Below are 1,153,433 nucleotides of genomic sequence, written 5' to 3' on the forward strand. Positions count from 1 at the left end.
TACCCAGGGCCTCATGTATACAAGGCAAGCACTCTTGCCACTAGGCCATATCCCCAGCCCTCCATCCAAGCTTTTTTGTGGGTTGTTTTGTAGATGTAATCTTGCGGTGCCTGGCTATTGTAGGCTTTTGCCACAGGTTATATTTTAAAATAATGTTAGCACCAAATGTATTTACTGATGTATTTTATATACATTTAACATACATATATTTATAAACATGTGTATGTTTGTTTCCATATGTTTACACATTTGGGAAATTAGTGACAGTAATTACACAAAGGGTGGTAGCAATGAGAATTAGAATCATTATCAAGTAGTCATAATAGTGACATGGTATATTATAGTTGTGTGTCCCCTGACAATAAACCAGTCTTTTAATCTTAGAACAAATCCTGCTTGGTCATGGTGGATAATTCTTCGGAGATGGCATTGAATTTGATTTGCTAATAGTTTAAGAGTTTTACATTAGTATTTCTCAGAGAATTTTGCCTACAGTTTTTTTATACTGTGGAAGGAGGGAGATTTCTTTTATGAAGCTTTGTCTGACATCAAGCTGAAGACAATGAAATAGAGAGCGGCCCATCTTTTTTCAATGCTTTAGGAAAGTTTATGTAGCCTGTGAAAGATCTGATCTTTGAAATTCTAACAGTAAAATTCTTTGATGGTGCCTCTGTTATGAAAGAGTTTTTGATTACTTTTATTCTGTTTTTGGTCAAATCTGATGTTCTACTTTTTTCTTAACTTTGGGTATGGATTGATTTTTTTCCCCTCTTAGAAAATCATCTATTTAATGCACATTTTATTTAGTATAATGTGTGAGTGTGTATGTGTGTGTGTCACAGTTCCTTGACTTAAAAATGATCTGATATCATATCCTCAAAAACTATGCTTATTTCTTATCTTTTGTCATGATTGGGTTGCTTTGTGACTTATTCATTAGTATGGTTGTATTATGCTTTTGTTTTAAACAGCTTTCAGTTCATTAAAAACTTACCTTATTTTTGCTTTTTGTTTATTAAAAATCTCTACTTATTCCACATCTCTTCCATTTCCTAACATTTATTCTGCGGTTGCTTTCCTAACTTGTTAAGTTGATTACTATATTCCTTTATTTTGTTATTATTTTAATAATGAAAACAGTTAAGATTATTGCCTCTGAGAATAACTTTGGTTGCCTTGTATAAGTAATGATTATTTTATTTCTATTATTTTCTAAATAGCCTATCATAGTAATTTTGACTTTTTCTGTCCTAATAGGTTTTTAAAAAGAATAGTTTAGCTTACTAAATTCCTGTTCTTTGTTATTAATTTACAGCTTATTAAATGGTGACCCCATAACATTTTCTTGCTTTATTTCTGATGTAAGAATTTTATTTGTGAGCTAGAATAAAATCAATTTTTATAATTACTCATTGAAACTTGAAAATAAGATTTATGCAATGGGCATAGCAAATGAAGATCAATACACCCATGACTGAAAACTCATTTATAATATTAAAATTATGTCTCCCTGGTATATTTAAATGCCCTATGATAATTGTTTCTGAGTTAATTTCTCATTTATTCATTTAACAGGTGATATTAACCACCTTCTCAGTGCTAGACTCACTTTTATGTGTTGGGGACCTGGCAGAGAACATATTTAGAGGACATCTGGGAACAGGATCTAAAGACACATGCAGAGAGACCTAAGAAACCTCACCAGCCTCAAGCAGGCTACCTAAACTATGTACATGCACAAATATCATTTAATTGCCCATTTAAAAATATATAAATGAGATCCCAATGCTGGTGGCTCACATCTGTAATCCTAGCTATTTGGGAAGGCTCAAATCTAAAGATTCTGGTTCAAAGCAAGCCCATTAGACTCTTATCTCAAACTAATCACCAAAATACTCTAAGTGGGGATGTGGCTCGAGTGGTAGAGAGCTAGCCCTGAGCAAAGAAAGCTTAGGGACAGCAGCAGACATAGAGTTCAAGCCCCAGAACCAATTACACACATGCGCGCGCACATACACACCCCTTAAATGGGAACGATTTCCTTAAATGCCTTGTTTCTATATACATTGTTCCACCTTTTTCTTTGTATCAAGTTTCTTAGTTTTTATTATCTTCTTGTCTCCATGAAAACTACAGTGAAAGAAATGGGCATCACCAGGCAGACAAGTTTGGTCTTCTTTCTCCCTATATCATACTTTCCTTTTATTATAGAAGCTACAGTTGAGCTGACTGGCTTCTCCACTTTGCCCTTTGCATGCAGTACTAAACCCTCCAGTTTTACTGTGTGCTCTTCTTTATTACACATATCTCTAGGAAAGCTTCAGGCTTCTCAATATCACCCTTCATTCCATCCAGGGCTCTAGCAGCCAGGTCCAGGAAAACCTCTCTGCCAACCTATAACAGTTCCCTCTCTGTGTGTCTCCCTCTCCCTGCTCAGGGCCCCACGGGTGGTAAGGAAGTCAGCTTGCTCCTCACTCCAGCACAACCAGGGAATACAAATTGATAAAGGTCCTTACTTTGTCTCTTCCAACACTGAAGGATGGGAATTGCTGGATTCAATATCCAGCTTCCATTTCTGTGTCATCTGGACCTGAGGCTCACCGTCATAGACTCTTCTGAGGTACCATGGGTTTGTCTTAAACCGTGATCAACCTCTGTGATGCATCCTTCTGCCGCTTTCCCTCCTCCCCTGTCTTATACTTGGTACCAAGTGTCTGTTTCTTAAAAGCATTTCCACAGACATTACTTACCTGCAAGTCTTATCTTGGGCCCTACTTTTGGGGAAATCTTGGCAGAAACAACCTCTCTGCTTAACATCTTGCTCTTTCAAATGTCTTTGTGGCTTTTAGAGCAATGTCTCTAATCATTTTCTATCTTAACTTTTGGGTGACCAATTCTTATTCTTCCATGCCCTTTGGTGCTGAACCTTGATGTTTATTCTCCTCCTTCAATATTTAATGTAAATCCTTTTAAAAGAGAAACTTGCCTTTCAGGTTAACAGTTCATTAAGATTTATATCCCTTTGCTTTATCATTAGAATTATTTCTGGTTATGTGGGATTGTTTCTTCCTGAGTTTGATTATCGGCCTTATCTATCTCCCTTACCTTGTTCATTTCTTCTTCGAATATATACATACACACACATTCTTTGTGTGTGTGTGTGTGTGTGTGTGTGTGTGTGTGTGTGTGTGTGTGCCAGTATGGCAGTTTGACCTCAGGAACTAGGCACTATCCCTTAGCTTTTTCACTCAAGGATGATATTCTACCACTTGAGCCATGCACCCACATTTGGCTTTGGGGGGACAGGGGAGAGAGTAAATTGGAGATAACAGTCTCACAGACTTTCCTTTCCTGGGCTGGTTTCAAACTATGATCCTCAGCCTCCTAAGGAGCTAGGATTACAGGTGGGAGCCACCAATGCCCAGCTCTAATTATGTTTAGTGCTGCTGCTCTGAAGTCAAAGTTGAATCTTTCCACGCTCTTTAGAACATCACAAGATGGCTCACGTCAATGTCCCTACTGCTCTTGTGACAACAAGCAGATTTTACGCAACATTCAGAATTAAATTAGAACAACCATTTCCTCCTTGTGACTGTGTTTTTTTTTCTTTTAAAAAATGCAAAATAAGAGCATATCATGACATGGCTTTAGCAAGGCATTCCAGTTTTAGAAGTCTCAAGCTCTCAAGTGCTGCCTAGATAGTAAAAATAGCTCATCAGGTCAGGACAATTCCCCTGAGAAGTTTACAGCTATGTTGAAACAATGTCTCTATGCTGGGCTTTGAAAGGTGGTTATAACCTCCTCCAACACTATTATGCTTCTATTTCTGCTCTGATCTTCATATACGAACCATCAATAACTTGCTTCTGACTTATGCATCCTAACATACAGTGATCTCCTCCTGGGTTTTCTGTAGCTTATTTACTTAAGATTTCCTGCCTTCAGTACTACCTTCATTCATGTTCAAAACTCACCATATTTAAGCGACATTTAAATAAGATTATATTGGTAATTATGCATGAACCTATGTACATATATACATTCCTATGTTTATTTTGACAAATGAGTCCATGTTCTGTTGGTTGAAAATGTTTGGTGCCTAGCTATCTGATCACTTTTCAATATTGTTTTTACTTTACTTATTTTTTGCTCATCTTTTCCCACCCACAAAACATACCTCTTAATTTCCCAGGTATTCATTTTCCAGTGTAATCTGGACCTTCCTTTGCCTTTTCTTAAATGTTTATTGTGATTATACAACTGTATTTCCACATTTGTCCGGGTGTTTGATATCTCCTACCACTGGTTTAGACAATATCATTCTTTTACACTGAGCCATGATCTAGATAATGAATTTTCCCCTTATTATTATATATCCAGCAGATTGTTTCTCATATCTTCTCGTAGCAATAGTAAAAATAACAACTATGGTTGTAAGGAATCAAAAACCTTCTATCAGTGTTAGCATCTTTTATGTACATTTTATGTAATTCTTGTACATTAGAGAGGTGGACTCCTGGGTCCTTTTGGCAGTTGAGGAGTCTGAATTCTCATAACTGGGAAGTGGTAGATCCGCCATTCACCTTTTGCTCCTTCCATTATTGCAGCATGTTTGCTGATTATGCTTCTAAAATTATTTTAATGTCCCCTGGTTGTTATTATCCTAGGGAAGATAAGAAAGACACATTTTTAAAAAAAACCTCACTGCTCTGTTATTTGTCAGGTATTCAGATGCCATAAATGCAATTTCATGTTATCTTTTGACTGCAATTTTTGCTCCTTGAGAAACAAATGGAATAAACAGTGTGCTGAATGGTGGCTCAGGTGCACAGGATTACTGCATGATTTGTCATTCTCTATGGCACGTGTGCATTGGCGGTCTCCATATACTCACCTTTGACACCATATGGCTGATGCAATATTTTCATTTGGGTTGCTAATTGGATTCCTGCACCTGCTGTGGTGTGGTTCTAATACAGGATGCCGCTTCTCTGTGCATCTGTTCTTTGTCCTCTATTGCAAGATAGTCCATTTCTTGGGTATCCCTTTTGTCACTGATATGTTGATTCTCCAGGGATGGACATTCAGATGGAAAGATGCTCTACCAATGAGTTGATTAGTAATAATAATATATAAAAACCAGTTGATTCTTGCATTGCCCAAGTAGAAGGCCTTGGAGTTAGATCCATCCTGTCCATTGGCAGGTCCTACAGAAGTTCCTTGAGAATTGCATTCTTTTCTCAAACAAATGACATATTACTTAAAATTTCACTTAGCGCATTGTCATAGGAATCCAGAGTCTGAAACTGATGTGTGCACTGTTGGGTGTTTTCTTGAAGAGCTAAGCTAATGTCAAAAGCCAAATCAACCCTGACTGTTTCTGTGGAGGTAATTTTAAATCAAACAACACTGCACAAGATTCATGGTGGAAGAGCTCATTAGCTGGCATGTCCCTCACCAAGTTACTTAACTCTTGTGTCTCAATGTCTTCATCTTCTAAAGCTCTATAACTTAATGTTCATAAAGACCATATAAATCCTCCTTATCTGGGTGATTTTGAATGTCAAGGGATTGTGAGGCTTGCAAATTTGTGTGTAATTCTGTGCCTACTCTCAAAGTTTTTGTGAACTCCTGTCTCTGGCCCCATTTTGCTGCTGTCATTGTTCTATAGCTATTAGCTCAACCGTTTTCTCAATGTTCCAATTACTGATTTCTGCAAGCATCCTCATAGCTGCAGATCTTAGTCTCTTGTCTCTAAAAGGATTGCCTCTTTTACAGGATCTGCTTTCTCATTCTACAAAGAATCTACTCTATTTTGTTGTTGGTGTTGTTGTTGATGATGATCCTGAGGCTTGAACTCAGGGCCTGGGCACTGTCCATATGCTTCTTTTGCTCAAGACTAGTGCTCTACCACTTGAGCCACCATGCCTCTTCTGACTTTTTATGAGTAGTTGATTGAAGGTTAAAAGTCTTCTGGAATTTCCTGCCTTGGCTGGCTTCAAACCAAAATCCTCAGATCCCAGTCTCCTGTGTAGCTAGGATTACAGGTGTGAGCCACCAAGTGCCCAGCTAAAGAGCAGATTCTTGAGAGTCAGTAAACAAGATGCTGGTTTACTTTTCTTTCTGGAAAAAAAAGTCATGCTTTGTTTTCTAGGTAGAAAAGGGAAAGTGTATTCTAAAAGCTAATTGAGTTTTAATTTCCTCAAGTCCCATGGCCAGTGGGTGAGGAAGTCAGGACTTAATGACAAATCTTTGAGACACTAAATCATCTTGTGGTTTTAATTTCTACACTAATATCCTTTTGTGAGAAACACTTTGAAAATTTGCAGATTTACTTTAACATATACAAAAGCCATACCATAAAGCTTACAAACAAATCCACAATCCATAAACCAACTCCAAATCTAGAAGGCACAAAAAGAATCAAGTTGGATTTGGAGCAAGTGTTAGAATTGGTGAGGAGATTTTCACATAGAATTCCACATGGATGAGTGAATGCTATGAGCTCAGAGGAAGGAATTTCCAAGAGAACAACCCAGTTAAGAAGTAAAAGCTCTTTAAAAACAAAATGAACAAACTTCACAGATTTGTCTTGGAATGATGGTATACATTTTTTTCTAGTTGCTCCTTAGGTCAATGTACCAAATATTATCTAGGAGAGATTTCTCTCTATTGCTTATATAATTAAGGTACAATCTTGCTTTGTAGAAAACAAAATATGTGAAGGAGCCAGCAACCGGGATTCTTAATAAATATTAATGGAAGAGGTGGAAAGAGCTCGGAATAGAGATAGTGCTGGTGTTTGGCCTTGGGATATCATGCAGAACTTACCTCTTTAGTTTCAATATCCCCAGTGGACAAGATACCAGTTTTGCTGCATTGATTGCTGTTTTATAATATAAAATTTAATTATCTCTATTATTTTACAATAAACTTTTTTGCCTTGGGGCCTCTGGCACAGGGTACAGTTAGTAACAAATCTAATAAATAAAGAAATAAAACACTTCATTTCCTTTTCAGAAGGAAGTTGTGTTTTGCGCTTGAAGGAATTCACTTGAGCTTTCTCAAATACATTTCTTCTTTGGCTCAGATGAGGCAAAAGCATCTACCAGAAGAAGAGTTTAAGAAGGGCAATCATCTTGGAACCCCTGAGACTTTCGGTGATGGGAAAGAAGCAGCGTGCTTCCCCTTAGCAGGGACTGGAGTAAGTGCATTGTATCCTACCCACACCCTCAAGAGGCGTTTCTTACTCTTCACCCTTTTATTATTAGATTCTCCCTCATTACATTTGTTTAATTCAAGCCACATAAAACTAAGAGCCCTGACTCTTACTAATCCTTCACCCACTTACCTTTGTTTTCTTTTGAGTAATATTAGACAGAGGCAAGTTTGCAGATACAAAACACAGCTTTTGAAAGATAAAAAAAAAAAAAAACCTGCTATTGAGAATGTAATTGAAGTCAAACACTAAGATGATCGTGCACAATGGCCTAGTGAGATGAGAAATAAATGAGATGTGTTTATTATTGAGCTATCCAGACTTTGGGGAATATGTAATAAAGAGTTTTCCATCCAAATATATACTGTGATTCTCAACAGCATGCATTTAATAAGCATTTTATAAGCTTAAATTATGCATATTCTCTGAGTCTGGTACAATAGGAGACAAAGAAACCTGAGATAAACACACAGCCTTTGAAAAACTAATAAATCAGGAGTAAATACAAGTGAACATATAAAATTATATTACAGGGCAGACTATAGAAACCCCTAGAAAATAAGGAAAAAATAAATGTTCTATTAAAGAGCATAGAGCATCTGGTGGAGAGATGGGGAAAATTTTATGGTAGAGAGGGTTTTTAAAACTGATCTAGGGAATCAATGATGTACAATTATATGTATCAACAGAAATAAAAAAAAACATACCATTGAGTGAAGAAACACCTCCAAAGAGTATATTCAATATTTTATATTTCTACAAATTTCAAACTTTTGAAAAAGTAAACTCCTGCTTGAAGCAGATACAGAGATGAGATTAGGAAGAAAATAAAAGGGATAAAAAAAATCCAGAACAATTATTTTAACTCTGAGGAGAGGTAATGGGTTTTAACTGAGTTTAGGACACATGGAAATGAATGCCCTATTGTTCACCGAGCTAGCTGTTTTATAAACACCCATTAAATTAGATATACTTCTACAGTGATATGTTTATAAGTTCTTCTGGAACAATGTTGTATTTCAAAATTAAAAGATTAAACTATGTACTTACTATAACTATTTTTCTTCATATGGTAGGAAGGAAAAGAGCTGGCTACTGGGAAGATAAAGCTATCTGGGACAATGCCATTATATTGTAACTCTATTAGGTTTTATATGATTAAAATGAGATTGAACTAAATATGATAATGTACCCTATTTGTATTTCGGAATGGAGAGTACCTGATGTAATGTAGTATTGATTGAAATTTAGCAAATAAAAAACAAGAGGGTGATTCTGAGGCTTTGTAAGTGGACCATACACATTGGTAGGGATATTTTTTTCAAGCCAGAAAACAAAGAGCAGTTATTATAATAAAAAAGAGATATTGTAAGTATCTAAGTATGTATCACATTGTCAAGGAGCTTAAATGTGTATCGGTCTTTAAAAAACAAACAAACGTATTTTACTGTCTACTATTCTGAGTTTTTTTCTCTGATAATACTCTTTGTTATGCTGTCTTCTTGCTAAACCCTTGAATCTACAGAGTGAGATTGAACCTGTCTGGTTTAAGCTCTAAATCTGTAGAGCTCTTAACTTGTTATATACATGTATATATAGGATATTTACATTTAAATGTAACCAAAGGCATTATATAACTTCCAAATGTTACTTTCAGTTTTGAAATTCTTATTACCCTTTTTCATAAACTCTAATCTCTTCACTACTCATGCTTATCTTTTAGAATGAGCATCATTTTTTTATGTATTAAGGATCTTATAGCATGTTTACCTACCAGATTATCATTATCACCTGACACTTATAACTCTCAATATTTCAAACTTAATAAAGCCTGGCTTTAACTTGAGTCTCCTATTTTTTTCATTCCTCCTCTCTTCTCTACAATAATCACCTTACTAATATATAATATGTTTTATGATGATAAGCACCATAGTAAAGAATGTAAGGTATGAGAATTTTTGGGAGTGTGGGGGACAGGAAAGGGTAGGTATTGAAGTAAGAGTTTAAGGTAAAGGCTGGGAATATGGCCTAGTGGCAAGAGTGCTTGCCTCCTACACATGAAGCTCTTGGTTCGGTTCCCCAGCACGGCCAGAAGGGGCGCTGTGGCTCAGGTGGCAGAGTGCTAGCCTTGAGCAGGAAGGAGCCAGGGACAGTGCTCAGGCCCTGAGTCCACGCCCCAGGACTGGCAAAAAACAACAACAACAACAACAAGAGTTTAAGGTAAGCCTTGAACCGTCAATGGGTTGATGTAGGTAATTGGATGCCTAAAACAAGAGCATTCGGATATACTTAAGACAGAGAGCACAGGTCTTGCTATGGGAGCATGTTTGAAGTTTTATAAGAATTATTATGGAAGCCTGACTGGAACTGAATAAATAAAAAGCATGGAAGTAGAAAATGAGATCAGAGAGATAGATAGGAGCAAAGGCATTAGATTACAGTCTGCATGGTCTGTGAGCTCATCACCACATTTTCTATGTAGGTAGTAACTTTTTTTTTTTTTGGCCAGTCCTAGGCTGTGAACTCAGGGCCTGAGCACTGTCCCTGGCTTCTTTTTTTTGCTCAAGGCTAGCACTCTGCCACTTGAGCCACAGCGCCCCTTCTGGCCATTTTCTGTATATGTGGTGCTGAGGAATCGAACCCAGGGCCTCATGTATACGAGGCAAGCACTCTTGCCACTAGGACATATTCCCAGCCCCGGTAGTAACTTCTTAACCTTCTATGATTCCTGATTTGTCTTCTTGCCTCACTCACTGTGTCTGTCTTCTCTCATTCATGGTTTTAAATTTTTAGTGGTGAAGCCAAAAGGGGTGGGCAAGGACAAATGGAGAGATGGAAGGTGGAGGAATGTAGACATAATATTCAATCTACATATGTGGAACTAGGCAAATTGAGAGGATGGATGGGGTTGGGAGAAACAGAAGAAAATGACAAAAAGGGATGACACAGATCAAGATTCATCGCATATGTTGAACTGAAACCACTCTGTAGAATGACTTAAAGATAATTTAAAACTAATAAACACTTTAAAATACTATCTTTCTACAGTTACCTATCTGTGATGTGTCTGATTTTATACTTGACTAGCATGTGCCCCAGGAAGACTTCCTACCATCCAAGATTGTTTCCTACTCTATTTTTAAATTTTCACCAAAGTATTACTGTTACAGAGAGTAATCTATCACCTCCTTTCGCCAGTGAAAATACTTGTACGTTAGGATGAAGATCTACATGCCGTTCAAAATAGAAGGGAACAAAGCTAACTAGCCAACTGCTTTAGAATCAACTGAAAGAGCCTCTCTCATTGGTTCACTACAGCCAGTCCAGCCAAGGATCTCAATCTGATGACCTCAAATACTCCCAGCTCAGACCTCAGTGCCTGTGAATGGATTGTTGATTTTTGTTTGGCATTTGTTTGACCATTTCCTTCACATAGCTCAATCCCTCACTTCACCCAAGTCTTTGCTATATGTCAAACTTGATGGTTCTCCCAGAAGCCTTCTCAGCCACTCACACACTAAACTAGAACCTCGGCCACTTTCCACTCTTTCTCCCACCTTGTTTTCCTTCTGCGGCATTCTTACTACCGAATCATTCCATGTATTTAGGTGTTTGTTTTGTTATCCAGTTGTGTACACTAAAATGGAAACTCCATGAGAAAAGGGGCATTGTTTCTTTCCTTTGCTATTTGCTCCCTGCCATTTGAAACAGGACCTGGCACATACATGGTTTAATAATTATTTGTTCTGTGAATGTGTTTCTGGTTGAGGTATCTTGATAGATTCAATAGCTGTTTTGCCTAAAGAGCTGGCAGCAAACCTGGTGAACAAGTGCCATGAATTCTTCCTTTCTCTCTCTAGTAGGACATGGCAAATGGTATACAAAAAAAAAAATGAGAACAGCAGGACTGAAATGAAATTTCCCTGTTCACCTCAAGCCTTACAGAGGATCTAGAATTGCCAGTTTATCTACAAGCCACCCCTCCTCAATTAAGCATGGTCAAACTATCATTAAGGGGTTTTAAGGCACAGGTGCCATCCCAACCCCCTTGACTGCTCTGTCTTCCTTCTCGCAAGAGGGTCTCTCCAAATATAAAAATTCATGGGCTACCACCATGAAAATATAAGAGGAATTTTTACTCAGTTGAGGATTATGAAGCTGTTTCCAGATGAACATCTAAGCTGGGCATTGATGGCTCACTGCTGTAATTCTAACTACTCAGGAGGCTTGGATCTGAGGATTGTGGTTCAAAGCCAGCATGGGTAGGAAAATCTTTAACCCTTGCCCACCCCCCCAAAAAAGCCATAAATGGAGATGTGGCTCAAGTGTTAGAGCATTAGCCTTGAAGAAAAGAAAAAAAAAGGCTCAGAGACAGCACCTAGGCCTGGAATTCAAGTCCCAGGACTGGCACAAAACAAACAAGAGGCTCACATTGAATAGGAAAGGAGCTGAGATAGAGAGGTAGAGAAATTCTACTCATTTTATTTTTTAGAAGAAAGAATAAGCAAGGATGATGGGGAGATGAGAGAGTAGGAGAGGGAAGGAAAGCTCAAGATTTATCTAAGACCCAGAATTCTGTGAGTAGGTGAATGAAGCAATCTCTCACTTAAGGTTGCTCATCTTCAACTCTACTTAGACTAAAAGCTGTCTGGAAGCCTGTGCTTGTGCCATCCCAAACTGATCTTGCATTTCCAACCAGCATTGCATATGAGCCACTGATGCTTGTGACTCGTTTTCTTTGAGCTTGTGTGTGTGTGTGTGTGTGTGTGTGTGTGTGATTGGTGAGCCCATCCCACTGTGTTCACATTCTGTTTACCTTACAATACCATTCCTTGGCATCCAGTGGAAGAGCATTTGAAAAGCACCATGAAAGGAAACTGAAGCTGGTCCTCACCTTGAATCACATATCAAGAGCTGAAATTAAATCCCACCTACTGGGAAGAGAGAGAGCTTGTGTCACCCAACAAAGCTCAGCCCCCATGGTACATCCAAAGTCTCACATCCCTGCCCCCTGGGCTTTGTCACCAGGGGTTCCACAACTGTGCCCAGGATGAAAGCTTTGTCCCCTGCCTGCTCTGAGGCAAAGACAGCCTGCTTTTAATTAGGTGCAGGAGCCGTTGTTAGATTTGTATTTTTCTATCTTTTTCCCCCATGCTTGATGGCATGATGTGTGTTACATATTTAATTAAAGAGGATCTAATGAGTACTTCTAACAGCCCTGGGGTCAGAAGAGCCACTGCAGAGATTCATGCAAATGAGCTGGGCTTTATTGCTTCCCTAGTGAGCAGCAGTGATGTTGTCCAAAATGGCAGAGTCGGTGGGAACCCATCAGCTTTCCAACTTCCACAGCAAATGCCCAAAAGGGAGGGAAACAAAGAGATTTGGGAGTACAATTGGCAGGCTTCGTGTCTGGGCCCAGAAATGAATATGTAATACAGGCAAATCTAAACTTACAAAATAATGTGTGTAAGAGTTAATCAACTAGGTAGTAATGTAGGCCAAAGAACTTGCAAGTCAACTTAGACTCAAGACCTAGGAATACACTTTGGGACAAAGAAAAATGAATCAGGTCAGAAAAATAGAGGAAGGTTTTAAACAAAACTTGTGAATAATGCACTTGGATTTTACTTTATGGGAACTTAGGAATTCCCAGATGAAACCTCAGTTATTTTGTGCCAGTGATAGGCATCCATCTGTCCATTCTTGACACATAGGTACTTCAGGGAAATGTATAACTTGTTATTTTATGCAACAACAAAAAAAATCTGTTAATCAGAAAAATTAGCTGGTATTATCCTTTTTTTTTTTTTGGTTGGTCTTGGGCTTGAACCCCTGACCTTTTGTGCTCAAGGTTAGTGCTCTACCACTTTGAACCACAGCTCTACTTCTTGGTATTATCCTTGATAATTTTTTGGAGATGTATGCTAAAAACTTAGGGATAAAGTGCTTACTTATAAATGGTTTCGAACAAATATGCACAAAGATAGGCAGACAGATTAAACAAATTTAGAGAAATATTGTCAGTTGTCCAAATCTACAGGGTGAATATGTTTTTTATTCATTGAACAGTTATTCATCCTTACTGTATGCTTTAAATTTTTCATTACCATTTTTTAGACAGTGCTTTTAAATATCTGTTTCTTTCCCCAAAGTTCTGTTCATCAGGGAAACATGCATTTATCACACACATATGTCTTCTAACTCTCATAAATCCCTTGGCAAAACCATCTCTTCAAACAGACCCCACTTCTTTCTCCTTCTTCCTTCACAGCCATTTTCTTGGTATTCTATACCTGTCCAAATAAATATTAAGCAAAGCCACCTCTCTTCTTTGTAATCTTTTGTGTACAAGGCAAGGAAAAGGATCAGGATTATAATTATACTTTCATATGTTTTCTTCCAAATTAATGACATTCTTTTTTAAAGAAAGAGATTTAAAACTATTAAGATTAGTAAAACAGAACAAAAAGTTTTCCTTCAATTTAATATATGTTCTTAAAACTAGGGAAAAGACTCCTGCATTCAAGACTTAACAGTTTTCCAAAGCAAAACTATGAATTACTATTCTCATCAAGAGAAAGCAATGCATTTGCGAACTCATTGTGTGCCAAATTAAACAAAAATAGATAGGGGGCATGTTGTGCTTCAATGAAATTTTGTTTTCTGCTTCTATCCTAACTCTCAACCGTGGGCTTTCTTTATTGTGTAATTTATTCTTAATAACCTCACACAAACTCCCTTTCTTCCTTTATTAGTCCCTGGTTACCTTCTGGGACACATCTTGGAACCTCAAAATAGACAAAATCCTGGATGTCTTTGATATTCTACAAATGATTTCCCCAACATGGTCACAAGGATGGAAACCAGCTTTTCTCTCTGATAAGACTAGTTCCTATGTAGATATCCAGGAATAATAATGAGGGAATAATGAAGAGAAAAGAGTGTGACTTCTATTGCGTGTTTAGTCTACAGTAGGTTTCACACCCTCTTTTATCAATTATCACAATTAATCCTTACAACAACCCGATGGGAGAATATCAGCATTTGCACAATCTTAGACATGAGGAGCCTGAGCCTATAATAATGATGTATCACTGTCTTCCTAAGAGCCCTAGATCCACCAACTTTTATTTCCATACCCTAACCCCAATCCTGATGTCCCAGAACTAGAAAAATTGGTCAGCTGATGCCCACTGCAGCATCTGAAACACTACCCTTCCCCTTCCTTAGGCATCTAAGCTTTAAATCCCATACTGTATTCCTCTCGTTATCTATCAGCTCTAAGATATTGACTGGCTGTTCCACAAATAAGTGCCAGTTTATCTCTGTGGTAGGATTCTTTCAATCAAGGTGCCAATAGTCAGTATAACACCTTGTGATTCACTGGTATCTTTAGGGATTAGCTATGATAGTTACCATTGCTGCCATAAAATTCCACCACTTAGAAACAAGTTGGTACCTCTATAGTCTCGAATGTGCAATTGTTCCTTTCAGATTTCACTCATCTTCTTCTGTACACTCTTCTACCTTCATATCAGCTAGCTAGTTCTGTGATATAGCTGTAAGTCTCAGTAACCATCTCTACCACTCTTAGTTCTCTAGAAACACAGCAATTCCATTCTCAACTCACTCTTCTTCATACCCACCTTAGTGTTTCACTGATTAGACTACCTCCATTTCCAGGCCAGATTTTCCCTTGACTATTCAACTTCCAATGGTACTGTAGAATAAAAAGATGAGCTAATGGTGTAGCTAAGGGGTAGAGCATAGCCTGCTCAAGGCTCAGAGTTCAATACTCAAAGGAGGAGAAGTAGCAAGAGGAGGAGGAAGAAGAGGAAGAGGAGGAGGAGGTGGAGGAAGAGGAGGAGGAGGAGGAGGAGGAGGAGGAGGAGGAGGAGGAGGAGGAGGAGGAGGAGGAGGAGGACGAGGAGGAGGAGGAGGACGAGGACGAGGAAGAAGAAGAAGAAGAAGAAGAAGAAGAAGAAGAAGAAGAAGAAGAAGAAGAAGAAGAAGAAGAAGAAGAAGAAGAAGAAGCACAGTGCTCCAGATAGAATATTAATGCAATTGTAGAAGTTCATAAAAATGTGTTTAATTATTGTTAAGTGCATATCTTTTTGTGGCCAGGACTTAAACTTGGGGCCACATTCTGGCTTTGCTTATTTGTTTGGCTGGTGCCCTACAACTTGAGCTGTGTCTCCAAGACAACTGTCTGTCTCGGGGGGGCACTATGATTAGAGAATTGTACTATATGTGCTACAGATGTGTGTGGGGGGGGGGTCAAATTCAGTAGAAGTCAACATAGTTAAGCAAAATGGATAGATCTGTGACTCATTGCATAGTGGAGTGTGAAGTACTGCAAACAAGATCAGTTAGTCATGTAAGAGGTGTGGTTGGTTATGAGGCCCAGGGTTCAACATTGGATACCCAATATGTGCGATTTATGGGGAATTCTGGAGATATCTGGAATATTTGTCAATGCCTATCTAGAGAAAAGAAGAATCAAAACTATACAGCTGCTGTGTAAATTTATATAGGTATGACCGATCACTGTGTAATGGAGCTTAGGAAAGGGGAGGGATCTTGTAGAACCAGATGATAAAGACATAATTTCAAGTGTCCCTTTTTTGAGAAAGAGTAATTGAGAAAGAGAAAGAGGAAAGTAAGATAACAGGAGGGTCTTATTGTGGGGCATGCCTGCCCGATGCCTTGCATCATTAAGAGGTGGTTTTAGCTGGCCCCGCCTCCCAGCCTTGGGACCACGTGTAGCCAAGATGGCACCTGGTAGTGAATCCGGAGGCGGTCCCACAGCACCTCATCGTAGATGTAGGCCGCCCCTTAGCGAGGTCCCTCAGAGCTCCACCCTGATGGACAGCTCAGGCATCAAATCCCAGCCCCTACATAGATGCACGTACCCCTCCCCTTCCACCGCCTTCCGACCCCTTTAAAAGAACAGCTCATTGCCACCATTAACAAATCTTAGCGTTGACTGGCTCCTAGACTGTCTGTGTGTCCTCGGTGGAGAGGGAGGATGGGTGGCAATCTGTCAGCCCTCTTATCCTCTTCCTGGACCCGTCCTCATTGGGTGTGCTATTCCATCTCTCCTGAAGGACAGGAGAGCGTGGGAGGCTAAAAAAACCCTGGCATCTTATGAAATAGAATTTCATGAGATGAGAATACCCGAAGGTTTCAGAAAAAGTCAAAGAATGAAGACTAAAAAAGCAATAGCTGCCTTTATGGGTCTAGAGATTGGTGACATCCTAGGAGAACCGTTTTTGAGAAACAAGTGTGGGGAAGTCATCCTGCAAAGATTCAATGAGTGCTGGTAAGATCATGAATGCCATTCTCTTCCCCAAGGGAGGGCACAGTGCTGCCCAGGGACAGGGCATCAACTGAAGGACAGACAAAGATGGGTTAGCAAGGGAGCAGAAGGACATTTTATTGCATAGATGAGGAGAAATAGAAACATGTATGAGCAAAAATAGCCAGAAATGTCAAGGTGGAAGCTGCAAGGCAGAAGTGGGATATTTTTTGATAGAGCAAGATCTTTCATGAAGGAGAAAGTCTTTGGGAGAGGGCCTCAGAGTGGTAATTTTGGTTGCAGGAAGAAGACCAATTGCTTCCAGAAGTTCAGAAGCTTAACATGAGATGGTAAGTAAAGAAAGGCCTTCTAGGTTCATGGGAGTTTATGTAAATATTCTCAGGATCACCTGCTAGAACTTGGGTGAGTTGGGTGTGCAAGAAACTAGAAAGAGGCCAGAAATGGTCTAGAGAAAATGAAATACAAATTGATTTCCCATGAGGTAAACACGTAGGCTGAATTCAGTCAAAAATTAGTTGTTTAATCAGGTGTTACCTTGCTACTCAGGAGGCTGAGATTGGGGAGCCAGCCCCTGGCAGAAAAAGCCATGAGACTTCATCTCCAATTCACAAGGTTAGACTGGAGGCCTGCTTCAAATGCCAGAGCACCAGTTTTGAGCAAGAAAGCAAGAGCTGAAGGCCCTGAGTTCAAGCCCCGATACCACCCCCCTGCAAAAAAACAAAAAGAAGATTCCTTCTTGTCTTGCCTAAAAGGCCAGTGTTTGGTATACATTAGGGGCTCCGTGGGGCAATAGGTGGTCAGAGATCAGAGAAGTGATTGATGAAACAATAACTTAAATTTCCATAACCTATTAACTAGTGGGAAATGAGCATGGCAGGCTCAGAGAATTAACGCGGCTCTTCTACTTATCTGCCTCGCATAGCCTTCAGCGTCTCACAAGAGCCCTCCCAATGCACTGATGCCTTGCAGGAGACAGAGATCAGCAGCCGTCCTCCTGGCACTTATCTGTGTGTTTCCAGGAGTGGGGAGGCTCAACTAAACATCAATAATTTCTCCAGGATGCCTGTTACCAACTCCTTTTAGCACTAGATGAGGCCAGACAGTTAGGGAGCCTCATGGGTATGGTGCTAGCTCCTGGCTTCTATCACTTCACCTGGTTCTTCTGCTCTTCCTGTGACCCCAATCTGCAAGCAGGCCCCCCTCCCCCGAGATATCTCCTCAACACGCAAGCCCTGGAGCTCACACTGATTGGCTTCTGGAGTCTCAGCTTCTCCGTTAGGAGGCAATGACTGAGGTAAACCTTGGCACCACAACCCCCCAACAGCCATAAATTTCACTTACGTCTAGTAAAACACAGGCATCCAATTAAACCCATAATCCTATAAACTTGCCAGCAATCAAGCTCAGGGTTGAAAATGAAGATGGACAGGTGCACTCAATCAATACTGCAGAGAGGTTACAGTCTGCATTTCACAGGCTGTTCCTACATGGAGTCTTCCGTTGTTCTTACTGCTGTTTGTTTTCTGCCTGGATAGAAATAACAAATGCTCTTGCTTGCTCTTCCGTTACATCGTCCTGTGCAGTGGTCTGTGGCTGAACCCTGAGGCTGGCCAGATGTAGGCCAAGCAGAAGCAGAGTCACTTCATGGGTACAGAGAGCCTTGCACCCCACCCCATGTCCCCTAGGCCTAGAGGTCATTGCTTGGTCAGACTACAGATTAAAATTGGAGTGTGTCTAGGGTATGCTGGTGATTTTTCTCATCCTAGATTGTTTTTAAAGACCAGTGAATCTGTTAACGTTTCAACAAGCAACAGTCCACTGAACCTTCAAGTAGAGGAGGGTATCTGAATTCCAGAACTTTCCTCAAGGACTCTGACATCTCCTAACCTATCTCCCCTCTCCTTTACATTTGATTGAGGTCAGATTTTATCTCTTTCTTTCTCTTCTCCCTTCACAGGTCCTATTTTCCCCTCCTGCCTTCAACTCACTTGGTTAACACTTAGTCAACATCTGCACTGCATAGGGGATTCTGTTTGCTTGTTCTTTTTCTTACACCCCATCTGCCCTTCCGCCAAAAACTAACCTTATACTATCTTTAAATATAAATGAAGATGCTTTCTGTAATTATTCCAGGAATAAAATATCTACAGATGCCTCCTAATAGATTGTCTTAATTGAATGAATAGCTCCCAAAGCTTTCCTCACCTCCCCTTACCAATCAAGAAATACAAAGATTTATGATAGGGAATTTAAATGACCAGTATGGAAAAAAAAAAAACCCCATCTAAGAAACCCATCTGTCATTTGCTAGACTCAAAGACATTTTTGTAGCTAATGACTTGTTTTTGTGCTTTCCAAATTATAAATGGAGTTTCAAGTTGGGCCTCCTGACTATTGGTTTCTGTGATGCAGATGTCCTCTGTTGGCCAAGGAATTGGGCATCGTGGTTGCCAAGCCTTGTCCTTTGTCCTAGGGCATGAGTCATTACAACATATAGGAGAAATGTTCCTGGCAGCGTGTAAGTCTCATCCTTGTAAATGGCAACACCAGGGAGACTGAAAATCTTTGGAAAATATTCAGGCCGTGTGTGTGTGTGTGTGTGTGTGTGTGTGTGTGTGTGTGTGTGCACAATCTATGCTTCCTTTGTCCGGGGATGATGAAGCAATTCTTGAAATTGGAAGACTAGGATCTAGAGATTATAAAGAGAATTACTGAGAACATATAACCACAGAGCAATACTCTTTCTTTAAAAGCCACACAACTCATAGCCATTAAAAAATTATATATAGTATTGTGCTGCCATGGTATTGCCAAACAGTGAGGTTAGCCCTGTGGACCTTACTCATCAGACCCCAGGCTGGAAAAAACACAAAAGCAGATCTTCCTTGATACCTTTTAGGCCGTGCTACAATGGGCCAGAAAATAAAGTCACCTAAGGTTAGGTGAAGAAGCTAGTTACACACACACACACACACACACACACACACACACACACACTAGCTGTGAGATACCCAGACAAGTACAGGTAACAAACAATGCTGAGATCTTCGCACTTAGCTTGGCACTTCCACTTGCATAGTCTGAATTCTCAAGGCAAATCTAGAACTTATGCATTACAGTTACTATCATTTTGTAGGTGTAATATCATAGAGCTTGCAGCAATCATGACATGAACTAAGTCTTCTCATTACGTAGTTTGAAGCCAATCAATGTACTGTGCTTCCCTTGGGGGCTTGGATTGACTGAACTCCCAGAGCACTGGTCTGTGTGCCATCAACAAATGGGCAAGTAAAGATATTTATTATCCAGCACTCTTAGCTCCAAAAGAATTACCAAACAGCTCTTTCCGCATGCTTCTCCAAAAATGGTGACAAGGACAAATCCCAGAACAAGGGTAGGCTTTAGCTGGTATGGATAATCTTCTCAGGCTGGAGGATAGAAACTATACAGATACAGATATTTTGTCATTAAAATACCTCCATTTTTATAAGCTGCTAATAGGATTATTCAAAATGTTTAAAGCAAAATCCTAAAGCAAGCTATTGGCTTGCCAAAGAACTAAGTCTTTTTTCCCTATTTTAATATCTCTATGAATGTCATTTCTGAATTGGACAGACAAATGGGCACCAGTTTCTCAGCTATGCTGATCACTTGGTATCCAAAGACTCCCTAGATATCTACTATGTTCAGCCACAATGAGTCTCTAGATATGGGCCTTTGCTTTCATCACCTTGCTGTATCTCTCTTTGCCTAGACTATCTTGGTCTCCCTTTGAATCACAACAAAACACAGAATGCATCAAAGACCAGGTGAGAAAACTATTCTAGGACAGTCATGACAATGTAGTCACTGTGTCCAACTTAGCATTCTGCTTGGGGAGGAAGAATAAGCAGTTGTGTCAAGGCAAGTTAGTGTTTCCCCCAGCAATGAGATTTTGAAGAATTTGAGGGCTGACACAGAGGTTTGCTTCTTTATTCAGGACAATTGCCTATCTGCAGAGCTCCATCAGCATCCATTGCTGGGAATGCACACAATGAACAAGCACCCATCCATAAAGAAACAAGCATATGGGTTTGAGGCCAGTGAATGGGTCTTCACGTAGGCTGTGATCCTAAGTCCAATTAAACAGTGTAGAAGGGCTGGGGATATGGCCTAGTGGCAAGAGTGCTTGCCTCGTATACATGAGGCCCTGGGTTCAATTCCCCAGCAACAGTGCTCAGGCCCTGAGTCTGAGGCCCAGGACTGGCAAAAAAACAAAAGTGTAGAAACTCTTTTTTTTTTTTTTTTTTTTTTTTGGCCAGTCCTGGGCCTTGGACTCAGGGCCTGAGCACTGTCCCTGGCTTCTTCCCGCTCAAGGCTAGCACTCTGCCACTTGAGCCACAGCGCCGCTTCTGGCCGTTTTCTGTGTATGTGGTGCTGGGGAATCGAACCTAGGGCCTCGTGTATCCGAGGCAGGCACTCTTGCCACTAGGCTATATCCCCAGCCCGTAGAAACTCTTTTTGAAACAGAGAAAGACTCAGTGAGAAGTGTGTGATGCATAGAGTTCTATTTTCCAAAGCAATAATATGCTTGTAAACAGAGGTTTACAAGGTGCTTATAGAAGTCATTTAGGACATGCAAAGCAAAGAATATCTCTGGTTTGATGACTCAATCCTGCGTATTCCTTCTGCCTCCAAATCTCTATTCACCTCTCCTTTCTTTCCACTCTTCATCCTCTTCCTGGACTGTGTCCCCTTTGTTGAGGCCCCATAATATTACTGGAGTTATGGTTTAAATATCTTCTACCCTGTGAATCTTCCTGCCTGTTGTCTGCATTCCACACCCCTCCAGCTGTTCATGTCCCAGTTCCCTTGAAATTTTGAGGTAATCTCTCCCTGCTCTTCTGTGGATATCAGTCAGTTTTTCCACACTGTTTAAATTTCCAAGGTCAAGAAACTGACAGGAAGTCATCAAGCATACACTGAATGCTCTCTGAGTATTTCATATGTAAAACTATAAATGATTTCTGGGTGCCAATGGCTCATGTCCGTAATCATTACTCAGGAGGCTGAGATCTGAGGATTGCAGTTCAAAGCCAGCCCACTAAGAGGAGTTCATGAGATTCTTATCTCTAAATAGCCATAAAGAAAAGCTGGAAATGCAAGTGTGGCTCAAGTGGTAGAGCAATGTCAGCCCTGAGTAAAAAAGCTAAGGGACAGCACCCATGCCCTGAGTTAAAGCCCCAGTACTGGCATAAGAAATACAAAAAAGAATTAATTATCGATGGATGCAGATTGATCTTATTTCTCCTCAACCAAGTTCTAGATTCATGTAGTACTTTTGCTTATGTTTCTCCTCTATAATAAAGAAATTGCTAAAACTGGAGTTTGCCTATCCTGCATAATGGAGTTCATTTTGTATGTAATGATAGGAAATGACACTGTAATAATGGAGCTATTATTTACTTTGTAACACTGCTTTCTCCTGTAACCTTATGATATGTCAAATACGCATATATGCTCGTGTTTCATTAGCATTCTTGCCTAGGTAGATGGTGAAGTCCTTCTGGATTGAGTTTGTAAGGTTAGACATTTGTCTGAGATATGGGACAAAGCATTGATATTGTGGTGATGGAGGAAATTAGTAAAATGGGGTCATTAAATTTGCAATGGAAGAAAGCACAGCTTCTCATTCTCCCAAAGCACTCAGGGTGCCCTAAAAATTGGAAGTAGGCAGTGACACTAAAAGAGATGAAGCTTACTCTACCTCCTTTTGTAGTTCTCTTGGGTCTGGATGGCAGTCGAATCGGCATCCAAGGAGGATTTTGGGTGTGTCAGCTATGCTCCGATGCCCACCTTCTTGGACTTATGTGACTAGAAGAGCAAGAAGTGAAGTGATGATAGACATGCTAATCAGGGTATGGAGTGGTGGTTAAAAAAAGATGCCAAGAGAAAGTCATGCAGAATGGCCACTCAGTGAAAAATTTCAGATAAAAAAAATATTGGGAGAAGGGGGCTTGAACAGACACTATTGTTTCTAGGAAATTATTTTTTTACAGTAACAAGAATTTTGGTCAGAGCCTTCACACCTTAGATTGAGAAATTAGAAACCATTGCACAGTAAGTCTCTCACATTCTGCAGATCCAATAGACAAACTGAAACCCCTTTGTCCGACTATTTACAGATAATAAATAAGGAAAATAATGATTGAACAAATAAATTATGAAGTCTGCTTTCCCTTCATGTATTCTTCCCTACTGTTCCACTGGGGAGCTACCCCCTCCTTTACTCAAGTGAAAACAAGTCATTCTTGATTCCTCCCTCTTGCTCATCCCCATCAACCAAATAAACAGCAAATGCATCATAGGTCTTGAATCAATGCCCCTGCCCACCCCCGATGCCTCTGCTCCACAATCGTTAAAAGCATTATATTGGTACTTTTCCATTGGCCAGCTGAACTTCCTCTCCTCCATAAGTGTTCATCTTTAAGCTTTCCATGACCACTTGTCTAAAGCAAACCCTTCCATAATTGCCCCCTACTGATGCTTTCTTGCTCATCATAGACTTTTGATAGCTTGCAATGACTCGTATCTGTGGGTTTAGCCCCTCGATCATCCACTAGAATATAAGCTCCTAGTAGACAGATGCACTCTGGGATAATTGGGATCATTCTGCTATCCCTCTACGCCATACCTATACTTTTAGTGAGTTGAGTCAACCCCAGCAATTCAGATGAATTTAGAAAGAAAGTATAGAAGTGGTATAATTATTTAAAAAATGCACTTTTATGACTTTGAGGACACATAACATATTCTTGATGAGGCCTAATTTATTGAACGGATAAGATTCATTTATAGCTGGCAGCATCTATTTGTAGCCATCTGCATCCCAGTAATTAATTCCAAGTTCTTAGAAGCAGTCAGTTCCCTTAAGAAGGCAAAAATCTGTGTTTAAATTTAATAGAGGTGGTCTGAGTAATGGGGGATCCTGACTGTATTATATTAAATTGTTCTTCACTTCTCTCTCATGTGAGAGTCTTTTCAACATCTCTGTAGGTTCCACAGTAGGAATTTTTTCCCTATATTTTTCCCCATTAATAAAACTCTAAAAGCTGTGAGCTTTTCTTTCAAGTGATTCTAAACAAAGAGTCCATCCTTCATGTAAGAGATAAAGGTGTTAGGTGTTCATGTTTGTGTGTGTATATATATACATGTGTGAGGTTGATGACAGGCTGTTGTTGTCCAAACTATGGCTATGAATAATGTGTGATAATCTCGTATTATCTGCTATTCCAGGTGATGATTGTTTCTACTGGGCTCCCTGGTTATTTCCTTTGGTTCTTGAGAATACAATTTAAATAAACATGTGGTTTAATTTCATGTTACACAGTCTAAAATTCAAACCCAAAGAGCAAGAGTCAAGGTTCTGTTTTGTTCAGTGTTGATTTTCTTTTCTACCAAGGGTAGAGTGTCTGACTCATACTAAATGCTCAATGACAACTAGACATGGACAATTTCCATGGGACTTTGCTTCCTGGTCCAGTCATTCACTGGACTCCAGGCAGATCCCTACCGATTAAAACCCATTCCAGTTTCCTTCCACCATTGAGGTTCTGCCATGTCACTGTTTTCTCATGCACACTGCTCCTCCAGCTAAGTTCTTTCTGGATCCTGAGGTCTTCTACCAGTTGGAGTGGTGACATGTTTTATTTACAGCCCAAACAATCCAAGGGACAGGGACCTGTAAGGAACATTTCATTTCAAGCTGCTCCAGCTTGCATTTAGCACTTTCCCACCAATCAGGACCCTACAGCATCCTCAGAGAAAAGAATGGTCCATCTCAGCTCCCTGTGGCTCTTCTAGGGTTAACCCCACCAGCGTTTAGTCCTGTGCTTTTTCAGCCCTCAGATAACTCAGAAATGGCTGGATTGAGAATGTCAAACTTGGCCTTTAGGTAATCCTCTGTGCACAAAAACAGCAGAGTCAGATTTGAAGGGAAAATGGTTAAAAGATAAAGAGGTTTGAAAGCAGCATAAGAACTCAGCATTCCTCCTTTTGGGGGACCATGAATACATTTTCACAACCCTTTACATTAGGTAGGCAGCGTAGTCCTTTTATTTATTTTGTGTGTGTGGGTTTTTTTCATAGTTGTGTGGCCCCTCTGCTGTAGACTTCAGGATGAGGAATCAAGGAATCAAGAGATAGCCTTGGATAATACTCCCGATTTGGAAACTTGTGGCAGGAAAAACATGCATATTTTCAGCTCCTGGCTGTCTTCTGTAGTCTGAGCTCCAATTTTGTTTCTGACACCTATATACTGTGAGGATCACGGACTAGCCACAGACTTCTTGGAACTTATTTCTACTTCTAAAGTGGAGTTGTTGATGACAGACACCTTACAGAGCTGTGGGTATAAGTTCGCCCACAATCACACTTCTTATGGGGCGTAGTATGTAGTAACTGCCTGATAAAGGTTAGCATTATCATCTTCATCTATTTCTTCTCCTTCCCTTGCATCTCAGCAACATAAGGCAAGAACTCATGCCCCTTGTTATTCCTCTCCTCCCTGAATCCCTGTTGTAGTAAGATCTTGGCACAAAGGCATGAGAATGCCAGTTCCCAGGAACCTAGGAGGCTCCTGGTATATGCCATTACTCTCACTGAGCAGCTTCTTATTCTTGTAGGGTGTAGAAAGGTAAAACAAGGACTGTGAAGGCCTGGAATAAGCCTGTCAACGTAGGCCTCTAAGTGAAAGGTCTCTATTGTCTAAGGACAACATTAATCTGTTTACTAAGGTAGCAATATAAAATAAGTAAGGAAATATGTGCTGAGTGTATTAAGTCAGTACAGATTGCCTTTCACTATTTTCATATTTCTATGGATTGAGCGATGGGAATAGGGATTGACATAATCCCAGTTTCCCCAGCATCTGACATCAAATCCTTTCTTTGTACTCCTGAAATGTGTGTGTGTTGTTGTTTTTTTTTTTTATCATCTTCTCAAACCTGAAAAACAAACAAAGCGGGAAATGTGCAGACAAGTTGTTGTGCTTTTCAAATCAACTTCTGCAGGCAGGGATGATGTGTTCCAAACCATGTGAGTCAAATTAAACTCCCTACATATTCCCCGACTTCACACAGAGCCTGCCTGATCAAACCAGTGATCATAGAGAGGGACAAAGCACACATCTCCCTGCGTTTGACATCCTAGATTCCTTCTTCTGATGGCCTGTATCCATCCCCAGTCTCTCTGAATCCTTCATTCTCTTTGTGATTTATTGGTAATTACCGAATAAATCAAGAATACATGATAATCTGGGGGAATCTTGCCTTTGAAATGCGTCTTGCTGCCTTCCCAGTTTGTAGAGAGCTGTATGGGAAAAGCAATTGCATCCTCAGCTGGCAGACTTTGTCTTCCTTAGAATTTAGGTGTGATCTATATTCAAATGACAGTTTAATGAGCCTTTTCCTATTTCCAGAAACCTTATCACATCATTAAAGCGTGGAAATGAATAATACATCTAGAAGTCGGATTAAACTGAACTTGAGACCTGATGCATCTTCAAAGGGGGAAAAATAGAACAGAAGCAAAATAGAGGGATGTTGAGCTAAAGAGAAGGGGTTAAAAGAGGAGGCTAGGAGGGGCTATTTTTATTCGGATGTATCACCATAGGTAAATGTCATCAGTATTTTTCAAAAGCTTAAAGTGGCATTCCTGTTTTGCCAGGCATGGGTTGGAAGGGAATTTTTGGAAAATAATCTATTACCAGGTGTCACTCTGAAAAGGAAGAGTTTACCTACCAAGGCTTCACTGTGAGCAAGCTCCAGGCTCACAGGACTCAGGACAATTCCAAGCACCTTCTCAAGGGTGGAGAAGCTCACAGTGAAGGGGCCTGAGCCCTGGGGTCAGAACACCTGCAGAATCTCCTAGGAACTCTGCATCCTTGGGTGGAATGGCTCATCCTCTCAAGACTCAGTGTTTCTACCTATAAAATGACAATAATAGGTCTCGGCCCTCTGAAGGATTTTGGAAAGCATCCAAGGTGACAAACTAGATCAACTTTTCAGCACAGTGCTAGGCAGGCTGTAAAATAAAGACTATACCTTTTGGTTTTTATGTTTCATTCTTCAGTATGGAATTCACTGGGTGCTATTTCCTCTGATAAGGATGACCTTTCTCCCATACGACCTTCACACAGGGACATTCTGTAGCCTCGATTTCTGTTCCCTATCTACTTTTAAGACATTCCCCACCATCACCCTTCCTGATATCTAGACCTCCATCAGACAGGTACTTCTGTCTCCCAACCTTCTATTGACCTTGACGTGCTTTCCTGATCAAATTAACACTTTGCTCAGATTTAATGGTTGAGTGAGCCCAGATTCACTTTTCTCTCATCCTTGATAATTAAAAATACAGACATTAAACGTGTGTGGTGACACACATGCATTTCCAGGTGACCCCAGGGCTGTGTGTGCAATGCAAATGTGTTCATGCTGGCAATATGGGGCTTTTCACTACCCTAGGGCTAAAGCATATGGTTCAGTCTTAAGAGAGAGGATGAACAAAGGACAGCACCTGAGTCCTGAATTCAAGCGCTAGGACTGGCGCGCACACGTGCACACACACACACGTGTGTAAAACAAAAATCCTGTCCCTATTTGATTAAGCCACTGTATGTTTGCATTCTTGGTTACTTGCAATGCATTCTCACCTGGTAAGGGTGTAGACTTTTCTAAATAGGCATCAAATCCTGATCCTTTATTGACCAAACTTTCTGAATGGACTCTAAACATGGTTTTTAATGCATACTAAATTGTATGTTAAATATATTAAAGTCCTAATCTGTTGATCTTTGACAGTTTTCATATCAATATTGTCAACTTGATTTCCATACTTTTAGTGTATGCTTAGGATCCTGCAACACTGTGTTCTGGACCCTTAAGCTGTCCACCCTATAGTTTCCTATAGGTTCTTTTTTTTTTTCTTTATGCCAGTCCTGGGGCTTGAACTCAGGGTCTGAGCACTGTCCCTGGCTTTCTTTTCACTTAAGGCTAGCACTCTACCACTTGAGCCACAGTGCCACTTCCAGCTTTTTTTGTTTACATGGTGCTGAGCAATCAAACTCATGGCCTCATGCATGCTAGGCGAGCACTCTACCTCTAAGCCACATTCCTATAGGTTCCTATAGGTTCTTAATTTCAAAATGAAGTTGAGTTTATAAGCAAGTGCTCTTACGCAGCACTCACACAGCCAGGATAGCATCCATATTAACTTATTCCAGCCCTTATCCAGAATAGGCATAAGACCAATGTTGAGTCTACTGTTCATTTCACTGCCTCAGAGAAAGTGTCTACAGAGATGGTTAACCTGGAGAGTGCTGATGACTCTCCCATTTCTCCTACATAAAACACTGGGGTACCACCAGAGATAGTCTGTTCCATTCAATCTGTCTCTCCCATTGCTCCACTCTGAATCACCCTTACCACAGACAATCCGGGATCCTATATTCAACATCTGCCTCAAAGTACAATTTCTTCTCCAAACCGGCTCCTACCCAACTTCCTGAGGAATAAATATTGTTTTATTTTATTAATATCTCTTTTCCCTAACAAAAGGAATGTACATGTCTAGGTTATGAGTTAGAAAACTCCCTATACTCTGGCCCAGCTTTCTTTTTCTTTGTTTTCTACTGCTTCCTTTTGTTCAGGTTATGCTGAAGTTGAACCATTGTGTGGTTGTATTTCTACAGCCAGTCAGCCTTTCACCTTTTATCTTTTTGTATGTGTCAGCTGGTCTTGGAGTTTGAACTTGGAGCCTGGGCACTGCCTCTGAGTTTTTATGGCCAAGGCTAGAGCTATCACTGGAGCCATAGCTGCAATGACAGTTTTTTGGGGTAGTTAATTGGAGATAAGTGTCTAGTTGACTTTCCTGTTCCTGCTGGCTTTGAGCCACAATCGTCAGTTCTCAGTCTCCTGGGTAGCTAGCCTTACAGGGAGGAGCTGAGGGAATCAGAGACTGCCTTTCCTCTGTCTACAGCCTTCCAAGGTCCTGTAGAACCACAGTGGAGACCCGATGAACACATAGAGATCATGTCTACACCTCAGGCCTTTGAAATTTCTCTCTTGGAAATATATCCACTGTATATCTTTCTTGTATAAGCAGCACTGAACTAAGACTCTAAATGCCTATAGCAGTATAATAGCTAAATCATCTTATATTCACAAAAGGGAATATTAAACATCCATGCTAATAGATCTTTCTAGAGCTGTGTTTAGCACTCAAATAGAACTCACAAATATAGTTTTGAGAAAAAGAAGTCAGACACAAAATAATACAATTCATATAAAGGTAAAACAGGACAGTGTTGCCCTTGAGAAGGGTGGAAATTAGAATGAACCTATAATGGACTAAATGCATCTTCTCAAAATAGGCCCAAGTCTTTAACTCTAATATGTGAGAATATAAGCTTAATTAGAACTAGAGGTCTTTCTTTAAGAGATAATGAAGCTCAGGAATATTATGATTTGGATCTTAAATCTCTCCCCAGTGGATATTTAAAGTCTGGTCATCAGCCTGTGGTTCTCTTGAGAAGTGATGGAATCTTTACTGGGTAGAACCTAGGAGGAAAAAGTTACATCCTCAGAGAAGGTATTGGGATCTCAGCCTTTTCTTCTCTCTCTTTGCTTACTGGCTAACAAAAGGTGAAAAGGTGAACAGCCTTTTCTGCCACATATTTTCACTATGGTGTTCTAACTTGGCTAAAGCTCAAACCAATGAGCCAACCAACCAACCATGGAATGAAACACAAGGATTTTGTATTAAAGGTGGCCCATATATGTAATAACTGGTCTTTTTCGTGTGTGTGTGTGTGTGTGTGTGTGTGTGTGTGTGTGTGTTTGTGCCAGTACTGAGGCTTGAACTCGGGCCTGGTTGCTGTCTCTTAGCTTTTTGCTCAAAGCTGACACTATCATTTGGGCCACAGCTCCATTCCTGGCTCTTTTCATAGATAATTGGAGATGAGTCTCATGGATTTTCCTGGGCTGGCTTCAAAACATGTTCCTCTATCACAGCCTTCTGAGTATCTAGGATTACAGTTGTGAGCCACCAGAGCCTGGCTTTGATGTTTTTGTTGTTAGTACTGAGACTCAAACTCAGAGCACTATACTTGCTTGTCTGCTACTCCACCGCCTGAGGCATCCACACTTTACACTGGTATTTTAGAGGTGGAGACTTAAGGATTTTTCTGCCCAGACTGACCTTAAACCACAATTCTCTGGATCTCAGTCTCCTGAGAAGCTCAAAGTACAGGCATGAGCCACTGTAGCCCAACTCAGTTTAGGCTTTTGAGACAAGGCCTTAGCATGTAGTCTAGGCTAATCAGAAACTCACTATGTAGACCAGCTTTGACTCTGACCGAAAATATACCTTTCTTGGACATCTGAGTGCTGAAACAATAGTTAACTACGCTGCTCAGATCTGTTGTTCTTATGAGAGAGAAGAAAAAGAATTAGAACATACAAAGGGGAAGGTGGTGTGTAGATGGGAGAGATTGAAGTGATACACTGGTAAGTCAAAGAGTGCCAAGGAATGCTGGAAGCCACCAGAAGCTAGGAGAAGAGCATAGACCAATTCTCAGGACAAAAAAACAACAACCAACAAACCAACCTTGCTAACATCTTGATTTCAAACATCTGATATCCAGAACATTAAAAGGTATTCATTTCTGCTTCTTGAATCTACCCCATTTTATTCCAATGTGTCTTAGAATCCATAAGAAGTAAATACAGGGATACAAGAAGGTTTTTTCTGAGATATGAATAAACTTCTGTGGGGCTTGATCTATGTGTATGTGATAATTAAGCTTACAAAAACTCATCAAGCGTTAGGATCTCCTTTCTGTGGGAATGTATACATACATATTTAACTTCAGAGAAGTCAACATATATCAAATTTCCTCTTGACTACACTTTGAAAGAAGGTTTCCTATCACACTGCAGCAGTCAGGATAGGATACGTCATTGCACAGTAAAAAATAATCCCTCCAAACCCACAACAACAAAGGTCTACACAGCACCCAAGCTGATAAGTCTTTGGGCAATTAGCCGCAGCTCTGTTTTACATCATCTTCATTGTGAAACAGATTGAATTTTAATTCCTACATGAAACTTTTCCAGAATCCTCTGGGAGGATACAACAGAAGTCTCCAATTATATTGCCTTTATTTTGGCGACTTGCTTGCACATTTATTTCTGGTACTAGGTGTGACTGCACAGATTGCAGGCATTTTATCTGTATGGAGGACCACTCAATGCCTGGAAGCACATATTTTATATCAGACATGATGTCAGACAGTTTTGGGGTTTATTTCTGTCTCTACTCACTTCAGGCAACTTCATTAATCTGGCTTACCCCCAGTTTCGCTACCTATGAAATAAAAATGGTACTATTAGCCAGGTACTGGTGGCTCATACCTATATTACTTGCTACTTAGGAGCCTGTGATCTGAGGTTTGAAGCCAGCCAGAGCAAGAAAGTGCAAAAAACTTTTATCTTCAATTAACCACCAAAAGTAGCTGTGGTTCCAGTGGTAGAGTGCAAACCTAGCTAAGGGAGAGTGCCTGTTACTGATACTAAAGCCAAACTAAAGAAAACAAAAATATTATTATTAGCCTTATATTACGATGATAAATAGAGACTGTACCAAATGAGCAAAGTTTTAAAATTAACACAAAGCATATTTAAGGTGCTCAATATATATTACTTATATATTTCCCATTGCCAAATGCCTACCACATGTCAAGCTCTGATTTAACATTCTGGCTTCCATAGTGAACAAGATAAATTCCAGATTCTTAAGTTGAGTTGCAATAATTAATAAGTTTCAATACTTACTGAGTTCTATTTAAATACTCAGTACTTAATACAGTCCTGGACCTAGAGTAAGCCCAAGATAAATATTGAAGAGCCAATGGTACCTAGATTCTTACTGTGAAATGACAAGCTTACTCTTCATTTCTTTTCCTTATTCAAACTTCCATAAATCTTTCTCTCTCTTGATTCTCTTTTCCTGCAAATCATTCCCTTAAAATATTAGCATTTGGCTGGAGTAGGTGAGTGTTTGAACCCAAGCAAGTTAGCATTACATCCATAATAATCCATGCTAACAGATGCCCTATTTATGAGGAAATGTAAAGCGATGATGTGGGAAAATTATTCATCTCATGTTTTTGTTGAGGAAGCAAAACACACAGTAAATTAAAGTCTGGTCTTCTTGAAAATTCTGCATGGAAAGGGATTGTGGAAGATGCCGGGGAGCAAACTTTGTACAATGTGGCATTAATTATTCAGCCATTTGAAATAAGTTTCAATTGTGTTGCATGGAAAAAGCTAAGAGCCCTCCAGTGGCCAAATAATCCCTTGCCCAATCCCAAGGATTTTTGTCTTTTTCTTTCTGCAGACAGCATCTCCAAAGGAATTAAATGCCTACTTCATCTTCCAGAGCCAAAGGAAAAAGAATAGGGAAAGACCTAAGGCCCATTTTCCCTCTTAAAAAAAAAGAATTCTGTCTGATCTCAAACACTCAGGCAAGGTTGAAGCAAATGGTTTGGTTTCTTAAAGAAATCCTCCTCTCACTGAAAGCTAAACATTGCAGTCAAATAACACTTAGTTTTATTGAGCATCTATTGGAGCTCCAGCACTGCAGTGAGATTCCAGAAGGAAATAGCAAATGAATAGAAGGGGATAAGGATACCTTGTTTCTACCTTCAAGGAACTCACAGACTATCAAGGAAGCATGTTTAACCAATGTATATAAAAGAGTAATTAATTATAGTTCAGAACTTGATCTTTCTTGTTAGAAGCCACTTCTGATTCTCCTTTTGCAAGAAGAGGAAAGTTTCTCCAGTGAAAAAGTAAAAATTTATATGTTACGTACAGAGAGCAGTAACTTTATCAGGAAAGAGGGAAGAGTAATATGAATGTCATCCCTGATTACTTCTGGCCCTTGCAGTCCACAGGGGAGAATGACAATGATTTTTTTTTTTTTTTTTTGGCCAGTCCTGGGCCTTGGACTCAGGGCCTGAGCACTGTCCCTGGCTTCTTTATGCTCAAGGCTAGCACTCTGCCACTTGAGCCACAGCGCCACTTCGGGCCATTTTCTGTATATGTGGTGCTGGGGAATCAAACCCAGGGCCTTGTGTATATGAGGCAGGCACTCTTGCCACTAGGCCATATCCCCAGCCCATGAATTTTTAATTATAAGACGATATGATGAGTAGAGTGTGGTGTGGAAGCAATGAAAGACCAGGAAGAAGCAGGCAGCCAATAACAGAGAAGGAAAAGATGGTCAGGGATAGCTTTCTGGAAGAAGGGACATTTAGACTACCACTAGAAATCAAGAAGCAATCATTATATAAATGACAATGTTGGTGTTCGAATACTCCAGGTAGAACACCTAGAGAATGGGAACTGTGGACCTTGAGCATGGCAACTTTGAGGCTGAAAGAGAGCAGATTGCTAGTGGCGAAGCGTGAAGCAGTTAAGGATGGAAGAGGTTGGAGTCACAGCATGAGAATGACATTGTCATTCATTAAACACATCGACTGTGGGTTGGATGGATGTCTGGGCAATATGGAAGAACCTTTTTAGTACTCCCACATTCAGAACTTACTATGCATTCCATCTCCCAAAGAAATACACATTTAAAACTTTTTCGATTCTCACTGATAGTCCAAGCTCATACTAACCTTCATTTCAGTTTCTTGGTGGTTACCTAGTTAGGGTACTGGTTTACATTGGTACAACTTGTTAAGAAAATTTGATCCTCCTTTGATGTTAATAATTGCTGGTCTCACATTTTACATCTCTCATATACATCTCTGCCTGCCTATTGGACACTCAAGCCACAGCGTGGATTAGCCTTTCTGATAGGCACAACTAAATCCAAGAAGAAGGATCAACAAGGCCTGGACCAGACAGCAAGTCTATACCATGGAACCCCTGAAGTGTTGAGAGCTCAGCCCCATCCAAGTGGGCCATCTTGCTGCTGCCTTTCTCACCTGCAAGGACTAACACAGCAAGATATTTCAAGGGAGCAGTTCACCACCAAAGTCTATATGGGCATCATCAGGGTGGGGTTGGATGTGTCCTTGGGATGGACATCTGGGCAGAAACATGATGTTCCTGATGAACGTCACTCTGTGTGAGTCCTTCAGAATGCATTCACCCACAAGGACAAGAGGAGTGGACAACTCTGTCTTCCAGACCTGACACAGCTGCCCCTGCAACCTTTCCCAGCACCCAGCAGACATCATGCCAAAGGCTATTACACATTCCTATGCTTCACTGCCATCCAGAAAATGACCCTGGCACAGTCAATATAGGGGGAAATGGATGTTGAAGGGAAATAAACACATTTTCTTTTTTATCACAGAAAAGAAAAATAAAAGAATACAGGGGTGATAGGGAAGGCTAGGTCTTGGATGGGGAGGGGAGGTCACTCATGCACTCTTTTGCAGAAAGTCATTTGGGCCCAACAGATGTTTTGTTTAAGAGAGAGCAAACCCAGCAAGTTCCATCAACCAAAATTTTATACTACCTGTTGCAAAATGCAACTGTGGCTGTCACATAAGCTAATGGACCCCTAAAGGGAGAAATACGTGGTGATGATGATGATGATGATGATGATGATGATGATGATGATGATGATGATTAACTGAGGAGGATTTTTAACCATCAATGCACTCCCAGAGCTCCTAGGTTCTCCCCCCAGTGATGCCTTAGAGTTAAACACAGCTCAAGTACCAATTTCTTCAATCACATCTTTGGTTTCTTTCAGGATAAAGTTTCCACACTAGGCTGGTTCAGGTTTCAGTAGCAAGAGTGGGAAGGGTAAAGGTTGTATAGATTCCAGCCAAACAATTCTAGTTGGTTTTTGTTTTTCTCAAGGTCCCTAGAAAGATATTGCAGCACTCATTTCATTATCCACTTCCTTTTACCTTCTCCTTACGATGTTAATGTTGGTTTTTTTTTTATTAATGTGTAAGAACAATTTAGTTGGAATCTATCCTCTTAATTATTTTGAGCCAGTCCTGAGGCTTGAACTCAGGGCCTGGGTGCTCAGATCCACTTCCAGCTTTTTGATGGTTAATTGGAGATAAGAGTCTTACGGACTTGAGTTCAGGCTGAATTCAAACCTCAGCCCTCAGAGCTCATCCTCCTGTGTAGTTAGAATTACAGGTGTAATGCTATCTTAGACTGCCTGTGTTTCAGCATCTTAGTCACCTTAGTTTGTGATCTAGGGATCAAAATACCTACATTGCAGTGCTTAGAATATGTGTAATAAACACTGTACATTGTTGACAAGTGTTTTAACATTGTGTGTGTGTGTGTGTGTGTGTGTGTGTGTGTGTGTGTGTGTGTGTGCTGGTACTGGGGCTTGATATATTTTAGTTATTTATCAGCTGTGATCCTGTGCTTCTTACCCATGACCCTTCTCAGACTGTTTTCCTTTTTCAGCTGTAAATGGGTAGGAGAATGTCTACCCCATACTTTGTCATATGTATTCACAAATATAGCAAAAGAGTCAGAGAGCTCAAGTAATAGCAGGCAGGATTAAACTCTAATGGGTGTTACACAGTAGGAAAACTGGGCACTTGGAAGACTGAAAAGCACAGGCCCAGTTAAGGCATTTTTAAATTCAATTTTATTTTTGTTGTTGTTGATGTACTTTATTTGTTTTCTTATTTATTGTCAAAGTGATGTACTAAGAGGTTATTGTTTCATACGTTAGGCCTTGGGTACATTTCTTGTACTGTTTGTTACCTCCTCCCTCATTCCCCCTCCCCCTTTCCCCCTTATCCTCTTCCCCCATGAGTTGTTCAGTTGGTTTACAACAAATGGTTTTGCAAGTATTGCTTTTGGAGTCATTTGTCTTTTTATCCTGTGTCTCTCGAGTTTGATATTCCCTTTCACTTGCCTAGTTCTAATACCAGTATATACAGTATCCAGTGTACTCAGATGAGATACAATGATAGTGCAGGTAGAGCCTAATAGCTATGCCCTTATGAATGCTTAAGATGATGCTAAGTGAAATGAACTCCATGTTAAGGAAACGATTGTTACATCACTGTTGTAATTACTTTCAACATGCCATGTGAAATCGTAGCTTCTATTGTTGATGATCCTCTTGTATCTTCTTCCTGTGCTTAAATTCAGTTTTAAAAGGCCAATCAGTGTGTGTCTGGTTATCCCGCAGCCCACCCATTTCATTCCTTAAGACAATGCTTAGGGCTGAAAGTAAGGCCAGATTGTCTTGTTATTGATTGTGCTTTTAGGTAAAGGCCCAGCTTACACATTTCAGACTCTTCCAAAGATCTCTGGATTGTACAAAACCAGCCCAGCAATCCAGCAGCAACATGTCTCATTGAGCTAGGAAACCCTCCACAAGCCAGAAAGAATTAATGATTCACAGTCAAAAACCGATCATGGATGAACATATATCACTATTTCCAGAGGCTTCTTCAGCTTCGTTCTACCTCCTTTTTCTCTTTCTTACTGTCTTCTGGGTCCCAGAGACTGAGAGTCACTGGCAAGGATGACCTACTGAAGATATTCATAGCAGTTACTCATGAATCCAGTGTTAGTTGAGAGCTCCATCTGGTCTCATCTCACCTGAATTTGTTGAGGTCAGATCCTGGCTGTGCTGTGTGATCAGTCATTGTGGAAGGAAAGTTGTCTACAGTGAATGGCTAACCTGAGAACCCTATTGAGAGCAAGTTAGGTAGACTTTCACCTTTCTCCATAGGAAGACCGTTGATCCTAGAGGCTAGAACTGAGAATAGCTTTTGATTCACAATGAACACCCTGCAGGCTAACTCAGGTATATCTTGCAATGGGAGGTCTAGATCAGAAATACAAAATAAAGAAGGAAGCTTTATGTTTCACCTTTTGATACTGATGGTGCCCATGGTAGTAGAGATATCACGTGATTCCTCCTTATTGTTATTTCTGCTGAAGCTATGAAGTTGGAGAGATCGGACAGGACACATCTAAGTAGGTTTTGTTGTTCCACATCCCTGTGAAGACAGCATTGTCTTATTTTGTTTTATAATAGATTAGCACAGACTGGAGGTCAGTAAAGAAAAGAAGTGGAATATTTCAGAATCTAAAGACTGAGGTTCCAGGAAGGAAAAGAAAGGAAAGGAAGAAAGGAAGGAAGGAAAGAAGGAAGGAAGGAAAGAAGGAAGGAAGGAAAAGAGAAAGAAAGGAAAGGGAAGGAGGGAGGAGAAGAGAAGAGAACAGAAGTAGTCTGAAGCTCTGGGTAGTTTAATTCCTATCTTCTAAGAAGCAGGACATGGAGTCAAAAGAACTTCTTCTTTTGCATTAATATTTAATCTTATTGTCTCCATTGGGTTAGAATTATTTGGCACCAGTAAGCAAGACTGACTGCAATAGGCCTTTCTTCTTGCTTATTTCTCTCATTTGGAGTGGGCGTGTCTAGCCTATGCCAGTTGTCACGATTGTATTTTAACAGCAGGTAACTTGTTTTGATTTCACAGGCTCACAGCTGCAGAAAATATGCCTCAGAATGAATCATGCCTAGAGTCTCACCCATAGTTAAATTAGAGAAGACTCTGGACTTTAGACTTTCCAGTTGATGCTAGAAAAACCGAAGACTTTAAGGACTCTTGGAACACCTATTCTATGCACTGTGAGCATGAATTTGGAAGTGTCAGGAATACAATGCTATGATATGAACATATCTCACTAAGTTTACATGTGAGGAACTTAATCCTCAATGCCCTGTAGAGGGGTGGGGGGGCGGGGCACATATTCAGGCCATAGAAATCTTCTCAGATATTCTTCCAGGCTTGTTTAAGAAAGCCAAAAGGAAATTTCCTCCAGACTACTAGGATTAAAGACACTACCTCCCTGCCTCAACCAAGGCTACACTGGTACTTACAACCATCACTGTTTATCTTTGAAAGGCTTTCCATCTGTGATGATTAGCAATGAGATTCTTCAAAGTTGCCATTAGAGGTAGTCCACAATTCGTATACCTTAATCTCCCCTGTAGCAGGTTTTTTGTTTGTTTGTTGTTGTTTTTGTTTTTGGCATTCCTGGGCCTTGAACTCAGGGCCTGAGCACTGTCCCTGGCTTATTTTGCTCAAGGTTAGCACCCACAGCGCCACTTCTGGCCATTTTCTATATATGTGGTGCTGGGGAATCGAACCCAGGGCTTCATGTATACAAGGCAAGCACTCTTGCCACTAGGCCATATTCCCAGCCTCCCCCCCCCCCTCGTAGAAATTCTTATTCAGTTCCCTGTTCTAAGGGTGCCTCTGGTAGCTTGAACTGGAAATCCTGGCTAAGAATCTGTGCTTTAAAGAATGAGGGGAGGCCACCAGGCGACCCTCTCCATCTGAGCTTCAGCAGTTGGGGACCACTGTCCTCTTCCATGTGTCATACTCATGAGAACCTAGTACAATCTGTTATGCTGGATTTGTCTTTGAAGAGCAGTGGTGTGGTATATGTCTGACTCAACTCCTCCAAGATGTTAATTCAGCCTCTCTGAAGGGAGGGAAGCAGGGAAGCCAGAGCCCTGTGCCCTGGGATGTCTTGAGTCCACACTCGGTCCTGACACCACCTACCCAGATGACCTTGAGTGAGGCAGGCCCTTGACCTCCTTTCAAATCATAGTGTCTTCACCAGTTAAAAAGCGGAGGTTAGAATACAAGATCAATAAAATGTTCTTTTCCAAAACCCAAATCATATGATTAAACAATTAGGTAATGGGCCTGAAATGGATTTAATTTTTTCCTTTCCCTTTGGAATATCAATCCTCAATTTCATGGTCTAATAGTAGAATCATGATGCATAGAACCAACTTAACTGTCATCAGATTCCTATCCAACCTTGGCTGAGTTTCTTCCCAGGGCTCATGGGAGGATGTTAAGGGCAGTAATAAATGCTAGCAGAGGACCCAAACTCTCCACAATTAGCAATGAGATGAGTGTCTTTAAAGCTTAAGTCCTAACCGCCTCAGCAACACTCTAACTCAGGTTAAAGCAAAATGATTGCTGAAACTCCTGCCCAAAGAAAGTTCTTTGCCCTTGCAAAGACTTTGCAAATAAATAAATAAATAAATGAGTAAATAAATAAACAAATAAAACAAGTAAGGTGGGGGAATGGCTGTATTTGAAGTAGAATCATGAATTTACAGAGAATGTTTTCAAAGATTTCTATGATGCACCAGCAGTTCCTTAAAGTAATAGCTAACAGTTTAGAATCCATTATTTAGTTTCCGTGGAAAATAAACAACAGGTTCGAGGAGAATAGTAATAGTGGATTTAGCTCTCAGTCCCCATTCATCTTCTGTGCCCATGCATTTTTGAGACAGGAAAGCATTTTCCCAATTATAGCAGGAGCAGGAAGGCGATGGGTAGCTGAGATGGTTTGCCAGGCGCCTTGGTGTGTCCACAAGACCTGATGATCAGGATGGGGGTGTTGCTGATGGATAACAGCTGAGTATCATCTTAGGAGACAAGAGAGTCCTTCATCCTGTCCAGGCAGGGCCAATCCCTTAGGTGAGGCCAGCAAAGTGAGGACGTGTAGGGGCCTACTTTTGGCTATGTAGGTGTAGTAGAGACATCTAGTAGCTAATTTCTGGGACCTCAGAACTGGAGCAAATGCCCCACCCAGACCAATCATCTCCTGGAAAGTGGTGTGGGGAGACTGGATCGGGCTGTGTATGTCTCATTTGCTAGGGGAGATGTTGGCGCTCCTGACTGTGGGCTTGCACTGTCTGACCACACTTCCGCACTTAAGAATAGAAATGAATTCACAAACCCAAAATAGCAGTGACTGTGAAACAAAACAGTAAGATTCTGGCAACAGGAGGCAAATTGTGTATGTGGTTGTGGGGGGTGGGGGTGGGGGGGACCTACTATCCAAGGTTCTTCTTGTATGGGTCTAAGGGAACATTACTGTTGGAGTTCTCAGAATGGCTCTATTCTAATGAGAGACCACAGACGTTTACCTACTTTTCCTAATCTCTTGATTCGCTCAATTTGTTAAAGCCCTTGGATATGTCAGTTTGGGTTCAGTGTAGGGTTGTTTGTGGTTTTTCTACAGTCAGGAGCAAAGGGCATCTTGAATTCTCCAAATCCATCTCCACCTCCAGGTCCAAAGGAATCCACTATCCTCTCTCTACAGTCATTAACCCTGGGAGAAAGGACCAAAGCATGCCAGCTCCAGCCACTCTCATCTCACCTTTCAGGCTAAATTCTTGTCTAGTAATTACTGTCTGTGATTCGGAGCAGTAATACATAGTTATCAGCAAGCGCTCGTCAGAGAGGTTAGCAGAGCAGGGCTTCCCACCATAGCCTCCGAGAAGGTTCTTCATTATATTTTTGCTGAGTAACTTCACCCGGTGGCTGTTTATAGAGAGATATCCCCTCTGCCTGGCTGGTCCACTGTACCAAACTCTGATTATAGATAATTCCTCCTCCCCGCCCCCATGCTGCAAGCAAGGCATCATTCAACACATAGGGTTCTTTCTGCAAAAGGGAGTACCAAGGTTTGTTACCCAGACTTGGAGAAAAATCCTTTACTCTCATGTCACCAGCCTGAAGCTTGCACCCCTGCTTTGTAAACAGCTCTGAGACATGTGTTTAATCATTCTGTGGCTCGATTTTCTTATCTATAAAGTTGGAAATCAATAGCACATATCCGGGGTGAGGTATTTGTGAGGATTAAACTAAATAGTATAAATAAAATAAGTCACAGAGAAAAATTTGATGGACTGTACTAACCTCTTGTGCTTCACTGAAGCCCAGAGAAAAGAATGTATACCGTTTCTTATTACCAGTATTATGTTCTCTCGAGGTTTTGTGATGGAATTTGGAAGCAACTGATAGTATGCCTGAAATATAGTACATACTTCACAGGTGGAGTATTGAACTCGGGGCCTAGATGCTGTGCTGTTCCTGAGCTCTTTGCACTCTTTGAGTCACAGCTCCACTTCTGGTTTTTGAGTGGTATTTAGTGGTATTTGGGGACTTTACTGCCTGAGCTGGCTTCAAATCGTGATCCTCAGATATCAGCCTATTGAGTAGTTAGGATTACAAGCATGAGCCATCAGCCCCCAGCTCTCCCCCCTCTCTTGACTGGCCATTTGTCCCCTTGGTAGTGGCACATTCTGCCCCCCCTGGGTAAGGCATCAGGATGATGCACATTATTTCAGGTCTGCCTCTAAGGCTGGCTCTTATCCTTTGCTCACAATCCCCTCACTTTGCATGCTCATGACTTCCCCTGAGTATTGACGAACTAATCCCTTCCTCTCTGCTCAGCTTCTGTGGGTTCAATTCTCACAAGGCATCTATTTTTGGAGAGGGCCAAGTGCACACGTCCATTTACAGTCTCATGACAGCAGCCAACAGGATGCCCACACTGACACACAGAAGTCTCTCGTGGTTCTATGTTGAACCTTTCATGCCAGCCCTGGAAGGAAGGTATTCTTCTAACATTTACCATGTGCCTTAGCCTGTTACTGTAACACAATACCTAATACTAGGTATGTATAAAGAAAAGGAGGTTATTTGGCTCTCATGATTCTGATGACTGGAGCATCAAACCAGCACAATGCTGGCATTCCAGTGAGGCTCCCTGGGCTGTGTCACAATATAGTGGAAAATAGGATACAGAAATGGAAAGGAAACAAACCACCTCCAGAAGCTGAAGCATGAGCAGAAAATCTGAGACTGGAAGACTCCAGGCTCATTTCTTTTACAGCAACTTGCTCTTTTTTATGTGTGTGACAGTCCTGCAAGTTGGGATTTGAACTCAGGGCTTCAGTGCTATCTCTGAGCGTCTTTGTTTATTTGTTTTGCCAGTCCTGGGGCTTGAACTCAGGGCCTGAGCATGGTCCCTGGCTTCTTTTTGCTCAAGACTAGCACTCTACCATTTGAGCCACAGTGCCACTTCTGGCTTTTTCTATGTACGTGGTGCTGAGGAATCGAACTCAGGGTTTCATGTATGCAAGGCAAGCACTCTACCACTAGGCCATATTCCCAGCCCATGTCTCTGAGCTTCTTTTTGCTCAAGGCTAACAGTTCTACCACTTGAGCCACAGCACCATTTCCGGCTTTTTCTGGGTATTTCATTGGAGATAAGTATCTCATGGACTTTTTCTGTCTGGGCTGACTTCAAACAACGATCCTTAGAACTCAGCCTCCTGAGTAACTAGGATTACAGGTGTGAGCCCCCAGCCCCCAACACCAGGTAGCAACCCAATCTTGAATGAAGTAAATAATCAAACCTAGCCCACTCCAGAAAGACTGCATTACTCTACTTACAAGGACCGCAAAAGACCACAAACAAGAACACACTAAAGCCACCAGCACAACAATGTTTATCGCAGAACAATTTGTCATAGCTAGAATATGGAACCAACCCAGATGCCCCTCCGTAGACGAATGGATCAGGAAAATGTGGTACATATACACAATGGAATTTTATGCCTCTATCAGAAAGAATGATATTGCCCCATTCGTAAGGAAATGGAAGGACTTGGAAAAAATTATACTAAGTGAAGTGAGCCAGACCCAAAGAAACATGGACTCTATGGTCACCCACATAGGGAATAGTTAGCACGGGTTTAGGCTAGTCACAGCAGAGGATCACAAGTGCCCAATAGCTATACCCTTATGAACACAAAAGATGATGCTAAGTGAAATGAACTCCATGTTATGGAAACGACTGTTATATCACTGTTGTAATTACTTTCAACATGCAATGTGAAACCATGGCTCCTATTATTGATGATCCTCTTGTATCCCCTTCCTGTGGTTTTACCTGCACTATCTCTGTATCTTATCTGAGTATATTGGAAACCATGTATACAGGTATTAGAACTAGGAAACTGAAAGGGAATACCAAAATCGAGAGACACGGTAAAAAGACAAACGACTACAAAAGCAATACTTGCAAAACTGTTTAGTGCAAATCAACTGAACAACTCATGGGGGGAAAGAGAAAGGGGGAGGGGAGGGGGGAATGAGGGAGGAGGTAACAAACAGTACAAGAAATGTATCCAATGCCTAACGTATGAAACTGTAATTACTCTGTACATCAGTTTGACAATAAAATTTTTTTAAAGTACCCAATTGTCTTCCATTACGCCTTGCCTCTTAAAGTTTCCATCACCCTAAACATGAGTTTAAGTGGAAACAAATAATATTCTATCAATTTTTTAATGTTTTACATTTTTTAAAGCTGGGTCTTTTTTAGCAAGACTACATAAACTTCAAGTGGTTGAGAAGGGTCTGTGGGCCCTGGACATTCAACAGGATTGGGGTAATGTAAACTCGGTGCTCAGCCCCAAGTTGAATTGAACGCTACAGCAATCTGGTCTGTTCCTTCCCTTTGCCAGTCCCCAGAGTGCACCATTGTGGAGAAATTTGTTATTTCCCCTCTCCTTACTGCAAATACCACCTTATACCCCCTAGTACCATATTCTTCAGCCTCCAGGAGCATCTCCCAGGCTCTGGGCAGTGTCCTTTCACACCTGTGCATCTCTTCTCCTGCCTAGTGACCTCACCTACTGCCCACTTACAAAATCCCCTCTGACAGGAAGTATGCAGTTTTCCAAAGAAGAGCTGGTCATTATCTATTCCCACTTCCCCAGTAGGTACCTAACTCCATAGCTCTGATGATGGATCTCTCTCTCTTTCTCTCTCTCTCTCTCTCTCTGTCTGTCTCTCTCTTTCTCTCTTTCTCTCTTTCTCTCTTTTCACCCTCAAAACCTTGCATGCCAGATTTAAGGGCTTATTTGTTTTTGATAATGGTGGTCTCTAACAAATGGGCTGGCACACAACAAGCCTTTAATTCATATCTGTTGAACAATTTGAAGCTGTTGAATAACGCCCATGGATTCCCATTATTTCCTGAGTCCCCACTGACTCCCTCAAACACAAATAATGTGGGCTGGGTTGTCAGAGCAATAGCAATTGAGATTCTGGAAAGAAATCCAGGTCAAAAATTAAGGATGTGTTTCAAGAGTTGTCCATTTAGGGAATTGTTCTTCTACCTGCAGGACCAATTTCAGTTGGACACAGCTTGTGAAAACCAGCCACCTCTCTAAGCTGCCGAGAATCACATGGTACTTATCTGACCAGAGTTCACTGGGCAGAGTGTGGTCTCTTCTTGGGGTGTCTCCACTGTATGAGTCAGCCTGAAGACCGAAGTCCAGGGAGCATGTGTCAAAAGACAAACTACCTCCAGGTCTGCCATAGAGATTTACCATGATGGCAGGAATATAATGAAGGTACTTGGATGGTGAGCCTGGACAGATTTGCCTGCAACTGTGAGAAACTATGAGCTTCATGAAGGTAAGCTGGCATCCAAGCACCAAAGTCTCCATTTTTCTTTTTCTTCTTTCTGTGTGTTTTCTGTGACACATCCTGGAAGTTCACAATTACCCAGCTGCCTCGTTGAAAGCCAGATCTTGGAAATAAAAATTCATCAAAAGCTAGGAGAAAAAATAACAAAGACAGCCAAATAAACAACCTATTGGGGTGTACAGCTAAGCGAAAACCCAGGTTGAGCATAAAGAAAAGAGTTATCCCAACTACAAAGGAGGCTGAGATCTGAAGATGGTTATTTGAAGCCAGCTCAGGTAGGAAAGTCTAGGAGAGTCTTCTCTCCAATAAGAGCCAACAAAAAAATATAAATGAAAGTGAAGTTGTGGCTCAAGTAGTAGAACAATATCCTTGAGCAAAACAGGTCAGGGACAATGCCCAGGCCCTGAGTTCAAGCCCAAGGACACACACACACACACACACACACACACACACACACACACACACACACGATCCCAAAGATGGTACCCCTGTAGGTTTTCTGCCTCACTTTCTCTGAATGTATAAAAATCGGGAGAGTCACATATTGTAGTCATGGCATAGGAAGGAGCCCCTAGAAATCTGCTAGTAAGCCCCAAATTGCTAATTTTGAGGAGCAGGAAGAGGCTAAGGCTCAGAGAAATCAAACTCTTTTTCCAAGCTCACACAGCCAAGTTGTAACAGCTCTGAGATGAGAACCCAGCTCCCGCTCCTCCTCACCCTCAATCACCACACCTCTGAGGGGAGGCATTGCTGAGGCTTCGAAGACATCTCCACCTGCCAAATAAAGTTTTCATCTTGCTCTGTGTTGAACCAACGACTGGAAGGAATTAAGCACTAGTTCTAGAAAGCCATGGGTCTTGGCACTCATTTTGGCTAGGGTTTGTGCCTGTGCATTCGTGTTTGTGGCTAGAAAGTCAGATGGTGTAAGGGAAATACAGAGATCACATACCACTTCCCTTGTTTGTGCTCCCTAACCCCAACCTTGATAAGATTTGTGAGGATATTTTTTCCACTGTCTTTTCATCCCTGAAGCCTCTGCGGCTTTGACTCTCCATCAGCTGCTGCCCTAACTTCCTGAATTTCCCATGCCAGCGTGTCCACCCACACTTACAAAACAGAAATCATTTTTATCAAGTGGCTAGAGTTGCTCATCTTGTCTAAACAGCTCAGAGGAAAAGCTCTGGGGATGGATTCTGATTAGGAGTTCACTTCCCTAACATGCTGTTTCTGGATCGGCATACATGTGGGCTGGATGTTTTAATTACTGCTGTCATCTGATTTGGTCACAGCATGCTCTGGGCTGCTTTTGTGTCATAGGTGGCCAGTCAACAAAGAACAAACACCTTCAGTGGTGGAATGCCCTGATTTCCACCAAAGAAATACAAAGCCCTGAGCATCTACATCTTCTCCACTTATGTCTAACAACTATTTCTCCAGGCTTTATCAAGTGTCTGAGGTCAGGCTAGAGGACGGACGAGACTAAGAAATGAGACATCGCTCTAAAAGAGAGGACTGAAGATGAAGTACATAATAGTTGATACATGTGGAATAATGAGGAGGTGTGGAAGCATCGAGAAAGTGCACTTTACTCAGCCCTATAGAATAAAGGAGTCAGGGAAGGCTTCCTGGAAGAGGAGTTACTCTAATACATCTCAAAAGATATGGAAGTTCTAATAAAGCCTGGGGGGGGGGGGGTGGCTGGCAAGACTTAGGAGACTGAATAGCATGAACACAGAAATGGAGAAGTTCATGATGAGGGGGGAAGAACAGGTGACTTCAAAAGCTGTTGGCAGCTCACATAGTGTTTTGTAATGTGAAAGGTAGAGAGAGGGAAGAGGGAAAGCACAAAGAAGGCACAGGTAGCATTTGTCTAGCACTTCACCGGCTATTTTTTTTTTCCATATACAATGTCTCATCTGCCTGTGAGCTGTCTTACGCAGTTCTGGTGGAGAAGGTTCTGTCCCATCCTTAGTCTACTGGTGGCTCCCAAGTTGTAGGAACAGTCATTCTCTTTCCTCTCCACCTTATCCTGTAATGGCAATTTATTTGCCCACTGCCCATCCCAGGACATCAGCCTTCCCTCAGTTTTTTCAGGGCTTTCTGGCATTCCTTCTCAAGCTCACTGACAGCTGTTCTGTCATCAAGGCAGCCACAAGTATTCCCAGAGACTTTCCCAGAGACTTTTCTTTGATCTTCTTTTCTTTCCATTGCCATGACTATAAAAATATTTGTACCTTTGTAGATTCCCTATCCGATCCGTCAGATCCTGCCTTTCTCTTGGAGTCTGGTCGCAAGTCTGAGCATGTCCACATGTGAACTCTCCAATTCTCTCTCCATCAGAACTTCTCTTCCTGTTATAGGGATGGTCACCTCCAGAAACCCTACCCTGTTCTTAGTTCATTCTGTGAATCAGTCACCACTGTTCTTCTTTCCCACCCAAACCTCACCAATCTGTCATTTATCCCTTCTAATTCACATCTGTGTCCTGTTCAGCTCTCTGTACTCTGCCTGTCCCTCCTGGGCCATTGCAATGCCTTCCTCTGTGGATCCCCTTCTATCTGTACCTGCTCCCCAGGTGATGACAGTAGACCCTGTTGTCCAATGAGGAAGCCCACTCCAGTGCATGCCTGAGACATGTATGTATCCTATGTATATGTATATCCGATTATATGTATATGTATGTATCCTATGTATGTAGTACCCTATGTATACTATGTTTCTTGGATTTTTTTCCCCAAAACGTACTTATCTATGACAAGATTCTTTCCTTCCTTCCTTTCTTTTGTTCTTTCTTTCGTTCTTTCTTTCATTCTTTCATTCTTTCGTTCTTTTGTTCTTCTGTCAGTTATGGGACTTTTTTGCTCAAGGCTAGTGTTCTACCAATTTGAGCTGCACCACCACTCCCAGTTTTCTGGTAGTTAATTGGAGAAAGAGTCTCACAGACTTTCCTGCCCAGGCTGGCATTGAACTACCATCCTCAGCTCTTGGCCTCCTGAACAGCTAGGATTGCAGGCATGAGCCAATAGTGCCTAGTTATTTTGTTCATTTTAGTTTATAAATTTAGCATGGTAAAAGGTTAACAATCATAATTCAAAATAAAATTAAACAATTATAAAACTTATGCTGAGGTCATCTCATTCTCTCTTTCTTTCTCTCTACCCCTCTTCACCACCACCCCGCATACACATATATCTATCTTATTGTACTTATTTACGTATCGACTTTTCCGGGCAATATCAAGATTCAAACTCATAGCCTCACATCACTTGAGTCATGCCCTCAACTTTGGTACTCTTGGTTATACTTCAAATGTAGACTAATGTTTTTGCCTGAGGCAGCCTACTTATATCTCTTCCTACTTATCTCCTACTACTTATATCTCCTGTGTAGCTAGGAAGGCAGTCACAGAGCGACCATCTTATTGACTGAGATAGGGTCTTGCTAACTTCTATCTGGATTAGTCTCAAATTGCCATACTCCCTCCCACTTACCATCTCCCAAGTAGCTGGGATTATAGATGTGAACCACTGCACCTGGCCTTTCTTCTTTTATGATGATGTGAGATGAACTTAAGGAAAATATATTCCAAATTTCCAGCATCATTTCTCTTGTACTCTTGTACTTTGGTGCCAATATTAAGTAACATATAAGGGTTTCTTGGACACGAAGGGTCTATTGGATAACCAAGATGGCTGCTAAGTTAATAAAGGACAGGCAACACATAGAGTGTTGGTATGAAGACTTAAGGATTACTCACTCCTGCTGTGAGATGAGGAGAGTGCAAGTTTCCTTCGCACATCTCAGTTAAGCATGCACCTTGAAACATGGGTTTTGGTCATTTCTCGAGCACCCATTCCCATATTTTCAGGATGATGTGGACCACAAGTAACCAAGGAATGCAAAGCCACAGATAAGCAAGGACGACCATTTTTCTGTTTTCAGAAGAAAGCGCACCACTCATCTCATTCTACTTCCCATAAAACAAAAAATAGAAAGTAAAGTTTCTCCTCTGGTCTGTTTTCCTGATTAAAGCTCTCCATTGCCTTTTGATTAAAATCTTAACTTCAAACTAGGCACAAGTGACCCTTTGCAGTCTTCCCCTTAAATCATCCTCCAGTCTCACCACCTCTATTGTTACCCATGAGCACTGGGGAGGGGGTGCATGCTGTGCCCTTTCGTGATTTATCATCCTGACATGACCTGCTCTCCATGCTTGAAATTCTCCCCCTGCCCTGGAATGAGCTGCAGCCTGGCCTGCTTGTGCTCCTTGCACTTTGTAAGCGAGCTCCCCTCCATCATCTAAGGAACACTAAACATTGAAGGAACAGAAACTATGTCTTCTTCATAATTGTATAACAAAAATTTACAATTAGGCACAGTAACTGGAACATAGTAGGAACACACACACACACATACACACACACACACACACACACACACACACACACCTAGAAAATTAAATTCAGTGTAGTTAATATCTAAGCCTTCAAGACCTGATTCTAATGTTGCCTCTTTGGTGAATCCTTTCTTGATCACTAGTCATGTATAGCAATGTATCCTGGTCTTTTCTTTTCCTTCATTGTCTTTCTTTCTTCTTCCTTTCTTTCCTTCTTTCTTTCTTTCCCTTCCTTCCTTCCTTCCTCCTTCCTTCCTTCCTTCCTCCCTCCCTCCTTCCCTCCCTCCTTTCCTTCCTTCCTTCCTTTCTTCCTTCCTGTCTTTTTGTCTTTTTCAGTATTGGAGATCGAACTTAGGATATTGCACTTTCTGGGCAAGCATTTTGCCACTGAGCTACAATGCAGCTCTCTCCTGGTCTTTTCTTACCCTCATTCATTACACAAAATCATCACCTTTTGATTTATTTGCCACAGAACTGAGTTACTAGAGGACAATTACCTAAAAAAAATGATTAGTTCAAGATTAAGATTGAATAAATAAAAATAAAACTGATGACTGAATGAATCAGTTCATAGAAAGAGAAGCTAAGATTAGGAGAAGCTGAAAACTCAGTGAAAAATCTCACAGAAAGTCAAACACTGATATATCTGCAACTATAAACCCCTGACTCTTGGTTCACAAATTTGTTTCCCCTTTACAGTAAGAAGCAGCTCAGCTTCCTCTACACTGAACCACCTCCGCAATAGCTCTCTACAAGACAGGTCCTACCTTGGGCAGGCCAGCCAGCTCTTTCTGGTGAGACACCAGGTACTTTAGTCCTCACAAAATTGGGCCCCAATGGGACCTCCTAACAGATGCTGAGCCATAGTATGTGCCTTTCACCTTCAGTGGAATCTGCCCTTGATGACAACCCTGGCCATGTAGCAGCTTGATGACCTTGAGCAAGCCATTGATCTTCTGAATGAACATCTCAACTCTCCTTGATTCTTCTGAAGGAACTAAATAACAAAAGAAGCAATAGTATATCACTTTCTTCTTGTATGTAGGATCCCCAAATACCTAGTTATTCAGTCTTTGCATTACAGGAAGCTGATAAATACTAACTATAAAGCTATTCTTCAAGAATGGCATGAACACCAAGATCAACTCAAAATGGATCAAGGACCTCAACATCAGACCTGAATCCTTGAAACTACTGAAGGACAGAGTAGGAAAGACACTAGAACTTATAGGCACAGGAAGGAACTTCCTGAATAGAGTCCCAGGGGCACAACAAATAGGGGAAAGACTCGACAAATGGGACTACTACAAATTAAAAAGTTTCTGCACAGCTAAGGACATAGCCACCAAAATAGAAAGACAGCCAACGATATGGGAAAGGATCTTTACCAGCACAGCAACAGACAAAGGCCTGATATCGGTCATCTACAGAGAACTAAAAAAACTAAGCCCCTCCAAGCCCAATAAACCTATTAGGAAATGGACAAAAGAGCTAAAGAGAGACTTCAGAAGAGAAGATATAAAAATGGCAAAGAAACATATGAGGAAATGCTCAACATCCCTGCTAGTAAAGGAAATGCAAATAAAAACAACCCTGAGATACCACCTCACCCCAGTTAGAATGGCCTATACTCTGAACTCAGGAAACAACAAATGCTGGAGGGGCTGTGGGGAAAGAGGAACCCTTCTCCATTGTTGGTGGGAGTGCAAATTATTACAACCACTTTGGAGAACAGTATGGAGGTTTCTCAAAAAGCTCAATATAGACCTACCCTATGACCCAGCCATACCACTCCTAGGCATCTATCCTAAACAGCAAAATCCAAGATATCAAAAAGGCATTTGTACTTCCATGTTTATCGCGGCACAATTCACAATAGCTAAAATATGGAAACAACCCAGATGCCCCTCCACAGACGAATGGATCCAAAAAATATGGTACTTATACACAATGGAATACTACATAGCGATTAGGAATGGTGAAATACTGTTATTCGCAGGGAAATGGTCAGAACTCGAACAAATAATGTTGAGTGAGACAAGCCTAGAACACAGAAAACAAAGGGGCATGATCTCCCTGATATATGACTGTTAACAAAGGGAGATGGAGAGACAGTAGAGACCAAGTCTGTGAATACTGTATATGTTCTTGATACATTGTATATTGCATATATGTCAACCTGACCTAGAGAAGGGATAGAAAAACAGGTCGTAAGATATCATAAGAAATGTACACACTGCCCTCCTATGTAACTGCACCCTCTTTGCACAACACCTTGTAAAAAAAATTTATGTCCAATTAATAAAAAAAAATTAAAAAAAAAAGAATGGCATGAAGCTACTCATGTAAACAATCTTCTCTTTTGAACAACTTCTCAGCACCCTGGATCACCTTACATTCTCTTCATTGGCTTCCCAGGCCTTGGTAGTGAAAAGAAAGAATTAGAACTCACATTAAAAAAAATCTACTTAGAGCTGCCTTTTAGATGACATAATGACCTAAGCTACTGCAGCCCAATATGAACCAATCCTATTTCCATGGTTTCTGCAATGTATAACACAGCCACTTAACAAAATGCCTTTAGATTTATAGCTTTTATAGAAAAAATAGTCAAAACTAATGCAAAAGTAGTGAGGAACTAAGGAAAATTACAAAACCAGGTAGTGGTGGCTCATGCCTGCAAACCTAGGAACTCAGTTGACTGAGATCAGAGTTCAAGGCCAGCTCAGGCAGAAAAGTCCATGATTTTTTTTCCCAGTCATAATCAGCAAAATGCTAGAAATGGAGGTATGGGTTAAGTGGTACAGCACCACACTTGAGTGGAAAAGCCAAGTGAAAGCATAAGGCCCTGAGTTTAAGCTTCAGTACTTGTGCATGTGTGAGCACGTGCACACACACACGCACGTGTGTGCACACACACACAGAAGCTTATGGAACTGTGTCCCAAAGATTAACAGCACTTTCCTAAAAGGACCAATGGGGTGACCAGAGTTTTAATTCTTCTCTACAGGACAGAGTACCCCCATCAACAGAAATTCAGCCAAGTGATCTAAACATCCATAAATGTGTAAAATCAATTTCAGGGGATTCTTAATAAGTTTAGTCACCCCAAGTTTTATATGTCCTGTATTATAAACTAAAAGTTTCTAACTTGTCCAAGTGTCCTTGAAGGATGAAGAATGTGGAGTTATTGCAAAAGGTTTCAAATTTTAATGTGCATTAGGTGTCATCTCTCTCCTGGAAAGGAAAAAAAAGGCAGTGATTTGTATACATAGCCCCACTTTATTTTCAAGTGCATTATATAGTGTTAAAAATAAAATGTATTCTATATAAAAATCATTACTGAATTTATAATAGCTGTTTGCCATTATGCATTTCCCCACAAAATAAGAATTAAAGGGACTAATAATAACAAAGTTTTATTGTGGAGGAATTGGCAAGGGGCGTGTTTTGCAAAAGGGATGTCATAAAATAAAATAAAATAAACAATACCAGTCCTTCCAAGAGTTTAGGGGTCACTTTCCTAAGTCAGAACCCGGAATCAGCGAGTGACTTCCCAGTGTAAGTCTTGGGGATTGTGCATGTACACCGTGACCTTGAGAAAGATGCTCCAGCTCCTGAAGATGAAACTGTTCAGGTCTCTCTGCCAGCCTAATCCACCGCACAGCCCTGGCAGGAGATGCAAGGAGAGCTAATCTGTCCTCCTTTCCATCTGGGGGGCTCAAAGAGGGAGTGTGGTAGCAGCTGCCAGCTGAGAGCCAACAGGAGGGGAACAGAAAGGGCAAACACAGCACCACCAAGACAGACATGAGCATCTCTCCTCTGTTCCTCCTCGGTCCCTTTCCATCAGCCCTAGATGACAAGGCACCAGCAGAAACTACGTCTGGAAAGCCCAGGGCCAGGAAAACACAGCGGTGCTGAGCAAGGTGACTAACCTCATCAAGCCATCACAAATTAAATACTGTCTGTGCAAGAGAGTTCATCCCAGCTTGCTCTGGGAACAGGAAGTCTGGATTTTTCTGTGCTCTGGACAGAAAAGAGGCTGCATGCTAGCCCATCAACAGAGGTGAGAAAGAGATGCACGAACCACAGCGCAGCCGGTTTTTGTGTTAGGTGGAGAAGTAATTGTCAACAGAACACACTGGCCACTGGGGCAGGTCACTGGTAAACTGACCGAAGGCTCCTTTCTTCCCCCCTCCTCCCCCCAGAGTGGCAACTGGCCAAGTCGAGTCACTGGCCAGCCACTAAGTGCCACTATGCTTTTGTGCTACTAATACATGCTCTGTTCCATAGGGGGCAGGAGACTTCATTAAGTGTGGTTTGTGAAGTATTCTGAGGTTTCCTAGTAAAGGCTGAGCTCTGAGTGCAAACTATTATTATTAATTAATTATTGTCAACAGAATTAGTTACTTTCTGTTTTCAGGTCTGGGAGGTCTTGTTTACTATTCAAAACAATGTTTTCTCTCTATTATTTTCCATCCCCTCCTCCCACCCACAGCCATGACTTATGAACTCTGTCAGTCTTTCTCCTCTCCCTGTGCCTATTCCACTTCTGAGGTTCCTACCTGGAGAGCAAAGTATTTAACCTCCTTTTTCCACCCAAGACAGAAATAAGTTTTTGTGCAGAGAAGAGAAATCCTTGTTAATGTGAAGGTAAGCTGGCTGGAAAGCTGGAGAAGTGTCTGAAACAAACAGCATTTGTAGCCTTGCTAGAAATAGGAAACACAAAGGAGGAAAAATAGGCAATTAATCCTCAGCAGAATATAGAGCTGAAATATGGAAGCTGTTCTGCTAGGATGGTTTCTGCTGATGCACGATCATGACCTCTAAAGAGCAATGATGCAGGCAATCAGGAGGCATCGGAATTCTCAGAGCTAGGGAGCCCATCCACAGGATTGTGGAGCCTCTTTCTCACCACCTCCCCATGTTAAAAAAAAAAAAAAGAAAGAAAGAAAAAGGCAAAGCCAGCTCCACTTTAACTTCTGTCTTCAATTAGTTAGGACAATTGTATAGAATTTCTGGGATGAAGTGCACCTCAGAGCTTAAAAAGAGGGAGACAGCAGGCATTAGGGGAAACAAAGCTACCCCATGGAACAATGTGTGTCTTCCCATCTTGGCTGCCACCTGGCACTTGCCAAGCTGGCATGTGAATCAAGGGCATTGTGGATGCAAGACAAGAGAATCCCCAGTGAACTGTAGCTTTTTATGAATAAATTGTACTTGCCAAAATTGGCTGGTTGTTTGTGGACATTGATTTATTTTCTCTGATTCTTTCTGATTGTTAGATTTTGGATGGTGCTCAGTGATGTGAAAAAGCCATCTAGTAGTGCTGATAAAGCCAGAGATAACAGCAGAGGTCAAAAAAGTGGGAAGGAAACAGAGAAGTGACATCCAATAGTAAAATTATATATGCATATATATATATATATGCACATACCCATATATGCTATGCCCATTTCCATACCATTTACCTTGTTCCATAATTGTGGAATTTGTTAAATCACTGATTTGTTCTTATTCTTCCTTCTGGAGTTAATGACAAATTACAGATCAACAGAGATTTTGCTGTTACTCCTCTTGTCCTCTTGACTCAGTTCATGTGTATATTCTCATGCACAAATATGTGCCTGTGTGAAGAGGAGAGAGAGAGAGAGGAAGAGAGATAAAGCTTTCTCCCCAGCAATGGCCAATATCACTGGAGAAAGGGATGTGTTCTTGCACTGCTTTGAGCGTGCACACTTAATGCCTTCAAGGTCATATGGTGGGGAGCATTCAGGGCCTTCAAGGTAAGCCAGAAATTCTGATTTTTCTCACTCTCAGCACTCCTGTCCACCAGAGTCCTAAGGCCAAGCTTGCATCTGGCAGACAGGCTAAAAAAAGAGCACTGAACTCAGTTTTACTTCCAGGTGGAATAGTCAAGGCACGGAGGAGGAGATCTGGGGAGGAGAAGCAGTGAGAAGGTGGTGAGATTCTGCCCATCAGCTCAGATGTTTCCACCTTTGGAGCACAACTCTTGGAACATTACACCTAAAATAGGTCAACAGGGATTTGGGATAAAGTGGGATAAGCTTTAGTTAATTATCCCAATGAGCAGAATGTCTGCTTTTAAATCCTGACTTGGATTTAATCACAGAAGCTGAGGATATCTTCCAGCATCCAAATCCATTTGAAAATTGACCGGAGGTTCACTCTATCCAAAGTGATAGCTTGTTCAATAACTAAGTATCAAATGTAACAATTGCACAAAGACAGGAACCGACAAGGGCTTAGCCCTGTGCTGGGCCCTGGTGTCATTTTAGGTAACAACTCAGCAGACAAAACTGAAAGAGCAAGTGCTGGCTCTAATCATTTTTCCACATCCTCCCTATTAGACTGGGACTCCTTGGCAGAATAAACCTCAAATTCGATACAACAGAGACACAAGAAGAGGCAAGAAACATCTACAATCAATTGGTGGGGCGACATTAATAATAGAAAAGCTGAGAATGGGAAAGAAGGATGTTTTAAAACCTCACTTCCAGACATACTTTGTATTTGAGTTATCCTTGATCTTCAATAATCTTGCACAAATAAAGTATGGAATAGTCCACTTCCTCCCGTACATTACTACTAAAAAGACTAACTTTTAGCCAGGTGCCAGTGGCTCATGCCTGTAATTCTTGATACTCAGTAGGCTGAGATCTCCAGATCATAGCTCAAAGCCAGTCTAGCCAAGAAAGTAAAAATGAAACTCTTATCTCCAATTAAACACCAAGAAGCCAGAAGTAAAGTTGCTAGCTCAAGTGGTAGAGTGCTAGCCTTTTATACAAAAGGAATAGTACCCAGACCCTGGGTTCAAGTCCCAGGACTGGCACGTGCGCGCGCACACACACACACACACACACACTTACTAACTTTTGCTTTAGGTCAATAGCAAATTGATTAATTCATGAACAATCTAGAGGAAAGTATTTGTATTAACTTCTACCATCACAATGAAGTAGAGCAATCTAAAGGAGAACGTCCCACAAACTTTCCCCAACTATTGTTTATCCAAGTGATGCTCAAATTTCTCACCCAATCCACTCATAAAGGCATTGACCAAAGTTTCTCTAGTGCTGAAACCTCATCCTCAAGTCCCATATTAATTGATTTGATACTATATTTGAAACATGGTGGGTGTTTTTTGTCATTTATCTACTTCCTATACGCCATTTTATATATTGCAAGGGCAAGAACCATATCCATTTGGGTATGTTTGTTCAAAAATCTCAAAAGTTGTAACATATTGCCTCAAAGAGTGGTAGGCACATAGCAGTTGCTTAATAAATGGATTGGTCAACAAACAATATTGCTGTGCTCCATATGCACAAGGTATTGTTTGAAGTGTTTGCAAAGATGCAGGAGTCCTTACCCTCAGGAAACAGCTACAGATAAGGAACAAATGTAAGCAAAAGGTATCCAAATAAGTATAATAGGAGGAAGAATTGATTGGGCACTGCTTTTGTGGTTCAAATAACATTGGTGAGAGATTGTTGAGGATGAAAGGATTCGGCTGATGTCATGGGTAGAGAACTTTGAAGAGAAGGTGGCATATGAGCTCGGTTTTTAAATCTAGAGCTTTACAGTAGAGAAGAATTTGTCTTGATGGTAACTAAAGAATGAAGGGGAAACAATGGCTACGGCAAACTTTCTAGTGATGGTTGTGTCAAACAACCTAGTGTTGGCTAGGATTCCTAGACAGATCTGGTGAGACTTCAATCCAACATTTCCCTATAGCATCAGGTGACTGGCCCAATGCTAGGATTAAGGAACTGTTCACCACCCATGAATCAGAGAAACAAGGTAACTTTAGGGCAGAGTAGACAAAGTATTCACAGAGTCTCAACTCACAAGTATCATGCTGATGGAGATCCTGCACTTCCCAAATGTTATTCCTACCACAGTCTCATCCCGCCTCCTCCACCATGGGCCCTGGGAGAGGGCTTGAGTCACAGACACAGAGCTTCCTGCCAGACTTTCAAACTAAGAATGACACTTCTAAGGTGAGAACGGATATGAGAAATTTCTGCCTAAAGAGTGTTTCCCTCTCTGCCCCCCTCGCCCAGGCTGTCATGAGCACCCAAATACAAAAGTTGATAATGGAAGTGCCATCACCACTGCAGTGCCACAGGAGTGTGTCACCGTCCCCGTGTACACGCACCATGAAAAGAAGCATTCAAATGATGCTTTGAAGGACATGCAAGATATAGAGTCAACTTTTTCTAGACCATCACCTTTCTTAATCTGTTCCATTTCCAGATGAAAAAGACCCCCGAGTTTCATGAGCAAAATCTTAGTGGTAGTAATAGGCAATTTGGTAAGTGCAGAAAAGTCGATTATGATGGCTGCTGGTCCCTGGCTGGAAGCAACTGTCACAGGAAGGTATGATAACCTCCGGGCTCTTGGGAGATTTCACCAGGGTTCAATTCCCACCTGACTGGTCCCTAAGCCACCAAGCACAGCCCATGTATTGTCCCACAGCATATATCCCATGAGTTTAGAATCACTAGCACAGGACTGGGCTTTCCCAACAGCTCACCCAAGAGAAAATACCTCTCTTTGCAAAGAAGCTGGATCCGATAGTCACACAAAAGGAGGCTGTTTCTCCATCAGTCACATATACATTATTGATCTGCTACCACATAGCAAGGGGCTTCATCAAATTAGTGAAAATGTCTCAAGGCTGTTCTTCTGATATAACAAATAGTTGCAAGAAAAAAATACTATTCTTTTTTTTTTAGTTCCTTTGTGTAAGTAGGGAAAATTTAACTATTTCTTGCATGACTTTCTTCCCACTAGTAGTTGTAATTTTCTTTAGGTAATTTACCAATATAAAGAGCAAGAATTCCATTCCCCATTTAGTTCCAGATAACATTTATCATAGTATATGTTTGATGCTCCAGGGAAAAGAATTCATTCACTTGGTAACGATTACATGGTGAACAATCTCTTAACATTATGGTATATCATATAATTTACACCATATCAGCTCTGAGAAATCCTGCAGAAAAGAAAACCTGGACATTGCCCAACATTTTTCTCTATATTCCTTGCCAAACAGTAATTGTTTGAAATTATTTTCTAAACAATTATTGAATAATTTGAATTATTAATTGAACTTAATTTGAATCACTTTCCAAACATTACAACTATTTATAGGAATACATGTGGAAATGCCTCTGTAAAGTTAGCATGCTCACTACAGAAATCATAGCTCAAGGTTAGGAGCTAATATTGCCAGGAAAGCTCCCAGTAACAGGAGCATCTGTACATTCTTTCCCTGGCTTTTTATTTCCATGCAGAAGATCCAGAAAAATGCATCCAAACCCTCTCCTTTCCAATCACTAGATCTACAATCCTTTATGCCTCTAGGGAGAATGTGGTACAGCAATGATTGAGGAGACATTAAGTTGGTCTGATTGTGGGGGTAGTTTTAACAAGTGCTCTTGGCAATAAGTCTAAAAAGCTACAATTGCCCAAAGAGCTTCCTCTCCAAATAGATGAAAATTTTAAATTTCATCTCTTACCTCTGTACCTTTCAAATGGTCCCAAACTTCAGAGAGTAAAAAAGGATAGCTATTGAATCCTTAAATTTAACTGACAGCAAAATTTCTTTTTTTCTTCCTAAATCCAATAACATTGACACTTCAACATGAAGCTTTCGTCACAGGGGTACCATTCATTATGGTTCTTTTCCATAACCACAAAATGACATAGGATCAATATGGCCAGCAGGATATGTGGAACTATCTCTAAAGGCAATTTAGATGACAAGAAATCGTAGTTCAATGGTCTGTCAAAGCTCAAAGTAAATTCTATCTTTAAGTCCATTGTACACCTGTAAGATGGAGAACAAGTTTCCACAGATGTTCTTGCTCTGACATGAAGAAGATCATCATATTTGTTCTTAGAAGCCAGTCTGGAGGAAGAGGGTAAAACAAAGCCACTGTAAGATCCTGGGTGTATGAGAGGCAATGATGTAAGAAATGGTAGAGACAAGGTAGGGAGAAAGATGATAGAGACAAAGCAGGGAGGTAAGTGTGCCCAACAGAGATAGCTGGACACAGGCAAGCCACAGGACAATGACTTTTTCAGATCATAGGATGACTTGTGAAAAAGAGAGTCCATCCCTTCTTTGTTCTCTAATTATAAGAATATAAGAATTATAAGAATACAGATGGTATTTGGCTTAGTTGGGATGAGATGACCACCTGAAAAGATCTTTCACAATATGAAAAATTCCATAAATGAAAAATTCACCTCCTATGGCCAATTCATGAAACATCATAACTACTTCGTGTAGCCTACCTTAGTCACAGCCTATATAATTGAGTAATGACAGTATTGTGACATTTTTTGTGACAGTGTTGACTATCACATGTAATTCATTAAGTAAGTGTACAGAAATTCTGGAAACACAGTGTGCTATCAAGAGCCAGTGGTTTACTCTTGTGATTGCATGGCTGAGAGGTACCCAGAATCTCAAAAGATCATCTCACATATTAATAGCTTGGGAAAGATCAATAGTCACAATACAAAACATAATGAATGAGTGTTGCTTTCAAATCATCATAAAGTTCAAGACCATAATTTAGGGCCCACCTGAAATATCGAAGCCAAGGTCTCCTGTTTTAATGAGTATGAATGAAGAACAAACAAATGTAGAAAAAAATAAACTCTGCTACAAGTATAAGCACTAAGACCTTGATGAAAAGCTCAAGAAAGCCCAGCACTGGTGACTCATGCCTATAACCCTAGCTACTTAAGAGGCTGACGTCTGAGGATTAAAGTTTGAAGCCAGCCCAGTCAGGAGAGTCCATGAGATTCTTATCTCCAATTAGCCAACAGAAAACCAGAAGTGGCACTATGGTTCAAAGTAGTAGAGTGCTAGGTCTGAGCAAAAAAGCTCAAGGACAGCACCCAGTACCTAGGGCCTGAGTTCAAGCCCCAGGACCTACAAAAAAAAAAAAAAAAAAAAAAAAGCTTGAGAAAACAGATAAGAGTGTGAGCTATGTGGACCCAAAACCCTGGCTCCAAATTCTAGCTCCACTTTCTATTATATCAGGCAAGAAATTTTTCTCTAAACCTTGGTTTCTTCATCTTCAATTAATGGAACACATCTTGTATGATTGTTCTGTGAAACTAAGAAAGAATACAACCCATTTCAAAGACAGGGTGTGGTCTAACAATATGTTCAGTAATTGTTCAAGGCTTATATTATTACTAATAGTATTTGCATGATTATCAGCTACTGCAACAGCATTTCTTAACTAGAAGCTTAAATTGCAGAGTTTATGGGTTGAGGTTTAGCAGGATCATCTTCATATTCAAAGGGATGACTAGAGTGATTATTCCAATCCATATAGGAAGAGACCAGTGCCCAAGGAGCTTAAGCAATATATCCAAGGTCAGTGTTAATTGGCAAAGGAAATAGGGTAAACCACATCTCTGTGACTGGATGACCCCAACTATTCCTTCTGTTCTCCTTACCTCCAGTCAGTGAAAATCATTTTCACCATGAAGTGCAACACCCCGGAACCCGGGGAGACTGTTTGCATCATAGAACACTTTCTCACTGGACCAGTTTTGTAAGTGAAACAAGCTTATTTTCCTGTATATAGACTCAAAAATTCATGAATCTGCTTTGATGTTAAAATTCTTTTTGTACTTGAATTTTGCCTAGTCACCTCATTTCTTACTAACATCTGGTGAGACCAGATGAGTGCTTAACATGTTTTGTTCTGCTTTTCTGAGACATTCTTTACTCCCACCAACAATTTGGGTTGTTTTATTAGGCAAAATTTTGCAGCATGCTAGGCACTGATGGCTCAAACCTGCAATCCTAGCAACTCAGAAGGCTGAGATCTAAGGATTAACATTTAAAGCCAGCTCAGGCAGGAATTAAACACCAAAAAGCCAGAAGTAGAGCTGTGACTCAAAGGGTAGAGTGCTAGCCTTGGGCACAAAAACTTAGGGACAGGACTCAAGGCTGGAGTTGAAGCCCCAGGATTTGATATATATACACACACATATATACATAAACACATACACATATATGTCAGATAACATTTTGCTTTTAAAAGCTTACTGTCTCATTTTGAAGAACAGCCGTATCATTTTACTAGCCTTTCAGCATGGCAGTGATCTTGTCCCACAAGGAGGATCCCATAGTTAATATTCAACAAATTATATTCTTTTGAGTGAAAAATTCGTCATCCTGTACCTATGCACAATAAGGCCTAGCTGTTCAATCTCCTAAAATATTACTTTCTATGATATTCATATTTCCAGCATAAGAAAAGCGCTTTACGTTCATAGAGTGATGCTCAACTGGGGACAATTTCATCCCCAAGGGGACATTTGAGAATGTCTAGACATATTTTTGGTTGTCACAGTGGGGTTACTACTGGCATCTAGTAGGATAAGGTCAGAGATGCTCTTTCAAATCCTATAAGGCATAGAAACAGCTCTCCTTTCCTGAACAGAATTATCTGGCCCAAAATATCAATAGGTTGAGAAAACTCTGTATTAATATGATATTCTAGAAACCATGGATATTTGCAAAGCACTTTAAAATTTACAGAAGGCTTTGGACTATGTTCTTTCATTTGATCTTATGACATTTCTCTGAAGTCAGTAGAACAGATTTCACAATATCCATTTAGTTGATGAAGAACAGGCTTGAATGGTGGTGACTTCTCTGGGAAGAAGGCAAGAAAATAGATGCAATAGACTGGGACCCCAATGTCCTGATCACGGCCTCTAACATAGATGAGTGCACTGCTATAATCATGCTTCCATACCTGTTCTGTTATATAACTCTTTCCAGAAATGTTTATGTGGTTGCCAATGCTTTCAGTAGCCTATGACAATAACAGGGACCAAGTGTTTATTTCTTCTCAATAATATGCTAGGAACCTAATCATTTGAAGTTTGTGAGGCACACCCTGCATAAATAAAAAGCTTTACCTTTTGTGACTTCAATCAATGAATTCAACCATAGAAAACACACAATTTGCCAGTTGCCTCTCTTCCCTCTATAGCACTCATGACTGGCAGATATGAAAAAAGAAGTTGGTCCATTATCAGATAGTTTATTTTTTTCATTCCCACCTGCTAGAGTACCATAGGTTTTCAAGAAAGGCCCAGTATGTGGTCTTTGTATGCACATCCCATTGCCTGGATTTTGGTTTCTCTTAGCCAGTCAGTATATATAGTACCTGTGTGTTTGTGTGTGTGTGTGTGTATGTGTGTGTGTGTGTGTGTGTGTGTGAGAGAGAGAGAGAGAGAGAGAGAGAGAGACCCTCAAGAGAATCATAATACTTTTCTGCTTCACCACAGGAACATGGATTCTTGCAGTGTGTTTGAGTTCTCCTAGAAAATTGGAGAACTAATAGACTCATTGTTCCTGATGTGATTGGAAGATTGTCGATCAGTTGGATAGTTTCCCAAACAGGGAAAAGCTAGTTCCTCAAAACTAATGTTCCACCTTTCGATCATCACCTGTCTCATCACAGTCATTCAAGTTCTAAAAACCTTGCAACATAGTACTGATAGTTAAGGACATTCTATAACACATTCAGAAACTAGGGGACTAGATCTCATGTGTATTTTTCTTTCCACAGTGTCTTTTTCCTTACAGCATCTTTTTGATACTCTCCTGGACATCATTAATATTCTTGGAGAAGATTATAAATATAATGTTTATCAAAATGTAACTCTAAAAATAGATTCTAATGCTTTTAGAGGCTTTGTGAGCAAATGGGCTGTAGTTCAAATATGGGACCTCCTACTTTGAATTAGCTTGAAAGTACACAAAATGGTACACAAATGGAACTTGTGTAAAGTAGCATGATCCACATGGCAATATGTGAAACCTTCTCTATAAGTATTGTTAGCAAGAACTAATAGAGCAGAGCCCGGATGTCAGTGACCACACAATCCACCCCATCCCACTCTAAGCATAGAACACAGACCCACTCCTCCCTCAAAGAGAAGAATCAGAGCCAAGCAATCAATGCAAGAGCTGGTGGAATGCGTCTTCCTACAGTACACTGGAGTGAAGCTCTAGAGAAGACTGCAGGGTTGCCCCATACAGGCCTACCTTGTCCTTCCACAACTCTGCCAGAGTTAATGCTAGCTCGATAAAATCTGGAGGTTCCCTTTTGGCCACATCCCCTCCAACAATTGTTATTATTAGTTTTCTTGATATATGACATTCTTACTGGGGTGAGATGGAATCTCAATGTTGTTTTGATTTGCATTTCCTTTATGGCCAGTGATGTAGAGGATTTTTTCATATGTCTATTGGCCATTCTCATTTCCTCATCACAGAAGTTTCTTTGTAAGTCTTTAGCCCACTTGATGAGGGGGCTATTGGTTCTTTGCGGTTTTGTTTTGGAAGAAGGTAATTTTTTTAGTTCTGCATATATTTTAGAGATGAGGCCTTTGTCTGTTGAATGTCCGGTAAAGATCTTCTCCCAGTCTGTGGGCTTTCTGTTTATCTTGAGAGCTATGTCCTTTGCCGTGCAGAAGCTCTGGAGTTTGATGCAATCCCATTTGTCCAACCTTTCTTTGATTTGTAGCCTTTCAGGGTCTTTGTTAAGGAAGTTCTGTCCTGTGCCAAGTGTTTCTCCTACTCCTTCCTTTAGTGTTTTCAGGGTGCCTGTTTTGATTTCAAGGTCTTTAATCCATTTGGAATTGTTGGTGGGAATGTAAACTGGTTCAGCCACTCTGGCAAGCAGTATGGAGATTCCTCAGAAGGCTCAATATAGAACTCCCCTATGACCCAGCAGCCCCACTATTGGGTATCTATCCAAAAGCCAACAAACAAAATCACAGTAATGCCACCAGCACAACAATGTTCATCGCAGCACAATTTGTCATAGCGAGAATCTGGAACCAACCCAGATGCCCCTCCATAGATGAATGGATCAGGAAAATGTGGTACATATACACAATGGAATTTTATGCCTCTATCAGAAAGAATGACATTGTTCCATTTGTAAGGAAATGGAAGGACTTGGAAAAAGTTATACTAAGTGAAGTGAGCCAGACCCAAAGAAACATGGACTCTATGGCCTCCCTTATTGGGAATAATTAGTACAGGTTTAGGCAAGCCATAGCAGAGCATCACAAGGCCCAATAGCTATACCCTTAGGAACACATAAGATGATGCTAAGTGAAATGAACTCCATGTTATGGAAACAATTGATATATCACAGTTGTAACTACTTTCAACGTCCTATGTGTATGTGTAGTTTCTATTATTGATGATGTTCTTGTATCACCTTCCTATGGTTGTACCTACACTATCTCTGTAATCTTATCTGAGTATATTGGAAACCGTGTTTACTGGTATTGGAAGTAGGAAATTCAAAGGGAATACCAAATTTGAGAGACACAGGGTAAAAAAAAGAGAAATAACTACAAAAGCAATACTTGCAAAACTGTTTGGTGTAAGTGAACTGAACACCTGGGGGGGGAGGGAAAGGGGGGAGGGAGGGGGGCATGAGGGACAAGGCAACAAACAGTACAAGAAATGTATCCAATGCCCAACGTATGATAATGTAACCTCTCTGTACATCAGTTTGATAATAAAAATTTGAGAAAAAAAAATCCGGAGGTTATCATTGGCAAAGGTACAAGAATCAACTTCAAAGCTTCTTGCTCTAAGATTCTGCTAAACATGACTGGTGACCCAATAGTCTATTGGTGCCCAGCCCCTGGTCAGGTGCTTCAGGCCATAGAGCTTCTCTGAAGACACTTCACCCCACAGGGATCCCCAAGGGAAGGTGGCAGTAGCCCTGGCCATCACCGGGAAAGGGAAGTGCTGCTGTCAAAGAGATGTCATTTTCTGTCTGCACCATCTGCTCTGGGCCCTCATTTTGAATTCGTAATGAATGTCATATGCAACAATTACATCTGCAAAAGGGAGAAATGTAGGCTGTGTGTGTGTGTGTGTGTGCATGTGTGTGTGTGTGTATGTGTGTGTGTGTGTGTGTGTGTGTGTTCCGTACAAGTAAATACCTTTTGCAGGCACAAACACGTAGCTGGAGGGAGTATCTCTTTTGTGTTTGTTTGTTTTGCTTTTCTCTTAATGCTCGAGAAATTATTAGTCACTGGTTAGATTTAGATCTAAGCTCTACCATTTAGCTTAGAGTGATTGAAAGTGAGATGCTGGAGTTCCCCAGCCAAGAATAGGAAATAAAAACAAAATAAAATTGAATCTAGGCTGCTAACAAAGAATGACAATGGAGTCAGAATGCAGTACATTATTATGCCAGAGAGCATGTGAGCCTTAGAGTCTGACAGCCGGGGCCTTGAACCTTTGCCCAAACCCTTCCTAGCTCTGGCACTCCGGCTGTGGCTCCAGGCTTCATTGTCCTTCCTCTCTGAGAGAAATTTTGAGTCATAAGGAGCAAGAGCACATTGATTAGTGACCAACATGGTACCAGGCACACAAGCAAAGTAGAATCCACCACTGACTCTCAGTGTCCCTAACTGCAGAGTGGAAAGAAGGTTAACATTACACAGATAAGTGAGTGGAAATGCATCTGGCTGTCACGTTTCAGCAGGCTAACAGCCATAAATGTTAAAGTGGGAGCTTGAAATGTGGGCAGATGTTTTTAATGTGTTTTTAGAGATATAAATGTGCAATAGGTGTATATAGTTAGAAATATAGATAGAAAACAGAGAGATGGGTAAGTAGGTAGATGATTGAGAGATAGAGAGTTGGATAAGTAGATAGATAGATGATAGATATGCAGAGACAGACACAGATATGTTTGCATACAAGAAAAATGTGGGAACCATATTTTCCATCTTCATGACAATTACTTCTGATTGTGCAATTGGAAAAATAAAACAAACAAAAACAACCTCCATGGAAGCAAGTGTCCTGGAGCACCTGGGGTTTCATCCATGGGTGGATATAACTGAAAGGGTCTCTGCCTGCCCACCATAGCTGCCCAGCAGGCACCATGGGAAATCATCTCAGCATAGACAGAGCCATGGTGTTCATTTGCATATGCAGAAGCTGGCTTAGGCCGCTAAGCAAAGAAATTTCAAATGTAGGAATAAAAATTCAGCACATCACTTCCCTCACAGGTAACCTGAGGACGGTTTGCTAATTTGTAAAAGCACAAGTGAATCCCCTCCTACTGGCAGGCACAGTGGGGGTGGAGGTGGGGGTGGCTGGAAAACAGACCACAAGGCCCATGTCAACCCACAAGGGTTCAGGATGTGCTGATCCAGAAAAGCATCCAGGGAGGTAGTGGGCCTCCACTAATCCCGTCTGTACACTACCGAAGGGGGAGATGTTTACCCCCTGGAAGCAGGTAGAAAAAGACCCATGACACATGCCTGTACCACATGGGGTAGATTTAATGAGCTTACTTCTTCAGTCAGTTTCTTTTTTGCCCCTACAAGCAAAGAAAAAGCTTAGGGCCACCTGGAGAATGGTAATTGCTAGTTCTCCATCCAGGAGCAGATCAGCCACTGTAGTAATAGATTTTTTTTTTTTTTTTGCAAGAAGAGGAAGCGGTGTACAGTTAGCAACACTGAGCCAGTGCAAGCTCTGAAGCACCTGTCAGCAGATCATCAAGGGACAGACACAGGGTTCAGGCAAATCCTGATGGCAGTTTCAGTGCACCACAGTATAGGTTTGGGGAGGTGAACACTATCTAGTGCAATAGCGAAAATAGAGTCAACAAGTGTTAAGGCCTCAGTGTCTGCTAATCCTTTCTGTTGCCTCTTCCTCTCTAAAGCCCTGACTCATGGGGATATGTGGAAACCATGAAGAAACTACAAACAGAATATTTTCCTTATTAATCTAGGTGGCTACCAGCAGAGGGCTCTGAGTAAACACGATTATGGCAACACTTTTGCTATGATTGCTGATGAGATCACAATGAAGCACATTTCTTTTGACCCTCTAGGAATCCGTTGCCCAGATGTGGCTACCTTGAAGGGAGAGAACATGAAAGCATCCAGTTACTCCTCAATGCCCAGAAGAAGTTCAAAGTCACAGGAAAGGATGCCAAAAAACTAACTCCCCAACTTTCTGGACCTGGAACTCCACCCACTAGCAAATGGGACCTAGGTGTGGCCTCCATCCGTGAAGACCTGGCTTGCCTTCTCCTCCCTCTGGGAGGCAAAAAAAAAAAAAAAAAAAAAAAAAAAAAGAGTAGAAACAAGGATGGGAAGCTTTCTCCAATGTTTAATTTTCTGATATAGGGAGGGACAGCAAATGTTCTCTACTTTCTAGAAAAAGCAAATCCATGATCAGATCATTTAACCAGCCAGCCATGAAGAAGATGGTGTTTAACTGGAGTTTCTTCTTTCCAATGTTTATGCCTACATGCAGGGCAGTCTTGGCTGCTTGCAGAAACACTTTCAGTTCTGCACTTTGTGACTTCCTATATTGAGTAGATCCCTCACTTCCTTCTAAGGGCTCACTCTGCACAGCCAAGAAAAGGTGTGCCTGCGAAAGGGACTACAGCAGGCCAGGGCTCTTGCAAGACTGGTATTCAAGATTAGATCTGCTTTTTTAGGAAACATCTTGTAGGTTAATTTTTAAGGAAAGCAAAAAAAAACAAAAATCTTCCTTATATGCAGTTGTGATCCTGTTCAAAATCCCATACTACCCTTTTTTATTTCTCAACTGCAACTTGAATAATAGTACATCAGCTATAAAGATTGTCCAGTTCAATCCTCCTCTCCCTTCTGACAGTAAGAGAAACAACTACTCAGAAGTAGAATTTTATTGACAAGTTAAAGTTAGTAGCAGAGCTGGGCCGGGATACTGGCTTTTAAACCCTGTGGAGCATTTTTAGTGCCTTGCTGTTGATCAATCTTTCTCCTCCTCCACCAGTTCGTTTTCTCTCCACCTTCCTCTCTCCCATCTCCTCTCCTGGCCTCTCTTTCTTTAACTTTTTGTCTATAATTTACCATTTTGAGGGATGATATGTCACTTACTAAGTGGTATTATTCAGCTATGTCCTTGGCCCCTGCTTCCTTGTTTTCAGCACCCCATCCCTAAACACAGAAAGATGATGAATTCTGGGTAGGTTGGTTGAGGAAGGGGGACATGTAGTCTCACTATATTCCCTCCACTCATGTTTGTAAGTTATAGTTGAGATGCACTAGAACCAACAGTATTCTCTTTGACCCCTGCCTCTTCTCCCTGCCTGGGTTCTACCCCTCCCATCCCCAGCTTTTTGACCTTTGATAATTCCTCACTTGAATCTGAGTTCTTGATACCCAAGAGTTCTCCAACATAAGCCTATCATGTTAAGACTATTTTAAACTTATGTTTTTCCTTCTTGTGATATAAAAAAAATCCCAGAAGTGAACTTTGGCTCATCAAGATGGTCACCTTTACCAAAAAAAAAAAAAAAAAAAAAAAAAAACACTATCAGACAATTGCAGGGCCATGTTTATCTTTACAAGAATGACAGTGACAAGTTCTAGTCCTTTAATGGCTGAAAGCTAATAAGAAGAGAATAAAGAAATACACAACTACCAAATGACCAAATAAATAATTTGTGCTTTCCTTTAAAGTGAAGGTGAAATGACTTCAGTATTCAGTGGATGGATGAAGATTTCCAAGTGATTTGACCGTGGAAATGGGATAGAAGAACTGAGTCATTACTATGAACATGGCAAGAGGTGGTATACAACACTGAGTAGTGACAATAAATAAATTAAAAAACAACAACACTGAGTAGGTCACACTAGAGCCATCAGCAGCCCCTACAGAACTACCATTCAGTCAAGACCAATAACCCAGGGCAACATACAAATAAAGGTGCTCTGTTCATTTATACTCTATTGTTTTTTTTTCAGCTTTTTGTCTTCTTAGTAATACATTTCTTTTGACATTAAGCTTTCACTACAACTACAAGGATGACTTTCTTTAATATGTTTCAACATATTATAATACAAATACTTCATTGATATTGAAGGTAGGCAAGTATTATCAGTCAGGACGCCCACAGCAAAGAGATAGCACATGTAGGGTAGGAGTTACTTGAAAAGAACGTTGAGATGATGTATTTACAGTGGTGAGCTGGGTTCAGTTAACTAAGTTGGTAAGGAATCCAGGAGCTAACAATAGTTAGCAGCACATAGCATTCTGGACCTGAAGAAGCAAAGAAAGATGAGAAGCAGAGGTCCAAAGTGGCTGGGAAAGAGGCTACGTGGGTGGAGACATCACCACAAGAAGCAGAATCACTTCCAGAATATCACACTGGGGCTGAGAGGTAGGATGGCGATATATTTCACTTTGATAACAGTACCTGAATAATGTACCATAATGTGCCTCTCTTTAACACAAGACTGTCAGTTCCCCAAGGGCAAGGTGCACATCTTTTTTGTTGTTGTTCTTTTTATTATTTCGGAGTTGCACAAAGGCAGTTACAATTCCCTGAGTTTGGCTATGAGAATGCTTCTTGGGCAATGCCAACCTTTCCCTCCTTTTCCCCCTTCCCATTGCTATACGAAGTTACATAGTTATTTTTTGTACATAGTGTACATTAAAAACAATGATGGCATTTGTTTACCCTATCTACCTCTATTCCTGTGCCCCTCCTTTTCTCCCTGACCCCCCAAAACATACTTCCATTTCCTGGTATTCATTTTGATAAATTACTGTATACTTTAGTTGTTCAGAGGAGTTATCACTTTGGATTACTCCCCTATATACCCTCCTTTAGTCAGTTTGTTTGTGTGTAAATGCATACAGCCCTGTATATGTCACCATGCCTGGTTGTATTTCAGGTCTACCTTCCACACATGAAAGAAAACATGTGCCATTTCTCTCTCTGAGCCTGGCTTACTTTACTTAACATAACTTTTTTCTAGGTCTATCCATTTCCCTGCAATTGACATAATTTTATTCTTTCTCATGGATGAGTAAAATTCAATAGTGTATGTGTCCCACATTTTCTTGATCCATTCATCTCTAGCAGGTCATGTGGGCTATTACCATAACTTGGCTATTGTGAATAGTGCAGCAATGAACATGGATGTGCAAGTCTCTTTACCGTATACTGACTTGTAATGTTCTGGATAGATGCCCCAAAGTGGTATGGCTGGATCATAGGGTAGTTCTATCTTTTTTTTTTTTTTTTTTTTTTTGGCCAGTCCTGGGCCTTGGACTCAGGGCCTGAGCACTGTCCCTGGCTTCTTCCTGCTCAAGGCTAGCACTCTGCCACCTGAGCCACAGCGCCCCTTCTGGCCGTTTTCCATATATGTGGCACTGGGGAATCGAACCGAGTGCTTCATGTGTAGGAGGCAAGCACTCTTGCCACTAGGCCATATTCCCAGCCCTAGTTCTATCTTAATCATATTCATATTCACACCAATGAAAAGAGGCAGATATATAACAGAAATCAATACTAAGAAGGAAGGGAGGGAGGAAGGGAGGGAGGGAGGGAGGGAGGGAGGGAGGGAGGGAGGAAAGAGGGAGGGATGAAAGAAAAAGGGAGGAAAGAAGTGAGGGAGAGAGGAATGGAAAAGGAAGGAAGAGAGGGAGGAAGTTAGGGAAGAAAGGAGAGGTGAATAAATGGGAAGGGAGGGAGGAGGAAGGAAAGGAGGGAGAAAGTATCTAAGTTTTATTTTTATTTATTACAGGAACCTATACAATTTATAGATTCTCTTTCAAGACCTGAAAACAATTGAAAGAAGTCAATGCCTTCCTAAAATCTAGTCAAATCAATTCACCCATTATTGACTTGATCTATAAGGTCATTCAACACTCCTAGTGTTTTCCAACAGCAATCTCGGATGGGACTAAAATAAATTTAAAAACAAATAGTACTACAAGAGGCCCTGAAACTCCTTCTTGAATTTGGCCTTTCGATATGAATGCACCCACATGCACAATATGCCCCTGATATATTTCCACCAAAAACTCTTACATAAATGTCACACCTTGATCCAATGATAGAAAAGACTTGCACCCTGGCTCATTCTTTTGGAAACACTGGGCTAACTATGCTGTGAAACAACTCTACAAATGCACGTTTTTAGTAGACTCAACACATTACATCTCGAACCACTTGCATTGGCAAAGTAGGAAAGGCACAAGTTTATATAACTTGAATTTCAGACATGTATACTTTACAGGAGAGGCAGAAAGTCAAACAGTAACTCTCTCTGGATAGATGGTTTCCCACAGCTGTTTTATGCAATGCTGTAAATGACAAAAAGCAGAGAATAAACCATCTGAGCAAAGAAGGAAAAGCTGAGGATCTGCCAGAAATGGAAATTTCTCCTACCCAAAGACACGTGAGGTTGCTACTTTTAAAATCCTCCCCAATATTTTGTACATCACCTTTAAACTGCTCTACATAAAATCCTAATGACATAGAGTAAGCTCTTATGGAACCATCACTTTAAAATTTTACCATGTGCCATTTTTTTCTTCCATCTGCTGTAGCATCTTATCACAGACTAACCTGCAGCCTTAGATAGTCAAAAGTTTCTTTCCTTACTTCCGAGTGTTACTATTTATTATGCTTATAATTTGGGTTGGGGGGGTATGTTTGACTCTACTAGTTTAGAACTGTTCCTTTTGAGTGTTGCTACAATTTTCATTTGCCAGATTTGTTTCTGAATTTTCTCTTTCTTCTTCTGCCACCATGGAGATGTTGAGATTACATTGTATATTTTCTCATTCTCTACTTGAGACCTGGAATGACTAGATAATCATCCAGAACTTTTCTCTGAAACAACTTTTCAACAAGTGCCCCTGGTCTGCTTACAAGTTGACAATGTATTCATTCTTGGGATGGTGTTGAAAAGGATTTTTCTTCCAACACTCAAGATCATACCTTCTAAACCTGTCATGGAAATATCATAATTGAAATAATTTTTAAAAATCAGTAATCTCTTTGTAAGAGATCTAACATATTTACCTCATCTAGGAATCATAATGGGAATCTGTGTTTGTCTAGAAGTCCCACTTCTCAAAATGTGGTCCAGAGGCAAGCAGCACCAGAATCATCTGTAAGCATCTTACAGATGCAGAATTCCAGGCTCCACCCATCCTCAGACCTAAAGGAATTAACAAGATCTGGGTGATTTAAAAGACAGTGAAGCTTGGGAACTATAGCTCTAGGCAAGTTTTTATTTGTTTGATTTTGTTTTTTTGTGTCAGTCCTGGAGCTTGAACTCGGGCCCTGGGTGCTGTCCCTGAAGTTTCCTAAGCTCAAGGCTAGGGCTCTACCACTTAAGGCACAACTCTACTACCAGCTTTTGATGTTAAGCGGAGATAAGAGTCTCATGGACTTTCCTTTCCAGGCTAGGGTTGAGTTGTGATCCACAGATCTCAGCTTCCTCTATAGCTAGGATTACAAGCATGAGCCACAGGCACTGGGCCTACATCATTTTTTAAACTAAAGTATCTTGTGCTTTCTTGAGAGATTGTAAATTGATAGATAATGATTTGCTTTATGAATGCTCAAACTGAAATTTCCAAGGTAATAATTTTTTTTCACGGAATATTTTTCATCACATTTGCCCTCTCTAATTCTTCAACTAATTTTCTGGTTCCGTAGGTCTTTCTCTACAGAAATGTTGAGATGTTCTGCATGATCAATTCAACACATTTCAAACACTACTCCCCATTCTTAGAAGAATACTTTAAAGGAAAAAGTTAAAGAAAAAACTAAGATGATTACCTCAGCACAGATACCAAGTACAAAATTCTTTAACTGTTTGAGAAGAGCATATACTTTCGTAGTCACACACATAATAATTTGATTCAGAAGACCTGTTTTGTGGTCTTGTGGGCAATCAGTTCTCTTTTCTGGACTCCCAGGGCATCACTGAGCAATGTCAAAAGTGCAGTTATGAAGTGTGAACTAGGTTGTGATCCTGAGCGTTACTGATCACATGATCTGTGATTCATTGATTAATCTCCCTAAGTTGTTTTTTTTTCTGATTGACCACCTGTACAGTATACTTACTTCATGTACACTTATAACAAATTAAAAAACACTTTGGCAAAAATCCCTCTGGGGGCTGGGGATATGGCCAAGTGGCAAGAGTGCTTGCCTCCTATACATGAGGCCCTGGGTTCAATTCCCCAGCACCACATATACAGAAAATGGCCAGAGGGGGCGCTGTGGCTCAAGTGGCAGAGTGCTAGCCTTGAGCAAGAAGAAGCCAGGGACAGTGCTCAGGCCCTGAGTCCAAGCCCCAGGACTGGCAAAAAAAAAAAAAAAAAAATCCCTCTGGATCACATGGTTCACCCAATTATTGTTTTTAAACATAAATCAAATGTCAGGTTAGTAATGTAGGTCAGTGATAGAGCACTTTTCTTGTATGTAGAAAGCCTTGACTTCAATCTCCAGTACCACAGAAAGATGAAGCTTAGTCAAAATGAATCAGTTATCATAAAGGTCTCTGAAAATGGAAAACCTTCACCTCATTCAATAACTTTATCCATAGTATCTGGTGCATATCAGGACTTTATTAAATATGAGTAGAATTCACAACTAATTAATTGAATGGGTAGACACTTGGATAAATAAATGGGATTTCTGACTTGTAAAGTGTGAGCTAAACTAAATACCAAATTTTCTCTTAAGTCTGAAGTTTCCCCCCATATATGTATACATATATGTATATATTTGTGTGTGTATATATATATATATATATATATATATGTTACCATAACTTCTTTGGATCCAAGTTAGTAATTACTTCCAGAGATATTCCAATTTTCAAAGCAAGAATATAGGCATATTAAGAAGAAAAAAATTACACCAAAAGGCCTATGATGAAGTTAACTTAACATGGTAGGGGAAGCCATAGGAGAAAATGTGTTAGAACCTGGAAACATGTTCAGCCAGTCATTCTGCTTGTGAATGTCATCCATTGTTGCTTTCAGCAAACCAGGGATCCAGAAAATAGGTAAGCGCTAATGACCCCAAGGAAAAAGCAGCCTATCTATTTTCATACGCACACCTAGTAGAAATTACACCTTCCTGACAACTTGATTTAGATGAAATGTCATGGGAAAAAGAATGTTCTCAATTTTTCAACAGAGAGGACGAAAGCTGGTAAAGGAACTCTGACACATCTTGGAGTGGAGGGTTGAGATTTTTCTTGATATGAAACTGTTTGTGCTTTTTGTATAATAACAGCCCATTGACTTTTATTTGTATCAAAACAGTTTTCTTCCCAATATCAATCATTTGCAATCATCATCCATGCCTAATCCTGTACAAAGCTGGAGTTTAGAAAAATGTTTCTTAAGTAGAAATGATCTCATTTCACCCTCAGACTACAAAGTCTGAGTGGCAAATACAACACTTTTAAATGTTTTGCCTTTGTAGAGCAAGGATCATGGCTAGGCAAGATTAAAGAGGTCTCCTGTATACCTGGTAAGTAGTCATAGATTTTGAAATCTACTGACTTTGTCTTAAACTCAATGATCTCACCATTATACAACACTGCCTTCTAGAAGCTATAGAACCTGGACTGAGGCCTGTGATCACTTATGCTATTAAAATGTATTCAGTACATACTGGGCTCTAAATCTATAAAGATAAAAACCAAGCCAGGTACTACTGGCTCAAGCCTATAATGCTAGCTACTCAGGAGGCTGAGATCTGAGATTTACAGCGTAAAGTCAGCCCAGGCAGGCTGAACTGCTCTCCACCCCCAAAAGGCCAGAAGTAGAGCTATGGCTCAAGTGGTAGAGTGCTAGCCTTGAACAAAAAGGTCAGGAACAGGCCAGATCCTGACTTCAAGCTCCAGGACCAGCACATAAACAACTAACAACAACAAATACAACTACTACCCTCAAATAAAGTTGTAAATATGTTACTTGCTGGAAAAAATATTATATCTTAAAATCCCCCAATAGGGTTCCACTTGAAAAGAATAAGATAACCCATTTAAGTAAATGACCCAGGCATAGATTTCCAGATGGGATGGGCTCAAGCTTTGCCATCAGGCAGATTTCCATGTGAATCTTTCCTCTACCATTGCCTGGCTACAAATCCTTGAGAAAGTCAATTTTATCATCAGCAACAATTATTTTTTGAGGAATGGTGTGAATGAAATGAACTTCAAATAGAAAAGCACATAAGGTAGGGGCTAGCACAAAAGAGCTCCATATACTCTTCTCAAGATCACTTACAGTCCAGACTGAAAAAGGAAATGCAGGCCTCCTGATTTTCTTTGGAAAACAAAGTCCTATGAAAAGCAAACACACTAGGAAGGGGAAAGAAAAGGGTGGGTGGATGCATGATTGAAGTATGACTCTCCTTCTCATCAAAGGAGGCTGATGGTGTCTGATCAGTAGGCTCACAGACACCTAAACAGGAACCTAAGAGAACTCCGTCTTCCCCTTTCCCCTGGAGTTTTAACACACGCCAGCCATGGTTTATTCACATCAAAAGCCTTTAGGGCTGGCTCTCCCTGACACCAGAGAGCAAAGTGGACAATTGCCAAGGGTCTCTGGCTCCCAAGGATCTGCACAGAATGCTGATGACTATTGACGAGAATATGTTTATTTTAAAAAGATGATGTTGTTTCTATGGCTTGATCCCAATCTACCTCTTGACTCTCTCCCATTAGTACTTCCTCCTTAAAAACCCAATCCTCAAGCCTGACACCAGTGGCTTACACCTATAATAATCCTAGCTACTCAGGAGGCTGAGATCTGAGGGTCATGGTTCAAAGCCAGCCCAGGCAGGAAAATCTGTGAGACTCATCTCCAATGAACTACCAGAAAACTAGAAGTAGCACTGTGGTTCAAGTGGTAGAATGCTAGCCTTGAGCTGAAGAGCTCAGGGACAGCACCCAGGCCCAGAGTTCAAGCCCCATGACTGACAAAAACAAATAATCCTCAATCCACAGTGAATTCATTCATTTTCTTTCAGTGTGCTGAGTTTCTGAGGCTTGAATCATGCAGTTTTCTCCTCAGTGGAACTTTTTCCCCCCTTTGCTACTTCAAATCCTATTTATACAATAAAACCCAAAGGAAACACTCCTGTTCCCTCAAACTTTGGTTTGCAATGCACACCTCTTCTATGCTGCTGCCAGATGAAATTAAGCCTTTCTTTGCTTTGGCTTTTCATTTTGCAGCCTATTTCTTGCTCCATTCTTGGTTTCTATTGTGTGTTAATGTTATTTGTGTATGAGTGTTAGCTTCTGTTTATATCAGAGCTTTCCTGACAGAGAAAACCCTATCAAACTCATTTTTATATCCCAGTGCAATCCAGTATGACAAATAACAAAGAGCGCTAAACAAGCACTTGTGAAATTAATGGAAAGGATAAAGTGAGGATGACGAGGGTGATAATGATGAGGATGAGGATTGATGATGATCTAACATGTATTAACTGTATGCCAGACACCAACTGTTTACTGTCTTGAATCTATGCAGTACTACTTTTCAATAGCTAGAGTTATTACCCTAGATGAGTACAGTAAAATACTGAAATTCAGAGATACTATGTCCCCAAAATATGTCACCCAAAGTCGTCTCTGGGTAAGATGTTTTGTCCACAGTAAAGATAGCCAGCAGCAGGAAGAACGAGGCTTTCAACCATGTTACATTTCTTCTGGTATCCATATTAAGAATGATAAGAATTACCTGGCTCACCCTCTTCCTTGCCCTCCCAAGCCTCATAATTTTAGGAAAGCACTCCCATAAATTTTAGCATTAAGCAGCCTCTAAAGAAAACTTTTAGACTCCTTTATTTCCTTTCTCCCTTGTCCTCTTTGTTTCTCCTTTCTCTTTCAAAAATGAGGCTTTTAACAACCACTTAATGAAAGGACATTGGTGGTTAATTCTGACCAGAACAGGCCTGAGACGAACAGCTCCCGCTGAGCAGACACACATCTTTGATGTAGACCAAGGGCTGGCTGTGAGGTAAATGCTTTCAACTTCCCATTAAAAGAAGGCATTCCCACAGGATTCTATTTAAAGCCCTGCAGATATTCACAAAAGCAGACAGCTTGGGGGCAGTACTGTATCCCTAGAGGTTGTTGGAGAGAAGAGAATTCCCAAGCTTCTACCTCACCCCCAAAAAGTCAAGTTAATAATACACATATCATCACAGAAGATGGACACCCCAATTTTCTCTCTTCACTAGTCTAGGGTCAAAATGATTTCATATGATCGCTGGCCAAAGGTGGATCCAATTAGCCGAAGGTGGAATCATTGGGAAAAGGGAAGAAACAACAACAAAAATTAGTCTAAAGACAAGCAGCAGTGAGGTGATAGGAGGGTGAGAAGGCCTGTGACATAGGTTCTGATTTCTCTGAGCTTTCTACAACTCATCTTCCCCATCTGGCATGGTCTTCAGGGGTTCAAAGAGTGGTGAAATGGGGTGGGTTGCTTCTCCATTGAAGCTCTCAACATAGAGATAAAGGGCAAGAATCCCAAATCATTCCTTGACTTCCTCTGAGCTTTCTTATCTTGCCATCATCTACCATGTCACTACTTACCGACTTCACTTTCATCCTGGCACTGTTTTCCAGTGTATTCTGAATTTCCTCTTTATATGCTTGATACACACACAGCACTGTGTGGGTACTCAAGAAACATTTATGGGGAGGGGATTTGGCAAAGACATCCTCATCTTTGGCATACTGTGCCTGGTCAATAAAAGCTGATTGGTACGGAATGAGGACCATGAGGCCAAAGAAGGGTCTTTTGAAGCTCAGTGAGTTCAATTGCTTGATTTCAGAGAGCCGTTGTACATTGGCAAGAAGGTAGCCATTTCCAAATTTGAAACATAAATTCCATTTAATTAGTGGCATGAACTAGATGGCCACAGCTGCTGTTTCTTGCCGTGGCCAAGGACCTGCGGGAAAATGGCAGCGATGAAAGCAGACTGAACCAAATGGGCAGGGAGTGAAGCATGATGGGCACACACAGGAGCTGAAGACCTCTCTCTGCTCTGCTGATCCTGGCCCCATGAAAAAAGTGGCAGACATGCAAGCACCAGGAGCTCCTGGCACTTGAGTCTTCACATATATTTTTCCAGGGTGCTCAATAAACTTCCATTCTTTTTTTTTCTTTATTCTCCAAAGGAGAATCTGTGAAGCAATGTAGATTTCCAAAGTAACCATACAATTTGGAATCAAAAGTTAGAAATGAACATTTGCCTCCTTCTACAAACACTAGCCTGGTGCCCTTGAGAACCTGATTCTCCCTGTTCTTGAAATGCAATGCGGATACCACGTGAGTTCAGGAGAGTTTGATAGACAGTTAAGCATTTAGAGTTATTGATGAACTGATAAATAATTATTAAACCTAAGTCCATCTTTGGGACTTCCCTGCTTAATGGTCTCATTGGCTTCTCACAAGACCTCTGTGCAATTCACATTGCCCAATTTACATGGCAGGAAACTAAAGATCTTGTTATTTCCCAGTGGTAAAAGAGTTCACCCATTAGAATTTTTAACACGCTACTGTATGCCAGCTTTTTTTCATCTTCTTCATCCCTACTTTTTCAAAAATGGAACCATTGGTGTTTACTCTTCATTCTCTCCATGTTTCCTGCACAGGTCCAAAGCTTTACTCTACTCATTACTGGCCTTAGGACCACTTGGCTGGCCTGCATTCAGGCATGATTCATCTCACATGCCCAAGCTCTAAATAAAGCATGATTTTAGGCTCTATGGAAGATTTCCAAATGTAGCCGCAGCTGCACCCAGCAGTGTCCCTTCAAGGAGCTTGCATTCTAGAATGGAAGACAACGTGTGTGTGTGTGTGTGTGCACTTGTGTACATATTTGTGTGTGTGTGTATATATATATATATATATATAGCATATACATATATATGCATGCATCACCACAAATCCCGGAAAGCAAACCAACAGGACCTGTGAGCTTGGGTGTATGTTATCCAATTGCCTTCTAACTGTTTTCCATGCACTAATTGCAGGAATAAACGAAGTTCACCCAAATGTGAGCAAGTGATATCATTAGAGCTCATTATCCTTTTTTATAATTTTTAATTTTTTGCCATTCTTGGGGCTTGAATTCAGGGCCTCGGCACTGTCCTTGAGCTTCTTTCCTCAAGGCTTGCACTCTACCACATTGAGTCCCAGCACCATTTTTTTTCTGTTTTCATGGTACTGAGGAATCAAACCCAGGACTTCATGCAGGCTAGACAAGCACTCCACCACTAAGCCACATTCTTAGCCTCATCAGAGCTCACTATCCTGAGGGAGTCAGACACCATGGATTGAGACAGAAGAGTTGACAACTTCACAGATGGAAAATAAGATTTGATTGGTGTATATATGCTGGCTGAGAGGTAATGACACACAGGACAGCTGTGTGTCATTTGGGTGTGTGGGGAGGTATGTGTGCCTTTTCTCATTGGCTGACATTAGACATGAGGACAAAAATTCAGGAATCTGCAAGTTATTGATTAAACCCTGGCCACAGAGGGATCATTGTTATTTTGATCATGATTTGACTTGCTGGCCTTATCACAGTGAACTACAGGGTAAGGGTTGTATTTTTTACAGATGTTCTGCTGATATATGCAGTCTCTCATAGCTCAGTGTGATGATAATCGTGACACAAGTATTGTGTTATCCAAAAGAAACTGAGGCACAGAGGGATCATTAATTCTATTCAAAAATACATACCTAGTCAGAAGCAGAATTATGTTCTAACCCAAGGGTCTTCTTCATAACCTACACCCTTCACACTAAACTAATACAATTAAGTAGAAGAACATCAGCAACATGGAAGGAAATGGAGAAAGAGATAAGTAGAGAGTTGCACATGAAAAATACAATTGCTGTTAATATTTTTAAATGATGTCCAAATTCAAACAAATCAAGTGAAATGGAAAATAAAATTATAACCAGATACCATTATTTTCCCAATGGGTTGGCACATATCAAAACATTTGATGATACAGATTGTAGGGTGAACTTGTAAATAGAACAATCTGTGAAAGTGAATTTGATAACATCTACCAAAATCAAAGATGCTTCTCCTTTAACCAAAGAACCTATTCCTAGATAATTTTTACACAAATGTTCTCTCTCATAAGGAAAATCAAGGTCATACGTGATGAAATTTAAACTCAGGTGGTTGGCCTCCAGGATCTATGATGTTAACTAATGTGCCATGCTGACCACACAGCTCCCACTTAATAGCTGGTTCTCTGTTGAAATTGGTAAATTGTTGACTTGTTTGTTTTCTGCTGAAACTGAATTCATTCTCTTTCAAATTCTTTGGGAAAGGAAAAGAAGGACAAGTAAAATGATAGAGGGACTGAGATTTACTAAAATATAAACTGAGGCAGAAAGATAACAATGAAATCCTCCCCCCCCCCCCCCAATATTAGCTAATAAAATAAAACAACACAGTTCTGTATGTGCCGATATTAAACAATCGGTAAGAATCATCATAAACTGAGAACAAAGTAGGGGACAAGCTAAAAATTGGTATGTATATGTGCTATTTATAACCATATGTTTAAGCATATATATATATATACACATGCACATACATATAACCATATGCTTATACACAGGCTCATGCCTGTAATACTAGTTACTCAGGAGACTGAGATCTAAGGATTTTGATTTGGAAGCTAGCCAACACAAGCAAGTCCTTGAGACTCATATCTTCAATTAACCACCAAAAAGCTAGAAATGGCATTGTGGCTCAAGTGGTAGAGCACGAATCTTGAGCAAAAAAAACAACAACAACAAAAAAAGAACAGCCCAGAGACAGAGCTCAGGCCCTGAGTTCAAGCCAATGACTGGCAGACACTCACACACAGGCATATTAACCAAATTAAAACAGCCCATACAACTTTACTGCAGCGAATCCTTTCATTGCTTCTTAGTATGATGACAACCAAGTCCTACCTGCCTAGTACTCTGACAATGAAGTCCTACCGTACAGGCTGCCTACTAAAAGCCTGATTGATCTTCCTCCCAAGAGCTTCCAACTTTCCTCTGCTTCCCCTGGCCCCAGTTTGTTGGCCCTTCTCTCTCAGCTTAAACATGACGAGCTCTTCCTTTCCTGGGGGTTTTTGCACTTCATATTCCTTCTGCCAAGTATTTCTTCTTCCATGTTTCTGCAACTGCCTGGCTGCTTCTCGTCCTACAGACCTTGACTGAGCCTCCTGGGCATTCAATTTAAATATGTTTTCCCTTCTGTTATCATCTATCACTGTGTCCTGTTTTGTTTTGTTTTTAATTCTTTTTCTTTCTTTCTTTTTTTCCTAAGTAGCACTACCAATGAGCCACAATTATTTATGTTTACCCTACTTTCCTAGTGCTTTTTTTAAACTTGTTATTTCCTTTACCAGAATATGACTTTGCTTCCTTTACAGGATCATGCTAGCAGTTAGCAAAGCACATTGGCAAACAGTAGTTACTCAATAATCTGTGCTTAGTTGTTTAATTAACTCATTCACCCTGTCATTCCTGGAGAAGTAACCCTGACATTTAGAGTAAGGAGAACTGAAAGAAAGGATATCTACCCTCAGTCTACTAAAAAGAGTAAAAGATGGGATATTCTTCACAAGAAAACCTTCACTGACTTATTTCAAGTGGCTCCCCCACCAAAAATAAATCTTAAAATGAGGTATTTGTATGTTAGGCAGACCATGTGGCTATGTCTAAAATCTACTGAGTACTTACAAAACTGAATTGCATCATATGCAAAATTAGGATGCTGGAAACATTATGAAGGTTAAGTAAAATAAAATTCCTCCATCCTGCTTCAGAAGTAGCCCCTCAATGAATGATCCTTGTAAGTGGTCCCTCCTCTAACCCCTCCCTGACTCTACAGATCTATCAGAGACCAGAGACAGAAATCACTGAAAACAAACTCTACACCAAGGCTGGTGTATCCCTAAGGCTTGAAAGAGCATTCTTCATGCTATTATGGTTTGCTGCTGGAGATAATGATGGACAGTGAAAGCAGTGGAAACCCCTAAGCAGAGTTGTCCTCCTCACTTCGGGCCTCTTTGTACTCTGCTCTCAATACAGAGCTACATTTCCAAACATAGCACATGGTGTGCCTCCAGATTGCTGCTTCATTAGTATTGCTCAGGTTTGGTGGCAGCAAGAAATTTGGAACACAATGACTGCATGTTAGATCTTTTGTAATGCTTTGATTAAGGAGGATTTGGATGTCTTTTATATATTATTATTATCACTTTTCCAATTCTCCTTGGGTTGTGGAACCCAAAGTTGTCTGTATTCTAGAAGGCAGCCAGGTTATCACTGACCTAAGAGTCCCTCTGTCTCAGAAGACTGGGATATGAAGTTTACTCTCTGCAGTAAACTTGGAGATTTCAGGCTGGATTGGGCAAATGGGCAGCACTGTGCTTAAGACAGGTTGAGCTGTTGGCACTCAAGTCATGCCTCTCCTAAAACTGCCTGTTATGACTCAGTGGAATTATCAGAACACGATGCTGTCTACCTAGAGTGACCTTGGATATGGTGCCCTCCCAGCCCATCTGGAAGGCAAGCACAAGACAGAGAGGAGAAAGAGCAATGTGAAAAAATTGCCAGAATAGAATCTCTTAATGCCCTAGGAAGGATAGGGGCTCCTCCCCTCAAGGGTTCAAGTTTTCCTAAGTCAAACTTGCAGATCCCCCCAGACTGGTTCCCATCATCCCAAAAGGAAGAACTAAGTCAAATAGCTAGCCATAGAAAGGAAGAAAGAACCCTGCCAGCCAAACTCACCAGTCTGTCTTCAGGCTCTGAAAGCGTGAAATGGAAATGGATAGGATCCAGTGAACCTGCTCTGATTTTATTATTTCAGAATGCTCTGGACACAGATTAACTCTCTCTGCTTGGTGGTTAGCTCTTGTCTGTTCTTCTATTTTATTTTTTAGTTGTCTTTCTTCTTCTAGGAATTGGGAACAAGATACTCAGTGATAAATTCATTGGACCACAGTCTATTTTCACCACAACTCTTCAACATGCCTCTCTTGTCCTTTCCGGATGGAAATGTTCCATCTCGAAGCCATGCCCCTCATTGAATCAACTCAGACATACTCACTTCATGCTGCCCCCAAACAGCCAAGTACACTTGTCAGAAGCAGAGAAGAGGGAGTGACAGCGGGGTGGCCATTCCTCTCCGCGCAGGGCGGATGGCACACATCAATCTCGCAGCAGTCTGTTTTCCATGCTATCAGGGTTTCCATTCACTTCACAGCGACACAGACCGTCTTTCCCAGCAATGCTTAGCTGCTTTGCTTCCAGCACCAGGAGGAGCCATGACAGGAGGTGGAACCCCAAGAATGAGTGATGGCCTTGGCCCATTCCAAGCTGTAATGGAGGGAAGTCACACTAAATACTCCAGAAGCCATCTGTGCAGGACACAAATTATCCAGCAAGCAGACAGATTATCCTGCAAAGGAAAACCAGAGGTTCGGTGCCAAGGGTTAATCAGAAGGCAGAGATGCTGGGCCATGGAAATCACCCAAATCCTCCTCTTTAAATAGCAAACTCCATTCAGGTATTGAAAATAGCTATCTGTCAGGCACTGGTGGCTCATGCCTATATCCCTACCTACTCAGAGCACTGTGATCTGAGGATTGCAGTTCAAGGCCAGCCTAGGCAGAAAAGTCCTGCGAATCTTATCTCCAATTAACCAGAAAAAAAAGCTAGAAGTGGATTTGTGGCTCAAGTGTTCAAGTGCTAGCCTTGAGCACAAAAAGCTAAGGAATGGCACACAGGCCCTGAGTTCAAGCCTCAGTACTGGCTCTCTCTCTTTCTCTCTCTCTCTCTCTCTCTCTCTCTCACACACACACACACACACACACACACACACACACACACACACACACTTTTTTTTTAAAGAAAAAGGAAAGATAATAGCTGTTAGTCTCAATTTCTCCATCTATTACATGGACTGATTCCAGACTAAAAGAAACATGCTGTTGAAAATACTTACTGCACACTATTTTGCATCCTTCAATTTCTTTGCATATATGCAGTACATCTTTTTGTCCAAGGCCAGACAGTGTAGGAAAAAAAAAGCTAGGTCAAAGGAATATGAACTCAGTCATATGTCCTTGAAAACACATACTCTCCACATTTTGTTGTTGTTGTTGTTGTTCAGTTTTGAGGCTTTAAGTCAGCACCTGGGTGCTGTTCTTGAGTCCTTTTGCTCAAGGTTAGTGCTCTACCACTTTGAGCTACAGCACCACTTCCAGTTTGCTGGTAGTTAAATTGGATATAAGAGTCTCATGGCCTTTCCTGCCTGAGTACCTAGGATTATAGGCATGAGCCACTAGAACCCAGCTCTACTCTACTTCTTAGTATTTTCCATTTATAAAATGAGGACTCAAGTTATTGTCTTTGGGCAAAATGAAAGGGTAAGTTAGACTACCCTAGTCTGAGTGTTTCAAAAGGTACTATTCTGTTCCCAACTTTCACCAAGGAGCTCATTTCATACACACTTCTCATCGCTTCCATGACTAGCCTCAGTGTTGACGTATAGTAGACACTCAGTAAATATTTGCTAATTGATATACTTTTAAGCTTCAAGGCAGAGCAGTACTGCCTTCGCTAATGGTGTCATTCTTGCAGAATGATTTCAGAACCCCATTAGTTTGAGAGAGCTAAATGGAGCTAAAAATGTACACGTCAAAGAGTTGTAGTATCCAGGCCACTAAAACATTTGATTTCTACTTTTTTCTCCATCAAGTGCCAACATGTGAGTGAATTCCTCTCTGCTCTCCATTTTGATGCCTGTCTCAATGTGAAACCCATTCTGGGAATGAGCTGATGACACCCAAGCCGCATCCTATTAACACATCTTCTTTGCAGAAGCTGCTGCTATTTTACAAAATGCCTTTGGGTGTGTTGCAGAGAAAATGCCTATGACAAAGGAATCCAGGCTTTGATCGGGATTGTTTTCCTTGGCACTTCTCTTTAGGCACTGCAGGACGTTTTCTCTCACAACAGATTGACACAGTTATCAGTGATTCTCATAAAATAATACACAAAAAAAAAAGAATTGTCATGTGGGAGTATTGCTCCTGACTTTCTGGTCCACACATTGCCCCTGGAATGTGCACAGTTCAGCTCTGATCCTCAGGTTTCAATAGTTTCATAATGATTGGTTTCTTTTCCCAGCCCTGCATATGTCAGACCAAGGAGGCTATACCATCTGCAGGCCCAGCCTCTCTGACTGGCCCTGCCCCTAGTAGGAGCAACATAAATGTCTTACTGTATCACTGAGTCAGTATTGATGCAGTTGACGTCCTGGCCATGTTCAGTGCATCAGAGAGTCTTTAAAATTGTCTGCCATGCTCTCAAAACCTGCCAAATAGCTGATGCTAGAACTCCATTTTACTTATAAAAAGGTCAGAGAAGAGAAGTATCTTGTCAAGGTTTCTATTTACCCAGTGCTGGATCCTCTTGGTCAGATCTGGAGCCTCTGTTTTCAGCCCCAGGTATACTACCACCTGTGGGTTTTGCGCTGGCTGCCTGTTATTATTGGCCGCTGCAACCACTATGGACTTCTCCACCTGCCGATTAGAATGACCTTATCTTAAAACTCCATTTACCTATTTAGGTCATTGATACACCATCATGCAGCAAACTTAGAGGATACATTCTCTTACTTGTAATAATCAAATCAGAGCAATGAACATATCTATCACCTCACTCATTATTTTCTTTGTGGTGAGCTCATTCAACAGCCTCTCTTGCTAGCTGTTTTGGAAAATAGGTTGTCATGTTGTTAACCATAGTCAAAGTACTAAGAGAAAATCAAAACTGATTACTCCTGTATAACTTTAGTTTTGTACCCATTGACTAATCTCAATTTTTCCTCATCTCCTTCTCTGCCCTACTTTGTCAGTAACATTACAACACTTGATCTGAGAGTTTACACAAAGCTTCTCAAATGCAATGTGCATACAAATCACTTGTGAGTGACTTGGGGAGGGGAGGGCTTTATGGAACAGTGGTGAAGGCAGACAAGGGCACTGGGGACAGAGAATGCCACAATAAAGAATTATAGGTAAGAGGTACACAATCATAAAGGAACTCCAAGTGGCTGGGCCAGCCTATTGCCAAGGGCTCCCTTCTACCATTTCCCTCCTGGTAACATTGCCAAGAACAGACTGTGAGGAGATGAAGCCAGAGACAGAGACAGGACCTGACCACAGACAGAACTGCAGGGCAAAGAAAAGGAAGCCAGAGGTGGGTTATTCGAGAAAGTGAGCCAGAGCCATAACACAAGGGCAAAATGCAAAGGCCAATCTAAAAGTAGAAAGAGCTGGCTGTACATGAAAAATCTATTACTCAAAGTTTCAAAGTGAATGCAACATCCCATGTGTCTTCTCACAGCCAGTGTGGGCCATACTAAGTACAGGGAAGGACAAAGCTCTTTGCAGAGCAGAATCCTTGATGAAGACATCGAAGGCCAGTCTCAGTGTCCAGCCTTGTGTTCACTACATTCTTACTATTCAGGACATGATCTGGGACACAATATCCCCTCTCTGACATTCTTGCCAACAGTACATACCTGAATCTCATTAAGAGGAACCATCAGACAATCTTAAATGAAGGGACATTCTACAAAATAATAGGACTATACTATTCAAATCTGACAAGGTCAAGAAAGACAAAAAAGCTAAGCAACTGCTCTAGATTATAGAAGACTCAAGAGACAGAACAACATCTCAAAGCAAAGTATGATCTTGGTCTGGATATGATTAGAACAATCGAACACTTAAAAATGGCCCATAGGGTAGATAATAGTATTGTATCCATGTTAAAAACGTTCCTGATCAGGACTTGGAAAAAATTATACTAAGTGAAGTGAGCCAGACCCAAAGAAACATGGACTCTATGGTCTCCCTTATTGGGAATAATTAGCACAGGTTTAGGCAAGTCACAGCAGAGGATCACAAGAGCCCAATAGCTATACCCTTAGCATCACATAAGATGATGCTAAGTGAAATGAACTCCATTTTATGGAAATGATTGTTATATCACAGTTGTAACTACTTTCAACATCCCATGTGTATCTGTAGTTTCTACTATTGATGATGTTTGTGTATCACCTTCTTGTGATTGTATCTACACTATCTCTGTAATCTTATCTGAGTGTATGGGAAACAGTGTGTACTGGTATTAGAATTAGGAAATTCAAAGGGAATACCAAAATTGAGAGACAAAGGGTAAAATAAGAGAAACAACAACAAAAGCAATATTTTTGCAAAACTGTTTGGTGTAAGTGAACTGAACACCGCAGGGGGGGAAAGGGGGAGGGGAGAGGGGGGTATGAGGGACAAGGTAACAAACAGTACAAGAAATGTATCCAATGCCTAACGTATGAAACTGTAACCTCTCTGTACATCAGTTTTATAATAAAAACTTAAAAAATTGTTTTATTGTTATTGCAAAGGTAATGTACAGAGGGATAACAGTTACACAATTAGGTAATAAGTACATTTCATTTTTATTAATTTACTTTATTGTTATTATAGAGGTTATATACAGAGAGATTACATTACCTGAGTGAAGTAAGAATAAAAAAAAATTACTGAGAGGAACTTGCCAACAGATACTTAATGCAAATAAGGTACGTAGGTATGCTGATGATCACATTTTTTAATGGGATGCAAATATCCCATAGGGTATCTTGGTGCAAATAAGACAAAATAAAACACCAGAAAGTGGGTACTTGAAAGTTATGGGGTAGGTTCAATGGGAAAAGAGGTAGACAAATGAAGAGGGAAAAAAAGAGGAGAGTGCAGTCAAGAATTCAACATCTATAATATTTAGAAGAGTGAGGGAAAAGGTGGGTAAGGAAGAAATGGGTGAGTATGTTGAAGAGGATGACATTGATCCAGACATATTGTATTATGCTTTGTTAAATAGCAAAATAAAAAATTAAAAACACAAAAAATAAAAAAATAAAAAATAAAATAAATAAATAAAAAGTTCCTGATCATGATAAATGTGAAAGATTATTCTTGTCCTTGGGAAACACATACTAAAGAATTCAGATGTAAAGGGCCATAATGGATCCAGTTCACTCCTAGATAGCACAGAAATGTGTGTGTGTATGTGTGTGTGTGTGTGTGTATTTAGATAAAGAATGATAAACTAGATAAGTTAAGATGAAAATAACTGGTGAATTTGAATTTAAGTAAAACATTGGATATTAAGGTTATTAGGTATATATAATAGTTTCATATACAATTCTTAATCTTATTTCTGTAATTCTTCAACTAGTATAAATGTTTTCAGGTAGTTGAAAATCAGAGAAAGACTTAAGAGACTTATTGTGACAGAACAGTACTTGGGGGACAGATGCTGGAGGGTCACAAATTCAAGGCTTATCTAGGGGCACTACATAAAATTCAAGGCCAATGTGGGCCTCTTAACTAAAAACTCTGTCTCAAGAAACAAGTAAACAAACAAAACAGAGTTGATCCTCATCCAAAAATTTATTTTTAAAAACAAGGTCTCAAGTTCTATCCCGGGCACAGAGAAGTAAAATCTAAATGTTAACTTGAACCCCCAAATTGTGCACACGTAAACTGAGACTCTCTCTCTCTGTTCTGTGGGGGTCGGAACAAGGCCCTTGATACCAATGGTCATGCATCTTGATCACAAATGAATGTCATTAGAATGAGGTTAGAATGTCCCCCAAACATAATTTGTAAACATGCTTTCTATAAAAATAGTTCTTACGTCTGGCTCCATCTCCATTCCAAAATCTTGCAATGGATTCAGGGATTTTTTTTCTGGAATGGGGGGAGAAGGGGTATATGGCACAGTGTTGTTGTTTTTCTGTACCAGGCCTGGGCTTGAAACTCAAGACCTAGGCACTATTCCTTGAACTTTCTGATTCAAGGTTAGCACTCTATCACTTGAGCCATAGCTCTACTTCCGGCTTTTTTTTTCTTTAGTAGTTAATTGGAGTTAAGAGTCTCATAGACTTTCCTGCCCAGGCTAGTTTCAAACCACAATCCTCAAATCTCATTCTCCTGAGTAGCTAGGATTATAGACATGAGCCACCAGCCTTTAGATTGCTTTAAAAATAATTCCTTCCATTTTCATGTTTTATTGAAATTGAGTTTCCTTGTCCTTTTCAATTATGAGGAAGTTACTATCTGTTACATCCTCAGCACTGAAGCCGATAAAGGCTACAGCTTGAGAAACTTTCCAGTGAATAAATAGATACCTGGATGAATAAACTCAACTCTCCATATTTTCAACCCCCATGCTATCTATAGTCATGGCTCCGGCAAGATCCACTGGAGTCTCAGAAAGGACAAGAGTTAATTTAGATTTGAGCAGCCACCAGCAGGGAACAAAGGGTTGCTAGGAAGGGAAGTCTCAGCCCATGGATCTGCAGCCTCTAACCCAACACTGCCCCAGTGCACTACAAAGACAGCTAGCTTCCCATTTCTGCACAATTCTGAGCCGTTGTATAAATTCCCACTGGCTTTATGACCCAGTAAAAGCATTGCTATCGTAACAATTCATTGGTGATGTCCACTTTGCCACAAGATGTGTGGGTGTTACAAAAATGCAATCAATAACAAAAGATTCGTTTTGCCTGTACTGTGGTCAAATCAGGGCTATGTGTGGAGGTGGGGGCGGGGGGGAGGAAGAAACAAGACCAAGTGGCAGATAGTAAGATGTATTTGCTAGAAAGCATGTTCCACTGTAATCATCAAGATGATCCTTTCTCTCAGCCCTGTCAGGGGCTGGGGCAGATGCAGGACAAGACATCAGAAAGCTCACAGGGCAGAAAGGAAGAAGTGGTTTTGGTTTAGGAAACCTGATCTCTCTCCCTCTTGCCTTCAAACATGCACACACCATAAGGAATGGATTTATAATGAGCTGCTGCTATCTGAGCAGTAAAGCAAATGTAAAAGAACCTCCCACTTACAATCAAGCCTCCCTGGTGTTTTCAGTAAAAAGGCATAATTTCAGATATCAAATGGAGGCATCCACGGGTTCCATGAGGCTCTGTGAACTCAAGGCTTTTCAACACAGGTACGGTCTGCTATCATAGTACTTGGAGACGAAGGATTTCATTTTAACTCCATATGGGACTTTTAAAGAATTCCCCCAGAAACAGAGTTTTGCCCAAAACCAGAGTTTAATTTAATGAGGGTGAAAGTTATTTTTTAATTTTTTAAAAAGAAATATATAAGGAAAGTCCTGAAAGGACAGAAGACTTAGAACAGGAACCAACGTCTAAACGAACTAGTTGAAAAATATTAGCAAAGGCAGCCAGCAGGTTCAGGCCATGAGATGATGCTGAAAGAAAGGATGAAGACTCCTCGCCTAAAATCACATAGAGAGGAAGGTTGCCATGCCCCAGCTGGAGAGAAGCCACAGCAGGCCTTCAGAAAACCCTGTGTGTTTATAGGGCCACTGAGTCACATTTCTTGTACCTCTTCCTACCTAATCTCTGGCAACTCCTTGTCCTATCTAGCTTACAAATGGTGGTTGGGCTTTGTCACCTGGAACTCTTGGCCTATGTTTTGTCTCTCATCTTTGTCTCTATGGTTGTCCCTTCCTTTGATTGAAATCCCACCTTCACTCATGACAAGCCTTCATTTCACAAACCATATGCTTTTCATTTCCCTCCATAGTGAAAAAGAACCCTGAACCCAGGTCCTAGATGATAACATGTGGGTCATTGGTCCTCTCTGAACTAAGGTTTACACTCAGCTGTCTGACGTCAATACTCCATTTCATCCTCTTGTTTCCAAGAGGTGTCATTGAATGTGGGGTTTTTATTTCCAAACATAGAACCAAAGAGACTGAAGAAAGCTAAGCAAATCATACAGGATCACAATTTAATGAAGTACTGAGACCTTAAATCTGGACGCCACCGATTAAGAATGTGTGATTATTCCAAGGTTGGCAGACCAGAAAATTACCATGGTATCACCTATGAAGAAAAGAAATAACTGTTAAACAAATGAATCATATAAACAGAATCAAAATGGCTAAGAAGGGCTCAGCCTACTTTTCTCTGGAATGGTTATCTGGGAGTGGTCAAAGCAGAAGTGAATGAGTGAAAAGACCCACACTGAGTTGGGTAACAGCACATAAAGGGGAATCAGAAGGGGAGGAAATTAGAAACAACTTCTCAGTCGACTTCACAGAAAGACAGGGGGAGACAAGGTTTTCAAATCCTGCACATTCTTTACCATCATTATGCAAATAACCTTTTATTGAAATTTCATTCTAGGAAAAGAAAAGTTTTGTCTTATGAGGTACTATGGCTTGAATGTGTATGTCCTCTCCCAAATTCGTTTGTGAAAATCCTAACCCTGAGTATGATAGCATTTAGAGGTGGTGCCATTTGGGAAGTGAATGGTCATTTGGTGTCCAATAAAATAGGCCAGAAGGAGATAGTTCAAGCCTTCTGCCATGAGAAGAGACCAGGAAATGGGCCTCTTAGATGCTTTATCTGTCTTGTTCCCTCACTCAAGAGTTCCATCCTACAGAACTGTGAGAAATGCATTTCCGTGGTTTCTAAGCTTCCTGGCCTATGGCCTTTTGTTCTAGAAGACCAAATGGACACTCGTCCTCTTATTCTGAAATCTATCTGTGCCTTTTTGTGCCCACGGTGCTTCTGAACTGGGAGAATGGACTAAGTGAACCACAATCTCATGCTGTGCTGGCACTTAAGAGTCACCTGCACATGTGTAGGTGAAAAAAATATTGTATTTTAACTTAGAATTAATTACGGCATTGATTTGTTGCCCTCCTCTTTATTTGAGTCTCACGAGGTAAGGACCCTGTCGGGTTGCATAATTTCCTCAGAGCCAGCCAGACTGAATACACACAAACAAAACCTATTTCTCATACACAAGAAAACCCAAACAGCTCAGCCAGGTTAAAAAAAAGTCTAACCCGACCATAACAAACCTCACTAAACAAATTCCCCAGCAACTCATTACCTGATTACTGCAACTTGCTTCAGCCAAATTAGTCTCAGTAGACTCCACGCCTTCTGTGGACAGCTCTACTCTGCAGTTTGTTAAGACTCAAGAATAAAAGACCATTTCTTTTGAACCTCTCTTCATTTCTAGCTTTATAAAGGTATATTTTACAAATAAAAATCGCACATATTCAAGTGTATGTATTTGTATATATGTATTTGTGCATCTGCCTGTATGTTTGTATACATATAAATACATATGTATATGACTATCATTATCAAGCTGATTAACACATCTATCATGTTACCATGTTACTTTTTTGTGTGTAATAAAAATGTTAGAATCTCTTCTGGTGGAAATCTAGAATACTAGATATCTATTCTTATAGCAAATTTCAAGGAAATAATGCATTATTCTTAACTATAGCCACCATGTGGGATGTGATACAACCCTTTATTTGTTTTGTAACTGCAAGTTTGTACCCATTTCCCAACAATTTCCTTTTCTATAATCTCTTACCCCTTGACAATCACTGTCTTTTCTTTTGTCATCAACATCATCATCATTATCTTCATCATCATCATTATATTATCTTTACTTGTACAAAGGGGTTACAATTCAATATGTCAGTTTATGAGTATAATGAATCTTTATTAATGTCACCCCTTTCATTATTCTCCCTGATCTCTCCCAACCCTACCTATTCCCTCAACTATCATTGATATTTGATGTTTCTGCTCTTTCACTCATTTGAATTAATTTTATGTATTATTTAAGATAAGGGTCCAATTTCATTATTTTACATGTGGATATGGAGTTCTTCAAATAGCATTTACTGAGGAAACTGTTCTTTACTCATCATGTATTTTTTGTTACCTTGTTGAAAATTAGTTGGCTACCCATGCTTAGGTTTATTTCTGGACTCTATTCCATCTGCCTATATATGTGTTTGCATATAACTGGCATACTGTTTTGATATCTATAGTTTTATAATATAATTTGATATCAGAAAGATGCTTGCCTCCATCTTACATAGTCTTCTCAAGATTTCTTTGACTATTTGGGCTCTTTCATGGTTTCATATGTGTTTTACAATTTTTTTTCCATTTCTGGGAAAAATAACATTGGAATTTTGATAAAGATTTCATTGAGTCTATAAATTACTGTCAGTAGTATAGATACTAATACTAATGATTCTAATCCATGAGGCCAGAATATCTATTTGTTTATAATTTTTAAAATTTCTTCCATGAATATTTTATGGATGCTAATATACAGACCTTTAACCTCCTTAGTTTATTTATTTCTAAGTACAATATTCATGCATGCCATCATGAATGGTACTGTTTACTTGATTACTTTTTAAGACCAATTTATATTGATGCAAAGAGACTAAACTGACTTTTGTATGTTGATTTTCTATCCAACAACTTTGCTGAAATTGTTTATTAATTGTAATAGATTTTGTGGCATCTGTAGGATTTTCTACATATAGAAGCTTGTCATCAGCAAAACAAGGATAATTTTAGTTCTTCCTATCTGATTTGTTTTTTTTTTTAATTTCTTTTTGCATCCAGAGCTGTGTAGAGTAGATAGGATGAAAGTGAATCTTTTAGCCCGGTACTAGACTTAAAATGGTGATTTGTTTTTTCTTCCATCAATTATAGTATTATCAGTGAGATTATTATAAATGGCATTTATTGGGCTGAGGAAATGTCTTCCTGGGTCTATGTTATTACGAGCTTTTAATCATAAGGCAAACTTGGTGGAATTTATTGTTCTTTATCTATTGAGATGACCATATGGTCCTTTTCTTTCATTCTATTAATGGGGTATATTCCATTCATTGACTTGCATGTGTTAAACTACCTTTGCATTGCATTGTAGACTTGGTTGTAGTATCTATTTTATGTGTCTTGAATTGCTTTGATAGTATTTTATAGAAGAATTTTCACCCATTTTATGGTTTGGACCTGGAACATTTCCAGTGGTTCATGTGGTTAAGGTTTGGACAGCTACCAGTGGGACTACTGACAGGTGATTGAGCCATGAGGAAACTAATCTCATCAATAGATTAATCCAATGATGAGCTCAAAGCTGAATTGGCACTTAGGAGGTGTGGTCTAATGAGAGCAAGAAAGTCACATGGGGTGTGTCTTTTAAAGAGTATTTTCATAGCATCATTTCTACCCACTTTGCCGATTGCCACAAGATGAGCAGCCTTGTCCAAAACACATCCCCATTTCCATGACATTCTGCCTGTCTTCAGACTAGAAATTATGAAGACAGCTGATTGTGGAAATGAACCTGTGAATCTTCAAGCCAAAATAAACCTTTCCACCTTGAAGTGAGTTTCTCCTGGGTGCTTTAATCACAATAGCAAAAACCTAACTCGCCCAAGGTTCATTACAGATATTACCTGTAGACTTCTTTCATCCAGTGTTTAGTTTGGGTATCATGTTAATCCCTGGCCTCCTCAAATTAGAATGCATTTCTTCTGCTAAAACTTTATGAAAGAATTGAAGAAGAATATGCATTAACTGTTGATTGAATTGTAGAAATCAGCAATGCAGTCATTGGATTCTGTCTTTCTTTTTCTTTACTGGAATGCTTTTGACTTCTATTTGAACTCCTTGCTTGTTATTCATTTTATTTCCATTTCTTCTAGGTACATTCTTCGTCAGTGTCCTGTTTCTAGGAATTTATCTGTGACCTCTTGTTATCCAATTTGTGGGCATATAATTGTTCATTATAATCCTTGATGGTGCATTTAATTTTCAAGGCATCCATTGTCGGGTCACTACTTTCATCTCTGAATTTATTTAATCCTGTCCTTTTTGTTTATTTATTCTAGCAAATGAGTTATTAATTTTGTTTATTTTACCAAAGAATCAATTGTCCTCTAGCAATCAAAGGCTAGGGTTCAGCATTTCCCTCCCATCTGTTGTTTATAATCTGAACACCATCACCTCTTTGGGGTTGTGGAATTGAGTTTCTATGGGAATGCTCAGAAGTCAGCTTTCTTATGAAGCTTAATCTGATTTTCCCCGGCAGAATAAATCATGTCTTCTGAGCCACCCAAGGATGCTTTTATAATTCTGTTTAACCCTGATTGTACTGCTTTGCATGAGAGCTGTTTGCATTCTGCCTGGCCTTCTACTGGACAGTGAGCAGCTTGCATATAAGGATCCCTTCCATTCTTTGCTTTCTTGTTCTCTATTCAAAGGAAATCTGTGTTCTGAGGCTGGGCTTGGCCTCCAAAGTAAAGATATGGTAGGGTCCCAAGTTTAAGGGGCCATTTGTCATGAGGAAGAGAGCTTTGTGCATAGAAATTTATACTGCAATATTCTGGAGCTAAGGGAGATATTGATTTGAGTTTTATCATCTATTATAGCAATGTGCTTCCTCTCGGTGCTGGGGCTTGCTATAGGAAAGGAAAGAATTTGCCATTATGAAGCTACTTCTTCATATTTCCACTCCTAGACAATAACTCTTGGGAAATAAACATACGTTTTCCTTCATCTATGTAGCCAACAGTGGCTGGTCTCCTCCTTCTCCTCCTCCTCCTCCTCTTCCTCCTCCTCCTCCTCCTCCCCCTCCCCCTCCCCCTCCCCCTCCCCCTCCCCCTCCCCCTCCCCCTCTTCTTCTTCGTCCTCTTCTTCTTCAGGCTATCTTGCATTTTCCATGGGACCCTTGGGAGACTATGCTCTTGAGTCTTTCTCGCCACTGGATAAGCCATGCTACCCAAGCCAAGCCATTCAGAAACTCTAAATCATCTTTTTTTTAAAAATGAAAGTAAGGAAAAAGACTATGGAATCTTGGATTTGCCAGCAACCGTGGGTCCAGCCTTATCGAGACACTTAGCATAAAAAAAAACATTGAAAGTGATGTTCCTACAGAAACATGATGGGAGCAAGAGCCCAATCAGCATTTAGTCTTTGGCATTCTGCTTCTATAGCCTTAAAATCATCTAATGACTTCCCCATACTGCTCAGTCTTGCTTAAGCTGAACTCTGTGGGCGAGAAAGGAATTTGGTCCCTCTTATCAGCATTCATTTCTGGAAGCCCACTGCACATCTTGAAGGTAAGGAGTTGCACATTTTTAAATTGAATACATAGCAGTGATAAATATTCTATATTCTTTTTTTTTTTTACAGTCCTAGGCTTGAACTCAAGGCCTGGATGCTACCCATGAGCTTTATTTTGCTCTGGGGTAGCACTCTGGCTGTGTGTTGGATAATTCAAGATAAGAGCTTCACAGGCTTTCCTGCCCAGGCTGGCTTTGAACCATGATCATTAGACCTAAGCCTCTTGAGTATCTACGATTATAGGGGTGAGCCACCAGCTCCTGGCTCCATCGTCTTTTTATGCAGACTTCAATTGTTCCTGGACTGAGATAAAAAGACATAGATTGAATGGTATTGCCCCATTCATAAGGAAATAGACTTGGAAAAAATAAAGTGAAGTGAGCCAGACCAAAAGAAAGGTAGAGGGGCTGGGGATATAGCCTAGTGGCAAGAGTGCCTGCCTCGGATACACGAGGCCCTAGGTTCGATTCCCCAGCACCACATATACAGAAAATGGCCAGAAGCGGCGCTGTGGCTCAAGTGGCAGAGTGCTAGCCTTGAGCAGGAAGAAGCCAGGGACAGTACTCAGGCCCTGAGTCCAAGGCCCAGGACTGGCCAAAAAAAAAAAAAAAAAAAAAAAGAAAGGTAGACTCTATGGTTGCCCTCATTATTAATAATTAGTATATGTCTAGGATAGTCCTACCAGAAGATCACAATAGCTCAACATACCATGTGAAATTACACCATGTTCTTTTGTTTATCTTCACCATGGTTTTACCCCTGGTGTCATTGTAACTGATTTTGGTACTCTGGGTATTGTATATACATTTAGGGAAGAGAAGGGGAACATCAAAATGGAGAGACAAAGGGTAAAAGTGAACCAATGCAACAGCAATACTTGCAAAAGTATATGCTATAAGCCAACTCTACAACTCAGGGGAGAGGGAATTGGAGAGGGGGAAGGTAGGAGAAAAATGAGGGAGGAGGTAACAAGTTTGATAAGAAATGTACTCACTGCCTTATGTATGAAACTGTAACCTGTCTGTACATCACTTTGACAATAAATAAATCAATTTTTTTAAAATGAGTAGTAGTAGTAATAAGTAAATATTTTAAGAGTAAAACAAAAAATAAAATAAAGAAATGCACTCAATACCTTATGTATGTAATTGTAACCCCTCTGCACCTCACCTTAACAACAAAATAAAATTAAGAAATAGGCTTTGCTTGGAAAAATACAAAGGGAGCAGTGAATGAAATAGGGAATTAAAATGGAACTTTAAAAATACCTTCCAACAAATTGGAAATATACTTGAAAGAGAATTTTTTTTTCTCAATTCACAAGTTGTTGGTAAGGATGAGAGGAAAAAAAATGAACAAAAAGCTTTATAATAGTGAATTCTTTCTTACAGTTAGCCTCATTATCGTGAGGACAAGACAGCCTATTGCTATGATAGATGATAAAACTCAAATCAATGTCAACCATAGCCCCATCACATTGTGATATAACTTTCTATATACAAAACTGTCTTCTCCATGAGAGTCTTTAAACTTGGGACCTTCCTCTATCTGTACTCCTGAGGCCAAGCCCAGCATCAGAACAAAGTAGAAAATTCTTCCCAAAGGTATGAATAGGGAAGAATAAAAGGAAGAGGAGAAGCAATCCTTGTATGCAGCTTGCTCACCATCCAACAGAAGGCCAGGCAGGAAATGAACAGCTCTCACTCAAGGCAGAACAATCAGGGTTAAAGAGAATTATAAAAAGCATCCCGGTGTGGCTCAGAAGATGTGATTTATTCTGCTGGGGAAAATTAGATCAATCTTCATAAGGAAGCAGACTTCTGAGCATTCCCATAGAAACTCAATTCTACCACCTTAAAGAGGAGATGGTGTTCAGATTATAAACAACAGGTGGGAAGGAACACCACACCCTAGCCTTCGATTTCTGACAGACACCTTTCTTCCCCTCAAGTTCATAAACAGATCATCTTCATATATGCCCAAGATTTCTTTGTAAGGAGCAGTAACTTTTAATCCATAATTAGGGGTAAGATTTTAAATGCAAATATTTCTTGGAATAGAAACAAAGCAGTTTATAGTTTAAAAAAAAAAGAGTGACAACTCAGCCTCTTTTAGAAGCTAACTGTGGTAGAAGGCAAAGAGCCGCAGCTTAGAAAGACACTGAAGAGCATACTGTCATATTGTCATATTCACAAAGCAAAGAAAGAAGAGATTGCTCCTATCCTGGGCCTACAGTTTCTTCATCTTCTGTTGGGCTGGGTACACATAGTGACATTCCTTTGCATACTTGGGCCTTCTTTCAGAAAGTAAAAGAAGCAGATATGAACACTCAGACTCATTTTTAGCATATCTGTGTTTTAGTAGATAAAACAAGTAAGTGGGGGGCTTTACACGACTCCAAGCTCTACCATGTTGGTGGGAATCAGTCTTTTAAAGAGAATGAAATTAGGTGATAGGAAGTGAGGAGTGTTTTGCCTTGATACATCTTTTATAGCAATAATACAGTATAAAAAATTCAGGGACTTAAAAATAAACTCTTATCATGGTTCTCTGGAACATGGTGTGATGATTACTTTTATGCATCCATTTGGCTAGGCTATGATGCCTACTTGTTTAGTCAAGCACCAGTTTAGATGTCACTGTGAAGGCTTTTTGTGGATGTGATTAACATTGATCTTTGGTAACATGAGTAAAACAGATTACCCCCTCCCCCCTCACATGGGAAGGCCTTGTTCTGTGAACCCCAAGCACAAACACAGCATTCTAAAGGAGAATTCTCCTTTGAGAAGATAAGATAGAAAGCTTACTAGTGCCTTTTGTTTTGTTTTGTTTTTGCTTGTGCTAGCCCACATCTCAAGGTAAAGGCAAAGAACAAGAGAGGAGTGGAGGGACCCTGAGGCCTAGACACAAAACTTAGCATACAGTCAAAGAACAATCATTCTGAAGTCAAAATCTAGGAAACCAGGCTCTGTTCTTCGATAAGAACATTGAAATGACCCATCTCAAAACATATGGATCCAGAGTGAAGATTAATTGGGATAATTAGTGAAGTCAATATAACACTTCTAATCTAAACCAAGCCAAGAAAGTCTTAACAATAATGATGTTATGATTTGTGCACCCTAACTTGAAGACCATTAACCTCCTCTAGATAACAAGAGGTATGTGGTTGACCTCTGAGTCTTTTTTGAGTAACAGTTGCAGTGGGACTATTAAAAGAAATAAGTGCTATCTGTTCAAAGTGTCCTCAATATAATAATATATTGATTGTATAGCTCAGTGTATTGAAGAAGCACTCAGCAGTTTACAAAGCATTTTTTTGCATTTATTATCAGCCTTAATACCAAGGCCAGAGAAATGCTATGTATATAAATAGTGGTGAAGAAAAGACAAACAAGAGGGAGACAAAGGAACGAGGAAAGGAGGGGGTTGAGATTGGAGGCATTCTGTCCTAAAGACAAATTGCTAGAGTAACTATTTCAGGGGAGGGTCCTGTGATTTGAAGATGGATACAGAATGGATGGAGAAGGATATGGAGTAATCAAAGATGGCAGATTATTTCAGAGTGAATATATGGCACCAGCTCCTTGAGAAAGAGAATAAAACAATGTCTTTGGAAGATGAATGTGGGAAAGAAAGTCCTTGTAGGTGTAAGCAACAGTATATTAAAAGTAGATATGTCTTTGTTGGTTTGGAATACATTTCTTTGTACCTTTCTCCTCTTCCATTGAAAAAAGAGAATGATGGCCAGGGAATACAAGGGAATGTGCCACAGATTAGAGGAAAGATGGAGGGAAAGGACTCTTCTGCAGAACGCTGACAAGGTTGTGGGGTCAGCAGAAAGGGATATGAACCATGCAACACGGAGCAACATCAGAGCTGCCGTCGACCTGTGAGCTCTCCATCCAGCGTGTCCAGGAAAACAATAGCAGCCCTGAGATAGTCATATTCGAGGTCCCACTGAAACGAGAGGTGGTTTGTTGTGAAGGCTTTGAACATCACTGCCCTAGCTGGCCTGATGATGGAACTCCCTGACAGCTGTTCCTGGAATGAGGTCAAGAGCTACACACTGTTACCGAGGATGGAGCTGACTGATCACAGCATGCATGCTCTTCCAATTGCTCAGGGACATCAGGGCAGTAGTTTGATATTTGTTCAACATCAGCAGGGTCTCTAACAGAGTCCTAATCCCCATGGAAGCTCAGTCCCCAGCTCCTAGAAGCCTTAAAAGCAAAGAGCAAAAAAGAGGAGGCAGGGTATGGGCAACAACCTGAATCACCATGAAGTCAGGCTAAACTTTCATGGTCACTGTGAGCAGAGAAAGAGTCTGCTTTCAGAATGGGATGCTTTATTAACTACCTCCTTGGAAACTTTTCTGTAGTGTCAGTTGTCAGAAAGAACCTTAGACAATCAGCAAAGGATGAAGCATTTTCTAGAGTGGAGAGAGTGAAAGAGATTGGAAATCAATGATGTTAGAAAGTCTAGCCACCACAACCAACCCGGTGTAGCAACTGTGCCAGTCCTGGGCATTAGTGTTAAGTTACCAAGCTGAAGGAGAGAGTTGAACTATTATCAGATGGAAGAAGAAAATGGACTAAAAGAAGCCAGGAAATCCATCCATGAAAGTTCACAGAGTTAGAAATATTTTCTAAAAGTATACCCAGTTCTACAGACCAATGTTAGTATTTTCGCTACATGATATCAGGGAAGAATATCAAAACAGAGCACTGAGCAAGTTAGGCAAATGCTCATTCTGCCCACTTATTAGCTATTATTAATTTCCTTTTTTTTTTGGGGGGGGGGTGAGAGGAGATGCTGATAACAAAACCCAAGGCTTTCAACATGCTAAGCAAGCATCCTGGCATAGCCACAGCCCTATTCCTACTTAAAATCCTTGAGGCTCAATTTCTCCCTTGTAAGTGGTGTGGTATCCTAACTCACATGCTTACCGCCTCAAAGGTAAGAATAACTATAAATGTGCTTGGTAAGCTGTAAATGTAGTTATTCAAATGTTAATGTCCATAATTGGTATTATCATCATGTTTGATTAAGTGGTCAGGCTCCAAGCACACATATTTGCATATTCATTAAAGCTAAAAAAAAATACTGATGTTATAACTCTAGTCAATACTGAGGAACCTGTAGCAGTCTAGATCTGTCACAAAAGAAAATTACAGAAACATGACTCAAGCAGACCTGCCCACCCTACAAAGCTGATAAGAGAAAAATGAAAAGCAGGTTATATCTTTAGCAGGAATGTCCCTTTTACTGCCTTAAAACTAAATATTCATTCTTGCCAACTCTCAGAGCTATTCTGAGACAAAGCAGAGATCACAGTTTATCTCCTGGGCTTTTAATATCCCCCATTTGTATGGATTGAAAATGGAGGTGCCCAGAAATATAAAACAGCTTGCACCAAACTCAGGTTTGGAGAGTGCTTTAAACAGCTAGGTCTTCTCTACCCAAGAGAATGCCCCTTCTGAAAAACCCCAGCTCAGAAAACACACAGATACACAGAAAAGATGCAAACTATTAAACAAATAAAGCCCATGTAGGGAAAAGAAAAATATTCTACTTTGAGACATACTTTGAAAATAGGAGAGAAATTCTGAGAATAAAACATCCTGCAAGAATAAGACAAATGCAGAAATAAATATGAAACGAAGATAAATTTCTTCTTTCAGATATTGAGAAAGTCAAACTCTTAAATGTTAAGACCATGGTTGAAGGAAAGGTAATCCTGCGAGGGCATAAGATAAACACTTCAGGACAATAAATCACAGGAATAACACTTCTGAGAATTATTGTGAATAAAACGCATGCCACAAAGCAAGCTGGCAAAAGGAAGACAAATGTAATGAAACTAACAAATACAGATATCGTGACAAGGATGGAAACCACTGTTTAGAAGATAAATACTCAGAATAGTACTGACCGCTCTGGCCTTTCCTACAGCATCCTATTTACATGCATTTCCCTAACCCCTTCCTCTGGCTTGTATTCTAGTCTTCTTATTCATGAAAGAGTGGAGGTCACCTCTCCCTTACTTGATACTGGTTCTCCTTTACCTTGTAAGTGACAGCTGGCACAATCCTCGAAGAAGAAGAATCGTTTTCCCCCTTCTGTCACTGATAACTTCACCCTCTGTAAAAATCCAGCATCCTGTTCTTATTCCCAAATCCAAGCCTTGAAATGTTGAGGTGAGAAACTGCAATATGGTGCCTGTTATCACCAAACAACTTGCCCATCCTCCCCCAAACTCTCTCCCTACATCACCATATGGCTATTAGGAGAATGTCTTCCAAATAAGGCTGAGCACCAGAAGGGCACTGGGATAAGCCTAGAGCAGGAGGAAGAGACCATAGCTTGTCATTATAAAATCCAGGTAGGCTTTAAAATCAGATGTTCTAAGCAAAGCAATTCTGTGGCAATTAGACATCAGCTGTGTGACCTATCATGTAAACTCTTGAAATGAGAATAATACTTAATATTCTGAGATCATCAGAAAAGCATGTGTGCAAAACAGATCATTGGGGACTCAAAAAAAGAATAGCTTGCAACAGCAATTCAACACAATCATGTTCCTCTCTTCAGTGTGGACTCTGAATCCTCATGGACTAGGAACTTATAAAAGGAAATGGCACAACAAGGTCTGTAATGGAGGGGGAGAGATGTCCAATCTAAAGACTGAGATTTAAGGGTCTGCAAACATCCCAGAACCCGCTGGCAACCATTCCACACAAGTTCTGCATCACATGTGACAAATGCACCAAATGTTTTCTCTCAAGAGGGGAGATGGGGGCCAGGCACTGGTGGCTCACTCCTGTAATCCTAGCTACTCAGGAGGCTGAGAGCTGAGGATTGTGATTCAAACCAGCTCTAGCAAGAAAGTCCGTGAAACTCTTATCTCCAATTAGCCACCAGAAAGACCGAAGTGGTGATAGAGGTCAAAGTGAAAGAGTGGTAGGTAGCCTTGAGTAAAAGAGCTCAGGGACAGTGCCCAGGCTCTGAGTTCAAGCCCCACAACTGACACAAAAAAGAAGGGACTTGGACTCTGGGTGCTGTGCATAAATACCAGGAGGGTAAGGTGATTGTCTTTATAATATAATTTTTTTACTTTGCAAAATACTTTCATATCTATCATCTAAAAGTATCATTACCACCCCGTAAAATAAACAGAGAAAGGACTATTCATCTCATGCTCATAAAGTGAGGGCTGTGAGACTCAGAGAGGTTGTAACCCAGCCAAGGTCACTGTTGTATTCCTAGAGGAAGAATAATCCATCCAGACACAAATTAAGGTGGGAAAAACAGCCCTGCACCTCCAAATGCTGTCCTGTGACTACCTTGTCCTGGACTAGTTACCCAGAACTGAGAACTGATCTGACCTCTGAACCTCTAATTCTTAACATTCCTACTCTCAAACCTCCAAAGGAGAGAGCTTCTTTCTATTCCTCCTTCCTGCAGGCTTCCTCTCCATGGCCTCACGCCTCCCCAGGCCTTAGGCCTCTCCTCAGACTTCTCCACAAGCCTCGGGCTCCCAGCTCCCCCGCAAGCCTCAGACTCTGTCTCCGTTCTGCTCTGCTCTGCTCTGGACACAGAGGTTCTGCTCTGCTCCGCTCTGTCCACTCTGTGTTTGCTCTGCTCTCTGTCGGCTCTGCTTCGACAGGCACCAGGCCCCAGACTCCCCGCAGGCCTCAGGTTCAGTTCAGCTCCGCTCCCCATCTCTCCTCTGGCCTCCGGCTCTCGCTGGCTTCCAGCTCTGCTCGGGCCTCCAGCTCTCAGCAGGCCCCTGTTCTCAGGCCTCCATTCTCTGCCCTCGGGCCTCCCTGCACCACTCGTCTGCACTTCAGGCCTCCCTGTGCTGCTTGTCCAGACTCGGGAGACTCGGGTCTCTCCTCCCCTCCGGTCCGGACTTCAGCGTCTCCTCGCCGCTGGTCTGGACTTGGATCGCTTCTGTATGCAGGCCTGGGATCTCGGGCCTCTCCGCAGGCCTGGGCTCAGGCCTGAGGGAACTGGGCACTGCTCAGCTCCAGGAGGCACCCCCCGACCCCCTTGCTTTCTCCACATTTCTCCCTCCTTTCCGGAAATCCCGCCCTCTTGTATCTCCCAGCCCCTACAGTCCAGGGGCGGCTTTTCTGGTCCCCTAAACGTGGCTCAGGGGGGCGTGGCAATAACGCCAACGTGGGGTGGGGTTTCTGATCCCCCCCCCAGGTTATTACAGTCATGAAAGGTCAATTGGCCAGCAATCTAAGTAAAAGCCTCTGAATCCACAACAGACAATCCCAATGCCAGCTCAGGGTGGGGTGCGGTGGTGGGGGGAACATGTTTCAACTTATGTTTCATCAAGAAGACCCTGGTAGCTAAAAATACTTCATGCAAATGAATTCTCCTTGAGAGAAAATAATACACAAGCAAACAATCAGTGAGGAAGTAAATTCAGTCAGCATAACAGTAGAGAGCCCGCAATTGCCTCTCCTCAGGTCCTCAGAATGTGGTCCTCCAATCAGGTGCTGCCTGGTCACCAGTGAGCCTGTAGCAAACACAAGCTCTTGAAGTCTTTTCCAGACCCACAGATTCCAAAGCTGCATTTCAACTCAATCCCCAGGTGATTCATATGCAGATTAATATTTGAGAAGTACTGTCCTAGGATAATTCAGAGAGGAAATTATTTTGCCATTGATAAAAGTCTGAATTCACCTTGTCATGGAACAGCTCTAGTTAGCATTATTGGACCAAGATGATTTTTAGGACCTAACTGCCTCATTACCTATATTCACCTACTCTCTGAATGCACAACTCCAATTGTCTATCTATATGGGTTTATCCATATAAATGCCAATGTGCTCTTAGACTTGGAGAAACTGTTAGAAAGAGACCCCAAAAGTATAAACAGGACATAGACCAGAGCAAACCTAGAGCTTTGTGAAGGATTTTTGGTCTTCTTTATACCTAAAATTCTATGATCTTGTGTGTGTGTGTGTGTGTGTGTGTGTGTGTACACATGTGTGCATGTGTGTCATGAGGCTTAAACTCAGGGTCTGGGTGCTGTCTCTGAGCTGTGTTTGCTTGAGGCTAGTGCGCTACCACTGGAGCCACAACTCTACTTCAAGCTGGTTTGATAGTGTAGTGTAGGTAAGAGTTTCACATACTTTTCTGCCTAGGCTAGCTTTGAACCACGATTTTCAGATCTCAGCCCCCTCATAGCTACAATTACAGATGTGAGCCACTGGTATCTGGTTCAGGATCTTACATTTTATTGTAGCATTGTTTCTTTGAGATGATTGTTCTAAGAATCTTGGCATACCCTCATCCATGACACTCTTCTACCCTGTTAATTTGTTTGACTGAGGGCAAATTACATGGGTAACTGAGTGCTCTCCTGACCACTTCTGTCCTGCCATGGGGAGAGCTACCCAAAAAGCACTTCTTTGTTCATGGGCACTCTTATTTGGATTGCTTCTTCTAGGGTCTAGAGGGCTGATTCGCTAAGAATATTCTTGCAAGAGGCATGCTCAGTTGATGACCTAGTTTCATTTGTTTAGCAAAAATAAGTGAGCTATACCTGGCTCATTCCCTTAGCGAAGTGGGACCACATTACATCATGCATAGGGAGGTCTCCAAGGGTCTCACACAAAGGTGCACCATTATTGCACAGTATTATTATCCTATTGCCCCTCAATTAAAATAAGTGGCTCTTTTAAATGCAGTAACAACTGCTCCCAGCAGTGTCTTCTTGCAATGCATTTGTGTTCTCAGTTTTCCCTTTTCCCCCTGTAGCCTTTTACATCTGTTTAAGCTGTGCTTCACACTCACCATTGTGAAATCCACAGGAATCTGAACTCTGAAATGCCCAATTCAGTATGACCCCCTCAAAAATCCCCCCAAACTTTGATATACCAAGAGGATACTAGGCAATTCTTATACCCACACCCCAGAGGCTCTTTGCCCTGTGAAAATTTTGCAACACTAGCTTTACGGTACCCTTCTGTATTGTAGACAGACCCATAGGCCTCACACTCGGGTCCTATAAGAAGCCAATGGCATGCAGTGAAAAGCAACACAGTGTGTTCCCTACATATGCTGAGCATTGGGGGGAAATCCAAATGCATCTGCCTAAAAAGAGAAAGATTCCCTGCTTGTTTTTCATTGTATCTGTAAAATAATTAATATCTGTGATACTGTGACTTATAAGAAACATATATTTTAACCTTTACCCCTTTCCTAATCCATAACTCCTAAAACTTTGAGAATCTCATAACCCTGTAGATATACTAAGTGTCTTCTTGTAGGCTAATGACATAGCTGATGTCTGGGTTCTTCTAGACAGCCTCAGGATGGCGACTAGTTGCCAGGAAAACCAACCATGTGATCAGTGGATTGGAACTTTCAGTACTTTTGGCCTGGGAGGTAAGAAAAACTAAAGATTGAATTGCCAACTGATGGCTTACTTTTTACTCAAGCATAGGCAATGAAGTTTCCATAAATAAGTTCAAAGGACTTCCTGTTGCTGAACCTGAGGGGTTTCTTAGAAGAGGTTACCCCAAATGGCATAGAAGTTCCTCATACATTGCCCTGAGCATCTCTTCCATCTTGTTGCTTATCTGTCTCCTTTGTATCCTTCTTTTTTAATGAACTGTGAATGTAAGTAAAGTTCCTTTCTAAGTTGGGTTGTTTTGGGGGTTTTTTTTTGAGCCATTTTAGCAAATGATAAAATCCAATCCAGATAGCTAGTGAAATCCAGAAGATATCACGAGAACCCCAAAATTATATCCAGCCAATCAGAAGTATGAGATGGAGAAGAAATATGAAGGAACTGAGTCCCTACTGCATGGAATTTGACTCTTAAACAGTGCTAGTACTGAATCACATTGCAGGATATCCTGGTGGTATCCAACAGAGAATTGCCTATAGTTGGGAAAAATAAATAAATAAGTAAACTATAGAGGATGTTATGGTGAGCTTATGTAGAAGAAAACACTGTTATCTTTTTCTGCTATATAGTGTTGAATATGGAATGCAGAAAAATAGTCACTAACGATTAGTTAACTCAGTTTCTATTCTCTTCTCAAACCCACAACTTGTTTCTCTTCTCTTCTTTTACATAATAAAGGTGCTCCCCGCTTCTCTGAAAGGTATCAGGGAACCTTCATGAGCTGCTATCTATCTACTCATGTCTGAGCCCTTATTGTTCCCATCTGTATACCAACAACTACTGGTCACCAAGATGTATGATTACCATCCAAAATCAGCCTCTGGAGACCAAATCTCACCACCTCTCCCAATGTCTCTGTGTAAAGTCTTTCCACTCTCATATATTATTCCTTGCTTATTTTCCTTTACTACTGCCCATTCCACTCACAGAAAAGCATATTATCATCTTCCATGGTAAAAAAACTAAAGAGTGCTGGACCACACATTGTGACACATATATTCTTGTAATTCCAGATATTTGGGTACAGATTGAAGAGAATAATGGTTTGGGTACAAAAATACAAAACCCTATCTACAAAAACAACAAAATTGACTAATAGCAAAGGAACTGTGGGTATAGGTCAAGTGGTAGAGCACTTGACTGAAAGGTATAAAGTTCTGAGTTCAATCCCTACTACCACCAAAAACAAAACAAAAAGAAAATCACAGAAAATTATTATTTTCTCACCTTCCATCTTCTGGCTCTCTCTGTATACGTGTTGAGAATACAATACCCTCTCTATATTTACTGTTTCCAATTTCTTTTCTATTCCTTCCTGCACATTTTCTCCACCTGGCTTTCAACCTTTCTGCTTAGCTCCAGTTAAACAGCTCTTATCAAGATGAACAGTGATTCACATGTGGCTATCTCCAGCTTCTCATTTTTAGTCTTCATCTTCTTTAATCTACTAGAAGTATTGGATAGGAGTAATTACTCATTCTCCTTCCTCTCTAGTACATTTTCCTCACCTGGCTACAAGGACTCCAAAGAATATTGTTGGTGTTATTCCTACCCAATTGGTGGATCTTCCTTGGTCTTACTTTTTTGGCTCCTCCTCAATTCCCTGACATCTCTGAGTATTTAAGCCTTGATCCTCTCTGTTTTTCTACTTATATTCATCCTTTTGGTAATTTGATATCATGGCTTTCAATATTACATTTGTGTGAATGACCTCCAAATTTACACAGCCATTTCAGACATATAAAAATAACTTCATTTCCTGTATATCCATAGGCATTTCAAAGCCAGTATGTGTGTATGTGTATATATATATATATATATATATATATATATATGTATATGTATCCAATACGTTTCTCATCAAAGCCTCTTTGCTCATAACTATTCAATAAATGGTATCCTATTTGTTTTTGCTTGGGCTAAACAAAGTAGTTTCCCACATAACTTTTGTATACCTGACAAGCTGTCCACAATATCTTCTGCTTTATCTACCACAAAACTATTGAGGATATATTTTTCATCAACTAACCTTTCCTACCTTGGTCCAAACGTCAATAATTCCTTATCTCCTAAGTAACCTCTGAGTTTCTGTGCCTGCTGTTTCTAGTGGTCTACACTGCAGCCAGGCTCTCCTTTAAAATATTTTTAAAGCGTGTCACTGTTCTGTTCAGAGCCTCATAATGGATTCCAGTCTTGCTTAGAAGGTGGGTCAAGTTACCATTTCCAGGATTTCAGTGATGCATTTATAAAATGATGATAAAGATGACATACACCTCACAGGACAATTGTGAAAATATAAATGGAATAATTCCCCTAACTTACTAGAAGAATTCTTGAGATGTTCTAGGAACTAAAACATGTAACCTGCCCTTCTTCTCCTCCTCCTTCTCCTCTTCTTTCTCCTTCTCATTATCATCATCATCATGTATGCATTGATTATATATTAAAATTATAGAATTAACAATATTTTACAGATATAAATTTAAACAATATTGATTACTTTTCTCTATTCTCTGTTGGTTTATTCTCAGAGTGAAAATCTAACATGAGATATGAGCTAGAGGGCTTTTTTTTGTCTGTTTGTTGTGTTTATTTTGTGGTACTAGTGATTATAGTACCAATTCAATAGTGCCAGAGTTTCAGACAGGTATGGGTCACCTTGAGAGATATATACATTTGCTCAGCTGATAATAAAAAAAAAAAAACTCAACAGTAGAGACAAGTAATTGGGGACAATGATTAATGAAGTCAATGGGAAAGAAGTCATTGACCACCACCAAGAGTTTAGACAGGAAGTCCATTCAGGTCTAATTCATGGACCTTCTGTCTCCCTGGTCTCTCTTCTGTCCATTTAGACAGATTAACAGCTCTGCTTCATTGGAAGTAGAAGGTATTTGACCTTCCCAACTGTGTGTCATTGGACCTCTTCAATTCCATACACTGCTGTAAGCCCTTCTCTGACTCTGGCCCCTCATTTCTGCCCCTCCCTCTCTTCTCTGTTATGGCCCCCTCTCCCAAAGGACAACGCCTGCTCTTTCAAGAGAGCTATGTCAGCTTCGAACCAGCTGGCAGAGGCTCACATGAAAAGGTGAATGAGCACATCTTTATGCTGGCGTTTGGTAATTTTCCCCCTATGTGTGTGGTTTCTTTTCTCCCCTAAATTGACTATTACCATTTTCCTTTTTTTTCTTTCTCATTTGAATGGTGCCACTAATGCAATGAAAAAGGAAGAAAAGAGCCAAAGCTCATTAAAATATAACAACAAAATAACCCACCAGGCTCAGAAAGCTGAGGTAGCTTAAAGGAATCCTCCCCTTTTTCATTATTTCCTTTCTCTAGCTGCCTCCCCATCCCCCAAACCAATTTATTCCTTCTGTCTTTTCCTCAATAGTTTTTTTTTTTTCCTGCCATTTGGCTGCCTAGCTCCCCCTTTCTCTTTTCTCGCTTCCCATTGTCTCATTCTTCTTTTTTTCCTTCCTTCTCTGAGAGATTTCCCTCCACATTGTCACCATTCCTTTTGGCCATCCCATAGTGTCCTCATCTTATAGTGTCCTCAGTGCTATGAATTCTCAGAAGAAGCAGCTGTGTCCTATGGGCCCAGAATAATGGTGAACAAAGACCAAAGGAAAGAGGAGACAAACCATCCCTTCTCAATAAAATCTATTAGTCTGACCCAACCAAAAATGAATAGTAAGTAAAAGTAGGAGTAAGAATGAGGAGCCTGCCAGAGTGAGGGTAACAGGGCTGTGGGGGCTTTGCTAAGAGAGAGAAGACAGCTCCTGCCATGGAGTGTTTATTAACTAGAGATTCTTGAGGTCTGTGAGCTTCATCTGTAAAATAAACTCTACCTCCTTCCTGGGAAGCATTTGTGGCTATAGGATGGCTACAAACTGCTATAACAATAAGGTGGTTGTGGTATCACTTACAGACTCTTTTTTAAGGACAGATTATGTTTTCAGACCCTTTGACACTGCATGACGTAGGCAGTTTAATAAGTTGAATTAAATTCCCTTGCTTCTTGCATTCTTTGGAACTTCTCTATTTTTTTTTCCCAACATTAGCCATTTCTTCTACCTCTCAAATTTACCAGGACTGAATAAACCATGTGACTCCCCTATAATAAGTTCTCCCCTGTGTGTCCCATAACAATTACTTTATTAATAAGTTATAACAACCTGAAACAATGCTATTGCTATAGTAATGCCTTAAAAGAAACAAAATGTAAAGGTATCTTTATAGGATGAGTCTAGTGACTTGTGCTGCACATATACATACATATGTGTGTGTATATATATATGTATATATATGTATGTATATATATGTGTGTGTATATATATATATATATTCCCAAATCTAATTCTGGTTTCCACAAACTATTACTCCAAATTATTGATATTTGTTATTTCTAGATTTTGAGTTATGATGTATTTTAATATTTTTTCTAGGAATTGTCATCATTGATGATATAATACATTTATAATTTAAATAAAATATAAAATGCAATTTTAAGTGGAGATTACAATGACTGAGTATGCACATATAGACACATACATACACACACAAACATACACACACACACACACACACACATTTCCAATTTTACCTTATCAATAGTACTGAGTTCTCCAAAGATGATGAATGAATCTAGGGACAGAAAGCCAATGTACATGAGTTACTTTATTTCTAGGATGGTATACCTAAATCATAATGCTTTCATTCTCTCAAAGACTGACAACTTTATCTCTCCATGTAAGGAATGTGGCCTGGGATATTGTGTGGGCATGAAACTGGTTTGCTATTACCATGTGAGAGAAGGCAGAGAAAGAGGACAACACCCACTTTCATAATTCACATGAACTTCCTAGCATCTTCTCTCCATCATCTGACAACTACACTCTCTGATAATTCATTTCTGCTTGTCCCGAAAGGAATCATGTTCTATAACCATTGAGGAAAGCTTAGCCAGTTGTTTTAACCAGTGTGGTATTGGCAGATTAAGCACAGCAAGGCCTTGATGGAGTTGCACAAAAGAAACATAATGTGGGTGTAAGAAATGTAACATGGTAGACAAGGAAGAAGTGAGGTTTATGGAAAACTGAATCTTTCTGTGCAAAATACGTATGTGTCACTCTTCTGAAAGATACAATTTCATTCAAACACTGATATGTTCCTTACCAAGCGCCCAACCTCGTCAAAAGGAATGAGAGGAAATCTCCGTTGTTTGGCATACTTAAAGTTGGTCATCCTCATAATCCAGCCATCTTGGTCTCATTCTATGTTCTTCTGATTGGGGATCATGCCTATGTTGAGTGAGATACAGCTACACATATATATCATTTCAGGAAACACAGAGATACCCTCATAAAAAGAAAGAAGCATTTTAAAACATCCAGACATTCTGAGCTGAATCAGAAGGAACTTCAAAACAAAACCCAGTAGCTCTTCCTATAATTCTGGCTATTCAGGAGATCTAGAGAATCATGGTTCAAAGCCATCCTGAGGATAAAAGCCCTACAAACTCCCTCTCCAAAACAACCACAAAAATCTAGGCTGGAGACATTGCTGAACAGGTATAGCACCAGCTGAATATGCAAACCAAATAAGTGAAAATCTTACCCTGTACCAGTAATTTAAAAACATAAGAAAGAAAGAAAAGAAATTTCTATGTAAAACTGTGGCTTATGAAGCTATGTCTTGAAATTTGATTTAGTTACTTCATGGAAGGTAGTTATTGGCAGATAAGCAAGAGTTCTGAAGGAGACATACCTTAGACTCTGAGATTTACCCCATTCCACAGAGATAGGATTGGTGCAGAGAAAATCTCGTGCTTAGATCTGCCTCTTCTTGAACTCTTTAAAGCATTTGACTAAAAATATGCTTCTTTTTGTAAAGGACTATTTTATTCCCAACCCGTGTTTTTAAAAGCAGAAGAACATCTGATCCAAACAGTAGAATCTTAAGTAATATATGTGATGCCTGTGGGATTTCACACTCTAATTTTCTGCAGCCTTTTTGCAAAGAGAACACTCATTTGTTATATAGATGTAGAGTTTATCCTAGGAATTTATGTCGAGCACCCCGGGGGTTCATGCCTGTAATCTTAGCTACTCTGAAGGCTCAGATCAGAGGATGACTGTTCCAGGATAGCCTAGGCAGAAAGGTCCATGAGACTCTATCTCTAATTAACCAGCAAAATGCTGGACTGGAAACATCTGAAGGCTAGCTGAGAAAACATGATGCCCTGAGTTCAAATTTGAATGCCTCTCTCTGTCCAGATCATGCTTTTGTTTGGAATGGATGTGGACTTGGGGAATACCATTAAACACCTCACCTCACCCCATCTTCTAACTGAATGAATTTAAAGAAAGTCAAATAGAAAGATTATATATTCATAATTTATATAACATAGATTTATCTATGATATATATACAATGATGATAAATATGTATGTCATATAGTTACATATTTATTATATGGATATATATGTATATCATAATATACATATGATGTTATATGTATATGTATATATATATAGGCACACACATATACATATATTTTAAAGTTAGACTCAGTCATCTATTCTTACTAATACTTGAGCTATTTATCATAGATTGGTCTCCAAAAAGTAATGTTTAAGCATAACAAATTTCAGACTTTGGGTGAATACTGTTCCTTGGATATGACTCAGCCCTTCAAAACAAATCTTTCTTTTTGATATTGGGTCACTAGGTGCTTCATACTTTACTACAGTGCCATGTATCTTAAATAACTTCATTTCTCAATGGCTGTGTTCTAGTTTTATTCACCTTGTGGTAGAAAGGGGAAGATGAACTCAGAGAATAGAGCCTAGTTCTTCCTCTTCTTCTGTGGTCATGGAAAGAAAAAAAAAAATAACACAAGGGAATGTCGGAACCCTGAGAATGCCTTAAGTGCAAAGTCTTTTGTAACTGGATTTCACAATGTAAACCACTTTGAGAAGCTTCCAGAAAGGCATGCACAATAGTAAATTGACAATGCCATCTGCCAAATGGCCTTGAGATGCAGATAACCATAGGCCTCATTAATTATTGATGACAAACAGAGTCAATTTGACTTCATTATAGGCTAAGAAGAGGAAATCATTGAGGAGCTTTTTCTTAATGGACCTAAGTATAATGGTGATGGGATGGGGGTGGGGAAGGTCCATCTCTCACCATCCTCTCTTCCATCTCTTTGAGGAGCAGCATCGTGACCAGAAGTAGATGAGATGTCTATAATTTAGGCAAACTTCAAACAATAGGGGCCCCTAAATTTCACACACCTAATATCTACATGTGGATCATAGTTCATCAAATAATTGTGCAATATGTCTTCTTTTGAAGGAAGGAGACTGCTTAACCAAAAAGGGAGTTTCTTCAAGGTTGTTTACTCCTATCTTTGCTTTCTCTCTTCAGGGGATGATGGAAGCCATCTCCTCAATGATACTCATGAGGAGTTGAGACTGGCCATCCAAAAATTGAATGGAGGCTGCTACTGGAAAACACTGGGTTCTCTGTCAGTTATTCAACCTGTATTTATCAGAGCCCAGACATTCAGCAAGAAGTAAAGCTGAGTATCATATCTGATTGGCACTGCAGGGGGCTTTCTGTAGAGAGGATGCAATTATTCAACTTGGACCGCAGCCAGAGCCAGTGTTCCTGTGATCACTTGGATTCTTTTGTGTTTCTGTAGTACCTTCCCCTGGCCTGCCTCTGTTGCATATCACTCATTTGAGCTTCAGAAGAGTTCCCTCTGTTTAGCAGCTCTTCTCCCAAACTCACTTCAACTGAACAGCATTGAACCTACGATAGCTCCGATGTTGTACATGGCATTGGAGGATTTGTAAGCAAAATATACGGCACAACAACCTACATGACTAAAGAAATGTAGTCTATGGGTATGAAGAAAATCTTGACCAAAGAAATAATTGGAGGGCAAGACAGAACATACCCAAGTGAATAAAATTAATGGTCACAAGCTAATGTCATGACTTTTTAAATGGGAAAAAAGAAGGTCTATACTATTTCCTTGGGCACAAGACTTAGAAAAATAGATCTGAAATTCTATTTCATGTATTTTTGTTCAAGTCTATGCATTGAGAAATCAATGAGGGAGAGTATCAACATAGTTTATCATGCATAATCTCCCAGTTAATTCTCAAGGGTGTGAAATCTGGCTATCTTTCCACAATAAACTTAACTTTAAAAAATACAATCATACTTCTCTGTCCCCATATTTCATACAGCTCACTTTCATTGAAAAACAAAAGGATGCTTTGAGCATCTTTCCCCTTGGTCCTGTGCCATTTTACTCCTAGAGCTTAAAACATTCTTGTGTTCCTTTCTCATTAGGATCTATAAGCCATTAGACCACACAAGTATCTTCTGCTCTTGTTTGAAGTGTCCTGTACAACTCACTTATATTTATATTTTGAAATCATCATTTCAAATTTTTAATAGACATGGAATTATTTGGACATTATTGTTCGATTTGACAGGAAGCAAACCAAATGGCAATAATGAGAAATGTCCATTCTCATTAGTGGCCATTATACAGCTAGTACAGTCCTTTCCATGCTCCCTTGAGGTGTATGTGAGGAAGACTACCACTTTTCAAAGTAATAAAGTAGCCTCATTACTATTTAATATACTAATGTGTACATTGTTGTGTTTCATTCTTACTGAGACAAGGAATCCCCATACTCTTAGCAAAGAAACCAAGGTGTAGTAAGCTAAGGTGACTTCTCCAAGTTCACCCTGCTCTTCAGTATTGCAGCCAGCTATGCTGACTCCTGGTCCAGTGCTCTCTCTGCTATATAACCTCTCCTGACATTCCTAGTCAGGAACTGAGAAATGACCAAGTGAGGTGTCTTGCAACTAGAATCTCCAGCTCCTCAGTAAGTAGAGGCAGGAAGATGCTGTGTTTCAAGCCATCTGTGGCTACATAATTAAAACCTCTATAAAAGATAAAGGAAATAAATGAAGAAGAGTTAAAAAAATTAATTGGAACAGATTCTATTTATATTAACATGCCATAGTCTCATGAATGCTAAAGGGGACATGAGGCTCCTGGCTAGCCTGTATAGCCTGTATAGCATGGTTAGACAAACAGAATTTTATGATCCAGTCCTCTCACAATGTCTCCTGAGCAGGCAATAATCTACATTATAGGAGAGTTACCCTCAGTATAGGTACCCAAGTCTTTTATAGTAGTCATTAAGTATGTCTGCCTTCTTCTTTGAAGGAAGACCTAATTTTTTTTATACCGGACAGTGAAAAACATGCACTTCTTCACAGAGAATTGTGTTCCATACAAACATTCACGCAAATAATCCAAAGGCCAGTATCTGTGCAAACTGTGCAGAAGCACAAGAGACTGATATGAAATTACCCTTCAATATTAGTTGCACATGGATTACATTCTGCTGGAGTTTAACTCATCTGACAGACAAGATCTAGCAAATGGTTAGGTTAAGCATTTAAACCCAAGGGTCTCTTTACTGTAAGTCTCATATTCTCTAATGCCACGCTTCCTCTGCAAGATGAAGGCGACATCTTGAGTGCTTTTCTACATCTGTTAAATTGTACTTTCTGGACAACAGTCTTTCATTTCTTGTGTAGAAGAAGTACCAAACACCCACTTCCCAAAACATACATTCTACTTATACGTAGAAGGAAATATAACGGTTTAAAATGGTGAATCCTGTCCTCCAACTGCCTTTTGATCCACTGGACTACTTGGCAATAGTATGAGGCCAGGTTTTGGAGCCAGACAAAGCTAATAAAGCTGGATTGCACCAAATGAAAGAGTAAATAGACATGAAGTCAAAGAGAGGCACACGGGTAAGTTGGGACCACTTGGGAGTCCAGAGGGCCAAAGATAGTGATGTGAGGGAGTGATTTGTCTAATAAGAGGCTTATTTTCATCTTATACTTTCATGCGTTTGTGGAAGTTTCTTCAGAAGAAGAACTGGCATAAGTATTGAGCTTCATTTGTGGATCTCTATTGTTTATTAAGAGCCCAAACCAGAGGTTTGGAGGGAATGGAATCAAGGTGTCACACCTTCCCAAAAGTGCGCTAACGTCTCAGGAAGGCTCAGAATATTATATAGGATGTTTTGCTGACAGCAGTCAACATGTATGGATGGCTTCTTAATGGGTTTGGACATGGGAAGAACTGATTAGAGGTTCAAAGGGAGGAAGAAAACACAGCCATAGTTATTTCTCTGTCTAGATCTTGCCATGGTTTGACTGTCTCCCTCTGCCTAGAGTCATAGTTCTTGACAGCTGGTTCCCACTAGTCAATTACTACCATTAGTACAACAAAGTGTCAAATCTTGGCTTCTTCATCCTTTGCCAGCTGTGTAACCTGGAGTACCACTTTTTTTTCTACTTCAACTTCTTCCTATGTAATATTGAACTCATAATTATACATCCATTAGAGGGACATGTGAGGGTTAAATTAAAAACTCTTTAATATAATGTCCAGCACTTAGTAAAGAGTCAATAAGTATTAAATAATTGTTATCACCGTTGATATTGTTGCTATGTTATTTTTCAGTACCAGCGGTGTAGAAAAATTTTCTCCCCAAGGCTCATTAACTTTTAAAACAGAAAGACCTCGCTAGACACCCAGTAAATGTCAGTGAACATATGACCTATGCCAGGAAAAATGTCTAAGACATATTATCTTTTTGGTGTATTTAGAACATAGGTTGCAAGTGTTTCAATAGGCATGTCAAATATTAATAGTGCATGTTTGAATATGTTCACTCAGTTCTAGAAAAGATGTCATCTCCATATCAAGGGATTAATATTGTTGCTTGAATGTTTCCTCTAAGCTGAGATTTCTTTCCCATTATAAGATTTTCTATTATTAATCTTTTTCTTTAATATCTTAATAATGTGATAGAAAAAAATCAAATTAGCCTGGTAGAAAGTTCCCTTCAAATTGTGTTAGCTTGGCCTAGTAAAGACTTCAGTTTTCTTCCTAATGAGAATGTTAACAGCCAGCTCGGTCCATGCCCTGTGTGGGTGCAACTCCCAGCCTTCATTTGTGGAGAATGTATCCATCATCTTATACTCTCCCCCTTTCATTTCTATTCAAGACCAATCAGCTGCCAAAGCTTGGCAATTCTGCCATTAAAACTATTTCCTCTTATCTGTCCTCTAAACCACTGAATATCTCCTCACTAACTCTTATTTAGGCTGCTGTCATAGATTCATGACCCCTACTGAGCACTCTTATTCACTCTCCATAGTGTGGCCATATTAATCTGTCAAAGGCACACCTCTGATTGCACTATTCTATATCCTTGCTATGATTGAATATGTCCCCTAGAAGTATCTGTGCTGGAAACTTATCCCCTAAAATCATGTTAGTGGTATTAAGGAGCAGAGCCTTTGAGAAGTAATTAGGAATAGAGGAGGCCATGAGGGTAGGGCCACAGGAAGGCATTTGTGGCTTCATAAGAAGAGGAAAGGAAAGAAAAGTTAGCATGATATTTCTTGTCATGTGGTGATTCTCTGCCATATTTTGAAGCAGTTAGCTGGTCTTCTCCAGACACATAGCGAAAGTTAGCACTGTAGTCTTAGATTTTCTAGCCTCCAGAAGCATATGCGAAAGGGACTTCCATTCATGAAAAACTACCCAGTACCAGGTATTTTGTCACAGCAAAACAAAATGAAATATGACAAGTATTACCTATCTACTCCACATGGAAGTAAGAGAAACAAGTTCTTGGCAATTGAAGGCCTTTATGTGAAGGTCTCAAATTACTTTTCTGACTGAATATGTTCCATACTCACTTTCCTAGCTTTCTTTGCCAGTCAAACTAGGTATATTAGCTATGTTGAATATTTTCCCCTTGCATATTTGTGCAATATTTCTGAATGCATTCTCTACCTTCCCTACATTCCTCTGTGCACCAGGAAATACAACAGTGGGGTCTTCCTTGATTTCTGGCTTCTGTCTGGGTTTGACCATTGGAAAACATAAATAATGCTTCAGAAAGAAGAAAGTATAGAATTGTATAACTTCCTCTCCTAAAAGCCCAAGTTGCAGTCTGGAGGCTCCTATACAAATTTAAGTGTGGCTTCTCTGTTCATCTTTTAGTAATGAGTCCCTCTCCATGCCCATCAGATGAGACTCAGAAACACTACCATCTCTTGTTGATTCTAATCACACTTTTTCAGAGTATTTCTTTATTAAATTCTCCTCAAGGTCAGTCCCAGTGGTCATGCCTGTAATCCTAACTACCCAGGAGGCTAGGATTGGGAAGATAACTTTAGGATCCAGCCAGGACACATTGACCAGCAAAATTCTGGACTCAAGTTGTAGAGGGCCAGCTGTGAGCAAGAAAGACAAATAAAAGTGCCAGATCAGAGTTCAAGCCCCAGTACATACACGTACACACACACACACACACACACACACACACACACATATCCACACATACACAGACTGAGAAATCTGTACTGACCTGTCTGAAAGAATAATAGATATACTTAGTGTGGCTTCAAAAAACAAAACAAAACAGCCTTCAGTAGTTACTCAAGGGATAGATTTGAAGGTCTCAGGAAAACTTTACAAGAAAAGAGACACTTTATATGAAAATGACACACTGGTTATTTGGCTTGCAATGGTATGGAAATTACTCAGATTAACACTCATGAGGTTACATAGAACAGGAAGTAGCAAAATAGTATGGCACTAAAATGACAATAGTGATTTCAAAACTGTAAGATCACATAACATAGTTTTTGACAGTCACGGAGAATAGGGAAAATGACATACTGAAGTCCTTCAATTTCCAGCTTAGTACTTGGATAGAGAACCAAAAAGGCTCTGGGAATGCTTTGAAGGAGGTCTTTAGCCCTGTCATTGCTGGAAAGAGATGGCTACCAAAATCAAAGTGGCAATTAAACATCATTTTCCAGGTGTCTTATGTCAAGGTGGGAAAGGTAGAGAGCTGTTAGAGGACATGAAGACATTCAGGCAGATAAATCTGAAGAATCTGAGAACTCTGCACCTGCTGTGTACTTCTGGCAGTAGAAGCAGCTCTCTCTCATTCCCACACTTGTCAATGAGGGCCTACTTTTCCTGCACAAAAACCATCAAGGGGCCTATATTAGAAAATTATTTAACAACACAATACTGAATCTTTAGAAAAGCACCTCTTCCCACCACTGTACTGCTTTGCTTCCAACATCCCAAGGGAAGTAAGAACCCAGACAGTGAATTAAATGGTCTAGAAGGCCATGATAGTTGGATGTCACCAGCAATGATGTCATCCAGAGGGAGAGTTCCAGTTCTATTGAACAGCCCTTGTCATAGAGTTTCTCTCTTGTAGAAAATCAGCTGTTCAGTTACTGGCTGCTCACATACAGAAAGACGATGACTTGCCTTTGTTACGAGCACCAAGACATCATTACTTCCTACTGACCTCCCTTCACTTCACCTGCAACCCTGCAACCAGAACTGACTTTCCTTAGTTATCCTGGAAGAACATGCTGACTCCTGCCAGGACCCTGACAGGTACCCTCTATTTTCCCCATTTCCTTGCTATAATGCATGTTAGTCATGTCATCCTGTATATAAAAGGAAAAGCCAGAATATACTTCACTTTGGGTCACCCAGACACATTTGGAGTCGATCACACACTGACCAGTTCATCAAGTGGGCACAACCAGGTGTCCTATAATTCAATACTATTTTCACACTCTACTTGGAAAAACAGCATGAGCTCCCACAGGCAGAGGACTTAGACCCACAGACTACAACTGAGATGCCGGTCACAAAGAGTAGTTTTTCACCTGTACTTTTGAATAACCAGCTGTAAATCCTGACAGTTTCCACAACCTCTTACGTGGGCTTAGCTGATACGTTAAGCCCAACAGCTCACAGCTGTTCCGGGAAGTGCGGGTTTGTTATGAAGGCTGTTGCAGCGGATACAGAGAAAAACCAGATGCGGAGATGCGTGGGGCAAGGTGTGGGGTAAGGGTCACGGCGCTGCCATGCTCTCTCCAGGTGCGTTACTCTCTAGAAACTTCCAACTAGCCAGCCATTCAGCTCTACCATCCACCCAACTCTATCTATGTGGATTTTTATGGCGGTTTTTATCACCTTAGGCGTGATTTGTTACATCTTCAGTTGCTAGCGATTAAGCTAATCTCTCTTAGTCTTGCTTCCTTCCCTGGAGGTTGAAGGTAAAGGGCAGGGCGGAAAGTTGGTTCAATCTTCTAGAAGCAAGCTCTATCCTGAATCCTTCCAGGATGCTCCAACAGTATTCTCACTAGACCAAATGATGCCCCAAGGATACAGGAAATTTCAAGGGATTTAGTGTTAGGAAGCAAGATCAAAGACATATGTTAGGACAACAGATTAACCTTGTATCCCATTTATAAGGGAATCAGCTACTACTGAGTTACATCTTCAGATTACTCCCTTTGCTTGGAATTCTTTTCTGGAAGGTGGTAGGCATTTTTCTCTCCCTAGTATCATATTTCCTTTCATGTGTACATATTTTGTGCTGCTAGCAATTTCTTCTTTGATTTCTGGGCAAAATGTATTTCCTTTCTCAATCTATAAGCTTCCAGAAGGCAGTATTTATGTGCAATTATTATTTTTTATCTTTAATGGTCTTTTGTCAGACTTTAATAAATAATATTAACAACCTCTCCTTTTATTTTTCAAGTATTATTCTATGTCTTTTGCATATATCAATCTACTCAATTCCCTAATAAACTTGAGAAGTTACTGCTACTATAATATGTATTTCACAGGAAGAAATTAAGCCTAAGTATCTTGTTCAAGGTCATATACCTGATAAGTAAGAGAATAGAAGCCAAGCCCAGCATTCTGGCCCCCAAACAATGCTGTTCACCAGAGTAATATATGCTCATTGTTAAATGAGCAGAATCAAAAACAAAAGACTTGGAATTATTAATTGATCTCTATTCATTTCATTGTCCTTTTGGCACTTGTCCTTGCTTCTTTTTGCCTTTTTCGCTTCCTTCTCCTTCCTTCCTTCTTTATTTTCCCTTCATTCCTTCCTCAGTTCTCTTCTCCCTCACTCAACTCCCTCACTTCATGCTTTCATTTCCTTCTGTGGTTCATGGTTCTGGTGACTAAGAAGTCCAAGCTCAAAGGCTTATGTCCAGTGAGAATCTGCTTGCTGTTACAACCTATGGTGAAAATGAGTGGCAAGGCAGAGAGGGGGTGGGGGGGATGCCTGAGATTGGCCTTTTATATTGAACTCATTCCTGTGATAACAGCATGAATCCCTTCACAGCATGGAATCTTCATGCCAAGAACACCTCTCAATTAGGCTCCATCTCCAGATGCCACCACGTTGGCCACCACATCAGGGATCAAGTTTCTAATACATGAACTTTAAGGAGTCACCTTTAAGCAATAGGACTTACTATTTGTTTGAAGACTCAGATTCAATCCCCAATATCTCAAAAAAAAAATCTGGCTGCAAATAAGTAAATTTCATAACACAATTTTTTCTCAATAAAACTGAAAAGAAAAAGACAGTATTTCTTTCCCTTGTCCAAAACCTATTTAGAAATTAAAACACTGGAATACCACTCTCAAGAAATATCTATTTGAGGGTATGATCTCCTTCCCACATTAACTAACTAAATACTAGAGTTTTCCATGCATGCTGTGACATAAACACAGAGTAAATGAGTTGTTCTCGCCAGTGATCAGGCCCTCAGGGACAGCAAGGGACTCCAAGAAGCATAGTCTGAAGCAATCACATGTAAAAAAAATCACTTATTCTAATAAGGGCCATTTTTCTAACCTTATATTTGCCCAATTGGTAAAAGAGCTAGATTTCTCCCCTTTGTACATCTACTGAAAGATGATTGTTTGTTATTATCTTTCAGTAGATGTACAAAGGAGTTGTCATTTAACAAGGCAGTTTATGAATTCGTTATATCTAGATCAATTTTTTAAAATAAGTAAATCAAAATTAAGAAGAGCTAGACTGTTAATCGCCTTTTTCCTTACATACCAAGTATACTTTTTGAGTACATGGCACTACCACTCCATCTAAGATCAAACTCAAAATAACTAGATACAGTTCCATATAACACATGAAGAGAGTGAGCAGGACACAGGAGTGAACAGGTTATCCCAAACATACAGGAGACTGCGGAGCCATGAGAGGAAACAAAGATTCTCACTGAGTCTAACCCTAGGAGAGTGTTGCCTTCTTGAATTTCAAATTGTGAGATGATAAGAATGCATTCATACCCATTATTATTTTATATATACTGGAAACCCATTATGTGTCAGACAACAAATTTTGATAGCTATAGTTAATTTTTAAAAAACACAACTCTTACCTTTATTGAAGAACAAAGATATCCTTCTCTAAGGCTGAGAGCTAGAATTCTTTAAGCACAATAGCAAATTGTAGGGGAACACTCTGTCATATCTGTTGAGCAAAAATAAAATTCCTCAAGTCTGACTTGGTCAAGTCTAGGAGGTCCCATTTATTAACTGTGACTTCAGAGAGATTACTTAGCCTGTTTCTCCATGAAACACAGAAATGAGATATGATCTCCCTCATGGAAATGTTTGGAGAATTAGACAGTACATGTGAAATGTTCAGCATGGTGTTAGGTAAGTAAACATTTAATGAAAGACTTGATGCATAATCTTTATTTCTGACAGACTTTGTCAAGACAGGCATTATATTTCCTTAAATGTTGAAAGAATTGATCAGTGGAACCATCTGGGTCTTTAATTTTTCCATAGGATAATATATTTAATCTCATGGCTTTCTTTTTTATCTTATATCCGTATTGGAAATTGCAGTTTTCGAAACTATTTATGTCAACTAAGTTGTTGAATGGAATGAATCTGACTTCTTCACATTGATTTATATACAAAAACATATGCACAATAATGGTATTCATTTTTATTCTGATGTTAGTAGTTTAGGGTTATTTTTTTCTTTTTTTCATGATGAGTTTAACTAGAAGTTTATCAATTTTATTAATTTTCTATTTACATTCAGCTTTGGATATTGTTAATTTTTCATTTCTCAGTTTTCTTTTTCAACCATTTCTGTTCTTATTATTCTATTTTCTCCTTACCTGGATCCACTATGTTTTTGTTTTATGCTAGCACTGGCGCCTAAACTCAAGGCCTCAAATTCTAAGTAGTCTTTCTTGCTGATGGCTGGAACTCTGGCACTTGAGCCACACCTCCATCTCAGTTTCCCCTCTCCACCCTCAGCAGACTTTTTTATCTGGGCTGGCTTTGGATGAAATTTTCCTGGTAAAAGCTTCCTGAGAAGGGAGGATTACAAGTGTTAGCCAGCATCCCACTGTTCTTTTATTTACATTTTCTAGTTCTTAAAGGTGTAATGTAATACCTTTAATAATATGTTTTCTTCTTTTCCAACAGAAAACTTTTAATGTTATACATTCCCTTCTAAGGCCTGCTTTAACTGGCAACAATTTGGGTGTATCCTCCAATCATTGTCATTTTGTTGTATTTTGAATGTTCTCTGTGATTTTTTTTCCCTTTAACTATGGATTATTTAAAAATATGTTGATTAATTTCCAGATCATCAAGTTTTCTAGGCACCATATTTTTTATTTATAATTTAATTCCACTGTAATCAAAGAACATGCTATGTATAACTTCAGTTCCTTTGAATTTCTAAGCTGTGATTTATTGCTCAACATATGCTCTGTCTTGCAGAGCACAATGTGTGCACTTAAAAAGAGTGTTACCCTTCGTTGTTGGGTAGAGTTGTGTATGAATATTAATTAGGTCAAGGTGGTTGATTGTGATGTTCATATATCATCTATCTGTAGTAATTTAATTTTTCATCCAAGTATTTCTATCACTAACAGGGAAGAGGTGATTGAAACTATGATAAAAAAATGTAGATTTTCTGTCTTTCTTTAATTAGATCAATATCCTGGCCTATCTTTTAAAGCGCTGTCATAAGCTCATAGCCTTTCATGATTGTTGTGTATTGTGTTGAGTATGAATTTAGCAACATATTATTGTGTAGTGTGCTTTATTGTTTGTGATTCCTTATAATGGAAACTTTATCTTTCACTCTGTCCTTCATGTCATGCTTTATATTCTGTATTTTCTATTCACTTTCTTTCAGATTGTTTCTTTATTTAAAGTAACTATCTGGCATATTAGTATGATTTTAATTCCTTTTTATCATCTTGCCTTCGATATGGAGTCTTTATACTCTATTTCTAGCTAATGTAATATTAACTAAGCTAGATTTAACCTGTCTATTATTCTTCCTGTTTCTATTTTGTCTCTTTATCTTTTTTAGGTATTTTTAGAATTTATTTTTACTTGTCTGGGTAGTATTTTTAAGTTTGATAAAATAAAATTTTTTATAGTTTATGCATATTATTTACCATTTCATGAGCTCCTCATGTATCCTTAAAAATCCAGTTTCCATCAGATGTAATTTTTTTTCAGCCAGGAGAACTTCATTTAATATTTCTTGTCATGCAGATATGCTCATAATAAATTATCGTGGTTTTTTTCCTATCTAAAGGTAACCTTTATTTTGTCTTCATATTGGAAATATTTTTCATAAAAAATTCTGGTTTGCAGGTATTTCCTTTGGCACTGTAAGAATCCAAGTCAATTTGTCATTGGTTCCTAACTTATATGTCATTTCTTTCTTGCTGTTTTCAAGACTCTCCCAACCTTTAGTTTACAATGGTCTAACTTAGTGGGTGTGCTTCTTAGGAGGCTTTGTCCTTAGGATTTGCTGAACTTTTTGAATCTGCACATTTATGTATTACAAACTTGAAAATTGTTTTAGTCTTTGTTTAGCTGAATACTCTTGTCACCTGTGCTCTCTCTATTCTTTGTGAGATGCGACTCACATATATTTTAGAATTTTGGTATTGTTTCTACAGATGTTAAAGCCTTTTACTTTTTGAAAATACTTATTTCTCTGTTCCTGAACCTGGATAATTTTTATATGTTAAAGAATACTAATTCTCTCTCTTTTTCTTTATTCCTTTGTTTCTTTCTTTCTTGGTCTCAAGACAGGGTCTTCCTATGCTACCTAGACTGGCCTCAAACTCAAGATCCTTCTCACTCAATCTCTTAAGTGCTGGGATTAAAAGTGTGTACCACTATAACCAGTTTCTTTCTTTTTCTCTTTTTATTTCTTTCTTATTTCTCTGTCTCTTTTTCATTTCTTTCGTCACTGGCAATATTCTATTATGGTTTTATATTTTTACAATAAAATTTTATTTGTATTTTTAAATTCTGGAATGTGTGTGTATGCAAGAGAGAGAGAGAGAGAGAGAGAAAGAGAGAAAGAAATGGGGCTTGAACAGGGTCTGAGTGTTGTCCTTGATCTTTTCTTTGCTCAAAGCTACTATGCTACTACTTGAGCCATAGCTCTACTTCTGGCTTTCTTGTGGTTAACTGGAGGTAAGAGTCTTACTGATTTTCCTGCTCAGGCTGGTTTTGAACCAAGATCCTCAGATCTCAGCCTCCTGAATAGCTAGGATTACGAATGCAAGCCATGGTGCCTGACCTTTGAGTTCTTTGTTTTCCTTCCTTCCTCTCTCCCTCCCTCCCTCCTTCTTTCCCTCCCTCCCTCCCTCCCTTCCTTTCTTTCTTTCTCACTTTCTTTCTTTCTTTTGTTCTTTCTCTCTCTTTCTTTCTTTCTTTTTTCCTTTCTCTCTTTTCTTTCTTTTTTTTTTTTTTTTTTTTATTTTGCCAGTCTTTGGGCTTGGACTCAGGGCCTGAACACTGTCCCTGGCTTCTTTTTGCTCAAGGCTAGCATTCTACCACTTGAGCCACCGTACAACTTTTGGCATTTTCTGTTTATGTGATGCTGAGGAATCAAACCTAAGGTTTCATGCATGCTAGGCAAGCATGCTACCACTAACCCACATTCTCAGCCTGATTTTGTTTTTATACTGCTATTTATCTGCTGACATGCCTTACTTGTTCATTTATTACAAGCCTATTTCATTATCCTCAACCTAATCACAAGAACCCCTATATAATCTTCATCTGCTCAAAGTATGTCTGTCTGTCTCCAGTGGTTGCCTTTGTCTCGAATGGAATATCATACTTTCATCCACTGAGTTTAAATTGTTTTCCAAATACTCTATGTGATGCCTTGTAGTGGCTCTGGATTCAGTTATATTGCCAAGGAGAGTTGTTGTTGTTGTTGTTTTGGGGGGGTTTTTGTTTTTTTTGTTTTTGCCAGTCTTGGACTTTGGACTCAGGGCTTGAGCATTGTCCTTGGCTTCTTTTTGCTCTGCCACTTGAGCCACAGCACCACTTCTGGCCATTTTCTATATATGTGGTGCTGAGGAATCGATCCTAGGGCTTCATGTATACAAGGCAAGCACTCTTGCCACTAGGCCATATTCCCAGCCCATGCTAAGGAGAGTTTTAAGTTTTTGTTTTTTAATTTTTTTTTGTTCCAGTACCTACTAACTTAAGTTGGAGTGGACTACAAAGTAAATCTACTTTTTGGTCAGAAGAAGTTGAAGTCTCTGTTCATTGGTATATATAGCAGCGAGGATGCTTGGTGTACACCTCATGCACGCATAGTTCAGAAGCCAATGTCCTGGGCAAAGTTGACAGACTAGGGCTGCACCTCACTTGCTCTCTCCTTTTAAAGATTTTCTCCTCCTCCTCCCCCTCCTCCTCCTCCTCCTCCTCCTCCCCCTCCTCCTCCTCCTCCACCTCTTCCTGTACCCCCACCTTCAATTCCTCCTCCTCCTCTCCTCTCCCCCTGACCCTAGGACCCTCTTCCTCCTCTCCTCTTTCCCCTTCTCTTCCTCCTCCTCCTTCTTCTTCTCTTCCTCCTTCTTCTGATCCCCTGTTCCTCCTCCTCTTCCTCCTCACACTCCAGCCTCAGCAAATATAGGGAATGCTGTCTCCTGCTTATTCCAAACAGAATGATTATACAATTTATTCATGTTGATCTGGAATGTGTTGGGATCTGGACCAAAACAAAAGGATGAAGACATAAAACGTGAATCTGATAATAGTTTGGGGAAACAAATGGACAAGCCTATACACTAATCAGTAACAGGCGAGAAGTCAGGAACATACAACATGAAATCTCTTCTCCAGAAAACCTTTCTTCTCCTTCTGGACGCATTAAACACTGATTTTATCCCTTCACAGCTTAAGCTTCCTGGAGCTTGGCCACTTTACTCTTTCCCATTTCCCCAAACATCCAACCTTGGGGTCTGTGGGTTTCATGAAGTATACACATAACATTATCTAACTTGATTTCAAGCTCCCAGAAACTAACGACCACACATCTTTGTGTATTCATGGAGCCTATGACAAAGTGGGCTCCCTGTAACAGTTTTGATGGACTGATTCTGTCACTGGCCTTGTCCCACAGTACCACTGGTAACAGTACCACAGCTCCCAAGCACCTCTCAGTCTCCCCAGGCTTTTCCAAACATTTGCTGAACATTCTCTCAGAAGGCATTCCTACTCTTGCTGTCAAGTCTTCTGATCAGCTCAAAGTCTCTGATGTTTTTCCAGATTGATCATTTTAAAGGGACAGGGAATCCTGCCCTGGGAGGAAAGATCAAGCCTTTATTAGCTGCAGACCTAGAGAATGACTGTAGCAATCTTCTGCCTCTCTGAAATTGGGAAGCATTGGGCTGGGGATATGGCCTAGTGGCAAGAGTGCTTGCCTCATATACATGAGGCCCTGGGTTCAATTCCCCAGCACCACATATACAGAAAATGGCCAGAAGTGGCGCTGTGGCTCAAGTGGCAGAATGCTAGCCTTGAGCAAAAAAGAAGCCAGGGAAGGTGCTCAGGCCCAGTCCAAGCCCCAGGACTGGCCAAAAAACAAAAACAAAAAAAAAAGAAAGAAAGAAAGAAAGAAAGAAATTGGGAAGCATTAAAACCAAAGAAATAGAACTTTTGTATACTCCTAGCCAATCCTTACCTGTTGCTGTTGTGTAAAGAAAATTTCGTGCAGATCTTTAATATGTGGATGCAGTAGATGTTGCAGGCATAATGAATGTTAATCTACAGCTGCTCATGCCCAAAGGCTTCTTAGCATAAATAACAAACTGCAAAATTACAATAAATGGAAGCTCTGTGCCTCTGGAAAGTTCCCAGAAGGCAGCAAATTGAAACAGCACAAAACCCCAAAGCAACAGTAACAGAAAGGAAAGTCAAGGTGCCTTGGATCGCAGGGCCGGAAGAGCTCCAGTGAAGCCCATGAAGAGAGCAGCTGGGGTGCCCTTTGGGAGAAACAAAAAAACTATGACTAGCTGGCAATTTGAGGAAGCCTACTTTAAAGCTATATGCTCTCTCTCTTTCTCTCTCTCTTTCTCTCTCTCTCTTTCTTTCCCCACTACTGTGAGAGAAAAAAATGGAAGAAGTAATTCTCCAAACACAAAAGTTTCCAATACCCATTAACATAATACAAAGGGCTGATCTGATTAAAATAAACTATTATTTAGAAACTCTTGTAAATTAAGAATAGGATTAAGAACCAAGAAAGGGGTAAGGATGGTTCAACAGGAAAGTAAGAACGGACCCATTTTCTCACCTCCAACACTTCCATCAGCTCTGCCCAGGGTTCTTCTCCTGACATATGGGTGACAGTGGAATTGAGACGTGACGTGCCCTGCAGTCTGTACTGGAATCTCATTGTTGAGCTTGTGTCCACTGTTTGCTGAATGGCAAAATGGGGCCCTTCCTTTGCTAATCCTCCTGAAGTCTCCTCAACCCTGGAGTGGTATCAGTTCAACATAGGAACATGATGTTTTTCCTGAGTCATCACTATCAAACAGTCAATACACAAGACAGCTGTGTGCCTAGATCCACATGAAGAAAAGTAAAGTATTTAACTCATAAAATCTCATTGTTAGAACTCAATAAAGAAGTTTAAACATGTAAAGAATTAAGTCAATGATAGTTCACAGTCAATATCCAATAAATGTTCCATGTTGTTACAATATGTGATGTTAATACTGTTAACTTCAATTACCACTATTGATCTTTTATGGGGGCAAAAGCAACTTGCAAGCCACCTAAAAAATCTTCTGTTTAAACATGCTTCCCTTGTTGAATTAAAAATTCCATGTAAAGAATGAATATCTTTGGTTAAGAAGTTTGGGTAGGCTGAACACTGGTGCTTCACATCTATAATCCTAAGTTATTCAGGAAGCATAGATCTGAAGATCATGGTTCACAGCCAGTCCAGGAGGAAAAATCCATTAAATTCTTATTTCTAATCAACTAAAACAAAACTAGAAGTGGATGTGTGGCTCAGGTAGTATAATGCCAATCTTAGGTGAAAAATCAAGTGAGTATACAATATGAGTCCAAGGAAAGAAAGGAAGGAGGGAAGGAAGGAAGGAAGGAAGGAAGGAAGGAAGGAAGGAAGGAAGGAAGGAAGGAAGGAAGGAAGGAAAAAGAAAGAGAAAGAAAGTGAGAGAGAAAGAAAAAAGGAAGAAAGAGAGGGGGACAGAGAGGAAGAAGAAAGAAGGAAGGAAGGGGAGAAAGAGAGAGAGAGAGAGAGAGAGAGAATTTTTTCCTTACTAAATTTTTCAATTGTTAAGCTTCTGAGTAGAGGAGCATTTTAAGTCTCTAGAAGTATGTAAGTTTGAATTGTATATGACTTTTCCATTCTCTGCTGACTAGAAAGAAACACAGAATCTTGGGGCTGGGGGATATAAAGGACACGTAGATAAAACCTATTAGATATTGTTAAGAGATTTATAAAACAGGTAACTGAACTAAATGAATTTGTTTGAAATAGGATCTCATTATATTGCCCAGGCTGGTCTTGAACTCAGGATCCTCCTCAGTCTTTCTAGTGCTGGGCTCATATGTCTGATCCCACACCAGGCAGATTTCTAGATGATTTAAAATGTGTTTTCATCTCTAGTAAGCCGTAAACTCATTTATTCTAACTTGGTGGCATTTAAAGTTTCATCTAAGCTCAGACTCGCCAGCTTTGCAGATGCAGCTTCTATCGCCTGACTTGTTTTGATCCTAGTCTTTGATTGTCTGGGATTCCATGCTCTCCTCTTTTGAGAGAGTTGAGTAGAAAGAAGCAATGGCTTCGCAAGTCACGTGGCTCATAGTGAAGGAGGAAAGAACTGTGCTTATTTCTGAATGGGATTCCAAAGTGAGTCTCACACCAGGAATGCAAGGCAGTACTACTAGAGTCAGGAGCTGTGCAGCATTCAAGCTTCTGCTGAGCTATTTGGTTTGGTTTTGTGGGGGTTTTTTGTTGTTGTTTCATTGTGTGTGTGTGTGTGTGTGTGTGTGTGTGTGTGTGTGTGTGTGTGTGTGTGTTTGTCATGGGGCTTGAATGCAGGACCTGGGCCTAGGTAGGCACTGTCCCTGAGAGTTTTCACCCAAGGTCGTTGCTCTACCACTTTTGAGCCACAGTTCCACTTCCAGTTTTCTTGTGGTTAACTGAAGATTCGAGTCTCACTTTCCTGCCTAGGCTGCCTTTGAAGCATGATTCCCCAGATCTCAACCTCCTCAGTAGCTAAGACTACAGGTGTAAGCTACTACCACCCAGCCCCAGCTGTTCTTTATTGTATCTCTGAACCTCTGTTTTCAACTAAGTTCTTTAATATAAATTTACTTTATTCCTGCCCTGGGTGTGTGTGTGTGTGTGTGTGTGTGTGTGTGTGTGTGTGTATACACGGATGCCTGACTCATGTAGGACAATGCTATCCTAGAATATTCTTTCAAATATAAATGTATAAAGACACAATTCATTATGCAGACTTTACAAGTAGAGATGATCCCACAGGACAAACCTGAGCACTCTGCTTTGATCTGCTCTTGTAAATGTACCCTTACATTCTTGTGAGTGGGCTCCCATTTATCCAAAGCACACAATTACATCTTGAGAATAATGTTACATATTTTCAAGGATCAGAGTTTCTAGGACCAATATAAGATTACCTTGATTCTATTTTGCTATCAACCCCCACCTCCAGAGAAAACTCATTCCAAACTAAAATATTACACATTTTTCAAAGGGCAATTTAACAAGTCCAGAGCTACCCAAAAGAGAAAAGGTTATTAAAAAAAAAAAATACAAGCGGGGCACTGGTGTCTCACACCTGTAATCCTAGCTACTCAGTAAGCTGAGACCTGAAGATCACAGTTTGAAGCCAGCCTGGGTAAGATGCAAATGAGACCTCACATACAACATGGCATCTATCTTCATTGATAGTACTCCATTTCTGTGTGGTTCATTGCAGCTTGGTTAGAACCAACACCTCTTTATGGTTTTTGCTCCTCATCCTTTCTCTGCTGGTAAGATCAAGTTACCCAGTGAGCATTTTCAATTATTCAGTCTCTACATCACCAAACATAAGAAAAAGAAGTAGGAGTAGGGAGAAGGCTAAAGTACTAGCTTTTTTCTCCTGCCTCTTTGAGCTTTTCAAATGGAAAGAAGGTGAAAAGTGAGATTGTTTTTGGCTGATTTCCAATCTAGGAAAAGAACGATCTGAGGCCCTGCCAAGGAGAGTAAAGAAAAAGGTCTCTTGTATCTAAAGGTGAATAATGAGGCATTTCTGCTTGCTGATAGAAGCAGAAGAAAATACTTATTTATTGAAAAGCTGCCCAGGCCTCCAGGGTTTTTAGATGGAAGAAACTAGATTACCGACCTCCTACTGGCTGTTCTGGGAAATCTGGAGAATTCAAACATGGCAGTGTTGCAAGTAGGAAAACAGCCTCCCACACCTGCAGGTCCCTTGCAGACTCAGTAAAAAACAATGGCAAGAAAGATAGAACAGTAGTGCTGGGTTCGTGGAGTAGCCAGCAGTAAACAGAAAATGGAGAAAGCTACAGATCTTTTGATGGTGTCCCAGGCTTACAGGAGTGGCAGAACTTTTGCCCATGACAGCAAAGGTCAGTCTACACTGAAAGGGACTCAGGGTTTTGTAGCCTAGGATACAGGCAGATGGACTATGGCTGGATCTCCCAGAGAGATGCACAGAGGAGAGCTAAAAAGGTATGCATTTGTCCAAAAGAGGACAGAAACAAAGCCAATGGCCATGAGAGAATCAGGAAGGAAGATGAGAGGGCAAGATCATTCATACAGCATAAAATGGCAGTAGAACTGCTATGGAAAGAGGAGAAGCCATAGGATGAGGTTCCTGGGTAACAGCTTGAACCTGAACTCTTGGATGACTGAAGCAGCCAAATTCCACTTAAAATGAGTGTTCAGAATTGGTTCTACCTAAAACCTTCCTTGGGGTCATTTGGCCAAGGACTAGAAACTATTGAGACAGAGAATGCCATCCTGGAGAAAGATATGGCAAGGAAGATGATGGATGCCCATAAACTCTGACTCTGAGCAGTAGATTATTTTCAGCCATGTGGTGACAAACCACACCTTGTTAAATTTAGATGAATTTGACGAACTTCTTATGATTGAAATTTGGAGAGAATTGGGTGATTTACAATGATTGTTAAATATAATCACTTGAATTCAAGGATTTTAAATTAATGGCCCTAGGGCTAAATTGAAACCGATTCTGGAGAACATATTCAAATACATTTGAGCATCTTTAGAAGAGCAACAAACTATCCAATCAGCAAACTCAACTCGCCATAGGCTTTCTATTTGTAATGCATATTACCTGCAGAATATGGTGAGTGTTGGGACCTGCTGTGTCCTGTGAATTCACTCTTGTCTTCTTCTTTTTAATACATGGGGATATTAAGACTCAAAGATTTAGGAGTTTGGATGTTTTAACCTTAGAGCACCTTAAATCAGACATCTCCCTTCTTCCATGGTATATAAAGACCTGTTTTATTTCCTAGTCACCCTCCCCTTTCAAATCTGTCTTAAGAATTAAATAATTTTCCACCTAGAAATTCTGCCAGTGTCATTCCATTGGCTTGCTTTGGCTTTGGGATGGCATTGTTCCTTTGTAGATGGAGCTCAGAGTAAATGTTCCTGACCTGAATGAACTCTTCCTTCTGGGTCCTTCTGACCTTTCCCGCATTCATCAAATTCTGCCAGCTTGTAAGAGAGGTAATAATGCCTTTTCCCACTTCTGCTTTCACAATTCATCACCTGATCCACAATTCAAGTCCATTACCTTTGAAAGGATCATGAAGAATTGTTTTTCTTTTGTCCAATCTCAGTTGAAGCAAATACTTTCCTTTCAAGCATGGGCCTGAGACTTAACTGGCCTCTTGTCAAATACCATCTGTTAGATAGCTATCTTGATAAGGAAGTTATTGGTAATTTGGTGATAGTTTAGGTTGCTTTTTGTGCTGGTTCTGGAACTCAAGGCCTAGACACAGTTCTTAAGCTGGTGTGTGTGTGTGTGTGTGTGTGTGTGTGTGTGTGTGTGTGTGTGTGATGTGTGTGTGTGTTTTGGTTGGTTGGTTTGGTTTTTGCTCAAGGCTAATGCTCTATCACTTGAGCCACAGCTGAATGTCTGCCTTTATTCTGCTTAATTGGAGATAAACATCTCTTGGACTTTCTTCTCTGTGCTGGCTTCAAAACTTAATCCTCAAATCTCAGCCTCCTAAGTAGCTAGGATTACAAAAGTGAGCCGCCAGCACATGGCAAATGTTTTTCTTAACTAGGCAATCTTTTCTTTGGTGACCTTTGCTACCCCAAATTGAAGGGTACTTGGACCAAATAGTGTATAGATGAGTCTTCCTAGAAGGCCTTAGAACATGTGCTTATCAGATGAAAGGGCCACACTCTTGAAAATGCATCCAAAGAAAGGCTGGAAACTTGCCCGAGTTTCTTATTTTATGGGGCTTCATTTGTGTCTCCATTGCTTGATCAAAATAACACATATTTGAAGTCATTGTTTCGCAAATGAATGAATAAGCACATGCATAAATGATGGATAAACAAAACAGTGAACCAAGTCAGGCAGGCTACAAGAATAGTTTGATTTGTTCAAACCCCCATTTCTACACTTTCAAAATTTAGAGCAGATACACATTGCTTGTGGTAGTCAGAGTTATAGTGTGGCAGGACACTTAGAATTCAGCCATTTGCCCCACTTACCACAATGTCGTTTGCTCTAAATCTGAGTAACCAGTTTTTTAAAAAAAATTCGAAGAAAGAACCAATGTCTCTGGCTCCCAGGCCAAGGATCTTCTACCTCTGGCCTCTCCCGAGCTAGGAAAGTGTCAGGGTATCTCTGAGTCTGAACATGTGAACACCTAGCTGGACACTAGTGACTCACAATTGTAATATTAGCTATTCAGGAAAATCATGGTTCCAAGTCAGCCCAGGTGAGAAAGACTGTGAGCCTTTTATCTCCACAGAAGCAACAAAAAGCCAGAAGTAAAGCTGTGGCTTAAATGAAAAAGCTCAGGCACCTAGGCCCTGAGTGCCACAGGACTAATGCATGCACGCATGCGTGCACACACACACACACACACACACACACACACACACACACACACGCCTCTAATAACCACCTGATAGCTCTGTTTTTAACAAACATTTCTATGGTGGATAATGCATCTTTTAAACAAAAATCTTGCCTGACACTCTATTCTCAAAGGATAATCAATAAATACACATTCCCTGGAAACGCAGATAAATGACAGAGAAATGGTTATCTACTGAGCTGGATCAACATCAGAAAGGAAGGATTGCAGAGTACCTGACATCATTTAAAAAAAAAAAAAAACAACCTAAACCCACCACCCCCACCCCACTTTTTTCCCTTCACTTTTCTTAATTTTTAAAGTTATGTATTTAATTTTTTGCCATTTAACAAAGAAATTTATGTATATAAGACACCTTGATCTATGTCATCCCTTGAACATCTTCACATATACACCCTTCAGCCCACCCCTTCCCTTATTTTATTCACTTCTATGGCATATACAATGCCTTCTTGCCTACATTCTACTCATTCCCCCTCCCCTTCATTCTTCTACATTTCTCCTCTTGTCCTCCCCACCTTGCAAGTGACCATTTCCTAGTACTTATTTTGTTAGGCTCTGACTTAGTCTTTCTAAAAAAATGATCCTGGTTGTGTTCTCCATACATTGACTGAGGCACTGTATTCATAAACTGCTCTGCTGAATGGCAACTCATTTCTACAACTACTTAAAGAAAATAAAGATAGACTTTGAAAAAAGAAAGAAAAGAAATTGAACTCTTGACCAAAAAAAAAAAAATGTCCTTCCTCAAGGAAAATAAATAAATAAAAGACTGCATAAATCCAAGACACATGGCAAGATGGCAGCTGATAAAGAACTGAGGCTATTGACATGACTTGGGCCATGGGTATTCCAAGAAGGAGGTATAGAGTTAAATAGAGAAAGGCGATGGGCCATTTGACAGGTCAGGAAGGGAAGTTAACGTTGTCAAGGTCACCTGTCCCATTGACTGCTATGGGCTAATCTCTCCTCCGCCCATCAACCCCAGAAAGGCCACCATGCACATAAGGCCTTCGATCGAGCCCAAGCAGACTCCAGCCATATTTTTACAAGGGCTGACAGCTTGACAGACAGATGGCTTGCATATTGACAGCACAGATACCCATCCCTTCCACCTCACTGGTCATCTGTCAGCAATTTTAGAAAGGACGCCAAATATCCCGTAAAGGAAACAAAGGAAAGAAAGGGGGAGGCCTCTTTGCCTGAAAAATGCTCACAGAATTTTCTTGAGATGGAACAGGGGCCTCACTTGCTTTCTTCCTTAAATGGCCAGTTAGATTTAGGCTTTAATGATGGAATTACCTAGGGCTATCTTATAACCTGCAGATTAATATGGGCTGCTGATTATCTGACCAATCATCCCAGAGCTGGTTCCAGCCTCCATCACCTTCTACCTTCTCCCAGATAATCCAGGCATGGCCAAGAAATATGAGCTTCACCATGAACTCAAGGCCCAAATACTGAGCTGTGGTCTCCAATTTGAGGTTCTTAGCTCACCTTCCTGAGCAAGAAACCCTCAAGATCCCAAAAAAGCAATCTCTATCTGACTTGTTCATTTCTAGCCAGTGGCTAGACCCCTGCAAACACACAACAGGCAGTCAGATATTTGCTAAATGAATGAATAAGCAAATGAACAAAGAGAGTCCAGTGTTATTCAGCTAAGAATCACTACAGGAATGTCAAATTACCCATCTCATGACTTAACCAGAGATTGATAGAATTGGACCCCTTTAGACCCAGACTTTGTGTAAATATGGCACTTGCCACTTGGATTTATTATGGTTGTTTTTATATCAGTAATGAACTCTTTAGATAAGAACCTGTGCTTGATTTTCTTCCTTCCTTCCTTTCTTCCTTCCTTCCTTCCTTCCTTCCTTCCTTCCTTTCTTTCTTTTTTTTCTTTCTTTCTTTCTTTCTTTCTTTCTTTCTTTCTTTCTTTCTTTCTTTCTTTCTTTCTTTCTTTCTTTCTTTCATTTGCCAGTCCTGGGGCTTGAACTCAGGGCCTGAGCACTTCCTTTTTTGCTCAAGGCTAGCACTCTGCCAACTTGAGCCACAGTGCCACTTCTGGCCTTTTCTATATATGTGGTGCTGAAGAATCAAACCTAGGGCTTCATGTATATGAGGCAGGCACTCTTGCCACTAGGCCATATTTCCAGCCCTTGATTCTTTTTCTATGTCATGTATTCAACTCATGTTTATTGAATTCTGAGTGTACTAAGATTTTCACAGAATAAAGAGATAAACCAGGTCCCTACCCTTTCCTCCAGCACGGATGATGGCTAGGAGTTAGGGGAGGATGGGAGCTAGAGGGTGCCCAAATTGAAGAGTGTAGGAATGAGTACAAGTGGATGAGTACAAGTAGATAATTATAATAAGGACTCATGTGAGTGCTTACCATGTAACAAGAGAAGGATTGACCTCACCCTATTATCGCTGGAGCATATGGATATCAGACAAAACCCCAGGTATGCACAAACACAGGCAAGGCAACCCCACCTTAACCTGGCCATAAACATTCCATTGTGGGCCTAACTCATAGGAGACTCTGAGGCTGAGCTGTGAGACCAGGAAAGGGTTAAGAAGTTGGGATGCCACCTCCTCAGTACTCAGGAGGCTGAGACCTGGACCCAGAAAAGGCCAAACAGTCAAAGCAAGACAGATGTATAAGTTACTATCCTAAGTGTGTTTAAGTTAGAACTGTTTGGACACTAAAACCTTGAGACCTTGGAAATAAGATCACTCCCCCAGCCCTAATAGCCTTTTTGAAAACTGCTATCTCATTGTTCAGACCCCATAAAAGCCTAACTCCAAACCCACCTCCTCCTTGCACAACCTTCCTGTAAAGATTGCTTGCCTTTCACTGTACTTCAATCGACAATCCTCATCTGTTGAGATTGAGTCTGGCCTGTTTCTTTCCCCTCCATTTTCTGAACAACAAGTACCATAGTACATGCTTTAAAAGCATTAGCTGAATCTTTACAAGACCCTCACAAAATAGGTACTGGCATTATTTCCATCATGAATGAAGAAACCAATCTAAGCTCTAAATGATTAGGTAATTGGCCAGGTAAAGAACCAAAGAGAGAGCTTTATGATTCTAGAACCAGCTGTATTCATTTCTCTCACCCCCTTCTCTTTCTCTCTTTCTCTTCCTCTTTCATACACACATACTCTCTCTCTTCCCCCCCTTTCTCTCTCTCTCTCTCTCTCTCTCTCTCTCTCTCTCTCTCTCTCTCTCTCTCTCTTTCCTGGCTCAATTTGTACTCAGTGACAGAGCTTCTCTATTATTTTACAAATACTCTCACATGTCTGTTTCCTTCCATGAACTAGACTTGACAAAATGCAACTAAAAGAGTAAATGAGTTTCTTCTTCTACAATCCCCACAAAATCACTTTGGATTAGTCTTCTCTATCCCTGGGATAAAATTTCAAGAAGGTCTCAAAGCCATCTAAGCTCCTTTTAATCACAGAGCAGTCTCAATTCAGTAATTAAAACATCCAGTCCACAGAAATCATCAAAATCTCCAACTTCATCCAACTTAAGGATGTTCCTTAGGCCCAAGTTTAGTCTTGTTTTTTTTTTCAAGGTTTAAATCCTGAAGCAAGGCTGTGTGTGTAGATGGACTATTTTTCTCACACTTTTCCCTTTCTCTTCCTATACCCCTGTCAACTGTATGAAAGAAGGAGGAGAAGATACAATTTTTCCTCAATTGCACATTTGCTCTCTGTACGTGGACAATCTATGAGTAACAGATGCACAGTTGCTAGACTTTTCCCTGTGTTTAGTTTGCTGTATTTGGTGATTTAAAATCTTTCTCCTAAGACTTCCTCTTGATTGGTGCAAGTGAAGTCCTTACTCTCAGGATTGTACAGAACTTCCAGAATCCCAGACTCTTCAACTCCCACTCTGTGCAAGGTTACTACTTCTAAGAAAATCTTTAAACATTCCTAAGCCAGCGCCCACCTTTGGGCTTTAATACCCCATGGAAGAGAGGTCACTCCCAAGAGCCACTTTGTCCTCCTCGGGCCAATCATGAAACACCTGTCCTTGGGCCTCCTGAGCACTAGAGGGCTGCTAACAGGATCTCTGAAGATCCCCATAGAAGCTATTCTTGTCTGCTTTCCAGAAAGAAGCAAGAGAAACACCTCAATACTCAAAAAGACCTTCCAAGCCTTGTCCCCCACAACTTCTCCAGTTATGCTATTTTCTACCTATCACGATTCAGGGAAAATTCAGTTTGGTGGAGTTTCCTCTGCCTCTATTATAGACCTCTATATGAGTCCCCTAACACCCAGGCACACATATTTAACTATTGGCAACAGCAATGTCTCAGCCTGGTTCATGTGCATCAGGGAAACCCTGGACATATCCTCTTACTACCATGGTCTGATACCTTTTCTTTTTATTATTCACTGCTTTTAATAGTAGAAAGGGGTTGCAGTTCAACAGGTCAGTTTATGAGTACAATGCCTCTTGATCAATGTCAACCCTTTCATCATTACCCTCATCTCTCCCAATAGTGCTCATCCCCTAAATTTACCTAGCTCCATTTTCATACTCTCTCTCTCTCTCTCTCACACACACACACACACACACACACACACACACACACACATTGAATATTATGACTGCATTCTTCTTCCTCTCTTCATTCATGTACCCCCCTCTTTGACCTCACCTCCCTGTGACACCTCAAGTTCCAGCTTCCTCTAGCTTATTTCATTCGATTATAAATTAGTTTTTCAAAGAGATTATAACACTGGATTTCTCTCTTGTATATTCCATACTCCAGTTGATTTGTTCGTAATATATATGTATATATGCATATGATTCTATATATTTCTAGACATATATTTATAAATTAGACCTGATTTCCACAAATGAGAAAACATGTCTCTCTGATCCTGACTTACTTCATATAACATCATTTTTTCCCAGATCCATTAACTTCTCTACAAATAACTTATCACTTTTTTGATGGATGAATAGAGTTCTACTCTCTCACTCTCACTCTGGGTAGATAGATAGGTAGAGAGATAGATAGGTAGATAGATACAGACAACTTATTCTTGATTACAATTTCTTTCTACTCAATGACTTTGGCCTGTCTGCTTTAGTAACATCGAGCTATGAACTACTTCCCTGGAGCTCTCAGACTAGGTTTACAGTCTACTCTTGGATGTCAGTCTGGTTCCTGATTGTAAGTACTAACAAAAGGGAGAGATTCATTTATGATTCTAGAATCTAAGATGTGGAGAAAATTGAGGAAGGAGGAACATAGTATAAGTAGGATTCTTGGGGACAAGGCCACTAGGAAAAGCATATTACAATATATCTTAACAACTAATTTTTATCAGATACTTATTTTTTGCCAGACATGGTCCAGAGCATGCAACATGCATCAATATATTTCACTCCTATGACCGTCCTGGAAGATCTCAATTAGTAGCTCTGTTTTGCAGATGAGAACACTAAGGCACACAGAGATTATTTAACTTCCCCAAAGTCATATAGGGAATAAGTGGACACCTCACTCCTCAACCTCTCATAGACAAAACAGTGGGAAACAGTGCCCTATGGAAGGCCTGTTGAGCCACAGTGAGTTTAGAATTATCCCCCTAGAGCTTGGCAAACTATAGCTTATTTTTATGTATGACATGAACTCAGAATGGATTATATATATTTAGCAGGTTGCATATGTATATGCAAACATGTTTGGGTGTGCTTTATGTATATGTAAAACAGAAAAACATGGACAATTTAGGTCTACAAAGCCTAAAATACTTACTCAATGCCCCTTTGTGATAAGTATGCCTACTCAAGGTTACTGATTCTTGGGATCTCCAGGGAGCTCAAGAATCTCTGTGACCATTGCAAAGTAATTGAGGGCTGAGGAAGGCTGTGTGCTTAGGACACTCTAGAACTCAAGTTCAGGGGCTTGGTATGTGGCTTAGCGGGAGAGTGCTTGCCTAGCATGCACGCAATCCTGGGTTCGATTCCTCAGTACCACACAAACAGAAAAAGCCAGAAGTGGTGCTGTGACTCAAGAGGTGGAGTGCTATCCTTGAGGAAAAAAAAAAAAAGAGGAAGAAGCCAGGGAGAGTGCTCAGGCCCCGAGTCCAAGCCCAGGACTGGGAAAAAAACAAACAAACAAACAAAAAAACTCAAGTGCAATTATCAGCATCAAAAAAAAACAAAATACAATTTTTTAAAAAAATACAGAAAAGGGTGGACACTGGCAAAGATTTTTCTGAACTTCCCTTTCAAAAATTCCCCAATCTGAACACCTGTACCTTAATCAATTTTATTTGAGTTCTACTTTATTACTTTGGTTTTGATAGCATATCAAAAAAGGCTAAAAAATCCATGATAGTTTATAGAAAACCATCATTAAGGAATTGTTCCACATAATTCTCATAATTAGAAACTTGTCTACAAATCAGAGGGAAATAAAAGCTGAGGTGTTATTCAGCATCAAATAAAAGAGAAGAAACTGAAAATGGGGGGAGAGGGTAGCATGCAATCTTAAAGTAAAAATCGGGGGAGGGAGCAGTCTTAATGCTGCTAGCATGAAACTCTAAGATGGAGTGATGAAAAATGAAAGTGGGATATAGATGACATAAAATAGAAAGATCTAATAGGATTTAATAAGGCACTACAGATGGAAATTTCAAGGATAATGCAGAGGTTTCACATACCGATATTTAAAGCAAAAAAAAAAAAGAAAAGAAGAGGATTCTATTGATGGAATAGAATAATAGGATCCAGGATGAAGAATATCAGAAGGAAGACTGAGTTTGCATGGAAAGATGTTGGACCTAATTTTGAATAAGCAGTTCTTTCTGCTAGAACCTCAGAAACAAAGGTTCACTTTCCCATTGCCCAACCTGAATATCCAAGAGTAACAAAGAAGTAAGCCATAAAATTCAACCTTCAACCATCATGATAGAGTTGTTGGCTGCTTCTATTGTAGCCTCATGATGGTAGGCTCTAACTGTTTCCGTCTGATCATCCTTTGGGACAAGAAAACCTAGGCTTGGCTTGTATGACTTTCTTTCACCTGTTTCCCTTTTCTGTTTCAAGAGCTATTTTATCAAAAGGCAGTTGATAACAACAATGACCAGGAGATCAGATGCTTAATCTGCATAGCTGAAATCATGTTTAGTGTGATTTCATCTTTTCCCTCTTTTCCCCAGACAACAAACCTTAGAACTCCATCTTTCCTTCAGAGACAATCACGTGCCGCAGTGGGTCCAGTGTATTGGATTCAACATCCAGAACAGAATACAAACCTGTAGCCAGAAGACTTTAATTCTCTCCCATTCCTTTAAGATCCCTGCCTGTGTCAGCAGGGTGGTATTACAACAGGGGACTTTATTACATCTTATCCAACGGTTGGCAAGTTCTGAATCTTAAAGAGCACTGTTTTGTAGTACAAAGATTAGAGTGTTCTACAGAATATTGAAGAGGGAAAGGGAAAAGGAAAAAAAAAAAAACAAAGTCATCAAGAAAAGTTTTTAAGATCCCTCTCTGCACATGCTTATTTGAAGAGCCTGTACTATGCACTTGGAATTTACTTTAATTATTAACATTGAAAGAAAATGTACCTTTTAAGCATAGTAGCTTCAAAAGGTAAATAGTCACGAGAGTTCAGGTATCTTTTCCTTCAAGTGCTGTTATAATTGCAGCTGTAGCCCCATCACTACTTAGAGGCTTGGTTATTGTTATTTGTTTTATTGTTCAGTCAGTAATGACAAAATGCTTTATAAGTCAAAAAATAAATCAATAAAGCTTTTACCTGGTTGGATCAACCTGAGACACAAATACAACTTAGCTAAAGGTTCTTTGGTCACCCTGCAGAGAGTTCTCTGCTTCTCTCTCTCTCTCTCTCTCTCTCTCTCTCTCTCTCTCTCTCTCTCTCTCTCTCTCTCTCTCTCTCTCTCTCTCTCTCTCTCTCTCCCTCTGATCTGGTTTCCAAGTGAACATTAAAAGAAGTGATGTATATAAGATGGTATCTTACTGAATGATGAATGTCTAAGACATGTCAAGGATACCAATGGCAGGAGAGGAAATGATTAGTGAGATACACACACACATACCGCTGCAAACAGCCAGTACAAACAGCACAAAATCCAGTAGAAACAAACCACACAGAATCCATTTGAATATAACATAGAACCTTGGAAGTCCTGTAAGTGGCCGGTGGGTCCTCAAAGCAAATGCAATTGAAATGGAAGAATACACCAGTCTTCCTTCCCCAAGGACGAGAGAATGACCCACTAGACAGGTGCACTCTTTACATCTTCACATCGCCAGCACTAACTAGGTGGCAGAGATCAACTTTCTTTTGTGGGAAAAAAAATGGCTTAGAGGTTAGAGAAGCCATCTCAGCTCACACTGACCTCCCCCAAAGGCCCTCATCCATTTCTAAGTTATGAGGTAATTATTTTCCCTTCTAGCTCATACATGGCTAGGTTTCTTTGTACCCCTTAAGCATCTGTTTCACCTCGATTGTCCTTCACCTTGTTAACCCTTAACTGCAGAGTTTCTTTTTGACTAGAATCTCATGACCTTGTGTCTGCCAATTAGATTCTACCCATATCTCCAAGAGTCACCTACAGGGGAGAACACGAACAGATATGCTCATATATTCCTGCAGATTTCCAAGATAGCTGTCAGGAGGAGTCACCTGTGAGGGTCATTTGGGAGATATACACATTTATAGACAAACACAGGACACATACTGAGCATATTTTGGTGGTATTTTTGTGACTGGATTATTAATGGATTATTTTGAAGGAGGAAAAAGCATGAAGAAGAAAACAGCTCAGACAACACTGAGCATTTATTCAGTAATTACTGCAGATCAACCACCAAATATTTATTGAAGTTCTAAACTCAAAATACTTGTGCCAGTCACTGGTGGCTCAGGCCTGTAATCCTAGCTACTCAGGAGGCTAAGATCTGAGAAATACAGTTTGAAGCCTGCCCAGGCAAGAAAGTCCACGAGACCTCTATATCCTACTAATCATCAAAAAGCCAGAAGTAGGCTCAAGTAGTACAGTGCTGGCCTTGAGCACAAAAGCTATGGGACAGTGCCCAGGTCTAGAGTTCAAGCCCTAGGTCCAGCACAAATAAAAAAGAAAGAAAGAAAGAAAAAGAAAGAAAGAAAGAAAGAAAGAAAGAAAGAAAGAAAGAAAGAAAGAAAGAAAGAAAGAAAGAAAGGAAGGAAGGAAGGAAGGAAGGAAGGAAGGAAGGAAGGAAAGAAAGAAAGAAGGGAGGCAGGAAGGGAGGGAGGAAAGGAAGGAAGGAAAGAAGGAAGGAAGGAAGGAAGGAAGGAAGGAAGGAAGGAAGGAAGGAAGGAAGGAAGGAAGGAGAAAGAAAGAGGGAGGGCAGGAGGAAGGAAAGAAGGAAAACTGGAAGGAAGGAAGGAAGGAAGGAAGGAAGGAAGGAAGGAAGGAAGGAAGGAAAGAAGGAAGGAAGGAAGGAAGGAAGGAAGGAAGGAAGGAAGGAAGGAAGGAAGGAAGGAAGGAAGGAAGGAAGGAAAGAAGGAAGGAAAACTTCCATTTGTTCTTAATAAGCTTGATCCTTCTTAGAGTTCATAGAAGTAATTATCTGCTGAATTAAATCCTCATGGGTGGAATATTTCAATTTAGCAACCCTGTCCTCTCTCTTCTTGACATTTGTCTTAGTTTTTAGGTATCTGCAGGTCCAGCTGCATTTCCAATATCAGTCTCTCTCACACACACACACACACACACTCACACACTCACACAACCAAATGATTAAATTCTCACTGTTAATACCATTATTACTGTCATTGTCAATAAATTTTATTAACCAACCACAGAATACCTTGTACTGAATCAAGATCCTGAAGGACTTTTATAGCACCAAGAATGTGCAGTTCCTCGTATTCAGATGCTTAAAGAAGAGGTCAGTGTTCAGTTACCCAGCTGCCCAAACCTGGGGGAGAAAAGCATTCTGTATAATCAGTTACTTTGGGTTTGTGGGAAATATACTCTCCTCCCCTCTCATAACAAGCAGGGAAATAGCTATTTTCTGTTTCGCCCTTAGGGATCTCTACATACAAATAATTCAAACAAAAACTAAACTTTCAAACTTCACGCTTTCCCAAGGGAATCATCTTTTATTAGAAATAGTCACTTCAAAGGTTTGAATAAATGTGAGGGTTTTTTTTTAAAGACTGGAAGCAATTTGCATTTTTGTGTGTACATTTTCTAAATGATTCTGATCAGATTCAGGAAGTCATCTTGCCAGAAATGTTATGAAAGTGTGAAACTTCATAGTGCAGTGCTGTCAACCAATTAGTGACAGAATTTGGCTAGGTGTTCAAAACCCCCAAGTAAACGAGATTCAATGAAAATTTGACCCGAACTCACTGAACATAGGAGTTTGTGTTTATTTACAGCCTCTTATCTAGCAATATCAATGACTTTTAAAGACTGACCAGTCTGACAAATGTCATTTATGACAATAATAACCTGGCATTTTCTTTATACCACCTGACCGAAGTTTACAAAATACTTCCTCACCCATTATATTTTATCTATGCCTTCTTTATAAACAATTCTGTGAGTTCGATCTTGTTATTCTTTTCATGTGAAGATCAGAAAACTAAAGATTAGGCTCCACAAGAATTGTAGAGCTTCAGCATGGAAAAATAGAATCCTGAAGCCAGATTTTATTTTAATAAATTGGAATCTATCCTAAGCTGTTTCGGCCTGAATTTTTTTCGGATGGTTTTATACCGAGTAGCATGGAGAAGAAAATGCTGGGGGTGAGAGGAACCAGAATGACAGTATAGGCATTACAAATAATCTAGATTAATAGTTTATGTATCCCTTGATATTGCACTGAAATACATCAATAAAAGACTTAAACTGCTAACTAATCCTACCTTAGAAATCATTAAAACTGTGATTTGAAGAATGCAGCAAAGGCCTAAGACTCAGTTAAACCAAGATCTATTTAGCTTTGTTTCCTGTGCTATGCTAGCTGCTGATGAATAACATCCTTTCAAACTAATGAACATTTGCAATTACATATGAAATGATGGTTTCTAATCAGCCTGACTCTAAGATAGACAGTTTCTTGTATTTTAGCTCATGAAATCTGTATGCCACTCTGTGATAAGCATCAGCTCATTTTTTAAATACATCTTAAAGAAATTACAACATTTCTGATGGCAATATTAAATAACTCAGAAACAAACTAGAAAAGAGACTCTGGCTATATTTAGATAAAAGGGAGTAGTGGGAGGTATTTTATACTTCAGGCAATTATAATCTATTGTATATTCTTTGTGAAAGAGTTTTTTTAATCTGCTTATCTTCCATTCAAGTTTTATTTGCCTTTGACTAGACCTCTGTCTCTTTCCCTCTCTCTTCACATAGTCTAGCATAATAAACAACAGAATGCCAATGAAGCAGGCTAGCTCTCAATCCTAGAAATCCTTAGGAAATCATCAGTACCCCACAGAGACCAGAGCCATTGATTTCCTCCTGGGAACTGCCTTTGGAAAGAATGATCTCAGAGGAATTTAGCAGCATTCATTCTGTCAGTAAGCCCAGAGGGGAAAAATAGAGATAAATTCTACTTGCAACTCAGTTCAGTTCTGCAAGCATTTATTAAGCTTAACACAGATTTCAAGATACAAAAGTAGAAGACAGCCCTTGTCCTCAGGAAGCTTACTTACCATCTTGATGGGGGTGGGAGCTGCTTGCAGAAGGTATCCTGTGTCTCTTAACCTCTTTCGCTATAACACAGACCTCCAAATATTTTCTGGAATCGAGTAACATAATCTGTGTGAATTACCTAGCATGTAGTGAGAGTACAAGTAAGAGTGATCATCAACACATAGCAATCTAATATTGTTGCTTTATTGATTTTCTGAATTCTTCTACCATTATTTATGAAGACTAAAATGGGTTACTGGTGTGTTGACGGTAGTAGGATGATAACTTAATGAAAGAATGTATGGTCATAATTATATACACTGAAGATGAATAGGAAAAATTACTAAGTGCTTGGAATCTAGCTCAGTATGTTCCCCTGATACTTTATAACTGTCCTCTGCTTAATCTTTCCTCTGCTTTGTTGATAAAATTTTGTCAATTCCCTCTTGATTGTTAACATGCACTTTGATCAGCATTACAAACATGGATAACCAGCTAACCAGTGCACGAGGAATCCTTAACAATATTTTGAATTTCCTAACGTAGGATTCTCCCTCTCTCCCTCCCTCTGTCCATCCTTCTCCTTCTTCCTCTACCCCTTTCTCCTCTCTTTTACTCTCTCTCCCTCCATTTCTTCCATCAATCCATCCTTCATCTCCTTCCTATCTCTCTTTTCCCCCTCTTTTCGCCTTCCTTCCACCACCACTCTTTCTGGAAAGGAAAGAAAGATTTGGACTTCCTTTTCCCTTTGAAGCTGTGGATTTGTGTTTTGCCTACACATGAACTAGATTTCCTAATAAATAAAGCTAATGAAGACAGAGGTTCAAAGAGGACCTGTCAACTTGGGGACAGTGATTTGGGGAACAGATTTAAGGACCAATTAAGAAAAAAAATGATTTTTTTAAGAGAGAAAAATGTAGAGCTTACTTTCTACCAATGAGTGTGAGGTGTGTACTGAGCAGAAAAATACTAGTTGGTTTTAACGCACACATACACGCACACCACAAACAAATTATGTCAGCTAGAAGTAGGTTTATCAGTACAGATTACAGTCCTATTAGAGAAGAGAAAACATATATGAGGAGCTCAGTATTTAAACCAACTAGTTTAAAGCTTAGTCAAACTGCTAATGAAAATATATTTCCCTCTTCTCCCTTAACAAACAAAAGTCCCTGAGATAGGAATGGTCTGAAGAAGAAAGCACTTCCTCCAATACCCTCATGCTGCACGCTGAAGCCCTACTCACACCCTCAGCCCACAGCCGCCTTTGTCACGTGCAGGCCCAGTGCTGTGCACATTAGGTAAAGGGTCTTTTCAGGTGTCGCTGGGAGTTTAAAGACACATGGGTAAAGAATTGTGGGATCCTGGATACCACAGAATATTCTAGAAGGGCTTGGGGCATGCTTTGTCCCTTAGCCCAAATGACTCCTTTCCCTAGAGTAGGAATCTCTACATCCTCAAAAGAACAGTTCATGGATTAGCATCATCGCTGACATCACCAGAGAGATTCAGACAGAATTTTAACAAGACCCCGACCTCTCCCTTCCCCAGCCCCCTTCCACCCTGGGTGAACAGAATGCAGTGACGTGGTCAATTGCGACTGTCCAATGCAAAGCCTGGCACAACAGTGCAAGGATATGCTCTGCCCCCATTCCCCAAAGACATACAGGGATCTGTGTACCTTCCTTTGTTTCTTGACCACCCCCTGATTTTGGCTGGTGCCTAATGAGCACTATGATTCCAGCAGTGGGTCATTTAGCCCTAAATGAAACCATTCTGTTATTTCAAGGCCTTCTTCCTGCCCCTTGAGTGGATCAGGAGAGTCTCGGAGATGAGCATAATAAACACAATTTTAATATCTAAGAACCTGCTCCTCTTTCTATGATATTAGTAACCCTGATGCAAAAGTAGGTCAAGAAACTCAAAGATCATCAATGCATTTTAAATTGAGAATTAGTTCCCAGTTACCACATAATGGTTTGCAAATGTGGGCTTATCTCTTCCTATGTAATTTGTTTTAGAGGGTGCAAGTAGACAGGAGACTACTCCAGCCCAAAATATCCTTGACTCATAGCCCCTGGCCTCCAGTTACAGAAAGCATTACAACATTGATCAGAGCTATGATTCTGATCTTAAAGGGTGTCTATTATTGGAAGCTCCTGCTGCTAGGCAACATTAAGAGTGCTAGAGGACTTTAAAAGGATATTAAGAGGCCCTAAGATATGAAACACCTCCCCTCTCTGTCATGACTCAATGCACAAATCCCTGAAGGAGGAGAGGCAGAAGATGAAAACTCCCAGTAGGAAGAGGAGAAATAGACTTGGAAGAGTCCATATTCTAGATAGATTTCCTTCAACCTATCCAATAGTTGATGCTGAGAGTTTGAGAAGGATCAAAAGGAATTGACCTTAGGTCTTTGAAAACTACTTTTTTTTCCCTCCAGGGACATCTCTTCATCTCTAGCTAGGGAAGGCAAAACAGCTCTCTGTGTTTGCAGTTCAGAATTACCATCACTTCTGAGAACTCTATGTTCACTTGTTTCCAAAAGTATAGGGCTTGTCATCATCATTTTCCAATGCATAACCAAACAGAGAAATTTGGAAGGCTGCATTTTTGTTTTTGATATTTAGTGTGGGAAGACATGTTCCAGAAAGTCCATTTTTAGGAAAGTGACTCATTATTTGCTGAGAGCCATTACTAATGGAATAAGTTGACATAACTTGAAGTGGAAAACAAAGAATTACCAAGACCATTTCTAATCCTGCCCAAATGTGCATCAAATCTGCTGCCTTTAAACCCTAACCCACCATATTAGTGGTTCTCCAACCAGTGAAAGTGCTCAGGACCCACAGCTGAATGACAGGGTCAAGATAGGGCCCTGAAGTTTTCACCAACCTTACAGATTATTCTGATGCAACTAAATTTTAGAACTTCACTAGATCACTGCTTATCAGTGCTGAATGCGCATTGGTGTTACTTGAGGATCACTTTGACAAATACCTGAGCAGACCCAACTTAGATCAAATGAAGACATAGTCCCATCCAGTGGAGCATGGTGACTCACAGCCATAATCCAGTTCTTGTGGAGGCCAGCCTGAATATCAGCCAAAAGGATAAGCATGGAAGATTAATTACCTATCATTAATCACAGCTACTCAGGAGACATACATAGCAGTATCTCAGTCTCAGGCTGGCCTGGACAAAGAGTGACAGTTTATCTGAAAAATAGCCTAAAACAAAAAGGGACATGGTACAAGTGGTAAAGCATTTGCCTATTCAACACAAAGCCCTGAGTTCAAACCCTACTACTATCAAGAAAGAAAAAAGACATCTTCTCTGAAGATGGAGCCCGAGCATCTGCATATGTTGTTAAGCACCTCAGGCAGTTCTAATATGCAGACAGTTTGATAGAACCTGCAATCATTGTTTCTAAGGACATTCTTCCACAAACAAATGGATATGCTATTGAACAAACAGGGTTACGATGGCAAGAGTCTATGTCACCAAAGAATGGTCACAAAGGCAACATGGGCTTTGGGCATAACCTAGCTCTAAATTCCTGCATAACAGGCTACCAAGTGTCATTTGCACAATGACAATTATTTCAACCACAGTTAAAAATGCGACAGAAATTAAATTAGCTTGCAATCTTTTTACATGTTTCTAGAGAACATGTCACCTGTCACTCGGAATGAGATGTGCTTCTCCTTCTCTCAGGATGTGGTATAATGAGGTCTCTCTCTCTGAGCTCTGAATGCAGAAATGTTATTTATGGCACAAAAGGAGATTTATGTATTTTCTAAAAATCCTGGCAGCCAATAATAGCCTTGACTGACTCTCTAGGCATCTAAATGCAACTAGATTGTATTTGGATATAAATCTGGATGTATTGTAATCTTAGCCCTGTGTTTCCCTGTTAAAGGCCAGATGGGGCAAAGAGGTTTGGTTTGGAGGGTAAATGAAATAAAATTATTGATAAAATGCATACAAATAAAATACTAATCCAGGGAATACCAATTTTAATATAATCAGTATCTCTCTCTCTCTCTCTCTATATATATATATATATATGTCCCATTGACTATGCTAATGAATTCTGAGATAATAAGAGTTCTATTCTATCACAGCTCAGTGGTAACTTACCCCCCCCACACACACACACCACATCCCCTGCCTCTTAATATCATAGGAAGTTGAAAAGAAAATGTATTCAATAGAAGACTGTCCCAGGGTAAGGAAAAGATTCCAAAACTGCTTAACATCTGCTGTCTGATATTTGCTGTCACTTCCATCATTTGTTTCATTATTCAAAGAATTATTAATAAGGGAATGTAACACTGGATCCAACACATGCCACGCCTGAGTCTGGGAGAGATGGCATGACCCTGGTTCCCCAGAAGGCTTGGAGTGAAGCTTGTGGCAAGGAGTTTTAGAATCACTCTGGCTCTGGGTGTAGTCTAGATTCTATCCATTAGAAAATTATAGGTGCTGAATAAGAACTTAGAAAGAGGTGGCCCCAGGGAAAAATCCCTGACAATGTGCTAAATAACTGGAACTTATTTGGGAACTTAAAGGTGAGAGACACACTGGACCTGGAAGTAGGAAGCATAATATGAATAGTGCCCTGATGTGCCAGCCAATGCCAGTCTATTGAAGCCTGGTTCCCACTCTAAGCCTAAAATGTCTAAACCATAATTTGCTCTTTGAAATTAAGCATCCTCCTGTACATGGGATGTCATCACTCATCAGCTGAAAATAGGTGTAAGTCTGCAAATGACCAAACCTATAAAGACTGGGTGACAGAAAGCCTTGGCTTAAAACAGGGGACCAGGTCAGCCATGCTGTAAACTCTTATCCCCTTGGATGAGAATGGCGTACATTCATTTTGGCTACTGCCATTTGGAGACTCTATTTTTTTTTAAGTGTCCTGTAAGAGCAAAACCAAGAGTAGTATAAATGCCCTAAAGACATTTTTTTTCCTGAGTAAATTACATGCATTTATTTTTCACCAAGGGGGTGAGAATCGAAAAGCTAACAGGCTCCGGAGGGACAGTGCATGCTAATTCCACTCATGGTAAAGGTCCTTTAAAATGCCACTCATGCCCGAAGCACTGATGGAGTTTGTGAGTTGCTGGGCATGAGGTGTGCTGCATACACTCCCATTGGAACCCATTAGACAGCCTATAGATAGATGAGGTGCTGAACGGCTACACACGCATACACGCCATTCAAAAGTTAAAAAAAAAAAAATTACTAAGCAATTACACAGATTTCCCAGCTCTAACAACAAGGGTAATGGCAGCCCATTTGCAATCAAGTACAGTAGATTAGTATGGCACAAAGACAGCTAAACTGTTTAGCATTGAGCTCAAAGCTCCCATAGAAATTACATTCAATTGGAATTTATGGGAAATGATGGGGAGGGGTTGAGTTTTATGCGCACACCCTGGCTACCACACTCATCCACTGTGGATGCAGATTACACTCAACCCCCACCCAACACGCTTACACAGAAAAGCTATATAGATGTTTTCCCAGCCTATTTATATACATAGAGTATACATACTCTTAAACATCATCTTCAAGTTCTTCTAAGATATTTATACTGGAAACAAGCTTAGTCTTCCCCTTTTCCTTTTGGCAATAAGGAAATTTGTGTATGAAAACACACACCCACACCCACACACACACACACAAGCACACTAGGCTCTGTATGTTCAAAGTTGTCTCAGGCTTCTCAATTTAAGTCCTATGTCCTTGAAGTCTCTCAGTTCTAAGCAAACTGGGACACTTGATCCTACCATGAAAACAATCTATAAAGCTAAAATGCCTGAGTTCTGTTTTAGCTTCTTACCAAAAAAATATTATCCAACAAAACTATCTTCCTAGGAAACCTAACCCAACTACTCAGGTTGGATCCCCAGAGCACAACATAGAGACATCATCTGGATCTCTACACATTCTTGCATAAATCAGCGCAACGAGGCACCTCTCACAGCGGTAATTAATGAACTATTTGGACCACTACTTGTTTACTCCCATTTGCTGCTGTAATCTTCATGAGAACCAGGTTGGGGTCAAGGGTTTGCTAATTGTTTTAGGCCCAATGTCTGGATCCACAACTGACCTACAGAACTCATTCCATGGATATTTGTTAAGTTGACAAAACAAATTAAGAAGAGAATTTTGTGGGCATTGTTGTGGTATGTGGGGGAGTGGTGGTTCAACAGAGCCACTCTGATGACACATCACCATTCTCTAGGATACCCCAAGATTCCATAGTTGATGGTTCTCAGGCAAAGATTACCTCTCTATATATAATTCCATTATAAGCTTTGCTTATCCAGCAACCTAACTGAAACTTTGAAGAGCGAGAGACAGAGACAGATAGATGTTGTGGCCAGTATCCTCAAAGCATCCAGCCCTGAACAGGAGTTCAAGAAATGCTTATTAGTGTCCTATGGGAATGGGGAAGGAAAAAAATGCTTAGAGAAAAGAAGGAGGTGATGACAAGAATGGGTCTTCATTACTTTGTGTCTCCCGTCTTTGCACAGGAAATACAACTTGGTAAGTGTGTAATGACAAAATTAGAGACTATTTGGAGATTTCTGTTCTAAACTCCACCACACCTTTCTGAAATCTGAAAGGAAAAAAAAAAAAAAACCTCCAATGTATGTTGATTCCTTCTATAAATGTATAAATGAAAGAAAATTACCTTGCCCCATTGGCTCAGGAAATCAGCTAAATCTCACAATAGAATATGCGTTTCACATTTGAGACAACCTGTTCCTTCATTCCCTCTCCAAGAAACCTCAGCCTTGAGTGACTGTCTTTCTTTTTTTCCCCCCCGTCTGTTTAATTTCCTCCTGCAAGACCAGCTGCAGCTCAATTGTGGACTATGTAATTCAATAGATTTGCAGATATGTCTTGAGTCAATTTTAATTCTATTTAAAGGACAGTCGATAGAGTCATCTCTGGGGCTTTCTGAGATGAATTTCATATTCCATACCCTGCAAAATAAAAAGTGAAAGAGGGAAATGCACTTCTCTTTAAAGATATAACGAGTTAGATTTCTAAAATGTTCTATGTCTGTCCTACTTCTCCCTTTCAACAAGATTTGGACTCAAACTCGGGAGATTATTAGGAAATCTGAGTGGATAGCAAAGGAAGTGTATATTTATATACAGCAAGCTAGACAATCAGAATCTCCCGAATTTGTCAAAGGAACTGATAACCAGGATCCTTCTCAGAGACTCTTATCCTGTGCCTTTCTTGAGAACCAAGACTCATGGAGCTTCAAGATTAGCTCATAGTCACACCCAGTACAATGCCTTCTCTTCTGCTCCTTCATCCTCCTCATCCCTATCCCACATTGAGAAGAATCCTCCATCAATATACTTCTCTTGGGGGCACTTCCATGTTATCTTCATTTTGCTATTAGACACATTTGCCTTCTCCTCCTCCTTCTCCTGCTCCTCTTCTTCTCAGTTGTGGGGCTTGAACTCTGGGCCTGGGTACTGTCCCTGAGTGCTTCAGCTCAAAGCTAGCACTCTATCACTTGATTCACAGTGCCAGTTCCAGTTTTCTAGTGGTTAATTGAAGCTAAGAGTCTCAGTGACTTTCCTGCCCCAGCTCTCTTTGAACCATGATCCTCAGATCTCAGCTTCCTGAGTAGCTTAGGATACAGACATGAGCCACCGGCACCTGGCGATTTCTCTTCTTGTTTTAATCTGTGAGATCCTTGAGTGCAAGGTTAGCCTTTCTGGTTTATTTTGGAGTCCTCCTAGATCACTCAAGTGTCTGAGTTGTTATTTCGCTGTACATAATAAACACAAAGTTTCGCAGGCTCACCACAGCAGCAATCTTCCGTGTTGTGTGGCTGACAATTCACTGACTGATGGTCAAACTGGAACTCAGGCTGATGAAACAGTGGTCCCCAGGGCAACCTCTTATGCAGAATAGCAAGAGAACAAGAAGTCAAGCTATATCATGCCCCATGATGTATTTAAAGTTCTGCCACACCATGCCCCATGTCACATGGCCATGTCAAAATTCAGTAGGGAGAGAAGGTATACTAAGCTCTGCAAAGTTACATGCATACATGATTTTTATCTCTTTTCCCACACCCCTACAGCTTGCCAGCTTCTCATAAGGAATCTGGTGCCCCCTGTACCTTTCCCATGAAGCTAAATGCATGGGATCCATTGCCTGTGGGTTCTTTAGCAATGCAACATGCAAGCACACAGGCCAAGTTACAGTTGTAGGAACAAGAGGATGATGAGTGCAGAGGAGCAACCAGTCAGCCCTTACTGAAATCTGGGTGCAAAGTTTGGGGAAAATCTATTTCAGTACCTCCATACAAGCAAGAAATTTACTGCTGGCCTTTATTATTTGAAGATGCAAACAAGATCTTTGTCACTTGAGATTTTTATCCGCTCCTGCTGTTTCCCCTCCCCACCCCCCACCTGAAGTGTTAATCCTTCACAGGCCTGCATCCTAACTGTCTCTGCAGTAGCTCTCACAGCTATGTCCAAATACCCTTTTGTGGGGTCCGGTGGTGAATGACCAGCAGGTGTGTCTGAAACAGACAAACAACTACAATTCAGATTTCTCTAAGCCTATAGAAAATAAAAAGAGGGAAAGGAACACAGAAGATGTAAATAAAGATGGGCCTCTCATACATAGGTATTGGATTTCATCAAGTTCAACTTGTTCTGCCTACATTATCACACTAATACTGTCGCGTACACAGGGCGAAAAGAGGGTCATGTAGACCAGTTATTCCTCAAAAGATTTTTTTAAAAGAGTGAGAGAAAAGCTCAGACAATGTGAGTTGTGGTTAGACCATCAACAAGGATCTAGTGACTGTGCAGAGACGAACCTATGTCAGTCAGTATGCTGGTCTTCAAAGGCAGGGTGCTTGTCATTAGACCTCACTCTGGAAAGTGCTATTATTTAAAACACTTATTCTGCTATTGGATTTCATTCCAGCCAGTGTTCAAGTGGTTTTTTTGGAAAAAAAAAAATAGACCATAAAGCCCATTTGTGTGATGCACGGCCCCCACTTTCTAAATTGTGTCTGCTCCCATACGCTCTAATCCACACAGCTCACTAATTAGTCAAGTCGATCCCAATCCTTAGTGCAAACTAATGAGGTTCTACCAGAATGGGCTTCTGAGATTTTTGATGAGACATGAGAATGGTTCTTCACTCTCCCTTCCTCCACTCCCATGATATATGATCAATTTATTTAACTCAAATTGCATTTTCAATAGCTCTCTTTTTGCCAGAGTCAGCATATGTGCTGTAACTTATACTGAAGAAAGGTAGTTAGTGCCAGGCTGGTGTGGCTGAGAAAAAGCAGAGCAGAAATGGAAGCATTTCCTTGCATGCTACCTCCAGTAAATGCAGTTCAGACATTCTGAGCAAAGACAAACCATAGCAGTAGCAGGTCATCTCTAAGGCTAGCAACAGCTTTCAGGAGGAGTATGATATTGCTCAAGCTCTATAAATTCTCCTGTGTGATGCTATTGGAATAATTAATACCTATCAAAGTGGAGTCTAACCCAAGCGTATGTTTAAACGGTGTAGAGTTTCCCTTGTCAGCCAGTCTCTTTTTAACTGTATAGAAAGCCCTGATGAACATTTACTTCCCTATTATGCCTTAAAAATGGACTTCGATGGCACTAATAATAGCATCACTTTCAAACATGAAGTCGAGAGGACATACTCTCCAGTGTCACCAGTACGCCATATTTGTCTTAGGCTTAATTTGCCCTCACTGTGTGTTATTAGGAGTTAACACTGTAGTTTTGTCTAATAACTGGCTTCGCCGCCCATGGCTGATTCCAAACTGATCACTCAGGCCTGCTCATGAAAGTCCTAATTCATCCTTGTTAGAGCAATTAGAGGGAAATTGGATAACCGTGCCACTTCTTGCAAAGGTCTACGGTGTAGCTGTAGCCTATTCCCCCAAGAGGTTAAACAAACGCTCACTTTAGCTACAAGCGAAATAGATATTTTCGCTGTAAGTGAGATAGGACCAAATTAATTTAGACCTCAAGAAGTTTTTAAGTGGGAGCTCCAACTCGGTTTCTTTTCTCCTTTTTGCTCCCCACCTCTCTTTGTGGCTAGGTTAAACACTCTGTGCCATTAGATATCAATTATGATTTCCTGCTGAACTGCATGGGATGTAGTAGCATGAACTTACACCTGGCACACTGGCTTCGGGTGCCTTTTCATTTCTTGCCTTTGATATCTGAGTGCACACTTGAAAGCAGGAAACTTCTCAGGGGCCCCGTGAAGAGAGAAAAACAAGAAGCAAATGCCATCAGAGAATACCCAACTTTCGAGTCTTTAGGCCAGCAATTAGCTACTTCTCTGAGTCTTGGGTGTGTAGTTTAACTTCTTGGCTCCCAATTTCCTTATCTGTTAAATGAGGAGCTTGTGGTCTCCAAAGTTCTGCCAACTCCGTAATGGGAACTTTTTTTTTTCTGCAAGTAACAAAAATAAATGGGTTTCTTTGTGTCACGAGAAATACAGTGATAAGTGGATGTTGACCTTCGTTCAGCAGTTTGAAGTTACCAAGGTCAGCATCTCTGTAATTCTTTTGCACATTTTCTCTTCTTGCCAGGGATGAAGGTGGATGCTGCCTTTCAGGTGTCGTATCTGTGTTCCGGAATAGAACAAAAGGACAAACAAGGAACCTTCTCTCCTTGAAGCTTTATCCACCTTCAAAAAAAAAGAAGTACCCACCAGATTTCCACCTCCATTTCTTTTCCCCAGAATCCGCACTTGGCCATGAATGAACACAAAAGCTGAGATGTTGAGATCTGTTTCCCAGCCTCTGTTGCAAAAGAGGGAAAGCAGGTGTTAATATAGACTCCTAAGTCAGCCTGCAAAAGCTACCACAGGCTTTGCAGCTTGAAGTATCATATCTACCCAGCTCTTCTCATGTTTTATCTGTCACAGGCAGGTAGAATCGGAGGATGAGTAGGCTTGCATATGTGCAGTTTGCCCCTTGGGCCTATGAGAGAGGGAACTCCCTAAACTACATGAATCCAGGAGTAGAACAGGTAATTTACTCCAGCCAATATCACAGGTGCAAAAGTTCCACATGTCAAATATCAGACGAAAACATTTGTGAGCCAGTGTAGAATTATTTCTTTTAAGAAAATTATTTTTGAAGAGTTGTATAAACGGGCTGCAATCCCACATATCAGTTTGTAAGTATAACGTATCTTGATCAACGTCAACCTTTTTATGATTCTCCCCCATGTCTCCCATCTGAATACAAGTTCAAGAGGACAGGATAGAGCAAATGCAGAGAGAAAGAGTGGGTGAGTACAATAATATTACTCCATGTACATGTGTGAAAACAGAACTATAAACATCTTGGTATCTTCTCACCTTCTTGCCTCTTCATCCAGAAAGGTTTCAGATGGGGACCCACCATCAACTGAATATGGAAATGATGATAAAAGGGAGCAGACCTTGAAAGCATGCAGACCACAGAATGTACATGTCATTTGGAGAACTTAAAGAGTTCCCTGATTGAGCAATATCCCACTGAACTATCATCAAGCCCCAATCATCTCGCATTTAGCATCTCCAGCTTGTCTTGAGTGTGGTCCTTCCCTTTTTTCCTTCCAATTGTGCCTTGAACTCTGAAGAGCTTCTCAAATGACAAAATACTCCACTGGCCCTGGAGACATGGGGACAGTGGCAAATTTACTAAGATTAGTGGCTTTTAGAATCCTGCCGCTTGGTGCTGTGATGTGGGACCACATGAGGTGTTCCTTTCAGCATCTCTCTTTGTTCAATTTCTCCTGGGCTCCTCAAAGTGGGAAGAGAAAGAGGGGAGGAGATCGTTTTTGGGCAATAGCACTCAAAATCATTTTTTTGTGATGTGGTGATGGTGATCATAATAATGGTGATGGTTTGTAATAAACTTCAGTAGGCCCCGTTATCAACATTATCATTACTACTACCACCACCACTACCACCATCATCATTATTATTATTGTTACCTCTAATAACTTTTGACATCTAGGGAGTACTACCAAGGAACAGGAGACCTGCAATATAATATCTCTTCCCACTGAACATATATCTTTCCAACTGACCTAGCATAAGCAAATCAGAGAAACCCAGAAGGGAAGGAAAATCCTCATCTATAGATACAAAGGAAGGTAATCTAGTGACATAGACAAGGGAGAATGCCACACACTCAGGGTATTCTCTCTTTACTTACTTGCACACCCCCTGTGTGACCCTAAAACAAGGCTCATGTTTTTTCTTGTTTTTCGGGGTTCCAATTTCTCCAGTGTACTATTAGCTATAAATATACTCAAACCCTCTCGGCATTTGAAATAGCCCAGGGAGACAACCCTTGATCGCAGGAAAATTTACATAGTGGTCAACTTGGCAAAGCCAGATGGAAGGAGGGATGCAGCCAGGAGTACCAGTTTCTCTACATCAAAGAGGATCCCAGGCTGTGAGCAAGTTTTGCTTGCCCTACAGGAGCCATGTGCTCATTTGGAAGGAGACAAATGAACAGGCAAACAGAAAGGGCTAACTCACATTAGGCTATTTACTTGCAAATGTATGCAGTCCTGTGGCGTGTGTATATGCAGGAAGGTATTGGATCAGAAAGACACAGCAGGGTAGGCTACAGCAGCTCATGGGCTGAAACACCTCATTTCCGGCTGTACACTTTCACACCCCATTCAAGCATATTAACACTTCACAGCCTTCCTTCTTTTGTCTGAGTTTGGCCTACAGGACGCATCTACACCTGTGTGAGGCAGCCTCAGAGGCTCCCTGGGTAATTCTGAGAAGCAATGGGCTTCCTCTTCCTCCACCTCTAGTCCAATGACTTGGCATGTCCAATGTCAAGCACAAGATGTGAGGTTAGTCCTCTAATGATTTCCAAGGATGCCAAATAAAGGTATCAAGATGTGTCTCTTCATCTGTTTACCCCTCCTCTGCTCTTCCATGAGTTTCCATTCTATATTTCCCCTTACCCCTTACCACTCAACCCCACACTAAGTCATAACCCCCATTCCAGTGTCCTTGACTTTCCATTCATATTCCACACCCATTTGAAGACATACCACCTTCCATTGCCACATCTCTTTAGTTTCCTCCAATCTGTAACTTTCTCAGTCTCTTCTCCATTCTGAGAACCTTGACAGCTTTCAAGACTACTTGCCAGGTACTTTATAGTGTGTTTTGATTTGGATACATCTGGTTTCTTTTTTCTCATAATTAGACTGGGCTGAGGGAGTCAAGGAAGAAATTACAGGAGGAGAAGTGTTCTCTCCTCGCATGTCTAGAGAATCTGGTGATGCTAGTGTTGTTGAATGGCTTAGAGTCTGGCTTTCTTAGCTGTAACATTGTCATGTTCTGTTCTTCCAGCAAGGGTCTTTAGGCACTGTTCACCCTAAAAGAAAGTGTTGTCCATATCCTGGAGAGGCACCTGCATATATTATTTGGACCTATCCTGTGACATAATTATTTCTTCACCACCATCCATTCATTTATAAACATGTGGACTTGTGAGTGTGCATTTGCTTTAAGATTTTGACTTATTACTATATTATTTATATTACATATACTATATTATTTATTTTTTTTACTCTGTGTTCCAGTTTTTGTTTCTGATACTTTGGGGCTGACTCCCGTGTTCTTTCACTATGCTACCATTTTTTCCCTTCCTTTCTCCTACCTTGTCTCTCTCCTTTCTTCCTTTCCCCCCTTTCTTTTCTTTATAAGCTATCTAGTACTTCTAGAGTTTCTGGTACTATAATACTTTCCAAAGTCTTCTTATATTTTCTACGACCCAGGCCCATCCACAGACATTTCTCTCAAGAACCTTGGATCTCAGAGAAGGATGGCGCTGACAGAATAGGGAGGCACCCCGACTCGCTCCAACTGAATAGTGAGCTGCGAACTCCAACACCCAACACCCCATCAAGAAGCCAGCAAAACCAGCAGCCAGAAGCAGTGGAGAAAAGCAGGAAAACAAAAAGGAGCAAAAAAGAAGAACCGAAAACCTACACGGAGCCGGAGATTCACCGGGGCACCTCCCCCCTCCAGCCGACCCTGGCAAAAACAGGGCCAGGCTGGGAAAGGGGAACCCGGCGATCAGCAGACAGGCTGCCAGGAGCGCAGAATTCAGATAGCGGGAGACCCCACGGACACAAGGCAGGGTGCGGACCAAGACACACACCGGCAGCGACGAGAAGTTCAGATCCACACCGGGTTCGGACAAGGGAACCCAGCGCGGCAGAAAAAGGGAACCGGGGAAGCCACCACGACACTTCGCCAACCCCTGGAGGGCCAACGGCTGCGTGGGACACACACACAAAGCAGCAACTATGAGTCCCCCATTATCCCCTCCCCCAACGGGAGACCAGCTATCTGAGACCCAAGCCCGACAAAGAAGCTAGATCTCCCTCCCTCCCCCTCCCCACCCCCAAAGGAACAAAGAACCCCCAAATCAGGCGGGAAGCTCCCATCAGGCGCTGGCAAGTCAGTTTAGCAGGGGAAGGGCGGAACAGCCCCAAGGCCCCACAGGTTCCTGAACTGGCAGAACCGGCCCCGCCCCCTTCCCAACAGGGGCCAGGGGACGGCGGGCAGTGCAAGCCCCACCCGAGGCGCCTGGACCTCGCAGACTCTTACAACTAAAATCACAGGCACTGGTGGGCAATACCAGCCCAGCAGGGTCACCTGAGCCTGATCACATCCCCCCCCTCTCACAGCGGAGGTGAGGTCTGAGGGTGCCAAGCCACACCCGGACAGTCGATCCCACTGCGCCCCACACATACCGCCCCCCCCCAATGGACTCGCGGGAGGGCGCAAGCACAACCCAACAACCCGGGGCTCGCTCTGGGAGGCATATCCCGCTAAAGTGCCTGTTGTAGTGGAAGCACAGTGCACAGGAGGGTGGGACCCCCGGCGACAGCGCCCGCTCTGGTAGGCGTACCCTGCACTGGTGGGCGGGGCCACAGCGACAGCACCTGCTGCCTTAGACACGCCTACACAGAAGGGAGGGAAGATCTACACAGATCTCCAGATGTGCAAATCACAAAGAAACATAACTCAGTTCATCAAAGGGCAAGCCAACTCGCCAGCTCCAAAAAGCAGCACAACTGAAGAGGAGATGGAGACTAAAAAAGCAAATGAGGCCATGTTAACAGGAATGATTGAAAGCGTCAGAAATGAAATCAGAAAACAATTCCAGGAGTTTAGAGCGGAAATCTGGAAGGACACCCAGGAAGCCAAGAAAGAAATGGAAGCAAAAATGGATACAATGCAAGCCTCCTTTAAAGAAAATCTCCACATCCTGAGAATTGAAATGCACGAAAAAATAGATTTAAAATACAACTCTTTAAAGGAAGAAATTTCCACGATCAGAGCTGATATGACAACCATAAATAGCTCTCTGACATCCATAAACTCCGCAATTGAAACCATAACACAAAGAGTGGACCATATAGAATCCAGAATCTCTCGCCTGGATGATGAAGCAGCTGACAACAACCAGAAATTGACCACACTCCAAGAAAAGGTGAAGCTTCAGGGAAGACTAATCCAGGAACTAATGGACAAAGACAAGAGATATAATCTGCGCATAATTGGAATAGAAAAAGGAGCCGAATACCAGAACAGAGGGCTTCATCATGTTCTCAATAAAGTTATTGCAGAAAACTTCCCCAACCTCACAGGGGACCCCATCCAGGTAACCGAAGCCTATAGGACACCTGGCAGGCCAGACCCCAGGAAAGCCACCCCAAGGCACATAATATTCAAGACTACAGACCTCAAGATTAAAGAGCAAATTCTGAATTCAGCCAAAGCGAAGAAGGAAACTTTCTTCAATGGGAAGAGGATTCGAATAACGTCCGACTTATCCACACAAACTTACCAAGCTCGAAGTGAGTGGAAGAACACCATCCAAGTACTTCAGAATAACAATTTACAACCTCGGATCAAATATCCAGCGAAATTGGAGTTCACATTCGAGGGGAAAACCAGATCTTTCTACACCAAAGAGGAGCTAAAGGAGTATGTGAATAAAAACCAGCCCTACAGCGAATATTAAGAGGGGAACCCACCCAACAGAGAACATAAAAGACACACAGACAGAATCAGAAAGAAACTTCAATAGCCAAAGTCCAGCAGAAAGACCAGCTCACTAAAGACAAGAGAAAAAAAAAGAGGAAAAAACAGCCCAACAAGAAAATGGAAGGAGAAAAAACACCCTTATCCTTGATCTCTTTAAATATAAATGGTTTAAACTCCCCAATAAAGAGGAACAGACTGGCAGAATGGATTCGCAAACAAAGAGTTGACATCTGCTATCTACAAGAGACCCACCTTACAGCAAGGGACAAAAACAGGCTTCGAATGAAAGGATGGAGCAAGATCTACCAAGCAAATGCACCCACCAAAACGGCAGGTATAGCCATTCTGATCTCAGACAAGCTGGACTTCTCATTAAAGTCAACTCAAAAAAACAAAGAAGGACACTACATATTAATACAAGGAAAAATCCAGAATCAAGAAATCACGGTGATAAATGTATACTCACCAAACAAAAGAGGCCCTACATATGTCAAGCAAATTCTCACAGAATTACAGAGCAAGATAGACGCAAACACAATCATAGTGGGTGACTTTAATACTTCTCTCTCTCCAAGAGACAGATCCAACACCCTGAGGATTAGTAAGGGAGCTGAGGACCTAAATAACACCATTTCCCAAATGGATCTAACAGACCTATATAGAACCTTCCACCGTACAGAGACCCAATACACCTTCTTTTCAGCAGCCCATGGATCATATTCCAAAATAGACCACGTCATAGCCCACACAAAGAACCTCAGCAAATACAAAAGTATTGACTTCATCCCATGTATTATATCTGATCACAGTGGATTAAAGGTAACCCTCAACAACAAAGGATACCACAGAGGCTATACACACTCTTGGAGGCTAAACCCCATGCTGCTATCTAAAACTTGGGCCACAGACCAAATTAAAGATGAAATCAACGAATTCATAAGCCACAATGACAAAGAAAACACATCACAAAGAAACCTATGGGACACAGCTAAGGCAGTACTGAGGGGCAAGATCATTGCACTCAGCACCCACATTAAAAGAATGGAAGCAGAGCAGGTGAATACCCTCACAATGAAACTAAAACAACTGGAGAAACAAGAAATGACAGAATCTAAAACGACTAGGAGGGGAGAGATCACAAAGATTAAAGAAGAGATAAATCTGATTGAAAATAGAAAGACCATTCAACAAATAAATAAGACTAAAAGCTGGTTCTTTGAGAAAATAAACAAAATTGACAGACCCCTTGCAAGACTTACAAAAAAAAGAAGAGAAGAGACTCATATACGTAAAATCAGGGACTCCACCGGAAAAATTACAACAAGTACACACGATATTCAAACAACCATAAGGAGCTATTTCCAAAACCTCTACTCAGCAAAAAACAGTAATTTTACAGAAATGGATCAATTCTTAGAGAAGTAAAAACCGCCCAAACTGAACCAAGAAGAAATAAATCAACTAAATAAACCAATAACTTACGGTGAGATACAGGAGGTAATCAAGAACCTCCCTACTAAGAAAAGCCCAGGCCCAGATGGATTCACCAACGAATTCTACAAAACCTTTAGTGAGGAGCTAATACCAATACTCCTCAAACTCTTCCGCGAATTAGAAACAGAGGGAGAAATCCCAAACTCATTCTACGAAGCTAATATCATACTCATTCACAAACCAGGCAAAGATCCAACAAAAAAAGAGAACTACAGACCAATATCACTAATGAACACAGACGCAAAGCTCCTCAATAAAATATTAGCTAACAGGATCCAGAAACTGATCAAGAAAATCATACATCATGACCAAGTAGGCTTCATCCCTCAGTCACAAGGATGGTTCAACATCCGTAAATCAATCAATGTAATTCACCACATAAACAGATCTAAAATTAAGAATTACATTGTTATCTGTCGATGATCCAAAAGCCTTTGACAAAATACAACATCCATACCTATTAAAAGCTTTGGAGAGAACAGGAATAGATGGAACATTCCTCAAAACAATAAAAGCCATATACAACAGACCAACTACTAATATCATATTAAATGGAGAGAAACTTAAATCATTCCCCCTAAACTCAGGAACAAGACAAGGATGCCCACTCACCCCACTTCTGTTCAACATAGTGCTGGAATCCCTAGCCATAGCAATAAGGCAAGAGGAGGACATCAAAGGGATCCACATCAGCAAGGAAGAAATCAAGTTATAGAGAAACCAATCCACAAATTCATATGGAATAGCAAAAAACCTAGAATAGCCAAAGCAATTCTAGGCAAAAAAAATAGTGCAGGAGGTATCACAATACCAGACTTCAAGCTCTACTACAAGGCCATCATAACAAAAACAGCATGGTATTGGTATAAAAACAGATCGGAAGACCAATGGATTAGAATTGAAGACCCAGAAATAAAACCGCACTCTTACAGCCAACTGATATTCGACAAGGGAGCTAAAGACATACAATGGAATAAACATAGCCTCTTCAACTACTGGTACTGGGAGAACTCGGCAGCCATATGCAGAAAACTCAAAGTAGACCCAAGCCTATCACCATGCACCAAGATCAACTCAAAATGGGTCAAGGACCTCAATATCAGACCTGAATCCTTGAAACTACTGAAAGACAGAATAGGAAAGACGCTAGAACTTATAGGCACAGGAAGGAACTTCCTGAATAGAGTCCCAGGGGCACAACAAATAGGGGAAAGACTCGACAAATGGGACTACTACAAATTAAAAAGTTTCTGCACAGCTAAGGTCATAGCCACCAAAATAGAAAGACAGCCAACGATATGGGAAAGGATATTTACCAGCACAGCAACAGACAAAGGCCTGATATCAGTCATCTACAGAGAATTCAAAAAACTAAGCCCCTCCAAGCCCAATAAACCTATTAGGAAATGGGCAAAAGAGCTAAAGAGAGACTTCACAAGAGAAGATATAAAAATGGCAAAGAAACACATGAGGAAATGCTCAACATCCCTGCTAGTAAAGGAAATGCAAATAAAAACAACCCTGAGATACCACCTCACCCCAGTTAGAATGGCCTATACTCTGAACTCAGGAAACAACAAATGCTGGAGGGGGTGCGGGGAAAGAGGAAACCTTCTCCATTGTTGGTGGGAGTGCAAATTAGTACAACCACTTTGGAGAACAGTATGGAGGTTTCTCAAAAAGCTCAATATAGACCTACCCTATGACCCAGCCATACCACTCCTAGGCATCTATCCTAAACAGCAAAACCCAAGATATCAAAAAGACATTTGTACTTCCATGTTTATCGCAGCACAATTCACAATAGCCAAAATATGGAAACAACCCAGATGCCCCTCCACAGACGAATGGATCCAAAAATATGGTACTTATACACAATGGAATATTACATAGCGATTAGGAATGGTGAAATATTGTTATTCGCAGGGAAATGGTCAGAACTCAAGCAAATAATGTTGAGTGAGACAAGCCTAGAACACAGAAAACAAAGGGGCATGATCTCCCTGATATATGACTGTTAACAAAGGGAGACGGAGAGACAGTAGAGACCAAGTCTGTGAAAACTGTATATGTTCTTGATACATTGTATATTGCATATATGTCTACCTGACCTAGACAAGGGATAGAAAAACAGGTCGTAAGATATCACAACAAATGTACACACTGCCCTACTATGTAACTGCACCCTTTTTGCACAACACCTTGTAAAAAAAAAATTATGTTCAATTAATAAAAAAAAGAACCTTGGATCTTTTCACTGAATATTAATATACAGAAACCAAGAAATGGGTACTGGGTGTGCTTCTAGGAAATATATTTAAACCCAAGTTAGCTTCCCATCACTATAACAAATCTCTTAGGTAAGCAACTTATAAAGAGAGAAGGGTTACTTTGGCCGGGTTTTAGACATTCTAGTCTATGGCCAGTTTGTTTTGGGCTGCCAGTAAAGTGGCACATCGTTTAGAGTATGCAATATGGAGAAAAACAGCTTGCCAAATGGGCAGAAGGGGAAAGCAGGAAAGGAGCTGGAGGCCCACTCTTCTATCACAGCACTCACCCTCAACCCCAGTATGTGTGAAAGACTTCCCGCTTGCTTCATTTCAAAGTTTCTACCACCTCCTAATAACACCAAGCTGGGATCTAAGCCTTGAATATAATGGGCTCTGAGGAACATTTCTGATCCGAAGTATAGCAAAAAGTAATCAATGTGTGTATATATAGCTCGGTGTGTGCATGTTTGTGTGTTTGTGTGCATACATACATGTGTCTACATATACACTTGGGTTAACAGTGATAGTTCGTGTTTCTAACATAAATCCAGTACCACAGAGCTTGTTCTAGTTTTTTTCTTTTTTGTGTATTTTTTTTTTGTGCCCATCCAGGGCTTGAACTTAGGACATGGGCCCTGCCTTTGAGCTATTTTGCTCAAGGCTAGTGTCCTACCACTTCAGCCACAGCTCTACTTCTAGTTGCTTTGCAGGGTGGGGTGGTGATTAAATGGAGATAAGATTCTCATGGATTTTCCTGCCTGGGTTGCAGTCTAACTGTGAACCTCAGATCTCAGCCTCCCGATTGCAGGTGTGAGCCCCCAGGGTCCAGCTTGTAGTTTCTTCTTACTGGACACATCTTTCTCTGACAATGGGAAATCTATCTCCTAACCCTAAAGTCCATTTACTTCTAGCCTCCTTTGAAGTCTCCTTAGTCTCATAGTCATAACTTGTTTCTGTGACACAGCTTCCTAGTTCACACCACACACATCTCATTCATAACATATGAATAAGCCATTAAATCACCATTTAATGCTCCTTCACCTTGCCACAGTGCAAGTTACTCCACAATGACGTTCTCACTGCTAGACAACTGTTCAAATACTTCCTGAGTAAGTGAATGCTAACGCCACAGCTGCTTGTAACCAAGTCCTCCATGAGTCCACTTTTGTGATGTTATACCCCATTATACAGATGGAATGTTTCCAAGATGGCTCCCCAGCACCCCATTACAGCATCCTTCCTTGTCTTCTTCTGAGATATCATCATTACCTGCTGGGACCTTTTTATGTTCTGTCTTCACCATTACACTGAAAGCACCATGTGGGTAGAGAACTTACCTCTTTTAAATATCCTAAGGACAGTCTTCAATCCCATAGAAGATACTTGATTTAAAACTTCACTGCATATTAGCAGTGACTAAGATCGTTAGTTTTCTTAAATTAAATTAATACAAATATTATCCAAATAGGTGAAAAGTGTTTTTTTTTAACCTCTTTTGGTGACCTGAGTAAACAGATAGAAATAAAATAAGAAGGGGAGAGAGACAAAGAAAGAAATACAGGAAAGCCAGGGAGGAAGGAAGGAAGGAATGAAGGAAGGAAGGAAGGAAGGAAGGAAGGAAGGAAGGAAGGAAGAGAGGGAGGGAGGGAGGGAGGGAGGGAGGGAGGGAGAGAGGGAGGGAGGGAAGGAAGGAAGGAAAGGAAAGGAAAGGATGGAGGGAGAGGAGAGAGGGAAGGAGAGAAAAATAAACCAAAACCCCAAATTGTCAGAGCTGAACTTTAATAAGAAAGCAACTTTCCACCAACGTAGGTTTGCAAATACAGAGTGATCACAATTCGAGTCATTTACAGCCTGACTGAGGTTTTCTGGCATTTTTCTATAATGCTTCTCTAGCTTATTTGCATCGCATTGTCTACACAAACTGCTGTTTTATGCCCTTTCCTGTTTCCTCTCCATCATCCATCTTTCCCTCTCTCACAAAATGTATGAAATTTATGAAAAAATATAAATCATTCAAAACACAACCAACTAGAGACTTGTTGGCTGAGGCAAACAGGGAAAGATCTATCCAGGAATGGAGACTGTGGGCAGGTTTGCAGACTCCTGCTGTGGATAACTGCAAGTCCTTGGTCCCAGTCCTGAATCCTTTTCTTTGGATTTGGCTTTATTTGTTCTTAAAATGCATCATTTTTAGAGTAAAAGCTTTTCTTATTTTGGACATTTTAAAATCGACTTTAAGGAAATAAGGTAAAGTGCTAGGAGCACACTCACTTTTCCTGGAGGAATGGATCCCGGCCCCAGTGGTACGCAAAGCTCTGGTGACAGCTAACATTACATCAGGTGCTCGTTCTTTTAAAGGTACAAATTCCTGGAAATCCCACCGGCCTCCCCCAGACTTGCTGAGCTGCAAGAGCCTTAGAATGTGGGCTTTGAATTAAATTCCCCAGGTGATTGTTATACCAGCAGCCTAGCATTGGATTGGGCCAATATCATAAACAAGTTTGTGCCGGTATTGTTTAGTATATACTTTGTCTTTTAAGAAGGGAATCTGTGAGCTGGATGTTAGGGGCTCACATCTGTAATCCTAGCTACTCAGGAGGCTGAGATCTGAGGATCACCATTCAAAGCCAGCCTGGGAAGGAAATCTGTAATACTCATCTCCAATTAACTGCTAGAAAAAAAGAACCTGGATATTGAGCTGTGGCTTATTACCTTTGAGCAAAAGAAGCTCAGGGACAGTGCCCAGGTCCTTCTGAGTTCAAGCTCCAAGACTAGTACCACACAGTAGTATACACACACACACACACACACACACACACACACACACACACACACACACACACCAAAAATAACAAACAAAAGAATGGGATCTCTGTTTTTTCAGACCACTAATATATTCGTGTTTTTTGTGCATGTGATAAGGCTGGAGCCTTGGGCTTCATGCATACTTACACATCCTACCATTGAGTTCTACTCTCAGCCCAAACTATTAATAAATTAATTTTTAGGTATTCTTTTAAGTAAAGGTAATTGAAAGTATATGTCCCATGGCCTACAGTAAGAAATAATGTGTCTTACATTATACTCAGTACACAAAGACAGGGCATACACACGTGTATGAGCAGGCTTATACGAAAACTGGTAAGAAAAGAAATTCACAGGATAACACTGGCTGGTATCAGAAATAATAAAGCAAAAATGTAATGCATATAAAACCATGATATGAATGACTACCAAATCAAATATGGAAATAGTCCCAAATAAAGAATATGAAAATGGCCTGCCATCCCAGCTCCCGAGTCTGGGCCGTGACCCTGGCCGATCAGTATACTTTTTACTTCCCCAATAAATCCATCTGTTTACTTGAATAAAAAAAAGAATATAAAAACAACTCTGGTCAAACACCATACATATTAATTTGTCAGCCATTAATGAGCCCTAAGTTTGTGGCTTGATAAGTAGAACCCAAATAATTCTGTTTACGTGTGGGGAGGGGGATCTCAGTGTATTGAAAAATAACAAAATTTCACTTTTTTATAATCTAAAATGTAGAAAATACACTCAAATGATGAGGTGCATTAGTGAATTTATGAACATGCTTTTGCACTCTGGGTAACAGAGAAGCATGCCAGTTATGACACTGAAAGTGGGGAAGATCACTTTCAAACCTCCTTCGCCCTTTTCTCGTTCACCACTATTTCTTTGCTTCTGACTTCATTTCCTCCTACACACTCAAGGTTCTCCAGTTTTAGTTCCTCTGTGAGACCAGAGACTGATTCTGATCATAAATTGTAGACTAATGTTATAATCAGTTATTCATGACCTCTGCCAATGGTCTTGGCCTTTTCTCCTTAGCAGGCCATTCTCTCTACACAAAGCTGAAATTCCCTATCTCATGTCACTCATCTCTAGGACCATATGTAATTTGTAATCAAACTCTGTGCAAACATACAACTCTGACCAACAGCCTTCTTTTCACTTCCCATCCAAATGCTCCCTTGTGCTCCTGTCAGTGGTTCATAGTTCTGACCTATCCGGACCATTTCCTTCTTCCATTTGCCCTTCCTGTTGTGGAATTCCAAGGAGCCAGCAGCAGTAATGTCACATTGCTAAATAATACTGTATCAGAAATAGTGAAAAGGATGATCATGCTTTAAATTTTTTGCAGTCCAATTTTCATCCCCTTGGGACACTTTAGACACGGAAAAATAAAATACTGTGTACTAAAAGCTCATTATTCTAAAACTGGAGGAAGTGGGGAAAGAAATATGCGTTCATTAAAAATCTGCAGTAAAACAGTGAACCTTTAAAATTTTGAACATTTGTAATAAGGAAGTTCCATATGATTTCTTTTTAACTTTTTTATTATTAAGTAGTTGTGCAAAGAATTACAATGCCATAAGTCAGGTTATGAATACAATACATCTTGATGAACATCATCCCTTTCATCGTTCTCTTCCATCATTCCCCCTCCCATCCATAGCCTCAAGATATACAGGTACAATTTTTACATAATATACATTGAAGATAATGACTGCATTTGCTCCATCTGGTTTTTTAAATGCAATTAATAATGAAATCCAGCTTTAAAATTGTTGAAGAGTGCTCCTACTTTAAATACACCTCGTACGTCCTTATTGATCCTAAACCAATTGTCGATGCTTGTTTTTATAAACTAGAAAATTGGAAATTGGAAATAGTTCACTGTTATCGTACACCTCTTATGGGCTGTCCCAGTGGAACTTAATGGTAGTGCTTTATGATTGTATCTGTTTATAAAGCATGTGACTGAGACTTTGAAAAATCATCTGGCCAGAGGAATGCAACTAATTAATCTTGAGACAAGACACTCATGTTCAAAGCTCTTATCCCCAAGCTCACTTCCTGAAGTCTTAACTAATTTTGTTAATTTGCTTTGCAATTCCTGTAAGAGCAAATTTAATTCCACACCCTTAATGGAAAGCATCATGAATTTGGAAGGAGAATGGTCAGAGCTGGTAAACCTTTCTGTAACTGCCTTGGGATGTGAGAAATAAAAGAATGAATTGCTGGAAAGAGCTCTGTCAGTTTAGGTTTGAACACAATTCCCCTACGGACCTTTATTCTCAACCCTTATAAATATTACCAGACCAAATCTTTGGGGATACCACTTGCCTGAACCTCACTTTGATTCAGAAGAGGGTCATTTTAAAAGTTTCAGCAGTAGTGGAGGTGCCCTTTGTGAGTTACAGGTCTGAGAAAAATGAACATGTTTTGGTTTGCCTGGATATTTGTTTTGTTTTGTTTTTAAAAAGTCAAGACCTTTTTTTCCCCACAGCTCCCCCATAAGTCACAAATAGCTTTTCTCTCAAAGTTCAACTTTGTCAGGCCGTTAATCCTCCATGAGGAAAGGCACACTGTGATAGGTTTAGAAAGGTTTGCTTTCAAATAAGGAAGTTATTAACTTTCCCATTCTTTCTGGGCTGCCTTCTCTAGAAGTCTCCAGAGGGCTCTAAGAAACTCTCCTATACTGAGGTAGAGTGAGAAACCGTTCCCCCCCATACCCCGCCAAGCAGGCCAGGCCTGCACCTGTCTCAGGAGAAAATACATCTTGGGTATGAAAAGTCACCACAGACTACAGGACAGAATAGCAAAGAAAGAGAGCAACCTTCAGCAAGGACACGCCAGAATTCACCAGACCTGGCTTTAGGGGATTCCCAATAATGTAATTCATGTGGTCTGAAGAGCATACCTGTAGATTCAGTGATTCTTGGGGCATATCTTTCCATATGATTATCTATCAGTTAACATGAACATTCATGTTAAATATGATGTTAATATTAGATTTTGCAAGACATCTTTTGGCCTAGTTTGAGTTTAGGCAAAGCAACATTCCAGATTTCTCACCTGTTCTATCACTAGCTTTGAAGGTATTTATGGAAATAATCACTGGCACATGTCGAGTGCCTAGCCTGTGCCAACTACTATGCTGCATGTACTGTATTTAATAGCCCACGTTGTTATTCTCTTCATTTTATACACAAGGATGCTGTGCTGGCCAAGAACTTAGGTAACAGCTTTCACATGAATGGAAGTTGACTTCAAGGCTATATAGTTCCAAAAAAACCCATGGATTTTAGCCATGAGATGTACTACCTCTAATCAGGCAAGGGATATAAAAGTATTTTGTAAACTTGAAAGGACTGTATTGTCTTTATTGATACTCGACATTCTGAGTACAATTCTAGAATCTCACAGTGACTCAAACTCAGCAGAGAATGAGGTATGCTCAGTCCCACACAGGTGATTTGGGGACAAAACAAGGGTTCTCTATCAACAACAGGTTTCTGGCTCACCCTGAAGGATTTCTCAAATAGATAGTTTTGCCCAACAGTTCTGATTCAGGAGGTTTGTAATGCAGTCTGCAAGTCCATGCATTTGGCAACTTTTCAAATGGAGCTAATGGTAGCCAAGACCACAAATGCAGTTAAAAGTCAGCTCTACCCCTTGCTGAGTTCACAGGTTCAAGTCTCAGTTTTATCATCTGCAGAATACAAATACTACCAAAACCTACCTTGAAGGCTTTCTATGAAGGTAAAAAAAAAATAGTAGAACCACTCCTAAATGCCTTCAACTTCTCCTGTGAATGGAGGAAGCTCTCCAATGGCTTCTCCAAACCCTGTTCTCTGCAGACCTAGCAGTGTATCCCATATCCTGCACGTGTAAACACACTACTTTCATTTGTGTCCTTTAAAAGTCATCATTTCATTTTTCATTGAAAAGAGGAAGAAGTGCCATTAGCATGCTGTATCTGTCTGGGTCCCAACAGGAAACAGATGTTACACTCAGACCAGGAGCTGTTCTAGAATGGCTTGTTTACAAAGGGATTGCTTATAACTTTTGGCTGCTGATGGTCCCACCATCTAGTGAAGCAACCTAAGTGCAGAAGGAAGGAGAAGGCGAAAGAGTGGTTATTGCAGCCTGATGAGAGAAAGCATTCTTTCTGGAGTCCTATGTCTTGAAAGAAGCAATTCTGTGACCAAGGGATGCAACCAACCCCAGCCTAGCTGAATAGTGCCCGCATCTCAATTTCTTCCCTTCTTCCATCACCTGCCTGATTCCAGTCACCTTAGTTAGTGACTGAATCTGTAGACTGTGGGGCATGGAAACCAAGGGTGAACCCAGCAAAGCTTGTGTAGACATGGCTCCCTTCTTTTTATAGATGAGGAAATGGGTCAGACCATGTTTAGGTAGCAGTACCATGCGGTTTATTGTGTAGGTATTCAGATCCAGGCAATATCATTCCAGAGTCTTTCCACTAAACAAGCACAGAAAAAAGAGTCTTGGGAGAGATCAAAGAAAATGAGATGCATAGTCTGGGTTAGTATGAGAATAAATACTGTGAATGGTGGATATTATACAGTTATGGGATTTTAGGGCCTCAGTGACCTCATCTGTCTTGTTAAGTTTAAAAACAAAAAAAATAAAAGAAAGCAACTTTGTCTGTTTATTGCAATTACAAGCCTGTAAAATATGCATATGGTAATTGGTGATGTTGGCTATAATAGGACATTAAGATGATGAGTAATTTTCTTTTTATTTTTTCCACTTTCTGAAGTTCCATAATCTGGCCAGTTCAAAGTTAACATCACTTTAGCAGAAAAGCAATCAAATAAAAATTTTAAAAATAAAGTAATATGAAGGGCAAACTAGACAATCTCCAAGTTCCTTTGAATGTTTTATGAGCTTAAAATCTTGATGTCAATCTCTCTATCTCTCCTCTTTTAATATTAAAGCAATTCTACAAATATGAATGAAGACCCATAGGATATATGTCACACCTGTAGAACTCACTTTAAGAAAACTCTGGAGGTAGAAGTTGAAGAACAAAGTAGAGAAAAAATTGCAGAGACACTCTCTGCAAGGGGACCAGTTTTCAGTACCCTCTGGTTGCATCCAATTTGTCTTCTGTAACATTTCCATTGACCTTCAGAAAGGTCATGGAGACTTAGAGAGGGGGCTTAGTAAAATGGATATGGGCAGCTAGCCTGCTCTGGAGTTATCCCTGATAGTCTGTTGTTGAAATAAAAGTTGGAATGACCCAACATGGCCATTTTGCTTGTAAGATGGGCATCCATGTAAACAAGTTGAAAGGAAAAATCCCGAGAGGTCAGAGCATGGTATTTCAGAGATGCCTGCTCAATAGGCCACTGAGCCCCTAAAGGCATTGGTGTTTCACCAGCTTACCTACAGGCAGGTGATAGAAAGTCAAGCCAGTGCCTGTGCTCGGACACAGCTGGTTATTCCTTAATGACTAGGATGAGGTTAAGGCTCTACATTGCTAACTGTGACACCAAATGTCATAGCTGCAAATAAATGTGGGTAACACAAGACTTTGAGTTCCTAACTTAGGAAAAGTCTATTCTTCTTCCATGTGTTGTTCCTTTTGTAAGGGACCATCCATGTCTAAGTTGGCTTAGCTCTCTTTGAAGTAGATTAATTATCTAATAGGACAGACACACCAAACTTCACTGGGTGTCACTTTGGAGCACTAAGATGATGATCATCCATAGACATCTGTTTTGTATCTCTTAAAAGCAGCAGTGTCTTCTACTATTTTAAGTTCTGCAGAGTCCCCAGTATTGGAATCTGTATAGGGACTGACAGAGGTAGTAGATTGAAAGTCTAATAATCTCAAATGCCAGTGCCTCTCACTTGGAAGAACCCATTCCTAAACCCTAGGACTGGTATATTTACAATTTATATGATATTTACATTACATTTTTGGGAATCTCTCCAATGGTATGTATTTCATACATCAAAAATCTCTAACCACTTTGCATATAAGTGCACGAATTGTAGCCTATTTTATAGGTGTACAATTCAGCCATGTTCAAATGACAAAAATCCTAGGATCTGATACATCTTAGTTTTTGAGGCTTATGTAACAAAGTAACACTGCTCTGGTGGTTGTAAGCAATAGAAATGTATTTCTTGGGCTGGGAGTGTGTGACTCTCTAAGTGGATCATTGGTCTAGCATGTACAAGGACCTGGGTTTGAATAAAATGAAATGCAAATCCACACAGCCTGGAGCCTAAAAGTCCAAGGTGAAAGAACTCATAGACTTGGTCTAATGAAGACTTATTTCCAGGCTTATAGATAGTAGATAGTACCTGCTCACTGTCTTCCCATGATAGGAGTTACAAGTCTCTTTTGGCTTTTTTTTTTTTTGTCATGGGGCTTGGACTCTGGGATTGGGCACTGTCCCTGAGTTCTTCAGTTCAGGCTAGCATTCTACCGCTTGAGCCACAGCACCACTTACTGTTTTCTTTGTGGTTAATTGAAGATAAGAATCTCAAAGACTTTCCTGCTAGGACTAGCTTTGAACCACGATCCTCAGGTCCCAGCCTCCTGAGTAGCTAGGATTACAGGCATGAGCCACCAGCGCCCAGCTTCTTTTGGATTTTTAAAAATAGAGACATTAACCCCACTTATAAAGTCCCCACCCTTATAACCTAATCACCTACATCTCCATGGCCTCCTCTCCAGTGACATTCAATTAGTGGTTAAGTTTCAATACAAATTGGTTGCAAGGGCACAGAAGTATTAAATCCATTGCATGAAATTCCCCAATAAAATACGCTTTTTAACCACTTCCTTATTACCTCAGTAATCTTAAGTAGAATGAGAAGAACACTGGTTACCTAAATAGTTGAAAAGTGAAGGGTATCAACCTACACAAACAGAGTGTAGGTTAGCAATGCTGTAGGAACTAGACTCAGATTGCTCCACAGTGATACTGAAAAGCAAGGATAGACATGGAGTCTTCGGGGAGTATGTATAGTCTAGGGGTTAAGATAGTGAGTTTGGGCATGAAACAATTTCTCTCTTCTCATCATGGACTTCATTTACTTAAGCCTCAGTTTTCTCATTTATAAAATAAGAAAGAAAAAAACAAAACAACAGTACACAGACATTGTAGCTCAGCAGTACAGTGGTTGCCTAGCATGCACAAGGTCCTGGGTTCAATCCCAAGCACTGAAAACACTAAAAAAAAAAAAAAGAAAAATAGTCGCACCCATATTGTGGGGCCTCTATGATTACTGGTTCTATCTATTGCAACAGTTCTTCTGCTCTGTGTAATAATCCTTTTAGATTATTTTTGGAAGTTTGAGGATTTGAACTTGAATTTGCTAGGCAGGAATTCAGCCACTTGAACCAGGCCCTCAGCCCTTATATGAAGATGGAGTGAGAAAATATATGTACAAGGTTCAATGGGGTATCTAGTGCATCATTACTGTTCTTTCTGTAAACAATGATACTATCTGACCTAGAAAAATGTCAAACCATTTCAGCAATATCTGACATATCACGTTGCATTAATTAGCATCTCATGTTATTCCTTTGCTTCAGCTCTTCTCATAATTTTCATCCGTATGTTGTTATAACTATTGCAAATCCATAACGATGTAAATGGGAAAACATACCCTGGAAACAATGACAGAAAGTCTTAAATGATTTCCTCAAATTGACACAGCAAATGAATCACCAGAATTAAAAATCACATTCCTATCTGAACACTGGTGGTGCAGCCCAGTAATCTTAGTTAATTAGGAGACTGAGATTGAAGATCAATGTTCAAAGCCAGCCCAGGCAGGAAAGTCCATGAGCCCCTCATCTCTAATTAAGCACTAAAAAAGCCAGAAGTGCCAGCCTTGAGAGAAAAAGCTAAGAGACTGCCCCCTGGTCCTGAGTTCAAGACACACACACACACACACACACACACACACACACACACACACACGTATAATCTTATGCTTCTAATGTTCCAGGAATATATTTTGAAAAACACAGCATTAGAGAACCTCAACACCAATGTGTGTAAGAAAGATTAAGGGAAAAATCAATATGTCATAAAAAAGAACTAGGTAGTTAGTAAGATTCTGAAAAGGTATTGGGGGAGATATGCTTTGAGACAGGCCTTAACAATGGATCAGATGCTGAGTGATTAATACCAAGGCAAGAAGACCCCAAGAGGCAGATGTAGCACAACCAGAAAAGGCAAAAAGCCAAGAGTGTGAAATAGTAGGCTGACTCCATTGGATTAGCTCATAAAGGATTATTGCACCATGACTGGGGAGTGGAAGAGAGTAGTTGGGCCATGGTAGAGAGTAGCAGGAAGCCACCGCCAAGAGCCCCATTGGAAGTGACTGAGCAGGGACTGTTCTGAACTCCAGGAAGGAAATTCTGTCAAAAAAAAAAAATGTGAAGACTGGATTGGGACAGAGCAAGTTAGGAGATGGAGAGGCCAGCCAAAGGTTATCCCATTAATCTCAGCAAGAAGCAATCTGTCCTGAACTGAAGGGGTGTCAACCAAGGAAGTGAAGCTGATATGTCTTAGGGAGAAACATCTTAGAGATAAAATCGAGGTGGCATGACAGCTTTTCTGCGCTTCTTCCTATGGAGTGACATCTTTTCATAGTTGGAAGTGGCCAAGATGTGCATGTTGTGTTTAAGAGATTATACCCAGCTTATGCTATTTCTCCACCAGCATGAGGGGGGATTAAAAGATGATAAAATTGCTAATAAACAGGGAATGTAAATTGTCATACTGAAAGATTTCTTTGGCAAAGCGAGCTACCACACTGTCCAACCAGACAACAATAGATCCATCTGATGGCCCCCAAATGTAATTCTTGGGTGGAACTGACTAGGAGATAGAGCTAAAATCCAGTGTGCCAAATTGTTGGTACTTTTGGCTGTCAAAAGATACCCACCCCCACCCCCACACACACCCCGCAACACCACTCACTTACAATTCTGGATTCTGCCATCCAAAACCCATACTCAGAATTGTTCGCCATGCTGAACACAAACAGGCCCTTTGAGCAATTAAAGCCATGATCTCTGCTGCCTCACAGACTAATTGGGTAAGGTACAGCATGGGGTGTTGGGAATCTAATTGCTTGGAAGGGGGAGCAAAGTCTCCCAGGTCTCCTGACCTGGATTCTGCAACCCAGAGACGACCCACCCACCAAGGGCTGTAGTGAGCCAGCCTGAACTGAGAAGCCAGCACCCCATCCATCACAAGGAGACCTCCCTGCCCCATACTGTGGGTGGCAGATGTTTTCCTGCTTAATTGTTGAAGATTAAGATTTGCAAACCAGAAGGTACAAACACTTCCCCCCAGGCAATTATGGCCTATCAAAATCACAGGCCTTAAGGAAGAAAGATGACGACTACTCAATCCCCTCTCCCCTTTCGCCCTGGTGAGCAGATATCCCTCCCCTGAGTTTATTTGGTCACACGTGGACTTGAGTTGCCTTCACAACCCACTTTCTCCCCAGTAACTATGCCAGGAGCTATGGTAGGTTTGAAAATTGGAAGCCTGCTCACTTCTGATCCTAGGAATGTGGAGTGCCATAAACTCTATCTTCTACCTACCTACCTTTTCTATCTATCTATCTATCTATCTATCTATCTATCTATCTATCTATCTATCTATCTATTTGTCTGTCTATCTATTTGTCTATCTATCTATTTTTCTATCTGTCATCAATCTTTCTATTTGTCTGTCTGTCTATATCAATATAATGTCAATGAGCTACTGCTAGTCCCACCTACCACTGTGCTAGATGTAACGAAGGCTAAAAGTGGTAATACAAATGTTTCAAAGATCATGTCATTGCCAGGAACCAGTGGCTCACAGCTATAATCCTAGCTACGCAGGAGGCCAATATCTGGAAAATAACACTTTGAGGACAGCCTAAGAAGAAAAGTCCATGAGACTGCATATTCAGTTTATGAGCAAAAAGATAATCTGGAGAAGTGGCTCAAGTGGTAGAATATCATGCAAGCACCCAATCCTGAGTTACACACACACACACATACACACATACACACACACACACACACACAATCATATCTAAAATGAAAGGAGTCAGAGAAAAAATCATTGATCTGGGCTTTGCAGTCTAGGGAGGGTTTTAGTAGGCAAATATGAATATGAAAATGAGGGGGAGAAAGAGTATAAGGAAATGGTGAGCAAGTAATTAAAAGTCATATTTTGGGTCTAGTATTGTAGATCAAATTGAAGGCAGCAAGTGAATAATTATATTCAGTTTATGCCTGAATTATGTGAACAGATGAATAGATGGCTCTTGGATTATTTGCATGACTATAAAACAGCTATAACCCTATTTGTATTGTATAGAAAATTTATACCATCAAAAAGGCTTTCAAAGAATTAACTTGGTTGCAGAACAGTGTGAAAAATCAAATTATTATGTAGAACACACCTGCATATACACACATGCACACACAAATTCTAATTGTCCTATAAATGGAAAGAATTGATTTATCAGCAATTGTTCTTAATTGGACAAGTCCACTCTGCTGTCTGGATACACAGCTGGTACACACAATAATCTTTACACATCTACACTTGGCAAAAAGGAATCGCAGTTCATTTTAAATCTCTAAGTTTGTTTTGGAAGCATCTATAATGCTCACTCTTTTGAATATAATGAGATAACATTCTGAATGATAAATATCAGTTGATTAATATATGCAGGGCTTCCATTTATTATCTGTTTAACAAAAAATTATTTGGCTATTGTTAAATCTTAATAAATGTTTTAAATAATAAATCAGCCTGTATTAGTGGCTAGCTATTAGCTCTCTTACTGGTTATTATCTACTAACGTAACTCTTTAGATTTAATGCAGTATTTATCATTGTTTATTTTCACAGTTGCTACTTAGATCTAATACTGCATTTTTATTCCTCTGGATTCTCAAGAGTTCATTGTGAATATTAACAGTGATTTCTTTCTTTTTCAAAGCTCTAATGACCTCCACCCAAACACAGCTGCACAACTGGGCCTCTTCAGGGAATACAGACTCCCAGGAAGAATGTATCCAGAGTCTCATCCTCCTTGGCCATACCCTTGGCCTGGATGTTCATTTCAGTGATACCATAGAAAGAGTGTACGCTGGAGACTTTAGTGGTTGTTAAATACCTGTTGAAAAGACATCTTGCATGGGACTTGTCATGAGTTCCTGCCTCCTTTCATAAAGCGGAGGGTATATTTGATAAGGAAGAATCTGACACAACACAGCATAATGAGAGGTCATAGTCCCTAAATCAGTGTTCAATCCCAGACCCACCCCACCCCTTCCCCGCTAGAGCATCTTTGCTACTTAGACCTTCACAGCACATTTTGGCTCCTTTAAGAGCCTCTAGTGAGAATTCAATAATTGTCTCTGTGGAAAGTATGAGTTCCCCCTAGTGCAGCGTGATAAATCACAGATAATAATAGCTCTTTCCAAAATAATCCTTAGGCAGCAGCAAAAATCCAACTGAGAAGGTTGTTCTGAGTCAAAACGTGGGACCTGGATCTGTCTTTTATTTAGCACTATAAATACATAGAGCATATCCTTTGTCACTGCTGTTGACATAATGTATTATCCTATTTAGCTACTATCTCCTGAACATCTATATTTTGGTCTCTGTTTTTGGTCAGGCCTTCATTCAGTGTTCTCACTATTCTCATTTAACTCTCAGCCTTCTGCTGACCAAATTATAATCTCATACTTTTCCACTTTTACCACCAAGAGTTAGTAACATACTTTAGGGAGATTTCAGGAAACCACATTTTAATGTAGGTAGAGAAGATGCAAGTTTTGTAAATTACCCTGAATTTCCCTCCATGCCTGCAGGAATTAATAGAGACAGGATTATTTTCCCGAGTATAATCTTCATAATATTTCATTTTCACGGCATTAGAACCAACTGAACTTTTGATGTCTAGATATAGGAATCCTTGGGCTGATTTTTGTCTCTCTTTTAACCATACTTTATGGGCTGGGAGTGTAATTTAATTGGTACAGATCTGGAAGTCTTATTGAAACAGCATATTGACTGCACATGGCTCCATTTCCTGGCTATCTTCATGATATTTAGGCCACAGAACTTTCTGGAGGAACTGAAAGTCCATCTAGAAGAGCCCATGCCTTGTTCAACACCTTCTACAAAATTCCAGCTATTTTCTTGTGAATAACCATCTGTAATTGTATACAGCATATCCCCACAAGAACCACTTCGCTCATTAAGCCTAAGTATTCAAGACCAATAAGTGTGTACTTTGCTTCGTTTTTGATTTGCAGACAAACCAAAGTCATAACTCTATTTTAAAAGATCATAAGGCAGATTGTTTCGTTTTTCTCCTTTAGAGTATAATTATTCCTAATTCTACAATTACTTTGCAAAGTGACAGTGTAGTGATTAAGATCACTTGCTTTTAGCAAAATTTTTCTTATCACCAAACTCTATAAAAATTTAACTTCCTCCAAAAAAATTATGAAGTTGTTGGGTAGGTTTTATTAGACAATTTTGGGACTTGAAAATTTTTTGTGACTAGTTCTTCCATATTCTAGCTCATATATAATTATAATTAATTGCTCCTCTGCACATTTCTCTGTTCTCTGGAAAGAAAGAAATAGTTTGGGGGAAAATAAGAACAGTGGGAAAAAGCTGGGAGGGGATCTTTTCTTTGTTAATTGTGAGGGGGTCTGATTGCCTGTCTAGAGTACAGTCAGCATTTCAATCAGTCATATTTTCACATTGTGGCTCTGAATAAGGAGGACCTATACTATGAGAAACAAGCAAGGATAAGAAGTCATGCCATTGCATGGCTTCAAAACCGACAATAACACACACACACACACACACACACACACACACTGAGATTAGGAATTAAACTGTCATAGGGGCTGTCATTATGCTGAATGATAAATGCTTTAACAAGTATATGAATTGGTGAACCTGTGCCAGTGTCCTTCTCCATATCCCATGGAAAATCCAAACCCCAAATCAGGAAATTATGTTGTCTGGCCAATCAGGAATGTATCTGCCCGCCACTTTGTCACTGATTGGGAGAACTTATGGTTTTAGAAAATCCCATGACAAGGCTCCAGGTCCTGATCCCACTGTAAACCTGTGAATGAGGATAAGAAATAAGGCTCAGGCTGGAAGGTGTGTTTCCACAACCAACTTGTGAATAAGCAAAGAGAAATAGACTTGGTATGGTTGTTAGCTTTCTCCCATCACGTCAACTGAAGCAGCCTCAATTTGGGAGTGGTTTTTGAAAGTTAAGAAGAAAACCCATCCTCATTTAGCCAATTATAATGGAAAGCTTACAGAAAAATAAGTAGCTGGCATTGGATGGAAACCAAAGAGATAAGTAATTCCTCATACTTGGGTCTCTTCATTATCTGAGATTCAACACGCTCTGCTTAACCTTTCCTTCATTATTTCTGACCCTTGCTTTCTGACTTTGGACAATGGAATTTGTAACTAAAAGCTGGAGAAAGGGGGGAGAAAACATTTCCAAAGACTATTTTCAGGGGACAGTGCCAGAGAGCTTCTGAAACTTTCATTTTAGCAAGCCAAGGAGGTAAGATAACAATAGCATGTTGTGTGTGTGTGTGTGTGTGTGTGTGTGTGTGTGGTGTGTGTGTGTGCATGTGTGTGTATTAGTGCACCTTGAATGCACTATTTCCTTAGCTCATGCAGCCTTGAAGATTCTGAGTGAGGCAAAGGAAAGCTTCCAATGCCTATCTTCCATGCACCAGACATTACCAGTAGAAAAATTCTTGTGCACACCCTTGGAGATAGCCACACTGTAGACTCAGTCATTCCCTTGATAGGCTAATACCTCACTGGCCATTAAAGATTAAATCCCTACTTTGAGCCTCAGGTTATTCTCCATGTTATAAGGGGACGATAGAAAGTAGGATCCTTCTTCCTGAATATCAGAATATTAAAGTCAAGAAATAAAGCAATGCACATGTTGTATGGAAATTAATTTGACAAGAATATAGGACTAATGACTGCTAGAAATCCTTATAGTCTAGAACTCCAAAACCAGCCCTCATAGAGTCTTTTGTGGTCTCTTTTATTTTCAAATGCCCTTGCAGCTGCTCTACTAGTTTCTACTTGAGCAAGAAGACTTTCCAGTTCCCTTTCTGAGACTTATTCACAAGACTTGATTTCCCTTGGAGAGTCCACCGGCCCAAACACCACAAGGACAACCATTTGTCCTAGGAATGGCCAGTGACCGATCAGAGGCGCAGTTGACGCCCGTGATGCTGTGGAGAGGGAAGCCGATGGCCTGCGGTTGGGAGGGCGCCCATCTTGGAGTGAACTTGCTGGCCGCCAGCCTTCCATTAATGAGCGTGAGGGTCAAAGCAAGACGCAAAGGTGGCCCGCGACTCTCAGCTGTCCTAGGCCTCCGACCTCAAGGTTGCACATAGGAGCCCCAAGGGCCCATCTAGGCGGTGAGAGGCGTTCCCCACTGTCTCTCTGTCAAAAAAAATAAAATAATAATAATAATAATAATGTTAATGATGAAAAGCCCATTACGGCCTGAGGGCGAAAATAACATTTTTCGTTCTCAAGTCCACATGAAGCATCAAGACATCTTTGGATAGAAAATGGTGAACTTGCACATCAGGAAGTGCAAAGACTATTTAATCAAAGCCTTTAAGAAGATCAAACCTAATCATGAGATGTTAAAAAAATATATAAAAGCAGATAAGAGGAGACTTTGGCTGCATGAGCAGAATCTCAAAATCAGAAAAGAGCCTTTTAGGTTCTTCCACAGTGAGAGAAATATGTCATTTTTTTTTCTCGTTCAGCAATCCAATTTATTCACGACAGTGGGTACGAGATCAGACTTAAACAGCATGGCCAGTCAGGCAGCCCAAGAGACTGGATGTTCTAGTCGGTCCCCCCAGTCTCCCAAGACTTAACTATTGACAAACTGTTGTCTTATTGTGATACATTTGGCATGTGGTTTTTCTTAAAGCCAGAGATAGATAAGATGAATTTTTGCCCATATACAAATGAATTGGGTTGTTATTTTTTAGGCAACAGTTTAAAAAAACAGTGCAAGAAGAATGTAGGGTGCTCTCTTGGGGCTCCTGTAGGCTCAGATCTTTGATCATACAACCAAGCAAGGATCAATTTCACAGAGGATGCCTTGGGAAGAATAAAATATAGGAACACACAAGAAGTCCTTAGGAAAAACAAAAGTGGGTTGGTCAAAGTTTCATCGATGGGCATGTTAGCATTTCTTGTTATCATTGGTGATGTCAGCTTATTCTAGGTCATCTGTGCAATTGAGATGTACTTGGGCAATGCCCAATGAGAACAGGAAAACACCACTAGCTACCCCTGAGCATTTACTATGCATCACAGATAAGCCAAGTACATTCCTAGGTGAAATCTAGTGCACTCAACAACGCTGCCCAGTAGATGTTACTTCATCTTATTTTACCCAAGGTGCCAGAAAGTTTAATTCACTAGATCTGGGACATAGAGTTAAGAAGAGCAAGAATCCAGCCCAGACCATCACAATTACAAAGGTTTCACTCTTTCGAACACTGAGTCATTTCCAACTCTTTTCAAATAGGAGGGCCTCTTTCCTATACTCACCTAAAGGTAAAGTCTAGAAATATTACTTTGAATTTTTATTTTTATATAAAGATTACAGGCAGATATATGCATGCATCAGCCCCTGGCAACCTCTCTCTCTCTCTCTCTCTCTCTCTCTCTCTCTCTCATCCTTGAGTGCTACCTATCATCACAAAGAATTTACTATCAACAAACATGAGTGACAGTCAACTTTCCCATATTCTTGCTCTCTAGGTACTCTTGTGTAGAGAAGGAGAAGGGGTCAACATGAATATGGGCTAAGGTCGCATTGGCTCCATCCTCTCCAGACCCTTCCAGCTTTAAAACCTTGTGGAATGTCTTCTTCCTCCAACATTTTGTCTTGTTGCATTTACCCCACAACTTCCCTTCTTTAAAAAAACTTCTGTGGGTGAATCAAAGGGTAATTCCCAGTGTAGTCATGTTCTACGACTAATAGCTCTGGGCATTGTTGCATAAACAGGTAAGCACATAAAACATAATGAGACATTTGGTGTGGGGGGGTGTGTGTGTGTGTGTGTGTGTGTGCATATATATACATGTATATATAGAATATTAAATATCTGCCTATGTTGAGTATATATTAATGGAATTAATTACTATACTCTAAAAAGTAAATGTGTATTCAAATATGAAAAAAGAACCAGGAGCAAGGGAACCATGTGAGGTTATTTAAAGTTTTCCCAATGGACAGAAATAAGAAAATATGAAAAGGAGGAGAGACAGCACCAAATGTAAGGACTTGGACAATGAGGAATGATATCATCATCACAGGATAGTGAATCAGGCAGAATACAGGATGTGGGTTTTGAGATGGTTACTATTTAACTAAGGCTAAATAGATGATCCAGTTTTAAAAAGAAAAATACTCATGTGAGCAGCCCAAGGCGTGTTATCAAATGCACTGATAATTGTTGCACTTCACATGACCTTCTCCTTCCCCAGCTCCCCACCCCCATCACCTCCCAAGGAAAATGACTACTCTACTAAGAATGGAAGCCCAGACACTGGGCTTCTGACCTTCCTTCCTGTCTGCTCTGGTTTCCAGCAGGAGACACACACAAGGCACATGTATCTAATTCAACATTGCTTTGAAAAGTGAAATTACACTAACTCCTTAAACAAAGGTCAAAAGAGAACATAGAAATGGCATAAAGCTGGGTGCTGATGGCTCATGCCTGTAATCCTAGCTACTCAGAAGGCTAGATCTGTTGATTGTTGTTTGAAGCCAGCAGGAGCAGGAACATCCATGAGTCTTTTATCACCAATTAACCATCAGAAAACTGGAAGTAGCATTGTGGCTCAAAGTGGTAGAGCTCTAGCCTTGACACAAAAGCTTAGGGGCACTGCCCTGAGTTCAAGTTCCACCAACAACAACAATATCAAAAGAGAAAGAGGGCTGGGGATATGGCCTAGTGGCAAGAGTGCTTGCCTCGTATACATGAGGCCCTGGGTTCGATTCCCCAGCACCACATATACAGAAAATGGCCAGAAGTGGCGCTGTGGCTCAAGTGGCAGAGTGCTAGCCTTGAGCAAGAAGAAGCCAGGGACAGTGCTCAGGCCCTGAGTCCAAGCCCCAGGACTGGCAAAAAAAAAAAAAAAGAGAGAAAGAAATGACATAATATCTGCTTTTGCCTGTCTCTCTCTTGCTCAAACCTGTCATCCTAGAACAATGGAGTAGAAATGGGTAGTAAGGAAATGGTCTAAGGATGCTGATTGACTTTGGCATTTCATGAACAGAGGCACTTGTCCCTAATGCCAGGGAGGAGATGGACCTCTGAAACTTTGGAAGTTGCTTTCACTTTCTTGAGAAACAAATTTTATATATATGCTTATATGCCTTAAAACTTTCATCAAGATCCTTCTGGCTGTTTTAGAGAAGTTGTCTTTAAGCTCCTCATATCACATATATATAATCAGACACAGTCAGGGATTATAGATCCAAGTCCTACAGGAAGCCATTAGCACAGTGGAAGCCAGAATGGGGAGCTCTGGCTACCAGCATATGCAAACACAGTTGTTACCATTGCAATGTTGCTTGCTACTTTCTTATCTCAGCAGCTAGATCAGGCATGGAGAGAGAAGGGCTGCCCAGGTTCTCTGAGTAGTCTCTCTGCCTTAAATCCCTTCATACTCACAATCTCATTAAATCCTTATAGCAAGCCTTCAGGAGAGGCAGCATTATTATTCTTGCTTTATCAAGGAGCAAGCGATGTTGGCTAACACCAAATAGCAGGCAGGGGTTTGATTCAAGGGCAGATCAGTCTGTTCCATGCCCTTGGTTTATGGTTTTTGTTTTTGTTTTTTCCCACACCATAGAAATGTCCCAAAGTCCAGAACATTGACCCCAGAACAGACACAAGATGCCTGACAGAAAAGAACTTGGAAAGGAGACTCCTAAGAAGTGAAGGTTTGATGACAAATGTTCATCCCAGAGCAGGGATTCGGACTCCACATTGTCTTGCAAGCATCCTGATATCCTGCTGGGCGACTAAATAGCTGCCTGGTCTAGGTCCCAAGTCCCGTTGCCTTTGGTAATAGAATGAAGTAGGCAGCAACATGGGAGGCAGAGAAGAGAGGACTGTAGTTCAAAGTAAAAGTTAGTGCGACCCTATCTCAAATAACCAGCCAGGTGTGATGGCACATGCCTATGCTCCTAGCTGTGTTAAGAGTCAGAGGTAGGGGGGCTGGGGATATAGCCTAGTGGCAAGAGTGCCTGCCTCGGTATACCCGAGGCCCTAGGTTCGATTCCCCAGCACCACATATACAGAAAACGGCCAGAAGCGGCGCTGTGGCTCAAGTGGCAGAGTGCTAGCCTTGAGCGGGAAGGAGCCAGGGACAGTGCTTAGGCCCTGAGTCCAAGGCCCAGGACTGGCCAAAAAAAAAAAAAAAAAAAAAAGAGTCAGAGGTAGGAAGATTGAGGTTTCAGACTGGTCCAGGGCAAGAAAAAACAAACAAAAACAGGTGAGATTTTATTTGAAAAGTAACTAAAGGATAAAAAATGTAAGGGTGTAGATTAAATGATAGAGCAATTATCTCACAAACAAGAGGCCCTAAGTTCAAAACCCCAATAACACACACACACACACCACACACACACACACACACACACACAAATTCCACAAAAAACAGGTAGTGATGCAGGAGAGTTTGGCCTTGGTGTGCCCTTGATCCTATCTCATTGCCAGTTTTCGCTTTCTATGGCCTCTCCTCACTATGAATGACACAATTCCAGGGAAACATTCTAATTTTTTTTTGCTATTGTTTAATTTAGTTACAAGTCCTTGAGGTTCTTTTGGTCTTCCTCTACTCTTGGATCTTTTTATCCTTCCTGTCATGGCCTCTTTTGCTTTCTGTGATATTCTCCCAACTTCTTGCTCTAATTTCCTATCTACTTTTCTCTCCTGAGACAGAACAAGAACAAAAGAATGAAAAAGGGAGCCATCCTTTGCATATCCTTGAATGATTCATTATTTGATTTTTTTATCATTACATTCTTTGAATGAGCTTCATAAGATCTATGGTAACTAAGTACCCCATTTGTGTCAAATATTCTTTGATATGTTGGCACTGCCTAAATAAGCATTTCACAGCACCTTCCTTCCTTTCTCTGGTTGGTAAACCTAGTGTGGGCTTCTAGCTGAAGAAAGGAAAAGAAAGAAGATTTGCAGTAACACCACACAGAACAAACCTTGATCCATTCTCCAGATTATTCTGGCTTCTGTGTCATTTTGAGAGAGGGAGACCTGCATCACACCCAAACTTACATACACCCATACTCTACAAACTCCAAGAATGCCAGAATTGGGTGAGTAGAAATCATGTAAACTACTACACCTGTCACTTCAGAGATGCAGAAACTAAGACTCTGGTTAATTTGTTAAGATCAATAATTCACCTGGGACTAGAATTCAGGCATCTGTCCCTATCTATTCTTTCTACCGTCCCATCAGAAGATAGTGCTATGCATCTGACTTTCTCTTTAGTAATCTTTATTTTTTCTCTCTCTCTCTACTCTGTGAACTTATCTGAAGTCTCCTGGAAGCTATTTCTGTGTTCAGTGTCATGCTCCCAAGAAGAGTTGGAAGTCACTTGGGGTGGAAGGAGATGGGACTATGAAGGGTTTATTTTTATATGCTCTTGCTCTCCTTTCCCTGACCCCTTTCCTGCAGGGAGGAGTCAGAGGCCCTACAACTTAGAGAAAAAGAAACATCTAGGAGTGAAGGCTTTTGTTTTGGGAGGGGCCTCAGGACAAGATGTTAGATTTTCCCAGGAAATAAACTCGCATTCCTCTGAGAATAGATGATTATCAATAGATACAGCTGCTATTCAAAGATATTCCAGTTCCACTGTGGTTTTTGGACACCTGTCCAGTTCACATATCAGAGCCCTCAGTGAAGTGGGCCTCATTAGGAGTGACCAGTCAACCAGTCTCAGCCATGACTCAACTAGCTTCATGATTCTCCTCAGACCTGGATAGGTGCAGGACTAGACTGCCCACTGGGGCCCCTAGAGATTGTGGAATCAGCTCCTGAAATCTAACTGATTCCAGGATAAGATCAGGACAGATTCAGGTCAGATATAAAGTGTTCCAGTTTTCCCGCCATGAGAAGGAGTTCAGGCTTTGTTCTGAGAGAGGCTTTCTCTGCTGTTTGGAATGGAGACATTTTCAAATGTCTCTTTAATAAAAAAATTCAGAAGTTGGGAAAGATCGTCTTTTTGTAATGATCTCAGCCCCCCTCCTGTTAATTTCTACCACTGTGGTGGCTTTTCATCTTTTCTTACTTTCAATATAAAAGGGCCTAGATCTGCTAGAGAAATAGACAGGAGGAAGCAGATAATCATAGGACTTGGTGCTGGATCCTTTCCATGGGAGCAAGATACTAGCTGGCTGTGGGATTTGCATAATTAAAGGAGCCTATCAGAGCAAAACCTGGGGTGAGTAGGGATGAGAAAGGCCTTCTAAGGGATGGAGGAGGGGGTGCCTGGAAACGTGGGGAATGCTCCCATGAAGAGAAAATGACAGTCAGTGCCATGGGGAAATGAACCGAACTGTCCCTTTTCTTCTTAAGGAAATTATCATTTCAACTTTACTCTGTCTTCTTTGTGACCACTTAGAGGAAGGAAGGCTCTCAATCTGCATTTAAATGGAATGATTTCAGGAAGCACAGGCTGAAGTGCGGGCTTTTCAAAACTCCCCCTTAAGGAAAAAGCCTTGGATGAATGAAAATTGACAGCTGCTCTTTGCAAATACAGAGGGCTGTATCCCCCCACCCTCCATTCCTCTTGGCCCCAAAGGCTATGGGCCTCAGTGATTTGGCTCCTCCATGGAGAAAGTCCTTCACTCAAAGAAAAGGATCAAGTGCTGCTATCTGCAGTCCTGCTGTTCATTTTAGCAGAACTTCTGCACATGTCATCTTGATCTGTTTTCAAAATACAGATGTCCCAAGAGAAGCCATAAAGGTCTAAGTTGTTACCTGTCCTTTACAGCTAGGTATGATTGGAGGCTGTGGGAAGAGATTTTCATTCCTTTAACAAATACTTTAAATGAAGTGACTGCCAAGCAGGCATTCTCGAAGTGCCATAGTGGGCCACGAAATCTCCTGGCCTGAAGATATTCACATTCAATCAGTCTGTCTGTGGGTTTCCTTGCTCAGGAAGAACAAGGGCAGAAAGGTGTGTGTGTGTGTGTGTGTGTGTGTGTGTGTGTGTGTGTGTGTGTGTGTGTGTGTTGGGGGGAGATTGGGTTCTGTGAAAGGATGGAAAGAGCTAAATAAAGAATCTGGGGAGCACTGAAGATACACTTTGATGACAATTTTATGATTTTCCATTTGTGTCTCTCGCAGGTCCTGTCTGGATAGATGGTTCCCTGTTTCGCTTCTGGAGATGGAAAGCACCCCTGGGCTCATTCCTGCTGTCACCGAAGAGAGAGCAAGGAAGACGGGAAAGGAACTATTATCCTATACCAGGATTGTTTTCACCCCCCTGGCTAGGCTGCTTAACTGTTGAAATCAGAGGTCCATCCCCGGGTGAACGTCTTCCTTGCTTTGTTTGGTCAGCATAGAAGGGCAGAGGATGGTATCTTTTCTTTAAGATTTGTTTTCTGACCAGCCCCTGGAGTGAGTCCCAGGATGGATTTCTGCAGTCCAGTGCTGACTGAGGATCTTCCTCACATCCCGCTGTCTGTCCTAGTACTTACTTATGGGGCTAGGGCATTCCTGTTATCTCTCTTGGACTGTCCTGGGGATCTGGGAGCATGCTGGAAGTGAGGGGGAGCTATAGGGAGAAGGCAAGGTTGAGCAAGGAGAGTCTGCAAGGAAAGATCCTGGTTACCATTCCCCATCCTGGATTCCAGAAGAGACCAATCAGGGACACCCCCCCCCCCACCCATAGGGGAATGAGGAATTGTTGTTTATAACAGCATGGACACCACCATCACCACACTCGTCCCCACAGAAATTTTTATTCTTTTTGGGTAGAGGAAGGTAAGAAGGATTGGGGTTTGAACTTAAGGCCTCCCTTTCTTGTTAGGCAGGCATTCTCGCCACTCGAGCCACGTCCCTCTAAATCTGGTTTCGTTTTAGTTATTTATTTGATAATGACTTACATTTTTACCTAGACAGGTCTTGGACTGAGATGTTCCTATCTGTGCCTCCTGTCCAGCTGGGATTATAACTGGAACCAGACACTCCCAGATGGTCGGTTAAAGTGGAGTTGTGTGAACGTTGGGCCTGAGGTTGGCTTCCATTCCTCTCTTCCTGCCATGGTCATCCGGAGTAGCTGAAGTGATAGCCACGCACCCACCAGCCCTACGAGAGATCTTTATCCTATTTTTCTTCTGGGTAATTGAGTCAAAGCTCTGTATAGCTTTGCTATACAGGACTTAGAAACTTCAGAGGTTTGACAGTATCCCACCTGGGAGCAAGTTCCATGAAAGAGATCCCAGGAAGATGAGCGTCCTTGCCCCTGACAACCACCTGGAGTAATACACAAGCTGTGGCCTCTTTGGGTACCTGACTGGCATCTCGGGGAAAGGTGTGGATGAGCAGTTAGTCACTCAGATCAACAGGTAGGCTGAAACAGTTCTCATATTTAGGCCACTGGGCCTGGACCTACATACAGGCAGGGAAGATAATTATTTTTTACTTGCTATATTTTATTTTATGATTGAGCATGATCATAAAAATCTCAAGGTCTGGCAGGGATAGAAAGAGGAGGCATTGGAGTCCTGGTTTCCTGCCACCCCACCCTCAAGCAAGGACCAACTGAGCCCACATCTACTGGTGAGAATGGCAATGACTAAGAGGCCATCCAAGACCCGGATGCTACACCTGCGCAGAAACCATACTCTGTGTGTGAGGAGGAGGGAACCACTGATGTCTATCTCCTGGAACATTTTTGTGGCTTCCTTGTTTCTTGCTCATCCTCAGAAGTCCAGAGCAGATCAAGACTCTTCTCAGAGCACAGAATGCTTGCTGACCCAGGCAGTAGGAAGGTGGCATTCAGGCCTCCTCTAAAGGACAAAGGAGCTGCTGAAGCATCTGTCCTTGAAGAGCCAAAGTGGCCTTTCCTTAAGACGCCTTCCATACACAGCCTCCACACCTTGATGAAGGTGTCAGCAGCAATTGCAGCCATGCCAACTGCATGGATCCATTTACATATTCGTTGAGGCAAAATAGACAGATGAAGTGACAGGAAGCTTAAATACCACATATACTAAAAAGGACTGGAAGTAAAAACTGAAAAAATCACAGCAGCAAGCTCTACCCTCATCTTCTCCTACTAGATGTTAAGTTACAAGAATAAGGAAAAACACAGGGGCTATCTATATCTACCTTTCCCCTTTCTCATCTCTTAGAAGCTGAAACTCTTCCAATGAGAGAGACCAAAAATTAAACAGTGAGTTTGGTAAAATGGAAGTCCTAAAATTCATATCCATTGACCCTGTGTTAGGCATATAGGCCTACACAACATCTCTGTGAATAAACAGCAAGACCCATTTTAGCTATGATTCAGTCATAGATCCACCCTGAACCCACTGCCTCTAATAATTCTAAGTATTGCTAGTCATATGACCACACAGTGTCAAACAGCTCAGATAGCATAATGACCTTCATAAGGAGCGCCATTTTAAGTCTCTGATTTCCTTCATGGGAAACAAGAAATGTTTCCCCTCTCCTTTTCTATTTCTCCCTACTTTATTTTGTCAGGCTAACAAAAATCCTTGCCAGACTTCTACCTTGTAAGCCTTTTTTGTGGAGCTCCTATGCATCACTTTTCATTGTGAATCTCAAGTTCTTGTGATTTCTGTGGAAATTGGGAGACAGAGAGACCCCTCCCCTCATTCTTTCCCTTCTGCAGTACAAAGATGTGCTGCACACTGCTGGCCTACCCAAGTCCTTATCTTCCCCCTGTATACAGGCAGATAAGCAGACCTGAGGTAGAAGGCAGGATCCAGGTGTCAGAGATTGCTGCAGTGTCAGAAAGAAAAGAAAAGAAAAAAAAAAGTCCTCTTCCCTGCTGTCACAGCCTCTGCCAGCTGACTTTTGAGAGCTGCTTCCTGATGTTTAACTAAAACTCCTGGCAGCCTTCCTGGGCCAGCTTACAGAGAGGGACAAAAGACCTTCTGGATGGATTGGCCACTATCACCAAGAACAGGAATGATTTTCAACTCCTTGGCTTCCTGGACAGACACTGTAGGATCTCTGTCTCCTACAGGTCAGATAAACCTTTAAACTGGGAAGGGCTCGAATCAAGATGCACATCTTCAACTCAACTTCACAGGGAAGAAAACTGAGGTTCAACATGGGCCAGGGTCAGAGACAAAACAAGGACCCTGTTTCTGTTTTCCAGTACCCCACCTTCCTCTGTACCCCAGCTGGACTTCACAAGCGATACACAAAAACCTTCTGAGGGAAGGCACTAGCAGATTTGGGTCACTATTCAAATGCCAGTCTGAAAGTTCGCAATCTCGGGGAGGAAAAGTTCAAGTATGGACACAGAGCAGATTTGCACAGGGCCAGATTTATTCATATGAACCAAAGAAAGACAAAGAACATCTTCCAGGTGGGAAAGTGGGCAGGCTGCAGAACACCACACCGGGGGTGGCAGGACCTCAAGTTTTATTAGGGCTTTTGGACACAGGGCTCATCAGTCCTGGAAAACCAGGTTATTAATTCCAAAGACTGGCTATGCATCATAAATCCTTGCTATGCCCAGTTGGGTGGTCAGACTGAGGCTGCCATTTTCCATGGGTTTCATGTCAGCCAGATCCTGCTGACTGCCATGAGTGGTTCTGTGAACATTAGCTAGTGACGGTGTGATTCCTTAGTCACATCCAAGTGGTCATTCGCAGTCACCAGGTTTCTAACTCCTTGACTAATTCCTACTTCAAGGGAAATGACTGGTTTTAGCATGTACAGTCTGTTAGGTCATGCCGAGGCTAGAGAGGTATACCGATTGGAAGTTCTGACTTCTGTCTACCTTAGCTCCTTGTCAAATTTGACATTCTGAAAATTTCCTTTTAAAGGAAACCTCGTGGCTGATGAGCCCTCTGCCTTACCCTAACCAACACAGGGCAAAGCCAGAAGTTTCTGGAGTTGATTACACAACATCCACTTTCCTCTTCAAGAAGCTAATGCTCTGGCAACACTTGAGACTACTTATCCCTGGACTCTTCTCAGCCCCATGCAGAAGGAGCTATTTGGGGACATTTAAAAGCCGGCCAGGTTCTGGCAATGGGGAATGCATGCTTTAACACAAACTCCCTGCTACCGCAGTGGTTTTTGAGTTAGGGATCCTGTGCCACAGCTGAAATTTTGGTTCTGAATAAGATGTACTATCCAGTGTTAGGGTTTCAACAACAGCAAGGATCATGAAAGAGATGGTTGCTGGCTTTAGTGGAGAATGATTTGCAGACCTGGGAGTCTAGGGCCTGATTCAGCAAAAAGTCCTTTGTTTTATTGCACCTAGTGAAATTCGATCATTCTTGGGGAGAGCATAGGCCCCTAAGAAGAGGGAGCAGCAGAATTCCAGGCTGTGGTTTCCTTGGGATTAAATAGCTGATCTCAGCAAATGAAAACGAATGCCCACTGCTAGCACCTGCAGTGGTAACCCAGCTTCTCCCAGGGAGGCGAGCTGAGTAACAGAGTATATGGATAAGCTCTCAGGGAGCTTGAGTTACCTCTAAGCCTGTGGCATTCAAAGGGCTGAGTTGTTTTCTGGGGCTGATTTTTTATTTTTATGAGTAAGAAGGAAGGGAGGAGTAAAGAGGAAAGCTCAAATTTCTCAGGACCTCCTACCTCAGGGCTGTCCTGTGGGTTCTAGCACCAATGGAAAATCACTTAACCTTGGCCCCCTGCCTGGGTGTCTTCTTTCTCCATTTTTCTTTTTACAAAGCTTAGACACAGTCCCAACCTCCCTTTGGCTGAGGCTGGCCCACTACAGGGATAGCCCAACTTCCCTCATTTCCTGCTCAGAGCTGAGGTCTGTATAAACTCCCCTATTCAAGAGAGTATCTTCATTTAAGATGCAAATACAACATCAGCCAATACTTCATCAGGCAAAACATTAGCCTGTTTTAATAAAATTCAAGTAAGACCAAAATTTTTTTTTTTTTTTTTGGCCAGTCCTGGGCCTTGGACTCAGGGCCTGAGCACTGTCCCTGGCTTCCTTTTGCTCAAGGCTAGCACCCTGCCACTTGAGCCACAGCACCACTTCTGGCCATTTTCTGTATACGTGGTGCTGGGGAATTGAACCCAGGACCTCATGTATACGAGGCAAGCTCTCTTGCCACTAGGCCATATCCCCAGCCCCAAGACCAAATTTTTAAGTGAAGCTTAGCATCTACCATAATACCATCTATCATCTATTGAGTAACGACGATGTACCAGTGCTATGCTCAGCTCTCAATAAAATTAATTAATAAATATCCTCCTCTCTCTTTTTAATCTTCACACAGCTTGGTGACTGGTATCCCTTGTGGTTTACAGCAAGGGTCTGTTAGGTGTGCAGGATCACACACCAATTAAGAGCCACATGAAGCCAGGTAAGTTCAAGTCAGGTAGCAAGCAGGCAGGGCCAGCTCAGTTTGCTATGGCTGTTTAGGATTGCAGCAAAAGTTGAGAAACACAAGGGGGCAGTGGTTCAAGGGAAGACAGGACATCAACAATTCATGTCTTATGAGTCACACAGGCCCTGGCTCCAGTCCCCAATTATGTCTTGTTTTCAAGTCTCTTATCATTGCCTCCTCTTCCACATCTTTAGCCTCATACCTCAAGCTTATCATGTTTTGGAAAGCCCATGTACCTCTTGCACCAAATCTTAGCACCTACTCACTCAACTGTGCTTTAAAGAGCCAGGGCACTTTAAGTCTCCTCTCCAGGGCTACATGATATTCAGGACATCATAAACATTGGAGGGATAATATGAATGAATAAACCAGCAATGATAGCCACAGAACCCATCTAAGAGACAAATACCCATGGGTACTTGGGTACATTTTTGGGCCTGGATCAGGTGAGGTTTAGAAACATGCCTAAGTACCTCTGGAAGGTAAAGACAGCCATTGAGGATTTAAAAAAAAAAAAAAGATCTTTTATATAGAAATGTAGTTCCCAGGTTTGGTCACTGTGGCTTCCAGGTTAGGGCAGAATTTACCCACTGATGCCCATAGGCCGCCTTCTGCTTGGTTCATGGTGCAGTGAGTGTGGAACTCACTTGAAGGCTGGCATTCCTCCTGGTTGGTGTGGGTTCACAAGCATGTGCCGCTGACTGTAAGCAGTACTGAGGCCAGGGAGAAGGAAGGGAGTGGGAGGAGGATGTGAAGAGAGGAAAGGAGGAAAAGAGTGAGGGAGGGATAAAGAAAGCTGATGATTACCTGTCCTCTACATAAACCTCAAACCTACTCCTTCAACTCAAAAGACATCTGCCAGTCTATACATCCATCCTGTTTAACAAGATGGAAATCATCTTGGATGCTGAGCCTTCTGACACCCACTTCTTTACACACACACATACACACACATGCACACACACACACACACACACACACGAGCATGCACTCTCATACACCTCTACCTTAGGCCCTGCCACAAACACCAGCAGCTCACCTTTATAGGATCACCCTGTGCCATGGAAAGTGCTCCTCTCTCTGTGTATCAACCCCACCAACATTGGCTTTTGACAATCAGGCAGATATTTTTCAAACCACTTTGTGGTTTTTTTTTAACAGAACAAAGTAGGGGGGAAAATGCTGCTGTCATTGCTCATTGTGCTGTTCCTTCCCCTTATTAGCTCTGCTAAGATGCACCCAAAGAAAAGAAAATACAATTGCATACAATTAGCAATGGAAATTATTAATAGGAGCAAGAGATTCAATCCATTCTACAAGCAATTCTGTAGTGATTTTAGTAATTGATAGTAATTAAACACTAATTAATTCATTTCCTAACTAATGTATTTACTTTATTTATGGGTATTCACTTTAATTACACTTGTTTGCATTCCTTGGGTTAAGTAATACAAATCTGCTCTCTTTTCTGAAAATGTTTATTTGGGCTTTTTTAAAACATTCGTTGAGAACTGGTGGGAACAAAGAATAATGGCTCTAAATTGCAGTTGAGGACATTGATTTCACACTTTAGAATGTGGGGCTGATGGAAGGTAAGACTTTGTAGCTTTTCCCAGTTCTGCCTTACTTTCTCACCCCTAATTTTTTGGCCCAATTGCCTGGCAAATGATCCTCAGTTCATCTCAGAAGAGACCAGAATTTTGGCTATGGGAATAACTTCCAGTCTTCCTGGGATATCAGAGAAGGAAAACCCCATATTTGGGTCTCAGTTAGGAATGGATGGGATGGTTCTATGGATATGTGGAAGATAGACATCTGTCTATTCTTTGGAAGGATGGTTGTTAACTGTCTTAGTGAGACTCGTAGGAGTGGAAGTGAAATAGAAAAGCCTGCTGTTCCATCATGCCATTGATACTCACTTATCTATGCCATTCAATCTTGTAGTCTATAGGCCCTGAAAGGGCATCCTTGCCAGGCTTCCTTCTATAAGCAGCTCCAACTCCAAAAGTCTACCCTGTTCTGAACCTAAATCTTTCCCTTTGAAAATACCTTCCTACCCAAAATGACTCATCCATAGAGCTACAGATAGTAGGTCTTATTTCTTGTCCATTGGTCAGCCTGCTGGACACTTGGCAATTAACATGGTGGTACCACACACACCACACACACACACATGTGTGCGTGCACACACACACACACACACACACCAGTTTACTCAACCATTCTGGTATAGAATATTTTATATCTGTTTAGCATCCTGTTTGCTGAAGGCAATTTAGCCTGTTTTCATCTCTTCTAAAAGAGGTGACCCTCTATGGTCTGACAATCCTAACATAAAACAGAAATGACCGCTCTCCATTAAGGTTCTGTGCTGGTATTAATGAGAGAAGTAAGTTGTATGGACCATAATTTAATAAGGACAACTTTTTTTTGAGTTCTTGGCCCCTGTCAGGACCCACAGGCCACCCTGCAGCCTAATATTTCAGAGATCTATAATGAACAATGTATAAACAGACTAGGAAAGTTAGGGAATTGGTCTGAAAATTCCAGCCAGGCATCAGTTTCACAGAAAGAAGAATTTCTCAGTCTAGCTCATTATGCCTCTCTTTATTTTTAAATCTTAGAATATCAAACTGACAAAGATAGGATATACCCAAGGGAGATAAATGATGATTTGACATGTATATACATTGTATAATGATTATTACCATCAAATAAATTAACACAACATCACCTATGCTCTATATGAGATCCTGAGGATCTGTGCATTTTATAACTAAAAGTTCTTACCCTTCGAGCAACAGCACCCCAATTTCATCATGTCTCAATCCCTAGCAACCACCACTTTTCTCTTTGTTTCTTTAAACTTGATTTTTATTTTCTTGGCTTCCACATAAGTGAGATTATACAGTCCTTGTCTTTCAGTGTCTATATTATTTAATTTAGCATGGTATCCTTCAGATTCATCAGTGTCACAAATGACAGGATTTTCTTCTTTATAATGTCAGAATAATATCTTCCTGTTGATATGTACCACAATTTCTTTATCCATTCATCTGCTGATGGACATTTTGATTGTTTACAAATCTGGGGTACTGTGAAAAATACAGCAATAAACTTGAGATGCAGATACTTCTTTGAGATATTGACTTCATTTCCTTTGTAGATATGCCCAAAAGAAGGCATCGCTCTATCACAGGGTAACTCTATTTTTAATTTTTTAAGGTATCTCCATACTGTTTTCCTAGATGAATCTGATAATTTATATTCCCACCAACACACCAACAGTCAATAAGGGCTCCCTTTTCTCCACATTCTTGCTAGCTCTTCTTATCTCTTCTCTTTGGTAAAACTGTCATAAAACAACATTGTGATTTTGATCAGCGTTTCCCTGATGATAAGTGATGTTAAGCACCTTTTCATATAAACCAGGCTTTACCACCACTACCTACTGAATACCAAGGAGCAAAATTTGTGAGAGCTCAACAACAACAAAAAATAGATGTGAGTAGGATGGAAAACAGGCATTCACTAAATAAGTGACTGGGTTAACAATTCTGTCCAGTCTGTCCTTTGCATTCTGAGAAAAGAAGAACAAGGTATGAGAAAAATGCCTGGAAAAAGAAGCAAGAGGAGAGTTAGAAAGGGACCATGTTCTGAGAAGTCCTGTGATGAATGTCTATAAGAAGTAGATGGCAATGACAAAAAGAATCTCATATATACTCAATTCTCACGCTTCAAGAATCTCCTGATAATGCAATGTCAGAAGAGTCTTATTTTTTTTTTCACCATGGAGCAATAGGAAGTCTAATTGGTCTGGCAAAATGAGAAGTTGAGGTCTTGAAGCAGATTTACCTCACATTACTGACATTTGTAGCAAAGGCAGGGGGATAGGGCTGAGTCTCTGCATAGGAAAAGAGTAAAGGACAAGGAAAAGTACAGACAGAAGCATTAGCTTGGAGCTGTCCAACAGGAGAAATACTGAATTAGAACTCACCTACAGATAATTTATAAAAGCTACTTCTGGGGCCTCATTTCTGGAAGCTCCTGTTTCCAATAATTACAGTTGCATAACGGAACCTGAGTTGCTGAAAGAATTATGTTGGAGAATGGGGTAGGCCATAGTCATGGGAGAGAGCCCTAAGCTGGACCTAGGGCTTGGTAGAGAACTATGGAAACACAAATAAGGCTATTTCCATCCATTTCCTTTTGCCCATTTGTGGAGTACTGTCCCCATTGGGAAGATAGCTAACCTTTGGCTTCCACTTTGCCTGCTCTTGTCTGGTCTCCAAAACTTTTTGTTTTATGTAGCAGTTCCTGCTTGGTTATCTTTTAAAGCTGCAAAAGAAAGTATCTTCTGATATGTATGTATCCGTGTGTGTGTGTGTGTGTGTGTGTGTGTGTGTGTGTGTGTGCATTATCTAGAGATGCATAGACATGTGTGGCTTGTCTTCATCAGCATGCAGAGCAAGATTTGCATCACTTAATCACTTCAGATTTCCGAAAAGTCGCTTCTGATAAAAAAAGAATCCCATTACTAGTAAGCCTGCTCTGAAAGACTGTACCTGTTCCATACATTGTAAAGGAAAACCTGTTTTCAGCCCCTACATACACACACACACACACACACACACACACACACACACACACAGAGTAATTCTGGCCTGCCACAAGGGAAATCAGCTGAGAATTCCTGAACAAAGTCCCTGAGGAGCGGGAGACCAAGGTTCTTTGAATTTAGCTTTTCTTTGAACTGGAATGAGATTTCAGGAGCAGAATGTTTAACGTGTTGTTTTGTAATTAAGGAAGGGAGGGATATGAGACTTGTGCAGGTGCCAAGGAGTGTGAGCTGAATGGTTGCTAAGTGGGAAACCACCATGATGGATATAAAGAACATACGATCCCCAGAGATAAGCCAAATCATCTCACCCTCCTCCCGTATCACGTAGTCCTGAGGAATGGTATTCACATATTGACTCGAGTCAGATCCTCCAAGTGAATCATCAGTGGAACTTGGCTTTTCGAGTACAATATTAACTAAACTTTCCGAAAATGAGAGTCTGAAAGAAAATGAAATGTAATGGAAGAAATGCGATGGGATCTTATCGAGAACTGGAAATAAACTTTACACCTCAGGGGAGAGGAGAGTTGGGGGGGATGGGTGAAAATGAGGGAGGAGATAACACTGATTCAAACAAATGTACTCATGACCTTACCTATGTAACTGAAAGCCCTCTGTACATCATCTTTACAATAAAATTTAAAAACATAAAAATTAAAAACATATAATCAAAAAGTGAAACGATTTATTTTTTTAAAAGAGACAGAGAATTAAGGCTGTCATCCTATTTGTTATTAATGATTATCCATTGCCTCTATTTCTTGTTCCCAAACAGATTCTTCCCACATTCAGTGTGAGTTGGGTATTTAGGTATGGTGATTCCAAATCCAGGAAAACCAAGGAAACAGTCTTCCCCCATGGAAAGGGATTAATTCCAATGGGTCACTGAGAGCCATCTCTGCCATTCAGTATATATGCTGGAGCACGCTGGAAATTCTGATCAGTGTCCTGTTCAAAGTAAATTTCATTTCATAATCTCATTACCGAAAGGCTCTCATTGACATGAGAGGGAACTGGGGCAAAACAAGTGACCCAATAATTCTATGTCTAATGAAAAGCTAGAGGCCCAAGTGAAGCAAAATTAACCCAGAACATCACACAGAAAGGGGAAGATTCTGGTTTAAGGGTTTAACAACTCAACATTTCCATCAAGAAAATACTCAGTTCAACATCTGTCTGTTCTGATCTATGATCATTCAGCTTACCACCAGCTCCCCATAAACAACATCATCCCACTTATTTCCTATTTCTCTATTCTAGAATTCATTCTCTTCCAGATATTGTATCCACAGTATGTCTGTCTGAGTGTCCCTGTGCATGTGCTGGTACCCGTGTGATCATGGAACCTCCATACACAAAAGCCAGTTGTTTTGTCAGTTCTTACACACTATTCTTCTCCCTGTCCTTCACATTATTGATCTTCCTTCTCTCCTTGGTTACTGAGGCACTGAGGTACTATGTCTTTCCTGTTTTCTTCCACCTGTGTGAAACTGAATGCACGTTGAATCCAGATCTGTGGGCACTTTCATTTAACTTGTGTGTGTATATATTCATACTAACTAGGAAGAACACAGAGATGTGTTCCTGTCTCTCTCTTGTTCCTCAATATACCTCCACTCTTCTTTAGTCTTTTCTCAGTCCGGTGTCCCCTAGTAATAAATTTACTCAGAAGACATTGACTCTCTACATAAAATGCAGTCATCACACTTAGCTTCAATCCTCTAATCACTCCCAAGTGTTACAGCCTAATATCTACTGGATCGATTACTCCAGATAGATGCTTCTACCACACACACACAAGTCTGGAAGCAAGGCTCAAGTAGAAGAAACTTTCTCAAATATTATACTCAAAGCCCTAAGGTTAAATTCCAGCACAGCAAAAATAAACCAGAAAAAACCTTCTTTTATTCCATACTAAACACCAACCCTCCTCCATCTACTGGGGATGAAATGAGCTCTTATCCTCCCTTTCCACATTCAACTCCAGCCCCACCCAATTCTCATCCTCCCCTGCCCCTACCCCATGCAGTGGATTATGTTTTGAACATTGTAGTATTGGCTTTATGATACTTGCTTCTTCTGCCTCTTTCAACACCCTACTGACAAACCCATTATGTTCATCACTTTTTCATTGCTATGACAACATTCCTGAGGAAAATAACTTGTGAAGAAGAAAGGTTTATATTGGCTCAGCATTTCAGAAGTTTTATTTCACTGCTACGTGGCCTCATTTTGTTGGTTTGGTAATGAGGGAGCATACTATGGTAGGAACACATGACAAAGAAGGCTGCTCACCTCTTAGTAGCCAGAAAGCAAAGAGAGAGAAGGGCAAGAGCCAGGGTCTCAAGATGGACTTCGACAACATTCCTCAGTGGCCTAATTTTCTACCAGGAAGCTCCAACTGCTTCCCAATAGTGCCACAACATGATGATGAAGCCTTCAGCACACAAGCCTTTGGGAGACATTCAAGATCCAAACCGTAACAGTTATTGTCCATCTTGGGATGGCTGTAACATCTTCTTTATTGCTTTCGATGCTCTGTGCCTTCCACACAGACAATTTACCTTGTAAGTCCCTACCAGTGAAATCTGCTCAGAGCCCTGATCTAACCATCTTACTTCCCTATCTCGACAAAATTCTTGTTTCCTGCTTCACTAAATCCAAGCTTGAAAGTCCTTTGTCTTGCATCCACAAATTCCTGAAACCTAATGGAAGCTGAGCACTTCCCCACTCTACCCCTGTGCTGAATCTGGTCACATCAGCCACACAGAGCAACATGCTGCCCACCACCCACCTGCATGTGTAGCCCTGGACCCTCACCCACTTCCATAGGTGCAAATCTCTTAATGTCACCTCTGGTCTCCAACTGAAAGTAATACCCCATTTTCTGGTCTCATGTTTATCTGTTCTTTCATTGGTTTGGATTTAAGTTGCATGGTTGCCTCTCCTTTAGGAACCTGTAAAACACTTACAAGTGAAGCCTTTATCATCATGACTTACATACTATTTAGCCCATCCTTTCAACCCAGTGACTGCTTAATAGGCATTGGATTAATGGGTCTGTATTAATACATGATTCCATGTGTACAAACACCTCTATAAAGTCTCATACCTGCTCACTAAATGTGCAGCCATTCATAGTAACAAAAAATGGAAATCAATCACCATATAAGTCAGTCACTTATCCACACATTTACCCTGTGTTCACTCTGAGAACTGTGCATTTGTAATTACATGCCCATGTTCACTCACTCAGGCTAACAAAGATGGGAAACTCACTGTTTGAACAAGTGTCCTCTCTCTCTCTCTCTCTCTCTTTCTACCTCTCTCTCTCCCTCTCCCTCTCCCACCTCCCCCCACAGGACTCCAGGTCATCTGAAGCCTACACACTTGTAACTAAAAAGAGAAAAACACTGGTGTCACTCTACAAATACGGGGTCAGATGTAGAACCTGCTGAGTGTGGAAGAAATTCACTTGCATTGCATAGATATGAGTAAGGACAAGGGCCATCCAGGCTGCCATGGATGGGATAAAGAAATCTAACCCACAGCTGTGCTCATAAGGAAGAAAACTACACTGGAGATAATCCTAGGATGGCTCATGCAGAAAACAGCCTTCCAACTATGCAGCAACAAGTCAGCAACTTGGCTGACATGTAGGAGGGTGTGTGTGTGTGTGTGTGTGTGTGTGTGTGTGTGTCCGCACGCGCACGTGTCTGCCTGTATGTCCATGTGCATCTGTGTCTGTGTATGTGTATCTGTGCACCCACGTGGGGACAGGAGGAATATGAGGATGAATGAATGAATGAATTCAAGACACCCTGCTAAATTCACCCAGGGATAAAATCCAAGGCATCTGCTTCTAAGAGATAAACAGAAAGCTCTACTTCTCAGCGGCGTGGCCAGTGGCTGAACACCATGCTAATCTTCTTGGCACTGGATCCCAGGCACCACAGTAAATGTGTATCAGAAAAAGAAAAAAAATGGAGGCAAAGAAGAGAGAATCTCACTAAAGGCAATAATGTGAATTCAAATACTCTTTGCAGTCTGGATGAAAGCAACCAAAATTGATGTTGTTTCAGAAAGGATATAGAAGCAAGAGCAGCAAAACAGTTTCATTTAGCGGGGTAGATGAAGATTCCCTGGCTAAAGGGGTGGGGCTGGGATAGCTGCCAGTGAACATGGAAATGCCACACATTTCTCTAGTCTGCCAGCCTTCCCTGTCACAATGGATGGGAAAACCATCCCATCCATTGTGACACTTGATCCTCTGATCTCCCCCAGTGAGTTAAGCAGCAGAGAAGCTATTATTCCATCGCCACAGAAGAAGTTAGCTGGGGCCCTAAGAGATCTTCAGACTGGCATTCATCTCCAAAATTCAAATCCAGGGCTCAGAGCCAGAGTTTCCAAGGCCTGAAGGTAAACATCAGCTGGTAAATGTACTGAAATTCAGATTCCAGCTCTTCAAGTGTGGGCGGGACCTGAGCTTCTGCATTTTACTTGGTTCCCAGGGAAACCTAACATATCAGATTTGGCATCAGAGAACTTTGGGTACCATATCTATGGGGGCTCTCTGAGCCAGGTTCTGGTGGCTCAAGCCTGTAATCCTAGCTACTCCAGTATCTGAGGATTGTGGTTCAAAGCTAGCCTGGACAGGAAAGTCCATGAGATTCTTATATCCAATTAAGCACAAAAAGCTAAATGTGGAGCTGTGGCTCAAAGTGGTAGACCAATAGCCTTGAGCACAAAAGCTAGGGGACAGTGCCCAGACCTTGCATTCAAGCCTCAGGACTTAATTTATAAATAAAAAGTAAATGACTTGTCTCTGAGAAAAGCAAATTATAAGCTCTTTCCTTTCCTTTCCTTTCCTTTCCTTTCCTTTCCTTTCCTTTCCTTTCCTTTCCTTTCCTCTCCTCTCCTCTCCTCTCCTCTCCTCTCCTCTCCTCTCCTCACCTCTCTTCTCCTCTTCTCTCCTCTTCCCTCCTCTCCTCTCCTCTCTTTTCCTTTCCTTCAATACCGAGATTTGAAATCAAGGCCTTGCATTTGTTAGGCAAAACTCTACCACTTGAGCCATGAGACCATTCCTTTTTTTTTTTTTTTTGTCATGGGTCTTGCACTGAGGGCCTGGGCAATGTCCCTGAGCTCTTCTGCTCAAGGCTAGTGCTCTACCACTTTGAGCTACAGCACCATTTTTGGCTTTCTGGTGGTCAGTTGGAGTTACGAGACTCACGGACTCTTCTTCCTTGGCTAGCTTTGAACTGCAATCTTTAGATCTCAGTCTCCTGAGTAGCTAGGATTGCAGGCATAAGCCATCAGCACCCATCAATCCCAGTCATTTTTTTCATTTATTTTTCAAATGGCTCTAGCACTTTTTGTCCCCAGTCTGGCCTTACACTCAGATCCTCCTATTTACACTTCCCATGTGGCTGGGATCACAGGCATGTGCTTCAACTATGCCTAGTGTGTTTGAGCTAAGATCACCCTATTTGGCCCAGGGAAGCCATGAATTACAATTCCCTTTATCTCTACCTCCCAAGTAAACTACTCAAATTCTACCCAAACTACCCAAATTGTTTAAACTACCCAAATTCTAGACTGGCTATCACAACAGACACAAGCTAGCATAATTTCAGTTCCTAGACTCACGATGAGATTGAAAAGACACTGCCTCATGTCCAGTTCAGTGGCTCTGGACAGGGCCCGGCCCCTCTCTAGTTCTGCAGTTCTACAACTATGCTAAATCAGACTACATGCTTTCCTGGCTCCAACTAGACCCCCTAATGAAGGAGTCTAAAGAAGACTATTTGTTTGTGTTCGTTTGGCTCTAGTGAAACCTTGACCTCAGAAGGTTCTGGAAAATTAAGACTCCAAATTAGGCTATTTTTTTAAACCAGTGAACTAGGATAACGTGATTCTTTCTTTTCCTTCATCTTCCTCCTAGCATCAGAGCCCAGGTAAGTGTTATTTCTCCAGGCTTTCCTGGATCGAAGGGATGGCACACAGAGGAAAGAGCTTCTCGCCCAGCATTCTAGAAAGATGAAGACTGGATGCAGGATGTTCTCACACTACAGTATTCAGAGTACAGTGAAGGGGCGCGTTCCCAGGTCCTTCCTCACAGATCAAGCACCACACCAGCATCCTATCATTTATAGCAGATTACTATGGGTTTGTAAATCTGTAATCAAAGATGTTTTGCATAAACTCTACACATTTCTGGGAGGCCTATTTAACACCTTTGCCCTCTAATCATTTTCACAACAACAAAGGAATTTATATATTACACTCCTTTAACAACCCCAGCTTACCCCTCGCATGACTGGGGGTAAGGGAGCTCCTGACCTGGGCAGCAGAGGTTCATACCGACTCCTAATCCTAGCTACTCAAAAGGCTGAAAAATCCAGTAGGATCACAGTTCAAAACCAACTTCAAGCAGAAAAGTCTGGGAGACCCCATCTCCAATTAAATAGCAAAAAGTGAAGCTAAGTGGTAGAGTGCCAGCTGTGAGCCAGAAAGCTGAGCAAACACAGTGCCCTGAGTTCAAACTTCTGGTACCCAAAACAACACACACGCATACCCCTAAAACAACAACACCCTAACGCAGCAGTATGATATCACCAAAGATGACTGATGATCGCCTGCTTCCAGCTTTGCCAGAAGCTGAGCATATTTCCCTGTTTCCCACTGGAGCCTCATCTCTCTGCAGACCTCAGACTGTTTTAGACCTCTCTCAGCGTCCAAAGACTTCCTGGCCTGCCTCAGTCCTCTTCCAGCTGGGCTGTGATGCTTGTGACTACAAAGCAGCCTCCAAACTGTCTCAAAGGAGGCAGCTTCAGGTCAGGGTCCTCCGCTCACTGTTCTCAAAGCCACTCAGCTCTGCTTCCTCTCTTCTCCATGGGCTTCCCTGCAATGATTTCAATATCTCAGTTCTCCACTCCAGGGCACCGCTCTCTCATCCTCAGAGCCAGCCCTAAATGCCCTTCAGAGACGGAAAACCTCCAAGAAAAAATGAAATCCTCATCAAAACACCCTTTAATTTTATCCACTTGCCTTAATGAAGGTTCTGGTATTCATGACCTCAGAGGCTTCTTGTCTGACAGTTCTGCTGGTAACTAAACCCTGTGCTATCAGCTCCCCCACCTCCCGTCACCCCCCACGCCCCCCCAGGCCCCTGCAGCCTGAAATCTCAAGCATCGCCTCTAATCTTATTTTCTATTTCTGGGCTATATTGCATTAGCACCTTTTTATTTCTCCTGGCATGTTTGACAGTGAGTTCAGGCTAGTGAGAATCATCTCTTTGTGCAGGCAAATGGGGATTGCATTGGTTGTTTTAGAATAATGACTTATAGTTAAAATTATCCCTAGGATGTCATAATTATGTGGTTTCAGATCTCTTCTTTGATGAGATGGACAGACAGTGCTCAAGTGGTCTACGGGGAAAGAGGGGGATACACAGATGAGTACTCAAAGCCTCTCTCTCCCAGGAATAATGAAGTTGGGGAACAGAGAGGCAGAAGCGGATGTCATACTATGATGAGACAGGAAAGAGCCTTCACCCCCCCCCACACACACACTCTCTTATTGGCTTACCCCTGAATACACACAGGTGCCTGCACCTGGCCAGAAGTGCCCATCCAAGTGGAAGCCCACAGCAGTACCGCTCACCAAGTTCCCTCTCAAATCACGAATCCTTGGGACTCAGTGCTAGTATCTGAATTCACAAATGAAACACTTCCCTTTGACCTAACTCATTCAACAGAAAGAGCTCTGTTAGAAGGCAATGGTTATTTGGGAGGGGCCTATCATTACCATTAATAATACGAGCTGGGTTAATTTGTAGGTTCTCGATTGCAACTTGTTTCACATTTTTTTTCAGCAGTGTCATAAACGTTCTCCTCCTTGCACCAGACCTCAAAGAGCTGCGGGTAAACTGGGCCATTTGTCGAGTTCTGCCCACTAAACCTTTCCTATTGCCACCATTTCCTGTCTGCAGGTTGTTGGGGTGAGGAAGGAACCTGTGTTTTGTCCAGCAACCATCATTCTCTTTAAACTTCTAGCAGGGGCCTGAATGGGGAGAGCTTCGAAATAAGGAGCTTTGCTATCCAGGGAAACACCAGGTTTTCAATGCTGATTCCTGCTGGAGAGGAAGATTCTGCCACTACCAAGATGATAAGGGTATTGGAGCAAGAGAACTAGAATGCAGGCTAGAAAAGCAATGGGAACAGGACATGGGCTGCAACCAGTGGTCAGGAGGAAGGCACAAAGTTACACTCGGGGGCCCACTGAGCCCCTTGAGATAGGAATTCGCTCTTGGTGTCAGACATGGAGCCTCACTACCACCTATGTGTCCTGGAGCTGATGATTTACAGAGTCCTGAGTCAGGCCCTCTCTGTGACTCAGTTTCCTCTCTTCCAAAATGGCCATAATGATACAACTGAAAGTTTCCACAAAAACTGAATCTTAATGTACAGTACCAGTCCGAACGGTGGGGGAGGGGGGGGCTTGCCCACCATAAGCAAAGGTAACTAATCATGTTCTTTGTAGAGAGCTCAATTCATCCCCCCCCAAAAAAAGCCCCCACCAGACCCTAGATTGCTATTCTCTTCTCTTTTGCAATATTCCAACAGTCATCCTCGAGCCATGAAGGGCCCTTGTCTGCATTATCAGGAAGGTGAACGGGGTGCCTGGAAGTGAGGATAGAAGAGGCCAAGTGTGTGGGAAACGACAATTTAAAAAAAATGCATCCTAATCTGTGTAATTACTGCCCTGAGCCAAGGCACAGGGAGCAGAAGACCCTTGGAAACCATCTTCTCTTTTTCTCTTTTTGTTTTGCTCTCCATCAGGGAGACCTAAGTCGACCGCCCCAAGGTTTTAGGAACAAAATTACATTTTTCTCCCCTGCAGCAGGGCCGACTCAGCCTGCAGGGAGGCCGCTGCCTCTATGCCTCCCAGGACTACCATTGAGGCTCCAGCAGAATCAAGTGTGCAGAGGGGCCTTCTATGCAAATGACACTAATTAAGATGGGGATTATTGGGAAAGCAAATCTGCTTCAACTCTTTGGTTGAAACCCTCAATGTTCCCCTAGTGACCCCATATGTGTACGTGGGCTTGGGCTGTGGCAGCTGTCTGCCGAAAGTGGAACCTCACAGCATCCCTGAGGTCTGTCACTTCAGCTAATCTGTCACCTGAGAGCCTGACTCAGGTTCCACCTGGCCTCCCCTTATGGCCCTGGGGTAGGAATCAGCACCGAGGAGAGAGGCAAAAGGGGCCGTGGGAATCTCAGGCAAGGATGCAGAAAAGCAGAAACAAAAGGCTTAGCTTAGCTTCCTACTCTGAGTGTCTGCTGTGACCATGATCTTGCTCTACCCACCGTACTTTCTTGTCACAGGAAGAATTACATTACTGTGAGGGGTCCTTAATAAACAGCCTTTACGACCTGAAACACTGTGCAGGTGTGATGACCAATCTGGTACATGGGACAAAGAAGAGAACGACTAACCAGATATACTGTCATGCTCAGCAAAAATCTGGACAGGGGAGAGGAGAGTCCCATCTGGCTATGACAGGGGCAGGGAAGGGGGTCTGGTTCACACTGACTTTCTCTAGTGAGAGCTAAGCATAAAAGAGACCAAGATATCTGGTCCTTTGGCTCTTCTCTCTTTGCTATTTTTCCTTTTGAGGGGTGCAGATCCTGAAGCTTGAACACGTGGCCTAAGCACTATCTGTGAGCTTTCACGCTCAATGTTCGCACTCTGCTACTTGAGCTACAGCTCCACTTCTGCCTTTTTTTTGGTGTTTAATTGGAGATAAGTGTCTTATAGACTTTCCTGCCTGGGTTACCTTTGACTCATAATCCTCAAATCTCAGCCTCCTGAGAAGATAGGGTTGCAGACATGAGCTACCAGCACCCAGTAGTCTTTATTTCTTTAAAAATGGTTTTAGTTGACATATAAAAATTGTACCTCGACACCTGTGTCTATTGTTTAATAACTCAGTCAGGGTAAGTGTATACATCTCTTCAAACATCAATCATTTCTTTATGGTGAACACAATCAAAACCCTTTTTCCTAGCTTTGTTTGGAAGTATATAATACACTGTCATTATCTACAGTCACCCTACTGTGTGACAGCATACCAGAAATTTATTTCTCCTAAGTAGGAGTCGCTTAGTACCCAGTGCCCAGCCCTGCTCCCATCCCTCTCTCCCCACCCTTCCTCTCCCAACCTCCATTCAGCATTCAGTTTCGATGAGATCAATTCTTAGAGTGCACCTATGAGTGAGGTCAGGTGGTGCTTGTTTCTCGGAGCCGGGCTTATTTTTGGAAGCATGAGGACCATGAGGATGACATCTTCGAGGAGACTTTCCACAGCCCTGGCTTTCTGTGAAGCCACCCTGAGGAGCCCAGTCCACAGGAAGCTCTGCCTCCCTCCCGCACACACTCAGGAATGTCCCTCTGGGTCGCCATTGTGATGTCAGTTTTCTTTCTCATGTGTAGGTGCCTCTCTCTTCATGGGCACCATTAGATGTTTAGGAAATCTGCTGCACAGGGCAGATTTCTCTGTGTACAGATGCTTCCATGGCCCCTTGCCTATGTGCCAGTATATACAATAGTGTGCAGTGTTATTTTTGCTGGGTCGCTGGAGCTGAGGGCTCCCTCATCTCAATTCCTGGCTTATTCTCTCCCTTCACAGTTGCTTCTCTTGGACTCACTGACCGCAGAAGCTTCCAGAGATCCTGACCCCTATTTATCTCCCAAAATATCTCTGCTCCGTCTATGAAGGCCAGCAACCACACGGACACATAGGTCTTCTTCCAGTGAAGTGAAAGGATGCCTTGGCCGAACATTCCACACTCATTAGAAGACAAAGCAGGACACTGCCTTACAGTGTAGATCTTGGAGGAGGCTGTCCAAAATTTTAAAAAAAGACACACCCACAAGTCAGCAAAGCTGGGTCATCAGTCTCCAAGTCATTGCCCATCATTCTCGTTAGCTCTCTGAGCCTCAACATTTTCACTTGTAAACTGAAAGATGTGGACCTGGTAAACCCTTACACACCCGGCTCTCTTCTCCATTGCCTACCAAGGAGGTGGTAGATAGGAATAACACAAAAGAAGGTTAAGGGCTGGGCACCTGTTGCTCATGCCTGCTATTCTAGCTATCTAAGAGGCTGAGATCTATAAGTCACAGTTGAAACTGTGATCAATCTGCCCACACAAGTAAATTTGAGAAACGTATCTACAGTTCACTAGCAAAAAAGCCAGAAATGGATATGGCTCAAGTGGTCGAGCAGCATCCTTGAAAGAAAAAGCCAGGCAAGAAGGAAAGGCCCTGAATTCAAGCCCCAAGATGGGCATAAAATAAATAAAGGAATATTGTTTAAAAAGGGTTAAGACCACAGGCTCATGTCCTATACTGAGGATTTTGTACCCCGGAACGCTCTGTCCCCATTCTCTCCTAACTACAGACAGGGGCATTGTGAGGATAATACTATGGCTGACACTGATTCCCCTACTGAGTCATGATACTGGGAAAAAGAGGGCCTTGGCCTGGACTACAGAAGGGCCAACCCAACTGATGCTTCAGAGGCTACTTTGCATGCACCCCCTTCTTTGTTTAAATATGGCTTCTGGCGGGGCAGAGGAAATATTGAATCCTCTCCCTCCATTTCCACAACATCATTTTGCTGTTCATGTATAGGCCAGAGAGAAAATCTGGTTAGGCAGAAAGCATTGTCTCTATTTCCTTACATTTAATGACTTTGAAATCAATTTCATAGTTTTATCTTGATAAACAGCATGGAGGTGGGGGATCTTGGGGTGTGTGGGAGGAGGCTTAAGGCCCTTTAGGTTTGGCAGCTAGTGTTTGAATCCAGGCTGGTCTTCTTTCAGATTGTATGATTCTGGGGAGGGGATAATTGCCCTAATCCTTAGTTTACTCATTTGTGAGACAGATGGAGGGCATTTCTACCTGTCAGATATGATCGTGATGAAGTAATACATGAAATATGTGGCCATTGACATATTGTAAGTGCTCAGAAAATGGTAATTTAGGGGAAAATGCAGGGGCCAGAATTGCATATGGATCAGAATTACCTTAACTTTTCTGTTCTAGCAGGTGGGGGGCGGATGAGGGATATATGTATGGGAGACAGAGAGGTTTTAGAACCTCTTGTTGTAAATGGGAACAAAATCTTAGAAATTACTTCTTGGAAGTCAAAATGATAAGGAGTGACATATTGGGGTCTGATGTCAACTAGGCTGGCTCCAAATTGGATGTCCCAGGGTTTCCTGGGATTCATTTCTTCTACTCATACAAAGTCTCTCCTTTCACTTAAAACATTTCTTTAACTTACTTTTTAGTAGTTGTACAAGGAGGTTTCCACTAAACATATCAGTTTATAAATATAATACATCTTGATCAATGCCAGCCCTTCCATCGTCCTCCATCTCTCTGAACTCCACCCATCCCCCCTCCAAGTTACCGGGTTCCATTTTCACATAGGCACATTGAATATTATACCTAAACTTGCTCATCCTTCCTCTCTTTATTCACTTGCCACCTCTCCTTGACCACCTCTGACAACACATGCTTCAGTTTCCTGCTATGCATTATGTTAAATTACAAGTTACCTATTTAAAGGGGTTATTCCATTACAAACCTCCCCTGCATATGCCATACTGTAGATAATGTTTATATATATATATATGCATGTAATGTATATGTGTTCATATGTTTATAATTTTGACCTGACTTTCGCATTTTTTTTAGTTTTTGAAAATGTAATTTTATTATTGTTCTTATTAAGGTGATATACAGAGTGGCTACCATTTCATAAGCCAGGTAATGAGTAGATTTCTTTTTAGGACAGTGCCACCCCTTATAAAAATAACTTTCCCATTTGAGAGAAAGCATGTGTCTGCATGCCCTTTGGCCTTCTGAGCTTGACTTGTTATGAGTAACATAAAAATTTCCAAGCCCATCTATTTTCCTGCAGATGACATAATATCATTCTTCCTGACAGATCAGATGAGTAAAATTCCAGTGTGTGTGTGTGTGTGTGTGTGTGTGTGTGTGTGTGTGTGTGACATTTTCTTGATCCATTGAAAGGCATCTAGGTTGCTTCCATAACGTGGCTATTGTGAATTGTGCAACAACGAACGAACATGGATATGCAAGCTAGATATCCCTGCTAAGGCCCTGTACCTCCAGTTGGTCAAAGGAGACTTTGATTTCCCACTGTCAACCATTTCCCATCTTCTCTCCGCACCTCTTTCATTTAAAAGCAGGCCATTACCTTGCCTCTTGCCAGTCTCTCCCAAACACCAGCTCCAGCTTGCCATGTCCTATCCTACTAGAATACGGTCTGCTTTTCTGGTGTCTCAAAGCTGTGTCATGCCACTCTCTTGAGATGGCAATTTCTTTCCTGTTGTTCTGTTGAATACATTTTTAAAGAAGATTCTCTTGGCCGCTACTGCCTTGCTTTTCTTTGTGGTTAGATGCAATGACTAGAATCTTGCTCATGCTTACAAGTCAATTTTGCTTTAGTGATGATTTCACCTGCTCTGAAGCTTATCAGAAAAAGAGTTCATGCACTCAGGGTCTCGGCTTGCCGCTTTCAGTGGGCCGAGGCAGCTGTTCTATAGGCAGTTTCACCTGTTTTGAATGTCATCAAAGTAATGCTAATATGCAAAGCAATTTGCGATGCAAAAACCTGGAACTAACAGTGAAAGAAACTGCTCTTAGGATTATAAATCACTTCCCCATCAGCCGCACTGCTTTTTGTGGGATTGAGCTCCCTTGGTTTGCTAGCAATGAGACCCCACACAACTTCTGTTCTCTGGGAGAAATGTCCAGAGGAACATTGTTAATTCCTGGCAAGGTGGAGTTAGAGGGAATTAAAGTGGAACATAGGACAGAATAGAATGAAGGAGGGAAGTAGAAAGGGCAGGTATTAAACAATAGGACTCAAAGAAACTTACATAGATCTATGACCAAGGCTATCAGCATTTGCAGAGGTGGGAATGGGGAGTTCTGGAAGGACTGGTCCATATCTTACCAAGAAGAAAAGCTTTTGCTCACCCCTGTAATCCAGGCTACATGGGTTTCTGCAATCCAGAGGATCACCATTTGAAGCTAGCACAAAGAGAAAAGTCTGACAGACTCCATCTCCTGAATAACCAGAGAGAAGTCAAACTGTTTCAAGTGGTTAGTGACAGCTGAACAAGCAAGCAGAGCAAAGCCCCCTGTTTTAAAACCCCAGTAAGAAAGTATAAGAAGAAGGTATAAGAAAGTATAAGAAGTATAAGAAGGTATAAGAAAGTAATCAGGGGCTGGGAAAATGGCCTAGTGGCAAGAGTGCTTGGCTCGTATACATGAAGCCCTAGGTTCAATTCCTCAGCACTATATATATAGAAAAGGACAGAAGTGGCGCTGTGGCTCAAGTTGGCAGAGTGCTAGCCTTGAGCAAAAAGAAGCCAGGGACAGTGCTCAGGCCCTGAGTTCAAGCCCCAGGACTGGCAAAAAAAAAAAAAAAGACAGTAATCAGAAACAGCTTTGTAAATATGTGGTGGTCTTTCTGAAGAACACAAAATTAAGAAACTTTCAGCTAGGTACAGATGGCTCATACCTATAATCCTAGCTACTCAGGAGAATAAGATCTGAGGATCAAGGTTCAAAGCCACCTTAAGCAGACAGAACTGAGAGATTGTTAACTCCAATTAACCAGCAATAAAGCTCAAAGTGGAGGTGTGGCTCAAGTGGTGAAGCACCAGCCTTGAAGGGAAAAAGCTAAACAAGAGTGTGAAGATCTGAGTTCAAGCCCAAGTCTTGGCAAGAAAAAAAAAAGGAGGGAATGAAAGTAGGGAGGAAGGGAGGGAAGGAGAGAGGGATAGAAGGAGGGAGTAACAGAAGGAGGGAGGAGGAAGGGAGGGAGAGAGGGAGGGAAAAAGGGAGGACAGGAAAGAGGTAGGGAGTGAAAGAGTGAAAGAAAAATGAAGAGAAAGAGAGGAAGAAAGAAAGAAGGAATGAAAGAGAAAAAGAAACCATCAGTCTCCTTTCTGTGTGCTTTAGATACAAAGAAAGGAAGGGAAGGCAGAACCTAGTCATACATTTACCACCATAAAGGATCTCTTCTCCTGGAGGCAAATACCTATTTAAATCAACACTAGAGGGGGTTAGCAGCCAATATGTGAACCTACAGGTGTCTGGGGTAAGACCTCTCCTGGGCTGAGGCATGCTTGTGTAGGATAACAGCTCAATTCTGCCCTGAGAATCACCATTACAATCATTCTCAATGGGGAGGGGGGGGGGGGCGGGAGCAGAGAATCTCTCCTAGTCTCCTTGCTGGCATCACTGTTTCAAAGCTGCATCTAGAACTGACTTCCCTCTGGATTTTTCTGGGGAGGAAAAATACTGCTATTTACTTATTGGCTTTATTAAAAATGCACCTATTACCTGAATGCCTCCAGGCAAGAGCACAAAAATATTTTTTTTTAAAGATGAGAATTCAATTAAGCAGAGGTGCATATGCACCTCCAGCAAGTAGGCCAACAGAGCGGTCCCTGGCAGGATGGATGGGAGCCCGGGAAGGAGATGCCCTTGCCTGCGGGTCAGTACAGCATGAGGGGAAGTGTTGGGAAGATGTAAGCATCTACCACCTGCATTCCCCTTCTATGCGGTTCCAGCCCCAGCTCCTACAAATGCCACTTAGTCTGAGCTTGGGGTTTGTGATACAGTCAGGAAGTGGTACAAAATTTCAGGTAGCTAAGGTTTTAAAAAAATCATGGTAGAGGGTTGAGAACAGTATTAATTAACTGCCCCAGGTGCTATTTTGGCTTCATTCTCAGCTGCAATCTGATAACATTCTGCAATTAGACTGTGACTCTTGCTGCCGATGCCTTATGAGGTAGGAAGTGATCTTTCTAAAACTCAGATCTCGTGGTGTCTCTCCCTATGAAGAATTCCCATGGTGATCCAGTGCTCGAGGGTCCTGACTTCCCTTTAACATCGCCTATGTACCACTTGGAGGTTGAGGTTGGATACTGGGCTAACTCTCTTCACAGCCCCGCCCACCTCTATTGTAGTTGACACACTGTTGTAGGTGCTCAGACTTTTCTGAACTAACTAATGTCTCCAGGACCTTGCCAATATGTCTTGTGCCTGGAATGTCTATCAACATCAAACATCTGCAGCTGGGTAATAGTCATTCATTTATGGGGTCAGAGACTCTGCCTATTCCTGGAAGCCTTCTTTGCCCTACCATTCTAGGACAAGTTGCTCCTTCCCACACCCAAGAAAGCTAGATTGCACACAATGTACAACACTTTCTGACAGATGTGAGCCACTCTGATTGTGAACCTTGTCATTTAGCCTAGGATTCTCCAAGTCTAACCATATAGTATCAGAGCAAGAGTAAAAGCTAGCTTGAAACTCCTGACTCAAGACCTTTGGCTCTTCTCAATAAAATGAAGCTTTTAACAGTACCTAGATAATTTTTTAAATATGTGAAGATATAAAAATAAAGTAAAACGGTACATAAACACAGCCCATTTATACTTGGGATTGCTGGTCCTACAGACTCTTTGTTTTCTGTGCCATCCAGAGCTCTAGCAAGTGGCCAGGTTCTAGTGGCTCACACCTGTAATCCTAGCTACTTGGGAGGTTGAGAGCCAGAGGATTGTGGTTCTTTTCTTCCAATCCAGGTAGAAAATCCACAAGCCCCAATCTTCAAAAATAACCAACAAAAATCTGGGCTAGATGTGTGACTCCAGTGGTAGAGCACAAACCAAGCAGGGAAGCTGAGCTAGAAAACCAAGCAAGCATGAGACTATAAGTTGAAATCATAGTACTGGGGTGAAGGAGGGGGGATGATTTTTGGGGAGAAGAGACAGACACTGCTCCTGAGTAGATCTTCACCCATATAACAATCCCAAGGCAAAGTGACTTCCTTTACAGAAAAACATGGACCCTTAGGGTTTTCTGACTGAAGAATTCATGGAACCTTCACTATGATCAAAAAGTGTCAATTGCTAGAAACATTAATTTTCATCTGAGAAGCAAAAATTTGTGTTGGAATGAGTGATGGACTAGGATCCAGCTTCTACCCAATGACATGATTTTATCCACCCAGCCTTCGTCTAGCTCTCCCTGGTCTCCATTTAGAGTAAAGATTTTGGAATACATCATCTCTATGGCCCCATCCATCTCAATGCCTGTGTGCCACATGTGTGAAATAAAAACAGCAAATGCATCCCAGAGCCAAGCTGGGCTTGAGTTGCCCATTTTTGCTGGAAAACACACATCTCTGCTTCCCTCCCTGGGTGTTGAATCATCAAAGTCTCCAAATGCATTGTTGCTGCCCACTTGGATGCAGCCATGATGATGAAGTCAGCCACAGGGAGAATGCATCCATGCCAAACAAAGATGGTTCGAGTCTCTGCTAGTTCTGCTGCTTTCCAGGGGGAGAAAGGAAAGCAGGTGCAACCAGCGCACAGCCTGAACCTTCCAGGCATCCTGCTCAGAGGCAGTCCCTAGGTCCCTCTGGTCCAGAGAGGGATTTTATCCTGGAGGAAGAAACATGGGAAAGAACTGAGATTCTCCCATCAGCTACCTCACCAGAGACTGACTCGGCTGTGAGCCCAGCCATTGCTACTAAGAGACCGTTCTCTGTGGGGATTGCAGGTGTGTTTGCTCTCACCTTCTGGGGTTACCTGGTCTCCCCAGAGGCTCCAACACACACTCAGCCCCAGAGCTTAGCTCAGAGAGGGCTTCGCTTTCAAGGAAAGGAGCCATGTTTACCATGGGTTGTGATCACGCGTCAGGGAGACTGAGACTTGCCTGGCCTGGTAGCAGCTGAGCAAATAGCTGTCACACAAACTTTTCTCAGGCTGGACCATATCCCTGAGAGCTTGTCACATGGTCAAAGTTAGGAAAAGAACCAGAGATGTGTGTGTGTGTGTGTGTGTGCGCGCGCGTGTGTGTGTGTCCAAAGTCAACTGAGAACATGAAGATCACTTATTTTACCAGTGAAAATTGTGTAAGCATTTATTCTGTCTCCTGACCCCATACTTCTTAGGCAATACACACACACACACACACACACACACACACACACACACACACACACTTAGCGTTTTGGTCCACATATGAGAGGAAATATGCACTTGTCTTTCTGAACCTGGCTCACTTCATGAGCCTTCCTTGAGGCGTCATGTGTGCTTGGCATTCCTGAGTCATAGGCCCAGGTTTATTTATTCACTGAGAGTTTTAAGTGAAAGGGAGATGAGGGTGGGATGTTTAGCTCTTAGGGGAAGGGTGGCCATTTTCATCTGGTAACCACATGACAATAAGGTCATAGTTGGGACTGACTGACAGGAGCCATGAGATCATGTTCTCAATGACATTTTATTACAGATAGATGATACCTCTGCTGAGGAGGCTGGCTTGGGCATTAACTCTCACTGCAATGACGCTGCTAGGAAATAGAGTCTGGAGACCTTGATGAGGGTAGTTTTCCAGGGGATACACATTGGGGTTGAGATACAATAGGACAGACTTTGAGTCTAAAGGACCAGCTTTTATTCCTTGGGAGTAAGCAGGCATCCTGCCTATTTTGTCTTCAGAGCCTAAGGTCATTCCTGGTCTTTACTAGGCTTCCCCTTAAAACACACCCTCAATGCAAAAGAAGAGTAAATCCTCATATACCACTAGGTGCCAGACACTACTTGAGGGGCGGATGTTTACACATTTCATCTTCACAGCTAATCTATGAGGTAGGTGCTACTGGAAGTGCAATGCATTCAAGCAGACGGATCATCATCTGAACGCAGACACACACCTGAGACTTTCTTAGGCAAATAAAGCACACAGCACACACTCACAGCATGTTCTTAATTGTGGGACTATTTGAGGGAACCGGGTGCCGTGGAGAATGTTACAGGGTAAAGAACACTGAAAACCATGACATCTGTAAATGAAGATGGCAAATTGCAACTCACAGAAAGCAGTAGAATAGCATAGGGTTCTGGGGAAGGGGAGAAAATCACAAGTAAACAAAAGGACCAATCTGATTTAAATACTCTATATGTATGTGTGAAATAACACAGTGAAACTATTTGGCACAATTAGCATCCACCATTACATATAAATATGTACATATATGTATGTATATACATATATATAATGAATGTATAGGTACTAAGGTATAGGAGTAAACAAAGGGTATATGGAGGATGCATATGGTCAAAATACTGTATGCACACATTTGGAAATTGGAACAACAAAGCTTGTTGAGATTGGTTTGGGAAGGAAGGAGGAGGGTGAGGGAAAGCAGTGGAGGGTGGGAGTTCAATCAAAGTGCATTGTATTCATATTGGGACATGTCCAAATGAAGCCCCTTTACAACTAATTGATGCTAATAAAACATGTTTAAAGAAAAAGGAGAGGGAAAGAAAGGCAGGCTAGGATTCCTCCTGGGATTGATTCTAATTGATTCATCATTCAACAGTTATTGAGTACATAGTATATGCTAGGCACCAGGAGTAAGGGGAAAAAAGGAAACAGGAGACATCAATTCATTTCAGGAGCTTACAATCCTGCAGGGAAGACAAATGTTGGGAGCTTACAGTTGGATGAGCTTGATAATAGAAATATGTACCCAGTGGCTCTTTACTGCAGGGTAATTTGTTTAAAAACGTTATTCCACTGCTGACAGGCTTTTATCCTCAATGGTTGCTATTCCTCTCTTCTCTTCCTTCTCAATGCCATGCTGATTAATTCCTTCACCTGCTCTGTCCTTCCCCTTTTCTCTAGCCCCTCAACCATATTGAAAACTCCTATTCATTCTTTAAAACCCTTTTCAAACGATCTCAACCCATAAGCACTCCCTTTCCCTCAACTACTTCTCTCCCTTTTCCTATTTCCACTTTTACACATATTGTCCTATAGTTTAATAGATTATTTTCTTGTCTGTGCTCTCTATTGAACCATGTGTATCCTGATGGGCCTATAGCAGCACCTAACCTGTACCAGACAGCAGGTCCTGCAAAATGTGCATTGACTCAAACCATCTATCAGATAGAGTAGTCATACTTCTAGGAACACCTCCAATATCAGCTGGTTTGGGGAGTATCTATGAGCCAAGCATTGTCAAGGATCCACACACATTTCCTCGGCTGTCCTGCAAACAGCTTTGCAAACAAGAAGCATAGGTGATTTCCTTAGTCACTGATGCTTCCACACAGAGTTATTACATGAGTAATCTTTTTTCCCATCTGTACATGTGCCTGTCTGTGTCTATCTGTACTGTTTCTGCCTCTCCTAGTTTCTGTCACTTACGTATCTGTGTGTGCACTCATGTACACATACCCATACATCTTACAAACCATCGTAAAATCTCATGTACTATTTATTTTCAGGAGTTAATCTGACTTAGGTATCTCAGTCCTGTATTTCCACGTTATCCTATGTGTGTCCACATAAAGTGCTTATCAATCCAGTACAACTATTCATTTGGGTGTTCATTACCTTCTTTGAACTGTAGACCCCTTGAGTCAGGTATGCCTTGCCCATCTTTTTTGTTCCATGTAACTATGGTGGCCCCTAGAGAGAAGTAAGTGTTTAATAAATATTTATGGTAAGAGGAGGAAAATTGCAAGAGTCTATGGTAGCAGATTATAGTAACCTTGATATGCAGGAGGCATAGGTAGGAGAATTGCTGTCCGAGGCCAGATCAGGCAAAAATGTCAAACCCTATCTGAAAAGTAACTAAAGGCAAAAAGATCTAGGGATGAGACTTAAATGATACAGACCTGGTGTCAAGCAAGTACAAGGCTTTCAGTTCAAACCCCAAGTAACACACACACACCACACACTCACTCACACACACACACACACACACACACACATTATTAAATGGTTTTCTAATTTCCATCAGTCCTGCCAAATTTTGTTTGGTAAAATAAAACACACAGAGCTGGCAAGACTATCTCTGAGCCACATTGTATCCAAGAGTTAAAGCAATAGGATGTAAATGAAAGAAGACTGTCCAAAGTCATCTGAGAATGCAAAGGTCACTTATTTTACCAATGGAAATTGTGTAAACACTCTTTAATTCTGTCTCTCTTCTGACCCCATGCTTCTTAGGCAAGAGTTCTACCACATAGGCCATGCTTCAAGCTCTTTTCACTTTACTTTCATTATTTGGGGGGGGGGGGAGCAAGATCTCATAGTTTTGTCCAGGGAAAGCCCCAGACCATGATCTTCTTCCTTATAGCCTCTCACATAGGTAAGATTACAGATATATAGAGATATATGCTCAGCCTTTTGGTTAAAATGGAATTTTTGTAACTTTATGTCTGTGCTAGCTTTAAGCCTTGATCCTCCTGACCTTCCCCTCCTGAATACCTAGGATTATAGGTGGTAGCTACTGTGTCCAGCCCTAATAACATCTGTTACTACAAGTCCTATGCTACATATTCTGCCAGACCATGGGAGATGTAGATTCCTTCCCTTTGAGAACTTATAGGGTGCACATGCACCATACAACTCAACCCATGCAATATCTGCACACCAATAGTATTGACATCTCTGTGCTCAACCAGCCAATAAACTCCAAACCCGACTTAAGAAGCAAGGAGTGATAAAACCCAAACACTTGAAATCCTACTGGCTGGTGACTTTGGCTTATGAATTGAATGACTAGGGAGAAGGGTACACTTAAGCCTAAAAAGTAAATGTGAAATGTGCCCAGCTTATTTTGTTTCCTGCTTTTTAGACAATCATCATTTTAGCAATGACAAATGTCTTTCCAGAGGGGGAAAAAAAATCTCCAAATGTATTAGAAGCTACCAAGAGTCTAATGCCAGGCTACCTGCTGTCCCTCCTACCCACAGTTTGCTAGCTGATGTGTGGGCAATCCCTTGCACATTCCTTGGCAAGAGAGGACACGTGACACAACTTACCCTTTGTCTAAGACATAGTGGGGAGTTGCTTGAGTTCAGAATTCCCCATGGAAGAGGATTTCTAGGAGCAGGCTCTCCGTCCTTCCTCCTGCCCCTCCTGCCTTCTCTGACAATATAATGACAGGATAGTGACTACAGTGCTCTCTTCCTCACTCCCTACTTCCTCCCATACAACTGTTTCAAGGCATTGCACTCATGGAGGAGTCACCCATCGACTCTCAGGGGCTCATAATAGTCTAACAGGATGAGCCAGGTTCTCAGTGAGCTCCTATGAGAACAGAGGTGAGCATCTTGCACAAGTAGAGCCCAAAAGGTCCCCAGTGCCCCACCCTGTTACTTCCCACACACCTGTGGCTCTGAGGCCCCCCCGGGTGAGTGCTGGGTTGTCACACTGTGCCTTAATGCCCAAGGCATTCTCCACCCACCAGAACCTCCTCAGACTGTGGGAAAGGCGATTTTAACCTGCACTTTCTCATCTCGGTTAGCAGGTGACAGGCTCCCATAACATGGCTCCCATATGGCGTCACCCCTTCTGTTGAGCACAATTTTAGGGCAAGATTCATACCGCTTCTTTCTGTGCTCAAAATAGATGCCCAAAATTGGGATAGAATTTACATAAGTTGGCTGAAGAGACTGTGTTCAATTAAAAAGCTTTTGTTGCCAAGGAATTTTTTTAGTTGATACATATGCTCCTTTATTGCAGTCCTCTGGGGGAAAGATTTGGTTTTCAATCTCTCTCTCTCTCTCTCTCTCTCTCTCTCTCTCTCTTCACTAACAAATACCATGGTGGGGGTGGGGCTGCACATCTGCCCATGGGCATCATGAAAAAGCCACAGAAGCCAATAGTGGCCTCTTGCTAAGCTGGAGCCAGCCAAGCCGCAAAACTCTTCTCCATGTGCTCCAAGCTCTGTCTGGGACAGAATAAAACCATCTTGATTCATGATCACCATCAATTCATTGGTATGTGTTCCTAGTTGCCCTAATATTTGAGGAACACATTACAAAAATCTATAAAACATAAGATTTTCCCCCTAAATTACAAAATAGTACCATCCTGGGAGAAAATATTGGGAAACAGAAAAATAAGATGGAAAGAAAAATGTCATTGGTAATTGTACCATCCAGAGAACTCGTCACATTTCAGAACACTTCCTTTCAGCCTTTACTATAACTGTATAGCCACAAAAATGTGCTATTAGAATATATAATTACTTCTGCATCTTGGCTTTTCGTTGGGGAGGTCCACATTGTATCACAATTTTCTGAGTACTTTCCCCTATTAACTATACTCCAGAACATGACTTTTAATGGGTTTAAGGTAGTCATTTCTCTCTCTTTGGGACAATTATGTTATTTCTGAGTTTGTGGACCCACTCTACATAAATATCACTGTGATTAACAGCCTTGACTCCTCCCATGAACCTCAGATTCGTTCTGTGGAATACATTTGTATGGGCTGTGATGTGAAGTGCATATTCCATAGTGAAGACAAGTTGCTCCGAGTTTCTCCCAGGCTTTGAGACTGGCTCATCTTATGACTAATGCATGCACTTTTTTTTTTTTACAATGCCTGTTTAGCATCAGAAATGAAATCAGTGTTAAAGCTAACATAATTTGGTGGTTGAGTATTTCCCTGTGAGAAGTTAAATAACCCTGTGTTGGGCATCTGTTCTTTCTGCCTAGTCAGCATCTATTCCCTTCTTTTCTACCAAAGAGTCTATACCTGTCTCTGCTCTCCAGAGATCAAGAGGGGGGCTTTGATTGTTGGACTCTGGAGTGGCCAGATTCACAATGAAGGGCAGGCTTTGGATTTTTGTTAGGGTTATTAGGAAAGGGGCTCCTTCTTTTCTCTCTGATGTCTGAACAAGCAGAGCTTAATTAAGCCTAGCAATGCTGGAAGCCATCACTGCCCCCACATGGGAGGAGCACACCAAAATGGAGTCAACAGAGATGATTGGTTCCCTGGTAACACTTACAAATACTGATCTACTTGTACCTATAGCCTGCAAAACTACTCCCCACCCCCAGAATTTGCAGTTACCTGAGCCATGAAATCCTTTTTGTCACTTAAAATAGTGAAAATGGGATTTCCATTGGGTATCAATTAAAATGTGCAGCAACGGCAGACCAGTCCTTGGGCTTATCACACTTGCATCCCAGCAAACAATCTTGTGATAAACGATATCATTTTCTAAAACCTACTGTAAATAGCATGCTATGCTGAAAGCTACTAACAAATCCCAACAAGACCAGCTCTAGAAAGTTTAGAGCCTAGAAATGTGGTAGGAAAAGCAAAGGCGATGGGGCAGAAGATAGAGTCATGAAGGAGGGACCATTGGATTTTTCGAACTCAGGGAAAATCGGTTCATCCTGAAATGGAGTACGAGTCACTTTGTTATGGTAGGATTTGATCTGAGCTGAAAACACTGGTAGAATTAACCATGCGTGGAGGCAGAAACTGAGAGATAGCTTGCCAAATTCACAGCACTAGGAAAGGGGCCAATGCTAGACAGCACTGGTAGTAGATTAAGGTGAGTATGAAGGCGCACAGGGGGCTCTGTGCCTCTCCCATGCAGTCTCACTAAGCCATTAACTGAAGAGGGGCCTAACCACCACCTGTAGTGCTATAATTATGGGATTATCATCATCCTGAATTACATGTTGCAATAATATATTACAACTATTCTCCCTCCTATTGAACCGAAGGCTTCTTGATGCTAGGCATAGCTTTTTCTTGGTACGACAACATCTTAGTACTAGTATTGCTCTGAATTCTTTGAATGTTCCTCCAAAATTTCACTGATGAGAAATAGCTTAAGGGTCATTGAAATAGTTCAATATTGAAATCCAACACAGTTGAGAAATAACATGCTCACTTTGTGTTGGGGCCTTTTCCTTGGAAGTAGGTGGGGCAAGCAAGCACATTGGCTGTTGGAAACACTAAATGTTCAACAGCTCTGATAATTGGCTACCTTTTACTTTCCTCTGTGGTATTCCTGACCTATATGCAAGATCTAAAAGCCAGCTTGCTTGTGCATAAGAACCCAGAATATGTTGGATAAATTGAATTCATAAGCCATAGATTTAGTTCTTTTAGACCTTTAAGCTAGCTGAGGTCTTTGCCCATCCTTTCTCGTGACCTTTTCAGAAGTTTTTTAATACAGCCATCCTACCATCTGACTAAATGCAGAGCTGGCTGGTGGGGTGTATGGGCAGAATTTGCTAGCCAAATGCATCCCAACTGCTCCAAATCACAAGAATCATCTGGGGTACTTGGTAAATAGACTAAACTCAGTCTCTCTGGAAATTCAGATTTTGTAGTCTTTGGACCAGGTCCCAGAAATCAGAATTCTAAGCAAACACCTGAAGTGACACTTTGGGTAACTTTGGGAAGCCCTGTAACTCTAAATCCTTATCCTTGCTGGAGCATATTAATTAACTGAAATCATAAGCAACTACTTAGCCCATAGAGAAAGTAGCTGTGTAAGGCATAAAGACCACTCTGAAAGGAATTAGCTATCTCAGACTCTCATCCTGACTCGAATGCTGGCCAGCTGGGTGAATTTGTATAAATTACGTAACCTCTTTGAACTTGCAAAATAAGAAAGGCATGACTTGCCTCTTTCCCTCTGAGGAATCCAATTCAATGATGCATGTAAAAGTGTATCATCTATGGGAAGAATTATCTGTTTGCAGTCTTGGCTGCAAGCAAAAGCCATATGATGATCTGTTTGAGGAAGGAGAGGGGCCTTGCAATAGTTTCCAGTGGTTTATAAATGTTAGCTCCACAAAACTACTCATTCTATGCATGTCCTGTTTTGTGCCAACACACCAGAGCCAGAAGGTCATCTCAACAAATAATAATTAGCATTTATTGAACATTTACCCTACAAGAGGCATGATTTATGATTATTTAGTCCTATCAATGTAATCTTAACAACTCTGTGAAAATAAGTACTACTTTTATTGCTATTTCATGGTTGGGGAACCTGAGATACAAAGCCATAATTAATAACTCACCCTAGCGTAAGTGTAAATAAATATATAATTAAATATCTTATGAGAGGTCATACAACTATGAAAGAACCAAGTTTGGTTTTGGTCACCAGAGCTACTTTTTTGTTGTTGTTGTTGCTCATAGGGCTTAAACTCAGGGCCTGGGCACTGTCGCTGAGCCCTTTTTGCTCAAAACTATATCTTTACCACTTTGAGCCATGAGGCCACTTCTGGTTTTTGGATAGTTAATTGGAAATAAGAGTTTCACAGACTTTCTTGAGATCCTGAGATCTCAGCCTCCTGAGTAGCTAGGATTATAGGCATGAGCCACAGCACCTGGCCAGAGCTCCTATTTCTGACCAACTAAACTGCAAGACTTCTCAAAGATGGAGGTCCTCACAATGATAAGCAGAACAACCAATGTTTCTGGCTATTTATTACATTATCCCTATAAAAAACTACAAAAGGTAAGCTAGTCACTGATGGCTCACACTCATAATCTTTGATTTGAAGCCAGCACAGGCAGAAAAGTCCAAGCGATTCCATTTCCCAAATAACCAACAAAAAGCCAAGCCAGGAGTTTGGCTCAAGGGACAGAGCACCTGACAAGCAAGAAAGCCAAGTAAATGTGAGTCCTTGAGTTCAAATCCCAGTACTACCCCCCAAGAAAACCTACAAAAGATGGTAGCTTTTTTGTTGTTGTTGGTCATGGGGCTTGAACTCGGGGCCTAGGCACTGTCCCTAAGCTCTTTTGCTTAAGGCAAGCACTGTAACACTTTGAGCCACAGTGCCACTTCCAGCTTTCTGGTGGCTAATTGGAGATAAGAGTCTCATGGACATTCCTTCCCAGCCTGGCTTTGAACCACAATCCCACAATCCTCATTACTCAGCCTCCTGAGTAGCTAGAATTATAAGCATGATCCACAAGTGCCTGGCAAGTTGGTAGCTTTCTATAGACCACTGAATGATATCCATACATCTCACGTCATGAGCCTGTTAATTATGACAGGATTTTAACATGCCACGGAATGTTTGCCGTCCTGTAATCTATGAGGCCTCTAACTGGAGGCCACCTACCACAGTTACTCCACCACTCAAAGTGTTGTTATTTTTGGAATAAGACACTTGTATTCAGGAAAGGCACACATTGGCCACTTGGGTGTTGTTAGCACCTGGCCATTTTCCATCTGTGTTATCTGCCTGACACCCCAAAAGGCATTTGAGTTTGCTTGTTTGATTCATTGCCCCCTCCTCCAAAAGGAAACAGAGAGCTCTGATCAATGAAATGGATTACCCACATTCAGAAAACACGAACAGTACTGCCTAGAAGAGATTCTAGATTCTATCTCAACTTTCAGATCCAGGATCTTGGGAGCCACAAGGAAGGACCATCATAGCATGTCAATTTTTTTAAATTAATTAATTTAAATTTCAAGAAGTATAGCTGGAAAAATATTGGGTATTTCCTGAGGCTCCCTAAATGGTCTTTCCCCCCAGCCCACCCCTTGTGAAGACCTCAGAGGGCAGCCACTTTGCCTGAACAGCACCCACCAGGCTATTCGTATTGTTTATCAGCCACCTAGAGAGTGGGAGCCTCTGAGCAAGGTCCCCCTCCACCCACCCGATGAGACAGGAGAGACCAGGCTGCCAATGCCATTGTGGCGTTTTAATTGCAGCCAGCCAAGAAGAATACAGGAGAGGCTGCTTTCTCTTTGGCCCAGGGAAGAAAGCGATGGGTGGGGGAGGAGAGCAGCCACACAGAGCAGAACTGCCTGGGCTGCGTTCAGGTTGCCGCCTTGGAGTGCCTTGGAGCTCGGAAGAACTTTTAATAGAAATCTGCAGAATGAAATGGGCTACAGCTGTTTGCCTTGATAAATATATTTTATGCTACATGCCTCAGCCGCCATCTGTTTGCTGATACGAGCACTTCTTCGTGGCAACTAAGGAGAAGTCATCAAAAGGCGTAGCGGGAGATGGGCTTGGGAGCAGGTAGAGAGGCTGAGGAGGGCAGGGCAGAGGAATTGTTTTCGGGATGGAAAGGGCTGGGCTGCCCAGAAAGGAGACCCAGGGCAGTTGCAGAATTAGGAAGCACTCTGGGAAAGTCAGATAACCCACCTGCCCACGCACTCTTCGTGTGCCTTCGGCATCTCTTGCCATCCTTGTATCCACCGTCTCACCCTCCTCTACCTTCTTCGGTTTCTACAGCTTAAGCCAAAATGATGACAAGAATTACAGTACTGCCCAACTCCGACACCTCCTAGCCAGCACTGCCCCCAGGCAAGTATGCTCAATGGTCTTAGCAGGAACAGCTTCCTACCTACAGCCATCTTGGCTGGAGAGGAGTCTGGCTTCCCAATACATGACCCATTGTTTCATGACCTCACATCCCAACCCTTCTGATCTTGGCTGAGTACACAACTGACAGGGAGAAGGGCAAAGGGCACTGTCCCATAAAATATGCAGAATATTGGCCAGAGCAAAACGAAGAGTAGTTTGTGAGCTCTTCAGGCAAGCTCTGGGTGAGGCCTTAAAATTACCTACGGTCCTTAGTAGGGACCGTGGAAATGGTCCATATGCACTTAGAATAGATATGAGGGAGGGGAAGATGGACCTATTGCTCTGGATTGGATATAGCCTGATTGTTCCTAAAAAATCATGTGCTAGAAATTTGGTTCCCAGTGGGGTAACATTAAAATTGATGGATCCTTTAAGAGGTGGGATCTAGTAGCAGATGATTAGGACATTGGAAGCAACACTTGAGAAGAGGCCAATGTGTTTCTCCAAGACTCTAGTTGGTTCCTGTGAAAAATTGGCTATTACAACACGAATGAACCTGACCCTCATATCCTGCTGGCTTCTTGTCTCACCAGGCAATCTCTCCCTCTTGAACTCACGCCCACCCCAACACGCACAGCCATGTTGGGATATATCCCAAAGGCCTCACCAGAGGTGTACCTCTGGTAGACCTCACCAGCGGTACACAAATGTTGACAACAGGCTTTTAGATTTCTAAACTTAGCAGCTAAGTAAACGTCTTTTCTCTATAAAGTACATCGCCTCTAGAACAGTACTGTAACTGCAGAAAATGGATGAGACACTCGCACCCCAGGACTCCTACAATATTTTCATGTAAGGCAACATATTTGCTGGCTCTTGAACCATCACAGTGAAAGAATACAAGGCTTGCTTTGCAAGAAACCGGTATCCACGGGGAATGGCTCAGATAGTTGGAGATTGCTGTTTTCTGAGTACATAGCGTGTGTGAATTTGTCTTTCTTCCTGCCTTGGGGAAAATTTGTGAGATGCTGGTGTGACTCACCGCTGTCCTGAGTGGTTCCTATTTCTGGCATCCCTTTGGCATTACCTCCTCCTTCTGTCTCCCACCTACCAGCTCTCCTTGACTGCCATGCCACAGAGAGAAACGTAGCCCTCCGAGAGAAGGAGAAAGCACGTGTAGATTCAAGGAAGCACCAGGCAGGTGCAAACAGAACCTCCAGTGCATCGCCCTCCTTCTCCTCCTCTGCCCCTACCTGAGCCTTGTGTTGAAAGGAGAGGAGGCTACCTCTCTGGCTTCTCCTCATAGAAACATAATGTCATGGCTGACTACATCCCAGCCCTTCCCTTCCTTGTCCTGTCACAGTCCCTGAGCCCCCAGAATGTCAGAGGGGAAAAAAAGTGATTATTTTGGCAGCCAAGAGCATAAGGGCAGTCCAGAGAAAAGCCAAGCAAAAGAAGAACCAGGGAGCTGACACAGTGGTACAAGCTTCGAGAGACAGGGAAGCATGCTGTCCTGAGTCCCCGCGCCCCTCCTCCCCAGGGTGTGGGCAGAAGGACTGCTGGTGACATGTGGTGAGATCCTCTGACAGAAGGCACTAAATCATGGTGTACTGAGTATTGTCATTTGGGATCCAAGAATCCAAGCACTTTGGACAAACATTTGAACTGCTGGCTGTGGCTCGGAGCCAAAGCAAGTTACCAGCTCTAGGGGAGCACCCACCCATGTTATTAATAAGTGTTTCCATGACACTTGATGCTTTACAATGATCTTTACTACCATACCTGCCCTGGCAGAAGTAGCAGGACAGATGCAAATCCTTCTGCAGGACTTCAGTCTGCCATCTTTTGAAGGAGTCTTGGCCCCACCCCCACATCCCATACACCTTGACAGGAAATGATAGAAGTCTGCCACTGGAAAACTCTCCACGATTGCAGGCCTTTCTGTCCTCAGTCACTTGCTGGCTTCAAGCCCATCTTTCCTTCCACCCTTCTGTCCACATTTTAAGGCTGGCTTGAAATGTGTTCATCCACTTATTCATTCAGCAAACACATGTTGAGTACCAACTGTATGCCAAGCATTGCTTTAGGCTCCAAAGTACAACAGGAAAGAAAATACTGACAAAAATCTCCATCACCATGAAACACACATTCAATTAGGAGACAGAAGAGCAAAGAAATATTTAATGATAAAAATTAAAATGAGCCAGGCACTGGTGGCTCATGCCTGTGATCCTAGCTACTCAGGAGGTTGAGGTCTAAGGATTTTGGTTCAAAGACAGCCTAGGCAGGAAAGTCCATGACAGTCCTATCTCCATTTAAGAAAAAAAAAAAGCCAGAAGTGGATCTGTGGCTCAAGTGGTAGAGTGCTAGCCTTGGGCTGGGGGCGGGGGGGGTGGCAAAGTTAAGCATCTCAGTGACAGCAGCCAGGCTATGTTCAAGCCAAGGACCAGTTCACAAAAATAAATTAAAGTAAAATGAAGCCAGGTGCCAATGGCTCATGCCTATAATCCACTAAACTATTCTGGAGGCTGAGATCTGAGGATTGCAGTTCAAAGCCAGATTGGGCAGCAAAATTCGTGAGACTCATGTCCAATTAATCACCAGAAACCCAGAAGTAGTGCTTTGACTCAAAGCAATAGAGTGCTAGCTCAAAGCTCAAAGCTAGAACTCTATTGCTTTGAGTTATGGACAGCACCCGGGCCCTGAGTTCAAGCCCAACAGACAGAAGAAGGGGGAGGAGGAGAAAGGAGGAGGAGGAGGAGGAGGAAGGAAGAGGAGGAGGAAGGAAGTGGAGGAGGAGGAGGAGGAGGAGGAGGAGGAAGAGGAGGACGAGGAGGAGGACGAGGAGGAGGAGGAGGAGGAGGAGAAGGAGGAGGAGGAGGAGGAGGAGGAGGAGGAGGAGGAGGAGGAGGAGGAGGAGGAGGAGGAGGAGGAGGAGGAGGAGGAGGAGGAGGAGGAGGGAGAAAGAAGAAGCAGGGCAAAGTAAGGGATAGAGAGGAACTTCTAGGTATTTCTCCATCTAAACATTGGAAATCAAGATTCATTATAGACACATTAGAGGTCCAGCAAATACAAAGGCTTGAGGTGAAGGCAAGGAGGCCAATTTTAATGGACTGAAGACAATGTGCAAAGGTGTCCACATAGTAACAACTAGTCAGAGGCATCAAGGGCTCTGATCAGAAGTCCCTTCTTTTCTAGCTGACCAGTTCTTCTGGACTCCCTCCCTCATCCCCAACACACACACACACACACACAAACACACACACACACACACACTTTCTTGGAATCCTATAATGGAGCTGCCTAAAGAAGTCCTTCAGACCTTGCCTGACCCTGAACCATAGCCTCGCCCGTTTCACTTGTGTTTGCCTTTGCCCAGCATAGATTTCTTTCCAGGTCTCTGTGAGTTTCCAGTCCCTGAAGTAATGCCACCCATCCTTTCTCTATAGCATCTCAGCTTCTTCCCTTCGCTGCCTTGAAAGCCAAACACTGCATGGGTGAACCACGCTTCATCAGTTCTATGCCCGAGTCTCCACCCACATCCTCAGCAGAGCTTAGAAGCTTGCTTTTAATTTCAGACAATGATTCCAGTGTTTGAATTGATCTCCATGTGCAAAGAAATGCATGGAATTCCAGGGGAATAAAAAGACATGTTAAGTGAAGTAAGTCAGGCCCAGAGAGAAAAAGGATGTATATCTTTTCTCATATGTGGAAATTTAATTTATAAATATCCAAGTAAACACCTATGGGATCCTATGCAAGATACAAACACATTCACAAAAAGTAATAGTTTTTGTAAAATAAAGCTAAGGAAGAGTAGTTTTGCCTGGGTAGACACTACCAGACTGGCTATGCACTTCCTTGCTCCCCTCTTCTTTGCAGAGTTTATTTCTGGCTTCAGCAGTTTTGGGGTACATTTACTTAGGAAGAGGGTCTCTACTTCTCCAGCCTCCCACTTAAGTCACAATGCATTCCACCCACCCTAGTGTTTGGCCCAAACTCTGCACACATGTAATCTTTTCTTTTTTCTCTTGTGCTTGTCTTGAGGCTTGATCTCAGGGCCTGGGCACTGTCCCCAGCTTTTTTTGTTCAAGGCTAGCACTCTAACTTAAGCCACAGCTCCATTTCCAGCTTCTTTTGGTACATAAGAGTCCTGGGTGATAGGTCTTATGGACTTTCTTCCCCAGGCTGGCTTCAAGCCACAATCCTCAGATCGCAGCCTCCTGAGTAGCTAGGACTACAGGTGTGAGCCAACAGTGCTGGAAACATTCCTATTCTTTTATTCCAAGAGCATCTACTTAGGCAAAGCCTCTTCCTCTCCTTCCTCTTACTTCTTCCAGCACAATCTCCACAATGGGGGAGCAGCCAAGAGCCCCCTTGTGGTGGCCTCCATGTTCCAGGCCTCCTGGGAAGGAGCTGCATTGGCACACTGAACGCTGGCTGCTTTTCTCCTTCTCAGTTAACACCATACAAACACACATTCTCCTAGCCTCCAAAGAAGCCGATACATTTCTGTGTAGAGTTAAGGCTGCTCTCTCTGCCTCTCCTGCTCTGGTGTTGCTAAATGCCTTTCCCCATGGCACTCAGCACCGGCCTGCAGGGAGAAAATAACACAGAATTAACCTTGAACATAGGTGTGGGGATGAGCAAAACAACCCCACCAAAATAAGAATAATAAGGGGCGAGTAATCACCTCTTTAATGTTAGCTCTTTAGGGTGCTGAGAAGCGGGAGGGGAACCACTGGCCTGGCTTTTCCCATTTGATAATGGGACTTACTGCAGTGGATTTATCTCTCCTCTTCCTACCTGCATGATCTGAAAGGGCTGGAAAAGAAGCAAGCTAAGAAATGGTCATCTATATCCATAGGCCTGGTGTCTGTCTCTTCTCTCCCCAGCCCTTCCCCCCAGTAAATAGGCACAGAAGGAGAGGGATTGCTATGCTCACCAAGCTAATGTGTATATTCTGGTGTACACTGAGTATGGGGAAGGTCTGAGGCTCTTAGCTCTAGCAGTTCTCAGGTCATACTTTTACTTTTTTCTCACGCTATACTTTTTCACCTCAGTGTTCCGCAGCAAGTAAACTTTTATTGGATTAAGCAACCAAGGTGCTTGGAAGAATATTTGTTAGAGCAAGGCTGGAAAGGCATTCTGAGACTTGAGTGGAAGACCCTATAACTTTCAGAACTGCTGATCCCTTTGCTTCAAAAGGTCACAAGTCTAAGACTCGGAGGAACCTTTGAAGTCAGAGGACTCTGACAAATGAACCAGCCATGTAATACCAAGGTGCACAGCAAAATGGACTTCTTGTTTCCAAGCAGCCGCAGGGATTGTGGGCAGAGTCTGTAAGCAGGTGAAGCTTTACTCAGTGGCAGACTCTGGAGATTTCTTCTTACAAGTGGCCTCTTGAGAAGAGAAGAGTCAGTGCTCCCTTCATGAATACCAAGGCGTTTTTTTGTTTTTGTTTTTGTTTTTGTTTTTTGCTTTAAACTAACTTCACAGTGCTTATCTGACATTGTTAGCAAAATGGCACCCAGCACTGATTTTCAAGGTGCCACAACCACTTTGAAACCTGCAACAGATGCCAAATGACAGGACCACTCAAGTCTAGAGCTTCTTCAAGGATAATGGATGGAGTCCCTCCATCCACCCAGTGCTTGACCCTCTCCTATCCTTCCTCCTGTCTTAGGCCTGTAACTAGCTCTTCCTTGCCTAGATTGTATCTCTTGTTCCTGCTTCCGCTCTTTGTATATGACACAGTCCATTGCTTTCCCAATTACAACTTTGGAGTGCAGTTTCTCTTGATTCTATTTCTGCCTTTGGAATGAGCAATGCATCCTGGGTCATCTCAGGTAAGTTTATTCCTGCTCGAAACTCTCTCCCAAGAGAGCTCATTCACTTCATGGTGTCAATGATCCTAAATCTCTGTCTCCCATGTTACAAAATCAAATGTCCTCAGATGCATGAAAGTTGTTCAAAACTGCACTAGCCACCAAACCTGAAAGCAAAAAGAAAAGAGAAAGAAAGGAAAGAATTAAGTTGCGCACTGGTGTCTCAGGCTTGTAATCCTCCCAACTCAGAAGGCTAAGAGCTGAGGATCCTAGTTAATAGCCAGCCCAGGCAGGAAAGGCCTGGGGCTTGGAATCAGACCAGTCAACCACCAAAATGTGCCGTAAGTAGAGATGTGGCTCAAGTGGTAGAGCACTAGCTTTGAACACAAAAGCTCAGGGACAGCGCCCAGGGTCTGATTCCAAGCCCCAGGACTGGCACAAAGGAAAAAGAAAGGATTTACTATCTCTCTAAATGACACAGTTATCTATCCAGCTGCTCCAGCCAGAAACCCTAAATATCCTTGTCTCCATCTCTTCCTCTCTCCCAGCATCCCATCGTCCTCTCAACTTCTAAGTCCTATGTCTTCTGGATTCTAAATCGCCATAGAGGTTGCCATGTTTTTAACTATTTTTGGGTCTTCACACAATTTCTTCCTCCAGCTACGGTGAGTTTCTTCCTCTTTCTTCAGTGACTTTACGTTAATCTCCTCCAAGACTCTGTCGCAATCTTTGCCCTCCACATTAAGAGAACAAATATTACTGTTTAGTGCTGAATGAAGGGCATGAGAACGTGACAAATGAATGAGTACATCTGTGAGGAGAAGGTTTCAGTGATTTGAGTGCATTAATGGTTGTTCTGTTGCCCTTAGCATTCATGTAACATGCAAGCAACATTATTGGGGATACTGACATCTTCCTCAATAAAACAACAATCCCCAATTATTCCAGGAAAGAAGTACCCCCCACCCATGACTCAGCATGGAACCATAAACTGTGTCCACCGGTGATATTTCTTTGCTCCAGAGACGAGGTCCCTGAAGTGAGAAGTTTACCTCACCAATCCCCTCTGACTTATTTCTGATCAGTGGGGAGATGGGAGCAATGAGACATTGTTTAGAAGAGGCTAATGAGCCTGTGTGCCTGCTGCTGTACCAGCACTGTTTTTCTCATTCTCTTTTGCCTCTCTGATATCTGCCCGGCAACACTTCTCATACAGATCTTCCTAGGACCTGAAATGAGCTCCCTTTTCAATAGTGCTAGCATTACACACCACAAGATGCATCATAGGAAGCTGAAAAACAAGGCTGACAGGTTGCATGATTTGTGTGTGTTTGCCTTAGAATTGGAGATTTCCCAGTGTTAGGACTACCATTTGCCGTGACATGCAAGTGCTTAGTATCTCTAAACCTCTGTATCTCATTTATAAGGATGTTAGTCTCCTATTATTAGAGGTAATGTCAGCGTTTTATAATCTCTAAGTCATGTTACAAAATGGAGGTTACAATTACCGATAATAGTAGAAAGTGATAAGCAGTTTTCAGAGCTGCCTACAATATTCAAACTTATTAAACGTGGTAGTTAGAAAAAAAGAAGGGAAGGTGACAATGAGTCATGTGAAAGGACAGAGGCCTCAAGATGACAGAACTTGTTAGTAGAAAGGACTAACACGCAGATTCAGAGGGTCAGGAAACAAGAGGCAGAGGTAGGGGGTCATATGCAGTTTCAAGTCATGGAGGCCATGCTAAGGAGTTGAGATATTTTCCTGAAGATCATGGGAGCAATTCATATGTTTTAAGCAAAAGAAAATTTGGACAGAGATTTTCATTTAAGAAAATAATTTGAGCCAGGTGCCAGTGACTCACACTTGTAATCCTCCCTACTCAAGAGGCTGAGATCTGAGGATTGAGGTTCAAAGCCAGCCTGGGATGGCTTAATCTCCAATTAACCACCAGAAACAGAGAGTGAGAAAGCTCGGAATCAGTGCCGAGGCCCTGAGGTCAAGCCCCATGACTATCTACGACCACCACCACCAACAAAAATCATTTGTGTTGTAGGACAAATATGAGACCAAATGAGCCAAGACCAGGAGACAGGAAACAAATTTAAAATTCTGTGGCTGTGGAGATTCTGACATCACTGTAGTCATCTTATTCATAACTGTTATCTGGTGTAGCAGGTCATCATGGCATTCTAAACCTTATAGGATCCACAAAGCCCATTGAGATTAGCCAGTAAACATTGAATTGTGGCCCATTGATGCCTGGACTGTCTGTGAACCTGCACAGTAGTTGGCTCTGAGACAACTCAGCTATAGTCTGACTGGATATGAGTCACCTTTGTCTACATTAGCATATAAGCCCTTTCCTCCTGCGCTGAGGTGCAAAGATTTCCTGTCTTAATAGTGCTATTATGAAATTTTCAGGGAAATAAATGGACCTGGAAAAATCATGTTAAGTGAAGTTAGTCAGGCTTAGAGAAACAAATGGTGCATATTTTTTTCTCATACTTGTAAGTTAGATCTAAATTATAAATATATATGTAAACATATACAGGGTTATAGGCATATATGCTTAAATATATCAACTAAAGTCTGGTAGATGAAGGGGATGTTTCCAATGTGTAACTTCTCTGAACAACTAACTCAGTTTAACAAAATAACTACCAGGACATTGGAACATGTGTTGTCAAGGAGGAGTGAGTTCAAGGGGAGATTGGTAAATGAATGGAGAGAGGAAAGGTGGGTGAATATTTTCATAATGTTCAGTGTATACATGTGAAAATAGAATAAGGTAAATAGAGGAGATGGTTGCTGTTGGGAGAGATGGGGAAGGATGATAAAAGGTGTGACCTTGCTCAAAATGCATTGTACTCAAACTGGCATGTGAATTGAAACCCCTTTGTATGACTACTTAAAGAAAATAAATATGTCAACAAATTTGATTCCTTTGCCTTGCAATAAATTGGTTAATTATCACGAGCTTCATGGCTGGGGCCAAGCCACTTAACCTCTCCAAGGTTCTTTTTCCTCATCAAGATGGGGTTAATCATTACCTGCTCTATTACCAGGTAGTTCTGAAGCTGAACTCAAACACAATACGTGAGATTTGTTTGGAAATTGTCACACACTGCATATTAGTGAAGTAATAGTCACATTCTCCAGAAATCCAGTCACACTAGACTCAAAAGCGACAGACAGAGAAGAAACTTCCCTTTCCTATTCAGGCCTCCTGCCTGACATTTACTGTACCTACCTTGATTTGTAATAGGCCAAACCTTGTTTTCATAGTTTCTTAAATTCCATAAAGCCTTGTGCAGTGAGAAAACTTTGTGAGAATCTTATTAGATACAAAGATCAAAATCAGCACAAAGCTCACATATAAAAGCTTTAGCCCCCCCAAAATAAAGTGAATAAATAAATAAATAAGGATCTCTCTAGAGGCTTTATATGTGCTTAAATTGCGCAGAGAGCTAAATTGTTATGATACAAAGGAGACGTGAAATGGTATAGTTGATGATACGAAGTCATCTGCAATGCCTCATATCATGTCAGAAATCCAAGAGAGTGTTTGTCTGCAGAGCTCTAGGAAGGACGTGAAGAACAGCTGAGGAGGCTCTAATTGGACAGAAGACAGAAGAGGGCTTTGCAGGGAAATCACACAGATCCACCTTCATGCCTGAGACCTTGGTCCCACTATCTCCCTTAATTTCAAAGGTTCATGAAGGTAATGATATGACCTGAGAAGAAATGGAAAGGTTGATCCTATTCTGCAAACAATGGGATTGCATCATAAAACATGATAAAGTATGATGATTTCTATTCCCTACCAGTTTAGGACCCATTAGACAGGACTGTGACACAAAGGAGAGTCCAGTACTGACACAAGCTTCCATTCCTAGGGAGAGAGGTAGCTGGCAACCCAGGGGATTCAGTCCGGGCTCCACTGCTCAAAGTCTCACTTGGAGCCTTGAATCTCCTCAACTGTAAGGCAAGATAGCAATACCTGCCTGAGAATGTTGGTGCCATCAATGAAATGGTCGACATGCACAGCCCAGTGAAAGGAGTGTTTGCAAATATTCCATAGTAATATTCTCATATTAGGTACATGGTTCCTGGACTAAAGGTGTACTCAGTGAGCCAGAGGTTGAACCAAGGAAGCCCACAAGCCTCCTCTGATTCCCAGATGGCATATGAGTCCATCAGTATTTCAAGATGCAAATGAAGACACAGAAATAATGTGTAACTACCGAAGAATCGTGCAGTTCTCAAAGCAGGAGCCAAGATGATCGTGCTAAAACAGTTGCTTATTTTACAACACTCTTCCCTGAAGGATTGTCCACCACCAGTCTTTTGTCCTCACTCAGGTTACCTTTTCAGCCTCTGCCTCTGCCTACAGGACCCCATACCTCAGAGGGGCCCGAGCTGCTATGCCAGGCCTTTGCAGAAGACCAGCAAGCAGGTGTGCTGGAGGCAGGCATAGGAGAAAACAGATTGAGAAATGAATGGGGAATCTCTGGCACAGATACAAGACAAAGTAGAGGAGAATCGTTGTGCTCGGTCCTCCCACTCTTGCAGGAATTCAAAGAGAAGAACAAGAAAAATAAAGATTCACGGAGCTCATTCAAACTTAGAAATGTCCTGTGTCTCCCTCTCCTACCCAGGCTATGATAGCTGCTTCCCTGGAGCCCGACACCAAGTAGTGTTTATGAGAGCCCACGTGTACAGGTGCAAACTACCCCTAACTACAGGAGTTTGTCATGTAACTATATAATGCCCATGAATCCAGCACAAAGGACAAAGCTCACAAATCTGTGTGTTTGTAGTGTTGTGTGCCTGCTTACACATGTGCTTGTATAACATGGCCAGGAAGGTAGGATATTTACATATTTGAACTTGTTTTTACTTCTTCATATCATTTTTAGACAGATGAGGCTGAGACTTCAAAATTATGAAAAATTAGGGCCCGGACATGAAGGAAAGGGGTTTTCCATCTAGATCCTTCCTACTTTCTTCTCATACCATAAAACTTTCTCAAGAGGAGTCCCCAACAGTGCTTCCAAAACTTTGTTCCATTTAGTAATTCTTACACATATGCATGACCTAAGTAACATCTCTCAGTTTGGGGAAATACTGTTTGTCTAACCTTTTATGGTGGAGCTTGTTATAGAAATATACTGGTTCAAGAGCCCTTGGATAATCAAATCAGAATCTGTTTTAGATCATACCTAATGTTTCACCTAAGCCAATCAAGAGGTTGTGAAGTGCAGCCCAAATGCTGCATTAGTATATGACACTTCCCAGAAGAGGGAAGGTTTGGGGAGATTGTTTCTGTGCTCAATGCTCAATCACAGAAACCTACTGACCGGCCGTGTTAAATTGATTCCAAGTGTGTTAGCTCCTCCTTGTCCTTTCTGCCCACCTCCTCCTTTTCCCAGACCTCTAACCAATCAGTCAGGCACCAGATCTACCTCACCTTTGCTCCTTCTTTCTCATCTGCACCCTCAGACACTATGGGGTTCACAATGTTTAGTGTTTTGCTATATGGAATTAAAAAATCATGTACTGGGGAATCTGCCTCTGAAATCAAACTGAGTGTAATTTTTAAAGATTTTTTTGTGACTCTTTAGTACAGATGTGGTTTCCATGATCATCCCCCTGCCCGCCATGAGTTTGAACTCAGGGCTTTGCATTTCCCAGGCAATTAGCCTACTTGAGCCAAATTCCTAATCCATTTTATTTTGGTTATTTTTTAAAATATATTTTATTGTTATTATAAAGGTGGGTTAAGATAAAAAGAGGTGACCATTTATTAAGAGGGTTACCATTTTGTAAGTCAGGAAATAAGTACATTTCTTTTGGGACAATGCCACCCATTCTTTCCTTATCTCCCAATCTTTCCCTCCTGCCCCACCCACAAATTGTATATAGTTTATTTTCAACATAGTATCCACTGAGTATCACTGCTGCCTTTGTCTACCCTTTGTCCCTCCATTTCTGTGCCCCTTCTTACTCACCCCCCTCAAGACAGATATATGAAAAAAGAACAAACAAGACAAAAACATGAAGAAAAACAGACTTCTTGTTTCCATTTCCTAGAGATCATTTCTTTTTTCTTTTTTTTCCCCGTGTGGTGGGGCTTGAACTCAGGGCCTGGCTTTTTCCACTCAAGGCTAGTGCTCTACCACTTTGAGTCACAGCTCCATTTCAGGTTTTCTGGTGGTTAATTAGAGATCAGAGTTCCATGGACTTTTCTGCTTGGGCTGGCTTTGAACTCTGCTCCTCAGATCTCAGCCTCCTGAGTAGCTAGGGTTACAGGCATGAGCCACCAGTGCCTGGCTCTATTTTTGAGACAGTGTTTTATTTTTCCTCAAGCTAGCCTGGATTCATGATCATCCTACTAAAGGGGTCCAAATGACTAGGATGACAGGCACTTGCCACCATGCCCACCTATTATTCTTATTGAGATGAAGGGCCTTGCTAACCTTTTCCCCAGCTAAGACTTGAATCCCAATCCTCCCTACCCAACTGGGATTACAAATATGAACCATAGTGCCCAGTTGTATTTTAATGCTTTGCCAGTGATACCCACTGACCAGAACTTCTTTTATCCTTGATTACATATCTGGCCATCTCACTTAGAGATTAACAGGTATCTAAAAGGCAGGACCTGTTCGTGTTGGATTCTCCAATGCCTGGTACAGAGCTTGCACCTAGTTATAAACAGATGGGAAAAAAAAAAAACGAATGAATCCATACATGAATGAACTTCCCCTCTCTCTTGGTAGTCTCTAAGACACTTTCTAATTGTGAAATAATTCTAATTGCAATACTTGTCTGTCTCTCACGTGAACACACAGAGTATAAGTTCTGTTACATTTCAATGAGTACAGTGACCTTCAGCTAGAGGAGAAAGGTTTGAAAGAGAAAAGGTAATTTCATCTACACCTGGAGAGTAACCAGGCTCTGGGGACAGAGCTGGAGAAGGGAGGGGCTGCCAGGAGGAAGGAGGGGCAGCAGGAAAGTGTAGTGTGGCAAAGAGCAGCTTCTGTGGTTATCATCTTTGTTTATCAGGTTTGAACTTGGTGGAAAGGGAGAGATGAAGTTGCCTTCTTTTTCCTCCTCCTCCTCCTCCTCCTCTTCTTCCTCCTCCTCCCCCTCCTCTTCCTCCTCCTCCTTCTTCCTATCTATTTATCTATCTATCTATCTATCTATCTATCTATCTATCTATCTATCTATCTATCTATCTGTCTGTCTATCTAACTATCTATCTATCTATCTATCTATCTATCTATCTATCTATCTATCTGTTTTCTCTGTTTCCTTCAGAACTCTTGGAGCTACTATGTTTATATCTGACTTATCCTTCACATAGGATCCTTCAGAGCTAAAGAGACTAGGTAAGGGGTCAGAGTGTCAGAGAGAGGATGGCCTGTCCCAGTTGGGACAGGGCTGAGAGTTTCCTGAGTCTTCTTCCTTCAGTGATAAAACCAGGAGCATCTCAGGAACACGACTAGGAGATAATCATGGATAGGGGAGAGGGACAGGGGAACGAAAGTAGACTCAGTAAACTTTCTACTTTCTGTTCTCCCATCCCTTTTGTGGGCCCCCATTCCTGATTTATTTCCACTTTGAGGACAAAAGGAAACAGTTTTATGACAGAAAAAGAGAGACATTTCTCCCACTCTAAGAAGTTTGTTTCATGTGCTCCATTCCTGCTTTCATGTTTTTAATTCTTTTTAATTTTTAAAATGATAACATTATGTCATTTGTAGGGAAAGGGATGGACCTAGGACAAATCATGTTAAGTGAGGTCAGCCAAGGTCAGAGATACAAATGGTGCCTGTTTTCTCTCATATGCAGAGGCTAGATCTGAAATACACTGGGACATGTTACGTTATACAGGACTCCAGGCATTCACACACAATGAGACCAAAGGAGGATATTCTTGAGAGAGGAACACAAAGATGCAATGCCTATGTGCCTCTAAGCACATGAATTAGTATTTCCTGAAATTAGTGCCAGGAAATGGACAGGAGAGGTTTTTTGTTTTGTTTTCTTTTTTTTTTTTTTGTCTTGTGTGTTCATTTATCTGTCTACAGGAAGACAAGGGGGGGTGGGTCTTAGAAATAGAGGGACAAAGGGCAAACAAATGCAGCAGTGGTATTCACTAGACACTACCTTGAAAATGTGGGAGGGAAAAACTGGGAGAGAATGAAGGAAAGGGTGACATTGTTCAAAAGAAATGTACTCAATACCTGAGTTATGAAAATGTAATCCCTCTCTATATCACCTGTATAATCACAATAAAAAATAAAATAAGATGCATGCTTTTAAATGTATTCATTATTTTTAATATTACTTTGGATTTTCTGCATTGAATCTATAAGCATCTATTTTATATTTATTATCCTGAAGTAGTTGTACAGAGGAGATTAGATTTAACCTGTCCGCATGGAGTACAATGCACCTGGAACAATGTCACCCCTTTCATCCTATGTTCATTGAATATGATTAAAATCTGTTAACTCTGAGAACTTTCTTTGTGTGTTCCACTCCTAACTGGATAATTTTAAATTTTATTTAAATTTTAATATCACATTGGATTTTTTTTTGCCTTGTGTTATAACTTACTAACACCATTATTCTTCGTGATAACCATATTGTCTCAAATTTGGCCAGGGGGATCCCTTTCAAACAAACTCATGGCTTCTTTTAACAAACCCTCATCCTATCGTTGAGATAAGCTCTGCTTTCTGGTACAAGATGCACCAGGCTCCAGATCTGTAATTAGTCATTTCTCTAAGGAACCTTGGTTTCTGTCATGGGAAATGTTGTTTAGAAGCTAGGACTTGGGTGTTAGTGAGCTAATTACAACTGAGTTTATTGCTTCTTAGTCTTATTGGTGTGCAAATGTGAGTTCACACTTATTCCTCCAACTCAAAGCCAGTGTCACATGTACCCCCTCTCTCTGGGTCCTAACACTGCCTATGTATTTAAGTCACACACTCAGTCCCACAGTACATTCAAAATCATTTTGGAATTGCTGGGCCAATACCACTACTAGACTACAGACCTACTAAGTAAGCTCAAGACACCATCCTAGGTCACTTTGTCCTTCAGCTGTCACTCACCAAGGATGTGGCATCAGAACGCTGTGTTCTAAAGCTCTGCAATTCCTTATTTATTTTCCATATGGTTATGTTGTCAGTTTGATATGTGGCTGCCTTCTTTTGTTTCATTTTGTATGCAGCTTTAAGACTTGCTTCGAATTCTCCTTTACTGATGATTTAATTTTATTTAACATACTCAAAACATTCATATGATTTATAAGTCAAGTTATATATTAAAGGCATATAAAGAGACTATCATTGCTATCCCTGTTGCTGTCTGTACTCTCCTACATTTTCAAGAGGTAATCACTTTCATTAGATTCATGCCTTCCTGACTGTCATTTAGCAAGAGTTATCGAATTAATATATGTGGGGTTTTGTTGTGGTTTCTTTTGTTCTATTGATGGTGGAATTTTAACTCAAGACCTTGCACTTGCTAGGTGGATGCTCTATCACTTGAGCCACACGTTCAGCTTTTTGTTGTTTCCTTTTTTGTATGTGTACCAGTACTCTCACCTGGCTTTTTCACTCAAGGCTGGCACCCTACCACTTGAGCCATACCTTCACTTCTGGCTTTTTATTGTTTCCTTGGAGATTAGACTCTTACTTTTCTTTCCAGACTGGCTTCAAATTGCTATCCTCAGATCTCAGCCTCCTGAGTGGCTTACAGGAATTAGCTTCCAGCATCTGACCTTCTTAGTTCCCACACACAAAAAAGTGGCATTTTCTATGAAATCTTTTCTACCTTGCTTTTCGTTCATAACAATCTATCCTGAAATCATATCATATCAATTCACAGAGAGCTTCTTTATTCTTTTTGACATTGTGTGGATTCTATTGTATGAATGTAGCAAAAATTATTCATCAGATCTACTGTTGAAGTGAATTTAAGTTGATTCCAATGTTTGGTGACAATAAATAACATTTCAATAAATAACCTCATTGCCAACGGTTCATATTTGTGGAAATGTGTGTCAGTAAATCTTAATGAGATGACTCGTGGGGTCAAAGGGCAACTGCCTAATTTTACTAGATGTCTCCATGGAGAGGAATCATGGCACTCTCTCACCAGTGATTTGAAAGGGTGTCTATTTCTTTACAGCCTCATCAGAACTGTGTGCTAGCTGGGTGCCCGTGGCTCCTGCCTACAGTCCTAGCTACTCAAGAGGCTGGCATCTGAGGATCAAGGTAAAAAGCTAGCTTGCCTTTTAATTTCATTTCCATACTAAAAATCCAGAAGTAGAGCTGTTTCTCAAGTGGTAGAGTGCTAGCCTTGAGCAAAAATAAGCTCAGGGACAGTACCTTGAATTCAAACACTAATGCACGCATGCACACACACACACACACACACACACACACACACACACACACACAGTGTTGCCAGTCTCTAACCTTTATCAGTCTGCAGGTGAAAAGCAGTATGTTCAGCATAGATTCATTTCCCATTTCTCTCCTGAGCAAACTTGAGCACTTGTTAATGTGGGTAAGGCCCACCTCCATGATCTCCTGTGACGTGTCAATTCATTCATTTGGTTCATTCTCAAATCTTAATACACAGATTTTCAATTCCCATGTGAATTAGTGAAATACAACCTTCTTTCTGCACTTAGTTTCTTCCTTGCTTTTCTTTATTTTTTGGCCAGTCCTGGGGCTTGAACTCAGGGCCTGCGCACTGTCCCTGGCTTCTCTTTGCTCAAGGCTAGCACTCTGCCACTTGAGCCACAGTGCCACTTCTGGCTGTTTTCTGTATATGTGGTGCTGGGGAATTGAACCCAGGGCCTCATGTATACGAGGCAAGCACTCTTGCCACTAGGCCATATCCCCAGCCCTCTTCCTTGCTTTTCTTTCTGTTCTAAGGTTTGAACTCAATGGTTTGTGCCTACTAGGCAGATGCTATGCCTCATCTCCATGGCCTCACCTCTGCTTTTTTCTTTTGGCTTGGGCTAGTTTGACCAGGATCTTCCTCCCTATATCTCTCACATAGCTGGGGTTATAGGCATACATCCCTGCTCTCAGCGCTTTTGTTCCAATAAGGTCTTGCTAATTTTAGTCTGAATTCACCTCGTGTTATTATCCCCCCCATCTCTCCTTTCCAAGTTGCTGGAATTATGGGAATGATCTACCACATCCACCCCAAGACTTCACTTTTGACTGTGTGATTTTTTTTGTGCTGTAGAAAGTGTTGGGTCAAATTTATGAAAATTTTCTCCTGTTAAATCTGGTTGTTGAGTCTTAATTTTAAAAAGCATTCTTTACACCCTGATTATAAGGTAATTCACCTATGTTTTCTTATGGTACTTACAGGTTTTCTTTTTTCACATTTAAATCCCTTATTCATTTGGAGAATAATTTGAACTTGAGTGTCAGATATTGATCCATTTTCACCATTTCCCAAATGGCTATCCAGTTGCCCAGAACTTTAATATTTAAAGTCTATCTATTTCCCAGAGCTCCTTCAGTCTGAAGGCTTCCACACTAATCAAGTCAATATGAAGCATGTCGAAACAGAAAACAAGGAAATACCAACTTTTCTTTGTGTGCTTGCTCCATAGGATACTGCCAAACCCTGAAAAGGAAAAGAAGACATTTGGAACAAAAAGGACCAATAGTTAGGAATACACAGTTTCTAAATTTACCTATGTTACTTAACATTTTTAAGCAATAGATATTAATGACAAAAACTCTCCTCTGAAAAGTAGTTATAATGAAAGGAACAACCCTCCTCCCATGTGTCAGAGTGCATCCTGTTTAAAAGCAATCATTATTATCAAGTATTCATCCTGGTATGATTAGGTGGTTATTATATATCATTAGGCATTCATCCACAGGTGATATATAACTGGGAAGATAGAGAGGTAACGTGATGAGAGAGGGGGAGTGAAGGAATGGAGGAGAGACCAAATGAAGGAGGAAGAAAATCGATTCATACTAGACTGAGAGACCATTGGATATAAGCCTGCACTCCTTGCCACAATTTACCATCTACTTCATCTATCTGTTGTTGTTGCTGTTTTGTTTTTTGCTGCTACTGAGTCTTAAACTCAAAGCCTGGGAGATGTCATTGACCGTTTTTATTCCTCAGGGCTTTTGCTCTATCACTTGAGTTACTCTTCCACTTCCAGGTTTTGGGGTAATCAATTGGACTGAAGAATCTCCTGGACTTCCTGCCCTGGGCTCGCTTCAAACCAGAATTCTCAGATCTCAGCCTCTAAGTCATTAGGATTACAGGTGTGAGCCACCAGCATCCAGCTTCATCCCATCCTAAAGATGTGAAATTAAGTGCCAGGTGAAATGACCCACAGAAATATCACAGCTAAAGAACTGGGGGTCTGGATTTGAACAAATTACTGGCTAGAACTCTTACAGGGCACACTAAAAGGAGGGTTAATGTCCCCTGAAATGACTCAACAGGAGAAACAAAAGGGTATCTGACATCTATCAAGAAATTAACCCATTCTGTCATGTCCCTATGTTGTATTCACAGAAATTTCTCTATGATGTTAGAGGTGGGTTCATGTATCAGGGTAAAATCTCCCATCCCTGGTCACTTGGAAATGTTTCTATAAGCCTTCCTACTAGGGAGAAAGAAAAATTAACAAGAAAAGCTGGATCGTGTCGGAAAATGTGAACAGCTATGACTCAAAGATACCTGAGGGGCAGATCTGGTGACTCAGAAGGGTCCCTTTCTTAGTCACTTAGCAGTTGGTCCCACACATTAATCTTTGAGAGCAAGAGAGATTTACAGAGTTGGGGGAGGTAAAAGAAAGGATCGCAACAGAAGGATTTGCTTCACAACAGCAGCTCATGGCAACAAACAAGGAAAATAGAGCAGAGAATTCATTGCTATGCTGTTCCAGAGAGAGGGCTTTTGAATAGGGAAGGAGATGGGTGTCAATTTCTGGGTATTAAAACATTCAAAACATAGCTCCCTTCCTGCAGACATCACATTCCCTCTATTGTAGTGGAAATGTGTTTTTCCCCCTCTCATCTTCACAAATTACAAAGTCTGCAGAAGTAGACTTGCTAAAAGCAGGGGTGGGTGCAACTACCTAGGAGAAGTCACACTTTGTTTTCTGTTCTCAAGGGATGCATTGCTCTATTTCTTGATATCCTGGGGCATTGGACTGGAATGGGGCGCTCAAATAGACACTTTAACAGGATATGGCAGAAATTGAGTTCCTGAGCAATGCTTCTTTCCCATCTTGTCCCCATTCCATTATGTCCATGTGGTCACTGCCACAAAAGATTTTGGAAGCATTTGAATTCAAGATTCTGTGCTGGACCTTGATAGCCTTGTTCAACTGGAGCTTCTCTTTCTCTTGCACATGTTTGCACCCTTGCATGGACACACATCTCAACATGGAGGCTCATCATTGCACAGATGACTATTGGTGCATTGTTACCCATCTTTGCATTGATGCCTATTTTTCATAAGGTTCCCATCTTTGTATAGATCCCTCCTGGCACAGATGACAATCTTCATTCGGATGTCAGATTCTCCATGGATATCTGTCTAATCAGCTATTGGCTGAGAAAAAAATATCCACCTCAGGACCTAAATGCCTGGCCTTTCACTAGCTCTTCTTTACCTCATTTTTTACCTGATTTGCTTTAACTCTTATTATGCTTAGATTCTAGACAGAAAGATCTACTGGGCTTCCTCAGATATGTTTTCATCTCTATAGTCAAAAAAAATCTTCATTTTTCCTAATGTAGCACCACTCCGCATTTCAAAATTTTTCTTTAAAATCTATGAGTTGGCAAGGTGCTGGTGGATCACACTGGTCATCCTAGGCTGAGATCTGAGTTCATAGCTAGCACAGGTAGGAAAGTCCATGATAATTTTATCTCCAATTAACCATCATAAAGCAAGAATTGGAGCTTTGGCTCAAGTGGTAGAGTACTGCCATTGATCAAAAAGCTCAGGGACAGGGCCCAGACTTTGAGTTCAAGACCTAGGACCAGCACATGTGCGTGTGTGTGCTCTCTCTCTCTCTCTCTCTCTCACACACACACACATACACACACACACACACTCACATCTATTATTTATAACTACCTAACTGTAGCAGGTTCTGGTGGTTCATGTCTATAATGTGGAGAAGATCAAAGGGTCATGGTTCAAAGCCAGCCCAGGCAAGAAAATCCATGAAACTCTTATCTCCAATTAACTACCATAAAAGCTGGAAGTGGACTGCCGCTCAAGTAGTCGAGCACCAGCCTTGAGCAATATAGCTCAGGGACAGTGCCTAGGACCTGAGTTCAAGCTTCAGAATCAGCACACACACACACACACACACATACACACACACACACACCCGCACATGCACACGCACACATACACATACGCACACACTCAAGAATCAACATAACTAAGCAGGTAAAAGTCCTCTACAGGGAAAACTGTAAAACTTTAAACAAATAAAAGATACTAGAAGATGGAAAGACTTCCCATGTTCCTGGGTTGGCATAATCAATATTATGAAAATGGTTATTTGACCAAAAGCCATCTACAGATTTAGATATAATCCCCATCAAACTTCCAATATCATTCTTCGCAGAAATAGAAAAATCAATCCTAAAATTCATTTGTAAATATGAAAGACCTTGAATAGTTAAAGAGATCCTAAGCAAAAAGAACAAAGGTGCAAGTGTTTGTCGCAAAAACTGATTTCAATTATACTACCTGCCATAGTAACACCAATGGCATGGCATTGGCAAAAAAGAAACCAGACTTGTAGATCAGTGGTATAGAAGGGAAGAGCCAAATATAAGCCCACTCAGCTACAGCTATAGTTTTAGCACAGACACCAGAAATCTTTGTTAGAAAAAAAGGCAGTCTCTTCAACAAAATGGTGCTGGGAAAACTAGATACTCAGATGAAGAAGAATGAAACTAGACTCCTAACTTTCACCCTATACAAAAATCATTTCCAAGTGGACCAAGGATATAATTTTTAAAACTGGCAACTTTAAAACCACTGGAGGAAAACATTGGGAAGACCTTTAAAGATAAAGGCATAGGTGATACTTTTCTGAATAAGACCCAAATTTCTCAGAAAATAAAAGCAAGCATTGATACGTGGGCTTCCATCAAATTTAAAGAATTCTGCATAACAAAAGAAACAATTTACAAAAGAAAACCTATAGAATGAGAGAATACGTTTGCCAGTTATTCACTGGATAAAGGATTCATGTAAAGAATATATAAAGAGCTCAAAATATCAAGCCCCAAAAGAATAAATAATCCATCTAGTAAATGAGCAGATGAATTGAGCAGACATTTCTTAAAAGAATAAATAAAAAGGGAGTATTACTCATCCACAGAGAACAAACTTATGCATTTTCAGGAAAATGGGTGGAACTAGAGAACATCACGTTACATTATATGAAATATAGTATAGTTTTCTCTCCTATGCAGGACCTAGGCTCTGTAAATGAAGGGTAGGAATATAAAACAGGTTCTCTCTGGGTGTGGGTACCAGAGAACGTGGAAGAAAATGAGCAAAAGGAGATGGCAATCGAAGGGGGGAAATATGGTCAAAGTAGTTTATGCACATCTATGAAAACAGAACGATGAAATCTACTTAAAATGTTAGATAGGTTTGATGGGGGTTACATCTCATGTATACATGGCAATGGTACAGGAAAACCACTTTGTACAACTAACATATGCTAATAAAAATGCAAAAAAAAATCCATGATTTATAGAAAATCTCCCCTGAATTTTCCAAATATCTCAAATGACTCTATTCTCACTCTTTAGCATCTGTCTACCAATCCATCAGCTGACATATTCCTTAGATACCTTGCAATGTGCTAGACACTATTAATATAGAGAAAACTGACACCCTGCTTTCATATAGGGCTTTCCAGATTTGAAGACATCTTCATATCACTTCTACTCAGTCCCCACTCCAGGCAGAAAGGAAGCTGTAACCACTAACTCCATATTGCAGATTTAAGAACTGGGGCTCAACTGGGCACAGTGGCCCCTACCTATAACCCTAGCTACTCAAGGAGATAGAGATTAGGAGGAACAAGATTCGAGGCCAGCCCAGGCTAAAAGTTACTGAGACCTCCATCCCCACCAATGAAAATCTGGGTATGGTGACCATATCTGCCATTCTACCTATGAGGAAACGCATACATAGGAGGATCTTGGAATGGGCCAGCCTAGGCATAAATTCAAGACACTCTTCCAAAAAATAGTAGAAGCAAAAAAGGAGCTGGGAATGTGACTCCAGTGATAGAGCGCCAGGCAGTCTATTAATCACAAGACCCTGAGTTCAAATCCCAGAACTGTCCCAAAAAATAAATACAAAAACTAAGGCTCAGAAAAAAAAAAAAAAAATCAAGAGTCTGTTAGGACAACCAAGCTGAGAATCCAAACACATATCTTGTTTGAGAGCTTAAGCACCCTGTATTTAATCATAAAACTCCATGCATGTTCTCATACATACACCCCTCTTCCAAGGTCCCTAGCTGCATTTAGTTACAAGCAGTGTTCCCCCACCCTTCTGTTTCTCTAATGTGTTTGCTCTGTCTTCCTTTGATTCGATGAGGTCCCCACAGATTGGAATCCAGAGTCGTTCTGTGAGCTCGGTGCTGGAAAGGGTACACAAAGTCAAATAAATCCGTAAATCTTAGAGGCAAAGCCGGAGAAAGGTTTCCGCGCTTGTAAACTAGACGCACTCGGGCCCAGTGGAGACAAGAAGCTTTGGGAACTGAGGCAGGTGGGCTCCCTGCCTGGGTGCTTTACTGATTTCCTAAGTCTTAAGTGTTTGGGGAGCAAATATCCATTCCATCAACACAGCACTGGATGCATCCGCTCTGCCATCTCCATCCAGCCACTCTCCCTCCACTGCAGACAAAAGCCAGCACACGTGAGAAGCCCCCATAGTGGGCTCATAATTATCATCAGATTGCAAACCCATTTCTCAAGGATCCTTCCCCATTGCTAGAGAGCTGGATTAATCAGCACGCTGGCGGTGGGTTTTGCATCTCTTAATTTACTACCAAACACTCCTTCTCTCCTGAGAGGAGATGTTTTGTTACGTGTAATTAGACCATGCACGCAATCCTATGCGGGGACTTGTTATGTTGGCACAGGAGGATTGCAGAGCTGTCTCCAGGTGGGGAGCGGTGACATGCTAGATGAACAAAGGTATGCCTTGTGTTCATTTGCAAAACCTCCAACGGCGTGGCGCAGGCTCAGTTGGGGAGATATTACAGTTGGAGGCCCGTGCATGAGCACGGGTACGCGCACATGTATGCAGGCTCAGCTTCTCCACCTAATTATCTGGGGCCTGGTGGTTTAGCAGATAATAGCTGAAGCATATGCTCTCTACTGCTTCTAAGGTTTTCTGTCTCCTGAGAACCAGGCCTGCAGCCGCTACCACAAGGCCGAAGGACTGGCAGTGACTTCAGAACCATCTTTCCCAAGAAGTAGGTCAGGAAGCTGTGTGCCTTTGGCTCACCCCTGTAATTCTGGCTATTCAAGAGGCTGAGATCTGCACTGCTGAGGATTATAGTTCAACGCCAGCCAAGGCAGGAAAGTTCGGGAGACTTAAGTCTCCAATGAGCCACCACGAAATCAGAAGTGGCACTATGGCTCTAAGTGGTAGAGTGCTAGCCTTGAGGAAAAGAGCTCAGGGAAAAGAGCATCCAGGCCCCAAGTTCAGGCCCCAGGAATGACAAAAAAAAAAAAAAGTAGGTAGGGGACAAGCCATGATCTCTGTGTGGGGTTAGCTCCTTTTCTTCCTTCCTTCCCTTTCTTCTTCTTCTTCTTCTTCTTCTTCTTCTTCTTCTTCTTCTTCTTCTTCTTCTTCTTCTTCTTCTTCTTCTTCTTCTTCCTCTCTCTTTCCTCTCTCTCTCTCTCTCTCTCTCTGTCTCTCTGTCTTTAAAGAAACTGAAAGGTAAATGGATTTTGGTAAAGCTATGTCCATAAGGGCCTTGAAACCTGAGCCTGAGCTTTTCCTTGTGAGCCTCAAACCCCCTCCTATTACAGCATCGCCTAAGAGAAGAAGTTCTTGAAACTATCCTACTGGAAACAAAGTAAGATGAGACCAGATGAAGGACTGCCTGGCCCATTTCAAATGCTCTTCACTGTCTTGCTTAGAATAGCCACTCCTGACTCAAGTTGTACTAGGAGAAAGAAAAAGCTGTTTGGAGTTATTAAGTCAGTGAAAACAACACTACATTTCTATTTTTCCTCAGCTAGCTTGACTTTCTGGGTAATGATGAAGCCATGGCATCTCCCAGGATGACTTCAGATCGAGTGTTTGATGAACACTAGAATCATGCTGTTCAGACAGGAAGAAAAAGATACTTGAATACTTGACCAACCACCCCCACCCAACCATTGTGAGGAGACCTTGAGGTTCAGATGTGATCCAGAAGAGAGGTGTAAGGATCCTGCTGTATGACCTTGGACAAGCTCTCTGAGCCTCCGTTGCCTAATCCATTTGAGGATTATAATAGCAGTAGTGTCTGATTTTCCTCCCAGGCTTCAGTGAGGATCAAATAAGATAACAGAAACACAAGAGCTTTGTAAACCATCTTTGTCTGCTCTCTTCTGTGTGGAGGACAGTCCTTCTTATTAATAATAATGGCTCTTCCTGCTGATAATAGCTCCAGCCTGGGAGATGGGTGTGGGTTGCTTTTCCAGCAATGCCTGTGTCTGCCACTGTCCATTCCTTTGTGAAGGGAGAGCATTAAGGAGCAGTGGCTAGCATGCGCCCTGTCACTTGCTGGGTGACATCTCAAGGGACAGCAGTGAAAGGTGTTGCAGGAGAGGTGCTGAAGCATCCTGTCCCTCAGGTTTGACACAGAATAATTGTTTTGACATATGATGGAATCTGTCCTCGCCTGGGTCAGGGAAAAAAAGTCCCAATACTGATGCTTTTCATCTAATTTCAATTACAGTCATTAAAACCCTTATTCCTGAGTCAAACCTTTCCAAAAAGCCATCAATGACCGCCCATTACAGATGAGTTATTTATAGCGGTGCATGTTAATTTTACAGTACCACAGACCAGTGATTCATAGCTTGGCATTAGTGAGAGACATCATTCAAGGGGCTGAGCGATCTCTGACATAACAAGCACCACTCTGTGTGTTCAAGAGGACAATTCAAGGCCTCAGACCCTGGCCAGAGCAGACTAGCCAAAGATGTACTGAGCCTGGCCATTCCTGCTTAAAGAGACATAGTTACTTAAAGCCAGGAAGAGTTGGTGCCTTGTGCTATGGGAATGTATCACATGGAAGTTTTCTTACTATGATGGCATTTGGCCTTCACCAGGGGTTCAAACTCTTCTTATATTTATAGTTATTCATTATGGACATCAAATAGAACTATTATTATTTTTTTTGCTGCAGTGGCTCTTAACTCTGAAAGAATAGCTGGTACTCACCTGGACTTGATGGAAAAAATAAAAAAAGATTTCTCTGGAGCCATAGAAAGCCCAGCATCCTTTTATCCAAACTGCTTCAACCTCAGGTTCATAAGTGCCACTTTGACGGATCAATATCGAGCCTCTTGATTCTCGGTCTATTTGTAGCTGAAATTCTCCCTCTTGATTAAAAATTCACCAAGAGGCAGCCTGATGTGACATTTATGAGTTCCTGGAAGTCCATAAATGTTGAATGTTAGAAATTAGCACCAAGTTGTTTAGATGATTTTTTTTTAAAAAAAGCAACATGCAAGCAAGAAGGCTAATACTCAACACACCTGTATTTTTGTTGTCTATCTATGTGCCATGATCGCAAAGTAGAACAACATCTAGAGCATCGGTGGGTTGACACATCACGGTCACATCATTCCAACTCCAAATCCAACCCTCCCCTCACCTGAAGCTTAATTAGGCCCAAAACCACTCCAACTCCTGTGATTCCTTCCAAGTTTGTAGTGCTTTGTCAATTGGTAACTTGCCCAAGGTCCCCGCTCTGTTTTAATACAGGCCATGAGAACAAATGTTGAAATTGATTACTTGTGCTCTTTGTTTCCAGCATAACCCTAGTTCTGCAATTATCGAGGGGTAGGCGCTTTGCAGAAATAAATGTGTGACCTCATTATTTTAGAAGGTTCAACTATAGGAGCACTTCACATCCTGCTTGGGATCTTTTTTTTTTTTCCAAATGACTTTGTACTCACATTCTAGCCTTTCTAGAGCCTCTCTTTCCTCCTTTTAGTGATTTCTTCAGATGGTTCTATAATGCTCTCCTTGTACGCTTCATGGGCCATTGATCATGATTTGGGGAGGCTTGCACACTTCCTTGGGAAGCTTTTAACTTAAGCAGGGGTCAATAAAAACCCAGAGGTTAACTTACTAAAGCTCCAAACCAGCCCAACTGCCATTTTTCCCTTTGCATTTCTATCCAGACGGTGGTTTGTATATGAAATTTCAGTGCTGTCAAATTGCTGGTACATTTTACAAAATACAGTAAGACATTTGTCTTGACTCTTACACAGGAAAACCTAGAAATGCATTACACACGTGGATGAAGGGACATGTGGTAAGCTGCCCTGTGAATGCCAAACTGTTCCAATTGGCTCCAAGTTTCACCATTCGCTATGGTGTAACCTTGACCTTTGACTTCTCTGCATAACCAATTTCTTCTGTGAAATGGGGGTCATGAGGGTACCTGCCACATATAATTGTTATGAGATGGCAAATGGGTCACTTATTTGAAAGAATTACCCAAACTGCAGCAAACATTGTACAGGTGTGTGTGCAACATAAGATTTTGTTAATTTAAGAAACATTTCTAGAAGGAAGAGGTTGTGCTGGCAGGGAAGCTAAATGAGGTTGAATACTGTCAACATAGATTATTCACAAATATGAAAATGAAACAAGGAAGTTGGCGGGGATGCTATTGGGGGTGGGGGGCAGGGAATGTAATAGAGGGGATGAGATTGATTGGAATACAGTGTAAATATGTATGGAGATGTAATAATAACAATGACACCACCCCTGTATAATTAATGCAAGCCAACAAAAGTGAGAGAGAGAAAGGGAGAGAAATATTTATGGAATAATCACTGCCCACTATAAGACATAGTGTTCAGCATCATGGGAATAGAGAAAATCAACAAAACATGGCATGGATCTTTAAGGACAGTTTCTAGAAGAAAGATGTAAGCTCAGATAACTGAGGTATCTGGGCTAGCCCATGCTGCATGCAAGTCTGCTCGCACTGATGCAATAGAAAAGCAGAGGGTGGAGGGGCCGCTCTGACTCAGAGGGGACTGAGAAGCTTGCAGAGAGAAGGTAGCATTGGAAATCCATGGCATCCCCAAGGGCAAAGGGCAAAGAATGGGGACAATTAGCAGAAAACTGTCCACATACACTCAGTGCCTGCACAAAGCCAACTTGCTTCTTTCCCATGATCGGTCTTTCCAATTCTTGTCTCTTTTTCCTCCACTACCAACACCTCACTTCTCAGATCTACCCGCCATTGTCTTTTCTTTTCTCCCCTTCCATTTCAAATTTCTGTGCTCACTAGTTTTCCCTTTTCCTGCAATTATTTTCTCTTGTTTTTTTTTATTTTTTTCTGAAAGTCTCACATGCAACACAAACAAATTTTCAATCAATAATATATAAAGATCTACTATGCAAAGCAAAAACTCTTCTTCCTTTACCTCTTACTTCCTGGAGGTCAAGACTGTGAGGAAGTACAAAACATGGCCAAAAGTTGTGGTCTGTCTGCCTGGTGAAGATTACATCTCTCCCTTCGAATGTGGATATGAACATTTCAGTCCGTACAACATTGTGTCTTTCAAGGCTGTCATAAACAGCCACGAAGCCTCTTTCATATTTCCTCGATGCTCTGTCTGGGAGCCCCAAGTTTCCATATAAGAAATGCAACTCCCCAGAGACAGTCTTACAGTAGGGTGTGTGCTACATTCTAGACTTCTGATATCAGTCATTCGGTTTTCTAACTACTTAGCTAACATGTTCCATTGTACAAATACACACACACCACTTACTGCTCTTCTGCTACTATATACTTGCCAGTATTTGGGGCATGATAAACTACGCTGTGATGCACATTATTCATTTACCTTTGTTGTGGTGTATAAAGGGCAGCTCAGTGAGTAGGTGATTTCAAAATGTGTTGCCAAATTGGACTATAAATTCATTCTGCAGAATCTTCGTTATGATATCAGTGGCATGCAAGTCATAGACTTGGATCAGTTCATCCATCTATACTATTCTTCCTTCCCCTTTCTCCTTCTCTTTTATTTTCTCCCACATTGTGATTCGCATCAATTAGTGTACAGGGGAGCTCCATGTCCTTGTATGCATACAATGTACCTTGATGAGACTCACCCTCTCTATCATTCTCTCTCCCTCTCCCTCCCCACTTCCCAAATGAATTTCAACAAAATTCACTGCTCCATTTTCATCCATGTACATAAAGTATTTGGACCATGTTCACCTTTCTTCACCCTTCATCCTCCCATGAATACCTGCATCTTGAAACAGGAGCTGTTTTATATCCTGTCCTTCTTTATTGTAAAACATTCATATAAAGATTTTTCACCATGTTATTATATGCATTTATATCTATAATGTTTCAATCTGACTCACTCAATAACTATAACTTTTGTCAACCCCTGATTTCTTTTAATCAACAGCTTTCAGTGAGTCTCATTTTGCCATCTTCATTCACGGATGCAATGAATTTGAGTATTATTCACCTCTAATTTTCTTTTTTTAAGTAATCAACTTATTATTTTAAGTAGTTATAGAAAGGAGTTGCCATTTAATGAAGCACTTTAGGAATACAATTAATTTTGATCACTGTCACCAGCTTTTCAACATTTTCACCCTTCCCTCCCCTACCTGCATGCTCTTAATTTTGTAGGGTATACATTAGATTCTTAACTATTCTTCTCCTCTTTCATTTGTCCATCCTTTGACCTTTCACCCCACCCCATCCCTTTCAAATACCTACCTTCTAGTATTTTACTTGCTGAAGTTTGACTTTGCTCTTTTTCTCCTCTACCTCTTTGAATGTCTTCAAAAAATCTCATAATTACAATTACACACACACATATACACACGTACACACAGGATCATGCGTATGTTTATGTATATGTTTAATTCCTAGGTCTAGCCTCTGCATATAAATGAAAACATGTAACCTTTGTCCTTCTGAGTCTGGTTTTTCTTTGCTTTACACAATGGTCTTCATTGTGTCATTTTCAGGGAAATGGAAACTACCTGTCTGGTTTCTATAGCATCACACATCCTTTTCCAGGGAACGGTCCTGCTAGAGTGGAAATCTATAGGGAAGTCCTGAGTTCTAATCTCAGTAGGACCACTGAAAATATCCCTGTTCAAACAAATCCCTTCACTTTTTTTAGGGGGAAGGGAGGGTGCACGTTGGAATGGATACCAGAGTTTACACTCAGGGCCTTGTACTTTCTTAGCTTGCTGAGTTATCTGGCACTCCACCAATCCTGAATGTTATTTTAGAGATAGAGTTCTGTGCGCTTTTCTGCCTGCCTAGGCTGTCTTTGAACCTCAGTCCTCCAGATCTCAGTATCCTGAGCACCTAGGATTATAAGTGTGAGCCATGGATACTTGGTACCATCATGTTTATGGCTTCAAATTCCCTATCACATAAAGAGATGAGGTTAAACAATCTTTTTTGTTTATAAAATAAGGACTTGCTGTGTGGCACAGTCTGGCCTCAAACTCTGATCCTTCTGCCTCTGAGTCCTCCTGGGATTACAGCTCATGCCAGAAGGCTCTACTTAAATCATCTTTTGCAGGGAAGGTAATATAGTTTGAACTTGCTACACAGGCAATTTAGCACTTGAGCCACACCACCAGTTCTTTTGGCTTTTAGTTACTTTTCGGACAGGACCTTTCAATTTTGGACCATGACCCACCTAATTTTGCATCTTGCATAGCTTGGATCACAAACATGTACCAGCATGCTCAATTATTTGTGGAAATGGCTCAATTTATTTGCTCAAACCCCAAATCTTCTCAATCTCCACCTCCAGAGTTCTCAGTTACTTAGAATGTGACTATATTTGCAGATGGCACCTTTAACAAAGTGATTATGGTTAAATGAGGTCATGTGCGGGGAGGCTCTAATCCAATCTGACAGGAGTTCTTAAAAGGAAAGATGTTGGCATTGGCTTCCAAATACAGAGAGGAAATGCCATAGGAGGGCAGGAGAAGCAAGACAGGAAGCAGGCTCACAGGACAATAACCCTGATCTTAAACTTCTACATTCTGTAATTATGGGAAAACTAATTTCTGTTCTTTAAGCCAATCTGCCTGATCTTTAGAACAAAACCCAGCCTAGGTTCTAAATACAATAACTAAACTCTTAAGACCACTCACCCCCTCACCAATGCTTGTGTCAAGCTTCCAACACTCTCCACATTTAATTCTTCATGATTTGGGGGCTAGACTGAGAACCTTGGACAGAATCCTCACTTACCCACTCACCACTCATCCCTATCTGAGGGCTTTTCCCATGGCCCCATTCCCAGCTGCTCTTCCACCTAGATTTAGGTTAAATGTTGATCTCTTACCTCCTTCCCATGCCTTTCTGATAAACCAACCCAGTTACTCCTATATTCCATCCCTAGCTGTCATAATTATCTTCATTCACCACAAGAACCTTCAGTACTACATTTTCCCCGAGAATATGTTTCTCTCAGCTAAGCCAGGTACCTTGATAGTTAAAACTGTAAAGAGAAGGAAAGGATGTTGAGGTCAAGTTCCCTTCAGCATAAGTTCCTACCATAGTTCTTAGGGTAAGCACAGCCAGAAATCATGATTTGAGAATTCTTTAGCCAAATGCAGAGACCTGGGCATCAAAACAGACCCATAGGGATAGTTACTGTTTGGGAAATCATAAATGTGAGTCTATTTTTTTGAGCAATAGGACTTAGATATCTTGGATATTTTTCAGTGAGTACAGAAAAGCAACAAAAATTGCAAGAAAAGTAAAATATGGTCAGACTTTTTTTTAGCAAGAAGACAAACATCATTTTCCCCCATCAACATGGTCCAAAGCAGTGAATGCATTACCACTATAAATGTGGCCCCCAAGATCTTCTTAATGTATGGATTATAATTTCTTGGGTATAGGATTGTATCTGGAAGCCAGGATTTCCAAAATACTTATTTTGACTAGCAAAGGTTCAGTGGCCACAAAATGGAATCTGTGGTTTCTGAAGATCCATTGATACTTGAAGTTCAAATTCTAGCTTTGGATGGGTGGCCCAAACTCTGAGGCAATTCACTCAGCACTTCCCATCCACTGTGCTTTGAAGAGATGCCAACACAACAAGCAAAGGCCTCCCACTTGCTGGCTATTTTGATAAGCACTCTATCCCAGCACACTTGTATGCACTGACATGAATAAAGAGAAGCAGATGACTAAGGCAACCAAGACTTGAAATTTTAGGGCCTCATAAACATCCACTCTCTGCCTTCACATGTCCCTGAAGAGATAGCATAAAGTCTAGATATAAAAGCCTGGAGAATGACTTGCCAGGTCCCAGAGGAATGTGAGAAGCACTCTTCTATTTCCAGTGGTACCCATCAGAAGAGCAATCATGATATCCTTCCTATTTCACTGACTCTCTGGGTAAACCTATAAAACAATGCTTCCCAAACTTGTCTCTACTTTGGGATCATCTGGCGAGCTTCCAAAAATTGATAATGTCTAGTCTCCTGAATATTGTGACTTAATTGATCTGGGATATGTGTTCTGGGCTCTAGACTTTCTTTTTCAAGTCATGTCAGGTGATCCTAACGTGCACAACATTAGAATCACTATTCTTGCACATTGATTGAGTGAAGGAAACAACATGGGACAAAAACTGTATTATTCTGGAGGACTCAAAAGAGCTGCCACTCAGTTGATTGTTAACTTAGTAATTTAGTCATGTATACATGCATGCAATAAATAATCATCAAGGACAGATATGCCAGTGCTATGCTGACTCCATAATTCAGAGAAAAGACATAACCCCTGCCCTGTAGTATCTCTAGGCCAGCAGAAGGGATACAGATAAGTCAACAGAGGACCAAAAACACTGAGTGACACAGTCTTGCATCTCTTAAGGACTGAAATAAGTTCTGAGGAATGGTTAATTGGTTGTTTGATTTTACCATTGGCTGACTATCACAGACTACACTTACATACATTAGGCTGCTACTACAAAGTACCTAAGGGATACCATCTTGTAAGAACTGGATGGGATACGTGGTCCATCACTGCCTGAAGCATCACTGTGCATGAGAACACTGTGCACAGGGATTGGTACAGAGACCCAGGTCTCATGTGCAACGGCATTGCTAAGCTCCAGGAACCCAGATAACCATTCTGGCAGGAAAAGCATACTGTATTCATGTATTCAGTCTTTCATTCTCTCCTTCAACAGTTATTTAGTGAGCAGGTGTTGTACTTCTATCATTGAGCTGGCTGACGAGTCCATTTCAATAGAAACCCTGGGCTCATTACGTAAAGTCTCCAATTCCTCTTAGAAGGAACTGTCAATAGAGTTGCTATTTCTGTCTTTACCTGCTTCCCATTCATTTGCTCTTTAGGTCCCAGTACTTGAAATGTATTTGGGGAAACAACTTCTGCACTCCCAGTCTTGGTTCTTGGAGAAATCTGCTGCACTTTCTCAGAAGTACCCCATCAGCCTTGTTTCCTTTTAACCCTGGGAATGAAACCCAGGTTTAGGGACCACCCTGTGATCAATAGAAAGAAGCTAGGAAAGATGAAGCCAGCCTGTTGAAGAAAGCCAAGAAATATAGACTTTGTGTGACATTTGTCTGCTTGAAGGAAACCATACCATTATCTCTGCTACACATAATAATAAATTCTCTTCAGGATCGGTTTGATTTGGGTTGGTTTTTTTTTTTTTTGCAACCCCAAGAGTGCCAACTATTACATCAAAGATGGATTTTTCTGAACTATATTCTTTGTAATGAAAAATAAACTCATTAATATCTGTTTATAAATTATTCTATTTCCTGGTTTGCACAAATAAATTTTTAAAAGTCCTATCCTAATATGTGTTTAGGTATATAAATGGAAGTTTATGCAGTAAGTCAGATCATGAGCTCAAGATGTTCTGAAGAATAGTATTTAAATGATGCTACACCTAGTTAGCAGCTGCCAGCCAAAGGCTCAAAGCAGATGGGGAGAAATATTCCAGATTGTTCTACTTGCCTTCTAGCAAGTGTCTGAGAAACCTTCTAGGTATGAAGATACCAGTTCGAGTTTTGACTTTATGGATAATATGGTTGGGAGTCACTGATAAAGAGGAGCTAATAAAATGTTCGAAAGGTTAGATGTTGAACTGGAAGATAGACTGTTTTGACTAAGACTACCGCTTCACCAAGTATTGCAGGACCTTCTAAATATCTCTCCCACTGTCCTCTTACTTCCAAATGTCCTAACATTTTTGTCCAAGATCTCATCATTGTCAATCTCAACTAAGACACGCACCTCTTCAGTACATCTCCTACTTTAACCATAGCGTTTGCACTCCCAGACACAACCTCAGGGCACCACCCTGTTGCCATGGTGATTGCTTCATGCCACCTACCTAGGAACCTTCCCCTACAGAGAAAGGGCTCACATTTCTGCCAACCTCTCTTTTGCTTCTGATTACTTACTAGGTCCCTACATTCAGCTTCCGGAATGTGCTGGGCTGTTTCCAGTACTTATGCTGATGCTTATTAAGTCCTGTCTAGAAGTCTGCTACAAAATCTCTTCTACCTTCAAAACCAAACTGAAATGTCCCCTTCTTCAGGAAGTCTTTCCCAGAATCTCCCCACTTCTATGCTCCATCCTCAGAATATTATGTAGAATTTCTATATAGTTTGCCCCCTAACACTGTTACTACATTTTTGCCCTTCTGTCTAGGTTTGAGCTTCTTTAAAATTGGGCTCGTGTTTTATTCACTCCCTTGTCTTCAGTACAAGCAAAGAGTCACTCATAGAGTAAGCAATCAGTGAATGTTCCATGAAGGGAATTGCTTGACTTCAACTCCAGGTCAGATTTGAGGGTTACTTAGAAAGGCACACTTGAGCTGGGCACTGGTAGCTCATGCCTGTGATCCTAAGTACTCAGGAGGCTGAGATCTGAAAGTTACAGTTCGAAACCAGCCAAGGTAGGAAAGTCCACGATACTCTTATCTCCAGTTAACCACCAAAAGCTGCAAGTGGAGCTTGCTGCAGTTCAATGGCAGAGTACTAGCCTTGAGCAACGAGACTAAGGGACAGTACCCAAGCCCTGAGGTCAAGCCCCAGGATGGCATTCAAAAAAGAAGGAAGGAAGGAAGGAAGGAAGGAAGGAAGGAAGGAAGGAAGGAAGGAAGGAAGGAAGGAAGGAAAGAAAGAAACGAAATTTGAATAATGTAGGGCAAATCCAAGTTAGGTTAAAATGTGATGAATAAATAGTGTAAAATGTATCCATATACTGCCTCATCCAAAAGATCATCTAATTTAATATGCCTTAGAATTAGTATGTAAAATGAACATCTATAAATACCTATATTTATATAGTGTGTAAGTTTGAGTTGAAATCTTCAAAAAAGTTTTAAAAATACATACCTACTTATATCCAAATGCCTTTTAGTTTACCCTTGGGAAAAAGAATGGACTTCTAATTACCTGCCTTAAATTAAGTAAAAATATCTAAGAGAAAATATATCTTTAAAAAAATACATATTGCCTAAAATTTAAATATGCAAATTTACAGTGAACTCCTTGAGGCCATAGGTTGAATCAGGAAAGGCCAGGATGAACAGAGGAAGGGAGAAAATGCTTGTTGCCACCTTTGCTAGCCTGAGACAGGTGACCAGCTACCTGACAGGGATTTCCAAACAACCTTGTCCAGAGACAGGGAATTAACCTAAGTGGATGATCAGAATTTCTCCTGCATTTCTACTTGTCCTTGTTGGGTAACATTTCAGATTGTGTTCATTCCTAAGCAACAGAATTACAGCATCATTTTAAACTGGCTGCAGTAAAAGAAGGGGGTGGGGAGCGAGAGGGGGGTGGAGGTTGCCTTGTAAAATTGGCAGGGGCCTCTGCTTGTTTTTTTTTTTGTGTTTTTTTTTTTTTTTTTGCTGGTGCCTTTAAATCCAAGGTTGATCTTAATGTTCCAAGAACCCTATTTTGCAGCTCACACCCAGTAGAAAAAGGTAAGGAGTTTAGGGGCAATTTCCTTCTCTTTTACCCCTTTGTTTAGCATAGCAATTTCCTTGTTAACAAGATTAGCCACAGTGAGTTTAGGCTCTCCTATGCCAAGACCACCTGCATGTTCATAAGCACAATAAATACATTAAAAAAAAATCTAGCAATCTAGAGATAAATGTAACAACCTGGAATTTCTGGATTCTCCACCAATCTAATTACAATGGCAGTGAAAGGACATGTACCTAATTAAACTGTCAATCATAGAGAAATGATATGCATTCTATTTATGCAAATATTTACTCTCGTGTCTGGAAGCAGACATTTTGGCAGAAGGGGAAGTAACTGGCGATTGAAAGCGAATAGCATTACAGATCTTCACAAGCCAAGTAAACCAGCTTTACTCAGAGGTGAAAATACACCTTGTGTTTTCTTTTTTTCAATTTTTAAACTCTTTTAATTGGAAATGCATGTGTTGAGAGTGTGTGACTCAATTTTGCCAAAATGCATACACTCATTTACCCTAGGAGCCCACCTTTTATGCTGTGCAAGAGGTTGCAGCTGTCCTGATTTCTATCCATGTGGTACTCCGGTGTGGGGATTTTATTTTCATATAAATGGAATCATGCAGAATGTTCTTCAAGTGCAGTTCCTCAAGATGATGTGGTGAGCTTCCCCCCTGCTGTGTATTTTACACTCCATTTTTACTGTTGGAGGATACCATGACTCATTTATCCATTGTACTGTTGGTGTTCAGCCCTTTCTCTCTCTGCTTCTGGCTCTGTCTCTCTAGCTCTGTCTCACTCTCACTTTCTCTGTCTCTGTCTCTCTATCTCTGTTTCTATATGTCTATATATTTTTGTCAGTTGCAGGGCTTGAACTCCGGGCATGGATGCTGTACTATTGATGTTACAAACCCAAAATAATAGGGAGAGACAGCCATGGATTCAAACCTTTTAAAACCATGAGATGAAATAAACCTTTCTTCTTTCTTAGGTTGATTATCTCAGGTGTTTGGTGACAGTGGCAACAGAAAGCTAAGATAGTAGGTGAAAATCAGCAGATCATCTCAGCGCACATAGAGGCCACAGGTTTTCAAAGCCACTGTAGCAATTCATGCTCCTGCCAGCATGGTGATACCTCGCTACCACTTGAATGGTTTCTATATGACCTGGGTTAGGCGGGATATTACAGTATCTCCATAGGATACCCATGTTGAAATGAGGAAACTGTGGTTGGGAGACATATCTAGGTCACGTATGAGTTAGAACGCCAACCCAGGCCCTTGTTCCTTGGAGATGGAAATTGCTGGTTTACCATCTCCAGAGACTTGATTTGGGGTAAGGCATCAAATATAGCATCTTAGTAACATTACTCTCATTCTCTCCCCTTTCTGTTCTACCATGTAGAGTTGGATGACCTTGCTCGCCCCACCCACTCTTTTCATTTTCTAAAGCTCCTCCAGCCAAGTACCAAAGCTTCTGTCCAAATGCTCCTTGTTTCCTTCCCATTCTCCTCGCTGGTCCTTTCTCCCTTCATCCACATCTGAATTCGCAAGTTCTTCAAGGCTCATCCTTGGCCCTCTTGTCTTCTTCCTCAGGGACTGTGATGACCATTTCTACTTTGTACTCTAAATGCATTGGACCTGCTTCCTATACTTCTGAGACTCAGTGGGGCCGTGAGTTGATGTGGCAGTGATCTGGGAGCCTCGCTACTGTGTTTCTTTGGCACTACAACACTTCGTTGTTGGGGTAAACCTACAAGAATTCTTGTTTTCCTCTGCCAGCTTATCACATCAGTCAGGGCCTGAATTGGCGAAAGGTGGGACCCAGCTCCAAGTTATCCCTCTGGGACTAAAGCACAAACACAAAAGAAACTTAAAAACTTGAAGTTACAAGGCCATTGAGTCTTGGAAGCTCTTTGTTACACAGCATAACCAGGGTCATTGCAACTGCTACAATGAAAACATTTAAGTTTTATTTATTTACTTACTTTTTGAGCATCCTGGGCTTTGAATTCATGGCCAGGTGCTATCCCAGAGCCTCTTTGGGCTCTCTACCACTTAAGCTACAGCACCACTTCTGACTTTTTCTGTGATTAATGGAGATAAGTATCAGGGAGTTTCTTCACCAGGCTGGCTTCGAATCACAATCTTCAGATCTCAGCTTCCTTAGTAACTAGGATTACAGGCATGATCCACCACCAGCACCCAACTTAAGTTTTATTTTTAAGAATCTCTATTTTGACTTTTGCCAAATAGTATCATCTGGCTTATCCTGATGGCTGAATCTACTCTCCTCTAAGTCTTCTCTCAAAAAAAAATAAATTAATAAACAAAATGAAACACTAATGAACATCACAAACATGACATGTCCAAATTGGAATTCCTGATCTCTTTCCCACCACACCTACTCCCAAATTTGGACCATCTAGAATCTTCCACATCTCCATTAAAACCAGCTGTAATATTTGTATTGCTCAGGCTGCAAACACAAGGGGTTTCTTCCCTATTACCTTCCACTTCTATTCTACCAGAAAGTCATTCATGCTTGCTTACTTTCAAAATGCAATCTGAATCAGACCTGCTTTATTTATCATCTCCCTTGGTCATCTAATTCTAGATAGCATGGCTTTTCCTAAGATTTAACCTTCTTGGAATGGGCCTGTTTTTAACCACCTTTTCTTTGATGTTTGCTCACAATAACCCCTGCCACTCAGCTTCAACCTACTGGTATGCTGTTATACCTCCTTAGTTCAACCACATTCATCTTGGATTTCGTTATTCTCTGGCTACCCTTTCCCCTCCAGTTTAGCCTCCTCATCCTCCTGTTGTTCTACTTCCCTGAAAAAATTGATGCTTCATGTAGGTTTAACTTGCATTTTTATTCCTATTTCACAAAATGTAGGTATAGCAATGATGGTATGCAATGAGTTCAAGACCTATATGGATGAATATTTTTATTTTACCAATGATATTTTATTTTAGTATCTATTAGAAAAAATATAACTTACACATAAAGCCTTTCATAGACAGTGTTGCTTAGATGAAGCCAAATAAATCTATTTAAGTCAAATTAAAGTGAAATATTAAACAAGCAGTGTTACTGGATGTGGGAGGGAGGGAAAAGTAGTAAGTAGTAGACAGATGGAATTCAAGGAATACAAGAATGACCTTCAAAGTGTGAGTACAGTCAGTTACCATTGGGTAACCCACAAGACCGGTCGCATTAATTATGAAACCTCTAGTGAATTCTTCATATAAGGCCACTTTCTTCATCTCTTCAGTGATGCCACTTTTCTGATAGGCCAAATTCAACAACTAGGAGTCATCATTGAGTCATATCTCACTGTGTCCTCTTCCCTCACTAAAATTTTTAAGTCCTAAAATGCCTGTCACTTTTACCCTCTTTTTTTCCTTTTATTCTCATTAACATCATCCCAAGCCATGACCCAATTACCTCATACCCAGCTTATTGCAATGACCTCCAAACTATTCTTCTGCCTGCATCTAATTCAATTGCTTTCTTCTGGTGCCCTAAAATCAACATCCCCATGTTCAAAACCTTCATTAGCATCTCCTGAAGGCAAGAGTCATGATCTCTAACTCCATGCCAGGTTACTGAGTGTTGTGTGCCGAAAGACATGGAATTTTTCTTACTTCATCCTCATGAAAACCCCATGAGGTATAGATGAGAAAACTCAAGTTTAAGGTTAACCAATCTGACAAGAACTGGTAAGTAGCAGAGTTAGAATCCTGTCCAACTAGCCTAATGTCCTCATCTTTACTCTTAAATGATCTATTGACAAATTAGACATCTTTTCTCATTATAAGTCATCCTTGTGCTATTTTTTTCTGTTTTCTTTTCCCTCATCCACATGAATCTCATTTCTGTACTATTGGGCCTTTATCAAGTTCTACCTGGATCTTGATGTTCTTTCTGTGTCCCATTGTGGTGATATTGGGTTTGAAGTCAGGGCTTTGTACTTGTGCAAGTACTCTACCACTTAAGCCAGACCCTGGGTCTTAATGTTCTCCCTCTATAAAATCTGTCCACAAACTTCATCTTCTGATATAATACCCAAATTAGACCTCTCCATCAGAACCTACTCAGGTTCAACCCCTGACATCTCATTAAGGTTATATTCACATGTGCACTCAAAAGATATCTTTCCTTCCAAATCTAACATTTATTTGCCACAGGCCTGAAATTGCCCATCTTCAGTCCTGATAATCAACTTGGAACTGGGGATAAATGGCTTTAGACAAAGAACTGAGGCCTACTTAAGGTAAGTGACCCCTTTATCTATGAATCAAGAGTATTTTCAAACAATACAAATGATCTAATTTTAGGCATGGCTCTTCAACTTCATGGAGTCTTTCTCAGGTCCCATGTTTGTGCTTAATAGACATTCAGTCATTGTAACAACACAGGCTGATTTTCAAATACACAAGAGCACAGAGCACAGAGGACCAGATAGGAAGCCAGCCCATAGAACTCACAGCTTAACTCAGTATTTGGTTGACTGGGTACTTTTTGCTCACTGATCTTTTCTCACTTGGTCACCTCATTCTTTGAGTCATTATCTACAGAGAAGAGCAGGAGAAGTAGAGATGGCAAATAGAAGCTGTCTTTTCTGTTCTTTTGTGGTGTAAAATTGCTACAGAAAAGATATTAGGATTATGAAAATGTGTGAACACTATACAGTCCCACCTCTTCATTTCAAGGAGGAGACAAAAGCTCTGAAAGGAAAACTGACTCACAAGTCCAGAACTGAAACCCGGAACTCTGAATTTTTGCCTTTACTGACATTCAATTTTCTTAATTCTGTAGTGAGAGAAATATTAAAGATTGTACCCATTTTAAAGGACTAGAACAAGAATCCAGTAAAGTCAAATGAAAATAAGCAATGATCCAACATGTAACATTTAGATAGGAGCTGAAGAGATGCTCATTTATTCAATGACCAAGTCAGATTATAACCAGAAAGAATTTAGACTAGATGTATCTCCAGAAGATAACTAAAGTTTGAGCATCTCATCAAACAAAGTCTCTGAAAGCCAGAGCTTAGAAATTACGGTCGGGAGAAAGAAAGTTACAGCAAAAGAAAAGATATCCGATAGCAAAGGTGTCTCAGTTGCTTGCTTTTAAAAGGAAAAGGTGCATGTCAGCTGAGTGACTCAAGAAAAGCACTAATTAATTTTGTTTTATTCTTTTTCTACCCGTAAAACAAACAAGCCACTTTTAGCAATAGCTAGCTTTCTGGAAGAGTCAGGAAAAAATAATTGCCTGAGTCGCACATTAATTGCTTTTAAAAATTCACTTTAACTTTGGGGGTTGTTTTCCAAGATGTTAAGTGAGTGTAAGAATCAAATGTGAAGTCACGTGGTAGCTTCTAGTCTGGAGTTGAAGAAAAGCAGAAAGGAGGAAGTTGCTCCAGGCCTTTCACGACAAGTTATGATTTCAACGTTCTGGTTAGTTCTCTGCTCAGCATAGGGGTCATGGGTCTGATCCCGGCTTCCTAGCTTCTCCTCAGTTGGCAAGTCTACCCCAACTCACTGAGGGCTCTGAGGAAGGCATTTTTCTCTGAGCACCTCTCCCTGCCCGACAGAGTGGGAAGCTGAATAGCTGATATTAAACAGTTGGGATAACACGGATCTTGAAGAATGTTCTGAGATTTTAAGTTAAGAAAAAAATTAGATACATCAAAAGGCACCAAGAAGGATTTCACAGCTCTCTGTGACAAGTTTCTTTCCTGTGATTTTAGAAGCTTACTTTTGTCTTACTTTATGGTGGTATAGGATTTGAACTCAGGGTTGTGTACTTGTTAGGCAGGTGCTCTATCACTTGAGACACACCTCCAGCACATTTTGTTCTGTTATTTTTAGAACAGAATCTTGCTTTCCCCCAACTCCCCAGTTGTCCTGAACTATAATCATCCTACCTATGTCTACTCTTTAGCTGGAATGCCAGCACACACACACACACACACACACACACACACACACACACACACACACACACACCACAGACCACAGACACCATTTTATTGGTTAAGGTGGGGGTCTTGCTAACTTTTTGCTCTGTGTAGCCCCAAACCGTGGTTGTCTTGACTTTAACTTCCTGAGTAGCTAGAATTAAAGGTTCAAGTCCTTGTTTTGGGAAGTAACTTTAAAGTACAATAATATGTAATTGAACCCTGTTGGATACCATTCATTTTCCCCTTTCTCGAAGCTAATCATCACCTTGATGGAGCATTTGTTACCACTTTCATATGCACAGACAATATATGACATTAATTTCTTCTTAAATTTCACATAAATGATATCTATGCTTGTTTCTGTAACTCTTTTTTCACTCAGCAGCTGCTTTTTGAGCTTTTGATTGTTGCATTTATTTTTAATTGAATGCACAATGCTTTTACCCATCATTTTATTAATGGACTTTATTTTTAACTTTGTGATTACTAACAAGACTGAAGTGACCCTGTCTGATTATATCTGCTTATATATACATACACAAGATTTCTCTCCAGATTGCATACTGACAGGTCATTTCCTGAAGCAGTGAATGTGTATGTCTTCAACTTTACTAGTTATTGATGAATTCTGTTCTGTATTCATTTATACTCATTTCCCTAGCTTACAACCATTCCTGCTTCCTCCTCAACGTTGGATATTACAAGGCTTTTAAATTCTGTTCCTAATTGGATAGTAATACAAATCACTTCTCTTTGTTTGAACAAGCATTTTCTTTTTTACTAACAAGTTTTCAAATTTAAAAATACTTCCTGGCTGTGTGAATTCTCTCCTCTGTACATTTTATGTTCATGTCATTTACCAATTGCTTTCTTGTTGTTTTGAGGGTTTTTTAATGCATGTGTAGAAAAACATTCGTAATATTCTCAAACAAAGCTTCTGTTTGACTATGTAATACTGATTTCCCTGTTCCTGAATTCTTAGTTATTTCTATTGGACAGACTCAAAAATGACAGCAACTAGAAATAGTCTTGTGTACAAGGTTGCCAGGTTCAGTCTGAACTGGATAATCATACGTCTCTAAAGCAATATGATGGAGTGACCAGAGATAGGTCTGGCATTCAAAAGTTCTAGGTTCTAGGGCTGGGAATATGGCCTAGTGGTAGAGTACTTTGCCTTGCATACATGAAGCCCTGGGTTTGATTCCTCAGGACCACATATATAGAAAAAGCCGGAAGTTGAGCTGTGGCTCAAGTGGTGGAGTGATAGCCCCGATCAAAAAGAAGCCAGGGACAGTGTTCAGGCCCGGAGCTCAGGACTGGCAAAAATAAAATAAAATAAAATAAAATTCTAGGTTCTAGTCTCAGTGTGATCTCTGACTATTTGGGACTGACTTCTCAGCTTTATTTTCATCCTCTGTAAAATCACAGTATTATTTGCAGCCCCTAGGACTTTTATGAGAAAACAACCAAGATGCAAAAATAATTACCTTGCAAGATGCTACACAAACACTACCCATGATTGATAGTACCAAAGTATGAGTCAGTTCAGCTGCTGTAACAAAAACACCATACACTAATTGGTTTATGTCTAACTTTTTGTCCTACGAGTCAAAATGTGAGTCACTGCATCTGGTTTGGGAAACTAATTTTTAAATATAAAAATATGTAATTGAACCTTTTCACATACCAGCCAGTTCCCCCTTTCCTCATAGCTTTATTGTCTAATGGTTTTAGAGGCTAGGAGTCAGGTATACAAAGGTGCCAACAGGATCAGTTATGGTGAGGATTCTCTTCTCAGGCCTACAGACAGCCAGCTGCCTTCTTCCTGAATACTCACATAACCTCTTCTTTGTTTGAAAGAAGAGAAACAAGAGTGAGAGACAGAAAGAATTAGAGAGAGACACACACAGAGAGATAAACAGAGACAGAGAATGCACTCTAGTATATCCTTTTCTTGTAAGAGCCCTAGTCCTATTTAATCAAGGCCCCACCTTTATAGCTTCATTTAATCTCCATCAGCCTCAGTCCCTGTCTCCATCTCTAAATAGAGTCCCATTTGAGGTGAAGACATCAACATAGAAATTTGAGAGCCAGTATACAGCTCAATCCTCAGTACCTGTGGGAGACTGATGTCTCTCATTTATTTCCAAATAGACTGAAGTTCCTTAATCTCTCATCAGGACTTGGAGAGATAGACAGGAACCCCACCAGTGCTGTTACTCCATTCAAAGCATTATTGTCAAATCAGGCTTCGGCCACTTCTGTTGCTGCCCATTCCTACGTAACCACTCATGATTGTCTGTCCTTGTCCCCAGTAGCACCAGCTTCAGTGAGATTGTGTAAAGAAACCAGACCAGCTCTGCCCAATAGGACTTTTAATGATAATAGAAATGGTCTATAAAATGGTCTATAAAATCTGTAGCCTCCAATGCAGTCTCCAGTCGCCACATGTGACTGCTGGCATTTGACAAGTGATGAGTATAACAGAGTATTGTTAATTTTATTTGGCTGCAATTAATTTAAATGCAAGCAGCCACCACTGCTTCAGCAGTAGAGCTTTGGATCATCAAAGCTCCGCCATTCATACAATGCCAGTTCCAGAAGCTGACCTCCACGGTATGGTTTTTCACTCCTAGATTCATTGCAAGATGGTATCTGGTATGTCTCTTTTATATGTAAAGAGCGGTATGAAAATTTGGGGTTTGCATTGGAATTCCAAGCCCCCATATGAGGGCTAAGGGTTCTGAAGACAAACAATAGCAAGAGGAAGGATTGGTGTGGAAGACAGAAGGAAAAAGTTCTGTGTGATACATTCCTACAGAAAGCATAGCTCTGGTCTATGTCTCAAGGGTCAAGCATTTGAAAAGCATCACCTTTCCTATTGTTTTTTTTATTTTTATTTTTTTGCTTTTGCTTTCAGGAAATCAGTGGGGGAAAATTCTCTAAGTATGGAGAGTTTCTAGATTTATGATAGGGAGGTCCCTCTGATACCATGCTGAGCTAAAACTCAACACATGGCTAAAATAGGAAGAGAAAAGAAAAAAAAAAGTACAGTCGCGTGTGAGTTCAAAAGGTTTCATCTACTGACATGATTTTCCCTGCATCTCAGATAGCAGCGGCTCATAGTGGGAGAGGATGGGGAAGCAGGGAATGTCAGATCCCCAGTCACAGGCCACGCTGCTCCCCTCTCAGGCTTACGATTCTCTCCTCCGGCTCCTATGAGAAAGGTGGAGAACTCTTAAGTTCCCAGGATGTCTGAGGCTGGAAACAATCAGTTCAAATGAGCAGAATTCCCCAGGCTCCTGGTTCAAAAAGAAGTAATTCGGGAAGGCATAATTCACAATTATTTCTTAAGAGGGAATAAAAGAGTAGCCCAGATCTGCTGTAGAGATGCAGGCTTGAAAAATATCAACTTTGAATCGTTTTATTTATTCATTCATTCATTTATGTATTCCTCTATTTCCAGTACTCTAGCTTGAACTCAAGACCTGGATGCCTTTGCTCAAGGCTGGTATTCTACTATTTGAGCCTCCACTCTGCTGTTAGTGTTTTTGGTGGCTGATGGGAAATAGAAGTCCCAAGGACTTTCCTGCCTGAGCTGGCTTCCAATTGCAACCCTCAGATCTTAGCCTTCCAAGTAGCTAGGATTACAGGCATGACCCACTGGTACTTGGCTCTTTTGATTTTTTCTAAAGTAGGAGAATATGTAGTGGATGGGTATATGACTGTGATTTAAAGCCAATTAATTGTTTTTGTTTCAATCCTGTTGAGGACTTTACATAGGAAAATTAGGAGACATCAACATTGCAAGTAATTTTATTTTCACTTACCTTTTTAGCAAGTTTTTGGCTTCCTAATTTTTCTAACATGTACACATATTATTTATATGATAATATTATTTTAAAATGGGATTTTATTCTTTTTATATTTTCCAAGTTCTTCGTTTTTCATTATGAGACTTTTCTTCTTTTCCTCTTTTATTTCTTTGACATTTCCATAAAAAAAGAGAAAACAATTTTCTAAGAAATAATTAAGATAAAAAGAATAATAAGATTTTTTAAGTTTTTTTATATTTCTTGATAAATGAAACTAGCATACTTTTATGATATACAACATGATGTTGATATATATATATATATATATATACACACATACTGTGGAGTGGATGGACTAAACTAGCATACATGTTACTTCATATATTTCTCAAAATGTTTCTTGGTATTGGAACTAGGGCTTGACCTTAGAGCCTGGGCATTATCCCTTAGCTGTTTTTGTTTCAAGGCTAGGGCTCTACCACTTGACACAGCTCTACTTGCAGCTAGAAAATCAGTGATAATAATCTCATAGACTTTCCTGCCTGGACTTGCTTCTAATCGTGATCTTCAGATCTAACCCCCTGAGTAGCTAGGGTTACAGCATGCATCAGTCATTGGCACCTGGCTTCAAATATTTTTCAAGTCCACTCTTTTAGAGGTTTTTAAGCACAGAGTGTATTGTTATTAACTAAACTCAGAAAGTGTTCAGAATCTCAAAAGCTACTTCTCCAAACTCTCAACCTCCATTTTCACCCTGGTCCTTTCCCCTTGGTTCACCCCTGCCACTCATACTCCGCCAAATTGTATTTACTGTGTCCATCAGCGAGTAAATGCCTTTATACATCTGACAACACAGGCGTCAAATTATGAAAACTGTCTATTGTGTTCAGATCAATAGGCCAAACCCACGCTTACTTTTCAGTTCAGAAAAGAAAAAAAATAAAATAAAAGCTTTCTATTCTTCCATCCTCTGATGGCCTTGAGTATCTGTACCAATAACCAGCCAGCCAGGAGTAAATGTCCCAGAGCTTGAGCAGATTACTGAGCACACCTAAATATAACTGAACAGGGTCTCCTATGTGGGGGTGTCCACGATCTCACTCCACAAGGCAGCCACGCAGCCCCTTTCTTGTACCCTCTGCAGACACCCATGAAGGCCACTCTGTGCCTTTGCTGTGTCTCACACATCCCTATGGTTCCCCCAAAGACAAATCAGAACCCAGAGGGTCATAATGACACAATCTAGGTTTGCACTCCAGAGGAACAAAGGCCATGAGGATCCAGGTGATTTCTGCTATGTCTGTTCCCCTTGCCCACTCCTTGTCCAAACATGTTATTCCTCTTCTTGTATCCCAGCTTCTGGTCTGAGAATAGCAAGGAGAAGAAAAGTCCACAGAGCAGCGATTGCATTCAACCTTGTGGAAAGTGGACTCTAGCATCACCTTCTTTCTTTCCAGCTCAGCCTTTGGTGGGGCGAGGCGGGGGCGGGGGAGATCACTTAATCTCTCCTAGTGTCTTTTTCTCACCCATTCCATGGGGAGCAGGTATAAATAGTCCTCATATAGGTACAGGGCTATTTGGAGGAGATAATAAATATTTTATGCCCTTGAAGGGGCCACTTATGGCTGGATGTTTGCTGAATTTGATTTCCTGTCTCTGTTAAAACTTCCAGCCCAGAGTGAAGCAAGAACTGTTTTCTCACGGCTGCATCTCTCACCTAGTCTCAAGAACAATAAGTCACAACAAACTTCACACTATCCCTGGCAGCATTGGGGCATGTCTTGCACTTATAAATTTGCAAAAACACCAAGTGTCACTTGGGCTGGCACACAGCAAGGCCAGAGAAATGCTCAGGGGAGAATTGGTGTCTCCATTCAACCTAGGCTGGGCACTTTCCACATTTCCCCCTTCCCTAATGAGTTCCTTCTAATTGCTCTTCCAACTCTCCTGGTATGACCGTGTGAGCCCCTGGGAATGGCAACCTTGTCAGGACCCAATGGCTTCTCCTGCAGGGTCTACAGTCCCTGTCCCTATAAGGATAATTCAGTGTTTTCCTAAAACCAAAGATGCCTTTATAAGCTGTAAAGCCACCACCCCACCAGGACCTCCAGGTTCTGTCATTTCACCCTGGTGGACCACAGAGCAACCAAGAAAGAGAGCTGAGGAAGACTGGAGGCAGTTGGTCTTTTATTTAATAATTTATTAGGTGCTATTAATTGAACAAAGGGATTTCATTGTGATTTTTTTCCCATACCTACATATAATGTACTTTGATCAATTTCTACCCCCTTTGTAATTCTTTCTTATCCCCCTCCCCTTGAAACAATTTTAATAGGTTTGATTATTGTATTTTCATGAGAACTGCTGGGTAGGGTCAATAAGAAGTACAACAACAGCCTTCATATGAGTCCTGGGCAGATTGATAGACAGAATAAATATATCCTTAGAGGGGTCACTACAGGCCTAAAGTTTTCTGAATTCGATTTGTGTCTCCGTGAAAACCTTCAGAAGCATGAAGAGAGGCAGAAATCTTTTCTACCCAGTGTGTAGGTCCCTCAGCTTTCCCCTTTGCTAGTGCAGAACTTAGTGCTATGTTTGCTCCCCTACTCTCTGATATGTTTGGAGATGCCCAAATGTACTTGGACTCTTGCTGCTCCTGGGCACACAAGCTGGAAGATGTATGGAGCAAGTGGGAATGGATCCAGGCCATAAGGGGCAAAGCTCCCTGTAGCTAACAATGGCACTTAGTACACAAAGAAGGGAAGCTTTGATAGTGAAAGCAGCTCAGAAGCAGACAACTGACTCTTCTCAAAGAGACTGCAACTCCTTTTTTCTTCAGCTGAAGCAGTGCTGGGTTCAGGCCCTATGCCCTGAACACGTGGACAAATGCTTGACTACTAGGCTATCCCCTACCTCTCAGTGTAGTAGTGAGAAATAGCACTTCAGGTAGCTCATGCTGGTAATCCTAGCTACTCAGGAAGCTGAGATCTGAGGATCACAGTTCAAAGCCTGCCTGGGACAGGAGATAAGAGTTTGACTCTTATTTCCAGTGAATCAAAAAGCCAGAGATGGAGCTGTGGCTCAAATGGTAGAGTACTAGCCTTGAGCATAAAATATCAGAGACAACACCCAGGCCCTGCGTTCAAATCCCAGAACCCGCACACACACATTCACAAAAAGACAAAACAACAAAAGAGAAATGCCTCAATCCTACCCCTGTACTATCCTGCCTGAACATTGAGAGTATTTCCACCAAAGGACTACATACAAGTGATTAAAACATTTAGACCCTACGTTTTTAAAAATCTTGTTGCTGTGATTAGGAGAGAGTGTAGGAAGGGGTAACATCGTCCAAAAAGAAATGTAGTCTTTACCTGACTTATATAACTGTAACCCCTCTGTACCTCGCCCTTATAATAACAATAAAACATTTTTTTAATCTTGTTGCTGTGGAAACAATCAGCTTAACTTGAAAAAAAAATAAGCCTTGTCTCTCCTTGTCTCCATCTTCACAAGTTTCTGGAGGTGACCTACCAATGACTCACTTCTTAATTCTTCCTGGTGATTCCTAAGACTGTGCAGAACCCACCAGTGAATACACTAGAAATCTTGCCTGTATAATGCAGGATCGTGTCCACCTACTGGCGAGAGACAGGAAGAGACCCTCTCTCTGATGAAACCCAGCAGGGAGAGCGCTCACTGCAAGCAGTCAAGAAAATCAGGACCCCCATCATCTGAAGAAAAAGGAACCCCAGACAAAGAAAGACACTTTTAACATGAAAGATGGTGTGTTTATGGGTAGAATTTGCTCTGGTTTATCTTTGTGTTTGCAAAATTGAGTGGAAATTTTCTTCCTCACAAAAGGCCTGAATTTTAAATGTCAGATTCACATATATAAAAGCAAGGATGTAGGGTAAGGGGTGGGAGCTGGGGGGGGAGGGGCAAAAAAATCAAGTAGTACAAAATAACCACGGGTTTTAGAAAAACCAATCTTACAATCTTTTTACATTTTTTTAATTGGATGCAATTTTGTTTTTGTAGAAAGGCAAGTCACCAGCAGTGATCATGCAATCAAAAAGACCCAGAGCTGGAGCTCTGTGTGCATTCACCCCAATAGATACACCCTACTCCACGAAGGCAAAGCTCACTCCCAGTGGCTGGGCTGGGAGGAGAAGCATGAGCTATTTTTCCTTCGACACATATGTTGATACGCAGAAAAGAGGACAGCTCTACTCACTGTAAGCTGTCCTAGTGAAGCCCTATTTCTTGTCAATCTTCCTTTTTACCACCCCCCACCCCCGCACATGAAGCTTTAATTTTAATTTTTTTTTTTTTTGGCCACAGCACTTTTTCTACATTTTCGTTTCCTGCAACCCTCAGGAAATAGACTGAAATTAATATCGTCAGATGCTTCTGAAAGTGCTGGCTTAGCGACATTGCGGAATGCTTTCAGATGCCATTTTGGGATTAAAATATACCAGTTCTGCCCCCATTGTTTGTAAGTGGGAGCTGGGAAAGGAATTGTGTATGTGATCGAACTGAACTGAAATGTAGGTTAAAAAAAATTAGAAAGAGACACGTGAACTTTCAGGATAGGCAAAATCAGCAAGTAAGCAAATTAGGAGAGCAAACTAAGAAGAAAACACCTCAAGGGATTCCCAGTAGCATCTCAGCACCCCATCCAAGGGGGAAATCAAGGCAGGTATACCTTGTTCTTCACCTTGTTTTCCACAAAGAATTTGAAAGCTCTGGTTATGATTGGTACCTGAAGGTCTGACTCCATAGAGACATACAATCCATCTCAAGAAGTAAAAGGATAAGACATCCTTAATTAGAGTATACACTCCAAATTATTTCTGTGTCGCAGAGGTAGCACACAAATACTAGGGTTGTGGCTTTTTTTTCACATTTAGAAGGACTGCAGAAATCTCTGATCAGAGATGAGCTTGAATCATTTACAGCACCAGATCTACTCTGCCCCTGTTCCCTCTGCCTGCCCTTGGCACTCTGGGAGGATCCTTGCCCCTTCAGACACCTTCTCTGTCAATGTAGAGAGAGATAACACACACCTCACTTTTCCACTGCACAAGGGCAGAACAATGATATACTTGCAACAACTCTATAAACACACGTTGCGTTCTTGAGGGGGAGAGTGTGACATGAATTGAAGTTATTTTTGTGGTTGTTGGTTTCTCCATCTATGACTTTCCAAGAGTGTGAGATAAGACCACATGCTATTTCAACATCTCAAAAAATCTATTCAAAATTTTTGTGATATTGAAGCATATTCTGTGTTTTTTGACATTCTTTCTGTTTGGTTTGCCTTTTGGATCAGTCAATTATAGTTTCTCTACATAACTCAAGCTCCATTCAATTGATCTGAGAGGCCCCAGTGATTTCACAACCAACTCCTTTTCCTGCATCTCTGTTCTCCGGGCCCACATATTGCTTAAGATCTCTTGCTTCTCCAACCAGCCTATAGGTTTCTACCTCCTGTCTTGGTGATACCTTGGTCAAGCCCAAACTATGGAAATGGATGGTCCCTCAGACTCTGTAAGAAAACTCCTGTCTTGAAAATGAGAATGCTGTTTGTATGAAAGCCAGGTGAGTCAGCCTGAATCACACGGATGGGCAGAGAGGTGAAGCTGGACTGGAAACAGCAGGATCATCAAATGCCAGGTCTAGATCATTAATCATCACCCCCAGGAACAGAGTTCCAGAGTTCCAGAGGCAAAGTTCCCTAAAGCCACAAAGGCCACTCTGTCACATCATAGGTTTCAGTGGCTGTAATATCCTGTTGCAGGAACTCAAACATTCAAGCCCTGGACCGGGGGCCTGTGGTAAGGGGGCACATTATAGTTGGGGACACTAACTGGATCCAAAGCACTCCCTTTATGAGCCAGAGTAAATGAAGAGAAAAAAGAAGCGAAGTCCTGTAATTCCCTTCAAGGTCACAGCCCCAGTGACCTGAAGATAACTCCTAAGGCTTCACCTCAGAGAGATCCCACCACTTCCCAAGAATGCCAACAAATGGCCCTTTAGGGTACCTTTCTCCAAGCCAGTAAGGAGAAAAAGGAGAAAGGGCACTGAGCAGGCAACTGGCAGTCTCAGCCCCAAATATCTTAGAGTTACCACTTAGTACTCCATGAACTAATTCGAAGTGACTTTTCTATTTTGAGTTCTTATAGATGCAGCCATTCACAAGATATTCCAACCAACCCAAAGTTCTCCACACCCTTGCCCAAATAAGCTGTGAAACATCACCTTTCAGCCATGACCCCCGCCCTTGCCCTCCACATCAAGACCCAACTGAAATACTTCTCCACTTTCCTTCATGCTCACAGTCCAAATTAATGTCTAGTTCTGCTCTTCTTCTGGACTGTATGCTGTTTATTTCTATTACTGCATTAATACCAGCCCACTTTGAATTATAATCGGCCCAGCACATACCTCCCTCGTACAACAGAATAAGCTTCATAAAAGAAAGCAAGAATCCTACCTTATCTCTGTATCCAGTGAGAAGTCTAAAACCCTGTGTGTTCCACAGGAAATGCTCAAGAACATAAAATTACTTTGTCTACTTTGTTTGTATAGCTAATGATGAATCAAAACGAACATCGCATAATGGTGTGTAAGTACAAAGTCTAATACCTCCCCTCTCCCTTGGCTAACCTAGCAAAATCCAGAGAGGCAGAGGTGGGGGAGGGTGTACTCTGCAAGTCTCTTTCAACCCATGGAGTCTACACTAGTGTTAATATACACAGGGTCAAGGCTCTGCAGATTCAGTGACAGGTGGTTTATGCTGTGTGCTACAGGCTCTAAGGACACAAGGGTAAAGTTGGCAACATATCTTTTGCCCTTTTGATTTGATCCTGAGCCTTGGGAACTCTGCCAAATTTCTCCATCCTGCGCCAGTCTCCAGTCTGCATGGAGATTCACTGGAAATCGTGATTATTCTCTGTGGCTGCCCACATCATTACCAACTACAGAATTCATTCTCTGACCTTCATTTTGGTCCCTGAGGTGAAGATTCTGTCTTTCATTTGGATCTGGCCATCCAGGAGGCACCAAAAGAGACTGCAGAACAAGACAAAACAAGGAGCTAGTAGCATTTTCCTACCTGTTGCCTCTGTGTTCAAATAGCTCTGGGCATTGCCTCCCCTCTACCTCTCTAAGACTACACTTTCTGCCAGGAGGAACTTCCCTAAGGACCTCAGCTCCCAGCAAGCTCTGTTACTGGAGCTCTCCACTGGAGAGCTAGCGAGGGTAATGACTTACCATTTTTCTTCATTCCTGAATGCCTCACATCACCTCTCATTGGCTCCTTTAACTCAGACATGGTGAGTCGTGGCTAGAAGAAATGTCCTTCAGAATACAATCTGTGTGTACCTTATTTTAATATATGGGCTCTAAATGGGACACTTCTTTAAAGCATAGCGGTAAGGGTGAGAGGAAAGAACATTGAATGGGCAACTGGTGGTCTCAGCCCCAAATACGATAGATTCAACATTCAGTATACTATGATCTAATCCCATATATCAACCTGTTAATGTCCTGCATTTAACCTCTCCACCATAAAAGAATATCAGGATTTTTGAACTGGATCCTCAAGTGTACCCTCTACGATGTTTTCCCTAGAAACATTGGATAGTATTTTCCTCATGATTTTTCAGTAGTGAATGAATCTTCACTAAAGACTCGGGTGTTCCATTTGTCTCTACAACTGCACTGAAACAGTTTGTATGTTCAAGAAATACTCGCCTCTTCTGACACTAAACTGATACTTCTCCTATGTAATTTGATTACTTATATTTTAGGAGATAAAAAAAAGGGGATAGATGTTCAAGGCCCAACAGGTAATAAGTAACAAGGTCTCTGGTTAACTGGGTCTAAACCCAAATAAATTAAAAAGTGCTTTCCCAAAGCCCCCATCACACTTGGAGGGAAATGGTTTGAGTGTGGAGAGCCAGCTGAGCCAATAAACCTTGGATGTGTATACAGAAAACTCAGGACAGCCCTTTCCTACTTGTTTGTGTGCTCCTGGATGGCTGAGAAAATGGAAGCCTATAGCCTCTGCACAAAGCAAGCACCAGGAAAGTCACTACAAGCCTGCAGAAGGCAAAAAACCCTTCATTCCCCCCTCCTTTCTCTCTTTCTCTCCCCCACTCCTTTCCTCCATTTCTCTCTCAACTTTAGCAGTATAGCCACAGTGGAGGGAAGACCCTCACTAATGTACTTGCATACTTTGGCACCTAGAAAACAATCAACAAATATGGACTCGGCAGTGATTTGTTTGGGGTCAGGACTATCTTATGCTACGAGTCCAGCTGATCATTGTTTGCCTAAAATTTCCAAGAATTCATTTGTAGTCTAGTTTCCATTTCTTGTATTCGGGCCAAAGTTTTAAACCTGGAAGCTCATTGTGGCTCATATATTATCTCCTACACCTTCACCTTCTCTTTTCTGTGCCTTTTTCCTGACCTGGACAGCAATTACTGCTTCATTGGGAGCCTGGATCAGATATGAATGAATGAAACTAGTCTTCCCTGAGAAAGCAGAGCACAAAAGGAAATGAATGCTTCAATTTCTGTTTCCTTCAGGCATATTAAAGCAGAATATCACTGGAAAAAATCTATGAGATGTATTTGTTAAATTCAAATATATAATTGAAGAATAATACATATTATGTGTGACTCCATTTATGCATGTGTACATAGCTACTTATTCGTATATATACTTACAGAAATACAAAACAAGAGACTATGACAGTTTACCCCAAAGTGCTAGTAGTGGTTATCTCTGTGAGTAGCTTTAGGGGATAATGTGGATTTTTAAAAAAAGAAATGACACTTTCATTATAATTAATATGCTTCTATAATATTTGACATTTTTAAAAGGTCAAAGTATGCATTGTAGTTTTTTTGCTTATATAAGTGATATATGTATCCACTCACTTAGTAGTGAGTTCTTTAATGGTTTTTTAGGGTTTTTTTTTTCTTTCTCGTATGTTCTACAAGAAAGAAAACAAATTATTCAAAAAGCTTACAAAAAAAAAGATTTCTTCTCTTGAAATACATTCCCTGTCATTTTGGGGGTGTCATTGTGCTTCCTGATCATGAATTAAAATAGATGGTAATGAGTCATCTTCCACAGCAAGTGTTTGACTCAGTCAAATATAAATGGTTCAGAGAACATCAAAATTAGGAATTAATCTTCTTTATTATCGCATGCTGCCTTGCCTATTAGGCTCTTTTACTTGTGTTTTGAAAGATGAAGAATAAGAGACCAAGGGTAGCAGGTTCTCTGAATGTAGCTAGGTCAGCCTTGAACCCTGTCCCTTCCTGCCACATAAACCCAGCTGAGACCGGTTGGGACACTTTTCTGTTTGCCCAGCTCAGAGGAAATGTTCTCTTTTTCAGAAATCTCTATCACTGTGACCCTTCATCTTCCCTTAGAAGCTTAGCCTGCTGTCTTTTACTTCTCCCTAGACCATATCAGATCCCTTGAGAAAAAGATGTGGACCTGTTTCATTTCTATATTGCCAGTGGTTACTTAGCTATAGCATCTGATATAAACTAAGTGGTCAATAAATGCTTATACCATTGAACATTTGAAGGAATGCATAGACAGCCAGATGAATCAAACAATGCCTCTCTCTTGAAACTTCAACTATATGGGAAGGTACTTGAGGACAGGGGCCTATATGCCTTAAACCTTTTGCATCTCCTATAGTGCATTGAGAAAGGAAGCATTCAGCAAATGTTTATTGATTCATTTCTCCAATTTGAACAAATGATTTAAAATGTCCAAAAAGATGTAGATCTCCATTTTCCCCCTGTCTACTAACAAATCAGGAAGATACAAGATAATAAGATGAGGCACAAAATATAAAGACAGAAGTTGGACCACCAAGAATGGCAGCTCCCCTCCTGATCATTTTAGGCTACATTTCAGGAACTCTCTAGTCCCCTCAGGAGAGTCTAACATTTTCTTACTGTGTATGCTTTCCTTCCTTCAGGGAGCAAGTTAAAGCTTGGTCCATTGCTGGATGATCTTTGAATTTCATGTAATTAGAGAACAATAGAATAGTTATATGAAGGGGCCTTGTAATTACACCCCTTTTTCTCTGCCTTCATTAGGGGCTTCAACTGGGATCTCCTGCTTGCATCTCCTTCGTAGCCTTGGTGAACACAACACCGCTAGGCCAATATAAAGCATTTATCAGAGGTGCTTGTATCTTAATAAGAGAAGAGTCTTCTAGTGGATTCTCACATTCAGAAGCTCAGAACTCATGGGTGATGTTTTCTTTTTCCATGACAAGGTAAACTCTGTTTTAAATGGTTTTGCCCATGGTAGCAGCCACATGAGACAGGAAGCTGTGAGATCACAATGAAACCATTTAATCGAGGTATCTCTGGAGTATTTATCTCACAGCAACTTAATGGCCTTAGTAGAGCATTCTGAGGATCCCTTTCACTGCCATTCACAATGATTCCTTATTTCTAACTTCCAGTCTCTTGAAAAACAAGTTTTCTACTGGTTCAGCCTTAAAAGAAAAATCACCACCCTCACCCCACAGAAAGCCTCTCTTCAATTTTCTTGCCTCATGAGGTATAATGTAGCTCCTAACTGACAACCACTGAACAAGCAACACACCCAAACAGAAGGGAAGAGAGTGAAAGCAATCAGCTCAGGTGGGAATAGCAAGAAAGCTTTCAGTCAATAGCACATATCCCCCACTTTGAAAAGCAGCTGGCTGAATGAACGCCCCATCTCAAGAAAGAAAGGGCCAAGGGAGTCATTAATGAAAGCAAGAAACTCAGCTTTACATCTCATTCAAAAGATGAATTCACTGTATTCCTCCCGATGCAGGTGAGTGAGTTGGTTTCGTGTGGAATTTGTTCTGCCCTCACTGAAAACTCCAGTTAGGCAATGAATTATTCCAAGTAAATTAAGTGTATCGATTCCCTCCCCTCTCTGACACTTTGCAGATATTGCTATCAAATCATGCTCCATGCAAGTGTCGGTTTTTGCCACAGACATCTGAAGCAGGAGCAAATATTCTTTTGAGTTTTCTCAGTCTAATAAGCACTCATGAGACACAGCTGGACTTGAGGAGTCCAGGCAGCAACATAACGCTGTGATGAGATGTCTACACTGGGGAGTGAGTGCATTCAACTGATGAAAACAGGGTAATGTGTTGACTCTTTCAATATTTCAGGTGTATTAGCAGATCAAGGTCATGGTTGGAGTCTTAACTGTAGCCAGTTTTCATACAAATGCAAGCAGATTTGAAGAAAGATCAGGCAGAGGGGTCTGGATAAATGTTGTGGATCTCCCACAGTTCTGGGAAGATGAGTCCTTTGATCAACTGTCGGAGTCAATGTCTTTCAAGATGAAGATAGTCATCATTTCATGAGGGCCTCAAGTAGGATTTGCTTCTTTGGGGTGCATTTATTTTATTCACTGTAATGGACTGGATGGTTCTATCCTCCTCACCCAAGTGAAATTCATCTGGTGAAATCCTAACTCCCATGTGATGCTAATTGACGTGGGCCTTCATCTTTGGAAGGTAATTAGATCATGACGGTGGAGTTCACATAAATTGAATTAGTGTCCTTATACAAAATAGCTTCCTCTCTACTTCCTGTCATGTGATGTTACTATGAGAAGACAGCCAACTTACAAACGAGGAAGTAGGTCTTCAATAGGCATCAGATCTTCTAGCATATTGGTCTTGGGACTCAGGCAAAGTTCTCAGCCACCAGAACAATGAGACATAAATTTTTGTTAAGTCTCAAGTCTATGGTATTCTGCTGTAGCAGCCAAAACTGACTGAGACCCACCAGACATCATCCCATTTCTTAGGTAACAAACTCCGAATCCTCAAAAGCAATAGAATCTTTTTGTGTCTTATCTAGTTGAGCTGTCTTTTGTTTTGTTTTGTTTTTAACCAAAAACTTACCATATCAAAGCTGTTAAGGATAGTCTAAGGATGAATCATCTTTGGATGAATGGCCTCAAGATGAATGGTATGGCTCAAATATCTAACAAATGTATAAGATAAAATCATATTCTCTTCTGTGTTGAAAGACTTTATCACAGATGAAGGTATTCATGAAGGAAAGTATACAACATCTGAATTTGCTTCAGAATAATCCAGTAAGAGGGGAGAAATCAAGAAAGACAAGTAAAGCACTCACAACTATAGTTTTATCATTGGGGGGTGTGTAATAGTACATGAGGGGCCTGTGTCGGAGTTACCTGGAAGGTTTGTTAAAACACAGGTAACAGGGTCACACCTCAGAGATTCCACTTCAGAAGTCTGGGGTAGGACCTGAGGATTTGTATTATAACAAGTTTTGAAGGCGTGTTAGTTTTCTCATGCCTGTGACAAAAACCTTGAGTTGTTTGAGAGAAAGGACTTAAGGGAAGGAAGATTTATTCAGTTGGGCTCATGTTTTCAGCAGTCATTAATCTACATTAACTCCATTGGTTCTGGGCCCGTGGTAAGGCAATGTGTTATGATAGAAGGGTTTGGTAGAACAGAGCTCTTCATCTCATGGCAACCAGGAAGCAGAAAGAGAAGAAGAAGAAGCTCAAGGCAAGATACGACCTTCATGGGTACATCTAGTGACCTACTTCCTCCAAGCTGGGCCCTACCTCCTAAAGTTTCTATCAATCCCCTCAACAGCATCGCCAGCTGGGGGATCAAGGCTTCAACATATGAGCCTGTGGGAGTCATTTTATATTCAAAGCATAACACAGGGCATGCTGGTGCTGCTGGCCCAGGGACCCCATGTTGAGAACCACTGTATTATATTTACCCTCTATTTTTATGTGATCAAAAATATAAAAATCAAGTGGAGCTGTACTCAGCTGGCAGAATAAAGCAAGATGCAGGGGAAAGAGTCTGTGTCACTGTCTGTCCCTGCTCTCACACAGTCGCCAGCTGAAAAAGATGGAGAGGAGACACAGACCCCAGGAAAACGCTAAACCATCAACTCTATTCAAATTAGATCCAGTGTGGAGGGGAAAAAATATTACTGTTGGTTTTCCTCATTTACTTTGAACCTGTGTCTGTATAATTGTTACAGAGTATGACAGCTTTGGAGCTGATCTGGGACTGCACAGTTAAGTAATATGAATAACAAGGGTTCCTAACGTTTTTTTAAATGCAGGAGCTAGAATTAAGTGGTGATTTATATAGATTGATGGCACCACCTCTCACATTTGCCTGAAATCCAGGTTGGGTGCAGAATGTATAGTCAGAAATCTTTCTCTCCAGCTCTTCTGATAAATCCAGTCCCAAAACATGAATGTCAAACGTCCAGGACCTACTTGAGTCTAAACATGTCACATAAGGAACAAAGAAAACTTGAAGCATGAGACTTCATAGGAAGGACACTGAGATTTTAAGCCAAATTTTACATCTTTTAAAGACCTACTAGAAAACAGTTATTTCATGTCAGATTTAAGGATGTTGTTTCATCTTATTTTGTTTTAGTGGCAGTAATGGGGTTTGAACTCATGTAGCTTCTCACTTACTAGACAAAGTGCTCTACCTCTTGGGTCATTCTTCTAGCTCTTTTTGGTTTGGTTATTTTATTTTATTTATTTATTTTTTTTGGCCAGTCCTAGGCGGTGAACTCAGGTCCTGAGCACTGTCCCTGGCTTCTTTTTTGCTCAAGGCTAGCACTCTGCCACTTGAGCCACAGCGCCACTTCTGGCCATTTTCTGTATATGTGGTGCTGAGGAATCAAACCCAGGGCCTCATGTATACGAGGCAAGCACTCTTGCCACTAGGACAAATTTCCAGCCCATGGTTTGATTATTTTTAAGGTAGGGTCTCTTTATAAGCCTACACTGGCCTAGACCATGATCATCCTATTTATATTTCCCACCATAGCTCGGATGACGGGTATGTACCATTACTCTCAGCTTTTTCTGTTGAGATGAGGATTTCACAAAGATTTTGGGTTTTGTTTTGTTTTTTGCCCAGACTCTCCTTAAGCCTTCTTCCTCCTGATCTCCACCTTCTGAATAGCTAGAAGTACAGACAGGAGCCACTGGCACCTAGCTCAGTCACTGAGTCTTATATACTCTGTAATATATCAATATATATTCCAAAAAAAAATGGTCCTTGGCCTTCAAGATCTCACATCAACTTTTGAAAGCAGATGGGTGAATACAGTTGCAGTATTGTGAGCTATATGACAAGAAATTAGAGGAACATTGTGGAAACCTAGATGAGTAAGTTGCTCTTTTTGTTTTGTTTTGTTTTATTTTTTGGCCAGTCCTGGGCCTTGGACTCAGGGCCTGAGCACTCTCCCTGGCTTCTTCCCACTCAAGGCTAGCACTCTGCCACCTGAGCCACAGCACACCTTCTGGCCATTTTCCATATATGTGGTGCTGGGGAATCGAACCGAGAGCTTCATGTGTAGGAGGCAAGCACTCTTGTCACTAGGCCATATTCCCAGCCAAGTTGCTCATTTTTGACTGACTAGAAGCTACAAAGGAAAATTTTCATGGATGGCATTTGTGATGATGTATATATTTGTTTCACATATGTTAAATATTCTTCCTCAGCTTGCAATGCTATTGGCAGGTGCTGAAACTGTTGAAAGGCAAGCCCTTAGGTTATTGGAGGCTTACTTCTTAACATACCCTGTTATCTTGCTTTGTCTCTTTGTTCCCTGGCTTGTGTACTCTGCCACATGCTACTACCATGAATTGCTACCTCACCACAGCCTCAACACAATGGAGCAAATGGATCATGGACCAGAACCTCCGAAGATGTAAGCCAAATAATCATTTTCCCTTTATGCACTGATTATTTCAAGTATTTTTTACGGTAACAGAAAGTTGGCTAACTGGAATTCTAGCGGATTCTAGAACAATGAGACCCATTTGTTAAGAGAGGAAGTGAAGTAGTGTTCAGGAAAAACAAATAGTGCAAGGAAGATAAGGAAAAGAAAAGTCACTGAAGTCAGCTGGATGCCAGTGGCTCACACCTACAATCCTAGCTACTCAGGAGGCTGAGATCTAAGGGTCATGGTTCAAAGCCAGCCCAGGCAGGAAAGTCTGTGAGTGAGACAGTTAACTCCAATTAAACACACACACACACACACACACACACACACACACACACACGTACACAAAGCGTTGGAAATGGAGAGCTGTTGCTCAAGTGGAGAGCTGTTGCTCAAATGTTAGAACTCTTACCTTGAGAAGAAAAGCTCAGGGACAGTTCAAGTTCCAAAACTGGCACAAAAAGAAAGAAACAGAGGGAGGGAGGGAGGAAGGGAGGGAAAGAAAAAGAAAAGAATCACTTTGGTCTCTAATCAATGGAGAAATTTGGCAGAACTAAGTGTGGACTGTGAAGGAGAAAGGTGATAATAAGACAGGAACAGTATGTTGATTTGATCTTCTCTGTATACAATAATAAAGATGATTCCTCTGTCTTAAGGATGCTATGAACCAAATTTGTCTCCCCCTCAAATTTATATGCTAAGGTGCCAACACCGTCCATGGTACCTTGTCACAGCCTTGAAGTAAAATATGCTAAGGACTCTCTACATTTCTGAGCATGGGGGTGATATTGCATAATGAATTTGAAATCCACATCTGTGATAGAATAGGAATTTAAACAATGGAAGGAAGCTAGCTTGAAAAGACTGGGTCGTGAGTGGAGGATGTATGAGTTCAGGTAGACACAATCAATGTCTGCCTAGAGTTGAGGAGCTTGAAATATTTATTATCATATTACTATCATATTAAAAGAGAAGCTTTTTGTATGTACAATTGTGTAAGGTTTTATACATACATAAACATACAAATCTATATGTGTTATAAAGTATCTATGTCTGTCTATCTATCTTTCTATCTACCTACCTATTGTCTTAGAATATGAAGCTATAAAGGAATAGATAGAAAGAACACTATCTGTAATAAACAGAAAAGAGAATAAAACGTGTCACTGAGGAAGAAGATTCACAAAGATGAGACTTCAAGTTAAATGTAGCTACTGAAGTTTGATAATTTATAACATAGGCCTAGGAAATATGTGTGTGTGTGTGTGTGTGTGTGTGTGTGTGTGTGTGTGTGTGATAGAGAGAAAGAGAGAGAGAGAGACAATGCATGCAGGAGAGGGACAGTTAGTGGGGGGAGGGGCATGGAAAAGAATAATAGAAGAGAAGGAATATATGCATTATAATTTCTCTTACTTTGAAAACTACAAATGAGTCATGTAACCAGAATTTCACTTTGTCTTCCAATATTTTCCACATAATTAGACTATTCAACATACACAAAAAGAGCACATGGTGTATTCCAAAAGGCACTAGACCTGTTCCAAGCTTTGAAGAGGGATGCTGAGGCTTGCCTTCAATGCTGTCTCTGGAGTTTGGATGCAGCTCTTGGCCTGTGCACTCAGCTAGCAATGAGACAAGGCATGGGGGCACTGCCACCTCCTTTCATAACGTTTCTCATCTCCTTTCTTCCCTGTAAAGTGTATACTCTTCTGGCTTTTGCTAAGAGAGATAATGCCGCTCCCAGGTGAATTGAATACCCAGTGCCCTGCATGCATGAGTGTGTCAAGGCTAAACAGGTCTATTGTTCTTAAACAGCACTGCCAGAGAATCATATTCTTGTGCAGAATGATGCTGAAGAGATAAAAATATCTTTCATTTCTATAGTACCATGCATCTTAAAGTGTGTTCCACATTCTCAGACTATATATAGGCTCAATTCATTACCCATCCCCATAAAATACAGCCAGAGAGCAATGGCAGGCACATGCCAGATGTTTGACAATGGTTTAATAACAGCGTGAAGAATAAGTCAAATTGGATTTTTGCAAACAGGAAGTGGGAGGTGGCCATTAGGTAAAGCTTTGCTTTTCATCCAGCAGCAGCGGGCATTGGTTGTCTTCTACTCACCAGATGAAGAGCTGGCAACACAGGTATTCTGGAGAGGCACCCTTTCTGCCATCGTGGATCCACCAGGATACAAGGAAAGATAACATTTTACAGTAGAATGTAACTAAGACAGAGAAAGTACAAAGCACCTTAGTCTTTCCTGCTTTCGAAGGAAATATTCTCCATCTAGCCCTACCCTCTCCCCAGCAGGTCACTCCTTCTGTTAATAGAAAGATTGCATCCAATACAATGGTAGGATGTGTATTGAAGAAAATCTGTTCCGGAACCCAGCACCCAGCAAAATGCTGGGGAAAATAAAAAGAAGGGAAACACATAGCTTGAATACACTGGGGTGAGACTGGGAATCCAGCGTTGCATGAACGTGAAATATTTCAGGAAAAGTTGGAACCCGGGATACCAGAGGAGCCCACCCAGATGTCAAGGCCATTGTTTGTTTTACTGAGGGAGGTGGGGACTGATCATGCAAAGTAATCTGCTCCTCACACTGAGAGCACTGGAAAAGCGATTCCAAATCCCTTCATGCTAAGCTGTCTTCTTTCATACTGTCAACTTGTTGTGTCCAAAAAAAAAAGAATAAAGGACTAGGCAGCTCTCTGAGGTCTCTTATTGGGGAAAAAAAAAAAAAACTAGACTCATTCATGGAAGCTCCATTGTCATGTTCTAAATCACCTCCCAAAGGCCTTACATCCCCATACCACCATATTAGCAACTAGAATGAATTTTGAGGTAGTACAAACATTTAGTTCCGAACAATTGTCCTTTTTTTTCCCTCCTGTTCTCAGTAGGCTCTAACCAGAACCATGCATAAACTATCTCCAGGGCTTTGTTTCTGCCTTATGCAAACTGTATTTCCAATAAATGTTTATTACATGAATATTAAAAAACAACAACAACAAATCTCTCCAATGCTGACAATCATAGCCTCTGGACAGCAGATGAAGAGAATTTTAGGGTTGAGAGGGATTATAAAGGTCACTTGACCAGGTACTGGTGGCTTACATCTGTAATCATAGCTACTCAGGAAGCTGAGATCTGAGGATCATGGTTAGAACCAGCACAGACAGGAAAGACTGTGAGACTGTTACCTCCAATTAACCACCAGAAAATCAGAAGTGGTACCATGGCTCAAAGTGATAGAGTGCTAGCCTTGAACAAAGGAGCTCGGGGACAGCACCCAGGCTCTGAATTCAAACCCCACAAGTGACAAAAACAAACAGAAAAAAAGATCCCTTTGATCATTTATGTTACAGATGAAGAATATACCTGTTTCATTAGCTGCCTGGAACAGCAGATAGTGACCAAGTCACAGATGTATCCAAAAGCCTACCATGACCCCCTCAGTCAAAGCTGGTCTTGTAGGAATCATTGGGGGACAGACAGCTTACTCTTCCTTTGGAAGATGCTTCTAAAAAGTTGAGTGCCTGGTTCTCTGGACCCTTTCCACTGTAATAGAAACCAAATATTGGGAATAGGGGTTAGGGTCATATAATCTACCTACATCGATGTGAGCAAGTAATGTGGTTCCGAGAAATGAAAAAAGAAATAGGCTGGAAGATTGTGGCTGCCCAGGTCAGATGGCTGCCACCCAGAGAGGACCCCTGAAGACCATTTCATTTTTTGCAAGTGTATGTAGCTTCTAGCTCTTATTAACTTACCGAGGACTGGAGAGCCAGCTTCCCCTGAGCTCTCAATAGGGGCCTATTCAAAATGTGTTAAGTCTCTGGGCAACAAGGTTTTAACCAGTACAGGCAGGATGTATGGAACATAAAAAGAGGATGTGGTTTCAAATCTATCTGTGCAACAAATCTCAGGAAGAGACATTAAGCAGGAAATTCTCTGCTGGTGTTGATAGCTTGTCTCAGAAAGGAACCAACCCCTCTCCTCATGGGTGGGGGTGACACCCACCCAGGAACCCTGCAAGACAGTGAGAAGGAGCCAGGCCCAGCCTGGACAGCTGGGAGACCCAGGAAACAGGACCTCAGAGACACTGGGGTCCTGTACTGACATTTCAGCTCTGTAGCTTCCAGCAAGTCCTCTAGCAAGCACACCTAGAGGGCTCATCCTGAAGGACCCAGCAGAAGTGGCCGAGCACCAGCCAAGAATGAGCAAAAAGTCAAGGGAGAGTGTGAAGTCTTAAGTTCAAGCCCCAGTACTGGCACAAAGAAACAAAAACAACAACAAAGAAGGAGAGAGAAGGAAGGTATGAAGGGAGGGAGGGAGGACAAGACCCTAGAAGGATCCATCTAGAAAGGAAGGGTCTTGGAAGATGGCCTCTAGGGCAACATCAGTCAAATTAAAAAGCCAGTTTGTTTGTTGTTATGTTTTTCTCAGTATGCACCTGTGTGTACCTCTCTCCAAGTAGAAGGCAAACTTTCCAGGAATAGAAAGTCCTGCATTCCTCCTATGTGTCTTTAAAGTGTCCTAAAGAGACCTGCGCACCAACCTAGGGGATAATAAATGAGGAAAAGGTCACTGAAAAGTGGAGATGAGCCTGAATCTGGATGGTCTTTCTAAACACCAGCCTGCTGGGGCCCCTGAAAAACTTGTGCCCCCCACCCCCACCTCCCCAAGAAGACCCACCATCTTGCACCTCATTCCTTGTTCCAGATTTCAGAAACCTCCGGGGAGGTGCTAGCGTGCCAGACAGCAGGGCTTGGAAGCTGTCCAGTGGCACTTTGTCGTTCTGTAATTTTTTCCACCTCAAGGGTGGGGAGAAGAGGGGGCGGGGGCAAAGGCTACAGCCCTAACCGCTGAAGGCCCAGGGAGGCCCGCTGGGCCTAAGGAAGTCAATCTCCTAGGCTACAAACCTGGAGCAAGAAATGCTGGAGCGGATGCCACCTGCTGGCGAGGGACTCCAGCTTCCACGGTGGGCGCAACTGAGATCTGGAGTCAGGATGTGCGGTGGGGGGGGGGGGGGGGGGGTACACACCACAATTGGAGCGGTTTGGGAAGTTGTTTTGTTTTCTGCCATCTCTTTGGGGGCTGCCAGCTCCACCACCGGCTTTGCCTAGAGACCTAGTTTCCCCGCGCAGCCCGCCCCCACCCGTGACGCGTAGATTTCCCAAAGGGTCGGCAGCCCGGCTCCCTGCCTCCCCTCGCGGCGCAGCACTCCAAGGTCTGAGGACTCTCCAGGCTTCTCCATCAGGTGGAGCCTTGAGCTCCGCACCTCCCGCCGAGCCTCTCCATCCTCGCCAGACCGGCGAGCGCAGGCCACTTGGCAGCGCCAGGACCCGCCCTCCCCGCCGGAGGTGAGGCCACTGGCAGCCCCCCGGAGGACGTGGTAGGGCCTCCGACACGGCTGGCGCCAGAGCCCGGCCGGCTGTGGGTCTGGCAGGTACCGCTCTCCTTCGCTGCCCCACGTGGTGGACGCCAAAGATTGCCTTGGCTTCTCAGGCACTTAGGGTTGAAACGCCTCCCGCTCCTTTCAGTGGCGGGTTGAGCACATTACTGAATCCAAGCCTTTCCTCTTTCTGGGCTAAGAGACCAGAGGCATAGCAAGGTTGGGGGATTTAAGTGCGGGGAGGGACTGGAAAAGAAAGAGACGCGGCCCTGCCTTCCCAGGAGTGAGCTGAGCGTGCAAGTGTGGCACACACAGGCCTCTAAGTGTGCCTTGATTAAGGTGTATTGCAAGACAATCTCTTGACCCTGAAGTATTTCCTAATACTTCCCTGGGGGATTGAATTAAGCAAACTTGGGCCCAGAGCCATTTAGGAATTAGCAATGAAAATTAAATATCAGCTTAGGGGGCTACATCTTCAGTTAAAACATCAAACGTTGCTCAGGAAGGTACCACGAACATTCTAATATTAGTTTCATTCCCTGCCAGACTTGGCTTTTTGGAATGGTATCCAGACCTTGCATTTCCCCTCACCCTGCAGATGTAATAGAAGACTAATATTCACATTGCCGTGCTGTACGTCACATGTTTTCAGCCTTCACAGGGTTTTCTTTGGCATATGTTGTTTGAGATTATTACTCATCTTTTATGTGTGTGTATGTGCTTCATCTCTGTGTTTCAGTGTGTTATCTGTTATACCCAGCTAATAGATGAAGGCCACACAGACACATTGCTCCTGTATCTTGTTTGTTAATTTAGCTGATGAGTAGCCTCTTTCTTGCCCTCATAGTTTCTGATACTCAGCATTTCCCCTGCTCCCTCCCTCCCCCCACTCCCAATCACTTCCAAGCTGGCTTATAAATTTCCCTTTGATATGTTTAACAGTCTCTAAGAGGTGCAGTTAAATAAACTATTAAGTTAAGAATAGAAAAGTCAACAAAGCAGACACCTACTAATTTGTAGGTCTTGGATGGCAACTATCAGGTGTCAGCTCCTACCAGCACACAAGTGTGTGCTGGCTTCCTTCTTTCTTCATAAACACTAACGGGTCTTTTTTTTTTTTTAATTTAACATCTCACATGGAAGTTCAGAGTTGGAATATGCTTTGCAGCTAGCAAAGCCCCCAGTCTGAGATAATGAGGGAGGAGAGACCAAGAGGGTCCTACTCCAGAACTCTCCAAGTTCCACTGACTAAAGAAAGTCACAATTAGTTTTATAATTGAGTGTTGAATGCCATATATCAAGAAAGCATTCTTCCTTTCCCTCTTCTCCTCTTTACCTCCCGTTGGCCAACTTCATGTAATACTGTGCATATTTATATGTTGCTTTGTAATATCATTACAGTTTGTATTCTTGAGGGTGTGTACTTTGCCTCCCCGCTAGATGTGAACTCCTGAAGGCATGAGCTGTGTCTACTATTCATTTCCCCCACCCACTCTGTGGCTGCTTTTATTCCAGGCATGCCTAAAAAGGTCTAGCAGGTAAAAATAATGCAAGATACATTCATGTTGATATTCTGAAGGAAACAGAGTTTGATTTGAGGATGGAGTTCATGACAGGGAAAAGACCTAGAGGCTCATCCAAGACCATTGCCTGTGACCTTGGCCTCTCCTTCACAAGCAGACTCCCAGCACCTTTTAGAGAAAAGCCACACTTGTTGAGATGGAGTGTTTGTGAGGAGAGATGCTCTAAATGCAAAGAGACAGGCTGTTCCCCTGTCCTTGTCAAGAAATACACAGACCAGAATAATAATAATAATAGTAATAATAATAAAAATAGGTGCGTGTCACATACCTACTTATATTCCCTCTCCTTCCTGCATTTTGTTTTCTAGGAGCAATGCAAAGCAAACTGAGATCCAGACATTCAGATTTTATTATCTTCTTCCCTTACAAAGTCCCCCCCCCACCATCAAAAAAAAAAAAAAAAAAGCAAATGCTTAATCTCAACTCCCAAGTCTCTGGCTGCACACATTGGCCAAGTCTTTGCTTGGAAAAATTCTCCCCCCACCTTCCACCCCCCCCACCACCTCTCTTCCAGCCCAGTTTCCAATCCCTTATACAAACGCAAAGCATGTACATTTTAATGCATGCCCATGCACACCCGTAACTTCAATCCCGTTAAACAACATTACATACATCGTGTGGACAAAAAAAAAAAAAAAAGTCAGAGCTTTACTCCGGGCCCCCGTTGCTTTTTGGATCCATCGTGGGGACTAAAGCTAAATATCCCACAATTTAAGGGAAAGAACACAGCTCCCCCCCCCCCCTCGCGTGCGCACACGAACACACACACACACACGTATTGCAAAGCTTTCCCTTCCTCCCCCCCCCCAAGTGTTTCCACTTTAATTATGACCTGTTTCCCCTCCCTCCCCCCCCCTCCCCGCCCAGCTTCGGTGAAAGGAGCCCTTCTGTCACTCGTCACTCGCTCGCTCAGCTCGCTCGCTCCCTCGCTCGCCCGCTCGCTCGCTCGCTGTGGGAGGAGCCCGCCGGAGGAGGAAGCCGTGTGCCTGGGATGCCAAGAGCCAGAGAATGGATCTGCTCCGAGTAGGGTCGCTGCTGAGGATCCCCCCGTGCCCAGGAAGCTGAAGACCAGCCTGTTTGTTTCCGCCGCTTGCAGATACCCCCGGAGGCCACAAAGACCTCGGGGACTGAGGACTGAGGGGGTTGGGGGGGTGGGCGGGCTGGAGGGAGGAGGGACAGACCGAGGGACGGACGGACCGAATGACTGACCGATGGTCGGCGCGAACCGGAGAGGATCAGCGGCCGAGGCTGAGCACCAGGAGCCCAGCCGCGGAGGTCCAAGAGAAAACTAACTGCACCCCCAAGTTGCCCCGCCGGCTCGCCTCGCTGCGCTGAGGAATGAAACCTTTCCAGCTCGATTTGCTCTTCCTCTGCTTCTTCTTCTTCAGTCAAGGTAGGATCTCAGCGCCGCTGGGGCTGGAGCAAAGTCGGAGGGGTTTGAGAGGAGGGCGCCGGAGGAGGCAGGGACAGGAATCGGGGGGAGCCAGGCTTAGGAAAGTCGGACTGATGGAGAGGCACTGCGTGCAGGCTTCTTTGCCTTTGCAAATGCATCGTGATGGTCCTGTTGCTTTGCCGTTCGTTGGGAAAGAAGGGGTTCGTTCGTCGGGCCTGGAAGGGTCTGAAGGGGAGGAGGGAGGTCGACTTTCTTGTCTCACTTGTCAGCTACCAACTTGAACTCGCCCATGCAAATGAGTCCTTTATGCACCCGGTATGTTAATGAAGTAGTTTGTCTGTAGCCATGCCATTCCCAACTTCTGGGTGCCTCCTCTCCAAGCCCAGGTTGGGGTGAGAGGACCCTCACTCTGGTGGAGATTTCGGCTCCACGAAAAGGTCCACCTTGGCCGAATGTGTGTGGTTGGTACTGTTCCAGAAGAGGGCTGCTGTTATTCTGGAATGGACTTGTGTGTGTATGGGCAGGGGCTGGGGGTAATTTGCGGTGGTGGGGAGAAGCTTGTAAAGAGTTTCATTCCGTCTTTCAGAGATCCTCCAACAAGGTTGAGATTAGGGGTCCCACCACCGTTTTGGATTCAGGGTACATAAAAGAAGTTCACCTCGGGTGTGCTGATTGCTTCCTTTCTGCAGCCTGGCCCCGGGAGAGAGAGGTGGCTGGACTCTTGGGAGAGAACTTTGTCCCTCTGGGCTCCTTGCCACTGAGAGCCCGCTGGGCTGGATTTGGTGGTTGGGAGAGGAGAGGAATTCTGGAGAAGGACTGTGAATGCCTCTTTAGCTAAAGGCATCAAAGTCACCTGTGGAATTGAGTTGGAAGGGGACAAGTAAACCAGTGCCTTTCCCACTCTTGTGGAATATGCCAGTGCCGCCTCTGCCATCTGAGGCAGCATTTATGCCAGGCAGCACAGCTCTTAGAAGGGACAGGACTCTCTCAGAGAAAAAAAAAATCCACAACAGAGCACGTCCATCTGTTGATTAAATGAAGGGTAAAAGTTTTCAGGAAAGCAGAGCGTCGCCACGGGTGGCTGCTTTTGCAAGCAAACGGCATGTGTCCCTTGCTTCCAGTCAGATTGAAGCCAAATGTAGCAAAAGCAGGCCTCTTTCCTCCCCTCTCCCACTGGTCCTGGTAGCAACTCTCTGTGCAGCTCAAAGTTTGCTATCGATCCTCCCAATGGAACTTACTGGGTTCTTCCCCCATAGGAGTTGTGTATTATGGCTGTGTATAATGTGTACCACACATATGCATGCTCATGGGTTCATACTGTTGTATGCATCTCACCAGGGCTCCTTATAACAGCAGGAAGATAAATTGCCTTCCTCAGAGTTTTCAAACTGAATGAAGAAGAACTATCCTAGAATACTGGTATAGAGACAGATACGGTTATATTACTATTTTGTGAGATTTCCCTCTTTCTTGGATGTGTCTGTGTGCTTGCTTATGCATATGCACACACACAATACAAACACACACTCACGTGCATGCATATACACACTGACTTCCATTCTTCTTTGCCTCTTTCTCACCAGTTCACTCAAGAAGTTGTATAGAATCCCTGAGAAGAGGAAGGTATCTTCCCATCAACCCCTACCCTTGCACTGTGCATGATAGTGTGCACATGTGCACATGCACACACATACTTGTGTGGGGCTTTTGCAATTATTAGCCAGCTACTGTATTTTGGGAAGCTTGATCTGCACTTCCTCTCTAGCCTGAGGAGCCTATAGTTAGTTGTCTAAGTGCTTCCCCGTCCGTCTGAGCCATTATGGTATGCATTTTCGACTGAGCTTACTCCTTTCTCAATACCAAGCTCTTTTTCTTGATGGCCTCATATGAATCTTTAAATATTTACCTACAGTGGCTAAATGCTCCATTTCATCTACCCTTAGCCCTGAGGGCAGGGGAAAGAAACTATGGCACCAGAGCACCCCAGTGTTCTGAGTTTGGCCAACAATGCTGACCCTACCAATGCATAGCACATGAGTCTCTCAGATGTGGCCAATCACAAGAGCAGAATAAACAATGTCTCACTATAGCAATTAAAGGCCAAGGGGGAAGGTGATTGATGGATTTCATTATAGCGTGATATGAATAGCTTTTGAATTGATCCATGAACTGTTGGTTTTTTTTTTTTTAAATGTTGTTTGGAGTATGGTGAATTCCCTTGGAGGATTCTACTCTACCTTCCTTCTACAGCTGCTTAGCTCCAGTATTGGCTTCTTACCCTATCTCATGTTATGTACTCATCCAGTTACTGGATAGAGCATAGCCACTTTCAATAAGACATGAGAGGATTAACCCATGTGGCTCTAACTGGCCTCCCCAGTGGGACCCCCTGATTGAGGATGAAGGTTGCAACACGCACACATTCCAGTCACCCCTACAGAGCCACCCGCCTGACCTCCACCCTCCCTCCTGCACCCTTATCCTCCCAGGATGCTTTTCCAAGGAAATGTGTAGACCCCTTCTCAAAGAGAAGCAAGTGTCCAGGGTCTCTTTAAGACCTTACCTGGCATGCTAACAACATGGCCATCTGCTACCCAACACTTTTCACTGCTTGAGTCCTGGGAATACAGTTCCTAAGCTTCCTGCCTCACAGGATCTCACCTGCTCCAACACTGTTCTGGGGACTTCAATAATAAACCTGAAGGTAACATTCCAAATCAATTCCAACCAGCCCTCCCCTCCAGATTGGTTGAATAGTCACCTTTGCTTTTCCCTTGAACCTTAAGCGAGAGCAGAAATTAATGTATAATTAATGTTAGTAATGTACCGTGTCCTTATTCTTTCAAAGTTGGGGCTTCTGGTGTAGACTGAGATCAAATCTTTCTTTATCTTTCTTAAGGTGGCAGTAGAAAGGCTAAATGGCATTCCTCCATTCCCACTCCTGCCAAACGTCCCTGGGCTTGGCTCCCAATGGGGGATGGAGAGCTGCCAGTGTGTGCTGTTTGTGGGTTTCTCTCTTGCTGGGGATGCCTCTTCCTTCAGCTGTCAGGACGTTCGTGCTTTGTACAGAGAGGCATAATGTCACAGCACAATTTGCCTCCTGTGGAGAAACGGCATGTTCTGCCCCTGGGTGAAGAAGAAGAATCGATTCTCTTGTCATCCATAAACTTAGAAATATATATGTGTGTGTGTGTGTGTGTGTGTGTGTGTGTGTGTGTGTATATATTCTCTTCATCGTTCCCGTTCACCCACAACTATTTCCTTCCCTATCCTCCTTAATCTTCAAGCCTCATCCTATCCACCCTGCACACACACACACACACACACACACACACACACACACACACACACACACACACATCTTAGGTAGCTTTGGAGGATAATGTCTCAGCAGGGACTGGGGACTTCCTGCTTCCCATCACATCTCAGATTCTGACAGAGTTTGTGGGGTGTGCAGTCATGCAGACTTGGTGGCTTCTACTTCAGACTTCAGAAGACAGGCGATTTCTCCATGCTGACATTCTGCACTGTATTCCCAGAGTGTCCCCGCCTGCCTACGGCCTTGGTGGTTCACAAGACTCTAATTCTACTGGACCCAGATGACATGTTTGGCTTTACGCATGCGTGAAAGCTTCCGGGTGAAATGGAAAACTTTGTTACCTGTTAATAACATCTCCAAGCTGAGGATTTATGCGGGGGGGGGGGGGCGGCAGCGACATATCTTTATGGGGGAAGAATCTAAACAGCCAATGTGCTCTCCTGATTGGCAGGAAACATTGAAATGACAGTGAGGTGGTGGTCTAGTGGATACTGCTTGTGGCCACCTGAGTCTCCAAGGGGACCAAAGTGTATTAAGTAGACAGCAAGGTGAACCGGGGTGCGTGAGGAGAGCTGGCCAGGGTGCTAGGGCTGTGAGGGGAGCAAAAAGCATGGAAAGACTGGACTGGGGGAAACTCAAAGTTACCAAGAGCAAAGGGAGGGGAGAAGAAAGGAGGGGCACCAGAAAGAGGACTCAAACACTTCAGAAGTGGCCCAAAGAAAAGAGAGAAGCGGAAAGGCTTCCACCGGAAGGATCAGAAAAAGAAACTGGGGGAGTGAACAGCAACTTTGGAAACATTTAACCTTATCCAGAAATGTCATCTAACAAAGATGAGACTGGTAATAATGTGTGCTTTTCCAACCCTGGCACTCTAGAGGAGGAAGAATCACTTCTTTTGTTCCAGAACGTTAATCCACCGCATACAGGGCTGTAGGACAATGTTTTCTTTTAAACACATCTTCAGGATGGAGACCCTGGAGGGCATGCTTATTGGGGGTGGATTGCTCTGCAGTCCTCCCAACTGGGAGCCCTCAGTGAGCAACCCAGACCTATTGAAAAAATGGCAAAGGAACACCCCAGGGGGAAGAGAGTGTGGGTGTGGTCAATGCCTTTGGATGGCACTAGGAGGATACCACCATGGCCCCCCTCTTGAGTGTACAAAGGAGGATCTGGCTTGGAACATGGCAGCAGTGAGCTAGGCATGGTCCCAAGGAACAGCCCTGCTGGTGTGTGCCTGTGCTGGTGGGAGCCAGGGCCAGCAGGAGATGGGGTGGAGCAAGGGATTAGGCCTGAAGATGCAATTTTTTCCTTTTTGTTCAGCCCAGTGGGGGTGACTGAGACAGTATTATATTGCAAACCCAAAAAAAGCACATGAATAATCCAGAGTGAATTCAAGAGATTTCAATAGCAAAATAATAACAATACTAATGATACCTTTGATTTGTGGAGTACTTTTCTTCCAAGGAGATAAAAAGATAAACTGTTTTGGAAACATGAACAAGAAAAAAGAAAATTGCCTGTGATAGAGGAGTAGGGAGAAGGGCCAAGAACATTTGTTTTAGGGTCTGGTTGTAGATGGGGGAGGGGGAGGGGGAGGGAGGAAGGAGGGAGGTGAGCAGAGACATTATTTTTCAGCTACAGTTCTTGTCCTTGAAGGATGCTGTGATGATTTCTGGGTGTCAGGTGGTGGTGTTTGTGATTTTGCTTCTTTTAATTATTTTTTTTAATCAGGGTCAGTCAGGAGACAGGGTGACCCCTGAAGGCATCCTGTAACCTGGAAATGAAAATACTCCAATTCAGTAGCTGAGGAGCCCAGGTTGCTAGAATCCATCTCATCACAGCAATCTTGACTTTGAGGATGCTTTTGCAGATGGGCCACTGGAGTCTCAGTTTCCCTTTGAGGCCAATGGACATCCCAAGATGTGTGAGGCAGGGTTTGGCTTAGAAGCTGCAGTGTGGAGGTGGAGAGGAGGGGTTGTCTGTTTCCTGGGGCTTCATGTCCCCTCAGCCCTTATCCACAAATGCACAAAGAGCAAAGCCTGCCGGTACCCCAGCTCTCCTTGCCATAGCTTCTGCCTGCATTGTAAATAGAGAAGATTTTATTTCCAGTCAGGAGAATGAGGCAAGAGCCGCTTGCAAGACAACACAGTACCATTCGATGTGCCATCGCAGGACATCTTCTTTTCCCAAGGGAAGACATGGAATTTATCCAGTTGGGTGTGCATGTCAAGTGAGAATGCAGATGCCTAGATCACTGGAGTGCTTCTTTCCCAGGCAAGCAAGGAATAGATGTGCTACCCTGCTTTCTGCCAAAGCTGTGTGTGTGTGTGTGTGTGTGTGTGTGTGTGTGTGTGTGTGTGTGTGTGTGTTTCTCTTGCCTCTTCTCCAATGGTAAAAATGAGTATTCTGGCTGTATACTTCTAGAAGTCAGTAAATGTCAATATTGGATAAGTGTTTCCTTTCTATCACTGCAATTTAGCATAAGCTGCTTGGAAACAAATGTCTTCCGTAAGCATACTGTGTTTCAGTGAGTACACAGTCAACACCACTATGAGGATTAAATAAATGTCAGCTTTCCCCTGGTATACTTGGTAACAAGCTGAAAGCCTTGGAAAGAGTGGCCAGCATGGGTGGACCCAATGCCTAGAATCTGAGTTCTCCTGGGGCCCCGGTAGGGCTCTCCACAGAGTGAGAGGTGGACCACCATCTGGATCTTTCCTGGGGGAAAAGACACCTGCCAATTTATGATAAGGACAAACAGATACCCCTTGTTAAGGTATAATGTCTTTGGAACTTTGAGCAAAGCAGCCACCTCCCTCAAATGGCCAATACACACTGCCCCTCATCTTCTACTGGCTGCTTATGGCCATAAAGGCAAAGCCAAGCAGACAGAGCTGACTTAGTTGAAACTAAGCTGCCAGGGCCTGGGTGTATCTGTGTTAGAGGTACCCAGATGGACTGCTTTCTAAGTCTACATGCACTGGATGGTTGTTGCAAGTTCAGATTCTCTCTAAGAACTGGTGATAATCCAAGGTTGGGATTTGTAGCAAGTACAAACCCATTTTCCCCAGATGCTCCATTGAGTCTGTTGTTTTGATGACTCAATTTCTTTGCTTCTTCTTTCATGATCAAATAACATTTCATGACAACACTGAAGCTCAACCATTAAATGCTCAATTAGCACTCACTGTGAACCTACTGGGTGGTGGGCACTGGGCCAGGGGTCTTGGGGGCCAAGATAGCTGAGGCGTTCTACATTTCTACTCCCAAAGCTCCCTGGCTTGGTAAGGAACAGATATATCCATTTAGGGTACAGTATGATGGGTTCAGAACGGTCACGATTCGAGAACACCTGTAATTGACCAGGGCATCTGAAAAGGCCGCATGAAGGAAGGGCAACTGTGCTTGATCTCAAAGGATGACTAAAAGTCCTCCAGATAAAAGCACCAGGTTGTTACTTGTGAATTTACACCAAAGCAAAAAGACAGAACAGAATGTGATATGTGCAGAAGCATGGTAGGGTGGATGACTAGCATGTGGACGTGTTAGGAAACAAATGTGGGAAAGGTCAGCTTATATGTGGTCATGGCTATCATGGTAAATCTTTTGAGAATGATCTGAAAGAAGTAAGTCAATACTTGCAACAAAAAAAGGACATGGCTAGTAGTTCTGGGGGGTCTATAGTCATCTCAGTGTCATGGGCTTGGGGATCAACATGTTATTTATTTTTCCTAGTATTCCCTGTGTTTCATAAAGAGCTGAAAAATGTAGAACTGAGTGGAAATATCTCTTCCTTCATAGCTGGTATATAAAGGGGTGGGAAAGTGAGCTGGAGAAGAAAAATGGGGAAGTGATCTCGCCAGTTGGTCTACATTCTGGAGGGAGAGGCAGTGGGACAGAGGCTGAAAACAGAAAGGGAAGGCTTAAGAGAAGTATGTTAGATAAAGAATGTGGAAGAGCACAAAGACTGTCCAGAAAGAGAGATTGCTGTGTGGCTGGAATGCACAGAAGAACAAGATTTACTTAGTGCTGGGCCCCCATGGAGGTTGAAGAAATGGAAGAAGCCTAATAATAAAGATGAGGAGAAGACCAAAAAGATGGACAAATCAGGAAAGAGAAGGAGAGCAAGAGATACCTGGGGACATTATGTTGATGATCTTTCTTATTCTCAAGATAAAACTGAGCTGTACTGGCTTTGGAGAAAATAAAATTACAAAGCGAATGATTCTATCCAGAAATGTAAGAAATACTCCATAAGACTCTCGTGCACTTTGGCCTGTTCTCTTTATAAATTAGTGGGGGTTGGCAGAACAAACTCAATGGGGAAATGTCGGTGACATTTTCGAAATTGTGGGTGTTTAAGAAGCATGCCTAAGGCCAGCCAATTGAGCAATCTCCCATTGCTGCAAGTGTTTTTTCAAGAAGACTTCAGATCCTCAGGAATAGAGGACACTACACTCCTAGGAGGTGGGTTGAGAGAAGACCACATGACACCAAAGACTCCCCAACTTTACAATTCCCTGAGTAGTTTCTCTTAGCAGCAATCAATGGATTTATTTTGAATAACACACTCAAAAAGTTAGATGATGTGCTCATTCCCACTCTCCCTGTTTCTGTCTCTCTCTCTGTCTCCCTGTCTCTCTGTCTCTCTGTGTCTCTGTCTCTGTCTCTCTCTCTCTCTCTCTCTCTCTCTCTCTCTCTCTCTCTCTCCCTACCTATTTCTCTGCTAGCATGTTTCCTCTGGTTATAATTGGTGGTTATGGTGGCAATGGTGAACAATGATTATGTTTTGATCATGACTATGATGATCATTAGCATCAGCACAAAGCAACAAAAGTTAGAGTAGAGCTTGCCCAGGCCATACTTCATTTCATCACCATGATGGCAGTAAGTCTTGGGTAAGATTCTAACCTGCCACTAGCACTTCCTCCGAATCTGGCTCACTCCCTTGTGTGTGTCAATGCCTCTCAGGATTCTAGGTCCCAAGCACCCAGGCATCAGGCAGGACGTTAGGGGTTCCCTCTGAATATCAAGAGGCTGAGCCATAGAGTTGACCTTCAAAGAGTAACTCAGCACCAAACTCTATCTCTTTTTATTCCAGACTTTTACTGAGATAGTCCTTCACCTGTCTACCATCCAGCATGAGTCCTTGAGGACTCAAAGCCACTGTTGCTTTGGAAGCAACAGAGCCGAACAGTAATCAAGCTACTTGGGTAACTCCTTTTGTCACTTCCCCCTTCTATCGCCCCCCCCCCCCCGCCATACACATACACGCAAAACAAAACTACAAGGAAGCAAAGCACTTTTCTCTGGACTGGTTGATTAAACTCATCCATGTCTTTTTAGCATTGCTGGTGCCTATTGGGCTCCTAGATAGAAGGTGATAAATAAATGTTGGAACACCAGGTGCAATGTCAGGAGTGAAGGAAGAAGAGAGAGAACATGAGACACAACATAGGTAGGAATGCTGTAGGACCCCCCCCCCACACACACACCTGGAAGCAGAGGAAAGCATAAAGTATATTTAAAATTTGGCTTTTTACCAAAGAAAGTGATTCCTCTCTGAAAAAGGCTTGAATTCCCATCAGGTCACCAGGGACAGTGGAAAAAGAAACTTCCTCTGGCATGCCACCCACTCCTGAGATTCGGCAAGACACCATCATGCCCTTCTGTACTTTAATGCGTGTCAGTGCCCATTTCTGTCAGTCATCTGCAAATGTCACAGGTGACTCGAGTCTGGTGCAGTGTGACAGCCCACCTGTCACCCTTGGCAATGCTGGGAGCTATGACAGCTCTGGAGGCACACTGGGGCCTGGTTGGCTCACCGTGCAGGTGTGGAGGGGACCGAAAGTTACAGCATGAATACAGCATCATGTGCAAGGTCTCTCTTCCTCTGCTGCCTCACTTCCCTGGTGGCTGAGAAAGAAAGACCACCAGTGAATCCCCGAATAGCTTTGTTCCGCATCTCCTGGGACCTGCACTTTTCTAAGCCTCACTTATAGATATTGGGGTCTGCTCCATCTACGCCGGGAGTTACGTTTCTCCAGGGTGCTGGTCTCTGAAGCCATCTTCTTACACAGGATGCTGCATCTGAGGGGAGGGGCAATTGCTGAGAAAAGATTCTTTCCTGGTGGCTTCTTGCTCCAGGAAAGGGTGGAATGTTTTGGCATCTGCCTCTTGAAGACTGCAGTTCCTATGTCAGCCTGATGGTGGCAGCAGCTACGCTTGCAAAGCCCAGGAGTGAGTGAACCCAGAGCAGGCTACTGAGGGAGGCCCGGTGGCATAGGAGCAGGACTGTCTGGAACTGAAGGTTGGAGGCAGCGGGCATGGAACTATGAGAAGGCATTTGGTGGGCTCTGGGTGGTGAGGCAGCCGCATTCCCTCCCTGGAAGCTGGGTTCCTCTCTCTTGAGTCTGCTGGGTGAGAGCTGTGATATGAGAAATCCTTCGGAAGAGAAGCTAAGGCTAGGTAGGTACAATTAAACATAACCTAAGAGATTCAGAAAGGCTGCACACAAGAGAGTGAGGATTGGCAGCTCACTGCGTGCGGTTTCTCTGCAGGGTGAGTTGTTTCTCCTGTGTGTGCTGAGTGTCAGCCCCCCCCCCCCCCCCACCACCAGAAGCCCCTCATCTCCTCCGCTCTGCACACTCTAGGCCTGTGCCCAGGGCTCCTGTCCCAAGTGTCAGCCCCTTTCACAATCACAGAGCCCAAACTGCTCCGTTCCCTTCCCACGCTGAGAAAGCAAACAGACACTACAACGATAGGACACTGCCTGGCTCAACTGTTTGACCATCTGGGTAGCGCTACTCATTTCTTTTTTGTTTTGTTTGTTTTTTTAATTTCAATTTCTTTCAGTTGTCTTTAAGTAGTTTTGCAAAGGAGTTTCAGTTCAACCCGTCGGTTTATGAGTAGACTGCATCTTGATCAACGTCACCCCTGCCATTGTTCTGGCTCATCTCCCCCCTCCCCTCCTCTCCATCCCCTCAAGTTACCTGGTGCCATTTTCACATATGTATATTGAAGAGAATGACTACATCTTCCCACCCTTCCTCTCTCCATCTGTCTGCTTCCATCCCTTGCATTTCCCCCGCCACACACACTGACAAAACATGCTCCGGCTTCCTGGTATTCATTTTGTTAAACTAAGAGTTTGTTGTTCCAAGGATTGATACCACTGGAATCCTCCCCTGCAGAAATACTAATATCGAATGGCACCATTATTTTTAAAAATGAAAAAGAAATTCAACATGAGCTTCAGCTATTAGGAAGTTTTTCCCTGCAGGCAAGGTGCCAGGATGGGAAGAGGGTGTTCTGTGCTCTACAGAAGGGAATGGTGGAATCATGCTGATGAACCCAAGAACTCACCATGATGGTTTCCTACCTTTTGATAATTATGAGTGGGATGTAGCTGAGACCCCAGAGTCGATCCTTATGCAGCAATGGAAGTGTAGGGTGAAGGAGGGTGAGACTACACCATCGAAGCAAAGTGATTCACTCTGCCTGGCCAGAGTTGCTGGTTGCTCTGACCCCTTATGTTGTCTGAGCTCCTCCGATATCATATGACCTTACTATAGGTTTGGGCCATTGGTAGGCTATTCTGTGCAGCTTGCCCACATCCGAACAGATCCCTCTCCTGGCTCACCATCAAGTCAGTGCAAGTGTCTCTGGAACCAGGGCAGCTGCCTAGCACCTGGTAGTCTTCACACTGCTCTTTCCTAAGGAGAAGACAGTGCAGAGCAGCAGAAGATAAGGTTGTTTACTTCATCAGACTGCCACATCTAGTGGCAAATAACAGAAAACCTCTTGAGTATCTCTGAATGAAGAAGACCTTTTCTTTTTGCATGAGTCTTGCAAACCTTTGCACACTGCCGTTTGATTGTCTGCAGGTCAGAGAGGGTTCTTAGTGCCGAGTGTGGGAAGTTGCTGGGAAATGATAGGGGATTCGCTCCTCCCCACATTACCCACTGTTATACCTGCCTTTCTCCTCCCATTCACGGGACTTCCAGAGGGCTTTGTAATCCCTTCCTGGAAAGCTGAGATGATGAGGGGGGAGCGAGTGGTACAAAACACAGCAAACCAGTAACATTCTCCGTCTGCTGACCTTGTGTATTTCTCTTTTTGCCCCTGACCTCTGTGACCGCTGGATGGGATCCAGTTATGGGAGGGGCCATCCAGGTCTATGCACTGTTCCTCTGTTGAGCTTGGCACCCATGGCCCAACTCAATCTTTCCTGTACCCACTGGTGGATGAAAAACCACTGGGGTTTACACACCATCTGGGCAGATTTCAGAGCCCTTGCTGTCAGTCCATTTCTGGGACTGCCGGGTGACAGTCAGCAAGCCACAGCAACCCTGGACCAGCCTGTGCTGGAAGCCAGGACAGTCGTTCCTGTCCTCTGTCTTCCCTGTCATCAGCTTGATCTTTCCTAACAGTTCATAATTTCTAGCATATGGGTTGAGCTAATAAACTTTTTTTCAACAAAGGAAAATAAGTCTCCTCCGATACAAAAGACTAAAGAAGAGTTCGAGAAACCTTGGTACGTAGTTTGTGGCAGTGCTCTCTCTCCACCACGTACCAGAGTCCAGTCCAGCATAGCCTTTTGAGAGCTTAATGCTGATTTCTTAACAAGAATCCTTCACACCAAGCTTCCTCCTCCCCCGCCCCAGTGGATTGGATTTTTTTAAAGACTAAACCCTATTAGTAGGGAAAGGTTAGCCTCTCCTCAGCTCTGTGCTGTAAGAAAGGGGCTATTTTACATAAAAAGGCATTCCAGGACATCAAAACCCTCCTTTTCGTCAAGTCTAGAAGAGTAAAAATGTCAGGAAGCTACATGGTTCTGAAATGATTAATAATGGTCGTTAAGAAGAAATAAAAAAAAGCTCTTGGAACGCAGGAGAGCCTGAATGTCGTTCAGCTTTCCATTCTCCTCACATTGGTTCTGGCCGACAACTTACCTGGCGTCGGAAATCACTGTGGAAGATGGCACGTATCTACCGAGGCCATGCTTAAAATCATAATATTGGCTTAAGATAGACACTTATGATAAACTGGCAAAACATGAAAGTTCTCTGAAATCTTAAAAGCACCCTTAGATGGAATCAGAGGAATGCAAGGGGAAGAATACAAGGCAGACAGAGCTGGGCACGAAAGGCATCAAATATTTTCTTTTTTATTCGGTGGCCTGAGCCCTTCAATGGGGCACGCAGATCAGATCAGCCTGACGTTGTCAGCTGTTACCAAGGATCCAAAGCCACATGGATGTCCCTTTCTCTGGCTCGGTCTGAGCTTTGCAGCTGCTTACCTCTTCATCAGACAAACCAGGCTGGAGGAATTTGCTGCTAGAAACCCATGCATATCATACAAAAAGAGAACACAAAATATCATCCAGGCAAACAGTACTCCTTGGCCCCTGTTCTGCTAAAACAATCAGAAACCCACACTTCTCTCTTTGTCATAATAAACAGCTCTTCTAAAGCTGAATGCCACCAACTTAAAAAAATATAGGTGCACTGTTTGTTTTTTAATTGTCTTAGTTGAAGCTCACACCTATAATCCTAGCTACTCAAGAGACTGAGATTTCAGGACCAAGGTTTGAATCCTGCCTGGCAGGAAAGTCCATGAGCCTTGTATCTCCAACAACCAAAAAAGCTGGAAGTGGAGCTGTGGCTCAAATAGAAAAGTCACAGTCTTGAGACAGCTCCCAGGCCTGAGTTCAAGCCCCAGTGAGTGCTCTCTCTCTCTCTCTCTCTCTCTCTCTCTCTCTCTCTCTCTCTCTCTCTCTCTCACACACACACACACACACACACACACACAGTCTTAGTCTTATGTTGTTGCCTTTGGGCATACTTTTGAATCTTCTGGGTTTTCTCTCTTACAGTTTCAGAGGGGGAAGAAGGTTAAGGATCGATACATTCCTCTATTTGCCTGGGCTTCATTTCTGTGTTCCTGGCAGGTGGCTCTTACATATGTCAAAGGAAGTATTAGGCCCTTAATATTCTTCCTGGAGTCTCTCTCAGTGGTCCTCTGAGTGAGCTGCAGGTCAGCATTTTCAGTAGCTGCAACATTACCTGGGAAATGGTTAGAAATGCAAATTCTTGGGCTTCAGAACCTCTGAGGCTCGCCCCAGCAACCTGGGTTTCGGCGCCTCCAGCTAATGCTGAGGCACACTAAGCCTTGAGAAGGAGGCCTGCTCACACCTGGATCTTGTTAGGTGCCACACCTTGTTCCCTGTTCTCCACCTCCACAGGAACACCACTGACACCGAGTCCACGGGGGGGGGGGGGGGGGGGGGAGGGGGCGTTGTTTCTAGCTAGAGACTTTAAGGTGAATCAGGGGAGTTGCTTCTTAGGGTATTTCTGTTACATTACCTTAGGGTAGCTTGCAGATCATGAGAGTGGAGCTAAGGAGTTCAGCTCAAGCCCTGGATATAGGAACCAAAACTGCTGATAAGGTCAGCAGTAGAATGTGGTCAGAATGTAGGATGTGGAACATGGCAGCTTTGCCAGTCTGTCCTTACTATCACTGCCTTGCTTAGAAGTAGCAAAAATCAAGAGCACATCCTTGCAGACTGACTTGCAGCCCTGTCTCACCTCCGGTGGACCCAGGGAAGCCATGCAATGATCTACACTGACAAGAAAGAAGGCAGCTAAGCACTACTACAGATTTCCTCCTACCTGCACTTTATGATGTTTATTTTAAACTCAACACAGTACACTAGAGACACTCATGTCCATAAAGGATAGATTTCCTGCTTTGTTTATGTGAAGAGATTCAGAGTATATTGATCATATTGTATCCAAGAATTCTTGTTCTGCTTTTTTAGGGTGTGTGTGTGAAATCTTCAAGGTCAATACGACCACAGACATTGATATTCATTCCATTGTGAGCTGGGATCTGCTAGCTGCTTACTGTCATTTTATTTTTCAATTCATAAAAAAAGATGTTCTCATCACTAGGCCTCTGGGCCTCTTTCTTCAACCCAAATCACTAAAGGGAACCAAATGCATAAGCTGATGAATCCAGCAACCAAGAGGAGGGAGAAGAGAGCCAGTGGTAGATTTAAAGGGACCCTTACAACATTCTCTGGTTTGTATTGTGAATATTTTTTAGAGGCCCATATGTTAAAGCTTGGTCTCCAGAGTCATGTTATGGGGAGGTGGTGGAACCTTTAAGACGTGCAAACTAATGGGAGGTCTTTAGATCACTGAGGGTGTGTCCTTGGAAAGGATTATAGAACCTTAAACCACTCCTCATTCTCTTTAGCTTCTTGGCCCCGAGGGAGCAATGTTTTCTGTATTATAAACTTCCAATCACCATATTCTGTCTGCCCATAGACTCCAAAGCAATGGGTCTGCACAGTCATGGACTGGAACCTCCAAGATGCGAACCAACCATCCACTTTTCTCCTTACAAATTTATTATCTTGAGTATCAGTTACACTGATGGAAAGCTACCACAGCCCACAATGGCTTTTGTGTATGCCCTATGCACATACTCAGATGTCTGAGGGATGTAGACAAGTAGGCACAAGGGGAGATAGGCACAGGTGGTTGTTATGCTGGCTAGAGGGGAGAGATGGGTGGACAGAGAGAACAAAAAATCAGCATCCATGTGAGAAAAAGTTTGGCCTTCAGATGTCAAGACTGCAGCGTTCAAAAGCCACATCATTTTCTCCCTGATCCAAATGAAGACCTGGTGATTTTGATTTTCTTAGGAAGTGCCTTGGTTGAATTTAGGTCTGCAGTGGGCCCTCAACACAGTATTCCTTTTTAAATTATTATTAACATACATGTGTTGTACAAAGTGGTTTTCACTGTGATGTAACAAAATGTACTTAGATGAAATTCATCCTCTCTATCACTCTCCCCATCCCATTCCTTCTTACAGTTTTAACAAATGCCATTGTTCTATTTTCATACATGAAAATATAATATGTTAATCATATTTATCCTCATCTACCCTCTTCATTAGCCCTTCTTCCTCTCACTAGTGCCCCTCCCCCTAGTATGAGCTGGTTTTACTTTCCTGTCATTCAAGTATTTTTAGTGTATATTAAATATACACAGGGGGATTTTTTTCACCATGATATTTCAGATGTGCATATATTGTGTCTTGCTCAAAGTGATCCTATTATTTTCTCTTCCCCCACCTCCTATTCCCTACTGATCAACAGTTTTTATTGAGGTTCCTTATGTTGTTTTCATGAATAGTTGAATTGTATTCTGAAATTATTCACCCTCCTTTTTCCCTTCCCCTTATCCTGCTACATATTCCTACAATTAGAACCATGTTTGTGTGTGTTTATATATATGTAGGTGTATATGTGTGTGTGTGTGTGCATTTATGATTATCTACATCTTTTAGGTCTAGCTTCCACATAGGAACAAAAAACATGATATTTAGCTTTCTGAACTTGGCTTAGCTCATTCAATATGATGTTCTCCATTTTCCTGAAAATGACATGACTCAGTTTTTGTTATGATTGTGTGATATTCTGTGATACATGTATATACATATATGTGTATGTATGTATGTAGGTATATATATCTTCTTTATTCATTCTGTTGTTAGCCGATTCCACCATTTGGCAACTGAGCAGTGCTTCAATAAACATGAGTATACAGGTGTATTTCATGTGTATTGATATACTCTCCTTTGGATATATGGTCCTATAAGTTCATAAGGCATAGGTGAATTTTTAGTTTTTTTTAAGAACCTCCATACTGATTTCCATAATGTTTACAATAGTTTACATTGCGTGGAACAACATAGGAATGGTCCTTGTTTGTTTTCTTGGTGATTGATATTCTGGCTGGGGTGAGATAGAATCTCAGTGCAGTCTTGATTTGTGTTGTTGTAGCTAAGGATGTTGAACATTTCTTCATACAACATTTGCATTTCTTCTGAGAACTGCCTCTTCAGTTGCCTTCCCCATATATTAATTAGATTATTTTTATTTTGGCTGTTGAAGTTTTTTGAACTCTTTATATATCTTAGGTAATAATCCCTGATCTGATGAATAGCTGGTGAAGATTTTCTTCCATTCTATGGATTGTCTCTTGGTCTGGTAATTGTTTCTTTTGCTGTGCAGAAACTTTTTAATTTGATATAGTCCCAATTTGTCAATTCTTGTTCTTGTTTTCCGGGCAATTGAAGTCCTCTTCAGAAAATAATTACCTGTGCCTATATCTTCCAGGCATTTTCTGCATTAAAGTTTCAAGCCTTAGTTTGAGTTCTTTGATCTATTTGGAGTTGATTTCGTACAAGGTGAGAGATAGGGGTCAAGTTGCAGACTCTTGCAAGTGAATAACTAGTTTTCCCAGCACTATTTGTTGAAGAGCCCCTCTCCAGTGCATGTTTTTGGCAACTTTGTCAAAAATTAAATGGCTGTAAACTGTGTTACCAGAATTTCTTATTCAGGGAAAGAATATCATGTGTCAGTGATTCTGGGTAGCATCTATCTTTCAGTTCCCTGAATTTTACTTGCCAGTCCATTGAAGTGCTTTATCAGAGATTCTGCTCTATTTATCATGATTATTGCCTTTTGCAACTGGAGTACCTGTGAGCACCAAGTACTCCATAGGGAAAAGGGGATAATAATTTAATTTCTCCTTGCATTTAAATAGTACTTACATTTTCTAGAATACTTTCACATTTATTATGGTCTTCCTCCCTAAATCAACTCTTGTCTTGCTTAAAAAAAGAAAACACCAAGAAAATAAGCTCAAGTGTATTATGGCCTCTCTTAAGGTCACACAAGGTAGGAAGTGTGACCGTGAAAACTCAGTGGTTCCAAGTCTGAGCCTCACTTGTTGCCCCAGGGCTCTCTTCTAGGTCTCCTCCCTAGGTTCTGCTCCAGGAGCATATACTTGAGGCATTTCCTAAGTCTTCCTATGAAGCTTGGTGTGTTGAATAGCTCATTGAGAACTGGAGAGCAGCTCAGGCCTGGAGGTCAGGCAAGGTTTCTAGACACAAGAATGGTGTCTGCTGCCAAACCAGGCACAGAGAAGCTAGGGAAAACTGTTCTTGACTGAGGCTCTCTTCTGTCAATCAGGCCTCATCAAGAAAACAAATCCATTGTACAAGGAACTTAACCAACAATAGTAAGCAAGAGGAGCCTGGAAGCTTCTCCAGGCTAAGGGGCTGCCTTTCATTTAGCTGCTGGCCATGGAGTGTCAGCCTGTCAGTCAACTGAGGGAAGACTAAGGGCTCAAAGTACCACTACAGCTCCTCATTCTCCAAGCCTATGATTCAGACACAAGACCAGGGGACAGAAGGCCACTTGCTCTTCCCAGTGCCTGGTACATGGCTCCAACCACAGTCCCCATTTGAGACAGTCATGGCTTTTCTTCTTCGTGTTTAACAAAGCTCCTGTGGATTTCCAGAGAAAGTCCTTTTGGTGCCATGCTTTACCACAATGTGAAGGGCTTTATTTACAGATGATGAATTTTTCACCTCTGGTTCAATGCTTCCAGATGTGTTGAGCTGGTGTCCAAAGTCAGCATAGATCTAGAAGGTGTTGAGCATCCTCAGTCTCTTTTTCCAGGCAATTTTGTCAATGGAGTTCATCAGAATTAACTTTTTTTTTTATTTTTTTGGCCAGTCCTGGGGCTTGGACTCAGGGCCTGAGCACTGTCCCTGGCTTCCTTTTTGCTCAAGGCTAGCACTCTGCCACTTGAGCCACAGCGCCACTTCTGGCCGTTTTCTAGATATGTGGTGCTGGAGAATCGAACCCAGGGCTTCATGTATACGAGGCGAGGTCTCTTGCCACTAAGCCATATTCCCAGCCCCAGAATTAACTTTTAATAACTTAAGAAGTATCCATTGTATAATGAATTAAATTAGTTTCCATGCATTCAAAATGGTGCTGGATATATATATGGTCTTCAGGAGAGCTAGCAAAAGTTACCCATAATATTTTCTGGGTTCCCTGGTTTGGGAGGGAGCCCCAATTGAGAAATGACATACACACACACTCTATTTTGTTTCCTACTAGTTTCTGCTACAACTTAAAGACTCAAAACATTACAAATGTAATATCTGGAGGTCAGAAGTCTAGAATGCACCTTTAGGGGTTGGAGTGTTGGTGCTGACAGAAGTGGGTCTTTCTGGATGCCATAGGGAGAAATCTGATTTTCTTGCCTTTCCTGGCTTCTAAAGCTAGTCTGCTCACTTCCCTTGGCCCTTCTTCCCATCACTCCAACCTCCTGTTTTCAGGTTATTTCATGTATTTATTCCTCTCCTCCTCCTGTTATCAACCCATAGGATAAATCAGGACAGTCTTCTCCTCTCAAGATCCTACACTGAATCATATCCACAACAATCTCTTTTGCCATGCATGTAAGATAAACTATTCAAGGAGTAAGATGTGGAGAGCTTTAGGATCATTACTCCCTGTACCATAGAACTTAACACAAATCCAGATAGCCTCTCCTTCCCAGGAAAAGTATAGGCTCTCCCCTCCTACTTATCTATATAGGAAATTCTTGCTTCCATTTCTCCGGCTGTAAGTTAAAGAGAATGACTTTCCCTCCTCTCACCCTTGCCATCAATTATATCTAGAAACTACTTTTGGATGACTACATAAACAGTACTTAGTATGAAATGGTTATTATACTACTTCTCTTGAACAGGCATAAATTATGCTTGCACTAATCAATGGAGCTACTACTAGAAGCAACTATCATTGAGTTCCATAGGGGAGAGATTAGGGGGCGCATGTATTGCATTGTGTAGTTAAACCTCACTAAATGATTCTTAATAGCAATTTACTCAGGCTTTATTAGCATAGAGCATGAGAACTCTCCTCTAAAATACCATACACGGGGCGCTTTCTGTCTTTGGAGTAATTGAAATGAAATAGGCATCGGCAGCAACAACAACCCTGTAAGAGAGAAGGAGAAATGGCCATGATGCTTCTCTACAATTTTGATTTGCTGCAGAGTGAGTAGGAGATTTGGGGGCCTCCATTTTCTCTCCTTGCCTCCGTCTGTGGCTCAATGAAGTCTCTTTCTAATTAGGGGACACATTAGAAATTTGGGAGTTTAACCCTCCCCACTCATGTGACCACCAGGTGCATCGAGACTCCACAAAACAGTGGGGCCTGTGAGTTGACTTCTCTGGGAACTTGAAGGCCAATATGTTCTGCCCATTTGATAGGCCTGAACTTCCAGAAGAGCCTCTGAGCATCCATTTCCCACCCTCACTACAGTCCTCACAACTCTCTTGGAAAAATCCCATGGGGAGAAACAGTGACATCTTTTTATTTTTTTATTTTTTTTATTTTGACCAGTCCTGGGGACTGGACTCAGGGCCTGAGCACTGTCCCTGGCTTCTTTTTGCTCAAGGCTAGCACTCTGCCACTTGAGCCACAGCGCCCCTTCTGGCCGTTTTCTGTATATATGGTCCTGGGGAATTGAACCCAGGGCCTCATATATATGAGGCAAGCACTCTTGCCACTAGGCCATATCCCCAGCCCAAACAGTGACATCTTAAATAGGCTTAAGCCATGTTCTACTCTGAGAGCCTGTGTCCAGAGAAGGTTAGATTGCTGCTGAGCCATCCCAGATGGAGCTGAGCTGGAGGAGGGAGCTCCGGGGAATTAAAGGAGAGAGACAAGCCCTGGGAATGATTATAATCCCATTATGCAGTGCTCCCCTATTTATTTCTTCATATGGATGAATTTGTATATATTTGCATTTTGTTCTATCTGATAATATGCGTAGAATTCAAATTGAAATGATTTGAATAGATTTGAATATTAATGAGGCGTTAAAGGCTGCCATCCCTGGCAGAGTCCCCCAGGAAGGGAGTATGTGAGGCAGAAGCTCAGATCTTTCCTTAGGGCACTACTATCAAGAGCCCTGAGGGTGGTGGGCACAGTACTGGCAGGTACTCAGAGGAGAGACACTCTTGGGATGGAGCTAGGGGCCATCCCAGCATCCTAAACTCTGGTCCCATTCACACTGAGGGAGGGCATCAAGAAGATACCCCTGAGCCTGCATGGCTTAAGGTTTCCTCTGAAGCCTTCAGACACATGGGCCTAACAAGTCTTTCTAAAAGGCAAAGTGTTTTGTGAGATAAAGCCTTACTACTTATCTCTAATAGAACTGGGTTGTAGGGGCAGGGTCTCAAGTAGGCAGCGACAGGTGTATGTAGTAGCTCTTCCTGATTCACTCCCGAAAGGTGATGGACCCTCTTCTACCTGAAGGCCTATAGCTAGAGTACATGTAACATCTCCTGGTCATTTTCCTATGGAAAACAGCAAGTAGACAGCATGCTTTGGGTGTTCAAAAGCCACCAAGGCTCCCAGAAAATCTTATAGGAAGCATCTTAATGCATATGTTGAGTCACTATAGCAAATAGGCATTCACATCAGTAGCCTTCTGTGAGTCTTGCTAAAGGAAGGAGGCCTCCAGTGTGATTTAACTGGCTCTGTTTCCTTCCTTGGGCTATAAATCAGGGTGATAGAATATCCCCCAACATGCGTTAGGGTTAAAAAATTTAAAATCCAACATCAACAATCTTAAGCCAACTGTAGAACAACAGTACCTTGCAGTCCATTGTATAGAAACCTAAATATAGCATAAGGCATTGCTTAAAGTACTGGCCTGTCTCAGTGATCTCTACATGATTTCATTTTGTGCTAACTGAATCTTGGGTTGTTCCAAGTTTGTACTTCTGGCATCATGCTGGTGAATCTTACTGAGAGTATCAGGTAAAAAAAAAAACCATACTCCTGTTGACCACTTAGCTCCCAGCTGAATGGTGCACTCATGTATACCCCATGATCACTTTTACTACAGCATCCTGAAAACTCAAAGTTGCATTACCCATTACACTAGTCTTGGTAGAGGGCACCTGTAGTCCCAATACTCAGTTCTGTCCCACCCTCATCTTCTACATCAAATTAGCCCTCTGTCATGATATGCTTTCATTTGTGCTGCTTTTTATTTTCTTCTTCTATCACTTTCTGTCTTTCCCAGGTTCTCCCAAAACTTAACATATTTTCTCATCTTCCTCACTTTCACACAAAGCCACCAATCACCATCTGCATTCTTCACGATTGATGTCTTCATAAGACACAAGTCAGATTTGCTCCCCTTCCCCCAAGCTTTACATTTTTGAACTTGGGACTTCGTGTTTGTCAGGCAGGCACTCTACCACATGAGCTATGCCTCCAGGCCTCTTTGCTCTAGTTACTTTTGAGGTAAGAGTCTTACTTTTCCCTCCAGGTATCTGCCTACTTACACTACCCATCATAGTTGGTATGATAGACATATGCTACTACATCCAACTTTTTCTGATGAGATGAGCGTCAAGGACTTTGTGGGGGTGGGGGGTGGCCTCAAATAATGATTCTTTGGATCTCCTCTTCCCAATTAGTTAGGATTACAGGCTTGAGACATTGACCTCTAGGCTGCTCTTCCCTTTTTTTTTTCTTTTTTCCAGTCCTGGGGCTTGAACTCAGGGCCTGAACACTGTCCCTGGCTTCTTTTCACTTAAGGCTAGCACTCTACCACTTGAGCCACAGCACCACTTCTGGATTTTTCTGTATATGTGGTGCTGAGGAATTGAACCCCAAGCTTCATGCATGCTAAGCAAGAACTCTACCACTAGGCCATATTCCCAGCTCTTGCTCTTCCCTCTTTAGCAAGACCACCAGACATCATCTGCCGGTCAAAGCAGAGCTCACACACACAGAACCTAAGATTAACCCTGAACTGAAGCTCCCCCACATCTACCATCAGCTACTTCCTGCAGTGTCTTTCTCTGCATCCTTGATCTCCAAGCTCTAGCCAAAAATAAAAATAAAAAATAAATACATTGATGTTCCCTGGATGCACCATGTCCTTGCTTCTTTGCTTATGCTATTCCTTTAGCTTAAAATATCCTTTCCCTCATCACTTATTGAAGTACTATTCATATTTCAAAGCTCAGCTCAAATGTCACCTTTTCCATGAAGTTATTTCTTGTTTTCTGCTCAGAGTTGCTCCGTTCTTTCTTCTAGCTAGACATGATATGTATTTCCTCTGCATCATGGGTTCAATCCCTGCCACTGATCCTGTTTACCTGATGTCTCCCCAGCTCAGTTATGAGCACCATAAAAGGAGAAACCGTTTTAATGTTTCTTGTATCACCCAATCATTTTCTGATAGTGCTTAACAAAATGTGTGGTCAGTGACTAAATTAATGAAATGACTCTTGTGCTGAGCTTCTCCAGCTCTTCTTGCTCAGTCCTTACCTGCCCCACCTCCCCTGCCCAACACCCGCTGCCTTGAAAACAGACACCATGCTTAAGCCCCTGCTACCCATGCCCAGTTCATTCACATAGTCTGACTGAGGATGAAAAGATTCTGATTTCCATTTTGTAATTAAGGAAACTGAGTCTCAGCAAGGTTTAAGAAATGTGCCCTCTGTTTCTATAATGGAGCCAAGATTAAAATGGGAGCCTTCTGTCTTTCCACATCTAGATCTTTCTACCACCCCCATCTGCTCTCTGAGTCAGCCAAAGCACAGCCCAACTCTCACCTTCCCCCGACTCCAAGTCAGGCTTCAGTGCGCCAGGAGAATGAATTTCCTGCAAATCAATCCTGGATGCAGTTATTATTTTATAGGGATGTTGTAAGTTGATAAGGTAGCTGTTATATGCTAATAGCTATTGTAATGTTGTTCTTAAGGCCTATTACTTGTGCTGGTTTGTATTTTAATATGTGCAAAGGTGATTACAACTTTAATATGAATGTTAAAACAGATTAGCTGATTTATATGTAAAATAAATAAATAAATCGACACTCATACTCTCATTTCTATTCATTTCTCTCTCCCTTTTCCCTCTTCCTTCTCTATCTAAAGGCATATGTGGTCTGTGGGGCATTGACAATGGAACAGAAAGAGTGTTTTCTGGGTGATAAATAATGGTTAGAAACAGCTCTTTTGTTCCCAGTGAATTTGGGCTGTGTGTCCTTAATTGCAGCTTGTCTGAGAGTTTGTGCTTTTGACTGGATTTGGAGAGTTCAGTGTTGTTTGAGTGTTGTGCCTTCACCGTTTTCTCCCCCATGAACTTGTGTTTTGCACCTCTGTAATCTCCTGTTGTTATCTTAGTATATACTGGAAAGTTTGCCAAACTTCCTGATGCATCCAGAAGCCCCAGACATAGACAGGAAGCTGGCAAAGAAAACAAGCAATATTCAAGGGAGATCTCAACGAAAGGGAGGTGGATAGAGTTATTTTGACAGAACAAACAGGAAGGATGGTAGCTCACCTAGTGGGGAGAACTCTGGAGAAAGCAGCCCTGTGAGGAAAACCTCCAAGAATGCATTGGCATTAACTAAGATTTAGGCAGGGCAGGGTGGGACAAGTAAAGAGCAGAGGGAATAGCATGTGTGAATGCCTGGAAGCATGGGAGAATGTAGCCCATTCCCAAAGTCAGGAAACTTCCTAGCCAAGAACTGCAATGTAATGTGTTAGATAGAAGGTGAGAGAACCCACATGAGGTGGTCAATATCCTTGTTTTGAGGGGGTAATTGCCACAATAGACTAAAGGGAAGAAAGAAAAGAATGAAGGTTAGTTACAGAGATGACATAGATAAGGGCTGCAGAATCCTAATTAACTGCACTTTAGGCAAGACTTGGAGGAGGAGGATGAAAAACACAGAGATGACCCAAGATGAATGTAAGTGGTGAGGGAGGTGCGTGGTGACCTTTCAAAGGAAATATTGGAGCGTAAGAGTCAGTGCAGTACTGAAAAAGTCACATAATTAGTTGCCTACACACAATGAATAATCATGAATTAACCTAGCTTGACAGTCTACTACTCCAATGTGTTAGCAGCTTGTTGTCACGGGCTTGTTTGGAGGCCCTTTGGAGTGGGCTGCAGTGTTGGTGTAAGAAGCTTTGTCCACTGTCAGGACATGAGAAAAGTAGAGTCTAAGTGAAGAAATCTCAACTCCAAAGGGAAGACCTCATTGTGGGTAGCAACTGAGTGGGGAGATGAAGAAATAAGAAGTCATGATTTCCCTCTGCTTGTCATAGATAGCATAGGGTGCAGATACTCTTTCCTGATCCAAAGTATAAACTAGGCCCAAGCCTTGATTGCAGATAGGGAGGGGAATGTCTGTTCTTTGGATAGTCACTAGAAGGCTCATCCTGCCTAAATAGGGTTCTTGACATATTTTGTAATTCCCTTTCAGGCAGCTTGATGGCTCAGAGTTGGGGAGGCTGCAGGAATCAATAGACTTTGCTGTTCTGGACTCGAGTCGAACTATTTTTTTCACACTTTCCAAAATATTTATTGAACACCCAGTAGGTGCCAGGCATTGTGCCAACAAGGCTTAAACCTCTCGATGAAGTTGACAGATAGGTCATAGGTATTCAATAAAAGCATGTTGAAAGATTGCAGGAATGAATGAGTGAATGAACACGAAGAGAGCATTGAAAGACAGTGGATACTAATCTCAGGAATGTGTAATATAAGCAAGACACTGGGCAGACACGCTGAACGGTGACCTATCCTGACCCTATGCTCAAGCAACACGGTGACTTCAAAAGATGATACTTGCCCTGACTGAGCCATACAAATTACCCTAATGCTCAGGGTAAGGGCAGAGGCATCTGTGGAAGCCAACCTGTCTACTGAGACTCTCCCAGGAGCTCATATTGGAAACACACACTCATAAAGGATGGAAGATGAGGACCAAAAAAGAGCAGCCACCTGACAAAGACACCCAGTGACATAGAGACACAGAAGGACACCAGGCATGTGGCTTAAGCCTATAATTCTAGATACTTGGGAAATGGAGATCAAAGGATTATAGGTGAAGGCCGATCTGAGCATAAAAGCTTGTTAGTGTCCATCTCACCCAGTGACTGTGTAAGATGACATACATAAGCCTGTTATCCCACATATTGGGGAAGCACAATGGCTGGGCATGGTGGCGCATGTCTGTCATTTCCAGTAACCCAGTTGGCTCAGGCATAAAGCAGGGGCCTACCTTGAAAATAAGTGAGGCAAAAGGGGGCTTGCAGGTATGGCTCAAGTGGTAGAGCCTCTTCCTACCAAGTGTGGAGCCCTGAGTTCAATCTCCCAAAATAAGCTGACACTAGCAGAAAAAGAGAAGAGAAAATGAGAACTATGAGAAACAACCAGATAGCTGTGCATGTGTGTGCACACACACACGCACATGACCACAGGCATGCACACATGTACTAGGATTTGGACTCAGGCTTTGTACTTGCTAGGCAAGCACTCTACCATGAGACACACCTCCAGCTCTTTTCACTTTGCAACATTTTCTAATAGGATCTCATATGTTTTCTCAGGCTGGCCTAGACCACAATTGTCTTACTTATGTTTCCATACAAACCAGGCCATTCCAGAAGGCTTGGAGTTGGTGAGAAGCTTAGAAATTGCATAATACGAAGGAAAGGTAGAAGGCCATAGTGTTATTTAGGCAGAAAAGTAAAGGTTTAAGTGTTCCCCTGACTTACTGTCCATAAAAATCTCAGAATGGAGCACACCAGTCTGGATGTGGTCCCATCCACAGAGGGTACTACAGGTTGTCATCATCTTCAACATGAGCATGCTGCCTTGTACAGAGGAGCCAGCCCATGCATTCAATGCAGCCATGTCGGCATAGGCTGAGATTGCAGTGATGGTGGTTCTCCTCCCATAAGGATTCTAGAATATCAGACAAAAGATTCCTCTGGTATTGAGAATAGCACCCAAAGGAGAGATTTAAAAAAAAAAAAAAAGGCCGGGAGTATGCTCTAGTGGTAGAGTACTTGCCTCACATACATGAAGCCCTGGGTTCGATTCCTCAGTTCCACATATATAGAAAAGGCGAGAAGTGTCACTGTGGCTCAAGAGGTAGAGTGCTAGCCTCAAGCAAAAAAGGCCAGGGACAGTGCTCAGGCCCTGAGTTCAAGCCCCAGGACTGGCAAAAATATCCCACAAAACTATAATGATAGATTTTTTTTCTTCAATCATATGTTCAGCTTAGCTTCTGGTGACTACAGAAGGTTTTCTGGGTATTTATGACCCATCAAATTAATCTTGTGTAGAATTTTCCCTCCCAGAAGAGATGCCAATGACATACCTATTACTGTTTCCATAGTATACTGTTTCCAAACTCTCTTTTCCTGTAACATTTCTTGACTACTGTTCACCCAATATAGCACCAAGGCTATATCTTCAAACTTCATACAGTATCTTGGGAGATTGGCTTCATAGGGCCTCATAATCAGACTTGTTTTAAACATCAGCATCACCATCCACATCACTGAATTTCTCTGTATGTCAGGTATTTTGTTTAGAACCTATCTTTTAACCCATACAACCCATCTAGGGACACAGACACCTGTAGACTCTAACCCATCAATCTCAGGAGGAGCCCCAGGAAGTTGTAGTTGAAGAAAAGTCCCAGGTGATTCTCATTCCAGGGGTCCAAGGACTATATTTTAAGAAACAGTGCTTTAAAAACAACAACATGGTCTGCAGGCATGAGACAAGTAGTGGATCACTTGCCTAGTAAGCATGAAGCCCTCAGTTAAAATTTTAGTATCATAAGTAAACAGTATAACTGTCTAAACATTAGAATTGCCCATTGGGTTGAGTAGGAAGACTCCTAATCTACAAACCATCAAACTTGGCCCTCTGCTTTGTGGGGTGGGGAGGAGGAAATGTTATGATCTTACTCCTGTATTCTTAGTTCCTGGATACAATGTATTGCATACAGTAGGTGATCAGCAACTGTATTTGTAATGAATTATTGGAAGGTAGGAGAAGGAAACGTTCAAGAATGAAGGCCTCCTAAAGATGAAACAGGTGACCTTGTACGACAGCCAGCTTGCCAACCACCCCATCCATCTTCATGGAGGGACTAGGTAATAAGATACCGGAGATGGTAGAAAGGAGCTTGCTGAACTGGAAGAGAGGTTCAATGAAGGTGACCTCGAGGAATTGCCACATTCTTAAAACTCAGTCAAAGACGTACAATACATCGAAAAAAATTATTTGACTATAGCAGAGGTAATAGAGTCAGGGAGCTATAGCTAGGAAAGAAAAGATAGTGACGAATGAGTGTTATAGGAAAGAGCAAAGAGCATACACTGAAACAAGAAGAGCTGATGAAAGTCTGGCCAAGCCTGGACATGGAGCATTTTTCATATTTTGACTGGTGGATATGAGGCCTGTCGTGTTTTACATCACTTGCCCCTTAATGCAGCCCCACATTTATACTGAATGCTGGTCACATACAGGAAGGAAGTAGTCAGGCTTGGTTTCTATCTGTCCTCAAGAAATTCACAAAATTTTGTCCCCACCCCAGCCACCACCCAGAATCCTGGGTACATGAGTCTCACTCTTCAAACTGAGAGGGGAAATGCACGAGTCCCTTCCCATAAGTTCAGGGAGTAGGTGGGGGTAGGGGGTGTGGTTATTATTTGTCAGATACACTGCCATATTTCTAACGCTTTAGAACCTGGGACCATCAATAAGTGTTTAATGGATGAATAAATTAATCACACCAGCATATATATCAAGTCTCTCTTTGCCAGGCAGTATAGTGCATACTTTGTATGTATCTTTCCTAAACTCTGTAATAAATATAGGGCATACTTTATATATACCTTTCCTAAACTTCATAGTAAGTATTATTACCCAGGTTTTGTAGGTCGCCTTAAGTAACTTGCTCAAAGTCATAAAGCTTATAAATGACAGAGCCAAAGTTCCCATACTTAAGTTATCTACCTCTCATATCCATGATATTTCTACCACTGCACCCTGGTGCAGATAGCTTGGTTTTCAGACACCATGTGACTTGAGATCAGAGAGATGAAATGACTTCCTCTCTGGAAAAGGTCACCATGATAGTTTGTAATGGAACTGGGTCTATATCCAAGCTTTGAACAGTGATTTAAGCAGCATCTAGAACCCTTCATCACATTGAAGTAGCTGACCTCTTCTATCCCCTGACTTGTTTCCCCTGCCCCCTGCAAACACTCTGCCTTCATGTAGAGAAGACTATGTACATTATCTAGCTCTCCTGTAACTGAACAATGGTCTTTGAGGTCAATGTTGATTGGATCAGTTTAAACCTGGTGACATGGGGCTGGTAATCTTTGTAATGCAGTAGCTTGAAGACGACTCTTCTGCCATTTAAAAATGCAGAATTATATTCAGGGAGTGGGGAAGAGCTTTGGCCTGCCTTTTAGAAACCTGTGGCTAGCATACACATGCAGATTGGCCTCAGAATTCAATTTTGGTTTTCTTTCCAAAACTTAGAATTGGCAATGGAATAAGTTGTATGCTAAATTGTCCTCCAGTCTCTCTGGGTTCAGCAATGCCCTTATTTATACAAATATAATTCCCATTGACTTTGGCCAGCGTCCTGCTTGAATGAAAGGGTGAGTGGAATTTAAGTCTATCAACTCAATCATAACAATGTGTTGTTCCTTCTTTTCTGTCACTTTTTATGTGGATGATGGACGCAAATGTAAAAGGGGCTTTTGTTTTTCTCTCACTATTTGCATTTGTTTTTAGATGACTGCACTGTAACATTGCTCAAGGTAAGAAATGTATGCAAGGCAAGAGGAGAAAGTGAGTGTGCATGCATGTCACACACCTACATACTGTGTCAGTCAGGGGGCTTAGTGGCCAGAAACAAAAAGGATCAGGCTGATGTGAGTGGGAAAGAATACTGGGTAGGTCACATAATTGCCAGTAGAGAAACCAGGCTCTGCAATGATCTAAATGATAATCCCAAGAAATTGTCAGAATGTCTGCTCCTGCCAGCAAACATGGCTGACCCCTCCATCGATTTTTCTCACAGCTGCCAGCCCTGCTAGAAGCAATGCTCTGTCCTTTCAGAATCATTGATTCCCTGAAGCACTGATTCAGAATCACTGCTGGGTCTGGGAGGTAGCTCAGGTTAGTAGTGACTCAGTTACAGGCCTATGATCTAGCTGCAAGGGAAGCTGGTAAAAACCAGGGGCTGGAACTTTTCACTTTCTAAATAGGGCAGGATGGAACCTGTTTCCCACTAAGACTCATCAAAAGAAAATTCTTTCTAAATGTTGGCAGGGTAACTCCTGTGGGGCAGCCAAAAGGGATGACAAACAACTACCACCAGCTCACCTGCAGGATGTGTACTGTTATTTTTAGGTGACTCGTGTACAGGAATGTGTATCTTCTCTACTGAGCCTTTAGGCATGATTATCCAGACTAGGAAAGATGTGCACATTGAATATAAACTGGACTATTTCTTAGTGAAAAAAGGCATTGGGGTATTATGTCTTCCAACTCAGCAAGACTGCTTAACTTTTTCAAACAAGAAAAGCCAGAAGATTTTCTGTGTCACTTCCACAGCAGTAAGCTGTGGATCATAAGCTGGAGAGAGAGCCATGCAAATTCATGACCATAAATCTGCCTGTTCTTGACAGTTGGGATTCTCAGACACTGCTCTGACCTCATTGAGTTCAGTTGCTAGCCATCTCATCTATACTCAGCCCATATCACCTGGAACAAGCATTTTGGGCAAGTTGTTGCAAGTGAATCATGAGTCTTTAAAACTAAATGGCAAGATTTCCCTGGTTTTTTTCCTGCAAGTATTTACAGAAGGCACTGTAGGGGAGATGCACAGGACTGTCCCAGTGCCCTTTGCTTGATTTGGCTAGGGGTATTGATTTATGACAAGTGCTTTTCCTTATAATACCTTAAGTCAAGCTCTAAGCAGAGAGGCAGACAGAGGGTATTTTTTACATTTCCATGGTTCCTTTCAGAGCTTTTTACTAGAGTAACCACACACCCCCCCCCTGTCTGAATTATGGCAATACGATCTTATTTTTATGGGCACAAAACTCAGTAAGAGACTCAATGATGTCAAAGGTCAAATGACAGACTTGGAGGACAGCACCAGAATAGAACATAAAATCACGTCCAGCTCCCAGTGGTTCCTACCTGTCTCATTTCCACACCTAGCTGTTAGCACTTGAGAATGTCTAAGCAATTTGTAATGATTACAATCTTTTAGATAAAGATCATTATTCTGGGGTGATAGCTGGGGAAACTAGAGCAGTGAATGTGTTGCCTCTGCAGCTCCTTCTCATTCAAGAACAGACACATGCCTTGATGATTTTCCTCTAATGGCTTAACCTTCAGAACATTGCACTTGCCTCGCTTATTTAGTTTTGCTTCTGGAATGTATGTCACTAGAAATGTAAATAATCTTTTCCATTCAGACAGCTCAAAAACCACCCAAATAAAAATCTTCTTCTTCGAGGGAACTGACAATGAAGAGACACCGATAAAGGCAAAAGCTATTGTGTAGAGTAGGATGGGCCTTAAATAGGGATAACATAGGAAAGCAATATTTATTTTAAATGCCAAATCTTAAATATCCCTGAACCTTGCCTGCCACTGTTAGTGAAGGAGATAAGTGGACTGAAAGCAGGTTAAGACTAGAGCATCACCACACACCACATATTTCTCTTTGTAGTTCCATCATTGGGTATGTAACTGGTGACCAAATTTTACTTGCCAATGTCTCTATAGATCCTTAGATGTAATATATTTGGAATTCAGAAAGTGTTGTTTTGCTGTTGCTGTTGGTGGTGGGTTTGATCTCAGGGCCTCAGGCTTGTTTGTCTTGCTTGTTTGGCTAGCGCTGTACCACTGGAGCCATGCCTCTAGCTCTGTTTTTTGCTAGTTCTTTTGGAGATGGAGTCTCATAGACTTCTGCATGAGCTGGCTTCAAACCATGATTCTCCAGATCTCAGCCTCCCGAGTAGCTAGGACTATAGGCATGAACCACTAGTGCCCAGAAAATTCTTTTTTTTTTCTTCCATGAAATCAATGTTCTCAGTTCAGTTGGGTTCCTTCACCAGTGAACAAAATTTTAGTTAGGTTAGAATGCTCTAAGTTTGTAATTTCATACATAAGAGAAAACAATCTTGTCACACCATTAGTGAACTCATTAGCAGTTAGATAATGGAATGCTAAAAAAAATAAAAACACTGTTCTGTAGTTTGATACCTAACAAAAATAATATATCAAATGGCAATGTATTGGTACTATGTATGGCTTTTTAATTTTTTTTAATTCTCTGAGGGTTAACCTGCTACTTTGGTGAGGAAAGAAGATGTTTAAAATTGATGTTACTAATTGTCTTATACCTAATGCTCCAATCCTGTACAATTTATTGTATATCACCTTATACTTATCTATCTGTGATCATTAGAGTACTGTTTGATGAAGAGAATGTGACAGAAAACAAGAAAACAGAGGGAACTTCATGAGAAAACTCAATTAACAGAAATAAGGGAGCCAAAATGGATATAGGTATGGAGGAACCAAAGAAAATTAGTATAGGTATAGAAAATAAAAGCATATGGAGTGGAATTACCTGAAATGCAAATACCAAAAATCTGGAAGAAAAAGTATCAAATGGTTAAATCCCTGGGGTGAAAGGTCATGAGCAATCATAGAAAGGTTCCATTTCTCAAATCCATCTCTAGGTGGCAGTGTCAACCCAGAGCAGCTTGGCTGTTTTGAGACTGGGGTAAAAGGCTAATTTGGGTCATTTTGTGGTTTGTGTTTGTATTGTGTTGTCTTAGATATAATTTCACATTAATCATGTTAACAGGAAGAATCCTTTATGTCCTCTCCTTGGATTTTCTGGAACTAACTACTGGCCCTTCTAAATTACCTTCTGTATGGATGTGGACTCTGGCATTTTGCAGTGTCCATGTAGTGTGGAAAAGATGGATGCAAAGAAAACAGCGAAGAGCTCTACCACTTTTTCTTTTATCCAACCAACAAGAAAAATCCTGGATGTTAACCCACTTTAAATTTTGAAGAGATGCACAAAAAAGGAGCCATAGATGTGCCATTGCTAGATTACCTAAATGAGCCATGTGTCATTGATGGCATGAAAGTATCTTTCCCTCCTTACAGGTCTTTCTTCCCTTAGTCATTTGGGTAATATGTGCCCAAGTGGACATTTCTGATGACTTATGCTCTGTGACTGATTGGTTTGTCTGAACACACACACACACACACACACACACACACACACACACACACACACACCTCCATCATCCCTCTATCTAGAGCCCCCACCCTGTGGGACCTCCTCCTTCACCTGCACACTTTCACTCTTCTCAGAGTTCCAAGCACCCCAAATTTACCTCCATCTTAGTACCTGCCACACCACACAGAAAATTGTCCAGGTATTTTCTTCAAGAGACAAGCCCCTCTCCCTGGAAGACTGATATTCCCAAGAATGAAAATCTGCCTACTGTGTTCATTTCCTATGTCCTGGAGACACTCAGTACTTCCTGTACCTAGGAATGAAGCATTCCTCTACTGCAAGGATATCATCTGAAACTTTTACTCCTAACCTGTTTTGCTTGGTGAAATCTCTTGGCAGGAACCAGAGTGCCCACTTCTGTCTGAACAGAAGCCTGATTCTCTTATATCAATAACTGGGACCACACACATACACACCACACACACACACACACACACACACACACACACACACACACTACAGCTTGAACTGTGCCTCACTTCTAAGATCTAATCAAGGGAAAGGCAGGGTTTGTTTATCTGAAGTGATTGTCAAAAACATATTTGATCATGACTTGTTAAAGCTCAAGGGCCTTCAAGATAGTCACAATCCTTCTTAATACAGATAAGGTATTCTGCCTTCAGAGTTACAACTTTTCTCCTTGAATTTCATGCCTAAGACTGTAACTTCTACCTTCAGTCCTCAACCATTTTCCACGACAAAGTCCTTATTGTGTACAATTCCTGAATTGGGGACTCTCAGAGAGAACTTCTTGGATAAGTGTCCAAAAAGCCATATAGTCTTACAAGATGGGCTAAATAAATAGATTTTGTTGTTTACCCATTTGAGAGCAGCTTCTGTTTTCAGGAGAAGATTTTGACTTTGATAGGGTGCTTGTAAACAGCAACAATTTGAATAGTTTTTTTAGGCACACTGTGAACATTTATATGTGCTCCATTTCCTCTGAAATCTGCTTTTACAAGATGCTGGTGAGGCTTGATGACAGCAATGAATGACCCAGGCAGTTTCAACCCAAATGTTCAAGCAGAGCCGAAAATTTGGGAGAATCTAAGGTATTCATCTCAGGGGGGGGGGGGGATGTAGAGAGAAGCCAAATGAATCCACTCAAATGCTCTTCTTCATGCAGACATGTAAACTTCTCCTTCTTCTGTGACTTCGCCCTGTCTTCCCTTTGCATTTCCCATTACCCTGTTCAGCTTATTGCCTACATCTGGAGGGTGGCAGCTGTCCTCTAATGTGCAAGCTGCGGTACGTAATTTGGAGAACTTGAATACAAATATCTGTTAATTAAAAAAAATACAGAAGCACGCTTGTCAGCTTGTAATTATGTAAAGAAGAACACCAACTCCCAAACTAATTTAAAAAGCAAAATGAAAATAACTTTACCAGCAACCTTACAGAAATTCTACAACTCTACATTTAGCCATTATCTTTCTTTGGAGTGTCCCAAAGTTCTTTGCGGTTGCTTGTGAAGTATTTCAGGGGCAGGGATAGTAGGACAGCCTAGTAGAATAGTCAGGAAGACAGGACTGGGAGGAGAAATGATCAGATTCTCTTATTTGTCTAATTAGGATGAATCTAAGACGGAGAGGTTCACCCTTGGCAGTATTGATATTTGGGGCTGCTAATTGGTTGTGACTGAGGTGTTTTCTGGTGAGCTGAAAGATGTTTGACATTTTTGGCTTTTATTCACTCATTTCCAGTAACACCTAGTCCCTCTCTGGTGTGACAAACAGAAATGTCCCTAGATAGGGCATGAAGCTAAATTGCCACCATTTAAGAGTCATGTTTTCATTTATTGCACAATATGTGAAAATGAACCTGGTCATGGCCTCTGAAGACTTGGGTTCAAGTGAACATTTCCTCACCATGAGCATACATGACCTTGGCTACTTCCTAGCTCTTCTCTGTTCCTGCCTCCTCATCACCATGATGGATGTAGCAGGTCCTGAGCTGACATTTCACCAGGGTTACTGTAAAGATCAAATGATATGCAGGAGATTTTCAAGTTTAAGTAGTTCATTAGAAAGGTTAGGTTTTATCGTGGTTATTATTATTGCAAATGGCACCTGAAGCTCAAGGCCGCCCTCCCTCTGAGGGAGCAGCCAGTTGACTTTGACCTTGGTAGAACAATGCTCTCCTGCTGTCTAAGGTTTAAGGACCAGGTAGAACACACAGAGCCCTTTGGTAACATCTTTGTGCATGGCCAGAGTGTGTGGGAGAAAAGCAAAGGACCAAGGGAAGGCTAATAGAGACAGAACAATTCCACATACACAGGAGAGAGTAGCCCTGGTTGTCTTTCAGGGTGGAGTGTCTGAGCTACTCTGCTGCTCTTCGATTCTGTACACAGTGGATTCTAGGTCAATGCATCCTAATCTTTCCAACGTTCTTTTTTTCTTTTCTTTTCTTTTTTTTTTTTTTTTTTTTTTTTTGCCAGTCTTGGGCTTTGGTCTCAGGGCCTGAGCACTGTCCCTGGCTTCTCTTTGCTCAAGGCTAGCACTCTGCCACTTGAGCCACAGCACCACTTCTGGCTGTTTTCTATATATGTGGTGCTGGGGAATCAAACCCATGGCTTCATGTATACAAGGCAAGCACTCTTGCCACTAGGCCATATTCCCAGCCCCCCAACTTTCCTTTAATTATATCGAAGAATGAATGATTGTACCTCACACATGTGGACCATTATTGTTTACCAATTAAAAATAAAACTTGAAGAGGGAATCAAGAGATTGTCGGCTGTCTGGGCTAATGGGAAGGTAGGCAGGTGGATGAGATAACTTCTCAAAGGCCTTCTCAGGCAGAGATTCTGGGCTTCTGGCTAGGTGTTCTGCAGTCTAGATCCTCTGGGTGCAGCAGATTTCGATGCATCACATTCATTAACAACAGTTGCTGCGATGAACATAGGACGGCTCTGTGATCATTGTTTTTAGGCTCATTATCTCATTGGTCACTGAGAATTCCATACATATTGATAGCTCTAAGAAGGAGGAAGTGTTTCCATTGTACAGATGGGATAACAGAGGTGAATACAGGGCAAGAAACTTGCCACAGGGCATGTGTATCACTATATCCATAAAGCTGATGAAGAGAAGAGCCTGTGGTCAGTTTCTAGATCCAGAGCTTTTGCCCCAAGCCCTGGAGCGGTCACTGAGTTGCCCCTGGCAGTCAGAACTGCCTTGTCAAGGTCACCCATGAGATCTTCTCTGTGAGCATTCTACAGCCCTGTGCTCTAAAGTATGAAGGCCAAGAGTATTTGAAAGTTTAGGAGGACTCCATAATGTAGAAAATAAAAAGTAAAGTGACAAGCTGACAGGTTGAGCGGTGTACACACAATCAATACACCCAGGATAACTATTTCTGCAGAACAGTGCCTGGCTTATTCAGGTCCCCAGGAGACTCGTGCTACTCTGACAGTCGGCAGAAATCCTGACTAGATACAGATCTTTTCATCACCAGCCTGCTTTTCCGACTGTTTTTCATTTTACATGATTAAATATTAAACCCCGTAAACACTTTCGTTTGTCTGTACCATATTGTCCATCCAATTACCCTTTTGTAACTGTATCAAATCCTATTGGCATCACTTACTTCCCTGGGCAGCAAATGCAATTCCACAATCCTATTGTAAGATAAAACGAGGTAGTACCTGAGCAGCTTGGGGGTCAGGACTCTTCAATTCCTTTTTTCAGATCCTGGCATCAGCTCTCCGTTTACATCTCTTCAAGTCAAATTGTTTCCTTTGTGAGTGAACCCAATGGTCACGCTATTAAGACTCTACTCCTTTCTTCCATCAGATTTAAAGTAGACTGAAGTGGCTTTGAAAATTCTAAATTCTGAAAAGTAAGCCCCATCCACTCAAAGACCTGCATGAGGATTATAGAAAGCATACATCAAGCTTCCTATCTTGACACACAGCACAAATCACATTCCCAGCTCCTTCCTCTCCAGCTACCATTCACTGGTTCTCTGGAATTGCTCATTATTTCCTGATGTTAAGTATCCGGAGGAAAACATAATGAGGACAGCATTATGTGGGAAAATAATGTATTCCAAAGCTAGAAGGAAGTAAGACATTGAGTTGGCTGATGTTTTGATTGTCTATGGCTCTGTCTTCTCCATTTAACAAAGATAAGCAAATTTGGTAATGTCTAAAATTCCATTTTGAGGTAGTATAAAAGAAGGAATAATTGCATCTATGCATTTAAATGTGAACTATTTTTATGTTAGTTCTCTACGGTGCCTTTTCAGTCCCTTGATCCTGAGACCCAACAGTGAAAGCCAAGGAATTCCTAAGAGTTGGAATTGCAGGTTAAGTGTTAAGCAAACAGAACAATGGGTCTAGGAAAGTGCTCTGTCCTGTCCCAATGACTTTGACTAGACCACTAATATACTCTTTCCTTCTTAAGAGTTGAATGTCAATGTCCAAAGGAAAGCTTAGGATGCATAGCCCCCCCAAAAATCCCTGTAAATAAGAAAATGCAAATTGGCCCTCTCAAGTAGATTTTTATTTAGCAATAGGAAATAAATCAACTACACAAAGATAATTCTATCAAGTGGGCCTATAATTGTTTTACCATGAACTTTAATTAAGGCACTGGTCTTATAGATCTTTACTAGTCCCATACCATCCTACCCACCCCCAAATCAACCTTTTGTCTTTGTCATGCTTTTCTTATAACTTGGGTAAAAAATACTTAACCTTTTCTTAGCTCCCATGATCCATCTGTTGAATTGGTTGGGCAATACTTTTATGCATCTGGCAGAGGGTGGTGTACTTTAATGAGTGTTTGGAAAGTGCTTTGAACACGAAGTGCTTGCATTAATATTGCTTTCCAATGCCCTGGACAGTCTAATGAAATGGTATCTTAATCTATGTCACCGCTAATTCATTTTGGAATTGAGTTTACTGTATACAGATTTCAATGGGTGGGGGAGGGTCACTGGGAAGATTTATTTGCCTTGGGGCAAATATTGACCTCTCTAGCCTCCATCAATATTTACCTCTTGGGTCAATAAATCGCAGTGTTGACCTTGATAAAAGTCAACATCCCCACAGAAGCTCAGGGTCTTCTCCTCTGTATAGCTTTGGTTCTGAGCCTGCCACTTGACTCTGTTGTAATAAATCCTTATTTGCAGGAGTTTATAACACAGCTGTTGGCGTGCCCTCAGGGGTGAAGTTGCTCGGTAGATCCCTAGGCATTTGTGTAGAAATGCTGAAGTGAGACTATCATAGTGCGTCTAAAAGAATTCCTGATCTTACATTCTTCACTTTTTGTGTGTGTACAGTGGAGAGACTTTTTTCAAAAGGGTCTACCGAGCACATAGTAAAGTGCAGACTAGTCAAACTAGTAACAGAGTCTGTCAAACTTGTGACACTACTCACAGAAGAGTGGAAAATTCATTTGGGAGAAAAGGGTGTTTGCCTTCCCTGGAATCCTTAGACAATGAGCACGGACATCAAGTTGGCCAAGCTGACTACCACTGATAACACTGTTCATGACCAAGGAGACCAGGGGATTGTTACACCAAGCCACAAAACATGCCTGAAATCACCTATTAACTAGATTGGGTCCTATTGCTGATTGAGTCATTCAATGATCACCTATTTGCTATTTATTTATCTGTTTATTTATGATGCCAGTACTGGGGCTTAAACATAAGGCTTGTAGCTCTTCCATTTGAGTAACAGATCTACTTCTGGCTTTTTTGCTGGTAAATTGGAGGTAAGAATCTATAGACTTTCTGCCTATGCTAGCTTCAAACCTTGATTCTCACACCTCAGCTTCCTAAGTATCTAAGATTACAGGCATGAGCTACCAGTGCCCAGCTGTTTGCTGAGTATTTATGAATTAACTACCTACCCAGAATGCTGAGATCTGAGGATGGCACTTTGAAGCCAGCCTGAGCAGGAAAGTCTGTGAGACTCTGATCTCCAATTAACCACCCCCCACCCCCCGCAAAAGAAGCTGGAAGTGGAAATGTGGCTCAAGTGGTAGAGTGTTAGCCTTGAGCAAAATATCTCAGGGACAGTGCCCAGGCCCTGAGTCCAAGCCCCGTGGCTGGCACAAGAAAAGGAAAAAAAAAGAAAGAAAGAAAGAAAGAAAGGGAGGGAGGGAGGGTGGGAGGGAAGCAAGGAAAGAAAGGAAGTAGGAGGGAAAGAAGGAAGGAAGGAAGGAAGGAAGGAAGGAAGGAAGGAAGGAAGGAAGGAAGGAAGGAAGGAAGGAAGGAAGGAAGGGGAAAAAAGAAATACTGTTCTATGTGCTTTGCACACACAAAGAAAATTCTCCTTTTTTTTAGACCCTATAGTTTCCAATCACTTGGCAGGAAATAAAAATACACAGATTCCACTTGAGAACACACAAAAGTAAACAGGACCCTTTCTCTAAGAACTATTCCGGGTCTATGAATATGGTTAAGAGGCTTCCTTTTCTCCTATGTCAACCCTCACCTAAATCCTCATAAACCCAACATCTCCATTAAGTGTAAGTACAGGGTGAGAGATAGCATGTGTTTGAGAATTCAGCACTGGTATCCTACTGTGACTGCAGCAAGGGAGAACACTCATTCCTGATTCGGCACCACCTTTGGGGAGGGACGGGCAACACATCCTTGGTGGTCTTCCGGGATAATCAGGGGTTCAAAGTTGGTACAATGCATAGAAAATGTGTATCATAAGAGTAGGAAGGGTGTGCCTTTGGGAAATGTGGAGAAGATGATATTCAGATGGGAAAAGGGCAGTTGCAAAGTGCCAGATCAATAACATGGCTTCCGTATTCATCTTTGATGCTGTGATGTCTTTAGAGTTGGAATTTAATTGCCTTCCATAGATTCAAGTAGGAAGAATGCTTCATCACCAAACATTTTGCTCAGAAATGTTGCACAGATAAACAGATTTCTAGAATAAATGTATGTAAAACTCAAAACCCTGTCCAACACGCCTTATGATAAATGAGACTTTTTAAAGCATTTCTCATTGATTTATCTGCTTTTAATGGGTCCATTTTCAAGCAGCAGTGAGCCCAAACTTTCAAGGATGGTGTGTGTGTGTGTGTGTGTGTGTGTGTGTTGTATGTGTGTGTGTGTGTGTGTGTGTGTGTGTGTGTTTGGTGAAGGATGGTAAGGGAAAAGCTAGCACTTTATTTATTTTAGAAAACTGAATAATAGAAGGCCAAATGTCACCCACAATTCTTCCTCTCTTTCCATTATTTTATCAGCACTATCAGCAATTCATGTTATAAATGCTCATTTCTCATTTGCCTAGATTTTTCCAAACAGCTTAGAGGGGGGGAAAATACGTTGATAAGATGGAAAGGAAGAGGATGGGCTTTGGAATTACTCACAAATTGGATCTATTCAGTTTGAAATTTTAGCTTAATTGTCAATTCTCTGTCCACATTTTGCTGGGTATTTGGGGCTGTGTCGTTTCTAACCAACAGCCAGCTCAGCAGTCTGGTCTCTAGACTGTTGGCTGCTGCCTGGAACCACAATTCATATCAAATCCATCTTGATGAGTTAGATTAATTGAGCTTCAGGAATTTTGCTCTGTGCTGGTCCTTTGACTCAAAGCCTTAAGGGCCCAGGCAGTGATCAGGCAGTGAGTGTTGGAACTTTAAATATACCCCAGGGCCTCTTTAGAAAAACTAGCTTTGCCTCGGGGTCCTTGGCTAGATTTCTGAAACTGACAAAAAGAAACCCCAAACAAACAAATAAACAAATAGAAAACTCTTATAGCAGAGTTTGTCTTAACCCATAGGGGGTCATTAGGCTGTTAGCTACCCTGTTCTTAAGAGAACTGCTTGTTTCTGTTTTCCTCATTTCAAATTCAATCAAGGAGAATTTGCCTTTTATTTATTTCTGACAAGCAAATTAACTTCTCTTGTCTGTTTCTTGTCTCTGTAGTCAGGCCAAGGTTTGCTTATAAGCTCTGTTTTCTTCTCAATACCTCATCCACTGGCAAGCAAAGTCATTCATTCATTAAATCATTCATTCAGATGTCAGTCATTTACTAATGCTTTAATATTTACCAACTACACAGCTGGGAACTGAGGGATTAAAAAGAAGTAGATCAGTCAGGATTTCTGCCCAGAAAGGAAAAGAATCAGCATAGAAAGACAAGCTTCTGCAGACCTGTACAACAGGTGCCCAGTGCATAGGAAGAGGCAAAGCAGGACCCCACACAATGCCAATGGACACAACAGAGAGGGATTTGTGTGAGAGATCAGTGAGGGAAGGCGGCCATCCCTGGGCACCACAGGAACTTAGAGAAGGTGGGAGCAAGGTGTCACAGGGTTGCCATTCCCTTCCTACAGGGAGTGAAGCAGAGGTAGATGGAGGGGGGGCGGGGCATGCACACGCATGCATGTGTGCATGTGCATGCATGTGTGTATATGTGCATTTGCCTTTATCTTCTCCAAGCAGGCTAAATGTGAAAGACTTTTGAGGTGTCCAAGGAGGGACATCAAGATGGTGGTTGACTATGAGCTCAGAGCTTAGGAAAGATCTTGATTATTGAGCATGCAGAATGAGGAGGAACAAAAATTCCAAGACCCTGGTAAAAACCAACATTTATGGCTGAGAATGAGCTTAGCGGTAGAGTGCTTGCCTAGCATGCACAAAGCCGTGGGTTCGATTCCTCAGCACCACATATATAAAAAAGCCAGAAGTAGCACTATGTCTCAAGTGGTAGAATGCTAGCCCCGAGCAAAAAGAAGCCAGGGACAATGCTCAGGCCCTGAGTCCAGTCCCCAGAACTGGAAAGAAAAAAAAAAAAACATTCAGGGGGTCTATTGGTCAGGAATTTTCAGAGAAACAGAATCAGCTCTGTGTGTGTGTGTGTGTATGTGTATGTGCGCATGTGTGTTGATATTGGTAGGTAGATATATAGAAAAGTAGACTAGTATAGTATAGAGATGGTTGAGAGAGAGATAGTAGATAGATATTGAAAAGTAGACTGGTATAGATGTAGATGTAGAGATGATAGATAGATAGATAGATAGATAGATAGATAGATAGATAGATAGATAGATAGATCAAGATTGATTGATGATAAGAATTTGGCTTGTGATTATGCAGGCTGAAAAGTTCCAAGACCTGCATAGTTGGCAAGATTGGAGTCCCAGAAATGCCTATGGCACAGTTCCCATCAGCAAAGCTAACAGTCTTGAAACCCAAGAAGAGCTGATGGTTTAGTTTGGGTTTAAGGGCAGAAAAGGGCTGGAGTCCCATCCAGCTCAAAGCCATCAAAGAGAAGGAATTTCCTCTTCCTCAGGAGAATAGAGGAGTCTGCCTTTCTGTTCTGTCAGACCTTCAACTGATTAGATGAAGTCACCCACATTGGGGAAGGCAATCTTCACTCAGTTGACTGATTCAAACCTACTGGTTCTTCATTCAATTTACCAAGTCTCAGCCAAGCACAATCATGCAGCATCTCATCCAAACATCCTCACAGACATACCAGAATATGTTTTCCAGGTATCTGTGGCCGAGTCAAGTTGACAAAATCAGCCACGAGGAGGAGATGCAGAAAAAACAAAGAGGCCACAGGTAAAGAAAGATAGGAGAAATTCCCTCAGGTGTATGAATCTTCCCCGAGAGCATCTTCACTACCTTTGCTCGCTAGGTAAAATTTGCATGAATGTTTGAATGTGTTCCCGTTCACAGGTTGATATGATTGAAGTGCTGAGTGAGACACTGAGGGTGAGTTCACAGATGTTCCATCCCATACCATCCAAGTTGGTGACAGAGGGAGACACAATTATGAATAAAATGGAGACACAAGTGGCCGTGCCATGGGGGTTAAAGATGGAAACTGTCATCATTGCTGAGTGCCTGGGGAAGCCTTAAAGATCTCTGGTGTGGGTCGCTGGCAGATGTGGCCAAGGAGAAGAGGGGGTGCTGCAAGCCAGCTGCTGGGGAATGTGCTGGATGTCAGAGAATCTTCTATGCTGTACTGTGTCAGACACAGGATATTTCCAAAGAGCATAGCCCGAATAGATTCATTTAGGGTTTGGGCTTCTCTGGAGACATCCCCACATTTCTAGAATGCTGTCTTCGTGCTTGATGGATGATCAGAAATCACCCAAGTATTCTTTCATAGTCACACTCCCAGATGTCTTTTTATTTCATTATTTTGTTTTTCTATTGTAAGTGGCAACTACCCGAAGGAATAAGTTAGGGTTTGGTGAGTGCCTGGTTCTGGACTCCATGCACATTACCTCCTGTCATCCCTGCAGATGTCCTCAAGATGCTCTCCTCCTGCTGTCTGTCCCCAGGAGATCATAGAAAGCTGCAAGACTCCGGAGACAGAGAGGACTCCTGTTCTTCATCTCACCTTGTGAACACTAAAGTCGCAGGCAATTGAACAGTATACTTCCTGAGCAACAGGGTAGCAGTTGGGGTAGATGGCACCTGCCCATTTTACAGAGAAGTCAAGAAAAGCTTCTAGGTAGGGTAAAGTGGTCATTTTGTACCAAACCCAAGTCTCCACACAGCTAGGTCTGATATCAGCCTGCGCCTTCATTTACCCCATATTTACCTACCCAGACAGAGGTCAAGGTGACTTGGCCTCAAACCAATCCCTTGTCCAGGTAGATGTCAAAGGGACTCCACAAGTAGCTCCTACCTGTACCAGGACCATCCAGGCCTCCTGCTTCTTAGAAATTTCTCCCATCCATGAATGCATGAGACTGTCACAGTCCAGCCATTCTTTGCAGTTTGTGCTCTTTCTTAGATTTGGATATCGCAAGCTGGCAGGGCTGAGTGGTTCTATTCTTGAGTGTGCTGAACGCAGGTGAGATGGGTCTGAGCTCCCACCTTTCCCTGGCAACCTTTGACATGCTTTTGCAATAAAAAATTAAATATTCATACTTCACAATTAATCTCTGACTTTAGGGAGCCATCTCTACCATAGGTGTAACCCCTGGACATTTCAATTTCCAATCTTCACACAAAAAAATAACATCCAGGAAGTGAAATATAATCATCCATTAGTGGTGTTCCGTAGCACAGATGGATCTCCAGTGGGGAGAAGTTTTCACCACCTAAACAGCCAATGATTCAAAGGGGGCAGGGAGACAGAGGGAGAAGAAGGGTGAGCCTTCAAGCATTGTGATAAGTAGCAGAGGCTGGAAATTGAAGGCCAACACTCATAAAGCATGAGAAAGTTTGGCCCTTATAGGGCTGAGCTCTGTGGATCCATCCAGCCAATAAGTGGGGTTACTAGATCACAATGGGGGAACACCATAGAAAGGGATCAGTGGCTCCTGTTAGAGAGACATTGGTGTGTGTGACATCATCACATTGCTTGCACATGAAATGGGTTAAGAAGAAGACCACCCAAGAGGAATACATACAAGCACAAATTAATACAGGGCCAGGTGATCCTGAGCCTGTTTTAACTGCCCCTATGTCACCAAGGTTGACAACTAGAACTGTCTGGAAGCAGTTGTAAAAAGTGCTTGTAGATCCTTGATGGGGGCTCATTAAGCCAGAACAGTGCTTTGTGATTTCTTATTATATTTAATGGAAAATTGAAGCACTCAGATATTTCCAAAGTGTAATTTGTTCTGATGGGTAGACCGACAGTGGATTGGACTGCTTCACCAGGGAAGAGGCAAAAAATAAATTAAACAAATTAATGACTGTGACGCATTCCAGGGGAAAGAAAATGTAGTTGATAATCCACTCCCATCCCTAACCCAAAAAAACAAAAATCATCATTTTTATTGCAGTCACATCTCTTTGGGCTGCCGCTTCTTGTGGGTATTTTTAAAGAAAACTTCCCCGCCAGTCATTTTCTTTAGCCCAATAAGCACAGTTGCTAATTTTCTCTCATTTGGAGATTCCCCCTGGAACCATATGCCATTAAAATGCTTAGACATGTGGAAATGGACTGATGAAGATATGAGGAGACAGGGAGTTTCAGACGAGGAGAGACTTTGTCAGATGGATGACTCTGACATCAGATTCCCTAACCTAAAGAGAAAGATCCTAGCATGGGGAGGAGGCAGGGAGCAGTGCCCAGTCTCTGACATAGGTCCAGCAGGTGTCAGGAAGAGAAGAGAAGGTGGTTTTGTGTCCCCGTGCACAGCTCAACACCTGGTTTTAAACAAGTACTCATAGGTTGAGTGAATGAACAAACAAATAACTGAATGAACCCATGAATTTGTGAGTAAGATGGATAAGTGACATCAGCAGAGAGTCTGGGGAGCTGGAAGCAACAGGACATGGGATTTGCAAACAGGTGGCTGTATGTGGCCTACAACAGAGGAAAACTCTTGATCGCACAGCAAATGGACTCTGTCATGTGTCACTGGTGCTAGTGAGCCCATAGGTGTTTTTTTTTTTTTTATCATTTCTTCGCATGGCTTTATCCATTTGCATTTATTTGTGCAATCATTCAATTCATGCTTACAGGATAATGTTGAAAATATGTTAAAAAATTAGTGTATCCTTGGTCCGATTCACCAGAATAGACATGATGATATCCTATTACTACCATCCAGAATATCAGCCCAGAGTACATCTGTACTTAATGGAGGCAAGAATTCTGAAGATCTGTCTTATCTTTTCCTATCCCTTTCAAGCACTCAGCTCAAAGTTTTGTTTAGACTCTGAGCTTTGTTTACCTATAGTTAACCACTCAGTAACTGCAGTCAGTACTCTAGATTTTTGGGTTCTGAATTCATGGATTCAGCTAGTGATAATGGAAAATGTTCAGCAAAAAGAAAAGAAACAACAACAACAAAACACTGCATTGGTACTGAGCATGCCTGGATCTTATTTTGATCATCATTCTTAATACAATATAGCAACCATTGTCATGATACTAACATCATATTAGATATCACAAGTAATTTAGAGATGATCTACTTTTGAGAAGTAAATAGCATGTCATTTCAGATAAGGGATCTGCGAACCTTCAAGTTTATGTATCTGGGAATCTTGGAGCCAGTTTCCTTTGGGTACCCAGAGATGGCTGTATCTGTGGAATGGAAGGAGGATGAGGGCTGTAAGAAGGAATAGATTAGAGTAGGACAGAATGAAATGCGCCAGGAAAGTGGTCCTGATCTACCTAAAATGGGATGACTCACCCTCCCACTGCAATTCACATTAGTCTCTTCTAAGGCCTTACCATGAAGGAGAGGGAGGGCCAAGCCAGACACAGGCAGCCAGGACATTTCATCTAGAGCAATTCCCTGGCTCTGATAAGTAAATCTGTTAATGCTTTCCAACCTCCCCCACCTTTGTTAGGGAGCCCAGTGTATTAATTAAAAACTGCGGGCAGCTGTAAGTATCTCCAGAACAAGGATTAAGCCAGCTTTCTGTCAATTGCTTTCAAAGCCATCGCTATTTGCTAGAGAAATGCTTTCTTTAGGGGGTTAAAGCAACTTGCTTTTTGCTTTTCTATCTCCCTCCATTACCACATTACCCTACTGGCCCCTTCCTCTTATTCATGCTAGAAACCAACTGCAATAGAAAGACCACATGAAAAGGCCCAACACAGTGGCCCTCAGACAAACACAGGCCTCTGGGCACTCAGATCCTCAAAGCAGAATCAGCCTTTCCCCCATTTCTGCTATGTTAAGGTACAAGCAACATTTCTATGAAGCACCACTGAGATGTACCAATGAGAAGGAAAGCCGGCTGTTAAGGTTTCTCATATAATGTCCTTTATTTAATTCTTCATTTTGTTTCCTTGACATAAGTATTATCTACCCTTTGACCATACTTAAGCAGAGAAAGGCAGGCCTTCCATGAGAAAAAATAAAATCAGACAATTGTTCAGTGGTAAACTGGGCCTCTGCAAGATGAAGCCAAGCAGGATCAGAACTTTAATAGGTGACTACTGTGCAGAAGAACTGGGTGACCTTCAAGGCCCTGCCTAGGCTGAAAGAAAGCATTGTGCACCCAACCACACCTTGTAATGTGTGGGAATGCTGACTTGTCTCTATTGCAGACAAGCAAAGCTGTATAGTGTCTTCCCTGCCCAGTGTGTCTGAAGGACTGGAGGAGGATGGGGAGGAGGCAGAGGGAGGAGAGGAGGGGAGTAGAACACAAGAAAGCGGGGGGGGGGGGCGTATAATTAAGCATTTCTGAGTCCCCAGACAATTTGTAATTTACAGATCTTTCGTGTTATCAGCAGTGAATATTAAGTAAATCAATAAATTCTCCATTGAAGTGATAAATAATCAATCAACGATAATAGCACAAAATAAGTCCGAACTCAACTCTAATGTGACTATAAAATAAAATGTCAACTCTAAGGCAGGCTTATTTTTTTTTTTTTTGAGACTTTAGAATGATGAACCCAATGCCCAAGAGCCTTGGTAACCAGAAGGGACTGCAAGGGAGATGAAGGACTTTACCCACAGCCCTAAGTCCACACGCATGTACACATGTGCACACATACATCATGCACACACAACGCGTGCACACATGAAGCAGCTGTACACGTTGCTAGTGTGTAACTCAGCAGATTACACTGGGAAATCTGGTCTCCGCAAAGAAGGAAAAGGAGAAAAGAAAAGATTGAATCAGGATCACATATATAAGCCCATGGCAGGCAGAGAAAAAACCCAAACAACTAATAGCACCCGGGAAAAGCCACTGCAGAATTTATATAAAAACAGTATATCAGAAAAGCTGCTTGACAGACCTCAGAGAGGCAGAAATCAAGGAAATCTCTTGCTCGCCTGTCTGTGGTTTAAAGTGTAAGAATTTTCTTTTGTGAAAAATTGGAGACCAATTTGATTATTTTCTGCCAGCAATCAGCCTTTTTGTCTTGCTATCATTCTTGGTGGGGATCTCTCTCTATCTCTATCACCTCTCTCTCTCTCTGTCTCTCCTCTTTCTCTCTTTCTTGTTCTCTGTGTGTGTTGCATCTGTTCATGTATATTTGGCATCTTCTTTCTTACCGAATATTAACTATACAGAATAATGGATTTCATTATGACATTTTTCACACTTTCATCTCTATCTTTTCTTTGGATTTTTCTGTTTGGACTATCAACATGCATGAGTCATAAACAAAATTTCTCCTGTTTATAAGCCCCATCTTTTCTTCGGACTCTTGCAGGACAAATACATAGGTTAAAAAGACATATAGTTCTCCTAGCTAATGTGAGTCTTTGGTTTATACATGGCCTATTTTAATGAGACTTATTTCCATTCTTTGTTTTTGTCCCCCTTGCCTCAGAGTGAGCTCATTGCTAGGGACTTCAGAGACATAGGAAGGATGTCCAGGGTCTTGGCCAATTTCTTTGGCTCTTTACATGAGGCTGGGCCAATAGATCTGTGGCTCCTATCTTTCCTGCCATCACTCAGAAGCTTGATTCTCCTTGGGGTTGCTTTGGCTGCAATGTCCAGTATGCCAACAAAATGACTGGCACAGTTGTCTCAATGTAATAATTCTTGATGGCAATTAGTTATCCATAAAAAGATGAATACACTGAGGCCTCACCTGTCTGTCTTCCCCTGATGCAATCAAATCTTGTTTAGGATTGTACACTGCTCCCTTTGAAATAAGAAAACTGGGTCTAAACAGCACCATTTTGGCCAGGTGGTGGATGATAAGGTATTGGGTTTAACTAGTGCCATTTTGTCATCTTCATGGTAGAAGCAGGGAAGAGCCACTCCTAGGTAATGGGTGTACCTGAATTCCTGGAGGCAGAGGCGGGGACAATAGGTTACTGGACCTGCCAGTCTTGGGTCATGAACTCTCAAGCTCTCTGTGATCCTGCCCCCTGACCAGAACCCTATTTAAGCTCAGACCTGCTTAGGCGCCAGGAATCCATGCCTCATGTCTCATCTCTCCTGGGTCTCCTCCAACCAACATGGCATTCTACTTCAGCTTTCCATTGGACTTGATCTAGTTTGTTGTTATTGTTTTTCTTCTCTTTCTTTCCTCTCCTACTCTCATGGCTCAGTTTTCTAACAGTGTTAAGTAGATTCAAGGGGCTTCAGGTCTTTGTGACAAGAGTCTACCTGCAGTCACCACCTCTCCAAAAAGACTCCCAGTTCCATCTCTTAAATATGACTTCTCTGTTTCTTATGACCTACTCCCTGTCTCATTCCTAAGCAGAAGCTACACCCATCTACCAGCAGCAGAATCCTTCCTAGCTTCCTCCTGATGACTGAGTCACATCATTCAGCCTTTACTATGTGTCCTTAATTGAACCACATGCCCATGGAAAGCATTAACAAGGAAAATATAAAACATGGCTTCTGCCCCTCTGAAATCTATGTTCTATTTAGAAAAAACTTAGAAGGATGAAGGTCCATTAGCAAACAGAGCATCTCTTTTGATGCACAACCTTTCTTTTCAATCTCAGCTCTCTAGATTATTATTATTTCCATTCCTTCTACTTTCTCCTAAGGCAAAAGGTAAGTGTAGTTCCTGTCTTCCAAAGTGATGCTAACCTCATGTGCTTTACTTCCTATGACAGGGTGAGAGCCCGATGGCTCCCTGCAGCTGTCTACATCCTAACCTCCAAAGCCTGTGACTACACTTCCTTATGTAGTGTATGGTGTGGATATGCACACAGGCCCCCAAAAGCCTGTGTTAAAAAGGCTTGGTCATCAAGGTGGTACTAGTGGTAAGTGGTAGAAATTTTGAGAGGTGGGACTTAGTGGGAGGTGTTTATGTTATTGGGTCTGTGCCTTTGAGGGAGATCATGGATCCAGAAGCCTCTTTTAGTTCTTTTCTTGTGGTTTGTGTTTTTTTTTAATCCTAACAGTGTGGCAAACACTTTTTCTCTAACATGTATTTTTTTTTTTTTTTTTTTTGCTGTCATTGCTATCTGACACTCCCATTAAACTGTAAAGACAGTGAGTCTACTGAAACAGGGACTAGAAACTCTAAAACCATAAGCCAGAATAAATCTTTTCTTTTTGTAAGCTAAATATCTTAAGGCATTTTGTTATAGTGACAAAACACTAGCTAACATGCACGGCAAAAGAGACTCAGTCTGATTCGATTTGGTTTATGTGGAAACAAAAGAAAACAAAAAAAGGTTGATCTTACTTGGGGAAACAAAAGATCGTGGGAACATTTCTCTGTATCATTCACATTCAGAAACTGTCTCTCCCCTTCCCCCCTTTTATTTTCGGAACAAGATACATATATTTGAGCTTTCTGCTACCTCAGAGTAAGTTGTTTGCCTTCATGGGGAACAAATCTTCTCTCTAAGTGGGTTGATTTTGGCAACTCCCCTTTCTTCTGGAGGGTCCACCTTTGTTCTCTGAGAGAACCGACTTTTAGTCTAAATCTCTCATCTCTTTCGCGTCTTCTGAAATATGCCAAGCATGAGTAGACTGAAGACAGAAATAAGAATGAGTGATGAGGCCAAGCAGTCATAGTGGGGAAACCATCCTGGTGGGGCTGGAACATTTATGAAACATGAAATTAGACAAGTAAATGGGGCCAGATTTGGAAAGATCTTAAGCACCAGCCTTAGTGGTATGGGCATAGAATATCCTTGTATATTTTTAAGCTGGCATACAATGTAAGGCTTAGGCGAAGAAAAGAGTGGCCCAATGCCTTACATTCCTCTTGGGTGCCCATTGCCTGATTTATCTTGAGCCCAAAACACACTGACTTGTGCAGATTTTCTTGGATTATTTATTTTGGTTTGAATGTACACAGTGGAGAACTCGATGTGAGCTTGGCTGGAAGCTTTAAAGGAAAGGACTGTGTCGTGTATGCATCTGTTGATGCAACTGGTACCCAGACCATCTGTGGGTGGCTCCTGCCATTCTTAGCAACCCTCCTCTCTTGGAGAAGGAAGGCTTCCTACACTGAGTCACTTGGTGGCCACTGAATTTTATTTTGGGAATGTGTCCTAGTTACAGCAGGCTTCCCATTTGTCATGCAGAAGAGAATGCCCTTCTGGAAGAGGATCCGCATATTTGCCTAACAAACAGCCTGCTGCTCCCACAGCCATCTCTCTTTTGTCGGAGACTGAATGGGGGAGATGCTCAGCCTTTGATCTCCACTTGCAAAAGCATCCAGGGGAAAGCTAAGCATCCTGTTGCTCTTCCAGTCAGAAATGCACCTTCTTGTCACTCCACAGGAAGACACCTGGGCATCCCAATTTCAGTGCTCTAGGAACGAGAAAGTACTTGTGAGTCCAACTGCCTGCAAATCACATACATTCCCTGTTACAGCAGTTTCAATAAAGGGCCATTATGCTCTCTCTAGCTTTCCCTGACAAAAGATTTGCCACCTCCCAAGGATTCCTATTCATGGTACCTGGAAGCTCCTGTATATAGCACTCCTAGTGAGACTGAGCTGTGTGTCCAAAGGTTCACCAAAAACCCCAAACTGTAGACCTAGCATATCAGTGTCTAGAAATTTATACAAGTGAATGAATAAATAAATAAATATTTAGTGTTCCTCTCCATGCACAAGAGAGGAAAATCTTGAGCCAATTAAAAGCCATGCTGGATAATGGTAATTATTAATATGAGAAGTTAAGAATAGCTAGTATGTAAGTTCTGGGCATTTTCCTGGAAACTTGGCATGGATTATTTCATGTACTCTTGGCTCTGTGCATTTTCTGTGTGTGTGTGTGTGTGTGTGTGTGTGTGTGTGTGTGTATACATATATATGTGTGTGTGCATAGGTATATATGTGTGTATACATATATACACATATTATCTCCAGTTAAGGCAGATTCCCAAAGAGGAAGAAGGAATTTAAGAGGAAAGAGAAGCTCTGAATAAAGAAACTGAGCCTTACAGATCATCCAAATGAACATTCACAATTAGTTGTTCTTATGTTCTTTGCAAATTCTGAGACACCCCAAGTTTTCTTGTTCCCTCAACAAGAAAACAAGAACCATTTGCTCTTCCTCATTTCTCAACATACTGTACTGTGAGCCAAGATCAGAGCATGGTATTTATGGATCCACTCTGCCATCATTCTTTGAGGATAACACTTGTCTTTCTGAGACCTTCATTCATTTCAGAGGGTTGGAACAGAACGAAGAAAGTCCTCTTGAGTTCTCAGTTGTACTGAGAGCCTCTATTCAGGAGGACTAGCTTGTGCCCAAGAAGTGTGTGTGTGTGTGTGTGTGTGTGTGTGTGTGTGTGTTAATGCTGCTCTTGAAACTTGGCCATTTTTAAACAATTATGAAGTAAAATTCCAATTGTAAAAAATTAATTTCTTATTAAATCAAAGGAGAAAGATATCAAGCATGGTAGGTACCGTGCTTTAAGTTGATTACAAAAAGCATTTATTGAGGGTTAACCACTAAGAAATGGATAGAAAATCAATTACACGGTAGTTAAACATCCAATAATATGTGTTTTAATGAACAATTTGTATTTAACACCTCTTATGAAGTTATGAGCTGAGTTGGAGTGTGGGAGAAGCCAACCAGCAGATGAAATATCTGAATTCAATCCCAAGGAGTCTAGTACCATGTTGCATCAGATGCCATCTCCCTGTTTCATGGTAATGGTATGTAGGAACTGGTTCACTACCATGATTACATCATATTTCCTGATAGCATAAAAGAAACACACATTTCTAAGAGTTCTCCATTCAAACTGGGATTAAAAAAAATTATACTACTGTCAGATTAGCACCCACTATTCCCAGCTCCACTGAAAGGTAATCCCAAAGTATTCCTTATCTCTATTTTGATCAGGGAATCTATAATATAATGTGATATACATATGTATATGTATGTATATATATAGGTATATATACGTAAATACATATATGTGTATATATATTTTTTTTTAATTTTTTGCTGGTCCTAGGGCTTGAACTCTGGGCCTAGGCACTGTCCCTGAGTTTTTGTGCCCAAGACTAATGCTCTACCACTTGAGCCACATCTCCACTTCCAGCCTTTTGTGATTAATTGAAGATAAGAGTCTCATGGTCTTTTCTGCCAAAGCTGGCTTCAAACTATGATCGTCAGATCTCAACTTCATGAGTAGCTAGGATTACAGTTGTGAGCCACCAGTGTTTGGCTTGCAGTGAATATTTTTAAAGGAGTTCACAGCTAGCTCCTCTCAAATTTGACCATGGTGTAATCCTTCGGTTTTAACCAATTCACAGATATTTTTGCAGAGATACAGTAGAGGTGAAGGACAGCTCCAAGAGTGGAAGACAAGAAGAAAATAGCAGTGTTCAGAAAAGGCAATTGAAAACCAGAATGAGGAAAGCAAAGAAAATACTAAGTGGCTCTTCCATAGGGAAACGAATCTCTATGGGATGCTTGGCTCATGAGTGGGAGAAGCTGAGTGGAAAAGGTGTCAGGAGTGAGTGAACTATTGACTTGAAAAACACTGGGTTTATCTAACATTATGGAGATCATAGCTGTGCTGGGCATGAGAATTAGCAGATAAGAATTTATGCTATAGTCCTTGGCAGACCCTATTCCTAATTCTTTCTGCCATGTGCTACTTGTGTATCTGGAAAGTTATTTAGCCACTCTACACTTGGAGATATGCTACCCGAGTGGTTAGTAAGAACTAGTACAATGCCCATTAACACCTCAGATATGAAATAAATATTGATTGAGCAATGTGTATAGGATTTCATTTACCTGATATGATTGTTTTGTGAGAATATATTACAAAAATCCATGTAAAACATTTAATATGTTGCCGGGTACATAATAAGTTCAGAATTAGTAATAGCCATTATCATTAGTGCCATTATTATTAGGATATCTAAGCACTTGATTTCTATAGTCATTTAATCTTAATATCTAAATCATGTCCTGCCTGCCATGGATATTGGGATATATTTTATGAGCTCTTAACATAGTGACCGACATAAAACATGTTCTCAAGGTGTGTTAAATAAATGAATCAATTAATTTATTGAATTGTACAGAAGGTAATCTTCCACTGTAGATTTTATGAACACAGTCTATTAACCCTTTTCTGACCATATGTAAATAAATGGAATAGATTTTTTTAACGGAATTGAAACCAAGGTGATACAATGCAAGAAGACCAAACCAGAATCATAGCCCAAATATTGCAACTCTCAGTATCACTCTTGCAACCAGACCTTCCATCCAGTGAGAGAAGGGTGATGATTGTCTAGTTGCAAAGCCTCAGGACCAGAGTATGTGGTATAAGTCCTTAGGGTTATTTCATAAGAAAGAGCTCCAGCTTGAGTTCTGGCATCTAAGCTCAGAGTTCTTCTCATAAGAGAATTGTTCTCCCTCCTACCCTGCTTTCCAGGATGCTGATTTCTAGCCTAGAAATCTTGGCAGTTCCAGGTTAGGAATTGTGAATGTCTGAATCCTCCAACACCTAGCTCAGTTTCTGGGATTCCTGAAATAAGGACACTGGATCTGACTGGTACCATCTTGGCCATGTATTGGATGATAGGATCTTGGGTTTAACTGGTACCATCTTGTCTTCATTGTAGAAGCAGGGAAGTTCCACCCCCAGATAATGGGTGTCTCTGAATTCCTAGAGGCAGGGACAAGGACTTGAAGGATAGGTTACTGGACCTGTCAGTCCTGTCCTTTGAACTTGCAAGACTCTCAAGTTTCCTGTGACCCTGTTCCCTGCCCCTGGCCCTATTTATTGAGCAGCTCAGGCACCATTATGCCATTCCTCATGTCTCATGTTTCCAGGCTTTCTGCTGGTCACCATGAGATCCCACTTCAGCTCTCCATTGGAGTTGGCCTGGTTTGTTGGTACTGTTTTTATGCTCTCTTTTCTCTTCTGCTCTCGTGGCTCAGTTTTCTAACACTGTCACGTGTACTTGAGGGGCTTCGGGTCTTTGAGACAGGAATCCACCTGCAGATGCCAGCTCTCCAAAAAAGATTCCCAATTTGAGCTCTCAAAATGTGACATCTCTGTTTTCTTGTGACTGGATTCGGGTACAACAGTCCTGTGGCACAGTAGTCATCATTGACTATAGGAGAGACTCATGACAGTGCAGGCAGAAGATGGAAGGAGGAGGTTCATTGAGGAGGGATGTGGTAGCTGTGCTACTTGGCAGGACATCCTGTTGACTGGGGCTCTCACACTGGGTTAGACAAAGGAAATGTGTATAGAAACAGAGAAGAAATGGAGGGACACTAATATTCAAAGTGAGGAAGGGTATCTGGAGACCCAAATCCAGAACCCAGCCTCATTGCCTCTCTGTCTTCCTTTACTATAGGCACTCTCCTTCAGGATTTCAATCCAAGGAACTCTTCTCAAAAGGCTTGACACAAGATGGGTATGCAATGTGTGTTTAATGAATGAATGAGTGAGCCAATGAATGAACAGACCTTTACAGCCAAAAGAGACCTTAGTGGGCCACAAATAGTGCAAGACATCCAGTAGCCTTGTAGTGATCATTTCTCACAATGCTATTCATAAAACACTAACAGACTTGGATCATTCCCAGGATGGTGTCCTATCGAGGATGCCGCATTCCCTCCCCTCCCCACCCTTTTCCAATAAGAAGACTTAAGTACTGAAGCCTGTGTGGATGAGGGAATACTTGTTACAAGTCTAATGCAGCAATTAGGGTAGAGGTAGGTTAGCAGCTTCCCCTGAAGGCACAGAGGAAACCCAAGCTCTGTTTGCCCACAGCCTGTAGGGACAGATCTAAAGATTTGCTAAATTGCAAGTAGAGATTAAAAGGTACTGAATGGCCCCAGGCCACACTATGCTAGGGAACTTGGGGAGTAGGGAGGGAGGAGTTGTTAAAGCAGTGGATGCAGTCTGCTGGGAGGAAGAAGGTGAGGAAGGCACAAAGGAAGGTGAGGACAGAAAACCATCCTGTCTCTCGCTGGAATAAATGGATATAGTTTTCCTCTCTCCTTCATCATCGGAGCCCCACTTGGGCTGACTTGGTGCTGATGTGTAGCTGAGCAGCTGCAGATGCTGGGACAGGTGAGAAGGATCGTGATGGTTTTGTCATTACAAAAACCACCCTAGACAGTAAAGAGGTTTTGGGGGTGGAGCCACCCCTTCCCGCCTCCAATATGGCAGAGCATCCACACATGTGTCAAAGCAGTTTTGTCACTGCCAAAGCAAACGCAAAGTGAAACATAATGGAGAACTCCAGGCAGACAGAGTCTGTCAGTGAGATTTAATTTGTTTCAGAACGGAGAGAGTTGCAAGGGCCCAGGCTCTTGATTGGAGTGGACAGCAGAGAGGTAGAGGAAGCACATGGGGTTGGAGCGATTCATTCCAGACAGGACTCCCGTAAACCAATCCGATAAATTTCTTCATTAGGGTCTTGAATAAAAGGCAAGTGGAAAGAGGGCAGAGCAGAGCCTGTAGATTAAATTTGGTCAGAGCCAATATCTGACAATGCCCCATGCTGTTATCCAAATGAAAGCTAATGCAACTATGAATTAGCAGCCCCAGGAGCCGTGGAGGAGGGAATTCAATTCTCCTCCTCTCAGTTCTAACCTAGATGGCAGGCAGGAACCACAGGAGGCTGGTGTTCTCTCCAGGCAGGTAGGTGTTGAGCGGGGCTGACAGGGGTTCCGTGAAGCCCTTGTAGACCTTTCCAGTCAAGCCTCAGGGTATGAGCTAAAGCACTCCTTGTCTGGGGTTGGCTTGTGGGGTGGAGAAGCTGATTTTCGCTAAGATGGATAGTGGAAAGCCCTCTGTGAGCTCTGTTTGTTCTACATGGTACCTGTGATCAAAGATCCCCATCGCTGTTTTCTCACTTTCTTCCCTGTCAACCTTGAGTGTTTCCTCTTTGCAGTAAGTTCTAGATTATGACCCCTAGCCTGGCCAAGGAACTTCTTAAGGAAGAAGTCTCCACATGACCTGAATCAAATGTTGTTGTGTGCCCCCAAGCCTTGAGCTTGGCTACTCCTTCTTTTAAAAAATAAAGTTTTGGAACTCAGGACTCCAAAAGCTTTGCATGTCATGTCTTGCCTCTCACTCTCGTAGGCCAAATAAAGAGACAAGGTGAAGGGAGGAGAAAGGAGATTTATTCCATGGCACCCAAAGAAAGACAACACTTCATCTCATCTTCAGCCTGCTTCCTAGTACAAATGTGAGATCCTGGGTGTTTTTTTTTTAAATTAATTTATTTAATTATTGTCGAAGTAATCCACAGAGGGGTTACAGTTTCATACATAAGGCAGTGAGTACATTTCTTATCAAACTTGTTACCTCCTCCCTCATTTTTCTCCCACCTTCCCCCTCCCCAGCTCCCTTCCCACCCTCCCCAAAGTGGTACAGTTGGCTTACAGCATATTGTCTTGAAGTATTGCTGTTGCATTTGTTCCCCTTTTACCCTTTGTCTGTCCATTTTGGTATTCCCCTTCCATAGTTCTGATAAACATATGTACAATACCCAGGGTACCAAAGTCAGTTAGAGTGACAGTTTTATTAGACCAAGAACTAAGGGTGGGAAGGGAGAGAGAAGTCTGTATATTAATCAAATTAGAGGTATGCTTATTAGTCAACATATGGGTGGGATGGTCATTATTTCCATTCTTGTCTGGGGAGGGGTTCTGGAGAAGTTGGGAGCACTGTGGTCACTGATGAGGATAAGCAAATCCTGGCTGTCAACTGGGTATTCTACCCTCAGGAGTCTCTCTTGTTCCGTAGGGGTAGTCTCAGGTACTTGCCATGAAGATATTATTGATTGGTTCTGTCCTCAGATTCCAAGGTGAGAATAACTCATAGTAAAGATACATTTAAAATGGAGGCAGGTAGGCCAAGCTTTCTTTTCTGCTTTCACTTTGTTCATGGGCCCAAAAAATCAGTACTTTTTAGTAAAAGCAACTTTTAAGCACTAGTTATGTTTGTTTGTTTTTTCTTCCACTCATTCAAATGGGATGATTTAGGGAACATGAGAAGCCTTCCTTCACTTATGGAGATGACTAGTTGATGTGTCCTTTGGTAGACATGTCTGCCCTTGATCCTCCATGCCCCTCCATCAGTCATTCCAGTTCCAGTGACCCTTCCAGCCTGCCCTGTTCCCTGACCTCTGCTCCGGATGGCATGCTCCACGATGAACTAGATACGAATGTATCACTGTCCACTTAACTCCCTGACTGCTGATTTCATCTTGTCCTGAGTTTGTCCTTCACCCCATACTCCATAGCATGGTATGAATATGCCTGAACTTTCCTCATAGGCAACATCAGTCATGTGTAGCCAGTGCTATTTGTAAGATGCAATCTTTTTTTTTTTTTGGGGGGGGGGGGCAGTCCTGGGCCTTGGACTCAGGGCCTGAGCACTGTCCCTGGCTTCTTCCCGCTCAAGGCTAGCACTCTGCCACTTGAGCCACAGCGCCGCTTCTGGCCGTTTTTTCTGTATATGTGGTGCTGGGGAATCGAACCTAGGGCCTCGTGTATTCGAGGCAGTCACTCTTGCCACTAGGCTATATCCCCAGCCCTGTAAGATGCAATCTTAAGAGGAGGGCTGGGGAGTGATTTCTTCAGACAATGCTAGTGTGGGAGTTATCAGGTGGTACAGAGGAGGACAAAGAGAAGCTATTCTAGGAGAGAGGCACCCCTGACTGGAGATGGAATCTACCTCGCATCTCCCTGGAACAGGGCTTTTTTTTTTTTGGCCAGTCCTGGGCCTTGGACTCAGGGCCTGAGCACTGTCCCTGGCTTCTTTTTGCTCAAGGCTAGCACTCCACCACTTGAGCCACATATGTGGTGCTGGGGAATAGAACCCAGGGCTTCATGTATAGGAGGCAAGCACTCTAGCCACTAGACCATATCCCCAGCCCTGGAACAGGGCTTTAACTGTACATAGGTGGATAAGAGAAGAGAAGTGATGAGGATGGATGTTTTACCTTGGGAAAGCTACTTGAGGCCCAGAGACACCAAAGACCTAGGACCCCAAAGAGCAGGGCTCAGTGGAGCAGCACCCAGGCACTGATGAGGACATTTATCAGAGATCTGTGTTAGCTAGAGCGTTAGAGCTGAAGCTTGTCCCATGAGACTTTGTCTGTCATGGGTGAGGGTTGGAGGAATGGTCTTGGAATAAAATCTTTTTAATGTTCCTCTCTACAGCAATATAACCTCCTTAATATGACAAACTGTAGCTCCTGCCTTACTTTACTGCCTGCATGTTAATGAGCTGAGCCTTGTAGTCATTTGAGTAGTGGGATAAGGAAGGCGTAGTCTGCAAGTGGCTTGGGTTTTGAGATACTTTATACAGAGTAGTATCTCTGAAGGGAGAGGCTAATTTCCCTGAGTCCTGGAATTCCAGGTGGAACTTCCCAGGGAAAATGTCTGTTCATGGAATGGCTGGGCAAAGAAAGCAGGGAAAACAAACTTTGTTCATTACAATAATATACAATGGGCTGAGAATATGGCCTAGTGGTAGAGTGCTTGCCTCGTATACATGATGCCCTGGATTCGGTTCCTCAGCACCACATATATAGAAAAAGCCAGGAGGGGCACTGTGGTTCAAGTGGTAAGAGTGCTAGTCTTGAGCAAAAAGAAACCAGAGACAGTGCTCAGGCCCTGAGTTCAAGCCCCAGGACTGGCAAAAAAATAAATAAATAAAATAATATACAAAACACTCTCCAGCATGCATTGTGTGATGCCTGGGGCAAATGAAGGTTGCTGTCCCTACCTGGCTGCCATTCCATGGTACCTGGATGGCTCCCTCCATGTTGAAAAGCAGAGAACAGGACCTAGCTGGCAGGGGCAGACTTGAATCAGAATGGAGAAGCCTCTATTTTCTGTATCTGAAAATAAGGTGAAAACCAGATCTTTTGTTGCTAGGTTACTGTGGTCACTTTGGATCATTAGGGACCATGTTTTTGATGGTCATGATGAGGAGGAGGAGGAAGAGAAGCAGGAGCAGGAGGAGAATGACCACATGTCCATCATACTCACTATTTACCATGTGTCAGCTATACTACTGAGGATTTATAGGAGGCATTTATCATTTAATCCTTACTCAGCTATTTAGTGATGGATACTACATTCCAATTGTATGAAAGAGAAAATGAAGGCTCAATAATTCATCACTTGATCACAGTTAGTGAAGAAGTATTGGCCACTAGGAGACTATGTACAGAATTCCACTGGATTACACCATCTTGAGTTGGAAAAGAGCTAAGGTATTACCTGACCCAACCTTTCTTAAAAACTGAAGCCTGAGAAACACATACTCTGTAAGGCCAGGCAGCCACTCGGAAATGGAAAACCTGGCACCAGTGTCTGCTTCTTTTGAATTCCCATCCTTTGCTTTTCTCCCCTTGGCACGCTCATTGTCTCTTCAAATTCCAGTTTGCAATATTGCAATATTTTCATTTTTAAGAACTTATTGATGGCTTCTGGAGGACTAAGTGCACAGTGGCATGGTTGTACTAGAACATCTAAAATGTGGAAAGTCATGGAGATATGCTTGTGCCTACTAAGCAATTATACCTCTTATGAAGATTGGTGTGCAAAACATTGGCCCTCCTTCCCCATCGCGCATCATCTGACTTGGGAGCAGTTGCTTCCCCCAACATCACTCCGGGAAGACTACAGGAGCTGTAAGTTATCTTGTTCTGCTTCTGAGATCTTTGCTCATCCAGGCTTGTGCCTTAGGTCTGAGAAAGGATGAAAAGGAGAAAGTGGTGAAATAACCTGGCAGAGCCCTTCTCTCATTTATCTGCCTGTGCCCATTGTCTGGGCTGGAGTGGTACCAAAGCAACTGAATGCTGCCTGCCAGACTCTGCATCTGAAGCACCTGGAGATATATCTTAAAATACAGGGTCTAGGGCCTAGCATGGTGACTCACACCTTTAATTCTAGGATAATGAAAAAAAATACAAGACTATATCCAGACAACTGAAAGAGAAAAAAAGTATTGGGGGTGGGGGGGTTAGCTCAAAATGATAAGTGCCTGCCTAGCAGCCATGAGGCTCTGAGTTCAAACCCCAGAACTGCCACAAAGAAAAGGGAAGGGAAGGGTGTTTATTTTTGTGCTGGTACTAGGCCTTGTGTACTGTCCCTAAGCTTTTTTTTTTTTGTTTAAGGTTAGCATTCTACCACTTGAGCCACAGCTCTACTTCCAACTTTTTGTGGTTAGTTGGAAAGAAGAGTCTCACAGATTTTTTTCTGCCAGGACTGGCTTTGAATCATGATCCTCAGATGTCAGCACCCTGAGTAGATAGGATTATAAGGATGAGCCACTAATGCCCAGTGGGAAGGACATTCTTAAACCTTACTTCCAGAAGTAAAAAAAAAAATTCAGGGTTAGGATATATTTATATACATTTATATATACATCTTAATCACTTCCCAGGCAATTAGAATATTGACCCTATTTGAAACCAAATCTAAAGGCTCTGACATCATCAGGAAAGCACATAGAGGCTTGTGGTATCCTCGGTCAGTTAAGTGAAAGCTGGTGCAGGGCTTTTATTTTTTAATTTGTTTATTACTTGCTTGCTTTACTAGAACTCCTCAACCATTTCTGAATAGATGTTTTCAGAATCTAACATCAAGGGACAAGAGAAAGTGGACATATGCCTGAGATCCATTCTTTTCATGCAGACAACATTTTCAATAATTACAACTTCTTGTCATACATGAAGGTTCAATTGAACTAGAATCATGAAGGCTGTCAGAATTTTCTAGATCAATTCCTCTGTATGCCTTGTCTTTGGTAGTCAACATATCAAGTTTTCATCAAGCTAGGTAATCAACCTAGCTCGTATCAAGCTTGGCTGGGCAACTGTGGCAAGTTCAACACTAAGAATATGGCCTTGGAATTTCAAAGGTTGTCTAATCCCTTTCTGGTATGACTGATAAATGAATATGCATGTGCTCATGAACACACACACACACACACACACACACACACACACACTATAGAAATGGGGAAAAGTTACTTCTCTCTGCTGTAAATTTAAATGAAGTCCAGAGCACTGAAGGCCATTTGTAAGGTCTGCTGAGCTAATGGATTCATAATGACTTTTAAAGCTTCACTCGGGTAAGAAATACTGTTCATTTTTTAATTGCATATAATTATACTTTTTCATAATCTAGGGCGGCATAGCAAAAGTAAATCTACTGGCTTAATTATAAATCTTTTTATTATCTGGAACCCTGCTGAAATAAAAGGGGGAAAAAAGAAACAACTATTGTTTTTCTAATCTAGGGAAAGGACTTAAACAGTCTATACCCCAGATGTTCCATGAGTTAGGATGGTTTTGAAGGAGGAGTGACAGTCTCTCATGTTCAACATCACCCTAGGGGAGGTGTTTGTGTATGGGGGGTGGTGTATGACACAATAGACAATCTTACCTGCCTCTGGTCCAGCTTGCATCTCATCCTAGAGGAATGGACATTTAGCAGTCTGTTCACTAAGCTGAAAAAAACATTTTTACCTCTGCAGGCAAACAGGGAAAAAAGACTTCAAGCATAAAGGAGTAGGAGGTTGGCAGGGAAGGTGATGGGAATGGTAAGAAGTCAGAGAAAAGAGAGGGCCTACCTTTTTCTTTCTATGGGATCTCTCCTAATTTCCCATAAGCTGTGGGATGACCTTGAGGCCCTTAGATGACCTTGTGGCTCACTTAGATTCTCAAGGGTGACCCTAGGGAAGGTCATAAACCTTTGGCAGGAACAGGATGATAATGTGGCCAGGAAGGTTGGCTCTTTCCACCGTGATAAGATTTGCTGAAAAATGGGAAATCAGCCAATAGAAGCACCTGAGAGAAGGAAAGCAAGGTCAGGCTGGATTGAACTTGTGTTTGAGGAGAAGGAGGCATGCGATCCTCTTTTAAAGGCATCAGAATGATCCTCCCAGTCGCCACTTTCACATGACAAATGGAAGAGATGCTTGCAGTCTGACAGAGATGGCGCCTTTTAGAGGGACCACTGCAGGTAGTCAGAAAAAGACTTTACTCGTTGCAACCTAGGAAATAACACAGCCCCTTGATCCACAATCTGGAGCTCTTGCTGAGAAGCACCAGAAGCTTGTCTTTTCCCCAGCTCAGGAAAGCCATGGTCTTTTGAAAGCATCCCCATCATTTGTGTATGCCCCTTGTTTAAGTGAATGGATTATTTAGTCATTTTGGGGGGGAGCATGAAGCTCAGAAAGAAAAACCAATTAAGCTCAGAAAGGTTGAACAACTCATTTGGGCTTGATGGAGATGAATGAGGCCTCAGCTCATCTAGGAAGAGGAGGCAGCTTCGTGTGAAGAGACAGCAGGTCGCAATTAACACCTTCAGATCTCTTGGAATGGTGTTTTATTACCTGCCTCCAAATCTCATCCTCATGACAGCTCAGATACACTATAAGCCACCAAGCCCAAGGGTAGATTCCTCTAACGAGGAGCCCTGAGGCTGGGCACTGTGCCCCTGCTGCTGACCCCATAGAAGCTTCCACCTTTCTTTAGCCCTCTTGGTAGGTCTGGGGCCCCAGTCCTTAGTGCTGATGTTGCTGAGAAGTGTTGTCATTTTTAACCCCATATCTATAAAGAAGCAGACTCACATCCAGGTGCTAGTAGCTCAGTCTGTAATCCTAGCTACTCAGGAAGCTGAGATCTGAGGATTTCTGTTCAAAGCCAGGCACAGGCAGGAAAGTCCATGAGACTCTAACCTGTAATTAATCAGCAAAAGAAGCCAGAAATGGAGCTGTGACTCACATGGTAGAGTGCCAACCTTGAGCAAAAACTGATAAGGGACAACACCCAGGCTCTGAGTTTAAGCCCCAGCCAGTACTTGCACACATGCGCACGCACACAGAGATGTATATATCTCTGGTTGAGAATTCCCTTAAGTTCCCCTGTATCCTGTAGTCAGAGTGGTCTTCCTGAAAGAGGAGCATTGAAGATACAAAACTGCTCCTGGAGTGCGTTCAGTAGCATCTCTGAGTCAGACCCAGCATCCTTTTGTACCTTGACACTCTCTTGACCTTTCCTACCTTGCCACTTCCAGATATCCCAACACAACTGCTATTCTTTGAAGGTATCATCTTTGCTCTGAGCATGGAGAAAGGAGAAGAGTCAGGAACAGAATGCCTACCTCTTTGTGTAAGAAAAGCAAATGCTTTCTCCAAAGACCACGCAGCTAATGTGTGCTCATATCACTTTGTCCGGAGATGGGCTGATCCAAAGCCTGTCAGCCAATGGTATCTCCTGCTTCTACTGATGGAGTTGCTATGAGAACAGATGAGCTCGTGTATGTTAAAGCACTTTGTAAGTGCTTTACAAAAAAGTAAGTTGTTATCCTTACCCAAGCCCTGCACAAAGGAGAGGCCAGTCAACTGATAAGTGATAACTATATTGTTCAGGCCTTTTAGCCCACACTGAGATAAATGGAAGGCATTTGGAAGGCGATGGTTGCTTTAGCGCTAGCTGACAGGTCATATCCTCTTGCAGGCTAAGCTGGAGGTTATCCTGTTTCATTCTGCCAGTGAGATGATGCTTGGATTGAGCTTGGTGGCTTCAATTGTCTCTGCTTGATCTAAGTGTGAGGCTATGTCCTGGATAAATAGAGCAAAACTCTAAGAACAGCAGGAGGTATTCCTGAAAGGCCCATTCACCAGTAATGGGATTATGGGAAATTAATATGAGGAAGTATCCTTAATGTATGTCCCCACCATTCCTGTACTCTCCTGGCATCCTTAATAAACATCTGCTATCTTGTAGCAGCTTTATTGGGTTATAATTTATGTCCCATAAAATCTACTGCTTGAAGTTTACAACTCAATGGATCTTTAGTAAATTTGCACAGTTGTGCAAACACCACTACCATCCGGTGATAGAATGTATTCTATCTTCTTTCAGAGATCCTTCATGCCAATTTTCAGACACCCCCCACCCCCATATTTACCACTGGCTACAGATTCAGAAGTTTTACTTTCTAGTTCTGTAGATGGATTATCTTTTCTGCATACCTTGTTCTAAATTGCAGTGGAGTTGTGCAATAGGGGGTCTTTTGCATCTGTCTTCTCTTTCTTGGCATGTTTTTTTTTGGGGGGTTTACCCAGGTTGTAGCATATATATATATATATATATATATATATATATATATATATGTAGCATATATATATATATATATATATATATCAGTAGTTTGTTGGCTTGGATTGTAGAAGAGTATCTACTATAAATACCACATTTGGCTTCTCCTTTTTCTCAGTTGGTGAGCATTTAGATTTTTTTGGGGGGGGTCAATTTATAGCTGACATGAATATGCTTCTTGTGAGCATTCATCTTCATGTCTTTGTGTGGAGATGTATTTTTCTTTTCTATAGATATTTAAGAGTAGAACGGCTGGATCATATGTTATGTTTAACATTTTTAAGAAACTGCCAGTTTTGCAAAGTGGCTGCAATATTTTACATTCCCACCAGCAATATGAGAGAGTTCTAGTTACTTCTATCCTTACTTCTATCCTAGTGTGTGCCGGAAGTAGGGATAGAACTCAGGGCCTGGACGTTGTCCCTCAGCATTTCACTCAATGCTAGCACTGTACCAGTAGAGCCACAGCTCCGCTTCTGGCATTTTAGTGGTTCATTGGAGACAGCAGTCTCAGAGACTTCTCTTCCCTGGGCTGGCTTCAAACCATGATTCTCAGATCCCAGCCTCCTGAGTAGCTAGGACTGCAGGCAGAGCTACCAGCTCCTGGCCACGATTTGTCTTTTTGATTACAGACATTCTAGTGACCATGAAATGGTAACTCATTGGGCTTTTAACTCAATTTATCTATTGACTAATGATATTGAGTATTTTTCTAGGTACTTACATTTTCTTTAGTGGAAAGAAAGACCTTTTCAAGATTTTGCTCATTTTTAAAGTTGATTTTATTATTTATTATTTTTAGAGCTGTTTTAGGTTTCCATCAAAATGAAGCAGAAAGTTCTGACTTACCTCCCCAACTATCATCTCCCTCCCAGGTGGCACATTTGTTACAATTGATGAAGTTACATTGACACGTCATTATCATTCAGAGTCTGTAATTTATATTCACTCTTGGAGATGGACATTTCATGGGTTTGTAAAAAAGTATGAAATGACAGCTCTCCATCATTATAGTATCATATGAAGTAGTTTCACTCCCTAAAATTCTTCTGTGCTCTGCCTATCCATCCTTTATCCATTTTTTGCTCCTCCTGATTTTTTTTTTCTGTCTCTATAGTTTTTACCTTTTCCAGAATCCTATCATATAAAGCCTTTTTAGCTCAGCTTCTTGCTTGCTTGCTCACTTTTTCTGCCACTCTTGGGGCTTGAACTCAGGGTTTGGCACTGTTTCTGAGCTTTGGGTGTTATTGTTCAAGGCTGACACTCTACTACTTGAACCACAGCTCCACTTCTGGCTGTCTTTGGTAGTTAATCAGAAATAAGAGCCTCCCAGAATTTCCTGTCCTAGCTGACCTTGAATCATGATACTCTGATCTCTGTCTCCTGGGTATTTAGGATTTCAGCTACCCACTGAAACCTGGCTAATGTGTCTTCTTTCATTTACTATTATGTCCTCATTGTTTCTTCCATGATGTTTTCATGGATTGATAGCTCCTTTTTGTTTTGTTTCTACTACATAATATTCCACTCTCTGGATAATCCATTGTTTATTTGTCCATTCACCTATTCAGGGATATCTGTGTTCTTCCACATTTGGGCAATTATGAATAAAGGTGCTATAAGCATGTAACTGCAGGTTTTATTGGAGATATTTAGGTATATATGAAGGACCACAATTGCTACATCCTGTATAGGAATATATTTAGTTTTGGAAGGAAGTGCTGAGCTGTCCTCCATGGGAGATTGTGTGCATCCACCAGCAGTAGATGAATGTGCCACCTACTGCCACATTCTTGTCAGCGTTGCCTTTGTCACCATGTTAGACTTCGTCCATTCTAGCAAATGTGTGGCATTATATCTTGATATATTTGAAACCTTTCTCTGCTGATGATGTTGATTGTGAAGCTTTTCACTTGTTTATCTGCCATCTGTCAATCTTTCTGAGTGTAGTATTCCATTAAGAACAGTAATTGGCTTAATTTTTAATTGGGTTGTTTGTATTCTTATTGTCAAGTGCTTATTTTTCAATAACAGTACTTTATTAAACATAGCTTTTAGAAATATTTTTCTCCCAATCTGTGGCTTCTCTTCTCATGGTTATGTTTGCTTTCTTATTATTGAGTTTAAGAGTTCCCGGTAAGTTCTAGATACAAGTTCTTCACTGAGTCTATAATTTACAAAACAATCTCTCAGTAGGTAGTTTTTCTTTTCATTTTTTAAAATTAATTTTATTGCCAAGGTGATGTGGAAAGAGGTTACAGTTACATACAAGGTAAGGGTAAAGAGTACATGTTTTTTTTTTTAAATTTGATGAAGTCCAAATTTTTATTATATTCTTTTATGGCTTATAATTTTGGTATGGATTGAAAAACTTAAGGTCACAATGGTGTTTCTCAGTATTCTGTTCTAGGAGTGTTATATAGTTTTAAGTCCATTTAAGCCAAGATCAGTGTTTGGTTATTCTTTATGTATGATAGAAGACTAGGATCTAAGTTTGTGTTTTTCCATATAAACATCTGGTTATTTTAGCATCATTTGTTGAAAACTGTTCTCCTCTCAAATTGTCCCTATTCTTTGTTTTTAATAGAAGTAATTGACTGTAAGTACATGAGTTTGTTTCTGAACTCTCAGTTCTGTTCCCTTTGTCTCTATGTGTTATTGGGTTAGTTCATACCAGGTGAACTATAGCTTTATAGTGTGTCTTAAAACCAAGAAATGTAAAATCTCCAGCTTTGTCCTTTTCAGATTTCTTTTCTTTGGTTATTCTGAGCCCTTTGAAATCTTGGAATTAGATGATTAACATTTATATTATTTTATTTATTGTAGGCTATGTTGAGGTTTGAATTCAGGGCCTTGCCTTTCTGGGTTGGCTTACTAGTCCTAGCCAGCATTTATCATTTGGATCTTGGATCTTAGCTTTTTGTTCTGATTATTTTAGAGACTGTGTCTTATGGACTTCTCTAATGGGGCAGACCACTAACCATTTTCCTTCAGCTCTTACCCTCCTGAGTAATTAGGATTAATGGCATGAGCCACCAGTTCCTGCGTGGATTGTCAACTTCTGAAAAACAACAAAGCATGCTGAGATTTTGATAAGATTTGTATTGAATCCAAACATAACTTAGCAAAAACTGCTATATTAACGTTTCTGATTTTTTTCCATTAGGGTGGAATGACTATCTTATTTGGAATATCTTTAGTTTCTCGCAACAGCTTTTTAAAATAGGAAGAATATATATGTTTTTTAAAAACTTGTTAAATTTGTTCCCAGTATTTTGCTATTTTGATTATTTTAAGTGAAATTATTTTCTCCAGTTCATTTATGGATTATGCTTTGTATGTAGAAGCAAAATGAATTTTTTCCTTATCGATCTTACATCTTAGGAGTTTGCTGAAGTCATTATTAGCTCTAGCAATATTTTTGTAGATTCCTTGGGGAACGTTACAGGTAGGATCATCTACAAATAAAGACAGTTTCCTTTCCATCTTCCTGCCAATCGGGTTGCCAGGCATCTGTTATTGAATCTGAGATTTTTATAAGACACTTTAAAACAGTACAGAGGCAGTCCCTAGGGCAGATAATGTGATGACTTGGAGAAGGAAGGCTTTGTAAATTGAGGCTAGAATGGCAGAAGGGACCAAGAAAGTCCCCACTGGGTTACAATGAGTTTAAGGCTCCGAGATTCATTTTGCAAGCATATAAGACAAAAGACCTGGTATGAAAGAGACCCAGGTTTGATGGCAGGGCCTTTAGTGAGGAGATGGAAGATGTACTACTGATAAGGCCCAATAAGAGAAGTTGACCTCTTTTTTTTTTTAATTTGTGAAGATATAGTGTGTTCCCTTTCCATTCATTTGGATGTCTTTTCTCTTAAGTAGAGACAGGTTCCCCAACTCCTTCCAATGAAAGTGGGGTCACAGTGGCACCAGGCAGTCAGATGCATGGCCAAGAAGACCTTCTGTATCTGAGCTCTTGATCTATCACCTCCTGGAGCATTCCCCAACCCCCTAACAAGGAGCTTCCTGCTCTCTAGCAAAGCACCTTTTAAATAATCCCCCATTACTTCACATGCGATGGCAGTTATGGCTATGTGAGCTGTTATCTGTTTATGTTGACTATTAATAAATTATTAGACCATATTGTGTGGGTTTTAATAACTCTATAGGAAGAGAAGTGTGGCCAGGGAGTGAAATCTCAAGCAATTACAAAGTCATAGTGTATTTTATTTTTCCATAGGCACAGAGGCTGTTCACTTACAAAGAAATTAAATACACAAACCTTTTGCCCTTACTTAGGATTCTGGCCATGCACAGGGAAGAAACTCGCACCAGCAGCAACAGCAGCAGCAGCAGACGACACAGTTCCTGGTGGGAATAGCCTGCTGGGGGTAGCTGAAGCAGTGAGTGCCAAAGGCATGTGCCCGATGCTTGTTAAGAGGAATGCATTGTGTCTCTACTCTTCTGAGTGGACTGAAAGCCTCAGTAAGGACAGGGATGTTGATGGCCATGACTGTGTGCAGCTAAGCAAGGCTTTAAAAATGCATCACTTTAAATCAGCCTTGAAATAGCATCCCCCCCCACCCCCGAATTGGCCTGCTTGACTGCTTCCTAGATGAGAGCCACGGAGTCAAGCTGCACTCCTTGCATGTGGATCCTTGCTTATGTGAGACAAACAGGCAGGAGGTGGTTTGCAAGCCAGGATTAGCATGTCTGTTAGAGGAGGTAGATCCTTGATGAACTCTGCTCTGAGAGGTCAGGCAAAGGCAGGGCATGCACCAGGCTTCAGCTGCAAAATAGAAATGGACTCCAATCATTTTCGTGTCAGCCAGGATTTAAAAATCAATGCCAAACCTCTTGGTCCATTCTTATTCTTTTCCTTCTTTTCTTGCCGGGTGTTGTGAGGGATGATGGATTTCCTTCTCTGGGTAGATGTAGAAATGAAATCCTTATCCTTTCCTTGGTCCAGAGATGCCTTGTCCATTCACTTCCACCCAGGTGAGATGCAACAAGCCGCCCAGGGTTTTCCAAGTGCTCACTTGCCTCCTTTCTCCACATCATTGGGCGCCAGGTTTGTTCTTTGCTAGAAGGGGACTGGATCTACTTTTCCTGCCTCATTGCTACCATCTGGAAACTGATAGGAGCCTTTCCTCAGAGGCTGTGGGAGAGAATGGAAGCAGGTGTCTGAGTGCCTCTATTCCACATTCAAATCAAGCAGACAATAGTACTTCTCAAGATGCTCACTCTTGCACTTGCTGCTGGAGTCTAGATGCAGACACAAACAGCTTCATTCTCTAGGTGGCAATCCTAGATGGCTGATTGAAGGAAATGTTGTTCAGAAGAAATGTATTTCAGACTCTCCTAAAGTCAAGATCCCCCCCCAAACTATATGCTTGCTATTGGTGCTTAGGGAAGTCCTTCTTTGGATCCTCTTTTTTGTTTTTTCACATAACCATGGATGCTTGAGAGATAATTGACAGGAGGGGGAGAAGGAATGAAGGAAGAAAGGGAAATAAGGAGGAAAGGAAGAAAGAAATATAGGCAATTGGTTCCAACCCATTCATTAATTTAATCTTGATTTTAGCACATGATGTGCATCAGTAGTTTGTGATAGGCAGGTACTTTAACAGGTGCTGGAGATACACCATCTATAGGATCTTAACTCCAGAAGCTTGTGGATGAGCTGGGGCGGGGGCTGTGAGCACACAGACAGATTGGGCACATGCACACTATACTAGGATAAGCAATGAGGGACATGGGAGCTCAGAGGTAGGGCATTCAACCTTTCCTCCCACCTGAGAGCAGGTGCTGTGTGCACTGGCTCTTCATGGGAGTGGGAGATGGGTGGAGTGATTTACGTAGAGAGTACAAAATGGGACAAGCTGGAGAAATGCCTATGGCATCAGCTGACAACACCAATCTGTCCAGGATGGCTGGGAAGGAGTACAGGTAGAAGCAGCTAGCAATAGTAAGGAAGATGGTGCCTGTCTGTGGGTCTTGAAATATCAGGTAAACCATAGGAAGGATTCAGACACAGTCTTGAGAGGGGCCAGGAGTGCTGTGATGTGGGCAAAAGGCATCACCAGATGCCCTCTTACTGCAGGGTGCTGTGGAATAGGTTAGAGAGAACAGAGCAGAATGATGGGAGACCTTGTGGAAGTTACTTCACTTCTTTGAGTTCCTTCTCCAGAGACAGGTATAGTTGAGTTTCTTGCATACCTTCCAGAAAATGAGACATGAGTATGTAATATAGATAATGTACGTATACTAGAAGCTGTTTTAATAACCCAAAGAGACAAGTCTATTCCCACAGTTCTATACTTTACCTTTATTCCTTATCATTCCAGACAATCTTTTTCATAATCAACGTAGAAATAGAACTCATCACTATGCAGGTAGTTCATTGTCTTTATAGAATATATTTTATTTAACCAGGTTCCAGTCAAGTTGTTTTAGTCTTTTACTACTAGAAACGATGCTATAATAAAAATCCTTGTGAGAGACAAAGAGATGGCGAGGGAGAGAGCGAAGGAGGAAGGGAGGGAGGGAGGGAGGGAGGGAGGGAAGAAGAGAACACAGGAACCTAGATCATGATGGTGGCCTGAGAGGAAGAGAATCTACTGACCATCTGGCCTGTCCAGTGGTTTCCCTTAGTTTAAGGTGGGAGACTTACAGTGGGGACATACAAGATATTTAAGCCAAGAAAACATGTGTCATGGCCGAGAGCTTTTAAGTTTGGAGAAACCTTGAGAGAGGGAACCACTACTACCACCAGACCTTGGAGAGGTAGGAAAAGTAGGAAGACTAGCAGCATTTCTACAGTTGTATAGGGAGGTGATGGGCATTGAAAGTGGATCTGCCAACTGCCAGGAGAATCTGCATTGCAATGCATGGAATACAGGGCTCTGAGGGCAATGGAGAGATGCAGACATTGAAAAGAATGTGGAAGAGAGAGCTTGGGATCGCACAATGGGGTTCATTCATGAACTCACCACGTTGTTCCTGTTGCCACAGTAACATTTCAAGGGTTTTTCAGATCTGAGAGGGGAAAAAAAAAAAACACATACAAAAAAACCCCACACAAAACAAAACAAAATAAAACCCCCTGAGTTACAGTACTCAAAGCAAATTAGGTCACTGTTACGAGTTATTAATTTTAATGCATTAAGAAAAGTATGCGGGGGGTGGGGGTAGGAGTGAAGGGCTTTATAAAAAAAATACAGCAAATGGGAAATTGCAAAAAAGTACAACAATAATTATGCTGAAAGCAAAGTGAAGTGTTCCATAAAATGTAAGAAATGAACAAATTACAATGCCCCTCCCTCCTCTCCTCTCAAGTGTAGTTAGGAGTCGATGGGGTGGGGGTGGGGTGGCTCCCCACAGCCCTCTGGTACAATTAGAAGCTCTCTTCTTACTGCTTTTGTGTGTGTCGCGTGGTGTTACTTAAGCCAGGCTGAAATTCAGGCAATGAAAAGAAAGCACAGAGGGCCATTTTCCTGGGCTGAGTTATGTTTAGCGTGGAATTGCTCTTAGGCAAATGCATAGCCTGATGAGGGGAAATTGGAAGCCATGAATAGATTCTCCAGGAACTCAAGGACCTAAGGGGACTCTAGGCAGGCTGGCATTTTGGTTTCTGGGTCTGGCTGACTCATAGCACTGCCCCCTTTCCCTGCTAGTGGAGCTCTGGGTCTCTCTCTGCCTGTAAAACTGGGTCATGTGTATTGGTGCTTCACGCTTGTAATCCTAGCTATTCAGGAAACTGAGATCTGAGGATCATGGTTCAAAGCCAGCCCAGGCAGCAAAGTCCATGAGATTCTTAAACACCAAAAAAGGGCAGAAATGAGTTGTGGCTCAAGTGAGTGCCAGCCTTGAGCACAAAATCTCAGGGACAGCATAGACCCTGAGTTCAGGCCCTAGAACTGGCGCGCGTGTGCACACACACACACACACACACACACATACACACCTAAGAAACAACAACAATAACAACAACAACAAAAAAAAAACACCAAAAACCTGGGCCCTGTGCCACTTAGTCTTCGAGAAACTTTCTTTGGTTTTGTTCAATCCATTTGGATTGACTTTCTTTTCTCTGTTGTCTTATTTATTTATTTATTTTTGCCAGTCCTGGTGCTTGGACTCAGGGCCTGAGCACTATCCCTGGCTTCTCTTTGCTCAAAGCTAGCACTCTGCCACTTAAACCACAGCGCCACTTCTGGCCGTTTTCTATACATGTGGTGCTGGGGAATTGAACCCAGGGCTTTATGTATATATATATATCAGTCAAGCACTCTTGCCACTAGGCCATATTCCCAGCCCTGTTGTCCTATTTTTATTTGCTTGTTTTTGGCTTGCCATCTTTTGGAACAAATATTACATTGTGTCACATGTAGATCAACTTTTGTATGCCTGTCCCAGAGCTTGAACTCAAGGCCTGGGCACTGTGCCTGACTTTACTACTTGAGCCACCACAACACTTCTGGTAATTTTTTCTTGAAATTTAAAAAGAAAGAAAGAAAGAAAGGAAGGAAGGAAGGAAGGAAGGAAGGAAGGAAGGAAGGAAGGAAGGAAGGAAGGAAGGAAGGAAGGAAGGAAAGAAGGAAGGGAAGAAAGGGAAGGAAAGAAGGAAGGAGAAAAAGAGAGAGAAAGAAAACAACAACAACCACTCCTTTTTTTTTTTTTACAAGGTAGTTTCCTTTCTTTTCTTTTTCTCCTCTCTCTGAACATATTCAGGCTCAATTACACTTGGTTTTGAACCCTGTGCCCTCTGAATCTAACTCCATGTCCTATTCTCAATGGTATCTAAGGGACGTATACATCTGAATTTGATCTCTATCGATACATCTGTCTGTGTGTTGACTTCTTTCATCCATTCCCATAATTATACAAACTGTAGACTTTATCGTGAGCCCCAAGTTCATAGCTACCCTTCATTTACCTGAGCTCAGAGAAAACTACAAGATATCACCAGCCACCTACCTCATAAGTACCATTAAAAAATGGACCAATTTCTCCCCTTAATAGTCTTTTTCCTCTACCAATCTAACAAGCAAAGCAAACCTGTCCCTATTGCCTTTAGAGAAGAGCCTCTAGGAACCAGTTGCATGGGAAAGGATCCTTGAGTTAGCTGAATTTCGCCCTTCCCCAAGTCTAGAGAGGGGGTCCCAGCCTCTCTCAGCTCCAACCACAAGTCACTGTTGGGCTCCCAACCCATTCACAGCTCTTGCAGAAAACCAGGTCTGTCCGCAGTGTCTTCTTTTTTTTTTTAAATTTTTATTATCAAACTGATGTACAGAGAGGTTACAGTTTCATACATTAGGCATTGGATACATTTCTTGTACTGTTTGTTACCTCGTCCCTCATTCCCCCCCTCCTCCCCCTTTCCCTTTCCCCCCCTGAGGTGTTCAGTTCATTTACACCAAACAGTTTTGCAAGTATTGCATTTGTAGTTGTTTGTCTTTTTTTACCCTGTGTCTCTCGATTTTGGTATTCCCTTTCAATATCTTAGTTCTAATACCAGTATACACGGTTTCCAATATACTCAGATAAGATACAGAGATTGTGTAGGTACAACCACAGGAAGGGGATACAAGAAGATCATCAATAATAGAAGCTACAGTTACACATAGCACGTTGAAAGTAGTTACAATAGTGATATAACAATTGTTTCCATAACATGGAGTTCATTTCACTTAGCATCATCTTATGTGTTCATAAGGGTATAGTTATTGGGCTCTTGTGATCCTCTGCTGTGACTTGCCTAAACCTGTGATAATTATTCCCTATGAGGGAGACCATAGAGTCCATGTTTCTTTGGGTCCCGCAGTGCCTTCTTTCTCCCAATTCATTCTCCACTTGGAGTTCAGAGTTGTTTTCCCATAAACCAGCCTTCATCAGTGCACTCCCCAGCCTGGGGAATCTGTGGTCCAGGAATTAACTTCCTATTGTCTAAAAGAAGAAACAGGAAGCATTTCAAGATGCCCAGTGGACTTTCCTGCCCCCATTCCAGACCTTCCTCCCTACCCCGTGACCCAGCCATATAGCCAAGCTTTGCCCATCGTCAAAGGTCTGAGCCTTTTTTCCTAGCTTCTCAGAAGTGATCCATCTCATCTATTTCCTGCCATGCCAATACTCTGATCCTTCAAGGTCACTGATGAAATGCCCTTCCATAGGCTCTATAAATGAATACCTTAACTATAACACAAATCAGAGGACCTTATGTTCTCTTGTGCTCATTTGAACCCCCTGAGAAGCGCCATCTTTGAACACCTATCCATTATGGCAAAGCAGAGGAACACCCAACAATGAGTTGTTTTATGCTTTTTCTCACTGGCATTATTTACTTATGAATGGAAAAGCTCTGAGACTTAATCATAACCTGTTAGCAAACTACAGAACCCAAAGCAGCTATGCCTACATGATTTGTTGGGTAGCAGTGCTAGAAATCCTGCCTGGACAGCCTTCTGGGATGTTGTCCTCTCTCCAAGGTCACACAACCCAAGAATAGATTGTCTGCGACTTTCCAAACACAGGAGAGCCCCAGGTAAATGAAAACGCAAATTCTTGTGCTTGGCTCTTGTGCGATATCGCTGAGGGCTCAGGAGATAGAGGCAGGAAGAGGAAAAGGCACTTGAAATTCTCATTTGTTTTCAACTCAGTTGTTGAGTGGCAATAGTAATTCTCCCATACACTTCCAACTGGATATGGTTAAAGGAGACCTTTCATTTGTTTTCCAGTGATTAAAATAATGTATTATTTTTATGATAAAGAGGGAAAGATAAATATAAGCCTGATAGAGTCTCTTAGAAGTCTGACAGATCATGCCTGGCATTGCAAAGTAGGAACAAACACTGAATGGTATGAGGGTAACTGGGGCGGGGGGGGGTCTGTATAAATAGGAGTGTGAACACACACAGTGATAAATTCAACCAATATTTATTGAGTTACCATTGTGTACTAAGTATGCAAGTCTTAAGCATGTGTGTGCATACATGCATGTGTGTGTATATGTGTGTGTGTGTGTGTGCACGCACATATGCTATGTGATACAGATGGTTGATTTCCCTTTTATTCATTTGGATCACCCTACTTTAATTGCCCTTAGTACATTCCACACACTGCAGAGAAAGGCAGGTATATATTTTTTTTTCTAGAAGCTAATTTACCTGGTGAGTGGAAAGCTCCATTTTAATTGATTCTATCTTTCAAGATCCGAGTAACCTATAATCTCAGCTCAATTGTCAATACTTTGCCCGCATCATCCCTCAGCCTTTAGCATGCAGATAGGGCAGGCAGAGAGCTGCTGTCACGGCTCAAGATGAAAAAGAAGAGCAGCTCAGGATAATAATCCACTTTTGATTTTTTTTCCCTCTTCCTTTCCCTATACCCTCTCTCAAATCCACTAAAACGGGAGAAAATCCATAGCGATTAGAAAAACTTCTGACTGAGACATCTTTTTCCCCTTTTTCTTTCATTTTCTCCCTACCCTCTTTAGTATTCAGAAGCCACCCAAATATCAGAGAATTTCATGATGGTTGGCTGGGCCCAGGGTCCCAACCACGAAATGGGAAAAGAAATGATCATTGGAGCCTTTCAGGTTAGCGCCAGGTGGTCCCCCTTCCCGTTCTCTCAGGCAGAGCTTTGGCAGCAAGCTGCCTGGGTGTGAAGGTGCTATGGGGACAGAGCAGGATTACCCAGAGTCACCTCCCTGTCCCATCTGGACTCTTCCCATGGGTCCCCTAGAACCATATGAGCCTCAGTAGGTTTAGGAGGAAACTTCAGAGAAGATAGAAGGTCAACGTGGCTTGGAGGGAATCCTACTGATTACTAAGCCTAGTGGGCTCAACTCAGTTCCATAGAAATAATGTGCAGTACTGTATTGGGAATGTTCTGTGCCCACTTCCACAGGCGACTGGCCTATTCTGTCTCACAGAAGGAGTTGAGTGATATACTTGACATCGCACCCTCGTAGGTGTGAGGCACTGTGCTTCTCTTATGCTGTATTGACCAATAGTCTTCTCTACTCCCAGAGCAGTAGGTAGAGGCCTCAAACAATGCACACTACAGCTTGGGCACATAGCAGGCAAGATTTGGGTCATAGAAAGGATTTCAGGGGTAAAGGCAAACCTTTTCTACCTTTCTACCTGTGTGCGTGGATGTTCTGTGTGCATGTGTGTCTGTGTGTTGTGGCTATCAGCATGCTAAAAAGCCCTGCTCTCTGGCTGTCAGAGATGGAGGAAGAAAAGTCAAGGACACATAATGGCAGGAGAGATGAGAAAGATAGGTGTCACAGAAAAGCAAACAGAGCAGGGCCACCCTTCCCAGGCCTCTGGCCAAGGGATGGGAGAGTGGGAGGCTACCTCAGAGGCAGTTGCAATGCCCTCCCCTTACCCTGATCCCTGGGATGGCTTTGGAATGTTAGCCCTGGGGAGGATGAAGCTGCAGGCCTGGTAGTCATGGGCGGCAGGAAGTCACAATGCCAAGCAGGAGAAGCCAGGGGTGGATGAGCTCCCACTGCCTGGCATCTGCTCTCCCACTCAGCCTCATGCTGAGCTCAGCTCGAACCTGACAGCCTCTTCCATTTAATCCATAAATCCCCCCAATCTGCCGCAGGCAGCCTGTGCGACTTCTCGCCTGCATCGTAGGCTGCTAGCTCCCTTCTTCCTTCTCCATTCCCAGGCTCCCGTGCCCGATGTGCACTGGGGTGTTGAGCAAGGCAGCCCCCTCCAGCTGTCTGCCCTTCTTACCATCAGGACACTTGAGTGTTAGTTCTGAGGACCATCAACAGCCCAAAGGGCAAAAAGGACCTTTCAGCTACCAGTGGAAGGGAGCTATAGAGCAGGTGGAGACATGGCGCAGGGGCACATGTGTGAAACCTTTGCAATGCCTCGTGGGATCTTGTAGCCCCTCCTTCCTTGTTTCTTTATGGAGAAGAGAGAGCCGTAGAAAAGGGCACATCCCTTTTTTAGGCAAGTCTATCCCCCTTCCCTTTGCCCTAAAGACACAGCTACTAGGGATCTTTGCATTCTTAAAAAAAAATTTCTTCCTTGCCTCCACATTACACACACACACACACACACACACACACACACGTGCATGCACAGATGCAGCATAGCCACACTGAATATCCCTGTTGCTGGAGACATCATGCTGATAATAACTAGGAGGGCTGGGAAGTGGAGGGTGTTACTGGGACAGGATGAACACATAGTGGTTCCCATTCATCAACATGGTTGAGCAATGGCAGAAACAAGGGCAAGCAGGGAAATTACAATATTTGCTCAGAAAACATGGCAGGAATCTTTATGGAGTAAAGCCGCATCTTTTCTTTAACCCTTCTTCCAAATACTCTAACAGTTCTACTTTGGAATAAACTCTAGTCCAGGGTCAGTTTGGAGATGGAAGCCAAGAGAAGCCATTCTTTAGAATTGTCTGTGGGTCTGATGAGCAAAGTCAAATTTGCTCTAATTGCAAACAGACAAACACAATGATGACACAGGGTTAATGGACATTTAGACTTCCGACGTGCATGGAAATCCTCTCCATCTTAGATCCTAATCATTTTTCTTGTTGAACAAATATTGTCTTAAGTATGTAATAAGTACTTCATGTTGTGACAGATGCTGAGAAGATGCTTTCCAAAGGGTCTAAAGAAAGTGAGGCGATTTTTCTTTTTCCTTTTGTTCTGTAGTATGGGAAGTAGGTGAGCTAGATGGAGAGTCTGGGGTTAGTATAACTAGGTGGGTGGATTCATCGAGGTGAGATGTGAAGTGGCATGAACTCAAGAGAACAAAGATAGAATCAATCTACGTCTATTCTACCTGTGTATGAGATCCATTTTGTATCATCAGTCTATAAGATACAATCACAAGGGCTGGGACTAGAATGAAGAACAACCTCCAGGAGTCAGATACAAAGTGTTTAGTAGCTGACTAGCCACAGGGCCTAGGGAAAACAGAGAAGCCATGAATGATGATGTTGATACATACTCTGGTTTGGGGGGGGAAAAATAAGGATAGATGGCGGAGCCCATCATGATGCTTGGGATCATCTGAGGAGGAGAAAATTTGAAGGGAAATTGAATGGATTCCACTTTGGACATATTGCGTTGCAATTAGCTTGAGATGCTTTTAAACAGAGAAGTTCAAAAAAATATTTGGAGCTCCCCACATTGAGGGGAGAGTTTTCCAGCTGCCCATCTCTTCCCAAAACATTTTTCAGACATACCTAGAAATAAAGCTTTATTCGCTATTTAGGCATCCCTTAGCTCAGGTAAGTCGATACCTAAAATTAACTAACACAGGGGCCAACTGAGCATTGCGATGATTTTATCCAGAAATCTCAACATGCCAGAACTGGGCATACGTGAATGCAGATTGTAAAGTAAAGTGGTTTGGGATTTTCTAGGAACATAGGTGTAAGGTGAAATCTGGTAAGGGAAGAAAATGAATGTACAAGGTGAGATCTGCGGGAGGGAGGAGAGGAAGTGAATGGGCCAAAGAGGGAAGGTTTCAATGAAGTCAAAGGACAGACCTGTATTAAAATATATTCTGAGAAATAGACACATGCCATCAGACAAGTTGGGAAGCTGTGGGCCTAAGATAAAATGTCTGAATGGATCCTTTCAAAGTTAAAGTCTTCTAAAAGCCCTGAGCACCCTGTGGTATTTCTTCACAGGAAGACCTTTTTGTCTGGAATCCCAAATCCAGGTCCGACAGATCAAAGGCCACAGGCTTCATTAGAATTCTTGCACTGAGAGAGGTTTGTCTCTACCTTTGTTCATCACTACAATATCTGGTGCCGTTATTATATTGTTGGGAATTTATCTTTGTCTAACTAGTAGATCTCTGAGGATCTACAGATGAATCTTATATGAAAAGAAGGAGGGCATTTTATAGGTAGAATCAGCTGTTTTGGAGCAGATGAGACGATAAGGCCATATAGTAGTTAGAAATGAGTTTGGGGGGGTTCAGTTCCTAACCTCATCATTGACTTGTTCACTTTCAGAAAATGATTTAATCTCTCAAAGCTTTCATCAGTGCAAGAGGGAGAATGATAAGTGCTTCATGGGATTGATATGAAGATTAAATGACATAATTAAATGATAAAATTAAATGATATCATTATAAACACATTTAGCATCATGCCAGGCATGTAGTAATTGCTCAATAAATGACACTTAGATTAGTGGTAGTTAGTAGTATTGTTACTGCTTTTGTTGGAAGAGTAAGTTGTGGGACACCTCATATATCAATATGGAGCCTGCAGTTGTTGTTGCCGACCTAAGCCAGTTCTAACATGTATTCTGCACCCCCTTAAGCCAGCTCCAGCAGCAAATCCTCTCTTTTTTTGTTACATGTCAGCTCTGAAATGCCTGTGCATCTAATCTGAAAGCCATTCACACCTCTGCAGCCCTGCTTGCCAGTGCCTTTCAGGCAAAGGGTTTCTCTGCTCCAGATCACAAGGGCTTCAACTGGCTGCAAGTTCAAAAGGCACAACTGGCATCCCTAAAAGAGAGTGCATCCTTGGCCACTGAGGCTCATACAACAAACAGAGCCCAATTCCAGCCCTGTGATCTACACTAGCCTGAGAAGCGGGCTCACACAGCTGCATGGCAGGCCTTGGCTGGCAACGGGACATCAAGGCCCTGGTTATCAATTATTCTAATTGTTATTCCTCACCATGGCCAGAACTGCCAAGCTTTAAAGTAGTTTCCATCCTCCAGATCCATAAACTTGCCCTTGGCTTATTGAGCCAACCACGCTCATTTAACAGAAGTGATTTTAATTACTCAACAGGAACTACAGGAAAAAGTGGAAGTGTGGCGAGTGTTTGGTTCTGATGGGCATGCAGCCGAGGGCCAGAGTATTCCCCTGTCCTGGGAGCCACGCCTTACCTATCCACAACACATGGCATCCACCCTGAGAACCCAGACCTAATGATCCCAGGAAAGGTCTATGCCTTAATTCTATCAATGACCCATATATTTATTGTTTGGAAGATGCAAGTTTTCCAAGTCAGTTTGTTACTCTCTAAAATGTGTACAGAGTAGGGAAGACCTTACACACCACTGCAATCAATTGGTAGTACCCAGCTGGTATGCAATGTAGGAAAAAACTCTGCAAAATGTGCAATACTTGATTAGTAATGTCTGCCATGGCACAGGGGTGAGGAATGGAATACCTTGTACATTTATTTGAAATCCTTATCTTAGATTATAAACTTACGGGAGGCATAGAATGTATCCCTTTTGTTCTCAGGGTATATGTACCCAACATATGTCATGAGTTGTTGTTGCTGGTGAAGAATATTTATGCAGAAATAGAATAATTTCACCAGTTAACTAAAATCTGATGATCGCCGTGTGCCTGGGGCGATAAGCTTGCTTATCACTTTGTCAAATAATAAGCACTTCAGTTTACAAAGACTTCTTTACACTAAAACTCCTTGGATAGTCTAAAGCACTGCTGTAAATATTAGGCTCCAAATTGTCAAAATAAATGAAGGGGGAAGTTTTGTGGTGTGGCAAATTCTCCTCTTCTGCTATTAAATCATGTTTATTTGCTTGCTTGCAATTCCTTGGGTTTCCCCCCACCCCCAGCATCCGGGAATGTCATTAAGGACCAAGTGGACATATGCAAGGGAGAGGGAACAACACTGTGAGCAAGCAAGTGATAAATGTTCCTTCCACCTCCTCAGCCTCCATCTCATTCACTCAAGTCGCGTGTCCTTCAATGGCTGCACAGAGAGTCCCCATCTTCTCTCTGAGAGGCTTGTATATCATTACATGCTAGCCTCATAATTCTGGGAATGCACAAAACCAGTCTCCCAAGTTGTAATAAACATGCCAGAGATCAGTGTAGAGCTTCACAGAAGCCTGGCTTGGAGAGGTGAGTCACATCATCCTATTTCTTTCCTATCATCATCAGTGGTATAATCACACATGGAGTAAAATAGGAGTTCAATATTTACCACATGCACAGCCAGGCACCCATGTCAGGCAAAGATGGGACAGAGGAAAACCTCACTACTCTACCACCCCATTCTCCAGAAACTTCACTTCAACTCTCACTTTGATGTCCATCTGTAAGATTAGGAAATAAGTGTAAGGACAAGAAAGTATGAATACCCACTGTCACAAGAAATCTCAGCAGCCACCCCAAGCCCTTCAATACACACTACCCATAAAGCATACAACTGGGCGGTGCTGAGCAGGAAGTAGAATATGCTAAGCAGTTCAGGAAGTTTTCTTCTTGTTTGGAGGTTTTTTATATTTATTTCCTTATTTTTCTTTACATTTTTATTGAAGTTACACATATATGGACACACACACATATGTATGTATATACTATAATACAGATCAGAAACTCATTCCTTCTTATGGCTTAATAACACTTCATTGTGTGGATGATTTTGTTTATACAACCATCTTGTAGACACGTGGGTAGTGCCACCTTTTGCTTATTGTGAATAATAGTGCCATGAACATGGGTCTACAAGTAATATCCATTGGTGATCATTTGTCTCTACAGGAGGAGCTACTGGAGAAGCAGGCTGGGGGAGAGAGATCTTTGCAATAGGAGAAGCCACTATAAGGCCAACCTGGGATACTGAATCAGACATAGCACCTGTTTAGCCCTTCAGTTTCTTTCTTTTTCTTGTCTTTTTTTTTTTTTTGTCACTTGTGGGGCTTGACCTGAGGGCACTGTCCCTGAGCTCTTCAGCTCACTACTAGTGCTCTACCACTTGAGCCACAGCGCCACTGGCTTTGAACCTCGGTCATCAGATCTCAGCCTCTTGGATTACAGGAGTAAGGTACCAGCACCCAGCCTGATTGAGTTTTACATTCAATCACTGTCTTGGGGCATGCTCTAGCTCTGTTTTGTGCCTTTGTTTCACACTTGGTAAGCTTTTGTCTTAAAGGGAGGTTTATAAGATTGGTCCCAGGACCAGCAATACTACTATCACCTTAGAACTTTGTAGCATGCAGATTCTGGACTCTAAACCTATTTGAATCAGTGCTCTGGGGGTGGAGCTCAGCAGTCTTAGTCCCATAGGGAATCCTTATGCATGTGAAACCTGCAGAAGCATCAATTTATTTGAAAATATAGCACGGAGAATTGGGTGATTTGAAATCTCTAGTCTTACCATTGATCAGCCATCAAGTCTAAAATCACACACTCAATCTCTGGGCCTCCCCTGCTTTAAAAGTCAACTAAGGATCACACTATCGTTGTTACTTATGTAGAGTATCATTAGAATACTATTAATCAGTAGGTGTGGGAGTGCTGTGAAAGGCTGAATGTATTTTACACATGATTATACTTTTACCTGTTCATTCATTTGCTCAATAAATAGAATCCCTTGTCTTCTATGTGAATGATAGAAACCAGGTCTGGCAACACAGCATGAAGGGAACAGATGAAGCCCCTAAAATACTGGAGCTTTGGTCTAGCCCAGAACTTTGATGAAACATGTGTTTTTTTTTATATTTACAAATGGTAATACGATACATTTCAAGATTAGATTCAGACCTGTCAAGAAATTGTGAAAATGCGAAATGCTCTTACCACAGAGTAAGATCAGGCTGTGTCAAATATATACGTGTGTGTGTGTGTGTGTGTGTGTGTGTGTGTGTGTATGACAGAAAGAAAAAGAAAAGGAAAAAAGGCATGAGTTGATTGCAGCATGACAAAAAAACAGTATCAGTTTCCAGAAGAGAATTTATGAAGAGGTTTGAGCTGCGTTTCCTTGATGAGGACATGTGCCATGGATGAACCCTATTCTAAGTCTCAGCCCACTTATAATGCTACAGCACTGCCCTCTTCATTCACGATTTTAAAACTTGCTCCTATAATACTGCATTCTCCAAAGAGTCAAGTAGAGCATAGCACTTCCAAGTTAGATCTCTACTGTCTGAAACATGGGCCCAATGAGAGTACACAAGCATGTATCATATGGATGGACAAGAGGATAACTTTTAGAAGTTAGGCTTGAAGCAGCTACATTCTCCACCCCAACCCCCTTTTGAATCCAGGGCTAAAATTCAATTTCCTAATTTTTATGAAAAGAAATGAAAAATATGCTGGGGGAAATGAGAGTGGCTCAGGAGAGTTATTGGACTTCAAAAACCCTCAAAACTCTTTTAATGATTTAAGTGTAAAGAATCAGAAACATACTGATGAAATTACCCCCTTGGTAGACACATGGTGCTTATGGATTCTGGAGGGAAGATTCCAGCAATGAAATCTGCCGAGTTTTGTTTCTTTTTTAAGTTTGAGATGCCTGATGAAACTCCAATATGGTGTAATCATATCTTTTTCATAACCAGCCCTCCTCCCAAAAGGCAAAAGAGGAAGGAAAGGACTAATTAAGGGGTGTTAGTTGTTATGGTCAGTGTTGGAGGAGAGGAGGTATCATGTGATGAAATGTTAAGTTGTTTGTGATGTTTACACTGACCCAAGATGTGCGGTGAATATACAGAATTAAACATACTAATTTGTCTAATCTCGTGTTAACTCTTCAGAATACATTTGGCAAGTCTTGTTGTGTGTTCAGTTCGAAAACAGTAAATTTCCAGGCTGTCACAATATTGAGGTCTCATATGCATTACTTGCTCTGCATAATTAATTGTAAAGTGGTAATTTGTACACTAAGATATTTTCATTCAAACGTGGAAGTGAATGTCTCAGCATCTTTGCCCCTGGCAGGCAGAAGGAAGAGGGAAGCAGTGTGCATGTCACACATGCAAGGCCCCGCCCTCTTTCCTGAGGCCAGCTGACAGGTGAGTGGCAAACCTTTAAGTTTTTGTTGTTGTTGTTGTTTTTGCCAGGGCTTGAACTCGGGGCCTGAGCACTGTCCCTGGCTTCTTTTTGCTCAGGGATAGCACTCTACCACTTGAACCACAGCCCCACTTCTGGCTTTTTCTACATGTTATGTGGCGCTGAGGAATCGAACCCAGGCCTTCATGTATATGAGGCGAGCACTTTACCACTAGGCCATATTCCCAACCCCCAAACCTTTAAGTTTTATAGGCCAAGATACCTAACTTTTCTCGACTGTATCCAGGGCTTGCCTGTTCTCGAAGGCCATTCAGCTTCTGTTCTCCTTCCTCTAAATTTCAGTGCCCCCATCATCTGTGTGTAGACAGATTCCTGGATTCCGTAGTCTCTACAGCTCTTTTTCTGTGTTGCCTATGGCTATAAACTAAAAACAGACCCCACCCATATCACCAAGTCGTGATCTTGAGGATTCCATGGAGAAAGGAACATCAGAAGCTGGGGAGGTCAGCTCATCTAGCCAGCTTGTGCACCTGAGATTGGACAATAGCAGTGTTCCCAGCTGTGGGCAGTTGAGGCCAGAAGCACTCTCTGTTCCACTTGCGTAACAGCTGCTAACAACATGTCTATGGCTGAGAGCCTCTAAGGGGAGCCACTGGTTCCCTAAGACGCTGCCTCTCCTTGGCTCTTTTGAGTGACTAAGACACTCCAAATGTCATGAGTCAGCACCTGGTACTATGTCATAACAGTAAGGTAGTATTGTTAGTTACAATAATGGATGGTGACAGTGGTCAAGGAAGCTCATAGCAGGCTCCATTTTCACAACAAGTCTCTCCTGGCTACACTTCAGTTCTTTACCTGCCATGCCAGTGGGAATGGAGGGAGAGGATTGTAATTAGGTGGATACCTCAGGTTGCTTTGTGGTGCATCGGTTGAAAAACAAAGGCTCCCAAACATAATGAGCAGCTGAGGCAGGAGCCCCACAGCTACCCAGCATGACTTCTTCAAGAAAGGCTGGAGATCCTCTCCCTTTCCCTGTTCACCAGGAGCTTATTCCAAATTAATAGACAAGATGAATTATTTTGGTCTCACAGCGCATGGTGGGTTGCGTGTGTGTGTGTGTGTGTGTGTGTGTGTGTGTGTGTGTGTGTGCGACGTATTCTTGGTTGATGCCTAGTGTGTGTCTGTGAGAGGTGCTCAGGGCTGGGACCATCAGAAGTGTTGAAACTTTTAACTGGATCCACTTGATGACTGTGGAGAGAAGTACAAAGTTGGTACAGTCGGGAGGTGAAGAAGATAGAGGGAATGGGAAGTAAAGGCAGCCACTATGGGGGCCCAGAGCTGGTCCAGGCCTAGTCCACTTGCTCAGGAACACAAATCATCTCCACATCTTCAGGGAAAGTGACTGAGCTACCTATGATTTGTGTGTGTTCATCAAGGCATGGTCTTTGGACTGGCCTTGTTAGAGGCATGACCTATTTCATCAGATCTCTGTACTTAGCCTCACTCTTGCCAGATGTGTGCGTGATTGTTCAGGCTTCTCTGAGAGTATTTTGAGGGTAAAGCTCTGTAACCTTCTCTCCTAGACTCTGCCAAGCCATCCCAGATGTCCTTTCAACACATCCCAACACTCGTTGAAGCCCAGAAGTGGCACAACCTTTCAAAACATTCCTCCGCTCCCCTTTTACCACTTACTTTAATGGGGTGGGGATTTGGGGCGGGGGTGGGGTGGGGAGATGTCCATACTTAGAACATTTTGCTTCAGGTGAGGATGAAGAGGCAAGACAGAAATCTGGGCCAAGCCTCTCCTTCTCTGGACAGTGACCAAGAAGGCCATGGAGATGATTTAATGGCTGGGCAGTTTTAACACTGGAGTCCCTCCCTGCTCGCTTTCTGCGACAGAGTACACATCGGATTGGGCCATATGGAGACTCTACCAGCAGATGTACTGGCGGCTTCCCTCTGTCTGCAAAATCTCTATTAGTTTTTTTTTAATTAGACAAATGTCAGTGTTGTATTCAGGGTTGGAAACTGTTCTCCAAGTTTGACAACAATGCCATTTTCAAAAGAGTCTCAGCATGGTGACTACATTTCTATAAGCGAGTCTCCTTCCCACCTTGTGTCTTCTGCTTGGAGAGGCCATGTCTGGAGCCGAAAAGCAACCCTGTCAGCAGCAGTACCACCCTCTCTCCTTCTGTCATTGCTTGGAGCAACGTGCTTCTTGTTACTCGCTCTCTTCCATTTCCTTCTGCCCCATCTCTGTCTGTTCAGGGTGACTGATTTCCACAGAAGATAGAATGCAGGAAGTGTCATGGCTGGGGGAAGCTGCAGAGGGTGTTACAAAGCTGACCCTTTGTTCCTTCCCCCAGAGCAATTAGAATGTGCATCTTTCTGTCTGGCTTGCTTCTAAGCCTTAAGTCCTTATCCAGAATCACCACGGAGCCTTTCTGCCATTGACATCATCGACTAACAAGGATATCTCAGCATTGCTGCCTCAACCAGCACATGTGGGGCCTAGGTGCTGAGAATTCAGTGCATTCCATCAGAATCAATATACTATCTCCTAGGAAGAGGGTCATGATATACACATTAGAAGGGATTTATTTGTTTGGGTTTAGACCCTAGTCCAGCTATTTTCTTTGCTATGTGATTTTGAGTCTTTGTGCATGCATGTGCACGCACGTGTGCACACATTCCCATACTGGGACTTGAACTCAAGGCCCAGGTTCTCTCCCGTAGCTTTTCACTTAGGCTGGCACTCTACCAATTGAGCCACACTTCCACACCTGTCTATTTCTTTTGTTGGTTAATTAAAGAGTCTCATAGACTTTTCTGCCCAGGATGGCATTGATCCTCAGATCTCAAATTCCTGAGTAGCTGGGATGACGGGCATGATTCACCCATGCCTGGCATGGTTTTGAGCCTTGGAGTGGCTGAGAAGCTTACCCAACTTCCTTATCTATAGAATGGGGTACTGTGACTTACCTCATGGGATTATTATAAGCGTTAATGAGTTTGATTATGAAAAATTCTTCAACACATAGTCTGGGCTTTATAAGACCAGAAATTCTTTGTAAATAGTAGCTAGAGTGTTCATGAAATTGATCTGAGGATTTTAAAAGTCTAACCACAAAACCTCCCAGATCCTTACTATGCCCTTTACCCACATAGAGAAACTGCAAACTACTGACTGGCCAGAACCTGGCAGTTCCCAACATCAAAAAGGTCTGCAGCCAGTCAAGGGGGTCCTTGATTGACCTCTACCCACTGTAGATTAGACTCTTCCTTTATATGAAGGGTGGTGTATCAGTCACATAGCCAAGGCCTGTTCCTCTTTAGTACCCAAACTCTCCTCTCCCAGGAAGCCTGGAATCATTCTTTCCAAAGCCCTGGCCTCTGAAAGCACCAGTTGAAGCCACATGTAAAGTCTGGAGGAGTCCAACATTGTAAGGAATAAGGTGTTTGGTGAAGACTCAAGGCTGAGTTAGGTTTGTTGCTTTCAATTCAGATCAACAATTTAGGCAGATTTTAATGACTCTGAAATGTTTTATCTTTTACAACCCTTGGAACCACAGCTCGGCAACCTTCACAAATTGCCGGCTTTCCATCCCTCTCTCCCTGTCAACTTCAGTTAATACAGGGTCCATTAGGAGTTGAGAAACTTATTATTGCAATAAAAAATATATCCTATCCATATCACAGACCATATATCTGAATCTTGCATAACACTCTCCCAGGGATTAATCCATATTTTAACCAAGTGTTTTATAATGGCAATACTTCAGCCCTGTGCACAGCCATTTCCATGATTGTTGTGAGGATAATGGCAAAAGGTCATCTCTGAGATCAGGATGCTGCCTCTCTCCTGGGGCTATGGAGAACTAAGGGCATTTCCTTGTCCTTTACCAGGCTTTCCATAGGAGACTTCAGGCCAGCTGAAAGAGTCATAGGCTCCAGAGACTGGCACTGCTGTGACTCCTTGCAGGTCGCCTGTTTCCTATTGCAGATTACCTGGAGAGTACATGATTGGGTGAGGTACAGAGCTGTACCATGAGAGCTGGTACTCACCATATTATGGAAGCAGCAGTTGTCTGCCTTTACTGTTGAGTATCCTGACGACCAGGCACTATGGGAGATGAAGAGACAAAAGAATAACTTCTGTTATTCAAGTCTTACTGTCTTGACATGAGGAAACACTAGGCTAGTGAAGTTCACACTTGATTCATACTTGTGTGTGGCCAACACACACCTATGATGTATACCATTTCTTTAGGGACACTTTCCTGTTTCCCTTACCCCACTGAGACTACAGATTGGATATCCCACCCTTCATGAACACAGTGCCCTACATCTCTATAGTGCCTATGAAAATGGCAATGGCATGTGCTGGAAAAACCCAGGGTTCAATTCCAGAACAGAAACACACACACACACACACACACACACACACACACACACACACACACACACACACACACACACCTTTATGTGACTCTGTCCAACATTCGTCTCCCTACCCAAATTAGATTTATGAGCTAGCTCCATAAAGCAGGAAGTATCCTTTTGAATATACTGTAAAATCCTCAGTTTTGGTATAGAGGGAAGTCTTTAAATATTTGTTGAATGCATTAATGAATGTGTGATTTTGAAGGCATTATTTATCTCTTGTGGCTTTCTGTTATTTTTGTTGTTTGCTAGTCCTGGAGCTTGAACTCAGGGCCTGGGCACTGTTCCTGAGCCGCTTTGTGCTAAAGGCAAGTACTCTACCAACCACAGCTCCAACAACTCCATTTCTGGCTTTTTCTGAGTAGCTTATTGGAGATAGGAGTCTCACAGATTTTTCTGCCTGGGCTGGCTTCGAACTATGATCCTTAGATCTCAACCTCTTAAGTAGTGAAGATTCAGGTGTGAGCCACGGGTGCCTAGCTTTTCTGTTTTTCTTATTAGCAATAATAACAGTTAATATTCTAGTATTCCCATGCTGTGCCATAAAACACCTTAATTACAATTAACCTCTGCAAATCCCTGTCAGAGGCTCACTATTATCCTTCCCATATTACATATGAAAAAACTAAGGCACAGAAAATGTATGTGACTTGTTCAAGCTCATGTAACTAGTAAATGATGGAGCCTAGATTTGAACCCGGGAAGTCTGGCTTTAGAGTCCCCATGTTGGCTACTCAAAAGATCACCTTCACCTTTGCTTTATATGCATGGAGGAGCTACCAATTGGTAGCCATCCATCTACTTTTTATTTATTTAATAAATATTTATTAAATATTTGTTATATGTACTGAAGATGAAACAAGATCCATCTTTCTTGAGTTGATGTTCTGCAGGGAGAAACAGGATTCTAAGCAGCTTACTTTGTTAAGAACTGGCTTTTCAAAATGGATATGGGTGTAGGAGAGAGAAAATTCAGGGAAGAAGTTTAGGAGACTTGCAGGTGGTGGTGTAATTTCCACAGAGGCAATCAAGAAAGGCACTGTTGAAAAGGTGATGCACAGCAAAGATCTGATCAAGGCTGAGGAGCCTTCCAAGTAAATCCTGAAGGAAAGGGAATCATCCCAAGAGGAAAGGGAATCAGCACCAAACCTCTGACAGTCAAGACCTATACTTCATGAGAAACTCAGTCATAGGTGGCTGGCACATGTGGGAAAAGAAGAGGCTAAAGGGTGGCAGAAAGGAGAGCCATCTGGCATTGTGTGTTCCTCTGTCACCCCCTCTCATATTCTCCTGACCCACCTCGTCCGTGTTCTCACTAGACCAAGGGAAAGATGTGGTCACGTTGGTAGCTCCAGGCCTTAGCTCTGAGACTTGGTACAGCCAGTAGTTAGAATGCTTTTATAACAACCTGTTCTAGAACACCACTACATTTATGGTTTCCTTTAATTTTGTTGCTGAAGTTTCCCTATATTTTGCTCTGTCTTTCCAGCCAAAGACGAAGTCATACCTGGCCTTGAGAATATAGGACATCTTTTTCTGAGAGTTCACTGTGTTATGTATTGTTGGGAATGACCTAGTCCTTTCAATTTCCTCCCTATCATAGCTATCACAAAGTGTTGAGGAAACTATGATTTTCTTTGACAAAAATAATCATCACTATATTTGACACAGATAATGATTTGATAAAGGATGGACACTCCTCCACATCCTACCCAATAGCCTGAATGGATGCCAAGTGTGTTCACAGTGTCCCACCAATGTGTGATAGAAAGAGGTAGGGGATATTTCCAATTGGGGGGGAAGCTTAATTTACACACTGATCAAAAGCTTAATTTACACACCCATCAGGATTGTAAATGCTCCAACAGCAACCACAATATACTGATATGGTTCATTGACCGACTCATTATCGTGTCTTATCCTCAAGATGAGTTAGGTTAATGTGTATGAAGGAGATGTTCTCATAAGAAAAAATAAGGAAGCTGAAGATTCCTTCTCCAGACTGCTTCCCTTTTCTGTTTGGAAATTTTAAGTGAATACTTTTCTTCTATCAGTTAGCATTACTCAGAAGCAGAAAATCTGGGGTTCAGCCAGACTACTGATTTCCCTTTATAGCCCTCAGAAGGCAGAATGATCCCCAGTGAGGTAAAACAGATATCCAGAATGAAGTTAAGGGCAGCCTTGCTCTTTGGGCAACCGAGGAACACTTTAGGGACCTTTCAGGTTCTAATTGTTTTATAATGCATGCCATTTACATCTTCTGCTTTTAATACCATTTCCAATTCCCAGTGACTAAAGTATTCCCACACATGCTTAAAAAACATGAAGGGAAACAAGGTCTGAGGCACAAAGGCTGTTCTCTGTGACAGGAGAAACTCTGCCCCCTTACAGGGCCTAGAATTGCAATGAAATTGTTTTCACGACCTTGGCCTCTGGTAGAGACTATAACATAGGTCTCTGGGACTCACCTTCAAAAAGTCTTTGACTTACAATGTGGTTTGACTTAATTTTTGACTTTCTGATGGTTTGAAAGTAATAGAAATTCAGTAGAAACTCTACTCTGAAATTTGAATTCGGGGTCTTTCCTAAGCTAGCATTATACAGTATGAGTGTAATCATCTCTGGGAACCTGGGCAGTAGTAGCAAGAGTGACATGGTACCCAGCTGGCCCCTCACACAGGAGGGGAAGTGACAGACCTGGAAGTATGCTATTTTGCTCAGCTAGGATGCCTGGATGATATTTCCAGTTGACAATGGATTCATCAGGACCTGAATCCTATTGTCAGCCAAGGAAGATCTATATACTTCCTGTCCCTAAGCCTCATCATCTTCCACTGAATAAAAAGACCAATCAGAGATTTCACTTCTGCCTCCATGCTTGCCTCCCCTCTAAATGCTTCCCTTTAAGCAAAGAAGCAGCTGCAGAAAGCATCTTTGGAGCCAGGCACGACAGGGGGATTTTGATTTCAGTGACTAGAAGCCACGTCTTTGAACATCCTGCCTCTTGAGTGGTCAACAGGCAAAAAAGCAGCCTGTTAGAATGTCTTCAAAGGCAGTTGGGTGCATGGGGAGAAAAGAGTCTGGGCTTAAGCGAGGGATTCAGAGAAGACCGGGCTGGGGACCGAGCCTGCTGCCTCCTGAGCAACCTGGGGCTCTCCACACCGCCCAGTCTTGAAGTCGGCCTGGCATTTTGTTCTACAAAGCATCTGCTTCCACAGATAAAATGATTTTTGACCCGAAGACCTGAACTGACAACTTTGAAGAAAAATCCCGAACAGAACAGCTCCCTGCTTACCCTCTCAGCCTGCTTTATCACCTGCATATGTTCTCACTTTGCCTGAAAGCCCAAGGAATGTTGCACTGTAGGGGGCGGGGGAGGACAAGGTAACGTCCTGGAGCACTTTAGGGGCCATGTAGTCCTTGTCCTTACTGCCGCCCCCCTCCCCCGCCCCCACATGCATGCTGTCCTGACTTCCCTCTGCTGTGCTCCTTAGCTGTCAGCAGGGATTGACAGCTGGCAGATAGGGTTGTGTGTTGTCAGCCTGTGAGGGTGGGTGATAACTCCAGCTCACAGATGCCTCTGGTCTCCTGTGGTCAGGCAGATTAGACAGTGGTGAGCCATCTTTCAGCACAGGGATCACACAGCACAACAGGAGCAGGATGAGGCTGGTGATGGGCTCCCACATCATGAGTGACACCCATCTGATAAGGTCTGCAGAGAAAAAGCCCCTGTCCTGCACTCTGACTCCAGGTCCATGAACAGTGAATGCCAAGCATCACTGCATAGGCTTGGCATCTCAATGAGAAGGTCATTAGGGTCAATGGAAGGTCCCTCTTCATGGAGGTATAGGTAGATGCATGAACTAGGAATGTGTACACTAACCATACATTTCTGCAAATGGGAAAACAGCAGCTGAAAAGCTAAGGAGTTTCCCACCTTCTCCCAGTGGGCTATGGCTCCACAGTTGCTTTGTTTGCAGCTCCTATAGGAACACCTCCTGCCCTAAAGGACATTGCTTCCACCGTTTGCCTGTGCCACTAGTGTGCTGCGGTGAAGCCAAGCCTTGCCCTCAAGGGTGAATCAAGCCAAGGCCCATCTCCAAGTGTGCCATGTGATCTGAGTCTCAGGGACAACATAGGGTTGTTTTATTCGCGTTCTCTCTCTCTCTCTCTCTCTCTTGCTCGCTCTCACTCTCTTTCTCCCTCCCTTCCCATTAGTTCATATTAATTATACAAGGGGTTTCATTTTGGCATATCTAAACATGCACATAATATACTTTAAGCAAATCACTCACTCTACTCCTCTTTCTTATCTCCCACCTTTTAAAAAACAATTTTAATGGGTTCCCTGTTTTATTTTCATACATGCATATAAAGTGTTTTGATTATATTTGTCCTTCCCTGCTCCTCCTGGTTCTTACCTCCCTATAGTCCTTCCAGTCTTCATTGATGTTATTTTTCTCTTTCTTTCTTTTTTGAGGTCTAGATTCTGCATGCCAGTGAGGATATGCAATTTTTGGAGTTGTCAGTCTGGCTTATTTCACTTAACATGGTGATTTTCAATTCCTTCTATTTTCCTGAAAATGACATTAATTTCTTTTCCTTTCGTTAGTTGATGAACACTTAGACTGACTCCATAGTTTGGTATTGCTGTTACAAATGTGTTACAAATGTATGGAGAGATCTCCATTGCACGGTGACTTACAATCTTTCATGTATATGCCCAGAAACAGTATAGCAGGATCATATGATCATCCTACCTTTAGTTTTTGAGAGACCTCCATATTGATTTCTACAGTGGTTTCACTAATTTACATTTCAACCAGCAGTTCTTAAGTGTTCCTCTTTTCTCCAGTTCTCACCAGAATTTGTTGTTGTTGAGACACAGTTATCTACATCATAGACAGAAAATATAGTACTTCCCATTGTATCAAACCATAGAACCACCTAGTCTCCCTTAGACTACCTTTTTTGCTGAAGTACGGTCACAAACACCCACCTGAAGATGAATTTTTATCATTATTGCCACAACCATCATCACCTGTTTCAATTATTTACCATCTACTTAGCTATTCTTGGAGTTGTCCTACATACATTCAAAGAACATGTTCACTCTCTGTCCTCTGAAGTCTTCATGTCTCAGAGGAATAGCACTGATGCTTGTAGACACAAAGAGAATGCTACAAATATTTAGTGAACACAGGATAAAAATAGATAAGACAACATTAAATATGTACCTTATGCATATCTCCTCCCTTGACCCTCTTGCCCCAAGCTGTAGCTGTGTTAAGTAAGAAGTAGCATGAGACAGATTTTTTTTCTTGATACAGGGAAGAACAGACTTATAAGACAGATTATGTCTTTGCTCTCTGTCAAAAACATATATTTAAAGTCATGTAGCAGGAATCCATCAGTGGCTGAGCTAAGAAGTGTGGCTAAGAAGCTTCAAGAAAATGCTATTAGTGACAACCTCTTATTCGTAAAAGACGTTGTGACCGAATGTCTGCTGTGTTAACATTGCTACTGACTGAGTCCCTTTTATCAGTTGCAGTATCCCTACTAGTGATCAATCTGACTGGAATTGGACATATAGTAAATATCAGTACATAATTTAACCAGCAATAACAAAATAGCAAATAATCATGATTGGGGGGGGTGTTGGCCATAAAAACACAGATATAGTTACCTTGAATGTCAATTTAAACCATTTAGAGTTTGTACCAAATGAAGCTCAAAATGGATCATCTGAAATATAGCATCCAAATGATAAAAAATAGCTCTAAAAATACCATTGTGTCAGAAAGAGCCTTCAAAGGGAATTGTCCTCTTAGAACAAGGCAGTTTGCTCTATGACATCTTTATGAAATTATAGCACTTTTTGAGTTGCCCGAGACCCAGAGTCATGTAATGGAGCCTCCTTCCAGTGCAGAAATTCTGTTTGAGAATTACCTCCAGGCTGTTTGAAATGGACCATGTACCATAGGGGTATCCAAGAGACTCTTTCAGTTCATGGTCAGGCATCAGAAGTTAATCAGAGTCTATCAAGCAAGGTACCCAAATAGCTCAGGTTCCTAGAGGGAGTAGCAGTACCATTTTTAATGTATTATATTTTCTTTGATTTAGGAGCATCTTCTTATTTTTCCAGCCAGCAACATATATTGTTATGTTGACCTATTAAGGTGATTACAGAGAGTGTTGGTGCCCCACTATATCTCATTTTCATCCTGACCAGCCTCCTGCAATTGCAACATTTTGAACATGCCATAAATCCAATAGACTAAACGTCTCTGTCGCCTCAGCAAAGAGGCTACAGCTTTCTTTCTTTTTCCTTTTTTTTGTTTTTTTGTTTCCACTCAGGCCAGGGTTATGGGTAGTAATAAACTCAGCAGTCAAGGCCAAAAATGTGATAATAGTGGGAAATGAGAAAAGGGATAGAGGAAGAATAGCAAAGCCAGAAAAACACTCAGAGCTCTCCGTGCTTTGCTGAGTTTTCAAATTCATTAGCAACCTCAATTACTCAATTCCTCAATTCTAATCTCTAATTAAACACTGCCACAGACACTGTATCTATGGAGGGTTGAATTTAAGTGGCCTCTTTTTAATAATTGTGCAACTCTGATCTCTGCATTGTTAACCCAGAGGGTGGAAAAAAAAGTGGAAATAAAAGGAATTATTTAAAGAAACGAAAGGAAAGAAAAATGCAAGTGCCTAAACTTCATACCAAATGGCAATTGCAGAGGGATGCTATTTTCCCTCTAAATATAGCAAAGATGACTACACAGCTTCCAGCATTTTTCTATAATAATTTCTTAAATCAAAAGCATATTTGCTGACGAGAGTGCCTTACCACAGCTATTCTTTCTGGAATAATTAGACAAGCAAGAAAACAACAGGCAGGTACAATATGTTGCCCAGTGAAGGATATTATTTTTTAAACCTATTTCACAAGGTCATAAGACCCTGGGCTACTTTAAGAAATATTGTTTTGGATGAAGTAATACAATAAATACAGACAAATACACTGGATGGTAGCATTTTGCTAGCTGGATTACTGTTTACTTAAAAAAGGGCCTTCCTGAAAGATGAGGACACATCCCCAAACCTCAGAAGGAAATTTGATAAAGACACAGGTAGAAGGAGAATAATATACAAAACTGTATATCTTTCACAGTCATAGCCATGGGGAAGGCAGACATTCCTATCTCCAATATTGGAAGGTAGCTGTATTGTGGTGCTTACCCAGCATTCTGCCTACTTTGGACAAACCACCGTATACTTGTTGATTTTGTCACTCATCAGCCTAGATAAATTGTGGACTCAGGGACAGCAGTATACCTTCTCCTTCTGAACCCACAGAAATTAGGACCCATTACTAATTCACAAAGTAATGTTTTTGAAACAGATTTGCTACATTAGAGTGGTACAGTGATGAACACAGGCCCTCAAATTCCTTTCCACAAAACCTTAAATGAGTTCCACGAGAAGCATGTGTATCCGACTCATGATCCAATTATATATCACCTAAACATACGTATATATGGGTGCACATGCATGAATTTCAAGTAGATTGATTCAACCCAAAGAATCACAACTAAATGTAAGCCAGGTTTGTCTTTTTTAGCTAGCCATGAGAACCTCTCTCTTCACAACAGACACAAAACTACATTCCATCTAGCCTGCCTTTTATAATGAGTTTTTTCCCTCCCACTGTCAAAGACAGTACCACTAGGTAAGTGGCACGATTGAGCAAATGGCTCCAAGCACTGTGTATGCTCCAGGTTAGTGATACCACCAGAGAAAGACTCTGAAATGTCTTCCTAGTGAAAGATGACACTTTGTAGCCAAGATATGTACTTTGCAGACCCTGTAGCACTTGGCAATGGGGATGATCTAGGGGAGGAAATAGCACGGCAGCAAAGCCTGTCCCAGTGTCTCTAAGAATATATCTACTCCTGAGATGTTCCCCACTGAGTAGAGTTGGGAGTGTCCTCAAAGCCACCTGGTGACCAAATGGCAAATTCTATAGGACTATGTCCAGGTGAGCTCATTGATGATGATTTCTTGTGACAAGTGGAGGAAACCAATTCTTAAAGAACTTTGCACTGAGTATGTAACCCAAAGCCTGATTTGATTGAGACTATCAAGAAACAAAAAGAACTCTTCAATCTCTGCCACAGCTGTATAGAGGAGATGTATGAATTAGAATTTGCAAAGACATATTTGAGGTTAGTCATCAATGTTTTAGCATAATAACTGATGGCTTTAGGATATTAGCTATGACTAAGTTAGAATAATGCTATAGTATCCATAACTCCTAGATGCTGAAGGCCTGATCTCTAGTCCAAGGTGCTACTGGGAGGTTGCAGAACCCTTAGAAGATGGGACTCTACTTGAATTATCCTTGAAGATAATTCCTCTCTCTCACTCTCTCTCTCCCTCTCTCTCTCCCTCTCTCTCTCTCTTTTATTTTGCTTCCCAGTCACAATTAAGTGAGCAGCTATCACAGACACAAAGTCATGGGGCCAAGCATGCAATGGATGGAAACCTCTGAAATCATGAGCCAAAATAAACCTTTCTTCTTCTTAAGTTGATAAGTTATATAGTGACAGAAAGTTGACTAAAGTAGAAAATTATTCTGATGATTGTAGAGGTGTCAAGAACTTGCAGCTATTCCAAAAGGCTCCCAGAAGGAGTTCTAAGCCACACAGTTCTAAGCCATTACCTATCCATGCCTTCTCCAGTCAATATTCTCCTTCCTTGCTGATCGAATTGTCCGTGTGTTCCCTCCGGGACTTGACATCACTCTCCCGAGAGACCGGAGATGGATTTGCTGAGACTGAGCAGATTTTTTTTCAGACTAACAAGTATCTGCATCTTCTTCAAGGAGCCCTCTAAACTCCCTAAGGAAAAGGGCACAAATTCTTCCTGCCACAGGGTGAAGATAACTCCTTTGTCAGTGCTTCCCATAGAAAAGCAAAAGGTTGAGAGCTGAATGCTCAAAAAGAATCTTAGTTTGAAACATGTAGCATGAGATGATCAGAGCCCAAAGCCCGGCCATTGGTTCCATGTTTTGATCCTTGTCATTGATTTCTACCTTGAGTTTCTTCCCCTCTCCTTCCAACTTGCCCATTTTCCTGTATTAAAAACATAAAATTCAGTTACTTGAGCAACTGTTTTGAAAGTGTCTTTAAATAATAAGTGCTTTCCCTCAAACAAAGTACTCTGAAAGGACCCAACAGCCCTGAAGATATACAATCAATACTTTGCCTGAACCATTGATACCCTTGCCCATCACTTAAATATCATTACAGGAAAGATTTCAACAAGATCAGGGCACATTATACTTTAAAGTTTGACTTTAAAGGATGCCTGGGCTTTGCTGAAAGGCATTAGTAATGGAATTCTTTATCTCTGAGCTTAATTTATTCTGAGGAGAATAGAGCCATTATCTTAAATCTATTTTTTTTTCCAACAGAGAAAACAGGCCTCTGAAGTCCAGCACTTATAAAGAAATCATTGTTTAATTACCTTTTTTTTAACCCTTTGCAGAAGGGAAGGGAATGAAAGCACATTATTGTAAAAACAAATACACATGCCTACTAGCAGGTCACCATCGATAAACATGCCATCTTTTCTTTCGTCTTTTCTTCTTCCTAAATTGTTTTCCTTCTTTTTTGGTCATTGTTCTTCTATTCTTCTTAGATTTCTGACATGCAGTCATTCTGAGACCCCTAATTGAATCTACTTTCCTCTTGATCATTGGTGATGAATGGGTTTGGTGTTTGAAGAATACAGGGGCTCTGTACCTGAAGAAGTAATGTTTCAACCTCAGACTTCTTGCCCTAAAGAAAGATAAGAGCTGTACATTGACATACATGGGAATAAACACTCACCCACAAATTCCTAACCCACCAGTATGCCTCCTCTGTGCAAATAAAATATAAAATAAAATAAATTGATTTGAAGGAAAGAGAAAGTGACTCATCCACTAGTCACTTCTTTAGAAAAATACAACACTCACCAAGAATTTAATAGGATTAATTGTTCCTTTCCTTTATCAGCAAATTTACCTAACTAAAGAGTGATGTTGGGGCTGGGAATATGGCCTAGTGCATGAAGCCCCTTGGTTCCATTCCTCAGCACCACATATATAGAAAACGGCCAGAAGAGGCACTGTGGCTCACATGGCAAAGTGCTAGCCTTGAGCAAAAAGAAGCCAGGGACAGTGCTCAGGCCCTGAGTCCGAGCACCGGGACTGGCAAAAAAAAAAAAAAAAAAAAAAAAAGAGTGATGTTAGTTTGTAGGAGATTCAAGTGCTGAGTGGGTTGCTAAATAGACGCCACAGATGTGTGACCTTATTCAAAGCCCCATCTTGCCTCTTTTTTTCTACTTTAGGCTTCTAAGAGGTGATTTTGGCCAGGCCTCTTGTGAATTAAGTGGTGTAGTCGATTGTTACAGGAAGCTGCTTTCCAAACCCTGGGCAGAATCAACCTCCCTACTCAGTCCTTTCATTTGAGAGTACCTTATACTATGTCTGCTTCCAGAACCTCAGCCTTCGGGTATGCCTGGTCCAACAAATGGCCTGGCTTCTACAAGTTCAAGGGTGCTGTAGCTTTGAGGAAGTTTCACTATCCACTGCATTCATTGAGGCTGCTTAGATAGAAAGAGAAATATAGGCACCATTATTATTCCAGGAACAAGAAGCAATCAGTGCTCCACATCTGACTTTCAGCTCCTTCCTTTCCTTTGTTAGGTAGGACAAGTGACACATTTTTAAGTGCTATCATCAGAGATTTTGTGTTTAATAGTTACTAGGTCACATTTAACAAGTGCCAATGACCTAGATGACCTCCATTTACTTCTTCTGAGCGATATTCCTGTCTAGAAGGAGTGAAAGGCTGTAAAGAAAGTAGACAGATCCTGTTTTGATCAGCCTCTCTGGATGACCATTATCCCCGAGTCTAAAAGTCAACCTTTCCTCTAAATTAGAAACACGTGCACACATACACCAAAAAAATGCATTTTACTCAGGAGGCTGAGATCTGAGAGTCATGGTCCAAAGCCAACACAGGCAGGAAGGTCTATGAGACACTTAAAGGAATAACTAAAAAGACAAAGTGGAGGTGTTGTTCAAGTGGTAGAGCAGAAAAGCTAAGGGGACAGTGGGCAGGTCTTTAGTTCAAGACCCAGTACTGGCATGAAACAAAATTCACTCTGTAAGATCAGAATGCATCTCCTGTTTTAGATTTGGTTTCCAACCCTCTGATTCAGTTAGATTGTTACTGACTCTACTTTGACATGCTACCCTCTATTAACCTGTAGTACCCACAGTCACAGGAACCTCTGGAATGGGAGAGATTTTTCCTTTGCCTGTACATCCCTTCATTTCGCAGAATTTCCACTAATTGTGCAAAAAGGTTTAGAGGGAAGTTGGAAAGAGAGCCTAGATTGTAGTCATCAAAATCACCATGTATCCTGGCATTTGTTTGACATTCTGTGTTATTTTTTCTCATTGAATATAAACTCAAAAGACTTGAATTAATCATGTTTTTCAGCTTATGGCATGTCAGCACTCATCTAAAAACTCATTTTTAGATAATTTTCTTTTTTTCTCTGGTCCTATTCCTATTCCCTTGTGTTTACCCATAGGTAACTATTCTAATGTGTTTGTTATCTATCTTTGAATGTATGTAGGCATTTTCTATGTGAATTACTTTAATGTATCTAAGTGATATTGTGTGTGTGTGTTTGAGTATGTGTGTCGTACTGTTTCTTCTTCTACCTAACACTGATTTAAATACTTATCCATGCAGTTTGGTTTATTGTTTCAAATTGTTACACCCACAAAGTTTTATTTATCCACCCCCTTTCAATTGATCTCTAGGTTGCTTCTAATTTCCCACTCATGTGGACCCTTTCTGAGAGTCCTAATAGTCATACCACCTGACAAGATTTCTGCTTTGAGAGACTTGCACATGATTTCATTAAGCATTGTTCAAAACACTCTAAAATAATTGACCAGTTTACATTCTCTGTACTGTTCCCCAGCATGCTCACTAGTGCTTGGTATTTCCTACTTTTCTCATTCAGTTGTCACAAAACAGTATCTCTCTGACATTTTCATTCCCTACATTACTAAAACTTTAATCATGAAATTGCTCTTAACTGTACACAAGATGGGAAGCAGTAGCACCAGAGCAAATAAGACCTGTGAATTGAATGCCTGAAATAAAATACTTGGTTCTATGAGACAGTTGTCCAAAGTTCTCAGCCCATGTGAGCTACAGCCATGAAAAGGCGGTTAAGATTCTGTAGGAATTCAGTGACTCATTGTCCAAAGTTCTCAGCCCATGTGAGCTACAGCCATGAAAAGGCTGTTAAGATTCTGTAGGAATTCAGTGACTCAATCGTGATGGATCAATGGTTACAACCGAAGTGCCTATCCCTATTCCCAGGCGAAAGTGAAACCGCAGGTGTGCCCCTAACCTTCCCAGTGCCAGCTGCCACTGGAGGTGCTGAGTATCTGTGGGTCTCAGTGGACTCACTTGGCTGAGTGTTTCTGTCAAAGTCACCCACAAGTGCCATCTTATCAGAGGATCAATTTTATAACAGAGGGTCATTAAATTCTTTTTCAAGAGAATAAAATGGGCTTTTGCTGCTGCATGTTGTACACGGCTGGTCCGAAACTGGAGATGAAATCAAAGTGGAAGAGATTTAACCAAATTATCCATCTTCAGAAAATAAGCTCTTCTACTGAAAATGCATTTTTGACGTGGTATTGTGCAACAGAGAGAGAGGAGAAATAAAAATACTGTAATGGTCTTGTTCCGTACAGATGGGAGCAGGCTGAATTTAACCCTCTGTGAGAGCAGGTTTTTCCCTTTCCTTTTGAAAAGGCAGAGCATTGAGAGTTGAATGATAGCTGAGTTGCACCTTTCTTCGTTGCATTTTATTCTCTAAATTAAGAGAGCATTTGGAGATGGTGTTTCATTTTCTATGAAGGCTTGACCACCTTACTGGGAGCCTTGTCATAGACTGTCATGTCCTCTCACTTTCTAAGACGAGTCTCATCATGAGACATCCACCCACCTGAAAAGAACTCATTGGTGACTCTACTACCATTACCATGGCATTCAGTAGCCAAATCAAGGCTGCGGTCAATGGTGTTGGGCATGGCCCACCCACCAAATGTGGACAGAGGGTCTACTTCTGTTTTAGAATTGTTTCAAGCCCACACCTGTGAGGTTTTCTCTTGTTTTGATCACTTGGATGGTAGAAAGAGCAGGGGAGAAAAAAGCCTAGGGAATCTTGCTCAAGATTATCCAGCATTATCAATGTACTGACAGGGCATCATCCACTCCACCATGGCCCTGGTCTCTTCTTAGGTTCCTTTGACTATGCAAAAAATCTTCAGAAAGCTCTTCAAAAAAAAAAAACTCCTCAAACAAAAGGAGTCGGAATCATTCAGAAAAAAAAGGCAATACTTATTAAAGTATGCCCTCAAGTGCAGAGCACGTGATTAATAAGATTAGGGATGGGATTGTAAACAATAAATAAGGAGGATAAAATGCACTGAAATAATACCTACATAGATTGTTCCAGAGACAAAACACATGTGTTTCATACATGACTGCCAGAGATATCCAGAGTATCTCTATGGCCATGTTACCCCTCCCAGGAGTAGCAGAATTAAAGCCCCAACCAGCTTCCTTGGCTTCCTATGTCCCAGATGGCAGGCACAGAGACTCAAAGACAAACACCACATTCTCCAAGCAGTTTTTCAGGGCATCCATGACATCATTCCACTCTCTAGAATAACCCAAGTTCCACCGGCTTCTGAGATTTTGATGCTTTTCTCATTCTCATTAAGTCTCAGAGCTCTTTAAAAAGCAGGTTTGGTGGAGCACCTGTGGTTTATGATGCTCACAGTAGCTTCTGTAGCTATTCAAGAGACAGATCTGAGGATTGTGGTTCAAAGCCAGTCCCAGCAGGAAAATGCATGACATTTTGATTGCCAGTGAACCACCAATACACCAGAAGTGGAAGGATGGTTCAAGTTGTAGAGTGCCAGCCTTGACCAAAAAAGCTAAAAGGGACAGTGCCCAGGTTCTGTGTTCAAGCCCCAGTACCAGCATAAAAAAAACAGTTTGCAGCTGGGTGCCAGTGGCTCATGCCTGTAATCCTAGCTACTCAGGAGGCTAAAATCTGAGGATCATGATGCAAAGTCAGGCTGGACAGAAAAGTCTCCATGAGACTATTATCTCCAGTTAACCACTCAAAAACAGGAAGTGGAACTGTGGCTCAAGTGGTAGAGTGCAAGCCTTGAGCACAAAGAGACTCAGAGACAGTGCCCAAGCCCTGAGTTCAAGCCCCACAACCAACAACAACAACAAAAAAGGAAGTTTGCTAGTGGTTCTATGATGAATGCAGATACTTTGGGAGGATGTAGAGCACAGCTTTGAAGCCAATCTCCAAATCCAAAGTCTAACGTTGGGAGGATACACAGATCCCCTTTAACTGGTTCAGGTTTTTACTCTTCTTGGGATAATTTTCTTCCTGTAGACCACAAAGAGGCTGCTCTGCCCTAGCTGGTGCGAGGTTAGTTTCTTAGGTGTTCAGCTGCCTAGCAGTGGATTTAGAAGACTCTCACAGTCCTGGAGGATGGCTTCTCTCTGATTAACAGAGACTTTGCCTCTCAGAGGTCCAGCTACATTTTCTATTTGCCATAAGCCATGCATATGCTCCTCAGGGAAAACAGGAATTAAAAAGAGGAAAAAAAAACTATTTGCAAGATAAGTAAAGAGAAATGTAATCCCTGAGTAGGATGAAGGGTGCTTTGAAATGAATGGAGGATAATCCTTTTGTTGTCTATTACAAATGTACTTTATTTCTGCGTTATCTGGCTATGAGGATGTGCCATTTGCTCCACTGACAAAGCCACTGCAATTTCTTCTCTTTATGTCATCTTAAGTAGTGTTGATAGCCTGGGGTCTGAAGCAGCCAGTCCCATGGGGGCAGCTGGGTTTCAGGGACACTGTGGCTCCAAAAGAACAGAGTTCTCTATCAGGCCCAGATCAGCCATCCAATAGGAGTTAGGAAAGTGACTGTACCACTACATGATCCCTACCACTTCCAGAGACCGCAGAACCAGGTTCTCTATTCACAGAGGCTTTCTATAACCAGAAAGCTCGTAACTGCCTTCTGTCTGTCTTGGGCCTGCAGATATGTCTCTCTTTCATGTGCTGGCATTCAATTCCTTTACAAGGATGGCAGGAAACTTGTCAGAAGTTCCTTGGATGGAGCTTATGACTATGTGTGATGACAGGTAAGGATAGAAACAGCAAGAGGGAGGATGTTAGTGTGGATAAGGTAGAGTAGGTCATCCTAGAGAGGAAGCAGGGGGTGAGAATGAGTGGCTCTGAAGCCCTCTCTGCTCTCTTTCCTTTCCTTTCTTCCCGGAGAAGCTTCTTAGGAGATATTAGGCATCTTATGAGCACTCAGAAAAGTCACTAGCCATGGCCTTTGGGAATGGAGAATCTCTGCTGCTGGGAGGTTCTTGTTTGAAAACTCAGTCTTGGAGAAGAGAGTGGAGCTCAGTGGTGGAGCTTGCATTTACCATGCATGAGGCCCTGAGTTCCACCCATGCACCAAAACAAAAAATGTAGGGAAAAATGTTTTGAAAATTATCTTTAAAGAGTGCAAAGCTTTGAACAGTGTCACCTCTTTCATCATTCTCTGTTGAGTGTTTGTGTGTATGCACACATGTGCCTGCCAGTGAGCATGCACCTATGCTGGGGCTTGAACTCTTGACCTAGGTACTGTTCTTGAGCTTTTTGGCTCAAGGCTAATGCTCTGTCCCTTGAGCTACAGCTTCACTTCTGGCTTTTTGGTGGTTAATCAGAGATAAGAGCCTCAGAAACTTTCCTGCTAAGGCTGGCTTTGAACCACAATCCTTAGATCTCAGCCTTCTGAGTAGCTGGGATGACAAGCGTGAGCCTTCAGTGCCCAGGTCTTCGTTGATTTTTTAAAGAGGATTTTGGAATCCCACACCCTGTAGGTTACCAAGGAAAATAAGTACATCGTGAAACATCTTGACATCTACCACTCTTGGTGCTGAAATGACTCCCAGATTAATACCTACAAAGTTCAAGAGCTCTTCTCTGACCACTGGTCCAGATAATGGTAGGGGAGGAATGGAAATGATCATGTCACTGTCTGCTAAAATACTCTAGTGGCTTCCCATGACCAAGGATGACATGGCACTGTATGGCACTGCTTGTGGAATGCTTCATGCTCCAATCTCAGTCTTGCTGGCCAGCTGCATCCAGCACCATCCTCTCTTGGGCTGTTTGTTAGCTCTTTGTTCTTCCTGCCTTGGGACCCTCACACATACTACTCTTTGCCCATACTGGTCTTCTCTCCCCTGGACTATCTCGGCAGCACCCCACACTGCAATGTAAGTTCAAGGGGCAGGAACAATATTTATCTTGTCCATTGCCCATCACTGTATTTACAGTTCACATGGTGCTCAGTTCATAGATTAGAGTACATAGGTATGTACACAGCTGATAAATGAAATTTAAATGACTTTGGCTTTCTCTCATTGGCATATGCATCCATCATGCACTGTTTTCCTTCACTCATTTAAGAAGGAAGGCAGGAAGCTTGATTCTCCACCGTGCTTCTGAAAGCTACATCATCCTATGAGACCACCCAGCCGTGGTGATATAGACATCTCGCAACAGAACTACATTTTGCCATGTTTTCTAACAATACTATAACTGCAAATTTGGATTCGGTTGCTTGCATCTCACCATTGTCATGTTCATCCTTGAGTTATCAATAGTCTATCCAACAATCCTCATCCCCCAATCCCTGTAGAGTACTGATTCACATGGGTAGATATTTTACAGATACCATCTTGTGGGTTTGCTCTTCATTCCCTGATGGCTTACAACTTAAGAAATGAAAATCTGCTTCCAGGACATACTGTCAGTAGGGTGAAAATGTGGAGCTATCATTGCATTCATATATTTATAATATAGTTACAAACAATGCAATATAGCTTAACAACTGTCTTAGACTTCTTCTATTGCTATAATTGAGTAACTTACTACATACGGGGTAATTCATAAAGAATGTGGGTTTATTTAGCTTATGTTTTTAAAGGTTCTGTGAACAGTACCACACAAGCATCTGGTAATGCTTATTTTCTTCTGCTGTGCTGGGGATGGATGATGCCTTTATAAGAAGAGAAGAGAGATGAGAGCTGACATGCTCCATCTCTCACCGAAGAATGCCCTCTACCATGTAATTCATGATGTAAGAAGGCCCTTACTCGGGGCTGGGGATATGGCCTAGTGGCAAGAGTGCTTGCCTTGTATACATGAAGCCCTGGGTTCAATTCCCCAGCACCACATATATAGAAAACAGCCAGAAGGGGCGCTGTGGCTCAAGTGGCAGAGTGCTAGCCTTGAGCAAAAAGAAGCCAGGGACAGTGCTCAGGCCCTGAGTCCAAGGCCCAGGACTGGCCAAAAAATAAAAAAAAGGCCCTCACTGCGGTGGTGGGGGCTGTGGCCACTAATCCCACCAGCAGTGCCCCACCCTCATGACCTCATCTAATCTTTAGGACCTCCCGAAGGCCCTGTCTGTGAATATGATTCACATATGGTCATCTTTCTAATACATATACACATATTGGGGCAATCCCTTCAAGACATAGCAATAGCATGACCATTTTTTAAGTGGAAAGGAGTATGTTTAAGTGCATTTGGAAGTAGAAAATGGAGATTGGCCAGCTGAGGACATTTTACAATGGTAGTAGAGAGCTTCTAAGACTCGAGAAAACAAATGATTATCTCATAATAATCCAGACAGCCAGAACTTAGAGGTAGAATTGATTGCTCTAGAGTCTAAAACTTTAAAATGTTCAGGTGGCTGGGTGACTGTTTCTGTTAGGGCACGAGCTCAACAACAAATTAAGTAAAAGTATCCCCAATAAATGCTAATAAGCCCCATGAGGAAACAGGGGCATCCCTGTGCATACCAAATGCACTCATTAACATCCTGGCTATTATGAAGAATAACAAAATGACCTTGCTGTCATTAGAAGCTTAGACTACTATGACTTAAGTTTAGAGGGACACACATTACATTGTAAAACCTAATTAGTGTTACCACTGCTAATTGCTGCCTAGCACTAAGCTGGATAAAATAAATGCATGATGGACAGGCAGAGATATCAGATGTAACCCCATCACTAGTTTTTAAAGGAAGTAAAATTATAGGATTGGAACCATTTGAAAAGATGTTTATCCAGGTTGTTGTGAGTAGTTTGAGTGAAGTGGGATGGAGCCTGGGTAGCCAGTTTTTATTTGTATGAATCCTAAGTGCTGAGATTTTTTTTTCCTCTGGAGAACACTGTTCTAACCTTCCTGAATGTAAATGCAAGGGTATCAGAAAATGAAGGAGAATTTTCCATAGCACCCAAATCCAACCCCAGCATGCAAACAGCTACAAAGGGGGACCTGTTCCACTGCCAGTAGGAATCCCCAGCATTATCCCAGTACAATCAGCATTGAAGATGTCAAACAGACTGTGTCTAAGGGAAGGCCAGTTTGTCCACTAGGTAAGGCTCTACCCATATCTGTCTTCTGTTCATACTTGAGGAGGCCCAATAAGCTGCATTTACTTCCTTGGCAATGTAGGGAAGCCCAGAGCCCACCCCCCCATCTCAGCCCCCCACTGCACCCCCCCTCCCCCACTGCCATCTCAGACAGTTATCCTGGTCTAGGTGTCAGGAGAAACGGACTCCGGTTCTTTTGGCAGCTTCTCTTTACCTTGCTACCGAAGATAGAACCAACAGCAAAAAGGAAAAGAAAAAACCCATCCATCAGCAACATCCCCCTCCTCTACTCTCCATCCCTCCCTCCCCCATATAGGTACAAACACAGAGCTGGGCCGCCCAGCTGTGCTCAGCATTTGTGAGAAGGTTGTAAAAGGGAAATCATTTTCTCAGAGTTGTCATTTTTTTTCCTCCTTAAGGATAAATGATAGCTGATTTTTCAAGGGAAAAAAAAATCCTGTCATGGGCCCTCCTGAATAGATCTTAAATGGTACAGATTAAAATCAAGCCATAAAATTCTAACAGCCAGAAGCAGTTTGTCCTAGAGATTTGTTTGGACTTTTGTTTTCCTGTTGGGTCCTGAGAGGAAAAACGGGGTCTTACTGGGTCAAAAGATCAGGAAGGAGATAAGAAAGCAATGGGTACAGAGCCCATCTTGCCAGAGTAGCAGCTCTTAACTTTTAAATATTCAAGTGCCTTAAAGAATTCCATTTGGAAAATGAAGCCACTTCCATAATAATAATAATTGAACAAAGATCACCGAGAGGCCAAGGGAGGCTGAGTGACTTTCTTCCAGCTGCACCTAGGCTCTGAAAGCCAGAAGCAGAATTCATTCTCCTGGATCCAGGCTGATGGAGGAAGAAAGCGCAAATAAGCCAGCCACCCTCGAAGTGGGTGATGGCATAGAACTCAAAATGGCCGACCAGGACCTTATTTTGGGCAGTTATTCTTAGATAAAATTGATAACTTGCACTAAGTTCCCAAAGTGCCACACTCCTTTGAACCATTCAAGAGTAACAGAGACCTCACTAGGATGAGTAGAGGGTGCCAGGGCCCAACATAGCCTCCACTTCTCACAACATCTATACTGTAGCCATTTTTGGCAATATCAGTCAGTCAAACAGAGCTGGATTACAGAAGCCAAATTGCTTCAGTGAGGTTCCTGGAGTCTGTACATTTGTGTAGATGGTAAGTAACCAGCAATCTAGACAAATGCACAGACTCCCAGAGTTAATTTGGTTTTCTGGAGGAAGGCTTCCTCCATTTCATATCTGAGTCTATAGCGGCTGAACCAGCAAGACAGACCTACAGCTAGAGGATCCCACACATCTTCAGTCAAGAGCATATACATGTATGGAGGGTGCAACCTTAGCAAAACCAACCACTGCATAGAACTTCAGTAGAACTACTAGTTCGTCTTCTCCTCTTTGCTCCTTTTCCAAGTTCCTCTGTCCCTTACAATGCTAATTATTTTTTTTCAACAAAAGGCACTGCTGATAATTAAAATTAAATCTCTGTTGCCACAATGTCCCAAGCTCTGGGAAGTCATTATCAGAGTCAGACAGTGATATTTTGATATCCCAGAATCTTTTTGATATAAGGAATAGAGTTCTAAGGCATGAGAAGACAGAGACTGTGCTATTTCCTAAATCACCCTTTATAATTTGCAGTATCTTGGGACAGTTCTCAGATGTTTCCTTTGTGGTTTATGTACACTTCAAACCCATGTGCCCTTAAATGCAGAAGCTAGGTACTGAATTAATGACAGGAGCTTCAAAAGCCTACCTCTCTGGCAGGCTGCAGATCTAAGGGTGAACTCAAAAAGCGTGATGGGCTTTTGAAAATTACTAAGCACAAACAATAAACCTCATTAAATAAAATCAGCAGAGTGGGCTAAAAAATTCAATGAGACACATAGGGACAGAAGGGGCTCAAATCATCCTGAGAATTGACTCTCATCAGGGAGCTGGGGTGAGGGCTAAAAGAGAGGATGGTACTTGAGAAAATTATGTGACCCAAGCAGAAGCCACAATGGGACAGCAGTGAGCAGGATGTTGTGGGGACAGGCATTTACTGGTACCGTGGACTGATAGTTGTTCAGTTTAACCATCAGGATTGTTGGCCACTTTTATCCCACCAGACTATCTTCAGCACAGTGCAAAGATGAAATACCTTTCGAATAGGGCCTACAAAGGAAGAGGGACACAGAAACCATACACCCATAACAATGAGCCATAACCATGTGTAGTCATTGTCCCACAGAGGCTGAGCAGGGGTCCCATTGTGATTCTGAGGTACCCATGTCCACCATCAGAGAATGGGGAAACCTGACAAGGGTTGAGTATTGTTGAATGGCACATTTCTGGATGAAATAGTTTGAAGCAGATTGGATAGTCATTGTGCCAGACCGGCATGTAAAGTTTCAGTAGATTAGGTTTGCTGGGTCATGGATGGCAAGGTCACATTAGGTCATGGCAGGAATATAGGGATGGGTGGCCCAGCATAAGTCTGGTACCTTCCCTCTGGACTCTGGAATGCTAGTGAATCCCTTGCTTGGCTATACTATTGGTCATGGCTCTCCAAGGGAGATGTTCAGCTCTCTGCAAAGGCTGCTCAGTGAGGAGGCAGCTCTGTTTTATGAACGTTCTGAGCACCCCAAATCCTTCCCTTCTTATTCCTACCCTAGCTCAAACCTCTCTTCTCCAGCCCCGCCCCCCCCATAATTAGATCTTTACTTTAATTCAAGAATTTAACTACAGAGATGACACTGACCCTTTCTTCTAGAATGAAAGGATACGGAATCCTCCACCGGGGAGTGATTGTATCTGGGGGTTTAGTTAAACTAATTTTATTATTCATGACACTGACAATTTATGCAAGGAATGCAATTAGAGGCTATGATTGGCTGCCACAGCTAAGGGCAAAAGTGCCACTTCCTTGGATATCCAAGGAAGAGAGGCAAGGAGTATTAAAAAACTAATCAGTCCCAGGGATTTTTTTTTATATAAAATGATCCCCACAACCTTTATTTAGAAAAAAAAAAGAGATCTAATTTAATTTTCTAAACACCCTGCAAAAGATATCTAATTACCCACTTCTAATACTCTCATAATTTTCCCAAACTCTTCTATTGTTTATGCCTTTGTAAGTTGTCCTTGTGCATAAGCAAAGAAGTTACAGCCTCAATGTTCAGGTCCCTATAAAAACTGCCTCAGAGATTCCTTCTCATTGTGCTGCACAGAAAACTCGATGCAGCCTCTAATATGTTTGTCCATTTAATCAGGAAATATTGAGAAACAAGATTTGAGTTGTAATCATTTGCAGTTGTGAAGGTAGCAAAGAGAAAAAAGAATTGACCTTTTCCTTCTTTTTTTTTTCCCTGTGAGGGACAGTTGTTTTTTCTTAATCTTTGGTCATCAAATCAAAACAAATCACAATGCCTCTACACAATAACGTCCTCATCAGCAGTAGAATAGAATGAGTTCCTGATACACACTATACTGTGGCTGGATCTCAAGAGAATTGTGCTGCGTGAAAGATGCCGGGCCAAAATGTTACTATAAGAGTACTAGGAAAAAAAAAAAGAAGCAAACTAGTCTAAATAGAGAAAGCAGATGACTGGATACTCCGGGCTGTGTAAAGTGGGAAGGGAGGGCCATAAAAGAGGAACAATAAGAGTGTATGAGAATATTTTGAGTGTTATTGGACATGTTTGCTTTCTCATTGTGGTACTATGAGTATGGTACAAAGAATATGCATGTAGAAACTGGTCAAATTGCACACCATGCTAAACAGGCACAGTCCAGTGTGTGCCACATCGAACCTATTAAAACAGACACACCTCTCAGTTAAGTTGACTCTACCCTTTATCTCCTGGCCTTATAACCTCTCTGCACTGTGGATCTTCACCTGTAAAATGAGAACAATGAGGCCTTTCCTGCCTACCCCTAAACAGGTGTTGTGGACTTCAACATGAGGAAACAGAAAGCACAACAATGCCCACATATGTGTGTGTGCATGCACGTGCGTACTAATAACTTTACTAATGGACCCCACCCATCCTGATTGCGATAGGCATGAAAGAGATGGCTACCATTGTTCTAAGGTCTTGTCTGCCTTACAGGAAGTTGCTGTTCAATATATGTGGACTTGAACTGAAGGAAGATATTTAGTAAGCCTTGGTGGGCACCAGAGTTTAATTATCATCTCTTTATTGACCTTCTGATTAGGCACCATAAAATCCTGTAATGGGACACTTCAGGATGGGAGGACTTTGATACCATGTCCTGTCTTCAGAGAGGGGAGGTATATGGAGTCAGGTACCAGAATGGGGGGAGGGGCTTGTGCCTGGCTTCTAAAAGGGTTGTTCAGTACAATGAGAGAAATGAGTGGGGTGATGAAGACAGGAGGTACAGAACTTCAGGCATGCTCTCCGTTTGTCTTCTCTGCTGTAAGAGGAATCTGCAAAGGGCCCTTTAAATCCATTTCACTGCACAGCAATTCTGAGGTGGAAAAGCCAACTGAGCTTCCTCACTTCAGAGACCCTTCTAGACCTCCTAGAGCTCTGAATTGTAAATGGTCTGATGTTAGTCTCCCAGACTCTCAGGATTTTCTCCCTAGCTTCCTGGCAATCAATACAGCCCCACTTGATCACACACCTGACTCACTGCAGAATGTGCTGTATGTTTATTAACATCCCCTCACAGATTTCAAGTATTTCACAAAGTTATCCAGGGTCACTCTCTCACTGTGGCACTAATGGGATGCATGAGTTTGGGGCTACTATGATTATAATTTATGGTGGGAGAAATTAATGTCTACATGGACATAAAATTTTTCTCAGGACCTCTTATGGGACCAAAAAGCAGAGCTAGAAATTGAACCTCTTCCTTCTCACCTCTGTTCCCATCCGATGCCTCCTCCATCCCTGGGGAGATGGGTGACAGCACTTGTGATTAACTGTGAGTAATGTGATTTACGTAAGTTCACCCCTTACTGAAGCAGAGATCAGACCTTTAAAATCCAGCCTTCTTTCCATTATAGGGTTCCCATCTCCATCTCCCATATTTGGTTCATTTCAAATTGCTTTTCAGTGCGTGCATGTTTGCATGTGTGATTCTGGTGTCTTTACCCTCCTGGGCATGTTGGGAACCTTCGGGATATAGGCAGGAGGAGGAGAGGGCTAGGAAATGAAAACCCCACTCCATGGACTCACCCCTGTCCCATTCCCTCCCGATGGTGATGGATGAGTTACAGGATGGCATGCTTCACAGCTTGCCAAGGAAAGAGCAGTGACCCTTACCACTTCATGAATTTGGAAGAAAGCATGGCACCGAAGCTAAATGTGGGCAGAGGAGAGAATCCTCCTTGGAAAACACACTGACCGTGACTACAATCAGTAATGCTCTTTGCTTCTTAGTCTCCAATCCCCAAAGCAGCTCCTCACTGATCCACTGACAAGATATGCTTGTCTTTTAGTCTTAGGGTGATGAGGATGTGAGTACTTGCATCCTCATGAGCTCTGATCTGAATAGAGCCCAGGCAATTCCACATTGCAGATGACATGATGCCACAGTGATGCCAAAATTGTCATTTCCAAATCACCTACTATAGTTGTGGGCACAGTTTGCCCTGTGTCTGATCCTACTTCCCTCTGCCTTCCCCAAGGTTTTCTGGGAGAAGGGGAAGCAGAGGGACAGGGAGCCTGATCTCTAACTCATGTGTTAACCTTAAATTTTGACTTCCCTCAGCCCACTCAGAACCATTATCTATCCATTTCTTGAATGTCAAAGGTTCCTACCTCCCTCCCCCAAGGAGACATTTTTGTAAGTGATCACCAGGTGGAATGTGAATTTCCTTGTCAAGGGTGGGACAGAATAAAGAATGTGACCATTATTCTCCTCCCATAAAAGAGGCCTCCCTTCATCTGTTATTCAAAAGACAGTTTAGTCCCCCCTGACACAGTGTCGCCCTGTATACTGATATTCTCCAGTCAAGGACCAGCTACGAGGCATAGAGCATAAGACCAAGCTGGCGACTGATTGTCGAACTTGGCTCTCCAGCCCAACTGTTCAATAATGCTCTAATTAACTATTGCAAACTTCAGAGGACCCAGCTAACCATAATTGAGAGATCAACAGAGCCTGTATGGAGTTAGATGTGCATACTAATTACTGAATTATCCAACACCTGTTTTAAACGTAGCGCTGAAACATGGCTGTGTTTTCACACAGAAGAGCTTCAGTGTAAGAAAAAAAAAGTTTATCTTTAGTGAGCAAAGGGACCCACTTCTTATCTGAGGAACCACACTCTTCAATAGGTACTGGTTGGAGTTGGGGTAGGGGTGGGCAGGTGGGGGGAGAAGGCAAGGCTGGACAGATGAAGCCAGGAAATGAAACATCCATGCACTTAGATCTCAGGACCAATTCTGAAGGGCAATATGGGGCTTCTGAAAATAGACATTCATGAGTACATTTTGCGTTATGCAGGAAGCAGTGCTCAGGATTGGCACATTTCTGTCTATAGCTGAACATTGATGCATGTCTGTATTGTTTGCATCTGGCTCCCTCCCTTGCAACTGGCTTGGCACTAGTATCTGAAAGCTATTACTGGGTCAGAACCACTTCGTATCCTCATGGAGACTAGCCTGAGTGTGAGACAAGTGGACAGCATCAAGGGAGAGTGAAGAGGAGAGTATAAGAGTGTTAGGATGTTGAGCTAACACAGGGCAAGAGAGTGAAGTTAAAGTGAGATGCACATTGAACATGGGAAGAAAAGAAACTCTTCCTTAGTCTCATTCATCATTTTTACTGATTAGGTTCAATAACCCATAATCAGCGAGTTTACACCATGATAAAAATCATGCTTGCTGGTGAGCCTGTTTTTTTTTTTTTTTAGATGAAGCATTTGTTACCAAATAGAAAAATGAAACCTCTTTTCAAAGCTCCAAATACTCTAGAATTAGACAACACAATAGGGCAGGCCTGAGATGTACAGGCTGAGATAGCTTGGGAGTCTGCCCACTGCCCTCTGCTCTGTCTACCAAAGGACTAATATTGTCTTATTCAGACAAGAAAGGATTCCCCCATTTTCCACAAATAACTGCCTGCAAGAAAATAACAAGGCAGATTCAATACTGCTGGCCTTTTCTCACTTGGAAGAATTTTGATGACAATAATGATAATGAGGTTGGCGATGATAGTGACCCTGATTAATATGATCAGTGCTTCTCCAAAACAACATAAACAAAACTTACATAGATGGCAGGGGTGCTGAGACTCTAGCGGTCTTTTCTTGAAATTCAGTACATTTGACAAGAAAATGCTTGAAAAGAATTTCACAGAGTCTTTCAAATCACATTTATTTATTCGTTCATCCATTCATTTATTTTTTACCAATGGGGTAGACTGAATCTGTGGGCATTCTGTTCTAACTCTGAATTTGAGGGAAGCATATATGGAAAAACAATTAACACTCTTTACCAGTCTTTTTCACCCCACATTTATTCGCAACAAGTAAAGTCACATCATTCTTAATTCCAGGTGGTGTGGGACTTTGCAAACATGGCTATCAGTTGATTGTCTCATGTGAAGATGTCCCATTGCCACACAACCATTGGGTATATTCATAGGTATCTTCCACTATTTCTCCTCTGTGCTGAAATATGGCTGCTGTGTGTTTCTAGATGGTTTGACCTTTTCCACTTCATTAGGCTCTCTGGAGGGGTGACATCATTGCTTCTGAGCTCTCCCACAATCTTGGCAAATCTCCTCGTCTTGTTTCTCTAGGAAGAGGTCTCAAAACCTGTCATCTAGTGGGTCGATTAATTAGTCCTGGGACATGCTCCCTGCTTGTTGGCACATTTCTTATTTAACCCCCTGGAGTTCCATGTTGTCTTTGATTTCAGAGATGTGAGACTTAGCATCACTTTTGTCAATGTGTCTGTCATAAAACTGCCCAAACTTTCTCAAAACTTTTCAGGTGCCTCTGTCCTGGAATTATTTTCTAGCAATTAGTTGGGCTTGGTTGACTGGCAAATTTCTTTGTATTTGCATTTTGGGCATGAATTATAAACTTACAAGCTTGTTCATATATATACATTGGGAGATGCCTACAAGTTGAGTTGATCTCACATCATGTGTGGCCACGCACCAATGGCTCCATCCTGTAATCCTAAGTACTCAGGAAGCTGAGATTTGAAGATCACAGTTTAAAGTCCAGGCAAGAAAGTCCATGAGACACTTATCTCTAGTTAACTACCAGAAAAAAATTGGAAGTGGATCAGTTGTTCAAGTGGTAGAGTGCTAGCTTTGAAAGGAAAAAGCTCAGAAACACACCCAGGTCTTAAGTTCAAATCCCAGGATTGGCCCAAAAATGAAAGAAGAAAGGAAGGAAGGAAGGAAGGAAGGAAGGAAGGAAGGAAGGAAGGAAGGAAGGAAGGAAGGAAGGAAGGAAGGAAGGAAGGAAGGAAGGAAGGAAAGAAGGGAGGAATGAAAGAAGGAACAAAAGAAGGAATGAAAGAAGGAAAGAAGGAATAGTCGTTGAATAACAAAGAGTTAAGGTCTGTTGATTACAAAGTTTCTACATCAGTTTTTCAACAATAGTACTAGAATTATTTCCAACAAAAACATTTTGAGAAATTATTGAAAAATGCAGATTCTCAGGGCCTACCTCTACACTACTGAACAGACTTTCTGGAGGTGGAACTGGGGACATTTAGAAAACTCCACAGTGAATTGTATACATGTTGAAAAGCATGGTACTTAGAGGGTTTCTTTTCCTAACTAGTAGAGTTAAACAAGTGTATTCATCCAGAATCTAAATGACTTATAGAGTCTCAATGTTAACAAGCATCCTAAGAGCTGGGCACCAGTGGCTCATACCTAGAATCCTCGCTACTCAGGAGGCTGAGATCTGAGAATCACAGTTTGAAGCCAGCCCAGGCAGGAAAGTCCATGAGATGCTCATCTCCAATTAACAACCAGAAAACTGGAAGTGGCACTGGAGCTCAAAGTGGTAGAGTGCTAGCCTTGAATGAAAAAGCTCAAAGACAGTGGCTCAGGCCCTGAGTTCAAGCCCAAATGACCACCACCAACAACAAAAGCTATCACAGGATCACTGGGGTCATGTGTACTGTCTTCCCTAGGTGGCCAGACATCCTCTACTTCCATTACTTCAGCAATAGGGAGCTCATGGCTTCCAGAGACTTCTACTGGGTCAGTGATCCCAAAGTTCTTTGTGTTGACCCAATGCCTATATCTTCTCCCCTCCCTCTACCTTCCAGTTTTGCCTCTGAGTAAATATATCATAGCCCTTCTTGTACGCAACATACTTTCTAATATTGTATCTTTAATCCCGCTTATAAACAAGTAACTTGGCTAACTTTTCATGCAATTTATCTTTGGCCTAGGAATTCCAAACCAAAGTTTTGGGCCCACTGCTTCTTCACAAGATTCTCATGTGATGTGGAAAAGAGTAAAGTATATGTGTTGGGAAGCTAAAGCTAAAATAGAGGTGTTATGAAAGTGACAAAGTGAGCGATGGTACCTCTCCAGCATTGTACAAGGTACTCAAGGACATTAAAAGGACCTTTGCAAAACCTGAAGGGATATCCAGTTTTCTTCTGGGTGAAGAACTGAGAAGAGGATATTCCAGACAGCTGATGACATGGGTAGGGTCATGGAAATCATAGACTGGGTGCTTTAGAACTAGTTCAAAGTCCTGTTCTATAGAACTTATGTAGATAGGGATGCAAGACAGAAAAGCCAGAAAGTGAGATGAATAGGTGGGATGCTGAGAATAGGCTGTAAATAAATGGTTTTACTTAACTGAGCTGTCGGAAGAGCTCTCTCTTGCCCCCTCTGGCTAACTGACCTGGTTAACTGCCTTCCCAGGTAGCCTCAATTTCCTCTCAGCTACAGTACCTCATTATTTCACTGGACTTAGCATTCATTGCAAGGTGTAGTTCCATGATCATTTCTACAACTGCACTTACACTGGAAGCTCTGTTTGGAGCCTCCTCTTAGTTCTTTACTCACAAAAATGACTACCAAATGGCATGTGATGTGTCTCCTACTTCCTGCTCAGTTACCATGGAATTCGGCCCCAGACTCAGTCAGAAGAAAAGAGCAAAATAAATGAAAGCAACAGAACCTGCCCACTTTCATGGAAACACTAGAAAGCTATTACTTTTCACTGCTGTGCTATGTGGGGTATCATGCACGTCCACTGAAGTTAGAAGAGTAGCAGATGAGCTCAGCCATCAGACCTGAGGCTATCCATACACATTTCATATCCACTATGTTGTTATTGACTGTCCAACAGATCATACTCAGGAAAGTGGGGGTAAATGAGTTCATAATCTCTGCAACTAGAAATGTCAGAATCTTCTATGTTTCCATCAGCTTGGAAATTTCTGTTGAACTCCAAGGATGCCATTCAACATGGACCCATTCATCAGTCCCTGAACAGGGCAGAGAATTTGCATCCCTTGTCCCCATTGCAATCACCCAAAAGAAATGAAGTCGGCTCTTTGTTAGACTTAGGTAGCCAGGAATGTCAAAGATTGGCTTTGTTCCATCTTTTTGGCATCAACAGAAAGTGTGAAAAATACTGGAAATAAGCTTACCGAAGATCAATAGATTTAGGGACATAATTTATTTCTGTCTTCTACTTGGCATTAGGGGTACTGCCCTAGTCTCTTTTAACTAAAACCCTGAGCCTTTGCCCTGATCATACTATCATACTTATGCAAAGAACAGGGTGGAAAAGCCACCCAAGGCATTTCCTAAGTGCAAAATGCAATCTACGTAGGAAAATCTGTGTTACGAGTTCAGTGAACCAGGGAAATGAATTATACAAAGAGAGGGGTTCAAGAGTGGATTTAGTCTCAAACCATAGGCCCAGTTTAAACAAACAAGGTGAAATTCCAAAATAGGCCCCATGCTGAAAAGAAAGTCTGCAATTACAATCTAAAGGAGAGTGATGGGTGCACCTGCTCGCACTTTAACCAATGGTTGGCAATTTTTAGATGCATCTAAAAGGATCCTTCATTGAAGAGTGTGCTCAGAGAAAGTCAAGAGGGCATGAGTCAGGGTGAACACAAAGTTTCCAGACCAAAGTGCTCATTTCCTAGATGTTCCAGCATACAAGTAAATGATCATGGGAAATGACCTTATCCGGGGGACTATTTGAAGCTTGACCCCATCTCACATGTCAGGAAGGCTTCTGAATGGGGCCCTGCATTGTTCAAGAATGAATTAGCTCATCTCAATTCCCATTGAAGTTTGTTTTTTTTGTTTGTTTGTTTTTGTTTCCCAAACCAAGCACCTGTTTTTGCTTTTGTGTTGCTGGTTGCTATTTTGTTGTTGTTTATTTATTATTTAATTTTACTTTTTGTTGTTTTGCTTTTGCTTTTTAAGTTCTATGATAAGCAAGAAACAAAACTCAGGTGATTTCTGCAACTGTGCTACTACCCCAGGATTTACCTCCATGTCTGTGATCAAGGAAAACACAGCAGGGTTTGCTACTGACTGACGGAACCAGGCCAGTTGGCTAAAAATCCTGGTCTGAATCGAGTTTTCATAGTGCCAGCCCATCTGTGGGCTCTGTGGCTTTTTGCAAGGGCGCCACTCTGAAGGAATGTAGGGAAGAGAATTGAGATGGGGTTCACTGGCCCCGAGAGATGCCCCATTAGCAGAACACAAGGAGGGGGAGGAGAACACACCAAGTTCAGCCCATTTATGCCACTTGGTGCCATTCCAGATAATAAAAGATATACTCCTCCTATTAGGTACATTACAGAGGCACTGTGATTGGTGGAGGGGAGCAAAGTACTTGTCAGCTGAGTGAGTATTGGCTGTCACTCCCGTTATCAAGCTGCCTGCTTATTTGCGATTTTATTTTCAGATGTGATTGACAACTGGATGGCTCTGACATTCTCGGCACAAACATACAGCCTGTTATTATGCTTACATTAACATTTTGATAAACACACGGTGCAGCATTGGAAAAGTAATTACATGTCATCACTTCAATGCTTCATCAAAGAAAAGTTTACTGTGTAATTGCTCTGTGATTTACCTAGGTGGAATGTGTTACACTCCACAAAGGCTCTGTCTATTTAATAGTTTACATTTCCTCTTTAAAATACACAATATCCCTTCCCAGGGGCTTCTTTGGTCTAAAATAAACTTGGCAATATAATTTAGCTTTCCATAAATATACTTAGATATGACTGTGAAGTACTTTTGCATAATAGTTATTTAATGCTAAGTGTAAATATGCCGTGCATTATATTGGCTGAGCTAACAAAAAAAAATAACTTTTTGACGACAAGAAAAATAAATAGAATATTGTTACCTTGGTTTCCACATTAAGAAAGGGGCCTTTTGCTCCTGTATTTATATCCATGCTTTTCACAATGACATCTAATTTTACAATAAAGTGACTTGAGCTGAAGCGCCTAGCAGTAGAATCTAAAATATTGGTTCTTGTTAGCGTTTAAAGAGCTCTTCTGATGTGGCACTGAAAGAGGTTTCTGGAGAAAAGCACAAATGATTGCAGGGTACTTGGGAAGCGGAGACAAAGGGACGATTTGACTGATGTTCGCTCAGTGGGATAAGTCTGAACAGCTGGAATATCTAGGAAGTGAAAGGTGGAGGTGGGGGATGGGTGCAGCAAAAAGTAGTTGAAGAGCCCCCAGCAGAATCTCCAACGATAAATTGCTTTTTAGGGCTGGGAGAGCACTTTGAATTGCCATGTGCTGTGTAATTGCTGATGAACAAACCCTTAGAGCAGCAGCCAAGATGAGAGAGACAAGCCTTTCTGGGATGATTAATGTACATCTAGGTCAACCTCCATCCAGGAGGAAAGAGGCACTGAGAAGAGGCAAAGGGATAGAGTGGCCAGATGTCTCTCCCAAGAGTTCACACCATGAGCTCTTCTAAAGCTTGTTGGCACAATCTTCCCCGAGGAGTAATACTTTGACTCCCTCTAGAATGGGTGGTACAAAAGGGAAGAGAGAAGCTATGGTCCCTTATACAAACAGGCCAATCACCTGGTAAGAACTGGGGTGCTGTAAATTTTTGGAGATCGAAGCTTCTGGGTTGTGAGATCACTTGAGTCCTTGAGATGACCTTTACCATTTTCCTAAGTGTGCTCTTTGTGGAAAGGGGTTATTCTCTCAGATAACCCGCTCTTTGGGGCTACACAAAGGTGAATTAATGGAAGCAGAAAAGTGAAGGCGAGATGCAGGAGGCTTTTCATTCTCAGGTTATTTCTCCATTCTCATGGGAGCCCTCAAGCCTGCACAGAAAGTGGCTTGATGGTGTGAGCAATGGGATAAATGGAAATGATGGTGAGAAGCTCACCTGGAAAGGAAGATAAAGGAGAAGAGTAAAAGGACAGATAGGGGGTGAGGTCCAAGGCCTTGATCAGAGGGCCTATGGTTATCCTAACAGCAGGACATCTATTCAGCAGGTTCCAAAGCGCAATAGCAACCTCATCAGCTGCTTCTCCAGTGCAGCTGACGGCCACAAAAAAAAAAATAAATAAATAAATAAATAAAAGAAAGAAAGAAAGAAAGAAAAGAAAAAAGTATATGGTGAAAACATGCATTTCCAGATGTGTATAACCGTTCAATAACTCCGCGTTAGTGTATATTAATCCCCTCTGGAAATTGGCATTAACTCAGCTTTAGCATTAGTCTAAATAAACACATCAGCTCTGAGAACAGGAGCTTCTTTGCATAACAGCTGCATAGAGCATCTGCATCCTGGTTACAGGTTCTCTGTGCTTTACCTCTGAAAGAGCTCTGGTTTCCTTCTTTATCCTGTAGCTGGACCCTGACTATTTCCTCCTTTCGCAGTGAGTGATGGGAAGAAAGATGCCATTGTAATTGCCAGCTGGCCTGCAGAGTAATGCTCTGTAATTGACAAAGATCGCTTAGCTGCAAGGAAGAAAGGTACACTGATTAGGAGAGATGGTCTTTAATATTGCATTTAACCTGCACCATCGCCCCCTCACCCCCCACTCCTGCTTTTCACCTGAGCCCTGCAAGGAATGTCTTACTGGTGTTTTTTTCCAGGCCATTTCTCCTGCAGGAAGTAAAAAAAAAAAAAAAAAAAGCAGGGCAGTAAGGTCCGCATAGGGACACTTGGCAGTAATTTCACTGAGTTGGGAGGCTTAAAAGCTTTCATACGAATATATGCTGAACTATCCAAAAACAAAATTTGTTCCCCATCACATTTAATGTACCCTTTGACCCTCCAATCCCAGAGGTAGCCAAGGCTGGTACCATTTTTCTCCTGCGCTTCAAATTACTAGGTCAGATCTTTAGATCTTCATTATTCTTGGGTTTTTTGCCTTGGCTCCTAAATTCAGGGTTGTGTTACTTTCTTTTTTTTTTTTCCTTGAGAATCACATTGACTCTTTAAAAAAAAAGAAAGAGCGAGAACTTTAAAAAATTGCACTGTTAGAAAAAATATATATGGGTTAAAATGCATTTTTCATGTCCTTTCGTGCTCTATTGATTTTTTCCCCTTCTCATTTTTCTTACAAAAAGAAAGTTTCAATGCAGTTTAGGAGAAAAATAGTCAGCAGTTGTGCCCTCCCCCTGGAGTAAAAATACTGGACATCTTGCTTGGAGATGCAATGTTATCTGTGTGTGTGTGTGTGTGTGTGTGTATGTGTGTATGTGTGTATGTTGTAATATCTATATAAACGGGGATAGGAGGAGGCCAAACCCCATTAGTCATTTATAACACAACTCTTCCTACTACACATTAGTTTAGTAGCTACAAGGGACTTTTAACTCTCCACTGTTTTTAGCTCTCACTTAAATGTCCTACAGAGAGCTTTGATGTGCCTCTGGGACATTCACTCTGAAGACAGTATCAGTATGTCTAAATGCCACATAAAGGATATGTACTTCTCTGTCTGTCCCCCATCAGCATACTTGTCTCTGTACATATGAAAGGTCATATGGGGAATACCCAGGTTTTAATATTTGTTCTAAGACCCTGGACAGGTCACTGGCCTTGTGGAGTATAGGTCTCATCACCTGAGAAATGAGAAGTTTGGATAATCTTCTTTAGGGGAAATCTAGTGATGAGACCTGGTTACTGTTATGTGGTTTCCACATGTTGATATGCCTTTTTATAAATAAAATATGCAAATGATAGATTGTAGATCTCTGTTATTGCACACTACTCCATGTCACTTCTGCATTCTATTGGTTTCCTCACTCCTGTGTTTTTTGGATATCATCCAATGAACATCTGGGTCCACTTGTAGACCCAGAAATGTTTTAGAGGCAATTCCAACCATGTTCTCTCTCTACTCAAACTTTTTCCTTGAACATTGATGAATTATGCTACCCAGAGAAGCTTGATTAATTGAGATAATTTTTCAAATAAGTCAAGTAAAAGTGCTGTGTCTAAATCAAGCATTGATACAGGAATCATTTTTAGCTCTAAATGTAATATGCCTCATTTTACAGAAAAGGCCTGTGTCCATTAATTTCTGGGAAGAAAGAGAGGGAGGTGAAGGCGGGATGCAGTCATCACTATGGAACGATGTTTTATTCTCTTTCCATGCAGTGCAAATTCTAGGGGCAAACATGCTCAGCCAAAAGGTCTCCAGCCTTGCCTTGGTCTAGGGCCACAACTAACTTTCCTCTTTAGGCAGACTTAAGTAGCTCCACATCTCCCCTCCTATCTACTGTTCCCTTTTCTTGGTTCCCATGTATAAAACTCATTTTATCCACCTTAACGGTATCTGTGATTTGCTATTGTGCCATAAAATATTTGGGCTTCATAAAGAATGTACTCTTTCCTTCTAATTGATTTTAAAATTGTATTTAAAGCTAGGCACTGGAGGCTCAAGCCTGTAATCCTAGCTACTCGGGAGGCTGAGATCTGAGGATCAGTGTTCAAAGCCAGTCCAGGCAAGATATTCTATGAGACTCTTATCTCTACTTAGCCACTAAAAAGCCAGAAGTATAAGTGTGTTTCAAGTGGTAGAGCTCCAGACTTGAGCATCTAAGGGGTCGGCACCCAGGCCCTGAGTTCAAGCCAGAGAGAGAGAGAGAGAGAGAGAGAGAGAGAGTTCTGATGTGTACTGTGAAGCAAGCTGGGGCTATAGGATGTGTCTCTACTGATCTGCTACCAGTATGCTATGGACCAGATTAATGTCTGCCAAGCTTCTTTTCACATTGAAGCAAGCCCATTCCCTATAGTTTAATTTTCTCTAGTCAGAGTCTTTAGTCTGAGAAACTTGAGTCCAGCCCTCACAGGGTCCTGCAAGTAGTTCCCTACTGGGTGGTACCCCAGTGGTCCACTCACGACACATCTTGGTGATTGGAAACAACTTACCAATGCTTGTTCTTGAGGGAAAAGCACTGAGCCTTATTTCTGCTCTTGGTAAAACTGGAAGTATCAGTACCACAATGTTCTGAAGGGTAGCTAGAAGAACAGATGCACTTTGAAGTGATTATTTGCAACAGGTCACCTCTCACACCCCTCCCATCACCAAAGTCAGGCAGGACCATGCTGCGCTCAATCCCTGTAGGGAATCTGAGATTTAATTTGTTTCACCTCCAAGTCTTTGCCTGTTTCTAACATCTTATGGTACGGGGACAAGTTTTCTCGTGGGACGCCATGTTTCTTCTCCCAGTATTCATTTCATTAATGATCACACTGTGATATTATGTTTTCCTTGCACTGTTCTATAGATCATTTTTATTATGTAGAAATAAACTCTTTGATATTGTAATTGTGAAGTATATATTATGAAGACAAATGCATTGAGCATAATGAGAATGGATTGCCGATGAAAGTTGAAAAACAATGAACCCTCTTTAAAAGCCTCACCCTTATTCAGAGCACTGTCACTTTGAATGCTCTATGGAAAGGCCCTTGGATAGGAAGTAGCTTATTTTTAGTCTAATGTTGATAAAGGTTTGACTTTGGTAGCATCTTAATTATCTGATAAAAGCCAAGCTCCTTTGCCTTGCTCACCTCTAATGTCGAAAGCCTTCTGCTGGCATTAAAATTATCACCATGATTCCAGAGAGAGAATCAAGAGATAGCAGCATTGTATTTCTGAGATGTGCATTAGAGTTTAAAGAGTCACTTGGTTGTGTTTAAACAAATTATAAAAATAATGGGTTGCCCTTAAAAGGTCTGTTTCATATATTGTTATCCTTCACTTGTGACACGTCTGACAGTCATTCCCAACATTATGGGCTTGGTTTGTTGCTAGTGAAGAAGAGTGATCACTGGGAAATCCATCACACTTTCCCCTCTGTCTTCAATAGAAGAATAGAGAGAAGAAAGTGAGTCAGTCCTATGTCCTGGCCAAGGGTCACACATAGAAGGGACACTGAAAATTGGCCATGTTTGAATTCAGATGTGCAAGATGTGTAAAGCAGCCAGAAATTGAGCCAGGGATTTCCTAGAGGACAGAAGTATTCCTAGGTAGGAACAAAACAAGAGAAGCAGACTGGGGACATCTTCTTCGTTAGGGTCTGAGTAACACTGGGGAGCATTCATAGATTCAGTGGTTGGCTGTGTGACCTTGCTCTCATCATTTCACCTCTCTGGGTTGTTGTTTTTTGTCCCAGCTGGGAGAAAAGGAGGTTGCCCATGGTGATTTCTGAGCTTGCTTCATCTTTAGCATTTCCTAAGCCTCTGGAGGCTAAAAGTTCTGCAGCTCTGATTCCAATCACAGACAACTGGAATGCTGAATTCTGTAAACCTCCCCACTTGAAAAAAAAAAAGAAAGAAAATATGCCAGTTTAAGTATTTGAGGAAACATTTTATAAGGCTGACCCAGTTCCCACATTAAGAAAATAATGCCCAAGCCCATATGGCTAATTCTTTCCCAAACTGTTTGTTTGCCATCATGAAGACTTACCATGAAAATAAAGCATCTAGTTGTAACTCCAAATCCAAATGGACAGAATGCAAATGAGCAAGATAATGGAGAAAAGTTCATTTACTTGGAAAATTCTTCTGCTGCTGACACCAGCAGCAGAGCCACCCGCACGGGCTGAGTTTTAAATTACACTGTTTTACAATTCATGCTTGGAAGCTTTGCCCTGAGTAAGAGGTGCTTTTCGTTGCAAGTTTTTCTACTCCATTCTCCCCTTTTCTTACTTTAACCACATGTGCCTTTCTTTGCTCATAGCAGGGTTAGAAATCCGAAATGCCAGGGTTTTCTATTACATCTCAAGGAAAAGAACATTTGACCTCACACAGCATTATGACCTGTAAACTATGAACATGCACCAAAGGGTTAGGAAGACTTGGGAAATATCTAATCTGAAAATTAGGTCATTGAGAATGAGCTAGATATGGTGGTTTACACCTGTAATCCCAGCTACTGGGGACATGGAAATAAAGTTCAAGATCAGCCCAAGGAAAAACACATTAGCCAAATTCTATATTGAAGAACAAGCTGGGGGTGGGGGTGGGGGGCGGGCAAGTAGGAGAATCACCATGGGGAAAAAAGCATGAGGCTTTCTATATGAAAAATAATGAAAACGAAAGTGGACGGGGACATGGCTGAAGTGGTAGAGTGCATGCCCAGGAAAGTGCAGTGCCTTGAGTTAAAAACCTTGGTATGGCCAACACATAAAAAAATTAGAGAGTGAAACAAATATCTGGCAAATGCTGTCCAGCCATTTGGATTTAAATAATGGTTAAGGGTGAACACTCTTGTTTCCCCTTTGGTACATGGAGACTACACTGGAAGGAAAATGTAGACATTATTGGGATACTCTTGATACTAAAGTTTGAGCTTGGGAATTGCCCAGCTGACACTCTACTGCTTGAGCCACGACTCCAGATTGGCTTTTGGGGGCTATTTGGAGATGGAGTCACATGGACTTCTCTGACTGGGGTGGCTGGAAATTGCTGTCAACTGGATTTTGGCCTCTGGTGTAGCTAGGATTACAGGCATGGGCCACTGGCACCTAGCTATTGGGTTACTCTTGATGGTACAAATCACCAGGCTCCAAGATTCCTGAGAGAATGATTTCTAACTGGGAAGGTGGAGGACGGAGGTGGTCTGGGCCCTCCAATTTGTAACCTGGATTAACGTTACAGTTCCTTTTGTATTGTCCTTTCACAATAAATAAATGGCTAGTGCTTCTTTTCTGGAAAAGACACCTTTGTCTAAGCACCTAGGTAGTCAAGTGGAAGAGGCTGTTGGTCAGTGTATGGATGAGAACAGATGGACGGCTGCATCGTTCCCCTCTCATTCAGAGCCAGCTAGGCTTTACACGTGTGGAGATGTCCGAAGCATCTCTTAGCTTTTGAAAAATGATAATCATATAAAAATTACATTTTCTTTAAACAAGAACTATTCTTGACTCTTGTAAGCATAAAGAAGAATATGCAAGGAGAACCATTCATTCTGAATAAAAACAGATATTTCCTATAGCCAGCAAGGGAGGGAAAGGGGAAAATGGATGTTTTCTCTAAACATCTCAGCGTCAATCCCTAATCTGTTTGTATAATCTATTATACGGTTACCTGCAAAGTTGAATGTCTTGTTTGGTATGAATCTGACTTTTATTCTTTTCCTGCTACCTATTTTTTAAGGAATGTGTTATATGCATACCTCAGCCTTCATTTGCATCACATTAAAGTAAAACATTTTAAATTTCTTCACAGCAGAAGTAAATCTGACAGACTTTATGAAGCTATTATACCTGCAGGTATTTTATACTTTAAAAATATATTCTTGTCAAGCTATCTTAATTATATTATTATATGTACTTTTGAACTTGTATCCACTATTCTGTGATATATTACTCTTTTGACAGAGACGTCCTAAAAAGCTACAATTTATACCCAAGTTCTGGGGCTGAACAAAGACGTATCTATTATAAATTCTGGGAGAATTGGTTAATTTACATGTGGAAATGCAGAAATGCATACCCTTTGATGGAAGAGGCTGCTTTCATTTTCAGTTCAAGTGATTAAGGAAGGAGGAAATGACCATAGCACTACTTAAGAACACAGCCTGAGTCCTGAACACAAGCCCTCACTGCCAGGGTAGCTGACTGACCAGCTGGGGAGTCAGGCTGTCCAAGAGCTTAAGTTGTTTGAGTATTAAACAGATGGTAGGCCAGTATCAAACTGATTTTGCCATTTGTATTCAGCACCATTCTGGTAGCACCAAAGAAGAAAGGGCTCCTACTCACAGAGATGCAAGCAAGGCTGGGCAAAGGCAGGATGAGATAGGAGGGAGACAGAGAAAGAAGAGCTGGTTGCTGTAGAACCTTCTCAAAGCTAACAAGGCCTGAGTTTGCTAGAGGGGATATTTGATGGAGCTCCTCCCTACATGAAGTGCAAAGGAAACACTATAGTCAGACTGGGGAACACCATGCATGGCAGTAGACCATGACTCCTCTGTTCCCCAATGGCAAGCTTGCTGAGCATACACTCCATGAAGCTTGTCTCCAGTGTTGACACCCTTGAGGGGTCGAGATGGCTTCCATTCCAGAAACACGATGCTCTCTGGCTCTGCTGACCTCATCTGTAAATGATGGGAAAGACTGTCTTGTTTTTGTTCATACTTCGTTGCTAGGAACACACAACCCAGACTCAGGCATCAGAGCAGACGGTGCAATGCTCTGCTTGGCCTGCCCTGAGTGGCAGCACACAGCTGTTTGTGGGATGGATTGCTTCTGAAGAGGCCATTTGGACTGTTTTAGGCATCATCTGCTTCTTCTATCAAATGGGGCTCCATAGATGCTCATGAAGTTTGCCCCTGGCTCTAGAGCACTCTCCAGGCTTGTTTCCAGGGTCTGGGCAGGCCTGCTTGTCTGGAGAAATGAGCTGCATGCTGCTTGTGGCCAAGTATATTGGCCAAGTTTTCTCCAATCTCTCTCTAAGGTAGAGGAAAATTGGGAAGCCCAGTGCAGAGTACACACTTCCTAGTTCCCCCCACATTCATACGTGGAATGACCTGTGCAGTGTTTTTCTCCAGACCTTCCTTGGTTTACTGCACAATTTCACATTTGATGGGCAGCAAGCCAAGGTCCCAGCTGAGCATCTACTTTGCAGGTAGTGGCAGAGGGCAGGTATCGATCGGCATGTGCTCTAGTGGCTTTCCTCCATGACGGTGGGAGGTGAGTAAGCCTCAAGGCCTCCCAAAGTTCCTGTGCACAGGATCACTGTTGCTTTCCAGGATGCCCTGTGCAAATAGATGGGTGGCTCAGTGGAAGCAGCTGTCTGTACAATCTATGTATGCCAAGCCTTGCACAGTGTAGGGCATAGGGGAGCCAGAAGAGCCCATTCTGGGGAGGGTAGCCTACACTCTACTGAGTGATTTGCCTCTTGCAATGTGTCTTCTGCTGACCTACCTTCCAGGAGTCAGCCATCTCTAAGGGTCAAGGACAGGAACTTCAGAGAGCTTTCCAGCTCTGGTTAGCACTTTGGTTCTGACCCAGGCATTTGTGAGTAGCAATCCATTTGACTGGAAGGGGGCTCTGACTAGCCTGGGCATTAAAAAAAAACAGCCTGGCTCAGGTGCTGCCTTTGGTAATTATATCCTTGGCAGTAGCCAGCTGTTTTATGGAGCAATGATTGCATGTGTGGTGCAAGCAGATCTGGCATCTCAAGGAAGGTGTTCATTGTGGGCCAAGTTACTACACAATAGAGAAAAGAGGTAGAATAGGAGGCTGGAGGTGATAGGGGCTGTGGCCTTGGACCACAGACAGAAGCCCTGCCCTAGAACAAAGCCACGTGTGCCACATGCTGACCACACATATTCTTGCTTATTAATCACATACCTTTAGCCTAGATTTCAAAAGACATGCCAAAAACTACACACAAACCCAGTGAGCTTTACTTAAGTCTAGACAGGGCTGTTTAGGGGCATTTGAAATGGATTTCAGAAGGAATGCTCATGAGCCCATTTGAAAAGGTCATTCGGGACTGGCACAGCAGAATAAATAAAACAATGAGCCTATTACAAGGCCCCAGTGAACTACTGTGGCTTTGGGAACTGATCTGAATCCACCCTGGAAGCCAGTGAAACGCATATGGATTAGCGATCCTTCGGACAGAGGAGTGGTATTCTAGCTCTGCGACTCAATTTAAAGAAGATTCACTGAGCACCATTCTGTGCAAGCGACTTGGTAAAGACACTGTGTGACACAACCTTGACTTTTCAGGACTTTACAATCACAGTTTAGAGTGGATCAAGGCAGAGGGTGAACAAGGCCAGCATCATGATGCATATTCCACAAAGGAAATACAGTCCCCCCTGCCTCTCCATCAGGAATATACTAAATGCTTCAGTGCTGAGTCTAGATGGAAGAATGCAAACAATCTGGTTTACCTGAGCAGCACCTATTTGAACAATTTGGAGATTCTATTAGTAAATATGCCTACATCTACTTCTAGCAGACTACAATGGAACCCTCCCCCCCCCCCCCCATTGACTGTGATGCCAGTGGCACCAGTTTATGGAAGGGATGATCCTTGGACACTCTGAAGAAGAATGAGAAGGAAGACAAGAAAGAAGGCAGCCAACTGGGAAGTTATCATCATCAAGCCCCCATTGTGGCATCTGGGTTTAATATCATACAGAACAGAGCTCAAATAATCCCAAGCAAAAGGCAAGGAAACAGCATGCTCATCTATCAACCTCTGCCTGTTACTTCTGAGGTACTAACTCCTCAGAACTTCTGCATTATCCTGGCAAGGAGAAAAAAAAGCTTCAGGCAAAGAGGGTCATCTATGTTTATCACAAACATCTATTTCATGTGCTTTCTCCAGACAGTTACAATAGACTGTATGACTCTGTCTTTCTACTCCTCCAGATTTGTATGTTGCAGCTTAACTCTCAAGATGATGGTGCTAGGAGTTGGGATATTGGGGAAGTAATTCAGTCATGAGGGGGAGCCTCATGCATGTAATTAGTGCCCTGATAAAGGAACATCAAGCCAGGATTAGTGGTTCATTGGTCTTGGAATTCCCAATCTCCAAAAGTGTAGCACTAAATTTCAGTGGCTAGTACACTTCTCTGTCTGTGGTCTTATATGATAGCTGTCAATAAAGAATGAGATCAGAGAATTGTGCCTGCTCAGAGGATAAGGTATGGCCCTAGTAGTGTCAAAGACAATTTCTGGCAGGCTCTGCACGTGTTCAGAACCTCTACTGCATATCATACTCCTATTCTTCGTCAAATTTTTCACTCCTGACTAACCCTAAGAAAGACCAAACAGACAGTGCAGCTTAGAACGCTATCATGAATGGTGGCAAAGACCAGAGCCTAGTTCTATTAAAACACAGTCCCCATAAAGTGAGAGTGATGGGTCTAGGTCCTTCTCTTCCTCCTGACTCTGTACTTCTTTCTATCCCAGGCCAATCAAAGCCCCAGGGATCTGACTTTCTCATCAAACACTCTGTGGCCACACTGATGATCCACATCACACTACTGGGCCTTTGGTCACCTCTTCGTGCTTTCCCAACATCTAGAGCGTCCTTGTTTCAATCCTTGACACATCTTCCTCCAAAGGGAATTTTGCTACTTTTGCTACCTTGGCACTCTGGCATAAAATAGTATATGCTTATCATTCCAACAACTGATTTATTTGAAGGAGTCTCGCATGAGACTGTCCTCAGAAAGTACTGGGTATGCCTGCCCATCTCCATCCTGTCTTCCTCCTGAGCTGTATTAACTTAGGTCTTTCCATAATGAGAGGACAGAGTGTGAGTCTGGGAGCTGTCTAACCAGTCAATGGATGATCAAGTTTATATTGAATGCCTATTGCCTGGCTAGCTCTGAGGTTAGGTGCCATAAGGGATACAGATATAGAAGACATGCGTGGCCTCCTTAGGGAGCCCACAGTTTTATTGCAGAACTAAACTAAAACCTAAAAATCAATTACCTCAGAAGTAATACCGGACTGAGAGGCAGTAAAAACAGTGGTTAAAGGCTCATAAAGAAAAGAAAGGGGGAAAAAAACACAGGCAGAAAGTCTGAGTTTGGATTATAGCCATCCTAGCTAAATGTAGCCTTAAACAATTACCTAAGACAGGCTGCGTGGTCATCTCCCTCACCCGGAAATATTGACAGTATATCCTGGTAGGGTTATCGTGAGAGTAGGAAGAGGGTTATGTGCATAAAAACCACGTGGTGCTCAGCAGTCACGGAGTGCAATTTGTTAGTATCCTCAAACACTACTATTGTCTATTATCTAATTCAAGTCATTGCTGGTTCAAGGTGCTGTTAAGGGATGTGAAGAAGCAGGAGAGACTGGCTTAGTCACAGAGGAGATGGCAGGTGACATGGGTGTAAGATTGGTCTTGAGAGAGTTTTCAGAATAAGAGAGAGGGGGAACAGCACCCCTGGCTGGAGAACAGCTCGATGGATAATGACTGTAGAGTGTGGCACCTGGAGACTCTTGGACCCATAAGAGGACGGGGAAGTGGGAAGAGAGTCAGAAATACCACAGGGCTGAAACCTTGGCCTCCAAAGCAAGGAGCCACTCAATTTGCATTAGGGAAAGGATTTTTTATATCCTCTTGGAGAACAGACTGATAATGGCGAGGATTGAAGGAGGACACTGAGAAGGAGGAGGAGGAAGAGGAAGAAGAGGTGGAGGAGGAAAAGGATGAGGAGGAGAAGGACGAGGAGGAGGAGGACGAGGAGGAGGACGACGAGGAGGAGGACGACGATGACAAGGAGGAGGAGGACGACGATGACAAGGAGGAGGAGGACGACGATGACGAGGAAGAGGAGGAGGTGGTGGTGGAGGAGGGAGGAGAAGAAGAAGAAGAAGGAGAAGGAGGAGGAGGAGGAAGAGGAATAGGAGGAGGAGGAGGAGGAGGAGGAGGAGGAGGAGGAGGAGGAGGAGGAGGAGGAGGAGGATTACCTCTCTGTGAGACACAAGCCACTTTCCCCTCATTCTTTCCCCTCATTCTTTCCTCCCTCCATACCACTTTTTTAGGATCCTAGTCTTAGGATCTCCTATACAATGGAATCATGTATATTTTTCCTCTTATTCTTCCTCTTTCTCTCTCCCCTCTTTATCTCTTTTGGGCTCCAAAGAACGGCTGACACTGGGAAATCACTGCATCAGGCTTTAAATGCTATATGAAATGAAAAATCCCATCTTTGTTGGTATCTTGGAGCATCCTGTCCTGCGGTACTTTGTCTCTCTTGGGCTGGCTGCTGTATTATTCAGCTTCAAGGAGACCTCTAGAAACTCGGTAGAGGAGAGAAGCTTGGGCTCACAAAGAAAAATGAACTTAACATAGTTTTAAAGAAAGGAAAAACGCCTATTGGTACATAGACAAGTCTCCCCTGCCCCCTTAGCTGTTACTTACAAAAAAAAAAATTTTGTTCAAGTGTTTTGAAGAGGAGGAAAATATTTTCTGAACTTCTTGGATCATTTTCTCCAACCCAACACCATGCTCTTTTTCTTTCACTTCATTACTAGCAACGCAAGTGTTGCCTAAATCTTGAGGGTCAGGCATGTTTGGAGGTATTTCTGGACCTTTCTCTCGGATCATCCTTCGGGTGAGCTCCCCTCTGTGAGCAGTTTAAGATGTGTGCTGTGGTGGAGGTGTGGTGGAGGTGTGGTGTGGAGGTGGTGGAGGTCACAGGGGATGTATCCTCAGGCACACATCGGCTCCCACCCAGGGACTCCCGCCCTGAGAGTCCAGCAGGGGATGCCAACTGTGAGGGCAGGGCTGGTTATGGTGGCCATCGCCTGAGCCGGCTTTAGGAAACCCACCTGACCTGCCGATCACAGACAAAACACATCAATGGATCCACTCTGTAGAGGCCAGCAGTACAAAAGCAGCAGGCAGTCTTCACTCAGAGCAGCCGCCTCTTGCACATCAGACTGAGCTACAAATAGACTCAGAGCCTCCTTCGCCTGCAGGGAGGGCCAGCTTGATCAATTTGCTTTTAGCCGATGAAATAATCATTGACGTTTAGAGGGGCTTCTAATCTTGGCTCTGAGCAGTCAAGAAGCATTTTAGCTACAGATGGCAAATGGGTTCATACAGGGATATATTTAGCAACGTGGCCTGGGGGCAAGAGAAAAAGAGGCCTTGAGTCCAGGAAAGTGGTGGGAGCCGGAGCCGCCTTGTTGGCTGGAAGGAGGGTCACATGGTTCACGAGCTTTATCCCAATTACCCCTTAGGTGTGGTCCTTGGGTTTGTGCTTGGTGCATAGGCAGGGAGGTGAGAGCCAAGGGCTGTGCTAGGCGCTGGGTGTGGAATCTGAAATGCAGTGAGTGTTCTGTTTGTTCAACAGGCAGGCGAATAAAAGACTGTAGTGGAAAAGGCATGTGGGTGGAACATGGAGGGATGGAACAGAAAGGTCCAGAGGGGCTCACGCTGCTTGGATTTGAACCCTGGCTTTACCTTGCATGCATTCAAAGTAGTTTCTTTCTTCCTGTGGCCCTCATCTTCCTCATCCTGGTTTGTAAAGCCAAAATGGCTCAAAATGGCCCTGTAGGCTTACGGTAAGGGAAAAAGCACCTATTTCAGTTCAGTCTTGCTTACTATTCTGTAGTATTCCCTAGTATTCCAACCCAGCAGGTTGACACACAATTCAGAGGGGTGTGGAAATGAAATCTGTTGATTGAACCTAGTCAATTCCAGTGTTATATTTGCTCTCATTCATGTACCTTCCCAAGCACTAAGAATTCTAGAACTCTGCCACTGCCCTTTCCTGTACCCTGTGACCATCACATCACACCTGCCTTTCTCCTGATTTCAGAGGAGGAGGTGAAGAAAGGCACTCCAGCATCATCATTTGTATGATCATAGTGGAAGCCACTCATCCCAGAGACAGAGACCCTGGGGTGGAGTGTGGGTTTGTACAAATGCTTCACCCACTAAATGGGACTAACTTCACTTTCTTCACTTCACTTTCTTCACTTCACTTTGCTTCAGTTTGCTTCACTTGAAAAAATGGATAGAGAAAAAGGCTTTTATAAACTGTAACCTACTCCAATGTTGTAATGTGCAATATGTGGACCAAGCTTCTCTTCAGCTAAGGCAGCTTCAATCAGGAAGCCCACCCATAGAAGAAGGAAAGGGATTGGGGAGGGGGGACAGCATCCATTTTCCACTTACACCATCAGCCAAGCTGGCCATCAGCAGGTTGACACATGCGCAGACAGATACTAGGGCCCTGCAGAACTTGCCCTTGGCTCCAGGAAACGTGGGGCAGCCAGTGAACCTGTGATCCTCCTTTATTCCATGAGCTTTGTCATGGGATGGGGGCAAGAAGGCAATGATTCTACTACTTCTACTACTTCTACTACCTGGGGTCTTACAAAGCCAGTTAATCAAACTTTTTAAGTGACCTCAGAGATCTGACGTCATGGAGACTATTCCTTTCCCTCTCCTTACCACAAAACAGCACACACACACACACACACACACACACACACACACACACACACACACGTCTGGAACCCTGACTTGGCCTCTATTGACTTTCCTGGGCAGCATGAAGAAGGTGCTAGGTCCCAATACAGAATGGCAATTGAGCAGTCCTCCAGTCTTCGCCAGGTAGCAGCTTCCAAAGCAGCAGCCCAGGAGCTACAGATACACTTCTATACTTTGTTACACACCTCTACACAAGAGGGAGAAGGTGGTGGCAGCCAGCCATCAGCTTAGGAGCTGCTGACAGTCTTTCAGATGGTTGATGTGACGGGGAAAGGGTGGGTTCGTTCCTAACCATCACACTCCCTAAGCCTTGAATTAATACCTTGTCACTCATGGTTCCAGTGCTGGCTCCCAGTGCTGGCTATCACGGCCATGGAGCAGGTGTAATGCTCAGGCTCTCTGTGGTCAGAGAGACACAGGGAACAAAACCCCCACTCTGTCTATTTCTTGGGTACCAGGCAGTACAGATGGAGCTCAGGGCATTACACTGTCAAATGTATCATTCTCTGATTGCTTTGCTTTCCCATACCTGCTCTGTCTTTCACAATCATAGAATTCTAACACTAGGAGGGAACTTCAGAGGTATCAGTTGGACCAATAAGACCTTATACAGTTTGGTAGATACTGGGTGGGAGTAGCGAAAGGTAACTTGGAAATTCAGATGCCCAGACTCCTTGTACAGTGCTCATTCTGAGGCTTTGCAGGGATAGCACTGAAGTTCTTCCATTGGGCTGTTCACTACCAAGAAGAGACAAGGTGCTACCTATGTGCCCAGGCATGGTAAACCAGCACAGCAGGCATCTGTTGGATGGGTTCCGATTTACCCAGCAGAGGAAAAAGCAACTCCCAGGAGGGGAGGAGGTTTTGTCAATACCCACAGCAGAGGGCTGGCTTGACTTCCAGTAAGAGTCAGTGAAGCTGGGAAAATTACTCATTACAATTTTATTGATATTCACTTCACTCTACAAATGACGTGGGATGGTTCTGACAGGATGTCTTAATGGGACTGGCTGAGCATCCATTTGGGTGGATGTGGGTTAATGGGGCTGAAGAGAAGAAAGGACTCAACTGCATCGCCCCATCACCCAAGCCTCTCCTCTGTTGTCAGAAATGCACAACATGTAGAGAGTGCCCAGAATGATGCCAAGGATGGAGCAGTGACTCAGGACATATGTTTGAGCAGGTGTCTCTTCCATTCCCTGCCACTAATCACAAGGATAGCATGAAACTTCTTCACTTGGCTGTGTCTTCATTCCAATGGGGGTTTCTCACTGCCAGCAAGAGCCAGGGCTGGACATCCCCCTTCCCAAGCTCACATGTAGGTAAAGTGTGCTCATGTGAATGAAGTTGATACCCAAAGTTTAGAGACAAATGGCTAAAGCTCATCTTCTACATAGAGGAAGATGTCTTCTCGTCTGATGTGCCCCATGAGTTCCTGGGGATTGGCGGCAGCCTCTTAGATGGGTAGTGCCCATGGCTTGGCCTGCTCCCAGGTAAACAGTTCACACTCAACTTGAACAGGAAGACCTTGCACAACTGAAAAGGGAAATGTGGATTTCTCTTTCTGGCCAGACCAGACACTACTATATCTGAACAGCTCTCCATGGTTTCCATCGGGCTTTCTCATATACAATTCCATTTCATTCTCACCAAAAAAACGTGTGAAGTAAATAGGGAGGACCAGATTTTTTGTGAATGTGAATTTGTTACACTGGCTGCTTGCCTGTTTGCACGCTCAGATCCAAACTACATCTCCCAGAATGACTGCTATGGGTTCAGCTAATAGTAAGTACCATCAAGGGTTAGAAGTAGAGGAAGGGAGGTACAGAGGTACCTTGTGTTTCCTCTAGTCTCGCTCCTGACAACCTCTAAAACAGAAATTGTATCTCCTGGGTGGGCTGTGTGGTTTCAGATTCAGGGTGGGGGCCTTGGCTCTCAATTTCAGGAAATACCAATTCATTTCTTTATGCCTCTAGCTCCAGATAGGCAACTCTTTCTATTGCTAATCTTTGAGTTGCCTTATTCTCCCCTATTAGAGTGCTCTCATGCCACTATATTCCTAACTGCAGACCCCTCCTATGTTGCCATCCCAGAAATAAAGTGATTAAGCCTTCAATGAGGTAAATTAATTTGCCCATATTAACTATGGAATACTGTGTCCTTACTACAAGTCAAGATTTCAGACTCCCAGAATTACCTGCTCTTTTCTGTTACCATGAGGGAACACAGAAAATAAATACCCTTGATGAATATAAATCCAAGAAACCCAGAGAGAAAAAGGCAGTCACAGAAGAGGGGAGCATAGAAGTAGAAAAACTGGTTTGCATTTGGGAGCAAGACTGAAGTCTTCGCTGATGAAATGAAATGGCCTTTAAAAAGGCAAGGACAAGCGTAGTGTGAAATACCAGCAATGGAATGAAGGAGGTAGCTTTTCTCAACCTATAGTGAAGGATCTGATCTGGAGTTATACAACCTCAGCTACTATCCTGAATTTGCAGCTCTGCTTCCCTCTTCCTGACTAAGAGTCTCATCCTTCCTCCCTCAGACCAAACCAGTAGCCTTCTTATTGCCCTACCTGTCCATTTTCTGCCTTCCATTTTAGAAACATCTCTCAACCAGACATCACACCAAGCCAGTCTTTTGACGAGAATCTGTGATAACCCCTTGTGACCTGTGGAGTAATCCCAACTCCTGAACCTTACATCCAAGGGCCTCAGAAATCAGCCTCTTCCTCCACAGATCTGGCTGTTCCCTGGACACAACCAGAACAACTGCTAAGTCTCAAGTCATTCATATGCTTTTCTTCCTTCTCTCAACTCTTTCCCTTGTCTGGATTACTTGTCCTTCTCTCTTCACTCATTCAGTCCTTAAACACAATCACTTCTGTAACTTTCCTTTGACCCTCCGCCTGAAACATCAATAACGGCACCTTTCACTGGGCTGTCAGTCCCATTATCCACACTTTTATAAAGCTATAGATTTTCCCCTTCATTATGCAGTAGGGAGTCACGTCTCCGTTCCTTCACCCCAGGATCTCCTAGCTTGGTGAGTGAGAACTTTTCCTCCATACTCCATCACCAAGCAACTGGCAGAGCATATGAACCACTAGAGGCTTGTTATGTTGACCTGGAGATGTGGTTTGGTGATAGGGCACTTTCCTAGCACTTATAAAACCTGGGTTCTGTCCCCAGTCCAGGAAAACAAAAGGTTTACTGTATTGAAATGAACCCCAGTGTCATCTCCTTCGTCATCTCCTTGCTCTTTTTACTCCCCGCCGTGAATTTTCTCTACTTCAACATGAATCTGGACTGTGTGTGCCCTTTGAGACTCAACTGGGCATGCTCAGATGTATCTGTGGAGCTGGGTGATAAGAATATCGGAATAAAGAGAAAAGAGACACAAATATAACCTTATTTTGACTTATGCCTCTTACATGAACATACATTGGCAAGAGTTTCTATGACTGTCAAGGTGAATTAATAGCAGGCAAGGAAAAAAACCTCTAAATTAGAAAGAAATTCTAAGAGAAAAAGATCTGATTTCAAATGAAATATGTTCAGAGGGTGGGACTTAGGAAGGTCATGTGATCTGGGAATAGAAAATAGCATCACTCATGTTGAGGTTGGTGCTACAACAAATAATCCCAGGAACCTGAGACCCTAACTTCTTTCTTATCCTCCAACCTGGTCCATTTAAATGTTGCTTTCTCTTCCAAGGAGCTAGACCACACCTTGGGGAATAATTTCTTTCTAGAGTCACTTTTCTTCCCTGCATTGAATTATACATTTACCCTTAATGGCAATTAGAGTTTATATACTCTGGCCAACGATTTATGTCCTTTCCATGTGCATAAATGTGTGTGTGTGTGGTTTCTTTTATTGGATTACTCATAAGCTCAAGCCCAGCTCTTCTGTGCGGTTGTCTGTTTCTTCTCCTCTCTTGGTATGTCTCTCTCTCATCATTTATAACTGCTTTTCACTCTCCAGTCCCATCATCTCTATCTCCAGTGAGGATTACACAGCATCTTGGTGAAGTGTACCTTCCTTTACACTAGTAACAGGTTGCCTGGGCCCCAGTCCAATCTCCACTAAAGGTTGTTTTTTGACTTGGGGTAAACAGTCACATCTCAGTCTCTCATCAGTGAAAAATGGGAATAATGATGGAAGCTCCCTCGTGGGCTTATTGTGAGGATTCCATGAGCTGATGTCTATGAAGTGCTGGGACAATGCCCAGCACACAGTAGTGACCATTAAGCCTTTCCTGTGAGTATCATGATTATCTTTACCTACAGACAGTCCCTATTCCTCTCCTTTTCCCATTCTAAGGGCCAGGCACTCCTTTTCCAGAGCTATAAAATCTCATTGTACAGTTCTGCCTATGAAGGACACTTAGTAAGATCTCTCATCATCCTTTCAGAAATGTTTAAACTCCCTTACAAGGAAGTTTGTAATTCTGTATCCCATCAGGTCAATTTGAGGGAATAGTCTTTGTTCCTTCGGTGACTGTCCCCTTCAGTGAGTGAACCCCAGGTAGGATAGCAGCCTGTATTCCCTCCTCAATTGTACTTCCCCTCCCCTGCCCCAGGAAAACCCACAGTCCTTTCTGGCAGGCAGACATCTAGCTAAACAGTGTCCTGCCACTCCAACCATAAATAGAACTGTGACTGAAATGGTTTGGAGGAGAGTCTTTCTTCCCCTTTCTGTGTCATTTTGCAGCAAATTCTGTCTGTTACCTGTTAGCTGTCTCTTCATATGCCTGTTTACTTGTTTTCCAACATAACCCACGGTGCTTCTTTCCCTTCTTAGATCCCCAAGTAGAAGTAGACACATATGCTGCATACACACACACACATACACACACACACACACACACACACACACACACACACACATAAAACCACTGCTGCTGACTTCCTGGAAGATCAAAGTCAGAAACCGAATTTGTCTTGTAGATGACAGATGAGGGCTCATACTGTCTGTGTGTGTGTGTGTGTGTGTGTGTGTGTGTGTGTATGAGAGAGACTGCTAGCCTCATAGGAGGTTGGGACTGGGAGATGAATCTCCTTTGCTGATGACAAACAGCACCAGTGGCAAGCAATATGCACCTTGCCACATCATCCCATCCTTCCTCCCCTCAGCATTATGAGAGATCTATAGTGTATTAAGAGAGAAAGTGCATTTGGCAGTGCTAATGTCTGCTGTTTAAGTCCTATTGCTTCATCGAACCTGATCACAGACTGTAGAACGGTCATAGAGGGGGTGTGCATTGTCCTTCAAGATTAATGACGGAAAAGCTTCTCAGGATGAGCCTGTGTGGGTGCATTTCACTGCCGTGACATGGGAGCTGAAATGGACCCAATGGCTTCCCATCAGGAGCCCACAGTCACATTTCTCTGGCTTTGGAGCTTGAAGCTTCTGGCTTCTTTGGCAGGTGTGGTTTGCATGGAAGTGGAGTCCTGGCTGGGAGCCAGCATGTTAGAGTTGGATGTGTATTGCCTTTTTCATTTTTTTAAATCTCCAGATGAGCTCTGCACACTTTGGCTGTCTGGGGCACCAGTGCAGGTTAATTTCTTTGAGGTGTGTGTATTGGGGGGATACCAGGACATCCTTCAAGACTCTTGAAGTCTTCCACTGTAAATGTCTTCCTCTTGTCACATTTCTGGCAGCCAGAGGGCCCAGGTCCTGCCCTGCCTCCCCAAGGCTCTCCTCCCATGTGCCCTTGCTGTCTGCCTTAGCATTAAGTAAGGTGCTGTGATGGAAACTTGTAAAGTTGTACACTCTAGAGATTTGGGGTCATGTCCTAAAATACCTGCTTCTACTTCTAAGAAACATGGCCATCCAGGAAATGCCTATCTCAGGCCAAATTCCCAGAAGCTGACCTTGAACAAGAGTTCCTAGGCAGATGACCCTAGGAGAAACAGAAAGGAGAAAGGGAAGCATACTAGATACCTAGAAGACTCCAAGCAAATGTATTGTTGTGAATCAAGTTCCAATCTCAGCTTGATTCTGAAGGGCAGCTCTGGAATGTAAACTACCTTCTTGAGTTTATCTGACTCTCAGTAAACACCCATTCTCCCATGCCAGGCACTGGCTAAATAAACTCTCAAGTATTTTTCATTCTCTGCAGGTCCAGAAAAACAGGCAGCAACCCAGAATGCCAGGTGTAAGCCAGGTATGGACCATTGGAAGCAAATCCCAAGAGCAAAATGGTACTAGGACCAGGAGAACACTAATCCTGTCTTCTCCAATCACTAGCCCTTCAGAGCTTCATATGTCTCTGTGTAACTGAAGAGTACCAATATGTATATTCCAAAGCTGCTGTTTCACTTATAAATAAAAAAGACCAAAAAAAAAAAATAAAGCTGCTGTGAAAATAAAAGGCAGTCATCAATGCAAATGACTCCGTACCTTGTAGGTGCACAAAAATGTTACTTTTCTTTTTCATATGCCCAGAACCATTCTTAATCCCCATAGACAGTTTGCTCCGTTCAGAAGGAAAATTCTCAGGTTCCCAAGTTAACTGAGATAAATCCAAATATAAAGTGATAACCCTAGCATGCTCATCATTGTATGATATACAATATAACACATAATATATAGCATATTATACACTATGCACAATGTATACACATACTTAGAAAAATATTATCAGGAAATAATAACATGATAGTGGTGATTACATTTGGATGTTAGAATTATGGGTGATTTTTCATTTTTTCTGATTTTTTTCTACTTTTTTCTATTTTTTCCTATTTTTCTACTTTTTTAAAAAAAAAGAATATACTTTGAAACACAAAGGCTTAGAGAAAACAAGTAGTTTAGTTAAGTACTATGAAGGGAAAACAATGTAAAGGCCAGCTTGTCTTCACTTATTCCCAATTCCTCCATTTAGGTTCAAAGGCAGACTGGTGAGGTGGATGGCTCTTATCCTTGGTTAATAATTGCTATCCAAGGGGCTGGGGATATGGCCTAGTGGCAAGAGTGCTTGCCTCGTATACAAGAGGCCCTGGGTTCAATTCCCCAGCACCACATATACAGGAAACGGCCAGAAGTGGTGCTGTGGCTCAAGTGGCAGAGTGCTAGCTTTGAGCAAAAAGAAGCCAGGGATAGTGCTCAGGAAGGCCCAGGACTGGCAAAAAAAAAACAAAAAAAAACAAAAAAAAATAATTGCTATCCAAATTAGAGTTTGGGATCTCTCTGGATAGCCTGGCTTAAATAAAATGAAACAGGTATCATTCCTATGAAATTTCCATTTCCTACATTAAACAAAAGGCTGCATTTCTTGTATTTCCTAGAGCCTCTACTGTATTAAAGTGCATTGTGACTCTCCCAGAAATAAATGTTCCTTGGTGTTTCCCATACTCACCTAGCACATGAACCCTTTTTCCCCACAAAAGCAACTGAGAACCTTTTTATCCTAAGAGGCAGCTTTGAGAAATACCAGGTATATGACAAAGAGAAAGGAGTTCCTGGTGCCCTTTAAGCAGATGTTTGGGTAGGGACATTCTTTCCCACATTGGCACCTGCTGGGTGTGCAGGCCTTGTCTCCCCCACAATCCAAACCAGGTTGGGGAGAGCTTATCTATCCAAGAAGCCCTGATGGATGAGCCCAGAGGACACAGCGATAGGGCTGGAGAAGGGGGGAGGGGGTCAGGGATAGAATGGGCATCACCTGCAGGTGAGGATGGATGGAAGCATGTCCAGGGCTAGATCTCACTCTATAGTGGTGAGAAAAGCTGTGGACACTGAGCCTACATAATATTGAAAAGTCTTGGAGGAAGGAGGTAGTAGGACTAATGTGGGAGTCTGAGCACCCAGCTGTCCAATCTGGACCCCTACCAAAGTCTACCACAAATGATAGTCCATAATGCTACTTGTCACAAAGCAGTTCTGAATTGTAAAATCATAAATTTAGAAAACAAGGTCACAAGTTGGCCTGCCTTGAGGATAGTTTCCAGGAGATCTAGAGCACAGCGCTGTGCTGATTGTGACCTGTCCACACTCCTAACCACACTGCCAGAAGATAAAGCCTGCCTCCTCACTCTGCCCCAGGCCCTTGGAGCCAAACAGTATATCACTGCGCCTCAATTTGTAATCTGACATAACTTTGAGACCAGGCTGAATCCACATCTACAGAGAATTGTTTCAATGAGGGCTCTGGCTAGCTATGGAAAGAAAGCTGGAAGTGGCTGCAGGGGAGAAATGAGAACCTTTGGGCACTGTTGGTAGAAATGCAAAATGGTGCCATCACTGTGGTAAACAGTATTGCAGATCCTTCAAAACTTAAGCATATGATCTGCTAATTCTGCTTCAACATATTTACCCAAAACAATTACAAGCAAGGACTTGAACAGGTATTTGCTCAGCCATATTCATAACAGCAGTATTCACAGGAGGTAGAAGGTGGGAACAACCCAGGATGGATGGATGAATGAATACACAAATACTTCTGGTGCATGCTAGAACATGGGTGGACCGAAAAGACATTACACAGATGTAACAGAACAAATGCTATGTGTTCTGCCATGTATGTGAGGAGCCAACATAATCAAATTCTTGGTTGTTAGGGGTTGGGGATAGGGAAGATGGAGAGTTCTTGTTTATTGAATACAGTTTCAGCTAGGAAAGGCAGATGGTGTTTATGGTTGCAATACAAAGTGGATGTACAACTGAAAAATCCTAAAAGAATAAATTTAGGTCAATATATCTTAACACAATAAATAAAGGATGTTTGGGAGGGAGAAAATAAGGGAAGCAGTGACACTGCTCAAAAAGAAATGCACTCAATAGCTGACCTATGTAACTCTAGCCCTTCTGTACATCACATTTACAATAAAAATTTTAAAATACAAATATAAAAGAGCTAGGCATCAGTGTCTCATGCTTGTAATCATAGCCACTTGGGAGGCTGAGATCCAGTTCAAAGCCAGGCCAGGCAGAAAAGTCCATGAGACTCCTATCACTAATTAACCAGCACAAAGCCAGAAGTGGTTGTGTTTACTCAAGAGGTAGAGTGCCAGCCTTGAACAAAAAAACTAAGGTAGAATACCCAGGCCCTGATACTAGCAAAAAAAAAATCCCTAATACTAGGAAAAAATGTGGGGAAGGATTATCAAATATTAAAGATAAAGACAAAAAAACGCAAAATGAAAGAAGGAAGGAAAAAAGGAGGGGGGAAAGGAAAGAGGAAGGGAGGAAAGAAAGGAGGGAGGGAAGGAAAGAGAGGAGGGGGAGAGAGAAGGAGGAAGAGACACAAGACTGCAGAAATAGAGGCCATGTGTTAGAAAGAATATTTCTTATTAGGAAAAAGACCTTTACCTTGGATGTTCCCTGAGATGATGCTCATACATTTTGCGCTGATCCAAAGGGCTGCCTGACTGACCTGTCATGAAGGGAACCTCGTAAAACCCTGAGAAATACATTCCTGATCTCTGAAACATAAACTTCCTGTTTGCTAGCTAGAATGAACTAGAGAGAAGAGGTTCCTTCAAAGCAAGTCCACTGATCTTGAAAGGCAGTCAAGAAAATTTTGTTTAGTTTTAAGTTAGGGTAAAGCTTTGAATTTTTTTTCTCTTTTTTTCTTTGTACAGAAGTGTTGCAGCTCTGTAAAAGCATATGCATCATGACAGAAACTTGGCGGGAGGGATGGGTAGATATGAAGAGCTGTCTTAGACTGCAGAGGCTGTGGGTGGATGTTTATCATGTTTTCATTTCTTTTGTAGCATCCAATATTGTATTAATAATAAATAAAAATTGACAAAATGGTAAAAAAATAACATTTGGGAAACTAAACCCATGAAAAGCATATTAAGACTGACATCACTTCTACCCATTCAAAGACTCGGAAATGAGGAGTGGGTGTTTATAAAAGCCAATGTGTTGTCTTATAAAGGGAAGCATTCTCCTTCTATTAGAGACTCAAATTAAGGCCACAAGATAACTCCATGAGAAGGCAGTTCACAGAATCAATAACACCCCAGTTTGTTTGGAAAGCCAAGTTGCCTATGTGCCAAAATACATATTTTGTAAATTGCTTCATTTACATTTGAAAGGACCAAGCCTTAATTCTTGAGGAAGCTGAGTGGAAAGATTGAAAAAAAAAGCTGAAGGAAAAGACATGCATGCATGCATGTGCATGCAAGCGTGCACACACACACACACACACACACACACACACACACACATACACACAGCAATTAAAGCATCCTCTTTTTGGTTCCTCAATATACATAATTTGATAGAAACAGATAGCGTTTGGAAAAAGGAAGATATTTTTCCCATTCAAAAAGACAATACAAGATAGCAACAACACAAATACTTGCACACCACTTAACATCTGAATGACATCAAGTCCTCATTGTCAGTTAGCTTTTATGGACTCTGAAGAAGTAACACAGCACTGTGTAGACTGGAGGACTGGCCTCACTCTGTTGACTGGTATACTCGGGAGCTTCTGCCTCTCGACTTGCTCTAAGAGCATCCTGATTCCAATCAGCAACAGCATGGCTTCTGCTGAGGAACTTGATGTGCCTTCCAGAAATGGACAAGGAGGGAAGGACAAGGATCCCAGACTGGGAAGAATTTGACAGGGAAAAATATTAGTCTGGTTCATTAGAACATTCCAAAGCCAGGCCAAAGGGGTGGAACCACCGGAAGATGAACAGAATTATCAGATGCGGAGCCACACAGAGAATGCAAAAGAAAGCCTTTCCAGGGTCCCAGAGTGTGGTCTTCAACTCCTCTGCATATCAGGGACCTCTGGCAGGCTAGATTGCCATATCCGCTTTTTATTCTGGTCAAGTCCTTCCTCTGATTTTTAGTTATGAATGTTAGCTGAGACCAAACAACTTCTGAAGTTCCTTATCAAAGCTTCCCCTACTTGGCAGCTGAGATAACCATGAAAGGAAAGTCTATACACTCTTATCCATTAGCCCTTGATTTTTATGATTGCTTCATGGTCAGTATATAAGGTAAGGTGTAAGGACACGAACCCCAATGCAATGAGTTACAAGAGGAATGGTGTTGAAAGCATCCATGAGGATAAGTCTAGGTTAGCTTTACCTCCAATGCCTTCCCCAGGTTGAGATCTGCCAGGCAACGTGACAGTAGAAAAAGAGTCTGGCTGGGCACTCATACAGAACCAGAGGTGAGGTTCTGTATCCCTCACCATGACCTTGAGTGGTACATAGACCTCATAGCATTTCCTTAAGTAGTTGTGTATATTGGCCCCTGGGCAGCACATTGTGTTCCTGGCCTATTGTCCCAGGAGGACTTGCATGTGAACAGTGGATTGATTGACCCCCAGAAGTGTGTGACAGATGGGCATCCAGTCAGAAGAGCTAAATGACACATGGACACGCAGGACATGTGGAGCCTCTGATTGGTTCTGAGGACTGATGTGACCCCCTCCCCCAATCTGTCCAATGATCTTCAAAGTCACCTAGGTATATCCTAGAGGTATATTATTCCCCCCTATGTAATACACCTCAGTTGGCGCCTTCACCTGGGACCTCTCATGTAGCAGAAGCTCTGCTTGTCTTTTTCTTCCAAAAATCGTTGCCATGTTATTTCTTCCTCTGTCCATGGACTCATTTTTCTGAGACCATAGAGATAAAGAAGACAGGATCCCGGTGTTTCAGTCTTTCTGGAATCAAAAGGACCTCAATCCCATCCATCAGGAAGGCAGACTGCTGGGGACACAGCTCTCCTTCTACCCATTGCTCTCTGTGCAGGGCAGTGGGGGCCACATGTGGGAATGACTAGCTACATCCTCTCCACCTCCGCTTCCTCTTTGGAAAAAGTGGAGATGATAAAAAACCGACCTACTAGTATTGTGCAGCTCAACGGAGAGAATGTGGGCGAGCCCTTTTCAGTGATTTCAAGGGTTCTGCAGATGGGAGCTGCTGTAACCATTTGACTCCTACCATGTCTGGCTCAGGCTGTGCCTGATTCCAAGGGCTTCCTCTTTGTCTGGTGGCTAAAGAAAGATGTACCCCCACTACCTGACAAGAATGGATTGTTTGTCATTGCTATTCACCTCCTATTTTAGAAAGCAAAATGAATAAAGCGTATGCAGGTCATGGACACTAAAGAGCCTTTTCATATCAATTTGGGAGGAGTTGTCAGCTTTGATTTATTAAGTAAAGTTCTGAAGCAGGCTACAAGTGTGTTGACAGTCTCCTTATAATGGATGGACCTCACAGCTAGTTGTGCCATGATGATTGCACATGCCGGCCCTCATCTTCAATCGAGGCATCCATTGGAAAAGGTGCACATTCCTGAAGATGACTACTTTTCTGGTGTGACCGACTTCCCACCCAACTGAAGGCTAAGAATGTGGCAAATTTCCCCATTTTATGAAAGCAGTTGGGAACTGATGCTTCTTTGACCCAAGATGAACACTTCTTGTTCTACCTTTTTCTTAATGCTGATCCTAGGGCTTGAACTCAGGGCCTAGGCGCTGTCCCAGAGCCTCATTGTGCTCAAGGCTAGCACTGTACTACTTGAGCCACAGTGCTACCTATGGCTTTTTCTGGGTAGTTTATTCGAGTCTCACGTACTTTTATGCCTGGGCTGGCTTTAAACTGTGATTCCCAGATCTCATCTTCCTGAGTAGCTAAGATTCCAGGGGTGAGCTACTGGCATCTGGCCCTCATTCCACATTTGACCTCTCCCAGTAGGACTCCCTCTACTACCATGACCATCATTTACCAGTTTTCTCTCATACATATCCCTTTGGTCATGTGACTAGGTGACGTCTGGGCTTTCCAGGCTCTATCTACTTGTCTTGCCTGCTCCCCTGTCAGGAGGTATGGAGGAGGATGAGATGCAATCTAAGAAGGCAGCCCAGACGCCATCACTTTTTTCTGGTCTACGTGGTCTTGCTCACTAGCTTCCACACTCCAGTGATTGGCTTGGTCCACTTTGGGTTGACTGCACAGCTGATCGGGTTGAAAAATCTACTCTATGGGATGAGATTGGGTAGATCAGACCCAAATTCGGGTCTTTGTAGCCAGCATTTCTCACTGTTAGGACAAATGGGAGGCTGAAGCTCGCCCATGCTGGCTCTTACCATGAAATCTCTCTTGCTTTTAATATTTCACAAGCATCTTTACACTTGGATATCTTCCAAATTCTGTTTCACTTGGAGGCAAGATCAAAGGCTATCTCTAGGCCTGCACACTTGCCTTTCATCCTGATGCGGACAGAGTTTGAACTGCACCAGTGGGTTTTCCATTAGTGTTTTTCTTGTTTTTTGTCTTGCTCAGAGACCATATCTTCCTCCCAGAGAGCTATTCTGTATCGTCTTTTGCTGTTCTGATCATGAGGATATTGTCCTAAAGGGCAAGAAAGAACTAGGACACTGCTGTACAGAAATGTGGGCTGGACCCTCTGCCTGGCTCTGGATTGTGTACAGTTAGGCAGGGAGTCCCGGGATCAGATGAACCCAGAACTCTCAAGGTCTTCACAGCCCCAAGAAAAGGCCTTACATTCTCAGAAAGAAAGAAAGAAATCTGTGAGGTTTAGTCCTTCTGAGCTTGACCCACATTCTCTGCAGATTGGGAGGTCAACTCTCATTCTGACTGAGAGGATGATATAATGAACCAAACTTGCAGCCAGCCCAGTGTTCTGTCTATGGTGAGGCCAAGGGGACATTTCCCTTTGGCAAGTGCATCTAGTCACTGAGAATAACTGTGTCTTCATCACCAATGACAATAACTTGTCCATCACAGCCCCTAACTGTGGCTCAGTCATCTCTGAGCAGCTTGAAAGGAAATGAGCTCTTTAGCCTTGTTGAATAAACCATCACAGGAAGGCCAAAGTCAGGTCTGACCATGGAACTCTGCAGGTCTTCTACATGAGGAAGAGAGATCATTTGTGCCACATTGCTGCAGTATTTCAGGGTTAGGTACCAAGGGAAGGAGACCCACGGAGAATATTAGCAGATGTAGTCTAAAAGGGAAGAAAATGGATTCTGATAGACTCCTGATCTTTTAAAGGATAAGTGCTTTGACAACAAGGAAGGGACCAGATGCTCCATAAGTACTCCATTTAAATCACAGTAGACAGACTTTATATTAGGAAATCTGCCGGATTTGCACTCGATCGAAGGAGCAATTCTTTTTCATAGCTAGGACAATTATGTCATAAAAGAAGTTCATAGGTGTTCTTTAGAAGTTCATACTGAGCCAGCTGAGCAGATTACATGAGAGGAACTAGATCACATCACAGGATGCCTTGTGATCTACTTCCATTGTCCTGAATGCAGAGCTCTGTAGCAGTTCCTGGTGTAGCATATTCTTCAACCAGCAGCCCCCTCAAGGCAGGCTCAGTATGTTCCCTCCCCTCACCATCACTTCCTCCAGAGAGTGCTTTCTTCTCTCCTCTGTGCTTCTCCACTATAAAAATCAGTGGGACCTGGACACACTAATCCATTCCTCACCTTGCTCCATTCTCACCTGGTCCAGACCCTACCTTGGGGGAGCAAAAAGGGAAGAAGGAAAGTTCTCTATAACTCCTTCTGTGCTTATTCTAACCCAAAGGCATGGCTTGATCATACATGTAGCCTTTGTCTTTTGGTGCAAGTCCAAAGTAGAAAAACAATAAAAACAATTGCTGACATAAGAGTAAGTTTGTTAAGGTGAGCTGAGAGAGGCACAGAAAGATCTCTGGCCACGAGGATGAAGGCTACTTGGACATTGAGGACAATTCTGAGGGACAAAGCTGACCGCGTAGGAGTGTGGAAGCTAATGTGTCACAGCTTGGTTCCTACAAGTAACTGTAATGTGATGAATATAAACTCTGTTCTTTCCATAAAACATGAATATAACATCTGTTCTTTCCATAAGCAAGTATGTGGCACTGGGTCCCGGGAATGCAAGGGCAATACTATAATATCTCCACCTTTATGGACTCGGCAAGCCAGTAGTATGAAAACAAGCAAACAAACAAAAGAATTATAATAGTCCTTCTTTATCCGTGAGGGATACACTGTGAGATGTTCCACAGAGGCCTAGAACTGTGAACAGAACTAAACTTGATATATACATTTTTTCCTGTGCATTAAGGAAAAGGTAAATTAGGCACAGTAAGATATTAACAACTAATAACCAAACAGCATACTTATAAGAATTCACTATAAAATTATGTTTACATATGAAATGTTTATATCCAAGATTTATTTATAATAATGAAAAGAAGGAAGGGACCAGATTATTTATTATTTTGGACTGTGATTGAGCATAGTTAACTGAAACTTTAGACTGTGGGACAACTGTAGAGCAATCTTGCAAGCGCCATGGAGAGACTTGCTTAATAAGCTGTAGACATCAGAAAAGAGGTGTGTGTGTGTGTGTGTGTGTGTGTGTGTGTGTGCGCGCGCGCGCGCGCGCGCGCACACACGCACGCTGGTACTAGAGCTTGAACTCAGGGCCTGGTATCTGTCTCTTGGCTTTTTCACTCAAGATTGACACTCTGTAGGGCACACCTGGAAGTCAACTGGCTGGCGCCATCTGTTTCTCAGTCTTGGGGCCACGTGTGGCTAAAATGGCGGCGCCTAACAGCAATGCACAGCTGCTACAAGTGTCTTTGGTTATAACACGGAGGCGGTTCTGTGGGCTGTGATGCCCCGGCCCTTCTGACCTTGATGGACAGCTCATCCCTCCCCTTCCTGCCGATCTTAGACCTGATTGGCTCCTGTGTCTTCCCCCCATCTCTCCGGTTGGGGGAGTACGGAGGGGGGGTGGCTAGAGACCCCGACAACACTCTACAACTTAAGCCATACCTTTACCTCCAGCTTTTTGCTGGTTAATTGGAGATGAGTCTTAAGGAGCTTTTTATCCAGGCTGGCTTTGAACTGCAGTCCTCTGATCTCAGCCGCCTCAGTAGCTGGGATTATAGGCGTGAGTTATCAGTGCCTGTCATTCTTGCGTCTAACTCATAACTCTAGATGTTTGTTATAATGATAGACAAGTACCTGACACACTGTAAATAAACTGCTAGAAAGCAAGCAGAGTTGCAGTTTTTATGAGTTAGACTTCTTTCCACTCAAAGAGAGGTAAAAATGGCAAGTTGCTTCTCAAACTGTGTGTCTCCAAAACTGAGTAGAAAGGCAACGATTGCCAATGTCAGTAGTCCCTGTTGTAATTTAATCTCCATAAAGGAACATCTTTAATGTATCGCCTTTCCAAGCCAGATCCCTCAACGTTCAAGTCCCTGGTGAAGAGTCAATTTCATTTTTTCTAGTCTTCTGCAATTTTCTTCCTGAAATCCAGAATATAGAACACACACTGTAAGAAAGAAACATAGTAGGAAGAAGGTTTACCCTTGTCCACTTAAATATTCATGACAGCGTGCATTTAGGTTCGAAAAGACACTTGTTTATTTAGATAAGATTTAATTTATTCATAATTTACCTAAATTTGCAGGAGCGTGCATGTACATTCTAGCGCATAAGTAGCATAATACATAAAACATTACTGGGGCATGCAAATTGTACAGCGACAGCAGTGAAGCCCGCCTGGATGTTTTCAGGAGATAAAACATTTCCACCACAGCCAAGACTTGAAGACAGTGGTCTGAGATTGTTTTCCTGGGATGCGCTGACTCATCACTGTTTCTTTACCCCATATGAAATTCTCATTTAAAACAAAATGTGTTTAACAATGTGAGGTGGCCTTGAAGGCTAGCTTTCTGGAGCTAATGTTACATTTCCTCCACTCCTCCCTGCACAGGAGTGACTTCCTTCCTTGTTACACATTCAAACCCTTCCTCTCTTTCAGTCTACCAATCAAAGCAAAGTTTTTCAGTATCTTCTGCCTTCCCAGAATTCTTCGGTGGCAATTTTACATTCATATTTGATCAGCCGTTCATTCGACTGCAATTTATTCACTGTTCACTTCTTGCGTGGAGAGATAGCTCTACACAATTCGAGACAGCTCTGGAAAATTCTGGTGTGGTGCTTCATCTTTAAAAGACGTTGAGCTGTCTGTAGCTTCTCCCCTATATTGCAGCACCCAGCCCTGCCTCTGGGACATTGTTTGCATCTTGATTACTGTTTGGTTTTTTTTGGACAGGATAGGGAAATTCTTAGAAATAGAAACTTCACCTGAGAGTTGTTTTTGTGAGAACTTTCATGGCTCTACTTTGACTATGAGTCCTGATATGTTCTTTACATTGACTCTGAGGAAAGAAGAAAGGCTAAATGGTCCTGTAAGGTAGGCTGAGTGTATTGTATACCTTTTCCTTCTTGATTTATGGGGTCTCTCCAACCCAGGGGGAGCACTGTTTATAGGCTTTGGAGCAGGAATGTGAGCAACACAACGTAAAGAGAAGGTAAGATTTAAAGGAAGGGGACTTGTTTGAAGTCTTTGCTACCTAAAGGCATTAAAACTTTATAATGCCAAACAAGTCCCGTTTTTCTTTATTTATGGATCATATATTTCTTCCTTTATTACCACTATACATTTTTTTCCAGCCTGACAACTGATAACACCAGGAACTCAGGGTTAGCAAAAAGTTCCATGTAACATGATCCAAGATAGTAATTTCAGGATTAAAGAGAAAAATATATACACATGGATATGCAAAGTATCTATATTTATTTTTATTCCCTGAACTTATACTCTATACTGAATATGAAGGTTTAGAATCTCATTTTGACCAAAGGAGACCCTTTAAAACATACACACACATACATATGTACACACACAAATGTATGCACTTACACATATGCACATAAATATACATATACATACATACTCAGAAGGCTGAGACCTAAGGATCATGGTTCAAAGCCTGATCAGGCAGGAAAATCCATGAGCCTTTTAAAAAATCTCTCATTACGGGCTGGGAATATGGCCTAGTGGCAAGAGTGCTTGCCTCCTACACATGAAGCTCTCAGTTCGATTCCCCAGCACCACATAAATGGAAAACGGCCAGAAGGGGCGCTGTGGCTCAGGGGGCAGAGTGCTAGCCTTGAGCGGGAAGAAGCCAGGGAAGGTGCTCAGGCCCTGAGTCCAAGGCCCAGGACTGCCCCCCCCCCCAAAAAAAATAATCTCTCATTAACCACCAAAAAGCTGGAAGTGGAGCTGTGGCTCAAGGATTAGAGTGCTACCTTGAGGATAAAAGCTCAAAGATAGTGCCCAAGCCCTGACTCAAGCCCCAGGACCGATGCAAAAATACATACATGTGTGTATATGTATACACACATACACCAGCATCCTCTCCTACCTAGTAGCCATTAAGAGGGCAGAAATATCAAAGCCAGTCATCTTGGTTTCACCAGAGTTGGTGCAATTTAATTTCAATTTGTCAAGCATGGCACAATAGCAGAGATTTGTTTTTCCCCCCTTGATTTATGAGAAATATTCCAACAGGAGCAGTCTGTCACTCAGGTTATTATAGCTAGGCTTCTTGAAGATTCTTTTCCTCTTGCTTGCCTTCGAAATCCACAGGAAGAGGGAATAAAAACAACCTAAGAGATATCAACCACAAGGGGGAAAGAAAGAGAGAAATCAATGTGTTTTAAACATGATGACAAGATGGGTTGTTTAAATTGCTTCTGCACATTGATTTAAAGCATGCCCAGTAGAAACCTCTATTATATCAACAATCTTTCTCTTTGGTTTCAATCATTGTAGTTGCTGTATCTTATTACCTTTCAGACAGATGATGTCCAAATATAATGTTGAGTAAGATTTTTTGTATTATTATTATTTGTTAGAGGAATGCTGGGCAATGACTTAGAGGTCTGAGGAGAGATTAGTAACATAAATAATGTGCATTCCAAATAACCTAAGATAATGATAAATCAAGCATACACTTAACTGCAGATTATATCCTAACATCTCTCGATAAGTGGCAGCTTTTACTGGCTGCAAGAGTTCAGGGAGCCAGGATGCATCCCTAGCCATAGCCTGCAAGTTGTTGGGGATGGATAGCAAGCTACTGTCCTTTATTAAATCAACAATGCTTCCAGAGTGAGAATTGTGCGTTGAAAACAATCCCCTTTCATCTCCATAGTTTATTAAGATAGCACAGCTAGATTCTTGACACCTTTTGAAAATTACTTTTCGTTGGCCTGTCTGTCCTTCAGTTGAGGGGATACAGAGCCGTCGTACCCTTGTTGATACTTTGACACCAGAGTGAACCATCAGTGGTCACTAACATTGGAAAGGTGGGAAGCAGAGTTCTTTCAAGTGTAAATCAGTAAAAGTTGCCTATAATTTTCCTGGAAATCTCAATCTCATAATAGTGAATCAAACCCAGTAACACAAGGATTTTTGTTCAAATTGAATATAGAAACACCCAATATTACAAGTTCATAACTGGTTTTGCTTTTGGCAGCGCTGGAATTTGAACCTCAGGCTGCTCTGCCAACTTGAGCTGTACTCCCAGACTTGATGCTTTTAGTTATTTTTCTGACAGGATCTCAAGTTTTTGCATAAGCCAGTCTCAGACCATGGTTCACCAATTTTCACCTCTTGCATAGTTGGGATCATAGCTATGATCTTGGCTGTCATCCCACTATGCTTGGCAGGATGATGGGTCCATCAATACCTGAAGAGATAAGAACACTAAAGTAAGACCACACTGGCCCTATCAGTAGGGTTCTTGGGTGTGTTGCCAGTGCTCAGCACACAGAAGAATTTGCTCTTGTGTTAGCTGCAGCAGAGGTGTGTGTGTAGAGAGCCATGATAGGTGGAGATAGGTAGGTAGATAGATAGATAGATAGATAGATAGATAGATAGATAGATAGCTCATACATACATACATACATACATACATACATACATACATACATACATACACAGGCAGAACAAATAGAGATACAGATGGTAGACAGACAGAAGGACAGATAGAAATAGTCCCCATTACCACTAGCTTCAAGGAGGGCTTCCTGCGGGAGGTAGTCTAAAATTGAATCTCATCATAAAACACTCCCACGTTTTGTTTCCCTTGAGTCATAACACTTTTATTGACTCATTTCACAATGAGGAGATCAGAGAAAGAAATCTCTGAATCTTTTCTCTTCTCCACAAATCAAACACACAAAGAGAAGACGGTGGCCTCTCTGCTACACTATCCTGCTATTCAGCAGAAAGAGAGAGAGAGAAAAAACAACAACTGTATTCTCTCTAAGTCTAAGACAGGCATTTTTAACTGGATTGTCAATAGAGTAAAGACTTTTTGAAGTGTTTGGTTTAACTGAAGTTCAGGTAGTCTATTATCTGCCTCCTATCTGCTTGACTCCAGATGTTTATCATAGACCTTAGAGTCCTGGTAGGGAAACAAAGGCTATTTATCAAGACTCTGTCAAAGTCACAAGTTATACCAGGCAAGGATCTTAAGGATATTAGATTTAATTGTTATCCTGTAGCACCTTTATTCTCTCCAAAGCCATCTCCTATTCTTCTTTGTGTGAATGAGATTCACTGTAGAGTGACACCTCCTCCTCCAACACCACCTCACCTGACATCAACTACAAGCTTAGGAGGGGCCACTCTGAGGTTCAATAGTTTTCTAAAATGACTGACAGGACTCACTGAAATTTATTATGTCACAGTTCAAGCTCCTTACAGGGAAAGAATGAAAATCAGCCAAGGAACAAACATAGGGCAGGGTATAGGAAGGACAGAACATGGAGCTTTGGTTATCCTCTTCACATGGAAGGGCTACTTTCTTAACAGGTGTGCACTGCCAGGGGTGCTCCCCTGAACCCCAGTGCTCAGAGTTTTGTTGAAGGTCCCATATGAGAGGCATGATGGATTGGTTTCCTGACCATATGGCTGTTCTCAGTCTCCATCTAGTGTGCTAATTCCCCGTGACCCTAATCTTCACCCTAAGTCATTTTCAATCCAAGCATGATGCAAGGTGGCTAGGCAAAAGAAGGCACTAGAGAAACTAATACACCTGCGAAGGCTTCACCTCTTTCTGTGCCATACCCTTCTCACATTATGCACCCATGTGGAGAATCTGTGCTCCCTCTGGATCCTTCTACAGGCACTGATTATACTATAATGGGAGAGAGCCTGAGGATCACTTCTGAGGTCTCATTCCGCCTCCAATACTAAGTCCCCTTAGGATAAAGCACATCATAGGTGATTAATAAGTGTTAGTGATGTTGAAGTTTTTCCTTTGGTAAGGTAATCTATCTTTTCATTTTAATTTATAATGAAGTTGAGTCTTCCTGGCTGCTTTCCCCCCGCCCCTTTCTGGTTGGCATTTAGTTGGGTTTAATATAATTCTTCACTGACACATTTTTAAAAAGTTTCTTATCAACCTATAAACCACTTAAATGCATCTTAGTCGCCACTAGTGGTCAAAGAAACTTCCTGGGCACATCTGTGATGTGTATAGAAGAAAACAATTTCTAAACCCTGGGAGGCAGAGAGCCCAAGGCAGCTATTTCTTGCTGTGTATATTTTTTTCCTCCATGTGGTGACATTATTAAAGATAAGTCTGCAGGAGAATTCAACCCACTGAGGATTAATCACAGGACTTTGATTAGGCAGCTCCACTGCAGTAGAAACAGAAGATTTCAAGCAAACCAGTGGAAAGGATGGAAACCATTGCACAAAATACACACACAACCAGTGGCACCTGCTTCCCCCTCCCCTTTGTTGTTGTGTGTTTGTTGTCCTTGTGGGTGGAGCTGCAAGGCACCGAGCCTGATCAGTGGGAGGAACACTCACAAAAAAGCAATGATTTGCTTGTTCTGAGCTTCTAATTACACGCCAGCTGTGGAATGCTCCTTTTGAGTCTGGAATGGAGGCATAGACAAGGGACCACATAACCAGATGTGCATAGGAGAGCGATGTTGGCAGTCCACATTCATGCAGCCTGGCATGCCCTGTGGTGCATTGGTGAGGAAGGGATGCAAGGAGCTGGTTGCTGAGTGTGTGTGTGTGTGTGTGTGTGTGTGTGTGTGTGTGTGAACTTAGGGTCTGTGAACTGTTCCTTAACATTTTTCTCAGTGCCTCGGACATTACTACTTGAGTCACAGCTCTACTGCCAGCTCTTGTTGTTGTTATTACTGGTATTATTGTGGTGGTGGTGGTTAATTGAAAATCAGGGTTTCACAGACTTTTCTACCTGTGCTGGCTTCGAACTGAAATACTCAGATCTCAGCCTCCTAAGTAGCCAGCTTTATAAGCATGAGCTACCAGCTCCTAGCCAAGTGACATTTGTCAGAAATGTTCTCTTTTTTGCAAGTTGGAACAGAGTAAGACTCTTCTGTGGAAGGATTTCAAAAATAGCATTGCAAAATAAGACTCAATAATGGCATTCTTAATGTTTCCTAGTGATCTCATTTCTAATTTTTTCCTCAGTAGTGAACGGCTGAAGATGATCTAAGTGTTATTCTTTCCTTCTCTCTGTTGTCAAGAAGCTAGAACCTTGTGGACAGAAGTATTGTAGTAACTTCCACAGTTATCTAAAATTCAGATTGTTTTCTTAGTCGTAGACTGGATATGGTGTTAGTTACTAGCCTAACGAATAGTTTTACCTTAGCTTTGACCCATCCCAGTAGCAATAGACATCTGAAAGGTAATTTAATCCTTGAAAGAAATCAAATGTTTCAGCCAGGCACCTGTAGCTCTCGACTATAATCCTAGCCACTCCATTGGCTGAGATCTCAGGATCTGGTTTGAAACCAGCCTGGGCAGGAAAGTCCATGAGACTTTTATGTCCAGTAAACTACTTAGATAAGGCCAGAAGTGGTGCTGTGGCTCAAGTGGTAGAGTCCTAGCCTTGAACAGAGGTAGCTTAGGGGCAGTACCCAGGTCCTGAGTTTAAGCCCCATGGCCAACAACAACAACAAAAATCAAATTCTCCCCCCAAATCTGGGTCATATGACTAGCTATCATAGTTCTTAGCACACAGTTTTGATATCACAAGATGTAAGAATCACAAGGCTCCAGGAGCCTTAAATCACAATGTAAAATTCTGTGTATATTGTAGTAGGTTTAGTGGTCATATGTGTACTGTTCCTGGTATGTATAAGATAGAATAAAATATCATCAGTAAGCTGGATGTGGGTGGCTCATGCCTGTAATACTAGCTACTCAGGAGGCTGAGAGCTGAAAATTATGGTTCAAAGCCAGCCCAGGCAGGAAAATCCATGAGACTTTTTTTTTTTTGTCAGTTGTGGTGTTTGAACTCAGGACACTGTCCCAAAGTTCTTTTGCTCAAGATGAGCACTCTACCATTTGAGCCACAGTACTATTTCTGACTTTCTGTTGCCTGATTGGAGATAACAATCTCACTGACTTTCCTTCTGCAGTCTGGCTTTGAACCATGATCCTCAAATCTCAATCTCTTGTGTACCTAGATTCCAGCTATGAACCACTGGCTCCTGGCTCTGAGACTCTTATCTCTAGTTAACCACCAAAAAATCTGGAAGTAAAGTAGTGACTCAAGTTTTAGAGTGTCAGCCTTGAGCAAAACAGCACCCAGCGGCACTGGGTTCAAGCCCCCGTACTAGTACCAAAAAAAATCAATAAACACCAATAAACTTTCTCCCAAACACCTGGACATTCAGGTGAATGCATTTAAAGGCTCAGGCACTGAGAGCCATGAAAGTTTCAAGACAAGCAGTGACCTGGGAAGGCTGCAACAGAAAAGTAGACTTTTAAGAGAATAAAGCCTCAAGCAGCAGCAGGGTGCTAATTCTTCCTCACAAGTCTGGAGTCAGATCTAGGCGGAACCTCATTTTCACGCGTGCAAGACCTAATCAGACCGGTAAAAACAAAGAGCAGAGAGAAATGTGGACCTCGGGAAGATAGGGCTGTCGGTGTATGAACTCAAATCAGGTTCTTTTGAACAATGGCAGGGAACCCCATCTGTCAGCAGCTTGTCCTTCTCTACCTGCAGACATGCTGGGCTCCGGGAGGGAGGGGGAGAGAAGGCAGGGGGAGACTAAAGGTGTGAAGATGTACATTCCCCCTACATGTTAGCATGTCACCAGCTGTCTTCACAATGAAATTCCAATTTGCATGTTTCAGAGGGAGGAGACACACTTTTGTGACTCCCATTCCAGAACGCTCCATGTGGAATGCAGCTGATATTCAAAAGGTGCTGATTAAGTGAGAGTGGGTAATGAGACATCCATAGAGCTTATAGCACAAAGGCTGAGCAGGTAGAAGCAATCGAATGGACTGCACTAGCAATGGAGAGGTTTAATCATCCATGCCATGGGCAAACACAAGTCCAGGAGCCAACAGGGAATCCAATGTGCCATAAATGACTTCACCTGGCACTTGGGTGCTATGTTTTGTAGCAGATGGGTGTGCTTATTTCGGGCTTCTAAGGGCTCATTTTCTCTGTAAATGAAGTTACTTCCCCAAGGAAAGGGAAGCTGAGGCTCCCATTATAGCAAGCTGGCTGCATCCTTGTACCGTTTGTAGCAGGAAGGGTGCCACCGTGTGACAAATCGCTTCTGTTTGAAATAGTTGGATCTGAGCATCGAGGAGACCAGATAAGAGAACTTGAATGATCCTATTATGAAGCTAACAGCAGTGAGAAGAGTCTATGGACAGGCGTACGCGGGCACATTCCGTTGATTTAAAGGTAGCGTGGCAACCTGAAACTGGAATTCTCTGCTTTGGATTGCTTCACTGCAGACCTTTAACATTATTTTAACATAGCTGGATGTGTGCACCCAGTGAAGTCTACTTGAACAAATCTGTGTTAAAAGGAATACGCGGTCTGGGCACCAAATAGAAACACAGAATCAAGCTCTGCTAGGTCCTTGAAGAATAAGAGCTGGGGGAAGGAATCCAGACCAAAAAGGCAGGGATTTGCTATTCTTCCCATTGCTGCCTCCTGAGCCATACTGACCCTTTCAGAATCCACATCCGCTCATTAAGACAACCGCAGTATGCAAGCCCAAAGCCATCTCTGAGAGGAGAGACCTTTGAAGTAAAGATCCATTGTAGGAGCATGCATTTGAGCGAGCAATATGGCAGCACCATCAGTTTACCTCTCCATCTGGCTCTCTCTGCATGATATGTCAGAATGGTTTTAAATATTGAAGCCATATTTCCATCTCATTCCTCAGGATTATCTCAGCTACCTGGAGAGGGAGGAGGTACCCCTTATGTGCTTACACTTCTGGAAATCTTTTCTGGAGACAGGTTTATTTTAAGGCAATTATAATTCTCATGGGTTTATTTTGCCCATTACATTAAGCTCCCAAACATATAATCATTGTGAGAGCTTCATTTTCAAAACAAACATACATTGACCTTCAGCCTTGCATTCATAGATACTGTTGATGTACAGTTAACATAGCACTGAGCCAAAGGGAGAAGCTTCAGTTCATAGCTATATTCTAGGATGATTCCCTCTATGTGCAGTTGAGTGTTAGTCAAACTTGATCAGATTCAGACTTCCATTTTCTGTAGAACTTGTGACATTGGGCTCATTTTTCCTATCTAAAGAGTAAAGTGCAGAGGATAGATAGATACATACATACATACACACATACATGTGTACATACATGCATAATAGGTACATATACAGGTACAGAGACACATAGATAGTAGATACATATATACATATATAAATAGATACATAGATACATTGACTGAGCTATACATACATAAAAATGTTGATGATTTATAAATAGATTAGATAGGTACATAAATACAAACATACTAGGTGTATAGATGATAAATAGGTTGGTTGATAATATTTAAAAATATATAGTCACAATAAATGATAGATAAAATGAAAGAGACATGATACATAGATGTTATAGATGTTAGATAATGGATATATAGCCAGATGGTAGAGTGGATAGAATAATAGGTGACTAGATGATAGTTTGATAGATGATAGATGCATTGACAACTTCATATTAAAGAATGTGCTATGGAGGCAATTTCTAAACAATGTTTTGCAAACAATGGAGTCCCAAATGCTCAGCCAATAGTTTGAGGTTATCATAAATTCTTTGGCCTCCCCCTGTGCCTGACCATTATATTCTCCACAATTGTTTCTCTAGGCCTACAACTCAGATTGATGCTTTAATAGGAAGGCAATGATTTATCTTTTGAGAAAAATCTACAAGCCCAGAACACTTTTTTTCCCCTGTTATTATATAATCCCTTTCCAGTTTATAAATTTAAAGTCAGAGTCATTCAGGGATCACAGCCAAAGTGGATCACATGTATTGCTTCTAAGGTGGCTTGGTATGTCAGAAATGTATGTATTTTCTTGAAGAAAATGATACAAAAAATGCTTTCAGAAGCCACACAATGGCCTAGATAGCTATTCAGAATAGGAGTGGATGGTGGATGGAGAGAGAGAGAGAGTGAGAGAGCAAGAGAGAGAGAGAGAGAGAGAGAGAGAGATCTAAATGATGAGCATACACTCTAAAAAACAAAAGACAAAAACCTGTGCCTGGTCTTAGTTTATTGAGTCTAACATTTTGTGGCTATCACTGTCATCTTAGAACATTACCTGGAGTTGATAATTTTTTTGTCAGTTGTGGGGCTTGAACTCAGGACCTGGGCTCTGAGCCAGATGCTCTTTGTGCTCAAGGCTAGCCATTTACCACTTGAGCCACAGCGCACCACTCTCGGTTTTTGAGGGATTAATTGGAGATAAGAGTTTCATAGGGACTTTTCTTCCCGGGTTGGCTTTGAACCTCAATTCTCAGATCTCAAGCCTCCTGAGTAGCTAGGATTGCAGCTGTGAGCCACCAGTGCCTGGCTAGAGGTTGGTACAGTATTCTTACACAATGGAATAATAGTGATCTCCAAATGGGGTCTAAAACAAGAGCTGTCAGCATCATTCCACAGGTTTTGCTTCTCACCCATCAACCTGAAAGTGAAGATCATTGTCCCTGTTCTACCGATGCAAACAGTAAGGTCCACACAGAACTTGCTTAAGGCCAAAGAGCTTGGTGGTGGCAGAGCTGGGATTCAACTGCGGTGTAGCATCTGCCACAGCTGAGCAATGATAATAAGCAGGTGGTGTTACTTTCGAAGGCAAAGGTGTGTGTAGACATACTCTATCTATCAATCAACACTCTGGCCATGATAATGCGCCCTTGCTTCTTATTGCTCTAATGCTCTAATAAGAACCCAGGGTGACAAAAATGTGTGGGACCCAAGACTTAATCATTAACAAAATAAAAGTGATGCCACTTCAAGGCACAAGAAGTACACTGTTTGAGAAGAAATCATTTGGAAAGCTCTCCCATTCCACGGCTATGCTAAGTTAGTTTTGCATCCAGATACTTAGACAGTGAATGCTTCTGGCAGTTACACCGTTCTAAATGCCTGCCTGTCCAACCCCTGCTTAGCTGACTCTTTAACAGCCGCAGTAAAATCGAAACACTAAGAGATGCCTGTCACCAAGCCACCTGTAGCAGCCAGGGATGCAAAGGATTCGTCCTTCATTTAATTTTAAATGTGAACTCCTTGCAGTCCAATTCGGAGGCCTGTCACTTAAGAATGTTAATGCTCTTTATTGTAGCATGCATGGGATAATGGCATCTTCCAACAGCTGTTTTCATTTACAATTTCCAAGTTGCCTTTGTGTTCTTTTCAGTAGGTGCCATTTGGTAATGATGCGGTCCGTATTTATGGAGGAAGAGAATGGAAAGTGGCAAGTGGGAACCCAAACAAAATATTATTAATGAATATTTGCAGCTGCTAGTGGGACTTGGTGAAGAACTGCCGGCATTGGTGACAGAACTCATCCTGTAAAATGTACCTATGATAAATATCAACTAGGAGTGATTAGCAGAGGTTGTTAATTCATGAACGACTTCCAGGCAAGCAAACAATTTGATTTCCACCCATCACAGATTGATTGGTTTTTTTTTTTCTTTTACAAGGAAAGTAAAGTTTAGGATCATAACGTAGCTATCACTGCCACGCTAATAGCTTTTTGTTTGTTGCTTGAGAGATTTGTCTGGAATTTTAAAAAGTTGTGGACCAGGTGTCAGCGGCTCCTGCCTGTAATCCTAGCTACACAGGAGATTAAGATCTGAGGAAAGGCAACTCAAAGCCAGCCTAGGCAAAAAGAAAAAAAAAAAAAAAGACCATGTAAGACTCTTATCTCCAGTTAGTCAGAAAAAAAAAAATCCAGAAGTGCAGTTGTGGTTCAAGTGGTTAAGTGCCAGCCTTGAATGAAAAGGCTTAGGTCGAGCCTAAGTTTAAGGCCCTGAGTTTAAGCCCCAAGACAGAGAAGGAAGGAGAAGGGAGAAAAAGAAGTAAGGGGAGGGGAAGGGGAAGGGGAAGGGGAAGGGGAAGGGGAAGGGGAAGGGGAAGGGAAGGGAAGGGAAGGGAAGGGAAGGGAAGGGAAGGGAAGGGAAGGGAAGGGAAGGGAAGGGAAGGGAAGAAGGGAAGGGAAGGGAAGGGAAGGGAAGGGAAGGGAAGGGAAGGGAAGGGAAGGGAAGGGAAGGGAAGGGAAGGAAGGGAAGGGAAGGGAAGGGACGTCTGCATGTGTAGGAAAATAAGTTGTTACTTCTTCATACGCTCAGACCAAAAGTCACTTTTGCAGTGCATAGTGTCCCATGCATTGTTGTCCTAGGACTAAGGTAGTGGTGATAGATGAATCATGGTCTAAGGCAAGATGGGCAAAAACATGAGACCCTATCTGAGAAACAAACTGAAAGCACAAGGACTGGGGCATGGCTCGGGGGTAAAGCAATACAAAGAGATGAATTGAATTCCTACTACTATAACAGCAACAAAACAGTCACTTTTTTTCCCCTTCCCCACTGCTTCTGGAACACTCCCTTGAACATCCCACTGGACTTTTCTATTACTTATATTTCGTATTTAGTTATCATTTTCTCTTTTAAAGCCCATCGTATGTGTATTTCCTGTCTTCCTATGTTAGTGCAGGTTCTCAGCAGATATCAATTCCTACCCTTCTTATTTGTTCTGCACCTTAGCCCCATGCTAACTTCTAGCACCTATTAGATTTTCATTAACTACTCTTTCTTTTCTGTTGGTGGTGCTAGGGTTTGAACTCCGGGCTTCTAGCTTGCTAGGCAGGCACCTTAACTGCTGAGCCATGACTTCAGTCCTGTTCTTTGCTGGTTTTCTTTGAGATTAAAGTCTCTCTGTCTGTGGATATTCTTGAGCACTTTCTGCCTAGACTTCTCATTCTTCACCAGAATAATAGGCACACACCAACACATCTAGCTGTTTGCTAAGAAGAGGTCTCATGAATTTATCTGCCTGAGTTGGCCTTAAACTTCAGTCCTCCCCACCTCTGCTTCTCAAGTAGCTAGGATGACAAGAATGAGCCAGTAGAACCTGGCTCTCATTAAGTCTTCTTACTGAATGATTATGTGACTGAATATATGCACAGGTGGTTTTCACAATGCCAGGAGATGACATATTGACCAAGGACTTTAAACAACTCCAGGGAAAACAAGAAGGTAGAGTATCTAATCACCCTGAGGCCCCTGAAACCACATCTTGGAAGCTCACCCTTTCTCTAGCCAGCCTGTGGACTTCAAGCCTGTGGACTCTAGTTGGATAAATCTTGGTCAAAAGAGATGAACCAAGCTCTTTTCTGTCAAACAGGAGTGATTAGCAAAAGCTGTTCATTCATGAATGGCAGAAACATACACATTCCTTTTCACACCCATTACCTGTCTTGTGACTTTCATTCTCTGCCTTTTGTGTGAAGTGCAGGAAATTTTCCCTTGGCTTTGCAGTTAGTGCCTTGTGAACCATTCCCTTGCATCTGCCTCTGGTTTTCACCCAAGCTGGACTGGACGGTTCCATGGGCTCAGACTCCGCCAGCCCTTGCTCTACTCTACCGTGTTCCATTCCAAGACCCTAGCCAAGTGCCCTGCGCCTGCAAACAAGTGCATCTGGCAAATGGCCACTATTGGGGTACCTTCTATCAATGGGGAAATGACAGACAGATAAGATCTCCCACCTTCCAGTGCTCTGGGGATTAATTTAGGACATTCTGCCTACTTCTTCAAAGGCTTTGGTGAACCAAAGCAGAGACCTCACTCCTGGTTTGTCCTACTGACTTTTCTTCTTTCTCCATCTCCCTCTCCTTCACTTCCCCTTCCTGGAAACATGTCCCATTCAACTGCCAGGACTCTAGTTCTGGTTCCCAGGCACTTGCCCTCAGAAGAGCCAAAGTCTTCAATCTGGCTCAGCTCTCATCATCTTATGAATAGATAACATGTCCAAACAGGAATCCCTTCAAGGTCTACTCCTTTTAGGGGTTTCCTTGGCTCTGAACATTTTTAAGACTGTCTGTCCAGCCTCTTTGCCAGGGCTGGGACAAGGGTACAGGGTTTAGGAGAAGTGATATACAGGGACAGGCCAGGGCAGGTCACACCTGAGACTGACATGTCCTTTAAGGTTGTTCCTTTGGGGCCTGGCTTACCTCCCCATAGTCCTCCCTTTGCTCTTCAAAACTCCCATTAGAAAATAACTCTCAGTCTTAAAAAATCCTATTTGGTTTTCAGCTGTGATAGCCTAGGAAATGCAGACGCCTTTTCAATGACCTTGAGGATGCCTTTATAGGAATCAGCAAGGCCCACCTAAGGCCAGGAGACTTGTGTGACCTTGAGGATGCCTTTATAGGAATCAGCAAGACCCACCTAAGGCCAGGAGACTTGCCTTGCATGACCGTCCCCACTGGCCACTGCCTCGATTATTTCCGCTATGTCATACTAGCTTGCTAGCACCTCCTCAGCCCCCAGTCAACTCCATGAGGTGAATGTTGGGATTAAGTGGGACCCTGTATGTTAATGTGCCCATTATATGATATTTAGTCAGCCAGAACATGTGATAACATGGATGGATTGCTCCTTCTTAAAGACTGCTGCCTCGAAGTGAATGTTTACCACTGTAAACCATTTAGTACTGTACAAAAATGCTTCACACACTTGACTTCATTTAAAGTCTACCATAATCCTTTGAGGGGAGGAATACCATGTCCATTTTATAGAGGAGACACTGGGACAGAGTCGGGGTCAGGAACCTCAACCTGCAGTCACAAACCAAGTAAGAGTAAACCTTCATCTATCTAACTCCAACACCCAGTGCTCCTATTATCTTTGTGTTATTATTGGAACTTCATGCGGTGGGTGGACATAAGCTGGACAGGATTCAAGTTCAAGGTCAAATAAAGATAAATAGAAAGTTGTTACTCCAAGCCAGGCATCAGCAGACCGTATCTGTAATCCTTGGCTACTGAGGAGGCTGAGATCTGAGGATCTCAGTTTTGAATCTAGCCCAAAGAGAAAGTCTATTAACCACAAATAAAAACTCAGAAATGGAGCTGTGGCTCAAGTGGTAGAGTCTCAACCTTGTGCAAAAAACTAAGGGAGAGTATTGGGCCCTGAATTCAAGCCCTAGTACCTGCACACACACACACACACACACACACACACACACACACACACACACGAGAGAGAGAGAGAGAGAGAGAGAGAGAGAGAGAGCATGCAGGCAGAAGGAAAGAGGGAGGGAGGGAGGGAGGGAGGGAGGAAGGAAGGAAGGAAGGAAGGAAGGAAGGAAGGAAGGAAGGAAGGAAGGAAGGAAGGAAGGAAGGAAGGAAAAGTTTCTCCTACCTCTAAGTTGATAGCTCCTTGTCACACCTGGAATCTCTTTAATTCAAATATAAGATATATATATAGAGAGAGAGAGAGAGAGATTCCTAAAATTATATACCAAACAAATATTATTGACTTTAACTCAATCACTTTGGGATATTCCTTCCTATTTAGTGGTGCAGCCAAACACTTGATGTGATTTTAGAAATCCTTTAGAATCGTTTTCAAAACTGGTTGAAATGAAGGTCCTCCAAAGTGCATTACTATTTTCCTCACCTCCAAAAGAGGCAACAAGATTATCCTCTAACATAATCCAAATTGCTCAAAGCAGGGAATTTAATTTAAAAGCCTAAATCTTGGAAGCCTCCATTCAGTTCTTAATATTTGGAGACTTAGACAGAGGATAGAGTTTTATTCTGTATTGTTGATCTAAATGCCAAGCACTAAGACAGAAAAATACAGACTGAATTAAAGTCAGTTGGAGTGGGAAGCATCCCCCCCAAACCAAGAGACTTAGAGAAGCCCCCTGTTTCTCTCAGAACCCCAACAGACCAAGAAGAAAGGGCCAGGCTTGCTCAGTGCCCTTATGTTCATCCTAGCACACAGGAGATGAAATACAAAGTCCTTCCTATGCAGAGGGAAAGGGTTAGAGATGAAATATCTTCCTGAAAGCCTGATGTATTGGGGGAAGGCACTATGGGTGTCATTAAGAATACCTGTGTGTCGCCAGCCTAAGCGTTTGTTTCCTCTTTCTTGGCTCATTCCTAGAGTGGAGTAGAAACCCCACAGTTTCCATCTTGCAGCCCACCAGATACAAAGCTTTGGAAGAGAGCCAACCTCCGTACAGAGTGCTATCTTTCACCATATCCAACAGCTATTTCCCAGAACGTTTGAGTCCTAGAAGTTCAAAGTAGAAATAACATTTGAAAAAAACTAGAGGTGATTCAGAGGAAAGAAGGATGATTCAAAGGCAAGAGAGACAACAGGACCCATTTAGTAAACAACAATAAAAGAATCTTGCTAGTGATTAATTAGATTAATTAGCACGGGGGTGGGGGTGGGGATCAAGCATGTCAGTTATCATCATGAGGTCGTAGGTTATAATGTATCCATCCTCCATTCATTCATTCTTCAGTTATTGGCTGTCTACATTGCCCCAGGTACACAGTTTGGTGGTAATGCAAAACTAGGCAGAATAGTCCCAGATACTACCTAGGAAGAGGAATATCAGGAAGACCATAATTCCAACATCAGCCCTGGCAAATACAAAGCAAAAGACCCTATCCAAGGTGGGGGGGAAGACTAAAGCAAAACAGTACTGGGGATGTGGCTCAAGTGGTAGAACTCCCATCTAATAAGCTCAAGGCCTTGAGTTTAAAACCCAGTACTGCCAGGAAGAAGAAAAAAAGCAAAAGTAAAACCTAGGCAGAGTTCTGCACCACGAATTCATAATGTAGCAAGGAAAAAAAAAACAGATGTTTATAATCACACCCAAAATAAAAGCTCACTTTCCATAGTGACAAATACTCTGAGGTGAGGCCTTCATCACTATGGCCGAATGTGATGGGTAGGGTATGGACTCACGGAAGATGTCCCTGGAAAGGGGGCAGAGGGGTATCTATGAGGGTATCAAGGATAAGTGGAAGGCTTAGCCCTCAAAAAATTAAATGAACAACTGAAAAGGGCAGACAGTCCAAAATAAATACTCTCCTTGAAACAAAATAGTCTGTAACAGGGTTTCAGGGTCCCTATATGGAGCAAGTGATTGTATCACACTCATGACTTTGGGCAATCCTGGGCTAGATACTTAATCCTGTTGGTCTTTCTTTTTTGTGTTTTTGGTTTAATTTTTAATCTGTAAAATGTAAGCAAAAACACCTATCTCTCAGGATTGATGTGGGGTGGGGTGGGGGGAGGTAAACATGCAGAACGATGTCAGCTGATTGCGCCTGATGCAAACCCAGCAAGGCAGGGATGTTAGAATTCATTTTCTCCTCTTCTTTTCATTAACTCCTCGCAGGAATTTAGTAATACTCCTGAATTATAATGATACACAACAGACCCAGTGCTGATAGCAGTTATTTGTGACTTTGCCACCAATTAAAAATCTTAGATATTATCATGTCGCACTTGCTGTTTTGTGCAGAAATCTCATAATATGGTTTCTGTTTGTCACTATGGGAAATTACAGTAGTCAGACCTTTGCTAGATGTCGGTGCTCGTTGGAATGATAAAGAGGCACATATATTACTATACCACTGGTTTGGGGTTTTTTTTTGTTTTTATGATTTTATTTTGATGGAATTGCTTTCTTTTGGAACACCATGTATTTTGCATTATATTTTAAAACATTATTCTCTGAAGGACTCCATTGCATCACCAGACTGCCAAAGCTTAAGATTCTTTCATTCTAGGTCAAGTGTCTAAGCACAATTCTGTGCTGTGTTTTGTACCTGAGATCTCCATTCTTGTTCTACCTAGTAGATACTCAACCAAGGATCAGAAGGCTCATCTTTTTACACCTGTAATCTTGTCATCTTAACTACTTAGGAGGCTGATATCTGAGAATTGCAGTTCAAAGCCAGCCCAGGTAGAGAAGCCCATGAAATTCTTATGTCCAATTCACAGCAAAAAAAAAAAAGTCACAATGGAGGTATGGCTCAAGGGGTAGAGTACCAGCCTTGAGTGCAATAGATAGGCAAGAGCACGAGGCCCTGAATTCAAGCCATAGTATGCATCTTTATACCTGGAACCCTGTGACTTTAAGCAGGTTGTTGGACCTCTCTGAACTCACATCCTTCTAACACATTATTTTATACCTAAAATAATGAATACCTGGCTGTGTCACAGTCATGCAAATGAAGTGAGACCCCATAGTGAAAGCACCATGGAGAGTGCATGGTAAACATTGAATCAATCCAGGTGGAGGGCTCTTCAGCTCGTTTGTATATGGAGACACCAGCTTATAAGATGAGGGGATTTTTTGTTTGTTTGTTTCCCTCCTGCTAGAATCCTTGTGATGGGGTGCGGGGAGTGGGGGAGATAAAGGCGGCAGGGACTTCCCTTTCCAGCCCTGTCCCCAAGGGCAAGCCAAGCTGAGCCAAAGAGTTCACAGGGATCAATATGGAAAGGAAAAACAATTTGTTCAGGGGCCCTAGAGTCAGACACTAAGCATGCCGGACTTGTGGGGGTTTCAGCTTCAATCAGCATCAAGTTGATCTTATTTTGAAAGATGTTAACAAATCCAGAAAAATCTACAGGTAGCTTCAGGCAGACTGGTCTTAGACTCCACCTGCACCCTGGCCACTCTCCATCCTTCCTCCCTGCCCTCCTGAATGCCCCTGGCACAGGGTGCCTAGAATATTCTAGATGGGACTGCTGGTGTTTTTCCCCACACTGCAGGTGGGAGCAACTTGACAGCAGAACTATTGTTTTCCTTTCAGCCTTGTCAGATTGAGTGAGGGTTTCTTTTTTTTTTCTCCTTTCTTCTTTTGTTGAGCTCCATTTTTCCTAAAATTAATTGATTTCATCTACAAAGACAACTGACAGGAACCCCTGGGGACTGGTTGGCCCCTATTTATCCACGGCACCAGCCCAGCTTTAGAGGTGACAAAGCATGTTCCCTGTGGCAGGGACCCACCATTGAGAGCTACCCGGCTTCTGCTGCTTGAGACACTCAAAGCATTTTAGCAATGGGTGTTCATTTGAAGTCCACTCGATACGGGGTTCAAGGCTCCCCAGGGGGGTCCTCCCAGGACACAGATGTGAAGACGTCCTGCATTCCTGCAGAGACCCTTCTGTCTGACAGGTTGGAAAAGTGGAGTCACCATGTCCCAAGTTCCATGAGCCTGTCCTGAAAAGCAAATGCCCAGGAAGCCAGAGACGGCACACCCAGTAGGTCCTGCATGCCTTGGTGTAGGTTTATGTCTGCCATGAGCCACAATGCTTCCTTCTCAAAGGGTTCTGAATAATCATGAATAGGAGAGCACCCGGCCCAATACCTTCCTAGACACAGTCACTTAGCCAAAGCCAGAATGGTTGGAGGGAGGCAGGCCAGCAGGTCTTGTTGTAGTATGTAAGAGGGAAGGAAATGCTCCATCTCTGAGTTATCACAAATTCCTTGACATCCCTCCCTTGAAGGGTCATGGGAACCCCAGCAGGATCTCTAACTGCTTTGGCCTCTGGGACATTGGGTATGGAAGCTTGTGTGTCTTCTGGCTCTGCCTTTCAGACACTGTCTCTGGAAACTCTCCAGAGCCCTTTTCTAGAAAGATCCAGTTGAGTGATATTGAGAGGCAATAGAGAAAGAATGATACTATCCCCTGGCTCCTCTTGCCATCCCCAATCAGGCACATGAGTGAAGCTGACTTGGGCTTGGTGTCTTTGGGTAACTTTAGCTGATACTAGGTGCAACGCCACCCACCCCTACTTGAATTCTTCGTTTGTTGATCATGGTTTAGGATAACATTTTGATGGTTCACTGAAGTCACCAAGTGCTCAGTAGAAACACCTCAACACCACATGAGTTACAGAAAGGACCTGCAGCCAGACCACCTTCTTCAAAAAGAAGACTATAAATTCCTACTCAAATATGAACTAGACCAAGCCCCAAAGAGACCTGGGGGCCTCTTGTGATTTGTAACAGAGGCTACAATTAGGAGAGCAGTAGCAAAGGCCCTTTCTTTCTTTTCCTTGTCATACAACACAAAATAGTCATACTTATGTTGGAAACATACTACATGACCATGTGCTATGTGCTTTACCCAATAGCAATATTAACACGCCCATGTCCCTAAGCACATGGCTACATTCTCAACCTTCATGTGCATCTGCCAATTTAATGCAGAGGGCATTCCCATAAAATAGCACTTAGTACCACCTCCATTTAACACTTAGGAAAACTAAGGGACAGGAAGCCCACTAGTAACCTTGGATAAGATAACCTTATTCAAGGTTACTAGTATAGAATTTCATTAATTAATTCATTCATGGGCTAGGAATGTGGCTTTTTGGTAGAGTGCTTGCCTAGTGTGCATGAAGCCCTGGGTTCAATTTTTTCATTACTACATAAACAGAAAAAGCTGGAAGTGGCACTGTGGCTCAAGTGGTAGAGTACTAGCCTTGAGCAAAAGAAAGCTCAGGGGGGCTGGGGATATAGCCTAGTGGCAAGAATGCCTGCCTCGGATACACGAGGCCCTAGGTTCGATTCCCCAGCACCACATATACAGAAAACGGCCAGAAGCAGCGCTGTGGCTCAAGTGGCGGAGTGCTAGCCTTGAGCGGGAAGAAGCCAGGGACCAGTGCTCAGGCCCTGAGTCCAAGGCCCAGGACTGGCCAAAAAAAAAAAAAAAAAAAAAAAAAGAAAGCTCAGGGACAGTGCCCAACCCCTGAGTTCAAGCTCCAGTACTGGCAAAAAAAAAAAAAAAAAAGAATTAATTAATTAAATCTATTAGTCTCCTATTGCTAGAACAAGTTTCCACAAACATAGTGGCTTCATATGACGCATTTATAACCTTAGAGTTCTAAAGGTTGGAAGTTCTAGGTGGAGTTCATGAGGACTAAAATCAAACTGTTGGCAGGGCTGTTCCTTATGAAGATTCTAGAAGTGGTTTTTGTGAATTTTCTGGCTGCTTGGATTTTTCTGAGTGTAGGTTTCTAACTCCCTTCTCACACTGCACCATTGAAACATGAACTCTCTTGTTTTTTTCTCCCACTCACAAAGACCTTTGTAATCACTGAGGACCCCCCAAAACACGGGGTTCTCTCCTTATCCCCTCAAGGCCAGTGACTTGCAGCCATGGTTCCACTTGTACCCTTCATCCCCCTCACAGGTAATATGACACATTCTCACCTTCACAGACATCTTTGGGGAAGGCAGATCAGGTGGTATTTCTCAGTCTGTCATATTCTATAAGATGGGAATCATTATCTCCTTTTTAATTAAGGAAGGAGCTGAGGACCATGGGAGTTCAATAGTTTTTCCAAGGTCACACATAGGAAAATGTCACTTCTGCTGAACACTATAAGGACTTAGGTTAAAAAAGCAGAGACATTCTGGGACATGGCCAAATAATTCTATCCCAGAGGTAGGGTTGGGGTTTGAAAGTAAGGAGGAAGAGGAGGAGGAGGAGGAGGAGGAGGAGGAGGAGGAGGAGGAGGAGGAGGAGGAGGGGGAGGAGGGGGAGGGGGAGGAGGGGGAGGGGGAGGAGGAGGAGGAGGAGGAGGAGGAAGAGAGGGAGGTAGTAGAGGAGGAGGAGGAGAGGTAGTGGAGAAGGAGGAAAAGAACAAGGAGGAGCTGGAGGAGGAGGATTAAGATAAGGAGGAGCAGGAGGAAGAGGAGAAAGAGGAGGAGAAAAGAAACCTCTTTGCCTTTGCACTTGGTCCATGACAACTTGCTTTTCCATTGGCTTTGCAGTGGTGAGGAGCATTCCCAGGGTTCCTCCCACCTCCCTGATGGCTTTTCCAGCCCTAACACAAGGAGAAAACCTAGCCAGGGAGCCCTGAGAGATAGTTTGCTTATCTGCTGCTGAGATTTGAAGAAAGGACACTTTGTATACCCAGGAAAGCCTTCAGATAATGAACTCTGTGATAAGAGCCTCCATTCATAGCAAAGCCACAAACCATTTCACACCATCAGCCCTTTACGTCCCCAGAGAAGTAGAGACAAGTGTTGGTGTCTCCTGGAAACATTCCACATGCCAGTGGCATCCCAGATCTGGAAAGCTGGAAGCACTTCCCATGCTGCACCTCGCTAACCCACTCCAGCCACAAGGTCCCCTCTCTCCTTTCTGTGCCAGCAGCGTGGTGGCAGGCACCGCTGCTTGCCGTGAGTAGCCTGCAATCCTCACAAAAACCTTTCAGCTTTCCTTATATTAACCCTGTAAGGAGCCTGTCCACAATTATAATAGTTAGTAAGGGATAAGAACAAGATTGGAATCCAGGTCTTCCTCTCCCCAGGCTCTGGCCATTTGCTTCTGCTCAGCTTCTGCTCATTCCTCATCTGCCTGGAAAGCCCTCACCACATCTCCCATCTCTCTCGAATTTTCCAATCTTACATCCCCACCTCCCACCCACCCTGCTTGACATTAAGCTGTTCCAGTTCCACATTTCCTCCCTCCTTCAGAAAAAAAAAACCCGTGGCTCTTAAAATGTGCTTCGATTCTTCTCTCGTCTTGGTTTTATTCATGTTCTCGGGATAGATTGCAAGCCCCCTTGGTTGGAATTCACAATGCACATAGTATGTCTCCACAGTGCACACACATTGCTTAGGAACAACCAGGCATTAGCCACCCAGGTGTCCCACAAGTGAATCTGCATTGGCAGATTGGTTGCTTGATCTTCAAACCTATTTTTTCTATTTTTTTCCTAAAGAGGATTACTATGCAGCTTCATTCATAAAATTAAGGAGCAAATCTAGCATCACTGCTGGGTTAAACCTGAAGCTCAAGTCTCTAGCCTCCCTCAGTAACAGTCCCTGTAAATTGTGCATGAATCCATATTGGAAAGGAAACAAGCGGGAATTTCTTTTTTGGCCACTGGTGAAACTCCACCCCATACAACACTGCCCACCACTGGGTAGGTGTTCTAAAGCTGTTCCAAGGACAAACAAGAACCAATGAGAGTTGCTGAAAGCGTGCCAAGCACACATTTCAGATGCCTAATTAAAGGGCCATTAATTAGAATGACTAACTTAATTAGCTATGGTCAGATAGAACCCAGGTGTTCGGGACCTGAATCATGAGCAAATAGTCCACCTCTGAATGTGTGAAGCAGGGTCTGAAGAATGGAATTCTGAACAGTCTTGCTGGCTTATTCGTATGCACAATAAAGCACAAGTCTCACTGTGTTGTAGAATTCTCCCTTATCGGAGAACTGTTGATTCTGTATCTGGCAAAGGCTTCACGGCATACTGAGAGATTGTCTGCAGGTCAAGTGCTTCTGACAGGTGTAGGCTTGGCCTTTCACCTCTGCTCACAGGTGTGAATATGCATCCTGTGGGGGGGTCGTCTGTAGCCTGACCTCAGCCCTGTGCCATTGTCACTGGAGGACAAGGTTCCCTGAAGTCCTCTTCATTGGTGAGGCCACACAGGTATAATCGAGAGACCTCTGGGAGAATTAGACATCCGTTCTGCCACCAAACAATGGCAAGAAGGAGCAGCCTACTGCATAATGGATCTGCCCCGTTCCACACCTCATTATGCACCCCCCCCAAATAATGTTTTTTATTTTTCCTTGATGGGGATGTCTAGGAGTTGCTTTTTGTCTCTGTCCTCTTTCTGCATGCTCCCATGTACTTAGGGCTGGAATTCTTCTTGGAAAGCTTTAGCATCTCTGGCAAAGAGGGTCAAGTGCCCTGACAGAGCTAAGCCTGGCTCAGACACTGGCCTTAGAGAGTCTATACAGTGGGCTGAAGGCTGAATCTGTAAGGACTCCCTTTTCCCAGAGTCCTCATGAGTCCTTGCTATTGTTTGTTTTCTCTCAATGATTGTCATTCTGATTGAGATGAGAGGGACTCTTAGTGTAGTTTTGACTTGTATTTCATGGCTAACGGTATTGAACATGCCTTTTAAAAAAATTTTATTGTAGAGATGATGTACATGTAGGTAATGAGTACATTTCTCTTTTTAAACATTGGCACCCCTTCCCTCATTTTCTTCCAGTTTGTTCCATCCCTACCCACCCCCAAATTATATTGTTCATTTCCAACAGAGTGACTAGTGAGTATCACTGCTGAATTGGTTCACCCTTTTTCCCACAGTTTCTAGGCTTCCCCTTCCTCTCCCTAAATCAGATAAACTTATATACAAGACAAAGGGTGCATAATTCTTAATGTACCTATTAGCCATTGGTATTTCTCTTTCTGAGAATCATCCATTCAACCCGCTTGTTCATTTATTAATTGGATTATTTCTTCTGTTTAATTTTTGAGCTCTTCATACATCCTGGATATGAATCCTTTATCTATTGAATAGCTGGTGAAGATTTTCTCTCATTCTGTGGGTTGTCTCTTGATTCTGGTGATTGCTTGCTTCCTTTTGCTACTTGATATGGTTACATTTTACGAAGTTCCATTGATTATATCTTCCTTGCATTTCCATCAGCTAAATCTAAGCCTCCTCTCCCCCCACACACCCCTACTATATAATTTATACTTTAAGCAACACAATTAAGGCGACATTAACATTTCATTCAAATGCTATAGCATTCTTGATGCGTTGTGGACATGCTTTTATTTAAGATATACAAAAGATGTCACCATCATTAGGCAAGGAAATAGTCTCAGAGTGGTTAGGGAATCTATCCCAAGCCACACATCCTGCTGAGCTGCCTATTCTTTACGAGCTTCCCTTCCTCACTCTTTTCTCTGTTCCCTTTCTTCAGGCACTTCCTTGCTTTTCTGGCGCTCCCATAAGCAAAGAGCTTGCAAAGAGCTCTCCTATAACTTGCCTTTCCTTCACCTAATTACGCAAGCACTTCCCTCTGGCATGTGGAAGATGTCTTCCCATGGATGCCCAGTGGCCCTGGACCCAGACATTTAGGTGCACCTCCCAGGCTGATGCTTGACAGATGTCCCTGCACACCTGAGAGCGCTGCTGAGCTAGCTGTCTGCTAAGATGTGACATCCTGTACTGGTTCCGGCGATTCTAACCAAGATTGATCCACTCTTCTGTAGAGTGCAAGGACTGTCTTTATGCAGTGTTGTTCCTGAGCTTCTCCTCTGTCAGAGCCGCTGATCTGAGAGCTCACTGGCTGGCTGCAGCCATTTGTGAAGGAGCCACTCAGAGCCAAGAAGATCTGGAGTCAGGACTCTTAAACTCTTGGGGTGAGCAGTCTGAGCTTCTCACCTGTAGGCTACAGAAAGTTCCCATTATGATCTCACAGTCCTCAGAGCAGTGTGTGGTGGAGGGGGAACACAAAACCCCAGAACCACCTACCAATGTGGGCTTGTCACCTGCATATTCCAGGAGGCTAAGAAGTAGTCTATGTTTCTATGAGTATCAGGACATTAACAGGTAGGGAAGCTCAGCAGGCCTTCCTGACCCATCGGAGACTTGGCATTGGCTCTAACTGCACTTCTGCATGTCACATCAAGAGTGACATTGACTGTTAGCAAGGCTAGATGGATGTAAATGTGACAAGTGCCTTCCAACAAGGGGAGCAGAGCTCAGTATGACTTCCAATAATGAGACACCAGAGACTTGACAGCTCAGAAAGGTCTGAAAGTATGGACCAGCCACCTGTACCACTGTCCCTAGATGCCAGAGGTCCCTGATCACCAGTAACCATTGGCTAACATAGGACCCAAGCCATCAGTGGCTTTTGTTAACTGACTCTGCCAGCTTCATCAACCTTGGCATGCCTCCTCCCTCCTTGGAAACCAAATCTGACTCTGACGAAGCCTCATGTCCTTTCTTTTCATTTGGCAGTTGTAAAATTCTCTTCAGCAATGCTGTTGCTGATTCCCCGTGTCTCATCTAGTCCTGGGTGAACACTTGGCTTTATTTTTTCCCCTATGTTTCTGTAGTCCAGCAGTTTGATTTTCTTCTCTTTCTTGTTCATTTCAACGGAGTCATGTTTTCTTGGTTTGGCCTTTCTCCTCCGATCTTCTACAATTACATAATCTTCACCTCATTCCTGTTTTCAATGCAGTGGGCTCTCCCTTTCAGCCTCTCTCTCTTATTAAATGCTTTCGACTGTGCCTGACTCCTCCACATTTGCTGAAGGAGGCTCTGCTCAGCTCAGCTGTGCCCCTGGGGTGCCAGACCTGGGATTAGAAAGGATGTCTTGCTTGTGCCATTTCTGGGTGCCTTTTCAATAAATCACTTAATGTCTCTTCTCTTCGTTTGTTTCCTGGACAAATATTGATTGTGGTTAGCCTCCTACAGCTCTCAGACTGGCTTCAGGCTACACCAACATGGAGCAGAGACTTTGAAAAAAAAGGATGAGCCTCAATGTGGTCACTGACTTCTTCATATGCAGGGGATGGGTGGATCAGAATCTCTGGAACTTCCTGAGCACTTAGGAGGTCCCTAGTATAGAAATTTGGTTCCCAAGTCACCTTAAAATTCAGCCTAAGGGACTATTTCGATGGGTAGAATATAAAACTCAGGAATTTGCTTTTCTAAGAGGAGTGTCTAACTTTAAATTTCTGATCTACTCTACACATTTAATCCAGAACTGAGATGGTAAATCCAGAGCATAAGAAGGTAAAATCTTCTATCATCCATCCTAAGGAGCAGGGCCCATTGTTACACTGTTGGCTTCCTACATCAGACTCCCATGCAACCTCTGGAAATATAAACTAAGGAAGAAGGCTTTCTCAAAAAGACAAAGACAGCAAGGCACCAGTATTTCACCCCTATACTCCTAGCTACTTAGGAGGCTGATATTTGGGTATCACAGTTTCAAAATTCACTTGGAAAGGAAAGTCCATGAGACTCTATCTCCAATTAACCAGCAAAAAGTAGGAAGCAGAGGCATGGCTCAAGTGGTAGAGCACCAACCTTGAGCAGATAAGCTAAGGGACAGTGCCCAGACACTGAGTTCAAGCCTAGTACTGGCATATGCAATTGTATACAAATGTATTAACAGAAATATGATAGCGTCAAGGGAGAGCGCAAATAGTGTAATTCCTTAAAAAGGCAAAGTCAAAGTTCAGCAAAATAAACACCAGGATGTGGGTACCTGAAAAGGTCAAGGGGAAAGGGCTAGATGAATGAAGAGTGGAAGAAGGAAAAAATACAATCAAGAATTTAAGTTATATTCTAAAATATTAAGAAGAACAAGGGAAGGAGTGGGTATGAGGAATGGTAAGAATGTGGAAAGGGATGACATTGATCAAGATGCATTGCTTTCATAAACTGCTTTGTTAAATGACAACTCCTTTGTACAACTACTTGGGGATATAAAATGAATTTTAAAAGAAAGAAGAAAAACAATTTTCCTATTGTCTGTGCATTGAAGGATCATTGAACTAACATTCATTCAGATTATAATAAAGAAATGCTGCTGTGCTTTGTTAGTTACTTACGTTCTAATTTTAACATCTAACACTATTGATAACAATCATATTCCGTATTTATAGAAAACTGACTCTTCCTTATAAACCCAATGGGGCAATTATCTTCATACTGTCCGTGCTGCTTTGCTATAAATGTTAAAAATCCAGTAATTATCAGTAGACTGAGCGGTGGCATTTGGAATACAGATAGATAACAAGGAAGGAGGTCATCTATTCATTAATATTCCAAACACACACTAATTCCTCCTCTTATAGGCAGAATGAACTCACATTGGATTTTTCTAAGACTTCTACGTAATCCGGCTAAAATTCTGCTACTGTGTGGTTTTTGTTTATTAAGACTCAACAAGAGCATTCTCAAAGGGTAAAGAGAAAGTCTCTCTTATAAAATAATAATAATAGCTCACATTTGTGGACTATTGATATGCCATGTACTGGGGTGGGGGTTTGGTTACCCTAATACATTCCTTCATCATGGTTACAAAATAGATATATCATTCCACTGTGGTATAGAGAAGGATGGTGAATGCTGAGAGATGTTAGTTCTATGCCTAAGGACACACAGCAATCCGAGGGAGAACAAAGACAGAAGCCAAGACTACCGAGTCGCACAGCTGTATCCCTTTCACCTGGAACCTACAGTAGACTCCCAGTCATCCTGGTGTCTGAGATGGAAGTTGGATGTCCTCATTCAGGACTCAGTCCAGGAATTCTAGGTGTTCCAGGTTATCACAGCAATGAACTCAGATGAGGTCTTTACTTCTAAGGATCTCAGAGAATGATGACAAAACCAGATGACTCACCTTAACTGTTTTTAAGTAAGCCAATGCCCTCAAAGTAGACTCCATTTATCCTAGGGATTGGCCACCAAATGAATGGATCCTTGAGTTTAGGGGCTTCCCTGGCAATGACTAATCTCAAAATGTAGGGTATGACTACAGGAGGAGGGCTTAAAGGAACTTACTTGCCCTCACCTATCACTTCCTAGATGTTAAATAAGAAGCTCTGAGTGAGATAAAGGCCCTACTTATTGACTCATAGATCACTTTGCTTGAATTTTCTTCTTACATAGGCACCTCTGAATCAGTTGTCTATGATCATATGTTCTGGTAGCTAAGGGATTAATATTAGTGAAGATTATTATAAAGATATTAAGCTCTCAAGAAGCAGGGGACTTTATTTATCAGCAGACATTTATTTGGGCAAAATTCCCACTTCCTGCAGTGCAAGTCAGATTGGGTGAAATCTCAAGGTAATATTTTGGCCCAGAATGTTTATACCTTTTTAAACATCCCCTCCCCACCAAAAAAAAAATCATCTTGGCAGTGTGAATGTGTAATAAGGAAATAAATGAGGGCCTACCCCAGGAGCACCATGCTGGAGGGATCATAAGTTCCACCAATTTATTTGCTTCATACACAGGTGGTGAGAAGTGCTTTGGACTAATGAACATGTTTTTAATGATTTTGAAGTGAATCCCAAAGCCTTGTTAATGTCTCAGTCACAAAGGAAAACAAGGCTGCAAATGCCTTCATCCTTTATGAGTCCTAGGTATCTGAAGGTACAGTCCTTGAATCAACTCAAACACGTTGCTGAATTCTTTTTGTTTTCTTTTTTTCACTCTATTTCTCCCACCTCCCAAAAGTCTTGCAGTTAATACAAAGAGAGGCAGGTTCTCTTTCAGTGATGGAAGTTGGTTTCTGAATCTGAACTGGGGGAACGACAACAGGCCCTAACATAGAGGGAGCCGTGATTAATGAAATGGATAAACAGGCACAGTTGCCTTGACCTGCTCATCATGCTCCATGGTGCCATCCCACCTGGGCTGTGAACCAGAGCCTGATGTCCACAGTCAGAACAGAGGTCAGTGGCTCTGACAGGCCTCTTTCTTTAGACCGAGCCCTGTGCCCAGGCAAGTGAATGGAAAACCGAGCCCAGAATTGGATCAGTGTCAACCTTGACTAAAACGTGCTTGTTGATGACCTGGGCCTGTGCTTCAGAGATACCGCAACACAGCTGTTCATTCCAGTGAAAAGAACCTTACGTTCTGGCATAGTGCTATGTAGACAGAGGCCCGAAGATAGGGCAAAGCTAAAAAGGTAATTACTGAGTTCTTACCTTGCCGCTGAAATCCACAGGTGAGATTATGGTCACCTAGCCATAGTTAACACTTGTGATATGTCTACTATGTCCAGGCCCTGTGCTGAGTACCGGAGATAGAGTCACATATGTGCATGTCACCATACCTTTCTAGTAGAAAGGATGCCTCGAGGGCTCATTCTGCTCCCTGGGTAGCATTTATTGTGGAGCATCATCAGACTTTATCCAGAAGAACTATTGGCTGGGTGCTGGTGTCTCATGTCTATAATTCTAACTACTCAGGAGGCTGAGATATGAAGATTGTGGTTCAAAGCCAACCCCAGAAGAAAAGACTGTGAGACTCTTTATCTCCAGTGAACCACCAAAAAGTCAGAAGTGGATGTGTGACTCAAGTGGTAGAGTGCCAGCCTTGAGCAAGAAAACTAAGAGACAGTACCCACGGCCTACGTTCCGGCCCTAATACTGGTACAAGAAAGAAAGGGAAGGGAAGGCAAAACAGGGAAAGGCAAAGGCAAAATGCAAGGGAAGTTGTGCTGTTATAGAATCTGGGTAAATTCTGAAAGGAGCTTTGTCTGCCTAAACCAGTAGTCATTTGTCTGGAGAGTACTCATCCTCTCTCCTCCCTCAGTCTCTCCTATTGTCAATATCAGCCACACTAACAAAATGCTATTAACCAGGGCCAGCTAATAGAGAGAACTATCATAAATAGTCCAAAGTTCAAGGCATAAAGAGTAAAGGTCTTGGCCTTCTGTTTTCTATAAAATGAATAGATTCAACAGTGGCAAAGTGCAAAGGGTCTACTTAGTGGGATGGATCTATAGGATATGGGAGTCTGGATAAGTAGGTTTTACATCAATCAACTTTGAAGCTTTGATAATCCACAGAAGATGTATAATATGTCAATATACATGCCAAGGTAGTGGGAGGATTTGATTCAGACAGAATCTTTCCGTTGCAATCTAGCAGTATGAAGTCCTGGTCTGGTTTCTTTTTTTTTTAAGCTATTATTTATTTAATTTTATTGTCAAGGTGAAGTACAGAGGGGTTGCAGTGGCATACGTAAGGTAGTGAGTACATGTATTGTCAAACTTGTTACCTCCTTCCTCATTTTTCTCCCACCTTCCCTCTTCTCCAATCCCCCCCTTCAAGTCATACAGTTAGTTTACAGCATATTGTCTTGTAAGTATCGCTGTTGTATTGGTTTGCCTTTTATTCTTTGTCTTAACCATTTTGATGTTCCCCTTCCCTTCCGTAATTCACATAAATGTATATACAATACCCAGGGTATGCAAGAAAAAAGGAAATAATTTCACACAGTACATTAAAAAATAACAACAGTGAAAAGCAACATGTTTCTATATCTTGGAATTCATTTTGCTTAGCATCATCTTATATGATCATATGTACATAGTCATTGAGCTGTTGTGATCCTCTGGTAGGACTATCCTAGCAGTACATTGCTAGTGCTGAGTGCTATGAAAAGAAGCATAGCAATAGCTGGCCTGTCCTTGTCCAGCACACACTGCTTCCTATTCTTCTGCTCTCCTATCCATCCACCCATCCATCCATCCATCCAATCCATTGGAAACTATTGATTGGGAATCCTCTATGTGCCAAGCACTTTGTAAGGACCTAAGGAACACAGCAATTAACAATCTAGACAGCGTTCTCAAACTCCTTCGAGTTTGTAGGCCATAATCACATGGACATTTGAGGCAAGCACTTTGTGGCCCTTTAATAATGTCCTATCCTTTCTAAGTCAAAGATCTCCCTGCGGAAAACACACACACACACACACACACACACACACACACACACACACGATGAGGAGAGAGGTGGAATGTGTGGGAGGACATTTGAGAAAACCAGGTTTCGTATGAACAGGACAAAGGAGAGATATGAGCTCCCACATGTAAGGCAACAGTAATGCTATTGCTCTTACTAGCCTGACTACAGTGAGGACTTAAGATTGAGAGACTGAAACAGTCCTGCTGGGCCCTGGGCAGGGACTACCAGGTGCCCAAAGGTACAGCCTGAAAGGGTAGAGAGCCTGGGTGGCCAAAGAAATGGAGCAGATGGGAGTTGTCAGATGGGCTGCATGGCTCATTAGCGTGTTACCTCTTCCTACACATACTCTAGCATGAACACAAATACCACAGCTGTCAGGAGAGAGGGCAAGACGCTTCCGAGGGCTTAAGACAACCTCCAGAACGGCCATCAGATTCTCAGAGCTGCAGCCAGGACTTTGACCAGAGATAGAAACTGCTCTCTCTGCACAACCTCCCTGATTAATTTGATGTTTCAGACTCAGTAGCCCATGAGGTCTTCATCTCTTTCAGCTACTCCTCCAAACAGATGTCCGTTTTATGAGCCTTTTCCTTGGCAGCCAATTTCCCACTTCTTGACATAATCGCCTCTGCCTTCAGCCAGCCTCAGAAATGCCAGGCTACTCAGGTGTAGAGTCTGAGCACAGACAAGATCTTGGGGCTTATGGTTGTGCCTTGTGGTTCTATGCTTGAGATTTGGAGATGTTTGCAAGCTACTTATCCTAATGAGACGAACACATGTTACAGATTGGAAACGTGCAGAAATCAGAGATCCTACATAGGGCCCAATGGGACTTGGGGGGATTACAGAAAATATTTTAAAGTTTTATCCAGAAAGAAGGCCTTCCAGAAAGTCTCCCAGGATCTATGGGGGGAAAAAAACCTAATATATGGTAATCAGTGCAGTGTGAGCTGCTGTTAAGTTTTGAAGACATAACAAGAAACTTATCGCTGTTTTCCGCCGTTGCTGCATATTCTTGGAATCCTTGCTTGCTAGAGAGGCGTGAATGGAAGATTTATTTTGTATTGTTAGACTGTCAAGGCACTCTAGAGCAACAACTTTCAAATGATAACTTCCCAAGCTTGCAGAAGTTGTGAATTACATGCTTTTAGTGTAGTGCGAGCGAGGGGCTGACAGCTCTCCCCCCTCCCATCATCCTTCACTTCAGTGCCTTGTGCGGTCAGTAGCTCCACATGCTGCCCTTTCCAACCCAAATGGAGCCATTATTAAGAATGACAGAAATCTATTTCTAGCCATGAAACAAAGCCCGGGCAGCTGACATGTCCTCCTAGAAGAACTTTTTTGCACCTAAACCTCTAGAGCCCCAAAGAAAAGTTCTGCCAAAATTCAGACTATCTTAAGTGAAGTGGATATGAGAAAGGATTCTGAAAGTTGGTGGAGAAGGAAGGGAGGGAAGGGCACGTGAGAGATGGGAGGAAGTATTATAATGTTTTGCCACTATTCTGCCTTAGTGGTCACATAGAACTATTTTCTAGAGCCTGGGAGAAAAGCCAATCCTTTTCATGAGGGCAGGACCCAAGCTCTTTCCCCTTAACCGCTAAGCTGCTGGTGACCTAAGGTGAGACCCCTGGTCCTTCCACTTAGCAAAGGAGAATAGAAATACACAATTTTTGGGTTTTTTTAATTTTTTTATACATGCATCAGTTCTAGCACTCGAACTCAGGACCTGGACACTGCCCTTTAGCTTTACCACTCAAGGCTGGTGCTCTATCACTTGAGCCACACTTCCACTTCCTGCTTTTAATGCAAGATAAGAGTCCCCTCAGATCTCAGCCACCTGAGTAGCTAGGATTACAGGTGTGAGCCACCTGTGCCCAGCTGAAATATACAATTTTTAAAAATAGTGGAGCTGGGGATATGGCCTAGTGGCAAGAGTGCTTGCCTCATATACATGAGGCCCTGGGTTCAATTCCCCAGCACCACATATACAGAAAACGGCCAGAAGGGGCGCTGTGGCTCAAGTGGCAGAGTGCTAGCCTTGAGCAAAAAGAAGCCAGGGGGCTGGGGATATGGCCTAGTGGCAAGAGTGCCTGCCTCATATACATGAGGCCCTGGGTTCGGTTCCCCAGCACCACATATACAGAAAATGGCCAGAAGTGACGCTGTGGCTCAAGTGGCAGAGTGCTAGCCTTGAGCAAAAAAAAAAAGAAGCCAGGGACAGTGTTCAGGCCCTGAGTCCAAGGCCCAGGACTGGCCAAAAATAATAATAATAATAATAATAATAATAATAATAAACTAACTTCTGAAACTGGATTACCATCCTTTGGTACATATAAGGCCTACGTGACCCGACAGACACAAATGTTCCGCATATGTGACTCACCAGCTGCCCCTACACTGTGTATGTACCGATAATTTTACATAGTCTGATGATTATGTTATAACTATCCAAATGGACCTTGGCAGAAAAAAAAAAGTTCCCCATTAAATTTTGCTTTCTACATTCCTACTGAGCATGGCAATATTAGTTCTTACCCATCACCTCTGTTCCTTAAATATCTGTTCTCCTATCTGCCTGCTGGATTATAAGATCCTTTGGAGAAAGGCACTTACCTATCTTATGTGCTATCCAACTTAAAATGTACTTGGTATGGTTATTATTGTTATTAGAGTCCTGCCTGATAGTAAGATCTATGATTTTACAAATGCCACTCCTGGAACTCTGAAGCTATTACATTTTCTCTTCCACCTCCTGCTCAATTTCCTTTACTCCTAGGGCACAAGAATCGGGGCCACCACTCCATAATGAAAATTCTGCTGAAGCCAAAGGCCCCAGGTTGAGAGACTCTGTTTTATTTGGTTGCACATAACTGCTAAACAATTGGCTGTGCATTCAAGTTTACTATTAGAGGTCCATACACAAAGGCTGGCTTTTTGCCTTATTTTTGCCTAAGACAGAGAAAACAGAATAGATGTATTTGTTGGGGGAGGAGGGTAGAGGAGGTGGTGAATTTACAAACAATTATGAACAAAGCAGAACCGGACCATTTTAGATCCTCCTGACCTTGACAGTATCCCTCTAATGCTATATAAACATTTGTTTGATAATATTTAATAAGCTGCCAGCTGACAAATTGTGTTACTTTTTTTTGCAAGCACTCCTTATCTTTTCTAGAACCACTGAGATGGCAAAATATATTCTCCCTCTCAACAATTCGCACTATATTTGCATGTGGAAATTGGAAAGCAAGTTGTTTTCCTTCGTTTGCATGACAAAAAAAACTCACAGGCCCCTAAAATACAATTCAGCATTTAATTTGAGCTAGTTAAGGGAGTGCAGAAAGGGGCCCCAACTCATTTGGTTCTGTTTTGCTACTGCTGTTTCCGTTATTACGATTAAAATTGACTTAAGAGGCTGAGGATATAAAGTACCTACTCTACAAGCCCTGTAGATGGCCTATGGGCTCTTGTTTCTCAAAGGAATAATAATAATAATAGCCTTCATGAAAAATGCCTTTATCTTTTGGCCTGGATAACTGTAATATCGTAGTAGGGCCTCCCACTAGCCACAGCATTAGAGTGTGGGCTATCATCTTTGGAGCAAGGACAACATCCCTGGAAAGGGTATTCAGAAGCATCCTTCCTAACCACAGCTTGCCCAAAACAGGTCTGGACCTTCCTAGGAAAGAACTCAAGGCATTTAATTTTTAAATAAGTATTATTTGCTAACAGTGCCCCTACAGGGCTGTCTTACTATGTAGATGTCCCTTTCTTTTAGCTTCCAGCCTCAGGAGAGGCCCTCCTCCAAAATGCATGCCTTTACCCTTCATGTCCAGGTCAGTCGCTGTGTCCATGCTTCTAGCTGGACAGCAGCTAGAATTCCGGGAAAGCCTTCTCTGCTCAGACTTCCCAGTCTACACTGTTAGGCATTCATTCATTCCACCTCCATCCAGTACTGCCCACGAGCCAAGCACCAAGCCAAGCACTGAGAGAATAATCTCGGAAGCCTTGTAGGAGTGGTTTAAGAAACAAGTTTGCCAAATCTATGTGAAGGGGGAGAGGCAAAAGGCCTTCTAAGCTGAAGACAGGATGCTCAAAGACACAAGGATGAGTGGGGGACTTGCAAGTGGCTCTGTGTGACTATGGATGGACAAATGGGAAAAGTCTGTGGTTTACATAGTGATTGGAATATGGTTGGTGGACTCAAGGTAACTTCACCTTTTTATATTGAGACATGATGGGTTTTTTTGGGGGGGGGCAGTACTAAGGTTTGAACTCAGAGCCTTGGTTGGAGCTGTACTATTTGAGCCACACCTTCAGTATTCTGGTTATTTTGGAGATAGGATCTAGAGGATGTTCCTACCTGGACTGGCCTCAAACCATGATTCTCCAAATCCCAGCCTCCTGAGTAGCTAGGATTAGTACCTGACTTGAAACCTGGTTTTAAAGGTTAATAATAACGTATGTATTCACGTATTTAAATACATAACGAAGACGTTCTAGGCACTCAAAGCTGAAGGATGGACAGATTGGAAAATTTGTATAGTATTCTGTCATAGATCAGGAATATCATTTTTTGTCCCCAAAGCATGAGAACAGGACCCTAATCCCCCTTTAGCAATTCTGTGAATCCTTGTGCTACCTTCTATCATTTCAGGGCACAAAGTTCTTTTATCAGACATGAAATGCAGAAATTTGTCAGTGAAGATTGTAGTGGCCAGAAGAAATCTCAGACTGGCAGGTGTTCATCTTGGGACAGTCAGCACTCCCTTCCCAGGCTAGATCCTTCTCCTCAAAGTGCTTGAGCACTTGGCAAAGGAAAGTTACCTTCTTAGAGCCTTAGTTTCCTGCTTTCGGCAGCACACAACATGGTTGATAGCTGACCTTTCCCTAGGAACATTCTTCATATCCCTCACTGATGGATTAGGAGTTTGGGACTTTTGAAACACAAGCTATAACTAGGAAGAAACAGCCTGCTAAGAGTAGTTACTGCATAAAGCTGCCAATCTGGCTGAATAAAAGACTACAATTAGTAAAACTTTTGAGCTCCTTGTCCCGGAATTAGTTTCTTAAGGCTGGATTCATTCACCTGTGAGTTCACCCAATGTAAAGAGAGAGCTCTGAAGAACTACACAGCTCCCAGTCCAGGGCTCTAAGGCTAGGCTACTGCAGGGCCACGCTGGGCAAAAGATGGCATTGGATGGCAATCTATTCCCTTTATTGCCACCACTGTTAGTACTCATATTGTTGTTGGGAGTACACGAGGGAGAATATTATTCATGTTTTTATTATCTCCATGAGGCTCATCGAGGCTACAAAATCAAGACAATAGCTTTCCCTAAAGATCTTTGCTGCGCTTTCATCTTATTGATTCCCCTGGTTTCTCCTTTTTTGTCTTGTTGCAATTGGAACTCATATTTGGATCTGAAGTCTCTGTGTTTTTATACAGCTGCGACTCCTCCGGCATATAATTGACATGTGTCAGATTGGGTATGAATGTTTAGAAAAGCATTGGTGTCGTTGAAGGGAGGAGTCTGAGCACAGGCAATCCACACGACAGTCAGGGAGCATGCGGCACCCGGAAGGTGATGTTGGGACCTGGGCATGGGAGTTGAAAGGAGAAACTGAAAGATCAAGGATACAAAGAATTTTTCCCTTTTCCTGTCTTCTTCCTCCCCCTCCAATTTCTTCCTTTCCTTCATTTTCCTTCCTTCTTCTCTCCTTTATCCCTTCCTCCCTCCATTTCTTTCTCCTCATCTTTCCTTCATCTATTCCTTTACATCCTTCCCTTCTCTCCCTTCTTTCCTTCCATCCCTTCCTTCCCTTCATCTCTTCCTTCTTTCTTTCATTCATCCCTTTCTTCCTCCCTCTCCCCTTCTTCCCTTCCTCCCTTCCTCCATTAGTTCCTTCCTCCCTCCCAGGTTTTCTCCCTTGCTTCTCTCTCTCCCCTTCCCTCCCTCTCCCTTTCTTCTGTCATTTCTCATTTACATAGTAAATACATATTTAATTTCTATTATATAGTTTGTACTGCGGAGATCTGTAATCATCCTGAAAATGAATGCTCTTCAGGTGACAAGATGACAGAGCGAGGAAGTATTGTTTAATCTATTCATTAATTAATGAATGGCAACTTAGAGGCAGCCAGCAGATCAAGGATTCTTTTCTTCTCCTGGGACACTGCAGCTCACTAAACAATGGAGTCCAGAGCCAGCCCAGGTGGAACAGAATGAAACCAGTGAGGAACTATCCAACAAGTGCACTAGCATCTTTGAGGAGGCTAAGAAGAAATGTAGAATCATTGAAGCCCCTTCACCCAGCTAGCAGGAATATGAATACTTGCATCTCTCTTCCTCCTTTGAACACTGCTTCATAGAGAACCATTGCCCTTCTCCTTACATTCTCCATGGTTTTCAGAATGCTTGTCATCAATCCATTGTTTTATGCTTTTGCTTAGGAAGGCATTAATCTGAATATAAAAATGCTACTTGAATGCACGATGGTGATACATGCCTGCGTACACTTTTAACTCTTTCGTAACAGCCTTAGACCCACTCATTAAAACTCCTTAGACCTTATGCATCCAGTTCCTTCAATGATGAGCCAAATGTTTCAGCTCTTTATCCTCTTATTGCCGAACACCCACTCCACACATCCTCCCCTTTTGAGTCCCCAGTTCCTAACTAAGAAATGGGGAATAAGCAACTAGAAGGTTATGCTTGTCCATTTGTTTTATATTTTTCAAAGCCTAATTAAATCCTATCTTCCTCCCCCTCCCCAACTCTACATACAGGTTCAGGTAGTTTGTCTGCTCCTCCAGATCTGCAAATTCTCAGAAAAAAGTGTTGTTATAGACTAAGGGCATTCCAGTTCTTTGCTAGTAAACATTTGTGAAAGTGTGATCCATCTATGACTTTTAGTTCCTTTCAGCCTACACATGCCCATGAAATTAAAAAAAAAAAAGAAGAAGCGACGAACTAAAGCTAGAAGGTATATTTCATAGATGTTGTTGTGGTTGTGGTTGTTATTCCTTCTCTAAAATACTTTGGTTAAGAGCTGTTTACTCCCATGTCATCACCTCTTCTCCAGTTAAAACTCAATTTCAAATATGTATGTCAAGGCTGGGAATGTGGCTTAATGGTAGAGTGCTTGCCTTGCATGCATGAAGCCCTGGGTTTGATTTCTCAGTACCACATACACAGAAAAATCCAGAAGTAGCACTTTGGCTCAAGTGGTAGAGTGCTAGCCTTAAGCAAAAGAAGCTCAGGGACAGAGACTAGGACCTGAGTTCAAGCCCTAGACTGGCAATATGTATGTATGTATGTATGTATGTGTATATATGTGTGTGTAGACATATATATATATATATATATATATATATATATATATATATTTCAAGGTGAAGTCTACCAGAGGACTCAGCCTGGCTTCTTTCCTTTCTCAGACATCTTCCCATAAGCCCCTGACTGGATTGCCACCCTTTATCTTTCACAAACAAGAGGCGATTGGGCCATAAGAGAGGATCGTTCCGTTTATAGACATTTCCCTTCTACCCTTATGTATTTAAGGAAGAAAATTGCCACTTATTTGTACAAAGTAAATTGGCTTATGCTCCATAAGAGGCTTCTTCACTCTCGCCTCTGCCAGGAAAAGGTCAGCGGCAGACTTTTGCTCGCCACACAACTCAGAGAATCTTGACAGCAAGTAGAGAAATCACACGCTCCTAAACTGTAATTTCCTTCCCCGATTAAGACCTCAGTGGTCACAGGTGTTTGGTTTCAGCGGGCTTATTTCATAGCATGTTCCTGGTTATTGACTGGAATATAAATGGTACCTCATGTGCACTTATTGAAATACAGCTGGAGTATCTGAGCCACCCACACATAGACATACAAATTCACATACGTACTCCCAAGCAAATACACACACAGTACTTACAAACAGACACATAGAGGTGTCTAGGCATATGAACACATAGACACACACACAGACACACACAGACACACACACAGACACACAGACACACACACACAGACACACAGACACACACACACACACACACACACACACCTTCCTCCCTCTTTGGTTTGAGTAATTCTTCAAGGCCCTGCTCCGATCGGATGCTATCACCACTGCCTTAGCAACAGATACAGTCACATGTGGGACAGTCATATCCCAGGTTCCCTCTGGAGCTCTTACCCTTGAGTAGATCTAGTTGATATCTAAAATGAAGTGAACATCAAACAAGGTGGTCAGAAAAGGGGTTAAAAAATAAAAGCCCCATGTTCTTCTGTCAAAAGGATGGCGGAGTTGACAGCCAGAATTCACCAAGGGGTATTTTGGAAAGTTAACTCAACCACCCTGGATGGATGGACTGCTTTAGGTGAGAGGTCATCCATTCCAGTTAGTCCTAATCTGGTGACTGAGTAATTTACAGGACACTATTAATGTGTTATATGCTGTAAATCCCATAGAGAGCTGGTGGGATTTGTAACATATTGTCTCAGTTTTTAGGAGCAGCTGAGAGCTTCCCACCACCTCTCTAAGAGGAAGTGAGGATCCCTTACCCTTTGGCCTTTGCCTAAGCTGTGGGCTCTATTTAATACTGCTCTTTCTTCAATGACCTCTGTTTATCACATTGCATTCAACTCTGCAAAGACTTTACACAAGCCTTTAAGTAGAACTGGTGGGTGACACCTTCTTGCGGGGTCCCCTGGCACAATGAACGTGCAGCTGTTTGAAGTCTGTACGGACTGATTTTACCCTTGTGCTTCAGAAAGCCAGGTGTGCCCCCTCCATTTCTTTCTGTTCTTCATAGCACCTGGCACTGGGTCTGGGCTGGCATTCAGTTTTCACTCTGAATTTCTGGATTAATGAATGAAGGAATCAATTAGGTAAGTCTGTAATACCCATTTAGCAGGCGCCCAGGGAATATGGCTCCCTCCTGTAGAGAAATGATTTCCCCAAGCAATTGGAACCTAGCTCAAATGCCGTCTTTCCAGGCTGCTCTTCTTTGCTCTGCTCCCCACCACACACACACACACACACACACACACACACACACACACACACACACACACCTTGCCTTAACCACCACCCACTCTCCTGTTCGATATGGCATTTCTCCTTGGTTAACTTCTCCACTTAAGGCCAAGGCAAAGAAGGGAAGAACTCTAAGCAGAGGACTAAGGAAACAACATAACAACATGCCCCGGGTAGTGACCTATGCTGTTACAGAAATGTCTTAATGTTTATTGCCTTGGCTCTTCTCTCCTGTGAAGCAAGATTTGCATATGGAATCACAGCTAATGAGGTTGAAATCACGTGACTTGAGATTTGGGATATTTAGAGGCTGTCAGGTGGAATCTTTCTTCAAGTTTGATATATATATTTTTTTTCCTAGGAAAATATTTTAAGCAAATATCAAGTAAGCATTTACTCCCTGACAGGTGCTCTGTTGCTTCCTTCTTACTTTGTAGGGAAAGCACCATCACTCCATCTTACAGAGGAGGAAACAATATGGTGGTTAATCCTTTGGCCCATGTCCCACAGGTCAGGTAAATGGCATAGCCAAGAAGTAAGCTCAGGCTCTGATCTCTGCATTGCCGTCCTAGATTATCATGGCCCATACTTCAGTAACTCTGTTATCTCATCTGATTTCCACCTATTAGGGACTTTGTGGTGGTTACTCCTGCTCCACGACTCAGGGAATCTGTCTTGGGACCGTTACTCAGGTGCTACATCATCTACATCTCTGACTGTTCCTATAGCAGCAAGAGTCTAGCAGCTTCTGTGATATTCAATTTGTAGGGGAAACTCAAGAAATATCTGAGCAAATGAGTCTGTGGAAAATGATCTATCTGTCTGATGTCCCCAAAGACTCCAAAATCATCAATTAAATAGGATAGAAAAGATAGCTAGTATATTTAAAGAATATTTTTCTATTAAAAAAGATTGAAATGTAAGAGGGGTGGAGTTTCTAGTTAATCCTCAATTATGCAGAATACACTTAGTTAACCACAAATCTACATCTTTTTCCAAGCACTCCAGTTAATCAAGATTTTACTCGAAGAGGAAAAAAATTCAGAAAGCCCAATGGGATTGAAGTTTTGCAAATATCAGATCTGTGGGCATGCATGCACCAGAGATATTAGTGCTCCAGCAATGTGCCCCATGTTTGAAATATCTCTGGCCCTCAGCAGCCTCCACAGCCAGCAGATATCCTATTAAGGAGAGCTTCCCAACGCTGTGGCTCGGCACCAGCCACTTGCTCTGCTACTCCATTATCACAGCACAGCTGCGTCCACTGTCTAATGATACCGGGGTGTCCTGTTTGCTCTCGCATTGTCCAGGGGTTGAGTAATCTCTAGTCAGCCAGAAAGCCTGGAGTTCCCACCTGGTTTCAGAGGTATCCTGTTTGCAGGCTGAGGGGAGAGTGTGGAGTCTCACTCACTAATGGGGCTGCAAGGGTACCTGGGCTCATTATTCTTGTTGTAATCCTGAAGGTTACACAACCACACATTGCTATCTGCAGGCAAAAAAAAAAAAAAAGGAGGCCAGAAGCACATTGGAGATATTTGAGAATCCTAGCAGGGTTTTTAAAAAAAAAATATTACATACGAGTGGTATAAGGTTGCTGATTGTTCTCTGCAGTGGAATCTTAATGGAGGGACAGATCTCTCCCCTGAGACTCATGTACCTGCTGTCTGCACCACTTATGCTAATGCCCTAACGAGTCTCAGTTTCCTTAGCCCCCGGATTCCCTCACCTAACACAGAGAAAACCCCTGCTTTGCTGTGAAATCCATCTTTCTCCAGACTAGAAAGTGGGATGAGGGCTCAGGCAGGTAGCTGAGCACTCAAAAGAGGAGCTGGGATGGCTCTGGTTAGGGTGCCATGGAGGCTCTTGGTCAAATTGCAAAGGACTTAAATTCAACTGTTTTCCATTGATCTAGGTGACTTCCCTGAGATCTTTTAGGAAATTCTAATGGTGCCAGATTAGTCATCATAACTGACATGTCCCAAAGATACACTGATGTCCCCTGTCTCTTGAGATCGGGCTGCAGGTGGCTGGTGGCCGTGTAAGAATGGTATTCAACCCTGGCTCTCTTTTAGAGGTAGCATGGAGCTTCAAAGTGACTCCAGTGCTCTGATTCTGAGGAAAGGTACATGAGCACTGTTACTTGCTTTAAGCGCTCCGATGTATATAATTCCCATTTCTCTCTATGTGTATGTGTCTGTCTCTCTCTCTGTCAATAATCCCTCGGTACCTCTCTCCCTTTTCCACAGAAGTAGAGTTTTAGGGTCTAGGGTACAGGCACAGGGCCTTTTTATTGCTGACCAGGTGCTCTGCCACCTAAGGCACACCTTCATCTCCTTTTTGCTTTACATTATTTTTGTGATCAAATATAGAGTCTTTCCTTGGGGCCAGCCTGAACTTAAATCCACCTACCTACAGCCTTGAATGTCACTGGCACCACAGACACATACCACCATGTTCAGCTTGTTGAGACAGGAGTCTCGCTAACATTTTACACAGGCTAGCCTTGAACCAGGATCCTGCTGATCTCTACCTCCTAAGTAGCTCAGATTATAGGTATGAGCCACCGACACCTGGCTCAGATGATTCTAAAAAGCCACTCACTAACTTACCTGGAACTTTGCACTCTTAGATGCTGATGCCGACTGTCCTGTACATATCTACAACATCAACCTCCCATCTTTTAGCATTTCCACAGGAAATCACTCGCAGCCAGCCTCCCGTGGTTCTTCTAAGTGTTATTAAGAGTTGAAGATTAAGGGGTTTCTAGGAGGAAAAGCGCAGCTGTCACCTCTGGCTCTCCTTCACCATGCTGCTCAGCCTCTTTCTTTCTCCTGGCCTCTCCTTTACCAGAATACCTCAAGATCTTCTATAGTTGTTCACAAAGCAGTTAGCTTCATCCCCACCCAAGTCCTAGGAGTCTCCACTTTCCTCCCAAGTGCTTATCATCGGACAGTATGGTCTTTTTTCTCATCCCCCACACAAGCACATATTTGCATGTACATCCACTCACCCATGTTGTGCACACTGTGCAGTTCATAAAGTGCTTCCATCCAAGTCCTTATGCGGGCTCCTCTGTGAAAGGCCCTATTGCATCTTCATTTTACAAATGAAGAAACTGAGGCACAGCATGACTGGAGCCACACAGCCACCATGGACTTGAACCCACCTGAGACCCCCAAACCCATGCTCTTTCTTTGCATAGCATTTTGCTGTGTAATCCAATTGTGTTGCTCAGGCATAAGTCACACCACATTGCTTCTCTAAAGAGCTTCCGTGTGTGTGTGTGTGTGTGTGTGTGTGTGTGTGTGTGTGTGTGTGTATCTGTGTGTCTGTGTGTGTTTGCTGGTGCTTGAACTCTGGGCCTTACACTCTATTGACTTTTTCCACTTAAGGCTGACACTCTACCACTTGAGTCAAACCTCTACTTCTGGCTTTTTTTTTTTTTACTGGGGTTTCACAGACTTTTCCTCCTGGACTGACTTTGAACCTCAATCATCAGATCTGAGCTTCCTGGGTAGCTAGGATTATAGGTGTGACCCACCCATGCCAAACTTGGAGATTCCATTGTTAACCCAGAGTCAGTTTCTACCCTTTGGAACCATTAAAACCAGAAGCCCCTATCAGGGTCCAGAAGGGCAGAACATGGTGGTATATTTAATGGTGCAAGTGTTCATATAATTACATGGGGTCCCTCCAAATCTCTCTAAAATGCTAAACCATTGTGAACATACAAATAACCCTAATCCACCAAGTTGGCGGAAGGGAGTCTGACAAGACTCTGCTTTTCCTGGCCATGATTTTCTAAATCTTTAGTAAAATATCAAATGTCATTTTTCCCCAAATCATGTTTTCCTAATTGTTTAGTAGTCTGTTTTTCTGGGGTCTATTTTCTGGGGTCTATTTCTGCAACTTACTGGATACCCACAGCCTTAGGGGAACTGGTTAGGAATCTGAGCCAGGAGGCAAGGGAGAGTGGGGGAAAGTGGCTCTCCCAGCCAAGTAGAAGGCTGGGACAGAAAGGGAAGAATTGACATGTCGTAAGAGAGAATGGAGCAGTACACCAAAGATCTCAGAGGGGGACCATTTTGACTCCCTCTGGGACACCCTAGGAGATTCCTTAATTAGGAAGCAGAAGGGGGCTACACAGCTGCCTGCTCAGGACCCCTACACACAAGCAAATCCTGCTTCTCCACCTGGCAGTGGTGGGCTCAATGAGCCATCGCGTCCGCAGTCATCAGACTCATGCAGTGGGGGTGCAGAAACCCACCTGGATCTACAATTTTGCTCCCTGCCCCCGCCCCAGGCACTCATCAAATTTGGGAAACCCAGCCCCAGGTGACCCTTTGCAGTGACCATAGGCCAGAGCACCAGCATGTACACGCAGATAGATTGTTCAGAATGCAATTATTTCATTTTCCTTCCAATTCCAAATTGTTGCTATTTAGAAATAAATTGCTCCCGGTGCTTCTGATTTACAAGGACGAAATGCGAATGCAGAAAACAGGTTCAGTGGAGTGATTTGAATTTCCATTACAATTACAGCTCTTCTCAACCATATGATTCTGTGGTTTCCTCATATACATCAACCTAGTCCTGGCTGTGAGTGGATCCACAGACTCGTGCTGCTGGGGGCCCTGTCAGCATCCCTATCACACAGCCTCAGCTGCCACAGGCCACTGGCTAGATTAGGACTCAGCTCCACAGGGCTCCACTAAGAAAGCTGGTAGGGGCTCCATAGTGGAAGGAATGTGACTCAGCTTCACCAGGAGTGAACAAATGGGAAACTCTGCACACAGCAGGAGGGGGACCCAGACACTGACCGACAGATCCTTCTGACAGCCATACCAGATAGGTCTCTGTGCAGATACTGCGCTACGAACCCAATGCACTTGACACACATGGGAGCTCTATGATTTAGGTTCCTATTTGTGCTACAGAAGAGAAACTGAGTCTCAGAGAGGACAGTAATAGCAGAGGCTGAGCCTAAATCAGAATTGATTTGACCTTCAGGGCGGTACCTTCTCATTCCTGGATGACAGGTCTTAAACTTCTCAGTTTTAAGTTTAAGCCACATCCCCAGAGTTCTGCTTTGTGCATTGCAAGTAATCCCAAGGTGTGTATGCTTCAGGGAGCCTGAATGGCATTTCTCCCTCCCTCTCTCGTAGCCTACTTCCTCCCTGCCCTGTACATACCCACCCCCTACAAGTGCAAAGTGTGCAGAGAATCTGCACAGGACCCATCTTTCTGGTACAGCCTGCCTTTAGAATCTTGCCTGATTTCCTGCTCGATGCCAGTTCACCACATTATCAGGCAGGCCCTGTCCTACCTCCCAGAACTCCCTTGATAGGTCACAGATACCTCCACGTTCTAAGATACAGCCCTACTCTGAGCATTAGGATAAGAAGAAGTGAGCAGCTAGAGAAGGCAATGCTTAACACGCAAGAGAACCAGGCTGACATCTCTAGTGCCCTCTTACCCATCGAGTGAGGGGCTCCACAGCAGGAGGAGAATTTCAGGGCTCAGCAGCAGAGACACTGAAGAATTGCAGATTGTAATTGTACCACTTCAGCACCTTGCTGTGTTTAAGGTGAAGGTGGCTCTGCCACCCATAGCAGTGAAGTCTCCTCCTTCAGTTGTCCTCATCTGGACCTCCATGGGTTCCCAGCCTTCCTTCCTGATTCAAGGATGTCTGTACTCAATGCAGCAAGGCAAAACAAGACCAGAACATTTTCCAGGACCATCTCCCAACCTTGATGTCTTGCTCAGCCCTGGCCCGAGTCTGGATGTCAGGGAACTAACATAGATTGACTTCCTCCCTTGCTAACCTGTTAGCCAAATTTATTATTGTTATTGTTATTGTTATTATTATTATTATTATTATTCTCTTGATGGTCCTGAAGTTTGAACTCTGAACCTTGGACTTGGTAGGCAAGTCTACTACCACTTGAACCAAGCCTCCACACCTATTTTAGTTTATTTTCATTTAAAGTTCTGATTAGTTTTCTCCTCTCTTGTGCTTACCCCATCCTTGCCATGCCCCTAGTCATCCCTAGGTTCTAAAAAGTATATCTAGGAGTCCAACTATATTCTATTAGTAAATTTTTAAAGAATGAACCCCCCCACACACACACAACTCCTTCCCACAAAGGTGTCCAGGGAAAAGGCTAGTCTAAATAACAAATTAAATGAAGACAGGATAGCAGAGTACCTTATTATTGGCTGTATGAATAGCAAAATAACTAGACAAGGCAATAGTTCAGGATGAAAAATGGGCTGTCATCTTTGATTCATGCTTTCTCCCATGCCTATGTGAGCCTTTACCCAGGTAGGAGCCTGACAGCACAGATGCAGGCTTGACGTGGGATATCTGATGTGTTCCCTCCAAAGAGCTGATTCTCTTGGGGTGCAGGATGGAGAAGAAGTGGCAGGAGTTCAAGCAGCTCTATAATTAATTTTGTAATTAATAGACTTCATTTCTTAGAGTAGTTTTGGGTTTGTAGAGAAATTGAACAGAAATTACAGGTCATTCTTACTCACTCCCTCCCTTGGCTACCCCAACCATTTTTTTCCTTCATTATTAGCATCTTGCAGTAGTGTGTTGCTGGTGGCAAGCCAGGATTACGTTGTTGTAATCAAATAAACATTGTTGTTCATTTACATGGGGGTTGTTCTTGGGGCCCTGCATCCTGTAGGTGTGGAAAATGTGCAATGAGTAAATGCCGTTACACTACCACACAAGAGAGGGTCAGCATCCTGAAATTCCTTGCATTCCATTATTCATCTCTCTCCTCATCCCAACTGCCCAGCCCCTGGGAACATAGATCTTTTTGTTGTCTCTGTAGTTTTACATTTCCCAGAATGTGGGGTAGATGAAATCACAGAGTATTTGTCTGGCCTTTCAAACAGACTTCTTTCACTTAGCAATATGCATTGAAGTGTGCTCTATTTCTTTCTGTGGCTTAGTGGCTCATTTCTTTTTATTGCTGCATAATATTCTCCTGTAGGGATGTACCACAGTTGTTTTATCCATTTGCCTATTAAAGGATGTCTTGGTTGCTTCCAGTTTTTTATGGAGGAAAGGACTGGCACTTGTGAGTAAAGCTGCTATAAATATTCATATACAGGAGTTTTAGTGGGTATATGTTTTCAACTCCTTTAAGTAAATACCAAGGAATGCCATTGATGGATGCTTAGCTTTGTGAGGAACTGCCAAACTATCTACCAAATAGCTACTCCATTTCGAATTCCCACTAGCAATACATGAGCATTGCTGTTTTCCCACATTGTCACAGCATTTTGGGTGTGATTAACTTTTAGAAAACACCCAGTTTAATTTTTTTATAATCATACAAATTTACATCATTTGATGTTTACCCATGTATGCTCTGATTTGTACTCTAGGAAGAAACTCTTTTTGATTTCCATATTTATAGATGAGGAGACTGAGGCTCAGAATGATGCTATGGAAAACCCCAAGGTCATACCACAGAGTGTCAAGGACAGAAGCTAGATCCCAGTCATCTGACTGCAGCCCCCATTTCCCCTGAGTTGACCCTAGCAAAGCAGCCTTAAGACATATGGATAAGATGACACTGAGAAGGGAGAGATAGCCCAGGCTGGCTGGTCCTGCCAAGGCTAAATTATCCAATTAGACTCTATCCTAAGGCCACTTCAAACATCTTTTAGATAAAAATTTAATATTTAATGTTCTAACCTAATCATTCTAGCAATGATGAGAATACCAGAACTTCCCTGGTCTTCCTTACCATTATTTTATGTCTTACAATCTGTGTGTGTGTGTGTGTGCGCGCGCGCGCGTGCATGTGCATGCGCACACATGTGCACCAGTACTAGGACTTGAACTCAGGGCCTGGGTACTATCCCTTGGCTTTTCACTCAGTGCTGGCACTCTACCACTTAAGCCAAAGCTCCACTTCTGGATTTTTTTTTGTTGCTGTTGTTTGGCAGTGTTTAGTTAGTGATTAGAGTCTCATAGACTTTCCTGCATGGGCTAGCTTTGAATTGTGATCCTCAGATCTCAGCCTGCTGTATAGCCAGGATCATAGGCAGGAGCCACTGGTACCTGGCTTTATTTTTAAATAACATAGGAAGGCACTCTGTAATATTTTCAGTGCTTTTCATCTTTTCAGTGTTTTCATGCATCCCTGGTCTCACTTCATTCAAGCTATCTCTCAGTCTATCCCTAGCACTAGAAATTCAACCATTAGAAATGCATTCCTTTAGGCTTTTGTATAACTTGCCAGATTTTCTACAAGCAACTATTAAAATCCAGGGCCTGAGAGAGAATGATGAGAAGCTATGTGTGTATTTTGGATTGCAAATTTATTCACGGTGGAGCTCAGATACGCAGAGGAACTAGTTTTTCACATATACCTATCCTGTATCTGAGCTTCTCAAGAGCAGGAGTGGGCCTTCTGTCCATGCTGTTCAACTCAATACAACAAAATAATTTACACATTTCCCACTGGGTAATTTGCAGCTCTTTGGGTGCAGTTTTATCTCTCAAATTCTGACCTCCTCCAGTTGAAAGGACCTCCTGGTTCTGTGCTAGTCCCTCTGTGGAAGTCACTGTTAGAAACCACTGTGGACAGCTGACAATGGTCATGGCAAGGAGCCTTTTGCTGGAGCCTCTGGTGGCATCTGAGAAAGAGTGTCTCCTCTCTCTCTCTCTCCCTCTCTCTCTCTTTCTCTCTCTCTCTCTCTCCTTCATGCTGTGCTTGACTCATCAGATGCTTGGTTCACGATTCAAGTCCAAGGGGCTAAGAGAAATCCGAGAGCCAAGATAAACCCTTCCTCAGCTCAGCCTTGTGTACCACCGAGAAACTACGCTGTGGCTTTCTGCCAGAGTCAAACATATTTTTGAGAATACTCTACATGCACTGTCCTAACTAAACAGCTTTTTAGTTGTTTCACTTTAAAAATTAAAAAAAGTCATTTCATTTCCTTGCCCTCTGCTGCCTGGGAGCAATAAACCTTCTGTCTTTATAGGAGTCAGGTGCTAAAAATGTATTTGTTTCTATATGCAAAATATTGGACACTTTATTTTTACTGTATGTACTTAAAGCATTAAAAGCAATATATAAAGAAGAGACGTAAGCCTATTAACAGCAGATGGCGAGTTTGTGAGCCCCCACGTACAAGAGATGCCACCCTTCCCGGTCCTTCTGCACCCCTACAAGAAGAAATCATTATTATTTTCCCTCTTGTCTTGCTGTGTTTTTCCCCAGTAGTTTTATCTCATATGTAGATCCCTCAACAATATATTTTACTTCTGCCTATTCTCCAGCTATATAAAAATGGATTCAGACTTTATATAGTATTTTACAACCTGCTTTATTCTACCCAATATTATATTTAAGATTTCCCTGTGTTATGTGCTGGTAACTGCCATTCATGGTGTTGTGTGCATTTGCCATAATTTATTTATCTGTTCTCCTATTTGTGGACAATTGAGTTGTATTATGGCTTCGATATTCAGTGTCCCCCACAGATTCAAGTGAGGAATCACTGGTTCCCTGGTGGTGCTATTTTAGGAAGTGGTAGGAACTTTGCTGGAGGAAGTAGGTCTTTGTACATATGTATGTGGAAAGGGCGGGGGGGGTTGCTTACTAGAGCTTGAACTTAGAAACCATTGCTTAGCTTAGCTTTTTCCATCAAAGTTGATACTTTACCATTTGGGCCACACTATGGCTTGTGGCTTTTGGCTGGTTAATTGAAGATAACAGTCTCATGGACCTTTCTGGCCAAGCTAGCTTTGACCTCTGGTCCTTAGATCCCAGACTCCTGAGTAGCTAGGATGACAGGCATGAAACATATTGCCCAATGAAGGTAGATCTTTGAACATTATAGCTGAGCTTCTATCCCTTCCTTTGCTCTCTACTTCCTGTCCTCCACACTGTATGGTGCACTGCTTCACAATGGGCTCAGAAACCTGGACACAAGCAACCAGATGCTAAACCCTATGACAGTATGAGTTGAAATGGTAATTCCCCTTTGTAATTTGTTTGTGTGGGGTATTTTGTCACAGGGATGCAAATGAATTAGTTCCTTTTGCAGGTGTCATAAACAGTGCTTCTGTGAGCTGTCTTGGATGTGTGGAAGAAATGCTTTGCCATTAAGGAGGTAAAGAAGGTCAAGCACGTGGGTCTTGGCCCTTAGACCACCTAGCTTCAGTCCAGGCTCTATCTCTGTGTGATTTGGGCAAGCTACATAATCCCTTCCCATCTCCATTTTCTCCACTGTAGAGCAAAAATGATAGTCATTCATACCGCTTACATATGGTGTGAGAATTAAATGAGCACACCTTGCCCATATTGCTCATGTGTTTAATGCTTGAACCAAACTCCATGAAGAGGTCACCACTGTGTCCATTTTACAGACACTGGACATTCACTGATCAGCTAGATAATAGCTAACTGAGGACACCTGACCTGAGGGCTAGTTTTATTCACCTCACATTATCTCCTATTTTTTAAGGTTGACTGGCTTAATTTTGTATAAAGAACAAGGGCAGGCATTATTAGGAAGTCAGCAAAGACACTAGGAATTGATGCAGAGCATCCGGAGAGAAGGGAAGAATACTGCATATGAATTCTACCTATTCTCCTCTGAAAGTAGCCCCTCTATCCATCTTTGTTCCTTTGTCTTTTCTCCAGACTGTTACAAATACAGAGCAAGTATGAATCAGTGCCATATCCATACATCCACACCTCCCACTCAGACAGCCATCTACATGCTGTGCACCTGGCTCTCCTCTTGCTCACAGGCCTCCAGAGGAAGGAAGACCCAGCCTCAACATCCCTTCCTCCCTGGGCTTGGATTCACATGCACCTGGTCTTGGCCTGACCATTGAACTGTTGGCCCTGGGGCCTCATGGCAGAACCTTGGACAGATGTGTCTGCATCTACAGCAAGGTCCACAGCCCTCAGTCCTTTCAACCACATGAGGCTCAGCTCCAGCCTTCTCTCAGGAGCCACTTCTTTCATCAGCACTCAGTGGATCCATTTCTCTTAAAAAGGCAAGAAAAGATGACAAATCTGTACATGTATGACTTTCTGTAAGTGCATAAAGATCAGGAGGAACTAGGCTTTGTTTTCTCATGAGTTAATACCAAGGTGAAGCTCCAATGAGCAAAAGCCCAGTGAGTTTCCTTTCCTCTTTCTTTTTCTCTTATTTTTTATTATACCACCTGCCCTCCCTTCAGGATTTACTATTTCCCATCTCACTAAGTCAACCAATACCAACCAAATGGCCAGTGCGGGTTTCCCCACATATACTGAGTCCTCAGCAAAAGAGAACTTCCTTAACCCAGGAAGGAGTTCATCTCTGGATGAAGGTAGAACTCAGGAGTCAATTTCTCTTGTTAGCAAAGGTGCCCTCCACCCCACCCCCACCCCCCAACTTACCTAGCAAAAGTAAAGGATCATTTCAGGGACTACGTGCTTATTGTTACTTGTTTTTCTTCCCAAACCTAAGAAGTGACTTCACTCTTGCTTGCATCCTCATTTGTAAATCCTGCTCATCATCCAATTTAGTCAGTACATTCTCTTATTCATAATTTTTGAAAGACTACAGGCCATTTCCAAGCAGAGCAATAATAGGTATTGTTCTTGTTTGTGATGTCCCCATCCATCATTTGTCCCTCTGGGAGCAGGACCAGAAGACAGCAGCAAACCCAGGCAATAGTGGATACAAGGATAGAGATGGCAGAAGAGGATCTGACCTGCACCCAAGATGGCTGCTGCACTGGAGCTTGGAAATGTTCCTCTGCCTATATCTGGGACCAAGCTCTCCAGAACTGCAGAGAAATACATACAGAGGAGCTAGGAATAGGCAATTATGAGTACTGATTCCTGGAGCTTAGGTGAGATGGGACCTCACAGTCTGGCAGGTTATGAGGTTCACAGAGGGAGCTGGGCACCAGTAGCTTATGCCCATAATCCTAGATATTCAAGAATCTAAGATCCAAATGGGCCCAGTTCAAAGTCATCCCAGACAGCAAGGTATACTAGACTCCATCTCCAAAATAGCCAGCAAAAAGAAGGCCTGAGGGTGTGACTCAAGTGATAGAGCACCAGCAATGTGCTGGTATGAAGCCCTGAATTCAGACCCCCTTTACCAGCAGAGAGAGGGAGGGAGGGAGGGAGGGAGGGAGAGAGAGAATATTGACAGTAAGATCACAGGAACAAATAGTTGGGGAAACACCAAGTCTAGACAAGAAGGAATGAGTGGAAAAGGATGAAGTGGAGCCAGTATGTATAAACAACTTTTCCAGAAGTTTCCTGAGCAGAGATACAGATGAATAAAATGATAACCAGAACAAGGGGTTGGCTCCAGGGGGAGATTTCAAGAACTGGAGATAATAGAGAATAGGAGTTTTGTTTTGTTTTGTTTTGTTTTGTTGCTGTATAGAAATGATCTAGGACAAGAGTGAAAGATATTTGGATTGTGTGTCGATGTTCTGTTACTAGAACAGTTGCTTGAGTTAATCAAGTTTGTTTTGGCTCATAGTTTTGGAGATTTTCATCTGTGTTGAGTTGGCTCTGTTGTTTTGGGGCCTGAGATGAGGCAGCTTTATTGGGGCAGGGAGCACATGGTAGTACAAGCTGCTCACTTTGTGGCAGCTAGGAAGCAGAAACAGACAGAGCGATGCTCTCATTCTCCCTTTGAAGGTCACACCCCCAGTGCCCTGAAGATACTCCACTAGGCTCCACCTCTCAAAGTGTCCACCACCTCCCAATAGCACCAAGCTGGGAGCTAAGCCTTTAGCATGTGGGCCTTTACGGGATGTTTCAGATTCCAACTACAGCAGCATGCAAGCGAGAGAGAGAAAGAAGAGGGAAAGGGAACAATCCTTGAGAGAGTCAGTCAGGAGTTGGAACAAAGTGTACATGATAGGTTTGGCTCTGCGACCATGAGGAACAGTAAATAGGAGAGAAGAGAAAGAAGAAAATGAACGCAGGGGTGGAAGGTTAGTAGATTGGGTGATTTATGTCCTTGATATTTAACAAACGTGTATTAAGTGCCTACTATGTGCATGAGCTATTGGGTACTGGGGATACTCAAGAGTTAATGGGGAAATCTCACTCGAAAAGAGCTCATAGTCACCAGGAGGAGGGAAACGCTTGTGCTCTCACATTGTTACAGGCAATGGCAGAGCCATTCCCAGGATGTCTTGGGAGGAGGAGCACAACCAGATAGTCACTAGGTCAAAGAAAGTTGGACAGGGCTTTGATTGACAAGGTGCCCAACCTCACACTGCAATAGAGACTTAATCATTGGCACTACTGATGGTAAATATTATTTAGAATGCCGATTTCCTCCAGATGCAGGTCATGATTCAGGAACTGAAATCTACAGAAGAGCTCATTCTTTCTCTCCCTTTGCCTTAGGATGCAGATAACATAACACGCCGCTGCTTGGATGACTCCAGATTGAATTCTTTCTCCAGATCAAAGCAACCAAATCTTTGGATAGTTTCCACAACGCCTTTGTGGTCAATAGTGTGGAGAACTGGTGAGGATGATCTGGAAAGACAGAGCAGATTTTTAACCTAGAAACCACAAGGTAGCCAGACAGATTATAGGTCTCTCCTCCATCCTGAAAGCAAAGCCTTTCAGAGGTGAGCTTGAAGATGCAGGTTTCTCAGTAGGAGTGACCTTGCTGTTACCTTGAACTTCACTGGCGGGAATGTTTTCCATTATGCAGAGTTACTATTAGGAAGCAGACTGAGGAGTGGTAGGGGAATCAAGAATCTGGACCTTGTCCTTTTTCAGGGCCAAAGCCAAAGATCCCTTATCCTGCAGAAACACAGAATGCAATTTGCAAATCCTGTCTGAGTAGCATAGTGGGAGGAACCCTGGACCAGCAAGTGGATAGAGACAGCCAATGAGACCAAACTGAACTCAAAGGAATTGGGACTTGTAGAGCAGTCCTGGAGTAAGCATCCATAGGAATGGGAACAAGACAGCTAGGACGGCTTTCCTTCCAGATGCTGCATTTGTCAACTGTATCCCAACCCCAGCTCTACTCCCCACTCCCCTTCACACAGTGCTTAGCAGGAGATAGTTGCTAAGGGAGCCAGTCCCAGTTGATGTCATGGCTGAGAGTATGGAATCTGAAAACAGATTCGCCAAGTTTCTCACACATCAGCGATGGCAGGAGATTGACCTCTCTCTACTTTTGTCTCCTCATCTGGAAAATGGGAATGAGAATAGCAATTGTTGGTATCTCGTGGGGGTCATTGTGAGGATTAAATTGAACAGTACTTGGTGCATAACAGAAAAGGAGATATATCAAAGTACACCCGCTTGTTAAAAGGCAAGCTGAGGAGGCCAATTTACCCAGAGTGTTTCTTGCTAAGTCAAACTGTCTCTGCTAGATAGGGGTGGAAACGGCAAACACAGAAACAAAGGGAGGAACAGAGAGTATTTGTCTTCACTGAATAGCAGAAGGGAGAAAAAAAAAATAACTTAAAGCAAGTTGATTGTATTCCTGAGACTGGCTGTCCAAGCTGTACCATGCCTTCTACCAACTAAGGAATTGAATGAGCATTTACATTCATTAAAAATTTATCTTCCTAGGAAAAAAGAATCTGTCTTTTGCTCTAATAAAAAAAAAGCATAGGAGTTTTCATGAAAAGTTGGGTCTCACTTCTTTCACTTTGGCAAGTAAAACAATATTCAGAAACTTCTAGTGTGGGTTTGGAGCGCGCGCGCGCGTGTGTGTGTGTGTGTGTGTGTGTGTGTGTGTGTATGTTCATTCGGGATGAGGTAGATTCTATTGGCTTGAGCACTTGGCAGGGCCTTAAGTTATGTGGATAAAAATCCCCACCAAGTTACTGGCCCCTGTGATATTATTAATTGTGCAAACTACCCACCTATATAGAAGGCTATTCCCCTGTGGTCCACACATTACAAATCAAAGACAATCCTGAAAATGTCTATAGCAGGGGACGATCAAACTCCTCCAACTGGAGCTTGATTGGCTTCATCATTTCATCTTTCATTCATTCCATCAGCTGTTCGCTCCTGTGAGTGGCCCCCTGGCTCAGCTAAAATTATGTTCAGCTCATGCTCTTACTGATATTATAACTGCCCTACTGTGCTGGCTTTTTCCTTGCCATTAATGCAGACCAAACCCCTGAGGCCTACCATCCTCCTTCAGCTCAAATTTGCTCTAAGTTAGATAAGAGGATGCAGAGAGAGAGAGAGAGAGAGAGAGAGAGAGAGAGAGAGAGAGCACGCTACAGCCTCTCCTTTCAGACCCCCACCCCCTTGCAGGCACCAAAGCTGCTGATTGCTCATTAGGAAAAACTAACTCTGTTTCTTGTTCTCCTTTCTACTGGCTTTCCATCACCACTAGCTGCCTGTCCAGCAGCTCAGGCCCAATTAGGAAACCAAACAAGGGCTTCATCCACTGTGCCTCAAAGCCAGGCCAGCAGAGAAGCCAAGACCAGCCCAACCAGTGTTCCATTGTGTTGCCTGAGGAACCCTCCCAGAGTGGGGATGTTGGCAAGGAGGGAAACAGGGCATTTGCTACTTGGATGCCCATCCATGAGTAGCTCGCAAGCAGGGAGGAGGCCTTTTCCTTTAATCAGCCCAGGTTAACAAATCTCTAGCCACTTGATAAGAAAAGGCACCTGGTTGCTCTTGGAAGAAATCCATGTCTCCATGTAAGGAAATCATTGCACCATTCTTACCCCGGCTGTGTTTCTTTTAGTGTTATTAATTTTTATGGAAGTTATTTTATTATTGATGACCATATTACATTTTTCTACAAACGCACAAGAATCTTGTTCTACTGTTCATAGGCATCCGGGACAGGGCTTGACATATTTTCAAAATAAGTTTTTTTCATTATAATGCAACACTGCCACTTCATAGAAAATTTGGAAACTAGAGGAAAAGCAAAAGAAATCCACTCAAATCCCAGCAGTCTAATACAAACACTGCTAGCGTTTGGGTGAATTTCCTTGGAGTCTTTTTTCTTATGCATATTTTAACATGGTAGTAATTATCTCTACTTATATTTTTATCTTCCTTTTTTTTTACTTAGCACAGTTATCATATGCAATTTCCATATTACATAATTCTCACAAATGACCGTTTTAATGATTCCATAATATTCTATCAAGTCTATCAAGTCTATTCATTTAACCATTTCTCAACTGTTGAATAGTTAGCAGATTGGGTTTGCTATCCCATTTATAGCCCACTCTCTCTCTCTGTGTCTTTCTGTATATGTATGTGTGTGTGTGTGTGTGTGTGTGTGTGTGTATGTAGGATTTCTTTCTTAAAACTGACTGACGAAAGTGGCTTTACTGAGTGAAAGAATATGGAGTAGAGGAGTGGAGGGCTGGCATACACTACAAAACTCCTTTTGAATCCACATTTTGGCCTGACCCTATTCATTGAGTAATATTGTTTTAAATTTGGGGTTGCGATGCGATGGCCACCTAGAATCATAAGGCAAACGCCTGGCTCTCTGCTCCCTTGGGAAGTAAGCCTCTCTGGAAGCTTCTCTCATTCCCAGGATCTCCTCTTCCCACAGGAAGGTTGATTTTCCAGGTAGGAATAAATGAAGCATCTGACCATGCTACAGGTACAAGCAGCCTTGGAAAGAACAATGTCTCTCTTCTTCTTTGTTAGGGTGGAAAGCAGGAAATGAATGTCAGACGTGTCATGTATAACTGGAAATGCTCATTCTGTTGTACAAAGAGGCTTCCATTCAGAGAAATACTATGTTTGGTGTCACTGAATCCTATGTAGAAAATAAAATTAGCTCTCGAAGGGCAAAGCTCTGCACAGCTATCCCTACCTTCCACCTCCAGCCTCCCCACCCCCTGCAACCTACACTTTGCAAACTTTCTCGTTGCCCCCCATGAGCGTTCCATAGAATTTAGTATAAAGTTCTCGCCTGACTTCAAAGCATAATCCTCAGATCTCAGCCTCCTATGTAGCTGTAGCTAGGATTACAAACTAGCTACCAGAAGCCACAAGTGCAGTGCTGCCTTATTTATTTATCCAGATCAGTATACTCTTGTGTTTTGAATTATATTCTTTATTTTGCTGTTCAGTGGCCCACCATTAGGCATTGAGAGCTCTTCCCACTCGCTTCTGTGTCCCTTTATCATGGCCCCTCATTATGAATTTTCCCCCTTTGTTTGGGGTCATCATATCCTCAAAAAACAATGTAAAAGCAAAAACAAAAACAAAAAACACAATGTGTTAAGACCCCAACTCCTAATACTTCAAAAATGTGACCCCCCCTCATGAGAAAGAATTGCTGCTAGTCACGAAGTCAGACATGAGCAAGGTAAAACCTTAATCCATTGTGACTTACAAGAAGAAGATACAGAGAGACAACAGGGTCTTGAGTGACCGAGGCAGCAGCTTCAGTAATTCATCTACAAGAATGCCTGAAAAGAACAATCACTACCTAGCACTAGGGAATGGCACACACAGGTCGTTCCCTACAAGTTATAGGGGAAGCAAGGCCCCACAGACACCTTAATTTTAGACTTTGATTATCCAGAACTATAAGAGAATAAAACATGGTTGTGTTAAGCCACTAGTTCGCAGTATTTTGTTATGATCACTCAAAGTGGCTAATGTTACTGTGCTTCAGCAGTTGAATGTTTTATTATTTATGTCCTTTGGTGTGATTTTTTTGGGGGGATAAGGGTTGCTATTTAGTACCATGTTAGTGTTCTTCCTTCTCTCCAAAGCATGTGTATATAACTTAAGAGAAATGTAAAGGGTAATAAATAAGATGGATCATGAAATACATGGAGACTGGCCCCTTTAGTGTTCAGACAGGCTCATCCTTCTGCATGGTGAAGAGACGCTATTTTTATACCATTGTATCATGGAGGGCAAGAGTCATCCTGAAAGACTGGAGTTGGTACCTAGACCCATTATTTTTTACGATTAAATCTTGTGGCTTGACACATCTGCTGACTGAAATGGTTATACTAATCAAGGGTACTATTTTTGTCACATGGAACTGAATAAAATGCAGGTTGTAAGAGTTTAAAATATTTATATTTTATTTTATATTACTTTATAGTTTATAATATTTTATAAAGAAAGAAAGAAGGAAGGAAGGAAAGAACAAAGGAAGGAAGGGAGGGAGGGAGGGAGGGAGGGAGGGAGGGAGGGAGGGAGGGAGGGAGGGAGGGAGGGAGGGAGGGAGGGAGGGAGAAGAAAACCAACACAAAGTGCGTCCTTCATATCTAGCACAGTAAGATGGTCTAGTTGCATCTTGTGTACTTTCCTGTTTTTCCCTAACAAGGAAGCCCAGTCCCTTTTATTACAGAATGATATTAGAAACTCAAATCTGTGCATTCTGTATGCTTCTTGTTCCAAGAGAGTTACTTTTAGGCTCTGTTAACACAGAGTTCGGAAATACCTAAGAGTGTGTGTATGTGTGTGTGTGTGTGTGTTCTAGCTCTCACACATCTACCCATTGTAAATGTTCCCACGAGTAACTGTCTATATCTCTAGTAAAGTGAGCATATGCTCACACAGAGGTCTCCAACTCTAATCTGTCATCATGTGGATTCTTCTAGAGTCCTTTTCGCTTATGTGAAGCCTCCCACGGCAACAGAGAGGAACCTGGCTCCCACCATCTGCCATGCATTCACTTAATTATTCAAGGCCAACATACATGGATAGTGTAGAAAAAAAATGTTAATATGGGGATTCCTTTTTGTAATCCACACGAAAGATGCTCTAAGAGCTAGTGGCATCTTGTATCCCTGCCACATTGAATTTTTTTCTCAGCCTCTTTAAGTACAGCCTCTTAAGCTGGTACTTCCTCTCTCTGCCCCGCCCCTTATACCTAAAGCTAGCCTCATAAAATGATCTGCTATCCTTTATTTACACGTTTGTATCTGTTCAGATAAGCTAAGCTAAGCTGCAGGAACAAAAAGACACCAAGATCTCAGATTAACACAGCAAAGCTTTCTTCTTCATTCACATGAGATTTTTCTGAGGCAACTTGGGAAAACCTTCTTCACTTGTAGCTTTGTTATTTTAAGCTTGTGTCTTCCAGTGTAGGAACAGGAAGGGAAGAGAAGGCTAAAGGACTGTGCACTGTCATGTTTTGGACCCAGGAATGTAATTTTTAGTCTCACAAACTAGTGGCCAGAATAGTCTCATGGCTTAAACCCAGTATGTAGGAAGGATGAGTGATGATTGTGTTCCTGGAATCTCCAGGGAGAAGAAAAACAAAACAAACACCACATACTGACCAAAAATCCCTGGGTCCACCTGCATCTTTCCTGAGAACTTTAGCCAATGTAACTCCTCCCCATCTTGCCCTGAAATTAGTTTTCTTTTAAATCACATTTGTAACACAAAGTCTTGTCTGATGATAAAGGAATTTTAACCTGGTACAATCAGGAAAAGGAAAGTTTAAGGAAACTTTTAGGAACTCTACCCTTGGAAATCTATGTATAAAGAGAGTCCCTCCTTCTGTCCATGGATAACGTCATCTGTAGTCATATTCAAAGTTTTACAAAGCACCATCTCTTGTCAGTGCTTCACCCAGAGCAACTCCACATCCCTCTGGTGCGCTGGGCTCAATGCTAAATCCAGGTGGGAAAGCCAGGTGGTCCAAGGACCCCTTTTGTGTCTTTGTATGAGGTATGGGCCAAAGGGAATCGAAAGCCACCGTTCAAGGGCACATTCCCATGTGCTTTCCGCTACAATAGCAGAACAAATGTTTGCAATAGCAGAAAAGGAGATGAGGCCCATTCTCTAAAGAGTTTTAGTGTCAGAAAGAATCTTACAAATGGAGGCCCAAATAATTGCTTTAATGACATGGGAGAATGCTTATGATAATTTAACATTGGCCATGGGAGCATGACACCAAATCGTAGACACAGTATGATTTCACTGTCTAATACACTCTGCTCAGTGAAAGCAGAACACACAAAAATATTAACAGTCACTTTCTCTGGGTGGTGGGATAATGGGTTGTTTTAATTATCTTGCTTATACTTTAGTGTGTGTTTCCTAAGCTTTCCAGAAGGAATATGTATGACTTTTATAATCAGAAAAAGAATGTGAAGAAAAAAAGCATTTTCAAATATTTAATCTAATTCACCTCCCCATTGTAGGGACCAGGAAAACAGCACCTAGAGAGATCAGATGATTTGTTCCATGCGGTATTGGTATTAACTTGAAATGTCATGAGCTGGAGTGCTAGTGCAGAGCTTGTCTCTCCCCTACACCTCTAGTGAAAGTCAGGCAGATAGATATAGTTAAGTTGATGTGTAAGGGTCATTGCACCCACAGAACCTTGTCTTCCTGACCCCCAAAATTCCAGATTGAAAAATGCTTTTCACTCCTCCTCTGTTCCAACCCAGCACCTGGGAGTTCCTGTAATCCCTGAGTACGTCCCAGAAGGAGGAGGGATTTAGCACCTGCCACGGGCCAGGCATTGTGCTGGCACTTTAACATGCGCTGCGCTGCAGCCCAGGTGATCTGATCAGGGGTCTTAAGTCAGTGGTGGATGTTTCAGAGCTACAGTTCCCATGCTTCTCCTTCTCCCCACATCCTCTGTGGTGCTGGGGATTGAACCTAGGGTTTCCAGTATGCTAGACAAGTGCCTTGCCAACAGAACTTTATCTCCATTCCTGTGCTACAACTTCAGTAATCACTAAAACCCTTCACAAGGGTGCAAAGAAGACTCTTTCATCGCATTTCTTTTTGTCAGTGGTAGGGCTTAAATTCTGGGCCTGAGTGCACTGTTCCTGAGCTCTTCAGCTCAAGGCTGGCACTCTACCACTTGAGCCACAGTGCTACTTCCTGTTTTCTGGTAGTGAATTGGAGATGAGAGGCTTATGGACTTTCCTGCCCAAGCTGGCTTTGAACCATGATCCTCAGATCTCAGCCTCCTGAGTAGCTAGGATTACAGACGTGAGCCACCACCACCTAGCTCGATGCATTTTTATTAGGGTATGTTAAATTATACAAAGGGCTTTCTTGTTATATTTTCATTCCCATATATGATGTATTCTGATCAAATCTATCCCTCTGTTAACACTTCCTTATTTCCTTCCCCTTTTGAAAACAATTTCAACAGTTCCACTATTCTAGTTGTGTTTTGTGTATAAGGTACCTGATTATATGCACCCCTACCCTCACCCTCTCCTTTCACTTCCTTCCTCCTTTCACTTCCTTCCTCCCACTGGTCCCCACCCTTAAAGAGTCCCCATTTTATGTTCCTATTATTCATATTTTAGGGGTTTAGATTGCCCATGTGAGTGAAAACATACAGCATTTGTCTTTGTCCGTCTGACTTATTTCACTTAATATAATGATCCTTAAAAAATCATGTAATTTATTTGTGACTGGATAATATTCTAACACTTAGACTCATAGCAAACCAAATCACCAGGCTGTTTCATCCCATTTTGTGGGTGAAAAAAGACCGAGGCATGCTCACAGCTATCAAGAGCGGAACTCAGAGCCATACTCAACCCAGGCTTTCTAACTTGGTGCCTGCACCCCACTTTACAACACCCACCATTACACTATGCCTCCCTACTTGTCCATACTGATGCATACGTACAGCTCACTCTATGTCAATGGAATTCATGGCAATTACATCCTATTGTTCAGATGGCAGCTGGCTCTCAAATCCAGCCCTAAGTATACCTGTCACTCTAGCACAGGTGGCCTGCCCTATGTCTCCAGGTGATGGATCTGTTGCCAGATGTGGACATCTGGATACTGCCTACATACCTATGCAAAGGACTGCCCCCAAGCTTACTGCCCTGTCAGGAGGATGCTCAGGAAAGATGTATACTGATGAGAAATCTCAGCCCCCAAATTCATTTTTCAAAGAAGCCAAGCAAATCTGGTGATTTATTCTCTGTCATTCTGATCCCAGCATATGTTCCACATCAGGTAAGTGAGATAGAAGGGATGGTTCAGCAAACATTAAGTTAAAAGAAACCCTGTCAGGTTTCTCTGCAAAGAGCTGGTTTTTATTTAAAGCCACAAAGTAATTAATTACATTGAGTTAAAAGCTAAGGCTATCTCCCCCAACAACCCTTCTCCAGTGTACTCCGCAAGAGATGCTCTTCTGAAACAATCATCAAACATACGCCCACACTAGCTCAGCCAGACTCTTGCAGCTCCCCTCCTTTTCTTCCTTCTTATCAGAAGGTGCTCTCCCTCACCTCCACCCCTACCCTGTATTCCTCCAATCAAGGCTGAGTCCCTCCCTGAGCTTCATTCAGTGTCTGGCTTCTCTCTCCTGTTCTCATTCTCTCTCAGCTGCATAGAGGCTCCTATTTTGATCCCAGAAGCAAAGATGTCTCTTCCATGCAGAGACTGGGCCTTCCCATCCAAGCAAAGAAGGGATGAAGCCCAGGTCCCTACAAATGCTGCATCTTATTCTCTTTATTCCCTGCCAGCTGGGTCTCCTCTTAAATGGACAGATGGAAACTACACACTTGTTTTCCATCATTTCAGAGTGTTTGGGTGTGCCATCAATCTATGAAAGCCGGGCCCCCACCCCACCCCCCAGAATAAGGACAAGTGTGATGATGTTTGCATCACAGGGATACTGAGGGTGGAGCCCTCTAGATGGAAGGTTAGAAGGGAGGAAGAAAGAGGCGGGAAGGAAGGAGGGAAAGAGAAAGAGAGGACATTATCATTTCATTCACATATGCAGGAAACATTTACTAAGCACAGAAGTAGGTACCAAGCTTGATGCCAGGTCCTGAGAGAAGGGATAGCGGTTAAAGAAGATTCCAGTTCTAAGCTGGAGAGATGCACATGAACTATGATGAGACAGAACGCAGGAGCTGACAGTAACTTTGATGCAATAGGAAACATGTTCTAAGTAGTGAGTGGGTATGATGTTCTGGAGATATACAAAGACAGGATCACGTTTCTTGGATGCCCACGAGACAATGCCATAGACAAGACAAGAGGAGAGAGAGGCTGCCCCTGGGCTAGGTCACAGAGGAGGAAAGGTTTGAATCCTGCTGGAGACAAACTTGAAAAGGAAAACTGGGGCTTGGGTGACCATGGGAGGTTCAAGATCTATGGAAGATGAAATAAGTCATGAAGTCTTCCAGCAACTCATGGAGTCCACAATCCTTCCCAGGATATCTAGTAGATGGATAGGGTAGAAGACATTTAAGCCAGGATGTGGCATGCTCCACCTTTGATAAAGCACTCTGGCATGTGTGTTGACTTACTGTTTTCCATTCTGGACAATGCCATCCAAATAAGGCATGAAAAGGCTATAAACCACCCTGGCAGTTAAGGGAATGCTGAGTTTCTGCTATGCCTCAGGCACTGTGCTAGGCACTTGAACATATATTTCTTCATGGATGTGTTCACAGCATGTCAACAACCATGTGCCTCATCCTGCCAAAACTGAATGTGAACGCCTGTTGGACAATAGCCCAACAAGATGGCGGCTCTCTTCCATGGTGAAAGAATAGAGATGGGTCCTCCAGTGCAATGGAGATCATTTGTCTCACTGTTTATATGGGGCCTGTATGATTGCTTTTGTTCAGAAATAGCTAACAGGGCACTCTCCATATATTATTGGTTGTGAATGTTTGTGGTATAAACCTTGAAGAGAGCCATGCAGTTTGCACTTTTGAAAAGCTGAAAAATATGAATTGATTTTGTTTGAGCAATTTCTACTCTACAAATTCAAATGAAGGAGAAATCAGGGGAATGTGTGCATAGATTTTACTAAAAGGAGATGTACTGAGGCACTATTGGCATTATATATACATATATAGGTATGTATGTATGTATGTATGTATGTATGTATATTTATACAAATCCCAACAATGGAGGACTGGCTTAATCGAAGACAGCACCACTGTACAGCCATCAAGTTTACTGCCATTAAACACTTTGGCATGAAGTCTATTTATGGATATGGAAGGATGCTTACCCCCATGCAGCCCCTCTTCCAAGATGCAGTTTAAATAAAAAATGGATGCTTGCTATGCAGATACAACTTTGAGACAAATCTCTTGGCCCATCTCTGTACTCATTTCCAGTATATTTTTAAGTGAAGAAGCAGGATACAGAGGCAGGTGCATACCATGATCCCATTTTAATTAAAAAGAAAAAGATGCACATGTGGATCTCGTGAATACACATCCCTAGAAAGGGAGGCAGAGGACTCAATGCAATTTATCACCAGGCAGAGAGATCATCAGGGTGGGTTAATTCTTGTCTTAATTCTCTTGGATTGTCCATAATCGTTTTTCTTTCTTCTTTTTTTGGACAATGAGTATGTATTTCTCAGTGCTAGGAAAAGGAAAGCAGAGGCAAACCAAACTCCAGTCCTTCCAACTGTGTAGCAGTATGCCTTCCTCCCTTCTATTGCTTCATTTATGCAAGCATTGACCTGGATGTACCTTATTCCTTCTAGGCCTCCTGCAAAGTGCCAAGGACATCAGGATGATTAGGTTGGTTCCTATCCTCAAGGAGTTTGCAGTCTACTAGGAAGACTGATCTACAGGCAAATAATTTTAGCATGGTCTAATCAGTTAACCAGTTCAAGTTTTTATGGGTGAAAAGAAATAGTCTCCACGAATATGAATGTCTTTTTTTCTAACCAAGGAGTAGTGTGGAAAAAGTGGTAGCATGAAATAGTGCACAGAGAGAGCACTGTGCTGGCAGTCTCTCTTCACTGGTCCCCCTCCTATTCAGGAAGCCACCATTGCCTATGGCCCAAAGCTTTGTCATCAGCATGATAAATTATCCAGGTCTCTAGGCATTCACACACAGTGGGACCAAAGGATGGTACGTTTAGGAGAACACAATGCCTATGTGCATCTTATCATACAAGTAATATTTATTGAAATGAAGCTCAAGAAATGGAAACAAAAGGATTTATTTTCTTTCTCTGTCTTGTTTGTTCATTTGTATAGCTTTGGGAGTGTAAGGAGGGAACACTGAAGTGGAGTAACAAAAGGTGAACAAATGCAGCAGCGGTATGCATAGACTATGTTAAAACGAAACTACAAAACTCTTAGTAGGTTTGAGGAGGAAAAAGTAGGAGAGGGAAGGGGTGACATTGTCCCAAAAGGAATGCACTCTGTACCTGATATATGTAACTGTCACCCCTCTGTACATAACCTTTATAATAACAATTGCAAAAGTACAAGACCCTTTTCTCCCTGATGGCAACTCATATTTCTAGAATTACCTAGAAATATGTAATAGTTGCCAGAAACAATTTCATATTCCCACTTCCTGTTCCACAAACCCTCTGGGCCCTCCCTATTAGTCCATTTTCTGTTGCTAATAGCAGTACTATAGCCTGAGTTGGTATGTTATAAGTCAATGGCCCTTCTTTGGGCTCACAGTTCTTGTTGACGGTCAAGAGGCAGCATCTGGTAGTGGCCTGTCAGGTAGAGGCCCAAGGTAGCACAGGACATCCTATAACAAGAGACAGGAAGCAGGCATATGTGTATCTTCTTACAAAACTACCAGTAGTCAATTGAGGGGCTCTGCCCCAATGATCTTACCTAACCTTGGGGACTGTTCACAGGCCCCACCTCTGAACAGACTAGGAGTCTACCCTGTTGACATGTCACAGTGAGGACTGAACTCTGACATGAGCTTGAGAGGGAACAAACCACAGCATACCTGTATGACCCAATACCTTTAGACATAACCCCTAGGGCTTCTCCGCCTCCGCTGTGTTCACATTCTGGGCCAGATCTTGTTTTTTGAAAAGACTGAACTGCCTGGCATAGAATATTTGCAGCAGCTCTGGCCTCCACCCCCCAGGCATCCCTCTGGTCATGATAATAATATTTTTAAATGTCTTCAGATATTGCCAGTCATCTCTGGAAACAGAAAATCACTCTTTCGAGAATCACATCCACTCATCACATGACCTGGAAAGGTCACTCAATATCTCTGTGCCTGGGTCCCTTGTCTGGAAGGTTAGGAGATGGGAATACATATGTAATGACATTCTTAGGGTTTTAACAGCCCAGGGCTGCCAGAAGAAGAGTGTCCTCTGTGTTCTGCCCATGACTTGGGCTGTGGTACAGTGAGGGGCTTCCAGAAATTACTCTACTCCTGCCTTGAGTTGCTCTGTAGAAGTGCTTCATGCCTATAATCCCAGCACTTGGGTGGCTGAGGCAGAAGGTAAAGTTCCAGACCAGGTTGGAACATACAGACCCTGTCTCACACAAAAAAAGGAAGAAGGAAGGAAGGAAGGATAGATCACACACTACCTAATAAATATCATTATGATATTAACTACTAAAAATGTCAATGAAAATAGCAGTAGTTTTATGTCCATGATAGTGCTATGATACAAAATAAAAATGATAGAGCATATCTAGCTCATGTCCACTACTTGGCATATAAAGGCATTCTTTTGTTAGGGGGTATTTCTTGAGCACTTACTATATTACACCAGGAATGTTAATAGACAGTGAAGACTGAGTGATAAATGAACCAGGCCAGCCTGGCACTGGGTTGTTCAGACTCCAGGGCAAAGATGAAAGAGGGAAGCTAGGGAGGCAGCACTGATAAAGTCAAGACTTAAGGGAGAGAAGGGCAGCAGGCTTCCCTGGGACTCTCATTTGCCTCATGGGAGTCGCCATAGGCACCTCTATCAAGGAGTTTCCAGCCTGCGTCCCTATGTAGTTTCCTGTAGCGCCAGTGTCCACGCTGGCAGGATAGATATGTAAGTTGGTGCTTAACTCAGTGGGACTTCAGAGAATTCCGTTCTGCCATGGGAAACCCACTTCTAACACATCTATCTGAATTTTTTACATCGATTGACTTTTGTAAGTGAGTGCATCTGGCACACAGCTCTTCATTCTGACCTCCCATTGCTTGAATATTCTTTTGCAGAAAAAAAGAAACTGGGAGGTGGAAATGCATTGATGTCTAAGAATAAGGAGCTGTTCTGGGACTGGGGAATTCTGAATTTGTTCAGTATTTGCCCCCAATCACTTTAAAAACCTAAAGGCTGATGCACAACTGGTTACCAGTAGGATACTGGGCTACTCTGTTGTGGTTTTATTAAGGCAAATCACATTTAGGAGTTCTGGGGTACTGCAGGGGTGCATCCTGGAGTGTGGGGGAGAAAGCAGATTATAAGCAAAGTCCAAGAGTTGTTAAGGAGCAGCAGGAGCAGCAACTTTAAAAATAGAAGCTTGGAGGAGTGTGAAGTCAGCTCAGCAGGACCCGGGCTGTCAGCTTGGCTTCCATTTAGAATGTAGATCCAATTGGTTCAGAAGATGGGTTAGCCTGGCAAAACCCTGCCCTGGAGAAACCAACCCAGCCAAAGGGCTCGGCTGTCCACAGGAGTGTTTTTCAAACTGGCTCTGAGAGGACTTGATGGGAGCCCCATTTCTCCCCCACCCTGGGGGAGTCATGGGTCATATCTATGTAGCGTTAGGGTGCAGGATGTTCATCTCCATCATCTGCACACTGTACACACACACACACACACACACACACACACACACACACACACACGCACACACTGTACTAGGCTGGGGTGAGCATACGTATGGTGTCCTGAGCAGAGTTCTGTCAACCAACACAGAATTCCATAATGGAAGTCAAAATAGATCATTTCCTTGTCTCCTTCCCTCTGTGAGTCTGATGGCAAAATCCCTTCCAATGGCAGAGAAGCCCTGGTCTACTGCCACAGGGGACTCAATACACAGGATGGGGGCACTTGCTACATGTGACATGCTAAACTAAACATGCTAAAGACCTCAGTCATTAGCATGAACCTCTGGTGTTCTTTCCTGTGAGATGTTTTCCTGCTAGAGTTAGCTGTTAAGACCCTGGTCTCTAACCACAGTGGCTATGCCTTTTTCATTGAAGATAGATTGATTCATTGCCATGCTAGGGACTGAATTCAAGGCTTTCCTCTAACACTTCAACCATGTTCCCAGCATAGAAGATAGCATCCCCCTGTCCTGGTAAAAACAATATCAAAGCCAAGAAAGGAAGCCAACAGATAGATAGTGGATAGACAATTTTACATAGTCTGAGGAGGAAGACCTGCAGAGAGGATTGTATATAGGGGAGAAAAGGAGAAGATTATGGGCTCTATAAACATGGACTTCAAAGTTGAGATCTCAGTTCTGCTAACTGCCCTCCAGCAAGCCATTTAACCTCTCTAAACCTCAGTTTCCTCATCTATTTTTCAAGACATGGGGGAATAAAACTTCCTTGCCAGGCTGTTTAAGGATGGACTAAGACATCACATCACATCGACTATAAAAGCTGCTAAGACAGACTTGGTATATAGTAACTGGGAGTTGCTCTTGCTTCTCCATCCATATGCAGATGGTGCTGGTTTTTAATTACATTTTCAGCCCTGAGATCTAACAGCAAGCCTAGGAGAGGGTTCTAGGATGAACCAAAGGGTATCTTCCTCAAATGTCATCTTTGAAGAAGTTCAAGGGTTGTAGACTAAAAGTTGAGGAGATGTCTCTAGATAGATTTGATGGGGTGGAAATATCAGGTCATTCTGAATCTAGGCATAACACACGTCTCTGTAATTACTTGCAACAAGAGGCAAGATGTGCCTCATCTTCCATTTTATAGCCATCAAGGCATTTTAAAAAAGATTCTGATAATTGCCATTTGCAGACGATGATTATCTATTCAGAATCCCCTGGTGCAAATGAATCATACATACATCATGTCCGAGCTCTCCGAACCCAATCACTGACCCCAAAGCTGTTGTGACAGTAGTGACAGGAAAAAGAAAAGTGAGTGATTGGCAAGGGAAGGGCTGGGGCCTTGGGAGCCGCCCAGAAGACTCTGGCTGGGTGTATGGAGGTCAGGAAGGAATCGATTTATGATCCTTCTGGGGCATCGTGAAGGAAAGAGAGGAGAAAAGAAGGGGATGGTACATTCTGCTTGCAACTAAAGAAGCCAGCAGAGGTGAACCCTTGATATGCACAAAGCCTAGCATCTCTCTGTGTCCCCACCCAACGCAGACTTCCCACTTGCTTGCTCTAGTTCCAAGTTGGGCTATAGTTTATCTGAACTCTGAAGGCTTAAAACGTGGAAAGAAGGAGGATGGATGGATAGATGCACATATATAGAGGCCAAAATAGATGAGTGAGTGTGTGTGTGTGTGTGTGTGTGTGTGTGTGTGTGTGTGAGTCCTGGGGCTTGAACTCAGGGCCTGGGTGCTTTGGGTGTTATCCCTGAGTTTTTTGTTTTCTTTGCTCAAGGCTAGCACTCTACCACTTGAACTATGGCTCCATTTCTGCCCAGACTAGCTTTGAACTGCAATCCTCAGATCTCTTGAGTAGCTAGGATTACAGGTGTGAGCCACCAATGCCTGGCCCCAGCCAAGATATTCTTAATGGGATCTCCAAATGCTCCCATATGGGGAAACTAATTTTACAAAAAAATTAAACAGCACCTAAAATTCACAGAGTTCCAGCTGTGCCCAGCACTTTGCCAAGCCACCAAGGAGGTGTAAGAATGATTCCCTGACCCACAGACTTCATTTTCCACGGTTGTGATGTCCTGAGGTCAGCTAAAGTCTGAAGAGATTAAATGGAAATTGCAGAAATGAACTATTTAAGTTTTCAATTGTGTGCCTTTCCGAGTAGCATGATGAAATTTCCACACTGTGCTGCTCTGTCTTCTGTGGGACCTTGTTAGTCATACTTGGCATTACTGTGACAAAATACCTCAGAGAAACAACCTCAGCAGGGGAAGGATTTATTTCAGTTTCTGGTTTCTGACCTTAGGGTCCATTGAGGTGGGAAGGGAATGATTGGATAGAGCAGCTCACCGCACAGCAGCCAGGAAGCAGGGAAGGAAGGAACTCCTTTGCTAGCTAGCTTTCTCTTTGTTCCCCTTTAATTCCAGCTAGGCTCCCTGCCTATGGGGTGATGTCACCCATGTTCAAGATGAGTTTTCCTCCCTTAGGTTCTCTGCTCTGGAAACTCCCTCACAAGCACACCAGTGGTGTGCTTTACTAATCTTCTAGGCATCTCTCAAGTGGATTATGTAACAATCAGAATTAACCATCACAGACATGAATCACCCCATTGTCCACTGTATCCATGCTGTATGTTCTACCCACCCATTTGCCTTCCACAGCTGCCTCAATTAGTGGACATACAGTGTTTCGTGCTGCCAAGGGTTTTTGGCATCTATTGGAGATCTTGCACTGTATCTCCCATGTATAAATGGAAACTGTTATGGTATTAAGTACATTTTTTTTTTTGTCGTTTGTGGGCCTTGAACTCTGGGCGTGGGTGCTGTCTCTGAGCTCTCAGCTCAAGGCTAGTGCTGTACCACTTGAGCCACAGCGCCACTTCCAGCTTTCTGGTGGTTAATTGGACATAAGAGTCTCATGGACTTTCCTGCTGGGGCTGGCTTTGAAGCACAATCCTCAGCTCTCAGCCTCCTGAGTAGCCAGGATTACAGATGTGAGCCACCAATGCCTGGCTTATCTGCATTTTATAAATATGAAACTTAAAACCCCAAAGAAGTTAAACCAATTACCCCAAATCATATAACTCATCAGAGACAATAGTCAGATGCAGGCCACCTCATGTCAGAACCTCAGATGGAAGGCAATGTACCCTTTCTCTCGGATACTATTAAAAAAAATGGACCTCCCCAAAAACAAATTTTGGGTTCCTTATCCTTCCCAAGGCCCAGGACTGTAAAGAATTCCAGGTGACATTTAATTAAAAGTCATTAAAGGAAAGGAAGGAAGGAGGGGCTCAAGAAGTCTGTCCGTGCATCCAATGGTAAAAGAAAATATGCAAAGTGCATGAATATCACATTCAAAGCATCATAAATCATTCTCATTAACTACCTAGCCTATGTGTATTGTGCTTTGCTGAAAACACACACACACACACACAAATGAAAACGAAAAAAAAAAAAGCTTTTGTGATTTTTGGGGGGTGGGGGTGTCCCATTCTCCATGTTAACATCTTTCCAATCATGTCTTATGTAGACTTGAGCAGATATCACAGCATTTGTGTGACTCTGGACTCTCTTTATCATCTATCAAGATTCTATCCATCCTTCAAGATCTGTTTCCACAGAGCCTACCCTGATTACTGGCCCTTTATCAAATCTGTTAAGTCCCTCCCATGTCCCAGGCCCTTCACTCAGAGAGACAAATGCAAGCAGGTAATGGCAATGTGCTCTATTGTGTGCACTACTAGAGGTGTGTAAGAAATACAAGGCAAGGAAGACAAGTGATTGGGCAGGAGGTGAAGCCTGAAAGGACAGGAAAGACTTCAGAGAAGAGGTATCAAGCAAATAGCTGGGGAGAATTTAGTGAGTAAGAAGAGTGAGGGAAGAGGTAAATAGGGGCGAGATGGGTGAGAATGTTGAAAAGGGTGACACTGATGGAGGTATATTGTACTCATAAACTGCTTTGTTAAATGGCATCTCCTTTGTACAACTACTTAAAAATAATTTCTTCTTTTTTATTTTAAAACTGAATGCCAGGTAGTGGAACCATGTTTAAGGAAAGGGCAAAGGGAAAGGTCCCATAAATGGAGGTGGGAAGGGCGGAGAAATGAAGTCATTATATGCAACGTACATTACGTAAAAATTGAACTTGAGGGTAGGAATGTTAGGAGCAAAATGGAAGGGAACTAGAGAAGGGGCAACACTGATGAAGAAGCATTGTACTCATAACCTGATTTATGTAACTATAACCTCTTTGTACAACTATTTAATAAAAAAATACAGAGAAACTATTTTTTTACATTGGTCATAGGGCTTGAACTTAGGATGTAAGTGCTATCCCTGAACTTTCTTTGCTCAAGGCAAGAGCTCTACCACTTTGGGTCATAGCCCTACTTCCAGATTTGAGGTATTTGCTGCCCAGGCTGGCTTCCAACCACAGTCCTCAGGTCTGAGTCTCCTGAGTAGGTATGATTACAGACATGAGCCACCAACACCCAGCTAAAAGAAACTTTTTCTAAAATAGTGCAAGTGGTAAAGAAGTAGGGGAAAGGAGATTCCGAGAGACAGGCTCTGCAGAGGGCATGAAGCTTTGTCACAGAAATGTGTATTTTAGAAACTGCTGTACCAATCATTTGAAAAGATGAACTATAAAGTAGATCACGGGACTTCGCTGCTTGATTTACTTGCACTCATACACATAAGAAGCAATCTTAACTCCTTGCCTTGATTTGCGTGGATGACCATCTACATGTGGTCCAACCTTCTGCTCAGAACTAGTGCCATACAACTACACCTAGCATCTACAAGTTTTTCAGTCACAGTAGCCTTCCTTGTGTACCTGAAGGACACTAGTCTCATTCTCAGGACCTTTGCAATTGCTGTCACAATCTCCTGGAGCTCCCTCTCCTTTTGAAATGGGTGGAGCAGGCTCTGATATTCAGATCTCATCCCAAATGCCACATCCTCTAAGAATTCCTCACTACCGTCCCATCCAGCCACTCCCTCCTTTGCTCTTCTATTTGAAACTGTCTTATTTATGTCTTTATATACGTGTGTGTATCTTCTACACATGCTAAATCATGAGTTCATGAGATTCTCAGCTACCCAGCTATTATGAGTCTGCACATAACAAGCACTTATGGAGTTAATGAAGGGAAGGGTTTATTAAACAGGGTAGTTGAATGGATGAATGAAAGGGTGGAAAAATGAGAGGATGGATGGATGGATGGGTGTATGGATGGATGGTGGATGGGTGGTGGGTGGGTGGGTGGATGGATAGATGGATGGATGGATTGAGGGATGGATAGGTGGGTGGACAGAGGGATAAATGGAAGAAAGGAACAATGGGTGTGGATAGGTAGATGGATGGATGGAATGAATGAATGAGACATTCAGGAAGCCAACCACACAAAATGTCATGATCATTTGGATTCTGTCCTGCTGATGAGGTCACTAGAGGAATTATCATTCCCACTAGACATCATAACATGTGATTTTTTGCATTGATTGGCTTCTGATAGTTTCTAATGCTTGAACTTTATCTTCCAAATTAAATTGTCTGCCATGTTGCGCTGACCACTTTTACAGAGAATATAGCATAGTCTTTGAAGATCCACTATTTTACTGATTTGTGTGGCAAGTTTGTTTGCTCAAAATGAACTGGCACAGGATTGAACATATAGTAGGTTCTCAACAGGTATCAGCTGACTGAATGGCAGGCGTAGTCCCTTAAAGGAGTCAAAAAGGAACTATTGGGCTAGGAATATGGCCTAGTGGCAAGAGTGCTTTCCTTGTATACATGAAGCCCTAGGTTCGATTCTTCAGCACCACATATATAGAAAAGGCCAGAAGTGGAGCTGTGACTCAAGTTGGCAGAGTGCTAGCCTTGAGCAAAAAGAAGCCAGGGACAGTGCTCAGGCTGAGTTCAAGCCCCAAGACTGGCAAAAAAGAAAAAGAAAAAGAACTATTATTCACTCTGTTACAATGGGCTGGACAATATTCTGTGGGTGTTATTATCCCTATATTTGGGCAAAGTAGGGCACAGAAGAGAAGCAGCCTGTTCAAGGTCATGCAGAAAGACTCAGGATTCAAACCTGAGGCTTAGGACTCCTTGCCTGGTACCTCACTGCTCTGAATCACCTTTCTACTGACAGGTCTTGGCTATCACTGGCTCTGAGAAGCCGACTCATTGGCCACAGCTGAGGCAAGGGTCCAAGAGATTCCCCTTCAGTATCTTAATCACCGGTGGCATAAGTTCTCCCTTTTGCCCCAGGGAAGCCATCAGTGACCCTGTCAGATTTGGTAGGAAATGCCCTCAATTTTTCTACATCCTTTATCCCTTAGACCAGGTGCCTAGTAGAAAAAGCAGAGGGAGGGAGGCTGATTCTGAGGCTTGCTACGTTTTCTGTGTTCAACTATGAGCTAATAGTCCTTTTGTCTCCACATCCAAACATCATCTCCGGAAAACCCAGAACCCACTGCTGTTCCTAAGTGATTCCAGTGCTATTACTAAAAGTACTCACTGTGCATGAGTTTGAGATCCTCACTGTTGCCTCCTACTAACTCTGTGTATCTCATAGTGAGTGCGCACTTCCCTGCAAAGCAGCCACCCAGACCCTCTCTTCTATACACACTCCCTGGTCTCTGTGCCTTGAACAGTTTTTTTTGTTGTTGTTTTGTTTTTTGGCAAAGTTTGGTCCTTACCCCAGCTCTTTGTACCTCAATTGGCCAATATGCAGGCTAGAACAGACTTTTTGTCTTACCTCCACAAGGGAATCCTAGGGACTAATTACTACAAGCAAATCACTTTAATTATCATAATTATCAACATACTTTATGATCTCCAGTCAGAGGGGTGATCATTAACTTTTGCAATACTCCATGTCCCACAGCCCAAGGCAGAAAGTTAATTCTAGAAGTGCCTATTGAGACTTACCGAGCCCCAGCAAAGAGCTGCCATGTGCAAAGCCCTGTTTGGGGAAATGATAATGGAATAACACTCTTAGCTCCATCATGAGTCACAGTGATCTCTTTCCCATGGCTCCCCAAGACCCAAGTGATAGCATCAACCTCCCTGAAAATGTATTCTCCATGTTATGCATAGATGGCTACATGCTTGCTTATTATTTTTTAACAGAAAAAAATAGACGAAAGCAATACATCTTAAGAAGAGGAAAGAGGAAGTAAGCAAAATAACACGATTCCAGCCCTGCCCCCCTCTCTCCCCCCAATATTTTTTTTCTTTCCTATGTAGGAGTGAGTGTTCTAATTCTGCAATGCTGTCATTACCATAATGGGTTTGGCAGGCCCATATTACAGCACAGAGCTGTCAGGAATGGATGACATGCTGTCTGTTATGAGCTCCTACTGTTCTCAGCCAACCGAGGGCCAGGAAGACAATAGGAAGAAAAGGTGGGGGGAGACAGAGAAAGAGAGACTGTAGCTAGTTGAGGCACCCTAAGAGATGATTGCTTGTAACACACTTACCGCATTAGAGATGAAATGATAGTAGATGCTATCCCAGGAGAGCAGACAATAGCAATGGGAGATGGGCCATTGAAAGGAAACACCAACACAAAGGGCAGTCTCCTAGGAGTGCCAAGCTCAAATGGTTGATGATGGAGCCTGTAAAAAGAAATTACAATGAAACTGTACAGTTCTGGTTTATGGGGCTAGAAGACATGGAAGATGCTTCCTTACCCAGGTAACAAATTGGGGGAGAAAATGATTATGTGGGAAAAGGAATGGTGACGTTGAACTAGTTACATTACTTGACTATCCCATGAGGTCAGCTTTGTTGCTGGGCCACTTCTAAACTGTCTACTCCCTCTGCCTGACCTTCAGCCTCATTAAAGGGAGACAGTGGAGAAAATTATAGTATTGCCCTCCTAGTGGAAGCCGGAGGGAAAGGGCTTCTTCAATAAAAGTAACTGTAGCAGTAAATAATGGTGACCCAAGCAATTTTCAACACATTGTTTATTCCAAGCTCAATGCATGAGCTGCAAACCCATTGCAATGTAGAACTAAGAATACCTGGCTGGGGATATAGCCTAGTGGCAAGAGTGCCTGCCTCGGATACACGAGGCCCTAGGTTCGATTCCCCAGCACCACATATACAGAAAACGGCCAGAAGCGGTGCTGTGGCTCAAGTGGCGGAGTGCTAGCCTTGAGCGGGAAGAAGCCAGGGACAGTGCTCAGGCCCTGAGTCCAAGGCCCAGGACTGGCCAAAAAAAAAAAAAGAAGAATACCTGAACAAAGGAAGATCAAAAGCTAAGGATGCTGTAAGAGCTGGCTGAACAGGTATAGACTGGGGATTGGAAGGAGGTATGCTAGTTTTACTTAGATGCCCCTCCTGGTCCTCAGAAGGACATGACCAGTGTTGTGGCTTTGCCAGTGGTCTTTTCTTGGCTATTGTGACAGACTTCCCTGTGTGCATCCAGGAGCCAATTGGAGGGATGAGAACCTGCTAATAGAGTAAGAAAGGACAGAGACACTCAGTGTCCTGGGATTTTAGTGAGGATTTGACTCTCATCTGTAGGTGAATGTGGGTGTGATTTTTTTGGTCAGTCCTGGGGCTTGAACTCTGGGTCTGAGCACTGTCCCTCAAGGCTAGTTCTCTACAACTTTGAGCCATAGCTTCACTTCTAGTTTTCTGATGGTTTATTGACAATAAGAGTCTCACAGACTTTTCTAGAAGAGGCACTGTGGCCCAAAGTGGTAGAGCACAAGCCCTAAGCAAAAAGAGCTCAGGATCAGCTCTCAGGCCCTGAGGTCAAATCCCATGAACAACCAAAAAAAAAATCAAAAAGAAAAAGAAAAAAGAGTCTCACAGACTTTCCTGTCTAGGCTGGCTTCAAACCACAAACCTCAGATCTCATCTTCCTGAGCAAATAGGATCACAGATATGAGCCACTGGCACCCAGCTTGTATGTGATTTTGACAAGATTCTTCTTTCCTCAGTTCTTAGACAGTTATTTATAGTCATAGTCTCCATTTCACAGATGGGGAGACTGATGCCTACACCATTAAATTTCATGCAGAAACATGAATGATCCAGGGATACTTGATGACCTTCAGCGTGTCCATTCTATAGCCATAGCTGGCTTGAAGATTCTAGAGACTTCTAGTATCTCTAATCACTGACGAATGGCCTCCTGCTCCATATACAGGAACATCCCAACTGTCCCCGTGGCTGATACTCCTTATTCTATTCCCTACAGACATTCTCAAAATTTCTCAAATGAGAGCAAAGAACTTTTACCCAGGGAGCAGAGCTCATGTTTTGATATGGCTGACACTTAGATATTTCCTTGAAGATGATCCAGCCAAGAGAGTAGCACTCCTGGCCTTGAACCTAGTCCAAGCAGAGCTACTCTTGTGAGTGTTGAAGTACGAGAGTAAAAATAGTCCTGGTTGTGGGGCCACCAGAAGCTAACACCATGACACATACTGTACCTCACTCATGTGTGAAATGACATAGATCTAGCAGGTGGAGCCTGCCTGAGTAGAATGTGCATGCGCATGTGCACACATATCTTCATGTGCCAAGAAAAGCTCACATGCACTAAGGCTTATGGGAAGAACTGGGAGATGTTTGGGGAATGGAGAGCAGGATGAAGCAGAGAGGTATAGCAGATAGGTGCCAGAAATAGATAGGAAAGAAGATCAAGGATGGGACACATTCAAGATGATCTGGCTACAGATGGGAAAGGGCACTTCTCTGAAAGAGCCACATGGCTCTTTCAACAGCCAGGAGCCACACACAGCCTCAAATCCACACTGACACCCATTTGTAGCACAAAAGAATGCATAGAAGCTTCCATCTGAGTCAGAACTCAGCACAGTCACAGTGGTTTCCTTCAGCCTGCACCTTGCTAGCGCAGAGGTGGTAATAAGCAGTACACATGACAGAAGCGACATTTGCCAAGGCTGTGGGTACCGGCATTGTCAGCCTGCTGACCAGAATGACCCACTGTCTGATGCCTTGCCTGAAGAAACTGAGTTGTGCGTCATTTTACCCTGGAGGATGTGGGTGAGTGGGTTCGACGGGAGAGAAGTTAGCATTTTATTCATTCTGAGCTGAATCCCCTTTAAAACTCAAATGGCATGCATAATCTTCCCTTAATTAGAGCTTCTGAAATATCACTGGGCATCTCTATCACCCCACCTTTCCTTGCCCTCTGTGAAGAAGAAATGTTGGGAGAACTTTGCTGCAAGTAGAGAGGGAGGTAGGCAAGCAGTTGCAGGGAAAGTGCATAGGAACGGAGAGGAACAACTTGAGGACAGAAGCAGAGGAGTTAGCGCAGCAACCGTAGGAACCTGCATGAGGCCGTCACTACGGTCAGGAAAAAGAATGAGAGGGAGGAAGCAAAGGAGCTAGAATTTACTTCGTGCCTATGGTGTGTCTACTTGATACTTATGAACAACCTCCCAACCTCCCATTCCATCACCCCTCCCAAACACACAAATCCTTGCAGGAGGTATCTTGTCTATGCTTTTTTTTTTTTTTTTTTTTGCTAGTCCTGGGCTTCATCTCAGGGCCTGAGCAATACGCCTGGCTTCTTTTTTGCTCAAGGCTAACACTCTACCACTTGAGCCACAAAGCCACTCCTGGCTTTTTCTGTTTATGTGGTGCTAAGGAATCAAATCAGGGCTTCGTGAATGCAAGGCAAGCACTCTACCACTAGGCCATATTCCAAGCCCAAAATGAAGATCCATTCCTCTAAGGATTGCTTTTTTTTGCCAGTCCTGGGGCTTGAACTCAGGGCCTGAGCACTGTCCCTGGCTTCATTTTGCTCAAGGCTAGCACTCTACCATTTGAGCCACAGGGCTACTTCTGGCTTTTTCTACATATGTGATGCTGAGGAATCAAACTCGGGGCTTCATGTATGTGAGGCAAGCACTTTATCACTAGGCCATATTCCCAGCCCCTTGTCTCTGCTTTTTAAAGAGGAGGAAATTGAAACCCAAAAGCTTAGAAAATCACTCAGGGTCATGACAGAACAGACTTCAAGCCTGTGCTGGCCCCCACCCATGGATACTCATGGCTGGATTAACCTCATCTAACTCATGGTCCCCTCACCAGGGTCACATTCTATTACACTCTATCAGTAACTAGTTATGTTATGTTCACAGATTATGTATTTGTGTGTATGTGTGTGTGTGTGTGTGTGTGTGTGTGTGTATGCCACATGATTCCCAAGAGACTAGATTCCCCAAAGAAGGATCTCTGTCATCTGAATCTCTCACATCCTCCACCCTCTGCCTTCTCCCTTGTCCCTTCCCCTGTCTACCAGAAACCTGGTAGGTTTGAATGAGGTTGAATGCTAGGTGAGTGATAAGTGAATACAGCCGCTCTGTTCAGCCCTTAGCATAGACAGGGAGCACTGATTCATGGACTGAAGATGACACCACAGCCAAGTTACTATGCTTTACAACGCTATCACTGGAAGACATCTAGAGACTTAGTCTAGCACCCTCATTGGGCTCGAGGAGAAGAGTTATTCAAGATCACACTGCTGCTAAGTGACAGAGCCTGGATCAGCTCCCAAACACTGTGCCGTCCTCTATGCCAGGCACTAATAGGAAGGTGTTTGGAATGAGGACAAGTCTCTGGAGTGTAGCCTCTCTCAACCTTTTCTGTCATGCTCTCAAACTTGAATTCCAAGAGCCCTGAGCATGAATGACTCTGTGTGAGGAAATATATTTCCAGGGCTGCCAGATACAACCAAATGGAAATGAAGAAACAAAGGAAAAATCCAGAGCTAATTGTAGGTTGGAGAGGCTATTTAAAAGAAAGACTCAAGCTGGGTATGGTGGCATAGGCCTTTAACTCCAGCACTGGGGAGGCTAGGTCAGGAGGATAACAAGCTCAGAGCCAGCCTAAGCTACATCGAGAGTTCTAAGCCAGCCTGAGTGATATATAGTAAGACCCTCTCTCAAATACAACAGACAAAAAAATAAAAAAGTGGCCCCAAGCACACTGAAATTTTCCTCCCACTTAGCTTTTAGCCACATAGAACTAGCCAGATGGGTTGATGTAGAAGACTATTACACACATCTATACTCTCAGATTCTCCACAGATCTCCACAGCAAAAGTCTCCATGTGAGTCATTTGACCAAGGCTCAATTTTAACAGTGTTGTAATTTTTTTTTTAAAAGTGTATTTCTCTATCATAGGTATTCAGGAGGCGAGCTGTGGTGTGTGACTTCCATCTCTTGTTCATAAAAGTTGCTATAGCTCCCACTGTTGTGCCCAATGGACAATAGGAAATTCAGAAGCAGTTGGGAAAGAAATAGTCCAGAAATTGTATACAGTGCTAATGTTCACATCCTGGTCGCTAGGACTTGATTACAGAGCTGCAAGGGAAACTGGAAAATGCAGTGCTTAATCTGGGCAGTAATGTTTGCTACTGCAAGGGAGTCTGGGCAATGCATAACTTAATCTGGACAGCTATATGTGCTACTAATACTTAAGATATCCATTGTAAGTAGATAAAAGAAAATAGTAGGGCTGGAGGCATAGCTCAGCAGTGGAACATTTGCCTAGCAAGCATAAGGCCTAAAAGTTCAAAGCCCAGTACTGAAGAAAGACAGAGGTGGAGAAGGAATGAAGGACAGGAAAGGAGGGAGGGAGAGAAAGAAGGAGAGAGGGATGGGGGGGAAGAAGGAAGAGAGGGAGGGAGGGTGGAAGAGAAGATGAGGGAGGGAGGGGAGAAGGGAGGGAGGGAAGGGGAAGGAAGGAAGGAAGAAAGGAAGGAAGGAAGGAAGGAAGGAAGGAAGGAAGGAAGGAAGGAAGGAAGGAAGGAAGGAAGGAAGGAGGAAACATTGGCTCATCTTCTCATGTAAACTTGGGTGGCTGGCATGCATCACCACCCCTGGCTTGGTGCACACTGTTTCTAATAAATGTTATGTGTCTGTTTTAGTATTATAACCCACATCAGTTCACCAGCTAAGTGGTGCTGCTACAGAATATAGCATTCATCTGGACATCCACATTAGAAAAGGCAGCACAATCCAAGAAGAACAACCAGAGATCCAGACCACATTCAGTTACAGAAAATTCAGAACTGAATATCAGAAAATGAAATTCACAGCAGGGAGAAACTTCCTGAGGAAGCTTCTCCCCAAGAGAATTGATCAGAATGAAAATAAATCTAAGATGAAATAGTACAGATCATAACTCTGCTCTAGCCCCCAGAGGTGGAATAGGGCCTTCTGGTTTACCTCATAAGATCTAGGGATATATAGAAACTATGTGGTAATTACATTTCTGCAAGATGAGTTAGGATTAAGAGCAACTATGTCCCAAAGTAATAACAGTGCAGCCGTATCAGCTGCTCTGTGTGTAAAGCATGCATTGGCTTTTTAAATCCTCTTCCCATTTACTAATCCTCACACATCAGGGTATTTGCATTGAGCTGTCAACTGCTAACCCTGCACAGAAGGAGAGAAGAGAAGTAATAGAATTGGAGGTGCCCTGCTCCTCCTCAGCAAAGAGGCAGGAGGTAGGGACTGTGATCACTGGCTTTTGTTGGTGACCAGCATGGGAGTCACCATATACCACTGACCCCAAAGTGCTTTCCTAAGAACCCATTCTACCACAATTTCCTCTAGGAAACCTTGGGGAAGCCTTTTCCAAGGTAGAGCATAAAAGCCAGATAACCTGATTACCATCCCTCTTGCTTTAGGCCTTACAAGGCCCCAAGTCCCTATCAACACATTTCTGACTAGGGTTTCTATTCTTCTTAGATTGCTCTAGATAGGTACTATTCAATATTAGAGGAAGTAGGCCACCTCCATGTATATTCAAAGTATCTCCCATGGTCCAGGATCACAGGATGCTTTGAGCTTCAGCTTTCCACATCCATTTTTGTCTAGTAGTATGTGTTCTAAAAAGTTAAGTGGACATCAGAAGAAAGTATTTCCTAACCATTCTAGACAACAGTGATCACCCTCTATCAATAGGAAGATGTAAATGCAAGCAGTTTCACCTCCAATATTTCATTTACATCCCCATTTTATCAATAAGGAAATCAAGATGCAAAGATAGATGGAAATGGTTTTCCCAAGATCACATGGCTCATAAGTGATGGAGCAAAGACTGGGAACAGAATAGTCTGACTTCAAGTCGTACTAATGCTAGTGTGTCACAATGGCTCCCAGCTCCTAGAAGATTCCAGCTCACCTGAGTTCTTACCACTCACTCACATCCTGCTCTGTGAAGGCACTTCACTTAAGTCTTAAGTTTATGTAGCTCCTTCAGATCCTTTTCAAGTTCCAGGATAACAAGATCTAGTTGGAACTTCTCTGGATATCTCCATCATTGCATCCGAGATGAAATGTGAAGGAGGTTCTCAAAAATGATGGTGCATTTGTTCATGGAGCTGAGCCTAGAGCATTGCAAAGTGTATACAATAAAGGGAATTGAGCAAAGAAAGCCTCACTCTCAAAGTTCTCACCTCTGTCCCTCTTGTTACAGCTCGGCTTGACACACTTTTGATGCTATAAGCTTCTTGTTAAGGGAGCAATGAACAATAAATAGGAGCCATGAGTTGGCAGCCTTTCAAAACTCCTGACTGGAGACCTCTAAGTGACCTATGGATAGAGTAAGAAAGATGGTGGGGGGAAATCTCCCAACTTGCCAGAGTCACATCTGGAAGGACTTATTAAGTACCCAATAACATTTGTAGTTGAATGAACAGGGGAATAAGAGCAGATGTTGATAGGCACAAGGAAAGAACTGTGCTATGTCCAAGACATTTCCAAGGTCTTTTTTTGGGGGGGGGCGGGGGAAGGCATGGGGCTTGAAATCTGGGCCTAGGTCCTGTTCCTGAGCTCTTCAGCTCAAGGTTAGCACTCTACCACTTGAGCCACAGCGCCACTTCTGGTTTTGTGGTGGTTAATTGGAGATTGGAGATAAGAGTCTCACGGACTTTCTTGCTTGAGCTGGCTTTGAACCACAATCCTCAGCTCTCAGCCTACCAAGTAGCTAGGATTACAGGAGTGAGCCACCTGCACCGGGCTCCAAGGTCTCTCTAAGGACAGCATATAAGGTAGAGCAAAGCAAGCCTAAGAGCTTGGGCTTACTCACCTCATATATTTCCAACTACTTCTCCATCTTGGCTGTTTCAGCTTTCTATCTCTAACAAAAGTGCCTGAAATGAACAACTTATCAGAAGGTAAAATGCATTTTAGATCACAGTTTTAGAGATTTCAGTTCATTGGTTGCTTGTTGATTGGGGCCTGTAGTGAAGCAGTATATCTTGGTGGGAATTGTGGAAGAAGAGGCTGCTTACTTCATGGTAGCTACAAAACCAAGAGAGGAAGAAGCTAAGATTCCAATGACCGCATCAAGGTCATGCCCCCAGTGACCTAATGTCCTCCCACTAAGTCCCACCTCCTGAAGCTTCAACCACCTCGCAATAGTGCCACTCTTAAGAATTAAGCTTCTAGGGCTGGGAATGTAGCTTAGTGGTACAGTGTTTGCCTAACATATACAAAGCCCTGAGTTTGATACCTCAACACCACATAAACAGAAAAAGCTGGAAGTGGTACTGTGGCTCAAGAAATAGAGTGCTAGCCTTGAGCAAAAAGAAGCCAGGGACAGTGCTCAGGCCCTGAGTCCAAGCCCTAGGACTGGCAAAAAAAAAAAAAAAAGAATCAAGTTCCTAGGTAATGGGCCTTTGGGAATCAGATTCAAACTATAATATTCGGATGTATTTCTCTATCCCCAACAGAATTAAATCTGTGATTTTTCACTTAGAGTCTATATTGACAACTGAATGATTTTTTCAGGATACTGCATTTCTTCATTGTCTGAATAGAAGGGCATATAAAATGGTAGGTTTGTTTTTATATACTTATTGCCAGATTTCTTTATGTCTTGGAAGTGCCTCCTCTAACAATATATTTGTGGATACAACTAGTGAGCTTGTCTCTTTAGAAAATTCTTTACAAGAAAGCCATATTTTTGTTGTTGTTGTTGGTCATGGAGCTTGAACTCAGAGCCTGAGTGCTATCCCTGAGCTTTTTCACTCAAGGCTAGGGCTCTACCACTTTGAATCACAGAGCCACATCTAGTTTTCTTAATTCAAGATAAGAGTCTCAAAGACTCTCTTACACAGGCTGGCTTCGAACCATGATCATCCTCAGATCTCAGTCTCCAGAGTAGCTAGGATTTTTTTTTTTTTTTGGTCAGTCCTGGGTCTTGGACTCAAGGCCTGAGCACTGTCCCTGGCTTCTTTTTGCTCAAGGCTAGCACTCTGCCACTTGAGCCACAGCGCCACCTGTGGCCGTTTTCTGTATATGTGGTGCTGGGGAATTGAACCCAGGGCTTCATGTATACGAGGCAAGCACTCTTGCCACTAGGCCATAGTCCCAGCCCCCTGAATAGCTAGGATTAAAGGAATGAGCTACCAGTACCTGGCTACAAACCATCTTTTTAATCAACATCACCATCCATATTGTCTACTAATAATCTCTAAATATTTTTCTTTTATTAGTAGCCTGTGTGAGACGAAACAAAACTAATATACAGCCAGAATCTATACATCTCTCTGGAAAAAATATACATATTCCAGTTCTAATGTATGATATATATATTTAAATATAGGTACTTTGCAGATATATTCATATATATGTATATATGTATGCATGTGTGTATATGCATGCACACAAACACACACACACACACACACATCTGCAAAACACCTATTGTAGAATTAAAAGATAAAACAGTTTCTTCCTGCACCCATAAGGGGTCAAATGTTTGCCTTGGAGTACACATGATTCACATTGGAGGCCACTGGCTTACACAAGATAGCACCCACTATACCCAAAGGAAATATAATAGTAACAAAAAAAACATTCTAAATTGTTTTCTTGGGCAGCTCCTTTTTCCAAACCAGTGCTCAAACATCTCATTTCGAGAGGTCCGGTTCCATTTTGTAAGGGTTAAAAAAAATAACAACATGCCACACTTCATCTCAGTCAAAGCTTTTTCAGCTACAGAGGCAGTTTTGAGGGAGAAATTGTCATCTAGCTCCACCGTTATGCAAATGGATAGTTATTTTTGACACAAGTAAATAATAGTTCTGTATGCACCGACGCTGTTTTCCTACCTTATCATGCAAGGTCTCAAGTCATAATTTAGATGTTCCTAAGAGATTAGCATTTTGGGGCAACAGCAAGCAATTTGTACAGTGTTTCCCGTCTATCTTCTACTTTGAAAAGGTGATTAGCAACTTTGGTGGGGAGAGAGGAAGGAATGTCACACAAATTGCTTCTTTGATCAGGCAAATCCAGATGTGTGAAAAGATGATTGGCTGACACAGGTACACCATTTCCTGGTTGTCCCACATTCAGATTGGATTAACAAGAGCTGTCTTTATCAGAAATTCATCTGACTTCTCTTCAAATGGTTTAAAAATAACCACCCCTCAAAATAATATTACTATAAAATTATTTGATGCAGAACCAAAATAGAACAAAAAACATTCGTTTGACGGTGGCACTACAAAAACATAGAGGTGTTACAAAAAAATCTCTTAAAAGACTGCAAGATACTATTTCCAACCCACTCTAAAAATAGCTAATTGAGAAAGATCCCTTTATGTTAATATTTTGAATTGCCTGGACAGCCTTATAGAGAAGTCAGTTGCTTACTGGCTAGTATTTGAAAGTCTGAAGAGCCTAAGCCAGCAGCTCAGTTAAACAATGTCACAGCAGGAAAGCTGGTCCTTTCCTGTCTGACTTTACTAGAAGTCTTTCTGGCTAATTAGTGAATCAGTCATTATGCAAATGAGCACATCCTGATTGGCAACAGCTTGTATCCTTTCCCCACTACCCTTGCAAATGAGGCCTGCTGAATGGTTAGTTGTAATTTTGTGCAGAATAAGAGAATGATAAATTTCCAGAGACGGCTCCCTTGGGAGATCACAGGGGTCTAAAGCCTTCATTTAAAGGTGAGGAAACTGCTCTCAGAGGTGGACATCCTGGCTCACAATGCCTTACTCATAGTGGGTGGTAAAGCTGAACTTAATTCAGCTTTCAAATTTGTAATAGGAAACTGGGCACCTGTAATCCTAGCTACTCAGGAGGCTGAGATCTGAGGATCACCATCGTGGTTCAAAGCCAGTCCAGACAGGAAAGTCTGTGAAGACTCTTATCTCCAATCAACCACCAGCTGTGGCTCAAAGCCAGAGCAAAACAGCTCAGGAACAGCACTCAGGCCCTGAGTTCAAGCCCCACAACTGAAAATAAAAAGTAGTATATTCTTTTTTCTTGCCTTTAATTTTGATTGCAATCTGTAAATTTTGGATTTGTGCATGCAGAAACTCATGGATTCCTAGTTTAACAAGACAATAAAGATCAGGTTTAAAAAAACCTCTGAAGCCCTGTGCTTTGAGAGGACTCTTGATATTGCTAGATCCCTTGTGCATCATCCCGGAGGACTCTCAAGCCCTTCCCAAGAGAAAACTCCTGTGCCTTATAATATCATGGGGGGGGGAAATGGACATGACTTTCATAAGACCTTGAACACCTTTCCATATTGCCTGGAACTACTCAAGGCTTTGTCTTTTTCCCCTAGAGGTCTGAGCTAAGGCCAGTGGTTTGGGTTATAGCAAATTTGTGTTATAAAACCTTTGCACTTCTGAATTGTTGGGGCTGGATTTTTCTTTCCTATTCTTTTTTTTTTTTCCTTTTTCCAATTCCCTTTGTAATCATCTCAAAGCCAAGTGCTCATTTCCACCAGAACTTTAAACATTGTGCCTTTATGTAGCACAGCTTTTAATTTTCCTCCCTAACAGAAGTGATTGTTTATGTTGTAAATGCCACATTAGTCTCCATGAAATGGAGATGGAATTGATTTTCATTTCAGAGATTTCACAGCTTGCCCCAGAACTTTATGCTTGATTGCCAATGCTCAGAAATGCATGGGCTTCTGAGAGCCTCAGAAATGATGTGTGTAACATGGCATATAAAAATGTGAGAATTGGAGCCGCATGTGTTGCAAGGCGCAGACCTCGAAGTCTCTATGGATGTATCTGGCCAGGCAGTCAAAGAAACCAATGTCCCGTGTACAGGTGATGATGCCTTCAAGAAATGGACTTCAGTCCCAAGCCAGGTCACTGACCATGCTGCCAGGTTTTTCTGCCACAAAGTCTGGAAAGTTTGTTCATCTACCCCCTCACTGGGCAAGCATTTCCTGAACACCTGCCAAGAACCTTTTAGGCATTCTGGGAGTACAAGGAGATGTAACACATACCTTTAGAAACTCATAATCTAACTGGGGGTGCGTGGACAGGGAAAGCACAGGATACAACCAGTGGATCTGGCAAGGACACAAGGGGCGTACTCCAATCTGAATCTGGACTACTCATTTCTCAAAGCCAAGGGAGGGGAAGGTCATGTTGTCTCTCATGAGAGTAGAGCCAGAATAGAAGGCAGATGTCAGATGGACCCAAAGGAAAGATCTTCTTGTTGTTGCCTTCAAAAAGCCCCAACTCCTGCTTCCTTTGGAACCTATTCCTTGCCTGTGACTACTGGAGCCAAGAAGAGCAGATGGCGCCAACTCTCTTCAAGCGATATGAGATAGCGCCACTGGCATTCCATGGGCTTGGATGATAAGACATCTGTCCTGACTTTGGCCAGCTGTTGGCTAATGGTCCAGAGGCCACACCCTCTAAAGGACCTGCCATATTTAGGTTGGCCTTGTTCTCAAGTCCCAAGCCCTCTTCAAGAGCTCCCCCCCATAACTGGAGGTATTTGTGTACAACGGGTATTCCATACAATTGAGACATTATCTTTCTATTTATCATCTGTTTTATCTGACAGGCTACATTAAAGGATTACATTTAAATAAGAGGTGGGCAGAACCACATCATGGCTGCACACAATTTACATGGCAGGTTTGGGGGTGGATTAGGCTGCGAGGGTGTCAGGGGAATCTCATTTTGAGTGATTATCATCATTGTTAATTTGAACATTTCTACTTAATTATGTCTAGCTTCACTGAGTTATAAATATGTATATATTAATGTTCACAATATGAGCTTTATTGGCCAAATACATAATCGGCGATTAAAGCAGAAATCTCCTGATGTGTCTAAAAACTGCCACCCTCAATGAATGATAGGGTAAAAAACGAACACCAGTGCCATCGCTAGTCAGTTAATGACACCTTTCCTTCTATCAAGGGACCAACTAATGTGATTAGAAATTGCTGAGCAAGGCTTCAAAACTGGGTGTTGAGCAGGCTCTCACTGTCTGTCTGTGTCCGTGTCTATCTCTCTCTGTCTAGCTCATTCTTCTTTCTCTCTCCTTCTTGAACCACAGATGGCAAGCCGTCATGCAGGGGTGAGGGGTAGGGGAAATGCAACTGTGTGACACAGAGAAGAGTTCCATGGAGCTAGCAGGAAGACATATGTTGACACAGAGAGCAGGAATTAGAGTTTGCCAGGAGAAAGCTCTCAACAGGAAAGAGGTGAGATGCCACAGGCATGCAGGAAATAGAGGCTCTTGGCATACATGTCTTTCCCAATATGAACCATCTTCTCCATTTCCCCTTCCTTCCTCCCAACCTTCCTCTTTCCCGTCCTTCCTTTGTTACTTTTTTCTACATTCCTCCCTCCCTTCCTTCTTCTTCCCTTCCTGCCTCCCTTCCTTGCTTACTTTTTAATTAAATTTCCTAGTGTGTTTCCATGTTTGGAGAGAGCAGAGAGAGGAGGCAGCTTCCTCAAGTCACTTCTCATCTTGCACCCTAGAAAAGCATTGACCTCTCCACTCATGATGACTAAAAATCAGCATTTCTTTGTGCAAAGCTGATTCTGTTCTCATCCTCTTCCTTATCTTCTTAAATATGATTACCTGCACATCTGAGCTAAAATCATAATGAACTTGGCCACTGCCTACTCCCGTACAAAGGATCAAGAGGGAACTGCCCTCAGGCCTGAGTTTGTGGCTAAAGGAGGGCAGGTAAAACTTTCGTACTGGAATAAATTTCCCCACACCCTGGTTACTTAATGCCCTATCTTTAGACCACAGACTTATTGACTTACTACTAATTTTCTTGTCAGGGTAATTCTTCCAATCAAGATTTAAAACAAAATAGAATATGACTAAAGTGCTGGAGATAAAAGCCCGATGTTGGTGTTTTGGGTTTTTTTTAAATTTGATTAAGATACTCTTATCTGGTTTTTCTGGGACCAATTTAAACTTCTCCCAACCTTTCTTAAAGGGCCAGGTTTGTTGGTTTCAAGAGAATTCCTTCCCTTCTCATTCCCTTCTCCTGCTGGGTATTTGCTCACCAGGAAGAAGAAATAGATTAATCCCACCGCAGCACCAGTTAGGCAGCTGCTCTGTACAATTTTCTTTACTCTCTTACCATGGATAGCAAAAGACCAGTCATTTCATAAGTGGTGATTTGGAGTGACCTGTGTTTTAGGAAACTGGTGGCTTTGCTATTACCTCCTTCCAACATGAAGACCCTAAGCCTTCACAGAGAAAGCCTCCCTGAGTAAAGAGAAGGGGGAGCTAGTGCAGCAAAGAGTATACATAGCATGGACATCTGAAATTGCCTTACCACTGAGAGGCTGTCTGGTGATTTTACAAGTACTGTTTGTTGTCATTTATGTCTTATTCTCATTCTTTGGCTCTCAGACAAAGTTGATCCCAGTCACTGATTTCTGCATTAGACTTTATCCAACAATGTGAGCCTTAAACCAGGTAGACTTTGCCCCCTCTGCCTAGCTATCTTGTCTCTGTTTGTTTACATCGTCAAAAGAAAGCTCTCTGATTAAACACTCAAATTAGGTTCATGATCTGAGGAGAAGGCCAGAGACAAACACATCTCCAGCTCGAAATGATTGAAGTCATTTCTGGAAAATGTGGGTTTCAACACTGAACATCTTTATTTTTCCATCGAGTTTTCTTTTAATCTCGCTTTCTATTAAAAGGGGGGGAAAAAAACGTCTTCTCAAAGCTAATGCAATAAATTTAGATCTGTAGCCAGATGCAAAGCAAAACTTTTGGCAGGGAATACTCCATCAAAAGACATTGCAAATGAAATATGCTCTCCCTTGGGGATTATTCTACAGTTTAATTTAATTTGAAATATCAAATTAAATTAATTCAAATGGTTATGCAGTTTCCTGGGAAAAAACAAGACTTCATTTAGGATGTTCTGCCACCAAAATTATTTAGCAGCCCATCATATATCTTACATTGTTAACTAAGAATGATAAATAGTGACAGGGTAGCCTCTTCTCCTTACTCTCTAGCCCTTGTCTTATGTAACACACACACACACACACACACACACACACACACACACACACACACATCATTCTTATTGGGAAGCATGAATGTCTAGTAAGACCATTACAGTTAAGACTAATGCTAGCTGTGGACCAGTCTAATTACTTCCTGGTTTGTAATGAAGATGCGTGGAGCCTCTCGTGAGGGAACAGATGTGATGGTTTGCATTTTGTGAAGGAGGAGACAGGTGGCAATGGAATTCACCCAGCAAGTTCTATGCAGGAAACCCAGGAGGGGGAAGCCAGGTAGGAGTTCCCATCAAGTGCCCAGGTTCTCAACCCTATGCTGTAACCAGCAGTACTCCCAGTTTGTAGCCCATCTCTCTAGGTCTTAATATAGTCAGAACGAGGTCTCTCCTGTCCACCAAATTAGAATATTGAATCATTATTGAATAAACAAATCAACACAAGCATGCCACCTAGAGAGCCAGGGAAGAGATTTCCCCCTCTGCTGTAATTCCTTGATTTTATTTTTAAAATCATCATGCAGGAAAAACAAACTTTTTTTTTGTTTTCTCTTTCCCCCCACCCCCTACCCCTAACAGTCTCAGAAAAGGTTCTGTTAAGATGGTGCAGGATGGAAGTCTGTGGCTACTCCAGGTAACTAAAGGAGCCTCCAAAGGAGCCTCGAGGTGGTTCTGGGAACTTTGGCTGACTACAAATTGTCATGAAAGCCACAAGAGCCCCTCTGAGCAGCCCAGGAGGGTCAGTCTGCTCTAAGCCAGGTCCCTTTGATTTGAGAGGCCTCCTGGCGTGTGGGGAGAGGGCAAACAAGCACTTATCAATACTTTATGTCCTGGGGAACCTTTTACCAGCTTGCTTCCTTTCTTTTAGCAAGAAGGCTTATTGAATGTAAACTGATCTTTGACTCTAACCACTGCATGTCCCTTAGTGTTGACGTGAGGAAGGCTGAAAACACTTTGTGGAGAACTTATATTTCTGTGATCTTTGTACTCCTGGGCCATATTTTTAAAAAGAAGAAAAAAAAAAGGCTTTTCTGCTAAAACATAACTAAAGATTACCTCAAAAGACTCCAGAAAAGATGTGGGACAGTTGGGAGAGAGAAAGAGTCAAGCATTCTGGAGTTCTGCATCACTTTTCAGGTCCAACATCCCTGCTCAGCTGAAAGAATAATGCTACTAGGCAGTCATTATATTAGCATCGTGATAGTAAATGTAATTCCACAGCTACGGAATTAACTCATCAGCTAATTAACATCCAGGTTCTCTTGAACTCATAAATGCCTAGCTAATCCTGTTTTTGTTTTTTTTAAGTCATCTTTTCTGGGGTAGGAAGGATCTAGAAAACTCAAATGTGAGGAGGTTTTGAACATAGTTTCACAAGCCAACACTCACAGAGATTAGTTAGTTTCAGAGATTAGTGTAAATTACAATGTTATAGGTACATCCTATGAGCCTGAGAAATCTTTTCAAATACTTTTGTTTGCTTGTTTGTTTTCGCTGGTTCTGGAACTTGAACTCTGGGCCTCACAATCTTGCTTTGGCTTTCTCCCTGACAGCTAATACTCTACCATCTGAGCCAAGCCTCCAGGTGGACTTTTTGTTGGTTAATTGGAGATGGAGTCTTGCAGACTTTTCTGTCCAAGGTGACTGACTTCAAGCCAGATTCTCCAGCTCTCACCCTCCTGAGTAGCTAGGAACACAGTATAGACATGAGTCCTAGCACCCAGCTAGATACAGTGTTTGGTTTCATGTCCCCAACGCAATAATAGATATTAGCATATTATCTATTTTGCAAAGATTAAAGAGACACAGGGAGATGGAATAACTGGACCAAGGTCACACACCAAAATAGAGTTAGAATTTGAGGCTATTTTTTTTTCTGAAGTCCATATTAAGGGGTGTGGATATTTATGTTTTTGTTTAAGATTTTTTGTTGTTGTTGTTTTTTCATTCTTTTTTACTTTAGCCTTACATATTTTTCCTCTCTCTCTCTCTAGCTTTTTTCTCCCTCTATTCAGATAGACCCTAGAATCTAGCAGTTATTTTCACTCCCTTTTTTGCTTTCCACTAAAAAGAAATACATAGTAGGAAAGCACTTTGCAACAAGCGTTGTGGTCATGGCTTTGCACAGCTTTGTAACCATTGACCACTCTTGCTTCCCACCATCTTTCATTTCAAGATGATTGTGACTCTCTTTAACAAATGGCTGGATGTGTAGCAAATTGTCTCTCTGTGTGACAAATGCTAAGAGAATCAAGTTTATTTGGCTGACAGAAGAGAAACTGCAGCAGTGTTTTTAAAACAGCTTTCAAGTTCATCACAGAGCTATCAAAAGCTTCCCAGCTGTTCCTCAGCGCCAGCAAGAACGGAACAGAAGGAGGAGTGATTCGCTGAGAGCCAGAGACATTCTGATTATGTGCGGGAACTTTCTGGCTGTGAAGAATGGTTACAGGAGGAGATGGTATTCCGAGGCAGGTTGTCCTTGAAGACCTTTCAGAATGAGGCAGTTTGTTTCCTGGGGCTCATTAGACTTTGGGGGAGTGAATTGAATGAGCTGAGAAAGTCCTAGGGTTCTACAGGATGCCTTCCAACTGTGTGTCTAGACTGGACCTGAAGAGGAAGTATTAGTGAGTCTCCAGTTAATTCCACAGCATAGAACATAAAATAAACTATATTTAGTCTAAAGTGGTCCAAATTGATTTCCCTGTCCAAATCACATGTGGACACCTCTGTATGGAGAAACTAGACAAGATCATATTAAGATAAGTAAGTTAATTGGATTTATAAAAATCTATAAATGTGTTTATCTCCTTAGAGATAGACGTCCTCCCCTCCCTCCCCGTAAATCAGAGCATCACCGAAGTGACAACATCGTGTGTCTCATTGGCACACTTGTCACGGTAGGGAACATGAGCCTCTGACACTAATGACCTGGGTTCAGGGCTGGTGTTACCAATTTGGTAACTTGCACAATACGTGGGACATGTCTGAGTCTCTGCTTCTTCATCACTAAAAGGCCAAATTGACCAGGTGCCAGTGGCTCACACCTGTAATCCTAGCTACTCAGGAGGCTGAGATCTGAGGATCGCGGTTCAAAGCCAGCCTGGGAAGGAAAAGTCCATGCAACTCTCACCTCCAATGAACAACCAGAAAACCAGAAGAGGTGCTGTGGCTTAAAATGGTAGAGCACTAGCCTTGAGTAAAAGAGCTCAGGGACAGCACCCAGGCCCTGAGTTTAAGCCCCAGGATCATCAAAACAAGAGAGAGAGGGAAGAGAGGGGGGAGAGAGAGGAGAGAGAGAGAGAGAGAGAGAGAGAGAGAGAGAGAGAGAGAGAGATCAGTATACCTCCTTCCTAGGATGGAATGAAGGGGTTAAATTAAACAACTTTTGTAATTCTGCCAGAAGAATGCCTGAAAAATACAGATTGATATTTCCCCGAGTAAAAAATGATCTATAAAATATTTTTTATCCAGTCTGGGTCAGGGACCCCAGTCTGGACCAGTTGTCCTCTGAAAGAGAACAATTAGCAGCTACTTCCCTGGCAACATTCGGGGTGATTTTTTTTTATTTTGTTTGTTTGCTTTTAAAGAATCCTCAAATCATTATTTTTACTGTTATTTTCATAAGTGTATATTAATTGTACAAAAGCGTTTCACTGAAATATTTCTATCCATGAATCCAATAAATGCTTTAGCAAGTTCACTCCCTTAAACAAGGTCCTATGTCTATCATGGCTTTGTTTCCAAAGAGGACTAGAGCATTCTTCTCTGGGTAACCTCTCTTGGACTTCCCTGCAGCTGTGGTCTCTGGCTGGGGGTTACCACTGAGTGTTTGTACAGCCAATGGGCCATAATGAAATAATATTGTCATGACACTTTCATGGACTGGAACTATGTTTTATAAGGTAGATACTGAGGAGAACATACCATAGAAAAAAACCTGAGCAGAGAAATAAAGGCTTTAGATCTGACCTCAGTGTTGCCCAAGTGACCTCACCGTGCCTCAATAGCAATGATCAATTATCCTGAATGTACTATATTCCAAGGTTCCTCTTTATGCCCCTTTGTTGTTGCTTTGCCGGGCCTGGGACTTGAACTCTGGGCCTGGGTGCTGTCCCTGAGCTTTTGTGCTCAACGCTAGTGCTCTACCACTTGAGCCACAGCTTCACTTGTGGCTTTCTGTAGTGAATTGAAGAGCAGGGTATCATGGACTCTCCTGCCTGGGCTGGCTTTGAACTATGAGTCTCAGGTCACAGCCTCCTGAGTAGCTAGGGTTACAGGCATGAGCTACCAGTATCTGGCTCCACTTGTTATTTTTAATATTCGGTGTTTGTAATAAGTTTTCATTTGCATCAACAGATGGGGATCTGAAAGTGAGGTATAGTAAAGTTGGGACTTAATCAAAGACTATTAGTAGCTCCTGGGAGCCTGGATATATGACATCCAGGCACTTGTTGCCCTGCCCAGTCATAACTTGGTTTCCTCAAATAGGAAATGAGGCTAGTCTGTGGTCTCTAGGGTCTTCTGTGGCCCAGATAGCTGGTGGATGGAATTCTGGGTATCTTCCTAGCTCTAGCCGCCAGCCTGAGCTCCCTAAGTGTAGAGATAGGGAAATGATCAAAACAGTCACTTGCCACCTCTCCCTCCTTCATATTTACCTCCTCTCTCCAATAAAGACTGGAAAGACTTAAAATTTCCTTCTTAGAAAAATAATTGTTGTCTTCCTGGGGTGCATGGAGAGAACTGAACAGACTACTTTGGTGAAGAAGTCACTTGAAAAGTGATCCCATTTCCTTTGGAGATGCTCTTGTAATATAATTATGAGCCATCTGTTAACCTCCTTTTCCCTTGCCTGATCTTCCTACTTGTTAGCATCTGAGGTCCCCAGGAGAAAGCTGACAAGATGAAGGAGATAGGGTTTTCTGTTTTGGCACCAAGAATGGAGCGAGTTGAGCAACGCTCATTGGTGCAATTTAGAAAAAAAAAGGTGCCGAAAAATCCAAGCAAAACATAAATACCAACAACTGTTCTAAGGATTAGCAGATAAGTTGTATCAGGAGAGAAATGAGAGAACTGAATTTATACAGTTGAGAAAGGATCCAGCTCAGAGGGAGCACAATCAAGCCTATAAATACTTTCACAAAAACAGTGTAAATGAAGGAAGGGAATGAATCACCATCTCCAAAGCCAGAAGGACAAGGTGGCAGTTGCCCTCAGCTTAGAATCAGAGATGGAAAACACAATAGGAAAAGTTCTGAGCTGAGAGCTGCAATGGGGCAAAGGGAAAGACTGGGGAGGGGCGGTGCTTATTCTACCACTGCCCTGAGACTGGAAGTGGAGGAGATTAAATGCTAGTAGGAGCAGCCTGCAAGGAAGCACAGCAAGGCTAGATGGAGGTCAACGAAGAGGACCTGAATGTCTTTCCCACCTAGGAGTCAATGAACTGAGGAGTAATTACTTGCTCTTTCAAATTGCTTGGTAAATAGCCGAGTAAATCAAAGAAGCTTAATTCAACAGTTTGCTGGCCAGGGACCTAAGAGACTGAATGTTATGCAACAGATTTCAAAAAAAGATCCCCGCACAGAGTTTTGTAGGTCAGGGAGACTTTTGTTTATTTCTTTTTCTTATTTTTCTTATTTTTCTTTCCTCATCCCATCCCAAGCAAGGATGCCCAGCTTAACCCAAAGTGACTAACACACAGAGCCGCTTCCCTTGTCAGACTCAGTCTGAATCCACCACTCCTGCCCTCTTCCAGACACCCCCCCCCACCACCAGCTCCTTCCGCACATGCCCACTTCCTGCACTTCCTGCCCTATCCTCCCTTTCAACAATATTAATGGCTCCTGCTTAAGTACTGGAGTGGAGCGAGGCCTCTCCTCCACAGAGCCCGTTTAGAGAGATGGCCCGAATCGCCTGCTGGGAATAATTCTCGCCACAGGCAAGCTCAAGAATTATTGATGAAATAACCTTTTGGGGCCTGAGTCTGGGGTTTTGCAGATGCAATGGCAAAGATTATTGTTTAAGTGGGGACTTGATCAGGCGGTGACCTAGAAAGCATTTAGTTCTTTTATTGCTTTCACAGCATCCTGGGGGTGGTGAACACTGTCTCCTGCTAGGGAAGCCTGGGCAGCTGGTAGGAAAAGTGTGTAAAGGAAGTGGCTGGCCAGACAAGGGACATTGTCTACATGCTGTCCAAAAGGCCATAAAATGCCAAGGCAGACTAAAGGGGCCCTAGGCCTTCTTTGAGTCCCTATAACTGGAATGGCATTAAAAGTATTTCAACTTTGCAGGGAGTGGCAATCCTCATCCTAAAAATTTCCACTTTTTGCCAAGCACTGGGGACTCACACATGTAATCCTAGCTACAGAAGGGGCTGAGATCTGAGGATCATGGTTGGAAGCCAGAGCCCAGGCAGAAATTTCTATGAGATTCTCACTTCCATTTAACCGGCAAAAAGCTGGAAGTCAAGGTGTGACTCAAATGGGAGAGATTCAGCACTGAACAAAAAAATCCAAGCAAAAGAAAGAGGCCCTGCAGCCCTGAGTTGAGTTCAGGCTCCAGTACTAGTACATACATACACACACACACACACACACACACACACACACACACACACACACACTTCAACATCTTCAGACTCAAAAATCCATCCTCAGGGAGACATCATTAATGGAACAGCTCTGTCTAAAAGCCACAGTACTGGGCATGGTTCAGAATGAGACAGAAGGAGTAAAAAGTCATACAGAAAGGCCACGTGTAGGCCCCATCAGCCCTGCCATGCCAGGCTACAGGCTTTGCTGATGGAGGGTCTCCAGCAGTCAAAAGCCACAGAAATCCCCATCTGCAAAGGACAGCTGTGCAAAGTGGAGGAAAATACACAGGATTCTGTCCTCACTCTGGATAGTTGTTGCCTCATTCCATTCCTGCAGTGCTCCAGTTTTTGCTAACTCTGTGACAGGCACTAAGGAAGGTGGACAGATTTCCAAATAAATAAAACAATCTCCAGTCTTAATGATCTCAAGGGATTTGCACGCCTCATCATTCCAGGAACCTACAACTGATACCATCTGGGGGTCTTGAGTCCTTTCTCTTTCAGCAAATAAATAATTAGGAGGCAGGGCAAGTGGGAGCAGAAACTAAGTTTAGTTGAGTTTAGGAGAAGGCAACAGAGAAGTTTCTGATGGATGATAACTCCTTAGCTATTCTAGGTATAAGACCCCAGCCAGGACTCCAGGCTGGGAGGGCCACTAGAATAACATATGAGGTCTTTTCCCACTTGTATCTTGGGCAAGGAGGAGGAAGAGATATAACAGTATGAGAAGTGGGGCCCAGAAATCAGTAGCCTGCTGCTATGCTCATGGGCTCCCTCTCTTATAGCCCTTTGGGTGGGTATCGGTAACTTTGGCATCTGGTTGGCATCTGCAGGTCTCCTGCCTGGGTCTGCTCCAGGGTTGTCAGGAGTTTTGCTTTAGTCAGAGCCATCATCGCATCTTCCTAGAATCTTCAAGAAGAGAAGGGGGCATTATCTCCACCAAGTCACCATCTTTCCTTTTCTGCCTAATCATTGCTTTGCAGAGAAGTAACATGGAGACAGGCCTTTCAGCACCAATAGGAGTTTTCTGCTTAGGGGAGGGCAATCCAGGTAATGACAATGAGATTGCATGTCTTAATCAGGGAATAGTAAGTGGTCCAGTATAGCATATGTTGAGTATCCAGAGGGAAAGCACATGAGATGGGTAACTGGTGCTCCATATTGCAGCCTGACTATATGCTAGATGTTGAGCTAAATCTCAACCTTATTTTATTTGATCCTCATACAACAACTTTCTGAAATGTGTCACCATTGAGCACCTTACCAAGGGTCAACACTTATCAGGGCAGAGTTGGCCTGGGATAGACACCAGCAATGTAGGCTAGAAATGAGCCTTACTAGATGGAAGGATGAGAAGGTTTAAGAATTAGAGTTCAGTGCACCAGAACTAAAACACAGCCCAGAGGCCTCTGAGGCCATCTTGCCCAGTTGATAACAAAGGAAAATGAGTTCTTCATATACAGCTGAAAGGACTCCAATCCTTTTATGCAAGGCCTTCAATGCCATGGTAAGAAGTCCAGAGCTGCTGGAGGCTTTTAAGCTCAGGCATGACATGAGCATGTGTGTCCTTCAGAACAAACGCACCATGCCTGGCTCTGAGAATGAGCTAGAGTTAGGCAGACTGTGGCTAAAGGTATCCTCTAGGCCCAAGTGGAGTCTACAAACTACTCCCCTTGGGCCACCCCTACCTGAGTCAGAATCTCTAGAGGAAAGACTGGAGAATTAAAGCTTGTAATTCAGCTTTCCAGAGATTTGTAAACACACACACGTCGAGGTGGAGATCAATGAGTTTGGAAGTGACTGCAAATCCTGGTAATTCTCCAGAGGTAAGAAGGCCTGAACCTGGATAGGGTTATGGTGACTTGTAAGGAGGATCTCCTGTAAGGAGATGTAATTATCAGGATGTGGTTGGGTGAGGGAAGGAGAGAGGGGTCCAAGATTATTCTGAGATGCCCAGCTTGGGCGAACAGGCATCTGGTGACCTCAATGGTGAGGGTTTGGGTGGTAAAGGAAGGATTAGGTTTAAAAGTTTTGAGTGTGAATACATCACACTGTGGCATAAGCTGGTAGAAACATCCAGCAATCATTTGAAATGGAAATATGTAACTTAAAGATGGCAGGGGGGTGGGGGGGGGGCGGGAAGGGCGGCTATCCTGGCTGGAGATGTGAATTTAGGGGTCTGGGTTTATTGCCACATCCTCTGTTACGTGAATTGGGAGGCACTCTGTGAGGTTACTTCCTCTCACCTCTGCACTTCTAAAACACAGGGAAACCTGGACTGCAGTGACTAGGGTTTGCTTTGCACACCTGCTTTTCTACTAAACTTCAGGCTGACTCAGGCTAATGATCTGTTCATATTCTCAAATGCCCAACTCCCTGTCTGGCACACATGGATTCTTTTAAAAATTGCTAAATAGGTGAAGGGGAAATGGAGAATGGAGACAAAATTAAGGAAAGTTCTGTGAATCTGGTTTCTGGAATTGTCAACATTTTGAGAGCATAGAAGATAAAGTCTTCAAAGAAACCTAACAATGAAGCTGTGACTAATGGTGCATGCCAATAATCTCAGCCTTTGGGAGACTGAGGCAGGAGGATCAAGATTTCAAGGCTCTCCTGGGCCACCATAGTAAGACCCAATCTCAAAAACAAAAAAGCAAAACAAATGAAGATAAAAACCTAACAAAGGATGACTAGAATAGTAGGAAGGAAAGTGAAAGACATGAGTGGCAAGAAGTAAAGGAAGAAAATAAGCCTACAGGAATGCTAGGTCATTCTGCTGCTGTCCCTTTTGAGAATAAAGCTCCACACCCAACACCACACACAGCCTCTGGAACTTTCACTTGAGGAAGCCCTTTCCCCTAGAGGGGTAAGTTGTGAAATATGGAGCCCCAGACTACGTCATGCAATGAGATGTAGAGACACCCAAAGAACCACAGGCTCAGGCTTTAGACAACAAGGTGAGGGAAATTTCTATTATTAGTACATTTAGTTACTGTAATGAAGTACTTGATGCTAGGAAGTATGTAAAGAAAGAAGTGTATTGAGCTCACAATTCAGGAGAATGAAAGTAAGTTCAAATAGCTTGGTGGGGCACTGCTCTTTGCTGCAACGTGGTAGGGATACACCTAACGAGGGAGACCACATGGAGAGATTGGAAGCCACATTGTCGGGAGAAACTAGCCTCACACTTTTGTAAAGAATGACCTCAGAGTTACTATAAGAGCTATTTAATCCTTACAAGGGATTCATGCCCAGTGATATAAGGATTCTCCACTAGGCCCCACTACTTCTTAGTAGCATCACTCTGTGGACCATGTCTCCAACACAAAACTTTGAGGGCCACACTGCATCCAAACCTCAGCCAGAGGAAGATCAATAGTTAGGCCACCTTAAACAACCTCAGTACTGTTTTGCTTATTTCCTTGATCCCTGTTTTTGACCTTTACCCAGTCCTGGGGATGGAACTCTGGACCTGGGTGCTACCCCTGGGTTCCTTTGCTCAAGGCTAGCACTCTACCACTTGACCCATAGCACCACTTCTGGCGTTTTCTGTAATTAACTGGAGGTAAGAGTCTTTCCTGCCTGGGCTGGCTTCGAATTGTGATCCGCACATCTTAGCCTCCTAAGTAGCTAGTATTACAAGCATGAGCCAACTGATGCCTAGCTCTCATCAGTTAATTTTTATGCAGGGAAATTGATGAAAGAATGGTCTCATCAAGCATTCACAGTAATGCAGTCTGTTAGCTTTTTGTTATTGTTGTTGTAATTCTTTGGAAGTTCATTGGAGAAAAGAGTCTCCAGGACTTTTCTACCCAGGCTGGCTTTGAATCAATATCCTCAGATCTCAGTCACCTGGGTAGTTAGGATTACAGGCATGAGCCACCAGCACTTGGCTCTTTCTTTTGATTTCTTTCTCATTTCCCCTACCCTCATCTTGATCTGGCTTTACTCATTTCTGCTCCTGGGGCCACAGTGTAAAAATCCCCATTTTTGTCTTTTCTTTCTAATGTGAACTGTTGTTTTTAATGAGCTAGGAAACTGTATGCATTTTTTTCCTTTTATTCCTTTTGTATTGTTATTGTATCACTTCATCTGGGAGCTTGCAATTTCCATGTGTGTTTTTTTTTTCCTTTAGGCAAAGGAGGCAATTGTGATCACAAGGATATAGCCTCCACTCAAATTCAGACTCTCTGATGGAGAAACCAGGACATGGGGGTACAGGTTTAGAGGCTTAATTGAAGGGATCCCCTAAAGGGATGGGCCAGGGCCTGGAAAGGAAGGAGTTGTTCACTGAGATAGATCTCCTTGTCAAAACTGGGCCTGGAGCCCAGAATATGGACAGTTTCTACCCAGATGGTCTCCATCACCTCCAACCTCGAAAGCCTCAACCTGTAGTTAACCCTTTCTCAGAAAACCGGTTCTCCATTGTTCTTCTGATTCCAGTCTCCTCTGGGGCACACACCATTTTAGGTGGCACAGTCAGCTTGACAGATGCATCACCCATCTGCAAACATTATCAATATTTGGCATGAGTAGTATACATAATGACCCAGCAGTCCCCTTGCCCCCCACTTATCTGTGGTTTCCCTTACAGAAGTCCCCCATGGCCAGCTGGTCTGAAAATCTTAAGTGGGATATTCCGGACATAAAAATTCATAATTTTATGACAATATGTTATTTGAATGGTTTTACCTTGCCATTTGTTATTAATACTAACCTCTTTTTTTCTCAAATTTTTATTATCAAACTGACGTACAGAGAGGTTACAGTATCATACGTTGGGCATTGGATACATTTCTTGTACTGTTTGTTGCCTTGTCCCTCATGCCCCCCTCCCTCCCCCCCTTTCCCTCCCCCCCCAGGTGTTCAGTTCACTTACACCAAACAGTTTTGCAAGTATTGCTTTTGTAGTTATTTCTCTTTTTTTACCCTGTGTCTCTCGAATTTGGTATTCCCTTTGAATTTCCTACTTCCAATACCAGTAAACACGGTTTCCAATATACTCAGATAAGATTACAGAGATAGTGTAGGTACAAACATAGGAAGGTGATACAAAACATTATCAATAATAGAGACTACACATACACATAGGACGTTGAAAGTAGTTACAACTGTGATATATCACTTGTTTCCATAACATGGAGTTCATTTCAATTAGCATCATCTTATGTGTTTCTAAGGGTATAGCTATTGGGCCTTGTGATGCTCTGCTATGGCTTGCCTAAACCTGTACTAATTATTCCCAATAAGGGAGGCCATAGAGTCCATGTTTCTTTGGGTCTGGCTCACTTCACTTAATACTAACCTCTTTTTATGCCTAATTTTTAAACAATGCTTTGTTGTAAGTGTGTGTATCTAGGTAAATAGTAAGCATAGGGCTCAAAAGGAGCCACAGTTTCTGGCATCTGCTGTCAGTGCTGGAATATGATCCCTTTGCATAAGTAGAGACAACTGTATACAACTGACTGATGTTCCTAGCTGTCTATCAGCTCATAGCCAGCACCATGGGGTGTAGACAAAGGAGCCCTGGCTAGACTGGAGGGCTCAGAAAGGCTCGGAGACTTTTTTTTTCTCTTTCCTGTTGATGGTCCTCTATATTTTTCCAAACATACACTGAAAACTGAGGTCTCCATTTTCTCCTTCCACGTCACTCCCTCTGATCAGCCCCCCAAGGTTTGAGGTTACTTCCACAGAAATGGATCCTGAATCTCTTCTCCTCCACTCTAGAACCCTGGCTCCTCTCTAGTCCAGCAGCTTAGCACTCCAATGTGGAGTAGGACAAGAGCTGTGATCTCTAGGCCTCTGGCCTCCCTTCCATCCTCCTTGCCATTGCTCTGCATACCACCCCCAAGTGGGATTGCCTGGAGGAATAGCCTATGCACACAGGCTCTTGTGCATATCACACCCATTCCTGAAAACCCATCAGTCCCTGGGTGCATCTGCTGTTGGTGATCCTTGGCTGTTCTCCTGAAACTGTGCTAAGATCATCTCATATAATCATCATCACCATCAACTCATGAAATTGGCACCATAATTACATCCCCATAGTGCAGATGAGATCAGAGAGGTTAGGTGAATTGCATACATAAGGACACACACCTACCAAGAGAGAAAGCAAAGGATTCAAATCTGATTTTGACGAGATCCCAGGCGAACACAATATTACACTGTCATTCATCAGGAAAGAACCCTCCCTCAAACAGGTGTTTGCGCTAATTGCCTTACAGAGTGGTTTGCATGCAGCACAGATTCACACTTTTAGATTCTAGCACCTAACTCAGACTACTGCATCTCCTAGGCATGAGGGAAGGAAGAGAATTATGGTTGGGTATCATGCAAATCTAAATCAGAATTGGTGAAATTAGGCCCTGAAGGTCTCTATGGTAACAGACATCCTGGATGATTTTTACATAATCAGCTGGTACCTGTGCACAGATCCACGTGGCAGAACTAATCTAATCCCATCATTCTATGAGTAGAGAAACTGAGGACACAGTGACAGGTCCTGATGCCTCATGGCTATAATCCTAGCTACTTGAGAGGTTGGAAGATCTTGGTTCAGGCCAGCTTTAGAAGGATGTTCCAGGAAACTCTATCAATGTAAAGAGAATCCAGATGCAGTGAAGCATGCCTGTGGTTCCAGGTTCAGTAGGAAGTCCATAGTAGGCAAATCAAGGGTCAAGGATGCTCCTAGGTAGAACACACACCCTGTCCTAAAATTAGCCAATAAAAAATAGGGCTGGAGTTGGGGCCTGGTGGCTCACACCTGTAATCCTATCTACTCAGGAGGCTGAGTTTTTGGGACTCTGGTTCAAAGCCATCCCAGGCAGGAAAGTCTCCGAGACTCATCTTCTATTATTCACAGGGGGAAAAAAGCCAGAAGTGGCACCATGGCTCAAGTTGTAGACTGCTAGCCTTGAGAAAAAGAAGCCCAGGGACAGTGTCCATGCCCAGAGTCCAAGCCCCCAAGACCAGCCAAAAAAGATAAGGCTGGAAATATGGCTCAGTAACCAGCCTTTGCAAGCACAGAGCCCTAACTGGAAAGTCCCAGTGCTGCCTAAAAGAAAGGCTACCACAGTCCAGTGTCTTGTCTAAGGTTAGCAGAGAAGCCAAGTCATCTCACTGACTGGAGTTCTTTCAACCAACTCTGCTGATTTCTCAGCTGTAAGATAAGAAATAGTTACTAACGCTGGGTAGAAAACAAGCCATATCTTCATCTGCCCTGGCTATGGGAATCTTAAATTGGTTTTCCTGACTCTTCTCTCTGAGGAGGTCTTTACTGATGGCCTCATCTCAGATAAGCTGAGCAGGGGAACAGCCTCTGGGCAGGTGACCTAGAAACTCCAAACCACAGAAAACCATGTCTTTGACCTGAAACTGCCTTGTTATTGGGTTTTACTTAATGCAGATCCATCATCTTTGGGATCTCCTTCTTGCCTCTTCAGAGAGAAGCCATGTTGCCCAGCAACCAGCACATCAGTGACTTGGCCAAAGCTGTTGATCAATAAAAGTTCTAGCTGCCTAACTTCTCCCCGAAGCTGTGTTTGCCTGCTTGCCTCTACAAACTACTGTCTGTTGATTTCTTAGCAGCTTGGCAATGTGTTAGAAAGAAAGATAAGATTTGGAATCAGACATCCGTAGGGTTGATGTTACAGTTCAACTATGTATTGGCTTTGAAAGTCATTCAACCTCCCTGACCCTCAGTTTTCTTCCTCCCTGTAGTAAAAAGGAGTTTTGTGAGCAATGTTGGGCTGCTTCTAGTTCTGCTGTTTGCGCTATGGGTTCTGTGACTTGGGATGAGAGCTTGCCCCTAACAGAATGATAGAGACTGTTCCATTGCACAATGGCCAATCCTTATTATCAATCCAGCTCACTGAGGCAGGAAAATAAGTCAGAACCACAGGTTGGTCAGAATGTGTTAACTTCTCATGAGTATTTCCCCACCCCCACCCCCTAACTTACTTTGATAATAAAGCTCCCTTACACCTAGACAGACAGCAAGAGACTCTGGGAAATCCTCAAGAAATGCCGTCCATATGTTTTTGAGTCATTTACACTGAACCCATCATAATATTGTTCTTTGAAGATCCATTTACATTTGTTCTAAAGGCTTATTTTAAAGCTTATGCAAATGAACTAGATTAAGGTTGCATTCTGGAAGCCGAAGCTGGAAAATGGGAAGTTCAATTTAAAGCTTGGTGTAAATAGAGCTTCACATGTGTTCTAAATGATTCTCCCTTCTTGGCCCAGAGAGTCCTCCGTGCACCCCCTGCTGTCCCCAGACCTACAAGGTTCTTTGCCAGCCAAGAACTAATTGATGGCAGTTAGGGGTAATGGAAAGAAGAAGGGAATGGAGTCTCATTCTCCTCCTCATAACCCTGCCAAACAGTACTGCATGAAACACTTCATTTTCCTAGGCTTCTGTTTCTTTATTTGGGACCCTCTCAAGGTCTCAGTGGGTCCTGAATATCAGCTACATTAGAAAGGTCTAGGAAGCAACGTTAGAGTATACTAGGCCCTAATTTACAATCTACCTGATATTGTTAAAAAAAAAAATTCAGATTCTACCCAATCTGAATTGCATCCCTGCTCCACACTATAGGAATCTCTTCCCTCAGGGAGTCTAAGATCCATTGCTGAGTGTTCCTTTGGACTCTATCTCCCTACCAGCCTCCTAAACACAGTGGGCTAAGGTGTCCCATTTGCCTATGTAGCCTCAGTCCTAGACTCTTGCATGTTCTCTTCGAAGACACACAATGTATTTGTTAAACTCTGGATGGTGACATTAACCATCTCTTGCGACCCTTGGCACACTAGGGGAGGATGCCTGAAGTGTAGCTCTCAGGATCTTGCTTCTCCTGAATTCAGAGCCCTCAGAACTGAGCCATAGTGCTTGCTCTGTGGAAGTTCACAGAGGAATTGGCTAACACATGCATAGCAGTGTTAAATAAGAGAATAAAAGAGATCACAAAGCCTCTATCACATAAATCACCCGCATCTTAGCATTTGCATGCATATGTGTGTGATGGGTGTGTGGCTTTGTGGTGATCTGGACTAGAACTTGCATCTGTGCTCCAGAGGGCAGGGAAATGGGGGAGATGGGAGGAGAAGGCACAGCTCAATGGGATGAAAAAGAGACAAAATGCTGGTGCATAGGAGATGACACTGCCCTGGATCCATGTCTTCTTTTACTGTTAAGCACAGTGGAAGGCGGTTTTCCATTCAAGTCCTATGGAAGATGAATTCGTCAGAGTGAAAATGTGTCCAGGCCCACCACTTCACCTGCTTCCCTACAGCCTCAGAGTAAGCATTGCCTGGCCACTTACCATATGTCTTCTGCTCTGTGAATCGCCTCCCATGAAGCCTGATCTCATTTCACTGCCCCCTAACCAATGCTCTCACTCTCAACAACAAAAGGGCACATCCACCAGGCACCAGCGGCTGACACCTATAATCCAAGGTACTCAGGAGGCTGAGAGATCAAAAGCCAGCCTGGGCAAGGAAGTCTGCGAGACTCTTATCTCCAAGTAACCACTAAAAAGCTGGAAGTGGAACAGTGACTAGAGCACTAGCCTTGCGCAAAAAAGCTCAGAACAATGCCCAGGCCCTGAGTTTTAAGGTCCAGGGATAGCATGCGTTCACACATGCACACACACACACACACACACACACACACACACAGCAAATCAGAGAGTGTGGCTATGAAAAATTAAGAATTTGTCAGAATGTTTCTTTTGATCCATTTTTGTGCTGCATGTACCCAGTCCTTCCCTTGTCCTTTTCCATCGACACACCAACTGTGTCTCTATAAGACCTTCATACACAGAGGCTTACTAGATAAAAGAGGATGTTGGGAGAAAGCAAAGCTCTGCCCCCTAGGAATAAATGGCAAAGATGACGAGCACGCTGTGAGTTGAGAACTTCAGTGTCATTCGCATAATGGCCTCGTGTGTCTCGACTCTCCTCTAGACACATTCCCGACCAGTACAGCAAGGGGAAATGAATGCCATCTCCACTGAGTTTAGCAATACAGCCCTTTAATTTCTTCCAATCCTATTTATAAAACCATCTTTTACACTGGTGCTTCCATTCAGCCCCATCTGCATTTGCTTCCATTAATCACAACAGAGCTCCCCACTGTAGCCTTCATTACCTGCTCAAAATGAATGTGGAGAGAAAACATAATTAGATGCCATTTAAAAAAATAGCATCTTCACCATAGAGAAATGACTTAAATAAAACAAAAAAAAGGGGGGGAGGAATATACACAATTTGAACTAATGGTCCAAATTATCACAGATAAAGCTTGATTTTTCCAATCAGTATTCTCTATCTTTCTTTCTCTGCCCTCTGCCTCTCACCGCCCCTCTAGCGGAATCACGACAAATCTAGAGTTCCTCTGGATGGATGATTAGATTTCCTCCTCTCTGCTGAAACAATGAAATATTTCTATAATATTAAACCTGTCAAACTGATCAAAGTACACTGTCAAAATTCTAAGTGCTCCTTCTTGCCCAATCCCCACAGCTCTGGCAAAATGGAGCACATTTTATTTGCTGGCCCAAAACTCCCTGAGGTTTTTAAAAATCAGACACACGTTGCCTGGCTCACGGTGCCGGCTGCCTTTGTGCTGTAGGTGGCTGCTACTGTTGACCTGGGTGGCAGAAAGTATTCATTGTAGGCTAGCTCTCCTGCCGAATGCCATGCACACCTTTAAAGGCTGCTTGCACTTAAAGATACTAATATTTATCACAGAGAGCAGCTCTCAGCCAGGTAAGAAGCATATGAATAGGTTCCTGTGAGCACAGGCTACCTACACACTAACCAGCACTCTCAAAATACTCCAGAGCTGTTTGACTGCCCCCAGGCTGTAACATGTCAGAGCCTCAGTTTCTCTATCTGTAAAATGAGCCTAATACACTAATGCCTGCCTAGCCTACCACACAAGCTTATAAGGGTGAATATTAACTGATGTATGGAGAAGACCCACTACTGTGACAAAATGAGGTACAATAACCATTATTTCAGTAAGTCCGCCTTATTTGTATATTTATTACATCTAGTTTTGAGCACATGGGGTCAAAAATATTTTTTTTTTAAATTTAAAAATCAAAAGAAATTTTAGAAACAAGAAAAAAAATTGTATTTCTTTTCGCAGCCCTGGGAATTGAACTCATAGCCTCACACTGACTAGCTAGTCAGAGTCATTAGGCACTTGGGCTTGCATACCCCCAGTCCCTAGAGGCAAGAATCTTAAATTCTCACATACAGATTACACGGCCTAGTGGATGATGGAAAACGTCAGTCCCCCATTATGACCCGTTGTACTTGAATCACTGTATGATTTGTCGTATCTTTCTTCCCCCTTGGTCTTGTGAAAATATGCCACCTCCAAAGCAACGATGTCCAGAAAAGTAAGGTAAAAGCTATGGTACTTTTCCCAAGCCGAAAAGAGCACCTCCTGGGTTTCACTGAAGTAGTAACACGGACACTTGAGTTGCTGAAAGGCAGCATTATTGGTGGGAGCTGGATGGCCTCGTTGGAAAAACAAGTCAAGCCTCCACAGTGCAGTCCTCAACGCACGTCCCGCGCATGCGCAGCTTTTCCTCCACGGCCATCTCCTTGGAACTACGTACCTGCCAAAGCCAAGGTCTTATCACATGGGACTGGGACTAGACGACTAGGGGAACCCTGTGTTTTCAAAAGTAACATGAAACCGGGGAAAATCCAGCTGTCATAAAGCCAGCTGAACTTGATTGTTTCTATCCTGCCACTTTCTAGCCCTGTGACCCTGAGGGAGTTACTTTGTCTTTCTGAAACCTGATTCCTTTACTTGTACAATGGACATTAAAATCCATCTGCCGTTCAAGATTGTTGTGATGCCATGAGGATTAAATGAAATATATTTGTGAGCTCCTAGAACATAGTAAGTGCTCAGAAAAGAACACCGAATTGCTGGAGATGCTTTTTATGTTTTCTGTTTCTTGTTTTTTGTCGGTTGTGGGACTTGAATTCCGGGCCTGGGTGATGTCCCTGAGCACTTTTGCTCAAGGCTAGTGCTTTACCACTTTGAGATACAAACTTTCCATCCTGGGCTGGCTTTGAATCATGATCCTCAGACCTCAGCTTCCTGAGTAGCTAGGATTACAGGCGTGAGCCACTCGTGCCTGCTTTGTTTATGGCTTTGTCTGGAAGAAAGGGAAACTAGAGACCCCTGAGATGGTGGGGAATTTTTTTGTCTGATGCCATATCTGGCCCGAGCATAGGGTGGAAGTTTCTACTCTTTTTTTCATAAACCATTTTTTCTAGTAACTGCAGCAATGAACCATTCTCTCAGTATTTTCAGCCTTCTGTTCCCAAGACCTGCTAGGACTAAAATAGGAAAGCACGTTTCTGGGAAGGGTAAAAGAATGCGGAGCCTAAATGGGGTGGCTCTATTTCTTAACAGATGCGGAACAAGTTCCAAATTTACAGATTAAGTGCTATTAATTACCACCCAGCAAATATTGAACCACAATGTTGCTCCCCTAGGGAAAAAAAAATGAGAAACTCAGCCTGAATACTAAAGGACTCCATTAGCACTCAGTGTAAAGGCAACATCATGCCTGGCCCTTCTTTGACATTGGTTATCCACCAAGGTACAAGCAAGGTACAAAGATGCTACCCAGCTAGGCATCCTCCATACATCCTGCTTCCAACCTGCAGCTTATATCTGGGAGTCTACGGATGATGAGGGCCCGAGTGAGTTCCCCTGCTTGGAGAGTTGTACAAAGTACAGTAGGGACAAAGGAAAGTTGTTGTAGGCCTCTCTGCTATGAAAGAAAGACACTAGGTTTGTTCCTGGGATTCTCTGCTTCCTTTGCATGTCAGACTAGGGTGGAATCTGCTCTCAATATCCACAAGGACTGGTTCTCCCTGTAGAAATACCCAAATCTGAAGATGTTTAAGTCCCTTGTATAAATGGTGCCTTATTTGCATACCAGCTCTGCACATCCTCCCAAATGCCTTAAATCGTCTCTAGATTTCCTGCCATGTCTGCTACAATGTAATGTGATATCAATAGTTACTGTGCTACATTGTTTAGGGAATAATGAGGAAGAAGATAAAAGGCTTGTAGGAGTTCAATACAGATATGATCTCTTTTTTGCTTTAATAATTTTGATCTACAGTTGGGCAGATCCATGGATGCTAAATCCATGGGCATGGAGAGCCAACAGTTCTAGCAAAATGTCCAGCCTGGACCAACGCCATGTGTACAGAAGTTGCCTCTAAGCACCTCATGTCTAAAACTGTCCTCACACACCAGTACATTGTGAGATAATGAAGAGAATAATATATGTATATATATACATATATATATATATGTCCCATGTGTGGACACCAGGTTGTGTTCACAGTGAGCAAATCTGTCTACCTCCCAGTGTTCACTACCCTTATCATTGTACCAGTGGGAAACTGAGACTGAGAGAGACTTTCCCACCCACTTGTGATGCAGACTCACAATCTCCACCTCTCCTCTCTGGGCCCTCCAGATGACCAGCTGTTTGCATCCTGCCCTCACTCTGCTCACTGCAGCTGCCGCCTACTCTCTACTTTGGAACTAGCAAGCCAGCAGCCAGCTCACATACTACCCTAAAGATGTACTTGTGGGGCCATTCCCATGTTGGCCTCAGCCAACATGGTGACAACACACCGTTGTCTTTACAGCTGATGACACCAGAGCACACTTCCATTTCCTTGTCAGCAAGCACATCTCAGGATTCCACTGACTCTGCCTTACAAAACTACCAGAGAACAACTTGGGCTAGTTCCTATTTGAGAAAACTTTAGCCATTCCCCCTCCCTCCCTCAAACCTATGTTTCACAAGGGCGATGCTTTTTGATGAGACCCAGGATACCTGGGCAGTGTCTTTCCACACCATCTGGTAGACACTCACCCTTTGAGTGACCTTTCTCCCAAGGTGCTAGAAAGATGGGAAAGGAGTGTGGAGTGATCTCCAGGCAGCCTCTGCCTAATGGAGCAAGTTTGACCCTTAACCTTGCTCCATCTGGGCTTTCTCATATGCAGACCCAAACTATTGGTTTAGACCAAGGTTTCAGTGCTATTGACTAGTGTGGGATCACCCTGCACATAGTAGGATGTTTAGTAGCATCAGTGTATAGACCATCCCCTGGTCTCTACCTACCTGATACTAGTAGCAGAAGCTCCCAACTCTCTGCCCAGCTATGACACCCTAAATATCTCATCATATGTCCCACATGGGGACAGAATATCCCCCAGTTGAGAACCATGGGCCTACATGATGCTCAAGGAACCTCCTAGCTCTCAGATTTGTGGTTGGAAAGTAATACATATACTCAATAAAAACCTTGGGTTGAGATGCCAAAAGGGGAAAAAAAAAAACCAAAACTATGAATGCCAGCTAAAATCCCAACTGTGGCATTAACATTTTAAACTTTTGGATGACTGGTCAAATTGTTTCATCTCTCTGAGCCTCAGTTTGCTTATCCACAAAACAGAGACAATAATGCCTTGCGTGTAGGGCTGATTGGAGAATTGCGTGTGGAAATAGGTATAAAACTTCTGGCACATGGTATATTGCCCCATCTATAGTGTTATTATTGCTCTGACTAGGATTGAAAGAAAACCAGACCATCTGCGTGCTTGCTCTCTCTCTCTCCTCTCTCTCTCTCTCTCCTCACAATCCCACAAGACCAAATCCATATCAAGGCAAGATAGACAACAACAATTGTTGTGCAAGGAAAGAAGTGAAGAAATGTATGAAACAGATACTTTGTGCTAAGCACCTGGCTAGGCAGTTTCATGAAAGCTCTTAAGCTAAAATCAGGGCTAATTAAAGACTGATAAATGTAGAGCTGACTGATGGACTAACTCAGCACCTGCCAAATTGCCAAAGTTGGGAAGGTCAGGGCCTGTAAATACATGGATAATTATTTTACACACCTTCATGTGAATAATGATTCCCTGTACTTTGGCCAATTAAGATTATCCCTACATCTGTTATCCATGTTAAGTGTCAGATAGGAGAAGGGAAGCAACAGGAGAGGAAATTTTAGATGAGTATTTTGTTGTTGTTCTCCACATCTTCTTCTGGGTTTGGTTCTGCCAAAAGGACAATTGACTTCAGTTTGTACCGAAAGCGACAAGGAAATAATATCTGTCCTTAAACCTGAATTACAGGCTTCGATTTCTGCTTCTCTTGTTTCTCATTTGCCAGAGCCTGACAGCTGCCTGTTTACCTCTAAAGCTACCTTCTGCAATAAGCCAGAATTCCCCAATGCACATTACTGAGATCACATCCCTGCACTGGCCTGCCCCTGGAGAGGTTTTATTCTTCAGCGGAAGTATTGATCCATTACCAGTTACAGGCCTAGTTTCTATATTAAGTGTCAACACAATGCAGGTGGATGGGGGCTGGAGACAGGGCCAGCAGAAGCTTTCTTTTTCTTGCTTCTTGGTGGCTATCCCTTGAGTCTCTTACTCTAGTGCCTCAGTGATGCTACTCTGAACTTGTTCTTATGATTTCCTTCCCTAGCCATCATCCTCTGCTTCTCATTCAAACAGAGCTGATGTTTCACCACACCTACTAACTAGCTCCTTTCCCACATTCTACCTCATCTAGTCTTCACAGCTACACAGTTACAGCACGTACAGAGAGACTCACCAGAAGACACACCTCGCAGTGGGTAAAACCAAGTTTGCACGTACAGTCCTGCTCTACATCCTTGTGTGTGCCACTGTCCCTCAGGAGCCAACAATGATCCTGTAGGATAACCTTTCTTTCATTCCTTTTGATTTGGGGGTGGTACTTGGGTTTGATCTCAGGGCCTCATGCTTACTAAGCAGTATGCTACTGAAGCCATGCCGCCGGTATATTTTTGTATTGGTTATTTTTTAGATAAGTTCTGGATTCCTGCTCCAGAATCTCCATGATTCTATTTTTCACTTCCTGTTTTAGCTGGTATGACAGGTGAATGCTACCACACACAGCTTCTTCCATTGCGATGGAGTCTTGCATTTGCCCTACCTAGTCTAGAGCAACAATCTACTTGACCTCAAGCTTTCCAAGTAGCTAGGATTATAAGAGTGTGTTAACAGTGCCCAGTGAGGAAAATCTTTTCTTTCCAAATATTAATAATGTCCCATTGTGAGCTGATTGCTCCAGCCACTGTGCTCTGATTCTATCCTTGACCAGAGCCAGTCAGAACAAGATAAGGCCATCCCAGTAACACCTCCTCTTGTCTCAACACCCTTTCTCTTCCAACTGGTTAACTCCTATTCATCCTTCAAGAATCAGTTCACAAACCACCTCTCCAAAATAAAATATGCTGTGGCACCTACCTAAAATCCCAGCAGAGATCAGGAGGTTGGAAGTCAGACAAGGCAAAAAGTTACCAACACCTGCATCTCAACAAACAAACCCCAGCATGATGGGCAATGGCTGTCATCCCAGCCACATGGGAGTTGTATATAGGATCACATTCAAGGCTGACCCTTGGCAAGCACATGAGAATCTGTCTGAAAAATAACTAAAGCTTAAAAGGGCTAGCTGCTCAAGTGGTAGAAAATTTGCCTGGTAAGGTCAAGACCCTGAATTTAAAAAGAAAAAAAAATCAAGTCTCCATTGTCACTTCTCTGACCTACCATTTGTATCACTGCTGTGTGTCTTTAGCACTTCCACACACCTCTGTTATGGCGTGTAGGACTAAATCAAGATTTCTTAAATGAATAACTAGATAAATTAAACCTGGGAGAGGGAGGGAGAAAATCTCAGGACAAATAATGAACATTGCATTTGAGGCACTTATTTAGAAATCACCTCAAGAATTTGCTACAGATTGGGAAATAGAGCTTTTATTTTGTTGTGAATTTTATTTTTGTGTCAGTACTGGGGTTTGAACTCAGAGCCTACTGCTATTGGTAAACTTTTTCTCTGAAAGCTGGCAATCAAGCATTTCAGTGACATGTTCACTTCCAGGATATTTTCTTTTTTTTGGGGGGGGGGGTGGTGATTAATTAGAGATTACGTCTCCATTTGGAAAAGTCTTTCAGACTTTTTCTGCCTATCCAGGCTGGCTTGGAGCTGTGATCCTCAGCTCTCAGCCTCCTGAATAGTCAGAATTACACACATAAGCCACTGATGCCTACCACTAGTTGATTTTCTGCCAGGTACTGCTTCTCCAACTTCAGTAGTTACACTAGTCGTGTTCGGGTCAAGTTAAGATGCAGATGCTGGCTGCCCAGTCCTAGAGCAGGGATCCTGGTTGACAACCATGCCTCTAAAGCTGTCCTGGTTTCTTCTAGGCCGATCTCTCCTCATCTGAGCCCCCTAGAAGAGCCACACACTGTGGCATCCTGATGCCAGCTTGGTAGCACAGCTGTCTGCTGGTTTATTTATTCCCTCCCATTATCCCAGGGAGGAGAGACTCTAGAGACATGCCGCATCTTGTTTCCAGTCAGCCTCAGAAAAGTTAAAAGTGCAAGTTAAAAAAAAATGTATCAGCAGCCCCTTAAAATCACACATATCAGGGAGGGGGGGTAGAAAAGGGCTAAGGGAAAATTTATCAAATAGTAAATGACATTGTGTCAAGACACAGATAGGGGCAGAACAGTAATTAAAGTAAACAGCACATCAAAACCCTGGCTAAAACGGTTATTTAAATTGAAAGTCAATGCAGGAACTGATCATGTAGCCTTGTATAAATGTGTTTCCAAGAACCTTTTAAGAATATTAATGATTATGGAAATATAATAGATGAATATCAATGATAGTTTTTACTGAGAGTGACAGCTCAGAGGGAACAGGAAAGATTCCAGATCTTTCTAAAGATGTGCACTGGTTTGATCTTCCCAGCAAATGCAACCCCTTCCAGGGACAGAAGGAAGAGTGGGGAAGGAGAGGAAACTGGCTGATCTTAGGAGGCAGCTTCCTTTCAGTTCAAGGCCCTTCAGAGAAGGTGCCTTGGCCTCAACCGTGGTGGCCCTCCTCCTTTGTTTAGGCACCTACTGGATGCCAACTATGTGCATGGCCCAGAAGGTCAAGGAGTCTACTGTATGCATGACTCCTGTGAGCTGTCACCAGCTCCCAAACACTTTCTGACTTTTCCTTAAGTGTTCTGAAAAGTTCAGCCCACCGTGAATGTCTAAATGACTGTACTGGGCAAGGGGGTGGCGTGGGCAGGGGTAGCGAGTATCCTGGGGCTTGAATTCAGGGCCTGCATGCTGCAGCTCCTCTGATAGCTTTTGGGTATTTTTTTTATCAGGTATTTTTTTTTTATATTTAAGTAATTGTACAAAGGAGTTGCCACAGGCTGGGGATATGGCCTAGTGGCAAGAGAGCTTTCCACGTATACATGAGGCCCTGGGTTCGATTCCCCAGCACCACATATACAGAAAACGGCCAGAAGTGGCGCTGTGGCTCATGTGGCAGAGTGCTAGCCTTGAGCAAAAGGAAGCCAGGGACAGTGCTCAGGCCCTGAGTCCAAGGCCCAGGACTGGCCAACAAAAACCCAAAGGAGTTGCCATTCACCAAAGCAGTTTTTGAATACAGTGCGTCTTGATCAATGTCACCCTTTCAACATCGGCACCCACCCCTACCCATTCCCCTCTTCCTCCTGAGTAGCTGAGAGTATAGGTGTGAGCCACCAGCTCCGAGCTCTGGGATATTCTCCTTTAATGCAGGGTCTGCCTCCTGCTGCCTCTGATTTGCTGGGGATTCTGGTAAGACAAGCAACTTCCACTGTAGCTTTTCTGCCCTATGGCTCGTGTGGTTAGATCCCAAGACTTTCCTTGGGCCAAATTTCCACCCAGCAGTGAAAGGTCAGCTGATTAAGCATGTCCTCTTTCACTGTTCTCTGTGTGCCCCCAGATGGCGCCAGCCCAGAGATGATGCCAGTTAGACTGGACTGCCCAGGTCAGTCTAGGCCAGGAGTGTGTCTGTCTGTCTCTGGCTATAGCCTTCCTGGGCTGGCAGGTGGGCTGAGTCAGCCATTGTTATAAATGCTATTTACTCCTAACTTGCTTAGTAGACAATGTCACCTAGGCCAGATACCCCAAGAGCTCTAGAGATTTGAAGCTCTATGCTTCTAGAGATTTGAAGCACTAGATTAACCATCAAGCATCATTGTGCTTCTCTTTGTAGGTGTCTCTCCTTGGGGAGTGGGAGTGGATGGGTGGGAGGCAGCTCATGAGGAGGTGTGACTGCTTTGCGGGGAGGGGAAGTACCTTATGGGGAAGTGTGGTTGTTCGGGAGGCAGGATTGGGGCATTCTTACACGCCTGGGTTCAATACCGTTATTTAGTAAATATGCTATTATTATAAACTATAAAAAACTATGAAATCATTGCACTGTTAATACTTTGCTATTAATTATTCTATTACTCCTCACCATTACTTACTGCCCCCCCCCCTTACAAATCTCAGATCAGACTGTCATTCCTGTAGGAACCCTCAAGCTCCTAATAGAGCAGATTGTAAAGGCCCGAGGCAGGGCAGCAAGGAGAGGAGATTAATTCCACCCTCACTCCCCACGGCTGCCTTCACTGGAAACCAGCCGAGCAGCTAGCAGGTCCCCTTCCTTCCGTGATTTTATTCACCTCTGGCAGCTCCTTCTCCTCACTGCTGGGGGGCCCCCATCCTCAGTTCTTCCTCAAAGAGTTGCCTGCATCAAAGTAGCTACTGTTTCCAGCTTCTTTCTCTCACAACCCTTTTTGTTCCCTGCTTTTGATCCAGCATATGCTTGGGGGTCCAGCTCTTGTCTTTCAACTTGTGCATAAATGGAAGCACTTAGGGAGACTACAGCAGCCAAGCATGATGGGCTCCTTGTTCTCTGCTAATGGAGAGCTAGAGGGTCAAGTAGCTTAGGACCCCAACATGGCCTCCTAGAGCCACCAAATCTGGCAAAAAGAAAACATCACTTGGAAGGCTGAAGATCTAAAGGCCAAGCCTGGTCCTTCCAGCAACCAGCTATGCAAACTTCGCAAAGCCCTTTTCTATATCTGCTTTCCGTCTCCTTTGTTGAGCCCTGGGTCTGCAAAGATAAATAAAATACACCTGTGACCTCATGAAGATTGCAGAAATATGAGAAGTAGACAAGAAAAGAGTTAGTCATGGAAGCACCAGAAAAACAAGACTTTATACAAGAGGAGGTGATACTGGGTCTGAATCTGGGAGGATTAACCATGGACATAGTGGGTCAGGCAGTGAGACAGGCACATTTACAAGCTAAGCAAAGACCAAGAGGCATTAAAGAATGTGATTTGCTCAGAGAACTGACAATCATTTGGTCTTGTGGAGTATAGAGGTGGGACAGACATGCAAGAATGAAGGTGGAGCTGGGGAAATAAGCAGAGGCCTCAATACTGGGTTTGGCATACTATGCTAAGAAGCTGGGAAATGGAGACTGATGTGTTTATTGTGGCTTAAGGGAGAGCCCAATATCAGAGAGGTCAGTTGGGGAAATAGTGCATATTGTTAACTGGAGTTTCTCTACTTGGCATTTTGCCCTGTTTCGTGCCTGGTCATTGAGGGGGGTGCTCTCCTGTACATTGTGTGACATTCCATCGCACCCTGGCCTCCACCCCCTTGACAGGAGCAATCACTCAGGTGTGACAACCAAAAATGTCTCTGGACATTGCCATTGTCCCCTGAGGGCAAAATTACCCTGGCTAGAATCACTAGTCTAAGCAGCTCTGCAGCCCGGAATGAGCAGAGATATGGAGATGAGGACAGATGGAAGACAGGTGCAGGAGTCAGACAGAGAGTAACTCCAGACTGACTGGTACACACAGGGAGAGGGCGGAGGCCAGGCGGCCCTGACTTTCCATGGACAGCTAGAGAATGCTGCTGGCACAAGGACAGTAGGAAAATGGATGCCCCAGGCCAGAGGACAAAGGACTTGAATGTTTAGGGGATCATGCTTATGGCCTGCAGGTGGAGAGACCCATTTAGAGCAGAGTCTTGCCAATTTGCAAGTCAGAGCAACAGGCCAGATGGAGAAACAGATGACAGCAAGTGTCGGGAAATGACAGGACCATCCTCAAGAGGGCTGGCCTGAGTGGAGAAGAGGATGAGGAGGGAAGCCCTGGACATCAGCATTGCAGCCTCTTGGGGAGGAAGGACAGTCAAGACAGGAGTCAAAACCAGGAGAAGGAAGGAATCTTAGAAAGATGATAACACACAAGTTTCCAGAAGCTTCCCAAATGTTACAAAACTGTCACGTTCAGGAAGGTCAGAAAAATGCCTTGGGATACTTATAAGAAATGGGAGGTTTGGAAAAGTTTATTTTTTAAAGAACTAGTTGATCCCAATGTGCTGTATGTTGAGGGTTAGCAATACCCAGGGAGTTCAGGTCTCTCTCTATTGATCCTCGGGCTGGCATGACCTCCCGAGCTCATGGAATATCAATAGCATGTCCTGGGGTCTGAGTGGCCAGCATTTCTCTTCTCCAAGGACATGAATGTCAGGGGCCCCATGAGTGTCCACATCTGTGGGTTCCCTGCCAGGCTGGTTTGTGTGTTCCAGCAGCAAGATGCTGGGGAGCTCCCGCCTGCCTCAGGGGTCAGTCTTGGTTTGCAAGGATGATCCCCCAGCCCAGTAGAGTAAATAACTGCCCTGATGTCGTGAGCAAGCACCTATAGACACACTGATTCCCTTCTGTAGATCTGTGGGCCTCTGGCTGATGGGGCAGAAATGTCACAATTTTCAACTTCCCATCTCTCCTGGGTTATGTCTCTGAAAGGGCCATTGCTGACACTTTGTATTTGTTTTGACTTTGCTGTGATTGAAACCAGGGCCTTGTAGATGCTAGGCAAGCACTTTACCACTGAGCTGCACCCAAACTCTGGCTAACACCATTGTATTTTCTCTTTCTTCTCTTCTCCCTCTCTCTCTTCATACTTTATCACACAATCTCTCTTTGCTAAAAGAGATATGTGGTTAAATCAGAATTATTTCTTATGCATTTTGTATTGTTATTGTAAAGGTGTTGTATAGAGGGGTTACAGTTATATAAATCAGATAAAGAATACATTTCTGTTTAAACAATGTCACCCCTTCCCTCGATCTCTCCCAGTTTTTCCCTCCCATCCCCACCTAGAAGTTTTATAGTTCATTTTCAACATAGTGTCTAGCAAATACCACTGCTACATTTGTTCACCTTTTGTTCTACCATTTCTGTGACCGCCCCCCTACTTCCCTCCCAAAGACAGATAAATGAACAAATGAAACAAAAGGAAAAGAAAACAAAAACTGTAACAAAGAATTTAAAAGGCTCGTTTCCGTTTCCTGGCACTCATTCGATCAGATGTGCATTGCTATTGTGCCACAGCAGACTTCTTACATTTCTTGGAAGTCTGTTTCCCAAGAAAGATTTAGCCCCAGTCTAGTCAGCCCTTCCTTTCTTCTCTCCTCTTTGATCTGCTTCACATCTTTTTTGTTCAGACAAGGATCAAGTTGGACTAAGAAGGCAGTCATGATGCTAGAGGACTCAGCTTTTATTTTCTTGCCCTACCACATGGCATTTAGACTGTATTAGGGTCATGATTTGGGCCCACTCAGAGCCACCTCTCCCAATGGTTCTCCAACAACTAGACACTAGACATTCCATTGCCTGTCCAGCTGACTCCTCCCGTCCTCACGACTCAGATTCTAGCATCAGCACCTGAGGACAGTGGCACCCAGTGACTGGAACAGTGGCCACTGAAGGCAAAGAATTCTGTGAAGGAGCTGCAGGCCTACCCCATCCCAATGAGAACAAGATGGAAGCTAGGCTATGGAATCAGCACAGGGAGCAACAGGGCCTGTGGGTCTCGAATCATTCATCCCAGGGGACCTAGTTACTTACTGGAAACATTGCCTGCCTTCGCTGATGAGTACTCAGCATTTCTCTTGCCTCTCTCTCCCCCTCCCTATATAAAGAGTCAACGTTGTCCAGGTTCTGGCACATCCTAAATGAACACTGCCCCAGCCTGGAATCCAGTGGCTGTGGGCAGCAAGGGGTGAGCAGATACACTAGCTCCATGGGGACCAGGCAGGGTGCTTATCAACACTAAAACAAACCAATGAGGACACACATACAGGTAACCCTGTCTTCTACTGAGGGAAGGCACACAGAAAGGTGGGGTATGAGTGAGATACGGGCTTGTATGCCTAACAAGGGCATATGTGGTATTTGCCTGGAAGACATGAATCCAGGAAGTAGGCACCATTGCCCTTTGTAGACAGTGAACCTGCAAAGGCTTCACCTTCGCATAACTCCTCCAAGGCTATTGAGAGTTGCTCTAAACTCTTTGTGTCTGGTAGCTCTGGTCATTCTGTGGAGCTGGCAATCACCTCATTCACTTGTGGCAGGGTCATGCATGCAGCAGTGTCACCGGATGTGCCCAGCCAGACCTCATTGTTGCAAAAAAAAAAAAAAAAAAAAAAAAAACAGAGAGAAACAATTTAAAAGAGGCAAAATTTATATTGGCTCATGATTTCAGAGGTTCCAGTCCATAGGTGCTGATTCCCACTGTTCCTGGGCTTGTGGTGAAACAATAGATCGTGGTGGAAGGGTGAAAGCAGAGTTGCTCACTTCATGGCAGCCAGAAGTAGGAAGAAAGGGATAGGAAAGAGATAGGGGTACAATAACCTCCAAAGGCTTGCTGCTAGGTACTTACTTCCTCCAGTTTTGGCCACTCTTATCATTTACAAACACACACACACACACACACACACACACACACACACACAATAGGAGCACCAGCTAGGGAGCAAGCCTCTGCCAAGGATGCCTCATATCCAAATTATAACACCTCACTCAGCTCTCTGACATGCCTGTTGCATCCTGATGACCGTTGACCCTCTGAAACATAGGGTGTGCTGAGAGGAGCCTGGACAGTATCATCCTGTTTCTTGCAGAGCTCAGAATGGGGAATAGAAGAGCAATGCTCACACTTTAGCTTGGCCCACTTCAAGCCCTTTCCTCCCACCCCCTTGTCCCTGGGGTTTAAGGGACCCAGGGCTTCAGACCCATGTCGCTTTCCCCCTGGGTCACCCCGGAACAGGCATGTCCCTGAGGCTACCTCTGCTTAAGAAAGTTCTGGTTTAGCCCTTTGATCCTCATGAGACAGTTCATGTTTCAAAAGCAATTGGTAAAATGGATGGAGCTAAGTCAAATCTGATTTTCCTGAGGAAGAAAATCAGATTCTCCACTTGGTGAGGCAGACAGATATTAGGAGGAGGAGGAGCAGTAAAACACAGCTCGCCCAGGAAGGGATATTCAGAGTCCTGAAGGTAGACCAAGAGAAAAAGAAATGCCAGCCTGGTCAGGTCAGCACATTGCAGAGAGCTGAGCAGTGCTCAGCCTTTGGGCCTCCTGACTTTCATGCACACACTAAGTCCTCCAAATTTAGACCAAGTCTATTTATTTATTCATTTAAATTGAAGATCTGTTAGTTCATTTTTCTCAGCTTGAGGCCAACCAAAAAGCCATTTATGGTGGAGAAGATTTTCCCAGAGAACATGGGAGGTATGAACAGGAACTGGGCTGCTGACAATCCAGCCTGTGATGGGCGGGACACCAGCCTGCTGTGTGTGGAGAATGAGTGTCCAGCCCGGTCTCTCTGATGGGAGCTGGCCCAACAGCTGCCACTTCTGGGGAAATGCCCAAATGCACATGTGCCTTTGCTGTTTTGCTCTGTTATTTGACAAACACATATGGCGTTGTTGCTGTGCATCAAGATCTGTGGGAATGCAGAGCTAAGTCCCTGTCTTTAAGGAGCTGTTCACCCAACAGGGAAGTTTCACATGTCTAAATTAGCCAAAGTGGAGTGTGCTGAGATCTTCGATGGGCATATGTCCCAGAGGACAAGTTATTTTGGGAAAAGATGCTGCAGGGGGCCCTAAGTGAGTAGAAGGTGAAACTTTTCAGGAAAGGTTATCTAAGCCAAGTCTTGAAGGATGAGTAGGAGTTTTCTAGAAAGAATGTAGACAGGAAATAGCACAATGAACAGCAAAAAACCAAAGCATAGAGGCACAAGGGTTCAGATATGGTCATTTTGTTAGGAGATAGGAAGGGAGAAGGAAGGGTGACAAGGCTGGGAAGTTGGGATATGGCCTTGTGTGCAGAAACATCTGGAGAACTTCCAACTGTTTCATGAAGCCAAACAGGGTAGCCCCAGAAAAGCTTCAGAAGAAACACAAGGAAAGTTCTAGAACGCATGTCAGAGAAGGTTCATAGATTTGTGAGTGATTTGATACGTAATGTTTCTCATCTATCCCTGAAAATTAGAGCTTTAATAAACCTAAGAGAGTCTCTTAACTATGATTGTCAAACAGGGTGCAAGGAAACCTTGGGGGTTCATGGAAAGAAACCATACTCTAAGGTATGAGGGCTAAGAATGGAAAAGGTAATGGAGGGTGGAGAGGTATGGGGTCTCCAGGTCTCCCCATTGCAATCAGAGCATCTCTGTTCTTTATAAATTTGCTCTTAACTCAGTTGGCAAGTATTTAGTGGAAATCATGCACAGATTATGATTGTTTTTGAAAAGTTTTGCCACAGAGAGTGACAATTACTGACATTGACACAGGCTCAGCCAGGTGAAGCAAGTTCTCACACCATGCTGTCTGTAGTCCTGGGTCCTTCCTTTGAAACAGGATGGACCAGGGCATAGACATGGACCACCTCCATTACCCTAGCAGCCCTGCAGTGAGGGCTGGACAGAAGCACCCAGACACAAAGAAGCAAGGTGCCATAGCAAACTGCTTTCCTCCAAACATAGGCCATGTGCACAAAGGGACATATCAGCAAGGCAGAAAAGCTATTGAGCACACTCAGAAGAAAATGGGACGCCAGCCAGCTTGCGGGCAAGCAGGGGTAAGCTGATAGGCCTTCGAGTGTGTTTGTTTATGGACAGGCAACAATGAGGTGTAAGATGAATAAAAGTTCATGCGATGTTGGCAGTACCCACACCGTGACGGCTTCCTTTGTGCCCAGAGTCAACCGGGCAGCCGCTAATGCGCAGGGCACTGAAATGAACCCTTTTGTTTTGCTTTGATCACTTCTGATAGAACACGCTGCCAGAGATATCATATCTTTGATCTCTCAGCACTGATGTTAAGTCTCTGGAGCTCAATAGCATCTCCTTGAGATTAATTCTTCATGGCACACTCAGCACCACGCTGTCCTCTCCCATACATCACAGACAGTCACGGGTCCTTCTGGCCCACTGCCTCAGTAGTTACCCTCAGGCAGAGGAGAAAACCCCAGCATCCTCCCTTCTCCTGCCTTCTTCTCACCTGATACCACACTGGTTAAGCCTAGCTAACATGGAAAAAAAAAGAGCCCAGTAAGCAAGCACTAGAAGATGGACCTTTGATTCCTGAAGTGGGTATGTGGGTATTTTCTAGATGAAGAGAGACCTTGGTAGGCACCTCCCTGAACACTGGTATCTCCATCTGAAAAATGGGAATACAGATACATCTTTTAGCTCTCAGCCCACAACCTGACACAAAGACAGAGCACAGTAAATATTTACCAATGAAGAATTTATCAGCCATTTAGTTGATCTATAACAAAGAGGAATGCACTAAAGTTGCTGTGGTTATTCAAAATACAGACAAAATTCTTGGTTCCACTCTCAGCATGTAAAAATGCCTCAGATTTGCTTCTCCATGTTGGCATGCAAATGGTGATTCACTGGAATCTAAAAGGGAGAGAGAGAGAGAGGGAGGGAGGGAGGAAGAGAGAGAGAGAGAGAGAGAGAGAGAGAGAGAGAGAGAGAGAGAGAGAGAGAGAGGGCAGCTAATGTATGCACCTGGATCCCATCTTAGCCTAGCATCTCCAGAGCAGCTGATGAGGCGTCTCCATCCCTCTGAGAGAGAAAGGTTTTGCTCCAGCTGAAAATGCATCCAGCCCTCCCATCTCATCCACAGCCCCTCCCACAGCCTGCCAAGATCTTCAGAGAGGGCTGATAGGGAGTGACATGACTCAGAACCTCCAGGGTGCCCATCTGCTAGCTCACTCACTCTGCATCTTGTCCATAAGAGGAATGAGCTATGACAACACGTCTGCTTGTGCATGTGTGAGAGTGTGCATAAGTTTGTATGTCTGTAGGATGGAGGCCCTGATTTATGATTAGGATTTAGTGTACTAGACTAGCCATGTTCAAAATATAGATACAATGAAGCACCTTTGAGGAGATCGAAATAAGAGCTCTCAATAGGAGCTATTCTTCCCATTGCCTTAGCAGAGCCATGGTGCACCAGCACAGGCATAGTGTAGTGTTTACCTATATCCCCAGAAGAAGAATTGGGGTTGACAAAGAGCCACACAAGATACAACAGCTGAAAAGAGAAAGCCTCAGCATTTTTCCTTCCATCGTGCATGGCCATGGATCTGCCTACATCTCCTTTAATCAGCACGGAGCTTCAAGACAGCAATCAGATCACCAGTCTAGTTTTCTGCAATTGTGTTCTTGAATAGAAGAAAATTCCCAGGAGCCCTATCTAGGGGAAAGAAACAATGACAGTTTTTACCCTCTCACAAAGTATTTTGAGTATTTTGTTGATTGTTGGGATGGGCTTGTTTCTCAAGATCCAAGTCCTAACAGGCATATGTGCAAATTCCTCTTCCTTGTTCCACTTCCTTCTTTCCCTCCTCCCTTTCCTTTTCATACCACACATCCTTTATGGCATTCAACAAACATCAATTAAACATTTGTGATATAAACATGGTGTAGGTACTAGGAATGTAAACCAATAAGATAATCATTAGCCTCAAAAGAAAAAAAAAACAACTTATATTATGGAGGAGTAGAAAATGGGTTACAGTGGCTCACACCAGTAATCCAAGCTACTCAGGAGGCTGAGGTTCAAAGGATTGCAGTGTGAGGCTAGCCAAGCCAGAAAAATCCACAAATCTCTATCTCCAAAATAATCAGAAAAAAATGAGGGCTGAAGAAATGCTTCAGGAGGTAAAATGTCAACTGGACAAGTAAGACCAGAGAGTAAAAGATCCTTAGTTTAAACTCTAGTACTGGTTAAAAAATAAAGAAGAAAAACAGGAAGGAAGGAAGAAAAGAAGAAAGGAAAGGAAGAAGGGAGGAAGGGAGGAAATAAATAACTCAACTTGATTACTTTAGTTGAAAATTTAAAAGCCAGGGAGAGAAGGATGCAGAAAATGCTTTCTTCCCTCTAGGTAAAGTATGAATAAGGTAAATGTCCTCAAGTGCTTCACTATAGCACAGGCATGTATGTGAGAGGCCAAAAGGAGCAAGTTTTTAAATAGGGTGCCCTTGTATCTGGGTGACATAAAACAGAGCATCCTCTCTTCTTTGCCTAACCATCTCTGGCTCCCTCTTCAATTGCTCTCCCCAAGGCTGGTTGAGCCCTCTTCCCTTGCCCTTCCATTCTACTGCACAAATAGAACTTAGCCATGGTGAAATGTGTGGCCTACCTCTACTAGAAGAGCAACTGGTTTCGGTGGGGAAGGTTAGCTCTACCAATATATCAGTGCTGCAGCCTCTAGCTAGATGCCTTGGAACAAAGATGATTAAACCATAGTCCCTGCCCACCAGGATCTCAGTCCACAGCAGGAGTCCAACAAGTCCTGATACAGAAATACCCTGAGCTGTGTGCAACCACAGAAGACTCTAAAAAGACAGAGGGAAATAGAGCCAAATTTGTCTTGAGAGACTTTGGATAGTTTCATGATAGAGGAGATATCGGGAGCTTGCCATCTAGTGGGAGAAATGAAATTCCATGTAGAAATAATTATGATACAAGAGGAAATTAAACCATAGTTGCAAACAGGAAAGATCTAGCTAGCTAGAAGATAGGTGGGTCAGATTGAGAGTTGAAATTTGACAGTGAATACAGTTTTCACTATTCATTCTTGCCACAGATATCACTGAGTTGCCATTAATGTTATCTACATCAGAGAGAATATGATCATTTAAAAGAGATAAAAAATCCTTACCCTCATAGAGCTTGAATTTTAGTTGGAAGAGAGGGGCAGGGAGAGAAGATAAATGGAGAATAGACTAACCACTTTTCCTGGAAAGGGTATGTTGATAAAATTCTCAGCTTTATGGGCTACATGGTCTCTGATGCAAGAACTCAATTTTGCCATGATAGCACAAAAACGGTCACATAAATGAAGAGGTCTAACGGTGTTCCAGTAAATCTTTCTTTACAAAAACAAGGGGTGAGCTAAATCCGGCCCATAGACCATTCCAATATAGTGAAAGTTGCATAGTCAGGAGCACTTAATGAGCAAGTCCAAAGTCATGGAGATGAGAATGAGTGTGTCATATTCAAGTGCAAGCAAAAAGGTCATGTAAGGGAACAGGACAGCTCCAGATACATCACTTGGACATAGAAGATGGAAATGAGCAAGTGCTTAAGCCCAACAAAACACCAGCAGAGCAATTATAAGGATGTATAAGACTGGAAATAGAAATTGCAAAACCTTCTCAGGAGCCACAAATTCTGTGCTAGGGAGCCCTGACTTTGCTCAGAAGGAAGGACATTCCTGGAATTCCTCTTCTTCCCAGAGAGTGCACAAATACTCTCCACAAACAAGCTTTCCACTATAAGACACCATCTTGGTTTTAGCCATATGGAGCTGTCCTAAGTTTGGGGCAGTGCTGGTGGCCCGGATGGTTCTGCACCTGAAACTGCAACTGCCTCCTTGAAGTGGTAACGCACCACCTTGAACAAAGAAAGCCAAGCCAAGTGAGAGTGGGAGGCACTGAGTTCAAACCCCAGTCTTGGCACACAGACACCACACACACACACACACACACACACACACACACACACACACACACACACGACTAAGTCAATCTGGGTTCAACATTCCTTCCAACTCACCCGGATACTTCTTTTGCAGTCTGTCCCAGAGACAATTTTGGCTTCCAGCCAAAATTCTTCTCATTCCACAGACCCCCTTCCTTGCCAGCTCAGCTGGTACCCAATTAGCCTCTTCCCTAGAAATCCCAGCTCTTCATTCTTTCCTCTCTCAGGCATGTAAAGTAGACCTGTCTCCCACACTGTTTCCATTCCCTCCTTTCCCTTCTCCACCTTCTTCCTCTCCCTGCCCTTCCTCGTCATTTTTTTTTCAGTGTTGGGAATCAAACCCAAGGCCTTGCACATGCTAGGTAAGTGTGTTGTCACTGAGTTACACCCTCCACCAGCCAGCCATTCCTAGTTGCTAAGGCTTCCATCCAAGTGCAAGGTAGTATGGTGACAGAGGGTGGCAGTTAAGTAGAGGTGGTGAGATAAAGTCACTTTCTGGGTAAAAGATTAATTTAGAAGTTTTAGAGGAAGAGATGCACCAAGGATCACTTCTAAAGTTGTTTCCTGAGCAAAATGGAGAACAAGGCTCCCCTAGGCTAAGATGGAAGTGGTTTGGGCAAGCTCAGCTAGTAAGTAGGGTTATATGGAGAGGGAAGGCTGTGAATCAGGAGTTGGTTTTGGGTGGGATATATTTTAGACACCCATAAGACACCCAAATCGAGATGTCAGTATGGGGTACATGCTACTGAAAGCCACAGAAATAACTACAATAACCTAGGGGGGGTGAAAGTGGAAGGTGGACAGATGATAGGAGTTCTAAGGCTCTCTAGCATTGAGGAGTAAAATAAATGGGAGACATCCAGAAAAAGAGGTGGAGGAGGTGGTAGCCAATGAAGAAAGTGTGGATCTAAGATGCTACTCTCCCAGAGCCTAAGAGAAGAAAGCATTCAAACAAAAAGTAGCTATTAGGGCTGGGGATATAGCCTAGTGGCAAGAGTGCCTGCCTCGGATACACGAGGCCCTATGTTCGATTCCCCAGCACCACATATACAGAAAATGGACAGAAGCGGCACTGTGGCTCAAGTGGCAGAGTGCTAGCCTTGAGCGGGAAGAAGCCAGGGACAGTGCTCAGGCCCTGAGTCCAAGGCCCAGGACTGGCCAAAAAAAAAAAAAAAGTAGCTATTAGCTTTCTATTACTGCAACAAAATATCTGGGAAAATCAACTTACAGGAAGAAATGTTTATTTTGGCTTCATAGTTTCAAGGTTTTAGTGAATAGATACGGGGCCATGTTGCATTGGGCCCTTGTCAAGGCAGAATTATCATGGAGGAGATCTGTTTACCTCCTAGCAGCTGGCAAGCAGAGAAAGAGAGAGGGAGGGGCCAGGGTTCCAATATTCCCTTCAAGGCCACTCCCCCAATGGTCTAACTTCTTCCCACTAGGCCCCACCCTCTGATGGTTCCACCATTTCTCAATAGCACATAGGCTGGGAACTAAGCTCACAGTGTATGTATGGCCTTTAGAGGATATTTATGATCCAAACCATAGCACTAGCCAGAAAGGAGATGTCCATTGGATGTGTCCACGTGGAGTCATCAGTTAGAAATGTTCACTTGTCAACCTTGGTAAGAAATGTTTCAGTGTAAGACTGAAAGATGGGTTTAAGAGAGAATGGATGGGCTGGGGATATGGCCTAGTGGCAAGAGTGCCTGCCTCATATACATGAGGCCCTGGGTTCGATTCCCCAGCCCACATATACAGAAAATGGCCAGAAGTGGCGCTGTGGCTCATGTGGCAGAGTGCTAGCCTTGAGCAAAAGGAAGCCAGGGACAGTGCTCAGGCCCTGAGTCCAAGCCCCAGGACTGGCCAAAAAAAAAAAAAAAAAAAAAGAGAGAGAGAGAGAGAGAATGGATGAAGGGGAATTCACCAACAGATGCAGTAGGCTGTGCGAGACCCGCCCTTGTGGATCCTTTAAAAGAAACCAGGGGAAAGCAGCTGGAGCAAGAGAAGACAAGGTTGGAGGAAAGTTGCTCCAATTTTTTTGTTAATGAGAGAAACTAGACAGTATTCGTAAAATGGTATAGTTAAATATAGGAGGGTAGTAAGGCGCTGGACAGATCAGGGGGAAATGCTTGGATCAATGTCCACACCTAGAGGAAAGGGACTGAGATCGGCATCCTTGGTGGAGCCAAAAAGCTTCATGAGATTCTCTAGTATCACATCAATGGACTAGTATCCAGAATCTCCTGCCTAGCCAGGTTGGTGTTACGTGGGGCCCTAAAAGCTCTATGGGAGCTCCTAGCAGCTCCATCTATAGCTCCCCTGCCCCTGGTGAACTTGAGAAATCATTTGTCATCTAATCCTCTTTCTTCACCTTAAATATTAGCTTATTAGCCTGCATGCCCCCAAATGATCACTGCAAAGAGTAAATAAAATAACATCTCCCACACACAGTTTATGTCATAATAGAAGCTAAAGCAAAGATAAGTAAAATAAAGGCTAGCTGCCTTCTACCCTCTTCCCCAGTTGGTCCTGCAAGGTTTCTCTAGGGACATTTTTGACTCACCTTGAGGAACTCACATGACCCTTCTGTTCCCTAATACAGCTTAAAGATCAACTCACTGCACAGAAAGGGGACAGTAGCCACAGGCTTGCCAGGGTCCTCCGTCCATCTCCCTCCCTACATTTGTGTCTGTAGCTTGATGCCTGTGAGCTTGATGAGTCATTTTCCATGACTATTCTTTCCCTTTAGGTACAGCCCGTTAGAGTTGGGCTTTGTAACATGCAGGCAGCTAGGATCTTCAAAGAGCCATTTCCCACAGAGTTCAGCCCAGCCTGAGAGCCCCACCCCTCCCACAGAGCCACGATGGCAGGAGAGAGAAGTAAACCTGCGGCTTCAGTTCTAGGCTGGTCCAGCCTGCCTCAGCCTGAGGCCAAAGACAGAAAGAGGGCAGCAGGAAATGGAAGTCTCTCCTGTCACCGCCTCAGGGGAGGTAGTGGGAGGTAATCTCAGCCCTCAGACACAATCCTTATAGCCCAAAACTCTGTGATGCTACCTTGCCCAGGTAGGAAATCACCGAATCCCTGACCTAGAAATATAAGGCATTTGCTATGAGGAAAGGGATGTTTTAACTTCCATACACAAACCTCTGGAGGGGAAAAAAATGTAAAGTTCTGTCAAAACAGGTTAGCATATTAGCAATCACAGCTCGCTACCATCTGTATTTGTTCCATTTGTGGCGTTTATGATGGTTATCCACATTAATTATTTCGCTGCAAAAGTCCCTTCTAATTTCTGAACACTGTTATTTCTAAGAAAGATGGATATTAGATACGCCACACATCAGCACAGGGTGGCATTACAGCATGCTATTAAGTTCAGATGCTGAGGCTCTGCAGAAATAACTTTGCTATTTGTAATCGCAATAAAATGTTTTATGTTGTGGCTCAAAATGAGGAACAGCATTGATAGAGACTCACTTTGTTTGCCAATGACCCTGAACTCATCAAGAAAGACAGGACCCACTAGGCCTGGAGAGGTTGAGCAGTCAAAGTCGTGGGTCAGGATACAGGGCCAGGTGTACGTTGGAATAGCCATTCCTGAGCCCAAATGAGATTCTGCAAGGACCACCTCCCCATGAGAACTCCCAGATATTCTGATTCAAATATATCTAGTGAAGGGTAGCCAGTTGCTAGAATATTCTTTTTTTTTTTTTTTTTTTTTTTTTTTTTGGCCAGTCCTGGGGCTTGGACTCAGGGCCTGAGCACTGTCCCTGGCTTCTTTTTGCTCAAGGCTAGCACTCTGCCACTTGAGCCACAGCGCCACTTCTGGCCATTTTCTGTATATGTGGTGCTGGGGAATCGAACCCAGGGCCTCATGTATATGAGGCAGGCACTCTTGCCACTAGGCCATATCCCCAGCCCCAGTTGCTAGAATATTCTGTGCTTGCTAGTTTATGCCACTTGAACAACAGTGGTCTATCTACCAGAGTGATTTAGTTTATTAACTATGATCTCAAATGTCATCTATTCACTAAATATCATCCACTATCTACTAAACCTACTCTCTCACTAAATATCATGACAACCTTTGAAGGGAGTCTTTATTATTATCATTCCAAAGACACAACAGGATAATCAGCCTTCCTACTCCTAAAGGACAACATGGGTTAAACAACTAGAGACTAAGAAGGAGAACCTTGAGTGGCAGACCGGTCCAACCGGAAGATCTAACTCCCTTTGTGGAGTTCTTAGTTTAGTGACATTTAAGATTTTGAACTGAGGATCAACTGCTTTTTCTCAAGATCCCTTCCCACTCAAGCAGGGTTCTCTCATTCACTTGTCAAAAATGCCCTGACCTTCTGTGATGCACCATGTATTAAGCCAGCCTTAGGTCTATTGGTGTGAGGGAAACCCATGCACCCTGCCTGGTGAGGAAGACAGACAGACAAGCAAAGCAAAGAAATCAGTGGTCCGCGAGTTGGAAAAGAAAGTAAAGCAGGCAAGATGAGATCCAGGACAAAGGGAAAACCAGCCACCAGGAATTTGTTTTCTAATCTCATAGCCTCCCTTGATTACCACCAGAATGTTCTACACGTTCAAGCTAGCACATAATTTCTTATCTGACTTTGGCTAGTGTTTTAAGACAATTGAGTTCCTGCTTCTTCTAGGGAGATAGCGCCGCCTGGTGGCTGGAGGCCCAAGTTTTCACAATTTGTGATATTACAGTAATTGTGTTTAATAGATGCCACTTAGATGGGAACTTACAGAGCCAGACAAGCAGAAAACCGCTTGCTTCACAGAAAGGCAGCCAGTCTTGAGCCCTCTGAAGCCTCTTCTATTCCTACATACATTGGGATCCATTCTTCCTACTTCTTTGATGTTGTGATTATGGGCAAAGTTATTGAAAAGCTGAGCTCTGATTCAAGGTAATAACCTGAGGAGGAATCAGTATCTAAAGGTTGAGATAATGAAATGACACCTAGCTCAATGCATGGCACATAGTAGATTCCTGAAAAGTATCAAGTGATTTTCTCTTCTTAGCTTAAAAGTTCCACATTCCTTCTACGCATCTCCCTCCCTTTCCCCTACTTCTCTTCATCTCTTTCCCAAATTTTCATCCTATCTCTTCTTGCCTCCTTCTTTCTTCTCTCCCTCCTGCCTGTCTTCCTCTCAGTCTCCATTCTTCTCTCTCCTTCCTCATCACTCCTCCCCTCCCCTCCCTGCCCACCATTTCTTTTTTCCCCACAACTCTTCTCCACCTTTCTCCCTCCCAACCTCTTCCCAAAGCATCTCAGAACTAACACTGAACACATGGAGGTGCATTGTAAAGATGAACTGAACCTGGTGCTAAGAGAGGAGCCATTTTTCCATTAGTCAATAACATTGCAGCTTGCTCTCATATTCTTCAGAGGAGCAGAGAGCTTATCACACACTTCATGCGGGAACACTGGTCCCACCGCCCTGCTTCAGCTGTGATGATGTTTGAACATGTTGTTATCCCGCTTGGCCTTTCAAATTCTCTGGTATTTCTATCCTCTCGCCTTCTTATCCTTCGCTCCCCCCACCTCCCTGCCCCTGCCCTCTCCCTGTTCCTTCTTGCTTCTTGCTTCTCTCTTTTGTATCACTTTACGTGCTTGAGTCCCTTCCCTTCTGTTTTTGATTTGCACAACGGCCCACATTCCCCTCTATTCCCAAACTGCATTTCCTCAAGCAGCCTGCAATATCTCTTCCCTGTCACTGTAAAAGCTTTTTCATCTCCATTTGGAGCCATTTGCCCTGATCATTCCTCTCTTTGAGATCACACTCACTGATGAGCCCATGTGGTCTTTGGCTGTCAACAATCCCCAGGAAAGACAAGCATGTACTTACAACTTGCATTTTAATTTGGAGGGCCCCTTCAGAGGCTGGCTGGAGTTGAGTGGACACTGCCTGCCTGGCCTAGCCTGGCCCCGATGGTACAAAAAAGCTCTTTTGGGAAAGAAACTGGAACATTCTAAACAAGATTGTGACCCCCCCCTACCGCCCCCTCCCCCCACCAAACTGGTGTTCTGGCAAGAAATTGGGAAGGAGAAAGGTGGATAAAGAGGCGGAGGCAGGATGGGATAAACAGACTAAGGCTGGTTTTCTCAATTGATTCCTTTCACAACACACTTCTCTTTAAGAAGGAAAGGAGCAGAATTATCCGATGACAGAGCAGAGGCCTCCTTGGTTGTCTGGGCACCATTCCAGGGTGAAAGGGTAATCAGCTCATGCAGGACCTGACTGTTAGAAATGGAGAGCTTCCAACCAGGCAGGCTCACAGAAAGCTGGCGTCAAAGTTTCGATCTGAGAACAGGATTAAGCTCAGGGTCTTCACCCTGTGGCTTGAGACCTGGATGGGAATAGGAATTGGAGGTGTGTCTATAAATAAGGTCCTCCCATCCACTAGAGGGAACCCTCCCCATCCTAGTGGGATCTGACATCTTGAAGATAACCCATTGCCTTGTTTGGGTTTCCTTCAAAGGAGATTCTGAGACAAGAATCAGAGGTCAGTTGTTTGTTTCAGAGGGTGATCCCAGGAAATCCCAGAAAGGGGGTGAGGGAGGGAAAGAGGAACTAATCAGGAAAAGTAAGGGGAAAAAAGACAATAAAGGACCCACCATCAAGCCCCTGGTCCCATTGGATTGCTCTCCAACAGGATGTCCTCCCCCACCTGAGAAGTGAGGAGATTGAAGATTTTGTTCCCACCAGCTGCTCATCCATCTTCTGTGGAGGGCTACTTCCCAAGGCAGTAACTTTCCAGTGCGTGTCCCATGTCCTAAGTATGCACTGAGCTGAGCATGCTCCCATAGTGGCACATCCCCTCCCCTAGAGAGAATCAGATGTTGTCTGTATGGAAGTCCATGCTGAGAAGAAGTAGGCAGTGCCCTAAGATGTCAGAGCCTGGCCTGGCCACGTGTACTCATAGTCCAGGGTCAGGTTATTCTTTCCACCAAGAGTCAGAGAGTAAATATAAACTATAAATATGCAATCCAAAGGTCTTGTTAACCATTATAGTATTGAAAATGAAGAGAGACAAGGGGGAAAAGAAGTAAAACACCTTCCTGTCACAATATCTGACTCTGTATGTATGCAGTAAGTGTGAACCAATAGATATGCAAAGACAGGTGCTCATAAAACTCCATTTACCTAAACAGAGAGTTACATTTAGCCCACAGAACACCAATTGGCCTATCTTTGCTCTTTTTGCCAGACTGGGTCTTTTGAGAGATTACACCCACCTTTTCAGGTTCTGTCTCTTTGGCTCTGTATGCCATGTTCATTTACTCACTTATTACAGTGGTAATTGCATAATTAATTGTGTCATCAGTTGTTCAGTGTCTAGCTCCCACTCTGGAACACATACCTGCAGCTGTTAGCAAAACCTATCACAAGTCTGCTTCCTAATGCATCAGAACCTATCCTAACTTCATCACCTCACCCAGCCCAACCTGAGCCAGATTTATTTTCTTTTCCCCGGGCCTCTGCATCAACTTCCTGAAAGATCTTCCTCCATGGCTCCAACTGTTGCTTGAAAGCCAACAAGGACTTTCCTCTGCCTTCATGAGAATGCTTGAACTTGTAAGAATGGTCCACAAGACCTTTTGCAGTAGGGCCCTGATCAACCTATCCAGCATGCATTTCTCTCCACTTCAGATAGCTCCCTCAGTTTCAAGCGGTTTGCTCCGCTCATCATCTTTCACTTCCCAAAGGCATACCATCTTGTCTCAAGCCTCCTGTCCTTTGCACTTGCTGCACCTCCTCGTCTGAGGTGCCCTTTCTCCCTTCTGTGCTTTCCAACCTAGGCTCCTTGGAGAGGACTTCCCAGATCATTTGTCATCACACCCTCAACTCCTCCAAGCTCGGTTAGAAAGCAGCACCATGCACATCTTCAGCCCCTTGGGAAGATGTGTTTTATACACTGCATTACAACTGAATGTGTATTCATCAGCTGCTTCTATCAAACTGTGAATTCACAGAGATCTGGAGCCTGGCACACAATACCTAGCATCTAGTACCCAGCACCTAATAGCATCACCTAGCTCTTAGCAACATATTCTCAGTAAATATATTATAAATGGCCCCAAATACCTGCAACAGGCAGAATGATTTCTTCTGTTTTTCTGGAAGAAGCAACCTTACAGGGAGTCTTGACCAGAAGGCCTTGTCTCTACTTGTTACTCTTCCCTCCTGCAGCTTTGAAGGTGGCCACTAACTTCAGAAAGCCACCGTGCACACAAGCTCACACAAGAGCTAGACAGAACTGCTGACGCTGGAGGCAGGGAAGCCATGCCAGAATGCTCATGTGTACCCTGAATCCTCCTGCTAGATGGGGATGGCTTAACAAGAGACCTCGGGCAAGGACCTCGGGGCCTTCACTGCTTCCTCTCCTTCTGCCTCTCTAGTAGGCGGGAACACTGAGGCTGGACTGTAACCCAAGGGCTAGAGAAATGGGAAGACTGCCGGACAGGCTCCGGCTTTTTGCCCACACAGTGTCATCCAGAGAGAGGAGAGTCTGAGGGGTTGTGTCTCCCAGCTCTTGCCCCCGAAAAGCCCACTTGAGAATGGCATTGGTAAATGAAAGCAGCCCCCTCCGCCTCCCACCATGGACGCATGCGTTTACTCTCTCTCTCTCTCTCTCTCTCTCTCTCTCTCTCTCTCTCTCTCTCTCTCTCTCTCTCTCTCTCTCTCTCTCTCTCTCCCCTTCCTTATCTGCCACACATTTCCTCTGGGTTGCCGGCAGCCAGCCAGCCGTACTGTCACTTTTATGATTGCAGATAATTCACATTCAAACAAACTCTGACTCACTAGAAATTGGAAGAAAAAGCTACTAGATGGGAAACATTCTAGCTCCCTTCCCTAGCATCTTTTACATCCAAAAGAGAACCGTGGGGAGAGGGGTTTGGCAAGCGAATGGCAGTAGCCCAGGTGTTGTGCAACTTAGAATCCATCTGAGAACCCATTTTGCATTCTTGACCTACCATGACACGCAGGGTTGCTATTGCTTTCTATAATGAAGTGACACTCGGAGCTGGTCATGCTTCTGTGTCACTGCAGAGAGTCACTGCAGAGAAGAATGGTGGCTTGAGGAAGCTTTGGCTTTGGGTTGGCCCAGCTGGAGGACTGAGGAAGGGATTGTATGAAAAACATAGGTTCCTGAGCCTCCTACACCCTATTGTCCTAGCTCAGACCTCTGAGCCCATCATTCCTAATGCAGCATTTCTAGGTGACTAGTCGGAAGAAGAAAAGCCACTTCCCACCCCCCCACTTTGTGTTACACCTAACATGGGATTGGTTCTGCTGCTGATGTGGCAACCAGTCAGCACAATAATTCTCAGGTTCAAGTGGTTGTCTCCTCACACATCAGGCCAGACAGACATCCTCATTTTGTACGCCTCTCCCCCATCCCTTCTGTTTTCCACTTGACCCATGTCAACATGAAATAGAGACTTTGCTTTGTGTACCTCAAAGCGTTGCACATGTTCTTGAGGTCAGAATCGGATGCCTAAAGTGGTTAATTTGGTCAGCCGAGAGCATAAATTTTCCCCTGGGGAAAGTAAACTCAATCATTCTCCTCCAGCTGAGGCAGAAGGTAACAGCCTCTAGGAACAGGGCATTGGGATCCCAAATTCCTCCCCCTTTCTTTGGTAGGAACCGTCTTCCAGACTGCCTTCAGCCCCACCAACTCCTGAACATTGTGAAGAGTTCTCCCAGGCTGAGACTGTTGCTTGCCTGTTAGTTAAAGTTCAATTAATTATTTAGCGTGGTTATTTATTAAGGTCTTAACAACGCTGAAATAAGATTTGTGTTTGTGGCAGTTGTTAGACGTTAGTAATTCTATTCTTAATAATCGATTGTGATCTGTTTGACCTGGAATCACTTCTCTTATTGAATCAAAATCAAAGCCTTTCTGTGAGACACCTAATTGTAAGTGAGACTAATTTGCTTCCCCTCGGGGCACCAGGGACTCTGAGTCCAAATAGAATGAGGAAAGAAATCCCACATCTGAGAGCAGAAAAGGGGTCCCCTCCCTATGAGATACAAAGGGGGGGTGGCTTTTCACGGAAGGTATCAGTTAGAGAAATTGTCCCCCAAACTCCCATCTGCACACACATTAACCGGAGCTTTAGAGACTTTTCTCTTCTCATTAAGAATGTCAGCATGGCATGGAGGGAGGGCTCCTGGGATTCTGCAGAAGAAGAAGCTAGATTCCCCATTCAGGTACTTCCAGGACCATAGTGAGCATGCCCAGAAGGACCGCTGGCTCAATGGAAAGGATTGGGAATCACATAGCTCTCCCTTGCTTCCTCACCTTCCTGAAACTTTGTGTTTTGGACCATGAGCTCAGTGAGCATGTGCTTCTAAGACAAGGTACTGTCTTAAATCCCACCATACCTAAGGGGTAAAAGGGTGGATACCGTTGCTGCAGCATCAACTAGCCATTACTGACTGAGAGCATAATGGTCTAATGAGGAGACCAGAGTTCAAATCCCAAACCTAACACTCATGATCTGTTACTCGTAAAGACACATACTACTACGATTGCTCTGAGCATTACATCCCTTATCTCTAAAGCAGCTGTGACAATAATTATCTTGCAGGGTATTGGGTAAGGATCAGACAGAGATAATGAATGGGAAATGCCTGCCTAGGACCATGGCGGTGCTTAGTGTATAAAAGATGCTCCATAAGGGTGACTCATTACTGCCCACCCCTGTGACCCAACGCACAGCTTCTTGGCTTCTTCGGACAATATTTGCTCAGCCTCCTGGAAGTTTGCAAAGGCTGCCATAACACAATGCCACCAAAGGCAGCTGAAAAACAGAAATTCATTTCCTCACAGTCTGGAGACTAGAAATTTAAGATTAAAGTGCCTTCAGGGATGGTTCCTTGGGAGCCCTCTCCCCTTGGGTAGCCATCTTCTTCCTTGTATTTTTGCATGGTCTTTCCTTTACACCTCTATGTGTCCCTAGCTTCTCATCTCACAAAGTCACGAGTCACCCAGGGTCCATCCTAATGACCTCATTCCAACTAAAGGTACAATCTCAAAAATAAACTAACAAACCCCAGTCATATTCTGGGACCTGGGGATTGGAATTTCAGTATATTAATCAAGGGGGATGTAGTGCCACTTCTTATCTCTCCCCACTCTCCCATCATCACTCGTGGACAGCTGTCTGTCTAGCCATTAGCCAATTAGGTGTGCATGTGTGTCTTTCCTGTTTGCACACAGGGCTTGCCACACCCCACAACCATTCAGGAAAGGATATCATTGATGAAAACCAACAGTGCAGCCCAGGGTAGAGTGTGGGACAAGACTAAGCAGTCAAGTCAGAGCTACCATAGTGGGTGAAGAGTTTTGAAGGCCAGGAGAAGGACTTGGAACTGGCACAATGGTTTCCTGATTCTTCTACCAAGGGATTATGGAAAGCATATCCTACGGTTATTGGTGGTACTAAGTGAAACAATTTCAGAGCAAAGCACTGTTATCCCATATGATGTGGGCATTGTTCTCCTAGCTTGATCAGGAGGGATGAGCTGAGCACAGGAGATTATAGACTCATCTGTAGCCAAGCACCAGGAGCTCACACTTATAATCCTAGCTATTCCAGAGGCTGAGATCTGAGAATTTCAATTCAAAGCCAACTTGGGCAGGAAAGACTGTGGGGCTCTTATCTCCAGTTTAAAAAAGCCAGAAGTGAAGCTGTGACTCAGTGGTAAAGCACTAATCTTACGCAAAGAAGCTCAGGGAAGCCAGGGACTAATGGCTCACACCTGAAATCCTAGTTACTCAGAAGACTGAGATCTGAGGATCGCGGTCCGAAACCAGCCTGTACAGAAACATTGTGAGACTTTTATCTCCAATAAACTACTCAGAAAAAGCTGGGGTGGCACTGTGGCTAAAGTGGTAGAGTGCTAGCCTTGAGCACAAAGAGGCTCAGGGACAGCACCCAGCCCTGAGTTCAAGCCCCAGAACACTCTTCTCTCTCTTTCTCTCTCTCCCTCCCTCCCTTTCTCTATCTCTGTCTCTGTCTCTGTCTCTGTCTCTCTCTCTTACACACACACACACACACACACACACACACACACACACAACCCATCTGGCCATGACAATATGTCTGTCCTGGGAAGAGGTCAGAAAGTGTTGGACTAACACAGATCAGAACAGTTACAATGTGGCTGTTTCAAGAGACACCATGAAGGAAAAACCACTGAATTTAGTGGCCGGTTGAATATAAGGAGAGGATGATAATGAGAGGAAGAGATGATAGTTGATCCCATGGTCTTTAGTTAGACCTGGCATGGCAAAGAATGATGCATTTGACAAAAATGGGAGATGGTGAGTGGAGGAAAGAAAGGAGGAAGGTAAGCCCATCCTGGAGGTCAGGTGACTGTGCGGTAAAGGCCGTGGAAGCATGCAAGAAATGCGAGAGTAGATCTAGATCTGTCAGCCATACAGATTGCCACATTTTGCACCCAGTATCTTTCCTGGACCTTCCTTAGTCATAGGAAGCCATGTTGGAACTGTTGCTTGTTAATTATATGATCGCTACTGATGGATAGAGGTGACTCCTATATGTATGTACCCTGGGTGAGGGTTTGAGGTCTGAGATAAAGAACTCAATTTTCTGTCTCCCCCCCTCCTCCAGCTGTTCCCTTTAAAAAGAAAATAGGACACCACAGTGAAATTTCAGATCCACTTTCCCATTTTCCAAGAGAAAAACAAATAGGATTCCTAAGCAGGAGCGCTTTTCTGACTAAACAATGCCCTTGGTGAGTAGGACATTGTTATTCCAGCATTGTTTATTCAGACTTTCTGGGCCTTCTCAGATGCATGATTTCACATACTCGTTTTGCCTGCTTTAGTAGAAGAACAACAATGTAAGCTGCCAGGGAGGGAAGGAAAACAGGGCAGGCAGATGAATATTTTCTGACTTCCTGACCAGGATTCTTTCCTATATGAAAAGCAAATGGCACAGGGACACCTAGTCTCCTTCTTGATCTGACGACACATGATGCTCTAGGATCTCGGAGAATCCCCAAGCCCCACCCCCCTCACTTCCCCACCTCTGCGCCACTAGGACATCTGAGACTGGTTTGTTGATCAGTCTCCTATTTTACTCTCCATTTACTTAACCAAGCTGCCCTTTCTAACACTGCAGATGAGTGAGTGGTGGCCCACAGAAGCAAAATTCATTTCCCAGAGCAAATTAAAACAGACAAGTTGTGGCCCACAATGGAAGGATTCCTGGGAAAGCTAGAAAAAAAGAATCAATGATGGCCAAAAGAATCAAGGATGGGCAAGAGGAAGAGCTTAAGAGTCACAATGGGAAGAAAATTTTCTAGTCAGGGAGAGATTATGCAAGGGGAATGAGTCATTCTGATAGCCTGGAAAGAAAATAGGTTCTATTAGAATTGAAATGCAAGCAACATGTGGTAGAGCACGCCTGTAACCCTAGCATTTGGGAGGCTGAGGCAGGAGGAGCATGAGGTTTCCGATGGCCAGCATGGGAATGTATAGCAAGATTGTGTGTATATGAAAAAGGGGGAGAGAGGATGGAGGGAAAGAAAAAGAGAAGAAAAGACAGGAAATCAAGATGGAGTGCCTTCACCCCTGAATCAAAGAGAAAACTGGCAATCACAGAGGAAATACAGAGTAGAATCTTACCAAGTCCAACTTGAGGTATTGGCCTATGAGCAGAGTGATTAATGAAACAAAATAGAAAGACCAGAAACAAAACAGCACATAAATTTATATGTGGAGAAATAGTATATGATAAAGTAGTGTTTCTAAGTAGTCGACAAGGATCACTTAATAATGTGTGTTTGTTGAGCAACTAGTTAGAACATTTGGAAGAAAAAGTTCAATAGGATCCCACCCTTGCTCCCTATAGGAAAACAAATTCTATTTAGGGAAAGGCAAACATGAAAAATTACAAAATAAGCAAAAGCTAAAAATGTGTCACATAGATATGTGTTCATTCGTGCATGTGTGAATGCATACACAAACTCAAAAGCCAAGAAAAAAGTTCTGTGAAAAAAAATTTACAATACTAATGGCTGATAAAGAGCTAATTTCTTTCATTTGACATCTGAGAGTTCTTTCAACTCCAAAGGACAATGAACTCTTAAAGTCCAATAAAGGAGAAGCTTTTATGAAACAGTATAAAAAACTGGACAAAGGACATTCACGGAAAAATAGTCTTATATAAACATATCAAAAGATAAAGCACTTCAATCATTATTGAAGAAAAGCAAAAGTAAAGGATATTTCTTAATCTATTGAATAAGAAAAGATGAGAACTTTGGTTATATCTTCTTGCTCTTATAACAAAGGAATAAGAAATCAGGTAATTCATATACTTTGGGCAGGAGGGCAAAAATGTGGTACTGCAGCTTAGGAAAATTATTTTGCAATCTCTATCAAAAATGTTAATTTTCATGCCATTTGTTTCTAGAAACTTAGCCAAAAGGTAGGTAAATGATAGATAGATAGATAGATAGATAGATAGATAGATAGATAGATAGATAGATAGATAGACAGATAGATAGACAGACAGCTAGATGGACGCACATGAAAAATTACACATATACAGAATGTCCATTGTTTTATCCTGGGAAAGAACTCGATATAACATGAATGTCTATTAATATTATGTTACTTTTAAAATAAAACTTTTGATATATCCAATCAGTAGATTACTAATAAAATAAATTCATGTTTCAGCTCTCTATTTCAATGTAACAAACTACTCCAAATGTAGAAGTTTGACATAGAGACTAGCATTTACTATCTTCCATGGCTGATGGGAGCTCAATGTATTTTGTGTTTCGTGCTTCTCTATGTTTATTTCACATGGTGTAGGCTCCTCATGGATTCCCAAAGGGAACATTTCTAGTCCCTGAAAGCGAAAACAACATCTCTTAAGGTTTTGTCTTGCACATTATATAACATTGCTTCCTCAACATTCCAGAAGTCAAAGCAAATCTCAGAGCTACCCTGGCTTTAAGGGGGTTGGGGTGGGGGGAGATATAGGAGAAGGAACAATGCTTTGTGACCATCTGTTTTTTGTTTTTTGTTTTTTTTGGCCAGTCCTGGGCCTTGGACTCAGGGCCTGAGCACTGTCCCTGGCTTCTTCCCGCTCAAGGCTAGCACTCCGCCACTTGAGCCACAGCGCCGCTTCTGGCCGTTTTCTGTATATGTGGTGCTGGGGAATCGAACCTAGGGCCTCGTGTATCCGAGGCAGGCACTCTTGCCACTAGGCTATATCCCCAGCCCGCTTTGTGACCATCTGTAATCCTCCACGGAGTACTTTCCACTTACACACATATACATAGATATAGATGCTCGGATCTATGTGTATAGTTGTATGTAGATTAGTGTCAAATTTGTAGAATTGTTCCTAATAAATTGCTGATAATGAAAATGATAGACATCTTAGCATTATTTGCATCTTACTATGAACAAGGGCACACATGTATATGCTCATGCGTGTATACGTACATACATATTACTAGGTTTTTGGGTTTTTTTTATTTTTTTCTTATTTATTGTCAAAGCGCTATACAGAGAGGTTACAGTTTCATACGTTAGACCTTAGGTACATTTCTTGTACTGTTGGTTACCTCCTCCCTCATTTCCCACTGTCCCCTCCCCCTCTCCCTCTCCCCCCATGAGTTGTTCAGTTGTTTTTCACCAAACAGCTTTGCAAGTATTGCTTTTGTAGTCTTTTGTCTTTTTATCCTTTGTCTCTTAATTTTGATATTCCCTTTCACTTTCCTAATTACTAGGTTTTGAACTCAGGGCCTCATGCCCTCACCTTGATTTTTTTTTTTTTTTTGTCTCACAGCTGGTGCTCTACCATTTGAGCTAGGCTTCCACTTCTAGCTTTTCGCTTGTTAATTGGAGATAAGAGTCTGCCTGGGACTGACTCTGAACCCCAATTCTGGAATCTTAGGCTCCTGAATAACTATGATTATCAGCAACAAGAGCATGTGCCTTATTTTCACTAAAAAACTTTTTTTCTAAGAAAACCAATGCCATTTATGGAATCGTAGCAAGCTATACTCAGTGAACAAAGGTATAAATTTGCCACCTACATACAGACAGTCCCTGACTTAACAAAATGGTTTGGTTTAGGACTGTTCAACTTTCTGTGTTGCCACAGCAAAAGGTATTCAGTACAAACTACTCTTGAATTCTGAATTTCTGTTTTTTCTCATGGTAGCAATACACAGTAAAAATCTGTTGATGCTGGACAGTGACATCATGTCACAGATCCCAGTAAACTACCCCTATGTGCTAGGTGTCTGTGCTGTGATGTTCATATATCAGATCTATATGATGCATTTACAACTTTTGATGTGTTCAACTTACTTGATGAGGACATCACCCCATGGTAAGCTGAGGAGCATCTGTACAGAATTTTTCTCCAAGATTCCTTTCCCTCTGATGGTAAGCTTGACCTTACAATGAACTGAGAGTTTCTAAATTTAAAAAAAAAAAGGAAGAAACGGAAGAGAAGGAAAAGTAAGGAAAGGGAAGGGGAGGCAAGGCAAGGAAAGGCAAGGCAAGGCAAGGCGAAAGGAAAGGGAAGATCAGAAATAAGTGGAAGCAAAAGCCAATATCCTTGCCAAGGTTTAAGGAGAATTCTCCTTTCCTTTGGTGGGGTTTGGGGTTGTTGTGAGCCCTAGGCCTTCCCTCTGGAGGACTCCTGGCTAGTTTTGTCACCAGTTCTGATGTGATTCCTGTGGCAATCCTTAGGCCTAGTTTAGGCATGAAGGTCAAAAAAGAAATCACTTGCTAATACAGTCAGCCAAAAGCAATTGTGGAAGTCCAAGTGTCAGGTGGGACTCAGGCTTCCCCTACATAGCCAGAGCTCATAAAACCAACCAAGACACCAATAGCTATTGCACTGTCTCTGTGTAGAGAACCAGACACCTATGTATGCAGGGGCACATAGTACAGGCAGGGTGGCCTGCTGGAGTAAAGCTCATCAGAGCCCTACCCCAAGGCTGAGTTCATACTCATTCATGCTCATTCTGACTTCCTAAGTGGAAAGATGAGGAGCCCATAGCTGTCCACAGGGCTCCTTGTTATCATCCCTTGCCAGCTTCCTTTCTGAGAGTCCCGGCTTCTTCCTGCCTCCACCTCCTCCACCCTCCCCTTCATGCCCATGCTTATGCACCCAGAGGAGCTCCCTTCTAGCTGCTGCTGCTGCACCCACTGAGTTCTACAGTTAAATGGAATGGTTATGTGCAGGCAGACTCCTGTACGTGAATGTGCCCAGATATGTGTGCTTTGTGAGTATCTGCTATTCAGTTGTTTGCATGTGCAGAGATGTGTGTGAGTATTCATGGGGCTCTGAGCCTACATAGCAAGAGCAGGGGCTAAGTTCCACCGCACCAACTGTTAAGTGGAAAATACAGAGTTCTATCTGAGTGCATATGCATGTGACCAGGAAAGATTGAGGAATGATTCTGGTGACAGTATCTCTGGAAAGATGGCTGTGGCATTTCTGGAACATCGGCCCACGAAATCTGATGGTCCCGTTTCTTCCTCCTTGAAGAAGAGGAAATGTACACATCTCCAGCGCAGTGGCTGCTGGTCCTGACCCCTGCAGGACAGGCATAATCTGTGCTAGGAGAAAAATCCCCCAGACAGGGATGATCAAATCAAGGGATAAGGATCCTGAGAGAGGGCTTTTGGTGCCAGAAGCATTGGTCTTGTCAGTCAAAGGGTCCAGATCCAGAAGTCCTGCCTCCCCTGTCCATCAACCCCCAGGAAAACCAGCATTTCTTTTTCAGGATGGAAGAAGGTTAAGAGCATAGACTTTAGAGGTAGCCAGCCCTGTGTTCAGATTATAGCCCCTCTACTCCCTATATAACTGACCATCAACGAATCATATCATCCCTCTAACCTCACTTTTCTAGTCCGCAAAATAGGGGCTGGATAATAACTCTACCTACCTTGTAGGGTGTGGAGAAGGATAAAATATAAAGTGCAGAACCTAGTACATAACAGGTGAGCAACAATTGGTAAGCATGCTACTTCTGCATGTATAAAATGGTCATAATGAAACCAAATTGATGGCCTGACTGTCACTGCCTCATTTAAGAATCTTAGATTTTTTTTTTAAATCTCCTCTCAGAATCCATTTTGGCACCCTCATTAGGATGTTTCTCTTCCTACTAAATTTACAGATGGAACACGTAGGATGCAGGGAAGGCAAGGACTAATCAACAATGAATGGGCCCTGCCTCCTCCCCATCCTGGGAGTGCTGCAGGCCTCCTCCAGGGAGCTGCCTCAGGAAGTCCAGACCCATTTCTCCCTCTATCTGTCTCTCTACTAGTGAAGGCATTCGGAAGTCCTATTCTTTATCTACAGTGCTGTAAGACTTCCTAAGTAGAACAGTGGAGAAGCAGAGAAGCTACTCTACAAGCACCCAACCGAATGACTTTCCCAGGAGTCTTCCATTTCAAGAGGCCAGGCTCAGGCTGACAGGTGCAGGCTCTCAGTCACCAAGGAGAAAGAGCCATCGATCGGGAGCACTGATGCCAGCGACATCCCCAGTGCTGCTCTGGGCAACAGCATGGACGCAGTTCCTGCTTTTTCTCCCCCACAGGACTGGGAAGGCAGGAAGCTGGGTGCTGCTTTGCATGCCATTTCTGGGATCTACACTGAGAGATGGACACAAGAGACCAATCACCCATGGCGATGGCTCATCTAGGAATTACTAGGAAGGGGGACACACACACACACATACACGTATGCACACACACGCATACAATCCATTCATCATCAATACAACAGTGTTACTGTGAAATGAACCTTGATGTTGCAAAGTGATTGGAATGCATAGAGTTAATCTCACTGTAGCCACCTTGTTCAAATGACCCTTTCATGACAATGCAGCATGGTCTTTGCAAAGGGACACTGATGTATGCCCAAGGCTTTCAGAGACTATTTTAGGATGAATGGACTGCTGGGCTGGCTTTTGTGGGTTCTCATGAAACGAAATGCGGCTGGAGGCTTTAATTCTGGGCTTTGTCTACAAAGCATGAGGTATTGGGAGGGGCTGAGGCAGGAGCTAGGCTTCAAGGGACTGAGCTCATTCATTAGTCCTATGCTGCTGAGGCCAAAGTTGCAGGGGAATGAATACCACACCTGGAAAGCATAACTCAGAGAGATATTCCTCAGGGAGATGCTGCCCACCACCACACATACACACACACACACACACACACACACACACACACACACACACACACACACACACTTTGTGGGGCTGGGAGGGGGATTACTGAAGAGCTCCACTGTGCTAAAACAAAGGGTCAATGAGCGCCTCTCCCTCCCCCCCCTTCCCAAGTCCCAGGGCTCTAGCTGCTTCCTGAAGCCACTTCCCAACCCTCTGAGGATGATGGCTATCAAGTAAACTGGGGAGTAGAAGGCCACTAAAGACAGAGCATCAGCTGAACCAAAAAAAAAAACAAAAAAAAAAAAAAACAGTAAGAAACATTAGTAAAGAAGAGGACAACACAAGGAGCATAATGTGGCAACCCTATATGCCCTTCTAGACCTCTATTCAGGGAATCCTTAGAAAGAAAGAGGCTGTAATACAGGTTTTAAAAAAAATAGTGAAAGCCGGGAGCAGGTGGCTCATACCTGTAATCCTAGCTACTCAGGAGGCTGAGATCTGAGGATTACAATTCGAAGCCAGCCCAGGCAGAAAAGTCTCCATGAGACCCTTATCTCCAATTATCCACTCAAAAACCAGAAGTGGAGCTGTTGCTCAAAGTTATAGAATGCTAGCTTTGAGTGAAAAGCCAGGATACAAGGCCACTGTGTTAGAAAACCACACATAAGAATCTCATATGAAAGTGATGTCTAGAGTGGTTACCATTACAGAAGTCAGGTACTAAGAGTATATTTTGTTTGGGGACAATGTCACCCCTTCCCTCATTCTCTCCCACTTTTATAATAACAATTTAAAATTAAAAATAAAAATAGAATTAAAGAAAGAACTGGCCTTAGAGGATACATAGGAGCCAGCACAAAGAGGGGAGGAAAAGATATTCCTAAAGAAACAACACATACAAAACCTCTAGGTAAGAAGGTGCAAGGTGCTAGCTAGTAGAGAAAGGGAAGTAGCATTATCTTTTTCTGGCCAAAGCCACCCACCAGGAAGGAAATATTAGCTGGCAACAATGACCTCAGACTTTCAGTTCTCAAAGTAGCCCTGTGGGTGTTAGCCCCATTCTACAGATGAGTACTGAGTGTTGGTTTGACACAACTTATTCACTTAAGCTCTAATGAGAAGGTTAGAGGAGAAGGAGTTGACAAGGATTCATGCCATATCTTCTCCCACCAGTGTTGTTCTTGTAGAGGAGGGAAAGGGTAAAGAGAAGAAGAGAAAGGAGTTAACCAGTGCTTTTCATTGATCCTGAAAGGAACAAACTCTATCTCATTCAAGATAGATGCTGCTCCATGATCAACCAAATCCAATTTATAAAACATTTTCTCTTAGGAAGTATGAAGATGTCACTGCATTCAGTCTCCCACTTTCCTCATCCAAAATAATCCTCAGAACCTTCCAGAGAAAAGTTCCCTCCCAGCTACTTCCTGTCCTCCAAGCTCCAAACCAGGAAGTCCTATCTGGCTTCTCTTTTTCTTCCTGTATCCTATAGTCACAAGCTTCAATTTCTTATCCCCACCTCTTGCTTTCTCTTTCTGCCACTGCTTTCAGCCTGTACTAGATGAAGAGTTTCTGCTACATCATCTCTCCTGTGTGTCCCATCTAAGCCAACCCCACATGCCACCATGAGATTGTTTGGTTTAAAGCAAAGCTCTTAGCACTTCACTCTCCCCTCCAAAACCAGTATGTGCATCATAGGTACTTGACAAACGTTTGACACATTTGACGCCCTTCCTTGAGTCTCCGTTGTCTTTTCAATGAAGTCCTCATCCACCCATCTGCCTCCTGAGCTTTCTTCACCCAGATCCCAAGTTAACTTTTAAGGCTCTTCTTTCACTGGTCCTTTACACTTGGGTAGTCCCACTAGCTGGTCCCTGTAGGGAGTAAAGCCTACTCCATTCTGACCATGGCAGTACCTCAAATGAGAAGTCTCTACCCATTTACCCTGTCCCCATCTCTCTATGGTAAATGACTTCTGTCAATCAAAATCTACCTCAAAGGAGATATAGATAGATAGATAGATAGATAGATAGATAGATAGATAGATAGATAGATAGATAGAGAGATAGATAGATAGATAGATAGATAGATAGATAGATAGATAGATTCCACAAAGATGCATTTGAAGACACAAGTATTTAAGGATGAAGAAAAGTAAGATGTTCCTTTTCATCTCAGAGGTCACAAGCCATTTCAGTGCTCTGAATTTTGTATTTATCTATCTTTTCAAATATCACACACACACACACACACACACACACACACACACACACACACACATCACCCCACAAACGTTTTGTGGTTCAATGGGGAAATGTATGTGAAAGTGTTTGGAAAATGTTTTTTCCCTAGGTTTAGCTATGATAATTACAACGTACACTTTAAAATCCTAATTACATACAGGGTTTTTTTGCCTTGCTAAACTCTAAACCTATACATTCTATTTATTTCCTTTCTTATTTGGAGGTGGTAGTACTAGGGTTTAAACTGAGGACTTCGTGCTTGCCAGGCAGATGCTCTACCACTTCGGTCATGCCCCCAGCTACAAATCTGTACTTTCTAATAAAATGACCAGGGGCCACAGGTGACTAGAGAGCACTAGAAATGGCTAATTGGCTAGTCCAAAATGGACTATGCTGTGAGTATAAATATATCTCAAATTTTGAAGATTTATTACCTTTAAAAAAGGTAAAAGCTCTAATAAATAACTTTATAGTGGTTATTTTTGAGTTAATATTTTGGAGATATTACCTTAAATAAAACTGACTAATAAGGTTTGATTTCACAATTTCATTCCACTCATTGAGTGTGGCTGCCAGCACATTTATAGTTGGGGATGGGGCCCGCATTCTGTTCCAGCTGGACAGTGGCTTCCCCCAGAGAAATGCAGACGTGTTACATTCATCGTTTACAGCACCTCGTGGGGACGCGTTAACACGTTGTCAACTGAACTGTGAGGCCATGTGAGTCAGATCTCTCTGTCAACTGGAAGCTGGGGGGGAGTTCTAGCCTGTGCTCTTAGCCTGGGTGAGGATTGGGAAAGCGGCGAGAGCACATGGAGGCCCTCTAGCTCTGCCACAATCACCTCCTGTGAAGTTTTCCCTCATCCTGCCCACATCTGGTGAACAGGCCACACTCCCACGGTGCCACAACTCCATTCTCCTCCTCTTCCAGGAGGCACAAGGGGGCTTCACCTTCAGACCCTGCTCCTCTCATTTTCAGCCGTCCTGTGACCTGTTTCCTGGGAGGAAAGGAGAGACGAATTAGGAGATGATTTTCCCCAGGAAAACCATAGCTCTCACTGAAGGGGCCCCCACGTACGGTCTGCACAGGAAAGGCTGGTGACTCTGGCAGGAAGCTGGGAGCCTTTCCTATTGGGCTGCATGAGGAAGCCACCTGTTCTCTCTGGGACTCACTGCCAGAGCAGAGAGAAGAGCCAAACGCAGTTGGAACTGCTAAGAGGTCTGGCCAAGGATGTGGGGCAGCCCTCGCTGGCCAGTTGAGCTCAGCCAGTGCGTGGACCCTGGTCACTCCTCCTCCCCACTGGCCTTCTTTCTCCTCGTCCCTTTGGACAACTCTTCCTCCTCACTCTGGCTTGGATGCCTAAGACACATTCCAGGAATAGACCTGAGCAGATGGCCTCACCGCCTGCCACCTGGGGACACACAGGCCAGTGTCCACCAACCCCTGCTAACCACAGTCAGGGGTGATGGCTCGTCTCTCCAGGGCTGACCTCCCCAGACAAACCAGTGGAGGAGGACAGCCAACATAGAGGGGGAAGGTGGGGGGGGCATATGGACCTGCCACCTTTGCCTCCATAATGGCACTGGAAGAGATTATATGACTTTTTAAAAATAGAGTCATAGCAGGCCTCCAAGAGGGATTTGTCTCTCCTGAGTGTCTTTTCTTGGGGATGTGTGTCAGAAGGATTCTTAAATCTTCAGAAAGCCCTCATCTCTCCAGGAGCGTGCGAACGCGGTTGCAGTAAGAAACAGTAAAAACCTGCTGATAGACAGATGGAATGGTGTAATTATACGCAGGAGGGAGAGAGGGAGCGTTTGCTGAAATTATTAGTGTGAGCAGACAATTAGAGGCCTTTCCAGAAGACTACACTTTTCCCTCCCATCTGCGCTCCATTTAGGAGTTTTTACATCCACAATGCTATTTCCTCCTCAGCTGTGCCATCATTTGCCATTTTGCCCAAATTATTATTGTGCTTGACTTTGCGTTTGTTCAGCCTTCCAACAGCATTGCCATCTCCTCTGCCTACCGCCAGCTCGCTCTCTCCAAGCCTCTTCACACCTCCTTCCCTGCCCATCTCTTTCCATTCCCTCTTCCTTTCACTGTCCCTTTCTCTCATTGCCTTGGTCTCTGGATAAGATCCTCCAAAGCCTATGATGAATGGGGCTGTTACTTGAGACCCGAGTAGCTTGTGTCTTCATGTGGGGACTCTGGAACAACTCAAAAGCTATAAGGGAGGCTGAGACCCTGGGATGGGTTATTATAATGCTGCCAAAAATCTTTAGGCTGGGAATATGGCCTAGTGGCAAGAGTGCTTGCCTCCCATACAAGAAGCCCTGGGTTCAATTCCCCAGCACCACATATATAGAAAATGGCCAGAAGTGGCGCTGTGGCTCAAGTGGCAGAGTGCTAGCCTTGAGCAAAAAGAAGCCAAGGACAGTGCTCAGGCCCTGAGTTCAAGGCCCAGGACTAGCCAAAAAAAAAAAATCTTTAAATATGGGGTGCATTCTGTAATTCCAACTACAGGGAGCTTAAGTAGGAGGATCACGGTCTAAGGATAGTCCCCAGGCAAACATACAAGCCCCCATCTGCAAAATAACTAAAATGCAAGGGCTAAGAGGTGTGACTCAGAGTAGAAAACCTACCTAGCAGTTGTGAAGCCCTGAGTTCAGCCCTCAATACTGAAAAAGAAAAGTTAATTAGCATGTAATAATTGGGCACATTTAAGGGATATAGTATGATGGTTCCACACGTGTACAGGATACCTTGATAAAATCAGAGCAATTAGCAAATCCCTCTCCTAATCATTGCTTGATGCTGGAAGCCTTCCCTTTCCTGTCTATTTGCTCTTCATAAAACACTCAGTAAGGAGCTGGGGATATGGCCTAGTGGCAAGAGTGCTTGCCTCGTATACATGAGGCCCTGGGTTCGATTCCCCAGCACCACATATACAGAAAACGGCCAGAAGTGGCGCTGTGGCTCAAGTGGCAGAGTGCTAGCCTTGAGCTCAGGCCCTGAGTCCAAGCCCCAGGACTGGCCAAAATAAATAAATAAATAAAACACTCAGTAAGTTAGTGTGAACTACAGTCACCCCACAGGTCCTTGAAACACTAGCACTTACTCCTTCTATGTAACTGTTTGGGTTCCCACTTGAAGTCCATGGCTTCGAGTGGAGGAAAGAGCCACTGTTCTCTTCCTATCTGATTTGACTTGGGTTCAGGGTACCAAGGTTGACTTCACATGTGTGTAAAGCTGGCTGGGGCACTGCTCATAGTCATTGCTCATTTAGCAATCGTCACTGAGCACTTTTGTTCCAGTCATGGTGCTCAGACCCAGGGACCTAGGAAAACAGAGGAACCTCATCTTCTTGAGATCCTATCACCTTCTAAATGAAGAGCCCAAACAATTCCAGTAGGAACTGAGAAGGGCTGTGAGCCCTTTGAACAAAGGTCTGGGGTGAGGCGGAGAAGGAAGTGATTATCTCGGTCTGTTTTATGTTGCTATGACAACATACCTGGGACAAGACGGTTTAGAAAGAATAGAGGCTTATTGGAGCCACAGTTCTAGATGGTGGGAGGCTTAAGAGTATCTCAGTATCTGGTAAGGGCCTTGTGCTGCCTCATGATATGGCAGAAAACTTCCTGTGGTGAGATAGTGCAAGTGTGCTGGCTCAGGTGTCTCTTCCTCTGCTTATAAAGGTATGAATGCCATCCGGGAACCTCACTCTCGGTGACCTCATCTAATCTAATTACTTCCAAAGCCATCACTTGTGAACATTATCACCATAAAACACCAGGGGTTAAGTTTCCAACACCATACCTAGAGGACAAGGCTAAACCATCGCCATTCCAAACCCTCCTGGTACAGAGGGAGTTGGAGTGGAAGAAGCACCCAAGGGTGGGAGGAGGTATGAGTGTAGGGAAGGATATTCTGAGCAGAGGGAATGGCAGATATATAAAGGTGGGGACTTGAGGCAGGAGCTGACAACTGCTGGATACACCTGTTTTCCCTGTCCAGCCCTTTTGCCTTTTGTTTAGTCCTCGGAGCAGCCTGTCTCTGTTAATGCATGTGAAATGAAAACAGTGAGGCCCACAGAGGATAAGTTGTTTGCCTGGAAAGCAAGTGGAAGAATGGAGCCAAGATCTGAACCCATGTATATCTTAATCCAGAACCAAACTCACATTCTTGATCTGGCAAGAGCTGCTGTGTTTAGACTATGAGGACCAATTTATGGGTCTACTATGAGGTGCACAGAGAAGGATGGATGGTTCCAGGTAGGAAAAGAAGCCTGAGGTAAACTCACTGAGGGCCTGAGGGACCATGCAATGGGATTTGGACTATCCTGAGGGGAAAGAGGAGCCATTGGAGATTTCACGTTGTGAAGGGATGATCAGCAATGTTTTGGGCACATGTGTGGAGGATGGGAGGGGTGAGATCTACATCTTGAGGCTGGGAGCTGATCCATAAGACAAGTGTAGAACTTAAGACAAGAGGTAGTAGGCTTCAGTGAAGGCTGGGGGAGTTCAAAGACAGATTTGGTGCCCAACCAGAGGTCAGAGATGGGGGCAACCATTGAAGATGAAGACTTGGAAAAATGTGCGCTGCGAAGTTAATAGATGATGTCATTAGCCACGCTAGGGAGTGAAGGAGAAGGAGAAGGTATGGAAGAAATGGGTCCAGAGTGAGTTAATCATGAAGGAAGCTCTAGGCAGCAAGGCCTTTTCAGCCAAGGCATCTGATAAGACTGCCATGCCAGGAAACAAGATGTGGCCAAGAACCAGACAACCTCACGCCTTCCCCATCCAAAACAAATTTTAAAAATAGCCTTCCGGATGTACCTCCTCACCTGTCACCTGCTTGCATGTCCCTTTGAGAAATGGATTCCCAGGCATCGAAAGACCCTCTCCTTATCTCCTGGGATCTCTGTCCAGCTCTGAGTTTCTTGCAATGTAACAAAGCCCCCATAGACAAGTGAGCCCCCAGCCCCAAAGAGACACAGAGAACTGGGCCACAACAACACAGCTGGCTTATAAAGCACTCAAGACCTGAGGAGGTGAGTCCCTCGAGGTGTTTGCTGAACCAACCGGGAGTACAAGGAATGGGACCCTGGGAGGTGTGTGAGGGACTGATGCTACTCAAGTCCCATGTGACTCACACATTCTGATTAGTTGAAAGGCTAATCCTCATGTCCCCCGGTCTGTGAAATCGTACATTGAAATAATAGGAAAACACCTGGTCAGGAACCAGAATATCTGGTTGCTGTTCCAACTCAGATACACACTCTGTAATCTTGGAAAGTCTGAGAAGAGTCAGATTTCTTCCTGCTATAACGTTTTCTAGAATATGCTGTCTCTGGTCACAGGACAACAGATCTCAGAAATACCAGTGCCTATGTTGAAAATGAACTATACAACTTGTGGATGGGGATGGGAAGGACAAACTGGGAGAGAGTGATGGAAGGGGTAACATTGTCCCAAAAGAAATTTATTTATTACCTGACTTAACTGTAACCCCTCTGTACATCACCTTTCTAATAGCAATGATTTCATTAAATACCAGTGCATTAGAGCAGGAGAATTTCTACCATAAAGAGCCAAGAATGGTGAATAATTTGGGGTGGGGGGGAGTTGGCCTCTGAGATCTCTTTCATCAACACTCAGTTCTACCACTGTCACAGCCAGAGACAATGTACAAACAAGCAAGTGTGGCAAGGTTCCAATAAAACTTTATTTACAGAAACAGAGGTCAGATTTGGCACTGTTTGTTAACATCCCTCACTCCACCCTTCCAGTGAAGAATATTCTGGGCAGTGAGCCTTGGATCTACTCTTCCATCCTATGGTGAGACAATGGGCATTGGGTTAAAATAACAGAGCCGGAGTACATGCTCATCTCAGTCCCATCCCAGCTCTTCTTAGAAGGGAATCATACCTTTAGTGAGCATCTATCTATACTATACCAACTGAGCACTTTCACACATACAAGATATCACCATCATCATGATTAACAATAGTCCTTTATCAACAACTTCTTTGACTTCTTTTTATTGTTACTGTTGTTTGGTTCGGGTGTTTTGGTGGGACTCGACTTTGAACTCTGGACCTTATGCTGGCAAGGCAGGTGCTTTATTATTTAAGCTAAAATCCCAACACCATCTCTTTTGCCAGTTTCTTAGATGAGACCATGTGCTTTGTGCCTGGGTCAGACTCTGATCTTCTTGCCTTCATGCCTCACACATGGCTGAGATTACAGGCATGTACCACCACACCAGGTTCCTAGATGTTAGGTTGCCTGCCACGAGGTTGCATTGCTTAGAACAGAGTCAGAGTAAAACTCAACCCCAAAGACTTCATATCTTGCACCACCACCCACCAATCCAAAATCACAAATTCTGCTTTGTCTTGAAGGCTCTGGCTGTGCCCCCAAACCTGCTCTCAAAGCAATGCTCCCTGCTCCCACCCTGGGCTGTGCGAGGCCTGAGCCTTTACTCCACGCACTACCCTTGCTTCCCCTGCAGTATTTTCCTTCCCTCCCCCCCCCCCGCCCACCCTTTTAAATGTCATGGAGCATGATGCTGACACAATCAGACAGAATCCCCAGCCCAGACAGCCCCCAGTCAGGGGAGACACAACTCCAACACAAGCTCGCTAGGATACAATGGGAAAGTGCAATTCACTTTAAATAGATTCCCATAAATAAGCAATAAAACAGGAGCAGCCATTTGCAGTGAGCATTTCCAAGGTTTGATGAGCTAGGAGTTCGGACTGGGGGGAAAAGCAAAGAGCCTTTTTCATTATTTCCCCATCCCTGCAATTTTCTTTTACTGCCTGACAACTTCGAAAGGGAAAACGCGAATGTGGCTCCCTTAGGAATGGAGCCTACGCTCCCAACGCTGGCTGCAACTCGCCAAATTCAACTTCCAAATTGTCCAAGTGTTACTGTGTGAGCTGAGCCGCTCCCCTCCACCTGTTTGACCCCTAACTGCTTTGGTCCCTGACCTTTCCTTCCATTAACCTTTCCAGACTTCTGTGCTAAAACTTTCAGTGTCCTGGGAGATGAAATGGACCAGGGGGGAGGCCAGGACCGGGAGATGGAGCCCCAAACATCCTGAGTTTTATGAAAAATGTATCTAGATGTCGCATGCAGTAGAGACATTTCCAGCCTAAGCCTAGGCATGGCTGAAAATGTCTCCAGTTTCTCCTAGCATTTTCTCTGCTGTCCAATGTGACTTGATTCATTAACACAAATGCAGAACACTCCCAAGGCGATCCTCGTGGGCAAAGGAGATTGTCCTTCTAGAACCTCAGCCTGAGAGATGAAGCCTCCTGGGACTATGGGGAGGGCAGGGTGGGAGTGGGAAGGGCCCATGCCATGCTTACAATGCTTACATGCACTCATATGCATGCATGTGCAGGCACAGGCATGCCATAAAACACAGACTCATGTGCTCCTATGAGGTGACTTAGATGTCTCTATGTCATGGCAACATTGCCTGCTTTCCTGTATCAACTGGCAAATGCATTCTTCATCACCTGACAGAGGTGACAGAGGTGCCACCCTTTATAGTTACCATCTTCTGGTCAGAGACTGAAAACCCTCCCCTCCCTGACCCTCTCATTTGGAGCTTCCAAATTCCAGCTATGCTTAGACCAAAAATCAACTTCAACCAAGAGCTGACTTTTCTACTACTACTACCACCACCATCTCCACCACCACCACCACCCGTGTGTTCTTTCCATTCCCCTAAACTCTCCACTCCCTTTAGGACATGTTCATGAGTGTGCAACCCCAGCAGAGCAGCCCTAGAATGGAGTTCTCTCCAGTATGCCTACTACAGGCCCAAGCTATGGTGATTGCACAATTTAGCATTTGATTTTACACGATCATTTACTATCCTCGAAATGTTTCTTGTACCTTAGTGTCATGAGCTCTCTGAAGATCAGAAAAGTGAGCACACATGCGCATATATTCTTCTTAATTATGCTCACAGCAGCAGTCAGCTACTGCTGCAGAAGAAATAGTGCCACATTGAATGGCTTAAAAGCCACAAGCATCTTGTTTTATTTTTATGATCTGGTAAAATTTTAAATACATGTGCATGTGTCTTCAGATTTTCTCTTCTCTTCTACTGATACATTACACTACCTGAGGGTCAGTTAGGGAGTGACTGTCCTGGGATAGCCTCCCTTACATGGCTGGTGCCTGTTGGGCTGTTGTCACTGGTGACAGACCTGGTTAGGTGGTCTGTCAACCAAGTTCTCCCAGTTTTGTTCACATAGTGCTGGCAGATTTCCATGGGAAGAAGCAGAAGTGGGCAAAACCATATGAGGCCCATGCTCAAAACCGACACAGCCTTATTTCTGCCACATTCTATTAGCAAAAACAGGTCACTAAACCAGCTCAGATCCAAGGGATGGGAACATGATTTCCCTCCTTTGATGGAGCACTGAAAGTCACCTTGTATAGACTATGAATTCAGGAAGAAGTAGAGAATTGAAGACATTTTCAGCCTGCCGTGCCTGCTAATGAGTAGATATATAGCCTAAACTAGCACAAAATTCCAAACTGAGTTCCGCTGCAGCCATACCCATTTCTATATCCTCACCTTCCTTGACACCCAGCTTTCTCTCTTCTAAATTTGTTCATGGTATGATTACGCCACACTGATCACAGGGAGAAAGTCCTTAGCTCTGCCAAAGAGATAATCTAATTAAATGGGATCAAAGGATCAATTCCATCTATTGCTGGATGAGCCAACCTGTGAATTCATAAGAAGGTAGTAAATCCACTGAATCCAATAAGTTTTCATTACTTTCATTAACAAGTGATCATCAAACATTCAAATCTCCTTCAGTCAAAGATGCTGGCCTGACCATTGCCCAGAGAAGAGCCCGGGAGTCATTGAGGCTGAGAAGGGACTATGTAGCATTGGCTTCAGGCCAGTCTCCCTCCTCCATGGTAACATTTAATAATCATGGAACTTCGAGGTTTTCTTCAGCCCCATTAGGACTATCCCATATGTTTGTGGCCTTTCTCCATTTCTAACTACCAACAATAAAAGAAGCAACACAAGTGGTTAAATTGTAATCACACACACACACACACACACACACACACACACACACATCCACACACCCCCTTTAGTCCATGAATGGCTCTTCTTATTTACTTTTCATGTTTATGTCTGTTCATTTATGTTTCTTACTGTTTGGGGAATGGTGGAAGCAAAGAGGTTATATTGGAGTTCGGAGAGTTGTGTGTGAGTTGTTATTTTTTTTCTTTTATGGCTGAATTTTACCTGAGATTCATTACTTGGGTAGCCACGGTGATTTAGGAAGGGCCTAATGTATGGTTTCTGTCTTTTTATAATGTAATTTTAATTGTGATTTAAAAACAAGGCGCATAGCCAGGCACTGGTGGCTCACATGGTAATCCTAGCTATTTTAGAAAGCTGAGATCTGAAGATCTCAGCAAACCCACTTCGAAGCCAGCTTGGGCAGGAAAGGCTGTGGAAATGCTTATCTCCAAATAACCACCTAAAAACCGGAAGTGGAGCCGTGGCTCAAAGTGGTAGCATCCTAGTCTTAAGCAAAAATACAAAGCTCAGAGATAAAGCCCAGGCCCTGAGTTCAAGCCCCACAACTGGAAAAGGGGGGTGGTGGTTTAATAACACATAAATCAAGCATTATGGGGCACATCTATAATTCTACCTAATAGAGAGAAGCAAGAGAATTATAAGTTCAACCTCAAACCAAGCAAAGGTAGGAAGATGTTGTCTCAAAAACAAAGTTTTATTTAAATAAAAAAAGGAGAGAGAAGGGAAGGAAGAGAATGAGAAAGATATAGAGGGGAGGGGAGGAGAGGGGAGGAAAGGAAATGGGGGGTAGAGGAGAGGGAAGGGGAGGGGAGAGGAAGGCTGGGGATGCGGCTGAGTGCTGTGTAGCCTTCCTGAGTCCTAGGGACAAAAATCAGTACTGAAAACAGCAAACACTAAAACATCTAAACCAAAATATATATTCAGTAGTGTTTAAGATATTCACATTTAGTGGAAAATAAACCTCTCCAAATTGGCTTTTGTTCTACAAGAAACACTGTAACCACTAAAAAAAAACAAGCAAACAAAAAACAAGTACTTGAAGGGAAAGGTAGGGTTGGGAGAGATGGAGAGGGATGGAAGGGATAACATTGATCAAGATGCACTGGACTCATAAATTGATATCTTGCATTGAAAGCTCTTTGTACAACTACTTAAAGAAAAATTTTTTAAATATGTTTATAAAATGAAACAAAAAAGAAAAGAAAGGCCCAGCAAGGCACTGGTGGCTCAAGTCTATCAGCTTAGCTATTCAGGAGACTGAGATGTGCAGAATTAAGTTTTGTTTGTTTGTTTGGCCAGTCCTGGGGCTTGGACTCAGGGCCTGGGCTTGGACTCAGGGCCTGAGCACTGTCCCTGGCTTCTTTTTGCTCAAGGCTAGCACTCTGCCACTTGAGCCACAGCACCATTTCTGGCCATTTTCTGTATATGTGGTGCTGGGGAATTGAACCCAGGGCCTCATGTATACGAGGCAAGCACTCTTGCCACTAGGCCATATCCCCAGCCCAGAATTAAATTTTGAAGCCAGCCCAAGCAGAAAAGTCCATTTCCAAAATAACCAGTAAAATACCAGACTGAATGTGTGGCTCAAATGGTAGAGTACCAACCAAGTGGGTGCAAGTTTCTGAGTTGAAACCTCAGTGCTGAGGAAAAACAAAAACCGAAAACCTCTAACATGCGTCCCCTCACCTCTCATGAAGGTCCTCCTTTTTGCTTCTGTTAATTTGACTTCTTTAGACTTAATATAAATGAATGAAAGAAAGAAATCCATCTTTGTTCTTTTCCGAATGCCTTGTATCAGTTAGCATAATATTCTCAAGTCTCATCCACATTATAGTATGAATTCCTTTCTTGTGTATTGGGGTATGCTTAACCTGGGGCTTGAACTGAGGGCTGAGGCACTGTCCCTGAGCTTTTGTATTCAAGACCAACACTACCACTTGAGCCACAGCTCAGCTTCAGCTTTTTTGGTGGCTAGTTGGAGATAAGAGTCCCATAGGCTCAGATCTCAGCCTCCTGTTAGCTAGGATGACAGGTGTGAGCCACCAGCATCCAGCCAAGTTCCTTCTATTTTAAAAGTTGAGTAACCTAACACAATTGTTTATCCATTCATCAGTAGATGCTTAGTTGCTTCCACTTCTTGGTTATTGTGAATAATACTGCTATGAACATGGATATGAAAATCTCTCTTCAATACCCTGTTTCCAACTCATTTGAACATATACTCAGAAATGAGGTGGCTGAGTTTTGGGGTGATCCTGTTTTTTTTATATAAGGTTTTTTTATTAGCATATATTATTTGTACAAGGAGGGGAATTTCATTGTGACATTTACATCCATACACGCACAATGACCTATATACATACATGTATACCTTGTTTCCTGACTGAATCCACCAACCAACAGAATCCACCCTAAGATCCACCAACAGAATCCACCAACAGATACATATATATGTGTGTATATATGTATATATATGTATGTCTATATATGTGTATATATATGTGTGTATATATGTATCTGTTGTCATCTTGCCCCTTTCTTAAAACAATTTCAGCAGATTTTATTGCTCTGTGTTCATATATGCATATAAAATACTTTGAGCATAGTCACCCTTCTCCTCCCACTAGTATCAGCCTCTAACATAACTTGTTCTTAATCTGTTAATCTTCAGAGTGACCTCCATACCGTTTGCCACAATGGTGGCACCATTTCACATTCTAGTAACAATGCACAAGGATTCCAGTTTCTCCACAACCTCCATAACATGGGTTATTTCCTGGTGGTGTGTGTTGTTGTTTTTTTAATAGTGGCCATCCTGATGGATTGAGGTGATATCTCATTGTAGTTTTGATCTGTACTTCTCTGATGACTAGTGTTGCCAAACATCTGTTCATATGCTTATTGGCCATTCGTATATCATCTCTGAAGAAATGGCTACAGCAAGCCCCTTGCCCATTTTTTACCTAGTTATTTGATCTGCTACTGCTGTAGTACATATCTGTTTAATTACCAATAAATAAGAAAAGTAGAGTGTCAACATCACTCTATGTCATATCCTTTAGCTTCCTTTGCCCAATGTATTGTGGCACCATCTTGGATTTTATCTTCATCATTGATTTGCTTTCCTTTTTTCAAACAAGGTTTTACTAGAGATACAACATATTCTTTTAAGATGGGCTCTCTTTGGTTTGGATTAATGCATCTGCGCACAAAGGATATCATGCAATACATACTCTTCTGTGACTTGCTTTTTCACTCCAGTTCTATTACGAAGACTAATCCATATTGATGCACGTGACTATTATTCATTCCTTGTGACTGAGGTTTATTATCCTATTATGTACACCACGATGTATTCTCCAGGCTCCTGTCACAGCAGATTTGTATTCTTTAAAGGTTTTCCTTTTTATGAACAGCACTGGTGTGAGTATTCTCAAACAAATCCAGCAAAGTATCTGTGTGAGAGTTGCCTCATATTCTCAGGAATGGAATGGCCAGGGTCATAAGAATTCAAATGCTCCGCCAAAGTGGGTGTGCAATTTCACACTCCCACCAGTGCTATGAAAAAGGTTCTATAGATCCATGTTCTCTCCAGTACCTGAGAGTGTCACACTTCAGCATTCTTAACAAACAAGTGACATTGGTAGCTCTTGTGCTCTTGCTATACATTGCCCTGACTATTAATGAGGTTGAAGATATTCTTCATGTATTTGTTGGCCATTTGTGTTTATTTAGTCAGGTTTAGAGCTTTGGTTCATCAAGACACTGCAAGAAAGTGAAGTTGGAAACCAAGACTGGTTCTTCACCACACACACATTGATGACAAAGAGTAGGTGTGAAGGATATGAACAAGAAGGACACATTCCTGAAATGTAGGCAAGGTTGAACGTGGTAGTACAGGCTTAGAAATCCCAGCTACTGAAGAGGAAGAAATCTGGGGGATTGTCATTCAAGGTCAGCTTAGGCAAAAGGTTAAAATGACCCTTTGTCACAGGACAACAACTTGAAGCTGTGATTCACTCATAGATGACTGCTTTAGGACCCTCCTTACTTAGACCCGCTTTGGACTTAAAACATGAGTTTTTCTTTCCCAAAGAGAACTAGGTAGCATTTTCCCCACCAGAATCCCTGGCAGGGAGACTACCATCATTGTCTATCCAGTAAGAAAACAAGGACTAAATCTGCTCCTAAACAAATGACCAAAAGAAAAAAAATTATGCAGAATTAATTTGTCTCTTTGGGCTCTGTTTCCTAGACCCAAAGAAATGGGTAAGCATTTAGACTTCAAAAACATTCCTGTTGGGCTGGGAATATGGCCTAGTGGCAAGAGTGCTTGCCTCGTATACATGAGGCCCTGGGTTCGATTCCTCAGCACACATATACAGAAAATGGCCAGAAGTGGCACTGTGGCTCAAGTGGCAGAGTGCTAGCCTTGAGCAAAAACAAAGCCAGGGACAGTGCTCAGGCCCTGAGTTCACAGCCCAGGACTGGCCAAAAAAAAAAAAAAAAAACATTCCTGCTGGGATAGTGGTTTGCAATTTTTTTTAAGTGAAATGGTTCATGCCTGTATCCTAGATACTCAGGAGACTGAGATCTGAGTATCAGAGTTCAAAGCCAACCTGAGCGGGAAAATCCATGAGACTCTTATCTTCAGAAATGCCAAAGTGGTTCTATGGCTCAAAGTAGTAGAGCACTGTGCTTGAGCAAATAAACTCAGAGACAGCTCCCAGGTCCTGGGTCCAAGCCCCAGGAGAGGAAGTTGCCTGCAAATACAGGAACTGAGACATGGGAACAGGGACTACCCATGATCTTTATTTGGTCTGCACTGCCAATGAAGCCCAAATGGGACTGAAGTAGAGCAGCTGACAAAGGAGTTTAAGAGAGTTACACCAGGAAACATTTTAGTCATGCACAGAGGCAAGCATTCCTTCTCTGGCTTCCTCCGGTGGTATGGGCAAGGCAGAATGAAGCAGAGAGATAAATAGGCCTAATGCGTGATTCCATGCTTGCCCTACCATCTCTACATCACTAAGTACCTTTCTAAGGTGTCAGTCACTTGCCATTTGCAGGTATACACCAAGTGTCTTACCATATTTATTCACTCACCTGTCAAGGGTGCCTCTTCCCTGGGCAACCACGTGAAATCTGACTCACAGATTATGCCTTTAGTGCTAACCTGTCAGTCCTACAAGGTTCTCTGCTGACGCCCAGGTGGCCACGGAGAAGTGACAGGCAGGCAGAAAACTAGGTGCACTGACTTGAAGGGGAAATGAGAAAAAAGATGGACCCTAGCGATGGAGGATGCCAGAAGACCTAGGTAACAGGATGTCTTTTCCATCTCCCAGCTGGGTTTGGATAGAATAATTACACATGTCTATCCCCAGGAAGTGTCAAGGTAAGATAGAGCTGGATAATGAGAAGACGTCTGGAAAGTATAAAGCTTCATCCTCTCCTTCAGAGCATAGGATAGTCCCTCTCTGCCCCTGTTATCTCCTGCACATATATGGTATGAAGATGTTAATAACAGATGGGGAGATGTAAGACGGGGTCCCTGTCCCCTCCCTCCCCCACCATAGAATGTATGGTTCAGTGACCTGGCTAGATTCATCCTCTACAATGCTTCATTTTCCCCAAAGGCTAGATGGAGAAAATTCTCCTAGCATGTCTTAGTCCCAGAGGGTACTGGGAAAACACACTGGCTCACTGGAAAGCCATCTTTCTTAACTATTTCCAAGACTCTAATCACTGAGAACTGCAAACCTCTGACAACTGACATTTGCTGCAAGATTGCAGAGGGTCAGTTTATGATGAGGTAGCTCATGACCAATACATAATTCTCTCTCCCTCTCCTTCTTCTCCCTCCCTTCCTTCCTCTCTCTCCCTCCATATCTTCCTCTCCCTCTCTCACTTTCTCTGTCTCTCTCTCTAACACACACACACACACACACACACACACACACACTTCTACATAGCATCTTCATAGCCAGCCAAGCAAAAACAAGATTTAGAACACAGAAAAAAAACATATTTTCTTGCTTTTATCTCCTTCTCCTCAATCTTCCTGCTCCTCTTTGGAGTCTAGAGAGCTCGGGGTGGTTAGTGTTCAGTGTTATTAAACCAAAACTCCTTGTGACAGCTACCATGTCACCTCAGAGTCCACAGCACTGACAGGAACAAGAACAGAGTTTATGAAATACACACATTTCCTCTCTCACAGAAAACTAGGACAGCAACCAAGTTTATAAAATCCACACAGCTTCCTCCTTACAGAAAACCAACTACATATATTCAAGGCAATAACAATCCCTTCCTTTATTGTTTAATTATGAGCTGACGCAGTCAAGATAAAGGCCTGACGGATCCAGGGCTCAAAAATGCCAATCATTCACTGGAGAAAGCTGAGGCTTAGACTCTCTCTCTCTCTCTCTCTCTCTCTCTCTCTCTCTCTCTCTCTCTCTCTCTCTCTCTCTCTCTATTATATTTGTTATGATTTTAGTTTGTTCAGCAGTAAATGCAATATTGACATTCAGAACCTCAAGAAAGAAGAAAAAACAACAAAGAAAAGGAATATGCAACCAAAATATCATTAGCTTCAAATATGTGAACAGTTTCTAACTAGGGGCCCTTGCTGGTATTCCATTTTCTTTTTAATTTGATCGTCTTCCTCCCCCTTCCTAACGTGTCCACAGAGGCATATCTTCCAGTCAACAGTGTGTTCCCAATCAATATCTCTTATGTACAGCATGCATGCACTCACGTTCCCAATGGAAGAGGAAGATTTTCAAATACACTCATCAGAGATCATGAGACTATGGCCCGAGCGGAGTTGAGGATGCAGCTGAGGGTGGGCGGGACAGAAGTGGGACAGGCGGGAGAAAGCTGCTTCTAGGTGCACTGATTTATGAGGTTGAGAAAACATGGAGCTCTCTCACTACATCTGTCTTCAAGCCCAAATTATTTTAGGCTTCTTGGGATTGACAAGCTAGCAGAGGCAGGAATTATTCTTAAGGAAAGTGATGCATCGACTTCCCCTTGACATTTTCATAGATAAAATTATTTATTTCTCAAATTTAACGAGTGCCCTGGATGCATTTTAGAGGTATTAAATCTGTCTTCTCTTTTTTTTTTTTCTGGATGGTTCTTTCCTTTCGTATGTGGTGAAGGAGGGGAGAGGGTTTGCAGTGGAGGCTGTTCCTAGTGTCTCTGCCCATTTGGGGTCTCATTCTTGTTGTCAGGGCATTGACCTTGCTCTCTCTTTGCCTGCTCTCAACTATGGACTTTCCAGCTTTCTCACTAGAGGGTGAGTGATTGGGAAATAGCATTAGCCTTTCTACCTCCAGTTTCCGGAACAACAGTCAGCACAATAGGACCCAGTACAATGTAAGTTTGTTTCATGAAGAAAGGGGGAACATATGCCGTAGTGAACGGCTGGTCATTAGCTGAGCATGTGAGAGACTGCTGAGAGACTCTCAGAAAAATGTTTAGACTTCGTTGGAGCTCATAGAAAACCCTGTGATCTTCCCTATCCCTTCTTGTCTCTGAAACCAACCATTTCTGATGGACCAGAGAGAATTCCTAGAGGCTTTGGTGTGGCATTTCTGTGGCTTCTCCACAGGAGAGCTTCCAGCTGGGTCAGATTGCCTCCTTTCCCAGGTTGACTCATTGAACACATGGAAATACTTTATTTTTTTCAAATACCTCTAGGCTAGGTAAATTGGGGAATGTTAGCTAGATTCTGTTAGGATGTTATGTTAGGAAGGTGCTGTGTTCGTGACTCTCTGTACTGATCTGAAGGAGACTTTATGACGTACATGGTAAGAGTTGGGGCAACTCTGTAAACTAGCTTGGGCAGGAAAGTAATGAGGAAACAGAACAAGGAACTCACTGCCAGGCACCAAGCAGGGCTCTGCACATTTGAGGACAACATTGTGTCAATTACTCAGTTTCTTGCTGTGATGAGGCTCTTTGATGGAGCGGCTCATGACCTTGAATCTTCTTCACCATGCCTCATGATCTTAACCTAACCCCATGGGCAACCACCTCTGTCACCTCTGACCTCTTGAACCCTGCCTTCCAGCTACTCTGTCACTTGCAAGAATGCTTTTTTTCCTGTTGGCTCTATAAAGCTCCTGAAGGGGACTCTCCTTTTCTCTGTAAGCTTCTCCCTATTCTCATCTTGATAATGCTTCCTTACCTTCCAAAGTTCAGCATAGGATCACACAGTCAGGAAACTGTCCCTCCTCTACTGGCCCTCCCCCAGACTGGGCTATCGCTAACCACACAGGCCAGTACTGTCTCTTATCAAAACAGTAGCACTGGCCTTCCTTTGTGTGTCTTCCATTGTACTCCACTGACCCGTAAGTTTCATAAGAATAAGAAATGTCTTTGTCTCTGTAGCATAACACCAAGCACAATGCTTTAAATGGCCCATAAATGTTTGCTGATGAGTGCAACTATGTGGCTGAATTAAGGAGAGAATGATAGCTACTGTAAAAAAAAAAAAAAAAAAAAAAAGCCATCAACCTGGAGATGGCCTTGGGGAAACTACACAAGCATGGAAATCTGCCTCTAGACATGAACCATGATTAACAGAGAGCACCTGCAAAAAGATGGGCAACTGTAGAGGAGAAACCCAATGTGAAGGCAGAAAGCAGAGACCCTGGCCTGTCCATGGGACCAGACAGAAAGGAGCTGCTGAGGGAGGCAGCCACCTGCCTAGAGCAGGGTTTGCTGAGACTGTAGGCATGGTGCTTATGGAGCTAGAGCATCGGGTGCGTCTGTCTGGTCAATGATAGCTTAGATCAAGTGCCACGGGAGGATTGTGCACACAGATCCTTTTTGGGACCTGGAGGAGGTAGAACTTGAATGTGGGGAGTAGATGCAGCTTTTCTGGGACTTGAGAGGCTGTCCCCTGACTCAATGGCTTGCTATCTGATCTGATCCGGAGATGGGAGAGGCAGTGGACATCATCTAATGAAATGAGGGTGACTGCTCTGGAATAGCCAAGAAGCTGCTGATGAGGAGACATTCATTGTCATCAGGGCTCAACATGAGATGGAAATGACATGTCACAGCATTTTAATTCAGCCGTTGTATTTTGGAATGTTTTAATTAAGGTTTATCGGTTAGCATTATGACTATAATCCTGAGAAGTGCCAAGCCTGCCCTGGCACTGGGAAGAGAGAAAGAAAATATTTCATAATTGAAATAATTATTAATGTAATCTCATTAAGTATAGTTATTAATTATCATTGCTATTCTTGTGCATGGGGGGGGGCAGACCTCTTTTCTAATCGGATCCGTAGCTCATCTGTAGGTAGGATGTAGAACTGTACTGGAAACCCATCCCTTCTGAAAAGGCAGCCACCCAACCCCTTCCCATAGACTTTCAACCCCAGGTCTCTATCCTAAAATTCTCCCACTCATAAAATGTTTAGCGAGTCGGAGAGTGTGACTACATGGTAGTAAGTTGGTCTAGCATGCCATAAGGCCCTGGGCTCCATCCCCAGCACTGCAAAACAAAATTAAAAGTAAAAAATAAAAATCTGCTCAGTTCTGGGTGTGAAAGCCCTGTATGACTTCATTTCATTATTCAGTTATGTATTCACATGCCCCCCAAAAGTCTACCACCACCCCCCACTTCAGACCCCTTGCACAGAGTTGGCCTCTTTCTCTCTGCTTTCACAGGGGTCCCAGAACATACACCCCCATCCTTGTTCCTCTGTCTTTTCCAGGGCCCCTCCATGCTTGACCATAAGCCTAAAGTTTACTGTGCCATTCACCTTTGTATTTCTCCAACTTCTGTTTCATCCAGCATGTTTAGGAATGTGTGTCTACTATCAATATAGTCAATATTCACTATTAGAGATCTAGAGGAAGAGATGAAGGAGGGAAAGAGGGAGTGGGGACAGGAGTAGGGGAATCCAAGGAAGTAATAAGATGAGGGCAAAGACATCTTTCCTGTTGAGGACCATTGAAGAAAGGTCCATAGATTCTTTATAGGTCTTCTATAGCCTCTGTGGGTGATCCAAGCCCTTACTATCCCCTTCTCCTCCTCCTCCTCCTCCTCCTCCTCCTCCTCCTCCTCCTCCTCCTCCTCCTCCTCCTCCTCCTCCTTCCTCCTCCTCCACACACACACACACACACACACACACACACACACACACACACACACACACTACATCTCTCCACTCTTTGTAAGTATAAAATGACTAATGAATATCAAAGCAAAGTGATTAGGTGGCCTTTACAAGCTTCAGTACCTGCCAGGATAACGATAAGTCACAATGACATCCATAAATGCCTTTCTCGGGAAATATAAACAAAAGAAGAGGCCTGCCCAAAGATATGGACTGAATTCTAAAATGTTTGGTCATCAATGAGCCACATTAGACTTGCCTGGAGGGAGTTACTCACCAGAATCACAAAGTGACACATTCCATCAGATGAACCCATAGAGTGGCTGCCAATGGCTTCCAGAATGTTCCTCAGAGCCCTAGGGTTGTGTGTAGGTGACTTAGGACCATTTTAAGAGTGAGGAAGTCAGCTTAACTAGAAAGCTCTTCTTTGATGTGCTTTTATGTATTACTTCTTTGTTTGGATCCAATTTGTGAAAAAGGATTTTGCTGTTTAAAACCACAGCTATTTTGACAGCATCTACTCTAGCCCAACCCCTCCTTTTAGAAGGGAAGAAATAAGTCCAGCATGATTCTGGGACTTCCCAGAGTCACATAGCTGTCCAGTGACAAATCTGGGCATAGATGCTGCAGACTTCAGCCTGACTCCTTCCACCACATTACACACACATTCTTTTCCCCCACAGTGCTGCACAGGCAGCTTCCTGGTCAAGGCACTGAGCAGCTGTCTTGAACTGGAATATTCCCTGACTGGATATCAGGCTCAGCTCGGCCCTCAGCTGTCAGTGGAAAAGGCCACACCACACTGAGCTGTCTTCCAAATAAAGCAGGAGAGGCCCAGAACCAAACCCTGGGTCCTGGCTCCTATCTTCCATGAAGGAGCTCTGAGGCCACAGCTCACACAGTACCTGAATGAGGGCCAGAAGGAGTGATAGGTGGCCACTATAGACCAGTGGTGGGCAGAGCCACCATTTGTCTGGAGCCTGGCCAGGTGTGCTTCTTGCTTATACTCTGTAAGCAGGTTCACCTCTTGAGAGAGGAAGCTGTGAAGACTGTGAAGACTTGTGAAGTGGATCCTATCAGAAACCTTTCCTCCTCATAGATGAAATGAATGAGGGCTAATATCATATACTTGTATCCAGCTCCCGCCCATCAGACTATGACCTGCAGATCCCTGGGGTCCCTGGGTGCTGGTGTTGATAACCAATGACTGCCACGTACCAGGTAGTATTCTCAGAGTACCTCAGGAGAGAGTCCTATCACCCTCCTAGGTACTGTCTATCAAAAGTGGGTGCCATTGGCCTTCCCATCCTCAGGTAAGAAACAGGGGCTCAGAGAGGTCCCTAACTTGCCTAATGTCACAAAGGGACTATATGAAAGCATTGGAAGACCCTATGCACTATTCTTTGACACACGAGGTCTTCCTCCGCTGGCCAAAACCATTTGTGGATGGAGAGAAAGGCTCTCTCAATGTCACCTTGCCTATCCTACTTACAAACTACCAAGCCATCCAACCACTTCAGCATCCTCCACTCTACCTCCCAGATTCAGTTCATGCTTTTGGAAGTTGCTTCAAGGATTCAGGTCAACACCACATGCCATGTCCTAGTTTTCAAGGTTGGAAAATGTGGATCATAGAACCCAGGTGATGAGGCCTAAGGGCTCAATATTGATCCTCATCCCTAAAAATATCTCATGCATGGTAAGAGACCTGAAATTGCCTAACGAGCTCTATTCTTTAAAAAAAGAAAGTTGTAAGCACTGACCTCTTCCTTCTGCATTTTTAAAAATTCCAATACCTATAAAGCTATTAGTACCTATAAAGGCACAGTAATGACAGAGCATCTTAGTGTGAATCAATTTACCAGATTCCCTAGCCTCCAGTAGACCAATGAGTGATTCTGTACCTAGAGATCCTTGCTCAATGCAGGAAAAAGGCCTGAGAAGGGAGTAGGAGGTAAAAACAAATATTGATCAAGCATTCATCCCCTATCACTCTAGATGCTATATCACCTTCCTGATGATAGAAAGTGGTCCAAGTTCAAGGCTACTGTGGTGCTGCAGGGAATGTCTTAAAATTCTGGACACAAAACCTTTGACCTCTAGACGTAGGCCCTGGCTAGCCTGTCCAGGAAAAGTAGACTATGTCTTATTAGAGGATCCTCACATTTCTTTACCTACCACCAGACTCTGAATCTTCACTGGAACCCTGGGAGGGAATACTATCATCCTTCTTTTATAGGTGAGGAGACTGAGGCTCTGGGAAAACAGCTTGTCTGCCCAGTGTCACCAGTCCACACCAGAAAGAGGAGGGAGTGACTATGAGGGCATAGGGAAAAAGGGCATTCAAGAGATGTTTTGGGGAAAGGAGCAATGGCTTTGGAGCCTTCCTTACAGAGCCCATAGATTGGATGCACAGGACCTCGGTACATACCAGCTTTGTGATTCCCACTCTCCTGTCTCCCAGGCACTCAGCAGGACCTACCTGTTCAGTAGTTATGAGAGGGAGGATGATCTCGTTACTTTCTACCAAATAATAGACAACACAGAATGATGACTCTGGAAAGATCCAAATTTGATATCTAGTCTCCTGATTTCCAAACAAATATGTTCTTTCTTACTCATAGATTGTGTGGCTTTTCAAATACATACTGAGTACATACAGGGGAAAAAATAAATATCTTTCCAATGCATGGTTTCATTTTGTTCCAGGGTATGTTTGATTTGCATGCACAATATTGCTTACCTCCACAGGACCTGGGGTTCTGAAAGGCAGATTCCTTGGGAATCCTGAGGCAATATTATCAGACTGCAGAGCCATGCTGGTGCAGATAATAGTATAGAAGCAAATCAATGAAACTGGTACTGGTTGAGCACCTACTATGTGTGAGGCACCACACCAACTAGGAAGACAATGTGGTACACTGATCTGTGGGTGATCTGTGGCTGATCACTCATGCCTGAGCATACATTTCTGTGGACACAGACACACACATGCACATGCACATGTACACACCCAGGGGCAGTGTTTCCCACTCCAGCCTCTGCTTTCCCCAAAGTGAACTAAATAAATCCACATAAACTGCCTACCCCATGCACAACCTTGGAAAAAAGTCCAATTTACAACTATTTCATCATCCCACCTACATCGAGCCCCCTGCTTCCCTGATAACTATAAGGAATAATGTGAATAAAAGTCAGAATGATTTCTTTCTACTAGACATCAATCATCACCTTTCCTGGATGGACGGGCAAGTGGTCCAGCTCAAGGGCACTATGGGAGTATTAGGGAATGCCTACAAATTCTGGACACAGAGCCCCTGTCTAGTCTTGGACCCTAGCTAGCCTATCCAAAGGTAAAGTAGGTAGCGTCCAGGCACAAAACAAGGGGTACCTTCATGAGCCTAACATTTATTATTACTCACATTTTTGCCATCTAAGAGGGAGCTATAAGTCCCTTTAGTTATTGCTATAGGAAAACATTTTGACATGAACTCTCATATATCAAAACGGAGGTTAGTTACCAAAATGCACACATTTGCCTTAGCCAGTTTCATTTACTACCCTTTAAATTATTTCTCAGCCTTGCAAATCTTACTGTGACAGACAGGGGAGGGGGGAGAGAACCCAGTAAGTGTTCGTTTTTCATATAATATATTCCAATCCTGTTAGGTCGTGCTGCTGAAGGTAATATTTCTGGCATTCATTTAATGAAATTGACATTGATGAATGGTTAATTATACAAATTACAGTCTTATTAAATCCCCTAGAATTGGTGCCTTAAAATTTCCTAGCTATGGGCTTCTTATGGTTGATGCCTTTTTTTTTTTTTCCTTACTCTAAGTATCTCCTCTGTTGGCTGCTACAGGACTCACTCTGCATATTTTTCTTCCTCTAAGAAACTTTGAAAAGCATTAAAAATCCCCTAGTTAAGGCAATTACTGAAGATAAGTTAATCTTCATGGGATGTTTAAGCCCCAGTTCTTGCATATGTTTATTCTGAATATCCCTCTCCCCCCCACCACACACACAGTTTCAGCCTTGAAGGAACTGGAAATGAGGAGAGGATTCCCACACTCACTCTCTTGCTAAATAGCAGGCTGATGGTCCAGAGGCCTGGAGGGAAGACAGAAGATGCTGTGTGGCCACATCCTTCTGAGGTCTGTAGTAGAAGCATTGATGAGCATTGGCCTAATTGGAAAGGATCGGTGAGAGGCCGCTCGAATGCTAAGTGCCACTAGCTAGCTAGCATGTTACTAAGAAAGCAGCCTGGTTTTTATGCCTTTTCACTGGGGATCAGAAACATGAATCCTATTGGCTGGGTTCACTTTTTCTGGTTATCCTTGCTGGTTCAACAAGGAAATTGATATTCACTGTATACCTCTTGCAGGACACAGGTTAAAGTGCCTAAAGTCATACACCAAGAAAACAGTAGAGTGAGGATTTGCAGATGGTGATGGTGGATAGTGATTACCATTCCCCTTTAGACGTTGTGATTTTTTTCCATGGTTCATGTGACCACAAATGAGTGTTCCCAGTTGATGGAACCTCCAGGAATTGGAGATAGATAGTTGCCATTGGACACATTTAAAGGTAGCGCGCTGGGGGGGCGGGGGTGGGGGGGAGAGGAGGGGGGATGGGAAGGGGAAGGGGGGGCACTTGTGGAAGGCAATGTCCAGGGACCATTGTACACCTGGAGCATTTGCCCCAGCTAGGAAACTCAACAGAAGTGTTTTTGGGAGAACCAGACCCAGATTCCAAAGCCCTCCTACCTTTCTCAGAGTTTTCCTACACTGTGGTAGAAGATGCTGCCTATTCTAGATGGTGCTTGAAGCATGTTCTAGTGGTGGCTTCCATGGGCTCCACAAGCTCAGCCTGGGACTTTGAGCTCAAATTCTTTCCCTGGAGCCTTTTCTCACTCTTTTGGCCATCAAGTTGGGAGGAATGGGTTAGGTTGGCTTGGCTACTTTCCATCTGCAAATACGTGTGTGTGTGTGTGTGTGTGTGTGTGTGTGTGTGTGTGTGTGTGTGTGTGTGTTTTCTGGACTGTTACTAGTGGGTTAAGCAGGAAGTAGTATGTCATAGCCAATCACCATTAGACTTAGGCTGAATCTCATCTGATTTCATTGGGTCATTTGGAAACCTTTTGAGGAATGCTGAGTATTGTTAAGTCAGGCAACTTTTCAGCAACATTCTTTCCCAGATTTTGGTGCTCAAATGAACATTGAACATGTTGTAGAGTATAATGATTAATGATAATCCCTTTCTGTCATCCAAAAGACCAGGATTCAAATCTTAGGCCTGCTGTTTCCTAGGTATGTGAGCTCATAAACTTTAACCTATTCCCTCGTTAATAAAATGAAAGTAATATCATAGTACCTTCAAGGGAGATATGGCTGGGTACCAGTGGCTTATGCTTGTAATCATAGCGACTCCGAAAGCTGAGATCCAAAAGATCATAGCTCAAAGTCAACCCAAGAAGAAACTTCTATGCCAGGTACCAATGCCTCATGCCTGTGATCCTAGCTACCCAGGAGGCTGAGATCTGAGGATCTCAGTTCAAAGCCAGCCCTGTCAGGAATACTCATGAGTTGCTTATCTCCAATTAACCACCAAAAACTGAAAGTGGCGCTTTGGCTCAAGTGGTAGAGCGCTAGTCTTGAGCTGAAGAGCTCGGGGACAGTGCTGAGGCCCAGAGTTCAAGCCCCACAACTGACAAAAAAAAAAAAAAAAAGAAAGAAAGAAAAGTCTACAGAACTCAGTCTCCAAAATAACTGTGGGGGGAAAAACTGAGCTGGAGGCATGACTTAAGTGGTAGACAACCCGCTGAGCAAATTTGAGGCCCTAAGTTCAAGCCCCAGTACTATAAAAAGAAAGGCGAGAGAAGACACTGTGAAGCTTCGAAATGAACATAAAGCACGTAGCAAATAGCATGAACACAGAGCTCAATAAATGAAAGCTGTTTATGTTATTGCAGAATGTTTTCTCACCTCCAAGTGATACAATACCTCTCTCACTGGTTTAAACAATAAAGCTCTATTTTGTTTGCTTAACAAAAAGTCCACAGGTATATAGCTTCAGGGTTGTTGTGCCAGCCAAGTGAGATAATCAAAAACCCAGGCTCTCTCTGTCTTCCTGTTCTGTGGCTGTGGAGTAGCAGGTAGGGAAGAGCGCAGGAACCTGTTGGGAAGGCACTTAAGTGTCTGCACCATTATCATTTAATTCAAATTTGTACCTTCTTAAGTCATCTTTCTATATAAGCTTCTCAGATGAACTCATCTTTTTTTGTTTGTTTTTATTTTTTTTTGTACCAGTCCTGGGGCTTGAACTCAGGGCCTGAGCACTGTCCCTGAGCTTCATTTTTGCTCAAAGTTAGTACTCTACCACTTGAGCCACCTGCCCCTTCGGCTTTTTCTGATTAGCTTGGTGGAGATAGATAAGAATCCCATACCCTTTCCTACCAGGGCTGGCTTCAAACCATGATCCTGAGATCTCAGCATCCTAAGTACCTAGGATTATAGGCATGAGCTATCAGTACCCAGCCAAACTCAACTTACAGGAGCTAAAGTTCTGCCATCTTTCTTTCTGCTAAGTAAAGGGTATCTGACTACCTTCCCCAATGGCCTACATGTCAGCTTTGCCAGGATCCTGCTTGAAGACCTGAGAATACATAAGAACAGGCCATGGGTCCTTTTCTTCTCAAGTTTATTGAATGCTGTGTAATTACTCCCTTAGAAGAAGCTCCCACTTATCCTGAAAGGGTAGTGAATGCCTCCACTGTCATAACCCAGGAAAGGAAATCTTCCTCTACCTCTTCTATAGACCTCAAATTCTATGACCATCTGGGCTGGAGTCAGCTTCATGCAGTCACTTAGCACTAGTTTTAATTGTGTAGCAAGGGGTGGGGTGGGGCTGGGAGAGATTAATCAAGGACTGTAAGCTCAGGGAGTGAATGTAATAAATAGACTATTAAGTTAACCAGTTTTCGGCTTCAGTAGTGAAAGCTGCCATCTATCTTGTGTGGTTTTTCTGCATGCTTCATTACCGCATATAACCACACTGAAAAAAAACATGCCTTATCCTTTATAATGAGATGATAAGTTCCCTGTGGTGGATGTAGCAGAGCCTCTGTTCCAAGGCTTCATGAAGCTGGAGCCTGGAGATGAGGCTTTTCCCTGTGTCCCAGGCCTTGACAGTGAAGCCAATGACAAGGTGGGACTTGAGGGTGTAACAGCTTTACTTGTATGATCCAGAACATTCTGAGAGCTCGAGGTACTGAGATAGCCACTACCCTCTTCCCTAAGAGAGATGTAATGAAGGAGAGATTTCATTCCAACGCTGGGGAGAATGGGAAGCAGATCCTGGAGCCAACTCAAGGTTTGATAGACAAGTTCTGGGAGGATAATTCATGCAGACTGAGAATGGGTGTTTGGTCTGCCCTCACCATCCAGTCTTGCCTTCACTGAGTCTGTGACCACACCCCAGTTATTCCAGGAGCCACTGTGTCAAAAGAACCTTTGATGAGTCATTTTACCTCTCAGACCTTCTCTCTCTTTCTCTCTCTCTCTCTCTCTCTCTCTCTCTCTCTCTCTGCATAAGGAGGTGAATCAAGCCAGCTTTCCAAGGAAGTGGAGAGAATTAAAGGAGATAACTGGTAGAAGCTCACAGCAAGCCTGTAATCCTAGTTATTCGGGAGGCTGAGATATGAGGATTGCAGTTCAAAGCCATCCCAGGCCAAAAAAGACTGTGAGACATATCTCCAATAAACTATTCAGAAAAAGCTGGAAGTGGAGTTCTGGCTCACGTGGTAGACAACTAGCCTTGAGCACAAAGAGGCTCAGGAACAGCATCCAGGCCCTGAGTTCAAGTCCCAGGATAGGCAAAAAGAAAGAAATACACACAGCAAACTACTTACTACCATCATCTCTGCTCCACAGTTAAGATGAAGTAATGAGACAGGACAGTAGAGTCTATAAAAGCTATAGTAAACCACATATATAATTCCATTTAAATGAAATATCCAGAATAAGGAAACATACAGACAGAAAGTAGATTATCCGTTAGCTAGAGCTAAGGTGATGACTGTCTTGGTCTGTTATCTCTTGTTGTAACAAAATACTTGAGAGAAAGGAAGAAAGGAAGAAAGGAAGGAAGAAAGAAAGGAAGAAAGGAAGGAAGAAAGAAAGGAAGGAAGGAAGGAAGGAAGGAAGGAAGGAAGGAAGGAAGGAAGGAAGGAAGGAAGGAAGGAAGGAGGAGGGAGGGAGGGAGGAGGGAGGAGGGAGGGAAGAAGGAAGGAGGGAGGGAGGGAGGAAGGAAATAGGAGGTATTTGGCTTGTGTTTCTAGGAACTAGGAAGTCTGAGGACATGCCTCAGGAGAAGGCCAATACCAGGACCATGGCAACCATATTTCACCATGAATGTCAGAGAGTTCAAACTGTATTAAACCACAGCAAAAGGTATGGACCAGTAATTAGCTAGGGGGCACAGCATTTTATTTAGTTTCTTTTCTATTTGTGTTGGTCCTAGCATTTGAACTCAGGACTTTGAGTTCTCCCTTAATGTTTCTTTTCCACTCAAGACTGTCACTCTATCACTTGAGTCACATCTCACCTTCTAGCATTTTCTAGGTAATTGGAGAAAAAAGTCTCTCAGATGTGTCTGACAAGGCTGGCTTCAAACAGATACCCTCAGTTCTCAGCCTCCTGAGTAGATGGGATTATAGGCATGAGCCACTAGCTCCTGGAATGCATAGGATGTCTTTGGGGGAAAATAATAATATTCTAAAGTTGATTGTGGTATGAGCTTTACATATGCATGAATATTCTAAGAATCTTGAACTGTGCACTTTAAGTAGATAAAATGGCATGGAAACTATAACCCAACACAGATGGTTGTTGTTGTTGTTTTTTAAATCATCAATTCCCTATAAAAATTAAAAGCAAAGGTGAAAAACTCTGGTGCCCAGGAGTCACTGGGCTGCACATGGGTACCACATGTAACTTTCCTAGGAAGGTGCCTCAAATACAGGTAAGAACAGAGTTCAGAGCAACAACAGAGTTTCATGAACTTGAGAATGTAAAGGGCCTCCAGGCTCTGTATTCCCAGGCTGTGAAACTCTGTTCTCTAGAAAACTCTCCCCAACACAAAGCAATACCCCAGTATACTTCTGCCTATACAAGTTTGAAGAACATTCGAGCATTGGGGAAACCATTCTCCAGGCCCAGCCTAGTGGCCTCGGGGAACTAGGAGGCCCTGGAGTAGGAGAGAACTCTCCCATGAAGACAGCAAATCTGTGATAGAATTCACTGCAGAGTATAAACAGTCCCATCACCCTTCAGAGACACTCTGCCTTTCCTGCCCTTTAGATGTGTATGCAACATGAGTTTGCGTGCTTCCTTCATTTCCTGGCACATTTCATGTTGGTTCTATATAATAAGGAATGTTAACCTCTAGTAAGGCTTCCCTCCAGAGAGCTAGGTCTACATGCTGGCCAGTCTCTAAGATACTCCCTGAATGTCCCCCAAACCATCTCTATCTAGTATATCCCTAACAGGATAAATCATTCTCTCCTCTTCTCAAACTTTTTCCTCCTACTGGATTTCTTATTCCAAGTGTTACCATCATCCATCCATTCATCCACCTATCCAATGTCTCAGACCAAAAGCATACAGGCCACAACACCTCCCTCTCCTGTCTCCATCAACAGCTTGGTTTGGTCCCACCTACTAAACCGCTTCCTCTTCTTAGTTTGTCTTACTGCTGTGGCCTCTTGAATGGCCTGTTAACTTCTACTCTCTCCTCATTATTCCATTGCCCATGCAGTCACTGGCTTCAAATGGCTTCAAATTTGAAGCCCCTGGCTTCAAATGGCTTCCCATTGTCTCCGGAATAAAGTTGAAACTCCTAGGTTTGGATTGCAAAACCTTTCATGAGCTGACCCTGTTAGTTTATCTCTTCTCTTAGCTCCCAACTCCACTAAGGACAGCTCCTGGTCATTCAGGAAGCAGGCTCTTTGTTCTTGGGAGTAACAAAGACATAGAGGAGGCAGTAGGATGCACTCATATGTTTTGAATGACCCGTGTCTGTCCCTATGACTCCCAGACCTCCAGCCAGAGAGAATTTGTCTAATACTGCTGGCTGCCATCTTCAATCCTGTCATATCAGGTGTGTCCCCGGTACTATTCTATTACTTTGTGGGCAACAAACGTAAGCACGATTTGATGGTTTGTTATTGTTGTAGCCTCTGTCCAAAAATGTGGGATGTAAAATACAGAATAGATCCATTATTAATAACATGCTTAGTTCATAAACACAGAGCCAAACAGCCCAGAGCAACATACATCCTGAGTGCTGTGAAGAGCAGCAATCCATTTGTAAAGACACAAAGGTGCAGGCGGGCGTCCGTGGCTCACACCTATAATCTTAGCTACTCAGGAGGCTGAGATCTGAGGATCATGGTTCGAAGCCAGCCTGGGCAGAGAAGTCCCCATGAGACTTTTATCTCTAATTCACCGCTCGAAATCCAGAAGTGGATCTGTGGCTCAAAGTGATCGAGAGCTAGCCTTGAGCAAAAGAGATCAAGGACAATGCCCAGGCCCCAGGTTCAAGCCCCATAACCAACAAAAAAACAAACACACACACAAAAAAAAAAAACCATAAAAAGTTCAACTCACTGACTCAGTTACATTCAATTATGTGAGACTAGTAGGTAAATAAAGGCTCAAATAAGGGGGGTATGAGGGACAAGGTAACAAACAGTACAAGAAATGTATCCAATGCCTAATGTATGAAACTGTAACCTCTCTGTACATCAGTTTTATAATAAAAACTTTAAAAAAATAAAGGCTCAAATAATAGGATGATATCATAAAAAAGTATCATTTATTATATGATACCTTCATATTGTGATCCCACTTAAAGAAAGTTCAAGAAATAAATGAAGCCAAAGGTAAGAGAAGCAGACATCATTAACCCTGAAGGTCTCAGAGGCCAGTATACTGGAGGCCTGGGAAGACAGCAAGTCCCCAGGTGAGGGTTTTCTACAAACAGTGACCTGGCCAGGCCAGGTATAATGACACACATTTATAATTCCCAGCTTTTGGGAGGATGAGGCAAGGAAAATCATGAGTTTCTTACCATGTACACATCACCCAACTTAAGCATTTTGTTCTATCAGCCTGAACAGATAAAAACAGAAACCAATTGACAGGAAGATGGAAGATAAAATATTTAGTCTTTTGAAACTACAGAATTCCCCCAGAACATTCCTCCCAATAAAATTACTCTTGCTTTTCTTTCTGGAACAGTCTAGCAGAACCAGATGATTTCCAGTGCCGATTCTGGGAGCACTGGAGATTGGAGCACAGCAGTGTCCTTGTAGTCCTGCTGTGTCGAGGGTTGGGCAGCCCAGGGAAGGCTGGGAGGCTCCCCCAGCATCACACAGTTAGTGGCACAGCCATGGCCAGACATGGCTTCATTCTCTGAGCAGTTTTCCCAAAGCTAGGCTGAGCTCTCTTCCTTCTGGGAGTTGACCTAAATGAATAGAAACTTGAAAAGGATGGGAAGGAAAACCTGTCCTGGTGTTTAGAACTTTTTCCAGTGCTTCTGTGAGCAGAGCCAGAATGACTAAATTCCCCTACTAAAGGAAGATCTTACAGACCCAACCCAGAAATCTTGCTGGGCTGCAGTTTATTCGAAACCTCCTCACTCTTCAGCTCCACAATACTTAGACGAGGTGTGTGTGATAAGCAAGGTCCTGGAATCCTATTTCTCTTTCCTTCCCCAGTCTCTGTGCCAGCCCCAACTGTGGCAATGAGGAAAAACACAGATGAATTTGGGAAACATGTTAAGAAGCAATTATGAATTCCTTGCCTTTGGATGCTCCCTGCTTACCCTTGGGTCCTGGAAATTAGCATTTATTCCTTGGTCAGGAGAAGCTATCAAAATGCTATCCATCTGGATCTAATTTCCAGAGCTGCTGGGCTCCAAAGTGACCAGCGTTAAAGGTCTATCCATAATTTTTTTTTTCTCCTGGTACAGCCCGCCGGAGTCTAAACTCTGCCTGTAAGCCGGCTGTCTTGAACAGATAACAGATGGAACTGGCTCAGATTCTGCACACCCAGCACTGTGCTCTCACTCTCAGATCGACCTCTCTGCCCTTCCCAGCCAACTGTGGCCTTGTTTCCTTGAACTTCATTTGTCTGGGTCATCTGCTTTCTTGCAAGTCTGGGCAGGCGTGGCTGTCTGTCTGAGTTAGCTGAATCTAACCAATTGCCTATTGTCTGGGTCTGCTGCTCATTGGGTTAGCAAGTCCTGCAATGCATTCCTTCTCTCTGGCTCCTCTAGGACATGGCATTGTTCTGCCTTTCCTGTTGCCCCTGAGACTGAGGAAGGCCAATAGAGGGTAACTTGGCCTGTTTGTCACATGCTACTTTCTATGACTGGAAGGGTCTTCCACTTTTTTTTAAGTGGTTTTTACAAGTTTGGTATTTACATGAACAGAAAGCAATTGTGACACTTTTGAAATAGAACTGAGAGAAATCATTGATTCATTTGTCAGTTGGTTCTGTTAGAATGGAAAAAGGAAAAAAAAATCCATCCTACGGACAAGAAAAGAGAGTTTAACAGATATCTAATGAGAGAATTCCCTCAGTGCTTCTAGTGCTATTTCTATCACTCCTTGTATTTCCTAGCCCTGTTCCAGGAACTAAGGACAAATCCTTTTTTCCCCTATGCCATACCATGATAGTAATATCATACAGAATATTTTCACTACCTTAGAAATCCCCTTGTGCTTCATCTACCCAACTTTCCTCCAACCCAAGCTCCTAGCAACATCTCTTTACTCTTTCTATGGGGAAAATTGTTCAGAATTATGTAGATGGAAATATAAACTATGAAGCTTTTTCTGATCTGGCTTCTTTGACTTCACAATAGAATCTTCTGTGTTGTGGCTCTTGGTTTTGCTCAGTAGTATTCCATTCTGTAAATTTACCCAAGCTTGTTTATCCATTTACCTACAGAGGGACATTTTAGTTGCTTTTAACTTCTGATAGATGCAAATAGAATTGTTATACATTTCTGCATGGAAATGGTTATGTGCACCTAAGGACACAAATCAGTGCGATTGTTTTACTTTGTACAAACTCCTAAACCATATTCCAGAGTGGCAATGATTGAGCTTTCATTCAGTTCCACATTCCTGTCACTGTGTGTGTGTGTGTGTGTGTGTGTGTGTGTGTGTGTTTAATTTTAGTTATTATGATAGGTATATGGAGGTATTTCCTTGTGCTTTTGATTTGCATTTTCCTAATGACAAATGATCCTGAGCATCTTTTGATATGCGTATTTACCATCTGTACAAATTCTTTGGTGGAATGTCTGTTCAGATCTTTTGCTCATTTTTTAATTGGACTTTTTTTGTGTGTTGGCTTTTAAGGATTCTTTGTATATTTTGGATACAAGTCTTTGTTCTGATATGTGATTTGCAAGTATGTTCTCTTAGTAACTTGTCTTTTCAATTTCTCTAGAGTGTCTTTAGCAGAACAAAGGTGTTTTATTCTAATAAAACCTAAATTATCCATTTTTAGTGTTATGGATGTGGTGTTAGAGGTAAATTTAAAAGCTCATTCTCAAACCCAAGGCCACATACATTTTCTCCCATATTTCATTCTGAAGGTTTTATAGTTTCATATTTCATATTTAGGTCTGTAGTCCATTTTGAGATAATTTTATGCAGAGCATAAAATCTGTATCTGAGGGGATTTTTTTGCATATGCATGGCTAATTGTTTTTGTTGGAAACAGTGTTCTTTCTCCACTAAATTGTATTCTACTTTTATTTTTAAAATCCATTGGCTTTACTTGTGTAGATCTATTTCTAGGTTCTCTTTTCTGTTTCTTCAATATATTTATTCTTTCACCAAACTCAAGCTGTCGTGATTACTACACCTTTAATAGTAACTCTTGAAATCAGGTAACTGAGTCAACTTAGTTCTTTTTCAGGATTGTGGAGACTCGTCTATCTTTTACTTTCCCACATAAAATTTATGTTCACTTTGTGTATAGCTACAAAATGGTTTTTCAAGCTTTATAATAAGATTGTGTCCATTCTGTAGATCAGTTGAAAGGAGCTGACATCTTAATGAGATTGCATCTTCCAATCAGATTGTTCTTACTGATTATGTCCATTTTCCATGATTATTTTCATTTTCCATGCTTAGTCCCGAGCATGTCCTTTTTGAGTGTTATTGTGAATGATAATATTTTCTTAATTTTGAATTCTAAGTGGTCATTGTTGGTATATAGGCAAATTGATAACTTCTTATTAAAGATATGAATACTTACTTTGTTCTACTAACTCATTTGTCATATTCATAAAAACTACAAAGTAATCTCCAAGGGTGTGTGTGGGGTGCAGTGGACAGCTTTTCATGATTCTGATTTTCTCTTTAAAAAAAACCAGTTAACTCTTATACGATCCTCGTATATTTATCTACCTTGTATCCTGCCACCTTATCATACTAACTTCTTGGTTCCTGAACTTTTCATAAACTCTGAGGTATTCAATGTAGATTGTCATGTACAGTTTCTATTTCTTCTGTCCAATCTGTATACTTTATGCCTCTTTTGCTGTCTTATTACATATAGCTAGGACTTTGGTATAATGTTCAACAATAGCAGTGATGAAAATGGACATCTTCATCTCCTTTCAGTCTCTCATGTCTTTCCAATCTTAAGACAAAAGTATTCAGCCTTGGGGCTGGGAATATGGCCTAGTGGTAAATTTCTTGCCTCGCATACATGAAGCCTTGAGTTCTGTTCTTCAGCACCCTATATATAGAAAAAGCCAGAAGTGGCTCTGTGGCTCAAGTGGTAGAGTGCTACTAGCCTTGAGCAAAAGAAGCCAGGGACACTGTTCAAGCTCCAGGACTGGCAAAAAATATAGATAGGGTTAATAGGAGGAAGTTTTGTGGAAGGGAGAAAGGAGAAGCAAATTTCTCCAGGGCAGGAGAAAGACTGCACACATTTAAAGTAGCCTGGGTGCAGGGGAGGGTGATGAGGACTGGACTCCAAGCCTGAAAACTAGACCTCACAACCCATTTGCTTTCATTTATACACTGGATCAAGCAACTCTTAACACTAGGAGAGAGAGAGAGAGAGAGAGAGAGAGAGAGAGAGAGAGAGAGAGAGAGAGAGAGAGAGAGAGAGAGAGAGAGATTCCTGCCAAAAGAAGTATGAGAAAGATCCATATTCCAGAGAGACAAGCAAACCCGGAGCCAGAAAGCTGAGTGATAGAAATTACTTGGATTCTCTTCACCCTGGCAACACTTTGGGCCAGGAGTTGGGATGAAATGTCCTCACACGTGACTGAGATTTCATTACATCAATGCCTTCCATACTTTCAGTACACATGTGCAAAATGGGGAAGGTTGTGATTTCCCTTTAACTGTATAAGCACCCAATGCTCACAGGAAGAGATTCTTAACAGCACACTCAGGACTAGCAGATTAAAATGGAACTGAAAGTTATTAAAAACCCAGGTGAGACACTCAAGAGGGATTATTTTAAACAAAAAGGAGAAGGAGGAAGAAGAAGAGGAGGAGGAGGAGGAGGAGGAGGAGGAGGAGGAGGAGGAGGAGGAGGAGGAGGAGGAGGAGGAGGAGGAGGAATTGCTCAGTGCCCATGGCTCACGCCTGTAATACTTAGGAGGCTGAGATCTGAGGATCAGGATTTGAAGTCAACCTGGGCAGAAAAGTCTGTGAGACTCTTATCTCCAATAAACTATTCAGAAAAAGCCAGAAGTGATGCTGTGGCTCAAGTAGTAGAGCGCTAGCCTTGAGCACAAAGAGGCACAGGAATAGTGCACAGGCCCAGAGTTCAAGCCTCAGGACTAGGAAAAAAGAACGGCCTACCAACACCTCACCCCAGTAAGAATGTCCATTATCAAGAAAACTAATAACAGGTGCTGGTGGGACTGTGACCAAAAGGGAACCTACTACACTGTTGGTGGGAGTAGAAACTTGTTCAACCACTCTGGAAAGCACTGTGGAGGTTCCTAAAAAGGCTAAACATAGATTCCCCTATGACCTTGCAACCCCTCTTTTGGGCATTCACCCAAAGGATTACAAGCAAGATCACACTAAAGCTACCAGCACAACTATGTTCATCACAGCACAATTTACTATTACTAAAATATGGAACCAACCCAGATGCCCCTCAGTAGATGAACGTATCAAGAAAATGTGGTACATATATACAATGAAATACTATGCTTCTATCAGAAAGAATGACATTGTCCCATTCATAAGGAAGTGGAAAGACTTGGAAAAAAAATACTAAGTGAGGTAAGCCAGACCCAAAGAAACATAGACTCTATAGTTTCCATCATTGGTAATAATTAGTACATGTCTATGATAGTCCTAGCAGATGATCACATTAGCTCAATAAGCTATGTACATATGAACACATAAGATGATGCTAAGTGAAATGAACTCCAAGATATAGAAATAAGTAGTTTATCATTGTTGTTATTTTCAACATGCCATGTGAAATTCTGCCTTTTTATTTTGTCTTTCTTCCCCATGGTTTTACCTGTGATGTCACTGTAATTGATTTTGGTACCCTGGGTACTGTATATACGTTTATCAGAATTCGGGAAGGGAAGGGGAACATTAAAATGGAGAGATAAAGGGTAAAAGATGAACCAATGCAACAGCAATACTTAGAAGACAATATGCTGTAAACCAACTGTACAACTCAGGGGACTGGGAAGAGGGAAGGTGGGAGAAAAATGAGGGAGGAGGTAACAAGTTTGATAAGAAATATACTCACTGCCTTACATATGAAATCATAATCCCTCTGTACATCACTTTGATAATCAATTAGTTAATTAAAATATTTTTATATTTTTGTAGGCTGGTGTACAAATGAGTTGCCATTCAACAAAGCAGTTCATGAATTCAATGCCTGTTGATCATGGACATTCTTACCCCTCTCATCCAACCCCTTCCCTCACTTTTCTTAATTTTTAGGTTATGTATTGATTGTAGTATTACCATTTCATGAAGCAATTTATGTGTACAATGCATCTTGATCTCTGTCATCCTTCAACATCTTCACACCCTCCTTCTACCTACTCCTGTCCTTATTTTATTTGTTTACTTTTTATTTTTGCCTGTCCTGGGACTTGAACTCAGAGCCTGGGCAATGTCCCTGAGCCTCTTTTAGCCCAAGGATAGCACCCTACCACCACCTGAGCCATAGAGCTACTTATGGCTTTTTCTGCAATTAAGTAGAGATAAAAGTCTCATGGGCTTTCCTACCTGGCTGGCTTTGATCCTCAATCCTCAGATCTCAGCCTCCTGAGTAGCTAAGATTACAGGAGTGAGCCACTGATATTAATCCCCTTCCCTTATTTTTCTCAGCTCTGTGGCATGTACAATGCATTCTTGCCCACATTTTACTCATTTCCCCATTCATTCTTCTACCCCTCTTCTCTTCACACCACCCCCAGTACGATTTACTGGTACTCATTTTGTTGGGCTTTGACTTAATCTTTCTAAAGAATTATATGATTTACCTTCTCTATAGATTCTGTTATACTGCAGATGGACTACTTTGCAGTGCCCAGGAGGTTCTCCCACTCCTGCTCAAAGCAAGAGAGTCTCCCTGCATATGACTGCCCTTGTTTCTTCTCTCAAATAGTACCACATGCAGAAATATTCACACTTGCACCTTTCTCAGTAACGGACATTGTAAACACCTCAGATGAGGCCCCAGGATGGGTCTCTTGAATCCAGGTGGGGACTCATTCAGCCTGAGTTGCAATTGTGTCTAGGAGAAGAGCATGGGCTAAATTGTTTGTAGAGTCCATCACATAAAGTAGAAGTCGTTATCGAATAGCTCTGCAGCGAAGACAGGCTCCGCTCCAATCTCTCGCCTCCCCTAATCTCCCCTGCACCTTGCACTGGGAGGCCCAAGTTCATCTTTAAAAACCCACTGTTTTCTAAGCAATTCCCTTCTGTAAAACTCCATTAAACTCAGAGGCTATACCTGTGTGCAAGCAGCCCGGCACTTTCTAAAGCCACATTATTGTTGTTCTAACAGCCATTTGTAGGCAGGCAGTTTTGATCTGAAATGTTTGCCAAGCAACTTCATATCCCACCGTGTGTGTACAGTACTTTCTGAACGATATTTGCAACTGGAAATTGTTTGTGTAGAAGTCAAGGGAATAGAAATAGACTTTTGTTGTGATTGAATTCATTAGTGAGACATCCTCGGCTATATGTTTTTTATTATTATTTCCTGGAACGCTCACCTTTCAAAGTTATTTTCTTGAGACGCCTTGTTCTTCCTCCATTCTATAGTGGTCCATAGCTTTTATTCTTTTGATGTTTCCTTTTTTCTCTAGCCCAAAAGCACAAACTGTCTTTGAAATAAATTGGACAAAAAAGATGCAGAGATATGGGCAAATTAAAGTGCCCTGCTCAAAATATGTTCCTAGTCTCACGAGTGTTCCCGGGATCAGCAGCAGAAATAGGAAGTTTGTAGGATTAGGAGAGGTGGCCCTGAGTCTGTCATCCAAGCTCTCTCATTCCCCAGCAATCTTTCAACAGATGCTAACCCAGTCCAGAGCTGCAACCAGCCACGCAGGTAGATAGACACATTCACCTTGGGATTTTTCTGGAACATTCTAGATTTGCTAGAAAAAAATAACACAATCTGTTATTCTCCCAATGAATACAAGCAAACCTCACAATCAATACAAATAAAAGATCTTAACAACCAAAACTCCACCAGAGAGAATACATCTGTGGGCAACCCTCAGTGTTAATATCTCACAGGAAGAAAAGGAGCAGAGGTGGTAAAGAGACTTAAAAAAAAAAAAAAAAAACAGGCCTTGAAAAATCACTGAGATTGTTTCTCTGGTGCCATGGAAGTGAGATAAATATTTGTTCATTGTTTCTAAGTGAAGGGAGTGGGTTATTGTTCAATAAACTTTGCTGGATTTTTTTCTTTTTTATCATTTGATTTGTTCTACCATGGTAAGCCCTGAGGCAGCTCAGCAGCCCCTCTGTGAGCTCCAGGGACAGGCAACCCTCCATCTTTCAGGCAGTGGTTACAGAGGTAATGATTATGGCAGCCTATCTGCCTCCCCACTCCCTGGTTCCAAGTACTCCCTTACTTACAAATGTGGAGTGGTAGGAAAAGTTGCTGGCTGCTGAGCTATCTTGAAATAATCTACTAGATGAGAATTGGATGCTAGGATTCTATGCTCTCCCTTGTTCCCCATTATCTCCCTGCACTTATCAATTATTGATGAATGCTTCTTCGGCTTTTTTTTTTTCTATTCATGACTCAGGTTTGAACTCAGGGCCTCAAGCTTGTTAGGCAGGTGCGCTACCTTGTAAGTCATGTCCCCAGGCCTCTGAGCTTTTGATATTTTACAGAAGGTCTCCTGTTATTTCCTGGAGCCAGCCTTGGATGGCAAAGCTCTTCCTGCCGTCTCTCACTTAGCCGGGATTACAGGCATGAATTCCACACTCCACTGGTTTGCTGTGGTAGAGTTGTACTACAAAGGTTTGGCCCGGACTGGCCTTGAAGTGAGATTCTGCCAGTCTCTGCCTCCCTCATCGCTAGGGTTACAGGCATGAGCTTCCAGGATGGGCCCAATCATTCCACAACTTTTATAAAAATAGTCACTCCAATAGGTGAGTGGCTCCGAGCTAGAAGTACAAACCAAGATCCTCGGGGCAGGACTTGCAAAATAAAAATGCCCACATTCCACCTACAGAGTTTTTTGATTCAGTAACCATAACAGGGGTTTAGATTTATATTGTACATCAACTACTCTAAACCTTCTCTGTTCTCAGAGAAGCCCCAACTCATGGGTGATATTTGGATCCCTTCTTACAAATGGAGAAATGACACCCATGGAAGTAAAGGAAACTCAAGACAAGTGGTTAATCCACATCTCATTTCCAACCCTATGCCCCTCAGCACTGAGGCTCGCGCATGTGTCTTAGGCCCTTTGAGCTGATACAAAATCTCTTAGGTGGGCGGGCATGATATCAGCTCGACTTAATCACTCCATATTTCACTCCATGAATGTTTACAGTTAGGATTTGTCCATCAAAAATAATATATATGAATAATGACATTAAACCTAAAAATAAATTTTAAAAGGAAGCCAAGATTTAGTTAATTATCTAATTAACTTGGTTTAAAAAAAAAACAGATAGCTCTTAAGATAGAGAACAACGCCTAAGAAAGAAAGGATCTGAGTGATTCGAGATGAAAACAGGTCTTTCACACACGGGGAAAATCACGTCTTTCCATCATCCCATCCTTCCTTCTAGATGCACCATAAATACTGCCCAAATCGAGAAACAGTACCTTAGGCTGGGTAGCTTGTAAACAATAGAAATTCATTTCTCACAGTTCTGGAAGCTGGCTCTCTAAGATCATGGTGTCAGCTGATTTGTTATCTAATGAGGTCCCACTTCTGGGTTCATAGATGGTATATTCTGACTGGTGAGAGAAAAGGAAAGGCAGCTCCATGCAGCCTCTTCTTTGTTGTTTTGTTTCATTCTTTGGTTGGTTGGTTGGTTTACTTTTGTCTTATTTGGTTTTGCTTTTGAGAGAGGGTCTCTCCCTGGAGCCCAGGCTGGTCATAAAACTCCTGGTCCTCCTGCCTCAGCCTTTCAAGTGCTAGTCATATGCCACGGAGCCTGGCTCTACAACCATTTTTGTAACAGGGGCACTAATCTCATGCATGAGGGTTCCACCTACATGACCTAATCACTTCAAGATGTCCCATCTCCACACACCTTCACCTTAGTAGTCAGAATTTCACTCTACAAATTTCAGGAGGATTCATACTTCCATAGCCAAGCAACCTGTTTCTGCTAAAACACGCTCCTGCAATGCATACCTGAGAACTGCTACACTACATCTTATTCTAAATATGCTCAGAGTGGATTTTTCCCCTCAGAGCTGGCAGTCTCAAGTGGCAAGACACAGGGGTGGCACAAACAGAATGTGTCAACTGCATCATTCCACAAACACCGCTGCAGACTGTGTTAGCTGTGTTTGGATTTTCTTTTTAATAGGACTTGCTTTTCTGCATGGGAATTGTTTGTCAGTAACAGTGACATGAGGCTCACCCCAGACAGGTGGAGGGAAGTTGACATCGATTTTAAAAAATGTTTACAAGGAACTACCATGTGATTTAGCCTCCACTTTACCTAGCAGATACCAGCTGAATAATATAGTCTTCTGCTCATTACTTGAAGGGGAAAAGAGACAGGATCCCAGGTAATCCTTTTAAACAATCCTAATGTTTTAAATAATATATTGAGGACTACAGGAGCCTGCATGGAAATAATAGGATGGTGGCTTTCAGATTAGTCATCAAAACACAGAAACGTATTGAGTTCAATAAGATGTCACTGATCCAGCCTTCAAGAGTCATGGATCAAATGTACCAGTTCCAGAACTATCCCAAAATGCTGGAACCAGCAGCAGTAGGTATTCCCAAGAGGTATATTAGGCCTGGAGGTGTCAAAAGAGCCTAAAATAGGCTGGTGAGGGGCTGGGGATATGGCCTAGTGGCAAGAGTGCTTGCCTCGCGTATACATGAGGCTCTGGGATCAATTCCCCAGCACCACATATACAGAAAACGGCCAGAAGTGGCGCTGTGGCTCAAGTGGCAGAGTGCTAGCCTTGAGCAAAAAGAAGCCAGGGACAGTGCTCAGGCCCTGAGTCCAAGCCCCAGGACTGGCAAAAAAAAAAAAAAAAAAATAGGCTGGTGACATGCTATATGATTCTGCTAATAGCAAGATCCCCAAGAGGTCAATACCTGAATTCCTTCCTCCATTTCAGCATCTTTATCAGCTACAGAAGACCTGATACCATCCCTGCCTGCGGAGGCTTCTCCACTCAGGGTCACTATGTGTCAATATCATTTCAAGAAAGCAAGTGGAAGGAGGTAGATGCTTCTTGATGCTGAAAAGGAGGTGAAGTCTGAGTCTATGAGGTCTTTGTCTTCCCTTCCCCTCCTCCCCTGCCTATCACTGGGACAAGATAGGCTCTGGGTAACCCTCTGTGTAACAGGCATTGGAGGGGGGAACAATCACCATAGGGAAAATGCAAACGGCGCTCCCCCACGCCCACCCTCCCCCAGGCCAAGCACATGACCTCCCTGTGATACTCAGGATGGTATAACTAAGGACGAAAGGTACATTATGGATATTTCCACTCAACACGGCCTAAACAGCTCCAGTATTAATGGAAATTTTAATGAAAAACTAAGCCTTGATTAGGTTGCCAGGTACAGTTCCTACAACACAGAGACTCTAGTTAATTTCCCTTGTGCCAGGGGCATAGGCTCAAAAACACAGACATGCACTCTTAAACAAAAAGAAAGAAAGAAAATCTCCGATCCTCAGTCCTGGAACTTTTCTCTTCTAGTTCCTCTCTGGAGATCTGCAGGACTGGGGTGGCTCTATTTCCTCATTCCTGCCCATTCTCATGGAGAGACTAGGACTTGCTAGGAGCTCTGAAAGGAGCATCCAAGCCACTTGTGCTTCCTGAGCTGCTCAGATGGAATCAAGATTGACTCCAGGGATGGGGTGGGGAGAGAGGGTGGGCTGAGGGGTTAGAAACTTATGGAGCTGGAGCTAGAGGCTGTGTTTCTCCCTTGCTGGGCAGCTCTAGCATGGCATGTGTTGCCTCGCTGGGAAGCTGCTATCTTCAGCTATCTGTGAATCTTCTAGGAAAAGAGAAGCATCTGCTCCCACGAGGTGTTTCAGTCGTGGCAAGTTGATCCATCCATCCCGTTTAGTAGAAACTAGCACCACCTTTGGTGAGGATCGGGGTAATCATCACAGAGCAGCATCTATTCTTATTCAAGCTGGATGTGACATAGGCACTTTCTCTATGCCCACCCTGTCCTCTGCTCATGCTCACTACACCGCATCCTAATGGATCCTATGGAGAGAGGCCCTGTTTCCCCCTGCTACAGTTTAACTCTCTACTCTTGCCTGTGTTTATTCCATTGCCAAGACTGAGCAGTGCCTCTGCTATCTGCTCTTCCATGATATTTCTTCCAGAGAAGACAGTGAGCAGGGAGTGTGGGTTCCTGAACTCTTGTGAATAGAATTACATGAATAAGGGGAGAAGGGAGGAAGGAAGGAAGGAAGGAAGGAAGGAAGGAAGGAAGGAAGGAAGGAAGGAAGGAAGGAAGGAAGGAAGGAAGGAAGGAGTTACTTAGGAAGGAGTACAAGACTACATCTAGAAAGCTGATGTTGAGAACTCACTTGATGCTGTGTTGACCCACTATATCTCTTCTTTAATTCTCTTCTTTATGACACTGCTTGGCCATCAGCATACACAGCTTCACAAACCCTCGCAGTGGTGTTCATCATGTATGGAAGATTTGATGATCGACCTACACTCCTGTTAGGAGGTGGTGGAACCTTTAGAAGATGGAGCCAGTAGAAGGATGCTAGACCATTTGGGATGTGATCTTGAAGGGGATATGGGGATCCTCATTCCTCTCTTCCTCTCTTTCCTTTTTGGTTGTCATGAAGTAAATAGATCTCCTCCATCGCCTGTTCCCACCATGATACATGGTGATGTTGCAGCACCAAGTGACAGAGGACTGAAACCTCTGAAACCATCAGCCAAAATAAACCTTTCTTCCTTTAAAGCGGCTTATCTCAAGATTACCATTACTGTAATAGAAAGCCATCAACAGCCTTTTGTGTTCTCCATGGCACTCACACTCACAACTCCTGCCCCCACCTCTGTTTTCTGGTTTCTTTCATGGGGAAGGGTCAGATTCCCCCAAAGCCACTTAGAATTGTTACGGTAACTGGATCTTAGGCTATAATGATGCATTTTCCTTTTATAAGTCCTTAATGTGTTTTGTGAAGTAGTTGTCTAACTCTTCTGTAATACAGACAGGATCACCAGATTTTCCCAGGAGGCATACACCTTGCTCCAGGTAGAGTAAGCACGTCTTTCACTTTTCATACACTGGCTGCAAAAGCTATTCTTGGCAAAATCTATTTCATTTCTCTCCTGGATCTCTTCTCCCCCGCCCCACCCCCACCCCCGTTCCCCTGTTTTCTTCCTATCCACATTCCATCCCCAATAGCCACTTATTTTCCAGCATCTTATAAAAGATGAGAAATGCTGCTTCAGTGCCCTTGTGGGTTGAAGCCATTCCTCCTGTTGTTCCTCCACACACCCAGGAAGCTTCAGCTTGGCTTTTTCTCAGCTCTGCCCTCATATACAATCCCCAGGTGCTTTTGAAAGTTACTTAAGATGGCTACCTCCCACCCAAACCCACTAAATTAGAACCTTTACTAGCAGAGATGAGTGCCGGTAGTTTTTGGCTCCCCTAGGAGATTCTGCTGTGAGCCTAGGATGAAAATGACAGTGCTTGGCTCCATACACAAAGCTGCAGATAGGTGCTTTCAGAAGCCCACCTTGAAATTGTCCTAGTTTATATCCTCTGGCTCTGATTAGGGCTAGATCCAGTGGTTGACCAGACATAAATTGAGTCAGGAGATCTTCCTGTTAACGGAAGAGACACACACACACACACACACACACACACACACACACACACACGCAAGAGAGAGAGAGAGAGACAGACAGACAGAGACAGAGAGAGGCAGAGAGAAACAGAGAGAGAGAGAGAGGGGCACCACATGAACACAGTTCAACTCTTAGACCCTCCTGTAGGACAGACTTCCACCTTCAATTACCCTTCTGCCCAACTGATTCGTTTCTCATGATTATGTGAGACTGACAATAGAACTATAAGAGTTCTAGAGGGGCCTCTTCCCTCATTCTCCTCACAAAAGGAATCTGCTCGGGAGCCTGTCTGACAGTTGTATCTGCTCTCCTTGTGATAAACAGCATATACCAAACAATACTTATCAGAAACCCACGTGAGGCATGACCCTCTGCTAGTTGCTATTTATTCCTAGAGACAGTGTCTGTGCCATCTGGGAGCATATGTCATAAGAATAATGACACTGCCTGAAACACGGCTACCCAGAAAACAGTGACAACCTCATACTTCCTTTTGTTTTGGTGTTGGGACTTAATTTTAGGGTTTTTCTATCCTGCTGTTGTATGACTGAAAAGTGTAGCTAAGACACATAAGCAGTGATTCTTGTAGAGGATTATTTCTTTCAAAGCTTTCATCTAACCTGGGATGATTTCCCCACTGGTCTCTATAGCTCATCCTTACTATGCAAGAGTCAAATTGAACACACAGTGGTTTGCCAAGCCCCTGTCCCCTGTAGCTTCCAGGAGGGTGTTCATCTGTAACATATAGAACACAGGGAAACCCACACTACGTCTTTTGTGAGTCTTTGGATGGCTTTACCCTTTACTAACCAAGCCTCGTCTTTCTCAGAGCCAGTACATGTTTTAGCAGGGGGACAGTTTTACGGTTTCCTGACTTGGCAATCGATGTGACATACTGAACAAGATTGCTTCTCTGGCCTGGCAAGGTTCAGGTCATCCTTAAAACTTTGTTCCTCCTCCAAGGGGCAGTCAACCTTCCAGCTCTCCTGAGGAATCCTTATCACCCAGACATTCATTGGATTGCCTGCTTGGATATGGTCCAAGACACACAGTCAGTTCTCAATTAGCCATGTTAATAGTGGGGCGGGGTGCAGTGGAGCAGATGATCCAAAACAGCAGATTATCTGAAAATTACTTTTGTTGGCTTTGGAGCAAAGGCACTGATGCAGAGTGAGAAAGGGGGCATTTACATGTGTGGGTCCAGCAGCAGTCCGTGTGTAGGCTATGTTTGTTTTGTAGGTAGCTCAGCATTTGCATTTGGAGAGGAAATAGTTGCAGAAGTTCTGCTGACATTCATGGCCTCACATTGCCTTCCCACCCACCCACTGCCCCCCAGGAGACACAACTTAGCCCTGAAAATCTCCTGGGGTAATTGACCATTCCCTGCCCCTCAGATCCCAACAGTTTCTATCAGAGAATCACTTGCCACTGTTTGGTAACAATCCCAAATTTGTACTGCCCTCCTTCAGTATTAGAATGCTACCTGGGCTAAAGGAGCTTGTTAGCTGCTCTTGAAGAGTAAATGCTCAGGAACCACCAGCCTTTCCTGGAATTGAGTGCAAGGCATGGGTTGTCTTGAAAGGGGCCACATAGTATAGGATGTGATACTCAAAGTTCATGGAACATAGAGCCGCTGTAGATGCTTGCTTTACTACAAGGGTCTGAGCCCTCTTTTTGCAGACATTCCATTACTCATCCAAGGCACATTCTTTAATCTGCATGCTTATCTTAGCATACTGTTTTTCATGAGAAGCTCTCTGGAAAACTCTGTTTAAGCAAGGAATGTCACTTAGGCCTCTGATTTGACTTTGAGCAGCGACTTATGTGAAGATAAGCATTTGTCTTTGCAGGGCTCTTTCCTCCCATAATCCACTAACTTTGGTAAGACTGACGTGCAAGGGACCTGTAGGGACCTAAGGATGGTAGACTATAGAGTAGAATCTTCTTCCCCAGGTGGTCTTGGCAAATCTTTCAGTTACTTGGGCCAATGTACCTTCTTCTCAGTCAGATGATATGCAGAAACTCCTCAGCCACCCCTAAGTCATGGAGATGACTTAGGTGATACAATAATAATAGCTCCTATTTATTGAGCACTTAACTAGGTGGTAAGCATTACATTAAGTGTTCCACATGAATTTTCTGATTGAGTTCTCTTAATCCTATGAAGTATTATTCTCATTTGGGGAGGACCCATGGAGAAGCTATCTCAGCCTTTGTAGAGCCAATTTTAATAGAAAGAGAGGCAAAATAAACAAACCCAGCATGTTTGAGGCACTTGAAGGGAAGACAGCATGTAAATCAACTAATTATTACTAGCATTCGTGACTATGTCTTTGCAGGCAAGGTGGGTGGGTGGCAAATATCTGACTTTTCTGTGGTTACCTAAAAAGTAATTCCAAGTATAGCCATTAGCTAATTGGTCAGTTCAAATGGCTTCCTGTGGTTGCTCTTGCTAGATGCTCACTGGCCTGCTCTCCTTGTGAAATAGAAGGCTGAGATCAATCTAACAGCTGTGACCAACTAAACTGGGGTTGTCACTTGGAGAATTTCCCAGGCTTTAACAGGAGACAAAGTAACAAGTCCTATTGTTTATGTGATCACTGAATTTCTAAAATAGGCATGATCATGGAAGGAACTCTATCCCCTGTAGGATTGCCAGTCTCTAGGCTAAACCAGACAGACCTAGTAGAGGAACAGGAAGCAGAATATAGGCTTAAATGCAATAAGGAGCGGAAGCTCTTGACAGGGGACCCTACAGACTAAGAGAAGACCTTAACAAGATGCAAATCCCATTCAGGAACACTCTCCAAGTCAGTAATTAAAGTCTATCCAGGAATGCAGGGCTGGCAAGGTATAAAAGATCAATAGGTTAAATACTTTATGTTGTTTAATCAGATACTTAGCACAAATCAAATATTACCTTACTGAGGTTGTTAGGCTAAATGAGGGCGCTGCTGTGGTGAACATTCATTATAAAAACTCCAGTGGATCACATAAATAGCAAGGTACAGTCCTGTGTCATCTTCCGCCTTAAGATGAGGCATAAGGAGGAATAAGAATAGAAAGCCTTTAAGTCTCTGCTTGGGTCTAATGTGGCCCCTGTACTTTTGCATAGGAGTAAGCCTGTGAAGGCATCCATCTAAGGACAAGGAAGTCTAGCTGAACTCCTCCAGAAGTGGGAGAGCCATGACTGAGACAGCTGGCCGTCTTCACTGTTGGGTGAACAGTCATCTATGGAGGAGAAGCTTGCAGATTGTTCCGTTAATTGGAGTTACCAACTTCAGCTTTGATCTGGTTAAATTACTGCCTTGTCTTATTTGGCAAGGAATAAAGCCAGATTGGAATGTCACTATAAACAAAGAGGAAGCAAAGAGGGAAAGGGAAATAGAACTGAATCATAGTGACAACACATAGCACAGCCTTCTGCATGGTAATCAGAGCTGCACAGGGCCATCTGACTGCAGAAACCCCAGCTGATCCATCCCTAACTTGCCCATAGTCCTCTCTGGCCTCCTCTAGATCCAGCACACACCCATTCAGTCTCCACCCTAAGTGGGCTGCCTTACCCACAGTCCACCTGCAGAGCCTGGGTTTCCAGAGTTCCTGGCCCCACTCTGGATAAGAAAAGAAAACAGACAGTGGCTTTCTGTTCCAGCAAGCATATTCCATGTCAGCATCGGTTCTGCCAGCAAACCTGTACCCACCACGCCTGTAGGTTCCTCCTAATCCATTTCCTTCAGGGCTGGTTTGCTTGATTCACTGTAACACAGCTATCCGGATACTAGACTGGGCTCTACCTTTTGAGAAATTCTACACCAATTCCCTGATAGTCTACGGCCAGTTGTATTCTAACTGGGCCCTTCAGAGCCTTATGTGTTCTTGAAGGACCAAACTACTTCTATCAATAACCAATCACCACTGCCTTATACCTCACTTCTACCAATTGCTATGTTAAGATCTCCTGTAAAAAAAAAAAAAAAAAAAAACTCACACTTAGGAAATCTACTTCAAGTTGAATGCCAGTAGCTCACATCTATAATCCTAGCTACTTGGGAGTCTGAGATCTGAGGATAGAGGTTTGAAGCCAGTTCAAGCAGGAAAGTCCATGAGACTCTTAACTCTTAACTCTAGCAAAAAAAACAGAAGTAGAGGTATGGCTCAAATGGTAGATTGCCAGTACTGAGCAGAAAACTCAAGGATAGCACCCAGGCCTTGGCAAGCCCCATGGCCAGTATATATACATATATAAAACCTAAAGTACAAACACACACACAATGTATTTTTAAAGTTGCTCCAGGTTTCTCTGGTGGCTCCAATCATTCCTGGTAGAATGTTTTGTGCTATTGTAACATACAAAACTTCAGAGTGAATAATTTGTAAAAAGCAGGAACTGCTTTTCCACTCTTCTGGAGGCTGTGATGTCTAAGACAATGATGCCAGTGGGCTTAGCTGTCTGGAGAGGGCTGCTCCACACTTCCAAGATGGCACCTTGATGCCTCCTTCAGAGACGAGGAGCCCTGTGCCCTGACATGGAGGAAGGCAGGAAGGAATAAAGAAGATAAATTCCACATCTCATTTGTGAGACAGGAACTCTTCGCCTAAGCAACTTCCAGGGACTCCACCTATTAATATGACTACACGGCAATGCTTGACTGTGGAGGAGACATTCAGTGCATCCTATATCCTTTACTTCATTTCCCAGACGGGACAAAACAATCATAATCATAGCTAACCTTTTTTTGAAGGATTATTGTTTCTAGTATATTGCCTTATTTAAAGATAACATTTTGGAGATGAAGAAACTAAAGCTCCTGACCTGAGAGCTCCCCAGGGTGGAGAGCAGAGCCCTGTCCGTCTTCTTACTTCAGAGTCCTAACAATAGTTCTCGTTGGCCTCAGACACTTTCAGGTGCTCCTGGGGACACCTTCCGGGTTTCAGGTTCCAGAAACATCTCTAGCTGTTTATTCTTTTGCAAAGCATAGATAATGGACAGTCTTGGGACCTGGCACATCCACTAGACCTTAAGCTCATTTTCACTTACTTCTGGATGGTTTTATTAGCTTCCAACACTCCTTCTACACCCCTGACTGTACTTTCCCCTCTAGAGTTGCAGTGTTTTATTAGCATGACACCTTAGTCAGTACAAACACTCACACAAAAAAGAATATGACGAAGTTACGTTGTCCTCAAAGTCTAAAGAAGCATGCATATTTGCTATGGTTGCTTGTTGCTACTGATGACCCCATCTTAACAGACTGGATGGGATTTTTATCATGTTATTATATATGGAAATGAGCCAGGATAAAGTCTTTGGAGATCAAACCCTATGGCTTTCCAATTTCCTAGCCTGGGACACCCTTTCTCCAAGACACACACACACACACACCCTTTCTCCAAGACACACACACACACACACACACACACACACACACACACACACACACACACGACCAGCCACAACCTTCTTGAAGCCCCTTCAGGAGTAGACAGGCTCACCCTGCTGGAGGGATGACAACTGGGTTGTGAAAAAATGCAATTCCATTTCCACCTCCAAGTGGCTTCCAGTCCTCAGAGCAATGGAACAATAGCTTCTTGCCCTGCATAGGGAGCAGAAGAAGAGATGGGGAGGCAGAGCTTTGGAGTTGACAAGTTGAGGGGACTTTTAACCTTCCCAATTCAGTTGTCTGTGGGGAGACAGAAAAGGGAAAGGAGAAAAGAGCAGCCTTGGAGCCTTTAGCAAGTCTGTCTTTTCAGGGAAACAAAGGAAGCATTTGTCAGAGCAGAGCATGGGGTAAACCCACTGAGAATTCAGGCAGTTCCCACCTTGGCAGGCCCTGCCATTGCTCTCTCTTTCTCTCTCACTTGCCCTGACCTGATTTTGAGAGATACTGCTCATATTGTTTTCCAGATAAAAGCAAGCAACAGCAAAAGCTCTCCTGGGTAAGGCTTGACATCAGGAAAAATTATCCTGACTCAAGTGACTAATCTCCTTTCTTACCCCCTTCCCCATACCTCAGTCCATACCTTCCCTTTCCCTTTCACATAATCTTTTACAGAGCTGCCAAATCAGAAAACACAACAGAGAGACACTCACCCCCACCTACGTACAGTGGGGCAGGGCCCATGTTCAGTAGCCTGCACTGGGGTGAGCTAAGTGCATTGATTCATGTCTCCTTTCTTTCTACTGAAATTTGGGTGGCTGGGCTGCCTTTTAAAGGCCAAGCAAGAGCAGGAATTTACCCTGGGGTAACTGTTTCCCAGAATGAATGAATGAATGAACGAATGACCCTTGACAGCCTCTTGATCTATCCTCCAATAAGTTAGTAATAATGTGGGAGAAGAGGCAAAACCTTTCAAGAACCCAATTCTTCAACCAGCTTGAGGATTTTTTTTAACAAATTGGAAAGCATTGAAGCTTGGAAAGCATAGAAGGAAGAAGCCTAGAGTTCAGAGATACTCAGGGTTTCCACCATGGTGGCCTTGTCACTGTCACAGTGAAAAGGATTCAACATGGGGACCAGGCTAGTACCCCTCCCAGACAGATAGATGCAGGATGTGGTGTGCAGGTCACTGCGTTCCTAGCAAGGGTGAAAAGGGAGGCTTCTATCTAATGGAGGCCCCTCAGTTATACTTGTTCCTGCTTTTTAAATGTTACCCGTAATTCCTTTTCTATAGGAACTCTTCTCCTGAAGGTCTTTCTAGAAAGACTAACCCAATCTCTACCTTCAGTGATGGAGATTTGGACACCTAGAGATACAAGGGATGAATTCCTCCCTTAAAATTCCTTTCTGCTAGGCTGGAATCAAATCTATCAAGCAAATGTCCCCCATAAGCAGGCTGGAGTTGCAATCCTAGTATCAGACAAAATTGACTTAAAATTAAAAAAGGTAAGAAGAGACAAAGAAGGCTACTACATACTAGTAAAGGGATCTCTCCTACAGGAAGATATAACCATCCTAAATATCTACACACCAAATGCAGGAGCACCCAACTTCATCAAACAAACACTACTGACTCTAAAAACACTCATAGACCCAAACACATTGATAGTTGGGGACTTTAACACTCCACTATCACCTCTGGACAGATCAACACGCCAAAAACTGAACAAAGAAACCACAGATCTTAATAATTGCATAGACCAAATAGACTTAACCGACATCTACAGAATATTCCACCCAGCAACAACAGAATACACATTCTTTTCGGCAGCACATGGAACATTCTCCAAAATAGATCACATCTTAGGGCACAAAGAAAATCTGTACAAATTCTGAAGTATCAAAACCATTCCCTGCATTCTCTCAGACCACAATGGAATAAAATTAGAGCTCAACTCAAACAGCCACCACAGAAAATCCTACACTTCATGCAGACTAAACAACACACTGCTGAACCATCAGTGGGTCATTGAAGAAATTAAAACGGAAATTCAAATGTTTATGGACTTCAACCAAGTTGAGGACACAAAGTACCAGCTCCTTTGGGACACAGCAAAGGCAGTACTCAGAGGAAAATTTATATCTCTGAGTACATACATCAACAAACTGGAGAAACAGCAACTCAGTAATTTAAGGAAGCACCTTAATTTTCTGGAGAGAGAACAGCAAGCCAAACCCCAAGTCAATAGACAGAAGCAAATAATTAAAATCAAATCAGAATTAAATCAATTAGAGACGAAAAAAACCATTGAAAGAATCAACAAAACAAAGAGTTGGTTCTTTGAAAAAATCAACAAGATAGACAGACCCCTGGCAAACCTGACCAAAAAATGAAGGCAGCACACTCAAATAAACAAGATAAGAGATGAAACAGGTAACATCACCACAGAAATAACCGAAATTCAGAAAATAATAAGGGACTATTTTGCAAACCTTTATGCCAACAAATTCAAGAACTTGGAAGAAATGGATGATTTCCTAGAAAAAATTGATATCCCCAAACTCAACCATGAAGATTTAAACCTTCTAAACAGACCCATATCCAGTATTGAAATAGAAACGGCAATAAATGATCTCCCATCCAAGAAAAGCCCAGGTCCAGACAGATTCACTGCAGAATTCTACAAGGCCTTCAAAACAGAACTCACACCAATATTTCTCAAACTCTTCAATAAAATTGAAAGAGAACGTTCACTACCAGACTCATTCTATGAAGCCAGTATAACCCTCATCCCAAAACCAGGCAGAGACTCATCACGGAAAGAGGACTACAGACCGATCTCCCTGATGAACATAGATGCAAAAATTCTCAAGAAAATTCTGGCCAATCGACTTCAACAGGTCATCAAAAAAATTATACACCACGATCAAACTGGACTCATCCCAGGGATGCAAAGTTGGTTTAATATACGCAAGTCAATTAATGTAATCCACCACATCAACCGGAGCAAGCTAAAGAACCACATGGTTTTATCTCTGGATGCGGAAAAAGCGTTCAATAAAATCCAGCACCCATTTATGCTAAAAGGGCTGGAAAAACTGGGATTCCAGGGAACATTCCTGAATATAATCAAGGCAGTTTATGACAAACCAACAGCTAGCATAACTCTAAATGGTGAAAAACTAAAGCCATTCCCTTTAAAATCAGGAACAAGGCAGGGATGTCCACTCTCTCCCCTGCTCTTCAACATAGTACTAGAATTCCTAGCCCGAGCAATTAGGCAAGAAGAAAATATAAAGGGGATCCAAATAGGAAAAGATGAAGTTAAACTTTCTCTCTTCGCAGATGACATTATCCTATACCTAAAGAATCCCATAGACTCTACCCCTAAGCTACTAGAGCTGATCCAAAACTTTGGCAAAGTTGCAGGATATAAAATAAACCTTCAAAAATCAACGGCCTTTCTCTATGCTAACGACCCGAAGACCGAGGCTGAAATCAGGAAAGCAATTCCTTTTGCAATAGCCCCCAAAAACATAAAATACCTGGGAATAACCTTAACCAAAGAAGTGAAAAACCTCTTTGATGAGAACTTTAAAGGCTTGAAAAACGAAATTAAGTCAGAACTACGGAAATGGAAAAACCTCCCATGCTCCTGGATTGGGAGGATTAATATAATCAAAATGGCAATATTGCCAAAGGCTATCTACAAATTCAATGCAATACCCATTAATATCCCAACACCATTCTTTAATGAAATAGAGGAAGCAATCCAGAAATTCATATGGAACAATAAAAGACCTAGAATAGCAAAAACACTCCTAAGCAGAAAGAACAGTGCTGGAGGAATTACAATACCCAACTTCAAGCTGTATTATAAAGCTATAGTAATAAAAACAGCTTGGTATTGGCACTGGAACAGGCCTGAAGATCAATGGAACAGAATTGAAGACCCAGAAATGAACCCACAGAACTATGCCTACTTAATCTTTGATAAAGGAGCTAAAACAATAGTATGGAAGAAAGATAGCCTCTTTAACAAGTGGTGCTGGCAAAACTGGCTCAACACATGCAACAAACTAAAACTAGATCCTTATATATCACCCTACACCAAAATCAATTCCAAATGGTTTAAAGACCTCGAAATCAAAACAGACACCCTGAAAACACTAAAGGAAGGAGTAGGAGAAACACTTGGGCTCCTTGGCGCAGGACGGAACTTCCTTAACAATGACCCAGAAAGGCTACAAATCAAAGAAAGGTTGGACAAATGGGACTGCATCAAACTGCAGAGCTTCTGCACGGCAAAGGACATAGCTCGCAAGTGCCTTTTTCCAAAACAAAACCACAAAGAACCAACAGCCCCCTCATCAAGTGGGCTAAAGACTTACAAAGAGACTTCTCTGATGAGGAAATGAGAATGGCCAAGAGACATATGAAAAAATGCTCTACATCACTGGCCATAAAAGAAATGCAAATCAAAACAACATTGAGATTCCATCTCACCCCAGTAAGAATGTCATATATCAAGAAAACTAACAATAACAATTGTTGGAGGGGATGTGGCCAAAAGGGAACCCTATTTCATTGTTGGTGGGAATGTAAACTGGTTCAGCCACTCTGGCAAGCAGTATGGAGATTCCTCAGAAGGCTAAATATAGAACTCCCCTATGACCCAGCAGCCCCACTTTTGGGTATTTATCCAAAAGACCACAAACAAAATCACAGTAATGCCACCAGCATAACAATGTTCATTGCAGAACAATTTGTCATAGCGAGAATCTGGAACCAGCCCAGATGCCCCTCAGTAGACGAATGGATCAGGAAAATGTGGTACATATACACAATGGAATTTTATGCCTCTATCAGAAAGAATGACATTGTCCCATTTGTAAGGAAATGGAAGGAGTTGGAAAAAATTATACTAAGTGAAGTGAGCCAGACCCAAAGAAACATGGACTTTATGGTCTCCCTTATTGGGAATAATTAGTACAGGTTTAGGCAAGTCATAGCAGATCACCACAAGGCCCAATAACTATACCCTTATGAACACATAAGATGATGCTAAGTGAAATGAACTCCATGTTATGGAAACAGTTGTAACTACTTTCAACGTCCTATGTGTATCTGTAGCTTCTATTATTGATGATGTTCTTGTATCACCTTCCTGTGGTTGTACCTACACTATCTCTGTAATCTTATCTGAGTATATTAGAAACCGTGTATACTGGTATTAGAAGTAGGAAATTGAAAGGGAATACCAAATTTGAGAGACACAGGGTAAAAAAAGACAAACAACTACAAAAGCAATACTTGCAAAACTGTTTGGTGTAAGTGAACTGAACACCTCCGTGGGGGGGCGGGGAAGGGAAAGGGGGAGGAGAGTCGGGGGTATGAGGGACAAGGTAACAAACTGTACAAGAAATGTATCCAGTGCCTAACGTATGAAACTGTAACCTTTCTGTACATCAGTTTGAGAATAAAAATTTGAAAAAAAAGAAAACTAAAAAAAAAAAAAAATTCCTTTCTGCTCCACTGTCCCCCCAACCATCATACTGAGTGAAGTCTTCATTCGATCATTGAAGGATCAAAGTTTTGTTCTGACTACTAAGGAGGAAACTCCTTTTTGGCTAACTCTCAACAATCAAATCAGTGTCCTCAATAGAGAAGGTTTACCCGCCCCGACAGATGCCCTTAAACCATGAGCCAGCACTCAGCAACCACTTGAAAGTGAGTTCAGACAGCATCTCCAAGTAGGAATTAGTGAGCCACGGGGCTTGGTACTGGAGGCATTTCAAGGATGATAAGTTCTGGAATAAAATCTAATAGCCTTACTATGAGTGTGGTGAGGTAGATTCCAGGCTTGGAATCTGGGATAACCAAGGATAAGGAAATCTAAGATTCACCCCTCCTTCCGAGGAGGAGACCCTCCAGGAAGAAGGTGTGTCATCTTCCACTGAATTTCAGGCACTTTCTCAACTCCTCTGTTTTTGGTGCTACTGACATTGACTATTGTAGAACAACAGTACAATTGTGCTTGATACTACCAGTGATGAGAAAAACTTAAAGTACCTCCAAGTGTGTCCCTCTTTCCATGCCCACAACCCCACTGAGCACTCTGCTATAGATCATCAGAACATCTTCAGGACTGGCCTTGCTCATGTCCTATCTCATTGGCAGCTCCCACTGAGCTTTTCGGGTTACCCAAGGCATGATGGCCTTGAGTTGGGGCTCAACATCAGGGTGATTTTGAAAAGACCTCCTCTAGTCAGGCACCAGTGGGGCACACCTGTAATCCTAGCTACTCAGGAGACTGAGATCTGAGGATCACAGTTCAAAGCCAGCCTTGGCAGGAAAGTCCAAGGGATTTAGATCTTCAATTAACTACACCCCCCACCCCAGCCCACCAAAAGCTGGAAGTGGAGCTGTGGCTCAAGTGATTGAGTCCTGGCCTTAAGTTCAGAGGCAGTGCAGCAGACACTAAGTTTGAGCCACAGGACTGGCACCAAAAGAAAACACAAAACTGGTTAAAGGAAAAGACTTTCTCTAGTTGTGGTACTTGGAAATTCCCGTTTATAAAATGGCAGCTCTGGTGTGAATCTCTGTCATGGCAACGTGATGTCAGAGCTCCATTTCCTATTTGACTCTTATGGTAGCCTGTGGGATACCATCATCTCTAACTTACAGCAGAGGCAGGGAGACATCAGAAAGTGATTTCCTCTTCAAGGTCAAACATCTAGTCATTATCTGAGGCAAGATAGGGGCTCAGTTCCTGATGGGACCCAGCCAGTGGTCCTTCTCCTGTCCCATTGCTCTCCATCCCTCACTGAGAAGTTCACATTCCACTTCCTGTCCACCGCTCTCCTGGACCACACAGGCTACAGTACTGTTCCTTCCATTTCCCTATAGAACTCCCTCCCCATCTGTGTCTCCTGGTTGCCTGGTTATTCAATCACCCCCTTGTTTACTTAACTTTTCAGCTGTGTACCTATATTCTTCACAAGAAAATTATAAGCAAGGTGTCTGGCATAAGCTTTATTATACCTACTCCCTTTCCCTCTCCTCTCCCAGCCCCCTCCCTGCCCTGCCTCCACCACCTCAACAAAACCCAATTAAGAGTGGAGAAGACATTTAACAAATACCGGCTGCTGAATGCATGAATGAATGACTTTTTTAATCAAATATAAATTAAACTCATGTCTCATCCAAAGCAGAACTTCTTTTTGCATTAACCCCTGGGGAGCTGTTGCTTGTGGTGGTAGAGGATTGATGAGGTGGCTGGTCTGTGGGAATCTTACTCAATGGAGGAGTGCCTGGGGAGGAAAGTCAAAGGTCTCCTGTCTGGGTGGATCACCTAGGAAGTAAAACTCTGAGATTAAGATTTCAAAAGGCAATAATAATGCTTCCAAGTGCCCCACTGATGCCTGTAATCATAGCTACTCAGGAGGCTGAGATCTTGAGGATGGAGGTTCAAAGCCAGTTGGGCAGGAAAGTCCATGAGACTCTTATCTCCAATTAGCCACCAGAAAACCGGAAGTGGTGCTGTGGCTCAAAGTGGTAGCCTTAAGCAAAAGAGCTCAGGGACAGCACCTAGGCCCCAAGTTCAAGCCTCATGACCAACAAAGCAAAAGCAAAAACAAAAAACCAAGAGCTCACAGATGCTGTGGCCCAATCCACAGAAGTGCATCCTTCTCCCAGCCTTCCAGGGTCCTCAGAGCCTTGGGTTCTTCTTCAAGGAATTCTCCGCACAGACAAAGGTCCTGTGTGCCCATCCTCCTGGCCCAGAATTAGCAAGCTCTCACCACTTCATCTTTCTTTCCTTCCCACAAGGTCGAACTCCCCTTTTTGTCTCATTTTCCAGTTGGCACAGTGAACTTCCCCCACCTTCTTTTAAATATCTGAATTCAGAAATGTTAATTAGGGACTTCCCATGACTTTATGGAGGTGTCATGATTAGACCTATTATTACAACCCCAAACGGGAAAATTGAACATCTACTGCTTCATGAACCCTTTATCACAATTAATGCTGTCTCTAAAGCTTCCCATTTATTGGGTTCTCTAGTATAATCATTCCTTATATGTGTTTCAAGACCTTGTACAAGTACAAATAATTTAAACTAATTAGCTTATTATAAAAAAGGAATGAAAACAAATGGCACATGAATGAATTGTGAGGTTTCATATGGAATTAATATCTCCCTAATACCCACAAATTTGGTAAATTCATTATGCATCTATAATCAAACCTGATGAATCCCCTCGATAATTCAGAAGTAATTATGCATGAACTGCTGCCACTTATTTTAAAGTGCTACCAAAATAAGAGATTTATCCTCAGGATCCAGTTAGGCTCCTGGATAACTAGCTCGAACCTGACATCTCCTGTGAAGATGAGCCAGGAGAAATGACAGCGCCTTTGCCTTCCCCATGTGTTCTCCACTGACATCTGGAAAGAAGAAACTAGCATCCCCAGCAGTAAGGAGACCTGCGTGGGACATGGAACTTGACTCTTCCCTGGGCGTGGGGAGAATGGAGAGGGCTGCTGGCTGTAGCTACCATCATTCAATGGAACAACACCCATGCAGCCAAGTCACCAATTCCCAAGAGCCTTTGCGGTCTTAGGAATGTGGTAGCAAGGACCCCTTTTCCTTCCACGCAAACAACAGTTGCTGTGTGTGTGTGTGTGTGTGTGTGTGTGTGTGTGTGTGTGTGTGTGTGTGTGTGTGTGTTGTTTTGGGTTTTGTTTTTTTTTAATGATTTCTCAACATGGCACCCACAGGCATAGAGCCCTGATTTTTTAACAGGCTCATTCAGCCAGGCAGAATGAATTCTCCATCCTTTGAACTACTATAGCTTTTTATTTCTAGTGTTCCTCAAAGATAGCTCCGTATTTATTTTTAGTTATAGCTCCCACTTCGTGGTATGGTCCCTGAAGACTGTGACAGTGCTATTTATTACATGCATTTCACTATATATACATATATAGCCAACAGATATATATATATATATTTTTTAATACCGGTGTGCTAGACCTGAATACAGATGTAAATAAAGCAGACAAATATCTAAGTCTTCAAGGAGTTGACATTCCAGTGGGGGAGACATAAACAAATGAGTAAGGTAAATAATACATTACCTGGGGATAAGGACTCTGGAGATAAGCAGAGGAAGGGAGCGCCATTGTGTGGTGCAGGGATCATGATTAAAATAAGAGGCTCTTCCCAGGGAAGCAGGATACAGAGCTGTGTCTTCAAGGAGAGCTGTCATACAGGTGGTAACAGAGAGTAGGACATCCCAGAGAGAACTGCAGATGTGCAAAGGCCCTGAGGCAGGAATGGGCCTGGTGTGTCTGAGGAATGGGAGCCACTGGAACAGAGTGAAGGGGATGTAGTTGAAGACACAGCCTGGGAGGATGTAGTATGTCACACAGAAAAAGGATCTTGGCTTTTCCTCTGGGTGACATGCAAAGCCTATAGACTGTGTTAAAGCGAGGAAGGACACTGTGGCTGAGGTTATCAAAAGCAGTACTCGACCCTGTTGAGAACAGGCAGTAGGAGACAAGGACAGAAGCAGGGAGACCAATTAGAGGACTCTGGCCATCAATGAGGTTCATGGTTACTGTGCTTTCACAGCTGTAAAGGAGTAAGAAATGACTAGATTCTGAATTTGCTTCAGAGGAAGAGCACAGGAGAAATGCTAACGAGTTAGATTGTATGCTGTTAACTTTTCCTCTCCCAGAAGAGTATCTTTCACCTAGAAGGGGCCTGATAAATGTTGGCTGAATGGTGGAAGCAAACATATGCATAAATGAAGAATCAAATAATAATATGGATCCCAGTCAGGGGTGGGGGGGAGGGGCTGGGAGTGAATTTGATTAGAGAAAATAAACACACCTCATCCATCTCAGCCTCTCTCCTGAGGCTTAGTTTCTTTCCTAGTAGAAACTCATTAAATATTTGTTGAATAAGTGAATAAATGAGTTAATTAAAATGGGTGTGCAGGACCTGGGACCTTGTTCTGACTTCCCCTGAGCCCCCTGCTAAGATGCCCAGGGTCTGGGGGATTCTCAGCCTACGGCCCCTGGCAGACGAGCAGGAATAAGTCAATGTGGGATCCCTAATGGCTGAAGAAAATGGTGTCAAAGCGGAGGTCTGGGGAAGTGCCTAAAACGATTGTCTGGGCTGTTTGTCAGTGGCGGGGAAGATGAGAAATACTTTCTAAGTGCTTAAGTATCATCATCATTGCTAAATTGCTGTAGGAATAAAAATTCAGTTTATACTATTGAGGGTCATTAAACTCTCTTCTGGATCTGATGCCAAAATTGAAATAATTGGCTCGTCCGTGGTACAACATGGAATAGAATTGCACGGGCTCTGGGCGTTGTCTCCATGTGAAGAATGGAATAGGAACTTGAGCAGGTAGATGGGTTTGGCTGGCCAAGTGTCACTGGGTTGTATTCACAAGGGGCAGCATAGATCCTGATTTAAAATTTGGAAAGAAAAAAAAAAAAAGCTTGGAGCACCACGCTAGAGTTAGAGGAAAATAAATGGATTCTGCAATTAGATAAGAAGTTTCAAATCCATTGAATTTTTCCACAGCAGGGTTAAATCTGGTTTCAAGAGATCACCTACAGATCAGACATACTGATATCCACTGCAGAGCAGACACGAAAGGAGAAGAAAATAAATAACGATAATAATAGATGGAGCTACAGTCCAAGAACAAAGATGTGTTTTAAATGAAAATCATTACTCACAGATGCCGGAGCACAAAACCCAACCAGGTTCCGTTGCTGACTCTTAAGATAGGAGGGGGCTCACCAGGCAAGATCGTATCACTAACCTGCAAATGCTAATGGTGACCTGGGGTGGCGGGGCAGACTGGTGGGGCGGGGGGGACCAGTTACAGGGCAGGTTAATTAGCTGCTGGTTGTAAAGCATTATTGCCTTGCTGAGTATTATTATTTTAATAAAAGAGGCTCATGAAAATGTCTCTGGTGGTAACTCATGAAGAATCATTTTGAGGACAAGAGTCCTCGTACATCATCCTGAGTGCCGCCTATGTATTTGAGTATCAACAAAAAATTTACTGTTTAAACATAAATCTCTGGAAGAAGTTGAAGTTAATTAAAAAGGTTTAACAGCATATGCATTAGTATTAGCCCTGGCCCTCTTTAGCATGGAAGGAAGGAATGGAAATAAAAACGAGGGATGTGAGGACGCAGTCAATGTAGGCGTTTAATTAAATGTGGCCCAACACCTAGGTGGAGATACCACCTTATCTTCCTTTCCGTGCAGTGGGGGAGAATGGGAGGTACGGAGTGTACCCTGGACAGTTGTGTGTGCTTTTAATTAACAACGGCTTTGAGAGGTCTAGCCACATTTCCACGCCCCCCTCTCCCCACACACACAGAAACCTAGAATTTCACCTTGTGCCATGAGGCTTTCTGTTCAGATGTGGGAGACGCTGGCCAAACATTGGAGCCAAGTTCCAGCACATTGTCTCTGATTTATGCCCAACCATTACTCATTGATTGGCTCATTCATGCCACAAATATTTATAGAGCTCTCATTCTGCGTGATGGATGGTATCATGGGGCCTGCAGGGGCTGCTGAGATGGTCAGCTCTCAGCTTCCCATGACTATAGAGTGAAGAACACTGGCCAAGCAGCTACCTGCACCACACAGCAAGGCCAGGAAAGATCTGGGAATTCAAGATTCCGTGACCATAGTGCAAGATGCTTGAGGTTGTGTGCCTGGCTCAAACCTGTGATGGCAGAAAAGCCCAGGCATAGAATACCTCATTCCCTTTTGATTTCTTATAGTGTCAGTGTATGCGCCCACATTTTGTGGCTCCTGTTCTGTATCCCCCCAGCTTTTGCCTATATGATGCCCAGCCTGCATCTGCCCTGCCCTCACTTGAAAACACAGCCTGCTCAATTCCTCCTCTGTGTATTTATTCACTCACTTAGTGCTTAAAATATTCCCTGGTTTCAGTTTTTCCCCTCCCCTGAAGGTTTGCCGCCAATCCACCGCTTCTACATCGTGCATCTTAATTCCCCTGGCTTGACACCGTACCTTACGGGATGCAGAATCTGTGCCATTTGTCAAGCGGGCTGGTTAGAGGTGCCAGGCTCAAGTGATATGCACCATACATCTTAGCACTTAAAATATTTGCTAGCTTTGTAATCCATTGATGGGTGTTTGCTTTGTAGCTTTCTTTGTCCCTCCATAAGTCATTAACTCTTTAAGGCACTTTTTAGGTGCTTTTCTGCTTTTCTGATGTTTTCTCCATGTCCACTTTAATTTAAAGCCCTCTGCCCCACTAATGTCATCTATTGCATCATCTCTTTATTCCTCTCACCTTCTCAGATGTGAGTCCACCCTCTAGGAGGATTTTAGCATCAACTCTCAGCTCATGCCATCACCTGATTCATCCTTGGTAACTTCAGACCCTCCCAAGTCTTTCACCTCTTCAGCTACACGTCGTCTTGAAACTCACAACAACTTAACTTTCAGGTGCAATTGTTACCTCCTTCTTTCTCCTACCTCATTTCTTCACTCTCTCTTTCTCTCCTAGCCTGCCTTCTCATTTCTCCTTGGCCTTTTTACCTTTTGTGTCCTTCTGCCCACTTGATGGTCACAGCTCACTAGTCCTTGGATCAGTCTTGTGTGACAGCCTCATAAACCAAGAGTTAGCCCTTCTCAATCATATCCTTCCCCTCATTTTGAGCCTTCTCCCCTAGAAAGAGGACTCTCCGTGGTTATCTCCAGCTTTAGACAAGGGCCTCGACCACAGACCTAGATAAACTATATTGAGCATCTATATTAGAGTTTCCTGCAAGCCCTCGGGTCACCATCCACAACTCAACTTACCTTCCTCCCATAGCCCTTGTCTGTTCTCTGTGTTCCATAAACTGCAGTTGACACTGTGGGCAGCTCAATTCTCTCTCCCTAAATACTTAGCATCCATCTTGATGCTCTCTCTCTCTTCCTCCTTCTCTCTTTTGTTCTTTCTCTCTCTCCTATTGTCACCAGCTTGCATCTACTGATTTCCTTTCCTTCGTTTCTACTCTCACCAGCTTTGTTGGGATCTTCATTTGAGGGCTGATGGGTGTAGCTCATTGACAAGGTATTCACCCTGTATGTGCCAGTCCTGGATTTGTGCCCTAGCACCACACATACTCCAAATAGAGACTTTTATTTGATCTCCCTGAAATGATTACTGTTTCTGGATGCCTCTCCTTCAGACTCATCTCCAATACAATCCTACTCACTTAACTGCCACCTGGATCTTCCTAAACCTCAGACATGCCTTTCTCTGACATCTCTAATGAGTCACATTTGTACCCCCAAGATCAAGTTTATCTCCTTGGCACGGCACTTACAGCCTCAGCGTACAACTTCAGTCCCATTTCCTGCTATTCACCTCTTCTGAAGCATGCCCTTCCCATTTCCACCTTAACCTTCACACTATTCCCTCCATCTGAAATTCTTTCATCTGCCCATACCAAATTTCCTCCTCTGCCTTGAAGGACTCTCAAGGGCTATCTCTCATTGACTTTTAAGCCCTTCTATCTGGGAAGTAAACTCTTCTCCTGTATTTCCCTGTCATTTTCCTTACTCTGTGATTCATTTGATTTTCTAATATTTATTAAACATCTAGTATGTGCCGAGAGCTTTAATGTGCATATCAGGTTTAACCCTCACACTGACCCTTATGAAATAGGAATCATTCCTGTTTTTTTTTTGTATGACTGAAATAAGGAAATGGTAGCTACATGTGTCAGAATTTTGTGTGCAATTACAGTTAGTAAGGTGAAGAGTCAATGTTCAAACCTCATTCACTGTACCCTAATGTGCCTCATATTAGATGAGGCAGAGAAGGGAAGGAGAATGAGACCGGAGGGTGAGAAGACAAAAAGAAGCAAGCCCAAATACCCTTCGAGATTAGAAAAGAAAGCTTTGAACTCAGAAACCCTGCCTATTCACCTTTGAACTCTTCACTTCAAACCAGACACAGGAACTGCCTGATAAACATTTACTGGATGCCCACTGTTGAATTTTGCGCAGACAAAATTGTAAATCAAAAAAAGTGTGTGTGTGTGTGTGTGTGTGTGTGTGTGTGTGTGTGTGGACATTATGCTGCTGCTCCCTGCCTGGAAAGACAGCTCTGGCGCTCTGTAGAGGGTGCTAACACATCCCATCCTGTGTCATGCCTCCTTCCAACTCCAAGACATCCTTCACCACTTCCCCTTCCTCTAGGACGCTCTTGGCATCTCTGAGGCCCACTCACTCATCGCCTAATCCTAGGCTGTTTGTTGCCTTGGAGATTGTAGACACTCAAGGAAATTGGACCTATTCTTCTTAGGCTGGGACTTTCTGAAAAGACAGAGGGAGGGAGGGGTTAGCAAGAGGAGGGCAGAGTTAGCATTTCTGGTAAGTCAGGCTTGCGCTGGGCTATGGAGTAATGTGCTTTCACAGAGAGGCAATCTTATCCCCTCCTGTTCCCCGCAGGAGTCTCCAGCAGATGCAACGTTATCTCCCAGGCATGCATTGCTTGGTGTGGGCATAACCAGGGTATTTGCAGGGAGACTTGGCACAGACAGAGGAGCCTCTTGCTGATCTCAGAGAGGGAACAGTGAGAACTAATCGCTAATCCCAGTGAGACCAACATAGAAAGGGTTTTTGAAGATGGGACTCAAAGGCAGGGAGGCATCTATGAACAATCCATTATTCCATGTACCAAGACTGTTAGATTCCCCCCTCCCTTCCTGTGGGTTATAGAGATCTGCCCTTTTCCAGAAATAGCCCAACATCTGCCTGTTGAGATCTAGACTCCACCCAGAGACATCTGCACATCTTTGAACATTTCAGGTGCCTCCATGGCAGACACCTGCCTTTTGCAACATGAAGAGAGGACCTTTTCATAATGGGCCCCTGAGAGCCATCAGCCATCCTTGCCCTAAATAAGAGTAGAAGTTGGGACTATAGTTTGGCATGCCAAAGGTGGTTCTCAGCAGCACTGGTATCTGAGGTCTCAGATACCTGGTAAATTAATATGTAAACTGATACCGTTATTTAAATATGGTGGCAGCTCTGGCTACAAAAGGAAAGGCTTCAGTTGCACAGAGGAGAATGGAGTTAGCCTGCAAGGGCATGGCAAAACATCACACAGTCTCAGCCTCACCACATGAGAAGTCAAGAGGCTAGAGTTGATATAACCTGGAAATGTCTTGGCAAAATAGATACATCCTGATGGCTGGGGCTTCCATGGTTGCAGTCTAGATGCAAGAGAAATGCTCTCCTTTCTTGTTGTTACTAGAACTAAAGGTGTCCCATTATTGCTGGTGGTTATAACCAAATCTATAAAACTCCCTGTGACACTGACCATTGGTCTGATGAATCAACAAGTAGCTTTGGGGACACTAAGAGGTTCCTCCAAGACAAGGCATGGAAAGGGACACAACCATCTGGGCAACCCCAGAGATGATGGCTTGAGGCAAGATGGAAGCAGAGGACATGGGAAGTGGTGACTGGCTATATATTCTGAAACCATTAGGCTACATCCATAGGTTTGGGTGCAGGTGGGAAAGTAAAAAGTCTAGAAAGATGCTGGGGAATTATTGCCTGCATCCGCAGAAGGATGAAATTCTCATTGGCCAAGATGAGGAAGACAGTGAGGGGACCAGGTCAGTGGGGGAGGATCAGGTGGTCTCTGGGGCATGTGATGTTTGAAATGCCAGTTAGGCATCCAAGAGAAGACAAGCGGATAGCTGGTCCACATCTGGAGTTAAAGGAAGTGTCTGGCTGATGGGAGTAGACTGGAGAGATATCAGAGTGGAGATGGCATTTAAAAGAACAAGATTGAAAAGAGGTCCAAGGATTGAGGCAAAGGACTGTGATGCCAGGGTCCAGGAGAGAAGAAGAGGTCAGTACCTAGGAGTAAAATGATGGAAAACCAAGGAACGTTTTTCCACATGTGCCTCCACCATGAGCTACTTATTCCATGCACAAAGTTGAGCAGAATCCTCACTCCAGAAGACCCCACGGATTACTCTGAGATCCTGAAAGAAATTGTGTGCAAACGCAAATAGCAAAGGGTGGATCTTTAAGACCAAGTCGTGGAGTTTACTCTAAGTGCTGTGTGGTACATTAAATCTAACTGCGGGGCCTTCTTAGCCATATTTTTTCAGGTACAGGCAGCCTAGGAGGAAAAAGCAGATTTAATTCAGAGGCCAAATTCTTCCCTCAGATCTGTGCATGTAATATATGCAGGGAGCAGATTGGAATGCTTTTGAAGTTGCTAATCTGAACTGACAGTCTGTTTGTTGGTTCCACATAAGGATGCCTTTCAATTCTGTGTGTGTGTGTGTGTGTGTGTGTGTGTGTGTGTGTGTGTGTGTATGTGCTCACACATGTGTGTGCTTTCAGGCAGTCTTGACAGCTTTTTCTCCATACCCAAGTGGGAGCTCAGAACTACCATCTCTCCACTGTCTATTTCTTGGGGAAGTTCAGGCTGATATCTCATCCTGCCAATGGCAGGAGTTCTCTACAAGGCAAGAAAGGAAGTGATAGAACCAGAAGAGAAAAAAGCAAAAACAAAAACATAATACTTCTATGCCTGTTTTTAGTCAGTACAGGAGAAAATAAAACAGTCATGGCTTGGGAAAGTGGGAGATTAATTGTCTTTTCTGGGCACATTCATTTCATATTCATTGTCACAGTAGTGATCGGTAATGAAGTTATTTAGTATTCATGTGGATGTCACATCAAGTTCCTCCATAGATGTTTTACTGTAATTTAGCAGAAGTTAATGGATATCTATATTAAAGTGTTCCCAATTAAGCAAGTGGCCTTTTTATTCTCCAGGCCAGATTGGATTGGATGGCCATGAAGTTTAAGTACACAGAGCCCTCTCAGATCCCAGCCACAGAGGTCAAACCTGAAATGAGTTTAGCTCCTTCTTTGTGTCTATTTCACAAGAATCCTACTGGCTCAAAAATAACTTTGTAATTGACTGATCCAGACAGATGAGTTGGAAAGTGGGTGATTGATGGGTCCAATATATTTGAACGAAATCAACACCAGGGAGAATACTAATTGCCTGGCTGGGCCAGCTTGCAGAGCAGACTCAAGAATAAGAGTTGGGATTAGCTGATCACATCTCCAGCTCAAAGAGCCCTGAGCCTTCCCTGCAACTATCCTGGGATGCAATTGGTTGGTTGTATAGCCTCTGTCTTCTGAATTCTCCTGCATTAGAAGCTGTCACAGTGGAAATGGTTTATTGAGCTCCATGGAGGTTACTTTTAAAGGCTTAAAGGATAGGCTCCCATTAAAAAAAATACAAACAACTTTTAAATGAGATTTGGTCAAGCAAGAGAACATTCCTTCCTTTAAGCTTACCCAGAAGTAGAAAAATGAAAGTTAAGTACGAAATTCAAATAGAAAAGTACAAATAGTTTCCTGGGCCTTCATTGAAGATAGGACTGATTCAGTCAATACCTAAAGTTTCTTTTTTCAAATGTTATCAAAAGGTCAGAGCCAGTGGCCTTTGAAGGCAAATCCCATCTGACAGGTGCCCCTCCAGAGCTTAAGTCTCCAGATCCATTTGCACTGGAGTGTTTCTCTTGCTTGGGCTTTGGGAAGATTGGGAGCTGGCCAAGTCACAGGGAGAAGCTGCAGGCTTTGACAACACAGCCCAGGGCTAAGAGGTACCAAAGGGACAGATAAGAGATTCCTCTTCTATTCTTTGTGAATCTTAATTCATCCAACAAAAAGTCATTCAATTGTGTTGTCATATGCCCTGGGGATTCGGTGATAAACAAAACAGGTGCTCACATCATCTGGCATAAGAGATAGGTGGTTTATCAATATCTAAACTCAAGGGCGGAGGGGAGTTACATTGTGCTCTTCAAGACTGGAGTCCTTGCATTTCGAAACCCCACAGAAGTAGCCATGCATTAAGATTCCTACAGGAAATGAGTTTCACGTCCTCAGACTAGGATCCTGTTCATCAAGGCTTACCCATAGCCTCCCACTGGCCATCGGATGGTTACAGGAGCAAGAAAATTGTAGTATACATGAAAGAAAGATATGGAGAAGTATTCACCAAATAATGTAGTGGTAAAAATCTTCTCTCTTGTGGGCTGGGAATGTGTTTCAGTAGTAGAGTGCTTGCCTTGAATGCATGCATGAAGCCCTGGGTTTGATTCCTCAGTACCACATAAATGAAAAAAGACTGCAAGTGGTGCTGTGGCTCAAGTGGTAGAGTGCTAGCCTTGAGCAAAAGAAGCCCAGGGACAGTGCCCAAGCCCTGAATTTAAACCCCAGAACTGACCCCCCCAAAAAACAAATCTTCTCTCACTCATCTAAGGCAAGATGGCTGCCTTTTCATCTAAGTGTTCCAGTGCTTTGTTCTTGTAATTAGTCTTTTTAAAATGTTATTTTATTATCTTTGTTTATACAAAGGGTTTCAACTCAACATGTCAGTTTATGAGTACAAAGCTTTCTGGTCTGTCATTCTCTCCCATCTCTGCCAACCCCACCCATCCCTTTAGTTTTCCTAGTACCATTTTCACATATCTACATTAAATATTATGACTGCCTTCTCCAAGCCTTCCTCTTGAAGCCATGATGTCTATGTAGACTCTGTGAGCATAGGCAGACCCAGTGTACAATACAGAATGACTTGTCTTGCACTTTGCTTGAACAGATTAACAGCAAGAGTTTCTGGATTACTTAAGGAAATGCCATAGCCACAGGAAAAACAAGAAAGTTTCTCAAGTCAAGAGAGGTGATGGAACAACAAAAAAAAAGAACATTGTGGTGCTTTCAACTCTTTGAGAACAAATGAGGTGTTTCCGTTCCAATCTCTCTGGCATGTTGTAGGAAAATCTTGTCAAGAGGAAATGGGATTACTTAAATGTTCTGTGTTCTTGGATTCTGATAAGTCAGTCCTGAAAACCAAAGCAAAGCCAGTTATTTTTCTGCTCTAAGCTTTTCATCTCCAAAACATTACCATTCCTCTCCTCTCACTCCCCTGCAAATTTGAGAAGGTAAAGACATGATAAGATTCCAGAGTTTATTGATCTGGTACCAGACACACATCCTCAGTCAGTGAAAACTCTGCAAAGCTAAATTCTCTTTGTTCTTAAATCTTTCATTCAAGTGTCTGGCTTCTTCCCAACAACCAAATGTTATCCCTCATGCTACCACTGTGCTCTTAGCACTTGCTGCACACAGTGCAGTGATCATCCATTTCCTTGCCAGTCTTCCCAGCAATGGGTGTATCCTCAAGCCTAGCTCTAGGATTAGCATATAGGAAGGGATGACGTAAGTGTTTATTGGATAGATGGATGTGTGGATGTGTGGATGGATGGATGGTTAGAGGAATATATGGAGTCACTCAATTTGCTAAGGAAAATCTTTGTCTACATTTTAATTCTTCCTGTAAGTGTCCTGATGGACAGGATCAGCTCACTTGAGAGAGGGAAAATAGGCCCCTTACTCTCCAAAGGGGATGTCATCATCTCAGACAGCATGAGCCATATTTTTATCAGGATTGAGACCAGACTCGTTGGTTTCTCTCTCTTGAATTCAAAGAAACCCATAGGTGGAGTTTGCAAGAGGACAAGCTAGTAACGATGAACGCCTGCTGGAGTTTGAGAAAACAAGTGGGCAGAAGCTTGGGCAGGAGGAAGGGAAAGGAGGAGGGTGCCCAGAGGCCAACCCACAGTGTGGAGGAAGAAGCATGGCATCTGTAGTGGGAACACGAGGCCAAGGGCCAGAGGAGGGTGAGACACTGCTAACAACACCATTTGGATCATGCAGATAAGAGAAATGAGCAGAGGGTGATTATGACACCACTCACTTAATATCTCTGCTAATTACTGAATTTCCCTAGCTACTCTGAAATCAGCCCATATGGAAATCAAAACTCAGCACAGTAGCAAGGAAGTTCTGTTCTTCACCCCCACAACTACCACCACACACACACACACCAAAAAATAAAGTGGGTTCAGCTGAAAATCTCAATTTTTATCTTCACAAATCTTTAAGATGGATATTTTCCTCCATAGTAAACCAAGAAAATGAGACAGAGAATAAAAACAAGCAAGGGGCAGTCACTCATACCTAACATCTCAGCTACTCAGTAGGTTAAAAAAAAAAAAAAAGAGGGTTATAATTCAGGGTCAGCCAAGGCAAAAAATTAGTAAGATTATCCCCATCTCATCAACACAAGCTTGGCTTAGCAGTTCATTCCTGTAACCCCCAGTATGTGGGAGGCTTAGGTAGGAGAACCATGGCCTGAGGTTTGCCCAAGCAAAAGCGAGACATTACCTGAAAAATAACTAGAAGCAAAAAAGGCTGAGGGTATATGTAGCTCAATTGGTAGAACATCTGTCTAGCAAGCACACAGTCCCGAGTTCAAAACTTCAGTACTACCAAAAAAAAAAAAAAAGAAATAGTAAGACTACTGATAATGGTTCCTTTTTGCTGAATATCATATTTTATAGTCTGATATAAATGTAATAGGTTCTTTATTGTCAAAGTAATGTTCAGAGAGGTTACAGTTTGATACGTAAATCAGTGAGTACATTTCTTATCAAACTTGTTACCTCCTCCTTCATTCTTCTCCTACCTTATGGTTTGCTTAGTGCAAGCTAAGCCTGCGTCTACCCTGAGCCCATTATCTCCTAAGTCTAGGGATAGTACTGATACTCCTCCTGATTTCTTCGATTTTTCCAAAGTCTTAAAACTATTAAGTGACAGAGTTGAGCTGGATCCCCATATCCATCCCTGCTTGGGAGCGGGGCAGGGGGGCGCGGGGAGCTGACTTTGGACATGAAGCAGGCTTGCTGAGTCTGAGAGGGATTCTATCACTTCCTTCCCTGATTCGTCTCACTACCTGTGAGCCGGCTAGTCTTTCCTGTAACTTACAAATAACCAGAATGATTGTTTGTGTTCCCACTGGGGATGGGAAACAAAGGAGAGGGTATGGGAGAGATGGGTCAGGTTGTCACATGGGTTCAGACCCTTGTAATGACCACCTGAGTGACGGGTGCACACAGCAGGAATTTCCATCCCAATTTTATAGATGAGAAAGCTGAGTCCCCACAAGATTCGACGGCTTCTCTAAATATCCTGTGAGTGTAGGAGAGGGAAAAATGATATCCTACATTGTCTGACTTCCAGCCCAAGAGCCCTGGTCACTCCAAGCTGACATGCGTGCCCATTGGCCAGAGGTATGCAAGGGGAGCCCAGCCTCAGCCTTCCTCACCCCACTAGTCTCTTCTTCCAGGCCACTGCCCACTTGCGATTCAGCTTTCCTAATCCTCTCTCTCCCACGGCCCTGGAAGCCCAGACCTTTGATTGCAGCCTCTATGCCATAAGGGAACCATGCAAGTCTAACCCCTGTATAAATCATTCAGTTACGTGGAACACTGGAGGCCAATACTAGACACAGTGATTGTCTCTGAACCCAAAGGGAAGCACTGAACACTCCCCCCATGAAGCCTTTCTGTAGGGAGCAGGCCCTGCCCTTACTGTGCCCACCTGGAGCTAGAGCTGGGCCGCCCAGCTTCAATGAAGAGCCTCCCCCCCCACCCCCCGCTGCACCACCACCACCACCACCACCACGTGGAACACAAGTTCAAGGCCCAATCTTGCTTGTAGAGGAAAAAGTTCAAAGAGTCAGTTCTTTAAAAGTGTATTCTTTGGGCTGATTTTCAAACCAGCATGACTCTCTGATCTAGAAATTTAGGGGCAATCAGAGCCCCTAAAATGGACATCTCCCCTCTTGATGATTGCTAGGACTATGTGAGGTGCTATTCAGTATTTCTTTCCTGGGTGCACAGACCCACTCTCCTCTGCTCTTCCTTGTACAGCAAGCACCCTTGCAGACCTGAGAGACAGCAAGCCATAGTAGAAAGTGCATCAGAAAAGACCACCAAAGAGCCTGTGCAGCTCAGGGGTGGCTTTGTTATTGTTGTTGCTGTTGTTATCATTGTCATTGTTTCTTTAATATGTCTTTCTAATCTGGGAACAAATACTGCAGGCTGGTAGAAATGAAGGGAGACTATATATATTACACCCAATATACTACTTTCTAGGTATACCCATGGCATTGCTAACTAGAGACTTGATTCCTTTTTTTTTCTTTTTGGATTTAAAAGGGGGGCGGGGAGGTGACAACCTTAAACCCTGGGTTCCAAGTTCAACCTTGTTCTAGCCCAAGTGATCCTTCCCTCCGACACCACAGAGGACTGTTCTACCCTTTCCCATTTGGCTTCATCTTTCGAAAGCACCCACTGCTTTATCTTGATTAGGTATAGAGATGTCCCCAGTGCCAATAGAGAAACATGCACTCTGGCAGCTATGGTATTGTGACAGTGCTGGCTTTGGAGTTGGAACTTCCGGCTTCATATCTGGCACATAGTAGATGCTTCAACTGACGGAATTTGTGGCTCTTACCTGCCAAGGAAACTAAAGTAGGATCTAATTCTCCTCTACACACAGCTTCTAGTAGCTGTGAATAGAGCCATTTATACAAAACACTCAGGTTGCATGCAAATTGGCCTTCGATGCCCTGTCACCCCAGAAAGAGACACCACTTGCCCTTCCAAATGGAGCTTGGGAAGCAGTTAAGCCAGATCATCAAACCAGAGAGCAGAGCAACGGGGAAGAACTCCCCAGAGCTCAGCTCTGATTCATGTGGAGTAGCGTATGTCTTCTGAAGAGGTGGAAAGGGCAAGAAATGGTGTCTGCACAGGGACATGACAGTGAGGACACGACGAAACCATGTGAAACAGCATCTCTATTGGATACGTACCTCTGTCCTTTTCCTGTCCACGCAGTGTGTAAGTTGTCAGCACTCGGTTCTGCCTAACTAAACATATTTGCCGGCACAAAAATATACACTGATGGATGATGTAAAAGGAAGACAAGATAATGTTTGCACTGAATTTTAACAGCTCACGGTGATTTTTTTAAAAAATTAGACTCCAAGTGGCTGGGCATCAGGAGATAAGTACCGATGGGGGGTCGTCAGCAAATCCTTCAACCACCATAATACACTATTGGGAGGGTAACATGAAAGCAAATGTGGGGGCTGTCCAAGGTGCTCACCCAAACCATCTACAGCTTCTGAGTCCAGAGCACATGGAAGCAGAAATGAGGGGCTGATTGAGTAGAAGGCCTCCCCAGAAACTGAACAGCTTGAAATAGAGGCTGGATTTGAGATTGAAATGTTGGATATAAAAGAAGGAGGCACAGCTACTACAAAGTCAGCAGGCTCACTGGGCCCTGCCCACATACTGCAACAGCAACTGCCTTCCAGGACAGCTCACACCTAGCATGGACAGATGGGCTCTAAGTGCTCTGACCCTGGGTATCAAGGACCATGACGAAATGGGAAGTGAGGATGAGGGGAAGCTATGCAGTAATCAGATGAGCAAGAGTCCAAGCAAGCTTTAGGAGGGACTCTACCAGATTGACCGAAGGGTCTGAACTTGCTACTCCCTCACGTTCACTGGTACCTATAATCCCTCATCCATTCTCAGGGCTTCCCTAGTCAGGCCAGAAAGAGACTACAAGGGAAAGAGGGCTAGTGGCCAGGAGGAGCAGGGACAGGAAAGTAAATGCTCAGTACTGCGAGTAGAGAGAATGGAGGATAAGAAGGTAATCTGTGTTATTGCCAACATGTCAGTCACAATTATGAACTAGCGAGAAAAGTAATAAAGTTACATTATTCACACATTACATGGAACAAGCTATTCAATGCTGCCTTCCTCCGAGCCAAATATTGTGATAATTTTAGAGATCATAACTTAATTGAACAATGAATTAATAATCTCATGTGTGGACATTTTCCTTTTGTGTGTGTGTGTGTGTGAACCAAAAAGCCTGAGGTTTTCTTCTCTGTTCTCTGGGAAGGCCACACAGGCGTCAATCAGCAAAGCAAGACACACACACACACACACACACACACACACACACACACACACACACACTTCCCCATGGGGAGAAACTCACAATGAGTGATTCTTTCTTCATCTGTGCTTTTGGCAGCTGGGAATATGAATCCTTGGTGAGAGAAATCCAGCTTAATGTCTGTAAGGCAAAGCTCTTGGCCTGATGATTCTTCGGGTGTGGGGTCCCCAAAGCAACTCCATCACCAGCACTGGGAATTTATTAGAAATTCAGACTCTTTGGCTTCTGCTTAGCCTTCTTGTATCAGAAACTCTGAGAGTAAAGTCCAGAAGAATGTATGATCATCTTGCACATAACTCTGGTACCAAATAATGCTAGAAAGTCACTACATTATACAGTCTAGGTGGCCAAGGGATACGTGATTTGGGCAATGTGATTTGAGCAGCGGGGGGTGGGGGATGGGGAGGAGAGTCTTGCCACTCCTTCCCCCTAGGAAACAATGCTGAGGAACTTGAGGCATTGTGACACAGACCCCTAGACCAGGAGTCAAGAGATCCATGTTTGCATCCAGGGCCCACAACACGGGACAAGTGACACAGCCTCAGAGACTGATCATCTGCAAATATAATGGTAACAATTCCTGCCTCTTGGCAAGATTGTCATGGGCATAAAATGAGCTAATGGGTTTGAAAGTGCTTTGGAAAAAAAACACACAAAAGTGCTAACAAAAGTAAGGGCTTGTTACTACATCAATACTGGAGTGGGCTGTGACAGTATGACAGGTCTGCTACAGGTGCAAATCATCTCGGGGTGAGTGGGCCCCACCTGCAACACCCCACACTCCTCCTCCTTCGCAGTTTTTTCTCCTCGCCTTTACTACTCTTTCCCACCCGCACATACACATGGTTCTACTTGCTTGGAGCAGAGCCAATGGAGGGTGGTTTGCAGGGAGGAGAAATAGAATGTGCTCAGGATCTTGTCATTGTACCTATGAATCGTTTAACATTGTCAACGGCATCGGGTTGGAGTTGGTGTGTCTAGATGCTTTGTGCTTTGAACTCTGGCCCAAGCTGTGGCTTGTGACTCTGAACAAGCTACTTCGCCCTCTTTGACTCGTTTTCCTCAGGTAGAAAATAGCAATAAGAGCAAGGCATGGGTGGCTCACACCTGTAATCCTTGCTTCTCAGGAGCCTGAGATCTGAGGATCGAGATTTGAAGCCAGCCCAGGTAGGAAAGTCCATGAGACTCTTATCTCCAGTTAACTGCCAAAAATATTGGAAGCAGAGCTGTTGTTCAAATGGTAGAGCACTAGCCATGAGCAAAAAAAACCTCAGGGATAGTACCCAGGCCCCACGTTCAAGCCCTAGAACCAGCAAAAATTAAATAAAATTTATTTTTTTTTCAAATTTTTATTCTCAAACTGATGTACAGAGAGGTTACAGTTTCATACGTTAGGCATTGGATACATTTCTTGTACTGTTTGTTACCTTGTCCCTCATACCCCCCTCCCTCCTCCCACTTTCCCTTCCCCCCCATGAGGTGTTCAGTTCACTTACACCAAACAGTTTTGCAAGTATTGCTTTTGTAGTTGTTTGTCTTTTTTTACCCTGTGTCTCTCAATTTTGGTATTCCCTTTCAATTTCCTACTTCTAATACCAGTATACTCGGTTCCCAATATACTCAGATAAGATTACAGAGACAGTGTAGGTACAACCACAGGAAGGTGATACAAGAACATCATCAATAATAGAAGCTACAGATATAGATGGGATGTTGAAAGTAGTTACAAATGTGATAAAACAATCGTTTCCATAACATGGAGTTCATTTCACTTAGCATCATCTATGTGATCATAAGGGTATAGCTATTGGGCTCTTGTGATGCTCTGCTATGACTTGCCTAAACCTGTACTAATTATTCCCAATAAGGGAGACCATAAAGTCCATGTTTCTTTGGGTCTGGCTCACTTCACTTAGTATAATTTTTTCCAACTCCTTCCATTTCCTTACAAATGGGGCAATGTCATTCTTTCTGATAGAGGCATAAAATTCCATTGTGTATATGTACCACATTTTCCTGATCCATTCGTCTACTGAGGGGCATCTGGGTTGGTTCCAGATTCTAGCTATGACAAATTGTGCTGCGATGAACATTGTTGTGCTGGTGGCATTACTGTGATTTTGTTTGTGGTCTTTTGGATAAATACCCAAAAGTGGGGCTGCTGGGTCATGGGGGAGTTCTATATTTAGCCTTCTTAGGAATCTCCATACTGCTTACCAGAGTGGCTAAACCAGTTTACATTCCCACCAACAATGAAGTAGGGTTCCCTTTTGGCCACATCCCCTCCAACAATTGTTATTGTTAGTTTTCTTGATATATGACATTCTTACTGGGGTGAGATGGAATCTCAATGTTGTTTTTATTTGCATTTCTTTTATGGCCAGTGATGTAGAGCACTTTTTCATATGTCTCTTGGCCATTCTCATTTCCTCATCAGAGAAGTCTCTTTGCAAGTCTTTAGCCCACTTGATGAGGGGGCTATTGGTTCTTTGTGGTTTTGTTTTGGAAGAAGGTAATTTTTTTAGTTCTGCATATATTTTAGAGATGAGGCCTTTGTCCATTGAAAGCCCGGTAAAGATCTTCTCCCAGTCTGTGGGCTTTCTGTTTATCTTGCGAGCTATGTCCTTTGCCGTGCAGAAGCTCTGCAGTTTGATGCAGTCCCATTTGTCCAACCTTTCTTTGATTTGTAGCCTTTCTGGGTCATGGTTGCAAGGAAGTTCCGTCCTGCGCCAAGGAGCCCAAGTGTTTCTCCTACTCCTTCCTTTAGTGTTTTCAGGGTGTCTGTTTTGATTTCGAGGTCTTTAATCCATTTGGAATTGATTTTGGTGCAGGGTGATATATAAGGATCTAGTTTTAGTTTGTTGCATGTGTTGAGCCAGTTTTGCCAGCACCATTTGTTAAAGAGGCTATCTTTCTTCCATACTATTGTTTTAGCTCCTTTATCAAAGATTAAGTAGGCGTAGTTCTATGGGTTCATTTCTGGGTCTTCAATTCTGTTCCATTGGTCTTCAGGCCTGTTCCGGTGCCAATACCAAGCTGTTTTTATTACTATAGCTTTATAATACAGCTTGAAGTTGGGTAAAAAATTAAATAAAATTTAAAACTCACACCATAGCACAACTGAAAATATTTTGTGAAGAATGAATCCCCATTCCTTCCCCTTCCTCGCTCTGGCCCATACAAAGATGGTACCTACCCTTCAAACACCTTTGGATAGGTGCAAGAACTCTCATCGTTTCTAGAAGGCAAACTCCTGCTTTTCTAGGTTTAACTTGTCCATGTAGAAATGAAGACTTTTTACCACCCACAAGGCTGACTTTTCTTCTACATGAAAGCTGGAGTTTCAGAATAACCTGAAATCTCCAGGCTCCCTCTAACCACATATCTGGTGTGGAATGGCCTGAAGTGACTGTGCTATTCTATCAGAATCCTGGAAGAAGATGTTCTTGAATTAAGGTGATTTGGAAGAGAGTTGAATGCACGATGTACAAAGTTGTACCTGGGGAGTAGCAGAGGGAATAGGGATGAAGAACGATCAGGAGAAAAGAAAGGAGAAGTTAGAGGCCTGGCTCAATTGGTAGAACACTAGCCAATGAGTGAAAGCAGCAAGTACCTAGTCTTGAGTCCTAGTGTTGGACCTTAAAAAAAGAGACGGAAATAAAAAGAACGGAAGGAAATTGTCTGATAGGGAAGCCACCATGACAAGAAACTGTGAGTGTCCATCAAAAGACACAAGAAATCCCTGAGATGATCTCACAAAGAGCCAGAGAATTGGAGTCCAACCCACTTTTCCTACTTCCTCCCCTGTCCTGCTAACCCAAATCCTATGTCAGAGACACCCCCTGATGGAGTCCACATAACACTGCACCCCAAGGGGGGGGACGGAGCGTGCAGGGCCCTTTCACAGCTGCCTTGGCTCCCGACTCCATGTAACCACTTGGAAAGGAAAGTATCATGAGAAGCCCAAGAAACACCCCCTTTGGCCCGGAAGTCCTTCAGCTGGTCCCCCCAGCCTTCACCCCAGTGCTTCACCCCAGGATACTCATGAAGCTGGCAGCTGCTACTCATTTATGAGCACTCTCAAATCCCTGCTGGGCTTCCTGGGGTACAGACATCTGCTTGGCTCCTGCAGCAGAGTTCTGACCCGCCTCCACTCGCGTGTACGCATCCTGGGTCAGACCAAACTCTCAGGGTAAGCCCAGGCTCAAGAAGAGTGCTCAGTCTCTCAGGGAGTAAGTTCATCTCGAGGAAGACATATGAGATAACCCTTTAGGCATGGGCCTAGTATGGAAGTGAAAGCCGGCATGAGAGGCAATGTGAAGGGGAGTGGGCAGAGGAGGAAGAGGAAAGCTCAAACCACAGATTGTAATTAACATCTTCAGCCCTGCATTTCATGGCCAGTCATTCCTGGCTCTCTTCATTAGGATGTGTCCTTTAAAGGCTCATTATCAGAGATTTACAAATTGTGTGGGTTTGATGCCTCTGTTGGGCTGGGAAAGTCACCTCCTTGCTGATGCCAACTGCTTTCATGATATCCCCAGTGGGGCAGGCTCCATTCGGGACAGACCCTGCACAGGACTGCAGTCTCAGGCCAGCCCAAGCAAAGAGCTAGTTAGTTAGTCCCCTCAACCAATAAGCCAGGCACAGTGGTGTGCACCTGTGCTGCCAGCTATGTGGGAGGTTATATGGAAGAGGATTGAGTTCTGAGGGCAGCCCCAGGCAAAAATGCAAAAACCGTCTGAAAATCCAGGTTCAAAACCAGCCTGGGCAGGAAAGTCTGTGAGACTCTTATCTCCAATAAACTATCAGAAAACCAGAAATGGTGCTGTGGCTCAAGTGGTAGAGCACTAGCCTTGAACACCTGGAGGCTCAGGGACAGCTCAAGTCTGAGTTCATGCCCCAGGATTGGAAAAAAATGCAAAAACCCTGCTAGAAAAATAACCAAACCAAACAACAAAAGCTGAGAGATGTGGTTCACATGGTAAAGTGCCTGCCCCGGTAGTATGAGGCCTTGCGTTCAATTCCTAGTACCACCACATAAATAAATAAATGAAAGTGAGTAAATGGTGTAAGAAGCAGATAGGAAACTTTACAAGGGTCAGGAAAACACTGCAGCACCAATGTGCAGAGTTGATGATGCTCTCCGGTTAGAACCATGCCCTGGTCTTATTTCTGCTATATTTAGTGGTTTTACCCCTCAAATAGCATAGGCCAGTTCTTTGCCCAATGGACTCACTCCACGAACCTTCAGTGGGTGAGGTGGGGGTGGGGGGCTGAGATCATTCTCATTTCTCAATTGAGTAGACTGAGCCTTGCTGGGTAGTGTGAGAGACAGAACAAGGAGGTGGGCCTTTGCTTCGCTCCTGCTCTCCTCAAAGGGGAAGCAAGTCTCAAGGTTCTCCAAGCCCAAACCCCCACTCTGTCCAAGTTCACTCTGAGCATCTGACATCCTTCTCCTCTTGTCAACACCCCCATAGAGAACATCCTTGTCCCTCCGCCCTGTTGCCAGTGCCATCTTCCTTCTCGGCAGCTAATGAGGCAGCAGGCCCCACGCAGGGTCCCAGTGACAGCTGCTCTGAGCATGTTTACTGAAGCCAGCCGCTGGACCTGACAAGATGTGTTAATTAGGAGATGATGTACCGTGGTAGGCACCCCGGCCACGTGGCGGCCAGACGGGCAGCGTCAGTCACCGTGAACCAGGGAGCAGCCATGACATTTTTAATTAAGGAAAAGCATGTTCCTGTCTCCGGGTGACAACCTTGGATACGGTGAGGATGGTATCCCTGGTTGTCTCAGCAAAGACCACCCTGAAGCCTTCCCAATCTGTAAGGGTTGGCTAGAGGGTTGCCTGCAGCAAGCTTCCATGTGGCTTTCCAGGCTCTTCGCAGCCTGGCTTTGGCTTGCTTTGCCTTCCTCCTCTCCTCTAGCAGTCCCAGACATCACAGGACGATCTCTCCCAGCGTCTGCCCCCTCTTCCCTCTCCTGCCATGCTTTATCCTGAAATCTCCACCCACATCTCCACCTAGTCCTATCCAAGCACAAACACTGACCTCTTCCAAAAGCTGTGCCTCATTCCTACACACACACACACACACACACACACACACACACACACACACACTCCTTCCTCAGAGGGTTCAAAATGGTGGTGGTCCTGTAAAGGCACTTAGCAATAGGCTGCCATTTACCAGTACAGCAGGACAAGACCCAGCTGTTAAAATCCCGAAAGGCTTTCATCCCAGCTGCTCAGTAGCCACTGTTCCAAGACCTCCTCACTCCAGCCAGCTTTTCCTTCCATTCCTACACCTTCTTCCAAAACACCCTTCTCTGCCCAGCAACTAAAGATTTAATTACATGGTACAAAGGGACCTTCAGGGTTCAGCCAGTAACCCTATACCTATGTCTTTTCTGCCTGGCTCACATACCTGCCCTGCAAATTGCTGGACATTCCATTATCCATGCTGCTTACCAGTCTGATGTCTCTCAGGGTCCAAAGGTCAGGGGTGATGATATTTTTTTCTCCATCAAAATAGCAAGACCGCACAAGTGCTTGGGCTACTGTTTGTGAGGTATAGAGTGGGAAAGGGGTTCACTCCACCCCTCGATTTCTCAACAAGTTCTCCAGTATTCTACTGAGTTGAGATACAAGGAGAGGGTTGTCAGCTTGGGGTTTTGTTGGGGGGATGGGTGGGAAGGGGGCAGGTTCCAATCCCCTAAGGGATCCTCCTGGACTCACGACTCACAAGCACGATTCTTACAGCACCAGCATATACACACATACAGTCTAATATCTACTAATAGCCAACAAGTTTCTGATTCCAAAATCCCTTCATTCATTCATCAAGTAAGCATACAGTGTGTCTAGGCGTGTACAGGAGCTATAGTAGTACAAAAGGCATGTGCATGCATTCCTTCACTAAAGGCAAAAGGTAGACAAGAAAGCTGTCATGACCCATAGACCTGGGAAACCATCATGATAAAGATGTAACAAAGAGATAGGAGTGATGGGCGTTCCTTACCCTAACCAAGCAGAGGCAGAGGTGGATGGTCCACTAGGTCAGACAGGGTAGAGTTGGCCCTGAAAGGATGAGTAGGAGTCTTCTGAGCAGCAAAGGGTCATCCAGACATAGGGGATTCATGTGTGAAAGGTTGAGAGGATAAAAGGGCATAGACTGCCCCTCCATGCTGAGAGAGCTGGGAGGGGTGGGGCTTCACACTGCACATGGAGGGCGAGGATGGATCCGGAAGCAGTTTATCCTGCCCAGAGAGAGAGAGGCTGATGAAGATCTTCATGCTAGGAAGTGACAAGTTCAGATTTGTCTTGTAGCAAGATAATGTGAGTAGCAGTGTAGAGAATGAATTGAAGTGTAGGACAGATTGGGCAGCCTACAGAATTTGACTGAAATGGCATTCATTTGATAGCAATTGATTCTTTACCATTACCAACCCTGAAATTGTAAGAATCGTTTTAGAAGGAAGGAAAAATCACTTTTTTTTCAGGCCATGTATTCCAAATGGTTTCCAAAGAGTGTGCCAAAAGATGATTGAGAAAAAAGCTAGATAAGAAATCCTGAGTCCGGGATTCTAGCCCTCCATGACCAATTTGCAGTGTGACCTTGAATCTGTCACTTAACCTCTCTGAAAGAAGTCACTGGAGTCATGCTCATAAGTGGTCCCTGATCCAATAAAAGAACAAGGGTTGGATCAGCAAGGATTACAGAAGATCCCCTGCCTTCTACTAGAGATATATTTATCACGCATCTGGTTGAAGAGGGGAAAGCAACTCACCCTATTTTCTGCAATGGGATAAAGTCTGACCTTCCACACAAACATCGCAGGGGAAATTAGACATGCCTCTGAATTCCTTTGCAATAAGTGAATAGAAAATACTGCCTCCAGTCACCTTTGCATTGAACCCTACTGCATGCCTGCCTCAACGCCCCCCCCATGTCTACCATCTTCACCCCAATAACACTGAGAAAACAGAGGCTATGTCCCTAGGTCCTGGGTCAGTATCCCGGAGCCCTGCCCCCCCCCACTCCCCAAAGTTGGCTTCAAGTCAAGCATCTTAAGGTCGCCCTGCATTACATCATGACAGGTGTTATTGATGCCTGGGAATTACGCAGCCCTTTGAAAAATCACAGCCACAATATTTGTCTCCATTAACATCCATGGCAGCACTTCAGTGAATCAATAGGATACTTAATGCTGAATTACACGACAAGCCCAGGCAGCCTGTCTCTAGTGAGCTTAATCTGTCAGGTGGATAACACCGAAGCCCACTCTGAAGTCACCCAGAATAAGAAGGAAACTGGGGTGGGGTTTTTTTCATACCTTTATAACTGTGCATTTGTTTACCTGGCTAGAAACAAACCACTGATTCTTGCGCTGCCCAATTATAATTACATTTAAACCACTTGACAGCACTTTCCTCGTCTTTCTGGTGCAGATGATTCATGTTTCATGTTCTGAGAAAAGACCTTGGGTCTTGTGTTTCTCCTAGTGAAAATCAAAGCAGAGGGAAAGAATCGTCAGTTTGGGGGAATAACCGATGATTTGACCGTCCTATCCTTCACTCCTGCTTCTCTGCCAAGATGTCCTAGCTCCTTATTCCTACAGATCTGGCCCCAAAGACCACTTCCTTTGTTTGTGGCATGGCCTGGCCTCTGAGAATCTCAAAGCACTAAATCCACAGCCATTCTCAGTGAGGAGAGGCCACAGATAGAAAAGGACCCAGTGCAGGTGAAGAAGAGACTCTCCTCTCCTTGTCTGACCTCTTTGTCCTTCACCCTGGGCAGTTCAAACATCATTTGTTAAATCCAGAGATGTATCCACTGTGATTTCAAGAGAATTACCCATTTCTCAGTAAGCCAGAGTACCTACATGCCAGAGTCTTTAAAATTTGCTGAGAGAAGACTTCCTTTTTACTAATGGCCCCGCCAAAAGGAAAGAAACTTTCTGGTTGGTTTATTCATGCCCTTGAGGACCTAGCACTTCAATATGTGTGGCATTTTTAGCTTGATATTTGTTCTCCTCACTTCTGTTGGCTGGTCTATCATTCAATTGTAAGAAAGGAAGACGAGATACCCTGTATGCAACTGGTGCAGGCTCATCAAGTGTGGCCACTTGTGCCTTCCTTCTTTCTCACTCTTACCTGTCTTCCTTTTCTGTCATTCAAGATTCAAACAGATGCTTGTCTGATCATTCCTGCTCCAAAGCCTCATCAACCAGCACATTAAGCAGCCAAGATCATAGAATACCGACACCGTCCCTTCCTTCCCAGAATTTGGAAGCAATGAAGGGCAGCATGCAGAAGAGATTGTAAGATGTGAAGGAATTCAGAGAGCTTCCCACTCCATTCACACATAATCTAGATTAAGCCCATTTGCTGCCCTGAGCCCTGACCTCAGGACCTTGCCTTAGACACCACCGAGGAGTAGGTGGGTTTTCTGGAGAAGCAGTTCACCACTGTGCAGAGACATTTTTGGTTCCAGTCCCATGGCATGCTGATAGAGATCTTCCATCCATGTGGCCATGCTTAAAGTAGGGAAGGAGAGAGAGTGTTGCCCTTGTTGCCTTAGAAAATGGCTATTTCCCTTTTCCTGTTTTGCTTGGCTTTATCTTGTTGTGTTTTGAGCATTACTGAATTTTGAACTCAGAGCCTCCTCCTTTTAGGTGGATAGATGTGTTCATGCTGGGCCTCTAGCCCCTATTTCTCTTTTCTTCTCTCTAACATGTGCCCAGTGTGTGATGGGAGAGTTCAGTGGGGTTTGTAGTGGGCAATGCCTTTTAGGTGACATGTGATATATCTATTTTATTCGGAGCCTGGAACCTGGGAGTCAGATTGCTTGGGTTTGACCTCTGGGACCACCATCACAGTAGCTGTGTGATGTTGGGAAAAATGCAACACCTACTGGATGTTTTCGTTTCCTCACAGTAAAAGGGAACTAATGGTAGTAACTGCCTATGTACAGTCTACTTAAGAATGAAAAGCATTAATGCCAATAAAGCAGTTGGAGCAGGCAATGAGCACTATAAAAAGTGCAACTGTTGTGCTTTCCCTCTTTAGAATTTGAGCCCCTAGCAGTCAAGAATCTGGTCTCCCTGGAAGTGTGATGAAGGTGCCAAGCTAATTGCATGGAGACATGGTAAGAGGAAGATCATGCTGTCCTCACTGGTGTCCCTCGCTCACAGCTGGGAGGGATTCTCAGGACAGAATCCGCTCCTTTTATCCCCTTTCCTGCACCCTTCCTTTCTTCCCTTCAGACCCCAAAAGTGCCAGGCCCCAACTGAGATAAAGTAAGTCACCATTTGGAACAACATTTAAAAAATGCCATGAAAAAGAATCATAGAGACTGTACCCCCAAAATCCTAAACATTTTCTATAAACACTAAGTTCTCCACTCCATGGCTTAGCAAATGAACAATGACTCTATGCAAATGAGATTTTAATGTAATCCCATATCTCCTCTAATCTGGGACAAAAACCTAGTGCCCACACCCACCAGCTAATGATCACACCCAACAACATCCACCCAATGCATGGACAGGCTCTCAGGTCTCCAGAAATCAACCAACCCGTGATGCCCAAGACCTCCACTCCCTCACCTTTATTGGCAGCCAGAAATGGCCATTGGTTTTTTTCTTTTCACCAGTGCTGGACAAGATCATTATCTACAGAAAGTTTGAGAAACATGATGATGCATCTCATTTTATATAGCACACTAAGGCTAGAATTTAGTACAAGGCCATAAAGCACATCTAAAAATATAAGGTAATATAGTAAAAATCAATAGGGATTATTAGGAGTAAAGTGTTCTATCTGAGGCAGTTAAAACCTTGGAAATCCAAGAAAGCAATGTTCTTGTAAAAGTATAACAAATGACTGCGATTTAATCACTTGGTAAATAACTCTGGTGTTTCAATATGTTTTATAGTTTCAGGGTATTAAAAAAAGGCACATTAGGGATTCATCCAAGATGTTTCATATCAAGAATATATATCCAAGAGTAGTATCATTTTGACAATTTGTGCTTTTAAATAATAATAGTATATTATTTTCTCCATGGATCTACTTTTTAAGTCTCTGGCATGCTTTTAAGATATCACTATCAGGCTATCACAGAATCTCAGGTCTTTGAACACATGAAATTATGCTTTTCAGAACTTCTCTCCCAACTTCACAGAAAAGGCAAAGACTTGGGAATTCCTAAAGGAAGTTGATTTTCCTAACTATTTTCCCTTCCACGGGGTACTAATTGCAAGACATCTAAATGCTGGTTTTGAAAAAGATGAAGCCATTTTGTTTAAAGTCCTGATCACCTATTTAAATAACCCAAATCAAAAGGGGGTCTCCCCCTCCCCCCTATTCCAGGCTGCTCTGAATAGTCAAATGAAGATTAAACTCTTGATTTAAGTAGCTACATCTTAGCAGTAATTAACACGTACATCAAATACTTTTTTCCCCTTTGATATGATATGGTACTAGAATTTAAACCCTGATGAAGGTGCCAAAATTAACTGCAATGGGAAATGAATAATAATTCTTTGAAGATGACTTTGCCCTTTGCAACAGCTTACATCCAAGGTCTTTCCTAGGTTCTGTGCCCTGCTCTTAGAAGTCTGCAAGTTAGGCATACAGGTCAGTTCCAAAGATCCGTGAATCAGAAAAGAAAAGGAAAAACAAACAAACAGGACCCCTTTGGCTCTTTGTGCAAATTCACTGGGATCTCATCCTTCTCACTGGGGAGAGTCTCCTTTACTAGGGCCTGCACTAAGAAGAAAGCAGAAGTTTGGGTTTCGATGATTTATACGAAGCTAAAGAAGGAATTTAAAGTGGGGTATGAGGCGAGGAAAAATGAGATCAAGAGATCTGTAAAGGCATTTGAAGCAGGCAGGAAGAGAATGAATAGGAGACGAGAGAGGAGCTAATTTGTAGCTTCTTAGTATAGAAATCCCTTGATTTAACTTTCTGTGTCAGAGATTCTGAAGAGTGAGGGTCTGTCTGAGACTTTAATAAAGTCTGTGGACACCCTTCCTAGAAGAACACACACCACACACCCATGCACAGGGTGGGCCTTTCTATCACAATCCCAGTTTGAGAACACTACCACCTGAAAACTGAGTACCCTGCTCTTCATAATGAGTGCCCTTGGAATTAGAGTTCTTTAGAGTCCTTGGCTAGTCACAATCCTATTTAATTCTGGGTGCCACATTTTAATAAAGATATGAACAAAGCAAGAGATGGGCCAGTGAATGATGGCTGGCCCAAAACCCAAAGATGCTGGGGTCTAGAACCCAATGACACATTGAAAGAGCCAGGGACATTTAGAAGGAAATACAATAAGCTGGTTAGAAAAATGTAGATAAGTATCCTTTGGATTTCATTTGATCTAAAATATAAGGGCCATGACAAGAAGAACCAGGCTTGAGCAGTAGGAGAAAGAACAGGCTTGCCAACCAAAATGTCCACATAGCATCCCTTTAAATAACTAAATTATGTTATGTTACTTTCCATTCAAACCCAACTGATAGCATCCCACCACTTAGGATAAACCCCAAAGCCCCTCACAATGGCAGGTGGGCTCGATACCATTCGGTTCCTCCTTCTATCCTAAACCAGTCTCCCTCCCCTCCCATCCTCCTTCTCCTTGATGGCTGTATATAATGTGTCAACTTCAGTCCATCCTCAAAGCTCTCATCTCTCCTGTCTCCTCTGCCACAAACACCACTCCCCTCAGAGCTTTTTGCTTGTAAATTTTTGGTGCCATTACTGGGACTTGAACTCAGGGCCTGGATACTCTCCCTTAGGTTTTCTACTCAGAGCTCAACCACTTGAGTCACATTTCCACTTTGGACTTTTTAATGGTTCATTGGAGATAAGAGTCTCACAGATGTTCCTGCCCAGGCTGGCTCTGAACCACGATCCTCAGCTCTCAGTCTCTTGAGTAGTTAGGATACAGTCATGAGCTACCAGAACCCAGCTTATGTACCTTTCTTGTTGTTCAGGTCTCCATTCAGTTGCCAGCTCTCCACTATGCATTCAGTTCTAAGCATTCCCACATCCTGGTATGCTCTACCACTGACCTATTGTCTTCAATGCATGTATCTTCATCGGCAGCTAAGCTGTTAATATGGCCTATTTCTTGCTTACTAAGCTAGAAATTAAGATCCAAGAAATCCAGGGCCCTCACTGGCTTGCCAGCTTATAGACTAGTGATTGACACATGGTAGACTTTTATTAAATATTCCTTGGGTGAACAAATAAAGGATCAAATAGTGGGACTGCTGCCTCATAGAGTAATTAATGATTTTTCCATCAGTGGAGGTGGCTTAATCAAGTCACAGTCCTTATCAGTGATGCTAGAAAAGCCAATTTGCATTCACTAGGTAAGGTAAGATGAAAGGTAGCTTTCATGTTCCTATACTGGCATCACAGCTGCTGCTGCTGCCTCTGCTGCTGCTGCTGCTGCTGCTGACACTATGGGGTGGATATAGTTTAGGTTTATATCCCAAATGTTCATTCTTGTAAACTCTGTCCTTAGTGTAGTGATGTTGAGAGGTTATGGAACCTTTAAGATGTGGGGTGTATTGAGGGAGTCGTTAGATCACAAGGTGCCCTGCCCTCACAAGGGATAGATGTATGTTATGGTTTGGAGGTGATGTTTTACCCTAAAAGATACACGTGTCGAAGGCTTAGGGCTCTAGCTGGTGGCATCATGGAGAGGTGATTGGATCATGAGAAGGCCCACTACTTCACTAGATGGATCCAGCAATTAGTTCATAGCAGAATGAGCTATAAGGAAGTAAGGTTAAGTTGGAAGAAGTACATCACTAATGTGTGCCTGTGGAGGGTTTATCTTTCTGTAGGCTCTGCCTCTCTCTCTGCTTCCTGGCTACCATGATGTGAGCAGCTCTGCTCTTCCATATAGTCCCCGTCATGTTGTTCTGCCTCATGGCCCAGGAACTATGCATAGAACCAAGGGATCGTGGTGCAAAACCACGAGCCAACGTACAGCATACTTCTGGTGGAACCCCAGGTTAGTTCTCACTGTTGTAGGTTCTTAGAAGAGCAAGTCTGAATTGTACTCTGGCTTCCGTTCTTATCATGGTTTTGTTGTTGTTGTTGTTCTCACATCCTTTCATGATGCCATCTATTGCTATGCTCTCATCAGAGGCCATACCAATGATTGCTGTTCAATCTTGTACTTTGAGCCTCCCAAACTGTAATGCGAATGTGTCTATTCTTTATGAGGTTACCCAGTCTCTCCTATTTCATTATAGCAATAGGAAATGAATGAATATGCCTACCATTCAAGTCAGACAAACTTGAATTCAAATCTTCATTTCACTACTAATATATGGTGGGAATCAAAACAATCTCCATGCATCTAAATATCCACACATGAAAAAAATGAGAGTTATGACATCTATCTTACTGAGTTCTAGGGGATACTTAAGAAAAACATTACATGCAGTGTACTTAATACAGATTCAAACACCTAGTGTGGACTCCACAAATACCACCTTCAGTTATTAAGCATTCATAATTTGTTCTACAACCCATCAACCTTTGGTAAGCAGGTTTTTTTTTTTCTAGCAATAGTCTAGCAAGAAAACGATTTATAGGGCATCTTTTATTTTCCTAAGGAAAATAGCATGACTCTTCAAATTCTTTTTGCAAGTAGATCTGCATAATTTGGGAAAAACAAAAATCAAGATGAATATCCAGCGTTGAACTTCAGTTCCAAATTATCAGTCTACCTATTCCATCTATAGAGATAGCCCCCAATTTTTCTACAAGTAAATCTAGTAATCCTCTCTCTGTGTCCTGTAGTGTCTCTGCAGAGTGGAACCATGGGATCATGTTCCTTTTTTTGGCCTACTATCAAGTTTCATGAGTATGTCCACTGACAAAATCTAGGTTTGTTCAGTAATAAGAGCTTTTTCCAAGTTACAAGTAGCTTACCTTTTCCTGCTGTGTGGAAGGAAAGCCATTAGGAGCTGTGGCTAAGAAAGTTAAAGCCTGGTAAACACTGTTTGCTTATGAAAGAATCCTCCCAAGTGCCCATCTCATCCCAGCCTGCTCTAGTGGAAGACAAGGAGACAGCATGATATCATGAAACAGACACCAAGTTTCTGAGTCATGTTTCAGAAGGACTTGCTCATTTTCATTTCTAACTTAGTCATCAAAGCACCCATGCTCCTCAGTTTTCTCATCTGTCAAAATGGAAATCCCACCACATCACCTAGTGTGTACATTTCTTAAGAGTGACATGTAGAATAATACGCAGTATCTCAAGTGCCTGATTCGCCAGTGTTGCTCTGTCTGTGCTTACTAACTCCTCACTACCACCACCCACCCACCGTTCCAGACAAAGAATTTTCTGGAACCCTCTAGATGTAATCAGCCAACAAAAAGGGATCATCACTGTCTCCAACTTCATTCCCTCTTTCTACCTGAGCTTGCATATTAGCTGTGTTTAGGAAGAGCACCTTCCAGCCACAAACCCCATTTGAAAGGAATTTCCATTTCCTCCAGCTATTTCTCCCCCTCTTCCTTTTCCTGATACTCCCTGGCCTATGCTAGCCTCTCTCCCCATCCATTCTCCCAAACCTCCATTTAACAGTTTCCCCTTGCAGCCATCCACTAATTGGTGATGCCATCTCAGTAATATCACTGCTGTGCCTTTGGCTATGCCATCACTTTGATGAAAGATTCCCTCTACCATGTCCCCAGAGCTGGGCAGTAATGCAGTCACTGTGTCTATGGGAAACGAGCAGGGATGCTAACACAACTCTTCATGGCCAGAGCAGACACATAGCTCCCGTCCCACACAAACACACAGCCAGGACTTATGTGCCCATATCATTGTTACAGGAAAAGGAGCTGTTCCCCAAACATGTAAGCACTGGGCTTAATGAGAAGTCCAGCCAAGTGTCACAGGAAGGCACATATTTATTACCTGGAGATGACTGCCAAAGCCAAGTGGCCAGAGGCAACTCCTTGTCAGTAGAGCCTAGAGTCAGAAGCTTATTGGAGTAGTAACCAAATGATTGTAAAACTTCTCAGCCTCTGGCTTCATCGGCATCCAGGGCTGTACAAACTCAATCATACTTATTGCCATTGCACAAGCCGGTCACCCAAATGGTTATCTACCTTCAACTTGGATTTCTCTGGCACTGGGAACTTTCTGTCTCCCCAGACAACCCACCAGGTTCTGAGATGGGCAGGCTAGAGCTCACCCTTGGCCTCTGCTACCTCCTAATGCTCATCCTACACATTCCTTCACCTCCCTGAGCTCCTGCTTCCTTCACAATAGAGGCTCTTCATAAACATAGCTATCTGAGAAAGCATTGGAAGAGTAAAAGTAGATGAAGCAAGAGAAGGCTTTATGGGCTGGGATGTAGCTCGGTGACAAAGTCCTTGCCTACCAAGTACAACATCCTGGGTTTGATCCCCAGTTCCAAAAAATAAAAGAAAAAAACAAGGCTTTGCATGATGGGCATTAATAATAAGAGTTAATAGTCCATAACAATCATTTGTTGAGGACTGTGTCAAGTGATAGGAATATTGAGATGGAAAAGATACAGCCTCAATGTAGAGAAGATGATCATAAAAGCAGATGCCAAGACAGAGGATGCATGTGGGATACAATGAAACCCAGCACAACATTTCAATTTTTTCTTATAGAGCACCAAAATCAGCACCTAGCTGTCTCCCCACTGGCTTAAGTTCAGTTCCCTTCAGCAGCAAAAGATCACCCCATCTCTCTTCCATATGACAGTCTTTCAGCCTCCTGAAGATCCCAAATCATAGGTCCCCTAAGTCCTCTCTTTTCTAGGCGAAATGGGCCCAATTCCAGTTTAAAAATGATCAGCCTGCCTTATCTCTCTACATGTCTTTCTCCAAGGAACAAAAGCTATTTTTCCAACTGCAGCTCATCCATCTTCTCAGCCTCAGGGGCCCACAAAGAAAGGAAGATTTACCTACCCCAACCCACACTTGATACCAAAAGAAATTCAATTCCATTCCAGTTCTCCTCAGAGTCCCCCGGAGGAGACACCTCAAATCCCAGCCCAGAACCACAACCCCATGAGTGTGGCCCATTTGTCTGTAGCCCCATACCATCCCCAACCTTGGCTGGTGAGAAAGATCCACCAGCCTTGACTAGTCAAGAACGGAAACACTGAACAGTCAGAAATCTGGAAGCGCACTGGAGATCATCAGGAATGAGGGTGCACAGCCTTGACCTAATGACACAATCACTTGGGTCCATTTAATGAGGACATCAATGCCCATTCACCTGAATCCACCACAAGAAATTCTGATTGAGTGGTTCTGAAGGCCTAGGCATCCACAGAGTTTTCCAAGCTTCCCCAGGATGTCCTAATGCACAGCCAGGATCCAAATCCAGCTATTGTAGTGGAACAATTCCATTAAGACTTGAGAAACAGCCCTAAGAGTGGACGTGATTTGTTCAAGGTCACAAAGTTACTCAGAGGAGAGAACAGGATTGGAACCTCTTGTTTCTGACTTCCAGTTCAACTTCCAGTTGAGCAGCTTTTACACTAGGATGCCTGCAAACATTCTGAGTTCAAATGGGAGTCAGAAATGTGTGCCATTAGATGACATACAGATAACACAGGGCTATAGCTCAGGGGTAATAGCACTTGCCTAGCATGGGCTAGACCCATGTTTTGATCCCCAACATGGCTTTAAAAAAATATGCTGGAAGCATAGTTCAAGTAATACAGTGCTTGAGCTCGAGGGACTGAGTTCAATCCTCAGTATAGCAAATATAGATCACATCATCATAATAGTCAGCTCTTCCAACTCCTCAAACCCACCATGTCAATTCCCCTCCTCTTTGCTTTTTATTTGGGTGCTGTGATTGAGCCCAGGGCCTCCTGCATGCTAATCCTATGCACAATCATTGAGCCCTATCCTCCACTTTTCTAAGCCCTCCTTATTCCCCTCTCACCTCTGTACTCTGTCTTAAAATGTGGTGTCAAAATGCCAGGCCACAAAGGGAGACCTCTGTTTGGTTTTCAGCCAAAAGAATTATACAGAAAAGAACCTCATCATAAATCAAGAGCCAAAAGCAATTCTTAAACCCAAATTAAGGTCCTGAGCATTCAGCAATGCCTCTTTAGAAATCAACCCATCAGCTTTACTCCCCTGCTAGAGAGAGAAGCTATAGGACGGGAGGGGGGAGGGGAGAAGGGGGGCATGCCGGAGGGGGGGGGAGGAGGGAGGTAGCAACCATATTAAAATTCCAGAAATGTAATCTGAAATAAATAGTGATATTTTCTGGCCAAGGTAATGCAAGGGCTTAAGTTCCCAATATGATGGAGCTACTTTACATTTTAATAAATGCACATTGAGAAAATAATATTATTGCTCTGATATCAGGAGATTATTTGCGAACATAAAATATTAGAACTTGTCAGGAAGGCATTCTTTTCTTTCTTCCTCCTTTTTTCTCTACCACAATATTCTTTCACCTAATAGAAGATGATTGCAAAAAATAATTATATCAAACAGTGGCCAACACACACAAAATAAATGGGGATAAAATGAAGGTGATCAAGCATTGGATGGGAAACCTGGGGGAGGGGGGTGGCAAAGCCAAGGGATGAAAATTGCACATCAATCAGATGATTACAGAGTAGGTGGGGAAAAAAATTAAGGTGACTGATTGGCTGCTGATGTTCTGATCCCAGATGGAAATCAGAACATGGTTGGGAACTCATTAGCCAAATTAGCCATTTCCTATATTCATGTGCAAAAGCCAAAGGCATAGATGGAGTTTTATGTTGGAGAAAATGATCCACCTTTGAAAGGCTCCACACGGGAGCCTGTAATCATGGGATCCTGGGATCCGTACCCAATTTCGGATGATTTTTGAACTTGTGATATTATGGATATTTGCACATATGCATTTATCAGGGGAGAGATCTCATGGTTTCTAATGACTCTAAAGGAGCTCGTTCTCAAAAATAAAATGTTAAGCACATAATGAGACCCACTAAGATTTGTGAAAACTAAACAGTGAGGGAGGTGGGGGAGAAGAAAGAGTAACATAGGGAATAAATTAGATCAAGTTCAGTGTATGCGTGTATGGAAAGACCACAATGAACCAACCCTCTGTATAGTTAATATTTACCAATAACATTGTCGAAAAAAGTAATAACAGTAATAAAAAACTACTTGCATAAAAATAAGTAAATAAAATGTTAAGAACTTGTAAACGTGCCAAGTGCTGGTGGCCCAAACCTGAAATCTTAGTTATTCAGGAAGCTGAGATCTAGAGGATCTGGATTTAAAAACAATCCAGACAGAAGAGACCTGGAGGCTCCATGTCCAATTAACCAGGGAAATGCAGGACTGGAAGTGTGACTCAAGCAGTAGAACCCTAGCCATGAGCAAGCAAGCCCAGTGAACATGAGTCTCTGAACATCAAGCTGCAGTATGGCATACATGCACACACGAATAGTAATAGTAATAATTCCAAACTTCTGTACCACCTTTCATTTCTTTCATTACCAAATATTAAAAACCAAAATCTGTCCCCCAAACCAAAAATGTTTTGGCAGTTTGGCAAAACAAACCCAGGGTAATCATATATGTGTGTGTGTGTGTGTGTGTGTGTGTGTGTGTGTGTGTGTGTGTGTGTACCCAACTGGACTGAGCACATGTTCACACACAATCTGAACACTAATGATCGTAGCAGCTTTACTCGTGTTAACCACAAAACAGAAACACACAAATGCCATCAATTAACACGTGGGTTTCAACGCTATGGCATGGCCATAAGATGGAACGTTATTTACCCAACAAAAGGACCAAGGTCCTGAAGCATGCTATACCATACATGTCAACCTGGAGAAGATTATACTAAGTGAAAGAAGCTGGATACAAAAGGACAGACTGCATGACTTCATTTATATGAAACATCCAGACTCGTCCACAGAGATAGGAAGTGGGTTAACGGTTGCTAGCAGTAGAGAGATAAATGTGGAAAATGACTGCTAGTGAGCATGGGACTTATTTGGGGGGAGTGACGGGAACATTCTGGAGTTAGGCAACAAACATGGTGAAAAGATGTTATAAATATACTTTTTTTTTAAACCCAGCAGCACTGTTTACTTTCAAAGGGCAAATTTTATGTTTTATGAGCTACAGTTCCTCTTTAAGTTCCCCTAAAATATTTTATTTAATTGTACCATAAGGGTAATGTACAGAGGGGTTACAGTTGCATAAGTAAGGCAATGAGAGCACATTTCTTGTTGAACAGTGTGACCCCCTCCCTCCTTGTTTTCTCCCACTTTCTCTGTTCTCCCAACTCCCCCCCCCCCCAGCCGTAAAGTTCATGTCCAACCTAGTGTCTTGTGAGTATAGCTGTTGGATCAGTTCACTCTTCGTCCTTTGTCTCACCAAGGTTCCCCTAAATTATTTTATTAATATTTACATTATCTATTTGAAGGAAGACAATTGGGGAGGGGAGATGGGGCAGTAAGTCTAAGGACAACTCCTATCCATTGAGTCTTGGAAGCCAGGATCTGGGCATTAAGTAAACTACCATGATCGCCTCATGTCATCCTCCCGTGCCAGACTCCTGGGCAGCCCTGCTGTCCCCCATCATTCAGACCTCCCTGAAGGACCTTCGCAAGGTCACCAGTGGAGGAGTAGAAGTAGATTTGAACTTGGGAGTCTGCCTCTTGCACCTAGACAGTCCGCCTTTTGGTCTCCGTCTGTCTATCTGTGTGTCTCTGTCTCTGCCTCTGTCGCTCTCTGTCTCTGTGTGTGTGTTTTCTTCCTCTCTGTGCACAGCCTCCACTGAAGGTTGTCTGCAGTTCTCCACCTGTGTCTTAGACACAGATTCGCAGGCCCTGCCTGAGTCCCACTGCTGAGGCCTGGAACAGCATGGGTATCTGAGGGGCTAAGGCGCTGGGCTCTGGTCACAGCTGGTGTCTGTCCACCTCTGTGTGGATCTGGAGAGACAGCAGAAGCCACTGCGAATGGCCATGCAGGAAACTGCCCCCAAGGGACCCCAGGGATGGTGAGCCAGCTCCCCAGGGAACCCTATCCTTCCTTGCCCTATCTATAGTCCTGGCAACTCAGGAAGAAGTGTGGCTCCTCTGCCCACTTGGACTGGAGCATCAGGGCCTTGTATTGGCAGGGTGCTAGGCACCCCCAGAGCTCTTCAACAAGTACTCACGGTGAGTACTTGTACTTAGTAGTACTTAGTACTACAAGTGAGGTCACAGGCTAGCCGGTCTGCTAAAGTAGTTCCCTTCTTTCCTGGAGGCCCAAAGTGCTCATTTGTTAATACCAAGGAAGCTTTGCTTTGGAAACCGTTCTCCAAATTCCCTTTGCAGGAGGGACCACAAATGCTACCCCCCCACACACACACACACACACTGGGTTCTGCCTCATATTCTTTGAATGTTCACTGAAGTGTTGCATCTAAGCTCGAAGAGTGAGGTCTTAATTAACTCTTACTTAATGTTTAATGGAATAGACATGGGGCCTTGGGCAGCTTCCACGAGGGCCCCATTCGCTTCTTCTATAAATGGAAGTCTTAACAGTATCTTTCCACAACATTGGCTTGTTCTGAGGGTTTGGTAATGCTACCTGCACAGAAGTCTTATCTCTGTGCCTGTCACATAGTAAGTGTTCAATTAACGTTAGCTGCTACTGCTCATAATTAACAGGGAAAAAAAAAAAACGTTCTCAGCAGGAATCATGAGTGGTTCTCAGCTTTTGCTACACATTGAAATCACCCGAGGAGCCTCAAAACCTCCGAGGCTGTTTCCCCATACCAATTAAATCTGTATTTCTGGTAAGGAAGTGCGGGTGACAGGATTTTTTTTCTTTTTCAAAGCTCTCTCAGCCAAGGCTGAGAACCAGAACAGAATCCCAGGAGTCTATGTTCTTGCTAAACGAATCCACCCAGATGTATCTTCTATCAGTGAGCACGGATCAGAAAAGGGCTGGAGGCGTGGCCCAGAGGGTAGAGCACTAGCCAAGGAGGGAAAGTGCCCATCGCCTTGCTGTGGTTTGGAGGAACTTCCTGCACTGGCATTTCATGGAACCATGTCTCTTCCGGCAGGTGGCGGAGATCTTCTTATACATATCCTAAGGCAGGAATAACCCGGGTCACTTAGCCACAGTTGTTGCACTCAGAATAAACAAAAAGAAATCATAAATAATAAATGCCAGATAAACAATGTCCAATTAACCCAGCCACCAGCCCCAAGGGAGACACATGCATTAGTTCTCTTGGCAAGAGGCTAAGTAGAGACATGAAGGAACTTGCCTAAGGCTGCACAGGTGTGTGGCCAGAGTTTTCAGAAGTGGCCCCTACTCACCCCTAGTCTTGGGGGTGGGGGTAGGAGGGAACTAGCAGGTCTGATACACATCTCAGTGGAGCAGAAAGTCAGCTCTCCTTAAAAGTATTCCTAAGGTTTCGCCCCATTGTGTGTGGAATTCAAGTTAGCAACAACTTCCGGTCCTATGTATCTCTGGGCTAGATTCTTCCCTTTCTCCTGTAACACTAATTGCACCCCCATATCTCTGCTTCAACCAAAAGCCCTCTGGCTTGAAGGTTCCTTCTACCAACCCACAGTGACTCAGTCATGGACAGAGGGACAGAGTGAGCTGCCTGAATTGTGGTGCATCCTCAACTGTGCTCCAGTTCTCCCACTCCAGTGCTCTCTCCATGGGCTCTATCCCATCTCTTCCTGGAAACCCACTTCAGATAGTTCAACCTCAGGAACTGCAAACCACAGCGGCTGGGGATTCACTGTTTGCAAGTGGCCCAGTTTCTGCCTCTGGCCAGCCTCCCCTACCACCTCCAATCCCTTAGCCCGCCCAAGGTGAGGAGGGGCGGCTCTTTGGGGCTTTGTGGATGGACTCATTCAGGGATGGGAAGAAAGAGGCTTGGTGATTGGCAGGGATTCATTCAGGGAAAGGCAAGGAGGGAAGATTCCCAAAAACACCTGCCCAGGGAGGCACTGGAAGAAGCTAGACCAGGCGCCTCCCACAGACAGAGGAAGGGCACCAGAGGCTAAATGTAGCAGAAAAGCAAGGTTAGTGAATTTAATGAGATGATCTTAGGCAGCTTAATTCAGCTCCATAGCCCAAGGGCCAGAGAAGGAGCTCATGTAGGAAGTCAGGAGTTAGGGTTGCAATAATTAGATTCCACAAATGGATTTGTTACTGAGCACCTTGTTTCCTTTGGCTGCCAGGTGGGTGGGAGGCTCCTTATAGAAGCTTCTGGAACCTCTCTCTTTCAGCTGCATCTTGCTTTTCTCTCCCATGATTCCTGCCCCCTGTACCACCACAGCACCATGCTTTCTGGACCTGGTAACTCCGCCCAGATCCCAGGGACTACCTTTCCCCTCTGGCCTAGGAAGTCAGAAGGTGGTAAGAAAAACTCAGGAGAAGCCAAGCACCGGTGACTCATGCCAGTGATCCTAGCTATTCCAGAGGCTGGGATCTGAGGATTGCAGTTCATAGTCAGGTGGAGCAGAAAAGTCCCCAAGAGATTCTTATCTCCAACTAACCACTCAAAAACCAGAAGTGGAGCTGTGGCTCAAGGTGGAGAGCACTGGCCTTGAGCAAAAGAGCTCAGAGACAGCACCCAGGCCTTGAGTTCAAACCCCATAACCGACAAAAAAAAAAAAAAAGAAGAAAGACTCAGGAGAGAGGCCACCTTGGATCCCTGTGTCCCTCCCTGCTTGGGATCGGTCCACACTGTGGCTGAGTCCCTGGAGGGAGTCCCTGCTCCCCCAGCCCCGCAGTGAGTGACTGAGTGACAGTCCAGTCTTACCAGCCCCTAGGGGTTGCAAACTTTCTGACACCCTTACTGGGAGTCTTTCAGAACTAAACAACAACAACCAAAAATATTAGTCAGAGAAAGAAAAAGAGAGAGAGACAGACCCTGAAAGGGAGTGGAGAGGAAAATGACCCAGGCTCTGAATAGATCATACAAGTCATGTAGGACTCCGTTTTCCCCTCTGTAAAATGACCAGTGGCAGAAGGCCAATCCCAGGAGGAACACAGAGCAAAGTCCTAGAAGCAAAGCTTCCATTTGACCTCGTAGAAACAGTTCTAAGTGTTCACGACTCTGGAGGGCAGCGGAAGCCACTTAGTGCCCACATGATAATAGCAGGCAGCAATTAATAATGGCAATAATGGGTCTTTGAACATGGAGAGCCTGCTTATGGCTAGGCAGGGGGCGGGGAGCTGAGCTCCGGATCCTAAGGGACAGCCCCACCTGTGGAGAGGCTGCGCCCCCCAGTGGAAGGAGGCTGTCATAGCCGGCTGGAAAGGCCTGGCCCTTGGCTCTCCTTCCTGCTTAGGCCCTTGCTCCCCTAAGCAGAGTTTGAATCCCCACACCAGAAACCAGCCCAGGAGTGGAGTGCTGGTGTGTGCCTGTCATCGCAGCATTTAGGGAGCCGAGGCAAGAGGACAGTGCGTTTGAAGCCAGCTAGACTGCACATCAAGACCCTGCCTTATTAATAACAAAAGAAGGAGCATCTGCTGGCATTTTCATCTTCTCTTCCTTGTCTACTCCATGGTCTCTTGAGACGCCCCACAAAAAAAAATAAAATAATAATAAACCAGCAGCAGGAGGGAGGGCCCATGGAAGGGAAAATTTGCTTAATAAGATAAAAACATAGCCAGGCACCGGTGGCTCACACCTGTAATCCTAGATACTTAGGAGGCTGAGATCTGAAGATCAAAGTCTAAAGATCGGAAGCTCTAAGCCAACCTGGGCAAGAAGGTCCATGAGACTCTTACCTCCAATTAACTACCAGAAAATCAGAAGTGGAGCTGTGGCTCAAAGTGGTAGGGCACTAGCCTTGAGCAAAAAAGCTCAGGGAAAGTGCCCAGGCCCTGAATTTAAGCCCATGACAACAACAACAACAAATATATATATATATATATATATAATTTATATGGAAATTATATTTATTAAATGTAAATTATAGTATATATATATAATTTGTATATAAATATAATTACATATATCAGGGAAGTAGTAAAGCTTCCAGGGAGCTCAAGGAGAATGTTCCAGAATGTTAAACATGCCCCCTGGATCTCCTCTCCTCACTCCCAACTGTAAACTAAGTGATATAGCTGGGAGCCGGGGCCTGCAGTAATTGCTGTCCCTGGGCCACGGCTGCCAGACCTCCATTCTCACACGGGGAGCTGGAAGGTCATCCGGGATGGGACCTGGTAACCTCTCTAAAATGGGAAAATATGGACGGCAGTGCCCAGGAGTCTAAACTCCCCTTGCCCATGGCCTTGTGAAGTCCACAATGATAGTAATCATTCCTAGTGCTTCCTGAGACATGCTTTCATTGGTTCCATCCCTACAACCTTCTGAGCAGTGTGTCTGTCTCCGTAGTTCACAGACTAGGAAACTGAGGCCTAGGAAAGCTAAGAACTCATATCACAAGCGAGTCAGTGAGAGAGATCTAAAACCTAAACCTAGGCACCCAAATAGCCCTGTCACCAGATTCAGGTCAATGGATGAGGTCCTGGCCTCATGGGAGAAAGAATTCAATTCACAGAGGAGGCTTAAGCAGGAGCAGGTTTGTTTATAGAAAACAAAGCAAAGGTATACCTTGCAGAGGGAGGGGGCATGCAGGGTCAGGAAGTTCTGCCCTGGGCATCCTCAAGACCTCAAGCTTGTGTTGAACTTGGGGGTGTTCAATCCTGGATGATTGGATTCTATTTCCCTCCTCCCACAGGTCTGGTTAGAGTTCACTGCCTTGAACAGCCAGGCAGTGCTGGCATTGGTTTTGTGGACAAGATGCTACAGTGTGCCACGCATTGCATTCTGAGATGTCACACTTCACCCACACCCATGAGGTCTTTCTCAGGCATCAAGTTTTCTAACTCCCTACGTGACTCCTATACTAGGCTCAAGAATACCATGCTGAATAATACAACGTCTAGGCCCCATCTGGGTGCTTTCATGTGCTGTGCGCTGTGGGCTAGGAGCTTTGCCTGCCTCGTGTCAGCCCTGTGAGGCAAATGTGATGATTCTCCCCCGCTTTACAGATGGAGAAATGGAGGCTCAGAGCAATGAAATAACTTGTCCCAGATCCCAGAGATTGTAAGTTCCTGGGATTCTCTTACAAGTCAGCCTGAAAGCAGAGCCTTTTTTACACTGGGGTGACATTTGTAGATTGAATTTTCAGGGTGAATGCCTGCCTTCTCAGAGCTAAAGAATGTGTGGGAGGAGTCAGTGCTCTTCTCTTCTGCTCTGTGCACCTGACTTGACCTTGAGGGAAAAAAAGGATGTAAATTAAAAGAAATTTTTACTTTTCTCCAAAAGGACGAGGGCCCCTGCCCTCTCGGGCTTCGGTTACCCAGATGTGGCCGGGGCTGACCTGGTCCTACACCAGGCTGTTATGCACAACTCCAGGCCCAGCATGACGGATATGTATGGCCAAGAATGGCGATGTATTTATTAAGTGAGACCAACAACTTTCATTAACCCAAGTAGATATTACTAAAACGTACTAGTTGTCTGTGGGAAATGAAGTGGCCACTGCAGGCTATGAGCGGAGCCTGAGCTCTGGCGGTGGGCGGGGCCTCTCTCCTGGCATTCTCCCTCCCATCCATCATTTCCTTTGAAGTGAGCTCCTTCCTGCACCCCCACCCCGGGTCCCTTCCAACTGTGACTGCAAGGCTCCCCTCTGGCACCCTTCTGAGCCATGAATGCAGACCCAGAGACCATAGCCACTCCTTCAGTCTCTGTCAGAGCCTGAAGGCAGAGCTGCCTGCTGGGCCTCTGATTTTCTGACACTGAAGGCAGCACATTCAACTGGCCTGCATCCTGGCAGTAGTGAGGAGGTACCAACGGGGCACAAGCTTGCTGCTGGGATCCCAGCTCCCCAGCCCACTGGAGGTGACTACTGGAGGGAGTTCACCACAGGGGACCCCTTTGGTGACGGGAAGGGGGCAAGTGGGTGAGCAGCAAACACAGGAACAATGCCAAGCGAGTGGGGGGGACGGGGGGGACTAAGGGGAGCACAAGGAAGGACTTCCAGGTGGGAGCCACCCCTGTGATGCAGTGTCTCTGCATTAGTCCTTGCTCAGATGCAGAAAAGAATCCTAATGATTGAATCTGCTACTTTGCAATTTACTGAATGATTTTACATAAGCTACCTTCTTTGTCCCTAAGTCCTGCTCTATCTGGGACAGCCTGGGCCTGATTTACCTTTGTGCCCTGGGTGGGAGGAGAATCAAAAGGGTTAAACAGAGCATGCTCCTGCTGCCAGAGCGTTGCAAAGCTACACTCCCAGGCCTGCCCAGAGCTGCTTCTCCATCCCATTGTATCCTAAAGATCCCTTCTTCTATTAGCGTCCAAAGGCCAGTGGCTGGCCGAGTCCGGACAGGCTGGTTTAGGAAGAGGCCATTCCATACAGATATTCCACAGCTTTGGACAGATGGCTCCACACACCCAGCTACCCCTCCTGGGCCCACCGCACACATCTGCCTCCGTTTCATCATCTGATCCGTGGGTCTTGGTAACAGTCAGGTACAATACTTGTATACAGGTCTGTACAAGCCTGGCCTGTGGGATTCATTCAACAAATGGCAGTTCAGCAAGTTCTTGCCAAAGAATAGAGAAGCCAGGCATGGTGATATATGCCTGTAATCCCAGCCCTTGGGAAGCCGAGTCAAGAGGATTGAGGCTAGGCTGAGGCCAGTCTGAGCTAAATAGAGAGACCCTGTGCCAACACACACACACACACACACACACACACACACACACACACACACGAGCAAAGCATGGCAGTTTGTGTTTAAATTCTAAGGCTTCATCCTGGAATGAAATATCTTAGATCTTCAAAATGGTCTCTATGCCTATTCCCAACAAGTATTCACCCTTCTCAGGAACACTGGAGACAGCACAGGCGCAAGGATGTTGCTTATCTGTAGTCTTTATTCCTACTTCCTTACCAAAAATGAGGATCTGGAAATCAACAGGTCACACCTGTACTCAGGAGGCTGAGAGCTGAGGATTTCAGTTCAAAGCCAGCCCAGGCAAAAAGTCAATCTGTGAGACTCTTATTTCCAATAGATCAGGGGAAAAAAGTAAAAGCCAGAAGTGAGGTTGTGGTTCAAGTGGTAGGACACCAGCCTTGAACAAAAATAATTTTAGAAGGAGCTTGAGACACTGAATCCAAGCCCCAGTACCTACATGTGCGCGCGCGCACACACACACACACACACACACACACACACACACACACACACACAAACGCACGCGCGCACACACACAGTGTGGCTGGATACTAAGCATCACATCTCCCATGCTGGCTCCCTAATGGGTCACCTCAACAGAGACTCAGATTCCTCTTAGACTCAAGGCTGCCACGTGGAGGCTCAGGAGTTGGAGGGAGGGACCCAGTGGGTAAAGCTTCACTCTTGGGGCAGTGCAGGCTCCTTCTCCACTCCCCGGCCTCCACCATACATACTTCCCTTCCCAGACACAGGCCTGGCCAATCCAAAGCCGCCGGCTCCCCCATGGTGAGGAACCATGACTACCCCAGGCACACTTGCTAACCATGTAGCGGACCCCAGAGAGTGAACACGGCTGGCCGTGTGCCATCACAGATGTCACGTCTCTGAGGCTCTGCCTTCTGGCTTCCTGCAGCTGCCTGGAGGGCCAGGACTCACACACACATTCCTGCCAGTCCACCAGCCTGTGGAAAGAGAGGGCAGGGAGGCAGACACCAGACAGGGACCATCCCTGAGGTGTCTGTGCTGTCCCTTCTCCAGCTCCCTGTGTCTTCCAGGCCCCACGCCTTCACTACCTGTGTACATCTGCCCCCAGGCCCATCCCACAGGGTAGAGGCTGCCCCCTTGTTCATCAGGGACCAGGACTCCCCACAGAGAGGAGACAGTCCTCTTCAACTTAGCTTCTGGGATGAAGAGGGCAGGAGGGAGGGAGCTGGAGCTGGCAGGAGCCCCCCCCCCTTGCCTGCTCATCAGTGTTCAATGTGAATTTATTGTTTTAGTCAAAGCATTAAAGCTAAACAAGAGCCCCTCCCCCCCCCACCGCCACCCCCACCCCCACTCTGTCTCTCCGTGCTGGCATGGGCGCATGTCAGCTCAGGAAGTCTGTGGAAAGGTCTCAGATTTCAAGCCCACCCAGTGTGCACAAGGAAGCAGAATCTAGGGGCTTTCTGAGGGGAAGCTCAGTAGAGGAAGTAACTCACACTGGTCTCTCTGCTTCCGTCAGTAGGCCTCCCATGATGCTTTTTTGAGACCCAAGTAGATATGGCTGAGGGGGAAGGGTCTGCCTTCACCTTCACTTGGCCTCTCGATCTGACCTTGACCATGGCTTTAAACCCTGCCCGAGGAGTTCTTGAGCATCTCACCCTGTCTGCCTGGCCTTTCAGCCCCACCCACTGTCCACAGAACAGCAAACTCAGGGCAAGTGGGCTAATGGATGCCTCGCTTTCAAGGGAGGGCCCAGTGAGAATCACCTAGTGGAAACCCAGCCCATATGACACAGGTCCAAAGGGAAGGCTAACCCTCCCCACTGACCATAGAGCCGCACTGCCTCTTTTCTGTGATAGCACGGTAATAGAATGAGACCATCTGAGCTTTTGAAGTCCAACGGTTCCGATGCAAGTCCCAGGTTAGTTAACTTCACAGCTGTGTGACCTCAGACAGGGTGCTTGATCTCTCTGGGCCTCTCCATTAAGCAAGGATCAGTTGGTTATGAGGATCAACTGAGGTAACACATTTGCCACATAAGGTATTTGACAAAGGGTAATTGCTAGTATTGAGGCTGCCCTGGCCACAAGTATAGAGGCCCAGGGCCAGGCTGCTGGAAGAAAAGAAGGGAAACTAGGTTCCTGCAGATAACCCCTGCCACCACAAACTACGGCCTCCAGACCTCCGGAGCTCAAAGCCACTGAGGTCCTGCTGGGGTTATCTCAACATTGCGCACACACTACGGCCCTTCTTCAGACTCGGCATCCATCAAAAGCCGGGCAGAAACACTGCCTTGCTGAAGGCCTACGCCACCACGTTCCTGGGGACAGACTTTGTTCTGCCAGGAGCGGGGGTAGGGAGGGGAGCTATGCCTCCTCTCAGCAAACAAACTCAGCCATTCAATTAGGGCCTGCTGGATTCAGGTCTTACTTCCCAGAAAGGCCAGCAACCCTGTGGGGGCTCTGGTCGCTGTCCATGGTGCTGCCCGCAGAATCAAAGCAGCAGTCCAGGGTGACAGTGTTGCAGGTCTAATGCTCATGGGAATCCTGAGTCTCACACTGTCCCATACCCATGGACAGCGCCTAGGCTGAACCGTGAGGACAGAGCCCAGGGGATGAAATGGGTCTAAGAAGGCAGGTGGGGAGGGCACAGATGCAGCTGCATTCCAGGCTCCTTTCTCTGCTTTGCCTGGGTGCCGAGGGAGAAAGACTGACTGAGAAGTGAAGGAAAAAGCTTCTGTTTACAGCCATCTATCTCCCATAATTAGCCATTTAGGAAGAAAATAGCCTTCAAATTCAAAGGTAAATTGACTTACATTGGGATAATAACGTTTGATTGAGCACGGGAAGTTCATCTTTAGACTATGAGAGCAAACAAATTGCTTTTCTTCCCCCTGATGCTTGGAAAGAAACAAAACGAGATCGCAGGTGCTCCTGGAGCTGGGTTCCATCACCCTGGGGGCATTAGCAGGCCCCGGGGCTCAGCCAGCAAACCCAAGGTGCTCCCACCACCCACTGCTCCATCCCTCTGCCAGTCATTTTCTGATCTTTGTTCGGGAGAGTTTTTAAATTATATTGCATCAGATCCATGCAGCAATCAGTTATTATTGTCAACAAGAGCATGAAGAGACATAAATTCCCTCTCTTAGATAGAGGCTGCTTCGTAAATACGCTTCTTTATTGCTTCCTAGATTGGAGAGATTGCTCCTCACTCTGGCTTCCTGGAGCACTGAGGGGCTGAGGAGGAGAAGGGGGAAGTGAGGGTTGAAGATTTTGCTCTGAGTGAGGTTGGTAAGTCCTAGGCAATTCCCTACAGGTGGCCCTACATAGCTCAGTTTCCTCAGGGGTGGTTGCAGGAGATTTTTTTTTTTTAAAGAAAGAAGAGAGGAAAGGGAAAGGAAGGGAAGAAAAGGGAAAGGAAAGGAAGGAAACTATGGAAAGTACTGTTGGAGGGTGGCCTTAATTTGAGGTTGTTTCAAGATCTTGGCCTGCCATCTCAAACAAAGAATTGAGCAAAACATAGAAGCGGTATGAAACTAGCAGATTTATGAAAATAAGAATAAAGTATATGTTCACTCCACATCATAGGGCCTGAGCCCCACTTACAAGGCCCTAAGGAATGGCACCTGAGACAATTTATAGCTGGTTTCAATTGAGCTGGTGGCTTGGGAGGGGCCCTTTCTGATAGACTTTGTACTTACCTAACAGTCTTTCAACTGTGCACGCCCATTCCCACAATGCATTCTGTTATAATGATATGCACTGCCTAAGCATGAAGCCTTAATTGAGGGCTTTCCCCTGAAAAAAGGTTACTCAAGGACAGCTAAGCAGAGAGCTCCACTAGGCACCGTTTAAGGGAGTTTCCCTTCTGAGCAGCCCTTTCTCCTTTTGATCAAGATGTGTTGATGACAGAATCACCCACAAAGAGAGGTGTCTGGGTAAACCCAAGACTGAGCCTTGAGCAATAGGGATGGATCCTAATTTATGGCCTTAGGAAATAGATCTCACTTAACCTCTGTCATCTTCACCCAACTTTTCCTGCCTTCCCTTACTTTCCAAAGTCTTCACCATCCACACCTCTTCAGAATGCTTCAGATACTAGGGGGAACAAGTTTACATTCTACCTAGGTTCCTGGTAGAACCCTGGAATTACCATGCTTAGAACTTTGTGTCAGATCTGTTGGCCTTTTCCCTTCCTTCCTTCCTTCCTCCCTTCCTTCCCTCCTTTCTTTTGTGTTTGGAGCAGGGGTGAGGGGACCCAGGCAAGCCACAGATTTGAAAGTATGTGTAGGTGTGTATATGAGTGTATGAGTGTATGAGATATATCTCATATACACACCTGCTTCGCTGATAACTGTTGCTGTAAGAAAATACCTAGGTATTAAAGGATGGTAGGTTTATTCCTGCTGATTCTGTCCATGGTTGGAGCATGTGATGAGACAGAGCCCCATGGCAGACAGCATGGAGGAGCTGAGCTGTTCAGTTCATGGTGGCCAGGAAGCTGAGAAAAAGAGGAAGACAAAAAGGACAATGGTCAAAGCACAAGCTTCATAGGCATGCCCACAGGGATCTACTTCTTCCAACCAGGCCTCTCTTCCTGATACCTCCACTATGTCCCCATTGTCCTTTCATCCCCGAATCCATCCATGGATTGAGGGCAGAGCCCTGTGAACCAGGCACCTCTGGATGCCACCACAGTGGGGACTAAGCATGTGTCCTGGTGATGGAAAGCTGCCTCACACTAGTGTGCATGGAGTTTGAAAACCAGAAGGCAGGACTAGTAAAATTGCCTATCGCCTACCACCAGTGACTCACACCTATCTATATTCCTAGCTACTCAGAAGCTGAGCATCTCAGTTCAAAGCAAGCCCATGCAGAAAAGTCCCTGTCCCTGTGAGACTCTTGTCTCCAATTAACAACTCAAAAATAGGAAGTAGTGCTGTGGTTCAAGTAGTAGAATGCTTGCCTTGAGCACAGAGAGGCTCAGGGACAGCACCCAGGCCCTGAGTTCAAAGCCCCAGCCCCACAATCTCTCTCGCTCTCACTTTCTCTCTCTCTGTCTGTCTCTGTCTCTGTCTCTCTCTCTCTCTCTCTCACACACACACACACACACACACACACACACACACACATACACACACACATTGTCTACCCTAAGACCTTAGCTAGCCAGTCAGGTTCTCAGATTTTAGTCTACTTGGGAAGTGGGTGGGGCTGGAGCAGAGAGTAAAGTCCAGTTCTGCAGCCCTCTGGGGCCTCCACCCACAGGAAGGGTCGTCCAAGGGTAGCTGACATGTGGACAGCAGGCAGACCGGCTCCTGAGAGGCCTCTCAACACCCAGCACTGCACCTCGGTCACCTGCAGAGGCCGCAGCACCTGCAGAGGCTGCAGGAGCAGATTTTCACTGGGAAGAAAAGCCACGCAGGCACCAGCGGTCTCTGCAGGGCTCTGGGAGCCTGACCTGGGCCCAGCAAAATATCAGGAGAGAAAAGAGGGGCAGAGAGAGACCATGCAAGGGGTGAGAAATACAACACAACCCAGGAAGAGCTGTGCACCTTTGCAATCTCAGAGTTCAAGAAGATGGAGAAGAGGAAGAAAAGAGCCAGGGAATGAAAGAGCAGACAGCCACAAACCTCCCACCTGGGAAAACCCATCAGGGCCAAGACACAGAGCAGGGATGGTGAGACAGAGACAATGGAAGCCGCTGCAAAGCCCTGGAAATAGGCACACAGGCATGGGCCCCGCCGTCTCCCCAGATTAATGATGCTTCTAAGGAGTCCTAGAAACAAGGGCTCCTAGGAGGCAGAGCCGAACTCGGGCCAATGTGAGGCTCTTTGAAACTTTCTTTTCAGCAGCTTGAAACGGCAGACGTCTCTGTGCCCAGCAAGGAGGGGTGAAGCCTGGGCAAGCTAGGAAAAGCTATTGTATTTCCAGAAAAATGGGAGCTCACAAGGGGACTTTAGAACAGGCCTGAGCCAGCCCTTGAAGTTCCTGAGTTTAGGAACAATTATCCCGCTAAACAATGGGAGGGAGGCAGCTGCTGTTCACATACAATGCCATGTGATCTTCACATCCAGGCGGATAACATTCTGAGAAGCCTAGGAGTGGGATTACAAGGCAATATGTGAATATTATTCCTATTATAGGAGGAAGGAAAATGAAGCTCAAGGACATGAAGTAAATCATTTAGTAGCCTAAGAAGGCTAGCTATTAACTTTTCTCTCATAAAACATGAAGTCTAGGGAAGGCAGCCCTTCCTTATCACCGGCTTCTATTCTGGGGTTATAACCTTATGGTTATGAAATAGCTGCTAAAGCTCCAGCCATCAGCTCTGCATTTCAAACAGAAAGAAAAACGAGAAGAAAAGTACAAAAGAAGTACACCTCCCAGGGAAGGCAACCAGCTGTCTTTAAAGAAGCCCACCCAATGATTTTTTTCTTCAATTTTGTCTCATTAGCCATGCTTAGCTTTTCAAGGAAGGCTAGGAAATTCATATTTTGTTAACTGAGGTACAGAGTCACCCTACAGTATAAGTTTTCTAATGGTAAAGAATTCAGAGCTAAGCAGCAAATCTCTTGAATCTAAATCCATGTCTGAGCCAGGAGCTGGTGACTTACCGCTATAATCCTAGCTACTTAGGAGGCTGAGATCTGAGAATTGTGGTTCAAAGCCAGCCTGGGTAGGAAAGTCCATGAGACTTATCTACAATGAATCATCAGAAAACTGGAAGAGGTTCTATGGCTCCAAGTGGTAGAGCACTAGCCTTGAGCAAAGGAGCCCAGGGACAGCACCTAGGCCCTGAGTTCAAGACCCATGTGTGACCAAAAAAAATCCAGGTCTTTTCTGTTCTTTAGCCTCAGGAGTTGCTGTAGAATCATCAGAGAGTACTGTGGGGAATTAAGTGGTCCTTGTGCTTACTCTACTCATAACTGCTGCATTTACAACTAATAGAATCAAGGTGGGCACTGGAGGCTCATGCCTGTAATTCTAGCTACTCAGGAGTCTGAGATCTGAGGATCACAGTGCAAAGCCAGCCAAAGCAGGAGAGCCTATGAGACTCTTGACTCCAGTTAACCAGCAAAAACCTGAAATAGAACTGTGGTTTAAGTGGTAAGACATCAACCTTGAGCGAAATCAAACTAAGAAGCAGCACCCTGTCCCTGATTGCCAGCCTCAATACTGGCACAAAGATCAATAACAATAACAACCATAGTAATAATAATAATAATAATAAAATCATATTTAAGTATGTAGAAAGATGTAGAAGAAGTGGGTGCAGAAACTGATGGCCACTTGCATACATCTGTCCCATTCCCCATGAGCCCCACGCTGCTGCTCCCCTTTCTTTCCCACTGGTCTGAGCTTTTTTTTTTCATGTCAGGGAACATGAGACCCTGTATTGTACTGCCCTAGGTAAATGAAGAACCCCACAAGCAGTGTTTGGGCGGGCTTCCCGGAGGGAGTGGAGTGGAACCTTGCCCTCTGAGACCAAAATCATTAGGAATTCCCCGTGGGAACCGCAAGCACACATGACAGGGCCATGTGACAGGCCTGTCCTCCCTGCCAGCCTCCTCGTCCCCCACTTCCACATTTCTTCCTGTGACATTTCCAGTTACAAGGCTCCCATCTCAGAACTTTGACTTTGAATGTCTTTTCGTATTGGCCTTAAAGGAGACGGTGTCATCGCTGACCTTTTGAAAAGACCACGGGGGCTTAATTAAAAACTAAACTTGGCCACTTAATTCAGACGGTCCTGTCGACTCCCAGCACTGATGTGCGCTCAGCCTTGTCAGCGGGCAGCGGGCTCCTGGCACTGCCCTTCCAGGTCCCCACATCACAGAGCCCCAGAGCGGCAGGCAGGCTCTGGTCTGGGCCCCAGGACCTGCAGTCTGCTCTTGGCAGGAACGATGGGGCCACTGAGAGCCATCGCACTGATGGGAACTGAGAGGAGAAGAGCAGGCCTCCCTGTCTGTGGGGAGAACACAGATTCCTCAGAGCCCCAAAGAACTGCCACACCCCCACATCCTCCTACATCCCGACCTTCCTCAGTGACTCAGTGGACACACGAGGACTCGCACAGCACTGCACTGTGCTCTAAGCATTTTAGATCCGCAGGTATATGGGTGGCTGTGTGCGTCTCTCTCCAGACGCCCAGCCCCAGAGGCCACATGCCCACTTGGAAGACTAGACAGATGTTTCTGTGATTTTGTTTACTAATCCAGTCACGTGCTGGTGAATGACAGGCATGCAGTCTGAGAAATGTGTGTATAGGTGATTTTCACAACCCTTGTGTGAATAGCACATACTCAAGTCTAGAGGATGGAGACAACTACACATTCAGATTACTTGTATACACACACACACACACACACACACACATACACACACGTATGCATGTGTACATATGCAGGTGTGTTGGGCTGTTCTTCCCTGGACCACAGTGAGAAGGTAAGAGGAGATCTCTAGTGAGACCCAGAGATTCAGGAAACCTAGGGAGGGGAGGGGAGGCTGCCGCTCACCTAACGCAGTAGGCCGAAATAACAACAGAAAGTACAGGCTACTAAATATGTAAGCCGGTAATGACTATTTGATGTCACTGTCAAGTCTATGTTCCGGGCACAGCCACACACTGAGGGCCTTCAGACTGGCAGTGCAGTGAGTCTGTTTGCAAAGCATCACCCAAGACCAGACAGCTCTGCTCCGTGCTGTGACGGTCCTTGAACTTGTAACAGCTGGATGCCACTGTGCATCCAGAATTCAGCTCTGCTGATTGATGCCACCCATGCCCTTGGCTTCTTGTTGACAAAAATGTTATACTGAGTGTGTCATGGCTTTTGTTCCCCTACCTGGGGGAGGAGGAGTCTGGGCCTGCAGGTGCCCAGGTGAGCTGTGAGAGGCCCCATGCACCTACACCCATGTACTTGCCAGCAGGAAGAGAGCCAGCTTCCTGCTGCTGAGCTCCTTCCTTGCTCATCCAGCCACACAACAGTTCACCGTAGACTCAGTGCCCCCTGATTGAGAAGCCTGGAAGGAATTTCTCGGAGGTCAAATCAGCTGCTTGACCCTGGGCCATGAGCCTCACATTCTTCTTCAGAAAGATGTAGGCAAAAGGAAATTCGCTTTTCCCACTACTAACTGCCCTGTATGACTTCGTGTATGCTGCGTAAGCTCTCTAGACCTGTAAAATAGGGTTTATAAAGATGTGCTGTATTTGCAAATAATGAGGTAGGATTCATTTGGCAAGTTACAGGGCATCTGCTCTGTACCCGGCCCTGGGAGAGTATAAGGCAGTGGATGGGAAGGTATTTCTCTAGATCCTCAATGGGCACTGACACCGGAGGTCACCTACTGCCACTTCCTGATGGGTGAGACTTGAGTTCAGTTGGATGGCCTCTGACCAAGGTGCCTCAAAACCATGCACGGTGCTCAACCTCCCCTCCCGTGGCTTCCTCGAGGGTTCAAAAGCCCCTTGAACAGAGGCCATGTCTCATCCAAGACTCTTTCCTCTTCCTCACCCCTGTGGATCACCTGCCCGCATTCCCGCAGCAAACAATGCTGGCTATGATGAGACTCTGACCCTTAAATAGGGACTTAGAAACACACACAGCAGATAACACCTGCACCCGCCAAGTGAGAGGAGGACAGAGAGGAAGTCCTCACCCCACAGCCCCTGCACGCCTGCGGGCTTCACGTCCCACGGGCTTGTCATTTCTGGCTATATTCCACCATTCCTAAAGGTGCGTGTGGCCTGGCTGAAGGCCACTGGGTGCTAGTGTCCATCTGAGTCCCTTGGATAAACACCTTCCTGTAGCCCAGGCTTTGTCATTGATCTGCTGTGTGGCCTTGGGCAAAGCCCCGAGTGTCTCTGAGTCATCGTGTCTCTGCTTGCCATGCAAAACCTTGTGCACAGTTGTGAAATTTTAAGGAGGCGATTTCTCTGGAGGCTGTGTCAATGAAGGCTCCGATCAAAGCCTGGCTTTGAAAATTTGGCAGAATAGAGACTTAAGTCATCTGCCAAACAGGGCCCCCTTAAACCACACCTGGCTGGGAGCCGGCACTTGCTCTTTCTCAGCCCACCTCCCTGCTGGGTCTCCAGGCTGCTGGACTCTGCTGCCTTACCCTCCACACCCCTCCCGGTTCTCTAGAGCCAGGCTGGAGGAAGAAGAACCAGGAAAGCTCCCTTGTCAACCCTATGGCACTCACTGCCTTCAGGCCCCGCCCCGCTGCTCAAGTGTGTTAAGAGCATTGGAAAGAGAAGAGACTGTGGATGAAGTAGCTCTCAAGTGCTCTCCAGCCAGGCTGACAGCCCACAGACCTTGTCATGGTCCCCACAGCTGCATGGAAACAGTGCCACGGGCAGCATGCTCATTCAGTGTGTGCAGGGGTTCCATGTGCCTTATAACCAAAAAGCCCCCCACCCCAAGGGTCCCAGGACCTGGGGGAAGATGTAACAAGGCTTTTGTTAGGAAACAAGATTTCTTCTCCCTGGGCCCCATTAGTGCCAAGAGACTGAGGAATGTAAGGCCCAAGGCTGGAAGAAAGTAGCAAGCAAGTCCTAAAGATAGGCCCCTCTCTGAGGCTTCTGAATGGAGTAAGATGACACGGGGTGTGGTGATACCTGCCTATAATCCCACCCAATCAGAAGGCAGAGGCAGGGAGATCACACAGTCTAAGGCTATCCCCAGGCAAACATGAGACCTGCCTGAAAAACACATTGAAAGGATCAGTTACTACCTTACACTTTCACTTGTGCTATTCAGAGTTTCGGGCTATCCAGGGGACCCTTTCTATTGCCACTTGTAAGAGTCTGAGGCTTAGGGAGGATGATTGGCTAGTCCAGCCCCCTAATGCTGAAGGCTGGATATACTATATGGGAGGAAGGGACTGGCTTCCTGCCCAGAGCCAACTCTTGCTCTTTGCCTCACGCTCTCCCTGCCCCCCCCCACACACACCCATCTTCCCCAATTCCTTCTTCCTCTCCTGTTCTCCTCCCTCCCTTCCCAGCTAAGGGAGCACCTCACCTAACACAGCCTGTGGCCTGTGTAGTGGGTGCTTCTCTCCCTATCTGTGGATAATAATAGGCAGCCAAAGCACATGATTTTGTTTGCCCAGTAAGGCTGATAGTGTAGAGCCCAGAGCTCTTCTGTCTCTCTTTGATGTGTCAGTCAGCCAACATCCGCCTACATCCATAGCTGAGCAGAGCCTGGGCCAGCCCTGCCCTCCAGGATGGTGGATGGTCCCATGGCTTCCTCTGGTACCCTGAACATCACCCAGTGAGATCAGCCGATCCCAGTGGTGGGAGGAGGGGAGGGATCCCAAACCCCGGATTTACTCTTAGCCAGCAGGAAGCCCTGATCATTCCCCCTCGGTGAAGCTTACATTCACATGAATTAAGGAACTCAGAATTAAGGAACTGCTCATGCCCTGCAAATCGCCTGGCCCTCGCATGCCCATCCCCCGCCGAGGTCGTAGGTTCTAGATTGTCTCCCACACACACAAAGGCATGTCAGCAGCAGGCAAGCAGGCCATGCTAAGCAGTGGGGAGCTGGGACAGGTGGAGATCACACCACCACCACCACCCCCAGCCCTGTACTCAGAGGGGCTGCGGAGCCTGCTATGTGCTGGCCCACCACGCCCATTTAGCACACTGCCTGGTCCCCACGGGGGTGCAGAGAGGACCCCCCCCTCCCATCCTCATCTCTGTGGCTTCCAGGCTATATGGGCTGCTCAGTGCCGTCAGCCAACGTGAGCTAACCAAGTGGAAATGCCGGCACCCCTGCAGCCTCCTGATAACAGTGCTAAATAAAGGTAATTTTCAAGTCACCAGTTAACAATGGCTGAGCGCACAAGCAGTGACCGGTGACTCAGTCAATTATTGGGCGAGTTGTGGCGGGGGATGGCTCTGAAGAGCGGCCCGGTCCATGATCTGTGTCCACATGAGGGTGACCTGCAAAAGACAGGGCCTCAGCTCTGGGGCAAGCTGGACCCACAGAGATTGTGTTTCCAAAGGCCTGGTTTCCTCCCTATTAGAGAACCGTTCAGAGAAGCTGCAGGTCTGCATGTGCTCGGGCCCCAAAACCCCTGTGCAAGCTTCCTAATGAGGCTGGACGAGGGCTCTCCTCCCCTCAGCCCCACCGCCCCGCCAGCTTCTCAGCCTCTCCCAGGAAAGGCAGTGGATGGATGTGGTGCTGGCTTTCTGCCATGAGCCCCAGTCTTTTTCTACCCTGAACGGGTATAATCAACCCAGACTAAGTCCTTCATTCCTGGCCCTAGTCACCTCCACTCTGCAGCAACTTTCAGGTCCCAGAGCACACCAAACTCAGCCTTGGCTGAGATCAGGCAAATCACAGCCTCCCTGAGGACCCCCTGAATAGGCCTCCTGAGTGGCCACCCTGGCTGTCCTGACCCTTCTTAAACATAAGGGTTCACTCTGGTCCTAGGTTCAGGCTCAAGCACCACAGGCATCAGGAAGTACTGAGCAGCAAGCATCACAAAGTTCTGAGCAGTAGACATCAGGAAGGTGCTGAACAGCAGGCATCAGTAAGTACTAAGCAGCAGGTACCAGGAGGTACTAAGCATCAGGCAGTAAGTACCAGAGGGTACTGAGAGACAAGCACCAGGATATCCTGAACAGCAGTCCTCTAGAAGTACTGACCAGCATGCTCCAGGAGGTACGAAGCACATATAGCAGAGAACAGAACCCAAAGGTGATCAATGCCTACCCTGTATCTAGAAGCTCCACCCAGTCTCTCTTGTGAGCCTGTAGCGTGATTTGGGAATCACTTTACCCTGTCAAATCCTGGCTGCCCCCTCCACATCTTAACTGTGCAATGTTAGACTTCTCTTTACCTCAGTTTTCTTTCCTTCACTGTGTTGCCTATGATTAAAGTAAGAACTGTTTGGAAAATACCTAGAACAGGGTTTGAAATCCCTTAGGTACCTGGTACATGTAAATCTCATCCATCCAGAGACCCCATAGAATGTTCCGGAATTTTATTTTATAGTCTACTCAGGGCTGTTAGCAAACCCTCTGCTGCCTTGCAGACTCCTCTTTGGAGAATCCAAGGCATGCAGCCCCGGTTCTGAATGCAGGCCTCCATGCCTTTGCCAATGCCTCGAGAGGTAAGAGCTATTGGGTAGGCGTCATTGGCCCAGGAAGGAGACATAGAGCTTCACAGATTGCATCAATCATGAGTAGGCATGGATGTTGATTTGGGGTTCCTTCCATTCTTTTCAAGACTGGTTCGTTGGTGGCCATGTGAAAGTTGTTTAAGAATTCGGAACTTTAGTTTTATTACTGGACTAACAAAGCAAAACACAACATTGAATGTTACCACTTTTTAAGTTGTTAGTTTTTATGGTTATTATAAAGGCAATGTACAGAGGGGTTACAGTTACATAAGTCAGGTCTTGAGTACATTTCTTTTTTACACAACATCACCCCTTCCCTCACTCTCACCCAGTTTTTCCTTCTAGTCTAGTCTAGTTGATTTTCAACATAGTGTCTTGTGAGTACCACTGCTACATTTGTTTGCCCTTTGTCCCTCCATTTCTGTGCCCCTGTCCTTGCCCTCCCCAGTTTGATACAAGTATTCAAAGTGCCTGACATATCATCAGAAACATGGCAAGACACAGTAACCATTTTTATAATTTGATACAAGTATTCAAAGTGCCTGACATATCATCAGAAACATGGCAAGATATAGTAACCGTTTTTATAGTTCTCCAGGAGGAGGAAAGAGGTTTCCCTGTGTGCACTGGACCTGCCTGATAGTGAGACCATCTTGATGGGACCAGCACTAGTCACCTTTCCATTACGGCAACAAAATTCCTGAGAGAGTCAACTCAGAAAACCATGAGGAGACATTTATTTTGGCTCGGGATTTCAGAAGGTTTAGTTGCAGGTCACTGGGCTCTGTGGGTTTGGGCCTGTGGTAGCCCAGAACATCATGGGGGAGCACACAGTAAGGCAATCTGCTCACTTCCTGTCAAAGGAGGAAACAAAGCATAAAAGGCAGAAAGTTCCCTACAAGGGCACGCCTCCAATAACCTATCTTCCTTTCACTAGGCCCCACCTTCTAAAGGTTCCACTACCTCCTAACAGCACCTCAGGCTAGTGATTAGGCCTTCATCCCATAGGTCTTTGGGAGTATTCAAGATGGAAACTATTGCAGTACACCCCAGGATGCCCTTAGGTCCACATGCAATCCAAATGGGCCAGGATGTACCAGCTACCTGAGCTCCCGCTTCTGCTCTGCAGCCCACTGGCAATGGAGCTCTGGAAGCTTCCATGTCTTCTTTATGAAGCACTAGTTCCACAGTCGATCACGGTTTCCACAATATAACCACCCACTGCCCTAGGCCTCCCCTGAACAAACTCTCTTCCTTCCAGAATTCATGGAATTCCACACCTAAGGGATATGTCATCCGGTGAAAGAAGCCTCCTGCTCCATATTTAGACCCTTGGGATGTGGCTGGTTATGGACATCAAACCAATTGTTAGATATTAACATCTGAGCACCACATTCACATGTTGGCTCACTCGCTAATAAGACATGTCCTCCAGGGAATGGACTGAAGTGAGGCACACAGAACGAATCAATTTTGCTTCAAGAAGGAAGAGAAGAGAGGTGGAAGGCTTGGGTCCAGGGAACAGCCAGTCCCAGTACTGAGGTATCTCAAAGGGACAAAGACTACTGTCCATGTCTCCAGCCCCCACAGACACAGCTCGGGCCCTCATTACACTCTCCATCACTTTCCCACTGAGGCAGAAATGGGGACAGATCGCTCACTTAGCAATGGCAGTGACCTTCACAGTTTTTTTTCTGCCTCCATCCAGGCCCCTACTGGCCTAAAATCAGATTCTCTTTCCTCTGCTGCATTCACCATGAGCCCCAGCAGAGCCAAGTGCAGCTCCTGCAGGCACAGCCTGCAAAGGGGAAGACAGGTGCACGGGAGCTTATCCATCACAGCTGTTCCTGCAAGCCCTGGGAGGTAGACAGAGTCCTGAAGACTTAGAGATAGCTAAGCAGCGCAATAGAAGCCAACCCTGGGATGGGGGGGTCCTGGAAAATGAGTGCAGTCTAAGACTATGGAGGTGGTACCTGCCGGGTTAAGATGGTTAAGGTCCAAAGGCTCTGCAGTTTGGGCAGGATAGTATCATTGCTAACACCACATGCCTGAGTCCTGTTCCCAGGGTCTCATTGAAATTCAGTAAATATTCAAAAGCCAATGGTCACTCACGCCGATCATCCTAGCTATTGGGGAGGTGAAGAAAGGGAGGACTAGGGTTTGAGACTAGCCTAGGCCAAAAGTTTGCAAGACTCAATCTCATCTAATAACTGGGCTTGGTGGTGCATGCTGTAGACATTCTACTACTTGAGCCATTCCTCCAGCCTGGCTTTGGGCTGGTAAACTGGAAAAGCAATTGTCACAGACTTTTCTGCTCAAGATAGCTTTGAGCTACAATCCTCTGATCTCAACCTCCTAAGAGCCCCCAGCACTCCGCCTGAAAAGTACTTTTAATATGAAAAAAAAAAAAAAAGAAAAAAGCCCATTTTAGCCTGACACCCACAGTATCCTTGGCTAAGTACAATTATTCCCATTGTGTGGATGGGAAACAAGCTCATAGGGGCTAAGTCACGGGGGCCAAGGTCACATAGATCTCATAAGTAGCAGAGCCAGAACTTGACACGGACTTTGGCTCCCCATATGAGCTCATGATCACTCCAACTGCATGGCTTCTCATATCCCAGACTAAATTCCATCCCCACAACCAATCCAGCCCAGGAGCCAGAAATACTGAAGCCCATTTTTACTAGAGGGAAATGACAAGCCAGAGACCTTAAGTCACTTGCCTAAAGGCACACAGCTAGGAAATGGCAGACCAAGACCTGTCTCCCCTCTGTCTTGTGGCTCAGTGTTCCTCCTTGCACCCCACAGCCTGAGGATAACTGTCTATTCTCAAAAGCTTTCCAAAGTTAGACCTCACCCCCTGCCCAGCTTCGGCTCTCCTTAGAGTCACTCATTCCTTGCATTCGATCACCCCAGGAACACTAAAAAAAAAGAAAGAAAGAAAGAAAAAGAAAAAGAGAAAAGATAGATGGCAATAAGAATTGTGTTCAACTATTTTACTTAAGTCATAATCATTCCTAATCTAAATTTGCTGGAATGTATTACACAACCTAATCATTCACATATATTGTACTGCAGTTTCAATTTAGTGAAAAGTAAAAGCCATTCAGAAGGCAGAAACATATTAAATGAACATCTCAAAGATTACAGTTCTTTGGTTAGTAAAGCAGGGTTTTTTGTATGTGTTTTTTTCTGGGTCTGGCACTGCATTGGGTATTACTTCCAACTCCTCTTTCCAGCACAACCAAAACCAGAGGGAACCCAAGGCAAAATGAGAAATTTCTGGACTCTAGATATGGGGTAGGGGAGGGCTGGGGTTGAAGCTATAATGGCTTCAGAGGTCCCTGATCCTTAATCAGTAAGAAGCCCAGTAGGATCTGTTGGCCTCTTACCCCTCTCCCTCCAATTCTGCTCCCAACCCAAACATGTTATCACTTAACTTCATGTACTCCTCTGACCTCCCGGCCTTTGCACAGGCTGTATCCACCCTGCAGGCCTATCTTTGTGCACCCTTCTCCCATCTGTCCTTTGGATTACAGCTTACACTTCACATCCTCCATGAATGGTTTCAAGATGAATGGCTCCCTCTCTGCACAGCCCAGCATGGCCTGTTCCCTCCTCATTTAGAGCATGCTGGTAGATCATCCTTTATCCAAAATACTCTGAACCAGAAGTACATCAGATTTCCCCTGTTGTTATTTTTTTAATTCTGTATACATATTTGCATCTCCATAATGAGGTATCATGGGAATAGGACCCACGTCAAAATAAAAGCCATTTATGTTATACATAAATCTCTGCGCACATTGCCTGAAGGTCATTTTATACTTTTTTTTTTTTTTGCACACCTGGCTTTGGCTACAATGGGTCACAGGAGGTCAGACAAGGAATTTTTTTTCATTTATGGCATGGTACTGACACTCAACCTCTTTTGGATTTGGGAGCATTTTGGATTTCAGGCTTTCAGACTAAAGATGTTCAATCTGTTGACTTGTCTGTCTTACCTCCCAGACTATCATCTCCTCAAGGCAAGTGTCTCTGTGTTGCTCTGTGTCCCCAAGCTTAGCTATAATAGGTATTCAATAAATGTCAGCTAGAGGGACCACCAAGCCTTGGCCTGGCACACTGGTTGGCCCCTCTACTAGGACTCAGGCTACTAGGACAAGGCTCTTGCCAAATGCCTGCCTTGAGGCCCATCTCCCATAAGTCCGGCCCCTTGTTCTTCTCATACAACTGAGTGGCTGCCGGTGAGCTCCCTGAATATTAGAGGTTATCAATTATTTCAACCTGGGAAGACTCAGAGCCCAAGTCTTTACAGCCCAAAAAGAACAATGAGATTTCATATGGCATCATATTAAACAATAACAACAGGACTGGAAGTCAGAAGGCCTAAGTTCAACTTCTACTTCCATTCTATGCATGGTGTGACCCTGAATAAGCCATCAAATAATCTTCCAGGTGTATAAAAGGAGAGAAACTTACTTAGTCTTCTGTTACTGGAATTACCTGAGGTAGACAGTTTCAAAGAAGAAAAGTTTGTTATGGCTTTCAGTTTCAGAAATTTCCGTCTACAGCAGTTTGGCTCTGTTGTTGGGGGACCTATGCAGAGACAGTCCATCATGGAAGATATTGCAAGACAGAGGAGTCTGTACACTGAATGGTGGACAGGAAGCAGAGAAAGAAGAAGTCAGAGGGTCTTGGGTTCCAACAGGCCCCCAATGACCTAAATGCCTCCCATTAGGCCCCACCCTCTTCAAGGCACCACCATCACTCGGTAGTGCCACAAACTTATAACCAAACCTTCAAAACCCCTTGGGGATTATTTAAAAAGCCAAACCACGAGGTGCCTATGGCTCACACCTATAGTTCTAGATATTCAGTAGGCTGAGATCTGAGGATCACAGTTCAAAGCCAGCCCCTACAGAAAAAAACCATGAGACTCGTCGCTGTTGCCAACTAACCACCAGGAAACTGGAAGTGGTGCTGAGGCTCCAAATGGTAGAGCACTAGCCTTGAGGAAAAAAGCCTAGGGACAGTGCCCATGCCCTGAGTTCAAGCCTCACAACCAACTACAGCAATAACAAAAAAGAACCAAACCATAACAGGAATAATACCTGCTACCTCTCTCAAAGTGATCAAGTAAATAACTAATGGCAAATTAGAGTCTGGTGGCTCATGTCTGTCATCATAGCTACTTAGGAGGCAGAGATCTGAGGGTTATGGCTTGAAGCCAGCAAGGGCAAGAAAGTCTGTGAGACTCTTATCTCCACTAAGTTACCAAAAAAAGTTGGAAGTAGAGCTGTATCTCAACTTATAGAGCACTAACTTTGAGCAAAAGAAGCTTAGAGACAGTGCCCAAACCCTGAGTCCAAGCCCCAAGACCAGCACAGAAAGAAAAGAAAGGAAGGAAGGAAAGAAGGAAGGAAGGAAGGAAGGAAGGAAGGAAGGAAGGAAGGAAGGAAGGAAGGAAGGAAGGAAGGAAGGAAGGCCAAGGCAAGGCAATGCAAGGCAAGGATAGGATTAATGACAACCAAAGTTAGAAGCTGGGGGTTGTATACTTGAAATTGGCAGTGAAGCTCTGCTCTGCAGCAGGCCCAGCCGCACCCCGCAGGGAGGGCTCAACAATACAGCTGTGTGCTTCCTGATGAATATCGTCTGGAGCTGGATTACCTAGTTACCTAGTTACTCCATAATGATTTAGGCGAAGGAACTGGCAGTGCTAAGCGATGTGATTCTTAATGACTTTGGCTCGGTGTCCCTTACGAAGAAAGACACACGGAGAGCAACCACTGTCATCTGTGATCTTTGGGTACCTTATCTGGGCCAATTGTCTCACTGTGGTTTCCCAAATGTGCTCTGTAATCTGAGCACATCCCTCCTATGCAGCCACGTCTGGGGAGGGTTCCTGCAGCTGAGTGATGCTCTCCAATACAGAGTTTGTTTGGAAGGAGAGGAAGTAAAGAATAATGGGCCTGCTCCGAGCGGCGGAGGGAATTAGGAGAGCAGACGGCCATTACTCAGGTTGGATTGTTGCCAGAGTTTATGATATCATATTTATTTGCCAAGAAAAACACCTCCCCCATATCCCTCAGGCAGGGAAGAGAGGCTAAGCTCGACTCCAATCACACTGTATGCGGTGGGTTTTAAAATCCACCATTGGAGCTTAATGATAACGATGCCGTTTGCATTTATAGAGTACCTTTAGTGAGATGGACCCCTAGAGTTTGACAAGCATTCTAGATGGATGAACAGACTGGCAGGGGGCGGAGGGGGTGCTAGACTACAGATTCCTTCCTGTCTACATTTCTTAGAGTCAGCAACCCCCACCCCAGGGCCCTCTTTCCTGTGTGACATGAAGGTGGAAAATCAGGCCATTTTTCCTATATAGTCTTTTGCTTCCAAACAAAAATAAAAAGCAAAACAAACAAACAAAAAAAGCCCCAGTAGACGGAAACTCGTCTTGTTGATAAAATCCCACAAACTACCACCATGGAATAAATTGTTTTCTTTGCAATGCATTGCCAGAGAGTTCTGCCAATGAGTTCCAAGTTGTCTGATTTGTGTCTTGATGGAGTAATAGGCTCATTTTAGGGGTTCTCTCCTGTTGGTTGTAACTCACAGGGGTAGGTGGCCTTTTGACCTTCAAATTCAAGGACATCACTGTGGGAAAGCATCCCTCGTCTAACCAAAGTCCCATCCATTTTACTGCTACCCTGTGAGAGCCAGAGAGAGGAGCTGGAGAGCAACTGTGTTATTCTGAGCACCCTGGCACAGGAAGAAAATTGCTAAGCCCATTGGAAAGACTACCTTTACCATACACTGCCTACCTGGACAGCCAGGGTATGCCCATGGCATGCAGAAACACATGTGACATGACTTTGCAGATCCCTGGGGTGGCATATGAGAGAGAAAGGAAAGGGTCCCCCTGCCAAGAACATAGCACAACTGACAGAAAAGGGGAACTGACAAATTCCAAGGAAAGGACAGGCAAGAGGTGAATGATGGGTGTAGAGTTGTGTAGGACCTAGACCAGACAGAAGAGAAGTGGGAACACCACCACCACCCTTTCCAGGACCCCAACCACCCACACTGTCCCCAACAGCCAGATGGTATTCCCGGGCTCATGTTTATTGTCTGTTTTCCTTGATTGAGCACACAGCACCCGCCTGCATCCCGTACAGGATGCTCTGACCACCACCAAAGTCTGTTTCTCAAAAAAATCTCACTCATGGGGATGGTTTTGCGGCAGATACATCATCTCATTTTCCTGGAGGTCCTGAGGGGCAGCCACCAGATTGCATACGCTGAATGTCAGCTATATTACACTAACGCATTCACAACATTTGAAAACCCTATTTATACATCATAAACATGGGGATAGACAGTGGCGAGGAAATAATATAGTATTGATTAAAACAATGGCCTGTAATGCCTTCTGGAAGGCACCAGCCACCAGAGACTTCCCCAGAGGCCTGGCATACAGGCAGACTCCCTGCCTAGTAGCCTGTGGACTATTACTACAGCTGTCACTCTCCAAATGGGGAAAGAAGACAGGCTGTAGGTGCCATGGCAGATGCCTCCATGCATAGAGCTTTGCCATGTGCCAGGCACCGTGCTAGGTGACATTATTGTCACCATTCGTTTTGTCTTACCCAAGGTAGACAATGAACAAGGATTGGCATTAACATTGGAACCAAGATCTATTTAATTCCGCGGTGCATATGGTACTATACTCCTTCTGCAAGATTCCTTTGTGCATTTGTTCTGTATTTAAATATGGAAATATATAAAGACAGAGATGCTCCGGTGTGTGAGGCTATCCCTTAGGCGCTGGGGCCTTTGACGGGCTGTCAGCACAGCTTCAGTGGAGCTGGGGAAAGGGTCTGTGAGCAGCTCATTCTTGGCCACAATCCCAGCGATCATGGGAAGAAGGCCTGCAGTTTTGGCAGACCTAGAGGTTTGAGAATCTCTGAAATGGAAAACCTCATTTTAGAACGATAGCTCATGGCCTCAAGCTGCTGGCAAGCCAAGGGCTGGAGCACATTTTCCTTGGTAACAACACCATCCTCTCGACTCCAAAGGAGGCCACAGTGAGCTGAGGACAGCAGGAGGGTCTGAGACCCCCAGCTCTGTGTATGGGATGGAGAAGGCTCTGGGAGCACACAGAAGCGAGTTTGCTACATCACTGAGGGAATTTCCCATGATGCCTGAGAGCAGGTGTGGGGCAGAGGGAGAGAGTCTGATTGTCAAGAGTACATAGTGTTCATGAAGACAGAAGAATGAAATTAGCAAATCTGTTTGCAAACGGGGGAGAAGGGCAGGGGGTAAGGGCACATGATAGAGAGGGTCACCTTGCTCAAAGTACATGGTATGGAATTATGGAGTTATAGCTATGGAATTGTCACAATGGATCCCTCTGTACTATTAACTGTGTGCTAATAAAGTACAGGGAGGAGAAGGGAAGGGCAGGAAAGAAATGAAAAGGCAGGAAAGGAAAGGAGAAAGGAAAAAGGAGAGAAGAAAGAGAAAGAGGGGAGGGGAGGGAGGGAAAAGAGGGGAGGAGAGGAGAGGAGGGGGAGGGGGAGGAGAAGAGAGGAGGGGGAGGAGGAGGGAGAGGAGAGGAGAGGAGAGGAGAGGAGAGGAGAGGAGAGGAGAGGAGAGGAGAGGAGAGCAAGAGGGGAAATGGGAGGAGAGGGGAGGAGAGGAGAGGAGAGGAGGGGAGAGAGAGAGGAGAGGAGAGGAGAGGAGAGGAGAGGAGAGGAGAGGAGAGGAGAGGAGAGGAGAGGAGAGGAGAGGAGGGGAGAGGTAATAGATAGCAGAGGCCCCCTGTCTGCAGTGAATGGCTCTGTTCTACTATTTCATGCACTATATGAATTTGTACTGGTCACTTAGACTAGCTGGGCCTCAAATGAAAATTAAGGATAAGCCAACTTCTTACGTCCATGTCGTAAGGACTTAGTGGGAAAGTATGTGTGACAGTGAGTCAGCCTACTGTGCAGACAGCACACAACTCCAAATCAAATGGTGATCTTTCAGCCTTTTGGGGAATACTTGACAACTTTGCCCTCCCTTTTTCTTAAGGTGTTAGGCCTGCTGAGAATGCCCTTTTTCCTACCCTACCGGACTGGGAGTTAGGGCACCCCTGGGCTTCCTTCCTAGCCCTCTTTGCCATGAAGCCTGGATTTGGAAGGCAAATGGGCAGCTTTTGCATCAGCTGAAATTCTTGCTTCGCTGGGTTTTGCTGTCTTCAGCTGCAGCAAAGGATTTCCACTAAACCCCAGAACCGTGTCCGGATTATTGCTTCCGGCGGCATCAGGGGGAATGCGTTCTGTTACCAGCTTGTGCCTGCAAGACATTGAAGGCAGAAATGCAAACTAGGGCTTATCGAAGCTGGTGAGGCGCCCCCGGGCTGCTGCTGAGGAAATGCAGACTGCCTAGCAAACAGCTTGACCTGGCATCCGACAGTGGGGAGCTAGTCCCGGCCTGGCCTGAGTGCAGAGAGGCTCCGTGGAGAACTCTCATTTGTGAGATAGAACTAAAGCCTCAATGATGGGTTCATGATCAACCATGAATACCAGTTGAATCCTACGAGCAGAAGCAAGGCCTGATCAAAGAGAAGAGCCTGGCTTTGAGGCTGACAGACCTGGGTTCCAAGCCCCTCGGTCACTTAGCAATGGGGCCTTGGGCAGGATGCTTAAGTCCCAGGAGTCTTTATTTCCCTACCTGCGAAATGGAAACTGTGATTACCTGTCTAGTATAACCAGGAATGCCTAATATCAGGAAAGCAGAAGGAAAAATCAAAGAAAAACCAGAGGGGTCACCTGCAACACAGAGGCCAGGCTATGGGTGGGGCTGGGCTAATTGGGAAGACCCGAGTAGGCAGACTCAAATCACACATGGCCCAGCTCATCCTGAGTGCGCAGAACCATGTCCCCCTCCTTCCCTGTGGTATAGTCATAAAAGAACAGTAAATAATAGACCTGATGCCTGAGTTTGGCCTGGTGAAACTGGAATCTATCCAACACTGGAGAACAAATTCCAGGCCCCTTGTTTAGCATTCAAAACCCTTTAGCATGCCTCAAGCTACCTTTCTAGACTTCCCTACAACAGAGCTGCCTTCCTGTCTCATATCACAGATGCTGGCTCAAGCCATTCCTCCTACCTCTAATGCCTTTTCCCTCTCTGACTGACCATTCCCAGCATGCTAAGTGCCCCCTTCTGGTCCCATGTTCTCCATGAGGACCTTCTAGCCAAGCCCAGCCCAGCCCAGCTGACCTTTGTCTATTCCTCCTGTCTCCCCAACTCTGAGGGCCTCTGGGGGGTCAGGAGGAAGTGAAATAGAATCTAGTACATCATTATTATTTCTGCTTTCCCCACTAGGCAAATATTCATTAAGCTCTCATTGTGGTCCAGGTAGAGTGACAGGTATAGAATGGGGACTTGGATCTTGCTTTGAAGGACCTTATGCCCCAAGGAGACAGAGAAAAATATGAACAAATGAATGTGGCACAGTGCTAGAGAGAGGCAAGGGATCATGGGTGGAGTGGGGGCTTGGAGAACCATGTGACCAGCAATGGTCCAGATCTAGGGGCAAATCCAGATGTGGAGAAGGAGGGAAATACTGTTAGAGCGCAAGAAGGGGTGACATTGTCAAAAAAAAAAAAAAGATACTCTTTACCTGACATAGGTAACTGTAACTTTGTATATCATCTTTATAATAGCAATAAAAAATTAAATTTAAAAAATCCAGATGTGGAAAATGACAGAAACATAGCACTACCCAGTGAGCTGCCCGGTGAGGCAGTGCTTGCCTCCTGGGTGCCAGGAGATGGAGCCTGTTCCTTCGGTCCCTCCTCCCTCTCCCAAGGTCTGATCTTCCAGGGGCTTCCTGCTTGTTCCTAAGAGTGGTTATTGGTTAAATTAGTGAGTGATTTCTGGGGAGCATTGAGTGCTGAGCTGTATAAAGGCCCTGTAGAAATCTAATAAGCAAATCAGAGGAAGAAAATCTCAAACAACAAGCAGAAGGATTTAGAAAGATGAGTGACTTACCATCCCGGGTACCTGAGCAAATGTCAGGTCCCCTGAGCTGCCTGGACTGGGATGGGATGGAAGGAATTGCATTGGATGCTCACCTGTATTTGGGAACTGCCCTCCCAAGTGGGGAAAACTAAGGGCTTGTGGTAAGCCCTTACTACGGTTGTCTGTCTCACTTTCCAGGGCTGGCAATGGCCTGACAGAAGGGAGAGACTCCCTTACAGAGACATTGGTGAGCTTCCTTGGCTGTTGACTCATGGAGGTAGCACGTGCTGATGGACAGTGTACATTGTAGGTTTCATCCACATGGGTCCCTACAGCCCCCTAGCTGTGTGACATTGAACAACTTGGGCACCTTGATTCTCTTCAGTCTTAATATAACCCAAACCAATATAAACACTTGTTCTTGGCACAGCAGGGATCGAAGGAATGAGGGTAGGAATTGTCTTTTCAGATAGATGCCTGATTCCTTGCATATGGTAGTCCTTTTCTACCTTACCTCAGTAAGCCCAGACCTGTGTGGTAGGAGAGGCTGCAGTTTTTGCATCTCCAAACATGTAGTTGGTCCTCAAGAAAAAAGGAGCAGGATTTGAGCATAGTCAGAGGGACAGAAACCCATTGGCCAGGCACTGTTCAGCACTCATACCTCAATGGAGGCTAGGTAGCTGCTGAGCCCCTCCCCCAGGGCCTATAGAAGCTGCATGCATGCACACACACATGCACACACGCTCATCCACACACATACTTCTCAGCACACCACCGCTCTCCTCCTGTGTACACACTGAGCTGCCCTCACATGAGCACACGCAATGCCTGAGCTAGCATATAAATGTACCACCCATGGGGATATCACATCAGAGCCCAGAGGCTTTGTCTTCTATTTCCAATCCTCTGGGCTGGAGATTCACATTCTTCTCACCTCCTCCTTCATGAGATGCTGAGGAAGGGTCGTCTGTGAAGTCAGAACCTCCGAGTGCTGAGGAACCAGGGAGGCTTTCCAGGGCTGCACATGTCAAACATTCTCTTGGGGGAAAAAAGATGCCTACTAAACTGTGGAGTGAATAATTATAAGAGGGATTTCTCTGATTCTGTGGGGTCCATGGTGCAGATCTGTGGAGTAAATTAGTCAAAGTTTCAGGGCAACACAGAGGAAGTTTCCATCACTTTCTCAAAGATGAAAAGCACCAATTGCTAAGTAGTGAACTTTCCTGTCTTTAGAAGGGACCAAGAGGAAACCATTGGAACTCTTTCTAAGAGCTGCTATAGAGCAGATCCTGCACTGGGTGTGGTGGTGGGACAAATGACCTCGAAAGCCCCTCTTCTGTGAAAACATTCTTCACCCTGCTACTGCCCTTGAAATGCCCTTGGCCAGGATGATGTCTACCACAGTTACAAACCAGCTACAAACCCCCTACCCTTGCTCCCAGTTAATGGAACCATACTGGTAAAGCAGATGTCTAAGACTTTCTTCCCAAGAAAGAGAAGAAATTCCCTGAGTTCTGCCCAAGTACTCGGCCATCTACAACTGAGTTCAAAAGTACAGAGACTGCATTTGTTTCAGATGACATTTTGATGAATTTAGATCCAAACTCACTCAGCTTATTGATCCTAGAGAAAACGACCCCATTGCATACTTCATCCATGTGCCGCGCACTGGGTCGATATGAAACACTGCCAAGACAAATGTTGTTGAAAGAGGACTAGTAACATTCTTCTTTTCTCTCTTCCTTCTATACTGTCAGAGCCCTAACCAACAGGTAGAGAAGTGTCCCCCCAGATGTTGCCTGGCCATCTGTGAAAAAAATCCACAGGTCCTCAGGACCCTCCTTAGCTCAGTAGCCATGGGACTTTGAGAAATCCCTCTAAGCTCCTCTGAGCCCTGTGGTTTTCCCCTCTGAGAAGTAAGGAAGTAATGATACCCTTTCCATGCTGGTTACAGTACAGAGCAATGGTGTGTGTGTGTGTGTGTGTGTGTGTGTGTGTGTGTGTGTGTGTGTGTGTGTGTATAAGTTCCTGAGCACATACTCAGGGAATACTTTCTTGTCCTTTCTTTTGGATTCCAATAGAGAGACCTCCAGCAGGATTCAGTATCTCTTACACACTCCTCAACTAATGAAAAGGGGCACTGGGCATGGCCAGTGTGCCTCACAAAAAAAAAAAAATCCAAAGAACCCTGAGGACAGAATGCAAACAAACAAACCCACACAGACACACCCACCTGCAACCACACCACCTCACAGCATCTAGCCCCAGTCCTTGGCAGGCCAAGGCATCTTAAGTGACACCACACATGCTGCATGCGTGTTATAGGATGTAGTAAAAGCATTGTGCAGAGGAGATCCTGAGGTCCAGGGACAAGAAACAACTCATCCACATTCACATGAACCTTCCCACCACTAAGGGATATGTCAGAGAGAGGAGCCAAGTACATGCTGTCAAAAATGAGAAAAAGGCAAAAAGCACTGTCTTATCTACCACAATATCCATAGCAACCAGAAGTGACACCATGAGTTCTCAATGTTTGATGAATGAATGAAATAATGAATTTATGAAAAAAATCTCAAAGATGAAAACCTGAGTTCCCAGAAAGATGACCATCCAAGGCCAACCCATGCCTGCCGCTGTCTTGTGACATGTTTCTGTGGAGGTTTGGGGTATGAGAGACACAGGGTCTTCAAAATTCACTCCCACCTCTCATTCCAGAAGGGTAGAATGAAAGACAAGATACCATGGCCCCACGTCTGTGGGGAGCATCATAGCAGAGAGAGAAATATGGAGAGGGAAGCTGAATCTATTACTGAAAACTTTAAGATTTTTTTTCTTGTCATCCCTTAAACAATTCAATATAACTATGATTTGCATAGCATTTACTCTTATTAGATATGATAAATAATCTAGAAATGATTTAAAGTGTTTAAGAAGATGGCTTAAGTAATGTGCAAATAGCTTGCTGTTTTGCATGTAAGCAACAGAGCATGGACTGAGTTTGGTATGGAGAGGGGTCCTGGAATCAATCTCCCAATGATGCAAAAGAGCCACTGGAAGGGAGGAGCAGTTCTAGAGGAGAATGGAAGGGTGAGAGGAAGTTTCTAAAAGGGTTTTGAAGAGAGTGGACTGTGGTGTCAAATGGTACAAGCAGAAGGAACATGAGGCCAGAGACAGAAAATTCAAGATCCATGACCCACTCTCACTATAACTCACATGTCCAACCCTCAGAGGCAGAGGAAAGGCAGGCATGGCTGGCCATTCCCATCATACAGTCTGGGAAGACACAGCTGTGCTCTGAGTGTCTCTGGACACCAAGTGACTTCTGAGGCTCCTTCCTGGTTCAAACATTCTATGACATTTCAGACTAATGCCCAAGATCAAATATGTACACAAGACCAGAGGTATAACAAAACACACAAAGACATGCGGGCAAATGTGATGCAAACACTACCTGATCTACAGGACTGGCTGGGCTGGCAAGTCTTGTATTCACCTGCGGAGCCATCCCCTGGCTTCCATACCTGCTGCCCCATCCTCACCCCACCATCAAGGAAAGAGGGGTCCCAGTGGGTTTCGTGGAAGTCTCTCCTTGTGAGATAAGTGGTTGATGGCATTGTAGGCAGAAGCGGATAGGAGGGCTGGCAGGCCAGGGGCTGGCACAGACCTCCCCCTCACTCCACCGAGCTCCAAACACTGGGGAAAATGGCTCAAAGTCCTTGCAAGGAGACCTTCCAGTGGCCCTCAGTTTCCCTGGTTCCTTTTATTATTAAGTCACAATCATCCACCAATGAAAAGTCTTGAGACCCAACAAAAACCTAAAGTTAAAGGGATTGTAGAGATATTTGTGGAAGAGGTTCTTAATTTGGAGGCTGCCATGATCTGAATGCTATGTATCCCCAAATGTATGGATTTAAACCATCACCTTCCAAGACAATAGCACCAAGAGGCACATATCTAGTATGTGTGTGTGAGGTGGGGGGAGGGAGAGAGGGAGTTCTGGGTCTTGAACTGATGCTGTCCCTGAGCTTTTCTGCTCAAAGCTAGCGCTCTACCACTTGAGCCACACCTCTACTGTGACTTTTCAGTGGTTTATGGGAAATAAAGAGTCTCACAGACTTCCTTAATGAGCTGGCCTAGAATCTTGATGCTTAGATCTCAGCCTCTAGAGTAGCTAGAATTATAGACATGAGCCACTGGCACCGGACAGAGTCACAGCTTTTGAGAAGTGATTTGTTCCTGCAAGTATAACCCTCATGGATGGCATTAAGATCTTGGAAGTCTGAGGAAGCTCGTGTCCACCATTTGAGGACACAGAGAGAGATGCCGTTCAGCCAGAGAGTTGGCCTTCACCAGACACCAAAGCAGCCTTGATTCTGCATTTCTCAGCTTTTCAAAACTGTGAGAAATGCTATCTTGTTTAGAAACCCCTCAGTCTATAGTATTGTGTCACCACAACTCAAATGAACTCAAGACTGGTATCCGGGTGTGAGGCTTCACCACTTTGGAGAGTGATGACAAGCTTGGATCTCACCACAGAACACACATACACATGTGGTTTGTACGCAAATCATCAGTGTCAGACTCCCTATTGCATCACCCCTCCCCCCACTCCTGCTTGGCTCCTCTCACACAGGCCTATGCCTTTGGTCTCTCCATTTTTGCAAAGGAAGAAACTGAGACTGAAGAGAATGAAATAACTTCCTCCAAGCTGACCCATCTTATCAGAACAGCCTCTTAACGAAAACCAAGCCAGAAGCTTCTCTAAGAAGACCAGGTTTGGGAAGTGCCAGCCATGTGTCTAACTCAAGAGCTCTGTCTCCAGCAGGGGCTGTGGCTCACCTCTCAGCCCTACCACATTCCCGGCCCAGCCAGGCTGGACTGCCAGGTGCTCAGCCTCTGAGATTTGGCTATAGCTGAGCTTCTCTTTCCATGACAGCCAATCTTCCCTGTGACCCCAGCCAGAAGGACCTTGAACAATGGCTCCTGACTCTCCGAGCAACCTGCTGCACAGAGCCTTCCTTTGAGGGGAAACTGAGGAACTCTGGAGCTGTTTGCATCATCATCCCCATAGTGTAAGCAGGAAGTGGAGATCGGTGAATGGTAAAAGCCTACACCTAGGAGAATGGGTAAGGATCAACGGAATTTAGACTGTGAAGTCAAACAGACCAAGTTTTAAATCTTGGCTCATTTGTCTTAGAGATGAGCTGACATTTAACCTTTCCAAAGCCTCGGATTCTCCATCTGTATGATCAGGATGATAAAGTGCTGCCTGGTAGGGTTAGTATCTGAACACTATTAAATGGAATACTGTTAAGACAAGATCATTTGTGTGACGTGCTTATCATACCTGGAGACACATTTTAGCAGTTTGATCATACTGCCCCATGGGTTCCCAGGATAATAGTTCCTCCACAGGATCCCAATCCACAAATGTTACTGTCAGTGACTAGAGAATAAGAAGGATTGTACCTCCCATGCTCCCGAGTATTTGCAAAGAGTACAAGAGGTTCCAGATATGCACTCAGGACCATTAGTAGCTGCTGCCCATGAGGGGTTTGTCAGCTTGTCCTGTCTTGAGGCTGTGAGAGCCAGTCACTGCCTTCTTGGAAAGTGGAATAACAGAGCCCCTGGAAGGTAAGGGGAGACCCTCAATGAGCTCCTAATCTACCCACAGGCTCTCGATAGGCCTCCACAGCTTGAGCTTAGCTAATACAGAATAGAGGGCTGGAGGGATGGAGACTCACCTGAAATGAAGCAGAAACAATAGCTGGGGCCCTCAGTCACCTGGAAACAAACCTAAAAGCCCAAACTGAGGTCAGCCACCTGCTTCTCACATATGAAAGCTCAGCCACGAAGATGCAGATAAGTCCCTTCTCAGGGAGAGAAAGAAAGGGAAGACAGGCCTGATGACAGCCTTGCCGACTGTTCGTGTGAACATTTCCATCCTAATGGGTTGGAAACTCCCAGTGTGACGTCACTGAATTTGGTGTTAGGAAGAGGCATGCTCCATCAGCTCTTCAGAACCACTGCATTTTGAAATTGAACCAAAAAAAAAAAAGCCACAGAAGGCCCTACATGGTAATGGATACCTATAATTCCATCTGTGTGGGAAACAGAGATCGGGAGGATGGGAGTTCAAAGGCCAGTCTGGGCAACTATTCGATATATTCACAGCTCAACAAATGAGCTAGATGTAGTAGTACACATCTGTAATAAAACAGAAGGCATAGTTCAGAGGAGGAGGAGGGAATGGGGAGATGAGGCCAGTCCTGGGCAAAAATCATAAGACCCTATCTGAAAAAATAACTGAAGCAAAAAGGACTGAAATGTAGCTCAAAGGGAGAGCACCTGCATAGCACCTGTGGGACCCTGAGTTTAAAATCCCAATACTTCCAGAAGAAGAAGGAGAAGGAGGGGAGAAGGAGAAAGAAGAAGGAGGAGGCAAAAGAGGAGGGGAAGGGGGGAAAGAGGAGGAGAATGAGAAGGAAAAGAACCAAGACATGGTTGGAAGGGATTCATGGTTATGCAAGACATTTCAAAGGCAAAGGATCAATGGCCCAAGCATCCTGTGCTGTGCTGGCTTCTGGTGGCTTTAGGAGCTGGGAGAGGACCTGGCTTGTAAACCAGGAGTGACCAAGATACTATGCTTTGCTGTCCTCCCAATATAAATGACCCACTTTCTCTTAGAATGGCCTTCCTTACTAGGTCCTCTGGCCAAAGAACTTTCTCCAGACAAACAAGACACATGAATCTCCCCTGAAATCCAGGCCCTGAAGTACCACCCTCCTTTGCATTGCTCTGACCATTTCTCTGGACTAGCCAGGGCCTGAGACAATGTCTCCGATGGTTTTACCTGGTCAGGAAAGTAGCAGAAGCACAGCTGCATTGTAACCCTCAAGGGTGTGACTGTTCCTGAACAGACCAAGAAATGGCTGGCATGGAGCCTCATCTCATCTGAGACCACACAGAACAGCTCGTGAATGACATGACTAGATGGATGGAGGGAGGAAGGAAGGCAAGAGGTGACTCCCTGAGGGAGTTGAGTCTAAGCCATCAGCTCTGCCATTCTCCCATAGTAATACATGAACACAGGCACAGATGCCCACTCATATACACATATGCACAAACACATGTGCATGCACACACACTCTTGCACACTCCTCCCAGCTCCCTTCATCTTCTTGTTTTTGGTGGGGCTTCTAGATATGTTGGCCTCAAATGGGGTCATGCCTCTGGGGCCCAGCTATTGATGTGCAAGATTTGTGCAGTCCCTGGCACGCCTGTTAGCAATCAGCCTCCCACTAGGCCAACCCCATGGTGAGTAAACTTTCATGTTCTTATTAAGTGATGGCTGGTGGTTCCGAATCACTCCCCTGAATCTGTTTGAAGCTGATTCCTTAATCAAAGCTACCAAGATCTCCTTCACAGACACCCCCACCATCACTGACAGGTTATCATTAAAGAGAAGAAAGGAACTTTAGTTATTAAGGCTGCCAGCTTAGATCTGGGGGCCTGAGGGAGATAGAAAGCAGTTTGGAGTTTGTTTGTGTTGGGTTTTTTTTTTTTTTTTTTTTGCCCCACAAGCCTTGTATTCAAGTGTCAGTTCTGCCATTCGCAACCGGGTGACTTTGGGTGAGTGTGGGACCTCTCTCATGATTCTCAGAAATTTTTCAGAAGAAGTTTCTAGGTGCCACGAGAGTTGAAGGAGAGTGTGTATTTGCTGAGTGTTCCTTCGGCTACAAAGCCCTATAGATGTGTCCATTACTAATGATTCCCAGGCACAACCTGCTTTCCTCATTCTCTGAGTTGGGTTCCAGTCTCTCCAGATGAAGCTCATTGGCCAGGGCCTCCAAAACAATTTAGGGCTGACAGAATCAATGACAGGATCCAACCCATATCTTGGGGGGAGGGGGGGGACAAGAAGCTTTTCTGTGGCCTTGACCCTAATCTTGTGCTGGAGTCAGAACTTCTGCCTCTGTGGACTTGCTACAGCTCCCCTACCCCCATCCCACCTCCGACTCCTCCCTGAACACAATAGGAAGAGTCTGCATTTGAGTTTCCTTGTCTTTTTTTTTAATTATCTTTAAGTAGTTGCACAAAGGAGTTTCCATTCAGCCTATCCGTTCAAGAGTACAGTGCGTCTTGATCAATGTCACCCCTCCTACCGTTCTCCCCCATCTCTCTCAACCCCACCCATCCCCTCAAGTTACCTGGTTCCATTTTTGTGTATGTACATTGAATATTATTATGACTATATTCGCCCACCTATCCTCCCTCCGTGTGTCTGCTTCCTCACTTTTAAAGGCCATAGAAACTCCAACAGGGTCTTCCATGGTAGCTATGTGGATAGCTGGATAAATAATTGCTAAATAAATAAATAAGTGAAAATAAACAAAGAAAGCCTTCAATGAGCTTGAATTGCTGCCGTGCTGAGAGGTAACTGGCAAATTCAATTTAATTATAAGATACAGAGTTGTAATGGAGTGTGCAAGGCCCAGGGAGGATTTCGGTAATGGGAGGCCAGCGGGATTCCCTGCCTCTTCTGCGGGGTCTTCGCCTAACCCTGCAGCTTCCTTGCCATCCTCACTGGGTGGGCTGGGGCCCGTAGGGGTGCAGGCAACTGCCTGAGCTTTGCTGTGTCCTGGAGGCTGAGGTCTCGAGGCTGGCTTCAGCTCCCACCGTGACACAAGTTCAGATGCCCTAGAGGATGATCGCAGCTCAGAAAACAGAAGAAGCAAGAGAGGGGTACAAGGCAAGGGCACCGGATACTAACCTACCCGGATAAGGCCAGTCATAGCCACTAGGCTGCCAATGTGGCAGCTGTATGTCCTCACCGGGAGACATAAATGAGCCACCACCATCTGACACCCCCCTCCTGTGCTGCTTGTCTACTTAGAAAGTGGAGGGGACACCTCACAGACCCCTAAAACTGTTCTCTCTTTCTGCTTTGGGGCAATGTTTCCTCTGTCTGCCCTCAGTGCTGTATCAAGTGAATGCAGGCATCTCCCTCCACCTTGTCTGGCAAGACATAGGAATTCAGGGCAAAGGCTGGATATCCACCTCTGCCTAACTCCAGTGATAAGTTCTTAGGGGGCTCTCTCAGTCAATCCTCTGCTTCTACAATGTTATTGGGGCCATAAATGAGTTCTGTGGTGGTATGTAAGCACATTACCTAATTGTAGCCATGGCCCTGCTGAGCATCTTGAGCAGACCAACGCTGCCCATGCCTCCCCAACCTCACCTCTACTTCCTGCCTCTCTCCAGGAGGTCATTCTCCCCTCCCCACCCCTGCACCTCTCAGTGCCCCTGAACACCAGGCTGTGGTGCCCATGACTGTCAGCCAGCACTCTCTGCTAGCCCTTCTTCCCTTCCCCAGCGTGTTGGCTGGTCCCTAGGCAGTGTGCACACATCCAGGCTACAGCTTGGGCCGAAGCCTTCATTCCTGTATGTATGACAAAACTATTCCCATAGAATGCTTCAGCCAACCTTATTCACACACACACACACACACACACACACACACACACACACACATATACACATACACACACATACATTACACTAATAATCCAAAGAATGCAGTTTATAATTTGTTCTACTGACCCCGATTCTCACTGGTTGGATGGCCCTGAGAATATTCTTTAGCCTGTTTGGTGTTCGGTTTTCTCTTCTGTCAAATATACCTAGGATTAACAAAGATAATGCTTGCAAAATATGTAGCCCAGAAACTAGTAAATCACAACCACTTGGTGCCTGGCCGGGTTGTTGTAGTAGTTAATGAAGGCGTGATCCCAGGTGGGTGAGTACTTAGTGATGCTAACGGCCACAAAATGTCCAGCTCCAAGGGCCACAGCCAGAGTCTCCATTCCAGTATGTAAAAGAGTATTGGGGGGCTTTGCCAACTGATGGACAAGCACCCTAGAAGGCAAACTCATTCTGAGTCAGCTGGTGGCGGTGTAGGAATTCCAAACAGCTTATCAGTGGACAGAAAGGCCCTGGGCAGAAACTGGGGGGGAGGGGAAGAGAAAGAAAGAAAGGGATCTAACCGTGCCAAGAAATAAGGTAACAATAGACAAGCTATCAGCCATGCCAAGGGGCTGGGATGCAGAATGGGCCCCAAGTTACATCTCAGGAAAGTAGGTGTGGCAGGGTTCACCACAAACAGACAGAAAAGGACTTCTAAGCTTTATTGTATGCCAACTGCACGACTCTGGGCAAAGTTCTTCCCTCTAAAATGTCCGTTTGTAGGGGTTGGAATTATAGCAGTGGTAGCACTTATACAGAATGTATAAGGCCCTGGATTTGAGCCCCTAAAACTGAAAAAAAAATAATGTCCATTTCTTTACAAATCATATCCAGGATGACCATAGCTGTTTTTCTCATGTTGTAAGAGGGAAACTAAATGGACGTATTGAAGGCCCGTTACTGCTCAGTCAGTGCTGGCTGTCCTTTTCCTCCCTGACATATACAGACTTGGGCCAATGAAGCAGAGATTTAAAGGAGCCAGAAGATGGATGACCACATGGGCATCCAGATTTCCTGCAGGCACACAGCATCCGGGGCCAATAGCAACACAAGCAATTCTAGATCCACAGCTGGTAGTGAAAAGCTGTTAATATTGCTGCCTGTCTTGGCCATACAGTGGATAGGGCTATCTCAACCAGAAAAAAAAATGGCCTCACTAAGACAGCTGTGGAGGGAGAGCTGGTAAAGGGTTACTCAATGCCATCCGCCACTGTTGCTGTAAGAAACGACAAAGTACTGATCTGCAGGCCTCTGAAGGAGACTTGAAGTGGTGGGTGAGGATAGGTCACAGACCCTTTTTGGAATTATCATAAATGATCATCAAGTCTTCCTAAAAGATAATAACTCAACATGAGCTTTCCATGTTATTCATTACTTTAAAAACTTAATTTAGGACCGCAGCTGTTTCAAGTTTCTCTTATAAGAATTTAATTGGTATGTAATAGCATAGTTAATTAAATACAAATCAATAGTTTAAAGCAACTAATTGATACTTAATATGAATGGGGGAAACTTGGTTCTAATATAATTAACTCATATTAAATAAGCTATGAAATAGCAATTATGTCTTTACAACAATGTAAAGTTTATAGTTCTTTAATAAACTTGGATTAGCAAGCAATGAGACTCAAAAATTATGAAACAGGTATTATTGGGCTATTAAACATTTATTAGTTGTCCTAGAGGGCCAGAACCAATCACTAGTCAACACTAAGAAACCTTTCCCTATTCTCTCCTTGGGTCTCTTTATTGTAGAAGGTGATCAGAAAACAGCCATCTCTGCTTGATTTATGGCCATCCTTGTTGGCTGTGATGTGAGTAATTATGCTGAAAATGGGACTAGGCGGAACAGAGGCAGGAAGCAGGAGTGTGGCAGAATCAAAGTGAAAATTTCTCACACATAAAGCCTCAGCATCCTGTAGTGGGTAAGGAAGCATCCTAGGACAGCATGCTGGCTGTTCAGTGACAGTCATCCGTAAGAGAGGCCACTAGGTAGGACACCCAACAGAAATAACACCAGGATGACTGGGCAGCCTTCAAGGCGCTCTCTCCTCCATCTCTTCGCCATTCCACAGGGCACAGCTCACTTCCTGTGAGGGCTCCTGGGGCAGCCCTCACCCCTCCTCTGGTATAACCTGTGACATGGTCTCTACTGAACTGTTATTTGGATTTTTTTGTTTTTACTTTCATTTACCTTTTCACAAGTACAGGAGCTATACCTCCATAATTAAATCATCGTTCCAAACATTTCAAACGCTGAAACTCCATGCTCACATGTTGGGTTTGGGAGCATTTCAGATGCGTATCTTACCTTGGAAAGAGAGTAAAATGCTCAGTGAGTAACATCTAAGCAAATACTACAAAGGCCCAAAACTCTGAAACATTATTTGGGCTTGCGCGTGGTGGCCTATGAGTGCGTGCATGTTTGTGGGGTGGATTTTATTCCAGTTAAATTTACTAACAAGTACTGGTTGTATGTGGGAAGGGAGGGAAATGAATGCTTGTAGGGCCTACCCACAGTACCTACAACCAGACATGCACTGAGGACAATTCAGCTGTTTAAAATATATATGTATTTAAAAAAAAAAAAAAAACCACAAAACTTAACCCCATATACTGTCCCTAGAATGTCTCTCAGAGCCTCCACTTTTACTCCATTCCCAGAACCTCCACCACCTTTGTCTCTCCTGTTACAGTTTCCTGGCTAGGCTTTCTGACTTCCTTTACTTGCCCAGTTCTACCATGCCAACCTTTGAAGAACACCACCAGGGAGTTCATCAGATGACCTTGGCAAAGTCATTTCACCTCCTTGAATTTCCACTTTCACATAAAGAAACAAAAAAGTGAGGAAGTGAATAACATGGCCATCTCTAGACCCCACTCTGATATTTGGTTTCTGCTTATAGAACATCTTCACAACACTTTTTCACCATGGGTTGGTTCTTTGGATTTTCATATGAATTGTGCAGAGAGGGTCTTAGTGTCAACTAAGTACAAACAAGAAGACTGAAGCTCAGAGAAACCCTGAAGGCCGCCCACTGTTAAGGATGGCAGTGTGTCATGAGCTAGCTGTGCTAGTTTGGAGTTCCAAAGCATCTTGGCCTCTTGGTGACTCCAGCCAGGTCCAGATGGTGTTTTCTCCATATGGTCTGAGGCACCATCTGGGGAATTGGAGATACTTTGGGCTCCTCTGCTACTATGTCAGGAGGCAAGGATCGGAAGGACCTGTTGCTTTGTGCTCTCCGGCTGTCTTCAGAGAACAGGGCAGGGGAGCAGATGTAAAGCCATCTTCTTTCTCTCATCTGGAGTGTTCCAGCTGCTCTCCATTCTCCAGGGTCACCTCTTCTATCATCTTTCCCTGCACTACGGTGGGTTTTCTTCAATGCAAGGATGTCCTCCTTTTCCCTGCCTAGCACTAGAAGAAGGTCCAGACTTTTAGGACACTCATCTGCTAGCCTCTAGAATCTGCTGCCTGCCTGTTTCCTCTCTCATCTCTTTCTCTCCACTCCTGAAATCTGTGCGATAGCCATACCCCATAGCATCCTGACCACACTCAATTTCTCATTTGCTAGTTTTCTGGAGACATGTCTGAGTCTCAATAGGATTGAGTAGAAAAAGATTTAGTCTTCACCCCTGAGAAGTTAAGAGAATAAACATGACAGCATAAAAAAATAAACACTCTATCATGTACAATCCCACCACCCTATCATCAGAACTGTGTGGTGAGCACCAAGCTGGAGGTAGGACAGGAAAGACCTCCTCCTAGCACCCGTCCCCATGTGCTAAATGGCCTCAGATATGAGGAGAAAGTAGGAGTGTCTGTCTACTCTCACCAGCCTGAGCCATGATTGCTTGAGAGCTCACTGACTTGCCAATGGGGAACGAGCAAGAACTGTCCCTGACCAGCATGGTCCTCCCATTGGAAGAAGGCTGCAGGCATCCCAGATTGCCCAAGAATGCCCTTGAAAATGTAGATCCAGCTCCTCACCTCTCCTCTTGCCCATTATCTTTTGCACCCCAACCCCACTATCCCATTCTAGTTGCCATAATGGTCATTCTGTCATCAGTTGGGGCGGGGGGGGGTGCGTGCTGAGCAGTCTTGTGATGCTGTTCCTCACAGGCCATCCTTGACCCTGCCAAGTTTATTCCAGAGAATCATGGCCAAAAGGAATAGCCAGATGGCCATGGGAAGGCCAGCTCTTCCCCCTTTCTGTCTGTATGAGTTTGCTTAAAGCCACACTACCAAGTACCACATGCTGGGTGGTTCTCATAGCAGACATGCATTTGCTGGCAGTCCTGAGGGCTGGAAGTCCAAAATGGAGCTGCTGGCAGGATTGGCCCTCTCTAAGTGCTGTGAGGCGAGGGTCTGTTCAGACCTCTCTCCCTTCTTGCCTGATAGATGGCTGCCTTCCTGTTGATTCTTTCTGTTATGAGGGGGAGGGGTGCTCCTGAAGTTTCTCTTTGAAGAAGAACATTAATTTTGTCTCATTGGGGCATTTGATCACCTCTGCAAAGTCCCTGTATCCAAATTCATTCCCATTTTGAGGTGTTGGGATTAGAACTCCAAGACATGTATGACATTCACATTGAACCCATAGCACAGCCCTGGCCCAGACCACTGATCTCTGTCCTCTAGTCTTTGGTCTTTGGTCTGTCTTCTTTATTCAGTGCATCCACAGCCCTGGGATCCTCCCAATTAATTCATCACCCTCAGAACTCAGCCAGAAATCAGCCCTGAAGTCTAAGCCCTGAATTTCAATTCTAATACCATCAATAGCTCACAACTTCCACCTTGAATTGTCATTTGATGACTCCGAGCCTTGGTTTCTGAATCCAAGATGGAGGAAATAACTTCTGCCTTGTCTACTCTTGTGAGCATCTAATAAGATACCAAGAATGACAGCATCCTAAAAAAATAATAATAATAATAATAATTATAATGATAATAAGTAGGCCACCAATGGGAAGTAAACTGTAGTGTGTCATTATTATTACTGGCCAGAATAAAAGAATTCTCAGGCTGGAAAGAGTCCCACCCACACCTTCTAAAGCTGCAGAAAACCCATTCCCTTTCCAAAGCCCTCCCTTTCTATTCCTCCCAGGAGGAAACCCCACCATGTTCCCTACTTGTGGAGCACTTCCCCATTCCGATGAATTACATCTTTCATTCACTCAACAACCATTCCTACCCTAACCTAAACACATCCTGCTACATTTCAGCCCATCTGTTTCCATCCTGCCTTGGGTTAGGGAAAACTATTCACTCCCCCACCCCCACCCCACCCCAACCCCCCCGAAGTTTCTAAATTGGCTCTTTCTTGGAATCAATATGTAGTTTCCCCAAGCAATCGCCATGTGCCAAGTACCATGCTACCTATGAGAAGCTCAGAGGTAGAAAAGAAAGCTCTGTGATCCTTCTGTGCTCATAGTGCAGACAGCAACTGTTCCCTGGGGTGCAAACTCTTCCTCTCCCCAGAAAAGCACCAATATCTGCTCACACAGGCCACATCGCCTACGTCTTTTTCTTCCTTGGTCAGTACATACCTCATCTGCATATGTTAGGAATTTTTCTCTTTTCAGCCAGAACCCAACTCATGTCAGTCATTTTCCATGAACACCTCCAGGGGGGAAGCAGTTCTGGAAGGTTCTGCATACTGATGAAACAATGCACAGTAGCCCCAATATCTACTTATCATCTTGCTGTTCAACATATGACAAAAAAAAAGGTGGGAGTCTAGTGGCTGGCTACCTCACAAAGTGGAAGTCTCCTGTCCTTTCCAATGTGTTCTATGACTTCTCCCTTAATTGTCCAGTTAGTTCAACTTACTGGACGTTTCTCCAAACCACTTTGGCTTCCTCTTCATTCTATGGATGGTCAGACCTCCCCCAGGATGCCTCCCGATTCGCCTCCCTCTCCCACACCTGTCCCTCCTGCCTGCTTCTACCTGTGGGCTTCCTGACCTCCAGTTTAGCTCCACAAATCTCTCCAAAGAGCACCCTAAATTCTCATTTCATTAACCCTCTAACATGTTTGTTCTTGCAGGAAACCCCCAGTAGCTCCTCCTCACTTTTCAGCAAAGACTCAGTCAGAGAGTGCTCTTGCTTAATCAATTTCTGCAGCGTGCTTATTAGCGCCTTGTAATGTAGCCGCCTAAATAATTAAGACTAACCCACACGTGTCAAACTAAATGAGCCAAATACATTGAGAAATTACTTTGTCCTCAATTTCTTTTATTAATCAAGTTTTTTGTAAAAAATAAAAAAACCACTTCTTTTCCTATTCATTTACAAAAATCTAACATAACCAGGGTGACTCTTGCTCCTAATAACTGTGTGTATGTGCAGTCTCTCCTCAGGCAATCACCTAGGGACATCCTAGTATGTGACATAGCATAGGCTAGGAACTGATTTAATGTGGTAGAGGCAAGCAGCATCGATAATCAGATGCAACAAGTTGCATCTCATCTTTGAGAGAATTATTCTCTCTTTCCTTCCCCTTGTGGCTGAGAGTTCAGAGTTCTGCTTTAAAAAAAAAAAAAAAAAAAAAAAAAACAAGACATTGGACAAATCCATCCAGTATTTTCCTGGACTCCCCCCACCCCACCCTACCCCAGCTCAATCTATGAACACAGACTCCCTTTCTCATTAGGAGCCATCACCGATAGGATCTAGATAGGAGTAAGTCAATGGTGAAGGGTCAGCAACTGTCCCTTTCTGATGGTGAACAATGCACCTACCATGCTAATGGGCAGGCTGACTCTGCCTGTCGTCAGCACACTGGGGTTTCAGTACAGGCTTCATCCAACAAGAAGCTCTCGTTGGCTGGAGCTCACAGCTGGCTCCTTCCTGGCATGCTGCATTCCTGCCTCTTGGAGGTGGTTGTTAGAAAGAATCCACAAATATAGTAAGTAAACATCAAAGGGGCTTTGATCCACATGGCTCTCGACAGAGCGGGAGCCCCTAAAGAAAGGGCCAAGGCCTTGGATGGGAGAACTTAACATCGTCAATTTGGGCGTCTGAGATGCAAGGCTGTTTGAAGTGAGGGCAGTTTGCCTGTGCCTTCAGATGAGTGAGTGTGCAAGGGAAGGAAGGAAGAGAAGTGAATGCCTTTGGAAACAGCACCCTCAGATCTACCTCTCTGCTCCTTACTGATAGTCAATAAACCCCTTTAAAGAATCAAGAGATCAAAGCAGGCAGCCTCCCTGGGCTGTAGCATTCTGCCACCACCTGCTGTGCTTTGTTTCTCTCTAGGGCATGAGCCCCCAAGCTTGACTTATCTGGGTCTCTTGAGCCCTACCTTCCCTTTCATCCTGATACCCTCAGAGGGTGGACCCAAGCAGCATAAGGTAGAATAGAGAAGTATGAGGAGAAATAAGCTAGCTCTCTATCTATCCCTTGACAGCCATGACACTAACAGGCTGAGGCTCAGAGACACACCCAGTATTGTGGAGAAGTTGCCGTGACCCACCACTCAGTGAAAGCCTCCTTCACTGAAATGCCAAAGGAGGAAGCAGACGGGTGCCCAGGAACCTTGACAAGACCAGGGTAATGTGGGGAAGTTGCAGGGAAGGGACAGATGCTATCACATTCCTTCTTCCAGAAATCTGTTTGCCAAGTTCCTGACAGCTGACCCATTTGAATGACTTCTCAGAGAAGAAGTGGACACAGGAAATCCAAAAGAAGAAGAAAAGAAAAATAGGGGGGGCAGTCATTTAACATTGTTGAGCCTCAGTTTCCCCATCTGGATCATGTGAATAGCAACGGCCCATCTGCCTTTCTCATTAGGTTGTTATGGGGGTGAAAGTGGAGATAGGTATAGAATTGCTTCAAAATCCATAAAGTTCTTAAGACAAATCAGGATTAAAGAATAAGTAGCAGGAAGAAAGCTAGCCTTGTCTTTGCCAGTTCAGTGCTCACACACAACAGGCACTGATTTATAAAATGCTGTTCAAAAGATAGGTAAATTGGCTCACATTTGCCACCTGGGATTGTTGCTCTATCTTGTTTTCCCAGGAGGTCAAAGCACTTTGAGTTCTGTGTCTCTCCGACATCCCAGTCTGTACTTCAGAGGTCTTGGGTCATGGCATTGAATGGTGTCTCAGTACAAGAATGGACAGGACTCTCTGTCCAGAAACTCACACATTCTAAATGGTAGAACATGTCTTTTTCCTTCCTTCACCCTCTTTGTCTTCCCCAAACTCACCCAAATCACACCCTCATCCTGGGTCACCCTGTGTGTCTAGCTGCACTGTTCCTACTTGGAACCCTGACAGCTGGACTCTGCCCCTCCTCTGGCTTATCTGATCGCAATCCGCAGGTGCTGTGGAAACACTATCTCCACATCTAGAATAGAAAACTCTTCAAGAAAGCCCAAGATTCATGGTTATGAGCGTAGATTCTGGAGCCAGATAGATTCCTCAGTTGAAGATCTTATCTTCACCATCTTTTCATTGAAGGCTGTTTCCTTGATAGTCTATGAAGGAGGATGATATGAAATATGGGTACAGTCCCACATGACATGGTGAGAATCTAATAAGAGTGACTGGATTAAAGTTATGCATGGAATATAGCAGGTGCTACAGAAATCTTTGCTAAGTAAATACATAGCCCTAGGTATGAAAGCAACAAGCTCCACTGCCCCCTTCTAACACTTGATTCATTCCCAACTCACCCACTCATGCTTTCCTTCCAGAGCTGGGCCTCCAGAAGAGAGGATGCTGTCTCGTGCTGGGCTACATGGCCAAGGACAAGTTTCGGAGAATGAATGAAGGTCAGTGAGTACCTCTCTAGCATTTCAGGTGTAATAGTGGGTGGAGGGAGAAGCTATGTCTACAACTGTGTTTCAGGGGGGAAAAAAGGAGAAAAAAACCTTGACCATCTCCAAAAACAGAGCAGGCAGCTCAGTTTTGTTTCCCTGAAGCTGGGTAGAGAGTAATATGGGAAGAAGCAACTAACACTGGAAGAACAAGGTGCTGACCTCTAGCATTCTCCTTGGCCATCTTCCTTCTTCCCTTCATATCCCCTACTTCTCTTCCTTTCTCTTCTTCTGCCTTTATTCTACCACCCACATACCCAGGCTAATTAATGCTGTCTCTATGGTCATCCTAATCCAAACTTCTCCAGCCTTCCCTGAAATCATTCATGCTTCTTGAATTCTCATTGAGTAAGCAGCACCTTACAAGGCACGTAGGACAATCCTAAAGAAGATGAGGCAGTGTTATATTCTCAAAGAGCTTATGCTTAGAAATCTAGCTCATCTTCCAATTTCACTGACCCACCTTTCCCTCCTACTCATGGGCCATTGTGCCTTCCTCTCCCACTCTCTGCTAAGGCTCACTTGGGACACAGAAGATTTGGGGAAGGTATTGATCTTGACATTGCCTGGGATGTGAGAGGGACTCTTGTGCCATAAAGAGCCAAGCCTCCCCACCCCCAGCCATCTGTCTTCAGACAGCTAATAACCCTCTTCGTCAGATGCCACAGACTGTTTGTCAGGATTCAAAAGTAGATAAACAATGGCTGGGGATGCCATTTATTCATTAAAGTTAGACAGATGAAACCTTGGCTTAGCACCAATCCAGCCTGCTGTGAAATGGGCCTCTCCCTTCCAAGGCTCTGAGACTCAATAGCTTCACCCCGACTCCAGGAGAAGGAGAAGGGGGCTCCCCTCTATCATCTCTGCCCCCTCCCCCCATAGTCAGACCATAATCTAGTTTTAATGTCCTCTTCCTACAATCTGCAGATGGCTCCCCTCCCAAATCACCAGCCATGAGACCCCCCCACTTCTGTTTAGCCCTCACCAGCTTTGAATCTGTCTCCAGCACCCATCATAGAAGCCCAGGAAGCCATCACCTCCCCCATTTGCCTCCTGCCGCAAGAAGGCAGCAGACTCCAACAAGCCACGTCTCATTTGTAGGAGCCCCATGGCTGAGCACAGCCAGGAGTGGGGCTGTGCAACCGGCATCCTGCCTATCAATCTCTTTCATTGACTCTTTTTTCCCTTCTCTTTTCTCCATCACCCCCTCCCTTCCCATCACTGCCTCTGGAAGAGCGCGGTAGGCAGTATGTTCTCATTTGTGGGAATGGACAGTGTGCCTCTGTCCGTGGTGCTGAATACACATGTTCTCTTGCTGACAATGCTCATTAGAGAGTCTGAATCTAGCTTCCTAGGGATTGGAGGAGCCAAGAAGAAGGAGAGGGGAGAAAAGTCAGGAACTGGGCTGTATTCATGAAATCTGAAACTCCAAGTGTCTGACCCCAGCTTCTAAGTGACCAAGGAAATGGAAGAGTGGTGAGCAAATTGAGGCAACATGTGTGATGAGTTCCAAGGCTAGACTAACAAAACAGACAGGCTAGAGGGAGGGAAAGACAGTGGGACAGAAGGGGAGAGGCACAAGGTGGGTCCCCTCCAGACCTGGAGGGGTAAAAATTATTAGGGTAAGGGGAGGGACAGTCCTGCCTCCACCCCAGACAACCTTGCTACCCTACAGCCACACTATATACTTGTCTCCTCCTAATGTTCCAGTGCCTAAATTCCATTAAGAAAGGCATCTACAAGCATGGTGGGGGAAGGGTTGTTTTATGGTTTATAATTATCTTTTACAAATACTCAAAATAGTCATTATAACTCCTACATATTAATAATTAAGCTGGAAAAGCAGCCCTGACACTGATCACAAAATAAAAATTTCCATCCATGCCATACATCCTACCTTGAGCATAAATTGAACAATTGATAAAATGCTAAAAAGGAGAAAAAAAGTAATTATTTTTCTCCAGGTTGCTGGAGTTCGTGAGCTATTGGAACAATTAGCTGCTTCTTCCATTAAGGATAAGGTGGTGATCATTATATTTCCAATTCAGAATAAATGCAAGGGACCTACTTTTGCTGCATGGAAACACATTTGTTTGTTTAACAGAATGTAATAGGGTGTCTGTCACTCAGAGGAGTGATCTCCTCTTTCGTTTGTTTCCCTGTTTATTTTGGTATCTTTTTTTATTTTCTTCTCTTTCCACTCTCCCCTCCTGAGTGCCTTCCAAAAAAATAACAACTTGCAAAGGGGCAAGTGGAAAACAATGAATGAACAGAAGCTAATCATAAGTTCGAGTAACTGCATTTGGTTCTGTTAAGCTACACAAAGCAATCAAAAGAAAAATACTATTCAGAAGATTATTTAAGGAAGCCTGTGATAGTCAATGAGAGACTTGCTCTATTTGGGCGTGCTTACTAACATCTCAGAGAGAATCTGCAGCCTATATGGGAATGGAGGTGATTGGTGATGCAGGCAGTGTGTGTGTGTGTGTGTATGTGTGTGTGTGTCTGCAGCTTGGCCTAAACACCCAGGAGGCATCTGATGGAGACACAAACAAAAATCAGTGAAGGACAGACTAGAATGGAGGAACTAAAGACAAGCTTAAGAATGTCAGATTTGTCTGACATCATTGTCTTCCTGTGATTAAGAACACCTTTCTTCAGAGGAAGTGCCGGAAGGAGATTGTTTATTTATTCATTGAAAGAACCGTGAAAAACATCCATTGTAAACACTAAAAAAAAAATGATGCCAATTTTTCATAACAAGTGCTGGGCTTCCTTCTAAACACTGGAGCTGTAAAGGGGAATAAGACATAATCCTTGCCCTCAAAGAGCCCACCCTAGAAGCACCAGACTTGCCTCAGTACAGACATCACCTCCTCAAAGACACCCTGCCTCACACCTTAGAGATTTCCCCTCCTCCCCAAAGATACACTCCACTAGGCCTCACCTTGTGGACATCTCCCCTTCATGGTTACATATAGACTGCTTATGCATGCGCTGGCAGCCTCTGCTAGAGAGTTACCTACATGAGGGCCAGGGTGCTGCTTTCTTCTTCCTCTCTCATCCCTGGGCCTGAGCCACTGTCTTCCACAGATTTACATAAGTAACTAAGGGACACTGTCAATGACAATAGAAGGATATAGAAAGTTTCACAGGTGTTATGTGGAACTTGAGAAGTTGCTCATCTGGCAGAGCCAGAATGAGTACCATGTCTTTGGCAAATCCCTGGTTCTAGGGCTTTCCATCGACTCTGGGATTCGAGACCCTTTCTGAGAGGCAAAGGGCCAAGGCATTAGCAGAGGGGCAAGACTGGGAGAATGGTTCCTTCCTTTCAACTCTAGATCTCCTGCCTTCCCATTTACTACTGGGCTCTTCTTTTTTATGGTAGAAGGGTTTTATTTTGTTCTTTCGGTTTTTATTATTATTATAAAGGTGATGTACAGAGGGGTTACAGTTACATAAACCAGGAAAACAGCACATTTCTTTTGGGACAATGTTGCCCCTTCCCTTGCTTGCTCCCAGTATCTCCCTCCCATCCATGCCTGCAAGTTGTATAGTTCATTTTCCACATAATGTCTAGTGAGTCTCACTGCTGCGTTTGTTCACTCTTTGTCCCTCCATTTCTGTGCCCCTGCTTACCCTCCCACAGATGGATAAGCAAACAAATAAGACAAAAAGAAAAGATAACACAAACAACAACAAAGAAAAAAAACTCTTGTTTCCATTTCCTCAAGCTCGTTTCAATATATACTATTTCACATGATCAGATGTACATAGGCATTGCACCTTCGTGTTCCTCCCTTATGAGTGTCCTCCTTTGGTCTCACTGTGTGTGAATGCCTAGAGTCCTGCATTTTCCATGTTCCATAATTTTTGCTGGGCTGTTCTTAGAGCAGCCCTAGGCAGATAGTTCCTATCAGATCTTCTCTGTCTTTTTTCCTCAACCTCCCATCCTTAACACACACATAGAGACAGATAGACACACACACACACACACACACACACACACACACACACACACTTTGTTTTTCTCTCCAAGCACCCTTCCACTACTCACTTTCTCAGTGTTGGTGCAAGGCTGGTTTTATTCCTATGCACAATAGAAAGCTCATGGTACCCATTGCAGGTGGGGCTCTGCTTGCCTCTCAGGAGTCTCCATATCCCTCCATGTTGGAACTATAGACAACACCAGAGATGACAGATCACATGGTTAGCAGAATCCAGAAGCACTGGGCAACTCTTTTAGGGTCCAAAGGAAGTGTCTGGAAAGCCACAACTATAGCCAAGAACACTGCCCACCCCAGGCTCTTGAGATCCTGAAAGACAAGGTCAAGACTTGGAGCAAAGCCAGATGCCTCTGACACTTCAGCTTGACTTGGTTTGTTTTCAGGGTGCACAAAGAAATAAAGAAAATGGTAGGATCATGGAGACACAGGGCTGAATAGAGGGGAGACTTGGAGCAAGAAATCCAGACAAGGGAAGACAATTTCTAAAGAAGGAGAGAAGGTCTTTCTTGAAGGACATGCAAAATGGTAGGGGTGAAGCAGTAAAACCTTAACTCCTTTGCCAGCCCCCAAGACCACCATAGGCCTATACAGGAGGACTTTGTTGTGCACATAGGTGCTTTTCGGGCTTCAGAGGGATTCAAATCACAGTGATCAACTGCTTCTCTCAAGCTCAGTGAAGGGAAGGCAGAAATGACTCCCGGGAATGTCCCTTGCCTCTTTCCAGGAAGAAGCCCTTGTAAGGGATGAGCAAAGGTAGCTTAGGTTCACTGCAAACTCTGGAGCTCCTTAGGAGAGGCTGGAGCACTGAGGAATGACAACACAGGCTCCAAGGTCAAAGGCAGCCCCCTAACAGGCTCTTGCATACCCCACATCCCCTATGGGTCGGACCATCACCCAAGTCTGTGTTCTGTAGGTGAATACACTACCACCACCATGCCTGTCCTCACCTATCAGCCTCATGCAGGAGACAGAGCTGGGGAAAGATGGTGACCTGAAGTCATCAATCCCCCTAAAGTTTTGTGATGGTGTGGGGTTCTTTCTTTCTATACACATCCTCTACTCTGTAATAAAAATTGTATTTATAATAAGTCTAAAGCTTTGGCTTCTTTCTGCCTACTCCCTAACCCAACTGGCAATGAAGAAAATTGCTATACAGTTGAGGTGTATAACAGAAGGAGTTCCTAAAAGTAAGAAAACAGCCGGGTATCGGTGGCTCATACCTGTAATCCTAGCTCTTCAGAAGACTGACATCTGAGGACTGCAGTTCAAAGCCAGCCTAGGAAGGAAAGCCTGTGAGATGCTCATCCCTGATAAAATACTAAAATGCTGGAAGTGGAGCTGTGACTCAAGTAGTATAGCAGTAGGGCTGGAACACAAAAGCTTAGGAACAGTACCCAGGCCTTGAGTTTAAGCTCGGGACCAACACACACACACACACACACACACACACACACACGGGATCCAGCTATATGTCTGGCAAGTCTCTGGATATCTGAATTTAAACCTTCTCAGTACATAACATTGAATGATATTGGGTAAGATAGCCTGCAAGATTCGAAAATGTCATGATGCAAAACTTAGTTCTGAAACTCTGAAACCAAGTGCCAAAGGCTCATGTCTGCAGTCCTGCTGAGATCTAAGAACTGAGGTTCAAAGCTGACCTGGGCAGAAATGTCTTTAAGACTCTTGTTACCCAATTAATAAGCAAAAAAAATCTGGAAGTAGAAGTGTGGCTCAAGTGGTAGAGCATCCGCCTTGAGCAGAAAAACTAAAAAAGAGCACACTGGTTCTGAGTTCAAGCCCCAATACTGGCACCAAAAAAAGAGAGAGAAAAAAACTCTGCCCTTTTCACACAGTTATTAGAAAGAATAATATTATGTCATTTGCAGGGAAATGGATTGGCCTAGAACAAATCATGTTAAGTGAGGTCAGCCACACTCAGAGAGACCAACAGTGCATGTTTTCTCTCCTATACAGAAGTAAGATCTAATATACAAAGGAGCATGATAAATTATACAGGACTCTAGGCTTTCACACACAGTGAGACCAAAGGAGGACACTCTTAGGGGAGGAACACAAAGGCTTCTGTGCTTCTGATCCTATAAAAAATAATGTTTATCGAAATAGGAGAAGAAAAAGAAAAAGCCCTCTGTCCTAGCTCTCACTACACTGCCTATGCCTTGTTAGTGCTCTGTGTGTCACAACTCTGAAAGCTGTGGTCACTAAAGGAACTGTACCAGGAAGTTGACTGGGTCTTGCTCGGCAGCCACCAATGGCATGTCTGGGTTTCTTTGTCCTGCCTGTCCTCACAGAGCCCATTTGGACCCTTGTCAGCTGCATGCTGGGTGGAAGAGAGGCAGCGCAGCAGAGGCCTGCAGGCGAAGCTCCACAGAGCTGATGGGAAGCAGGAGGAGGGTGGCCTGGGACTTCCATCAGGAGACTGGACCGGGAGAAGAATAAGACTCGCTGGTGTGGGCCTTGCTTCTCGCTCAGGATGATTGTAGCCACGGCCTCCTCACGCTCAGGGCACGTAATCATTTTCCTGAGACAGTTCCTCCACTGCCTGCCAGAGCCCCCGGGATGTTGGCTAATACTGTCATTTTGTTAGTTGGGGCTTTGGGGTGTGTTTTTTCCCCTCTTATTTCATTTTTCTTACTGATGTGTTTTCCTCCACTGGGGCTGCAAAGCTGGTTATTTGTATAACGTCCCTGTTTATTATTTATGGCAAGACTCGGATTTCCAGGGCACTTTATGATTGTTATTTAATTCACTCAGCATCTTAGAACAGGAGACCGCTCTTTCTATTCTCCTGCCACGGTTTGATGGAGGGTTCCAGAGCCCGTTTCTTAGGCCACCATTCTTTCCTGCTTCTCCAAGGCCAGAGGGCACTTTGGGCTGCAGATCATTCTAAACATCCCTTTTCCACACACTCATATCCAATCTCACTATTACCCAATCTCGCTATGTCTTCAGTGTTTTACCTCTGGGATATCTGTCATCTCCTCCTACTTCTCTTTCACACATCCCTCCACCACCCCCAGCCCAGTTCATCTTCACACACAAGGCCCAAAGCCATGTTTCAAAATGTAAGTTTGATCATGTCCTCTAGAAAACATTATAGTAGCTCTCTATTGCTTAAGAAAAAGGAGCCAGATCCTAAACATGTTTTAGGAGGTCCCATCATCTCTTCTTACCTCCTTACCCCTCTCTTCTGGAGTCACACAACACTTCTTTCTGCTCCTCAAGAAGGCCTGCCCTCCCATCTTTAGGGACCTTGTGGTCCTGGGATGCCCTCTTGGAAGGCATGTCAGTCTTGACAGACACCGACCGTGTCCTAACCCCTTCACCTGGTGATTCCTGCTCATTCAGCAAACCTCAACTCAATGTCTTCCTCACTGAAGTCTCCTCTGACCCACCCTCCCCAGGCAAGTTCAAGGGCCTGTTCTACATCTTCAGCTTCAGACCCTGCGTCTAGTTCTGCCTCTACTTCATTATGCAAAGTCCTTGAATTCCTAGAGTAACCCAGTTGAGTGGATCAGTCAGAAAACCCCCTGTGCTGTGAATAGATTTGGGACCATGTTTCAGAAGACATAAGCAGCAAGAACCCCTGAAGGAAAAGGAAGCGGGATGGGTACTGTGGATATCAGTGACATGGGCAAATGGACTAAATCAGCCCCTTCCATATCCTAGCACTTTGTCAGGCACTGACTCTCCAGAGAGGCTGGGTGTGTCCTTAGGAACGTGATCTTCTCATTAAGCAGACTAGACATGCCTCATATCAATTGTCTTTGTGCTGGTTTGTATATTCGTTTAGCCTTGTGACTGGTATGTCTAAGGATCAAGCATTGTGGGGCTAGAGACAGAGAAACCTAGATTCAAATCGCAGGTAGAGTAAGAGCAGGCTTGGAACCAAATCCTGCAGATGGGGACCAAAATCCATCCAGGCTGTACCCTCTTCTGGTGGTTTGATGTTCCTGACAAGCACCAAATGTATGGGAAGGCTTGGTGAATATTGTAGGGCTGGAGATTCACTGCTTACTAACTACATGCCCTGTGCCTTCTTTATACCTAGCACAGTTTGCTCCATGGCATGTAAAGACAGTCCCTGCCCACCGCCACCCCAGGATATCAAACACGATAAGCTATGATAAAACAATGCCTCAAGTGGCCCTCACCAGGTATGAATAAAGAGTTGTTAGAACAGGAAAGGAGAGTCTTATCCAAGTGAGAGTGGGATGTCTGGAGACATGATATGTGGCTGCTTTTATTATAAGAGACCATTGCAACTATTCTTGAATCCCTCCAAAGTTTGGAAACTAAACGCATGCCAAAGCTATGGGCAGCTCTTCAGCCAGGCTCTTTTAAAGCAGAATACCTCTCAGCATTCCACCTATGCTGATGGCAGGGGGCCACTGTCAAGACCCTGGAGTGTCCTCCTAGGGCAACTGTGTTCTGAGGCCATGTCCTATTCCCCCTCTGCTTCTCCTTCCCTCCATCCTCATCCAGCCTCAGAGTCTCATCCTTGCATTCACTGAATGCTGAGACCCTTACTCCAGACCCCACCTAGGCCTCTGGGGGAGGCCCAGAGGAGTGGGAACAAACCAGGATGCTTAATGGCCTGAGGGGCCATAAAGTTTTCAGAGCTATGCACAGGAATGAGCAGGTTCAAGCTAAGATGAATTATCCAGGGCTTTTATCAAAAGAAAGTCAATAAAAGAAGAGGAAAGAAAAAAGAACGGAAAACATAAAGAAGCTGCCCCACCTTCCCAGAGTGGTCATGTCACGGCACCAGGCCCAGTGCTCTGATGGCCCAGTCAGGTGGCCGTGCTTTGTCACCCTTTTCCACCGGCCTTTTTCCTAGGCCTTCCCTTCTGAAATGTATTTGTTTCTATGGAAACCATGTTGTTACTGGTGTGGGAGGAGTTTAATGACATTCAGAAGTACCAAATCAAGTCCATTTATATAATGGTTTGAAATACACATAATGGCCTATGGAATATAGGACACGGTGACAGTTTCTGTAACTGCATACCGAGTGTGGGATAAATAGAGTAATGCAATAGTCCCCACCTCTGAGTCAAATGGACTAGGAATAACCATTATCCTTAGTCGTAACGAGCGGCACTTCTCAACCATCATTCATGAGTGGACCTAAAAACATTGCCCATGCAGCTTTCCTCTCATCAAGGAGAGAGGCAAGACTGTGGCTCCTCTGCATTTGCCAAGATTTGACCAGGAATCAGGTAGGACAGGTACAGTGGGTACTCCCAGACACAGGAAGTAGGAAGTGAGACAAGGCATGGTAGCGCATGCTTGTAATCTCATCCACTGAGAAGGATCTTGGTGTGAGGTCAGCTGAGCAAAAATGGGAAACCCTATCTGAAAAACATACTAAAAGCAAAAAAGCTGAAATGGTAGGGTGTCGATATGCACGAGGCCCTAGGTTCAATCCTAAATAACACCAAAGTGACAGAGAGAGAGAGAGAGAGAGAGAGAGAGAGAGAGAATGGAACTGGCATTCTAGCTGCTCTGCTCCTTGGTCCTTCAGGACACATGAAGGCCGGTCTGATTTTGGCCTTAGCTGCTGCAGAAATGCACCCTAAGCAACGACTGGAGTGCAGGCATTCATCTGCAGGAGCAGAAGGGGCCAGGACCATAGAGAACTAACACAAGTGACAGGGGAAAATGCACCAACCAATGCTATCATTATGGACAGCTAAAGTCTAAAGTTCCCAATGGGAACTCAGAAATGCTGTAGGATATGTGTCTCAAAGTTAGGTCACTCAGGGAGTAAGGCATCTGTATCGAGATCCTATGGGAAGTAGCTTGAGGCTGGCTGGGGCAGGTGGGAGTGGGGAGGGGAGGCCTCCATTATCATCGGCCTACTCCAAGTGAAGACCACGTGACTTTGCATCCTAAGAGAGAAAGCCCTCAGGAGAAGGGTTGTAGGTAGGCACTGGTGCCTGGAAACCGACCCTTAGACTCTGAAATGGTCCAGCCTGTGGCATCCAAGGGAGCCTGACAAAAGTTGATGACATCCCTCAGAAAGCTTTGGGTCCAATAGGTGGCAAGCATACATAGGGAAAGGACAGAAGGCAATGAGAGATCCAGGGATGTAAAGATGGCTTCTTCATAGGCCACAGAGGTGGGGAAAGCCATTCACTCTACCTTGAATTACACTGGGGGAGACCTCAGAAAGGAGGGAGGAGGAGGATAGAGAAGCCCAGGAAGACATAAGATGAGGGAGGCATGTCTGTACACTCAGGCCTTTTAATACCTAGCGCATCACAAGGGCAATGGTGGTAACCCCACTTGGGGGATAAAGAAACTGAAGCCCAAAGAGATTGGATCCCATGCCTAAAGGCATTTAGCTCCTACTCTGTAAAGCTAAGAGGCAAACCCTGATCTTCTTACTTCCACTCTGCTTCAGGGAATTCTGTGTATAGGCCATGCAGTGGGATGGTGATCTCCTTTCCACCATGGCCAGAAATGACCAAGCACCTGTGTAAGTCTCTATCCATGTGTCCCACAGCTTAGAACTGCTGCCCCCATTTCCCTATCTGGTTTTTGTTTGTTTGTTTGTTAGCCATGGGGCTTGAACTCGGGGCCTGGGCACTTTCCCTGAGCTCTTTTGCTCAAGGCTACTGCTCTACTTCATTGAGCCACAGTATCACTTCCAGTTTTCTGGTGGTTAACTGGAGATAAGAGTTTCACAGACTTTCTTGCCCAGGCTGACTTTGAACCATGATCCTCCCATCTCAGCCTCCTGAGTAGCTAGGATTACAGCCATGAGCCACCAGAATTGTTAGGTGATCCCTCCGATCTGGTCCCAGATAGAGGCTGGGGCTGACTCTGCCTGATACTGAGGGAATTCTCTGAGCTTCACTAGCCAGGGACACAGGAATGAGAGGAGGCAGCCTGGGGATGAGAGTGTCAGTTCCGATGGCGCTTTCTCCAATCCTTCTCATCCCCTGCACTCTCCTCTCCTAGCCCTGCCCCTGCAATGCAGGGGAGGGGGGTAACAGCATTCATACTCTCTAAGGCAGCATCTTCACAGAATGTTAATAGGTTTTCAGTGAAATACAGCCTCCCCTGTCAGTAAGGTGGAATAGGTAAGCGAGACCTAATTAAACAAGTCTCTTTCCCACTGAACACCTCAAGACTTTAATACGCCAAAGGGCACCATGAACCACCAAAAGGGGGGAGGGGTGGTATACAGAGTTTCTCAAACTGATTTGCCCACAAACTTTTTTTTTTCTGCATCATATGTCAGGCCTAGCATTCCTTGGAATTCACTTTGGAGAATAGTAGCTTAAAGGCCCAGATCTTCTACTACTGAACTGAATGAGCTTTGTCAAACAAGAATGAAATGTACCTGCCTTGTGAGGACCAATAAAGGAACATGGATGAATGATAAAGTACTATGCAAACAAGATGGTGTCATTATTGATTTTCATGAAGCAAATACTCCTTTTCCCACAGGACATTTCATTCAGAGTCAAAACAAAGTTGGGGGTGTAGCTCAGTGAGAAAGCACTTAAACTAGCATGTGTGAAGCCCAGGGTCACAGCTCAGCACTAGAGGGGGAAAAAGTCAAAACAAAGAAATAGAAATTCATCCTGTCCTTGACGAGGTATGTGACCTTGATCTTGCAATCTCTTGATCTATATTTTCTCATCTGTCAAATGGCTATATCCATGATGCTAGCCCTCTTTACTGCATGCATTTGTTGTAAGGATAAAATATGCACCACTGTACAAGTGCTTTGAGGAAAGTAGAAAGAACCATAAAAGACAAGGCATTGTTACTAGTGTTCCAGGTGAACACCCCCCAATTCAGTCCCATTTGTGCAGAGAGCGACACAGAAGGGAAGGAGGGAGAGGCGGGCTACTGGAAGAAATAACAATGACTAATAGTCTTTATCCATATTTATGATGTTAGGAGCCTTGCATGAGCCTGTCACTAAGGGAAGAAGCATGAATCTTTCATGAGTGAACACTAATGCAGTATTAAGATGAAATGGTCAGGAAGAGCCCTTGCCCGCCTCTGTCTCCAACTGTGCAGGGGAGGTCAGCACAGGCTCTGTCTCCAGGGAGCAGGGACAGCTAGGCAAGAGGGATGGACTCAGCCTGGCAGCCTAGGTCAGGGGCCATCTCCAGAGAGGACTGGCAGAGGGAACTGTGTGCCATAGGATGTAGAAGAACCAGTGCCCACACCATATAACCAACTGGACAACCTTGAGCAAGTTCCTGGGCCTCCATTTCCACATCATAAATAGAAATACGTAAATCTTTCGAAAAGGACTTTGGCTTTGGATTTTTGGTTATTGTTACTGTTTTGGTTTGGTTTGACTTTTGAAAAAGAGGTTCTGTTTTAATTTTATTAGTATTATTATCACAGGCAATAGATTTTTTATGACATGTTCTGGCTCATATTCTGGAATTTAAAAGCTTAATACATTTCAAAATTTCAAAACACACTATACAGGCCACCAGTTGATATTGCCTATAATCCTAGCTACTCAGAAGGCTGAGATCTGAGGATTAATGTCCAAAGTCAGCCCATGAGACTTTTATCTTAATTAACCAGAAAAATGCCAGAAGTAGAGCTGTGGTTCAAGTGGTAGAGCGTCCATCTTAAGTGATGCTCTAGGGTACTCTAAAAGCTAAGGGACAGCAAGCACCTAGGCTCTGACAAAAATATACTATCATGCGTCTTGATACTACAATACAACAATGACTGCACAAAACCATAAGATACAGGCCCACAGTCTGTATGAGATCAACAAAAGTGAGAGAAAGCCCTATAACATCCGGGAGAAGCATGTGGGATTTAGAACACAAGGAGCTTGTGCTGATTGGCTAATCACTAAATGAGGGAACACTAAATGGGGTTGATTGTAGCTGCTTTTCTCAATCTAGGAAGTTCTCATCAAGCCATGGGGCAGTCAGTAACTGGAGAGAAAGATTAACTTGCCCTTGTGATTGGGGAGTCTAGAAGGTTCCGCCCACAGGGAAGCAAACAATGGCACAAGACAGTTACATACTGATGCCTCCAACGTGGCCACATGGCTTGTAGACTGATTCTTCAAGGATTGATACATTCATCGTTAACCACCAAGTGCTCCCTTATGGAGATATGGAAGAAGCCTTTGCAATGCACACAAGTAGGGGATGTTATCGTTCATTTTGCTTGCTCCACAGTCGTTTACTGAACATCTACTATCTGCCCACCACTGCCACTACAGCTGCTTACTACGTATCAGCTCTGTGCCAGACACTGTATTCAGCACTTCATACACATCACAATCCTCAGAGGTATCTATCATGATTCCCATTATCCACATGAGGAAATGGAACTCAGGAGAGAGAAATCACTTGCCCTAAGCCATCTAGCTAGTAAACACTAGAGCCCAGGGCTGTGTAATGCTAAACCTGAGCTCCATATTAAATGGCCCATCCTTATCCGAGGTACTTCTGCAGAACCAATGGACTGTCTTGCCTTCCAACCCTTGCAACTCTTCCTGAATGTGAACATGCCTCTTCCTTCCTACTACCACCAGCATACCACCCAAGAAAAAGTCATCAGCAGAAAAGAAAACAAAAAGCAGAAAGGAAAGCCAGCCAAGCCAGGTGCCAGTGGCTCACACCTGTAATCCTAGCTACTCGGGAGCGTGATAGCTGATGATTGTAGTTCAAAGCCAGCCTGGGCAGGAAAGTCTATGAGACTCTTATCTCCAATGAACCACCAAAAAACTGGAAGTAGTGCTGTGGCTCAAAGTGGTAGATCACTAGCCTTGAGCAAAAGAACTCAGGGACAGCACTCAGGCCCTGAGTTCCAGCTTCAAGAAGGAAGAAAGGAAGGAAAGAAGGAAAGAAGGAAGGAAGGAAGGAAGGAAGGAAGGAAGGAAGGAAGGAAGGAAGGAAGGAAGGAAGGAAGGAAGGAAGGAAGGAAGGAAGGAAGGAGTCGCTTTTTAATGCCCTTGACAAGGATCCTCAACCTTTGTTTTCCATATCTTCTTCCTCTTCTTCTTTTGAGTCTCTCCTGACCATTCATCCTCTACAACTCAATTGTCAGTGGCTTTGATTCTGTCCCACTGAAGCCTCAACTTCTCAAGGCTCTGGGCCATGAAGCATCATTTATCTGAGCCAGCCTTCAGTGGTAAGGACCGAACACCTCCCACCTCTCCAAAGCCCTTAGAAGACAGATCAAAGACAGATGGGGCAGTGCCAGGGTAAACACACAGCCAAGTCTTTCCTGCTCCTGATAAATGTCCCTGGAGGCAAAGACAGGTCCCCTTGGGTGCCAACTCAGAGCCCCTGGCTCCCTCCTGTCCACCACAGAGCACAAGGACACAACCACCTCTACAAATCTCTTCCCTGTAGGACAGTGTTCGTGTTATCTTGGCTCATTCCTTCTCCAGGGATGAGGAGATTGTTTTAAACCTGCCGCCCCACCAGTTTAGTTCCTAGCTTCCAATGCCATTAAGTTTCATTATAACAAATAAACACCACAATGACATTTATAAGTTACCACTGAGCACAGAAGCACAAATATGAAGCAGATAAACTGCATTTGATCCAAATAATTACTGCAGGCAATATTGGGCTTAGCCTGAGCTGGCAGCCGGCTACTTAGTAATTTATTAGATTGCGTGAGGCAATGTTGCACGTTGAGTTTTTCATTATTGTGTCTCTTCCCCTCTCTGTGGCCTAAATAGGTTAGAGGCGTTTAATCAGTGCATGGCCAAACAAAGACAGACTTTGCTCAAGCAGATTTAGGGCTGGGAATGCCGTCCAAGTGTCCGGGAATGGCTGCTTCCCAAGCAACATCCATACTTGTGAGAGAAGAGAAAGCCTCAGCCAGCCAAGAAAGACTCCCTTCCCTCCGCTCCAGACAGGGGCCCTGTATAGTCCATGACAGAAATTGGACGGACGCCCCAGGATTCTTAGCCTGAGTTTTCTGCCATAGACCTTTTCCGTCAACCCTCCCCTTTCTCCACATACACACACATCATCATCATCATCATCATCATCGTGACCCTATGGCCCAGACCCCAGTCCCAGACCTCTCCTCCTGCAATGAATACAAGGAAGGAAGCAATCCACCAGCCAACTCTGCAAAACAAAGAAATTGCTAGGAGAGCTGGCTACCAGCGGCAGCCTCCCTGCCAAACCCAAACTCATAAAGTTTGATTCAAGGGGTTACAGTACCTCGTATTCAGCATCCCTCCTGCCCCATTCTCTCAGCCTTAGTAAATTACCCAATAAGCAGCAAGGACCTGTAGTTATTGTGCAGTTAAATGGTATTTGCCCAGTAAATCCTGAGCAGAGTACTAACGGTGATATACAGTAACTAATTAGGGACATGAATTCTCTCCCCAAGACGCCAAGTGTTACCAAATATTGCTGCATTTAGGGGAGGAGGTTTGAAAGCTGCTCTGTTCTCTCCAGTGAAGCCATGAGTATCTCTCTATTAAAAGAGCCGTGGGCTTCTCCAGTGGCACTCCAGCTAGAAGATAGAGATGTCCTGAGAGTCAAAAAGAAACAGGCCACATGCTGCGTCCCCCAAGATGGCAGCCGGCCACTGCTGCCTGAGCTGATGCCCCAGGAGACAAGCCCAGCTAGACACCAGCTGGTCCTCCCTGGGTTGTCTCAGAACAAATAGGGGATTCGACACCACTATGACTGCTGCAAAGACCCATGGCTCCCACAGTGCTGGCAATGGAAGTCATTATTTACCAAGCCCAGAACTGGGCTGAGAAAGCTGTTGCAAAGGCTCGGGCTTTTATAAGAAGCATGCCAAGCTAGAGTTACAAACAACTACTGTGTCAAATGCCCATGGCTACTAACTGTAATCCTAGCTACTCAAGAAACTGAGATCTGAGGATCATGGTTCAAAGCCTGCCCAGGCAGATAAGTCCATGAGTCTCTTATCTGCAATTAACCTGTATAAAGTTGGAAGTGGAGGTATGGCTCAAGTGATAGGGCACCAGCCATGGGTAAAAAGCTAAGGTAGGGTGCCTTGGTGCTGAGTTTAAGCCCTATCTCTCTCTCTCCCTCTCTCTGTCTCTCTCTCTCTCACACACACATACACACACACACACACACACACACACACACACACAGCCATTGATCCACCTGGGTGCTTAAACTCTTGCTCAAGGAGCTCATCTCAGCTCCAAAGGTACTGTGAGAATATCAGAGCCTTCTGTGATCTATAATGGGGTAGAGGATCTACATGGAATGCATGAAGCAAATACCCCATTAGCATCATATCTGCTTTTGGTATATTCATAGGAGTAGTTAACCAGGCCACTACCCAGATCCCACACCCTCTGCTGATCTAGGAATATTGTATTAACGAAAACCAGAATAGGAGTTCAGTGGTTCAAATCCAAAGTCATTCCCCACAATGACCTCCTTAACCTCTCCGAGCTTCCATTTTCTCATCCATAAAACAGAAAGGTTTTCCCCCTTCAGGACTGCTGTGAAAATGGCCAGCCTGCAAGTAGCTGAGGCTATGCCTTAAGAGTCTCTCCCTGCCTGTTACATTCTTCCTGTGGAAAACCATCTTCTGTGATGCCTGGGCTAAGTGAACTAGCCTGAGCCTCCTGAGAACATAGAAAACTTTTCCTCCCATCCTGGAGGCCCCCCAGGAAAATACACACACACACACACACACACACACACACACACACACACACACACGTCTCTTTCTCCAGCACAAAGCTTCCTTTACAAGCAGTTCTACTTCACTGAGGTGTGCCAGTTGTTCCCACTCACAATCCTAGCCACTCAGATCAGGAGAATGTCATTGTGAGGCCAGCTCTGCCAGAAAAGAAATCTACTAGATTCCATCTCCGAAATAGCCAGCAAAAAAAAAAAAAAAGCATGCCGATGGCTCAAGTGGTTGAGCAATAACTGGGCTAGGAAGCTGAATAAATGTGAAACCAACCCCAAGTTCAGACCCCAGTACTTCCAAAAGGGGCAAATCAAAAATAATTTTAAAACAAATTCCACTTCAAATCTTACGTAGTTAGGAATCTTTTTGCGCCAATGACCACTTGGGATATTTACAACATCTTTCACGGACCAAACAAAGTTGTCAAGACAGGCTGATGGTCTCAGACTGCCAATAAGAAGCATATAAAAAGTGTATGTATCTGTCCATCATATACTTTCCTGGGTATTCAGAGACCTTCCCCCACCCCTACTCAGTCATTGCAAGTTAGTTCTGTCCTCTTTGTTTCTGTATTCTTGGATTGATACAAATAATACAGCCCTACCCGGGGGCCCCTATTTGGAGGTAACAAAAGATGCAGAATGAGTTAGAAAAACGGAATCAAGCAGGGTTATTTAGAATGGAACTCTAGACTCTGAGCCATCCATTCAAGTCCCCTCATCAGAACTGATCATCAAACCTTCTCCACAGAGGACGATGAGGGTGGATGAAGTGAAGTAATATGTGTGTATAAAGTGCTTTTTGGAGTATAAAGTGTATACACGAGTTAGTTGTGGTTAATATCCCAAACCAAGCAGAAGCCTGGGTGCAGAATCCCAGGGCAGTGAGAAGAATCACTTTTTTTTTAATTAGGACACATATATAGTCAGCTCTCAATTATCTGTTGGCAAATTGTCCCCATTCTTGGCAAATGCTATCACCAAGATTGCTTAATGAAGTCCTCTGTTAACATTTCACAGCTTCTTATTCTGCTCTTATTTGCATGAGGGCCCAAAGGGAGTAAAAGTCCTTTAAAGACAAAATCAGTTAATATCCTTATACTCTCGTAGGGAAGGTGTGAGCCAGAAAGACAGCAAGAAGGAGGGTGAGAGTGTGGCTGACACTACCTTTGGACCAGTACCAGCTAAGTGGGAGATAGAGAGGGAGCTTCTTCATTAGGTGATGTGGTTTTATCTCTCTTTTTTTTTAATTTTGCAAGTATTACACATTCCCAGAACATCAAATACATCCATATTCAAATAGGAATACCAAAATGCATTCCAAAGTCAAATATAAATGTGGCTTGGGATTATTCATGAGTGTGAGTTGTCTGTCATGTTGGATTCCTCACACCCTTGCTCCTCTCCATTAACAAAGATAATTAAGGTTGGATTGTATTTAGGCTTCAAGAGGGGAGGACATTCCGGACATCACCAACATGGCTTACTTCCAATCGGGAGCACCCCCTGTGGCCATAAAAAGGTTCTTTCTAAGTACCAGGATTCAGCTGTGGTCCTCAATGCACGGTTAGTGATGCAGGGGCAAGAGGACTTCACATTCAAGGCCAACCTGCATCACAGGAACCTCATCATAGTGTCACAGTCCTGGGACCTTGTCCTACCTGTCAGTAGGACGCATCCAAGTTGCCCTTAGTGGACCACCTGCAAGCCAGGAAAAGTCTACCAGACCCTCTGAACAGCCCCGAGCACTGCACAGAGAGATCGTGTTAGTCCACTGCAGGGAGACAACAGCAGGACTCTGTCTTCCAGCTTTACTTCCAGCTCTGCCTCCACCCAATTCCTACTTTGGGGTTTCCTGGGAGATTTCAATGACAGAAGCATTGTGTAAGGCTTATAAGAGAGTATGGAAACTACTGACTTTGTGCGTTCGGTGTGTCCAAGGTACACTGAGAACAAGACAGCAGCATGATCATGAACACACAGTGTGAAGAACCCAAATAAGCCAGATGCCGGTGGTTCACACCTGTAATCCTAGCTTCTTGGGAGGCTGAAATCTGAGGATCCCAGTTCCTAGCCAGTTCAGCAGGAACTATGAGATTCCTATCTCCCAGAAACCATCAAAAAGCCATAAATGAAGACATGACTCAACTGGCAGAGTGCTAGCCTTGAGAGAAAATACTAAGGGACAGTGCCCAGGCCTTACATTCAAGTCCCAATACCAACACATGTGCATGCGTGCACACACAAAGCCAAACAAGAAAGATCCCATGCCCTGAGCCCCGTGCTCTTGCACACTGCAGGCCTCAGGAACCACCTACAGCAGCACCTCAGCAAGCTGTGTGCCCTGGCCCAGCACACACTCACTGTCCCAGAATCTGATGGGGCCCAGAAGCTGTATTTTTAGCCAGGAATTCTTCTTATGTACATGGAAGTTTAGGATCATTGTGACTGGCAAGGCCCCTAGCAGCATAAAATAATTATTTTAGGATGTTTGCTTTTTTTAATAATAATATTTAGGACATAGATCTTCCCCCAAACAGACCAAGAGTCCTTGAGAGATTTCCTTTTACTTCCTGCTGCTTTGCTTTTATTACTTTCAGCTGCTCAAATAAGACTTTGGATAAATTAGACCGTAGATTATTAGGATTGGGAGGAAGGGGCCTGGCTGATGAACTCATTGTCTAGACCCTGCATTTTGTAGATGAGCAGTCTGAGCTCAGGGAAGAGCAGAGTCAGGCCCAGGGCACAGAGCTAAGAGATGGCAAAAGCTGGTCTCCACATTGGTCTCTTCTGGGCCAGGGCACTCAGGGCTAGGTCCCAGCTGTGTCTGCCCTGTAGGCTTTAGAAAAGTGAGTGAAAGATGCTGGATGTGGTGGGGTCAGCTAATCCATGCCTATCCCAGTGATGTCCAAGCCAAAGCTCTGCAGGGAGCAACTATGGACAGGCTCTGGGACCATGGCTGGAGACTTCAGCTCCCTCTGGGGTAACGACATAGATCCTTGCCTATAGTCCCTTTACTATTTGTTAGCACCACTTCCTCTTGTGCCCCTTTCCTTCCCTGGGTGACGGTTTCTGCATGCACATTTTAGACCTCGAGTCAGCAGAACCTACACCGCAGAGGGCAAGAATGGCTCAGTCTGAGTCCCATAGCCAGCCAGTAGCAGGCCCGAACAATACCTAGGCCTGCTGCCTGGTTGCTTGGGGTCTCCCCTCTGTACGCTCTTGCCACCTCTGAGCCACTCTGTCCATCCCTGTGGCCATCCAGGTGACCCGGGGCAGGGATGGATGAGTGCCTTCGTGGGCACAGAGGAGGCCAGCATTTACGGCAGCACTTATCAGCGTCTCCTTGGCACCCAGGCCCCAGCTGGATCGATGGTGGAGTCCCTCTTCTGCTGTTAATGAGCCCAGCGCAGGCTCTGGCTAGGGCTGTGAAGCTGATTAGCAGCAAGCAAAGGATTTATAGTGACTTTGGACTCACCCTGCCTCGGCCAGTCCGATTGCTCTTCATTAAAGACCCATGCTGTCCAGGATGACCTTGGCAGATTGTGTGTCCTGGAGAAAGAAGTGTGAAGCTGGGACAGTCACGGGCTGGCTGGGCTGCACCAGCACAGGTGAGGGATAATGAGAGTGGGAAAATGAACCTCAGACATTCTGCCCCTTCATCTGGCCCTGGGAAGAACAGTCTAGCTCTCCTACACACTCCCAACAAAATGCAAGTTCTGTTTCTGGAACACCCATGATAGGGTAAGCTTCTCCTACCCCCTGGGCATGGCAATCAAGTTACCACTGGCTGCGAATGATTGGGATTGAGGCATTTCTGAGTCTTTCTCCCAGCTAAGGCCTAGGAGAAGTAGATGATGGAGAAAAGATCCCATCTCCAGCCAAAGCAGGAGGTTCACACCTGGGTGGTTCACTCAGCTACTCAAGAGGCAGAGGAAGGAGGCTATTAAGTTCTAGGCCAGCCCATGTCAATTGAGCAAGATCCTAACTCAAAGACAAAACGAATCAAGGTATAGTAAAGCACATGTCTAGCAAGAATCCTTAGGTTCAACATCCAGTGAAGAAGGAGGAAAAGGAGGAGGAGGAGAAGGAGGAGGAGGAGAGGAGGAGGAGGAGGAGGAGGAGGAGGAGGAGGAGGAGGAGGAGGAGGAGGAGGAGGAGGAGGAAGAAGAAAGACAGACAGACAGGAAGACAGAAGGAAGGAAGGAACGGGAAGGAAGGAAGGAAGGAAGGAAGGAAGGAAGGAAGGAACGAAGGAAGGAAGGAAGGAAGGAAGGAAGGAAGGAAGGAAGGAAGGAAGGAAGGAAGGAAGGAAGGAAGGAAGGAAGGGAGGGAGGGAGGGAGGGAGGGAGGGAGGGAGGAAGGGAGGGAGGGAGGAAGGGAGGGAGGAAGGGAGGAAAGAAAGAAAGAAAGAAAGAAAGAAAGAAAGAAAGAAAGAAAGAAAAAGAAAGAAAGAAAGAAAGAAAGAAAGAAAAGAAAGAAAGAAAGAGAAAGGAAAGGAAAGGAAAAAATTATCCTGTTAACTAGCCCTGCCTAATTTTTCTGGCCTCTCTGTTTATATTTCCAATCCCAACCAACATAGGAAAAGGAATGTTAGGAGACTGTATGAACCTTGGTAAGAGTTAGATGTCCTATTCCAGACAGCTGCTCCTGACACTCCCACCTCAAATTAATCTTGACTCTCTTGGAGAGGCACACCAACACCTCTGCCTTTCCAAACATGAAGGGGAATTCTCAGGTCCACACCCAATGATGGGACAGGTAAGAACACTTCTCTTGCCTGGCCTAGAGTAAACACTCAGTAAATACAAATCATTCATGCCGCTTCTATGCTCCAAACCCAAGGACCAAACCCTACCTAGGAATTTTCTCCTGATGATTCTAGGCCCTTCTCCAGCAACACACCTCAGGACTCACTGCCTTGCCCGAGCCTAACTGTCCTCCTCAGACAGTGAATAACTCCATCATCCTCCACAGCAACTGCTTTTATGGTCCTCAACCCCATCAATTGCTATCAGTCCTACCCCAGAGCATGTAAATCTATTTTCTTCTTTGCACTGATGCAGCTTTAGCCAAGTCCTTATGACAGCAAAAAAATCTTCCTGAACCATCAACCTATCTTTGGTTGATCCTTCTCCATCTGTCCATCCTCCTCACAGTCATTAGAGCATTAAACGCATACTTCTCATGAAACACAGACTTTTTCCCATGGGAAATCCATACAGTCAAATCCTTATGTTCTTCTAGATGGCTTACATCTTTATCCATACACCCTGTGCCAATTGCATCGAGTTCATAGCGACAGCCGTCATGGAAGGCAAAGAAAAGGGCTCGGTGCACCTTGCATCCGATGTTCTATGGCCTTACCAACAGTGCTTGCAACCCTGACAGGGAAACAGATTCCCAGGGACAAAGCAGTTGTCCTAAGGACACACATCTGTAATGGCAAAAAAAAAAAAAAAAAAAACTAGCTAGCAAGTCTAGCCCGTGTAGGTTGAATGCTTTTATTTCCTATGCACACTCTGACTCCTATGTCTGTTCACCATTCTGTGGGAGCACACCCTCTTCCTATCCTGTCTTGCTTATATTCTCAAGCCATTGTGGAAGCCATCCCTGCTATGAATCCTTCCTGGAGACTCCATCTTCCCTCACTGTTAGCACCAGAGTCAACAGTGTAGAGCCCTTTATTCCAGCTCTAGGGGCATATGTGTGCTTCCTCCAGGCTCTAAGCCCCTTGTCAGCAGAAAGCATAGCAGCCTATCCTCTGCCGCCCGCCCCACACACACACCAGCGAGGTCTCCGAGACCACAGAGGTGGCTCCTGCCCCTGCCTGAGATCACCAGGGCCTTCCTGGGGCTGGCACAACCACCAGCACCCTTTCAGTCCTCCCCATATATAATCCGATGTGTTCGTTGGATGTCAATCCTTAGGCTAGTGCGTTCCCACAATCCCTTACCCTGAGCCCCTCCCCCTGCCCCAGTAGGTCCAGACATGGCATTCTGGGAGTTTCCTGGCCCTGTGCTGATCTGTAGGTGAACAACACAAGCCAACATTTGGGCCTCAAGATAAGATCTGAGACACCCTGCCTGTATTCCTTCCTGCCCCACCCGGCACTGTTCTTTTGTCACTGGGGGCCACTGAGCTGGCTTCTTCTCTTTCCCTTCCCCTTGTTTGCTGCTTCTCAGGACAGAGACGGCTTTCCTTAATCTCATAAGTGGCAATTTGCTGCACACTCCGGGCTGGAAGAAAGCTAGCGATAAATATCCAGAGTATGCGTATTCTTAAGCCTTCCTCAATTGGTCACTAATAGCAGAGCAGATGGTGACATTTGAGTCCTTTCTGCACGGCTGACCTGGCGCAGCAGGAGACTCTGAAATGGGCTGGGCCCGGCTGCCACCGCGAAGATAGGCGAGCTCCAATCTCTCACCTGCCTGGCTGAGACAAGTTTCTGGTAGCTCTGAGTTCAGATTTGCAAAGCTCTGGTCTCAGCTCCAGGACCCCTCATGACATGGGCAATCTGTTCCCGGTTTTAACAGTCTCAGGGCTGGAGACACGGCTCAACAGTAGAGTACCTGCCTCGCAAGTGCAAGGACTCGAATGCAAACCCTGTGGCACCAAATATAAATAAATAACCTCTCAGAAACAGTCCCAGGCTCAGAAGAGACTGGACATGGAGGAAGAGGAGGAAGAAGAGAAAGAGGAGGAGGGAGAGGAGGAGGAGGAGGAGGAGGAGGAGGAGGAGGAGGAGGAGGAGGAGGAGGAGGAGGAGGAGGAGGAGGAGGAGGAGGAGGAGGAGGAGGAGATGTCCTTTATGAGACACTTGACATGGCAGGATCACACACCCAGGCCTTCAGTGGGTATAGTAGATATCTGGTCTCCATTGTGCAGATAAGATGAGAATTTACTCCAGTATGCTGCTAATGATAGGTATGTAGTTTTTTCTCCTGGCCAGGATTGCCCCTATGGGCCTTGTTCTGTCCACGACTCTGACCCTGGCATTGATCATTGGTCAAGTCCCGCGAGCAGATAGCTGAGGGCATCACTCATTCTTTTGCTTGGAGATCTTCTTCTAGAAGATCCTTTCCTTCATATCCCCCTATCATGGCCCATTCCTCCTCCAGGGAATCTCTGTCTTTCCAACTCCCATGCACGAAGCAGGGCCTTTCTTAACCCACAGAATAGCTTTCTATGGCCTCTTCTTGAGACCTATCATTTGACACCCCATAATGGAATGACCTTCCAGGAAGACTCAGTAAATGCTGCTGAATATCCTGAACATTAAGGCAAAAGTGAGCAGGATTTCAGGTGATTTCCCTGACCCACAGCCATGATGGTGGGCACAGCTGTGTTCACAGAGTCAGGCTCCTTAGCATCACAAACAAGCACTCCTGGGTGACCCTGACTTTCTATTCAGGAGAGCTAAAGGCAATGGCTGCCTCCTCTGACCTGCTCCTGGGGCAAAGGCAATGACCCAATGACCTAAAAAAAAACCTCCCATTAGGCACCACCTCTTAAAGTTTCTACCAATTTACAATAAAACCACCATGAAAACTAAGCCTTTAGGGCTGGGAGTATGGCCTAGTGGCAAGAGTGCTTGCCTCCTACACATGAAGTTCTCAGTTCGATTCCCCAGCACCACATATATGGAAAACGGCCAGAGGGAGCGCTGTGGCTCAAGTTGCAGAGTGCTAGCCTTGAGGAAGAAGAGGCCAGGGAAGGTGCTCAGGCCCTGAGTCCAAGGCCCAGGACTGACAAAAAAAAAAAAAAAAAGACTAAGCCTTTAACAAGTGGACCTTGGGGGGATATTTAAGATCCAAACTGTAACATTCGGTTCTTCAGTTCATCTGGAAAATATGGGGAGTAGTGTCCAGAATGCATTGCAGGTGAAATGTGTGCATTCAAAGACCCAGATGGGGCATCCATTAGGTCTCACATGAGTAACTCAGTAATTTTTTTTTCCCTCCTGTCAAGCATGATTCCTTGAGATTCTGCCCTTTCCCTTTATTTCTCACTTTTCTCCTTCTGTGTGGTGTGCTCAGCACAATATTTGCCTGGTCAGTAGTTTACAATGCAAAAGCAATTTTCCTGCAGTGACCAGAGATCTCAGAAGACAAACTGGAGGAGGTGGAACTATAACCACACAGGAGCATTTAACAGAGGCACATTCGATGCTCACATACTGGTCCAGGCTCTGGGGATGTAGGCAGAAAAGACAGTCATGGACTGGGAATGTGGCTTAGTGGTAGAGTGTTTGCCTAGCATGCATGAAGCCTTGGGTTCATTCCTCAATACCACATAGACAGAAAAAGCCAGAAGTGACACTGTAGTTCAAGTGGTAGATGTATTGGCCTTGAGCAAAAGAAGCTCAGGGACAGTGCCCATGCCCTGGGTTCAAACCCCAGGACTGGGAAAGAATATAGAAAAGGCAGCTATGGCCTCTTCCTACAAGGAGATACATTCTGGTTCTTCATTTTCTTATGAACATGGGTAGATGCTCAATAAAGGCTCGGAGAAGTTGAGTAAGATATTTAATCTTGATTGTGAACTTGACTGGATTGGGGAGGAAGCACCTATGAGATTAATAAAGCAGCCAAGCACATTGGTGGCTCACACCTGTAATCCTAGCTTCTTAGGAGGCTGAAATCTGAAGATCGAAACTTAAAGCCAGCCCTGGCAAGAAGCCTGTGAAACTCTTATCTCCAGTTAATCACAGAAAAAGCTGGAAGTAGAACTGTGGCTCACATGGTAGAGTGCTATCCTTGTGCAAAAGGAGCTCAGGGATAGTGCCCCAGCTCAGAGTTCAAGCCCAAGTACTGGCAAAAAGAAATAATAATAAAGCATATGTCTGGATATGTTGAAGGTGTGTCCAGAGGTGATTAACTAAAGGGGAAGACATATCTTAATATGTGGGTGGCCTTGTAGCTTAGTCTGGGGCCTGGGATGCTTCTTGTCCCCCCTGATATCCTCCCCAAGCATAAGGGGCCAGGCAATGGTAACTTGAGCCTTCTGAAGAGCTACAGTATATCCTGGTCCTACTTTAAGTTGTTTACATGAGATATTTTGTCACAGTGGAAGAACCCTAGTGAGCAGCTAAGCTAGCAGATGGCCACTGGAGGGTGGCAGGTGAGAATGTGGAGAAGTGTCAACTAAAGAGCTCGTGTGAAAGAAAGGTAGAATATTCCCTGCTGAAGGCCTCAGGTATTATTCAGGGGTATCTTGGTCCTGATCTCAACTCCTGGTTCGGGAGAAACTTTCCAAAGCAGCATGCAGTTATGCACAGAATTCACTTGCATGGCTCTTTCCACCATCTGTGTTCATAGTCATGGCTGCCCTCCATAGCCTGGTTTCTATAATGACCACCCAGAATGGGCCCTTACCCCATGTCTCCTACCCACAGGTCCCCAAGGGTTCCTACTAATACCTCTGCTCCTTAGACCCAAAGCAAAAACAGGATGGGAGCGGAACAAATAGAAGTTAACACACACACACACACACACACACACACACACACACACACACACCTAATAAGGGACATTTCAAAGGACTCAGGCACCACTTCATTGAGGGCCTTCTCATTACAGCTCCTTCAGCTCCAGGCTGACAACTTGATAATTCTCTCTGATAGCACAATCTTGGCGGCTAGTGCAGCTGCCTTGACACTGTCCTTCTTGCAGGAAAGATTTCCAGATAAAAGAATGAGCTGTGAAATCACCATTAAGGCAGAGAGAAAGGGCTTACAGGAGTTCTCCCTCCCTCCCTCTTCTCCCTCTCCTCCTCCTACGACTGTCCCCCTTCCTTTTTTTCCTCCCCCTCCTCCTCTACTCCTGCTACTACTCCCCTCCTTTTCTCTCCCTCCTCTTCTTTCTCTCATCATATCCTCTCCTCCACCTCCTCCCTTCTTCCTCTTCCCCTTCTCCCACCTCTTGTCTGTCACCCTCTTCCTTCTCTCTCCAATTCTCTACTTCTCTCCTGCCCTCCTCTCTCTGCCCCTCTCTGTCTTCTCCTCACTCATCTCTTCCCTTCTTCTCTCTCTTGTTTTGCTGCCAGGAATAGTCTAATTACAGCAGAAAACTTGAAGAGACAGAGAAAAAAATTCCACTATACATAGCTGATTAAAATGTCCTATAAAATCTAATTTGTAAGGCTCAATTCAGAATTTAAAAAAGTATTACTTCCACAACTCAGGGCCAATTTGATTTTTAATGGGTCTCCTCAGAGAGGCAACCAGGCCCTCACCAGGCTGCAAACCAGCCACCTGCCTGCTGCTTTGACACCTGTGCGGGGCTGTTTCCTGCCCTGGGCTTGTACCACACTCTCCACTGCACACCCAGCTTCCCTCATCTCACGGGCCTCACTCGCTGCTGAGAGCTGGAGTCCACCTACAGTCCAAGTCTGGGCTTTGTGTTCCCTAGAAAGCCAGCAACCAATGTTGGGGATCTCAGCAGTTCTGGGTTGGACAGGAGAGGCTGTGGTAGCAACTGGTTCCATTTCCCTTCTTTGCATGTCAGTATCTTCAGGGTTGGGCAAGAGCAAGGACTAAAACACCAACAGATCCCAGCCAAGCCAGGCTCCGCCATTCTTTAACTGTGAGACCTTGAGCAGGTCACCCTGTCTCTCTGATCATGGGGTTTTTTTTTCCTTTAAAATGGGGTAGATGCCTACCCTGAAACATAGTTAGATGGATTGCAGGGGAAAGGAGGTCACGTAAAGCACTGGTGACCTCTTGTGCCATTGTCCATTCCAATGTGACCCTCCCAGGGACACGGATCACATCATCTCCTTGCTTCAGTTCCTGACTCCAACACAGACTGAGGTCACTTCATGGAGCATAGCCCAGCATGGGAGAATCTATCTTCAGAGCCAGGAAGCGTTAGATTCCCATCCCTCACCCCACCGCAGACAGCTCCCTGGGAAGTTCAGTGAATGATGTCCTCACTTCCGTCCCTCTGTAGTAATGTGACCATGCTTCCTGTGGGTGCTGTTTCCGTGAGGCACAGTAAGCACCCAGGAATGGAGAGAGATGAGCCAGTTCACCCCTGTTACATTGCCTCACCAACCTGTGTTTTGCTTCCTCTTCTGGAAAAGGGGGCTTTTGAAAAATGATGCCTAGTAATTTTAGGTTGTTTTAAGAATAAAACCAATATTAATGGGCTAATATTGTCTTGAGTACCTTAGAGAAGAACCTGGCGACTTGTACACATGGTGTGTTTGTGTAACAGAACATGAAGCGGTTGTGGCCATTGTTGTGCTACCTTGTTCAGAACAATGGATGGGACACGTAGACTTCTGGGAGGCTGAGCAGGGCCTGCTGCAGAAAAGGAAAGGGTAGTGGGAAAATAAATTATTACAACCACTCTGGACAGCAGTCTGGAGCTTCCTCAAGAAACTAAACATAGATCTTCCCTACAACCTACCCTTACTACTCCTGGTCATCTAACATAAAGACACTCACACACCCATGTTCATTCCTGCACTATTCACAATACACAAGCTATGGAAACAACCCAAGTGCCCTACAGTAGATGAGTGGATCCAAAAACAAAAAAATGTGGTACCTATACACAATAGATTTTTACACAGCCATTAGAAAGAAAAACATTATGTCATTATGGATGGACCTAGGACAAATCATGTTATGTAAAGTAAGCCAAGCTCAGAGAGACAAACGGTGCATATTTTCTCTCATTTGCAGAAGCTAGATCTAAAATACACTGGGCTGTGATGAATTATACAGGACTCTAGGCATTCCCACACAGTGAGACCAAAGGAGGATACTCATAGGAGAAGAACAGAAAGGTATAATAATACTTAGTTGCTTCTGATCATAGAAAATATTATTTATCAAAACGAACTCCAGGGAATGGAAACAAGAGGCTTTTCCTGTAAAGAATAAAAAAGGAAAGGAAAGAATAGGGAAAGGACATGGTAAAACACAGCCACCAGCTCTTACCACTCCACCCTTGGCCAATCTGATCCTTTGTATTTTCAGATTTAACTAAAATCACATGACTTTGCAAGCAAGAGGAGTTAGTCCCATGAGAAGAAGAGAGTGGCCCATTACTAAGCTGGCTGGGCGTGACCTGTGGAACCAGGAGAATGGCTGGCCCCTGGGTGGGATACAGACTGATTAGCAGAGGGGTTGAACTTGGGGGGTGGTCAACCTCTGAAAGCAAGAGAGAATGGTGGGGGTAGAAGACCCCTGGCAGGAAGAAAAGAACTCTGGGGGAAGTCCAGTCCCCAGGGCCAGCTCTGCTTCCAGAATGTGAGGAACGATCTTCAGGTACAGCTGCCTGCACTAACAGGCCATTGTGCTTCTCCCTTCCCTAGGTCAAGTCTACTCCTTCAGCCAGCAGCCCCAGGACCAGGTGGTGGTATCTGGACAGCCAGTAACGCTGCTGTGCGCCATTCCAGAGTACGATGGCTTCGTTCTGTGGATCAAAGATGGTTTGGCTCTGGGCGTAGGCCGCGATCTCTCCAGTGAGTACTTCCCAACTCCCCAGAATGGTCCAGTGCCTGACTCTGCCTTGTCTACCCATCTACTCCATCAGAAAACACCCTGTCCCATCTATGCAGACATTGAGGGTCAAAACTCCAGTCCTCATTGCAACTCTGTGGGCAATCAAGCTCGACAAGCCCTGAATCCAGAATCCCTAGCAGATAGGAGGCCATGGAACTTGGCAAACTGCAAGAAACCCCTCCATTCTGGTGATAAGTCTAATACCAAAGTCAAACATGATTCACTTAAAGTCTGATTTCTGGAAACCAAGTGTTCTTATTTCTGGACCCAAAATGCACATCCCCCTTTTACCAAGGTGTCATCCCATCCAACAAGAGAATCAAGTCAATGAAAGCTATCTTTTAAAAAGCCTAGTTAGCCTTAATGGTAACTTTTTTTTTTTTTTTGCCAGTCCTGGGCCTTGGACTCAGGGCCTGAGCACCATCCCTGGCTTCTTCCCGCTCAAGGCTAGCACTCTGCCACCTGAGCCACAGCGTCCCTTCTGGCCGTTTTCCGTATATGTGGTGCTGGGGAATCGAACCGAGAGCTTCATGTGTAGGAGGCAAGCACTCTTGCCACTAGGCCATATTCCCAGCCCCCTTAATGGTAACGTCTAAGAAAAGAAAAGACAAAACTAGACATCAGTGGCTCACACCTGTAATGCTATCTCTCAGGAGGCTAAGATCTGAGGAGGCTAGTTCAAAGCCACCCTGGGTAGGAAAGCCCATAAGACTTTTAGCCCCAATGAACTACCACCACAAAAAAAGGGGGAAAAAAGAAGGCTAAAAGTGGAGCTATGGAGCTGGGGTAGAGCACCAGATGTATGCAAAAAAGCCAAGGAACAGTGTGAGTCCTGAGTTGAAGCCCAAGTACAAAGAAAGAAAGAAAGAAAGAAAAAGAAAGAAAGAAAGAAGAAGAAAGAAAGAAAGAAAGAAAGAAAGAAAGAAAGAAAGAAAGAAAGAAAGAAAGAAGAAGAAAGAAGAAAGAAAGAAAGAAAGAAAGAAAGAAAGAAAGAAAGAAAGAAAGAAAGAAAGAAAGAAAGAAAGAAAGAAAGAAAGAAAGAAAGAAAGAAGAAAGAAAGAAAGAGAGAAAGAGAAAGAGAAGAGAAGGAAGGAAGGAAGGAAAGATAGACAGGAAGGAAGAAGGAAGGAAGGAAAGAAAGAAAGAAAGAAAGAAAGAAAGAAAGAAAGAAAGAAAGAAAGAAAGAAAGAAAGGAAGGAAGAAAGGAAGGAAGGAAGGAAAAGAAGGAAGGAAGGAAGGAAGAAGGAAGGAAGGAAGGAAGGAAGGAGAGAGAGAAAGAAAGAGGAAGGAAGGAAGGAGAGCAAGAAAGAAATAAGAAAGGAAGGACAGAGAAAGTAGAAAGGAGAGAAAGAAGAGAAATAATGAACAAAAGAATGAAAGGAAAAGGAACAAAGAAAAGATAAATGACAGGAAGGAGTCATAGTAAATTCCAAACCTATTCAGCCACCCAATGGCTACACTGAGCAGAGGGGGTAGGGCCCCCCACAGCTACCAGTGTCGGGCATGTGACCTTCCTGATCAGTGCCCATGTTGTGTCATTGGCTAAGTCCTATTCATGGCTACCACAAGCACAGCTAAGCACCTTTCCAAAGTACGCTCTCCTCTGGGAGAAAAAGGAATCTTTCTAGTCATTCACCCATTGGCCATCAATACTCAGCCCTGAGACAGATAGGTGCATGGCTATTTACTAGGCTTGCCACACACAGTAAAATTCAGAAGGACAGATCTGGGTGTTGTTCTCCCTGTGTTTGGGGAATGGCAGAGGGTGGCTCCATGAGAAATATATATATTCAGCTGAGAAGTGGTTTTTGCCTCGTTTCGTGGTATACAGATGCAGGAAAATAAAAAAATCGAAGTACACATAGGAACCTGATGACTGGGAAATTAATGTTTTAAAATGTGAGTTATATCTTGCCAAAAAAATTCATATTGAAACATTATAGCAATGGCCAATAGCAGTCAATGGGTTTGAATGCTACAGCTGGGCCGAGCATAGATAAAATACACAATAATATCTCCAAAATATACTGTGCTGCCCTAAAGCTTAAGTATTATGGGAACCAGCCAATTTCTAAGGCTCTGAACTCCCATACCCCGGAGAAACCGGAGAATGATACGACCTTTCCAAACGAGAATTGCTCGTATTCAGGATGGCTCTGAACCAGGCCCGGCACTGTTGCTCGATAAGCAGGCTGTGTGAGGTCCTGGGGGATGGTTTTTTTTAATGTTAGGTCATGGACAGGAGTCTTGTTAGATCCAAGGTGGCTAAGAAGAGGTCCTAGGACAAAGGATGGCTCATAGATGGCCATCACAGTGAGGGTAAGGCCCCCATTATCTGTTAGTCATGGGACTTGAACTCAGGGCATAGGTGCTGTCCCTGAGCTCTTTTACTCAAGGCTAGCTCTATCACTGTAACCCACAGTGCCACTTCCAGGTTTCTGGTGGTGATTAATTGGAGATAAGAGTCTCATAGACTTTCCTGCCCTGGCTGGCTTCAATCCATGATCCTCAGATCTCAGCCTAAGGAATGACTAGGATGACAGGCATGAGCCACTAACACCTGGCCTTAAGTGGTTTTCTGAGATCTCCAAACAGAGTCTGCTCAGTGCTAAAGGACAATGGGCTTGGATGCCCTGAGATCCACTTTCTTCCAACTTGATCTGGTTACAGAAAGAAGGTGCCAAGAAAAAAAAAAAAATAGGGTCAAACTCCTGAGAAATACTTACCCTGCATACCCCAGTTGTCCCCAAACAGCATTCTCATCATCATGACAGGTTCTCATGGGTTCAATAAATACTGCTCACTTTCCTCACAAAGAAGGGAAAGAAGTCTGTTCACCTGGAGAAAGCTTAATGCCACGGAAATTTTCCTACAGGGAAACTGAGGCTTCGTGTGCAGGGCCTCTGCCACCTGCACCTCTGTCTTCCATTTGCACAGGGTCACCCCATTCGGTCCACTGAGAATGATATCCTGGTTGCAGACCTAAGGTCCTCTACCAAGGCCGGAAACACTGAAAACAGTGATTTATAAACACAAGAATGGAAACACTTTTTTTTATTTTAAGTGATTTATAAACACCTTCCCTCACGTGGCTAGAACATAGACTATTTCCCTAAGAGGCTCAAGTTCTTCTCAGATATTATCTCATACATTTACAACTGTCCAGAGGGAATAAAGGAGTCCCTCCCCTTTTTTGGGGGGGGCAGGGAAACCGAGTCACAGTTGATAAAGAAATTAATTCAATGGTATTGTAATGAGGTCCGGGGTGGGGAGAATCCCCCATCCCTCCAAGAGTCCACCACTCAGAGACAGTCTCAAGTAAAAAGATGAATTTATTGGGGAAGTACCAGATGGACCAGTCCCAGGTTTCAGAAAAACATATAACACAAAACAGGATAGCGGCACAGATACTTACTTCCAGAAGATTTCTAAGTACCAACAAACCAATTCAGCTCCAGTGGAGAGCTGAATTGGGACTCCATGGGGACGAGACGCCATATGTGAACACATGGCATGGCCTAATGGCGCCTGAGCTGGCCTGCCCCTAAATAGAGTCAGGTCAGGGGGCTGGGTCACAGGAAGCTCCCAGTCCCAAGCAGTTGGCTGACAGGTTCAGTAACCTATAGGCCATGTGCCCACCCCTGTCTCTTGGGATTTAGGAACTCCCTGGGGATGGGCCTTTCCTTCCTGTAGAAATCCAGGCACACCCATCAAGACAAGGTGCTAGAAATACCATATGGTCAAGCTTACCACATGGCCAACATGGCACTGGCCAGATCTGACCTCCATATTACAGTATAACCAATCCCAGTGCAGAAAACCCTCTTGGCTAGCCCCAAAGGACCACCTACCCTGTCTGCTGTCCCTTCCAAAGATGGAACCCTCCACCATACCTCTCTGTGTTTTATTTAAGTTAGCATTTATATACTACTCATTGTGAGCCAGGCATTTTACATAGACTGCCCTATTGAATCTTTGCCCATAGAAGGCTAGCGATGTGCCCATTATTCTTATAAGGAAACCAAGTCACGAAAAAGTTAGAGTACCTCACCCAAGACAGCCCAAGACAACAGACTGAGGAAATATACCTAACCTAGGCAATGTGGCTGAGCACCCAGAGTGCACAGTTTGACCTCCTCTGCAGATAGAAAGTAGTGATTCTGTAGAAGGAGCTAAAAGTTCCTCAGAATCTATTGCATCTGAATATGTTTTGCAAAGATGCTGCCAATCCTTGGGATAGCATCGCAGCTCGACACCTAATTAGGCAAATACAAACAAACCCATCACTGATGTTTTCAGCAACTCATGAGAGAGAAATCCTGCTGCTGATCACTTGCAAGACAACAAAAACACCAGCTCCAGCCAAGATGCCTGCAGGAGATCAGAGACTAATCACAGGACAGCGGGATCCAGAGGCTGGGCTGGAGGGGCCCAGGCAGTGAGCCAGCTGCATTGAAGGCAGTGGGGAGGGGCGGGGGAGAGAGATTGCATAGGAATCCCACCTTTGCCCCTTGCCTGGACCAGCTCCTCCGGCCTCACCCACCTGGGCTCCTTTCCTTTACCACTAGAGGGCAGGAGGATGGGTAATGAGGCAGGAAATCCCCTGGTGGGGTAGGGGTGGAGCATAGGAAAAGCTGATGTGTGTGCTTTTCTGGCTCCACTATGGAGGGCAGGGCCCTGTGATAGCATGGTGAGGACAATGGTAGCCATGAAAGGCTCGGCTGCATGGGAAGCCCACAGAGCATGCTGGGAGGCCTGATGGAGGATGGCAGCTACCTATCTCCCTGATGCAGCCCATTTCCAAGAAACCTGTCCTATCTCTGGGCCCTAGGCTTATGCAAATGAAATGGTCTTAGAGCCCACCTGGTCTTGTCTTTCATCCAGTATAGAAATTACCTCTGGGGACCTCACAACCCTCTATGGTTAGCCCAGATCCTTCCTTGATAACACAAATACTTAAGAAAATTTCACAAGTATTCCTTCTGGGAAAGCTGCCTGTGAACACATCTGACCTATACCAAGAGATTGGGAAATCTTTGCAGAGAGTGCCTGCAAGGCCTCTTCTTTGGCCTCTGTTTAGGTCTGTCTCTGTTTCTGACTTGCTTAAGCTCGTGTCTCCTCTTCAGACTGAATGTGTCCACTCCTCACCTCCTATAGCTCATTCCAAGAACTGTCACTTGTCCCAACAAAGGTCCTTCAAAAGCAGAGTCATTTAGGGCTACCAGACACAAGTGGAAGCACAGGAGAGGGGAACCCGGGCAGGGAGGGAATGGGGGAGTCTATCTGTAAATCCCATGGTGAAAAGACCGTTGGGGTGAGGGGACAGATGGAAAATGTATCTTGCCTGGATAAACTAAGGAGAGTTAGAGCCTACCATCCAGGAGAGAAAGAAACAGCCCAGCCTGGCCAGCCGTGACTTAAGTCGGCATTTATATTCCACTCCACAGGGCAGCAGGAAAGCTGATTAATGATTTATCAACCTCAAACTTTTATTTATCTATTATTCATTGCCAGTGGTAGAAGGGGCCCCAAATTCCTAAGTGTCCTGAGAGCCTCCTAAGTGGTTAATCAGGCCCTGGGGTTTGGGGGATGGGGAAGCAAAATGACTAGAAAGGGACTACTATGGTTTGAAGTGTCCAGCAGTCCTAAGACACTGATAAGCTAGGCCTGGATTTCTACTTCCTGTCCATCGGAAGACAAAACTTTGCACCAAAAGTTGCTTTTGATCTTTTTCCAAGCATTTCATATTTTCCTTCCTTTTCTCTGTTACTCTGGTTGCTCATGAGTCTGTCTGTGTCTCTTTCTGTGTGTTTCTGTCTCTGTACCTCTCTCTGTCTCTTTTTCTCCCCATTTATGAGAATCCTGTATTAGGTATGCATTAGTAGACCACAATATTAAGCATACCACTTCCCAGAGTAACAACCCAGCTGGATCTGCCCATACTTACCATTTTCATCTCTTTTGTAGCCTTTATTACCTAATACTCGCCTCTCTGATTCTCCTAAACCCAAACCAACAACATATGCATGTCACACACACACACACACACACACACACACACACACACACACACGCGCGCGCACGCGCACGCACGCACACACACATGCATACTGCCCTGGGAAAGTCTTGCTATTGTGTTCCTTGCACTGAGCACACCTCCCACTGTGCCCGCTGCACCTGTCTCTCTACTTCTGCCCTAGTATAGAGAGAAGCTTAAACTTACCCTCTCCCTTCTAAAGATGTGACAATTTTAGTCTGAAATAAACTTGCAATCGATGACAGACGGCCAGGGGGAAAGCCATGCACATTTATTCATATGCAAAAACATGGAAGCTCCTTGAGACTCAAAATAAAAAGAGAAAACAAGTGGTGGCTCGTGCCTGTAACCCCTCAGTAGGTAGAATTCAGGAGGATTGTGGTGTGAGGCCAGCCTAGGTAAAAAGCTAATATACACCCAACTAGTAAGCCAGGCATGATGGTCTACCCCTGCAGTCCTAGCTATGCAGAAGACCTAAGTCAGAGGATAACAGTCCAACTCCAACCACCCATGGGCAAAAGTACAAGACCTTCACTGAAAAATTAAGTAAAGCAAAAGGCTGGGATCAGGCTGGGTGTTACAATCCTAGCTACTCAGGAGGCTGAGATCTGAGGATCAAGGTTCAAAGCCAGACTCGGCAGACAGATCTAAGAGACTCTGATCTCCAATTAACCACAAAGAAATTCCACAAGTAGAGCTGTGGCTCAAGTGGTAGAGCACCTCCCTTGAGTGATAAAGCTAAGGGAAAGTGCCCAGGCTCTGGGTTCAAGCACCGGCACTCTCCCCTAAAATAATCCACTGAACTTATAGTGCAAAATGATAGAATACCTGCCACACAAGCCCAAGGCCCTGAGTTCAAACACTAGTACCACCAAAATCAACAAACAAACAGTATCAAACAAAAACCCAGACAGCTGGAACTTCAATAGCAAGCAGGGACTCTGGGCTGTTAGTGAAGAGAGTACTACAAGTTAGGGAAGAAATCACTCTAAGGACCAAGACTGGCTTGCTACACAGATAAAGATCATCTGGTGTTCCAAGTACAGGCCAAGTGTCAGACTCTCCATCTCTTTCTGGAAAAGACTTTCCACTTAAAAAGGGGGAAGGGGGGCAGGGAAGAGGAAGGGGGAGAGGGGACCAGAAGCTCTGCCCACATCTGCTGCGTTCTTGACTATGCTTTGCTTTTGCATAGTGCAGCTTTTAGGAACCATTTTCTCCAGGGTCTGTGACACTGACGAATAGCCACTGAGAAATAAGCTGACAAAGATCTCCTCACCCACCTGCTGTCTTCCTCCACAGGCTACCCTCAGTACCTGGTGGTGGGAAACCACCTGTCAGGAGAGCATCACCTGAAGATCCTGAGGGCAGAGCTGCAGGATGATGCTGTGTACGAGTGCCAGGCCATCCAGGCCGCCATCCGGTCCCGCCCTGCACGCCTCACTGTCCTGGGTAAGAGCTGCATGCACAAAGGGTCATAAATGCTCAGGGAAACACCAGGGCTCCACTCCAGGAGGCTCCTTCCCACTGGGCAGGGAGGCTAATGCCAGCTTCTGTATACTCTACAATGTGAAGAGAGCCAGGTACAAGAGAGGGTGTGGCCATGAGCTGTACACCCTTTCTTCCTAAGCCCTCTTCTCTCCTTCCACTTCAGAGTCAGCCTGGAGCTTGATTTCCCCCTGTGACTTGTATCCATGGGAAATCAGCAATGCTAGTTCCTGCCCCACACCAGTGGCGACTGGCAATTCTGGTTTTGCAGTCCATTTAAGGAAGTCAGGCTCTTTTTCCAATCCTACCCTTGCTTCCCCCCCCACCCCACATGTCCCTGGACAGCTCTCCTGAAAAGGTCCATCTGCCCTCTTTGGGGCAGGCCTGCCTGAGGACTGGGGAGGGAATGGGCTTACTTGGTGGCCCCTCAATATCCATGGTTTTGCTGTAGAGCTCAGTCCTGGTTGTCTCCCTCCTCTGTCTAGCCAGATGTTCTGGAGAATCGAGACTGCAGAGCAGAGAAGCAGGCCTTGCACAAAAGTTATAATAGCTCCCATTTGCAAAGCAGCTTGAAGCAACCCTCCTAGCTCTGTTGCTCACTTTGTCTCCGCTGTTTCTGGGCCACTTGTGGGGGTCAGAAATTGTAACCTGAAGTGAGAAACTGAGGCTCAAAGAAGCAGAGGACCTGGCCCAGGTCTCCCAACCAGAGTTCATTGCACTATCTCCCCAGCCTCCTTCTGGATGCATCTCTGCCAAGCATGTGTGGCTTGGAACAGAGACAGGCAGGAGAGAGAAGCCCAGCTGCCCAGGCTGGGCAGCTGCTGTGGAGCTCTGACGATGGGGTCAGCAGCTGGGGTGCTGCCTCATGGCCTGGCAGATAAGACGCATGGCTGCTCGGAAATGAAATATTTAAGAGCACGTCAGGTTATCTTCAGATCTACACAGCCAAACACACAGGGCAGATGATTCTAAGCACGCAGTAGACAGGCCCCAGAGGACCACTTACCAGAGCCGGGCTGAGACAGGGAGGAGAGCCAGGCCATGCTCACCAACCTCCTCTGGCCTGCAAGGAGAGAGATGGGAAATGAACTGTCCAGCAGGATAAATAGGCTGAATGACTGAGCTGGAGGTGGGCCTTCAGAGGTGTGACCACTGTAAAAGGGGTCCACAGCCACACACACACCCCAAGTGAGACAGCGATTCTATGGGAGGTTGAAAGAGAGAGAGGGGGCCGGGAGACTTGGAATTTTTGTTTCCTTTCTTTCCCTTTCTTTCTCTCCTTTTTTGTGTGTTTGTTTGCTTGATCATGGGTCTTGAATTCAGGAACTTGGGCACTGTCCCTGAGCTTTATACTCACAGTTAGCTCCCTACCACTTTGAGCTACATCTTCACTTCCAGTTTGGGGTGATTAATTGGAGATAAGAGACTCAGACTTTCCTGTCCTGGCTGGCTTTGAACCATGATCCTCAGTTCTTAGCCTCTAGAGTAGCTAGGATTACAGGCATGATCCACCAGAGCCCCACCACTGTCTATTTTGTTTTGTTCTCTCTCTCTCTCTCTCTCCCTCTCTCTCTGTCTCTCTCTGTCTCTGTCTCTCTCTGTCTCTTTCTCTCTCTCTCTCTCTCTCTCTCTGATTTGAGGATTGCAAACTTCCAGAATGCATTTGCTAAGCAAAACTGTGGGATCCTCATCTTTCAAAGAGACACCTCCCAGAGAGGAGCAGAGGATGCTGGGAAGAGGAAAAGTGAAGTGTTGTCCATTTGCCTGACTTGATGCAGAAGCTAAAATCAATGCAGACTCATCTTGTCCTTAAGGTGTGTCGACCTCACTAGTTAGACCTGGCCACTCAGCCTGTCTCTCCACTGCTATCTCAATCAGACAACAAAGCCCAATGTATTAAAAGTCCAAATGACTCCTGGTGTCTTACAGATAAGCAAAGGGAGAGACTCAGAGAGGCAAAGGCAATCGCAGGAGGTCACACAGCTTAATTAACATTTAAAAGCAACTCTACATTTTCTAGCTCCAAGCCAAGGGGCCTTTGTGCAATCTCCTGGTCCCAAATGCCAGTAGAATGTCATCTGTCCAGCTTGTGAGGAGCTAGGCTTCTCAGAGCGGAGCCTTGGGATCCTGGGTCACATCTAGAAGCCGTTTGTTCCCCTTCCCTTTCCACAGGAGACTGGCTTGGCACTACCTCTGGGGACACAGCTGGGTTTAGGGGTGGGTGGGAGTCAGGTGATCAGCTGAAGGAGGGGTGACTTTACAGATCCCACCAGGGTCTCCTCAGTATAACCATTTTTTTCTTTTCTTTGTTTTTCTTTTTGTCAGTCCTGGGACTTGAACTCAGGGCCTGGGCACTGTCCCTAAGCCTGTTCATGTTCAAAGCTAGCACTCTACCACTTGAGCCACAGTACCACTTCCTGCTTTTTTTGCTCTGAGTAGTTTATTGGAGATAAGAGTCCCACTGACTTTTCTCCCCAGGCTAGCTTCAAACAGTGATCCTCAGATCTCCTCCAGAGTAGCTAGCATTACAGGCATGAGCCACCAGCGCCCGGCTCCCCTCAGTATATGAGCAGGCAGGCATCTTGTCTATCAAACTTTTCTAAGCATACTGAACCAGAGCAAGAAGATACCTAGGCATTGCAACCCTAACTTCTTGAGGCTTCCTAGATCTCCATCCTCAGCCATTCCTTTAAGATCCCATCAACCCAACCCAGGTGGTCCCATGGGTGCAGCCCAGTCCAGCAGATCCTCCCCCACCACCCCCAGGGGTCCTGCAGGGCCAATGAGTGAGGCCACCCAACCCACTGAAAAGGGAGCCCTGCTCTGGAGTCAGTGACTGGACAGAATGGCTATTTAGCAGAAGGGAGAGAGGTGGTTATACGCACCCTAGCCCAGCTGCCTTCCTTCCCAACCAAGACCCCATCTGCTCTGCTGTGACATCTCAGCCCTGGAAAATATCCCAGCCACTTCCCTGAGGGGAGCTGCCTTCCCAGGAATGAGAGCACTTCCTAATTTAGTCTGTATTTGCTTGAGATAGATTTTTAATTAAATAAAGTAAGAGCCTGATTAGAACCTGCAGAAGATGTGAGAGCCGAATCAGATGGTATTCCGACAAAATTGCAAAGCAAACACTTTGGCTGGAACAGAGGGAGGCCTCGGGGGGTCTTCCATCAAAGCACCAAGTGAGGAGGGCAAATACGAGAGATTATATAGCCAACAGATGTGCGTTGTTAAAATATGCATCTGCCAGCAGCAGGCTGGGAGAAGCCAGAGGGCCGGGTCTCCGAGCCTGGCCAGCTCCGGGGAGGGAGTGGGGACCCGCCCGGCAGCCAAGCCTAGAGTCACAGACACATTAATTAGCATTGTGTTTTCAGCTCTCAGATGCAATCAGGCAAGGAACAACTTTGAACAGAGCATTTGTGACCCCGGGGAGACAGAGGGAGGAGCTGGAAAATGAGGGAAAGATGGCTGGAGGAACGGAACTGGAGAAAACTGGAGAGCCACAGTCTGGATTCATGGCTGCTGTTTCCTCCATGCTCCAACCGGCTGCCCAGAGCCATATGAGGCTCAGCTGGGGACCAGGCAAGGCATTCTACCCACAAAACAACGCAGGATGTCCTAGAAAGAGCCACAGACTGAGAGGCAATAGCAGCCCTATTGCTAGCCCAGCTGTGTGATCCTGGGCTCATTATTCAACCTCTCTGGGTTCCAGCTTCTTCACCTATAAAATAATGAAAAGTGATGCTTTAAACAACAACAACCAAAAAAAAAGTCGTTGATGGCTAAAAATTGTCCAGGTCCCAAAAGGCTCTGCTTCCAGTCAGAAGTCCAACTTGCTTGCACCAACTATTTTGGGAAATTGGGCCAGGCCCCACTAGAGCTAAGAATTGTATGGTGCCTGAGGCTTAGCAGGTAACTGATTAGGATGGCTTGGACAACACCCCACCTCTCGGGTAGGAGAGGGGACCTCTCAGAGTCCCAACCTGCCCTGGGAGTCTGGATTTGGCACGGGACCTTAACCTCCCCAGGTCCCTTGGTATCCAGCTTCCCTGTGTCTCTAGCCCTCTCTGCAGAGGTTCAGCTTAGCTGGCCATTTTGACATTCCAGCCTATGTGCAGAGCCGTGGTGTGGCAGGAAGAGCTCTGTGCTGAGAAGGAAAACATCTTGCTGCTCACTATGGGGCAGTGGCCTTAGAGATGAAACTGGACTTCTTTTGTCCAACTCCTTAAACCACACTTAGTCCAGAGCAGGTATCCAATATATTTTCTTATTCTGTGGGGTGAGTGTGTGTGTGTGTGTGTGTGTGTGTGTGTCAATGTGTCATGTGCCAGTACTGGGGCTTGAACTCAAGGCCTAGATATTGTCTCTCAGCTTTTTTTGCTCAAGGCTATCACTCTACTACTTGAACCACAGCTTCATTTCTGGCATTTTTTTTCTTTTGGTCAGTTATTTGGAGATAAGAGTCTCATGGGGACTGGGAATTTAGCTCAACGGAAGAGCGCCTGCCTGGTAAATGCAAGGCCCCAAGTTCAGTCCTCAGCTCTGGGGAAAAAAAAAAAAAGCAAACTATAAAAGACAAAAAAAAAAAAAAAAAAAAAAAAAAAACCAAGGCAAGAGTCTCATGGACTTTCCTGCCCAGGCTGGCTTCAAACCGCAATCCTCAGATCTTAGCCTCCTGAGTAGCTAAAATTACAGACATGAGCCACTAGCATCCAGTTAGTTTGTTTATCTTATTTTTAATGACAATGAATGAATGAATTGATTTTAGTAAAACTAGCAACCAAATAGCACTGTGAACATCAAACACACACACGTGTATACTACAAACAATAAAGCACCATGCATTTTAAATACACACACACACACACACGCACAAATGTATAGTGCACATTGTTCCCACATCCACAAACCCCAAGGTCAGAACTATGGGATCCCCTTGTATGTCATCTTCACAACTTGCCTGAAGACTTGGGGCCCAAGGAGTTGGGGTTCCCTGGGCAGGAAGGAAATCAGTGGTAAGGATTTGATCAACAAATATTTCCTGAATACATAGCATGGACCAAGCGCTGATCTAGCTACTCAAGATTCACCAGAATTTTTCTTTTGTTTATCTTCCCTATGGTTTAGCTCCTGTTGTCACTGTATTTGATTTTGGTACCCTGGGTATTGTATATGTTTCTCTGAATTAGGAAAGGGAAAAGGAACATTAAAATAGTGAGACAAAGGGTAAAAGGCAAACCAATGTAACAGCAATACTTACAAGACAACATGTTATAAACTAACTGTACAACTGAGGGGAGGAAATCGGGGAGAAGGAAAGGTGGGAGAAAAATGAGGGAGGAGGTAAGCAGCTTGGCAAGAAATGTACTCGCTGCTTTACGTAAATAACTGTAACCCCTCTGTATATTACCTTGGCAATTAAAAAAAAAAAAGATTCACCAGTAAACAAAAGGCTCCCACTGCCCTGACAGCACTTGGATCCTAGCAGGGAGAAAAACAGCTGACAAATAATGGGTTAAACAAGTAAATCATGCCATAGAATTTCACAGGATGTTTCTTTTGCAATTTTTTTGTTTGTTTTAGTATTGTTTTGTTTTTTATCAGTCAGGGGGCTTGAACTTTGGGCCTGAGTGCTGTCCCTGAGCTAGCAGTCTACCACTTTGAGCTACAGCACCAATTCTGGTGTTCTAGTGGATAGTTGGAGATAAGAGTCTCACAGACTTTCCTGCTTGGGTTGGCTTCGAACCTCAATCCTCAGGTCTCAGCTTCCTGAATAGCTAGTACAGACGTGAACCATGAGTGCCCAACTTTCACAGGATGTCTGATGGTAATAAATGTGTTGGGAATTTAAAATATATAGTAGCTGGGGATGGGGGTCATGTTTTCAAGAGGGCAAGAGTCGCTGATGTCAGATTAATTATTAAAAAGTGCATTTCCCACTCCTTCACCCCATTTCCCTCTTCTTCCTGGCCCACTCTAATATTAACTCTGCTATCTTGTTAGGAATAAAGCTAGCTTCCCACCTCCACATGAATTATTGAAGATGAAGGCTAAGTCAATCCGAAGAGAGTGTCGACCGAGACACTGAAAGGGACAAACAGCTGCGGTCCTTAACTTGTTCTCCACGTCCATCGCCCGGACTTAACAGCTCCCACTCCTCTATCCCCAAACGAGCAGAGTCCAAAGACAAATGGTGGATACCTTGGCTACTTCTAGCAGGGGTGGGCAGCTGAGCTTCTAGCTTTTCCAGACATTGATTGCTAGAAAGCTACTGCCAGCCACCAGGGCAGAAAAAGGCAAATCACTAGGAGGTAGCCGAGCAGTATTTGACACAACAGCGCAGGCTCCCTACCATGGCTCACAAGCTCCCCCATACTCCAAGACCTGCCATTTTCTCTCTCTCCAGCTCCAGCCCCCAACTATACACCTATTTCATTTATAATCAGGCTGCAACTACCATCACTCACCATCCTTCTGGATATCTTCTCCTGTGCTCCTGCCTGAATGTCCTTCCCACTGTTCTTCCCCTGACTGCCCTCCTCCCTGTGTTCCTTTTTGCTTTCTGCAGGCACCTAGATCACACTCCTCAACCTGTGCTATTGAAACCAACTGCTTGCATGGGTCTGTTGGAGGCAGGCAGCAGCTTTCCTGCCTAGCCCAGGAGCACCTCGTGGGTGCTTAGTGAATGGTACTTGTAAGCGAAGGCGTCTGGGCTGGAGGCAAATCAGGGAGGGTTTACAGACTCACTACCAAAAACAAAACAAAAACAAAAACAGAGCCTGGCAGATACACAGATAGAGTGTGTTGCATTGTGTGGTGCTGTATTGCATGTGTTGTTGGGTTGTGCTACATCTGGAGGGAAAACAGCTGCATAATAACAGCTGTATGATTTAGAGCCCAGACTCTGGATGGTAGATTAGCTACCTCTGAAACCTGCCTGTGTCATTTTACCAACCGTGTGACTGTTGCCAAGTTAATTAGGTCCTCTGTGCCGATTTCCTTGGGTGCAAAATGGGAGAAAGAATCACACTGTTTTCATGGGGGTTATAGAAAGTATTTAAGGAAACCATATATGCAAAGCATGTCTCAGATTTGTGTGTGATGTGCAGCACCCTGTGATTATTCCATTAACTGTTTTTACTATTGCTATTTTACTGTGCCAAATCAAGAGACACTAGCAAGTGAGTCTCCTTCCAGGGCCTCAGCAGACTGGATCCCAAAGCTTTTCTGAGCAGAGGAAGGCAGCGCCACCCCGTTCCTCCTGCAGGCCCCTCCCGTGCACGGCTGGGAAGACAAGCAGAATTGATTTCCTTATCTCCTTATTAAGCGTGTTTTGCCTGGGCCCTGGCCTGGACTTAGGTGCTCTATCTCATTTGTGCTGTATGCTTGCTTCCTGCCACATTCATTACCCTATGGTCACCCCCAAATAGGGGCAGCAAACAAGGCAGACAGATGGTGGGGAGAAGAGAGAGGAAATAGCCTTATCTCCCCAAGTTCCATGTGGGAGACGGTGCTGTTGTGCAACCGCTCCCCACACCCCACCCTGCTGCCAGCTCTTTCCTCTCCCTCCCTGCCATGCCACCCTTCCTGGTGGCCCAGACCACCCCAGGTATCTCTTCTTCCCTCCCCCTTTAGCCACTACACACCTCCTAGTTTAATTCTGTGCTTACCTGCATAGCAAGACAACTGCTAGGAAGCCTGGAGTTCCCCCTTATATATCAGAACTCCAGGGATCTCTGAGGAAGCCTGACCTCTGAGATCCACACTGGGGCCCCAGGGGAGGTCGAGGGTCTACCTGGAGCTCTTCATAGCTGCTAGATGGAGGTGAACCGACCTCCAGAACTGAGTTAGTCTGGACCCTCACTCTCGCTGCATTCTAAGATCATCACCTCCCAGGATGTCCCTGCCCTGTTAATCTACATATTGCCCCCCCCCACAGTAAGAAACTTGATGCCTTCCTCCTCCCACCCTTCTCCCCATCCGTCTCAACCTCACTGGGATGTGAGCCCCCCTGCCCCTCCATAGCAGAGATCACATATTCTGGAAAGGAAAAGAGACCCTTTGGTGCTAACGGAGAGGGGAGCCCTTGGGGTGGAGGTGAACCTGGGCTTTTCTTCCCCACAAGTGGCAGGGGCAGGCGGGCTGCTCATCAAGAAGGAAAAGATGGATGTTATGGATACATCTCACCTACTCTAGCCCACCCAAGACCATCCTGGGTTACTAGCACAGACTGGTCACTTTCCAAGTGACCTAGAAGACTGTCACTGCTTATCCAAAGGCTCACTGTCCATTTAAAGCTAGAAGTGACATCTCAAATGTCTGCCCCAGGGCCAACTCCTCTGGCTCATTTGGATTTCAGCACCAGTGGCCACCCCTGTGGCCCTAGTTTTACCCACTTCAATGTCCCCATCCCATCGCTAGATGACTTCTGGGCAACTTTGACATCCTAAAATGTGACACTACCACACCTAGAGTTCTGTCAGTTTTCCAGAGCCAAGAAGAAAAAGGGCCTTTGTCCAAGAGGCAGACAGCATACATTGGTGCCGTGGGTCTTGTCACCATCCTATTGTGACACACGAGAGACCCATGTCTCACCTTGCAGACTCAGCTTTCTCCCTGGAAAGATGAAGTAAGATTCACTGTAGAGTTTGTTCTGTAATTAGCTCAGTGCTGCTGATGGTTTGAGGGTTGGGCATGAAGGGCATTGCTCCCTGAACCCCTCTGCCTTGGCTCCTAAAATCAAGGATAGTATGCCCTTCGGCAGCTTAAGCCAAGCATGGCCCTGTAAGATGCTGAGCAGGCTCAGCTCCTGGGCAAGCAGAACACAAGCTGGCACCACGGATGTTTGCAAAAGGCAGGACCTTGATCCTCACGTGCCTGCGTGGCAGCATGCAACCTGAAGTTCCAGGGCTGCCCAGGAAATCCAAACCATTTCCTCTACTCACTGGGGATCAACTGCTCAGAGGAAGCCCTCCCCTCAGGGGCTGGCTTCTAGCATCCTAAGAGTCTCTGAGAGCCCATTTCCATCCTGGTGCCCTGCTGAGAAACACAGGGGGCCATTGGCCATCTCCACTGTCCCCGATGTATTACTTGATGATGTTCTTGTAGACGCAGATTCTTTAGCCTCAGACAAATGCACTGATGCACACACACACACACACACACACACACACACACAGTGCAGAGCATGGCTTTGATCAACCTCCCCATGGTGTAAAGACACAAGAATGCTCAGTCAAGGGAATCAGTCACTGCTGGAAAGTGGACACATTCCTGGGGACTTGACACAAGTATTGATTCTCGCCCCTTGTCAGGCCCAGAAAAGAATGGAGTCATTGGAGCATGGTATTATCGGCACGAGCCACACTTCTCCCATCGATTCCTCCTAATGACAAATGGAAAGCAGAGGAAGAGTCGTAACCGGCGAAAGAAGCCGGTCACCTGGAGAAGAGATGTCCTTTCCCGCACCCCCGGGTCCCGCAGTCAGATCCAGGCCTCCACCTGAAGCCAGCCCCGGGTGGGTCCAGAGAGACAAACTGGGCAGAGAGCCTGCGAAGAGCTAAAAATAGCTCCCTACTTCTGTGGTCTGACCTCAGCCTGGGCCCCAGACAAGGCTTTCATGGCAAATTATGGATTTAAAACTGGCAATGCATCTCCATTACAGCATGAAATGAGAAAGGAAAATGCTGCTAAGTGGAAGCCTCCACCCCCACTAGGCAGCCACGAGGTGAGGGAGGGCACAGTTTTAGGAGCCATGTGAGACGCAGAGTCACATAACCCACAGCTGACTCTCAGAGGTCAAGACCAAGGAGAGAGAGGAGCTGGAGGTGGGACAGAGGCCCAAGACACACACACACACACACACACACACACCTCATTCATATCTCCAATAAACTTCCAAACCAAAGTTGGAAGTGGAGTTGTGGTTCAAGTGGTAGAGCGCTATCCTTGAGCAAAAAAAGCTCAGGGACAGCACCCAGACCCTGAGTTCAAGCCCCAGATTTGGCACACACACAAAAAAGAATTTACTACCCTGCTCCAACACACACACACACACACACACACACACACACACACATTCACATATTGCATCTCACAACCACAGCACACAACCCCATACATATACAACCATGCACACATATATACACAACCATGCACACAGGTATATACACATAGCAACACATTTACACTCAACTATATGCATTCATACATGCTCACATGCACACACACATACACACCTATTTACATTGCAGACACTGCAGAGGACCTACCGGCTATCTTAATGTGCTCTAGCCTTAAGATTGCCAGGGGAATATCCAGCCATGATTTAACTCAGGCCTTGAGAGCAGACAAGACTCAGCAGAGACTTATGGAGTCAGAACACTGCAACATCGGGCCTAGTCCTTGGCCCAGGCCACCTATGATCCATCAGAATCATGGACTGTGTAGTCTCTGATGTCTGCCAAAGAGCTTGGCACTTGGAAGGTGTGAGATACATACTTCTGTGCACAATTAAAAGAAGTAAGGCCAGGCACTGGTGGCTCATGCCCGTAATCCAAGCCACTCAGGAGGCTAAGGTCTGAGGATCGCAGTTCAAAACAACCAGGACAAGAAAGTCCGTGAGAGTCTTATCTCCAATTAATCGCCAAAAAGCTGCAAGTGAAGCTATGGCTCAAGTGGAAGAGGGCTAGCCTTGAGCAGAAAACCTCAGAGACAGCACCCAGGCCCTGAGATCAAGCCCTAGGATTAGCACACACACACACAAAAATACATAGAGAAGTTCAGCGTGCTATAGAAGCAACTTAGGTGGTGAGGGTCCCGCTCAAATACTTGAAGGAAAGTGGGTTTCTTATTTGGTGCTCCAGAAAGCAGATGTAAGACCAAGGAAGACCTTTTTAATTTTTTTTTCCTTATTACAAGGGTTCCCTATCAAGGCCTCTCACTTGCTGGGCTTGTTTGCCTAGCTGTCACTCATCACTTGAACCTTGCCTCCAGCCAGGCTTTTTTCTGCTTTTTTAAAAAAAAAATGTCCTTCTTCTTTTTTCCCTCTTTCTTTTCTTCCTTCTTTCCTTCCTTCTTTGTTTTTCTTTCCTTCTTTCTTTGTGGTGATACTGGGAATTGAACTCAGGATGGCCTAGTTACTAAGTAGGCATTCTGCCCCTGGATCCACATTTCCAGTCCCAAGGACATTTTGTTTTTATCACCACAATTATAAATCACAGAGCATGGCACAGAAGTAAGCTCTCTGTCTGTGAGGATATTCGAGCACAGGCTAAGATGGTTCCATGTGTTTTCCAAAGAGAAGAAAATACTTTACTCCAAAGGTGAAATGAAGGTAGTGATGACTTCAGTTCCGACGTGGAGTGGGAGCTGCGGGGAAGACGCATAAAGAGTGCCAGGCCCACTTCCATGATTTCCTGTCCTAAGGCAGATGTCTCCAGAACATTTCCCTGTGCCTCTGCAGAGAAAATCCCAGTTCTGGGAGGAACAACAGATTAGCAAGCTGAATCTAGCAAAGATGAACAAACTGAAGCTAGTAATATATAAGAAAGATTATACACCATGAGGGAAGATTACGATCCAGGCCAGTTTAGGCAAAAACTGGAGATATGATCCCACAAATAGCTAAAACAACAAGGGCTGGGGGGCATGACTCAAGTGGTAGAATGCCTGCCTAACAAGCACAAGGTTGTGAGTTCAAACCCCCGTACCACCAAAAGGAATAAAAAGAGGTAGATGGCTTATTGCAATAACAGATCAGGTTAACAACAGTGGGAATACTCGGCCACTGCCAGGATACAGAGAGGGAAACTCAAGTTGTTTTCAACCTGGGGTTTTTCTCCCTATAAAGTTGGATGAAAAATTCTGAATGTATATTTGAATTTTCAGTGAAGGATCCGCATTCTCCAAGAAGTCTGTCAGCTTCCAAAAACTTTAGATTAGCTACTGTTTCACCGTGTCAACCCAAGCCATGGTCACAAATGCCACAGAGGGGATGTTTACATACCGACATTTATTTCCTACAATCCTGGAGATTAAAGTCCGAGATCAAAGTCCCTGGCTAGCTTCTGGGTTATGTCCTCTCAGGTCATTTCCTGGGAGAAACAAGACCCCTTAGTCTCTTTCCTCTCTTAGTAAGGGCATTAGAAGGGTCCTACCCTCATGGCACCATCTGATCCTAATTACTTCCCAAAGGTTCCATCTCTAAAATATTAGGGTTTCCAGGTATGAATTAAAGGAGACACAGGCATTCAACCTGCCCTTCACTTTGGGGAACCTATATCTCAGAAAGGTTGGGTTGCTTCCTCCATGATCACCCAGCTTGCGAGCACGAAAGCTAGGGCTGCACAAGCATTGGGTACACTGCGCTGGGAAATTACCCTAGGGGGTATATATAACCAGAATCTCTCTGCCTAGATCAACGGGACCATTCTCCCCCACCTAGGCACACCCCAGAGGAGACAGCAGCTCCACAGCTGTAGCCCTGTCTGCTTCCAGCATCCAGTGCCCACCTGTTTCCCAGGCCAGGGGGCCACCTCAGGACCCCCATCACCTGTGCAGCTACCTGTCCTTTCCCACTGCCTCTGGTCCATCTTAGTCCCACCCCACCCCTACCTAAGGAAGACCTAATAAATGCTTTCTTCCCATCCCAGCCCTTGTCACCCCAGCAGTTTATCTGCCTAAGTGAATGAGAATCCTTGGTTTTTTATCTATGTGGAAATCTTATCAAAACAGGTTCAGGAGGCAAGAATGAGGGAGGAAAAAATAATTAAAGGGGAGAAGCGGGTGAAATATTGACATTATTATTACTTAAGTGGCTCAAAGCTTTTAGTTCATGTTTTTTATACTGGTGACACCCATTGAGGACGAAATCAGCTTGGCTGATTATCTGAGCCAAACACCCCACCTCCTCGCCACCTATAAATCTTATTAAACAGGTTCCATTGGCAAGACAGGAAAAAATAATTAAGGCAAAGGTAGGTGAAACGTTGATGTTATTACTGTAATGCAACAGCCTATTTAGTTTCTACACCCATGAAATCCAACCGGGGGAAATCAGTTTTAAAGATTACCTTCCGGGGATGCAAATCACAGCACCCAGAAACCAAGCTCAAAGAAGGAAAACAGTGACAAACCAGGAAACATTTCCAAGTCTGTACCAGTCTCTTAAGGGCCTTTAAGCCCACAATTTACCTTTTGACGGTGTTCTATTTTCTCACAGATCCTTTATTTCCCACTTATTTATTGACTAGAGACACGGTACCAAAAAAAAAAAAAAGAGAGAGAGAGAAAAAAACAGAAAGGTAGAGCAAGTCTCCCAACAACTGATCTTAAAAATCCATAGCAGAAAATGGTTCTCTAGAGGGAGGTTTATAGCACATGCTGGAAACCAGGCCTTAATTGAATTGCCTTGCCTCTGGGGTGTGGCCAGCTAGAGAAGATGGCGGCTTTGAGCCTGGGCAGATCTGCTCCCATCCATCTTGTGGGGCAGGGGGGCGGCTTGGGGAGCCTCCCAGGATGGATAAAGCCTGGCATACACCTGTGCCATCTACAACTCTTCCCTATAGAAGTGCTGGTCAACTCAGCTAAATAGAATACACCCTCTGGGCTAGCAGCATAGCTTTGCCCAATCAAGGCTCCATTTTTGAATGTCTGAACCCAGGTTCACAAGACACAACTGGCAATGATGGGGCAGAGCAGGCCCCAGACAGCTCCCGGAGCATTTTAGAGTTGTTATGGTTTCTTTTTTTTCCCCCATCACTACCAATATTTAAGGAAGAATTTTTTATTAAAATTCCGGTGTGTGTGTCTGTGTGTGTGTGTGTGTGTGTGTGTGTGTGTGTGTGTGTGTGTGTGTGTAACACAAGGCCTGGCTGGGCACTGTCCTTTTTCTGCTCAAGGGTTGGTGCTCTACCATTTGAACCATACATTTCTGCTTCTGGCTTTTTTTTTTTTTGAGTGGTTAATTGGAGATGAATCTGGGATGGCTTTGAAATGTGATCCTCTGATCTCAGCCTCCTGAATAGCTAGGATTGTAGGTGTGAGTCCTGGGTGCTCAGCTGAAAATTCTTTTGTTTCTAGCTTCTCTTGCAGTGTTCTGGTGGCATTCAACCCAATTGCCTGCTTGGTGACAATCGTGGGCAAGGGGAGAGATGTTGCTGAAGTGAGTAGTTGGGTGCCACAGGGAGAAAAATAGATGGGCAAGGAATGTGTACACATGCAAACAGATATTTAGGTACCAGAAACCAGTATCCAACAACTAGCAGAGGCTGAAAGTAAGTTATACCTCCACCCCTGACATAGTCAAAGAGTAACATTTCCCAGTTGGTCTTGAGCCTAGTTCATAGTTATCAGATCAACATACCCACAAAAGCACTAAAAATAAGAATGCAGTAGGGCACCAGTGGCCTATTATTCTAACTAATCAGGATACTGAGGTCTGAGGATCCTGGTTCAGACAAAGCCTCAAGATTCTTATCTCGGGCTGGGGATTTAGCCTAGTGGCAAGAGTGCCTGCCTCGGATACACGAGGCCCTAGGTTCGATTCCCCAGCACCACATATACAGAAAACGGCCAGAAGCGGCGCTGTGGCTCAAGTGGCAGAGTGCTAGCCTTGAGCGGGAAGAAGCCAGGGACAGTGCTCAGGCCCTGAGTCCAAGGCCCAGGACTGGCCAAAAAAAAAAAAAAAAAAAAAGATTCTTATCTCCAATTAACCAACCAAAGTCAGAACTAGGAGCAGTAACAGAGGGCTAGACATAATTGAAAAAAAGAAAAAAACAAGAGAGAGCACAAAGCCCAGAGTTAAAGCCCAATTTAAAAAAATGATAATAAAATAAGCTGGGTGCTAGTGGCTCACACATATAATCCTACTACTCAGAAGGCTGAGACCTGAGGATCAAAGCCAGCTCAGGGAGGAAAGTCCATGAAACTTTTATCTTCAATTAACCACAAAAAAAAAAGAGAAAAAGGAAATGGAACTGTGGCTCAAGTGGTAGAGCACTAGCCTTGAGTGAAAAAGTTAAGGGACAGGGTGAGGGTCCTGAGTTTGAGCCCTGGTATCAGCAAAAATAAAGTACATTAAAATTAAAACGACTTAAAGCATAGATCCGAAGAAGAGGAATGATGCATCACTCCTCCTCTTTGGAGGAAGGAGAAGGAGTTTGCTGGATCCAAGAAGGGGAATGATGCAGAAGGAGTTAAATGTTCTCTGCACCTGCTAGGAGTTTGTCCCCAGGCGAAGGGGGTAGCCACGAACTACATGCTGTCAGAGAAGGCAGAACAGAAGAGTAATACCTGAGAAGATGCTCACATCCATTCAGAAGAGCTGGGAAGGCTTCCCCGGACAGTGTCTTGCCAGTTCTCCCTAGATAAGATGCACAGAGTTTCCGTGGCTGGAGGGCCACGTAGGCACAGAGAGCCAGGACCACCCTGTTGGAGCAGAGTTCAGACACACAGTGTAGTTTAGGAGAGGATGGGGCTCCAAGGACAAAGGGCCTGCAGCCATGACGGAGGATTTGAGCTTGCCCTGTGTGTGTGGTGGGGAGTCATGGTGGGCGTTGGAGGAAGTTCATCACTTAATGTGGTTGCCACATGAGGTATGGGGTGTGGATCTGAAGGCAGGGAAAGTCGATGAATTGCATCTATGTTAGCTGAAAGGACAAATCCTGGAGTAAGGGGTGCTAAAGTGGGGAGTGGAGGGTCACCCCTTTGATTTTTTACTTTTTTTTAGCCAAGGGGGTCCTAGGCAATGACTTTCATCCCCATTTAATTCCCCAAAGAGTCTAGCAGCAAATACCATATGCTGCCTAAGCACTGTGCAGTTTCTTGAACATTCTAGACTTTTCCGTGCCTCAGGTTCCTAAGCCACTGAGGGACTGCCATTGGTTAAGGTTCTCCAAGGGCAGCTGTGTAGAATGTCAGACCTCAGCCTAGTGGGGAGAGGGATCCTTCCTGGGGCCAGCGTACCCAGACGAGAGACCGTGTCTTCCCCACTGCCCACCACCCCACTACCCTGGTCACCGGATCACACTTTCTTCCTCACCACAAAGGCAAAGGATTTGCTCCCCTAAGACGCGGAATAGGAGTCCTGAGGAGCGAGGGGGCCACACCTCACAAGCCCCTTCTCTTGTGTGTGTGTAGCACTCAGCATGTCCAGGAGACCATTAGCACCTCTTGGGGAATATTTAACTGAAAACAATTTCTAGCCAGGATCTGTTATAATTACTAATTAGATCTGATTATAATTATCTCCATGCCTTACCTGACATGCAGGGTGGCGAATGGCTCCCGACAATTAACATCCGAGTCTTTCCTGATACACTGGCTGATTAGGAGCACAATTGTGGGGGTGAGGGAGGAGCTTGGCTTATTAAAGGGACGCAACTGTTTACCCAGGAATGTTGTGAACAAATTAGATTTTAAATTAATGAGGAGAAACGCAGAAATGAGGAAATAAGCTCTTTTTTTGTTTTTTGGTAACTCCTTTTTTGTCTCAGCTGATGACATCACTTGAGGGGTTGGTGGGGGAGGGGAGGAAGCAGAATTCCCCTTCTGTTTCCTACCTCAGGCTTTCAGGGTTGGATAGCCACCCTGGTCCTGCCCATTTCACTTCAACTAGCCCAGTCCAGACCAGTGGGATGCAGCGGACGGAATTAGTAGACTTACTAGCTATGTGATTTGGGGGGAGTCGCTTACCGTCTCTCTGAGCCTTAGCTCCCTCAACTGTAAAATGAGGAGAAAGCTTGTCTCTGAGCCAGACAATAGTCCATTGGCTATAGGCCTCTAAGTACAAGGGTGTGTATGTATAACATGGGTCCACAAGCTCACCGGGGACCAGAGACCAAGACTTAGGCACCTCAGACTCTCTTGACACAAATACATAACCAAAGAAAGCACCACACTAATCTCTCCACCTGGGACCAATGCAGAGGCAGCAGCTCAAAAGAGAAGCCAGTAGAAGTGGGCCAGCCCTAAGCAGGCACTTTCGCCCGTATACATGCATGGTCCACCTGGCGACTAAAATGAAGGACTTTTCAATCAGAGTGCCCACTGTGAAGAGAGAAAGCTGGGCATCTGCAGTATCTCCTAGGGCTGGAGGTGGAGTCTACTTGTCTTTCCGGGCTTAAACATCTTGTCATAAAGAGTTCAGATAGGCCAGGCGGGTGCTGGTGGCTCACGCCTATAATCCTAACTACTCAGGAGACTGAGATCTGAATATCACAGTTTAGTTAAAAGCCAACCTGGGCAAGAAAGTCCAGGAGACTCCAGTTAACCTCCAGAAAACCAGAAGCAGAACTATGACCCAAAGCAGTAGAGTGCTAGCCTTGAGCAAAAGAGTTCGAGGATAGCGCCCAAGTCCCAAGTTCAAGCCCCAGACTGACAAAAAAAAAAAAAAAAAAAAGAGTTCAGATAGAATCTGTTCTGCTGGTGAGGACAGGAGGTCATGGAGGCTCTGGAAATAGGGCTTTTGTGACCAGTCCAGTCACTATGGAAGAGGTTCTCAGAAGTTTAAGCCACCCAGCTCTACCAGGAAGTTCTACCATTGCTTTGTCTCATACTGATGAGAAAAGCGGAGACAACTAGACACCCCCACCCCCCAAAAAACTACTCCATCTGTCATTTCAGTGAAAGGCAAAAAGAAAGAGAGAGGGAGAAAGACAGAGATATAGCAAGAGACAGAAACACACAGCAAGAGAAATATATACAGAGAAAACAGAGAAAAACAAAAAGAGAGGCAGAGAAACACACACACACACACACACACACACACACACACACACACACACATACACACACAGTGAAACAGGCCCAGAGTCCAGGCACAGGCAGATCACAGGTGTACCCCCAATGCAATAGTAATAAATCCATGCAGCTGCTCTGGCCAAGCATCTGTTTTGTCAGTCATGGGGCTTGAACCTAGGGTCTGAGAGCTGTCCCTGAGCTTTTCTGCTCAAGGCTAGGCTCTGTCACTTTGAGCCACAGCTCCACCTCGAGTTTTCTGGTGGTTAACTGGAGATAGAATCTCACAGACTTTCTTGTCCAGGCTGACTTCGAACTACCGCGGTCTTCAGATCTCAGCCTCCTGAGTAGCTAGGATGACAGGCGTGAGCCACCGGCGGCCAGCTTGGCCAAGCATTTGATCCCATGTCTGAAGGGCTTCTGAAAAGCTGTTAAGAGGACATTCCCCCCCCCCCCCCCCGCAGCTTAGGTCCTTGCTAGCAAGTGCCTCTCCTCATCCCTGACCTCCGAGATGCCCATCTGGGCCATCAGAACCCTGGGAAGCCCTCCCCACAAGCTGGCCTGCATCTCATTCACACCTTGGCGGACTCTGCATCCTCAGCCTTGAATCCCTGCCTTGAGTGCCCATGCCTGTGCCCACCCAGACCTGAGCAGGAGACAGAGGGCCTGGAGGTAAAGCTCATCATCCAACTCCATACCAGGGACAGAGGCATCAACACGAGTTTCAGGGAGGCAAAAACAGGGCACTTTTCAGGTCTCCAACAAGCTGTCCTCTTCCATCAGCAGCCCCTTGCTCTGCCTCTCTTGCTATGGCCTCTCCCAGCCCCCTAGCCTGGCCTGGGACCTCAGCACCAGGTCCTGGGCCTGCCTGAACAAGAGCTGCTAAGAAGGGCAGCCGAGTATGTGACACTCCCTGGAACTGATCAGCACCCTGCATGGGCACCCGACTTAACCTTATACCTTGCTGGGCACCAGCTCCATACCTGCAGGAGACTCTGCTCTCTGGCTCCTCTTCCTTCCCCCCCCCCCACCCTCCTGGCCTGATTAAGGTGAGTGTCACCCCACCCAGGACTTGATGGATGAGCTCACTAATGGCTGCCCATCTCTATCTGAAGGGCCTCAGGAGCCCATCCATCTTCCCTTGTCAGTGCCAGCCCCCTAGCTCACCTTCCGGAGGCCTGAACATGTGCCACGTGGGTCCTGCGCCGGGGGGGGGGGGGGGTCCCTGCATGCTGTCTCCACCAAGGACAGGAAATAGGGGCAGCTTCTCTTTCTACAGGCGTTTGAAGGAGGACCCCACTTAGGGGGAGGCACCCTCCTCAGGCATAAAATTTAAAGGGTGCACAGGGCACTGGTGGCTCACGCCTTTCATCCTAGCTACTCGGGAGGCTGAAATCTGAGGATGGCAGTTCAAAGCCAGCCTGGGCAAAGCAAATCTGTGAGACTCTTATCTCTAGCTAACCTCCAGAAAACCAAAAGTGGCACTGAGGTTCAAGTGGTAGAGCGCTAGCCTTGACAAGCAAAAAGGCTCAGGGACAGCGCCCAAGACCCAAGCACAAGCCCCACGACTGATAAAATAAAAATAGTAATTAAATAAATTTAAGGGGTTCCCAAAATACCACCATGTGGATGGCCATGAAATTCAGACAGAGCCTCAACCCTTTCTCCAAGAAGCCCCGTCCCCTCCTCAGCTTCTGGTTCCTCCTGCGGGTGGCCATGCATCCTTCTGTGTACCACTGTTTCTTCGGGTGCAAATGATCACCATCTCCCCACGTGGGCACGCTCACGCTCAGAAAACAGTGATGTATGTCTTCCTGTCTGACTCAAGCACTAATACTTGGTTTTGCTTAGTATGTCAGGATCCAAGGTCAGCATCTGGAAGGAGGCCTTGGAGGCCAAGCCCTTGTTGAGATGAGGATGGGGAGAGAGAAGAAAGTAGACAAGCATGCGCTGTAGCCCATCTTAAGGTTTTCACAGGCCCTCCTCCAGGGTCATCCCCTAGACCTTCCTGGAAAAGACAGGAATATTCAAGCATGTATGACATACCATTTTGACCAACTGTAGTTGGTAAAGAAATACCAAAAGAAATGTCAAAAACACCTGTTTTAAACCCCCCAGCGTGCATTGCGCAGGCTCAGCAGGCACAGAGAAGCTCTTCACCCATCTTGCTTCATTATCAGTTGGTTTACAACCTTATGTGATCTTGCTGAATGTTTCCTTCACCTTAATCTTGTGAAAATAGGTCTCCTGAAAAGCAAAAGGCATCCCAAAAGTCAGGGAAAAAAGTAAACGTGGTGAATTTTAATGCTGAAATGATAGAGTGAAAATGTTAAGCATGTCTTTAGTGGATGTTGGTCACCATTATGGGCAAAGCCAATCCTGCCTTCACAGTCCAGGGCTGAGCTCTGTGCATCTAGGCATTCCTGGCATTTCCTCAGTGGTGGTCTCCTTAGAACCCAATGGATACCAAGATCCCACTGTAGTACAACCCATGCCTAATCTGCTGCATGAGGAAGACAGAAGTTCAGAGAACTAATTACCCCGTCCAAGGCCACACAGTCCGGAGCAGAGAAGGCCAGAATTCCATCCCAGGCCTAACAGCAAGGGCAACATTGCACCCCTTGGCCCGATGGCAAATTTATGGAGGCAGCAGCCCAGCCTCCAGGAATTCTGCACTCTCGGGGGCCATCCCATATCAATGACCTGCCTCATGCACAGGGCTGAGCTGATGGATGTTCCATGCAGAGAAATCCCTGCTTGCTCCTCTCCTGGCTGTGTCTAATGAATGCAAATAAACACTAATAAGAGAGGGCTGGGAATGTGGCTTAGTGGTAGAGTGCTTGCCTGGCATGCATGAAGCCCTGGGTTTGATTCCTCAGTACCACATAAACAGGAAAACGCCAGAAGTGGCACTGTAGCCTAAGTGGTAGCGTGCTAGCCTTGAGCAAAAAGTATTTCAGGGACAGTGCCCAGGCCCCGAGTTCAAGCTCCAGGCCTGGCAAAAAGAAAAACAAAGAACACTAATAGGAGCCCTAAATAAACATGCTCCAGGAAGAGAGGTTGCCGTGTGTTTCCTCATGCTGAAGACCCGAATATAACCCAGGCATACACACACACACACACACACACACACACACACAGACACACACACACACACATACACACTGCATTCCAAAGTCAAATGATGAGCCTCCGTGACTCCAATTAACCAGCAAAAAGCCAGAAATGGAAGTGTGGCACGAGTGACAGAGTACCAGCTCAGAAGCAGCGAGTGTAGAGAACTTAGCACAGCACCTAGAAGGTTTATCCTTCTCTACCCTGCAGGTCCTCCTACAAAGAGGTAGCAGCCTTTTTTAAAAAAATTCCAAAAGTTTTTTTAATAGTAGTGGGACTTGAATTCAGAGCTTTGTACATGCTAGACAGGCTTGCTACCTACCACTTGTGCTACACCTCCAATCTTTTGCTTCAGGTTATCTTATTAACCCCAGGCCAGCCTGTGACTAAATCCTTATACCTGTGCCTCCTTGATAGCATCCCACACTCAACTTCTTTCTCAGGATGGGAGTCTTGATAGTCTTAATAACATCTTTGCCCAGGCTGACCCTTGAACTGTGGTCTTACTAGTATCTATCTTCCAATTAGCTGGGGTTATAGGTGGGAGTTACCCATCCTGGCCCAGATAATAGGCTTTTGATATTTCCCCTTACAACATGTGAAAGAGAGAAGCGTGGAAATGTTCGCCTATAAGATATACCCTCTCTGTATAAAGGAAAATGTAATGCTCACCAAATTCTGCGGAGAAATGTGATCTCCCCCCGTGAAAAAAACGAAGCGAAAAGGCTTCAAAAATACCTGTGAGGGCAAACTGTGGATGAGAGTTGAAATACTTTCTTAGGATACATTCTAAAAGCGTTAGTTATCTCTTTTTTCAAATTTAGAGCACTTTGGGGGTGGGTGGGAGAAGCTTAGGTCAGAACGACAACAAATAAAAAGAATTTTGACATTTTTCCTCCTAGGATTCTGGCAAGTGATTCATCTGGTTTCAATTTCCATAAAACTGAAAGGTACATTTTAGTGGTTTGCTGGGATTTCCCTGAAATGACTTTCTGTGGCAAGAGGCCTAGAGAAAGCATGTTTGCCTGTTTCCTTCCTTGGCTGGCAGCCATGTGTGCTATCCCTCCAAACATCTGTCTTCTCCCTCAGTTGGTGATGTGCACCCCGTTTGTCACTGTCTGCCTCTTTGCCTGTCTCTCCCGGTGTGTATCCTATTCTCCTGGCCCATTCTCGGCCTCCTCCTCCTGTCTTCCCAGCTCTCCTTGAGCCAATAGGATTTGTATAACGCTAAGGCCAGTGTTCCTAAGTCTCTCCCTTCCAAAGACAATTATTGGCATTCTGTATGCTTCCTCTTTAAAGCCCTTGAAGAGGTGACCCTTTTTCTCATAACCTTGAATTTCTGCAAAGGTCTCTGGGCCCCCAGCTGTCTGGAAGGAAGTTCCCCACCTGGCCTCCTTTTCCTTTTCACTGAAAGCCACGGAGCTCCTCGAGGAGGCGGCCATGCCAGATGGGAGCCTGAAGCAGAACCAACCAGATCAGTTCTGCTTTCTATTTATGGGACTGACGGGGATGGTCCTGAGTCCCTACCCGGCCTTTTGCTGGGTCAGGATGGCTGCCACAAAACTGCTCAAGCAGCCAGGGTGAGCAGAAGGGGTGGGTTCTCCTGTGAGCCTGTCCTACAGCATCGCCGGGGCGAAAGGGCTGGATCCCTGGTCCCCTCACCTGCCAGCGGTACCATTTCCCCTAAGGAAACAGGCCAGCCTGCCTCAGTTTCTCTATTTGTAAAATGAGGGGATTGTGAGGGTTTTTAAACCAGCGTGGGAGAAATCATCATTAATACACTTCTCCACAGATCCAGCCCTGCAAGCCAGAGAATTCCAAAGTCAGGTCAAAGTCAGAGTTAGCAGAATAGCTCTGTGTGATGAAAGGGGAGGATGTGTGCCAGTTGCTCCTCTACCTATCATCTATCTATCTATCATGTGTCTGTCTGTCTATCTCTCATCTATCTATCATCTATCTATCCGTCTACCCACCTATGTTATCTATCTAATATATATATATAGCTACTATATATATAGCTATATCTAAGATCTATAGATACATACCTATCTATATCTCTAAGATGTATTTTTCTATCTAAGCTGCATACCTCACCCCTCATTTGACTGCCCCTCTTTCCCCAGCTCTCCCTGCCCCAATCCTACTTCTTCCTCACCCCACATCACACCAGCCCCTCCTTGTTGACATCCCCTCCCCAAGATAGAAGGAACCACGCAAGCTCCAGTAGCTACACACCACCCTCCACTACACGAAGCCTTCACACGCATGGCCACCTATGCACATACACACACACACACACACACACACACACACACAGAGGCCCACGGTGCACATCTGTGCAGGATGCTGCAGCCACGCTGTCAGCCCCCCGGGCCACCTCCCAGCCCTCTGCTCTACATGCATCCTGTGATTTGTTTGCTTGCTCAGTATTAATGAGACATCCGTCTCCTCACCAACAGCCCTTCCAGATGAGACAGCTCAGATCTTGCAGGGCATCACTGGAAATAAACAGATTGTTCTCATCCTAATTTAAGAAGGAAAACAAGAGATTATTGACTCTTTTCCGGCTCGCATCTGTGTCCCTTGCCCTCTCCCTCTCACCCTGCCCCTCCTCCCCCCCTCCCCCGCACCTCCACTGACTCTGCTCTCCTGGAGCCTCCACGTTCCAGCAGGGATTGGAGCAGTGACACAACAAGAGCCTGAAACGAGCCTTATTTCCCACCATTTGGAGCTGCTTGTTGAAGTGGAAATAACAATACCAACCAAATTTTACTAATATCGACTTTTTACCATGATGTCAAACTCTGGGGCAGGGCACGTTTCTAAGCAGTGCATTAGAAGTGCACTGGCATGTGTAACAGATGACATTAACATCTACGACTCATCCAGCAACGATTAGGGACTGACCCACAGTCTCATGACTTACCATCGAGTTATGCAAGTTAGGCACTCCACCCCCTCCCCCCCAAGCAGTCCCAGTAAGAAGCAGGCTTCTTCTACGGGGAACAGCAAAGACCTGCTAGCTCAGCATCTCCATCTGTGCTGGGGTCTGAGCTGAAACTGCCTCCAGCCTTCCTGCAAGCCATCTGCCAGTGCCCCAAGCCTGTCTAACCTCCCAGGAGAATGTGGCTGGGCAACTGCACCATGCAATTCTGGGATGCTGTGTTAGTCAGCCTCGGTCACTGTAACAAATACAAGAGATAAGCAACTTACAAGGACGGAAAGGATTATTTGGGGTTGACGGTTTTGAGGACTTAGATCCATGACCTGGTTGACCCCGTTGCTTGGGGATCCGGTGTCCCATCACAGCAAGAATAGTGGGGAAAACCAAGCTATTCCTCTCATGCACCAGAAACATGGCCTGTCAGGAAAATTCTAGAACACCTGGCCTGTGAGGAAATTCCTAGATCTAAACTATAGCAGATGCTGTATTTTTAAAATGATTCCTATTAGCATCCTTCCCTAAATCTTCTTTATGTAGACCATTAAGATGGTGGGGAGGGTCTGAAGAAGGGGGGACACATCTATGTATCTATGTTAGTTAAACCACATCAGTGTAATTTGCTTATCTGTTGGATTGCCATATTAAATAAATACATGTTGTATCATTAAGTGTGCATTTCAGCGCAACATACCACTAGAACATAAACTACAGTGGGAAATCCCTTGCGTTCCCCACTGCTTAGAACAGGACCCGGCACACTGAATTTTCCAAATGAGTGTTCAGCTAGCAGGAGAAGCAGACCCTTGAAACCAGTTCCTCTTCCCTTCCTGTCTGGACATCCTGCAGTTCTATAGGCTGGCCATTAGGTGGCACCTCCGTGTAAGTGAGGAAACTGGCAGCTGGGATGGCATGTGGGCCCAGCGCCAAGGAGAACAGAACCACAGAAGTGAGCAATCAGTGCGCCTCACCTGCAAAAATCTGCATTCCGTTCCCTTCGCAGACATCACTCAAGTGCCAAGCCGCAAGCCAGGCTTATTCTCCCTGGAGCTCTCTAAAGCTCAGGCTGAGGAAAGGCAGGGAGGCCAGAGCTGGGTCTGCAGAAGGATGGGTATAGCCCGAGCCTGTGTCGGGAACTGTAACGATCGAGGTGAGGGCAGATGGGCTGGTGGAATAAAGGTTAGACAGGCTTGGGGCATTTCACAAGGTCAAACAGATCCGAGATGAAATTTCAACTCAACCACTTACAACCATGAGATCTTTCTTTCCTTTCTTTTTCCCTTTCTTTCCTTTTTTCCTTCTTTCCTTCCTTCCTTCCTTCTTTCCTTCCTTCCTTCCTTCCTTCCTTCCTTCCTTCCTTCCTTCCTTCCTTTCTTTCTTTGTCAGTTGTAGGGCTTGAACGTGGGGCTTGGGTGCTGTCCCTAAGCTCTTTTGCTCAAGGCTAGCACTCTACCACTTTGAGCCATAGCTCCACTTCCAGTTTTTGAGTAATTAATTGGAGATAAGAGTCTCACAGGGACTTTCCTGCCCAGGCTGGCTTTGAACTGCGATCCTAAGATCGCAGCCTCATGAGCAGCTAGGATTAGCCTCCAGCACCCCACTAACCATGTGATCTTAACCGAGCAATTTGCTCTCCTGAGACTTGGTTTCCTAACCCATAAAATGGAGGTCTTAATAAACTGTGCTTGGAAGGATATAAGAATAAAACAAGAGGCCTTTGGCACTGGGCCGTCCCCATAACCACAAAGCTAAATTGTATTCTTCTGAAAATTGAACATAATAACCAAGATGTATGTTAGCCCTTCACAAAGCCCTTCCCATACTCTTTATGTCATAAACAAAATCCCCTTAATAACTCTGCTGGATAAACATTTTTTATTATCCCACTTCCCAGATAAGAAGGGCTAAAGTTATCAGATTATATAACTTGTCAGCAATCATACAGCTCATAAAATGATTGTCTAGTGCCAAGATCAGCACAGCAAATATATATAATGCCTCTGCCAGGTGTAGCAAGTACTTTACCAGTTGCTGGAAGATTCTGGGAAGATTTGGGGGAGAGATCGCCCACATTCCATGCTAAACAAATGGCTTTTGCAATGGACCTCTTCTGAAATGATCTCTTCTGACTTCAAATCAAGTAGGAGAGCTGAACCCAAGCGCCCCACTTTCTTCCACGCTGATTCTAGGTAACACTGGCTCTAGTTAGCACAGACTCAACTTACTTCCCCCTCTTCCCTACAGCCACTGGGGCTGAACCCTAAAAGGAAGGAAATGCAAACTGGACAGCCACAAGTCCTCTCTACCCACTCAGCCGGGTGCCACTGATTCGTCCACAAACTCAACTTGCAGCCTTCTCTTGTAGACTGCAATTCAGACTGGGGGTCCACCACTCTGTTAGGGACTAGTGAACACCCAAAACAGGCTGAGAACTACCCCCAGCACCAAGCCATCCCAGCCTAGATACTTCCCTCTCTCCAGGAGGTGCCTCCAAGGCCATTCTGGAGAGTTGCTGCCCAGCTGTCCTACCCAACCAGGAGGTGCCCACACACACACATACACACTCATTTACCCCCCCCCGTGTGTTCTATATAGACACCCAAACTCACACTCACACCCACAACCACAGTGCCCTCAGAAATCAATGTCCATGTCCCTTCTACTGGGACTCTCTCATTCATTTATGCAGAAAGTACTATCTAAGCACATATGCTGTGTCAGGTCTTTGCTGTCCTTCCTAGTAAGACACCAAAGGAAGCCAGTGATGGAGGTAAAGTGGATGATGGAAGCCATGGAGGAGAGGGGGCTGTTACACAGGGAAATCTAGGAAGGCTTCTCTAGGAGAAGTTACTGAAGCAACACCCCTTGAACAGAAAGAAGGCAATGGGACAAAGGCAAGGGAAAAAAGCACGAGAGAGAGAGAGAGAACACAAGGGTAAGGCCCTGAGACAGGAAGATGTTTGATTTGTTTGCTAGACTGGGGGGCTGATGGGGTCCAGCCTGGGGCATGAAGAGCAGGTGAATGAACCCATGAATCCAGGACAGTCAGGGCCATGGGCGCAGATGCTTTGAGTTCAAGTGGGGCATTGGGAGCACAGAGGGGACCAAGGTGGGGGGGCAGGGAAGGACAGGGACAGATCTAGGTTTTAAATAGGCCATTCTGCAGCAGGGTTTGTAGAGAGTACACTATTAGCTAATTGGACACCAGCCCTGAGCCCCAAGGAACTGACTGGCTTGGGGGGGGCGGCTAGAGGACAGCCCAGGTGACCTCCCTGCCCCTCCCACTGCCACTGGACAAGAGAGCCTTGTGTGTGGGTGTGGGTGCTGCTGACTCGCCCAGTAGGTATGGGCCAGATGGCCAGCTGTGGAGTCAACCATCTGGGCTGACGGGGCATCTGAGGAATGCCTGGAAGTCCAGTTGGGGGATCATTTTTTTTTTTTGACCAAGTAGACTCACTCTGAAAGAAGGCCGCACCGTGCAGCCCCAAGAGTCTAGCCAAGCTGTTCAGGGAAAGTTGGCTAGCCTTGTAAACCAAGACGAATGGATCAAAGGAGCTTGCCACTGTGTGACTACTGGGCACAGTGAGTGGAGGCCGATTCCAGGGAAGAAACGCTCCCATCCCAGCCCACCTGGCCTGCTGTCCAGCTGCTGTCCCAAGGAAAGGAGCCCTCCACAATGCTCTGGGCCATGTGTTCAAGGTCTCGCAGGGAGAGTTGTGGGCTGTGTGAGTGGCTAGGATTAGAGGCATGAATCTTGTTGTGAAAGGGGACAGCCAGGTGCTGGTCATTCATGCCTCTAATCCTAGCCACTCAGGAGGCTGAATTCTAAGGATCAAGGTTCAAAGCCAGCCCAGGCACAAAAGTCAGAGAAACTCTTATCTCTAATTAATCCGTGCAAAGCTGGAACTGGAGGTGTGGCTCAAGTGGTAGAGCACCAGCCTTGAGTAGATAAAGCCAAGCAAGTGTACAAGGCCCTGAGTTCAAGACCCTGTACCAGCACATCCCACCCCCCCAAAGAAAAAAGAAGGAAAGAAAGGCTTACTGCATAAAACAGATGAAAGTGTCAGCTTGCAGGGCAGTGGTGGCTCCTATCCGTAACCCTACCTACCCAAAAGGTTGAGATCTGAGGATCACAGTTCGAAGCCAGCCAGGACAGAAAAGTCCATGAGACTCTTATCTTTCAAATCACCAAAAGAAAAAAGAAAAAAGAAAAAGAAAAGCCAGAAGTGGCACTGTGGTCAAGTGGTAGAGCATAAAGGAGCTCAAGGACAGTGCCCAATCCTAGAGTTTTAAGCCCCAGGGCCAGAAAAAAAAAAAAGCTGGAAGTGGAACTGTGGCTCAAGTCAGTGGTAGAGGGCTAGTCTTGCATAAAAGAGCTCAGGGACGGCACCCAAGCCCTGCGTTCAAGCCCTAAAACTGGCAAGAAAAAAAAAGTGTCACCTCTCCAGTTGGAGACAGAGCACGTCTCTATGCCCATTCCCATTCTATTTTGCTCACTCTCAGGTAACTCTGGGCCAGCACCTTGCTCTCTGACCCATTTCCTTCCCATTTAACCCCTGATGCCAGGAAAGGAATCTGAAAAGGGGTCCCCCCTCCCTCCTCCCTTCCTTCCACAGGATGGTTGTTCCTGCCCAAGGAGCTAGATGGGCACCAGGCTCACCCTCCCAGCCTTCCAGAGTGGGCTTCCAGCACCGGCCACACCGACTCCATGTGGGATCTGCTCAAGTCTCTGCTCCCCAGACCTCAGCGACACCCCCCCCCAACAGTGAATGTAATATTGTTCCTGACTGACAGCAAGCATAACACCAAAACAGCCAACTATTTTTATCTCCAGATTAATCACCAAAAAAAAGGCTAATGCTTCCACCTTCCTTGTGATTAAAAATTAGGAGACCAAACTCTATAGTGGTTCAAGATAATAACCAATCCTGTGAGGGATGGAGGAATAACATGAATAATGCATCTCCAGGCACTAGCTGCTCCAAGACTTCCTCCCCCTCCCTGCTGCCCCAACTCAGGGGCCCCAATCTGAATGGAGAGGTAATGAGTCCCCCCCCGCCCAAGCCCCACACACACACATACCCGTCCATCTGAGCTACAGCTGTCAAGAGCTACTGTTGATTTCTATTCAGCTGGCTGGCCCCCACACAGCCTCCCCCCTCACCCATCCCCACCCCCACCCACCCCCCTCCCACCCCCATCTGGTGTGCAGCGAGGCGAAGGCCAATCAATAATGCATGGCTACATGAATAACCAGCATGATAACCACTTATTTAGCAAGATGTAATCAGGACCCATTCTGAGGGTAGATGTGTGTGTGTGTGTGTGTGTGTGTGTGTGTGTGTGTGTGTGTGCTAGAGAACTCCCACCACCCAGCCCCATTCCATTGCTTCCCTCGGGACTCCTCACCCTAACCCAGTAGCCTCAAACACAGTACTAGGGACTCGAGCAGGGAAAACTCGGGCCTTACCATGTGGGGTTTTTCAGAAAGAGCCATACATACACACAGCCTGAACACCCTGGTCAAAATGCCTGTCCGTTTTATTCTATGCACCTAAGCAAAAAGCCCAGAAAAGGCTAGTTCTTTCAAAGTAGTCACTCTTCTGGGATGCTAGTAGCAGCTTTCAAAAGTCCTGATGGGCCAGGAGCTGGTGGCTCATACCTGAAATCCTAGCTACACAAGAGACTGAGGTCAAAGTTCAAAGCCAGCCCAGGCAGGAAAGTCCATGAGACTCTTATCTCTAATTAACCATCAGAAATCTAGAAGTGGTGCTGTGGCTCAAGATGGCAGAGTGCTAGCCTTGAGCAAAAGAGCTCAGGGACAGGGCCCAGGCCTGGAGTTCAAGCCCCGTAACCAACGGGGGGGGGGGGGGGGGGGGGCAGGGGAGGGGGAGGAATCCTGATGGCCAAGGTTTACCTCCCAGAGACTGAGAGCTGATTGCTCAGGGTGAGTCCTGGCCAGAGATTGTGACATTTCTGCAGAAGGATGCCTATGCGTGACTTGGCCCCGGCACAGACTGGTAACTGAGGGAGCATGCTTTTGACCCTTTCTACCCAAGAAACTGACAGGGAAAAAAAGGTCTACTCTTCTATAGCAACCCAAGACACCTCCCTCAATCCACCTCCCAGCTGATCACTGGGGCCCAAGGCCAGGTGTTCCTTCTGCTCCTCCAGCTTTGCTTCCAGACACTCTTCCTCATCATCCTGCCCCCACTTCTCCCAGACAGCTCCTCCTTTCTGGGTGCTAGTGGCCAGGAGGGGGCCGGCCACCCTAAAAAGAAGCAGGAGCTTCTCCCTGTGCCCCTTCCCCCCAAAATCTCTGACCTCCTGAAGGATAAAGCCTGCTTTATCTCCAAGCCCCAGCTTTCCCTGCAGGAGGGGCCCAACCCACCCCAGGGAAATGAAATCATCTCAGCAGCAACTAGCCACACCCCCATTGATGGAAAGCCCTCATTAGCCTCCCTTCTGTTCTCTGGCCACGCCCACACCAAGTTGGCTGTGGGCCCTAATGAGAGGGTGCAGAGTGGGCACCAGGCTGCGTTGGTCACTCTCCAGCCCATACCCGCCTGCTTCCTCCTGCCTGGCATCTCCAAGGGCCTCCTGGGGAGACCTGGCTTAAGAGCCCAGAGCCGGGCAGGGTTGCATAAGGCTAACTTCTTCCTTGAGCCAGAATCATGGTAGATAAGAGTCCAAGCTGGCTGGCGGGGTCAGCGGTAGCATGTTAGGAGCCCAGCGGGCTTGGGTTTCCTCCAGAAACGGCACAGCTGAGCTGTTCCTGCTGGACCGGGCCTCTTTCCACAGGGGTCAGGAGGGACACAGCAGGGTGACTAACCTAGTTCACCACTTTGGGTAGTGACCTGGCCCTACGTGGAGCCTTTGGAGAAGGCTCAATGGACCGAGAGAAGGGCTGACAGGAGTTGGCTGGGAAGGAGAGGAAGGCGGGAAGGTTCTAGAGTCCTCTGAAGACTAGAGCTGGAAGGCAGAGTCCCAATGTGTGACAGCAATGCCCAGCTCCGCACATCCATGGTCCACAAGCCGCAGCCATAGATACATGCCCAGGGACTGGCTGGAAAAATGGAGCTGCCCAGAATAATATACTCATGACCTGCTTTAACCCCTCTGTATATCATCTTTTTATAATAACAGTAAATTTTAAAACATTAAAAAAAAGAGTAATTCTATTGAGCCTCAGTTTCCAGGTCTGTCTAACTGGGATAATAATAGTGCTTACCCCCACAAGATTGTGGTGAGGATTAAGAGAAAGCTTTGTTCATATCTATATATATCTGAGTGCCAGTGGCTCATGTCTGTAATCCTAGCTAGTCAGGAGGCTGAGATCTGAGGATTGCGGTTCAAAGCCAGCACGGTGGGCGGGGGGAGGGGAAGTCCCCATGAGACTCTTATCTCCAATTAACCACGCAAAAACCAGAAGTGGCTATGTGGCTCAAGTGCTAGAGTGCTAGTTTGGAGCACAAAGAGGCTCAGTGACAGCACTCAGGCTCTGAATTCAAGCACCACAACCAACTACATATAGGTGGTGGCTCACACGTGTGATCTTAGCTACTCAGGAAGCTGAGATCTGAGGATTGCGGTTCAAAGCCAGCCTGGGCAGAAAAGTCAGTGTGACTCTTATCTCCAATTAACCAACAAAAAGCCAGAAGTAGAGGCGTGGCTCAAGTAGTAGTAGAGGGCCAGCCTTGAGGAAAAAAAAAACACAAAAAGCCAAAGAAGAGTTTCCAAGACCCTGAGTTCCATGCCCCAGAACTGGCATGCATACACACACAAGAGAAAACAGTGAAGGAAGAAACCAGATTGTGTCTGGCCTCAGAGCGCCTCTCCCCAGTCTGGGAGACATGGTTGAAACACCTGGCACAGCACAGAGCAGGTGACAAACCATAGTCCCTCCCCAGACACACACATGTCGGGGGGGCCATGACCAGCATACAGAGGATGGAGAGGATCACACACTTTTTGAAGAAGTTCCATCATTATTGTCCTCTCCAACCAGCCCAACCTCTCTGCTCCTCTCTCTCCCCACAGTGCCACCTGATGACCCCATCATCCTGGGGGGACCTGTGATCAGTCTGCGGGCAGGGGACCCCCTAAACCTCACCTGCCATGCAGACAACGCCAAGCCAGCGGCCTCCATCATCTGGCTGCGAAAGGGTGAGGTGATCAATGGAGCCACCTACTCCAAGGTGAGCCTGGCTGGGGAAGTAGAGGGATGTCGGTCAGGGCAGGTACGGGGTGGGTGGAGAAGGGGCGGCTTCACCTCTGTCCACGGGATGTGCTGTCCTTGCTATTTCACTCTTTGTCTCTCTGTGACTTTCTATTCTCCCACTCTGTGTCACATTTGTCCTGATATTCCATCTTGTCCTTATAGTCCATTCATCTGTCTGCTTGTCTGCCTCCACCCCCCCCCCACCTCTCTTCCCCCCTTTCTCTTTCTTTGTCTCATCCATAGTAATTGCTGGGCAAGATGAGAACTCTAGAATATGGTATGGTCAGAAGAGACTGAGGGACAGAAATGGCTAGGAGATAGGACAGCCAGATAAAACACTGGGCGCTAACCAGGTATTAGTGGCTCACATCTATAATCCTAGATACTCAGGCGGCCGAGATCTGAGGATCGTGGTTCAAAGCCAGCCCAGGCAGGCAAGTCCATGAGACTCTTAGCTCCAGTTTATCATCAAAAAGCTAAAGTTGAGGTATAGCTCAAGTGGTTAGAGCACTTGGCCTGGAGAGAAAGTTAAAAGACAGAGCACAGGCCCTGAGTTAAAGCCCCAATATCAGCACACACACACACAAAGACAGCACAGGGCACTATACAATTGAAGTGATAGTGGCCCCTAAAATGCACATGTCAAAGCCCCCAGGAGGGATAGTATAATTTAGAGAGGTGTAACCTTTGGAAGGATATTAGATCATGAGAGTGGATCCCTCTTAAATGAGACTCATTTCCTTATAAGCAAAGCCCAAGGAAGCTCTGTGAACCAGGCCCTGACACCATGCACCATACAGTTGAGTGTTCCTAGACCTTCAGCCCTGAGAATAAGCTTCAGTGGTTTAGAAGCCACCCAGTGTGGAGTATTTGTTCTACCAGCCTGCATGAGATAAGACAGATTCCCAGATCAATTTGGTTTCAGAAAAACCAATAAGTAAATTTTGAGTGTATCTCCCAAATATTGCATGAAATATAGTTACACTAATGACTTACATCGCCTAGCCGAAACTCAAATTTAAGTAGTCATTCTGGGTGTTGTATTGTGTTGCGTGCTTGTTGTTCAGAGGTTGTTTTGTTTTGTTTTTATGGCTATGCAATTTGTTTGTTTTGTCAGTGCCAGAGTTAGAACTCATGACCTTCCCATTAACTAGGCAGCAGCTCTGCCAACTTGAACCATGCCTCTAGTCCTTCTGACTTTTGGTTATTCTTTAGGTAGTGTCTCTCTCATTTTTGCCCCCAGGGTCGGATCTGTGTATCTGCTAGGATTAGCTGTGAAGCACTATGCTTGGTTTATTTAAGGTTTTTATTGGGGTGGGGGGGAGAATGACAGGTCTCCATAACCTTTTGCCTGAGTTGGCCTTAAACCACCATCTTCCCTATCTGTCCTCCTGAGCAGCTGGGATTACAGGCATGAGGTACTGCTCCCAGCCCCAGCACCCTGTGTTCTTATCAGCTCAGTCTGGCCTATTTTCTAAGGTTGCCAGGTCAGGCTGTTTGGGTTCTGCCCTGTCCTCAGTGGCCTGCCTGTCTCAGGGGTCAGGGAGCCCTGAAATCCACAGTTCTTCACCAAGCCTTCATGTGACCTGCAGTGTCTACCACAGTGGTGCTTTCCTCTGTTCCACACTGGCATGATGGGTTAAAGTGCCCTTAATGGACCCTTCTGCTAGTCTTTTTATATTCTTATTATTATTTTACTCTTTTATAATGTGTTGAAAGACTGGCAGACCCTGGAATGGGCTGCTTCTCCCAGGGAACAGGCTGCTTCTCACAGAGAACAAACCACAGCCAAGTCACAGCCCAGAGCCTCCTTTCCTCTGCCTCCTGGAGTCCTAGGCACTATTCCCAGGGCCACATGTCAGAGACTTTGCCTCACTCAACACCCCAGAGCCCACCTCCTGCCCGTTTCTCCCTACACAAACTGTGATGAAGGATCAACCTGCTCTCACCACGCATGTCCTGTGCCTCAGCACCCTGGTCCTTCCCTACTTTCTGCCATCTTTTCTTTGTCTTCTCCTTGGCAGTGGCCATGGGTGGCCCTCACTGTACTTGAATGAAGGTAAAATCCCACATAATGCTTGAAATCACTCCCTCCAAATGTTCCCAGGGAGGGTGCAGAGAAACCCCCCACCCCAATCATTTGTATATCCTGCAAAGCTTTAAGATGAAGGAACACTGTGAGGCACCAGTGGTTCATACCTACAATCCTAGCTACTCAGGAGGCTGCGATCTGAGGATCGTGGTTCAAAGGCAATCCAGGCAGAAAACTCCATGAGACTCGTACCTCTAGTAAACCACTCAGAAAAAGCTGGAAAAGGCACTGTGGCTCAAGTGGTAGACCACGTACTAGCCTTGAGCAAAAGAAGCTCATGGATAGCACTCAGGCCTTGAGTTCAAGCCCTAGGACCAGCAAAAGAAAAAGATGAAGGAAAACCTAGTCGGCCCCTAGCTCTTTGGACTAGGAATGGATCATAGCAACACCTGTCCTGCTCAGCTATCTCCTGAGCGGGCTTCTTTCCTGGATCCCTCCCCAGATAACTTTAGACAGACAGTAGCAATCTCTTGAACCCTGAAGGCACCACCTAGAGACCCCAGCTCTTAAGCTGGAGTACCAGCCTCCAGATGAGGCTCCACTCCAAGCCCTTCTGCCCTCCTCTCCCTAGGGCCCCAGAGGGTAAGGAGGGGCTGAGCCAACTCCCCAGTTTCTTCAATCCCCCATGAGTTGCTTCTCACTAGTCCTGGAAAGAGAAGAAAGGCCATCACCTCGGGCAGAGGATATGAGGGGAGCGTGTTTCATCCTAAGGGTATGTCCTTCCTGTCCTAAATCCACTACCCAGCCAAGAAGGCAGATCAAAGTTTGGCCACCACCCAGAGCCAGAAGCCAGATCCCAGGACAAATGCTTTCTCTCAGGCACAACCCTGGGGTGGGGGTGGCGGGGTTCTGTCGGGTCTGTGTACTAGAAGAAAAAAGGCACACAGGATGTTCCTATATCCTGGCCTGGAGCCATCCTAGGAGGTTATGAAAGGCAAAGATGGCCCAGGGAAGAGATCAGCCAGGGAGGAGTAAGGGTGGGGGGGGAGGTGCTGGGGTATCCGTCCAGTCTCTCTCTGAAGCTGGGCCAGCCACAGCCTTCCAGGGATTGTGGTCTGCAGAGAATAATTAAAAAAAAAAAAAAAAAAGAGGCCAAGGGCTGGGAGTTAGTGGTAGAGTGCTTGCCTAGCATACATGAAGCCCTGGGTTCCATTCCTCAGTACCACATACACAGAAAAAGCCAGATACTGTGGCTCAAGTGGCAGAGGGCTAGTCTTGAACAAAAGAAGTTCAGGGACAGTGCCCAGGCCCTGAGTTCAAGCCCCAGGACTGGCAGACAAAGGTTCAAGCTCAGCTCATGCAGAAAAGTCTACAAGATACCCATCTTCAATTAAGTAGCAAAAAAATGTCAAACAGGAGGTATGGTTTAAGTCACAGAACACCACTCATGAACAAGCCTGAAACCTTCTCGGGAGCAAGAACAGACTCCCAACCCGACCCTCCGCTTCTCAACAGGTTGGGGGTGGGGGTGAGGGGGATAAAGCCTTAATCCTCCCTACCTCTGTTTCCTCCTGCTTCAGGCTGCCTGATTGCCCAAGGGCTGCCAACCAGTTGTGTATCAGGCCCATGCCAAGGAACTCTAGAGACTGCTTCAGAAAGAGGAGCAGACTTGCACCCCACAGGGCCCTCCCTTTCCATACATACTCTCCTCACTGGTCACCCATCCTGATGTTAAGCAGCTACCCAGCCTTCTCTGTGAAGGTCACCCTCCTGGCTTAGGGCACAAGGCTGGATAAAAGATCCAGGGAGATCATTTTACCCGGGGTGACAATAGACCCACATCAAGCAGTTACCAAGGGGGAAACAGAGGGATGATTTTTTTAAGGGGGAGGTAGGGGAGGTAAGTAGGGAAGACGAAGAGAGAAGGACTTGTTGCCAAGCAATCAGGGCTGCTCAAGGCCTCTCCAGACTGTTTGCCCATCAATAAGTAACCCATATTTAGCACCAGAATTGGGGCGCCCACACATTGCATCTCCTCCAGGCTGCCCACCTCAAGGACTCGCCTGGCTCTCCATGGCCCAGCAGAAAGATTCAAGCTACATGGGCTGCAAAGTACCACCCACGAGAGGGGGAAACTGCCCTCAAAGGAACATTCAGTCTCCACAGTCCAGCCTCCCACTGCTGGGTAACCAGACAAAAGCCAGCTTAGTGCCCTGAGGGAATGGGTCTGTGGAGGCTGTCTCATCGCACAAACGGAACCGCTACACAAAGCCAACACCATTCGGGAGCCCAGAGCCTCATATAGTCACTGGACACATTGAAAACACCTCTTGGAAGCAGTCAGTGAACAGAGGCACACACACACTCCACCCACAAGGAGACACAGGGAGATGTTAGCGAGCAAGTGAGGAGCCAAAACCCACCTTCATTCCTGGCCACACAGGCCTGTGTGCCCCTGACCCACATCTATACACACATGTGGCCCAGGTCATTGTAGGTATGGGCTGTCATGATGAGACATCTTACTAGATACCATTAACATGCACCAATAGAAGAAAAGAGTCAGCGGGACACTGGCAGCTCTTGCCTGTCATCCTAGCTACTCAGGAGGCTGAGATCTGATGATCAAGTTTCAAAGCCAGCCTGAGCAGGAAAGTCTGTGAGAGACTCTGACTTCCAATTAGCCATCAGAAAACCGGAATTGGGGATGTGGCTCAAAGTGGGAGAGTGCTAGCCTTGAGCACAAAGCTCAGGGAAAACACCAAGGCCCTGAGTTCAAGCACCACAACCAACTGACATTAAAAAAAAAAAAAAGTAAACCAATCTTCAAACACAGTCACATGGGGAAATTAGGAGGCCAGGATCTAGAGGGAGGCCTTGAGGTAGCAGCTTGAGAAACTAGTGACTTGCCATTAATAATCTATACCTTCACCCCACCCACCCCCCAGAGGTGATTTGCATTCTAGTGAAGCTTTCTGAAGCCAGAAGTATGGGGTTCAGTGTCTGAGGGGAGTCCCCAGAGGCAAGCTTAGGGAGGAGATGGGAGAGGGAGAGATGGAGGAGAGGAACAAAGGGCTGAGAGAGGCAAAGAAATGAGGCTGTGACAAAAGTCAGTAAATGATAGAGTGTTCCTCCTGGAACAGTCCTACTTCCGAGAACGCTAAGTCCCAAGACTTCATTTGCATATGAGAAAAGTGACAATTGAGAGATGTATAAAAAAGAGAAGAAGCAAAGGAGAAAGAAGAAAGGAGAGATGAGAAGATTAGGAGGAAATAAGGGAAGGAGAAAAAGCCGGATGCAGGCAGCTACCCTGTGCTGACCAACCCAAGTCCAGTTACTCACCGCTGGAAAAGCCAGTACTCGGGACAGCTGGCGGAAAGGAAGTTAGATTTAGTTAGGGGCAGCCCTAAAAAGTGGGGGAAGGGGGGAAGGTATCATTCCCAAAGCATCTTCTTGGGAACTCAGGCCCATGGAAGGACTTTGAGAGAGAGGGAAAGGAGATGCAATGTGACAATGGGCTGAGTGGGATCTTTATTATAGAGGCTCACATCTGTAACCCTAGCTACTCAGGAGGCTGAGATCTGAGGATCGAAGTTCAAAGCCAGCCTAGGCAGGGAAATCTATAAGACCTTTATCTGCAATTAACCATCAAACAGCCAGGAGTGGAGCTGTGGCTCAAGTGGTGGAGCACTGCCATCCTTGAGTAAAAAACGCTAATGGACAGTGCCCAACCCCTGACACAATCATCATCATCATCATCATCACCCTCATTGTCATCGCAGTATTCCTCTGGAACCCCCTGTTTCTTTAGACTAGCATTACTTTTCTGCATGTTACACCTCACAGTAATTTGCATGCATTGTGTTAGTGACTGGACCGGACTAGCGTGAGAAGAGGAGGTGTGTTCCACACTCAAATGCTATCTGAAGTTTCCCAGATGTTCTGGCTTCTAAACAGAGCTGAAGGAAGATTACTTAGCAGTTAAAAATGCTAGCACCGCTGGCTCACGCCTGTAATCCTAGCTACTCAGGAGGCTGAGATCTGAAGATTGAGATTCAAAGCCCAGGCAGGAAAGTCCTTGAGACTCATCTCCAATTAACCCACAAAAAATACATAAATAATATTTTAAAAGGTTACTATAGGTGTTATAGATCAAGTGATAGTGTACTAGCCTAGAGCAAAAACACTAAGAGACAGCCTAGCCCTAAATTCAAGCTCTACTCCTGTACAAAAAGAAAAGTCTTACTGAGGTGTGGCTTTTCTTTCCTTTAAAATTTAGAAATGTGGTTCGAAGCAGGGGAACTCTACCAGAGGGAACTCTCAAAGGAGAGGCCACAGTTACACACTGGCTTTGAACCCCTACCAGATCCTGGGCCTGTCTAGCCTTCCTCCCCCACTGACATCCAGCCTTCTTCCTCCAGCTGCAGCCCAGGATCTGAGATCTATGAGAACCAGGGCCAGGGCCAGGTGCCCAGGGCCGCCCCTAGGGCTGGGACAGCATTGGGGTGTTCGCTTCCTCCTCGATTTCCTCCTTTGTTTAATGAACACATCTCCTTTTTTCTCTAATTAGGTGGAACAAACAACTTGAACTAGAATTTTTATTTCCCAGAAAAGCACACGCCCGGACACAGTAAATATGTCATTAATCATCGTTGGGAGACAAGGCAGAGGAGCATGCTGGGTTAGAGGAGGAGGAAGTGGAGAGAAGAGGCAGTCAGACAGCCTAATTAGAGTTCAGCCTCCCCGACCCCCTCCCACGGGCTCCCCTCCCACTCACGCCCACCCACTCCTGCCCCCAGGGGAGAGATACTGAGTACAGTCAAATTTATATAAATGTCCCTTGTTAGCGCCTCCCGGAAAAGTAAAGAAAAGGAAATGGGAAGAACAATAACTCCCTCTTCCCTCCTCTCTTCATCCTACTCCCCCCCCCCAGGTTTTATTTTCATCCAGGAAATTGTTCTTATTATCACGTAGCTATTTATAGACATGGCGAGGTCTATTGAGCAGCCCAAAGCCAAATGTGCTACCACAGTTCTCAGCTGCTTTTCCCTCCCTGGCTTTTATTTAGGGGGGTGTGGTAAAACAAACTATATCTTCCCCAAACCCTTTTTGGGGGCTCTAGTTGAGCGCCCTGTGCTCCAGTGGCTGATCTGAATTCACTCATCCTGTGGGCTACTTGGACCTGTCTCTTGGCCTGCTACAACTGACCACACACACACACACACACACACACACACACACACACACCAGTCCCTCTGCCAGGGCTGGGGGCTACAACCCTGTGCCTGTTCCCCAGAGTGTAAGAGAGTACAAAGCTACTATTCTGCTCAGTGGATCTTTCTAGAATGCCACCGTCTAGCTTGGCCTAAACAAAGATGTGCTTCAGTGAGACCAAAGGAGGATACTCTTAGGTGAGGAATGGAAAGGCACAATGCCTGTGTGCATCTGATCATGCAAGATAATACTTATGGAGATGAACTCCAGGAAATGAAAACAAGAGGGTTTTTTGCCCCCCTTTCTTGCTATTTTTGTTTTCTTTTCTTTTTGTCTTGATTGTTCATTTATATGTGTTTGGGAGTGTAAAAAAGGAGGCCGAGAAATGGAGGGACAAAGAATGAACAAAGGCAGTGGTGGTACTCACTGGACACTATCTGGAAAATCAACTATACAATTTGTGGGTGGGGACGGGAGGGAAAACAGAGAGAGAGAGCGAGGGAAGGGGTGACATTGTCCAAAAGGAAATGAATGTGCTCTTTACCTGGCTTATGAAATGGCAATCCCCTCACCTTTATAATAACAATTTTAAAACTTTTTTAAAAGGCAGGGGGCAGGGGCACATGCTGATCTAGATAAAGGCTCCAGCCTGGTTCTCATCATCTCAGAGGCCGCAGTTTGGCCTCGAGTTGGGAAGGACCACAGTGACTGAGGGCCCAGAGCACCAGGTCTGCCATCTTCAGGTCGCCTCTAAGCACCTCAGAAACTGGCCTGTGAAGGACTTAATCCTCAGGTGGGGCTCTTCAATGTGAGGTCCAGCTCTGCCTAACTCTCAGTCTCTGACTCACATAATGCTGCCTTCCTCCCCTGGCCTGCCCCTTTGAAACTGCCAGGCAACACCACCACTGTGTTATGGGATGTCTCATGGAAATAGTGTCATTTGTCCCCTGCTCTAGGCCAAGCAAAAGTAGACTGCATCTGGCATCTCTTTTCTGGAGGAAACCAAGTCCTTCCCCTGAGCAAACCACAAGTCTCTGACATCTTAAGCACACAAAGAACTCCACATACAAACCCTCCTCAACATGCGTCCACCTAAGCAGGCCCATACTGTCGGGGAGATGGCTAGAAGGAGACCCAGGGGGAGGAAAGGAGCAGTGGTCACAATGGGGGAGGACACTGTGAAGCAATGAATTTGGAAGAGAGGAGACCCATAGCTTCAGAATCTGTGTTCATGTCCCAGAAAGGACAAACGTGAGCATCACCACATGATGCCTAAAACAACCCAGGCCAGGTGTGGTGCTGTTCACCTGTAATCCCAGAACTCAGGAAAGAGAGACAGAGGGTTGAGAGAACAAGGCCCGTTTGAGCTATAGCAAGACCCCATCATTGAATCAACACACACACACACACACACACACACACACACACACACACACACACACTAAAAACCAGAAACACATGTCTCACAGTTGTGGAGGCTAACAAGTCTGAAATCAAGGTGTTGCCAGGACCAAACAGCCTCCAAAGGCTCTGGGGAAGAAGCCTTCCTTCCTCATTTAGCTCCTGGTGGCTCCCAGAGTTCCTTGGCTTGTGGCAGCATCATTCAATCTCTGCCTCCATCAAAACATGGCTGCCCAAATTTCCCTGATGGCCTCCTCTGAGAAGGTCACCAGTCACTGAAGTTAAGGTCCTCCCTAATCTAGGATGACCTCACATCGAAAACCTTACCTAATTCATAATCAACTAATCTGCTGAGACCTTATTACCAAACAAGATTATAGCCGAAGGCTCTAGGTAGACAGGAATTTAGAAGACTCTCATGCTTGTTTCATCACCCATTTAAAGCAGATGTGTCAAGTGCCATGAAATCTGTCTTCACACACACACACACACACACACACACACAGTGTGTGGTATCTATCATGTTGTGGTAGGGTGGAGTCTTTAATGAGATCAAGGAAAGAAACAATTTGAAAAGTTGTGAGAGTTTATGTCAGACAATAACCACAGGTCAGTGTGCATGAGTTTTGTCCCCACCCCTACCAGCTCCTCTCCTATGTCCGCACCCCTAACCCCTCCTTCTGCTGCAGACTCATGCCCAGAGTAGTTTTTCACGGAGACTGACACCCCTGATCCCCTAAGCTGACCCCATGTTTGCATTCCACCCGCTGCTGTCTCTTCTCTAGGCTGAAGCCTATGCTCCCCTTACAAACCCAGGGCAGCCCATCCCAGTGACCAAGAAACTTCTTTCCTTCCTCCCCCTCCCACTCCAGACCCTGCTTCGTGATGGCAAGCGTGAGAGTATCGTCAGCACACTCTTCATTTCCCCTGGCGATGTGGAGAATGGACAGAGCATCGTCTGCCGAGCCACCAACAAAGCCATCCCTGGGGGAAAGGAGACCTCGGTCACCATCGACATCCAACGTGAGTACAGACTGGGTTAGGCTGGGGTTGGTGGTATTGGCTCTCCAGAGTGCATGTGTCCCCTCTCAGATGTCCCTCCTGGCCCTGTGCTCTGATGTCACCTCCCCACGTGCTGGTGGCCACTTGGTTGGAGCTCATATCTTCCTTTGCATTTCATCCACTTTGAGGCAAATGCCTTTAAAATGTGCCCCCCACACACACACACCAAAAGTCCTGACTCACTAGGACTTTTGGACTCACCTCCACTTAGCTCTCCAGGCATCTAGGGTCGAAGAAGATGAAGTCTCAAGGTTTCCAGGATCCATCTTGGCCTCCCAAGACCACAAGTTTCCCTCTCCATATCAAGGATCTGACTTGACACCATTTAGATGTTAGAGGAAGGAAGACAGGGTTGTGTGAAATGGGTTCCAGACACCCTATAGAAATAGTCGAACTCTTGAGAAGGCTTACTCTTCACTATCTTGCCACCCTAAATACCCTATGCCCCTCCCACCCCAAGCTCTTTCCACTCCTCATTCTGTGAGGAGAACAGCAGGGCTAGGGCTAGGGAGATGGATGGAGGCACTGAGGGCACAAAATTTAAGAAGGCCTCTCAATCCAGAGGAGACCCTGAGAGGGACAGCCTCCTTAAAATTTGCATCCGATGCCTCCCTGCCCCCTGGCCTCAGCCCCTTCCTGGCTCTCGGCTCCACCTGTTTCTGCCAGGTAAGCCAATGAACAGCTGGAGTTCTGGGAAGAAGGCAAGATGCTGTTGGGCCAGGGGGTCCAGCATCCAGAATGGCTCTTACCCTCCCTCCATGAACTGGGCGGGCTTGTCACTCACTCTGGGAACTGATTTGACCGATGCTGTCTAAGGCCTTTTCCTGCTCTAGGATTGTCTGTCCAGACATAAGCCAAATCTTAGGGGAGACCCAAAGATACAAGTCCTCTACTTCACGGCTACCATTTGTGACCTCAGCGTGGCGCCCTACACTCTTTTCTCCTATCCCCAACCTGAGCCGAAGGCCCATGCCAGCAACAGAATCGACACAAATCCAACAACCTAGTTGATTCCCCCAAGACAGAAGCCAGGACCCTGGCAGGGATGCACAGGGAAGATGCAGTGTTTCTGCTCTGGGCCCCTATCCATCACCCAGAAGCATCTCCCCCAGCAGCAAGAAAGCCATTGGGCCAACAGCCTCCACATGCACTCCAGTGGCAGGAGCAGCTTGCCAAGGCGCCCAGATGAGGAGGTCTGCATCCAACAGAGGAGCATGGCCTCACCAGGTCTCTGGGCCTCACCAGGTCTCCCGGCCCTCCCTGGCTTTCTTTCCAAGCATGTCTCCAATGTGGCTGCATTAAGAGGGAGGCATCAGGAATGAGGCCAGAGAGACTTAAAACCAAGTGCCCAGTTTCCTAGCCGGGCCCCCTTCCAAGTCAGTACAGGGAAGTGATAGAGGCCCAACATTCTTCCTGGCTTGAATTCTGGCCTGGGGACTCACTGAGTAAGCATTTGGGGTCTTAATTGCTTTGTGCCTCAGTTTCCTTCTTGGCACATGGAGGCCATTACGTCTCCTTCCTAAAGTTGCACAGTGAGGATTAAATGAAGTCATTTATGTTCCTTAGCACCATGCCTGACACAGTATGAGATCCACGGGAACTATTTATTTTTTTAGGATTGCCAGCCACAGGTGTGTGGCAACCCCTACCTAGGTGTCCCCCAGTTCCATCCATGTATCCTCGCACTCCATCTTTCCTGACCAGGAGGGGCTTATATGTGCCTGTCCAGCCAAACACAGCCTCCTCCCACTTCCCTCTTCTTTCTACCTCCTCCATTGATTCATTTGCTTATTCTGTCAACGTCCAACTGTTTCCCGCGGACCCTACCGGCTGGATCAGCGCTGCCTTTGCAAACCTGCTCGTTTTCTCAGTCGACCAAGAAGCATCCAAACTCAGCAAAAAGCACATTTGTTGTTTGTTTCCCTTGGTCTTTATATGTTACCCAACGGAAGACAAAGCTCCCAGATTGACTAATGGGGAGAGAAAGCTTAACACCCCCAAAGCCTCACCACATCTGGACTCTGCGTCCAGCTGCCAAGTTTTAAATGGATGCACTATAAAATCACTGAGTCATGAAGTTTCTTTTCCCACCCCCTCCTCCATGTAATACTTTCCCTGTAAACACCACACACACATACACACACACACACACACACACATACACACGCACAGGTTGCTGATGGAAACACTAACAGCCTCTCAGCTGTAACATCTGTTCGAAGTGATCTCAGTTCCACCAGCTACATCAAAGCTGCCCTCCTGCAAGTTATGCAGCCGACATCACAAGTGGGATTAAAATCATGTTTAATAGTTGGGTATGACATAAACTATTTATACCACTGGAGCTTGGCAGGCTACCTCGCACATCTAGAGGAGAGGGGTAGAGAGAAGAATAGACATCTCTGGGTCTGGGGATAAAGGTATCAATGAACGTGGGGGATGGGGAGCCCCCTTGGGGATCCTGAAGCCCCTCTGGATATGCTGGGACCAAGACTATTGCAGTGAGGGTGGGAGAAGCAGGAAGGAGGGCTCCATGGGGTGAACAGAGGCAGCAAAAAGGCCCTCCAACTGTGAACTCTCCTCTCCCTGCCACCTGAGGGCTCATCACTTTGTAAAGAGCCCTTGGGAAAGAGATGTGCCATCGGGAACTTTCCGCTAAGCTCTCTGGAAGGCTTGTGGATTGCGCTGCGTCGATGCCCTTTTCACTGCCTTAGTTAGGAGGAGGTCCTCTGCCTCTCCGAACTGAACTTCATAACGTGTGAACGCGAGCCAGCTGCACGCTGGGGTTCGGATGGCAGTCAGTAAGCTCCTGTGCCCTGACATGCTTCTCCAAGGCAAGAGACAGGATCTACCCTGGGCCGGCCAGCCCTGCACAGAAGGAGGGTGAGACTCTCCATTCAGCCTTGTCTAGACACTGCAAAAGAGAAGCTGAAAAGTGTGAGGAGCTGTGTCAATAGTTCTCTTGAGAGGTGGGGATGTGCCTCTTAGGACCACTGGAGTTATACTTTGAAAACCAAGATTAAGCCAGGCACTAGTGACTCACATCTGTAATCCTAGCTACTCAGGAGACTGAGATCTAAGGATCAGGGTTCAAAGCCAGCCCGGGCTGGAAAGTCTATGAGACTCTTAGTTCCAATTAACCACCTAAAAGCTGGATGTTGAGCTGTGGCTCAAATGGTAGAACACTCTCCATGAGCACGCGCGCGCACACACACACACACACACACACACACACACACACACACACACACACACACCAAAACTCAAAGTCGGTGCTCAGGCTCTGAGTTCCCCAGGACCAGAAAAAGAAAAATCTAAATCAAAGCTCCATAACGTCTCTTAGCATTCCCTGTGAAAAGACAGGCAGGCTGGCAGTGCCTGGAACAGATGCTTCCCAGATTTGTGGTCCCCCATCCAGAACTGGGGGAGAGCAGACTCCCCAGCACAGGTGGCCACCTGCTTCTGAGGAACAAGAGCTCCCTCCCTAGGGTCTGCAGACACCAACACAGCCTGGTGGGTGTCTCCCAGCCCCCTGTGCTGAGCCCTGCTGGTGGACAGCCTGAGCACCAGCTCCTAACAGGGTCCCAGAAGTCACAGGCTCCTCTCCTACAGACAGGCTGTGTCCGTAGCTGAGATGTGGGGAGGCTGTGAGAGTCTCAGGACTTCATCTGTAGTGTAGACCAGACCCAAAGCCCAGACAAGAAAGCTGGAGTCTGACTCCCTGCAGTGCTCCTGATAGGGGCTCGGGATTTGTCTGACAACCTCTAGGAAGATGACTTCTTTCTTTATTGGGGCTGAATCCTGAGGAAAACCTTGTGAGTTTTTTGGGGGGTCCTAGCCCAGAAGGTGCAAGTCAAGGTACTAGTTGACTTCTACCCCAACCTTTCTTCTGTAGAACCCCATGAGTTCTAGTCTCATGCCTGCATCTCTGTGGCTTTGTCTCTCTCTTTCCACATATCTGCATCAGCCTCTCTGTCCCTCTCTGCCTCTGTTTCCGTGGGTCTTCCAGATCTCTGTCTTCCTCTATGGTCTCTATGTTATGTGTGTCACTGTGCCGGCCTCCCAGCTCTTCTGCTCTGGTTTCTGTGTGTCTCCACGCCTCTGGGTCCTATCTCTCTGTCTCTCTCCCCTTCTGTGCTTTCAGTCTCCCCTCCCACCGCCCCACCATTTAGCACTTCAGAGCTTGACTTTTTATCACGTCAAAAAATGAGAAACAGAGCCCCATCCTGAGGCGCCCAGGGCCTGCCTGGTGACACCAGTCAGGACTTGACAGTTGATTACGCTGATGAAAGGGTGTAAATGCCACTTTCAAGTTACCAGATGCCCCAGAACCTTTACACAGAGAGATCATAAACAGACATTTCAAAGACACTTAAGCTCCTCCTGAACCAGGGCTGAGCATCCATGGTCCCTCACGCCCCATACCTTCTTCCCAGCTCTTTCTTTCTGAGGCACTTTGTTCCACCTGGAAGCTACAGTTAGACAATGAGCTCCTGCAGCTGAGGCAGCTGCCACTGGCTGTTCAATACCAAGCCTTGAATCCACAGAGAGGTCACACCCCCTCCCAGGCTGTCTGAACCAGCTCCTTCCAGCAAATAAAGGAATTTCCTGCTGACTGTCTCGGGACCTCCACTGGGGACTCCTAGGGTGGTTGCTGCTGGGAGAGACCCTGGGTGGTAGGATCACTGCCCTTCAGCCTGCCCGTCATCTGGGGAGTCTTCTGCCCCATTGTGCCTCCAGCCTGCAAGTGAATCTCTTCTCCCTGCAGATCCTCCACTTGTCAACTTGTCAGTAGAACCACAGCCGGTGCTAGAGGACAACGTCGTCACGTTCCACTGCTCTGCAAAGGCCAACCCAGCTGTCACCCAGTACAGGTGAGCCCCAATAAGGTGCAGGCACAATCTGGCCTTCCACTCCTCCCTCCCCCCCATCCCGTGCCTGTCACATGGGATGTCACATAGCCAAAGCTGTGGTTCACAAGAGGGGGCCCAAATAGCCTCCTCCTTCCCTCCTTCACTCTACCTCCCACCTGCCCTTTCCTTCTCATTTCCATCCAATTCTTTTTTAAATGTTGTGCATGCGTGCAACTCTTTTTTGGGCATGATGCACTCCTACAAATGCGTGCAGCTTCTTTCGCGCATGGGACACTTTCTTCGCATGCTCTTAACTCCTTTTGCCCATGCGTGCGCCTCTTTGTAGGCATGCGTACACCCCTGAAGGAAGAAGTTGACCACATCCTTTTTAAGTTGCTTGTTTATTCTCTACTTCCGAAAAAAACAGAGAGGTTCAGGTTAAAGGTCACACAGTCAGGAGAACCAGGGAGTCCAGGCTTGTCCCTGTTTACCTGAACAAGATCTAGAAGGCACCTGTATACTCCCCCCACCACCACCACCCTCCTAGGAACCCTGGTCCACAGCACAGATAAAGCATGGCTGTTCTTTACATCCTTGTCTCCACCTTTTGACCAAACATCTCAAAAGCAAGAACTGCAATTTAGTCACTTACAGCTCTCTGCAGGCAGCCCAGCACGTGGTATAGACTTGAAGCGCCTCACGTGCATCTGGCTGATGGAATAAAGGCAGAGCTGCTCCTCTGCGTGGCTCCCTGCTTGCACCATCATCACGCAGAGTTCCAGAAACTTAAGTGGCCCTCAGAGATGCTAGGGGATGGGGAGGCCCAAGATGTTTGCCCCTCTTCTGCATGCCAGGCAGAACTCCCCAGGGCCTTAACTCTGCCCCATCCCTTCGCACCAGTCTAAGCTTGATGGCCAGCCCAGGGTGCCACCTCTGACATTGATCTGGGTTATTAAGCTGCAGCCTCAGCAAGTTTGCTAATGGCCCAAGACTAAGAAAGCAGCCGGCCAGGAGAAGTAGAGAAAAACATACAGGCAGGGCAGCCCCAGCAGGCAGAATGAAAGGAAATGGGCCAAAGAGGCAGCATGGACTCAAGTTGGACATAAGGAAGCAGTTCCCTGCCGTGTGGATAATTAAGCAGCACTGGAACCAGAAATCCAGAAAGGACCAAGAGCTTCTCCCTTGAGGACATTCTAAAATAGGAAGAAACCCCATGCATCCTGCCTCACTTAACCCTTCCAGCACTGGAGCCAGCCAGATCAGGTGACCGGCAGAATCCCTTCCAAGCCAAGAATATCAAGCTCCTAGAAACCACGTGACCCAGGCAGGGCCAGGAAGCAGGTCTGGTTTGGCTGGGGGTCTACTACCTTTCTAGAAGTGACGAAAGATGCAGAGAGAAAAGCCCCTGTCTCTGAACTTCTACTGGGGACCTGCTAAACCCAGGCTGTTTTTCTGTCTGATCCCAGTTCTCAGCTCATAGTCTGTAAATACAAAACATAGTATGCCCAGAAAACACTTCTGATGCCCTTTTCACCTAGAGTGCCCCAGACAGACATTAGTCCCCATTCACTCTTGCAATCATTCCCCATATGGCTGTGCGACTCAAGGGCCTAGATATACTACTTCCAACTTCTGTTTCTTGCCAGGGTGGGCAGATAGCAGGACAGCTTAACTCTGCCCACAAAGCTGATATTCCCTTCCTGACTTCTGGCCCCCACAGGTTGAGCAAAGCTTGGGATATCTGATGGCTGGGCAAGGTTCAACTCCTTCCTCAAAAACACAGAGTAGCACTAGGTATCCATGGTTCATGCTTATAATCCTAGCTATTCCAGAGACCGAAATCTGAAGGATTGTGGCAAAGCTAGCCCATAAAAAAAAAAAAAAGTCTGCTGCCTCTAATTAACCAGCAATGAGGCATGACTCAAATGGTAGAGCAACAGCTGTGAGCAAGACAGTCAAGAGAGCTGGGCACTGGTGGCTCAGGCCTATAATCCTAGCTACTCAGGCAGCTGAGGCCTGAAGATCATGGTTCCCAGCCTGGGACGTAAACCTTGTGAGACTCTTATCTGCTATTATCCACCAGAAAACTGGAAGTGGCACTGTGGCTCAAAGTGGTGGAGTGCTACCCTCAAGCAAAAAAACTGAGGGACAGCATCCAAACTCTGAGTTCAAGCCCCATGACCAACAAATACACACACACACACACACACACACACACACACACACACGAAATTGAAAGAGCATGAGGCCCTGAGTTGAGTTCAAGCCCTGGTACTAACACAAAGCATACACACAGGGTAGCAATGATAACTACATGAGGCATTATGGAGCACACATTGCTACATGTAAACAACAGAGAATGTAAGGAAGAAAAGTGACAGCCAATGGAACTGCCATTATAACTTTGCTCTCATTTGAAGCTGTAGTTTGTTTTATTTTTTTTCCAAGCTAAGAAAGTTGGTGAGTAAACACACAGAGGACATGCAGGCTTCTCACATGGGCCATGTATCCTGTGGGATTCCCACAGGGAGAGTGGCTTGATTCACCTGCATGTTAGCACAGGCTTGGTTTCCCTCCAGAAATCCAAAGATTTTAGAGTAACCCTTCTGGCATCCAGGAATAAATCAAACAGTGGGATGGGCTAGGCTGTAAAAGAAGGAAGCAGAAGGGCTGGAGAGAACAAGAGAAATACATGGGCTCTATTGAGCCTCTTGCCTCCAGCCAGGCCTCCCCCAGCAATGCAAGAACTCAGGAAAATTAGCCTTAAGAAATCGATCGCATAAGGGCTGGGAATGCAGCTTAGCAGTAGAGTGCTTGCCTAGCATGCATGAAGCCCTGGGTTCGATTCCTCAGTACTACATAAACAGAAAAAGCTGAAAGTGGCGCTGTGACTCAGGTGGTAGACTGCTATCCTTGAGCAAAAGAGGTTCAGAGACAGTGCCCAGGCCTTGAGTTCAAGCCCCAAGACTGACAAAAATAAAAAATTCTATCACATAAATACATTGATTTTTTTTCACCTGACTTTGATAAGATTACAGGAATCTTTTTTTTCTTTTTTTTTTGCTTTATATATTTACATTTTTATTAGAATTCTTCAGAACTGTCAACAATTGGACAACATATTAGGAAAAAACACATGAAACACCAATATCCTTTAAACTTGCACTGCTTAGATATTTACACATAAAGTTACTGTATATATAAAAAATATTTTCAAGGGCTCATGGGCTTGATTTTGGTCCACCTTATAAGTCTGTAATGTCTGAAATTAGATGAGTCCTCTCCCATCTTACTCCCACCACCCTCATAAAGGAGCCCAAGCTGGACACAGAAGCTGTGTCCATTTAGACACACACACACACACACACACACACACACACACACACACGCGCGCGCGCGCGCGCTCGCGGACCAAAAGCCCCCAGGCCAATAGAACAGGCCCAACCACCGTGCAAAGGGCTCTGGGCTCTTTGCTCGTAGGGTCTACCTGCAGAGCACGGGGTGAGGAGCCAACATTGTCAATGTACAGCACAAAGCTGCTTGACATGCTGCCCCGACGGCTGTGACTGTGGGGCCTCCCGATTCTGTGATATAAATAATTAATCCTCTTACATTTGTTCAGAGCAAATTAGACATTGATTGGGAAGGGGTGAAGCTGACTGGGTTTGCAGAGAGCCTGGGAGAGGTGGTGGAGACCGGAGTAGGAGGCTGGGTCACAGAGAAGCAGGGGGAAGAGATGGGCCAGGGGCCGGAGCACCCTTCGTTCCAGACCTCTGTTCTCTGGCCCCCGTTGGCATGCAGTGGTCTGAATCTTTGTGCTTCTGGAAGGGACCCTCAGGGGGCTCTTTGAGGTGGGAAAGAAGCAAAGGGAAGACACAGTGGCAGAGCAAAAGGTAAGCAAAAAGGGCTGACGCACGGGGTCAAGCAGTCGAGCACTGCCTAGCAACCACAAACAAGGTCCTGAGTTCAAACCCCAGTACTACAAAAACAAGATAGGAATATTCGACGGCTTTCCAGACATCAAAGGCCTCTCCGCCAAAGGCCCTAGCCTGGGACTCCTGAGGGCCCAGCTCCCACAGTCAGCTCCTGCTGGTGACCTTGAGAGGTGACATCGTCCGCCTTCAGTGGAAACTCAGGCCACGGAAAAAGCCAGTTCCGACGGCACAGCCCCACAGAACCTGGAAAGCTGCCCCTCCCGCAGCCTGCGGGGCCCTTCTGTCTCGTTCTTCTCTGGCTCCTTCAGGCAAGAGGAGAGGCCATCTGGCCTGAAAGGAAGGGTAGCTAAACCCTGGAGCTCTGGGTTCAAGGCCATCTGTACCCCCAGCAGTTTTCATGCCCCTGGCTCCATAAATAGCCAGGATGGGAGGCCTGGCCTCCTCCAGGCCCGTGGGCTCCCCACCTGGTCCACCACCCTCACTTTAGCAGGGTGGAGGGAACAGGCGCTGGGCATGGATCCCCAACTGTGTGTCTGGAACTGAATTAATCCACCTCGGGCAGGGGTCGAGCCTGGCTAATAAGTCGGGTCATTAAATTAAAGTTAGGAATGGAAATGATTTATGAATAACTCATAATGGTTTGTTGGGAAGCTCCTTAAACTCTCGGGGAGCTATGCTTTGCTCTGTTGTTAAACTATCATTGTTATTATTAATCGTGTTCTTAATAATTACTCGAGATTAATAACCACACGGTGCCAGCCTAGGTGCTCCATGGAATGGATGCAGACAAGTGGCCAGAGTCTCTCTCTCTTCCCCCACCCCTTTGGCTAGATAAGACAAGAGACAAGAGAGGGAGAGAAGGAGGGAGGGACGGAGGGAGGGAGGGAGGGAGGGATGACAGGAGGGGAGAAGAAGGAGAAAAAGGAAGCTTCCTCAGGGCCAGGAAAGATCAGGAACTTCGGAAAGAAGGAGAAGCAGGGAGCCTAGGTTACCAGAATGCCAGTGCCAGAGGCCACACCGCCTCTCCCCCTCCCTCCAACAGCCTGGAGACACAGGAGGAAGAGCCTCATGAGAAGCTCTGTGATTTCCAAGGGTGACTACTGTCTCTGTGGAGATCTGAAAAGAAAACACGCATATGCATGTGTACACATGCAGCCATACATGCAAACCCTCACATTCACACATACCTGCACATATGTGCACACATGCATGTAAATACATATGTGTCCATGTGCATGCCCTTGTCCTTGGCACACAAACATCCATGTGTACACATTTACCTACATGCATTTGTGTAGTCTCACTCATACTCTCTCTATACACACACACACACACGCACACACACACGCACACACACACACACACATAAAATGATCACCATCCCTAAGGTCAAGACTAAGCCATGCCTGAGACTTTTTCAGTGTGTCTCCTTCAGTATGACACTTCCCACTCCCCTCCCCACACCACCCCAAGCCAAAGGGGCTGCAGCCTGGAAAGATCCAAGCCAGGATGCTTGGAGGGCAGAGTATGGGGAGAAGTAAAAGCAAGTGCCATATCTTCAGGAGATGGAAGGACCTGCAGGGCCAAAAGTGGAGCAAGCGGTGGAGCAGAGAACCGAGAGACCTGGCTACGTGGGCAGAAGGGAGGGTGAGAAGCTTCACCTTCTCCCATCTTCTCACCTTGTCTGGATTCCTGGATCCTCCTATCTCAGCCCTCTCCTCTCCTTCTGCTGTCTTCCTCTGTCTCCGTACAGACGTGGCTTGCCCACATGCATAGACAATGGATGCACACACCCTTAGACCTCCTTTTCCATCACAGCCCAGGACAGAATCCACAGTCAAGCTTAGAGGAGGACAGCCAGACTGACTGGTAACTGATTGACTGACTGATTGACCACATGACTCTTATCCAGCTATCTAGATGGGCTGACCATCCTTCCAGACTCACGCACTTGTCCAACCGCCACTATTTGCCTGATGGCTGTGGCCTAAAGCCCACCTCCTCCATGACCTCCTGGGGGCCTGCAAGACTCTCCGGCTCTCCCTGAGTTTGAGAATCCAGGCCTTGTTTTCCTGTACCCAGGAGGAGATGGCCTTGCTTTTGTCATTCAAAGATAGCTTTGTCATCCAAGGGTGCCCCTGAACCTCTGGCTTCTGTTGTAGGTGGGCCAAACGGGGCCACATCATCAAGGAGGCATCTGGGGAGATGTACAGGACCACGGTGGACTACACGTACTTCTCGGAGCCGGTGTCCTGCGAGGTCACCAATGCCCTGGGCAGCACCAACCTCAGCCGCACGGTGGACGTCTACTGTGAGTGCAGAGATTTGGGGGTGTCTGAGTGAGCAGGCCTGGGGTGGTCTCTGGCTGGGGAAACAGGCTGGATTCATTGTATACAATATAACCACCCCACCACACAAGTGTGCAAGGCTTTTTTTCAAACACTTTCTAGCATGTGTGAAAGGGTTTTTTGCTTGGTTTGGTTCGGTAGGTTGTAGGGCTTGAACTCAGCCCAGGTACTGAGCTTTTTCACGCAAGGCTAGTGCTCTAACACTTGGAGCCACAGCACCACTTCTGGTTTTCTGGTGGTTAATTGGGGAGAAGAGTCTCACGGACTTTCCTGCCCAGGTTGGCTTTGAACCGTGATCCTCAGATCTCAGCATCCTGAGTAGCTAGGATGACAGGTATGAGCCACCAGCACCTGACCAACAGGTTTATTTTGATCTTCAGAATGAACCTGGGTTTAGCTCAGCTTGATCTAACAAATTAATATAGACTGAGTAGCTTCACCAGTAGAAATCAGAGACCCAAGGCAGTTGTTTCTGGTGAGGACTCCCTGGTTTGTAGAAAGCCGTTTTCTCACTTGAGGTCCTCAGATACAGAGAAAGGAAGACACCAGCATTAATCACGCAAGGGCACAAATCAGTGCTGAAAGGCCCCCCCCCTCATGACCTAATCCCCTCCCAGAGGCCCTGCCTCCTAATTGTAACCACCATGTTGGCAGTAAGAGTTTCAGCATATAAATCTGAAGAGCGGACGGGGAAGGACATAAACATACAGCCCATAATCAGTAGACAAGGTTATTCTTGTTATTTAGATGAGGAGATGGAGACCCAAAGTCCAATAGTGAGTAAGTAGCAGGATGAAAGCTAAAGTCAGACGATGAGTGAATTCATCACCCGTCACGTTGTCCCATGGAGGGGAACTCATGGCCACCCCTACCTCCTCACTGGCCACCTGGCAGGGACCGCACACAGATCAGCCCACAGCCAAGGACTAGCTGGTTGAATGGGCTCAAAAAATCGTCACTGGGGGGCTGGGAATGTGGCCTAGTGGGAGCGTATATATGAAGCCCTGGGTTCCATTCCTCAGCACTACATAAACAGAAAACCGGAAGTGGCATTGTGGCTCAAGTGCTAGCCTTGAGCAAAAAGAAGCCAGGGACAGGGCTCAGGACCTGAGTTCAAGCCCCAGGACTGGCAAAATAATCATAATCATAATCATAATCTCTCACGGAGAGCCTTCTTCCCAACTCAGCCCCGACATCCTCAGCAAAAGGATGCTGTTGCTCTTCTTTCACCTCAAGGTGTGAAAGCCCAGTCTCCTGACCCCAGATTCAGGGTACTTCTGCCTGAAATAAGTGGGCTCCAAGGCCCACCTGGTCAACTGTCTGCCCACTGCCAGCCACTCCATGGACTATGGCTTGGTCATGGAGAAGAGCCTTCACGATGCTCTTCCACACCTAGAAGAGATATACGAAAGGAGGGAAGGGTGGCCGCCTTTGGTGGGGCTGAGAAGAAGAGTGGGAGGGACTGGAATAGGGCTAGCCTGGGAATCTGGAGCAAGACACACACCATGGGTGGGCCTGGGCTGTCATTGTCCTGCCTCCGCTATGGGTATTTCAGAGCCCACTGGGGAGGCACCTGGGAGCAGAGCCTGCCGATGCCAGGCTGTGGTCCCAAGGTTCAAGATTCTAGCGTCTCTGCCCCCCACACTAGATTGGGGGTTTCCTCAACTTCCTGAAAAGGGATAGATCAAAGGTAAATCCAGTTGGACATTAGACCCCAGCGCCTTTCCTCTGGGAAAGCTCCTCTATGGATCAAAGAGAGTTTGGGGGAGACAGGTCTCCCCACTTGCTTCACTAGATCACTCCCAGACCCCAGACCCAGCTAGGCCAAGGCCCAAATGTAAGGAAATGGATTGAAACAGGCTGAGGTGATCCACGCGCCCTGCTTTCGACTTCCTCCTGGTGGGGCAGCCTGGTGGGTCCCCAGCATCTCCCCCTTCCTTCCCATCGCAGTCGGCCCTCGCATGACCACGGAGCCCCAGTCTCTGCTCGTGGACCTGGGCTCCGATGCCGTCTTCAGCTGCGCCTGGATTGGCAACCCATCCCTGACCATAGTGTGGATGAAGCGGGGCTCCGGTGTGGTGAGTCCAGGGCTCAGACCCAGGGGGCCTTTGGCAGGAGTGGGCGGGGGGGGGGGGTGTCACACAAAGGGAAAAGGACCCCGGAAAGAGGAGAGAAACTCAGGTACCACCCATACGCTTCTCACCCAAGCACACTGGGCCTTTGTAAGAAAAGCAAATGGCCACCGTTCTGGGGTGAGGGGAAATCATTAAGAGAGCTTTCCTTCCTTTCTTCTTTCCTTCGTTCCTTCCTTCCTCCTTCCTCCCTTCCTCCCTCCTTCCTTCTTTCTTGCTTTCACATGTGTGTATGTGCCCACGTGTGCACCAGTACTGGGGCTTGAACTTAGTACCTCAAGCTCTCCCTTAGCTTTTTCACTCAAAGTTGGTGCTCTGTCCCTTGAGCCACACCTCTATGTCTGACCTTGTGCTGGTTAACTGGAGATAAGTCCCATAGGCTTTCCTGCCTAGGATGGCCATGGACCTGTCCACTGTGCTTTGTGTCTGACCCTCCCTAATTCCCCTAGGTCCTGAGCAATGAAAAGACCCTGACTCTTAAATCTGTCCGCCAAGAGGATGCTGGGAAGTACGTGTGCCGAGCTGTGGTGCCCAGGGTGGGAGCCGGGGAGCGAGAGGTCACCCTGACCGTCAATGGTAAGACCCCCACACACCCTGGGATGGGTAAGGTGAGGGATGGGGACAAGACTTATCTGGGTACTAGGCATTACCCCAAAGGAGTCATGTCACTGGCTCTAGGCCTTGCTACCACTAACAGCAATAAGTCTTCATCAGAACAAAGGCTGGGGAAGAAGGGATCCGGTTGTTTTCTGGGAACTTCCTTCTATTTCCTCCCCTTTCAAGAGATCTCAGGCGTGGTAAATGCCTGAGGGGGTCAGAGGTCAGAGGGCAACCATAGGCCCTGTCTGACTTGGATGCCCTGGCCCTGACTGTGGTCAGGGAGAAGTTAGGGGTGCATCTCCCTCTGCCCATGAGCAACCCCTTCCTGTAACATGAGAGCTGCTCCTTGGGGACACCCGTCACCATGCCCAGAGACCAGGGGCCCCTTGAGGGCAGGAAGCCCATCTTTTCAGGCCCCTAGAGAGGGGCCCTGGCTGAGTTCTGGAGATTCTCACCATCAGCTTCATCTCAACCCAGCAAGCTCATCTTCTCCCCTGTTAGGCTAGAAAACTCAGCGCTAGCTTGCTGCCCTCCCCCAGCAGCGCCCCCCCTCCACCAATGTCCCCAGTAGCCAACTCCTGTCCTCCGTGTTCCTTATCTTTCTCTCCCCATCAGTGCCCCAGGGGGAGGGGAGGGAGACCCCAGAACCTTCACAAGATCACCTGTAGGTGCTGATCCCTGGCTCCGGAGCCCTCCGCCTTTTCCTGTGTGTCCCCAGGACGCCACCAATAAATTGGTACTGCAGGGCTAAAAATAACAGCATCAGATCGCGCCTCTCTATATCCATGGCAACAGGCTGTGTAGCCTTTTTCTGCCGAGACGCCGTGTCTGACACTTGGCTCAGCGCGCCAGGCCACAGAGAAATCAGCCAGCCCCCCCACTGGCCATGCTGGGGAGGGCTCGGGGCCCGGGGGCGGGGAGAGGGGGGGCAGAGCGCCGGGGAGTGGGCCATCCACGCCTGCTGCCCCCCCCCCACCTGCACGCTGGTACCCTTAGACTCACAAGTTCCCTCCAGGGTCCCCAAGCCTGAAGTAGTCAAGGGAGAATCCTTGTTTTTAGAGAGAGGGGTAGATAAGGAAAGGCTGACATTTTGCTGTCACTCTAAGGCATTTCCCAACAGAGATTTCTAGAGGAGAGGACCCCACCCACCCTGCTGGGGGCGGGGTGGGCAGGGAATGCATACCTAGAAGGGACTTTTCTCTTGGATCTAGCTCAGTAGCCTGAGTTAAAGCATCCACCCAGGATTTACTTACTCCCTCCTTAAACAGGCACTCTGCCCTCTGAGCCACACCCCAGCCCTACTGGGCTTTCATTGCTGTTCGTTTTGTTTTGGATAGTTTTTGTTTGGGGCTAGCATCAAACCAAGATCCTGCCATCTACACCTCCTGCATAGCTGAGATTATAAATATGAATCACCACACCCAGCTTCTGTGTTGAAAAAGAGATCTGGCTAACTTTTTGCCTGGACTGGCCTTCAACTTCAGACCCCAGATGTTGGGATTTACAGATGTGAGCTACTGTGCCAGGCCTGATCTTTTCATCTCTTCAGCCTGCTACTTACCCCCCAGTGCCAGGCAGAGAAAAGCTGAAAGGATTGGAGTGCAGGGAGGCCTGGGAGGGGGTAGATGAAGCCACCCAGGGAACCATCCGTGCCTACCCAGGGAGAACAGCTGGACTGGGTGGCAAGGCCCAAGCACTGAGGCCTGGGTGTCCAGTGAATCCTCCCATTCTCTTTAGGCATCAATTACAACCTTGGTAACTGAGCCGGCTCACTCCAGGGAATCCGATGGAAGGGGACTATGAAAGACACTGGTTGATTGACTTCCCTAAGCCCATTTGCCTTTGCCTGGCCTTTTGTTTCTTTTTAAGAAGCCCATGAATGCATGTGTTTGCTGATCGCTTTTAGAATCCTATAAACCCCTGGAGGGAGTTCCTAAATCCTAGAGAGAAAGTACAAGACTTTATAGAGAATGATCACTTTTTTGCAGCAAAATCAAACAGGGAGTCCTCAGAGTTTGCAGGCAAAGGCTGCCTAGGGCGGAGGGATTTAAGCTAGAGAGGCAGGGCTCAGCCCTTTCTTTTTTCTTTCTCTCTTCCTTTCTTTTTTTTTCGGGGGGGGTGGGGCAGTTATGGGACTTGAACTCAGAGCTTTGGCACTGTCCCTGAGCTTTTTCTGTTAAAGGCTAACCCTCTATCACTTTGAGACCCAGCACCACTTATGGTTTTTCTGGTGGTTTCTTTTGGAGATAAAAGTCTTTCCTAGGGGCTGGGGATATGGCCTAGTGGCTAGAGTGCTTGCCTTGTATACATGAGGCTCTAGGTTCGATTCCCCAGCACCACATATACAGAAAATGGCCAGAAGTGGCGCTGTGGCTCAAGTGGCAGAGTGCTAGCCTTGAGCAAGAAGAAGCCAGGGACAGTGCTCAGGCCCTGAGTCCAAGCCCCAGGACTGGCCAAAAAAAAAAAAAAAAAAAGTCTTTCCTGCCCAGGCTGACTTTGAACTGCTATCCTCAGACCTATGCCTCCAGCGTAGCTAGGATTACAGGCCTGAGCCACCTGTGCCCCAGCATGCAGCTCATTCTGAAAGCCACTTGAGGGTGGAGCCTTTATGTGGAAGAGATACTTCCCCCCATGCCCTACACCCCCCCCAAACTCCACCCCACCTCCCCCACCCCTGTCAGCTGCACCCAGCCCTGAGCCAACCCTTTGCATTCTCAACTTGAGAGAAGCCATCCAAGTATCTTCAGATACCTTTTTTTCCCCTGGGCTGATACCTACTCATAGAAATGCAAATCTGTTTTAATTAAGGTGGCTAATAAACAGCAATTATGTTTGCAGCAATTTTTGTTTTGTTCCCCAGCATAATGTTGCCTTCCCCAGCCCCCCACCCTCCTAGCAGAACTGCTGCACTTAGCTGTCCTTCCTCCAGTTCCACCATCAGTCTCAGCCATCACCCCAGGAACTGGGAACAAAGCCCCAGAGCCCCCCTCTCTCTCTCTTAGAGCCCATCCCAGCCAGGAAGTCAGCTTTTCACTAGTTGCTACCTTTGTTAGTTAGTTGTTACCTTTCACCGTTAGGTGAGCATCACAGAGGGAAGACTCAGGTTAGATGACAGGCAGGACTGGCCAGGAAGAGCAATAGATCAAGTTTGAATCTAGGTGGAGGGCCATGGCTGTCTGAAGTAGTAAAATCACACACACACACACACACACACACACACACACACACACACACACACACACACACACACACACTGGACAGAGTGGAATAATATCGGGGTCCGCTTTGGAGCTTTGGTCTTACCTGGGCCATTTAGGTTTCTTTGGGGAGGGGTGTGGCAACAAGATAATGAACTATAGGCTTTGAGGCATAGGCCTAGGTCTAGAGTGTGCAAACCCACCCTTGGTGGAGGGAGAAAACCGTTTTCTTCCCCTCCTCCCTCCCTGGCCTGGTGAAGGGTTCCCATTTGTTAGGCAAGCTCGCCCCCTACTGGAGAGCTGAGAAATGGCTGGAACTCTTCACAGAGGGCCTAGGTGGGGGAGACGTTCCTCCTGCACCATCTTCCTTCGCCCTGGCACCTGCCTCCCGCCCCCCCCCCCCCGCCCCCGCTCCCTCACCAAGCTCACCACCGCCTCCTGAGCGCATTCCCTGCTCACTGGGCAGAATTATTCCCTCCTCTGAAGTCAGTTAGCACTTTATCTACACGACTCCCGTGGTAGGCTCCCGCTCAGCACGGTTTATTACAGTTATTTATGTCATCTGGGGATTCTGACTCCGAAGCATTCGCTCATGATCCCTGGAGAGGTTTGAGATTGAATGTCTAATTTATCTTCACGACCTCTACCTTGTAGATCCGAAGCCTTCGGTAAATATTTACTGAAAAGAGTGGGTTCATAAATACACTTCCAAACCCCTCAAAGAAGTGGGAGGCCAGCTGAGGCCCTGCCCTTCACTGGATCCCTAATATGATGTTGTCTCCCCTCCCCCTCCCCCCTCACCACCACAGGACCTCCTATCATCTCCAGCACCCAGACTCAGCACGCCCTCCATGGCGAGAAAGGCCAGATCAAGTGCTTCATCCGGAGTACACCACCGCCCGACCGCATTGTAAGTGCTTCGCGAGACCCCACCCCATCCACCAAGGGGTCACCTCTGCCATTAGCCAAGCAGCCAGCCTCCCTTCCCTCCGGGGGGGGGGAGAGGAGGGGAGAAATTATACCCAGCCTCATCTCTCACAAACACATCCCTAAGACAAAATAAGAAGACAGCCTCCTTTCTGAGAAGAGGCCAGCCCCAGGAAGTATCCACCATCCAGCTGACCATGGCGGTCCTGAGAGGTTCTAACCTAATTCTAATTCCCTGGGCAATGAGGAAAGGGAGGGTAGCAGAAGAAGAAGGGGGGAAAAATCCCTTTCCTTTCCCTGGTCCACGGCCAGGGTGGTGAAACTGTGACACAAGTGGAATTGATGATGGGCACCCCCTTTCTGCACCTCCCACAGTTCTACTTTGGAGGTCTCTTCTGCACATCTTTGCACAAACACTCCCCGCTGAAGCATCCAGGACCTTCTGCTTTCCTTTCTTCAGGGCAGCCAAGACACCCTGATCATTCACCCGCACCTCCTCTGACCCCCAAATGTTTCCCTTTTGTTTTGTTTTTTTTTTTCCTTCTAGTAGTTCTGAACATGCTAGTCAGGAACTCTACCACTTCAACACTTTTTGCTTCCCTTTGGGTTTGGGCTTTGTTTTCAGATAAAGTTTCACACTTTGGCACAAGTGAGCCTCAGACTAGGATCCTCCGACCTCCACTTCCCGATTAGCTGGGATAACAGGCATATGCTGTCCTTCCTGGCTAGTGTTTTTGTTTGTGTGTTTATTTGTTGAGATAAGCCCTTCATTGGTTTTCTGCTTTACCTGGCTTTGGACCTCCATCCACGCGTCTCCACCTCCTCCTGCGTAGCTGGGATTGTACGTGTGAGTCACCATGCCCCAGCCACGTTCACATTTTTTGTTGTTTTGTGGTGCTGTGGCAGGCTCTCTACCACATGAGCCACATCCCCAGCCATTTTGTTGCTTCTGTTATTTTTCACGTGGTCTCCAGACCTTGATCCTCCTCACTATCCTCCTGAGTAGCTCAGAACACTGGGCGTGCATGCCTCCACACTTCTGGGTTGAGATGAGGGTCTCGCTAATGTTTTGTTCTTGAGTCTCTATCCCCTCCATCTCTGCCTTTTGAGTAGCTGGGAGTATTGGTGTAAGCCACCATATTCTGCCAGTGTTTACCTTTTTAAAAAGGAGGATCCATTGGCACAGGTGGTGGCTCACGCCTGTTATCCTAACTACTCAGGAGGCTGAGATCTGAGGACCACAGTTTAAAACCATGGGGACAGGAAAGTCCATGCGACTCATCTCCAATTAGACCAGAAAACCAGAAGTGGACTTGTGGCTCAAAGTAGTAGAGCGCTAGTCTTGAGCTGAAGAGCTCAAGCCCTGAGTTCAAGCCCCACAACTGCCAAGAAAAATAAAGGGAGGATCTTACATCCTACATCCTAAAATATCTGAACTGGCAAAAACTCAGGCATGAAAACAAAGAAAAGTTAACATTTGGTAGCACTACTGGGGGAAAGATGTTAGCCAGGCACCAGGGCTATTGGGAAGGCAGAGTAGGTCCAGGTGCTGAACAGGAGCCTACCTAAGCCAAAGACCCTGAGCAGTTCAGACAGAAACCGATCTGTTGGTAACCTCGGATGTGCTTAGAATATTATTGCTGTTTACGCAATTTTATATGCCTTTTCTCGGGCATCTGGTTCATTCACCACCTGAAAGATTCACAGAAACACTGTAGAATTCATACGTGCAGCTAATACCTATGCCTCTCCACTCATTTTGCTTGTTGCTTGTTAAAAGAAAAAAAGCACAGGGGCTGGGGATATGGCCTAGTGGCAAGAGAGCTTACCTCCCATACATGAAGCCCTAGGTTCGATTCCCCAGCACCACATATACAGAAAACGGCCAGAAGCGGCACTGTGGCTCAAGTGCCAGAGTGCTAGCCTTGAGCTGGAAGAAGCCAGGGACAGTGCTCAGGCCCTGAGTCCAAGGCCCCAGACTGGCCAAAAAAAAAAAAGAAGAAAAGCACAATTGTCCATTGTAAAATAGCCCATTCAGCTGTTTTTCTTCTTTTTATGTATGTATGTATGTATGTATGTATGTATGTATGTATGTATGTATGTATGTATTTTTGGTGCCAGAATTTGAAGCTTGAACTCAGGGTTTAGAGACTGTTCCTTGGCTCTTCCCCTACCCCACCCCCATTTAAGACTGGTGCTCTGCCACTTGAGCCACAGTTCTCTCTCTAGATTTTCAGTGGTTAATTGGAGATAAGAGTCTCTTGGCCTTTCCTGCCCCGGCTGGCTTCACACTTTGATCTGCAGATCTCAGCCTCCTACATAGCAAGGATTACAGGCGTGAGCCACTGGCACCGGGCTCATTGAATCCTTCTTGAAAGATCCTCACACGGTCTTTCTCTTTGTGGTTGTCCATATCTGGCTACTGATTCTCAATGGGAGTCATTTTGTCCCTTGGGGAGCATCCAGCAGAGTCGTGATGCTTGACATATCATCAGTAAAAATGAGAGACACCAAGATCCCCTGCAGCGCCCCCCTGGGGTACCCCACAGTCAGGATGGGACTGGCCCCTAGCATGACAAGCCCCCGCCCCTCTTGTTGGTGCCTCTGGGCCTGGCATCATTCCCGAGAGCACAGAGCAGAGGTGCGCCCAGGGCAGCAGACATGAGATGCTTGCAAAACAACTCTGCCCGAAATTCGCTGTCACCCCTGCAAACGAAGATAGATGATGATGGCCACACACACACCTCTCAACACACTCTTGTAAACACAGGACCAGCCACCGGGGAGCACGTGAGGGCCCGGGCGGCCACGCAAGCGCTAGGCTGCAACGGCCAGGGCTCCCTCCTTTCCCCGTGCAGGGCCCCCTCTGCCAAGAGACCGCTCCTAGGTGGCCCCCACCTGTGTGCGTCCATGAGACACGGCCTTGTGTGCTGTGTGCGTGTGTGCGGTGGGTGGGTGCGTGTGATGTACACACATGTGTACGCGTGTGCTTGTGTGGGGTCTAGGTTGTGGGCTGTGTCCATGATGCTGCTTCTGTCTGCGTGTACATGTGTGCATTGTTGGTGGGTATGAGGATATGTTATGTTGTATGTATGTTGTGATGTGTGCTTGTGATATACACCATACTGCACAATGGGGGGGGGTATGTGTGTGTGTACTACACTGTAGAGACATGTTGCATGCATATGTGCTTATATGCAGGTCTGTAGTATGCATACGTGTGGTATGATGTGCATTTTATACACTTATGATATACTGCAGATGTTGTAACATGGCAGGTTCATGCCAGGAGAACACATGTGTTTGTGATAGGCATGCATGTAGTCATTCATGTGTGCTTACATGTGTCATGAGGAAGTATGTGTGTGATGTATATGTGCGAGTTGTGTCATATGTGTATATTTGTATTTGCAGTGTGTATTGTACATGTTCCTTCACATACACATGTTTGTGCGTTATGGTAGTCATACGTGCTGTGTGGTGTGGTTCATGTTTACATGGGAGGTACTTATGGTACGTGTAGGTGTATGTGTATGTACCATGTGTTGTGTGTGTTTCTGTGTGTCCTGTGTTGTGTATGTTCTGCATGCACACGGTATATGTAGCGTGCATATGTGGGATCACGTCTGCAGGGCTTGACACATTGTGACGTGCATACATTGTGGTCATGTGTGTTTGTGTGGGCTGTATTCACATATCCAGTGCATGTGTTGTAGTATGTGATGCTGTGGTGTGTGTGTGTGTGTGTGTGTGTGTGTGTGTGTGTGTGTATACGCGCGCGCACACGCACGCACGGACATCCATGCAGGTGTCCCTGTGTCACCATTGGTTGCATGTGACAGTGAACTTGAACCTGAGCCTGGCTGTGTGTGAGTATCAGGGACACAGCGCTGCTGGTGCAGATGGCCCTGACGGGGATCCCCCCCCCCTCACCCTGCCTGCCCCCTGCTGGCAGGCCTGGTCCTGGAAGGAGAATGTGCTGGAATCGGGGACCTCGGGGCGCTACACGGTGGAGACGGTGAGCACCGAGGAAGGAGTCATCTCCACCCTGACCATCAGCAACATCGTGCGGGCCGACTTCCAGACCATATACAACTGCACCGCCTGGAACAGCTTCGGCTCCGACACAGAGATCATCCGGCTTAAGGAGCAAGGTGAGGCGGAGCAAAGAGGGCGCCATCAGGGTGGGGCCGGGTCCAACAAGGAGTCTTAGCACCAGGCAGCCTCTGGCTCCCTCTAGGTGAGGAACGACGCTGCCCTCCACCACAAAACGAGAAGGGAACACAACCACTCCGAGGGTGGTGGTCTCAAGAAGGCGACCTCATGCTGAGCTGCGCAGCTGGCTGTGTGTGACAAGCCATAACCTGCTTCCGAGGGCCCCCTGCCCTTTTCTGGGCTCTGGTCTTAGGCCTGAGCCACCTCAGGCAGTGCTGCTGCTGGGGACAGCACAAGGATACAGGGGCCGAAAACTTGCAAGTCCGTCTATTCATCCACAAGTCCCATAGACAACCTAAGACCAGGCTCAGTGGCAGCACGTTGCTGTCCTGGTGATCCCAGCTTAGGAGACTGGGCTCAGATCCATCCCCAGTCCCCCTGGAGACACCGAGACCCTAAGCTAGAAAGGAGATCCCAGCTCAGGGCCAGGCAGGTGGTCCCAAGCGCCAGTGGATCACCCGGTGATCACACCGTAAATCAAACCTCTCAGGTCTCCTGACACCCCTTCCCTCCTAGGTGCTGCTTTGCATAACGCTTTGCACATAATTTGCATAATATCATCCACACCTCATCCAAACCCTCCTGGATCCCCTGTTGCCTACCCTCCTGTCTTCCCATGGTGCCCCCCTCCCGTGCCCCTACCCTTGGTGTTCTCACCCACCCCCATGAAACCCTCTGGGGCTTCACTTCTCTCTCTCCCTCTCCTCCCCCTCCTCCTCTGGAATCTCCAAGTCAGTTGGGTGAGCCTGGATCTGTGGGGGTGCTCCCAGAGACATGAAGGAGGAGGGAACCCCCTCTCATTCAGCCCCCTCCGGTTGGCCGATCCCCCTGTCCCACCCCACCCTGGCCAGCCAGGCCCTGGCTGTAGACGCTTGCTTTATTTCCAAACAGGTTCGGAAATGAAGTCGGGAGCCGGGCTGGAAGCAGGTATGGAAGGAGACAAAGAGATCTGCCCTGGGAAGGTGTGGGGGGGAGGGAACTCTTGGCTAGCGGGGGAGGGGGCCCACGAGGGGGCAGGGAGGCTGCTAATGACTCTTTCCTCCCCCTCACGGAGGGCTTAGTGCAGTCAGCGCTCTGGGAGAGGACCTCCCAGCCAGCTGGGGTCCTGGAACACCCCCCCACACACAGACCTGTCCTAGCTGGAGTCCTGGAACCCCCCCACAGACCTGTCTCCTGTCGCTACCAACCTCGGGTGTGGGGCTTCTTCCTCCCCAGACCCCTGCTCTTACTCCTCCATGTCCTCGTTGCTTATCTTTAGAAGCCCAAGCTCCTGAGCCCACCCTGGTCTCCCTCAGCATCCTTCTGTGCTCCATCACCTGCATCTCGGGGAGCAATGCCAGCTTCCTGGCCCCTGCTGTGGCCTGCTCCATCAGTGCCTGCTTGCTCACTGCCCCTCCCTCTGCCTGTGTCCCCTGTGAAGTGTCATCTCACCTCCAGCCTGAGTCTACTGGGTCTCCTCCACCCCAGTCCCAAGCACCCACAGCAACAACGTGGTCACCAATGCTGACCCTGGGCTGGGGGACTCTGTCAAGGATCCTGGACCTTCGATTGTCCCACCCCCAGCCCCCAAGCAGAAAACCAGAAGAGAGAAGCAGGACAGCAAATCAGACTCCTTGGGTGACGGAGGCTACACTAAAGACTTGGGGGGACCGCTGTCCTAATTCTCTTTCTCCTGCTAGCCCTGGCCCATGTTATACCCTTTAGGGAGCTCCACATGAGGCCTGTGTCCCTGTCCCTCCCTCCCTCCCAGATGCCACTCTGAGATGCCACTCAGAGCATGGCCACAGGGCCCAAGCAACCCACTGAGGCTGTGACCACCCTCCTGCTACGTTCCTGCAGGGCAGAACGGTGACTCCTTCCGGTCTCCACTTGATGTGGGGCTGTCACACATCCTTGGGGAGCACCCTCACAGCTCCCTCCCTTGCTGGCAGTGACACCTTACATCTAGTCCCCCCTCCCTCCTGCACCACTGCCCACCCATTGGGGGACTGTCCTCCAGCCAAGATGGCTCCTCAAGGAAATGCAGACTCCCAGGCCAGCAGCTAGAAGGGATTCCATTGCTGCTGCCTAGGTCTCCGGGGTTACAGGTGATGTGCCTTTAAGGAACCATCATGTCTTGGAGATTTTCCTGGGAAACTTGCTAGGAATCTAAGCAGAAACTAGACACAACCCATAGTGATAAAGTTTGCCCCACAGAACTACTTCCATTATCCTTTCCTAATGGAATGAAAGCAAGCTCAACCATGAGACCAACCAAAACATCTCCATCCTTCAGTGTTCATTTGCCATGTCCACTCCCTCCTGGTCACCTCTGTCCCCCCTCTGAAGTGGTCTCAGCCACCAGTAGGTAGGTAACAAGTGAGTTAGTATGCAAGTCCTGGTGTGTCAAAGGAATGGACTCCTGTAGCCACACTGCTGTGGAGAGAGATGCCAGCTCTGTCTGGTAGGTGTCCCTACCTCCTCCCCACACCTCCTCCCAGCAGCATTTGCGTGGTCAGGGTTTCTGGGTTTCTTCAAGAAACCTTTCGAGAAAATAACAAGGGTCTGGGGATGGTAGAGTGTTTGCTTGACATTCCTTCATGAGGCCTGGGGTTTCATCCCCTATAACAGGGAGGAAAGGATGGAGGGAGGGAGGGAGGGAGAGAGGGAAGGAGGGAAGGGAGGAAAGAAGGAAGGGAAAGGAAGCAAGGAGAAGAGGGAGGGAAGAGGGAAGGAAGAAGGGAAGGAGGGAGGGAGGGAGGGAGGGAAGGAGGGAGGGAGGGAGGGAGGAAAGGAGGGAGGGAGGGGAGGAAAGACAAGGGGAAAGATATGGGAAGGGGATAGAGAGGAGGGGCGGGGATAGGCTAACCCCAGCCCCAGAATAAAATACCTAGCTTTCCCACTGCTGAAGATGGGTGGGAGGGAACTCAGTCTTTGAAAGAATTTCCTTTCCTCTGAGATTTCAATCTCTTCCCACGAAAGCAAACACTTGAACCTAGCCAGGATCTCATCAGAAACCTCCACCCACATTCTTACATCGTAACCCCATCACAGCTCTCTGCCCTCTGCACTCTCATTACCCCGTTTACCAATGAAAGAAGTAGAGTAAGTTACTAGGAACAGGTGACCGAGAGAGCTAGGACTCAAACCCAGCAGTCTGGGCTGTTGGGAACAGGTGAGATTGGGAGAGTACCTTGCAATTTAGTAGACACAAGATGGGATGGGGAGGGGGGAGCGTGATGAGAGGAGACCCGGGATTTCCCCCTGCCCACACAGAGTAGCAACTGCATATCAAGTCATGTGCCTTCTCTGGCCCTCAGTCTCTGTGAAATGGGAAGCGTGGACCCAGTAGGTCTCAGGATTACCATGCCCCATTATGTTCTATTCCTGATGGATTCCTCAGGACCAAAAGCTATGGGCTAAGGCCACCTAGGTAGCCATAGAAGGACCAGAGCTGCGGGCCAAGCAGCCCCTCCATCCTCACCGCCCTCCCCAGGGCTCCTCATCGCGGGAGGAGACACTGGAGAAACTGGGCAGGGACCGAAGGCTTCCCTAGCTGGAGTTCGGGGGGGCCTCTCAAGCTGGACAGGTGCAGGTGCTCAGTGGAGCAGTCTAGAAGGAGGAGTGGGACGAGGGTGTCGAGGGATGGTTGAGGGAAACCTGTGGTTCCTGAGGCTGGGACACCTGGAAACTACAATTCGGACACTCAGCAGGTCCTCAGAGGGAGATTTTCTTAGATCCCCAAGAGTTGATTGGCTCCATCATCCTGTTTGCACCAGGAAGATGGGAATGAGGGGACAAACTGGGCAAACAAGGACAGACGATAGAATTATACTCATTTCTTCCCAATAAAAGCCAGGACCCATATCTCACCGGCATGATGGAGTCTCTGTTTAGTGCCAAAGGGGCTAAGTTATGCCAACTTCACTCTCATCTCCCACGTTCCTCTCCCCTGACCGGTCTGTCCTTCTCTGTGTCTGCTCTGGTGTCTGCCCCTTCCCTATTCCTCCCTGCCCTCCCCTCCACCCTGTGGCCCCCTGGTCTTCACAGCCCCAGCCAGAGCTGACCCCCTGTTGGACTCTGCCCCTGACTGCCCAGGCCCCACCCAAGCATTTCCCAAGAGGGGGCCCATGTGGCAATGGTCTGGTCCCAGCTTGGCAGAGGCTGCGCCTGAAGTTACTGGGTGAAATCCTGAGGGGAACAGGAGTCCATTCTCCGTCCCTCACCATCCGTGTCTGTTTCTCTCCCAGAGTCTGTGCCGATGGCCGTCATCATTGGTGTGGCCGTAGGAGCTGGTGTGGCCTTCCTGGTCCTAATGGCAACCATTGTGGCCTTCTGCTGTGCCCGTTCCCAGAGAAGTACGGGAGGGAGACCCGGGATCTCAGGGAGGGGGACAGAGAAAAAGGCCAGGCTTAGACTTCCCCGGCGAGCAAGTAAGCAGGAGTGCAATGAACAGGGGCCCTAACAGTGCTGTGAGCTCCTCCTGGGGCAGGGATGGGTCGTGTTAAGTGTCGCACCGTGGGTGTCTGGCACAAGTGGGAACTGTGCTGGGGCCAAACTCGACTAGACTGACCCTCATCCAGTAGGGCAGACAGCCAGCATGTGAGGTTGGGACCACAGGGGGACCCAAGGGGAAGAGAGGTGGTTTGATGGTTGATCATTGTTCTTCAAGGGCCACTAGTTTGCAATGCAGGTCATCCACACAGGGGGCAAAACCTAGGCCAAGAATTGTCCTGAACCATCTTAGAGGTCTTCTAGTCATTCGAGTGTTTTTCAGCCCTTAAAGAATTGTGTGCATGCTGGGCACAGCTCTGTTACATGTGATTGACAGGAGGCAGAGTAGAGATACACACTGGGAGGCATAGTCTTCTATTCCCGCCTCCTCTACCACATGACCTTGGGCAAGCCACACCTATTCCCGACCTTGAGCTTTCCCTTCTGTTAAGCGGTTAGATAACATGACTTTTCTGTTACTATATGGCTCTTGGCTCCTATGAGAGAAAAGTAAAAAGTGAATTGCCAAGGGACACCTGCCTCTTCAACCCAGCTGCCTTCATGGGTTAGGAAGAAGCCCAGGGCTCTCCTCACATTCTGTCCACTCCCATCGAAGCAGACATGGCCCCCATTATGACTCCTAACAAGGTGGTCTCGAAGACCTCCATGGCTACCCCAAGGGAGCACAGTTTCATGAGAATTTCCTACCAGAGTTCTCCAGCAAGAAAACAGGCTGCCCCTGTGGAAACTGTAAAGCTTCCATCATGGAAGAATGGACAGGGAAACTGGGCCCCTGCCAGCCAGCTTCTGCTCTAGGTGGGAGGGTGGCCATAGGACCTTTAAGGTCCCTTCTAGCACTTTCCAGATTTGTGGTTCTATGAATGGAGAGCTCAGAGCCTGGTGAGATAGTTGGAGAAACCTTCTAGAAGGAAGGGAGAGTTCCTAGGTGGAAAAGGATCTAGTGTAGTAAGGTAGTCAAAACGGGGTAACACTGAGGTACAGGAGCAAGGAACCAGGCAGCCCTTGCAGCCAGCCTCCTAGAAGCCACAGAGCCCACAGCAAATCCACACAGGTGTTCAGTGGGTGGGGGTGGGGCTGGTGAAGCTGCTGGGTTCAGGAGCTGAAGGGAGGGTAAACCCTATAGGGTGGTGGGGTGAGGGGTGGTATGGAGGTAGGGGAGGGGCTGTGATATCTACAGATATAATGCCTGCGATGGAGGACTGAATTTGTTGCCTATGCTTTCCTGTTTTATGTCCAGATCTCAAAGGTGTCGTGTCAGCCAAAAATGATATCCGAGTGGAGATTGTCCATAAGGAGCCAACTTCTGGTCGGGAGACTGAAGAGCACCCCACTATCAAGCAGTTGATGGTAAGAATGCTGGTCAGGCTGCACCCCATCTTGGGATGCTGTGTCTGGAAGGTCCTGGGGCCTCCATAGCTCTCAAAAGGAATGTGTCGGTCAAGATGAGCTTCTCTAGCCCTCCTGTAGACCAGGAAGACGCTCTTAACCAAAGAACATGGATTCCAGTGTCGGCTGGATTGTGATATATGATTGGATGACTGGTAAATCCCAGACCCAAAGATACCTAAGAAGCAATTCCAGGCCTCAGAGAGAGCCTGACCATTGAGTAGGGTAAGAATATATGCTTAAATGGTCATACGTTGCTACGTGTGATCCTGCCACACACACACACACAGAAAGAGAGAGAGATGGATATGAAGTACATCCCCTCACATGCAAGCATAAGAAGTATAGGTTCCTCCTTGGGAACTTGATAGCCCACCAAAGTCAAACTCAAAAGTTCTCTAGAGGTGGCTCAGGCCCATAATCCTAGCTGATCAGGAGGCTGAGATCTGGGAATCTCCGGTGGAAGCCAGCCCAGGCAGACAAATCTGAGCGACTTTCATTTCCAGTGAATTAGCAAAAAGCCAGAAGTGGAAGTGTGGCTCCAGTGGTAGAGCACCAGCCTTGAGAACTCCTCCAGCAACACTCACTACTTCCTCCTCTGCCTGTCCAGGCAGAAGCTTAAGCAGCTGTGGCTGGGATATGTTTGGATAGAGGCAGCAGAGCAAGAAACACAAACATGGGCTTCTCTGAGCCTCAGTGACCTTGTCTGTGACATAAGTTCAATGGGTAATACCCCCCTCCCGCACCCCACAGAGCTTGGAGCCCATGGATCATAAAACAGAGCTCCCTGATGTACCTAAACCTGAGGATGTCAGATCTCTTCATAAAAATGACACATTTGAATACCACCTACACACATCTTCCTGAATACTTGAAATCACCTCTAGATTATTCATTTTAAAAAGAGCGCTGGTGACTCACACCTGTAATCCTAGCTACCCAAGAAGCTGAGACCTGAGAATCATTATTCCAAGCCAACCCAGGTAGAGAAATCTAAGAGACTCTTGATCTCCAATTAACCAGCACAAAAGCCAGTCGTAGAGATGTGACTCAAGTGGCAGAGCTCCAGCCTTGAGCAAAAGAGCCAAGTGAGAACGAGAGAGCTTGAGTTCAAACTCCAGAATGGTGCATGGATATATGTGCATGCACGCTCATGTGCACACATGCACATACACACAGCTATTACCATGTAAATGCTATGTAAATTATTGTTACACTGCATTGTTTAGGGGATCGTGAGGAGGAAAAACAATCTGTACATGTTCAGTGAAGATGCAAAAACGCCCCAATTATTTTCCATCCACTGCTTGTTGAATTCACAGATGTAGAGCCAGAGGCTCTGGAGGCCTGAGCGTAAGTGCTCAGTAAATGTTTAGCTGTTCTTGTTGCTCAAAAACCGCCCACTAGATGGTGAGCAATGGCTGCTCTACTCATCCCCAACAGAGGTGCCAACGTTTACTGAACTGAATTTCCGGCCACACTCTCCCTAACCTATCACTTTTCAGGGCCTGTCGAGTCTACTTAAAAAAAAAAACAGAAAGTCCCAGGCTGGGCACTAGTGGCTCACACCTGTAACAGAAGGCTGAGATCTGAAGATTGCAATTCTAAGTCAACCAGAACAGGAAAGTGTGTCAAACTCTTATGTCCAATTAACCACCACAAAGCTGGAAGTGGAGCTGTGGCTCGACTTGGTAGAGTGCCTACCTTGAGCAAAAAAGCTGAGGGACAGCACCTGGACCCTGAGTTCAAGTCCCAGTAGCGGTACACACACACACACACACACACACACACACACACACACACACACATACACACACACACACAGGCTCAGGTGTGTGTCCTGCTTCTCCTCCACTGATACCCCCTTAACTCAGGCCTCCTTCTTGCTCCTCTGGACTATCATGGCAGCCCCTTAATTGGTCCCAGCATGTGCCACTTTTTTCAATCTACCTTTTGGAGTCCCTGCAAAAAGGATCCTTGGAAAATGCAGATCTGACCCTTGGCTCTCCTGCTTCTATCCTTTGTGGCTCCTGTGTCTGCTGGATCAAGTCCAGCTGCCCAGCATCAGACCCTTCGCTGAGAGGCAGCTGCTTCCGTCTTCCAGCCAAATGCATCTGTCTTTCTAGACACACCACAGAGCTCGTGATTCCTGGCCTTGGGGGTCTTTCATACCTGCAAAGGCCTGTGTGCTGGGGGCCATCCCCTCTCCTGCTGATTTGTCTGTTGGATTTTCTGTTCTCTTAAGCATGAGCTCAATTGCCATCAACTCCAAGGTGTTCCCTGCCTGCCCCATCCTGTGCGGCTGGCAAGCTCTACGACGCCTGCTCTCTTCAAAGCCCTCGGTGTGTGCCTCTTTTCCAGGGCATTGTTCTAATTACATGGAAACCTCCCAGCTATCCCAGAGCTCCCTCCGGGCAACAGTCACTGTCCTGCACCTGTTCTTATCTAGTGCCCTTGGGGCCTAAGAGTGCCTGACATAGCAAAGTATTTACTTTGACAAGGAAGAGAAACTACAGCCCAGACCTAAGGAGGAAAGAATATCTATGTACTTAAGCTTCCTCGGGTCTATTCTTCATCCCTGATGAGCCCTTGAATCCCCTCTCAATGGGACCTCAGACAACACTATGCCTTCAGGAAAGAGCAATTGCCATAGTATTTTATAAGAGCAGAAGGGATGTTTGGCAGAAAGGCCTTGCTAGAGGCCATATGGCCAGCCTCCATTTAGGGGAGATCTTCATTCTCCCGTCCCCCATATCCTTCACTCTCTGAGCTTGAGAGAGTCCCCATCATCAAGGGGCACAGGCTTAGAAGTTTTGTTTGGTGAGAAAAAAAGAGCCCCAATCAACAGGAAGCCAGAACATTTTCTGGAAAATGGAAGAAAAAAAACCACAAAACACTACAATATTATTAGTGAAAAAGAAATAGGATAAAAGTACTTGGGTTACCTTTGTGGAGCTCCAAAAGGAGACAAGGGAAGTGAATTGCAAGAGAGAAGAAAAAGGCCTGCTTAGAGAGTAGGTGGGATCCTGGCCTAGACTGAGCTCTCAGCAGAAGTGACTCACAGAAGTCATCTCATGCCGGGGGTAAGCCTCGTCATGTTTCTTCAGATGATTTCATACATGGATGATGTGCTAGGTCCAGTTTGTTCTTTAGCCTGTGCCTAATTTTTGTTCTCAGTGGTTTAGAGCTAAGCCACTGCATTCACTCATCAACATTTGGAAATGCTCTGCTACACATCAGGGAATGCACTAGTCAAAGAGTTAATAGATTCCATTCCAGAAACATTTCGGTCCACGACCACAGTATGCAAAGGCCCTGGGCCACATGTGGTGGGGTCCTCCCACTTGAGGGATTTGGCATTTGTTAAGGAAGACAACTTCCCAGTGCATCTGAGTCACAGCTGTGGATAATGGATGTAACTCACCGTGTTATTCACAAAGTGCTTGAGAAAAAAAACTCAACTTGAAACGAGAAAAGACTTATTTTGGCTCATGGCTTCTGAGGGTTCAGTCCATAGTTCCTTGGCCTCTTTGCCTTTAAACCTATGTCGAGGAAGAACATCATGGCAGAAGCCCCACCACCGGGGAGGTTGCTTACCTCATGGTGGACCAGAAGCAAAGCGAGAGAGGAGGGATTAAGGTCTTAGTGTTCTCTTCAAGGACATCACCCCTCCCCAGTCACTGGACTTCCTTCTAACAGTCTGTATCTCCTAAAGTTTTGCCATCCCTCAGTAGTGCCATGGGCTGGTAACCAAGCCCTCAACACATGGGCCTTTAGGGGTCATTTCAGATCCAAAACATAGCACCCATGATTCCAACATGCCATTTGTCCCTGTTCCTTGTCATTCATGAAGCCCTGGTCAAGCTTAGCGGCCTGCCTTAAAGAGCCTGACCTATTCCCAGGGGTTAATGTTTTCTGATTATTTATCTCCAGCTCCATCTTCCTGATACATAGAGCTGTATCTTAATCTCTGCATTTCTGGCCCCTGGCACCAGTGCTGGGCTAGCAATATTTAATAACTACTCAATGAATGGAATTGAATTGACAAAATGAGCCCCCTGGAGATGATAATACCCTGGCTCAGCCAAAGAAAGCATGGCCCTACAGACCTGCCTTAAACTTCACCCATCCTTCCTGTCTCCCCCTCAGTCTCTTAGGATGAGGGTTCCAGGAACATGAATAAGATCCTGAACCTCATCACAAATCCTTCCCCTGCCTGCTGCAGTCCAAGCAGTAAGGGGTGGTGGAGAGGGGGCCTACATGGCAATCCTTTGAGCTCATTTCCCCACATCTTCTCCACGGAGGAGGTGAAGTTGAGCCAACTCTCTATCCACTGAATCATCATATTTGGATTATAGATGGACCGGGGTGAATTCCAGCAAGACTCGGTACTGAAACAGCTGGAGGTCCTCAAAGAAGAGGAGAAGGAATTTCAGAACCTGAAGGTAAGTACAGCCAATGGGTTCTAAAGATGCAGCTCCCATTGAATCTGAACTGCAGCTCTGATCCCCCTGATCCTAGTCCATAGAAAGAACCGTAAAAAGCAGAAGAGCAGGGCCGGAAGCCAGTCAGGGGACAGGTGCCTAGCCAGGCCCAGAGTACCTGTTCTCTCCACCTTGCACTAACAAGGCTGAGAAAGTTAAGGCTGGGTTCCCCCACTCCACCCCAGTTTGCCTCTCCCACAGCCTTCTCACAAATAGATTGTAGAATTCACAGCTCATGTTCTACACAAACACACACACACACACACACACACACACACACACACACGTCCGCTTTTCAAATGATCTTGCCTTGTTCTGACATAAACCTGGTCAGGAACATCTTGGCCCCCTGCCAGCTTCTCCCCTGGTGTCTCACCTCTTGCTCTTGCCCACCCAGGACCCGACCAATGGCTACTACAGCGTGAACACATTCAAAGAGCACCACTCCACCCCAACCATCTCCCTGTCCAGCTGTCAGCCAGACCTGCGCCCTGCAGGCAAGCAGCGGGTACCCACCGGCATGTCCTTCACCAACATCTACAGCACCCTGAGTGGCCAGGGCCGCCTCTACGACTACGGGCAGAGATTCGTACTGGGCATGGGCAGCTCATCCATCGAGCTCTGTGAGCGTGAGTTCCAGAGGGGCTCGCTCAGCGACAGCAGCTCCTTCCTGGACACGCAGTGTGACAGCAGCGTGAGCAGCAGCGGCAAGCAGGACGGCTACGTGCAGTTCGACAAGGCCAGCAAGGCCTCTGCCTCCTCTTCTCACCACTCCCAGTCTTCATCCCAGAACTCCGACCCCAGTCGGCCCCTGCAGCGGCGGATGCAGACTCACGTCTGAGGAGCGTCATCATTGCATACACCGTGGGTGGGGATGGGCCAGGAAGGAGGGCAGGGCCCCAGCACAGGCCAACTCCACGATGGCCTTTGAGCGCCTGGGCCACCATCTTTCTTCAAAGCTCTGATCAAGCACAAATCTGGTCCCCATCTGCTGCGAGCCACAGGCGGGTGGGTGGGGAGATGGAAAGAGGATGCAGCTGAGTGCCCTGTGTTTGGCGCTGGACATGCTGGTTCCCCGGCTCTTTCCTGGAGACCCTTCCTTCTACCACCTGCTCCTCCCACAGGCTCCTGTGGCAGCTGCAACTGCTTTTCTGAAACTGCCGTCCACTCTCCGGTCTCCCACTTTGGGCTTTGCTCCCCTTGATGCCCAAAAGGCCCCCTCTATTCTTGTGCTCCTCACAGCCCTGGGAAAGGGGGAGTTCTTCCCAGCACCGAGCTGCCCTAGAGGACTCACCCCACCCCACCCAGCTTTCCTGCTGCTTAGTACAAACATGCTTTGGAGGCTTAAGAAGTCAAATAGTCCTGGCCAACGGAGCACACTGCTAGGGAGTCCACTCCCCAATTCGTCTGGTGTTTTGTGTCCATATTCTTGCAGTTCTGTCATTGGACTTGACGCCTCTGAACGTGGAGGTGGGACTGACCCAATCAGAGCCTGGTATTCCCCGTGGGGGGTGGGGACCAATAAAGGGGAGGAGGGAGAATATGAACTCCTGGGGACACATCTCACCCCACACACCCTGGCCAGGCTGTGTGTGTTCAGAGCCTCCCTTCTCCCACCCCCACTCCCCTGCTCTGTGTACTCCCCTCTTCCCCATGGCACAATTGGAGTTAATATAAGAGCTTCTCTGGTTGGGGTTCTTGGACCAGTCACTGAAGCGTGTTTCCTGGGGGTGGGGGTGGGAGGGTATCAGTTTGAAGGGGCTGGAGTCAGGTCTTTCAGAGGATGAAACTCTCCTCCTCGGCTGATGAACATGAGGAACAATGATCCAGTCTCCAAGAAGAATCTGTAGGAAAGCTTATCTGCGCCTCCCCCTTCCTTCTCCTCCCCCCACCCCACAACTGAGAATAAATGTTAGGGCCATTACCCCAACAAGCCCACTTTGTTCTTTGTACCTACAGAGCCACAGGAAGCACCCAAGAGCTCTGAGTGTGTACTCTGGGAACCCAAGATCCTTTGCTCTCCTCTGCTTTAATTTTACCAGACAGGCTGCTGATTGGGGCTGGTTGTGGGGACAATGGAACCTCCCAGAAGTCTCTCCTCCTGTGTAGATGCCCCCGCAGTCCACCCACCCCCCCAGGACATGCAAAATCAGTCTTCACCAACTTGCCTTGGCAAGTGGTAATGTGGTCACACTGGACATTAGCCAGATCATTCTGCCCTTTTCTCTCACCCAGAACTGAATAGGGAAGGGCATGCCCTCTACTTCAGGTTCAGAGAGGAGGCCCTTTTGTAAGGGTGTTGAGAACCAGCACCCTAACACCAACACACCAACTATGGGATTCAAGTCATATTGAAAGGATGGTTGGAAGTTCGATATTATCATGATGGATGAGGTGTATACAGGGGTAAATTATTACTGGCACAAGGCAGTAGGATTCAAATAGAACTCTGTGTGTGTGTGTGCGCGCGTGTGCATGCCTGCTTGAGTGCCACTACTGGGGTTTGAACTAAGAGCCTGGGTGCCACCCCTTAGCTTTTTCATTCAAAGCTAGCACTCTACTACTTGAGACATAGCTCTACTTCTAGCTTTTTGCTGGTAAATTGAAGATAAGAGTCTCATGGACTTTCCTACCCTGGCTGGCTTTGAACTACAATCCTCAGATCTCAGCCTTCTGAGTAGTTAGGCATGAACTACCAGCACCAGCTTCACATGAAATATTGGAGAACTCAAATTGCCTCTAAGGCTAGAAGGGTCTCTTAGGCTGCTTCTCCAGCTTTCCTGGAGTACTCTTAGTTTTAGGTTCTATATAAGCCCTTGATAACTCCTCTGCTCAGAGGAACTTGCTACTTCCAACTTATTTCCTAGTGCTTCAAAATCTCCCAGTTCCCTGGATCTCTTCCTTTGAAGGCCCAAGCATGAGGGAATAGAGACCTATCACAAATGGAAATGCTCACTCCAAGTCTACATCCTGCCCCTGATCTCCTGACTCTCTCTCTCTCTCTCTCTCTCTCTCTCTCTCTCTCTCTCTCTCTCTCTCTCTCTCTCTCTCTCTCTCTCTCTCAGTGGTTGTGGGCTTGAACTGAGAGCCTTGGTGCTGTCCCTGAGCTTTTCTTCTTAACAATAGTGCTCTACCACTTTGAATCACAGCTCTACTTCCAGTTTTATGGTGGTTCATTGGAGACAAGAGTCTCACAGAGGGCTGGGGATATGGCCTAGTGGTAAGAGCGCTTGCCTCCTATACTTGAAGCCCTGGGTTCGATTCCCCAGCACCACATATACAGAAAATGGCCAGAAGTGGCGCTGTGACTCAAGTGGCAGAGTGCTAGCCTTGAGCAAAAAGAAGCCAGAGACAGTGCTCAGGCCCTGAGTCCAAGGCCCAGGACTGGCCAAAAAAAAAAAAAAACAACAAAACAACAACAACAAAAAAAAGAGTCTCACAGACTTTCCTGCCCTGCCTGGCTTCAAACAGGGATCCTCAGATCTCAACCTCTTGAACCTGATGATAACATTCTTGCCTGGTACAGACATTAGAACTGATGGTTTAAATGAATAAATAAATGAAAGTCCTAGGACGCCCTGAATTCCCTTGTAGGTGATTCCACAATTAATGAAATGAGCATTTGATATTTCAACTCTTATTTAACCCTCCCAATTCTACCACATATGGCTGTGGTTTTGCCAATGTGGCAGTGGGATTTAAAGAAGCCCAAAAGATTTGACCAAGATCACAGAGCTAACAAGTGGAAAATGTGAGATTCAAACACATGACTTCCATTGGAAGTTTTGATTCCCACGGTGCAAACTCAAAGCCACTCTCATTCCAGGGTAAGGGTGGACGTGGCTGATGGTACGGGCCGGCTGCCACTCCAGGGGCAGGCTGGGAAACCACAAGCCCCAGCTCCATTACGAAGGTCAGATTCCACACTCCACCTTAAGTCCCCAAATAACCTGAAAAGACCACAACTCCCTCTGAAACAAAGCTATTCTGTGTGTCAACTCCCCCCCACCCCTACCAAGGCCAGGATCCAGTTTTCTGATAGCTCTAACTTCATTATTGGCTCAGAGGCACTGGATGGGAGCCCAGTTTCTAATTCTCAGGCTTGCTATCAGTCTATAAAGGCCAGGGTTATTTCCACCACCTCTTCAACTTCCAGGGAATAGGAAGCGTTCTCACATGAAAAGCTAAAATGCCACATCAAATCTATTTCTGCCAAGACCTCTTTAAACAAATCCTAATAAAGTTCTAGCTCTGGAAGTCACCTTTGAGTTTCCGGAGTGGAAAAAAGACTCGAAGGAAATGAAAACAAATAAGAAGTAGTCCTTGGGAGATTTCTCAGAACAGGAGAAATGAGGTCCACAGGAAGTCAGGAAGTCTATCCTTACTTCCTGGTTGGGGAATACTCAGTGCTTCTTAGGGCACTTGCTATTATGGAGCTCATCCTTGAAACTCCAAGTTATATGTCCAGTTGTATAAGACAGCTCTTCTCAGGTGCACGTGTAGTTGGGTAAATGACCCCAGAACAAAACAACAGGAGAATCTGGTCACTGGTGATCTTCTCTAGAAACTTGTCTATATAGCCACTATTACTCTCCTTCCCCGCCTCCCCACAGCTAAAGGGACCTCAGGCACCTTAGGCGACTGTCTCACCACTGAGCTACACCCACCAGCTCCCAAACTCTTTATTAAAATAAAGCATAGTGCTGGTGGTTCACACCTGTAATTCTAGCTACTCAGGAGGCTATACTATGAGGGTCGCTAGCTAGGGCAGGTAAGGCTGTGAGACTCTTATCTCCAGTTAACCACCAGAAAACTGGAAGTGGTGCCATGGCTCAAAGTGGTAGAGTACTACTAGCCTTGAGCAAAAGAGTTCAGGGATAGCACCCAGGCCCTGAGTTCAAGCCCCACCACCAACAAAAAGAAAAAAATAAAATGAAGTATAAAGTATAGAATTGAAAGCAATTTGTACAACTATTTAAAGCTATATAAAACATAAATAAAGGGCTGGGGATATAGCCTAGTGGCAAGAGTGCCTGCCTCGGATACACGAGGCCCTAGGTTCGATTCCCCAGCACCACATATACAGAAAACGGCCAGAAGCGGCGCTGTGGCTCAAGTGGCAGAGTGCTAGCCTTGAGTGGGAAGAAGCCAGGGACAGTGCTCAGGCCCTGAGTCCAAGGCCCAGGACTGGCCAAAAAATAAAAATAAAAATAAATAAATAAATAGAAAGTATAAAGCATAGTTATTTAAATATAAACTCTAAATTTGCACCTAATTTTCTTTTTTATTTAAAATGCCACTTGTTTTACCAGTTTAAATAAACATACATTTAGACACAGTGACATCACTACTACAGCTCGAATTTGCCTGCCTGTTTAAAAATGGTCTTTTGAAAGTCTCTTATCTGAGTTGCTTCTAGAAGCTGTAACCACATATCCTGAGATGCCCCAGCATCAAAACCAAGCAGCAATCTCTGGCAGTCACTGATACAGCTCTCTGCTGATGGTTTCTTAGCATTTCTAAGAAAGTTCCAGCCATTTTCCCCTCTATGGCCCCTTATGTTTTCGTCTTCCTAATCAGGCCCTACAGTGGGGAAAAAGGGAGAAAAGACTGAACTATGCTTCTTTCTACAAATATGGATTGTTTCCTCAGATGAAGACATGTTTTCTGTAAGACTATCAATTCTGTGCCTCAATAATTGCTATTCTTCCCTCATTCCTCCCCCCTCCCCTCACCTCTAATGCTAGGTCTCTGACATACAGTGAAAGCCTTCATTACCACAAGCCCTGTAGTTGTATGGCTACCACAAACATCCATTTTAAAAGGCCTTTTTGTGAGAGGATGTGAGTAGAGCTCAGAGGCAAAATGCCTGCTTAGCATGTTCAAGACCCCACGACCGGATCTCCCACAGTACAACCTAGATGAAGAAACAAGTCAATAAATGACCTTTTGTGGAAATATGTCATTGGTAAGACTTTAAACTTTGACATATGTCCCTAGTTTTATATTTACCATGCTTTACCACCATACTACACACCCAGTCTTCTTGGATTGTATTTATGACTCGGTCAAGATCTGTCACTTTATGTTCCCAGTCTTTTTTGTGCGATAGTCTGGGGCTTGAACTCAGGACCTGGTAGCTGTCCTTGAGCTTTGTTTTGCCCAAGGCTGGCACTCTACCACTTGAGCCACAGCTCCTAGTCCAGTTTTTTGCTGGTTAATTGGAGATAGGAGTTTCACAGACTTTCCTGCCTGGCTGGCTTCAAACTATGATCCTCATGACTCAGCCTCCTGAGTAGCTAGGATTACAAGTGTGAGCTACTGATGCCCAGTTTTTTGCTTGGGGACAGTCCACTCATTTACCCATAGAGCAGTACTGGGTCAAGAACATCCTTTGCACTCCTTAACTGGGGAACAGCAGACAGCATGGACAAGCATCAACTTCCTCTACTCCTGACCCTTCTAGCCCTTGGTGATATCTTGGAATGCAATGAAACATGCAAAGAATGTGGTTTCACAATTCTACTTTTTGTGCTGAATCTAGAATATTAATATTCAAGCCTGGAGGATACTAGATCTTCCTTGGGAGAATTGGGGTGGGACTCTTGATTATGTGGCCCTTCTCTGAAGTTTATTCTCCATTAGGCAAGACAGAAAGTTCTGCTCGAGATAGAAACTGAACTTAGGAAAGGATTCCTCTTCCAAGTCACCTCCAATTAGATAAAGACAAGATCCGATAAGGGCAGTTAAGTTAAAGATACCACTGTCACTGCCTTTTCATGGAGACTTAAGGGCTGACTTATGGGCTTAAGAAAATGTCTTCTTGATGCTAAATGGCCTTGTACTTCCTAGAAATACTAACAGAAGACAGGAAGTAGAGCAAAGTTAAAACAGATAAGGATCTAGGACTTTTTCAGCAGGATTTTTTTCAGATCACTTTTAATTAAAGTTTCTCCAGCTCTCCGGCCACAAAAAGGTTGTATCAGTACAGCATAAATCCATGGAGGAAAAAGTGGGCACAGGACTTTGATCTCCCTACCAAGTTCCAACTTGTGTTCTCTTGAGATACTTTTTCCCCCTCTCAGTAGAGCAGCCCTATGCTTAGTAAAGAGAAAAATCCATTTTAAAGCAAGGGAAGAAGTGTTATAGTTCATGATATATGTAAACAGTGTTTTGGGAAGCCTCAGAATAATAGAGGGTTCTCTAATAGCCTAGTTCAGTAATTCTAACTTTGGTCCCTTAGGGTTGTTTCAACATCTAGGCCTCTCTCATACTCTCTGATGAACTCCACCCTTCCGGTCCCCAAGGCTGTGGAAAGGAAGCTACTGAGCCTCTGTTGAGGGGTGGTGGTGGTATATTTTTAGTTGTTAGCCTTGCCTGGGAAGCTGACAAGGGACAAGAAACAGGGTCCAAGCATCCCTACACACTCTAACCCCCCTGACTTGTTTTGGTACTGTGAGGTATACCAGTTGCTCCCCACTCTTTCTGCTTTCCTTTAAGTGAAGAAGCAGAGCTTACCTGGGACATCTGGGTTGCTCCCCAAACCTATTATCTACTAAGTCTTACTGTTTATTTCTCCACCTTATCTTTTTTTTTTCTTTTTTTTTTTTTTTGCCAGTCCTGGGCCTTGGACTCAGGGCCTGAGCACTGTCCCTGGCTTCCTTTTGCTCAAGGCTAGCACTCTACCTCTTGAGCCACAGCACCACTTCTGGTTTTCTCTGTTTATGTGGTGCTGAGGAATCAAACCCAGGGCTTCATACATGCGAGGCAAACATTTTACCACTAAGCCACATTCCCAGCCCCTCCACCTTATTTCCTGAATTCTAAAGATCTCTAACCAGTGAGGTTTGTCCATTGAGAAAGAACTACATGGGAAAACTGAATTAAACACACACACACACACACACACACACACACACACACACACACACATTCCTCAACTTGTAATGGGGTTCTATCTTGACATATTCCTTGTAAATGGACAATATTTAAGTGGAAAATGCATTTAACATACCTAACCACAACAACAGTACACAAAAATGTCTCCGTGGTTTCCCCTGGTGATCATGTGGCTGACTAGGAACCATGGCTCACTCTCACGGCCTGGCATTGAGGGAATATTGTGCCATGTACTGCCTGGAAGATGATCAAAGTTCAAAATTTTAAATATGGTTTCTACCCAATGTATATTGCTTTCATGCCATTCTAAAGCAAAACAACAGCAGCAAAATCATAAGTTGAATTATTATTAGCTGAGGGCTGTCAGTCACATTTCCTTCAACTTTTAAGCTAGAAAGATCTGATTCCCTGGAATTAAGGCTTGCACCAAACTGCAGGGAATTTTAAACTTAACAAACAGTATTCCATTATCATTAAAAAAAAAATCAGTAGGTTGCTGGGCATGGGTGGCTCACACCTGTGATCTTATATATTTGGGAGACTGAGATCTGAGAATTGTGCAGTTCAAAGCCAGTCTGGACAGGAAAGTCCATGAAACTCTTATCTCCAATTAACCACCAAAAAAGCTGGAAATGGAGTTGTGACTGGAGTGGTGGAGGGCTACCCTTGAGCAAAAAAGCTAAGTGACAGTGCCAAAACCTTGTGTTTAAGTCCCAGGACCAACACACACACACACACACACACACACACACACACACCCCAAAATAATAAATAAAACAACAGGTTTCAAACATGCAACCCTGAGATTGCATTTCTCAACCTTTGTTTTTGAAATCTACTTTGGTATGCCAGCATTACTGTAATGGATAATGAAGGGGGCAAATGCAGAAAGAAATGGATAATGAATTCCAAGAAACTCCTTTCTCTAAGGACTTTAACATGTCTGACTAATTTCAAGACGACGACTGGAGTGCAGTTTGAATTCACTGTTCGTTGACAATGCAAAACCTGCCTTTCAGCTATTTCACCGTCACCTGTCTAACTTCCGTCACTTGTGGGTGATTTGAAGACAGAGACTTTGTTTTGTAACCACTCACTTTTACTCAGAAGCTGGGCAAAGGTTTAGCTCTACAAATGTACTTCACCTGTTTCCTATGCTCTCCAGCATTTTCCATTCTGCAAGGCAGCTTTCCAACCCCATTATTTATAACACACTTCACAGTCTACAAAAACGTCTTTACAATCATATTCCCATTAGATCCTTAAAATTGCATTGTGAGATAGGCATGCATAATGACTACTTTCCACATCGAGACCCAGAGGTTTCCTTGCCTAATTAAATGACAGCGCCGGGAGGGAGGAGAGCCATCTATATTTTGTGTGCTCTAACCACACTTTACTGCCTCCCAGACAGTATTGTTTCCAAACTCCAACTTTTCGCAGGCTAGACAGTCTCTGGAGGAAAATAAGTTGAATGTACTTATGGCCTCAGAAAGTGTAAATAAAAACCTGAAGCATCCAAAATGAAGGCTCGATGCCATGTGATGTGAATAGAAAATACGATTGAAGTGTGTTCTGGCGCTGGTTCAAAGATCCAAACCCTTGTCTCGGCCACGGGGAAGGTCACAAGCTGGGAGTGCCTTTCGTCCCGTCACGGGGCCTCAGTTTCTCCAAGATGAGGCTAGAATCTAAATGAGCCCGGGCAGGTCTCTCGAGGTCCGGCCGAGAATTTCAAGTAGCGCAACGTGACCCGCCTGGCGGAGGTCCAGGAATCCCCGGCAACCGGGGGATGAGGGCACCCCGTGCAAATAAATCTTAGGCGCAAGGACACGCTGCCCGCGAGGTGCCAGCCTCGCAGGAGGCGGGGCGGGCGTGCCGGTAGGCACTAGGGCGGAGGCCTGCGAAGGAGCCCAAGCATAGCCTGCCCCACAGGAGTCCCTGCTAATTCCCACCACCCAGGGCTCAGCAGGGCGCCAAGGGCTCCGCATGCGCGGCCCCGCCCTTGCTTGGTAGGGTGAGGGGGGGTTGGTGAGCGCCCGGGAGCAGAGGCGCATTTCCCCTCCCGCCCCGTCGTGAAACCCGCGCGTGCGCCCGATTAACACCGCGCTAGGGCACCGGGGGATTAGGATGGGCTTTGCTTGCAGGCGGGAGCTGAGAGTTGAAGGCGGGTATGAGATCATCACAGGGTCTAGACTGCTAAAGCAGCGGCTCTGAGCGCTGATTAGAACTCCCGGTTCTTGGGCCCCACCCCTGGCCCCTGAACACCCAAGAATGTCCATTCTTATATCACCCCAGGTAGCAGCTAAGTGCTCCATGGCTGCCCCACCCTGTTTCAAGGAATGTGAGAACTGGCGCACTGAACCGGAGTGTGTGCGAGGGGATGACGTGGCACACATACCTGGTGTAGAAGAACCCAGACATCCCGACCCCCGCTCACACAAGTCCCCCATTCTTCCCTCTCCCCTGCTGCTGCCTTTTCTGGCCTGGTTTAATCAGTACCAGGCAGGCTGGCAGGCAGTCCATTCACATCGGTTGGGCTAACTGAAAAGTCTCTTTCCCAGAATATCAAAAATCCCCATCCAGTAACTCCACATCAAAGCTCAACTCTCAACTTTGACTCTCACCCAACTATGCCTCGGCTTACCCAGGGTTTGGTGCACCCCGGAGGGTTTTCACACCCTCTCCAGCTCCACCCCTAGCGAACAATGGCCCAAGAGAGTGTGTTGTCTTTCAATCCTGTCTCCCCCCCCCCATCCCCATTCCTTCTCATTCCAAGCAAAGCCAGTCCTCTCAACAAGGACTAGAACGTAAAACTTGAGTGTGAAAGTGTGTGTCTGTACGCATGTGGGCATGTGGCATGTGCACACACCAAGGCGCCTGCAGCTGGGAGGCCCTGACCCATTCCTATGCGTTGAATTCTGGTTTAAGTCTAGGCACATTCAGTATCAGATAGTGGCTTTAGTCCAGGGCAGTTGGATCATGTGTGCAGACAGCCCCTTTCAACAGCTCTGGGTGGGGAAAGGACACCACTCCCTTGTATACTGTCACGAGAGGCAGGCAGAAATAAGCAGAGCTGAGATTCTCACACACACTCGCAACCCCTGTTGAGGTCAGCATGGTCTCTCCCCAGGACAAAACCTGGATGACAAAACTTGTCCATGTGAGAGTAGAGTGCAGGGAATTTGAGGTCGTAGGCACTCAGGCCTTATTGCCTTCCCACTGTGCTCTAGGGCAAGGGCAGTTATCACAGTACCAGGCTTGAGGCTATGGGCAATTCTACTCCCTGGGCTGGTCCTCTGGAGTGCTCTGCAGGATCGGCCTGGTTGTTCTCTAAGCAGTTCCAACACTGCCTGTCATCACCCGGTGCTGCCCCTCGGTGTCGGTCCTGTCCCAGCCTGGCTTGTCTTAAAACCTCAAGGCTGCAGCTCTTTCCCAGAAAGCACAGCTGTGAGTTCTAATCCCTTGGGGCGGCTCCAACACTCCCTCCTGGCTCCAGATGTAAAGGAACAGCTGTGGGGGTGGCAAGAGGCCCAGTTGGCAGGGAAGCAGGGTCTGAAGGATGGAGAACAAAGGCTAGAGACACAGGCCAACGACAGGGCTGGTAGGATTCTAGGGACCTGGGACAGTTGCATCCCCTGGCCTGGTCACTGAGAGACCTTGCCAAATCCCTCTAGCCCTGTCCTCCACCCTGCTCAGCCCAATCCTGGAGCCTGTGCTGCTGGCTGGACTTTCTACAAGCTCCATTCTAATTCCCACTTAGTCTGAGAGCGGAACCGGCTTTGTCTGACTCCACCCCATCCTTAATATATGCACCTCCCAGCATGAGATTCTGCCAACTGAAGAATAATGAGGGAAATGAAGGAAGATAGGAAAGGATTCTCAAAGGAAGTCACTCCCATCTGGCCTCCTCTATCCTCCCTTCTTTTCTTTCCCTGGGAAAGGTACCAGGACACAGGGTGCCAGGCTGGGTGCCCACAGACAGGACTGCTCCAGACAAAGCTTGCTCGCCTGCTTTGCAAGGGAGGTAATGCACAACTAAGCATCAAGCACCATCTCTGTAATAATGACTCCCTGAATGACCGTCCTGCTCTGATCTATCAAGACTCTGTGCTGCCAGGCCCCACAGAGCTCCTCCCCAACCAGAAAGAACACAGGCCTTGTAACCACTTCAGTTTTAGGAAAAAATATTTTAATGGTAGGTTTGAAACCTCTCTTCACGCTGAGGTTCCCTTCTCGGTGGAGCCCCCTCACCAGTGCCCTTCCCATGCCTGCTGGGAGGTAGCAGCCCCTCTCCGGAGGACACTCACCAACGTCCAATGCCCCCATCCACCTGGGAGGCTGACTCTGGGTCTGGGCCTTGGTGGGCCCAGCACACGTAAGTTTTTATAAAAAGTGGGCAGAACACGGTACCGTGCCCCTTTTCTGGATGCCATGGGACCAGCCCACAACACATTCCTACCCCTTAATTAAATAGCCCATTAAATAATCTCTTGGTGCTGGCAGAGAGCATTTGCCTTGGCAACACGTCCCCTGGCTTGGCCAGGCTCTGAGGCCTCAGTGCCTCTACCCTGGCTGGATCTGGGCCCCACAAGAGCAGCCAGGGGCATGGCCTCGTTTCAGATCTGGCCAGTCCCGCGACGCCCTCCCTATCAGTGAAGGCTGAGTCCAAGTGGGTAGTGCTGGCACAAAGCACCCATGGCCACAGATGGGGCTCATCCGGGCAGCACAATGAGCCACCCATAGGTTTAAGGTCTCGCCTGCCGAGTCAGAAGTATGTGAGGTTCTTGACAGCTCCAATTTCCAGCATCCGCTTGATGGCCAAGGCCTCTTGGGAGACATTGTGGCCTGACCCCTGTGGAGACAGCCAAGGAAGTAAAGGGGGGGTGCTCTTAGGGACTTTTTTTGCCCTAGGAAAGCTTCTTTGCCCCTCCCCACAGCCCCATACCTCTTGGGAGGTCTCTTTCCTATGTCAGTTCTAGGATGAAAACAAGCTATGTGGCTAAATTTAGAGGATGCCTCAGTGCTAATTCTGACTCTGAATGATACTACTGTGAGTGGCTTCTGGGCCCCTGAACCTCTGGTTACCTGATCTCCAGACCCATCTGGCTCCCTGGACTCTTAAGCAGGACCACTTACCGCCATGGACTTGAGTGTGATCTGTTCATAGTAGTGAATGGTCTGCTTCTTGTTATAGGCATCTGGGTAGCCAAAGCCAGCAATGTGCACCAAATCACAGAGGTGGAGGGCCAGGGTAATGGCCAATAAGCCCGTGGTCGGCTTCTGAGGAACAAAAGGTAGAAGGCATTAGAAGGCGTCCTGCTCTCTGCCCATCTGCTGGGCCAGTGTTCTGTAGCTGGAACACAGAGCTTTCTGTAGTCATGGATATGTCCACCCACATGGTCCAATAAGGATGCCTTATAGGCCAACTGAGCATCTGATTGGGGCTAGTGCAGCTGACAAACTAAATTTTTTGTTCTATGAAATTTTATTTCTTTTTGAAGTGCCAAGGGTGATACCCAGCACCTCTTGCATTCTAGGTGAGTTCTCTATCACTGGGCTATACCATCAGTCCTAATTGATTGTGTTTTACATTTAAATAACCACACATGGCTTGTGGGTACTGTGAGATTAATCTGGATGATCAATTTGACTGGGATGAGAAGTAAGACCCATCTATGACACTAGTAAAGCATATCTCTAGGGGTATCTGGGAGGATATTTCCAGAGAATTAACCAAGTGGGAAGGCTTGCCCCAAACCTGGGCAGCACATTTAGGTTTTTGGGGTACAGATGGAATAAAGGGGGGAAAGGAGAAAACTCCCTAGCACAAACATTCCCTCCCTCCCTGTCTCTCCCCCCCCTTCCTGATCACTAAGAGGTGAATTGCTCTATTCCAACATGCCCTCTCCACCATGATGAACTAACATTTCTGAACCAGAGCCAAATTAAATTCTTCCTTTCTTAAGTTGTTCACGTCAGGTACTCTGCCACAGCAACACAAGTCTAACACAGCTACCAAACTAGATCTTATAACTAAACATCTGAGAGAGGGTCTGTGGTTCTAGTGAGAAAAGGACATTCAGGACAGGGAATGTTATCATCATAATGCTTGCTACCTGTTGCTTTCAGAGAACTTTCTATGTATCAGACACTACATTAAACCTTAACATAGTATGATAGATCATCTCATCTATCCCTCTCCAAAACACAGAGAGTTACCATCACTAGCTTCATTTTAGAGATGAGGAAAGTGAGGCTTATGAATATCAAGCAACTTTCTCAAAGAAGGGAAGGTAGCTGTCTTCTTACTGAAGCCTGGGGGCAGGGGAGTTGGGGGGAAGGCCCTCAACCAGAAGACCTGTGGGCTCACATACATAGTACCATCTGATCCTTCATGGATGGGCTCTCTCCTTCTGTAAAGTGGAGCTGGCAATCCCTTTCCTACCCTCTGTGAAGACCTTACCTCCTCCATCCCTACTTTACCCACAGGAATGGGCAACCTGATAAATGAACTTCATAAATCTGGATCTCCTCAGCTTCAACAAACCAGCTTTTGGAGAATATTATCTTTCTGCTCCCATTTGGAAACCACTTCTAGGACTCAGTCAGACCTCTTAAAACCAGCCTTTTCCTAGCATCCCTTTTGAGCATCTCTGATGTCTCATAGGCATTCTTTCTTACCCTTGCAACTTTAACAGCCTAGTGCACTCTCATCCAGTTTGGGTCACTTGCAAAACCACATTGCCATCACCTCCTGGCCAGCTCTGCCTGGATATGCTCCTCACACTCACCAGACCACTCCTGCTCCCGCCCTACATTTCTGGTGGTAGATAAATATATCACCACCTGCCCAGCTGTCCAAGCTTCAAATCTAGAATTGCTCATACATTTCTCAATTCTTTTTTTTTGTTTTGTTTTTGGCCAGTCCTGGGCCTTGGACTCAGGGCCTGAGCACTGTCCCTGGCTTCTTTTTGCTCAAGGCTAGCACTCTGCCACTTGAGCCACAGCACCACTTCTGGCCATTTTCTGTTTATGTGGTGCTGGGGAATTGAACCCAAGGCCTCATGCATAGGGGCAATATCCCCAGCCCCTCTTCTGTTTTGTTTTCTATGTTGATGGATTCTCCGTTTATTTTCAGAGTTAACTATATTCCATGTGTCCTTATAAGGTAGAATATGAACTTCTCAATTCTACCTGTAACACAGAGGATGTAGCAGGCACAACTGTAAGGACTCCGATGACCTTCACTCTTGCATAATCTGTTCCCCTCCCAGGCATATGGAAACCATAATGAGAATAAATATATTTCACTATTATATTTCAATTTATACGGCACTTTTGTCCATAAGAAGAAAGACTATCCCTAATCATTTGAACCTCTAAATCTGGGTGTCATGATCAGAAAGGGAGAAAGACAAATACTTGAAGCATAAGAAAGATTTATCCTGCTATTGCTGGCTTGCAGATGGAGGAACTATACTATAGGCAGCCTCCATGAGCCAAAGGTGTCCCTGTACCCAGCCAACAGCCAGCAAGAACACAAGGACCTCACTTCTATATCCATAGGAATCCAATTCTCTTATCAGTAAGAATGAGTGTAGAGCAACATTTTCTCCAGAGCCTTCAGAAAAAACTCAGTTCTTGTGTTCAGCCTTGTAGGGCATCCAAACAAAGACAGGAATATAAGAAAATGTGTAAATATTGTTTTAAGTCACTGAGCTTGCATTAATTAGGCAACAATAGAAAACCAATACAATATCAAGTCCATTATATTCTCCCCTTTTCCCTTCCCTATTGCCAAGTGCTGGATTCAGGTCCTTGCCTTCTCTTAATTCCCGCTCCAGCCTTCACACCATCTACACCTCCATCCATGGCATACAAAGATCTCCTGTTGCCCCTCAATTAAGCTAGAACAACTTAGTGCTGGAGTTACTGTCTGGCCTTGCCAAATGAAATGCTTTTCCCACCATGATTCCTCCAGGCTCAACCCCAGTCAGTACCCCTCATTCTGGAAAGCCACCTACACCCAGATAGTTCAGCCTGCCCTCAGTTCCTTCCACAGTTAGAACAACTCTATCACTCCACAGCATGACTGAAGGCTTCTACCAGACAGTGTCTCCTTAGGGCAAGGAGCACACCTCACTTGTGGAGGCTGCAGGCTCTGGGCCTGGCACTGAGCAGTCACACAGCAGACATCTCACATGTGATGTTGACTAACAGCAAACATTCAAGAATAAAGTCATTTATTCAAAACTTGGCAAACACTGATCGAGGAGGCACTATGTTCCATCTCCATGATTGACAATATACATAATTAATTATCTTCTTGATCCCACAATGGCCTTAAAAGGTCAATGCTAATTTTATCTCCACCATACATATATATATAAGTAGTACAGACGAAGGTGAATACAACAGTGGTGCTCATGAGACGCAATGTTGAAAATGAACTATACAACTTGTGGGTGGGAATAGAAGGGAAAAACTGGGAGAGTCTGAGGGAAGGGGTGACACTGTCCAGAAAGAAATGTACTTTTTAGCCAGCTGCTAGTGGCTTATGCCTGTAATTTTAGCTACTCAGGAGGCTAAAATATAAGGATCGTGGTTCAAAGCCAGCCCAGGCAGGAAAGTCCCTGAGAGGTTTTTTGCCAATGAATCACCAGAAAACTAGAAATGGTATTGTGGATCAAAGTGGATCAAAGCCCTAGCTTTGAGTGAAAAAGCCCAGGGACAGCACCTAGGTCCTGAATTCAACCCCCACGACTCTCTCACACACGCACAAAAGAGAGAGACAGAGACGGGGGGGGTACGCTTTACCTGACTTATATAACTAAAATCCTTGTATACATCACCTTTATAAGAACAGTACAAAAAATTAAAGAGTCCTACCTATGCCTACTGGTTTACTCCCTCCTATCCCACACATCCACCCAAGGGGGTCTAAGATATGTGAAGTACTTGGGAAGCCACAACAAAGCTTAACAGTCACCAAATGAAGAACTCTGGGGCACTGAGAACTCAACACCGTGATTCACAAAACTACCATGCCTCAAAAAATTGGCACACAATACCAAACCATGCCATAAAAAGCAAACTACTGAAGCTGAGACTCTTCTTTCTAACTCAATTAGACCAATATGTCCCAAGATAACAACACAGACTAAACAGCTAACAGTATCTTCACAGACTCCTGCTATTCCAAAGATAGGACCAGTGAAGGCTCCAGCAGCTCCCAGTTTACAGAGACTGTGTGCAGTGTCTGCCAAAGCCATCATCTAGGTCCAGCTCTCAAACTCCACAGAGAACTTTCACTCACTTCCACTCTGAAGCTTCCCAGTGGTTCCCTGAAGTATGTGCTCCCTGCAGCTGGCTAATAAGCCCACCTTTGATTACAGGTGTATTCCTGAAGGTCAAGAGTGAGTTGCTACCTCTTATCTGCCCCTCACTTCAAGGGTTCCTCCACAGCTTCTCACCAAAGACTCCCCACCTCCAGACCCGGCGTTCCTGTCAGCAGCCCATCACCTGTTTGATCTTGCGTGGCTGTTGTAGGGGAAGGCTCAGGAGCTTGTCAGCTGCAATCTCCATGAAGAAAGGGTTGAGAATCCGAACCTGTTTGGGGTTGACATCCCAGATCAGGGGAGGCTGTTTCCAGAAACCTTTTCGCACCTAGGGGGAAGAATTGGGGTGGAGGGAGAAGAGAATGGGTGAAGATTCTTTTATCTAACCAGGTCAGTGATCCTCAAACTAGGAAAGGGACCAGAGGAAAGTATGACGGAAAGGAAGAGGGAGAGAGAAGGCGAGGGCACCCCTCAGAGAGGCCAGGTAATAAGAGTAGAGTATGGGGGGCCATCCCTTGCCCATTTCCAGGATTTCCAGACAAGGAAGCAAATGTCCAAGTTTTAAACTGAAAAACAAGATTAAACAAAACACCACCAAACCCCAGATTGGGACAATTCAGCCTTGGACCAGATGGGACAGACTCTTTCTGGGCACAGAAAAGGCGCAGAGCTTATTTCTAGACTGCCTGGGATGACTGCTGGGGTGCTGCTCTGCTCCCAGGTTTCTCACACACATCCAGGAAGCCCTCAGATGTGGGGGAGGAGGGCTCCTCCTCTGGCTGTCTCTGCCTGATCCCTATAGGCTACTGGGTCAGGCCACTAGGACAGCATAGCAGCAGCCCTGCAGAACACTGCCCTTGGAGAGAAGCCCGAGGCACTGACTGCTGGGAGCTTGATTCATGCCATCCCCTCATCAGCTCATTAGGACCACAGGACTGACCCTGTGCAGATCCTGACTCAGACAGTGTCCCCATATCTGAGTCTGTCCTCAACTTACCCGCTTCTTGTCACTCAGAATGGTCTCAATCCAGTGGAAGTCCATCGCCTTGAAAGCTACCAGGACCAGAAGTGTGTCTGGGTTGTTCTCCACTTTGGGATCAAAGTGGGCAGACTCCGGGTAGAATAGACGCATGGTGGTCTTGGAGCCCACATCACCCTCATAGCCAGCCACTGGGGCATTGTTCAATCTGGAGCAGAAAGAGGATGCTCATCACAAGAGCCTCCATGCTTGTCTCTGGTCCTGTATAGGGTATCCAGTGCCCAAAGGGAAGTGGGAGGGAGGGTCATACACACCTGATGACTACATCGTACTTGTTGATGGACTCTCCCAGCGAGCTGTTCCGCAGCCGGTGGCCATTCCCCACCACCACACAGCGGCGGCATTTGAGACTGCCATGGGAAGAGAAAATCAAATCCAGCGGTAGCCCCTAACTCTCAATGGTTAGATCTGCCTAGGGCCCATCTCAATATCACCCTTATCCCGTGATCCCCATGGAGCAGGCATGGCCAAGTGGTCCTGCTTATAATTCTGCTGACTCTGCAGCCCTAAGTCTTAAAGGGAGAAGCAATCAAGTAGAGAATGGCAGAGAGAAAAGAAGATGGAAGAAGTACAGGAAGCACCATATGAAACCCCACAGCAGAGCCTTCTTGCTAGTGGCCCAGGCTTGTCGGTTGCCAAGGTGATACTCTCACAACATCTGCGTGCTCTGGCACATGGATGCCCAGGCTAGGTTACTGTGGGGACTGGCATATGTGTAGCCCCTGGTAGGATGCAGGTTAGGAAGGAAGGTCAAATTGGCCCCAGGGAACTAGTGGATAGAAGGCTCACCGGGATGGCACTGGGCCAGGATGATTTGACACTGAGTCAGGAAAAGGAGAAGGTGCCCGGACTGGAATGGTAGGAGTGTCTCCTTACCTCTGGATGCTCTCAGGTATGGAGTAGCTGGTGATGGCTAGCACCCGAAGGAGTAGGTCTTCTGCAAAAAGAAAAGAACAGAATAGAAAAGAATAGAAACAACAGTCATTAGCCTTCTGCTAGCTGCCTACTCTATTCCACCCTTTAGTATCTTTTTCCTCCTAACCCTAATATCTGACTATGGCCGGGGGATGGGGCCCAATCCAACTTCTCCCCTGTCCCTTTCTGGGACCTCTACCCCTCAGTAAAGCAGATCCAGTCTCTTCCCCTCTTCTAACCCTAACCTGAGACTGGGGGTCTGAGTGTTTCTGCTGTCTTTCAGGAAGGACACAAATGACAAAGAACAAACAATGTAGACAGTATGAAGTCATTCCTCAACTGGGCACAGACTTACCACTTCCTTTGGTCCCGTAAGGCAGCTCATAGGCAGATGGCGTCTTGACCCAGAAATAATCCTTAAGCTGCAGGAAGAGGGGATGATCTCGGGAGTGGCTACACGGGGTGGGAATGAAAGGGGGATTAATCTAGATGCCAGAAGAAGGTCAAGCCTCTGCCTAATGTTTCATGACCTTTCCTTTTCTCCCCAGCCTCACCTATGCCATTTCTACCAGCCTGGCCCCCTCTCTCCAACAAGCCAGCACTAAGACTGAACTTCTTAATTACCTGTCCCTTCTGTCCCTCCCTCCTCATCCTCATATGCTTACTTGCCAAAGATCTTGGAGGCCTTCCTCTCTGCCTCACCCTGAAAGCATGGCTCCTTCTTCTCCGGGATGGGAAAATAAAAACTGGAGATAGAGAAAGAGAGGAGGGAGCCCCCATCAGAGATAAGGCCCCAAGGCCAGCATCCCAGGCAGCCTTCAGCACACAGCCCCCAGGGTGCTGGAGGGACTTGCAGAATGACATCTTCTCAGCCTGAGTTCTACTCTGAACGCCAATCACAGAGGGCCCAACTCTTCCTGCCCTGGCACACCCCTTCTGGTGGTCCAAGAAATTATCCAGATCCAGCCCCAACCACCCTCACAGACAGACTCTGCCGAGCAGTTATGAGAGGAAAAGATCAGGTTCTGGCTCTCAGAGCACTGTCCCTGTCCCACCAGATCCTCTGCCCGCCACGCCTCTGAGAAGAACCAATGGAAGGACATAGAAAGTGCACTCACAGCTCAATGTATCTGTCTTCTCGGGAGATGGAATACCACACCATGACAACCAGGACCAGAGCCAGCATGGCCAGGAGCTTCCAGCCTACAGGACACATGCACAGAGGAGCTGGAGGCAGAAACAGGGAGGGACAGCCCCAGTCCACCTTCTCCTCTGCCCTGCTCTGGGCCCTCCACCCCAGCAGAGCAGCCCCAGCCCCTGGCCCTCACCTGGGACTGGGATCTGAGCATTTCTGCTGTCCTCCAGAAAACAGATAGGGTCTCTGGTTCCCACTTGGACCCTCCACCACCCCCGGGGGTGTCCCAGGATGCTGCTGAGGCCTGCTTCTAGAAGAGCCCTGTTCCGGCATGGGGAAGCCCCTGGACCACACTCACGGGACTTGCTGATCATGTTCCTCAGAAGGTAGCAGGGTTCCTGGGGAGAACTGTCATCCCGGCTGCCTCGGGCCACCTAGGAGGTAGGAGTCCCAGGTGTCTGTCTAGATGGCTCCTACCTAGGCATTGGAGCAGGGCACTCCCCTGCCCTCCCCTTTCCTCCTCCAGGAAACACAAAACTGCTCCCTAGGGCAGCCAGCCTGAGTGACTTTCTCACTCTGGATATCCGCCTGAACCCTCAGAGGGCAGCATGAGGGATTCAGGTAAGGTCCTACTGCAGAAAGGGAAACTGAGATTCCAGCTCTCAAAGGTTAGGTCCTAAGCAAGACCTATCCACATTAGCCTTACCATGGGGCTGTCCTCATCATTCTTCCCCATGTTGACCTCGGATGACTCAGCTCAGCGAAAAGGTGAGCACCTTTGCTTTGACATAAAAGTTAGCCTAACAGTGCCAGAGCTGGACCCATATCTTAGTAAACTGAAGATTGTCTACTTTCCACCATTCAAGGCATCCCTTTTGTTTAGCCACTTTACTCTTCTCACTGGTAATCAGTCTCCTGAGACTCCAGCCAAACAAGTATGTTGGGGCCAGATACTCGGAAGGGATGGAACATGGTGCTTCTCAATTAAGAAACGTTGGCGATTCCCCCTTCCCGAGCCTCTCACAGCAGGAGGCACCCTAACCCCCCAACACACACACACCATTGCTCTAAAAAGTTGGTCTCTAGTTAACTCCCTAGACAGCTCTACTCTCTCACAGCAACTTCCAAGTCATTCTCCACTGACAGAGCTCTCTTCATCACCTTTGCAAGCTGCCCCAATCTGCAATTAGCTTCATTACTTAGGCCTCTGCTTTCTGTCTGACACTATTGGAATAGAAATTCTGCGGGGATCAAAAAATAGGTCCATTCTGTTCCTAGCTCAAACTTCCATCTCCAGTGTGCTACCTGGCACACATTAATCAACAAGTACTAAGTGGGCTCCAGGCTAGGCTGCCTGTCATGCACAACCCCATTTCCTTCTCTGACCCTGTTCCCTGGGCTATCAGACTGTGAAGTCAGTCTAGCAGATCCAAATATGTTTATCAAGCCAGCAACTTGGACAACACAGGGACTCTGGTTAGAAGTGAAACATCTTAGGCCTCTCTGAAGATTGTAAAGTCAGAATCTGGATTTGAACATGACTTACATTCAAGTCTAAGAAACTCTTGTCAGAGAAGGTTCTTGACAATGGTTGAACAGAATTTTAAGAGTTTCTGGTTCGGGGCTGGGAATATGGCCTAGTGGCAAGAGTGCTTGCCTTACAAACATGAAGCCCTGGGTTTGATTCCCCAGCACCACATATGTAGAAAATGGCCAGAAATGGCACTGTGGCTCAAATGGCAGAGTGCTAGCCTTGAGCAAAAGGAAGCCAAGGACAGTGCTCAGGCCCTGAGTTCAAGGCCCAAGACTGGCAAAAAAAAAAAAAAGAGTTTCTGGTTCATAAATCTAGAAATGTCAAGTTCATTGGCCCTTGAGTTTGCTTAAATACCCCAGGCAGGTCTAAGGTGCGGCCAGGTGGAGAATTATTAGCCTGGGTGATCTCAAAACCAGATCTCTCTTCTTGAGCTTTGATGGGTTCATTTTGATTCAAGAATGTGGGTTGAGTGGAAGGATCTTCACTCTAACCAGCTCCTTGTGGGTCCTGCCACCTATCTGGAGCCACACTTGGAATTAACAGTTTGGAGAGTGGATCGTTCCATCTCTTAACAGTTCATAACTTTATCAACCACACCCTCCTGTCCCCTCCCTCTCACTGTATCTCCTTGTACATTGACTGTACAATGCGTTTACCTGAAGACTTGAGAAAATGTCCACATATGTTGATCCACCCACCAAGATACGTGTTTTAAAGGCTCAATGCCTAAGTGCCTCTGTCTTCTTTACCTTATGTATGGAAGGGCAGGGAGGAAGACATAGAGCTAGAGAGGAAAAGGATGAAAAGTGCAACAGTAGGGCTCACTAGAGTTTGAGGACAGTGAACTATACTAGTGGGTGGAGAAGGGAGGGAGGGACTAGGAAAGAATGAGGAAACAGAAGACACTGTACAAAAAGAAATGTACTCACTGCCTGACTCACTGTGATCTCTCTGTACACCACCTCTATAGTAACAATAAATTGTTTTTAATGGTGAAATAGAATTTTAAGGTGATATGATGGCACATGGATAAAATAGTCTTATAATGTCAAAAAATAAACTACCTCTCACTCTTTTTTTTTTTTCTTGGTTGGTTGTGAGGCTTGATCTCTGGGCCTGGGTGCTGTCCCTGGCTTCTTTTGGCTCAAGGCTAGCACTCTACCACTTTAACTACAGCACCACTTCCGGTTTTCTAGTGGTTAACTGGAGATAAGAGTCTCACAGGCTTTCCTGCCTGGACTGGCTTTGAGCCACAATCCTCAGAAGTCAGCCTCCTGAGTAACTAGGATTGCAGGTACAAGCCACCATCGCCTGGCTTAAACTAACATTTTTAAATTTCAAAAACAAAATAGGGGTTCAAGCACCAGCAGTAAAAAGCAAAACAACAACAAAAACGCTACCTCCTCTGTAATTCTAACATCAGCCAAAATGGAAAATATGGCATACAGTAATTTAAAGACACATTCTAGCCCCAACTTTGAGGGAAGAGACTTTTGACAGTGAGGACCCAGTCTTGGACCAAAAAATAAATAACCAACTCTTCAGGGTTGGAAGTGAGGCTCAGTTGGCAGAGTGCTAGCCAATAAGCAAAAGCTTCAGGTACCAAGGCCAAGCCTCAGTCCTGAACCAAAAGACAAGACAGTCAAGAGTAGCAGCCTGGCTTGGGCCTAGGCAATCAAACAATTACCCCTCTTTAACTCCTTTCCTAACCACAGGTCTGTATCACATGTCTGCATTCCCAAAGGGAAGTGCTAAGCTGAGCAGACTATAGTCTTAAGAGTTTGCTCCAAGATGCACAGTCAGGGATTTAATGGGCCTACTCTTGTCTCTTGTTGGGTCCAGCCAAGAAGATTGCTCTGTGCCTGGACAGTCTGCTGTATGGAGCTTCTTGGGTTACCACAAGGACAACCTGTAGCCTTCCCCCCACCCCACCCCCACCTCCCAGCTGTCCCACATGGTTGACCCGGCTCCTGGGTACAAAAGGGCAGGAGAAAAGCCACAGGAGAGTACCTGGGTAGGACTGCCCGCATCTGCTCCATCCATGCTCAAGGTTCAGCAGCTTCTCCCTCTAAGCAGCTACTAAGGAAACCAGCTCACACAACCTGCAGGGAAAGCTGACTCCAGACAGGAAGACTCCCTTGACACTCTGCCCAGAACCAAGGTGTCCCTGGCTAAAGTGATGTGGTAGGCTCTAACAGGGGACTTGCCCAAGGGCAGAACTGAGGACACAAGGTGAGGGAGTCAAGCCCAATGGAGCAAGAATCACATTTCATGCTGTGCTGCCCCCACCTCACAGCAGAACTTGCAGCAAACGTTCAGCCTTGACCTGCTGCACCAAGGGGCAAACAAGTAGATCACACGCACTGTTAGACTCATTTACCATTCCTCTCACCAAATCCCTCCACAGGAACACTCATCCATCTCTCCCCATCACCTTCCCAGAACCAATTCTGATCAATGATCCTATCCCTTTGCCCTGTCTCTCCTACCTCATTCCTTCTGTTTGTTGTTGTTGTTACTTTGTGTTTTTGAGACCAGGCTGGTCCTAAACTTATGCTCCTCCTGTCTCAGTCACCCCAAGGCTGGGATCACAGGCTTGTACCTGTACCACCACACCTGGCTTCTAAATTCTAACTTATAAACACTCCACTTTCCTTTGAAGCAAAAACTTGTCTGTTTCAGCTGAACTCCCAGAGACTCTCCCTCTCCTCACCTCTTTATGTGCTGGGTTTCCTCCCTTCCCACTCTGCCCTCCACCTCTACATGCTCCCTCCTCCCTCATGTTCTTGTAGAGGCCATCTGTGGCCTCCTAATCTCTATACCCAGGGAAGGTCTATCTTATTCTTCCTCATACTCTTGGGCTCCAGATGTTGCTTATCATACCTTCTTCTTGGTTTCTAGTCAAGGGTCTTCAGTTTTCTAGGACAGTCCTCACTGGCTCTGCTTGTACCCAACTTTTAAATGCTGGCTCCTAGATCTATCTTGCACTCCTTCCACACTGATAAGTAAGGCTGCTGCTATAACAAATGCCTTAACATGTGGAGTGGCAGCTTTGGAACTGGTATGGAGTAAATTGGGAGAATTTGGAGGTACAGGCTAGATTCAGCGAAGTGGAGCATTAGGGTTCTTCTGGTGAAGACTCGGAAGAAGAGAACTGGGGGAAATGTCTGAAGCTTCTTAAAGAGGCCATTACTGAATACTGGTAGCAGCTAGCAAGAGTCATTTATTCTGGTGAGTTCTCAGATGGAAATGAAAAACCTGGTATTGGAAACAGCATAAAGAAACATTCTGATTACAAAGTAGATAAGAACTTAGATGAATTGTGCTTGGGCCCTAAAAGTTTATGGAAGGCAGAAATAAATAACAATAAACTAGGGAACTGCATCATGGATTCCTTTAACTGTCTACAGTAAAATGTGAAAACTGATTTTGGAGAGGAATCTATAATTAAGAAGGAATCAGAGCTTGGGGATTTGAAGGATTCTCCGCCTGGCTGTGTTAAGAGAATGGAGAGGAAAACAAAGGGCATGGCCAGTGGCCAGATGATAAGGAAGTCCTTCCCTCTACTGGACGGGGGAACCTCAAGCTATTCATCAGGACCACAGAGAATAACCACAAAGCCTTTGGAGATTGCTAATACTGCCCCTCCCATAATTTGACCAGAAATGTCAAGCCCAGAGTTTAAGAAATATATTTTGAGAGAGAGAGAGAGAGAGAGAGAGAGAGAGAGAGAGAGAGAGAGAGAGAGAGAGATATCTAGGGGATCTTGGGGAGCTCGGGACTTAGTGCCTGGGCTTCTTTAAGCCTGTACTCCCAACATTCCTGACTGCCAACTGCCCTAGCTAATGCTCAGGGTACAGCTTAAGCTTCTGCTCCGAAAGGAGCCATAACAAGCCTTGGTACTAACTATATGCACACAGGATGCAAGAATTGTAGAGGTGTGGCTTCCTCCTAGATTTCAAAGGATGTCACCGGCAGCTTGAGGCCCTAACAGAAGTGGAACCACCATATAGAAGCCCAAGTAGTGTATACCAGCAGAAGTCCTGGTCAGAGTTGGCGCAGAGGCCCTCAGTAGGCCATGAAAATGGGACCAGGCCCAAGACTCAAGAGCCAGTGAATCGCGCCACCTTTGCAAGGCCATGAGGGCAGTAGGGAGGGGTAAGGCTGCCTGGGGTCCCAAGGCCCAACCCCTCTACTAGACTAGACATGTAACTATAGAAGACTGTTCTGGAGCTTTAAGACTCGGTATTGTGGGGCTGGGAATATGGCCTAGTGGCAAGAGCGCTTGCCTCGTATACATGAAGCCCTGGGTTCAATCCCCCAGCACCACGTATACAGAAAACGGCCAAGAGTGGCGCTGTGGCTCAAGTGACAGAGTGCTAGCCTTGGGCAAAGAGAAGCCAGGGACAGTGCTCAGGCCCTAAGTCCAAGGCCCAGGACTGGCCAAAAAAAAAAAAAAAAAAAGACTCGGTATTGTAGCCAAGTGCCAGTGGGTCAATCCTATAATCCTAGCTACCAAGGAGGCTGAGATTTGAGATTCATGGTTTGAAGCCAGCCTGGGGAGAAAAGTCCATGAAACTCTTAACTCCAATTAAAAACAAAAAAGCTAGAAATGAAGCTGTGGCACAAGGGGTATAACACTATCTTTGAGTAGAAAAGCTAAGGGACAGTGCCCAAGTCCTGACACATGCCAGTACTGGTACCAAAACATATAATAATAATAATAATAATTTTGGTATTGTCTTCCCTGCTAGTTTTGGGCTTACACAGGACCAGTACCCCTTCTTTGCCTAGTTTGCCTTTTGCAGGTAGTAATGCCTAGCTTGTGCTTGACCCACACCTGAATCTTGGAAATAGATAGTTTGTTGGACTGTACAGGCTCATGACTAAAGAGAAGAAACCTATTTCAGGGTGAATCTTGCCTTTTAAAACTTTGAGGCTAGGTAGGCTCAGGCCTATAATCCTAAGTACTCTGCAGGCTAAGATCCAAGGATTATGGTTCCAAGCCATCCTGGGCAGAAAAGTCCCCAGCAAACTCTTGTCTCCAACAAACTACCCAAAAAGCTGGATGCAGGGCTAAGGCTCAAGTGGTAGAGCACTAGCCTTGAGCACAAAGAGGCCTAACGAGGGACGGCACCCAGGCCCTGAGTTCAAGCCTCAAGACCAGCAACAACAACAACAACAAAACTAACAACAACTTTTGAGGCTTTGGGGAGAGAATAAATGTATTTTTCCTTGACTTTCCACTTTACAACATGAGATGATGAATTCTCTCCATGTTTAATTTCCCAGCTTATACCACTATGAGGTGAATAAACTCTACTTTGTCATAAATGGCCCTGCCTGTGGCATTCTGTTGCAGGAGTACATACAGACAACACCCTGACCCTCACACTCTAACAGGCAGAACAATCCCACTCCAGGGGCATTGGCTTCACACGGCCCCTTCTGTATAATGCTTTTCCTAATGCTTTTTTAAATGCTTTAACTAACACTTTTGTTCCCACAAAATATTCCTTATAATCTCTATTTCAGTACTTAGCAGACGATATAATTTGTATGAAACAGGGCTGCCTTTTTTCGTTTTTGTTTTTGCCAGTCCTGAGGCTTGAACCTAGGGCCTGAACACTGTCCCTGGCTTCTTTTTTGCTCAAGGATAGCACTCTTACCACTTGAGTCACAGCACCACAACTGGCTTTTTCTGTTTGTGTGGTGCTGAGGAATTGAACCTGGGGTTTCATGCATGCTAGGCAAGCCCTCTACCGCTAAGCCACATTCCCAGGCCCAGGTCCTGGCTTTTATTAAGTCTTGTCCACTATTTTATGATCTCTGGAGCTGGAGACATACTTATATGAAGAATCTGTCAGAATACCTGGGGTATAAAAGATTTTTTATGAGAAAATGTGATTTTTATAAAATCATGTGCTTTTGGATCCTGCCTATTGAAAACTGTGACCTTTGTCTCATTGGGGATGTTTTTATGTCACCAAGTCATATTAAGAGGGGCTGGAATGTGGCTTAGCGGTAGAGTGCTTACCTAGCATGCACGAAGCCCTGGGTTCAATTCCTCAGCACCACATAAACAGAAAAAGCCAGAAGTAGCGCTGTGGCTCAAGAGGTAGAGTGCTAGCCTTGAGCAAATAGAAGCCAGGGACAGTGCTCAGGCCCTGAGTCCAAGCCCCAGGACTGGCAAAAACAAAAACAAAACAATAACAAAAAAAAGTAACTAGAATATGGCAGATGTTTTATAACTATTTGACAAACAAGTGATAACGGAAAGCTCAACAGGTTATTTTATCTTTTATCACTAACAGAAACATACTGTGCTTTCTTACTGTGATTACTACATGCAAGACCTCTCAACCTCTGTACCTTTGATCATCTGTGCCAGTCCTGGAGCTTGAACTCAGGATCTGAGTGCTGTTCCTGGGATTTTTTTTTTCTCCAGGCTAGTGCTCTACAACTTGAGCCACAGTGCTACTTTCAGCAATTTTTTTGGTAGTTAATCGGAGCTAGGAGTCTCATGGACTTTCCTACCCATGCTGGCTTTGAACCACAGGCCTCAGATATCAGCCTCCTGTAACTAGGATTACAAGTGTGAGCCATCAGTGCCTGGCTTAGGCCAGACACTTTTCAGGGTTGCTCAAGTATCATCCCAATGAGCCAAACACTATAATTTCTTCTGCTGCCAAGGCAGAAAATTAAAGTGCAAAAAAAAAGGGTCATCAGTACCATGGTGTAGGTTGTACAGCTAGAGAGGAATGGAGCCAGGCTAGAAACGTTCAATTTTGTGGGACTCTACTCCAATCCCCAGTGCTTCTAATAGAAATATCTCATAAAGGAGATCCTAGACTCCAAGTTCCTGGAATGTCCACCTACTGACTGCCTTTTGGAGCAACTCAAGAAGTGGGGCCCTTCACACAGAGTCTTTCAGGAGCTTTCAAAACAGCAATAGATGGGGCTGGGAATGCGGCTTAGTGGTAGAGTGCTTGCCTAGCATACACGAAGCCCTGGGTTCCATTCCTCAGCACCACATAAACAGAAAAGGCCAGAAATGGCGCTGTGGCTCAAGTGGTAGAGTGCTAGCTTTGAGCAAAAGAAGCTCAGGAACAGAGCTCAGGCCTTGAGTTCAAGCTCCAGGAATGGCAAAAAAAAGAACAGCAATAAACGTTCTCAGTCGGGCCCTTTTTCAGGCAGGCTTCCTCATGAGACACAGGTGCTACACCTGGGCCCTACTGCTCCTTTGGAAGCTCTCAAGTTTGCAACACCCATGACTGTTTTTGTGGGATCACTAATGCTGTCCAGCTGGACACCAGACTTCCATGCATGCTTTCTTGCAGCCATGTCATACCAAGCTATAAGCTGGTCTCCTGGGCCCTACACACCATCCTTCTGAATCTCAGTGTATGACTACATGACACCTGTCTGCAAACATTCACCAGCCTGTCAAAGTACATGAGTCTCCATGGTGTCAATTAGCCTAAAGTGATTCCTTCTCAGCTTACTGTCCTCTGCCAAGATCCCAGAAGGAACTCAGGCAGGACTTTGAGTGTGACCGCATGCCTCCTCATCTCACTTGGAAAGTCTATGTCCTAGCTCTGACCTGCAGGAATCTACTTGTCCAGCAACTCCCTCTTTCCTTTTGTAACTCTCCCTTTCCCCCAAGCCTCCTATGCCTTGATGAGACTAGCTATCACATGCCATCCAAAGGGCCTCCACACTTGCTGTTTGCTTGGCCTGTAATGCTTTATTCTCATATGGGCTTAGCTTTCTTCTTTTTTTTTTTTTTTTTAATCACTTGCTTTCCATAATGTGGAGTTCATTTCGCTTAGCAGCATCTTACACGTTCATACAGGCATAGCTATTGGGCTATTGTGGTCTTCTGCGATGACTAACCTAAACATGTACTAATTATTCCCTATGAGGGAAACCACAGAGTCCATGTTTCTTTGGATCTGGGTTCACTTCACTTAGTATGACTTTTTTTCCAACTTCTTCCATTTCCTTATGAATGGGGCAGTGTTGTTCTTTCTGATAGAAGCATAGAATTCCATTGTGTATATGTGCCACCTTTTCCTGATACACTCGTCTGTGAGGGGCATATGGGTTGGTTCCATATTTTAGCAATGACAAATTGTGCTGCGATGAACAATGTTGTGCTTGTGGCTACAGTGTGGTCTTGCTTGTAATCTTTTGGGTAAATGCCCAAAAGTGGGGCTGCTGGGTCAAAGGGGAGCTCTATGTTTAGCCTTCTGAGGAACCTCCATACCGCTTTCCAGAGTAGTTGAACAAGTTTATACACCCACCAACAATGTAGTAGGATTCCCTTTTGACCACATCCCCTCCAGAACTTGTTATTATTAGTTTTCCTGATAATTGACATTCTTACTGGGGTGAGGTGGAATCTCAGAGTTGTTTTGATTTGCATTTCCTTTATGGCCAGTGATGTAGAGCACTTCTTCATGTGTCTCTTGGCCATTCTCATTTCTTCTTCAGAGAAGTCTCTTTTTAGGTCTTTAGCCCATTTGTTGAGGGGGCCGTTGGTTCCTTGAGGATTTGTTTTGGAGGAATTTAATTTTTTGAGTTCTACATATATTTTAGATATGAGGCCTTTGTCCATTGTGTGGCCAGTAAAGATCTTCTCCTAAGGAAAACGTGGGCACATTTCCCTCTACAGCCACAAAGCTCTCTCTGTTCCCCAGCCCCAACATCTAAGCTCAGCAGAATTCTGCACAGAAACACTGTATCATACATTTGATCAGCTGCCAGTCACACCAAGGGGAGCCACCTGAAAGTCATCCTTCCAGTGTCTGCCTAGAGGACCAGAGGCTCTCATTTTCATGAATTCTCAGAGTTAGAAAGCTGTAGCCTATGTGATAAGGTGGTAGTCTGCAGGACAAGTCAGACCTAGAATAAAGAATTACAGTGCCAAAATGGACCTGCCCCATGGTCCTAGCCAGGAGATTCAGTAGGGGGGTGGGGGAGGCTCCTTATTCCTCCTACCCAGAAAATACTCCCCCTGAGGCTCAGAAACTAAGACACTGGCATATGAGACTAGGACTCAGATCTCATCACCAGCATGGCCAGGCCCTAACCCATCTGGTCCCCCCAGATTATATCAGCCCTCCTCTGTCCACATAATGGATCCAAGCTAGGTGGCTAACTGCATACTTAAAATGTGGTTAGCCCATAATGATACATATTCTAAGTAGAAACCTCCACTGATTTCAACTACTTAGGGAAAAAAAGGATGAAATAGCACCTTCACTATTATTTTATATTGCTTTCCCATTGGAAATTTGGGGTTGAGGATTTAGCTCAGTGGAAGAGCATTTGCCTAGCAAGCAATGTTTGGGCTATATTATAATTCTATATTAAGTTTGGGCTGTTTCATCTCTCTATTTTGTCTTTGAAAAATGTACCTAAATTTAATGGTTTAAAATATTTTTATGTGCTGTGCCAGGATTGGAACTTGGGGCTTTGTACCTGCTCAGCTTGCTTGCTTGTCTGGTGCTCTACCACTTTGAGCCATACCTCCAGCCTAGCTTTTTGCTAGTGTTTTCGGATATGGAGTCTTATATTCTCCCAAGCCAGGCTTCAAATTTCAATCCTCAAAATCTCAGCCTTTTAAGTATCCAGGATTACAGGCCATCAGAGCCTGGTAAAAATGAACTGAAAATGATTTGTAGCTCCTATTCTGTTTCCGTAGGATAGCACTAGGTGAGACAATCCACAAGATCCCTCCCAGCCATGTCAAGGAGTCACAACCAGGTCCATCTCCAAGTACTACACTGCAGGGCTGTTTAAAATGTACTTGCTTCGCATGCTTCAATCCAAAAAGACTACAGGAGTCTGAGATGTTGGGAGAGATATCCTACTCACGCTGACCTACAGACAAGGCCTAAGGCCTTACACATTAGAGTCTGAAAAAGCCCTGTCCACCAGGCACCAGGAGCTCATGCCTGTAATCCTTAGCTACTCAGGAAGCTGACATCTCAAGATCATGGTTCAGAATCATCCCGAGCAGAAAAGTCCTTGAGACACTTATCTATGAATATGCAGCAAATGCCTGAAGTAGAGCTGTGCATCAATCAAGTGGCAGAGCACCAGCCTTGAGCAGAAAAACTAATGGACAGTGCCCAGGCCCCGAGTTTAGTAACAGTATTTTTTTAAGCCAACACAACGAAACAACAAAAATCCTGTTTGCACCTCCTTCCCTGTGCCTTGGGACCACCCACCCAAACCCCTGAATATAGAAACGTAACTGAAGATGACACTGCCCCTTGGTCAATGGGTTCAACTACTACTCTGGCCACTTTCAGCCTCTCTTCCTGACCCTGGCTTCTTGCTCCAGTGCCTGCAGAGTTTCTCCTCCAACACCTTCCTACATCCCATATCAGCTCATTTGGGTAAATAAGCAAGTCAGACAGAAGTGGCTTTCCAGAACCTTCTCTTCAGAATTGTGTCCTGGAGGCCAGCTTCTGGGACTGACTCCTCCCCTCTGCCAGCTGTTACAATGCCAACATCCCTAAGCCTCTGTCTCCTAATTGATAAAAAGATCCGTTTCTCCCACGGTTTGTACAAGGTGGTGACTAGATAAGAGTAAGACTATTAGGCAAGGTTCAATTGTACACAAAATGCAATCCCAATAATCCAACAGTCTAAATTGCAGATACATGTAAATATCCTTTAAAACATCTTTTAGCCAGGTGTTGTTTGTTCATATCTGTAGTCCTGGCCACTTGGGAGGCTGAGACCTGGAGAATCATTTTAAAGCCAGCCTAGGCTGTGAGGCTCTATTTCCAATTAACCAGTAAAATACTGGACTAGAGGTATGGCTCAAGTGGTAAAGTGCTAGCTATAAACAAGAAAGCCAAGGGAAAGCCCAACTCCCTGCACAACACACACACACACAGACACACACACACACCACCACCACCACCACCACCATTTTGATCCATCTGTCCACAACTAAAAAAGACAGAAATAAGACTGTGAGCCTTGAACTAAACACACTCATAACTGAATGTTTATAGAATTATGGAAATCCTAGATGACACCTAGACATCCCTCACATTTCCTAAACACATCTTCCCTCCTCAAAGGTGAGAATTTGAGTTTGCACAACCCTATCTGCTCTAAGAGATCCTCCATTTGAGAATGGAGACTGAGTAGAAACAGAGGTCAAAGCCAATGACTTCACTTCGGGTACCTCATCAGGACAGGCAGTGATGGATGGTGTTACAAAGGTTGAGGAGTGTGGAACCAGGGGTTAGGACCAGCTTCTCCTCCTCCTGGCCACAGCTTCCTCCAGACAACCTCAGGAGCCTCCTACCCTCCCATCCACCTCTGTGACACCAGCCTGCTTCATTTCCATTGCAGCAGTTATGCCCTGTAGTCCACAGTGCTCTGAAGAAAGCAGGGCTCCTTGTGCCCCAAAGTGTCTCTTAACACTATACTGCATGCTTGGTACCTAAGCAATCAACAAATATCTAGATGAATAAATATGTGAATTATTATTCACTTACTCAGCAAACAAGCAGAGAAACTATGAACAGACAATTTCATCGGGTCCTTCTTTTGCAAAGACCTGGGGAACAGAAATGTACTGGGGCCTTGCCAGAACTTCACCCTGGTATCTAGCAGCACCAACAATGGCCTCCATTTTCTCTTGTCACAAGGACACTGCTATCAACAGATAGATTACTGTTTCTGAAGAACTGGCCTTTGCCACCTCTGACTCAGCTTAACCACCATCAGCTCCAGGGTGGGGGGCCACACCAGGCGATGATGTCACATAGGCAAACTCCAAGAGCCTCAGGAGAGCTCCCAGGAAAAATTGCCTTCCTCACTTGCTCAAGTCAGCCAGCTTGGGATAAAATGCCAGGGGTTCAAAGCACTATTAGCAATAGAAAGAGAAAGGGATTCAGAAAGACCTGAGATCCAATTTGGACTCTCAGGGCCTCAGATTCCTCCCTTGTAAAATGAGGGTGCCAGGAGCAAGTTCTTTAAGGTATTGTGAGCCTCCAGACCTTCAGTACTAGCCTGGCATAGCACAAGCATTCAGTCCCTGGGAGGTGACAGTGTCAGGGTGTCCGGTAGCCCTGGCTTCTCTTGGCATATGGCAGCTTCTTCCCCATGCCAGACAAGCAGGTCCTCCATCACAGCACCTCCTCTCCATTCCTACCCACTCCCACAACCACACTCACCTGTCTTCTTGGCTGCTTGACTACCATCATTACACAAGCTTGCAGCTGCCTGAGCGTCAGGAGAGGCATTGCCACCCAGATTCTGCCCACACTGAGTCCAATCCAGCTAGTGGCAAAGCCTCAAGGGCATACTGGTGGGGTGGAGTGAGGGCGGAGGGAAACGGGGAGGTGGTGGCACTGGGAAATTACTCTCGCTCTGTCTTATCACGTGCAGGACCTTGTAGAATCAGAACCAGAGTCTCTGATCCAAGTTGCCCTCTCCTGAGTGGCATCTCCTCTCCAAGGAGTCCAGAATAGACCCTTCCCAATCCATAGTGGTATACAATGCTCAGGGTTTAAGCTCTCAACAAATCATAGACAATGTGTATAATCCTCAGTACTTACATATATCAGTTCTTAAGTTAAAAAAAAGTCAGTGAATCAAGGGAAAAAGCAAAGGAGACAATTTGATCTAGCAATGCCACATCTAGCTATATGAATACCCACCAAAGAACTGAAACCAAGACCTCAAAGAGCTATTTATACACCCACATCCATAGCAGCATTAGTCACAAGAGCTAAAGTGCAGAAGCAACACGATGTCTTTGGGAGGATAAGAGGAAAAGCAAAATATGATGTATGCACATAATGGAGCATTATCAGATATGAAAGAGAAATTCTGGCACTTGCTACAAAATGGTTGAACCTTGAGGGAGGACACTGTGCTAAGTGAAATAAGCCAGTCATGGAAAGACAAATGCTCTGTATTTCCATTTACAGGAGGCTCACGAAACAGTCAAAAATCACAAACAGTACAGTGGTTGACAGAAGATGGGAGAGGGTGGCAAATGAGGAGTTGTCCAAAAGTTTCAGTTTTGCAAAATGAAGATTTCTGGAGAAAAACAACTGTAATGGTAACACACTATGAATGTGGTTAATGCTACTGATAAACTATGCACCTAAAACTGGTTAAGGAAAGAGAAATAAGAAAAGGCAATAGATGAGATGGGCAAAGTTATTAAATGTATGGAAATACCACAATAAATCTCACTGTACAATTAAATTAAAAAATTCAGGGCTGGGGATATAGCCTAATGGCAAGAGTGCCTGCCTCGGATACACGAGGCCCTAGGTTCGATTCCCCAGCACCACATATACAGAAAACGGCCAGAAGCGGCGCTGTGGCTCAAGTGGCAGAGTGCTAGCCTTGAGCGGGAAGAAGCCAGGGACAGTGCTCAGGCCCTGAGTCCAAGGCCCAGGACTGGCAAAAAAAAAAAAAAAAAAAAAAATTCAAAGATAGTTACAATGGAAAATATAATATTATGACTATGTAGTAAAAATGTCAGAGCCATGTGCCAGTGATTTGTGTCTGTAGCCACTGGCTACAGGAGCTACTCAGGAGGCTAAGATCTGAGGATAAAGGTTCAAAGCACCTGGGCAGGAAAGTCTGAAACTCTTATCTCCAATTAACTACCATAAGAGCCAGAAGTGGAGCTGTGGCTCAAATGGTAGAGCACTAGTCTTGAGCACAAAAGCTCATGGACAACATCCAGGCCCTGAGCGTGCTCTCTCGCTCTCTCGCTCGCTCTCTCTCTCTCTCTCTCTCTCTCTCTCTCTCTCTCTCTCTCTCTCTCTCTCTCCCCCGCCTCTCTCTGCCTGGTATAGTAGCATGTGCTGTGCTTGTAATCCCAACACTTGGAGGGAGAGTCAGGAGGATCACAAATTCAAATCCATCCTGGGCTACATAGTTAAAAATAAATAAAATCTTGTCTCAAAAGGAAAAAGGGAGGGAGAGAAGAAGTGAGGAAGACAGGCAAAAAAGAAAAGAGAGAGAAGAAAATTCAAGAGAGTGGCTGGAGGTAGGGCTCAGTGGTGGAATGAATGAATGCATGCTCAACCTGTAAAAGTTCCTGAATCCCTAGAATAAGAAAACAAAACCAAAAACCAAACAGAACAAAACAAATCAGGGAAATGAGAAAAAAAAAGCACCCCAGAAAGTAAATCACAGATTAAATCCAAACATCTAAAAGACATGAAAAGCTACTGCTGATCAGGAAAGCATGTGAAACCCAAGGATCACTTACCACACACTGCTGGTCAAGTGCAGTTCATGCAGAGGCTTCACAAGGCCCTGTACAGTGTCTACCAAGATTGAAGACATTATACAACCTACAGCCTGACAATCCTATTTCTAGGTATACACCAAGACTGACCTTCTTTGTACACAGAAAAGAAAGTAGGAACACCTGGGCGCTAGTAGCTCACATCTGTAATCCTAGCTACTCAAATGATGAGCTATTCAGGAGGCTGAGATCTAAGGATCACAGTTTAAAGCCAGCCCAGGCAGGAAAGTCCATGAGATTCATCTCCAATTAATCACCAGAAAGCCAGAAGTAGAGCTGTGGTTCAAGTGGTACAGCGCTAGCCTTGAGCAGAAATTGCTCGCAGACAGTGCCCAGGACATGTACTCCAGCCCCATCATCACCAACAACAACAAAAAGATAACGTCAGAATAAAAAACAATACTATGTTTGTCTGTGCAAATTGTATATGCAAATAGAGATTAGGGACTGAAAGCCATGACTGAAAAAGCCAAGGGAGAGCATGAGGCCCTGAGTGCAAAGCCCACTAATAGCGCACGCGCACACACACAAAATAAAGAGGGGATGAGTATATTACATGTGCACACATGCACGCAAATGCACACACAAATACAGAAGCTATGAAGTCCATGGCCTCATGTGCATGCTAGGAAAGTTCTACCAGTTTTTATTTCTTTTCTAGTCGGTCGTGGGGCTTGAACTCTGTCTGGGATTGGGCGCCATTGCTGAGCTCTTCAGCTCAAGGCTCGCTCGCCCTCTACCTCTTGGGATATAGCACCACTTCCAGTTTTCTGGTGGTTATTGGAGATAAGGGTCTCACAGACTTTCCTGCCTGCCCACCCTAATTATGATCCTTAGATCTCAGCCTCCTGAGTAGCTAGGATTACAGGCTTGAGCCACCAGCACCCTCCTCACTTTTTTTTCTTTTTTTTTTTTTTTTTTTTTGGCCAGTCCTGGGGCTTGGACTCAGGGCCTGAGCACTGTCCCTGGCTTCTTTTTGCTCAAGGCTAGCACTCTGCCCTTGAGCCATAGCGCCACTTCTGGCCATTTTCTGTATATGTGGTGCTGGGGAATTGAACCCAGGGCCTCACGTATACGAGGCAAGCACTCTTGCCACTAGGCCATATCCCCAGCCCCTTTTTTTTATTTCTTTTCTTTTTTTTTTTTTTTTTGGCCAGTCCTAGGCTGTGAACTCAGGGCCTGAGCACTGTCCCTGGCTTCTTTTTGCTCAAGGCTAGCACTCTGCCACTTGAGCCACAGCGCCACTTCTGGCCGTTTTCTGTATATGTGGAGCTGAGGAATCGAACCCAGGGCCTCATGTATACGAGGCAAGCACTCTTGCCACTAGGCCATATTCCCAGGCCCCCCCTTTTTTTTTATTTCTTAAAGGAAAAAAAAAGTTAGATGTAACACAGAAAAAAGGTCACAATTGTTATTTTGATAATTTGGCTAATTAACCCAGGCCTCTGATACTAATTTTAATTTTGTTTTAAAGAGGATATAGAGGGGCTGGGAATATGGCCTAGTGGCAAGAGTGCTTGCCTCCTATACATGAAGCTCTTGGTTCAATTCCCCAGCACCACATATATGGAAAATGGCCAGAAGGGGCGCTGTGGCTCAGGTGGCAGAGTGCTAGCCTTGAGCGGGAAGAAGCCAGGGAGGGTGCTCAGGCCCTGAGTCCAAGGCCCAGGACTGGCCAAAAAATAATAATAATAAAAATAAATAAATAAATAAATAAATAAATAAATAAAAAGGAAATAGAGAGTTTGAGAAAAATGTGTATTTAGAGGCCCTGAGTTCAAGCACCACAAAAATAGAATCATTTAAAGATCACACAAGAAAAAAGAAAATATTCAACATATAAAATTTACAAGAGGGCCTTGCACTGGTGGTTCACCCCTGTAATCCTAGCTACTCAGGAGGTTGAGATCTGAGGATCTTGGTTCACAGCCAGCATTGGCAGTATAGTCCATGAGACTCTTATCTCCAATTAACGACTGGAACAACCAAGTGGAACTGTAGCTCAAAGTGGCAGAGTATTAGGCTTGAGCTAAAGAGCTGAGATGGCACCCAGGCACAGAGTTCAAGCCCCACGACCGACAATAAATAAACAAGCAAACAACATTTACAAGAGGACTGGAGGGGAGGAGACAGTAGCTCGAGTTATCGAACATGAGCCAATGGGTGAAAGCAAATGTTAGATACTAAACTGGGAGGCCAGTGTCAGGCAATAATAATAATAATAGAATTGAAAAGGAAGAGCCAGATGTGGGTGGCTCTCGCCTGTGATTTTTTAGCTACTCAGGCGGCTGAGCTCTCAGGATGCCAATTCAAAGCCAGCCCGGATAAATCCATGGGAGACGCTGATCTCAATTAACCAGTAAAAAGCTGGAAGTGGGGGTGTGACTCAAGTGGTAGAATGCCAGCCTTGAGCGGGAAAAGAAAAAAAAAAAAAAAAATATATATATATATATATATATATATATATGAGAGAAGTGGTGCATCGTTCAAACCCCAGAACTACCATAAAGAGAGAGAGAGAAAAAAAAAAAAAAACTACGAGGTAAGGAGTAGTGGAAAGGCGAAGAGCACCCATGCAGGGTGGCGGGAGGGAGGGGGCGCCGCGAGCCGCTCTGGGCCTCGGGGTCCCGGGCTCCGTGCAGCTCGAGGCCCCGAGGTGGAAGTTCCAAGATGGCTGATCCTGAGGGAACAAATGGGGGTGCTCGGGAGTCCGGGGCTGCGGGCCCCTACCTTCTCAGAACCCCTGTGCTCTGGATGGGGTGCGGGTGGGGTTGCAGCCCCAGCGCCCCTGGGGGACAGCCCACTGAGGGCCCGGGCCTCCGGGCCCCAGCCTCTCCTACACTCCGCCAATGGCCTCTTGGGCTGCAATGGCGTCCTGGAGCCGAGGTACCTGCGTGCAGGCGGCACTCGCTGTGCTGTCCGGCTTTGAGACCATCCTACCGGCCTCTCCGCCACCTGGGGTGCCTTTGAGGAGATGGCAAGGCATGCTAGTAGCCGGACCCGTTGGCTCGGCCTCTCTGCCGCTCCGCTGATAACCGTGCCAAGCTACTACCGTCTTCGCTGCCTCCGACTTGCTCCAGGCCTTCCCGGATAGGGGAGTCCTGACCTCTGACCTCCACGCACCGGGTGGGCGGCCGCATGCACGCACGCCGCCGGCCCAACGTGGGCACGGTGACTTGTGCTCCACGTCCTCCCCCCTCCCTCCCGACCCTGGGCGCACCAAGCTGGGCATGCGCCAGGCGCGGAGCTCGAGACACCTGTGTGGTCCATCCATCTGCGGGGGGCTTAAGGGTGTCTAGGCCGGGACTCCACATCCTTCTCAGCTCTTGCACCGCCTCAGTGGTGAGCTTGGTGAAGAGCTGGCTGGGAAGGCTCAGACTGAAAGGCCTCCTGACGCCATGGAGACGCAGCAGCACCGTGGAGACTGTTGAGAGTGAAGCTCCGCCCCCCCCCCTCACCCCCTCGTGTCTACCTGGCTGCAGCTGCTGCGGAGAATCGAGGCTGAGGCCGGCCCTCTTTGCACCACAGGATCATACAGGCGGCATGATTTCGCACCCAGGAGTTCAGCAAAAAGCTTCTTCCAGAGGCTCCAACAGGGACAGCCTCTGGGCCACTGAAAGGGGCGCAGAGATGCCCTGCTTTTCTTTGTATGGGTTGGAGACGAAGCCAAAGAATGCCTCTGTGTCTGCCTCAGCCCTGGGGAGGGGCTCCCTTTCCTTCCCACCCACCCCTCACTACTCAGCTTGTTCTCCTGCTGCTACCTTCCAAAGACTATTACTATCCCCAGTTCAAGATCAAATCAACTGAAAAAATAAAAAGCCAGGTGGCCCTGGACTAGGAGTGTAGCCCAGTGATTCACACACACACGCAGACAAAACATTTGCAACATATAAAGCCTAATCAACCAGTTCATTCCCTTAGCTTATAAAATGCTTCTGAATATCAAATCACAAGAGGCATGAGGTGCACAGTGCTCTCAGGATGTGGGGAAAGGGCCCCTCACAAGAGACTATGTAGTGAAAAACAGGTTAGACTTGTGGGTGGGGATTGGGCAATATCTATCAACATCCCCTTTACCACCCTGGGTATTCCAGTGCCATATTATTCTCAGAAAAGTCTATATTTGCACAGAGACTTGTCCATCAAGATGTTTGCTACAAAATGATCCTGACCCCCCCTTCTCTCTCTCTCTCTCTCTCTCTCTCTCTCTCTCTCTCTCTCTCTCACACACACACACACACACACACACACACACACAGCGGATATGTGTGTGAGTGTGTTTCTCTTTAGGGACCAGCTCTAGCTATGCTACCCAGGCTGACTCCTGGGCTCAATCAATCCTGTCTCACTCTTCTAACTGGCAAGGACTACAGGTGCACACAACTGTACCCAGCACAGCACTTTTCATAACAGCAAAAAGTGGAGACAAAAATCTATCCCTGGAGGGGCTGGGAATATGGCCTAGTGGTAAAGTGCTCGCCTTGCATACATGAAACCCTGGATTCAATTCCTCAGCACCACGTATATAGAAAAAAGCCAGAGGTGGCGCTGTGGCTCAAGTGGTAGAGTGCTAGCCTTGAGCAAAAAGAAGCCAGGGACAGTGCTCAGGCCCTGAGTCCACGCCCCAGGACTGACAACAAAAACAAAACAAACAACCAAAATCTGCCCCTGGAGATCTGCTTAAAGGCTTCATGCCACAGACAATGAACACTGCATGAAACAAAGAAGATGCAAATTCATGCATTCTTTAGCAAGTAGTCTCTAAAGCTCAGCATTCCATTTTGAAAAGCAGGTAGAGACCACTGTTCTGTTTTTCTCCAAATGGACTCTTTTTTTCCAGTCCTGAGGCTTGAACTCAGGGCCTGGGCACTGTCCCTGAGCTTCTTTTGCTCAAGGCTAACACTCTACCACTTGAGCCACAGCACCACTTGCGGCCTTTTCTGTATCTGAGGAATCGAACCCAGGGCTTCATGCATGCTATGCAAGCACTCTACCACTAAGCCACATACCCAGCCGCCCCCTCCCAATGGACTTTAAACAAAAGTATTCCATGGATGCATCATACATGTGTCCACACATGAATCAATTACTCTGAAAGTGGTTGCCTCCGAAGAAGGCACACCTGAGAGACAAGGGGTATGAAATGAGGGAGACATTTTTGGATTGTTTTGTTTTTGTTTTGGCCTTTCTGAGGCAGCATCTCACTAAGAGGCCTATGTAGCCCAGGTCAACCTCAAACTCCATCCTCCTGCCTCAGCCTCCCAAGAGCTGAAACTACAGGCAGCCACTATCATTTCTGGTTGAGATGTTATCATATGCCCCTTTGGACTGTCCAGTTTCTTAAACTGGTGAGTACAATATACTCCCAACAACAACAAAACTGCTAGAAAGAAAAGAAAGGGGGGAAAGAAAAGACATACAAATGTTCTTACACCCTTGGACCTAAATTCTGAATGATTATCTGGGTAAGTATGGGTTTTGTTTTCTTTTATTTTTGTGCTTGAACTCAGGACCTGAGCACCGTCCCTTAGCTTTTTCACTCAAGGCTGATGTTCTACCACTTAAGCCACAACTCCACTTCTGGCTTTTTGCTGGTTAATTGGGGAGTCTCACCGACTTTCCTGCCTGGGCTGATTTCAAACCATGATCTGCAGATCTCAGCCTTCTGAGTAGCTAAGACTACAGCTGGAAGCCACTGGTATCTTGCTAGAGTTTTATGTAAGATAAATGAGATAAAAGCAAAGTACTATCTTGGAGGGCAGTTGGATATGACAAAAAAAAAAAAAAAAGCAAGGGTTCATTGCTGAATGGAAGCAGCTCATCTCAGCCCTGAAAACAACGGCCTTTCTCCCTGAGCACTCCACACTCCTATCTCTGGTGGTCTTGAGGTTTGCTAGATGCTCTTTCACCTAAGTCATTTGGTTAGCCTTTCAGACCTTCCATCTTGATCCTCCTTGCATCCCACTCTAAGTACAGAGGTGAGCACAGAATACACTTCTGGGGTGGACAAGGCCATGCCAAGGTGGCAAATGAGTGAGTCCAAAGTCCAGCCTTCCTTCTGCATGACAAACCATATGCCATGCAGACATATGGGACAGGACCTTATGCAGATGGAGGGATCGATTATTCCTAATTTACACAAGAGTTCTGTTGTGTGGGTTAGCTAACAGCAGGGCCATTTACAGTAGTGTCCTTCCCCCTGCCCTCTGAAAGTTAAAATAGCCCCATGCAAAGACCTGGGTGTGCACAGACAAATAAGGCTTGCAAGAGTCCACGGGAAGAAGCTGGAAGAGCCAGCCCACCTGAGCTTCTCTTTCTGAATGGCACCTCTTTGTGTTCACAAGGAGACCCCTTTCACACACAGGTGTGGTTTCTGTGGAACTGATTCCTGTCACCCTCAGTCCAGTTCTGCTCACTTCCAAATTCTAGAGCAGCAGGTCAGGGCCCTGAGTGAGATCACCTAGGAAACTATCGTAGTCTCTTGGGGACCCCAGCAGAGTCCTGGGCCATACCTCACCTCTCTCCACCTCTACCTGACTCTAAGGGTTGGCCTGGAATAATGCCCTTGTCCCAGCACAGGTGGGAGCTCCAGGACACAGATCTAGGAGGCTGGGCCCAGGACCAGAATGGAAAACAGTAAGGACTCCATGCTTATTGCACACCAGACACTGCCTTAGATATGGCTGGGAGTAGTCCACAGGACAGACCCACACCCAAGGAGTTTATATCTTGGTGGAGATAAGCCAATAAAAACTGAAGATAAAATAATGACAATAAATACTAGGAAGGTAGTGACTCAGGGCCGAGTAGCAGAGTGTTTAGGCAGCAGCTTTGCAACTGGGCTATCAGGACCTTTTCTTTAAGGAGATGGGTTTGACCTCCGAGGAAAACTGCCAAGAGAAGCTGGGAGGGGCCCAGAACAGAAGATTCTGGACTGAGAGATGCACAAAGACCCTATGCTTGTGAGGTATTAGAAACAGAACCAAGTCTGATAGATGGCAGAAGATGATAGAAAGGCTGGCAGCCCTGTGGAGAGAAGGGCTATGGGGACCTGGTGGTATAGGACACTGCAGGCCATCCCAAGGAGCTTAAAGTATAGTAGGTGTCATGAAAAGTCACCAGAGGTGATGGACAAGAGATGTGACATCACTGGATTCATTCATTCATTTTGTGCTGGTCCTAAGACTTGAACTCAGGGCCTGGGGGCTGTCTCTGAGCTCTTTTGCTCAAGACAAAAGCTCTATCACTTGAGCCATAGCACCACTTCTGGCTTTTTCTGAGTAGTTTGTTGGAGATAAAGAGTCTCATGGACTTCCATGCCAGGGCTGGCTCCAAACTATGATCCTCAGATCTCAGCCTCTTGAGTAGCTAGGATTACACACAGGTCACTCACCAGCACCTGGCTGGATTAATTTTTAAAAGATCCTTGGGGATAGTTCTGCAGTGAGTGTGCATAATCTCCTTTAAATTTTAAACTACTTTATGTGGTGGGACCTTTATTCTTATTTACAGAGGAGTGTCAAGGCCCCTTGATAACACTTTCCCCCACCCCACCCTCCTACCATCTCTCTCAACTAGAACACAGTCCAGCCTGGTCAGCTCATTGAGCCCTGGCTATAACACAGGTGAGGGGAGAGGAGAGGTAGAGGCGACAATGGGGAAGAGTGGGGTAACTCAAGTGCTTTTCAGGCACAGCAGCTTTCTAAAGTCAGCACCCGGGCCCCTGACCAGTTCCACCATACCTGGTCAGTCCCATGGGGCTTGGACAGGTCCTCTGAGTCTGAGCTAGTACAGGCATCCCACCATCCCTGCCCCTACACCACTACAGGACCAGCCCCACACAGACAATACCTCCCAATGAGCCACCCTTTGTTTCCACAGTGACATTGCCCCTGCTGTTCACATGCCCTCTCCACATTAGATAGAAATGCCCCTGAAAAACCCTCCTGAGAGGAAAAAAAATCCACAGCATATGCTTGACCCACCAAACAGCCTAGCTTAGCAACACAGTCTACCCCCGGGCTAGCAGAGGCTCACCCTGTGACTCGGTGACTGAGAGCTAGAGATCTCTGTCTCTGCCCAGTATCGCAAGAAGCTCATGCCAAAGTATCAGCCCAGGAAAAGAGAAAAAGGCAAAAAAGCAGAAATCCAGGTGCAGTTTCTACAGAATGGACCTTGTTTACACGCCATCATAAAAATTTTTTGAAAAGTCCTATATCAAACCATTGTACCTTGGGTACTATTTGTGCTCCCTTAGTTCCCAAGCAGACACACTACAGGGCAGGATGCGTTCTTGAGCATCCCACAGAGGTGAATAAAATGTCAGCTTTGCCCATGGTAGAAACGATAAATGCTGCTGGCTATCAGCTCTGTGTGGATTCTCAGTGGTTCTTTTTTTTTTTTTTTTTTTATTCTGCCAGCCTGGGGTCTAGACTCAGGGCCTGAGCACTGTCCCTGGCTTCTTTTTGCTCAAGGCTAACACTCTGCCACTTGAGCCACAACACCACTTCTGGCTTTTTCTACATATGTGGTGCTGAGGAATCAAGCCCAGGGTTTCATGTATGCAAGGCACGTACTTTACCACAAGGCTGTATTCCCAGCTCCATCTCAGTGATTCTTAAGAAATCTCAGTCTTCTGGCTCTGGTCACTTTGAGAGGATTTGTACTCCCCTCCCCTCTTAATGGGATATCTGGTCAGTGACGAACACCTGGACAATTGCCTGTGCCGGCAATTCAGGAACAAGGAAGTTTTGGGCATGGGAGGGTCTATTCCTATATAGCCCAATAAAGTTAAAGATGCCGAGTGTGGGGAAGTTAAAATAAAAGCGTAGGGAGCTGGCCAGAGAGGAGTGGCATCTATGATTCCCAGAAGAGAAATCAAGCCACCCCATTCCTGAATCCACCCATCCCACAAGCAGAGAAGGTGGTCAGAGACCCTCTGAAGGTGGTCTCCATCCGTAAAAAGTGTGCAAAGTAATGGAGATGATGAGGACAGGGGATGGGCAGCTGGTGTTCTAGACATTGCTAGGAAAGGCCAGCCCTAGCAGACTGGGAACAGTGAGTGGTCCCTCCGAATGGAGCAGGCAGAAATGCTGGAGAGGGGGCTGGCCAATACGCAGATAATCATAGAACCCAGAGCCTTCTTGTGCCTACCAGACCCTTTGGGTGATGTGTGTATGTGTGTGTGTGTGTGTGTGTGTGTGTGTGTGTGTGTCCGTGTGAGGACTCTCACATTTCTATTATACCACACCACACCACACCACAGAGCCGGAAGGCAAGAATGGGCCCCTTGCAGGACACACCTGCCCTGCCCACTAACATATTCATTCAGGCCTTAACAATAACCCCATACATAGCTCAGTGCATACAGGTCACTACTCAGGACACATAAGAGCACAGTGGGCCCCTACATACATACATACATACACACACACACACACACACACACACACACACACACACAGCCTTCACTCCTCTCCCTTCCCTGCCCACCCACCCCACCCCCACATACAGCTTCCAGGGCTTGTTGGGTACCCTCAGCCAAGACACTCCTTTCATTCTCTTCCCCCATTCCTGGCTGCTGGTGTGCTGAGTCCTTCATCTTGAGCTCGAGCTCTTGCTGTTTTGTTTGTTTGATTGCAGGTCCCTGGAGCTAGGAGCTAGGGAGCTTGAGGAGCTGGGAGTGGCTATGCCAGCCCTTCTGGGACCTCTGAAAGTTGGGTAGAGAAAAGCCTCAGGTTCTCTGCCCTTTCTGTCCAGCTAAACTCAGCTTCCAGAAAGACAATCCATCTTCCGTCATGCTCAGAGGGACTTGGGGGTGGAGGGGTGTCTAAGGAAGTTGCAACAGGAGTGCACTAGATGATAAGAACACAGGGGCAGAGGCTCCTGGGGGCAGCAGCACACCCAGAGCCCAGTAAAGGGTGCTCTCTCTCTCTCTCTCGCTCTCTCTCTCTCTCTCTGCCTCTCCCTCTGCCCTGAAACCCTCAACCCATCCTCCAGGCCTGGGGAGCCTCTCTACACCTATACCCAATCCTGTGAAAGGGTCTGTCTTCTCAGCTCATGGAGCACCCAAATCCAGGAAACTCCTAGGCCCTTCCTAGCTTCTTGCAAGCCCTCGGGCTTCAGGCATTTCATCTGGCACCCAGAGGGAAAGCAATGAGAAAGCAGGGCTCAGGACAGCAGAGCCTAGAGACCAATCATTCTAGAGTTTCGGCATGGTCAGTGGTGCGAGCTTTGCCCCATATCCGCCTATCCTCACAATCAGCAGGCTCAAGGTCCACAGAATTCCTCCAAAAAGATACCTCAAAACAACACTGGATACACTCTATGTCAGACTCCAACATATAAGGTCAAAGACCCATGCCTAGGATAGCCTTATTCCTTGCCCTTCTCAGTAAGCCGGGCCTGACCTCAAGTTATGAAAGCATGAACAGATCACCAACTGTAGCCTGAGAGCAAGCACCACGCTCGGGGCCATTGCAAACCCAGTGCTTCCTAGGAACTCGGAATAAAAAATAAAAACACCTCAGAGAAACTGAGGGCTAAAGAGGCAGATTCTGAGAAAACCCAAACAGGTGGTCCTAAGGGCCTGTGGTCCACTATAAGGCAAGAGAGACCAGTAAGCCCCCCCCCCCCCAGTCACTCTGGCTGCCTCTGTTTCCTCTTGCTGAGAAGGAACTGAAGGAATGAGGAAAAGTCTGCACCCCTACTCTAGGGCACACCCAGCTTTGGCCAGCTTACCTGGCCTTACTGGGCTGTCAGTCTAGCTGTTCCAGAAAGAGAACATTTTCTTCCCACTCTATTTGGACAGCTGCAGGGAGATTGATGATGACAAGAAAACATCAGTTCACTGGGGTAGGAGTGTGTGTATGTGCAGAGAACAGGGCTTCAGGGAGTTGTGGTGAGAACCATAGATAGGAATTGGCTGAATGGAATGGAAGGGGCCTTAGGGCCAATCTGCTTGGGACAAGGAAGGTCTATGCTAGTTAAGCTTTCTTTTGAGCACTGCAAAGAGGGGTAGGTAGGATGCAGGCTGCCCTTGGGGGGAGGGGCCAGAAGCTCCAGGGCAAAGGAGGAAAATGATTCTCTTTGAATAGAATCTATTCAGTTTAAGAGTGGGGCTAAGGGGCTGGGGATATAGCCTAGTGGCAAGAGTGCCTGCCTCGGATACACGAGGCCCTAGGTTCGATTCCCCAGCACCACATATACAGAAAACGGCCAGAAGCGGTGCTGTGGCTCAAGTGGCGGAGTGCTAGCCTTGAGCGGGAAGAAGCCAGGGACAGTGCTCAGGCCCTGAGTCCAAGGCCCAGGACTGGCCAAAAAAAAAAAAAAAAAGAGTGGGGCTAAGGGCCAGCCTGGTAGGCCCAGACCCAAAGACTATGGGGCCTTCCTCCAAGACAGGTGTCAAGGCCTACTCCTTAGTTGATCCAGCCCTGGTGGGCATGGCCCTAGAGAAGGAAGACAGCAGGAACAGGTGACAACCTAGGTACTAGAACCTACTCATTTTCACCCTGTGGAACCATGGTGGCTCACACTATGTACCAGGCCTTCACCTATCAGACCCCAAACCCATGCCTGGGACTTTGTGGTTCCGCACACCCATCTCTTCATAGAAACCTCTGGAGTCAGGAAAAAAAAAAAACCAAACAAAAAACAGAGACATTAAAGAAGATAAGGAAGCAGACCCTGAGATAACCCAGAAAGGGAGATTCCTCTCATTTAATGGCCTCTCACCAGTTCCCCTCTCCTCCTGAGTCACAGGGAACATCAGGGAAAATGAAGGAAACAGCAGCCAGGGATTCAGACACCAGCACCACATTCATGCAGAGTTCTATTAAAAACCACAGAAGCACCATCTTCTCTGCTTTAATCCTTACACTTCCTCAGAAGTTGCAATAAAAGAACAGCGTTCTCCCTCTGACCTGACCTTCTTGCTCCAAATAATTAGTGTGCTCTGGGAACTACAGAAGAATAACTTAAAGACACCTCTCTCGTGGAAAAAACAAACACTTAGGAAAATGACTCCTCTGTCTTCCAGGGAGTATGTAACAAAATTCATCCTTTTGGGAGCTGAGAATATGGCTTAGCAGTAGAGTGCTTGCCTAGCATGCATGAAGCCTTGGGTTCGATTCCTCAGCACCACATAAGCAGAAAAAAAGTCAGAAGTGGTGCTGCGGCTCAAATGGTAGAGTGCTAGCCTTGAGCAAAAAGAAACCAAGGACAGTGCTCTGGTCCTGAGTTCACACCCCAGGACTGGCAAAAAAATACATACATACAATCCATTCTTTCTTTGCTAAGATGCCTGGACATCAGCCACCAAAGTTTAACAAGCAAATCAATCTTAAAAGTCTTTGAGGAGGGCTAGGAATGTGACTTAGTGGTAGAGTGCTTACCTAACATGCATGAAGCCCTGGGTTCGATTCCTCAGTACCACATAAACAGAAAAAGCTGAAAGCAGTGCTGTGGCTCAAGTGGTAGAGTGCTAGCCTTGAGCAAAAGAAGCTCAGGGACAGTGCCCAGGCTCTGGGTTCAAGCCCCAGAACTGGCAAAAGAAAAAGTCAAGGTCAATAGATAACAGTAAAACCACAAGAGTGATTAAATGTAATATACATAGGAACAATGATAAACACTTATCTCTGAGCTGAACCCCAACTTCTTGTTCACTATAAATAGCCAGGATATTAAAGCCCTTGGCACATCTGTTATCAGATGGTCCGCACCCATGTTTGGGTAGTATACTATTTAATCTTTTGCTTTACTAATAAACTCTCTTGGTTTCTACTTTGATGTATCCTCAAATTCTTTTCTATGACAATATCAAGAATTCAGCATTCAACCAGGCCCTAGTGGCTCACATCTGGAATCCCAGCTACCCAGTAGGCTGAGATCTGAGGATCATGGTTCAAAGCCAGGCCGGGCAGGAAAGTACATGAGACTCTTATCTCCGATTAACCACCAAAAAACTGGAATTGGAGCTGTGGCTCAAGTGGTTGAGTGATAGCCTTGAGCAAAAGAGCTGAGGGACAGTACCAAGACCCCTAAGTTCAAGCCCTATGACCAACCAAAAAAAAAAAAAAAAGGAAAAAGCAAATACACATTGAAAGGGCCAGGCAGCAGACTCCCCTTTTTGGAGGCCTCCTTGGAGCATCACCAGTGACCCATCCTGTAACACTCGCAGTCGTCCCATCCAGTGTCTCTTGGTCTCCATCTCCACCTCTTCCTACTGCCTACCCACCCCCACCCACACCCCCACTCCTCTTACGTAAGTGGCCTGAGAACACACAGAGAGAGCTTTGTTGTCAAACTAAATCCATACGGAGCCGGAATCGGCCCAACGCAGCTGTTCCCCATTCCCTCTGCCTTGGCAGGGTTGAGACTCCAGGCAGGAAGCCCCTACATGCCTCCATTTGGGGAAACAGGGGACAAACACTGGCCCCAGGGCCCCTAGGCAGCTGAATGGGTGGCCAGGGATCAGTTACGGCAAGGAACCAGAACCAAGTCGTCCCAGTACAAAGCCAAGGTCACAAAGACTCCAGGCCAGGGACAGGCAACGCATGCTAGGCCCTGAGGAGGTGGGGGTACCCCATGTTCTGTCCACACACAGATGCGTGCCTGTGTACTCTTACACACATACAACCTGGGTAACATTCATTTGCATGCTTCAAGACACACAGGCACACACAAATACATGCATCAGCCCAAGCACAACAGGTGTGCTCACCTGGCAGGGGTCTGAGTGGAAACCTCTTCTCTGCCCTGGCCAGCTCCATCCATCCTAGCAGGTACCTCTGGGGAAAGAACTGGAGCTCTGGAAAGCGGAGGGCAGAGGTCATGGACGCTCTCTTTGCCGCCCTTCTTTGGAGACCCTCAGGTGGCGCAGAAGGATGAAATCCCGCCTACCTGCCCAAGAAGATGTCCAAAGAGGTTGGTGAGGGCTCAGGAAAAAGTCCTGAAGATCAAAGAATTGCATATTCTGGGCAGGGACTGTCTCTTCAGCCATCCAACTGCAGGTATGGCCACTTCCACTCAAAGATACCAGAGCTGCTGGCATGTGGGGTGCCTTTGGGCTCTCACTGAAGGCTCTCCTGAGCACCCCAGCTCTCTGGGGAATCCAGCCCAGACTCCCTAGGGACAACCTAAATGCTCAGGCCTGGTGGGGATGGGGGAGAGGAAGAAAAGGAGAAGAAAGAAGGGAGGAAATGAGACCAGAGAGAAGGGCAGTAAATGAGGAGAGAAGGGCCAATATTGTCCAAGAAGGCAACTTCCCATCTCCACCAACGCTTCTCTGCTCCTTGGGACACAGCCAGTCCTATCTAGACCAGTGCACTAGGTGTTAATCCACTGAGTCCTGGAGCCCATCATGCCCCTTCAACAACTCCGGACCTGGAGAACCAAACTGCTTAAAAGGAAAAACAAAAGTATGAGCCAGGCATGGTGGCTCTCGCGCCTATAATCCTAACTACTCAAAAGACTGAGATCTGAGAATGGTGGTTCAAAGCCAGCCCTGGCAGGAAAGTCTGTAAGACTCTTATCTTCAAGAAACTACTCAAGTGAGCTGGCCTAGTGATAGAGGGCTTGCCTCGCATACATGAAGCCCCGGGTTCGATTCCTCAGCAGCACATATAGAGAAAAGGCCAGAAATGGTGCTGTGGCTCAAGTTGGCAGAGTGCTAACCTTGAGCAAAAAAGAAGCCAGGGACAGTGCTCAGGCCCAGGACTGGCAAAAACCAGAAAAAAGAAAGAAAGAAAGAAAGAAAGAAAGAAAGAAAGAAAGAAAGAAAGAAAGAAAGAAAGAAAGAAAGAAAGAAAGAAAGAAAGAAAGAAAGAAAGAAAGAAAGAAAGAAAGAAAGAAAGAAAGAAAGAAAGAAAAGGAAGGAAGGAAGGAAGAAAGAAAGAAGGAAAGAAAGAAAGAAAGAAAGAAAGAAAGAAAGAAAGAAAGAAAGAAAGAAAGAAAGAAAGGAAACTACTCAGAAAATGCTGGAAGTGGCACTGTGGTTCAAGTGATAGAGATCTAGCCTTGAGCAAAAGAAGCTCAGGGACAGGGACAGTGCCCCAGGCTCTGAGTTCAAGCCCCAAGATCAGCAGAAAAAAAGATGAGTTAGGGGGTCAGGGTGAACGAGGTCAAGGTTTAGCCCAACTGGGGAGTGGGCTGCTGCCTCCTAGCCAGGTGAGAGAAAGGCTCTGTGACCTTGAACAAGTTAGTAAATCTATGCCATCACTTTATCATTTGCAGAAAGAAATATCAATGAAGTAGCTACTATATAATTGCCACTAAGTGCTGAAGAATGGGACAATTTCAAGTCCTGCCCTATGGTGTGGTGCGTTAGTACCGATGTCCACCTCTACTGTCCCTCCAAGGTTGAAAACGTTTGTTTCCTGTGCATCTCCAGCCTTTGTTGGCAGGGCAGATATTATTATCTGTATCTCAGGCACAGGTGTGCTGATTGAGAACTGATCAAGTTCAAGTCCTGCCTGAGGCTAGACAAATAAGAGCCGCCAAACTAACCTACTCTACTTTCCCTAGGCCCCCCAAAAAGATGCCTTTAGTCTCTGAGCCCCACCCAGGAATAACAGAAGCCCAGCCAGCATTTATAGAGTACCAGTTTCCAGGCAGTGAATGTTATCTGAAATGCTATCTCATTAAGAAGTGTTAATTTCTTGAAGGAGTAAACAAAGCTAACAAAGGCAAGCTGGCTGAGAGTCTGCCTCCAGGGATGCAAATCTCCAGGTTCCCCAGCTCCCGGGAGAGCTCTGCTGGACCATCTGTCTCTGGTTCAGCTGTAGGGGACAGTGTTCCATTCTAGGCCCACTAGGCCCACAGTCTTCTCCCTATCACCGGAATGGGACCTGTGCCAAATGGAGAAAGTTGGGAAGCACTCCCAGAGCAGATACCTGATATCATGTGAAGGACATTCCCAATGAACAAAGGCCGTTCGTTATCAAAGATGCCCAATCCACGCGAGGGGATCGTGGGAGCAAAGTCAAGGGAGAAGTACATGTAACATGGTACCAAAAATAAAGAGAGAGAGAGAACATTCTTAGCAGACTCCAAGGAGGGTTTAGAGGGGGGGGGGGGAGCCAATAAAACCCTCTGATCCAATTTCAAAAAAAATTTAAATAGAAAGCAAATATGTAGAAAGACTAAAAATGGAGAGGGTTTTTTTTTTTTTTTTGGTGGTGATGAGTTGTGTGTGTGTGTGTGTGTGTGTGTGTGTGTGTGTATGTATGCACACACATGCGCCCCAGGAGTAGGGACTGAACTCAGGGCCTAGGTGCTGTTCTTTAACTTTTTTTTTTTTTTGCTCCTGGCTGGCACTCTACCACTTGTTCAGCTTTTTGGTGATTAACTGGTGATAAGAGTTGCACAGACTTCCAACCTGGGTTGGCTTCAAACTACAGATCCTCAGATCTCAGCTTCCTATGTAGCTAGGATTATAAGCATGAGCCAACGTGATGCTGTTGGGGTTGAAGGAAATGAACATGGCAGGTGGTGGGTATGGCTTTCTTGGGTTCCACATCACAAGAGCGCTAACACAGAAAGAACAAGTGATGCAAGGACCACAAGGTCACTAAAAGGGGTGGGTGGAAGGATAGGTACAGAAATGCCAGCTGAGGTGGGAGGGATGAGGCATGCTCTCTCTCTGTGGACCAGCTCCTACCCAATGCCACCTGGATTCCTGCCTGCCTCTTTGGTATCTGAATAAAGACCTGGGAAGTAGCAGCTCACACTGGGGCCAGGTTGGGGTCAGGCTCTTTTCTACCAAACAGCTCACCTGACAAAAGGAAAATTCTTTGTTTTCCCTTTGGCTCTCACCAAAGGAGGAAATGAGGCCAGGAGAACAGAAAGACAAAGTTTGGAAACCCAAGCTACATTTTCCAGTCATTCATAAAACAAATATTTAATGAGCACCTATTATTTGCTAGTCATCATTCAAGGCAATGAGAAGAGAACAGGGGACAAGGCAGGCCAAGTTCCTAAAATCTCAAGAGGAGAAGGTCTGAAGTGTTCAGATCTATTCCACACCACCAACATGCTTCACCTGATCAAGATCAAGGTCCTGGTCAAGGTCACCAGTATATGCTCCAAGATCCTCAATGACCATGAACAAGGGATTCGCTCCTTCCACATGCAGAATCCAGAGGATGGCCATCTTGAAGTCTTGCTACTATCTCTTCCCACCCACTGGGATTCTCCAGAAAAAGAATTAACCACATCTATGCGCTATTAGAATATACATACTTTAAATCAAGGTGAAAGGTGAGCCTTCATCTTTCTGGTTCAGTGTTTATTCTCACAAGCCCAGAACTCCAAGGATCCTTCCTGTTCTGCTACAAACAGTCCCCAAATACGAGAAACCCATTGGCGTGGTCCCTACTTCTCTCCCCGCCAGAAGCCCCCCCCCTCCTGACAAGCACAACCTCAAAAGGACAGGGAGGGTTGTGGGTGTCCAGCATGTGCGAAGGGCAGAGGTGGCTCTTCCTGGATGGAGAATGGGGCCTTTAGGGGGGATTGAGACAGCCCAGAATGCACCATCACCTGCAAAGGTGTGCCTACCTGTGGAAATCTGGGGCAGCCACCTCGGCGGGTGCTCAGGCTGGGACCCCACAAGGGCCCCTCCCTACTCCACGTGTCCCTGTGGCAGCCATGTGGGCGGCCCAGGAACCACATTTCCAAAGGAATAGGAGCCGGCAGGAGGGGCAGATGGAAGCAATTACCGGCGGGAAAGCAGCGAGGTGGGGGGCTGGGAGGGGCCCTCAAGAAGGAGGGAAGCTAGGAGAGGGAGGCTGGAGGGAGGAGCAGACCACTGGCCTGGCCACTGGCCTGCCCTACAGAGGGCTGAGAAGCCCAGTGACTGGGATCAGGATTGCACCCAGGCGATGGGCAGGGCAAGATGTCGGTTCCGGGCAGCACAAAGAGGCCAGGGGTTGTGTTCCAACTTGGTCACTAACATACTGTGGCCCTGAGCAAACTCCTCACACCTTTGACTCAGAGCCTTTTTCTTCAGTGCTGGTTAACACAAGCTTGGGGGAGGGGGGGTAGGTATGGACAGAACAGGGCTGGAAAGTGCAGGTTTTAGAAACAGGCCCTGGTCAGCAGCTTATATGCATCATGACCTTGGCCATGTACTTTAATCTTCCTGCTTCAGTTTCTTCATTCTGGGAAGCACATATGAAGTGATGCAAATAAGATTTTTAATGTGTAAGACCAGGCTTTTAGAAAGTGTTTCAACCGTACATGGTAACTCTTGTTTTTTTGCTAAGCTTCCTTCCTTCCCTTATTTTCTTCCTCTCTCCCCTCCTTCTTTTCTTCCTCCTTCCCTCCACCCCTTCCTTCCATTCTTCTTTTCCTCCCTCCTACTCTCTCTAGCCTGCCTGCCTTCTTTCCTTCCTTCCTTCTTTCCTTCTTTCTTTCCTTCCTTCCTTCCTTTCTTCCTTCCTTCCTTCTTCCCTCGCTCCCTCCCTCCCTCCCTCCCTCCCTCCTCCCTTCCTTTCTTCCTTCCTTCGTTCCCCTACTCCTTTTGTGGAGCTGGGAATTGAACCAGGGCTTCATACATGCCAGACAAGCACTTTCCCACGGAGCTATATCTTCACGCTCTAAGTCCCTTTTCATTATGGCTTATTACACTGCAATGGGTAAGAAAATGCAGGGCAGACCATTGGCACAAGTGGCATTACTGCAATCCCTGCAGCGCCACCACACCCCAGAGGAGGTTTTGGGCCCAAAGCAGATATATAGCTACATGCTGGCTTAGCACCCTTCTGCCTGCTCCCTGGACTTTCCCAGATTCTGGAGTCCCTAACCCCAGCATTGGCTTGAACTTAGGTGCAGGCAAGAGGACAAACACTGTCCTTGTCCTCCAGCAGCTCCTAGGCTTCTGGCATCCCAGCTTTCCTCACATGTATGTCCCAGAAGGAAAACTGAGGGCCTAGCCAGACTGACCCCTGGCCCCAGAAGAGCAGCAGACCCTCCCCTGTGTTGGGCCTAGAGCAGAACATAGGGCTTTGGAGTCTAGACAATCCCATTATCTCTCTGCAGGGGGACAGGCAGAGATGGCCTGTGTGGTGTGGCTACTGGCTCTCAGTTTCCCCGGCTCCAGGTGAGAGTAAAGACTCACACCTGGACACTCACACCCTTCTCTCTCTGAATGCAACAGGCTGAGGAGTGTGGATAGGGAGAGCACGAGGCCAGCAGCTCATTCCACATCAGTACTGAGGTCTGGGAAGGAACAGTCTGATGACTCTAGTCACCCAAAGGAGCCAACCCTAACTACTCTGTCACCAAAACTAAAAGCTTCCAGTCAACAGCCAGGTCTTGAGAAAGAAGGTGGGTCCTAAGTGCCAGGGGACCCAGAAGCAGTAGCTAAGTTACCCACCAGCAGGAAGCAATACAATACATAGTGCCACGGGGCTGAGTCAGGGGAGGGAAGCAGGTACGGTGAGCTCAAGGGCCCAAGTCCTTAATACCGGCCCGGTCCTTCTATGTCCAAAGTCCATCTCCTGGACTCCCTATCTTGATTGCAATCTGTTGGCTTGGCCTTCAGACTTTATGGGAGCCTGGGGTCCCTATCCATCCCTCCACTTCACACACACAGGGGCCTGGAACCTGGGAGCATGTAACCATTAGGGGTAAGGTGGAGTGATCCCTTGCCTACAACAGATGGTGCACACCTCAATCCGTGGTGTGAGAGGAGCTCTAGTTCCATTGGAAACTCTGGGAGCAGTGACTCTGAGGTGGTCACCCTAGCAAGGGCAGATGCTAGCTAGCTCAGATGGCCACAGAGCAAGATGGTGCCAGAAATGAGGCTGGACTCTGTGCAACTCCTGGCCTGGAGGCAGGGAAGGGGATAGGGGAGGGAGGTTTGAACTTTCCAGGATTTACAGCAGTTCCAGAAAGGGGCAGACGCATGAGTCTACCCAAAAATCAAATGTGTCTGTAGGGGCCAAGACCGGCTGCTTCTTCAGAGTCAAGGGAAAGGGGTGAGTTGCTATTTCAGGGAAGGGAGTAAAGGAGGGAAGGAAAACCCAGAAGGTGCCAGGGGCTACTTCCACCTGGGAAGAGGAGCCCTGTTCAGCAGCAAAACCCACTTCCAAACTAAAGATGCTTTGTCAGCCCAAAGTCCAAGTAGGTAAGTAACACTTTTTTTATCCTCTGGTGCTGAGATCAGTCCGAGAGCCTTGAACATGTTAGGCAAGCTCCCTACCAGTGAGCCACACTTCCAGATCCCAAATTACTCTATGTGTGTCTGTGTGAATGTCATGCACGCACTATTGGGACTTGAACTCCAGGCCTGGGTGCCGTCCCTTTGCTGTTCCCCTCAATGTTGGAGCTCTATCCTTGAGCCACAACTCTACTTCCTGGTGTTTGGTTGTTGTTTGTTTGTTTTGTTTGTTGTTTGGTGGTTAATTGGAGGCAATCATCTCATGGATTTGTCTGCCCCAGCTGGCTTCCAACCACAGATCTCAGCCTCCTGACCAGCTAGGATTACAGGCACGAGCTGTCGGCACTCAGCTCCTACTTCATTTTTTCCTAATGTCTCCTACCATCTGTGTCCTTCTCCTGGTCGCCTTAAGAGTCCAGAACCAACTCCTGGTTCTCCCTTGACTTCTTGGTGGAATCAAGGATTCCTGAGCAGCCTGAGATCTCCCACCTGGTCCGCAGCAGGACAGGGCATAAAGGGTACTCTCAGAAGCACAGCAGGAAATAGGTCAGAGGAAGTTGGGCCACCTCAACTTGGGCAGATGGCACTCCTAGACCAGCGCCCAGCAAAGTAAAAGAGCTCCACAGTTACTTTTTTTTTTTTTTTTTTGCCAGTCCTGGGGCTTGGACTGAGGGTCTGAGCACTGTCCCTGGCTTCTTTTTGCTCAAGGCTAACACTCTACCACTTAAGCCACAGAGCCACTTCTGGCCGTTTTCTGTATATGAGAAATTGAACCCAGGGCTTCCTTCATGTAGGCGAGGCAAGCACTCTTGCCACTAGGCCATATCCCCAGCCCCTCCACAGTTACTTTCTCCACCCCAAGCAGTAGGGGCTATAGGTATCTCTCTAGAAGGAGAAAGCGGCTCTAGAAGAGTAGAGGTGTGGGAGAAATATTTCCAGCAGCGAATAGCTCTTCCCCTTGAAAGCACTTTTCAAAGTACTTAATACAGAGCAACTCATTTAAAAATCTCACAGGCAAATGCCAGAGCCTGGAGGAGCAGCATGGGAGGGTGGGGTCAGCAGGATGGGCCTTGCACAGTTAGCATGGGCTTGTGTCCCGGGTGGCAACGCGGCCTGCTAACAGGCCCATTCCCAAGGTTCCATAAAGTCTTGAACTTGGCTTCTACACCGCGCTTCCCTCCAGTAGTGCTCAGGACAGGCTGCTTGGGTGGTGGCCGTGGGGAAGGGGCCATCCTATAGGTGGCCATGAGGTCAGGCAGGGCACAGTTGTGCACCCGCACACCATCTACACCCCCAGATGTAATGCAGCAGTCCCTGAAGCAGGGTCCTGGAGACCCAGTCTGGGGAACAGAGAAAAGCAGCAACAGTAGATCAGGCCTCACAAGGCAGACAAAACCTCCCCTAGTCCAAGGTTGGGAATGGAAAGGGGCTGTGCTGGCAGGCATACTGGCAGCCCTGGGCTGTCCAGAGGCCCCTGCCAACGAGGGACACAGGAAGACACTCAGAGCAGACAGCTGAGCCCAAGGGCTTTGCCTCCAGTTCAAGCCCACCCTCTTCTTCCCACTGCCTACCACTCTGGCAAGCTGTGAGGCACGGTGGCCTAGGCCCCAAAGACCCCAATAATATGATCCTGATGCTAGGGGCATGGCCAGCCTCCAGCGGGCCACCCCACGGCGGGGAACTGCTCAGCGACCTTGCAACTCCCACACACAGAGCCAGCAAAGCTTGTCACCTTCAGCCCGGCCCTCCCACGTGTCCCAGACTCGGGGGAGGGAGGAGGTGAGGGGCGGTGGGGAGAGTTGTGGGAGAAACCATGGCTCAGAGAATGCTTAGAGGTGTGGACACCTCTGCCGTGCAGATCCGGGGGGTAGAAACTTTACCGAGAGGAGGAGTGTCCAGTTTGCCTACTCTAAGGGCGCGAGGAGAATTGGTCTTCCCGCCGGGGGGAAAAAAAATCGGACCCAGGGCAAGGAACCCCGGGAAACAGCCCCTTCCTTAGGGCTGTGGCCACCCCACCCAACCCAGGGCCGAACTGCGTCCCCGAGCTGGGCCTGTCCGCCTCCCCGAGCCACGGCGGGTGGCAGCCCGGGACCCCTCGGCGCTCCCCGCCCTCCAGCGCGGGGGCCCCCCCGAGCCCGGCGCCGCGTACTCACCCTCGCGGGTGGAGCGGGGCGGGGCAGGCCGGTTCCGCGCGCAGCTCCGATCCGCTAGGCGCACGGACTGGCGGCGCGGCGCGGCGGCTCCGCTCGGCCCGGTCCCTGTCCCTGTCCCGGGGCGCGGGGCCGGCCTGGGAGCGGGCGAGTGTGCCGGCTCCCCTTGTGCCCCGTGTGACGGGGAGGCGGGGGCCCGGGCTGGGCGGGGGGCGGGGAAGGGGCTGGACACGCTTGCGCACAGCGCCGGGGAGCCGAGGAGGAAGGGCGGGGTGGTGGAGGAGGAAGGGCGGGGGCGAAGCTGGGCGCGGGCGGAGCGGACACGGGACGGGGTTAGGCACCTCCGAGCCCCCTCCGGGAGAGAGGCCCGGCGCCCGGGGTGCAGGAGGCGCGCAAAGATCCAGCGAGGGGGCGGGGGGTGAAGGCAGAGCCGGGGCCGGCGCCGCCGGTGAGTGGTGCCTGAATGGGTATGCCCTCCCGGAAACGGGGAGCTCCCAAGAAAGGGTGCTCTGCTACTCTCCCCTGCGCCGAACCGTGTCCTCCCCTCGTTGGAGAAACTGAGGCACCGGGGAGGCCTCCTTCAGGGAGCCAGTCCTTCCTCACCCCCACCCCAGGCACTTCAGGGTGGCCAGGTGACTCTAGAAACATTCCCGGGCCCTTCTGCCCAAGTCTGAGCCCGCCAACCTCCCAGTTGCTGCCTCTGCACCCCTCCCTTGCGCGCCCTATCTCAGTCCCCAGTAAGCATCTTGGTTTCCGTTCTAACTGAAGGTGCCAGGCAACCAGGCTCCAGGGGGAAACCCTATCAAACCCCCAACCCTGGACCCCCTGAGTGAGCCTGGGGAATTGACTGGGCTGAGGTAGAGTGCAGAAATCGCCCTGCAGGGCCATTCTTTTCCAAGGTCCTCTCCCCAAACCAGCACATGGTTTATTAAACCCTTAATGTGAAGAGCCCGGAGCTGGGGGCATCAAAGCCACCAAGGGAAATGTCCAATCCCTGTCTCCAGGAAGCTTACCATCCAGCTGCAGAGAGGAAACTGAACTGACTCCCTTCAAGAATAAAGCAGAGCTGGGAGCTGTAATCCTATTATGTTAGTAATCCTAGCACCTCAGGAAGCTGAGATCTGAGGATCCCAGGTTGTATCCAGGCAGGAAAGTCTGAGCCTCTTATCTTTATAATCTCTCTCTCTCTCTCTCTCTCTCTCTCTCTCTCTCTCTCTCTCTCTCTCTCTCTCTCTCTCTCTCTCTCACACACACACACACACACACACACACACACACACACACACACAGAAGCAGGGCAGGATATGACTAAGTGCAAGATCTAAGTAACTGGTAACGAGTTCAAGGAGTCCCAGAGTCCTCTAACTGAAGCTGATGTCTTGCTAACTTTATTTCAGTGGTTCCTTTGATCTTGTCAGTCATACATCCATTCAACAAGTATTTGTTGCACAGCATGCTCAGCTAGAACTGGAAACAGAGAGGGCTGGAGATATGGCTCAAGTGATAGAGTGCCTGCCTTGCAAGCGAGGTCATGAGTTTAATTCCCAGTACCATAAAAAATAAAAAAATAAAAACAGGTCTGGGAATGTGGCTTAGTGGTAGAGTGCTTGCCTAGCATGCACGAAGCCCTGGGTTTGATTCCTTGGTACCACATAAACAGAAAAAGCCAGAAGTGGCACTATGGGTCCAGTGGTAGAGTGCTTATACAAAAGAAGCTCAAGGACAGTGCCTAAGCCCTGAGTTCAAGCCCCAGGACTGGAATTTAAAAAGAACTAGAAACAAAGACCACAATAACTTAAGTCCGTGCCATGGACAAATCAAGAGGAAGAAGGAAAGTGGCTCATGCCTGTAATCCTAGCTACTCAGGAGGCTGAGAACTGAGGATGGCAGTTCAAAGCCAAGAATCTTACCTCCAATAAACTTCCAAAAAGTTGGAAGCTGTTGAGCTGGAGCTCAAGCTCAAAGCAGTAGCTTTGAGGCAAGCACTCTTGCCACTAGGCCATATCCCCAGCCCCTTGCTTTGAGAAAAAAAAGTTCAGGGACAGTACCCAGCTCCTGAGTTCAAGTCAGGATTGACAAGCACGCGTGCACACACACACAAAGAAGACCCTATTTTACAGGAAGAAAAAACTAGGTGTGTCTGACAGTAGATCCAAGAAGCAGCCTGGCTTCCAAATCTGGAGTGTGTGTGTGTGTGTGTGTGTGTGCGTGCGTGTGTGCATGTACTGATATTGAAGCTTGACCTCAAGGCCTAAACACCGTCCCTGTTGCTGTACCATTGAAGCCATCCCCCTACTTCCAGCTTTTTGTTTGTTAATTGGAGGTAAGAGTCTCCCAACCAGCAGACTTTTCTACCTGGGGTTGGCTTGGAGCTTTGATCCTCAGATCTCAGCCCCTAGAGTAGCTAGGATACCAGGCCTAAGCCACTGGTGTCTGGCTGGCTTGGCAAAAGCTTTGATATACAAGGTCTTAGCACTTTGTATTTCTTGCTAAGTGCAAGTGTATACTTCACTGTACCAGAAAACTGAATTTTAAAAGCCAGCTTTGTTCCTAGAGACCTGAGTTCTAACCTTGCCTTTACCACTTTAGTAGTTTTAGTTTTCTTACTAGAAGAAAAGAAATGGAAACGACAGAGCTGATTCAGAGAGCTGTTGTATTAAATAAAGCCGTGGAGGTGGACTGAAAGCATAACACACTATATATAACTGTGCTATTATTAAAGAGGTGGAATTCCTCTTTTAACTTATAAGCTATATTCAGGTTCCCACCATCCCAGCTTATCCTAGATCTGGGGACCTGACCCCCTGAAGCGAAGTGGAATTCTGATCACCTCTCAGTAGGCCCCAGTGTGCTTACTCAGGACCTTTCCCCTCCAGCTTCTTAAGTGCACAGCCAGATGCCCAGCTCTGTGGCCTAGAAACTGTATCATCTGTGATAGGAACGAAGCAAGCATTGCCTTCATCCCCGGCCATGAGCTCCGGACCCCTCCCAACTCCACTGCATCCTCTGGCCCACCTACATGACAGTACAAGCTGCTTGCCAAGAGGCAATGTAGTAGGCCAAGCAGAGATTTGGCTCATGGACTGTTCCTTTGGAAGGTTAGTTGTGCCAAGGTGAGGCCAAGACAACCTGTAGAACGAACAGGTCTAAGATCTAGGCTGCTTGTAAGTAATGTTACCTCCGTTCCTTTCCTCTCTCTCTTCTTACTTCTCCTGCCTCTCCTATGGTAGGCGTGGTGGGAGCTCTGCTGGGGCCAGAAGGAGGAGACAGAGAAGGGTCTATGGGAGGAGCAGGTACATCCAGACCTAGGAAGTTCTGAGCCAGCAGCAATACCTTGGCAGGCAATGGGTGTGTAGAGCAGCCCTGGAGATGCTTAACAAATGTGCCTCTCAGGCTTTTGGCTCCTGTCCCTCTCAAATTTGCCACGTTACCATCCTGCCCACCAGGAGGAGGGAACAGCAAGATGCCGTTTGAAGAAGAAATAAACCCAATCTAGCATCTCAGACGCTTTTAAAAATAGCAACCCCAGGATGGTATTTCAGCTCCTATTTTTATCAGATTTATATGGCTGGACCATAGAGTGGAACTGTTCCCAGGGATCTCAATAGCAGGGGACATCACTGTTATAGTGTTAGAAACCCGTCAGAAGGCCAAGGCTAAAGTGCATTCCAGCAAATTGTGTAGCTGGAAGAGATCCCAAGAAGTCATTTTAGGAAGCCCTGGCTTCTCGTTAGGGCCACTATTAATTAACTACAAAAACTTTGTGGCGCTGATGGTTCATGCCTGTAATCCTAGCTACTCGGGAAGCTGAGATCTGAAGATCATGGCTCGGAGCCAGGCTGGGCAGAAAAGTTTGTGAGACTTTTATCTCCAATAAACTTCTCAGAAAAAGCCAGAAGTAGGGGCTGGGGATATGGCCTAGTGGCAAGAGTGCTTGCCTGGTGTACATGAGGCCCTGGGTTCGATTCCCCAGCACCACATATACAGAAAATGGCCAGAAGTGGCGCTGTGGCTCAAGTGGCAGAGTGCTAGCTAGCCTTGAGCAAAAAGGAAGCCAGGGACAGTGCTCAGGTCTTGAGTCCAAGCCCAGGACTGGCAAAAAAATAAATTAAAAACAAAAAAAAAGCCAGAAGTAGCACTGTGGCTCAAGAGTGCTAGTCTTGAGCAAAAAGAAGCTTCAGGCCCTGAGTTCAAGCCCCAGGACTGGCAAAGAAAAAAAAATAGCAACTAGTATTGCCAGGCACTGGTGGCTCACACCTGTAATCCTAGCTACTCAGGAGGCTGAGATCTGAGGATCATGGTTCAAAGCCAGGCTGGGCAGGAAAGTCAGTGGGACTCTTATCTCCAAATAATCACCAGAAAACTAGAAGTGGCACTGTGGCTCACGTGGTAGAGTGCTAGCCTTGAGCTGAAGAGCTCAGGGACAGCTCCCAGGCCCAGAGTTAAAGCCCCAGAATGGACAAAAAATATATATTTATTAATGATACTATGTCTAAAAGTCCTTTCATTTAATCCTCAAGCCTCCATCCTGGGTTAGGCATTCTTATCACTTGGATCTCATAAAGCAGTCATGGAACTTGCTCAAAATCATACATAGTTATAGTGCACCTCTATGTTAGAATCATCAGACCACTTCGCTTCCCAAGAAGAGAGGAACAGGACGTTATGAAGCTTACACTTAGCCTTGCCTATCTTTCTTTTTTTTCTTCTCTTCAGTGCCGATGTTCTAGTCAAGGTCTTGCACACATTAGGCAAGTGCTCCATCACCGAGCTCCAGCTCCAGCTCACCATGACTTCATCCTGGCCTTGAGGGAAAACTGGCTAGTGTTCTCATGATCTTTCTCTACTCATGACTGAAGCTGAGCTCTGAGTCCCAGACATACAGAGCCCCAGCTTCCCTAACATGTGAGCATTTGCTTGCACTTGCCATTTGGCTAACAGTGATCAAATAAAGACAAATAGTGCATGATCTTACTTATATGTGGGACCTAAAAAGAGTGGAGCTCACAGGAGCAGAATGGTGGTTAGCAGGAACAGGTGGGTTGTAGACCTGGGAAATGGTGAAAGGATACAAACTTGCAGGAGAGAGAAGTTCATATCTATTGTACAACATGGTGGCTACAGTTAATAAGAATGTATTGGAGCTGGATACCTGGTGACTCATGTCTATAATCCTAGCTACTCAGAAGGCTGAGATCTGAGGATTGTGGTTCAAAGTCACCCTGAACAGAAAGGTCCCTAAGATTTCCCTTTTTGTTGTTGGTTGTGAGGCTTGAACTCAGGGCCTGGGCACTGTCCATGAGCTTTTTTGCTCAAGGCTAGCATTCTACCACTTTGAACTATAGCCCCACTTGCAGTTTTTAGATGGTTAATTGGAGGTAAGAGTCTCATGGCCTTTCCTGCCTGGGGCTAGCTTCAAACCACAGGCCTCAGATCTCAGCCTGAATACTTAAGATTACAGGCCTGAGTCACCAGCACCCAGCCACCTTGAGACTCTTATCTCTAGCTAACCAGCAAAAAAGGCTGGAAGTAGAGGCAAAGTAGAAGAGCATCAATTTTGAGCAAAAAAGTTAAGCCAAGGGCCTGGGGATATGGCCTAGTGGCAAGAGTGCTTGCCTCGTATACATGAGGCCCTGGGTTCAATTCCCCAGCACCACATATACAGAAAATGGCCAGAAGTGGCGCTGTGGCTCAAGTGGCAGAGTGCTAGCCTTGAGCAAAAGGAAGCCAGGGACAGTGCTCAGGCCCTGAGTCCAAGCCCAGGACTGCCAAAAAAAAAGTTAAGCAAGAGTGCATGGTCCTGATTTTAAGTCTAGTAGCAGCATGTGTGTGTGTGTGTGTGTGTGTACATATGCATGCGCGCGCACACACAGACACACACACACACTATATATATATATATATATATATATGAATACTTAGTGTTTGGGGGCAAAAAAAAAAAGCTAAGGAATACCAACAGCCATACCTCCAATAGTTTCTTTCTTTCATACCAGGGCAGGATAAAAGCCACTGTAGCATCAAGATTTATCTGGAAAGAATAACATCTCACATTGTTCCAGCACAGGCCCCACCATTCAGCACAGACATAGTACCCTCTCACTGCCAGGGGAGTTGGTATGTATTGCTTAGGCCTGGGCATGCTGTACCCTGCACAAGAACCACTCCAGGAAGGCAGGGTACTGGTCTCTGAAGTGACAGCATGGGCAGAGAGGAGGCTGTCACCCTCCAGCTCCTGATCTGGGAACCAGGAAGCCAGGATTTAGCCCTCCAGCTCCTTTCTTGCATTCACGTGCTTATTGAACACTTAATACCGGCTTGGCACTGTCCTAGATCCTTAGTAAATGGTGAACAAAGGGCAGGAAGTCTCAGCTTCCTGGAGGTGATCTTTATCCCCACAACATCGGACAAGATATCCCCAGCCTGTTTCTTTATCTGTAAAATGGAATGAGATGAAGATCCTCTGTATGAACCGGAACATTGATTTCACTTCAACTCTTCCTTGCCAGCCACAGTATCCCCAGTATGTTGGGAAGACAGCAATCACTAAACAAGTCCTCACCTTCAAAACTCTCAATCCAGTGGGGCAGACACGCAAGCCAATAGCTCTAAGTAGGCACGGAAATCTACCTAGACAGGTCACACAGCAGAGTCTGAGGGGAAGGGTTACCCAGTAGACACAAAGTATGCTTTTGTTGGGACCTCAATAGTACTGGGCAGTGGCCAAATCTAGGGACCTCTGGCATGCCTCTGGGCTGCCTGGCAGACATATCCATGGGAGAAAATATTAAGGGTGATGAAATCACAGGGGGTGCTGAATTCTAGGGAAAGATTGCTATCATATTCTCTGGAGGTAACTGGCTGGCTATAACGAAACCCCTGCCAGGTCTCAGACAGAGGCTAATAATAATAATAATAATAATAAATAAATAAAGTGGTGAGGCCTGGAGAGGAGACCCCTCTGTACTGCTGGGAAAGTAAGGCAGGGGAAGGAGTGGGGACAGGATCCCAGAAAGGCCCCTCCTTGGAGAAGGAGCCAAAGGAAGATAGAATTGGCTAGCACAAGGGGGAGCTGGGAAGCTGGGAAGCCATCCAGGGCGCGGGTCTGTCTGCCTGGAACTGTGCCCTGGGAATGCACCCGCTGCTTCTCCAGACCCAACTGCAGCCCTGGCTGCCATGACCTTCTAGTCTGGTCTGTCCCAGGGAATGAGTGAGCTCCATCCGAACTCTGCTCCCTCCCTATAGGTTTATGAATTCAGCCACCCTCCCTTCCCCAGGCAAGGCACCATGAAACCACAGTGTGGGACACCACGGTGTGGGACACCACGGTCAGCTCATGCTGTGAGGCTTGACCAGGCAGGCAGCCAGTTGTGGAGGGAGCGGGGTCAGGAAGCAAGTGAGGTGCCTGAGGAGTCTGTGCATCCTGGAGGAAAGCCTCACTTGGCGGCTTTGCAAAGCTGGAGAAGATGGTGTCTGCTTGTCAGGACCCTTTGCTTTTAAAGACGAAGGAGGTCAGTTTTTTCCTCTGGAGCCTGGAAGGGGAAGAACTAAGACCCAGGGGGCAATGTGCATACTAGAAACCACCCTGGGACACCTCAGGTTGGCCTGCAGCCTCCAAACCTGTCACCGTCCCCGTGGCCTTGCCCACAGTCTATTTGCTTTCTGTCCACTTGCTTTCTTTCTAGGAAACCACGGGTGAACATGTGGGCAGCATGAATGGATTGGGCAGACTCAGGCCCTGAGACAGACGTACCTGCTCTGGTCAGCACCCGACAACTCCTGGGTAGCAGAACCATCACGTGATCATGCGTCACCTGGAGCAATTGGAGGCTGCAGCACCAGTCACCTGCTCCATCCATTCCCTTACTCTTTTCAGGAAGTTTCTTTCTCATAGGGACACACACTCTCCCCAGTAGACAATGCCAGCCTGGAGAAGGCGCCAGAGCCAAGACTACCACTTGAGAGCCTCCTCTTCAAGGAAAGAAACAGGGCTCTGAATCCAGGCCTCTTGGTGCCCAGGCACAAGAAGAAGGGTAACCGTCACCCCTGTGCCTCACACTTTCCTTCTCTATCACTTCAGAGCCTAACATCCTGTCTGCTCAGCACACTTCCTCAGCCCTGCCCTGACAAACAGTAAATGCCAGTTATACTCGGGCAGTCAGAGGACATTGTCCTCTGCTAGAAAGACAGCCCTCATGTAAATGCTATGTCCCTCTGCTAGCACACTGAGATGTCACCCTCTCAGACAGGACCCTGCCAGCTCCGTAATGGTCATTGGTCTGTCACTTCAAGGTCGCTTCATGGCCTTAGAGTCTATGAACCCCATGGTTTTGAACACCCAGACCCCAAGCCCCTTCAGAGCTTTGTACTCAGGGCAACCAGACCATCTTGCCCTTGCCAATAACACTGCTTGGCACTTTATCTTCTGGCTGCTTCATGTGAGTGTTTTGTCTTCCTGCCTAGATAATAAACTCAGGGCCGGAGACTCACTAACCAAACAAGAGAGGCAATGGCAGGCGTTTGGAACTTACATCATCTGATTCTCATTAATACCCTCCCACTTCCAGGCATCAATCCCCACCATCCTCCTCAAAGCTCTTATCAACAGGGTTGACGCACACCCAGGGTGTGTGTGTGTGTGTGTGTGTGCGTGTGACCTCAGGGCTGGGGAGGCAAGGAGGAAATGGCGCTGAAACCCCTATAGACTCTTTCCAGAAAGGTTTGAATTTGGTTTTGGTGGGGGACCTCCCCAAAGAAGAGATGTGGTGGGGAGGAATGCGGTAGCTGGGCAGGAGTTGCCAACAGGGCAGAGAATCAACGCTTGTGGAAAGCACAGGGAGGTAAAAAACCCTTGGCACCTTCTCAAGGGGCTGTCACTTGCCAGCTGTGGCGGCCACCACGAGACTTTCCACCCTTCCTGCCACCTTCCCACCAGCTCTGCCCGCTTACCACACTTACCACCCACCTTCCAGGCCAAGCCATCCGCTTCTCACCAGAGAGCCCCGTACTTTTATTCTTATGTAAAGAATGGCCCATACAAAATACATTAAAAAAATTCCCTTAGAGATTAAAAAAACAACAAACCAGCCCCCATGTCACCCCTTAACCCACACATCTGTGCCCATCTCCCCACCATGCTCAGGGGTGCTGGGACTCTTGCAGGAGCTGGAGCAGGGGATCATCGGCCCTGAGGGCGAAAGTGAGGGTGCGTCGCTGGTAGTGCGTGGGGTCACACTCTAGGTTCTCGATCACCTCGGCCAGCAGGTGGGCCCGCTCCACACCTGAGCCAGGTGCCTCGAAGCCCAGGGCAGTGAAGTGCACATGCAGGTGGTAGTAGGAGGGCAGGTAATGCAGGTACACACGAAGACGGTCTCCCTTCACCTGGTAGCGCTGCAGGATAGCTTCCTGATGAAGAAAGAGAGCAGCAAAATGGATCACTGTGTGGCTCATGTCTGGTGCCACATCCACCAACTGGAACCTTCTCCCATGTTAACCAGGGACAGCCTGCAAAACCCACTAACCGGCTCCCTGCCCACTGCTTGTTTCAGAACCCTGTCTTCCACTGAAGGAGATCAACAAATAACAGATGTCTGCAGCAAAGCTGAGCCAGTCCCCCTAGCAGAGTGAGCCACGGCCTCCATCAGGGTTCTCTGATGCCAAACTGGATAAAACATGAGCTCCTTTTGGAAATCAAGAAAGTCCTGGCACCTAAGGTTAGGCCCAGAGCCCCAAAACTGTAGGGACTGACCTCCTCCTGAATGATTTCCAAACACTCGATCAATCCTGAGGAGGTTGGGAGGAAGCCTCGCTCTCTGGGAAGGAGCCTTTGAAACAATGGAGATGGGGCTGTGCTAGGCAGGGAATGTAGGGAGGGATGACCCAGACCCATACGGACACCTCAGCTGGCTCCTTGTGAAGGAGGGAAGCATTTACTTTGGCTCTGGCTCCTTTCTCATTCCATCTTGTTCAGAGGAAAATCTTTTTCTATCAACTCTACCCACTAGGAGCCCCCAAGCCTGGGAATTACAGGGAGACACTAGTCTCCATGGTGGGCTGATCCCTGAGGTCAGAGGGGAACAGAAAAAGACTGGGGCTTCTGTGGATTCAGGATACACCCCAGAATCATAGGATCACTACAACAGGGTGAGCCCAGAGCCAAGGCACCCAAAGGGTTCTGTGGGCTCAGCAGGGCTGGCTGCCAAAGTGAGTCTACCCAGGCAGCAAGGGAAGGAAATGTGGGCCCAGTATCTCTGACAGAAAGACACCATTCTGGGCCATCAGCAGTATCCAAAGGCTACTTCATGATAGAAATGAGTCCTTCCAAAAAGGTAAAGATAGCCTGAGGTAGGGCGCCATAGGTAGGCAGGAGGGTTTGAAAGTGACAGGTCAGAACACAATAGCAGGGGAAGTGAGTTCAGACAGAACCTTAGGTCTGATCAGAAAGTGGCAGAGTATCTTCCTTGTTTGGTACTCACTTTTCAGAGTAACATGGTGGGTGCTTGTAGCATGGTGGGTTTAGAAGGAATCCTAACCAGGCACTGAGGCCCACAGGGCCAAAATAGCAGCTCAGGACCATACCCAAGACTCTATTCACTCTTCTTCCATCCTTTCCTGCCCCCAAAGGCTCCTTTCAGTGCCCCTATAATTTCTTTCATTTCAATCAAGTAGCCTAGAAAGCCAAGTGTTATGGAATTCAGCCTGCCCTCAGTCTAGACAAGGGGACACATGAATAGAAAGAAGTGCCCACAATCCAAGAAACTTGTCTGGAAGGAGGTGAATGTTACAAGCAAGATGGTAGATCCTGGGGTGGAAAGGGTTGAGACTTGAGGTAGAGGGGCAGATGGGACCTGCAGAGAAAGGCAGAGGAGAAAGATGGCTACAAGTAGAGCTGGAGCATGGGGCAGGGAACAAAGGACCTAGTGAATCAACCTGTGACATCCAGAGATCCAACACTGGCATTCAGACAGAAGTCCATTTACAGACAACTCTGGGAAGGGTGAGGAAAGAAGCCCAAGGAACATGCTAGAATATATTTGGTGGATTAACTCACTTGTCCTTCCCGGAGAATGTTCCTGAGCAGCGGCAGGTGTTCTGGAGTAAGATCCCGAAGTGATCTGATGCCCCGGCGATGACAGATGGCAATCAAGTATAGGTCATCTAGCTGCATGGTGGGGAGGGAAGAACAGAGGACAATGCCAGGTTTAGCTAAGGCCACGACAGGAGGTTGGGAGCCTTAGACCCCCCTCCTCCCTAAAACCTCCCGGTACCCAGAGCCAACTCCAACAACAGAAGCCATTTCAAGAGGTTTTGATGTACCCAAGGTGAGTAGGGTTGGCCCAGAGACAGACCTTCCACTCATTCAGCTACAGAGCATCACAAGGAGCTTGTAATTCCAGCACTGAGGAGACTGGGGGCTGAGGGTACAGTTCAACAATAGCCTGGGCTGTAAGCCTGTCCAAAAAACAAAAAATCCAACTAAAAATGAAACAAAGCAAACAAAAAAGAACACCCTGTGGAAACATCTATATACTGACAGGGCGAGGGAGAGAAGATGAGGAGAAGGCTCAAGGACAAGTCTTTCCTTCAAGAGTTCATAGTCTAATCTGTGTACAAACTTAAAAGTCTAATCCATGTCTATAAGTTACACTACTGCAAAGAAAAAAGCAACAGACCTTTTCTTTGCTTGGTTGCTGGCGGGGCGGGGTGGAGCAGAAGCCAGGGCCTTGTGCATGCTAAGCCCTTGCTCTCCCATTGAGCGGAACCCCCCCAAATCACAGTGATAAAAGCACCGGAGGAGGAAGGGAGGCTGCCAGTAAGCTGGGGGGTCATCCGGGAAAGGCTCCTAGAGGAGAAAGGCTACTTAGCGGGAGCAAAAGCTCAGATGCAAGATTGGGCAGCGCACAGAACGGGGCGGGAGGGTGAGAAGCTAGGCCGGTCTGAGGTCAACAGCACACATGGGAGCGGAGGGGGAATGTGAAGGAGGAAAAGGAGCCTGGGCCACTCTGTAAGGAGCACCACACAGTGGTGAGCCCTCTCTTTTTTCCCCTATCTCAACAGTTCGCAGACAACCCTTCCTGTAAGCCCTTCCTGAAAACAGTGCCTGGCTGAAAACCTGGAGGTCATGATAGAGCAAGGAACCAGAGTCAACAAGATCATGTGCCAGAGAGCAAATGAACTTGTCCTCTTGCCCGGAAGCCCTCCCACGCCCTCCCGGCTCCCCAAACCCTGGTCTCGCTGAGTTATCACACTCATATGCCAGGCAGGCCAAGGCTCTTGGAAGCCAAAGCTTGGGGAGAACCTATGGCTGCCCTCCTCATGCGGGCTGATCTGCAAGATTCTTCGTGGAGATAATCTGGGAACCATGAGTCACACCCGGCCAAATCTCTGGGGGGGCCTCAACTTCAGAACTGAGTGTGAGATCTTCTTCCATCTCACTGCCTGATGGATGCTCAAGTGTGTCACAGTGTTTCTAGCCACAGTAGTTCTTCCCACTAGGGTTCTGAAAAGCTGGGCTCTGTTCCAAACCTATGCACACTCGTGTCCCTGAGAAGCCCCCCAGCCTATGAGAGTGGCCCCCATCAAGGAAGCTGTCCTACTCACAAAAACCTTCTGGATGTGTGCCCGGGAAATTCATTATCTCATTAACCAGGAGTCCGAAGCCAGGAAACACAAGTATTTGACTTGATGTGGGCCCCCGTGTACTTAGTACATTTTCAGCTGTACTTTGTGTCACTGTCACAAGATACCCAAATATAATAGCTACATTTGTTTTAGATGATGTCTGCAGACAAATCGCAAACATGACACTCAATCATATCTCCCTGCTCCACTGGCATGGAATGCAGTACGGAGCCAGGTGCTGGGTGTCAGCTCACAGGCTGGGTAAGAGAGGGAGAAGAAAACATTCTTTGATTGCAGATATTCAAGCCTCTTTGCAGTCAGCCAAAGGGCCTCCTGGCCCATAGAAATGGCCTGGAAAAAGTGAGATTAGGGTAGGAGGTGGTCTGAGATTGGCACCTTACAAGGTGGTCCACCAGTCACTGTCTCTTTATAAGACAGGATAATAAAATATATATTTTTGAAAAGTTCCTGGCAAGGGGCCTGGAGCATTAGAGAGAGCCACCTCTTGACCTTGACCTCTGGAGTAACTCAAAAGAAAGGATAACTTGTCTAAGAACTTTAGACCGAGGAAGAACTTTAACTCAATGAGCTGAAAATGTATGTCTATGTGTACACACAGGGGTGGTGGTTGTTGTTACTGTTTATTTGTTCTGATGGTAGTGAAATTTGAATGCAGGGCTTCATATTTGCTAGGCAGGTGCTCTACCCTTTGAGCTTTTCCCTCCAGCCCCACAGAGAGATGTTTACATACATGACATACAAAGGTTAACCCTGGAGAGACAAAGAAATAAAAACAATGACTGCTTCTGGGAAAGGGAAGTCGAACAATGTACGGCTACAGAACTGACTTTTACTGCACATGCCCTGTACTACGTACACATGTTCACATGTATGTGTGTGTATATATATTTGGGGGGGGGCAGTCCTGGGGCTTGGACTCAGGGCCTGAGCACTGTCCCTGGCTTCTTCTTGCTCAAGGCTAGCACTCTGCCACTTGAGCCACAGCGCCACTTCTGGCCATTTTCTATATATGTGGTGCTGGGGAATCAAACCCAGGGCCTCATGTACACGAGGCAAGCACTCTTGCCACTAGGCCATATCCCCAGCCCCTATATATATATTTAAAAAAAATAATCATAGAAGGATTTTTTTTTTGGTCAGTTGTGGGGCCTGAACTCAGGGTGTAGGTGCTGTCCTTAAGCTTTTCTGCTCAAGCATAGCATTCTATCACTTTGGGCCACTTCTAGTTTTCTGGTGGTTAACTGGAGATGAGTCTCACAGACTTACTTTCCTACCTGGGCTGGCTTTGAACCATGATCTTCAGATCTCAGCCTCCTGAATAGTAGCTAGGATTACTGGCATGAGCTACTGGTTCATAGACACATATTAGCAAACAAAACAAATTTTAAAAGACCAACATACTGATGATCTCTTAAGAGAATAAGGAAGAAAGACAGGTATACTAACATACGGTATTCCCAGCATCTGGAAGCCTAAAGCAGGAGGATAGTGAGTTTCAGGCTGGCCTGGGCTACATGGTAAAACTGTCTCCAAAAATCCCCAACAAAATGAAACAAACAAAAACGTTCAGAAAGAGAGAGAGAGAGAGAGAGAGAGAGAGAGGATGCCATAATCTTGGAGGTGGTGTGATCTCGAGCTATATCATGTACTTGGTATGTACAAGTTGTTGAGTGGGTGGAAAGCAGAACAAATGGCTAAATAGGTGACCATGAGTTTGGAGACAATAAAGGTATGCTTCCAGGAGCTGGGGATTTAGCTCAGAGGTTCATCCAACTGCCTAGCATTTGTGAAGCCCTGGGTTTTGTCCCCAGTGCAAAGGAAAGGGAGAAAAGCAGAGAGGTGGAAGAGAAAGGGCAAGGGGAAGAGAAGTGGCACAGGATAGGCAAGGGTGCCTGAGAGGCTCCTCAAAGCCAATGCTGGAGAACCTCCCTCTCCTTCCCCTGTCTCTGGCCCCTGCAATAAGGAACAGCAGTGCAGATATGGCCTGCTTTCCTGCTAGATACTTTGCCAACTCCTAAGGGAGTGGCTGAGCTCATGAAGTCACAAGTTAGGGATGTGAGGCACTAAAACAGGGCACAAATAAAGACAATCAAGGATTAAGTAAAGGTTAAGAAGAACCACACCTGAGACACCTGCGTCACTGTGAAGCAAGGTCTGACATTTGTGTTGGTCTCTTCATCATCCTTATGGGCAAGGAGCCTCCACCACGTGGCTGAGGAACCCAGAATGGTTCCTCAAGAATTTCCTGTCTTCAAGAGGACAGAAAAATGGGCAGTTCTACTAGCAGGCCAGGCAGACGCCTGCCAGCCCTGGATTAGACAATCTGATGTATTTCTATTCTCAAATGCATCCAGGGATTTTGGAATGGAGACATACAAGTCCCCCACCCTCCTTTTTTAATTGTCAAAGTGATGTACAGAGGGGTTAGTTTCATACATAAGGCGGTAAGTACATTTCTTATCCAACTTGTTACTTCCTCCTTCCCTGTTTCCCTCCCCTCCTCCTCAAGAGTTGTACAGTTGGTTTACAGTTTTGTAAGTATTGCTGTTGCATTGATTTATCTTACCCACGTTGACTCTCCATTTTGATGCCCCCCCACCCCCCGGGGTTGTGTGAGCCTGGGCACTCTCCTTGAGGTCTATTTTTGCTCAAGACTAGCTTTGAGCCACAACATCACTACCATTCAGTTAACTGGAGATAAGAATCTCAAGAGGACTTTTCTGCTCAGGCTGGCTTTGAACCTCAGATCTCAACCTCCTGAGTATCTAGGATTAAAGGAGTGAGCCACCAGCACTCAACTCAAGTCCCTCTTTAGTACCTGCAGTGGTGTGTGGACTGCAATCCCTCTGTAGTCATGGTTCTTCAGTCCTCAAGAGTCATGGGATGCACAAGTCCCTCTGCCGGGCTCGCTCTACTTCCCCTCCGCTTGGGGGTCCTGGGCTTGTCCGCCCCTTCCTATGTGGTCCTTTATCGCTCTCACGTGGGAGCGATGGCCACAGGTAGCCTCGGTCGAAGGGTGCCCCAAACCCGCCAAGGAAGACACGATGCGTGGGTCCCTGGAGAAGCCTCAGGGGCGTTCTGTTTATTCAAATGAGGAGCCAACAGATATACCCTCAAAGGCGGGCACAGGAGAGACTTGGCCACAAGGGCTGTCCCTCAAGTGATGTCAGGGGACTTCCTCTATGGGCGGAGACCCAGCCCCCCAAGGATTGGGTTTCTGGGATCCCCCGCCATTACACACGCGCTCGACCCCCAGGGGCGGGGGGGGGGGGCCTGTCTTGCTTCTCTTCTGATTGAAGCCAGAAGGTGGGAGGGACTACCTTCCGCAGCCCCAGGGCTGGGGGAAGGGCAGCGTCTCTAAGGGAGCCCTAGTTTCCCTTCCCCCCTTAAGGCCAAGCTAAATCCCCAACATCCCTCTCTCCTACCCCACACTCAAGTCCTATGACCAGGCTTTGACTGAGAAGTTTCAAGTACAGCATTGCCTGAAGGGAGAGGAAAAGCTCTGCAGATCTATATGAGGCCCTCCAGCCAGCCGGTCCAGGCTCTGTCCCTTAAGAACTGAAGGAGGCTCAGGCAAACACAAGCTATAGGACAAGAGAAGAGTGGACCCAGGTATGCCCTTCGCCTTGAAGAACCTCTTCAGGTATGCCTCTTCACTTGAAGAACCATCTTCTTTGATCTTCCCTGGCAAGGGTGAATCATCACTCCATGCTGCAACTTCTACTCCCTTTCAATTCCTTACGGTGCCTTGAGCCATGTTGAGAGCACCTCTGAGCTTCTTGTGAAGAGACAAAAGACACTCATTTGTCTGTGTGCCCTGCCCCAACCACAGGCTCTCAGCATCTTTCTGGGCAGTGGCATGGCAGTTCTGGAAATCACCAACCCAAGACTAAAACTTTAGGTGACTTCAGTATAGGATTCTAAGTCCTAAAGAAAAAGAAACAACTGAGAAAGCAAGAGGGAAGGCAGCTACAGAGAAGTTGCCGGAACCAGAGCATCAGAACATTTCTGGAATCCTATGATGGGTGAGGAGATACCGAGGGTAGAATTTGGAGCCACGCTTAAATTACTTGTGAGTATAATGCAGGAGAGAGGCCACTGTCTGCTCTCAATTCTCCTGTGCTGGCCTTCCTGCCCCCTCCCCAGCCTTAGCCTGAGATGGGCCTTCTGCAACAGTGGCGCTGCCTCTTTCTGATTCCATCAGATACCCTTAGGGCACTAAAGAGATGACTGTAATCAGGATGCTGGGGACTCACACCTGTAATCCTAGCTCCTCAGGCAGCTGAGATTTGAAGATTGTGGTTCAAAGTCAGCCCAGGCAGGAAAAACTGGAAGTAGAGCTGTGGAGTAAATGGTAGAGGACCAGCCTTGAGCCCAAATACAAAGGGATGGCACTGAGGACCTGAGTTAAGTAAGCCCCAGTACTGGCAATAAAGAAATAAAAAAAAAAGAGGTGAGTGGGGCTGGTAGAGTGCTTGCTTCATATACATAAAGCCCTGGGTTCGATTCCTCAGCACCACACATATAGGAAAAGCCAGAAGTGGAACAGTGGCTCAAGTGGTAGACTGCTAGCCTTGAGCAAAAAGAAGCCAGGGACAGTGCTTAGGCCCTGAGTTCAAGCCCCAGGACTAGGAGAAAAAAAAAAAAAGCATAGTTCTTGGCAGCCAGGGAGCAAGGAGCAGGGAGCAAGAGAGTGCAGGGCAGAGCTCTGGGCTCCTGGAAGCCTGCTCTGCAGCTCAGGCTGGGAGTGTCTCTCTGGTTCCGTTCCCATGCTTCTTGCAGGCCAGTGCTTTATAACCTAGGCCTGCCTGGATGTGTGGTCAAAGGGATGGAAATATGCATTTTACCTGGGGACTCCAGGTGCAGCTGGCAGGAAGCTGGCAGCTCTAGCCACTTGGCTCACTAAGAAATGGCCCACATGGTCACGGAGACAAACACTACCCCATGTCACCAGGCCTTGAAGCTGATCCTCTGAAAGCAAAAGCAGCTGTGTCTGCCAGGCATGTACTCTGTCACCCAGGAGAACACAAGTCACCCCTTGTTGAGTCTGAAGAAGGCTAGCCAAGGCAGCCAGCCTGCCGCTGGAGAAGGTGGGGGGTGGGGGTTCTCAAAGACCAGTGCCCTCCAACACACAGCTTTTACCTGTTGCTGGTTCCACTTGAGGTCAGGGATGAGGACAAAGCCATCAGAGGGATCCGGGTTCTCAAAAACAATCCGGTCAGCTTCTGCCTTCTTGTCAAGGATGTTATACACCCACTGGAATGAGAGAGAGACAGTTTCCAATTCAACTCACCCTACCTGGGCCAGGTAAGCTCTCTGGCCCTTCTAGAGTGACCCAATAATAAAAGGCCATTAAGTTCAGGATCAACAATCAGGCCAGTCATCCCCAATTACCTACTGGGGAAGGAGGGTGTTAGAAGAAATTTCCCCTTATGCCACCGTAGCTAACTCTCAGCCATCACAGTCGCCACAGAAGCCTTTGCAGCTTGGCCAGAGGTGGGGGTGGGGGCTTGGTCCTGAGATTCATCACGGTCTACACAGCAGTGATTTACCCACATACCAGGGTTCCCTCTATTGCCCACGTGGTGAAAGCCATATGGATGCAGGCAACCATGTGCCTCTCATAGTAGCCTGGGTTTTCTGGCCCTCGGGCTACCTGCTGACCAGCTTGACCCACTATGATGTGGCTTTATAGCTAATGGCCTGAAGGGCTTTGTGAAAAAGCCCAGGTTTCGAGGAGCTCAGACTGAGAACTCTGCAAGCCTCAGTTTCCTTCAGCTTGTCTCTATTTACTGCTAGCTCTGGCAGCCCACTGTACTCATGTATGCCCCATATCCCAAAGAGAAACCTACTAACAAACAAGGGAGGGTACATTCTGCTGTCCCTTCCTATTTAGTGTTGCAGGAATTTCTAAGTTCACTGATGGGAGTGGGGAAGTCCCTGATGGAGAAGCCAGGGAACTGACATAACCAGATGGTCATAGTCGACTCCCTAAAGAACTGGCACAGGCAGCATCTCCCAAGGCCAGGGATAGGGAAGTGGCCTAGTCTGTACACAGTAAACCCTGAGCCTGAACACTGAGCACCCTGTGCCCATCCTTGGTTCTCAGCTGGGATGGGGGAAGGGAATAGAAAACATCTGTCTGGAAACATCTGATCTTCTAGCTCTTCTGTAATTACTCTCAGGAGGCATTTCAGGTGAGGAAGGACCTCCAAGCCCTGTGAATAGATCCCCAAGCTGGTCACAATGTGGTCTATCCAGCACAAAAGGGAGGTTTTCCCAGGAGAAGCCACTTCCAGGGGGAAGGGAGGGGTGAGTCTGGAGGACACCTGGTAGGGGCTTCCTTATGCAGAGCACATGGCCAGAGCCAGACACAACCTAGTGGTGGACAAAATTCTTCCAGAGGCATTTCCTCTCCCACCAGAGACTTCTCTGGGAATATACTGCTGGAGACAAAGAGAAAGCCAGACAAAAGCTGACCTGAAACAAAGAGGAAGGAGAGAGATGATGTACCCCTAAGCAGGCCTCCTGGGTCTGTCTGTTGCTCACAGAGAAAGAATGTCATCACCCACTGGAGAGCCGCAGGTGCCAGAAAGCACAAGTGTGTCTTGTGCCCATAGAGGTAAAATGCCATCTCTCACCTGTACCACAGACTGGTTGTCACCTTGGGTAAACAACTAATTCCTTGTGTACTGGTGGCTTACACCTATAATCCTAGCTGCTCAGGAGGCTGAGATCTGAGGATTGTGGTTCGAAGACAGCTCTGGCAGAAATTTCTGGGAGACTCTTAATCTCCAGTTAAACAGCAAAAAGCCAAATGCGGAGGTGTGGCTCAAGTGGCAAAGTGCTAGCCTTGACAGAAAAAGCCAAGTGAGAATGAGAAGCCCTGAGTTCAAGCCCTACTATCAGCATAGAGGAAAAAAAAATGACCTGCATTTTAGGCTGATGATGAGGATGTTAACTGACGCACACAATGACATCACCTAGCCCAGAGCCTGCATGAAATCACCTAGCCCAGAGCACACAGGGAGAAGGTACCTAAGGGACAGGGAGGCTAACAGAGGGGACCGCCACAGTTGTGACTGTGGATAGTTTGCTGGAGGCAACTGAAGAAGAAATAAGGTGAGGCCAGAGGGTGTGAGGACACAAAGGCACCCTACTTTTACGCTGCTCAAAGAGCCAGAACAACCTCCTATTTCAAGTAAGGAGAAAATGTAGGCACAAGGAAGTTCACCTGAGTTCAGATAGCCCAACCCCCAAAGTAGGTCACTTTAACCTGCACTCTGGCCCAAGGCACATCCTGCCTCCTGGGAGAGGCTCTGGGTGAGAGGCAAGAACTTGTATCTACAGGAAGTCTCAGGACTAGAAAAAGCCCAAAAAAGAAAGGGTGTGAACAAAAAGAACAAAATCCACACAGGTCACATTGGGTTAGGGAAGAAGGGCTGGGAGAACACCATCTACTAGCCAGCCCCGGAGGCTCACCAGCTCTACCTATAACAGGGCTAGCAGGGCTAGAGGTGATGCTTCTAGAATCCATCTGGTTGGATTGTAGGCAATCCAACCAGAAAATCCATCTGGTTGGATTGTAGACAACACTGACAACTCTTTCCTTCCTGGACTTACTGTCAGACATCTTGATGCTTCTTCGTTCTTCCATTCTTTTTTTCTTTTGGTCCACTGTAGGGCTTGAACTCAAGGCTTGAATGTTGTCCCTGAGCTCTTTTTTGCTTAGCACTCTACCACTTTGAGCCACAGTGCCACTTCTGGTTTGCTGGTGGCAGTTTCCTGTCCGAGCTGGCTTCGAATTGCCGTCCTCAGATCTCAGTCTCCTGAGTAGCTAGGATTACAGGCATGAGCCACCCGCACCTGGCACATCCTCCCGTTTTTCACTTTGCTCACTGACCTTGCTCCTTCTCCAGCCATGTTTTCTGTCCACATCTTTCCTCTCTCTGCTCTGTATCTCTCCTACTCGTTCCTGTTCTACCTTGTATGAATAATGGCAGCTCCATCCTGGGCCTGCTCTGTGTGGGCAACAATAGCTGACACATGGTAAGTGGGATCCCTCTTCATTTCCACAACTGTGGGAAGGAAATGGGGGCTGTGCAGGTGAGGACAATGCTATTGCCAGCCTTAGTTGGCAGAACGAGAATCCAAATACTGGCTGATGCTGAAATGTGACATGATGGCTCACAGACATGAGTCCCATGGCTTCAGAACCAGACTCTCTCCCCCCTCCCCCCCCCCCCATTGAAGTTTATAAACTCCCTCATGGAAGCAAATAATGCTGTCAGCTAAGAACAGACACTGGGCCCAGACTGCTTGACTTTTTTCACTTTTTTTTTGCCATTCCTGGGGCTTGAACTCAGGGCCTGGGCACTGGGCCTGGGCCTCTTTGTCCTCAAGGCTAGTGCTCTACCATTTGAGCTACAGCACCACTTTTGGGGTTTTCTGAGTAGTTTACTGGAGTTAAGAGTCTCAGGGACTTTCCTGTCCTGGCTGGCTTCGAATCATGATCCTCAGCATTCAGCCTCCAAAGTAGCTAGGATGACAGGCGTGAGCTACCAGCACCTGGTGACTTTAAGACCTATCTTGTAACTGTCTGTGGTTAAGACTGAAGTGATAAAGTATGCAATCTCCAGAGCAATTCCTGGTACTGAGTGCGGACTCAATAAGCTCCAAACCCACTTCATTGTGTTCCACATAAAGCCCCTTTCCTGGTCACGTCCTATCCTGGTTAATGAATAGTCTTACTGTCCACTCCATTCAAGCTGGTCCTGGACCATCCCATGCTTTCTTCCCTTTCCATAACCAACCACGTTCTAAGTCCATCCAGTCCCATTAATCCTTCTCTCCCTAGTAAGCTTCCTGGCTGTCTCAACTGTGGTCCAGACCTATGTTAGTTAGTTGCCCTGCTTCTAGAAATCTGACATTGGTCTTACACTTCGAGTCACGTAAGGGATTCTCATTGCCTATGGCAATCCTGTTCAGATCTGGTAGTCATTGGAAGCAGACATTTTTTTTTCAAATGCACAAGTTCCAGTTCCACTCCTTGAAGGGTGAGATTGAGTTGATATGGACTAGAATCTCAGGCAAGCATGATGATCCACAGGCCTCCTCGTCGCACTTGCCTGGCTTTACATACAGCACATGCGCTCTGTACCTGGGGTCCCAGGGGCACCAAATACCTTGCAGCTCTCCAGATGCAACGTATGTTTCAAGCTACCCATGTCTCTGGACCTGATCTCCTCTGCCTTATCCATGTGGCAAACTACTGTCAATGTAAGACAATGGTTCCTCTCCCTCTGCTTCATCACTGCAGCTTATGGAGCCCACCAAAGAACTCATCTCATGATCACAATTGCCTGTCTGTCCATCTGTCTTTCCTGCTAAGACTGTAAGAAGATTAGCAACGGACCATTACTTGAGTGTCCTCCCAGAGCCTCGCAGAGGCCCTGCTACACAGCAGTAGATGTTCAAGAAATACAATGACTGTTGCCAGTTAAGCTACAGCTTGTATACTTGCTCATAACATCCAAGGAGGAATGGATGCATGTTCCTGCCACTCAGGAACTGGGAGAGAAGTTATTTTCCAAAAGAAACTGAACAATGGTGCATCAGAAGGTAGCTCTCTGATTCAACATCAACTGCTCTTTCTGAGTGATTTATTGGAGATAAGAGTCTCATGGACTTTTCTGCCTGGCTGGCTTCAAACCACAATTCTTCCATCTCAGCCTCCTGTGTAGCTAGGATTACAGGTGTGAGCCACCAGTACCCAACTTCAGTCTTTCTTCTGAGTCAAGACAAGAATGGCTGTGAGCTTCCCACAGTTGAATTCTCCTGCCAGGCATCCTGGAGCTTGGGAGAATAGTGAGAAAAGCTCAAAGAGAACAAGAGTGAGCAACAATGAGAAGGAGTCGGTGAGAGCCAGAGAGTAGGCAAGGAAATGACTCACCAATATGCATTCATCATACTTAACTGTGAGTATCCACATGGGGCCAATTCCAGGCAGAGGCTCTGGTTGGCACTGGGCCTAAGTCCAAGGAGCCATCAAGATCTCTGAGAGAAACAGTCTTACATCTGGCCCCGCCAGAATACTCGGACTCCCTGTACACAAAGACCTGTACTAAATGAACATTAGGGATGACGGGTACTGCCTTCTGAGGAATAAATGCAAGGGCAGGCAAGCACTGGGGAGGTTTTTAACTCAGACTTGGCTCCAGCAAAATGGACTGCTGTAAGACGAGGAACAAGAAAGAGGCTGGATCTGGACCCAGCTGGCCTCACCCAACACCCATCTTTACCCACTCAAAGACCTTTAGCAAGAGCACAGTGATTCACACACTATTATCGGGGCTCCTGTAGAAACAAATTCCACCTGGACTGGACTGCTCAGGGTCCCAGAACCTCAGTGGCATGTCCAGCTACTCATGGAGGGGGGACCCAAAACATGAGGCTTGCTCTGGCCATGCAACAGGGACTCAAGGTATAGTTAATCCAGAGGTATAGTGCCTGATTAGAAAGCATGAAGCGCTAAGTTCAAACCCCAATATCACACACACACACACACACACACACACACACACACTCTCTCTCTCTCTCTCTCTAACTCTGCAAATCAGCAACTGGCCCGCCCTAGGACTCCTCTCCTACAGATTCTATTTCTCTCCATTGCAATGTCACATATTGTACAGGCACAGATATTTGTATGCTGATTCCACGCAGGAAGTAAGCGCCATGAGGCAAGGATGTGGTCTGCTGCTCCCACAGCCTGGACCCTCAGAAGGCCCCAACAGATAGCCATGAAAAGGGAGACAGGCATAGGAATGACACGTCCCATCCAAGGCTTAAGGGCCATTCACCTGGATGCTGAGGCTCTGTGACTCCAGGTGGGGTAAGGTGATGTTCTTGTAGTCCTCTCCCGTCTCTCGGACCAGGAGCAGGTCCTGGCGCAGGTACTTCTGCAGGTGTTTCTCCGTGGCAGGGTACACTACAGTTGTCTTTATGTCTGCAATGACACATCACAGGCTGACTCGAAAGCAAAGTCCATTCCATTCATGAGATGAGCCCCCCCTCAAGCATCTGGAAAACACAAGGCTTTCATTGAGGGATTACTGGGCCCCACATCAAGCTAACCTCTGCCCTTCCCCTTCAAATTCCTGGCACAGGAACCAAAGTTCTCTAGCTCTTTTCACACACAAATTTCTAGGTAGATAGCTTTCTGAACCTGAAGCTGAAAACGTGGTTTACAATCTGGCAGCTCCCTGAAAGCGGGGAAGTGTGGGATAGCACAATGGTTCAGCGCGCACTCTGAAGCAAGACTGGGTCCGAGTTCAAGTCCTAGCTCTGCCTGCTCCTTCCTTACTGCAAGTGGGATCTTGGCCCCAGCTGGGAATTTGGTCCAGTTATTTAACCTCTGTGTGCCCCGATGTTCCCATTTGCCACATGAGAATAGTAACAGCTCCTATGTCATAACACTGGGAAGATTAAGCAAACTAATTACCTGTGGAGCACTTAGAACAATGTCTAGCACAAATAAACACTGCAGCAGTGTCGGCTATGTATAATCTAGGGTTTCTCAACCTCTGAGCCCTGGGCACTCCTGTCTCTGGTGGGGTATTGTCCTGCATAGAGGACCATGCTTGCTCCATTAGCGGCATCTTTCACCTCTTTCCCTGGATACTAGTAACTCCTCCCCCAAGTTGTGGCAAACTAATATGTCTCCAGACATTTCTAAGTGTCTTCTAGGGGACAAAAATTGTCCTCAGTAGGGGCTGGGAATATGGCTTAGCGGTAGAGTACTTGCCTAGCATGCATGAAGCCCTCGGTTCAATTCCACAGCACCACATAAACAGAAAAAGCTGGAAGTGGCGCTCTGGCTCAAGTGGCAGAGTGCTAGCCTTGAGCAAAAAGAAGCCAGGGACAGTGCTCAGGCCCTGAGTCCAAGCTCCAGGACTGGTAAAAAAACAAAACACAATAAAAAAATTGTCCTCGGCAGACAACAGTGGTTTTCATCAGAAGGGAACCCTACAGTTTTCCTGAACAGATTCCAGGCTAAGGACTTTGGCTCCACACCACCTGGCTGTGATTAAGTCCTTTTCCCTACTTTAACAACTGGTGCAGTTGTTGTCACCACTCAGACATGTAGGTGGTATCTCAACACAGATCTTCAGGGCTGGGAGAATGGCAAACTCATTTCAAAATCATTTGGGAGGGGCTGGGAATGTGGCTTAGTGGTAGAGTACTCGCCTAGCATACATGAAGCCCTGGGTTCAATTCCTCAGCACTACATAAACAGAAAAGGCCAGAAGTGGTACTGTGGCTCAAGTGGTAGAGTGCTAGCTTTGAGCACAGAGAAGCTTAGGGATAGTGCCAGGTCCTGAGTTCAAGCCCCAAGACTGCCCAGGACTGGCAAAAAAAACAAACATGAAAACAAAACCCCAAGATCAATTGGGATGTTTCTTAAAAGATATGTGGGTGTGGGCCCCATCCCTGAGGTTGAGATACACTCAAAAGGAAGGCAACTCAGGGACTCATCTCCACACCTCAAAACCCAACTAAAACCCACCAACCTGTACTTTCAGACTGTCTGGACTTCTGGTGTGTACTAAGCATCCTGGTCCCCCAGCTCTGGGTCAAAGCACTACAGTGGGAAGACTTGGGCTCTGGGCCAGGCTACCAAATGACTGTCCCTTCTTCCGGAATGATCTTGGGCATGTGGCCCATTAAAGTCTCACTTTCCTCACTTGTTAAAGAATGATTACAAAAGTTAACTCAACATGAATGCTAGCCAGGTTCCAGTGGCTCACTCCTGTAACTCTAGCTACTCAGGAGGATCACAGTTGAAAGTCAGCCTGGGCAGGAAAAGTCCGTGAGACTGTTATCTCTCAATTAACCAGGAAAAAGCCCAAAGTGGAGCTGTGGCTCAAGTGAGAGAATACTAGCCTTGAACAAAAAAGCTAAGGGACAGTGTCCATGCCTTGACTTCATGTCCCAGTACCGGGGCAAAATAACAATAACAACAACAACAAGAATTAATGCTAGCACATTAAGTGAAACTTGATACCTGGACCACCAATGTCACAAAATAAATGTCATTAAATGCCTGGCTTTGGGGGAGAATTATGGAAGGGGTGACATTGGCCAAGACGTACAGTACTCATAAATTGATACATTAAATTGAAATCACTTTGTATAACTACTTCAAGAATTTTTCTTGCTATCACAAGAAATGTACACACTGCCCTATTATGTAACTGTACCCCTTTTGCACAACACCTTGTCAAAAAAATTTTTTAATTAATAAAAAAATTCAAAAAAAAATTTTTTCTTGCCAGTCCTGGGGCTTGGACTCAGGGACTGAGCACTGACCCTGGCTTCTTTTTGCTCAAGGCTAGCACTCTACCACTTAAGCCACAGTGCCATTTCTGGCTTTTTCTGTTTATGTGGTACTGAGGAATTGAACCCAGGGCTTCATGCATGCTAGGAAAACATTGTACCAATAAGCCACATTCCCAGCCCAAGAAATTAATATTTTTTTTAAAAGTACCTGACCCTGAATATAAGGCCCAAAGCCTTCCTGCTAATCCTCTGGGCAATAATAGCATAAAACTGATCTTGCTTTTACTCCTGATTGTTCTCTAACAGCCTGTACAGAGAATACCAGTAGAGGGCTGGGAATGTGGCTTAATGGTAGAGTGCTTGCCTAGCATGCATGAAGCCCAGAGTTCCATTCCTCAGTTCCATATAAGCAGAAAAAGCCAGAAGTGGCACTGTGACTCAAGTGGTAGATGTATTGGCCTTGAGCAAAAAGAAGCTCGGGGACAAAGCCCAGGCCCTGAGTTCAAGCCCCAAGACTGGCAAAAAATAAATAAATAAATAAAAGAAGAAGAAGAAGAAGAAGAAGCCCTGTACACTGAGACCTCAAGAGACAGGAGTAGGCCTGAAACTGACTAGGGGTACCACCCTTGAGCTTGCAGTGGCCTCAAGGAAAAGGCCATGATACCTCCAGTGATCCTGTTGGGTGAGAGCAGAGGTCTAGGAGCCAATCAGCCTAGGTGCCAATCTAGGTGACTGCGTATCACTAGCTGTGTGACCCACATCTAGTAGTCAACCTTGTCTGTTGCCTTATTCTCCAGGCTTACATGACCAGAGGGTAAGAGGGCTGAGGTGAGGATTATACAAGGTAGTAGGTGGGAGCCACTCAGAAAGTACCTCACACAGAAAATTGCTGCTCAAACACTAGCTTCATTCTCCTTGTTTTTGTTGTGTCTTGGGTTGCCTGGGCTGGGTGGGGTGAGATGAGCCATGGCTGTGGAACTCCCTCAGAGTAGGGCAGAGAGATGCCTGGGAACAAAGGCAGACTTGAGGCTGGAGGACAGCCTAACTTTGCTGGCAATGGACACATAGCCCTGGGCCCACAGCCTGGGGCTCCTGGCTGTTTGGAGCTCTGAGAGCAAGTCTTTGTCTGCCCAGGCTTGCCAAGGACCTAGCCCTGCCACCCAGAATGCAGAGAAACACAGGAATCTCACCAAGCCAGCCCTCTCCTACCCTCCGCCCTCTACAAGAACTCAGGGAGACAGGCCTTGATTTCCTGACTACTCACTTTCTGCTGTCCTTCCTCCCCTTCCCTGCCTACATCTGTCACTGAGTGGAGACCCAGTTTCTCTCTCAGACCAGGCAAGAACACCTGGATGCTGGTGCCAGGACTAGGAGCTTCCATCTACGTGTCTGTTCGGTGCTGCCTCCTCTCCGGCCACTAGGAGCCTTCCACTAGCATCTCTCCTGCATGATGACTCCCAACACAGGCAAATCCTCCCAGCAGAGCAGAAAGGCTTCCTTGATCCCTTGTCCCACTCAGAAACTCTGATGTCAGTCAATCTGAACAGCGCTGGCTAAAGTAGGCCCCCAGCCCCTGCCCTCCATCTCGGTCCACCTCTCCCTTGCTTTTCTCACCTGTCACTATCTGACAACACAGTGAAGGTTTACTGTCTCACTCCTCCATGAAAATTTAACTCCTAGGAAGAAAGGGTTTGTTTTCTTTTGAAAGGTGTATCTTGTCCCTAGCACCTGACACACAGAGTATACTCAAGTAAATATTTACTGGACAAACAAACACATGAATCTGGCCTTTTGTAGACTTTAAACCTTGGAAGAGTATCACAAATGTAATTTAAAAAAACTCTTTGATAAAAAGAAAATCGGGCTGGGGATATGGCCTAGTGGCAAGAGCGCTTGCCTCGTATACATGAAGCCCTGGGTTCAATTCCCCAGCACCACATATATAGAAAATGGCCAGAAGTGGCGCTGTGGCTCAAGTGGCAGAGTGCTAGCCTTGAGCAAAAAGAAGCCAGGGACAGTGCTCAGGCCCTGAATCCAAGCCCCAGGACTGGCCAAAAAAAAAAAAGAAAGAAAGAAAAGAAAATCAATATTTTTCTCAATGTTGTTAGTTACTGGCAGTCCCCAAAAAGAACTGCAATAGGTAAATACCAAGCACTCTACCACTAGGCCATATTCCCAGCCCCAGTCCCTGAGCTTTTTTGTTCAAGGCATGAGCCAAAGCTCCATTTCGGGCTCTCTGGTGATTAATTAGAGGTAAGAGTCGTGCATTGCAGATTTTCCTGTCTGGGATGGCTTCAAACTGTGATACTCAGATCTCAGCCTCCAGAACAGCTAGGATTATAGGTGTGAGGCACGGGGGCCCAGCTTCACCTCACTCTTACTATGGAGCCTAGATCTAATCACAAAGAAATACCAGCAACCAAAATCCAAGGGTATCTGGCACCAAAAAAAAAAAAAAAAAGAAAGAAAGAAAAAGGAAGAAAAGAAAAGCCAAAGTTAGCTAAGCGCAAACTGCCTGCAGTCACAACCCTCAAGGGTCATTTGAGACCAAGTGTTCAAGGTCAGCCAGGGCAATCCAGGGACATCCCATTTCAAAAACCAACAAAAAAGCCAGCCAAACTGGTTCACACTTGTAATCCTAACTATGCAGGAAACAGAGATGGGGACGATAGGGGTTCGAGGTCAGCCTAGCGAAAAGTTACTGATAACAAAGCTGGTCTTCGTGGCATGTACTTGTTGTCCCAGCTCTGCAGGAGGCATAAGAAGGTGGAGAGGGGCCTAGGCCAGCCTGGCCACAAAAATGCTAGACTGCAGACCCTAAAGCAAAAGGAACTGCTGGACAGAGCAACTGATTGGCAAACATGAGCTTCAAAGTTCAAAGCCCAGTAAGGCAAAAAAAGAAAGAAAGGAAGGAAGAAAAAGGACAAAAGAAAAAGAAAAGTCAACTGTCAAAGTGAAGAAGGACAGTGGGCTGGGAATATGGCCTAGTGGTAAAAGTGCTCGCCTCATATACATGAAGCCCTGGGTTCGATTCCTCAGCACCACATATACAGAAAAAGCCAGAAGTGGTGCTGTGGCTCAAGTGGTGGAGTGCTAGCCTTGAGCAAAAAGAAGCCAGGACAGTGCTCAGGCCCTGAGTCCAAGCCCCAGGACTGGCAAAAAAGAACAACAACAACAAAAAGTGAAGAAGGACAAAGAAAAGTTGAACTATTCTGGATTCAAAGAGCCTAAAGAATCATGACTAATAGGATTAGTCCTGAGATCCTGAGATCTGGGATCCGGGATCCGGGAGCTAGTCCTGCACTCAAATAACTAGCCTTATTGAATAATAGACTACTCCATCATGCATAGTGTTTCCCAATAAGTGAGAGACTTCCTGATATTCGCAACTTCTGGAAACTGATAATGGTTATTTTTCTTTTAATACTTACATCCAGAGCAATATTATTACACGTGTAAGTAGAAGTAAATGTGATAAAAGGTCAACAAGAAGCAAAGGGGTTTATAAAGAAATTCTTTGTACTATTCTCACTTCTCTAGGACTGAATTCTTCTGTTTTTGTTTTTGTGCTGGTCCTGGGGCTTGAACTCAGGGCCTGGGCACTGTCCCTGAGGCTTCTTTTAATGAAGGCTAGCACTCTACCATTTCAGCCACAACTCTACTTCTGGATTTGGGGTAGTTTATTGGAGATAAGAGTCTCATGGACTTTTCCGTCCAGGCTGGCTTTGAACATCAATCTTCAGAGACAGTGCCCAGGCCCTGAGCTCAAGCCCCAGGACTGGTAAAATGAATAGGATTTCCTTATAAAATTTAGCTCTAGTTGCTAATGGGTGCGCTAGGCATTATTCTAAGCCCATCCGTACATGAACTCATCTATATTCTTTCCAACCACAGTGATGAGGCATCATGATCATCTCCTGTCACACAAGAGTAAACTGAGGCACAGAGAACGCCTAGAGTGGCTCCTGAAGTCCCATAGCACCCCAAGGGTGGCTTTATCCCTGGCCACAGTGGGTCAGAAGAGGCCTGCTGACCTACTTGGGTTCTCTCTTTGCCAACTGTGGTGTGGGAAATTGTCTTGAGGAAGTAATCTGCTAAACCCAAGCAACACCTTGGAAACTCCACTGCCCAGAATATCTTCCCTGTGGCTTGAGAGGCAACAGGGAATTCCCCAGCCACACCCTCCTGTTGGCATTCTGGGAGGGGGTGGGTGGGACGCAGGAACCAGTTCAGGTCAATCTTAAAATCGGAAAATGTTCAAAATGTATTTAGAGAAACTCCCTAGCACTGCTTACAAAGTCCCTCCTATCTGTCAAGCGTTTAAAATGGCTGTTTGTATTTTTAACTCAGGTTTCATTTGCACAGGGGTTGAAGAGTCCAATAAAGTTTGCTTAAAAAAAAAAAAAACAAACCAAACATCTGTCTGGTTCTTCCTCCCTACTCTCTTTGTTGAGCCTCCAGCTCAACAAAGGCAGGGCCTTCCCCTCCCTGCCCCCCATTTCTGTGCTTAGAATTTTCCATAGCTCTTAATAGAATTTTTAACATCTTGCTCTTCCTTGCTTCTCAGTTTTACTATCATTATACTTAGTGACTGCGACTTATGGGCGGGAATGTGCCTCTCATTTCGGGAGCATTGGAGTTTGAACCCAGGGCCTTCCTTGCACTTGTTAGACAGATACTCTAAAACTGGAACCCAGGCGCTTTAGCTATTATTTAGTTATTGTTTCAGACAGAGTCTTGAGTTTATTCCCAAGGTCAGCCTGGACTGAGATCTTCCTATTTACACCTCCCACATCACACAGGTGACAGGAGCTCATTACCACATCCACGTATTGGGTCTCCCTTTTGCCCAGACAGGCCTTGAACGGTAATCCTCCTGATCTGTCTCCTCAGTAGCTGGGAGTATAGGCATGAACTACTGTGTCTGACCAAGGAGTACTCTTTTTTTTTTTTTCACTAGCCCAAGTGCCCATGCACACACCAACAAAATATGTGTTCACAGAGAATACCCAAGTCCCGTTCTTACTCTATAGCTACGTTATCATTATAGATAAGTTAGTGATCAATCATGATAATGAAATATCACCTGCTGAAAATTATACTGTCATTGTTTGTCCTTTCTCAGTACCATTGTTGGTATGTGGAATGAGCAACTACTTTTACTTAATTTTCTAAAAAATTGGTCACTTATTCATCCTGAAACCAGGTTTCCTGTTTACATAAATCTCCTGACATGATAAAACTGCTCCTGGGACCTCTGGCCCCAAGTGCTGCCATCCTGGGGGTTCCCTTCCTCTTTCTCTAGAATTAGCATATTCTCTTCTGAAAAGATAACCTTCTGCTTTCTTGCTTTTCCTTATTTTGCTAAAGCAGTGAGCTTCTAGTTTCACTCTGGCTTTATTATTGATACTCAAGCCAATCAGCAGTGGCTCACACCTGCTGTAATCCTAGCTACTCAGGAGGCTGAGATCTGAGGACTGAGATTTTAAGCAAGTCCCTGTAGGAAAGTCCATGAGACTTCTATTTCCAATGAAACACAAACAGAAACAGAAGTGGAGCTACGGCTCAAGTGGTAGAGTGTTATCCTTGAACACAAAAGCTTAGGGGCAGCGCCTAAAGCCTTGAGTTCAAGCCCCAGGAGTGGCACAAAAGTTACAACGACAAAGATTTTAAGTGCTTCTACCACAAAAAGAAATGATAAACCAGGCGCTGGTTGCTCATGCCAGTAATCCTAGCTACTTAGGAGACTGAGACCCGAGGATCATAGTTCAAAGCCAGCCCAGGCAGGAAAGTCTGTGAGGCTTTTATCTCCAATTAACCACTAGAAAACCAGTAATGAGGCTATGCCTCAAAGTGGTAGAGCACTAATTTTGAATGAAAAAAGCTCAGGCCCTGAGTTCAAGCTTCATGAAAAACAAAAAAGAAAGAAAAAAGAAATGACAAATGTCTGAGGACACAGGTGTATTTATCCTAAAACACAAAAAGTTTCTTTGTAGATGCAACTAAAATAATTCAGCCTCTGCGATCTGCTATGTGACCACAAAGAACGAATACAGATATGCCACTTTCATATATTTAGCACTGTTTGAATGCCTGGCTCAGAAAAGGAACTACAGCCTACAACACAACACACAATCACTTGATTTTCTTTTTAACTTAACAATAGTCTAAAAATGATATATTCCCATTCTTCAAATTCCCAGGCAGTGACAGGTATCTTTGGAGGTGCTGGGAGAGATATTGAGGCACAGCTCTCATTGAACCCCATGATCAGAATGGGAAACCAACCAAACCTCTCAGAAAGTTAGGAGATCACCTGCACTTCAACTTATAATGATGTTTTCAGCCTGGCACTGGTGGTTCACTCCTGTAATCCTAGCTATTCAGTAAGGGTGAGATCTGAGGGTCACAGTTCAAAGCCAGCCTAGGCAAAAGGAAGTCCATGAGACTCTTTTTTTTTTTTGGCCAGTCCTGGAGCTTGGACTCAGGGCCTGAGCACTGTCCCTGGCTTCTTTTTGCTCAAGGCTAGCACTCTGCCACTTGAGCCACAGCACCACTTCTGGCCATTTTCTGTATATGTGGTGCTGGGGAATTGAACCCAGGGCCTCATGTATACGAGGCAAGCACTCTTGCCACTAGGCCATATCCCCAGCCCCCCATGAGACTCTTTATCGCCAATTAAGCAGCAAAAATGCTGGAAGGGGAGCTATGGCTCAAGTGGTAGAGCACTTGCCTTAAATGAAAAAGCCAAGTGAGGGCACAAGGCTTTGAGTTCAAGCCCTCCTTCCCCACCTCCTGCCCTCAATACCCAAAATACAAACACTCTGATGATATTTTTTAGTATTTTAGTGTACAAGGGCTTTATCAGGATATTACTTCATTGTAAGTGGAGGAATATCTATGTTCTTTACCAGTGAACTATACCTGCTGTGAAAAATAGTACATGGGGGGAGGCTGGGAATGTGGCTTAGTGGTAGAGTGCTTGCCTAGTATATGCATGAAGCCCTGGGTTCAATTCCTCACCACCACATAAACAGAAAAAGCTGAAAGCAGTGCTGTGGCTCAAGTGGTAGAGTGCTAGCCTTGAACAAAACAAGCTCAGGGACAGTGCCCAGGCCCTAAGTTCAAGCCCCAGCATGGGGGGGGGGGGTGATAGGGGGGAGGAAAGAGGGAGAGAGGGAGAGAGAGAGAATAAATAATAAAAATAAGCATAGTGTTTGAAAAGTTTGTATTACTTAGAATACAAAAGAAATTATATTGTGAAAATAATTTCTTATTTACGAGGATTCCATTGCTTCCTGTAACTACTACTGGCCACACAGAATTATCAAAACTGTGAATCTCAGCTGGCACTTCTATTTGCTGTATGTAAAAGCTAGATAGCTCAATCAACTTGCTAAGTGTAAATAAAGCATGCTTAACTGCAAAACCTCATAAAACATGAGCGTGCAGCCAGAGCTACCTGATTTAGTGCGGCCAGGGGTAGAGCTGGAGAATCTACAAGCGAGACAAGTTCTCAGGTGGCGCAGACGCAGGGCACATGGCCCAAACTGCTTCCACAGTGTTGGTGCAAGGAGATAAGGCTGAAAACTTGGAACGTCTCAAAATGTCTTCACTGTCACATCTAAGAATCTGGCTAAAGAGTTGTGGTGTGAATAGGAAAAGTCTCCAAAGCCTCACATACAGGAAGTAATTAGCTACTGAGGGCTCTGATTCAATCAATGCATTAGTTCCTTGATAGCATTATTGGGAGATGGTTAAAAAGTAGATGGGGGCTCCTTGGAAGAAGTGGGTCGCTGGGGTGTGCCCCTTGGGTGCTATCTTGCCCTAGTACCTTACTGTCTCTGTGCTTCCTGTCCAACGTGAATTAAGCTGCTTTTCTCCACCAGGTCCTCCCCATCATGATGGGCTGATACTTCTGAAGCCAAGGGTCAAAAGAAACCTCTCCTAGTTGGGTGCCTTTGGCTCATGCCAAGGCATGAGGAGGCTGAGATCTGAGGATTTTGGTTCAAAGCCAGCCCGGGCAGGAAAGTCGAGAGACTCTTATCTCCAATGAACCACTAAAAAGGAGGAGTAAAGCTGTGGCTCAAGTGGTAGAGCACTAGCTTTTAGCAAAAATGAACTGAAGGGCAGGGAGTAGGCCCCGAGTTTAAGCCCCAGGGCAGGCATCAAAATAAAATAAAATAAACCTTTGGGGCTGGGAATATGGCCTAGTGGCAAGAGTGCTTGCCTCCTATACAAGAAGCCCTGGGTTCGATTCCCCAGCACCACATATACAGAAAATGGCCAGAAGTGGTGCTGTGGCTCAAGTGGCAGAGTGCTGCCCTTGAGCAAAAAGAAGCCAGGGACAGCTCTCCAGCCCAGAGCCCAAGGCCCAGGACTGGCCAAAATAAATAAATTAATTAAATAAATAAACCTCTCTTCCTTTAAAAGTTGTTTTTCTCAAATTTGATACATAAGCTCAATTAATATAGAATTCTAGGAAATCAATGACTCAAAAAAATAAAGACTGCTGCTGAATCTATTTCCCGGTCATTTGTAAGTGAATTAGTTTTTTCCCTCCCAGCCCCCAATGTCTTAATCATGTTAATTGGAATCTGAGGGGTTTATTTCTATTTGTTGTGCTAGGTAACTGTTGGGCACTAGACTATGGGCTCTTTCAATCTCAAAAGTCATCTTCGGTCTTGAGAAAGTAGAGTGAGCTAATTCTTCAGTATTTTCTTCTCTATTCTCTCTGCCTTTTCTTTCTGGAACATATATTTGGATAGTTAACTTTGTGAATTTGTCATCTAGTCTTATAAAACCTTTTTCCTACCATTTTTCCAGTTGTCTTTTTGTTTGACTTTTTAAAAAGTTGACATTTTCTTCTGTTTATTTCTCTCTCTCTCTTTTTTTCCCCCCATTTGTCATGAGGCTTGAGCTCAGGGCTTGGGCGCTGCCTCTTAGCTTTTGCACTCAAAGCTAGCACTCTACTACTTTGAGTTATATCATCACTTCTGGTTTTCTGGTGGTTAAGTGGAGATAAGAGTCTCACAGACTTTCCTGTCCCGGCTAGCTTTGAACAGTGGTCCTCAGATTTCAGCCTCCTGAGTAGGATTATAGGCATGAGCCATCAGCACCCCACTTAAATTTTTTTGTTTTCTTTATATTTTCAAGTTTTAAGTATACATTTATTATTATTTATATTTTCAATTTTAAGAATGCTTTTCCTAAGATCTTTTCAAAACTCTTTATTGACTGTATTTTGTTATTGTGAATTGAATATATGTATCATCATTGTTCTGAGCTTAATAATAGCTTTTAAATTTCTCTTCTCCCAGTATAGTTTTCTGTCTTTCCAAATTCATTTTAATTTCCTTTTTGTCTGTTTTTTGCCTTTTTGTTTTTTGTGCTAATCCTGGGGCTTGTACTCAAGGCCTGAGTGCTGTCCCTGAACTTTTTTGCTCAAGACTAGCACTCTACCACTTGTGTCAGAGCTCCACTTCCAGCTTTTTTTTGGTGAGATTTCCTTGCGTGGGCTGGCTTTAAACATCAATCCTCAGATCTCAGCTTCCTGAGTAGCTAGGATCACAGGTGTGAGCCACTGGTCCCTGGCTTTGTCTCTTTTCATTACAGAAGAAGCTTTACTCAAAGGTCTGATTATCCTTGCATGAATACTCACTCATATTTAAGAGTAGAGTACTTCCAAGCCGAGGAACAGTTGTGGTAGGTCGCCTGGAGCAACTAATTATGATGGGCAGGCTATCCAGTGTATTACAGATCCCCCCTCCCCGCCAAGAGTTCAGGTCTTAATTGGGCTGGCCCCATTCTACACACATAACACTCCAGGATGACAACCCTCCAGGTGATGAGGAAGCCCAGGAGCTGGAGGTGGGGGACGCATACCAAAAATTATCATGTCAACTAACTTCAGTGATCCCTATTTCTGGGCGCCCACACCCCTCCTTCCCACATCAGCTATACCCATAATCTCCTCCAGACATTTCCCCTTTAATTTCCTTCTGTGGGGCGGGGGAGGAGCAGCTTTCAGATCAGTTGACTGGCAAAGGAGGCTGAAGGGACTCTACTATTCAGGGCTCCCCTCTTGCACCTGTCAAGTCAGTTTCCCTCCTCCCTCTGCTTCCCAGCTTTGAAATATTTTTTTTTTAATCTCCTCTCCTCTTTTTTCCTCGTCATCTTTATGGGTTAATATTTTTCAAGGATCTTCCTTTAATGTCAATGTGAGAGGGGGCTTTAAAGGAAGCAGGTGCACATTCCAACACATGACTGTCCCTGTGTTGTCCTCCTGATGCTTTATTGTTCTTCTTAGCTGTTCAATGCCATTTGACACTTCCATTTGCTTGGCTGTGTGTGTGTGTGTGTGTGTGTTTCTTTTCTTTTTCTTTTTTTTTTTTCCAGGTCCTAGGGCTTGAACTCTGTGCCTGGGTGCTGTTCCTGAGCTTCTTGTGCTCAAAGTACCACAGTGCCACATCTGGCTTTTTCTGAGTAGTTTATTGGAGAGAAGCATCTCACAGACTTTTGAGCTGGCTTCGAACCACAATCCTCAGGTCTCAACCCTCTGAGGGCTCCTTACTTGCTGGGAAGGTAACTCCACCACTTGAGCCACAGCTCCACTTCTGACTTTTTGGTGGTAAATTGGAAATGAGAGTCATGAACTTTTCTATCCTAGCTGTTTTGGAACTGCGATCTGTAGATCTCAGCCTCCTGAGTCACTAGGATTAGTGAGCCATACCTCCAGCCCCATTTGCTTGTTCTTTAAGGCCCATCATCTCCAAATGAATCTAGCTTGTAAAAAGCTTGTGGCTTTTGCACATGGTATGTGCAGCTCCTAAAGGAGCACTGACCAGACCAGACCTTCACAATCCAGTCTGAAGAGGACTGGTACCATGGTATTTTGTAAAGGACAAACTGTGTCATGTTACGAGAAACCACCTCTGGGTAGCAGAGTTCTATGTCATTGTAATTTGGAAAATTACTTTTAGTATACAAGTTTTTTCTAAAACAAATCCAGATAATATATGTAGCAAATATATTAAAACAAAAATAAGCCATTCTTTTTTTTTTTCAAGTAAAAAGATGGATTTATTGGGGAAGCAAAAAGCAAACTGACTGGCCAGGGATGCAGTACAGACTCAGGAACTGAAACTGCGACAGTAAAAAAGCAGGCTGAGGAGCCAGGGACACAGTGCAGACTCAGGAGCTGACACCATGACCCCGAGGGGCCCTCAAGTAGGGGTTTATAAAGGCAAATACCACATGGTCAAGCCTGGCCACACGAAAAATAAGCCATTCTTAAAAGAGCCCCAGAATTACAAGTTCAAGGGCAATTTGGGCTACGCTGTGAGACCCTACCTGGAGGATGCAAGGGGATTCGTTCTAGACAGCTGAAGCAATTTGCTCAGGGTCACCAGCTATTAAGTGGTAGAGCTGCCACCAGAATTTTAGCTGCTGTATATAATATTCTCTTCCTTATCTATATAGGGCCAGGTTCTTCTAAGTCTTTTCCTACGAAATCCATGTTGTGGCCATATTTTCTGCAAGACCCTTACCAGATGAAAGGATAGTTCAGCCCCTCTCACATATACATCAACAGCTGCCAGAAAATCCTAAGGGTATAATGAGGTATAAGAATAACCACAAGGGACTGGGGATATGGCCTAGTGGCAAGAGCGCTTGCCTCGTATACATGAGGCCCTGGGTTCGATTCCTCAGCCCCACATAAACAGAAAAAGCCAGAAGTGGCACTGTGGCTCAAGTGGTAGAGTGCTTACCTTGAGCAAAAAGAAGACAGGGACAGTGCTCAGGCCCTGAGTTCAAGCCCCAGGACTGGCAAAAAAAAAAAAAAAAAAAAAAAAAGAATAACCACAAAAGCCAGGGCCGGTGGCTCACGCCTATAATCCTAGCAACTCAGGAGGCTGAGATCTGAGGATTGCAGTTCAAAGCTGGCCCAGCCAGAAAAGTCCCCCATGAGATTCTTGTTTCCAATTAACCACTCAAAAAAAACAGCTCAATTGGTAGATGGCTAGCCTTGAGCACAAAGAGGTTCAGGGACAGCACCCAGGTCCTGAGTTCAAGCTCCACACCAACAGAAAAAAAAAAAAAAAGAACCACAAAATCCAGGCTCTGATGGCTCCCAAAGGTCAAGATTTGAGGTTTGCAGCTCAAAGTCATCCCAGGCAAGAAAGCTCATGAGACTCTTATCTCCAGACATCTATCAAAAAGCCAGAAATGGAACTGTGGCTCAAGTGGTAGAGTTCCATCCTAGAGAAAAAAAGATAAAGGACAGTGCTTAGGTCCTGAGTTCAAGGCTCCAGTATGTGCGCACACACACACAGAGTGACTGAGAGACTGCACGCTGGGGACTGTGGAATCAGGTCACCATGTTCAGATAGAATGGCCCTTGTGCTCATCTTACCCCACTCCCCTTTGTTCTGGGTTGTCATCTGAGGATACTTAGCTGGGGTAACCGACACTGCTGGAGAACCATCCCTGGTGGTTAGGGGGCAACAAGAGGACTAGAGAGGACATTGCTCTCCGCTAAGGACAGGGAACAGGGGAACAAGAGCTGTTTTGACCTAGTTTGAGGCACCATCCCCACCAAGTATGACAGTGCAAAGAGGAGGGAGGCATGGAGAAAGAGCCTGATGGTGGCATCCCTTCCCTTCCTCTGTGAGACTTGAGAGACAACTCTTTCTCCACAGGAATGTTCAAGCGGCAGAGAATGGTCATGTTGGTGCATCCCAGCTGAACAACAGCCCCGCACACACATGTTCCTTGCCTGTAGCTAAGATGAGCAGGCTGGCATAGGCCTTGGCTAAGATGTCTGGGTCTTATCTGCCAGGACCTTGAGGATCTCCTATAAGGCCTTCTCCAATAAATAAAACAATCCCTGTCCCCAGGCAGGACACAAAAGTCAGGGGTGGAGACAGAGTTATCCAGAGGAAAAGTTAAAAGCAGCTGCTTCTCAGCTCGCTGCCAAAGCTAGCTTAGCCAAATCCCTAGGAAAATGCTGCAGCACATGAAACATGAAAATGCAAACCACAGACAGTCTGCACTCCTTCCCATACACATGTTCAAACAAGACTGCTTTCCAGCCGTAGCCAATGACTTCTCCACGATGAGGTCATTTCTATGGCTCTGTCTGTGGCTTTTGCTCTCCCTTCGTTATGATGAGCCAGTTTCCACTTATTTGACCCAGATGTGCAGACCCCAAGAGAGCAAGGGAGAAGCAACAGCAAAGCATGAGCTGAGCATGAAGGCACACCCCACTGCCCCTCCAGAAAAGCCACCCAAAACCAGCTAGGGTGGGACAGGAAAACTGGGTCAAGCCCACAAGGCACTCCATCCAGCAAGGCACTGGGTCAAACATACCCTCCAGGACAAGTCCTGAAGGGAAAGGCTGCTGGGCGGGCCTCCAGATCTGCACTGCTCTCTTCTCTAGCTGCCCCTCTGGCTGGACGACACTATTCCCAGCCTGAGAGCTCAGGCCAGAGGATGGAAGGGAAGCTGGCAGGCTGCGGGGGACCTTAAGTCATGCTCTGGTTGCAGGCTTGGGTGGGGTATGCACTGTCCAGCACTCCACTCCAGTAGGCTGTTAGAAGCACTTAACGGAGTCCTGGAGAGGCCTCCACAGGGAGGATAAACTCAGCTGAGAGTGGGGTCTGGATCCTGCTGGAAACTTCCACACTCAGCAGCAGAGCTCCAACCACTAATGACCCGTCTCTTTGAAAGCAACGAGGTGCTGCGAGAGACGAAGGAGAGGCAGACGCTGACTTTAGCAAGACTCTGGAGCTAACAAGCTTCCTGCATGAGTCCACAGTACCTGCCCTCCCTCCTTCCTTGGCCCTGGGGGGGAGGGGTGCCGAGGGAGGGGGGGTTGAAGAGTGGGTGATCTCATGATAAAACCCCAGAGTCTCCTGGCCCCCAAGCCAATATGAATGTAACCCCAGGGTCAGCAGCCCTTTGGGGATGAAAAATGCTGCTTTAAGATGGTGGAGGTGGTGGAGGACTTGGGCTGGGCATGTGGCTTTATGGTAGAGTGCTTGCCTGGCATGCATGAAGCCCTGAGTTTGAGTCCTCAAAACCACATAAAGAGAAAAAGTTGGAAGGGGCGCTATGGCTCAAATGGTAGAGTGCTAGCTTTGAGCAAAAGAAGCTCAAGGACAGTGTCCAGGCCCTGAGTTCAAACCCTGGACTGTCAAAAAAACAAAACAAAACAAAAAAATTCAAGATGGTGGCAGACTTACCACATGCTGCAAAGTTTGAAGAGAAGGACTGAGGTACCCCGGTAAGGTGATTATGAAACTTCTGAATGTCTGCCCTACCCTTAGTGCTGACAGCCCAGCCCTTGTCCCCACCCCACCCCCACCCCCCCACCCCCGCACTTCTTCTCCACACACGATTTTGGGTGTGAGCAGACCAGACCTCAAGAGGTGCTGGAAGGAACACCCTAAAATGTAACCCCTCTCCTCAACTTCCTCTTTAAAGGTATCTGCCTGGTTCACTCGGAGAGAAGCCCGAGTGCTGAGTCTCAACACAGCACCCCCAGATACTGACATATGAAGTGAGGCGCAGGATATGCCACGTATTCTGGCTTTTCACCCACTGACGTGCAGATGGCGAGTGGATAAGAAGCTGCCATCACCAGCAGTGCCGAGGAAATCAGCTTCCACCCAATCTAGCCTCAGGCGAAAGAGCTCAGGGATAGTGCCCAGGCCCTGAGTTCAAGCCCCTTGCCTGACCAAAACAAGGCCAATGAGACAGTTAAGAGAAGGGACAAAGCCAGATTCTAGGTCAAGAATTTGAGTCAAATATCAAGGACATTAATACCCTGAAATTTTTCTGCTTGCCATTGTTCTATACCTCTCCTCCTAAGTCCCAGAGGGGACCCTGGCTCCCTGGAAGCACCCCAGTGGAAGGCAGTCATGGATGATCTTTACATGGTCCCAATTGATGACGCAATCCTGTGGACTCATTCTCATTTCCTGTCACATTAATAAAGCCCCACCGCTAAGTGCAGTTAATATTTGGTCCAGATAATGCTTTGTCCACACTGTTGCCTTCACCTAGCTGGCCCTCCTTTCCATCTCCTGCCTGATACATCACCAAGACCAGCTCATCCAGGAGACCCACACTTCTCCTGAGAGGGAGGAGTCTCCACTGTACAGTCCAGCACATCGACTCCCAAGAAATGCCTACTCTGCGGTTGCCTGACTTTTGCATCTCACGGTTGTGCAAGCCAGAGGCAGGTGTGAATTGCATGTGGTTTATGGCTACACTGTGCTTGTGGATGAACTCACAGGCTCCACCTGACCACTGCTGCTTAAGAATGCTACTGTAAGAGAGGAACAGGGGGCTCCAAGGCAGGCTAATTTTTTTAATTTGCTTCTTTGTTTGGTTTGGTGAGCAGTTAACATCCTAAAAATTGTCCATGGGTCCAAGAATCACATGAATATATTCTCTAAGAATTCACAAGTCTACAGTCGGGTGCCAGTGGCTCAGTTCTGTAATCATAGCTACTCAAAGGAATGAAAGCGGAGGATTGCAGCAGAAAAGTCCAATGAGCAAAAAGCCAGAAATGGAGCTGTGGCTCAAGCGGTAGAGTGCTACCCTTGAGCTAAAGGAGGAGGAGGAGGAGGAGGAGGAGGAAAGATCAGGGACAGTGCCCAGGCTCTGGATTCAAGTCACAGTACCTGCACAAATCCTAGCCAGGGATGGGAATGTGGCTTAGTGGTAGAGTGCTTGCCTAACATGTATGAAGCTCTGGGTTCAATTCCTCAGTATCGCCTAAACAAAAAAAGCCGGAAGTGGAACTGTGGCTCAAGTGGTAGAGTGCTAGCCTTGAGCAAAAGAAGCTCAGGGAGAGTGCCCAGACCCTGAGTTCAAGCCCTAGGACTAGCAATTAAAAAAAAAAAACAAAAAACCCTCAGCCAACAGATTGGAAAATCTTTACCAGCAATACATCTGACAAAGGCCTAATATCCAAAATATACAAGGAGCTCAAGAAACTAAACCCTTCCAAACCTAATAAACCAATCGCTAAATGGGCAAAGGAGCTAAAGAGAGACGTCTCAGAATAAGAGGTAAGAATGGCAAAGAAACACATGAGGAAATGCTCATCACCCCTGGCCATAAAGGAAATGCAAATCACAACAACTGTTGAGATTCTATTTCACCCCAGCTAAGGCTGTCCAATATTATGAATTCAAACAACAAATGTTGGCAGGGATGTGGAGAAAAAAGGAATCCTATTACAGTGTTGGTGAAAATGTAAACTAGGATAGCCACTCTGGACGGCAGTCTGGAGCTTCTTTAAAACAACTAAACCTAGATCTTCCCAAGCCAGGATACCATAAAGACAGTTGCACATCCATGTTCATTGCTGCACTATTCACAATAGCCAAGCTATGGAAACAGTCATAGATGCCCTACAGTAAATGAGTGGTACCTATGCACAATGGAATTTCACATAGCTGTGAGAAAGAATGTCATTTGCCGGGAAACGGATGGACCTAGAACAAATCGTGTTAAGTGAAGCAAGCCAAGCTCAGAGAAACCAATGGCACATGTTTTCTCTCATATATGGAAACTAGGGACATGATAAATTATACAGGACTCTAGGTATTCACACACAGTGAGACCAAGGGAGGATATTGAGGGGAGGAACATAAAGGCTCAATGCCTATGTGCATCTGATCATGCAAAATAATATTAATAGGAATGAACTCCAGGAAATAGAAACAAGACTTTTTTTCTTTGTTGTTATTTTTGTTTTCTTTTTGTCTTGTATGTTCATTTATGTCTTTGGGAGTGTAAGAGGAGAGGCACAGAAATGGAGGGATAAAGAGTAAACAAAGACAGCAGTGGTACTCCTCATTAGACACTATGTTGGAAATGAACTATACAACCTGTGGGTGGGGATGGGAGGGAAAAACTGGGAGAGAGCGAGGGAAGAGGTGACACTGTTCCAAAAGAAAGATACTCATGACCTGACTTCTGTCCATTTCACTGAGGTCAACATGGTAATAGTCACTGAATGCTCATGGTTCTAGTTTTCCTTTACGGAGTTTCCGGAAGTGTGAACCTACATGCTTGCTGTTCTCTTTTGAAGTGTGCGGGATGACCTTGAGCTCTCCGGGACAGCACACATGTACTTTCTCCTCCAGTGGCCCACGGTATGAACATACCACACCTTACTGACTTTACTGTGCTTCAGGTAGTTGTTTGGGTCACTTTTTTCCTTTTTCTCCATCATGAAGGATGCTGCATTGAATCATTTCCTATCTCTTTATGAACACACATGAGCAACTGTCTAAGCCAGATGTCTGGAAGTAGAAGTCCTAGCTCACAGGCACACACGTTTCATACACACTGCACCTGAACATATTTAATTTAAACATAATACCACTGCTCAGGAGCACCTGGGAGTCTCTGTGCACAGGTGTTAAGGAAAAACTGAGATCTATCTTCCTCTCTGTGTTCTCAATGGGCTAAGTTCTCCATGACCTATGCTATCCACACCGACACAGCCCTTGGCCAAGGCAGCTAGACATACATGGAAGGCACCCAACTCCTATTTAATGGTGGCTTTCAGACTATTAAAAAAAATCATCCCCCTGCAGCGGCATTAATGAAGTACAAAAGGGACTTAAGGCACAATAGTGACAAGAACAAGGGTGAAAGGCAGCAGTGAATCAGAAATCAAGTGGATGAGAATACAGAAGAAATAGCTGTTTGGGTGGTCAAGCTAGAGAGCAGGAGGGAAGCTGGGTTCAGAATAACAGGCAGAAAGCCAGACACCGGTGGCTCACGCCTGAAATCCCGACAACTCAGGAGGCTAAGATCTGCGGATCATGGCTCAAAGCCAGCCCGAGCAGCAAAGTCCGTCTGTGAGACTCTTATCTCCAATTAACTACAAGAAAACCAGAAGGCGTGATGTGGCTCAAAGTGGTAGATTGCTAACTCTGAGTAAGAAAGCTCAGGACAGTGTTCAGGCCCTGAGTTCATTGGAACAAAGGGGGAACTAATTCAGCAGTGATACTCACTAGACACTATGTTGAAAATGAACTACACAACTTGGGGGAGGGAGGGGTAAAGGGGGACCAGAGGGAAAAAACTGGGAGAAAATGAAGGAAGAGGTGACACTGTTCAAAAAGAAATGTACTTCATTGGATATTGCATATATGCTTACCTGAACTAGGGAAGCGAAAGAAAAATGAGGGAGGGTGTAACAAATATGACAAGAAACATTTTATGTAGCTGTACCCCCTCTGCACATTTTCTTGTCAATAAAATTTAATAATAAAAAAAGAAATGTACTTAATACCTGACTTACGTAATTGTAGACCCTGTGTTCATCACCTTTACAATAAAAATTTTTTAAAAATTAAAAAAAAAAACAAAAAGAATTATGGGCAGAGAGGACAGGAAAGAAATAAAGCTGAAAACTGACATAAACTTAAGGGCTGGCTATAGAACTGCACTAATTGGCTGCATCCTCTGTTATACTCCAGGAGCAGACACTTAAAGCCAGGTAAAAACAAGAAGGCTGGCCTCAAAAAGAAAAAAGGACCAGAGCAGAGGTAGGTACATTGTTCCATGCAGGCCAGAAAATAAATTCTTCAGTCTTGGCAGGTCATCTAGGGTCTCCAGCTCATATTATTCTTTGTTGGGGAGAGGGGGTCTGATGGCCCAGAATGACAGTCAAATTGTACCACGCATGCCTAAGCCTGCCAGCCGGGAGGTTACACTCCCTGACATCCACAAAGCTACTGTCTCATAGTAGCTGTGCACCAGGACAAAGGTCTACTATTGACATGAAACCACAACTTGACAGCAGATGAAACTCACATCAGCTCATCAAGAGTGTATCAGCCTGGTGCTTTGCTTTTAAGTATGAATGAAGGACTGTGCAGCCACCAGACACTAAGAGAAAGCAGCAGCCTGAAAAAGAATGACCAAGATAAACAACCACAACCACATCCCAGAGGGAAATGAAATCATTTGGGGGATGGTAAGGAGATAATTTTTAAAAACAATTCTAATTAGTGTGTCAGAAAAATCCAGCCCAATTTGGCATCTGTAAAGCAATGTCAGGCTGCTATGAGAATGAAAAAGCCAAAAGAACCAGAGAAAAGAGAATTTAAAATATGACGGCCAAGTGAACATCTTCACTAGGTGGAGAAGACAAAACTGAAGACAACTTAGCAGACTGTACAAAGAAAAGACATACATGAAAAAGTGAGACAACTGAGAGGGTTAATCTTACAAGTTTAATAATGATACTTGCAAGCAAGGCGCCAGTAGTTCCCACCTATAAGCTTAGCTACTCAGGAGGCTGAGATCTGAGGATTACGGTTCAAAAACAGCCTGAGCAGGAAAGTCCATGATATTCTTTTTTTTTTTTTTGGCCAGTCCTGGGCCTTGGACTCAGGGCCTGAGCACTGTCCCTGGCTTCCTTTTGCTCAAGGCTAGCACTCTGCCACTTGAGCCACAGCGCCACTTCTGGCCGTTTTCTGTATATGTGGTGCTGGGGAATCGAACCCAGGGCCTCATGTATACGAGGCAAGCTCTCTTGCCACTAGGCCATATCCCCAGCCCCCATGATATTCTTATCTCCAATTAACCATCAAAACCCAGAAATAGGGCTGGTATGTAGCTCAGTGGCAAAGCGCTTGCCTGGCAACTACAACATTCTAGGTTCGATCCCCAGTACCAAAAAAGAAAAGACAAAAAAAAAAAAACCTGCCAGAAGTAGAGCTGTGGTTCAAGTGGTAGAGTGCTATCCTTGAGCAAAAGAAGCTCAAAGACAGTGCCCAGGCCCTGAGTTCAAGCCCTAGGACCAGCACAAAAAGAGAAAAATAAAAAGTAGTGAGGATTTCCAAGCCTGAAGGTATAGCTCAATGGTAGAGTATTTGCCTAGCATAATTGAGGACTTGGATTTGAACCCTACTAAAATAAAACCCTAGTAAAAATAAAAATCAACCAAATGAAAATGGAAGGAAAGAAGTCATCAAAAAGGACAGTCAGGGGCTGGGAATATGGCCTAGTGGCAAGAGTGCTTGCCTCCAACACATGAAGCTCTCAGTTCGATTCCCCAGCACCACATATATGGAAAATGGCCAGAAGGGGCACTGTGGCTCAGGTGGCAGAGTGCTGGCCTTGAGTGGGAAGAAGCCAGGGACAGTGCTCAGGCCCTGAGTCCAAGGCCCAGGACTGGCCAAAAAAGAAAAAAAGGACAGTCAGATGGGGAAGTCTTAAAGCTTTTCATTGAAAGTGTCCAAGAGTCCCCACAACAATGAATAAGAAAACCCAACAGCCTTAAGAAAATTTTCTTCAGAAAGCCATACATACACTTCCAAAGAAAGCCCAAACAAACAACCCAAGTTCCCTACAAAGCCATGAGAATCAAATTGGTATCAGATATCCTGTTGGTAACAATGGATGTTTGAAGTCAACAGACCAGTGCCTTTCATGTTTTAAGGGAAAATAAATTTTAATTCTGTATTCAGTTAAACTATCAATCAAAACTGACAGCAAGATAAAGGATTCAATGCTTACCTCCCACATATTCATTCTGAAGAGTTATTGAATAATGTGCTTCAGCTAATCAAGAGAATAGTTTTGCGACTTAAGAATCAATTTACAGACAAAGCATAAAGATTTCGTATTCATGGAACAACAGAACGTAACATGAAACAAAAAGGACAACGATAGAAGTTAGGTAGTGGAGAACAGAAGACTAAGTGGCAAAGTTGGAAGTGCTGACATTTTTTTTTTAACCTGACAGGGGCTAAATCCTACAGTGGATCGAAACTAAAGATGTTGGATTACTGGGATTCCAAAGGCAGTGTGTGAGTGTATAGACAGCCATGCATGTGTGTGCATGTATGTGTGTATGATATATACACATCCACACATACACACACAAATGGAAGTAGGGGGAAGAGGAGGGGGAAAAGAATTACTTCGCTTTCTTAATAAATCAACAAAGAACTGTATACGCACATTCTACAGTCAGTGTTGGAGAAAAATTATAAGAAGAGTGAGCCCCAGGAATAATATTCTTTTTTCTTTCTTTCTTCAGGGATCCAGGACCAGGTTGAGGCACAGTGGTAGCAGAGCCTGCTTCTATTACAAGCCTTTTGGTGCTACTTGATTACCTCACTGTGTAATTACATATATGATTTTGATAAATGCCCTGGCCCTACCCCAAAGACTTTTACTCAGTAGGTCCAGATTTGGGACTTGACAATGCTCATTAAGCAATTCTGATAAATAGTTCTAGTGAAGAGCTCCTTACTAATAAAACCTGGCATCTTACCATAACTCCATCTAACTTGTGGTATTATGACTATATAACCTCATATGATAAAGAAATACCCAGGGGTGAACTACATATTTTATTCTTCACTTGTTATTCAGAAAAAAAAAAACTGATCTCAGCACTTCAGTGACCTTTCTCTGGTACTGGCCGATGGGCCTACGTCTGTGGTATTTCTTTCTTTCTTTTTTTTTTTTTTTGCCAGTCCTGGGCCTTGGACTCCGGGCCTGAGCACTGTCCCTGGCTTCTTTTTGCCCAAGGCTAGCACTCTGCCACTTGAGCCACAGTGCCACTTCTGGCCATTTTCTGTATATGTGGTGCTGGGGAATCGAACCCAGAGGCTTCATATATAAGAGGCAAGCGCTCTTGCCACTAGGCTGTATCCCCAGCCCCTGTCTGTGGTATTTCTCAGGCTGGCAGATCATGTCATTCTGTGAGTGTTCTGGCAGAGATCTGTCTGGAAAGAAATTCCCTGCTGGTCATTGCTCAGACAGCTCTGGTCTCTTGGCTCAGGTGCAGCAGGACAGCTGCCCGGGACATCCACAGGGATGGGCACAGCCAGTCTATACTGAAAAGGCACCCAGAGCCCTGTACTCCCCCACCCCCACCCCCAGCTTCTCTTCCAATTGCTAGAGGATCTGTCCACAATGCTCTGCCAGGTTGGCATCAACTTGGCATGCCTTCCACAAGAGCTCCCTTATGTCCTGGAGATAAAAGGATCTGGCCTGGCTGGCCATTCCTCTGTCTGAGAAGGGGAAGGAGGATATAGAGCCTGGTAGACAGCTAATACCAAACACTTTCACACTCAATAATGGGCTAAAAGCCCAACTTGAGAATGAAGACAGAGCCCTTCACATGGACGAAAGAATGTTCTGAATCCATGCAAGGGGCCAGTTAGTTTTTCTTAACAATTAATTTGGAAACACACTGACAAAACAAGGATAAGTGTACGTATGTATATGTAAAACGGGTGGTTAAAGGCCTAATACACACAGAAATGGAGGGACAAAAGGCAAATGAATGCAGCCATGGTAGTCACTAGACACTATGTGGAAAATGAACTATACACCTTGTGGGTGGGAGACAGGAGGGAAAAACTGGGAGAGAGCAAGGGAATGGGGTGACATTGTTCAAAAAGAAATATACTTATTATACCTGACTTATGTAACCCCTCTGTATACCACCTTTATAACAACAATAAAAAATAAATAAAAATTTAAAAGTAAGAAAAAAATAACGACTTGAGACAAAACAGAAAGAATCCATAGGCCAAGAAGCAGAATATCACCAGTACTTGCATCATTCATGCTCTCTGCCCTGCTCCACACGAGGATGAATGCCTTCCCAATTCGGGGGTTAACAATTTCTTCCTCTCCAGCTTTATTACACACACACACACACACACACACACACACACACACACACACTCAGAGATTTGAGGATTAATAACTTCTTTCTCTCCAGCTTTATTACAACACACACATACACACACACATGCACACACACACGCATACCCCTAAGCAGTCTGCTTGATTTTCAGCTTTGCCTTACTGGAACCACACTGGATTTTCTGCGTCTTGTTTTTGGCCTACTGGGTAAGAATCATCCTTCACTGATACTCTCGTTCACTTTCAACGCCACAGGCCAGCGGCAGCCCACTGCAGGAATACACCTTGGCTTATGGATCTATTCCACTGTTATTTGATTGTTTCTAGCTTTTTTCTATTATGAACAATACTTTTTGGGAAATTCTCCTGGGAACAGCCCATCTTTCAAGATGATCCTCCCAAACCAACCCTTCTTCCTCCTTCCTCCCTCCTGAGGTCTGGGTTTTGCCTCTGCAAAGAGCATTGGGCGGAGAACTCTGGCTCGTGTCTAAAGTACTGGGTGTTCTTGGTAACTGAAAGACAACAGTGATTCCCAGGATCCCACCCCTCTGCTCCCCGCCCTGGGCTCTCTCACACAGTGCCTGTATTTTTCTTCTGAACCTGAGATGCCACCCCAGCTTTATATAGCAGGCAAAACAATTGGCCTTTTTAGAGGCAGCCTGGATGTCTGAATCACACCCCTCCCCTAGCATTTCCCCCTTCTTCCTCAGGTGAGAGGGAACAGACTTCTCAGTGAAAGGCTCCATTGATGCACCACAAGCGTGATGGCTCAGACGACTCAGGCTCTGCCCTCCTGGATGGCAGAGGAAGACTGACAACAGATAATGCTGGCCATATGGCCCACTTCTTCCTCAAGTGTGCCACCTTGCCATAGAAAGAAGAAAAGAAACCGACCATCCACCATGGCTGGGGCTAGTCTCTTTTCCTTAGGTTAGGTGTACTATTCCTCTCCAGCCCTCTGTAAGGGAAAGTTGGAATACTAAGAACTGATAACACAGTAATAGAACTCTCAGAGCCATACCACATACCGCCAGCAAGTGCTGAGAGTTTTGGGTAGCTTATCACAATGGGTGATACCACAGGACATCACTTTAGGAAGTTAAGTCCAGAATTTAAAAAAAAAAGGAAACAGGCACTGGTATTCTAGCTACTATTGGAGGTTGAGATCTTGGGATCACAGTTTGATGTCAACCCAGGCAGACAAATACAAGAAACTCTTATTTCCAATTAGCCAGCAAAACGCTGAAAAAGTGGAGCTGTGGCTCTAGTGGCAAAGGTCCAGCATCAAGCAAAAATGCCAAGCAAGAGCTTAAGGCCCTGAGTTCAAGCCTCAGTTCTGGCACAAAAATTAATAATTAAGGAAAGAAGGGGAGGGGGGGGATGAGGGAGGAGGTAACAAACAGTACAAGAAATGTATCCAATGCCTAACGTATGAAACTGTAACCTCTCTGTACATCAGTTTGACAATAAAAAAATAATTTAAAAAAAAATAAGGAAAGAAGGGAGGGAGGGAGGGAAGGAGGAAAACAGACAAGATTGAGATTAAGTACAGAATACTGGAGAGAATACCACACAATTGTTTTGTTTTGTGAAACTTCTGCTTCCCTATTCCTATCTGTTTATTCACAGGTACAAGATCAAGATTTAAGACTTACCTCACTGACAGCAGAGACTAAAACCTGTTGCAAAATACTTCCCTTTCTCTGTCTTAACCATCCTGTTGAAGTACGTTCAGTTACTAACCTCACTGAGAAGAGAAAACAGCTAAAGCTACTTCTCCGACTTCATCTGAGCCCCACCCTGTTTCCAACATAACAGTCTCCTTTCTGTTCCTCTTTTCTCTCCAGCCCATGCTTTGGCTCAGCCTAGAACATTCTCCCCACATCTCTTACCAGCTGGTTCCTTCCAGTGCACCAAGTCTCTGCTTGAGCATCAAGCCCAATCTGCCTGCTCGTGGCCACGGAGACACTTGTCCCCTTGTCTGTCACCATAGGCCTCCCTTCCAGAACTCAAAGACAGAACTAACATCTGCTGTGCTCACCAACACATCCCCTGCATCCACTAGAGCTGCTCTAGCACACAGTGGATATTTCACAATTGTTAAGTGGATGAAGAAATGTTCCAAGTCGCCTGTTGGCAAGAGTGATATCAGGATTCCAACTCAGGTCGCTCTGGTCCAAGGCTTGTTCTTCACTCCTACACTATACTAAAACAAGACTCAGAAACAGCAGGTGGCTGTTCTAGCTCACACTATTAGGCCTGGCTAGCTCACAAAGCCTGCACTCCCTCCACGATGTTATCGGGGTGAGTTCAAAGGAGCAGACACTGGTCATTAGCTAAAAGTCTGGAAGGGATAAATGAAGATAGCTAAAAGTCTGGAAGGGATAAATGAAGACACTACAAACTCTTCTGACCTGAAGAAGAAATTTGCCAATGACTGGAGAAACAAGAAGAAATCTGTTGAGCCTAGCATCTGCTCCAAGCTTAGTGGAGCAGCCAGCTCAGAAATAAAGAAGTGTCTCCCAGACAGGTAATATTCTGAGAAAAAGGGCCAAGAAGCAGCTAGAGGCAGCCAAAAATCCAAAGGGGGCAACTGTGGAAGGAGCACAGAAGGCTGAGGTTTCAGGAGCTGTATTTTAAGGTGCCTCAGGTGGTCAACTTTGAGTTGTGACTCAAACTGAGAATAAAGAGACTGGGCCCCAAGAAGGCGCTGGCTAAGTAGGATCTGAGCAGAGAAGCCAGGGGAGCTGGTTTGGGGACTACTTTGGCAATGCTGCCATCTTGTGGCATGGAATGCCTAGCCCACAGGAAAGAGCATACAGATGGGTCTCTGTGGGTTGTTATTCACCAATCACTTTCAGGGCTATTAGTAAGGGTCTGTCTGCTGGAACTTAGAAATGGGTCTCACATGGCTCCAGCTCTGTACTCTCCATCCAAGCAGTGATCAAACCCACTTTTTCTTTTTTAACCCCTGTCTTTCCATAGTCATCCCTGTTGTTCCTCCTGCTACCACCCCAAATATACCTGGGGGCAGGAGACGGCATCTTACCCCTCTCTGATGCCACGGTACAAAGCAGAAGACCCAGCACACCCGAATAAACAAGTGCTTCTGAACACATCCATGCTGGATGTGCACATTTCAACTATGAAGTTCCTATGAGACCTCCAAATAAAAATGTGAAGTAGACATTCAGTTCAATACAAACTGGGCGTTCTTGGAGAGGCCAGGAACTGACAGTGGCATCACCAGCATGCAGACCATGTCTTTGGGGGTGGGGGGGCGACAAGAACCAGGCCCTGAGGGCAAATGTGACTTCTAAATCCTCAGTCCTATAGTATAGCAAGCATGGCACCTGCTAAAGGCAGGGAAAGGAGCACTCCCATCTAAAATCCCCAGGTGGGTGAGGGTCATCCCTGGAAAGGCTCATGGAGTGGGGGGCATATGTGAGGAAGAGGTCCCTAGCAGGCCACTAACCAATCCCTCATCTTAGATTTTGTTAGCTAGAAACAGAGACGGCAGGATATCAACACACACACACACACACACACACACACACACACACACACACACATATCAAACAAAAAAGAAACCGTGATTTCACACAGTTGATGTGAGCAGCAAGACCAGCTGAATGTGGGAGAGGGTGACTAGAAGGATTGGGGAAGAGGAAGAAAAGACCAGCGGAATAATGGCCCCTGAGCCTGTGGTTTGGAGGCTGCTCTAAGCCTGTTCAGAGCCTTCTATCACGCTTCTGCCAACCCTTGTTAAAGAATACATTAGCTTAAATGTCAGTGACTGAGAAAGTAAATATAGCTGTCCATTTCTGTCAACTTGAACTAATTAATCTGGCTCTTTCAATCAAGACCAGGCTTTGTGTTCTGAGACAGTTGTTTGTCTTGACATCAAGTAGTCACGTTCTTTTCAAAAGACAATAGCATCCTTTCATGGGAGTGTGGAAAAACACTAGAGAAAAAGATTATAGAGCAGGATATCTGTACAACCAAACTGTTCTTAAATGCTGGAGGACAAGTAACACACAGAAGGATTTGACAAAGCCACCATGTGCCCCAAAACAGATCCCAGGATATCCTGGTTAGGAACCATTAAGGTCAACTTCCAAAGCTACCTTACACTATTGAGAGAAAAGCAGAAGTGTGTCATGCCTGACTTTTGGCCTAGAACCTTCTCCTTATTTGATAAATTTTTTAAAAATGCCTGAAATCAAAATCAAATCTCTGCCAGTTATTCCCTAATTCTTGCCCTTCTCAAGCTTATCCTGCTCACTCACTTTTACCTCCCCCATCAAAAAGTAGGTTCTAGTCAAGGACCTTCAATCCTAGCTACTCATGGGGCTCAGACCTAAGGATTAAAGTTCAAAGCCAGCATGGGCAGGATAGCCTGTAAGATTCCTTTTTTATTTTTAAAACATAAAACCTATTGTTTCCATTTATTGGAGTTCGCTGGGGATATGGCCTAGTGGCAAGAGTGCTTGCCTCTTATACATGAGGCCCTGGGTTCAATTCCCCAGCACCACATATACAGAAAATGGCCAGAAGTGGGAACTGTGGCTCAAGTGGCAGAGTGCTAGCCTTGAGTAAAAAGAAGCCAGGGACAGTGCTCAGGCCCTGAGTCCAAGTCCCAGGACTGGCCAAAAAAAAAAAAAAAAAAAAAAATCCATTTATTGGAGTTCGTCTCAATAAGCATCATTTTATATGATCATATGCTCCCAAATCTGTGAGGCTCTTATCTCCAATTAACAACTAGAAAACTGGAAGTGGGACCGTGGCTCCAAGTGGTAGAGAGCTAGCTTTGAGTGGAAAAAGCTCAGGGACAGTGCCCAGACCCTAAGTTCAAGTCCATTGACTGTCAAAAAAAAGAAAAGAAGAAGCAAAAGCTATGAGCATAAGGACCTGAGTTCAAACCCCACTTCCAGACCCTCAAAAAAAAAAAAAAAGTGGGTTCCCTTTCAGGGAACTGACTACCTTTGCCCTTTGCAGTACCCAGCCTGCTAACATGATCCATGGGGTAAGCAAGACCTCAGTCTACTGAAAGACTTAATTTTCTTGCTGCCAATTGGCTGTGTGACTCTGGATAAATTACTCAGCCTTTCAAAATCTCAGTTTCCTGGACTGGGAAGTCCTCTTATAAAAGGGAGGTATGGGGAATTAAATGTGGTAATGCATGTAGAATACTTGGCATGCTGGTTAACACAATGACAATAGTTTAATGAGTCCATAAATTTAATTATGTTTGTTAAAGGGTAGATGAGTATTATTCTTTTCCATGAATCATACTTCCTTCCCATAGCATAAACCACCACAAAGGAATTCTAAACCTCAGCACTACTGATAGTTCCTTGATGTAGGGCCTGTCCTGTGCGTACACTGTAGGACATTTCAGTGTCCCTGGCCTCTACTCACCAGATACCAGTACACACACACACTGAACAACAAAACTGCCTTCAAAGAATAACAATATTTTCTGGAGGAAAAAAATTCCTCCTTCTTCCAGGGAGCACTGTGACACTAGAATATGCAAATCAGGCAGAGAGCGCTTAGTTACCACAGCCCATAGTTTCCCATCACCCTACTGGCCCCTCATGCGTCCCCCTCAGCCACTTGCTTACCACTCAGTTGCTTTGGAGGGAACAGGTGATAGGTGCTGTAGATATCATTAGAGAACTGCAACTGGAGCTCAGGGCTGCCGGTCAGGAGCTGTGCCACCTGGTCTACCTGAAATGGGGTCTTCTCCAGGATCACAACAGCATCTTCTCCATCCCCAGACTCCTCATTCACCTGTGGAGACACCATCAATGAGTCCAGAAGCAGAGCCACTGGCAAAATCGAGAATGCAGAAGCAGACCTCTGGGGCCAATGAAAGCACAGCAGTTGAGATTGCTTTTCCTGCAACCTGCCTTCTGAGGAAGTGTAGCTGGTGGCACTGCCTTTTCTTCTCTTGTGGAAGCTCTCACATCTTTTTTTCAAAAGAAGCAAAGTTTCTCAGCTGTCTTCTAGTTTAGGTTTTGAAGACCTCTGATAAACTCTCCTCACATTTTATTATTTTTTGTTGGCTGTGGGGCTTGAACTCAAGGCCTTGATGCTGTGAGCTTTTTTGCTCAAGGCTAGAGCTCTACCACTTTGAGCCACAGTACCACTTCCCAGTTTTCTGGTGGTTAGCTGGAGATAAGAGTCTCACAAACTTGTTTGCCCAGACTGCCTTGGAATCACAATTCTCAGATCTCAGCCTCCTGAGTAGTTAGGACTACAGGCATGAGTCTTCGGTGTCTGGTTCCCTCATTTTATTTTTTTGCCAGTCCTAGGGCTTGAACTCAGGGCCTGAGCACTGTCCCTGGCTTTTTTTTTGCTCAAGGCTAGCACTCTAACTCTTGAGCCACGAAGCCCACTTCTAGCTTTTTCTGTTTATGTGGTACTGAGTAATCAAACCCAGGGCTTCATACATGCTAGGCAAGCACTCTACTGCTAAGCCACATTCCCAGCCCCTACTCCCTCACTTTAGAAGATAAAGAAATTGAGATTTTGTTAGCATTTCCCTAGCCTCAGATCCTCAGCTCCTCCTAATAGCCCCCAGATCCACCCATACCTAATGAGCCACTCCTACTCACTACCTAACTACTTCCCCTTTACCCCCAGAGAGAGGAGCTGCCACCTGGATAAGGTGCAGACGCCATGTAGCTCCCTCTCCCGTGGGAACTATGGCCCCACTAATAAACCTCCTTATGAACCTTGTCCTGTCTGTGATTATCTCCGCATGGTCCTCTGCGATGGCCAAGACCTATGCTTTCATTGGTGCCGAAACCCAAGATAGGCTCCCCGGTGGATATGCTCCCCCATTTCTAGGGGGTCCAAGCTGCCCCCGGGACCTATTCTGCTGTCCTAAGCCCACCCAGAGGACCACCAAGGTAACGTCTGCTCTACTTCCATCCACCACGACTATCTACAAATTTGCCCTCACACCCAGGGTAAGTGATCATCTAACCCGAGGGCTCGGATCCGATTTTCCAATTTACTGTAGGGCCACAGGGCCGTGGCTTCAGGGCCACACTAAAAATCTTGGCGCCAAGTTCCGAGCCCCACTCCAAATGACCATAGCATAGGGCCACAGGGCCATGGCTTCAGGGCCACACTCCATGCTCAGTCCAGGACACAGCAACTGGGGTGACGGCCTCATTGCTGATTGTCTCCTACATTTCAGCTGACCAGAGTAATCCTGGGGACACTTGGTATTTAACTCCTCAGCTCCGCTAATCACTTACCATGGGAGGGGCACAATCATCCACCACAACAGATTTGAAACTCCAACCAGGGTGAGTGACCATTAGTCGGGAGCATGGATTTTCCATAAGGCCACTGGGCCACCATAAATCTTGGCTCCAAGTTCCGAGCCCCACTCCCAGGGAAGGCCACTGGGCCGCTGACCTTAAGCCACTGGGCTAGGTCAAGGGAATCAGCAATTGTGGGTGTTTGGAGTCAACTGATCTCTAGTTCAGCTCCGCGGGTCACTCATCAAGTGGGGAACAGTCTAAACTGCTTCAGGAAAGCTGCTCAAGTTTGAGCCCAATCTTACAAATTTGGAATATTTTACAGGACTTACATAACTTCTATGAGCACTCGGGCGGATGGAGTTCTCTCTCTCTTTCTCTTTCTGCCGCTCTCTAAACTCTGCCTGTAGGATGGGATGGTACTAGATTCCAAAGGTACCAATATTTGTTTAACATCTGCTTTGAAAGACACCAAGAAAGGTTTTCTGTTCTTGTTATTGATGTTTGTTAAGCTTGGAGATTTGATTAAGTTCTGCTTGTTGTTGGCTAAATCCTGTTTTCTCTAGAATTGACCACGTGGTGGACAATAGAATTGGTTTTAGCAAGCACCATCTTGGTTCCATCAAGGTTCCAAAAACTTTTTGGAGGTAGAAGCCCACCCATCCCCCAGGTAATGGGCATGCCATATTGCTCGAGGCAGGGCAGGGATGTGGAGACTCAAGTTCTCTCGGTAACCCTGCCCCCACACTGAACTCTAACTGTGGCCTTGCAATCCAAATGTGCCTTGCAATTCAAATGCTGGAAGGTGAAGGTGTCTTGCTGTGAGCCTGCTAAGGCTCTGACCAGCTCCGCTGCCATTACGCCGTGCCACGCGTCTGTGTTCTGTTCGTGTCCTGTCTCCCATCTCCTGGACCTTCTCTGGTCATAGCGTCCCACTTCTGCTCCCCATTGGAGCTAAACTGGTTTCTCAAAATGTGGCTTCTCCATTTCCTCACCGGATAATCTGTGAACATTTTTGTTTGCTGGAAAAGTTTTTGTTTTCTAACTGACCACGTGGTTTTAAAATATGGGCAAAATAATATTTTGCCACTGGAATTCCAGAAAACTTACATGGCCAATTAAAAAAAAAATTCTAAGTGCACCGCAAAGCTTGTGCACAACTGTCTGTATGTCTATCTGTCTGTCTGTTGGTAAAACATGTAAAAACTGGCATTATGGTTTCAAAGTTACTTGTTTTTGACTACTATTTTAACTTACTTTAAGTCTTGTGTTAAACTGATCTTTGCAGCTTGTAGGTGGAGTCACAGTGAACAGCCTGGAGGCAATCCTGCCTCTTATCACCAGACTCCAAGCCAAAAAGAAAACAACAACCAGGTTTTAAACCCAAACTGATCATGTTTGGGTGCAAGCAAAAGTGTCTAAGAGAAACTCCAAAAGGTTCAAATATGCAGCACATGGTGTAAGTACAATGATGTAAAACCAGTGTGTTATTCTTTATGTTTATCTATGCTAAAAGTCAAGTGTACATCTGATCCTGACAATTCTTTGGCATAGACTAAGATTTTGCTTCTCCATTTTTCTCTCCTGTGCTCTCATAAACTCTTTAAGATCAAGGGACCAGAGTCATTTTGGAATGAGTGTGCAAACGTGGCTGCTAACCTCAATTTTCCTGACCTAGGATTAATATTTTGCTTTATAGGATGCAGGTCAACATGTGTGCTATCTGCATGGACTGTGGCGGTCTGTGGCTACAGGAAGCTGCCTCCACAATCTGCTCCCAAACTGCCTAGTTTCACTACTAGTGATTCCTTCTCCCTCTTGCATGGAAAACTGCTCAGGGAATCCAGGAGTCACTGGTAATCTTCCTGTGAAGATTTTGACAGGCCCAGAGTGCTCCTGCCCTGGCTCTGCGCCCCCCTTCCCCCAAGATTAGATTTGGGTTTATAGCAGGCCTATCACGACTGTTGGAACCGAGACTTACTCCAAGCATCAGCTGGTTAGTTGGGAGATGGAGTTTTAGAGGGATATTTTTCTTTCTCTGCCCGGGCTGGCTTTGAACTGCAAACCAAGGAGTCTTAGCCATAAAAGCCCTTTTTATTTCCAATTAAAGCAACAGGAGAACAATAGGAGTAGAGCTTACCTGTAACTTGTTGAGAATTGACCAACAAATACTTGCCAGAGTTTTGCTGTAACACTTAAGAGAACCACAGACTGAATGAGATCATATGCCATCAAATCAAATCTTATCATTTAAACTTACTGGCAGGTAAAGAACACAACTCTGATCCATCCAAAGATGAGATGCTGCTTGTAGTTCTAAAGAACCCTAACACTTGCCTGTGGCTGGGCCTCCGCACTGGTTTGGGAATGGTCTCCCCATTTGCCCCTGCTAGACAGCTGAGCAGATGGTATTAAAGCTAGCAGTATATCTGTATATCTGTTTCCACAAAGCTACTTTGCAGTCCTGAAGATCAGGGACGGTAACTTACGCTCAGCGTCCCCCTCAATCTCCAGCATGAATAAAAGTGCACGGTATGTGAAACTAGACTAACAATTTAATACACCGTTTCTTGCTAGACTGAAGCCATGTAAAGTATGTAATCCTATATCCTACAGTCCGCACATTTCCAAGGTCAGGGCCCAAAGCAAGACATCCAGCCTCATTCATGAGTTCCTAGCACCCTGTTATAGATTTGAAGGAATGATGAATAATGACCTGGGGGATTTAACACGTGTTTTTAACTTGATATACTCTCTAAGGCTTGGTGGGTGTTTCATTGGGAGAAGTAAGGAAAATCCGATGTGTTCATTCCTCACTAAATTCCACAGGTAACCTTGCCTCTCCCCCCCCCCCATTTGTTGTAGTGGTACATTCCGCCTCCCCCCGCCCCACGTATGGGATAGGTATAACCCGGCGGTGGGGAGAGGGCGGGCACCCGCTGTCGGAAGCGATGATTGGCTCCTTCCTTCCCGCGTCTCCTCCCCAGCCAGGGATGCTCAGAGGTACCTTCCCGTGCAGGAAAACGATTTTGTCCCGCGCAGATTCCCTCAGCACTTTTTGCACTCTAAAGCCGGAGAATGGCAAGCGGGCAGGGGCAGAGGTACCATTCCCAACGCCTGCTTCCTTTTGATCTGCGCTGGGAGTTTCAGCTTCCTCTGTGTCCGTTTCCCGCTTTCTCTTGGATTGAGGAGCCGCGTCCGCCATGCTGCCCACTAGGAACTGTCTGCGCCTGCGCGTAGGACTCCTCCTCCTCCTCCCGCCTCCCCATCGCCTGTTTCTTACAGCTTGTTAGGGCTGAGACTACAACTCCCAGCGTGCTTCGCTTCGCCGTCGCTGTACCCAGTTTCCGGTCCTGCGCACTGCATGCAGCTCCTGCTGTTACCGGCGGTCTGCGTGGCAAATGCGTTTTTTAAAAAACAAGCGATACCCTGGCTGATCGGCTGATGAGTGCTCGTGGGAAGAATGTTTCCTGAGACAAATCTATGAGCTATCCTGATCGGTTTTCTTATAGCAAATATTTAAGCCATTTTTATTCTTTGTTATGTTACGGAAATATTTTTTTGTCGTGATTTGAGTTTATTTTACTTTTGCTAAGGGCACAAAGTCAACGGTTCCCTTGTGTTACCTGCTTCCTACCCGGAACTGCTTCCTCTTCTGTGTCCCATTTGCCAGGGTTGCTAGCGTTGATCTCGTGTTGTCCGGACTTTGCTGCATTGTATTTTCGTCAGTCAAACATTATTTTTTGTCTGTGTTTTGAGTCTCCCGCCCAGACTAGCCTGACGCGTCTGAGAGGCAGGAACACTGGCTTTTAATTATCCTAAGGACTAGATTGCTCCCCGAATGGTTTCCAGGGGCTGATTCCCCTATCCCATTGCATCACCTTTGACTTATTTCTCTATACCAGGGAGTAATTTCCATCTAAGGTGGAGATCAAAAGATTTCCTTGTTCCAGATTTGGAGCTACTTGTTGGGGCGGGGGTGGCGGGAAAGACAATCTTTGTTTTCATTGTCTGAATTAAGTCCCTGTGAGGAAGCAGACACATAAGGAAGAGTGCCTGTTACTCCGAAAATATATTTGACCCTCTTTATCTGTGTTTCATTTCCACAGATTCACTGAAAGCTGGAGACAATGGTTCATGCCTGTAATCTTAGCTACTCAGAAGACCAACCTGGAGTGTAGCATGGTTTAAAGCCAGCCTGGGCAGAAAGTTAGCAAGACCTCATTTCAATAAACAAGCCAGGTGTGGTGGCAGACACCATCTACTTGGAAGGCAGAGACTGGGAGGATCCTGGCAATTTATCTGAAAAATTACTAACAGTTACTAACAATTACTAACAGTTACTAAGTGGTAGAGCACCTGCCTAGCAACATTACTGGTAGGCCCTATCTGGAAAACGAAACAGAAGTACTACCGGTGCAAGGTCTGATATTTCAATTTCCAGTAATCCCCTTCCCCAAAACACAACCAACAAACAAATCCGTAACTCAGTGTAATTACAATAAAATAGAAGCTTTTTTCCCCTTGAAACATGATGAACTGAATGAACTGTAAAACAAGGAATACAAAAGTCAAAATATTTTAGGAGAATAAGAAGAGAAGGAAGAGCTGACCATAAGCTGTCAAGGCTTATTAAAAGAATTAGTGTGTGCCTTTGCAGTGTATGAATTGTATCTCAGTAAAAATGTGGTTTTTTGTTGTTGTTTTTTAAAGAAGTAGTGTGTGAGATGTGCGCAACTGGCTTACGCCTGTAATCTTAGCTACTCAGGAGGCTGAGATCTGAAGATCGTGATTCAAAGCCAACCCAAGCAGGAAAATCCATGAGACTCTTATCTCCAATTAACAGCCAAATAAATAAATAAAAGCTCCAGAAGTGAGGGGCTGGGAATATGGCCTAGTGGCAAGAGTGCTTGCCTCATATACATGAAACCCTGGTTTTGATTCCCAAGCACCACATATATAGAAAATGGCCAGAAGTGGCGCTGTGGCTCAAATGGCAGAGTGCTAGCCTTGAGCAAAAAAAAAAAAGCCAGGGACAGTGCTCAGGCCCTGAGTCCAACGCCCAGGACTCCCCCCCCCCCAAAAAAAGATCCAGAAGTGGAGCTGTGGCTCAGGTGGTAGAGTGTTAGCCATGAAATAGGACCCAGGCCCAGGAAGGGAGGGAGGGAGGGAGGGAGGGAGGGAGGGAGGGAGGGAACAAAGGAGAGAAAAAAAAAAAGGAAGGAAAAGAATTTAAACATGCCATTTGTATAAAATAGGTCATGTAAAATTAACATGTTGGCACACATGCATACAAATGTAGTAACTTTACAGCACAAGGCTAAGAATAAGAAGTCGAAATTCAGAATAGTATTTCTGGTAGGGCGAAGTAAGGGCCTGGAATTGAAGAGTACAAAGATGATAGGAATGATAGGATTTTGTTTCTTAAGTGGGGTGGTGGGTACTTGATTTCATAGTCTTTTGGTATACAATAATTCATAACTTAAGTAGCAACTTTTTTTCAGTAACAAGGGATCTGATAAAAGGGAAGCTAGAGAAGAGGCACAGAAATACACATTGGGGAAACCATGACATTCATTTCAGTTCAACACAAGTTTCTGTTCTTTTTTTTTTTTTTTCTTGGTGGTGGTGGTTCTAGGGCTTGAACTCATGTCTCACACTTGCTAGGCAGGCATTTACCACTGGAGCCAATCCACCAGTTGCTTTTTGAATTGGTGGTCTTGATTCATGCCCAGCCTGGCCTGGACTGCGATCCTCTTTGTGCATCTGCATTGCTAGGATAACAGGCATGTGGCATATGCCACCACGCCCAGCCATCCGTTTTGCTTCATCCCATAGCTTAGAATGACAGTCACCTTTCATCCAGCTTTCTGAAGTGAGTTGATGTGTCTAAGAAAGCAGCAGTTTGTGTGTGTGTGTGTGTGTGTGTGTGTGTGTGTGTGTGTGTGTGTCTAAAGGACTCTGTTCTTGTAGTTTTCTCCTGACATCTATTTGAGGGCTTCCCCAGGCAACTAGTAAGAGATCCATGCTGAGGTCTGCAGCCTCAGCTTCCAGCTCATCAGTCAAGTTTATTCCTCTTGAAAGATGCCTATGAGCATCTATGTCTGATCCAGGGGAAGCAGACAGGTGTGTGCCAGCTTTCTGTCCAATTCAGCAGCAGGCAAGATACTGCTGACTCTCCTGGTATCTGCACATTCTCCTGCCAACCCCAACTTGTGGCTTCCTCATGGCCTTCTGGGGGAATCCCCAGCTCTTCACAGACTTCCAGGGGGGGAGTGCCCAGCTTCTTCTTGGCCTTCTTTGGGGGGAAACCCTCACTTTTTGTGACTTTTCTGGGGAGGCCATAGTAACAGAAAGCCCTGATGGGCAATATGATTCCATGAATGAAATGCAGCCAACTCTGGCTGCTGACATATCTCCTGCCATACCTGCTGGAACCTGAGGCCCAATATGGGCTGTTTTTCCAATATTACTCCAGCTCTCTGCATCCCGACTGTCAACTGAGTGTCTGCAGATCTGAAAGAGACCAAATAGAATGACAGGGTGTGTCCTCACAAACCCAGCAATGATTGCTCCCCAATAGGTCGTCACCTCTTCTCTCTTTGTATCCCTCGTTTCTTTCAAAGCACTGTAATATAATGTTCCTTCCCCTAGACAAGCTTATTGTGTGTGATTTCTTTCTGATATTCCCTCCTGGAATCTGTCCAGCTCCTGGTGGACATCGCCAATCTAATTTATGAGAAAGCTAGTACTATCATCACTGCTTCTCTAAAATGTACTGCTGACTTGGGTGTGTGTGTGTGTGTGTGTGTGTGTGTGTCTGATTTTACAGTAATGGAAGCTTGAGGAACACTGAGAACAATAGAGATCAAGAGTTAAATAACTCAACTAAGTAACTTTTCATATGCTAGTAGGTTTAAAAAGAAAGAAAGAAAGAAAGAAAAACCCAGGAGATACACCCAGATAAATCTCACAGCCTGCATTCTGAACCCGCAGTGCTATGGCTTCAACTAAAGGATATGAGGCTGGGTGACTTCCCTCCCCCATCTCCCACCTCCCATGGCTTACAGCGCATGACAGCTTCCTTGACTTGGCAAAATCCACCATCCGGGCCACTGCCATCCACATAGTACATGAATCGCAGTTCAGGTGGATAGGCAGCTCTGGTCAGGCCTGATAACAAGGGGATGGTGCAGCCCTCAGCCCCGGGGGCTTGGGTCAGGGCCTGCAGCATCTGGTACTTGCACCATGGGTCACGGAGGAAGCCTGGGGTGATGAGTAGCACCCTGCAGTGACTATTGCTCAGAGCCTGGCACAGCTCAGACACAATGGCGCCACCTGGCGTTGCATCTCGAAGCTGCAGGAAGCAGCGCAGGCTGACAGTATTGCCCTCCAGGTAGGAGACCAGCTCCTGGGCCACGGCCAGGTCCTCGTCACTGTGGCACACGCAGACATCGTAGTCTTTGCTCCAGCGGCCACTGCTGCTGGGGTCCACAGGTGTTGGCGATGAGGTGGCAGACACATCTGGACCGAGGCTTGAGGATGGGAGGATGTCCTCTGAGGCCAGCTGTGAGCTGTCACTGGGGTGGCTTTTGCAGGAAGCAGGCCTCTCCTTGGGCTTCTTTACCAGTGCTTGCCTAAACCAGTCTGTGGAGGAGAAACATGCCGCTCAGGCCTGTGCCTGCTAATCTCAGCCTCCCTGCTCACGGCACGAGGGAGCCCCACTACTAAGGGAGGACAGGCAGAACTCTAGCCAGCTCCCCAAACTATGAAACAGTACCTTACTCCCAGAGACCTCCTGCTCTGCTACTGCATGTGTTTGTGCCAGTCCTGAGGCTTGAACTCATGGCCTGGGGGCTGACCCTGAGCTTTTCTGCTCACTGTTAGCACTCTATCCCTTGAGCCAAAACTCCACTTCCAGCTCTTTTTTTTGTTGTTTTTTTGTTTGTTTGTTTGTTTTGGTTAGTTGGAGATAAGAGTCTCCTAGACTCTCTTGCCAAGGCTGGCTTCAAACCTGCATTGTTAGATCGCAGCCTCCTGAGTAGCTAAGATTATAGACCTGCCACCAGCATCCAGCTATTATTTATACACCTTTCAGGTCTTGCCTAAGAGCTTTCTCTATCATTACAGGTCCTGAAAAGACATGAAAACTCTGAAACCTTCTGTGGGGATGTTTTTAGCACCCTGCTCTACTAGAGAGATGGTAGTGTGTGTGTGTGTGTGTGTGTGTGTGTGTGTGTGCCTATAGTCCCAGCTACTCAGGAGGCAGAGGCAGTGAGCCTGGGAGTTCAGGAAAACCTCCTTTCAAGAAAACAGCAACAAAAAAGAAAAAAACAGCAACAAGCAAACAGGGTTCAGGATGTAGCTCCGTGGTAGAGCACTTGCCTAGCATGCACAAGAGCTGGGTTTGATAACTCAATTACTGCAATAAAAAAGAGACCAAGACAGTCTCACCTAGCTTCATGTTCTTTGAGAGCTGGTAGTTCCCGCCCACCTTAAACAGAATGTCTCACTAATGCTGACTAGTCACCCATGAATGAGTCTGTAAACAGAGCTATGTGCAAGGGTAAGGGTCAAGCAGGCCTAAAGCCCCTCCCAACACTAACAGACAGGGACGTTAGATTAAGGTTGGCTACTCATTATTTAAGGGAAAGGGAGAAGATTGCCATCTACTTAGCCCTGAAAAATCCTAGGTTGTTGCTACAAGAACACAGAACTTACTGAATCAGAACCCTCATGTTGGGGCCAGATACCCAGATTGGGTGGGAGAGTGGGATGGGATGGTGGTTACTGGAAATTGAACTCTGACCCTTGCACTTGCTAGCCAAGCACTCTGCCACTGGAGTTGTGCCCCTAGTCCTTTTTTTTTTTTTTTTTTTTTTTTTTTTTTGCCAGTCCTGGGCCTTGGACTCAGGGCCTGAGCACTGTCCCTGGCTTCTCTATGCTGAAGGCCAGCACTCTGCCACTTGAGCCACAGCGCCACTTCTGGCCATTTTCTATATATACGGTGCTGGGGAATTGAACCCAGGGCTTCATGTATAGCAGGCAAGCACTTTTGCCACTAGGCCATATTCTCAGCCCCGCCCCTAGTCCTTTTGCTTTTCAGTTTTTCAGAGAGGATCTTGCACTTTTGCCCAGGCTGGCCTCAGAGTACAATCCTCTACCTTCACCTCCTGAGTAGCTGGAGTTACAGGTGTGTACAACCATGCCAGGTTCTGGCACCCAGATCTGATGGTGAACCTACTGAGTGCTTTCTCTGGGGCCTTGCGCAATTAGTCATTTCCTCGTCTGTTAAATGGGTTCTTTTCAGTTGTTGAAGGGTTACTTAGGTAACTCAGTGTCTGGTGTATTTTAAGTTCTCTATAAAGATACTAAACCTCAGCTGTGGATCAGGATAGGCAGTTTAGTATTCTGGGGACTTCTTAGTCTCTCTCTCTACTTGGCTCCTTCCTCTAAATGGTCCTGGAATTACGATTTAGATAACAGGAAACACAATGTTAAGCATATAGCACAGTGGTTTCCAGACTAGGAAAATGGACTCCGTAGGCCTGAAGAACCCTTGAGCTAAAGGATTGAAGGATCAACCAATGCAAGCCAGGTACCACTGGTTATGCCTGTAATCCTAGCTATCTGAGGATCGAGGTTCGAAGGCAGGCCACAGAGGAGAACCCATGAGACTTTTTTTGTACCAGTATTGGGGCTTGAACTCAGGGCCTGAGCACTGTCTCTGAGCCTTTTTTTTTTTTTTAACTCAAGGCTAGTGCTTTACCTCTGAGCCAAAGCTCTATTTCTGGATTTTTTGGTAGGTAAGATAAGAATCTCCTGGACTTTCCTGTCTAGGCTGCCTCCAAATCACAATCCTTCTAGCAGACTCTTATCTCTAATTAATCAGCAAAAAACTGGAAGCGGAGCTGTAGTTCAGGTGGTAGAGTGCTCGCCTTAAGCCACATAGCTAAGCAAGAGTGAGAGGACTTGAGTTCAAGCCCCAGTACTGGCACAAAAAAAAAAAAAAAAAGAGAGAAAGAATCCACTCACACATGCTTTCTTCTTCACTATCGACAGAACATCCAAGAACTGGGGCTGGGAATATGGCCTAGTGGCAAGAGCACTTGCCTTGTATACATGAGGCCCTGGGTTCAATTCCCCAGCACCACATATATAGAAAATGGCCAGAAATGGCGCTGTGGCTCAAGTGGCAGAGTGCTAGCATTGAGCAAAAAAGAAGCCAGGGACAGTGCTCAGGCAAAAAAAAGAAGAAGAAGAAGAAGAACATCCAAGAACTGAAGTCCAGGATGGAGCTGCACTCTATTCATCAGCCTTCCTGCATCTCCCCCATGTTTAGACCAGGCAGGCCTTCACCTAACCAACATGGGGACTGAGTATCACACTCTTTAGAAGCAAGCAAAAGCAGAATTCATTAGGAGACAGGCTCCACTCACCAGCCATCTTGCCCCGAGGCTTCTTGGAATGGGAGTGAGGAGATGAGGAGGCCATGATGTTGGGCTACAAATGAACCCTATGAGACTAGGAGGGAAGCAAAAGATGGGAGGGGACCCAGCGGTGACATCGTAAAACAGCCATCCTACAAGGGACAGAGAGAGAGAGAGAGTGAGAGAGTCACAAAACTGTGCCTACCCTATCCTCAGACCCAGGGTATGGGCTTGCAAAAGTTCCATTTTTCTCCTGGTGCCTAACAGACTCAGTCTATAAATGAGACTTAACATGAGACTGGGCTGGACCAGGAAAAGTCACAGTCGTTGGAGCTGATTCAGGATAAACCCAGAACTGTGGTCAGACTTACTAAGTATGAGCTCAGCATGAGTGGCAGAGTGAGTGTTCTCTGCTCTACCTGGCTCAAGAACACATTCAGAATTTGGGGAGACTGGGCTGGCAGGCAGCTCTTTAGAGGGGTAAATGCTTGTATGGGAGAAGGACAATTACTATTTGGACAGATAATTGTGTATCCAGGTAAATGGGTGCTAAGGAGCAGTACTTGCAGGCAGCCTTGTAAGACTTTTTTGTTTTGCTTTGTTTTGTCTTCACCAAATCTGTCTTCCTCTAAATGACCCAAGGGATCTGCCCATCCAGCACTGGGCTGTCAGCTTAGGGAGACTGTGTCACGAAGTGATATGGAGAGGGCTGCTGACTGCAGGCAGAGAGCCAGGATTCTCACTTCTTGTTACCTGAGGCCTTCAGTCATCTTGCTAAGCTCCAGTATCGCCATCTGTGAAACGGACATACTGTAAATGTTAGAAACTGCTTCTCAAGATTATTGCAAGAATCACTCAAGGTAGTTTATGTAATGTGCTTACAAAATGTTGTAGAATAATGTGTCTTTAAAATAACTTATCCAGGGCTAGGAATATGGCCTAGCGGTAAAGTGCTTGCCTTGCATACATGAAGCCCTGGGTTTGATTCCTCAGCACCACATATATAGAAAAAGCCAGAAGGGCGCTGTGGCTCAAGTGGTAGAGTGCAAGCCTTGAGCAAGTAAAGCCAGGAACAGTGCTCAGGCCCCGAGTTCAAGTTCCAGGACTGGCAAACAAAACCAAAAACCCAAACAACTTATTCAGTCAGGCACTGGTGGCTCATGCTTGTAACTTCAGCTACTCAGGAGGCTGAGATCTGAGACAGTGGTTTGAAGCCAGCCCAGGAAGAAAAGTCCCCATGAGACTCTTATCTCCAATGAGCCACTCAAAAAACCAAAAGTGGCACTGTGGCTCTAGTGGTGTGGTAGAGCACGGGGCATGTGCAGAAGAGCTCAAGGGCAGTGCCCAGACAGGCCCTGAGTTCAAGTCCCAGGACAGGTACAAAAATAAATTAAAAAGATAGGTAGATAGATAAATAACCTATCTGTCATGGTGGTATGTGCTACAGTCTCACTTGCTTGAGAATCTGAAACAGGATAATGGCTTAATGCTACGAATTTAAGACCAGCCTGAGCAAGAGAATGAGACTCTCTCACACAAGAAAACAAACAAAAACAAATAAATAGCATAAAATCTCCACATATAAGGTATCTGTTTGGTAAATAATATTTAATAGTGTGACATTCATTGTGCCCACACAAGTCACTGCTATCTGAGATTCCTGAAGTTTTTGTTGTGGCATGGGGTGGGAAGGGGAGGGGGATGAGATTATGAAATTGCTTCTAAATTGATATAAAAACAAAGAAGATCAAGAATTTACCTTTCATGAATAGCTTGTTGGGGTTTCTTCCCACCAGAAAGACAGGGAGGTCCCGGATGCTGGAGGGTCTTCCAGCCTCTGTTTCTGGAGAAAGATGGCGTGATTCGGAGCTCACCCTGGTGCAGGGGGAGTGCGGCATTCTAGAGACACTTCTCCAGGCTAGGGCGCTGCTTTCTGACTGCCAGATCTACAGAGGCCAAAAGAAAAGTCACCAGTCTGATTATTAGAACAATGTAATAAGAGGTGTCCAAATTTAAAGACTGTTAGTCTAGGTTGGATATTAATACTTTGCTCACTGGCACTAAAAACTATTAGGCCACTGAGATCTGAGGATTGTAGCTCAAAGCCAGCCAGGGCAGGAAAGTCTGTGAGACTCTTATCTCTAACTATCTACCCAAAAACTTAGGAGCAGAGCTGTGGCTCAAGTGGTAATGTGTTAGCTTTGTGCACAGAAGTTCAGGGAGAGCACCCAGGCCCAGAGTCTAAGCTCAGGACACACACACACACACACACACACACACACACACACACACAAACACACACACCCTATTCCACCAAACTGATGAAAAGAAGCTAAGAGATGCTGATGATGCATATCATTGATCAAAAAAGACACTGAAGCAGGTCGGAGCACGGGGTGACCATTTCACAGACAACTTGTTTGGATTGAAACCTGACTATGGGGTTAATGCACCATACCTCTGGGTATGTCTATCATGGCATTTCTAGAGACAGCTAGATCAGAGGCCTCTAACAAAGCCAATGGATTAATCCTGTGATGCACTCATGTGATTGAAGGTATCAAAAAAGAAGGAGGTGGGAGCCAGGAGCCAGTAACTCATCCCTGTAATCCTGGATACTCAGGAGGCTGAGATCTGAGGACCACACTTGAAAGCCAATCCCAGGCAGGAAAGTTTGTGAGACTTTTTATCTCCAAATAACCACCAGAAAACCAGAAGTGGAACAAAAGAACTCAGGAACAGTGCTGAGGCCCTGAGTTCAAGCCCCATGACCACCCCCCCCCAAAAAAAGATGCCTTTTCCTCCCCAACAACATACATGAGGTCACTTTGTTTCTACATTATTTTATATTTTTTAATTTGTTTTAATTTTTAAATTTATTATTTACCTTGATACACTAGAAATTCATTTAGTTTTTTTTTTTTTCAAATGATTTCCTAAGGGTTAAAATGTAACATGTTGGCTGAGTGCCAGTGGCTTGTGTCTGTAAGTCCAGCTACTCAGGAAGCTGAAATCTAATTTTATCTCAGTTTGAAGCCAATCCAGGTAGAAAATATTGCAAGATTCTTATCTCCAACGAACCACCAAGAAACCAGAAGTGGAGGTATGGTTTAAAATGGCACAGTGTCAGCCTTGAGCAAAAAATGTCAAGAGGCTGTGAGACCCTGAGTTCAAGCATCAATACTACTACACACAAAAATTAACACGTTCATCTACTTAACACATATAGATTTAAAGGTTTCATAAAATGCCTTTGCCTTTTGACAACACATCCTGATTTGGGGTGATTACTCTTTTCATTGTTTAAGAAATCTATAGCAGATGGGCTGGGACTGTGGCTTAGTGGTAGAGTGCTTGCTTGCCTAGCATGCAAGAAGCCCTGGGTTCAGTTCCTCAGTACCACATAAACAGAAAAAGCCTTAAGTAGCACTGTGGCTCAAGTGGTAGAGTATTAGCCTTGAGCAAAAAGCAGCTCAGGCCCTGATTCAAGCCCCAGTACTGGCCAAAAAAAAAGAAAAAGAACAGAAATCTATAGCTGGGTGCTAGTGGCTCACACCTGTAATCCTGCCTACTCAGGAGGCTGAGATGTGAGGATCATGGTTCGAAACCAGTTGTGGCAGATAAGTCCCTGTGAGACTCTTATCTCCAATTAACCACTCAAAAACCAGAAGTGGCACTGTGGCTTAAGTGGTAGAGGGCTAGCCTTGAGCACCAAGAGGCTCAGGAACAGTGCCCAGGACCCAAGTGTTCAAGCCCCCTGCCCTCCCTGCCGCCCCCGCCCCTCCCCGACACACATAGTGCAGGGTATAGCTCCAGTGGAAGAGCACTTGCTTAGCATGTGTGAAGCCCTAGGTTCAATCCCCAACACTGCCAAAAGAGAAGGTGAAGAAGAAAAAAAGGAGAAATCTAGTTGTCTAGCAACATTTGCCATTGGAACAAAGCTAGTATAAGCCCTGTAACTATTTTTAAAAAAATATTTTACTTTAGTGTTATTATAGAGGTGATGTACAGAGGGATTACAATGGCATGAGTCAGGTAATGAGTACATTTCCTTTGGTATAGTGTCTCTCAGTCGCTCCCTCCCATCTCTACCCACAAGTTGGATCAGCCCTTGTAACTATTATGAAAACGTTTAAGCATGGGAAACAACAGCGTCTTTGACAGGATAATTGAGCAAGATGACAGATAAGTTCTGGTAACTGCACACATGACCTTCTTCCTGGAGTCTCAAATCTCAAGTACCTTCCTTGTTCCTTGCCAGACTTGGTGCATGCAGCCAGAGCTGGGGAACCACCACACACCACACCTGCTTTCATCTTTCCAAAACTCAGTAATGGTTACCATATGGCAAGATACAGTTGTCAAGAAGGGAAGACCTTCTAACTGGAAGATCTGTTCATAAGCTCTGTCATTCTCTAATTTGCTATGTGGCGTGTGTGTGTGTGTGTGTGTGTGTGTGTGTGTGTGTGTTCACATCTTCTTGTGCCTTTGAAAAACAAAGCATCCAGGCATGATAGCGTATACCTATAATATAACACTTTCTACTTGGGAGGAGGAAGGAGGATCTCAAGTTGAAGACCAGTTCAGGAAAACTTATAGTGAGACCCTATCTCAAAAACAAAATAAAGGCATGGGGGCTGGGGATATAGCCTAGTGGCAAGAGTGCCTGCCTCGGATACACGAGGCCCTAGGTTCGATTCCCCAGCACCACATATATGGAAAATGGCCAGAAGGGGCGCTGTGGCTCAGGTGGCAGAGTGCTAGCCTTGAGCGGGAAGAAGCCAGGGACAGTGCTCAGGCCCTGAGTCCAAGGCCCAGGACTGGCAAAAAAAAAAAAAAAAAAAAAAAAAAAAAAAAAAAAAAAAAAACAAAATAAAGGCAAAAGGCCTGGAGTAGTGACTCAAAGGGTTGAACCTGTGCCTAGCATGCTCCAGGCCCTGAGTCCTATCAACAGTATCAGGAAAAAAAAACAACAACAATTGATAAAGAAGAATGATACATACCTCAGATAAGCACTTAATAAAGAAAAACGGACGTGATAGAAAATTAGTAAGGAACTTCTTCATAGTACTTTTAGTGTCTTTTAGAATGTTTCCAATATTATATGTAGAAACTTATGAGAGGAAAATCTGATGAGGTTTCACTGTACAAAACCCAAAATGTGGAGCTGGATACCAGTGGCTCATGCCTGTAATCCTAGCTACTCAAGAGGCTGAGATCTGAGGATCACATTACCAAGCCAGCCCGGGTGGGAAAGTCTCTGTGAGACTCTTTATCTCCAATTAACCACTTAAAAATCAGAAGAAGAGCTCTGGCTCAAAGTGGTACAGCACTAGTGAGCAAAAGAAGGGCTTTGGGGCCAATGCCCAAGACCTGAGTTCAAGTTCTAAGACCAACAACAACAACAAAAAAAAAAACCCCAAAAAACAAAATGTGTTAAATACTATCCAGAATCTAACCAGGATCTTATTTTTATTATCTAGGGAATGTTTGGAGACCTGTGAAGGCCTATGATTAAAGATATATCTCTTCATCTAGAATCACTATCTGTGGTAGACAGATATGTGCTTGCCCCAAAGATGTCCACATGCTAATCAAAGCACAGTTTTGTCCAAGAGTGATTTGTAGACTTCAGGAGACTAGCCCTCGAGTGACCTCCAAGTTCACACATGTGAGTGTGGAGCAGACCCACTCATTTCTAACCCACAGAATATGGCAAGGATGATGGGCTGTCATTTACATAGTCATGTTATTATTTATGATGTGTGTGTGTGTCTTCATACCTGCATACACACTACATAGGAGATGTATATATACTGTGTGTATGAGTATTGGGTGTGCATGCATATGTGCATGGGTGTGCAGCTAGCTCCTTCTTAGAAGACAGGACAGACACCATTGCATAATGCCTTGTTCAAACCCCAATACTTGTGTACACACACGTGCATGTGCACACACACACACTGGAAACAACCATATCCAGCAACGTACGTAAGTCCAGTAGGATGGATAACTAGCCTGTGGTCTAATCAAGCAGCAGAATATACATCAGTGAAATAAATTAATGTATTATTGCTAACACAACACCAGCGAATCTCACCAAACATATTGATTGTACAATGCCAAATACATAAGACTATATAACATATGATTGAAGGGCTAGAAATCTAAAAGCAAGCAAAGCTATTTTATAGACATAGAGGGCCAGAGTGGAGCTGGGAGCCAGTAGCTCAGGCCTATAATCCTAGGTACTCAAGAGGCTGAAATCTGAGGATCAGGGTTGCAGGCAGTCTGGGCAGACAAATCTGGGAGACTCTTCTCTCCAGTTAACCAGCAAAAAGCTGGGAATGGGGGCTGGGAACGTGGCTTAGTGGTAGAGTGCTTGCCTAGCATGCATGAAGCCCTGGGTTCCATTCCTCAATACCACATAAAGAGAAAAATCGAGAAGTGGCACTAGCTAGGTAGAGTGCTAGTCTTGGGCAAAAGCAGCTCAGAGACAGCTAGGACTTGGGGGTGGGGGTGGGGGAGGTGGGGAAAGCCTGGAGTGGAAGTGTGGCTCAAGTGGTAGAATGACAGCCCTGAGCCAAGAAGACCCTGAGTTCAAGCCTCAGTACCCTCCCTGCCCCCCAAATAAAAAGATGCTGGGATGGCAGTCACCTGCGGGGAAGCAGAGGCTGGAAGTGGGCAGAGGGCTTTCCTAAGATCGGTGCTTTTCGTTCTAGAAGCAGGTGGCATCACTGTGAAAAATTACTAATTAGGCCGCAGACTTAAGACTGGTGTCCTTTTCTATAGGTATGTAACCACCCCACCCCACCCCCACACTTTAAAATCAAGACCAAACTAAATGTGGTTTCCTCTGAGTCATCCCTGACCTCCTCCACACCCCAGGGGCATGGCTCTGCGTCTCAGCTGGAGCACTTCCCCCTCTCATTGCCCTTCTCTGGGTGCAGAGCTGATTTCTCATTCACCTGTCACAGCAGGGAACCGAACGCTGGGTTCCCCCACGCCCCCCAGTGCCTCTCCAGTCCTGGGGGGGGGGGGGCGCCCAGTGCCTCGCCCCATCGCGGTGGCCGCTCGTTCGGTGCTTTTGTTAGCAATGGGTCCCGAGCCCCAGAGTCACCAAACCAAGCCAAAAGCGGCGGGGCGGGCTGTGCCCAGGACAGAGCCGGCTGCATGGAGCGGAGAGAAAGAGACACTGGTTCTCTGCAGTTAAAGGACTGAATTCACCTGGCAAGAGTCCGGTTCCAGCCCAGCTAAGGCTGAGCACCTTCGGTGTCAGTGCGGGCGCCCCTGGCCTGGGTGGGGCGGGTGGGGGGCTGTTTGCTGGCGGCCGGGTGGTTCGCAGCGCCGGAGGCTAACAGACGGGGAACGGAACACACCAATGAAATGGCCCCGAGATCCGAGATCCCGCCAGGGTGCCGGCGGGAGAGTTCCCGAGGCTGGAAATCGTCCTGGGCACCCCGGGCCCGTCTCCAACGCGCGCGCTCCCGGGTGGCCCCTTTCCACCGCCCCGGCGCCCCCGAGGCGCGCCCCGCTCACCTGGCGCCCCCGAGGCGCGCACCGGGGCCTGGGCCGGGAAGTGCGGCTCGCGGCCCGGCTCCCGGAAGCGCCCGGGGCGCCGCCCCCTCCAGCCAACCCGGTGTCCCGTCGCGGCGGCGGCCCAGCCGCGCGCAGTCCCCGGCACCAAACTGGACAGCCCGGCTCCTGCGGGTTCCGGTCCGGCCGCAACAGGTGGGAACCCCGAGCCCACCCCGCCAGCGGCCCGGGAACACTTGGACTTGAATGTCCACGCTTCCGTTCCCCCAAAAGCCCCGGAGAATCCCGAGCCACGCGCGGGTGCTGAGTGGAGGGAAGGAAAGAAGGAAGGCCAGCCGGACCCCACCCAGTTATGTATGGCGGAATCGCCAGCACGCTGCCCGCGGGCGCACCCTAACCTTCTTCAAGGCCCATGGAGAGGCCAAAGCAGGACGGGCGGCCGGGGTGGCTGCCCGAGGGCGCTCGGCCAGGCTGGGCCCGGCAAGTCCTGGCCAAAGGGCTTTGTGTGCTGGGCCCTGAGAGTCCCAGACAGCTAGCTACAGGGCATTCCAGCGCAAGCCATTCCTGCCCGATGCCACCGAGAAGGGAAGGAGGCTAAACAGGTTTAGTGAAGCCAGGAGCCTGAGGCTACTCCTGTAATCTCAGCTACTCAGGAGGCTGGCATCTGAGGATCCAGCTAGCCCCTCAATGGCGCGCGCCTAGCAACACTGCCCTAGTTTCATAAAGACACATGACTACTTTCACCATATCTATCTTCATTCACTTTCTCCATTCACCTTACCTTCTGCGGATACTCTACAGCCTGTTTTACTTATGTGTACCAGTCCCAAGGCTTGAACTCAGGGCTCACTGTCCCAGAGCTTCTTTTGCTCAAAGGTAGCACTCCACCACTTGAGCCACAGCTCCACTTCCATCTTTTTGGTGCTTAACTGGAGATAAGTCTCATAGACTTCCTGCCCAGGTTGGCTTTGAACGGCCATCCTCAGATCTCAGCCTCCAGAGTAGCTGTAAAGGCATGAGCCACAGACAGCCCAGCAGGAAAACTTTTCTTTTTTTCCTCCTCCCCACCCCCCCCTTTTTTTTCTGTCCTGGGGCTTGAATTCTGGGCTTGGTGCTGCCCCTGAGCTCTTCAGTTCAAGGCTAGTGCTCTACCACTTGAGCCACAGTGCCCCACTTCTGGTGGTTAATTGGAGATAAGTCTCATGGACTTTCCTGCCCAGCCTGGCTTTGAACTGTGATCCTCAGATCTCAGCCTCCTGAGTAGTTATGATTTCAGGCGTGAGCCACTGGAGCCTGGCTCTTTTCTTTCTTTTTTTTGCCAGCCCTGGGGCTTGCACTCAGGGCTTGAACAGTGTCCCTGGCTTCCTTATTGTTCAAGACTAGCACTCTACCACTTGAGCCACAGCACCACTTCCAGCCTTTTCTGTTTATGTGGTGTTGAGGAATCAAACCCAGGGCTTCATACATGCTAGGTAAGCACTCTACCGCTAAGCCACATTCCTAGCCCCTTTTTTTTCTTTCTTTTTATTTCCACTTTTCAAGAAAGTATTTTATACCTATTATACCACACAGCAAGTTTTAAACACTGACATAATTCCCTAATAAGATAAAGACAGAAAAAGTTTATCTTATAAAAAACAAGACACACTATTGTTTTAGTTTTCAAACATTATTGACTTAACTCCCATCACTTGGCTGGGAATATGGCCTAGTGGCAAGAGTGCTTGCCTAGCATACATGAAGCCCTGGGTTTGATTCCCCAGCACTACATATATAGAAAATGGCCAGAAGTGGCGCTGTGGCTCAAGTGGCAGAGAGCTAGCCTTGAGCAAAAAGAAGCCAGGAATAGTGCTCAGGCCCCGAGTCCAAGGCCCAGGACTCGCCAAAAGAAAAAAAAAAAAAAAGAAGACAACTCCCATCATTTGACAAAGCAGTCATGAAATAAACTGCAGACTAGTTTTAACAAATAACACCTTTAAGCGGACATGACTGTCCTAAATGGTTTATATGAAGTTTGAATTGTACAAACATTAATCATTAGCAGTTATGGCAGAGCTGGAGTATTGTGCCTTCTCCAAGTTCAAAGTGAGAGCCACAGAGTATGATGGAAGGTGTAGCCCTTTCCATAGCTGTGGGCTGACCTCTGCAGGCTGCAGGAAACCTGAACCCTGCCTGCCCTTCCCACCTCCTTCCTTCAAATCTCAAGGCATGTGGCTGTGGCTTAGCTCTCATCTTGGACTGGGATGGCCTTGAGACCAGGAATGGACCTTCAGGGTCCAGCAGTGGGTTCTCAGAAGAACACCTGGGTATAGACAAGTGCTCACATGTACAAGACAGGCTCTGGGATGGCTGGGTGTTAGAACAAAGATGAAGGGCTGGCTCCTCATTGCATAAAGAGGAAAATAGATGCAACAATATACCCTGGTAGACTCTGAGTTTGAAGAAGGCCTTGTTGCAACAGAATTCCTTAATGAGTTATTAATACAGCTTTTTTCTGTTTGCTTTTTTTTTTTTTTTTTTTTTGGACAGGGTCTATGTAGCCCAGCCCTAATTCTCCTACCTCTACCTTGCTAGTGCTGGGATTATAGGTGAGTCCCACCATGATTGGCCAAGATACAGCATTTGTACTAAAGGGCATGGCTCTGGGCAAGCAGCTGTATGAAGCCTTTCCATTTGGACCCTTAGGTTAAGATGTCTGTGCTAAAGAGACACTAACTGCTGAGCACTCGAGGAGCCACCTTTCAGGTGTCCTTCTGTCATGGCCCTAGCAAGTTCCTTCCTGTCTTGCAGCACTGCCTTCTGGTGGTATGTCTTCTTTGGCTTATTTCATTATGCCTGCCCCCCAACCCCCACCAGCCTCCTCTCTTCCCTCTCTCCCGTGTGTTAAGCCCCATCCATCCTGCACACTCCATTTTCATTTTGAGGAGGGGGCATTTTCCTGGCTTGTGCTCTCAGATCTACCTTTTTTCTGCCACTCTACTCCTCCCCATGCTACTGGAACTGCTCTCTGAGAGGTCACCAATGACCTACTTGAGGCTGAACTCAGCTGCCCCATCATTTTATATGGCCAGCCACTTCTTAAGTTTCCATACCACACTCTCCTGGATTTTCTCCTGCTTCACTGGGACCTCTTTAGCCTTCTCCCCACGCCCACCCCATCTTACCCTTCCTTGATGTCATCTCTATCTACAGCCTGGGTTGTCTGCTAAAGCCACATCAATTAATCCCAGCTCCACTTGCACTAACCCTGATGTCATGCATGGCTCGTAGAGAAGCTCTAGCAAAGCTATGTGGGGCTGGCTCTGCTTGCTAGTGTCTCTCATTTTACTGAGGCTGAATAAATGCTGAGTGGGTTTGTCCTTCCCTCTACAACCAGCATCCCTGCAGGAACTCAGGAGCCAGGGGCCTTAGCTTGCAAACCAGATACCTATTCCCTGGGATTGAAGAAAGCTCTGGAGAGGAGGATGAGGCTGTTTACCTAATCCTACAGTCATAGCTAGTGGGATGCTTCAAAAATGTCTGCGGTAAGGAGAAAGATTGCAGGAACAGAAGATTGGAGGAAGGGAGCTAATCATATTTATTGATGAGTCAATAAATCTGGGCAAGGCGGTTCCAGATAAGCTTCAGTTGCCTGGGTCCTGCCCAGGTCAGAGGCCATCTTTCTGCGTTAGCACCAGACAAGAAGCCCATGTTGGGCCATGGTGTTCAGGACACCAGAGACTGTCTTAGTGTGTATTATCACCTGGGCCACAGACTTCAATGCTTTCTCTTGGCCTTGGCCTCCTGCCCAGCTGCACGGAGGCAGAAGGGGCTGGATGAGGTGTTAAGGAAGGGATGAGGCCCTGGCATGGTGCTGAGATGAGGGCGGGGGATGGCTAGGCTGAGGCCTGATGAAGAGCTTTCATCTTCAGAAAATATTCCTCTCCTGGAATTTCTCTTGCAAGTAAAAGCGGCTGAAGAGGAAGGGGCTCATGTCAATGGTCTGGAAGTGGCCTTCCAGCACCATCTCCGCCACGGCTCGTCCCACAGCAGGGGCATGCTGGAGCCCATGCCCGCTGAAGCCCGTCGCAAAGTACATGTTGACAACGAGGGGATGAGGGCCCACCACGCCGTTCTGGTCAAATGTGTTATAGTCGTAATAGCCAGCCCAGGCACTCTGAACCTGTTGGTGCGAAAGAGGCAGGGTTCTCAGGGTGCTGCCAACATGCTCAGCCCTCACTCTTCATCAGGGGTCAGCTGCTGAGCGGTTCATGGGATGGGATAGAAGCCACAGTCCTTAGCGGTTGTGAAATGGCAGGAACATGCCAGTGGACGGGGAAAGGGCACTGAGATGCACCATCCACCCTGTTGAGGGTTCAGAATCACAGCACAACCACCCCCTGCCAGTTACCTTCAGAGTGTTAAAAGCTGGCACCCTCTTGGCCAAATGGGGCCACACCTTGTCCTGAAAGAAATCATGGTCAACGTCCAGGTTCATTGGGTCTGGTTCTTCTTCCTGGGTGAGAGGTGAGGGCAAGACTTCCATTGTCTAGGATAGAAGCAAAAACCCCAGCCCTCCCGAATCTCTTTAGTCAATCTGGTAGGTAAAGGATGGGAGTGTATGAGAAACAAAGAGACATAACCTGGGGTGCTAATTGCACTAACACACAAAGGCCTCCAAAAGGCCTGCCTCTTTCATGGTGACTGGTTTGTTTCCTTACCACCTCCCCCCACCCCCCCCCCAAACTGGCTTACCTCAGTGGGGCTCCGGCCACCTAGGTAGTTGTGGCCTAATCCTTCCCGCCGGAAATAGACTCCATTGACATCTGCGACCAAAGGTGTCTCTAGACCTGGTCCCTGGGGACAGTGCCATACGTAGACATACCTGCCGTGAACAAGGGAGTAAGGACATTACAGGAACCGCATGGTGAGCTTGACCCCTTCCATGACCCTCCTGCCCTGCCCATCTTCTCAAATTTCTATGTTCTTTCTCTCTCACCAACTTCCTCAGCTGCCCGGAGGGAAGCTACCTTTTCCTCGGCTCCACAGGTAGCTTGGTGCCCTGCAGGGTGCCAGGCGGCCCCATCCCAATACCAGCCAGCTGAGCGATCTGCCCAGACCAGGCCCCAGCAGCGTTGATCACTATGGCACATTCCACTGGCTGGTACTCCAGGCTGTTGTTCATCTTTACCTGTAGACACCAGAGGGTGAAGGGAGGGCAGGCCTGGGCCACATATCAGGCACCAGGAGAGGTACTCAGTATCTGGGTGGTCTTTTACCCATATGGAAAGTGGGCAGAAGACATCAGGACAGTCACGACCTTTCTTGACCCTCGATTGTGGAGAAGAGTACAATGAGACTAGGGACTTACATGGACTTCATAGATCCTTTTCAAGATGACCTTTTCTCCAGCTGAGGTCTCCATGTGGGAAGATGAAGTAACAAAACCTGCAGGAAAGAAATAGAGAAAAAAAAAAGCTCTTAGGGGCCAAAGGTGGTAGCTCAGTGGTAGAGCATATACTTAGCATGCACAAAGCACAGGTTCAATCTCAACCAACTTCTTGCTCCATTCTGCCCTCTCCCCACCAATAAAGCATCGGAGGCCTTGCAGAAGGAAATGAGGATCCCACGGGTCTAAGAAAGAAGGCTGGAGGACTAAGTATTTCCCCACCCACACTGAAGTGAACAGAGGTCAGGGGACCAGGAGGAACTTGGCTATATAGAAAGGACAGGGCAGTGCTGAACAACTGAGCAAGTCAAAAAGCAGACTAGCAAGGAGTGAAGTCAGGCTGGCCCTCTACTTTGCCAACCCTTCTTAGCCTGTGAGTGAGATGATGGGGCCCAGTCTAAGCCTCGTCCTGGTTGCTAGAAGCAGAAGGTATGGGGCCTTGGACTCACGTGTCACCTCTCCCTGGGAGAAAAGGACTCCCATTGATTGGAGCTTTCGCCGAAGCCCTTGGAGCAGTGACCAGGGGTCAAACCAACCTTCACCCTCCATCCCTGAGATGAAGAAAGCAGAATTAATTCACAAAGAAGGACTAGGATCCCATTCTTTCTAGTATAATCCCTAACCCTCCCCTAACATTTTTTCTAGGGCTTGGAAGCCAGGGAAGGCCATTAGAATCCAATCCTAGTGAAGGAATGAGAAGTAGCATGGCCAGAAGCATGTACCTGTTGGTACAAGGAAAGTGGTCCTCCTCCAGTGTGCCATGGTGTGCTGAGATGTCCCTATCTTTTTTTTTTTTTTTGGCCAGTCCTGGCCCTTGGACTCAGGGCCTGAGCACTGTCCCTGGCTTCTTTTTGCTCAAGGCTAGCACTCTGCCACTTGAGCCATAGCGCCACTTCTGGCCATTTTCTATATATGTGGTGCTGGGGAATTGAATCTGGGGCTTCATGTATGCTAGGCAAGCACTCTTGTCACTAGGCCATATTCCCAGCCCCAGATGTCCCTATCTTTAGGAGAAGGCTGTCCCTTCTCTCTGCAGATGAACCTTACCATAAGATGCCAGAGCCACTCCCTCTGTGTTTATCCAGGGAAACTTGTTCTGAAGCTGCTCAGGAGACATCAGACAAATTTTGGCCCCTTCCTGCCTGAGAGAAACGTGTGCAAGTGTATACATGCATTAGAGAGAGGCATGGATGCTAGTTTCAAAGGGAAGTACAGGCACTGACACCACTTTTCTGGCTCAAACCTCCTGTTTTTTTCCCTCATTGATAAATGGGCAAAAACTGAGCCTTCCAGTTAAGGTTCATTAGCATCTGACCCCTCTTCCCCACCCTACAACCTGGTCTCCTTCAATGTTCTCAGCTCTTTCTCGTGCCCTACCTACCCTATCTCCTTCCTCAGACAGGTGGGAAATTTGCTTCCCTTTACTCCTGTCCAGAACATCTTCCTGTCTTTTCTCCACTGCTCAGTACAATCTTGGTCTCCAGAATGACTGTCTCCTCTAGGACAGTGTCATTCAAAGGGGAACCTGTAAAAACAAAACAGGTGCTGGTGGCTCACACCTATAATCCAAGGGGCTAAGATCTGAGGATCATGGTTCAAAGCCAGCCTGGGCAGAAAAACCTGTAAGACTATTACCTCCAGTTAGCCAGGAAAAGCTGGAAGTGAAGGTATGGCTCAAGTAATACAGCACCAGGCTTGAGTGGAAAAAAAGTCAAGTGAGAACATGAGGCCCTGAATTCAAGCTCCAGTACTGGCACAAAACAAAACCTCACCATTCTCTTGAGCCAGAAGGACTGGATGGTACAGATTTCCAGTGCTAACACTTACTAGGTCCTTGTGCCTCATTTCTCCATCACTGCCCCTATGTGGAACAGGAACGCTCCAATGACTAAATCAGCGTGCTAACCCCAGACTTAGGATTCTTCCCTACTAGACCTAGCTCCTAGACAAGAGGCATCTGTGACACCAACCCCAGATTCCCTGATCCTACTTTGGAAATGTAAATCTGAAAATGTAAAGGCAAAAGAAAAGCAGCTTATGGTTCTGCTGGACACCCACCTCTGCACTTTCACGTTGTTCTCCAAGATTGCAGCATCCTTTTCTGAAGCCAGCAAAAGGTAACCTGAGGGGTTGAACTGGAGGTCCACAGGAGGGGCATCCACCACAGCCAGGTACTCCTGTTTACAAATAAAAGCTGCACTCTAAAGAGGCTAACTTACAGAATGGGAGAACTTTCCTGGCCTCCTCACTATGGCTCCCAGAATCCAGTGCTACAGACCAGACAGAGCCCTCTTCTAGGAACCAACTCTAGGGAGAAAAGTGAGGATTTTAACTCCAGCTGCTGGAGCCATTCCTATTCTTTTCACCCCTTTTTTCTAATAAACTACTCCTCTTTCTAAGCTAAGAAGTGGGTTTACAGTCCCAAACCCCCAAATCTCACTGGACATACATTGATGTTCCGTAGAAAGCTGGCTGAAAACAGGGAGAGCTGGATGTTCTCAGGCAAGGAGAACTGCTGACGAATTCCACCCACAGAAAGCACGGTGGAGGCCTTTGAGTACTGTAGAAAGAAAAGTTGAGGTAGGCCAGTATGCTTGCTGTCATATGTGAACATACTTTTCTGCAAGGTTTAGCTGGAGTCAGGTTTGCACGTCTGTCATCTAAGGAACAGGAGTGAACAAACCTGTATTCAAGCCAACAAGCAGCACTAGGTTAGACAGTGTTTTATCATTGACAAATGAGCAGGGCAATGAGTGTCAATCATTTACAAAGGGTGAGCCACGTTGGAACAAAATGGTTAATGGCCGAGGAATCCAAGGGCAGGAGATTAGTTAGAAAATGAAATGACATGACTGAAGTATCCAAGGCCTTCAGCTAGCTGGTAAATAGCCAATAGGAAAAACCAAAGTATAAAAACTTCAAAAACAGTGGAAGATTAAGATCTTTCCTCCATTTTCATTGCTCCTAGAATGCTTAATGAGATATCTCTATTGCACCACTCGTGATTTTGCTCTCTCTCAGATCTCACCGTGCTATCTCGTTCCACCACTAGCACCCGCATGGCACCTCGTTTGTTCTCTAGTTTCTTCAGCCAATAGGCCACAGACAGGCCAATCACCCCACCTCCAACAACCACCACATCCGCGTGTTCTGGAGGCAGATGGCTGGTGTCATACAGTGGATCCCAGTTGTCACCAGGCAGAATTGACTTGATCTTCTTCTTTATGTCAGCTATTTTTCCATCCCAGTCTGTAGGGGCACAGTTGTCGTTAGGACATGTATTCCTTCCCATGTGGCAGGGGGTTGGTTAGATGGGCACCGAAAACGATGAGTTTGTCAGTTCCCAGTGCCATTCCTGTCTCACGAGGTTAACTCACACCCAGAGTACGCAGGGGTCTCCTTGGGATTCATTCATACACTTGCCTGGGTTCTACCAAGTCTCGAAGGGGCGCTTTCTCCCTCCGCGCAGGCAACCCAACCTAAGCCCTAAAAGCCAAACAGCTGGAGGTTGTGGACGACCCAGAACCCTACCCTCAACTGCCCTCAACGTTACCCAGAGTCGAGCCTCCTCTGCGCGTGCCTAGCCGCCGGAATGAGAGGCCTGGGCGCAAGCCCACCTGCAGAGCCCTCCGAAACATCAGCCTTCCCGCACGCCGCGCCTCTAGGAGCCAGGAACCCCCCCCCCTCCCGCCCCGCTCGTCTCCTCCACAACGCTCGCTGTCACTTACTTGCGCCGAGGGGGAGGGGGCGCATTTGGACGAGCGTACCCACTGGCCAACAGGTCCCTCCAGACCCCGCCTCTCCACGCTATTGGCTGTTACCTCCCCACGACGTCCCCGCCCAGAAACGCCCACCTCCGCGATTGGCCAGTTGTTCGTCTGCGTCACTCCTGCGCGTCCCAGGTGGAGAGGGAGGCGGTGAGGGAACTCGGCGGCTGGGAGCGGAAGTGCGGCTGCTCCGGTTTCCGGGGCCGCCGGTGTGACGTGTCTCGAGCTTGGCGCAGCAGGAAGCGGCGGCGATCGCGGCTCCAGTCCCCGGCGGCGCCAGCCCCAACTCCTCTCCCGCTGCCGCCATGCTCGACTTCTTCACCATCTTCTCCAAGGGCGGACTTGTGCTCTGGTGCTTCCAGGGCGTGAGCGACTCATGCACCGGGCCCGTTAACGCGTTGATTCGTTCCGTGCTGCTGCAGGTACCACCCCCGCGGGATCAGAACTCCGAGCCTTTCCCCTCCTCCTGCTACCGGGTCCATGATCCTCCTTCGACCAGTCACCCTGCGCCCCCCTTCCTGCCCTTGCTGCTCCCCCTTTCACTGATAATCTACTTTCTTCCTCCCTCATCAGACCGTCCCGCAACTTTGAGACGCCTCCTCCCTCCCCACCCCCCACTTGGCATCTTGGGAGCTTAGTCGGATTTCGGCGGCTTTGGGGACTTTTCTTCCTCTCCCCAGCCCCAGCTTGATTTTTTTCTTGATTGGAGGCAAGATGGTTGGGAAGACCCCATTAGGAAGCTAAGTAGTAGTGCTGGCAGATCCGATTGTTTATGTCTTGATCTGTTTCCCTTCCAGTTTCCACGGTGTCTTGTCTTTCCACTCAACTTTCCCCCTTTCCTCCATTTGTGTACTTCTCGCAGGTGGAATGCTAGAGAGAAATGTTCTCGCATTGTGTTAGGGACTTTGAGGGGAGCGTTCAGTTCTTTCCCAAATGGCTCACATCTGGGACTTATGGGGATGACCTGAACACTGAGATGTACTTTTTTTTTTCCTTCAGGAACGAGGAGGTAATAATTCCTTTACTCATGAGGCCCTTACACTCAAGTATAAATTGGACAATCAGTTTGAGCTGGTGTTTGTGGTAAGTAGGGGTTAGAGGATCAGTGATCAAGAAGGAATGTTGGTAACTGCGCTACATAGGTGAAGAGGCTGAGAAAGCTAGGAAGGTGGTGAGGGCAAAGGAAGGAACTTCTGAGCCAGGCAGAGAGCTTGGCTGCCTCTAGGGACAGGGAAACCTGCCAGGTGACTGAACATATCTCTGGAGGACTAGGTTGAGTTGGCTTCCCTCCATTGTAGGCTGACATGTAAGCAGATCTGTTGGCTCTGTTTCCTTCTCTAAACAGGTTGGTTTTCAGAAGATCCTAACACTGACGTATGTGGACAAGTTGATAGATGATGTGCACCGGCTGTTTCGGGACAAGTACCGCACAGAGATCCAACAACAAAGTGCTTTAAGTCTATTGAATGGCACTTTTGATTTCCAAAATGATTTCCTGCGGCTCCTTCGGTGAGAGATTTTCCCTTTACAAAATTTATTTCCATGACTCAATAACACTGTCTTTCTGAAAACTCCCTTCTGGAAGGTGGTTCAAGAATAGTAAAGTGGCTCATACCTATAGTCCTAGCTACTCCAGAGGCTGAGATCTGAAATCATAGTTTGAAGCCAGCCAGGGCAGTGAAGTCCATGATACTCTGATAGTCAATCACCAAAAAGCTAGAAGTAGAGTTATGGCTCAAGTGGTAGAGTGACAGCACTCAGGCCCTGAGTTCAAGACCCAGCACTTGCAAAAAAGAAAAAAGGTATAGGAGGATTAAATCCACTTCGAATTTTCTGCCTAGTTCAAATTGCCCTTTTGGTATGTGGGACCTTTCTTCTTACATGGTTGCAAATGATTCCTTTTTGTCTCTAGTGAAGCAGAGGAGAGCAGTAAAATCCGCGCTCCTGCTACCATGAAGAAATTTGAAGACTCTGAAAAGGCCAAGAAACCTGTGAGATCCATGATTGAAACACGGGGGGAAAAGCCCAAGGAAAAAGCAAAGAACAGCAAAAAAAAGGGGTCCAAAAAGGAAGGTGTGTTTGAACTCCTTGGACATACTGGGGCACAAAAGGTGTTAACAAAGCATTAAGGACTGAGGGGCTCCTTTCCTTTGGTCATTGCTGTCCTCTGAGTCTGATGCTCACCACCTTATCCCCAGGTTTTGTGATCCCCAAGATGTTTGACCCATGTCTCCTCTAAATTTGGAAGAATCATAACCATTGTCCAGTTGGTTGGGATTTGGAACCCCTTTTATTTCCACCCCCCCTCCCCCGCCTTCAGTGAGATTTCTCCTAGCAGGTTCTGATGGTCCTTTGGCTACCAGCAAAGCAGCTCCTGCAGAAAAGTCTGGTCTCCCAGTGGGGCCTGAGAATGGAGAACTTTCCAAAGAGGAGCTGATCCGCAGGAAGAGAGAAGAGTTCATTCAGAAGCATGGGAGAGGTCTCGACAAATCCAGGTGAGCATTCTAGCTTTCACTAGAGTGCCAGGGGACAGGGAGCTATTTCTGACTTGTTTTCTTTCTGATTTCACCACAACTCTTTTTCTGTGATGTGTTTCAGCAAGTCCTCGAAGTCAGATGCTCCAAAGGAAAAGGGCAAAAAAGCACCCCGGGTTTGGGAACTTGGTGGCAGTACAAACAAGGAGGTCCTGGATTACAGTACTCCCACCACCAATGGAACCCCGGAGGCTGCCCTGTCTGAGGATATCAACTTGGTAAGAGACAAGAGGGGGCAGAGGGAAGGTCATCAGTAATTGGAAATTGGGAAAAGCAGATTAGAAGGGTAATAACCTAGCTTTCTTCAAGGCCTTTAACTCTCAGAGCCAGTAGTGTTCCTGTCACCATCTTTTCCCCCATGTTCCGCAGATTCGAGGAACTGGGCCTGGGGGGCAGCTTCAGGATCTAGATTGCAGCAGCTCGGATGATGAAGTGGCCGCCCAAAACTCCACCAAACCTAGGTATGGGGCTTTCCGGGAGTGGTATCTGTGGCTGCAGAATTGATGTCCTAACTCCTGCCTGCTAACTTTGTGTACTTGTTCACTTCTGTGCCTGCAGTTCTACCAAGGGGACTCTGGGTGGCATGTTTGGGATGCTGAAGGGCCTTGTGGGTTCCAAGAGCTTGAGTCGTGAAGACATGGAGTCTGTGCTGGACAAGATGCGTGATCATCTCATTGGTAAGTTTTCTTCTTCTTTCCCTCCCCATCATTGGTTAAGTTTTGATGACTGGGCTCTCATATTTTTATGTGTAGCAGAACCTTCTTTCTTAGCTATATGATAAGAGTCAGTCACTTTTGGCCCAGAACTCATACTGTTGCTTGCTTCTCAGCTAAGAATGTGGCTGCAGACATTGCCGTCCAGCTCTGTGATTCTGTTGCCAGCAAGCTGGAAGGGAAGGTGATGGGGACATTCAGCAGTAAGTATCTCCATCAGCCAAAATGTGCACATGCATAAAGAGGTTACTCACAGAGACCATCACTCTTGGGTCACATGACCTGACAGATTGCTTCATTTCTGCATCTCTGTTATATAACCAAGATTTTAGGAGTTATTAGGAAGATGAAATGAATTGGTACTTAAAAATTGTATTAAGCGAAGTAAGAAAAATAGGTTGCATGTTTTCCCTCATTTGTAATAACTAGAATATGTCTATGATATTCTTAACAGTGGATCACAATAGCCCAATCGCTAAGTGCATAGAACCATTAATGAAGTGTATCAAAATGTACTCCAAGAATTGTTCTTATTATGTCCTATATGCAGTTACTTCTATTTTTGTTTTTTGTTTTTTTACTTTCCTGTACCCTTTGTCTTGCATATAAATTTATCTGATCTGTGGGAGGGAAAAGGAATCACAGAAACAGCAGGACAAAGAATGGACTAATGCAATAATGATACTCACTAGATACTATGTTGGAAGTGAACTATACCACTTGGGGCAGGGAAGTAGGGAGAGGTAACAGTGTTTAAAAAGAAATGTACTCATTACCTTACTTACATAACTGTAACCCACCTGTTCATCACCTTTACAATAAAGATATAACAAAAAAAAAGTGCTTAGAAGTAGACCTAAAATAAATCATGTTACGTGAGGTAAGCCAAGTTCAGAGAGACAAACGGCTCATGTTTTCTCTCATATGCAGAAACTAGAGCTAATATATACTGGAATATGGTAAATTATACAGGACTCTATAGACATTCACACACAGCGAGACCAAAGGAGGATATTCTTTGGGGAGGAACACAAAGGCTCAATGCCTGTGTGCTTCTGATCATAAAAAATAGGTTTATACAAATAAACTCCAGGAAATGGGAACAAAGTTTTTTTTCCTTGTTGCTATTTTGTTCTTTTCGTGTTTTGTTCATGTATCTTTGGGATGGTAAGGAGTGGGCACAGAGATGGAGGGACAAAGTGATACTCACTAGATACTATGTTGACAATGAGCTGTACTTATGGGTGAGGACAAGAGGGAAACACTGGGAGAGAGAGAGAGAGAAAGGGGTGACATTGTCCAAAAAGCAATGCACTTGGTAACTGTAACCACTTTGTACATCACCTTTGTAGTAATGAATAACAAAATTGATTAGAACAGTAGGACTTGGATTCCTGGTTGTAGTTTCCTTAGTCGGAGAGGTATGGGAGATTTGGAGCACATTCCTGGGCCTCATGGCTGTTTATCTCCCTTTGCAGCGGTGACTTCCACTGTCAAGCAAGCTCTCCAGGAGTCCCTGGTGCAGATCCTGCAGCCGCAGCGTCGTGTCGACATGCTCCGGGATATCATGGATGCCCAACGTCGCCAGCGCCCTTATGTCGTCACCTTCTGCGGTGTTAATGGAGTGGGGAAGTCTACTAATCTTGCCAAGGTCAGTGCTGTTTCCAGCCTGTTACTGGTGTGTCTTCACTCTCCATGTCTCACGAGCCCTGGTTCCAGGTGATTGTTTCTTCCTCTCTTTCAGATCTCCTTCTGGCTGTTAGAGAATGGCTTTAGTGTCCTCATTGCTGCCTGTGACACATTTCGTGCTGGGGCCGTGGAGCAGCTACGGACCCACACCCGGCGCCTGACTGCCCTGCACCCCCCAGAGAAGCACGGTGGCCGCACCATGGTGCAGCTGTTTGAAAAGGGCTACGGCAAGGATGCTGCTGGCATTGCCATGGAAGCCATTGCCTTTGGTACGGTGCACGGGGAGCGTGGAGGCTTGTTGGTCCTGTGGCTCCTGGGACCTTGCAGAGGATCAGACTTGGACTACTAAAGTCAGAGTTAGTTGTCATGCTCAACTTCTGTGCAGTTTGTATAGTTCTAGGTAAAGTAGAATATATCCTGACCAGAGAGGCCAGAATTCAGTCACCTTTATCCTACTTCTGTGCGTTCCCTAAATGTTTCTGGTGGTAACCAAGAATAGGACAGGTTTTTCCTCATATTACCTTGTAACTAAATCCAGAGACGAAGTAGTAAACAGATGGGCTTTTCACTTAGCCAGATGGGGATTTCTTGAGAGGAAGTTGGCAGTGAGCATTGGGGATAGTCGGGTATTTGGAATTGACTTTTTTTTTTTTAATCTTTTCTAGCACGTAACCAAGGCTTTGACGTGGTGCTGGTGGACACAGCTGGTCGCATGCAAGACAATGCCCCCCTGATGACCGCCCTGGCAAAACTCATTACTGTCAATACACCTGACTTGGTGCTGTTTGTGGGGGAGGCCTTAGTTGGCAATGAAGCCGTGGACCAGCTGGTGAGGGCTCAGGCCTCGTTCCTCTTACAACTTTAAACTCTGACAAGTTAGTAGTCCTTGTACTTACATCATCGTTTTTTTCCTCTCAGGTCAAGTTCAACAGAGCACTGGCTGACCATTCAATGGCTCAAACCCCTCGGCTCATTGATGGCATTGTCCTTACTAAATTTGACACCATTGATGACAAGGTAAATGTGGACAGTGAGACTGGAGGGTGGGCTCCAGTTTCCTGTTAGCGAGATGGGATCTACAGGGTGGCTTCAATTGATTGGTTATTCCCTTTCTCCACTTCAGGTGGGAGCTGCTATTTCTATGACTTACATCACAAGCAAACCCATCGTCTTTGTGGGCACTGGCCAGACCTACTGTGACCTACGCAGTCTCAATGCCAAGGCTGTGGTGGCTGCCCTCATGAAGGCTTAATGTGGCTCTTGCCTAATACCAAATCGCCGCTTCCCCCAAGTCCTTGTTCCTGTATCAAGAATGTGCTTTAGAGTATGTGAGCAGCTTGTCTTCAGTGTAGTACTACAGCAGGGTAAGGGAGCTGCAGGGCTCAAAGCTCCTCCCACTCCCACTCCCTGTTGAGCCCAGCCTCCACCTGCAAGGAGGGCGTAATCATGTTACAGTCACTGCCCACTCACCCTCTTCCTGCTCAGGCATCCCCTTCACTCTGCCTTCAGACTCAGTCTCATTATAGCTTTGACCAATGTTGGAAGACCCAGTACCCAGAGCTTTGCTAATTACAGTGGCTAGAGAGCATCTGAACTAAGGAGCAGTTTGAAGTCCCAGCTACATTAGGGTAAAAGACTCTTCCAGAGCTGGCTCTGGGTGTTGAGTGGCACCTTTCCCTAGGGTACACATCATTCAGGTCCCTGGTGCCAGGAAGATGCCCACCTTACTGTGCCAGTGTGGCCTGTTCTTAATTGCTGCTAAATCCGATGATGCCCCTACCCTATTGTTTCCCAGAGCATTAGCTAGGCCCAAGTAAGTTTGTTATATGTAAGTGAAAGGCGAGTTCCTGCTTCCCTCGGAAACAACGGGAACTGAGCTACAGCGTCGCATTGGGCTTAGCCTTCCCACTATTCCCCGCTCCCAGGACCCAGATGTAAGCTTTGCATGTTCCCCTTCCTGGGAGAAAGCTAACTGTCCAAAGGGCAGCCATTGTCCACCTCCCTGCCCCACCCTTTGCCTCCTGAGTGGGTCCTGGCCTTTCCTCAGCCCTCTCTCCTACAGTGCCTGGTAGACAAGTGCTACCTGGTAGACAAGTGCTACGTTGAATACAAACCTCTTGTCCTGTAGCTTGGTATTACAGATGTGCTATTAGTGCAATAAGGTGAAGGCTGTCTGCCCAGAGAAATACATAATTTATATAAGAAAATAAATTTCATAAGTAAACTGCCTCTAAGGTCTTGGAAGTTACTGTACCTAGGACTCAGCTAAAAGCTAAGTCACAGCAGCCATATAGTTCCGGGGCTAATTTGTAGTAAGAAGAGCACCAGAGCAGGAACTAAAGAATGCTTTGAAGACGAGGGCACAGGATTGTCCCACGAATGAGCACATCCCACCCCAAAAATTGGGGTTTCTAAAAAATTAAGCATCTTAGTACCTTGATACAGGTTAGGAGTTTTGTTTCTGTTTTGCTTTTTTACAGTGACTCTCAAAGTAGAGCCAGGGCCCTGGCACATAAATGAACAAGCTTTTAATACAGCTCAGTTATGTAAAATACTGTACACTGTAAAAGGTCTAGAAAACTAGAGCTTCAAGTCATGTTTTAAAAAAGCCATTAAGCTTAATGAAAAACCAAGTAGAGTACAAAACTGCAACAAGAGACTGCTTGACGCCATGACTTCCAGCTCCCCAAGTCCTTCCTGCAGATCCGCAGTGTAGTCTGGAGGCATCCCATTGATCTGTGGTTTGCACGCATGTCCAGCCTGGGGGTGGGTGGGAACTGCGCTGGGTCCTGATGCCACGTAGGTGTTCTTGAATTGAACCAGGTAGCAGATATCAAGAACCAGCTGGCATGATGGAGAAGATGAAACACCCCTCCACATCCTACCCCCAAACTTCAGCCTCTGGGTCTTGGACGTTTGCAGGTTAAACACTGTCCACAGGAGGGCCTTACAGCACGGTTTAATGGTGATGCCTAGCAGCTCATGTACTACAGCCTGTGCAAAGAAAGAAAATGGAGCTTTATGTATCTAAAGATGAGAATCCGTAATCCTACTCTTCAGAAAACATGACAGGAGATTCTAGAATATTGGAATAGATTTGACAGGAACATGGGCTTAGTAATTACATTATGCCCCACAGTCTTAATGGAGTTTTGGAAAGCTACTGACAGACTGGTAAAAGAGTACAAGAGGAAATGTATACCTCTGATTTCACTGTGTGCTGCAGACGAGCCGTTTAGCTGGCCTTCTCTCACCATCCCTGCTAAACAGAATGTATCAGATATTAGGCTGGAAAGCTAGAAGTATTAAAAGCAAAAATTGAAAAGCAACTAAAGAGAGCCAAGAACACAGGGTATGACTAAAGAGTGACATTTAGGAATGACACAGATGAGGTGGGAGAGTCAACAGTCTTCAGACTGTCACATTAAACAACAAAGTAGGATTCTTACTGCTCTAAGAATGTCTGAGATTTTTTTTTGGCCAGTCCTGGGCCTTGGACTCAGGGCCTGAGCACTGTTCCTGGCTTCTTTTTGCTCAAGGCTAGCACTCTACCACTTGAGCCACAGCATCACTTCTGGCCATTTTCTGTATATGTGGTGCTGGGGAATTGAGAACCCAGGACCTCATGTATACGAGGCGAGCACTCTTGCCACTAGGCCATATCTCCAGCCCAAGAAAAGAAAGATTTAGGGCTAATTAAGACCAGTCACATCCAGAACCAAGAATTGTATTGCTTTGATTGCTTTGTTTACGGAGTTTACTGAAGTTGTATTTTGTTTTTGTTGCCAGTCCTGGGGCATGGACTCAGAGCCTGAGCACTGTCCCTGGCTTCTTTTTGCTCAAGGCTAGCACTCTACTTCTTGAGCCACAGCGCCACTTCTGGCTTTTTTCTATGTATGTGGTGCTGAGGAATCGAACCCAGGGCTTTACCATATTCCCAGCCCCAATATTTTTTTATTTTCCTGAGACACGGATTAGTTCCCGGTTGGGCTCAAAGTTATGGTCTTCCAGTCTCAGCCTCTGGTGGCTGAGATTACAGGCGTATTGCCCTTAGCCCAGCAAGATTGCATATAAATAAAACATTTTAATATGTCTGCTATCACCGGGAAAGTTTTGCCAAGTATTATGAATAAGCACAAAGCAAAAACAATCACTAACCAGGGATGGGAATACATGAGCAAATTCAATCAAGAAGAGTGAAAAGTAGCAGAAAACTCCAGAAAATGGATTAGGTATTTCCTGTGATAAGGTATCACTCTGCCATTTACAGCTACTTTAATTCTCAATCATACTAGCTGCATTTCAAGTGCTCATTAGGAATATGTGGCCCGTGGCTAATTGCAAAAAGTTCTATCACACATCACTGGAATGATAGTTGTGTAGGAAAAACATAATCCTAGCTACTTAGAAAGCTGAGATCTGGATCACAGTTTGAAGCCAGCCCTTCAGGAAAGCCTAACAGTCTTGTCTCCAGTTGTTTAAAAAAAAACAAGTGGAGCTGTGGCTCAAAGTGTAGAGCACCAGCCTTAGGCAAAAGAGCCCAGGGACAGTGCCCAGGCCCCAAGTTTAAGCTCCAGGACTAACATTCCCCTTTAAAGAAAAGTTGCTTTACTAATGTAGAAAAATGTATGATGTATTACTTAATTAGAAAGAAAGAAAAACCAAACCCAAACCATACAGGCCAGGTATGGGGCATAGGCCTCTTAATCCCAGCTTCAGGGGGGAACCATAAGTAGAGGGGGATCTCAATCCAAAGCTAGCTTCAGGCAAAAAATCAAAACCCTATGAAAGATAACCGAAGTTGACAAGGACTCAGGGGATGTGGCTCCAGTGAAAGAAACCATTCTAGCAAGCATGAGGCTCTGAGTTCAAACCCTAGTACTGGCAAAAACAGAAAAATATTATCTCTTTTCAATATATACCTTCAGAGACTCAAAACATCACCGAGGATGAAAGATTACAAACTGCTCACAGCTGCCTTCCTACAGCCCCTCTTTCTTTTTGGTGGTACTGTGTTTTGAGATGAGAACCTCATGCTTGATAGGCAGGTGCTTTACCCCTGACCTTTATGCTTCATTGTTTTTGGTAGGGTCTCTTGTTTTTTTTTGCCTATGCCAGCTTCACATTCTAAATTAATGGAATGATACGTGTCTACCACTGTACTTGGCTTACTGGTTGAAGTGAGGTCTCACTAGTTTTACCTGAGCCAGCCTTGAACTAAAATTCATCCCTGTCTCCTGAGTAGGTGGAACTGCAGGAGTGAGCCACTATTCCTGGTCCTTGACTGAATTTTTTTTTTTTGCCAGTCCTGGGCCTTGGACTCAGGGCCTGAACACTGTCCCTGGTTTCTTTTTTTTTTTTCTTTTTGGCCAGTCCTGGGCCTTGGACTCAGGGCCTGAGCACTGTCCCTGGCTTCTTCCCGCTCAAGGCTAGCACTCTGCCACTTGAGCCACAGCGCCGCTTCTGGCCATTTTCTGTATATGTGGTGCTGGGGAATCGAACCTAGGGCCTCGTGTATCCGAGGCAGGCACTCTTGCCACTAGGCTATATCCCCAGCCCCCCTGGTTTCTTTTTGCTCAAGGCTAGCACTCTGCCAAATTGAGCCACAGCGCCACTTCTGGCCTTTTCTGCACATGTGGTGCTGAGGAATCTTCCCTAGGGCTTCATGTATAAGAGGCAAGCACTCTTGCCAGTAGGCCGTATTCTCAGCCCGTGACTGAACATTCTAATAAGCTCTTTGGCCATACTGAAAATCCTTATCTGGAAAAGTATAGGAGCCTTAATGAAAGGTGATTTTGAGCAAGGCCACTTTTGTAGGAAGTCTATACAGCTATTAACAGATCTGTTCCACTCTACAGCATTCATGTCTATGCTAAGATTAAATGCAACAGAGCAGTTGGCCAGAGGGAGTTTGTAGTTTTAAATTGTAGCTTCTTTCCTGGGCAGAAAATCTTGGAATTGAGATCAAAATATGCAGAGCGTGGGTGTGTCTGGTTTAATGAGACCAGAACATGTAAAGTGTGGCAAACCCCAGAAGAGTCTGGAACACTGAAGGACAACAGAAGTTTACTCAAGCAAAATCAGTAATAGTTTTTATAAGAGACCGCTCAAAAGATTTGTCTCACTCCAAGTTTCCTGAGCCTGTGCAGGAAGGGCAGACAGACAGTCTGTAGTGTTGAGTTCCATGAGGGCCGTCAGGAGCGGGGCCCCTTCAAAGCACAGCCATGTGCTAGGGGATTTTTCACTAGAGGAGAATCCTACTTGAAGCCATCTGATTCAGAAAAGAAACCTGAGGATTTACTGTCTAACCTTTAGATGTAAAATAACTGTCTTTCAATAAGCCCCCTAAATGCGATCAGGCTGACAATGAAAAAATGTTTTCAGTGACATTCTGTGTTCAACAGCAGCAGAATTTCTTTGTAACTAGGTAGGTGAGTCAGAGTATCCATTCCCTACAGCTGAGCTTTATTCCATTTAAGTTTGAGTCAGGGTCTCACTATGTTGCACAGGCTTGTTTTGAGCTCCTAGAGGAAGCCATGTTCCAGCCCCAGCCTCCTCCTCCATAAGCTGGGTCTCCAGGTGCATGCCACACCCAGCTTAGTGAGATTTTTATGTACGTGCTGGTCTTGGGGCTTGAACTCAGGGCTTGGACACCGACCCTGAGCTTTTGTACTTAAGACTAGCACTTTACCACTTGAGCCAGCTCCACTTCCAGATTTTTGGTGATTAACTGGAGGCAAGAGTCCCACAGACTTTTCTGCCCAGGCTGTCCTTTGAACTGCAATCCTCAAATCTCAGCCTCTTGAGCAGCTAGGATTACAGATGTTATCCACCAATGCCTGGTACTGCCTGAGATTTTTAAAAAAGTGTCCCCCACGTCAGGCTGGTATGAAAATGTCTGTGTTTTAGGGTTATTGGGAGTTTGCAGTAACCATTAGTGATGGAACCTTCTACCACTCTTGCTCTTCGCTGTTAGAAGCTGGAGGTAAAACATGGAGAGCAGTAGCATCCCTAACCACTCCTGAATTCAGGGCCTGGGTGCTGTCTCTGAGCTTCCTGTGCTCAAGTTTAGCACTCTACCACTTGACCCACAGCTCCACCTCTGGATTTTCTGGTGCTTAACTGGAGGTAAGAGTCCCATAGACTTTCCTGCCTGGGCTGGCTTGGAACTGTGATCCTCAGATCTCAGCCTCCTCAATAGCTAGGATTACTTGTGTGAGCCACCTGTGCCTGGCTACATTCATCATATGGAAATGGTTTTACACTAAAGGCCAGAGGCCTGCTGTTCTGCCCCCTCAGGCTCATAGTACACCTTACCTGATCTACCCCTTGTGGAGATCTCGCTTGTCAGCCGCTTGAAATATTCTGGAAGGTCAGCATAGTCATTTCCATAGGAGATGACCTTAATCCCCTTGTCCAGCATGTTTTCTCGAAGCTTCTTGAACTCATCAACATCTCCTCTCCGAACCAGCATGAAATGTTCTAAGTCAGATTTATGCTTGACAGCCTCCAGGAAGAGGGCCTGGAAAGTGGTGTCATCCACAGTCCAGCCACAACCCAGGAAAAGAAAGGATTTGTTTTCATAAAGTTTCTGAATCTCTCTCTTGGAAGAAAAGAAACAACATATTAATGACATTGAGGACAGACACAAAAAATTTGTGTGCCTGAAACAAAAAAGTCAGTTGTCTAAAACTACTACATTTAGTAGGACAGGATGGCCAATTAACCAAGATTTGAGCAGGTGGCACAAGACAGAGGTGCTTCATGCCTGTAATCCTAACTACTAAGGAGGATGACTTGGGTACCAGTGACTCATGCCATAATCCTAGCTACTCAGGAGGCTGATAATCTGAAAAATGAGGTTCAATGCTATCTCAGAGAGATAAATCCAAGAGACACTTTTTTTGTGTGTGCTAGTCCTGGGGTTTGAACTCAGGGCCTGGGTGCTGTTACTGAGCTTCTTTTGCTCAATGCTGGCATCCTACCACTTGAGCCATAGCTCTACTTCCAACCTGTTTGGTAGTTTATTGGAGATAATGAGTCTCACAGGCTGGCTCCAAACCACTATCTTCAGATCTCAGCCTCCTGAGTAGCTAGGATCACAGGTGTGAGCCACCAGCATCTGGAAAACACTTATTTTCAGTTAACTAGCAAAAAGCCTGAAGTGGAGATGTGGCTCAAGTGGTAGAGTGCCAGCTGTAAGTAAAGTCTCTAAGGCATACAGTTCAGGCCCCAATAACAGGAAGGAAAAAAATGATGTTAAGCAAAGAATAAATTCCCTATGCTTTAGAGAGTATCATATCTCCTGGTCTTTCTTTGGTCATGCCCTGTATGAAGGAGCCAGCATTGAGTTGCAGACCATTCAGGAAGTGATTCTAGTTTAGATATACTTGTGAACAAGTCTAACAGTTGTGCACCAAAAGACCAACACACACAGACAAGAAAACCTCCACTTAATCACCCTAGCTAATTCATTTTTCAGTTATTTCCACTGAGCAGGTAAGTGTGAATAGGTCAGTGCTACTTACATAAAATCTCTTTGGAATATATGCTGTAGTACTGGTTTATAAAAAGCTTCCTAAACTGTTTTAGGCAGGGATTAAAACAACAAAGAAGGGTAGTAATGCGCTTTTCATCTGTGAACATGGTGTCGAGGATGGCGTACCATCTGCTGGTCGTTCATCAAGTATGAATGGAGACCAGTGGCCAGACACCTGCAGGGAAGTTCTGCACTTCCTTGGATGGCATGCACATCCACAAGCTAAGAGCCCAGGCTGGCCTGAAATTCACTACAGAGCTCATGCTGGTCTTGACCTTGTGATCCTCTTGCCTTTGCCTCCAGAGTACTGGGATTACAGCCATGTGCCGCTATGACTTTTCAGTTTCTGGGTAATGAAAATATAATACTCTTCCTTGAAGACCTCTGGTGCCTTCAGAGATGCCCAGGGAAGACTCCCAACCCCAGCTAGCTCAGCACCACTCACCATAACTTCAGTGTTCCTGAGCACATTCTGATATCCAGCGGGATGGAGGACAATGCCACTAGGGTTGGTATAGACGCCATGGATGTGTAACACACTCAGCTTCCGCTTCTCCTGAGCCCACTCCAAGACCTGTACAACACACACAGAGCTCAGACAGGATGGCAGGGTGAGCATCTACTTCAGGTCAGTAATGGTCCTCAACTCTCCAGGCTCGTATCACAGAACACACAACACCTGTTTGTGGCTTAAGTTAGCATCCAGGTATGACTGTCAGGAATGATGGCAGCAACTCTGGTAATTTATCCTTTGAAAGGAACAACCAGAAATTAGTTTGTCATTATGTGCAGAATAACAGAGGCCCTGTGGTGATGAGAGAAGCTCTGGATGACTGCTTCAGGCTAGCCACATGGCTCACTTTAGCCAAAGGACATTAGCAAACAGGTCACAAAGAGAACCTTGAAAAGTGTTGGTTCAGTAAGTCCTATTTCCCCTTTGCTGCTTTTGAAACCAGGCTATCATGTGAAGACGCCTAGGCTAGCCTGCTAGAAAGTGGTCTGCCAGCCTGCTGCTACCTGAATCTAGACACAGAAGCCATCTTCTACCAAGTGTCCAGCCCAGCCACCAGGCAATCCTATGTGGGTAGGCCCACACACTGGCCAAGGAACTGGTCAGCTGGGCTGCTGAGCTCAGCACATTCACTCACTTCTTCAGGGATTGGGACCAGAGAAATGTTTGTTATTTTAATAAGCTGTGAAGTTTCAGGGGAGTTTCTTGTACAGCAATAGAAGAGATAAAAAGAAAATCACATCAGACACCCTGAGGAACTTAAAAGCTGCTAATGAGGAACAACCATTAGATGACAGCGTTACAAGAGTCACCTAGATTTTACAGCTCCATTTTTCCTAGAGACTGGAGACAGTATAAATTTATGCTTAGGACACTCTGGAGAAATAAGTCATGGGTGCATCCAAGAAAAGTAGAGACCAGCTGGGCAGTGGTGACTCACACCTGTAATCTTAGCTACTCAAGAGGCTGAGATCTGAGGATTGTGGTTCAAAGGCAGCCTAGGCAGGAAGATTCAAGAGACTCTTATCTCCAATAAACAGAAAAGGTCAGAAGTGGTACTGTGACTCAAGTGGTACAGTGCTAGCCTTAAGCCAAAGAAGCTCAGGGATAGTACTCAGAACCTGAGTTCAAGCCCCAGGACTGGCCGCACATACACACACACACACACAAAGTAGACTATGAGCAAAATTCACCATCTTGAACTAAAAAAAAAAAAAATTGGTGGGAGACATGTCCAAAGACTAGTCTGGCGATTTGGTCCCTTGGTGAATCTTGTGATGATGAATATGTAGGCGGGGGGGGGGGGGGCAAGCAGTGGGCCACAGGACAATATTGGGAAGGTGGTAATACAAGGAGATAACATTATGTTGGAAATGGTGGAGCAGGTTTAAATGTTAGCTGCTCAGCAGGGAAATCCACATCCCCTTGCCAAGGGCCTGTTTCACTACGAAGTAAAAAACTGGGTCATGTACATTTTCATATTAAAGTCTGAGTACCACTAAGCCTCAGTCTAAAAACCAGTCAGTAGCTTTAGCAAATGACTGCTACACTGCTCCTAATGCAAAGCAAATTCTGAAAATGAGAAGGAAAAGACCTGGACTAGGGTATCCTTAGCTTTGGAAAGGCCTACATGCTTCTGATGCCATGAAAATCTGATGTGATCTTTGAAGAAGACTGTTTCAGAAATGGTTACTAAGTTTTTAATTTCCTGCAATCATTTATTAAAATTCAAGAAATATTTACTGAGCATCCATTAAATCCTAGGTACTGTCTGAGATAGAAAAGGAAGGCAGACTGACATTGCACCTGTCCAAGTAGAGCTGTTATTCCAGTAGGATAAAAACCAGCAAGCAGATGAACAACCAAGGTAAAATCTGCAAGTAATAAGTGTTTCCAGGGAAGAAGATAAGGGAATGGGCAAAAAAGTGAAGTTCAAATTGAAGAGGATGGCCAGAGGGTTTCTCCAGGAGTCAATACTTGAGATTTACGGGAGGATGAGGGAGTAGTTCTAAGCACACCTAGAAAAGTCTTCATGGTACCATTTCTATAAATTCAATTCCCCTTTAAAACCTGGCTTCCACAGCCAGGAGCTGCTGGTTCATGCCTGTAATCCTAGTTACTCCGGAGCTGAGATCTGAGGATAGTGGTTCAAAGCCAGCACCAAGCAGGGAAGTCCATGAGACTCTTATCATCTCTAATTAATGACCAAAAAAGCTGGAACTGGAGCAGTGGCTCAAGTGGCAGAATGCTTGCTTTGAGTAAAAAAGCTAAAGATAATGCCTAGGCCCTGAGCTTAAGCCACAGTACTGGCATACCCCTCTTTCTTTCCCTCCCCACAACCCCCCCCCCAAAAAAACACAAAAATACCTAGCTTCCTTGCCAGCAAAACCACAGAACTGATATTTTAGGTACTATTCTGGCTGAGGCAGGACTGTGGCAATGAATGTTAGTGGGTGAATCATTTATCTACTCCGACTATTTAGCTGGGTACTAAGATGGACACAAAGGCAGGTAGAAAACAAAGTACAGAATAAAAATTAAGGATTCATCTTGAACAGCTGACAAATAAAAACATCAGGATTATGGCAGATGGCTTAGGCAAAGCACAGACTATGTTTAGAAAAGTCTGCTACTGAAGTGGCCTTCTACTGAAGGCCACTCTCAACCCTCAAGCTGTCAGGTGGTTTAGAACTTCCTTTTCCAACCATCATAAAGTAGTTTTCAGACATTTCTAGAAAATGTTAATATCACTTGATATTCTTAAGTGCTTAAGAGATCTTATATTCCAAACAACTTCCTCTTATCTTGCTTTTAAAAGTAGGGTAAGCTGTCAAAACTCACAGATGCACACTTTTAAGATCTGTGTACTCTACATTGATTTTAATCTTAAAAAAACCAAACACCCACAAAATCAAGGAAATTAAGACCTCTTTTTTTGTGCTACATGAATACCAACATAGCAAGCAGCTTTTGATGAAGATGCAACCCACTAGCTCAAGAAGAGATAGTGCTTTATGTTTTTACCTTTTTCTCATCAGTAAGGTCAAGGGACTCAAGCTGTTTTCCCTGGTCTGCTGCATACAGTTCCAGGAGATTATCAAAATTTGTAGTTAGTACTAGGGCCCCATTTTCCATCAAGTGGAGAACTGACTGCAGTAGCTGTTTTCCAGAATCTTCCATCTTTGACTCTAGGTCATCAAATACTTCATATAAACAGTCTTTGAAAAATGTAGATCGAACATTACTGGTACGCTGGGGAGGGATTTGAAAGAAAAAAATTAATCCAAGGTGCTCTGGCAGGCCATTTGTTTTAGATACAGTAATAAAAATTTTGGAGAATATTTTGTGCTTAAAGGATAAACATGATCATGTTCACAGGACTGCAATAAAATGGGATGATATATGCTGAGCAAAATGTCTATACAGACTAAGTGATTGATACTGTTCCATCTTAGGCAAATAAGTATAAGGTTTCTAAGTAGACTTTATTTAGGGGGTGGTGGTGGTCCTGGGCACTGTCCCTCTGGGTTTTTGTTTTTTTTTGGGTTTTTTTTTGTAGGTAGCAAGGCTTGAACTCTGGGTGCTGTCCCTGAGCTCTTCAGCTCAAGGCTAGCACTCTACCACTTGAGCCACAGTGCTACTTCTGGTTTTCTGGTTAATTGGAGATAAGAGTCTTAAGGACTTTCCTGCTCTGGCTGGCTTTGAACTGTGATCCTCAGATCTCAGCTTCCTGAGTAGCTAGGATTACAGGCATGAACGACCGGTGCCTGGGTTACTTCTAGTATTTTTGGTAGTTAGTTGGAGATAAGAGTCTCACAGGGTTTCCTGCCTGGGCTGGCTTTGGACCACTGTCCCCAGATCTCAGTCTCCTCAGTAGCTAGAATTACAGAAGTGAGTCTACCAGCATATGGCTTAGGTAGACTTTTTTTTTCTTTTTTTTTGGGCCAGTCTTGGGGCTTGAACTCAGGGCCTAAGCACTATCCCTGGCTCCTTTTTGCTAAAGGCTAGTGCTCTACCAGTTGAGCCACAGAGCCACTTCAGGCTTTTTCTGTGTATGTGGTGATGAGGAATCGAACCCAGGGTTTCATGCATGCTAGGCAAGCACTCTACCAATAGGCCACATTCCCAGCTCCTAGGTAGACATTTTTTATAAAAGAAAATCAGCACAGCTAAGAGATGAGACTTTATTCACAAACTATTTAACATTTTTCTGCTTGGTTTTTCCTGGCCTAATTTAGCAAATTGATCACAAGTTTTCTAGGAAAAATACCTAGTACACATAAAAGTTATTATAAATACCTTACAATCGAAACAACATTTTTGCTGAGCCCCAGTGGCTCTCCAGTGGCTCCCATCTGTAATCCTAGTTGCTTAGGAGTCTGAGATCTAAGGATTCCAGTTTAAAGCCAGGTTGGGCAGACAGATCCAAGACACTCATCTCCAGCTAATGCACAAAAAGCTGGGAGTGAAGGTACGTGGCTCAAGTGGTAGAGAACCAGCTTCAAGTGAAAAACTAAGCACATGAGCACCTGTGCGCACGTGGGAACACACGAACACACGAACACACACACACACGAACAATTCCATATTGTAATTGTTTATTGGTTTGTTTTGCAGTACTGGAAATCAAACCCAGGGCCTTGTGCATGCTGGTTCTACCACTGACCTATACCATACACTAATCAAATAGAGTAGTTCTCTCTCTCATATACTGCAATCCCTCTATGCTTTCCACACAGCTAAGATGACAGACATGTACCACATGCCTAGCTTTTAGTGACTGAGATGGGGTTTCAAAACATTTTGCTTGAGCTGGCCTTGAATTGCTATCTTCCTGATCTTACCCTCCTAAGTAACTAGGATTACAGGCATGAGTCACCATATATGGCCTGAAATGGACTATTTTTTAAATATATAGTTTAGTGAAATAACTGCTTTCTTAGCTTACCACGAATATACATAAATAAGTCATGTGCTGTATAATGTTTTGGTCAATGACAAACTATATACACTAGTGATCCCATACAACTGTATCAACCATCTTGTGTTGATGTAGTGATGTTAATTTGTTTACACTCCATGATTTGTACAGCAGCAAATGGTCTACTGATGCATTTTCCTGTCTCACCCTCCTAAGTGCTGTTGTTATATAAAACTGTTAGGTAAAATATATAAAACAGTTCTGTCTAGATTGCTATCTTTTTGAGTTGGGAGAGGCAGTAAGGACCGATTAAACACAGTCCTGCTTACATTTGTAAAAAGAAACACTGGAAGGATTCAGACACAGACACACATATACAGACAAAAATAATTTATGGCAGGTAGGTGTGGGTAGAAAAATACTACAAATGCATGGGTGGAAGATGTCTCAATATTGAGTTAACCTCTGCATTCTTTTAAGTTATCTGTGTGTCTTAATCTATTTAGAATAGTTACTTGAAAAAAAGCAAAACTGAGCTAGAGATAGGACTCAAGTGGGCTACTCAATGTGCCACTCCCCTAAAAAATCCCCAAAAGGAAAATTGTTTCAAATTCAATACAATGACTTTCCTGTTCTTCCTAGTAAGAACCTGTGTTTTGTAAGTATTTTGTACCTGACTCATATATACACACATTGTCAACATCAGTCTAATTACTTAGCACACAGATAAAAAGGCCTAGAAGACAAAGATGTCCAGGAGTGTACCCTAGAATACATTTTCTTTTTTCTAAGAAAAGAAATACAAAGGGAAAAAACTTGGATATAAAATCCTGTAGCACTCATTTTAGCTACGTATCTTTTATTAGTATTTCCATAAATCATTCAGTCTCTAATGTTAACATCAACAGGAAGGAATGAAGCTTTTTCAGTAGCACTGATTTCCTCAGATTTGAAAGTGTTTTTCTTAGGGCACGTGACCCTAGAACTCAATTTCCCACCAGAAGCCTCAGTGAGGACTGGCAAAAGAATGAAAACATGAACAGAGGGGTCAGAAGTCAAAAGGAAGTATCCAACTCCCATGCAACTTCTGAGGACCTTTCCCACTCACTCCCAACAGCACTGAGGCCCCAGCCTTCAGTTTCAGTTCCTTCACCTTGTAGCTAGCTCATCTTTCTAGTTCCACACAGAGGAAAAGAGAAATGCAAACAAAAGCCTCCTGGCTCTTTTCCTAAGGTTTCTAGTACATTTACTTGGGGTACTCCTATCATTCTTTCAGGTTACAGTGTCTGATCCAGTGACTAGTGCTCTAGTACAGCTGTAGTTCCCCAATACCCATCCAGGTCTACAGGTACAAGACACATGCTGAAAGGTTAAGTGATTTGCCCAGAGTTCCAGTTTTAAATGGCAGGATCATTCTGATTCAGACACTTAAGCTCTTTGCCCCAAATCCATGTCACTTTTCTATTACATGAAACTGGGTCAGTAGATAGGCCAGTTAAGTTACCATGTTACTGTTAGAGTTCTCTGTTTTCTTGATATGAACCCATAGAGATCCTATATCTATCTCCACAGACCTGGGGTGGGAGGTGTCTACAAAGTCAAAAGTATTTTCATAATAATGTTGACAATACTTGTCAACTAATAGGTGTTGACATTTACATCAATGGTGCAAGGGCAACTGTGGTTAAAATTTGGTGTTTTCACATAAAACAAGAAGGAGCCAACCAGGCCATCGTTACTGCATCTTCACTACCAAAGACTTGTCAGGGAAAAGCCAGTGAACTTAAGACTATCCTTAATAGCTGGAGGTGTGCAGTAATGAGCCTAATGAGCATGAAGTCTAGAAGTTAAACCTCAGTGCCAACAAAAATGACTTTTTAAAATGTTCTTATGAAGAAGTAAAAATGATTAATTATGTTAACCTTGACTCTTGACTTGTGAACAAACAAAAATGCACATAAAGCATTTCAGCTGCACATTGGTGGCTGTCTTGAGGCAAAATTTATGAATGTTTTAGTTGTAAGCTGAACTTTTTCCACTATATACATTTTTGTGTGTGTGCAACAGTAATTGGGGCGGGAACTTGGAGCCTTGTGCTCTCAGTCACTTTCTTGCTCATAGCTTGATCCAGGCCTTCAGGCTGGTATTTTGGTGGTTAACTGGAAATGGAGTCTCTTGGTCTTTTCTTCCCGGGCTGGCTCAAATATTGAGCCTCCTTAGCAGCTAGGATTGGAGGCTTGAGCCACCATCATCTACTTCTTATTCATTTTTGTTTTAGAAAACAATTAATTTAATAAAAATGTTTTTTACCACAGGGGATTCATTTGAAAATAAGCTAATATTCATTAATGAATTAGTACTCATTTTCCTCCTTCCTCAGCCTCCCAGCTGTACGTGTACCACCACTACCTCTTCCAGCACAACTGAATTCTGATTTCCATGTTTTTGGTTTGGTTGCAGTAGTAGGGCTTGAACTTAGGTGCTGAAAGCTTAGGTGCTGTCCCTTAGCTTTTTTATTCAAGTCTAGCACTCTACCACTTGAGTCATAGATCCACTTCTAGCTTTTTTTTTTTTTTTTTTTTTTGGCCAGTCCTGGGGCTTGGACTCAGGGCCTGAGCACTGTTCCTGGCTTCTTTTTGCTCAAGGCTAGCACTCTGCCACTTGAGCCACAGTGCCACTTCTGGCCATTTTCTGTATATGTGGTGCTGGGGAATTGAACCCAGGGCCTCATGTATACGAGGCAAGCACTCTTGCCACTAGGCCATATCCCCAGCTCCCACTTCTAGCTTTTTGATGGGTAATTGGATATGAGTCCCTCGGATTTATCTGCCTAAGCTGGCTCTGAGTCAAGATTCTCAGATCTCAGCCTCCTGAGGAACTAGGATTACCTGTGTGAGGCACCAGTGCCCAGCTAATTTTCAATAATTTAAGGCAAAGCAAGACATTCAAGTCCTTTGTCTACTTCAGTTTGATACAACAAGATAAAATTCCTTTAAATATTGAATTACCTCTAAAAAGAACATTAAAAATTTGTTTTGTTTCATAAAAACAATCTCCAAGGGACTATACTTTGTAGTAGTGAACACAGAAAAATCCAAAATGTAGTGAAAATGGGTACTAATTCTGTACATATGAAAGTGATCACACACACACACACACACAGAAATAAGGTCAAGTTAATTACCCTGAAAAGGGTCCATTAATAGTTTGCAGAAGAGCCAAATGTTACACAAATCTACAAGTTTTAAAGGAAGATCCCTAGTATATTCAGCATGCTAGTCATGATTTTAGGAAATCTCAAAGGCCATGGTGCACAGGGTAGTAGTACTCACAGGAGAGAGTTTCTGAATAAGGTCATGGGCAACATGGACAAGATTCTTATCTTCATGGAGACATTTCTGAAACTTTTTGCTTTCCTCATCTTCTAAAAGATCAAAATCAATGGCAGCATCCAACAAAGCCTGAATTAACCCCTTCCAAGATTTCAGGGCTGGAACCTGAGGCGCGACTGCAGCACTGATGCCTGTTCCAATCACCAGCACAAGTTCCCGGGGCTTCTTAGTTTTCAAGCTCGGAAGCAGCTTCCTGAAAAAGCAAAACATATGAGGATTGGCACCTCCTATACATGTGAGCACGTGGAAAATCTGCGTGATTCAAGTTGTAGTCAGCTGTCACTAAGCAACGTGTTAACTTTCAGAGGTGTGGGGATACACATACTAGCTTCTGATACTTCTCCAAAGGAGCTTAAGCAAAACAAAGAGCAAAGTGCTGTACGATTTGTGCTGGAAAACAAAGTAATAAACTTATTTCTGGAATCCTAAAAAAAGGAAAAAAAATCTTAAAATCAACTTTTTTTCATAGTTCCTCTCAACCTAAAAAAAACCCCATGCATATTAGGTAAAGGTCCAAATGTATGAAAGCTCAGATTAGTTCTATCAACTAAATCACATTTTAAATCAATATAAAATTTCAAAAGACCATGTTTGCTTTGTATTCCAGAAAGAGAAAAAAAGATCCCCATGCAAATTTAAGTTCCTGTTGTTGAAAAATGTGCAACAAGAAAGCAAATAAAACATTTTAACTCCAAATTTTGTTAAGCATTGCTAAGATAAAATTGAGCTTGAGATTGATGAACAATGTTCTAGATATCCTCAGGCAAAAAAAGAAAAAGAAAAAAGAACAATGATCATCAGGATTCTGGAATCTCCTATCCAAATAAACAAAGGATAGGACCCAACAGTGAAAACATCCCTTCCTCACCACAGGCAGAGCTCTCTCTGGAACACTGATGGCAGCATGCATGGGCAAAGTTTGAACTTCTGTTCCTCACTCCCCTTTCATCTAGAGACTGTTTTAAAGTACTTGGTTAAAAGGAGTTCCTTCATTTTAATTTCTGCTGGTGGCAGGCTCCCTACCACCCAAGAAATTACTTTTCTATCTATTTCCAAATAATAATCATTTTATGACTACTGTATTATTTGACTCCCCCCCCCCCCCCCCCAATACTAGAGATCAAACTCTGGGCCTCAAACACTCTAAGCACTCTACCGCTGAGCTACACTCTCAGCCTTTTTGTTTTTAGCTATGTATAGGTATGTATGCTTGAACTGTAGTTTTTTTCTAATTAAGAATTGCAGGGGCTGGGAATATGGCCTAGTGGCAAGAGTGCTTGCCTTGTATACATGAAGTCCTGGGTTTGATTCCCCAGCACCACATATATAGAAAATGGCCAGAAGTGGCACTGTGGCTCAAGTGGCAGAGTGCTAGCCTTGAGCAAAAAGAAGCCAGGGACAGTGCTCAGGCCCTGAGTCCAAGGCCCAGGACTGGCAAAAAAAAAAAAAAGAATTGCAGCCAGGCGCTGGTGGCTCATGCTTGTAATCCTAGCTATGGAGGAGACTGAGATTTGAGGATCAAGGTTTGAAGCTAGCCTGGGCAGAAAAATTTGTGAAAAATCTGAATCTAATCAGATTTCCTCTTCAGGGGAAAAGAGACCCATGGCTTCCAACAAGAGTGAGTTCCTTAACTGTAAAGCTGGGTATCATTTTTGATACCTGGAAGAAAACCTATTACCCACCAAACTAGCTTTTTAATGTTTTCTCTTAAGTATTAGCAAACAACAATCAGTTTACATTTGAGAAAAGTTTCCTACCCCAAGAGTTACACAAAAAGAAATAAGCAGGTAAAGAGGAATTTGGAGGAAGTAAGACTACAGTAAAAGGGGGGGGGGAACCCCAGTATCTTTACATATAATTTAAAAAATTGTATCCACAGACAAAAAGACTTCTTAGAAATTAGAAATGTAAGCCAGGAGTGGTTCTCAGGAGGCTGACGTAGGAGGGCAGAGAGAGTTTGAAGTCAGCCTGAGGTACACAGCAAGATTCTGTCTCAAAAAATCCAACAGATATAAAAACAAAAATTGAAAAAAAAAAAGAAAACCAGAAATGAAAAATCCACAAGCTAAAACTAAAGGGGAAAAAGAATTTTAAAATAAGAGATGGAAAGAATTAAGAAACATGTAAGAAAACTGAAGACTTAATTCAGAAGGCCCAACATCTGAAATATAGTCTACAATGACAGGAAAAAATTATAATAGCAAGTATCAAATATTAAACACAAGACTGTTTCTTCAAAATGAAATTACTGGTAGCCTGCTTCAAAGAGCTGCAGTATCTAGATTTGTATGAGGACATATCGTTGTGAAATTTCAGGTTACTGACAATAAAACGATCTTTCAGCTTCTACTTAGCAAAGAAAATGAGGTCATATAATTAATACAAACTACTACTGTGGTTTGGATCTAGGCTGTCAAGGCTTATTTCCCAATGCTGCAATGCTCAGGGGTGAGGCTTTCAGAAGATCATTAGATCATGAAATCTATGACTTCACCACACACTACTCCACTGCCACATTAGTGTGAGTAGGTAGGATTATAGGTGTGAGCCACTGACACCTGACTAAAGCAATGCTTCTTTCAAAAATCGGTTGTGGAGCTTGAACTCAGGGCCTGGGCACTGTCTCTGAGCTTTTGCCCTCAAGGTTGGTGCTCTACTACTTTGAACCACACTCTAATTCTGACTTTTTGGTAGTTCACTGGAGATAAGAGTCTCACAGACTTTCCTGCCCCAGCTGGCTTTTAATCTCAATCCTCAGATCTCCGCCTCCTGAGGAGCTAGGATTATAGGCATGAGTCAATGGCGCCCAGCTCAGTAAAGACTTTTAAAACATATATTACCTTCACCAAACAGAAATTCAAAATGAAAATATTTTTTCCAATGCAAGTCAAAGTTCATTAGTGAAAGTTCATTATTTTTCTTTACCTCCCACTAATGGTAATTTTTTATGTTCCTCTGATTCTCTTTCTCTTGTTTACCTGGGCTTTTTGGTGGGGGGTTCGCCATCACTGAAGAATCCAAAAATCTCGTCTATATCAGAGGCCTGGCTCCCTGTAGAAGCCATCCAGTTTCTAAAATAGATTAGACACCACGTACCATGATTAGAACTGTAAGTTATACCATTTGAAATAGCAATACATTAAACAGTTTTAATAAGCTATAAACACTTTAAAGGTATTTTAGTACTGTCCTCTGCTTAACAGCAACGTATTTATTAGCAGGTATTCCAAACTTAAAGAATCAAATTAAATCAATCTAAAAGAGATGAACGTCAAATGAGAGGACTTTGGTGCTCTACAATGCCATCTTGCTGCTTCTGTTTCAGAAGTTTCCCCCCAACCTCCTAGCAAAACAACCATGTCACCTGTTGTCTGTTAATGGCCATCATTCTGTGGAGCTTAAGAAATACCTGTGATGCTCTCATAGGAGATGGGTTTGGGGATACTTAGGGGAGGAAAACCAACCCATGGACAAGAGTGCTAGGAACTCCCAATTATCCATTTATTCTCAGGTGACGAAACCACTGGGTTAAGGATAAGCAATACTAGTTTGCTTATTGTTAAGACATTGCTTGTTACCAAGCAACTATATCCTCCCAGGCAGCTAAACCTGGAGGAGATATTAAATCAAGTCACTGTGATAGGTGGAAAAGGCTATTAAACATTCAAAGACGTACGAAAAAAATGGCCAATTAGGTTCAAGCACTGGAATAACAAAAGTTACTACAAAGAACTGTTTGGAACCTTAATAAACATTCCAAATCTAAGAATTGATACTAGCAATCGATATTTTAAACAGATACCATGGAGAAGACAATATACAGAGTTCAGGATATTTTATCATGTTCCAGGAAGAACAAAATTACTAATAATGATTGCAAGTTTACTATTAGAAAATGTTTTGAAAGCCAGGCGCCAGTGGCTCATGCCTATAATCCTAACTACTCAGGAGGCTGAGATCTGAGGATTACAGTTCAAAGCCAGCCTGGGCAAGAAAGTCTGTGAGATGCTAATTTTCAATAAACAACTTAGAAAAAGCTGGAAGTGGTGTGTCATGCTCAAGTCAGAGTGCTAGCGTTGGGTAAAAAGAAGCTCAGGGGCAGTGCTCAGGCCTTGAGTTTAAGCCCTAGAATCAGAAAAAAAAGGTTTTTGAAAAAGTTTGCTGAACTTACTTTTTTCTGGTTAAACAGAAGGCTCAGTGCCTCACCTTATATCCTAGCTCATAATAGAATCCTGCTTTGATATTATAACTATTTGGAAAATAAAAAAATCAAAAAAATCATAAAATACTAAGCATTAGGAAATGAACACTCTCTGGTCAAATATTTGACTAGCAATGTTTGGGGAGAAAGCCAGGCCTCATGAGAAAACAAATCATTTAAATGATTTAACTCCACTGTATGACATGCTTGTTAAAAGGATACTGTAGATTCTTTAACATGAAGTTGACTTTTAAAAAGCACATATTAAGTACACACACTAAAATACTGAACCAGAAGCTCCAGGAGAACCTTTTTTTGTCCTTTTAAAGTGGTAGTGGGGATTGAACTCGGGGCTCAGGGCCTTCAACTTGTTGGGCAAGTACTCAACCATTTGAACAATGTCCTCCATTCTTTGGCCTTTGGCTTTTCACTTGTTTTTCAGACAGTCTTGCTCTTTTGCTTGGGATGGCTTCACACAATCCTCCTACCTCTGTTCTCTGGGATTACAAATGTGTACCACTGAGCCCAGCTCCAGGACATTCTTATAATACATCAAAAAGGAAACACTTGAATAAAACACAGTTTTCCTAGAACCCATCTATCTTGGTATAAATACACTATTAATATTCAATAAGTAGTCAATTATGCCATCACACCATTCTTCTTTTCATTAAGTGTATGTACACAATAGTCTAACAGCTTTCTAGTTTGCTAATTCCAGTAGTCAGGATTTATTCATAACTAAAATATTTTTATAAAAATTTTAATTTATGTGAAGTAATTTCCTGCTTAAGAGTCTATATTCTAGAAGGAAGCCTTGTGATCAAAGTATGGTTAACAGATTAATCAGTTTGGGGATATTATTTATAATTACATTAGGAAAAGCTTATAACATGTAAATAAATTATGCTTAAATAAAAACATTATGTGGGAAACAGAAAACAAAAATGTAAAGGGAAGTTAATTTTAACTTTGAAAAAAGACATCTTCAGAACTTAGTGCTCAACTACTAAACCAGTTTGTTCCAAAACCTTTTTTTATAGTACTTACCATTACCACACATCATTTATATTTATTCCTTTATTCTCTATAACTTTATTAGGAACTATGGGTTGGCTACCTCTACCCTCAAAATCCAAAATCTGAAACATGCTGAGCAGTGACAAGGTGCCATGAGTGGAAAATTTCACACTTAACTTCATGTGGTTGGTTATAGCAAAATGTAGGTGCACTGAAAGTATTATATGACACTGCCTTCAGGCTGTATATGACACATAAACTAATTTTGTGTTTAGACTTGGATCTTATGTCCAAAGATATCTCCTATCTCCCACATACATACACAGATTTCAAAATCCAAGAAAAGCTGAAACCTGCAACACTTCTGACATTTTAGATAAGGGATTCTCAACCAGTGTTATGACATTATTTTACAGATGAGAAAACTGAGGCACTGGTACTTAATAGTGCCAGAATTTAAACCATGAAAAACTTTCATTCCCAAGACCATGCTATTAGTTACACTATTACTAACTAAAAATATTCTTAAGAGTTAGCTTTTCAGTTAAAAAAAAAAGCTTCAAAACTTCCAAAAGCATGCGCATGCACACACACACAGCAGCAGCGTTCTCTTAAAGCGGATGTACTTGAAATCACTGTACACACTGCTTAGATCAAAACTAGGTCTTGGCCTGGGGATATGGCCTAGTGGAAAGAGTGCTTGCCTTGTATACATGAAGCCCTGGGTTCAATTCCCCAGCACCACATATACAGAAAATGGCCAGAAGTGGCACTGTGGCTCAAGTGGCAGAGTGCTAGCCTTGAGCAAAAAGAAGCCAGGGACAGTGCTCAGGCCCTGAGTCCAAGGCCCAGGACTGGCAAAAAACAAACAAACAAAAAAAAACTAGGTCTTAATTAGGCATTATCAAGGCATGTACTCATAGCAGTCCCTCAAGGTGAATGAACCTACTTTCTCTGGTAGCAAGCACCACTAATTACCTGAACTCCAGAAGCATCCTATTATTTTTATCCTGGGAAATATGCATGGTCATTTTTGTTGGACTATATTTCTGACCAGTGGTCTAATTATTATTTTTTTGCCAGTCCTGGGGCTTGAACTCTGGTCCTGAGCACTGTCCCTGGCTTCTTTTTGCTCAAGGCTAGCACTCTACCACTTGAGCCACAGTACCACCTCTGGCTTCTTCTGTATATGTGGTGCTAAGGAATCAAACCCAGGGCTTCATGTATGCTAGGTAAGCACTCTACCACAAGGCCACATTCCCAGCCTCCAGTGGTCAAATCTTGATGACTAATATTGAATACTCAACTTCCTGCTTTGATTTTCCTACCGTGTCTACTCTTCTGAAAGCCCACTAAATCCACTATAATTTACGAAAATTGCAGAAGTACAAAGCTCCTGTGTGGAATGTTCCGTTACTTAGGAACGGATTGAGAAGTAATTTTCTATGCCCACATCATATCTCAACTTATAATCATTCTGTTTTCTCACAGACTAGGTTCAAAGGATGTTTCACACGATACTATCTTACATATATACACCCCAGTGGCATATCAAATAAATCATATTTTATTCCTTCTACAGTAATGTTTTTAGGGACACCCCCTCAAACACACACATTTGGTATTTACCATGAATGATATTCATAACTGCCAAAGAGCTTCAAAGATAACTGTGGAGATATAACAGATTTCCTAACTTGCACCAACTAGCCCATATGTAAATCCCTTTACATGATCGCTACTGAGGTTTCATTTCAGTAGGCTTGCTCTGTATAACAGAAACTGAAAATCTTCTGCCATAGGAAAACAAAGACACTACCTGTGGCAGTGTCTTCATTACTCCACCACCAAGGAATAGTTACTGCTTTCTGCCTTCTCCCAGACCAGATAACAACCTCCCACTTCTACCCCTAATGTCCACGCCCTTTGCCAGCAGGAAGTAGCCAAAGAGAATCATTGCCCATTTATAACTGTCAAAAGCCTGGAATGTTAGGTCTGCCTGGGACAACGGCCCCTTTCCCCTTCTTCACCTGCCTGAAACCAGTAATCACCTGTCTGTCTATCTCCAGACTGTGAGTCAGCAAAGAACCCCACTCTGAGGTCACTTCCTAAAGAGAAATCCTTCATGGCTAACAGTACAACAAAATGAAAGTCAGATACTCAGTAAATGCTGAGAAAAGCAACTACAATGTCGTGAACAAAAAAATTTAAGGCCAAGATCTTCACACAAGCTAGAACACATACTTTAAAAACTGTCAGTGTAGCAGGAAATATGATGCTAAGACAAAATCAAGGTAAGTCTCCAAGGAAAATCCAACAAGGAACAAGGGAAAGGGTTGGGAGAAAAATCTGCACATATAGAGGACCTGAGATCTGAAACCATCAGAGAATGGCAGCGGCTCTTGCTTCCATAGCATCTTCATGCTAGCACAGAGGGCAAAATTTCACTCTTCTACTTGAGAATCTGAGGAATGTTCCAGACATTTTCCCCATTCTGACGGAGGATATCTCTCTCTTGGGCATCCAGTGGACAGTATTCAGCTCCAGCAAGTAGCATGCCAGAAGGAACTTGGAATAATATACTGTGGTAGACTGCTAGATAGGAAAAAAAAAATCACATAGAAAAGCTGTTTTTAGGATTTTTGCCAGGACATAAAATATCTATACATGCTTGAAAGGGTGGTAAATTTCTGGCTTCAAAAAAGATCAGCTGTGGACTGGAGGAGTGGATCAGAATGGGAAAGGGCTTGTCCAGCAAGCCCGAGGCCCTGAGTTCAATCCTCAGTGCCACTAAAAAAACAAACAAAAAAACTGAAAGCAAATAAAGCAGTTCTATCTAAACTAAGCCTCTCAACTTCTATTTGAAAAACAAAACAGTAACTGTAATAAAAATGGCTTATTTCTCTGGCTCATGCCTGTACTGGTAGCTAGCTCCTCAGGAGGATGAGATCTGAGGACCATGGGTGGACACACCAGGCTTGACAGGAAAGTCTGTGAGACTCTTATCTCCAATATACTCAGAAGAAGCCGGAAGTGGTGTTCTGGCTTAGAGTTAGAGTGCTGACTTTAAGCACAAAGAAGCTCAGGGACAGTGCCCAGACCCTGAGTTCAAGCCCCAGGACCAGCAAAGAAAAAAAAAAAAAGGCTTATTTCTCTAGCAAAAACATAGAAAGGGGTTAAAAAAAAATTTTAAAGGAAAAGATATCCATCCTATGACTGGAGAAACCAAACCCTTCTCTAGCTGTGGTTTCTGGACTGAAGTCAACACATCTGATTTTTAGCCAGCTGTGGAGGAAGGAAAAAGTATCCTGTATAAGGAATTACCAGAGAACAAGCTACCACTTGATGGTAATGAAGAAAATGAAAAAGAATATCTTGTTTGGGTGAATTCACTTCATGTTGTAGACTGCAGCTGTTCCTGTCAGTATATAAAGCAAGCTTAGCATTTTCTCCTTCAAAGTCACATACAGAGATGGGAATGATGTCTAGCTGTGCAAGGATTTGATTATTCTATGTACCTCATGCTTGAAATATTTCCTCTACCAATGGTTAACTTAATGGACTCCTACTTTTATCTTTAAGGGTGCCTGACACCTTTGAGCTCCTATCGGATATATCTATCTAAACCTATTTCTCAAAAAAGTTGCTTTAATTTATTACTGATAAAGTGCTATACTGATGTCACTGACTCTTCCATTTTGCCAGCAAATTACCTATATATCTCAACAATATGAGAAGAGCCTCACCAGAAGCAGGATTTCAGAAACACATGAACTGAAAAGTAGAAACCAAATTCTAGTTGGCCACTGAATGAAAGTACCCAAATAGGCCATACTGATATTTCAGGATCAGAAGCTCAGCCGTGGCTTCTATGGATCATTTTCAATTATGAAATGTAACATATCACACAGCGGGAACAAAACTGGAAGAAATAATGGAACTTCCAGATTAAACGATCAAGTACACATTGGCGACTGAGGAGAATGGTGTTACCGCGCAAAGAATGACAACTTTTTTGTAACTGCTTTCCCTCCTGCGGAGCTTCTGAGAGGGATATCCTGAAGACAACGGGACATGTTGCTAAGGAAGGAGACTAAAAATACTGAACCAAAATATTTTTTATGTACCAAGTAGAGGAAAAGAAGGGAAAAAAAGTGTGGTGAAAAAGAGAAATATCCCGTTACTGCTTTTAATGTAGCAAAGACCATAAGAGGCTATTTTAGCTTTTAAATGGATCAAATGGGAAAGCTGTGCATGCAAGTAAATCAACACTCAGACTATCATTTTTCATGTGTGTCAATGGTTCTAATAGAGAAGGTAATCTGACTCAGCAGGCAAAAATAGGACTTCAGACTTGAGGCTTCAAGACCACCATCTGGCACTAACTGAACATTTGACAAAGGAATCACTTTATTTTGATAACTCAGGTTTCATGTATCTCCAGTATAAACTGATTTTTAAGGGTGGATTCTTAAAAGAACATTATCTGGCAAAAGACTCAAAGACATTAGTATTTAGGGCTAAGAAAACAGTTTTTGTTTGGTTTTATTCTTGGTTTTAGAGACAGGGTTTTACTATGTAGAGCCTGGGTCATCTTATCTGGCTCCACCATGTCCAGTGAAGACAATTTTTCTTCTCTCACCAATCCATCTAAAAAAGACAAGCTTACTGAGCAGCAAGAGATGTCATGACACAAACTGGGTTACATAATGATTTAAGATCCTTTCCATGATTTCTCAGGATGTTTAATAAAATTAAATTCCTTTTCATGGCTCTAAGACCTGGCATGATCCAGCGTTGGCCATCGGTCATGTCTCTCCTCCTTCCCTAGGCTCAGTTCAAATGTGACCTCAGTAGGCTGAAGTTTCTTTCCTCTTCTTCTAAAGCACCACACCTATATTTTAGCACTGTATTTACAAGCATCTCTCAACCCTTGTAGTTGCTGCCCTCTCCCAAAAGAAAAAGAGCTCTTTTAGGGTAAGTATAGTGTCTGTTTTACTGACAATTCTAGCCTGGTTTCTATTACTCAGTGAGCAAATGTTTACACAGCACAGTAAATGTTAAAGTGTTTGCTGATTCAATGAAGGTGCATCCACCATGAGTTACATCTAAGAGATCAATTGGTATGTCTAATTTTCTGGGCTGTTAAACATCAGGATGAATGGACAGTTTTACCATTTTCACATAAAGTGTCTTCCACAGCTGACATCCACCACTCACCTGTTGGAAGCAAATGTTTATCTATACACATAAAACTGCTCACCTGCTTTGGAGGAGTCTTCTTTATCTTTCTGTTTTCTCCTTCTCAACTACACGAGGCAAAACTAAGATCACATAGGACTTAGTATTGAAAGTCTACCCATGTGTTTTTAGGAAACAAAGCTATATGCACTCAAATCAGTTCACTTCCGGTGTATGGTTTTCCTAAGGTCTGACCTTGATATATGCTATGTTTGTGGAGTTTAAAATGATAGGGATCACATTAGTCACAAGTTGTTGAACTTCCATGTTCAAAGACCTTTAAATGTTAGGCACTATGGTAAGAATATTACAATTACTGCGTACAACTCATCTCCCCAAACATTACACAGCATTTATATTATGCCCAACTATTCAGAAACATTCCCTCTCTGATGAAGTAAAATCCATTATCATTGCATATGTAAACACCCTGGATAAGACAACTAAAGCACACCAATGTTAAGCAGCTTGCTAGAGGTCACCTGGCTATTACATGGAAGACATGAGACTAAGTACAGAGACTAACTTGTTAAGACACAATGCATCTCACCAAAGACCAGTAAGAGATCTATGTCCTTGCCAAGTTTATTTTCTTAGGGGAAAGTATTGTAAACAAGTACCTGTTATATAACATGTCAGTACCAAGTTTAGCAAGTACACATGAGATATTGAGGAGATAACATTTGTGATGGAGGTAGATCAAGGAAAGCATGGAGAGAATGAAACCCTGAGGGCAAAATTCAGTGAAGCTGTGTTGGTGTTTATCTTCCTTTACCTTCTAGTGACTCCATATTATCTCACCTTTTCCTGGTTTCCTTCCCACTTCTCTAAGTGGAAGATCTTCTGTCCATTCCCTAAAAATAGAAGGTTCTCAAGGTTCTTCCACCCTCTTCCCTTCTACCTTTCCCCTCCTCATCACTCCTAGCAATTCATTCTTAGCTCAGACTTGAAGGAGAGCAGTCACTGTGGCAAGATATACCCAGGCAGACAATTACAGGCCAAAGCTCCTCCATCACTTGGAAGAAATGGAGCCAATAGAGACAGCAAAGAAAATCTAAACTATTACAGGGGGCTTATCACATCCATGCAACAAGAAGGGATTGGGCTGGGGATATAGCCTAGTGGCAAGAGTGCCTGCCTCGGATACACGAGGCCCTAGGTTCGATTCCCCAGCACCACATATACAGAAAACGGCCAGAAGCGGCGCTGTGGCTCAAGTGGCAGAGTGCTAGCCTTGAGAGGGAAGAAGCCAGGGACAGTGCTCAGGCCCTGAGTCCAAGGCCCATGACTGGCCAAAAAAAAAAAAAAAAAAAAAAAAAAAAAAAGAAGGGATATTATTTAAGAAAAAAAAAAAGGATCATTAAAAAAGAAAGGATGGGAGAAAAGTGGGAACAAAGGACATGAAGCTTGGAATGTAGCTTACTGGTAGAGTGCTTGCCTAGCATACATGAAGCCCTGGGCTCGATTCCTCAGCACGACATACACAGAAAAGCCACAAGTGGCACTGTGGCTCAAGTGGTACGGTGCTAGTCTTGAGCAAATGCAGCTCAGGGATAGTGCCCAGGCCCTGAGTTCAAGCCCTAGGACTAGCAAAATAACAACAACAACAACAACAAAGGACATGAATGAAAGAACCTCAGATGAAGAAAGACCTACAAGACTGTACACCAACACGAAGCCATAGAACAAGAGGCCTTGCCCACATCCTCAGTTTCCAGGAAGGGAGAAAAGAAAACACTTCAAACAAGGTCACATAAAAAGGATCTGAACCACTATATCTGTAGAGCAATTAAAAATAACAAAGACAGAAGAGCAAACAATGTCTTAAAATAGACTGAGGGCAACTCAACTCAAACCTTCGATTCTATAACCTTCCAAAATTATTAAACAATGATATGTTAATGAGTCACTGAAATGACTGTCAGGAAATTATGTGCTTCAAGAATGTAAGGAGAGGGACTGGGGATATAGCCTAGTGGCAAGAGTGCCTGCCTCGGATACACGAGGCCCTAGGTTCGATTCCCCAGCACCACATATACAGAAAACGGCCAGAAGCGGCGCTGTGGCTCAAGTGGCAGAGTGCTAGCCTTGAGCGCGAAGAAGCCAGGGACAGTGCTCAGGCCCTGAGTCCAAGGCCCAGGACTGGCCAAAAAAAAAAAAAAAAAAAAAAAAAAAAGAATGTAAGGAGAAGGGCAGGGGTAAAGGTAGGATGAAGAGGCCCAACTCAAAGGAACAAACATGTGACACACCAACAGCTGAGCTCATATACAATGTTACTGATACGACTGTAACCAATGTATTGGCACATATGGGAAAAACTTAACAGTAGGTGCAAGCAAAACAGTCACAGGCGAACTTAAACATAAAAAGACAGCTGGAAGAATCATATGGCTCAACAGGAACACTGTTTGGCAGAAATGTGACTACATAAAAGCTGACTGTTTTAGCCAAAGATTACAATATAACTATGTGAGGGAAAGGCAGGGAAGTGGTGAATGGATGAACTAAACCCAGATCAGGACCTCTGTAAACCCAACCTGGGAGAAAAAAGAAACAATGTATACCAAACGAATTGTAAATAGAAAGATTATGCAAGAGGAAAATAACTGAGTGGTTGCTTCTAAAGAAGGGAGGGCAGAGGGAACTTTTTTCATTATAAGCCTTTCAATATTATTTGAATTTTTTTTTCTTTTTTGCCAGTCCTGGGCCTTGGACTCAGGGCCTGAGCACTCACTCACTTGAGCCAGAGAGCCACTTCTGGCCATTTTCTATATATGTGGTGCTGGGGAATCAAACCTAGGGCTTCATGTATATGATGAGGCAAGCACTCTTGCCACTAGGCCATATTCCCAGCCCCCCCAATATTATTTGACTTTTAAAACTACATACACAGCCACTTGGGCTCACGCCTGTAATCCTACCTACTCAGTAGCAGACATACAGAAGAAGGCTAGTCTAGGGAAGAAAGTTAGCCAGATACCAACTCAACCAATAAACTGGACAGGCATGGTGGAACATGTCCTTGGGAGGAGGTTGCAGATAGGCTGTGGGTAGAAAGTCTGAGGCTGGTCCTGGGCAAAACCATGAGAACTTACCTGAAAAATAATTAAAGGAAACAAGGGCTCAAAGTGGTGAAATACATACCTTAGCAAGTGCAAGGTCCTGAGTTCAAATCCCAGTACCACAAAAAAATTAAAGTAGGCCAAGGTGTAGCTTACTAGCATAGTAGCATATACAGTATATACTTAGCTTGGACAAGGACCTGGGTTTGATCCCTATAATAAAATAATTAAACAAATTAATAATAAATATTCTAGAGCTGACCCATATGGTACATACTTTTAATTCCAGCATTTGGGAGACTTGAGGCAGGAGGATTTTGAGTTCAAGGCCAGCTTGGGCTACATAGTGAGAACTGGCTCAAAACCACAAAAACAAAAGAAAACAAGGCCAGGCACTGGTGGCTCACACCTGTAATTCTAGCTATTCAGGAGGCTGAGATCTAAAGATTGTGGTTCAAAGCCAGCCTGGACAGGAAAGTCGGTGAGACTCATCAGCACTAGCCTTGAACAAAAGAACACAGGGAGAGCACCAGGCCTTGAGTTCAAGCTCTATGACCACCACCACCACCACCAAAAGAAAATCAAAGCTAAAAAAAATACTAAAGTGAGAGAGGTTAAGCAACCCACATTATGGTTCTACAGCTAAGCGGTGGAGCTAGGATCTGAGGCCCACCCAATCTGTCTGACTACAACATGCAAATCCTTACCCCCCTACCCCTGCTCTATCACCTGTGAGGTTCACAGACCTCATGCCTCTTATGCAGTCTCATTTGGTACTATTCTTCTAATTAAAGGGTATGCATTGTTAGTGGTTCTTTCTTGGATCTCAATTCAAATTCATCTGTTAAAAAGAAAAGAAAAAGAGTTGAACAGGAAAATCTAGTTACTACTTATTGTGGTAATGGTATTGTCCTTTTACCAACAGATACTGAAGTGTTTATAAATGACATGTCTGGGATTTGATTAAAAACCATCATGGAGGGGCTGGGGATATAGCCTAGTGGCAAGAGTGCCTGCCTCGGATACACGAGGCCCTAGGTTCGATTCCCCAGCACCACATATACAGAAAAAACGGCCAGAAGCGGCGCTGTGGCTCACGTGGCAGAGTGCTAGCCTTGAGCGGGAAGAAGCCAGGGACAGAGCTCAGGCCCTGAGTCCAAGGCCCAGGACTGGCCAAAAAACAAAAAAAAAAAAAACAAAAAAAAAACCATCATGGAAGTGATAGTGAGGAGAAGGATGCAGAGCAAGACTGGCTCTGTGCTGGCTAACTGCAGAAGCTGGCTAAGGGGGTACATGAGTTTCCTAGAGAATTTTCTCTACCTTGGTAAAGGCCTAAAAATGTCCACAATCGAGAAAAAACTCACATTAAAAAGACTGGAGAAAAACTGTGATACATATTTGCAAAGCAAATTATGAGTGATTTCCCCTCTCCATCACCATTCTATTTTTGGCACTTTCAACATTTTCTTTATAATATACATACATACATACATACATACATATATATGTATATTCCTTCCACAATGAAAAGTATTTAAGTTCTTTTAAAAAGTGCACATTCTACATATTCCTTGTATGGAGAACTTTGATTTTGGATATCTTGTTTTTTAGTTTGTTTCTCAGAAAGTCTTGTGCTTTTGCCTAGGGTGGCTTAGGACTGCAATCTTCCTACCTCTACCTCCTGAGTGCTGAGATTACCAGCATGCAACATCATACCCAGATGACTCTGGATATTTATTATCTTCTCTAAATGTATAATTAAAATTGTTCATAGTTTGCTGGGGTCAAAATATCAAGACCAGCTTAGGCTACAGGGTTAGATCTTGTCTCAAAACAACAACAACAACAAACAAACAAAAACAAAAACAAAAAAATGGCAAGAGAATTTCTCATCTTTAAAAACTGGGAAAACTGGGCTGGGAATATGGCCTAGTGGCAAGTGCTTGATGAAGCCCTGGGTTCGATTCCTCAGCACCACATATACAGAAAATGGCCAGAAGTGGCGCTGTGGCTCAAGTGGCAGAGTGCTAGCCTTGAGCAAAAAAAAAAAAAAAAAGAAGCCAGGGACAGTGCGGCCCTGAGTTCACAGCCTAGGACTGGCCAAAAAACAAAAACAAAAACAAAACTGCTATTTATATACTTTTAGGAAGACAACTGTGTAAGCCCCAGTATGGTCTTTAAATATAAACTAGTATAAACACAAAACAGATTACACACTGATTTACAAAAATAACCAATGGTGCAATTCCTCTTTATTGCTAGGCAAAATTGTGGCAAAGCTTTGAATGTGCAATGGTTATCTTCCTGATGGTGAGACAGGTCATGTAGTGATAGAACTCTTCAGCCTTTACTACTGCCAGGTGGGGGCTGTGTATGGTCAGCTGTCTCTCTGTGGGTCAGTTACAGCTTTTTCTCCCTTTCTCTTTTTTCCTTTTCTGTCATTTCTTTTTTGATACTGGGGATCGAACCCAGGACGTTTGCCACTGAGCTACATCCCAGCCTTCTGTGAGACTGTTTTGTGTTTTGTTTCCAGTCTTAGGGCTTGAATTCAGGGCCTGGGCACTGTCCCTGAGCTGCTTTTTACTCAAGGCTAGCACTCTACCACTTGAGCCACAGCCCCACTTCTGGCCTTTCCTCTTTATGTGGTACTGAGGAATCAAACCCAGGACTTCATGCATTCATGGGAAGCAGTCTACCACTAAGCCACATTCCCAGCTCCTTCCAGCTTTCTTAATAATATAGCAATTATTTCTACTTGTGTTATGAAATAAAAAGTCTGGCAAAACGTATGAAACTGTAACCGCTTTGTATATCAGTTTGACAATAAAAATTAAAAAAAAAAGTCTGGCAAACATAGGGCTTTCCTTCATCTTTACCCAAAAACTGAGTAAATGTATGAGAGGCAATAGTACAGTGGAGTTATATAACACATAGTCCTTATGTGTATGTGTATGTTGAGACCAAATAAAATCCAATATCCATGTTACAGGTCTACAGTACTGTAGGGTCTACACTACTGTTTTCTGATTTTTTTCCTCCCCCTCCTACCTCCCGGGATTGAAACCAGGACCTCATATGTGCCAACTGTATGACCTACCAACAAGATGGAACCTTGATCCTCTCATATTATTTTTCTATCTCCATTCCCTCCCATGCTTCTCTTAGGATATTTTAAGCCTTATATGAACACTGTTCAATGAAGTAAACTCTAACTATAATATTATCTCTGGGATAAAGTTAAGTTTGGGGGACAGGAGAAGAATGCAGATTCTCTGTGCCAAGGCTAAATGCTTTCAAGGTAAATGTCAAGCTGTGCACCAATGGCTCATTACTATAATCCTAGCTACTCAGGAGGCTGACAGCTGAGGATCATGGCTGGTTCAAAGCCAGCCTGGCAGAAAAAAAAAATCCATGAAATTCTTATTTCCAATTAACCAGCAAAAAGGTGGCAGAAGAGGCATGGCTCAAATGGTAGAGCACCAGCCTTGAGAAAAAAGCCAAGTCGGACCATAAGACTGGGAGTTCAAGCCCCAGTAATCAGCAAGGTGTCAAATAAATTCCACTTGTTAAATCAAACCAAAGTACTGGAATAAATGTTCAATGAGAAATCTTCACAGAAGCCTAAAATTGTAAAGATCAGCCGTTAGATGACTAAAACACTGAAACTCAAATATTCTGTTTATGTTTGTAGCAGCTGAAATGGGACTAATCCTCAGCCTTCCTGGTTCCCCAAGACTGCACTTCCCAGGACTCCTTCAGAGAGTCTCTGCTAATGGCTCATTTTAATCTCTCTAAAACCATAAAATAATATACTTCCTGCTCTTCAGGGAAACGGGATCTCTGGCTAATCTACAACTAGCAAATCATTTCTTGAGGAGCCACAATTTAACTGTATGTGATTAATCAAGCTCTAATTTATGATAGTGAAATTCACTGTCCTTTATTATCTAGTCCTTGTTTACATTTGTGAGATAATATGGCAAGTTTTTTGTGTGTGTGTCCTGGCACTGAGAAGGAAGTAACTTTAAAAACAATCACATTTTTCTTTATCTAATAGCTATTTTGAGGACAAATATTGTGACACACCAAAAATAAGCCACATTTGAACACACAATGAAGAATCACTAACAGAATTTCATTCCTAGTAGTTCAGAGGAGAGGTGTCACCGCCCAGAAAGACAATGTGAGTTTGGTGCAGAAAACTGAAAACTTAAAATAGCATTGATTGAATGACGATATACAGGAAGCAATATACAGATTAAAAAAGGAAAGACAGGATGTTTGCATAAATTATTATACTCAGAGCAGCTGTACTTCAAACCAGGAAATGCCTATATTCATCAGCATAACTTAAGGAAGTTGTAGCTTCTGCAACCACATTAACTAGCACCACAGAATTATACAAAAACAAGCCTGAATTCTTCAAATTCCTTTTACAAGTTTTAACAAGAAAAACAAAACAAAACAAAAAAAAAAGAGGCAACTAGTGTTCTTATTTTTAGGCAGTATAGTTTGTACCTTGAGTTAACCTGAAACCCAAGCAGTGACATCTGAGTTGGTCCCTCATTTTGTTTCCTGCCTGCCACAGAAGGTCTGTTCTGGAAAAACAAGTGTTGTTTCTTCAATGATGTGAAGAAAAATGAAGGTAGAAACTGGTTCTCCCAACATTCCCCCACCAACCATGGAAGTCCTGCTCCCAAAATGGCCATAATTAATGAAATGCTTTCGATTTACATCCTAGTGTCCAAGTTTCAGAATTCTTGGATTTCAGAACTCTTCATTTAACAAAGTAACAAGTGATGATTAATAATTTGGTGAAATTATAACCTCGGTCTTGAGCATATTAGTAAAAAGCAGTAATTATTTTATGTTGTCATTTCTCAATTTTTATAGTTCTATCTGCAGGAGAGGCAAACTACCACCATCACCACCACCCACCCCCACTCCCACCCCCACAAAACACAGGTGCTTTCCAAACTCCTTTCAAATTCTATTCATTTATATTCAAATCACCTATCATATTAAAGAAACACACAAGCCTTCTCTCTCACTCTGATTGGTCAGTCGTGGGGCTTGGACTCTGGGCCTGGACGCAGTCCTAAACTCTTCAGCTCAAGGTAGCACCCTCCTACTTGAGCCACAGCACCATGTCTGGTTTTGTGAGTGGTTTATTGGAGATTAAGAGTCCCTCGGTCTTTCCGGCAGGGGCTCTGAATCGCGATCCTCAGACCCCAGCCTCCAGAGTAGCTAGAATTACAGGTGTGAGCCACTGGCGCCCAGCCTCTCTCACTCTTTACATTCATTTTTACATTTACCTTCATTATTTCTTACCTTTATTCTCCAGGTCAAAGACTGACAGAAAGTTGAGAACTCACACATCCCTGAGGCCCTTTAGCAATCTAACAAATATTGGCTGAGCTTACTACTTAGGCCAGAGGATTTTTTAAAAAAATGTCTTCAAGTGGGGATTCAGAATGTGGCTTAGTGGTAGACTGCTTGCCTAACACGCATGAAGCCCTGGGCTTGATTCCTCAGTACCACCTAAACAGAGAAAGCCACAAGTGGCGCTGTGGCTCACATGGTAGAGTGCTAGCCTTGAGCAAAAAAGCAGCTCAGGGACAGTGCCCAGGCCCTGAGTTCAAGACCCAGGATTGGCAAAAAAAAAAAAAAAAAAAAAAAAAGTCTTCAAGGGACTCACAGATCGACAACAGCTGTTAATGGTCCATAATGGCCAGCAAAATTCATAATCAACTCAAATTCAAAGAATAGTACCTTGCAAGGTGGAGCAGTAAGAACGGGGCATGGCCTCATTAATGATTTCCAAGACTGCAGCATCCCAGCAGTTCTTCCTGATTCCAAACCCTTTCCTTTTGAATCTGTCCTGCATCGGACAGCCAAATTCATTCCTAGATTTCCACTTTCAAGGAATCTCTCAAGAAGCTTCAAAGACGCCCAACCACCCACCTATCACATGTCACTCATAAACTCTTGGACCTGAAGTCATATTTAAACTAGCTCCACCTGTCTCCTGCTCCAGGAGACTCTCCCTTCCGTCCTCCCTTTGGGAGGGGTCGGGCCCAAAGGTGATTCGACTACCAGCTCTAACAACCTAGGCAGCCTTTACGAATCCTTCCCTCCACAGTGCTGACATAGCCATCCGTTTTCCAGATCCTCGTAAAGAACGCGTTCTTAGCTTTCTTAACAAGTGGCACGTCTATCCCAAGGCATTCTTAACGATTTCCAACCCAAACAGATGTTCGCATTCCCGGCCGACCTCTGGTGAAATCAGTGGAATTGCTTTAGTTCAGGCACGGGAGTCCCAACATCACCTCTTGCAAGAGGTGGGACACAGGGTTTGGAGCAGCTGCAAACTATGGACAGGAAAAATAAAGGAAGAAAAGGGAAGTCCTTTCTTTGGGAGGAGAAGCTGGGGGAGAGGAGACTCCGCGGAACGAATTCCTGAGGAAGGACAGAAGAAATCCATGGTGCGTGTTTCTCTGTCTCTCTCTGCTTCTCTCGCCCCCTCTCCCCCTCGCCCTCTCCCTTTATGTGGGAAAACAGGGGCCGGGATCTCTGGGTAAAGAAAGGGACGACCACCCTGGGGCGAAGGGGGACAGGTTTCAACGCGAAACAAAGAGGTCAGGAGTCGAAGGTGAGGAGGGATGGAGGCTGGAGATCCGGGCATCTCCGGAGGGGACTCGACGCTTCCCCTCGGGGACCGGTCGCGGACATGGTTGCCAGGAGGGACCAGGTCGGTGCCCGGGAAAGCAAGCTCCGGGGTGAGCGAGCGTCCACGGGGCTCCGCTTCCGAGGGCGCGGGGGCGGGGGGTGGTGTTTTCGAGTGAGGTCGCACCCCCAAAAAGGGAGAATCGCTTCTCAGCATAGTGTCCTCCACGAATGAAAACCCTAAGGATGCGGGAAACGTTGAGGAACCGGCATTTACCAACCCCAGCCTGGCTTTCCCACACACTCACCGCGTCCCTTCCAAACGCCACCGCTCCAGCTGCAGCTACCGGCCGGCGCAGCCGCAATGAGCGCGCACCGCCCACGTGACGCAGAGGCCCCGCCCTCGCTGCCCCCACGTGACCCGCCAGAGCCCGCCCGCTAGCTCCTCCTACACGTCACTCTTCTCCACGTGGTCCGGTCTCGTCCCCGCCCTGTTAGGAAAATGGCGGCGCCCTGCTGTAGTGTGCCGGGCTTCTGGAATCGGGGTAGGAGTAAGCATTTAGGGAGTCTCTTCACGCTCATCTCTAAGACATTTTGTTCCACGACTACTGCCTCGAGGCCTCTGAGTGCCCAGAGCTTAGCGGAGAAGCTTCGAGCCCAGAAACAGGAACAAAAGCAGCAAAAGCTGGCGGTAAGCATGGGAGGACTACAACTCCCAGGAGGCTTCCCCGACGGAGAGGCGGCGGAGGGTCCTTGACCCGGAGTTTAGTTGCTGTGGGGGTTGTCTGTTGTGAGGGTATTTGACGTGGCCGTAGTGTGGGGTACGGTGTCTTCCCGTGGGCTAGGTCTTGGCTTCTTTCAGGCCGGGAGACATAGCGGCCTCCTAAGTGTAAGGTAAAGATGCATCCCTGCCCACACATCTTATTGAAGGGTTTCCTCCCTGCTCCCCTCCACCACCGCGTCCTCACTAGGCATTACTCATGCCCGTCCTCTCCCCTTCGTTTATTGCGTATTTATTGGGCTCTGTCCCTCAGCTTTTCTACTCAAGGCTGGTGCTCTACACCACTTGAGCCATGCCCCTACTTCTGGCTTTTTGGCAGTTTATTACGGATAAAGAATCTCCCAGACTTTTCTGCCCCGGGCCAGCTTTGAATCGATTCTCACATCCCAGCCTTCTGAGTGGCTAGGATTGCCGGCATGAGCCATTGATGCCCACCCAGTTCCTTCCCTTCTCCTTTAGGTGCCCACAAACCCTGTTCAGCGGAGGGTGCAAGAGCTAGTGCGATTCACGCAGCAGCTGCAGCGAGTTCATCCCAACGTGCTTGCTAAGGCACTGACTCGCGGGATTCTCTACCAAGACAAAGATCTTGTGGTCATCAATAAGCCTTATGGTCTCCCTGTTCACGGTATGGAGCATGTGGGAAAAGGAGGGGCCTGTTGCTTGCCGGTACAGCCAGGGGCACTGTGGAACATTACACGGGAAGCCCTCTTCCATTCAAATCAAACCTTTACCAAGTTTTATTCTATCTCAGGGAACGAGATATTTGCATGTCATTGAATAAATATTGAATGTGTTGATGTGGGACAACTGAGATGAGTCAGAAAAGACTGACAGAAAGGGATGTATTTGTGAAACACTTAAAGAAGATAATACATATTTTAGCTACAATAAATATTTTAGCAGCTCTTTTTGGGGAAGTGTATGATTGTGTAGATAAAGTAGGCATCATTAAGTGCTTTGCACGACTTTCTTTTTCTCTTGATTCTCACAACATTTTCCAATGAGATTATTTGCCAGATATTTTTGGATGAGAAAACAAAGTTGGGAAGATACTGCATCTAAGGTCAGATGGCTACTTAGGAGAGTACAGAGCAGCCCTCAGGACAGCTTGCAGTTTTGCAAAGTATATTCAAGAAGAAAGCTTAGCTGGGTGCCAGGGTTTGCTCCTGTAATCCTAGATACTCAGGAGGCTGAGATCTGAGGATCTTGTTTTAAAGCTTGCCCTGGCAGGAAAGTCCTTGAAACTCTGAGCTGCTGCATTTAACCACCAGAAAACCAGAAGTGTTGCTGTGGCTCAAAGTGGTAGAACACTAACTAGCCTTGAGTGAAAAAGCTCAGGGACAGTGCCCAGGGCTCAGGCCCTGAGTTCAAGTCCCACGACAAACCAAAAAAAAGAAGAGGAGGAAAAGTAGGAAAGCTTAGGCTTTAGGACATTGTTCTTAACTTTTTTTTCTTAATTGTTTAATTGCCATTTAAGCACCTTGCTAAAATGCAGATTCCAACTTGTTTACACAGGGGCCCTGAGATTTATTTCAGTAAGAGAGATCTCCTACACACTTCAGAACACATCAACAGTTTATGTAGTAACAACTTTTCCCCCAAGAAGAATTCTTTGATGAAAAATCTCCAACCTCTGGCTTTTCCTTTCTTAGGTGGCCCTGGGGTCCAACTCTGCATCAGTGAAGTGCTGCCCATCCTGGCAAAGATGCTTCATGGCCACAAGGCAGAGCCCTTGCATCTATGCCACCGGCTGGACAAGGAAACCACAGGTGTAATGGTTTTGGCTTGGGAGAAGGAAGTGGCACATCAGGTTCAAGAGTTGTTTAGAACCCGTCAGGTGGTGAAGAAGTACTGGTATGAGGCACCGTGATTGCATCTCTTCATCCCTCATAGAGCAGGAACTGCTAATAGAAGGCACTGTACTGGGGCCTGTTAAGATATAAAGGGAGGTGAAATAGATTTGATGCTTAGCATGTTAAGAGTCTGATAAGGGCTGGGGATATGGCCTAGTGGCAAGAGTGCCTGCCTCGGATACACGAGGCCCTAGGTTCGATTCCCCAGCACCACATATACAGAAAACGGCCAGAAGCGGCGCTGTGGCTCAAGTGGCAGAGTGCTAGCCTTGAGCGGGAAGAAGCCAGGGACAGTGCTCAGGCCCTGAGTCCAAGGCCCAGGACTGGCAAAAAAAAAAAAAAAAAAAGAGTCTGATAAATAGCGGTTCTTAATTATGGCTGTACATCGTAATTATCAAAAATAATTTTACAAGAAATCATATGATTTTACTCCTGTACTAAAATAATGAGAGAAAAAACAAAAAAAAAATCCTCTAGAGAATCTACCTACATTGTAGATCCTTTCTTTCAGGTAGCAACCACTAGTCCTTGTTCAATTCATTTGCATTATAGTAATATATGTAGCACTTGCATGTATATCTACACACACACGAATATATATCACATTATATAATTTATGTCCTATTTTTTTGCTGCTATTTACCTATCTTGGAGATCTTTGCATCTTAGTGCAACTTCAGTTGTATTTCTTTATAGGAAAAGATACATGAGCCATAAAGAATCTTTCTGTTCTGCATCTATGCAGTTCCCTCTCCCAGAAGCAGTCTCTATAACAGTATCTTGTGTAAACTTCCAAAATTATACTGGGAATATATAAACACACTGTTGTATTAGCTGAAGGAAGAAGATCAAGAGTTTGAGGCTTGGGGCTGGGGATATGGCCTAGTGGCAAGAGTGCTTGTCTCGTATACATGAGGCCCTGGGTTCAGTTCCCCAGCACCACATATATAGAAAATGGCCAGAAGTGGCGCTGTGGCTCAAGTGTTAGGGTGCTATCCTTGAGCAAAAAGAAGCCAGGGACAGTGCTCAGGCCCTGAGTCCAAGCCCCAGGACTGGCCAAAAAAAAAAAAAAAAAAAAAAGAGTTTGAGGCTTGCCTTAGATTACATAGAGACTCTTGCCTCAATAAATAAATAAATTTAATAAGTAAGTATGCCACAAAACCAAAGGGAAAAACACTATAAATTACTAGGATATACAATCAAAAATTTAAAAGCACTATAATAGATTATGATTGGAGCATCAACATGATTCTCTTGGTATAGTGCTTAGCCTGAAAGCTTCTTATAAGCTTCTATCTTTTAGTACTAAAGTTATAATTGCAATAATATAGTATTTAGGGGAGAAAAGAAAAGAAAAGCATGTTAATAACATTGTCTTTCATAACCTTTATAAATGGTTGTGTACAGTTACGAAAAAATTAGGATAATGTGGTTTTGTATCCCGTTTTTCTTTTTAAGATAATCAGGATGGTAGATTCTGATTCTATACTAAACGAACAAACAGAACAATGAATGAACCAGTCTAGGGGAAAACTCACAAGACTAGCTACTATGTTTGTCACATGGGTAAATAGGAAGAAAATGTGCCCTGTAAGGTCAGGAGACACAGCCACGACTCTGAAACCCATTCCAAATCTCTTTTGTGGGTAGTCTCCTCCTTACCTCACAAACAGCCTAAGAAATTATGGAGAGGACTGGCAATATGGCTTAGTGGTAGAGAGCTTGCCTAGCATGCATGAAGCCCTGGGTTCAATTCCTCAGTACCATATAAACAGAAAAAGCTGGAAGTGGCACTGTGACTCAAGTGGTAGAATGCTAGCCTTGAGCATAGAGAGCCTTAGGGTCAGAGCCCAGGCCCTGAGTTCAAGTCCCAGAACCAGCAAGAGAGAGAGAGAGAGAGAAACTATGAGGAATACCCGTGGTTAGTACAGACAGTCCACTGTGAGGTCCTCCCTGGCTTTCGTAGTGAAAGCTGTCGTTGATGTGTCTGTCACCCTCAGGGCCATCACAGTGCAAGTCCCTGTGCCATCTGCAGGAGTGGTAGATATCCCCATCATTGAGAAGGAGGCGCAAGGCCAGCAGCATCACCACAAGGTGAGTGAGCTGTGTCTCCCTGAGGTGTGGCTTTCTGGTCTGCTTTGGAAATTACATCTTGATTTCTTTGGCTTCAGATGACTCTGGCCCCAACCTACCGTATGGACAATGGGAAAATGGTGAAAGTGCGGGCCAGCCGGAATGCCCACATCGCTGTCACACAGTACCGGGTCCTGAGCAGCACTCTGTCCTCGGCCCTCCTGGAATTGCAGCCCATTACTGGTGAGAGGGCCCAGGGCTTTGTGCTGAGTTCTGGCCTTGTTTTGAGCCACTGGTACTGTGGATGGGCAAAGGAAGCTGACCCTGTGTTTCTCTTGCTGCTCTGAGACTTGGAGCTCTGTGGAGAGCATAAAAGTATAGTTTGAATATGTTTATTTAAAAAAATATACAACCTGGGCACTGGTGGCTCACACCTGTATTCCTAGCTACCCAGGAGGCTGAGATCTGAGGTTTGCGGTTTCCTGTCAACCCAGGCAGGAAAGCATAGTAGCAGGGAGACTTATCTGCTGAGATTTATCTCTAGTAAACCACTCAGAAAAAGCCAGAAGTGGTGCTGTGGCTCAAGTGATAGAGTGTTAGCCTTGAGCAAAAAGAAGCTCAGGGACAGCACCCAGTCCCTGAGTATTAATAAAAAAAAAATACAGTGCATGCCCTTGAGAATTTAAATTTGGCTGGGTTTGGTAGTTCATGCTTATAATCCCAGCTACTTGGGAGATAGAGATAAGGAAGATTGCAGTTTGAGTCCAGCCTGGGTGAAAGTTGGCAAAGCCTTATCAGAATCCAGTATCTGGAAGTAGTGTGCATATAGTCATCCCAGTTATGCAGGAAACATAAATAGGAGGATTGTGGTCCAGGCCGGTTCCTGTGTAAGCATAAGATCTTGTCATTGAAATAACTAAGGTAAGGGCTGGGGATATGGCCTAGTGGCAAGAGTGCTTACCTCGTATACATGAAGCCCTGGGTTCGATTCCCCAGCACCACATATACAGAAAATGGCCAGAAGTGGCACTGTGGCTCAAGTGGCAGAGTGCTAGCCTTGAGCAAAAGGAAGCCAGGGACAGTGCTCAGCCCCTGCGTCCAAGGCCCAGGACTGCCCCCCCCCCAAAAAAAGAAATAACTAAGGTAAGAAGGGATGGGGCATAGCTTTACTAGTAGAGCACGTGAGCTGAATGTTCGTTACCACCACAAAAAAAGAAAAGAAAAATAGCATATAATCCAGCATTTCGATTTCTGGGATGTTCCCAAAATAGTTAAGCAGCTGTTTTATATACTCATGGTTATGGGACCATTAGCCACAATAGCCCAAAGGTGGAGACAACCCAAATGTAATGATTGATTAATGACTTGCTTACAGTTTGCCTGGTGTTGTATGGCTGGCAATCTGGCCACACCTCCAGGCATGCTTTTTGCTGATTATTTTGGAGATGGAGTTTTATGGACTTTTCTGCACAAGCTGGCATCAAAACATGATCCTCTGGATTCTCAGCCCCCCAAGTAGGATTACAGGCGTGAACCACTGGCTCTTAGCACAAAATGGGCAATATATATCTATTTTACTATAGATAAAAATGTGCAAATTACTACTACTGACTAAAAAAATCTAGGCTATCAAAAAGGATAAAGGTAAACATCAAAGTCATGATAATGGTTATGTAGAGCATTTATGTTAGTATCCTGAGCTGGCTGCTACTCTATAGCTTATAGTTTTATTACTACTACTAGTATTAGTATTGTTATTAATAGATTGTGATTGAACCCAAGGACTGGCTTATACTGGACAAGCACTCTACCACTGAGCTACACCTCCAGCTGTACATTTTTTTTTATTGCTTCCTGGATTTGGGGCTTTGCCTACTGTGCTTTGATGTATACAATTTGAAGCAGTTGCCAGCACTGGCATTGGGTCTGTAGCTCTCTCTTTTTTTCTTCAGGAATAAAGCATCAACTTCGAGTTCACCTGTCATTTGGCCTGGATTGCCCAATCCTTGGCGATCACAAGTACTCCGACTGGAATAAGCTGGCCCCTCAGGTAATACTGACTTAACCCACTGTGCTGTGCAACAGAGTAGAGAGAGAACCTGTGCTTTCTTTCTGTTAAAACACTGAAAAGGCCTGGTACTGGTGGCTCACACGTATAATCCTAGCTACTCAGGAGGCTGAGATCTGAGGATGGCAGTTTGAAGCCAGCCTGGGCAGGAAAATCCATGAGACTCTTTTCTCCAATTAACCCCCAGAGAATTGATGTGGATCTGTGACTCAAAGTGGTAGAGCACTAGCCTTGAGCAAAAAAATTCAGGGACAGTGCCCAGGCCCTGAGTTCATTCAAGCCCCAGGACAGACCAAAAAAAAAAAACAACTGAAAGGAGTTACCGCAAGGAGGTATTTACTGTCTCCAGACTTGGAACCATTCCAGTTATGCAATAGTTAGCAACTTCATGGAATTTAAGAGTCCATCTACAAAAACCTTACTTCCTCATCTGCTCAGCCTTAGACCTTGTTAGGAGGTGTGGGCAAGCAGAGCAGTCTGTCTGATACAGAAGCCATCTTTTCCATCTTTCTGAGCTGTAGCCCATTCTCCCAGAAGGCTGTAGCATTGGCTAGTAAGAGGTTCTTTGGTATGGTTCTTTTTTTTTAAAGCTGGTTCTGAAGTCTTCCTAGGTCTTCCCTGAAGCAGGCTGCCCATTACAGGACGTTAGTGTTGGTGCTCTCTAAGTGAAAGTGCTCTGGCTTGTTGTGGCCACCATGGACCTTGCTCTCAGGGGTTCATCTTATCTTTGTACAGAAGCTTTCTGCTGGCACCCTGAAGAAGCTGGGGCTGCAGCAGTCGAAGGCCCGCCACATTCCCCTTCACCTGCATGCCCGGCAGCTGGTCCTGCCTGCTCTGGGGTCCAGGACAGAGGAACTGGACTTGGTTTGCAAGCCTCCTCACTTCTTTGTACGTTCTGTGCGCCGTCTGGGTTTAGTGATGCCAAGCAAGGACCAAAGCGGAGACACCCAGGCTGGACAGCCAGCCCAGTGAAGACCGGGGAGCCGCTTGACCCAGAACACTTCTTTGCTTCGTTTAATGGAACTAACTTCCTGCTTGAAATAGACTCCAGAGGAGCCATGTGGATAAGTTGAGGAAACTCCATCGCTTCGGATCTGAGCGTTTGACCACACTATGGAAAGGTCTACTGGAAGTCTCCCTGCCATACAGTATCTTTACCAAGATGGAAGAAAGCCGAAGGCCAGGCAGACTGGGGAGGAGTGAAGAACAGAGTCAGGTCAAGAGCTGTTTCCATCCAACAGCAAAGCTCATGAGCTATTAGGAAGGCTCCTGTAGCTGGAAACAACTCATTATGGTGAAACACATGGAATTCAAGGATTCTGTTGGAACTAGAACGTGGGTGCCATACTGCACAGGTGGTGAAGAAGCCTGGGAAGGGGGTGCAGGGATAGAGGTTGGGGTATCCGATAAGGAAGGGAAGCAGAGGGAACTTCCAGCTAGGTAACAGCAGTGAAGCTGAGTGAAGCTGGTGGGGTGTAAGGCATGGTGGGGACACAATAAACCAAGGAGCGCGCTCACGCACGCGCGCGCACACACACACACACACACACACACACTTCAAGTGATTGTTAGCACCAGCTGGTGTTTGCCATGTGGGGAATGGCTTTCTAATTTTATATTTTTCAAAGACCCGGAATCAGAATCAATTTTTTATTTTTTCAAAAAACCTAGGAATATCTACCAGCCTGTTATCAATTAAATCAAAATTTGGAGAGACCCGAGGCAGCCACACAGATTGCTGAGCTGGATTTGGCCAGCAGGTTTCAGGTTTCTGATTCGCAGTGTGGTTTAGTACGTGATGTGGCATTCTGGGCAGGATACCACCTTGGAAGGTGTAGGTCAGTGGTTGGCATTTGTGCTGCGTGTCGTGTTTTTCCCACGTGAGGGGAGGGCTTTGATTGGTTCACAAACGTGGTTATAAAGGTGCCGCCATTAAAAAGAAAGTCTGTTTTGGAAACGGCCTCCTTGTTCTTGCGTTATTTTCCTAGATGGCTCTGCTCAACACCACTGATACTGGACATGAAGTGGGCCAAGGTGGCCCTGGGCCTCCTACTCAGTTGACCCATCCAGCTTCCATCCTGGTTCTTACAGACAATTCAGTCTTACACACAAAGACACCTTACACTGCTCTGGGCTGAGTTGAAAGTTAGAGTAGCTGTACAGTCAGGGAAAGGCCTCAACACAGCCTTTATACATCCATCCCTTCTCTACCCAAAGGACCCTTATCTGTTGTTCCTCATTCCATGGGTTCACCTACCTGTGGTCAACCACAGTCTGAGAATAGTAAACAGAACATTCCAGAAAAAATTCGGAAGTTTTCAGTTATACTCCATTCTGTGTAGTGTGATAAAATCTTGCACTCTCCTGCTCCATGCCACCAGGGTTTTGAAGTGTCCCCTGTCTAGTGTCCCCATGCAGAATATGGACTAGCTCCTTCCTCAGTCTCTTAGTAGCTATCACATAACAGACCAAATTCTGTGTTTCAGTAACAGGATTTACGTTTAGATAGCATTTTTTGTGGACGTGATAGACTATATTCACGTGTATTTTATTACAGTAGATTGTTAAAATTGTCCTGTTTTGTGAACTGCCTCTTTATGAATTAAACTCAATCCTCGAGCTCTATATCTACAGGAAGGGCAAGACATAGGGTGGCTTATCCTACCAGGCAATCCGGCATAGGACACTGGCCACCCTCTGTGGGACTGGTAGAGTGAAAGGACGCACTGGGCACCAAACACTGCAGGTTTCAGAAGTGGATGAGCAGCTGTGTTCCAAGATGAATGCTCCACAAGTTACTCAAATAAGGGGTCAGCAGACATTCTTTGTAAAGGTCCAGTAGCAAATAGTTTAGGTTTCGTAAGTCACATCTGTGTCACAACCAATGGACTGCCTTTTTTGTTTTTTTGTCGGTTGTGGAGCTTGAACTCGTGGCCTTGGTGCTGTTGCTAGTGCTCTACCACTTTGAGCCATAGCTCCACTTATGGTTTTTAGGTGATTCATTGGAGATAAGAGTCTCACAACCTTCCTGCCCGAGGTGGCTTCTAACTACAATTCTCACATTTCAGCTCCCTAATCAGCTAGGATTACAGGTGTGAGCTACTAACACCTGGCCCGGTCTGCTTTTACAGCACTCAGACAGCTACAGATTCACAATCCTGTTGCATAGCATCAACTATTTTGATTTGATTTTTCTCAGTAGTTCACAAACCCATTTCTTCTTCACTTATATTATAACCCTCTGGCTTCACTTGCTTTCAGTTGACTTAAAAAAATGACTGGTTTGCTGTGGAGTACACCTCTTCATGTAGCTCACTATGATGACAGTTACCTACATTATTTTTCAGGGACTCAAAGGTTGCTTTTACTGAAAGCACTAATTGTCCCTTTGGACCTGTGAAATTGTCAGATGGATGACTGAAACGGTGCAAAGCTTAGCATCTCTGCTTTCACCTTGTATTTGTCTCCTTTGCTACCTTAACCTTTTGGGTCAATTTCTGCTCAGTGCTTTGCATGGACATGTCCATCACTTAAGAAAATGGCCGGGACTGGTCATCCACCACTGGAAAGTCTTCACCTCTCCTGATCAAATAAGGATGACTAACATATTTTCAATACTTAGGAAAGGCATCCTGATCTTGTGAGTACATGCATAGCAACTAGTACGCTTTGCTTGGAAGTTTTCCAAACCACTAGAGAGGCATTTAGAAAATCCTTTCATAACCCGAAATTCCACTCACCTTTACCTCCTTACCTGAGGCTAGAAGGGCCTTGAAACTCACATTCAGTTGTGGTGGTCTGTGTTGGCAGTCACCTGCCATCTTAGTTTGCTGACATTCTGAACAAATCTCTTTCCATTAGACCCCATTTGCAGCAGAAAATAACTTGAATTTTCTGACTAGACCATACAAACATGTGGTGGGCTGCATTTAGCTGGTAAGCTGTAGTTTGTTATTCTCATTTCTAATAGACTACGCTTCTCAGATGGAAGGATATGACACTTAGGGAATATTGATAATTGGCTTTGATTCAGAGAGACATGAAGAAGGCCCCTAGTCTAGGGGATATTTGGAGGAAACCAGGTACCTAGGAAACGAATCCTCTGGCCAGTAATCTGCAATCTCATTCTCTAAGGATGGCAGCTATATGTTAAAGCAGGTGCAAGGAGAGAGGTGACTAGAAATCTCTCGAAGCCACTTTCGTAAAAGGATTCTAAGGCCCCAACTGATGGATTAATCCCTTGATAAAATTAGGCCTATTCACTCATGATCCTCTCTCAACAGCATCACCAAACTGGGGACCACTTGAGCCTTTTAGGGGGATATTTCATACCTAAACTATAGTAATGGCTACCTGGATCTCTTAGGGATGGATGTTAGGGAACAGAAGGGGCTGACTCCAGAATTCTGTGACAGCACTTAACTAAGGAGAGGAAGGTCTGGGAGAGATGGGTAGGCTTTGTATCACTGTAGTGACTCCCTGGGGACAGGCAATGGGAAAGGATCCCTAATAGGATGTCTAGAGCTGACCAAGGTAATGGAGAAGGGAAACAGAGCTCACTGTATAATAAGAGAATATTCCTGGCCTTTGGCCTAGGTTCCAATGAAGGAGCCTCTAAGTCCTTAAGAGTTTTACAAGTGCTGGAAATGTTCTTATTCATGCTAGTAAAGAATACCTCAACCAGAAGGTTTTAGAAGGGAGACAGCCATGCAAAAAAGACCAACTATGGGGCTGGGAATATGGCCTAGTGGTAGAGCTCTTGCCTCATCTACATGAAGTTCTGGGTTTGATTCCTCAGCATCACATATATAGAAAAAGCCAGAAGTAGTGCTGTGGCTCAGGTGGTAGAGTGCTAGCCTTGAGCAAAAAGAAGCCAGGGACATTGCTCAAGCCCTGTGTCCAAGCCCCAGGACTGGCAAGAAAAAAAAAAGACAAACTATATGAGACCTAGAGCTATATAGAGAGGGCAAAGGGCAGGGATGGATTTTTTAAGTTCAATTACAGCAGCCAATAGCTGAATCAACCAAGACTACATAATGCAACCTCAATGGAAATTCTGGATACTGAAGCTTGGGGTGATCTTCCTGTTGATGCACTTTCACGTTGGGAGGGGGATAGGCCTGTGCTTCCTTTAGAGATAGCATCATAGGTCCACATTAGAGAACCTCCCAGACCTCACCCTATGCATCTGTTCTTTCAGCTCAGCCTGATATGCATCATTTGATTGGTATAATAAAAACCGAACATTTTGCTGAGCTCTGGGAGTCATTCCAGTGAATGATCAAACCTGAGAGGTCCATAGGAACTCCTAAATGGGTAGGTAATTGGACCTCCCAAGCTTATAACTGGTTTCTGATGTGAGGGGTCCTTGGGGGAGGTCTGCAAGCTTAACTTGTAGCATCTGGCCTCATCCTGGGAAGTTGGTGCTAGAATTAAATTGCCACAAACCAGTCTACTTGGCACCTGTCTTCATCTACAAAGCACCTTTTGCATAAGCACAGGTAGAAGGCCGTTTTATATATCTCATTAGCCACAGTGATGAAAAAGCAGCCCAGAGAGCCAAACGCAGCAGACTTAGAAAACTTGGGGTGAGGACTCTTGTCTGCCTGTTCTGGATAAAGTAGCCCTCTATGGCTCTGACCCCAGGAACTTTAGCACAACTTTATTACACCCTCCTCATTTTGGTTTGGGAAAGAACTGGCAGGTTATCTATGATCCCATTTTCTTTTCTTTTTAAAATTAGTGTATATTAGTGGTACAGAATAATTTATTGGAATTTGTCCTCCAAAAGCATACTCCCTGAGGACTACTTGCTCTTACTATGTCCCACCCCCTAATAGGCATTCCAGCATTGGATTCATCAATGGATTAGTTTATTGAAGTTAAGCCCTCATGACCTAATCACCTCTCAGTAGTGCTACCATCTGAGGACTAAGCCTTTGACCTGTTAGCCTTTTGAGGGGACACTTCATATCCAAACCCTAACAATAACTAACTGGACTGGATCTGAGGATGGATGAGAGTGGGGATAGGAAGGTGATTTCCTCCCACAGAATTGTTTTCATAAATTGTCGTTTTTGGAGGTCCCAATGGGGTGAATATAGACCGACAACATCATCGGATATGATTTTGTTTCGTTTACGGCATTAAAGTGAATAAATGAAATGCATTTATTCACCACCAGATGGCAGCAGTCTCCCAGATTTTATCCCTGTCCTACCTAAGTGGTGACAGTTTACAACTATGATCAAGTGTTCTCCACAAGTTATTTCTCTAACCCTATAAATCTTACTCTGGCTGTTTTAGTGTTGTAAATCTTGGCCCTCCTCTCTTTTTATTTATTCTTTAAGCTAAGTCAAGACCAACTTTTTCTGTTCTAGTAGAAAAGATCATGTGTTGAGCTGCTCCAGTGAAGTAGAAATAAAATTTGATCCAGGCACACAGTTATAAGAGCACTACAGATTCATTTTATAAAAATATGAGACTATACTCAAACCATTCACAATCATCAAAAAACCTAATAGGGCTGGGCAAAGGTGGCTCATGCCTATAATCCTGGCTACTCAGGAGGCTGAGAGCTGAGGATCATAGTCCAAAGCCAGCGTGCAGATAAACAAAATCCATGAAATTCTTATCTCCAATTAACTAATAAAAGGTAGAAGTGAAAGTGTGGTTTAGCTAACCAGATGGCCCCAGTTCTAGGAGGGTAGCTACAGAAAGGGGACAGCCAGGACAGCAGCCTTGCCTACCACAAAGCTGGGAAGGGCTGCCTTTGACTCCAGTCCCTGTCCTCTTTCAGCACTCTGGGAGCGATTACTGTCTGTCCATCAGCAGCAGCCAGGAGTGATGACCTGGATGGCTCAGCCTGAGGGCCTGGGAGACGGGGTCCCCACTTTGATGTGAGCCCTGAGGTCAGGCAGGGAGCAGGAGGTGAGGAGATGGAGGAGGGCTGTGGACATAATCCCCTCTCCTGTCACAGGCTTCCTGGGAAAGACGCCAATATGTCTTCCTCACCCCTTTTATCTCTTCATTCTCTGGAGCCAGTATTCCTCTGTCCCAAACTCCAGGCAGCTCTAGGCAAACAACTTTGGTTTCTTTGTCTTGTACCTTCACCCTAGATATGGAGGGGTTTGTGGTGGCCAGACTCATCTGCCCACAGTACTTGAGTTGTTTTGTTTATTTTTGTGTTGGTCCTGGGGCTTGAACTCAAGGACTACAGCATGCTCCCTTAGCTTTTTCGCTCAAGGCTGCCACTTTACTACTCGAGCCACAGCTTTACTTTTGGCTTTTTGGTGTTTAATTGGAGATATGAGCCTCACAGACTTCCTTGCCTAGACTGGCTTCAAACTGTGATCCTCAGATCTCAGTTTTCTAAGTAGCTAGGATTACAAGTGTGAGCCATCATTGCCCAGCACAGTTGATTTTTAAGGAGTATATGGTTATGGCTTCACAAATGAAACCCCCAATTCTAAAAGATCTTCTTCCTTGGAAGAAGTGTCCCAACTCTGGGAGGAGCCTCGGAAATCTCAGTGCTTGGTCTGTGACTGGACACTGGAATTCTTCACCTCTCCTTTTACCACTCACCTGCCAGGCATGGTTTGATACACTCACACCAACCACAGAGAGCTTCACTCTCACTGTAGGGAAGACAAGATGAGAGGGGCAGAGAGGGAGGGGGATGGAAGACAAGAGAAACAGGGAGGGGGTATGCTGTGGCAATGAGCAACTTGCTTTTCTCTTACACACACACACACACACACACACACACACACACACACACACACCCTCTCCTCCATACTAGGCCTGAACCACTGCCAGCTCATCTTGGCCTGGCCTAAGAGTCTGGCCCTTTTCCTGTCTAAAATTACAGAAATTTCTCTGCTTGCCCCTCCACCCCCACTTTCTGGAGTTAAAATCAGATTTCCCCTTTCTCCCTACTTCTTCAGCCTAGGGAGGAAGAAGTCAAGGAGGCAAGGACTTAAGAAGGTTTAGAAGAGGGCCTGGGATCTTAGCCAAGATTGGCTGTTCCTTTTCTTTCTCTTCCCACGTAAGACCTAGAAAGCTCGTGACAAAGGCAACTTCAGTATTCAACATGTGTTGGCCATGCAGCATCTCCTCATGGCTTCTTTAAATCTTTAAGAATGAGCCAGCCACTGGTAGCTCATGCTTGTAATCATAGCTACTCAGGAGGCTAAGATCTGAGGAACATGATTCAAAACTAACCTGGATAGAAAAGTCCATGAGATTCTGATCTCCAATTAGCTACCAAATTCAAAAGTGGAGCTGTGGCTTAAGTGGTAGAGCAGTAGCCTTGAGTAAAATAGCTCAGGGACAGCACTCCAGCCCTGAGTTTAAGCCCAGGACCGACATGTACAATAAAACGAGGTAAATAGGACAAAGCCTACAAAATCTTGGTCTCTAAATAAGACCATCGTTGAGAACCTTGTGTCTGGCTATTTGAGATTGCTTATTTTGGAGAAGAAATGCTCATACATTCAGCTGTTTACTGAGACCCATGAATTCAACATCTCGGAGAAGGGCAGGACTGTACCTCAGCCTTTGCAGGTACACACTTCTAGGAGGGACCAGGACACAGGTTCCTCACCATTCAGCTCCTGGCTGGGCTGTGACAGATGGAGCCCTCCATCTTGGACAGCTTGTGATTTCACCCCAGGTGTCTACTAGCTGTTCAAGAAAATCACTACTGGGTGATGTAAACAACAGACATGGATTTGCTTACACTTCTGGAAACTGGATGTCTGAAATCAAGGTGTTGGTAGTGTTGGTTTGGTTCCTCCTCAGGTCTGTCTCCTTTCTCCTTGACTTGCACATGACTGACAACCTGTTCCCCCAGTGCTTGGGAATGCCTGTGTCCTATTTCCTCCTCCTCCTCCTCCATCACCTCCTCCTCCTCCTTTTTTTTTGGTTGTGGGGTTTGAACGCAGAACCTGGGTACTGCCCCTGAGCTTTTCTGCTCAAGGCTAGCATTCTACCACTTTGATCCACAGCTCCACTTCTGGTTTTCTGGTGGTTCATTGGATATAAGAGTCTTACATAATTTTCTTACCAGGTAGTCTCATGGACTTTTCCTGCCTGGGCCGTCTTCAAACTGCAATCCTCAGATCTCAGCCTCCTGAATAGCTAGAATGATAGGTGTAAGCCATTGGTGCCCAGTTCCTCTCTCCTCTTCTGAGAAGAAAGTCAGTCTGTTTGGTTAGCACCATCCTAGTGGCTTCCTTTCAAGGTAACCAACTCTTTATGGGCCTTGTTTATCTTAAGTGTGACCATCAAAGACAGTTATACTCTGGGATACCAGGGGTTAGACTTCAGCATAGGGATCTGAAGGAGGCACAGGCCAGCACAGAGGAGACAGTAGTGATGGCTATGGGGTAATGACAGTGACAATGGCTAACTGTACTGCTTGGCATGGTGCTGTGTGCTTGATCTATGGAACTTCCTTAACTCAACACAATTCAAGAAGGAGAAATTTGGCGGATAAGGAAACCAAATTAGGCAAATCTCCCTGGGGCTTGTAGCTAGGAAGTGAAGGGGCCAAAATATGAACTCACATTCTAACCCAGTGTACTATATTGACTCTGTGTGTGCGAGTGTGTACATGTTGGTACTAGGTCTTGAACTCAGGGCCCCACACTCTTGCTTGGCTTTTTCTGTCAAGGCTGATGCTCCACCTCTTAGGCCATACCTCTACTTCTAGTTGTTTGAAGTTTCATTGCAGGCTGGAGTCTCAAGACGTTTTGGCCCAGGTTGGCTTTGAACCACAATTCTCAGATCTCAGCCTCCTGAGTCATTAGGATTACAGGCATGCACTACTAGTGACTAGTTGCGTTGCCTCTTCATGTGAGAAGCAGAGGAAGATCTCCACTAAGGTTTCTAGAGAGGATGCAGGTTAGACTTTCTGAAGCCACTAGTGTTTATTTTTCTTTTCTTGAGTCCTGAGGAAAACACAGAGCAGCTCTAGTGTCGCTTTTCTGCTATAGAGTTAAGAAAAGGAAGAGCAAAGAAGGAGGGTGAGTTCCTTCTAGTATGTACCAAGACTAGGAGCCCTGGAAGGATAGATATATAGTGGCCTTGACACACTGTGGCCAGACAGTGCCTGAGCACTCCGAAGCCCCGGGAACCCCCACAGTAGCTTGGGTGACTACCTCACGAAGAGCCATTGTTCACCAAAAGTGGAGCTGAATTCTACTGCCCCACGGCATGGACAGCCTGGCACATACCCCAGTAGAGGCCTGTGGTGTGGTAAGTAATGCTACGTGAGAGAGCACACCTTATCTCAGACAGGTCCTGACAACCTTGGGCAGTTGGGGGAGTTGGGGGTAGGGGTGGGGGGTGGGGGAGGGTTGAAGCTGCCACAGGAAACCAGAGCTCTTTGTTTCCTGATTTAGGGGCCCAAGGTACTGAGGTTAAGGGAACCCCTCAAATTTTTTTTTTTTTTTTTTTGGGCCAGTCCTAGGCTGTGAACTCAGGGCCTGAGCACTGTCCCTGGCTTCTTTTTTGCTCAAGGCTAGAACTCTGCCATTTGAGCCACAGCGCCACTTCTGGCCGTTTTCTGTATATGTGGTGCTGGGGAATTGAACCCAGGGCCTCATGCATACGGGGCAAGCACTCTTGCCACTAGGCCATATCCCCAGCCCCAGGAACCCCTCAAATTTGACATCAATTTCTTTGCCTGTCCCAGATGGCGGGGTGGAGTGGGGGAGGGCTGTTGGCCATGTGCAAAACACTTGCTTTCCCTTCCCTCTGCATCTCCACTGTCACTCATCCCCGAGCAATTTAGCTGCCATCAGTGCCTGCTATTTGGGGCAGGAAGAGGGGCAGGGAGGTCACGGTAGGAAAAAGGGTCAAGGGGACACCAGGGGCTTTGTTCCCTGTGCCCACCTTCCAGGGAGGGAGGAGTAGGGGTAGGAGCACCCCTGTACTCTATCTGGCAGGCCCCATGTCTGAGACAAGGAATTAAGCTGTCCTCGCCTCTCCTGTATGAATGAGGCCAGGGAGGCGGGGCTAAGACAAGAGCTGTCAATGCTGTTGTCTTGTCCCAGTCGTTAAGGGAAAAGGCCACGTAGCTCAGAAGGCCTGAGAAAGCCTGGCAATGAAAGAGAAGGGCCAGGGCCACTGTGGTAGGGGTGGAGGTGGGGAAAGATGAGGACACAGCCACCATTGTGTGCACCTGATCAGCACTGGTCACTGGGTCATCACTTCCTGCCACAGCAGCTCAGGCTATGTTCTGCCTTCCTTGCCTGAACTCTGGGACACTTGGGGCCTGGGCCTTACCTGACTGCACAGTGTTGCAGTGTTGCTCTCCAAACTCACCAAGGCCAGACATGGAGTATCTCCACAAAGCTCATCCTGTTCACTGAGCCTAAGAGCAAGGTGCAAAGTAAAGCAGGTGACAGCAAGTGTCTGGGCATTGCTAGGCCTCTCCTGCCCTTTCATGCAGAGTCCCAACTAGAAAGGAACAGAATGTAACCATGGGCCTGGCCTGGGCCTGCTTTCAAGTTAGCCGGGGGTTGCTTGGCCCTACAGTCCTACCCAAGCAGAACCCCAGTTGGGGCTGAGTTTCTGTCTGGTGAGGAAGTTCTGGGGGACTAGGGCTCGGGCCCTAGGGCCCCAGCCGAGCTCATTTCCTAGCCCCCAAACCACGTAACTGCAGTAGTTTGGGGCTAGGATAATGGCTATACAGCAGCAGGCGGCCTCTCTCACCAGCGTGGGGACTTATTAGAGGCATGTACATGTCTCAGAGGCAGCGACTCTCCTCTACCAATGGCTTATTATTACTATTATTATTATATTGCCAGTCCTGGGGCTTGAACTCAGGGCCAGGTGGTGTCTAGCTTTTGGGTAGTTTATTAGAGATAAGAGCTTAATGGATTTTCCTGTCGGGGTTGCCTTCAAACCGAGATCCTAAGATCTCAGCCTCTTGAGTAGCTAGGGTTACAGGATTGAGCCATCAGCTCCCAGCTTAATGGCCTATTAAAGAGAAGTCTAGCTGGGTGCCAGTGGCTCACGCCTATAACCCTAGCTACTCAGGAGGTTGAGATCTGAGGATCGTAGTTCAAAGCCAGCCCAGGCAAGAAAGTCCATGAGACCCTTGTCTCCAATTAACCACCAGAAAACCAGACGTGGCACTGGGAGCAACAGCAAGCAAGTCAGTGCTTCAGATGCATTGAGGGGCTTCACATAGGACATTAAGGCCACTAGAAAGTGCAATCTGCCTGGGAGAGAATGAGGGGACGTCAAAGAATGGCATGGCTTATAGATGGCCCTGCAGGTGGTAGATCTATATCACTTGAGGCAGGAAGAGGAACAGGTGGACAGAGGAAGCAAGGGCCCAGCAAGCCAGGGGACTTGTAAGTGAGAGCATCAGAAGCCCAGGGAGAAGGAGAAAGACAGCACAGAAGCTCTTTCTTATTTGTCAGTTGTGGGGCTTGAACTTGGGACCTGAGTGCTGTCCCTGAGCTCTTTCTACTCAAGGCTAGTACTGTACCATTTTTTGTTTTGTTTTGTTTTGTTTGCCAGTCCTGGGCCTTGGACTCAGGGCCTGAGCACTGTCCCTGGCTTCTTTTTTGCTCAAGGCTAGCACTCTGCCACTTGAGCCACAGCGCCACTTCTGGTCAATTTCTATATATGTGGTGCTTGGGAATCGAACTCAGGGCTTCATGTATACGAGACAAGCACTCTTGCCACTAGGCCATATTCCCAGCCCCAGTACTCTACCATTTTGAGCTAAAGCTCCACTTCGAGTTTTCCTCCTTTGAGGAAGAGCCGAGGACGCTGTCACTGCTAGGGTAGTATCACCCCTGTGTCAAGTCCACTGGGTGGGAGGAGAGGCAGTGCTCTCACTCCGATATCGTAGGGGAGGTTTGGGGAGTAGAAATCTGTTTCTGTATGCTAGGATTCCAAGGAACATTCATACAGCATGACTGTAAAGTTGAGTTCTTTGATGACTTATAACCTCATGTGAAGATCAAAAGATGGGGAGAGGCAAGTCCATGAATGCCACAGGCTCCCTGCCCCAAACATCTAGGAGGCTTCTTCTGAACCTTTTCTGGAACCTGGAGTCCTTCCCAGGGATGATGTCTTCTCTCCAGCCTTGCCTGATCCCCTCACTGGCTCCTCACTCAAGGGAGACACGAGGCCTACCTTCTCCTGAGTCCTGACATGGGTCAGGCCCCCTACTCCACTTAAAGGCCTGGTACCAGCATTACCCCTTGCTTGGCCTCTTTGAGATCTGGGCTTATGCGTCCCTATCTCAGGAAGTCACCTCCATGCCCAGCTCCAGTCTCTATGTTGGGAGGTCACCTCCATGCCCCACTCCAGTCTCTTATGTCAGGAGGTCACCTCCATGTCCCACCCCAAGGCTCCAGGCACACCTGCCCCTCAGACCTTCATGCAGTCATGTGGCTGTCTGAAGTTACCTCTCTGTGTGATGCTCTGGCCTCACTGACAGTTGCCATTCATGGACTGAGGGAATCTGAGGAGGGATAGATGTGGAATAGCTGCAGTGTGCCAGGCGTAAACTTAGGCTCTTTTCTTCATTTAATCACTATGGTACTGGTCCTTCATGTATGAATAGACTTTGGTGAAAAGCCAGCCCAGGACACAATATACCAGAAAATGGCTGGTATGGCCAGGATTGGCTTGTTCCAGAATCATTCCTTTCTTGACCTCTAGGTCTCTGCCTGAGAGGGTCAGTGCTGAGGTCCAAATACAAACTGATGGTGGCTGTTTGTTTTATGCATAAGATGAAATGCACTTACACAGTGATGAATAAATGCTTGGGTTTAACATACATTTGCCAAAGGCATTCTCTGTGCTAGACCTTGGGGAGGTTGATCGGAGGAGATACACTCAACAAAGGGGGTACTTGTGCATGAGCCCCTCTAGGAGGGATCTCTCTGTCTTTAGACCCTAGGTTCACCAGTTCAGTTTCTGTGTTGATGCCTAGCCAGGCTGAGGAAGGAGGGGCCAAATATAAGATGTGAAGGGTAGGCTGTGGGGTGTTGGTGGGGGTGGTGGTGGAGGGAGTCCGGGTTTAATGAGGTGACTGCCACTTGTAAATGAAACAGAAGGCGGAACAGCTTGGGTGAACTTTGACCCCTCCTGTCCATCTTGCCTTTCATCAGGAGCTTTATGAGCACTGCCTCACTCAGAAGGGACCCACCGCAGCCTAGGGGGAGGCGGGCTGGGTCAGGATGCCCAGGCTGGAGTAGAAAGATGGGATGAGGAGAAAGGGTGTAGGCTAGGGTCCAGTGGATTTCCTGTATCTCTATTGGCCCTCAGGGGACTTTTGGGACAGAAATGAGTATAGCTGGGTTTGAGAGAAAATGCTCAACATGGTAGATTGTAAGCCTGAAGACCTCTAAAAAATGCAAAACCCTGGGCCCTATCCCTAGTGTTTCCATTTTAGCAGATTTGAGTGGGGGCTTGGAAATCGGTAATTTTCAAAATGCTTCAACCATGATTCTTCAAAGCAGCCACATTTAGCAAGCAGCCTTGGAATACAAGGTAACACCTCTGTCAATGGGAGCATCAGCTTCTAGGGGTACGAAAAATCACCATATTCCATTTATGTGTCTCCAATACCACTCACTCCTCTAAGTGTTTAATGCAATCGTCCTCTCTAGCCCTCCAAACTCTGTGTGGTGATGACATTACCCGCACTTTAAAATGAGACAGATGGCGGTCAAATACCTTGATGAGGGTTCTATTTTCAAGCATCCTCATATCCTGTTGGCTTTATGGACCTTGTGTGTAGGTTAGCCATTAGTATCCAGGTATCCAACACATATAAACAAAGACTCATTGTCTCATTTCATTTTGAACATGGCTTGAATGGCCAGCTTTGGATACCATGATAAAGACCATCTTATAGGACTCTTCTGTTGTTCATGACAGCCACAGTGCTAGCACAGGTCTGGTCATAAGTGCTCAGCAAATGCTTGTCAGATTGATGGTAAATACTGTTAAGCAGAACAAATAAAAGGGACCTCAGGTACAAAGCCTCTGGCAGCCCCATCCTCATTGTTCACCTCTGCATAACGATGCAAGAGTATTTTCTTTTTGAAGCAGAGGAAGTTGGTTTTGGTAAAGGGGAGAAGTGTTTCTGATATCATCTAGGGTTCAGATTTGTTTTCACTGATTGAAGACTTCAAAGGCAGGAAAGTGTTTAAAGCAGACAGAGAAAGTTTATTTGAAAGCAAAAGGAACAGCAAAAGGGACTCCTTGTGCAAGGGAGGGTCATGGAGCTGAGCGCCTCACTGAGGCCTGCTACATATAAGGCCCCTCCATTAAGGTGTGCTCATTGGTCCAGGAGTGGACATCTTCTATGAGGAACCTTGTGATTGGTTCTCTGCATATGTCTTCCTGAGTTACCCTACCCCACACTTCCCATCCCACTACCATGTTGGAGAGCCAGTCCTGGCTGCCATCTTCTCCCTAGGTGTGGAGGGGGCCCAAGTTCTCTTTCTATGGGTCCTCTAGGGTTGTCTTTCGTCATGGTGTCCCAGGACCACATTTATAAGGGACTGAGACAATTCATTGGACACCTGGATGTCAATGGCTGCTATCATATAAAGCCAATGGGATTTGAAAATGATTGGAAACTGAACTTTGGGAGTCAGATGAAAATATTTCCAAATGACAAGAGGGAAGTAGCTCTGGGAACAGAAAGGGATGTTTCTTTTCTCTGCCTTGCCTGATCCTTGAGGGTGATTCAGTGAAGTCTACCAGCTTTGGTCCCCATCATCCAAAGCGGGGGGGCGGGGGGGTGTCCCTGGAGTTGCCCATACCCAGAGGCTGGGGCTTTGTGGGCTCCACAGCTTTATGCAATGCATTTTCAGCTTTTGCTTAATTAAAAAAATAATATTAATAATAATATTACTAGGTGCTGGCTCAAACCTGTAATCCAAGCTACTTAGGAGGCTGAGATCTGAGGGTCACCATTTGAAACCAGCTGAAACCCTTACCTCCAATTCACCAGCAAAAAACAGGAAGTGAAGGTGTGGCTCAAATGGTAGAGTGACAGCCTTGAGCAAAAAAAGCCATCTTCAAGCCTGAGACCTGGAGTCCTAGCCCCAGTACCAGAAAACACAAAAATTTTACTTATTGAAAAGAAATATTTATCTGCCACTCTTGGTCAAGTACTAACAATATAGAGTTGAAAAGACTTGATAGGTGGTGTTATGGAGGGAAGATAGGAAGAAAGAAGTTTTGAGGAACTGGGGCTTCTTAGCCTAAGGAGGAGAAGACTCAGGGTGGCAGAGGCTAGTGAGTGGCCATTGCTTTTAGACAGAATTGCATTGTGTAGAGAGAGCCCCAAAGATCTCCACAGAAGACCATGAGAGAGGTAGAAGGTAAGGCCATACGGGAGACGGGAGGGACCACTAGAGCCTTGATGGATAGCCATGTTCTTTCCTGCTTGAGTTTTAGCACAGAATGAAGACTCTGCTGAGGAAGGCAGATGCAAAGTCTTCTAAGTCTACTGAGGGCTACTTGTTCCCAGAAAGCCAAGGTTATTCTCCTCTTTTGGTTATGGAGACAATTAAACGTACCTTATACACTAGGACACTTGTGAGAATGAAATACCATACTTTGTAGTCACACCAGAACACCATGCTTAAATCAAGGCTCTGGAAAGAGAGCCCAGGACTGTGGTAACTCTACTTCTTGGGCACTTCAATATTGGAGTGACCAGGTGTACATGCCCACCAGTCAAGTTGACTGGGCAACAGGAAGGAGGGGCAGGATCTGATCCTGGAGGTGAGGGGCAGGGAGAGTGGCATCCAGAAGGAGGAGAAGTGTGGCAGAGAGGAAAGGGCTAGGGAGGGCAAGAGCCTGGGGACTCCAGACTATGTTCAGAGTGGCTGCTCCCCTGAGCCATGGCTCACCTGATTCCACACAGCTGAGCAAGCCCAGATCAAATAAACAGATGGGAAATGGAATCTGGCCCCAAAGGAGTAATGGGTAGAGGCCAGTCCCTCCTACATCAAACCAGGAAGCAAAAACAGGAAGGGGAGGTACAAAGTAGCTTCACAAAGGTCATGTTCCCAGTCCCCAGAGTAGCTCCAAGTCAGCCTGAGGGCAGACATACATTTTGTGTGTGGCTTGGATCCTTTGCACAATTGGAGGAAAGCTGTAGGCTTCTTACATTCTTACACAAAGTATTTCATCATTTCCGGTAACGCCAAGGTAATAAGTAAGCTTTGTTATAGAAACTGAGCTTCTTCTTAACTCTCTCTCTCTCTCTCTCTGCTTTATTGAGAATTCAAAATTAAGAAATCTCACCCACCTCCAGTGTATGATTCAATAGTTTTTTTAGGATATTCACAGAATTTTGCAACCATCACTACGGTTTTAATATTTTTCCAGCCCTCATTAAAAAAAACACCCACCTTTCCTCTTAGCTTTCACCCTCTCCCCAATTCTCTCCAGCTCTCGGAAACCACTAATGAATGCACTCTTAATCTCTAAATACAGACCTATTCTAGATATTTCATATAAATGGTATCATATTTATATGATCCTGTTTGGCTGTCAAGTTTCACTTAGCATGATGTTTTCGAGGCTTATCCATGTTGTAGCATCTGTCAGTGCTTTGATTCTTTTTTTATTGTTGTATAATATGCTCTTGAACAGGTATGCCAAAGTTTTGGGTATTCACTTGGTTTAGACAAATGAACAGACATTTGGACCGATTCTACTTTTTTGGGTTTTATGGATAATGCTGCTGTAAACACTTATCGGAGACCTCAAGATTTAAATGTCTGAAGTGTGGCTTGCCTGATCTAGTAGGTATCTCTCAATCCACTCAAGTTGACCGTCAGACTTCACTAACAGCTAGGATTGGTGGTACGTGCTTGTAGTACTGGTACTCAGGAGGTAGAGGTAAGAGGATCTGGCTATGAAGCAGACAGAACAAAAATTTTTAAAAATGCACAAAGCAGCAGCAGCAACAACAACAAAATATTGGCCATCACAGCATCCAAATATTCATTGAAAGAAAAATCTGCCTTCTCACTAAATCATTCATCAATTTTTCACCTGGAACTGGAGCTGGAGCTGGAGGCAAATACCAGAAGAATTTTAAAGAGACAGGTTGCTAATTTCTCTGGTTCCTTCACTATTCTAGGAAGAAGGGTGTGTGTGTGTGTGTGTGTGTGTGTGTGTGTGTGTGTGTGTGTGTGTGTGTGCGCGCGCGCGCGCGTTGTTTTCTTTTGTTTTGTTTTTGCCAGTCCTGGGGCTTGGACTCAGGGCCTGCGCACTGTCCCTGGCTTCTTTTTGCTCAAGGCTAGCACTCTGTCACTTGAGCCACAGTGCCACTTCCAGCTTTTTCTGTGTATGTGGTGCTGGGGAATTGAACCCAGGGCTTCATGCATACTAGGCATGCACTCTACCACTAAGCCATATTCCCAGCCCTAGGAAGACATTTTGTTGGCTTGAAAATTACTTGTTGGGCTATAAAATTCTAGTCATCTTAGATAAGCTCCTATTTCCCTCCTCAGAAATTAGAATTCGATGGAAGAAACCCGATAGTCTAGTCCAGGAGCCTAACAATGTCATTGCATAATAATGATCACAATAATGATCCAAGGCTCATGGCTAAAGATGTGGCTTAGTGACAGTTTATATTCTTAGCATGTGTAAGGCCCTGGGTTTACTCTCTATCACCAGAAAGGAAAAGAAAGCAAGGCAACAACAAGTCCTTGACAGTAAAATAGATTTAGTTAAAATCACATGATTAGTTGGTTGCAGGCTAGGCTAGAGTGCAAATGCCCTATCCTTATCCCTTTCATCCCCCCTCTACCTCTTTAATTGGGCCAATTATAAGCTTGTGCTACAGCAGCCAGAGACTTCCCACACTCTGGGGGTGAAGTCCATCTGAGAACAAGTATGGGAGTGCCTGGGATACTGGCCCATCTTCCTGCCTTCCCCTCAAGGCTCTAAGAGTTGGGAGTTCATCAGCGGCACGAGGCATCTTGTTCAGATTTTCTCAACTGGGCGGTCCTGGCAACCGCTCTTCATTTCCTGCAAAGGAATGAGTTTTTAATCTTCAAGCTCAAATTCACGTTGGATGGGGTGGAAATTGGAGGCAAGAAAAGTAACATCTTCCCAAGTAGAATCTTCCTGTTTTGGGTCCTTCTAATGGGCTAGTAGTGTCCAGTAGCTGAAAAGAAAGAGTCCTGAACAGTCAGACTCTGGCCAGAGAGCCAGGAGACCCAGAATAGGCAGCACATAGCCTTGGTCTCAGGCTAAGGAGACAGAGTCTTTCTTCTTCTATTTGAGACTAGCTGGAAATGAAAAATCATATTTACCTTACCCCCCTTCCCTATATTTTGTCTCATGTCAGTAACCAGCCCTCTTGGCTTCTTGCTATGGTTTGAATGTGTCCCCCTACCCCAAACTCATGTGCTTGTAACTTAATTTCAAATTCATATGTTAATATGAATGTATGTTTGGAGGAGGAGACTTTGGGAGGTGACTGGGATTAAATGGGATCATGTGACTAGAGCCCCTGTGGTGTCATTACTGTTTTTATTATAAAAAGACCTACTTGAGCTGGCACACTTGCTCTTTATCTCCATGTGACTTCCTTAGCCATGTTATGAAGCAACCAGAAGGCCCCCACCAGATGCCAGGGCCCTGGTCTTGGATTTATCAGCCTGCCTCTAGAATCATAAGTCAAATCACTCTGTTCTTTATGAATTGTTCTGGTTCAGTCATTTTGTTATGGCATTAGGAAGTGGACTAAGACTAACCCAGATTTGGATTAGGTGCCCCTCCTGGATGTACACATATCATTCTGTGCTTTCACTATGCCAAGCCCCACTAACGGGATTGTGATTGCCTCCTCTCTGTACCGTCTGTATCTTCTCTGCCCTGAACAATCAGACTGATGGGAAGATCCTTGTTAAGAAAATGAGAAGGGTAGGATTGGACAGAGGGGAAGGCTGAACCCACAGTGGTTTCAGCTAAGATTTCTGGTCCCATGAGATACTCTGAACCGTGATGGTCCCGTCTGGTGGTAAGAAAGCCAGGCCTTCCTTTCCCTGTACTAGGCTCTAACATGACAGGCAAAATAACCCTGGGTGGGGGTAGGGAGGACCAGAGTGTTAGCCACCAGGTGATTTTTCCAGGAGCTGAAGATGAGATTGTCTCCTTGAAGAGAGAGGCTGAGCAGAGCACCAAGTCATCTACCACCAACGTCTTTCTGATTACCATGGCAACACATCGAAGATTACCAGACACTGAATTTTCACTCTGTAAATATTGGGACACATAAATGAAGCATAGCATTTGGATGGCTTTTTCTTCTCCAGGCTGACAATGCCAGATCCTTTAAATGTTCCTTGTGCAACTTGCTCTTTAGTGCTGGCATTATCCTACTCTGTCTACTTTAAATTTCTCTGACTTAAAATATGCCACTATCCTGCATACCAGTGCTTCATCCCTGTGATCCTAGCTAGTCAGGAAGCTGAAATATAAGGATTGAGGTTTGAAACCAGCCTGGGAAGATAAATCCAAGAGACTTCTCTCCAATTAACCAGCCAGATTGGGAGGTACGGCTCAAGTGGTAGAATGTCAGCCCTGAGTAAAGAACAAAACACTAAGCAAGAGCTGAGGTCCTGAGTTCAAATCCCAGTAACACACACACACACACACACACACACACACGCACACACACACAGAGTCATCCAAATCTTAGCCATCCACCAATGACTTTGAAAATGAGGATAGGTCTTGGGGAAATGGAGGCTGTCACTGTATTGAGAATGACATCCTGGGAGCTGCCACTCAAACTCTGTCTTTCTACAGAAGTTCCTCCCCAGAGTACTAAAACCAAAGGACAAATCTCCTGGGTTCTCCTTCTGTCATATCAAAATAGTCTTAATGCTCTCAGTCAGGAGGATCAAAAGAATCTACCTCCCGATTTATCCACTCAGTGTCCTGACATTTGTGTTATTTTCAGAGTTGATGAGTGTTAATTATTTCTCAGGTACCACACATGGTATGTGTGCTGGCCCATTGATCCTTACAATTCTATCAGAGATAAAGCCAGAGGCTCATTATTTTCATCTTGCCAAGGAGAAAACTGAGGTCTGAGTGGTTTTTTTTTTTTGTCATTGGTAAAACCTGGACTGGATCTTGATATTGGCCTCTGGATCTTTTCTTTGGTCCATATTCCTTCTACTTGAACCAGGGCCGACTCCAGGCTCCAGCTCCACAAGCTCTGCCTCCCCAGGCCTTTGGGGCCACTGGGGGTGGAGTTTCCCTTTCAACCTGAATGAGATAGGGAGGGAGGCACAAAGAGACACTAGGCAGGAAACATATTTGAGGAGCTGGCAGTTTCCTTCCTCTGCCATATGAAAAAATTTTCCAAATATGGGGAGCCATCTGTTGATGATGTGAGAATTGGGCAACTTCTACTCTCATCATTAGCTTGGCAGCAATGGAAAGTGAGTCCAGAAAGAGCCCTGGTGTATCATAAAGGAAATTCAAGCCGTATGTTTCTCATTCATTTACTCTTAAGTCATCAAAATGTTGGTTTTAAAGAGGCTTTTGATGTCCAATTCGCTTTCTGCTTCTTTATGTGGAAGGGTGCGGGGAGAGAGGAAGTCATGATTCTCTAGCTGTAAATTACTCATTTTTGAGGAAAGCCAAAGGCAAAGGGATCTAATATTCCTTATATCAGAAAGCAGGGGAAACTCCAGGCAGGGTCTGCCTTAGGAACCCAGGAAGGGACATTTGTTCCCACTCAATAGAATGTACATTGCACACTCAGTGTCAGATATAGTCAAAAGGAAGGATACCATGATCCTCTTTCATGATCAGTAGCAGATAGTGGACAGACATCTAATATATTACTGTACCATTTACCTTTTGGAGCTACAACCCTAAGCAGCAACAACATGATAAAGAAAGTATGGCTTAGGTGGGTTAACAGACTCAGGCTTACTTATGCAGCAGGCAAAATCCTACAGCTGGAATTGCCATCTGAGCCATGTTCTAGAGCTCATGTTCTTAATCTCTCCTACCTACAGGAGGAGGAGAAGGAGGAGGAGGAGGAAGCAAAGTTGTTTCCTGGGTAAGAAGAAAAGGAAGAACCCTCCAAATTGAGGAAAGTTGGATCTGACAAGGCCCTAGAAAAGGAAGGGCATGGCACTTGTCAGGGATTGTCTTAGTCCAGTTTCTGTTGCCATAACAAAGTAGTTGAGGTGGCATATTTTTTATAAAGAAAAAGGTTTATTTAGTTCACAGCTTTTGGAGGCTAGAAATCCAAGATTGTCTATTTGGCCTCTAGTTGGGAGTGCCTTGGCTACATAGTAGATGGCACCACTGGGAGCACATACAGAAGGAGACATCATATTACAGGTGTAGATAGGAGTTCAGCAAGCCAGAGATAGCCCTTGTAAGAACTCACTGTAGGAGACCAGGATATCCCTCCTGAGGGGACATCCTAGTGACCTAGTCCTTTTCCATGATGTCTCTTTTTCTTTCTTTTCCTCTCTCATTTTCATTTTTGAAATGAGGGTCTTGCAATGTAGCCCAGGTTGATCTCAAACTGATTGATGATCCTCCTTCTCAGTCTCCTGAGTGCTAGGATTATAGACTTACACCACCATATCTAGTTAGGGCCCACCTCTTTAAAGGTCCAGTCTACCACATCCTGACATTACCACAGTAGGGGACAAGCTTTCAGCACATAAAATTTGAGACACACTCACATCATATCTACACTAGAGCAGGACCACAAAGGTCAGTGTGGTGGACGACAAGAAAGAGGCCAAAGGTAAGTCTTGAAGGACTATTGAGGGCTAGATTTTGAGGGCCTTGGCCCTGAGGCAGGAGGGCAATCTTATTCTAAGAATAAGAATAAAAATCTGTACGGTTCAAATATAGACTCACTGAGGACCACTGAGGCTAGCTGAGAGTGGTGGTTGTCAAAGAAGGAAAGACTTCAACTCAAATGTGAAAGATCTGCAATTTGTGGTGCAATGGATTGCATAGAGGGGGAGGGAGAGGAAGGGAGGTGTCCAGACACAGAAAGAATGGAGTAGTGCTGATGGAGAATGCCAGAGGAACCATCAGTAGCGTCAAGTTGTTAGAAGGAAGTTACTGTTCCAATACTCCTCCTAGCCACCTCAGTTTCTGTCTAAATATATGAGCTCAGCTGGGCCCCCCAAGATTTTCTAGAGTCTGAAGTCTTGATCACTTTGGTCCTCATAACCCCAACAGCCTATAATTAATGTTTGCGACATAGCTTGGCAAGTGTCACAACACATATAAATAAGAGGCTAGAATTGCTGAAAGGACTACGTGGGAGGAATTCAGTGAATGCTTTGCTGAGGAGGTGGTGTGTGAGTTGGACCTTGAAGGATGCACAGAAATTCTTGGATGAAGAAGGCAAGATGTCCTAAAAGCATGTGAAGGACCTGCTGGGTGTGGAGCGTGGTGGGAAGTTCAGAATGGCGGTGATGGGAGATGTGCCAGGGAGGGCAATGGCTGGGTCCTGCTCAGGAGAACTGTGGAAACCATTGAAAGGATTTGCATCTTTAACATATCTCCAGATCATAAATTCTGCCTTCTGGGGTGGAGAATCTGTGGCACCCTAGGCCTTTGGAAGTTCCTCTTCATTCTCTCATCCTTAGAGAGAACCAGATCTAAATTGTCCTGGACATTGGAGAGACTTTACTGTGTCTGAAACATTTAAAAGATGGAGACCCTTGAGACTTTTGAGGGGGCTCTCTCCAAATGGAGTCTCCCTACTGTCAAGGCTTTCCTTCAAAGCACTTTTTTCTGTCTGCTTTAAACACACACACACACACACAGAGAGAGAGAGAGAGAGAGAGAGAGAGAGAGAGAGAGAGAGCGAGAGAGAGAGCTGGAGATCCTACAATCTCATGGGGTCACCTTTGACCCATCCAAAAAATCCTCTTTAAATATCATACATATTTTTATTGGTTTACATTTATTACAAAAAGGGATTTTATTGTTACATTTCTATGGAAGGCCTCATCTTAGTTCTTTTTTCTCTTCTGTATTGTCTTTTCTTGATTCTCGGAGGAATGGAAATAGTTGCCATTTGCTATCATGAAAGATCTCCACATTCTTAGGCAATCACCAATGTAAAACATGTTTGGATTCTTACTATATGAAAGGGCTGAAGACTAAGACAAAAAGAACTAGAAGAGATGCTTTGGCCACAAGCTACTCATGCAGGGACACAAGGAAAAAATGTTTAAGTAGTGGGCCTAGTAACTCATACCTGTAATCCCAACACTCAGGAGGCTGAGGCAGGAGGATTGGGAGCTTGAGGATAATATGGGCAACTAAGACCTTGTCATTTTTAAAAATGGGAAGGAAGAAGAAGATGAAAAATAGAAAAAAGATAAGGGGAATAAAGGAAAGAAGAGAAAGAGGAGGAGGAGAAGAGGAAAAAGTAGAGGGGGAAGAGGAAGAGGAGAAGAAAAAGGAGGAGGAGGAGGAAAAGGAGGAGGAGGAGGAGAAGAAACAATAACACAACATATGATCAATAACACATATATTATCAAATAAAATCCCCTACATCCTTCCTCTTTGCATTACCTTCCCAGTGAGCAGGTACCATGTGAACTTGCAGTTCTTGATTTCCATGTTTGTCTTGCTAACAAACTAAGCTCCTTAAATCAGCACTGGATCGATCTCCTTATTGTGTAGATCCATGATCTGTTCCTCACTATGTAGCTTACAAGAGGTGCTAAATGAATGTTAGCTGGATTAATACATGAATGCTAATGATGTTTGTCCTGGAAGTTCAAAGTTGGTAGTGATTTCTGTGGGCCAGGATGGTCAGAAAAAAAGAAAATTGTCCTGTGTGATATCCCTAGCTCTTAGGATTAGAGAACAAGAACCAAAATAATGAAATCGGAAAGTGGTAAGTTGGGTAGGAGAAAGAACTCATAATCGAACTCCAGCTAACATTTTCCAGGTGTCAGCCCATGGCTTCTTCTCTTTAATTTGAAACACAATAAATTCTGGGACAAATGGGCAGTGTGTTGTTTTAATTTGTGACCAGGTGCTTGATTATAGGAGCCTTGGTCCATCCTGGGTGTTCTCTTGGGTGTCAGAGCACCAGATGATGGTCTGTTTTTTTCTGGAGGCTCCCAGGATCCTACTCTCCAGTGGAGCCTGTGCCCCTTTCTTAGTTAGTCCCTTTCCCTCTTGCTCAAATTAAAACAGCTAATTTTAGATACTTCCTGATTACTCCTAGCTGGCTCTCATTAGCAGATTGAAAATGGTTGGAACCTCAGCTGGAGAAGGAACAACTTTCCTTGGTCCTGATCTGTTTTCCATCTCTACATTTTGCTGTTGATGTTGGCTGCCTTGAAGCAAAGCAAAATGAACTTCCTCCAAAAACAGTGGACCACAAGCTGCTGGCTAAGTGCCCAAAGTTGTGGGAAGGGCTGAAGGAACATATGTCCAAGAGAACATGACCACCACTGGTGGCAGGCACATGTTTTGCTCATAATACATTTCAAAAATGCATAGGCATTCTTTTTTTTTCATGTATGCATTCATGCCATGTTTAATGAACACTTAGCATGGATCAGGTTCTAAACTACCTCATGTCCCACTTACTACATCCCAGGTTCTAAGTATACAAAAGCATTCAATGAATGAGCCCTACTAACCAAGAACTCACAGTCAGTGGGCATGATACACGAGCATATGACCATTCACACACATGATTCCATGATGCTATGCAAAGGCACCATGGTAGAATGGCAACTCATTTCATTGAGTGTGGATGTCCCAGGTTGTATATAAGATTTCCATGTGCAAACTCATTTAATTAATACAATCTTGAACATACAGAAAGACTCCCTACCTCAGTGAGGAGTGGGAGATAGACAGGAGGCACACCAGGATGAGAGAAGGTTCTGGGTTTTTTTGTTTTGTTTTGTTTTTTACTTTTCTAGTTGGTGCCAGTACTGGGGCTTGATCTCAGGGCCTATGAACTGTCCCTTAGGCTTGTATGCTCAAAGCTAGTGCTCTACCACATGAGCCACAGTGCCACTTCTGGGATTTTTGGTGATTAATTGGAAAGAACAGTCCCACAGGCTTTCTTTCCTGGGCTGGCTTTGAATCTTGATCCACAGATCTCAGCTTCCTGAGTAGCTAGGCTGATAGGTGTGAGCCACCGACATCTAGTCCTCATTTCTTTCTTGTTCCTCTTTCTGCTCCCATCAGTGGATCCCAATAATATTCATCTCTCTTTTAAGGTGGAGCCTCCTCTGGCATAGCTTGTTTCCTGAATGGATTGTTAGAGCCTCTCTCATCTTTTCTCTTTCAGGCCCCATCATCCTGGGACTGTCCTTAAGCCAACGACTCAACAAATGCAAGATAACCCAGTAACAGCAACAGCAACATCCTCCATATACATAAGGCTGGGAAGGCACACACACACACACACACACACACACACACACACACACACACAGAGTTTAATATTCCTTTGTCCTCTTCTAACCATCCGATACCAAAGTCAAGATCAAAATGGGATCAAAACTAAAGCCCCAAAGGCCATGGGAATGTGTGGGACTTATACAACTAACCTAATGCAAGTAGCAGTGAAGCTACTACTGGGACAGTGGAGACATTGCATAGAAAAGACATTAAGACCCAATTAGACTCCAATCTGATGGCAGTTCCGGTCAGATGGCAAGGGAAGTGTGATACCTGGAGTCTTCACTTCTACTTTTCAATAATCTGAAGCTCCTTTTTGAGGCTCAAGGTCAAGGAAACACAACCCTTGCCCTTTTCCTCCATGTGTGTGCTTTGTCCTAAATCATCCTAGGAGAAATTCCAAGCTTTGGCCTAGAACAAGGGTGTCAGGGAGCAGTGAATCCCGCCACAGAGAGGAAAGGACAGTGCCTCTGGGGCAAGCTAGCTTCCACCCGGCCTTGTGGCTTGGCTCCATAGAATGATCCTCTCCAGAGCACTTGAGGCCTACAGTCCTTTTTTTTAATGGGAACAAGAGACTCGTAAATCCCAAAGCCAGACTCCCTTGGAAGCTCCTGGCTCAGCTCTCTTGTCCTGGGCTCCCTGCCATGAGGAGTGTCTCCCAAGCTACTCTCCCTGCAGACATCACACACCAGCTTCTGCCTCTGCTGGACAGCCAGGGTTCTGTTCAGCCGGAACCTTCTACCAGCTCAGGTTGCTAGGGCTAAACATCTTTGGGCTAACTATAGCATTAAAGCCCTCCCATAACTTCCGGGTAACTGGGTTGAGAGATGCTGGCCCAGCATTTTGGGGAAGACCTGATGGAACTGATTTTGGAGAGCTCCCAGAAAACCATCAGTCTCAGCCATGGGAATTATAAGAGGAGGAAGTCCAGAAAAAGTGTCTACCTTTAAGGGAGGCCCCATTACCCAGGTCCTCACATTCCTGCAGGGGCCCCTTCTGGGGTGCTGACCCTCACCAACTCTCTCCAGCTTCCAAGAGTCTGTCTCTCTCCAGCTCAACAAGGGGGGCTCCTGGCCCCTCCTCTTCCATCTTCCTTTTCCATTCAACCTTGTCCGTCTACAGGTCATGAGCAAGGGCCTCCAGGTGCAGTCTGTGCTGGGCTAAAGGAGTCAACTACACACTGTCAGGCAGATCTGTCAAGAGGGCTTAGGGTTGTAATTAGGAGGGCCAGCTGGCCTCCTTCATTAGTCCCCTACCAGTCCCCAGCCTGGCTTGTAACTTGATTTCATAAGACAGAACTGGGAGAAGGAGGGAAGAATGAACAAACTGCTAACTTCACCTCCTTGCTTTGTATTTTACTTCTTCTTTTCTGGTGTCTTGGGTCTGCCGGTATCCTTAGGATTTTCAGGATGAAGTTTGTAATGAAGGAAAGTCTTCTTGGAGGTTGGAAGAGAGGTAGACAGTATTTTTGTAGGTGGGTAGCACTGGAGCTTGAACTTAGGGCCTCATGTCCTTACTTAGCTTTTACATTCAAAACTGGCTGTGTACAATTTGAGCCATACCTCCACTTCCAGCTTTTTGGTGGTTGAGTAGAGATAAGAATCTCATGGACTTTCCTGCCTAGGCTACCTTTAAACCAGGATCACCAGATCTGATAGCCTCTAGGCTTAGTAGCTTGGATTACAGGTAGGAGCCTCTGGTGCTGGCTGAGGGTTCATTTCTTACGTTATAGCAGGTCTTGGGCTCAGGGCTTGGATGCTGTCCCTGAGCTCTTTTGCTCAAAGCTAGTGCTCTACCACTTTGAGCCACAGCGCCACTTGTAGTTTTTGAGTGATTAATTGGATAAGAGTCTCAGGAGGACTTATGCCCAGGCTGGTGATCCTCAGATCTTAGCCTCCTGTGTAGCTAGGATTACAGTTGAGAGCCACCGGCGCCCGGCAGAACTCACGATTCTTAGCAGCAATTCATATCAAAGCTGTATGGATCTTGTAAGATTTGGTGACAAAGACGAAACTGTCATTTTTGTTTTTGTTTTTTTAATTTAAACAAGGCAATGTTGGGAAGAGGCTACAGCCCTAGGGGACTCAGCTGATAGGACCAGAGCTTCTGACTAGAGGAAGTTGCCTGACAAGGACAAGCAGGTCTCAGTAGGTTTAGTCTGTTTTTGTTGATTCTTTTTTCCTCTCTGAGACCAATTCAGAGACAGCCAGAGTTGGTGGGCATAGTCTTCTGAGTATTAGGCATGATGGGAAGCCCCTCTGGGGTCTCCTCTTTTCTGCTTCTTTTCCCCAGGTATATCTGCACTGCTTGTACCTCACTCTCTGCTGCTCCACACCCTGCTCCAGGACTCAATTACTCCTGGAATGTTTGATTGAAAGTTTGTATTGAAAAACAGGATCCAAAGCCTGAGGCTCTGATTAGAGGAAGCAGGGGACAAGAGGAGAGCTTGTGTTTGCTTTTCAATCTGGATTAGAGACCTTTAATTGGGCTAGGAGCAGAGATTGGGGCTGGGGCATAATGAGTCTGAAGTTTGTTTTCTCACTCAAGCTGCCTCCTCCCTCCTTCCAATCTCCCTGCAGGGCAGGAGTTAGTGTAGACAGAGCTCAGGGGCTGGCCCAGCTGCAGTCTAATGGCTCATTCTGCATTCTGGGTCTCAAGAACCCAAGGCAGCTTGCAGCCAGGTCTAGCAGTAGGTGGGTATGCAGCTGTGTGTGGACGAGCAGATCCTGGGAGCTTGGTGACAAAAGCCTTCATATAAGACCTTTCTCCAACTTCTGCCCCTGAGTAGGTGGGAGATGCTGTCATTTTGAGCATTCGGTGATTACTGAGCCTACAGCTATGCTGGCCACATGGATGTATGTTTTACTGAAGCCTGAAAGTGCCATTGATCTTTGTTGTAAGGTATTAGATACCATTTCAGTGAGCCACTCTGCACCACCATCCTCCTCCAGAGAGGAGCCTTGCCCATCCTCAGGAGTCCCTGCCAGGAAGCAGGGGATTGCCTGCGGTCCAACTTCTCCCGGAGTGAAAGCTGAAACACTCCTCATCTCCCAAGATCCTGCCCATTGCCCCAAGGCCTTGTGTGTGTTCTTCCTTCCCATCTTTCCCTCCCTCTTTCCTTTTTCCCCTTCCTTCCTCTTTCTTTTCCTTCCCTCCCTTCCTTCCTTCTTCCTTTCCTCCCTGTTGGTTTCCTAATATTGGTTTCCTAATTAGTCTTCCAATATTGGGTCTTCCTGTGCTACCCAGCTGGCTTTAAACTTTCAGTCCTCTTGTTTGTACCTCCCAGGTGGGACTACAGATGTGAACCACCACACTTGGCTGATATTACTGCTTTCTATTAGAGTAGAATTCAAAGAGGCCCGTCTGCCCACCTGGTCCTGAGCCCCACAGAGCAGGAAAGACATCCTCATCCCTCTAAGGCCTGCACACCTAGGAGAGATGCTACAGCTTGTGATTTTTATAGCCCAGGATGATGTATTCAAGGTCTCACAGGCAGCACTAGTGGCTTCAATTCCCACCCGAGTTTGTTTGCCTCCAAAGTCCAGGCCTTTTCCCCTTATCAGATGAGGAACACAATCAAGGAAACAGGGGATAGGAGCCAAAGGCTACAACAGAGAAAGGAAATTAATTCCTCTGGCCTTTCCCCCACCCCTCCTTAAAGAGAAGATAGCTGGGCTCAGTGATGAATGCCTATTATCCCAGCTAAGGGAGACACTGAGTCTGGTGGTACATACCTGTTAATCTCCAACCATTAGTAGGAGAATCACAGTGCAGGCCATCCTGGGCATAAAGCCAGATCCTATCTCGAATAGAATCACTATATAAAGGGGCTGGAGGTATGGTTCAAATGGTAGAGTAGCAGCCTAGCAAGTTTTAAGACCTGAGTTCAAATCTCAGTACTACCAAAGAAAGACTACGATGCAGAGAACCATGTAGTTACATGGAGGCAACTACAGCCTTTGCAATCAGGTTAATAAGGGCAGAGTGCCCACTGTGGCCTCAAACCTCGATCCCCTGTTCCCAATCACCCTCTGAGGCCCAGCCCCTAGTCTCTCCTGTGACTTTTCTTGAGCTCTCAAAAACTGGCATTACTGAGCACTTTCTATATGCCAGGCCCATTCATATGGACCAACACATTTAAAGATTTGAGCTCTTTGTCCTGATTATAAGGGGGGAAATTGAATCAGAGACAGGTTGAAACTTAGTCACTCAGGAAGCAGGAGGTCTGCCTCTAAGGTCCTATACTTCTTACTGAGCCATTTAGCTCCTGGGATGTTTCAGCCTGGCTCCCACCCTGGGCCCTAGATCAGATCTATAGAAAAGTCCCTGCCTCCTCCACACTGCCTTTGGGACTTGGGTGTGGCAGAATGACTGCATGCCAGCACCCCTAAGCCCAGGAAGTCCCTTAACCATGCGTGGCCGCATCTGATCCATTCCACACCAGCCCCTGGGCTAGGGTTTTGCTTTCTTTCAGTTGGGCCAAGCAACCTAGCCAAGGTGGTCTGATGAGGTCCCTTTCGTGTTTGTGTAGGTCTAGCTCTCACCCTTGGATCTCTCCCCTCTTGCTTTTATTACCTCTCTTCTTTCATGGGTGGCTCTTCCCCATGTTCCTTCCCCAGGCAGAGGGCTGTCCTTTTCCAGACTGGCATCTCAGGAGAAGTTCTCCAGGAGCAGGGCTTGTGGTACTCAGTGGGGTATGGAAGAGGCAGAGATGTGGCAGTTCCCGTGTACCACTCTGAAACGCGGAGGTCCTGGAGGATGCCATATGGGAGCACCTCCAGCTCTGGACTCATTTCACTGTGCGGATGGAGCGATGGATCCCCAAGGTCAGGGCCCACCTGGGATGCACCCATCAGGAAGATGACATCTTCCCAGCTCTTGCAGGAGTCCAGCTTGAACGCACTGCTGAGGCCATGTAGAGCAGCTAGGATGCTGGGCGGGTCCCCTGTGTGCAAACAGTAGTAGAAAAAGGCAGCTGGCTGTGTATAAACGAAGTCCATTACTGTTCTGGAAGCTTTTGACTCAGGGGCCCACAGGTTGGAGCAGGGAGCATTGTGAGGAGAGAAAGAAATCATGTGTAAGCTGCTACTGTGGAGCCCCCAGTTTTTTCTGCTGTATGTTCCCTGCCTGCCCCTCCCCCCATGTCCTGCCATTCTCCCGATTTGCACCACTGCCCCCCCCCCCGCCCCCCTCTCTGCACTCCCTCTTGCACATCTACTGGCTTCTTATATCAGCCAAATTCTGCACAAACAAAGGGTAGGATTGGGGAGGCCATCAAGCTGGGATTTGACCTTTCTTAGGATGCTCTGAAAATGCACCAAAGAAATGCCACAGGTCAAAGAAATGCCACAGGTCACAATGCCCTGAGCGGTGCTCATCCTATCCTGCAAATGTACGGGGATCAGATGCTGCTATAGGTCACAGGCTTGGAGCAGACCCTCTGTAAGACCTGGGGAAGAAGATGGGGGTATAGCCTTGGGGAGAAAGGTTGGGTATCAGGGCCACTGAGAAAAACGGCTTTGGGACTCTCCTTTTAGCATGAACTAGTTATGCAAACCACATGCAAAGTAGCCCATTGTTGTGTCTCTGTCATCAATGGCTGGGTATGTTTCCTCTCTGATCCCAGCTTTGGTTTCTGTGGGTCCCAGCAGGTCACCAGGTGGGAGGGGGAGGCTGCCAGCCTGAGGGAGGAGGGTGGGGTGGGGAATCATCACTTTCCCCGGCTCAGTAGCTGTCACACCGAAAGGGCTTTTGGGGGGTGGGGAGGAGTGGCGGCAGCTAGGCCCTAGGGGTCCCTCCCCACGGACTCTCTGAAGGCAGGGCTGACATTTACTGGCTTGATGTGGCGGGGGGGGGGGGGGGGGGGGGGGGGGGGGAGAATGGAGGGGGAGGGAGGCTGCGCTGGGCCTGATGGATGGGCTCTGGCAGCGGCTTCAGCAGCCCTGCTGGGGGCTGGGGCCAGACTCTGCACAAAGAGGTCAGGTGGAGGGCGGAAGAAGGCTTGGGAGAGGCTGGTGGTGGGACATGGATGTCCGGGTCTTTTCTAGTGGAGAAGCTGGGTGGAGGGAAGGAGAACAGGCTGCTCCACATAGGGGTGGGGCTGGGGCCCAGTTATCCTGAGTTGTGTTTCTGTCTTCTTAAAAGGCCCAAGTTTCGGTATGCTGTGTGGGTACCAGGATGCCTGGGAGGGGAGGGGTGGGTTCCGATTTGTGCAGGTATAGCACATTTTGCTTATCTAGTTGCTGTCCCATGTACTACCCCAAGCACACACTCACCCTCAAACTCACACACTCATCTACACACCCATATTCCCTTCCCCTACATACACACACCGCACTCAAGTAGTGTCATTCTATCATGCACATTCATATACTCTCTCTCTCTCTCTCTCTCTCTCACACACACACACACACACACACACACACACACTTTCTTTTGGTAAGAAAATAGTAACCTCTGCCATGTATATACCTGAAGTGACTGAACTTTTATTTCTGAATGTAAATAATGTCTGTCCTTCTACCTGTTTCTCCATTGCCCCAAATTCAGTGCTTAAATCTCTTCCTGCTCAGTCTCAGCAAGCCCACTCCATCCTATACAACTTCACACCCCTCCTCCATTTTCTCCATTTTATACATCCAAGAATCTGTAGATTGCTTTTAGTAGCATGGACATTTTTCTTTTCTTTTTAGGTTTAAGGCTATGACTCAAACTCAGTACCTGATGCTTTTGCCATCTGAGCCACAGAGGCCTCCAAACCTAGACATTTTCTTGATATCAATTCAGACGCAGAGCCTGCAAACAACCACACCCTTATCTCTGGGAATGTCCAACCCTAGGTAAGAAGGTCTGTATGCATCTGACCTAGACATGAGTCAGAGACGTGTGGTTTGGGACAACAGAAGTAGCTGCTGTGGTCTTATGTGCCACATTTCCCAGAAGCCCCTCTGGTGGCCTAGAGAATCCTGCTCCACCAAGGTGATGCTTTCCAGGATGTGGCAAGGAGGAGGTGGAGGTAACAGTGTTGGGGTGGAGGGAGATGGGAGGGGGTGGGGGAGGCAGCTGACAGCTTGTCAAACAGGCTGCCTCCTCACTTCATAAATTCCCCTGCCATTCCCCAGGATACCTTGAGTTTGACCTCAGTGTAGGGAGCAAAGTTCCTTCTTTGTCTCCTAATAAACAGCCTGGATGATTGCTGGCCTCCAGCTGTTCTGCTGGAGCCCCTGTTCTGCAGGGGCCCCACCTCACCCTCCTGCTTTCTCTAGGGAAGTCTCATTAACTGGAGGCTCGGGGCCAAGGCAGGGCTCTGCTGCCACCTCTGTCCTCATTAGAGCAATCATCTCTGCCTAGAATGATGGCCAAGCTCCTCCCTAGAAGCGGATCCCTGCACAAGCCTCTCCAAGGCCACTGGAAAACACTGCCACAACTCCTCAGGGCAGAGAGGGCATTGGCTTCCCCATGGTGAATCTGGGCACAGGGAGTTACAGAGGTCTTTTCTGAAATACCTCAGGTATTTCTTGATGCTCACTAGTTCTGTCCTTGGTTGCAACATTCTGTCTCTCAGACAAACCCAGAGCCAGGTGAAAATAATAGTCTCAGGAGGAAACTTAGGATGTGTTTGCAAGCAGATTTCACCCTGACATTTGATTAAGAGAGTGGAGTGTAGCCCCTTCTCTGTGCAGGCCCTCACTTCTGTGTTGATGTCACTCTTCAATATCCAAGGTGTGTCCCACTCCCTCTTTCTACACAAATTGTTGTTTGGTGGTTACAAGTTAATGATCTGGGGCTGAGCTTGAGGGCTCATGCCTGTAATCTCAGCACACAGGAGGCATCGGTAAGGAGGATGGATGGTGAGTTTGAAGGCAGCCTAGGCTATAGAAGTAAGGCTGTTTACACACACACACACACACACACACACACACACACACACAGAATCATGTGCATTTAGACCTAGGTACAAAGCCTGGTGTTGCTACATACCACCTGGGTGATGGGGAAAGTTTTAGAACCTCCCTACATCTCCTTTTGTATATCTGGAGAAGGGGGCTAATAACAGTAACACTGACTACGTGTGTGTGTGTGTGTGTGTGTGTGTGTGTGACAGTGCCCATAGGCGTGTGCCAGTTTGGAGGCTTGAACTTGGACCTGGGCACTGTCTCTGAGCTCTTTTGCTCAAGGCTAATGCTCTACCACTTGAGCCACAGCTCCCCTTCTGGCTTTTTGTGATTAACAAGAGATAAGAGTCTCATGGACTTTCCTTCCTGGGCTGGCTTACATCTCAGCCTCTTGAGTAGCTAGAGTTATAGGTGTGAACCACTGATGCCCCGCTTACATTTGCACATAGTCTCTGAAGTTTTGCTGTTCTACAACTTCCATAAATTATGTACTTTTCCCTTTTACTTACATGCACAGAAGTTCCAAAACAGCCCCCAAATACTTGTTTTATCTGGGAAAGATTTTTCTTTTTAAAGAAGAAATGCCACTCAGCAGAAAAATAAACAAATAGGAAAGAGAAAAAAAGAAAAAGAGAGAAAGGAAAAAAAAAACAAAGAGGAAAAAACACCCTACAAAAGCAAATACATGGAGACTGAACATACAGTTAAATGAGCAGTCGGTCACTGAAGAAATGAATGAAGAACTCAAGAAATTCCTAGCCTTTAAGGAAAATAAAAACACAATGACTTTGTAAACAAGCAAACAACCTAGGTATAAACTTAGCCAAGGAGATGAAAAACCTCTCCAAAAAGGAAATATCTTAGCTACTCTGGAGGCTGAGCTCTGAGGAGCTCAGTTCAAAGCCATCCTTGGCAGAAAAGTCCCTGTGAGACTCTTATCTTCAATTAACCACTCAAAAACTAGAAGTGGTGCCCTGGCTCAAATGGTACAGTGCTAGTCTTGAGCACAAAGAGGCTCAGGGACAGCACCCAGGCCCAGAGTTCAAGCCCCCACAACTGACAAAGAAAACAAAAGGAAATAAAACCTTGAAGAAAAAAAAATAAAAGACACTAGAAGATGGAAAAAACATCCATGCACATGGATCTGCAGAACTGATATCAAGAAAATGTAACCTACAGGTTCATTGCAATACCCATCATAATTTCATCTTTTTTTTTTTTTTTGTCAGTCCTGGGGCTTGGACTCAAGGCCTGAGCACTGTCCCTGGCTTCTTTTTGCTCAAGGCTAGCACTCTACCTCCTGAGCTATAGCGCCACTTCTGGCATTTTCTGTTTTTGTGGTGCTGAGGCATTGAACCCAGGGCTTCATGCATGCGAGGCAAGCACTCTACTGCTAAGCCACATTCCCAGCCCCATAATTTCATTCTTGTAGAAATGGAAAAACTAATCTCTTTTGTACCATTAATGTATACAAAAAATGGAGAAAAAATCAAGGAAAATAAAACAGGCTATAAAGAGATAGACACTAGTGGGAAAGGGGGACAACAAAGGGGGTAAATAAGGGTGAATATGATCAAAGTACTTAATGTGCATGTATGAAAATACAACCATAACACTTATTGTGTGTGTGTGTGTGTGTGTGCACGCACATGCATGTGTGCTGGTCTTAGGACTTGAACTTAGGTCCTGGACTCTGTCTCTGAGCTTTATTGCTCAAGGTTAGTGCTCAACCCCTTGAACCACAGCTCCACTTCTCTGTGTGTGTGCATGTGTGTGTAATGAGATAAGACTCTCACAGACTTTCCTGACTTGGCTGGCTTTGAACTGAGATCCTTAGATTTCAGCCTCCTGAGTAGCTAGGATTACAAGTGTGAGCCACCAGCACCCAGCTGAAATTGCTTTAAGAGAGGAAGACAGATAAGGGAGAGAGAGGGACAGGTTGAGTTTGGTTAATGAAAGTCTCTCTTATACAATTAGTATGTGCAAATAAAAATCTTTTTCAAGAAAGAGCAGAAGAGATGTAGAAAGGCTCAGATGAAATAAACAAGAACCTGGTATTACTGCAAATATTGAGAATAGGAAGAGGATTGAAATAACCAGTCATAGGGGTGGAAAGCATACTTTTCATATTAGGTCTTTTTGAATCTTTTTCTATGTCTATGTCACATAGAACCAATTTTAGGCTGGGTGTGGTGGTTCATGCCTATAATCCCAGCACTCAGGAGGCCACAGCAACCCGGGCAACACAGTGAGACACTGTGTCAAAAGCAGTTGCTTTTATTTGTTTGTGTTTTAAAATAACAAAATCCCTCTTGGCTTTTGGCTCAGAAGGAGCTAAGATGTAACTAACTTTGGTCATCCACATTCATCTGACAATCACTGACTCCACCACGCCACACAACCCAAGGTCAATACCCAACAGCTCAGCCATGTACCTGAGCTGCACTGGTGTTAAGGTTGGTGCCACATCTGCCCTGACGCCAAGAATGGTCCTCCAAGAAAGATCCGTGGTGACTTCATTAAGAGGAATGGAAGATGAAGGGCCTGGAGCTGACAAGGAAAATGACCACTCACAATGGGTGGAGGAAAAGAAAAAGAAAAATACAAGCAGGGCTCTAGACTACTCACACCTGTAATCCTAGCTACTTAGGAGGCTGAGACCTGAGGATCCAGGTTTGAAGTCAGCCAGGGCAGATAAATCCATGAGACTTACCTCCAATTAGCCAGTGACAAACCAGAAATGGCCAGTCTTGAGCAAAAAAGCCAAACAAGAATTGGGGCTAGGTATTTAGCTCAGCAGAACAGCGCCTGCCTGGTAAGCGCGAGGCCCTTAGTTCGGTCCTCAGTTTGGGGGGACGGCGGGGGGTGGGGGGGGGGGGAAGAATTATAGGTATGAGCCAAGGTGACTGCTCAAGGAGGCTGAGAGAGTCTGTGAGACTCTTATCTCACAGAAAAAGCCAGAAGTGGTACTGTGACTCAAGTGATAGAGTGCTAGCCTTGAGCAAAAGGAGCTCAGGGACAGCGCCTAGGCCCAGAGTTCAAGCCTCAGGACAGGTTTAAAATATAATAATAATAATAATAGGCAAGCAGAAGCTCAGGGTCTTGAGTTCAAGCCCCAGGACCAGAACCACAGATAAATAATTAAATCAAAATTTTAAAAAGAAAGAGAAAAACATTACACATACAGCAGAAATACTGTTTTTGTCTTTATTGTCTCCACTGTCTGAAAGAGACTGTACTCTTTAGACAACTTTCTGGAACTATTAAAACTTTCTGGAACTATTAAACAAATACTAGAAACTTATTGCAATGTCAATGACTAATTTTGTTACATCACAAATGACATTAATAAGGTATGTCCACCCAATTACAGTAGAAGCAAAGGAAACTATCCTATCATCTGCCAATGGCAAATAGATTAACAAATTAATTAAAATTTGAAACATCCTTCATATAACTTTGGAATTTTCCTAACATGGGTATTATTAATTTATTTGATTATTTTTGTGCTGGTACTGGGACTTGGAACTCAGAGCCTGGGAGCTGTCCCTTACCTTTTTCACTTAAGGCTCTACCACTTGAACCACACCTCCACTACTGGCTTTTTGATGGTTAGTTGGAGATAAGAGTCTCACAAACTCTCCTGCCTGGGTTGGCTACAAACCACAATCCTTAGATCTCAGCCTCCAGAATAGCTAGGATTACATGTATAATCAGGAGCCACTGGCTCCTGACTTTCAAGTTTTCTTAATTGTAGAAACCTCATGGTATCTGGTCACCAGAGTAGGGCAAGGGCTAATTGTGAAGAACTGAAAAAGAAAAACATCTGAAGATCTGGGGGCCTGAGGCTGGAGGTCAAGGGAAGTCTCTCTCTCTCTCTCTCTCTCTCTCTCTCTCTCTCCTCTCTCTCTCTCTCTCTCTCTCTTTCTCTTTCTCTTTCATTCTCTCTCTCTCTCTCTCTCTCTCTCTGTGTGTGTGTGTGTGTGTGTGTGTGTAATTTCCTCAGCTGGACACTTTGTGCCTTAAGGGCCTTGTCTCAACAACTCTTCTGGGGTCCAGACTCAAGGCCTCAAGATCTATGGGCTGGGGACTAGGCAGGCAAGTGCCAAAGCCACCTCAGCCAGGGGCCCTCAGGCTGCGAAGGCCTTTCTCTCTCCTGTTGCATCTTTCTTCCCTCAGGATGCCTTTGAATCCCACCCCCACAATGAAATCTTCCCTATTCCTCACAGATCATAACTCACTCTGCCATCCTCTGACATACTTTGTGGTCTTTCTTCCACTCTAGCTCTTTGTTTTTCTGATTTCTTTTGTTTTGTTCCAGGCTTGAATTCAGGGTGTGGGCACTATCCCTTCGATTTTTTTGCTCAAAGCTGGTGAACCACCACTTAAGCCACAGCTCCATTTCTGGCTTTGCTGGTTAATTGGAAATAACAGTCTCACGGACTTTCCTGTTTGGGTTGACTTTGAACTGGGATCCTCAGATCTCAGCCTCTTGAGTGACTAGGATTACAGGTGTGAGCCACTCATGCCCAGCTCCTCCATTGTGTTTTGTGTTATCCACACTTGTCAGATGCCACTTCCCCCTTTGAGTTTTGGAGAACGGAGAGTTCACTTACATCTGAGGCCCCAGCCAAGTGGCCAGGGCATCAGCAGCTCTCCATCAATACCTGCGGGACAGAAGGTATGCAGATCAGTCAGCAAGGTGAACTAAGTTCATCACAGTGCTGAGCCTTTCCTCTCCAATGAGAACTGATCCTCCAGTCCCTGCTGGGCAGTAGAGACTGAGCAGAGGCAGCAGTAGCTGATAAGGGGCACCCAGCATGTGCCCTGTCCGGGACTCTTCCCTTTGCTCATTGGCATCTGTTCCTCACAATGCTCAGCCCTGGTAGAAGCGCCTTCAGATTTATATGGTGCTATTTACTGGCCTTCTGCCAATTAGTGACACTTTGAAATTCCCTTATATGACGCACTGCTGCTCTGACAATAAACAAGTCATTAGCTGGGTCGGAGGGCAGTTTCCAGCTGGTTTTGATTCATTGTTTCTGAACGTGCTTAAGAGGCTCCTTAAGATGCTGAGTCTCTAGTCCAAGGCTCAGAGAACCGCTAAAGTTGGAGGCAGATGCAGCTTCCACACACCAGGTTACTACAACTTAGGCTCTCCCTGGAGCTTCCAAACCCTCACCATTGGGGAGGATACTGATCACTCCCAATTCCCCACCCTGCTTTCCTATGACAGTCACAGGACAGAAGCCCCACCAGGGCATAGATATGGAAGAACATGGAAGAGTGAGGAAGAAGGCTGAATGAGAAGGAGAGGCTCAGGTGTCAGAGGAGGGCGGGGTACCAGAGGGAGAGCTAGAAACTCCAATGACCAATTTCCATGGGGAAAGATGGCTGATAACTGAGTGAGAAATCCTAGCTGGATATGCTAGTATGCTAGCATATCCCTCCCTCCCTCCCTCCCTCCCTTCCTCCCTCCCTCCCTCCCTCCCTCCCTCCCTCCCTCCCTCCCTCCCTTCCTTCCTTCCTTCCTTCCTTCCTTCCTTCCTTCCTTCCTTCCTTCCTTCCTTCCTTCCTTCCTTCCTTCCTTCTCTCTCCCTCTTTCCTTCTCTTTCTCTTTCTTTCTTTATTCTGTTTTTCTTTTTTTTTCCCCCTGGGGCTTGAGCTCAGGGCCTGGGCACTGTCCCTGAGCATTTTTTTTGGGTGTCTCCCAGGCCTCCATTTCACAGATGCAAAATCTGATGCCTGAGAAAAGTGGTTGATTTTTTTTTCCTAGTCTGCCCAGCTCATGAGTTTCCAGGATCAGACTTAGAAGCAGTCTACCTCTTGCTCCAAATCTTTTTTTATGATCTGCTTTGCCACCTGGGAAAGAAAAGTGAATTAGGCTATGGCTCAAGTGGCAGAGTGCTAGCCTTGAGCAAAAAGAAGCCAGGGACAGTGCTCAGGCCCTGAGTCCAAGCTCCAGGACTGGCCAAAAAAAAAAAAGGAAAAGAAAAGTGAATTAGAAGAGAGCAGGAAGGCTATGGTTTGGGACAATGGTCACTTCTGCCATCCATCTTCTCATCCTTTTGTCAGCTCTCATGCCCACTGGCTTATGGGACTCTGCATATATGAAATGGTCATATATGGGTATCTAGGGATGTTGTCTGAGTGGATAAGAGGCCAATGACATAGCACTGTGTTAGATACTATGAAAGAAATAGAAATGAATTCAATACACTTTTCAGGTCATACTGATCTATTTGCAAAAGACCCATGAACTAGAATGCAAAGCATAATGAAGTGACCAGTAGGCAAATATAGAACTGAAAGATGAAAGTTGAAGCCATCATCATGACATATCAGACTAGTTATAGCCCCCAGTGCTAGGGATATGGGGGCAGGTGACATGATCTCTAGTTCATAAGAAAGAGGCAGCTTACACTGAGACCCTATAGGGCTATACTCTCAGAAAAAAAATGACTAGGGAAATATCTCCCACAGGCATAAGGTAGTATGACAATTAATCTTTCCCTTTCTGGGGCTCTGAATAGAAAAAAAAATCTGTGAGAAATAGAAGTGTCAGTCCTGGCACATATGCGACCATCATGTCTGCATTTCCACTGTTGGAATTCCCAAACTGAGCACGTAATGTAAAAATAGATTCCAGACCAGTAAAATGCATGGGGTCTCAACAGAAGGAAATGCAAAACTATTTGGGAAGAATGCACCCCAGAGTAACAGCATCTCATAGCAAAATGTATTTCCCCTTTGAAGTTACCCCAACAACAACAACAACAATGAAGTCATAAAACCACACAAGGAAGTGATATGCTAAAGGGAAAGACACTGAACATATCAAACTAGTTTAGTTTTCCAGTAATGTAAGATAACCTGTGGGTTAGGGCTGTAGAACTGGTAGAAAACTTGCCTGGGCATGAGCAAAATCCTGGGCTAGATCCCCAGCGCTCCAAGATCAAGAAATTATATTCTAAAAAGTAATCTGGAAGAGACCAAAGTAACTATGTTTAATATAAGTTTAAATATTTTTATATAGCTGAGTGCCTGTGACTCACATCTATAATTCTAGCTACTTGGGATGAGATCTGAGGATCATAGTTGGAAGCCAGCCTGGGCAGGAAAGTCCATATGACTCTTATTTCCAATTAACCACAAAAAAGCTAGAAGTGGAGCTGTGGCTCAAGTGGAACCATGGCTCAAGCAAAGGAAGCTTAGGGATAGCACCCAGGCCCTGAGTGCAAGACACAGGACCAGGATCCACACATACACACATACTTGTGCGCATGAACGTGCATACACACGCGGAGAAAACAGTAGAGAAAACGTAGTATATTTTGAAAGAGAACAGATAAATTTATGAAAAGACCCAATGTAAACTTTCCAGAAAAAAAAAACCTGCTGGTGACTGGAAAAATAAAAAGCTCGATGAATAATCAGGAAGCAGATTAGATAAAGCTCATCAGAGAATTAGTGAAACTGAAGGACAGATCAGAGGATATGATGACAAGTGCAATGAAGAAATATAAGGAAAGAGAAGGTTAAGGGATTAAAAATCTAGTTAAGATGGTCCGAATTACCTTTACAAAGAGCTGCAGAGGTAAAGAAGGTGGAGAACAGGATTGTCTAACAGTTTCTCAGGGTTGATGGAAGACATTCATCTTCAGATGAAAAACCTCTGAGGGGCATACCAAAGAATAAATCTGCAATGAGATATGGATTTGAGAAATACCAGATTCAAAGAAATATAGCCAGGATGTTCAGGAATGAAAGAGAAAGGAGTCGTTCCATTTTTCTAGAACTATTTGAGAAAGCTCATAGAAAACTGAAACTTGAAGGTGGAGCAGATGGGGGGACCTCAGAAAATAGGAGGCTCAAGCTGAGGTCTTAACACAACTTTTTTTCTTTTTGTATGCCAGACTTGGTTGAACTCAGAGTCTGAACATGGCATGTGAGTTTTATGCTGTTATTGCTGTTGCTCAAGCCTAGCACGCCTACCACTTGAGCCTCTCAGTCCATTTCCTATAGCTCATTTTGAGTTACATGACCTGGTTCTCAATAATCTGTGTGTGAGCCAAAGGTTTTGGGGGAGCCGCCCTTGGCCAAGCAATTCTTTACACCTTGTCTTGGTTCCTCCTACTTGGAACCGCTGTCCTGATCATGACCAGCAAACCAATTCTACTGGGACAGTTCATAAATCTACCCATAATCACCCTTTGAGGCTACTTCCATTGCCCTTTGAGGCATTCCCCCTGCTGGAGCCAAGCTGAAACGAAACTACCCAGCTTTTGCATCTCTCTACCTGAGGTCCTTGGGGGCAAAGAAAGCCGGGCTGTGCAGTGGAGCAAGGGGCAGACCCTGGCGATCTGGGTTTCGTTAGCAGTGTCGGTAGCTTCAGACAACAGAGGAACCTGGGCAGGGTAATTGGCTCATGAAAGCGGCACGTTGCTGGAGGAGTCGAGAGGGTTTAGAGAGAAGGGGAGAGAGTTTAATGAGAAGCAAATGCTATTGGAGAGCCTGGGGGCCCCCTTCCCCCCTCCAACGCATGGCCATTAGCATTCCTCAGACACCTGCAGGCACTTGGCCTGGCTGGGTATGGGATGTGCTGTCTCTTCCCTGCTGGTGTACAGAGCACAAAGATGAAATTTGGTTCTAATTAAGGGGGCAGGGAGCAGGGGTGGATGTGAGACAGGAGAACCCTTTCTTGTGTCTCTTAAGAGTGTGATTTTCTTAGCAGTTGTCAAATGTGGGGGGCTTATGGTGGGTTGTGGTATCAAGAAAAGAGCATTGGCTTTGGGATCAGGTGAAGCTGTGTAACTGTGGTGTTCTTTTTCTAGCTTTGCAGCTCTAGGAAAAGCATAAAATCTCTGTTTTGCAGCCACGCTCATCCTAAGAACAAAGAAGGAATCATTTCTACTGATTATCGAGTAAGCCATTTGAAGATACTTGGCAGAATACATATGAGTGAATGGTTGGTCAAATAAATACTAATATTTTCCCCAGATTGTTAATAGTTATGAGGAAGAAAGATGTCTTCCTTCCTCACCATTTTTTTTTGGTGTTGGTACTGGGGCTTGAACTCAGCCTGGGCGCTGTTCCTTAGCCTTTTCATTCAAGGCTGGCACTCTACCACTTGAGTCATAGCTCTACTTCCGGCTGGCTTTTTGCTGGGTAATTGGACACAAGAGTCTCACAAGACTTTCCTGCCCAGGCTGACTTTGAATCTTCATACTCAGATCTCAGCCTCCTGTGTGGCTAGATTACAGGTGTGAGCCACCAGTGCCCAGCTTGTTGTTTTCCTCATTTTTGTATTTTTGTGACCTCTGAGGGGAACAAAAAGCAAACTATGGGGCTGGGCACTGTGACTCATGTCTGTAATCCTAGCTAATCAAGAGGCTGAGAGCTGAAGATTGCAGTTGGAAGGCAGCCTGGGCAGGAAAGTCTGTGAGACTCTTACCTCCAATTATTCACCAAAAAGGCCACAGTGAAGTTGTGACTCAAGTGGTAGAGCACTAGCCTTGAGCACAAAAGCTTGGGGTCAGGGCCCAGGCTCTGAGTTCAAGCTCCAGGACCTGCACACAAAATGAGTAAGGGAGCAAGGGCCCTATGCATGGAGCTTCCTCACCTGGACATTGGTACAGGACAAGGACAGCTCAGAAGCTGGGATGCCAGAAAAGAAGTCTGATTGCCTGTAGGGTTATTGAAATGTGTTCAGTGGCAAGCCATTGATTAACTAGCAAAGAGGCAGCACTGATAGGAGGTCCAACAAAGACCCAAGCTCCATCTAGCGCTGGGAGATTCCAGGTCTCTCTTACAGGAGACGGGCTCCACACAAACAGAGGGGTCCAGCTATCATCCAGGGAGGATGCTGTTCTATCTCTCCTCCTTGCACCCCATGGATGCAGGTGTTGAAGTCAGGCCTGGAGCCTGAGGCTGGAGGAGGGTCCCGTGGCCTCTGACACTGCCTCCTCTTTGGCTGGGAAGGGCTCTCTGGCTGGGGATCTTGTCCACCTGCTCTCCAGCTGCTGCTGGCAGAGCCTTGGTAGACTTCGGCATCTTCCATGCATCTTCAATCTGTCTTCACTTGGTACCAAACATCTGCAGAGTGGATCTACTGGTCGTTTATTTTTCTGTTTATCTTGGGTGTGACACAATCTCCATTCTTCCACTTTAATGACTCTTCTCTTTATTATTATCATCTCAACCACTCTATTTATTTGCTTTCCCCAAACCCCAACCACTTTCCCTGTATGTTTCAGGACCCACCAGGGCCCTTGCCAGCCCTCCCTGCTTCCTTTTCCCTCGGCTCTGTGGGCCCTGTCCCCCCTGCGGGGAGCCTCACTCAAACCAGATGTGGCTTCCTCCTCCTCTTCTTCCTCCCTCCTCCCACCTCCCTCCTCTCTAGCTTCCCAGGGCTGCAGGGGCTAAGGGAGAGTAGAGGCCCTCTGCCCACATCCTGTTCTCCTCACCCATGCTTTCCATGCTTTTCCCAGTTCTGTGACCCTTATCGAGGAGCTTGGAAGGGCATCGCATGACAGGACGTCTATTCAGTGCCAACAGTGTATTTGGGGCTGGGGAGCAGGCGGGCATGGGTGATGTTGGCTAGGAATTGAAGCTCTGAGAGCCCTGTAGGGAGGGGCCCTCTCCACCCTCAGAAAGCCTGGGACATGATCCATGACATGAGGTAGCTCATACTTTGACAATGGCTACAGCAATGGCTTCCTATTATCAATTATTCAATTAGCAACACCCTGTCACTACAGCCTAGGAATGCAGGGTTGGGATTTCCTCATGGCAAAAGAGTCTGAGGCTCCCATACCATTTGGCTGATAAGAGGTCAAATAAAGATTTAAACCCAGTCTTCACTGAAGTGATGAATGGACAATTGGCTTAAAAGTTAGTTTCAACTTTTCTCCACCTGGCCCCATCTGACCTATAATATGCCAAACACTTGGGAATGAATCTCTTTTTGATAACTAGAGTCTGGGTTTGGGGCATCAAGCAATTTAGATCCCACTTTCTGGGAGCAGTTTTATGTTTGGCCTCCACAGGTCATTGAAACATGATCTCTGGCTGGGCTGATTGGAGTCATGGTTAGAGGTAATATTATTGCTATACTGTGCAAAGAATTTTGGGGCTCTGTAAGAGATGAAGAATGCAAGAATCTGGCCAGGCACTAGTGCTCCTGCCTGTAATCCTAGTTCAAAGCCAGCCAGGGCAGGAAAGTCTGTGAGACTCTTATCTCCAATTAATCACCAGAAAACCAGAAGTAGAGCTGTAGCTCAAAGTGGTAGAGTGCTAGCCTTGAGCAAAAGTGCTCAGGGACAGTGCCCAGGCCCTGAGTTCAACCCCTATGACCTGACTGATATAGAAACATAAAGAAAAAACAAAATGTAAGAATCTGATGAGAGCTTAGCTTCAGAAGGGGCAGGAAAAAGAGCTCAAATTTTGGGACAAATCACCATGACACTAGTTGAACCAAGAGCTGGGTCCGGCTCTGTGGGGTTTGAACTTTTATAGCATAGCGGTGGTAGGTGGTTGGGAACTGTGGTTAAATAAAAGAATTGGCTAGTATGAGCACAAAGTTGCCAGGACATCTCCCAAGAACTCAAAAGGAGCTTGTGCAGAGGCCGCTAGATTCTTGTGGAAATTGTTCCTGAAGAGAGCTAAAGCAACTTTAAATTGAGCATGTCAACAGATTGCCGGTCAACACTGTAGTTTGGAACAGTTTAGGACAGTGGTTCTCAACCATCTGAGGGCCTAAGTCTCATCTAGGAAGTTGAGAAGTCAGCTTTAGTGGAGGGACTGGAATTGAGGCATTGAGATACGGCTTTTATTTTGGGGTACCAGTACTGGGGTGTGAACTTAGGGCCTCCCATTCTTGCTTAGCTTTTCTCCCTCTAGGATGGCACTCTGCCAATGGAGCCAAACCTCTACTTCCAGCTTTTTTGAGAGTTAATCGGTAGTAAGAGTCTCTTGGATTTGTTTGCCTGGGCTAACTTTGAACCAGGATCCCTAGATCTCAACCTTCTGAGTAGCTAGTTTTACAGGTATGAACTTGCTTCTTTAACAATTCCTTCCAAAGAATTTGACAGCTGCGGAATCGATAGCAAGAGACCTGGTGCTGGTGCAGTACTGTTAGGAGGAAGTGATGCAGGAGAACAGGAAGGCCTTGCCACCAGCAAGGGAGGTCAGAGAACAGCCAGCCGTTCCCCATTCTTTCATCTTGCCATGCTGTGACCGACCAGACTTCACTTCCTGGAGAAGATGGCTCCAGATTTCTCTCCCTGGAGATGGTGGTAGAGATCTGGGTGTGAGAAGGGACGCGGAGAGGAGGTAGGAATGGTGTGGGTGGGGTAGGAAGGACATAGAGCTAAGCTTACTTTCTTACAAATGGGCTGCGTGGGTCTCTGAAAGGTGAGAGACCCACGGCGGGCCTGAGGTGAGGCCTTGGCCGCTGGTGAGAGGACCTTTAATCGCTGGCAGGTGTTTTAGGATGAGGCTGGAGCCTCTCTCAGCTTGGAATATCCATGGAATGACAGCTCAAAAGCCTTCCGGAGTTCCCTCGGGTCAAAGGTTACCATCAAAGGATCCAGATGTTAAGGCCATGCTCTTATTAAGTGGAATCCCTGCCCCTGCTCAGTATGAACTTTGTTTGTTTATTTGTTTTGGCCAGAAGTCCAGTCTAAACATGAGAATGACTATCACCTGCGGAATGATTTGCCTTCTCTTCCTAGATAACCCTTTGTTTAATTTTCTTGTTAAAGTAGGGGTGATATTTCCATACATGCCTAGCATGTACTTTGAAATTCACCCTTCCTATTATTCTTTCTTATCTCCTCCCTCCTCTACCTTTTAAAAATAATTGTAATGGGTTTTGTGATTCTATTTTCATCCATGCATATAAGGTGATAAAGAGGTGATCATCTTCACTCCTTACTACCTTCTCTTTTTGTCTCCTCCCCCCACTTGCTGGATGCCCCTCCCTACCAGCAGTCTTCCATTTACATTGATGTCATTTTTTTTCTTTTTAGATTTGACACATGAGAGAAAACATGTGACCTTTGTCATTCTGAGTCTCTCTTATTTTGACTAACATTAGGATTTCCATTTCGATTCATTTTCCTGCTGACTTCTTCCTCCTTCTTCTTCTCCTTCTTCTTGTTCTTGTTACTGGGGCTTCAATCCAGGGCCTTGTGCTCTCACTTGACTGTTTTACTCATTGCTGGTACTCTACTACTTGAGCCATACCTACACTTCCAGCTTTTTGCTGGCTAACTGGAGATAAGAGTCTTATGGATTTGTCAGCCTGGGTTGGCTTCATACTGTAGTTCTCAGATCTCAGCCTTCTGAACAGCTAGGAGCCATTCATACCCAGCAACCTCATTCTTCTTTATAGTCAAATAATATCCCCAGGAGTATTTTCTGAGGACCTGTTAGGTAGTCCTAGAAATGAGCTCTGAGGTAGAGAGAGAGGACCGAAGCTGTCTGCTCACGGTCCCTCAGGACAGTGAGGACAACAGAGGAAAAAGCAGTGGAAAATGACAGAGAGCTCCCAACTGAAGAGAGGCATGGCTGCCTCTTCCATCGGTGGAGAAGCTGCTCTGGTAGGGAACACGTGTGCTCATGATCCGGACAGACTTCCCTGTTCTTTGAGACTCCTTCATCTACCCCATCAGGTCTGGGTAACCCCCTAGGACAGAGAAAACCATCCCCTTCCTGGGGTTAAAGTGGGGAGGAAATTTGCTCAGCTTTAGGAGGGCTTAGAGTGCCAGGCTGTCCTGGCCTTTTCACTGCACAACCCCAGGGGGCTCCATTCCCACAGGATTCTCGAGTCTGGACCAGGAAGTGGTGGATATTCACTTGGTCTATTCACAGAGGAAGAGATCAGGACAATGGGAAGTGGTGAGCAGGAAAGGAAAGTAGAAAAGGAGGAAGGAGAGGGAAAAGAGGAAGGAAAAGCAGAAGCAAGGGAGGAAGGGAGGGAGGGAGGAAGGAAGGAAGGAAGGAAGGAAGGAAGGAAGGAAGGAAGGAGAGAGAGAAAAGTGGGGTGTGAGGGAGAGGAGAAGCAGTGGACAGGAGTGGGAAAAGAGGAAGGAAGTGAGAAAGGAGGGGAAGAGGGAAGGTAGGAAAGATGGGAGGAAATAGGAAGGAAAGGGAAAAAGGGAGGCAGGCGAGGAGGAAGCACCTCTTGCTAGGGGTCAGGCTCTGGGCTGGGACGTTCAGGTGGGCCAATGAGTTGCACACAGAGAGAGCGGGGCTGGGGAGGGAAGCTGCTAGAGGAGGGCCAAGCCCCTTGAAAGCTGCTATTGTTTGAGGTCTGTGCTCAGAGAAGCCCTGAGTAAAAAGGGCTTGTTAGAGAGGCCCAGGCTGGAGACAAGCTGCTCTCAGAGAGCTGGTGAACCGTGTGAAATGACTTAAACTAACATCCCTGACTGCACTGGGCCGGGGCCCAGGAGTCAGGGCTGTGTGCTCATCAGAAATTCATAGAAGGTGCCCCGCGGCTCGGCTTTCTCTGGCTGCCTTGTTCATTGAGCTTTTTTTTTTTTTTTTCCTTTCCAGTCCTGCGGCTCTGAAAGGGAGACAGGGGCTGCCTGATGGGGTAGATCAAGTGGCCTTTGAAAATCTCTCTCTGAGTTTATTAAACCCTGGGGCTAGGGCAGGCCAACCTGGAGTCGCAGCCGGGGCCTGGCACTGACCCCCCTCCCCACTTGGGCTTCCTAGAGGGGACCTGGCCTGTTCTAGTGTCCCAAATGATGATGGACTAGGGGACGGAAGACCTTGGGCAAGATGAGCTCCTCTTTTTCCAGGAGAATGGGGGACCTAAGTGGGTGATCAGCCACCTCAAAAAAAAAAAAAGGACAGGGCCTTTTCTATGTAAGACACCCCAGATTCCCACAGCAGTCATCTCTCTGTGGGCCTTGCAAAATATTTGTCTTCAAGGCACACAGAGTAGAGAGCGGGAGGGGAAGGAATCAGAGGGTCTCCAGCCTGGACAGCAGATATGTGACCAAGTAAGGGCAGAAATGAAGCTTCAAAGAGGAAGCCTCAAGCTTCCAAGATCTGCAAGGCCCTCTAAGATGGAGGCACCAGACCATACTGTGTTGCTCATGCTCAGTGTGTTTCCCCCTTCTCCTACCAACCCTATTCCCCTGACTTCCCCTGAGGGACCAGTCTGCATGGGGACAACATCCTCAACGCACCCCCCTAGCCATTCGGCACAGAAAACTTCCGTGAGTATGCTTTGTAAGGGAAAAGAGTCAGAGTAGTTATGATGCATCCAATGTTCCACAAATGTTTACTGAGGGTTTTGTTTGTATCAAACACCATCCTAGAGACAGGACAGGTAGGGGGGGAGTGATGCAATGGACTCATTGTTAGGGCAGAGCCAGGGGACCAGAACACTTCCAGCCGGAGCGTCTGACTAGTCAGATAACTCCCTGCTAGGAGAGAAGGGGTAGGTGAAGCCATGGAGAAAACCTGTTGTCCACATTGAACGAGACACCTCCCCTTGATCAATTTGTATCGTGTGAATCTGAGGAAGATTCACAGGAAAAGAATACTACTTGAGCTGAGCCAGGTGCCAGTGGTCTGCACCTAGAATCCTAGCTATTCAGGAGGCTGAGATCTGAGGATTACCATTTGAAGCCAGCCTGGGTAGGAAAGTCCATGAGACTCTTATATCCAATTAACCACCAGAAAACCAGAAGTGGAGCTGTGGCTCAAAGTGGTAGAGTGCTATTTTTTTTGAGCATAAAAACTCAGGGACATTGTCCAGGCCCTGAATTCAAGCCCAAGGACTGGAACACACACACACACACACACACACACACACACACACACACACAGTGCCTGTGGCTCATGTCTATAATCTTATTTACTTGAAAGTTGAGATCTGAGGGGTTCTAGTTTGAGCCTAGTCTGGATAGAAAAGTCTACTAGACTCTATCTCTAAAAACAACTCACAGAAACAACAACAAAAAGGACAGAGGATTCAGCTTAAGTGATAAAGCACTAGACTACCAAATGTGAGGTCCTGAGTTCAAACTTCAGTACTGCCAAAAAAAAAAAAAAAAGCTGAGAATCATCAATCTAACTCACACCCCACCTATGTCTGCCACATACACATTTGCATTTCAATCTCTGCTTCTTTGTTGTCTTGTTTCATTTTCTGTGTCTCCTTCCCCACACCCCTCTCCTGATGGATGCTGGTAGGAGAAGGCAAACTCCCTTTCCCAAGCCAGCTCTGAATTTGGAATCCAGTTTGGTCTCTGGCTCTTTTTAATATTTCCCCTTTAAACAAGTTCAAAGTCCTTTATAGTGTTCCCTAAGAGTCTCCCCGCCTCCCCTCAGCAACTGCAGAAAATAAACAGATGGGGATAGTCTGAAGATAAAGCTCAAGTTCAAAGTCATGTATGTTACCAATGTTCTCCTAGGTTACAGGCCTCATTCTCCTGGGCCTGGATGGCTAAGGGGAAACTTTTGAAGGCCTTATCTCCCAAGTTAAGGCCAGGCCTATAGACCCTTCTGGAAATAAGGCCAGTGCCTTGCCCTTCAGTTCCAGAGCCAGGAAAACTATTAGAGTGGGGAGTAGAGATGGGGTCTTTAGCTTGGCAGAGTCAGATAGAGCTAAATCTGGGCTAGCAGACAGGTTTTAGCTCCTGTACTAATTCTTCTTCATTGTAGGTCAGCTGCCAGGCTGCTGTGTTTAGATGGTTCCAGAAACTACACTGTTGTTTTACTATTATTACAAATGTCATTATTGCGTGCTGGTGCCCTTGTGGGCACAAGCCAGAGGAAGGGTGGAGTGTGTGCTCTGTCTTATTCATGAACCAAATGAAAAGAGGAGAAAGCTATAGCCAAAAAATTAATAATTTGAGAGCCAATAATCTGCCATAGGTCAGAATATTTGGATTTTTAGTACTTGCTCCTAAAGTTGTCACATTTGTTTTCCACAGGCTCCCTTTTGGTTCTCCTAGCTGGTGAGCTCTAAGAGAAATGACACCATCATGATTTCTTTCTTTCTCTCTCTCTCTCTCTCTCTCTTCCTCTCCCTCTCCCCCTCTCCTCCTCCCTTTTCCTCTCCCTCTCTCCCTGTCCCTGTCCCTTCTTCCCTCCCCCTCTCCCTTCCTTCTCTCCCTCCCTCCCACTTTCCCTCTCTCTTCCAGCCTTCCTTCCCTTTTCCCTTCCTTCTTTCTTTCCTTCCTTCCTCCATCTATCCCTTCCTTCTTTCCTTCCCTCCTTTCTTTCTTTCTTCCTTCTTTTCTTTTCTTTCTTTCTTTTGTGCTGATACAGGGACTTGAACTCAGGCACTGGACACTGCCTCTTAGCTTTTTCACTCAAGGTTAGTATGCTACCACTTAAGCCACAGCTCCACTTCCAACTTTCTTTATTCTTTTTCTTTTTTTGCCAGTCCTGGGGCTTGAATTCAGGGCCTGGATGCTGTCTCTGAACCTCTGTGTTCAAGGGTAGTGCTCTGCTACCTGAGTCACAGAACCACTTCTGGCTTTTTCTGAGTAGTCTACTGGAGATAAGAGTCGCACAGACTTTCCTGCCCTGGCTGGCTATGGACTGCAATCCTCAGATCTTAGGCTCCTGATTGCAGGCATGAGGCACCTGTGACTGGCCAACTTTTGTTTTTTTCCCGTGATAAGAACCACAGATTTTTCTGCCTGGGTTGGATTTGAATTGCAGTCCTCAGATTTAGGTCTCTTGAGCACTAAGCACCCAGCTAACATAGTAGTTTTCAAATGACTCTTTTTTTTTTTTTTTTGCCAGTCCTGGGCCTTGAACTCAGGGCCTGAGCACTGTCCCTGGCTTCTTTTTGCTCAAGGCTAGCACTCTGCCACTTGAGCCACAGTGCCACTTTCTGGCCATTTTCTATATATATGGTACTGGGGAATTGAACCCAGGGCTTCATTCATGTATACGAGGCAAGTACTCTTGCCACTAGGTCATATTCCCAGCCCTCAAATGACTCTTTTATAGATAGACAATACTAAGCCTTTCTTTCAAGGAACTCTAACATAAGAGCATATCAAATGCAACACCCAACAGCCCAAGGGCCCTGGTGAACATGAGGACAGAAAGGGTACAGGGATCCGGCTTGCTGGGAGTTTTATCCCTCCCATTCTTTACCCTTTTCCTCCCTCTGCCCTGTGCTGGCTTCTAGGAGCTTCTAATACTCCACAGACCCAGACTGAATAGAAGCTATGAAAGTACTCTTTATCATTGCTTTTAGTGGGCTATTTTTTTTACTACTTTGGTAGAGATGAAGGAATTGACAACCCAGGAAAGTATGGCTGAATTAATTAGCAACCTGTGTCACTTTTCCATCTCTACACCCCCCCCCCCCCGTTCTCCTGTCCAGCATCCAAAAACTCTTTTCTAGTTCACCTTTACTTCCAAGCAGTGAATGGGTCATTACTTCTTTTTAAATTAAAATGAAAAAAATCTATACTTTTAGCTATTCTCATCCTCGCTACTCTCAGACCTTGCCATGCATATATATCATTTTCTCCTTTTCTCTTCATGCCCACCACTTAGTGTTGTGTCTCAAGTATCTGGTGTCATGATCACACGGTCAATACTTAGCCACTTACCCTTCCTTGGGTCCCCTGTGAGTAGACTGGGGAGGGACAATGACAGCCCAAGACTCCAGCCTTCTTTCTGTCCATCTTTTTCTTCTGCCTGCTCCTCCTCAGTTACCCTCTTCCTCTTTACCCCATACTTGCAGTCTGCATGCCCTCTGTCTAAACTTTCTTCCCAGTTTCATCTTAAATGCCAGTTTCTTCCCAGAAGAGGACTTGAATAAAAAAGCAAAGTGAAGTTATTATGATTCTTTTTCTTCTCTCTATATCTCAACTCATTCATCCTTACTTAGCACAAAACCCACAAGCACATTGGACTGGGCAGTCTGCCAGGCTGAGTTTATTTTGTACTTGGGAACTAAGCAATGGTTTGTCCTCCTGATTTATTTTGTGGTCCTTCTGACTGTCCCCCGCAGCCATCCGCCTAAGCATGATGTGTGAGACTAGAGCCTCTAGCCAGTCAAAGTGCCCTTCAGAGTGCAAGAAGAGCAGTGAACAGGCCTCAATGTGTGTGCACAGGCCTGGCTGGATGGCAGGGTGAATGAAGAATAGATTGTCTTTCAGTCTCTTCTTTCTGCATGGGCACTTCATGGTGGTGTGGACAGAACACCCAGTTCCCATCCCCATTGGGGTCAGCGATACTGTCTCTCCTAACTGATCTCTACCTACCTCTCCATCCCCTACCTCTCCAAGAGACAGCCAAGGGCTGGCTGTGGTTCAGTGCCTGTCACCCAATTCAGCAGGAAAGAAACATTAAACACTCCAAACACAGCTTATTGGAGCTGGGTAAACTCCACATACCACAGTTTACTTTGCTGTCAGAAATCCCTGCGCTTACCACAGAGCAGAACCCTCCAGACAATCAGGCCCCCACCATCTCTCTGTCCTTACTCCCATCCACCAGAAGAGAGCTGGCCTTCTCTTATCCCAGCCCTGACCCTCTGTTGTCCTTCTCTGTACTTCTGTCCCTACCATCAAGCAGTCTCTCTCTGTGTCTCTGTCTCTATCCCTGCCTCTGTCTGTCTCTCTCCCACTACCCTCTCTCATTTGGTGTTGGTACTGGTGCTTGGACTCAGGGCCTGGGCTATGTCCCTTAGGTTTTGTGCTCAAGGCTAGTGCTCTGCTTGAGCCATGGCTCTACTTCCAGCTTTTTTTTGCTGGTTAATTGGAGCTAAGAGTCCATGGACTTTGCTGCTTGGGTTGGCTTTCAACCATGATCCTCAGATCTCAGCCTCCTGAGTAACTAGGATTACAGATGTGAGTCACTGGCTACCTGCTTCCCTCTGTGCCTTGTTCTCTCCTAGTCCTCCCCTCTCTTACATCCCTGTCTCTTCCCATGATACTCCCTCTGGATATCTTCCTCCCCTCCTCATGCTTTCTGCTTTCTCCTTCAGACTCAGTATCTTCTGGAAGGTCAGGACTGAAGGAGCTTACTTCTCAGAGTTGGGAGTGTGGAGAAAGCAAACACTGACAAAGTCCAGGCATTTCTGAGGGGCAGAGAGAAAGAGTAGGAGTCACCCCTTTTCTCCTCCATGGGGCCCGGGGCCATGAATCATTTATTCTATAGGAGCCAAGGTGAGGAATGGTTTTTAGGGAGTTGGGGAGTAAAAGAAGCAGGAAAGGATGAGACCAAAAACAAATGGCTCTGTTCCCCCCCCCCCCCCATCTCCTTAGTAGGAGCTTTGAGGAGGAGTGAGTTAGAAATCCAGGTATCTATCACCAATTGGGACCTTGCTATGTATGGGCTCAAATATCCTCACAAGACAGCTTCAACCTCCCTGAGGGGGCCTCCCCTGGCCCCCACCTCTCTTGAGAAATTTGCAGCCTGGCCAAAGTTTCTTTTTTGGCTCCGCTTGGAAGTACAAACCTTGTGGGCTTGAGATGAAACATATGCTATTCTGGAATGTGGCTGTTAGCCAAGGGAATGCACAGAGGGCCCCTGTAGAATTTGTAGCCAGCCATCTGCCTGAGGTTGAGCCGGGTATGTGACAGAAGCATTTGGGGCCAGGAAGAAGCAATAGAAGCTGAGGTCACCTTCTTTGCTCCACCCTGCCCAGGACCAATGCTGCTTTCACCACTCAAGTGGATTTCAATGTGTTGCATTTCCTCCCCTGGGGATGACCAAAGACTGGATCTCAAATGCCATTGGTCCCCAGAGTGACTGCTTTCCAAAGGGAACAGGTGCCGATTAGGATGGCATTTTGCATATTCTTTGAATGCTATTCATTTGATGCCAAAAGACACAAACCATTTCCCCTGTCCCCGTCACTCTCCCCTGGGAACCCTCAACATGTTCCGCGTTCCTTTTCCAAATGAACATATTGTCCTTGACTCGCTAAGACTCTTCGCTCATCACGCTCTCCATAGTCTTCCTCATCCTGGTGGCCCAACTGAACACTTCCCAGCTGGCTGAGTCCTCAACCCAGTCTTCTCTCACTGGTGTGGCCAGAGAGCAAGTGCTTAGCTTTACCTTCACCCTCTGGGGAGCTCACCAATAAATTTGCTTCTAGACACTGGGATTTCTGTCTCCACATCCTCGCAGGATCCCGCCAAAATGTTCTCCAATGGCTGCAGGGCTGGGCTAGAAAGCCTCTGACAGGGACTAATTACAGTGGTTGAGGTGGTGGTCACAAGAGAGAGGCAGCTGGCAGAGACGCCACCAAAATAATGGGTCAATGAACTCCCTTCTAATACATTTCTGGGACACTGTGGTATGTGGGCAGGGTGGAGGAAATAAGGACACAGGCTTAGGAAATACTGGCTATTAGTGCCTATTATATTATTTTTACTATTATTAATTATTATTTTACTTCAGGGAAATCTGAGACTCAAGGGAGGAAGAGCAATTTCCTGAGGTCATGCCGTGGATTAGCATCAGAGAGGGATGGGAAACCCAGAGCAGGGCTATTTATCACAGGACATATCTGCAAGTGCTCTGTCGAGAATGTCACCATGTTCCCAGAGTGTCTTGGGGCGGCAGCTGTCTCCATGACACTGGTACCTCCCCAGCAGGCAAGCTCCAACTCAGAGTCTGCTGGGGTGAGTGGTTAAGGGAGAACGAGTATTCCCCGTCCCTGGAATGGACCCTGGAACCGCACGGGGATTCCACACTAGACAAAGCTCAGTGGGGAGGCCACCCCTATCTGCAGAACATGCGTCCCACATTCACCCCTGCTACATGAGCTGAGGTTTGTGCCATATGTTCCACTCCCCCATCACTTCTAATTTGACTCATGACCAGCCAGGACTTGAGTTAAGGCCATATTACGAAATCACAGGCAAACCAAAATTATGCACAGACAGATGAGGATGAGCCAATGTGGCCCAACAGGAGAGAGAGAGTATGATGGCTATTTTCACTTATTTGAAATCAGTTTTTGCCTACCATCCCATCTCTATGTCTTTTTTCCCCGCATGGGTGTTGGTGGGGTTGAGTTCTGCTCCTTGAACAAGAGTGACAGAGTAAGGAATATTTTCACATGAGTTTGGCATGTACACTCAACTTACAGAAAGGTTGGGCAACCACTGCTAATGGGCAAAAGGACATTCCGACTCTGCCAAGACAGAGATGAGATTTCCGGGATGGAGAATTAAGGACTTATGGTATCCATTGTGATGTTGCCAGGGAAAGAAGAACTCATCCATTAACTACTGCGGCCTCCTTTTATCTTCCTTCAGGGAAAATACTTCATGTTGTGTGTGAGTGTGGGGGAGTAAACTCTATTTTGAGAGGCCTTCTACATCCTGTTTTACCTCCATGAGGAATATTGGAGTAAATGAAGCACTTACCTGGGCAGGAACATTCACTATGTCCAGTGCTTGTAACCACCTTTGTCTTCCTCTCTCCTAGAAATAAATGTGTGTGTGTGTGTGTGTGTGTGTGTGTGTGTGTGTGTGTGTATGTGCTATGTGTGCATGCATGGTATGTTGGGGGATAGCAGGATGGAGAAGATTGTGAGGATGATGGAGATATTGTTAGCTAATTACCAGAACATGGATTTCAGAGGTCAAAGGCATAGCCAACTCTAAGGGGGTTCGAGGATCCCAGGGTCTTGGAAGGCAGCTACAGACCCATGTATGCCCACTCTGACTCCAAGAAGAGAGCACCCAGCCCCACCTCAGCACTCTAGAAGCCCTACCATCTGGAAGACAGAGCTGTATCTTCCAGCAAAGCCCCATCTGCCCACCAGATGAGCAATACCTGTAAAAACTTCTCATTCCCAGCCTTGTGGGGATAATGCCTCTTCCAGAACTTGATGACAACAGGAAAAGAATCCCAGAACTGTACTTCCCCAAGGGGCATAGAAATCCTTGCTTTGGTGCAGGAAATGGGAAAATCCAATGTGTTCCACAGACATCCCAGAAAAGACCGGTGATGGTGAGAGAGAGGGCCAGTATGAACAAGATGACCAATGAGGGAACAAAGGGAGATTCCCAAAGAGCTCAGTCAATATTGGTTGATACTAGTAAAGCCCCTAGCATTTACCGAAGGACTCCAGCCAGCCAGGGGTGGCTACATTTCATTCCCATCCCCTTGCAGAATGTGGCTTGCTCTTCTCATTTTACAGAAGAAAAAACTGCAAGTCCTTACATTTGTATCGATCACAGGTCTGCCACGAAGCTTGCCCCTTCATGTCTGAGGGAAATGGAGCCATCTCCCAGATAAAAGAAAGACAGATAGAAGGAACAGGTCTCAGGGAGCAAGTAAGTGCAAACTAGTCCTGCCCTCTTGGATATGAACTGAAGAGAAAGGGAAGGTTAAGAGCATGGAGTTTTTGCTAGCAACATGAGTATCTTTAAAAATAATTTTTTAAAATAAACATGCCAAAGTCTAACTCTCCAAAAAAACGCATGCCATGCCTTTGAAAATAGGCCTCTTGGAAAGCTATGTTCTCGTAGAGCTGCGATCGCTTCAAACATTTTCAGAGTTGCTCTTTGGCAACCGCCTTCAGGGCTTGCTGCACATTCCTTTGGAAGAAAAAAAAAATCTTCCGTTGTGGCAAATCTTCTTTTCATCCTGTGGAGCAGATCTGACTGTTGGACAAGTTCCAGGAGTCAGTTCAGATTTGGGTGAGTCATCCAACGAGAGTATCTTATTGGGGGCTCCAGCAGAGGTGCAAGTGTAATACAGAGAAGTGCCCAGTGCAAGCGTCCATCCATAGGTTCCGCGGAGAGATGAGCCCAGGAGCCCAGGAGCAACCAAAACAGAAAGGCCATTACAGGGGGAGGCATGATGCCGGGAGACCTTGAGCCAGATCTAAGGGTTCTTCATAGGGAGAGACATGATCAAACTCAATCAGGGCCTAAGTGAAAACACACACGCTCCCATAAAGTGGCCTGGGAAAGATGCCACGTTAATAAAAGGGAGAATGCGAAGGAATGTGTGAGGAGGGAGCTGTTAAGAAAATGCAAGTGCCTATAAACTCTGCTCAGCAGCCCCCACCCCAGCCCCCAGCCATGCCTCCAAACTTGTTTTTCATTAGGACTCAAGAAGAGCTTGAAAGGAATCAGCCTGTTTGTGGAAGGGACTGAGGACGAAGCTAGACATTTGGCTTGGGTTTGGCCTTTGTTGACCCACCATGTGCCTGTCCAGCCACTTCCCTTCCACATGGGTCCCAGCTGCCCTTGCACAGGGTTCCTCCTAATCTGGGCCATTTTACCAGTACTGTAGTTTTGGCAGGCTAGGATACTAGGTTCAAGAGAAGAGGGTTAGAATGGATCTGGCTGTAGGGAGATTATTTCCACTCTGGACCATTCTAAAACACTATTGTTATAGTAAGAGCTAGTTTCCCCTTCATATCCCAAAATTGGTTTTGGGGGCCAGCCAGTAGGTTGGCGGCTGGCCGAAGCTTTATCATATTATCAGGTCCCAACCACAAAGGAAATGGACTCCAACTCTAGCTAGAGAGTTAGCTCTCAGGTGGGACTTTCCTGATCACCAGGAGACAAGCACCCACACCAGCTCAGAGGGAAGAAGGAATTCCAAGTTTATGAAGTATGTTGGAGAGATACGAATAGGAGCAAAAACCAAGTGTGAGAAAAATATAAAAGTACATTGGTCAACCTTGTCAGTAATCACTTAGTAGTTAGGAATCTGCGGGGGGGGGGGGGGCGAACGAGATTGATTAGTTTCTAGCCTCACACTACTGTTTTAAGAGGTGGATAAAAAAATCTTAAAGCAGAGATCTGAAGCCACAGAAAGGACTGGGATTGCTGTGGAAACCAGGAGGTGTGGGGTGGGAGGTGAGAGATAGGGGTAGGGATAGATAAGCTTTGATGATCCCAAGTGCCACATCTGGTAATGAAGGGACACTTGGGCTCAGGAGAGGAGCAGGGAACGCACAAGGAGTTTGAACATGCGGTTCAAGTGTGAGGAGGACAGTTGCTAGAAAATTCCCCATAACTTGGGTGGCCATGACATCACCTTTCGGAAACAGAGTTCTGCTCCTATGGGTAGGCCTGCTTGGCATGCTCGGAAGCAGAGCCCTGGAGCCCTTGGCCCTTGGAGTCCTTTCCAGTCATAGAAGTTTGCCTTGTTGGCTCTGAGATGATGCTTCAGCACTCTTCTGTGCCCCTCCTCCCACCTGCGGGGGGCGCTCATCAGATGAAGAGTCGAGCTGAGTGTCTTGGGAATCTGTGCTGACACTCAAGAAATAGGAAGCAGCTGAGATGCCTCCAGTGAATACTGCAATCTGAATACCCCTGGAAAGAAGGCTGAGCCGGGCCCTGACAGGATCTGCATTGTTCAGCTGGACAGCTGGGAGCAGCTGCAGGCACCCTGCCCTCGTCTCCTGGGGCTCCTTGAGCACTGGGGATTGACTAGCCTTCACACCAGGCTCTCAGTCTTCCTAAAGAGATCAGTGAAGTGCCGGGCTGTCTGCTGTGGTACTGGCGTGGGCTATAATCGTTGGTCAGTGAGAGTCAAGGACAAAGAACTTGGGGAGCTCATAATCTTATCTCATGCAGGTCACAATGACACGTAGAGGGCTGGCGGGGGTGGGGGGGGAGAAGGAGTGAAGAATTGGGAGTCAGGGTTCTCTACTTCCAGTCCAAGCTCCAGATGGCATTGCTGTGCATTAGGCCAAACCATAACCCCAGTGATTTGGGAAATGGTCCCTCACCTAAGAGGCAACGGATTTAAACAAAATTAAAAAAGAAATCACAGTTTTAGACCAAGAAGGGACTTCAAAACTATCCAAGTTGTCAGCTTCACACTACAAGGCTCACACAAGGGAAGTGATTCAATGTCACATTCCCGGTGCCAGATGCCGGTGGCTCACACCTATAATTGTAGCTCCTGGGGAGGCTGAGATATAAGGATCCTAGTTCCAAACCAGATCCAGGAGGAAAGTCTGAGAGACTTATCTCCAACTAACCATCAAAAGAAAGCAAGCAAGCAGGAAGTAGAGCTGAGACTCAAGTGGTAGAATATCAGCCTTAAGAAAAAAAAAACCACAAAAAACAAAACACTCAGGGACAGGGCCTAGGTACCCTCAGTTCAAGCCCCAGGACCAGTACACACACACACACACACACACACACACACACACACACACACACACACACACACACACACATACAGAGTAAGAACTTAAAACCCAGGTCACTAGACTAGAAAGCCGCACTAATCCACATGAAGCCACTCAATCAAAGCAAGTGGGGAGACTAGACCAGCAATGGGATGAGAATAGTGTGTACCTTTTGGCATGAACTGATCAACATGCAATTGAGATGTGAACTTAAGAGGTAAATGAGCATCACAGACTTGGGCAAGTGTGGGGATGGGGACTGGAGATGGTCTTGTAGTGGAAATAGTATGAGGCTCAGTAGATCTCAGCTTAAGTTCTGCTTCTACAACTTGCTCACTGTATAACTGGGAACACTTACTCTCTCTCTGAGTCACCATTTATTCATCGTTAAATGGAGCTAGAAATATTGTAGAGGAAATAGCATATGAGAAGGTGCTCTGCCTGGGCTCAGAATGGGCTAGGCAAAGGTTATAATCTTAGGGTGTATCAAGGGATACAGGTTGTTGAATCTGGAGTCTGGAATGCACGAGGATTAGGATTCTCCTAGGAAATCTACTGATGGGCGAGAGTTTCAACTCCATCTTCGAAATGTTCAGAATTGGTAATAGGAGCTGAATTCAGGAGAGTGGAATCCGAGGCCCATATGGAAATCGGTTGTCCAGCAAAGACCCTGGTGTCTGCCCCAAGACTCCTGGCCTTCTCTGGAAGTCTGCTTGATAGCTGTTATCCAGAATAGGACCTTCAGCGCTGTCTAGGGAAGAGGGGAGAGTAGGGAACTGAGGAGAGGAAAAGGGGACTGTCAGCCTTGAGACCCACCTCCTTCAGCCAAAGCCACTTGGATCTGAAGAGCCCAAAGGACGTGCAACATCTGCTCTTACAGGGCCAATGGCACTGCTTCCCTGACTTGGTAATCGATTTGAGCAGGCAATTGTGACTCAGGCATGGATCTAGAGTCTAGGGTATGGATGTGGGGGTACCTGGAAGGGGGACGCTTTGCAGAATCCAGCAGCAGATTTTCATAGGTAAGAGGCCTGCTGTGCAGGCTGAGGTCATTCCTGGCAGAGCTCTCTACTCAGTGCAGACGCCTGCAGGTCTGTTTTAATATCTGCAGCAACCACATTCCTAAGCAGGGTGGGTAAGAGCCTTTCTGGACAAGACTGCTTTCCATCAGAAATTACTCTAATTCACCCGGGTCAGATATTTGAAGAGAGAACTGGATTTTTTTTTAAGGAGGAAAATTAAAAATTCACAAAGAATGACTGAATGCAGTATGTAGGAAGAGAGAGAGAGAGCGCGTGCGCCAGAGAGAAACAGAGACAGAGACAGAGACAGAGAGAGACACCGAGAGACAGAGCAAGAGAAAGGAACTAGGTCCTAGAGTTGAGAGAGAGTATCACAGATGATACAAGCAAGGGGTAGTGAGAAGAAGCCTTTATTCTCAAGCTAGCCATTTAGGTCTTTCTCTGCTACTGATGAGTTGTTTTCCATTTTCTTTTCCCTCCTCCTCCTCCTCCTCCTCCTCCTCCTCCTCCTCCTCCTCCTCCTCCTCCTCCTCCTCCTCCTCCTCCTCCTCCTCCTCCTCCTCCTCCTCCTCCTCCTCCTCCTCCTCCTCCTCCTCCTCCTCCTCCTCCTCCTCCTCCTCCTCCTCCTCCTCCTCCTCCTCCTCCTCCTCCTCCTCCTCCTCCTCCTCCTCCTCCTCCTCCTCCTCCTCCTCCTCCTCCTCCTCCTCCTCCTCCTCCTCCTCCTCCTCCTCCTCCTCCTCCTCCTCCTCCTCCTCCTCCTCCTCCTCCTCCTCCTCCTCCTCCTCCTCCTCCTCCTCCTCCTCCTCCTTCTGTTGATGGTCCTGGATGTTATCCTTGAGCTTTTTTAGTTTAAGTCTAGAACTCTACCACTTGAGTCACAGCATTACTGCCAGCTTCTTTGGTGGTTAATTGGAGAGAAGAGTCTCACGGACTTTTTTGCCCAAGCTGGCTTTGAACCATGATCCTCAGATCTCAGCCTCCTGGGTAGCTAGGATTACAGATGTGAGCCACCAGCGTCCTGCTGAGTTGTTTTTTTTTGTTGCTATCATTCGCTTTTTTGTTCATTCCACTCACTCATTTTGTCCACATTTGACTTCTACTCTATATGTGGAAGAAGTACAAAGAAGTTGTATTGACTCTCTATTTCTGTATAACAAATCGCTGTATGCCAATGTCATTTTATAGTTTCTGTGAACTAGGAGTGTGTACACAACTAAGCTGGAGTTGATTACTCTCACAGGGAAGGAGTAATTAAAGTTTTGATCAAAGCTGGAGTTCCCTCTGAAGCCTTACTTGGAGAAGGACCCACCTCCAAGGGTAGGTGGCTGTGGGTAGAATTCAGTCTCTTGGGAGGAACTTGGATTGAGGACCTTCGCTCCTAAGGCCACCTTCAGTCTTTTATGTGTGGGCCTCTTGACCAAGGCAGCTTGCCTCATTGAGACATGCAAGCTGACAAGGAGAAAGACAGACAGAAACAGAGAAAGAGGCAGAGCGACCGAGTTCAGCAGGATAGAAGTCAAGATCACATGTTATGTGGTGATGGAAGTAAACTTCAATTGTCACTGTCATATTCTAGTAATTGAAAGTAAGTTTCAGCCCCATGCTGGTGGCTCACACCTGTAATACTAGCTACTCAGGAGGCTGAGATCTGAGGATCATAGTTCAAAGCCAGCCTGGGCAGGCAAGTCTATGAGACTCTTATGTACAATTAACCACCAGAAAACCAGAAGGAGAGCTGTGACTAAAGTGCTAAAACGCTAGTCTTAAGCTGAAGAGCTCATGGACAGTGCCCAGGCCCAGAGTTCAAGCCCCACAACCACTACCAACAAAAACAAAAAGTAAGTTTCAGAAACATGGTTTTTGTTGTTGTTGGTGGTGTTTGTTTTAGCTTTGGAGTTGGTTTGTTTTTTTTTTTTGTCTTTTTAGGGGGGACAAAGGGAGGGCACAGAAAGGGAAGGAGGAAGGGTGAACAAATACAATCATCCTATTCAGTAGAAACAATGTGGAAAACAAACTAGGTAATTTGTGGGCAGAGACTGGAGGAGACAAACTGGGGGAAAACAAAGGAAAAGATGACATTGTCCAAAAAGGAAATGTACTTATTACCTGGCTTACAAAACAGTAACACCTCTGTACAGCATCTTAATAATACAGGGTATTGGGGATTTAGCTCAGTGAAAGAGCCCTTGCCTGGCAAGTGCAAGGCCTTGAGTTCAGGCCTCAGTTCTGCAAAAATAACAACACAATTATATTTCTTAAAACCTCCACCTTTATTCAGGAGGAAGGGATTCTACAAGGTTTAAATTCCAAGAGATAAGAGAAACCTCGTTAGAGGCAACCTGCTCCAAAAGCTTTCAGGTGAATCCACCAGCCATCAAGATCATTCACGCATAGCAATTAATAGCATAGTAATAATAGTACTGTAATAGTAATAGAAAATCAGACTTCCAGATGGTGAACCATCTGTGAACCACAGTGAACCATCCACGGCTCCTTGAATTCCAGTTCAAGGTTTTGCCCTTGCGCTTTCATTGTAGGGCTTCTGGAAAAATGGCCTTGCTACATGGAAGGTGCTGGAGTAGGCCCTCTGCTTGGGAATCTCAGGAGACTTCTCAGAGGAGGTGAGTGTTATGGGGTCCGGGGTGGGGGAGAGGTTCCACATCCCCCCAAGAGTCCACCGCTTAGAGATAGTCTCAAGCAAAAAGATGGATTTATTGGGGAAGCAAAAAGCAAATTGCCTGGCCGGGGACATAGCATAGACTCAGGAGCTGAAACTATTCCCCTGAAAAGTGGGCTGCCCAGCCAGGGACACAACGCAGACTTGGGAGCTGCTACCTTGCCCCGGAGCAGTCCTCAAATCGGGGTTTATAAAGGTAAAAGCGTAGCACAGATGTAGGGGCTTGACGCAGGGGGTAGAGCATGCAATAAGTTCACAGATGTAGGAGGCTGACGAAGGGGACAGAGCAAATAGCAAGTTAAGCAAGCCATTTACAGAAGCAGAATTTTGGGGTCAGGTTGACCTAATAATCAAGATGGAGTCAGCTCTATTCCCCCCAACATTTCCTACCATGTTTCCCTAATCAAGATGGCGTCAGCTGTACTCCCCACTACAGTGAGGTGGGAGGAACCCTGTATGCCAGAGGAGCAGGACCCAAGAGGGGCTTCAGGGAATGGGAGTGGCACAATCCTTTGCTCTTGAGGAACCCTTGAAGCTCAAGTGGGTACCTGAATCCAAGGGGAAAGTGTGGGCACTTGTTCGGGAGCGGCAACAAGTGCAAATGGAACAGATGTTTGCAAGAGCTGTGGAGAGCTGGGGCAGCCAGTGGCTGTTTAGATTAGTTTTCTAATTGGCTGAGTGCTAGCAAAGCCTTTTGTGTATACAATGGGAATAGTTAATCTTGTCTATTTGTATATCCACTCATGTTCTGTCACTCCCTGATCTCAGCTGTCTGCCTCTTACTGTGGGTTCCAGCGAAGGGAGAATGTAAATCTATGCGATTCTTTCTTCATGGACCCCCAACACTGAAAGGCCCTAAGAGGAGCACCCAAAGGAGGAAGGTGGTTGTGGATGTCCCCATTCCTACGCTCATCCCTGGCCCCTCTGTCTTGCTATATCAGCCCCCACCCCCCAACTCATCATCCACAGTTAACCTCCTTTCTTGCCATCACCCTAACCTATTAGATCTAACTACTTGTACAGAGTGCTTTACATACATCATTTCATAGCTTCAGGACAAACCTACATCTAGACTTTATTATTCCAAAGAAGACATGCAAGAGAGAGGCTAAATGATGTGTCATGTGTCAGTGTCATGTGTCATTCATTCAGCTAGTAGGCAAATGGCTGAGCCAAGACTTGAACTAGGGCCCTGTTCTCTCACCTACTCCATGCACCATGCTCTTCTGCTGTTATCTTACAGAGAAGCCTTTCTCCACTCCTTCTCAACCAACAGATAGACATGGTAATATATGTCTGCCATCCCAGCTATACTGGGAGAAATAGGAGGATTGAAATCCAAGCATGTATGTGGGCAGGAAGTCAGACCTTGCCACCCAAAAGGACTGGGGTCATGGCTCAGCAGTGAAATGCCTGCCTGGTGAGTATATCTGCATTCAAACCCTAGTACTGTCCAGAAAGAAAGAAAGAGAGAAAGAAAGGAAGAAAGAAACTACACCTAAATCTTAAGGGCTAGGGTGTAGTTTCTTTATTGAATGCCTGCCTAGCATATGCAAGGCCCTATTTTTGTTTTATTTTGTTTTATGAAAGGATCTTGCTACCTAGTCCAGGCTGGCCTTGGCCTTGAGATCCTCTAAAACCTTAGCTCCAGAAGTTCTGGGATTACAGAACCAGGGAAACCTTGGGGTTTGATCCCTAGTACTGCTAAGAAAAGAATAAATAGCAAAAGGAAGAGCTTTCAAGATTTGAACTCAGACTGTATAACTATATGCACCTAAGCCTTTATCTGTGATCTCTGATATCAGCCGCTGGGCTCCTGGCAGATTTTTGTTTTGTTTTGTTTTTACATTTGTTTTTGCCAAGAGGGATCCAATAAAAACCACCAGTCATTCCTCTAAGGTGGGGTTTGTGGCAAGAGAAAGGGAAGAAAAAGCCCGGCCTGTGAGGATCCTCCCAACTTTCTAAGGAGGGAACCTGATGTTAAAATCTCTTGCACAGCCTGCTCTGCCTTGCAAAAGTGGGCAGCTGGCAAGAGTATTACATTTTTGGGGGCCCAGGCTGCATCTTCTTATCTCAAGGAGTCTAGATTTACTTTCCTCTATCTTATCTCTCTCAGCCCAAGGCCTTGGTGATGGATTTCACCTTCGGCATTTGCATTGGGAGCTGCTCCTTGCCAAGAACACTCCCTCACAGAGAGAGGGAGAAGGAGACAGCTCCTAGCTGGCTCTGGGGTCTAGCCTTCACTTCCTGTCTCCCCCAGTTCAGGTGGAGAGGGGGGAGGGGATTATAGACTGAAGAGGCTGAGATGGAATGCTGCTGCTTAGCGAGAAGAAATAAAATTGTTTGTTCCCCAAATCTGGTGCTGGCCAGGAACAAGAAAAGAAAAAATAAAATCCACCCAGTATATTCCTTCAAACATCCTTTCTAATTGAATCTTCACAACTGAAAGGGAGTGGCCTTAATTGTCCCCTTTTTTATAGCTAAAGAAATGGAGGCCCAAGCTGGGCACGGATGGCTCACTCCTGTGATTCTGGTTACTGAGGAGGCTGAGAGCTAAACGAACCTGGTCTGAGGACTGCCCAGGCAGGAGTCTCTGAGACTATATTCTCAAGGAGTAGCAAAAAGCTGGAGTCATGGCTCAAGTAATAGAGCACCAGCCCTTATCAGCAAGCTGAGAGAGAGAGCTGAGGCCCTGAGTTCAAGTGAGAGATAGTGAACTAGTGAGAGATAGAGAAGAGGGGAGAGAGAAAGAAGGAAAAAGAGAGGAAAGGAAAGAAAGAAAAGAAGGAAGGGAAGAGGGAAGGAAGAAGGAAGACAAAGAAAGACAGGAAGGAAGGAAGGGAGGGAGGGAGGGAAGGAAGGAAGGAAGGAAGGAAGGAAGGAAGGAAGGAAGGAAGGAAGGAAGGAAGGAAGGAAGGAAGGAAATGGGTGCGTAGTATGTCTGTAATTTTTCTCTTGTTTTCTGAGACACGGGTTATGCCCTCATCATGTTGCCCAAATTGGTCCCCACCCCTTTATCTCCTGCCTCCACCTCCCTAGCATTGGGATTACAGGCCTGCACCAGCACACTTGATATCACCATGTCCTCTGATCTTAAATCCCATGCATCTTTCATGACTCATTATGGAAGAATTTTCTCTTTGGGAGTGATATCTCCTCCATGGCTTTTCACTTTTCCTTCTTCAAAACCAAGCATAGCTTAGGGCAATCCTTTTGCAGTAAAAGACGTGAAGAGAGGGAACTGAGCCAGCAGGAAGGGATGCCAGTCATCTGGAGCCATGGTCTAGGGGTCTAGCTTAGGCAGGCCTGAGGAGGGAAGTCACACAGAGAAGGGTTAAAGTGGCAAAGCAGACCCTTTCTCTGTACCTGGGAGCGCCTCAGCAGTAATTGTTTGGTATTAAAACCCTTTCCTGTGGGTTACACTGCAAGGGGCACAGTCGAGTGAGACCAGTGTTCAAGAGTAAAGAAGGCAAGTGACATGTATAGAGGTTTCCTGTGTATCACGAAGAGGCAGGAAATGCCTTGATTCTTGTTTAGTGTTTTAGTGACAATCTTATAGCTGGGTTCCACTCTCCTTATTTGAGAAGAAGTGGAGACTCAGAAAGATGAGGCTATTTGCCACTGGCCTCATTGCTGGCAAGTTGTAGAACTAGAACTCAAATCTAGGCTATCTGACTCTAAATCTGTTAATAGAAACTTCTTTCACATTATGTTAGTCAGCTTGGGGCTGGGAATATAGCCTAGTGGTAAGAGTGCTCGCCATGTTAGTCAGCTTTTTGTCATGGTGACAAATGTGATAGAAAAACAACTGAAAGGGAGAAATTGTTTATTTTGGCTCAGGATTTCAGAGGAAGGTCAGCTGGCTCTATTGCTTCAGGCCTGAGGCCAGGCACAGTATCATGCAGTATGTGGCTGAGACTACTTGCCTAACAGAGGTTGAGAAGCAGAGGGAGGGACAGGGATCGGGAATAGTATACATCTTTCCTGATTGTGGTCCCAGTGACCTACCCCACCCCTACTACTTCTCACACCTCCCAGTCATGCCATCAAACTATCAGTCAAGGTGGGGAAAGATGGAGGAGATTGATGAAAGAGATGACATTGATCATGAGGCCTTGTACTCATAATCTTGTAGAACTATACTCATGCAATTAAAGCCCCTTTGTCCAGCTACTTTAAATAAATATTACAAAATAATATATAACAATAAATACTACAAAATAATAAATATTACAGAAAGATGCATTGCACTAATAAACTGATTTGTTGGATTGAAACTTCTTTGTCAACAACTTAAATATACAAATATATATTTTAAAATGTGGTATTAAAAAATAATTGTGAACTGGATGCCAGTATCTCATATCTGTAACCCTAGCTATTCAAGAGGCTGAGATCTGAGGATCATAGTTCAAAGCCAGCCTGGGTATAAAAATCCCCAGGCTTTTTGTCACCAATGAGTCAGGAAACAGCGAGCAAAAAGTACCAGCTTTGAGCAAAAAAGCTAAGGGAGAGAATAAGGCCCAGAGTTCAAGCCCTAGTATAAGCACAAAAAAGAAAAAAAAAGTAGAGGATGGGGGAGAGATTAATCAGAGGATTCATCCATTGATTAAGCCAGGACAATTTTGGATCCATTCACATCCTCAAAGTCCATCAGCTGGCAACTAAGCCTCCAACACAGGAGGATTGTGAGGGGTATTTTCTATTCAAACTGTAACTCACATGTGTGGGGAGGTGAGAGATTCCTCTTCTAGAATGTAGAATAGTTTTTGTTGTTGTTGTTTTTACAGACTGTAGCTCACCTTTGTAACTTCTCCTAACTAACCTACCCTGCATACATCCCGAGCATTTGGCGTTCTAACCTATGGTAAATAAATATAGTTCACAGAGATCAGTCTCTGTCAGAAAGAACTCCAGAAGTGTCCTTAATGGTTATGTGTAGAACTTTGCCTGATGTTTGTACCTTATTCACCTTTGAGTTCCTGAGACTTAACACTTTGCCTCAATAAGTATAAACTATGCACTTGAACTAAGGACATCTTAAGATTAAGATATAGGAGGGCTGGGGATATGGCCTAGTGGCAAGAGTGCCTGCCTCATATACATGAGGCCCTGGGTTCGATTCCCCGGCACCACATATACAGAAAATGGCCAGAAGGGGTGCTGTGGCTCAAGTGGCAGAGTGCTAGCCTTGAGCAAGAAGAAGCCAGGGAGAGTGCTCAGGCCCTGAGTCCAGTCCCCAGGACTGGCCAAAAAAAAAAAAAAAGAAAGATATAGGAACTTCAGAGCCCTAAGCTAGGCATACATATTGGCTGAAAATATACAAGTAGTTATTATGTATGACCCCTTCTTAAAAAACAACGAGGGAAATCAGGCAATTAATGAGGATTGTAGGTAGCTATTCAGCAAGTGTGTGTGTCCTGGGACTCAGGACAGCCGGGTTCCAGTCTCAGCTACGTCACTGAGGGGTATTGGACAAGCCATTGTCTTTGTGAGCCTGAATTTAATCAAGTGAAGAATTGGACCCTCATTCTAAGATTCTTTTCAATGCCTACATATTATGATTTTAGCCCTGGAAAGGTTCCTGGGAGGAGGATAGAGATTGTCTCCACTTTTCTTTTAATTAAATTTTAAACTAACAAGTAAAAATGGTCCTTATTTGCATTGTATGGCATGATGTGTTATACACACACACACACACACACACACACACACACACACACACATACACTGTGGAACGGCTAAATGAAGCTATTTATGTACTTATTCGTTCATTTCTTTTTGTTGCCAGTACTAGGGCTTAGATTCAGGGTCTGGGGACTGTTCCTTAATTATTTCACTCAAGGCTGATGCTCAACCACAGTTCCATTTCCGGCTTTTTGCTGGCTAATAGAGGATAAGAGTCTCAAGGACTTTTCTTCCTTGGGCTGGCTTTGAACTGCAACCTTCATATATCAGCCTGTTGAATGGTTAGGATCACAGAACAAAGCCACTGGCACTCAGATGCAATTTTTGAATATATAGTATGTTGTTAAACTGTGGCCGCCATACTATATACAACAGAGCTGTTGAACCTATTTCTCCTGTCTAAGTAAAATTTTGTGTCCCTTCAACTCCGAGCCTGTGGTAAATCTCCATATTTCTCTGTGTTCCAATGAGTTTGACTTTTAAAAAAAAATTGCACATATAAAGGGAGACCATGCACTATTTATCTTTCTGTGCCTGGACTGTTTCATTTAACATAATGTTGTCCAGCTCATCCAAGAAGGTTGTCTCTTTTTTTTAAAGGATGTAAATTTCAGCTCCCACCAGGACGAGTAAAAGCCAGGGATGGGATAAACAGATAGCATTGACTAAGACCTTTTCTAGCCCAGGGGACTGGCTGATTCTAAAGAGGATGTAGCTTTCCATTTCCAAATCTGAGTCTCTTGAGACAGGCTCAGTGTCCAGGAAAATCACCCCTCTGTGGGCTCTTCTCAGCTCCCCAGTGTCCTGGCCATCTCCCACTCAGGCTTAACTTGCACTGTTAATCTGTTATGTCTTCTTTGGTAATTTAGCACTTTCCGACAGTTATTGGTTAGATTCTGTTTATTTTGCTAAACCTCATCAAAACACACACACACACACACACACACACACACACACACACACACACACACACACCAACACCCAAATACCATAATACAAAAAGAGAGTGAGCAGAAAGGCAAGGGGGTGGGGTGGGAGTTTTTCTAGAAATATAAACTCAACATTCGAATGTTCTTCCCCATCTGCAGAACAGCTGTTACAGCACCAGGCCCATCCATGCAAAAAGCTCCAGCATTCCATGTCAAGGCTCTCTTTGCCGGCTCCCCTCCCACCACCATTCCTCTGAGAGAATGTGGCCTTGAGATCAAGGCATGGAGAGCTGCGGGCTTACTGCCACCTGACACGAAGCCTCATTGCTCCTGCCTATTTCTCTCTCCCTTCTCTGTTCTCACTATGGGATCAAGATGTGGGTCATTTCTCCCTTTTATCCAAGGTAAGAGCATGAGAGTATGGGCTGGAGAAGAGACCACTGGATGATGACTAGGAGGTGGATGGGGGGTCTCAGTGGGTCCACTTGTTACCTCATTTTTGCCCCAATTCTTTGGTCCCTTGGAAGTCTTCTTTTCTTTTTCTTCCTCAGCTCAGGAGAGAGTGGTAGAAGGAAACTGAGGTCAATAAATGTTTGCTGAATGAATGAATGGTAGCTTAAAGAACTGCTCAACATTTGAACAAGACACAAGAAGAGAAAGTCAATGACTTTTAGTTCACCAGTGTTCTTGTGTTCTCCGAAAAGAAAGATGACTATAGAAGAGACAGAATATGGATGAGTTTAAGCTGAGATATGAAAGAACTAGAACTAGATAAGTAAGCCCAGAAAAAGAAAAGATTCACCATCATCTAATCTAGCCCTTTTAATATTTCAGTGGAAGAATCAGATCTGTGAGGAAATAGAGACTTCCTTACTATTACAGAGACAGAATGAAGTGCTAGGTCTCTTGATTATTTTGTCCTTCACAGAATGTTCTCCACATTCAGTTTAGATTCATGTAGTCATTCCAGAGAATCACCTGTTACCTCGTCTGTGGATCCTTTTTTGGTGGGCTGACCCTCACTTAAACTGAAAGGGTGGATAAAGATAGCAGAGCAAGCTCTTTCCCTGTGCAAGGTTTAGCTCCGGTTATCCAGGCTGGAATGTAATTCAGTGACCTGCAGCCTTGGGGATTTACACAGCCTTGAGAGAGGTTTTCAGAACTACTGTGATGATCCAGGGATTGGAGCACGAACACATATCATACCCCTTCGTAGCAACTTGGATGTCCCACAGAGGACCCACCAATCCCAAGTCCCAGTCTAGGATTTTGTAACCAACTACATAGTTAGAGGAAAATGTAATCCACATGTATCTGAGCCACAGATCTCTAAATCATTTTAAAGTTTGATTCTGGGAATGATTTTATATATACTCTGCTTTAAAGAAAAAAAAATGTTTTTGGATGGGCAAGTTGGCTAAGATACAATAAAAATGAGAGGGGGGAACAAAAGCAAGAGAGAGAGAGGAGCTTCAAGTAGAGACATGACCTACAGGCTCCTCCCTACGCCTAGCTTAGCATAGCAGTACCTCAGGGCAGGAAGCAGGCCAACACCCAGAATGTAGCTCCCATTGGCCAGCCCCCACCCCCAGCCATGTTTTCTAATTGTATTTCTGAGATAGAGAGCCCTGCTGAAGAAAATAACCTCACCCAGAAATTGGTGACTACACAGACTTAGGGTATCTGATCTTTATGGCCCCTTGAAGAAGATACAGTGATCTTGGCATTGTGGTTTCTACCTGTCATCCAAGGCTATTTTGGGCCTTTATTACTTTCCTCATGACCACAAACCTTTTTTAAAGAAACCAAGGATTCCCTTGATTGCCAGTGCCCAGCTGGCTATGGCCTTGTGTTATTCTTCAACTTTTCTATCTGCTTCCATTCCACAGCACTGTGCAAGCCTTCCCCATACTAAAAATCAAATGTAAAACCTTCCTCCCATCTGAAGTCCCTTTCTAGCTACAACCCCACACAGTTTCCCTTTGGGTCAAGCTTCTCAAAGGAAGAACCCATGTTTTCTTCCTTCATCTGGCATTCCTCAACTCATTGTGGTCTGGCAGGCACCATCCACAGCAAAGTGCCACTTCATGGAGTTAGCAGGGACCATTTGCAGTCACTTTTCAATATGTTAATTGGTTTGTCAAGTGGCATTTGAACTCATTGGCGTCCCCCTCTACCTATACAGGCTTTCCTCCTGATGCTGTGCTCTCCTCAATTACTGCTTCACACTTTTGCAGATTCTTCAATATCTCCTATGGCCGACCTCTAGACGTCCATGTGATTGGCTGGGATTTCATGGCTGTCTATGACTACCCAATATTATCTTCTCTTCTCAATATACACACTGCCTGCTATCTCTATCTCAGCTACATTCTCATGCCCGCAATCCCAGATCTGCACTCGAGTCAACATCTCTTTTCTCAACTCTACCTCAAGTTCTCTTAGGGAGATCAAACTGGGACTCATGAGCAAGATCCTGTTCACCCTTTGAATGGCCAAACATTAGTATATGTAGTTTTATATACTTCATACATTTATGAAACTTCCATTTTGAAGAAGGGTGTCAGCATTTCCAAGACCTCTACTTTTAGTCACCAAGCCTTACCAATTCATCTGTTCTGCTCCAGCCCTGTTCCCATTCCTCTTTCCTGCCTTTGGGGTCTCATATCTTACCATTGCAACAGTCCTCTTAACTGATTTCCCTTCAGCCAACCTTGACCATTCCAGCCCAGACTACATACACACCTGACTACTAATCAAGACTAACATCTCTCTATCACCAATCTTATCCATCACTCCCTTACTTAAAAATCCTTCTTCTTGTCACTCTTAGATATATTAGAAATGGTCTAACACAGTGTGTCAATATCCTTTATGAGTTGATCCCTGTCTGTCAATGTTCTTGAGAAGAAGTATGTAATTATGAGGGGATGTATTAAGATTGTCTCACACAGAGACTGGATAGTCCCACCATGACTGTCTCCACACTGGACAGGCAGAGAATCCAGAAACTTCTCAAGCAAAGAAACTAGAAGCCTTAGAACAAGAGGGACTAGTACTGCAGTCCCAGGACAAGACTGAAAGCCTGAAAGCTTGCTGGACAGTTGCTGATATGACTCCACATTGAAAGACTGAAGAAGCTGGAGTCTGATGTCAACTGGTGATGGTGGCAGCAACAGGGATGCCTTCCCAAGAAGAATTGAAATGCATGTGATGGTGGACTTCCTTCTGCTGTTTTGTTCCATGCAACCCCTTAGCCTAATGATGATTTCCCCTCTACCCCTCCATATTCCTATGGGTCTTCCTCCTCTGCTTGCTCCCTCCCACATGCCAATCAATCATCTTTGGAAACACCCTCACAAACATATCCAGAAATGTACTTTACTAATGTCCTACGTGTCTCTCAATCCAATCAAGTTGACAGTGAAGCTTAACCATCAAACCATCTTTCAGGCATGCATCAGTTTCTCTAGGGAGCTCCTCTTTATGGGACAACAACACTAATTTGCTGATCTAACTCTTAGAGCATGGCAGAATTCTCATGGCTTTGTGTCTTTGCCCTTGCTACTTCCTCTGCTATACTGCCTTTTCTTGACTTGTCTACCAGAAAACAACAACAAAATCCTATTATTTACCTTCAGGCTCAACCCATTCTCTGTCTCCTTCTGGGGTCCTTCCCTGATTTTCCCTGCAAGTGCTCTTTCCTCCACCTCACACTACCGCAGTTAATATCTGCTTCCACAATAATGGTCATAATTTACTGTGATTGCTCATTTGAAGGAGGACCTTCTGCCCACCCCTTGAGATCTCAACTCCTTGATAGCAGTGCCCATATTTCTCATCTTTGTATCACAGGCATATAACATAGGGTGTGGCCTACAATAGACACCCAATTAATGTTTAATAGGTAGTAATGCCTGGCTATTATCACACACTTTGCATAAAGCCAGGCCATTCACCTAGATGCCATTTATGTCCAACCAAAATTCCCCTGTGAGGTAAGTGCTATTATTCCTGTTTAAAAGATGGGAAAACTAAGATGCGTTGAGGCTTGGGTAAACTGTCTCAAGCTAGCAAGTGGCATAGAAGTGACCATGCTCTTAGCTGTGTGTGTTACTTGAAGCCATTCCCACTCCCCAAAGATTCAGCATAATGAGTTCTGGGTGGGTCCCTGCACTGGGATCTCTATCCATTAACTCAGACCTGGAGGCTGAATTTGGCAAGACATAGGCATTCTAGTTCAGTCAGTCTTTGATCCTGTATCAAAACCTTTTTTCTTGCTGCTGGGGTCCCTCTGGGGCTGCCTACATCTTTCCTAGATCTAAAGCCCAGTCTCCTGGCCTCCTGGCTGTGAATTCTGCTTGACTGTTTCCTGACCATGCAGACTGCCAATCAACAACATTCCAGAATGCTTGATTTCTCACGCCTGGCCAGCAGCAGTTGGTCTTGAGCCTTCAGCCTGGAGCAGGTCTGGTCCACACCCTGAGCTCTGAGCTGATTATTTTCCCCTGTCATTCCAGTGTTCTCAGAATTCTGGTCTCCTAACTCTGGGCCTTCCTGGCCTTGTTCTGGGTTTCCCTGCCCTGAATGTAATCCTTACTGTCTGCTCACACTGACAACTCCTTGGTGACCATACAGCCAGAGAAGGAGGAGAATGGAGAAGGCCTGCAGTGTCTATCAGGAGGGACATGATAGCTGAGAGTCCAGGCGGCTCTATGGCCCCAGGGGCCTCACCCTTCATACCTATTACTGTGAGATTCATACCACGGCCTCTGCCTCTAGTGCCAGGCCTGCTAGGATTGCTCTCTGCCTGGCACTGCTATCTCATTATGGCAAACTTACCATGTAAGTAAAAATGGTCATTCTTCACTAGCAGGATGAGGATTTTGTATTCAGCTCCTTCCCTCCCTTTATCTCTCTCTCCCTCCTTCCCTTACTCCCTCCCTTCCCTTCCCATCCCTTCTCTTCCCTTACTCCCTCTCCTCTTATTTCTCTTCCCTCTTTCCTTTTCTCTCTTTTTCTCTTCTTTCTCTTACTAGTAGCTCAAGCTGGCCTCAAATTTGCAAATCTCTGACCTCCACCTCCCAAGTACTGGAATTACAGGTGTGCGCAATCACACCCAACCCTCTCTCTATTTTTTGCTATATTATTAATGACTTAGAAATCTGTGTCATGTCCACAGATTCAACCAGCCCTGGATGGGAAATAGTCAGGAAAAAGTTGTATCTGTACTGAAAATGCACAGATCATTTTCTTGTCAGGATTCCCTGAGCAATTCAGTACATATATCTATACATATATACATACATACACACATACATACATACACACATACTTACATACATATACACACATACACATATACATACACACATACATACATATGTATTTACAATTTATTAGGTATTCTACAAAATCTAGGGATGAATTGAGGATTTAAGCATCTGTATATTTTTGGTATCTGTAGAAAAGGAGGTTGGTCTTTGAACCAGTCTCTTGCCAGTATTTAGGAATAATTATATTCTATTAACAATATGTATTCATCAATGAATAAGACTTGGACTTCAGAAAATATATAAAGGCCAGATTAATCTGGACAATAAAACTATTTTAAAATGAAAATGTGTCATTTTTTACACATTATTTTTTAATATAATGAACTGTCATTAGGACTCAGCAAATACGTTTTCCCTGCCCTGTAATAAAAGAGATTGGTAAATCGTATCATATCTATCAGTTACTGTAAGGCCAACAGTGCTAGGGATAGAAACTATAATAAAGGTATTTTATTAATCATCATAGCAAGCCCAGAAGATGAGAATTTCCCCCCATCATTTTTTGGAGATCGATGAAGTTAGGTAAATTGCCAGCTAATTTCAGAAAAACAGAGATCTGAAATAAATGAATGATGCTAAGGATGTGTCACTCTACCCCATGCCAATCTGTCTGGGTCTGGGGACATCTCTAGTGTCTCCTGCTGTGCTATGGGCTTCAACATCACCAAGTTCTCTCCCTACCCCCATCTTACTGTACCACATTGTAGTCCTGGGCTCAACCTCTAGGCTTTTGGTCTACATTTTTGCCTTTCTTATTGCCCATTTCAATGGAAGCTCTGAGTAGCCAACACTCCCATCTGACTTGATGGGAGGTAGCTGACACATCACTGGAAGCCACCTTTCCTGAGAAGAAAAAGGAAGCTAAGGCCATTGGGGCCTTGTGAAGCATGCCATCAGAACTAAGTAGGAGACCTTGCTACCTGATTGTCATCCCTTGAGAATCAAGAGTTTGTCCCCTTTAAGATACTCAAAGAAGACACATACACACACACACACACACCCCAAACCCAAAATCAAACAAAGAAACAACCACCAGAAAACCAACCAAGTAGAGACAGTACTGTAAAAATCAGTAAAGGTGACAAGTGGCTTTTTGTGGGAAGATAGACAGATTTCTGATCCACACTTCATTGGGTGTGGGGCATGTCCTTTTGCTCTCTTGGGGTTTCTCCTGGATGAACTAGTTACTGGATCATCTCAAAAGTTCCCTTATTTCTTCAGTCTTCCAAGTGCCTAGCATCTCATTCTGGTGGTCCCCTCAGTCCTTCTGTAGGGCTGTGGGCTGCTAAGATCAAGGCCCCACGGCTGAACCTGAGATGCCAGGCTGTCATAGTACTCGGGCAGGAGTGAGATGGGGTGGGGTCTCAGTCACAATTTGGGAGTGTAGCCTGTTTGTCTGAGATTTGGGCCAGTAGAGACAGTGTAAAGGGTAGGGGAGCAGCCTTTGGGTCTAGGAAAGAACGTAAGAGAGCATGTTTGAGTGTGTGTGTATGTGTGTGTGTGTGTGTGTGTGTGTGTGTGTGTAAGCGTGCAGTGTATGTTTATTTATTCTGGGAGAGGTTGCTAAGTTGAAGGTGTTTGCCAGTAGAGAGCTCCCTGAGTGCTCTGTTTGTTTACTCAGCAGAGTGCAGGGAAGGACAAGAGGAGAGACAAGTGCAGACTATGGCTGTCTGCAGGGCCACCCGGGTGAGAGTTGTCTTGGGCGCCATTTTGAATGGCCTGTCCTATGGGCACTGTAGTTCTAGAGAGCCCCCTTGTGGGACCTAGATTAGGCTTGGCTGCTCTAATACTGACATCTTTCCTAAGCAAATTACTTAGATCTCATCATGGTGGCTGGTTTGTCTGTCTTCCCTTCGTGCTGGGGCGCCTTCTCACTTGTGAGTTTTGAGGTCTTGAGAGGAAGTAGAAGGGATGAAAAGAGAGGCAGGGGCAAGGTGACAGAGCCCTTGGGTTCTAATCTGGGCTCCATTCAGTAATAAGCATTTGGTGTCTGGCAAATCACTTAGCCTCCCTGAGGCCTGATCTGAAGAACAAGGTTAGCTTCATCATGCCATTTTAAGTATGTAATTCCTTCTTTCTAGAAGACTCGAAGATCTAAACTGTGTCTTCCCATCCATGGGGCCTGTCAGCACAGATCCTGTTCTGTACTCTCAGTCCTCTTCCCACCCCTGCCCAAGAATACTTCCACCCCTTGGTTTAGGCTAAGTGTGATCTGGGTACCTCTTCACAAACCTCAAGTCCACTGCCTCTGAGATTGTCCTGTGTTTCCCTGGCTAAAGATGGGTCATTATTTCCCTGTCTTCAGGAGCGATAGAGAGGAGAAGGCAAACAAACTCAAGACTCTCCTAACTGGCCATCCAGCCTCAGCAATAGGCCAGATTCCAGATAGGTTGTGTTTCAAGCTCAGTACATCCCAGCTTGGTGGCCCAGGACCCTCCCCCAGAGGCCTCAACTTCTCTCTTCCCACCCTAAGTTCCAAGCAACATGTCTGCAAGTCTCTGAGAGACTACTGACTCCCAGATACAGGCTGGCTGGCAGCCAAGGGTGGTGTTCTGGCTCCAGTACCAGCCAGATGGGGTGGCAAGAAGGCCCTATTAATCTCCCGGGAGAAAGCTCGTTGGCACACAGAAAAAAGTGGCTGCCGGCACTGTGCCCTCACCCTGGGGCTGTGGAACACCATATCCCAGCGTCTTTCAGGCAGACTCTGTGCTCCACATTCTACCCTCACTCTTTAGGGTTACATAGGCTGGGGTTCCAGTTGAGTCTATAAGTGGCACAGAGAGTCTGGCTTCCTTCTTCTCAGATTACCCAGTCATCTGTAATCTATAGTCTACTCCTGTTTCTCTCAAAACCAGGAAACTATGAAGCAAAAGGCTAGATGGGCACTTCGCCCCCTCCCCCCATCCCTCCAGGCTCCAACCATCTCTAGTTGCTCAGCTCTTGAACTTTTCCAGCAATGTTCAGAGAAACAACCAGAATCGCTTGGGTCAAAGCTACCCATTTCTTCTCCTCCCACCCCATCTCTGTCTCACCTATATCTATGTGTGCACACACCCATGTACGTGCACACGTACCCACATCCACAGTCAGTTTTCTGTCAAAGAGCCTGCCTCCGCTGATGCCATATAAAACCAGATGAAGAGCTGGAAAATTCAAGTCAGGGCCAAAGAGAATCAGTGTGGAAAATTTGGGGAGGAGAGTGAAAGCAGATCTAGAGAAGGCGGCCAGCTGGGGAGGTGGTGTTCCGGCCTCACAGACCTCCTGCTGGCCTCCCTGGGAGCCAGGGCTGGGCAGGCTCAGCCTTGGTCTGCAGTATTCCCTGCACGTCTACTTGGCATGCCACCTGTCAGGGGCTGCTGGTTCCCCTTTCACCCAGGGTCTTGCTTTAGACCCAGTTCTGACAAATAGAATTCCTACCCTTAAACTCTGCTTGTCTGAGGCTGAGTGAGTTAGATACTAAGGATTGACCATTGTGTGTGTGTGTGTGTGTGTGTGTGTGTGTGTGTGTGTGTGTGTGTGTTTCTGTGCCTGAAATGGACTCTCCTCCATCTAATCCTTCACAGGATGAGGATGATAGGCAAAGCAAAAGGCTTTGGAACTTGAGACCAGAAGGGGTGGGTTTTACTGTTGCCAACCACCAAAGAGAAAATAAACCTGGGTCGGTGACATTTCCTTTATTCCCAAAGGAGCTGCGGTACCACCTCATTAGGGTCTCGAGGTACCACTTCCAGGTCCGGTTTTGATGCAGCTGCTTGCTGGTGGTACTCTGTTCCTTGGAGAGAGTCAGGAGTGAGGATCGGTGGGAGAACTTCCCTGTCAGGTTTCCCCCTGGGCCAGAATTTGGCCCTGCCACTCTCTAGGGGAACCAAATCAGGTCTACCATATCCAGGTGGATGATTCCCAAGCCTTTTTATTTTATTTTATTTTGTTTTATCACGGATCATTTCCTCAGAAACTTTCCAAGATGGGAAATCACAACCAAAGAGGCTTGTTTAGATTGGAAAATCTGGGTGTAATGGCATTAGAGACACCAGTCTCCTTGCTTGACCCTTAGCCTGCAACCTCTCCCTGCCTCCCTGGCCTGTCCACTCCTTCATTCTCTGAGTCAGAGCAGCAATCAGAGAGCTTTATGATGTGCCAAGTGCTCCCACGTGCACTGTGGCAATACTCCTCCAGTGGGCCTGCCAGATATGTTGTTAGCTCCACCCAGCCGAGGCCAAAAGCAGAGGCCCCAGGAAGCCTCAGGGCCTGACCTGGGGTGTACAAGCAGGAGGTAGCAGGACCTCTGATTTGAAAGCTCATGCTCCTTCTGTGGAAGTGCAGGGCGCTTGGGCATCCCATGTGAAGAGAGCTCCGGGGTGAGCTTCCAGCTACGGCTTTCAAGGTAGCTCAGCTCTCCCAGATCCTTTGGGCCTTCTAATAGGTGTTGTTCTCCTCTGAGGCTTCCCCCGTCTCTCCTTCCACTCCCCAAGTCTGAGGATCACCTTCCTGCGTACACCAGGCCAGAGCTTCTCCCTTTCTTCTTTTCCTGAGGGTCACATGCACAGAGATCCTGGCTCCCCTCTTCTTCCCCCACTTCTTCCGGCTGCCTGTCTTTCTTTTTGGTACTGAGGTTTGCACTTGCATTTGCTAGGCAAGTGTCTAGCACTTAAGATCCACCTCCAGCCAGTTTTGTTAGAGTTATTTTTTCAGATAGTGTGTGTGTGTGTGTGTGTGTGTGTGTGTGTGTGTGTATACATGGTGTGTGGGTGTATGGAGGTATGTGTGTGCATGTATGTGCGTGTTCATGTGCGTGTGTCTCTAACATGGGTCTTATGTTTTTGCCTGGGGCTGATCTTGGAACACAATCTTATCAGCACCTACTGACCATCTAGGATTAGAGCTATGAATTACCATGACCCACTTATTTGTTGAGATGAAGGTCTCACTAATTTATTTGCCAGAACTGGCCTTCCACTGCAGTTCTCCTGAATTCCACCTCCTGAGAAGCTGGTATTATAGGCATGAGCTACCAAGCCCAGACTTTCCTGCTTATACTCTTGCCTTCGCCTTGGGCATGACTATGAAGTTACCACTCTCTTAAGGTGCTTGGCTCCTACAACCTTCCCTGTATCCTTATTATATCTGTGGCTTAGTTACTATGGATCCTGAACTGCCAAGATAAGATTTGGGGGCTCTTAAAGATCCCCTTGTCTCTTCCTCTGCCCTTAGATCTGCCATACGACTTTGAGTGGGAACCCAGATTCTTCCTGATTTCTGTGTTCTGTAACAGAAGAAACTAGTGACACCCAAATCTCAACTCAGGGATACAGAGTAAGGGGAGAAACATGGAATACACCTTTGTGTCCTGAACAAGACTCTGTCCCAGGCCCAGGAGTCCTCTAGGACTGTGGGGGAAAGGTTATGTCTTTTCACCTTATGACCTTTAGAACCTCTTGTCCCCATCTCGCAGGGAAGATTGTGCAAGGGCCAAGTTTATCCCAGTAATTCGATGGATGCATTGGATGGGGTGGGGTGAGGAGGTTTTATCCAAAACACATGTTATTGCCACTATGCTAGTTATCTTGGATATTTCCTGCATGTTTGTCACCATAGTAACTGACTCAGCACGAAACCTCGTTTGCTGGGCCCTGGGGTCCGGTATGGAGGCCATGTGGTGTCAATTTGGGCCTCTCAGTGCTTTTTCCTTCTCTCAGTCTTCCCAACCCCCACTCTGCTTGTGTGTCTCTCTGTCTCTCCCCAGCCCTTCTCAGTGCCTCTTCACTTTCCTGGTCCAGGAAATAGCTGCTCCTGAGTGATAATAGGGACAGAGAGGAGATAAGGCCTGGTGCTGTTTCTGCAGCCCCTGCTGGCAGACCTCAACATGGGGATGTCCCAGAATGGACAGGAAAGCTGCATGGCAGAGAACACAGGTGGGTCTCTATGCAGGAAGTTCTCCTTGGGGCTCAGGGTTCATGCTTGGAATAGGCCCACATTACCTGCTAGATTGGAGGCTGCAGGCCTTGCAGGAAGGGGAGGGGGCTTGGGCTCTGGGCATACTGCTCTGAGGCTGTGGACTTCTCATCCTCACTTTCCCAGTGTGCGTGGGGGCCCATCTGTTAGAACCCGAAGTCTCAAAGACTTGGAGAGAAGACATGGGTAGAAAAGCAGGGAAAGGATTCAAATTCACAATGAGAAGCAAAGAAGGAGAGGCTGGGCCACTGAGGGACTCTGCCATCACGTGGTACTCTAGGGTTCCCCAGGGGTGAGTCCTTCCTCCTCGGGGTGTGGCAGGACTGTAGCACACAGTAGATGCCCCCTCCACGGGGCACCAGGCAAGGAGGGTGGTATTGGCAACAACAGCATGGGAGGGAGCCAGGCTGGCAGTCTGGAGAAGGCACTGTGTACAGACAGAATGTAAACAGGCGGTTCTGTGGGACATGGGACGTGAGGATGGCTCTCTACTCATCATTATCCCGGATCTCGCTTCCTTTCCTGCCTGGGGAAGCCAGGACTGGATGGCTCTGGCCAGCCACGCTCTTCTGAGTTTCTGGCATCCATTCGCTTTGCCAGTCTATCTTTCCAGTTTCCAGAGTTGTCCTTGGCTGTTTCTTATCACTTCTGATCCCCACTCCCAGGCCCAAGTAGGCCCAGGAATTGTGATAGGTCCAATCTCCCTCCGAGCTGCCACCTTTTATGTGACATATGGCTGGAACTTAACTGAGTCAAACACTGCCCCTTTCATGGCTTCTGTGAGCTCAGCTCCAGGTATAATGGGGTCTGGGCAGAGAAGGGAGAGGCTGGGCTAGACAAGCATAGAGCCAGGACCCTGAATACAGTATTATATGGCCCTTTGGCCAGCATCCCAAAGAGGGCAGCAAAGCAACCTTCTCTGGGGCCAGGATCCTTCCAGAAAAATTTGGACCTATGGATGGGACAGTGCAGCAGGACAGTTAAGGGAAGCAGTAGCAGTCTGACTGTGGGATCAGCCAATCAGTTTTGGAGCCCTGTGGGTGCTGCAGGAGACAGGAGCTGAGAGGAGACTACAAAGAATTAGGAGGTATGGCGCGGCTCCAGTCATATTGGAAGGTGGCATAGACAGTCTGAATGCTGTGTCCCCCCTAAATTCATATGTTAGGGCTCCCAGGAAGGACTTTAGAAAGGAGGTAACTTGGTCATGTGGTAATTAGTTCAAATGCATGAGCTTAGTCCCCTTATGAAAGAGGGGACTAAGAGCTGCCTGGCCTCACGCTGTAAGGCCACAGGGAGAATGTGCCTAGAACTGGTGTGAGCCATAAATGGCTATTGTTTAGCAGCTACCTGGTCTCTGGTATCCAGAGCATCTCTGAAGGTTGGTGTTTCACCTGTAAGAAAAAGACAGTCAGATCCCAGAAGGTTCTCTTATGTAGTGACTAAGATAGTCTGTGCAAAGTTCCTACAACAGTGTGGGTATTGAATATACTTCTTCCTTGCTGGGAAAAGGGAGGTTTCCTCCAAGACTGATGTGCTCCTGGTCCTTCTTGGGGTCCTGGAGCCAGATCCTGTCTGGAATGACAGGGGAAGGAGGATGCAGGTAACTGAGTGGAGACCACAGGATCAGGAGCACTCTAAAGCCGAGGCCGATGGTGGGATGGTTGGCCCTGCCTGGCAGTACCCAAGGGAAACTGCAAATTGGAAGAGTTAGGTGGGATCCTAGTCAGTGTGTTGAAAACCAAGGCATACCATCCAGGTCTTCTCTCCTTCCTAGGGGCTGTCTCACCTGATTGAGGCTCTGTTACCCCAACAAAAGGAAAGGAACCGGGCATTAGTGGCTCACACCTGTAATCCTAGCTATTTAGGAAGCTGAGATCTGAGAATCTCAATTTGAAGCCAGTCTGGGCAGGAAAGTCTGTGAGACTCGTATTTCCAATTAACTACCAGAAAACTGGAAGTGGTGCTGTGGCTCAAAGTGGCAGAGCCTAGCCTTGAGCACAAAAGCTCAAGTACAGTGTCCAGGCCTTGAATTCAAGCCCTACAACTGAAAACAACAACAACAACAAAAGGGAGGCTGTTCCCTCTGCAAAGCCTAAGTAGAGAGAAGACCAAAGGTCAGCATTAAGGAGGAGATGCACAGATAGATGTACATAATACTTGGGAGTGGATAGATGCAGGGTCAGAGTGGTCCCAGCCTCAGGGAGATTTCTCTCTCCTGGGGTTCAGGGTCCAACCAGAGTCTTCTACTCAGTCCAGAGTCCAAGCCATGGACTCCAGTCATCCCTCTGGGCTGTTTGCCTGGAGTGAGCCAGCTCCCCCTTCTCTCTATATGAACCTGCTCCCCTCTTTGATTAAGGAGGCTGTCGGAAGAGGAATGACTTGCGGAGAAGGTGGTGGACCTGGGGCGGGGGGGATAAGGAAGGGTGGTGAGATTGGAGACAGTGCAGAAGGCTCTAGAGTCAAGGACACAGCCTTCCCATTCTTCCCCAAGTGGATCATGAGCAACTCTGGAATGGAGGAAGAGAGCTTTCCGCCCCTCCTCAGTCCTCTCCGCAGAGACCACAACTCAAGGCCCAGCTGTCCCCTCCCAGTGACTCAGGTTTTGGCTATTCTCCTGCCCACACCCCAGTGTGTCCAGTTCCCCAGGACAGGAAGAGCTGCATGCGGATGAGCAGGAAGGAGAGTTGCTCTGCTGGGGCCTTGGTGGCCAAGGAACAGTCTAGGTGGAGAAGTCCTTGACCCTTCCTGGCTGTCACCCTAGGCTACCTCAGGAACATGAGTTTGAACTACAATGGGATTCTGTCCTCCTCCCTCTGCGCTGAGCATGGCACACCACTTGTTTCTCACCAGCAGATTCCAGAAGATCACCACCATAGGGTGGTATGCATTTCTGTCCTCTTTGCTGGACAGTGGGTAGATGGGTGGTTCAGTATGTGAGCTGAACCAGCTAAGGGAAAGGAAGTGAGAAGAGCCAACCAGCAGGGCCTTCTGACACCTAGGCGGGGGCTGTGGCTATGTGGCCATTTGGAGGCCTAAGGATTCCACTGTCCCTGCTGAGATACAAGGGAAATGCAAAGATGGAACTAATGAAGCAATATGCTTATAATTGTGGTTATTAACAATGATAATTAGCACTCATTCATTAATGACCAACTTGTGCTAGCTGTTTCCCAAATACTCTTTCTTTTTTCTGCCTTCCTTCCTTCCTTTTTTTCTCTCTCTTTCCCTCCCTCCCTCCCTCCCTCCCTCCCTTCCTTCCTTCCTATCTTGTTTCTTCATTTCCTTTTATTTTGGTATCAGTACAGGGGCAGGCAGGGGTGGGGGAAGCTTGAACTCAGGTCCCAGGCACTGCCCCTGAGCTTTTCTTGCTCAAGGCTAGTGCTCTACTACTTGAGTCACAGCTCTATATCTGGCTTTTTGGTGGTTAATTGGCAATAAGAGTCTTACAGGTTTCCTAACCCATGTGGCTTTGAACTGTGATTCTTAGATCTCAGCCTCCTGAGTAGCTAGGATTATAGGCAAGAACACTGGTGCCCAGACACATACTATTTCTTAATATTTTGCCAATGCAGCTTTCTGAGGCAGATACTTGGAAAAGTTAAATAAGAAATCTCATTTTCATAGTCATTAAGCATTGAAGCCAAGATTTGGATATCTGATGTTTATGACTTCTCCAATATGTACAATTCCTCCAGTCTGTTTAGAACCTTTTTGTTGCTATGGGCAGTCTGGTGACATTTGTGGGAACTCTGTTAATCAGCTTTCTATCACTGTAGCAAGATACCTGAGAAAACCAACTTAAAAGGAGGAAAGGTTTAATCTGGTTTATAGTTCTAGAGGTTTCAGTCCATGGTTTCTTGGATATCTTGTTTCTGGGGCCCGTAATGAATGAGAAACATCATGGTGAGGCTATGTAATGAGGCAAAGTTGCTCACCTCATGGTGGCTAATAGCAGAAAGAGATAGAAGAGGAAGGAAGTGCAAAATCTTCACGAGTGGGCTGGGGATATAGCCTAGTGGCAAGAGTGCCTGCCTCATATACACGAGGCCCTAGGTTCGATTCCCCAGCACCACATATACAGAAAACGGCCAGAAGCGGCACTGTGGCTCAAGTGGCAGAGTGCTAGCCTTGAGCGGGAAGAAGCCAGGGACAGTGCTCAGGCCCTGAGTCCAAGGCCCAGGACTGGCCAAAAAAAAAAAAAAAAAATCTTCACGAGTGCCTTCAGTAACCTAAGTCTGCTGATGAATCTTCACATCCTAAAATTTCCATTACTTCTCAATAGCCCAATATGATGTGAATACGTCACTGGTTTAATCTACTTAATAGAGTCACAGTCCTCTGACTATCACCTCCTAAAGTCCTCTTGCTGAACACAACTGCTCTGGGGACCAAGTCTACAAAATACCAAACACTGAGGGACTATTTCAGATCCTACCCGTAACAGAATAATGCATGTTTTCTTTTCTGAGATTTTTTTTTTTTCCTTGCCAGTCCTGGGGCTTGGACTCAGGGCCTGAGCACTGTCCCTGGCTTCTTTTTGCTCAAGGCTAGCACTTTGCCACTTGAGCCACAGCACCACGTCTGGCCATTTTATGTATATATGGTGGTGGGGAATCGAACCCAGGGCTTCATGTATACAAGGCAAGTACTCTTGCCACTAGGCCATATCCCCAACCCTCTTTTCTGAGATTTTTATGTCACATTCATATACAGTTGTGATGTGTTGCAAAATTATTCACCCACCATCCTTCATTTTTCCCTTTCCCTTGATACTACTTTGTGGGAGACCCTGGGTTCAATGTCATCACACACACGCACACACACACACACACACACACACACACACACACACACACACACAACATGAGAAAGAAACCAACTTTAGATTTATAAAAGAAGCCACTTTTAACAATTATAGTTTCAAAACAGTGATGCATATAGAGAATATTTTATAATGTTGATAAAGACAGTGATGTGTGGATTTCTATTGGTGACAGGTATATAACTAAAAGCAATGTTTCACCTAGAGTAGTAAAAATAAGGTGGAATTGTTTTCCTCCACCAAAATGTCCAAAGGAAGTTGTTATAACTTGGGGTGGGGATGGCTCTTTAGAAACCACTGTGCTGTTCTGGTAGGGGATGTGGAACTTTGTACCAGATGGGGGCAGGACCTACCTCTGAGCTAGCCTGCTTCATGTTGTCTCTGGGATTTAGGGCTGCCAGTTTTAGGAAAACAAAACAAAAACAAGTAACTCTACCCCCAAGAGCCAGTTGAATTTGAGTTGCAGATTTTCCATGAACAGTTTTTTATAATTTAATATTTGACACATACTTATTTTATTGTTTTTCTACTGTGGTAGTAACAAATCACCACAAAAGCAACAGCTTAATCAACAGAAATTCAGTAGGTCACAATTCTCTAAGTCAAAAGTCCAGCAGGGAGTGGAGTGGGGGTGGGGAGGAACTAGCCAGGCCCATGGCTTAAGAGTTTCTCAGGCTAGGATAGAGGTGTTCTGCGGCAGGCAGAACCGTATTCCTTCTTGGAAGATCTGGGGAGGTAGCTTCAGGTTCTTGGAAAAATTCAGTTCCTAGTGGTTGTAGGACTGAGGTTGCTACATCCTGTGCCTCCAATCTCCAGGCTTCCATCCATGTTTCTCACCATGTTCTTCTGATTCAAATGAGTACCTGTTTAGCAAGAAATCCCACCACTGGCTTCTTGGCTTCTAGGCAGAGAACGCTTCTTGTTTTGGAAAGGTTCCTGGGATCCAATTAGGTTCCTGTAGGTCATCTCCCTTTTGGCCCACAGCATAATATTAGTGCATGAGTAATATCAAGAAGCAGACATCCTGAGACCATCTTCAGTCTGTCTACTGTGCATGCTGAAAAATCATGTGTTGTTTCTCCAGAATGAAAATTGCCTGGGACTCCACCTGCTGTCGATGTTTAATCTTGGCCAGACCAACTCTTCTCTACCTCAGTTTACCCCAGAGAGAACTCAACTAAATGCACTTAAAACCCATATGTAGGAGCTGAGTACCCTCACCATGGAGAAACACAGCATGAACAAGAACCTTTTTCTGCTTTGCAAGACATCTGAGTCTATATATGGAGAATGAAATACATACATAGTCGAGGCTGACTAAGAATACTAGCAAATGGAAGCTGTGGGGCCTGGGAGACAGAGACTAGAAGGGACCGAGGGGAGACTGGGAAAGCTTGTGGGCCAGTGTAACGGAACAGGCAAAGGAGAGCTGGGACAGAGAGGAGAGCAACGGAAAAGGCCTGGGTGGCGGTAGCTTGTGCAGCTGGAGCACAGAACGCCTGGTGTGTTCAGTTATGGGAAGGAAGGGAGATGGAGGACACAGCAGGAGAGGGGTAGGAGGGTCAGCCTGGAATCCCTGACTGCCCCATTAGTGAAAGAGAGGGTGAATCACAGGCCTCACCGTGCTCATAGGCCAACAAAGCTGCTATGGAAATGACACAGCGCCCTTGGCACAGGCAGGAAAGGAGACTAAGGCCAGCAGCTTGGAAGTGATGGTCAGGGCTTTGGCTCTGGCTTTGCCAGTGGCCCCTCGAGGGACTCTAGGCCATTCCTGAACATGTGAGGAGAAGAAACCAGGAGCTGGTGGGATTTGAGCAGAGTGGATAAGGGGCACAGTGCACTGTGTAGCTCATCACAGAGGATTTCACAGGCTACTGAGAGGAATTGGGCTTCTACCTTGGAAAGGAAAACAACAGAAATTATCTCCAGAGCATAGCATAGACATACAGTGAGGTAGGCACTAAGTAGCTCATTCTGTAAAGAGACTGAGGTTTCTAATCTATGGAATAGTAGAGAACTGCACGACCAGGTCTCTGTCTGCCAAGAGCTTTCAGTGTTCTGGGGAGATGAGACAATGTGGAAGAGTGAATAAGAGTCAGGATGTTCAAGACAGAAGATTCAGGAGAAGTCTTCACAGCTACTACTCCCTAGCCTAGGAAGTCACTTAAGGTCTCAGTTACTTCCATAGTGACATGGTGATAGCCACACCTAACTGATAGGATTAACCTGGGAGCTGGCTCACTGCAGAGTGCCAAGCACATAGTAGGTACGTTTAAATAATAATGGACACAGCACTGGGCTCTTCATTGGTCATGATAGGTGCAGATGGGTTTTGGAGAGGGAGGGATCAGTCGATGGGTAGATAGGGAAGAGGGAGGGGCTTAGAATAGGCAGCAATGTGTTCTATACAAAGAAATGCCAGGGTGAGGTCAGCCAGAAATCTCAAAAGGAAGCCCCGCCCCCGGAAGCTGGAGGGAGGGGGAGGACTTGGGCAGGTGCTGAATTCAGCTGGTGGGAAGGCCAGATTCTGAAAAGCATGAACATGAATTGTCTAATTGGAGGTGACAGGGAGCAGGAGAAGGACAAGATTGGGCGGATGGGAGGGGAGGAGCGTGACAGTCCCACAGCCTGGCTCCGTCCTTTCCCATCCCAGGCTGCCAGGGAGTGGGCTGGGTGACCCCAGCAGGTGTCCAGGCGCCTGGGAGCCCAGGATTGCAGGCAGGAGGAGGTCCGCATGTTTTTCCTGAAATGTGATAGTTCAGGCAGCTGTCTCCCTCAGCCTGATGGACCTCAGGGCATTCTTTCCCAAAGCATCATTCCCACCAGCCATTGGCCAGCCAAGCTCTGTGAGAGGACAGTAGCTGAACTGAAGAAGGGGTGGAGTTAGCAAGGACTCCACTTATGTCCAGAGAGAGCCTGTAACAAGGTACAGCCTCCAGTGGGGACATTCCCCAACCTTCTTCCTACCCAGAATGTAGCTGGGGAGGGAAAGCCCAGGCCTTCATGGGCATCTGTGTAGCCTCTTTTAGCTCCAGGCCAGTGATTCTTAACTTAGCCATACTCAGTCCTTAAATGTCCTTGGAGGTAGTAATAGAGATTGGGGGTTATTTTCATGTTTATTAATTTTTTAAAAAAAACTCACAGAAGCTGGGCACTGGTAGCACACACCTATAATCCTAGCTACTCAGAAGGCTGAGATCTTAGGATCATGATATTTGAAGACAGCCTGGGCAGGAAAGTCATGGGACACTTATTTCCTGTTAGCTACCAAAAAGCCAGACATTGAGGTGTAGATTACTAGCCTTGAGCAGAAAAAGCTAAAGGACAGAGACCAAGTCCTGAGTTTAAGCCCCAGTACACACACACACACACACACACACACCACCACCACTATCACATTTTCTACTCCTAGTCATCCCTTCAACATCATTTCCAGCCTTCTGGGAAGCCTTCTTGATCCGTTGTGTAGCGATATCCCAACAGGATGCCAACAGATGGCTCCTTCAAACAGGATCGTGGAGGAAAGTATAGGCAGGGACAGGGATGGGAATAGCTAGTAATACAGCTCCAGTCCTGAAGGGGTAAGGCATGGAGTAGTTAGTAGAACCCTGCAAGTCCTGTAGCTATAAGAAGGCACTGCAGTATTTCAGCCACAACTGCCCCAGTCACTGTGTAGCCAATGAGAGAGGGGACTGACCTCATCTTTCTCCAGCCAGGGAATCTCATTGGTAAAACCCAACTGGAAGTGGGAGGGAGAGCCACTCTGATTCTTGAATGGTATTGGGGAGATGTGGATGTACTGGGCACCTGGAGGTGGGCAGAAGGGAATACCTAGCATACCCCTGTGGCTGTATTGGAATCTCTTGGCATGTATGTGTAAACCTTCGATTTACGCAGGACATAGTATTGTCACAGGGCACTGTAACCATCTGTTTCTTTGTGTGTATCTCCTGCAGGACTGAAATTTCCTCAAGGGTAGGAGTCATGGTTCATTCCTATGTTATACAGCTTCTAACCAGATTGCTTAAACAATTGGAAACATCACCTATCTTTGTTCTGGCTGGAATCAAATCATCTCTCTGTGGAAACAGCAGTTATCTCCTGCAAATCAGCAGCTCAGATTACTGACTCTGTAGGCCAGAGTAGTAAAACAAGAGGCATGGGAGTTAATTAGTGATTTGATGAATTCAATTTGTTTAGTAGACAAAAATCCTTCAACACAACATGTGGGGGTGAGAATGAGAACAATCTAAAGGAGTCCTTGATGTTGAAAGTCTTTGAGACACCAAATCAGCTGTGAGGAGTAGACTTTTCCTAGGGTTTCCAATGTCACTGGAAGCAGGCCAGTGCATGGTCCTTGGGCCAACTAAGTCTTGTGTTACACAGAGGTAGCCCCGACCTGTCTATATGTGACTCCATCGCCACTGCCCCTACAAGGCCAGGCTCATCCTCTGACACCTCCAGCATGGATTCTACACAGTGATGGGTCAAGTCTCAGTACTTTAATTCCTCAACACCAGCATGTCTTCTTTTCTCTACCTAGTAATTCTGGTTCATATGATACTCCTGCTCGAAACCTCATGATAGCTTTTCATTTCACTCAGAACACAACTGAGGTTCCATTCCAGGCTGAGAATCAACCACTCCCTACCCATTACTGCTACACTTAGATGGCCAGGATTATTTTCCTCCCATTCGCTCCTGGCCCCTAGCACTTCCCATCTCAGCATCAATGTGACTTTTCTCACAGGGACCTTCCCAGAGCTTCCTTTTATGTTCTTATGATGGCCTATACTTTTCTATCCTGGCATTCATTGCACCTGGGGAAAAAAAAAATCTCACTGATTCATTAACTAGGGTTCACCACATCCACCGAGCTTTGCCATAGTCAGCGCCAGAATGTCTTACTACTGCCACATCTCTCAAGGCCTACACGGTTGTCTTTGATAGATATTTGTCAAACCAATGACAACATTAGAGATCTTGCTTGGAAGGCCAGATGGCTTGCTGGGGAAACAAAGACTGGTACACAAAACTATTTAGGAGCTGGGTGATTATGGCTTATATCTGTAATCCTAGTTACGCAGGAGGCTGAGATCTGAAAACAGTGGTTGAAAGCCAGTCTGGGCAGGAAAGCCTGTGAGACTCTTATATGCAAGTAATTATCCAAAATCCAGAAGTGGAGCTGTAACTCAAGTGGTAGAGCATCGGTCTTAAGTTAAAAAGCTCAGGGACAGGGCCCAGTCCCTGAGGTCAAGCCCTACAACTGGCACAAAGATAAACAAATAAATTAATTAAACAAACAAACAAGTTAGAACAGCATGGTATGATTTGTGCATAGCTGACTCCAAGTAGCTTGGTCCTTGATCTTGAGCTTTAGGAATTCATAGAAAGGAGAAATGATATTAATTTTGTAACAAGTCTGCTTGAAGCCATTTGTTTATGGCGGTGCAGGGCAGGGAAGAGAGCAGAAAGATAACTCTGGTTCTATACTGTTGACAATCCAGGAATCTATCATACAGAGTCCTTTAAATCCTCATGGTTTATACTCATTTGCTCCTTGAGGTACCTGAGGCCCAGAGAGCTACACCAAGTCATCCAAGGTCCCACAGCAAGTTAGTGGCAGTGTGAAGAGTCAAACTAGGCAGGCTTGATGTCACATTTGTGTTCCTGTCACTAGGTATCAGAAAGGAAGATGGATGGTAATATGTCATTCCTGGGTCAAGAAGAGCAGTGGTTTAAACAGGCTTAGGACCAAAAGGCATCTTATCCATAGTTACACCGGAAGCTGGCCTGGTACTGAGCTCAGGTCTGAGATGCTATCTAGGGTATGGGTTCTGAGGGTCCAGGCTGGGCATTTGGGCCTTCCCCAGAGCAGCTGCAGATGACTGGCCTGAAATTGGCCAGGCCCTTGAATGAAGGTCCGGGCGCTGTTCCCAGCATCTGACATTGGATGGAAGGAGCAAAGCTGTGTTTTGTGAGCCTTCCTTCCTCAACAAAGACAGGCTTCCAGCACTGCCTGCTAGGAAGGGCCCAGCACAGGTGAGGACAGTAGAGTGGGATGGGGTGGGGGAGCCCTGACTCCATGAGGTACAGGGAGGCACAGGAGAGGGTCATCCCTGCAGGGCTGACCTCAGCTGGGTAATGTGATCAGCCTGTCATGGTTCTGAGCCTTGATTTGAGAAGAACAAAGAGGCCAGGCCCCTGTGCCTTCTCTAGCCCAGGAATGCAGCTGGGGGCCAGGCCGTGACCAATCGGGAATGCAGGTTTGTAGAGCAAGGCTTTCATGCATTGACGGGGAGCCCAGCTCACAAAGCCAGGCTGACATGCCCCCGCACTTCCAACTTTGATATCCTGGCCCCGCCTTGGGGGAGCCGTGCATCTCCAAGCTGTCTGGGCCTTACTGCCCTGCTGTGGCCCTTTAGGTGGTAGGGGGGTTGGGGCATGGAGAGCTTAAATCCATGACCCCTCTCCTCACCACAGTCCCACCAATACTCCTAGGAGCCAGAATCTTCTGTCTGTCTCTCTCCATCTCAAGAGGTCTGAGGAATAGCAGGAGGGAAAAGGAGGCTATTTTTTCCTGAACATCTCCCCTGCTCTTAAGGCTAGTGAGAGGTGGGTGGATAGACAAACAAGAGACAGACAGATGCACCTTAGGAGAAGGTTCCAGACTTCAGGCAGCCACTGCTCTAAGAAGGTCATAGAAACCTTTGAGGCCACCCCCTCCAGGGAGATGAATAATGATGGGGCTTGGCTATCTGAATGCTCTCTGCATTCCAAAGTGCCCTCATCTCAGGCCTCCATCTCAGCATCTCTTCCCACTGGCAGTTCACTCAGTGTGGGGTCCCCCAGGCCTGTCTTCATCTGCCTTCTCAATTATCCACTGTTCCTCCTCTGGGCACCCTGCACTTCCTCTCCTCTTGGGCGTTAATAATGGCAGTGCTTTATGGTTAACAAAGCACAGGGTCACACACTGCCTCATTAGATTTAAGTTGTAGGAAGTGAAGACCCTTTGCTTCAGCTTGTGCAGGAAGGAAGAGGGCAGGAGAGCAGGTAGATGTTTTGGAGGAGGCTCACAGGGAACCAGGAAATGGGAGCTAGGGGTGAAAGTAGTTGATAAAGTAGTGGCCTGGAGTTTAGGAGACATTCTGCTCATTTTTTCATCCTCAGTCTTGAGCATGGAGCCTGGAGAAGTAGATACAGTTGAGAAACCTTTGGGGATGACTTGAATATGGCCATGTTCTCCTGTTTCATCTCCCTTCCCTTATGGAAGTTTACTTTCCTCAAAACACTGGATAGCCCTGCTCAAATCTAAGTGGCACAAAAGTGGAGCTGTGGCTCAGGAGGTAGAGTGCCAGCCTGGAGTGAAAGCTAAGGGAAGTGGTATTGTGACTCCAAGTGGTAATAACCTTGAGCAAAAGCACTCAGGGCCAGTGCACAGGCCCTGAGTTCAAGCCCCATGACCAACAACAAAAGAAGAAGGAGGAGGAGGAGGAGGAGGAAGAGGGGAAGGAGGAGGAAAAGGAGGAGGAGAGGAAGAGGGGGAGGAGGAAGAGGAGGAAGAGGGAGAGAAGAGGAAGAAGAGAGGGAGAAAAGGAGGAAGAAGGGGAGAAGAGGTGGAAGGGGGAAGAGGAGGAGGAAGAGGAGGGGGGATAGGAAGAGAGGGGGAGGAAGAGGAAGAAGAAGGAGGAGAAGGAGGAGGAGAGGAAAAGCTAAGGGATAACACCTAAGCCTTGTATCATACATATATAAAAACTGACTAAAATATAAATGACAATGATAGCTTATAAGTGATGCTTCTTAAAGCTCTTATATCACAAGTGTAATCTCAGTGAAGAGATGCTGGACAATCTCTACAATTAGAAAAGTCACTTAAGATGGACAGAAGAGGCCTGGGGATATGGCCTAGTGGCAAAGAGTGCCTGCCTCGGATACACGAGGCCCTAGGTTCGATTCCCCAGCACCACATATACAGAAAACCGCCAGAAGCGGTGCTGTGGCTCAAGCGGCAGAGTGCTAGCCTTGAGCGGGAAGAAGCCAGGGACAGTGCTCAGGCCCTGAGTCCAAGGCCCAGGACTGGCAAAAAAAAAAAAAAAAAAGATGGACAGAAGAAAGGACTTCTAGAGAGTAACGAGTGGAGCTATGGTTCAAGTGGTAGAACACTAGACTTGAGAAAGAAAGAAAGAAAAATAAAAGCTCAGGAACGGCACCCAGGCCCTGCATTCAAGTCCCAGGATTGGTACCAAAAAAAAGCACAATGAAGAAATTTAGTGACCCATGCAAGATCAGATACAGAAATCCAAGTGGCAGAACCCATCTTCTAACTATGCAGGAGGCAGACTTTCTTGAGGCATAGCTGTCCCAGGCTGAAGGACTTGAACGCGGTGAGGCTCCAAGGGGAAGGCAGCCCACGTGGCGACAGGGACATATCCCTACGGAAGGAGCAAAGCTTGAGGTTAGAGACGAGGTCAGGTGTTCCTTCTGCATCTTGCAGCTACAGTGGACTCATCCTTCACTGCAAGCCTGCCCTGGCCTGGGGACACAGATATCACAGGGTCAGGAATGGGTTAAACTAGGGCCTTGGCTGGAGAGCAAGAGGCCATGGGTCTCTGGAAACATGAAAGAGACTCAGTGGCTCCTGGTGGTAATGAGAAGTGAAGAGGCTCAGGTCCAAGTCAATTAGAATCTCTATCTGAAATGTAAACCAGTTCCTAACCCAATAGCCCCCTTTCCCCTCCTCAGTGGTCCTGGAGTCCCAGAGGAAGAAACCGAGAACAATTCAACCTTTGGAGGCCGCAACCATATGTTCCAGGGTGTGTGCGGGAAGGGGGCATGCCCACGTTGAGGGTGCTGGTGGCTCAATCTGTCCTCCTTGCTCCTGGTTTCACTGACTCTGGTTCTTCAGGAATCAGGGTCACCTTGCTTACTCCTAGCTCAGTGTCGCCGCTAGATCTCTTGGGGATAGGCAGGGAGAGCTGGTGGCTCTGATAGGAATCAGATGCTCTGGGAATGATGCATCAAAGCACCCAGCCTATGTTTCCCACCTCCCTTCCCCTGTCTCTCCAAGTTTCTGCAGCTCAGAATGCTGGAAAGAACAATGCCCATGTAGCCCAACAGCACTTTGAAGCTACCTTTTTGAGATTCCTCGGGACTCTTTCCCTCTTATCATGAACTTCCTTTCTGAGCACGCCCCAGGATTCTATCTCTTTATCTAGTCTCACTTGTTTTGAAAGCCAATGGGAAAGGAATCTCCAGTTCCAGCATTTTCTGGCTGTGTGATCTTACCACATTTATGGCAGATCTCTTCGGAACCCATTCTAGGCTATGATTTCCTATATGATGGGGTTTAAAGGGAGGAACAGCCGAAGGAATGTTTGTAGGGCTCAGCCAGTGGAGTGCAACGGTTGGGGCTTTGTCTCCCTTGTCCCTCTGTGCCTTCTTCCTGCCATCTATAAAGGGAAATCACAAAGTTGGTGGACAAGGAAGTAGGCAGGAGGGGAGGTTGAAACCAGGAGAAGGCCTTTGCTGCCTGAGAAGGCAGGCATTCTGGCTTAGGGAAACCCAGAGGCTGGTTACCCCAGTAGACAAGACATGTGCCAGTGTCTGTGCCAGACTCCCCCACAGGTGGGATCCATTTCCACAGTTGCAAGTCACAGGGAGAAGTGGCACCTGGTGAGTTATCTAAGATAGGAAAGCAAGGCTGGAGCCTACGCTGAGCCTGACTGTAGCTGACATGACACGACCGTGAGCTCCGCAGTTTGGCCATCCGAGACCAATTTGTGAAGGGAAGGCTTCGAGGGCCTGGCTTATGGTGGAAATAAGATGAGGGAAGTAGCAGGAGATCAGTCAGAGCTTTGTTCCCATGGATCCCCAAATGTGTTTGAAACCCCTTTGGAAGAAGCCAGGAACATGGCTGAAAGAGATTTCTATAGGAAAGGGGCTCATGGAGGAGAACAAGAGTCTAGCAAGAATGAAAGCAAAATAGTTATAGCATTAGTGATGGAAGGGGCATGGTCCATAAGACTGATGAACAAGATGCTAGAGGAAAGGAGGCCAGGAGGCTGCGGGAGGGGGTGAGGGAGGAATGCATACTTTTTCTAGATCAGGTCCTGCTTCCCAGTCCTCATCACAACAACATGGCTTAGTGATGGCTCCTTTCTGTGTCTTCTCTATGCGTAATAAGATATAAAACATCCTTACAGCCCTCCCTGTGAATGGAGACACATTCAGAGATGGAGGTTGATACAGTAGTCAGAATTCAGAAGAATATAGACAAGGAAGAAGACAGAACCAGAGATAGGGAGAGAGAGAGAGAGAAAGAGAGAGAGAGATAATACTAGCTCACAGGGCAGGGGGCCCGCTTGCAGCTGTTGTATCTCAGGGAATCCTGGGGCCTCAGAACTTTTGCTTCCTCCTTCTACCCCAGGTCTGTTCTCAGGATAGTGTTTGCATTTACATGTTCTCCAAGACACACACATGACTTCTTGTGGGGAAGGTCTTTCTGTTCTTTTTTGGCTGAGTACTTACCATTTCCTAATACCATGCTGAGAACTTCACCTGCATTCTGTCATATGTTCTATATAACCCTGAAAGCCAGATATATTTGATTTGGTGACTGTGTTTTAGAGATACAGACAATGAAGCAGAAAGAAGTTAGTTATATAGACAGCTAGTAGAGGTGAGATCAACATGTGAACCCGGGTTTGGGGGTATGGTCTGTGTCATTCTCTCTCACAGGCAGGTTCTGCTCAGTGGTAGAGCACCTGCCTACCATAGGCAAAGTCCTATGTTCAATCCCTAGCTCTGAAGACAAAAATTCTGATTTAATCATCACTAAACCGTTCTACAAATTCTCTCTCAGGGGTCCCCAGGACAGGAGAAAGATCCATGAGGGGACAAGCAAGCTTTCTAGTGTCCACCTCCTAGTGTATGGTAAATGTCTGTATGCTTAAAATAGTTCTGACAGCTCATAAAAACTTAATCACTGTTTATAGTCTTATTGTATGGGCTTGATTCTTGGGCAGCAGTATACAACACTGGAGTTAAGTTGGAGCACTTGCCTGAATTTTTTCATTAAAGATCACAAATTACACACACACTCTAACTCCCTGAAACCTCATTAAAAACAAAACAGAAAGAAACTTCAAAAAATTACAAACCCACAAAGACGTGGGAAAGGAGACAATAATAACAAAAAGTGGAAGCTAGAAAGTGCGTTTACTAAATACTGTATTAATAGGCAGAAACTGTCAAAAGACAGCCTGAGAAAGTTAAATGTTGGACACAAATAGCTCAGAGGATTATCTCAGACATGCCAAAGACTCCAGAATGACTGATACAAGTTACTTCTGAATGGGGAAGGGGGAAAGTAGCACTGAAAAATACGATTTATGGAATGCTTGCTCCAAAAGCAGATGGATCCTTTTCTCTATTCGGTGTTTTCTTCCCTAAAATAGGACCTCTATTCTCTAGAGATGAGAAGACATATTATTTCTAGAAAACAAGGCACTTAAGGGGACATTCATACACCCTATGTTGACACCACTAGCCTTCTTTTTCTGAATAGTAAAATCAGTGCTTATACTTTATAATCAGGTGATAAAGTTTTAATAAAGACTACATTTGTTTGGTTTTTTTTAATGACTTTTTTTTCCCCAAGTGAATCTAAGAGTTTCCCAAGAGAATGGCCTGGGTAGATCACTCTACAGTAAAATTTACAGTTGACCAAGCCAACCTATAATAAATGCCAACACATGGACTTAAAAAAATATTGTGGTTATTAAGGAGTTGTATAGAGAGGTTAAATTCCATAAGTCAGGTAAGGAGTACAATTCTTCTTGGATAATGTCACCCTTTCCTCCAATTTCGCTCTCCTGTCCCTGCCCACAGTTACACAGTTCATTTTTTACATAATGTATATTGAATCCACGACTGCATTTGTTAGACTTTTTAATTCTATTCATAATTGCTCAGCTAAGAAGCACCAGACATTTGAAGAAAGCTCTAAGTTCTCAGGAAACAACAACATCAAGTAAAGAGCTCTTGGAAATTAAAGAGAAATTGCTCAAAATCAGTACAAGATTAAAGAAACTCTTCAAAATCAATATATGAGTAAAAATAATCTAAGAACATTATTCAGTAGTTAAAGACAAGCTAGGCATTCATGGCTCATCTATAATTCTAGCTACTCAGGAGGCTGAGATCTGAGGATTGGGATTTGAAGCCAGCCTGAGCAGGAAAGTCTGTGAGATTCTTATCTCCAATTAATCACCAAAAAGCTGAAAATGGAGCTATGGCTCAAATGATAGAATGTTGGCCTTGAGTGAAAAAGCTCAGGGACAGAGCCCCAGCCATGAAGTTAAACCCAAGTACCAGCATACACACACACACACACACACACACACACACACACACACACACATTGAAATTGTTTTGTTTTGTTTTTTTTTCAAATTTTTATTATCAAACTGATGTACAGAGAGGTTACAGTTTCATACGTTAGGCATTGGATACATTTCTTGTACTGTTTGTTACCTTGTCCCGCATACCCCCCCTCCCTCCTCCCCCTTTACATTGAAATTGTTGTAATTCCAAAAACAGACTAGAGAAAACAGATGTTAAAAATAATCAAAAATATAATTCAAGAAAATTACCTTTCCTCAAGACTTAGGTTTCTAGCATTAAAGAGGCCACTGAAGACTCCAAAACAGCCAATGGGGGGGGGGGGGTGGAATGACAAAGACATGTGCTCATGGCATTTCAGTATTATCAGCAAGGAGAGAATTTTGCAGTGTTCCAGAGAAAACAGGCAGGTTTCATAGGAAAGAGCCAAAAAAGCAGCAGACCTTCTGCCAACACTGGAGGATAGGAAGCAATAGAGAAATGTCATCTGCTTCCAATTAAGAATCTTCTGCTCACTGAAACTCTCCGTCAAGTGTGAGGGCAGAATGGAGAGACATTGTCAGATGTGAAACTGTCCAAATTTCCCTGAACTTTGTCTCAGCAAGCTATGATGTAGGGTAAGTTCCACCCAAAGAGAGAGAGAGAGAGAGAGAGAGAGAGAGAGAGAGAGAGAGAGAGAGAGAGATAAGGAAGGAAGGAAAGAGGCAGACAGGCAAGGAAGGGAGGAAGGAGGGGTGAAGGGACAAAATAGGAAAGGAAAGGAAAGGGAAGGGAAGGGAAGGGAAGGGAGGAGGAGGGAAGAGAGGGGGAGGGAAAAGAAGACATATAGTACCCAGGGAAGATAAGACCTCATACAGTAGAGGAGGGACCAGTAAAATGATCAAAGAGATCCCCAAGCCTCTGGCCTATGAGGCATCAACCCAGACTGCCCCCACCCCCTCAAGATTCAGGAATGATTCTTTCAAAAGAATGAGATATCTGTAATGACCTAAGACATCTCAACATTACTCAGCCTGGGGGGAGTTTGGGAATAGGTTAGTGTTAAACATATAGAAACTTAAACAAATAGAAAAAAAAACAAGATTACTTTTCACTCCAGGAGGAAAATTAGCAGGAGAAGAAAAATAATCATTATGCACTCATGACTTAGCTGTGAAGAGTGTTTATATATTCATGTTAAAGAAAATATTGAATGTTGAACTAATGACAATTATTATCTAATTATATGGGGAACATGTAGGCTGAGCAGAGGCAGGAGATCTATGTGTAGGTATGTGGCTAGGATGGTGGTTTGTGGGGAAATGAGATAAATTCTCTTGATGAAAGGGGTGACATTGATCAACATTTATTGTATTCCCATACTACTTTGTTGAATAGCAACTCCTTTGTACAACTGCTTAAAGATAAGCATAAAAAAATTTAAAAAGATAAATTCTCCTCTTCCATAATGGGAAATAAAAGGTAAGGAAATATAAGAAAGCACAGACATCTGGAAATTAAATAGTAGATTAGGAGCTGGTGGCGTAGGCTTGTAATCCAAGCTACACAGGAGGCCGAGATCCAGGGATTGCTGGAATTGGAGGCATGGCTCTAATGTTAAGACTACCAGCCTTGAACACAAAAACAAGTGATAGCATGAGTTAAGTCCAGTACCAGCTGGGGGGTGGGAGGGTGCTATAGAGAGAGACAGAGAAGAGGAGAAAAGGAAATAGTCAAAGTCAACTATTTAGCAACAAAGGTAAAAATAACTGATTAGAGCCAAGAGTGTTGGCACACACTTGGAATTCTAGCATGTAGGAAGCAGAAGGAGAAGGAACTCCAGCTTAAGGCTATCATGAGCAACATAGTGAGACCCTATCTTAAAAATGAAATCCACTTAAAAGACTTAAGAACTGTATTTCTGAAAAGGGAGAATTAAGGTAGGATCAAGGGGAGCTCCTTTGTTCCTTATGGAGCCTTGCAGAGCTCTCCAAATGTGTTCATAAAAGTTTCTAATGAGAAGCGTGATGAGGCTGGAAAGGAGTGCTATGGTTTGCATAGATGTCCTGGTGGGCCCCATAACATTATTGACAGGTTCTGGGACATTTCAGAGGTGGGGCCTAGTTGCGAGCCCTTGAAGGGGCTACTGGGTCCCTACCCCTTCTCTTTCTCTGTTTTCATTTTGACCATGAAGGGAGTGGATTTCCTTTGCTACTAGCTCTCTCCATAATGTTTTGCTGCATCAGAGGTATAGACCCAATGGGGGCTATTGACCATGAACTGAAATCTACAAAATTGTGAGTTGACTGAAACAAAGTAGCACACGAAGAGGGAGAGGAAATGATGAAGAAGCAGAGCATAGAAGAGCCTAGTAGACTGGGTTCTGCTGTACATACAGAAAATTTATTTAAATTAATTAAGTTCTTTGATTTCTTCAAAAACTGAAAGAATATTACATAACTCACAGGTGATTTTTGTCTCTGATATATACTTAACTACATTTGATTTCTGGTTATCAGACCTACAGACCATCTACCAGGACCACTTCCTTCACCTGGACAATGAAGACAACAGCTGCTTCATTTAAACTATCAGGGGATTTGATAAAATAAGTGAAACCTCAGACTCACGGGGAAGTAAGCAATGGATGACCTAAGTGACATCAAAGATGTCTTAGTGATGATACTCAGCCAACTCACTAGACACAGGCGTGTGTTCTCAATGCTTCACCTGTGAGGATCGCCATCTTTTTTTTTTTTTTTTTGGCCAGTCCTGGGCCTTGAACTCAGGGCCTGAGCACTGTCCCTGGCTTCTTTTTGCTCAAGGCTAGCACTCTGCCACTTGAGCCACAGCGCCACCTCTGGCCATTTTCTATATATGTGGTGCTGGGGAATCGAACCCAGGGCTTCATGTATATGAGTCAAGCACTCTTGCCACTAGGCCATATTCCCAGCCCAGGATCCTCCATCTTAACCAGCAGGTGTTCACAATGACTAGAACTGCTGTGTGTACCAGGGAAACAAACAAAAATAAAAGCAGTTAGCACAATGAATGGGAGTGATCACATCTGGCTAGAGTATGAGAAACCAAAAGGCCAGGGGAGAACATTCTTATGCAGTTCAAAGCATTTACGATTTGTATTTTGTTCACTTTCAAAAGAGATCCTACTTTAGCCCTGTACTGTTGTCTCATACCTATAATCTTAGCTACTCAGAGGCTGAGATCTGAGGATTGCAGTTTGAAGCCAGCCAGGGCAGGAAAGTCTTTGAGACTCTTATCTCCAGCTGACCACCAATAAAGTGGGAAGTGGATGTGTGGCTCAAGTGCTAGCCTTGAGCAAAATAGCTCAGAGACAGTGCATAGGCCCTGTGCATAGGACTGGAACACACACACACACACACACACACATACACACACACACACACATCAAAAGGGACTACTAAACTGGGTGCTGGTGGCTCACACCTGTAATCCTAGCTACCCAGGAGGCTAAGATCTAAGGACTGCAATTCAAAGCCAGCCTGGGCAGAAAAGTTCCAATGAGACTCTTATCTCTAGTTAACCACTCAAAAAAAACTTGAAGTGAGCTGTGGCTCACTAGCACTAGCTTTGAGCAAAAGAGCTCAGGGACAGTGCTCAGGCCCTGAGTTCAAGCTCCACAACCAACAACAATAACAGCAAAAAAATTACTTATGGTGAGAGTAATACAAGATTTAAAGATTAAAAGGCAGAAAATGTTGCTTCCGATCCTGACTGCACTTGCTGAGAAGTAACCTCTTCATTTCTTACACAAACATTGTCCTTGGGCTTGTTAGGAAGATGCTTCCTCACTTCAGGCCCCTCCACTATTTACATTTACATTTACCGAACATTTGTGAAATGTTCAGTCGTCATTTTAGGTACCATTTTCTAGAATCAGTTACTCTCCAGTAATAGAAACCTTCTATAGCTTGGGAAGTTAGGTTCGTTCAGTGTAGCTTACCATTAGCACACCATTCCTTCAGAGTCTCACATTTATCTTCAAGGTTTGTGATCAATCTGCCTCTGTGAAGTTCCTTGTCTCTTAAATGACTGCACTTTCCCCTGGCCACAGAGGTGGGAGGAATTTGTTTTTTTTTAATTCTAGAGCTTTGTATACCCCTGTGGCAGGTTGAAATTTTCCCTCAGGACACGTGAACTCCATTTGCACAGTTTGGTCATAAAGAATGATCAGATTTATTGGGGCCTTGACAATGTCTAGAGGGGAATGCTTCCAGCCAGCAACCATACACAGCCAGAGGGAAAAAAAAATCTCAAAAATGCTTCCTTAGAGCTTGGAGCAATGCTAAGACGGCTATGAGAAAAATAATTCTAAATGTCCTCCTAAGTGCTAAATTGATGAAGAATGTTTTAAGTCTTTCTGAGCAGGGTTAGATAGATACCAGGATACCAGGTCCCCCTGAGTGCCCTCCTGACCAACCATATCAGACCAAAAAAAGGAATCACATTTCTCATTTAAAGTGATTCTTATCTGGTAATAAAAATGGTCGTTTCTTACTATACTCTAAGTACCAAGAAGAGGGCCACATTTCATACATGTTATCGCTAAGGCACAGGAGACTGAAAAGTGAGTGTTATTATCCTCTTTACAAATGAAAGAACAGAAAGGGTAAGTGGTTTGGCCAGGGCCCTGTAGTCAGAGGAAGTGAAAGCCACCCTCATTCTTCTACTTTTCCTCTGAAGCAAGCTGCCTGAGTCTTCCTATGTGGGTTGGGTTTGAGGTATGAGTGTCTTGTAAGCCCACCTCTTATCCTGGCATTCTTCAAATGCCAGTAGTCCAGCTGGGCACTGAAGAACTAGACAAGTAGCTCAATGTCCAGCTCCCAAGTGAGCATCTAGGATGCAGAAATTCTCCGCTAATTGAAGGAAGTCTCAACAATGTTGTTGGGTTTTTGTTTTTATCCCCCTAACTCTCATTTTATCTGCTTGCTTTGGCAGTGTTCAATAATGCAGACCAAAACTTTTGGTTACAGAAATGAGACAAAAATAATGGTATTGAATAAAAGTGGGCACTTCCTTGTAATACATCGTACTTTTCTGTGTTCCCAGACCAGTAGTTTTACCTGGGGAGCAATTAGGGTTTTCAAGCACACTGACATTTCATTATGATTCTGAGTTTATTCTCTATGGTTGAGAAGGAATCTGTTGGAGCCAATATAAGATTGTTTGAGGTTTTCTTAGCCTGTTTGAGGCTTTGACTCAATGGCTAGAAAACAGACCACATGAAAGAGTATAGATCTCTAGTTACTGATGAATGCATATAAAGTCTACTTTGCACGTGTGTGTGTGTGTATGTGTGTGTATGTGGTTTTAACTCAGAGCCTGAATATTCTCCCTTGTTTTTTTTTTTTTTTCTCTCAAGGCTGATGTTCTAACACTTGAGCTACAGTTCCATTTGCAGCTTTCTGTGTGTGTGTGTGTATGTGTGTGTGTGTGTATGTGTGTGTTAGATTTCAGCCCCCTGAGTAGCTAAGATTACAAGCATGAACCACCAACACCATGTGACAATCTGCATTTGATGCCATTGTGAGAATCAAGGTTTCGTGCTGACTGAGAAGTCAGTATACATATTGAAAAAAGTTGTATTACAGATATCTCACAAATACAACATTTAGAACATTCTAAACCACAACATCATTCTGCCCCCCCCCTTTTTTTTAACTTTTTTTCCCTCTCCTACCCATTTAAATTTAAAATTAAAAAAGAGGTTCAGAGTTTGGTCGCCAGTACCACAAATAAAAGATTGGTTTTTAAAGATAAATTCTGACTTTCCCTGTGGATGTCTCTGTAGCTCTCCTTTGCCCTGAAGTAGAATGACCCTCTGTGAAGGCCAGGGTCTGAGTGAGACACTTTTAAAACAATATCAAATTATCACCTGCTCAACCAGTGTCCAAACATATGGATCTATTCTCTTCTATCAATAAAGAACATCAGCATTTCAGGATCTCTTTGGAACATATTATTGGACTACCCACCATTTAGCATCTATCAAAATTGACACTTATGAAAGATTGAATGAACAATATGGAATCTATACTCTTCACCAAATTTTAGAGTTGTTTTTTTTTAAATATCTTTTTTGGCTTCTATTTTGGTTTAAGATGGACCCACCATCATAATTTGAAATCTGCCAAAGCAAATTTGTCAAAGTATAAGGACAAGTTCTCTTTTTTGCATGAGAGACAAGGTTTCCTTCTAGAAAAGAATCCCACTGGAAGAGAGAGGAAGACATATCCGATCTGGTAACAAAGTGTGGTATTGACGTGAAGGACAGACTATTTCTTAATGTTATTTGTTGGACAGGAGGGATAATCTTGTGTACAATATTATTTGGGTTTGTCCCCTGAGAAAGAGGGAAGTTTTGTATCAAATACTGAGGTGGCATCACTGCAATTAGCCTGGTGCAGTGGATGTGTCTGAACTCCCAGCTACTTGGGAGATCAAGGCAGGAGGAAAGCATGGCTGTCTGTATGTAGCATGGATCATGAGGTTGAGCAGTTTTGCTGCCCTGGGATGCTGCTGCCGATGTTCTGAGATGCTCATACCCTAGGATGCTGCTACTGACTTGGGATACTGATGTTACTTTGGGATGCTGATGTTGCTTTGGGATCTTGCCGCTGACCTGGATGCTGATACCCTAGGATGCTGATACCCTGAGATGCTGATGTTGCCCTGGGATGAAGCTGCCATCAAGCAGAAAAAGCCGCTGACCTGAAGTTAGGACAAGCCATTTTCAGCAGGGGTGGCCGTGCCTAAGTTGCCACAGGATAATAGGTTGGACCACTTTGTTCTTCTGCACCTTGCATATGGAAGAAATATTGTGAGAAATTGCTTCTAAATTTTATAGTTGGAAAATGTTTGGCTTAGGCCAAGATGCTAACATATTTCCCTCCAATTAGGTAAAAAGAAAAAGAATTAGATACAAGGTATCTGTCTGTTACTCTCTGTCTCCATCTTTCTCTTTTTTCCTCTCTCATGTATTCCTCTTTCTCTTGGTCTCATCTCTTTCTCTCTCTGTGTCTGTCTCTTAGTGGATCTTACTTGATGTCGCTCTTTTTCTTTCTGTCTTTGTCTCTTTGTCTCTCTCTGTTTCTCTCTCTCTCTCCCCCCTCCTGCTTCCTCTCCCTGTCTCATTTACACTCTTTTTCACCTTCCCATATTTGCCTTTCAGGAAGTGCTGAAGCCAGTTTACAGTCTTTTAAAAAATTTTTTTTTGTCAAACTGATATACAGAGCGGTTACAGTTTAATATGTTAGGCATTGGATACATTTCTTGTACTGTTTGTTACCTCCTCCCTCATTCCCCCCTCCATTCCCTTTCCCCCCATGAGTTGTTCAGTAGATTTACACTAAACAGTTTTGCAAGTATTGCTTTTGTAATCGTTTGTCTTTTTTACCCTGTGTCTCTCGATTTTGGTATTCCCTTTCAGTTTCCTAGTTCTAATACCTGTATACATGGTTTCCAATGTACTCAGATAAGATACAGAGATAGTGCAGATACAACCACAGAAAGAGGATACAAGAGGATCACCAACAATAGAAGCTACAGTTTCACATTGCATGTTGAAAGTAATTACAACAGTGATATAACAGTCATTTCCATAACATGGAGTTCATTTCACTTAGCATCATCTTTTGTGTTCATAGGGGTATAGCTATTGGGCTCTTGTGATCCTCTGCTGTGACTAGCCTAAACCTGTGCTAATTATTCCCTATGAGGGAGACCATAGAGTCCATGTTTCTTTGGGTCTGGCTCACTTCACTTAGTATAATTTTTTCCAAGTCCTTCCATTTCCTTACAAAGGGGGCAATATCATTCTTTCTGATAGAGGCATAAATTTCCATTGTGTATATGTACCACATTTTCCTGATTCATTCATCTACTGAGGGACATCTAGGTTGGTTCCAAATTCTAGCTATGACAAATTGTGCTGCGATGAACATTGTTGTGCTGGTGGCTTTGGTGTGTTCTTGTTTGTGGTCTTTTGGGTAGATGCCCAAAAGTGGGGCTGCTGGGTCTTAGGGGAGCTCTATGCTTAGCCTTCTGAGGAATCTCCATACCGCTTTCCAGAGTGGCTGAACCAGTTCACATTCCCACCAACAATGAAGTAGGGTTCCCTTTTGGCCACATCCCCTCCAACAGTTGTTATGTTAGTTTCTTGATATAGGACGTTCTTACTGGGGTGAGATGGACTCTCAACGTTGTTTTGATTTGCATTTCTTTTATGGCCAGTGATGTAGAGCACTTTTTTATATGTGTCTTGGCCATTCTCATTTCCTCATCAGAGAAGTTTCTTTTTAAGTCTTTAGCCCACTTTTTGAGGGGGCTATTGGTTCTTTGTGGTTTTGTTTTGGAAGAATGTAATTTTTTTAGTTCTGCATATATTTTAGATATGAGGCCGTTGTCCATTGTATGGCTGGTAAAGATCTTTTCCCAATCTGTGGGCTTTCTGTTTGTCTTGTGAGCTATGTCCTTTGCCCTGCAGAAGCTCTGCAGTTTGATGCAGTCCCATTGTCCATCCTTTCTTTGATTTGTCCCATTTCTGGGTCTTTGTTAAGGAAGTTCCATCCTGTGCCAAGGAGCCCAAGTGTTTCTCCTACTGCTTCCTTTAGTGTTTTCAGGTTATCTGTTTTAATTTCGAGGTCTTTGATCCATTTGGAATTGATTTGGTGCAGGGTGATATATAAGGATCTAGTTTTAGTTTGTTGCATGTGTTGAACCAGTTTTGCCAGCACCATTTGTTAAAGAGGCTGTCTTTCTTCCATCCTATTTTTTTAGCTTCTTTATCAAAGATTAAGTAGGCATAGTTCTGTGGGTTCATTTCTGGGTCTTCAATTCTCAGTTTACAGTCTTGAGACCAGTGAATAAGTTTATTCCTTGCCTCTGTGTGGTTTCTCTTCCCTTGTCTTGGTTTCATCTTATTTATGCTTATTCTGGTTACTCCTAGTAACCATTTATGTTTCCTAGTAATCCTTTATGTTTACTCCTAGTTATTGGTCTCCACTCCTGTTTTATTGTATGCTGTGGGACCAGCAGATACATAAACAAGGAGCTTCCTAAATACTCCTTCAGTGAATTAGGTTTGGATGCTAACTCAGCAGACATTAGAATCACAATGGATAAGCCTGGGGTTCCCCTCAGTCATAGACCAGTGCATTTCCAACTTTCTGGATTCTGTAATTGTTTCTTCAAAGAAAATCTTACATGAACTGAGTGCTAATGGCTCATACCTGTAATCCTAGCTACTCAGGAGGCTGAGATCTGAGGATTTCAGTTCAAAGCCAGCCTGGGCAGGAAAGTCCATGAGACTCTTATCTCCAGTTAACCACCAGAAAACTGGAAGTGGCATTGTCGTTCAAACTGGTAGAGTGCTAGTCTTGAGCAAAATTGCTCAGTGACAGCACCCAGGCCCTGAGTTCAAGCCCCATGACTGACAAAAAAAAAAAAAAAAAAGGCATAGCAAGCAAATAAGAAAGTTGTTCTAGGGGCTGGGGATATAGCCTAGTGGCAAGAGTGCCTGCCTCGGATACACGAGGCCCTAGGTTCGATTCCCCAGCACCACATATACAGAAAACGGCCAGAAGCGGCGCTGTGGCTCAAGTGGCAGAGTGCTAGCCTTGAGCGGGAAGAAGCCAGGGACAGTGCTCAGGCCCTGAGTCCAAGGCCCAGGACTGGCCAAAAAAAAAAAAAAAAAAAAAAAAAGAAAGTTGTTCTGGCTGAGATGAATGAGAGAGAGAATAGTTCTATTGCTTTGGGGCCCCATCTCTAAAACCTGAGCTCTTTACTGGGTGCAGGTGGCCCATACCTATAATCCGAGCTACTCAGGAGGCTGAGATCCCAAAGCCAGCATGGGCCATTGAGTACAAAAGCTCAGGGCCCAGGCCTCTGAGTTCAAGCCCCAGATGGGCACAAACACAAAACAACAAACAAACTTGAGCTCTTTAAGGAGCACCTGCAGAAACACCTGCAGAGCAGTATGCAGCCACCGTTCTGCAGGCGGAACTATTCTAAAGGGACACCACTTGCCAGGCAGGCTGTCTGCACCCTGTCTGAGAGCTGCCTTCTTGTTTACCATATCCCAGGCACTGATCTATAGGTCAAGAACCAGCCTGGAGAAGACTCACATCCCAGCCACCTGGTTGTCACTCCACATCTGTCTAGGTATTCCCAGGCCCTCACATTTCCCCCTACAAGCTGTGATGAAGATGCACCAGACAAGGGGGTTGAGACAGAGGGGATGAGCCCAAGGCCTCAGCACTGGGGGAGACAGGCGAGGGTGGGGGCAAAGAGGAGCAAGGTGTGTGTGTGTGTGTGTGTGTGTGTGTGTGTGTGTGTGTGTGTGTGTGTGCTGAACAAGGACTCTGGCTCTACCCCTTTTTTGGAAGCTCCTATTCCAAGCTTCAACATCCCACCCCACCCCCAGCCCTGTGCTGTTTGTCTAATAAGGAAACCTTTTTGACCTAGCCAGTGAAAAGTCCCGGCCCTTCGCCTCATTACTGCCGAGCCCAGAACTAAAGAGGTGAACGCTGGCAGCCTCAGGCTGCCTTCAACTTGGCAACTGCCCCTCAGGGTCTGTGTGTCAAAGTCCCAGCCTCTCAATAGGGCTGTGTTTTCAATCCCAGTTAAACAAAGCCCGGCGGTCTCCCTCCTGGGCCGAGTTCTCTGTTCTCATCTTTCGGAGGGGGGATTAAGAGCTGCTCTCTTGTTTGGGTGTCACTCTGCCTTTGAACTGCTGTGGCTTCATCTGGTTTCAGGCTCAGCTTCCTGCCAGGAAGTGGATTTACCTCTGATTTGTTGTTACTCTCTCTGCAGGATGATGCCAGTTCCATTCTTTCCAGACCTCACCACCCCCTCCCTCCCTCCACCTCTCCCAGACTCCCTGAAATCACTCCCAGCTCTATCTGCATCTGCTGAATTCTCCTCTCTCTCAACCAAAAAAAAAAAAAAAGGAAACCCCAAAGATAGGGGTCCCCACTTATTCTGAAGGAGATGAGGCTGAGGGAGATGGAGTTACAGAAGGCCTAGACAAAGACTGGCTATGCCTTTGCCAAAACTGGCTAACTAGGGTCTTAAATAAAGAGAAAGGTTAGATCTGTCTCTCTCTGGGGCCATGGAATAATTGCCATTTTTTTTTTCTGTCAAGATAGTTTTGCCCTAGATAGCAAGCAAGATTTCCCAAGTACAAGTCTAGGGAACCATTCTATTTAATCACTTTTAAAGGTGTGCTTTTATCTTTATGGATAATAAACACAATGACAGCTACTGCCTGAGGGAGGTGTGTGTGTGTGTGTGTGTGTGTGTGTGTGTGTGTGTGTAGTGTGTAGGAAGTGGAGGGAAATGGGGTATAATGACACCTAAGCAGAAGAAACAGGATGCATCCTGGAGAAGAGACCATTGCTCTATTCTAAAAAATACCAAAGTATAACTAAGCTGACATTATGCCCATTGTCTACACCATGGTTATCCAGAGCTCTACAAACTAACCTGAGAGTTACTGATTTTCATGTAGCTATAGTGATCCATTTCTGAAAATTTACTTAGCCTATCTGCTCAGGGTAGCTCTTGGATAACTTTCTAAATTCCAGCAAAAGAAGCCAGGGGCGTGAGCCTCATTTCGGAGTCAATACAGGTGTTTTGGTTTGTTTGTTTGGTTAGCTAATTTGGTCTTGTTTTTACAGCTTTCCTGTATAATACCAATTGGAAGAGAAAAATAACACTTCTCCACTAGAAACAATCTGAGGTGAGATTAAACCAGATTGAAATGTGTATAAGAAAATGGGTGTGAAATAGAGGAAAGGAGGTGAGGGTTAGGGCCATAGAAAGAAGACCAAAGAAATCATTTCCTTCTAGGAGAGGACGATGGTAAATGGCGGCAAAACATGAAGGGCAAAAGAGCTGGAGAGAGAAAGGCTAGCTCAGATGGGACAGACAGAGGCAAGAGAAAGCCCTTGGCCTCCCTCCAGGGCCTGGCCTTCCTCAGTGCACAGGGTCCTGGGCCCCAAAGGGTGCTGGCCCAGGTCCTGCCTGCTGCTCCCCTTCACAAAGCCTGGGTTGTGCTCTTGGCAGGGCAGGGCCTCCCCACCACTGAGGGCCAGGCTAGGGCGGCTGTCCTGGGAGTCTCCCTTCTCAGCCAGAGGCCCCAGATTTGTCCAAGTGCCAATGCCTAATGAGGAGCTCATTTGAATCCATGCAAAGTACCAGGGAGCAAGGAGACATGCTAATTAAAGTGATTGCTGTTCTTTAATTAAGCAATAATTCCCCCCAAAGAGGGAATTATCATGCAAATAGAGCCCTCTTGGGTGAGGTAAGGGCTTTGGGCAACAGCTGAGGTCTGTTAATAAGGCCCCTGAGCATTGGAGGGCAGGGATCCAGAAAGCCCCATTGAGCTGGGTGATAGAACCAGGAAAATGTACTACCCTTTGTCTCTTTGAGCTTTGGCTGCAGAAATGTGGGAGGCAGGCACCGGGCACCCCCTGCCACTCCTATCCCCTTCTCTCCTTCCTTTGCCTTCTCTCCAAGAGACGCTTTCAGAGCTGTGTGGGGCAAAGAGGATCACAGGACAATGTCTAGCTTCACACAACTGATGTCCCAATTAGCAGAGCATCAGCTCAGAAGGGTCAAAATGGGGTGGGATGAGGGCTCGGATGTTCATAAACATGGGAGATATTGCATGAGGATGAGTTCTGTAGAGCTGCTGCGATGAAATAAAAAGAACACAGGCATCAGTCATCAGCCTGTATAACTGTGGGCAGGCCATGTTCCCTCTCCCAAACTCTACATTTCCATCTTTGGAATAAGTATAAGGCACCATTAACCTGTATGTAAAATGGTATAATACACGGTGTATCTAAGCCCGTGGTTCTCGTGGAGATTTCTTTAGTTGCCTCCAGAGAAGGGCTGTCAGATGGAATGGACTTTTATATTTTGATTTGCTGAATCTCACAGCCTTACCCCAGGAGACAATGTGTTGGGGATATTTGTTACAAGTTGGAGGAATGGGGCACAACTGGCCTTGAGTAGTTGGAGGCCAGGGACGCTGTAACTAAACACTCTACAGAGCACAAGAAGACGGTGCCATGTGACAAAGAATCATCTGCTTCAAAATGTCAGTAGTGCCAAGGCTGGCCAACTGGTTGACCTGCTTACTGCTCAGTAAAGCTTGAGTTTGGTTTAAAATATACACACGCGCACACATTCACACTCACACACACAGATCATAAGGCTATGGTTCTAAATCCCTGCTAGGACCAGCTTTAAGATCATTCTGTGTTCACACAAAGAAAAGCTTAGACAGTAGTTGTGCTTAAAATAACTGAACAAACAGACTGACGCTCAGGGATACAGGCTGGTGCTGGGATTCTTGTTTTAGAAGCAAGGTAAAGAACATGTGCCAGTGTTGGTGTCTCACATCAGTAACAATCCTTGCTACTCAGGAAGCTGAGATCTGAAGATCACAGATTCAAGTCAGCCTGGGCAGGAAAGTCTGTGAAGACTCTTATCTCCAACTAACCAGCAAGAAGCCCGAAGTAGAATTGTGGCTCAAACAGTAGAGCACTAGCCTTAAGTACAAAAGTCCAGGGACAGTGCCTAGGTGCTGAGTTCAAGCCTCAGGACCAACACACACATACACACACACACACACACACACACACACACACACACAGAATGTGTTGGAAACATCT

At 44.4% G+C, this 1,153,433-nt stretch overlaps 8 protein-coding genes and 1 long non-coding RNA gene across 25 annotated transcripts; 3 read left to right on the forward strand and 6 right to left on the reverse strand.

Annotated features, from left to right (window-relative positions):
• Positions 1-296,133: 296,133 nt before the first annotated feature.
• On the forward strand, positions 296,134-851,676 carry Kirrel3 (kirre like nephrin family adhesion molecule 3). 2 transcript variants are annotated; one of them, XM_048343661.1, is made up of 17 exons: positions 296,134-296,338; positions 738,411-738,488; positions 767,551-767,700; positions 775,077-775,226; positions 807,097-807,254; positions 816,797-816,947; positions 821,755-821,860; positions 827,937-828,085; positions 830,073-830,200; positions 830,704-830,830; positions 834,861-834,961; positions 838,934-839,132; positions 840,085-840,120; positions 843,423-843,530; positions 844,925-845,034; positions 849,432-849,518; positions 849,955-851,676. In XM_048343661.1, exons 1-17 carry the CDS (start codon positions 296,284-296,286, stop codon positions 850,396-850,398), a joined length of 2,337 nt encoding a protein of 778 aa, XP_048199618.1. In that variant the 5' UTR covers positions 296,134-296,283; the 3' UTR covers positions 850,399-851,676. The 2 variants fall into 2 exon arrangements, with proteins under 2 accessions (XP_048199618.1, XP_048199619.1); XM_048343662.1 differs by lacking the exon at positions 840,085-840,120.
• LOC125349492 lies at positions 325,020-345,337 on the reverse strand. The gene is made up of 3 exons (XR_007210526.1): positions 344,800-345,337; positions 328,740-328,743; positions 325,020-325,031 (listed from the first exon to the last, which is right to left on the reverse strand). It is a non-coding gene; the product is annotated as an uncharacterized LOC125349492 (long non-coding RNA).
• Positions 851,677-861,623: 9,947 nt separating the features above from the next.
• Positions 861,624-909,160, reverse strand: St3gal4 (ST3 beta-galactoside alpha-2,3-sialyltransferase 4). Of its 8 annotated transcripts, XM_048343665.1 has the most exons (13): positions 908,040-908,221; positions 899,449-899,627; positions 873,428-873,531; positions 870,242-870,317; positions 869,867-869,975; positions 869,414-869,494; positions 869,104-869,201; positions 868,710-868,770; positions 868,088-868,183; positions 867,792-867,981; positions 866,979-867,122; positions 862,593-862,736; positions 861,624-862,308 (listed from the first exon to the last, which is right to left on the reverse strand). In XM_048343665.1, exons 3-13 carry the CDS (start codon positions 873,458-873,460, stop codon positions 862,222-862,224), a joined length of 1,119 nt encoding a protein of 372 aa, XP_048199622.1. In that variant the 5' UTR covers positions 873,461-873,531; positions 899,449-899,627; positions 908,040-908,221; the 3' UTR covers positions 861,624-862,221. The 8 variants fall into 8 exon arrangements, with proteins under 8 accessions (XP_048199622.1, XP_048199624.1, XP_048199627.1 ...); XM_048343667.1 differs by lacking the exons at positions 873,428-873,531; positions 899,449-899,627; positions 908,040-908,221 and adding an exon at positions 909,050-909,160; XM_048343670.1 differs by lacking the exons at positions 873,428-873,531; positions 899,449-899,627.
• A 7,865-nt stretch (positions 909,161-917,025) lies between these two features.
• On the reverse strand, positions 917,026-967,233 carry Dcps (decapping enzyme, scavenger). The gene is made up of 6 exons (XM_048343681.1): positions 967,014-967,233; positions 962,354-962,522; positions 931,538-931,683; positions 925,821-925,934; positions 919,087-919,197; positions 917,026-917,441 (listed from the first exon to the last, which is right to left on the reverse strand). Exons 1-6 carry the CDS (start codon positions 967,209-967,211, stop codon positions 917,175-917,177), a joined length of 1,005 nt encoding a protein of 334 aa, XP_048199638.1. The 5' UTR covers positions 967,212-967,233; the 3' UTR covers positions 917,026-917,174.
• Positions 967,234-969,729: 2,496 nt separating this feature from the next.
• On the reverse strand, positions 969,730-982,078 carry LOC125349499 (TIR domain containing adaptor protein). Of its 4 annotated transcripts, none has more exons than XM_048343682.1 (5): positions 981,976-982,078; positions 976,196-976,279; positions 974,446-974,588; positions 971,075-971,653; positions 969,730-970,522 (listed from the first exon to the last, which is right to left on the reverse strand). In XM_048343682.1, the coding sequence occupies exons 3-5, from the start codon at positions 974,498-974,500 to the stop codon at positions 970,503-970,505; spliced, it is 654 nt and encodes a 217-aa protein (XP_048199639.1). In that variant the 5' UTR covers positions 974,501-974,588; positions 976,196-976,279; positions 981,976-982,078; the 3' UTR covers positions 969,730-970,502. The 4 variants fall into 4 exon arrangements, with proteins under 4 accessions (XP_048199639.1, XP_048199640.1, XP_048199641.1 ...); XM_048343683.1 differs by lacking the exon at positions 981,976-982,078 and adding an exon at positions 981,664-981,679; XM_048343684.1 differs by lacking the exon at positions 981,976-982,078 and adding an exon at positions 975,190-975,230 and having other exon boundaries at positions 976,196-976,366.
• Positions 982,079-985,531: 3,453 nt separating this feature from the next.
• On the reverse strand, positions 985,532-991,105 carry Foxred1 (FAD dependent oxidoreductase domain containing 1). Its single transcript, XM_048343674.1, has 11 exons — positions 990,954-991,105; positions 990,429-990,649; positions 989,850-989,960; positions 989,459-989,577; positions 988,448-988,542; positions 987,850-987,951; positions 987,323-987,399; positions 986,982-987,142; positions 986,707-986,836; positions 986,363-986,467; positions 985,532-986,134 (listed from the first exon to the last, which is right to left on the reverse strand). The coding sequence occupies exons 1-11, from the start codon at positions 991,036-991,038 to the stop codon at positions 985,880-985,882; spliced, it is 1,461 nt and encodes a 486-aa protein (XP_048199631.1). The 5' UTR covers positions 991,039-991,105; the 3' UTR covers positions 985,532-985,879.
• Positions 991,106-991,348: 243 nt separating this feature from the next.
• Positions 991,349-998,332, forward strand: Srpra (SRP receptor subunit alpha). Of its 2 annotated transcripts, none has more exons than XM_048343672.1 (14): positions 991,349-991,589; positions 992,167-992,250; positions 992,513-992,676; positions 993,080-993,240; positions 993,503-993,662; positions 993,766-993,919; positions 994,071-994,162; positions 994,260-994,378; positions 994,531-994,617; positions 995,893-996,065; positions 996,159-996,372; positions 996,769-996,932; positions 997,022-997,120; positions 997,227-998,332. In XM_048343672.1, the coding sequence occupies exons 1-14, from the start codon at positions 991,473-991,475 to the stop codon at positions 997,353-997,355; spliced, it is 1,917 nt and encodes a 638-aa protein (XP_048199629.1). In that variant the 5' UTR covers positions 991,349-991,472; the 3' UTR covers positions 997,356-998,332. The 2 variants fall into 2 exon arrangements, with proteins under 2 accessions (XP_048199629.1, XP_048199630.1); XM_048343673.1 differs by having other exon boundaries at positions 991,351-991,589; positions 993,506-993,662.
• A 284-nt stretch (positions 998,333-998,616) lies between these two features.
• On the reverse strand, positions 998,617-1,034,038 carry Fam118b (family with sequence similarity 118 member B). Of its 5 annotated transcripts, none has more exons than XM_048343679.1 (8): positions 1,033,965-1,034,038; positions 1,016,445-1,016,537; positions 1,013,407-1,013,659; positions 1,008,178-1,008,405; positions 1,005,088-1,005,216; positions 1,003,421-1,003,706; positions 999,306-999,362; positions 998,617-999,097 (listed from the first exon to the last, which is right to left on the reverse strand). In XM_048343679.1, the coding sequence occupies exons 2-8, from the start codon at positions 1,016,528-1,016,530 to the stop codon at positions 999,084-999,086; spliced, it is 1,053 nt and encodes a 350-aa protein (XP_048199636.1). In that variant the 5' UTR covers positions 1,016,531-1,016,537; positions 1,033,965-1,034,038; the 3' UTR covers positions 998,617-999,083. The 5 variants fall into 5 exon arrangements, with proteins under 5 accessions (XP_048199636.1, XP_048199632.1, XP_048199633.1 ...); XM_048343675.1 differs by having other exon boundaries at positions 999,306-999,365; XM_048343676.1 differs by lacking the exon at positions 1,033,965-1,034,038 and adding an exon at positions 1,033,087-1,033,894 and having other exon boundaries at positions 999,306-999,365.
• Positions 1,034,039-1,034,150: 112 nt separating this feature from the next.
• Rpusd4 (RNA pseudouridine synthase D4) lies at positions 1,034,151-1,042,845 on the forward strand. The gene is made up of 7 exons (XM_048343686.1): positions 1,034,151-1,034,347; positions 1,034,897-1,035,062; positions 1,036,090-1,036,291; positions 1,038,291-1,038,384; positions 1,038,462-1,038,606; positions 1,040,316-1,040,413; positions 1,041,167-1,042,845. The coding sequence occupies exons 1-7, from the start codon at positions 1,034,159-1,034,161 to the stop codon at positions 1,041,401-1,041,403; spliced, it is 1,131 nt and encodes a 376-aa protein (XP_048199643.1). The 5' UTR covers positions 1,034,151-1,034,158; the 3' UTR covers positions 1,041,404-1,042,845.
• Positions 1,042,846-1,153,433: the final 110,588 nt, after the last annotated feature.

The sequence above is a fragment of the Perognathus longimembris genome, chromosome 3 (assembly GCF_023159225.1).
Source record: "Perognathus longimembris pacificus isolate PPM17 chromosome 3, ASM2315922v1, whole genome shotgun sequence".
NCBI classification, from domain to species: domain Eukaryota; kingdom Metazoa; phylum Chordata; class Mammalia; order Rodentia; family Heteromyidae; genus Perognathus; species Perognathus longimembris.

Bases quoted from the DNA above. Each gene is read 5' to 3' on its own strand.
- Kirrel3 (XM_048343661.1), top strand. From the start codon at position 296,284: ATGAAACCTTTCCAGCTCGATTTGCTCTTCCTCTGCTTCTTCTTCTTC. The intron at 738,489-767,550 runs GTCAGTGAGTAC...TCCCTTCCCTAG, and splicing joins GTTTCGGAGAATGAATGAAG to GTCAAGTCTACTCCTTCAGC. The intron at 839,133-840,084 runs GTGAGGCGGAGC...ATTTCCAAACAG, and splicing joins CATCCGGCTTAAGGAGCAAG to GTTCGGAAATGAAGTCGGGA.
- St3gal4 (XM_048343665.1), bottom strand. From the start codon at position 873,460: ATGGATGGAGCAGATGCGGGCAGTCCTACCCAG. The intron at 868,771-869,103 runs GTAAGTCTGTGC...TTCTTTTTGCAG, and splicing joins TTACGGGACCAAAGGAAGTG to AAGACCTACTCCTTCGGGTG. The intron at 867,123-867,791 runs GTAAGTTGAGGA...TCTTCCCCCTAG, and splicing joins TTCTGAGTGACAAGAAGCGG to GTGCGAAAAGGTTTCTGGAA.
- Dcps (XM_048343681.1), bottom strand. From the start codon at position 967,211: ATGGCGGACGCGGCTCCTCAATCCAAGAGAAAGCGGGAAACGGACACA. The intron at 925,935-931,537 runs GTGAATGGCCCT...CTCTCATTCCAG, and splicing joins CACAGAGCCTCAGCATCCAG to TGGGTGTATAACATCCTTGA. The intron at 917,442-919,086 runs GTGAGTTAATCC...TTTCTTCATCAG, and splicing joins ACATTCTCCGGGAAGGACAA to GAAGCTATCCTGCAGCGCTA.
- LOC125349499 (XM_048343682.1), bottom strand. From the start codon at position 974,500: ATGGCCTCCTCATCTCCTCACTCCCATTCCAAGAAGCCTCGGGGCAAG. The intron at 971,654-974,445 runs GTGAGTGGAGCC...TCTCCTCCACAG, and splicing joins GCCTCGGGGCAAGATGGCTG to ACTGGTTTAGGCAAGCACTG. The intron at 970,523-971,074 runs GTAAGCCATGGG...GGTCTCTTTCAG, and splicing joins CAAGGAAGCTGTCATGCGCT to ATCTGCAGACACTCAGTTGA.
- Foxred1 (XM_048343674.1), bottom strand. From the start codon at position 991,038: ATGTTTCGGAGGGCTCTGCAGGTGGGCTTGCGCCCAGGCCTCTCATTC. The intron at 990,650-990,953 runs GTAACGTTGAGG...GTGCCCCTACAG, and splicing joins CAGAGGAGGCTCGACTCTGG to ACTGGGATGGAAAAATAGCT. The intron at 988,543-989,458 runs GTGGGTGTCCAG...CGTTTCTCTCAG, and splicing joins AACAACGTGAAAGTGCAGAG to GCAGGAAGGGGCCAAAATTT.
- Srpra (XM_048343672.1), top strand. From the start codon at position 991,473: ATGCTCGACTTCTTCACCATCTTCTCCAAGGGCGGACTTGTGCTCTGG. The intron at 994,379-994,530 runs GTAAGTTTTCTT...CTTGCTTCTCAG, and splicing joins GATGCGTGATCATCTCATTG to CTAAGAATGTGGCTGCAGAC. The intron at 996,933-997,021 runs GTGAGGGCTCAG...TTTTCCTCTCAG, and splicing joins ATGAAGCCGTGGACCAGCTG to GTCAAGTTCAACAGAGCACT.
- Fam118b (XM_048343675.1), bottom strand. From the start codon at position 1,016,530: ATGGCTTCTACAGGGAGCCAGGCCTCTGATATAGACGAGATTTTTGGA. The intron at 1,013,660-1,016,444 runs GTAAACAAGAGA...TTGCTTTTTCAG, and splicing joins CCCCCCACCAAAAAGCCCAG to GAAGCTGCTTCCGAGCTTGA. The intron at 1,008,406-1,013,406 runs GTGAGTACTACT...ATCCCTCCCCAG, and splicing joins TTATTCAGAAACTCTCTCCT to CGTACCAGTAATGTTCGATC.
- Rpusd4 (XM_048343686.1), top strand. From the start codon at position 1,034,159: ATGGCGGCGCCCTGCTGTAGTGTGCCGGGCTTCTGGAATCGGGGTAGG. The intron at 1,035,063-1,036,089 runs GTATGGAGCATG...TTCCTTTCTTAG, and splicing joins TTATGGTCTCCCTGTTCACG to GTGGCCCTGGGGTCCAACTC. The intron at 1,038,607-1,040,315 runs GTGAGAGGGCCC...TTTTTTCTTCAG, and splicing joins GGAATTGCAGCCCATTACTG to GAATAAAGCATCAACTTCGA.